This window comes from Papio anubis, chromosome 1, assembly GCF_008728515.1.
Source record: "Papio anubis isolate 15944 chromosome 1, Panubis1.0, whole genome shotgun sequence".
In the NCBI taxonomy this organism is placed as follows: domain Eukaryota; kingdom Metazoa; phylum Chordata; class Mammalia; order Primates; family Cercopithecidae; genus Papio; species Papio anubis.
In genome coordinates this window covers 180,054,810-181,073,271 of record NC_044976.1, presented here as the reverse complement: position 1 = coordinate 181,073,271, position 1,018,462 = coordinate 180,054,810, and the positions used below count along the sequence as shown (strand labels likewise).

The following is a 1,018,462-nucleotide window of genomic DNA, read 5'->3' as shown; positions in this document are numbered from 1 at the left end:
TAACAGAAGAGAACCAAGGAGAAGCATATTAATATTAATTCCCAAACCCTCTGCCCTTTTACTAACTTTCAAATTATCAGGTATTCTAAATATCACAATATTTTATGTTGTGTGGTTGAAGTAAACAAATTTGCTTATTTGTGGTTACTCAAAGCCTGTCTTCTGACTAGATGGGGCAATACAGTTTTTAAAGTTCTGTTAATCAGGGCTTTTGTATCCCTTCGGCAAGGAAATACATGAGGTAATTTAGAAATATCAGTTCTTCAAATATTCCTATCAACTGTTGGATTTAAACGTTTTTTCTACGCTTTCATAGATATTGTAGGAAATTTTAGCCCCTCTCCAGGCAGCCACGGTCAAAAGACTTGCCGGGCTGGATGTGTGCCTGCTGCTAGCTATTGACTGTCCATGAGGACGTAGCCTGGTTTCCTTCTGTGGCAATCCTCTAGTCTTAACCAGCCTGCAACCCTAATAGGAACACAGTTCAGAGGAGAGGAGACATCCTCTGTCAGCAGGAGGTGCTTCATCATTCTGTGGACTTTCTGTTTTATCCCAGGAGCAGTGTAATCACAGCTGACCCTTCCTGGCTGCTGCAGGGGAGGCACCTCTCCTATTAGTGCATGCCCGTGTGGTGCCTGTCCCGTATATAGAGGAGAAAAGTGACTGGCTCTGGACACCAACAATTACTGAACCTGGACGAGGACCCAAATCTAACTAGCTCTGTAGCCCACATACTGTCTCCCTTGAAAAAAGAAGGAAGGGGGATTTTTTTTTTTTTTCCCCTGCTTGGCAGACAAGACTAGGAAGTGCCTTGTGAATTACTGTTTCTTTCTAAAGTTATGCCTGCTCAAGTCTGAATATAACCATTTAAAAGAAAATCAAAGAACATCCCCCTTCCTCCCATAAATGCATACATAATATAGGTTTCTCTAAAAGGCTGGGTCCCGCTGACGATGGCTTTTTGGGAATTTGTCCTCTGCCCCTCCATGGAAGACAAATCTGAGCATTTAAAAAAAAAAAATTAAACAGTAAGGCCGGGCGCAGTGGCTGACACCTGTAATCCCAGCACTTTGGGAGGCTGAAGTGGGCAGATCATGAGGTCAGGAGATCGAGACCATCCTGGCTAACATGGTGAAAACCCGTCTCTATTAAAAATTCAAAAAATTAGCCGGGTGTGGTGGCAGGCACCTGTAGTCCCAGCTATTCTGGAGGCTGAGGCAGGAGAATGGCGTGAATCCAGGAGGCGGAGCTTGCAGTGAGCCGAGATTGAGCCACTGCACTCCAGTCTGGGCAACAGAGCGAGACTCCGTCTCAAAAAAAAAAGAAAAAAGAAAAAACAGTAACAACAAACAGCTCCCTACTGACTGCTTTTTCTTTTTTCTTTTCTCCTTGAAGCAGCCACCCTCTTTCCCTAAACGCTTATCTCCCCTCCCCTCCCCTTCCTTCCAGTTGTTAAAACTTTCACCAGTGAGGAGGATGGTGTGCTGTAGTAAGGGGTGTGCTGCAGCAGTGTGTCAGGCATTTGAGATACAGGGAGGAGACAGCAACTATGGGGTAATGAGGGTGGGTGGCTATTGCTAAGTGCCACTGATGCCTGAAGAAGGATAATGAACATCAGAGAGCAAGTACCAGGCAACTGGAAGCCAGATGTGGAAGCCTGAAGACCACTAGTTGCATATAGAGAATCTCTCATCTGCAGTGGAAGGGAAGAGAAAATGAGGACTAAGCCCAGGACTTCATAGAGTGGCAGAATTTCAGACAGTTAAACACCCAACCAAGGCAGGTCTGACATGTAAGGTCAAGGACCCGATTGGGAAAACCTAACACATGAGATGGCAATATCTGCTTGGATTCCCGCCAAAGATTTTTACTTCCTGAACCCCTCAACATTCTGAGCCTATACATATGCCTCCCCCATTGCTTGCTAGCACTTTCCATTCCCAATATTACACAGGTCCTTCTTGTGCAAGACAATGTGTGCACCTTTCAGAGTCCTCCATGACTCAGCTGGGGACATTCTGGGCTTGCTAAGGAAGAATAGGGACTATACTGAACTGGAAGATGTAGTCAGCATGGACTGACAGGAGCTGGAAGAGATTCCGAGAGTGCTTGAAGACCAGGACCAGAACATAAGGTAGAAGAGAGGACAATTTTTGACTTGAAAGGGTTTTCTAAGATACAGAATTTAACTCCCTAGCATAAGTATCCCAGCTGTTGGTGTAAACTTGCTGCTAGCACGGCTCCTAGAAAGCTGGAAAAAGCGATGGCCCATGTTGAGCAAAGTTAAAATTCCAGAATTTATATGGGAGACAATGGAGGAAGAGAAGGAAAGACGAGAGAAGGAGGGAGGGAGACCATATTGTGGGGAGACAGAGGAATAGAGACTGCTGCCACATCCTATGCCTCTTCTTTCCACTCTTGTTTAATTGACCACTCGGGCCCCTGAAGAAACTGGATGGGTTAGGGAGGGTCATTGTAGACCATCACAAGCTCCATCAAGTATAATCCCAATTGCATGCTGCCAGATGTGTCTTCATTAGACCAGATCTATACTGCCTGACGTACATGGGATACAGCTGTTGATTCAGTGCAGGCATTCTTTTCTCTTCCAATCAGAATCAGAAGCAGTTCACATTTTCATGGAAATGATAATACACATTAACAGTTTTGCTTCAAGGCCATGCTAAGTCCAAAGAAGTGTGGACCAGCTGGACATCCACAGAACATCACATTGATCCATTACAACAATGCCACCATGTTGACTGGGCTGGATGAGCAAGAAGTGGCTAGCACACTGCAGACCTTGGTAGGATATGTGTACCCCTGAGGGTTGGAGCTAATCCTGAGAAGATTCAGGAGCCTGCTACGTCTGTAATATTTTCAGGAGTTCAGCAATCAAGTCCAGTAACCATAGACATCTTCTCCAAAGTGAAAGACAAATTATTGCATTTTGTACCTCCTAAGGAAGAAGAAAGCATAGTGCCTGGAAGCCTCAATGTCTTGAGTCACCATATTCTGCACCTGGAGATACTACTCCAACTCATATCAGGTGACATCACAGACTGCCATCTTTGAGTGGGTCCCAGAGCAGGAAAGGGCTCTGCAACCAGCCCAGGCTATCAAGCAAGCAATCCTGTGGCTTAGGCTATATGATCTGACAGACTCTATGGAGGTATCAGTGGTGGGAAAAGATATCGTGCGAAGTTTGTGGCAAGACCCAGTGGGAATTAGAATGCAAGCTGCCGAAGCTCTAGAGTAAGACCCTGCCATCTTCAGTGAAGAATTGCATACCTTTGAAAAACAACTCCTATCCTGCTAGCGAGCCCTGGTAGAGGAGAAAGAGTGACCATGGTCACCATGGACAATGTGGCTAGAACTGTCCAAAAAGTACTGTGTCCTATCAAGCCCAACAAGTCAGATGGCCCCAGCAACAGTCCATCGTAAGATGGATGTGGTACCTCCAGAAATGAGCGCAAGCGGGGTCAGAGGACACAAGCAGGCTGCCTGAGCAGAAAACCCAGACCCCTGTCATCTGCTACCATTGTACCAGAGCTCCCCCTTCAGAGCACACTGTGGCTGTCCGGGGGATCCTATGAGACCAGCTGAAAGAGGAGGGGAAAGCCTGAGCTTGTTTCATGGATGGGTGAGCTCCACATGTGAGTGCGAGCTGCAATCAGAGGGTAGCTACACTGCAGCCTCACCTGGGTGGTGTGGAAAGACAGTAGTGAAGGAAAAGCTTCCTAATGATCAGAGCTTTGAGTAGTGCAACTGGTCACCCACTTAGTGTGGGAAAGAGAAGTGAGCTACGGTTAGTACTCTAACCTTAGAGTGTACTCTAACCTATAGTGGCAAATGACCTGGCCCAGATGGTCAGAAAAAAAACAGATCAGGGATAAGGAGGCTGGGGCAGAGGCACATGGATGGACCTCAGGAAGTGGGCAAGTCTTTGTATCACATATTAACAACTACCAAAGAGCATCCACCACTGACAACTAAACAGCCAAGTAGTCAGGTGACTCAGCCCACTGACTGCAGCTAGCCAGGCTTGCCAGTGTTGGCATGATGGCATCATGAACCAAGTGGCAGAGATGGAAACTCTTCTTGCATGGGCCAACAGCATGGAGTCTCAATCAAGATAATTTGTCTCCTGCTGCTTCAAGGCCCAAACTACCTGCAACAGAGACCAACACTGAGTCCCCAATATGGCACCCATTCCTCAAGAAAACCAACCAGCTACTTGGTGGCAAGTTGGCAAGATGGGGCCTTTCCATCCTGGAAGGTCCAGTAGTTTGTTCTCACAGGAATAGGCACATATGGAGGGTATGGGTTTCCCTTTCCTAACCATAGAGTCTCAACCAGCACCACCATCCAAAGGCTCAGAGAGTGTTTGATCCACTAGCATGAGATTCCATATATCACCTTAGACCAGAGGACCAACTTCACGGCAGAGGAGGAGTGGGAGAGAGCCCATGACCACGAGATTCATTAATGGTAGCGCATAATGCATGACCTAGAAGCTGCCAGCCTGAATGAGCATTGGAATGACATGCTGAAGACATAGCTAAAGTGCCGGATAAAAGGCAATACTCTGTGAGCATGGGTGACATCCTCCAGGATTCAGTAATGCGTTGGATCAAAGACTCATACATACTACTGTCCCCTAAGGAAGGACACATGGGAGGAAGGAAGAAAGAGAGGGAAGGAGAGAGGGAGAGACAGGGGAAGGGAAGGGAAGGGAAAGCAGGGGAGGGGAGGGGAGGGGAAGGGAAAGGAGGAGGGAGGGAGGGAGGAAGGAAGGAAGAAAGGAAGGAAGGAGGGAGGGAAAGAAATGAAAAGGAAAGAGCCTAGCTACCTTTTTGGTGGTTTGTAAGGATCTAGCAGCAATAATCGTCACCGCTGCTCTCCTAGGAGACAGAGACAAGTCTCCTGGGCCCAGCTCCCATGGCTGCTGCCACAATGGAGTGGGGTGTTGGTGGAGAGGTCTAAGGGACAGAAAGGGACTGGAGAGGTGAGTCTGTGTGAACAGCGAATTGGAGAGAAAAGTGAACACCCATGAACCTTTCAGATGCAGCTTCTGAATGAGGGTTGTGGGCCCAATGGGGCAGGGCATTACACATACAATATAAAAACAGCTCTGAAGAGCTTGAAAAACCCTCAGTGTGTGTCACTTGGGAAGGCTTCTAAACAAGTCATGAAAGACACATTGGGGGTCCCTGAGCCCACTGGCCCCCTCAGGGCTCGGCTGTGCTCGGCACAGTACAGGCGGCACCCAGCACCCTGTCTCAGCCCGCGGACACCCTTCCCTACTATGCTCTGACAAGAGCCACTATGTTGCAGCCACTTAACACATTAAACACCCACTCTGCACACAACTCCAGGCGTCCCCAGGGGCTCCTTGGGAGAGCAGACCCCAACTTCCCTCCAGCCCCTTCACCCCCACCATGCCACTTTTAAACTGGTTTTGCACCTGATTTCCTGGGTCAACAGCTCCTTACCATTTCATTACCAACTGACCCTTTTATCACTGGCCTGAACCCAACGTTTTTAAAGATTTTGTCTAATTAGCCAGCCATATTTATTGCATAATAATTCTCGTCCCCATGACAACCAATGTTATCAAACTGAGTTGATACAATGCCAGTCAGAAGCAAAGACACTTCTCATGGCAAACATATAATTTCCATTAGACTTCTTCAAATATTGGAAATCGCTTGTGCCCTTCTTCCCATTAGGCATCCAGGGACCGCAGGGTGGGAATTTCTGTCTGAGGGTTACCTTTGAGTGCCCACCGAATCTCCATGGTTCTCCCTTTTCACAGGTGGGCAAACCGGGCTGTTTTGACATGAGTTAACTTAAATTGACAAAGAATCAGAGTGGAAACAGATTTTTAAAATTTCCCCTTTTTTGGTCCCTAACTCCTCAGAGCACTATTGTTTCCAAAAAATAAAAATAAGAAAGCTGCAATCAGCTGCCACCGGCCCCTGAGGGAGCCTTCTCTGTGCGCAGCCTGGCCTTCCCCCCGGGATCTTGGGAATCGCTGGCCAGCAGCTGCCTCAGCTCCCCACAGCTAGAGTCTGGAGTAACGTGGCAGACACAGCCTGAAAGGTCATCTGGTCTAGGCTGTCCCCAAGTGTGTTTCCTGGGATGCTAATTGCTATTTTGAGGGAAAAGGCTTCTGTGGTCATTTACTTATGAGAAAGACAGAGTTAAACAAAGGTAAACTGGTTGAGTTTAGTTTTTGTTTTGTTTTTACTTCAGGCCTTCCCAGAGCCTTTAAAATGCCTTTGGTCCCAAGTCTCTGACAGGAGGGTGAGGTGGTGTCCATTATCTCCGCACTTATTGGACCCGAATGCTCTTTTTCATAGGGAAGCTATGAACAAGAGGAACGTGGTTTGGAAATGTTAGTCCCAGCCGCCATGTCCAGATGAGGCAGTGTTCAAGGGGCTGTCCACAGTAAGAGAGATGGGACTGGGCTCCATCTCCAGAGAGGCCTCCCCGAGCCAGCACAGAGGAAGGACAAAGAAAAGATTGAAAAAAGCAGAGTTGGGGCTCTCTGGTGCCATTGCACTGCCTCCATTCAGCTAAGATGCGCCGCCTCTCCCCTCGCCCAAAGCAGCTTCTGCCACTCAGAAGCCCCCTCTCCCCCAACACTGAACAGCACGGGTTGGCCAGCTTAGGAACTCCGTTGACAAAGCCAGACCTTCCTCCTTTCCGCCTGTCCCTAGAGTGTGGGAAGGCACAGCGAGCAGCTGTCCTCCCTGCTGGCGATTACCACCTCCAGCACTGGCTGTTTCCCTTTGAACATTAATTAGCAGGTGGGCTCTGATTTGAGAGGGAAGCATTCTTTGGGGGTGCCCAGCTGAGAACAATGGTCTGATGGAGCAGCGTGTGGGACTCTCTGGAAGGCTCTTGCCATTATAGTAGAGCTGGAAATGTGATTTCCAGGCCTGAGTCGGATGGTGGGGTTGGGTCGCTCTCCAGCCCAGTGACTGGAGGTGAATTCCTGGACCTCCTCGGTTCTTGGCTTCTTCCTCTGTGAACTCTGACTTGGAGGTTGTTGGGAGGTGATTTAGTGCTGTTCTTACACACATTCCGGTATCTGCCCTTCACAACTCGAGGACAGAGGCGAAAGGCAGTGTTTTCGCTGCTGTCCCTGCAGACATGGAGGGTGCTGTGTGGGGAGAAGTGCCACAACCCCAGATCCCAGCACATTAGTCCTGAGTGGAAAACCTCTTCTAAGAGTTTCTGCAGCAAGCAAAGTGCATTTCTACTGTGCTGATCACCCTCATCCCACTTGATCATGTTCATACCCAGACCTGAGCTAGACCCTCAACCAAATTAGTCCCCAGCCAATCTGGCACCTCTTGGAGACTGTAGGGTAAGGAAAAGGGGTGAGGGACATAACTTACTTGAGCTTAGGATTCCTTTGGTTCCTGAAGGTAAGGAGGGAAACACTTGGGCTGATGGAGGGCCTATTTCAGGTCTCACCAACAAAGAAGGCACAGGTGAAATAAGAATACATGGGGCTGGGCACAGTGGCTCACGCCTGTAATCCCAGCATTTTGGGAGGCCAAGGTGGGTGGATCACTTGAGGTGAGGAGTTCGAGACCAGCCTGGCCAATGTGGTGAAACCCCATCTCTACTAAAAATACAAAAATTAGCCAGGCAGTAGTAACATGCACCTGTAATCCCAGCTACTCAGGAGGCTGAGGCAGGAGAATTGCACCACTGCACTTTTGAAAAAAAGGAACCCCCCGAAAAAAAAAAAAAAAAAAAAAAAAAAAAAGAATACATGGGCCACATGAACAGACTCTCTTCAAATAGAAGCTGGTTGGTCACATCACCCCATTGACAAGATCCCTGTCTAGCTACAGATAGCCTTCCGAGACATGTCACCAGCCTTTGAATCCTGGGACCACCACTTACACCTGGGGGGCCTTGGGCAAAATAGTTGGCCTAAGCCTCAGTTTACCCATCTATATAACAGGGATGAAAAAAATCAACTCTAAGGGTTGCCTTGTGAATCAGGCTAAGTGGTGTAGGCAGTGTTGGCCCGATTCCAAAAACTCAAGGCTGTAACCAATGAAAAGAGCTTATGGTCTCATGGAAGAGACAAAGAAACCCACCGGGCAGGAGCTGCAGACAGTGAGTACTGTTGGAACACCGGAAATGGGGACTTCACTCTGGCTGGGGGTGATCCGAAGGGCCCCCCAGGTAGGGAAGGAGGGAACCATCCAGGTATGGACTGCACACGTGTTCATGGAACTGCAAGCAGGGTGGGGGATGAAAAGGAAGCGTGAGGTGTATACAGAACACCTGTACTGTGGGAGGAGGTGGATTGAGAAGGTCTCAGTGCTCTGAGCCAAAGCTGTGAACCACATTTCAGTGGCCACAAGAACTACAAGCTGGGAAGGCACGATCGCCTTTGGGTTTTAGAAAGGTTATTTGGCCAGCTGTAAGAGAAGGAGGCAGGGCACCCTGGAGGCAGGGAGGCCAGGTGGGAGGTGGTTCTGTTCTGTGGTGGAGGATCCTGGGCTCGGAACTGAGGTAGAGGCAGTGGAGAGGGAAGATGAGGTGGCTCCAAGAGCTGGGACTGTCACTGTGGAGGCTGAGGGAGAGCGAATCACTGAAGTTGCTAGGGTGGGTGGTTGATGGTACCATTTACTGGAAGAGGGTTCAGAGAAGGGAAAGGTGACCCTTTCCATTCCTAACATGTCAAAATTGAAGTGCCCAAACAAGTAGAGATATTCAGTTACACAGCATATAGTAGGAACTTTATAAATACCTGTTGAATGAATATGGTTGGGATCCAGGCTGGAGCTCAGCAGGGATGGCAGCCCAAGGTGACAGAATACGAGTCTTCACACAAGAGGATGGACAGCGTGGAGCTCTTGGGTTCAGAAGATGCTCCTTGGCCAGGCGCAGTGGCTCATACCTGTAATCCCAGCACTTTGGGAGGCCAAGGTAGGAGGATTGCTTGAGCCCAGGAGTTTCAGACCAGCCTTGGGCAACATGGAATAAACCCTATGTCTACAAAAAATACAAAAAAATTATCTGAGTGTGGTGGTATGTGTCTGTAGTCCCAGCTACTCGAGTGGCTGAGGTGGGAGGATGGATTGAGGCCACGTGGTTGAGGCTGTAGTGAGCCATGATTGTACCAGTGCACTCCAGCTTGGGTGACAAAGTGAGACCTTGTCTCAAAACAAAAGCAAAAACAAAATCTGTTGTAATTTTTTATTAGAATGCATTTAATCCTGTTATGGGTTGAATTGTGTCCCTCCAAAATTCATGTGGAAGTCCTCAGTGTCTCAAAATGACATTATTTGGAAATAGGATCATTAGAGATGCAATCAATTAAGATGAATATAGTAGGTTGGGCCCCTAGTCCAATACTACTGGTGTCCTTATAAAATGAGGGCAACTGGACACAGACACTACAGAGAGAATGCCATGTGAAGGCTGGAGTCACACTTCCACAGGCCAAACAAAGCCAGCTCTTAGCACGGAGTCCTGGAACAGACCCTTCCCTGGGGCCTTCAAAGGAAGCATGGCCCTGCCAGCATCTTGATTTGGGGCTTCTTCTTATATACTGACTTTGTATCCAGATCCCTGCTCAATTTAGTTCTTAATTTTGAGAGTGTGGAGATTCTTTTGGATTTTCCTACATCCAAAATCATGCAATCTGCAAATAATAACACTTTTATTTCTTCCATTTTTTATACTTTTCCCCCACTTTTTCTAGCTTTATTGCACTGGTTAGAACTTTTGTGACAAGCCTGAGTAGAAGTGGCACACTGAACATCGTTTCCCTGCTCCTGAACTTGGCGAAAGTGTCTGTATTAGTCAGTTTTCATGGTGCTGATAAAGACATACCCAAGACTGGGTAATTTATAAAGAGAAAGAAGTTTAATGGATTCACAGTTCCACGTGACTGGGGAGGCCTCACAATTGTGGTGGAAGGCGAAAGGTATGTCTTACATACTGGCAGACAAGAGAGAATGTGTGCAGGGGAACTCCTCTTTATAAAACCGTCAGATCTCATGAGACATTCACTATCATGAGAAAAGACCCCTCAGTGATTCAATTACCTCCCACCAGGTTCCTCCCAAGACATGTGGGAATTATGAGAGCTACAATTCAAGACGAGATTTGAGGGGGGACACAGCCAAACCATATCTGTGTCCAATATTTCACCAGTGAATATCATGTTAGCTACAGGCTTTTTAATAGCTACCCTAATCAGATGAAGAAAAGTTAGGGTCTGTTTTTATACTCTCTGTTACGTGACATTACTCTGGTTGTTTATTTTTGTATTAGTTCCTATTTTAATTACTATAACCTTATGATACAATTTTATATTTTATAGAATAAGCCCCCTTCCATATTTCTTCTTTTGCAAAACTGTTATGAAATATTTTTGCCAATTTATGGGATTTTTTTTTTTTTTTTTTTAGATGGAGTCTCACTCTGTTGCCCAGATTGGAGTGCAGTGGAGTGATCTCAGCTTGCTGCAACCTCTGCCCCGGGGTTCAAGCAATTCTCCTGCCTCAGCATCCTGAGTAGCTGGGATTACAGGTGCACACCAGCACGCCTGGCTAATTTTTGTATTTTTGATAGAGATGGGGTTTTTTCATCCTGATCTCAGGTGATCTGCCCACCTCAGCCTCCCAAAGTGCTGGGATTACAGGCATAAGCCACCACGCCTGGCCCGTTTATGGGATCTTGACTGAAATTACACTAAATTTTTAAATTAATTTGGGGAAAAATTTCACCTTCATAATATCTAATAAGTATCCAGGAGTACTGAATAAATATTTCTCCATTTACCCAGATTTTCTTTCATATACATGGTGATATGGTTTGGCTGTGTACCCCACCCAAATCTCACCTTGAATTGTAATAATCCCCACGTGTCAAGGGCAGGACCAGGTGGAGATAATTGAATAATGGGGGTGGTTTCCCCCACGCTGTTCTCATGATAGTGAGTGAGTTCTCACGAGATCTGATGGTTTTATAAGGGGCATCCACCTTTGTTCAGCTCTCATTCTCTTTCCTGCTGCCATGTGAAGAAGGATGGGTTTGCTTCCCCTTCTGCCATGATTATAAGTTTCCTGAGGCCTCCCCAGCCATGCGAAACTGTGAGTCAATTAAGCCTGTTTTCATTATAAATGACCCAGTCTCGGGTATGTCTTTATTAGCAGTGAGAGAATGGATTAATATACATGGTTAAGATTTTTCACGATTTCCACATTCTAAAAAATTATATGTTATGTATACATACAAGATATTTATCTCATACATATATTTATCAATATATATCTCTCACAATGTTAAGAAGAATAACATGAACACCCACACAGTCATCACCCAACAAAGGAAGGCATTGCGTTTGCCTTTGGACCCCTCCATGTCCTTCTCCCAATTTCTATCCCCTTTCTCTTCCCACCTTCAGTAGGGCACTACCGTAAGTCTGTGTTAATAATTCTCTTGCTTTTTATTACAGTTTCACTCCAAATGTATGTGTCCCAAAATAATGCATCTTTTAATTTTGTGTTTCTTTTTTACTTGCTTTGCTTGTTCAACATGTTAGTGATAATCAGTGATATTTTCCCTGTAGCTATATTTTCTTTTCTTTTCTTTTCTTTCTTTTTTTTTTTTTTTTTTTTTTTTTTGAGATGGAGTTTTGCTCTTTCGCCCAGGCTGGAGTGCAGTGGCATGATCTCGGCTCACTGCAACCTCTGACTTCCGGTTTCAAGCAATTCTCCTGCCTCAGCCTCCCGAGTAGCTGGGATTACAGGCACCCACCATGCCCAGCTAATTTTTGTATTATTAGTAGAGACGGGGTTTCACCATGTTGGCCAGGCTGGTCTCGAGCTCCTGACCTCGTGATCCACCCACCTTGGCCTCCCAAAGTGCTGGGATTATAGGTGTGAGCCACCGTGCCCGGCCTGTAGCTATATTTTCATTGCTATGTAATATTCCATTTCACAAATATACCACAATTATCCTTTCTACCATCAATGGCTATTTGAGTTGTTTTCAATTATTTTATATTATGAACAATGTAGCTATTAACATCCTTGTAAATGTCTTTAGTGTGAAGGTTTTTTCTAAATGGGCCATTATTTTTCTGGCTGAGTTTTTTTGTTCTTTCAGTCTGTCTTCTACTTGATTAATGTTGGTATTTAGGAAAACTAGAATCTTTTTTTTTTTTTTTGGTGGAAACAGGGTCTCACTATGTTGACCAGGCTAGTCTTAAGCTACTAGCCTCAAGTGATCCTCCCACCTTGGCCTCCCAAAATGCCAGGATTACAGGTATGAGCCACCACACCTGGCCTAGTAAACTAGATTTGAACATTTATCTTGTGTCCAATTTGAGTACAATTTACTTGGGCTTTTCATCATAAACAATAATATCATCTATAAAGCATAATTATTTTGGCTACTCCCTTTTAATAATTACACATTTCAGAATCATAGACCATTGTTAAATTACTATGGTGATATGAAGCATTCCAGTGTCGTTCCTAACTAGGGGGACTGTGCTGGAGTTTGACTATGCTGTAACTATGTTGGCTGTTAAATGTTGGCTTTGAGATATAATATTTGTGTTGTATTAAGGAAAGCTTCTACTTCTAGGTACAGTGTTGAATTTTGTGAAATACTTTTTTTAGCTTGAACTGTTGGGGTGAGAATCATGCTAATATATGTTTTCATAGTCTCTCATATTAAATAAGCCAATCATTAATACAGTATGGACACTTTCTTATTTTTCTCAAGATCAAAAACGGTCACAAATATAACTTCAGGTCTTAGTCATCCTCCAAGATCTTTCTCCCTGAGTCTCTTTTCATTTGTAGCTGAGACAATTGACTTGGCCAAGCTGACAGTGGCTGTTGACAGACAGGTTAAAGCCGGGTGACCTCCCTTATACTGATGATGGCCTCCTACAGAGCAAGCATGGTAGACTAGGAGGGAGAGTATTAAAGTATTTCCGGGCTGGGTGCAGTGGCTCACACCTGTAATTCCAGCACTTTGGGAGGACGAGGTGGGCAGATCACGAGGTCAGGAGTTCGAGACCAGCCTGGTCAATACGGTGAAACCCCGTCTCTACTAAAAATACAAACATTAGCTGGGCATGGTGGTGGGCATCTGAAATCCTAGGTACTCAGGAAGCTGAGGCAGGAGAATTGCTTGAAGCCAGGAGGCGGAGGTTGCAATGAGCCAAGATCGCACCATTGCACTCCAACTCTGGGCTACAGAGCAAGGCTCCGTCTCAGAGAAAACAAAACAAAGCAAAAACAAAAAAATCCCTAATCCCAGTCATTTCCCTGTGATTAGGATTATGAAATGAAAAGCTGCAGCTGGAGTCAGGCATGGGAACAGATGCCTGGCAGAGTCAGAGTTGATGCAGAGTGAGTGGGCAGAGATAGTGAGGTCTGCAGTTAAAATCCCTGGCCAGGGTCCTGGTCCCATCCCAGTGGGCTTCCTGCCTGCCAGCCTGGGGGAGTGGTGCAGGATGACCCCGACCAGGTAAGAGCCACACGTCTGTTTTCCTTCGGGCATCTGTAGATTCAGGGTGGTGCAGCAACCAGAGCTGATGTGTGCGAGTGTGTGTGTCCATGTGTGCTGCAGCACGCAGAGGGGCGTGACAGGAAGACCGGGGGCTGCAGTCTGGAGGTGTCCAACTGTCCTCTGACAGCATCTCTCCTAGTTTTCTCTCCCAGCCTGTTTCCACACACTTTTCTCTCATTACCTTCTCCTCTCCCCTACCCCCATCCATTTCTTCTTCTGATAGGTATTTTATTTCCAAATTTCCAGGCTCATTCAGAATTGAAGTATAAGTCCAACGCTGCTGGTGGTGATGGATGGCATTTTGGGGAAGAGAAAAGAGGGAAGGGGGCCAGGGGCCAGGAGGCCTGGGCATCAGACGTAAGCAGGGCTCAGTCAGGAAGTCTGGGCACAGCTCCCGGCCCTGCTGGTGGCTGCCTTTCTCACAGGGCCTGGGGCAGGACTGGCCATACTGAGTGGACGAACCAAATCCTTTGGAGAGGACCTTGATTCTCTTAGCAAGCCGTGGCCCCTCTCTCTCTTGGGCATTGCTATCTGATAGGGATTTTTTCTTTTCTTTAATCACCTGGCATTTGGTCCACACCTTTTGTGTGGTGGGCACCTCTTAGAGGCCAGGGACACAGGAAGGACCAGACACGGTGCTGCTCGCAAGAAGTCTCTGTGAAGTGAGAGACACACGGGCTTAGATGTGTACAACTGCGGACAGGCGCTCTGACAGGTGAGGGCTGTGGAGGGAGTGGGGGAAGGCTTCCTGAGGAGGTGACATGTGAGCTGAGTGTGGAAGGTCTAGGAGGAGACAGCCAAGTCGGGATGGGGATGTCAGTCTGCTCCGGCTGCCATAACAAAACACCATAGACTGGGTGGCTTAAAACACAGGAAATTATTTCTATGGTTCTGGAGGCCGATGTCTGAGGTCACATGCCAGCTCGGTGGAGCGCTGGTGAGGGCTCCCCTCCTGGCCGGCAGACAGCTGCCTTCTCATTATATCCTCACATGATGAGGAGAGTGCGCAGGGAGAGAGCTCTCTGGGGTCTCTTCTTGTCAGGATGCTAATCCCATCGTGGGGGCCCCACCGTCATGACCTCCTCTAACCCTAATCACCTCCCAAAGGCCCCGACTCCTAATACTATCCCACAGAGGGGTTAGGGCACCAACATATGAATTTGGAGGGGGCCCCAGTTCAGTCCACAGCAGGATGTGTGTGTGTGGAGTGAAGCAGGTATTTCAGGTTGAAGGAATGCCTGGGCCAAGGCAAGGAGACAGGACTCAGTGTCACCAGTCAGGGAACTAGAAGCAACTCAATATGGTGAGGAAGCAGGGCAGGCTCTTGGGGCTGGGATGAGAGATGAGCCCACGTGCCATGCAAAGGCTTTGGAGTTTTAACTCGAGGCCCTGCGCTTCCCCAAACTGACCGGGCCTCAACATCACCTGGGAAGCTTGGAAGGAAACAGGTTCCTGGGCCTTGCTCCAACCTAAGGAATCAAAATCTGCACAGGTGAGGCCTCAGAATCAGCCTTCCCAGCAGCGCTGTGGGGAGTACAGGGGAGCCGCGGGAGGGTTTTGGGAGAGAGGAAGCAGCTGCGTGGTAGACCCGGCACGTGCCCTCACTCCTCTGCTGGAGGAAGTGATGAGGGCAGACCTGGGGCTGGGAATGGGGTCCTCAGTAGTTGCTGCTCAGATCAGTTGCCTCCTTGGACCATGTTCCTGTGAGCAAGACAGGAGCCACTAGGAAATGCAGGTTTCCATTTGGACAAGCTCCTTTAGGCTGGACAGTCGAGGGATGCTAGAAGTGTGCCCCTACCCCATTCCTGCCCCACTCTGCTCTAATGGTGTGAGCTGGAAGAACCATCTCCCTCACTTTTCCCTTCATCCTAAGTGAAACCTAGTTTCCGCAGCCCACATGGCGCCGTATTTCCAACGTTCAGAGCAGGTTGGAAAGTTGGGGGGAAGGGTGAGGCTTGTATTTTCACTCAGAGTAAGTCAAAGGGGCTTCTTGGGATGGTCCATTTCCCTAGTTGTTCAGCAGAGGAAGGGGCTTTGTGATCACTGTTTACATTTTGTTTTCCTCTTAGACTTCCCTTCAGAAGATAATGGAAGTGTCTGATGCATAAGGAAATAAATAAGATTGTTATGTGCCAGGCTCAAGGTCTAAGGTGTTGGTCAAGACCACACCCGAGGGGCTGCCAGTCACAGGGTGGGGTCCAAGCTCCTCACCCAGACCCAACCTCCCCTGCCCTGCAACCTCATCCTTCCCCTGCCTTTCCTGGGTAAAGTTTACACTTAGTAACACTGAAACTAGGCAGTTTCACACCTCTGAGCCTGCGTTTATGCTCATCTCTTTACCTGAAATGCCTTCTCTCACCCCTCCCCCTCTGTCTGGCTAATTCCTGCTCATTCTCCAAGACCCAGTTCTCCGTGGTACCCCTTCTCACCCAACACACATTCCTCAATCTAGCCTTTTCTGTGAACACCCTACACTACCTTATGCTGACCTGGATGGGCGCACGTATACAGAAAGTGTGTGTGCCTGCCCTTCCCCAACTCCACCAGAAATTCCTCAAAAGTAGGGTCTGCGGTGCTAAATTTTGTCTCTGCAGTCTCTGACATTTCATAGGAGCTCAACAAATATCTGCTAAACCAAACAGAATCCAGATGAACAAGAATGCCCTCGACATGTAGATGTCGTAATTCAACAGCATTCTAAGGATGTGCCCATGGGTATCTTTAGGACAGGTGGCTTTTAAGGCCTTGGTATAGATGTGACGCCCCACTCCCCTGGGCGGGCGGGTAGAGGGGGGAGGCGGGTGGAAAAAAGCTTTAACCCAAATAAACTGAAAGTGATGATTTGCATCTCAAAAGATTGGGGGGAGGCAGGTTTTCTTTAAACATTAAACCTTTGCTGGAACTTTCAGAAACTTGCCTTATAGATCATTAACTTCTGTGGGCGGGTGGGAGCAGGAGTCGTGGAGTCTGAATTCAGAGGTGCCTCTATAAAGAGGAAGCAAGGCAGAAAATCTTGGAACCAGACAGAGCTGGGTTCAGATTCTAGCTATACTAGCTGTGTGGCCTTAGGCAAGCTACTTAACCTCTCTGCAGCTCGATTTCGTTAAGTGGAGATACACTATACCTATTTTGCGTGGTTGTTGTAAAGATGTAAAGGATCCTACGTGGGGTACCTTAGCTCATAGGATGCCCCCAATAATATTAACAGTGTTGCTGCTGTCAGGCTTAACACTGGGCATGCAGGAGACAAAGGAGTCTTGAGGGGCTTTTTACTTAGACGGCTGGAATAAGAAAGCCAGGAAGGGCCAAGCCACTGTGCCAGCACATTTTCAGTATCACAGCACTTCATGATTTTTTTTCACAAATCTTTTGATTTTTTTTTAAACTAAATCTTTCCATGTTGAACAGGCAGATGCTGTGCAGTGTATTGGCATGAGGGCCTGGACTCTAGGAGACTGGACTGCCACTTACCCAGCTGTGGATCCTGGGGCGTTCACTTACACTCAGTGTCTACAGAAAGGAGATAATAGCCGGTGCCCACTTCTTAAGGCTGAAATATGAGATAATGAATTTAAACTGCTTAGCCAATGTCTGGTGCCCAGTATGCCCTCTGCAAACAGTGCAGGCACCACTCTATGAAGCAATCAATACTAAGAAGCAAAAGCAGCCAATGCTTTGTTAGAGGAACTTCTTGTTCTGGGAACATGGTGAGTTTTGGGGAGGGAAGAGGTCACCCAGGACCCTGGAGACCACCTGTCACCAGAGCTGTGTAACTGCTACAGGAGAGCGGTCTCAATCCGGACCACAAGGGAGGGTTCTTGGATCTCTCACAAGAAAGAATTCAGGGCAAGGCTGGGCACAGTGGCTTATGCCTGTAATCCCAGAACTGTGGGAGGCCAAGGCAGGTGGATCACTTGAGGTCAGGAGTTCGAGATCAGCCTGGCCAACATGGTGAAACCCCATCTCTACTAAAAATACCAAAATTAGCTGGGTGTGGTGGTGCATGTCTGTAGTCCCAGCTACTCAGGAGGCTGAGGGGGGAGAATCGATCGCCCCACTGCACTCCAGCCTGGGCAACAGAGCAAGACTCTGTCTCAAAACAAAAAAAAAAAAAAAAGGCAAGGTGAGTTCACAGTGCAAAGCAAAAGCAAGTTTAGTAAGAAAGTAAAGTGGTGAAAGTACAGCTACTCCATAGACAGAGGAGGGAGTTCTGGAAAGTAAGAGGAGGAACGCGTCCACCCTAGGTACAATACTTAATACTTACATAGGATAAAAAAAGATCATGGGGAGATGTGCTCTGCTACAAAGGTTTGTGATAAAGGATTAATTTTCTAAATTACTATATTTTGCAATAATGTATATTATTAACTTTAAAGCATAATTAGGAATGAGTCTGTTCTCAAGATTATCAGGACACTCCTAAGTCTAGGTCTGTTTAGTAAACGTTAATTTGTCCTCTTAACCGTAAATATCTAGAAGCTGTGAATAGCTAACTCACTGGGAATGCGGCCCAGCAAGTCCCAGCTTCATTTCCTCACCCTCACACAAGATGGAGTCGCTCTGGTTCGAAGCCTCTGACACAACCTTGGGCCTGTACTGTGACCCAGAGGGTTTGCACTGGATAATCTCTCAAGCTCCTAAATTGCCAAGAGGCCAATCCACTCACAGTTCCCCAGGCTCCGCTCGCCTGTTGCCCTGCCAGACGCCCCTTCCCTACCTTGTGACAGTAACCCCCTCCTTACTCAAGAGGCAGCCCCTCTAGAAAACGTCCTTCCCCTCCTCGCCTGCACGGGTACATTGCGCGGCCCTTACTGTTGCTGTGTCTGTCCTGACATCTGGAGGTGCACAGCTACCCCATGCTTGACAGCGAAGCCTGTCGGCTGAAGGAAAGATGAACGGGCACTTTCTCTTTGTAGAGATTTCCGGAATCTCCTGAGGCCACTTTTATTGCTTCCCGTCTGTGAAAAACTAGGCTTGGAAATAGGTGAGGCTCGGTCACCCCCTCTGGGTGGAAGGAGAAAGTAAGCTCTGTTGGTTTGGGCCGCGGCTGCAGGGAGTGTCCCTGGCTGCGGCCCCTGGCTGCGACCCCCGCCCTGCGCTGCGGAAAGTGGTCTGCTCGGGAGTCCCCAGGACCCTGAGAACCGGTCCCCACCCAAGGCGGCGGCGGGCAATGCCGGCACCGGGGCAGATGGGATGCGCGGACCGTGTTCCCTCTGGGTTTCCCTCATGCCTCTGGAGAGCCGGAACCATCGACCTTGGTCTCGGAGGAAACGGCTCCACGGAGCGATGGACGGCCCCACAGAGAGGGCGGCCGGCTCCTCCGGAAAACTTGTCCACACAAAAGGCATTCCTCAGCTTCCACCCCAAAAGGCGAGCCCTGGGTGTAGGGTTACCAGCGGCGCGCGGAGCCCGGCGAGAACGTGGTGCGCCCCCAGCTCCTGCCCGCGCTCCCCGTGCTCCGTGCGCCCCGCGCGCCTCCGCTCTCGCGCCCGCTTTCCCGCGGGGAAGGGGCCACCGCCCTGCGAGGCTGGCGACCGCCCCGTCGTCCCCAAGGTCGGGGCCGCCCCGGACTTCCCTCCCGCGCCTCTGACGGCCGGGGGCACTCGCTCCCTGGGCCGCGGCGCGGGAGAGGCGGCCCCGCTGGGCTCCGGGCGGGGTGAGAGGCCGAGGCCCGGCTCCTCCAGCCCCTCCCGCGGCCCCTCCTCTCCGCGCTCCGCTCCCTCTGCCCGCCGCGGGCCGGGAAGGCGCGGGCTTGGCCGCTCTCCCCTCTACGGCAAAGCCGCGAACGGACAGCCGATGCCACTTCCTTCTCTGCCGGCGCCTTCCCTGCCCGACCCCGCTTCCCCTCCTCTCGCCGGGAGGGAGTGCGGCCCGCGGGGCGCTGCGCCAGCCGGACCCACCCGGGAACCAGGGGCTGCCCGCAGAGCCGGGAGCTGGCCCGGCCTCGGCGCCGTCCCGGACCCCCGGTCGGCCGCGCCCCGAGGGGCGAGGCCTGCGGGCCGCACTCTGGCCCCGGATTCGGGGCTGGAAGTCCCTCCCCGAACCCAGCAGCGGGCCTGGGAGGGAGAAGGGGCTGGAGAGGGCCTGGCCTCTCCAAGGGATGGAGGGGAGAGAGGCGGCAGCGGCCAAACCCGCGGGCAGCAGCCCCCAGTGAGTATAGAGGAAGCAACGACAGGCCGGCCGGGCGGGGGTGGCGGACCGGCGGGGCGGCGGAGTGGGGAGCCCAGGTCGCCCCAGACACTGGGAGGCAGGCCTCCTACAGGCTCAGAGCTGGAAGGGTCGTGGGGAGGCCTGCCCTTCACGTCCATCTTCGTTTGGCCCCTCTGAGTTAGAGGAAATACATCACAGTGCTTGGGCCACAGAACCAGGCGGCTCCGAGCTGACCCATCTTCCCGAAAGCCCATGCCCAGGGGACTCCAGTGGGAGGGTCTCTTTCTTTAAGGTCTCTGGCGTGCTGTTCCACAGTTCACCCATTAACAATTCTTACTTTAATTTTTTGGAGCCAGGGTCTCGCTCTGTCGCCCAGGCTGGAGTGCAGTGGTGTGATCTCGGCTCACTGCAACCTCTACCTCCCGGGCTCAAGCCCGGCCTCCTCTGGCTTCAGCCTCCCCAAAAACAAAAAGTTCTTTTAACTTTACACAAATTGCTCATATTACATTCTAATCCCCTGTTTTCTGGATTGGACTTTAGAAGAGAAGAAGGAGATGCAAAGAGAAACTTGCTGCATTCTAGATTAACTCAGAGAACAAATTATTTCTGTCCTCCTAATGATAATCCTTAAACTTTACTGGCTTAAAACTGATGTGACATTTCGCATTATACGTGTATTTTGCTTTATAAAATGTATGCATTCCTGAAAGCTTGTGTATAAATTGAATTGTAATAAACGACTACAGAGGGACTTGCCATTTAAGAGAATTTGTGGTGAATCCTTGGTCAGTGTTATGAAGTGGATAACTCCTAATTTGAAGTTTATACACATACGGATTTTTATGCACAAAGTTTACTTCAAGTAGGGCACATCTAGATGTATGATATTAAAGCTGCATTTTTCTCAGAAGGTAGAATCAACATTAAAATGCTGTGGCACGTAGATATGCATGCAACACCCTGAGTGAAACCCCTGCTCACCTTCATTCCTTGTGAAGGGGTAAACATCAGCCATGCTGCTAAGGATCTGTGCAGCGCTGGCAAGCCACCCAACCTCTGGGGATGGAACATTCTCATTTACGGAATAAGGGGAATAGGGTTAAGTGATCACTACATGTTTTGGAAAAGGCCTGGGCTTGGAATGAGAAGTTTTGAATTCCAAACTGGGCCTCCCCTTAGCACCTCTGTGTTGTAATCTGTGCCTCAATTTCTCCATCTGTAGAAGTATATAACCAAGCCTTTTTTTTTTTGTTGAGACAGAGTCTCGCTCTATCGCCCAGGCTGGAGTGCAGTGGCGGGATCTCGGCTCACTGTAACCTCCACTTCCTGGATGCAAGTGATTCTCCTGCCTCTGCCTCCCAAGTAGCTGGGACTACAGGTGCCTGCCACCACACCCAGCTAATTTTTTGTATTTTTTACTTATATTTATTTATTTATTTATTTGAGACAGAGTCTCTCTCTGTTGCCCAGGCTGGAGTGCAGTGGCACAATCTTGGCTCACTGCAACCTCTGCCTCCCGAGTTCAAGCAATTACCCTGCCTCCGCCTCCCAAGTAGCTGGGACTACAGGTGCGAAGCACTCCTGGCCTCGTGATCCACCTGCCTCGGCCTCCCAAAGTGCTGGGATTACAGGTGTGAGCCACCGTGCCTGGCACATTTTTTGTATTTTTAATGGAGGTGAGGTTTCATCATGTTGGCCAGGCTGGTTTCAAACTCCTGACCTCAAGTGATCCACCCGCCTCAGCCTCCCAAAGTGCTGGGATTACAGGTGTGAGCCACCGCGCCTGGCCAATTTTTTGTATTTTTAATGGAGATGGGGTTTCACCATGTTGGCCAGGCTGGTCTCGAATTCCTGACCTCAAATGACCCACCCACCTCAGCCTCCCAAAGTGTTGGGACTACAGGCGTGAGCCACCGCGCCTGGTCAATAACGCCATTCTGTTAGGGACAGGATTACTGGGGGGGGGTGTGCTTGAAAGCACTTGCAGTCCCGCCTGGCATAGAGCAGATGCCTGATCAGCGTTCCTGACTGGTCAAGGTCTCCCTTTGAGCTCAACCCCATACTGTGGTCCTGTGGCTTGGGCATCAAGGGTCAGGGGTGAGGTTGGATGCAGCACCTTCTACCGGAGGTCAGATCCTGCTTGGTGTCTTCCTGATGTCCATCATCCTCATTGGCTCCCCTTGGAGAGGGAAGAGCATGTTGCCTGTTAGCAGATGCGGGTATCCTCCACTGAAACTACCCTTCAGGAAAGCAAGAGGCCAAGGACTGGGAAATCACCCTGGTTTTCACTGTGGTACACATTTGGCATAGGATCAGTTGTCCTCTGAAGCTTCATTTTGCCCATCTGTAAAATGGGGATAGAAAAACTAGAACACTACTCAGACTTGGAAGAAAACATTCAACAATAACTTATTTGCACTCTTCAATGATTTGCATTTTTAAAAAAGTGCTTTCACATTATCAATAGCAGGCGTCCCCAACCCCCGGGCCACAAACCAATAGTGGTCCACAGACCATAGCAGTCCGTGGCCTATTAGGAACCAGGCCACACAGCAGGAAGTGAGTGGCAGCGAGCAAGTGAGCATTACCACCTGAGCTCTGCCTCCTGTCAGATCAGCGGCGGCATTAGATTTTCATAGGAGCACAAATGTTACTGTGAACCGCGCATGTGAGGGGGCCAGGGTGCAAGCTCCTTATGAGAATCTAATGCCTCATGATGTGAGGTGGAACAGTTTCCTTCCAAAACCATTGCACTCCACCCTGCCCCCGATACGTGGAAAAACTGTCTTCCATGAAACCAGTCCCTCTGGTGCCAAAAAGGTTGGGGACCACTGATCTAGAGGGCATGCCCTGCTCTGTCTCCAGGTTACTTTCATCTGGACAGGACTCAACACCAAGACACTTTGGGGCCCCGGGAGGTTGTGGGAGTTTGTCCTGTGCTGGGTCTCAGGAGCTCTGTCTGTTTTCTCCTCCAGAGGGCCCAAGACAGGGAGTGGAAGAGCCAGCCCCATGGAGGGGACCTCAGCTGTGGAGTGGAGTGGTCTTGAGCCACAAATGGATAATGGACACCCCCCAAGACCCTGGCCTTGCCCTCAGGAAAACAGAACATCCAGCCCGATGGCCCCCCGGCCTCCCAGAGTATCGGGGGTACAGCTCCAAGGCCCCTCTGTGCTGGAATCCAAGGTGAGGGCTTTGAAGGAGAAGATGACAGCAGCCAAACAGGGAGTGAGCCCTTGCTCTGCTTCCCATGAGCGGTCATCCCCCAAGAAACCCAAATGCAGACAAGGCAAGGCAGGGGGAGCCGGGACTTCATCGGAGGGGTCTTTCCTGCCAGGTACTGTGGTGGCTCCTCATACCCAAAACCTGCCTGATGGGCAGCTGGACGGCGGCATCAATGAGGAGGAACCCGCCAGGGATGGGGGCCCCGGGACTCCCAGGCCGCCTGCCCCTGGGCGTGAATACTGCAACAGGGGGAGCCCGTGGCCTCCAGAAGCCGAATGGACGCTGCCTGACCAAGAGAGAGGTCCGCTGCTGGGGCCCAGCTCTTTGCAAGAGAGCCCCATCCACGGAGTTACTTCCGGACGGCCTGGGGATCCTGGTCCTTGTAACAAAATCATCCACATTCCCAGCCTGAGGACAGGAAGGTCCTCCCCTTTTCCAGATGGTGTGGTCACAGATGCAGATCTGGATAGCACATCCCTGACCTCTGAGGAGGAATCTGTCCCCGGGACAGCCCTGCTGGGCGAGCGCTGGAGAGCTGGAGACCTGGAGGCTCTGGGCACTGGGAGCAGTGCCTTGTCCCTGTCTGATCGGGTGGAGAGAAACCGCCTGTTGCTGCAGGAGATGCTCAGTGTTTCTGGGCAGAGCCCCCGCAAGGCGGGAACCCCCGCCCAGACTCCGTCCTGGGACACAGCTGCACCAGGTGAAGCTCACTATGGAGGTCCAGGCGGTGGAGGGAGCAGGAGGGAATCCAGAGGGAGGAAAAGGGGAGGAGGGGGTCCCACAGAGGGAATGGGGCAGGAAAGGAGGGAGAGCCTGACAGCTGCCTGTCCGCAGAATCATCAGGATGGCCTCTTATTCTTGGCTCTGACATAGATTCTTTGCAGCCTCACAGGCAGCCTGTCTGCTGAAGCCCCCCATGACCCTGCAGACCAGTGGGAGGCCACCCTGTGTGCTTGGGGTTAGAGGCCAATGATGTCTTCCTTGCGGCTTGGATTCCTTTCCGGAGTGGCTTTTTGCCTCTCCCTCCAGTGACATGCCCTCACCCTCAGTGAGGACCCTCTGGTGGGGCAAGCAGACAGGAACCCCTTCCTAAAAGGAGGCTGGGCGTTCTAGCAGCTGGGCTGAGCTCAGACGGTAGCACCAATGGGATGTACAAGTGTCCAGACTCGAGAGGACAGCCTCTTTCCCCTCCTGCCTTCTCATTCCAAAATCTCACAAGCTCATTCATCACCGCATGCCTGAGCCCAGGCATGTGGTCCTCTCAGCATATGGCTGTGTCCACAGCAGTCATCGTGACAGGCTCGGCCTCCAATTTTCAGGCAAGATGTTGGATTTATCTGGGGAGTAAGTTGCTTCTGGAGAAGCCCTTCTCCTCAGTGTTCACTAAGTGGCAGCTGAGAGCCCTGTTTCTGGCTCTGTCCTGATCTCTGCTTCTGTTCTGGATCCTAGAGCGACCAGTCGGGGATGTGGAATGGGCCTTGGGCACCTCCTTGCAGGACTCCGGCCAGAACAGGTAAGAGCTCAGAGCCCACATTATCTCTCCCTCCCTCCTCACCATGGTCCCTCTGTTTACTCAGCATCAGGACAGTAGGAGACGTCCCAAAATGAGAGGGCAGGCAGACTCCTGCACCAGCAGACCAGTGGACACCATCATCCCTGAGACCCTGTAGAAACTGCCAGTAACCCCCACCGCCACATCCCCCAGGCTGGTGCTTCTCTGCTACTTAAGCAAAACCACCAGGGAACAAAGCGCATTGCTAACTCCCCGTTCCATGTCCATGGAGCCATTTCCCTTGCCCAGGCCTCTTTATCTGTAAAGTTGGGGAAATAGCATCTGTCTGGTTCACTTCACAGGACCATTGTGAGGCCGAAGTGAGATCATGGGTGTGAAAATCCTTGGGGAAAATGTACAAAGCCTTACCCCAATTCCGTTCCCAGTCAAGGGGTTGTGCTGGGATCATGTCAAAGATTTCACCTCCTACCTTACCATGCTATCCCGCGGCCTTCGCTCCAGCCCCTCCACCACATATTTTGGGGAAGCTGGACCCACCGAGGTATAGCAGGGAAAATGGGACTACCTGTCCTTCATGGGCAATGTCCTGAGCCAGGCAGGGTGAGAAGAGTACACTCAAGGTGGGAGTGGGGCCATCTGCAGGCCTGACTGCAGCTGGCGCCTGCACAGAGGTTGAACCCAGCCTCAGTCTTTGCCAGGGTCCTGGTCCACAAGGCTGAGAGGTTTCCCCAGCTGTCTGGTGATGTCAGCCTCTGCGAGGTCTTGTGGTTTCTGCGGAGGGCAGAGGTCGACACAGTTGCTGCACTGGTGTAAGGCAGCTCCTGCACAAATCCCACTCAGAACCGCCCTCTAGAAAGTGTGGACAGACCTCTGTCTTAGTCTATTTGGGCTGCTATAACAAAAAGCCTATACAGGCTGGGCGGCTTACTAACAACAGAAACTTACTGCTCACAGCTCTGGAGGCTATGAGGTCCAGGATCAAGGCACAAGCAGATTCAGTGTCTGGTGAGGACTGCCTGTGGTTGATTCATAGATGGTGCCTTCTTGCTGTGCCCTCGGGTGGAGGAAGGGGCAAGGCAGCCCTCTGGGGCCTCTTAGAAGGGCACTAATCCCATTCATGAGGGCCGTGCCCCATGACCTACTCACCTCCCAAAGCCCCACCTCCCAACACCCTCACACTGGGGATATGGTTTCAACATAGGAATCTTGGGGAGACACAAACATTGAGTCCATCGCAGTCCCTACCCCCGCACCTGCCTTAACCAAGTAAGGGCAGCCCAGGTTCATGTGATTGCGCTTCTGCTTGCCTAAGGGTCTGATGGAGAGGGGGATGTCTGGCTCCTTCGTCCCTTGCTATTTATGATTTGGAATCACAGCTGCCTCCCCTTCCGCCAGGTATCTCTTCCCCCACCTCCCTGGCTGCTGTTTCCAGGCCCTCCTCTGGTCCCCATTTGGCCCTGCCACAGTGTTGAGGAGCGTGACTGCAGAAAGGCCCGTGGGCCTCAGCCGGCTCTGCTCCCCTGTCTGCCCCTGTTCAAGTCGCCTTCTGTCTTTTTCCCTCTTTCTGTGCGGAGCCCTGGAGGAGAGAGCTGGGGCAGATGCCCTCTACTGCAGAGGTGGTGCTGCCTCTGCCTGCAGCTGCTCCCACCCCCTGCACACTTCCTCCCTAGATGAGGGAAGGGCCCAGTGGGAAGATACAGCCACTGGGGATTCTGCTCAGTGGTCGCTGCTGAAAGGAGAAGCCAAAGCTCCTGACAGCCTGTTGCATACTAAGGAATAAGGCCCACTCATTTTCAAGGAGGAGACCTCAACCGTGGGGTAAGGAGGGACTTTCCCTTAGTGCTGTGAGGAGATGGTATTTGTGTAGAAGCCTCAGGACTGGGGTCTCTGGGCTGTTGTTTAACCTGCCAGGCCTCTAGCAGCCACGGGCTGCATTTCAGAGTTCAGGCAGGGTGTGCGCACCTGTGTACTGTATGGTGTGTGCCTGTGTGTGTGGAGAGAGAGAAAAGGTCTCTTAGCGAGTTTTAGGACCCTGTTCAAAGAGTGTTAACAAAATGTTCCCTTAGAGTGCCCGGCAATCAGGGCACAGAGTGTTGTGGGGAAACACACCTTGTTTGGGAGTCATTCCGAGTACCCTGCTGGCCTCACTTGGCGCTCTGCAGTGAGGTCCCTGCTGAGTAGATGCCCAGGCTGAAGGGCCATGTCTTGAAGCCCCTCAGATAGGGTTCCCTGCCTGGCTCTATCCCAGCGTCTCCTGGGCAGACATTAAAGGTGGTCCCCAAGACCATGCAGCGCTCCCTCTCTCCCCGGAGCAGGATGGAGTGATTGATGTTACTTCTGCATCAACGAACTTCCCAAGAGACCTCTGGAGTAAGGCAAGCTTCCCTCAGCTCTATGCCCCGGGAGTGCCACTCGAGGCCAGGGTTCTGGGGCTTACTGTCTGTTCTAAGGGGCTTAGGACCTTGGGCAGAGAATGCTGAGGCTGTGGCAGACCATTTGATGGCCACCCCGAAGGGGGCCCCAGGATATCAGTCACGACATGCTCTGGCAGGAGGAAAGCACAGGACCTCACTCATGAGGTCATGAGCCCCTTGGATCTTCTGAGGGTTTGAGGTCCTGCTTCACATTCAGTCAAGTGTTGCAATCAGATAATCATTACAACCAAGTTAACCCGGCATGCATCTGATGGTGTCCATAATGGTTACTGCTCTGCAGGCAATGGGACAAGGAGCTCATGATGTGACAGTGACAGCAGAGCTCAACACAGCAGGCAGGCTAGGGGCAGGCTGGGGCTGGCCTGGCTTGTGAAGGGCAGTCACTAGGAGTCAGCCTGGGTGGCAAGCACTCAGGACCTTAGAGGCTAAGGGTCAGATGCGGAGGAGACCCCTGACCGCCAACCCCAAGGTTGTGCCCCCTCTAACGAGGGGCAAAAGAAGGCTCAGTTGCGGAAGACGGGAGCCTCCCAGTGGCAGGCAAAAGCCCATGCCAGTAGCTGCCATTTTTGAGCTCTTCCGTGGCAAGAGCTATGCTAAGTGCTGTTCCTTCTTTCCCATTATATCCTAATAACAAATTGTATTTTTTGTTCCTGTTTCACTGACAGAGAGACCTCTCTGGGGGGAGTTAAGTGACTTGCCCAGGATCCTCCAGCTGCCAAGTATTGGAGCTAGGATTCGCACTCAGGGCTGCTGGCCCCAAGGGCTGCACTCTCACCATCGTGCGGCACGCCACAAGCCGCCCTGTCCCTGCTCCCACAGACCACGCCTTGGGCTAGGGATCTGGGGGTCTCCTTCCCCTCCCAGCCTGCTCTGTTCTCAGTGTGGGCAAAGAAGGGCAGGTGATGGACTCCATGGGATACGCTTATTTTTCTCCTAGGTCACTACTGGATGATTCAGGAAATGGGGTTTGGATTTTGGGAGAGAGGATGAGGTGAGAGGTTGGGCCTCACAGAGGGCAAAGGGGATCTGTGCCTGGAAGGACTCATAAGAGAGAAGTGGGAGGACATTGAAATGGGGGGCGCCATGCTCTCACTGTCTCTGTACCAGCTCTGGCCCCTTCCCTTCCTTGAGCCTCTGAGAGACATACTGGGATCGCAGATTACCTTAGGATCCCAGTAACCCAGTGCAAGTGAAAGGGTGTGACAGTGAGGAGCACAGCAATCAGGGCAATGCTGGCTCCAGACCCCGCACCAAATCCACTTCGGAGGCTCAGGAGCCCACGCCAGGGCGGCCGGCCCTAGGCCCTTGGCCTCCTCGGCCAATTCCATGGAGGCAGTGCTGCTGCGTGGCCCAGGTCACGCAAATCAGAACCTTCTGTGTGTGCGTGTGATTTAGGAGGCCCCAGGTCCTAAGTGTGTCTGCAGGGCCTTTAGTTACTGGTCGCTGTGGGGAGAAGGGAGCAGAGGTCTCCGTTTTGTTTTATGTGTGCCCTAGTGATCAGGGAAGCGCAGGGAACATCCTAGGTTATTTTCCCCTCGTTCATGTGGTGGAGTCGTGCCTCTGTGGGGATCCACAAGCCCAGTCCCCGGTGTACACACCCTTCAGGGAACCCCTGTGAGTGATCGTTGGACCAAAACACTTCACACGCCACGGGGGGGGGGGGGGGGGGGGGGGGGGGGAGGGAGGGGGGGGGGGGGGTCCCGATCTTCAGGCCCCTGCTGGGATTCCTGGGGGGTCAAAACTCCCTCTCCTGAAGCAGTTTCTAGACTCTAAGTTAAAGACAGGCAGCCCTAAAGAATTTCAGGGGCTTGGCCTGTGGTTCAAGTGGTCAGGCCCACAGCTGTGAGAAAAATCTCAGGCTTTTAAAGCTTAATATGTTAATTAGCATTTTTGGAAACTGAGATGGGAAAAAACAAAATGTTTTTCCTACTTTCACACACTCGACACAGCGCAGAGCGCTTCGCCTCGAGCCGCCAGAGCGTGCGCAGGTGTTTCCCGCATGCCAAGCAACGCTCTGGCCGACCCAGCTGGCTGCCCTCTGATTCCACCCAGTTCCGACGCTGTCTGCCTGCAGATAGGATCGGGCCCCACAGGTTGAGGGCTCGGTTCCACAGGACTGCGCCCACTGCAGATGCCAATCGCAAGTCCCAGGTTGTGACCTGCATTTCGGACCAACTAGCTCTAAATCGGGGTTCCCACTGTGCCTTCCTTGGGTTTAATTTTATAGGACGGCTCACAGAATGCAGGGAAACACTTGACTTGCATTTACCTATTTCTTATGAAGAATGTTACAAAAGACACGAACAGCCACGTGAGGACAGACATGGGGCAAGGTACAGGAGATGGGACACCACCCCCTAGAAACCCTCACAAGCCCAGCTGTCCCGAAGCTCTCCTGCCAGTGCTTTCCGTGTTTGTGGAGGCCTCATTATGTAGGCATGATTGATTACATCATTGGCCACTGGGAGTCAGCTCAAACTTCAGCCCCTCTCCTCTGCCAGAGGTTAGGGGGTGGGACTGAGTGTTCCAACCCTCAAAATGATTGGTCTTTCTGGTGACCAGCCCACATCCCGAAGCTATCTAGGGACGCTCAGCCACCAGCCGTCTCATTACCATACAAAAGACACTCTGATCATTCCTGAGATTCCAAGGGTTTAGGAGCTGTGTGCCAGGCGCCAAGAGCAGGGATCAAATCCATATTTATTAGATCACAGAAGCACAGAGCTCCCCTGCGAGCCAGCCACTGGGTGTGATCCAGAACAATTTCACATGGAACTGGTCACTTTTGCTCTCACTGTGCCCTGCACCGGCTGCAGCCATGGCTGGCACTGGTGTATCTCCTCCCTGAGCTCCTGGGGCAAGAACTGTGCTGTTGTTGTCTCCGGGACCCAGTGCCTGCAAGTGTGTGCAGGGAAAAGGCTCTCAGAAATGTCTGACAGAGGCACGTAGTACAGAGTGTGAGTGAGGGCTCAGCACGGAGGCATGGGGAGTCCCGGCTGAGTGCTGGAGAAGAGACACTCTGGCACCACCCCAGCATGCCCAGGGCTATAGAGGTGCCTGAGAACACCCCAGGGCATGGGTGTAACCAAGAACGGCTGAGCCCCTGCCTGTCCTTACCACCCCCAGCTCCCATCCCACCCCACTGATACACACGCACAAAGGAAAGCCCCCTTACCACTCCCAGTCCCACCGAGACTAAAGCAAAAGAAAAAATTAAATGTAACCACTCAACAATGTTTTCGGATACTTAACACGCTCCCAGTGTCTGACCCTGGGTGGAGAAGGAAGCCCTACCACAAACCCAGTGCCACCTGGAGCCTCCAGATACCCTGTCCCATGCTGCGTCATTGCCACGCCCACACACACACCACACATGAAAAATCTCATGATGGTCCCAATCTTGACCAATCAAGGAGCTCAAGAAAGTCCATTTACCCAAGGCCATTCAACTTGTGGGAGCTCATCTGAAATTCTAGGAAAGGAAACCCTCTCCCCTGCCCACCGGAGTTAAACAGGCCACTGGTCCCCCATCTGAGGGCATCTCAGACACCTGCCTCCTCTGTGGCCACCCAGGTCCCACACCTGAGGCCAGGAGGTTCTCACCAAAGGGGCAGCCCGAAGCCTCCTTCTGGGGCTCAGCAGGGAATCTGTTCATCTTCCAGAAGGCAGGAACAGGGTGGTTCTGCTGTCCTCGGAAGTCGGCGCCTTAGGTGCACACCGCAGGCCTCCACGCGATCCTCTCGAAGGTATTGCAGGAGGTGGGTTCTCCCAGCTGCCGTTCCTAAGGACTCCCACTCCTCCTTCTCCACTGACAGGAGGGCCTATTGCCTGTCTGGGAGTCAGCTTTCCTCCACGACCAGCCGGCCACCTCCTGTTTTCTATCCTATGGAAGCCACCTTTTCTATGGAGCCCTGTCAAAGGCTTTTCACAGTCCAGAGCAAAGCCACCAGGCCCCCTCCAGCTACAAGATGGTGTTTGTCACTTCAAATATGCCTTCTCCTTGCTGATGACAAGGTGATCTCTTTGCAGGTGACTTTAGTACATGTTCGGGGATTCCATCCTTTGCTTAGTAAGGGGGTGAGAGTAATTTCACAAAACAATGGTGCTAATGATAAAATAATGATAATAAATGCTAATATTTACAGACTCTTACCAAGAGCCCAGCTCTGTGCTCATCTCTTTTAAAGGAGCCACTCTCACTTATCTTAACAACTGGGCCCTTATTTAGCAGATAGGGAAACTGAGGCTGAACTCCTAAGTAACCTGCCAGGGTGACACAGCTAGGAAGTGGCTGTCCAGGATAGAACCCCAGGCAGGCTGCCCCCAAGCCACACACTTCCCCGCCACTCTAGGCTGTGTCCTGTCCATGTCCTGCAGACCTGGGAAGAAGGGACTGGTGCAACCAAGCTGACAGTCTGAGGCTAGGTCCCTGCCCTCATGGAGCACATGACATAGGACCAGTTCCAGGTGCACCTTTTCCACTTCCCCTCATTCAGAAAATTGCACACAGAATCACAGTAGGAGAGCCCTATCCATGGTCATCAGAAAGCTTTCAAATACACAAACATGGAACAAATGCTAAGTAGAAAAGTTTCTCTATGTTCTGTACGCTCCATATTCTCCCTCTACTGGGTGCATCCTGGAACCTGGGAAGCGGCAGATCCCTGTATATTCCCAATGATTTCTCCATCCATGTACCTGAGTTGAAAGGGTTGAACACAGACTCGCTGAGCTTATTATTTTAATCCAGGATTTTGATGGCTGCAGAAGAAGGCCACTCTGTCCCCTTGACCTCTTTGGCTAGGAGAGCAATGGTGGTTCTCCTGCCCCAGCTGGCTGGAGGGAGAGCAAAGCCATAGCTAAGCCTGTCCCTCCACCAGGAAACTGGCCGAGACGGGAGTACCCAGAGCAGGAGGGGACCGCACGCCACCCTTTGTCCTTGTGAACCAGTGGAGGACACAGGTGGCTGGAGGGGTGGGGGAAGGGCCAGCATACGCTAATGGAACTCTAGTTTTCCTCAACAATGAGCTCTTTACAGGCTCTGCCACTTGGTGGGGGCCAAACATCTGTTGTGGGACCTCCCCCAAGGGGGGAACCTCGAAATCCCATACCCCACCTTATGGCATATCAGACTATGTGGCCAAAGATCTGGGCTCACAGGGTAGCAATGTGAATCCTCTCCCCTCTCCAGTCCCCACTGCTTGCAGCTGGGGAAACTGAGGCCCAGGGAGGAAAAGCACTCAGCCACTTTATTCCTATGCTCCATCCTCTGAGCTAATGAGCTCCAGAAGTGCAGGCTTTCAAGAGAGTGGCAAAAGCTGTCTATTCTTAGGTGGGAACTGCCTTTGCCTGGCCATGGCACTGACCACCCCAGCCCTTCTAGGAATTTTCCAGAGCAACTGTGGGAGCTGAAGGTGGGCAGTGAGACGGGACAGACTCAGCACCCACCCCATTTCTCCTGCTTACTCCCTGCCTCAGAGGAAGACCACCTTCTCTCCACAGGGCTGGTCAGGCCCCCGCTTCCCCAGGGTGCACAGTGACCTTGGCTGCAGGCTGTGAAGGTGACTGCCACTCCTCTGTGCTCAGTGTGGTACTGCATGGATGCCTCCAGGCGCCTAAAAAGCCCTGCTTTTCTAATCAGTGGAGAACCAGCTTGTCTGCCAGGAACTGAAGCAAGACAGCTGATGAGAGAAAAAAAAAAGTAACAGCTCCAAGAGGAGGGAGCAGAAAGGAAATAGCAAAGCTGGAAAATGGCTTAAAAACCTGGGGCAAGGCTGATCCTGGCAGCATCTGGCCAGCTGCCTGGGCGCCCTCCTGCCTGCCCACCAACTCTTGTGACAAATGCCCTCCGACAGCCGTGGAACCACAGCTGTCACCGGAAGGCTCCGAGTGTGCGGGCTGGCAGCCAGAGGCCCACGGCTGCAGGGGCGCCTCTCCGGGCTGGTAACCTCATTATCTCTGCTGTTGGAGCAAGAGCCCCAGGGAGCACAGCTGCTCTCAGCCACCTTGGAGGAGCTGTCTGCTCGGGAAGCTGTGCAGAGGGAGGCCTCTCCTGCCAAAGCAGGCTTCATGGGGCAGCGGGCCTGGAGATTCGCTTTCACATCACTCCAGTAAAGCCCTCCTTGTTCCAAAGCCATGCCTGGGCCCTGCCAGGGTTCACAGGCACAGATGGTGCCTTTCTTCTAGCAGTCTCCTCCTGCTCCCCAGCGGCCTCAAAGCAGGGTTCGATGCAAATAGTGAGAAGAAAAAGAAAAGGAAACAAGAAAAGAAATCAGAGTTTGTCCAAGGATGTCCAAGGAAGCCCTCCTTGGAGGCCTCAGAGCTGTGCCATTTCCATTCACATCTCTGTCATCCAAGAAAACTGCCTGGGCCCTTCCCCTAGTCAGGACCAGGCCCCTTTTTCATGTGGAATACAGGGGGAGGTGAGGGGCTGCAGGTCTGAGATCAGGACCTGCTGGAGCCCTGTGGACCCTCACTGTTGAGGACAGCCCAGCATATGTGACGGTGAGGACAGGGGCAGCCAGTGGGGATGATGAAGTTACCCCGAAGAGCGTGTCTGCCCCCAGCCACAAACATCCTCTGCCTGCCCTGAGACCCAAGGCGGGAGGGGACAGAGGGTGCGGAACGACGCTAGAGGCAGTGGGCTGGCTGTCGTGTGCTCTGCTCAGCTTGCAATTGAGGTTCGACCTTGAACAATGTGCCAGTGTTCCTCTCTGCTCTGGACACCCTCATCTGTCAAGTGGAGAGAACACCTGCCCTCGGCCAGCCTGGCTGCGGAGAGCAAGCTCCGTGGAGAACGACGGCTTGTCAGTGGGAGATTGTGGGTTGCTGTTATAGCTGTAACCCAGCGCAGGCTGTGTGTCAGTGGCTGAGAGACAGCTTTGAAAAAGGACTGCTGTCATTTTCTGCAACTCTGGACTGGCCAGGGAGGCAGCACATCTGGTAGGGGGTGGGGGCTAGTGGAGGACCCTTATTATTACGAAAATCAAGCCATTTGCTGACTTGGTTTGGGTCCAGCTTAATGTCTCTCAGCCCTGAGCCTGTGAGCCCTGAGCTGGTGCCTAATGGTTTTGGATTGGGACTAAGGCAAGAAAACACCAGGATTTATAAAAATGCCATTCCCCCAAAGGGCCCAATCTATGCTGGACAGAGCCCTGATTCTTTGCATCTGCAGGGGGAACTAGTGTGGTGCTGTGTGTGGGTGCAGAGAGACAGAAGGAGAGAGAGGTGATGCGTGGAGAGACCATCTGTCTGGGCACAGGCCCAGCCCAACAACCCCAAGCCCTTTCTCCCTCCTCCTCCCAGATAGCTCCTGCTGTCTGCCTGGGGAAGGAACAATAGAATAATCTGGAGACTCTCCCACCCTTTCTAGATTCTCTTGAGGTCTCTGCCTCCAGTGCCTGAGCAGATGTCCAAGGCCAGGCTGGCTCCCCAGCCCCCATCCAGAGCCACGCAGGGCCATTTTCCAGCCCCAGGCCCCAGGCCCCCAGGCTGGGTTCCCTGTGCGTGGGTGCTCGAGGAGGAAGGCTGCACATGCAGTGCTTTTTCTGGCAGAGCCAGTGCTTAACACTGCTAAAGCCCTCCTAATCCGCATTATTTTCTTCTAATCCCTCCCTTTCCACCCTGGCCTGTGTGCCACCCTGCAGGACCGTTGGTCCCAAGCCGGAGCCTGTGCTGAGCCCCAGGCATGAGGAAGCCACGCATCTGCTGCAGCGTGCCCGCATGAAGGCCAGGACCCGGCCCCTCCGTGCCAGCCATGACATCGTGCCCACCATTACCCAGGGCAGCCGGTGAGTGGGACCTGGGCCAGGCTAGCCTGGGAGGGCCATAGCAGGGAAGAGTCAGCAGTGGGAAGAAGTAGGATCTAGCCAAATGCCGCTGCTCACTCCTTGTGTGTGTGTGTGTTTTCCATATAAGGCTCTTGCTTTGATCATTTAGTCAGTCAACACATTTTCCTGAGGGCCTGCAGTCGGGCACTGAGATACAAAGATGAATGAAACATGATCTGGATCCCTAGGGGGATGGAGGTCACAGTCTCCAGGGAGAGAGGCAAAGAGATATTCAATTCTGTGGACTGTGGTGTAAGAGAGGAAAAATGTGTGTGCTGAGCTGGAAACTGTTAACTCCACCTGGAAAGGACAGGTGAGGCCCTTGAGAGAAGGTGACTTCTCAGCTGAGGCTTGACGGAGGTGTAGATATGCACTGGGTAGATGAGAGAGGCAAGGGTAAGCGTCCTGAGGATGGAAACTGAGCAGAAGTGCTGTGCTCAGGAATTCAGCCAGGCTAGAGGGTAAGGATGTGCAGGCTGTGGCGTGAAGGCTGGAGGGCTCATTTGGGCCAGTCATGGAGGCCTCCAGGCCTGCAGAACAGCTGGACAACTGGATGTCTGCTGCAATATCTGGGAGCCGCTGGAGGACTCTGGGCAGGGAGCAGCACGATCACACCTAAGTGATGCCTTTCTAGCTGCCGAGATGTGTTGAATCTGGGAGACTGGTGCGCGGAGGAGGATGCTGCCATGGCCATGCTGAGCGGTACAGAGAGGAGAGTCTGGAGACCTCACACAGACCTCAAGCACCAGAAGCAAGCAGGCTTAGTGAGGCGACAAAGGAGCGCAGCACCTAGAGCCAGACCACGCGGGCTTGACTTCTGGTTCTGGCACTTAGCTGGGTGTCTCTGCGGAAGTCTCTGTGCCTCAGTTTCCTCACCCACGAAATGGGAATTGTAATAGTGCCTGTCTTACAGGGTCTGTGGGGCGATGTGAGCTAACAAACATGAAGTTTAGAACAGCACCCGCCACTGTGAGCTCTAACCACTTCTCATTTAGTTGCAGGGGTGTGGGCGGTGTGAGAAGGGAGGAATCTGGAATGAGCCCAGGGTTCTGACTCGGTGTCTGCGTGTTTGGTGGGGGCGAGGCCTCAGTGCAGGGTCAGGCATTGGAGGGAGAGGTGCTCCCAGAACATCCACTGGAAATGAGCACCAGGCAGTTGGATACAGGATCTTTAGAGGAGGAGAGATCAGAACTGAAGATTTGGACGTCATCCCTGATTTCATAATGCTACAGCCATGGTAAGGGTGAGCTTGTCAGGAGTGAAGAGGTAGGAAAACAACAAGGTTAAGGACATTCAGACCAGCACATCACACACATGACTGCCCCCTGAGCAACACGCTGCATCCCCATCTTCCTGCCTATGGTACACCTTGAAGAATCACTTACACGTGGACTTCACCACCACACAGAGCTGTCTTCCAGTCATGCACCTGGGCCTGAGATGAGGCTGCCAGGCTATGCCAGGTCTCACCAGGCCCAAGCAGGACCACTTCTGCAGCTAGCAAAGTCTGTGGCTTCATTGGCGTGGCGGACATGCTGCATCTGCCTGTTTGAATCACCATGTGGCACTGGAGGGAGCAGGCGTTCTTAGGGAGCAGGGATCTTGGTGGAACTGGACCATCTGCTCTTTGATGGAGGGTGCCGAACTGCTCATTAAAGGCTAAGGACCTTTATGGAATCACTGAGATGACTCCTTCATGAGCAGAGGTCGTTGTGACCCTTCGAAGAGAGGCTCAGAAGACCCTAAACCCTGGCAAGGGATGCCAAACAGACTACCCTTGTATTTCCACATTTTGGGCCTTGCCTCTCTCTCTAGATGGAGGGTACTCGTTAGGAATGGGCATGGTTGGCCGGGTGCGGTGGCTCACGCCTGTAATCCCACCACTTTGGGAGGCCAAGGCGGGCAGATCACAAGGTCAGGAGATTGAGATCATCCTGGCTAATGCAGTGAAACCCTGTCTCTACTAAAAATACAAAAAATTAGCTGGGCGTGATGGTGGGCTCCTGTAGTCCCAGCTACTCGGGAGGCTGAGGCAGGAGAATCATTTGAACCTGGGAGGCGGAGGTTGCAGTGAGCCGAGATCACACCACTGCACTCTAGTGTGGGCGACAGAGTGAGACTCTGTCTCAAAAAAAAAAAAAAAAAAAAAGAACGGGCATGGCTTCTTCAGGGCATCCTAACTATTCTTCTTCTTCACATACATATGGTGAGAAACCTTAGACTTCCAAGCAACTCTCCTGTTGTGCTTTGTAGAGGCATTTAGGTTAGGTCGGATAGCCTCAAAATAGTCAAGACTATCTACAAAACAGATTGCATTGTGTAAAGGTCCTCTTGGACACTTCTTCCTCAGATCACTTTAACAGCTCAGAACAACCCCAATCACTAACTTTAAAGTAGGCTCCCTTTTGCAGGCTGTCTCCAGGCCATAGAAACGCTATAGAATTGCAAGGTGACCCACTTTAGCAGCTGCCGTGTCCAGAAAAGAATTACTACGACTTGGCAGCGCTGGCGAATCCTCAGAGGGTATAGCTGAAAAATCAACGCCAGATGGCTTGCTGCAGATGCTTCTAAAGGTTATGCTCCGTCAGATCACCCTGGAGGGCCATGCTGAGTTAACATGGCAATGGCACACAGGCCCCAGGTCTCAGTTAGATGCAGGAGGCCCCATCCCTAGCCCAGATGCATCACTTCTAAAGAGCCGCTTGGTGAAAGGTGATGGAAGAGGAGGGGCAGGCAGAGCTGTCTCAGAGGGCCTTCTTTACCCTAGGTCTGGCTAGAGGCAGCTGGGGCAAGCCTGAACAGACAGGGATTCCAGGAGGTGAAGAGGTAGCAGCAGCTGCATTTTTCTGGAAATAAATTAATACAGAAATGGAGCAGCTCCTGGAAGCACAAGATCTTGCCGTATAGGGGCTAGACATGCCTAGATTGGTGTTTCTGTTGGCAGGAGGACAGGACATGTCAGCAAGAGGCAGGGCTGGGAGGTGACACTGTAAGTGGTACTGTCCCAGGTCAGAGAGAGTGGCTGTGTTGAGACTGCAGAGCTTGCATACATCACATTGATTGTATGGTTAGGGAAGCAATGCTATGGAAAGAGGGACTCTGGAAAGGGGTCCCTGTGAAGCCATATGTCTCCAGGACTGTGGTGGGATCCTCCCCTACAGGAGTGACTGCTGGGGCCTCTGTGGAGCGTCACCTTGAGAACTTGGCAGGCATGGGATTTGCTCACCGCTTAGCTGCCTCATTCGTCCTGGACTTGTCTCCAAAATCCGCATCCTGCCTTTACACACTGTTGCTGACACTGCTGGTGGGGGCTTCTGGGTTTGAATAATTGAGTTGAAAGCACCTTATGTGATTAAGCACTCCTTAATTTCTCTTTTTAGAACAAAAATGTCTGCCTCTGCAGTGAATTCCAGGATTGCTCACCATCCTGTGTGTGAAAGTTAAGACCACTAATGTGGCTCATGAGACCTGGGCTCCTTTGTTAGATTAGGACCGCACTGCCTTTAAAGCTGGGCTCTTTTCCTCCCTAGAAATTACAGCCCACGTCCTGCCAGCAGACAGGGCACTAGCTCTTGGGACCTGTGGAGGGGTTGTTGTGTGAACCTATGTGCAGAATCTCCCCATGGGCCTTTCCCTGCATTAGGTCGGCCGGGCTGGGAAGGGATCCTTTCTGTGCAGTGGGGGTAAAGCATCTGCTCAGCAGGGAACCTCCTGTTTCTGGGGTGGGGGTGAGGGAGGCTGTTTCTCTGGATGGAGTCTTCCTTTCGGGGGCTATGGGGAGGGAAGCGTGCTTCTGAAGAGCTGACCGTGAGTGCCACATGAACAGGGACCCCACAGCTGACCTAGATACAAGTGCAGATAGGGCCCAGAATCCTCGCGTGGGCTCTCCGGGGCTCAGAGTCCCAGCGCTTTACAATCCCCAACAGAAAATCATCACCACCACAGTTATTAATCTCAGCAGGGCCTCTCCACGGCCGTATTGAGATGAGTAGTGAGATCCTGCACCGTCTTCAGCAACGGGCGTCCTGCTCACTAGCCCACATATCTTATAGCCTACATATCTACAAAGGCCCCTCTGAAAGCAGGGCTGCGATGTGACTTTTGGGGGCCCTAGGCACTTTTGCCTTCATGGGCCTCTTGCTCCATATAAAAACATTAAAAAATATATATTTCATGACCATGCTGGTTGAAAGGTAAATACGTCATTCTATATTAAAATGTTTTCTTTGACCCAAAAGTTTATTTTCTTCTGATTTTAAAAGAAATTACAACATTGTCCTGGGCCCCTGTCCATATTGTGGGTCCTCAGCATAGCGGCTGTTGTGCCTGATGAATGAGTAGCCATGGCTGAATGTGAGTTCCAGCAAACAGGCTGACCAACACCTCTTCAGTGTTCCCCAGAGCAGCCTTTTTAAGCACAGGATCTGCTGAAATCTCAAAGCAGGCAGATCTACTTGCTTAGCAGGAGTTTGTGTGTTTTTCTGTTTCGTTATGTTTTGTTTTGAGACAGGGTCTTGCTCTGTTGCCCACGATGGAGTGTAGCGGCACGATCTTGGCTCACTGCAACCTCTGCCTCCTGGGTTCAAGCAATTCTCATGCCTCAGCCTCCCAAGTAGCTGGGACTATAGGCACGCATCACCACGCCCGGCTAATTTTTTCTATTTTTAGTAGAGACAGGGTTTCATCGTGTTGCCCAGGCTGGTCTTGAACTCCTGAGCTCAAGCAATCTGCCCACCTCGGCCTTCGAAGTGCTAAGATCACAGGCGTGAGCCACTGCGCCTGCCCAGCAGGAGTTCTTCTTTAAAAAAAAATTTCGTCCTGGAGCAGTGCTTATGGGGGGAAATGACGAGTCAGGGGTAGGTGCAGGTGTGGAGCCCCAGTTGCCCATTGCCTTTTGCATTCCAGTGAGCATTCAGCATCTAATAAATAGAAGTCAAATGCTAGTAGGCTAAGAAGAAAGATCCAGGAAATGAGGCAGGAGGGTTGCATGAGGTCAGGGAAGGAGGCCTGGAGGCCCTGAAGGCCCAGGAGCGTAAGAGGAAGCAGGAAGGAATGTGGGGGGCCTGCATTTTCCCTCCAAAGTGTATGCACTTGACCCTGTGGCCTCTTCTGGGTTGGTGTGATAAAATAAAGGCTGTGCTTCAGTTGGATCTACAGACAGGAGGTAGTGGAGAGGCTGGATAAGAGGCCACTGCAGGGGTCCAGTGTGAGTGATAAAGAAGTGATAAATGAAAGAAACAAGAAATGGAATCCCAACACTTAGCAGTGGATTGGTGGGGAGGCCCCTGCCAGGAAAAGGAAGGGAGAACTATGGTTCTTACTTGGGTGCCCTTCTGATAGAAAATGGCCTATGGTCCTGGGTCCATTTTCATAGTGGCCTGAAACTCCGGTGACCTGGCTCCACGAGGCCGTGGTGTGAGATGTGTGTAGGTGCCTTCCAGAACTGACCAGGACTTGACTATTCGCCACAGTGTCTCCCAGAGCCAAAGTGGATGACAGGTGGGCAGACTCCCCAGCACAGCAGTGCCATCCCCCACAAAAGCAGGACAAGAGTATGTGTGAGGGCTGGGGAGGGGCAGTGCCTGGAGTGGGGTTGGAACAGTCAAGACTCAGGAGCCAAGGAGAAACATCACCATTGCCTTGTCTGAATTTTGCGTAAGCAAGGTGATGTGGAACCCTGCATGGAAACTTCAGGAGCAATTGCTTAGAAACCCTGACTTTAGGCCGGGCACAGTGGTGCATACCTGTAATCCCAGAACTTTGGGAGGCCGAGGTGGGAGGATCACTTGTGCCCAGGAGTTTGAGACCAGCCTGGCCAACATAGTGAGACCTCATCTGTACAAAAAATAACCAAAATAAGCCAGATATGGTGAAGCACACTTGTGGTCCCAGCTACTTGGGAAGCTGAGGTGGGAGGATCACTTGAGCCCCAGAGGTCGAGGCTATAGTGAGCCAAGATCATGTCACTGCACTCCAGCCTGGGCATCATAGAGAGATCCTGCCAAAAAAAAAAAAAAAAATTTCTGACTTCAGTTCTCACACAGCCTCTCCTCTAAGTGGAGACTTAAAATATCCTGTTCCTGTGACGGCATTATAGCAAATACGTATTTCCACAATCACTACCAAAAATACATGGTGGTCAGGCTCACTTCCTCTCCCTAACAGACACACACACACAGACGCCGCCCCCGCCCCCAACTCCCCAGCACACACGTGTAAGGACTTCAGCATATTCCCATTCAATAGTGTTTCATCTTAACTCAGGCTGAGCCATGCAAGAGAGGCAAAGCCAAAAGCAGGGAAGGTGGCCTTGGTTTTGTTTAGCGCTATGTTAGGAACAGGATGGGCTTGCAAGCTACTCTGGTTTGCGGAGACGCCCCAGAAATCCGCTCTGGAGTAACCTTGTGGGTTGCGGTTACCACAGAGCACGGTGGGAGACTGTAGCCCAGGGTGGAGGGGTAGGGCCGATGGGTGTCCATACCTCCCCATGTTTCTGCCCTTGACCTCTCTCCTCCTGTCTCTTCATCAGAGATGGCCACAGAAGCCCAGCCCGGGACCCCAGGACGACCCTTGCCTGCATAGACAACCTCCAGAACGGGCACACGAGCGATTCCTCCAGCGGAGAGTCCAGCGGCGGGCAGAGGCCGAGGCGGGGCCCCTCGCCGTCGCACGTGCGTTTTGAGGATGAGTCGGCCCGCGAAGCCGAGTTCCGCCACCTGGAGCGGCTGCAGCAGCGCCAGCGCCAAGTGCTGAGCACCGTGCTGCAGGCTGCGGACCAAGGCCCCCTGCGCTCCAAGCCCGACCTCGCCCACTACATCAGCGGGGCCCCCCGGCTCTGGGACGCGGGGCAGGGGGCATTCCACCGGCTTGTGGGCAGCCTGGACCGCGGAGGACCCCTGGCGCCGCCGGCACGGGGCAGCGAGAGGAGGTGCCAGGCCTGCGGCAGCTGCATCAACGACCCGCGCCCCGCCCAAGGGAAGGCGTCCCCCGACCCCACGACCCTCCAGGAGCTTCAGGCTGCCCGTGGGATGGAGAGGGTGCTGGGTGGCCTGAGCTCCCCACTCCGGCTCCTTCCTGCAGAGCCCGGGCTCCGCATGGGATGGATCCGGGAAACACACATCGGAGACATCGTGTGCCCTGCGGAGGTAGATTCTGCCCTGGACAGCACAGACAACTCTGACAGCTGCAGGATGGACAGTGAGGAGGCAGGGACCGCTCAGGCTGGCGGGGCATGTAGGCGGACCCGAGGCAGCAGCCCGCGACTGCGACTGCGGGGCTCCAGGCCTCGAGGCCACAGGTGGTCCAAGAAGGCTGAGGCGGAGCTGCCTTGGGGCCTTCAGGCCCAGCAACACCTGCCTAGGGCTGATGATATGGAGGTGGAAAATGAGGTGAAGGAGGGCAGAGGACACACGCCTGGGGAAACTCTATTTTTGAGAGAAGATGCTGTCCCTAAGCCTCCTGACCTGGAGCTGAAGCGGGTGCCCCTGGGACCCCAGTGGCAGCCTGGACCACGGCTGGGAAGTCACCAGGCTCACCTTTTGGATTCCCGGACTCCATGCAGGACAGCCTACGCCACCACCTCCCCCATGACGCCTGAATCACCAGGGCCAGGAGGCCAGGCCCAGGTTTTAGAAAGCCAGGAGTCCCTGGAAATTGTCTCTCCTTCCTCCCTGCAACAGAGCCATGCAGAGCCTTCCGCCCTGCACCAAGCCCGGCAGCCAACAGTTTCCTTTTGTCCTGAAGGCTGGGAGCCAACCCCTCCCCCTTCAAGGAAGGCCACCTCGCCGGTGTCTCACAGGAAGGCAGCCCTGGCTGGATTGTGCGGGCCAGGTGACCAGGGAGAACCTGTGGGTATCCCCCGGCCTCCTTCAAGAAGCACAATTCTCAGGACCTGTGAGCTGCCCCCATCACAGACCCAGCCCAGCTGCCCTCAGGTCAGGCACCCACTCCTGGCCCTGTCCACCAACAACTGCAACAACAGTGCACCTCGGGGGCTGCAGGAGCCCTACGGGGGAGCCGTCCACGAGGGTAGGGTGGAGAGGGGCCCCTGCAGCCGGGAGCCGGAGCTGCCCCTGGAGAACAGCAGAGATGGTAAGGGGCTGCCGTTCATTCCTGCCCAGCCCAGGCCTGGTGTGGTTCTACAGCAGAGGCCGAGACCCGACCTGTGACACCCAGGCCTTCAGAGTCATTCCCTTTTATCTCAATAGTCAGATGGCAGCATCACACACCACCTCGGCAGCTCCTTGGAGCCACTCTGAGGTGTCAGGGGTGCTGGCAGAGGCCAGATGCAGGATTGACCGCCAGCCTGGAGGCAGACTAAGCAACTCCCTTCTGGGGGAGGCAGAACCATGGGGAAGGTGGTGGAGACATCCTCTTCCTGTTGGGAACCCTGAGGTTCCAAGATCCAAGCTCCAAGCTGCATGGCTGCTAGAGGCCTGGGCTTTAAGGGATTTACTCCCAACAGTGCAGAAAGAGGCAGCAGTTCCAGGATTTACTATTTGTTTGGAACAATAGATGCCCACTAATCACATGGCTGAGACCCTGCCCCTTCAGCATCATCATTTCATTTCATTTCATTTCATTTCATTCCATTCACTCATTCATTCCTTCAGTATTGGCAGAGCACCTGTTACGTGCCAGGCACTGTACTAGGCACTGTGGGGAATGCACATGTGAATACTTGAGCAGGAGTCCTGCTCTTGAGGCTTTCTGTGGCCAGGCAGACATGCTGTCTGGAGGGCCCTGTGACCAAGGGAACAGGGCTCCTAGGCGGTGTGCTTTCTGGTACCAGACCCTCCCTGGCCCCTGGGTCTGTTGGTGGAGCAGTAGGTTTCAGCAGGCAAGGCTGCTGAAGGGTGTGGGTCTCACCACTTTGTCTTTGGAAGGGGTCCTCATATTGTGGGAGAATCCTGGGGGGTGGCGGGCTCAGGCCCTGATCCCTAGTGTTGTGATCCCAGATGACCAACTCTGCCATTCACTTTTAGGCAGAGATAACAGGCTCACTCCACACGTGCCCACGGCTCTGACAGTCTTGGGGCTGGGATGGCTCGAGGGACCCAGGGCTTGGCAACAGAGTGGAGGGAGAGAGGGCAGAGAGATGACAGACCTTATTGAGGATGTGGATGCAAAGTCCCCTCCACTGCATGGGGACACACAGACTTGGTCCCTCTCCCTCCCTTGCTTACACAAACCTTGAGGCAACCCCCTCCCCCTGGGGTCCCTCCCACCCTGTGCTGAGTGGCAGTTTCCTTCTCTGGTGGGCTCTAGGCAGGCTGTGGGCTTGCCCCTAACCACTTCCTGCAGGGCTTCCCTTCTGAGACCTGCTGACCTCTCTGGGCAGCCCAAGCCTCTACCTCGGAGCTTGAAGCAGAGCAAGTGAGGCCCTGGGTGACTCCCTCAATCCCTTAGCCTGCCCGCATCCTCCTTTGTAAAGTGAGGACGATGATGGCACCATCTCCTAGGGCCCCGTGAACTCATCTCTGGAGAGGATTCCACTTGTTGCCTAGCACATAATAGATCTCCAGAAATGATGGCTATTTTAAAGCTCTTAGAAATCACAACTGACAAGATTGTGGGTTTTGTCCCAGGAATACAAAATTTTCCCCTGCTCACACTATGTCCCTTGATATGGAAGGGACATGGCTTATCACAATCAACCCTTTCATTTAACAAACAGTGATCATCTACTGTGGACTAGATGCTGTGCTGGGTGATGAGCTTACAGCAGTCAACAAGACTCAGTCCGTGTCCTCAAATAGTTTCCAGCCTCGAGGACACTCACGAGGGGTCCTCAGGCCTGGTCATCTAAGAGGCCACCCCACCTTCCCTTGCTGCTTCCCAGGTCTCTCCACTGCTCTCCTTGGGCTCTGCCTCTCCAGCTTCTTCTCACCCTCCCCCTGTTGGGAATGTTCCTTTCCCCCACAGGACCTGTGGGATGAGCTGGTATGACTCAGGTGGGATGCTGTGCTTGTTTCAGGAGGACCCCAGGGCTTTCCCGGCTCAGCAGATGTTGCCACCATCAACTCCAAGGGCATCACCCTCTCCCTGTCCTCAGAGGAGCCAGAGTCCAGCCAGGAATCAGAGGGAAGCCTGCAGAGGACAGGGTCGGGATCTGGAGGACATGTGCTGTCAAGGTGAGTGACAGGAGAAAGAGCCAGACTGCAGAAGGAGGTGGAAATGGGGGCTCTGGGAGGGGAGAGACCCCCTGGAGTGGTGGCATGACCCACCTCACTGCTCCTAGTCCTCAGAGGCTCCCTAGACTGTGAACAAGCCTGGCAGCCCTCTCACTCCTTTCCCAGTGTCGTTTAGTCTGATGTACCTGATCATTCATTCATGGAGCATCCATTGAACGGCCTCTAGCTGCAGACACTGTGCTGGTTCCTGGGGCAAAGCTAGCAGAGCCCCAGCCCTGGGGAGGGGCCCAGGATGGGGTAACCTGTCTGAGAGGCTTGCTTCTGCTCTGCACTTGGATGCTTGAAAGTAACCAGATGTTGCGGAAAGGGAGCCCAGCAGTCACATTTTCCTTCTCTCCTTCAGCTTGGCGCTGGCGCGGGGTGGTGGGGTGGGGCCTGAGTCCTGGCCCTTTGGGACCTCCTTAACTTGCCTCAAAGCCTTGGTGAACCCGGAGCTCTGGCCAGGGCCTTCTCTTCCCTGTGACACACTATGCCTGGTGGCTGCAGGCAGCTCTAGGCCTGAAGAGGCACCAGAGCCGACTCTCCATCCCTAGTGCCATCTGCTCTCCAGAACTTCAGAGCTGCACGCTCAGTTTCTCCTGGACATCTCCATTAGGGGGTCTGATGGGCCCCTCAAACAGAAAGCTCAACAACTGCTTCCCCCATGTCCCCTTCCCTGCAAACACGTCACTGTCTGTCTGCACAGCGCACAAGCCCGAATCCAGGAGTCCTGGACTGCTTCCTCTTCCTTCTCTCCCACCGCAGCCCTCTGCCAGTCATTGCCAGCTCCGGAAACCCCTGCCTCCCACCACTTTTCCTGGCCTGAACTCATGGCTTCTTTGCTATACAACTCTAGTAGCCCCTACCTGCTCTCCGCCTTCACCCTTGCCCCTACATTTCCTTCTCCACACAATAGTCAAGGGTCGCTTTTTAAAACTTGGATTAAATGGTGTCCTTCTCCTACTGAAAACCCTGAATGCAATGGTTTTTCCCTGCACTTGGAGTAGACTTCACACCCCGGCTATGGCTGGTCCTGCTTTGTGGACTTCGCCTTGCCTGCCTGTCTGACCTCATCTTGTCCTGCCTCTTCCCCTTTTCTCATCACCTACACCCAAGCCTCATGGCCTGGCCCCTTTCTGTTCTTAAACACGCAGAGCTCTTCCTGCCCCAGGGCTGTGGCACCAGCTATTCCCCGCACCTGGACTACTCACCTCCAGGCGTGGCAGCCCTGGCTGCTTCTTGCCACTCAGCTCTCAGTTTAAAGCTCCTCTTCTCAGAGAGACCTTCCCCACCACTCCATTTTAAAGAAGCGCCTGGTCACCCTCTGCTTCACCCACATGGGACAGGTCTCCTGGTTTTCCTGGTCTGTTGTTCATAAGCTCCTTCGAGTAGGCACCTTGTTTGTCTTGCATACACACACCCCAGGGCCTAGAAGAGGCTAGCACATAGTAGGCCGTTAAGAAATGGTGAATGAATGGGCCATGCACAGTGGCTCATGCCTGTAATCCCAGCACATTGGGAGGATGAGGCAGGTGGATCACTTGAGGTCAGGAGTTCGAGACCAACCTGGTCAACATAGTGAAGCCCTGTCTCTACTAAAAATACAAAAAGTAGCCAGGCGTGGTGGTGTGCGCCTGCAATCCCAGCTACTCGCGAGGCTGAGGTGGGAGAATAGCTTGGACCTGGGAGGCAGAGGTTGCAGTGAGCCAAGATGGTGCCATTGTACTCCAGCCTGGGCAGCAGAGCAAGACTCCATCTCAAAAAATAAAAAATATATATACTGAATGAATGATTGGGTGGGCCCTTAGCTGAGTGTTCTGGCAGGCGGCTTGCCTGAGCTATTGTCCCCAAAAGCAACCCAAGCGGAGTATCTGGCAGTCTTTCTTTTCTTTTCCTTTCCTTTCCTTTTCTTTTTTCTTTTCTTTTCTCTTTTCCTTTTCTCTCTCTCTCTCTCTCTCTCCCCCTCCTTCCTCCCTCCCTCCCTCCCTCCCTTCCTTCCTTTCTCTTTCTTCCTTTTCTCTTTCTTTTTTTTTGGGGGAGTCTCACTGTGTCCCCCAGGTTGAGTGCAGTGGCGTGATCACAGCTCACTGCAGCCTCGACCTCCAGGCTCAAGTAATCCTCCTGCCTCCATCTTCCAAGTAGCTGGGACCACAGACAGGAGCCACCACATCCGGCTTCCACTTGACCTTTCTTTCTACGCCTGGTTGTCAGTTCCTGGCCCCAAATGTGCCAGAGGCATTGGTGCTGGCCCATCTGCGGCCCTCGAGATGGCCCCAGGGTACAGTTTGCCCTGGCCACCCTCCCGGCCCTCCCCTGCCCCCTCACCTCCACCCTTGTGTTTCAGAGCATCAGCAGGGGCTGACACAGGACCTGGCTCCCCCTTGGCTGCCCCTTTGGACCAGAACAAGAAAAGGAGCAGCAGCATCGCCTCCACCTTGGGGCTGAAAAAGCTCTTCTCAGCCCTCGGCCAGAGCTCCCGGCCCAAGCTGGGCAAGTCCCGCAGCTACAGTGTGGAGCAGCTGCAGCCCGCTGTGCCTGGCCTGGCGTCACATTCCAGGGCCCCATCGTTACAATCCCTGCACCCGGTGAGTCCAGGGGCCCCAGCCCAGGGAGTGAAGCCAGCAGTGGTGCAGCCACCATCAGAATGAAAGGTGAATGGAGGGAGGAGGTGCTGAGGATGCCTCCCAAGGAGCCCACAGTAGGGAGAGGGAGGCTGCTGGCATCCGCACAGTTGACCCATGAGACTTGGAGTCCCCTAGACAAAGGGTGGGTCGGCAGCATCTCACACTGCTGAGATGACCCTGCCAGCTGCCCAGGCCTGGGGTCACTCTAGGCTCCTCCCTCTCCCTCAACTTTGCCACCTCAGCCAAGTCCCGGAGAGTTAACAGCCTGATGGTTCTGGAACCTTCTCCATGGCCATAGTGACTCTGAGCCCAGGCACAGATCACTTCCCACGTGGATTCCCTCAGCAGCCCCTTGACTGGCCTCCCTGCCATGGTCCTGCATGTGGCTTCCAGAGTGGTCCTTCTGATATGCAAATCTGGCCATGCCACCCCCTCACCGAACAGCTATCATTGGTCCCTTATTGCCTTCAAGATAAAGTTCAGACCACTCAGCATGACCAGAGTTTCTGGGATCTGTCTGCTTTCATCCCTCGTCGTTCTTCTTTTAACACACTTGACCCCGGTTGCAGCCGATACACTTGCAGTTCTGTCGGCAGATCACACGCTGACTCTGAACCCTCAGCTGGGCTCTTTCTCCCGCCTTCCCCAATGCCACCTGCCCGCTCATCCATCCTTACTGCAGGCACGTGCCCCTCAGGGAGCCACTCCCAACCCTGCCTCAGGCCGAACTGGGCCTCCGCCCCCTGCTCCCATTGCTACTGTGCCTCCCTCCTTTGTGGCACTCCCTGCATCATGTTTAGTTGGGTTTTGTCTCTCAGCCCTCACTGGAGTGTGAGTTATTTGAAGGAACACCGCTTGATCTTCGTATTCTGGTACTTTCTAGGGAAGCTAGTGCGGTACGCACAATACACACCGAGTAGTGAGTGGGTGGGAAGCGCAGGGCAGCTCGCTCAGGCTCTCCCTCCCCAAGCACTCCACACTCTGCAACGAGGAGCAGCACCCGCTGGACACCCCTTCTGTTCCAGGGAGTTCCAGGTGGTCTGTTTCTCCTAATTCCCTCCCCGCTCTCCTAGGGAGAGTGAAGCAGGTGAGAGTGGTTTGCGTTGCTGGCGCCTTTCATTTCCCAGGCTGCAGGTGAGAAGAGGATGCAGACTGAATGAAGGTCCCATTGACTGTCTTCCACCAAAGACTGTCCTAGGCACATGGTCAGTGCTCAACAAATATTTGCCGGTTGAATGAATGGAAGGCAAAGAAACAGTGGCAGAGATTGAAGCTGGCGAAATCAGCAGCAGTGACTTGTGCTCCAGGAGCTCGCTGTTCTCATGAAGTTAGATTTATCCACAGCGTGTCTGAGCCGTGGCACCCAGATTTACTGTCATCAGGACTTCTATCTCTGTAAACCCCCCAAAGGAAACACCACCCCCGTCGGTGTCATGGAGAGGTTCATAGGCAATCTGAGCTGAACGGACAAAGATAGGAAGTCCTGATGACAGTAAATCTGGGTGCAAGAAAGGGAGGCAGAGCAGGGAGGATGAACAGCAGAAATACATTTTCAAGAACTGAAAAAAGACAGAAATTTTCAAGAACATAGAAGATAAAGGAAGAATCTGTCTCTCCGCCACAGTATTTGTGACATTCCTCAGGGTAAAATACTTGCTGTTGGTGTGTGCTGCTGCCAAGAGTGTGTTTGCTGGGAGGTTTAGTTTTTTGGGTTTTTGTTTGTTTTTTTTAAGATGGAGTCTCACTCTGTCACCCAGGCTGGAGTGCAGTGGCACGATGTCTGCTCACTGCAACTTCGACCTCCTAGGTTCAAGCAATTTTCCTGCCTTAGCCTCCTGAGTAGCTGCAAGTACAGGCATAGGTCACCACACCCAGCTAATTTTTGTATTTTTAGTAAAGATGGGGTTTTACCATGTTGGCTAAGCTAGTCTAAAACTCCTCACCTCATGTAATCCGCCTGCCTTGGTCTCCCAAAGTCCTGGGATTAAAGGCATGAGCCACTACGCCCAGCCGTATATATACCCCATTTTCTTTATCCACTTGTTGGTTGATGGGCATTCAGGTTGGTTCCATATCTTTGCGACTGCTGATTGTGCTGCTAATGTATAGCTAATGTATAGCAGCACAATCAGCAATCGCAAAGATATGGAACCAACCTTTCTCTTATAATGACTTCTTTCCTTTGGTAGACACCCAGTAGTGGAATTGTAGGATTGAATGGTAGTAGATCCTTTTTTTTTGTTTTTTGAGACAGGGTCTCATTCTGTCACTCAGGTTGGAGTGCAATGGCACGATCTTGGCTCACTGCAACCTTCACCTCCAGGTTCAAGTGATTCTCCTGCTTCAGCCTGCCGAGTAGCTGGGATTACAGGCACCTGCCACCAGGCCCGGCTAATTTTTGTAATTTTAGTAGAGACAGGGTTTCACCATGTTGGCCAGGCTGGTCTTGAACTCCTGACCTCAGGTGATCTGCCCACCTCAGCCTCCTAAAGTGCTGGGATTACTGGTGTGAGTCACCACACACGGCACACACCATCTCCTTTTAAAGTGCACTGAAACCTTTTAACTTACCTGTGCTCAGCCCTGCCCCCATCATTTTGTGAACTCCTTGAAGGATTTCTTGTCTATCTTTTTATCCGCAATGTTTGAAGGTACAGTGTTCGATTTAAATTTTTGAATGAAAGCAATCACAAAAGACATACTAAAGAATCACAAAATAATATTTTGAATTTTGTTTTTGTTTTGTTTTGTTTTTTTTGTTTTTTTTGAGATGGAGTCTCGCGCTGTCGCCCAGATTGGAGTGCAGTGGCCGGATCTCAGCTCACTGCAAGCTCCGCCCCCCGGGTTCCTGCCATTCTCCTGCCTCAGCCTCCCGAGTAGCTGGGACTACAGGCGCCCGCCACCACGCCCGGCTATTTTTTGTATTTCTTAGTAGAGACGGGGTTTCACCGTGTTAGCCAGGAAGGTCTCGATCTCCTGACCTCGTGATCCGCCCGTCTCGGCCTCCCAAAGTGCTGGGATTACAGGCTTGAGCCACCGCGCCCGGCCAATATTTTGAATTTTAAGTCTAAAGTGGTATTTATTACTCTGCAATAAACTTACTGTCATTTCTTCCTTAATGAGTAGTTAGATTTCCTTAATCAATGAGGTAATTAGTATAGCACTAAAGTTGTTATTGCAGCTAAAAAACAAAACAAAAAATCCCTTGACTCCTCAGATGGCCTATGTAGACCCATCTCCTTGAGTAAGTCATGGTGGTTCCTGTTGAATTCTTGGAAGCAATGATGAAAGCTTGTGCTGTCACTTTCTTACAGGGCCCTCACATTCATGGTGGGGGCCAAGTCCTCTGTCAGCACCTCCCAGGTGGCTTTTCTCACCTGCAGTATTGTCCCTTTCTCATCAGGTGTCACCCTCTCACCAGCATCGGAAAGCTGCCTCTTTTCAGAACCTCCATTCTCTGCTGAGCGGCAAGGGGGAGCGGTCCCGCCTCTACCTGGTAGCGGGGCCAGGGGACCACAGTGCAGCTGGCAGGTAAGAGGAGCACCCATGATTTGGAGGATAAACTCAGAGAGTGACCAGTGGAGCCAAAAGCTTGACTCCTTCCGGCCTCAGCATCATGGCTCTGAGCAGGGTCCGCTGAAGGGAAAGCAAGGCCTCTGCCCAGGACATCTGATGTGTGGAGACAAGGCTGCCACAGGAGTCTCAGCACCTCAGTGTCCTGCCCCGACCCTCGGTGCACTGGGCTCTGAGAAGGCCTGGGGTTGCTGGAGAGGGTGGAGTTGGCCGGTTTGAGTCCACTGTCCCTCTGCTGTCCAGTGACATCTGGAAATCAGAAAGTTTAGAGAGCTTTCCTAGCCCAGCTAAAGATCCAAATAAACATGTGGAGTCAGAGACCCCCAGAGAGGCCCAGGACGCATGACCTGCTTGGAAACATTCCGCCCTGTCTGACGAGGCCCTGTAGGCTGGCTGCTCTTGCCTGGGGCGTGGATGCACTTCGGGGTGTATGTTAGCTCCTGGAAATGTGACATAAACTTATACCTTTGGTCAGATTCTTACAAAGGTCTCTGTACCCCCCCAAATTTGAAACCACTGCTTTGGGAGGGTGGGGTTTCTAGTTCCACAGCAGGCTCTGGGGGGCCTTGCACAGCAGTGGAAACCCACCAGTTTTGGCCCTAGCAGGCTGTCTTTGCTGGTGGAGGTCAGCAGAACCCCAGCCTCCAATGCCAGACTCTGGCGTTGGCTGTCCATGAGGCATCAGTCATCTGTAAGCTAGGGAAGAGTTGTGCCCAGTGCCTGACGCTTTTTGCCCTCACTGTGTCTCTGGTTCCCTCGCAGGCCGGCCAAGGCTTCACCACGGCGTGCCCTCAGCGTGGAGGACGTGGGTGCTCCCAGCCTGGCTCGCACCGTGGGCCGCCTGGTGGAGGTGTTCCCGGACGGCACGAGCCAGCTGCAGCTGCAGCGCTCCCCGGGGGGCACTTTCGGCTTCTGCGTGGCCTCTGGGAATGGGCGCCCAGACTCAGGTATGCCCTCTCCCCTTCCTCAGCCCCATAGCCGGGGCAGCCTCAGCAAACCACGGCAGGGCCTTCTGGCTGTGTCAGAGGCTTTTCTGGTCCTTGGCTGAGCCGTGGAGCTCTGGGAATTCAGAAAGCCCCTGACCACAGGACGAGGCTTCTCCCCTCAGGGGCTCTTTCTGAATTGTCCAGGGCTGTCTAGGAGTCTGCACCTGCAGAGCCTTTGCCCTGGGCAGCTGCAGCTGAGAGGGCGTTGGTGGGGAGTGTACGGGAGGGGGTAGAGTTGGCAGGTTTGACTCCACCGTCCCCCTGCTGTCTGATGATATCTTGAAATTAGAATCTTAGGCAGGCACGGTGGCTCACGCCTGTAATCCCAGCACTTTGGGAGGCTGAGGCGCCTGGATCACCTGAGTTTAGGAGTTCGAGACCAGTCTGGCCCACATGGTGAAACTCCATGTCTACTAAAAATACAAAATTAGCTGGGCGTGGTGGTGCATGCCTGTAATCCCAGTTACTCAGGAGGTTGAGGCAGGAGAATTGCTCGAACCCAGGAGGTGGAGGTTGCAGTGAGCCAAGATGGCGCCATTGTACTCCAGCCTGGGCAGCAAGAGCAAAACTTCGTCTCAAAGGAAAAAAAAAAAAGAAAGAAATTAGGATTTTGAAGGCCATCTTAGCAGAGGAGAGCCAGAGGGAAACTGTCTGTGCCTGCCGGTTCTCAGCAGTCCCTTTGATGTGGCTGCGTTGAAACGGTTCCTTTCCTCCGGCTGTGGAGTGTGTCTGGGCAGGTGGAGCGTGCCTGTCTGTCTCTGCATCCCGTCCCCCCCTCAGGCCTGTGCCCGAGGATTATGTTCAGATGAATCCTGGCTGCAGGCTTCTGGCTGGGGTGTGCCCTGGGTCTCAATTCAACGCAGGCAAGGGCAGGGAGGAGTCCTGGACATCATTCTGCACTCTGGCCAGTTCTCAGTTCCACCCCATCCATGAGTCTTTCAGGGCAACGTGACTTGCCAAGGCCCACACCCAAGGTCTGTGGTCCAGAATGCATCTCAGGGCAAGGGCCCATAAAGGAAAGACATTCCCCAGAGGAGCAGGGAAGGAAGACAGGTATGCGAGGGTGGGCAAGGAGAGGAGGGGAAGGAAGAAGAGAGAAAGGGAGAGACAGATACAGAAAGACGCGCACAGAAGCCTGCTGCAGCTGGGCTCTGCCAATGGGGGATTGAGTCCTATGCTTTGATCTCCTAGGTCAATGCTGTTTAGCCTGGGAAAAAGTCTGCCTGCTGCCACATTTGCAGACCGCAGCATGAGTTCTCATGTCTGTACCATCATTAATTGTTTCAGCAAATATATACTAAGCACCTACTATGTGTTATAGATACGGGGGATACAGCAGTAAGTGGAACAGACCAAATCCCTGTCCTCATGAATATACTACCCAGTGAGCAGTTAGATTGTATCTATAAAATGTGTACTCTTGTTATGTATAATGTGCTACGTATGTCAGATGGTGAAAAGAAAGTTCTGAGAAACACACAGATAAAGCAGGTGTGGCAGATGCTGGTATAGACAGGAGTGTGGGGAGGCTTTTCTGAGAAGATGACACTTGAGCAGGGCCCTGGATGGGGCAAAGGAGGGGCCCTGCGGGTGTCTGGGGAAGAGCATTCCGGCAGATTGGACAGCAAGTGCAGAACCCTCGTGGAGGGGTGAGCCTGGCCTGTGAGAACTGTGAGGAGGTCAGGTTGGACACTCTACAGCAGGCAAGGGGTTGGGAGGAGCAGTTTGGAAAGATGGGGTTGTGCCACTGTAAGGGGCTTTGGCTTTCATGCTGAATGAGATGGGAGCCACTAGAGGGCTCGGAGCGAGCACTGAGGCTCTCTAATGTCTATGAGAATAGACCCCAGAGGGACACAGGTGGAGCCAGGGAGCCCTGTGTTGAAGCTATTTCAGCAGTCCGGGACAGAGATGGTGGTACTTGGGCTGGGAATGGCTGTGGAGATGGGGAGAGGGGAGAAGGTTGGATTCTGGTTGATTTGACTCTTTGCTGATGAGCTGGACATGTGTGTAAGAGGAAGACAGGACAGGTTTCTGCCCACTCTGGACCTCAGGAGGATAAAACGTCCTTCCTCACAGGCCTTCCCGTAGCCTCCTCTCCTGTTAGGTGAGCAGGACAGGCCCCCGGACAGGTGTGTGAAGGCGGAGGCAGACAACCCAGCATGTTTGTGCTCCGGCACCTCTGCTGGCTGTGTGACCTAGAGCGGGCGACATCCCTGCTGAGCCTCAGTTCCCTAATCTGTGAAATGAGGATGACAAAACCTACCTAGAAGAGTCATAAGGAGCATTTGATAAGGCACACAGGAAAGGGCCTAGCATTTTTCTTCCCTCCCCTTCAGAAAGAGAAGGTCTGGGGAAGAAAACCCCACACAGGGACCAGTGTGATCTGCATTCCCCTGTCGATGTGAGTGCACACACAACAGGGCATTGTACTCTGCCCCCCACCATCCCCCAGAGTCCCTTTTGGCTCCCTTGTAGACAGTGGGAGCCCCTCCCCGTCACCCGTCTGGGAGCTCTGATGGGCAGGGGTGTCTAGTGACCCAGGGTCCCCGGCACCCTTGCCTGAGTTGGTGCCAGCTCCCTGTTCTGCCCAAGCATTCCCTGGTCCTGCTGCCATCATGGGTCACTAGATGGCACACAGGGGTCCCCACGCACATGAAGCCTGGCGAGTGCTGGGGCCTCCGTTCCCCAGGCCATCCTCCAACAGCAGAGGGTCACTTCTTCCAGGCTCCGAGGGGCTGTGAAGAGGGCTGGCTTGTGCCCTGCGCTGAACCGGCAGGATGCTGGTATTAACTTGCTGGCTTTCACATCTGACTCTCTATGAGTCTGCGAGAACAGCAGGCTTTGCCTTCTGCTTCTAATTGGATACAACATAGAGATCACACATCCTCAACAAAGGCCATTTCCAGCAGACAATAAATGCCTACGACAGCAGGCTGTCATATTTGTGTCACGAATTTCAGTTGTGAAATCTACACGAGTCTCCCCAAAATGGCAGGAGTGACGTCAGTGTCTGGCCTAGCTCTGGCTGCATTCTTTCAGGGTTTATCATTAGTCCCCACCTGCAACTCCCACAGCACATCAGACACTTCTCTGGGTTTGCCACAGGGGCTCCTTCTTACCTGCCCCCTCCCCGTGCCACCAACCCGTAGACAGGGAGGGCAAGCAGTCCAGCTAGAGGAGGTAAAAGACAGGGTTGAGGGAAAACGCCTTGTACAGTCAGGATGGCAGACGTACCGTCAGGGAAGACAGCCCTGCAGAAAAGGCTCGGCTTGGCCAAGAAGCAACAAAAGGGATTCTATACCTCCGACCGGGGCGGGGGGAATGTGTGCAAAGATTGGATTTGCTAAATTCAGAGCCACAGACTTTCAGGTGCCTCGGTGAAGATCAGTGCTCTTTCAAAGCCACATTTCAGAGGCAGGCTTTAAAATGCCTGACTTCTGTCAGGGCCAGAGGCTGGGGGGACCTGAGAGAGGACTTCCCACTAGTCCAAGATGTGGTGACTAGTTTCAAGCCAGAGATTGAGGAGCAGACCTGATGCCCCTTCGGGCCCCTGCTAGGAACCCGATTGGAGGAAAAGGAAGTAGAGACAGTAACGCGTGGGCAGTGGCCTCATGTTTGAAATGCAGAGTGAGCCGAGCTGGGCTTGGAACAGTGAGGGTGCCAAAGGCTGCACTGAGCAGCCTGGTTCTGCCAGTGCTGATGCCCATGCCAGGGGTGTGCCCTGCAGTCCTCCAGCAAAGTCAGCCTGTGTCTCAGCCCCTGTGTCCATCCAACACGGAGCATGGGCATCAGGGGCTCCAGCCTGCCCTGGGAGAGCCAGCACCTCACTTACTTCCTCCCAGGTGGGAGCAGCTGGAGGGGAATTTGAAAGGTTTCCAGCCACAGCTGAGGCCGGTGGGGGGATGGGGGCCTCCTCAGCTGGACGCTTCCCAGAGATGCCAGAGGGAGCCAGCCCAGCCAGCCCAAGCCCCACAGGGCCTGCCCCACTGACAGGGGGCTCCCTGAGAGCCGGAGCTTGGGAAAGAAACAGAGAAGCTGGTTCCTCCAGGCTGACTCTTGGCACCTTCTAGACCCAGGCAGGGCCTCTTTGGGGTGGGGAGGAGGGGACATGTGCAGAAGAGGAGAGGGAGCCACCGGAGCTTTGAAATACGTGGCTAGAATTTTTATTTTTCCTGGGTTTTTTTGCTCAGATGTTTTCCCATCCCAATTGAGGAACCATATCTGAGTAAGACTGAGGCCAGGGTCACTCTTTGGCAATAGAGTGCAGCAAACCAGGCTTGGATGCGGCTCAGCCACTTTTGCTTTTCCGATGATACCTTCCCATCACCCCGGCCTTTATGCTGGGCCTGGGTGACCTGAGGCAGCAACTGGATCATAGTGCCAGGCACCGAGTAGGTATGGTTCCTAATTTTTAAAAACTATTTTCCTTCCTATTCTACAAGCAAAACTCATCTCAGAAAAAGATTAGCTCACTCACAGTCAGGTATAAATAACAACAATTTAACGCGTTATTTGCACTAGGAGCATTTCCACTTTAAAAGTAGAGACAGTGGAATGAAGTTAGACCGTGGAGGAGATGCACTGTCTAAAGCCAGTTGCGGCTGTGAGGTGGAATAGTGAGGGGTATGTGTGTGTGTGCATGCGCGCAGAGAAGTGCCCGCTATGAGCACCTCCTCCCTGTGCCACACAAACAGCACCTCACCAACATGGTCAGCGTTCCAGAGATGAACTTCTTCGATTTGGGTGTCATTGTGAAATTCTCCCGTTTTCCTTTGCAGGGATCTACGTGCAGGAGATGGCTGACGTGAGCACGGCCAAGCTGTACTCAGGGCTGCTGGGGGTGGGCGACGAGATCCTGGAGATGAATGGGGCCAAGGTGGCAGGGCTGGGCTTGGCTCACATTAAGGAGCTCCTGGCCCACTCAGAGAGCTTGTCAATCCGTGTCTTGAGGCAGAGACCTGTCCCACGGTGACCCAGAAGTGCCGCTGCCCTCACTGTCACTGCCTCGGAAGCCCTGAAGCACTTGGGGTGGTTGGCAGGAATGTGCTGCACAGAGCTGCTCTGTGGCGGAAACAGATCCTGGCAGCATCTAACCTCTTGGGCTGTGGCAGGGCTTCCGTGGTGGGCTGCCTTCGGGAGAGGCAAGGAGCCTGTTTGCATATTTTGTTTAAGGCCATTTATGCAGAACTAGAAAAAGAAAAAAATGGGTCTCCTTCCATGTCTGAGGGGGTGTCAACATCTACTTGTACCTTTGTTGGCAGGGGAAGGAGGGCGATGCAGTGGGTCCTTTGGTTGATGTCTGAGAGCTGGCCTCACCTCCGGGTCCCACTCCTGGTCAAAGGCTACCCCAGCTTCCAACACTGTGGAACCAAAGAAAGCACATGTCCATATTGGCCTTGACCCTTCCCTTTTTCAGCCACGTTCCTCCCTACTCCATTCACTGCCTTTGCCCTTTCTCCAGCAATGGGCAAAGTGTCCTGGAGTACCAGCCTTACAGCCATTGACCATATATGCCAAACCAAAATTGGAATGTGTCGTCTGACAGGAGTTTTATGCCCCTTCTGGGTTTGGGAACATCTGGGAGATGTTATCTGGTAGCCAGAATATTAAAAATTTCTAGGAAATTTTTTTTATACATAAAGTTGAAAACAACAAAACTGATTTCAGGACATGCTACTGTGGTAGCCAGGATCCAGCCAGTGGGACCAGCCAGACCAGCCCCACGCCACCCCAGCCGCTGCCTCTGCCCAGGAGGAGGCAAGAGCTGCTGCAGCCTGGCCTGTGGCAGCCTCCCTCTTAGTTCTGTCCAGCTTGGAGACAGGGCTGCAGCGGGTGCTTGGCCGTCACACAGCTGCATGCTTTCTGCCCAGACGTCCTGGCGGTGCTGTCAGTGGGCATGTGGGTGGGTGGGCAGCAGGGAGGCTGTGGAGAGTGGGGATGGGCCATCTGCCTGGGCCTCAGCGCTGCCTGGAGGGCTGGGACTCTTTGGGAGTGGATGGCCATGTGTCAGTCTTAACTTATTAAAAAGCAAAGCTGAAGCTTCTCTCACTCTGAGTTGCAAAATTCTGGGCTCAACACTCACTTTCACTAGCCACGGGCAGGACTGGAGAGTGGGGGAAGGCACGGGTGCTGGTGGTGGGCATGCCAGAGGAAAGGCTGGGGAGGCCCCGGGTTAGGGTGACAGCCACGGTAGATGCAGAAGCCTCCAGACCGTCCTTTGGCAGAAGAAAAGCCCTGGGCCAGGTTTATGATCAGGAGAGAAGAAGCCAAGGGACCCTAGCTGGGCACAACTGAGGAGTGTAATAGGAAGTTCAGGGCTGCTTTAGAACTGGCCAGGGTGCCAGCTGTGGTTAAAAAAAAAAAAAATCCTGGAAACAAGAAACCCAACCTTCAGCAGAATCGGGTTTAAATGAGTGTCAGGGCAGCTTTCATTGGACAAGGACACTGAAGCAGGCCTGTGGCCCAGGGAGAAGGTCGTGGGGGTGGGGAGGCAGTCCTGTGCAGTGTTTGGGGTATGTTCCCTGCCCAGGGCCTTTGCAGCAGGAGCCAGGTCCCTGTCTTCATGATGCCCATGCAGGGAGAGGGAGGGGCTGAGCCCCATGGGGTAGGCGGGTGAAGGAGGAATGAGGGGGCTCTGACAGGTGAGCAGAGGGGCCAAAGGAACAAGTGCTTGGGGCTTCTGGCTGTGAAGAGGGCACTGGCACACCTCAAAGTGTAGAAATGACCCCACGGCAAGAAACCTCCAGTGTGGGGAAACCCTGGCTCCTCCTATACTGCAATTCTTGGCCTATGGTCACAAAACTGGAGAAATTTCATGTTGAGAAAAGCTCCTGGGGGCCAAAGACAGCTCCATTTTTCTCTGTGTGGCAAGGACAACTCGCCTTCCTAGGTGGGAGGAGGTGGAAGCGGGTGGCTGGGGCTGGGAGGACAGGAAAAGGCTCAGGCATATCACCTCCCAGGCTGGTGACATACTTAGTCCTTAAATAGTCCTGCCAGGTGTGTCCTGCTCATTGTCTTCATCTTGCATAGACGGGGAACCAAGTTCAGCAGCACTGACAGGGCATGCAATCCTGCCCCTCTGACTCGGGGCCCACTTTTCCCACTGCAGCTGCCTCCCCATGCCAGAAAAGGATTGCTGCTAGGGGAGGGGCACGAGGTACACAGGACACTGGAGGCTCCCAGGCCTCTGGACGGTGACCTAATTCCAAGGAGGAAAGGCGCTGGCATCCCAGCTCTTCCCTGGGACAGCCTGATGTGCAGGCCCTGCCTTGTGTGGATGGGAGGGGGCTTTGGTTTCTCCAGCCTCCTGTTTGACCTTCCCCAATTGCCTGCATCTGCCTGCCTGGAGAGCTGCTGACCTTGAAGGCCTGGGGCAGCCCTGCCTCACTCACACACTGGAGCATCAGAACCTAGTGTCTCACTCTGTTGCCCAGGCTGGAGTGCAATGGCATAATCTCAGCTCACTGCAACCTCCGATTCCTGGGTTCAAATGATTCTCCTTCCCCAGCCTCCCGAGTAGCTGAGACTACAGGCACCCGCCACTATGTCTGGCTAGTTTTTGTATTTTTAGTAGAGACAGGGTTTAACTATGTTGGCCAGGCTAGTCTCGAACTCCTGACATGTGATCCGCCCGCCTCGGCCTCCCAAAGTGCTGGCCTGAGCCCTAGTGCCTGGGCCATCAGAACCTTCTTACTGAGAGCTTATTAACCAGGAGCCAGGCCTAGGCCAGGCAAGAGCCCCGGGACATGAGAGACCAGCAGCCTCAAGGGGCCCCAGCCTAGCGGGAGGCACACACATATTACAGAGCCAAGGCAGGGTGTGCTGCAAGAGGGGCTGCAGCCGGTGTAGCCTGTGGACAGCCTGAGGCCATGATTCGTGGTTGGCCAGGTGGTTGGCAAGGGCGCCAACCGGACAGGTGAGCACAAGCAGGGCTTTGTAAAAGGAGTAGGAAGCTACAGCAAGGGCCAAGTGACTCAGGCACAGAAACCAAAACAGCCACGTGCAAAGGTGTGGGTTTTCCCAGTGTCTAACTTAGGTTCCTACCGTGGTTCACAGAAGGCCCCTGACACTGGGACTACACGGAGCAGAAAGTGGCACCACCTTTGCCTCAGACACCGCAATCTCCTTGGGGCTTGGGGGCACTTTCCGAAGCCACCCGCAGAACGGGCGTCCCGGGTGGCCGCTGGTTTTCTCCTCTTTCTCGGGAGCCTCCTCTGTAGCTGCGGGGTGCAGCAGAGGCGAGAGGTCTCCGCAGCTGGCACCCGGTGTCCCGGGAGGGAGGACCGGGGTCTGTCGCGGGCCCTGACACCAGGAGGCGACTGTGCCCTCGGCAGCCGCCCCACACCCGCCCCGCCCTCAGGCCACCAGAGACCACCTCACAGCGACGCCGGTGCCGCCCCCAAGTCTCCCTGGCGGGGCGGGCGGTCCCTACGGGCCCTGGCAGGCAGCGAGCGGCCGCTTGTTCTGCACCCGCAGGCTCCCCGCCAGCCGCGCCTTCCCGGCCACGCGGCCGCCCGCGGAGTGTGTTCCCGCGGCAGACCCGAGGCGTGGGGCCAGGCAGCGCGGCCAACAGCCTTTGTCTGCGTCCTCCCGCGGGGTCTCGCGCGGGCGGGGGTGAGAGGGGCGCGGGCCCGTTGCCCTGCCTGGGGGTCGCCAGGGCCTTCATGCCAAGGCCGTTTCCGCGGGGCGGGGTGTGTCCAGCAGGGCACGGGCTGTTAAGAGCCGCGGGGGCCTGCAGCCTGAGGGTGGACGGAAGGCGGGCTCACGGGCGTTTTGCACGCCCCCGCCCCCAGCGCGCGCGCGCGCGCACACACACACACACACACACACACACAGCTGGGCTCACCCTGCACACACACACACACACACACACAGCTGGGCTCACCCTGCACACACACACACACACAAACAGCTGGGCTCACCCTGCCCCTGAGGAACGCACGACTGGGGAGGAGGACAGGAGCCGACTGGTGCATCGCAAGGTCCCGGGCCTTGCTGAAAGGTGCTGTGGAGTCTTCGCGCTGAGCCAGACTGGGAGGATGAGCTGGAGCTGGCTGGAGGGATGGGGAGGAAGTGGGGCGAACTATGGACCCTCAAGTTCGTGGGGTGGGCGCGGGGTGTGCAGGAATGACTACCTGGTGCATGCAGTGTCCCCAGCTTTCAGGTGAGCTGGAGAAACCACAGGCTGGCTCGAATTTTGGAAACCCGTGTTAACCAGGACTTCAGGGACCTGCCTTCGTTGGGCTGTCCCTCACCTTGCCCTGCCAGCTCCACAAATGTTCCAGAGCTCTGCTGGGGTCATTAAATAACCCTGAATCCACACAGCAACACTGCGAGGGAGAGACTATTATACCAGGCTTAGGCAGGAGGAGTCGGAGGCTCAAAGGTTAATTCACAGATCCAAGGTCTGGGAGCCAATAAATAGCAGAGGCAGGATTTGAACCTGGCCCTCTGCGACTTCCAGCCAGCATCCTTCCACCCTCCTGGGTCCCTCTGCAGTTCACCTCGCTTGGAGGTCCTCAAGCACCGGAGTACCCGCTCCCCGGCCTGCAGGCACAGCCTACGGGGCGGAGTGGTGCCCTCCAGCAGCTCCCGCGGCCCAGCTTGGCCTGCCCACCACTGACCTTCACCAGGACGCAGGCGCCCTCATTTCGGTGTTCCTTCCGGGAAGTGGGGCTGGAGAAGGGCAGGCAGATGCCTTTCCAGGGCAGTGTTTCCAAACTGCAGGTACAATTCACTCGTGGGTTATAAAAGCAATTTTGTGGGTTGAGACAAGCATTGAAAAAAAAAAAAAAAGGACAGGATAGAAAATAAAAATTAGAGTGCTTTATACAAGCCGAGGGTAGCTTAGGTTTTGAGAAATGCTGCTTCTGTGGGTATTCACCGAGTTGTAATTTAAGGTGGGTTATGGTTCTGTTCTGCAGGGAGACAGAAGAAACCTCAGGGCCATGGCCTGGCCCCTGGGGTAGTGGGGAAGAGGCCTCCACCCTAGATAGGTGTCCTGGGCAGCCTTTTGTTTTCACCTTTTCTGGAGGTGCCAAGAAGAGGCCTATGACCCAGGAGAGGAAGGCAGTGACACAACTGTGGACTTCTTAGTCCTCCACAGGATTCTCGTGTGGGTATTACTGGCAGGAGCTTTGTTTGTTGGCTCCTGGATCTCACCAGCCCCAACTTCACCCATCCATGCACCCACCTACTCTCTCATGCTTATGCATATGTCTTGGTTGGAATGCCCTTTCCCTGTTCACCCACAGACCCCGTGGCAGCCTTCAAAAATATTAGAGGTGTCTGTCTCTGGAAGCATTCCCAATACTGCATGCTGACTTCGGCTCCTCCCCTTAGATCCCATAGGATCTTGTACCAAGGGCTCTTTACTGTGACTCTTTAGGCAGAATTGCTTGTTTATCCTCCACCAAACTTACCTGGCAACAAGTGGACTTCCCTACTCCATCTGCCCAACCCATTTCCCACCCCAAGTCCCCAAGTCCCCAGGCTAGTTCTGGAGCGACTCAAAACGCCCTGCTGCCACCTGCATGAACAGGCCTTCCCTTTCTCCCTCCCTCCCCCACATATCCACAGAGAAGTTTCCCTCTTTCCTACAGAGCCAGAGCACCTGCTTAGAAATGGCAAGAGCCTTCCTTGGCAAGAAGCTCTGCCCAGCGCTCTCTGGCTGTGGGTTGGCCAGGTCGGAGTGCTGGACCCCAAGGAAGGGGGCCGCGGGGACTGGCGCTGATATGTGCCCATGGAGCCAGGGCTTAACAGCTGCCCTGCCAGTGCTGGAGGGTATCCGGAGCTCTCCTGTGGCTGCCAGGCTGCCTGCCGGGCCTGCCTTTGTCTTGTCCTTTTGCAGTCTGGGCTCAGGCCCCTACTCACAGCGTGGAGCTGCCCTTAGGGTTCTGGCCCAGTGCCAGGCACTGGGGAGAGGCCCGCCCTGCCCTTAGGATACCCACATCCCCAGGATGGATACAGCTTCAGTTACGAAAAAAGGCCAGCGTGCAGGGCTACAATGGAAGCCCCAAGGCAGGAGACCCCACTCTAACTGAGGAGCAGAAAGGCTCCCAGGAGAGCCCACTCTAGGACCTCATGGCCCCCCAAGACCCCAAGCTCACCAGCCTCCATCCAGCTCTGGTGTTAACTCAGGAACAAGAGGTGCTGGCATCCACGGGAGCGGCATTCAGAGGCCACAATTTGCTTTCTCATCCTGAGCCCCCCAGACTAAGTCTCCAGGATTTTCTGGGTTTATACAATAAGGGGTTTGGCTCATTTATTTTTTGCTTATTTCCAGCCAAATACACAAAAGCTCCAAAACATTTATCAGCAAGGCAGACCTGTGTGAAACCCTGAGCCAGTAGATCTCTTGAACCCTACAGCGGACTTGAAATGTGGTCAAGTCCAAGGCAACTGGTATCCGTGCTTTATCCCAGGTACTTCTGGTTCAGTGCTTTAATCCACCACGAACTGGCACAGCTGCTGTGTCCCCTCTCCCCCCTCCTCAGCCTTATGCTACCACTTCTCAGGTTAGAGGGATGGCTTAGTGAGACATCTGCTTGCCACCACTGAAGTCAGGCCAGTGTCTTTTCTCTTCATGGAGGCCTCGTATGGTCCAGGCCAACCTGGACTCCGATTCTGTCTCTACCATTTACTAGTTGTAGCCTTACACAAATTTCTTTATTGCTCCATGCCCCAGTTTTCAGGTGTAAAGTTGGTCTCAACAGTATTTCTCTTGTCGGGTTGAGAACTGAATGAAAATGTTTTGCTCCTCACCACATCCCTACAGCCTTGGTCAAAGACCTACCCCACATATCAGATTTGCATCAAATATTGGCCAGAACTATTGGTGACTGTTTAGATAAAACTTTTAGGAAGTTTAGAGTTATTGACCTCTTCGAAGGCCAGCCAATCTTACTGTGCCCGGAGAAAGCATCTGATGGTATGTGAGCAAGTGGGCTGGGAAGGGAGGTGGGGAGAAAACACCATCCAAAGAGGCTGGAATCGGAAGCACATGCCCACACTGGCTTCTGGAGCCCACTGCCCCCTCTCTGAGGTGCATCTGTGGTGATGCTTGCTCAGGCTCAGCCTGCCCCTGCACAAACAGTCACTGCTAATGCTCCATGTAGCAGCACCTGGGCAGGTGGGCATACAGCTGACACCTGGAGGCACCAAGGATCATTTACTGATTTGAAATGTGTCCTCTAGGACAGTGACCTATTACGGTGGTATGACAGGCCCTCCCTTCCTGTGAGTTTCATTTTTGCCTCAGGTCTTGCCTTTTAACATTTTGGGACCTTTGGAATGATGGCAAATCACTGTTTTGCTGCACAGCAAAGCCATGAGTAGAATCGTGTCACTGTCCACCTGTGGAACTGGACCCCTCAGGCTTGCAGATGCAAACTATCTCCCTCTGCCAAAGCGACAGTCCATGTTTCTCCCTCGGGTCGGGGAGATGATCTGCTTTTATTAGAGGATACGTATAACCTTAACTCTCTAAGCACTCGTTTCTCTGGCGAGGCTGGTCAGTATGTTTATTTGCCATCACCTTTTCTCCCTAGCTACTATGTCTGGGAGAAATCAAGCTAAGGACTTAGCAAGCTCTGATATGGCACCTTCTGTGCTAGGCACTGGGGTCACAGTAGGCAGCTCTGCCTCTCACCACCTGTGTGACCTTTGGAAAATGACTTTTCTGTGTCCCAATTTCCTTACCTGCAGATTTAACAGATGAGGAAACTTCTCATTTTTAGAATTCTGTGTGTTAGTACACAGTACTTAGAACAGTGCCTGGCACATAGAAATTAGTATCAGTGAGGATGATGATGGCAAATGGAATGATCAAGATCTCTCTGCCCTTAAGGACCTTATGTAGCCTCATCACCTCATCACCTCATCCCCACAGAATTTAGGGCAGGCTCTTTCAACTACCAATTTGCTTGGGCAATATTGTTGTTTGCCAGCACTTCAGTGAGGGGGGGAATGAAGGACTCATTCCTTTCTGTTCTGGTCTGTTCTCCCAAGTTCACTGTCTCATTGAAACTCTGTGCTGTGTAATATTTTGCATACACAGTATGGTTATGTATTAGTCCATTTTTATGCTGCTGAAAAAGATATACCTGAGACTGGGAAGAAAAGGAGCTTTAATTTGACTTACAGCTCCACATGGATGGGGAGGATCATGGCAAAGTGCGAAAGGCACTTCTTACATGGCAGCAGCAAGAGAGAAATGAGGAGGAAACAACAGTGGAAGCCCCTGATAAACCCATCAGATCTTGTGAGACTTTTTCACTATCATGAGAATAGCACTGGAAAGACTGGCCTCCATGATTCATTTACCTCCCCCTGGGTCCCTCTCAAAACACGTGGGAATTCTGGGAGATACAATTCAAGTTAAGAGTTGAATGGGGACACAGCCAAACCATATCATTCCACCCCTGTGCCTTCCAAATCTCATGTCCTCACATTTCAAAACCAATCATGCCTTCCCAACAGTCCCCCCAAAGTCTTAACTCATTTCAGCATTAATCCAAAAGTCCACAGTCCAAAGTCTCATCTGAGACAAGAAAAGTCCCTTCCATCAATGAGCCTGTAAAATCAAAAGCAAGCTAGTTACTTCCTAGATACAATGGGGGTACAGGCATTGGGTAAATTCAGCTGTTCCAAATGGCAGAAATTGGCCAAAACAAAGGGGCTACAAGGCCCCATGCAAGTCTGAAATCCAGCAGGGCAGTCACATTTTAAAGCTCTAAAATAGTCTTCTTTGACTCCGTATCTCACATCCAACTCATGCTGACAGCAAGAGGTGGGTTCCCGTAGTCTTGGGCAGCTCTGCCCCTGTGGCTTTGCAGGGTATACCCGCCCTCCTGGCTGCTTTCACGGGCTGGCATTGAGTGTCTGGCTTTTCCAGGTGCACAGTGCAAACTGTAAATGGATCTACCATTCTGGGATCTGGAGGACGGTGGCCCTCTTCTCACAACTCCACTAGGCAGTGCCCCAGTAGGGGCTCTATGTGGGGGATCCAACCCCACATTTCCCGTCTGCACTACTCTAGCAGAGGTTCTCCATGAGGGCCCCGCCCCTGCAGCAATCTTCTGCCTGGGCATCCAGGCATTTCCATACATCTTCTGAAATTTAGGTGGAGGTTCCTAAACCTCAATTCTTGACTTCTGTGCACCTGCACGCTCAACACCACATGGATGCTGCCCAGGCTTGGGGCTTCCACCCTCTGAAGCCACAGCCCAAGCTGTACATTGGTCCCTTTCAGTCATGGCTGGAGTGGCTGGGACACAGGGTACCAAGTCCCTAGGCTGGACACAGCACGGGGACCCTGGGCCTGGCCCATGAAATCACTTTTTCCTCCTGGGCCTCCAGGCCTGTGATGGGAGGGGCTGCTGTGAAGGTCTCTAACATGGCCTGGAGACACTTTCCCCATGGTCTTAGAGGTTAACATTAGGCTCTTTGCTACTTAGGCAAATTTCTGCAGCTGGCTTGAATTTCTCCCCAGAAAATGGAGTTTTCTTTTCTACTGTATTATCAAGCTGCAAATTTTCTGAACTTTTATGCTCTGTTTCCCTTTTTAAACAGAATGCTTTTAACAGCACCTAAGTCACAATGTGAATGCTTTGCTGCTTAGAAATTTCTTCTGCCAGATACCTGAAATCATCTCTCTCAAGTTCAAAGCTCCACAAATCTCTAGGGCAAGGGCAAAATGCAGCCAATCTCTTTGCTAGAACATAAAAAGAGTCACCTTTGCACCAGTTCCCAACAAGTTCTTCATCTCCATCTGAGACCACCTCAGCCTGGACCTTATTGTTCATATCGCTATCAGGCTTTTTGTCAAAGCCATTCCACAAGTCTCTAGGAAGTTCCAAACTTTCCCACATTTTCCTGTTTTCTTCTGAGCCCTCTAAACTGTTCCAACCTCTGTCTGTTACCCCGTTCCAAAGTCACTTCCACATTTTCGGGTATCTTTTCAGCAATGCCCCACTCTACTGGTACCAATTTACTGTATTAGTCCATTTTTACACTGCTGAAAAAGACATACCCGAGACTGGGAAGAAAAGGAAGTTTAATTGGACTTACAGTTCCACCTGGCTGGGGAGGATCATGGCGGAGGGTGAAAGGCACTTCTTACGTGGCAGCAGCAAGAGAGAAATGAGGAGGAAGCACAAGCAGAAATCTGATAAAACCCATCAGATCTCATGAGATTTATTCACTATCACGAGAATAGCACGGGAAAGACCAGCCCCCATGATTCAATTACCTCCCCCTGGGTCTCTCCCACAACATGTGGGAATTCTAGGAGATACAATTCAAGTTGAGATTTGAATGTGGACACAGCCAAACCATATCAGGCTACTTAGGGGTTTAAGAATTCATATAACTTGCTCAGCCAGAGAAAGCATAATTGATAATTCAGATATTCCAGCAGTCACAAACTTTTCCTACCCCAGGCAGATGCACATGTCTTTTATTAGAGGGGGTGGGAGGAGAAGAACAGAGCTGTGCTTAGGTGTGAAAAGAACTAAAAACAAAACTAAGAAACAACCTAACAAACAAAAAACACCCAGGCCAAGGCTCGTGGCATCTCCACTTCTTTAATGCTGAACAATATTCTCCATATAGTTGTAATATGATCTCAAGAGTAACTGAGACTTCATGGTGTAAAAATATTACTTTTAAGGATGGCTAGTTTTTTGTTTTACACAGTACTTTGAGGGGATTAGGGTTTTAAGTTTATAGTGTCATCCGATTTTATTTCACATTATGATGAAAATCAAAGCCATGGATAATGTTTCATTTTGCAGGGGTTATTGTTTTACTGTAACCTAAAGTCCATGTAGCAGTGGTTCTCAAACTAGAGCATGCAACAGAACCCCCAGGAGGGCATGGTGAAACACACTGCGGGCCTCGCCTTGCATTTCCAGCAAGTCCTCCATGCAGAGATGCAACTGCTGGTCCCACACCACACCTGGAGACCCGCCATACACAGGAAACAAAAATTTACCTGTGTCTCACGGTTGTAAACCATGGCACTAGGGCTCTAGCCCTCCTCTCTTTATGTCGAGGAGTCAGGCACCATCTGGAAACCACCCAGGGATTTGTAATTCTAATTCTTGATCCTACTTCTTTGGTTTGTATCTTCTAGTTATTTAACATGAAAACACCATAAGGTTATTTATCCTTGGAAAAAACATAATAGTTTATTCCTGCTGACTTTTGTCACATATTACACATTCTGTCTTTGAATTAGACTAATTTCTGATTACGAATGAGCCGGTGAAAGGATAGTTCCAGCTAGAGAAACAGAACCCATAATCGGTTTCAGCTTGCTTTCTCTGGCCCTTTCCTAGATGGCTTCTAGGTCACCCCTCACCCCCAGCATTCTCTGAAGTCTGTTTGTTGAGAGCTGGAGCCCAGCCTGTGTCAGTTACGAAGTAATCACATGGAATCTAAAAGCAATTCCAAAAACATATTGGCGGGACACCTGGCTGTCCTCTCCTTGCCCCACACAGATGACAGGGCACAGATACTCTACTTTCCTGAAGATGAAGACATCTGCTTTTCCCAGAACAGACTTTAACTGCAGGGTCACAGTTGTCCTTCAGTAGGATGATCTCAGCTAAAATCTGCTTTCTGCAGAGCAGGAAAAAACCCTGAACTTGGTCCCACCCCAGGGCTGATGGAAAGCTTGGCTGGAGCGGAGCGCTGGGCTGCCACGAACACCAGGGAACAGGGCCTTGGTCAGCAAAGAACGAAGCCGGGTGGTCTTATTCCAAACACCCCCTGAATAACCAAGTGGCCTCCAGGTTTGACAGCTCATAACCTTTTAAAAAGTGGTAAAATACAATTTTGCACAAAGGTCTGGCCGCGGTTGGCAAACCAGGTGCATTGCATGAAATGTTCATGTGAAACCCAAGCAGTAGGGCAGGCAGCTGGAACAATCGCTGTCTAAGCACAGTTAACGCCCACACAGCCCTGGGGAAGGGCAGCTCTGCACAAAGGGCATGTCTGAAGGAAAACAGCACCAACATGTTCATTTATGGCAGAGAAAAACCAAGCTGCTTCTTTCTTCCTCTTCCCCTCAATCTGTATTAATAAAGAGGCTTTAATATAATAAAGAACTCCAAAATTTATCTAGATTGCAGCAACCTGACCAAGGTGCCACTATACCTTTCAGAGCTTCGGTATTTGCAAAAGGCAAGTCACCAGCGGTGAGGAGGACATATGACAAGTTAGCATCAGTCTGCCCCCTGGTAAGTGCCTTAGGGTCGTCCCAGAGAAAATGCAGTTCCTAATGGCCAAATCCAAAATGCATTGCACCAAATGGCTACCATGTATGTTGTGGTGAGCTGTAATTGTTTTCATGGCTAATAAGGGGCTGAGCCTCTGAGTCTGTCCTTAAAGATGATAACTACAGAAGGCAGCTGTTTTGGAGTTTGACCTCCACCCTGTGTTACTGAGCATGGGCTTCCATCATGAGATTCATAGCAATGCTGCTCAGGGCTGAGGGATCATTCTACTCTACTTGACACTCTCTTGGTGTTCTGGATTCAACACCAGAGAGCACAGTTTCCCAGTGAGCATTAATTAATTGGCAAATAAACAGGTGAGAATGGCATCCTGTTTATATACAGCAGACCAATGTGAGCTTTTTTTTTTTTTTTTTTTTTTTTAAGGCTGGGAGTTGGGTGCAGGGAGCTGGACATTAAAGGAAGACCATCTCGGACAGGCACGGTGGTTCATGCCTGTAATCCCAGCACTTTGTGGGGCCAAGACGGGTGGACCACTTGAGGCCAGGAGTTCAAGACCATCCTGGCCAACATGGTGAAACCCCATCTTTACTAAAAATACAAAAATTAGCCAGGTGTTGGGGGGCACGCCTGTAATCCCAGCTACTTGGAAGGTTGAGGCATCAGAATTGCTTGAACCCAAGAGGTAGAGGTTGCAGTGAGTTGAGATCACACCACTGCACTCCAGTCTGGGTGACAGAAAGAGACTCCATCTCAAAAAAAAAAAAAAAAAAAAAATCATCTCTATGCGAACGATATGAGGTAATACAGTTGTTAGGAAGCTAGATCTAACCATTCCACAATGTACGAACAGTAGTAGCCCCTTATCCTCGCCGTCACTTTCCATGGTTTCAGCTACCAGTGGTCAACCGCATTCCAAAAATTTAAATGGAAAATTCCAGAAATACACAATTCATAAGTTTTAAATTGCACACTATTCTGGGTAGCGTGAAGAAATCTCACATGGTTCCATTCAGAACATGAATCATCCCTTTGTCCAACATCTCCACACTATAGACACGACCTGCCCGATAGTCACTTAGGCCTGAGTCCTAACAGGAATCTCGTTCTGACCGAGCTGCTGTATACGCGCACGTGTTTGTGTGTGTGCGCTCACACGGGCACACAGAAGTGGAGTAGGGATCCTCATTTATCCACCCACAGACTTCTCTGGTAAAACAAGAGGGCTGGATTATCAGGGTTTTCAAGACCTCAGAGTTTTTGAGGGCTCCCGCAGGGACAGCTCCCCCCGTGTCTTCCCCATTCTCCCTATAACCAGAGCAGCATTCTATACCAGGGGTGTCCAATCTTTTGGTTTTCCTGGGCCACATTGGAAGAATTGTCATGGGCCACACATAAAATACACTAACAATAGCTGATAAGCTAAAAAAAAAAAAAATCACAAAAAAACCTCATGTTTTAAGAACATTTACAAATTCTGTGTTGGCCACATTCGAAGCCATCCTGGGCCATGGGTTGGACAAGCTTGCTCTGTACTTTGCTTATGAGTTGAGATTACCTATAAAATTCCATCCTGCATTTGCAAACCTGAACAAGAAAGGCTCCAAGTCACTGGGCTGGAGCTCTGTTCTTGTCCAGGCCCTGGTTCCTGGGTTCTGTGGTTCTGTAAGCGGAAACGGCAGCTGGGGCCTGGAGGCCTGGATATAGCTGAGTAGGGAGCACTCGTGTGGGGCTAAATGAATGCAGTTGAAGGATCTGGATAGTCTGGGACCCTACATGTCTTCCTTCTTTGCTTCCTTCCCAGGGACGCACTCTCTGAGATATTTTCTGGGCGTTTCAGATCCTGGCCATGGGGTCCCTGAATTTATTTCAGTTGGGTATGTGGACTCACAGCCTATTACCACATATGACAGTGTCACTCGGCAGAAGGAGCCGCGGGCCCCATGGATGGCAGAGAACCTCGCGCCTGATCACTGGGAGAGGTACACTCAGCTGCTGAGGGGCTGGCAGCAGACGTTCAAGGTGGAACTGAAGCGCCTGCAGAGGCACTACAATCACTCAGGTGTGCATGCGGCAGAGATGGGCGCTTCCCCCACCCCGCAGAGGGCCCTGGGCTGACCTCCAATGACCAATGCTGACCTGCACCTGCTGTGGCTTTTGGCAAAACCTGGGAAATCCGGTTGGTGGAGTTCAGAGCTTCCCATTTGCCTGTGCATCTTCTGGACTGTTCCTCTCTCCCCCAGGAGCCCTTTATCCTCTGCCGCATCCCCCTTCCCAATATCCCCATCTCCTTTCCCATTCTAAATTTGCCCATTCTGTGTCTCACTTCCTGGTAGCCAGGCCTAGTGACTTGCTTGCTTATGCATAATGACATTAACTTTCCCAGTGATATTTCTGGCTCCTGCCTCTCTCTCCCTCCTCCACTGCACTCAAATAGCCACAGTTTATCAATCAATCATTCCTATTACAGGATAACTTCCCAAGGCAGGAATTATCACACATCACACTCCTTTGGCATGCAGTAGGTACTTCACAAATACCTGTTGTCAGAGTGGTATAATGGACACTGGCGACTCAGGAAGGGTAAGGGTGGAAGGTGGGCGAGGGGTGAAAATAATCACCTACCGAGTACAACATACATGATTCAGGCGACAGATACACTAAAAGCCCAGACTTCACCACTACACGATTCATCCATGCAACCAAAACCTACTTGTATCCCTAAAGCTATTTGAACAACAACAACAAAAAATTTAAAAAACAACCTTGCTGTCAGGTGGGCTTCCATAAGAGGGACCTCCTGGGGACTCAGCAATGCCACAGCAGGCCTGGGGGGTGAGGTAATGTAGACCAGAGGATGCTTCCAGCCATGCCCCCACTCCCAGCACTTGAGAGTCCACCTCTGTCCCTGTGTGGACCCCCCTGGGCTTGCATGTGTGTTCCAAGGTCTCACACTTACCAGAGAATGATTGGCTGTGAGCTGCTGGAGGACGGAAGCACCACAGGATTTCTGCAGTATGTATATGACGGGCAGATTTCCTGATCTTCAATAAAGACAGCCTCTCCTGGCTGGCTGTAGATAATGTGGCTCACACCGTCAAGCGGGCATGGGAGGCCAATCAGCATGAGTTGCAATATCAAAAGAATTAGCTGGAAAAAGAATGTATTGCCTGGCTAAAGAGATTCCACAGCCCCAGCCTCTCTCTCCTCCAGCTCTCTGGTCTTTTTTGAGGATGCTCATTGCAGTGGCCAAAACCAACCAGAGGCCGGGGGCTCTGGAAGTGCAGTCTGATGCGTATAGCCTCCTGGGGCATGGAAGGGCAGAGATGAGATGAGATGGGGGCTCACAGGGAGAGCCTATGGGGAAGACACCCTATAAAGAACAGGTAAAGAGAGGAGGCCTTGTTCCTGCATTGCCTGAACAACTGTTTCTGTACATAACTCCTCTGATCTAGGTTACATCCACCCTATCCTGAAGCCATCTCTTTAGTTGGCCTGTTGTGATCTCATGGCTAGAGCCCCCCACGAACTTTCTCTGGTTACTTTTGGGTAGCATCTTGACAAGATTTGACAGTTCCCCTTTTCTTGACAGAGTACCTCCAAGGGCACCTTGTTTTTGGGGATCCATTGAGGCAAATTCTTCCATCAATGATAAGCTGGGAAATTCTTTGGGAGGTGGAGCAATTCTTACAAATTGTTTAGTTAACAAAGAGCTCACACACCACCAGTAGGACTGAAAATCTGGATTTACCAGGACAAACAGAGGGTCTCTGCTTTACTAACGGCTTAATGACAAGATTCCTTCCAGCAAAGAGCTCTTCTTATACCTTAAAGATATGATTCAATTGGTCAACTTTTAGTTAATACAGAACTTTTCGTGTATGATCTTATTATTCAAAATGAATTACCCCTGCATCATGCTACAGGAAATACCTAGACACAGGTGCCTTTCCTCACAGGAGTAGGAGGGGTTTTCTCAGTTGTGGCCAATAGCAGGGGAGGTATCTGGCCACAGTTATGAATATGGAGCATCTGCTAAAAGTACAGTCTTTGGAGGCAGATGACTAGAGTCTGAGCTTTGACTCTCCCATTCCCTAGCTGAAAAACTATCTCTTAATGGTTGCAGGTAACAGAAACCTATGTAAACCGGCTCAAGCACAAAGTGGGATGCTATTTTAAAGGTGGGAATCAGGGCAGTGTGGGGACCTGAGAGATCAAAACCAAGATGTGAATGATTTTATCCATGAGGTAGGGACGTGGCTGCCAGCACAAAGCTCGTATCCTCCACACATCACCACTCTATAAGAATGGGCGTCTCTCTCCTGGCTCTGGTTACTAAAAGGAAAAGGAAGTCACAGGAGGACTCTGACGTGCGTTAGATCATGTGGCACCTCTGGGCCTAATCACCAAGACCATCAGGATAAACCTCTAAGACAAGCCATAGCTAACAGCCCTGGCAAGAACTAAATGGTACACTCAATATGGTTTAAATGAATTCAACAAAGACAGCATCTGTAGGGGGATAATCAGGACTGAGGAAACCAGTATGGGATGGTGAAGTGTCCAGAGATGTGTCACAGAGGGAAGCATTACCTCCACCAGAAGTGAAGGGTAAAAGAGAATACTGTTATCATAGTTCAGCAAGAGCTGCTCCCCAGGCAGAGGATGCTCCTTGTGAGAGCTGTGACCGTGGCCCCCGGTGGGACTGTAGTGAGGTGGGTTGGGGAATGAAGCCCCAAACTCTCTCCTCCAGCTCTCTGGTCTTTTTTGAGGATGCTCATTGCAATGGCCGAACCCAACCAGAGGCCGGGGGCTCTGGAAGTGCAGTCTGATGCATACAGCCTCCTGGGGCACGGAAGGGCAGAGATGAGATTAACTGGGGACTCACAGGGAGAGCCCAACCAGCACACACACTGTTTTAGGCTAGGGCTGGGCAGGAGGATTAAGATTGGTGCCGCTCAACACAAGCACACGTTGGAATGGGGTAGGGTCATTTTCCAAAATACGCTGTGTTTGGCAGAAGGGGTTCCTGCAGTTAGAAAAAGTGAGGCTAACAGATGGTAGGCCAAAAAAGCAATAAACTTGAGTGAAATCAACAGGTATGATAAAGCCTACCCTACAGAAATGGATAAGAAAAATGTGCATAAAAGCACTGTGTAAACTGTAGGGCTCTGTTCCCTTTTCATGAGGCCATCAGTCATACTGGATTAGGGGCCCACCCTACTACTGCAGGATGACCTCATCTTCCCAAATTACATCAACCCTATTTCCAGAGAAGGCCACATTCTGAGGTCCTGGGGGTTACAACTTCATGAATTTTTTTGCAGGGGAAACAATTGAACTCCTAATACATCTCTACCCAACCTCTGTAGGTTCCCTAATCCACCAAAACTTTCTGGCTCCACTGGATTATCTAGCAGTTAGGAAACCAAGATCATTAAACGAATTCACCGCAGCTACAGTGAGACTGACTACCTTAGCTTACCTCTGTGAGAGGAGTTAAGCCAAGGGAATCTGTGGAATTTTCGAGGGTTTGGGGGCATTTGGGGGCAGGCGGCAAACGTCCTGCCTTTAAATCCCAACACTTAGTTCTATTCCATTTATAAGACTCGCTCCTCCATCCCAACCCCTGCACCACAGGACAAGGAAGTGTTCTTGGCCTTCAACTTTCATCCCTGATGGTGAAAGCAGTTGCTCCTGATCTATTTGCCCACCAGCTTCTCCTCTGGAGCCTGAGGCATCTGATGCCTGCCCGGCTGGTTCTCAGTAAGAAGGTCAAGTTCAACCAGAGGGCAAATGCTGATACCTTTCAGTAGTTAAATATGAGTTCAGACCCCGGGGTCTGGACAGAAGATTTGGAGTCCCACCAGCTGGGTATAAGTGGCTCATACCTGTAATCCCAGCACTTGGGGAGGCTGAGGCAGGTGGATCACTTGAGGTCAGGAGTTCGAGACCAACCTGGCCAACAAGGTAAAACCTCATCTCTACTAAAAATACAAAAATTAGCCTGGCTTGGTGGCGCGGACCTGTAGTCCCAGCTACTAGGCAGGAGGCTGAAGCACGAGTATTACTTGAGCCTGGGAGTCGGAGGTTGCAGTAAGCCGAGATTACACCATTGCACTTTGGCCTGGGTGACAGAGTGAGACTCTACCTCAAAAAAAAAAAAAAAAGATTGGGGTCCCTTGGACCCAAGATTTCTGAAAAACACTCAGACTGTGAGGACCCCTGCTGAGGGAGAAGTCCCAAATTGTGGCTTCAGGGGAATGCACCAAGGCTCTCACTGAGGCCGCCTTCTCCAACAAGCTCCCCTCCTGCTTCCCCATGGTTGGCATGGCTGAGTAAAAAGGACACTGAGCACAGCCCATGCATGAACGCCTTGCCATGCAGCAGGATAAAACCCATAATGCCACTCAGCGTGCTTTGGTTGTAAATCTAGTTTGATTACAACACTAATTTCTGGCCATTTGTTCTGTTTCTGGTTTGTGAACCAACCGAAGACATGAGCAGGGCCTCAGCTAACCCACAAATAGCACATGTGTGCAAACTGGAAAAATGAACCCTTCTTCTGGGAGGACGCAGCCCAGGCCAGGTCACCTGGCTTGGCCAGCAGAACACAGAGTGGATTTTGGTCCCGTTTGTTCCCCAGTGGGGTATCTATCCTTGTGCAGGGCACAAGCTTACATGGCAGCTCTGGTCATACCAACAGAAAATAAATAGAAACGGGCTGCACACCAGAATGAATGATTTGGAAGGGAGGGGTGACGGTATAAAGAATAGGCCAATTCATTCAAAATGGTAGAAGCAGAATGCCAAATTCCACCCACTCTTACCAATGCTCTGAGCTGCGAAGCACAGGAAGCTGCTGCTTTTCCTCTTCCCCTTGCCCCCACTCCGTGTTGGCTGCACCAGCAGAGGCTTCTGCATTTGCCCCTGGGTGGGAGTTGGGAGTGAAGGTCTGGGCCAGAAGGTTCTGCTGAGCTGAGCTGCTGGGTGGCAGCTGGAAGGCCAGGCTGGCTGAAGCCCTGGCGAGGTGACACCGGGTCTGAGGCAGGTGCAGTGGCAGCAGCCAGACCTCTGAGGACACAAATGGGCCAGAGAGTAGGAAGAATGGAGCTGGGGGGAGGAGGGGTGGGACAGCCTCTGAGAGGAGGCTATGGGATGAAATGGGAAGCCACCAAAATGGAAAAGGAAGTGAAACCAAGGGAGAACTAAGACTGCCACCCAAGCCAAAGCCGTCCTGGCCTTTCTTCCTTTCTGAGGCATCAGAGCAGATTCTAAGGTTACCTGAACTGACTGAAAGCGCTGTTGTTTTCTGAGCAACACGGCAGTGGTATAGAGAATTTCCGGAACACACTGGGAAGACACACGCTCTAGAAGGTGACAATTCTGGGGAAATCTGAAGGGCTGGAATAATAAAAAGTCAAACATTTGGCATCCCATCAGCTGCTGAAACAACCCTCTCATGTACTTTAAAATACCCAAGACACGCACTGTGCATATTACTCACGAAACAGCTACGAATGCACAGTCTGTGCATTACCAGTTCATGTCACACTGTGCCTCAGGAAGCCGCTGAGTGGCCTGGTCATGCAGCTTATCAATCTTCTGGGAGAGGTTCTGCCTGACTGAATTGGCTTCCATAGTATTTGCACTTCACGGTTGAAATCCTTAAGAAAGGAGGTCAGCTTCTGGCTCTGTAACGAGTTGGTCTTGGCCACCCAACAGCCGCCCTTCCTAGCTGGAGCCATGGTGCTTGGGTGGAGACAACAGGTGTAAAATGGGTCAAGTGAAACTGCTTGCTGCTGTGGCTGAGAGGGAGCAGCTCTATGGCTACCCTAACACGCAACGGCCGCCACCAAATTCAAACTCAGCTGCCACAGGCTGCCAAATGAGAAGTCGCCATCTTAGGACAGTCCCTTAATGTCCAATACGAGGACGCTCCACAGTCAGGCAGCCAGTCCACAGGTAGGACTACAGTGCCCAGAAGTCATGGCGATTTTGTTTTCAGATTGACAGATAACACTGTATGTTTTCATCGTGTACATGTTTTGAAGTACACAGAAGTGCCCCCTGCCCCAGTGCCTTTTTGCAGGGATACATTCCAAGACCCACAGTGGATGCTTGAAACCGCAGATTGTACTGACTAGATGATAAACTGTTTCTTCCCTTATATATATAAGGACTCCCTTGCTGATGTCTTTGTATAGGCTCGTGCTTTCTGGTGCAACCCATTCTGATAACTGAAACCTCAGAAAGTGAAACCACAGATAAGGTGGGACTCCTGTGCACGTGAGCGACAGGATAGTGGAAGAAGAAAATAAACATAAAGGTCGTCCTTTACCCAAGAAGGGAACTCAGTTCAGACAAGGAAGAGGAAGAGCAAAAGGTCAAGACACACCATAACAGTTACCCCAGCTGCAGGGCAACAAGGGTTATCTATGGTGAAACCAACTGCAGGCCTGACACTCAAGTTTGACACGAGGGTCTTCAAGACCCCCTCGCCTGTGCACTCCAGCAGCCAGGGAACGGACTTACAGCATGTTAGTGAATGGCAGCCCTCTCTGACAGCAAAAAGATCTTCCTCACTGCCAGTGGGTGGTGGAGCGAGCATACTACTACTGGCCAGTGATGTGTGGAGGATTGATTTTGCACAACGGCATCTAGAGGCCTTGGGAAACCTCCAGCCCTCTAGCCATCTTGCCCAAATCTGCAGACCCAAAAACGAGAAGCAGCCAGACTTGTTCTGATGGGCCACCAATGGGCACTTCTGGGGTCCTGAAAAGACTTCTTCCCATCAGGTGCATTGTTTCTTTGATGTGAAGTTCTAGAGCAGGGAGTAGGTTCCTCTGGGGAATTTGGAAAAGGGGAGACACACTGTTCTCACATCAGTTTTAAAGCTTTGCTGTTTATGCCTCATAACTGAGCTGACCCCAGAAATCCCCTGCTGAGTCCATGCAATGGAAACTTCTCGTCATTTTCCCAGCTGTATTCTCCTCCCTGTTCTTTGACTGACTGCTCTCTGCCTCCTGTAACTCAGCATCCTCTGGCCTGCCCCACCTGCAACTGACATGGCATGGAAGGACCCCATGTTCTCAAAAACACTGCCACCTCACCCTCCTCAGAGAACCCTCAGGATCTGGCATTTCCACTCTGTGTATGCAGGAGTCCAGGAGGATCAGGCTTAGAAAGGTGAGAGCTCTGGGCCATGAGAGTGCACATCTAGGAAGTAGGGGGAACCGTACGAATCAAGGCCCGGATGGTACAGCAGGACAGGTCACAGGGGTGCCCACAGCAGCAGAACAGGATATCTCACCACTCACACCCATCCCCCTCCTTCAGTGGGGGTTACTAAATGGGGCTTTGGGATCTCTCACCTTCTTTGCCCACTAGTTCCTTTGAAGGTGGCCTGTGGAATGGTGTTTTATGTTTATCCTTATTTACTGTAGACCAAAAATTGGTTTGGAAGCAGCTTCCAAGTCTTGCTCCTCTCTCTCACTGGTTAGTGGGCAATTGGATAAGGGAACTGTAGGGCTTAGACCAGTCTACGGTCTTATGTGACCAGCTGCAGAGTAAGTACCTCTAAGCTATCCATGGTCCCCTGCCAGGTCTACAGACTCTGCAGAGAGCACCGATCTCATGGGTTCATGTGTACCCTGTCTGGTGGCCTCATTCTGTGTGTTTAGCGTCTGCCCAATGCATGGATACGTTACATGCAGTTAGTAGTGAGATCCTCATGCTGAAGCCAGCCTCTGTGCCCCAAAAAGTCATAGGCTGTGATCCAAGAATCTGGGAAGTAGAGTTCTTACCCTCAGGCTTGGGTGGCTCTTCGTTGCATTTTGTGTTATTCTGCAATATCATCATTCTAGTGATTCAATCCTTTTCAAGTCGAATTGTTTTCAGGTTGTTTCGTTTTCCTCTTCCAGAGACTTTTGTACATACTGTTGTCCTGAGTAACAGTATCTCTAAGCTGAGTTACCGGAAGTTACCTGCTTTCAATAAATTCTGGTTTGGTTTTAATTTTTTAATCAAAAAAAAAAAAAAAAAGGAGAGAAAGAAGACAGACCACCCCCTATTCAGGCCAGCCAGTAATGAAACGTCCCCTTAACCAGAAGCAAAGGCCCTGGGAGGAGCAAGGCCTGTCACTGGGGCAGGGGCACTGTCCTCAGAGGCGGACTTTGCTCAGGGATGGCGCACAGTGACTGTGGGGGCTTAAGTCCGGTAACCCTTTGGTTTTATTTCTTTTTATTCTTGATGGGCAAAAAGCCTCCTTTAAAAAACATTATTCTTAAGAAACCTGGGAGAGAAAAAAATGCCAATGAGAGGAAGACAAAGAAAAATTAGAGGCAGTACATTCCATATTTTAGAACTTTAGCTTTCCAGACAATCCAATTTTGTTTTGTTTACAAATTCATCTTGCAGTACAAGCTGAAGCCAAACGGTACAAAGCCCACAGAATTGAAAAGCCATTCATATTTATCATTCAATTTTTTGATCTTCAAATGTTATGAATTCTCCAAAAAGGTAACAGGGAACAGATATCCCTCTGGTCTCACTTTATAGACAGGGAAATTACCAAAAGAAAAATCTTGGCTCTACCATCTCTACTTACAGAAGGTAAAACACTTAACAGAGACAGATTTCTGTTGGAGTTAGACTAGATTTCTTTTCACAGCCCTTAATCTCACGAGGTGAGAAGGAGGGGAAGTTGCCAAGTTGTTGGCTACCAGACCCATCAGTCTGTTTAACTCTGGCTAAAAGCAGAGAATAATGGGCAAGTTACCAAGTTTCCCCTACAGCTCTGGCGTGCATTCTGAAATTGTGGAAGATCCTCATGTAACACACACGCTGCAACCTGCATTTGCCACACAGTCCAGGGCGCACAGAGCATTGTGATTCTTCACCGTCCACAGAGACAACACCAAAAATTAGGACTAAAAACTAAAGGTAGTTTAGTTTTTCAGATGGATTTTCACTCTGGCAAACTCAATAGTTCGTTCCCTCCCACCCCTCAAATCATTTAAGTAAAATGTTCTTCCAATAAACATAAATTGAGCTCTTTCTCTGTTATCCATCACATTCTGCCAGTTCTTTAAAACTGGAATATGGTACTAGGTACAGAAGGCGAAAGGGGAAAGAAAGCCCCAAGTGCTCTAAGGATGCGCTTATAAGTAGTGTGGGGTTATCACCGCTGTCTACTTACTCTCCCATTCTAGGACACAGGGTGAAGAGATCACCTGGGTTCCCTCTAAAGCCCTGAACATTAGCATCACTGAGGAGGAAATATTTGTCCTTAAAAATAAATGTAGGTTCCCCGGCTTGTTCTCTTTGGCTGCCACATTTGGAGCCTGAGTGGAGGCCCTTCAAATTAACACTGGTTCTGCAGGGGCTGCCCAGTCAGGGTGCAACAGGATCAGACCCAGGATCAAGTCAGCCAGGGGCAGAAGGGCATGGTGGCCCTACGGGGAGAATGCCCCGTATTTTCAGTTAACTTTCTAAATTGTTATCTATTTAGCTTCAGCCTGAGTCAGGTCTACAATGGCCACTATTTAGAAAATACTTTAAATCAGTGACGTAAGCACGTCTATCTGAAATATATCCAAACATCATTAAGCCTCTGGGTCATAAAACTTGGTGCCTGAACTAACAGGAGTATCTTACTCATTAATGACTAGGTTTGCTCCAAACGGCCCCTGCTGACACACATGATCCTTTTGTGTGGCACAATAAATCTGGTAATAGCAGAACAATAGCATGGCTTTTAAATAAGGTAATTTTATAATTCTTTAAGATGCTGGTTTACTTCTTATAATGTGTTGTGTGGATTACAGTACTTAGACAAGGTCCACATTCACTTTAAAAGATTTCTGTATTTTAATGCAAATCTAAAGATCATCCCCTTTCTTAGTTTATAGACGATTCAAACTTTGTAAAACATAAATAACCTAGTACTCTACACATCTGAAGCCCTTTGTAATACTCACTTTTTTTTTCCTAATTTGAAAATAACTTATTTATATATCAAACATTAGAGCGGAGTGTAAACATGGATGTCAATCGCCCTTTTAGTTTCACAAATTTGCTTTTAAGCTTTCATCAACAGGCATATTTTCTTAACCTACCATGATCTCAAATGAGATAAAATATCCTTCTTCAAAAATTGTTACGAATATTTATTAAAAAGTGCAATTCAAAAGTTAGCTGGGCAAGCACATCATTGCAAATCACAAAAAAAGGGTGAAAAAACCAAAACCCCCAAACAAAACCACATGAAATACAAACAAAACAAAAAGGTTAAAAAAAAAATGTGCTGAGGAATGCACCCAAAAAGGTGAGGAAATGAGAAGTCAAAGCTAGAACTCTATCCAGATGTTGCTGTTCTTTCCAAGTGCAAAAGAAGGTGGTGAGAAGAGACCAGCAGCCTCCACCACCAAGTTCTGGCTCTGGGTCCAAATACTACTTTAATATCAGATAATTCATCAGGGAAGTTATAAAAATATCCTATATACATGTGCACATTTGAGGCATTTAAAAAGTCATCAGAAGCTTAAAGTTTAGTGTCTCAGCAGTTTCAGCTACTTAAACTCAATTAAAGCATCTATCATTTAAATTTGGATTGGCTCAGTTATTTGACTGCAGATGATAAAATCAAGCTGTCATCTTAGGGGAAAAAAAAGAACCAAGTTCACCTACACATCCTTGCCATTACCCACAGGGTAAGAGAAGTCGGGCCCAGAGCTAATCTTTTATGTCATTACGTTTCTGAATAAATGTAATAACTGTACTAACCACTCCCAACCCCCACCCCCAATGTAGAGTGCCCTAGGAGTAAAAGAACTGTAATAAGGACAATCTGGTATCCAAATCTATTCAAGTGTGTTACTGAGCTATTTAGCAACAACATACGTAGGAATTACCCTCAAAACGCAAGCTGCACCTCTGGGGAGGCAGCCCTGGTACAGCAACATCAAGTCGGCAAGGATCAGGAGCTGACCTCTGGCGACATCATCAACCCTTCCCTAAGCTATGCCAATGCAGAGCCCTCTTGCTCTTTTTAATTGCTCCTGTCAGTTAAAGCCACAAGTTGTTAGCATCCCCAAGCCCCAGTGTGTTTCATTATTCTCCATTAGTTATTCTTACCACAAAAAAAAATGACCTGGAAAAGCAATTTTATCTTAGCATTTATCCCTGAAAAATGAAACACTGCATTTTCTGTCACAAACTGTTTCTGAGCCTTCTGTCCTCAATAATCATCAGCTCTCAGGGGCTAAGAAATGCTACAGCAATGGGAAACGAAACATACCCAGAAGCTTGCATTCCTGACAGGTTTCTTTTGATGGGACAGCGGCGCACTGTCTGAGCACAGGGAAGGGTCTGAGCAGAAGAAAAGAGCTGCCAAAGATGCATGGAATGAGCAACAGCAAAACACCAGTGAAGTCTGTTGAGTCCCTCCTCAGCGAACGAGGTCCCGGAAAGCAAGGCAGCAGCTAGTTCTCCTCAGAACTGGACAGGTGGCATGGGGCTTCTGTTGTCCAGCTGCAGCCAGGAGTGTAGACATCTATTTCCTCTTCCCACTGGCCCTTCCAGCGCTGGGATGGAGAAGCCGTGTCAATTGTGGGGTCACACGGAGAAAAGTCAGTGCAGCAGTATGTTTCCAGGATAGGAATGTGAGTAGACGGCAATGTCACACGTGCTTAGCTTCTCCTCCTCCCCTCGGTTCATATGCAGGAGGAACTCGCACCCAGAGGCCCCGCCGTCACAGCACTAAGAAGAGGATCAGCACAACCAACAGGACTGCAAAGAGGATGGCTATGGCACACCACTGGCGCCGATCTGGAAGGCAGGACATGGGGATTAGCTCTCACAGGGACTCCACGTTCCCCAAGAAACAGTTACGTGGAATTTATGGCACCCTTTGAAGCAGAAAAGGGGCAGAACGTGCAAATGACGGGGCCATGATCTTACACCTGCCTAGGTGCCTGATACTCTAACACTGTTCTGTTCTTGGCCTGCACTTCGCATGCAGTCACAATTTTGCCAGTCCCCTGAAAATGTCTCGTAATAATTACATGCTTTGTGTCTCAAGTCTTTAATTACAATCTGCGGATCTTAGCTTTCCTCAAAAAAGGTGTTGGCACTGGTGTTACAGATCAAAGCCTGCCTGCTTTAATATCGCATAAAAGTCAAGTCATTTAATTAAACAATAATCACATTCTTTTCTCAATGAGCACAACAGGAGGAGGGAAAGGAGATGAAAGCTACTGCTGGTCACTTCAGGAAATAAACAGCTGAAAAAGTAAGCTCCAGTGAGACAGCATGATTAATTTCACACCACACCTAGTCAAGTAAGATTACTTAACTAGTAACTGGGTTAAAATACCTTATACAGTTCCTCTGTAAATGAAAGTGGAATGTTTTTTCTGAAACTTTCTGCCCTACCAACAATTTGGAACAGCAGGCACAGGAAACAAAGTGGCCAGAGTCCATCCAAATGGCTGAGAGCAGGGAGGCCCTGTGAGACAGAAGGGCCCAGACAGGCCCTGGGGGAGCCCTGCTGTAGCTCACAATCCTGTGGTCCCAACGCTACAACAGCTGCCCCGCAGGGTTGTTGTGAGAATTAAACAATACAAACCCTGTCATACACACACTGTGCAGTGCCCAAACCTAGGGCATAGAGGATGCTGTCAACATCAGGATGCTTCCTTAATTTGGAGACATAGAAAAAATGAGCAGTCTTTCCACTGATGAGTTTTGGCATCTTCCACAAAGGGCCCGACTGATAACAGAATTCACAGAATTCATGAAAATGCAGTTCAACCACTAGGAATAAGAGTTCCATTTAAATAGAAATATAAAGACATATTGATTCACTAAAGTGTCTTTGAAAGCCCACTGATTTTAGCACACTATAGCTATTGATAATCACATTGTAAAAAGATCTCAGTCTATGAAAATAAACTGCTAAACTCTCCACAAGGCAAAACATGTACTTAAAATTATTTTAAATATTATGGATATCAAAGTCTTAGAACTGGACAAGAGAACTGCCACCAAATTATAAGTAAAGCAAGTACCTTCTAAGTGGTGATCATGTTGGTTTACCTCAGACATACTAGAAACTCATTTAGTTAACTCTGTGAGTAGGACCAAGACCCCAGGTCCATCACTCCCTGTTCTCAGGTAGGACTGTTCCAAAGGTCTAGGGGAGGCAGAGTTGGCTTACTGCAGGTCACACTTTGACCTGTTAAACTATTACTTCAATGGTCAAGAAAACTTTTATAGCTGGCATTCTCTCATCTGATAAAAAATGTTAAATTTTTAATTTCCAGCCAAGTATGTAAGAAGCTTAGAAGTCATCATTCTGTCATAACAAGTAAAAATCTGAACAAACTGAAAAAGCAACAACTCTTCTTAGATCCATCAGAGAAGTGAGGTCACATGGTAAACTGCTGCCCCTAAAACTGCAGAAACTTACAGGTGCATACAGAGAATCACAGCTTATCAGAGCAGAAACCCACGAAGCAACAAACTCCACAGGAACCAGCATCCTGGTAGGAAAAGCTTAACTTTAATTGATGAGTCACTGAAGGCTCAGTGTGGACAAGTCTGAGATGGGAAAAAAAAAAAAAAAACCAAAACACTCCAAGGGGACCCAGGCAAAGGGGATCCCCACACTTCTGTGGGTTTTACCTCCAGGAGCTTGACCAGGTTCTCAGCAAATATTGGGAAAAATCCTCTCATGCTTCCAGCAGGTGGAGGGAAAAAAGAACCATTATGAAATACTCCAGAGCACTCTGCTCTAAACAAAAGTCTGACCTCAAAAGAAACTAACCAGAATCTAACCTGGGGGAAGGAAAATACCCAACTCCAGTCTTCTCTAGCCATCCAGTTACACCTAACAGTAGAAAAACTGGGAAGCACTGGTGAGGTTCACAGGCCAGGGGCACAGGCTCACCAGAAGCTAAGACCTAATCATAGGACTAGAAATTGCCAACCCCCGACCTCACCACCCCATCTATGGTAAAAGTCTATTTACCACAGTTCCTTTTACCCAGTATATGGAGTCCACTTTTCAACAAAAAGTTATAAGGCACACTAAAAGGAAAAAGCAACAGTCCGAAGAAACTGAAAACGCATTGGAACCAGAGTCAGATACAGCAGGAATGCTGGAATTATCAGAAGAGGAATTTTTTTAAACTGTGGTTAATATGCTACAGGCTTTAATGGAAAAAGTAAACATGCAAGAACACATGGATAACGTAGGCAGAGACACGGAAATTCTACAACGAAAAAAAAATAGAGATCAAAAAGACTAACACAAATGAAGAATGCCCCTGATGAGCTCATTAGTAGGCTAAACAGAGAGAAGGAAAGGATCTCTGAGCTTCACACAATTTGTCAACAGAAACCTGAAAAAAGAAAAAAAGACTAAAAAAAAACCTGGCACAGAATATTCCCACAATGTGGAACAACTATAAGACTTACCATAACATCAATCAAGACAATGTAGTATTAGGAAAATAGACAAACAGATCAATGGAACAGACAGTCCAGAAATAGACTGACATAAATACAGCCAACTGATCTTTCACAAAGGAGCAAGTGCAATACAACAGAGCAAAGAGAGTCTTTTTAACAAATGGTGCTGAAACAACTGGACATCCATGCCAAAAAAATGAAGCTGGACGCAGACTTTACACCTTAACAAAAATTAACTCAAAATGTATCCACAGACCTAAATGTAAAATGCAAAACTATCAAACTCCTGGAAGAAAACACAGGAGAAAACCTAGATGACCTTGGATATGGCAATGACTTTTTAGCTACAACACCAAAGGCACTATATATCCATGAAATAAATAATTGAAATCGGGATGTCATTAAAACTAAAAACTTATGCTCTGTAGAAGTCACTGTCAAAGGAATGAGAAGACAAGCCACAGACTGGGGTAGAATATTTGCAAAAGATTCATCTGATAAAGGACTGTTGTCCAGAATGTATTATACAAAGAATTTTTAAAACTCACCAGTATGAAAACTAACATTGATTTTAAAAATGGACAAAAGACCTGAACAGACATCTCATCAAAAAAGAGATGGGGCTGGGCACAGTGGCTCACACCTGTAATCTCAGCACTTTGGGAAGCCAAGGCAGGCAGATCACTTGAGGCTAGGAGTTCAAGAACAGCCTGGCCAACATGGTGAAACCCTGTCTCTACTAAATATACAAAAATTAGCTCGGCGTGGTGGTGAAGGCCTGTAATCCCAGCTACTCGGGAGGCTGAGGCACGAGAATCACTTGAACCTGGAAGGCAGAAGTTGCAGTGAGCTGAGATCGCACTCTGCACTCTAGCCTAGGTGACAGAGTCAGGCTCTGTCTCAAAAAAAAAAAAAAAAAGAAAAACCATGAAAGAGATGCCAGGGAAGCATATGAAAAGATGTTCAACATTAGATGTCACTGGGGAAATACAAATTAAAACAAGAAACAATACACACCTATTGGAATGGTCAAAACCCCAAACAGTGACAACACCACATGCTAGCAAGGATGTGGAGCAATAGGAACTCCTAGTGGGAATTCAAACTGGTACCGCCACTTTGTAAGATAGGTTGGCAGTTTCTTACAAAACCTAAACATACTCTTACCATAACCATTCAGCAATCACATACCTTGTCACTTATCCAAATGAACTTAAAAACTTATGTCCATATAAAAACCTGCACTTTTCTTTCTTTTTTTTTTTTTTTTTTTTTGAGACAGAGTCTCCCTCTGTCACCCAGGCTAGAGTGCAGTGGTACGATCTTGGCTCACTGCAACCTCGGCCTCCTGGGTTCAAGTGATTCTCCTGCCTCAGCCTCCCAAGTAGCCGGGGTTATAGGCACACGCCACCACGCCTGGCTAATTTGCACATGGGGGTTTACAGCAGTTTTATTCATCATTGACAAAACTTGGAAGCAACCAAGATGTCCTTCAATAGGTAAATGGATAAATTGTGGTACATTCATACAATCGAATATTATTCAGTGTTAAAACAGAAATAAGCTATCAAGCCATGAAAAAGCACAGTGGAAACTTAGATGCACATTGCTAAGTGAGAGAAGTCAATCTGAAAAGGATCTGTGATATATGATTCCAACCATATGCATGCTGGAAAAGCAAAACTATGGAGACAGTCAAAGGATCAGTAGTTGGGGGATTAGGGGAAAGGACGGATAAACAGGTGGAACACAGGATTTTTAGGGCAGTGAAACTGCTCTGTGTGATGCTACAATGATGGATACATGTCATTTATACATTTGTTCAAACCCACAGAACGTACAATACCAAGAGTGAATCCCAATGTAAACAATGGTCTTTGCAGATGATTAATGATGTGTTAGTGTAGGCTGACTGTAACAAATGTACCACCGTGATGCTGGATATCAATAGTCATGGAGGTTATGTGTGGGGGAAGGGGGCTATATGGGAACTCTCTCTACTTCCTGCTCAATTTTGCTAGGAACGTAAAACTGTTCTAAAAATAGTTTATTAATTTTTAAAAAAGATTAAAATGCTTACAGTAATTTAAAGCCACTTTGCTAAAATGATTAGTTGTGATTCTTTCAGGATGAAAACAGAGAAAGTATTCCTTCTCCAACCCCTCCCTCAACCTCACACACTCCTATGTTTACCCCCTTCCCTCAGGCATCTCGCCATTTTCAGCACCAGATTTCCAACACTGAACCAGTTTCCACTTTTTGGCTTTCCATCAGCCTCGACTCACGCCCCCTACTACCCTCCAATCACTTCCTCTTCCACAACTGTATTAAGTAGGAATTTTCACCAAGGAGAAGCATATACCACATAAGCCAGCACAACCCGAGGATGCTCTTTTAAAGCCGTTTTCCTCTGAAGTGGCTACGCTGCCTCTATGAAGCATGAACTAGGTAACCCCAGGGAGCTGTTACCCCAGCAGACTTCTCAGCACTTCCCACAGAGGCTTCATGCATAGAAGGAACGGGTACTAACCACAGGGGCTTTTGTGACCTCAAGTGGAAAGTTTTAAGCAGCATTGCAAGCTCAGGACCTGCCTCAAAAAGTCAGAGGGGAACAAAAGAACTCCAATGGTAGTTTTTTCTCTCTCTCAAAATATTTTTCTCCCCTAAAGAGAAAAGATGAATGGAATGTCAGAAAGTGAGAGGGAAAAAAATCTCAGTATCTACTTAAAATAAAATACTTCTGTGGGTAAGAGAATACAATTAGTGTCTCTCTTGGGTCATTCAAAAAAGTAAATGTGGAGTCTTGGTTGCTTTCTCCCCATGAAGCAGACAACCATGGGGAGCGGAGATGGTCTGCCGCTGAAGAATCATGAGGCCTGTGTGTTCATAACTACGTAATCACACTTCATTGTGCCTCCGTAGGATTCCTTTATGTACAGGTTTGATCACAAAGCAGTGAACTTCTGCAAAAATTATGGAGCAGAGCAGAGACCAATACAAATTGCTTGTTTGTCAAATCGAAGCAAAAAGCACCAAGCAGGAGGAGATCCTTAGGGAGTATTTCTTTGGGTAGCAAGCAAAGATTAAAATGAAAACACAAGTAACCTGTCAAAAGTGAAGCACCATTCAGGATAAATGCTCTGTTTCCTGGCTCTTTTTCTTATACAAATATAACCAAAGTTATTACATTGCTTCCCCAATTTTTCTTTTGGGAAAAAGTAGAATAAAGCATAAGCAAACTTCAGTGCTATTTATACACACTGGGCCGCTTCTCACAATGCAAGTACTTTTCTAAATTATTCATACCCAGAATGCTGGGAAACAAAGACAGTGCATCTTTGTTCACTTGCTCTTCCCCAAACAGAACTGGTGCTGAAGTAGCTACTTGACTTTGCAACTAATACATACATGAGTGAGAGGCCTGGAGGTTAAACTGGTTATACAATTCTTCATTAAAACACTTTTTTTTTTTTTAAAGTAGAGGGGAGAAGGTAGAAGAAGAGACAACAGAGGGAATCAGAAAAGACTTTGCAAACCTTTCTCTAAATGTGTGACAGATGAACTAAGCTGGTGCCTGCTTCCCATATATGCACAGTTTCAGGCATTGAAGAGCCTGCTAGAAACAAAGATAGCTGTCCCTAGAGAGAAAGAAGAAAATGACTCTAGATAGGAGCTTCTCTTTGTTTTGGATATAATAGGTCCTTTGCCCCTTGGGGCCATTGCAATTTTTCTTGCCTTACAATTTCTTAAAAACATTTACTAAGTACCAATAAATACATGGTAAATCCAGTTAAGCACTTCTACTTTATTGGTATTTCATTTAATCCTCACAATTACCTGGAGAGGTAGGACTCAACCTATTTTTATAGAAAAGAAACTGAACCCTAGAGAACTGTTATGTAACCTGACTATGAGTTAAACTTCTAAAAAGTAAACATGCATATGTATTTAAATCTTGCCTCAAAAAGCTAACCTATTAGACCTTATAACATGTACCTGACAGTAGGAAACCAACAGAAGAATGAGGTGTCAAGAAACGGGATATTCTAACGCAAGGGAGGTGTTCTACAGTCAGGGAACATCCAGATTACCTCAAGGAGCATCTCAGTTTCTCCTTCCAGCAAGCCACCCCCACCAGATAAAGAAAAGATACCAGGCCGGGCGCGGTGGCTCAAGCCTGTAATCCCAGCACTTTGGGAGGCCGAGACGGGCGGATCACGAGGTCAGGAGATCGAGACCATCCTGGCTAACCCGGTGAAACCCCGTCTCTACTAAAAAATACAAAAAACTAGCCGGGCGACGTGGCGGGCGCCTGTAGTCCCAGCTACTCAGGAGGCTGAGGCAGGAGAATGGTGTAAACCCGGGAGGCGGAGCTTGCAGTGAGCTGAGATCCGGCCACTGCACTCCAGCCTGGCGACAGAGCGAGACTCCACCTCAAAAAAAAAAAAAAAAGAAAAGAAAAGATACTGGATTTTTTCAAATTTAAAATATATTATTTCCCATGTAAAGAGTCACTGGAACATATCTTATACAGTAACTAATCGGAAAATTGTTTCTTCATCCTCATCCTGGTGCAAATTTGCTGAAATATTTCAAATATAACAATTTAAAATAGATCCACACATGCCATCTTATTCTGAAGTAGTAGGTGTCTTTCTATCAATGAAAGAATGTCCAGGAGAAACAGTAACTGACTTAACTGTTGTTTTAAATAAGTTCCCTATTTTGGCAAGGAAATCTTAAAACAGTAAAATAAAGAAGGATTTTGTAATTGCAAACAAAGTTACTCTACTGGGCCGTGCGCGGTGGCTCACGCCTGTAATCCTAGCACTTTGGGAGGCTGAGGCGGGTGGATCACAAGGTCAGGAGATCGAGACCATCCTGGCTAACACAGTGAAACCCCATCTCTACTAAAAATACAAAAAATTAGCCAGGCGTGGTGGCAGGCACCTGTAGTCCCAGCTACTCGGGAGGCTGAGGCAGAAGAATGGTGTGAACCTGGGAGGTGGAGCTTGCAGTGAGCTAAGATTACGTCACTGCACTCCAGCCTGGGCAACAGAGTGAGACTGCATCTCAAAAAAAAAAAAAAAGAAAGAAAAAAAGAAAGTTACTCTACTGGGAAAAAACCAAACCAAACACCGTGGGGGAGCGCAAAGACCTTCTCCCGAGTTAAGGCTACAAGCAGCAGATAAAGACTGAACATACAAGTCTTCCATTCTCTGATTCTAAGGCATCACCAAAAAAAAAAAAAAAAAAAGTGCCATAAGAAAGGGATCAGCCAGGCACGGTGGCTCACGCCTGTAATCTCGGCATTTTGGGAGGCTGACGCGGGCGGATCACCTGAGGTCAAGAGTTCGAGACTAGCCTAGCCAACACGGTGAAACCCCGTCTCTACTAAAAATACAAAAATTAGCTGGGCATGGTGGCATGCAACTGTAATCCTAGCTACTCGGGAGGTCAAGGCATCAGAATTGCTTGAACCCAGGAGGCGGTGGAGGTTGCAGTGAGCTGAGATGGCACCACTGCACTCCAGCCTGGGTGAAAGAGTGAGACTCTGTCTCAAAAAAAAAAGAGAAAGGGATCTGTAAAAAAACAAGAAAGGGATCTGGATGGGCATAACTATGAGACAACGCCCCCAAGACAGAGTTCTAGAATTAAGTACAAATACTTAAGCTTTAAACACCATACATACCACTGGTCATATGAGATACTTTTGCAAGTTTCTTCATCACATTGTCCAGCCGGGACTGAGTGCTCTCCAATTCGTGAGAGAAATCTTCCAACATACTAGAGAGAAGCAGACACAGAAGGTCGCTGGTAAGCACGAAGCCTTGGCAGTGCACGTGCGCTGGGTTAACAGGACTAGGCCTCCATTTTAGCAAACAAAATAGGCAACGCTGGGTTTCAGGACCTCACTCTATTATCCAAAATCCTTGGGACAAGATAGGATTTTGATTTTGGAATTCTCGGGATTTAAAAAAAGCCTAAATTACATATGCTTTGCATTAGTCAATACCGCCAGGAGGGTCTGGGGCAGTCCCCGTAATCAGATACTTAATATTTCTGCAGAAAAAACTATGAGGAGTCAGAGTTGGAGTCAGTTCAGGTGAGGTTCTTCTGTAACATGAGCTTGCTGTAAATTTAAAGAAAAAAAAAAAAAACGAAAGGAGATTTTAGAGCTTTCTAGATTTCAGAACTGCAGACAAGGCAGTGTGGACCTGTCTATACAATAACACAAACTCAGTGGCAGTGCAATGTGGTAGAAACAATGCTATCTGAGGCAGACAGCCAGGCTTTGCCACTTGTTTACACCGCTACCTTGGACAACGTACCCTACAGCTCTTTGGGACTGTTTCCTCACCTGTAAAACAGGGCAATCCTATCAGCCCAACTTCCCTCACACGACTCTTGTGAGAAGCAGGTAATACACAAAAGCACTTTATGTCAATGAGTTAAGGAATGTACTTTGATAAAATAATCTCCTGTAAAGCACTATGTGCTTTATTATAAACCCAGAAGACCATGGCACTAACATCCCTGATGGGGTGTGTGAGTGTGTGTGTGTACACGCACATGCACATCTCCCCATCTGTCCTCACAGAGAAACCAGTATTTCCCACTAGGAAAACTGACTCCAGCAGGCTTACACTATTTGCTGTCCAATGTGCAGCTGGGAAAGAAAACCCCAAAATACGATTTCAGCAGTGCCTATTTCATAAGTCACTAAATATTCCAGACTTTTCAACTTTTGATTAGTAAATGATTATTCTGAGGCTAGAATGTAATATACCAATTAGTACTAACAGTCTTACTAAAAAGGCTATATTAACTCTGACAGCATCAATGGCAGTTAGAAACTGCTGGTCTTGATCTGTGCCCAACTAGACACCTGACAGTCTTGCAGGATTCAGGGCAACCAACTCTTTATTAAATCAACTATTACATGAACTCCATATTGACAACTAAAACAAGTCTTTGTCCCTTACCTAAATTTTCAAATTAAAACATATTTGGCTCATTTTAGATCCTGGCAGCATCTTGGTGCTGCAGTTGGCAGGCCTATCCAGACAGGGTCAAACTCTGAAAAGCAAGAACTACCTTTCTGCGCTGGGTGTGACTTTTCATACTGAAGACAAAACAGGCACATCACCCCACCTTCAGTCCATGGACACTCACCAACCAAGCTGCTGGCCCAAATCTATCTCAGTACCATCCAACAAAAATACGAATCACATATGCCATTTTACATTTTCTAGTAGCCACATTTTTAAAAATTTCAAAAGAAACAGGTGAAATTAATTCTGTTGTATTTAGCCTAATACAGTCAAAATACTATCATTTCAACATGTAATATAAAAATTATTAATAAGCTATTTTATATTTTTCCATACTAAGTCTTCAAAATCCAGTAAGCATTTTATCTCTGGAGCACATCTCAATTCAGACTGGCCACATAAAACTTACTTAACAGCTAGCCACATGTGGCTAGTAGCTATTATACTAGATAGCACAGGTCTAAGTCCAAATCCCACACTTTTTCCCAGTTATCTGTTATTTCTACCTTTTTAGAGACAGGGTCTCCTCTATCACCCAGGTTGGAGTACAACCTGGAGGTGCCATCATAGCTCACTGCAGCCTCAAACACCTGGGCTCAAGCAATTCTCCCACCTCAGCCTCCTTCCCTAGTACTTGGGACTACAGGTGTGAACCACCATGCCCTTAAAACAAACCCCTTTACTACTTTTCTAGTGAGCTGTGGATAGGGAGTGGAGGTAGGGGTGTGTCAATTCACCATCTTTAACTGGAAGTCCCTCAGACTCTATTACCCACTGCCCCGCCAGGCTGCTTCATCAACAGAGAAGCTCAGGCCATTAGTCCCTTCCCCTCCTCAAACTGAACTTTAGGGTCAGGACCCATTTTAGATAGACATGAAACAGATTCTGGCTACTCCAGCTTCCTGCCTGGTCTCCCTACCTGGCTCCACTGCAGCACATCATCTAAATCACACCTGATCACACCATCACTCCTAACCTCACCTCCACTGGTCTCTCATCATGCTCAGAATAAGTAGTCGTACCTCCTGACCATGCTGACAAGACCTTCCCTGGTTTGTTCTCTGCCTCCAGACACATGGAACCTCCCTGCTCCATGCATGTGTGCACCTCTCCATCGTCACAGGTGCACTTTCTTCCTCCTCGTCTATGCTCCCCACACCACCTGCCTCCACACCAACGCTCACCTCGCCTGGCTAACATCCACACATCCTTCAGACTTCAGTTAAACCCCTCTTCCTCAGGGACCTTGGGCTAAGTCAGGGCTCTCCAGGCAGCATGCACTGTCCCCATCACAGGGGCCCTCCCATGTCACTGCCATCATCTAATGACCCCTCACCACTCACACAATGTCTGTTCTACCCAGCAAGTGGCAAACTCTTTGGCAGAGATGGGCTGTCTTGTCTGCTCTGTTCCCTTCTACATCCCTTGGCTTCCAGAAGGCCTGGTGTAGAACAGGGGCCCATTAAGAATTTATAATGAATCAATGTGTCATGATAAACGTAATATCAAGACAGGAAAGTTTCTGAAATATCCTAGCGGACTGTTTTATTATTTTTCTCTTTAAAAAGACTTGTAAAATGATAAAGGTATCCTGTGGCAGCATTTAAGAATGCAGTTTTTGCCATCAAACTTCTGAGTGCAAAAGGGACTGTTCATAAGGAAAAACAAACTGAGGTTATGTTTTGTTTTTATTTTTTTGAGAGGAAAGAGTTTTTGTTAACTGGTGTTAAATTTGTAAGTTTTAAAAACAACAACAACAACAAAAAACACCAAAGTTACAATAATTTAAGATGCAAAGCAGAGTGTTTGCTCAATGTAGTGGGAGAGTCATAGGATGATAAAGTCAGCTCAAAAATCCCCACAGGTTACAGAGGCTTCTCTGCTTCACATTCCCATTCATAACTGTACTTCGAGTATCTGCTCAGAGAAATCTGTGTCTGTTTTTGGAGGTGTTTAAAAATAACAACAACTTTGCCTAAAGCCTGTAGTAAAATTTACAGAGCAGATTTGCTTCTTTTGGGGAGGCTAGTCTGCAAAACAGAATAAAAATGCAGCTACGAATAAAACAGCTTTTGATCTTACCAGCCACGTAGCTGCCAGGCTTTTTAGGGGTCTCGTAGGATGGCTTTGCCCCTGAATTTCACTGCAGCGAGAGGGGTGTCTCAATACTCACACTGCCTGTTCCTCCAGCTCCCCTCCGATGCGCTGGGACATGTTCTTCAGCACCCCGATGCTGCCAGAGACCAGCTCCAACTGCTCATCCTGCTGTTCCACGATCAACTGGTGCCAGAGAAATGGGAAATAAGCAATTAAAATCCATCTTACCTGGTTCCAAGCCCAGCAATCTAGCAGCTGCTAGTTTCTTTGCCAACTTGGGACAATTCACATTCAGAAGCAAAGCCCAGAAATCAAAGGACCAGACCGTTGCCTCTGAGAACACACTGCTCAAAAGGCTGGATTGTCAAGCTACTGATATCTCCTGCTGATCCAACTTGTGAACAGTCAGCGGGGCTTGAAACCACCAAGAGAGATTTACTCTGGTTGGCTGACGTCCAATAATGGAGCAGACAATGGCTGAAAGCACACGTGCAGATGACCACTGAGACGTGGGGATGTTTGGGAGGAGGAAGCCCATTGCCAAGATCAAGGTCTCAATCCACAACAGACTGCCACAGCTTAAATACAAGAGAGTCTGGCAAATCTCTGGATGTGGGGAACTATGCACACAGTCTCTCCTCCCTCTTCAAGGACAAACTAAAGGACGCCCTGTGGCAATAAGTTACCTCAAGGACAACTTCTGACTGACAAATATTTACTTTTAGTTGTGTTGCATTCTCCTCACTTTCTATAGAAAAAAATTTTCCTGGGTTTAATAGCAATTTAAGTAAACAACTGGTTAAGCAGACATACTAATGTAAAGAACAAAAGAACATATAAACTACATGTATACATAAAACACAATATTTAAGAATCAATAGTTTCAATGGGTATATGCTCATCAAATCCCCAGACACATTATCACTAACTTCCTTTTATTAATATAGCTACATATCAAAGGCAACACCAGACATAATCAACTTCATTTTCCTCCTACCCCTTAATCTACACAAAAGCAGTCAACTTTACATATAACAAAACCAACCAAGAGGCCAGGCGCAGTAGCTCACACCTGTAATCCTAGCACTTTGGGAGGCTGAGGCAGGTGAATTGCCTGAGTTCAAGAGTTCGAGACCAGCCTGGGCAACAAGGTGAAACCCCATCTCTACTAAAATAGAAAAAAAAAAAATTAGCCGGGCTTGGCGGCGTGCGCCTGTAGTCCCAGCTACTCAGGAGGCTGAGGCAGGAGAACTGTCTGAACTCGGGAGGCAGAGTTTGCAGTGAGCTAAGATGGTGCCACTGCACTCCAGCCTGGCGACAGAGCAAGACTCTGTCTCAAAAAAAAAAAGGAAACAATAATTTTCAATGAAAAAAATGAGATATCTTTCTGAAAGTATCTCTGCTGAGATGAACAAAGGTCTGTTTTTTTCTAAGAGAACTGAACTTGGTTCTTTTTTTAGAGAAAGGGTCTTGCTCTGTCACCCAGGCTAGAGTGCAATGGCATGATCGAAGCTCACTGTAGCCTTGAACTCCTGGGCTCAAGGGATCCTCTGGCCTCAGCCTCCTGAGTAGCTGGGACTAAAGGTGCGAGCCACCATGTCTGGCTGAGCTTGGTTCTCTTGAAGCAGTCATGCTGTGATTTTGAAACCCTTTACATATGCAATCATTAAACACAATCAACACAGGACAAGCTCTGGCTTACCCTGCTTGTCACTAAACCACAAGACTCCATGGCTGGCAAAGGAACTAAGGGGGTGTCTTGTTTCCCACTGCCCTGTCCTAAGCCCGGGGTCCTACCTGCTGCTGTGCCTGCTGCTCCTCAATGAAATGAGAATTGGCTCGCTGGAGCTCTCGGTCCAGGCGCCCGTATTTCTCTGCTGTTCCAGTGCTCCAGTTCTGGCTGCCACTGTCTCCCAGCAGTGCCTGTGTGAGCAGAACAACCAGAGGAGTCAGGAGAAACAAACAATTACTATCACTGAACAAGTGATGCATCAAGAGTGATATAAAGAGTTTTCACATTTCTTATCTATTTTTCCCTGAGCAAGGCTTTTATGTAGTGGTGTAGGTTGGTGCCTGGGTGGTACAATTTAAGGAATTCCAGGAAGGGCCCTCTATGTCTTTAAGTTCTCCCAATAGCCCTCACAATGGGCTTTGTCTCCTTAAAGTGCAAACAGATGCCTGCTAAATCAACAAACACCCATCTATATACTCTCTTATAATTGAAAAGCATTCAATTTCTTGTAAAAGAGCTCTTCCTCGTACCTGTGGAACTTCAACAACCCATAGGTTCCAGTCAACCTGATTCCAAATATCTAGAGTACTTTTTAAAGAAAAGTGTGACCCAGGGAAGTTTTGGGTTTTTTTGGTGGGGGGAAGGGGAGAGTTCTCTGGAATGACAAGAAGGTAAGCCATAGCTCTTCACACACAAATGCACAAGAACCATCAATGTCTGTTAAGTTTAATCCATGAATAGAATCTAGGGTCCTTCAGGCTTTCCAGATGATGACTGGGGGTTACTTTACCAGGCAGGTATGATCACAAGGAATGCCTGACCCTGGCAACCTAGGCAAGGGCTGCCCTAAAGTCAGAGTTCTCCACCAGGGCTCCCGGACACCAGGGTCGGGTTTCCCGAGTATGAATTCAAGGAAGTTTGCAGCCATAAACGGGTAAGGTTGGGTATGTCTTCCTCACATGAAGAGGACAGGCACGAATGTGAGAGCTCAGTCTCGGCAGTTGTTCTGACCAGATCCCGACAAGCCTTTCTGACTGGTCAAAATAACTGCTCACACCAGCCCCGCAGCCAGAGCCAGAAGACGCTAGCAACTAAGACTCTTTTTCCTTGTAGAGTTGCCAAATTTTCCTATCAGGTAATTTTTAAAAATCTCAGACACTATTAAAAGCCTGCCTGGTTAATTGGTTCTGTCTGAAAACCCTTCCAACAGCCCCATGATCTTCCTCCATGCTGACACTGACCTCTTCTCAGACTGCGAGGGGTGAACTCTATCAAATGGCCAGACTTCAGGGGCTAGGATGAGGGAAGCTCAGTTATTAGAAGCTTTTCTTACAAGAGCTTCCAGGGGCCCAGAGCTTCAGTCCAGTCGAGGCTGGATGGTGACTGTCTCTGGTGTAAAGCAGATCCAAGGCTTTTTGTGGGTGGCTCTGCCCTGACCTGGTCTTAGGGCTATCAAGACTGAAAAGATCCTGCTCATTCTGATCCAGATTCTAAGGACCTCTATGGAAGACATGAGGAACTAATGACAATTTTTTTTAGGGTCAGAAAAAGGCTATAATGCATCACTGGCCTAAGCACAGAGAACTGGGACACCACCAGGGCCTTGTGTGCTCCTGAGGTCACAGGGCTATTTTTCCTACGTTTTCCATGGTGTACACTTAGGCAGAGCTAAGTATAGGGCAAATAATCCACATTTTACTGTAAAATAGCTTAAAGTTCATTGGTCTAACCCCACATGTCTGTGATAATAGGATAGAGATTGAGAGAGGGCCCAAGGACTGGAAGATGCACCTGTGTGTGGGTGCCAGAGCAGGGGTGCTGGTGAGGCAGGGACCAGAACAGCGCCTGGTACCTGGCATGATGTGACAAGGCCCATGCCTGCTGGAGTGCTTAGAGAGCCCTGGCCCTGCTTTTCCTTGAAAATTTGCAACTTGACATTTCACTCATGGCCTAAAACAAAATTCCAAGCCATACTTGGACAGGCAATATATAAATAGATATATGTATATATATTTTACATAAATATATTGTGTGTATATATACACATTTATATATATAAATCTCAGGTACTATTATATATATTTATATAAGTTATATAAATATTTATAAATAAATATAAATATATATTTATATAACTTAAATATATATTTATATAAATGTATTTATAAATAATATAAATTTTATTTACATTAGCCCAACTATACTATCCAGAGAATAAAACATTCAAATTAAGAGTAACAGCATAGGCGTTACCAACCTCACTGTCACAACTACTTCAGGTACTTCCACTTCCTATAAGCTCAAGTGCAAATGAGAAGAGAACTCCAAAACTAGCCAACTTGAGGCCATTCACTAGCTTCTTTCAAGAGAGGGAGCCAGATGGAATGGACCAGCTAGTGGCTTTTCCTAGCTGTATTGCTCAAAAAGAAAGCAAATGAGGCAAATAAGATTAAAAAGCCAAAAACAAAACAATGACTTGAAAAATGGAATGCAGGAAAAGAAAACAGGAAAATTAAGTTAGGTAATATTTATAGAGCCCTCCCTCTTCTTCAAGCTTCCATAATATTTGTTTTCAAAATTAATTGGCTTGACAAATACCCACAGGTATGAAGTACTGATTGCTAGTTAGTAAAAACACTGAAATTTCTCAAGAGCCTACTCAACAGACAATTCATAACTTTCTGGAATCTTGATAAAATGAGGCTAAGACAAGTCATTTAAAGCAAATATTATCATTTTTCATGAAGTCTTTTTTACTGCTAAGGAAAATGGATATCCACAGAATTTAAAAACTACTTCTGTCAAAAAATCACCTAACAGTTTAGCAACAGGCAAAAAAATTCTATCCTATCAAAAAAGTCTAAATCAAATCTCAATCTAAATGAAAATCCAAATTCTAGATGACCATTCTACATTTTTTAAAAGGACTATATTTTAACAATTAGGAGCTTCTATTGATACGCCAAAGTATGTAATTTTTTAAAACTACTTAAAACAAAGAGAAATGTAATTTAACACACAAGTTTAAGGTTCCTCTAATGTCTTTATATCAAATGTCAATCCTTAGATGTCTAATGCATTTCATAGGTAGGCAATGTAGTAACTGCTAGAGAGCTAAAAAAAAAAAAAAAAACCAACCAAACAAAAAACAAAAAACCATGACACACATCTCTCCTCACTGTCAAGGGGCCTGGGGCCCAGCAGAAAGAAAGACAGTGAGTAATTATAGCCTTTCAAAGAACCTGGCACACAGAGTGTATTCAACAGGTACAGAATAAACACATTAAAAAAGTAAAAGTACTCTGTGATAAGTGCTAGAGTAAGGGTAGGCAAAAGGTGCTATGGAGCCCAGAGGAGAAGACCAGAGGGTGAGAGGAGGGAGGGAAACGCTGACAGTGTGCTGGGACAGGCTGCCGGGACTGTCACAAAACCTCCCATGGTCACACCAGGCCCTGCAAGCAGAAGTCTTCCTCTCGATTACACGATCCATGGATGGTCAGCATTTTTAAATTCCAAATCTCTAACTGTATGCTTTCTCTCATTGATAATTATATTCTGATGTTTTCTTACCTGTCTATTTTTCCTTTCGGCTAATGCCTGCACAGATGAAGTTGACATCTGATCTTTCATGTCCTAATGAGAAACAAGATATGAAAACAAATAAAAAAATCCTGAAACAAAATCACAGTTAACATTTCATATATTAGCAAAACACACCATTTATTATTGATTTTTTAAAAAGAAGACTGCATTTCTTGGCTTTATTTTCAGTCTCAAAAATAAAGAAAAGAAAAAGAAAGATGGTCCCTTAAAAAGAAGTAACCTGGATACTAATTTAAATAGGAGGAAAGAGAAAGGGAATTAACATTTACCAGGTACCTATCACAGGTCAGAAACAGTGCTAAACACGCACACACATTATCACTGAATTTTCACAAGGACCCTGTGAAGCTGGTACTATTTCCATTTTAAGGTTGAGGAGACCTAGGTCCAAAAACACGATGATACTTTCTCAAAGCCATATCACTAATAAAGAACATCCCTGGGGTACAAACACAAAAGCACGTGTTCAAGCGCTTGCATCTTTTTTACAATATATGTAAAAAACCATCTGCTTTTAGTATAAAGTATATTTACCATTAAACACCAAAGAATAACTTCCAAGTAGTGGTATACTAGGTCACTTATTTTATTTCTGAGTTGGATTCATGAAAGGTATAGACTACTCCTAACATCAGAGTGAATTTCCAGAGTAGTGTCAAAAATAATTTTGTATGGAATGAAAAATGAATAGATCCAGTACTTTATCTGAAGCAAAACATTTTATTAAATTTGAGTCATTTTGCTTATTTAGCTACAATCCAATGTACTATAGAATGATTTGAACTGAATACATGATAACTGCAACAAAATTTTTTAAAAGGTTGTCAAAATATAATTTATGCAAACGTCAAGGTATAAGACTTTTAGAAACTTCTTTAAAGACCCATGACAAGTAAACAGTAGATCAGACAGTGCCACCGCTTTTACAATCCCAGAACTGTGGTGAGTGAGTGAGAACCACCTGATTCAACTTTCAAACCACTCATCTAACCATTTAGCACACACTCACTGATGTCTACTATGTGGCCAGGCATACAGCAGTGAATGATACCAGCTAGGCCCCTGCCCACATGGAGTTCACATCATGATGATGTGCCTAAGTCAGTCATGTGAGTGTTGTTACAGATGCAGTTCCCCTGGATGTCACTATGCTCAGTGAAATAAGCCAGGCACAGAAAGACAAATACCGCATGTTCTCACTCATAAGTGGATGAGATTTCGCTCATGGTGGATTTCATGAAGACAAAGAATAGACAGGTGGTTACCTGAGGCCAGAAGAGTGCAGGGGGAAAGGAGGATGAAGAGAGGTTGATTAATGGGAAAAAATACAGTTAGAAGAAATAAGACCTAGTGCTCAACAGATCAGTAGGGTGACTATAGTTCAACAGTAATCTATCGTGTATTTCAAAATAGCAAGAGAATTCAAATGTTTGCGGCGTACCCTAAAAACATGCACAACCATTATATATTAAGAAATTTAAAAAAAAAAAATTTTTTTTTTTTTTTTTCTTTGAGACACAGTCTCACCACTGTCACCAGGCTGGAATGCAGTGGCGTGATCTTGGCTCACTGCAACCTCCGCCTCCTGGGTTCAAGCGATTCTCCTGCATCCGCCTCCTGAGCAGCTGGGACTACAGGCACACACCACCACACCCAGCTAATTTTTGTATTTTTAGTAGAGACATGGTTTCAGTATGTTGGCCAGGATGGTCTCGATCTCTTGATCTTGTGATCTGTCCACCTCGGCCGCCCAAAGTGCTGGGATTACAGGCGTGAGCCACCATGCCCAGCCTAAAAATATTTTTTAAATGTAGTTCCCTAGGCCCCTCTGAGACCTATGAAGTCAGACTCTTGACGGCACATTTTTAACAAGCGCCCCCCCCACCCCAACTCCTTGTCTTACGATGGAAATCTAGAAGCCTCAAAGAGAGACTGATCATTATGCTAGTATCTCCTGGACTGCAGGATTCCTTTTCTGATAATCAATCCAACAGCCTGATTTATTTAATATACATTAAAAACTACGCAGACCAACATTCACTAGGGGGATAATACATGCTTTTAAAAATATACTCAGCTGGGCACTGGGGCTTGCGCCTATAGTCCCAGCACTTTGGGAAGCCAAGGTAGTCGGATCGCATGAGGCCAGGAGTTGCAGACCTGCCTGGGCAACATAGCAAAACCCCATCTCTACAAAATAAATAAAATAAAAATATAGTCAGTGCATTTTATAATAGTCTTTTTTTAAAACAATGAACACATTACTTGCATAATAAAGATATCAACATGCACGTATGGAAAAGTGACATGTTAACCTTTGAACATTACATATACAACATACTTTTGCTGTTAGAAGTCAGTGCAGTCGGGGTAGAGACATTAGCTGAAAAGGAGCACAGGCACGCTTCTGGGGGTGCTGGTAACACTCTGCAATGCTTCTGGGTGCTGTTTAGATGGCTGTGTTCAGTTTATAAATTTATTAAGCTATATATTTAGGTTAATTACACTTTTCTACATCGTTGTATTTTAATAAATATATATTTTTTAATACTACTGGTTCCAAACAACGACTGGATGGCAAACTAGACCAGTACTTTGAAAATAAATTTGTCATTCTATACCATGAGTCTCAAAATATTCACTGCCTTGACCCAGGAATTCCACTAACAAGAATTTATTTTAAGGAAATAACATAAAAATAGATACAAAAAAAGGCATGCAGAGATGTGCACTGCAGTATTATTTATAATATGAAAAAAGCAGAAATAAGCAGCAAGTCCAAATAAGGGAACAGCAACACAAGCCACACAATGCAGTATTATATACTAGGCATTATGTACTAGGCATTGTGCTTATGAAGAGTTCAGTGAACAGACAATTCACAAAAAAACCCACAAATGATCAAACATGAATAGATACAATAACCCACTGGTAATCAAAGAAGTGTAGCTAAGAGATGTTTTCTCCAATTAGACCAAGAAAGATGAAAAAGACTGACAATACTTAGTGAAGGTATATTCTGATACTCTATTAGAAATATGACTGATAAGGTCTTTTTGTAGGATACTTTGAAAACAATTTTTTTATTTTTATTTTTTGAGACAGGATCTCACTCTGATGCCCAGGCTAGAGTACGGTGGTGCCATCACAGCTCACTGCAGCCTCAACCTCCCGGGCTCAAACGATCCTCCCACCTCAGCCTCCCAAGTAGCTGGGACTACAGGCATATGCTGCCACACCTATTTATTTTTTTAATTTTTGGTAGAGATGAGGTCTCACTATGTTGCCCAAACTGGTCTTGAATTCCTGAATTCAACTGATCTTCCTGCCTTGGCCTCCCAAAGTCCTAGGACTACAGGCATGAGCCACCGTGACTGGCTATGAATATTTAAAATGTGTATTCTCATTGAATTTTTTACGAAACAATTATGTAAGTTATGCTCACAAAGATGGTCACTGAAGTATGGTTTGCAACTGCCAATAATAAACAATAATCAAAATATCTACTGGTAGGTCAATGATTAAAGAAATCATAACAGAGCCACATTAGAGGAGAGGGAAAGATCATGATCTTTCATGTCAAAGACCTAGGTTTAAGACTTAGTTATGCTTTTTAATAGTTGCACTAAGTTTCCATTTCTTCTGTACATTTAGAGTAATATCCTTTGGGATCACTGTAGGGGTTAATAGAGGTAACACACAAAGCCTGATTAACAGTAGCCAACAATACAGCAAGCACTCAATGAACATTAACAGCAAATAAAAGTACGCAACTATTAAAAAGGATAGTCTGCTCCCGGGTAATACAGGACCCACTAGCTACTGAGCACCTCAAATGTGGTCAGTGCAACTGAGGAACTGAATTTTATTTTAATTAATTGATACTCCGTTATCAGAAAACTTTAAAGTATGTCTGGAAAAAATTGGGTTTGTGATTCTGCTTTTTCAATTGTAAGTTTTGTAAACTCTAAATACAGATCAAGTGTTTCCAATGAAAATTTCACATCTGAATTGAGATGTGCTTGAGTGTAAAATACATGCCAGATTTATTACAAAAACAGTTTTAAAAACTTAAATCTCTCATTAATATCTCTTACGTTGACTACATGTTTAAATGATCATGTTTTAGATATATCAGGTTAAATAAAATATAATAAGCTCACCTATTTTTACTCTTTTAACATGGTAACTAGAAAACAGCCCTTCTCTAGATTTACCTGCGTCATTGTAGGACTATGTCCACAATGTAATTTTTCATAAAAAAAAGTTACAGATTTTCATGCCACTGCTTTTTAAAAGTTTGCATATTTCAATGTCCATAAAATGGCTGTGAAAAATAAAATTGACACTATTACTAGGGAGTGAAATTAGAGAACAAAGAGGCATTTTCTCTTCTCTTTTACATCAAAAGTATTTGCATTTTATAAATACCAAGTACAGATCATTTTTAACCTAAGAAAATAAAATGCTATGATTGCATAATGGTATGATCACAACTGTGTAAAAACACAACTGCCCTGCATTGGGAGGAAAATTATGAAGAAAATGCAGCCTTGTGCTGTGTATTATTTTGAGTTTAGGTTCCTTTTTCTACTTTTTACTCTTGAAAATTTTCTCTAATTTTATTTGAGCTTGCATTATCATAATTAAATATATATCTTAAAGTTGCAGTTTTTAAGTTTTATGCTTAATAAAAACCATGTGGGGCTATGTGTGCCTGTATGGGTGTTGCCCTGATGAGGCAGATTCTTCCAACAGCCATGTGGGTGAGCATCCTGTATGTGACCACCACCACCTGCAGGTAAGGATCTATGGCTTTCACTTCTTTTTTTTTTTGAGAAGGAGTCTCACTGTGTCTCCCAGGCTGGAGTGCAGTGGCACAACCTCAGTTCACTGCAACCTCCGTCTCTGAGTTCAAACAATTCTCCCACTCTGCCTCCCAAGTAGCTGGGACTGCAGGAGCCTGCCACCACACCCAGCTAATTTTTGTATTTTTAGCAGAGACAGAGTTTCACCATGTTGGCCAGGGTGGTCTCAAACTCCTGACCTCAAGTGATCTGCCCGCCTCAGCCTCCCAGTGCTGGGATTACTGGTGTGAGCCACCACACCCCACTGGCTTTCACTTCTAAGATGGCACTTTATTCATGTAGGTCAAAAGTCAGCAGATACCACACAACAGAACACCTTCATATTGGAATTTGGGATCTTAAACTATGTTACTAAATAGTTTCAAACATCTTGTTACAATCTATCATGCCAAAAACATAATTACTCATCTTCTTTTTAACACATGAGGTTTAGAACCAGCAGTCAAGCAGTGAGTCCCAATAAAATATGGTTCATCTGCCAAAGGAACAACAAATGTCCTGGTTATTTATGCTTCTGTTCCCATTTCACACTGTCTTCCAAGCTGAATGAATGAGACATCATAAATCCCAGTGCTTCCCACTCATAACTCTTACATTTCAAGGTCATCTGTGCACACACTGGATACTTCATCCTTTTTGATTAACCAAAGCCATTTCCATCTTGACTTATAATTGACTGTAAACAATTCTCACATTGGAGCAGGTTCAGTTTTTTTGTGGAGAGGGTAATAGTTCTGATTCTAACTTTTAAAGTTAAAGTCAGAGAATGTCAGTGAGGATTATTTCATAGATAAAACTGAGATCCAGGGAGGTTGAATGACTTACCATAGTTAAGATTTATTAAGGTCACAGCTTAGCCTAGAACTCAGGTTCCCTTACCCCTTATATTCACTGTTGTTCCGCCATATACTGCAAAACCTCTTGATCCTAAATTAAACCAAAGTCACTTCTAGGATATATTTCTAAAACACAAATTTCACATGCAGAATCTTTGTGTATAGGTGACTCCACAAGAGTAAAAATGATTACCTCAAAAATACGAAAGCTATTTACATGAAAACTTGAATATTTTGGTTTCTTCACTAAAAACTGCCAGCAAAACTGAATTTGTACGGACTTAAAAAATGCTTGGAAAAACATACACAAGACTCTAAACAAGGAAGGCTTACTAAAGGCATAACCAATGGACATTAATCAAGAAGAAACAGGCAATTTACTTCTTCAGGTTGAAGCAAAAAGAGAAAAAAAAAAAAACAAAAAACAAAATGCGTAGGGTATCACTGACTCCCCTGCCTATGAAACAGAAAGCATAAGTAGAATACACTGTTTGAAAGACAAAGTCAATCAAAATTTTAGAGCAACATTAAATGAAAGCCCACTAGTAATAGTAACAGAAGAGCTAACATAAATTTGTACAAATTCCTAGTTTGAACTTCATTTCATCTCATTTTCCAAATCTACTAACTCTCTGCTCCCTATTGAGCTCTTCCACCCAGAACCCAGAAATCTCTACGTACAAACACTGTTTAGCTAAATGTGGTAATATGGAATTATACAAAGTGTATTTTGTTTTTATTTTTAATCGAGTTAGCACCATTGCTATTTCCTTCTCTTCTACAGGACTTTCAACTAGAATATATTAAAATCATATCAGCAAAAGCTCAGTTAGGTACTGTTAGCCTACCACTGGTAAATACTAACAGCTTCCCCCAGAGGGGTCATAAATTTAAACAAGAATGATTTAGAACCCTAAAATATTCAGGTGGATCACATAGTTAAGTATGGTTTAGATCTCAACTCTAAAAGGACAGTAAGATTTTGAAGTACTAACTTGATTTAGAATACCTCTTATTACTCTGTTCTCACACTGCTATGAAGAACTGCCCAAGACTGGGTAATTTATAAGGGAAAGAGGTTTAATTGACTCACAATTCAGCATGGCTGGGGAAGCCTCAGGAAACTTACAATCATGGCAGCAGGTGAAGCAAGGCAACCTCTTCACAAGGCAGCAGGCAAGAGTGACAGAGCAAAGTGGGAAGAGCCCCTTATGAAACCACCAGACCTCATGAGACTCACTCACTATCATGAGAACAGCATGGGAGAAACTGCCCCCTCGATTCAATTACCTCCACCTGGTCTCTCCTTTAACCCATGGGGATTACGGGGATCACAATTCAAGATGAGATTCTGGGTGAGGAAACAGCTAAATCATATCAACCTCTTTCTAAGAATGTACTTTAAAAAGCTTTTCAAATACTAGAAAATGAACTTTGGATTCTTCTTTCCATTATACCAACGAACTTAATTTTCAATATATGAACCTCTAAATTTCAATCTGAAAACTTCCTAAGTCTACCTTGCAGAAAGAATAAATATAATGATTAAGGTTAAGGACATATGCTTCACTGCAAGGCCCCACTTAAATATTAACGTCTATAGGAGTGTCCTTCAAAAAAAAACCTACTACAAAAAAAAAAAAAAAAAAAAAAAAGAAAAGAAAAACTTATACAAAATAATTGGGGATTTACTTATCTTACAAAAAATATGTCACCTAACAACAAGGCTTCCTCATCCGAACAGTATTTTGAACTGGCTAGAGATTAAGAATGTCTAATCCAAACACTCACTGTGGATGGGGTATCTGAGGTTCAGAAAGGTTTCTCCCTCATTAAAATGTGGGTTTCTTTATAAACAATTTACATCTATGTATATAGAAAGGCAACTAATGAATAAAACAAGTAACAAGAATATATAAAGTTCAGTGATAATCTACCATTTGAAATAATTTCCAAAGGAAATCACATGATATTAAAGACTTTGGCAAACACATACTAAGGTTCCTGCCTAAGATGACTCTTAAAAAGCCATATGTTAGCACTGGTATGATCCCAAGTCTTTTTATTCAAGGAAGCTGCTTTCTAGTACATATGTTAAAGACAGCTGGTTCTCTTACATCTAGTTATGCTAATCAAATGGCTTAGCCATATAGTTTCAAAATATGAAACATTTTAATGACACAAGATTGTACTTAAATAATATTTTTTCTTAGATTATTTAATAATGGGTATTATTCTAAATAACTTAGAACTAAAGATTTGTTCACTTGGATCAATTTTTTACACTCTGATAGATGCTTGCTTGCTCTGGATAACTCTGGAATGGCTGTCAAGCAGTTACATATGGAAATGTCAGTAACATAGGTTGCAAGAGTTCCAGAAGCAATTCAGATGGCGGAAGAGGCTGCTATCCAAACCCAGTAAGAGTCACTCTTCAACAATGCAAAGTGATTACCAATCAATCAAAAAACCAAATGGTTTCTACAATAGTAATTGTTTTGTTCATCAAGAAATAGAGTACACTAAGAAACAAAAAGTGAGAAAGATAACCAGCTTGAAGAAACTAGAGATATGGACAAGGGTCTAATCATTCAGGATGACACCATTTGAATGTACCCTGCCCAAAGCCAGCAGATTACTGTCTTATTTTTACTCTCGGAAATAAGCCTGACAGGCCGGGCATGGTGGCTCACGCAGGTAATCCCAGCACTTTCCGAGGCCGAGGCAGGCGAACTGCTTGAGTTCAGGAGTTCAAGACCAGCCTGAGCAACATGGTGAACCCTGTCTCTACAAAAAATTAGCCTGGTGTGGTAGTGCACGCCTGTAGTCCCAGCTACTTGGGAGGCTGAGGCAGGAGAAACACTTGAGCCGGAAGGCAGAGGCTGCAGTCAGCCAAGATCGTGCCACTGCACTTCAGCCTGGTCAACACAGTGAGACGTCGTATCAAAAAAAGAAAGGCTAAAAACAGATTTCTTTTTCTTCAATCACAGAATTTTGTTTTTTTGAGGGTGCAGTGACATGATCATAGCTTTCATGATCCTCCCACCTCGGCCTCTCATCTTGGTCCTCCATGTAGTTGAGACTACAGGTGTCTACCACCATGTCCAGCTAATTTTTCTTTTTTTTTTTTTTTGTAGAGACGGGGTTTCATCATGTTGCCTGGACTGATTTCAAATTCCTGGGCTCAAGTGATCCACCCACCTCTGCCTCCCAAAGTGCTGGGATTACAGGCATGAGCCACTATGCCCAGCCAATCAGAGAAATTATATGTGGGGAAGCTCGCATTTGATTCATATTTAAAAAGTGGTTTCAGAGGTGACCTATTAGTTTACAATTAAGGGAAAGAGCTCTAAGAAGTCTGGCTATTTCTTATACAGATAACACAATAAGATCATATTCCTTACCCTGACAACTTGCCGAGTACTTGTAATGAAGGCTTTTCTTATACTCAATTCAGTTGCATCAAGGTTAAATTTTCTAGGATTTGCTTCAACTATGCGTAGGTCAAAAAGTCAAGGTAAAACAATTTCATCATCGAAGCCTGACAACATCCTGTTAACTCACTGAATCTCTCACATGCAAACAAATAAAATCTGGCTCACACTTTCTGGAAACACAGTCAGCTGGACACCATTCATTCTCCGACTTCCTCTGCCTGCAGCCACTGGAGGGAGGATCCCTTTGCCCCAAGACAGAGATGACCTGTCGGATTAAGAAACACAGCCCCCGCTGATGAGCTTCACTATAAACACTTAGGGCTATCTGACCACAGCTGAGCTGGGTTCTTCCTGTTTGCCAACACTTGTGTCTATCCTTTTTTGACTCCTGATCATCTTTACTAAGCCAGCTTTTGCATGTCTTTTTCTCCTGCGATTCCAAACCACTTCCAATTATGCCAAGATGCTAATCCTACTTCTTAATCTAGGGAGATCAGGCCTTCTTCAGAGAAGCTGCCCTCATTCCCTTACCCTCTGGCCTGGTCCGCCGCACCATGTCAGACACTCGCATAGCTCTCTACACTTCTCTTTCATAGTCTGCAGGTATCTATTTGTGTTATTATTTGATTACCATCTGTTCCCCATCCCTATCCACTCAAAGTTCTGTGAGGGCTGGTATAGTGTTTATTAATCTAATCTCCATAACCAACAAAATGCCTGGCACATAGTATACTCAATAAACATTTGCTGAATGATGAGTATCTATTAAAACTTTTGTATTTTTAATCTCACATTTTCTCTATCTCCCCTAACTTTTTTTCCTTCCCTCCTGTCTCAACGGAAGAATTATCTCCCTGTAACTGTGCTTTTGATCCTGCCCCCTCACATATTTGCCACTAATCTTAGAGAACATACTTGCCTTTTAATAATTTAAAAGGTACCCGGGGTCATCATGAATAACAAAAATTTACTCCATGTATCAACTGCATACGAATCTGTGCTAACTATAGGGTGATCCTGACAGAAGCTGGTTTTCTTGATGCTTTATCTCACTTAGAGAAAAAACAGAACAGAACTCAAGAGCATGCAAGTGGCATATCTTCCATCTAAAGTTTTGGTTAAGTGGGATTTCCAGTTGAAAAGAAAAGGCCATATAATGAAGTTTTTACAGTTCTCCAGTGCATGAGTCAGATCAGTGGACTCACTTCACATCAACACCATGAATTAGCAGAACAGATCTGCTTTTACTAAATGCAGTTTCATGGAACAAGATGCCTCTTCAATGGATGGCGCCCATTGAACATCACTTCTTAAACATGACAGTCTACAAAAAGATTTTTTGATCTCTAATTACCAAAGTGTAACACTGGCCTATATGTACCTCTATATGATAATGACTGCTAGCACTATTACATAAGCTGTTTGCCAGGCGCCATTCTAAACTCTTTACCTGTATAATCCCAATAATCCTATGAGCTAGGTACTCTTGTTATCCTAACTTTCCACTAAAGAGGAAACTGAAGCACAGGGGGTTAAGTGATGGGCCCAAGTAACATGGTAACTGGTTGTAATACTATAACATAATAAATACAAATTTGGTCTCTGCACCTCATTCCTGGCAAACAGCTCCTAGATCCCTTAGAATCTCCAGAGTGATGAGTATCTTTTGTATGTTAATGGCATAACTGATGGCGGGGGGGTTTCTAGATAGCCTCAGGATGAGGGGCTGGTCCCCAGAGAAACCAACCATGTGATCAGACAGTTGAAGCTTTCAGCCCCCTGCTCAACCCCACCCCAGGGGAAAGGGACTGACGGCTGAGTTGATCACCAATGGCCAACTGATGCGATCAATCATGCCTATGAAATGAATCCTCCCCAAACACCCAAAAGGACAGAGTTCAGGAAGCTTCCAGATAGGTGAACATGTGGAGGTTCCTGGAGGCACCTGAAGAGGGCCTGGAAGTGCTGCACCTCTTCTCCTACACCTTGCAAGCATCTCTTCCATCTGGTTATTCATCTGTATCCTTTGTAATATCCTTTACAATAAACGGATAAACCTAAGGAAACTGTTTCCCAGAGTTCTGTGAACTGCTCTTGCAAATTAAATTAATTTGATCTATGGAGGGAGTTGTGGGAACTCCTACCTGGTCAGTCGGGAGCACTGGTCACAACCTGGGGCTTGCAACTGGCATCTGAAGTGGGAGCAGTCTTGTGGGACTGAGCTCCTAACCTGTGGACCTGATGCTATTTCCATGTAGACAGTATCAGAAATATCATACCGACTTGTGAGGGTAGAGACATTAAAAAAAAAAGAAAAACAGGGTTTTTTTTTCCCCCTTTACATTGGTGGAGCCAGGACTTGAACACCGGGAATCTGATTCCGGGGTCCAGAGTCATAATCATTACACCATGCTGCCTTTATATATATATATATTTATAGTACAGGATTTGTCACACACTGTACAAGAATGTGGCTACTCTACCTTAACTTACTGGGCAAATACTTTAAACATATCATGGTACAAGGAAGAGCAACAAACATCAATCAATTATAAAAGAAAATGTTTCATCTACATAGTGGAAACAACTGGAGAAAAACTTGTCTATTTGTCTGTTTACCCAAAATGGCACAGACAGCACAGAAAAGGATATTGATGGTTTCATCAAGGTCCTCTAGATCCCACTCTATGCTCCGGAGGTTGTTTCTCAGCTCGTTGGTGGTCCAGTCGATTTCTTCCCTTGTTGCTGTGGAGGGGTCCTGGAGGAGCTCTGTCCATCTCTGAAACAATCCCTGGGCAGTGTTGACAGCTTTCTGTACCTCTCTGTAATCAAGATGAGGCAAAGGAGAGAAATTACAGGCAACATTCCATGGACAAGTTACTGAAGGATTTAGGCTAACATTTACGATCATACACCATCCTCAGCAACCACCATTCCCACAGAAGGCTCTTCACAGACAAATATCAAAGTTCAAAACTTTGATACACAGTCTGAGTATTATGTTCTCAGCTGATGCTTGGAATACAATATCCATTATTTAAGCAGCTACAATATCAAGTTTGTTGGGGAAGGACAAATTTAATATTTTTCTCTGAACAGACTATACATAACAGTATAATGAAGCAATCCTACAAATCAACTAAAGGGCAATGGGCATTCCCACATGCTTTCACTTGGTTTGATAGTATTAATAATTTATACTCAGATGAAAAAGTCCTAATATAGCCTTTCTTTTCTTGGTATGGGAGGAATGAGAATGCTGGAGGGAAGGTTACTCTTATATAGCTCCCGTTTTATTATAGGTTAACAATTTTAATCCGAGAAATTTTTAAACCCAAAATCTCATTCAATTTCCAAACATTATTAGCTTTAAATATACCTACTTTCCTTAATTAAGCAATACCATATACCAGATTAGCGTTTGTTTTTGTTTTGTTTTTGAGATGGAGTCTTACTCTTTTGCCCAGGCTGGAGTGAAGTGGTGCGATCTCGGCTCACTGCAACCTCCATCTCCCAGGTTCAAGCGACTCTTCTGCCTTAGCCTCCCAAGTAGCTGGGATTACAGGCGCCTGCCACCACGCCTGGCTAATTTTTGTATTTTTAGTAGAGACGGGGTTTCGCCATCTTGGCCAGGCTGGTCTCGAACTCCTGACCTCGGGTGATCCACCTGCCTCGGCCTCCCAAAGTACTAGGATTACAGGCATGAACCACCGCGCCCAGCCAGATTAGTGTTTTTCTTGTTCAGAAAATGAGACGAGGCCATTAAGTGCTATGATCTAGCGTGTTTTTAGATTAGATATAGTCACAAGATTTTAAGAACTTTTACCCCCACCATTGGGCCAACATCCACCATTTAAATGTTATAATCTAATACTACCACATATAAAAGCCAAAAAGGAGTCATTTTATAACCATACGGTCTCTCATGTTTAAAGATGATAATCCCACTGCTCCCAAACTATAAGAACTGTTTTGATTCTTTTATGATTTCTTCTGGAACAAAGACCACAAAAAAGTGTTCTAGATGATTACGGTGTTTGTTGTCTATGGCTTTAAGACAGAATTCACACACATCCTATACCCTGTGACGTTTCAAGTACTGGAAAAAAGAAAGCACTAACAAAAATGAAGAAAAGCACCTTACAATATTTAGGTCTATGGCATACTGATGAGAGCTAAGAGGCTGAATGTTAAACAGAGAATACAGCTACTAGGCGCAGGCTGAGTAAATAAGCAAGCCAAATGGACAACAAATCTACCAAGGTCTATTCACATCTAGTTTACAGCTTAGGCAAGTCACCTCATTGTTCCTTTCATGTCAGCCTTTAGACTTTCAGTGCTAACGAGAAACCCTATTTAAGATAAAATGGGGAAGAATTAAGTGAGGTGCAAATCTATTTTCTTTACTCTTTATGGGATCTGGGTGATTCAGTGGAGAAAGAGCTATGTATCATTTCTTAATGCAAAGTAAGTCATCCTTTGGTATCCTGGGGGGATTGGTTCCAGGACCCCCACAGGATACCAAATCTGCAGATTCTGAAGTCCTTATATAAAGTGGCATAGTATTTGCATATAACCTACGCACATCCTCCTACATACTTTAAATCATCTCTAGATTATTTATAATACCTAATGTAATTTAAATGCTATGCAAATTGCTGTTATACTGTATTGTTTAGGGAGTAAGAAAAAAAAAGTCTGGACATCTTCAGCAAAGATGCAACCATTCTTCTTTTTACTGAATATATTCAATCCTGAGTTGGCTGAATCCACAGATTTAGAACCCACAGAGATGCAGGGCTGATTGTATTGGTTTATTTGTAAGTACTGAGTATCATCTGTGATAATGTAAGACAGAGTTAAAGAGGTATCTGTAAAGACATCTTTTAAAGAATATAAAATTTATCAATTCTGTAAAGTAAATATGAATTCCTTTTTGAGAACTAGAAGCCTCAAACCAAGAAGCCTTGGGCTAGGGCTTAGGTTTGTTCTCCACCACCAGTACACAATTATGATGCTGGAATTAAATTCTAAGTAGCAATCTACGAACTTCTTTGGTCTCAGGAGACTCCTTTGAACTCTTCAAAATTATTGAAGACCCCAAAGAGCTTAGAGTTATGTGTACTATATATCTAACGCTATTTACTATATCAGGAATTCAAACAGACATTTTAAAAATATTTGTCAACTTTAAAATGTGAGCTTACATGTTAACAATGTTTTTATTTAAAAAATTCTAAAACAAAAAAAAATGTAGTGAGAATGGCATTGTTTTACATTTGTGCAAATCTCCTTAATAAATGTGGATTCTCATATCCATTTATACCATCAGTCTGTGGACATACATTTTGGTAGAAGCATATGATGAGAATCCAGCCTCATACAGATATATACTTGGAAAAGGGAGGAGAATTTTAATAGTCTTTTCGGACAATTGTGAATGTACTTTTTTGATAGTATACCAAAACTTGACAAGTGGCTGTTAAAGGTTAGCTGCAATGTGGATCCTAAAACTGTATTAAAGAACTTTTTAGACTTTCTTATTTTACAATAATAATTTTCTTGTTTTTCTTAGTTTACCAAGTAAAATGGGAAGGAGTATCTCAATCATTAGGGAGCTTTGTTTCCCACACACTACAATCCATTGGTCAATCTTATACAGGCTGAGATTCCATTATCCAAAATGCTTGGGACCAGAAATATTTGGGATTTTTTCAGATTTAGAATATTTGCATTATACTTACCAGTTGAGCACCCCAATCTGAAAATCCAAAATCCAAAATGCTCCAATGAGCATTTCTTTTGAGCATCTTGTTGGTGCTTAAAAAGTTTTGGATTTTGGAACATTTCATATTTGAGATGCTCAACCTGTACTTTGGATCTTTTACTTTTGGATGATTTTATAATATCATGTACTGGTCATTAGGAAAGTATTAGTCTACTGAGTACTGCAGAACCTCCAAATACCAGCTCATTTCATTACACAGTATCCAAAATCATATTTGTTACTATCACCACCAATTTCATCAGAAAAACTTAAGTATTGGCAATCTGTAAGAGCACAGCAGTTGATATAGGCTCTCCAAAATTCTGGGTTTTGTTCTGTTTTTTTTTTAAACAAAAGACTTTATCACGGGTAAAAATACCGTCAGTTATTTTCCATGAAGTGACAGGTTCACCTCATTCATTTGTGAGAAAATATCTCGAGAATTTTTTAGACAATTCTGAGATTTGAGAAAGCCTGCAAGTCTGAGGAACCAGTTTATCATTCTCTCCAGTAAAAATGAGATTTTGCTAGAGGGAAAAACAGCTATTTCAACTTACAACCCAATCACATAAGTGCTTTTCTTAGAGACAACCATTTTATTTAACAATACATCACAAAAAAGCTTCATGTACATTTCCATTTTGCCAGTGGAATATTAAAATATATACTAAGGGAGAAGATATTTACAAATTACATATCTGATGAATGACATATCCAGAATATATATTTTTAAAACTCTCAAAACTTAGTAAGAAAAACCCAATTAAACAAGGCCAGGCGCAGTGGCTCATGCCTATAATCCCAGCACTTTGGGAGGCCAAGGCGGGTAGATCACTTGAGGTCAGGAGTTCAAGACCAGCCTGACCAACATGGTGAAACCTCCTCTCTACTAAAAATACCAAAAAATTAGCCAGGCATGGTGGCGGGTGCCTGTAATCCCAGCTACTCAGGAGGCTGAGGCAGGAGGATCACTTGAACCTGGGAGGCAGAGGTTGCAGTGAACCGAGATGATGTCATTGCACTCCAGTCTGGGTGACAGAGCAAAACTGTGTTTAAAAAAAAAAAAAAAAAAAAAAAAGGCAAAAGATTTGACCAGTCACCTCAGCAAAGACATACATATGACAAACAGCACAGGAAAAGATGCCCAATATCATTAATGACATGCAAATTAAATCTTCAATTAGATACTACTACATATTTAGAATGGATTACAATGAAAACAAAACTGACAATGCGAAGTGCCTGAAAGGTGGTGGTGTAACCGGAACTCTCATACCTTACTGGTGGAAAGGCACAATAGTACAGCCATTTGGAAGAGAGTTTGGTTGTTTCTTAAACATATATTTAACATATGACCCAAAAGTCCCACTCCTAAGTGAAATGAAAACTTGTGTTCACACAGCCTGCATTTTTATAGTAACTTTACTAATAACAGCCAAAAATTGTAAACAACCCACGTCCTTCAACTAGTGAGTGGATAAACTGTAGTGTGTGTATATATATATATATTAAAAAAACAGAATACTATTCAGCAATAAAAAGGAACAAACTACAGCTACATACAACAACAGACGAATCTCAAATGCATTAGGCTAAGTGAAAAAGCTAGACTCAGAAGGCCATGTACTATACAATTTCACTGACATAACATTCCGGAAAAGGCAAAATTATAGGAACAGGAAACAGTTCAGTGTTTGCCAGGTGCTGGACATGGGGGAAGGACCAGAAGGCATACAGAGAAACGTTTTGGGGTGATGGATCTGTGTTATATCCTACTTGTAGAAGTGATGATTACACAACTATGTGAATCTGTCAATTTCACAGACGTGTATACCAAAAAGGTTGCTTTTCACCGTAGGTAAATTTTAACTTTAAAAAAATGAGAAAAATTATACTTGAGGGTCAAGATTTTATAAAATTAATAAGTTTTACTGTTTCATGAAGAATATTCTTTTGTTTGTTTGTTTGAGACAGAATCTCACTCCGTCACCCAGACTGGAGTGCAGTGGTGCTATCTCAGCTCACTGCAACCTCCGCCTCCTGGGTTCGATCGCTTCTCCTGCCTCAGCCTCCCGAGTAGCTGGAATTACGGGTGCGCACCACCACACTCAGCTAATTTCTGTATTTTTAGTAGAAACGGGGTTTCACTATGTTGGCCAGGCTGGTCTCAAACTCCCAACTTCAAGTGATCCGACTGGCTCAGCCTCCCAATGTGCTAGGATTATAGGCATGAGCCACCGTGCCTGGCCTCATGAAGAATATTAAGGGAATATATGACTTTTTTTTTCCTTTTTTTACTGTTAGTACAAAGTGATGAGGAATACCACAGAAAGCATGGCACGGCACCACTGCCTTGATTTTTGGTAAGGCACCAGGAGTTTTAGCCACCACAGCTTTGGTACCATCAGTGCAAATGTCAACACAGTGAAAAAGGCAGATAATATCTGAATATTATCATGAAAAGAGTTTTGAGCTGGTAGATCCTTCTGTGATCTACAATGTCTTAAGACACCGATAGTCAGATTGGAGTCGGGGAGTGTGCATGGGTGGATTCTAGTGGCACTCAGTGTGAAGCAAGGAATCCTTAAGCATGCAAGAAGTAAAGCATGTCCTGAGTAAAAAATGAAAGAAATGGCAAGAATTAGAAAAATGCTACAAAGCAATTGCAGAATAAAGCTCAGCACCCGACAGGCCTGACCAGTGAGTTGGCTTATTCCACTCTAAAGCTCTTACTTTTAAAAACAGGATTTCTGTTTAGTTTTCGTTTAGTAACACAGACATAAGAAAGGTAAACCAGTCGTTATTTTACATTTTTAAGATGGATGTTTTAAGGGATTACAAAGGTAGAAACTGCCAACAATGGCTCAGATCTTGAAAGACAGCCAGAATCTGCAGTGTATCAAGGAATCCCATCACAATAGCAAGCAAAGAGGTCTCTCTAAGTGTAAAACCTCCCAACCATTCTTCCAATATCATTTCAGCTCAGCATTAGCCTGAAAAAGAAGGCATGAACTGGGAGCAGAAACAATGTTGGTCACAAGTCTTATTTGGAAGCCAACTATTAACGGTAACCAGCATTTTCAAAAGCACGTGGGATTTCTAAACAGCTTCAAAAGCCACAAGACACACCTAATAATGTACAAATCTAACCAGGGAGACAACCCTCTCAATTCAGAACCACTTGTTAAGTACTTGCAACTAAAAACTGAAGGTTACTTGGCATTCCAAGTAAGTCAATTCATAAAACAGTAGCATATCATCATGTCACCTATTTGAGATTTGTGAGGGTTTTTACAAGAGAAGTGCCCATCTATGTGATTTCACATTTCTTTCTCAGGAAAGGCAAGGGACTTCAGGATCAGTTGGCTAGTGATGCATGACCCACAAATGCCCACCCACCACTGCTGTCTGTTCTACACAGCTAGCCCATGTGAGCACTGCACTCTGTGCGGAGCACTTCATTTTGAGAAGCGCTTCCCGCTGAGTGAGCAGCTACAGCTACTGACTTCTTAGGCAACAGAGATCCATTTTTGTCTGTCTCCAGAAAAGTGACAATCGCAGATAGTGCTTCTTTATCCCTTATCTTTATGTCTGATTTAGCTATTTTTTTTCCCAACTATGTAATCAGAAAAATTAAAGTCTGATACCCAGAACTTTCCATGAGGGAGTATACCTTGAAGCAGGTACACCTTGAATTTTCAGAGTTCTTCAGCTTAGCAAACGCTTGGTAAATAACAATCTGCTCACCCACAGCTTGGAGAATCATGTCCGGCAGCATTTCACTGAAAACTTGCTGATGACTTTCCTAGGAATTATAGTTTTAGCTGCTGACCCAGAGAAGCCTTTTTCAAATCCTTGAAAGACAGCTATCTCCACACATCAAGCAAATCTTGCACTATTTGTCACACATGCTGCCCAAAGCAGTCTCGTCTGATACAGGTAGCATTTCGTGGATACCAAAAGCCAGTGTTGGCAATACTAGGGATGTGGCTTTTCCCCCTTGCTGTCTACAGAACAGCCCATCAAAATCATGGGATCTGTCATCTTCTCATGGACTGAATTCCCTACAGACACCAGAATGAAGGCTCTTCACGGCAATTCACCACAATGCCCACAGGACCACTCACAATGCAGAGCTTTCCCAGTAAGTAGCTGTCAAAAATGGAAACACTGCCCACATCTTTGAAGAATGTATCTTTTGGGAAAAACAAAATAAAGTCATCCAAGCATCCAGATTCTTTTTTTTTTTTTTTTTTTTTTGTATGGAGTTTCACTCTTTGCCCAGGCTGGAGTGCAATGGCACGATCTCAGCTCAGCTCACCGCAACCTCTGCCTCCCAGGTTCAAGCAATTCTCCTGCCTCAGCCTCCCGAGTAGCTGGGATTACAGGCGTGCGCCACCACGCCCAGCTAATTTTGTAATTTTAGTAGAGACAGGGTTTCTCCATGTTGGTCAGGCTGGTCTAGACCAAACTCCTGATCTCAGGTGATCCACCCACCTCGACCTCCCAAAGTATTGGGATTACAGGCGTGAGCCACCGCGCCCAGCCAATTCTTCATAAATAAAAAGTTGATGCTGGCAGAACCAACCTCATTTGTTTTTGAAGTTAGCCCAACATTGATCCCTTGTCACTGACAGTTGAGCCTCTTTCATACAACCTCCCAATCTGGTACACCACCAAACTAGCCTCTGGGGCCACAAGTAACACATCCAGATGTCCAAAAAAAAAATCACAAAGTTTTCTTACTTGTATCTAACCACATTTGCCAAGTAAAATGAGAAGAATATCTCATTTTACATGGTTAGATACAAAAAAGCCATTATGGTGCTTTTTTCCCCAGTATTTGTCATTCAGTTGTACCAACAAATTGCATAATTGTAGCCACAACCCCCATCATCCTTTTCCCTGTTGTGGTTGAGGCGGGGTCTCACTATGTCACCCAGGTTGGAGTGCAGTGGTGCAATCACAGCTCACTGTAATCTTGAATTCCTAGGCTCAAAGGATTCTCCCATCTCAGCCTCCCAAGTCGCTAGGACTACAGGTGCACACCGCCATGCCAAGTTAATTTTTTTTTATTTATTGTAGAGACAGGGTCTTGCTGTTGCCCAGGCTGACCTCAAACTCTTGGCCTCAAGTGATCCTCCTGCCTTGGCCTCCCCCTTCAGCCTTTTTATTTCTCCTTTCTTCTTTGCCCATGCTGGCAGACTCTGAATTGGCATCTGTTCAAGTTATCGTGGTTATTTAACAATGACTCCAAAATGTAGTGATGTAAAACAACCATTTATCATGTCATGTCATGGAGTCTGTAGATCAGGAATCAGACACAGCACAGCTGACCTGTCCCTGTTCCACAATGTCTGGGACCTCAGCTGAAAAGATTAAACAGGCTGGGGCTGTAAAGGCATCACATCTTTCCATCTTTCCACAGTCTGCATGCATGTTCTAACAGAGTGGCTTCAATGTAACTGGACTTGTTACATGTTAGCTCAGGGTGGCCTACGCTTGTGTCCCAAGATGAAAGATGCAGACAGAAGGTATGCTGGTTGTCTTTTATGACTTAAGCTTTAGGATTCAAGCAGAGTCACTTCTGCTTCAATCTGTTAGTCAAAGCAGTTTATAAAGGTCTGCCCAGGTTCAAAGGAAGGGAATACAAACTCCAGTTTGATAAAAGAATGCCAGCTTCACAATTTAAGAAAAGCAAACAGCGGGGCGTGGTGGCTCACGCCTGTAATCCCAGCACTTTGGGAGGCCGAGGTGGGTAGATCACCAGGTCAGGAGTTCCAGACCAGCCTGGCCAATATGGTGAAACCCTGTCTCTACTAAACATACAAAAATTAGCCGGGTATGGTGGCATGCGCCTGTAAATCCAGCTACTTGGGAGGCTGAGGCAGAAGAATCGCTTGAACCTGGGAGGAGGAGGTTGCAGTGAGCCGAGACTGCACCACTGCACTCCACTCTGGGCAACAAGAGCGAGACTCGAAAGAGGGAGGAAGGATGGAAGGATGGATGGACGGAAGGAAGGAAGGCAGGCAGGCAGAAAAGTAACACAGGACAGAACATTTATTGGTGCAGCCATCATTGGAAAAAATACAATCTGCCACAACTCCTTTATCTGGGACAGCACCTACTCTGCAAGTCTCTTTACAGAGGGATATCCATTTCATCAATACAGTAAAAGAGGCTAGTCAAGGCTGAAAGCTTCCATTCTAGTAATGAAACGTGAAAAACTCAGGTTGAGCGAGCCTCTGCAACCACATCAGACTCCCACTCCTCACTCTCCTCCAACTGGTTCCTGCCCCATACCCCACAAACCTGGTTTCACCAGCAATCTCTCTGGAAAGAGGGGAGCTCTTTTTATTGCTTGACTTCTACATTCACGTCATTTGTCCTTTGTATTTGAAAGGAAACACATGCACAGGCACACCCTTTACTTGACTTTACTGCCATTTCCAAATTCAACCACACTGTAACATATTTTGTAGTTACTCTTGTGAAAATGAAACATCATTTTTACTCAGTTACCTACAACGATATACAATTTTTGACCCTAACTTACTGCTGCTTCCACAACTCGACCAATGACACTGCAGGTCAAAGTCAGGAGTGAATTTAACTTGTCCTCATTTTTGGTGCACTTGACACCATGGCCCATTATATCTATTTTCTTGAAACTCTCACTTCCTCTGTCTCTGTGACATTGTGCTGTTGTAGTTTTCTGCCAGTTTTCTCCTTCCTCTTCCTCCACTGGATCCCAATGTTTCTCAGCACTCTTTTTGTGGCCTCTATGTGCTCATCAGCATTCACTAGTTCAAAGTACCCCTCTTAAGTTGATGACTCCCCCACTACACTTCCAACCCTAGCCACTCAGCAAGGCTTAATTCCTGTATCTTTAGATGCCTATAGGATCATTCCATTTGCCTAAAAACAAACTAATCATATCCTCCCTACAGAACATAATGTATTCAAAACAAACAAAATAGAAAAATCTGCTTTCCTTTCTAGCTTCCTCATTTCAGCCAACAGTGCCACCGTTTTCCAAGTTTCAACACTTGTCTAGACAAGAGTCATTTTTGACTCCTCCTCCTACTTCTCACCTTGCACAACCTCTACGTAAATCCAATCACTGAATTTTTAGATCTGGATGGAACTTTCAAGATAATCTAGTTTGTGCTCACTAAACAAATAAGAGACCTTGGGGCTCAGACATATTGGCTGCTTGCCTCAAGTTCTTCCAACCCTGATTATGAGACACTTTCTATTACCAAGATTTATTTAGTTGCATTTTTGCAAAGCTTCCACAGAGACGGAGTCTTGCACTGTCACTGGGGCTGGAGTGCAGTGGTACGATCTCAGCTCACTGCAAAAGAGGGTTCAAGCGATTCTCCTGCCTCAGCCTCCCAAGTAGCTGGGACTACAGGTGCCCGCCACCACACCCAGCTAATTTTTTGTATTTTTAGTAGAGATGGGGTTTCACCATTTTGGCCAGGGTGGTCTCGAACTCCTGACCTCATCATTCGCCCGCCTCAGCCTCTCAAAGTGCTGGGATTACAGGCATGAGCCATCGCACTTGGCCCACAAATCCATTTTCTTTGTGGAATCAGAACATCTGGGTTTGAACTCTTAACAGCTGACTATAAGCAAGTGAATAGTAACTGCTAGTTTAAAAACTGCCTCCTGATTTAGAATTTATGATAGAAATCACATTAAATTTAAACTCCTCAGGCAGGTATTCAAACCCCCTCCCACTCCTACTCCTAACCCAAACTGGCTGACTTTAATACTAAGCATGGTTTCTCACTAAAACAAATTCTGTTTCAGTTGGCAGGTCTTCTTCCCATCTTTATCTTTCTCATTCCTGGTTCTAGACTTCTGCTGAGTTGTTTCCCCAGCCTGGAAGAGCCTTACACCTTAGCAGACACTTCCTTCAAGGCCCAGATTGACCCGCATTCCCAGTATGGATCTTTCTTTTCTTTCAAATCTCCACAGCATCTCAACTCTACTGCAAAATCTTACACAATGTATCTTTCACATATCTGCATAGTGTTCTCCAAACTAGATGGCAATTTGAGGAGCTAAATAATATTAAGCACTCAATAAATTTATAATAAAAGCTTGCAAAGTTGTTTTTACAATGAAACACTGGATTCTGCTTTTCAGAAAGTATTAAATGAGATATGATTTACATTCAATTTTACTGGGCCAAAATTAACAAACAAGGGTTATTTTTTCACAGTGACTCTACCAATAAACAGTTTTTCGACATGAACAGAATGCATGATGCCCTCGAGGAGCTCATAATCTAGTGTTAATAAAGCTAGATATGCAGACAGAGAAGGTTAAAGAATACAACATATACCATCTTACTCATTTGCTTACATTATTTCAACATCAATCCACAGCCAAAAACCTGGAAATAAAACTATTATCATGCTGGGCACGGTGGCTCATGCCTATAATCCCAGCATTTTGGGAGGCCCAGGTGGGCAGATCACTTGAGGTCAGGAGTTTAAGACCAGCCTGGCCAACATGGCAAAACCCCACCTCTACTAAAAATACAAAAATTAGCCAGGCATGGTGGCGGGCTACTCGGGAGGCTGAGGCAGGGAGAATAGCTTGAACCCGGGAAGCAGAGGTTGCAGTGAGCCGAGACACACCACTACACTCCAGTCTGGGTGACAGAGTGAGACTGTCTCAAAAAAAAACAAAAAAAAAAACAAAAAAAACTATCCTCATCAGACACACAAAACCTCCAAAGCAATAAAACAGCAAAGAGCCATGACTTTCATGCCTTTTATCCATAGGAGTGGCTCACTTACACTCTATCTCCACATGCTCAGTTACATGGTTTTCTTCTGGGTCTGATTAGAAGCTGCAAATTCTAAAACGAGGCTAATTCTAAAAGCTTGTCAGCAAGGGAGGAAAAAAACTACAGAACTAAACGGTCAAAATGGGTTCACTCAACAAACACTGAGTACGTCCCTACTGAATACAAAGATGAAGACTACAAGATTTAAATATGATATTTTCACCCAGTAGATTAGTAAAGATTTTTTTAAATGAAAATCCCAGTACTGGGAGACAGGGAACTGGGTCCCTCAAACACTTTGTGGGGCATAGGGGAATATTCTGGAGGACAATGTGGTAGTATGCATCCAACGCTTTGCTGTGCATGCCCTCTGAATTAGCAATTATGCTCCAGGAATACAGGCTATGAAAATCAGAAGCAGCAATACAGACCTATGACAAGTAGGCTTATCACCACATTAATTGTAGTGTGATCATAAATATAATTTATCCTCCAGGATGGACATTTATATGACAAAATATAATGCAGTCATTAAAAGCTGCCACCCAGAAGTTTGAAGGATATAAAGAAATACAGATGAAAGTGTCATAAAACAGGCCAGGCGCGGTGGCTCACACCTATGATTCCAACACTTTGAGAAGCCAAGGTGTTTGGATCACCTGAGGTCAAAAGTTCAAGACCAGCCTGGCTAACAGGGTGAAACCCCATCTCTACTAAAAATACAAAATTAGCCAGGAGTAGTGGCGCACATCTGTAGTCCCAGCTACTCGGGAGGTGTGGCAGGAGAATCACTTGAACCTAGGAGGTAGAGGTTACGAGGTTACAGTGAGCTGAGATCATGCCACTTCACACGAGCCTAGGCGACAGAGTGAGACTCTGTCCCCCCCACCCAAAAAAAAGAAAAAGTCATAAAACCATATATAAAGTATAATCCCAATTTTTAAAATGACCATATTTTATATATATAATATATATTTATAATAAATATATAAATCCTGGCCTTTCCACATATAAGCTTATAAAGTTGAAGTTTTTTACTAAGTTTCATTTTCCTTATTGTGAAATGATGACAATAATAATACCTACTTCATAAGGATAAAAAAGAGCAATCCCTGTTGTGGGATTCTGTTCTGAACAGGACATTGACAATGTCAAAACCCGCCAAAAGGAGCTTCAAACATTCAAGCACTAACCACTGCATGTTTAAGTTACAACAGCTTTCTAACTGGTCTGCTTTTTCATTTTTCCTCACACTGATGCATCCAACACTACTACCAAATCAATATTCCTAAAATCCCAATTTCATGTCATTTCCTTGCTTTAAAAATCTGCAATGGCCTCAAGATGAGATTCTCCTTAGGCCAACATAACTTGACCCTTTTTGACCTGCACTGGGAAGCATTGACAGTAGCTGTGAAATCAGGTTGTTCTAATTTGAATCCTGAGTACACCACTTATTAGCTGTGTGACCCTGGGCAAGCAAGTTAACCCCTCTAATACTTCCTCAGCTTCTCATCTCTAAAATATGGCTAGTATTCATCATATGGGTGTTTTTACAGAGTGAAAAATTCATATAAAGTGCTTACTTAGCACTTCATATGAATGCCTGGCACTGGAGATGCATCCTTTAAATGTGAGCTGTTACTACTGCTTCCCTAAACTGTATACTCCACCTGGGCTGCTCTTCTAGATCATTTCTAACACACACTGCCCAACTTAGGACTTCTGCTGGTGGTGGTCTCACCCATGAGGCACCATTCCATCACAATCACCACCACCAACAAAGAGCATGTGTTCAACATTTACACTAAATATTCAAGGTGTAGCCTGGAAATACAGGAAAAAACAAAAACAAAAAAAAACCAGTCTCAACCCTCAGAGCCCCTAGTCTAATAAAGACAGAGGAAGAGGTCCAATAATTCGGGGAAGCACTTCCTGGAGGCAAGGGAGATGCTTACACTGACTCCAGAAGGCTGCGTGGGTGAAGCAGGCAGTGTGGGTGCACGTACAGTAAGAGCATCCAGTACAGCAATCATAGTCACTGTATTGAGTCTGGCACTGCTGGAGTACTAAGGCAAAGGGAGAGCAGAGGCTAGATCAGGGAGGTCAGGAAGTGTTGGCACTTTATTCTGCAGGCCAACAGCAGCCACTGAATAATATTAAGTAGGGTACACCTGCCTGGGGCTCTAGAAAAGCTTACACTGTGCTGTCCAATACAGAAGCCACATACAACTACTGACTGGAAATGTGGCTAGTGTGACAGAAATTAAATTTTAATTAATGTAAACTTGGTAACTGACATGCAATTCAGTTATCAAAAAACTTTTATGTATATTTGGAACAATTAAGAGTATGTAGACCAGGCGCGGTGGCTCACGCCTGTAATCCCAGCACTTTGGGAGGCCAAGACAGGCGGATCGAAGGTCAGGAGATTGAGACCATCCTGGCTAACATGGTGAAACCCCATCTCTACTAAAAAATACAAAAAATTAGCCAGGCATGGTGGCGGCCACCTGTAGTCCTAAAAAAAACAAAAACAAACAAAAAAAAATTACCCAGGAAATACAAAAATTAGCCAGGTGAGGTGGCACCCACCTGTAGTCCCAGCTACTCAGGAGGCTGAGGCGCAAGAATCGCTTGAACCCGGGAGGCAGAGGTTGCAGTGAGCCGAGATTGCACCACTGCACTCCAGTCTGAGCAACAGAACGAGACTCTTGTCTCAAAAAAAAAAAAAAGAAAAAAAAGAATATTTAATGAACTTTAAATACAGATAAATTATTTCTGATGAAAATTTAATGTCCAAATTTAAATGTGCAGTAAGTGTAAAATATGTATTAGATTTAGAAGACTTAGTGCAAAAGTAAAATATCTCATCAATCTTTGTATTAATCACACGTCGAATATTTTGAATGTACTAGAGATTACATTAGAATTAATTTCACCTGTTCCTTTTTATTTTACTGTGGCTACTAGAAAATGTAAAATGACGTACGTGGCTGGCATTATACTTCTATTGGACAGCACTGATCCAATAGATCCCAGGACAGCTGAAAGAGGAAATGAGACCAGAAGCAGGAAGAACAATTAAAAGACTCTTTGATAAGCATCCAGGTAAGAGAGACAGGCTTGATTATCTAAATTCTGCCCATCTTCAAAACATAATTCAAGATATACTTATTGCCTCCAAAAGCTTTCCTAATCCTAACAATTCCCAAGGAGATGCCTTTCTCTGAACTCCTGGGGCACTCATCATCTGCAGCATTCCCTTCCACACTCATTCATTTGCCACCTGTCATTTCTACTTAATTTTGGGGTAATTTGTTTCTCAGATTAGACTAGAAGCTCCTAGGCCATAATTCAGGCATCTTTAATTTTTCCATGCTGTGTAATGCATTCTTGATACTTTTAATAAACACAGGTGCATGACTCCCAAAAAATCTGGATACACCTTCATGGGTGACTTTACCTTTCCACAGTAGAAGGTACTGAGAATCTCTTTTCCTTCAAGAACCTTAAAGACAGGAGCTAAAATGATGTAAAAGTCAATCAAAACTCCGAACCAATGTTCCAATAAAGTAGTGATATTTAATCAGTGAACAAGCATTAGACGACTGTATTGGATACCGTCAAGAAAAAAAAAAAAAATGCCACGACGGCAGAAGAATTTAGGCTTTTGACAAATTCCATAAAAAGTCAAACAAAAAATTTCTGATCATCTCTGATCTCCACTGCCAGAGATAACCTTTGCCAACCTAAGCATTAAGAACTTTCAATCAAGGAAAAAACACATTTTTAAAATTAACCCCTAATCAATTCTTCTAATAAATATCACATTTTCCAGGTAGGGAGTCACATATTACCAGTAAATCTACAACTCAGCATTTTCCCATCTAAATTAGAGTAAGGTGAAGAAAAAGTCCTTTCCAGGGAAATGTTAAGAAATATTATAAGTGTATTTTACTGCATCATCGATAAAATCTTTCACCTAAAATGCCATTTAAATTTTCTACAATACTTGAGTATACAACAGCCAGCTTGTACCACTACAAAAATAGGAAGCTAGCAGCAACTCGTTAAAAGCAAGGGACATTCTGTGGTGATCAGTACTGATTTGGGAACTTTGCAGTTTTCAGATTTTTCATGTTTGACATTTAAAACAGAAAACTGACACGTTTCTAATAAGAAACTAAAAGTTACATCAGAATTAATCTTCTTGCATTTGTTTAATGGCTACAAAGTGGATATTACAAAGTGCAGTTGAAGTTTCTATCTCCAAAGAAACAATCGAGCAAGATGGAGTTAGGACAGCTTACAAGGGAACAGAAGGCAGTTCTATTCTGAAAGGCAGAAGAAATAGGAGAAACCTGTCAAACAGCCTGGATGAAATCAAGGAGTTAACAAGCAACACTCATTTCCTTTAGCACTGTGAGAAAATTCCGGTTGCTAATAGAAAGCTGAGGAAAGTTTGGTTTGGCTTGTTTCATTTTGTTTTCCTTCCAAATCATCACTGAGTATGAACGACTGCTTTCCTCTCCTCACATTACTCAGTAAAAACTCCCCCCATTGAATTGTCTTCCTGTGCCCCGCCCCCGCCTCCCTCCCAGCAAACGTGCTCAGACGCCTCTGGGCTTGTTGTGGTCTCGCCAATCCTGCGGACGAGCGCTCCAAACTCAATGGACAATGGAGTTCACCCCCGTCAACACGAACTACAAAGCTCAGGAGGGCCATTTCCCTTTTCCTGCCCAGATGCTGTTTTCGCTCCTTCGAAGCAAGGTCCCATGCTCGAATAGACGGCCAGTGTGAGCCAGGACCTGCGTGTCTCCTTCTCACCTGCAGAGCTGCTGAGCCCCTCGACCCCCAAATAAGTTGTACCGCAGCGCACAGACCAAAAAGGCCCCACCACCACCAGGGGCTTGGCTGGGGACAGTGGCTTCACCGTCCAGGTAGGGATGCAGGAGACGTCTCTGGACGCTTGGTCATGGCCCTCAAGACTAAGCCGTCTCCACTGTGACCCCTCCCCAGCTCCAACTTGCCTCCCCTCCCCCTACTGCGAGAAGACCGAGGAGGTGCGGGCAGGCAGCACCGCCACCTCTTCCTCCAGTGGAGCCCTCGGCCGACACTCACCCTTTCACCACAAAGAAGGGGTCCTCCATGGACATGGCGTCCCGCCCCGGCCGCCTCCACCTCCACCGCGCACAGAGCGCCCGTGCCTCCCGGCCTCCTTCCGCCCACCCGGCCTGTTCCCGCAGCCGCCCGCGCCTTAGACTGGGGGACGCCGAGCAGCGGGCACGCGCGCAGGCCAGGTGCACGGGACCACCGCTGGTCCAGCACTCGCTCAGCACCACTGACCGAATCCCGGACTCCAGAACCGGCCCCCTCTGCAGCCTCCAGTCCCGGCTCCTCCCGGCGTGTCGGAGAGCCTGACCCCACCCCCAGGACCCTCGGCTGCGGCCAATCACGAAAGTCGCCTGAAGCACGACTTCCGTACCCCACTCACGTGATCAGGGCCTGCCCCTCCCCAGTGGGCGGGGCCTGCGCCTGCGTCACTCCGCCCTGGAGGCGGAGCCCTCGGGGCGGAGGAGGTGGGCGGCTTTCTACCGCCCTCTCCTCAGGCTTGAAGGTGAAGAGCGGCTTGTTCCCTCAGAGGTAGGCAGTCGGCTTTTCAGGATAAGCTGTGGTTGTACCTGTTTTGCAAAATCTTCTTACCTTTCCTCTACTTTTAATACTTGATTTTGACAGTATGTAATTTATAAATCTATCTGGTCCTCGACTTAAAATGAAGCATAGTATCTGATTATGATGCTACACAGCTCCTTCAAGTAGGGTCTTACTTTGTGTTGGAGAGTGTGCTAAAAAGTTGTGTATGCATCATCTCAGTATTCTTTGGGGGAAGGTATTATTCCCCTCCTTCCCCTTTTTGGGGGGCAGGGACTCTCCCTGTCACCCAGGCTGGAGTGCAGTGGCACAATCACAGCTCACTGCACCCTCGACCTCCTGGGCTCAAGCGGTCCTCTCGCCTCAGCCTCCCGAGTAGCTGGGACTACAGGTGAGAGCCACCACGCCCGGCTGATTTTTAAATTTTTTGTAGAGATAGAGCTCTCAGTATATTGCCTAGGCTGGCCTCGAACACCTGAGCTCACAAGATCCTCCTGCCTCTGCCTCCCAAAGTGGTGGGATTACGGACGTGAGCCCCTACGCCATCCATTTCTCCCATTTTGTAGATGAGAAAATAAGTTCAGAGAGGCTTCACGACTGCCTGTAGTCACACAGCCTGGACAGAGCAGAACTGCAGATTCTGTGCACTTTCCACCAGATGGGGTGTACTTTATGTTGCTGTACATTCTGCAAATAATCATGTAAAGTAATTTTTCATACAGCATATGGTGCCTCCCAGGAGAGCGCACCTACAAGGAATAAAGAAGGGGCCAAGTATGACAACTTCCTCTCACTGTGGTTCAAAGACTATTCTAGAAAACATTTTGCCCAGAACCTTAGCCAACTCATATGCTAGATATGCTATGGAGTTTGTGGATGAGGATTGTGGACTTTGATTGCTGAAAATCATTGAGCACTTAGTGTGTGTGTGTCAGGCAGGGTGTTAAGTGTTATCTCGGTTGCTCTTACAATGCGATAATTACTGCCATCATGCCCATTTTATAAATGAGAAATCTGAGACTCTGGGAGGGTAAATGACTTGCCCAAGGTCACCAGTCTGGAGATGGCACAGTCCTTGGAGCAACACAAACCCCGTTTAAACCTTGGCTCTATCGTTCAGCTCCTCATCTATAAAACATAAATAATAATAGCTAGTTCATGGGTTGTTGTGATAGTTAAATAAAAATGCGTGTAAACCTCAAGATCCCAAAGGACTAAGTTACTGAAGTCAGGAAAACCAGTAAGGACGCTGCTAAGGTCATGTGGCGTGAAGGGATGAGGGCCAGACCAGGATGACAGCGATTGAGAACAGAGAGGAAGGAGTGAATCTGACAGATGTTTCAAAAGGAAAACAAGACTAAACACCTAGACATGATGAGGGGCTGAATGGGTTTTGAGAGGGGAGAGAAGAGAGGTGAAAGCCAAAATCCCTGGAGGAGCGAACAATGGAAGACAGATGCAGGGAAAGGAAGCAGCGTCCAGTACTAGTGATGCTAATGTTTAGTGGGAGAAAAGTGTTTACTTAGTTGGGGAGGTGAAAATGGGTCATCGTTCATTCTTTCAACAAGCACATGTAAATTGAGGGGCAGGTGAGCATGGTGTTGAAGAGCCATCCTTGGAGCCCAATTGCTTGAGTTTAAATCTCAGTTCTGCTACTTCCTGATTGTTGCATCTCAGGCAAGCTGCTTAATCTCTCACTATCCTCAAGTGTGAAATAGACACTGTAATAACAGTATCTATTTTTTCTTTTCTCTTTTCTTTTTTTTTTTTTTTTCTTTTGAGACTGAGTCTCGCTCTGTCCCCCAGGCTGGAGTGCAGTGGTGCCATCTCGGCTCACTGCAAGCTCCGCCTCCCGAGTTTACGCCATTCTCCTGCCTCAGCCTCCTGAGTAGCTGGGACTACAGGCGCCCGCCACCACGCCCGGCTAATTTTTTGTATTTTTTAGTAGAGACGGGGTTTCACCTTGTTAGCCAGGATGGTCTCGATCTCCTGACCTCATGATCCACCCGCCTGGGCCTCCCAAAGTGCTGGGATTACAGGCGTGCGCCACCGCACCCGGCCCTAATAACCACTTCCTCATACAGTGTCATGAGGTGATGTGTGAAAAGTGCTTAAAACAGTGCCTGATAATGTGCTCCTACTGTGTGCTAAGCACTGAGGACACAGGCATGAACAAGGCTTGGTTCTTGCCTTCAAGGAACTGTCAGACTGGTGGGAGAGACAGGCTGGTGGGAGAGATGCACAGTGAGAGAAGGGCACAGGTTGCCATAGAAACAGCAACAAGATACCAGTATATTTGTGTGTTTCCGGGGCTGGGGCGAGGGGTTCCTAAGCAGTGACTAGAAGCAGCCAGGAAACAGGGGCCATGTTGCTGGAGTGGAAGGAAAAGGATGGGGGCAGCAGGAGCTAAGCTTGGAGGTGGACAGGGTCAGATTATCGGGGCCCTTGTTTGTGATGTTCAGAGTAGTGGATGCTTCCTATGGACAGTTGTCCATGGGGACTGAGGGAATGACAGGGTCAGATTGGCATTTGAGACAGATGCTTCAGTGTCTAGGTGGTCATGGTCCAGAGGAGGGGTGAGAGTATCCTGAGCTGGGCTCGTGGCAACTAAGGTGGAGAAGAGTGATGCATTTGAGACATACTTTAGGGGCAAAGTTAGTGGACTTGGTGACTGATTGGTTCAGCGTATGGAGGCATTGATGAAAGAAGAGAGAGGAAGGCTTCTGGAGTTGTAAGTGGGTAGTATTGGTTGCAACCATCAAGAAAGAGAGCACAAGAGGAGGATTTGATTTAGGGTGAATGTAAATTAGCTGTTAGCATGTCAGTTGTCCCCACCAAACAGTAAACTGCTGGAGGGACAGGATACTACGTTAATGTTATTACCACCTAAGTGCCTGTTATGTCCTCTTATTATCTATTCCATGAATTTCTTAATTGGACCACATGTGACAGGTCAGAGTTTTATACGTAGTAATAGAAGATAGAGGACAGAAACTTGGGAAATTCCCATAATTAGGGGATTTAGAAAAAGCACCAACAATGGAGATAGTGGAATGTCGAGATATAAAATGTGTGTGTGTGTTTGTGTGTGTGTGTGGTGTTCCTTTCTTTAATGTGTCACCCTCCTTTACCCTCTATTGAGTTAGACCTTGGCCTCTGCTGCCCCCAACGAAAGGGAAGCTATGGCTAAAATGCAAGGAGAAACAAAGGGAGTTATTTCTCTCTTCTTCTTCTTTTTTTTTTTTTTCATTTAATAGGACCCACGTCCTAGCATAAACAATAGCTTGGGAAGAATACTCAGCAAAAAGCCATCTCTTCCCACACCCCTACCCCTACCCCATCCCCAACCCAAAAGAATAATTCAAATTTCTCAGGGAGTAAAAAATCAAAACAGTGGTTGTCTTGGGGGAGAGAGTTTGACTGGGAAGGGAAACTTTCTTGGGTACTAGAAATTGTGTGTTACATGAGACGGAGTGTGTGTTACATGAGAGTGTCATTTGTCAGAACTCCTCAAACCGAAACTCTTAATTGGACTTAACTTCTGTTCATTTTTCTGGGGGAGGTTGACATGCCAACACTGAGCTTTCTGTAGAGTTCTGAGCGGGCAGCCAGGAGAACCTCTGGTTCCTGAGTGAGTCTCCAAAGTTAGGAGAGTGAATGAGGAAGGCAGCACACTGGGTCCTGCAATGCATCTTCTGCAGAAATAAGGAGATGGCAACACAGAGAATAAGGCACAGGCAGCCAAATGAGCTGAGGATCCGAAAGGAGCAAGCCATGTCGCTGGGGATGCCAGGATAGACCTGAGAGGGATTGCAGTGGGTAGTCACCCCTGCCCCTAGAAGCTGCGGGAATGCCATGACACCCCCTATAAGGGGATCTCCCCTACTCTAAAATGAAATAATGACACTCAGCCTGTTCCCTCACTAGGTTGTTGTAAGGAACAACTGGATCATATGTTGGAATAATTTTTTATTTTTTAAATTTTAATTATGAGGCCAGACACCGTGGCTCACGCCTGTAAATCCCAGCATTTTGGGAGGCCGAGACAGGCAGATCACAAGGTCAAGAGATCAAGACTATCCTGGCCAACATGGTGAAACCCTGTCTCTACTAAAAATACAAAATTAGTTGGGCTTGGTGGTACATGCCTGTAGTCCCAGCTACTTGGGAGGCTGAGGCAGGAGAATTGCTTGAACCTGGGAGGCAGAGGTTGCAGTGAGCCGAGATCGCACCACTGCCCTCCAGCCTGGCAACAGAGTGAGACTCCATCTCAAAAAAAAAAAAAAATTTAATTGTGGTAAAATACACATAACATAAAATTTACTATCTTAACCATGTTTAAGTGTACAATTCAGTAGTGTTAAATATATTTGCCTTCTTGTGCAACCAATGTCCAGAACTCTTTTCATCTTGCAGAACTGAAACTCTATACCCATTAAACAACTCCCCATTCTCCCCCAACAATCTCTGGTAACCACCGTTCTACTGTGTGTCTGTATGAATTTGACTACTCTGGGTACCTCATATAAGTGGAATCATACAGGGTCTGACTTTTTATTATTTGCTTCTTTCAGTTAGCATGATATCTTCAGGTTCATTCATTCATTCTGCATATTGCAGAATTTCCTTCCTTTGTAAGCCTGGCTAATATTCCATTGAATATATACCACATTGTGCTTGTCCATTCATCTATCAGTGGACACTTGGCTTTCTTTTACCTTTTGGCTATAATGAATAATGCTGATATGAACACAGGTGTACAAATATCTCTTTGAGACCCTGCTTTCCATTATTTTGGATATATACACAGAAGTGGAACTGCTGGATAATATGGTAATTCTATTTTAAATTTTTTTGAAGAACAGTCATATTGTTTTCCATAGTGACTGCACCATTTTACATTCCTACTAAAAGACACAGGCATTCCAATTTCTTCACATCTTCATCAACACTTGTTATTTTCTAGGTTTTCTCTTCCCTTATCGTAGTTTTACTAATGGGTGTGAGGTGGTATCTCACTATGGTTTTGATTCACATTTCTTTAATAATTAGTGATGTTAAGCACCTATTCATGTGGTTATTGGCCATTTGTATATCTGTTTTGGGGGGTGGGGAGAAATGTCTATTCAAGTCCTTTGCCCGTTTTTGATTGGGTTGTTTTGTTTTTGTTGAGTTCACCCTAAATCCTTCTTGAAACAAGGTAAAGAAAGGGAGAAAAGTGTCAACATAGATGTAAGGTATCATACTCTTCATCATTATCCAACCTTTTAGAAACCCTGATATGCACGTACATGTTCCAGAACATTCCAGGAAATATTCACTTCTGTTAAATTCCATTGATCTGGCTATGACTGTCTATGTTTCCTACCTCCAACCACAGAAAATATCCATACACATATCGAAAACACACTGGTCATGATTTATTTCCTCTTCTTGTTTGTTACCAACACCTCCACCATTGTCACCCTCTACACACTGATTTAAAATAAACAAGGAGGAATTCCAGTCAGTTTACATATTCAGCACTAAGAAATGATGGAGAATTTATGGAACATCCATTTGGTGGTCATTAGAAATATTGTTTAAAAGTGTGTAATGACATAGGAATGGCTTGAGTAAAAATAGCAAGACACAAAATTATACATATGATACAATTTCAGCTCTGTTCTTTCTTATACATTGAAATGTTTTGGTACATAGAAAATTTTTACACGTAGAAAAAAGAAATGTATTTAAAGTTTGTCAACTACTACAATGAAATATTTACTTGGATAATCAGAAATACAAAAAGTTTTTAAAAAAGAAGAGAAAAATTAATAAAAAAGAAGTTAAAAGCCAAGTGACCACATATGAAAAAGTACATCAAAAGTTAGCAGTTTTCATCCTGAGCAACATGGCAAAACCCCATCTCTACAAAAAAATCCAAAAATTAGCTAAGTGTAGTGGCTCATGCCTATGGTCCCAGCTACCCGTGAGGGTGAGGTGAGAGGATCACTTGAGCCAGGAGGCAGAGGTTGTGTGAGCCATGTTCACACCACCGCACTCCAGCCTAGGTGACAGTGAGACCCTGTCTCAAAAAAAAAAAAAAAAATTTAAATCCTTTTTAGAATAAGGCAAGTTAGGAAGGTATGACTGAATGGAAATTGATAAGTACTAAAAAGCTGAAATACATTATTGGAATTCAGTGCATTTCTTGACAAGACAGTGGATTTGAACCACTGTAGTAAGGGGAGGTATGTTCTTTAGCATCCTTTGTGAATTTAACTATGTATAAGGAAAGAAAAAATCAACTCTGTGTTGGCAAACTGGTTCATTGCCATAATAGTACTAGTGATTGCTAATGTTTATGTACTATGTACCAGGCATTGTGCTAAGTGACTGATATGGTTGGGCTGTGTCCCCAACCAAATCTCATCTTGAATTCTCTTGTGTTGTGGTGGGAGGGACCTGGTGGGAGGTAATTGAATAGTGGAGGCAGGTCTTTCCTGTGCTGTTCTCGTGATAGTGAGTAAGTCTCATGAAATCTGACAGTATTATAAAGGGGAGTTTCCCTACACAAGCTCCTCTCTGCCTGCTGCCATCCACGTAAGATGTGACTTGCTCTTACTTGACTTCAGCCATGATTGTGAGGCCTCCCCAGCCATGTGAAACTATAAGTCCAATAAACCTCTTTCTTTTGTAAATTGCCCAGTCTTGGGTATGTCTTTGTCAGCAGTGTGAAAACAGACATATACGGTGACACACATGCACTATCTTCAGAGGCTCCAGAATCCCCATATGGGGCAGGTTTGAGAATGTAATTTGGTTGGAGAGCAGGGCTAAGGGACTTGAGGTGGCATAGGAGACCCACTGTCTTTTCTTAAACTATAGGTTTATTTGGAATTGCTTAAGAGAGCTGATGGCGATTATGCATGTGTAGTAATAGTGCTCTAAAGCCCCAAAAAGTGACAAGTCACTTCTTGGTTCCACCACTGCTGATTTCATTGAATCCTCACAATAATCCAGTAAGGCAAAATCGGTTATTACTCCCATTTTCTACATGAGAAATCCCAGACTTAGAGAAGTTAATAATTTGGTTAAAGGTCACATAGGTAGGAAATGTCAGAGCCTCATTTGAAAATAAGTCGGACTCCTGAACCCATGTTCTTTGCTACGGTATTCTACTCCCATTCGTACAAGGACTAGCCTTGGCCAAAAGTTGGCAAATGGATTTTACCTACCCACAGAAAATGGCTCAGATCAGACTCGACACACACACACACACACACACACACACGCACACTCTTCTACTGAATTAAAAAAGAAATAGCCAAGGGGAAACTACTGATTAAATATAATAAAATATATTATGTTGAAAACAACATTATTTAACAAACAAGACCTTTTCACTAACTTGATAATTCATCATTTGGTTTTCGAGGATGAATTGCACTGACTACAAATGAGTCAGATTCCTCAGAAGGGTCTTAAAATACATATAATAAATCAGGTATTAAAAAGCCAAACACATAAAGGGATTTGTGATGAACAGGATAAGCACAACCCACTCTGAAAAGTGCGGCCTGAGATTTAAGTTTAGACTATTGCTCAAAGGGGAGGCTTGTTTTTCCACAAAGAGAATGCAAGGGATTCTCCCTACCTCAGTGCCCCCCAGCTTAGTGGGGCAGTCTTACCTGTCCTTGAAGATCTTGGTCGCAATTGGATCTATTAAAAATTTTAAGGACTATTAAAGCTATGCTATTAAAAACTGCATATTAATGTTGGAAAACATCAATTTGAAAAGAATTTACAAAGCACTATTAGGATGTAAAACCCTTTTTTGGTAAAATGAACAAATAAAGATATGCTTATATGCAGAAATATGTAGTCAGCAAAACCACTGAAAAGAAATACACTAAAATATGTTAACAGCAAATTTTTTTCCTCCCTTCTCTTCCCTTCCCTTCCCATCTCTCCTTCCTTCCTTCCTTCCTTCCTTCCTTCCTTCCTCCTTCCTTCCTTCCTTCCCTCCTCCCTCCCTCTCCCTCCCCTCCCTCCTTCCTCCTTCCTTCCTCCTCCTTCACTTGTTGCCACAGGTAGTGCAGCATGATCTCAGCTGGATCAGCTCCTGACCTCCCAGGCCTGCTTCCTCCCACCTCTCAGCCTCCCCTGAGGCTGAGGATCAGCAGGCCATGGGTGCACCCCACACCTGGCTAATTTTGCATTTTAGTAGAGATGGGGGTTTCACCATGTTGCCCAGGCTGGTCTTGAACTCCTGGGCTCAAGCAATCCGCCCACCTCAGCCTCCCAAAGTGTTGGGATTACAGGTGTGAGCCACCATGCCCGGCCAACAGCAATTTTTCCGATGTTCTGATGGGTGATTTTTATCTTATTACTCTCTGGTTTTTTGTGTGTATTTGCCTGGTATTCTGGATTAAATTTACTAATTTGCAATTAGAATAAAATGACTTAAAATGAAAGACATTGGTCAGGTGTGGTGGCTCACGCCTGTAATCCCAGCACTTTGGGAGGCCGAGGTGGGTGGATCACATGAGGTCAGGAGCTTGAGACCAGCCTGGCCACACATGGCAAAACCTCATCTCTCTACTATAAAGACAGAAGTAAGCCGGTGGTGTGGCGATCTGTAACCCCAGCTACTTGGGAGGCTGAGTCAGGAGAATTGCTTGAATCCGGGAGGTGGAGGTTGCAGTGAGCCGGGATGGTACCTTCATATTAGATTTCAGCCTGGGTGACAGAGGAAGATTCCATGTTTCAAAAGACATCATAAGCATACCTACTTTTTTTTTTTTTTTTTTGAGACAGAGTTCCGCCTCTGTCACCCAGGCTGGGGTGCAGTGGCCGATTTCAGCTCACTGCTCTGCCTCCCGGGTTACGCATTCTCCTGCCTCAGCCTCCCGGTAGCTGGACTATACAGGCCGCCACCTCAGCCCGCTAAGTTTCTTTGTATTTTTAGTAGAGACGGGGTTTCACCTCACAGCCAGGATGGCCCCATCTCCTGACCTCGTGATCTGGCCTGCCTCGGCCTCCCAAAGTCTGGGATTACAGGCTTGAGCCACCGCGCCCGGCCCCCATACCTACTTTTTAACGTCAGTACAGCAGGTTATGGTATGGAATGCATTTTTGGAACAAGATATTAACAAAAATTCAAAGGAACAAATACACGGCCATGGAATTCCAGTACTAAGAGACATTTGGGAATATTGGGGGAGTTTTCCAAAAGAGGGACCCAGGTGACCATATTTGTTAATAACAAAAGGAAACAGAAAGAAAAGGAAGAGAGAAGTACAAAGATCTGAGAAGAGAAGGTGCCAGGGGCTGCTGAGATATGGCCAAATGTTAATTTCATTATTTGGCTTCTTATTTTATTCTGGGTAAAGGTAGACCTATTAGTTTCCTGTTGCCACCATAATAAATTACCACTAACTTAGTGGCCTTGAGCAACGCAAATTTATTCTTTCAAAGTTCTGGAGGACAGAAGTCCAAAAATGTGTTTTATCAGCCGAAATCAAAGTGTCGTGTTCCTTCTGGAGGCTCTAAGGAGAATCTCTTCCTTCTCTTTTCTAGTTCTAGAGGCCATCTGTGTTCCTTGGCTCATGTCCTTCTTTCAGCAATGGCATCACTCTGACCTTTGCTTCCATTGTCACATCTCCTCAACTCTGACCCTTTTGCCTCCCTCTAACAAGGCCCCTCTGATTACACTGGGCGCACCAGATTATTCAGGATAGCCTCTTTGTCTCAAGATCCTTAATTTAATCATATCTGCCAAGGGTTTGGTTTTGTTTTGTTTTTGCCATTTAAGGTAACATATCCACAGGTTCTGGGGATTAGGACGTGGACATCTTTGAGGCAGACATTTCCCAACCTACCATACAAGGAAACCAGTAGGTAAGGTTCTACTACCTACTAAATGCATCATAAACAGCACTTCTTCTAATCCTTCAACAACTCTGTGAAATATATGACAGAATTTGCTTTTAAAGTTGAAGAAATCAAGCCTTGGTGCAATTTGCGATTTTGCCCATGGTTAAATAGTGGGGAGGCAAACCCAGGTCCCTGAACCCAGCTCAAGCCTGCCTGCCTCATGGCCCTGCCTCCATTCACCTCTCCCCTTCATGTCTACTTCCTCTTTCCTGTCTGGGCCTGTTCCCCAGCTCCCTGGACAAGCTTAAGCTGCTGTTTTCTAGCTTGTCATGTGCTCCTGATGACAGTGTAGCCACAGGTTGATCTTAGCGTTGCTGATTGAGCGAGCTGAGTGGCTGTCCCTCAGAATCTTCTCTTAGGCCTTTCTCTTGCCTTCCTTTATTCAGTAAGTGTTTTGAGCTTATTGTGCTGGGTGCTAGAGTAGCAGGGAGGACAGACCTAAGCTGAAGATTACAGGACAATCTAAGTGACACCTGCTATCTCAGACATAGAGACTACAGCATCATAGGGAGCCAGAGCAGGGAGTTCCAAGCACTGGGAACTGTGTGACTCTTTCTTATTGACCCTTAAGCAAAAACCTAAGCTCCAGGGAAGCAGAGGCAGCAGCTTGAGCTCCCTGATTGACCAGATACGATTAATCTTTGTTTCTCTGTGCTTTGAACATGACTGTGCTCCATAAATATTAAAAAGTTGGGAAGAGGGGTGAAGACAGATACACCAAAAGGAGCAAACAGTGTCTGAAACCAGCAAAGGGTTAAAAGTTACCAAAGAAGGTGCTCATGCTTTCGTTTTGTCTTTTTTTTAACCTAGCAACTGATGACATTGCATATTTTCCGCTGTTCTTATTGGGAGAAGGCCCTGTGTGTCACTCAGTTGCTAAATCACCCAAGAGGTTCTCAGAAGGGACCTGTCAGTTTTAGGTTTAAAGAACCCAGAAAGAGAAGGACTATAGGGGAACTGATGGTGTTCCTGTTACCTCTCGTCGTTGTAGTAATGGTGAAGCACAGCGATTCCCGTGAGTATCCCATGTTCTTTTCTCTCCTAACTCCAAGTTGAGGCAGCCTAGAAGGAACAGCTTTTCTTCCTAAAACTTGTGGCGAAAAACATAGAAGCCGGGGGCAGAAAAGTGTATGTATTACACTCAGGACTCCAGGAGCAATGGACTACCTGAACAGTTTCCCGGTTCATATTTGTAAGATTTTGATATCACCACCTTCTGAGGGAGGGGGTTCTAGAAAGACTCTGGAACGTCCCCACTTTCCCTCTGAGCATGGCCTCCTTTCTTTTCTGCTCATATTTTTTCTTTTACTTGTTTTTCTCCTCTTTTCTAACTTCCAGAGTCTCATGAGGATGTAGTCAGAGTTTCAGGGGCGTTAACAGTGGAGCAGATCCATTGTTCAGGTTTATTTATGTTTTCCCTCCTCAACACAAGCCCTACCTGTAACAAAAGATCCAAGAAAGATAAAACCATGGCTCTGGCTTTGTTTACTGGCAGTGAGAAATATTAATCAAGTAGAAGGGAGAGTTTTTCACTGGGGAGCTCAAGTCACTGGGGAAGCAAATGCCTTCTGTTGCCTCAAATAGGCGAAAAGGCCCATGGGCTAGAACCACCAGGCTTCTCTGCCCTAGGCACCTGCTCTCTGGGCTGAGGACTGGTATTGGTGGGCAGTGTACCACCAGTAGACTTGGCCACCACCATAGGTGTGACTGATGGACATGAGAGGAAGGAGTTCTTTCAAATCACCCATGCACATAGAAAGTGGAATGATTGACAATGGAGATTTGGAAGGGCGAGGGGGGTGGATGATGAGAAATTATTTAATAGGTACAATGTGTGTTACTTGGGTGATGGATACCTTAAAGCCCCAACTTGACCACTACACAGTCTATGCTATAATAAAATTGCACGTTTACATCGTAAACTTACACAAATTAAAAAATTTAAAAATAATATGGCTGGGAGTGGTGGCTTACACCTGTAATCCTAGCACATTGGGAGGCCAAGGCAGGCGGATCACTTGAGGTCAGGAGTTTGAAACCAGCTTGGCCATCATGGTGAAACCCCATCTCTACTAAAAATACAAAAAATTAGTTGGGCATGGTGGTGCATGCCTGTGATCCCAGCTACTCGGGAGACTGAGACAGGAGAATCGCTTGAACCCAGGAGGCAGAGGTTGCAGTGAGCTGAGATCATGCCACTGCACTCCAACCTGGGTGATGGAGTGAGACTCCCTCTCAAAAAAAAAAAAAAAAAAAAAAAAATTCCATGTGTTAATTGTTCAAATATTGATTGATGGCCTACTATGTGCCAGGCACTTTGCAGGATATGGCAGCAAACAAGACAGACATAGTCTCTGCTTCCATGAAAATTTAATCCAGAAAGTCTCATCATTTATGGGAAAGATTGGGGGTGAGGGTAAGAGGCAGAAGATGAAAGAGGAAAGGAAGAGGGAGGTAAACGGTGATATTTTTGGAAGTAAAAAAGCTTATATATTACCTACATGTGATTCTCAAAGAGCTCTCCAATAATATGGAATAATATTCCTTAAACATATTGTCTCCTATGACAATCTCACTATTTGTGGTAGGTGAAGAAAATATCCCCATTTAAAGATGAGGTCTAGATTTTTCTCTAGGCCTAGAGAGTGACCACATTCAACATAAGGAGCAACCTGAAGGAGACTGCAGATCTTCCGGCCCTCGGTCCAGGGCTGTTCCACAATGTCACTGCACCTCTGGGTGTGAAGACTTGTCACTTTGGTAATTGGGGGGACAGGAAATAAAACAAGTAAGTTATAAAGGCAAGGGAAGGTGACTTGGTGCTGGCTGTTCTCTTTTGACTTCTTAGAGTGCGTCCTTCTGTGTTCTGTTCTGTGTCCTTGAGGCTGACTGCTAGACTGCATCACCTAGATTCTCTTGCAAACTGATTTGTGCTTGGGTTCACACAATGGGAGACACTGAAGGGAGAGAGGTCAGAGAGCAGGGAGGAAAGAGAGGCTGGGATACATCTTTCTTGCTCCTTCCCCACTTTCGGTAATGTCTTTGGCAGTAGCTGTGTTCTTCTGTAATGCTGTCTTTCCTAAATAACCCGTTCTTCATGGTTCTAGCTCCCATTGGGCTTCAGTAACAGTATTTGCTGTTCTTCTGTCTTAAGCCCTAGGGGTGATAATGGCTTCCCATAGTTGTAAGCCTGCGGGTGCCCATCATCCTTGCTTGTTCCTTTAACCTTGACCATATCTCTGCAAGGAGTCCCATTAAGGTCTCCTCACATGACCCATCTGGCTTGAAGGCTGTTTCCTGCTAGGACCCTAACTGAACATTCCTGGGCTTTGAGGGACACTGGCTGGGAAAGGATGAGATTATGAAAAAAGACCTGGTCTACTTGGTATTTATGCCTAGTGCTAGCCCTGAATGGGAGCTATATACCAGTAATAGATGGGGAAACACAGGAGGAGATACTGAAGTGTTGTGGGCATACTCCAGGAAATGTCAACATAACTCCAATATCACTTTCAGTGTGTTGCTTTCATCGACTCCATAGCCTGCAGTTGACTCCTCCTTCCTTTGTGCTCCCGTAGCTCCTGTTCACAGTTCTATAATTTTCCATTTACAAAAATCTTCCCTTTGAGGCTCTCCTTAAAGACAGAAAGAGATATCTTCATTTTCTTCTTATTTCTCTGGTACTACCTAGTGCCCAACAGGCACTTAGTAAATGTTTGCTGGGTGAATTTATGTTCAGAGGTAATATCCCTAAGAAATCACAGTTATTTGACTCGGAGCCGTAGAAATCTTGGGCAGTAATAATGACTGCAAATTCAAAACTGTGGCTTACTGTAGTTGCAGGATTTGTATTAAAAAGGTGTTTCGTGCTTTTACAACTCATCTTGTTCTTCATTTCAGCCTGCGTGAAACTGTGAATAGGTGATATGGGTGGGTGTAATCAGACTGGGGGCTGGCATGAGATTTCTCATTCATAGCCATATGTGGTTTGTGTGTTTCATCTTGACATAACCAAGGTCAGTCTCTTGATATTACTCATAATTTTATGGCTGTATCAATCTGCTATATCAATCTACTTCATGAATGGTGGAGTCCTTCACAGGCAAGGTCTGATGATGGATAAGCTCCCTACGCTGCCAACTGGGCTAGTGTTAAAAAACAGACTTGCATATTATCTGCTTAGAAGTGACCTTGAGTTCAAAGAGTTAACATGAGAAAATATGGGCGTTTTCTACAGACTTTATTAGATAGACTTCAGTCTGTTTCCATGGAGCTGTTGCCAAGGTACAGGCCATAGAAATTTCTCCAAGACAATGTTTCACTTCCTTAAGGCCCTCTTCTTAATTGGCATTGAATCTATCTAAATTTGAGAAATTCAACTAATTTGTAAATTTTTCTTTTCACTAGTTGAAATAGCTGCCTATCCTCACTTGACGGGAATCCTCCTACCCCACAGTATTGCTAAGAACTGGAGGGAAGGAACCTAAGTTAAAGATCGAACACATGACTCTTTGAACACTTATTTTAGGGAACTCAAATTGAAACAGATGACAAAGGATGTTTTTTCTGATGTCTGAATTTATATTTATTGGGGAAAATCTTTGAAGAGTGTACATATTAAGTCACATTTTGTTATAACTTCAAAGGATCATTTTAGAAGACTAAAATTTATAGAATTGGGATTTTCAGGGAGACATGAGACATATAGTCATCATTGTGTACAGAGAGTACTGAGGGAAAAACGACAGCAGAGCTCATTCATTCCTTTTCCAAAACTCCACATGGTCCTACAGGGCTCACTTCCTTACTCCGTTCACATCTCTGCTCAGATGCCACCTGCTGTGGTCCCTCTATCTAAAAGATCAGGCCTCCTCTCCACTCTCTCTTTTCTCTGCTTTACTTTTCTTCATAACCTTTATCTCCACCTGACCTTGTATTATATATGCATTTATTGGCGATCTCCTGTCTAGAAATTAGCTCAGAGGGCTGGGACTTTCATGTGTTCCAGCAGCTAGGACTGTGCTTCCAGCAACTAGGACTGTGCTTACTGGACATTCAGAAAAGAATAAACCTATATGAAGTGAGACACTGGCAACCTTCAAAAGGGTAGCCTTAGAAAAGTAGCTCACAAGCCAAACTTGTCACAGTCACCACTTTTATGCTTTCAGTAAATTCCTGTAGTTAGACAAGTCATTAGGAGAGGGGACTAATGGTTCTTGCTGCACATAGAACCATCCATAAACATGGTCTGAGATGTGTCCAAAGGTCCCCTTAACTAAAAACATCGCCACCTACTTCTCCCCTCATTCCCACGATGCTCGAAATTCCAAAGAGTAGTTCCCAGGAATCATCATCATTTTGACCTTATTAAGGCATTGGACTGCTTGAGAGAGCCAGCAAATAATCAGACTGTGTTGACCTGGTTATCCAATCAGGACTCACGGCCACCTGTGTGTAGGAAGGTCTGGAGCCTGTGGCCCCAGGGACTGGGCAATCAGAGGCAGTGAGTCATCCTTGACACAAGGGGGCGGGAGAGAGCAGTGATAATCCAGGGGCTGGAAGCCTGAGACAGCCTGGCCTAGGAGGCGCCCCCTACACTAGGGAGAGTTGGGTAGTCTTAAGGTAGAGGGACTTCCCATGGAGAGATCACAGTGTGATTCCTGGTTCCTTCACTTATGGATTCTAAGGATGATCTTGGGCAATTAATATCTCTGCACCTGTTTTCTTTTCTTTTCTTTTTCTTTGTTTTGAGATGGAGTTTTGCTCTTTTTGCCCAGGCTAGAGTACAACGGCACGATCTCGGCTCACTGCAACCTCCGCCTCTGGGGTTCAAGCGATTCTCCTGCCTCAGCCTCCCGAGTAGCTGGGATTACAGGCATGCGCCACCACACCCAGCTAATTTTTTGTAATTTTAGTAGAGACAGGATTTCTCCATGTTGGCCAGGCTGGTCTTGAACTCCTGACCTCAGGTGATCCACCCGCCTTGGCCTCCCAAAGTGCTGGGATTACAGGTGTGAGCCACCATACCCGGCCTCTCTGCACCTATTTTCTATCTGTGGGTTGGAATTATAAGACCTACCTCAAAGGTTTGTTAGAAGAATAAGTGAAACCCGTGTTTATTAAGGACTTAGAATGGTACCTAACACGAGGTACGTGCTCAAGAAACAAATGCAGTTGTGATGACGATGATTAAGATGCTGCTGCCCTTTATGCCTCATTGAAAGCCCATCTGATCTGCCACCTTCTCCTTGGAACATTTCCCAGTGGATCCCTTCTCATGGGACCACGGTCTCTCTTCTCCGACTGGCTGGAGCACTCCATTGGTATTCTTTTCTGGCACTTGCTGCTTGTTGCTGTGTGTGGTGGCATTGCATTTGTTATGTGCTTTAGCTCCCCAGTAATACTGTAAGTTCCTGGAGGAAAGGGCTGGTATCTGATTTGTTCTTCTCTTCTTAACATTGACTTGAATTCCTTGTACATAATAGACACTAAATAGATAAGAATTACCCACATGAGGCTGGGTGCAGTGGCTCACGCCTGTAATCCCAACACTTTGGGAGGCTGAGGCGGGTGGATCACCTGAGGTCAGGAGTTCGAGACCAGCCTAACCAACATGGTGAAACCCCGTCTCTACTAAAAATAGAAAAATTAGCTGAGTGTGGTAGTGGGCGCCTATAATCCCAACTACTCGGGAGGCTGAGGCAGGAGAATCGCTTGAACCCGGGAGGCGGAGGTTGCAGTGAGCCAAGATCATGCCATTGCACTCCAGCCTGGGTGTCACAGTGAGACTCTGTCTAAAAAAAAAAAAAAAAAAAAAGAAAAGAAAAGAAAGAAAGAAAAAAAATTGCCCTCATGGATGAATGTGTGAAAATACTTTATCAATTATTTTACAATCCAGTGATTTTCACATTCTTTTGTAAGAATGGCCCAACTGGTTAACAGACAGGTTAAAGGGAACATGATTTAGAACTATCAAGTAGCCATTGCACCTGGCCTAAGAGCTGTTTGGTTGTGTTGTTCTGGTTCTCCAGCACTATCTGTCAGAAGCTGATGAGACGGGGCAGGAGATGCCCTTTGAGAAGTAGCTTGACTGGCTTAGACAGAAGACCAAATTCTAAATTGTATATTTCAGCTTAATAAGTGAGTTGGTGCTGACGATCTGTTCATCGAAAGGGAGAGAGAGACTTAATTTCAAAATTATTAGGGCAAGAAAAGAGAAATGGAAGATTAGATCAAATGATATGAAATTACCATTTTTGTAGGTCAAATATTGGCCTTTCCAAATGATTCGAAATCTGATTGTCTCTGCCACAAATCCTGGTCGGATATAAATTATCACAAGGTTTAATGTACTATGAGAGAGAGGGTACCTGGACTTTTCCTCATCTTTTCTGTTGTGAGTTATTGACTGAACATGTGTCAATCAACTTCCCACCACAGCAGAGGTAACATTTTAAAAGCCCAGCCAGGAGCAAGCATGACTTGTTCCTGTGGAGGCACCAGATGGGTAACTGGGCCCATGGCAAATGAAGAGGAGAAGGCTGTGATGTCCTGGATCAGAGCCACGCTGGGCTGAACCAGTGGTGGATGGGTGTGACTGACGGAGCAAGTCCAGCCTTTCGGGGCCTGGACTTTGAAGTCAAGGCTGGCTGGTGGAGAACAACTGTTTCAAAACCAAGAATCAGAATTAGATTGAAGTTGAAAAAAAAAAAAAAAAAAGGAAAGACACAGCCAGGCACAGTGCCTCATACCTGTAATCCCAGCACTTTGGGAGGTCAAGGCAGGGGGAATCATGAGGCAGGAGTTCAAGACCAGCCTGGCCAACATGGTGAAACCACATATCTACTAAAAATACAAAAAAATTAGCTGGGTGTAGTAGCAGACACCTGTAATCCCAGCTACTTGGGAGGCTGAGGCAGAAGAATCGCTTGAACCTGGGAGGCAGAGGTTGCAGTGAGCAGAGATCGTGCCACTGCACTCCAGCCCGGGTGACAGAGTGAGACTATGTCTCAAAAAAAAAAAAAAAAAAAAAAAAAGACACAATACTTACTTGGACAGTATTTTCAACAGATCGTATTTCTCTCTATCTACCTCTTTTAACTTCAGATAATGTAAATTCTTATGAAAATTACATTTTTGTCAGAAGGCAAAGTTACATGAATTGTAAATATTATGTTTGGAGATGATGCTGGTGATACTTACCTGCAATAAATCCTGCTATTGGGCACTAATGCCCCAAGTTGTTAATACTGGAGGTTTTTTTGCTTGTTGGCATCTACCAGGAATGTAGACCCCAGAGATCATAAAAATAGAAAACCCAGATTCCAGGGGGTGTTCTACACCAACCCAGCTTAGCTCAGCAACACAGCATCTTTTTTTTCTTCCTGCTTTTTTCTCCTTCCACATTCTCTGCCTGGAGTCTGCTCTCTGTGGGTTTTTTTTCCCCATGAATAACTATGGAAGTGATTCCTCCCTCTTTCTTTTCCCCTCACTCCCTCAACTCCAGCCACAAGCCTTTGTGCTGCTCCTGGAATGTGCCAGGCATGTTCTTTCCTGGGGCCTTGGCATGGCCCTTCTTGCCCAGACTGCTGTCCCCAGATACCTGCCTGTCTCCCCAACTCCTTGCAGGCACTTGCTCAGAATTCAGCTTTGTGGGAGACCTTCCTTAACAGGCCTTCCTTTTTTAAATAGTGTTGCCCATTCCTCTTTGCAGTTTTATTTTTCTCCACTGTACTTTAAAAAAATTATATATTTTATTTTGTAGTCTGTCCTCTCCCCTTCCCCCCACTAAGAGGGCAGACATTTTTATCTGTTTGGTCTGGTACAAGCTTAGGGCCTAGAAGAGTGGCTGTCACAGAAAAAGCACTGGATATACAAATGAATATTAAGGAAGTGTGAGAACTAATATTCACAACTTGTTCCTCCTTTTGGGGCCTCCTCCTTTAGACAGTTGCATTCCTCCAGAGTAGCCACAAAACTTTCCAGATGTGAAAAAATAGAGCTATTTCAAAATCAATTGCAGATTTGCATATATATATATATATAGTATATATAGAGTACTTTTTGCAGATCCTAGATTGCAGTTCAACTCTCCATTCACCAGCCTTCCCTTGAATCAAAAATAATTTTTTTTTTGAAATGGAGAAAAAAAAAATTTGCTCTTGTTGCCCAGGCTGGAGTGCAGTGGCACGATCTCGGCTCACTGCAACCTCTGCTTCCTAGGTTCAAGCGATTCTCCTGCCTCACCTCCTGAGTAGCTGGGATTACAGGCATGCGCCACCACACCCGGCTAATTTTGTATTTTTAGTAGAGGCGGGGTTTCTGCATGTTGGTCAGGCTGGTCTTGAACTACTGACCTCAGGTGATCCGCCTGCTTCAGCCTCTGAAATTGCTGGGATTACAGTTTGAGCCACTGCGCCCAGCCAAATCAAAAATATTTTTTAGGGGCTGGGCACGGTGGCTCACGCCTGTAATCCCAGCACTTTGAGAGGCTGAGGCGGGTGGATCACGAGGTCAGGAGATCGAGACCATCCTGGTTAACATAGTGAAACCCCGTCTCTACCAAAAATACAAAAAAATTAGCCGGGTGTTGTGGCAGGCGCCTGTAGTCCCAGCTATTCGGGAAGCTGAGGCAGGAGAATGGCGTGAACTTGGGAGGCGGAAGTTGCAGTGAGCCGAGATCGCGCCACTGCACTCCAGCCTGCGCAACAGAGCGAGACTCCGTCTCAAAACAAAAACAAAAACAAAAAAAACCGTGTGTGTGTGTGTGTGTGTGTGTATTTTAGGCCGGGTGCAGTGGCTCATGCATGTAATCCCAGCACTTTGGGAGACCAAGGCAGGTAGATCACCTGAGGTCAGGAGTTCAAGACCAGCCTGACCAACATGGCGAAGCCCCGTCTATACTAAAAAAAATACAAAAATTAACCGGGCATGATGGTGGGTGCCTGTAATCCCAGGTACTTGGGAGGCTGGGGCAGGGAAAATTGCTTGAACCAGGGAGGCAGAGGTTGTAGTGAGCCGAGATCAGGCCACCGCACTCCAGCCTGGGCGACAGAGCGAGACTATGTCTCAAAAAAGATCCAGGTTAAATAGATTCATACTCATTTCAGCATATTTCATTATTCCAAACCACAGAAATAAAGTGTTTTACCAACAATTTAATTCACCAAATATTTACCAAGCTACTACCATGTGCCAAGCTCCCTGTGCTAAGCTTTGCAGGAAATACAAAGGAAAAAAGCTATGTCCCTGTTCTTAAGTGCTTTAAGATTGAGAAGCAGATAGAAGGTAGTAAGCAGAGGGAAACAGAAGGCAGAATCTGGTAGCTATTGGTTTTACAACAGAACTCATGCTCTGATGCAATCTCTGGTTCTTGTTTGCATAAGAACCAACACTTTTATGAAGAGGCTCTCATGACCACCCCAGAGGCTTCCACTGTCTTCCCTCCCAACCCAAGCCCCTACCCACCACAGGAAGGGAAGAGGGAAGTAAAAGGTCAAAGCAACACAGAGGGACATTGGGACCTTATGCTGCCCCAGCCTGTGGGAGGCCAGCCTCCATCCCGTTCAGTATTGTAGCTAACATGTGGGATAACACCTGCAAGGGAGGAGCCCATGGGGCGGGGATACCTACTCTGAACCCTACCAAACTGCTACACCCCAGCTCCAGCAACAGGGAGAAAGAAGTGCTAACAACGATTTTACAGAACAGGTACAATCAGTTGCTGGGCATGGTGGCTCATGTCTCTAATCCCAGCACTTTGGGAGGCCACAGTGGGAGGATCACTTAAGGCCAGGAATTTAAGACCAGCCTGGGCAACATAGACCCTATCTCTATTAAAAAGAAGTGGTGACATGTGCTTGTAGTCCCAGCTACTCAGGAGGCTGAGGTGAGAGGACCACTTCAGCCCAGGAATTCAAGGCTCCAGTGAGCTGTGATCATGCCGCTGCACTCCAGCTTGGGCAACAGAGCAAAACCCTGTCTCTCACACACACACACACACACACACACATACGCACACACATACAATAACTAGTACAATCAGTTGCTCTGGGAGACACCTCTCAGGGCCTCCTGTTTCTCCTAGTAGGCAAGGTAAGGGTACCCTGGCCTTGGGGTGGTCAATTCTAAAAGATAACCTGCACGTTATGAGTTATTTCATAAGCAGTTTTAGAGAGAAGAAAAATATAAACCAACTTGCTTGCACAGAAGCTAACCCAACTATTTAACTATTTTGTGAGCTGATTTTGTTGTTGTTGTTGTTGTCATCTGATCTTTTTTCTTTTTTTCTTTTTTTTTGAGACAGAGTCTCTCTCTGTTGCCCTGGCTGGAGTGCAGTGGCACGATCTCGGCTCACTGCAAGCTCCGTCTCCCGGGTTCACACCATTCTTCTGCCCTCAGCCTCCTGAGTAGTTGGGACTACAGGCACCCGCCACAACGCCTGGCTAATTTTTTTGTATTTTTAGTAGAGACGGGGTTTCACCGTGTTAGCCAGGATGGTCTCGATCTCCTGACCTCGTGATCCACCCGCCTCAGCCTCCCAAAATGCTGCGATTACAGGCATGAGCCACCGCGCCCAGCCTGATCTTTTTTCTTAACTATATGCTTATAAATGAAGAGGAAGGAATGAATATCATTAAGTGGTATTCACCCTTGCAAGGTTCTCTATAGTGGCAAGGGCCGTGTTAGAAGATCCGAATGTAGGGGAGGTCCTAAAGGTGATGGCAGCAGCAGGTTGAGCAATCTGGAAAGACTTTGGGGAAGTGTTGTGTAGTACAGCTGTTAGACACAGGCAAGAGAAGCCTGCGGATATGGCCCCACATTCAGAGAGCCCCACTCTGGCCCTCTACTACCCACATCCCTCCCCACAGAGCAAGGAATGTGTGAGGCTGAGGGGAGGTGGTCACCCTGTGTCTGGGCCCCTCCACTCTAGACCAGACTCCAGGCACCCAGGAACCTAGAGTTCCCCACTCAGCTAACTCAGAGCTGATGAGGTTTACACAACAAACTCTCACATGGCCCATCCTCCTAAGGGTGGACTGGCTGCCCTTGAGGGCCCTGCTAGGCCCGAGGGGTGGTCAAGAGGTGGGAGGATCACTTAAGTCCAGGACAAGTTCAGACAAGAGGCAGTTTGTGGACTGAGCCTGAATAAAAAAGTGGAGGTGTTTAATTGTGGGAGGCCCTTGGCAGTGCTGGAAGGAGCAAGAAACAGGAAAAAGAAGAGGTGAGTCACAGGCTGAGGGCTAGGGACTGGCGGGAGAAACCAGCTTTCTCTGTGCTGCCCCATTCAGGCCCAGAATTTCACACAGCGTGAGATTTTTAAATTTGAACTTGGCCTTCAAAGCCATACAAAGGGCAGTCTCTCAAGGTAGGGGGATAGAACATATTTCACAGTTTGTTAGATTGATTTATTCCTTTTAAATATCTGGATCTCTGGTATGTGAGCCTCCATCTGTCATCTCGACTCAGCCATGAAATTTTAGGGATGATCCTGGAAATGTTTTTGGAGATGGGTTTTGAGGACTGGGAAGGATTTAGATGGGTTAGAATAGCAGGAGATAACAGGACAAAAGGCTTGGACATGGGCATCTGCAGACACCAGCAGGCAGAGTAGGGGAAGAAAGCCATTGCGGCTGCATGCCTTCTATTTGCCAGCTTTCGTGCGTGGCATAGGGTGCTTAGCTTTCTCAGCCTGGGCTCCACCTCCCAGGCACTGCCTCTCCCCAAGACGCCTGACACTGTGCTCCAGCCTTCCTAGGCCATCTGGTTCCCATGCACGCCCCGCCTTCTCGCGCCTCCTGCTTGCACATGTGGTCTCTGCCCTGCTCCCCCTGCCCTCCCTCCTGTATCCCCTCCCAGCTCCTCTGCCTAGTCACCTCCTACCTGTCCCTGAGACCTCCCTAAGACGTCACCTTCTCTGGAAGTCTCTCCTGAAGGCCCACACCAGCTTGGATCCCATACCACCACCCATAATGCTATCTTGAAAGCACTTTGTCAGGCCCTAAGCTTCTTGGACAAGCTGAGAGAAGTTCGGCGTGGCAGCAGCAGAGAGGGCCAAGCAGTTTTGTTCCATTTTGGTTTACTTTTAACCCTTATTACAATCCTTGTAACTAGTAAGAAGAAAAAGTGGAAAAAGAATGAGAAAATGGTTAACAGAGGTGGTTTGACATAATAGGAAAAGCACTGTGCTTAAAAAAAAAAAAAAAATTCGGCTGGCCACAGTGGTTCACGCCTGTAATCCCAGCACTTTGGGAGGCCGAGGTGGGCAGATCATGAGGTCAGGAGTTCGAGACCAGCCTGACCAACATGGTAAACCCTGTTTTTACTAAAACTACAAAAATTAGCTGGGCATGGTGGTGCGTACCTGTAATCCCAGCTACTCAGTAGGCTGAGGCAGGAGAAACACTTGAACCCAGGAGGCAGAGGTTGCAGTAAGCCAAGTTCACACCACTGCACTCCAGCCTGGGTGACAGAGTGAGACTCTGTCTCAAATAAATAAATAGGCTGGGCGTGGTGGCTCACACGTGTAATCCCAGCACTTTGGGAGGCCAAGGCAGGCAGATCACGAGGTCAGGAGTTTGAGACCAGCCTGGTCAATATGGTGAAACCCCATCTCTACTTTAAAAATATACAAAAATTAGCTGGGCATGGTGGCACGTGCCTGTAGTCCCAGCTACTCAGGAGGCTGAGGCAGGAGAATCACTTGAACCTGGGAGGTGGAGGTTGTAGTGAGCCGAGATCACACCACTGCACTCCAGCCTGGGCGACAGAGTGAGATTCTCTCTCAAAAACATAAAAAAAAAAAAAAAAAAAAGTAAATAAAATAAATAGGCCAGGCGTGGTGGCTTACGCTTGTAATCCCAGCACTTTGGGAGGCCAAGGTGGGTGGATCACGAGGTCAGGAGTTCAAGATCAGCCTGGACAAGACGTTGAAACCCCGTCTCTACTAAAAATACAAAAAAAATTAGCCGGGCATGGTGGCGGGCGCCTGTAATCCCAGCTACTCTGGAGGCTGGGGCAGAGAATTGCTTCAACCCGGTAGGCAGAGGTTGCAGTGAGCTGAGATTGCGCTACTGCACTCCAGCCGGGGCGACAGAGCGAGACTCTGTCTCAAAAGCATAAATGAATTAAATTAGGTGAATAAGTAAATTTCGACTGGGCGCGGTGGCTCATGCCTATAATCCCAGCACTTTGGGAGGCCAAGGTTGGCAGATCATGAGGTCAGGAGTTCGAGACCAGCCTGGCCAACATGATGAAACACCGTCTCTACTAAAACTACAAAAAATTAGCCAGGCGTGGTGGTATGTGCCTGTAATCTCAGCTACGTGGGAGGCTGAAGCAGGATAATCACTTGAACCCAGGAGGCGGAGGTTGCGGTAAACAGAGATCGTGCCATTGCACTCCAGCCTGGGCGACAGAGCAAGACTCCGTCTCAAAATAAATAAATAAATAAAAATAAAACATTCTCAGGAACCCGGAGTCCATAGGAGAGTTCTTGTTCTGAATGACCTGGTGTATGCATGCATGTGTTTGTGTGCCTGTGTGTATATGCCCACATGTGCACACACACAGGTGGAGTGAGGGTCCTCATTTATTCACCAGAGGATTCTTCGGTAAAAGAAGAGGTCTGCGTTATCAGGGTTTTCAAGCCTTCAGAGTTCTCGAGGGTTCCTGCAGGGACAGCTCCCCCTGTATCCCCAGTGAGTGTTCTTCCCCCTTCCCCCTACAACCAGAGCAGCACTCTATATTTTGTCTACAAGTTGAGATTACCTATAAAATTCCATCCTGCATTTGCAAACCTGAACAAGAAAGGCTCCAAGTCACTGGGCTGGAGCTCTGTTCTTGTCCAGGCCCTGGTTCCTGGGTTCTGTGGTTCTGTAAGCGAAAATGGCAGCTGGGGCCTGGAGGCCTGGGTATAGCTGAGTAGGGAGCACTCGTGTGGGGCTAAATGAATGCAGTTGAAGAATCTGGATAGTCTGGGACCCTACATGTCTTCCTTCTTTGCTTCCTTCCCAGGGACGCACTCTCTGAGATATTTTCGCCTGGGCGTTTCGGATCCTGGCCATGGGGTCCCTGAATTTATTTCAGTTGGGTATGTGGACTCACAGCCTATCACCACATATGACAGTGTCACTCGGCAGAAGGAGCCGCGGGCCCCATGGATGGCAGAGAACCTCGCGCCTGATCACTGGGAGAGGTACACTCAGCTGCTGAGGGGCTGGCAGCAGACGTTCAAGGTGGAACTGAAGCGCCTGCAGAGGCACTACAATCACTCAGGTGTGCATGCGGCAGAGATGGACGCTTCCCCCACCCTGCAGAGGGCCCTGGGCTGACCTCCAATGAGCAATGCTGACCTGCACCTGCTGTGGCTTTAGGCAAAACCTGGGAAATCCAGTTGGTGGAGTTTAGGGATTCCCATCTGCCTGTGCATCTTCTGAACTGTCCCTCTCTCCCCCAGGATCACTCTGTCATTTGTCCTACCCACTCTTCCCCATCTCTGTATTCGTATCCACATCCCATTTCCACTCAGGCTTCTGATATGCATCTCCTTTCCCATTCTAAATTTGCCTATTCTGTATCTCACTTCCTGGTAGCCAGGCCTAGTGACTTGCTTATGCGTAATGACAGTAACTTTCCCAGGGGTATTTCTGGCTCCTCTATCTCTCTCCCTCCTCCACTGCACTCAGAATAGCCACAAAGCTTATCAGTCATTCCCATTACAGGATAATTCCCCAAGGTGGGAATTAGCACACTCCTTTGACAGGCAGTATATACTTCACAGATACCTGCTGTCAGGTGGGCTTCCATAAGAGGGACCTCCTGGGGACTCAGTGATGCCACGGCAGGCCTGGAGGGTGACATACTGTAGACCAGAGGATGCTTCCAGCCATGCCCCCACTCCCAGCACTTGAGAGTCCACCTCTGTCCCTGTGTGGACCCCTCTGGGCTTGCATGTGTGTTCCAGGGTCTCACACTTACCAGAGAATGATTGGCTGTGAGCTGCTGGAGGATGGAAGCACCACAGGATTTCTGCAGTATGCATATGACGGGCAGGATTTCCTGATCTTCAATAAAGACAGCCTCTCCTGGCTGGCTGTGGATAATGTGGCTCACACCGTCAAGCGGGCATGGGAGGCCAATCAGCATGAGTTGCGATATCAAAAGAATTGGCTGGAAAAAGAATGTATTGCCTGGCTAAAGAGATTCCTGGAGTATGGAAACGACACCCTACAAAGAACAGGTAAAGAGAAAGAGAAGGCCTCATTCCCACATTGCCTGAACAACTGTTTCCATATGTAACTCTTTTAATCTAGGTTATATCGACTGTATCCTGAAAGCCATCTCTTTAGTTGGCCTATTGTGATATTGGCTAGAGCCCCCATGAGAACTTTCCCTGGTTACTTTTGAGCAGCATCTTGACAAGATTTGACAGTTCCCCTTGTCTTGACAGAGTGGAGTACCTCCAAGGGCACCTTGTTTTGGGGGGGTCTATTGAGGCAAATTCTTCCGTCAGTGATAAGCTGGGAAATTCTTTAGGCGATAGAACAAGTCTTACAAACTGTTTAGTTAACAAAGGGCTCACACACCACCAGTAGGAGTAAAAATCTGGATTTACCAGGACAAACAGAGGGTCTCTGTTTTACTAAAGGATTAATGAGGTTGGGCATGGTGGCTCACGCCTGTAATCCTAGCACTTTGGGAGGCTGAGGCAGGAGGATTGCTTGAGGCCAGGAGTTTAAGACTGGCCTGGGTAACATTGTGAGAACCAATCTCTATTAGAAAAAAAAAAAAAAAGCTGAGCATGGGGCACATGCCTGTAGTCCCAGATACTCAGGAGGCTGAGGTGGGAGGATCTCTTGAGCCTGGAAGGTCAAGGCTGCGGTGAGCCATGATCATGATCAGCCGAGGTCACAGAGCAAGATGCTATTTAAAAAAAAAAAAAAAAAAAAGGTACTAATGATAAGATTCCTTTCAGCAAAGAATTCCTCTTACACCTTAAAGATATGATTCAGTTGGTCAACTTTTAGTTCATACAGAACTTTCCATGTATGATCTTGTTATTCAAAATTAATCATGTCTGTATGACACTCCAGGAAACTCCTAGATAAAATGTGTGTGGGAAGAGTATGGGAAGCTCCCCTCTCCAGGCCTCTATCTACATTCAGTGTCCTAATGGATTTTCAACCTTTTGGTCAAAACACACTCCTAAAAAAACAAACAAAAAAATAAAAAGCACTCCTAGAAAAGGATATTGGATTCATTTCTTACAGGCCCTGTCAAAAAGCTCAGTCCCTCCTAGTAGCATTTATTTTACTTTTAATGTTGGAAAGCCTTCTTCTGCTACCAAATATCATGCCTTGGTAAAGAGACAAGGAAAGCATTGTTGGAGTAAAGGCTCTTCTCCGTATTGGATTGGCCGATGATAAGGGAGTCAGGAGGCAAGTCAGAGATGAGCGGGAAGCAGTCCCCCCAGATAGTGTCTTTGGTCTCAGTATGGCTGCATGACCCAATTTCAGCAAGAAACATTAAGGACAGGATTGTATGGCAAATTAACAGAGTAGTCACCAGGAAGCAAGGCCACACGTGGATACTTCTTTGGTGTCACTGCTGGAGCCCTTCTATGATATCAGTTTCTTTGAAGGCACAACCATGGCACGATCTACTACCTATGTTTGTGCCTGATGGCAGTCATCAAAATGCCAGCCCAAGTACACAAGGCAATTCGGAGCCAAAACTGAGTAGGGATAGCTGTGTTATTTACGTGCACTAAACACAGAGCTGAGAAGAAGGAGTTCTAATCTCCAGTCCATTACTGACTTACTTATAGGGAACAGTCACTTACACGTTTTGTGGGTCAGTTTTCCTTGACACATAAAGGTATTTCAAAGGTTACTAGTAAACAACCCCAGCACACTTTACAAACAGTCAAAGCTGTATGACTTTCCCCCCTTAGAGGATGGAGCATGGCCCAAATCCACATTCTTCACTACCTATCACCTTGCCATTGTGGCAGGTACACATAAATAAGTTTGTTGTTGATGAACCTGAGTTCTGGGTCATTCTTAGCTTTAGAAGTTTTCTGCAATAAAGAAAAATTAGGAAAGCCAGTTGCCAAGTTCTAATATTATACGCTTAGTACATAAGGCACTTTGATTTAACTTTAGCTTCTTTTTCCTAGAGCCCCCACTGGTCAGAGTGAATCGCAAAGAAACTTTCCCAGGGGTTACAACTCTCTTCTGCAAAGCTTATGGCTTTTACCCCCCAGAAATTTACATGACATGGATGAAAAACGGGGAAGAAATTGTCCAAGAAATGGATTATGGAGACATTCTTCCCAGTGGGGATGGAACCTATCAGACGTGGGCATCAGTTGAGCTTGATCCTAAGAGCAGCAACCTTTACTCCTGCCATGTGGAGCACTGCGGTGTCCATATGGTTCTTCAGGTCCCCCAGGGTAAGGACGGGGATCGTGGCTGTCTGGGGAGAGCCTAGAGAAAGGGGAGAGCAGGAAGCCATGCTCCCTGCCAGGGAGGGGAAGGGAGGATAGATCACTGCCTCACCCAGTGTGCCTTAGAATGGGTCTTTTAAATAAGTGGTTCTCACACTTTTTAGAACCAGGACGCCTTCATACTATTAAAAAAATTATTGAGGACCCCAGAGAACTTTTGTTGATGTGGGTTTTATAGCTATTGCTATTTACCACATTACAAATTAAAGATTTAAAAATTAAACACGAACGGGAGCAGTGGCTCACACCTGTGATCCCAGCACTTTGGGAGGCTGAGGCAGGTGGATCACTTTAGGTCAGGAGTTTGAGACCAGCCTGGCCAACATGGTGAAACCCCATCTTTACTAAAAATACAAAAATTAACCAGGCGTGGTGGTGCACACCTGTAATCCCAGCTACTCCGGAGGCTGAGGCAGGAGAATTGCTTGAACCTGGGAGGTGGAGATTGCAGTGAGCCGAGATCGCACCACTGTACTCCAGCCTGTGTGAAGGGAGCGAGACTCCATCTCAAAAAAAAAAAAAAAAAAATCAAACACAATCCAGGCACAGTGGCTCACTCCTGGGCATGATGGCATGCACCTGTAGTCCCAGCTACTCAGGAGGCTAAGGTGGGAGGATCGCTTGAGCCCAGGAGGTCAAGGCTGCAGTGAGCTGTAATGGCACCACTGCACTTCCACCTGAACAACAGAGTGAGACCCTGTCTCAAAAAAAAAAAAAAAAAAAAAAAAAAATTAACACAAGAAAACACAAGCACATATTCCATTAGCAGTCAGATTGATGAGTGAGAAGCAACAGTAAGGAAAATGGTGTTGGGTTTCCTGATGATCACAGGGACAAAAGTCCCAGAAAGTTAACACAGAAGGGACTTGTGAATTTTTTCTTATTTGCTTGCTTTCAGAATCAGAAACCATCCCTCTCGTAATGAAAGCTGTCTCTGGGTCCATTATCCTTGTCATTGTGCTGGCTGGAGTTGGTGTTCTAGTCTGGAGAAGAAGGCCCCGAGGTGAGAGGCACATGAAAGGGACCCAGGGGACTGCAGACTCTCCTGCGCCTCTCCAGAGTTTTATTTTCTGCACCTGCTGCTCCATGCTCCATTCAGAAATGGCTTGGCTGTCAGGCTGGGATCACAGAAGGATCCGGGACAACCCTCCCGCCACGTAGGGGACACAAAGCATGGATAAAGCTTGCAGGGAGAGTGGTCTCTTTTCATAGGTGATGCCTGACATCAACAAAATAGTACAACATCTGTCCAGGGGAACTGCCCCCTAGAAGTTGGGTCAGAGAAGATATGGGGATCCTGATTTGTCTTTTTCCAAACCATCTTTTTATTATTAATTACTATTGACTTCTGAGGCAGTGCCCTTTGTTTCAAGACTTCAGTCAGTTTTCCCATTTTGACCACCATTCTTTCATCCCAAGCATATGAAAGTCCTTTTCCTTGTAAATTCATTTTTCAAAACATTAAATGTGTAAGAGTAGATACCTTCAGATAATGGGACTTAGAGTAAGGAAAAGAGGAGGAGAAGTAGGAGATATATAGGCTCTTGATAATGTGGAATAACATAAATTCATTCAATAAGTATACATTATTGACCTACTGTGCTCCAGGCACTGTACTGGTTGCTGGGATATAACAATGAACAAGACAGACAGGATCCATGTTGTCATAGAGCTTACAACAGAGCCTGGTAAGGTTATCTCCTGCCTCTGGCTTCACTAATTGCTCAAATTGATCACAGGATAGTACTGATGAGACCATGCTTTGAACCCAAAGTGGACCAGAAGGTTGGTTTTCCTTCATAGACATAGACCTCAACTCCAATTCAGGTGATAACTGTACAAAAGCATGTTGTTAGATCAAAGTAAAACCAACCCCTTTACTAGAAACTCAGCTCAGAGGCTGGGCATGGTGACTCACAACTTGTAATCCCAGCACTTTGGGAGGCTGAGGCAGGCAGATCACTTGAGGTCAGGAGTTTGAGATCAGCCTGGCCAATATGGAGAAACCCTGCCTCTATTGAAAATATTTTTTTAAAAAAATTAGCTGGGCGTGGTGGCACATGCCTGTAATCTCAGCTACTCAGGAGGCTGAGAGGAGAATCGCTTGAACCCAGGGGGCGGAGGTTGCAGTGAACAAAGATTGCTCCATTGCACTCCAGCCTGGGCAATAAGAGCGAGACTCCGTCTCAAAAAAAAAAAAGAAAAGAAAAGAAAAAGAAAAGAAAATCAGCTCAGAGAGTTAGTTAATGGGTCGTTAATGTTTTCTTTATAGATGAAGTACAGCACTAATCCTCATCCAATAAATGATAATGAAACAAACAAAATTTTTCTTACAATGACATCTCTCTCAATAATTGAGTTCCTGCTTTTTATCTTATAGAGTTTACAGATTTGAGCTAAAGTTTGTCAAGTACTAAGAGAATCTTGACAAAGCAGGCTAAAACTGTCAATGCCTGTTTCTCAGATTTTGCTGAACACTGCATACTTTATTTTTGAGCTGTGAGGAAACATTCTTGTAATCTGACTAAAAACCTCTTTCTTTTCAGAGCAAAATGGAGCCATGTACCTTCCGACACCAGATCGATGATTGCAGATCCCTCTTTTCCAGTTCTCCTTCCTGTAGGAGCCATGTTCTCCTCTGTCCTCCATAGACTCAAACCCAGTGCTTGAAGCTCCTGACTACACCCACAACATACACGAGGGAAATGGGATTGAGCATTTATGGCAGCAACATAGGAGCCACAAAATGTTCTTTGTTCTTTGGCTCCAGAAAGACTGTCAGAGTTCAGCCTCTTTTGATGGACCGTTTTATCACAGTTGACTTTAAATACAGCTTGTCTCATGACACAACACTTCCCTACATTCCATTTGTCAATGATGATTTGCAACTAGTTGGAGATGCTCAAAGCAGGAAGGAATCTTTTCATCCAGAGCAGGAACTGTCTTCTGCAATGCCTTGGACTTGAGCCCCCAGCCTCCACTTGAACACCATATGAAGGGAACCTCAATACCTCATAAAATGGCCTTTCTCATTCATCTCCTCCTGGGAACATTATTGTACAAGAGCTTTGAATATCATGGGCACCATGACTATGACCCTGCAGGTAGGACTGGATCACCCCATGAGAGTAGCCAGCAGGTTTCTACAATGGCCTGGGAATGGACTGATTATTATTATACATTTTCTGGCCTGAGAGAAAGCCAGAGTCCCCTGCTATTAACAGCAGCCCTGCCTGGGAGCTTGGAATCTTGGTAATCTGCCCGATTGGATCTATGGAGGTAGTCTCACCCTTTTTTTCTTTTGTGGGAAATTAAGAGAAATAATTATCAGACATATCATCACCTCCAGTGGAACTACAGAGACCTGGACCCAGCTGCACTGTTTTAGTGTAAAAATAAACATTAAAAACTAAATAAACATTAAAAACAAATAACTCTGCTATTACCACAATTTTGTTTTGGCTTTGAATTGTCTTTACTGAATATGGCCGGGTGCAGTGGCTTACGCCTGTAATCCCAACACTTTGAGAGGCCAAGGTGGGCAGATCACAAGGTCAGGAGATTGAGACCATCCTGGTCAACATGGTGAAACCCCGTCTCTACTAAAATACAGAAAATTAGCTGGGCATGGTGTTGTGTGCCTGTAGTCCCAGCTACTCAGGAGGCTGAGGCAGGGGAATTGCTTGAACCCGGGAGGGAGAGATTGCAGTGAGCCAAGATCGGGCCACTGCACTCCAGCCTGGCGACAGAGCAAGACTCTGTCTCAAAATAAATAATAATAATAATAATAACAACAACAACAACAGTATGTTTGGTGTCAGGAGAGGCTCAATTCTCATTTCTGCCTTTCCCATGCTGACTCATGGTAGCTGGGCATGACTTGCCTTCCTGCATAGGCTTAGTCTTCATACATATGCACTGGGAATCAATAGAAGCCCATGGTGAGGATGAACATCCCCTTAGTGTTTCTTACTCTGCCCAATCCCTGAGGTCTCACCTGACTCACCACCTGCCCTGCCACCTGGAGCTACTTGCTCTAGGGCTGCCAGTCACACATTCCTTGGTCTCACTTCTCTGACCCCGTTTTGACTCTGCACCTGAGCCTAAGGCTTACTTCAGTGACCCCAACTTTGACAAGTGGCTTTTCTCCTGTACCTCAGGTTTGACCTCTGCTCTCCCTTGACCTTGACTGTGACATTTGACCTTTGGCTTTAATCATTACAGCCTCAGATAAAGATACCTTCAGCCCAGGCACAGTGGCTCATGCCTATAATCCTAGCTCTTTGGGAGACCGAGACAGGCGGATTCCCTGAGCTCAGGAGTTCAAGACCAGCCTGGGCAACACGGGGAAACCCTGTCTCTACTAAAATACAAAAAATTATCCGGGCGTGGTGGCGTGTGCCTATAGTCCCAGCTACTCGAGAGGCTAAGGCAGGAGAATCACTTGAATCTAGAAGGCGGAGGTTAGAGTGAGCCAAGATCACACCACTGCACTCCAGCCTGGGCAACAGAGCAAGACTCTGTCTCCAAAAAAAAAAAAAAAGATACCCTCAGTGTGTCAGGCCTCTAAGAGCTCACCTGCCAGGTTTCTTCCTTGCTCCACTGTCCCATTTAATTCCACATATGAAGCTACCACTGTACATCTCTCTTTCCCGGTGCCTGTTGAGTTGCATAGAAGCACAGTTGTGTTTATTTTGTTTTTAGGGTTGCCATGGGCAATTTCCATGCCATCTTTTAAGCAGTGTTGTACTGTGAAGAGAATATAGGCAAGTTTATTTCTGGAATGGCTTCTTCTTACAATCAGAATAGTTAGGATGTAATATATTTTTGGATGGGCATTTAAAGTGAAAAGGTACATATTTACATAGACACAGGTTATGATGTATCTATGTAAATGCCTTTTGATTCTGCAACTGCAGGATACTGTCATCAAAGACACAGATAGTCAAAAACCTCTTTGTGTTCCCAAGGCCTTGCCCTACACCTAACACATAATATGTGCAAATGGATGAAGAAGAGGAGGCAAGGACAAGGATATGATGACCAAACATTCTGTTATGCATTTGCAGCATTTATGTTTCTTCCTGGGGGATTTTATAATATAAAAAGAATCATAATATAAAGAGATGATTTAAAAAATAAATACTGCCAGGCATGGTGGCTCATGCCTGTAATCCCAGCAATTTGGGAGGCCAAGGTGGGTGGATCACCTGAGGTGGGGAGTTCGAGAATAGCCTGACCAACATGGAGAAACCCTGTCTCTACTAAAAACACAAAATTAGCCGGGGATGGTGGCGCATGCCTGTAATCCCAGCTACTCAGGAATCTGAGGCAGAAGAATTGCTTGAACCCAGGAGGCGGAGGTTGTTGTGAGCCGAGATCGCACCATTGCACTCTAACCTGGGTAAAGAGTGAAACTCCATCTTAAAAAAATAAAAATAAAATAAATAAATAATACTTAAAATTTTGCAACCTTCATTTTACTATAGATGGTTCAAGATTATATTAGTTCTTAATTATTTTAGCCTTGTTGCTTCATTACTTCATGGTTGTTGAGTACAGCTGCTCAGTAATCATAACCTATGGAATATTTGATATCATGATCTAAATAAACATTAAAAACAAATAACTGTGCTATTACCACAATTATGTTTTGGCTTTGAATTGTCTTTACTGAATATTTTGGGTCAAGAACACTAGATGAGAAACCTGTTCAACTGTTCCTTTTTTTTTTTTTTAACTCCACTATATTTATTACCTGTTTTTGTTTTTTTGTTTGTTTTTGATGTGCATATAGACAAAGATGTGGTACATTTAAATGGCAGATGTTTTTGAAGTGCATATAGACCAAGATGTGGTACATTTAAGGGAGAGAAAGCAGTTTAAAGAGCAGGGTGAAAATCCAACAAGACTCACTCCATCGAGGGTTTCTGAGCTCTCCCATCAGGGGCCTGGCCTCCTTTCCTCTCCCTTCTTACTCCCATGATTTCCGAGTTCTGACCCTTTCCTTATTTCTGAGGAATGACTTGGTTTCTCCTCTTCTTTTTTTGACCTGAGAGAAAATGTTTTTGCACTTGTAGCTATGAGGAACAGTTGTCCACTAGGGAGGCCAGCTGATCATTTTCTGCCAGAGTTGCACAGAGCAGTCCCACCGTATTTTGATCACCACTGTCTGGGGTCTTTGTCCTCACATATACAGGTCTAGTGTCCCCACAAAGTGATCAGATGGATACATAAAGTGGAGTGCCAATGTATTAATTTACTGTGAGAAACACAATTGCTAAGTGGGTCAGATATTTGTCTCAGCTGGTCAGTACATCTTCCAGCAGGAAAATCTACATAAGAACAACTAAATCACAGTCTGTAGAGTGCTTGATGACCCCAGAATTGGTGCAAGGGGACACATTCTCGCTTGTTAGCACCTGCTTTCTGGAGTTTGCTATTTTCTCACACACAATGTATTAGTTCACAGAGTGTTCTCCAAGGAGGACAGGGGCTTTGCCCATAGCCATGTGCTGTGGGCAGCAGAGCTAGGAAGGAGCAAAGGTGTCTCCCAGCCCAGGTGTTTCCCACTTAACTGCACTGCCCTTTTCACCTTTTTTTTTTTCCCCAGTAGCTTCATGACATTCAGTGCATTGTGCTTTTTAGAGGTTGATGATTCCACTGCCCTTCCTGAGTTGCCTTCACCTCTCTTTCTTTGGAAATTGCCATCTTTGAGCCTTTTATGCCTCTGTAACATCTCTGCATCTCCTTTTCATTCTGGTCTCCCTTTCTCTAATGCCCTTCTAGCTTCTGGTTGCCCCAAACCCCACAGACTGTGTAACAAAACCCAAAACCTATTGGTTTAAAACAATACCCATTTTATTTTCTTTCATAGTTTCTATGGGTCAGGAATTTGGGTATAGCTTGGGTAGGCAGTTCTGACTTCTCATGGAGTTGGAGGCAAGTGGTGGCTGGAACAGAAATGGGGCAGCCAGGGGTGGTGGCCAGGCATCTCCTACATCTCCTCCATGTAGTCTCAGGAAGTCTCCATGTGATCTCTCTGTGTGGGTTAGTTGGGCTTCCTCACAACATGGTGGTCTCAGGGCAGTCACTGCTTACATGGCAGCTAGCTTCCCTCAGAATGAGTATCCCAAGAGATCACAGAGTGCATAGCATTTATATAATCTAATATTTGAAGTCACAAAGTGTCATTTTTGTAATAACTCTCACTGCTCAAGGAGGTCATAAAATCCTGCTCAGGTTCAAAAAGAGGGTGTATAGAACCCAACACTCAATAGGATGATTGTCAGAGTTACATTGTAAGAAGAGCATGTAGATGGGAGATATCATTGTGGCCATTTTGGGAAAGATGCAACATGTCACAATGTCATGCTCTCCATCATCTCCCCATTCCACCTTGTACTGGTTTCCAAGGGTAGTCACTTAAAAGTACCACAAAAACTGGGTGGCTTGGAACAACAGAAATGTATTGTCTCACAGTTCTGGAGGCCAGAAGTTCAAAATGAAATGTTGGCAGAACCATGCTGTCTCTAAAGGGACTGGGAAAGGATCTGTTCCAGGCTTCCCTCCTATCTTCTGGTTGTTCCTTGCCTTCTGGCTGCATAACTCTAGTTTTCATTTGGTGTTCTCCGTGCATGAATGACTTTGTGTCCAAATTTCCTTTTATCATGAGGCCATCAGTCTTACTGGATTAGGGGCCCACCCTACTACTGCAGGATGACCTCACCTTCCCAAATTACATCTGCAACAACCCTATTTCGAAAGAAGGCCACATTCTGAGGTACTGGGGGTTACAACTTCATGAATTTTTTGCAGGGGAAACAATTCAACTCCTAATACATCTCTACCCAACCTCTCTAGGTTCCCTAATCCACCAAAACTTTCTGGCTCCACTGGATTATCTAGCAGTTAGGAAACCAAGATTAGGAAATTTAGCTTACCTCTGTGAGAGGAGTTAAGCCAAGGGAATCTGTGGAATTTTGGAGGGTTTGGGGGCACTTGGGGGCAGGGGGCAAACGTCCTGCCTTTAAATCACAACACTTAGTTCTCTTCCATTTATAAGACTCGCTCCTCCATCCCAACCCCTGCACCACAGGACAAGGAAGTGTTCTTGGCCTTCAACTTTCATCCCTGATGGTGAAAGCAGTTGCTCCTGATCTATTTGCCCACCAGCTTCACCTCTGGAGCCTGAGGCATCTGATGCCTGCCCGGCTGGTTCTCAGTAAGAAGGTCAAGTTCAACCAGAGGGGAGATCCTGATGCCTTTCAGTAGTTAAATATGAGTTCAGACCCCGGGGTCTGGACATAAGATTTGGGGTCCTCTGGATATAAGATTTCCGGAAACACTCAGACTGTGGGGACCCCTGCTGAGGGAGAAGTCCCAAATTGTGGCTTCAGGGGAATGCACCAAGGCTCTCACTGAGGCCGCCTTCTCCAACAAGCTCCCCTCCTGCTTCCCCATGGTTGGCATGGCTGAGTAAAAAGGACACTGAGCACAGCCCATGCATGAACGCCTTGCCATGCAGCAGGATAAAACCCATAATGCCACTCAGCGTGCTTTGGTTGTAAATCTAGTTTGATTACAACACTAATTTCTGGCCATTTGTTCTGTTTCTGGTTTGTGAACCAACCGAAGACATGAGCAGGGCCTCAGCTAACCCACAAATAGCACATGTGTGCAAACTGGAAAAATGAACCCTTCTTCTGGGAGGACGCAGCCCAGGCCAGGTCACCTGGCTTGGCCAGCAGAACACAGAGTGGATTTTGGTCCCGTTTGTTCCCCAGTGGGGTATCTATCCTTGTGCAGGGCACAAGCTTACATGGCAGCTCTGGTCATACCAATAGAAAATAAATAGAAACGGGCTGCACACCAGAATGAATGAATTGCATTGAAAGGGAGGAGTGATGGTGGAAAGAAAAACAAGTCAATTCATTTAGACTGGTAGAACCAGAACCACTGTGTGGTATATCCAAATGGTTAAAATTCCCTGAAAGATGTTACATAATCCTATCATGGTGTTTATTTATGGAAATCTATTTTTAAAATTTTATGTAATACTGCACAATCTGTTTGCATGATGCCTTGTACGTAGTAGCAACTCAGTAAATACTTTTTGAATGAACTAGTACAGTATTTTAATTAGCTAGTCTTCATGTACTGGTACAAAAGAACAGTGTCATCTTACAGCTGAAGTCATAGAGGGGAAATATCCGACTCAGGATCCTATAACATTCCAGGTGCTCAGGATGAATGGTCCGAGGACTGGTCTGAATTCTTCAAAGGTTTCAGCTGTATTAACATTCTCTATCTAATAAACTTTATCTTGTCATTGCATTGTCTGTGAGATTAGTGATCTGAAACATTCCATTAATACCCCCACCCCATCCAACACATACATATTAAAGACAAAGATAGAATTCAGAGGTTCTTAGAGGTTCACTGTTTTTCTTGAAGGCTATGAGAAGAGGTGCTGAGAAATGAGTTCTCGGCCATCTTGGGGGCCCAAATATCTGAAACCTTCCAGAAACATAACTAGTCCGAATTTGCTTTACTGTCACCATTTGGGTATTTGGTTAATGAAAGTTCTTAACATGTAAATTCCACCCACTCTTACCAATGCCCTGAGCTGAGAAGCACCTTGAGCACTCTTACCACACCCTGAGCTGTTGCTTTTCCTCTTCCCCTTGCCCCCACTCCCATGTTGGCTGCACCAGCAGAGGCTTCTGCATTTGCCCCTGGGCGGGAGTTGGGAGTGAAGGTCTGGGACAGAAGGTTCTGAGGTGCTGAGCTGAGCTGCTGGGTGGCAGCTGGACGGCCAGGCTGGCTGAAGCCCTGGTGAGGTGACACTGGATCTGAGGCAGGTGCAGTGACAGCAGCCAGACCTCTGAGGACACAAATGGGCCAGAGAGTGGGAACAACTGGGGGAACAACCCAGGGACGGGGGTAACGGGGCAAACAGCCTCTGAGAGGAGGCTACGGGATGAAATGGGAAGCCATCAAAATGGAAAAGGAAGTGAAACCAAGGGAGAACTAAGACTGCCACCCAAGCCAAAGCCGTCCTGGCCTTTCTTCCTTTCTGAGGCATCAGCGCAGATTCTAAGGTTACCTGAACTGACTGAAAGCGCTGTTGTTTTCTGAGCAACATCGCGGCGGCATAAATAGAGAATTCCTGGAACACACTGGGAAGACACACGCTCTAGAAGGTGACAATTCTGGGGAGATCTGAAGGGCTGGAATAATAAAAAGTCAAACATTTGGCATCCCATCAGCTGCTGAAATACAACCCTCTCACGTACTTTAAAATACCCAACACAGACACTCTGCGTATTACTCATGAAACAGCTACGGATGCACAGTCCGTGTGTTACACACAACAGGAAGTTTCCAAACCAGATGTAACCCACCAAGGCTGAGCACATGGGCTACCCTTCACCTTACTGTTAAAAGACTGAATGGTCACTGGTCCCTGAGGATCCCTGAAGAAGACAGGCAAGCTGTTCTAATGCAATTTAGGTCTTTGCAACTGAAATTGAGATGAAATTTCAAAGATTTGTAAACTAGCACAGCCTCACAGACTTGAAATTAGTCTACAAGATGACATGTTTCTAGGCCTAATGATGACATTTTTAAAGACTGTCCCCAACCACAAGGAATTATTCGTTTTTTCTGTGTGACACGGTATACACCATATTTTCATTCAAGTCACAGAGTTTGTTTACCCCAGTTTCTTATTAATAATCTGCCACAAATATTGATATTTAAATCAAATTATTATGGCCTTCATTAGTTAATCAAACATTCATGAAACGTATGCACCATGAGGCCTGACACGTAAGTGCCTGGCACATAGTAGGCACTCAGTACATATGCATATTGACAAAATGAACTGCTGCTCCTACGAGCCAGACTCTGTAGGCAACAGAGCGCAGTGATGTTCTGGAAATTAGCAAGTACAAAAATGGCCCAGACATATGCTTACAGACAAATCAAGCTCACATCACAGAAAATAATTTTAGAGATTGTAATCTAGAATGTATTTCTATGAAACTGTCCCTGAGTTTTCTGCTAAGAGAAGAAATACAACTCTGGCTGGGGGCGTGGTAGCTAACACCTGTAATCCCAGCACTTTGGGAGGCCGAGGCAGGCGGATCACTTGAGGTCAGGAGTTTGAGACCAGCCTGGGCAACATGGTGAAACCCCGTCTGTACTAAAATTACAAAAAAAAATAGCTGGGTGTGGTTGCTGTTGCCTATAATCCCAGCTACTTGGGAGGGTGAGGCAGGAGAATCACTTGAACCTGGGAGGCAGAGGTTGCAGTGAGCCAAGATTGCACCATTGCACTCCAGCCTGGGCGACAAGAGCGAAACTCTGTCTCAAAAAAAAAAAAAAAAGAAAGAAAGAAAGAAAGAAAAAATACAACTCTGACAGTGAGCTTTCATAGTAATACTGAAGACACAGGTTGAATAAAACTTTCAAGTGAGATGGGAAGGCCTGAGTATAAATATGCCATGAAACAAAGGACGTGGGGAGGATGAAGGGCTCAGTACTGCCTCCTTCCCTGCAGCCACTGGGCTGGGCTAAGAGGACCCATAGGCAGTTGCGATGGTGACAGCAAGGAACTCAGATGTTCAGCGAGACAGAGGAACTTCTAATCCTCTAGTTTCCTTTTGTCTTCCTGATAGCCTATCCCCAAATAAATAATTCCCTTACTAAACTCCTAAGTGCTTTTCAGCTCTGCCACTCAACTGACACTTAGCTATTCTGTGTTGGTATTTATCTGTTTCTGCATGGCTTATCTCCCCGGCTGGACTATAAACCCCTTAAGGGCACAATGTGAATTCTACATCCTTCACTTAGTATCAGGGTGATCTTAAGTTGTTTAACTTCTCTGAGCCTCAGATTTATAAAAACTGGGGCTAGTCAATACCTGTCTTCCAGTGTCAATGTGGGGATTAAATGAGATGTGTGTGTGCAAGCATACTGCACAGGAAATGGCATCTGGGATGTGTTTTCCTCTACGTATTCTCCAGGGACTACTCCCCATGTCCCATACAATCACAGCCACCATTTATTGAGTGCTTACTATGCACTGGGTACTTCACATATATTATTTCTATTCCTCATAACAATGTCGGCAGCAGGTATTATTATTATTATTTTGTTGAAGTTCAGATAAATTGTATTTCTTGACAAGGTCACATAGTTAATAAGTGGCAGAGGCATGATTCAGACTCAAGACAGTGTGTGCTCTTCCCAGGGCACTGTCCTATCTGCACACAGTAGGCCCACTCCATCAATCCCTGACTAAAACTGTGAGGTGTCATCCACTTAAAACTATTGAGGACTAAACTCTGATTTTTTTATCTTGCCCAAATTCCTATCTAAGGGATCTGGGGAGTCATGCCCTACAAATCATAAATTATCATCAGATGGTTTTATTTAACCCTACATATCATGATTTATTTTCCAACTTGACTCTGACATAACATTACCAGACAAAGTAGAAAATCAAAATATTTTAACCTGGCCAGGCGTGGTGGCTCATGTCTGTAATCTCAGCACTTTGGGAGGCCAAGGCAGGCAGATAATGAGGTTAGGAGTTCAAGACCAGCCTGGCCAACATAGTGAAACCCCGTCTCTACTAAAAATACAAAAATTAGCTGAGCATAGTGGTGTGTGCCTGTAATCCCAGCAACTCGGGAGGCTGAGGCAGGAGAATCACTTGAACCCGGCAGGAGTAGAGGTTGCAATGAACCAAGATTGTGCCACTGCACTCTAGCCTGGGTGACAGAGTGAGATTCCATCTCAAAAAATATATATATATAAAATAGGTAATATATTTAGTATTGATAATATTCATTTAAATATATCAATTTTAATATAATTTAAATATTAATAATATTAATTTAAATATATATACATTTTAAACCTCAAAATATGTTTCTTTGCCATATTTTGAAATGGTCCTGCAAAGCTGTTCTTTATGGGGGAAATTTGCATCTGTAAAGAATCTCTATTAACATAGCTAGATCTTTTTCTTCCAGACCCTCCCAATCCTAAAGAGATAACTAAGATCTTAATAGGAAACATTTGTCCCCTATTGTCTCTAAGGGCAGCCACTGTAAGACTTCAAAAGAACTCTGGTCTCCACAATCTCTATCTTACCCTGAACATCCCCTTTCTATCTATCCCAGGTCTTTAGGCAAACTCAACCAACTGTCAACCAGAAAATGTTTAAATTTACCTATAGCCTGGAAGCCCCCACTTTGAGTTGTTCCATCTTTCTGGACCAAACCAATGTATTTTTTAAATGCATTTGATTGATGTCTCATGCCCCCCTCAAATATATAAAACCAAGCTGCTCCCTGACCACCTTGCGTACATGTTCTCAGGACCTCCCGGGCCGTGGTCACTCACATTTGGCTCAGAATAAATATCTTCAAATATTTTACAGAGTTAGATTCTTTTCGTCGACACTATGTTCTGTACTTAATCTTGGGAACAAAGGAATTCAAACATCTGTTCAGTGAATCACAAATTAATAAAGACCCTGATAAATTTATGAAAGTGTGAAACTTTTTCCTCCAACTTTGATGATGTGACTTAAAGGCTGAACAAGGCCTAAAGGGCCAAATGAAGCAAGTTACCACACATTTCATGGAAACGTCAATGAAACCCATGGATAAGATTCACTACTTGTCGATTATTGGTATATGGAGATGCTGGTGCATAAAGGAAAAAGTATAAGCTCCCTCACCTTGCAAAAACATCTTACCCAGGGTAGATCTATGGGCACACAGAACTGTAGAGCTGGAGGGCCCATTAAGTGTTACATAGTTCAGTTTTCTCATTTAACATATGAGAAAATTGAGGCTGGAGTGAGTAAAGTGATTTGCCAAAAGAAACCCTGAAACCAGTGATAAACCTCATGTCTTGACACAAATGTTCAACATCACTCATCATTAGGGAAATGCAAATTAAGATCACAATGAGCTATCACTGCATATCTCTAAGAACAACTAAAATAAAAGACGGCTGGGGCGGTGGCTCACACCTACAATCCCTGCACTTTGATAGGCTCAGGTGGGAGGATCACTTGAGTCCAGCAGTTCAGAATCAGCCTAAGGAACACAGTGAGGCTCTGACTCTATTAAAGAAAAAAAAAAAAAAATTAGCTAGGCATGGTGAAACCTGCCTGTAGTCCCAGCTGCTCAGCAGGCTGAGGCTGGAGGATCACTTGAGCCCAGGAGGTCAAGGAGGAAGTGAACTGTGTTTGTGCCACAGCACCCTAGCCTGTGCTACAGGGAGAGGCACTCTAGCCTGGGGTGTGGAGGGTAGGGGAGGGAGAGGGAGAGAGAGACCTCTTCTCTTAACAACAAAAAAAAAGTGATAATACCAAATGCTGGTGAGGATGTGGAAAAACTCAAAACTGTTTGGCCATTTCTTTTTATACTTTTTGTGTATATATTTATGGGGTAGATGAGATGTTTGGATACAGGCAGGCACTGTGAAATAAGCACATCATGGAGAATGGGGTATCCATCTCCTCAAACATTCATCCTTTAAATTATAATCTAATTACATTATTTTAAAATATACAATTACATTATTGTTGACCAAAGTCACCCTATTGTGCTATCAAGTATAGTTTCCTTATTCATTCTTTTTGTTCTTTTGTACCCATTAGTTTGGCCATTTCTTTAAAAACTTGATATACACTTACCCAGCAATTTTATGCCTGGGCATTTACCCTAGAGAAATGAAAAATTACATCCTCATAAAAATCTGTATATGAATACTCATAGCAGCTTTATTTGTAATAGGCTCAAACCAGAAACAATCAAACTGTCCCTTGATAAGTGAACTGTTAAACAACGGTACATCCATGCCATGGAATATTACTCAGCAACAGGAAGGAATGAACTACTGATGTATGCAACAATTTGGATGAATCTCAAGGGTATCATGCTGAGTAAAAAACGCCAGTCTCAAAAGGGTCACCTACCATATAATTCCATTCATATAACATTCTCAAAATGACAAAATTATAGAGATAAAAAACGGATTAGTGGTTGCCAGGGTTAGGAATGGCTAGGGGGAGGGGATGAGTAGACTGTAAAGGGGTAGCATGAGAAAGAGCTTTGTGGTGATGGGATGGTCCTGCATCCTGATTGCAGTGGTGGTCATACAGATCTACATGTGTGATAAAATGACACAGAACTATACACATGTATTGAACCATATCAATTTCTTGGTTTTGATATTGTACCATAATTATGTAAGATATAACCATAGAGGAAACTTGGTGAACGGTACATGGAACCTCTCTGTGTTATCTTTGCACTTTCCTGCAAATCTCTAATTATTTCAAAGTAAATTTATTTTATTTTATTATTTATTTATTTTTTTGAGACGGAGTTTTGCTGTTGTTGCTTAGGCTGGAGCGCAATGGCACAATCTTGGCTCACCGCAAACTCTGCCTCCTGGGTTCAAGCGATTCTCCTGCCTCAGCCTCCCGAGTAGCTGGGACTACAAGCATACACCACCACGGCCAGGTAATTTTCTATTTTTAGTAGTGACAGGGTTTCTCCATGCTGGTCAGGCGGGTCTCAAACTCCCGACCTCAGGTGATCCGTCTGCCTTGGCTTCCCAAAATGCTGGGATTACAGGCGTAAGCCACTGCACCTGGCTAGTAAATTTTTTTTAATTGAAGGACAATGCACCTACTCATTTCTGTTAGGATATTTATAATTATCTGATTTAACTAAATACATTAAACTAATTACTATAGCATGTTCTGTAGAGACTAGCCAAATAATAGAATTGACCAGTTAAAGCGATCTGTATCTGTTATTACAGCTACCTAAAACCTCTTTTTAAAAAAATCTCACTTAGTTTGCAATCAGTAAGTTGTAAATTAAAATACTTAAGTGGACCCATTAACAGTGGAATAATCTGAAAAGTTTGTCCTATTAAAATTTGGCACTCTCATAACATTAAATATCATTTGTTTGGGGATTTGGGGGGATGTTTCCACTGGTTTAAGATTCTAGTGGGGGCACAGTGGCTCATGCCTGTAATTCCAGCACTTTGAGAGGTCAAGGTGGGCAGATCACTAGAGGTCAGAAGTTTGAGACCCGACTGGCTAATATGGCAAAACCCTGTCTCTACTAAAAATACAAAAATTATCTGGGGATGGTTATGGGTTCCTGTAATCCCAGCTACTCGGGAAGCTGAGGCAGGAGAACTGCTTGAACCCAGGGGGTGGAGGTTATAGTGAGCCCAGATCGCGCCATTGCCCTCCAGCCTGGGCGACAAGAGCAAAACTCTGTCTCAAAGAAAAAGAAAAAGAAAAAAAAAAAGATTATATAGAAGAAAAAGCCCAAGGTATTCGGTTCCTGGATCTTGCTACTATCTTCCATAATTCGAAGATGTCACCACCTAAGGTGACCATCATCTACTAACGTGTCTGAAAGTTCTTATCACTTGGTGGTGAGCAGCTCAATGAGATGATTTGAACTTTAAGCTCTTTTTGCACAGGCAGGAGAGCTATCACTTAAGACTGAGTATACTTCAATTACTCTGATTGTTGGGTTCTAAGATGGTTTCTTTGCAGTAGCTCTTTTCTAGCTTTTCATGGCTGCACCTTGAATCTACAGGTAAATCTCCCATTTTCGGGGCTTAGTGTTATCTAAGATGTGTAACTAACGTTTCTTTCCCATTGTGACTGTACCAGTCAACCTAATGAACAAACTTCAGTAACTGCATATTTCCTTAGGGGAAGTTCCCCATGGAGTTTATTCACATATTGATTAGACATGATGGTCAGAATCTCAATTTTGCTTGGCATGCATTTGTATAGGTCTAACCCTGGTCAGTTTTGTCCACAACAGCTATTCCAAAGTTTCTTCACTCACTTCAAGCTCTCTGCTTACTTTACAAAGTACCCCACTTACCTCCAACTTTACAAAGACAATTGAGGCTCTCAGAAGTCCCTTAGCTCCTCCATCCACAAATGGACCTGTATCCCATTTCCCTTTATCTTCTTCCATTCAGTCATAAACTCAGTACAGGTATTCTACTTTTGTCCTGGGCTGGGGCCTTAGCCTCCACCTAAGACTCTAGGTCCCATTTTTTACTGACTCTCCCAAGATCTTTCCCAATTATTCCTCTCTGTCTGCTGTAGTTCAGCCTCATAGACTATCGTAGTTATGAACAGAAAAAAGCAAAGATCACGGCTAGTTTGAATGACCCTAGTATTAGTGTCTTAGGGCTGCCATAGCAAATTACCTTTAACAACAGATATTTCCTTTGAGTGGCAAGCCACAGAAGACGGATCATCACTGGTCAAACTCAAATGTTGGTATCTTCCCATTCCCCTTTGCCAGTGATTGGTCTAGGGATGGACATGTGACCAAGTTCTAGCCAATAAGACATAAAGGAAAATCTTCTAGGCGCTTCTGGAAAACATTTTCTTCCATAATGAGGAAGAACTGTGTGAGGAGAGAATTCCTTGTACCTCCACCTTCCCTTCCTATGTTTTCATATTTTCATGTGAAGATGTGATGTTCAGAGTTGCAATAGCCATCTTGTAACTATTAGTGAAGATACTCTGAGGATGGCAGAGTTGAAAGATTACAGGATTTTTGTCTTTGATTACATCATTGTAGTTACCTTCAGACCCATTACAGAAGATAAATAAATGTCTTTTTTTTTTTTTTTTTTTTGAGACGGAGTCTCGCTCTGTCGCCCAAGCTGGAGTGCAGTGGCGTGATCTTGGCTCACTGCAACCTCCGCCTCCCAGGTTCAAGCGATTCTTCTGCCTCAGCCTCCCCGGTAGCTGGGATTACAGGCACACAGCACCACGCCCAGCTAATTTTTGTGTTTTTAGTAGAGACAGGGTTTCACCATGTTGGCCGGACTGGTCTCAGACTCCTGACCTCAGGACCTCAGGTGATCTGCCCACTTTGGCCTCCCAAAGTGCTGGAACCACAGGCGTGAGCCACCGTGACCAGCCAAAAATCCGGGTGCGGTGGGTCACACCTGTAATCCCAGCACTTTGGGGCAGTGGTGTGGATACAAGGTCAGAAGATGAGACCCCGGTGAAACCCGTCTCTACTAAAAATACAAAAAAAATTGGCTGAAGGCGGTGGCAGAAGCCTGTAGTCCCAGCTACTCAGGGAAACTGTGAGGCAGGAGAATACTAAGTGGGAGGAACTTGCAGGCGAGATCAGCCACTGCCTTAGCCCTGGGCAATAGAGTGAACTTAGATCTCAAAATAAAAACAAAATAAAATAAATAAATGTCTTTTTTTTTTTTTTTTTGAGACAGAATGTGCTCTGTTCCCTTAAGACTGGAGTGCAGTGGTGCGATCTCGGCTCACTGCAACCTACACCTCCCGGGTTCAAGCGATTCTCCTGCCTCAGCCTCCCAACCAGCTGGAACTACAGGCATGCGCCACCATGCATGCCTGGCGCTAATTTTGTGTTTTAGTAGAGACAGGGTTTCACTATGTTGGCCAGGATGGTCACCGATCTCTTGACGAGTCCACCTGCCTTAACCTCCCAAAGTGCTGAGATGCATGTGTGCGGCCTAATAAACTCATCTTTGTTACTATTATTTATTACCTGCAGCCAGGGATATCCTTCATAATATAATTGACACACTGTATCTCTTCACATTTCCATGTATCCTTGAAATAAAATTTCATTATCTAAGGTCAAAAAAACAAAACAAAACAAAACAAAGAAAAACAATACTAAAAGAAAGAAAGGAGCAGAGATTTCACAGCCAGCCAGACAGGGATTCCCCATCCATTTACTAGCTGTGTGATTTTTTTGTTTGTTTTTCAGACGGAGTCCTTTTTTTTTTCAGACGGAGTCTTGCTCTATCACCCAGGCTGGAATGCAATGGCGCAATCTCGGCTCACTGCAATCTCCACCTCCGGGTTGGAGCAATTCTCCTGCCTCAGCCTCCCAAGTAGCTGGGACTACAGGCGTATGCAACCACTCCCGGCGAATTTTTTTTTTTTTTTGTATTTTTAGTAGAGACAGGGTTTTACCACGTTGGCCAGGCTGGTCTCGAACTCCTGACCTCACGTTACCTGCCTGCCTCGGCCTCCCAAAGTGCTAGGATTATAGGTGTGAGCCACTGCACCCAGCCTACTTAGCTGTGTGATCTTAAGCAAGTTCTTTTACATTGTGGTAAAATACATATAATATAAAACTCACTGTTAAGGTCTTAACCATTTTTAAGTGTACAGTTCAGTAAAGTACATTCACACTGCTGTGCAATCAATTTTTTTTTGAGACATAGTCTCATTTTGTCACCCAAGCTGGAGTGCAGTGGCATGATCTCGGCTCACTGCAACCTCCGCCTCAGGTTCCAGCGATTTTCCAGCCTCAGCCTCCCGAGTAGCTTGGATTAGAGACATGCACCACCACGCCTGGCTAATTTGTGTATTTTTAGTGGAGACGGGGTTTCACCATGTTGGCCAGGCTGGTCTCGAATGTCTGATCTCCAGTGATCCACTCTCCTAGCCCTCCCAAAGTGCTGGGATTACAGGTGTGAGCCACCATGCCTGGCCTTAATGTACTATTTTTATTCATACAAATATTGTTTGACCCCTGCTATGTGCCAGCTACTATAATAGGTGCCAGAGGTGCCACAGTGAGCAACATAGACAAATGTGGTGCCCTGCGCATGTTTTTGGGGCAGCTGCTACTTCATTAAGGATTGGACGGTGACTGGAGCTGTCTCTACACACTCCCATCTTTCTGTACATTACCCTCTTCTGCAACTAATAGAAGAAAAAATAGCTCAAGCTGCCTTCTTAGATACCATAAGCCTTGGCCCCCAGCTGTCCCCTTGTCCCCATGCCCTGCATCACAGAAGAGTTACCTTTGCCTTCTTTGATCCTACCCTTGTCCTTGTATATAGTCATACTGTAGGACTGATTACAATGTATTTCTATTATATTCTCACCTGTCCATTTCCCCTACAAGGAGGTGAGTTTCATGAAGGCACCAGTGGATGGGGCCTTACTTGTCTTAGTATTCCTAGGGCCTGGTATAGTGCTTGGCACATGGTAGACAATCAGTGAATCTTTATTGGGTGGCTGAAGTTGAAAATTAATATATTTTTTAAAGTTAACCATCTCGAATATTATGATGATTCTTTCTGTTCTCTTATATTGTGTTGGTTTAGAACTTGAACTGCAGGGATTTTAATAGGCAATGGAAACATACAGGAAACATCTTAATTTCTTTTTCCTTTACTTTTTATTTTAATTTTATTAGAGACAGGGTCTTATGGTGTCACCCAGGCTGGAGTGCAATGGTAAGATCATAGCTCACTGTAACCTCAAACACCGTGGCCTCCCAAAGCACTGGGATTATAAGCATGAGCCACTGTGCCTGGTCTCCATTTTCCTTTAAATATTCTTCTACTGCCAGTAATTTGGCAAATAAAGTTGGGCTACTCAGTCTTTTTCATTCCCCTTTTTCTAGCATGTTAGCAGTGGAAAGAACCTTAGATGAACCTCTTCTTTGATCAGATTAGGAAGCCAATGACTGTATAGTGCTATGGTTTGCACAGGGTCCCATGCCTAACAAGAGGTAGAATTCCACATGCCAATCTCATTGTTCATTCAATGCTCTTTCCACTATCCTTTGCCATCTGGCAAACATTCAAAGCCACAAATATTTATGGGGTGCCTATTAGATACAAGACAGTAGGCTGGATTCTACTGGAGAGATACAGGTTGAAAAAAGATTCCTGGCTGGGCGCCATGGCTCACACCTGTACTCCCAGCTCTTTGGGAGGGCAAGGCACGTGGATCACCTGAGGTCAGGAGTTTGAGACCAGCCTGAGTAACATGGTGAAACCCCATTTCTACTAAAAACACAAAAATTAGCCAGACGTAGTGGTGGGCGCCTGTAACCCCAGCTACTCGGGAGGCTGAGGCAGGAGAATCCCTTGAATTCAGGAGGCGGAAGTTGCAGTGAGCCGGAATCACGCCATTGCATTCCAGCCTGGGTGACAGAGTGAGACTCCATCTCAAAAAAAAAAAAAAAAAAAAAAAGAGAAGATTCCTACCTTGAGCCAGTTTTAATCTAATGAGCAAGAACGACATGTAGGCAGAAAATGGCAGAAAAGATTGCATATGTGAAAAACAACTGATATGGCTTGGATTTGTGTACCTGTCCAAACCTTATGTGGAATTGTGATCCCCAATGTTGGAGGAGGGGCCTGGTGGGAAGTGACTGGATCATGGCAGAGGATTTCCCCCTTACTAGTCTCATGATGATGATTTCTCACACTCACAAGATCTGGTTGTTTAGGACAAGTGCGGTGGCTAATACCTGCCATCCTAGCACTTTGGGAAGTTGAGGCAGGCGGATCGCTTGAGGTCAGGAGTTCAAGACCAGCCTGGCCAACATGGTGAAACCCCATCTCTACTGAAATATAAATATTAGCCGGCCATGGTGGCACATGCCTTTAGTCCCAGCTACTCAGGAGGCTGAGGCATGAGAATCGCTTGAACCCAGGAGGCAGAGGTTGCAGTGAGCTGAAATGGCATCACTGCACTCCAGCCTGGGTGATAGAGCCAGACTGTCTCAAAAGAAAAAAGATCTGGTTGTTTAAAAGTGTGCAGCTCCTCCCTCTGCTTTCTTTCTCCTTCTCCAGCCATGTAAGACATGCCTGCTTCCCCTTCACCTTCCACAATGATTGTAAGTTTCCTGAGGTCTCCCCAGCCACGCTTCCTGTACAGGCTGTGGAACTGAGTCAATTAAACCTCTTTTCTTTATTACCGAGTCTCAGGTAGTTCTTTATAGCAGTGTGAGAATGGACTAATACAATAAGGTACATGGAAAAATCCATTAGGTAATGAGCTCCAACTGAAGAACTGGCAGATCGCTTTGGAGTAAAGGCAGTATCTTAACAGTGAGCAGACCAGCCCAGTTGCTCACACCTGTAATTCCCGCACTTTGGGAGGCCGAAGCAGGAGGATCACTTGAGCCCAGGAGTTCAAGACCAGCATAGAGAACACAGATTCCTGCCTCCACAATTTTTTTTTTTTTTTTAATTAGCCAGGCACGGTAGCATGTGCCTGTGTCTCAGCTACCCAGAAGGCTGAGGCAGGAGGATCACTTGAACCAGGGAGATTGAGGCTGCAGTGAGCTATGATCATGCCACTGCCCTCCAACCTGGGCAACAGAGACACTGTTTCAAAAGAAAAGAAAAGAAAAGAAAAGAAAAGAGAACTGTGAGCACCCCCTTCTCCTTTGAGAGAGAGGGCATGGGTGTGTGGAAATGAGGACATGGCATCTTTCAGCATCCCTGGATGCCATTTCCGGCACAGTTGGCAGGGTTGGAATGCAGCTCACCTCTCATTATGTGCTGCCAGGAGAGATGAGGAACCATGACAATACCCAGACCAGCCACAGGTTTTCTGAACAGAAAAGAAAGAACCAAGCTCAGTATTTCAAACATATATTTACAACCTTATCTTTTCTTAATCTAAAATGCTCCTGAACAAGGGCTTTTGAACCAAGACTCTTAGTTTACAATGCAACCTGATTTTGTAAACAGGAAACAAAAACCTCCAGAAATGCTCAGGATATCAAGTGATACAGAACTGCAGAGAATAGTCTGTAGAACTAAAGGGCTAATGAGGTACTAACACAGCTTTGCTCAGGATTAACACATTCAGGAGCCAACCAATTAACTGTCCTTTCTAATACCTCCCAGGCAAATTTCTGCGTTCAGAACTTGGTACAGCTCCTGGCCTATGTAAATCTCAGCTCATACATATATATATATATATATATATATATATATTTTTTTTTTTTTTTCCTGGGCTTGACTTGTGTAGGGGGCAGGTTGGGTAAATGAATAATCTTAAAACTAGCCGAGTGACACATCCCAGATTGAGTTATTGTGTCATTATACTAAATGTTGGTTATATACCTGCACAATCATGTATTTCCTTAGCATCATCCCATTCCTTCATGGATTTGCACAGCCTTTCCCTGACCCCGGTCTGGGTTAGAGCAGAAGCCATGCTCACTGGGCTTCTATTTTGCTAACTGTTCCGGTGCTGACCTTCCTCCCCAATTAATATCCATGTATCATGCAGAGTCCTTGCCAAAGCAAAAAGAAGGTAAGCATCTCTGGATCCAAACATCTAACAGTTGAGTCAGTCACAGACAATTTTAAAGGAGGATCTTTTAGAAATATCACACCACATATATATTTCCATTTCTCTCTCCTTATTTTAAGAGCCCTTCCAAGGTCTCCAAAAATATCTCTTCTCTTCATGAGGTTTTTTTTCTTCTTTAAGATGTTTCAGAGTCAAGACTGGGAAAGACAATGTCGTAAAACGTTTTGCATTTGCATTACTATACAGAGCTCCTCCATTCCCTTTCCTGGAAATCTCCTTCTGAAGGGACAATAGCTGGTTTTCTTCTCTAAATCATTAATTCAACAAACATGAGCTGAGCGTCACCCTGTGTGTGCCACATCTATTGGGCTAGGTGCTGAAGAGGAAATATAAGGAGCAAGTCTTGTTGGAACATCAAAGTTAACAGGATTTCTCCATTTTGCCTACCTATTAGAAGAAAGCTTGCCAACTTTATACTTCCTTTTCTGGCTATTGGGTGAAAAGGAGATGATTTATGAGTATTCCAAATGTCTTCCTCCACTATCTATTCCTCCATCCATTCATCCATCCACTCACCCCAACACTTTAAAGAGCCCTTCCAACTTCAATGCTTCCTTTGGACCAAGTACTATGCTGGGCACTGAGGATACACACAGGGCAAGACCTGCCCTCTGCCCCCAGGGAAGTCCCAGTCCAGAGGGACACAGTTGTATGATCAAGACACAGTTGTATGCTTCATGTAGGAACTAGAATGTCCTTGCTAGAGTAGAAGCATGCACACAATGCTAAGGAATCAAGGTTGTAGTTTCAAGCAGCTGAGGCTGATTGTGGATTCATTCATAAAACAGGTTTCTTTTTTTTTTTTTGATGGCTATTTTAATTCCCTTTAGGTATATTGCAAGGAAATTTAGAAACAGCAAAATCCAGATTCCAATTTGATATGTATAATCTGTTGATACTTTGGGGGCACGGTTTGGTCCTTCCATTTCTCCATGGTCCTCTTTCACCTCAGGCTCTGGGCCTTCTCAAAGGCAGGCTGCGGGTCTGTTCCCCTCGTTCAGCTCATCGTGTGCTTTCCCTTCCCATCCACATCCCCAGTCATGACAGGAGACATTTCAGGACCCGCAGAGCCTGGGCTGGCAGTACCAGTTGACATGGGGGAGTGTGAGAGGGAGTCTTTCACAGACAATGAAGAGGAAGAAGTAAAAGTGGCAGCGAAGGAGAGCAGAAAAAGGAGAGAAGGAAACAGGGAGGAAGGACAAAGCAGAGAATGAAGGAGAGGTGGCCGCAGCAGCAGCCTCGGTTCTAATCAGATCTCTTCAAGACCTGGTGCTGAGCAATTTCTGTAACTGAGAATCAGGCTTACAGAAGGACTGGCTGCAACAGTCCTTCCAAATATGGGGGCAAGGTGGAGCAGAATTGCAGGAATACCCAAGACCTGACTCACTTGCCGAGCGACATCTTCAAGGACAATTTCGCTTCAAAATTATGAAGTGGGGAGAAGAAAACTCTCTCAGGATCCATCATGTGTTGCTTTTGGAAATTATTATTTTGGAGCTCAAGCTGTTTCCTGTCTTTAAAGGCTATTATCTATTTCCCTTCCAGGTGGAGGCTGGGCTGCCTGCTAATTTAATCCCCTGGGCTTCGCCCTCTGCCTTCAAGAGCTCACAGACATTCAGGCTTCATAAAGAGGGCACCTTTGTGTCTTCCTCCCCTGAAGGCCTTCATCTACCAAGGCAGCAGAAGAGCTGCTATTTTGGGAAACAGCAGCTGAGTTGGGAGGGTTGTTAATTGTTTGTCAAACCCTTCCATGGGGGGAAAAAAGAGCAGAGCAGCAGTGCCCTTGCCTTCACTCTATTTCACTCTTGCATCTGTGAGAAGGGAGAGGAAAAGAGGACTCCTTGTCCTTCTCAGGCACAGGCACCCAAACTAATTAAAAAAAAAAAAAAAAATTCATTCTTCTACCCAATGGAAAGACATAAACATAATATTAGCCCAGAAACCAATCAAAATAGTTTAAAAATCATTTATACCCTCAAAAACAAAACAAAAACAGCCAAGCAAAAGCCCTTCATAACAGAAACGAAACACAAGGGGTTTTGCCGTCCACTCTGACCAAACCACTGCAGCCAAACTGACTAAGCAGATCCCCAAGCCCCGCCAACACCCTACTGACACACGTGAAAACAATTCTAGCCAGGCACACTAATGGGAGAATTCACCGTGACACACACTCACTCTATCACAGCACAGACAAGTTCAAAATCAAACAGAAAAAGTCCCAGACTAAGAAAAAGCTACTCATGACTCTGACCTCAGAGGCCCCCATGTGATTCTGAGACTTTCCAAGAGTTAGGTCAGCCGCTGAAGGAAATGGGTGGGAAGGAGCAAAGACTAGGAACCCAAATCTTATGCTTCTTCTTTTTTTTGAGACAGGGTCTCGCTCTGTCGCCCAAGCTGGAGTGTAGTATGTGATCTGGGCCCACTGAAACCTCTGCCTCCCAGGTTCAGGCAATTCTTGTGACTCAGCCTCTAGAGTAACTGGGATTACAGGTGTGTGCCACCACACCCAGCTAAGTTTTGTATTTTTAGTAGAGACAGGGTTTCACCATGTTGGCCAGGCTGATGTCAAACTCCTGGGCTCAAATGATGTGCCTGCCTTGGCACTGCACAGGCCAAAATCTTATGCCTCTTAAAAGGGCAACACCATCAATCATTTTATAACTACTTGGTTTTCTTCCTAGACCAATGCTCATATGGAAGCATGGCTAATCCTACTTGACTTTTTTTTTTTTTTGAGACGGAGTTTCTCCCTCATTGCCCAGGCTGGAGTGCAGTGGCGTGATCTCAGCTCACTGCAACCTCTGCCTTCCCGGTTCAAGCGATTCTCCTGCCTCAGCCTCCCAAGTGGCTGGGATTACAGGCATGTGCCACCATGCCCAGCTAATTTTGTATTTTTAATAAAGACAGGGTTTCACCATGTTGATCAGGCTGGTCTCAAACTCCTGACCTCAAGTGATCCACCCGCCTTGGCCTCCCAAAGTGCTGGGATTACAGGCATGAGCCACCATGCCCAGCTACATTTTTTTTTTTTAAATACAATGCTCTTTCAGCATTTTCAGAAAACTCCAAAAGGAATGATCTCTTATTAATAGAGCAGTTGGGCTCAGAGAACTATGTAAGTGATAATGATAAAGGGAAGGATATGAGAGAATGCCTATTTTACATTTTTCCTCAAAAGAGCTCAGACTGCCTTATAAATACAAGTCTACTAATCCGCCACACACTAGCTCCTGGTTAGACAGCAGATCTGAAACTTCCTTTTGCACTGGAGGATGTGTTTGTATAAATACTTACTCAGAATTCGCTTAGTCAAAATGAGCATACGATGGGTTAGTGATTTAGGGTGTTTGAACTGAATGAACATTCATGTTAGAATTTAGATCAGCTTGGCCGGGCACGGTGGCTCACGCCTGTAATCCCAGCACTTTGGGAGGCCGAGGTGGGCGGATCCCGAAGTCAGGAGATGGAGACCATCCTGGCTAACACGGTGAAACCCCGTCTCTACTAAATATACAAAAAATTAGCCAGGCGTGGTGGCGGGCGCCTGTAGTCCCAGCTACTCGGGAAGCTGAGGCAGGAGAATGGCGTGAACCTGGGAGGCGGAGCTTGCAGTGAGCCGAGATCGCGCCACTGCACTCCAGCCTGGGCGACAGAGCGAGACTCCGCCTCAAAAAAAAAAAAAAAAAAAAGAATTTAGATCAGCTGTGTTGATCTAAAGTGAACTTGACTCATGAATTAGAATATGTTTTATTAGCTCCTACGATTAGAGGGGGAGGAGGGGCAAGACTTTCTTATTGGCTGAAAGAAATATATAGGTGGTCCCTAAACGAGCTGCTGATACCCCCCAAGGTTTTCAGTGCATCAGTAATCCACAATAAATGTTTAATCAGAACAGAGTAGGCAAGCAATTAGCTCAGTGATAAAAATCACACATTTGTAAACAGCATGGCAGGAAAAGGAAACTGTTTAAAAGCAACTTATTTTATGTGAAAAATAGCTTTTATAGGGAAATGGTATAATGTAGAGTCATGAAAAATTATGAGCTAGGGTAAGATAACATGTATTTGCGGTAATATTTGGTTAATCTAACACTAGAATAATTTATGTCAAGTACTCTTTTTTATCCTCTAGTTGGCTGTGTTTAAATATTCTGGCCTCAAATTTTAGGAACCCATTAATTAATCCATTTATTCAGTAGTCATTCATCCCCTGATACAAACATAGCAATATTCAGGGTGCTGGTTACAGGGAGGGCAGGATGCAAAAAAGTGTAAGGGAGCATCTCTCAGTACTTTGTTTGTTTATTTTTCGAGACAGAGTCTCGCTCTCTAGCCCAGGCTGGAGTGCAGTGGTGCAATCTTGACCCCACCTCTCTGGTTCAACCGATTCTTGTGCTTCAGCCTCCCGAGTAGCTGGGATTACCGGCGTGCGTCACCACACCCGGCTAATTTTTGTATTTTTAGTAGAGACGGGGTTTCACCATGTTGGCCAGGCTGGTCTTGAACTCCTGACCTCAGCTGATCTACCCGCCTTGGCCTCCCAAAGTGCTGTCTCCCAGCACTTTACAATGCTATTGGGAAATGAGAACTATAGCCACATAAAAGTTAAGTAATATGAGTAAACAAAATATAATACAAAACAGAAATATAAGGGATACCACAAGATAGTGAGTGCTACTGTGGTTTTAAGTAACAAACAACTGTTGGATTATGAGAGAAAGTGTGTGTAAGAGCAAACAATAAGCATCAGTGGGCACAGAAGACTTCCTGGAGGAAGTGATATGCAGAATTTGGGCGGGAGGGAAGATGATTTCTTGTTAAGAAACTAGATGAGATATATATATATATATGTGTGTGTGTATATATATATGTGTGTGTGTATATATATATTCTTTTTTTTTTTTTTTTTGAGACAGAGTGTCGCTCTTGTTGACCAGGCTGGAGTGCAATGGTGTGATCTCGGCTTACTGCAACCTCTGCCTCCTAGGTTCAAGCAATTTGCTTCTGGAGTAGCTGGGATTACAGGCGCACACCACCACGCCTAGCTAATTTTTGTATTTTTAGTAGAGAACGGGTTTCGCCATGTTGGTCAGGCTGGTCTTGAACTCCTGACCTCAGGTGATCCACCTGCCTTGGCCTCCCAAAGTGCTGGGATGACAGGTGTGAGCCACCGCACTCGGCTGAGATATATATTTTTGGTTAGATCTGTCTGGGTGAGAAAGAGGGCATTTATGTTGTTCAGGATAGTAGAAAGGTTAGAAAGATTTGCCTAGATTCATAGAATCATAGAATTTTGGACCTAAAATGATTCTAAAACAATTAGCTAGGACACCAGTTCTCAAATGTGGATGCACGTTATAATTACCCATGGAGCTTTTCAAAATTCCAGTGCTGGGTTTTACCCTAGAGACTGATTTAAGTGATCTGGGTGAGGCCTGGGTGTCTGGAGGTTTAAAAACTCCCCAGCTGATTCTAATGTACAGCCTTAGCTTGAGGACCACTGATTTAGTCCAACTCCCCAGTTTTATGAGAAAAAGACCACCTTCAAATTTGTTCACGCACAGCTGGTAAGAGCTGCCAGGACACCCAGTGAGCCCCAGCTCTGTTCACCACTCTCGGTTGTTTGTCTTTGACAATGTATTGTGTAGTACTCTGGAGACCACGCCAGAGAATTGGATTTTTGCCATAAAGGTCATGGGAAGCCACGGAGGGTTTTTGTGCAGGAAAATGGCACGTTAAAAACAAATGGTCCTGCAACTTCTAGAAAGACATCAGAATCGAAAGGAATAAATGCACCCTAACAACCCAGGGGACTGATGCTATCCAAGTAAATCCTCCTCTGAAATTTAAGTTTTCATGTTTACATTTTGAATTAAAAACTAATACTGTGATAATTTCTATGTCATGGCATTCAAATAAGGAGAACTGTGCTCCTCTAACTTGTGGTTGTCTAGAAAGAAGTTTCTTCTGGCCAATCCGTTCTGTTGTTTACATTTTTCTTTGATTTTATCCTTTACAACTATCTAAGTGTTCTATGTTTCATTCCTTTTTGTCTTTTCTGCCCTTTCCCTCTTCTCCAATCAAGGACATTTGTTAATTGCCCACAATATGCTCATGCATATTTATATGTCTACACCTCCCTCTCCCGTTATTGTCCCCAGGGCAGTATTGTCCAATAGAGATATAATTTGAGCCACATACGTAAAATTTTAGAAACAGATTAAATTAATATTAATAATCTATTTTATCTAACCCAATATATCCAAAATTGTATAGTTTCAACATATAGCCATTATAAAAATACAAATGAGATACTTTATATTCTCTTTTTCATCATATGTCTCTGAAACCTGCTGTGTATTTTATGGTTACAGCACATATCAATTGAGATGCTAGATTTTCTTTTCTCTTTTTTTTTTTTTTTTTTTTTTTTTGAGACGGAGTCTGGCTCTGTGGCCCGGGCTTGAGTGCAGTGGCCGGATCTCAGATCACTGCAGCTCCGGCCTCCGGGTTTACGCGCCCCATTTCTCCTGCTCCCTCAGCCTCCCGAAGGACTACAGGCCTCGCCACCTCGGGCCTCGCTAGTGTTTTGTATTTTTAGTAGAGACGGGTTTCACCCGTGTTAGCCAGATGGTCTCGACCTCCTGACCTCGCGGATCCACCCGCTCGCCTCCCCGCAAGCGCTGGGATTACAGGCTTGAGCCACCGCTACCGGGCTCTTTTTGAGAGATCGAGTCTCAGCTTCTGTCGCCCAGGCTGGAGTGCAGTGGCACTCATCTCAGCTCATTGCAAGCTCCGGCCTCTGGTTCACGCCGACTTCTCTGCCTCAGCCTCCGGAGTAGCACCACAGGCTCGGCCACCTTGCCCGGCTAGTGTTTTGTATTTTTAGTAGACGGGGTTTCACCCAGCAATAGGATGGTCTCGATCTCCTGACCTCGTGATCCGCCCGTCTCGGCCTCGCCCCAAAGTGCTAGGATTACAGGCTTGAGCCACCGCGCCCGGCCGAGATGCTAGATTTTCAAAATTCAAAAACATGACACGATAAGGTTGGGTTTCAGGAAACATGTATTCTGCTTCAATTTTTAAATTTAAATCGATTAAAATTACATAAATGTAAAATGCAGTTCCTCAGTTGTACTTAACACATTTCAAGTGCTCACTAGCCACATGTAGTGAATAGCACAGGTCTAGGGTTTTATATGGTGGTTTCTCATTCTGCAGCTTGATAGGATCCTAGGTTCATTTTAATGAGTTTGATTGCTCTACCCTTATTGAAGAATCTGTTTTCCTTAGGAGTCTTAAAGGAGACAGGATCTGAAAAAGTTGATCATAAAAACAATTTAAGGTTCTCTAGGGGCCGGTGCAATGGCTCACGCCTGTAATCCCAGCATTTTGGGAGGCTGAGGCTGGTAGATCACTTGAGGTCAGGAATTCAAGACCAGCCTGGCCAACATGGTGAAACCTCATCTCTACCAAAAATACAAAAAAATTAACCAGGTGTGGTGGCGCACGCCTGTAATCCCAGGGAGGCTAAGATACAAGAGTCTCTCGAACCCAGGATGCGGAGGTTGCAGTGAGCTGAGATCCCACCACTGTACTCCAGCCTGGGCGACAGAGCAAGACTCTGTCTAAAACAAACAAACAAACAAACAGCAAAAAAATAAAAACAAAAAACAATTTAAGATTCTCTGAACAAAGATTCAACATTTAGCACAAGAAGTGGGCAGGGTTGTAAGCAGTTTAGGAAAGAAAATGGGGAGGAGGGAAAAAGACAGGTTTTGGCGCCCATTCCTAGTCAAACACCATTGGGAAATTTAAAAATTATATAGAAAATCAAGCAGCCAGGGCCCGGCATGGTGGCTCACACCTATAATCCCAGCACTTTGGGAGGCTGAGGCTGGCGGATCATGAGGTCAAGAGATCAAGACCATCCTGGCCAACATGGCGAAATCCTGTCTCTACTGAAAATACAAAAATTAGCCAGGCATGGTGGTGCATGTCTGTAGTCCCAGCTACTTGGGAGGCTGAGGCAAGAGAACTGCTTGAACCTGGGAGGTGGAGGCTGCAGTGAGCCAAGATTGTGCCATTGCACTCCAGCCTGGGTGACAGAGTAAGGCTCCATCTCAAAAAAAGAAAAGAAAAGAAAAAAGAAAAGCAAGCAGCTGAGAGAGAGAGAGAAAAAAAAGTACAATATTCAGAATGGTGAGAGAAAAAAGGAACAAATTAAAAAGTGGATTTGGGCCAGGTGCAGTGGCTCATACCTGTCATCCCAGCACTTTGGAAGACCGAAGCAGGTGGATCAATTGAGGTCAGGAGTTTGAGACCAGCCTAGCCAATATGGTGAAACCCCATCTCTATTAAAAATACAAAAATTAGCCATTGTGGTGGCACGCGCCTGTTGTCCCAGCTACGTGGAAGACTAAGAGGCAGAAGTTGCAGTGGGCCATGATCACACCACTGCACTCCAGCCTGGGCAACAGAGTGAGATTCTGTCTCCAAAAAAAAGAAGAAAAAAAAAAAAGTGGATTTGTCTGTTCTCAGAAGAAAAAAAGGAGTATCACTTACACAAAAATCGTTTACATAAAGTGCTAATAATGTATTCTTATAGATCTTTTCCCCCTAAAAATTTAGTATGTTATACAAATGACTATTTGATTGCATAAGCAACTTTGACACTGCCGCTCACCCCCCACCAATTGAAAATGTCCTAATATTGAAAGGTAGGGATAAATAAGTGCAAATAACTTATTTTTCTTTCACCAACTCCCTTCTTACTAATTGTTACTTCTCACATCGCTACTGTGTGCATAATCTATAGTGGGTTTGCACAGACTAGACGCAATATAAGGCAGGTTAAGATCTTAAATCGTCTGATAATACTTAACCTTCAATTAGTTGTGTAAACAAGGGCGTAAATAGTGTCAACAGCAGTGGGCAGAGCAGCCCTGTGCTGACAGGAATCCACAGGCTTGAGCCCAGATAGCGCCTCAGTAGCCTCAGACAGCTGTGGGAACAGCAAAGCCCAAAGCTCCTTGTACTAATCTGCCTGTGCCCAGCAGAGGGGTGAAAAGACAGAACAGACCTGTGGGAGGTGCTCTGGCCTTTTCTTCCAGAGCAGTTGCTTCCTCTGTTCTTCTGACAACCCTACTGTTTCTGATTATGCTGCGAAGTTCTTTTTCCAACTGACAAAATCTCAAAGATGGATGATGGCAAATTCTAACTCAGTTCCTGCTTGCTAACGCTTAGAAGAATATGCTATCATCCCACTTTTTTTGGTAGGTGGAGGTGAAGTTTCCTGATCATAAGAACTCGGGCCCTCCAGACATGAGTTCTAAAGGTTCCATTTTGTTGGCTCAGGATCAAAGAAAATCCTGATAATGATAGTGATAATGTGCAACTTAAAAGTCATCAGACAATTATTAAGCACCTATTTTGTGGTACAGCAGAAAAAGCATTAAAAATTCAACAAGTACTAAGAGTGTACCTACTATGTGTTCAGAACTGTGCTAGGCACTGGTGTAATAACAATAACTATAATAACAATAATAACTAAGAATTTTAAGTGCTTATATGGTGCTAGGAACTGTACTAAGCAATTTAGTTATTTTTATTATTCCCATTTTTCACAGGAGACTGAGGCACAAGGGGTTAAATAACTTGCCTACGTAAACAAACTAGAATATGGATTTCCCATTTCACCTAAAGGTGAGATGACTTTCCAAAGGTCACACAGCAGTCAGAAGGGGAGGCAGGCAATCTAGCCCCATGACCCCACAGTGGAGCTTTAAGTAGGTTAATGTAAATGAAGATAATGATACCTACTTTCAGAACTTTACACATTTGCTAAATAATGCATATACTATGTCTAGCACAGTGCTTGGTAAACATTATCATTATTAGGAATTCATTAATCCAAGTGCATAATCACTAAGTATGCACTGGTACAGCCACCCCAGTTGTTAAAAGTATTGAAATGTTTCCATGTCAGTTGACAGAACCTCTGCCCTAGGCCCATGAGTAGCCCCCTTACTGGCCATGCAGCCCCTCTTGCAGGAGCCCTCCAAACCCCTAGCATTGTAAGGGCCTCCAGGACCCTGTTCTGATGGTTAGTGCCTGTGCTGCACCAGTTGTTATGTATTTTCACCATATCCTGGCTACAAATATGAGCTGGGTTCCTGCCTTCAATGAAGGCATAGTCTAGGAGGGGCACTGGGCATGACAGAAGAAAGTGATGAGGGCAATGATGAAGGAGTGTGCTGAGTACAGTGGTGGACGATGGAAAAGCTCAGCTCAGGTGGGTCAGAAAGGCTTCACGGAAGGCAAGAGGCTGGCGCTAGCAATAACCTGTCTGGGTGGGTGAGTGGGAGCATCCCAGATCATCACTAAAGCTCTTTTGTCTCTCAGTTTCTTCATTCTTTTTTCTCTCTTTTTTTTTTTTTTTTGAGACGGAGTCTTGCTCTGTTGCCCAGGCTGGAGTGCAATGACGTGATCTTGGCTCACTGCAACCTCTGCCTGCTGAGTTTAAGCAATTCCCCTGCCTCAGCCTCCCGAGTAGCTGGGACTACAGGCACGTACCACCATGCCTGGCTAATTTTTTTGTATTTTTAGGAGAGACGGGGTTTCACCATGCTGGCCAGGCTGGTCTTGAACTCCTAACCTCGTGATCTGCCCGCACTGGCCTCCCAAAGTGCTGGGATTACAGGTGTGAGCCACCACACCCTGCCAGTTTCTTCATTCTTGTTTCCTCTACCTAGTTCAGGTCTTCACAACCGTTTGCCTAAATTTCCACAAGAGCTTTATATGTGCTCTTCTATGCACCAACTGTTCTAGAATCTGTTCTGTGGTTCCCTTACTGAACAACCTTTAGTAAGGTCCCCATGGTCCTGTCTCCTCATCAAGGCACCCACAACCCACTAACTATCATGCAGCCTCGGCCTCTGCTTCTAGCCTTTCCCACTTGCTTTTGGGCATGCCCCCAGCGCAACTGCAAAATAAGATGTTCCCTTCACTGGACTCTGTTGCTCCTGCTGCTTGGAACTTGTGGATCCTACCTCAGGGGTTTTCAGCACCCTCTTCAGATACAACTTCTTCGGTGAAACTTTCTTCCATCTATGTTCCTTTCTTTCTCCCAGCCTCTTCTCCCACCCCAAGGTAGTATGTGGGGTAGTGTGTTCTGAGAACTAGCCTACATTGATAGCTTATTGTATGCCAGGTGCTGTTCTGTGAGCTTTGCATGTGCTACCTTGTTCTATCCTCACAAAAACGCTAAGAGGTAGGCACTATTATTATTATATTTATTTTTATGTTTTTTTATTCTACTTTTTGAGACAGAATCTCACTCTGTTGCCTAGGCTGGAGTACAACGGTGTGATCTCAGCTCACTGCATCCTCTGTCTCCTGGGTTCAAGCCATTCTCCTGCCTCAGCCTCCCGGGTAGCTGGGATTACAGGTACCTGCCACCATGCGAGGCTAATTACTGTATTTTTTTTTTTAGTAGAGACAGGGTTTCACCATATTGGCCAGGCTGGTCTTGAACTCCTGACCTCAAGTGATCCACCTGCCTTGGCCTTCCAAAGTGCTAGGATTACAGGAGTGAGTCACCACACCCAGCTGATTATTTTGTAATAAAAAAGACAGCAGCACAGAGAAGTGAAATAATTTTCCAGAGGCCATGCAGCAAGTGAACGGAGAAGCTGGGATTCCAAGCCAGGAAGCCGGCCTCCACAGCCTGTGCTCTTAGCCATTGCTTTATAGTGACTAACAACTTGCAAAGAAAAAGACAAGAGAAAAATTCTTGCATTATTACTTAATATATGCTACTTGGTTTCGTAATTTTTGTGTCATTATTTTATCTCTTTCTCTGCATGGGCTGAAAATTCCTAGAGGGGGGAGGAACTGGGTCTCAGAGCCTGCAGTCTCAGTTGCCATCAGTTGTGGGCACAGGTAATGCTACTGAGCCATCACATCCTCTGGAGATTGTCAATTGGTCATGATCAAGCCCACCCTTCACTGGTATTTTTCCTAAATAAATTCATTGCTTGGCCAATCCCTGGGGCAGGATCAGGCCCAGGGTTCCACATGGACTCCAAGAAAGCAGTGCTTAGTTTTCTCATTCAGTTTGTGGCTGAGAAGTTGTCATTTATCGTCTGTACAATAAAGCAGATGTGTATGTGACTTCCCCTTTTCAGCGGTGGAGACACTGAAGCGGCCTGAGGTTATTTACCCAGAGTCCTCAGGCAGGTCTGTGGTGGAGCTTCGGTGGAACTAACTGGAAGTGACTCCATGTTTCCAGTCCAGGACCCTGGGCAACCCTGTGGTAATTGTGCCCTGATATAAGGACCAGTAGATGGACTACATTGTTGACTGACCAGAAAATTCTGGAACTCCCTAGCGCTATATTTTTACCTTGACACAAAATGAAATTATGACATCATCATGGGAACACAAGACTTCTTTCTTTTTATTTTCAGACCTTGCTCGATTTTTCCAAGGGTTGACTGATCAGTCCTTGTAATGGAAAAATGGAAATGGGAAAAAAATCATTGTGGAGAACCTGTAACATCTTCCATTTAACCTATTTGATAACTGGCTTTGTTCCAGAATCTAGAGAACAAAGTGAAAGATGCCGGCTTTAGAGGACAACCAGTAACTTTGTATCTAGACACAATTCCTTGATAAGAAGCCAAGAACCTAGCCAAAAACTTTTAGAATCCCCTTTTTCTTTGGTGTTAGAACTGACAGCTGCTAAGAGTGTATGTGACTCTAGCGGGGAAAGCGGCTCATCCAAAAATAATGACAGCCAAATACTTTGCAGTAATACTATTTGTCATCCAGGGGTGTCCTCCGCCGCGTATAGCCACCATCTCTATTTTTGCCAGGGTTGAGGGGAATCGCTTACAGGTGTGGCGGGCCTGGAAATGGTGGCGTGGCCGGTTAGGGCGGAGTTGATCAGGAAAAGATCAGGACTTTATGGCAGAACAGAGTCCAACACCGTGCTCGGAAGAAAGTTCGAATATTTTGTTCGCTTTGGTTCCGGCAAGCCATCGCACAAGCCAGAATCTGTAACTCCAAACAGTAGCGCCCTCGAGCACGGTCCCCAGCACGGTCCCCAGCACAGTCCCCAACACGGTCCCCAACACTCACCATCGGCCTGGTCTGCGCCCGCAATCCGTCGCCCCCTTTAAGAGCTTGCTCCGCGGGACTAACGTTCGAACGGGCCTTGGCGCCCCTCCTCGGGCTCCGATTGGCCGTGCGCGGCGCACGAGGGCGCGCCGGCCAGCCCCGGAACGGTTGGCGGCCCTTCGTGATTGGCGGTCGAGGAGTCTATATAAGGCGCGGGGCGGCCGGGCTGCCCTGTTTAGCTACCGGACCCGAAACGGGGCAGTTTCCTGGTGTAGAGAGGTCTGCGGGGCAGTGAGCGCGCGTCACCGGAGTCATTTCTCTTCGGAGTCTTAGGTGATCAAGGGTGTGCCCAGGGGGCGGACTTGTTTGCGCCTCCCGTTCCCTCCCAGTTTCCGAACGTAACACCCCGGCGCCGACGGCCCTGTGCAGGGGAGGCAGGATGGAGTTCAAGCTGGAGGCTCACCGAATCGTCAGCATCTCCCTGGGCAAGATCTACAACTCGCGGGTCCAGCGCGGCGGCATCAAGCTGCATAAGAACCTCCTGGTCTCGCTGGTGCTGCGCAGCGCCCGCCAGGTCTACCTGAGCGACCCGTGCCCCGGCCTCTACCTGGCCGGTCCCGCTGGGATCCCGGCGCCGCCACCGCAGCAGCAGCCCGGGGAGCCGGCGGCCGGGCCACCCGCTGGCTGGGGAGAGCCGCCCCCGCCCGTCGCCCGTGCCTCTTGGCCGGAGACCGAGCCGCAACCGGAGCGCCCTTCCGTCTCACACGCGCCGCGGGTAGGGGACGAGGTGCCAGTGACCACGGTGACCGGAGTCGGGGACGTTCTTCAGGGCGGAGAGGCGGACGCGACGGAAGCTGCCTGGAGCCGCGTGGAGCGGCCGCGCCAGGCGGCGGCCGGAGAAGCCGAGGGTCCCGCCGGAGGCTGGGGCGTCTTCCCCGAGGGATCGCTTGCCGCGCGCCGCCCCTGCGGCTGCCCCCTAGGCGGGGAGGACCCGCCGGGTACACCGGCCGCGACCCCCCGCACTGCCTGCTGCTGCGCGCCGCGACCAGCCGAGGACGAGCCCCCCGCGCCGCCCGCGGTGTGCCCCAGGAAGCGCGGCGCGGCGGGGGTGGGCGGCGGCCCAGCGGGCTGCCCGGCGCCCGGCTCGACCCCGCTCAAGAAGCCCCGCCGGAACTTAGAGCAGCCGCCGAGTGGAGGAGAGGACGACGACGCGGAGGAGATGGAGACCGGGAACGTGGCTAACCTCATCAGCATCTTCGGTTCCAGTTTCTCGGGACTCCTACGGAAAAGCCCCGGGGGCGGCAGGGAGGAAGAGGAGGGAGAGGAGAGCGGCCCGGAAGCCGCCGAGCCCGGGCAGATCTGCTGCGATAAGCCGGTGCTGAGAGACATGAACCCCTGGAGCACAGCCATCGTGGCCTTCTGAGCCCTTGGCCCCCGTGCGGGGAGGAGGTTGAGCAGCGGGCGTCCTCGAAGTGAGGGCCGGGCCCTTGCCGGCTGCGAGGACGCCCAGAGACCGCGGCCGCTGAGCGCGTTGGGCAGACTGGTTGCCGCTGGGCATCACAAACTGCCCCCGGGCGCATCTGGCTTTTCTGGAGACCTGGGAGCTTGAGGCTCATTGGAAGAGGACGATCTTTAACTTTTTGTGTTTGTGTATGTCTGTGTATGTAAGTTTGTCTTGTGGCATTAAGACTATTTCGTTCTGGAATGCACCACTCCTTCCCCAGGGCTTAAGAGATTGGGGGCAGACAGGGACTTTCCTCTGCCGGCTGCGTGGAGAAGGAAGCGGCTAAAAGGTTTGGGCCGGGGAGTTCCCCATTCGTTCTCCGGGGAGGGAGGGACTTTACACCCACCCCTCACCGGAAAGCTAGACCCGCTTCAGTGCCAGGAGTGGCGTTTCCGCACAGGATTTCCTAAGACGAGAGGGATTTAGCCAGCAGCACAGACTTGGATTCCTTCTGTCCCTCCCCACCTTTCTCTCCCAATGAAGAAACGTTTATATCCTGTGATTACTCTAGGAAAGGGGCATATTAACCGTCCTTTGCTTCCCCGCAGGGGAGAAAAAGCTTGAACTTCACAGAAGAGTTCAAGCTTGGAAATAATGGAGTTTATAGAGAAAAGATATATTTTTAAAAGCTCTAGGTCAGAACTACTACACAGTGCTTTTAAAAAGTGTTTAATGAAAGTTTACAGACAGAAGCCCGAAGTGGAAAGACCTTATGGTTTTGTAGATATGGTGACTCCAGTCTTTGTTATATAAAGGTTGGGGGAGCTGATAAGGTTTTTGTACAGTATTTTCTCCTTCGTTGTATTGATTTTTGTATAAAAATGTAACTTCTACGTGTCTAACACGTATTAAATATTTTGAAGCAACGTAACTGCCTGCTTGTCTGCAATAACCTGCCTGGGTTGGGAGGGAAGTGGGAGGAGGGAAACCAGGGCCTGGGCTAGAAAATTGAAGGTGTGGTTCTTAATATCAGTCATTCGCAGACTGAGAACATTGTTTACTGACTCCACTAAGTATCAAGAGAGACAGGTTTAATTTTTCCTCCTAGATCAGAGGAATGCTATTAGATACTAATATCAGCGACCTGCCAGGTTCTTGAAACCTACTGCTACAACTGGCTTTTCTAAGGTCAGTTTAGACCAATTTGTCACCCAATATGTGGGTGTATATTAGTAAGTAATTTAACCATCAGCTTTTGAAGCCCTGCTTATCTGCAAAAATGTTTTTCAGCAAAACTTTGTTTCCTGTTAAGCTATTAATATGGGTCATCTTTTAGCTTTGTAATTGAAAAAAAAAATGTTTAGATAGTAGTTTACCTTAAAAACCCATTCTAACTGACATAGGAAGATGAAAGAGACTGACTTGTCCAAATTGTCAGGTCCACCTCTGCATTACAGTGGATGTCAGGATGTAAATTTTCCATTTTTCTCTTATATCTAGAAAGTAAATGTATTGGTGAGAGGAAAATTGCTTGCATCAAACCAGATAAGGAAGGAGGGCTGGGCAAATTTAATTCTCGTTTAGCAAAACTTCCTGATTTGTTTTGTTACTCAAATGGTGACATCAGTGTTTGGTCATGGTAGACACTTAGATGATGATAGCCAAAACATGCATCGATTTTACTAAAATCACTGCCATTAAGAGCTGTCTCTTCATGTTCAGTGTTTGAAAGGTATTCAATAATCTATTTCAGAAGCAAATCAATTAGGGAATAGTGTTTAAAATACGGTACAGTTGCCAGGACTTTAAAAGGTGGTGCTGGTTTCTAACAACTTAAGAGTATATAGGGTGTTTAAAAGATGGGAGAGATTGAAGAAAGAGACAAAGGTTTAAAGGTCATAGCCTTCGAGTATAAGAGGCATATGAATGGTGTCTTGGCCTTAACTCCCAATTATATGAACTTCTGTTTTAGCTGAATAGGCCTTAATATTTCAGCAAATCTATTAGTGGTTCCTTAAGCATAGGGAACTTTCTACTTTACGCTCTGTTGCCATTATAATGTATTTATAGAACTAAACATTCTCAAATTAGGGTCTTGTTAAATTGACTTTTTCTTTCAGACAGTAGCTACTTAAATTCTGTTACAGCTACAAAAGATCCATCAAGTGCTGACTGCTTAAACTGAAGAAGGTGTCCAGGGCCTTAATTCTGCAAACATTTACGGTTGCTAGAAAGTATGATGCTTGAACAGCGATCTCAGTGTATTTTATGTTTGAAAGGGGGTAACATTTGGTGTGTTTAAGAGAGCTGATGTGTTTTGGAAGAGACAAAAGTTGATCCTTGGTTTCACATTAAGATGAACCTGGGTCCATGTGTCTGCTTAAAGAATGTAAATTGGCATACTTGATAGGAGGATAAAGCTTTGTAGGAATTAGAAAAGATCATTCTCTTTTTTTGTTGCAGAAGCAGTATAGTGTAGTAGTTAGAGCATGGGCCCTGGAGCCAGGCCGCTTGGCGTCTTCCTTCCTTCATTTATTTATTTATTTATTTTACTATAAAAAGTAAATAAAAAGTGAGCTATGTTGGCTGGGTTTGTCTTGAACTCCTGCCCTCAAGCAATCCTCCTGCCTCAGCCTCCCAAAGTGCTGGGATTACAGGCATGAGCCACCACAACCTGGCCTGCTTGCGTTTTTGGCTCTGCCACTTAGCTGTGGGACCTTGGACAAGTTACTTCATCTCTCTGTGCCTCAGGTTTTTCCAATGTAAAATTGGGATAATTGGATCTATCTCATAGGGTTGTGAAAATTAATGAGTTAATGCTCTTAGAAGAGTACCTCATGTAATAAGCACTCAACTGTTAATTATTATTAATGTAGAAGTTAATTCTGTGTATAAATCAGATATACTGTGGTCAAAGATTTGTGTGTATTTGGAAGAAAGGAGGAGAATGCAGAATCAAGTGGTCCTATCTGTGAATGCTGGGTTCTTTTATTCCTCTTTTTCTCTGGGCACCTGGCAGTCAGGAAGCTTTGTTCTACCAACATAGTTTTGTTGCTGTGAATGTCTCACACCAACCGGGTGATTTTTCCAATTGTATCAAACAACTCTTTTCAGGGAGGAGTAAGCTGGAGTGAAAACAGGCAAGGAGCAAAGTTCTTGTTGACATACAGATGCTTTCTGTGGATGAGTAAAGATAAAAGTAGCCCATAAAGTTATTTTTAGCTTGAATTACTTGGGCATGGAATGTTTAAACCATACTTATTGATAGGTCCTGGACAAGAGCCTTCGCAATGCCAACCTAGGGCTACCACACAACCAAATCAGATGCAGTGTGACTAGAAACAATGCCATGGTTTTATAGTACCTAACCACTTCTTGACCACTCTGGGAGGGACCTAGTCTCTTGATCAAATTAACCTTAGCTCTGGGGTGTAAAAAAATCCTTCTGACTGCTGCGTAAAAGCCAGATGTTTAAAGTGCTTTCCAACAAGTACTCCAAGAAGATCACATTAATAGAGAATAAAGGTCGGGTGCAGTGGCTCACACCTGTAATCCCAGCACTTTGGGAGGCCGAGGCGGGTGGATCACCTGAGGTCAGGAGTTTGAGACCAGCCTGGCCAACATGGTGAAACCCCATCTCTACTAAAAATATAAAAATTAGCTGGGTGTGGTGGTGGGAAAAAAGGGCATAAAGGGATAAATGTTAGTAATGTACTTATTTTTTTTGAGACGGAGTCTCGCTGTGTCACCCAGGCTAGAGTGCAGTGGTGCGATCTCAGCTCACCGCCTCCCTGGTTCAAGCGATTCTTCTGCTTCAGCCTCCTGAATAGCTGGGATTACAGGCACCCGCCACCATACCCGGCTAACTTCTGTATTTTTAGTAGAGATGGGGTTTCACCATGTTGGCCAGGCTGGTCTCAAACTCCTGACCTCAGGTGATCCACCTGCCTTGGCCTCCCAAAGTGCTGGGATTACAGGCGTGAGCCACCACCCCCGGCCCAGTATGTACTTCTCAACCATGTCATTTTAACCCTGTCTTCCCTTTTGGAAACCAATATTTGTTCTTGGCGATGGGAACTAATGATGGAAACCCTTAATTGCTCCTCCAAAATGACTGGGTTTTCTTTATGGCACCAAATAACCTTTCCATTCCTTCTACTCATCACTGATTGGATTTGGGAGTGTGAAGTGAGAGGAAATGGGTCATTTGACAACTTTGGTGGAAAGCGTCTCAGAATAAAGATGTAGGAAATATTGGGAATGAAATTAATAATTATAAAACTGTTCCATCTTATCACTGGGTTAGTCTGAGTTTCTCTTACTGCAACTTACTAGGCATGATAACCTAGCCTCAGATCTTGTGTGATGGGGTCGACAGGCTAATCCCACTGTGATATGGCGTTTGATGGACATTTATTTCCTTGTACTTTTTTTAAAAAAAGTAGAGTTAGTTCAGTTCACTGAATAACCAAAGGATTTCTGATCTCTTGCCCTAAATATTTTATTCTTGTCCTGTTTGTGAATTTTTTATTCTTCTAGACTTCCTTTTATCCCAGCAGTCCCTGAAAAAAGACAGGAATGAAAAGAAACGCTGATCCAACCTTTCCGTGACTATGAAAGAGGCCATTACTATGAGGTGCAGTGCTCCGGTGGGGAGGGAGGCCTGCTTCCCAGGATTCCTGGCACTCTTTCCAGTAATGAGCAGTTTGTCTCTCAGCCTTTGAACCATTGTTCAAATTTAAAATTCAACCCAGTGGAAAGTCTTGGGAGGAAAAACATAGAAGGAGAGTTGATGTTAGGAGTCACTGTGATCTTAACGCATGCCCTTGGAGTTTTTCAGTAATAATTCTTAAGGGTATGATAGAGAACAAATGTGGAAGAGCAGAAAGTGTGAAAGGATACGCACATCTAGCTGAATGCCTCCTTCCTGATTCAAATACAGTTTTTCCCAATGCCTGCTACCACTGCTCCCTCCCCCAGTAGGAATGGGGGTTTTAAAATAAAATCTCTCTCTAGCAATTGCTCTCTCCCAGAGGAATACAGCCCAAAGCGTCTTTGCTGGACTACTGCCTGGGGTTTATCTCAGACCTCTGGAATCCTTCAGGCAGGGAAGGAGAAACCTCCAGGGACTGCATTCCCGAAAGGGCCTCTTCTCTCTCCTCTCCAGACCAGCAGGAGCCTCTATTACCGCATGCTGCCCACTTATGGGCAGGTGAGATAGAGTATTGGCTATCCGCTTTTGCAAGCTGCAGGAAGAAGGGCTGGTACCCAGCACTGCCACTGAGCATCTCTAGTAGATGATTCTTTTAGGGGACTGGCTTAGAGCTGACCTGGTGTATTATATTAGTTCGTTTTCACACCGCTATAAAGAAATACCCGAGACTGGGTAATTGATAAAGAAAAGAGGTTTAATTGGCTCACAGTTCTGCATGTCTGAGGAAGCCTCGGGAAACTTAACAATCATGGCGGAAGGGGAAGCAGGCACGTGTGAGCGCAGTAAAAACTACCATTTATAAAACTCATGGGAACAGCATGGGGGAACCACCCCATAATCCAATCACTTATTTGGGTGGGGACATAGAGGCAAACCATGTCATCTGGGATATTTGCGGTAAATCTACTTTTTATGTAACAAAGTTTTCTGGGACCCGGTCACAAGAAGCCTCTAGGCCTGTGCGATAAGCCATATCCCTAACTTACAGGATGGTGAGACAGCTGCCCCCTTTCCGTCCATTTAGCACCAACGCAGCCCTGGTCCCAGCCCTCTGCTTTTTCCCTATGGAATGGGGCCTCTGCAAGGTTGCCCCAGCCCAATCATTCCACCAGATGCCAAGACAAGGCTCCTTTCAGTTTTCCTAGAATTCAGGGATGTGCAGAAAGCCATGTGTTCCCACCTGCTTGTTCTAAACCCCTTCCACCTCTCAAGTCTTGGGGCAGAGCAGCTGTTGGAAACTTGCATGGTGTGAGGTAAGAGAAAAACCATTTTGTTCCTCTGTGCAAACACGGACGTTGTCTCTGAAGTGTAGGATTTCCTTTGGTACTCCCCACACTTGATCCTCTTCCAGAATCCAAGATACCATCCGTGAGTTTTTCTCTCTGTTGATCCACATCTGGTTCGTTCTTTCTAGCCAGTCACAGGATCTGCCTGTCTTCTGTGGCATAGATACTTCCTTCAGTGCTGTAGCTGTTTTGTCTTTCCATTTCTGTCTGTCTGGGTCTTTCCCTGTCTCCCCTCCCTCCACCCTCTCCTGAGGATGCTCGTGTTCATTATTTTCCTCGGAAAGAGTCTGACTGCTAAGGAGAGAACTGTGATTGGGAATGCTACAGCCTGCTAAGAAGGAGCAAAGATTTGGATTTCCTGACCACGAGACTTGCAAAGAATCTCCAGAGACTCTGGGCCCTGGAGATCAAGCCACAGCTGTGTTAGCTGGAAATCATCCTCTCACTGTGTCTCACCAGACCGCCAATTCCATCATAATAGCAGGGGGTGGGTAGGGGAGTATACATCCTAGAAACAGGAGCAGCAGCTGAAACCCAACTTGGCTTGTGGCCAGATGCAGGAAAGGAGAGGCAAAGCAAGGGGAGCTCGAACGTGGGCTACACAGCATTTCCGCTCTCCACCCCAACTTTTTTTTTTTTTTGCTGGAACTGCGTGTGCTGCTTTCTAGAACAGATAATGAATCACAGAGCTGCTCAGATGGAGAAATCCAAAAGTGCCTCTTTGCCTTATCTCCCCCTTCTAGGCTTTGATTGATTAATAGAGACTTTTTACAGAGTCACTAAAGTGGGAGTGGGGAGTCCTCATAACCCCCTGGGGTCGTGCAGCAGAGGTGGCCAGCGGGAAGTGAGTTACAGGGTTGTGACGTGATGTGGGGAGGTGGAGGAGGAACTGCCACTCAGTCAAGTTCTGCTCAAGGTCTGCTATGGGCTGAGTGAATTTAGGGCAGGAGCACCACACCCACTTTTTTCTCCTTGGCTTTTCTTAAACTGCATCACAACCTCCTGTTTTCTTCAGACAATTCCAAGTTTTATTTTTGGTTTGGAAAAGGGTGAAAGTGCCTTGGCATCTGCATTTATCAGCTAGCACTCTGTGTGACCTACTTAAGAGACTGCGTAGTGACTTTTCTTTTTAGGGCCATGGGAGAAATCCCTAAAAGCAAAGATTCAGTGTCAGAAGCTGAAGTTGAGGTATATGGGATGCTCTGCTTGGGGGATTATTGTTCCATAGTTCCTGCGGGTTTCTCCCAGCACCCCCCTCCCTCTTCAGAATGCATTTGGAAAGGCGCTCCTAGCCTGCACTGCAGAGAGCAGCTGTAAAGATGCGGTGTGGGGGCGATTCTGGTGCGTGGGCTGGCCCAGCTGTCTGCTTCCCAACCTTTCAGTCACCTCAGCATCAGGCATCTGGCTGCCTAACATGGAGCTGGCAGCTTGCTAAGGCTCCTGAATGCCCTCAGGAGATGAAGCGGGGAGTCTCTTACTTTATCAGGCAGAAAAGACTAAATGAAGTCCAGAGAGTGAGCAGCAGGTCATCATGAATGATCAAGTGAGGACCCAAGCAGAGGCACTGTTAGAATCAGCCCTGGACTGACTCCTTGAGACCTCTCTGGGCAAAGGACTGTGGTCTTTAACTCTGAACATGTGACTCACAATTTGGAAAGTCATTCATCTTTCTTGGTTTCTATTTACAGTTTTGAAATAAAGTATCCACTTGCCTCACAATTGTGATTAGAAGATAAATGAGTGTTTGTAAAGCAAAGCTAAAAGATACAAACAACTCAGTCCTGGATCCCATCAATTAAGCATTGACAGGAACACCCAGAAGAAACTCATGAATAGGGAATACAAAAATGCAGACAACAGGATCCTGGCCCTCACAGCCATTACATTCCAGTTGAGATGCAAAACATCACAGAAACCCCCCCACCCCGAAACTTGATAGTGCGTTAAGTGTGGGCTAGTCGCTTGCTTCTCAAAGTATGGTCCAAGGACCATGGGTATTGTCTGGGAGCTTACTAGAAAAGAAGAGAATCTCAGGCCCCACTTCAGACCTACTGAATCTGCAGTTCAACAAGATCCCCAGGTGATCAATATGCACATTAAAGTTTAAAGAGCAGGTATTTCCACTGATCTCAGAATCAAGCGTGAATTTCTCAGCTTTAGGTCACTCAAGGTCTAGCTGTGTCTTGTTATTTCTTCTCTCACATCCTGCCTCCAGCTATACGAACTATCTGCAGTTTAGGTAGCTTTTCTGCAGGCTTCTGGGCCTCTTCACGTGCTGCTTCCTAGAGAGGCGTGGTCAAGTTTACAGTTTAACTGTGAGAATAAAGAAACTACCGGGAAGGAAAAAGGGCAGAAAGCTAAGACCTAGTGATATGGAAGCCTAAAGGTAGGGACTGGAATAGGAAGAGGGCGCTGTTAAAAGGAACAGTTTGCAGAGAGGTAGGAGTAGAGCCTCGCTGCTGTGAAGGGAGGTGGGGCAAAGAAAATGTCCTTGAACTAAGATTGTCATTAGTGAATTATTATTATTATGTTTTGAGACAGGGTCTTGCTGTGTCTCCCAGGCTGCAGTGCAGTGTAAGGATCACAGCTCACTGCAGCCTCAGCCTCCCAAAGTAGCTGGGACTACAGGAGCGCACCACCATGCCAACTAATGTTTATATTTTTTGTAGAGATGAGGTTTCACCATGTTGCCCAGGTTGGTCTCGAACTCCTGGCCTCAAAGGATCTTCCTGCCCTCAGACTCTCAAACTACTGGGATTATAGGTGTGAGCCACTGTGCCCAGCCACATTTTTTTTTTTTTCTTTTAGAGACAGGATCTTTGTTGCCCAGGCTGGAGTGCAGTGGTGCAATCATAGCTTACTGCAGCCTTGAACTCCTTGGCCAAAGTGATCCTCCTGCCTCAGCCTCCAGAGTAGCTGGAACTACATGCACACGCCTCTAAGCTCAACTAAGTTTTCATTGGTGAATTTTGAGAGAGGTTCTGTAGAAGATGGGAGAGAAAACTAGATTATAAGTGAGTGGAAAGATGTGGGGGCCCTGGCTGTAGCTCCTTCCCCAAGAAATTTAGCATAAAGGCAGAAAAGAACCAGGTGACAGCTAGAAAGGATCTGGGGTCAATTGGAAGGGCCTGCACATGTCTTAAGGCAGAATTAGTGGGTGCAGAAACAGCTAGACTGAGGGTGAATGGGATTTGAATATATAAACTCCTAAATATGAGTCTCTTATCAGGAGGAATAAACACTTTCTTTTCCTTCTCCTGTCAAATAAAAGGAGACAAGAGACACTAATAAATCACTCCAGGGACCTTGTTAGTATCAGCAGTCTGCATTCCGCTCCTCACTCCCAGCTCACGAAGACCCTTGCAGCTGAAACTCCAGCATACCAGTTGGCAAGGTAACAAACTGCTAAGGGATCCTGGAGAATAAAAGGATCACTCCCGAAACCCTAGTGCCGCCAGCTACTAATCTAAAGATAGAGATTTCTGATGCTTCATCCCCTTTATAGATTAGGAGTTTAAAACATACTGGAATGCAAACATGTGCTATGAGGAAAGCAGGATTTGTCATTCTTGCCAGCAGAAAACACACATGCACACACGTGCACACACACACTTGTAATCTGTTCTCATTTGGAAAGCCAGTTATGAATGAGCATGGTTTCCTGGGTAAAAAATTTTCTCTTCCTTCCCTCCCCACCAAGTCTGACCTCATCTGTCATTTTCAGTGTTATGGAGGATTAGTCTGAGACTGAAAACAGGTTGAGACATGTCCAACAAAGAGGCTCCAGATACTGAGAGAGGAGGGAGGGAAGTCAAGCAGTTTGAGGTCTCTTAAGGCAACTGACAAGAGGATCAGGAGAAGAAAGTAGGAGTAAGAGAGGAGAGTGGATTGGATGGATAGGGAAGGCAAGAGGGACAGATGTCTGTGATGATTTAAAGAGAAACACGATTAAAATAAATTCAGAGTCAGAAAACAGGAACAATGTGAGAAGCAGGAAAAGGTAATGGACTGAGAACTGCAGTGTATTTGATAAAACATAGCCTCATCCAGATGGAGAAACAGCATCATCCCCCAGCAAACTCCTCTGGAACGTGGGGGTGAGGGGGAATGCAAAAGAATTAATAGCTCCACTTGGTAGCGGGATCCTTTCATGCTAAAGGCGTGAAAGTGATTTACAAACCAGCATCATTACAGGACCTTTGTCACAGTTTGCTGAAAAGATAAGGTGAGGCTCTAACTTGTTAGTCTTTGCATGCCTAGACCACCCAGAGACAAAACTCAACCCAGAGCTCAAAATTCCTCCAGTCTGTTTGCTCTCTGTCCTAATTAGATGAAGCTATTTCTAAAAACAAACATCATCTCCTCTCACAGATTCCCTCGCCCCACTGCTATCTGCATTTAGTGCCTTCTCCTGACTTGTCTGATTCTTCCACTCGCATTCCTTCTCAGGTACCAGGGTTGCAACTCTTGGCCTCACCCCCCACCTCCACTCCCCATCCCCCATCCCTCTTACCAACACATCTAAACACTCGTTAAGCTCACAGCATTATCTTCACAATGTAGTTCATTTCTATTCCTGCTTTCTAGTTCCCACTGGTACCATCTTCGTTCTTCAAACACTTCTTACTTCAGTCTGTTCTCTTCGCCTCAATAGCCCCCCTCACCCCCACCCCAGCGCTACCTTATAACTAATGGATTACTCATCTGACAGTACCGTTTTGGTGATATTATCAGTCTGACTCAAAAGCCTCTAATAACTTCCCATATTCTCTATGAACTCCTCTGCCTGCCAGTCAGCCTTTCATTCAGCCATCATTTATTGTCTACTCTGTGTCAGGCACTAGGTACAAAGATGAGTAAGGAAGTTGATATGTAGAGGGAAGAGGGATGAAAAACGCATCATTACAATCCAGAGTTAATACTACTGTGATACAGGAATATTGATGAAGAATACTTAACCCAGACAGAGTGTCAGGGAAGGGTTCCTGCGAAGAGGAGGTTATTTCTGCGCTGAGTCTCAAAAGGCAAGTTGGACTTAGCCAAGTAGGGAATAAGGGGGAAATCATTCCAGGCAGATAGAGCTGCATGTGCAAAGGCCCTGAGGCCTTGAGAGCTGGTAGGAGCTGAACATCACAAACGCTTCCTTCCTTCTGTTTGGAGCGTGGGTGTGAAGAATGGCCCTGAGGATCAAGAGGGGTCATACTGCAAAAGACTGAGCATGCCATGGTAGGGGGTTTGGTTTCACCTTAAAAGATGTGAGGGAGCCAAGGAAGGCTTTTAAGCGGGGCAGGGGAGCAGGGTCCAGTTAGAGGGCTGGTCTATAATGCAGGTGAGAAATGATTGGGGCCAATAGCAACAGTGGCACTTCTCCTGAGGCATCTATCGTACATTGCCTTACTTGTGTACATATTGTTAAATTTCCTGAAATGTCTTACCTCTCTTTTTCTCACCAAATTGTAAACTCTTTGAAGGTAAGTGCTGAACCTTAATCTTTTCTATGTCAAAACCTTTTCTGCCAGGATCTGCTCTGATATCAGCAGAAACAGAAACTGAAAAAATGGGGACTAGCCTAGAAGCAGTAGGCAAGAGGGAGCTCCCAAACCAAAAGAGAGAAAGGAATGTGAGGTTTCTTTTCACTCCGACCCCACACTTCCTGCAGCCCAGCTGGGTTCCCGCTCTAGTTTCTGAGAAGCAAGGTCTGAGTCACCTCTTTCTTCCTGAACTCCCCTCTTCCCCAAAAGGATCGGAAGACTGGAGGGGTACTGAGTCGGAAGGATAGCAGGCAGCACCATCTGATTCTTTCCGCTTCTTGCCATATAGACAAAGGGCAGCGATACTTACAACGGCCAAGCCCTGAAGACCCTAGCTAGAATGTAACATCCACTTCTCACCCCTGGGGCCCAGCTTCCACTAGGGTGGAATTTCGCTTGGAGAGTAGGCAGAGCGGGGTGAATTTAGCCTTGAGAAGCTGGATGGCAGGTGTGGAAAGGAGGGCTTGAGGGAAGGCAGGGAGTGGAATCAAATAATTTGAACCACTTCTCTGGTTACTGGGCTGTTCGCGGCCTTTCTGGTAATTGCTTGTTTACTCACTTTCTGGTTCTCAGAGGCTGTTGGACTCCTGCTGCTTCGGGAGTTGTGGGCTTACCTGACCCCCTCCTCCCCACACTTTCTCCACTGTATAGAACCTACTGGGAAGGAACAAAGACCAGAGTTCAAGTCCTAATGAGGTCTCCAGTGAGGCAGAGGTGATAGTCTTCATTCGGTACCAGGCAGAGAGATGCTGAAATCCCAGAACCAGCCCTTAAATTGGCTGTTGGCCTGGTGCTCAGAATGAGTACCCCTGGGAGGTGGGCAAGCTTCTGGAACCTGGTTTCTGGGAGAGGGGCTCTAAGTGCAAGGGCTCTACTGGGCCTATTTTGTCCCGAACCTACAGTCCCTCCCCAAGAGAGCATCTGAGTGCTGTGATTTAATAAATAATAAAAGTCAGAGTAAGGATATATGATAAACACAAATATGCATATTGTACCCATAAAGAAAACAGCAGACAAATAAATCCGCCTATCTGACTATAACTGGTAAGAGCTTGTACAAATGTTCCCAAAAGGGGACAGATATTAGCCCCTTCATTAGTTAAGGTCCTTATCTGCATTTCTATGGTGAGGGATGATCATGTATTCATTTAAGTATGACTCTGTGCCTCTGGAGACAGAGATTCTGCGAACACATTGATTAGGGTAGGACCTTGCTAGAAAAAGCCATGGGTGTGCAATTCATATCTTCTAATTAATGCACATTATCACTTACTTACAAATGGTTAGGGCTGTAAAAAACTAATCCTTAGGAGACCATAGGTCAAAAAACAAAGATAATTTTCTATAGAGGGGTCAATATAAAACTAATGGAAGAGTTTACTATTGCTTTTTCCTTAGGGACATTAGGTCCTTAAGGACTCTTAGCCTTGATCTCCAAATTCAGGTCTCCCCTTTGGCCAGGGCCCTAGGGAGGCCATGAGTCCTTGGGAAAGTGGAAGTAAAGCTGAATCTCCAATTGCATCTAGGACATCTCTGCCCCTTCCTTCTCTGTACTGTACCCTATCCTCAACAGCACTTGTGGCTCCCCCAAAGCCATGTTTTCCCAGTATTCCCCTGCCTGGGCCACCCTTCCCATCTATCTGCTGGGCCAACGAATCCTTGCAGACTTTTCTCCTTGATGTAATGATTCGTCCACGTTTCTTTGCTTGACCAGACTGTACCCTCTCCACCTCTAAATCACATTCATCTTCCTATCCCTCGAATCTAGCCCAGAACCTGGCAGGTTCTAGGGACTAGATGTTGTCTGGGGAGACTCAAGTTCTGATTCAGTCATTCACAATCTGTCTGACTTTCAGCAGGCCTTTTAATCTTTGTGTGTCTTAGCTTCTTCATTTTAAAATAAATCTTGCCAATTCCAACTTACATGGTTACAAATTAAAAATGAGACAACTGTGGAAGTGCTGAACAAAACGCCAGGTGGTGGAGGTGGTAGGAGGGGCGCTTAGCTCCAAGCGAAGACATATTTGTCTTAGTCTGCTCTGGCTGCCATAACAAAATACCATAGAGTGGTTTAAGCAACAAAAATGTATTTCTTATAGTTTCGGAGCCTGGAAATCCGAGATCAGGGTGCCAGCATGGTCAGGTTCTGCTGAGGGCTTTGTTTCTGGCTTGCAGATGGCCACCTTCTTGCTGTGCCCTCACATGGCAGAGGAGAGAGCTCCTAAAGACCCTATTTCTAGATATAGTCACATTACGGGTTAGAGCTTAAACACATATGAATTTTGGGGATATTCATTCCACAGCAATACTGAAGGAGATTCATCAGCACATAGCCCTTCAGTCCTGTCCCCAGCTCCCACAGGTTGCAGATCTGGAGCACCGCCCCCCCCCCCAACTCCGTATTGCAACTACAGTAATCATGACCTGTATACCAATTTATGGATGTTTCAGTAACTGAAGCATTTGTATGACATATCCTATGGCTTACGAAGAATATTTCATACATACTCTAACCTCATTTTCACAACTATCGTCTCACAGCCAAGGCCCCAATGGCCCAGCCCAAGTCTTTATTTATTTATTTATTTATTTATTTATTTATTTATTTGAGACAGAGTCTTGCTCTGTCGCCCAGGCTGGAGTGCGGTGGCGCGATCTCGGCTCACTGCAAGCTCTGGTTCCCGGGTTCACACCATTCTCCTGCCTCAGTCTCCCAAGTAGCTGGGACTACAGGCGCCCACCACCACGCTCGGCTAATTTTTTGTATTTTTAGTAGAGACGGGGTTTCATCATGTTAGCCAGAATGGTCTCAATCTCCTGACCTCGTGATCCGCCCGCCTTGGCCTCCCAAAGTGCTAGGATTACTGGCGTGAGCCACCGCGCCCGGCCTCAGCTCAGCCCAAGTCTTATTTCCAGGTCCTTTAACTGTATACCTCCAAACTCTTTAGGCCACACGAAAGTACTCTGCTGTAACCACTTCAAAGAAAACAGGACTCTAAAAGCTAGTGGAGTCTAAACTCTTTAGTTTCTCCACTGTGACCACAGTTGACGGTCTTTATTTTTTCTATTTGCTCCCATACTAATCCTTTCTTTGTGCTCTAGAATTTTATGGAGTGGAAAATATACATGGAAGGAGACAACATTCTTAGAGGAAAGGACTTCACAAATCTGAAGTAGGGTTAATATTTTGTTTGATTTGGGCACCATTTTCAAAGGACCCTGAATACTTTCTTAGTGTTTGGGATGCCCTGCCCACCCAGGATAACTGAGGGAGCCACTCTGGTTTTAATTGCATCAATTCACCAGACATTAGTTTAGAACTTTTTAAGTGCCAGGGCCTCTGCCCTGCAGAAGCTCACATTCCAAACAAGTCAGGTGTAGGCTCCGGTCCTAGAGAGGGACGGTGTGAATAGAGCTAACTGGGTCGGCCTCTCTCCTTCCGACCTCCTACTCCCCTCCCAACACCTCCCCGCCCAGAAAGTCTCAATTCTGACCCAGACACCCTGGGAGGCCGAGAGGCTCTTTTTGGGATCTGAAATACATTCTCCTCACCACAACCAACAGACACAACGCGCGAGTGCCGTGCAAGGTGGAAACCCTTCCCTCTCGGGGGTGATCGCCCCAGCAGGGTGAAGCAGGCCTCTTTGTTCACGGGATGCCTCGCTAGCGAACCGGCGGCGGGGACGTTCCCTGGACCGCGAGACCCCGGCTCCCGAGGGCGCCTCCCGTGCCGCTGCTTCCCTCAAGCCCAGTGCCGCCAGCGCCCAGAGCTCTGGATTCCTCCCGCCCCCAGCCCACCGGCAGGAGCTGGCTTCATTTTCCCAGTCCCCCTTTCATCTGGCCGCGCAGGCCGAGCACCGTCCGCTAAGGTCTCCTCCCATCCCAGCAGGAAGGGCGGGGGGACCCGCGGAGGATTTAAAGGGGCGCGTAGGTCAGGAGGACTGGGGGCGGCTCCGAGGAGAAACTGGGGCGCGCTCGTCCGCTCCCGCAGCCTCGGCCGCCGCGAAGCTTCCTCCTCGCTCCCGCCTTTCCGGGCCCGGCGGGCCGAGGGGGAAGGGAAGCTTCCTGCGCCGGCGCCCGCGGCGGCCCCAATGCGGTCCCGCCCGAGAGCAGACCCGGGCGGGGGCTGGGCGCGCGGCGCGGCCCTGCGGGCGGGGGCGGGGCCCGCCGCTTTCCGAGTCACCTCCCGCGCGCCGCGGCCGCCGTTGCCAGGGTGACCGGGGGAGCTCCGTTGGGGGGAGGCGGCCGCGGCGGGGACCGGCGGGCGGAGCTCAGCGGGCGGGGCGGGGCGGGGAAGGCCGGGGGCGGGAGGCGCTGCCTTGTCGTCATGGGAACGGCGCAGTTATTTCCAGCCCCCGGGCCGTGCCAGTGGCGCGGTGCCAGGGTGCGAGGGTATTGCAGGACAGCGGCAATCTGCTGCGGCCTGGGACATAACAATGCGCCCCTTCTGCAGCGCGGGGCCCGCCAGCGAGAGGTCCCGCTGGTCGGAGGGGCCGGGGCCGCCCCCGCGCGTCGTGCCTCCTCTCGGCGCTCCTCGGCTCGGAGCCTAGCGGCACAGGGCGCTCCCGGCTGCACGTGCTGCCCCCGCCGCCGCCCACGCCAGACAAAGCGGGGCCCTCCCGGGCGTGTTTCCTAGGCGCCCCCCTTCCCTCGATGAACTCTTTGATTTCTATCCTCTTCTCTATCTCTCACTTCGTTCCAGCCCCCTCAACTGCCTCCTGGAGCGCCTTTTTTGTGTGCTCGCCATCTCATGTTTGGCCCTCTCTCCAAAGCTCTGCCTTCACAAACGCCTCCATTTGACCTTCCCCCTCCCCCACTCTCTGGTCTCCTTTGGTAGCTTTATAATACGTTTGATGGAAGGACGACTCTCCACTCTCCTATTTTCAGCTCCACGTTACCTTTTGTATTGTCTTCTCTCCTTCCTGTCAGCACCTTCTTTCCGTCCTCGCCCTTTTCAAGACTCTTCCAGAAACTCTCTTGACGTCTTTCCCGCTTTCCTTTCTATTTTTTCTTTTCTCTCTGGGCTGTGGGACAGCAGAAGGGAGATTGCAAATGGCTACCTAGATTGAGTCCCCCTTGTACCTCACTGAAGCCATCCTTTTTTTGTCACCTTGAGGTCACATTATTTGGGCACCTGGATGAGGCTCTGGGGGTTCTGCTGCTGTTGCTGCCATTAGCAGTCTCTTTGCTTGGAAGCTTAAATGAAGGAAATTTCTGGCAACTGGTCAAAGACCACTGAAATGCACCTTGAGGACTAAACATCTCTCTCACTCCATCTCTGCTTGGTTACTCTTTGGTTTGTTTCAAACACCATCTGCTTCTTCCCACTTCTTAGACTCCCTTCACCCCTACCCGCCCCCCCAACAATCACATTGTTCATCCCTTTGGCATCAGCTCTAGAGAGGAAAGGGTAGGTCCTCCTCTCCAGGAAGGAAGGTGGGGCAGAGTAACTCCCGCAGGAAGGGAAGGAAAAAGGAGGGAAGGAAGGAAGTGGCCAACAGAAGGTGGAATCCGGTGGGAGGGCTTTTCATTGTTTGAACGTCTTTCCTTTTTAGCTCTGCAAAGTCAAGCCCAAGGCCATCTCACCAAGGTTCTGCTGCCATCTCCCAGAACCCCAGCTAGGACTCCCTTGCCAGAGGCTGGAGGGGGCTGAGGTTTTGGTGGACATATTTAAGGGAAGTGGGCAGAGTTTCATGTATGCTGCAAATTGTAAGCACTTACATTTTTAATGTATCCATCTTCTGTTTCTTTTCCGTCCAACAAAGTCAGCTTTTATCTTCCGTTTTCTCCAGGGGGGGAAAAAAAGCCCCAGGGTAGAATCATGCCTCAGGTAAGGAAGATTTATCTAGCATTTCCTGAGGACCTTCTACATGTGAATCTGCTCTTATATTCTGTAATACTTCACATTTATATAGGGCTTTTTTCCCTGAAATGCTGAGTTTTAAAATTAGTGAGTAAAAGGAACCAAGTAGGGTTGCGATAAGGGTTGAGATGAAGTAGTGGAAGTGGGAGCTCTTTAAAACTAAATGCTCATCAATACTGCTCTCCAATATTTCCCCTCCTTTTTTCTAGCCTAGGCTAATGGCTGAATGCAAGCCCCAGGAACACAGGCAAGGAAGTGCTTTTGTCCATTCTGGGCATGTGATCCAGTACCAAAGGTGCTTAGTTATGGACGAAAAGAAGTTTGTGGTATGACTATTCTTTTGCATAGTGTATCTTTGCATCTCCATTCACTTAATACCCGAATGCCTAGAGAACTGCCAGCCAGGCTTCGGCTTCATTGGCAGTGTCTTGTTCCTTGAAAGCCCTAGAAGGAAAAAAAAATTAGCTGTGCCTTGGAAGACTTTGCCTGAAACCTACGCTAGGTTTCAGACAAGGTCATCCAACCTTCTGGATTAGTTAACTATGTCTTGAACACTGAGCAGTGGCCAGAGGGATTGGGGTTTTGTTTTTCTTAGCCTGGGGAAGCTCATCCTTGTGCTTTGCGAGTGTGTGCTCTAGGGGGAGAGTGTTATCAACACTTCCATGGTGTGGGATGGGATGGGGGGTCAGAAAGGGGGCCCAACAACTTTAGGAGGCTTTCTTTTGTTTTCTGTTTTAAGTTGCTGTCTTGGTGGTGGAGGAAGATATGAAAGGGTGGACACCTGGCTGTTGGAGTTGGGACAAGTATGAGCAGAGCTGTGGGGCTTGACTTCCTTTCCTACTGGCTCACTTCCCCAGGGAGGGGAATATATTGCTCTAGAGGGAATTTGTTATCCCCTTCAATCAGCAAACAAACCTGCAAGCCAGTTTGCCTGGGCATTTAGGGCACTGAGTTTGGGGTACCTCAGGGAGCTTAGACTCTCCCAGAAAACGCAAGCCCTGTGAACAGTTCTCTGGTCATTGTGTGGAGCAGGTGTGGGATGCAGAGGTGGGTAGGGCACATTCCCCGTAAATCGAAGACAAGATTTTCTCATAAACGGAGGTCTCAACTATGAGGGGGAGCTGGGCTTCCTTGGGCATTCCTAGTCATGGGCATGGTCAAGGAGCCTGGGCTAGAAGTTTGCCTGTCAGAAATTCTGCAGTGTGTGTTCCTGTGCTGGGTAGGGGTGAACTGATGGCCCACACGGTCCCTTCTGACTTCAAGATTCTGCAATTTTGAAATATGCTAATGACCCTAGGCAGCATGTGATGGATAGCTTGAGCTTTACTAGGGATTCCATTCATCAAATATTTATTGAGTGTATAGTTTGTACTGCAGCTCTGCTAGACACCGTAGGAGATTCAGAGGTATGAACAGTGGGGTTTAAGATCTTTGCAGAGGCCGCTAACACTTGGAATACAATGAAGCGGGAAGGGGGTTCCAGGCCAGAATGAGTGGTCCTGCGCCACGTTACCACGCCATCAAAACCAGACAGTCAGCATTCTCTTACACCAGTGCCCTGTGATTTGTTTCTTCCTGAGATGCTGGTTTCAAAGTTTTCCAGGGACTTTGATCTATAGGACAGGGGCGGAAAAGAGAAACCGTATTAATCCAGAGAGAAAGGCAGAGCGTATGGGGTTGTGTCTGCAAGGGTGAACGCTGAGTGAGGATAGAGCCCCTCCTGTCAGGATGTGCCAGGGTGGAGCAGGCATGAGAACCGGGAGGAAAATGAGGTGGAAATGAATGGGCCCCTGTAGGAGGAGGTAATGAGGTGAATCAGAAAAATCTGTCAGTGAGATCCAGGAAGCGACTGGGAGATTTACTCTCAGTCCTTTTAAAGATGAGACATGCCAGTTTGGGAGCCTGGACTCGTGAAGACAGATCTACCAGGTGCCTAGGGATGGAGCGGGTGGGAGCTTGCCATAGCTGCTGTGCAAAATGGTAAGAATCCCATACTTAGGCAGCCTGGAATTGGCCCTGCGGCCCATCTCTCGTTTACCATCTTTGGCAAAAGGAGTCCTGCTGAACCCCAAGAACTACTTCCCTGGCCAGTGCTCAGTGCCCCCATCCTCATCAGCAGCCCCCTGGGAAGAGTCCAGGTATCTTTAGGGACTCTCAGGATTTGTAAGCCAGAGAGAACTGTGGGGAGGGGGTGGAGGTGACCACTGCAGGATGGTGAATGTCTGAGGAAATGAATGTGTCCCTTTCAAGGATTCTGATTGGCTCAGTTGTTCAGGGGAGCAACTCAGGAGTCGGTTTCATTAGACTCCTTAGCATCTTCAGGGATGGAAACCTCTGCTTTGTTGGTTTATGTCTCTGTGTGTCCTGGGATAACCTCCCTCTACCACAGCTGTGGACACTCTCAGAATCTTACGCCCAGAATGTCCTTCAGGGGATCATTTCTTATAGCTTGGGAGGGACCTGGGTGTGATTTGAAGGGTCTTAGGAGGAGGAGCAGGCATTCACATGACCCTAACCATGTCTTCTACTAGCCTGTAGCTTCTTTGAGGACATTGGTCTAGTTTTGAGGCATGATCTTGGATACCCATTGAAATGCAAATACTGCCTCTGCACCCCTGATGACTGTGTGCTGTAAGGAGCAGAGCAGCAGGCACAGAAAAGGGCCACCTAGCACAGACAGGAGCCTGAAGGAATGAGATCTGGGACCAGGGAATGATGGGGATGGGGACAGGTCCAGGAAGGAAAAAAACAAACACAGGGGTTAGGGTTAGAAGCCGCCTTTGCTGTCTGCCCTTCATCCCTGGTGAGAAGGACTCTGGAGCTGCCCCCCGGGTCCTGACTGCAGGATAGAGGTCCTCAGCCATCTCTGAACCACAGGGCCTGTCTGAACCATAGAACCTGACACTGTGGCCTGGGATATCTGGGAACCTCTGTGAGGTAGATGGGGGCTGGAGTGAGATTTTAGTTTACCTTGAATATGAGAATAGGAAGGCTGCTTCTGGGAGTTTTGCCCCTGTCTGCATTCAGATCACCTCAGGGTTCTTTGCTTTGAAGAATGAACAGAAGCCAGGGGCTTCATTTGACAAGGGCTCTGCGGGGGAATTGTGGGATGTGGTTGTGAGCTGCAGGGAGCCCTTCTCCTGCCCAGATGATGGATGCAACAACCCTCTGCAAGAGAGGCAGCCAGATGCCAGTTGCTTTTCTGGTGTTAGCTCTCACTGGTGGGATTCAGCTAGAAAACCCTGGCAGGTATCATTCGCAAGCCAAACGAGGGCCGGAGGCACCTGGCCTGAACCCAGGGTCCTCAATGCCAGACACCTGGGAGTTACCCTGCAACGGGTAGGCTGTGGAGGGGAGGGGCTGAGCTGGAAGCTGAAAGAGTTGGGGCAGAGAATGGATTCTTCAGCCCCAGAGGAATTGGTCTTAAGCCCATTGCACTAGTCAGAGTGACCAAGAGGGAGCTCCCATGCCCGTGTGCATCATCAAGTTCTGAGAGTTGAGTGATCAACGTGTAACTCCAGCAACTCAGATCTGGCCATTTGTGGATACTCCAAGGCCACTGAGCCTTCCCCATGAGGCTCCCTGCATTTCCCGTCTCCACCTGTCAACCTCTGTGTTGGACTGTTTGGTTTTATCTTCATCCTTAGCTGACACCTTCAAGAGCTAATTGAGCTTAGAGGGTGAAAAGAGGCTCACCTTCACTTTCAGGATTAAACTGAAATCCTCCCGTACTAGACATTCAAGTCTTTGTGGTCCATACCCTGCCTACTCTTCCTGCCTCATCTTTTGACACCATCCCACATGCATGGCACCTTCTAGTCCAAACACATGGAAGTGTTTGTAGTTTTCCAGACGATGGTCTACTGTCATTCTGCTGTGTCTTTGCCCATGCTGTTCACTCTCCCTGGAGCATATCCTTCCCTTCTCCCAATCCAGAGATGCCTGGCTCTTCCTGTGAGGCCTTTGAAAGAGCTTGTGGCTCGTCTTTTCCAGAGTTACTTTCCTGATGCCCCATGTCTCCCCAGTCTGGGGTGAGAGGTCCCTTCTCTGTTCTCCCAGTCAACCCAGTCACAGCAGTTATCATATTAGATTGTGATCCTTTGCTCCTTTGTTTTTTGGGGTTTTTTTAGCAGCAGCCGGGGGGCAGGGGGGATGGAGTTTCGCTCTTGTTGCCCATACTGGAGTGCAGTGGCACAATCTCAGCTCACTGCAAGCTCTTCCTCCCAGGTTCAAGCGGTTCTCCTGCCTCAGCCTCCCAAGTAGCTGGGATTACAGGCATGTGCCACCATGTCTGGCTGATTTTTGTATTTTTAGTAGAGACAGGGCTTTGCCATATTGGTCAGGCTGGTCTTGAACTCTTGACTCAGGTGATCCCCCTGCCTCGGCCTCCCAAAGTGTTGGTATTACCGGTGTGAGCCACTGTGCCTGGCCAAGCTCCTTTGTCTTCCTAAGAAACAAATAATTTCTTCTGGGATTTCCCAGTGCTTAGCACTGTGCCTGATACAGAATCCTCACTTGTTTATTTGTTTAGTTGCCAGTTGTCCGTGTCCTCCCCAACCCTACTAGCTCCATGAGAGCTCCATGAGAGCAAAGATCTTGCCTTCTTCATTCACTGCTGAACCCCAATGTCTAGCACATAGTGGGCCTGAAATAAATATTTGTTGAATGAATACATGGAAGTCATGAGCTGTGATTCACATGTGGCTTCTCCCCTGAGTGCCCCAGTGACTTTGTGTAAGTTCCTCAGTATACTTAGGATGGTGTAGAGGGGAGTTGTGGTGGGACCTGTGTCCAGTGCACAGCCCTTATGGACCACTTCAAGTCTTCTCTGTCTGAAATCTTCCAGCCTCTGCTCCTGTGGCCAGTTCTGTGCAGGATTCCCAGCTTTGTGCATGTACAACTCAGAAGTACGGAGGAGTTCATACCTTGTGGATGAATGCTTCCCCCCATTCTTCTGGTTGATCATCTTGAGTTTCAGTTTCCTCAGATGGTCTTGCAGGTTGGTTACCAGTTGACCCTTAGCCATAGACAGCTTCATAGTGAATCCCTGTATTGACTCTCTGTCCCCTGTTTCTGCCTCCTGGGATTGTATTCCCAAACACACTCTTGCACATAAGCCTTTGTCTCAGGCTCTGCTTTTTGGGGAACTCAGGTGAAGCAATCAGGTTCCACTCCTGGCTCTGCTACTAACTAGTTCTATTTTTGAGTCAAACCATTTCACCTCTCTGCTTCTGTTTCTTCAGCTGAAAAATGAATATCAATGCCTACCACACAAGATTTTTTGTAATATTTGATAATACAATATATGTGAGAGTGTCTGATTCAGTCCCTGCATATAGCAGGCACTCACTAAAGGGTTTCTTTCTTTTCTTCCCTCCCATCGCTATAAAAAGGCAGGTCTGGGAAGCCTGCTTGGCCTCTTGGCTGGTGAGGCCTTGTGAACAAATGCCGGTGAGCATGATCTCTGCTCTGGTGGGACAGCCAAGCCAGAGGAGCGAAGGGTGACTAGGCCAGATGACTCAGGGGTTTGGCAACTGGGTCATTCTCTTCGGAGCATTCTGTAAACATCGGTCAATGGAGTCTTGCAACATGCCTGACAGGTGGGAGGCGGGCAGGAGCAAGGGTGTGGAGGATGTGGAGGCAGGGAGGAGGCCAAACACGTTGCTCCCAGGGGCCGAGGGCAGCGTGTTTAAGATGCTTCTCCAGCATGCTGGTAGGAAATGTTTTCAATGTGGGAGAGGACGGGGTGGTGACTTCTGAAGTTCTCTTTCTGTCTCCTGCTGCTTTCCTATCAACCCCGTGGCCTTTCCTGGGTGGCATCTTTTTGCTGCAGAGAAATATCTTCATGTACTCCATGTCCAAAGTAGCTTACAGCCCATAGCCATGAAGAGCGAGAGTACAATTTCTGGCCTTCCTATGGGAGTTGAGAGACGGATTTGGGGGTAGGGAAGCTGCCTGGCTCCCCCTTTATTTATACATGATATGCCTCTTCAGCCTACAGGTAAGGCTGGTTCTAGGCACATTAAGCCCATTGACTCCTGGGAAGATTTTGGGAAATGACTCAGAAGGGCTGGGTCAGCTTTCATGGTGTTTTATCTTTGAGCAGTGAGACCTCTGCTTCCCACCCTCCCTGGCAGCCTCGGCAGCCAGCTGGGGACAGTCATGCTCGCTGATTTGCAGGGGGATTCTCTTTCTCTCTGCAGCCTCCACCACCCTAAGACGAGCATGGGAAGGGGAGGTTGGTGTCAGGGTGAATGTTTGGGTGCCTCCACCTCCACAGAGGTGGTCCATCTCCCAGAGCCACCCTCCTGCACCTCCCAAGGGACTAGATTCCTGCCCTCTTGGAAATCCGGCAGACATCCGGCTTTGGCTGGGCCTTCTGAAGGAGTCCAGGAGGGGAGAGAGGCAATTGTCAGCAGATGATAGCTGCGGCTGGTGCTGTGCCTTTGTGTGCACAGCCCCTCCACCTCCCGGTCCCTGCCCTGCTCCTTCCTTTTGGTGGCAGCCCAAGGCCTGCTCCCACCTGGCTAGCAAGTCCCTGAACTTACCTGCCCACCCTTAGGTCTCTGCACCTTGTGGTCAGTTGCAGTTAGAGACCCGAGGCTCCTCTCGCTACAGCTCCCCCCGCGGACCTCCCTTCCCTGCCCCCTAGGCAGCTACTGGCTGTGCAGGCACAAGCAGAGCCATCCGAAGAGCTGGGAACTTTCTCTGGAGGGAAGTGGCTGAGAGGGGTAGGGAGAGAGAGTGAAAACTGAAGGGGAGACCTGCAGTGAGAGAATTGTGGCCTAAATTACCAGGACCAATCATCTCTAGGCGCCCAGTTCCCTATTTGTTACATTCATCTAGGGATGAGCATTGAAATAGTCACACGTGTATATTGCTTGCATATGCGGACATTCAGTGTGCAGTAAGTCCTCAGCTAATGTGATCGATGGGTTCTTGGAAACTGTGACTTTAATTGAAATGACATATTGAAATCAATTTTACCACAGAATAATTGATATAAACAAGAGTTAAGTTCCTATGGAATATTTCTTGTTTTAAAGTTAGCCAGGCATATTGGCATGTGCCTGTAGTCCCAGCGACTTGGGAGGCTGAGGTGGGAGGATTGCTTGAGTCTGGGAGATCGAGTCTGCAGTGAGCTGTGGTCACGTCACTGCACTCTGGCCTGGGAAACAACAGATGGAGACCTTGTCTCAAATAAGGAAACAACAACAACAAAAACTAGTATTGTAGGGTTAGATACTAAACACTTTAAACTTTCCCAAAAGTTTTTTCAACAGGATTCTTATCCTATCCTCAAAGCATTGTTTTCGGGTAAATGGAATTACTATGACTCTAGCTGCACAGGTTGGGAAACTGGCCAGAAAGAGTCCCGTTAAGTTGAGAAAGATATGTTAAAAGTGGGTAGAAGAGTTCATGTTTCCTGACTGCTCATCCAATGCTCCTTCTAATGTACTCCTTGCCTCCACAAATTTGGCCTTGTTACTCAGAAACACCCAGCTAACCAAATAATACTGTTACAGGGGCCCCTTCCAGAGAAAAGACGAGGACACCAAGTTAGAACCAACGCTGCATTTTAATGCTGAGCTAACATGTTTCCTCTTGCAAGTCGCTGGTTCCTTGAGAAGCCATTTTTCCCATATTCTTGTTTTGTTTTGTTTTGTTTTGTGTTTTTTGAGACATAGTCTCACTCCATCACCCAGGCTGGAGTGCAGCGGCACAATCTCACTGCAACCTCTGCCTCCTGTGTTCAAGCAATTCTCATGCCTCAGCCTCCCAAGTAGCTGGGATTACAGGCAGACAGGCATGTGCCACCACGCCTGGCTAATTTTCTGTATTTTTTAGTAGAGACAGAGTTTCACCATGTTGGGCAGGCTGGTCTTGAACTCCTGACCTCAACTGATCGGCCCGCCTTGGCCTCCCAAAGTGCTGCGATTACAGGCGTGAGCCACCGCGCCCGGCTTTTCCAGTATTCTTTCCTTATTGCTCTTTCTCTTTTCACTGCCCCTCTCTCCCAGCTTCACCACACTCTTGGGGAAGAGCGTTTCTACCTCTGTTGAATCCCACTCCCAGTTAGGAGCGATGTCGGTGAGAATTGTCGGCTCAGCATTTCTGGATGCCTCTGTTGTATTGTTAGTGGGTGGGGCCCTCTAGCACCTGTTGCAAGCTGTAGGGTGTTCACCAGGAAGCCTGACTTGTTAGACCAATTACCCGCTGTTGGCCTTGGCCTCTCGGCCCTGGACAAAGTATTCTTTGCTCAGATTCTTGCAAACATCATGAGAAAGCAGTGGTTCTCATACTTTAGAGAGCATCAGAATCACTTGGAGGGCTTGATGAGCACAGATTGCTGAGCCCTATTCTGAAAGTTTCTGACTCAGCAGGTCTGGGATGGGCCAGTAATTTGCATTTCAAGTCCCCAAGAGATACTAATGCTGCTGGTCGAGGAACCACACTTTGAAAACCACTGTGATAAAGGACACAATTCATACACTCGGTGGACCGTGGACCTGGAGTATGGGAGGATCAGACAGCTGGAAAGGAGAGTTGGGGCTTAGGATGAGTGTGACCAAATTTGGTCAGCCAGCTACAGCAGCTCCTCCTGGCTTTCTCTTTGTACTGTGGTGTCCTCCCACATCCCAAAGATGCATGTGTTGGGTGAATTGGCATGTCTCCATGATCCGAGTCTGAGCGAGTGGGGATGTGAGTGTGCCCTGCAATGGAACGGCGGCCTCTCCAGGGTCAGCTCCCACTTTGTGCCCTGAGCTGCTGGGATAGGTTTCAACCCTGAAATGGAAAGTAGGTAAATATCTTATTTTGATTAATCTTTCTTAAATGTATGCATAGCTCACATTTATTTCAGTGTTTAATATTAGAAATGTTTTGAGTCTTTATTAAGAAGTTTAGTGATGGCCAGGCACAGTGGCTTATGTCTGTAATCCCAGCACTTTGGAAGGCCAAGGCAGGTGGATCCATTGAGCCCAGGAGTTCAAGACCAGCCTGGGCAAAGTGGTGAAACTCATCTTTGCAAAACATACCGAAAAATTAGCTGGTCAGGGTGGCATGCACCTGTGGTCCCAGCTACTTGGGAGGCTGAGGTGGGAGGATCACCTGAGCCCAGGAGACAGAGGCTGCAGTGAGCAGTGATCATGCCACTGCACTCCAGCCTGGAAGACAGTGAGACCCTGTCTCAAAAAAAGAAAAAACAAGTTTGGTGATATTTTTGAGACCAGTGACTTGCAAGAGGAAACATGTTAGCTCAGCATTAAAATGCAGTGTTGGTTCTGACTTGGTGTCCACGTCTTTTCTCTGGAAGGGGCCCCTGTGACAGTATTATTTGGTTAGCTGGGTGTCTCTGAGTAACAAGGCCAAATTTGTGGAGGCAAGGAGTACATTAGAAGGAGCATTGGATGAGCAGTCAGGAAACATGAACTCTTCTACCCCCTTTTTTTTGTTTTTTGTTTTTTTAGGAACTGATGTTTATTTTCCATCAACCATTTTTCCATGTTGCTTAAGAGCCCATGCAAGAACAGCTTAAGACCATTCAGTAGTTGCTCCTACCCATTCAGTGGCCTGAGCAGTGGGAGCTGCAGACCAGTCTTCCGTGGCAGGCTGAGCACTCCAGTCTTCAGTAGGGAACTGCTGAATAGGCACAGAGGGCACCTGCACACCTTCAGACCAGTCTGCAACCTCAGGCTGAGTAGTAGTGAACTCAGGAACTGGAGCAGTCCATTCACCCTGAAATTCCTCCTTGGTCACTGCCTTTTCAGCAGCAGCCTGCTCTGCTTTTTCAGTCTCTTCAGGATCTCTGTAGAAGTAGAGATCAGGCATGACCTCCCACAGGTGTTCACGGGAAATGGTGCCACGCATGTGCAGAACTTCCCAAGCCAGCATCCACCACATCAAATCCACTGAGTGAGCTCCCTTGTTGTTGCATGGGATGGCAATGTCCACATAGCGCAGAGGAGAATCTGTGTTACACAGAGCAATGGTAGGTAGGTTAACCTAAGATGCCTCCGTGAGAGGCTGGTGGTCAGCCCTGGGGTCAGTAACCACAAGAAGCCGTGGCTCCCGGAAGGCTGCCTGGATCTGGTTAGTGAAGGTTCCAGGAGTGAAGCGGCCAGCAATTGGAGTGGCTTCAGTGGCAGCAGCAAACTTCAGCACGGCCCTCTGGCCAGTATTCCTGGAGGCTATAACACTGACATCAGCAGGGTTTTCAATGGCACGAGCCGCCAGCAGAAGCTTCTCCCAGGTCCTCTTCAGATTTATGATGTAGATGCCATCACTTTTCCTTTTATAGATGTACTGTTCCATCTGGAAGTCAAGATTGGTGCCACCTAAGTGGGTTCCTGCTGCAAGGAACTTAAGGACATCCTACTCCTCCATTTGCAGGACATCAAGGGCTCTGGACATTGTGAAAGTTTCCCTTTAAGTTACGACGGGAATCCAGAACAACGCTGTATGGACCCCTCTGTAGGTAGCACGGAAAGGCCTTCTAGCCACTTTTAACATATCTTTCTCAACTTAATGGGACTCTTTCTGGCCAGTTTCCCAACCTGTGCAGCTAGAGTCATATTAACTCCATTTACCTGAAAACAATGCTTTGAGGATAGGATAAGAACACTGTTGTAAAAACTTTTGGGCAAGTTTAAAGTGTTTAGTATCTAACCCTACAATGCTAGTTTTTGTTGTTGTTGTTTCTTTTTTTGAGACAGCGTCTCCATCTGTTTCCCAGGCCAGAGTGCGGTGATGTGACCACAGCTCACTGCAGACTCGATCTCCCAGACTCAAGCAATCCTCCCACCTCAGCCTCCCAAGTAGCTGGGACTACAGGCACATGCCAATATGCCTGGGTAACTTTAAATCTTTTCATAGAGGCTGGGCGTGGTGGCTCATGCCTGTAATAGTAGCACTTGGGGAGGCTGAGATGGGTGGCTCACTTGAGGTCAGTAATTTGAGACCAGCCTGGACAACAGCAAAACCCTGTGTCTACTGAAAATACAAAAGTTAGCTGGGCATGGTGGCTGGTGCCTGTAATCCCAGCTACTCGGGAGCCTGAGGCACGAGAATCGCTTGAACCTGGGAGGTGGAAGGAGGTTGCAGTGAATTGAGTTCACACCACTGCACTCCAGTCTGGGCAAGAGAGTGAGACTTCATCCCAAAAATAAAAAAAAAACAGAATCTTTTTATAGAGACAGTGTTGCCCAGGCTGGTTTTGAACTCCTGGGCTCAGGCAATCTGCCTGTCTCAGCCTCGCAAGTGCTGGGATTACAGGCATGAGCCACTGCACCCAGGCGGTTTTTTTTGTTGTTGCTGTTTTTGTTTTTGTTTTTGTTTTTTTTAACAGGGTCTTGATCTGTCACCCAGGCTAGAATGCAGTAGTATGCTCACAGCTCACTGCACTGGGCTTGACCTTCTGGGCTCAAGTGATCCCACCTCAGCCCCCTATAGCTGGAACTACAGGTGCACACCACCATGCCCAGCTAAATTTTTGTATTTTTTGTAGACAGGGCTTCCCCATGTTGCCCAGGCTTACTGCACTCGGCTTTACTCCTGGGCTTAAGTGATCCTCCCACCTCAGCACGTGTAGCTGGGACTACAGGTCATGCCACCATGCCCAGCTAATTTTTTTGGTATTTTTGATAGAGATAGGGTTTCGACATGTTGGCTAGGCTGGTCCTGAACTCCTGGGGTCAAGGGATATGCCCACCTCAGCCTCCCAAATTGTGGAGCCACCGTGCCCCACCGATTTTTTAAAAATAATCTTCTCTGTGGTCTGAACCCAAAGGGCAAGCGGAATCAAAGGGCAGGTTCGTATGTTGGAAAGAGCAGTTGAGCAAGGACAGGATGTCTGAGCTCTGATTTCAGTTTTGCCACTAACCAGCAGTGTGATTGTACATCAACTGCCTTTCTCTCTGGGCCTTAGTTTCCCCATCTATAAAATGGGGATGTTAGATTAGATCATGTCTAATGTCACACTAAGATTTAACAGTCTGGAAGTCTATGACTTTAATTAATTAGTCGTCATGGTTTGATTTCTAGGCAGGCTATCATACTCTGGCCTTTGTGTCATGGGGGGAGATAACCAAATAAAAGAGATGGCGTGCATCAGAATATTGTTGCTAGATCCAGGGTGCAGGACATGGGGGATGGAGACTGAAGCCAGAGCTGGAAGGCTGGAAAGGGACGTGTCATTCTCAGAGAATTTGCTGCAAGTCTGGGTGCTTTTTTCACCCATGAAGCTCGTGTTGGCAGCTCATAAACCAGGGAGTTCCCAGGAGAGAGAAGCTAGTGGGCTGGCTTCATAGACTCCTATCCCACCTCTCCCCTTGGCTTCATGACATTGGATATTTGAATTCCAACTGTCCCCTTCTGGAGACTAGAAGGGGTGGAGGGTGAGGGGCTTAACCTTTCACCTCCATATCTATGCCTCATCCTTAGCCTGGCCTTGAGGTAGCCGCTCAGAAAGAAGGGCAGTGAGCAGGCCACTGGCTTCCGGAAGGAAAAGAAAAAGCCCAGCATGCTCTTAGAAGACCAGCGTTCCTGCCTCCCAAAGCACTATCTCTGGTTCTCCTGCCACAGGACGCCCCTATCCTTAGCCAGGCCAAGGGTGTGTGCCCTGAGCCTCACTCTCGTCCTTCCTCCCTAAGGCCCACTCACACCTGTGGAGAGCAGCTTAAGTGGCAGAACCGGTATCAGAGCACCCTGGGGCTCTGTGAGGCTGTAGCTTCTACTCCTGGGAAAGGCTGGAGGCTATTTCTACTCCCTTAGTCAGCACAGGGTGGGAAGGGTGAGGGCCTGGGAAAGGCCAGTGGTGTGAGCTTCTGCAGTAATTGCTCCTCTGTAAACACAGTAATAGCAGGTCTGGGATTATGGCTGTTACTCCTGATAATTATCAGCTGCAGTGCCTTCCTCCCTAGGTGGGCCACACCGAGCTCATCACAGCACAGGGGGCTGTGGAGTAAGCTCCGGATTTCCCAGATCTCTTTCTACAGTTGCTAGGCAACTGGGAGTCTGTGCTGGAAGCAGGGGATCTCATTTAGGAAAATCTCCCTAGGTCCCCCAAATCTCTGAAGTCTAAATTGATTGTTCTCCTAGTGGAGGCCTTGAATGAATGACCACTCACCTGGGAGGGTCAGAGGCCCGTCCAAATGCAGAAGCAGTCTGTCTGGTAACTGAATGAGGGGCCCAGCCAGCCCAGGGAACATGGGTAGGAGAGGCTGGTCCGGGAGAAAGCCTTTTACTGAATCCCATGACTGTTGTTTAGGGAAGGGGGCTGGTTCATATGTGCTGTGGTTTAGCTGGCTGGGATGAGAAGCAGCTTACAGGTGTCCACCTTGTACTGGCCAGAGAAGCTTAAGAGGTGACCCAGAAGAAGAGAAGACACAGAGGGCGGGAAGGTGACTTGTGTTATTTGTCTTGTTTTTTTGTTGTTGTTTTTTTTTTTGTTTTTTGTTTTTTGAGACGGAATTTCATTCTTGTTGCCCAGGCTGGAGTGCAATGGTGCGATCTTGGCTCACTGCAACCTGTGCCTCCCAGGTTCAAGCAATTCTCCTGCCTCAGCCTCCTAAGTTGCTGGCGGGGATTACAGTCATGCACCACCACACTCTGTTAATTTTTATATTTTTAGTAGAGATGGGGTTTCACCACGTTGGTCAGGCTGGTCTTGAACTCCTGACCTCAGGTGATCTGCCCACCTTGGCCTCCCAAAGTGCTGGGATTACAGGCGTGAGCCACCAAGCCCAGTCAAGCTGGCTTGTTTTTAGTGGAAAGTGCCTGTGAGGGTGTTAAGGAACAGGCCCTAGTGTCTTCTGCTCCACTCCAGAGCCCCATGGACCAGTGTGTGAGACCACAGGGGAGGAGAAAGTTCTTGGAGCTGCCTTGATTGGTTGATGAAGGGGATGTGACTTGGAGGTTATTAAACCGAATTGTATCTATTCAAGGACCTAATGCATTGTTTTAGGCATGACTTGGGAATCTGCTCCCAAGACACTCGGTCTCTATGTCAGGTTCGGGCAGGTGTGGAGTTGGGAAGGAGGAGAAGGAAGCAGCAGGGACTGTTGGTCCTGGATCCTGTTCACCATGACCCAGCATGACATTTTCCTATTGAGTTTTGAGGAGTGCGTCTACTCTGCTTACCTGGCAAGAGACTCTAGCTCAGAAGCAGAAACCAAACACGCAGGCATTAAAACTCAAGAAACCTTCCTTGACCATGTACTCAGATAGGCAGGTGCTGGGGGCCAGGAGGAAAATGAGGACCTGTGGGACCCAGTTCCTGCTCTCAGGGAGCTCACAGTCTACCAGGGATGTGTCACATGCACTACTGCAATTAGGGGTCATTTTTCTTCCTGGGAATGAGTGTCTCACAGCAGCCAGAGGTTGAGGCTTTGTCTTAAGGTGGAGGTAATAAAAACCTGTTTGTCTTCCCAGAGCAAGACTTGCCTTAGGGCCCCTGCTGGTTCGCACAGGGCATTCAGTTTGCCTGAGTCAAGCTGGGGAGGTTCTCCTAGTCTTTGGAATCCTGTTGGGCAGGGAGGCTGCAGGGGATCTGGAAGAGGTAAGGCCTGTCCCTGGGGTGGGAGCTGAGGAGGTAGACATGAAGAACTCCTTGGATTAGGACAGTGGCCCAGGAGGGGAAAAGAGATGTTTGAGTGGTAAGAAAACAGGCCTAGAGAGTAGGAGCAGCTGGCCACCCAGCAACCCTGACCACAGTCCTCTCCACCTAGCTGGAATGGCCCCAGGAGCCTGTGATGAAAAGAACCAAGCTGCCCATACACTGGTGTTGACGGCACTTTAACACAGAAATATCCATGATCACAGTCACCTTCAGATTCAACCAGTATTCATGGAGTTCCCACCATGTGCCAGCTAAAAGGCTTGGTGCTTTTCCACAGCTATCTTCTTTAGCCCACATTCTCTCAATAATTCTATGAAGTAGGTGTCTCACTCCTGTAATCTCAGCACTTTGGGAGGGCAAGGCAGGCAGATCACTTGAGGTCAGGAGTTCAAGACCAGCCTGGCCAATGTGGTGAAACCCCATCTCTACCAAAAATACAAAAATTAGTCGGGTGTGGTGGCACATGCCTGTAATTCCAGCTACTCAGGAGGCTGAGGCACAAGAATCACTCAAACCTGGGAGGCGGAGTTTGCAGTGAACCGAGATTGCGCCACTGCACTGCAGCCTGGGTGACAGAGTGAGACTGGGGCTCAAAAATAATAATTCTATGAAGTAGGTAGCAGCCTCATTTTACAGAAAAGAAAACAGAACTGTCGAGGCCTAAGAGTACACAGTGAATACTCACCAGATTTGGGTTTGAACTCATCCTGCTGGCAGGTTCTGTGGGACACCACCTAGATGTCCTTTAAGTATTTATTTATTTATATATTTTTTGAGATCGAGTCTTGCTCTGTTGCCCAGGCTGGGGTGCAGTGGCATGATCTCGGCTCACTATAATCTCTGTCTCCCGGGTTCAAGCGATTCTCCCGCCTCAGCCTCCCGAGTAGCTGGGATTACAGGCACCCGACATCATGCCTGGCTAATTTTTTTTTGTATTTTTGTAGAGTATGGGGTTTCACCTTGTTGGCCTGGCTGGTCTTGAACTCCTGGCCTCAGGTGATCCACCCACCTCGGCCTTCCAAAGTGCTGGGATTACAGGTGTGAGCCACCACACCTGGCCTCCTTTAAGTATTTCAAATTCATTTTATCTAAAACCAAGTTCACTACTCTTGACTCCTCCAGGGTTCCCTTGTCTCAGTAAATAGTCGTCAGTGCAGCTGCCTGGAATGTGGACGTTTTCCTAGATACTTCCCTTTTTCTCACTCCTACTCTCTAGGTCTGTTTCTCTTACCACCTAAACATCTCTTTTCCCCTCCTGGGCCACAGTCCTAATCCAGGCTTGAATCATGTATCAGCCTGGTCATCACAATGGCCTCTAGCCTGGGCTCCCTGCCTGGAGCCTCCCCACCCTCTGCCGTCCACATTGCTGCTGCAGGTGCCTCTCTGTCAAGATAAATGCAAACCCATCATGTTCGCTGAAAGGCCCTTCTGGACTGGACCCTGATTGTTTGCAGTGCCACATCTCCTATCCAATCTTCGCGCACATTACTGTCCCCCAGGCAGGTGACCTGTGTGTTGTTCCCTGAGTGTGCCACACCTCTTGTCTGCCACATGCTTTGCTCCAGCTGTTCTTTCTCTCTGGCCTCCCTTGTTCTCACCCATCTCTGCTCACCTCCCCAATTTCTATTTGTGTCTTCCAACCTAGCCCCAGTTTTACCCCTTTGTGTTAGCATTTCCAGATGCCCCAGGTGGTGGTATTGTCCCTTGCTTATGCTACCTGTCCCCAGAACAGACCGTGGGGCTCTGCAGACCAGAAGTGGAGTTTTGGATGCTTGGCAACTGTAGTCATTGTTTGACAAATGAACAGCCTTAGAAAATAGTGTTTTAAGTCGAGGAGACACTGCAACATAAAATAAATTTTAGAAAATTATGTATATCTTGTGTAGTTCATTATTCAAAGGAAGAGAGTTAGCATTTGTTGAAGCCTACTACAGTCTATGCCGGCCCTTTCCCTGTGTTATGTCACTTAACCCACAATGCTGGGACTGAGGCACAGAAAGCCTAGATGGCAGATGCACAGTCACTCCGTGGTTATGGGCCACACCTAGGGGTCAAGTCCAGGCGAACTGTCTGCTCCTTCCCTGCCTCCTCTGGCCTCTCCTATTTACAGACAGGCTATCCAGTGTGGGGATTCTTTTTTTTAGCCATCTGGGGGCCTATCAGGACTGCCACAAGGGAGGGAAAAAGGGATAGAGGACCAGGGACAGGAGGATCAGTGATGCCCAAGACCCCACAACTGGATGTGTTTTCTTTCTTTTTTTTTTTTTTTTTGAGACAGAATTTCGCTTTGTTTCCCAGGCTGGAGTGCAGAGGTATGATCTCGGTTCACTGTAACCTCTGCTTCCTGAGTTCAAGCGATTTTCCTGCCTCAGCCTCCTGAGTAGCTGGGACTACAGGCATGTGCTACCACACCCAGCTAATATTTGTATTTTCAGTAGAGACAGGGTTTCACCATGTTGGCCAGGCTGATCTTGAACTTCTGGCCTCAAGTGATCCTCTCACCTTGGCCTCCCAAAGTGCTGGGATTACAGATGGGAGCTACCGTGCCTGGTCTTGTGGTATGCTTTCATCACACCTTACTGTGTTTCTCCAGAAGCACAATTCCTACAGTAGGATTGTCACAAAGTGACCTGAAGGCTGACAGCATTGTGACTCCACGACCAGGCACATTGGGCCTATGCCCCCGTGGCCCATTTCAGCATGGAGAGAAGCAGAAACAGAGCTGGGCCTTGGGTTTTCCCAGGAGCCTGAAGCAGGGCCCTCCCCTCCCTGTCTCCTTGCTCAGCAGCGTGCCTGGTGCCAGCTGGTGCCGAGCACAGGACTGTTGCATGAATGAAGGAATGATTGGGTGCATTCCAGAATGCCATGCTTCTCAGGAAGGAGGAGAAGGGAGTGCTCTCCCTTGTTCTTGGGTGTCTTTCCTAAGGCCAGGGGCATTTCTACCATCAGCCAATTCCTAGTGTTCCCTCCATGCTTCCCTCCTTCTCTTCTCCCTTCCTTGGCCCCTTTTCTAGTCTCTTATGCTAGTCTCTTACCTGGGAGATGAACATGTTATTTTACTTTTGCTGGCTTTGGGATTCCCTGAAGAATGATCCATTCAACATTTATTCACCAAACACTTACTGGATGCCTTCTCTGTGCTTGGCAAGTGTGAGGCTCTATGGGTGGAAAAAGAATGAGGAAATGCGCCCGACCCCCAGGAGCTCATGCACAGGGGACAGCCAGACAAGGCGATGGGTTACAATGGCATTTGATTGGAGGTGAGTGCAGTGAGGGACACCAGGAAGACTTGGATGGATGGGATTCAGGGTAGGCATCCTGGAGAAAGTGACAACTGAGCTGAGTCCTGAGCACTTGCATGACCTGGGAGTGAGTGCCTCCTTACATTTTGTGTCCTTAGTACCAGCTCTGGTCCTGAGGATGGGTTGGGGTTGGTGGGAAAGGGGAAGACAGTGATGGTGAACGGCTGGGAAGTGCCTTCCAGGTAAGGGAAGCAGCTCGTGGCAGAGGCCTGAGGGGAGAGCCCCATGGTTCCTTCACATCCACCTCTCTGGAGGGGGTGCTGTGTGTGTGGGACAGCTGCTAGTTAGTGCCTGTACCTCATCAGTCATACCCAAGAGCCTGACCATTGTCCCCACCCCCCGTGTTACCAGTACTCTTGCTGGGGAGAGAGGGTAGCTTAAGATGGTAAGGGACGGGCTGTTGTGCACTCTGGCAGCTTCTCAGCCTGTCTACCAGAGTGATAAAATAGCTGACACTTAGTGCTCACCGTGTGCCAGGCACCCGTTCTGAGCAAGCACCTTACATGCATGAACTTACCTAGTTCTATGAGGATGGTGCTATTACTGTCACCCAACTTTACAGATGCAGACACTGAGGCACAGAATGGTGGAGTAACTTGTCCAAGGCCATACAAGCAGAGCCTGGATTCAGACTTAGGCAGTGCAGTCCCAGAGCCCATGCACCTAACCACTATACCACTTTTCCTAATACTGCTGAAAAACAGGAGAGAGTAAATGCCCCTTGGGCAATTTGTAGTAACTACTACAGGCGTAAAATTTATTTAAAAAGCTCACATCTTGTCTTAAAAATTCATGTACATTGTGACCAGGCACAGTGACTCACACCTGTAATTCCCAGCACTTTGGAAGGCTGAGGCAGGGGGATTGCTTGAGCCCAGGAATTTGAGACCAGCCTGGGCAACATGGCAAAACTCCATCGCTACAAAAAATAAAAATAAAAATTTAGCTGGATGTGGTGGTGCATGCCTGTAATACCAGCTATTCGGGAGGCTGAGGTGGGAGGATCACCTGAGCCCAGAAGTTGAGGCTGCAGTGAGCTGTGATGGTGCCACCGCACTCCAGCCTGGGCCACAGAGTGAGGCCTTGTCTCAAAAAAAAAAAAAAAAAAAAAGTCATGTACGTTTTGCATCTATGGCAAAACGAAATCCCTGTTTAATAAAAGTATCTTCCACCAAATAATCAAGTAGAATCGGTGCTCCAGAGAGATGTGGCCCATGTCTTCTGAGGCATTGAGTATCCTCAAAGACACAGTCTGCAGCAGGGAGAGCCCAGCCAAGCACAGCTTTCAGAACAGGAGGGACTCAGACCAGGCTTCAGGAGTTGGGAAGAAGGAACTTGAGTTTTCACAGGGGTGCTGGATTGCTTTCCACCCTACATCCTCTCACCCTATTTATACTAGTGTCTCTCTGAAGTCAGAGTACATGCTAGGAGCATAGACAGAGACTTCCCCATGTGACCATCAGTGAAGCACTTCCGTCAATGGGCTATTCCCATGTTATGGTCACTGGGCTGCCTTGTTGGTAGCTGTTGTTTCTCCTCCTCCCCTTCCTTGCTTCCCCTTTCCTTCCTCCCCCATCTCCTCCTCCCCTTCTCCTTCCCCCTCCTCCTCCCCTACTCCTCCCCCCTCCTCCTCCTCCTTCTTTGTCCCTCCTCCTCCCCTTCTCCTCCCCCTCCTCCTTCCTTGTCACCCTTCCTCCTCCCACTCTTCCTCCCCCTCCTCCTTTCTTGTTCCTCCTCCTCCTCTTCCTCCTCCCCTTCCTCTTCCTTCCTCCTCCTCCTCCTTCTGTTTTCTTTTCTTCTGGAGGAGGCCTCCCTAAGGGTCATGTGAGCCCATACACATTAGATCAGACTCCGGGGAACCTATTCCATTTTAGCTGCAGCATTTAGTTCTTTCTAGTTTTCTAGTTCCTCTATTTTTTTTTTTTTTTTTTTTAGTTCTAGTGTTTGCTCATGTTGAGCCACTGCAGAAAACCCCCTTGAGTGGGCTTAAAAAATAACAGCCACCACTACAAAACCCAACATTTTTATTCTTCTTTCTTTATCCTCCCAATTTCCAAATAGTTCCCTCACTTAGGGCACACATTGACCATCTTTCTTCTGTCCCAGACATGAGGTGCACTGTCGCATGGCTGACTGTGAGGCTCAGCGGGGCCATTTCTGTTGAACATATTGCAGGTGAAACTGCTCCAGCTTTCTTCTCCTCTGATGTCTTTCAGCCCCATCATCTCTGAGGTCTCCTTAGCCTTCATTCATTCAACCAGTGGGTAATTATTGAGCACTTACTATTGGCCAGGTGCTGTCCCAGGCACAAGAGTGCCATGGAGAGCATGATAAAATTGTCTTGTGAAGCTTACATTGGTCAATGGAGACAAACAAACACCCAAGATGTAAATAAATTTAAAAGTTTCAGATAGTTATAAATGCTATGAAGAAAATAAAATAGAGTACTATACGGAGTGACAAGAAGAAAGGAGAAGAAACATCGAGTATCAAGATCCTAGAGTAGGAAAAGACTTCAAGAATGGAAGGGAGGCCAGTGTGGCCAGAGCGTGGTGGCTGAGGGGAAGTGAGGTATGGGGGGCAGCAGGTAGAGGGAAGGGACAGATCACTCAGGCCTTATATGCCACGGTGAGGAGTTTGCTTTTATTTTATGTGCAGCAGGGGAGCAACATGATCACTTCATGAAAAGAACTATCCTGGCTGTTGTGGAAAATGGATGGTTGGAACCGAGAGTAAGAACAAGGAGACCAGTTAGGAGGCCATTATAGTGACCCAGGTCTCTGCTATCGTGGCTTGGAAGGCGCCCCCTTGGATGGGGGCAACAAAGAGGGTGAGAAATAGATTTGAGGTAGATGTATTTTATTTTATTTTATTTTTTTGAGACAGAGTCTCACTCTGTTGCTCAAGCTGGAGTGCAGTGGTGCGATCTCGGCTCGCTGCAAGCTCCGCCTCCCGGGTTCATGCCATTCTCCTGCCTCAGCCTCCTGAGTAGCTGGGACTACAGGCACCCGCCACCACGCCCAGCTAACTTTTTGTATTTTTTTTTTTTTTTAGTAGAGATGGAATTTCACCATGTTAGCCAGGATGGTCTCAATTTCCTGACCTCGTCATCCACCTGCCTTGGCCTCCCAAAGTGCTGGGATTACAGGCGTGAGCCACTGCGCCTGGTCTAATTTTTGTATTTTTAGTAAAGACAGGGTTTTGCCATGTTGGTCAGGCTGGTCTTGAACTCCTGATCGCTGGTAATCCACCTGCCTTGGCCTCCCAAAGTGCTGGGATTACAGGCATGAGCCACCATGCCTGGCCCGAGGTAGATTTTAGAGGCAAACACAATGGAGTAGCAAATGCTCTTGTCTGGGCCCCAGAAGTCCTGGGATTAAATCCTGAGTTCACCACTCATCAGATGTGGGAGCTTCTACAGATGGCCTAATGCTTCCGTCCCCTCATCTATAAAATAAAGATAACGGCACCTACCTCCCAGTTTCTCAAGAAGGGGAGCTGAAGAAGGCAGATGTGCCCAGCAGGGTGCCTGTGAAACAGGGCCTCCGCCAAGTTGCTTTGTGAGAATGAGTGGGGTTTGAGTGTACTCTGGAGAGGTAGCTGGGCACTCCAGGCATTTCCTGGAACTCACTTGTCCTCTGTTAAAAAGGGGGAAAGGAAAGATTCTTACCCAGGCTACTGGGAGTGCGCCCATCTTCCAGGTAACTCAAAGTCAGCTCTTGAGTAAACAGGGAAGGGTGTATTTGGAAGCCACTCATTGCCTTTTATACTGGGGACATGGGTTTTAGGTGAGGGTTGGGAAATGCCTGGGGCTGGCAGGAGAGAATAGCCTGAGGGGCTCATGGCAGCTGCCAGGCAGGAGGGCGCGAACCTGGGGGCAGGCCTGCTGCGTTCAGAGGGGCAGCTGGTAGAGGTGGCTCTGGAAATACAGGCTCTGGCAGTTGATGGAAGGAAGGCTGGGGAACAGTTTGATGGACTGATAGGTTTCCAGAGACTCTCAGCCAGCCTGGATAGTGACCTTTTGCAGGTGGAGCCGGTCAGTTTGGAGGCCTTTCCATGGAAGTTCTGAAAGCAGAGTTCCCGCCCCTGGAAATCCCCCATCCTACGCTGGCTTGTGGTCCTGCAGCCCTGCGGGAGCTGCCTGACCCTGGGGCAGGGTGCATGGACTTCGATGAAGGCCAGAACCAAAGATCAGCATAACTGGGGTAGTATTTATGGGCTATGCCCCTTTCTCTTTAGCTCTCTGAAGTGTGGCTGCTGCAGCCTCAGGTTTCTGAAGGGCGGGAAAGGGGAGCTGACGTCAGCAGAGCACCTATGGAGTGCCTGGCCCTGTGCCAAGCAGCCTACACTCCTCATGACACATGGGTAAAGCAAACATTATCATCTGCATTTTTTTTTAATAGTAGGAAACTAAGGCTCCAAGGGATGGAAGTAGCTTTTCCCATGTCATGTGACTGGTACTGGGAACTTGAGTCTGCCCTGCTTCACAGCTCCTGTTCCTGCACAAGCGTCTCCGGAGAGGCTGGGGTGCATCAGAACCTCCAGAGAAGGGGACTTGGGAGTTTGATGTTTAAAAATGCCACACAGGCATGTGAAATGGAGAACTGAATTGGAAACTTCTGCCTGTGGCTTTTTTTTTTTTTTTTTTTTGAGACGGAGTCTCGCTCTGTCACCCAGGCTGGAGTGCAGTGGCAGAATCGTGGCTCACTGCAACCTCTGCCTCCCGGGATCAAGCAATTCTCCTTCCTTAGCCTCCCGCATAGCTGGGATTACAGGCATGCACCACCACGCCCAGTTAATTTTTTTTGTATTTTTAGTAGAGACGGGATTTCACCATGTTGGCCAGGCTGGTCTCAAACACCTGACCTCAAGTGATTTGCCTGCCTTGGCTCTCAAAGTGCTCGGATTACAGGTGTGAGCCACCGCACGTGGCCTGCCTGTGGCTTTATTGAAGGCCTTAGTGGGGGCATTGTTAGGTGCCTGCCTTTGCAACACCACCTTAGCAGGACTTATAGAATCTTAATGGGAAAAGATACTTTAAACTGTGTTGACTAGGCCGGGCACAGTGACTCATATCTGTAATGCCAGCATTTTGGGAGGCCAAGGTGGTGGTTGTGGTGTGGGGATCATTTGAGCTCAGCCTGGGCAACATAGTGAGAATCCATCTCACTATGGGCAGGGTGGTGCATGTCTATAGGCCTAACTACTTGTGGGGCTAAGGTGAGGGGATCGCTTGAACCCTGGAATAAACTGTGTTAACTGATTTTCCAGCTATAATGCCTGGGGAAGTCATTTAACCTCTCTTAGCCTCAGTTTTCTTGTCTGTACAATAGGGATCAAAATGTTTACCCTGCAGAACTCTTGAAGGATTAGGGATGTTATAGGAAATGACTTAGCATAATGCCTGGCCCAGCTAACCACTGAATGAATGGTAGCTGTTAACATTAACCAATGCGTCATTAAATCTTCTTTTTTGTGAGGGGACTGGGGGATTGTTGGCTCCCCTGTGGTCTGCTCACCCATTGCTGAGGCCCCCTCCTTGGCACAGCCTGTTCCATAGAAAGAGCAGACTGCCAGCCACTCCTCTCCTTCTTCCTGGGCAAGCCCAGTGTCCCCACAGGCCATCGGACCCTTGCCCCTGGCGCTTGAGGCTTGGACACATGGTGACACCCTCTGCTTTTCAGCTGGCAAGCGTGCCCCCTCTCCAGGCTGGCCCCAGGGCAGCCCGGGTAGGGGGAGCTGGCCTCGTGCTGGGGAGGCTGGCCCTTTGCCCTGCTCCTCTGCCAGCTGGGCGGCTGGGCCCGGCAGCAGCTTGGACTAGCTCGAAGGCCCAGCAGGGGCCTCTGTGGGCGGCAGCCTCCCTGAGCCCCTCTTTTAGCACCGGGCCATCTGGTGCCTCTGTCCCCTTTTGTGTGCCTGCAGGGAGAGGAGGGGAGGTGAAGGGGGAGGAGACAGGAGATCTCTCTGGCCAGCTTTCTTCTGAATTGAGGAGAAGGAGGAGTTTGAGACAGAAGGGAGCAAGGCCTGGGAAAGAGGTGGAGGGGACTCTAGGCTCCGGACTTAGGAAGAAAGGAGGACGGAGGCATGAGAGGTGGGAGGAGAAAGAAAGCCCAGAAGGAACGGACCCTCTAGGAACCTGGGTATGAGAGCTCAAAGGGAGAAGAGAGCAGAGAGAGCAAGAAAGAACCAGAAAGCTGTGTGGCGAGGAAAGAGGGAGTGCTGCAGAAAAGGGAAGAAAAGTACTCAGGAAAGAACGATGTCCAGGAGTTGAAAGGGGTACAAGAATCTCTCCAAGTACAATGTGTTAAGTTGGTGCCTTATTTCAGTTCTTGGAAAGAGGAAGTGAGAGTGTGTGGGTCAGATGCCTTTCCCTGGCCAGGCTGTAGGTGAATGGGAGGGTGGCTGAGACCCGCAGGGTGCATTTCCGCAGAGCAGCCCGGGGCCCAGCCTGGCCCTGCCCATTGACCATGCAGGTTGGTTCCCAGTCATGGCAGCCACCAACTGCGGACTCCCTAGGGGTGGGAAGAAAACGTCTCCTATTGACAAATACCCCTTTGATGGGTTCATCTGGGGAGTAAAAGTGCGTTCCTGAGGGCATTAGAGGCATGACTTTTTTTTTTTTGAGATGGAGTCTCGGTCTGTCGCCCAGGCTGGAGTGCAGTGGCACGATCTCGGCTCACTGCAAGCTCCGCCTCCCAGGTTCAAGTCATTCTCCTGCCTCAGCCTCCCAAGTAGCTGGGACAACAGGTGCCAGCCACCACACCCGGCTAATTTTTTTATTATTATTTTTAGTAGAGACGGGGTTTCACCATGTTAGCCAGGATGGTCTTGATCTCCTGACCTCGTGATCCTCCCGCCTCGGCCTCCCAAAATGCTGGCATTACAGGCGTGAGCCACTGCGCCCGGCCAGGCATGACTTTAAAGAATGTCACGTTTGGGATTTTACAGGCTTTGAAGCACCTGTCCCCTGCCGGATGGCAGAATATCCCGTGTCCTCCATCAGTTCCCAGTGGCGTGGCATGAATGATGCAGACACAGGAATAACAATAAAAGTGTGTGGCTTTGTGCTTTTCTGGTGCCATGTTCATTTGGGCTCACGGTCTGCGTTTGGTGTAGTCACAGAGGACACAGAGAATGGGCTATTTTCTCTGCTGAGGACAATACAGACTGGCCTTGGGTTGGATGGCTGCCTTTCCCTGGCTGTGTTCCTGGAGCCCGCTCAGAATTGAGCTCCTCTCCCTGCTGAGTTCTTCCAGGCAGTGGCCCCCTCCCTCTACACTCTGGCCCTGAAGTGTGGTTAGCCCAAAATCTGCCCAGTCATCTGCATAAGGCCTTATCAGGGTCTGTCTTCCGGTCCCATCTGGAAAGTACTGTCCTTGAAGCAGGAAATCTTTGCAAATTAACGCACAACTGAGGCCCTGGGAGAGCACATTAGGCGTGAGAAAGCTGAGTGTGACTGATTTAGTGCATATAGGTCCATTTAGCATCAACCAAGTGCTGAGATTTTTTTCTTCTACCATTAAGTTCAATGGAAGATCACAGGCTGCCAGCTCTAGGAAGCACTTTGCAGCTCGAGTGCTGGTATGGGGGTGCTCCATCTTGCCTCAAAATGTCCCTGCAGTGGTTCAGCCCTGCTGGGCTCTGGAGGAGAATGTGCCTTAGACATGCTCCCTGAGGAGCCACGGGGAGCAGGGCAGGCCATGGGGGAGGCAGTCGCTGCCATCAGGGCACGCTCACTTTGAGGAAGGGCAGGCTGTAGCTCAGAAGATCCCTGAGCAAGGTCACCAGATGCAGCCAGTGGACAGCTGACAGCGAGCAGAGATCTCGGGAGATGTCTGTTTACGTGCGTCTGCAGGCAGGCTCACAGCTGAGCCACCTGAAGAAGGGCTAGAGAAGACTTGCAGCAACTGCTGTGTATCGAGCACTGACGATGTGCAGGGCGTTGCACGGCAGGTGGTCCCGATCAGTCCTCGAAGCACCCCTGGGAAGGATGAAGAAGCCATGGCCTAGAGAGGCTAAGGGACTCGCCCACCATCACACAGCCAATAAGGGGCAAAACTGCTCTCCAAACTGTGGCCAGGGGCCAAAAAAGGCTGGGCCCGAAGGAGTGCAGTGGAGGAGGGGCACAGCTGTTGGTGGGGGTGTCAGGGAGGGTTGCATGGAGGAGGCCTTGAAGAATGAGCAGGACGTTGACTCTGGGAAGGGTGACATTTCTTCCAAATGGAGAAAACACCTGGCACCAAAGCACGGGGTAGTTTGGGATCCGAGCAAAGGGCAGATTATGGAGTGCTGTTTGGAAGAGTCAGGCCCGGGAGGCATGTTGTCCATTTGTGGAGTCTTTTTTTTTTTTTTCCATTCCCCTTTATTTATTTATTTATTTATTTATTTATTTATTTATTTATTTATTTGAGATGAGGTCTCACCACGTTGTCCAGGCTGGCCTTGAACTCCTGGGAGGCGGTGATCCTCCCACCTCAGTCTCACCAGTAGCGGGGATTACAGACGTGTGCCACATCACCTGGTTCACTGTGTGGAGTCTTAATGCCACTCAGGGGAGGCTGTATTTTCTTCATAGGGGTGGGGTCCGATGAAGGTTTTGATGAGGGGAGTCCCATGGGTGGGCCTGTCCTGGCGGTGGCCTGAGGGATTGGAACACAGGGGAACAAAGGGCAGCGGGGCTAAGGCAGAAGACCACCGTGGGGGCGCAAAGATGGAGGGGTGGTGAGGAGGCCGCATCTACAGGGACACTGAGTGGGGACAGAGGATGAGTGGGTGAGAGTCGGGGCCTGACGGGATTCAAAAGTGACTGAAATGGTGATAGAGGGTTATTTATAGAAATGGGGAAGTCACAGAGAGAAGGTGCCTTTGAGTCGGGGAGGGGATGGGAAGAAGAAGGAGGGAGTAGATTTTTATTTTGAACCTGGTGGTTGTCAGTGGTTTGCTGTACATCTGGGGGGGCCGACAGTGAACAGCAGGGGCTCCCTAAAACCTTGTCTGGAACACATTCAGCTTCTTCCTTGCCCACCCTCCTCCACCCCGCCAGGTGCTGAGCTCACCATTTGTGATTCTTGGCCTTACATTCTGCAGCTCCCAGTGGCACTGGAACCTTGGATGCCCCGGGAGCTGCAGGGTCCCAGTCACCAGCTGGTGCTGAGGGTCAGAGACTGCGACTGTGCAGGCCATGTCTGCAGGTGCTCCCCTGTGCAAGGCCTCCGGGGGCGGGGGGTCCCTCAGACCTTCAGGGAAGTTGCAGATAAAGAATTTCCTTAGAGAGGGTGAGTCCTCCTCCCAGACCCAGCAAGGCCTTCTCTATGTTTCCCTGGAAAAACCTCTTCCATTCTTCCAAAGCTCCAGGCCTTGTTTGTGGGTGTGACAGCCGTGCCTGGATCCAGTGTCAGCAGGGGAAGGGAGAGACATTTTGGTTCAAGAGGCCATGGCAAAGGCACTGCCTGGCAGATGGAGGAGGGAGCTTCCTGCTGCTGGAGTGGCTGTCCTGGCTGTGAGTATCCTCTCCCCTCCACTCACCTGTTCCCCTCCTTTTTTTTTTTTTTAGGCTGAGTCTTACCCGGTGGCCCAGGCTGGAGTGCAATGGTGCGATCTCAGCTCACTGCAACCTCTGCCTCCCGCGTTCAAGTGATTCTCCTGCCTCAGCCTCCCGAGTAGCTGGGATTACAGGCGCCTGCCACTACGCCTGGTAATTTTTGTATTTTTAGTAGAGACGGGATTTCACCATGTTGACCAAGCTGGTCTCAAACTCCTGACCTCAGGTGATCCACCCAACCTTGGCCTCCCAAAGTGCTGGGATTACAGGCATGAGCCACCGTGCCCGGCCTTCCCTCCTCTTTTCAAATACTCTACTGGTACAGGGAAAAAACTTTTTGAACTCAAATTTTGGACTTGAATTAATTCCAATTCTAGGAAGAAGCAAATTAGAGTGTAAATAAGATTCATTCATTCATTTTCTCACCCAAGAAGTGTGTATATTGTGTCTACTCCATGTCAGATAAATGGTAGCTAAGCTAAAATCCCCCCCACCCCTGAAAAGCTAAAAGTTGGGAGGTACAGATATGTAAACAGGCAAGAACAGTGTAGGAGTGGCCCATGACCCAGATTTGGGGAGCTTGGGGGTGCCTCTGCAGAGGAAATGTTGCCTCAGCTGAGACCTGAGGCAGGTAGGAAACTGTCCCAGGCAGGGCGAAAGGGACAACAGTGATCTCTGCAATGAGAACAGCAGAAGCAAAGGCCTGGATGAGAGAGCATCCCCGCCTCACTAGGCACTAGAAGATCATCAGCTTAAGGTATTCTAAAGATGCCTGCCCAGTAGGTCTTAACCCTGGCTGCACATTAGAATTACCTGGAAGCTTGAAAAAAATGCAGCAGTCTGGTACCCCATCCCTAGAGGTTCTGATTCCCTGGGTCTGGGGAAGGTCATGGGCACTGGTATTTAAAAAGTTCCCAAGCTCCCCATATGAGTCTAACTTGCAGCGTGGGCTGAGGACACTTACTGCTGGTTTGTTTGCTGAGGTTTGCTAATTACAGGCTGATCTTACTCAAGGGAGTGAGAGGTTGAAGCCGCTGAGTGTAGTGGGAAGAAGGGGAACAGCAGGTCTTTAAAATGAGTCTTTTTTGCATCCCTGAACTGGCTGAGCCAGTGGCACTCTCTATGGAGAGTCAGCTTCTCCCCATTTCCCCTCCTCTCCATCTCTTTGTTCCCACTGCCACCACCTTGTGCTGGCCCCTTGCCTCTTCAGGGATCTCCCAACCAGGCCCCTGCTGCTCAGGCAGTCAGCGTGACCTTGACCCTAGGCACAGACAGCTTCCTGCGGCTCCTGGCTTGGATGGGATACCCCCACCTCCCACAGGCTCCTGAGAGAGCACATGGCCGTAATCCTTCAGCCTCACACCTGCTACCCCTCGCTTCACAACTTATTCTACCCTGAGAAACCCCACATTTGTCATTCCCTCCCCACCTTCATTTCCCTTCCTGGAATGTCCTCTCTGCCTTCTCTACCTGAATTCCCTGTGTTCCTTCAAGAGGCTCAGGCGGCAGCCCCTGGAGATGAATTCAGTGCATTCTCTGCACACCCAGCCTGCACCGCCTGCCCACATGCCTGCGTGGGAATGGTAAGACCAGATTTCTCCAGCAGCCTTCGGCCTTTGCTTGCTAGGCCTAGTGGCCCCCAGCACAGAGCAGGCGCTCAGGGAAGGCGAATTAATGAGTGCAGCTGAGGTGAGGGCAGCGGCCAGGGCCTGCCTGCAGATGTTCATGCCATTTGGGCTGCTCTCCTTGTTTTAAAATGAGGAAATTGTGGGCCAGGTGTGGTGGCTCACGCCTGTAATCCCAGCACTTTGGGAGGTCAAGGCAGGCGGATCACCTGAGGTCGGGAATTCGAGAACAGCCTGACCAACATGGAGAAACCCTGTCTCTACTAAAAATACAAAATTAGCTGGCGTGGTAACGCGTGTCTGTAATCCCAGCTACTCGGGAAGGCTGAGGCAGGAGAATTGCTTGAACCCCGGAGGCGGAGGTTGCTGTGAGCCGAGATCATGCCATTGTATTCAAGCCTGGGCAACAAGAGTGAAACTCGGTCTCAAAAAAAAAAAAAGAGGAAATTGTGGTTCCCTCAGAAGAAGAGAGACTTGTCAAAGGTCATTCTGTAAATGACAGAGTTGGCATTTATTAAGTTTCAGGTTTGAGATTGCTGCCTCCAGGGTTTTTCTGGCTTTGTGTTGACAATGCCAGATTTTCAAGGCGGGGTGGAGGAGTGTAGGAATTAGGGGAAGCTGCTATGTGACCCGCATCTTTCCTCTGTCTTCCACCCAAGTGTCCTTGTGCCCCCAGCTACTTTCTCCAATTTGCCTGATTTCATCCTGGGTGTTTTGTGTTTGGCTTTCACCACTGACTTCTCCTGCAGGCCCCCTGACAGTGACAACGACTCTTAAGCAGCCTTGTGGTTTCACAGTGCCATCCCTGCCAGCAGCTAGTTTCATCAGAGCCTTGGTCCCCCAGCTTGGGAGCCTGGGGATGGGTGTGCCCCATGGGAGGGGCAGCCAGGGACAGACAGCAGAGAGACTGTTAGTGGGATGTTTCTGCCTGTGTGTCCCTGGGTGTCTGCATCTGCGTGGTAGCAGCCCAGCATGAGGCTGAGGGTGAGGGAGGCATGCCCGGGCATGTCTGCTGGGGCAGGCTGGCCAGGCTCCTGAGAAGACCAAGGAGATCCTTGGGAGAGGTGACTGGATCTGAGGAATGGAGAGAATGCCCGCATCAGGGGAGGGGAGGGGCAGCGACGGGTATTGATGAGGAGGCTGTAATGGGGGTGGCTAATAGTAGTGGTGGGTAGCATTTATTGACTATTTACCAGATGCCCAGCACTGGCTTAGGTCTTTTACATATATTGGATCATTTAGTCCTTAGAACAACACCATGAAGTGAGATTTATCTCCGCTTTTCAGATTTTACATTTTGCAGTTTACAGGTGAGGAAACTGAGGCTCACGTCACCAGTCATCATTGGGGTCCCTGCCTGTCTGAGCCTCTGACTACTGTGGGGTCATCTGGAACAGCTGGGTGCGGTTCTAGGGGTGGGGGAGCTGGAGTGGTGTGGCTTAGAGCCAGGCAAATATGGATTTCTATTGTTTTTGTGTCTCAGACTGGCAGGGTCTAGGAAGTCTTGGGGAACTTTTATAGATCTTTAAAAAACTGAATTGTTTTCACCCTGGACTCCAACATAATGAACTTTCTTTAGCCTCTGTTCATAAGGAGGTGCGGCTTTCTCTAAAAGACTCCTTCAGAATGCTGACTGTGATGGCTCCTCCGGGCCATACTACTACGAATTGGCACAAAAACTAACAGCTCAGACCCTCCTGGGCCAAACTGCAGAGGAAAACAATTCCTGGAGTGTCATAGTTGGCCACAAGCTGAACATGAGTAAGCAGCAGAGATGCTGATTTGTAAGAAAAAGCTGATTTGTGACAGTGTGATCTGCAAAAGAGGGAACTGTCCTCCTCCCCCAATTTGTGTAAGGCCAAGTGACTTACTCTGAGTTGGTCCCAAGGCTTTATTTCTAGGCCTTGTTAGGAATGCGGAACCCCTTGCCTTGCAGAATTACTGTAGGAATGGAGGCGCAGTTCTGAAGCTAGCTTGGAAATGCCCACCTATAGCTCAGAACCTCATATTTATGAGAAAACAATAGGAGAAAGCAATTCCGCTGTGATGTGCAGCTAATTTTCACCATTCCTTTGTTATGACCAGGAAATGCCCCATTGGACACTTTGTGAAGGGAGCGATGATGTCATGGCCAGAGGCACAGCTTCTTTTAATTTTCAGGTTGTTAGTATTTGGCGAAGCCTGCCTCTTTCCACCCCCAACCCCTACTGGATTTTTCTGGAAGGCTTTTAGCTCTTCCCTCAATTGTGCACATGTGTGTGTGCACACACACACAGAGACACACACACAGACATCCCCCCCACAGACAGACACAAACATACCATTTACACAGAGACACACACACAGACACACCACACACATAGACACACCACACACACAGACACACAGACACACCACACACGCCACACACATAGACACACACCACACACAGACACAGCACACACACAGAGACACACAGCACACACACAGACATACCCCACACATACAGACACAGAGCACACACACAGACACAGCACACACACAGAGACACACAGCACACACACAGACACAGCACACACACAGCGACACACAGCACACACACAGAGACACACAGCACACACACAGACACAGCACACACACAGACAGCGGGGCCTGCCTTGAGCAGCTCCCGCCTCTGTGGATGCCTGACCCCTTCCCTCACCCCAGTGTCTCTGACTCCCAGGGTGAGATGCTCCTTCACACACTGTCCTAAAGCCTGACAACAACAATATGCCAATGGTTAGTCCTGCCTCCAAAATACACCTCCCTTCAGATTGTATCTCCATCCTTCCAGGGCCTTCCATCTTCTTCACCAACACCAAGTCATCGCTTTTCATCCACACAAGGTGATTACCTATGGGACTCTTTGTTTTTGAGACGGAGTCTTGCTCTGTCGCCCAGGCTGGAGTGCAGTGGTGCGATCTCGGCTCACTACAACCTCTGCCTCCTGGGTTCAAGCAGTCTCTGCCTCAGCCTCCTGAGTAGTTGGGATTACAGGCGCACACCACCATGCCTAATTTTTGCATTTTTCGTAGAGTCAGGGTTTTACCACGTTGGCCAGGCTGGTTGTGAACTCCTGACTGCCTTGGCCTCCCAAAGTGCTGGGATTACAGGCATGAGCCACCACGCCCCGCCCACCTATGGGACTCTTGATTCCCCACTGGCACCCCTGCCCTGACCCCGGGTTCCATTCCCCTTGCAGGAGCTGGAGTGAGCTCTGAACTGTCTGTCGGGCCATGCTGCTTCCCAGCCCTGAGAGAGAAACCCCCAGCTTTGAGCCTGTCCCTGTCCCTCTGCTCCTCCTGCTTCTCGCCTCCTTTCTCTTTTCTCTGCCACCACATTGCCCCGGGCTGCCTGAAGACACCCAGCTCCTTCCTGGCTCTGGGCTCCTGCTCTGGCTGTCCCCAGACTGTAGGATGCACCTGTCAGTTTAAATCTTGGCCCCACCTCGGAGACATCTTCCTTGATGTCCCTTCCTAAAGTGGCCTCCCTCTACTCTCTTGGCTGATCCCATTTGTTCCCTCAGAGAACAAAGTCACAATCCACAGTGCTCTGTTTTTTCATGCGTGTCCTTTTACATCGCGTGTCTCCTCCACCGGAATGTAATTTTGGAAGCCTGTTCTAGTTGCAGAGTCCGGAACAGTGCTTGACTGTGAAGCTGTTCACAAATGTTTGTTGAATGAAGCACATTAAAGAGGTCGAATGAAAAAATGCTCCCACAGTCGGGAGACGTTGTGGCGTGAAGGGATTTTGGGAGGTGGATGCTGCGGAACCTCCAAGTCCTACTGGTTGGTGACTGACTCAAAGTGGAGGACGAGCAGAGTTGTGTGAGGGCCTTAGTGGTTGGAGGGCCCTGCTGGGTTTGGTGAGGATGAGCTTTAGAAGCCCAAGCCCTGGGGTCAGTGTCCAGGATGGACATGGCATTGGGGCTGATGCTTCCAGGAGGATCACAGGGGAGGTATAGCCGTTGGTGGAGACCTTGCTGTATCTATGCTTATTTTATTTTTCATTTATTGTTATTTTTTTGGGACAGGGTCTCACTTTGTTGCCCAGGCTGGAGTACAGTGGTGTGATCATAGCTCACTGCAGCCTCGAACTCCTATGCTCAAGCGATCCTCCTTCCTCAGCCTCCTTGGTAGCTGGGACTACAGGTACATGCACCATCATGCCCAGCTAACTTTTAATTTTTTTGTATAACTGGGGTCTCACTATGTTGCCAGGGCTGCATCTATGCTTGTAATAAATTGGGCTATGTGGTTTAAACACAAACAACAAACCCCACTTTCCCACCAAGTGGATTGAGAGTAACGGGGCTGGGGTGAAAATAATCACAGTTTAATTGCTTTTAAATATGCTAATGCCTGTGTTGAAAACACAGTGATATGAGCAGATGCTGGCACAACTTCGGGAGTGTGACCTTTGTGCCACATGGTGGGATGACTAATGAGTGAAAGACAACCCCCCAAAATAAGTTAGAGGTATGTTTATTAAGAGTCAAGTAGAGTCCTGGGAGAAACAAATTCAGGACACATAAAGGACTTGGTGATAAGGGGAGAAGAACGTATGAATGTAAGAAGCAAAAGGAGCAAGTTCTTTTAGATGTTTTTCTTGGGCCGTAAGAAAGAAATCAAATAATATTTTTGAGATATTAAAACAGTGGATTTTCACTCTCAGTAATCAAGATGCTCTTATTCACTGAATCAATGGGTTTAGTGGCTTCAGGGAAGCCCCAAACGTCCTAGCACAAAGAAGTCTTCCTCAGTTTTGTGTTTCAAACTAGATTTTAAAAAGTCCGTAGCAAGCTAATAGTCAATAATTTTGAGAGCCTGGTTAATAAGAGGGATATATTTTTTCTGCTTTCCAAGAAGATCCCTTCTGTAAATCCAGAGCAGAGCTGGGGGGGTCTGAGCATGGCTTGATGTGTGAAGCCACAGTGGAGAGAACAGAGGATTCCTCACAAAGGAAGTGCCTGCCCCACAGGAAGGAAGAAAAACCCAGCTGGTGCTGGGAGAGGCTTGGAGGGAGATTGACGCAATGAAGGGGCAGGGTACCATGCTGTGTGCCCCACCCACCACCCATGAACTAAGGGTGGGGGCAAGGTGGTAGAAACAGCCTACATAGGTAGACAGGAGGTAGAAAGTAGAGGGGCCTGTCCCCTACTTCTCATTTGGATATCTGGGAAGAGAGTCTCTTGCAGGTATCTGCAGGGCAGCCCTTGCATGGTAGAAATGCTGGCAAATTGTGTCCTGTCAGAGGAAGGGCTGGGACAGTGGCCCTTGCTTCTCCACGGCCTGCATAAGGGTGTGTCCACAACTTCCCAGGTGCCCCCTGCGGGGCATACGGAGGCTGGGAATTAAGAGCCAGCGTGCTGCAGAGGTGGGCCTAGGAGGCCCCATGGCTGAGTCTCAGAGTGGACAACCAGAGCAGGGCTAGAGGGAGGATGTGGCTGGGCCCTAGAGGGTCAGCAGCGCCAGGGAGCACTGAGGAGAGGCCTGGGCAGTAGGGGGCTGGTCAGACCATCCAAGAGCATGTTCAGGCCATTGCCTAACCTGAGAGACCAGGTTATAAGCATCTCAAACCCAGCCACACAGGGGCAGGAAAGGGTGTGGCTTAGGGATAGCACATGGGAAAGGCATTTAAGGGTTTTCATTCATAATAAGGTCAAAATGAGTCCCTAGTGTATTAAGATCTGTAAATAAATGAACAAGTTACAGTCTCCTCAGTGGAACCTGGTCCCATTCTCGGGGCTGGTCGGCTCGATTCTGGAGAATTACAGTCATGCTGGGTCTCCCTTCGAGACTGAACAGACAAACCGGACCCCCATACAGAGGAGAGTGGGGAGAAACCTCCACATAAGAGCAGCTTGCAAGGACTCGAGAACACGCAGTCTGGCGAAAGAGAATTCAGGGTGACACTGCTTAGGTTCTGCATGTTCCCAAGAGCACACCCAATGCACGCATGTTATAGGGAGAGAGTTCAGCTCCAAAACCGCTAGAACTATCTAATAATTCTAAACCGGCAGGGGCTCAACCAGGACACTTCCTGGATTGGAGCATCCAAGCAGAAGCCAAAACACTGCTATGCAGGAGAGGCAGATGTCTGCCGGGTCATGGACCTGGACAACCTTCAACATTTCTTCCAATCTTAAGATTTCGTGAATCGCTGAATGAAATTCTAATTTTAAAGTTTCTGACTCAGAAGCAGAGGAGGCTCCTATTTTGAGTCAGAGTACCCGAATGCAAAGATCCCAGCTCCTTGGAGACTGACGGACCTGGCTTCTGAGACTGGCTCTGTCACTCACTAGTTGTGTGCCCTGGAGAACTTCCTTTCCCTTTCTGAAGTGCAGTGTTCTCATCTGGAAGATGGAGACATTTACCTGGCAGGGTGTTGTTGGCATTAAGTGAACCAATGTAATAAACATGGCCGATTGTGTGTGTGCACACATGTGTGTGTGTATGTGTGTGTTAGTGGGGGGAGGAGGAGTATAGGATGTTTGCCATGCTAGAAAATCGTATTATTGCCTACTGGTTAATTTTCTTCTTCCTAAGACCAGCTTACAGAGCAAGGGAACACTGAGTTTAATGAAAAGATGAAACAGATGCCGATGTGGTGTGGACAGATACTGGTTTGAATCCTCTTAGCATAGAGGGGAAAGTTCTGATGTGGGGAAGATGGGGGAGGCACCTGTGACTATGCTGGGGGAAGGGGCAGGAGGAAGTCACCCCCTGAGGGCCACAGGTGGACACCCTCTGGCCCTGTACCTGGGCTTCTGGCCATGGGATGAGTTGAGCTGTGTGGTGCTCACTGTCTTTTGGGAAGGGAATGGGCCTGGACGGATCTGCCTCCCCCCATGACTGTCTGCAGGTGACACCAGATCTGCAGTGACCTTTAGCTGTGAAGTGGGCACAGGTTTTCTTTTAGCCCTCCCCACCTTGGCTTTCTGCACTTGTTCCTGCCCGCCCCCACTCCCTCTTACTTCATTCCTAATTCCTTCCTCCATCACATTTTTTTCCCTTAGAAGCTCATGTACATAAGGGAGGTATGAAGGACTGGCAAAGCTACAAGCCCGACCTCTCCCAGGGATGCTTGCATTTCAACTCTCAGCCACTGCCAGTCTTCACTTCAGCTGGCACCACGCTGATGTCTGTGCCTTTGCAAAGCTGACCTACCCTGGGTCAGGTCCTGGCTGCCTTGAGTAGTGGGAGAGGGTGGTGAAACACAGGCCCAAAGCTCTGCGGGAGCAGCCCCCTCTCCCCCGGCCTTGGGCTAGGAGGAAGTGAGTGGGTCCTGCCTTGGGGCCTCCACTTCCGGGGCCTGGAGGTGAGGCTGACTCAATGATTCCTGGAAGGTGATGATGTCACGGTGACATAGCAGTTCCCCTCTCCAGCCAAACTCAATAGGAGAGTGGGTGATGAGTGTCTCTCATTGGCACAGAGGCTCAGGAGTGACCAAGTCCACTGGCTTGTCCAGGCCACTTAATGCCACTTTCATCAATAGTTCCCTTCCTCAAATTCCTACAGCTCTGATCATCTGTCCCTTCGGCGATCTCACATTCTGGACTTCCAGGGCAGTCTTGATTGATTTTAAACATTCTGCCCCTTTGTTTTTCCATGTCAACAAACTCACAAATCATAGAAAATCATCCCAGGTTGGCCTGTGCATCCTGGGGCTTTGGGGACATGGAGCCACCAGGCTTTCTCCGAAACAGAGCATGATCATGTGTACCCTTGTGTCCCAGCTTCACATCTGCATGTCTTTTCAACAATATTAATAGCTTCTTTAGAATCAGCATCTGTGTCTGTTTCTTTTGTCTTCTCCAGGACTCCCCGAAGGGGCTGAGTGTGTGGGAAAATCTAAAAATGCTTATGGGGAGGGGGAGGTTAAGCTCCCCTTCTTGTCCTTGTCAAGGTCTCTCTCCCACTGCTTCACTGGGGGTGAAGGGCGCATCTGCAACAAGGGTCCCGTGAGTCTGTAAGGAGATGTCTTTGCTTCTCTCACCCGTGCTTATCAAAGGGTAACCTAGTCCTGGTGTGGGTTTGGGAAAAACGCTGCTGGACTTACGCAGGTCGGGTTGTTTTTGGATAGCCACTCCCTGCACTCTTGTTTACCAAAGACCTGACTCCCTAACAGACTGCGTCAGACCCGCATGGAGTAAAATAGATCCTTTGTCAGCTGGAGTCTGAATTCAAACGCCTTCTCTGCAGCCCTTTCCAGACCGACCCCAGCGTTTTACAACGGAGCCCTGGCGTTGCCTTACGCTGCCCGATGCTGCCCCCTGCAGGCGACTCGCAGACACAGCCCGCTCTGCTGAGCGTGGAGGCTCAGCCTGTGCCGCCCAAATGGTGGCTTTTCATCACCTAGAGTTGTCAGAGCAGCTAATAGCGCATGAACAGGAAGAAAATTAGGCTTCTCTAAGTGAATTGGGTGTTGAAAGACACTGAGATAAATGGTGGAGGCAGTGAGAATGACGGAGTTTCAAGTTTGAAGTAATACGTTGGAGAGGTGAGAGTGGGAGAAGGAACCACCAGTGTTTACAGTGACCATGTGATTTAAATCTGGGCTCACAACAGCCTCAGAGGCAAATGCTCTGAACTCCTGTTTAATAGATGGTGAACTCGAGTCTTAGAGAAAAGTTAAATAACTGTCCAAGATTATACAGCAATAAATGGCAGAACCAGGACTTGAACTCAGTGACCCCAGGCCTCTGTGACATCTGCTGTCCTGCCACCCGACCATAAGAGATCATCGTCCTGCCTGGAGGAAGATCCCTTTGTCTGTGGGATGAACGGGGGTTTTTGGAATGAAAGGAGAAACTTCAACGGGGAATTCTCTGCACTAAGAGAGTTTGTAGCTGTAGCCTGTCATGTGATTTGAGGGGTGTTTGGCAGATCTCCCTGCCTGAAAGCATCTCCCCAACTTGCTCATTACATTGCCTGGAATTTTGCTATAGAGAGCCCTTCCTTTGATTAAGACTGGCTAAGTGGTACTCCCGTTAAATGAAAATGCAATTCCTGTTGGTGGGGGGAAGTCACAGGTTAAACCTTTAAATCTTAATTCAACCTCAGTGGAGATTAGCTCATCAGGTTGCTTCATCCCTGAGGTAGAGAATGAAGGGTGTGGGGAAATTGGAGGACAGGGGTGTGCCAAAACCTAATTTTGTTACTGAATGTCTCACAGACTCCGCAAACTATACCAAATGAAACTCTTTATCTTCTCTCCCACGCTCTCCCTTCTTGGACATTAAACAGGCTCAGAAATCCCTGCACCGTCCCTCTCTCCTCCATCTGATGGTCATTGGATCCTCCCCATCCTGCCTCTGAAGTGGCGCTTGAATCTCCACCGTGCGCCCTCCCTCTCTGGTGTGCTCAGGCCCTTGTCAGTGTGTTTCTGCCCCTGGGACTTCACCCTTTAATCAAACCTCAGTGCAGCAGCAAATGAGAGCTTTCGAAAACATGAATCGGAGAATGCTGCATTTCCTCCTAAAATCTTCCTCACTGCCTTAAAGAAAAGTGCCAACTCCTTTTGGCACTTTTTTTTAGGAGCGTGTTTCCATCCTCTCTTGCCTCTCCTCTGTACCTCTCATTACCACCCTCCTTCACCCCATTCCCCAGCCTGGTCATCTCATTCACAGCTCCATGCTTTTGTGCTTTGTTTTTGTCAGGAAAGCCCTTCCCCTTCAGTGGTCAGCTAACTACTCCTCCATGAAGCCTTCCCTGATTCCTACTCCAGCCCCCAAGGAAGAGGTAAGTTCTTATGTCACCCCCGACTAAGCCCAGACACATGAATGAATGGATGAGTAAACGAAGCTCAGCTGATGAGTGGACTATCCAGTTCAAAAGATGAGGTTGTTTCTGAAATGAATATAAACCAAACTATGGCTGCATTTTTGAAGGTTGCTGCTATGATGCACCGAATGTGTCTGTGTGTGCATTGGTGGGATACAAAGACTCTGTTAGGGTAAATAATTTGATGGGCCTTGAACTTATACAAGCAGACTAGTTTCAGAACATTGCCATGGAGACGAATGAGGACTCAAGCAGCAGGGTACCACTTAGGCAGTGACAGATTTTACAGAAAATGGGCTTAGATACACCTTTCTTGTCAAAAAATCTCCTAGCTAATGGGGAGAGTGCTTCAAGGCAGAATAAAAGCTTGCACCCTCAATGAACAAAAAGCTCCTGAAGTTAGAAAAGCAGGAAGTAGTAGGTCAGGAAGAAGACAAATTCTTAGTGATAGACTGAAAGACAAATGGCCAATGAGGATGTTGGGGCCATGACATTATGTTAGATAGAGTTCAGCATATTATATTAGAAAATAAACAAAGGATGAAGATGTTTCAAATGTATCTTTATATGTTCTGTTGTGTGAAGTGAGGAAACTGGTCCCTTGGTCCTTGGCAAAGGGTTAAATCATTTATTTATTTATTTATTTATTTGAGATAGAATCTCACTCTGTTGCCCATGCTGGAGTGCAGTGGTGCAATTTCAGCTCACTGCAACCTCTGCCTCCTGGGTTCAAGCGATTCTCCTCTCTCAGCTTCCTGAGTGGCTGGGATTACAGGCACCTGCCACCATGCCAGGGTCATTTTTAGTAGAGATGGGGGTTTCACCATGTTGGCCAGGCTGGTCTTGACCTCCTGACATCAAGTGATCTGCCTACCTTGGCCTCCCAAAGTGCTGGGATTACAGGCATGAGCCACCATGCCTGGCCATGTTAAATCATTTATTACAGAACTAGAACTATATAATCTCCTATGTAGCCACCATAGAATCTTCCAAGTCAGGGGTTGCACTTGGATGCATCTGCCATCCAATCCACAGACCCCATTCAACATTTTCAAGTTGTCCCAACAATGTCTGTTTTTCCTTTCTAGTCCAAGATCATATCCAGGAATACAAGTTGCATTGTTCTTGTGCCTCTTTAGTTTTCTCCAATTTGAAACAGTTTCTTAGCTGTTCCCTGTCTTTCATGTCATCTACTGTTTTAAAGAGTACAAACCTTTCATTCTGTAGGACGTCCCTGGGTCTGTCTAATGTCCTGGTGTCCAGACTTGGGTCAGGCTCCCTTGTTAAGAACACCACAGAAATGATGCTGTTCTCATCTCAGCAAATTGCATGGGGTGGAAGGAGGAGACATAGGATGTAAATCCATTCCACAACTGGTACTGTTTATTTTGATCACCAGTCACGTACCAATGTTTGTCTGCCAGGTTTCTCTCCTATAAGGACCCCATTTACCCCCTTTAAATTGATGGCATTTTGTGGGGAGATAGTCCTGTTCTTTATCAAACTCCTGTCTCCCAATCTTAGCCTCCATTGATATCTTCTGCCAGAATCAACCACCATTATGACAGTTTCCAAATTATGGTTTTTTATTTCCATCATTCCTTTTCGTTTTATTAGTTGGTGGGCTACTGTAATACAAAACTTTCCCATTTTCTGTTTGTGTTTGCATATTTATTTCAGTAGGGAATCTTGTTTTAGTCAATGGATTGTATTCCATTGCTATCCTTGTTTATTTTGATGCTCACATTGCTCCAGATATGGCTGGTGGAGTCCCTTCAGCTGGGCTCCTGCCTCCTTTTGACACATCTCCACCATTCTCAGCACTGTCTTACTTTCTGGCACTACAATATGACCAAAGCTCATCTTGGTACTTTTCATTCTCCAGCCTGGAATTAGCTCTTTTTCCAAGGAACCCTGCCTTCTTGTAGTGGAGCATGGTGTTTAGAAACCAAGATCTGAGCCCTTAGTGTGCTTCTTGTTACTGGGGTGCCATTGCTTCTAGGCCCATTGAATGGACAGATCTAGAAAATATATGTGTGCATATGTACACTCACAGGTATATACACACATCTAGAACTATTTCCATATCTACCTGTGTTTATATATTAGAAAACAGTAAGTCGATGATACTTACACCTCCAGTTCCAACCCACCTCAGTGTTCTTTATAATTTCCTTATTTTCTATATTTGTAATTCTCTTCTCCAACAGTAAGAAACCTGACTGTCATTATCCTCAAGATATGTACTTATTTGCTCAATAAGTTTACTTATTTGTGTAATTTAATCAATCTCCCAATGACAGCAGCTGTGCCTTTCACCTCTACTCCCTCTCCCCACCCCTAGTGCCCTGTATCCTTAGGTGCCAGCAGGCATATCATCAGTGAACTCCACACAGCAGCCCCTTCTCTGTCAATACCCCATAGGGGCCCTGGGTGACTCCTCCATGACAGGAAGGGAGGGGAAGGAAAAAGAGAAGAAAGGAAGATGGAGCCTGTGTGGATTGTTTGAACTGAATGCCAAAAGGAAGAAGGAGATGCCATTTTGCCTATGCCAGCAAGTTTGCTTTGTCAAGTATTGATCATTAAGAAAGTACGGATAGATGCTCACTCATGTGTGAATCAGTGATGAATATGACTTCAATACATAATCTAGTTATTGATCAGGGGTCAAAGAAATGCTCAAAGGGCAATTCAGAGTTGTAGTCAGGCTTCAAAACAGGACACTTCTCAAAATTTGGGGGACAAAGTTAAAAATAGCTTATCCTGGTGGGTATGGTGGCTCATGCCTGTAATCCCAGCACTTTGAGAGGCTGAGGTGGGCGGATCACTTAGAGCTCAGGAGTTTCAGACCAGCCTGGCCAACATGGCAAAACCCCATCTCTACAAAAATACAAAAAAATTAGCTGGGCATTGGTGGTTTATGCCTGTAGTCCCAGCTACTCAGGAGGCTAAGACTGGAGAACCTCTTGAGCTCGGGAAGCAGAGGTTGCAGTGAGCCGAGATTGCGCTACTGCACTCCAGCCTGGGCAACAAAGTGAGACCCTTTCTCAAAAACAAAAACAAACCTGTTTATCCTCTGAGGTTGAAACCAACAAAAATCAGCCCAAATAAATGAGATTAACCACCTGTGGGTGGAACTGTCTTGTAAGATGACTTATAATTGACTCCAGGCACCTTTCACATCTCCATGAAGGAGAATGAAGAGCCTTCCAAAATCTTCCTCTGCAGTAGTTCATTCATTCAACACTATTCACATTGATGTCTGCCATGTTTTCCCTTGTAGCATTGCTATTTATCTCTTTGGAATTACATGTCAGTGGGCTGAGCACTGGAGGATATAACAGGGAAGAAAACACATTCCTTATAGTCAGAAAGTTCATGATCTGGAGCAGGAGACAGTGACCAGGGCACTTCAGCACGTGAGCTACGTGCATTGAGAGGCGTGAGCATCCAGCTCTGACTGGGTGGAGGTGTGTGGAAAGGTGTGCTGGGGAGGCGACTGCAGATACCTGAAGGACTCATGAGAATCAGCCGAGAGAAGGGAGTGGAGGGAATGTTACAGAAGGAGTGGCCACATGTCCCAAGGTCTGGAAAAGTGAGAGAGCACAGAGCGCCTGGCCAGTGGCAAGTGAGAATGTCAAGTTTGAGGGGGAATGGGGTGGGGGTGAGATGGAGAGCTAAGCAGACCTGGATCATCAGAGGTCTTGGAAGCTGTATTTAGGCATTTGGATTTCGTCCTAGGGAGAGCGAGACGTCTCTCAAGCATGATCTGCAGACGTGTGATATGATCATGATCCCATTTTAGAAAAGCTCCCTGACTGTGTACAACAAGTTAGCCACACTCCTGCTTAAGGGCACAGTCTCCACAAGACTGCCCTCACTTCAGACATCAGCCCTAAGTCTGGAGGTCCCCAGGGTCACCTTCTCTTCAGACAAGTTGCCTAGAAATTCGGGGGTTCCCACACTACCCTCAGCTTTGATGATTCACTAGAACAACTCATGGAAATCTGGAAAGGGCTATACTTATGATTATAGTTTTGTTATAATAAAAAGATACAAATTGGAACCTGTCAAAGAAAGAGACATACAGCAGAATCTGAGAGGGTTTCAAACATGAAGCTTCCGTGTCCTCAGGATACAGTGCCCTGCCAGCATTGATATGTGACAACATGCTTGAAGGAAGTCCACTCAAGCTTTGGCATCCAGAGTTTTTACTGGACTCTAATGAAGTCCAGAGCCTTCATTAGCTAGGCATGATTGATTGAATTATTGCCCCTGTGGGTGGACTCGATCTCCAGGCCTCCTCCCCTTCCCAGAGGTCAGGCTGGTATCATGACGCCCAAAGGCCCAACCCCCTAACCACATGGTTGGTCCTTCTGGCGTGGTCAACCCATACACTGAGTCCTCTCATAATAAATAAGGGACCCACCACGGGTAACAAAGATACTCCTATCACTTGGGAAATTGCAAGAGTTTAGAGGTTACCTCCCAGGAGCTGGGACAAATGCCAGATCTCTCCTTAGGTGAGGCCAGATTCCTTACTATACCCTGTGGTGTGGCAATTAGGCTGGATGAAAGCAAGTTGAGAAGCAGAGAAATCAATTGCTAGTTGCTGCAGCAATCTAAGGAAGATAACATGGTGGTTTGGACCAAAGAACAGCAGAAGGAATGGAAAGAAGTGAAAGGTTTTCAAATGCTTGAATCCTAGAATGTTGGGACTTGGTGGCTGACTACTGGATAAGGGTTTTGAAGGATGGGGAGGAGTCAAGGATGATGAGTAGGTATCTGGTCTGGGCAAATGGTTGGTTTGGGGCTGCTGTTTGCCAACACCTTTGGCTTTCAGTTTCCTGAACAATCAGCCTCGCAGAGTGCTTGGCACATAGTGAGCATTCCATAAATAGCTATTGAATAAAGAATGAATGAATGGACCCATCTTTAAGCAAAAGAGACAGTGACTGGGCCTAGACTGCTACAAGAGAGGAGACCAGGTTCAGAAATGTTTATTGTCCACTTCTGAGACAGGGCCACAGAGTAGCTCACCTATCTTCAGCAACTGGACATTTTCACCTTCCATGTAGGAGGCTTCCCAGGCCTGCTTAAGTAGGTGTGTGTATGTGCATGTGCATGTGCATGTGCATGTGTGTGTGCATGTGCGTGTGTGTATGTGTATATGCGTGTGTGTGTATGTGTATGTGTGTGTTTATGTGTGTGTGTATGCGTATGTGTATGTGTATGTGTAATGAGGGGTGGCTCTATGCAAGTTGTGAATTTTATTGATCGTTTGAAAGCCAGACTCATAATACTATTTTGGGGAGGCTTGAAAAGGGGCTTATGTATGCTTAGAATAGAATTGGGTTGAGTGTTGAGGAGGAACTTACTTTCTCCTCTTTTCACGTTTCTATATGAGGGAGTTTGATTAGGGTGACATTCCTGGCTTCTCTCTGTCTCTTACTCTCTTTTCTTTAGTAGTTGAACTGCTTAGTGAGCCTGCAAAGGAAATTGAGGGTATGTGGCTCAGCCCCTTCCTGGCCTTCTCTGAGGATCTGCCTGCCTGCAGACAGTGTGATCATTGCTTTCAGCCAGGTGCTTAGTGAGGCAGGCCCACGGTGAGGGGCCTGGGGGATGCAGCTGTGCTGGTGCATGGGAGGGCGAGTCCGCCTGATCCTGGGATGCAGTGTTAGAAAGCTCACGGTTACTGTGTCCCTAAGTCACATTTCCTGAATCGGTTTTGTTATTCATATGTTCATGAAAGAGGGATGTTGTCTATTTCAATCTCTCCCCAACACTGGGCTCCCAGCTGAAGGAAAGATGTCTGCAATGGGCTTTTCATGGCCGAAATGACCCTGCCCTGTTTCCCTGGGGAGTGGTTTTATGGCTCCCTCCCAGCTTGAGTTCCCATTTGTCTTAGTCCATATTCTATTGCTATAACCGAATATCTCAGACTAGGTAATTTATAAAGAAAAGGAATTTATGGAATTATTATAGTTCTGCAGGCTAGAAAGTCCAAGGTGAAGAAACCACATTAAGCGAGGGCCTTCTTGCTGGTGGGGACTCTCCATAGAGGCTCAAGGTGTTACAGGGTGTCACATGGTAGAGGGCTCACGAGAGACCTGAGCTGGCTTGTAATAACAGACTCGTGCTTGTGATAACAAACCCACTCCCCTGATTTCCCATTAATCCATTAGCCCATCAATCCATTAATCACATTAACTATTAATTATTAATCAGAGCCCTCCTGACTCAATCACCTCTTAAAGGCCCCTCCTGTTAATACTGTTACATTGGGGGTTAAGTTTCAGCGTGAGTTTCAGAGGGACACTGTTGTTTTAGAGAGCCTCCCAGATTCCCTTCATGATTCGAATATGGTTATGCAGTCTGAGTTGGGATTGAGTTAGGGTTACTGGATTGTGATTTCCAGCTGGTTTTAAGAACCATGAATCTGGTACTCAATAAATACTAGTTGATGGCTTGGGGAATGTGAAGCTTAGGCTTGTGTGGTATTGGTGTTGGGTGGGCTTTGGGCAAGACACCAGTGGATATGGGCAATATCTTGGTGCTGATGTTGGCTGCACCCAGATGCATCTGGTGACTTTTCCAGTGCTAACCAGCAGGTGCTATTTGTTATATCACAAAAGTCTTCCAAGTCCATGTGACTGAAAATTGGGGGCAAAGGTCACCTCTGAAAGCTTATTTCTATCTTATTCCTATGTCATTGCTGAAAAGTCCATGTGCTTGTTATAGATTGTTGTGATAAAAAGAGGTGAGTTGCTGAACTGAGAAAAATACTACAAAGTAGAAGGAGGGGATTAAATATATAAAATTATAACCCGTAATCAAAATTATGACTTTGATCTAGGCTTAGAAGCTGTTACACCTTATCCTATGTTACTGGCAGGCAATGTAAGGTCAATATATTGCCAAAGAATTTGCCAGCCACACTAGGCAGCATCCTCTCTACTAAAAGACCACAGCCATGGAATGAGAGCCCTGCTCCTGGTCACAGACAGCCCAAGTCTGTTTTGGGAGCCAGATTTAAGGGAGGCCATAGCAGTGCCAGATGGTAGAAACCAGAATATGGACTGTGGAGCCAGGTAGAACCTGGTTTGAATCCTGCCTCTGCTGTGAATGACCTTGGGCCTATAACTTAACCTCTCTGAGCTTCTCTGAGCCACTGTCTTCTTACCTGTGAAATGGGAATGGTAACATCACACTAGATTCTTGTCATGATCAAAAAAGATGATGTACTTGTATGTGTACCGAGCACCATGCCTTGTTGACATTGACATGTGAGACCCTTTCTCTCAGATTCGAGCCTGATTGCATCAGAATTCTACAAGGCCTGGCATCCACTTATCAATGGTATTAATTTCCTCCACGAGGCTGCTTTGACCTCTAGAACCCAGCAGGCATGCTCTTCTGATCACCTTATTGCTTGCATGGATCATATCTTGCTTTGCTGAGTGTGCTTTCTATTCCTGTATCTGCATTTTACTTCCTCGATTAGGGTGTAATCTCTTTCTGAGCAGAAGCTTTCATCTTCTAAAAATTTTCCATTTTTGCGTCTTAGTGCCGTTCCTTTTTGCACATAGCACTTGCTCAAAAAAATAGGGATCGGTTGATAGTTTATCTACTTTTGTGTCCTAAAAATTGCCCCAGAGTCATGAGCTGAACTTAGCTTACATGAGGTCATTACTACAAAGTCACAACATGTTTATTCATTTATCTGTTTATGTGGTAGCCCTGCCATGACTCACACATCCAAACGAGGATTGCAGCCGTATAAGGGGCACTGTGAAGGCTGACTGTGATTCTGGGAGCCCGTCACCTCGCAAAACATTTTTGGAACTCCTGCCTCGAATCCGTGCCAGAGTTGCAGCGGTGAATCTTCACACCTCCTGGGAGGAGTTATTTTTGGAAACAGTGAAAATCTGTCTGGTCACATTTGGTAGATGTGGTCATTCAGGGCCTGAGTGTGAGGAGGGGTGTTCAGTGGAGTGATAATTAGTTACTATTTAATTGGCCATTTCCAATGCGTCAGCCACTTTATATCTACTGTCTTATTTTAATCTTAATGTGACCTCTATGAAGTAGGTGGTCTTATTATCACCATTTTATAGGAAAGGAACCCTAAGGCACAGAGAGTATAAAGCACACTCTGTACAAGGACTCCATGGCTTTTTACCCATTATTAAGCTAGTGCAGCAGGCATGGGGGACATACCCAAGTAACCCTTACATACCCTAGCAGAGGGACAAGGGGCCTGCACACCTTTTTTACAAACAATAAGGCCAAGGACAGCCACATCTGGATTAGTGGGAGCAAAGGTAGAGTATGGGGGATGTGGGAACCCAGGAGGGGCTGAGAAAACTGGTCAGATCCTGCATCATAGGTGAGTACGGACACCTCAGGGGGCCCTCTGGGAGAGACCAGAGAAGGGAGGAGAGCACTGGGGCTTGTTTGGGAACCTCTGAGTGGGTAAAGATGGTCACTAAAATCCCCCACTGAAGGAATTCCTTTTATGCCTCTCTTTTTTGCTTTCTTAAAATTGTATTCATACTTGCTGATTATAAAAGGAGTTCAAATGAGAACACTTGGACACAGGGTGGGGAACATCACACACTGGGGCCTGTCATCGGGTGTGGGGAAGGGGGAGGGATAGCATTAGGAGATATACCTAATGTAAATGACGAGTTAATGGGTGCAGCACACCAGCCCGGCACATGTATACATATGTAACAAACCTGCACGTTGTGCACATGTACCCTAGAACTTAAAGTACAATAAAAAATAAAAAAAAAATAAAGAAAATAAAAGGAGTTCAAGTTCATCGTAGAAAACTTGGAAAATATAGAGAAGTAATAAAGAAAATAAAAGTCATCTATAAATGTCCCTCTCCTCCCCCAGGCCTCAGGCTTTGCTAAGACAAGGCCGCTGAGCAGATCAGCACACATGGGGTTATTTATAAGTCTCCCGCCTTCCTCTCCACCCACTCCCCTCTCTCTTGGCTACCGAGAAGCCTTCGGCCAGGACATTCCCTCGCAGCCTACTCAAGCTGCTATATAAAGCCCTGCACTTCTCGGGGCTGGATCAGAACGTTCCTTATCTCTGTGCAGCAGGACGCTGATAATCTGCCCAGCTGGCAGGCGCTCTGAGGTCGGCTTGGGCTGCTGCTATCAGGGCCTGCAGCCCCTGTGTGGTCGTCTTCGCTGGTTCCCGCTGAAACCTGGCCAAGAACACTAACTGAAACCTCAAATATAGGAAGTTGTTTGCTTGTTTCATTAGAGGGCAGTTGCCAGACAGCTGAGATGAACTTAATGGGCTTGGCATGGCTGACTGGTGTGTCCAGCACATGCAGGCTCTGTGGTCAGTACTGATGGCCCATCATGACGTCCCCTTCGGAAACAGCTGTGCCAGCTTCCTCCTTCCCCAGCCCCCACCCCTGTTCCTTCCCCTTTCTCTGCATTAGTGCTTGGCTCAGAGTCTTCTGCATCCATATGGCTTCTACAGGCAAAGGCCTTCGTGGCCAGGTGGCCTGCTGCATTGCAGTTCCACAATTCCAGGCTGGACTTCTACCTAATTGAGAGTGGACCACAGCAGACTTACTTGCTCTGCCTGGAAAATAAGTTTTGTCATGGGAGGCAGAACCATCTTATTGCTGCAAGTCAGGGCAGAGGAGTGTACAAAAGAGGCAAGGTATTATCCTGAAAAAATACACAGGTTTTAAATCAGAGCTGATGTGACATCCTAGCTTCTCCACTTAGAAAGAAGTGTGATCCTAAGTCAGTTATGTAACCCCTTCAAAGTCTGGTTTTCTCATCTTTAAAACGTAGAGTGATATTTCCATCCTAGAACTGTTGTAAAATGTAAATAAGATGACATATATAAAGCACTGAAAACATACATCAGATGGCATTATGGTAGCTATTTTTTTCTTTTCTTTTGTTTTTTTGAGATGGAGTCTCACTCTGTTGCCCAGGCTGGAGTGCAGTGGCACAATCTCGGTTCACTACAACCTCCGCCTCCTGGGTACAAGCAATTCTCCTGCCTCTACCACCCAAGTAGATGGGATGACAGGCACCCACTACCACTCCTGGCTAATTTTTGTAGTTTTAGTAGAGACAGGATTTCACCATGTTGGCCAGGCTGGTCTCAAACTCCTGACTTCAAGTGATCTACTTGCCTTGGCCTCCTAAAATGCTGGGATTATAGGCGTGCTGGGATTACAGGTGTGAGCCACCGTGCCCAGACTTGTGGTAGCTATTGTAATTATTGTTAATAATATTATTATTTATGAACATTTGAATGAGAAAGAGTGGGTGGTTTCTTTTTTTCCTCTTAGATTCAAGATTCAACAGGGAAACTTTGGACTTTGGTTGTTAAGAAACCCATCTAGGCAGGTAGGTGTGTTTCCATTGATATTTAAATGAGTTTTTCAAGTTTTGAGAGAATTTTTTCAAAGGAACTTCTGGGCCCTGAGAAGGTTCTGGTTCACCTTCATATTGGCCTCATAAGAATCAGGTCAACCTCATATGAAAAGGCAAGTCATTGTACCTACTGCTTGGTCAAAATTTAGTAGCAAAATATTCCTGCTGTAAGCCACAAGACACTTTCAAGATGGAATAATTATCTATAAAACAGCAATAATGAAAACATCACTTACCAGAACTTAGGAGGTACAGTTAAAGCACTGTCCAGAGGAAAATGTGTAGTGTGATGGTTCATTTTATGTGTCAACTTGTCTAGGACACAAGGTGCCCAGATATTTGGTCAAACATTCTGGGTGTGCCTGTGAGGGTGTTTCTCTTTTTAAATTATTATTATTATTTTTTGAGACAGGGTCTTGCTCTGTCACCCAGGCTGGAGTGCAGTGTCAAGATCTTGGCTTACCGCAACCTCAACCCCTTGGGCTCAAGTGATCCTCTCACCTAAGCATCCTGAGTAGCTGAGATCACAGGCATGCCACCATACCTGGCTAATTTTTGTATTATTGTTATTTTTTGAGATGGAGTCTCGCTCTGTCAGACAGGCTGGAGTGCAATGGCATGATCTTGGCTCACTGCAACCTCTGCCTCCCAGGTTAAAGCAATTCTTATGCCTCAGCCTCCCGAGTAGCTGGGATTACAGGCGTGCACCACCACATCCAGCTAATTTTTCTATTTTTAGTACAGACGAGGTTTTTGCCACATTGGCCAGGGTGGTCTTGAACTCTTGGGCTCAAGCAGTCCACCTGTCTCAGCCTCCCAAAGTGCTGGGATGACAGGTATGAGCCCCCATGCTGGCTGAGGGTGTTTCTATGTGAGATTAGTGTTCAAATTGGTAGACTGTGTAAAGCAGACTGCCTTCCTGATGTGGGTGAGCCTCTTCCAACTCGTTGAAGGCCTGAATAGATCAAAAACGCAGACTAAGAGAGTCTTCTCTCTCTCTCTCTGCCTATCTTTGAGTTGGAACATCAATCTTCTGTCTTCAGACTCAGACTTGGACTGGAACTTATATCATAAACTCTCCTGGTTCTCAGGCCCTCAGACTTGGACTGGAATGACACCATTTGTTCTCCTGCATCTGTAGCTTGCTGACTGAAGATCTTACAGTTTCTCATCCTCCATGATTGTGTGAGCCAATTCCTCATAACAAATTAATACATATCTACATAGATATCTGATTAGTTCTGTTTCTCTGGATGACTCTGATTTATATGCATAGTCTTATAATGAATTAATAAAAAATCAAACAGGAATGAGAAAATGAAATAAGCATCCAATGGAAGTAGTTAGAAAAAAGGCAATAAATGTCAAGAAAGCAGAAAGGAATTAATAAATGTTAAAACAGAAATCAATTAATTAAAAGACAAAAATATTTTATAATTGATAAACTGATACATAATAAATAAATTCAAAATAAAATTCTTTGGAAAAACAGTAAGATTTCTAAATTGTCAGCTAACCCTCTCAAGAGAAAAGAAAGGAGGAAGCACAAATAAGAAATGCTAAGGGGTACTTGAGAGGCTGAGGTGGGAGAATCACTTGAGCTCAGGAGTTCAAGATCAGTCTGAGCAACATAGCGAGATGCTGTCTCTAAAAAAATAATAAAAAAAAAATTAGCCAGGCATGGTGGTGTGTGACTGTGGTTCCAGCTACTTGGGAGGCAGAGGAAGAAGGATCACTTGAGCCCAGGAGTTCAAGGCTGCAGCGAGTTATGATCATGCTATTGCCTGGTTGACAGAGCAAGACCCTGCTCTTAAAAAATAAAAGAAAAAAAGAAATGCCAAAGGGATAATAACGATAGATAGAGGAAATTAAAAGAATCCTTAGGGATTATTTGGCTCAACTACATGTAAGAAAATTTAAAAACTTACATAGTTAAGAATTAACCTTACCCAAAGAGGTTTGGCTTTTGTCCTGGCTCCTGGAAGGTAAGCTCTGGACCCTTGGAAGGTCCTGCCTGATAAGAGTGTCCTTGTCTACCTGGGAGCCTTAGGCCACCCTGGACAGTCAAATCCCATGTGATTTATGATGGGAGCTGGGGGCACACGGTATCTACTCTACCTCCTGTGGGTCCAGAGAGTAAAGGTCAGCCCCATGGACAGTCAATTACGTCTGTGTTCTTGAGCCCCAGTAAAAACTCTGGACACAAAGGCTCAGGTGAGCTTCTTTGTTTGGCAATACTCTGTATGTATTGTCACACATTGCTGCCGGGGAAAGTAGCATTTTTCATGGCTTCTCAGGGAGAGGGCAACTGGAAGCATTGTGCTTGGAACTTTCCTGGACTCTGCCCTATGTGCCTCTTCTCTTGCCTGATTTTAATCTGCATCCTTTCTCTATAATAAACCATTAACCATAATGTAACAGCTTTTAGTGAGTTATGAGTGTCCTGGCAAATTATTATTATTATTATTATTATTATTATTTTGAGATGGAGTCTCACTCTGTCGCCCAGGCTGGAGTGCAGTGGCACGATCTCAGCTCACTGGAAGCTTGCCTTCTGGGTTCACGCCATCCTCCTGCCTCAGCCTCCCCAGTAGCTGGGACTACAGGTGCCTGCCACCATGCCCAGCTAATTTTTTTGTATTTTTAGTAGAGACGGGGTTTCACCGTGTTAGCCAGGATGGTCTCAATCTCCTGGCCTCGTGATCTGCCCGCCTTGGCCTCCCGAAGTGCTGGGATTACAGCTGTAAGCACCGCGCCTGGTCCCTGGCAAATTATTGAAACTGAGGGTGGTCTTGGGAACTCCCCCAACTTTGTAAAGGCTGACATACTGGATACTTTTCTGGGAAAATATAATTTGCCAAAAACTGACTCAACATCATAGTCAATTGATATTTTGCCTTAGTTAACCTATAAATTAAAAGGAATCCCCAACAAAAAAAGAGAATTTTAGACCAATATCTCTGATGAACATCAATGCAAAAATCCTCAATAAAATACTGGCAAACTGAATCCAGCAGCACATCAAAAAGCTTATCCACCATGATCAACTGGGCTTCATCCCTGGGATGCAAGGTTGGTTCAACATACGCAGTTCAATAAATGTAATCCAGCATATAAACAGAAGCAAAGACAAAAACCACATTATTATCTCAATAGATGCAGAAAAGGCCTTTGACAAAATTCAACAGCCCTTCATGCTAAAAACTCTCAATAAATTCGGTATTGATGGAATGTATCTCAAAATAATAAGAGCTATTTATGTCAAACCCGTAGCCAATATCATACTGAATGGGCAAAAACTGGAAGCATTCCCCTTAAAAACTGGCACAAGACAGGGATGCCCTCTCTCACCATCCTATTCAATGTGATGTTGGAAGTTCTGATCAGGGCAATCAGGCAAGAGAAAGAAATAAAGGGTATTCAATTAGGAAAAGAAGAAGTCAAAATGTCCCTGTTTGCAGATGACATAATTGTATATTTAGAAAACCCCATCATCTCAGCCCCAAATCTCCTTAAGCTGATAAGCAACTTCAGCAAAGTCTCAGGATACAAAATCAATGTGCAAAAATCACAAGCATTCCTATACACCAATAACAGACAAACAGAGAGCCAAATCATGAATGAACTCCCATTCACAATTGCTTCAAAGAGAATAAAATACCTAGGAATCCAGCTTACAAGGGATGTGAAGGACCTCTGTAAGGAGAACTACAAATCACTGCTCAATAAAATAAAAGAGGACACAAACAAATGGAAGAACATTCCATGCTCATGGATAGGAAGAATCAATATCGTGAAAATGGCCATATTGCCCAAGGTAATTTATAGATTCAATGCCATCCCCATTAAGCTACCAACGACTTTCTTCACAGAATTGGAAAAAACTGCTTTAAAGTTCATATGGAACCAAAAAAGAGCACACATTGCCAAGACAATCCTAAGTCAAAAGAACAAAGCTGGAGGCATCACGCTACCTGACTTAAAACTATATATACTACAAGGGTACAGTAACCAAAACAGCATGGTACTGGTACCAAAACAGAGATACAGACTAATGGAACAGAACAGAGCCCTCAGAAATAATACCACACATCTACAACCATCTGATCTTTGACAAATCTGACAAAAGCAAGAGATGGGGAAAGGATTCCCTATTTAATAAATGATGCTGGGAAGACTGGCTAGCCATAAGCAGAAAGCTGAAACTGGATCCCTTCCTTACTCCTTATACAAAAATTAATTCAAGATGGATTAGAGACTTAAATGTTAGACCTAAAACCATAAAAACCCTAAAAGAAAACCTAGGTAATACCATTCAGGACATAGGCATGGGCAAGGACTTCATGACTAAAATACCAGAAGCAATGATAACAAAAGCTAAAATTGACCAATGGGATCTAATTAAACTAAAGAACTTCTGCACTGCAAAAGAAACTACCATCAGAGTGAACAGGCAACCTACAGAATGGGAGAAAATTTTTGCAATCTACTCATCTGACAAAGGGCTAATATCCAGAAACTACAAAGAACTCAAACAAATTTACAAGAAAAAAACAACCCCATCAGAAAGTGGGCAAAGGATATGAACAGACACTTCTCAAAAGAAGACATTTTACAGCCAACAGACACATGAAAAAAATGCTCATCATTACTCGCCATCAGAGAAATGCAAATCAAAACCACAATGAGATACCATCTCACACCAGTTAGAATGGCAATCATTAAAAAGTCAGGAAGCAACAAGTACTGGAGAGGATGTGGAGAAATAAGAACACTTTTACACTGTTGGTGGGATTGTAAATTAGTTCAACCATTGTGGAAGACAGTGTGGCGATTCCTCAAGGACCTAGAACTAGAAATACCATATGACCCAGCCATCCCATTACTGGGGATATACCCTAAGGATTACAGATCATGCTGTGATAAAGACACATGCACACATATGTTTATTGCAGCACTATTCACAATAGCAAAGACTTGGAACCAACCCAAATGTCCATCAATGAGAGACTGGATTAAGAAAATGTGGCACATATACACCATGGAATACTATGCAGCCATAAAAAAGGATGAGTTTGTTTCCTTTGTAGGGACATGGATGCAGCTGGAAACCATTATTCTCAGCAAACCATCGCAAGAACAGAAAACCAAACACTGCATGTTCTCACTCATATGTGGGAATTGAACAATGAGATCACTTGGACGCAGGAAGGGGAACATCACACACTGGGGTCTGTTGTGGGGTGGGAGGAGTGGGGAGGGATAGCATTAGGAGATATAGCTAATGTAAATGATGAGTTAATGGGTGCAGCACACCAACATGGCACATGTATACGTATGTAACAAACCTGCACATTGTACACATGTACCCTAGAACATAAAGTATATATATAAAAAAAAATCCCAAGGTACCTAACAGTTCATATGAAAAAAGAAGGAATAAAAATCAATGGGAAATGAGCCCTACAAGATATACTGTAATGCATATTATAAACCTACAGTAAATAAAATAGTGTAGGACATCTTGGAGTTGGAAAGAGATAAGAAGTCCAGAAATAGACCAAAACTTATTGGAAGTTTAGCTTCTGATAATGATGGCATTTCAAATTATTCAGGGAAAAGAAATGAATTATTCAATAAATGGTGTTGGGATAACTGGGTAGCCATCTGAAAAAAAATTAAGTTGGATTCAGACCTCACTTCTTATATCAGGATATATACCAGGAGAAGTCAGTGATTTAATAAAAATGATAGAAATAAGTTTGGGAGAGTAAAAAAGGATCTAATGACCATGTTGGAACAGGGAAGAACTTCCAAAGTATGACACTAAAAACAGAAGCCATAGAGAAAAAACAATAACTTCTATTACATTAAAATTATGCCTGGGAAAAAGAACAAAAGTCAATTCAGAAGAGTAATGTCAAACCAGAAAAATTATGCTGATATTCCTAATGCATAATGACCTTTTCTTCATCAACAAGAAAAATGACATACTATATAGTAAGAAAATTTGCAAAAGGTATGAACAGAGTTCACAGAAAAAGGAACACAAGTGTTTTACAAACATAAACAAAGCTGCTTCATATTTCTCATAGTAAGAGAAATAGTAAAATAAAACAACAGAGATAGCATTTATCATTTTTTGCTTGACAAATTGACAAAAGATTAAAAATTTGTTTATATACTCTGTTGGTGAAGGTATGAAGAACAGAAACTCTTACATGTTGCCGATGGGACACTAAATCTGTACAGCCTTTATAGGTGACAAAAATGACAAATGCACACACCTGTTGTTTAGCTTTCTACTCCTATCAATTTATCCTAGTCACTTTTGAACAAAATGAAGTATGTAACAAGTTATTCACTGCAACATTGTTTGAAAGAGTAAAAGACTGGATATCTTTTAAATGTCAATCAAAAAAGGAGTGACTAAATCAGTTCTTGTACATTGAGGCAATGTAATACTATGCAACTCTAAAAAAATTAAGATTAGTTCATCCGTAATGCAAGTAAAAAAGAAAAACAATGAAGGAAGTTCTTTTTTTTTTTTTTTTTTGAGATGGAGTCTCACTCTGTCCCAGGCTGGAGTGCAATGGCATGATCTTAGCTCACTGCAACCTCCGCCTACTGGATTCAAGCTATTCTCCTGCCTCAGCCTCCCAAGTAGCTGGGATTACAGGTGCCTGCCAACATGCCCGTCTAATTTTTGTATTTTTTTTTTTTTAGTAGATACGGGGTTTCACGATGTTGGCCAGGCTGGTCTTAACTCCTGACCTCATGATCCACCCACCTTGGCCTCCCAAAGCGTTGGGATTACAGGAGTGAGCCACCATGCCCGGCCCTCGAAGGAAGTTCTTTATGTACTGATATGGGAATAACCTCCCTGATACATTTCACAGTGAAAAAGTAAGCTGCAGAACAGTGTGTGCAAAAGTGTACTATCATTTCTGTAGAACGGGAAAGAACATATGTGACAGTGAGAGCAGATATATAGTGTTGAACCTCCCTTGCCAGGTAGGTACCATGATTATATCCTCTTCTGTGGATGAGGGTAACTGGAGCACAAAGAAGCTGTCCAAGGTCACATACTAACTGGTGAGGGGCAGTGCTATGTCTTGAACTCAGGCAGTCTGGCTTCAGAATTTACACTCTCTTTACTACATCATGTTCCTTTGTATGTATACATGGGCATACTTGTTTGTATTTTCATAAACTATCTCTGGGTGATTAAGAGAAAGTATGGGAAGGGGATATTTCACTGTATTTCCTTTTGTGCATTATGACTACTGGGTCACATGAAATATGATCTATATATATTTTTAAAAATTCAATAAACATATGATTAGGAGCAGGGTGCAGGGGAGGGGGATATGTTGCTTAGCACCTGGGTTCCCTAAGGCAGTTGTAACATTTCAGCCCGGGTACCAGGGGCCGAGGGTCTCTGCCTGCTGTGCTGGCTACACTGTGTGGCCTCACCATGGTTCTGATCCACTCATGGGGCTCTTGTATGAATGGTGGGTGAAGGTGAGCCAGGGGATGTTCAGGCCCTGCCTACTGGAGGGCTGTGCCAGCCCACCCTGTCTTATTCTGGCTCCGGGGCCCAGGGTCAAGGAGGTGGTCAGGCTGGACCCTCCACTTGGGCCTTTGGTGTGATCTGAGGCCATCATCCCCACACCCTGAGGCTATCAGGTTGCCTGCTGGGCTTGCTTGGGTGTCTTAGGGCAGTGGGGTGGGATGGGTCAGGGTCTATTTTTGGTGGTGCCCATAAGGGGTTCTTGCACCGGAGCATGTTCCTGGGAATGGAGGTGCTGCCAGCAGGAGCACCTTCAGGTTTTCAAGCACTTGGACTTTGCTTCAGCTCCAGATAAGAGGCCTACACAGCAGTGTGAGGGAGTCACCCATGGCCACAGAGAGGGCTGTGGGGCTTCCTTTCTGACATACACTCATCTGAAAAGAATTTCCTGGCCGGGCGCGGTGGCTCATGCCTGTAATCCCAGCACTTTGGGAGGCTGAGGCGGGTGGATCACAAGGTCAGGAGATCGAGACCATGGTGAAACCCCGTCTCTACTAAAAATAGAAAAAATTAGCTGGGCGCAGTGGCGGGCGCCTGTAGTCCCAGCTACTCGGGAGGCTGAGGCAGGAGAATGGCGTGAACCCGGGAGGCGGAGCTTGCAGTGAGCCGGGATTGCGCCACTGCACTCCAGCCTGGGCGACAGAGCAAGACTCCGTCTCAAAAAAAAAAGAAAGAAAGAAAAAAAAGAATTTCCTTTCTCTGCCCTCCCCTTTCTTTGCTTGTCTGGGCACAGCCTAGCGCTACTGTGATGAGTTGGTGCCTGGTGTTCAGAGGCCACCCCTCCCAAGTGGCTGGTCTCCTCCTCTATCTGTGATGAAGGAGCCAGAATACCTGCAACAACCATGCAATCTCACAACCACACTGCCACAAACCACACAACAACCATAGCTGCAACAACCACAGCCATTTGACCACACACCACAACTGCAGTAACTACCAGAACTGCAACAACCACATAAGCCACAACAGTAGCAAACACAACACCTGCACAACCACACATCCGCAGTGGCCATTAGCTGCTGTTTACCAAATGCGTACTGTGCTCTCACTTAAGACCCTGAGATGTGGTCCCGCAGCCTCCTGCTGTAGATCAGTGGAGGCCAAGGAGGTTGGGAGACTTCCGAAGAGCTTCAGGCAGGAATGGGTGCGGCTGGTCTTTGGCTCAGAGACCTTGCTCCTTGGAGGGAAGGTGTGGTCCCTTGAGGACTTCCATGTCAATTTGGCTGTAAGCTCTCGAGGATGGAAGCTCTTTCTAGTTTCCTTTTCCAGTGGGTGCCCTGAGATGCTCAGCTCTGACCTATGAGCATAAATGGGCCTCTGTGTGTAAAGGGGTTGGGAGCAACAGGCTTATTTTCCTATTGTCCCAGTGTCTCATTTACTGTGGCACCTCATGTGGGAGTTCAGTCAGGCTGGTGAGAAATATTTCAGATGGAGTTATGGGATATAGACACAAATCTTCTTGGAAGGTTGGGGAGTTTTGCATAGCTTCAGATAGTTTGGCTGAAGGCAGCCAGATTCTCTTTTCAGGAGCCTAAGAGCTTAGGGCACAGATACAAAGGAATATAGCGGAGTTTATCTAAATAGCTTGTTTACTCATGTTGTCCTAAGACTAACTTTTGACCATTCATGGGCAGGATGGCTGTCTTGGGAGGAGGGCGGCCAGATTAATTACCCACAGGTGTGTTGACTCAAAACCTTTGTCATTTAATGTGTACTGAATAAATGCCGGCAGGGCCAGCTAGTCGAGGCCACAGCTGCTACTCTTTACAGTACCTTCCTTGGTGTTTGTGAGGCGCCCAGACCCTTAGCCGGAAGGACAAGCAGAATATCTGTGTCACTGTATGTTATTCATCCATCGTTGGGTCAGGGTCTGTGGGACGGACCCCCACAACCTCACACCAGGGAGCAGGCCTCCGGCCTTCTGAAAGCCACTTTCCCAGAGGCCACCTTCCTCCCACCATGCAGTCACAGCTGTGTACCTGCCAGTCCACCCTGCTGCCTTGGGGGGGTCCCATGAAGTCCGGCTCTGTCTTTCTAGCTTTGCACATCTGTGCTCTGTGCAGGGCCTGGCATTTAGCAAGTGCTCTGGCAATGAAGGAAGGAACTTCCCTAGAAGGTGGGAGGGGTCCCCAGATCTTTGTGGCTCACTGTCACGAGTATTTCCAGGTGGATATTTGAGCAGCAGACTGTCATCGGGAAGCAGGCCCTGGGCTCCAAGTCCCACTGGATAGGCAGTTTCTGTTAGCCAGAATCTGCTAGCTTTCTCTCCTGGGCACCGGTGAGGTACTGGGCACAGTGGGCTGAGGCCAGTGGCAAGCTGGGCACAGTCATGGTTCTTTCAGTTTCTGTTTCCTATTAGGGACCAATAATGGAATTAAGGGGCATGGAGAAGAGTAAGGCAGATGGTCCATGCTTCTGGACAGCTCTGAGGACCTAGATGGTGGGTGCAGGGGTCACTGGAGGGGATGTCAGAGGAGCCACAAGGGAATCACAAAGGAGAAGCGGGGAGTGGGTTGGGGTCAGAGTTTGAAGCCAGCTATCAGAGGAGGGAGGGCGCTGGCAGCCTTGCATTGTGTGTGGGGTGGAGAGCACAGCCCAGGAACAACGGTGATGGGGGAGGGAAGGGGTGAGGTGAGGCTAAAAGAAGATGCAAGCTGCTGCTAAGGAGGCTGGGTTTTATGTAATAAGCGACTGGGAGTCATGAGCACCAGAAGATGATGCAGTCCACACGTGGCCACTCAGGAAGACAGCCGCATCTTCTGTGAGGACATCTGGGGAGAGCTGTCACCCGGGCAGGATGGTCTATGCAAGGTCTGCTGCAAACTCAGGTGCTAGCTTGGGTAGTGGCTGAGAAAATGAGCAGCTGGAACACTGGATGAGCTGGGCTGGGAAGGGTGAGGCTGTGTGGTGCATCACCACTCAGATGCCTGGGGTTGCAGGCTGGGAGTGGGGAAGGTGTGCCCAGGATTTAGAGTTCACTGGGCGTGGAGAAGTAGGGGTAGGGGACAGGGGGAGGAGAGGGGATAGGGAGAAGTGCATTCTAGATCCAGGAGAATAAGATTTAGCAGCAAACTTACTTTGTTCAGTTCATTTCCACATGAGGCTGTGCAAGTGAGAAATGAAGTGTCTCCTCATTACCCTTAATTCTGTCAATGTTAGGAAGCAAGAAGAATCCCTTCTTCCAGGCCTGGGGTTGTTAGTTTTGCTGAAAAGCACCCTGTGCTTCTCTTTTTTTGATTTCAGAGAAGGGGTACATTTTCCTTCAAGGAAAGGGGAGCCAGTTCTGGGACCTATCAGAACGGCACCTCTGAGGTTTGCTGAAGTACTTGCCAGGCTGTTCAGAGGCCCTATTAACACAGTCAGTTAACACATAATTTGTTTTATTTGTTTATTTAGAAATAGGGTCTTGCTCTGTTGCCCAGGCTGGAGTACAGTTGCATGATCTTAGCTCACTGAAGCCTCGACTTCCTGGGCTCAAGTGATCCTCCTGTCTCAGCCTCCTGAGTAGCTAGGATCATAGGTGTGAGCCAAAATGCCTGGCTAATTTTTTTGTGGACATGGGGTTTCACTATGTTGCTCAGGCTGGTCTCAAACTCCTGAGCTCAAGCGACCTACTTGCCTTGGTCTCCCAAAGTGCTGAGATTATGGGCATGAGCCACCACGCCTGGCCATAATTTGTATATGTATTATAACTGTATTCATACAATAAAGTAAGCTAGAGAAAGAAAAATGTTATTATGAAAGTCATAAATGAGAGAATATATTTACTATTCATTAGGTGGAAGTAGATCATCATAAAGGTCTTTACCCTCATTGCCTTTACATTGAGTAGGCTGAGGAGGCAGGAGAGGAGGGGCTAGTCTTGTCTTGGAGTGGCAGAGGCAGAAGAAAATCTGCAACTAAGTGGGCCCAAGCAGTTCAACCCCATGTTGTTTAAGGGTCAACTGTATTTCAAATGAGGAAAGCTCAGGCTAGACTTAGAGAAAGGTAAACAGGAGAAAAGTAATCATTAGCATGAAATACTTATGGATTAGAATGCTGTTCACCTCCTCCCTGTCAAACAGCTGTTTGTACCTGTCTCAGGCCCCCTATTATTGTTCCAAAGTGTCAATAAAATTCCACCTGTACCTTCATTGGCTCCTTATCTTCATATAGACCCAGATTTTTGTGCATGCATCTTAGCTCAGACTGCTGTAAGAGAATACTAAACTGGGAAGCTAAAGCAACAGACATTTACTTGTTTCTCACAATTTTGCAGGCTGGAAGTCTGAGATCAGGGTACCAGCATGGTCAGTTCTGGTAAGGGCTCTCTTTCTGGCTTGCAGACAGCCACTTTCTTGCTGTATCCTCAAATGATAGAGAGAGAGAGAAAAAACTCTATAGTCTCTTCCTCTTCTTATAAGGACACTAACACCATTATGAAAGACCCACATTCATGACCTCATTTAAGCCTAATTACCTCCCAAAGGCTTTACCTCCTAATACCATCACATTGGGAGTTAGGGTTTTAACATATGAATTTTGAGTGACACAAACATTTAGTTCATAATAGTATAGTTACCTTGTTCTCCCAAAAGCTTTTTTCATTCTTACAAAGGAGTTAACACTATCTAGTTAATAACATGACTTTGAGGGCTAAGAGATATGCTGGTTGGAAAATGTCTAATATATAATGCCTGGCTCATAGCTGGAAGCAACACATCATAGCAATAGTCATTATTGTTTAGATATTTAGTGCTTTTGTGGTTCAGTTCTAAACTTTTGTAATTTTCACTGTGATGTCATTCCACAGTAAATTTTTTACCTGGAACATGGACTATAATTTATTTTAATTATTATATGCCTAAAAAAGTAAATATATTTTCCTCTTACTCTTGAATGAGTAACAGTTTAGCTAGGTATAAAATTCTATATTGATAGTAACTTTCTCTTGGCACTTTGTGAGTTCCTCCCATGTTTTCTGGCATCTGTTTCTGATGATGTTCCTCCTATCAGTTTTCCTTTTTTTGTAGATAATCTGTTTTATTTTCTCCAATGAGATTTTTTTCTTTATCCTGAGGTGTCTCACAGTTTCACTGTAATATATAGACACAGATATATCACAGTGAAAATACAAGTTTCTATGTATCCATATCTAGTGAATTCTAACTTTATTACTGGAAAACTTCAGATATTACCTCTTTGAACATCACTTCTCTCTCATTCCTTTTATTCTTTTCTTCTAGAATTCCTATTAGCTGTATGTTGATGCCTGTCAGTGTACCTTCTATATCTCTTAGCTGCCCTTTCATATTTTAAAAAATATATTTTCCCTCTTTGTGTTGAATTATGGGTGATTTCTACTGTACTGCCTCCTAAGTAGTGGATCTCTCTTCCACCATGACATCATAGAGTTTATCCAATACTTCTGAGTTTATGTATTTTTTTTTTTTTTTTTGAGACTGGGTATCACTCTGTCACCCAGACTGGAGTGCAATGGTGTGATCATGGCTCACTGCAGCCTCGATTGCCCAGGCTCAAGCAATTATCCCACCTCAGCCTCCCAAATAGCTGGGACCACAGGTGCATGCCACTATGCCTGGCTAATTTTTAAATTATTTGTAGAGATGGAGTCTTGCTATGTTGCCCACGCTGGTCTCAAACTCCTGGGCTCAAGCTATCCTCCTGTCTCAGCTTCCCAAAATGTTGGAATTATAGGAGTGAGCCACTGTGCCTGGCCTGAGTTTATGTATTTTAATACCTATATTTTTCATTTCAATTGGTTCTCTTTTATAACTTGCTTTTGTTTTATTTTGCCTATTTATTGTTTCATAGTTTGTTTTTATAAATGGTTGTTAGTCATTCCTTTATATCTGTGAGGATCCTAAACATTTCTTCAAGCACTTGTTAATAGTTGACATATTACATAATTTAAAATTTTTTCTGTCTCTTCCCCTAGAATGTAAGTTTCAAGAAGGCAGTTGTATTAGTCTGTTTTCACAGTGGTATAAAGAACTGCCCGAGACTGGGTGATTTATAAAGAAAAGAGGTTTAATTGATTCACAGTTCTGCATGGATGGGGAGGCCTCAGGAAACTTACAATCATGGTGGAGGGGGAAGAGGCACATCTTACATGGTAGCAGGGAAGACAGAGCATGCAAGACCTGGAAAAACTGCCTTATAAAACCATCAGATCTCGTGAGAACTCACGATCACGAGAATAGCATGGGAAAATCACCCCCATGATCCAAGCATCTCTCACCTGGTCCCTCCCTTGACACGTGGGGATTATAAGGGATTACAATTCAAGATGAGATTTGGGTGGGGACACAGAACCAAACCATATCAGCAGTCTTGTTTTGTTGATTATTGTATCTTCAGCACCTAAAACACTGTCTAGGACATGGTAAGTGCTTAGAATATTTGCCAAATAAATAATCAGTTCTTTCAAAAGTCAGCATCACATTGCCCTATCATTTTCACTTCTTCTGAAGTGAATTTGATTCCTACCATTGCATTTTTAAATTACATTTTTTGATTGCCTTTTTAGTCTTTCTCTTGTGGGAGTTATTATTAGTAATTTTAGTCTCTATGCTCATTCCCTTTCAAACTAGTGGTTTTGCAGTAGCTTCTTTTTGGTCCTCGCAGCCCCCAATTCAGAACCAGATTTTCAATTGTCAGCTCAGTTATCTATACTGCCATGATTTTGGGACATTGCTGATCCCATCACTGAGCCAGGGGACCTCTTTGGCAAGGTTCCGCCTCAACGGGGATAAGAAGCTTTGTATAAGTCTCAGCCCCAGCATTTTATATTCCTGGTTCTGGGGTGTGAAAGCCCCACCCAGTTTCCGGACTGGGAACCCCTGGTCATGTATAGTTCACCTTTTATCACAAGAGAAAACTCCTGGCCATCTCTGCCTGAGTGGTGACCTGGAGAACCTACAGCACCATTTCTGCTGTAGAATTGTATTTCTCTGTTTCTCTGATCCTTGGAGATGCTGATCTTTTTTTTTTTTTTTTTTTCTGGAATGCAGTGGTGTGATCTCGGCTCACCGCAACCTCCTGGGCTCGAGCGATTCTTATGCTTCAGCCTCCCGAGCAGATGGCAGTACATGAACGTGCTACCATGCCCGGCTCATTTTTATATTTTTAGTAGAGACAGGGTTTCACCATATTGCTTAGGCTGGTCTCGAACTCCTGACCTCAGGTGATCCACTAGCGGCAGCCTCCCAAAGTGATGAGATTACAGGCATGAGCCACTGCACCCGGCCAAGATGCTGATTTTTTGGAGCAAGGCTTGGACTTTCATTTAAAAAATTTTTGTATCTTATGTATTATTGTTAGGTGTTTGGAGTGGTGGTGGGGGGGGTCTTAATGCATGGACTTACAGTACCATTGTGCCTGGAAGGCATTTGTATCCCCATGAAACCTATTGGAACAGCAGGCCTGCGGGTTTCACTCTGGAATGGCTGCAATGCTGACGTTGGAGGACATGTTAAAACTCACCCAGCTCCACCTCATCTTACAAAAGCGAGGCCCAGTGGCTTGCTTCAGGCCCCGCATTTTGTTAGCCTCAGAGCCAGGAAGGTAGACGTGACTCCGCGCCTGGGCCTTTGAACACTTGCCTTTGAACATCTGATGTTTTTCAGGCAGAATGGCCTTCCTGCTTTGCTGCTGTCTGAGCCTCACAGTTTAAGGGTCAGCTCTAGTTCTACCCAGTTTTCTGTAGTCTTTTCTTCTTCCCCAGGCGTATGGCACTTAAAAGGAAGGGAAAGAGCATAGGTTTTAATCATTACTTAGTGCTGACCCTGTAGTAGCTCTGCATGTGGGCTGGGCGGGGTGTCTTCACAGTTAATGCTGTGTGAACGCTCACATTTTGTATACGCCACTGCTCTCTAGTGGTCAACCCAGGCATCAACTGTGTGGTCTGGAACAGTGAGTAAAGCCACCCCAAGCCGTTCGTAGCAAATATTAAGGTTCTCATAGTCATAACTTTCCTACCATTCATGAGAGAAAAAGTTCAAGTCCTGTTTATTTGATCTTTCAAAGCCAAATACATGATATTTATTTATATAATCAGAAACTATATATCCACCTCTGTATGTAGAGGTACACACATTCTCCTATTGAAGTTGATCATTTAAGCAGCACTGTCCCATAGAAATATCACGTAGGGCTGAGGCCACGCATGGTGGCTTATGCCTGTAATCCCAGCACTTTGGGAGGGTAAGGAAGGAGAATTGCTTGAGCCCAGGAGTTTAAGACCAGCCTGGGCAACATAGCGAGACCCTGTCTCTACAAAAAATAAAAAAATTAGCCAGGGGTAGTGGTGCACATCTGTAGTCCCAGCTACTCAGGAGGCTGAGGCAGGAGGATCACTTGAGCCCAGGAAGTTGAAGCTGCAGTGACCCATGATTGTGCCACTGTACTCCAGTCTGGGTGACGAGACTCTGTCTCCAAAAAAAAAAAAAAAAAAAGGAATATAACATGAGCTACATACTAACTTAAAATTTTCTAGTAACCACATTAAAAAAATACAAAACATGTTAAATTCAGTTTAATGATATAATTTTTTTAGCTGAATATATCCAAAATATTATCATTGTAACGTGTAATCAATGTAAAAATTACTCATGAGATAGTGTATGTTCTTTTCTTGACAAGTTTTTGAAATTTGGTATGAATTTTACACTTACAGCACATTTTAGTTCAGACCAGTCACACTGCAAGTGCAGGTAGCCACATGGGACTAGTGGCTAATGCTTAGGACAGCAAAGGTCAAGCGCAGTGGTTTCCAAACTCTGTCCTTGCTATTGCAACCTCCAGGGAGGGGAGAGGAGCTAAAGTTTAAGTTGATCACCAATGGCCAGTGGATTTATCAGTCATGCCTCATAATGAAGCAGCTTCCATAAAAACCCAAAGAGACAATGTTCGGGGAACTTCCAGATAGCTGAGCACATGGAGGTTCTTGGAGGGTGGCGTGCTCAGGGAAGGTATGGAAGCTCCATGCCTCTTCCCCCGTACCTCACCCTATGCCTCTCTTTGTCTATCTTCTTTGTAATATCCTTCCTAATCTGGCAAACATGTTTCCCTGAGTTCTGTAAGCCACTCTGGCAAAATAATCAAACCTAAAGAAATGTTGTGGAAAGCCCAGCTTGAGGATCTGTGACTGGTGTCTGGAGGAAGAGGGAGGCAGTGGGGACTGAGCCCTCAACCTGTGGGATCTGATGCTATCTCCAGGTGGACAGAGTCAGAATTGAATTGGAGGATACCTCCGCAGCTCACATCTGCTGCTGAATGGATTGCTTGCATGTTGGTGGGGCAAAACCCCCAAGTATTTGGTCATGGAAGTCTGTTGTTTTTTTGAGACAGAGTCTTGCTCTGTCACCCAGGCTGGAATGCAGTGGTGCCATCTTGGCTCACTGCAACCTCTGCCTCCTGGATTCAAGCAATTCTCATGCCTCAGTCACCCAAGTTGCTGGGATTACAGGCGTGCGCCACCACACCTGGCTAATTTTTGTATTTTTAGTAGAGAAGGGGGTCTTACCATGTTGGCCAGGTTGGTCTCAAACTCCTGGCCTCAAGCTATCTGCTTGGTTTGGCCTCCCAAAGTGCTGGGATTATGAGCTTGAGCTACTGAGCCTGGCCAGAAGTCTTCTGTATTGACGCTGTTGGTGGTGTGAGAGCAGAAGAAACACTGTTCATGTTTGTTCCACTCACCTTGGCTGTTGCCACACACCTTGGAGGATGGCATTGCAATTTTTTGTGCCTCCTTTTAAATGCAGAGCAATGGAAGCTGATAAAATACAAGAAGAGAAAGCCATTGTTTTATGGGGAAGGTCATTAATATCCTCCCAGGCTTTTAACAGGCCTAAATCTGAGGTGATAGAGCATCAGTTTGTCCCATTTCATGGGGCTGAGGGACAGAGGAGGAAGAATCTTTTTTGGAAGCGGGAGTTTTCCCTCCTTTTGGAAGAGGAGTTTTACCTGTGCACTCTGGAAGGAGCATCTCCTTGCAGTTGCTCCAAGTTGCAGACTGGTCTCAGGGTCCTCTCATCTCCAATTGGTGTCCCCCGTGGTTCATCTGTCTGATTGCATGTCCTAGCAAGTCACAGTCCTATCCCAGGCATCAAGGCTGAATTTCAAAGTGTCCTTAAGATATGTCTTCTGGTCACCCTGTTTATAAATGCAGGCCTTAACTCTCCACTCAGCAGCCTCTAGGGCACTCATTAGTAGTTGCGTTTCTTTTTTCAAATATAACCTTTATGGTGGAGTCATAGTGTGGAAAAGATGCCAGCAGATTGAAATTTTGTAAATCAAATAATTTTGATTGCTCTGGGAGCTCACAGTTTAAGGAATCGTATGGTGAATTCTTTTGTAGACCCAGTAATCAGCACTCTCTTTGTTTTAAAAATTCAAGTTTTAATATATTATCTTGCCCGAGGGAGATGATTCCAAGCATATTAAAAATAAAAAAGATGCAAAGAAAAGATCCCATCTTCACGCTCCCCTTCTGTACTTAAATGGTGGTCTGTAATCACAATCATCCAGCTCTCAAGCAATTACACTAAATATTAATGAAAGAACCCTAGTCACACAACTGTACCCAAGGGAAGCTTCTGCCTGAAAGTCAGGGTTAATGGCCCAGCAATTGTTTTAATGGATTTTCAATGAAGTGTGAAGATGACAGGCCAACAAGGGTGAGGTTCCATGACAGAGCACAATTAGCATCTTACCGTTAGTACCTGACCTTGTTTCTATTTTTATTTCTTTACAATCCTGGTGAACCGATTCCTTGAGTATTTATTTATTAGTTTATGTTGAACACAACTCAAAAGACCTTTGTTAACTCAGAGTAAGAGCGCCCATCTTCACTGCTTCTGCAGGAGAGGTGCTGTAGCTTTGTTTAGTGGGGGGTGTTGGTAAAGCCCCTCCTGATGATGCTCAGATGGCAAGGCTGATGCCCGCGGATTCTAATGACTGACACACTGCTGCTTTCCACTGGCTCTTTCTAACTCCCTGGCCCTCTGGTTCCAACCCTGTGACTCCGACCCCTGAAGAACTGGGCCTGAGACACCCAGCTCCCAGTGACTGGTCCTCTGCTGGTTCTTTGTCCTCTGGAGTAATTGCTAGTGGTTACAAGCTCGGCCCCTGGAATCACATTGCCTGGGATAGAATCCTTCCTGTACTAGCTGTGTCTTTTGGCAAATCACTTGGTCTTTTGGTGCCTCAGTTTCCTCAGCTGTAAGATCAGCCCTTAGTGCCTGTGGGCAAGCCAAGGGCCTCGTGCAGAACTCCTCCAGGGTGCCCTGTCTTCCTCCCCCATTTTGAGTCCACCTTCTTAAACCCCAGGACTTTCCTTGACTCCCCTCTTAGCACTTCTGGGAACTCAGATTTTGCTCCCAATCTCTGGTTCCCTGACTGAGTCCCCTCTTTCAGAAAGGCTGCAGAAACTCTTTTTCCTTGTTTTAAAATTGGTGTTCTAACCTAGGGATTGGCAGACTATAGCCTGCCAACCAAATCTGGCCCACAACTTATTGTTATAAATAAAGTTTTATCAGAAAAAGTCAGGCTCATTCATTTATGTATTGTTTACAGCTGCTTTCGGGCTGCCACAGCAGAAGTGAGTAGTTGTGACAGAGACAGTGGCTCACAAGTCTAAAATATTTACTATCTGGCTTTTTCCAGAAAACATTTACCAATCCTTGCCTGTTATAGGTTGAACGGAAAGATATGTTGAAGTCCTAACCTCCAGTACCTCAGAATGTAACCTTATTTGGAAATAGGGTCTTTACAAAGATAATCAAATTAAAATAAGGTCATTGGGTGGGCCTTAGTCAATATGACTGGTGTCCTTATGAAAAGGGGAAATTTAGACACAGAGACAAACACACACACAGGGAAGATGTTGTGAAAGCAACACCCTGTGATGAGGCAATGCCCTGTGAAGAGTGAGGCGTCTATGCCTGAGGCTACCAGAAGCCTGTAGGGAGGCCTGGAACAGCTCCTTTCTGAGGGCAACTTGGTCTTAGACTTTAGGCCTCCAGAGCTGTGAGACAGTAGATTTCTGTTATTTTAAGTCATCTGGTGTGTGGCACTTTGTTATGGCAGCCCTAGGAAACGACTGCACTGCCTAACCATCTCTTTATTCCTCATTGTTCTTTTATGTAACACATTTGTATGTTGTGCCAAGTGACTTCAAGGTGGCCCTCATACACAAGGCAATGGTGTAACCACCCAGTGTGTTCATTTTGCCTGCGGCCCAGAAAGAGCTGATGATCAAGACTGGGGAATTGCAACAGAGAAAGTTTAATTCACGTAGAGATGGCTAAACAGGAGACTAGAGTTATATTATAACTCAAATCAAATTTGGAGGCTAGAGTTTTTCAAGGTTTTTTTGGGAGGCAGGGGGAATGGGTGTTGCCAATTCGTTGGGGATGCAATTCTAGGGCTGTGGAAAACAGTTCTCGTGTGTTGAGTTCACCTCTGGGTTGGGAAGCCACCGACTGGCTGAGTCTCAAGCCACTTGTCCAGGTGGGTAAGTCTGAAAAAGGTCTCAAACCAATCTTAGGTTCTATAATAGTGCTGTGATCTGCAGAAGTAATTGGGGAGGTTGCAAATTTTCTGACCTCTGGAATAATGGCTGATAATCTTTTATGTCTACACCTCAGCAGCAGCTAGGCTCCCCTCCTCCTCTTAACCTGGTGGTCTTTCATTCATAGATTTTCGTTAGTAAACCGCCTTTCATTTCAAAGGCAGTTTAGTTTTGGGGAAGGGCTATTACCGTTTAAACTACAAACTAAATGTCTCCCAAAGGTAGCTTGGCCCATGCCCAGGAATGATGGAGGGCAGTTTGGAGGTTAAAGACAAAATGGGGGTTGGTTAGATCAGATCTCTTTTGCTGTCATAATCTTCTGTTATAATTTTTGCAAAGGCAGTTTCAGCAGGGCCAGTCGTCAACTCATTTAACAGGTGACGGAGGCTCAGAGGCTTTGATGGCCTTATGCAGGGGCCCCTTGTAGGGCAGCAGTGGGGAGAGAACCAGCAATTCCTGAGGGCCCCTTCTGTGTTTTCCTCACGTCACTTCGCGGCCCCCACAGCCAGCTGAGGAATTATAGGAAGAATCAGGCAGTTAAAAGTGTGCTTTCTCTCCCGCCTCACTTCCCTGTCTCTGTGGGCTACTCAGCCACCTTAAGGAGTGTCACTGTTGGAACCAGCCTGCATGGGAGGTGGAACGTCTAGGGAAGTTGTTTCTTCCAAGGACAATGCTGGCCTCACCAGTGTGTGGCAATAAGAGACAGGATTGCTCTAGAGGTTGAAACCACCTTTGCAAAAATCATAACAGAAAATTATGACAGCAAAAGATATCAGACATAACTGACCCCATCTTGCTTCTAACCTCTAAACTGTCCTTGTTCATTCCTGGATATAGGCTGAACTAGCTTTGAGAAGGAATTTAGTGTATAGTTTATATAATAGCCTTTCCCAAAAGGCTAAACTGTTCTTGTAAAACAAATGAAAGGCCACCAGCCACCAAGTCAAGACGAGAGGGGCTAGAATTCTAAATATTACCAGCCATTATTCCGGAGGTCATAAAATTTGCAACTTCCCCAGTTACTCTTGAAGGTAACATCACTATTGTGGAGCCAAGATCTGCCTTTTGAGATGTCTTTTCAGGTTTTTACATTTCTAACAACTGGATGGCCCCACCTGGACCTGCCAGCCAGTTCTGGGGCCCCCACCCAGGAACTGACTCAGCAGAAAACAGCTTCTACGGGCCAACCAATCAGTACTCCTGAATCACTGGCCCCCTACTCACCAAATTATCCTTAAAAATTCTGATCCCTGAGTTTTCCAGAAGACTGATTTGAGTAACAATAAAACTCTAATCTCCTGCACAGCTGGTTCTGTGTGAATTACTCTTTCTCTGTTGCAATTCCCCTGTGTTGATAAATTGGCTCTGTTTAGGCAGGAGGCAAGGTGAACCCCTTGGGTGGTTACAGGACCTCTTCTTTGGCCCTGTGGGGTTTGCTGGGGTCTGAGGGGGGACAATGGGAGGGGTCCAGAGGCTGTTCCAGCGTATAAAACCACTGTGAAAGTTGGCACTTGCCCTGGTTAAGGCTTGGTCTTGGATGCTGTGGGTTCTCCTGACCTCTGGCCCCAGGTGCCCATGCAGTCTGAGGTTCTTGCAGCCATGATCTCTGTCTCTTCCTTGTTCTGCTGTTACAACGATTCTTCCACGTCATGGACATTTTGTCAGTTATGACAGGAATTTGGGGACCACAGGTAGGGACAGTCATCCTGAAAGGGATGATCTCCATTTTATAGAAGAGAAAACGGAGTCTCTCTGGGGGTGGGTCTCACAGCCATCAGGGATGATGGTGGCACTGGGAGTGACCCTCATGGCTCTGCAGCTCTTGTGGTCACCCTGGGCTGAGGTGAGGCAGTGTCCATGTGCTTGGCCTCTTTTCCCATCGAACATCATTCAGAATGTGATTCCTGTGTGTGGGGTGGGGTGAGGGGAGCGAGAGCCCCAGCATAGACTCTGTGAATGCCCTCCTCCATGCACTGACTATGGAAAGTGCTGGATGCACTGAGTGTCACTAGCTAAGGTAGGGGAAGATGGAGAACTAGAGGGAGAAAAGCCAGAGTGTTTTCTGGGGAAGAGAAGAAGCAGGAGGCAAAAGAACAGAAGAAAAAAGAGTGAAACTGACCTTGGGATATTAACCTATCCCTCTCATCCCTGCTTTGTCTCTGTACCCCTCCCCTCAAAGTTGAAGGAGGTGCCACCATCCCGGCCTCAGAGACGCCAGTTCCTGAGACTGCCCAGCCCTGGTTCGGCCTTAGCAAAAAGGTGTAACCAGGGGCTGCAGCTGTCCTGGAACTGTGGGAAAGCCTGGGGTCGGGTGTTGGGGGATCTGAAGCTGGAGTTGAGGAAGAGCTGATAGAAGGACTCTGGGAGGGAAGGTCCCACCTCAGCAGGGTGGGACAGGTGCCTGGCACGTCATTGTCAAAGGTGTTGGAACCAGAGTGACTCCATCTTGAATAGGGGCTGGGTGAAATGAGGCTGAGAACTGCTGGGCAGCATCGCCAGAAGGTTAGGCATTCTCAGCCACAGGATGAGACAGAAGGTCACAAGATGCAGGTCACAAAGACCCCACTGATAAAACAGGATGTGGTAAAGAAGCTGGCCCAAACTTGCCAGAACCAAGATGGTGACGAAAGTGACCTCTGGTTACCCTCACTGCTGATTATACGCTGATTAGAATGCGTTAGCATGCTGAAGACACTCCCATCGGTGCATGACAGTTTACAAATGCCCGGAAGTTACCATGTACGTCTAAAATGGGGAGGAGCCCTCAGTTCCTAGGGAAATCTCTGCCCCATTTCCCAGAAAACTCATGAATAATCCACCTCTTGTTTAGCATACGATCAAGACATAAAAATAGCCAGTAGCAGCCCTCGGGGCTGTTCTGCCTATGGAGTAGCCACCCTTTTATTCCTTTACTTTTTTTTTTTTTTTTTTTTGAGACAGTCTTACTCTGTTGCAGTCTTACTCTTTTTTTGCAGTCTTACTCTGTGCAGTGGTGTGATCTCAGCTCACTGCGACCTCTGCCTCCTGGGTTCAAGCGATTCTCCTGCCTCAGCCTCCTGAGTAGCTGGGACTACAGGTATGAGCCACCATGCCTGGCTAAGTTTGTATTTTTAGTAGAAACGGGGTTTCACCATGTTGGCCAGGCTGGTCTCAAACTCCTGACCTCAGGTGATCCACCCGCCTCAGCCTCCCAAAGTGCTGGGATTACAGGTGTGAGCCACCATGCCTGGCCTATTCCTTTACTTTTTAAATAAACTTGCTTTCACTTTACTCTGTGAACTTGCCCCAAATTCTTTCTTGTGTGAGCTCCAAGCGCCCTTCCTTAGGGTCTGGATCAGGACTTCTTTCCAGTAACATCCTGACAGTGGTTAGGGAGCAGGGCTGCTCCATTCCTGCCAGCCGGAGGCTGAACAACAGCTCCCGGATATGCTTATGCCCTTATCCCTGGCACTAGGAGTGTTCACATAGATCAAGAGGGACTTCGTCCATGCAGTTAAAGATCTTGAAGTGATTCGCCTGGCTTATCTAGGTGGGCCCCAGGTAATTACAAAGGTTCTCATCAGAGGGACCCAGGAGTCAGAGTCAGAGGAGAAGGCAGGAAGATCCGGGAAGCACAGACTGGAGGGATGCAGTCGCAGAGACCGGACGGCTGTGCTTTGGAGACGGAGGAGGGGCCAAGGCAGGCCATGGATTGTCTTCCCCACGCTTTGGAAGGAACCAGTCCCGCTGATACCTTGATTTTAGCCCCATTAGCCTTATTTTGGACTTCTGACCTCCAGGACTGTAAGAGAATAATACTGTGTTGTTTTAAACCTCTGAGTTTGTGGTGATTTTTTGCATCAGCTGCAGGAAACAGAAAATGCACTGCCTAGATGGACCCTCTGACTCCCCACTACCCAGGCTGGAGTGGCAGAGGCTGCCAGGAAGAGCCAGGAAACAGGTGAACCCGAGGCCACTCCCTCCCCAGCCTGAGGCAAGCAATTCTGGGAGGCGTGGGGCCCTGTGGGGCCTGCTGAGGACAGCAACCCTTCCAGGTAAGGTTGGGGTCGTCCCTGTGCCCAAGGCAGGAAGGGATCTGAAGCCCAGCCACCCCTCCCTGACCCTCAGGACACCAGCCCCAGTGCAGGGGCCCTCCAGCAGCTGCAGAGCTCCTCTAGCACCTGGTGTGGCACAGCAGCTTCCTTTATCTGATGATACTTCACTGACCACCTAATACAGGCCAGGGCTGCTGGGAGGCCAGGAATATGGCCATGAAGAGCACAGCACGATGTTCCCTCCATCATGTGTGCATGTTCTAGTGGAGGAAGACTGATGGTAAGTAGGTAAATTATGTATATCAGGTGGTGGCAAGGGCTATGGAAAAAATGAGCAAGAGAGGGTCATAGAAAGTGGTAGGATGGAGGGGAGGCAGGGAGGGCTGGATAGAATGCAGTTTGGGCCACGTAGATCTCTGAAGGAAGGAAGAACATTCCAGGGATAGGGACCAGGAGGACACAGGTGCCAGGACAGGAGCATGCTGGGCATTTTCAAGGACAGGATGGAACCCAGTGTGGCTGGCGTGGAGTGAGAGGTGGGGAAGGGATAGGAGCGGGAGTGTGGAGGGAAGATGGCCTGGGGCCCTGTGGGCATTAGCCGGGCTCACAAGGGAACTCTTGGAGGGTTCTGAGCAGAGGAGTGAGCTGCTCTGCACATTCCAAGGGTCCCTCTAGGAGACTTGAGATACCTCCTTGCCCTGTTCTGCAGCTGCGCTGGCTGCAAGGTACAGATTTGGCCCTCAGCTAAATTGCAGGGAAGACAGAGGAAGAGAGAGGAAGGCTCCATTCTCCTGTTTCTTGCCCATTTCTCCTCATCAGTGGAACCCTGCCTACGCATGGTCTTCTTCATTTGTACGCAGCTCCCTGCCCTCCTCAATACCTTACCAATCATTTACACTTTAGTAAAATCGAGGCTATACATCCCATGACCCCTTCTCCAAAGTGACGAATTACGTCTCCAGAAAAGATATGTTGAAGTCCTAACCCCCAGTTACTGCAGAATTTGACCTTGTTTGGAAATATGGTCATTGTAGATGAATTAGTTAAGATGAGATCATGCTGGAGTAGGATGGGCCCTTAATCCCATATGAATGATGTCCTTTTAAGAAGATGATGTGGGCCGGGTGTGGTGGCTCATGCCTGTAATCCCAGCACTTTGGGAGGCCGAGGTGGATGGATCACCTGAGGTCAGGAGTTCGAGACCAGCCTGGCCAACATGGTGAAACCCCATCTCTATTAAAAATACAAAAATTATCTGAGTGTGGTGATGGGCACCTATAATCCCAGCTACTCAGGAGGCTGAGGCAGAGAATCACTTGAACCCAGGAGCAGAGGTTGCGGTGAGCTGAGATGGCGCCACTCCAGTCTGGGTGACAGAGTGAGACTCTGTCTCAAAAAAAAAAAGGAAGACGATGTGAGATACAAGGGAGGAATGCCATGTGAAGATGGAGGTGGAGGTGGAGATGGGATTAGGCACCTGCATGCCAAGAACAAGGCCAAAGACTGCTGGAAACCACTGTGAGCTGGAAGAGGCAAGGAAGGACTCCTCCCCAGAGCCTCTAGAGGGAGTGGGGCCCTGCTGACTCCTGGATTTCAGGCCTCTGGCCTCCAGAATAATGAGAAAATGAATTTCTGTTGGTTTAAGCCACCTGGTTTGTGGTACTTTGTTATGGCAGCCCTGGAAACGAGTCCCAGGGATGTTTCTTAGGGCCTGATTTCTAATCGTAAAATTTGAGATTTTATCCCATTCAAAGAAATATCCAAAGTCTTATTAGCCTACTAGTCAGCCTTTACCTGAGGACAAAGAGCTTTGTTTTGGGGGAATCCTGGGGGTGTATGGAAATTCCGAAGGGCACATTTGGCTCGATGGCCTGGATGTCTTACCTTTGGGAAGTAGGGAGCTGGGAGGAGCCCAGCTGGACCCCTGCCCCTCTGTTGGATGGGTTTGGCTTAGGGTGTGGGTATTGGTTAGGTGTGGATACAAAGGTTTGGCCTTGCTGTGGCAGAGAAGGTTGATAAAGGGGCCTGGGGAAAATTAAATTAGATGCCAAACTTTGCCTTTTATTTATTTGCCTGAAGATTAAGCTGTCCACAGTTTAATCTGCAGGTCTGTTCACAGGCCAGGGACACAAAATGATGGAGACAGAGTCCCCTTCAAACAAACACCACACATGTATGTTCACTGTGGCATCATTCACAATGGCAGAAGGTGCAGACAACCCAAATGTCCATCAGTGGATGAATGGAGAAACAAACATGGCACACCCGCACAATGGAATGCTCTTCAGCCGTAGATGGAATGAAGTACTGCCCCATGCTACAGCACGGACCAACCTCGAAGACGTCATGCTGCACGAAAGAAGTCAGCCAGAAAAGGCCACATACTGTATGATTCCTTTCATGTAATATACCCAGAATAGGCAAAGCTGCAGAGACAGAAGACAGAGACAGAGACAGATTGTCAGGGCTTGGAGGAGGGAGAAATGGGGAGTGGCTGCTTAATGGGTATGGGTTTCCTTTGGGGTGGCGAAAATGTTCTGGAACTAGGTAGTGGTGATGGTTGTCTAAGACTGGGAATGTGCTAAATGTCACTGAATTGTGCAATTGAAAATGGTAAATTTTATATTATTTTACTACAATTTAAAAAAACAGAGTGAGAGAAGACAATCAACAGAGAAACAGATATTTAACATACACGCTATGAAGACTAAGAAGGTGGGCTAAGGAGGCAGAGAGTGATGAGGAGGGTGTTATTTTATGGGGTGGTCAAGGCTGGCCTTTCTGAGGAGGATGTGCGGGGAGAGCCAGGCACATGGCTGGGAGGAGACCCTTCCAGGATGTAGAGGAGAAGCAGCAAAGGCCTGGGGCAGAAGCGAGAAGGAGTGCTGGGGAACCAGCAAGAAGCTACCGGGACTGCAGCTGCAGTGGGAGGGGGCGGTGCAGGGAAGTGAAGCGGGGCGGCGGGGAGAAGAGGCCAGGCACCTGTGACCACTGTCAGGGGTGGGAGCAGAGGAGTGGCGGGAGGGGCGAGCGTGGAAGCAGGAATTCAACCAGGAGGCTGTTGTAGACAGGGATCTGTTTCTGAAGATCCATCAAGACCGGAGACTAAACGCTTGCTTCTTGCTTTGGCTGTGCTGATATTAATTACAGCTCTGCGAATGGCCTCTCTCCTGTCCTCAATTCCAGTGCTGCAGAGTTATGATTAAGCAGATCTGTCACTAAGTGAGGATTTTGTTGTGCTTTTTGAATGCAGTGCCTCGGTATGTTCATTTATTTTTCATTCAAGTTTGTATTGAACGATGTATTATATCTCACATGGTAGGTCTCCTGTGCCCCACTGCCTGGGGCTCCCTGTCCCTCTCCACCTGCTTTCTTTTCCCCCATTGTACTTACTTATCACTACCCAACACATTGGGCATGCATTTGGCATGCTTGGTTTTATGTGTCAAACTTGGCTAAGCTATAAGACCCAGTTATTGAAGCAAACGCTAACCTAGTGTTGCTGTGAATGTATTTTATAGATGTGGTAAGCACTTATGATCAGCTGTCTTTAAGTAAAGGAGATTACCCTTGATAGCTTGGTGGGCCTCATCTAATCAGTGGAGAGGTTTGAAGAGCAAAACTGAAGTTTCCCTATGAAAGAAGAAATTCTGCCCCAGGACTGCAGCATCAATTCCTACGTGAGTTTCCAGCCTGCTAGCCCGCTCCACAGATCTCAGACTTGCCAGCCTTCACAACTGTATGAGCCAATTCCTGAGATAAATTCCTTTATACAGGTATGTAATATGTACACATACACACATCTATGTCATCTAGATTTAGAGCTAATCTAACTCCTGGCTCTGTTTGTCTGGAGACCCCTGACTGATACTGATGTGTTTATTTGCTTAGCATCCTCCCTACCCCAGATACAAGCTCTCTAAGGGGAAGGTCTTCTGTCTGTTTCCTTCATGCTGTGTCTGAAGTGCCCAGGACAGCAGCCGGCCATAGGAGGTGTTCAGTCGATATTGTACAATGGATCTTCATAATTCTTAGTTATTTGTGTGGTTGTCGACTCTGTCTGAAATTCAAGAAAGACGAAAATAAGAAAAAAGGATAAAGCACACCGGTCTTATCTGAGGCTGGGGATTTCCCAGTTGGGCCCAGTGTTGTGGATTCTACAGTTGAGCATGTGTCTGTTTGCGGCTGAAAGAAAGCTGTGGCAGTGAGGAGAGGTTGCAAATTTAAACTCGAGTTCAAGTTCTCCTAGCAACATGCACACCCCCGCTGCTGGCTGGTGTAATCCAAGCACAGACACGTGCAGCTGGGGCAGTTCGGGTTGCTAGGAGAACAATGACTCTCTTGCTTCCAGAGCTCGTAGGTGACAGCGGTATTACCAGAGGCGCACGAAGTGGGTGTTGCCCTTTGTTTCCCAAGTAATTGTTTTAAAGCAAGGTGAGGAGGAGCCTGGGGAGGGGTAGAATAAGAGAGAAATCATGAATCCTGGTTTGTGTTTGTTGGTTTGTTTGTTTAGGAACTAGAAGTTAGTGAAAAGCCTCTTGTTTCAGAATGTGTCCCAAATGGGTTTACAATTAGTGACAGAGTCTGTAGGAGCTTATGAAACAACCAATTCCCCACACTGTTTGGCTCTCAGCATCCACAGACCATCTGGATCAGCTGAGCTTGAAGTGTGGGGGCGTGCATTGGGGGCGGGGTCCAGAAACAAAAAAGATCAAGCTGGCATCGGTTGGGGCGGGAGAGGGATTTGGGTTTTCAGATTTTGCTTTCGCTTAATTACATTCGCAGGCTGTCCTGATCCTTATTCCCCTTCCCCATTGTTTCTGCCCTGTCAGCGGGGTTGACTGGCTGAAAACAAACCAGACCACCCAGGCAGCCAGAAGAACTCATGCCTGTCCTGGCAGCCCTGACTCTGACTCTGGACGGGTGGTGGTAGGTGGTTGCGGGGTGGGAGAACAGGGGAGCAGGGCCAAGGACAGTAATATCCCTGGCCACTCTTCATATATGTTGTCACCAATGCTCAAAGCCCTCCATGCCACCACTTCCCTCCTGCAAAGGAGGAAACTGAGCTGCCAAGGAGCGGCGGAGCTGAGAGCAGCACCAGCTCCGTCTCTCCCGAAGACCACCTTCTTTCTCCCATGTCTGCCTGCAGGATTTCATGACGAGACATCGTCTGCTACAGGATTTGCAGGGAAACATGGAGTATCACTTTGGGCCTGTTTTCTAAGAGAATGGCCTGAAGAGAATAGATTCAAGTTTCCTCCCAGAAAAGCCTCTGCTTCAGGAGCAGGTAGCAGAAAAAATACAATATGTTCATAAAACAGGTTTGATTCTCCTCCTGGACACATGGAAAGGCTATCTTTTTTTTTTTTTTTTTTTTTATTTTTCTGAGATGGAGTCTTGCTCAGCCACTCAGGCTGGACTTGCAGTGGCGTGATCTCAGCTCACTGCAACCACTGTCTTCCGGGTTCAAGCGATTCTCCCATCTCAGCCTCCCAAGTAGCTGGGATTACAGGCACCCACCATCATGCCTGGCTAAGTTTTGTATTTTAGTAGAGACAAGGTTTCACCATGTTGGCCAGGCTCGTCTTGAACTCCTGAACTCTTCCCGCCTTGGCCTCCCAAAGTGCTAGGATTACAGGCATGAGCCACTGCACCCGGCCGGAAAGGTTATCTTTCTGAGCTTCCACTGCTGTAAGGTGGGGTCATAGTATTAGAGTAGGAAGCTAAGCAGAAATGAGCAGGGCAGGAGAGGACCCCCCACCGCCCACAGCAATGTCAGGCAACCCTCAGGTGATGGTCAGGCAGTTGTTAACTGTCAATCTAAAATAATAATTGGGCATAGCTGGCACCAAGGAAAGGAAGTCTCCCAATAGAAAACACCTGAAGCTGGTGAGCAGCCGCTTCCTGGGAAGATCTCAGGAGCCGGGCGAGTGGGCTCAAGCATGCGCATTAAGAGGCAAAATGACAGAGTTTAACCTGTATATGACCTTCCTCTAGGAACACTCGACTAGTAAGGGGAGGAATGCCTCAAATGAGCATGTGCACAACTTCAGTAAACATGCTGTGCATGTGGCCCCTCCCAAGTGCCGGCAGGCCACCACGCAAGTGGGCAGCCCTGGACAGCCCGCCCCTGGGGAAGAATCAAGGGAGGAGAAACAGAAACCCTGGAACCGTGTCAATATATAAAACCCCAAGTCAAGGGCTGAATGGCACACTCGGATCTCTTGAGTCACCCGCTTGGCCCCCTTCGAAGTGTACTTTACTTCCATTTGTTCCTGATCTAAAACTTTTTTTTTTTTGAGACGGAGTTCACGCTGTCGCTTCAGGCTGGAGTGTGTGTGGGCGCTGATTCGCTCACTGCAAGCTCCTCGGGCCCTGGGTTCAGGGCCATTCTCCTGCCTCCCCAGCCTCCTGAGTAGCTGGGACTACATACCAGCCACCGCGCCTGGCTAATTTTTTGTATTTTTAGTAGAGACGGGGTTTCACTGTGGTCTCGATCTCCTGACCTTGTGATCCGCCCGCCTCGGCCTCCCAAAGTGCTGGGATTACAGGCGTGAGCCACCGCGCCCGGCCTAAAACTTTTTAATAAACTTTCACTCCTGCTCTAAAACTTGCCTCGGTCTCTCCCTCTGCCTTAAAACTACTTCTGCCCCTCAGCCGAATTCTTTCCTCTGAGAGGACAAAAATCAAGCTGCTGCACACCTCTGCGAATTCACCGCTGCTAACAATGGGGCTGGTTTTCTGGCCCGCGGAAGGTGAGCTAAAGGGATGAGCAGCCCTGCCTGGCACGGTCCTAAAACCTGCCAGACCATCCTCCCTCTATTCTCTTCCTGTCTGCTTGTTGGATGCAGGAGACCCAGGGTGGGACTCCAAGGCCCTGAAAAACAGTGGAGCTACTTGGGAGGAGCCCGGGTCCCCGAATACCTTAGTGGAGTAGAATGTCCCCTACACTCAACTCATATTGGACTCTGAAGGCAAAACTCGCCTTTGTTGTGTTGAGCCAGTAAGCTTTGGGGGGCATCTGAAACAGGCTGTGCTGATTAATACAGAGCAGACAGGAGGGCATGGGAGATGACCAGTTTTGTGGGCTGGGAGAGAGGCAGTGGGATTTGGTGGAGGTGTTTCCGTGAGGAGGCAGAAAGGAGCCTCCTGGGGATAGAAAGGTGAAGTGGAATGTGCTGCCCTAAATTGAGAAAAGACAGCGAGTGTGTGTGCACCCTCTCATATTTGTAAATTAGAGTTAACACCTCTGGTGGGGCCCTCTGTAAACTGTAAATACAGATAATAATGAAGGTTTGTATTGCATACTCACTTTCTAAGTGCTTTAGATGGATGATCTCATTTAACCCTCATAATATCCCAATGAGGTAGGAACTATTAATATCAACCTCATTTTAGAGGTGAGAAAACTGACCCCAACAGAGATGAAGCACTTTCCCCAACACCGCTAGAAAGCAAGTGGCAGAGCCAGGATGGAGTTGAGGTGTCCAGGCTCTTGAACTTGCCTCTTAACCATGATGTCTCTCTCTATGGACTATGCACTAACAGCTTTCTAATGAGGATGAAGAATTCTGCTGTTATACCTGGTTGTGTAAAATAAAGCAGGAATTTGGTTGGCTTAAGTGTTCTAGGTTGCTAAAGAAGCCATGCCATTCAATCCTCTCTGAAACGGTGCTGTATATTCCTGGAAGCATCCTAGAGGGAACAGGGAGTGCTGGGCTGATGGGGGAAAATGAGGGTCGAGAATGGGGGAGGCCAGCCTGCATTATTTGTAGGCTCAGAGGAAGGGTCCTGAGTGGAAGGCTAAAGGAGCCACCATGGCTAGACCCATGCTCTTCTGACCCTGGTGCCACCCAGGAGTGCGTCTCACTGCTGGGAATGGCCAGCCCTGGCACATCCGGAGAAAGGACTGTTGGTGGGAAGAGACCTGGGACACCCTCTCCAGACTGTGTCCTGTGAAGGAGGATGGGTCCCAAGGTGGGAAACGTATCCTATACATCTTTTTTTTGAGACGGAGTTTCACTCTTCTTGCCCAGGCTGGAGCGTAATGGTGTGATCTCGGTTCACTGCAACCTCCACCTCCCGGGTTCAAGCGATTCTCCTGCCTCAGCCTCTCAAGTAGCTGGGATTACAGGTGCGCACAACCACACCCAGCTAGTTTCTGTATTTTTGGTAGAGACAAGATCTCACCATGTTGGCCAGGCTGGTCTCAAACTGCTGACCTCAGGTGATCCATCCACCTTGGGCTCCCAAAGTGCTGGGATTACAGGTGTAAGCCAACACACCCGGCCTCCTATACATCTTTATATCTTATACAAGAGAGGTGTTGAATCCACATAGCAAATCCTTAGCAAGGGCCTACTATGTTCCAGGAGATGTACTAGATGCTGTGATAGTGAACCATGGCATGGCTCCTTCCTCATGGACCTTTCAGTCTAGAATCTTCATTAGAGGAGGAGCTGAAGGTCATCGGCACTATAGAGGTGGGGCTAGGATGGCAAAAGGGCTCAGAAGTTCAGAAACCTCCAAAGGTAAGCCATACAGTTTGACTGGGATGGGGTTGTTTATTCGCAGGTGTTTTCAGACAACTGGAAGCTGTTCCTGATGGCAATTTGTCCACAAGAACTTATACAGTGCATTTTAGAGTTGCGGGAGAGTAAAGGAGCCTTCACCTGGCTGGCTTCCCCCAGGCAGCCAGAAGGGGAGCTCTTGAGTGGGAATTTGGATAACTCTTTTTTAGGACCAGCAGAAACGATGCCCAGAATAGGGTCTTTCCATTTGCAATGTCACTTTGCATGAACAGCTACTTGAGAGGCTGAGGCAGGAGAATTGCTTGAACCTGGGAGGTGGAGGTTGCAGTGAGCTAAGGTCATTTGGGATTAATTAAATCTACATTTAATTTTCTCAGTGCCACAGGCACTCAGATGGAGCTGAAACCTTGCGTTGAATTAGGAAGAGAAGAAAAATCACTGGTGGATCTAGAGCCTGCAGACATGGTTTGCTGCTGGGACACTGCATGGAGGCAGCTGTGCTTTTCCCCACTGTCTCTCATGCTTCCTTGGACAGCAGCTTTCGGTAGCGTAAGTGTTGGATGCTCAACTGATGTTTGGCCTTAGGGTGTGGGCAGACTTGGTGTCCTCATTCCCTCAACAGTTGTGCTCCGAGTGGGAACAGCCTCCCTGTGCCAGGGATGTGTCTGTCCCCTGCTCATGCAAGCAGTGCTGGGAGTGCACAGGCAATGTGGGTGGGAGCTTGCTCATTGTCTTCATATTTCCTTTAAGCTCTGAGACCCCCACGCACTCTCCACATCAGGTTTAATGCAACTCACACAGACTTACAGATGATCAGGGCAGAATTCCAAAAATATCCCTCTGCGGTCACCTCTCCTAAGCTCCAGCCCTCGTTCCTAGTTGCTTTCTGGATGTCCTGCAACACTTCCCAATCATTATGTCCTCCTTTCACTCCACCACCATTTATTCAGAGTCTTCTCTGTGCCAGGCCTTGCTAGTGGTGAAGAACAAAGAGTCAAAGAAGAGCTAGCCGTGCATCGGTTCAAACGGCCACCTCCTTCCTCCACTGGACTAAGCATTCCTTGCTCCACAGCGAGTTCTCAGCACCTGGGAGTTAGAACATAGTAGGTGCTCAATAAATATTGTCGCATACATGTTGGATAAACTAAACACCTGTCTTCAAAAGGCTTTGGGAAGATTGAGGAAACAGAAGTGAACCAGTAACTGCAGTTCACCCAGCACAAGTGTTAGGATGGAGGTGAGTGAGAAACTGTACTGGGGAGGAAGAAGGGCATTTGACTAAGTCTGACTGTGGGACTCGGGGGCTGCTTCTAGGAGAAGGCAATGCTGGAGCTGAGAACTGAAGAATAAGTGAGAGAGCCTGGTGAGGAAGGGGAGGGGAGCTGGGGGAAGGATATTCCAGCTCTTGACTACAGCAGCCCAGGGACACCACTGCAGGTGTATTCTGGGAGCAGTGGTAGTAGGTGAGGTGGAGAGGTCTGGGGTAGGTGGCCAGGCTCATTTTTCTGCAAACCAGCTCCACCTTCCTCATCTTCCCAGATTCTCTGGTGGGCACCCTCATTGTCCTATAGCCATTAGAGCAATCTTCCGCAGTCCAGCTTGTCTCTTCCTTGGGATGAAGCCCTCCAGGTTCCATGCTCGCTCCACCTGGGGCCTCTGGTCTAGCTCCACCACCCCGCCCTTACATTCTGCTTGCCTGGGTTGCTGTCTCTGCATTCTAACTGGTCCTCTCGCCCCTTGTTTGGCTCTAATTCATCCTACACACTTCTGCCAGAGTCATCCTTTTAACACTCAGATCCTTCTCCTGCTCATAGCTTTCAGTGGCTCCCAGGTACCTACTAAATTAGGTGAAAACTTTTTTTTTTTTTTTAAGAGACGGGGTCTCACTGTCACCCAGCCTGAAGTGCAGTGTCACAGTCACAGCTCACTGTAACCTTGAACTCCTGGGTTTGTTACATAGATATACACGTGTCATCGTGGTTTGCTGAACCCGTCAACCCATCATCTACATTACGTATTACTCCTAATGCTATCCCTCCCCTTGCCTCCCACCCCCCGACAGGCCCTGGTGTGTAACGTTCCCCTCCCTGTCCATGTGTTCTCATTGTTCAACACCCACGTGTGAGTGAGAACATGCGGTGTTTGGTTTTCTGTTCCTGTGTTAGTTTGCTAAGAATGATGGTTTCCAGCTTCATCCATGTCCCTGCAAAGGGCATGAACGCATCTTTTTTTATGGCTGCATAGTATTCCATGGTGTATGTATACCACATTTTCTTTATCCACTCTATCATTGATGGGCATTTTGGTTGGTTCCAAGTCTTTGCTATTGTGAACAGTGCTGCAATAAACATACATGTGCATGTGTCTTTATAGCAGAATGATTTATAATCCTTTGGGTATATACCCAGCAATGGGATTGCTGGTTCAAATGGTATTTCTGGTTCTAGATCCTTGAGGAATCGCCACACTGTCTTCCACAATAGTTGAACTAATTTACACACCCACCAACAGTGTAAAAGTGTTCCTATTTCTCCATATCGTCTCCAGCACCTGTTGTTTCCTGACTTTTAATGATCGCCATTCTAACTGGCGTGGGATGGTATCTCGCTGTGGTTTTGATTTGCATTTCTCTAGTGACCGGTGATGATGAGCTTTTTTTCATATGTTTGTTGGCTGCATACCTGTCTTCTTTTGAGAAGTGTCTGTTTATATCCTTTGCTCACTTTTTGATGGGGTTGTTTTTTTCTTGTAAATTTGTTTGAGTTCTTTGTAGATTCTGGATATTAGCCCTTTGTCAGATGGGTAGATTGCAAAAGTTTTCTCCCATTCTGTAGGTTGCCTGTTCACTCTGATGATAGTTTTGTTTGCTGTGCAGAAGCTCTTTAGTTTATTTAGATCCCATTTGTCAATTTTGCCTCCAAATTTCTATGGAATCCTATGTGTCTTTCTTTTCTTTTTTTTTTTGAGACAGAGTCTCGCTCTGTCGCCCAGGCTGGAGTGCAGTGGCGCAATCTGGGCTCACTGCAAGCTCTGCCTGCCGGGTTCACACCAGTCTCCTGCCTCAGCCTCCTGAGTAGTTGGGACTACAGGCACCCACCACCACGCCCGGCTAATTTTTTTTTTTTGTATTTTTAGTAGAGACAAGGTTTCACCATGTTAGCCAGGATGGTCTCGATCTCCTGACCTTGTGATCCGCCCGCTTCGGCCTCCCAAAGTGCTAGGATTACAGGCGTGAGCCACTGCGCCCAGCCTCTATGTGTCTTTCAAGGCCAGTGTTAAACTCTGCTGTCTCTGTGAAGCCTTTCCCAACTCCCTGATGAAACCATATTCTAGCTCTTCCCTCCTCCTTCAGCACTGTGCTAGCCTCCCTGCTGAGCTGGAGGGTGATGGCTCCTTATCAAAGCTATTGGCAGTACTGAGGTGCTAATCCATGTGTAAGGGCTAGGGCATCCAGGCAGACCTAGACCCTAGCAACCACTACCTGCAAAGTCCCAGAGGGAGCCCTAGAGGAAGAATAGAGGAGGAAGTTACCTTGGCTGGTAGCTGGGCTTGGACCATAAACCCCATGCAGAGAACTAGGGTCAGCTGGGCTGAGTATGGGGGCCTTGTTCTCCCCAAATCTCTGCTCTTCTTGTGCTCTAGCCAGCCACATGGAAGGACAGTGCCTCAGCCTGGGCCCATGAAGTGCATCTGCTGGGTGAACAGAGAACCTCTGCAGCCACATCCTCAGCTTATCTTTTATGCATAGTGACCACACCCACTTGCAAATATGTCCTGAAGTCTGGCCAACCAGATGAGTGCTCTTCTTCCTTGGGTCAGAATGAAAGGTGGGGTGAGGGAGTCTTGAGATCTTCTCATCTTGCCTTTGAAGTCCCCCAATACCCAGCAGAGTGCTGAAGCCAGAGTAAGAGCAACAGGGAATTGTTGAATTAATTTGAAACCAATACTGCTACCATGGGACTGGGTCTGCCCCTCACCTCAGAAACCAGGACCTGGAACTTCTAAACAGGGTGAGAATTGACATCAGAGTGTTGTCCACTTGGCTGCTAGGCGTCTCATCCCTCTGCCTGCCTCTGTGCGAGTGCACTTAGACAGTTGAGCTCAGTAAAATCCAACAACCCACGCCGCTTGGGGGACTCAGAAGAGATGTCTGTCAAAGCTCCCTCCCAGAGATTCTGGCACTCTGGAGGACCACAGAGGAAATAGATATTGCATGGTACCATGTGATGCAAGGAGGAAGAAAAGCCTGAGAAACAGAACCAACTGGGACAAAAACACTGTGCAGCAGAAATACACAGGCTGTGATGGTGTATGCGCCCCTCTCTACTTAGGAAGGAAGATAGTAAGAGAGGGAAGGAAGACAGTAAGAGGGGGAAGGAAGACAGTAAGAGAGGGGAGGGAAAAGGAGGGGGCTGCTAGGATCCGCACAGGACCCTGCATGGCAAAAAGGACTTTTAGGGCCGGGCGCAGTGCCTCACGCCTGTAATCCCAGCACTTTGGGAGGCCGAGGTGGGCGGATCATGAAGTCAAGAGTTGGAGACCATCCTGGCCAACATGGTGAAACCCCGTTTCTACTAAAAATACAAAAATTAGCTGGGCGTGGTGGTGGGCACCTGTAGTCCCAGCTACTTGGGAGGCTGAGGCAGGATAATGGCATGAACCGGGAGTCAGAGGTTGCAGTGAGCCGAGATCATGCCACTGCACTCCAGCCTGGTGACAGAGTGAGACTCCGTCTCAAAACAAACAAACAAACACAAAAAACACAAAAAACAAAAACAAAAACAAAAAACGGACTTTGAGGAGATGTGTTAATCAGAGGAGCTGAAATCCCTCATTCGGGTCTGCCCTGCCCTGCCAGGTGCTGGGCCCCTGCTCAGCTTGCCCCAATCCTCTCTCCTGAAGCAGGTGTTCTCGCTTTCCCCGCAGCTGCTACCCATGGTACACAGGCAGTGAGGGAATGCTGTTTGGCTTGCTGCTCTATTTTAGGGGTAGAGGTTGGGCCAGGGCTGCCTCTCTCCCTCACTCTGGGGTCAGTTCTTATCCTGCCTTGAGATTCCAGGTCTGAACTCTGAAGTCGGGGACAGCTTTGTTCTCATGATACTGGGCCAATAGTCAGGGGCCTGGGTTCCACCACTGTGGCTATCAGAATGGGGTCTGCAGGTGGATTTGTTCTTGTGCAAGGAATAGCCCCATACAAGTGGGCAGGCGGAGGTGTTCATGTGCACTCTGGATAGATGCTGGTGGCTGTTGGGATGTCCTAGGTCACTGTGAGGTTCTGTGATTCTGCTTTTGAAGTGGATCAAGTAGGATCGTAGTTAACTTTTGGCTTCTCCTTCGTCCTCCAAACGTCTTTGGGGATTGTAATGTCTATTCTACTGGTTTCCTGAAGAGCGAGCTGCCTTCTAAATTTTATATAGTAAAATCCTTAAGATCATTTAAATTTCCCATATGGAACTTTGTATTTTTGGATCTCAACTGCATGCTCCTTTCTTTCCCCTCCAAACAAAAGTCTCTTGTTTAAGGAGTTTTTAATGTCAGAACTTGAGGGGCTTACTCTTTAAGTAAGTGTATTTGTAATTTCTTGTATTCACCTGGTTACTAAAGCCATCACAGATCGGAAACTTTGAATACCATGGTTTTTGGTCTTCAAAATGCTTTTGTCAGCATTATTTCGTGCACGCCTCACCTCCCCCACCTCCGGAAAGGAGGTTGGGTAGATTTTTATTTTTATCATCATTTTTCCGCAGATGGGAACATCGAGGCACAGATGGGCTGGGCACACGTAGAGTCAGGGCAGAGCTGGGATTAGAACCTGGACTCTACGCCAAATGCTGTTCCCTAGAGACCCCAGCCAGGGAGCGAGGCGCTTCTCCAGCGTCAGGGTGTAGAGTCCCGTCTTTGTCTTCTCATCAGCCCAGAGCTGTGGCGCTGTGGGTGTAATGCGCTCGGTACAGGGAAGCCAGAGATTCCAGGAGCAGGAACCTCAGACTCATGCCAAAGATTGTCCTATGGGAGGGGTCTCCTGGGGCCGGGGATGTCTAACCCACAGGGAGAAAAGGGCCCCTGCAGGCTCTGTGCATCGGCGCCCTTGCAGCCCTGCCCACGGATCACTGCTTCCTGGACTGAATGAACTGCTCTATGACCTACAGGCTAGCAGTCCCTTTGGTGATACGCCCTTCCTTCCACCTTCTCTCCCTTTTGTCAGTCGGGGCACTCTCTGGGCCTCCAGGCTCTTGTAGACCGCCTCCGCCGCCGATTCCGCAGGTGGCCACTGGGTGGCACCCGCGGCATGCGGGCCGAGCCCTTGCTCTGACTGGGGTGGCGCGTCCAACCTGCAGCCTCCCGGACCCCCAGCCCGCAGCGGGGCTGCTGGGGCCCCTTCCGCGAGCTTGGGGGCCTGGCGGAGCTGGACGAGGCTCAGGGTCACTTACAGAGAGACAGAGGTGGGTGGGTGGGGACGCTGGAGGTGGGACGGGGTGGGGAGAAGGGGAGGACGCTCGGAGCTCTGACAAGGCGGTGGTTCTTTACCCCAGGGAAACCCTCTCGGGGTGGAAAAGGCCGAACAGTTACCTTGAAAGAGCAGAGGAGAAAATGGTCTCTGCCCACAGGCGGAGTGATCTGGGGAGTGGAGGGCGGGGTGGGGTGTCTTCCTTATCATTTAACACACGTAGCGCTTACTGCCTGCCAGGTACTTCACAAATGTTAACTCATTTACTTCTCAGGACAACCCCACAGACCCCGTTTTACAGCGGAGGACGCAGAGGCACAGGTTACCTCGTAAGTAGCAGAACCTGGACTCTACCCCGGGTGGCCCAGCTCTCCTGCAGCCTCCCCTCCCTCCTCATAGGGTGGGTAGAAGATGCTGGAGGGAGGCAGGTGTACACCCTCAGCGTTTATGGCCTCCTGCTTCATTCATTAGCTCATTCATTCACTCAACAAATCTTGGTGTGGGGCTTCCTGTTGCCCAGGTGTGGTGCTTGCACTTGGGCTACCATGGTTAGTGAAGCCAGCCACAGCCCTTGTCTTTGTGGTGCTGGTGAGGGAGATGGAGATTAATCAACTCATCACACCACATTCTCCAGATGAGCGTTCTAGAGAAAGGAACGTGCTCTCCCTCGCAGCCCCCTCTTCCTCCTCGTCCACTCTGTCCCTCCCATCCCAGGCCCACTGGCTTATCTGGCCCAGATGTGTCTGCTGAGATGCTAGCTCAGAGCTGAAGAGTGGACGGTGACTTGACTGCGTTGCACAGCCCTTGGGGACTCCCAAGGCAGACCACATCCATTGTCTTTTTTGGTCTTGTCCAGGGCAAGCTGCTGTGAGTCTCTTGGGGAGGCAGCCTTTTTAGAGGGAGTGGGCAGTTCAATTCAGATAATGTTCTAGGGGGGACTGGAGAGAGTCTTTAGTTTAAAGCTGGAACCTGAATCCAGGCTGTCACCTGCTTGGTAGCGTTTGCCGATTTCTGTGAGCCATCTGTTGGTAGGTTTCAAGCCACCAGTGAGATACCACAGAGCAAACAGTTGGGAAGAGAGGCCCAGAAGTGACTCTCACGAGGCTGTGTGGTGCTCCAGCACTCCTCTGGCAGTGTCTCTTCCTAGTTGTATGACCTGAGGCAGTGATTTCACCAATGTAACCTCACTTTCTTCTCCTGTAAATTGGGCCAATGCCACCTCTCCCAGGCTGTTGGTGTGAGGATTAAATGACTTAGTGTTGTCTCCCACTTACTATACCCAGCTCATTTAATCCTTAGAATGGCCTTACACATTCTAATTATTTGGTTGTATGTCAGTTTTTTCCAATGAACTGTGAACTCCTTAAAGGCAGGGACCATGTCACATTTATCTTTGTATCCTCAGTGTCTAGTACAGAGCTTGGCACATAGTAGGTACTCAATAAATGTGTCCTTTTCAAACCCAAAGCTATGGTCTTGTGCGAGTGAAACCTGTGGTCCACCCCTCAGCCCGGGCCTTCTCTGTGAGCGTGGGGAGGGTGGACCTGCGAACCCTTGGACGGATCCTTCCCGAGGAGCCCATGTGGCTGGGTGAGATTTCACCTTTCAAAGTCCTTCCTGGGAACCACGTGTCATCTGAGGGCTGGCTGTCGGAGGATCACCCTGAGCATATTCCCTGGGCACCTGGAGCCCCCCTGCCCTGGCCTGCAGTCTCTATATCTATAGAGGACAGTTTAGGGGCAGGGTCTATTTCACAGACGTGAGCAGGTTGCTGGCTCCTCCCAGCTTCTCAAAATTTCTGGAACAGGGTGTAGGGAACACCAAGGTAATGACGCCATCACCCAAACGTATGCCTATACGTGGGAAAGGAGCCACCCTGGTCCTCTCCCCATGAAGCATAGAATCCGTCCTCAGTCCTGCCAGCCCTAGCTCGGATGCGGCTTGAAAACCTCCCCGTGAGCTTCCACTGGTAAGATGGGCCCTCCTCACATCTGTGTTCCCTGACACCTCAGCTGCTGCCAGAGGCCCCAGCTTGGCACTACACCCTGCCACCATGAGTTGCACACCCTTGCACCCCTGTTTCCCTTTCTGTTATCCAGTCACTCCTCTCTCTCTAGAGCTGTGTCCCTGAGTAAGGGGCTGCATGGCCTGGTGAGCAGAGAAAAGAGCTTCAGGGAGGCTGTCGGCTCTCTGCAGGAGGCTGCAGTAATCATGCTCTTTCTTACTTTCCACGCTGTTTGCTTCTCACCACCCGTGCTAGCTCCTCCCCACAATATCTGCTCAGTGGAGGATGCAAATGCTGTTCTCCAGGGTGGGCCTGGAGCATCTCACATCTCCAAGCCCTACAGGTTTCTTCTCCCAAGCAGCCCATTCCCCTCTCCCTCCTTCATCAGGATAGTGGCCAGGTGTCTTTAACACCTCTTGCCCTGTGTACACTGTATCTCATTAGTCTATAAGTCCTGTTGAGCCCACCCTCACTGTTGATTGACTGTGTGCTCCTCTCTCAGTACCCATCACCACTGATTTCCTTGGTCAATTCTCACCCGGATGATTGCTGTGAATTCTTTTTTTTTTTTTTTTTTTTTTGAGATGGAGTCTCGCTCTGTCACGCAGGCTGGAGTGCAGTGGCGCGATCTCGTTTCACTGGAACCCCTGCCTCCTGGGTTCCATATTGCTGTGAGTTCTTAATGGGGTCCTCCTGTCTTTAGTCCTTCTCCAGCCTCTACATTTAAGTATGTTCTCCAATGTAAATCATTTGTTTATTCTTTCCTTTCATCAATAAATGTGCCAGGTACTGTTCCAGGCACGGGGGAGATGGCTGTGGGTAAGGCAGGATCTCGAGTGTCCTTGGGGCACCTCTGTCCATGGCCTTCTGGGGGTTTCCAGAACCATGGGGCTAAGGCACATATCCCACGGTTGGCATTTGGAGCATGTCAGTATCAGTCCTGGACTCTTTTTGCAGCCCCTTGTTTTCCATCGCCTGCCTGTGAACTCAGCTTTGGCCTTGCTGACCACTCTGCCTTCTCTAAACACATGATGCAATGTCTTAGGTCTGGAGTGCCCTTCTTTGCCTTTACATCTATTCCCTGGCCTCCAGCTCCAACACAGCCTGCACAGTGCCTCACACATGGCTGGTGCTCCCTAACAAGCATTGACTCAAATGGGATTGATGGACTGGCAAAAACAAAGGAGGCCCTCTGTTTGCAAAACTGAGCTGAGAGTCCCCTGATCTAACCACCTGAGGTCCTGGGGGTTGCCTCTTCATTGTCTTTGTCCAAGCTTTAATCAAAGTAGGATTCTGTTTACCTCCCTAGAAATTGTCTTGGTAAGTCCTATGTAAATGATTGCTGTTACTGTTGTTAGAAGCTGACTCTGCCATATCCTTAAAACTTCTTGAAGAACTTAACGTCCTTGTGATATGGTTAGGCTCTGTGTTCCCACCCAAATCTCATCTTGTAGCTCCCATAATTCCCACATGTTTTGGGAGGTACCAGGTGGGAGATGATTGAATCATGGGATAGGTCTTTCCTGTGCTGTTCTTGTGATAGTGAATGGGTCTCATGAGATCTGATCGTTTTAAACATGGGAGTTTCTCTGCACAAGCTCTCTTTTTGCCTGCTGCCATCCATGTAAGATGTGACTTGCTCCTCCTTGCTTTCCGCCATGATTGTGAGGCTTCCCCACTCACGTGGAACTGTGAGTTTCCTATTGAACCTCTTTCCTTTGTAAATTGCTCAGTCTTGGGTATGTCTTTATCAGCAGTGTGAAAACAGACTAATAGAGTAAGTTGGTACCAGTAGAGTGGGGTGCTTCTGAAAGGATACCTGAAAATGTGGAAATGACTTTGGAACTGGGTAACAGGCAGAGGTTGGAACAGTTTGGAGGGCTCAGTAGAAGACAGTAAAATGTGGGAAAGTTTGGAACTCCCCAGAGACTTGTTGAATGGCTTTGATAAAAATGCTGATAGTGATATGAACAATAAGGTCCAGGCTGAGGTGGTCTCACATGGAGATAAGGAACTTGTTGGGAACTGGAGCAAAGATGAGAAACTTGTTATGTTTTAACAAAAAGACTGGCGGCATTTTGCCCCTGCCCTACAGGTTTTTGGAACTTTGAACTTGAGAGAGATGATTTAGGGTATCTGGCAGAAGAAATTTCTAAGCAGCAAAGCATTCAAGAGGTGACTTGGGTGCTGTTAAAGGCATTCCATTTTATAAGGGAAGCAGAGCATAAGTTAGGAAAATTTGCAGCCTGACAATGCGATAGAAAGGAAAATCCCATTTTCTGAGGGGATATTCAAGCTGGCTGCAGAAATTTGTGTAAGTAAACAGGAGCCAAATGTTAATCCCCAAGACAATGGGGAAAATGTCTCCAGGGCATGTCAGAGGTCTTCACAGAAGCCTCTCCCATCACAGGCCTGGAGGCCTAGGAGAAAAAAGTGGTTTCGTGGGCTGGGTCCAGAGTCCCTGTGCTGTGTGCAGCGTAGGTACTTGGTGCCCTGTATCCCAGCTGCTCCAGCCATGGCTGAAAGGGGCCTACTTAGAGCTTGGGCTGTGGCTTCAGAGGCTGCAAGCCCCAAGCCTTGGTGGCTTCCATGTGGTATTGAGCCCACAAGAGCCCACAAGTCAAGAACTGGGGTTTGGGAACTTCTGCCTAGATTTCAGAGGATGTATGGAAACACCTGGATGTCCAGGCAGAAGTTTGCTGCAGGAGCAGGGCCCTCATGGAGAACTTCTGCTAGAGCAGTCCAGTAGGGAAATGTGGGTTGGGAGCCCTGACACATTCCATACTGGAGCACCGCCTAATGGAGCTGTGAGAAGAGGGCCACTGTCTTCCAGACCCCAGAATGGTAGATCCACTGACAGCTTGTACTATGTACCTGGAAAAGCCACAGACACCACCAGCCCATGAAGGCAGCCAGGAGGGAGGCTGTACCCTGCAAAGCCATAGAGGTGGAGCTGCCCAAGACCATAGGAACCCACCTCTTACACCAGCATGACATGGAGTCAAAGGAGATCATTTTGGAGCCTTAAGATTTGACTGCCCAGATGGATTTCAGACTTGCATGGGGCGTGTAGCCCCTTTGTTTTGGCCAGTTTCTCCCATTTGGAATGGCTGTACCCCCACTGTATCTGGGAAGTAACTAACTTTGCTTTTGATTGTACAGGATCATAGGTGGAAGGGACTTGCCTTGTCTCAGATGAGACTTTGGACTGTGGACTTTTGAGTTAATGCTGAACTGAGTTGAGACTTTGGGGGACTGTTGGGAAGGTATGAATGATTTTGAAATGTGAAGATATGAGATTTGGGAGGGGCCAGGGGTGGAATGATATGATTTGGCTCTGTGTCCCCACCCAAATCTTATCTTGTAGCTCCCATAATTCCCACATGTTGTGAGAGAGACCCAGTGGGAGATGATTGACTCATGGGGGCGGGTCTTTCCTGTGTTGTTCTCATAATAGTGAATGGGTCTCATGAGATCTGATGGTTTTAAAAATGGGAGTTTTTCTGCACAAGCCCTCTTTTTGCCTGCTGCTATTCACATAAGATGTGACTTGCTCCTCCTTGCCTTCCACCATGATTGTGAGGCTTCCCCAGCCATGTGGAACTGTAAGTCCAATAAACCTCTTCCTTTTGTAAATTGCCCAGCCTTGGGTATGTCTTTATCAGCAGCATGAAAATGGACTAATACACCTTGTCATGAAAATATGATTGTGGCTGGGCATGGTGGCTCATGCCTATAATCCTAGCACTTTGGGAGGCCAAGACAGGAGGATTGCTTGAGCCCAGGAGTTTGAGACCCCAGCCTGTACAACATAGTGAGACCCCATCTTTACCAAAACTTAGGTGGGAATGGTGGTGCAAGCCTGTGGTCCTAGCTACTTGGGAAGCTGAGGTGGGAGGATCACTTGAGCCCAGAAGTTCAAGGCTGCAGTGAGCTATGATCATACCACTGCACTCCAGCTGGGGTGACAAAGACTCTGTCTCTTAAAAAAAACAGAAAACAAAAAAGAGTAACCAAAAAATAAAAAGTTGAAGAAGAAGGGAAAAAAACACTGGGAATGCCCCACTGGCTGGGAAACTTTTATCAGTCAATTGCAGACACGGAAGGCTAAATTCTAGCTCCATTTTTTAGGTTACTTACTTTTCCTCTCTAGGCTTTATTTCGATCTACTTCTGAGAACTAAAGGAGACAACTCATGTAAACAAGCTTAGAACAGTGCCCATATGGTGAGTGCTCAGAAAACGTTAGTGAGACACAAATCCAAACACCTCATAGCAGCCTGGAGGAGGGGACACACCTTCATTCATCACAGGTCACAGTCCCCTATCTGCCATTATGAAGTCCAAAAGTCTCCAGATTCTCAAGTTTTCTATTTGTTTGCAAGAAACTTTTTTGGTTGCAAAACCTGACCTGAGCTGATGCTGACCTGTTTATAGTCTTTATCATACTTGGTGTGAATATTCATGCAGTTCTCTGCAGAACTATTAGGCTGTTTAATTATGAGATGCTAGCTCAGATCCCTATTGGGGATTACAGAGTATAAGTATATGCACTCCAGTTCTCTCTAAGATTGGAAAATTCTAAGTTCCGAAGTGCATGTGACTCCAGGGGTTTCTGATATGGGATTTCAGACCTGTTTTAGGAAGTTTGTCAGATGAAATAAAGTCTCTGAGTCTTTTTGTTTGTTTGTTTGTTTGTTGCGATAATCTCTAGGAACTACTTGAGTTCTAAGAGGGATTTATCATGGTCTTTGAATAAGAGTAACATAATTGGTAAGATTCGTTCATCCAACAAATATTTATGTCAGTTTAAAAATAATATGGATAGTCCAAGATGGCTGAATAGGAAAAACTCTGGTCTGCAGCTCCCAGCATGATCGACACAGAAGATGGGTGATTTCTGCATTTTCAACTGAGGTACCTGGTTCATCTCACTGGGACTGGTTGGACAGTGGGTGCCGCCCATGGAGGGAGAGCCAAAGCAGGGCAGGGCTCCCTTTCCTAGCCAAGGGAAGCTGGAACAGACTGTACCTAGAAAAACGGGACACTCCCACCCTAATACTGTACTTTTCCCAAGGTCTTAGCAACTGGCAGACAAGGAGATTCTCTCCTGTGCCTGGATCGTCAGGTCCCATGCCCATGGAGCCTTGCTCACTGCTAGTGAAGCAGTCTGGGATCAAACTGCAAGGTAGCAGCCTGGCTGGGGAGGGGTGTCTGCCATTGCTGAGGCTTGAGTAGGCAAACAAAGCAGCCGGAAAGCTCGAACTGGGTGGAGTTCACCACAGATCAGCACGGCCTACTGCCTGTATAGACCCCACCTCTGTGGGCAGGGCATAGCTGAACAGAAGGCAGCTTCTGCAGACTTAAACATCCCTGTCTGACAGCTCTGAAGGGAGCAGTGGTTCTCCCAGCATGACGGTTGAGCCCTGAGAATGGACAGACTGCCCTCTCAAGTGGGTCCCTGACCCCTGTGTAAAATGGGGAGACACCTCCCAGTAGGGGCCAACAGACACCTCATATAGGCGGGTGCCCCTCTGGGAGGAAGCTTCCAGAGGAAGGATCAGGTAGCAATATTTCCTGTTCTGCAATATTTCCTGTTCTGCAATATTTGCTGTTCTGCAGCCTCTGCTGGTGATACCCAGGCAAACAGTGTCTGGAGTGGACCTCCAGCAAACTCCAACAAACCTGCAACTGAGGGACCTGACTGTTAGAAGGAAAACTAACAAACAGAAAGGAGTAGCACCAACATCAACAAAAAGGACATCCACACCAAAACCCCATCTGTAGGTCACCAACATCAAAGACCAAAGGTAGATAAAACCACAAAGATGGGGAGAAACCAGAGCAGAAAAGCTGAAAATTCTAAAAACCAGAGTGCCTCTTCTCCTCCAAAGGATCGCAGCTCCTCACCAGCAATAGAACAAAGTTCGACAGAGAATGACTTTGATGAGCTGACAAAAGTAGGCTACAGAAGATCTGTAATAACAAACTTCTCTGAGCTAAAGGAGCATGTTCAAACCCATCACAAAGAAGCTAAAAACCCTGAAAAAAGACTAGATGAATGGCTAAATAGAATAAACAGTGTAGAGAAGATCTTAAATGACCTGATGGAGCTGAAAACCATGGCATGAGAGCTTCGTGACGCATGCACAAGCTTCAGTAGCCGATTCGATCAAGTGGAAGAAAGGGTGTCAGTGGTTGAAGATCAAATTAATGAAATGAAGCGAGAAAACAAGGTTAGAGAAACAAGAGTAAAAAGAAACGAACAAAGCCTCCAAGAAATATGGGACTATGTGAAAAGAACAAATCTACATTTGATAGGTGTACCTGAAAGTGATGGGGAGAATGGAACCAAGTTAGAAAACACTCTTCAGGATATTATCCAGGAGAACTTCCCCAACTCAGCAAAGCAGGCCAACATTCACATTCAGGAAATACAGAAAACATCACAAAGATACTCCTCAAGAAGAGCAACCCAAAGACATGTAATTGTCAGATTCACGAAGGTTGAAATGAAGGAAAAAATGTTAAGGGCAGCCAGAGAGAAAGGGTTACCCACAAAGGGAAGCCCATCAGACTAACAGCAGATCTCTCAGCAGAAACCCTACAAGCCAGAAGAGAGTGGGGGCCAATATTCCACATTCTTAAAGAAAAGAATTTTCAACCCAGAATTTCATATCCAGCCAAACTAAGCTTCATAAGTGAAGGAGAAATAAAATCCTTTACAGATAAGCAAATGCTGAGAGATTTTGTCACCACCAGGCCTGCCTTACAAGAGCTCCTGAAGGAAGCACTAAACATGGAAAGAATCAACCAGTATCAGCCACTGCAAAAACATGCCAAATTGTAAAGACCATCGATGCTAGGAAGAAACTGCATCAATTAACGAGAAAAATAACCAGCTAACATCATAATGACAGGATCAAATTTACCTTAAATGTAAATGTGCTAAATGCCCCAATTAAAAGACATAGACTGGCAAATTGGATAAAGAGTCAAGACCCATCACTGTGCTGTATTCAGGAGACTGATCTCATGTGCAGAGACACACATCGGTTTAAAATACATGGATGGAGGAAGATCTACCAAGCAAATGGAAAGAAAAAAAAAAAAGCAGGGGTTGCAATCCTAGTCTCTGATAAAATAGACTTTAAACCAACAAAGATCAAAAGAGACAAAGAAGGCCATCACATTATGGTAAAGGGATCAATTCATCAAGAAGAGCTAACTATCCTAAAGATATATGCACCCAATACAGTAGCACTCAGATTCATAAAGCAAGTCCTTAGAGACCTACAAAGAGACTTAGCCTCCCACACAATAATAATGGGAGACTTTAACACCCCACTGTCAATATTAGACAGATCAATGAGACAGAAGGTTAACAAGGATATCCAGGACTTGAACTCAGCTCTGGACCAAGCAGACCTAATAGACATCTACAGAACTCTCCACCCCAAATCAACAGAATATACATTCTCCTCAGCACCACATTGCACTTATTCTAAAATTGATCACATAATTGGAAGTAAAGCACTCCTCAGCAAATATAAAAGAACAGAAATCACAACAAACTGTCTCTCAGACCACAGTGCAATCAAATTAGAACTCAGAATTAACTCACTCAAAACCACACAACTACATGGAAACTGAACAACCTGCCCCTGAATGACTACTGGGTAAATAACGAAATGAAGGCAGAAATAAAGATGTTCTCTGAAACCAATGGGAACAAAGAAACAATGTACCAGAATCTCTGGAACACATTTAAATCAGTGTCTAGAGGGAAATTTACAGCACTAAATGCCCACAAGAGAAAGCAGGAAAGAGATAAAATCAGCACCGTAACATCACAATTAAAAGAACTAGAGAAGCAAGAGCAAACAAATTCAAAAGCTAGCAGAAGGCAAGAAATAACTAAGATCAGAGCAGAACTAAAAGAGAGAGAGACACAAAAAACCCTTCAAAATATCAATGAATCCAGGATCTGGTGCTTTGAAAACATCAACAAAATAGACCGCTAGCAAGACTAATAAAGAAGAAAAGAGAGAAGAATCAAATCGATGCAATAAAAAATGATAAAGGGGATATCACCACTGATCCCACAGAAATACAAACTACCATCAGAGAATATTACACCTCTATGCAAATAAACTAGAAAATCTAGAAGAAATGGATAAATTCCTGGACACGTACACCCTCCCAAGACTAAACCAGGAAGAAGTTGAATCCCTGAATAGACCAATAACAGGCTCTGAAATTGAGGCAAAAATTAATAGCCTACCAACCAAAAAACGTCCAGGACCTGACGGATTCACAGCCGAATTCACCAGAGGTACAAAAAGGAGCTGGTACTATTCCTTCTGAAACCAATCCAATCAATAGAGAAAGAGGGAATCCTCCCTAACTCATTTTATGAGGCCAGCATCATACTGATACCAAAAACTGGCAGAGACACAACAAAAAGAATTTTAGACCAATATCCCTGATGAACATCGATGCGAAAATCCTCAATAAAATACTGGCAAATTGAATCTAGCAGCAAATCAAAAAGCATATTCACCGCGATCAAGTTGGCTTCATCCCTGGGATGCAAGACTGGTTCAACATATGCAAATCAATAAATGTAATCCATCACATAAACAGAACCAATGACAAAAACCACATGATTATCTCAATAGATGCAGAAAAGGCCTTCGACAAAATTCAACAGCACTTCATGCTAAAAACTCTCAATAAACTAGGAATTCATGGAACCTATTTCAAAATAATAAGAGCTATTAATGACAAACACACAGCCAATATCATACTGAATGGGCAAAACCCGGAAGCATTCCCTTTGAAAACCAGCACAAGACAAGGATGCCCTCTCTCACCACTCCTATTCAACATAGTGTTGGAAGTTCTGGCCAGGGCAATCAGACAAGAGAAAGAAATAAAGGGTATTCAATTAGGAAAAGAGGAAGTCAGATTGTCCCTCTTTGCAGATGACATGATTGTATATTTAGAAAACCCCATCGTCTCAGCCCCAAATCTCCTTAAGCTGATAAGCAACTTCAGCAAAGTCTCAGGATACAAAATCAATGTGCAAGAATCACAAGAATTCCTATACACCAATGACAAACAAACAGCCAAATCATGACTGAATTCCCATTCACAGTTGCTACAAAGAAAGTAAAATACCTAGGAATCCAATTTACAAGGGATGTGAAGGACCTCTTCAAGGAGAACTACAAACCACAGCTCAGTGAAATAAAAGAGGACACAAACAAATGGAATAACATTCCATCCTCATGGATAGGAAGAATCAATATCGTGAAAATGGCCATAATGCCCAAGGTAATTTATAGATTCAATGTCATCCCCATCAAGCTACCAATGACTTTCTTCACAGAATTGGAAAAAACTAAAGTTCATTTGCAACCAAAAAAAAGCCCACATTGCCAAGACAATCTTAAGCAAAAAGAACAAATCTGGAGGCATCACGCTATCTGACTTCAAACTATACTACAAGGCTACAGTAACCAAAACAGCATGGTACTGGTACCAAAACAGAGATCTAGACCAATGGAACAGAACAGAGCCCTCAGAAATAATACCACACATCTGCAACCATCTGATCTTTGACAAACCTGACAAAAACAAGAAATGGGGAAAGGATTCCCTATTTAATAAATGATGCTGGGAAAACTGGCTAGCCATATGTAGAAAGCTGAACCTGGATCCCTTCCTTACACCTTATACAAAAATTAATTCAAGATGGATTAAAGACTTAAATGTTAGACCTAAAACCATAAAAACCCTAGAAGAAAACCTAGGCAATACCATATTCAGGACATAGGCATGGGCAAGGACTTCATGACTAAAACACCAAAAGCAATGGCAACAAAAGCCAAAATAAACAAATGGGATCTAATTAAACTAAAGAGCTTCTGCATAGCAAAAGAAACTACCATCAGAGTGAACAGACAACCTAAAGAATGGGAGAAAATTTTTGCAATCTACCCATCTGACAAAGGTCTAATATCCAGAATCTACAAAGAACTCAAACAAATTTACAAGAAAAAAAAAACCCATCAAAAAGTGGGCAAAGGATATGAACAGACACTTTTCAAAAGAAGACATCTATGCAGTCAACAGACACATGCAAAAATGCTCATCATCACTGGTCATTAGAGAAATGCAAATCAAAACCACAATGAGATACCATCTCACACCAATTAGAATGGTGAACATTAAAAAGTCAGGAAACGACAGATGCTGGAGAGGTTGTGGAGAAATAGGAATACTTTTACACTGTTGGCGGGAGTGTAAACTAGTTCAACCATTGTGGAAGACAGTGTGGTGATTCCTCAAGGATCTAGAACTAGAAATACCATTTGAACCAGCAATCCCATTACTGGGTATATACCCAAAGGATTATAAATCATTCTACCTAAAGACACATGCACCCGTATGTTTATTGTGGCGTTATTCACAATAGCAAAGACTTGGAAGTCCAAGTGTCCATCAATGATAGACTGGATTAAGAAAATGTGGCACATATACACCATGGAATAGTATGCAGCCATAAAAAAGGATGAGTTCATGTCCTTTGCAGGGACATGGATGAAGCTGGAAACCATCATTCTCAGCAAATATCACAAAGACAGAAAACCAAACACTACATGTTCTCACTCACAGGTGGGAATTGAACAATGAGAACACATGGACACAGGTTGTGGAACATCACACACTGGGGCCTGTCAGGGGGAGGGGTCCTGGGGGAGGGATAGCATTAGGAGAAATACCTAGTGTAAATGATGAGTTGATGGATACAGCAAACCAACATGGCACATGTATACCTATGTATGAAACCTGCACGTTTGACATGTACCCTAGAACTTAAAGTATAATAACGATGAAAAAAAGTTCATGAGAGAAAAAAAAAAAGAAAAAAAATCTTACTTCAAATCTAGATCTTCACTATAACTGAAAATCATTTTGCTACAGTTGGGTCAAATATTCTGGTATCACCATGGCTGAATAAAAGGGTTGCCAACTATCAGTACCAAAATGGCATTATTGAAATAGGTACAGAGGCTGGGTATGGTAGCTCATGCCTGTAATCTCAGCACTTTGGGAGGCCGAGGTGAGTGGATCACTAGAGATCAGGAGTTTGAGACCAGCCTGGCCAACATGGTGAAACCCTCTCTCTACTAAAAATACAAAAATTCGCCAGGCGTGGTGGCGCATGCCTGTAATTCCAGCTACTCAGGTGGTTGAGGCAGGAGAATCCCTTGAACCCAGGAGGCAGAGGTTGCCACTGCACTCCAGCCTGGGTGACACAATGAGACTCTGTCGAGAGAGAGAGAGAGAGAGAGAGAGAGAGAGAGAGAGAGAGAGAAAGAAAGAGAGAGAGAGAGATACAGAATAAGCAATTATCTACCTCTCTGGGCCTTGGTGTCCTCATACAAAATGGGAATAGCAATAGCAACTCTCACTGAACCCTTGCTAGGCACTAGGCAAAGTTCTAAATCCTCGACATTATTTTATGTAGCTCATTTAATTTTCACAACAACCTTACAGGTTATGATACTCTCATTTTGCAGATGAGGTAACTGTGGCACAGAGAAGTTAAATAATTAGACGAAGGTTATCCAGCTAGTCAATGTGGATCTCACCTTTGAACCTAGGCAGCTGGGCTTCAGAGCACAAGTTTCTGATAATAGTAGTTCCTTCTCTTCCTTCTTCCTTTTCCTGAACTGCTTAAAAGCAGTTACCAGGAAAAGGCAGTTACTATTCACTCTCATTTATTCTTTTAAATAGCTCTACCCCTTTCTTTAGCTAACCGAGGGACTATGAGGGTCAGCTGCCTTTTCTTCTACTCTTCATCTGTCCATCCATTTACCAGTCCCTCTATCCGTGGACAAGATCAATACAATGTAAACAGCTACAGGGATGCCACTTACCAGCTGCTAGCTACTCTCCTCTCTGAACATCAATTCACTCACCCGTACAAGATAGCATCTCTAATATTTGCCTTATAGATTGCCTGCAAGTATTAAATGAGCTGTTTTATGTACAATGTCTAGCCTTGAATTCATATTACTCTGTGCAGTTAAAAGAGACATAATTATATTTTTAAAAATTCTACAAGTGGTAGAATTAAAGATTTCGCTAGCGTTCTCACATTCACATTTATTCCAAATCAGCCATGATTTCATTTTTGAAAACTTCATCTCACTATACCCTGGGACAAGCGAATCCTCCAAGTGTTGAACTGACTAAGGAGCTGATGTCCACCTTGGCCATCACCGTCTTCCTATGATCAAGGGAGCCATCTGCATTTTGGATGGCAGGGATTCGGGCACCATGGACTGGCTTAGTGTCCTTACCTTCCTGAACTTGCGGTGGACAATGCTGGGCTGCTTCTTCCCGGAAGAAAGGGATAGGACGTAATATGTATCAACTTCTAGGGAGTGTTCCAACAACAAGGCCAAGGGCAGTATTTAGAAATTTCTAGTTCCCTGTGCTTCTGATCCTGGACATGGGGTAGTCGGGGGAGGCAGACTGCCTCTAGCCAGAGAGAGCTTGGCACTCAGGCTCCTGCCATCTGGGTTGTGAGTGCTATGTGTGTATGTGTGTGTCCCTGTGTGTGTGTCTGTTCATAGGCAGACCCTCCAGCCAGATGTCAGAAGGTCTCAAACAGGGGAGTTTTTGATCAACTGTCTCCCCAACCACACCCCCAATCATGCCTTCTTCCACCAGTTAAAATGTAGAACTAGATTACAGTTCAAAAGAAGTTGAATTTTCATACATGTATTGCCTTATATCTATGATACCAGGTAATACATTTTAAAAATACAGTCTGTATTACGTAATAATCATCAATGGCAAAAAGAAGAAATAGGCATAAGACAAATAAACAAATCAAAGGCTCAAGCTATCTGCTGCAGTCCCTTCCATAGTGCCCCGGGAAGGAGGCTGACATTTCTGGATCTCTGTCTGCAGTCTGGGAGCAGGAGGGCACATGGTGAGCTGCAGTGTTGCTCAAGAGTCCAGGCTGCCAGAAGCCCCTAGCCGAGGCTGAAAGCTGAGCTGAAAGCTTGACTAGCTTGTCCCCATGGAAGCGTTCTCCTCCCAAGAACTCAGAGGCAGGAGTGCCCCCAGATCCCATGTGGAGACCATGTTGGAGCATCTATCTGGACTATTAATGCAGCTGGGGAGGAGTGAGCCATTGCTGCTGGAGTTCAGGGAGCAGAGAGTTTTCCCCATGGGTGAAAAGTCAGGTGGCTGCTCTTGTGAACAGCAAGGCTTGTGACACTGTTTGACTTTGAAGGTGTGACTCTAGAAGGAACTTGCAATTACTGAACACGTGTTGGTTGGTTATTCTGGCACCATGCTGAGTCCTAGAGATCCCAAGGTTCACTCCCTCAACAATCATTTGGTGATTGCCTGCGACAGGCACTGCTCCTCTGGGTGCTGGAGTCACAGTAGCAGGCGGGACAGAATCAGTAACCCTATTGTCATCGAGCTTGCCTTCTAGTGGTGCTAGACAATGGACAAGTGAAATACACAGCATACTAGCTGGAGAGAAGTGTCTGGAGAAAAACAAGGGATAGAAAAGGACTTTTGGGGGAAAAGTTGTACAGCTTTAAATGGGGTGGCTAATAAAGGCGTCACTGAGAAGGTGTCATTTACATGACAACCTGAAGGAGGTGAGGGAATGAGCCTTGTGGTTATCTAGAGAAAGAGTAGAACAGGGAGAAGGAATGGCAGGTGCAAAGGCCCTGTGGTAGGGGAGGCCAGTGAGGCCAGAGCAGAGGGTACAAAACGGAGACAGGTAGGAAATGGTATAGGAAGAGGGGTGAGTCATGCAGCACTGTGTGGGCTGCCTCAAAGCCTTTGCTGGACAGTTGCTTCAGGCTTTACAGGACTGCTTTTGCAGGATGCGGAAGAAACAGGGTTTGGCTTCCCTCTAGCTCTGGGGGCATGGTGAGATGGTTCCTTGAGGGAAGGCCCAGGTGTACCAGAGGATACCTTCAACTTGGGCCTGAGCATGGAGAAACATGGATGGAATCATCGGGTACCTGGGGAGAGAGGTCAGAGGGGGAGGCTTTGAAATAGACTTGAAAGCGCTCTTGACAAAAAGAGAGAGAAAAGTGGCTATGAAAACTGCAGTGTGTACAGTACAATTCCATTTATGTAAAATTACACATGTATGTATGTAAAAAGTACTCGAGGTGTGTGAAAACTGGTCATTAAAAACAGGCAGTGGTTATTTCTGGGTGGCAGGTTTCAGGTGATCCTTTTATCCAAATATATTTCTGTATTGTTTCCTTATTTTTACATTCTTACAAGAAGCAGCTATTATTTATATAGCCAGAAAAAAAAATTCAGTAGAGCCACATTTTTTTTTTTCTTCCTGAGACGGAGTCTCACTCTGTCTCCCAGGCTGGAGTGCAATGGCATGGCTCACTGCAACCTCCGCCTCCCAGGTTCAAGCGATTCTCCTCTCTCAGCCTCCTGAGTAGCTGGGACCACAGGCGCACGCCACAGCACCCAGCTAATTTTTGTATTTTTAGTAGAGATGGGGTTTCACCATGTTGGTCAGGCTGGTATCAAACTCCTCAGGTGATCCTCCCAAAGGCCTCCCAAAGTGCTGGGATTACAGGCGTGAGCCACCATGCCCAGCCAGCAGAGCCACTTTCATGATGGAAGAATGAAAGATTCAGGGCGATTACTGGATTTGTGTTTTGTTTTGCTGATACATTTAACCTTCTCAGGCCCTGAAGTAACCAACTCAAAAACAGGATGGAACTAGTTGGATGGGGATGGGGGTGATTTCTTCTTCTCCAGTTGGTCAAAGAGCTGAATTTGATTGGAAGCTGCGGTGGTTTAGCTTCCAGGTGGTTCATTCCCGTTTGCTCCATTCAGAGCATCTCCCCTCCGTGCTGCAAGTTCACAAGCATCCTGTCTGCCTCACTCCAAGCTCATCACTGTCAAGAGGTGGACGCTGTGAGGAGGCGAACTGCAGATTTAGAGCTGAACCTTACCCTGCACCTGACGGGCATGAAGAAGTGAGAAAGAAAGGACTGGCGCCACCACCTAGAAATCCTGGGCCCCAGAGCAACCGTGGCCCCTTGCACCAACCCCTTTTGAGGAAAGAGTAGAAAGGGCTTTGCAGAGCAGAGCGTGGTGGAGGAGGAGGCTGGCGGGGCCTGTCTCCACAGTCCCACCTTGCTTTCCTGCAGAATCACATCATGTGAATCATTACCCCCCTCGCAGGCTGAAGAACTGACCTTCAGAAAGCAGATTTCATAAAAATTTAAAGACCTGAGTCTGCATGTTGTTTTCATGGTGGCTTAAATATCTTTGAAAACCCAAAGCCTCAAGGTCTCCCACAGAGGCCACTGTGACATCTGCAGGGGCTTCCTGGACTCCTGAGCCCTCGGGGCTGCATTTCCCAGGGACTCTGTCCGGAAAAGGAGGTCAGTGCCTGAGGGCGAGAACACCCATGGATGCCTCTGCCTGATACCTGTGGGTGGGTTACAGGTGTCTCCCAAAGCAGTGGATCCATGCTGCTGGGTTACCAAGGCAACCCCGCTCCTCCCAGGACACAGGAGGAAGGGCATGCTGACAGTAGGATCTCAGAGCTGTTTTTCTGTAGGGATTCAGGCTAAAAATACCCCACAATTGACACCCGCATGGTTTTGGAGGCCTCTGCCTTGCATCTCAGTGTGTCAGAAACTGTGCCCTGGCTGTGTTCTGATCTCCCTGAGCGGGGCTTGGCACTGCTTGAGGGTGAGGAGGGCAGGCACATTGGAGAACTGACAATGACCTTACTGGCAGCAGCTGCAGAGGCCCGAGTTAGGGCGGTGTGAAGAGGAGGGTAGCTGCTTCCCTGGCAGACACAGGCTTGCCTTGTTTTACCTTGCTAGAAGTCATTAGCTTGGTAACTCCTGGGCAGCCTGTTTAAACCCGTAAAACCATTGGCAGCTCCTGGGGGCACTGGAGACACAGGAGATAGAAGAGTCTCATGCCCACCCACCCGCCCTCCCTGGTGGCCACAGAGAGCTGAGGAGGCCCTCCTGGGTCATTGCAGAGCATGGGCCTGGGTCAGCCTGAACTTTGCCAGCCTGTGGCTCCTGCTCCTTTTGTTACATGCTGCAGGGATGTGCGCTGAAGCCGAGAAGGCAAGCTTCTGCTGCTCCCAGGCTTCCAGTCCACGCTTTGGAAGGCAGCCCTCATTCTGAGTTTACGTGTGGCAAGTGCTTAGGTCCACACTGTGGTGCTGACCCCATAGTGCTGCGGGTTTGAAGGTGTCCTGGGATTCTGATATCTAGGAAACTGCCACTGACAAGGACCTCTGAGGCCACTGCTACAACCTCAGAGCCCTGTAGGAGGGTAATATGGAGACTCAGACTGTGACTAAACGGCCACACACCTGGTGACAGGCCGCCTCCCTGCAGTGCTCAAGCAGGGAACTGCCTGGCTGTCAGATGACCCACCAGGCTCACACAGAGGCGACCCTAACTGCCTTTAGGTTGGTGCTCCTCGCACCTTTGAAGTCACTGCAGGCTCCTGTTACAGTGCGGTTTCTGATTCCGCAGGCCTGGTGGGACCTGAGTTCCGCATTCCTAAGGAGCTCCCAGGTGATGCTCGTGTTGCGTTTCTGTGGAGCAACACCTGTGAGAAGGAAAGCTTGCGAGCAACGGTTCTCAAACAGGGGAGCAAATACGAACCCTTGGGAAGCGCTTGAAAGTTCCAGATTGCTGGGCCCTGTCTGAAACTTCCTGAATCAGAGTCATTACATGATGTGTCCAAACAGCTAACGGGTGATTTGATGCATGACTTTGATTTGCAACCACTGTCCTCAAGCCTTTAGTGGATGGCTAGACACCAGGAGAAATATCTCCCCAAGCCAGTCCAAACACTTCCCTATTTTTAGCAAGATTTGCCCTTTGCAACCCTGGCCTACCATCATTTGTGCTTCAACAAATGTTTATTAATTCTCTTCTGTGTTTTCATAAGGGTCTATTCTTTCTCTTCTAGGTGGACAGACAGATGGCAGATGACAGTGTCTGCTTCATGCCTCCAAGGCTGTAAAACGGAATCAGAAAAATCTCCAGTGGCTTAGGGTTCACTAGGTTGGCTTCCTTACATGGTTGCAGAACCACTAATGTGTTCTTAACGAACTGCCATTTACTTATGCAAATAGCAGGGCACAGATGCCAGTGGGATGAGGGCTTAGCAGAGAGGCATGCCTCTGCATATGGCTCATGTTTTAACATGGGAGCTGCTATCCTTGGAGCCTGCCCTGTTATTCATCTTTAACAGCCACTGTGTGGGCCGTGTGTCTGTGTGTGCATGTTTGAGGGTCTTGCCAAGCTACGCTGGCATGAAGCCATCTCCACCAGCCAGAGGTCCTGGTGGGAGTCATAGGCCAGCCCCTGCTCTGCTGGTTCTGCCCACCTCTGTCTTGTGTCTGGCCTCACTGAGCTTTGAGAGGACTGGTGAAGGTGGAATCAGGAGCTGTTGAACTGCACAGTGTGATGTGCTTGCTAGATCCAAACAGTGCTGTAAGTTTCATTTCTGGTCTCCATGAAAAACTTTTAGCAGAGGTTCTGTTGTATCTTGCCAAAATATTAAAACCACTGTCTTCATTTCTCTTCAGTTTTCCCAAGAAGCTTCCCCCATCACAACAAGAAACGTTGGTGCTCAGACTTTGATGGTATAAGGTCCCTGAGCGTGTGGTTCCAGCATTGGTGTCAGCATCTTCGTTATTGAAGGAGTATCTTGCAGGGCTGTTGGCCTTTGATACCACAATAGGCACTGTTGAGACAGAACTGAACAGGCCCCTCTCCTCATGTCCAGGAACTTTTAGAACCTGCACGGGAGGCCGGGCGCAGTGGCTCACGCCTGTAATCCCAGCACTTTGGGAGGCCAAGGCGGGTGGATCACGAGGTCAGGAGATTGAGATCATCCTGGCAAACATGGTGAAACCCCGTCTCTACTAAAAATACAAAAAAATTAGCCAGGCGTGGTGGTGGGTGCCTGTAGTCCCAGCAACTCAGGAGGCTGAGGTAGGAGAATGGCATGAACCCAGGGGGCGGAGCTTGCAGTGAGCAGAGATTGCGCCACTGCACTCCATCCTGGGCGACAGAGCAAGACTCCGTCTCAAAAACAAACAGACAAACAAACAAACAAAAAACAAAAAAGAACCTGCACAGGAAAGCAAAAACCTATCTGAAAAGGTGTTCTGGGGAGAGCTAGCATCATGCTTCCAAAGGGCTTCTGGGTCTTCTTGTCCTGCCATCTCATTCATGCTGCTTTGCCTTCACTTCCTTTCTCCTGTAATAACCAGGGGAGCTGCTCAGGATGTCTCCATGGACACTGCTGAGAACAGGCTCTTCCCATCTGGCTAGGCTGCCCCGTAGCCTGCTGTGAAACACCTGCTGTGGAATCACAGATGCTGCCAGGTGAGGCCTTCTGCCACTTTCTGGAGATGCCAGACCTGTTAGTAACACGGCCTTCCCATCCCCATCCCCCACGCTTCTTTAAGTCTCAACCTATCCTTTTCTCTCTCTGTAGCCGAGGACTTCTCTGCTGTGAACCAGTGTAGGTTCTTCCTGGGAAACCAGCCTGGCAGGAAACACTGAATGGGCAGTGGATGGCAGGGGTGCAGCATGGTAGGAGGCAGTGGGGGTTTCCATCCTGGCTGTCACTTAAGAGTTGTGAGACATAAGTCACCTTGCCTCATGGGTCTCTGCTGCTTTTCCTTTCTTTTTGAGACAGGGTCTTGCTCTGTCACCTAGGCTGGAGTGCATTGGCACAATCAAGCCTTGACCTCCCAGTGTCAAGCGATCCTCCCACTTCAGCCACCTGAGTAGCTGGGACCATAGGCATGCTCCACCACACCCAGCTAATGTTTGAATGTTTTGTAGAGACAGAAGGATCTCACTGTGTTGTCCAGGCTGGTCTCCAACTCCTGGACTCAAGCAAACCTCCCACCTCAGGCTCCCAAAGTGCTGGGATTACAGGTGTGAGCCACTATGCCTGGCCTCAGTTTCTTCATCTGTAAATAAGAAGCTTGGTTTGGCTTTATCTGGCCCACACTGATTCTAAAAAACAATAAACAGCAACAAAACCAACAAAAAACCCTATTTGAACTAACATTGAAAAGTTTCATATAAAAGTATGAATTTTGACCAGGCTCATTCCTCTAATCCCATTACTTTAGGAGACTGAGGTGGAAGGATCATTTCAGGCCAGGAATTCATGATCAGCCTGGGCACTATAGCGAGGTATAGTCTCTACAAGAATAAGAATTAGAATAAGTATAGATTTCTTCCTTCTCTAGGAAGATTGGCATATCTGGCATCATCAGGGACTCTTGGAGGCCACTGGTTGGACCTGAGTAACTGCTGCCCCTGGGTGTGGGCTGTGCTTTCAGGCCCACTTCTGTGGTCATGCCAGGTCACTCAGTTGTTTTACCTATTTGGTTCTCTAGGCATGTATATTAGTTTCCCAGGGTTGCCATAACAAATTCCCACAAACTGAGTGGCTGAGAGCAACAGACGTTTATTCTCTCACAGTTCTGGAGGCCAGAAGTCTGAGATCAAGGTGTTAGCAGGGCCATACCCACTCCTGAGGGCTCAGGGGAAGACGAGCCCTTCCTTGCTTCTTTCTGGCTTTGTGTGGTCAGGGGCATCCTTGGTGCTCCTTGGCTTGTGGATATATCACTCCAACTTTACCTCCATCATCACAGGGCCATGTTCTCCCTGGGTGCCCATGTCCCTTTATAAGGGTACAAATCACTGGATTGGGGCCCACACCAATTTAGTATGACCTCATCTTAACCTGATTACATCCGCAAAGACCCCATTTGCAAATAAGGTTATATTCTGAGGTTCCTGGTGGACACAGATTTTGGAGGATCATTAGTCAACCCAGTGTAGCATGTGGGCTAAAACCTCTGGACCAGCTGATTTCTTCCATGTTTTGTTTTGTTTTGTTTTTAAAGACAGGTCTTTTTCTTGGGCTCAAGCAATCTTCCTGCCTCAGCCTCCTGAGTAGCTGGGAATAGAGGCGTGCACCACAGCGCCCAGCTCCAGCTGTGTTCTGATGTCCCTCTGACTCTTAAGTCCCCTGATTTGCTGTCCTGCTGACTTCTGCCTTTAGTTTTCTTTCTCTGAATGCCATTTTTACTTCTTCACCTCTCTGGATATGAAGAGAAGGCACTATGATCTTCTGGTCTTCTGGTCTTAGTTTGGCCACTTGAAGGGTGAAGGGCCACCTTGGTGACAGTCATTGCTCTTCTGGGTTTTTGTTTCCCTGTGTCACTGCAGGACAATGGAAGCTTTCCTAACCTTTGGTGGAAGCAAGCTGAGAACAGGACGTATTTTTTTTGCCTGGTGAGATTCAGCCTTCAGTGGCACCATCTGTGAGCAGCCCTTTCCCCATCTCCCTCTGGAGGTCAGTTGTTTTTCCTGTGGACCCCCACGGCACCTTGGATGTACCTTTATTCTAGCACTTACCTGCTAGATGGCAATGATCTATTTACAGACCTGTTTCCTCTCTAGTCTTGAGCTTCATAAGGTCAAAGACTGTGTTTTTCTACCAGCCTTTCAGGTGGGAACATAGTAGGCTCTTAATAAACATTTAATGAGTGGATGATGCTTCAGGGAGTCTACCAACTCTATAATCAGGGCGGGATCAATCCCCTACACCTCCACACCCCTTCATAACATCATAGGCTTGAAGTTATTCTTTGCTTTCTTGAATGCTCCAGCTTCTGACTCTTCCATGGGCTATCCAGCCTTAATTGGGTGGATAATGGGGAAGAGATGGAGAGCTGGAGCCTCCCTTGCCAACCCTTCTTACTGCTAGGTCTGATGTTTGTGTTTTGCAGTTTCTTTCTCCCAAATTCCAAACCTGCTGAAGAGCAGCATTTTCTAACTTAGGGAGGGCATATTCACCAGATCTCTGGATGTTGGATGATGTCCATGGTCTGCCTAATTCTGGCTGTACTTTACATCCTTCATCAAGGCCCTTCAGCCAAGTGATGACTCAGTTTCCCCATCTGGCTGTGTCCATGTTTTATTCATTCATTTTTTTCCCCCAAGAAACACGTATTGAGCTCCGATCATGTGCCAGGTGATGTTTCTGTTCTAGAAAAAAAGTAGTCAATGAGGGAACATGGGCCATTGTCAAGAAGTATTTGTTGATGTAAATGGTGATACATGCTATAGAAGTTAAGCACACAGTGGTGAAAGAGTGTCTGTCAGAAGGATCTGACCCAGTTTGGAGGGTGATCTGGTTTGGCTCTGTGTTCCCACCCAAATCTCATCTTGTAGCTCCCATAATTCCTCCACATTGTGGGAGGGACCTGGTGGGAGATGACTGAATCGTGGGGGTGCGTCTTTCCCGTGCTGTTTTTGTGACAGTGAATGGGTCTCACAAGACCTGATGATTTTAAAAATAGGGGTTTCTCTCACAAGCTCTGTCTTTGCCTGCCACCCTCTGTGTAAGGACTTGCTCCTCCTTGCCTTCCGCAATGATCGTGAGGCCTCCCCAACCACGTGGAACTTTAAGTCCATTAAACCTCTTCTCCTTCCCAGTCTCGGGTATGTCTTTATCAGCAGCATGAAAACAGACTAATACAGAAGGCTAGGGAAGGCTGGCTTCTGTGGAACATGTTGTTTGGGCCGCAGTTTAAAGATAACTAAAAATCTTGTTGGTGTAGGTGGGTGGGGACAGAAAATAGAGGGAAGAGGACACCTGGAGACCTTGAGGTGGGAGAGGGTATAGCATCAACGAGGAGCAGAGGGAAGGCCCATGTGGCTGGAGCTTGGATATCAAAGGGGTGAGGGTAGCCCTGGAGAGTTTAGAAAGACATGCCAGGACTAGACCATGCCCACCTCATTGGTTGCATTAAAAATTTGGTGCAATGGGAGCCAGGGAAGCATTTTAAGCAGGGGTGTGACATGTCCAAATTTGGATTTTCAAGTGCTCACTCTGGCTGCTATGTGGAGGATAGATTGGAGGGAGCAAGAGGGAAAATGAGGATACCAGTAGGAAGCTATTGGAATCACTCGGGCACAACTTGATGATCACTTGGATGGAGGTAGAGACAGTGAAATATGAATAGTACCTAGGAAGTAAGATGGACTTGGCAATGGATTATATTTGGGGGCTGAGAGAGAGGGAGGTGTCAAGGATGGCCCGAGGTTTCTGGTTTATGAAATTGGATGGGGCCATTCATCCTGGTGAAGAACAATAGATGGGAGGCAGGTTTTCAGGAGAGCGTCGAGAGTGTAGTTTTGGCTATGACCACAGTGTTCCTGGGACTATAGAGAAGGCTGTCATCCAGGAAAAAACCTAGGGCTGTTTAGAGAAGCATCTCTGGATTCAGAGATTAGATTCAGAGACAAGCCACTGGCAGAGATGCTTCTCTGTCTCTTTTCCCCTCACCGAGTGTGTCCATTGATACCTCCATGAGAAACGATCCCTTAAAAATACTTATTTGCGGGACTAATTTATCTATTAGTGTTATGGTACTTTGCAGTCATTAAAAAATATGATGCCCTTCTGTCCCGAAAGAGTTAAATGTCCTTCCCACAATGAGCCACTGGCTCAAGTGGGATAACTGATGTTTTCATGAGTGGGCGGGAAACAGTGGACCTCAGAGCAGGTGCTTCAGTCACCCAGGTGCCCCAGAGACTTAGGGGATCACTTTTGCATCTCTCCTTTTGATGGCAAGGATTGGCTAAGACTGTGTGGCTGAAAAGGCTTTAGAAAGTTGACTGTGATGTAAAAATATAAGGTGTTGATTGTTGTCACTGTGGCTGCAGATCCCCCAAGGAGCTGCCTGCTGCCCCTTTCAGATAAGGGGCAACTACTGTCTCTCCAGTGCCCAGCATAGTGTCTGACACATAGGAGGAACTCAACCACTGTTTCCTGAATGAATGAAAAATCCAACTGCAGAACTAGGGCTTACGTTTATTAAAGCCTGGAGCTTGTGTCTGATTTACTCATGGCTGTATCCCCAGCACCTAGAACAGATATTCGTTAAATGAATGTATGAACTTCTAAGCCAGAATGGACAACTTTTTACAACTGAGAATGCCCTCTTTTTACAACTGAGGAAACTGAGGCTCATGCCAATGATCACATCACTTTGTGGATTTGGCTGTTGGCATTGTCCGCGTCTGTAGTCCTGTAGGCAGATTTTTATTACATGTGACACTGTCCTTATACAAGAATTTTGCAGATTCAGTTCCTTGAGACATTGTGCCAAATCCTTCAGCAAAATTGAAATCTGCCACATCTGCTGTGTTCCTCTTAGTCACTAATTTTGGTAATTTGATTACAGAGAAAACCCTCTCTGTTGGAGATTTTCTGCTCTGACCAAGGAAGCTGACTCTGTTTGAGGTGCTATCAGCCCTCCTTCTGAACAGGTTTTTTTTTTTTTTTTTTAACTTTGTGTTTTGTTCTTGAGTTTGGAAAATACAGCATTGACATCAACTGCAGTGGGCAAACTGCCTCCAGTTCTTTTTAGAGCGGGACAGGGAATAAGCAAATAAATACCTTCACATATACATAAATACTTTAGGCAGATGCTTCCAGGAAGGATCAGTACCTGAGTGTGTTTTCCTCCAAATAAATCTGGTTGGTGAAGGTGGGTGGGGGCAGAGAATGGAGGGAGGAGGACAGGCGGTTACAAATGACTTCATTCATTGGCTCTGGGAGCCCAGTCCAGCTGTTTGAACTGTGAAAGCATGGGCAGGTCTTTGGTTCCTCTGGCCCTCAGTTTCCTCACATGGAAAAAGAGGGCATTAGACTAACCTCCGAGTTGCCCATCCTGGCTTAGAAGTTCATACATTCATATAACAAGTAGCTGTTCTAGGGGCTAGGATTGTAGCCCTGAATAAATCAGACACTAACTCCAGGCTTTGAGAAACATAAGCCCTCGTTCTGCAGTTGGATTGTTCATTCTTTCAGGAAACAGTGGTTGAGCCCCTCCTATGTGTCAGGCATGGTGCTGGGCACTGGAGAGACAGTCGTGGCCCATGTAGAAGTGGGCTCTGCTTCTAGGAAGCCTGTGGTCTGAGAGGGGAGAAGGACTAACAGTAAGGGATCCTTGTCCTAATGCAGTCGGAAAGGGTCAGGAAGCATCTCTCTGTGAGGAGAAGGCTGAGCTGAGAGAAGGGTGAGGAAGAGCGGGAGGGAGCATGTTCCTAGCCAGAGAAGAGTCACAAGTTCAGAGCCTCCTTCAGCCAGTTCAGTTCCACTTAGTTCTCACTCAGGCTCTCAGTGCCTTCTGGGCTGCTGGGATACCTTTTGCATTTGGCCTTCCATGCTAAACTCTTATCCCTAATTTCTATTTTTTTAAACAATTTTTTCTCATGTCAGTGGGGTTTGAGGCATCAAGGGTGTTTGACAGCATGGAGGCCTTTTGGAATTTTACAGTCTTCTTTTTCTAGTAAGCTTGTGTCTTTTTTTTTTTTTTTCTGCACGTTTTCCTTGGAAGTGTGGTTGAGGGTTTGTCTGGAGCTCTGGAGCCCTCGCTTTGGTGGGGTAAGGGCACATGGAAGCTGGGTCGGGGGCTGATCATGAGCCGTTTCTTGCCAGCAGCAGGAAGGACCCACACACATGTCCCACACTGACTAAAGAACCAGTGTCAAACTGTAACCAGTGTGCATCTCAGCAATCTTGAAAGGAGCCTCCTCTCATTTGAAAATAAAACATGGTTAGGCATGGCGGCTCACGCCTGTAATCCTAGCACTTTGGGAGGCCGAGGTGGGCGGATCACCTGAGGTCAGGAGTTTGAGACCAGCCTGACCAACATGGTGAAACCCTGTCTCTACTAAAAATACAAAAATTAGCCAGGCGTGGTGGTACACGCCTGTAATACCAGCTACCTGGGAGACTGAGGCAGGAGAATCGCTGGAACCCAGGAGGTAGAGGCTACAGTGAGCCAAGATTGCTCCACTGCACTCCAGTCTGGGTGACAGAGAGAGACTATCTCAAAAAATATATAAATAAATAAAATTAAAATACATGGTTTTCCATACGCATTGTATACCCCGAGACTGTGGCACCCAGGGGCACTCTCACCCTCTGAGCTTAGCCACATCGGCCACCTTGCAGCTCCTCAAACTCTCCACATGCTTCCCTCCTCAGGGCCTTGGCACCTGCTGGGGCTGCTCCTTGGAGCCCTCTTCCCTTCGCCTCATGCTCTGCCTGGTTTCCCCTCACTCACCCTTCCTACCGGGCTCCACCTCCCTTCTTCAGAGGAGTCTTCACTGACCCAGGCAAGGTTGGGTCCACTTTAGCATTCGGCCATCACTCCTTATAGCACTCACCTTTGCTAGTAGTTATATATTTGGGGGTGATTTGATTAGTGGCTGCCCCCCTGACTAGACTGTAAGTCCCTTGAAAGCAGAACCATGTCTGAGTCCCTGTTGTTTCTTTTTATCTTTTTCTTTCTTTTCTTTTTTTTTTTTGAGACAGAGTCTCACTCTGTTGCCCAGGCTGGAGTGCAGTGGCGCAATCTCGGCTCACTGCAACCTCTGCCTCCCAGGTTTAAGCAATTCTTGTGCCTCAGCCTCCCAAGGAGCTGGGATTATAGGCATGCACCACCATGCCCGGCTAATTTTTGTATTTTTCATAGAAATGGGGTTTCACCGTGTTGGCCACACTGGTCCCGAACTCCTGACTTCAGGTTATCCACCTACCTCGGCCTCCCAAAGTGCTGGGATTACAGGCATGAGCAAACACGCCTGGCCCCTGTTATTTCTTGAGAGCATAGTGCCTGGCACGTAGTGAGGGCTCCACAAACATGTCGGATGAGAAGCTGTCACCCATCACCACTGCCTAGCCATTTGCCACTAGGGGCCTCAAATGAGGAAAAGTCATATTTTCTTTTGGTAGCTCTCTGGGCAGTGCTTTTGTTAGACCTGGACTGAGTCGAACCCATTGGGACAATATGCTTTAGTCATGGGGTTTGACAACAGCTCTGGACAAAAGGAAAATGAAAGGACTCTTTGGAGGCCAGGAGCTCAGTGCCCCAGGAAAAAGATGAGATATTTTGGCAAACAGTTGGTTTATATCTAATGTGCCTGAGATGGTGCTCATCAAATATCCACATGCTCCTTGCATATGCTGGCTTCCCTGGGCATTACACTGGGGCCATGCCTGGCTCTCTCCAGTGGGCTGTGAACGGAAGTGATGGGGCCATTTCCATGCAGACACAGTTAAGATGGAGTATGCCTTTTTATTTTTATCTTTTATTTTTCAGACTGAGTCTTGCTTTGTCACCCAGGCTGGAGTGTAGTACACGATCACCGGTCCCTGTAACCTCTGCCTCCTTGGCTCAAGCGATCCTCCCACCTCAGCCTGCTGAGTAGCTGGGACTACAGGTACATACCACCATGCCCGGCTAATTTTTTGTAGAGACAGGATTTTACCATGTTGTCCTTGCTGGTCTCAAACTCCTGGGCTCAAATGATTCTCATGCCTCTACCTTCCAGAGTGCTGGGATTACAGACATGTGCCATTGCGCCTGGCCTCAGTGTGCTTTTAAAATCTCTTTCCTTACCTTGATGGCCATGTTTTTCCATAGGGCATAGTTGCAAGATGGAGGAGGCTCTCCTGACATGTACCAGCCTCTTTGTGAATGAGAAATAAATCTTTGTTATATTAAGCCTCAGATTTAAAATTAATATGATTAAGATTTCAAGATTTGTTACTGCAACATATCATAGATTGTCCTGACTAATACTCTTCTTTCACCATATTAGACCTTCCTCACAATTCAGTTTTCTCCAAACCAAAATATTTACTTCCTTTAAATTCATACCTGCTAGCCAGATGGCTTCAGACATTCTGGGATTTGTATTAAGCATTCCAGGCATCCCACCAGTGATTTTCAGACACCACCTCTTCTGCCAACATTTGGTTGCACTGGTCTCTTGATACCGTTTCCTTCCCCTCCTCCAGGAACGATGTTTCATATTAAGTAAATGTCTTCCAGCCCCTGGTGACATTTCTGACAGCTTCTAGAAGAGGAGTTCTGCTTGGCAGGTTCCTGGAGTGTCTCACATACCCTTCTGACTTCTCCCAGGTGATCTCAGGGCAGAGAGCACGTCCCTCTCAGGCCCTGAGCTCTTCTAATTATTCAGCAGGCTCCGAATTGAGAGGGTCAGACCTAAAGCAGACAACTCCCACCCACACAGACACATAGTCACGTATAAGTAAAGGAGGCTCCTCTCTGCCCTACTGGTAGAGGAGGAAGTCCTGCCCTTTCTTTCTGTTTGTCCTTCGAGAGCTCCTGGGGAGGTGTCAGGGTGCCTGCCAAGGACTAAGGGGCTTCTGCTCAGGTACCAGAGCTGGTGTCAAATGTCGATTCTGTTAGAGCTGAAGGGGCCTCTGGCTTGCCTCAGGGTCTGCTTGACCTTGGGCCAGCCCCTGGAATTTCCTCACCTGTAAAACAAAGTGTGTGAGGCCGGGCACAGTGGCTCATTCCTGTAATCCCAGCATTTTGGGAGGCTGAGGTGGGCGGATCACCTGGGGTCAGGAGTTCGAGACCAGCCTGACCAACATGGAGAAACCCTGCCTCTACTAAAAATACAAAAATTAGCTGGGTGTGGTGGCACATGCCTGTAATCCCAGCTACTCGGGAGGTTGAGGCAGCAGAATCACTTGAACCCAGGAGGTGGAGGTTGCGGTGAGCCGAGATCATGCCATTGCACTCCAGCCTGGGCAAGAAGAGCAAAATTCCATCTCAAAATAAAAAAAATAAAAACCAACCAACCAAACAAACAAAACAAAGTTTGTGAGTCGAGGGTCTAGGTAGAGGATGGAGCACTCAATAGTTTCCAAACCACTGGCCTTCAGGGATCATAAAGGTGAGTGATGGGGTCAGAGGGTCCTGGCCTCCTTTGACTGAAAAGCCCTGCATTCATTTATTTCATTTGCACAGTGGGATAATCCATTGAGGTTTTAGCTCATCCATTAATTCACACTGTGTTCTGACTGCCATGAGAGACTCCAAAGATCATGGTGAGCTTTTTTTCTCCCTCCATCTTAAGCAAGTAGCCAAACCTTCCCATCTGGAATTCTGGCCTTCTTGCTTTAGGGGTTTATGAACAACATTTGAGTTTTAGGATGAAAAACCGATGCACAGGGACCAAGCTAGGTTTTGTTTGGAGGTGGGGAGTTCTGGAGGAGAGGAGAAGGAGTCTGGGGCTAGGAGTATTCCTTCCTGGAAGAGAGGAGCTGGCAGGGGCCATGAGGGGTAGAGGTCTGTGCCTTACCTGCCAAGGTGATGGTGTCTGGTGGGTGGTTGGCTGCTGTGATTTTGAAGGCCAATGCTGTGGCTTTGAGAATAGTCATGGGTGGGAATGTCATCAAGTATGTGCTGGTGTAAGGAATCACCAAAAGGGGCATTTCTGTGTCTTCCTGAGTAGCAGGATCTAAGAGACGGGTGAGGGTTGAGGAGGGTCCTCCCTGTATGAGGAGTAGCAGCAGATGGCATTAAGAGCAGAGCCCCCTCCCTGGTGACTAAGGAGTGAGCTGAGAAAGAGGCAGCTTTAGAGACTGGAAATGGTTGATATTGGACCTCTTGGCTACCATGATGGGTAGAGACTGGGGCCAGATTTAAGGCATTTTAGAAGAATAAGGAATGTGAGTGCTATGGAGGAATCCTCTGTTCCACTTGTTTGGCCTTTTAGTAAGAGTTCTTTTGGAGGAAAGGTGACTACATGTTTGCAACCCACTGTACTCAGTGGCCTCTAAGGTTCTTTCTGGAACAGATACTTGATGACGTGGTAGCTTTAACGGTGGCTTGAGGGTGGTAATGTTCCAAACTAGGGGAATTCCTCTTGCATCTCCCCTCCCCAGAACTGCTATACACCAGGGGGCACACTTGTGAAACGGTATAGTTTCAGCCATGGCTGGGGAGTAAAAAAGGAGCCTCCTACCAATGTGGACGTGATTCACAGAGTACACGTGAGACTCTGGGAGGCATGGTTGGAGACCCTGGGTCCCGCCCTGCTCAAACCAGCGCTGAGCTACTGATAACTGGAAGCACTCCAGCAAATTGACGGAATTCACGTTTGACCTGTTGGGCACAAAACTCTCCAGCTTTGTCAGTATTATTCAAGGGCACAGCCTCAGCCAAAGCGGAAGAGCTACTGCCCCTACTGGGGGGCCCAGCATGGGGGTTCACCTGAGGGAAATGCCCGTGACAGCAGGAACCCAAGTGCATACATGAATCAGAGGTGGTTTTTATGTGCCAGGTCACATCGGTCACTGTCCTCTGTGTTTTCCACGTCCTCAGCAGAGTCTGAGGGTCATCCCCAGTGTCTGTCCCATAGACTGACTCACTCCTTCTGTTTTCTGGAAATGTAATCCAAATCAATTTCTCGTTTTCTTATGCTCAGGGAAAGATTTGCTTGGAATTCATGAGGCTTTGGCTCTAGGCTTTGGGAGGCACTATGGCTGGCTGGTGGGGGATGGTGGGGGTAAGATAGTGTTCTAAGTGAAAGGGGAATTTCTGTGTAAGCATTTGTGGCAAGTTGCCTGAAGAGATCTTAGTAGAAAAGGTCCTGAATTTCCAAGGCTCCAGTAATAATTTGTCATCATTTATCTTATTCTAAATAAATGTTCTTTCACACCTGATTTTATCTTAGTAATTCTGCGTTCTTCTCTTTCTTTCTTTGTGCTTAGAGAGCACAAAGACTGTAGAAGCAGGGACCAGACAGGGCTATGTCCAGCAGTCCCTCAAACACACCCTGTGCTTCACGCTGTTGGTGCTTTTGTCTGGATCATTCACCCACTGACGTGTCCTTCCCAATCCTTGTGGTGGGGCCAGAACCTGGCTCAAAGCCAGCTATGCTTGGCCTGGCATGACTTTTCCTTCCTTCCAACAGTTCTGGGCATTTTCTTTAAAATCCACTTAGCAAGTTCTCAGGTACAACTTTATGATATTTCTTCTGTTGTTTGTCTTGAACTGAGCTTCAATACCAGCTTGTGTTTAAACGTCTTATATACATATTTTGTCATCCCTCCCCAAATCAGAGTGTAAGCTCCTTGAAGATAGCGACTGGTTTTGCAAAAAGAAGTTTGTATTTTCCACAGAGTGTGTTTCACAGGAAACACCTCAACACCTATCATGTTGGCTTATTTGAACATAATTCCTGTAATGTTTTTAAAGTTTAAAAAATTTATCTATTCAATTTAAAAAGGCAGAACAGGTAGATATCTTCTCTGCTTTATAGAATAAAAAAATTTGGCTGAGACAGCTCATGTAGGAACGAGAATTAGACCATTGTTCCAAGGTGACACAATTAAAGACCATTTTACATAAATGGTTCCATCTTATTTAAGTTATTTCAAGAAAGTAGAAATTTCTAGCAAGTCCCTTTCTAGCTGGTCCTATTTATCAGGAAGACTTCTCTTCTGGCTACCCTGGCTCCTCTGTTCTGATTTAAGGATTATTTGTCTTTTCTGCACACGACTGGAGAGATCTTTTCAAAACCCTAACCATGTCGGTGCTCTGCTTAAAACCCTTCAGTGACTGCTTCCCCACTGAGTTGAAAGAAACCCAGCATCTTCTGTGACTCACCACCCTGGTGAGTGGGCCCTGCCTGCCTCCTCAGCAGTCTCTGCCCTCCTCTTCTCTCACTCTGTTCTAGACACAGGGTTCCTCTTACACTTCCTAGGACACACCAAGTGCTCTCTGCCTCAGGACCTTTGTGCGTGCAGCCAGTGCCTCTGCCTGCTATTCCTCCAGCTCCTTATCCTGTGGGTCTCTGCTTAAATATCACTAACCTCCTCTGACAGGCCTTTTGGATGCCCCATCATGAGTAGGCCCCTGCTCTGCTGGACTCTGTCACAGCACTGTATCTATTTTCTAGAGAGAATGTTTCATAGTCTGAAATAATTTTAATCATCAGTTGCTCCAGCTGTTTATGATCTCTGGGACCCCACTAGATGTAGGTTCTCTGAGGGTAGGGACCCTGTCTGTTTTATTGAGCGTGGTATTACCCCAGCCCCACCTCTACTTGTCACGTGGCAGGGTTTTAATATGTATTTGCCAACTGGAGGACAGAAATATCGAATCTGTTGATCTTGAGGTAGAGGAAAGATCAGGACCTACCCCTCAGAGTTTGGTGGTAAGAGGTTCCCCTGAGTCTGAGAGGCCTGGGTGGGAGGTGCCCTGAAGATAGGTGCCTGTCTCTGGATCAAGTCCATCAGCTGGCTTGGCTGGCAGGACAGGGCCCTCTCTCCCTCTGCTCTGGGCCCTGTGCATATACTCATGAAGTCAGGAAGCATTTCCTTTGTCCTTCCCTCTGGCCCCTGCCTACCAGCTTTGAGAAGGCCAGCAGGGAGCTGGTGAGCACTGGGTACTGCCTGAATGGCTGGGGAAATGAGGTCGCGGAGACCCCCTCCTGTCCCTCATGGCCCTGTCTTTTCCTGAGGCCTCCAACGGTGAGGATTTGCCACCGAGCAAGGCTCAAGGAATAGATTTGGTGGTTTGTGTTCTCAAGGGAGGTGGAGATCACTCAGGGAGATGAGTCCAGATGAGGTTTTAAAATAAGCCATTGTTTGAGGCAACAGGGAACAGCCCATTTTGAGACCCAGAGGCTCACCTGGGAGTTGGTGGATAAAAGAATGATCTCGTAGCTAGAAAAAGGGAAATCAGCTTCTGAGACTTTTTCCAGCTGCTCAGCTATAATACCATCTAAGAGTTGACCTTTAATGTGGGCGTGTGAGGCCAGCCTGCTGGGATAGACCAAAGGAATCAAGCCAAGAGATGCTGATGGCAAATTTAAACCAGTCAAGGGTGGAGTGGCCGGGGGCACAGCCTGTAGAAAGGGCAGTCAGAGAATGGGAAATTAAAAGAACTCCAGAAGCCAGCAATCGAACGTTAGGAAGAATCAAACGTTAGGAAGAAGCCCAGTGAGTGGAGAGGGCTTTTGTGGAGGCCTGCAAACAGTGGGTGCCACAGTGGGAAAGCCAGCCAGGCGGTGCCGAGGGAAGTGGGTGGAGGGTACCACAACCCACCCTGAGAACTGGCAGTGCTCAGAGACGGGGCAGTGTCTGGGAGGTGGAGGGAGATGGAAAATGTCACTCCCCTACCCTCCCAGAGCAGGATGGGCAAAGATGTCTGGGGCTGCAGGGTGTCACATGTCTTCAAAGGACATTTAGTGGCACTTAATAAAGTCCATTTCGTGTAAATAGCCTAATCCCAGCCTGTAAGGAGCATAGCACCATCTCCATTTCCTGGACATGGAGACAAGCCCTGAGAGGTTGAGTGAGTTATCTGAGGCCCCTGGCTAGTTAGAGCAGAACCAGGACTTGAATCAGGTTTTCTGATGCTGAGATCAAGCCCTGGTCAGGTGTTTGGTCAGCACTGCAGGTCCCTGGAGACTGTGTCTACTCTCTACCTCCCAGTTCTTCTACCCATCTCTCAGGAGCCTCCTCCTCCTCAGTTCCAGTCAGATCCAGGTACCAAGAGCCTTCGAGGCCCAAGCCTGGCAGGTTCTGCTGCTTTGCTCCATCACCCCATGAGGTGACACTTTTCACCCTGGACCCAGGATCCTAGGAGGCCCAGAGGCTGTGGCCTTTGGGGTGGAGCAAGATAGCAGTCTCTGGAGCCCACAGTTCTCTTCAGGCTGCATCATCGGGGAAGGGGAGCCTGCACGTTTGTAGGAAGGGCCTGATTCCAACGAAACCTCCGTCAGGCCCAGGAGGATGGATCATTGGCCTGACTTGGGTGGTGCTTCTCCTTGTCTCAGAGAGGCTGTGGTAGATTGCACTAAAGGCCTCTATTCTTCCCCCGCTCTGTATCCATGCCCTTTGCCATGTGACTTTGTGGATTTGATTTCCTTATTTTTTGAATCTGGGATTAGTGTGTGACCCGCTTTGGCCAACAGAATAAGGTGGAAGTGAGTCTGAGGCTTCCAGCCTGGACCTCGAGAGGCCTTGTGTGTTTCTGCTTGCCGTCTTGCTGTCTGCCTGAAGGAACGTGCCTGGGTTGGTCTGCTGGCCTCAGAGATGGGGAGGATGAGAGACATGGGACAGAGCTCCCCAGCTGAGCATCCCAGAGAGAGCCCCCACAGGTCTACAGATGCCACAGTGAGCTTAGCCCACATCAGCTGCTCCATGCAGGCATGTGAGCTGTCATTATTTAATTTTTTATGCCACTCGGGTTTTGTGGCTGTTAAGCAGCAGTCTACTGATAATAGCTAACAGATACAGAGGTATTTTAAGGGTTAGGAAAGCACTAGAAATCTGAAGAACTAACTAAATATATTATGCAGAAACAGGAAAAAAAGAGTAAGAAAGCTGACTGATCAAACCTCAGCTCAGGAAGGGATTAGCTCAGGAAGACGGGTGCACCGAGCTGATGGGGACCCTGAGCATGTGGGTGAAGGTCAAGGGCAGGTGTGCTCCATAGCCATGCTCGTAACCTCCATAGTCTGCTGCCTCTTGGCCTTTCTCCACACATCACTCCAGGGTCTGAGGCTGTGTCTGGGGCCTTAGAGCAAGAGCCGGACCTCAGAGTGACCTTTCTACCTTTCAGTATGGGTCTCCTGGCTCCAAATGGCAGCCAGTTGCTGCCAAACCCCAGAGGTGTCTTTTGAGCTCTGCAATGCCAAACTGGTCCTGCTCCCAGAAAACTGTGACATGGCCTTGAGCCTATTTAGGCAGTTAGATTATACTCCAAGCACTGGCGTTGCCCCGCCCTTGGAGCCTGAGAAACATCTTTTTGTATACCAGGCACAGGAGAGAACAACTGGCTTGTGCCTTCCTTTGCTCCAGCTTCGTTTCTTGCATATCTGTTTTCCCAGAGGTGGACTAGGGTGCCAGCTCCTGACAGGCAGCTAGAGTTTACATATGCATTTGTGTGTATGCGCATGTGTTTGACAACATAAGAGTGTGTGTGTGTGTATGTGGGGAGTGAGACTGGGACGGGACAATTCCATACACACACACACACACACACACACACACATATATGTATATGTATTCCGTATATATATATAGTGAAGCTCTCTTTATTCCTGGAAAGAACAAAACGAGTTTACTGGATTATAGTTGTGCTCTTCAATAATTCTTCTGCCCAGGGTCCCTGCTCGTCTCATTGTCTTTTCATTCCTTTCTTACCGGAAGTGCAGGAATTAGATCTGTGCTGGGAGAATCAAGATTGCATCCCAGTTAGGGGGAGGGAGCGAGTGTGGAGCCCCAGGCAGCCAGACTGGAAAAGAACAAGCTCTACCTGAGCCCTTCCACTCAGCCCCCGCCTGTCAGCCTGGACTCTTCATCTTATTTCCAGGTGTCAAAAGAAGGCCTCTGGGATTCCTGGGTTGGTTAACTAGTCAGGAAAGAAAGGCCGAGCTACAAGCAGCTGAAGGGAGCTTCGCAGCTCCTCCTGGTTCCCCAGGGCACTTTGTGCTGTGGTTCTCCAGCCCAGCTGTACATATGAGAATCACCCAGGAGGTTAAAAAATACCCATGCCTCAGACAATAGAATCAGAAGTTTTGGGGGTGAGCAAGATGTTTTTATAACTCCCCACGTGATTCTCATATGCAGCCAGCATTGGAACCACTGCTTCCAGAGGTGACTCTGTAGGCACTACCCGTGAGCACTTTGACCAGATGGTATTGGGGGCACCTGCTGGTGAGGCAGCTCTGTGAGTTAAGACACTGCCTGTAGTAGGCTGAACAATGGCACCCAAAGATATCACGTCCGAACCCACTGAACTTACTACCTTATGAAAATACCACCTTATTTGGAAAAAGGGTCTTTGAAGATGTGATTACATTAAGAATCTTAATAAGGGGACGTTATCCCGGATTATCCAGGTAGGTCTTAAATGCTGTCACATGAACCATTATAAGAGAAGGCAGAGGGTGCTTTTCACACCCATGGATGAGGCGATGTGAAAATGGAGCAGAGAGAGATGTGAAGAGGCTGACCTTGTGGATCGGAGTGCTTGTTAGGGATTCCAAGACAAGGGATGCTAGAAATCACTGGAAGTTGGAGGAGGTAAAGAACTCCTTTAGGTCTTTCCCTTAGAGCCTCCAGAGGGAGTGTGGCCGTCTTGACACCTTGCTTTTGGTCTAGTGAAACAAACTCTGGCTTCTGGTTCTGGAACTGTGAGATGAATGTGTGTTGGTTTTAAGCCATGTGGTTTATGGTAATTTGTTACAGCAGCCACAGGAGACTCATACACTTCCCTTCATGGGAGGCCGTGTGAAGTGTTAGGTCAGGGTTACCCTTTATGGGCTGTTTAGCTGCATTCCCCAGCCCAGCACATAACCTACTGAATTCAATCCATCAGCCAACTGGTCAACTACTATTAACCAGGGACCAGTCCGATGCTGGATATGATGGCAGCTACCAAGCAGAATGGGCAGTGACGTGGCACATGGTCAGGACTAGGGTAGAGTCAGCAGACTGGGGTTGGCAACTTTTTTGGTTTTCTCCTTGCTGGTCACATGATGGTCAAGAAGAACTCGAGCTGGTAGGGCTTATAGAAGCAGGGAGAAGTGGGTAGGGGAAAGGGGAGAACAGGTGAAAGTTTGGAGCTAGAAACATGTTCAAGATTTTTGGGAAACAAGAGCATGGACAAGCTTGTCTGGAGCCAAGATTTTATGAAGGGAGATTGTTCTTAAACTTCAGGGTGTTGAAAGCCAGAGAAGTGGTGCCAAGAAATCTGTATGTAATACAAGCTCCCTGGGTTCTTCTCATTTAGATGATTCACTGATCGCATTTTGAGAAACACTGAGTTTGGGGACCATTGAGATAGAAAGTTGAAAGAATGGATTGTAGTCACACTGACTTTACTTTCTCAAATTAGCAAAACGTAAAATAGTATTTGCTTTACTACTCAGCATTTCTTTCATTCTTTCTTTTTTTTTTTTTTCGAGACAGAGTCTTGCTCTGTCACCCAGGCTGGAGTACAATGGTGCAATCTCAGCTCACTGCAATCTCTGCCTCCTGGGTTCGAGCAATTCTCCTGCCTCAGCCTCCTGAATAGCTGGGGTTACAGGCATGAGCCACCATGCCTGGCTAATTTTGTATTTTTAGTAGAGATGGGGTTTTACCACATTGGTGAGGCTGGTCTCGAACTCCTGACCTTGTGATCTGCCACCTCGGCCTCCCAAAGTGCTGGGATTACAGGTGTGAGCCAGCACGCCCATCCTCAGCATTTCTTTTATACCTACACCATACCTTAAATTTTTATTTTTCTTAAAATATATATGTATATAAATTTAAAAATTCTAAAACTACTATAAAAATTATAAGAAAAATATCAGTTTCTATCTTCCTCTCTCATATTCCCAGAGGCAACCTCTTTCAACTCTTTAAACTGATACTTATTCTGGGTTTTAGCCTCCATATTTTTAAATGACATGTGTGTACTACTATTTTCTGATGTTTCAATTTTTGGTATTATCTCTTGACTTTCCCCTCAGGTTGATGATTAATTTTTCCATTCATCCCTGTCCCTCTCAACATACCCAGTTCTTTCCCTCCACCTTCCCTGCAAAGCTTTTCATAATTTTTGGTTAAATAAAAATCAATGTTTAGTTTTCTAGGTAAAATTATTCACAGCTAAGCCATTTAGTGTATTATGATTACGTATCTTTTATGATATAACTTAGGTGTGTCTTAGAATAATAATTTGCTTATTTTTCATTGGCTTTGTTTTCTATGTACCTGTGATGGAGACAGCTAGCTGCTCCCCAGCATTCTTCCTTCTCTGTAGTAAGAGATTTTTTAGCTGCATCTATTGGCGTCCAGCTGAAGCTACATTTCCTATCCTCCTTCCTGATAGCTGGCTACAGTCATTGTGATGAGGTTTGGCTAACAGGAGGTGGGCAAATGTGATGTGGCCACATCTGGATCTTGCCATGACAGGCTAGGCATGTACCATTCCATTTCTCCTTCTTCATTCTTGCCGACTGAAATGCAGATGTGGTGGCAGGAGTGTGATCAGCCAACTTAGACCATAGGGTAGAAGTTGCATGTTGAAGGAAGGACAACATAATACAAGATGCCCATGTTACCATGAGAAAGAAAGATGTCTGCTATCTTGTTTGGCCTCCTATACTGTTGGGTCTGTGTGGGGTCTAGTATTAATAGCCATGAAAGTACCTGTGGGCAGGTTTTCTATGAAGTGAATGAAGCTCAAGCTTCAGGATCTCTCACTTGCCCAGACCCCTTTCAGGGCCCTGGAAGGAGCCCTGGCAACTTTGTAGTTCTGTATTCTTTTCATTAAGGAGGCCCTCTAGTTGTATAAGCTTCAGGGCCCCAAAATTGGATCCCATCCCTCCCAATATCTAAGGTAAAGACTGCTAGTTCTCCACCAGCATCCACTCTCCTCTCCTTTGGACCTCAGATTGCGTGTCCCAGCCTATCTTCTGGTTAAGTGTGACCCTGCGAGCGGCAACCATGTATGCTGCCTCCAGGCCTGGTTCATAAAAACCTCCTCCAGACTTCTCTGTGCCTTGCCCCATTCTGTGTGCTTGGGAGGGTGACACCCAGCAGCTTGGAAGACAGGTGCTGAAGATGGGGGAGCATTTGTCAACCAGGGTCCCTGATGAATGTGTTGGGGGAGTCCCTCGCCAGTATGAATGTCTGCTGAAGGCCATTATACCAAAAAGAAATAAACGTGTTGACTGTACGCTGCTGACTTTGGAGGGGTATATTTGTCTCTACAGATCAGCTTACCCTACCTAATACAGTATCTGTCACTAATTGATCCCCACCTTGCTGAACTCTAAATCTCATTGCAGCACAGTTAAACCTGCTTGGTAATCTATCAGTTCCAGCGATTTATTTGGGAAAGCCCTCTAGGGATTGCTCAACTCCTCTAATTTGTTTTCTTGCTGGGTCTGTTATATAGCTATTAACGCTTACTGTCATCTTAGGGAATTCCTTTTGCTACTCTCCTCTGTTGCATCCTGTTTTCTGGATTCTATGTTCTAATTTTTCCTTATTTATTCCTGTGTTTTGTTGTAACAAAAAAGATCTTCTAGTAGATTTCTAAGAAAGAGTACATGAGAGGTAAAATTGAAGATATTTTGTATGTCTGATTTATATTCTTGTCCAATTTATATTCTTGTTTTCTATCTAATATATACTCTTTTTTTTTTTTTGAGGCAGAGTCTCGCTCTGTCACCTAGGCTGGAGTGCAGTGGTACAATCTTGGCTCACTGCAATCTCCACCTCCCAGGTTCAAGCAATTCTCCTACCTCAGCCTCCCGAGTAGCTGGGATTACAGGTGTGTACCACCACGCCCGGCTAACTTTTGTATTTTTAGTAAAGATGGGGTTTCACCATTTTGGTCAACCTGATCTCGAACTTCTGACGTCAAGTGATCTGCCCACCTTGGCCTCCCAAAGTGCTAAGCTTACAAGTGTGAGCCACCACACCCGGCCTAACGTATACTGTTAATTTATAGTTTGGTCAAGTGCAGCATTCTAAGTTGGAAAGTTTTTCCCTCAGAATTTTTGAGACATTGCTCCATTGTTTCCCCAAGTTGCTGCAGATACATTCAATGCGATTCTGATTTCTTAGAATGTGATCTGATTTTCTCTCTGAAAAATTTTCGGATACTTCCTTTATTCCAGTATTCTTATATTTAAGTGATATGCCTGGGGTCTTTTTAAAATACATTCAGATAAGCAGACAGTAGACTTTTTTAATTTACAAACTTAGGTCCTTCAGTTCTGGGAATTTTTTTTCTTTCTTTTATTTTTTTGGATAATTTCCTCCCCACCATTTTCTCTGTTCTCTGCATGGAAGTCCATGGTATTTGGATGCTGGACCTTCTGAAATGATCTCTAATTTTTCCTGGTAGATTTTTATCAATGTTAGTTTCTAACTCTTTATTGAAATTTATATTTCCTTGATCATATTTTAATTTCCAAAAGTTCTTTTTTCTCTTTTTGAGACAGGATCACCCAGGCTGGAGGGTAGTGGCATGATCGCGGATCATGAATCACTGCAATCTCTGCTTCCCAGGCTCAAGAGATCCTCCCAACTCAGCCTCTGGCTGTTTTTAATTTTTTTTTTTTTTTTTTTTTTTGAGAATAAGTATCACTCTTGTTCCCTAGGCTGGAGTGCCATGGCACGATCTCGGCTCACTGCAACCTCTGCCTCCTGGGTTCAAGTGATTCTCCTGCCTTAGCCTCCCAAATAGCTGGGATTACAGGCACCTGCCACCATGCCTGGCTAATTTTTGTATTTTTAGTAGAGATGGGGTTTCGCCATGTTGTCCAGTCTGGTCTTGAACTCCTGACCTCAGGAGATCCGCCTGCCTCGGCCTCCCAAAGTGCTGGGATTACAGGCGTGAGCCACTGCACCCGGCCTTAATTGTTTTTTTGTAGGGATGAGATATCACTGTATGAGATATCACTGAGACCAAGCTGGTCTCAGTCTCCTGGCTTAAGCAATCCTCCCACCTCAGCATTGCAAAGTGCTGGGAATAAAGGCATGAGCCACTGTGCCTGGCCTCAAAAGTCCCTTTTTTCTCTGAATCAATTGATCAGTCTTATCTTTTTCCCCCAGTGTTGTATCCTTGGTTCATGAATATGATATCTTCTTTTATCTCTATGAGGATAAAATGAAAGTTTAAAAAATGTTTTCTTCTGTTTATTGCATTATTTCTTTTACTTCTGAGTTTCTTTCTTTTTCTGTTTTGGCCCTTCATTGTCATGTTTGAGAATTTCTTCCAAATATTTGGCAATTCTTGACTGTTTATATTTAAGAGAGAGGTATTCAGTCTACTGGGAACTTCTGAGAGGTTTGTTGACTGGTGAGCCTCCCTAAAGCCAATACATTGCAGGCTCCCAAAGGTCAGTATTTCTATGTTTTTTTTATGGCCCAGTTCCCTACAGAGAAATCCTCCAATCTCTTGCCTTGGAGTATAGCAGTGGCTGCTCAGAAGGGGAAAGGGTCTGTAGTGGAGATGGATCTCCACCTTCAAAAAAAGACATGTTGGGCCAGCTTCTGGGATTGTTGTTAGTGAGGGGCCCTCAGGTGTCATCCTTCATGGATATCCAAGCTGCAGGAAGCCACCTTGCCCAAGATCATGTCCTTCCGGTGCTGGCCCACATCCAGTGATTGATTAAGGTGGAGATATAAATGTCTTCCATTTTTGGCCCAGTGTGAACCAGTTCTATTGGCCCAACGTGGGACAATTTCAGTTCTAGAGACCCCATAGGGTTGGCTAAAGCTGTCAGACTTGAATTGCAGCTCTATTCAAGTGCTGATTCCAAGAGTACTCCCTAATAGACTTGCTGTGTGGGAAACTCTGCCTCATAGTCCACTTTCTAGGCAACCCAGTTTGCAACAGTTTCTTAAGGAGCATTCCATAAAAGCAGAGGGTAAGATGGGGTTTTGGAGCTGGATCGTTCACCTGCCTTCCCAACAATAATGACCCCATCAATGCTGCTGGGTGGAGCACCCCGAGCATTGTATTGTGTCCCCAATACAAATCTAGTGGTTCAACCTTTCATCAGTTGTGGATTTGAATGGTGTACCAGTAGAAGAAAGCACACTAGTTGGTGCTATCCATCAGGTATTAGAAAAAATGAGAAAAATACTGCTATAGACACAATAGGATTGGGTGATGTCTGTTTTCCACTGCTGCTGTAATAAATTACCACAAATGAGTGCCTTCTACAACTCAAGTTTATTATCGTATAGATTTGTAGGTCAGAAGTCTGACACAGGTCTCAGAAGCCAAGATGTCAGCCAGACTGTGATTCTTTCTGAAGGCTACAGGGGAGGGTGTTCTTCACCTTTTCCAGCTCCTAGTGGCTGTCTGCATTCCTTGACTCATGGCCCTTTCCACGGTCTTCAAAGTCAGCAGTAATGGGTGGAGTCCTTCTCATGCTGCTGTTGCTCTAGTTCTCTGTAGTCAGGAAAAGTTATCTGCCTTTAAGGACTCATGTGATTAGATTGGGCCCACCCAGACAATCCAGGACAATCTCCCCTCCTTAAGGTCCTTAACCTTGATTGCATCTGCAAAGTCATTTTTGGCATGTAAGGTCACATATTCCACGGGCTCTGAGGATTAGAGCATGGCTATCTTTGAGGACCCTTATTTTCCATTGATAGATGGATATTGCTGAGTTTTATGAAGAGCTAGAGAAAGATAACAGGAGGCTGATAGCGGTTATCAGCCAATTTAAAGCAAGGGTTAACTCCTCCTTGGCAGCATAAAAACAGGTTTTCTTGTCTTACAAAGGGAGGACAGGAAAAGAAGGCCAGGTCCAGGCCTTAGTGGTCAGAGTGGTTGATGTCCAAAGAAGGCTCAACTCCCAAACAAGGCAGGTCTTCTGTGCCAAGGTCAGGGCCCTGGCTGGAAGAGGATACAATCCTGACACATGTATATCTGGGACAAATCTCCAAAATCTTGACTTCTCAGATTTCCCTGAACTCTTTGAACCTGCAGAAGTTGATCACCCCTCCCTATTAAAAACTAGGATTATGGCTGGGCACGGTGGCTCATGCCTCTAATTCCAGCACTTTGGGAGGCTGAGGTGGGCAGATCATGAGGTCAAGACATCGAACCCATCCTGGTTTCAATGGTGAAACTCCATCTCTACTAAAAATTAGCTGGGTGGTGTGGTGCACGCCTGTAGTCCCAGCTACTCGGGAGGCTGAGGCAGAAGAATCACTTGAACCCAGGAGGCAGAGGTTGCAGTGAGCCAAGATTGTGCCACTGTACTCCAGCCTGGTGACAGAGTGAGACTTTGTCTCAAAACAAAACAAAACAAAAACTAGGATTATCTCCACCTTCTTGCTTAAAGATAATGCAGAGGCCTCTCGCTACAGGATAAATTGTGTTTCTCCTCCCTCAGTATCTGTCCTGCCTCGTTTTGGCCACTAGATATGTAACTAGGGTTAAGTCACAGCACAGTGCAGCCAGGGATATGCTGAGCTTGATAAAGATGGAAGGGAACTATCTATCTCCCCAAATCTAGCCAGCATTTATTGGCAGGAACTGGAGGAGTTCTCTAGACTGGATTCTGAGAGTGCTTGATCATGAATGCCAGAGCTTAAGATCAAATAATGGAAAGTGTATTGATTTGGATATGTTCACAAGACACATGATTTAATCAGATGGTGTGAACCCAAAACTAGAGTGGCTCCTATAACCATACTCACCTAAGTTAGGTCAAAATGCCAGAGTGGCCAAAACAAATGGCAGAGAAAGAATTAAAAGACTCAGGGTCACAGGTATGCTGGATGTATATACCACATGAGCCCAGTAAACCTACTAGATGAGCTTACACAATTTAAGGAATGCACTGTTGAGAGAGTCACCAATATCACAAAGTTTGGTTGTGGGTCTCCTCTGTGGACCAGAGCTAATGGTAGGAGGAACCATTATAAAACTAGGCTCACTAGGCTGGGCGCAGTGGTTTATGCCTGTAATCCCAGCACTTTGGGAGGCTGAGGCATGTGGATCACCTGAGGTAAGGAGTTTGAGATAAAACTAGTCTCACTAGTAGCAGAAGGAATAGGACCCCAATACAATAGAAGCCAGGTGGCAGTACTTAGCCTTCAGAAGCCATTTATGGATGCAATAATTGTAATGCACAGCAGAATCCATTATCGTGGAGGCAATTATTGTAGTGAGCTGCAAGTTCAGAGTGATAGCCAAAGGGGGCCTGACTCACAGATAGTTGTGGAGATGATTAATGGAAGACAGTGTCCTTAGGGGCAAAATATATGGGCAGCAAACAAGGGTACTACTCAACTTGTACCAGCAGAAGAAATCAAGAACAGATTGTCAGAAACAGAATAGAGAGTCCAGAAATAAGTTCACACACCTAGAACCAACAGATTCTTGACAAAGAACCAAGAACACACATTGAGGAAAAGACAGTCTCTTCAAGAAATGGTGCTGGGAAAATTGGATATTCACATGCAGAAGAATGAGACTAAACTCCTACCTCTCACCATATACAAAAATCAAATACTTAAATGTAGAACCCCAAACCGTGACACCACTAGAAAAAAATACAGGTGAAACATTTTACAACCTGGGGCTGGGCAAGGATTTTTTAAAGAAGACCTCAAAAGCACAGTCAATGAAAACATTAACAGACAAATGGGACTACATCAGACTAAAAAGCTTCTGCACAGCAAAGGAAACAATTAACAGAGTGAAGAGACAACCTACAGAATGGGAGAAAATATTTGCTAACTTTACATCTGACAAGCAGTTAATATCAAATATATAGGGAGCTTAAACTACTCAACAGCAAAAAATCAAAGAACCCAATTGAAAAGTGAGCAGAGACCTTAATAAAGATTTCTCAGAAGAAGACATTCGAATGGCCAACAGGCACATGAAAAAATGCTCAACTTCAAAATGCAAATCAAAACAACAGTGAGATACCACCTCACTCCAGTTAGAATGGCTATTATCAAAAAGACAAAAGAAATAAGTGTTGGTGAGGATGTAGAGAAAAGGGAACACTTAGGCACTATTGGTGGGATTGTAAATTAGAATAGCCACAATGGAAAATTGTGCTGAGGTTCCTCAAAAAATAAAAAAGAAGCTACCATATGACCCAGCAATCCCACTCCTGGGTATGTATTTAAAAAAAAAAAAGGGGAATCAGTATATCAAAGATATATCTGCACTCCCATGTTTATTGGTTCACTATTCATAATAGCCAACATATGGAATCAACCCAAGTGCCCAACAGTGGATGAATGAAGAAAGAAAGAAATCATATACATACACAATGAAATACTATTCAGCCATGAAAAAGAACAAAATCCTGTCATCTGTGACAACATAGATGGCCCTGGAGGACAGTCTACAAGCCAATCACAGAAAGTGAAATACCATATGATTTCATTCATATGTGGAATCTAAAAAAATAAAAAGCCGACATCATAGAAGCAAGTAGAAAAGTGGTTACTAGAGACTGGGGAGAAGAGGAAAGAGAGGAGGATGGGGAGAGGTTGGTCAATGGATACAAAGTTACAGTTAGAGGAATAAGTTCTGGTGTTCTATTGCGTAGTAGGGTGATGATGGTTAACAGTAAGATATGGTATATTAGAAACTAGCTAGAAGAGAGGCTTTTGAACGTCCTCATCACAAAGAAATGATAAATGTGTGAGGCGACTCTCAGGCTAACTACACTGATTTGGTCATTTTACAATGTATATATGTATCAAAACATCAAATTGTACCCCATAAATATGTGCAGTTACAATGTCTCAAAGTAATCATAAAAGAATATTATTATTAGAAGGAAGGATTTCTGTAAAGGAAAAGAAATAAGAAAAGAATAGATGGTCAGGACTGTAAGTGCAGTCACCCAGTAAAAAGTCATGGTTCCTTGTCTGGTTTCTGGACCTGAGATAGTTTCCCGGACTCACTGAAGGAGAGACAAGTCCCCAGGAAGAAGGACATCTCTGCAGGTATACATGGTAATGATTCCACCATTCCTTCCTTCAAAGCCTCCTACAGCCATTTATTCTGATATATTGAAATAGTTTGTGGCAGGTGGACATAGAGTTTGAGTTGACATAGACACTCAGAGACCTGAAGCATCATCATAGCCCTAGAGTAGGGGCATGGACAGCTCAGATAATAAATGAAGTCTTGGCCAAAGTCCAGCTCTCAGAAGTTCCTCTGGGTCTTGTGGACTCACCTGTGGGTCATTTTCCCAATCCTAATATGTGTAATTTGAATGGCTATAGTTCCTTGTAAGATGGAAGTGGTATATCCAGAATTGAACATGTATAGGACCAGGGGGCACAAGTAAAGGCTTCATGAGCAGGTAGCTCAGACTTCCCGTTATTTACCAGTGTTCCTTTCTCAGCTCACACCTATGACCATATGGGGGAATCCCTTATGGCTGGCTGATGGAGGAGGAAAAGCACCATATAGGATTACAGATGAGTCAGCTTGGTACGTGGCTCAACTCAAATACATATGGCAGCTGCACTACAGCCTTACTCAGGGGTGGCTTTGAAAGACAGAGGTGAGGCTGGGTGTGGTGGCTTATGCCTGTAATCCCAACACTTTGGGAGGCTGAGGTGGGCAGATTGCCTGAGGTCAGGAGTTCGAGGCCAACATGGTGAAACACCATCTGTACTAAAAAGAAAAAAAAAAAACTACAAAATTAGATGGGTGTGGTGGTGCATGCCTGTAGTCCCCACTAATCAGGAGGCTGAGGCAGCAGAATCGCTTGAACCCAGGAGGTGGAGGTTGCAGTGAGCCAAGATCTTGCCATTTCACTCCAGTCTGGGCTACAGAGTGAGGCTCTGTCTCGAAAAAAAAAAAAGGGGGGGTGAAGGAAAATCCCTCCAATGGATGGAGCTTCATTGGTACATCTGGTCATCTACTCTGTGTGGAAAGAGCTCTAGGATATATATAGATTCACAGACAGTGGCAAATAGTCTGACCAACTTGTTGGTGACCTAGAAAGGAAAAGATTGGAATGTTGGAAACAAGGATGCCTGGTATAGAGGCATAGGCATGGACATATAAGAATGGGAAATAAGTATAAATATCTTTATATCATATGTTACTGCACACCAGAGAGCATCTACCATGAGGAGACACTAAGTAACCAAGCAGACAAAATGACTCAGCCGGTTGATGTCAGCCAGCTTCTGTCATCAGCTACCATGGTAGTGGTATGATGAAAATAAGAATGAGGTGGCCATGGTGGCAGAGAATCAGGCTATTCTGGGCTTAAAAAAAAGTCTGGACTCCTACTTGCCAAGGCTGGTCTGCTGACTACTGCTAACAAATGTGCAATGTGCCAGCAAGAGAGATCAATGCTGAGCCCCCAGTATAGCACCATTTCTTGAGGTAGCAAATTGACTACATGGGAGGGCCAGCAAATTGTTCTGACATGAAGTGATGATACTCATTGTGAGCATGGGTTTGCTTTTCTTGCCAATGCCACCATCCAAGGATGTATATGTGATCCTGTGTAGTATCATATCAGACCAGAAATCTACATTACACAAGGGAGGCACAAGATTAGGCTCATGACTGTGGAGTACATTGTTTGTGTCACATACTCTACCATCTAGAACCTGATGGACTGGTAGAGCCTGGGATCACCAGCTGAAGGAACAGCTGAAGCTTCAGCCCAGAGGTGAATCTTTTGAAGATGATGTGTCATTTTTGATGTGCAGTATATACCTGCAACTAAGCATCTTTGTATAGTATTATGTCCAAAATTAGAAGAATTTGCGGGCCCAAGGACCAAGGAGGGGATGGATGAGTGGTCCTGCTTACTGTCACTTCCAAGAACCACATAAAAGCCATGCACTTGCAGAATGTTCTTGCAACTCTGGGCTCTATAAGGTTAAAGTTCCCGCTCCCCAAAGAGGAAACATTTCTACCAGGGACTCAGCAAGAATCTCTTTGAACTAAAGCGATAGCTGCCACCTGAGCACGCCAGGCTCCTCATGTCCAGGGAACAGCAGGCAAGAAGAAGGGTGACTATCTAGGCAGGGGTGATTGGCCCTGATAATTAGAGGAGGTTGAGATGCTATTACACAATGGAGGCAGGGGGAAATATGTTTAGCGCCCAGATGATACCTTGGGCACCTCTTTGGGTCTCTCTTCCTCAACCGTGATAGTAAATAGATAAGTCTACCAATGCTGGCCTGAAGGGCAAGGTGAATGGAGCCATGCCAACAGTATGAGCCCAGGAAAGCCTAGCAAAAGTGCTAGCTGAAGATGAGGGAATCTAGACTGGATAGTGGTGGAAGGAGATGATGAGTCTAGGTTGAGGCCTCTGGAGCAGCTGCAGCACTGACAGCTGTCATTTATCCCATTAATTTTCCTTTTAAACTGTAATTTGTCTTATTAACCTTCCACTTCTAAGTTGCTCCCAGGAAGAGAGACCCATGAGTGTGGTGGATAATTAGCAGCACTTTCCAACAAGACAATCCCCTGAAGTCCTCACACCATCCTGAGAACATGAGTTGGGATCTCAAAATGAGTTAGAGAAGCTCTATCATTTTCTCATCTTGGCTATGGCCACTTCTTGGAATTTCATGTGACAGAGTTATGTGCATGTGTTCCTTCCTGTCAATGCTATTTACCCTTAATTCCAATCCCGCCCTCTTCCCCCAACCACACACAGTGACCTCAGCCAGTTTCAAACAAGCAATCAGCAAGTGTCTCATGAACAACTTTATTCAGCTCTGTACCTTGGCTTTCATGAACCCATTACAATGGTGATTTGTTCAATTTCCACCCTCCCCACTAGACTGCAAATTCCATGAGATTCCATACCATCGCGGTTGAGGAAGGGAGACCCAAAGAGGTGCCCAAGGTATCATCTGGGCGCTAAACATATTTCCCCCTGCCTCCATTGTGTAATAGCATCTCAACCTCCTCTAATTATCAGGGTCAATCACCCCTGCCTAGATTGTTACCCTTCTTGCCTGCTGTTCCCTGGACATGAGGAGCCTGACGTGCTCAGGTGGCAGCTATTGCTTTAGTTCAAAAAGATTCTTGCTGAGTCCCCTGTGTCAAGCATCTGTAGTCCCGAGATCAGGGCCTGGCTCATTCCAGGTGTCCTATAAACTAAAAAATAAGTAAAGGAATGATCTTGGCTTTTTGAAAACCCATTGTCTGGTACAAAGATAGGGCTGGCGAAAGGAAATGAGAAAGACAGGAGAAGATTTAAATTTGGGAGCAAAGATCAGGTCACATAAAAGGTCAGTGTATAGTTAACTGCTAAACAAATGTGGTGGCACTGACCTTTGTGTTTTAGGAGGGTAGAGGTGTATGAAGTCAATGGAGGAAAGGCTTCCTGGAGAAGGTCGGATTTGGTCTAAGCCTCAAGTAGTACATAATGTTTATCCAACTGAGAACATGTGGGATTGAAGGGGGCCCAAAGAGAGCTCATTCATTCAGGAAATAAGCACTTTGTGTTTCCCATGTGGCTGGCCCTGTGCTTGGCACTTGGAATGCAGCTGTGAACAGAAGAGCAATCCCTGTGTTCATGGAGTGTACATTCTGGTGGGGAAAGACAGGCAATAGCAAAGTAAATAGATGAACTTATGGCATATTAGCAGGTTTAGACTGCTTTGGAGAAGAATAAAGCAAAGTGGGGTGATAAAAAGGGTCAGCAGTATGGAGTGGGTGCAAGGATGGGCTCCCTGAGAGGTGAGGTGGGGGGCCATGCAGATCTTTGGGGGAAGAACATGTGGGCAGAGGGGACAGCAGGTACAAAGATCCTGAGGTAAGTGCACTTCTGGCCCATGCAGCTGGCTCAGAATGAATGAGGGCAGGAGCAGTGGGAGGTGATGTTTGAACTTTTTCTTTTACTCTGAGCAAGAGGGGAGCCATTGGAGGGTGTTTTGGTTTTCTATTGCCATGTAACAAATTGCAAACACAATGGATTAAAACAACACAAGCTTGTTATCCCACCGTTTCTGAGGGTCAGGAGCCTGGTGTGTTTTCACTGGGCCCTCTGCTCAGGGTCTCACCAGGCTGAAACCTAGATGTCAGTTGAGGTTGTCGGCTCACCTGGGGCTCAGGATCCTTTTCCAGGCTCACTGGTTGTTGGCAGAATTGGGTCCTTGCAGCTGTAGCACTGAGATTACTGTTTCCTTGCTGGCTATGAGCCTGGAGCCATCCTTAACTCCCAGACACCACTTGCTATTTCCTGCCATGTGGCCATCTCCACAACATGGCCGTTTTGGAGAGTATCTCTGTTGCTTAGAATCTCTCTGACTTCCTCTGTCTCTGACCTCTAGACTCTTTAAAAAACGGTCACCTGCTTAAACCAGGCCCACCCACACTGGGGCAGGAATCTTTGACCCACAGAGGGCTTTGAGCAGAGGAGGGGCATGGTCTAACTTACATGTGAGCAGGATCTCTCTGGTGCTGCATTGGGAATAGACTGTTGGGAGGATAGATGGAAACAGGGAAATTGGGAGATGAGTTAGCATGCTTGGATGAAGGAGGGCTGAGAGTGTGTGCTGAGGGCATTGAGGGATGCTGATGCATGGCCGGGGAGTCCCTGCAATGCTGGCCAGGGAGTCTGAACTTCATCTCGGTGCCACAATGAGCCAGGGTAGCATCCTGAGTTGGGGCTAAGTGTAACTTTATTTATTTATTTATTTATTTTCTTTTAAAAATTTTAATAGGTACATTGTAGGTATATATATTTATGAGGTAAATGAGATATTTGATACAGGTATACCATGTATAGTAATTGCATCAGAGTAAATGGGGCACCTATGACCTCAAAACTTTGTCATTTCTTTGTGTGTAACTTTATTTTATTTTATTCTTTTAGAGACAAGGTATTGCTCTGTTGTCCTGGATGGAATGCAATGATGTGATCACAGCTCACTGCAACCTCAGACTCCTGGGTTTAAGCGATCCTCCTGCCTCAGCCTCCCTAATAGCCGGGACTACAGGTCTGTGCCTCCATGCCTGGCTAATTAAAAACATTTTTTTTTGGTAGAGATAAGGTCTCACTATTTTGCCCAGGCTGGTCTGGAACTCCTGGGCTCAAGTGATCCTCCTGCCTCAGTCTCCCAAAGTGCTGGAATTACAAGTGTGAGCCACCACGCCCAGCCAAGAGTAACTTTAACTTCACCAAAGCTCAAGTGCTCTGGCATTCCTTTGCCTTATCCTGCCAAAGGGTCCAGCTATAGTAAAAACACAGTGGTTACCAGCCAGGAAGGGACAGAGTGGAGGTAAAAGAGGAGGGGAGTGAAAGGGGGCTGGGTTGGCTGAAAATGCTGCACCCAGGTGTGGTGGGCGACCCAGCCCCTGAGATCCTTGAGAAACCTGCCACCTGTGACTCTGGCTGGTGCCTCCATTCCGCCCTTGTCTTAGGACCCTTTCTTTCCTCCTGTCAAGGAACATGGTCCCAGGATGCCACAGAATGGAAGATGGCAGTGGCTCAGGGCCGTGGAAGGCAGGAGCAGTCTGAAAAGCTCGCGGGGGACCTGCCGGTGAATACCCATTGTCTGTTTCTGAGACTTGTCACTGTTCTGTGAGGGAAAGAGAAAGAGAGAATGAGGATGTTTGTGTGAGTCAGGGTTGGGTGAGAGCTAACGCTGAACTTAATGCGAGAATGTCTCGCCCGGTGCCAGCACAGAGCAGACTTTCAAGAAAGGTTATCAGTGGCCTTTGGTTCAGTGAAATTCACTGAGGCCTTGCTCCTGGTATCAGTGACTACAACTCCACTCTTGCCTCAAGGGGTTCACAGTTTTGTTGAACGCAGGTTTTCAAATCACTTGTGTGCAACAAACACAAGTGTGCATGTGTGCACACTCAAAAGCCAGCTGTCTGAGTTGAGATCTTGGCCCCATCACTTAACTGCTTGACTTTGAATTGTATGCAAGTCACTGAATGTTTCTGTGCCTCCATTTCCTCTTTGTAAATGGGGTGATAACCACAGTACCCCCACCCCCCCGCCAGGGAATTGGTAGAAGTGTTGCGTTAATGACATGAATTGCTATTTGTAAAGTGTTTAGAACAGTGCTGAACATGCAGGTGCACTGTATAGGTGTTTGAGACCTACAAAAACATGGAGATTGAATTCTTAAATGATGTCTCCTCATCTTGTGAAGTTCTTTCTTGATTCTTGCAGCCACCCTGGATTGGGTGAAACGGAGCTGAGCAGCTGAGGACTGAAGGTTGTGCCCTTTGTGTGAGTGAAGGAGAGAGGAAGTCCAGGCAAACCTTCTGTGGGGTTCATCAGTGGTTACCCAGGCTCATCCCTGAGCCAGGCTGCTAGGCTGGCCAGCGTGTGACCTCCAAAGTCCACCTAAGACCACAGGATCCTGGTTTCTGGGGATAGGAACAGTGAATGAGTTTTTAAAAGGTCCTCAGTGAGCCGGGGATGGTGGCACATGCCTGTGGTCCCTGCCACTCAGGAGGCTGGGGAGGGAGGATCACTTGAGCCCAGGAGGTCAAGGCTGCAGTACACTATGGTCATGTCTATGAATAGCCACTGCACGCCAACCTGGAGAACATAGTGAGACCCCATCTCAAATAATAAAAAGACGTCTTCAGGAGATTTTGATATATAACTAGCTATGGAACTCACTGGTAGTGTTGATTTGCCTTTTCTGCCTGTTTTATTTTGTTTTAGTCTGTGGAGAGTGAGTGTGTTTGTGTGTGGGATAATCCTCTGTAATCCACTTGCTCTGGCAGAGTTATTGTAACGACTGGTTTGGATGTGGTACTTTTGTATCAAAGCTCTTTCCATTGTCAGGTGGGTGAATAAAGATCATTATTTGTTCCTGTGTGTCACTGTCAAGTAAAGAGCTTTCCCGTTTTCTCCCTGCATCTCTCTGTATGCAGTAGGTATGCGGAATGTAGTTATGGCAATGACATGCCCTTTCTTACCATTTCCCACATCCCTTTCTGAGTCAGGTAGAAATATTTGAGGGCCAGTGGGACTGACAATAGCTGTTCTAGGAGGTCAGAAAGGAAGCGGAAAGGCAAGGCTGGCTTGGTTTCTGGAGGAACAGAAGCCAGTCCTCAGAACCCTCCAGCCTCCCGGCACGGCACTGCTAGGGGAACTGTCCAGTTGAGTTACTTAGAATCGCATCTCTACCGGGACCTGCTGTTAATCTCCAGCCCAGCCCCCATCAGAACCCAGACCAACAGCTGAGAATGGAGCTGTCTGTCTTTCTGAGCCCCCTGATTGTTTTGTTATTGCTAATGGGCTGATTTCCAGTTATGTAACCTCCTCTCTGTTAGATGAAATCTCATTATCTTACTGTGCTGTGCACATCAGGTCTGGTTCATGTTGAGCTACCTGAGAGGAGCTGGGAACGTGCTGTTTCTCATCATTTTCACCCAGCAAGAGAACTGGAGAGAGAGAGCTACACCCAAACTAATTATGGTCAGGCTCTCTGGGCTGTTATATGATATTCCAGGAGACAGTGGAGTGAAGCGGATCTCAGCGTCCCAGAGGTGTGCTGCCAAGACAGTGTGCTTTCCTTGCTTGGAAGTCTTGGGTAAGTAAGTTCTCTTTCCAACCCAGAAGATTTTGAGGGGCATTTGTATATGGGGTAGAGAGAGTTCCTAAATTGACTTACAATTTTCTTGCACACAAATAAACAAAGAAGCAAGCAAACAAAAGCAAATAGAGACCTTCTTTCTAGGCCTGCCGTCTACTACGTTTTAGGGCCTGAGTGAGCTCTGATCCAGGCAAATCAGGTAACCAGAGTCGTGGCCTCGAATCCACGTATGAAAACCCTGACTCCCAGGCACAGCGTCCAGTGGGAAACAGAAGGTCTGGTGAGATCCCAAGGCCTGGAGTCCTCCGAGGTGGTTAGTGTGGTATGACTGGGGGAGTGGGGGCTCTGGGGTCAGGAGAACCGGTTTGATTCTGCTCTGCCACTCACCACCCATGTGATCTTGCACAAATCACTCTGCCAGTCAGAAAAACAGAAACAGGTCTTTCCACAGAGAGTGTTTAATTACACAGGCATTGGAAGAGCTGAGGAGACAAACAGGGGCCAAATGGGGGCCTGAGAGCACAGGCTCAGAACAGAAGGATTCTGCAGGAGGTGGGAAGCCAGGGCCCTCCAGTGGGAGGGGCTGCCCATTGTGAGCTGGGACTCTGGAGCCAGGGGAGGAGCTGGAATCATGGGGAAGACAGAGCTGAGAGATGCCATTTGGGGCAGAAAGAGATGAAGAGAAATACCCTGGCATCTCCCTTACTCTCTCCTCCAATCTTATGCTGATCCCCCTTTGGCTGAACCTACACGATGGCAAAGGAACTTGGGAAACGAGTCTACCGTGGAACAGAACAGAGTGGGGAAAGGGCAGGGAATGGATGAAAGAGCAAATGGGGCATGGCCTGCGTAGAGTGAATGTCTTTGAATAAATCGTCTCCAATGTGAATTATTGCCACTGACCCTTGGGCTGAGGCATGGGTGGACCAGGAGCTGGACTGGCCAGTGGACACTCTCAGCTATTTGGGAGGGGAAGGGGATGCAGTGTTTGCCCACATTGGTACTTCCTGTGACTGGAACAGCAGCCCTTGGTGATAATCTCCACGGGGCAGATTAACATGACCCTGCCTACTTCCATTTTACTGCTTTGTTTCTTTCTTTTAGCAGCTTCCTACCTCCTCTAAGAAGATTTTCCAGGCAAAACCCAGATCTGCTTTAGTGACTTCAGAAGAAACAGATGTGAGGGAGGATGAGAAGCCAGTAGACAATGGTATGTGTGTAAAAACACGCGGCAGCCACACCTGCTCTCCAGCGTTCTATCTCAGCTGATGGTCAGTGAGCCTTGGGCCGTCTTCACCTCCTTTTCCTTCCTCTCACTGTCTTTCCACCATGCCATCTCTATCAGTTCAGTTCCCAGTGGAACACAGATGGTTTGCCCGAAGAAAATCTAATGAGGGGTCTATTTATCTGTGGTCAGGGTTTGGGATGCCCATGTGCAGTAGTGATGCCCCAGGGATGAGCAAGAGTGGAAAGCTGTGGCTCCCTTGAGGCCTCAGGGCCAACGGAATGGACTATGCTGCTGGAGCCCTGGGGAGCTGGAGCTTGGAAGAGGGGAAAAGGGGTCACCTCAGAAACTGTAGTCATAGAGATGCAACCACTGCCACACTGCCCAGACTGTGGCAAGGCATGGCGGGAGCAGAGGGAATCAACACCCAGCACCCGTCCCTTTGACCCTTTGACCTGCTGGTGCCTTGCATTGGCTAAACCAGAAACTGGAGGGCAAGAGCGCCCCAGTGTAGCAACCTATGGGGCCAAACTTCTGAGGTCAAAGCAGGACAGAAGGTGGAGAAGGGACTTGGGGGGACACATGGAGAACAATCAGCAAAGTTTACCCCCTTTGTCCCTTGGCACTGGAAAATCTGAGAAGCATCAGATGTTGTATGAGTTACCTAAGAGGGGTTTGTTGCTTGAATGTCTTTCCACTTTGGGGGATTTTTGAAGAAAGTGTTTATGAGCAGGGCAGCTTGCCCCTTTACCTAGTCTTCCAAGAATAAAAGACAAGGCCTCAGTTTTTAGTCAGTTGTAAACACTTACATTCTTTATTTTTAGGTTATGAGGATGAGGGTGGCTATCCAAAGGATTGAGAGAGTAGGCTTTTGCACTATGTAGCCATGGATTCAAATCCCAGCATTACCACTGATTAACTTGGGGCTTTGTTAAAGTTAGTGACTTCTCTCAGCCTCGATTTGCCAAAATGTAATGTGTTAGAAATATCAAAACATGGTTGAAAGGATGGAATGGGGTAAGATGTATAAATTGTTTAATAATGTTAGCTACATGGTTTTATTTTGCAAACACATGGAGTGGAGTCATTGGGCAAGAAGCAAGATGCTCTTGCAAGGGAAAGTCTTGGCCATTTAACCAGTTATGGGGTGGGGGTAGGACTTTGGTGACACGGCAGGTGCCCAAGGTCTTCAGAGTGGCAAATCAGTACATTTAAGGGCAGTTTTGACTGCCTGGCTGACCAGATGCTCTCCCAGCAGAACTATATCCGCAGGTACTATCTGGAAGTTAGAAGGTATCCTGTTGGGCTGCCTGGAGGCAGGGTTGTAGGGGGTTGGTGACCCTTTGTCTTGGGGTGTGAGGTCAGATGTGTCTGATTAGAGAGGACTAAGAAGGAGACAGGCTGCTGTCCTCTTGGATGGCTCATCTCAAATAACTGCCACCATCTAACATCTGACTAGTGCTCTGCCACCTACAAAACACTCTCATTTCCATCATCTCCTAATTTCACATGGACAGGGCTTAGCTTGCTTGTTCAAATCTCCCATGACTGACCACTTCTGCTGATTCACACAGGAAAAATCATCTAGTCGAGATGAAAAAAACAAACCTTGAATGTGTCTCTACAGACTTTGACATTTTGAGTAGGAAATAGGACTTGAGGACTCATGAATTTTCGTCTCTCCTTCCTGTTGAAGGTTGAGACTTTGCAAGAGAGAGGGGGCCGTGGGCTATGAGCGGCTGGCTCTGGGGAGGGTTTTAGAAGTGTAAGGTTGGTGGAGGTGACACACCAGGGTGACGGGTTGCTTGCAGGAATGGAGTGGCAACCCAGAAAGGGTGGGGTTTTGGCCTGAATGCTTTTGTCAAACCCATCTTCAGAATGGACTTTATTTATTTATTATTTTTTATTTAACTTTTATTAAATGAAGGTCAGGGGTACATGTGCAGGTTTGTCTTAGGGCAAACTTTTGTCATGGGGGTTTGTTGTACAGATTATTTCATCACCCAGTTATTAAACCTGGTATCCATTAGTTATTTCTCCTGGTCCTCTCCCTCTCCCTCCTCCCACCTTCCACCCTCCAATAGGCCCCAGGTGTGGTGTTCCCCTCTATGTGTCCATGTGTTCTCATCATTTAGCTCCCACTTACAAGTGAGGACGTGTGGCATTTGATTTTCTGTTTGTGCGTTAGTTTGCTAAGGATGATGGCCTCCAGCTCCATAGGATGGACTTTAAAGGGGGCATTTGAGACTCTAGAGAAAAATGCCCTGAAGAAGCATAAAGCTCAATACCATCCCTAGCAGGTGGAGCCACGTGGAGGCAGTGGTTACTTTTCAGGTGCAAATGAGAAGAAAAGGGTTGGGGACATGGCTGTAGACTTCAGACCCAACTGCACAGAGTGTGGGCCTGAAACAATTTAAACTTGAATTTTTTTTTTTTTGAGACAGTCTCACTCTTGTCACCCAGGCTGTAGTGTAATGGCACGATCTCAGCTCACTGCAACCTCTGCCTCTCAGGTTCAAGTGATTCTCCTGCTTCAGCCTCCCAAGCAGCTGGGACTACAGGTGCCCACCACCATGCCTGGCTGGTTTTTGTATTTTTAGTAGAGATGGGGTTTCACCATGTTGACCAGGCTGTGAACTGAATTTTCATGCAAGAAAGTAAATACATGTGCAGAGTCATTTCCCCACTTTGTAGGTTTATGTCAAGTTGAGGACAGACTGCTACTGTTGCTGGGAGGATAGAACCCTGTGGATGTGCCTCACACCCTCTTCCAACGAGGTAGAGTTGCATGGTGGTGAAGTCTTGGCCTCAGGCGTTCAAGTCCTGGCTCTACCACTTACTCTCTATGTGACTTTGGATAAGTCCTCTAACTTTTCTTAGCTGTAGTTTCCTTCTCTGTGAAGCAGAAGTGGTAATTGGGTCTATGTCAGGATGATTCTGAGGCTTCAGTGAAATTATGTGAGCAAAGAACACTGTTGGCACACAGCAAGTATCATAGCATCCTCATTGGAGCCTTTCCTATTCTGGTGGCCTAAGCTGGTGTCCACCTTCCAAGTGCTCTCTACAGGCCCCAACCCTGGCCTGACTTACCTGTCCAGAGGCACAAGGAAGTCCTAGACATCCCCAGATCCACACAGTACCACATGGGGAGAGGAGGAGTTGCCCAGGCAGGAGACTGGTGGGAGCTGACAAAGGAGCAGGAGGAAAACCAAGGGCGAGCGTTTCCTTGAAAGACGGAGAGGAAAGATTCTCATGAGTGAGGGGTGACTGCTAGTGTCACAGACTGGAGAGAAGGGAGATGTGCTGTGAGGCGAGAGCAGAGGGTGCCTCTCAACCTGGGAGATGCAGTGTGATGGCAGGTGGGAGACCTGAAGTCCACCCTGCCCTGCTGTGGGGTCTTGAGATGACTGCTGACATCTCTGTCTTGGCCTTCCTTAAAATTATGGGGACCAGAGGGGGTGATTCGATGATTTATTCTTTCAAATTTCTTTTAGCTTTAAAGTGGTATGATTCTATGATTAAAGGATTTACTTTTTTATTTTTATTTCATTTTATTTTATTTTTTTGAGGTGGAGTCTCATTCTGTAACCCAGGTTGGAGTGCAGTGGTGCGATCTTGGCTCACTGCAACCTCCGCCTCCTGGGTTCAAGTGATTCTCCTGCCTCAGCCTCCTGGGTAGCTAAGATTACAGGTGCCCGCCACCATGCCCGGCTAATTTTTGTATTTTTTAGTAGAGATGGGGTTTCAAATTAAAAATTAAATCTCGCCGGGCGCGGTGGCTCAAGCCTGTAATCCCAGCACTTTGGGAGGCCGAGACGGGCGGATCACGAGGTCAGGAGATCGAGACCATCCTGGCTAACACCGTGAAACCCCGTCTCTACTAAAAATACAAAAAACTAGCCGGGCGAGGTGGCGGGCGCCTGTAGTCCCAGCTACTTGGGAGGCTGAGGCAGGAGAATGGCGTAAACCCGGGAGGCGGAGCTTGCAGTGAGCTGAGATCCGGCCACTGCACTCCAGCCCGGGCTACTAAGCAAGACTCCGTCTCAAAAAAAAATAAAATAAAATAAAAAAAAATAAAAAAATAAAAATTAAATCTCAATTCAACAGGCTTTATTGAGGACCCCAAGATTTTTACTGTGTTCAAGGTGCCCTGGGGAGCCTACACCTGGTTGGGAGTCCTAGATTGGTTATCCATGATAGTTTGATCTCGAATGAATCATTCAGCTTTCTTGATCCTCAGGTTTTCCATGTCTTCTAGTAGTTATTGAGCACTCACCATCCAAGCAAGCTACCAGGCACTTTCAATTAGATTATCTCATTGAATACTGACAATCCTGCAAAGAATTTATGGATGAGGAGTAGTATTAGCGAAGCTGTGGGTTTCTTCAATGTCCCATGTCTCTGAGTGGTGCAGTTGGGAGGTAAGCAGAAGTCTGTTCCCTCCCCACCTGTTTGCCACAGTTTCCGTCAGTGGAAGAGGCACTACCAGGGTCATGAGTCTATCACAGAGCAAACCTAGTGAATTATAATGAGATACTTATTTATCTGTCTCTCCTTGCTATGTGTAAGATTCTTGAAAAACAGGGACTGAATCCAAATTACCTTTTTGTATCTCTGGAGTCCAGTAGAACATCTGGTACATAACAGGGGCTCAGGAGATATTGAACCAGGCATTAGGACAGGCACTGGGGATTCATAGATTAAAGGATTTAGATCTAGCCCTCAAGGACTCACAGTCTAAAGGGGATATGGGCATACAACTATATAATGACAATGCAATGAGACACTTACTTTAATAGAGGTATGTATAATGTGAACATTTTTCTTTTTTGGGGGGTTGAATTCATTTTAGTGAATACATTTTTTGAAATTTAAAAATTAAGGTCATTTTTATTTTTATTTTATAGCATATAGACAAATACAAAGAATTTTATATTGAATATCTATCACCAAACTTATTAGATCTTGCCAAACATTTGCCAAACTTACTTTAAATGAAAACACACACACACACACACACACACACACACACACACACACGCTGCAGATCAGCTGAAAGAACCTGGATGTTTCTTTGAATCTCATTGTCCTCCCTCTGTAGAAGTAGCCCTTAATGTAAATTAGGTTTATTATCCCCATGCGTTTTCTTAAAGAGACAGGGAGAGACAGGGTCTTGCTCTGTTGACCAGGCTGGAGGGCAGTGGTGTGATCATGGCTCACTGCAGCTCTACCTCCTGGGCTCAAGTGATCCTTCTGCCTCAGCCTCCCATGTAACTGGGGCTATAGGCTCACACTTCCACACGCAGCCCCCATGCAAATTCTTATATACTATTGTGTGTGTGTGTGTGTGTGTGTGTATAAATATATAAATATAAATATAAATAGGAGCCTATATAGATTCTTTCCTTCCTCCTTCCTTCCTTCTCTCTTCCTTCCTTCCCTCCTTCTCTCTCTTCCTTCCTTTCCCCCTTCCTCTCTTTTTCTCTTCTCTCTCTCTTCTTCTTTGTGATTCTTAACAAAGTGGAAGTCTACTAGACACATGACTCAGAGACTCGTATTTTCCCAGTTAGTCTATGCAGATTTATTGGATGAATGGCTTACTTGCCTTTCATCCTGTGTTTTGTGAAAGTGAGAGGTTAGGGTAGGGGCTATGCCTCCCACCAGAGAGATGTCTTTTTGCCCTTAAACTGGTAAGAGAAGGTCTCAAGAGAGACCACATGGGAAAGAGGCAGAAATGCTCAGTTGGGTCATGAAGGACCCCTGGGCATTGGAGCAGGAGCCCTCACAATCGTCTAGAACAGCAGTTCTCCACAGAGAGGGGGCTTTTCATGTTAGAGTTAGGCTGCAAGAAATATTTTGCTTTTAAAAAACAATAGAAGTTTGAGAATTTTTTGCTCAAAGTTATCTCTGAGGGCACCATCATTTTTCAGGAGACCCCAGCTCATCCTCGAGCTCAGTGGTCTATCACACACCCCCAAGAACGTACTCCCACGTCCTACAACACCTTTGTATTAGTAAGGATGCAAGTTCTGCTACTCTGACAAAGACCCAAAGCTGGAGCTGCCACACATTTTCAGAAGTCTTGGGACCTGATTGTTACACAGAGCTATCATTAACAATTAAATTTTATAAATTTAAAAGTGAATATATTAAAAGTCAAGCTAATCAATACTCAAAACTCCCCACTTCCTAATTCCTTAACTACATTGTACTCTTCTCGATGCTGCTGCGGTGATTCGCACATATCGTGTCTGCATGTGGCAATGCTCTGTAATGGGGTGAGGCTGCAGCTCTGTGTTCTGACCATCCAGTCTCCTTTGATCCTGCTGCTCTGGCATCTCAACACCTTATTCCATCCTGGGTCCAAGGAGGCTTGTCTAAGCTCTAACTCCTGCCTGCACCCTGGATCAAGGAAAACAGGGAAGAAGGAGAGGGAGGGTCCCTTATTTTCCTTTTAAATGCATGGTTTTGACCTTGCATACATTGCTTCTGCTCTGTTACCCTAATGGCCACATCTAGCTGCAAAGCAGCCTGGAAATGTAGTCTTCATCAGGGCTGCCATGTGCCCAGCTAAAACATTTCTAACTCTAGAAGGAAAGAATGGATATTAGGGGAGAGCTGGCCCTCCCTAACATTTTAAGGGTTCTGCTCAGCTTCTAGGCCACCAACCAGCCCTCCACTCCCTCATCCCAACTATTCTGAAGGCCTGTGGCAAGTTTCCAGGAAGGCTCTTGGAATTGTCCAAGCTGGTGTAGATGTGGCCCCTTCCAGCCAATGTGTTCAAAACACACATGGGCTTCCCACATCCCCCGCCTCCAGGCAGCAAGAAGAGACTCAGAAACACATGAACTAGGACCATCTTTGTACAGAGTGAGCACCAACAGATAAACCCTGGCAAAGGGGCCTCCACTGTATTTAGGACTGAGCTGGACTCTGGGTGAGGAGGGAATAATGGTATTAGGAAAAACTAGATAGTCCTTGCTTCAAGGAGCTCCTAATCCAGATGAAACTCTTATACCTGGAGGATCACTAATATTACAGGCAGTATCTGGTAAGGACCAGGTAATTCTTTTCTAATTTTAAATTCTGGGCAGAGAACCAGTCTCCGTGAGCAACCAGCTCAACTCATTGTTGGTCTAAGCTCTTGTTTTGAACTTGGACAGTTATAATCAAATAAAACTTACAACAGAGTTTGGTTGATATTAGTTAAAGCTCTACCTAAGTGTTATGCTGCCTAGTAATTAGGCAGCAATGATAAGCAGTCCACATAAATGACTAATTAGCGTTATTTTTACGTGATCAAAGTTTTTAATTTTCACTGTTACCCTGTACAGTTTATTGGTTGTCACTCTTGGTTCCAGCCATAACTAACACTTTGCAGTATGCAGGAGGCCCTGGCCCTCTCCAGCCTGTAGCCTGTGCCTGGAGTGGTCTCTCTTGAAGTTCTCCATCAAGCCCTGTTGATACTTGGAGGAGGCATGGCACAGTGGTCAAGTGCTTGGGCTCTGGGGTCAGAATGCCTTCACGACTTAACTCCAGTGTTTAAGCTGGGTGAGCTTAAGTGAGTTGCTTAATCTTCCACTGCTTCAGCTTGAGAATGTGCCTAAGACATAATTAATAATATAGGTTATTAGCTCCTTTATTCATTCATTTGTTCAGCAAACAATGGCATCCACTATTTTCCAGGTCCTGTTCTACATGCAGAGAATTAGTAGTGAAATAAACAAAGTTCTGCCCCCATAGTTTACATTTTAGAGGAAGGAGACAGATAATTAACAAGTCTGAAAGTTTATCAGGTGGTGTTAAGTCTGATGAAGAAAACAAGGCATGTTAAGGTGATAGAGGAAGTGCATCAATCAGGAGAATCTAGATGAAGCTGCAATAACAACCTCCAAATCTCAGGGGCTTTGCTCATGCTCCATGTTAATTGTGGGGTGGGCAGGAGGCCTCTATTCCACATCTTTCTCACTCTGTGATCCAGTCCTCATCCTCTGGACTGTCACTGGTCATTATAGCAGGCAGAAGGAGGAATATGATGACTCATGTTGGAAGAGGGGAAACCAGAGATACTGATGTGCTGAGTAATCTCTGCTTGCTCCAGATCTGTGCTTACAGTTCTGCTCTGCTCCACTCTGTGCTCTTGAGCCTGAACTCCATGGATTGCATCACCAGGGCTCCCTGCCCTCTGATTTCCAGTTGTATTTGGCCAAAAGGAGGCATCATCGTGAGACTCAAGGATGGGAAGAGAGCCAGGTGCTTGCTCTGTTGCTCTCTGCTTGGCCACAGTTCTGTAGTGGCTGTTTTCCTAAGGCCACAATGCCATCAAGCACTCTCACTTTCATGGCTCTGACTCTCAGAGGGGCTCTGGTAACACCAGTTTCTCCTCCTACAGGACTGACCATGGTATTGGCTTCCTAGTGTGGCTAGTTTTGAGGGGCCTTAAAATCTCTTCTTGGTTTCCTCCTTGAGTAGAATGTTCATGGAAAGAGCTCTCCAAAGATCGTAGCTGAATGTTCCAGTCACTTCTTGCCGGGACCCTCAAATATAATAGGTCAAAGGATTTGTACCACAGAGGACCCCTCTGAGGACATGACATTTGAAGTGGGGGAGAAACTCAAGCAGGTGCTGGGTGCGGTGGCTCATGCCTGTAATCCCAGCACTTTGGGAGGCCAAGGCAGGTGGATCACCTGAGGTCAGGAGTTCGAGACCAGCCTGGCCAACATGGTGAAACCCCATCGCTGCTTGCTACCAAAAAATACAAAAATTAGCCAGGTGTGGTGGCATGTGCCTATAGTCCCAGCTACTGGAGAGGCTGAGGTGGGAGAATTGCTTGAACCCAGGAGGTAGAGGTTTCAGTGAGCCAAGATCACACCACGGCACTCCAGCCTCGGCAACAGAGTGAGACCCTGTCAAAAACAAAACAAAACAAGTTAGGCAGGTATTGCAGTGGGGAAGGAAGATGGTCCAGACTGAAAGAAGACCTTAGTGGTGGGAGAGTGGTTCTTGGCACATTCAAGGAACAGCAACAAGGCCGCCGTGGCCAGAGCTAAGTGAGCTGGTGGAGAAATGGTAGGAATCAGGGCCAGAGAGACAGAGACCCAGATGATACCAATGTTTTCATAGGTGATGGGAGAAACTTTAGATTTTATTCTGAGTGACACAGGAAACCACTGGGAGGTTTTGAGCCATAAGGGACATGATCTGGCTTCTAATTTTAAAGGATAGTTCTGATTTTAAAGGCAAGATGGAGCAAGGACATTGATTAGGAGGCTGATGCAAGAGTCTCAGAGGGAGAAGCTGGTGGCTTAGACCAATGTGAGAGAAATAGAGGTGGTGAGAAGTGATAAATTAGGGTCTTATTTTTAAGGTGGAGATAACACAAGCTTTGCTGACTGGTTGGATGTTGGCATGAGAGGAAAAGAGAACTCAAGAAGAACTCCAGAGATTTGGCCTGAAATGGGAAGACTGAGGGAGATGCAGTTTTTCTGAGAGATGAGGGTGGATCTCAAGTGTTCAGTTATGGTCATATTTAGTTAAAGATTCCCATTAGAACTTGAAGGGGAGATGTTGAGCTTAGATTTAGTTAAAGATTCCAATTAGAACTTGAAGGGGAGATGTTGAGCTGTGGTTAGAGGAACAGGTCAGAGCTAGAAATACAAATTTGGTGGTTTCTGGTTGCAAGTGGTGTTTAAAGCCAAGACATGGGTGAGCTCCTCGAGGGAGCGAGAGCGACAGAGAAGAGGTGTGAGGAGGGAGGACTGGGGCATTCCTGCATGTGAAGGTGTGGAGGGTGAGGAACCAGCAAGGGAAGGAAGGAAGGGTGGATGAAGGAGAAGAAGTAAGTGAAGAAAGTGTTTCAAGGAGGAGGGGGTAGTCACCTGCCACGATGCTGCTGAGAGACCGAGTGGCTGCTCCTCCAAGAAGTCTGCTCTAGCACCTCAAAGTGGACCCTTGGCTTTTTCCTGTGCTCCTGCACATCCACTGCTGATTCTCTGTATTGTAGTTATCTTCTGTCACGTCCATCTCCCCCTCTGTACCCAAAGTTCCGTGAAGATGATGTCTTGTTAATGACACTGAGTTCATGCCATGCATATAGTGGTGTTAAGTTAACATAATTCACAAAACACAGGACTCAACCAAGGGGATGTGCACCTACCCCCGCAACCCCATGTACTGCCCAAGCCTCCAGATTTGGTTAAAAGAACTGAGGTTCTCTATTCTTTTCACCTTCCAGGGGCCCAAAGACTCTTTTAAGCCCTCCTTTTATAGTAGCCAATGCCCCCACCAACAATCCTCCCCCTTATCATGTTGAGCGCTCTGGGACTATTTCCCCTGGCCAGGCAACCTAGGTGCCAGGAAACAGGGCTGCAGAATTGTGGAGATACAGATTTTTACATTGTCTGTCTTGGTGGTGACCTATTGAGTTCTGAGGGGGTAGGAGAGAGGGTGGTGGGGGGAAAGAGAGAGAGAGAGAGAGAGAGAGAAAGAGATAGATAGATAGAGAGAGATAGGGAGAGAGAGAAGGGAAAGGGAGGGGAGGGCAGGGGAGGAGAGAAGAGAGAAGAGAGGAGAGGAGAGGGAGAAAGAAGAGAGAAAGGAGAGCAGATCGGGAGAGGAAGAGGGAAAGAGACCCAAGACAGGGGTAGTGGCTCAGTATAAAAGAGGTGACCTGGCGAAAATTAGCTTTTTTCCCTCTGGCACCTCAGAAACTTGGGGCAGAAAAGTGGTTTGGCTTAACACTTCCATTTTACAAAAGGAAAATTGAGACTCAGAAAAGTGAGCGACTTACGATTTCAGAGGTGGCTGTGTGGCAGGGCTGGCCTAGCATGCATCCCCTGTGTCTCCCAGTTCAGTGTCCTCTATAACCTGGTGGTTATAGAGGGTTATAGAGGTGGTTATTCCTTGGGGAAAGGAATAGTTGTGTCTCTCGCAGACGGATATCTTCTACTTATTCAGTAATACCTAGAACTGCTCTAAAAGACAGCCTTCTGGTCCACAAATGAGAAAGGCTAAAACTGCACATGATGCAGAGAGAACAAAGGTGGGCTGCTTCTCTGCTAAGGATTAATTGACAGCCATTCCTTAGGAGAGGAGTAGGGGATTGGGATTTAGGAAAGGGAAGGCTAGAGTTGTGAAATTCAAACTGAAATTGAGTGAGAGGCACAAATTTGCTATTTGTCTTCTGAGCATGAATGGACCGATTTCATGATGAATCAACCTGACTGTGCACACTTGAGAAGGCAGAAGAAAGCCACAGTGGCTTAGTTTTCATCCCACCAATGAGAGAGTGAGGCATGAATCTTGATTCTGCTCCTATGAGGGGCCAAGTGATCTGCCAAGAAAGGCTCAGGTTAGTGGAGTCCAAGTGTGACCACATAGGATCTGAGTGGGGCCATTCTCCTTCTGGGGACTGCCTGGGCAGCATCTGTCTTGTCCTGTTGGCCACTGGTGGTGGGGGTGGGAGGTGGGGCATATTCTAGGCCTTTCTGGGATCTTCGTTGCTGGGTAGTCATGAGGTTCAGCAGTGGGCTTGGTGCTCAGGTCCATGAGCTGAGCATTCCTGGGTTTGCTCAAGTCTGGGGGCTTTGCCAGGTTCTGTCTCACCTAGCTCTTTCTAACAGTGCTAATTTGCAAACCCAGTCCCTTCCACAAAGAGCCTGGCAGCCTCACCTCTTTCCTCAGTGAAGGTTTAATAGCAGAGCACTAAAACAGGTCTCATTGCTAAGCCTTCATTATTTCCACAACATATACTACAGGACTCCTACTAATACACTGTGACGCATTGTCCTCATTAAAACTAAATGACTCATGTCAAATTAAATAAGCAGAGAACACTGGGTTAGCCAAGGGTCTGGCTTGCAATTACATGTTTGTTTACTTGTTAATTGTCCAAGTTTAATAATTTTAGTAGCCCTTTCTTCTTGTCAATACAAATTACTGATGCCTCGGACTTGGTTTTCTAGGGAGCCCGGACTGGGAGGCAGGATGTGGATGATCAGTCCTACTGTGCCATATTGTACAAGACACTGAACCCTGTGCTGAGCCTCTCCTGGAGTACAGGGGCATGATCATCACCACCCACCCACTTCTCCAGCATGCTGCAGAGCTACTATAAAGTGGCAATATCCGAAGAGCCCTAAGTGTGCTCCTCTCTGGAAGAGCTTTGGTCCAAAGATAAGTGTTCAGTTCACGGGTCTAGCAGGGCTTTGAAGGTTGGCGTATCCATCAGGGTTCTGCCAGAGAAATAGAACCAGTAGGATTTATTGCAAGGGACTGACTTACACAGTTGTGGGGTTGGCTAGGCAAGTGAAAGCCACAGGGCAAGCTGTCAGGAAGGGCAGGGTGAAAACTCATGTAGGAGCTGAAGCTACCATCCACAGGCAGAATTTCTTTCTCCTCAGGGAAGCCTCAGTTCTGCTCAGTTCTTTAGCTTGCAATGGATTGGACTATGTACAGCAAGATTATTAAGTATAATATTCTTCTCTTAAAGTCAACTGACTGTAGATCTTAGCCACATCTACAAAGTACCCTCACAAGAACACATATCTTAGTGCTATTTGAATAACTGAGTACTATAGCCTGGTTAAGTTGACACACAAAACTGACCATCAGAACTCCAATCTAGAGACAGTCATCCCATTTAGCACTATTGCCTGCACTTGGTGCTAGAAAGTCCACGGGGTTCAGTTCAATTTTAAGAGGAATATTTTCTTCCAAACATTTCATTCATTTACATTTTCATCAGACATATTTGGAGCACTTGCTAGGGGCCAGGCACTGCACTAGGAACTGGAGGTACATGTATGAGTAAGCTGTAGTTAGTCTGTGCTGCAGGGGAGCTTGAAGTCTGGTGAGTGAAATGAGCACACACACAGATGACAATGTGGCGAGTGCCACAAGAGTGCTATGCACATGGCTTTCAAGGAGCCCAGCCCTGGGAAGTCAGAGGACGCTTCCCGGAGGAGGCAATGCCTGGTTGTGAATGGATAGGGAAAGTGGGGGAAGCAGGAGAAAGGAGATGTGGGGAGATTGGGCATTTCAAGCAGAGTGGACACACAATTCCACAAAGGCACAAAGGTGAGGAGTGCCACAGATTTGCAGGGGAGGTAAGCAGGTCTGTGAGCCTGGAGTGAGGACTGTGGGTGGTGGAGGCTAGTGAGTCTGGAAAGGTGGTGCTGCATCCTGAAGAGCCTCATAGAGGAGTTTGGACTCATCCGTAGATGATGGGGAGCAACATGATCACCTCTGCATTTAAAAGGGCCTCTTGACTGGGCACAGGGACTCACGCCTGTAATCCCAGCACTTTGGGAGGCTAGGGTGAGAGGATCACTGGAGCCTAGGATTTGAGACCAGCCTGAGCAACATAGGGAGACCCTGTCTTTACAAAAAATATAAAAAATAGCCGGGCATGGTGGCATGCACGTGTGGTCCCAGTTACTTGGGAGGCTGAAACAGGTGGATCAGTTGAGCCCAGGAAGTCAATACTGCAGTGAGCTATGATGGCACCACTGTACTCTAGCTGGGGCACTCAGTGAGACCCTGTCTCACAGAAGAAAAAAAGAAAGAGAGAAAAAGAAAAAAAGATCCTCTCTAGAGTGTGAGGGGAGGATGAGATTATGGGACAGGACTTGGGAGAAGAAGGCCCATTAAAGTCTAAAGACACAGAGTCAGGCCAGAGGAACTATTTAAGGATTGGAGAGAAGGCACCCAGAGCTATTTTGGAGGTGAAGTCCACAGAACTGAGTGGTTGGTTGGTCCCATGGGTGTGTAAGGAGAGGCAAGAATAAAAGATCGCACTACTTACCCAGATAGAGAACATGCAGAAGGCAGAGACTTATAGGGCACAGTGATGAGCTCAGCTGGGGATATATTGAGTTTGAAGTGTCTGAGGGACACATAGCTGCCAGCTGGCACCTTGACATATGGATGTAGGGCTCAAGGAAGAGGTGTGGGCTGGGTATTGGGATATAAGATGTTTGGGAGCCATTAGAAATAGTGATGATCTAAAGTGTGGAGTAGTTAAGATCATATAGAAACAACCCCTTGAGACAGACATTGTGTCCAATTCACAGATGTGGAAACTGAGGCTCAGAGATTGAGTACGTATATTGAGGTTTATACACCTGATATTTCCCTCTGGTTTTGTCCCTCCTCAGAGCACACCCCCAGTGGTGTCCATCACCATGTGTGTCTACAGATTCTTACCTGCCTGCCTCCCTACCAAACTCTGAGCCCATGAGCACGCAGTTGCTTCAGGGTGTTGGGGGGATGATGGCCCTGTGTGTAGATGGTCGTCACAGGAGCCCATTGTTATGAGACAATATCTTCCGCTGTTAACTGATGCCTGGGTTTCTACAATTTGGAATTTATTCTTTTCTGGAAGTAATTTTCTTTTTAAATTTTTGTTAAATTTTTAAAAAATTTTAGACTAATTGACAAAGACTATATATTCAAGGTGTACATAGTAATGATTTGATATACATATACTGTATAGTGATTATCACAACCAAATGAATGAACACACCCATCACCACCCACACTGTACATTAGAGCCTTAGGATTTACTCATCTTAGAACTTGCAGTTTTGTACCCTTTCATCAACATTGCCCTACTTTCCCCACCCCCAGCACCTGGCAAACACTGTTCTATCCTCTGCTTCTGTAAGTTCAACTTTTTTAGATTCCACATATAAGTAAGATAATATGGTATTTGTCTTTCTGTGTCTGGCTAATTTAACTTAGCATAATGTCTGGCAGGTTGAGCACCTGAAATTTGTTCTTTTGGTTTAAGGCTCCTATTTTGTGAAAAAGGCAAAATAACCATGGGAAGCGAATTTGCCACATGTGGTCATTTTCACCGACTGGTGAATGCATTGACTAGGTTAGCACTTTTTCCACTAGTGCAGCCCTGTCTCACAGGGGAAGGGACTGAGATTCTGGGAGGTCGTGCAGCTCGTAGGTGGCAGAGCTGGGGCTGGAACCACACCCTTTACATTCCAGTTATCTTTCCCGCTTCGTGTGACACCCTGAGGACTGGCTTTGGTTGGGTGAGTAAGGGAGCACATGTGAGTTCTGGGTACCTGGGACGAGGAGGAGGTGTAGGAGATCCTCGGGCAGGAACTCTCCACAAGCAGGGAAGGAGTCCTAGGGGAAGGGGCCCGGGCTGTTCCCACTACAGCACACAGGGTGCACCTCTCTCTCACCTGGTTATTGTCAGAGTGAACACCCTACCCTTGAACCTCGAGGTGGTGTTCAGAAAACAACCCAGGCTGTCCTCAACCAGTTAGCAGAATTTAGAACCAGCATGAAAAAGAGAGAAATATAAGGTGAGCAAGGGAGAATTTGACCAGGAGACAGACAACGCAGCCTCTGGCTGGTTTTCCCTGAGGCTGAGTGGTTGTGCAGGTTTACCAGGAGCCAGGAGCCGCAGTGGACACTTTAGTGGCTAAGGAGCTCCACATGTATGAGCAGACTCTGACCTGACCACAGTGGTCAGTGTGCCCTGCTCTGCACCAACCATTTGGAAATACGTTAGCTACAACTCAGTGCACTTTGCACAAAGGCAAAAAGATGTATACGAGATATTAGAATGTTAGTTGCTATAGCAACATCTGCCTTTATTATCACCTAAATCCATTCACCATGTAAATATAGTAACTATTTGACTTCCCCACCCCCAGTCCATTTGCTAGGATTAAAAAAAATTGTGACAACTGGAAAAAACCCCAACAAACAGAAGCGTGTGTATGTGTGTGTGTGTGTGTGTGTGTGTAGTGGGCTTTCAGAGGACGAAAGAGGATGAAGACATTTGTGGGGCATGTAGATGTTCATATATTCCAAGTTCTTGGATGTAAGACTTACATCTCAACCAAGGCAGGAAGATGAATTCCTAGAAGGAATGGGCCAGATTGCCACATGGAAAGTTGAGTGACGAGGAATGAAGTAGGTGAGGTGCAGAAGAGGGGAATGATATCACAATGGGAAGAATTCTAGTTTGTAATCAGACAGACCTGGGCGCAAGTCTTGGTATCATTACTTACTGCCTGAGTAACACTGGACCACCCAATCACCTGAGCCTCAATTTCCTCATCTGAAAGTGGGAAAACCATATCCCACAGCCTGTTTCAGCAACTTGGTCTTCTTTCGGGAGGCCTCAGTACCCATGAGCCTGAGCTAGAGATGTGCTCACCAGCAGGAGTTTGTTTCCTGTGCACCAGTCAGTTCCCTGGAGGGGCAGGTGAAAAGGTGCATGGCAGGGGTTGGTGAGGGTGATCATTGTGCCAGTCTGAACAAAGGGGCCAGGCTAGCTGGAGAGAGCAGGGCACGAGACAGGTCAGGGCAGGACAGTGCAGGGCAAAATAGGCAGTGGGGAGAAGGAGGCTCCTAACAGTGGACATTCCATGGGTCGTTTTTTCTTTCAAAGACCCAGTTTCCACAGATGGAGGTATTAACTAGGATTAGATGGGGTGAGGAATGAAACCATGGGCAGAAACTCAGCATCCAGTAGCCACTTATGGAGAGCCTGCTGTGAGCCAGGCACTGTGCTGGAAACTGGGATGTGAAGGTGGACAGATACAGGCCTGCTGAGGCCAGGGGAACCACTCCTGCTGAAAGGACAGAAACTTCCTTCTCATACTCATCCTGTGCTCCATTTCCTTTCTTCCTTGGAACCCATATAGCAAAAGCAAACATTTGCTTTGCACTCACTCCTTGACAGGCACTGTTCTAAGTGCTTTACACACATTAATTCACTTAATCCTTGCAATAATTTCCTAAGGAAGGAGCTAATATTATCCCATGTTACAGATGAATAAACTGAAGCACACAGAGTGACATGCACAGGAGCAGTGTGAGCCATAAGGTACTGGCTCTAAGAGTGACACTCAATCTGGTAGCTTCTTTTTCTATAATTCTCATGGGAAAATATACATAAAGCATTTAGCCTGCACCTGGCTGCACTAAGTGCTCAGTATATGTTGGCCATTAGTGCTGTGGATATTACTGTCTGATGGAACTATTGTCAGGCTCATGAAATTCAATCTTTTCTCCTCTTTTTAGAAATGGCACTCAGTGTGCTTCATTAAAATTGTGATCGAGGCTCGATATGTTTTTAAAACCTATTTTAGAGTATACTTTGGTTATCTACTGCTGCCTGGTAAACTGCCCCAAAATTTATTATGCTCCCGGACTCTGTGAATCAACAATTCAACAGCGCACAGTGGGGATGGCTTGTTTCTGTTTCAGGATGTCCGGTGCCTCAGCCGAGAAGATATAACAACTGGGAGTGACTTGAAAGGTGGGATTCTAGAAACATTTGGTGGCTATTCACATGCCTGTCTGGATAGCCGGAAGACTGAGCTCAGCTGGGATTGAAGATTGGAATGCCTCCGTACACCTACCTCTCCCTGGGCCTGGGTCCCCAGGGTAGTCAGATTTCTTATGTACATGGTAGCTCAGAGCTCCAAGTGCAAGTGTTCCAGCAACCAAGGAAAAGCTGCATGGCCTGATGATCCAGCCTTCAGAATACTCTAGTTTGGAGGAGTCACAATTCCTTTCATATCCAAAGGGAAGAGATATAGACTCTAATGGGGAGAGTATCAAAGGATATATCTGATTATCGAACATTTAGGAGGTTTGTTCACTATATAGAGAAATGAAACTCAAAGATTAAGCCAAAGACATGGTTGATATAATGTGGGTAATTTGCTTTTGTCAACATTTCCTTTAAAACTATTTTTTTTAAATTTGCTTGACAAAAATAATATCTATAAATGATATAGGTAATGTTTTTCAAGTTATATTTCTTAGCTATTCCTAGAGTCATCCTATAAAACAAAAAGAAAACAAACAAAGTTTCTGTGGTCAAATAAGTTCAGAAAATGCTGCATTCTATACATATAACCCCCTCTTGGAAAGTCATAATGCATATTGACACATCAAGGCCTCTGAGAATCCTGCAGCAAATCAATATTTATCTTCTGTCAGAGTTTAGATTTTTCTAAAGCTTATTTGAGCAAAGAAACTTAAAATTTTTCTTTGTGGGCTGTAATAACTGTTAAAAATCTTGCTGAACCAATATGCCTTGAGCTCTTTTTAAGAAAGGTTATCTAGACTTTTTCAGAACAGGTCCCAAAGTATTATTCAAGAACGTTTTCAATCTTTGTAGATAATTTTCAGAGCTTGACTTGAACATTTGCATTAGACCAATACAATCAGAATCTATGAGGTGGGGCCTGAGCATTGGAATTTTTGAAAAGCACTTCAGGTAGTTTTTTAAAAAAATTATTATACTTTAAGTTCTGGGGTACGTGTGCACAACATGCAGATTTGTTACATGGGTGTACATGTGCCATGTTGGTTTGCTGCACCCATCAACTCGTCATTTACATTAAGTATTTCTCCTAATGCTATCCCTTCCCCAGGCCCCCACACCTCAACAGGCCCTGGTGTGTGATGTTCCCTACCCTGTGTCCATATGTTCTCATTGTTCAGCTCCCACTTATGAGTGAGAACATGTGGTGTTTGGTTTTCTCTTCTTGTGTTAGTTTGCTGAGAATGATGGTTGCCAGTTTCATCCATGTCCCTGCAAAGGACATGAACTCATCCTTTTCTATGGCTACATAGTATTCCATGGTGTATATGTGCCACATTTTCTTTATCCAATCTATCATTGATGGGCATTTGGGTTGGTTCCAAGCCTTTACTATTGCGAACAGTGCTGCAATAAACATACGTGTGCATGTGTCTTTATAGTAGAATGATTTGTAATCCTTTGGGTATATACCCAGTAATGGGATTGCTGGTTCAAATGGTATTTCTAGTTCTAGATCCTTGAGGAATCGCCACACTGTCTTCCACAATGGTTGAACTAATTTACACTGTCACTAACAGTGTAAAAGTGTTCCTATTTCTCCACATCCTCTCCAGCATCTGTTGTTTCCTAACTTTTTAATGTTCACCATTCTAATTGGCATGAGATGGTGTCTCATTGTGGTTTTGATTTGCATTTCTCTGATGACCAGTGATGATGAGCATTTTTTCTTAAGTTTGTTGGCTGCGTAAATGTCTGCTTTTGAGAAGTGTCTGTTCATATCCGTTGGCCATTTTTTGATGGGGTTGTTTGTTTTTTTCTTGTAAATTTGTTTAAGTTCTTTGTAGATTCTGGATATTAGCCCTTTGTCAGATGGATAGATTGCAAAAATTTTCTCCCATTCTGTAGGTTGCCTGTTCACTTTGCTGATCGTTTCTTTTGCTGTGCAGAAGCTCTTTAGTTTAATTAGATCCCATTTGTCAATTTTGGCTTTTGTTGCCATTGCTTTTGGTGTTTCAGTCATGAAGTCTTTGCCCATGGCGGTGTCCTGAATGGTATTGCCTAGGTTTTCTTCTTGGGTTTTTATGGTCTTAGGTCTTATATTTAAGTTTTTAATTCATCTTGAGTTAATTTTTGTATGAGGTGTAAGGATGGGATCCAGTTTCAGTTTTCTGCATATGGCTAGCCAGTTTTCCCAGCACCATTTATTAAACATGGAATCCTTTCTCCATTGCTTGTTTTGGTCAGGTTTGTCAAAGATCAGGTGGTTGTAGATGTGTGGTGTTATTTCTGAGGCCTCTGTTCTGTTCCATTGGTTTATATATCTGTTTTGGTAACAGTACCATGCTGTTTTGGTTACTGTAGCCTTGCACTATAGTTTGAAGTCAGGTAGCGTGATGCCTCCAGCTTTGTTCTTTTTGCTTAGGATTGTCTTGGCTATGTGGACTATTTTTTGGTTCCGTATGAACTTTAAAGTAGTTTTTTTCCAATTCTGTGAAGAAAGTCAGTGGTATTGATGGGGATAGCATTGAATCTATAAATTACTTTGGGCAGTATGGCAATTTTCACAATATTGATTCTTCCTATCCATGAGCATAGAGTGTTCTTCCATTTGTTTGTGTCCTTTTTTATTTCCTTGAGCAGTGGTTTGTAGTTCTCCTTGAAGAGGTCTTTCACATCCTTGTAAGTTGTATTCCTAGGTATTATATTCTCTTTGTAGCAATTGTGAATGGGAGTTCACACATGATTTGGCTCTCTGTCTGTTATTGGTGTAGAAATGCCTGTGATTTTTGCACATTGATTTTGTATCCTGAGACTTTGCTGAAGTTGCTTATCACCTTAAGGAGATTTTGGGCTGAGATGATGGGGTTTTCTAAATATGCAATCATGTCATCTGCAAACAGGGACAATTTGACTTTCTCTCTTCCTATTTGAATACTCTTTATTTCTTTCTCTTGCCTAATTGCCCTGGTCAAAACTTCCAATACTATGTTGAATAGGAGTGGTGAGAGAGGGCATCCTTGTCTTGTGCTGGTTTTCAAAGGGAATGCTTCCAGTTTTTGCCCATTCAGTATGATACTGGCTGTGGGTTTGTCATAAATTGTTTGAGATACCTTCCATCTTATGGTTTTGAGATACATTCCATCAATACCTAGTTTATTGAGAGTTTTTAGCATGAAGGCTGTTGAATTTTGTCAAAAGCCTTTTCTGCATCTATTGAGATAATCATGTGGTTTTTGTCACTGGTTCTGTTTATGTGATGAATTACATTTACTGTTTTGCATATGTTGAACCAGCCTTACATCCCAGGGATGAAGCCAACTCGATCATGGTGGATAAGCTTTTTGATGTGCTGCTGGATTTGGTTTGCCAGTATTTTATTGAGGATTTTTGCATCGATGCTCATCAGGTATATTGGCCTAAAGTTTTCTTTTTTTTTGTATCTCTGCCAGGTTTTGGTATCAGGCTGATGCTGGCCTCATAAAATGAGTAAGGAGGATTCCCTCTTTTTCTGTTGATTGGAATAGTTTCAGAAAGAATGGTGCCAGCTCCTCCTTGTACCTCCGGTAGAATTTGGTTGTGAATATGTCTGGTCCTGGACTTTTTTTTTTTTTTTTTTGGTTAGTAGGGTATTAATTATTGCCTCAATTTCAGAACCTGTTATTGGTCTATTAAGAGATTCAACTTATTGCTGGTTTAGTCTTGGGAGGGTGTATGTGTCCAGGAATCTATCAATTTTTTTTCTAGATTTTCTAGTTTATTTGCATAGAGGTGTTTATAGTATTCTCTGATGGTTGTTTGTATTTCTGTGGGATTGGTGGTGATATCCCCTTTATCATTTTTTATTGTGTGTATTTGATTCTTCTCTCTTTTCTTCTTTTTTTAAAATTTTATTTATTTATTTATTTATTTTTATTATACTTTAAGTTCTAGGGTACATGTGCACAACGTGCAGGTTTGTTACATATGTATACATGTGCCATGTTGGTGTGCTGCACCCATTAACTCGTCATTTACATTAGGTATATCTCCTAATGCTATCCCTCCCCTGCCCGCTCACAATAGGGCCTGGTGTGTGATGTTCCCCTTCCTGTGTCCAAGTGATCTCAATGTTCAATTCCCACCTATGAGTGAGAACATGCGGTATTTGGTTTTCTGTTCTTGAGATAGTTTGCTGAGAATCATGGCTTCCAGCTGCATCCATGTCCCTACAAAGGAAACGAACTCATTCTTTTTTATGGCTGCGTGGTATTCCATGGTGTATATGTGCCACATTTTCTTAATCCAGTCCGTCACTGATAGACATTTGGGTTGATTCCAAGTCTTTGCTATTGTGAATAGTGCTGCAATAAACATACGTGTGCATGTGTCTTTATAGCAGCATGACTTGTAATCCTTTGGGTATATCCCCAGTAATGGGATAGCTGGGTCAAATGGTATTTCTAGTTCTAGATCCTTGAGGAATCGCCACACTGTTTTCCACAATGGTTGAACTAGTTTACAGTCCCACCAACAGTGTAAAAGTGTTCCTATTTCTCCACATCCTCTCCAGCACCTGTCGTTTCCTGACTTTTTCATGATTGCCATTCTAACTGGTGTTAGATGGTATCTCATTGTGGTTTTGATTTGCATTTCTCTGATGGCGGGTGATGATCAGCATTTTTTCATGTGTCTGTTGGCTGTGTGAATGTCTTCTTTTGAAAAGTGTCTGTTCATATCCTTTGACCACTTTTTGATGGGGTTGTTTGTATTTTTCTTGTAAATTTGTTTGAGTTCTTTATAGGTTCTGGATATTAGTCCTTTGTCAGATGAGTAGATTGCAAAAATTTTCTCCCATTCTGTAGGTTGCCTGTTCACTCTGATGGTAGTTTCTTTTGCTGTGCAGAAGCTCTTTAGTTTAATTAGATCCCATTGGTCAATTTTGGCTTTTGTTGCCGTTGCTTTTGGTGTTTTAGACATGAAGTCCTTGCCCATGCCTATGTCCTGAATGGTATTACCTAGGTTTTCTTTTAGGGTTTTTATGGTTTTAGGTCTCACATTTAAGTCTCTAATCCATCTTGAATTAATTTTCGTATAAGGAGTAAGGAAAGGATCCAGTTTCAGCTTTGTACTTATGGCTAGCCAGTTTTCCCAGAACCATTTATTAAATAGAGAATCCTTTCCCCATTTCTTGTTTTTGTCAGATTTGTCAAAGATCAGATGGCTGTAGATGTGTGGTATTATTTCTGAGGGCTCTGTTCTGTTCCATTGGTCTATATCTCTGTTTTGGTACCGGTACCATGCTGTTTTGGTTCCTGTAGCCTTGTAGTATAGTTCGAAGTCAGGTAGCGTGATGCCTCCAGCTTTATTCTTTTGGCTTAGGATTGTCTTGGCAATGTGGGGTCTTTTTTGGTTCCATATGAACTTTAAAGCAGTTTTTTCCAATTCTGTGAAGAAAGTCATTGGTAGCTTAATGGAGATGACATTGAATCTATAAATTACCTTGGGCAGTATGACCATTTTCACAATATTGATTCTTCCTATCCATGAGCATGGTATATTCTTCCATTTGTTTATGTCCTCTTTTATTTCACTGAGCAGTGGTTTGTAGTTCTCCTTGAAGAGGTCCTTTACATCCCTTGTAAGTTGTATTCCTAGGTATTTTATTCTCTTTGAAGCAATTGTGAATGGAAATTCATTCATGATTTGGCTCTCTGTTTGTCTGTTACTGGTGTATAAGAATGCTTGTGATTTTTGCACATTGATTTTGTATCCCGAGACTTTGCTGAAGTTGCTTATCAGCTTAAGGAGATTTTGGGCTGAGACAATGGGGTTTTCTAAATATACAATCATGTCATCTGCAAACAGGGACAATTTGACTTCTTCTTTTCCTAACTGAATACCCTTGATTTCTTTCTCTTGCCTGATTGCCCTAGCCAGAACTTCTAACACTATGTTGAGTAGGAGTGGTGAGAGAGGGCATCCCTGTCTTGTGCCAGTTTTCAAAGGGAATGCTTCCAGTTTTTGCCTATTCAATATGATATTGGCTATGGGTTTGTCATAAATAGCTCTTATTATTTTGAGATATGTTCCATCAATACCGAATTTATTGAGGGTTTTTAGCATGAAGGGCTGTTGAATTTTGTCAAAGGCCTTTTCTGCATCTATTGAGATAATCATGTGGTTTTTGTCTTTGGTTCTGTTTATATGCTGGATTACATTTATTGATTTGCATATGTTGAACCAGCCTTGCATCCCAGGGATGAAGCCCACTTGATCATGGTGTATAAGCTTTTTGATGTGCTGCTGGATTTGGTATGCTAGTATTTTATTGAGGATTTCCGAATCAATGTTCGTCAGGGATATTGGTCTAACATTCTCTTTTTTTGTTGTATCTCTGTCAGGCTTTGGTATCAGGATGATGTTGGCCTTATAAAATGAGTTAGGGAGGATTCCCTCTTTTTCTATTGATTAGAATAGTTTCAGAAGGAATGGTAGCAACTCCTCCTTGTACCTCTGGTAGAATTTGGCTGTGAATCCATCTGGTCCTGGACTTTTTTTGGTTGGTAGGCTATTAATTATTGCCTCAATTTCAGAGCCTGCTATTGGTCTATTCAGGATTCAGCTTCCTCCTGGTTTGGTCTTGGGAGAGTGTAAGTGTCCAGGAAAGTGTCCATTTCTTCTAGGTTTTCTAGTTTATTTGCTTAGAGGTGTTTATAGTATTCTCTAATGGTAGTTTATATTTCTGTGGGGTCAGTGGTGATATCCCCCTTATCATTTTTTATTGCATCTATTTGATTCTTTTCTCTTTTCTTCTTTATTAGTCTGGCTAGCAGTCTATCAATTTTGTTGATCTTTTCAAAAAAACAGCTCCTGGATTCATTGATTTTTTGGAGGGTTTTTTGTGTCTCTATCTCCTTCAGTTCTGCTCTGATCTTAGTTATTTCTTGCCTTCTGCTAGCTTTTGAAAGTGTTTGCTCTTACTTCTCTAGTTCTTTTAATTGTGATGTTAGGGGGTCAATTTTAGATCTTTCCAACTTTCTCTTGTGGGCATTTAGTGCTATAAATTTCCCTCTAGACACTGCTTTAAATGTGTCCCAGAGACTCTGATATGTTGTATCTTTGTTCGCATTGCTTTCAAAGAACATCTTTATTTCTGCCTTCATTTCGTTATGTACTCAGTAGTCATTCAGGAGCAGGTTGTTCAGTTTCCATGTAGTTGAGCAGTTTTGATTGAGTTTCTTAGTCCTGAGTTCTAGTTTGATTGCACTGTGGTCTGTGAGACAGTTTGTTATAATTTCTATTCTTTTACATTTGCTGAGGAGTGCTTTACTTCCAACTATGTGGTCAGTTTTGGAATAAGTGTGATGTGGTGCTGAGAAGAATGTATATTCTGTTGATTTGGGGTAGAGAGTTCTGTAGATGTCTATTAGGTCTGCTTGGTGCAGAGTTGAGTTCAATTCCTGGATATCCTTGTTAATTTTCTGTCTCGTTGATCTGTCTAATGTTGACAGTGGGGTGTTAAAGTCTCCCATTATTATTGTATGGAAGTCTGAGTCTCTTTGTAAGTCTCTAAGGACTTGCTTTATGAATCTGGGTGCTCCTGTATTGGGTGCATATATATTTAGGATAGTTAACTCTTCCTGATGAATTGATCCCTTTACCATTATGTAATGGCCTTCTTTGTCTCTTTTGATCTTTAATGGTTTAAAGTCTGTTTTATCAGAGACTAGGATTGCAACCCCTGCTTTTTTTTGTTTTCCATTTGCTTGGTAGATCTTCCTCCATCCCTTTATTTTGAGTCTATATGTGTCTCTGCATGTGAGATGGGTCTCCTGAATACAGCAAACTGATGGGTCTTGACTCGTTATCCAATTTGCCAGTCTGTGTCTTTTAATCGGACCATTTAGTCCATTTACATTTAAGGTTAATATTGTTATGTGTGAACTTGATCCTGTCATTATGATATTAGCTGGTTATTTTGCTTGCTAGTTGATGCAGTTTCTTCCTAGCATCAATGGACTTTACATTTTGACATGTTTTTGCAATGGCTGGTACCTGTTGTTCCTTTCCATGTTTAGTGCTTCCTTCAGGATCTCTTGTAGGGCAGGCCTGGTGGTGACAAAATCTCTCAGCATTTGCTTGTCTGTAAAGGATTTTATTTCTCCTTCACTTATGAAACTTAGTTTGGCTGGATATGAAATTCTGGGTTGAAAATTCTTTTCTTTAAGAATGTTGAATATTGGCCCCCACTCTCTTCTGGCTTGTAGAGTTTCTGCCAAGAGATCTGCTGTTAGTCTGATGTACTTCCCTTTGTGTATAACCTGACCTTTCTCTCTGGCTGCCCTTAACATTTTTTCCTTCATTTCAACTTTGGTGAATCTGACAGTTATGTGTCTTGGAGTTGCTGTTCTCGAGGAGTGTGTTTCTGGTGTTCTCTGTATTTCCTGAATTTGAATGTTGGTCTGCCTTACTAGGTTGGGGAAGTTCTCCTGGATAATATCCTGCAGAGTGTTTTCCAACTTGGTTCCATTTTCCCCGTCACTTTCAGGCACACCAATCAGACGTAGATTTGGTCTTTTCACATAATCCCATATTTCTTGGAGGCTTTGTTCATTTCTTTTTACTCTTTTTTCTCCACACTTCTCTTCTCACTTCATTTCATTCATTTGATCTTCAATTGCTGATACTCTTTCTTCCAGTTGATCGAGTCAGTTACTGAAGCTTGTGCATTTGTCACGTAGTCCTCATGTTATGGTTTTCATCTCTATCAGTTCTTTTATGGTCTTCTCTGCATTGATTATTCTAGTTATCCATTTATCCATTCTTTTTTCAAGGTTTTTAGTTTCTTTGTGCTGGCTACGTAGTTCCTCCTTTAGCTCTGAGAAGTTTGATCAACTGAAGCCTTCTTCTCTCAACTCATCAAAGTCCTTCTCCGTCCAGCTTTGTTCCATTGCTGGCGATGAGGTGCATTCCTTTGGAGGGGGAGATGCGCTCTGATTTTTTGAATTTCCAGTTTTTCTGCACTGCTTTTTCCCCATCTTTGTGGTTTTATCTCCCTTTGGTCTTTGATGATGGTGATGTACTGATGGGGTTTTGGTGTGGGTGTCCTTTCTGTTTGTTAGTTTTCCTTCTAACAGTTGGGACCCTCAGCTGTAGGTCTGTTGGAGTTTGCTTGAGGTCCACTCCAGACCCTGTTTGCCTGGGTATCAGCAGCGGAGGCTGCAGAAGATAGAATATTGCTGAACAGTGAGTGTTGCTGTCTGATTCTTGCTCTGGAAGCTTTGTCTCAGGGGTGTACCCCACCGTGTGAGGTGTGAGGTGTTGGTCTGCGCCTAGTGGGGGATGTCTCCCAGTTAGGCTACTCAGGGGTCAGGGACCCACTTGAGCAGGCAGTCTGTCCGTTCTCAGATCTCAACCTCTGTGCTGGGAGATCCACTGCTCTCTTCAAAGCTGTCAGACAGGGGCATTTACCTCTACCGAGGTTTCTGCTGCTTTTCTGCTGCCCTGTCCCCAGAGGAGGAGTCTACAGAGGCAGGCCAGCCTCCTTGAGCTGTGGTGGGCTCCACCCAATTCGAGCTTCCAGGCGGCTTTGTTTACCTACTTAAGCCTCAGCAATGGTGGGCGCCCCTCCCCCAGCCTCGCTGCTGCCTTGCAGTTGGATCTCAGACTGCTCTGGGCCAGGTATGGGATATAATCTCCTGCTTTGCCATTTGCTAAGACCCTTGGTAAAGCACAGTATTAGGGTGGGAGTTACCCAATTTTCCAGGTGTTGTGTGTCTCAATTTCCTTTGGCTAGGAGAAGGAATTCCCTTCCCCCTTGAGCTTCCCAGGTGAGGTGATGCCTCGCCCTGCTTCAGCTCTCGCTGGTCGGGCTGCACCCGCAGACCAGCGTCAACTGTCCGACACGCCCCAGTGAGATGAACCCGGTACCTCAGTTGAAAATGCAGAAATCCCCCGTCTTCTGTGTCACTCACGCTGGGAGCTGGAGGCTAGTGCTGTTCGTATTTGGCCATCTGGGGTGTGCCCCCCTCTTTTCTTCTTTATTAGCCTGGCTAGAGGTCTATCTATTTTGTTGAGATTTTCAAAAAACCAGATCCTGGATTCATTGATATTTTCGAGGGTTTTTAATGCCTCTATCTCCTTCAGTTCTGCTCTGCTCTTAGTTATTTGTTGTCTTCTGCTAGCTTTTGAATGTGTTTGCTCTTGCTTCTGTAATGCTTTTAATTTTGATATTAGGATATCAATTTTAGATATTTTCTGCTTTCTCTTGTAGGCCTTTAGTGCTATCAATGTCCCTCTACACACTGCTTTAAATATATCCCAGAGATTCTGGTACACTGTGTCATTGTTCTCATTGGTTTCAAAGAGCATCTTTATTTCTGTCTTTATTTCCTTATTTACCCAGTAGTCATTCAGGAGCAGCAGTTTCCATGTAGTTGTGCAGTTTTGAGTGAGTTTCTTAATTGTGAGTTCTAATTTGATTGCACTGAGGTCTGAGACACAATTTGTTGTGATTTCTGTTCTTTTACATTTGCTGAGGAGTGTTTTACTTCCAATTATGTGGTCAGTTTTAGAATAAGTGCGATGTGGTGCTGAGAAGAATGTATATTCTGTTGATTTGGGGTGGAGAGTTCTGTAGATGTCTATTAGGTCTTCTTGCTCCAGAGCTGAGATCAAGTCCTGAATATCCTTGGTAATTTTCTGTCTCATTGATCTATCTAATATTGACAGTGGGGTGTTAAAAGTCTCACACTATTATTGTGTGGGAGTCTAAGTATCTTTGTAGGTCTCTAAAAACTTGCTTTATGAATCTGGGTGCTCCTGTATTGAGTGCATATATATTTAGGATAGTTAGCTCTTCTTGTTGAATTGATCCCTTTACCATTATGTAATGGCCTTCTTTGTCCCTTTTGATCTTTGTTGGTTTAAAGTCTCTTTTATCAGAGACTAGGATTGTAATCCCTGCTTTTTTTTTTTTTTTTTTGCTTTCCATTTGCTTGGTAGATCTTCCTTCCTCCATTTATTTTGAGCCTATGTGTGTCTCTGTATGTGAGATGGGTCTCCTGAATACAGCACAACCAATGGGTCTTGACTCTTAATCCAATTTGCCAGTCTGTATCTTTTAATTGGGGCATTTAGCCCACTTACATTTAAGGTTCATATTGTTACGTGTGAATTTGATCCTGTCATTATGATGCTAGCTGGTTATTTTGCCTGTTAGTTGTTGCAGTTTCTTCATAGCGTTGATGGTCTTTACAATTTGGCGTGTTTTTGCAGTGGCTGGTACTGGTTGTTCCTTTCCATGTTTAGTGCTTCCTTCAGGAGCTCTTGTAAGGCAGGCCTGGTGGTGACAAAAATCTCTCAGCATTTGCTTGTCTGTAAAGGTTTTTATTTCTCCTTCACTTATGAAGCTTGGTTTGGCTGGGTATGAAATTCTGGGTTGAAAATTCTTTAAGAATGTTGAATATTGACCCTCACTCTCTTCTGGCTCGTAGGGTTTCTGCTGAGGGATCTGCTGTTAGTCTGATGGGCTTCCCATTGTGGGTAACCCGACCTTTCTCTCTGGCTGCCCTCAACATCTTTTCCTTCATTTCAACCTTGGTGAATCTGACAATTATGTGTCTTGGGGTTGCTCTTCTCGAGGAGTATCTTTGTGGTGTTCTCTGTATTTCCTGAATTTGAATGTTGGCCTGCCTTGCTAGGTTGGGCAAGTTCTCCTGGATAATATCCTGAAGAGTGTTTTCCAACTTGATTCCATTCTCCCCGTCACTTTCAGGTACACCAATCAGACGTAGATTTGGTCTTTTCACATAATCCCATATTTCTTGGAGGCTTTGTTCATTTCTTTTTACTCTTTTTTCTTCACACTTCTCTTCTCGCTTCATTTCATTAAGTTGTTCTTCAATCACTGATATCCTTTCTTCCACATGATACAATTTGGCTATTGAAGTTGTGTATGCTTCACGACGTTCTCATGCTGTATTTTTCAGCTCCATCAGGTCATTTATGTTCTTCTATACACTGGTTATTCTAGTTAACAATTCATGTAACATTTTTTCAAGGTTCTTAGTTTCCTTGAGTTGGGTTAGAACATGATCCTCACTTCAAGTGGTTTTAATGTGCAATCAGGTTGAGAGCCATGGAGTTAGACTATTATTTCAGAGAATGGCTGTTTGTTCTTGGGAGGCTGTGCACTTAGCTTAACAGTTTCTTGCTGGAAAGTTAGGAGAACAAAGAGGCAATTTTGTCAACTATTATGAAGTAGGAATTACAAAACAGACTTATTACTGAAGTGGGAATCACAAAAGTGCCCAGACAATCATTGTCCAGGCGTTGTGGCTCATGTGTGTAATCCCAGCACTTTGGGAGGCCAAGGAAGGAGGATTGCTTGAGCCTAGGGGTTCAAGACCAGCTTGGGCAATATAGCAAAATTTAAAATATTAGCCAAGTGTGGTGGCATGCACCTGTAGTCTCAGCTACTTGGGAGGCTGAGGCAGGAGGCAGGAGGATTGTTAAAGCCTGGGAGATAGAGGCTGCAGTGAGCCGTGATTGCACCATTGCATTTCAGCCTGGGCCACAGGAAGACCGTGTCTCAAAAAAACAAAAAACAAAAACAAAAACAGAGAGACAGACCAGATATATGATGTCCGTATTTACCCTGTTCTGCTCTGTGGGTCTTGGCTTGCCAACCGCTGACCTTTGCCCATTTCCTCCAGATTGCATTGTCAAAGCTGTTGTTGACTATTCTGCTGAAGTCTCTCCTCCTCCTTCCCCTTCTCCCCTCCCTTGAAAAACAGGACGTTATTCTAGAGTGGTTACTTCATACTGAGAGTCATGTGCTACTCAGAAAGGGAGACCCTCTGTCATAGATTGGAAGAGGGCTTTTCAAAACTAGTGTGGAAATTCAAAGGAGGTGGTTAGAAAAGAGGACAGACGTGGGGACTGGGGAGCGGAGATAGGAAATGGGATGTATCAATGAAAGAAACCTTATTCCCATCCATGGGAGTTCAATGAAGAACTTAAACCTTAGCTTCCTCATCCCATTGGCTGGAGAAACTTCATACAACATATAGCTTTAGGCTCTCTATTCCTATTTATAACTTTCTTTAATTAATCTAAGCTTTTTGAGAAAAAAAAACAAACAAACAAAACCTGCTACATTCACAGGCTATGGCTGGATGTATGAAGAATAAAGTAAAAGGTCAGTGAAAGGGAGTGTGGCTGGCCCCAAATCCAGCCTCTATGGGGTCCTTGGAGATGGCTATATCTAGGAGTTCTACATGGAGCCCACCTACGAAGTGAATGATGGTCCACAGTGGAGTTGGAAATGGCAAGATAGGCACCTTGAGTATCTTTAGGGTAAAACATTCTCATTTCTCATATAGTAGAGGAAGGGGACCTTGAAAATAAAGGGTGGGGATCGGATGGGGAAGAAGGACAACATGACACCTGAGCTGTCAGGTACATCATTATTTATTTAACAATTTCTCTGTAGTCATTTGTTTTGTTTCAGGATCTTTCTATTTTCTATAGCACTGCAATGTTATGCACATTATTGCATATAAATCCTAGCCTGCATCTTGAATTATTACCTTAGGATAAATTCCTAGGAGTGGAATCACTGGATTAAAGGATATGGGTGTTTTTAAGTCTCTTAATATATATGACTAATCTCCCTGTAGAAAACTCGTATCAATTTATACTCCCATTAGCAGTGTGCAAGCATGCTCATTTCCCCACATGTCTGCCAACACTGGGCATTATAACTTAAAATACGTCTTGGTGCTCTTATTATTTTTCCCTTGATTGCTCTTTTTCTGGCTTATTCCTAGAATTTTCTAATCGAGTGAATTAAATCCTGTGAATGTCTCTCTGTTTTCTCTTTGAGAAGTAAAATGGCAAATATCTCTTTGCTTTTCAAAACATAACCATCAATTTCTTTTTACACCCTCTGCCTAGTCAGAAGAAAGGAAATTTCAGGTTACTAATAAAGAACAAGAAACCCCTTTTCTTTAATGGACTCTGCAAATAGCAGATGGTTCTAGGTGACTTTTTCCTAGTGGTGGCCTCCCACTTGTCTGTGCAAACATCAAAAACTTACTTCAGGGGAGCTTGTCTCCCAGCCTGAACATACATTGTAAAATGAATTTTAAATAAGCATTCTTGATAGAGATTTAAGTGAAACCATGAGTTAGTTTCTTCTTTTATTTGCCTTGCAATTATGTAGAGTAATACTTATTGCATGCCTGCTAAGAGTCTTGCATTACACTAGATGCTGTCAAGTACAGATGATCTTCGTTTTTCACAGATCCTGTATTTATGAATTTGCCTACCTGCTAAAATTTATTTGCGACTCCCAGATCAATACTCATGCTGCTTTCCTGGCCATCCATGGACATGCACAGAATGGTGAAAAATGTGGGTCCCCCAATGTGACCAGCTCAGTTCCCAGCTGAGGTTGCACAAGGCAATCCTGTGCCTTTCTGTTTCATTTCTCATACCCTAAATAAGTGTCCCTTTAGTGCCTTTTCTTTTTTGCCTTTTTTTGCTTTTTGTTGGTGACTTCATTGTTTGAAATAGCTCCCAAGCATACTGCTGAAGTGTGCTCTAGTGTTCCTAAGCACATGGAGACTGTGATATGCATTGTGGAGAAAATGCGTGTGTTAGGCGAGGTTTGTTTCAGGCATGAGTTAGAGTGCTGTTGGCCATGAGTTCAATGAATCAACAATGTATATCCAGTAATAAGTCTTTAAAACAGAAACATACGTAAAACAAGGTAATGGATTGATTGATCACTGAAAATGTGACCAGAGGCTCTCAGGAATCTAACCCTATGTTTCCCTTAGGAGCAATGGTTCAGTATTCATTAATTCAGTGTTCCCAGCAACTTTATAGAACATAACTACTGGGAATAGTGGGAGTTGGCTGTATATCAAAGGGTGACAGCCTACCTTGAGAGATGAGAGGAATACACAGAAAACACATAAAGAACGACCTAAATAGTAAAAGTGGTACAAATAACAAAGACTAGAAAAATCAGGACACACTAGAGGAAGGCTTTGTGGAAGGAGTGGTCATAAACCTGGGCTCTGCAGAATGAAGAGGGTTTATGTAGGCCCAGGAAACTGAGAGTAGGAGTGAGTGAATAATCTTATTTGGGGAGGATATGTCATACTTCAATTTGTTTGAATCTGAGGGTTATTTTATCTGGGGCATATGAGAAATAAGGATGGAAAAAATATAGGGATAAGTTATGAAGAATCCTGAATGCAAGTCTGAGAGGATTTTGGTTTGTTCTTCAGACTAGTATTTTTTTTTTTTTAAAAAAACAACTTTATTGAGGTGTAATTTGCATAAAATAAAATGCATCCATTATAAGTGTACAGTTTGATATATTTTGACAAATGTATACACCTGAGTAAACACCAGCACAGTCAAGATATAAAACATTTTTATGACCCTAAAATGTCCACTTGTATTTCTTTGCACTCAGTACCCCTGCCACCCATGATCCTAGACCAAAAACTATAGCATAGAATAGCCTCTTAGAGAATTTCATACAAATGGAATCAGATAGTAAGGGTTCTTATGAGACTTCTTGTTTTTTGCTCAGCATGGTGCTTTTGAGATTGATTTATTTTTATATGTAGAATGTAGCTTTAATAAATTACTGGATAATATCCCATTGCACAGATATACCAAAATTTGCTATTGATTCATTTGTTGTTGAACATTTAAGTTGTTTCCAGTTTTGAACTACTGTAAACAAAATTGCTATAGCCATTTGAATGTAACTCTTTCCGTGGAAATATGTTTTCCTTTTTCTTGAATAAATACCTAAGAGTAGAATTGTGGGTCATATAGTAAGAGTATGTTTAACTTTTTAAGAAACTGCCAAACTATTTCCAAAGAGGTTTCAACATTTTATATAACCTAAGTCATGTATAAAAATTCCAGTTACTGAACATTCTCAACAGCCAATACAGTTTTTAAAGTTTTTTCCATTCTAGTGGGTATGAACTAGTATCTTATTGTGGTTTTAATTTACATATTCTTTATGACTAATGATAAACAGCTTTTCCTGTACTTGAAATTTGTATATCTTATTTTGTGAAGTCTCTGTTCAAATATGTTGCCATTTTTAGGGTTGGTTGTTTGTCTTATATTGGGCTGGAGACATGCTTTAAATATTCTGGATATCAGTCTTTTGTCACACATATGTACTATTAATAGTTTCTTGTACGTCTTGCCTTTTCATTTTCATAATGGTGTCTTTTTTTGAATTTTTCCTTTATTGTTTATTTTTAAAATGGTAAAATAATATACATATTGTTGTGCACCTTGATTTTTAAAAAAATCTAACCATATACTGTGCATGTTTTTCCAGGGCAGAATATGTATAATCTACTTCATTCTTTTTAATAGATCCGTATGTTCAATTTCATTTGATGGGCACCAAGGTTGTTTTTATTCTTGTTATTACAAACAATGCAGCATATAATCCTTAGGCATGTAAAGATGTAAATCTGGGGTTAGGGATAGGATCACTTCTAAACATAAGAGGTCTAGACAGAGATTCACTGGCCTGATTGTAGACTCTCTCATGCTGTTGAGTGACCTGTGCTGACATTTCTTACTATATCTATTGTTAGAATATTTTTGATGTCTGCTAAAATATGTCTTCCTCATAATACTTCCTTTTTGAACAGTTTTAAAGCTATTTTCCTGCATTTTTATTTTTATTTTATTTTTATTTTATTTTTTTGAGATGAAGTCTTGTTCTTGTCCCCCAGGCTGGAGTGCAATGGCGCGATCTCAGCTTGCTGCAACCTCAGCCTCCCAGCTTGAAGCAATTCTCCTGCCTCAGCCTCCCAAGTAGCTGGGATTACAGGCGCCTGCCTCCACACCCAGCTACTTTTTGTATTTTTAGTAGAGACGGGGTTTCACCATGTTGACCAGGCTTGTCTCAAGCTTCTGACCTCAGGTGATCTGCCCACCTTGGCCTCCCAAAGTGCTAGGATTACAGGCGTGAGTGACTGTGCCCAGCCCTTGCATTTTTATTTCTATGTAAACTTTAATAAATATAACATGTTAATAAATGCTTCATTAAGATATTGATCAGATATACCCTAAATTTATTAATTTATACCTTCACACTTTTGAGTTTTCTTTTAACCTTTTCAGAATAGTCTTATAATTTTCTTCAGAGAGATACAGTTGTCTTCTGAAGGGCAGAAGTTTTAATTTTTTATGAAGGTCATTTTACCATTTTTTCCTTTTATAGTTCATGGTTTTTGTATTCATTCTAAGAAATCTTTACTTATTCCAAGGTTACAGAGATTTTCTCCTGTATTTTCTTCTAGAAGTTTTCTAGTTTTAGCTTTTACATTTAAGTCTATTGCATGTATCAAATTAGTTTTTTTATATGATGTGAAAAAAGGGTTGAAGTTCATTCTTTTCTATATGGATAGCCAGCTGTTTCAGCAGCATTTATTGAAACAACAATCTTTTCCCTATTAGATTCCCTTGGCACTCTTGTCAAAAGTGACAATTGACCATATATACATTAATCTATTTCTGGACCCTCACTTCAATTCCATTGGTCTACATGTATATCCTCTCTTGATACTGTACTCTCTTGATTACCGTAACTTTGTAGTAAGTCTCAAAATCAAGTAGTATAAGTTTTCCAACCTTATTCTTTTTAAAAATTGTTTTGTCTAAGTTCTTTGAAATTCCATATACATTTTTAAATCAACTTGTCAAGTTCTGTAAAAACATCTGTTGATATTTCCATATGCATCCCATTGAATCTACAGATCAATTTGGGGGAGAAATAACGTTTTAACAATCCATAAACATGGTATATCCATCTAATTATTTAGGCCTACTTTAATTTACATAGTAATGTTTTGTATTTTTCAGTGTAGAGGTTTTTCACATATTTTATTTAAATTCTCCCTAAATAGTTTGTTTTATAAAATGCTACTGCAACTTTTTTCATTTACTTTCTCTACCTTTATCCATTTACATGTCATTGATTTCTGCTTTTTTATGATTTCATTTTTTTTTTTTTTGAGACGGAGTCTCGCTCTGTCGCCCAGGCTGGAGTGCAGTGGCCGGATCTCAGCTCACTGCAAGCTCCGCCTCCTGGGTTTACACCATTCTCCTGCCTCAGCCTCCCGAGTAGCTGGGACTACAGACGCCCGCCACCTCGCACAGCTAGTTTTTTTTTGTATTTTTAGTAGAGACAGGGTTTCACCATGTTAGCCAGGATGGTCTCGATCTCCTGACCTTGTGATCCGCCCGTCTCGGCCTCCCAAAGTGCTGGGATTACAGGCTTGAGCCACCGCGCCCGGCCGATTTCATTTTTCTTGTTCATTTGGTTTTAATTTGCCCTTCTAGTTTTTGTATGGTGGAAATTTAGATAATTTATTGCGGACTTTTATTCTCCTCTAATATCAGTGTTTAAAGCTATTAATTTCTCAATAAGAACTGCTTTATTTGCACACTATATATTCTGATATGTGTGTTTTCCTTGTCATTCATTTCAATATGTTTCAAAGTTTATCTTATGATTTTTATTTGGCCCCTTAGTTATTTAGAAGAATTTTATTTAATTTCAACATATTTTGAGATTCAGATAACTTTACGTTGTTGACTTCTAATTTCACTCTGTTATGGTCAGAGTACACTGTAAGTTATCTGAGTAGAAGATACTGAGTGGGGTGATACGTTCTATAAATATCAATTAGCTCAAGATGATTGGTAGTGTTGTTCAAGTCTTCTGTATTTTTGTTGAACTTTTAGTCTACTTCTATCAATTACTAAGAGAGGAGCATTGAAACCTGTAACTCTAATTATGGATTTATCTATTTCTCCTTTCATTTCTGTATGTTTTTCTTTCTGTACTTTAAAATTTTTATGTACACACACATTGAAAGCTATTATATCTTTTTGAGGAGGTGATCCTTTTATTATGAAATATGCCTCTTTATCCTGAGTTTTATTCCTTGTTCTAATATTAACATAGATACTCCAGGTTTCTTTTGATTAGTGTTTTCATCATACATACCTTTTTACATCTTTTTAGTTTTAACTTATCTTTCACTTTATATTTAGTGTTGATTTCTTATAGGCAGCACATGCTTTTGGATTCCAATTTTTTATTTGACTGACAATCTCTGCCTTTTAATGGGACTGTTTAGACCACTTGCATTTAATGTAATTATTGATATATTTGGGTCTAAATCTATTATTTTTCTGTATGTTTTCTCTTCAAATTAGTTTTTATCTGTTCTTTGTTCATATTTTCCTTTTTTTCCTGCCTTTTCTTGGTTATTTTGTAGTATTCTATTTGCTCCCCCCCATTAGCTTAATTGTGTGTGTGTGTGTATGTGTGTGATATGTGTTCTAGAATTTACAATATGTGTATTTAACTAAAGACAGTCTACCTTTGAATACTTTTATACTGCTTCATATGTAATAGCAAAACTTTAATATAATTCTATGTTTCTTTCTCCTATCCTTTGCTTTGTTTCCATTTTTGTTTATTTATTTTTAGAGACAGAGTCTTACTCTGTTGCCTAGGCTGGAGTGAGGTGGCACAATCACAGCTCACTATAATCTTGGTTCCTGGGCTCAAGCAACAAACAATCCTCCCACCTCAGCCTCTTGAGTAACTAGGACTACAGATATACACCACCATGCCCAGCTAATTTTTAGGTTTTTTTTTTTGAGATGGCATCTCAATGTGTTTTTGTTGTCATAAATTATACTTCTACATATGTTATTAACCACACAATACATTGTTGTTAGTTTTTTAAAATAGTCAGCCAGCTTTAAAAAAGTTAAAATATGAGAAAACATGACTTTTACTTATATCATCACATTTACTTTTTTCAACTTTCTTCATCCTTGGGGTAGTTTCAAGTTCCCATATGGTATTATTTTCTTTCTTCCTGAGTAAGTTTACATTTCTTGTAATGAAGGTCTTCTGGGAACAAATTTTCTCAATCTTTAAAAAAATATTTATGCTGACTTCATTTTTTATTTCATTTTGATATTTACACTGGATTTTAAATTCTAGGTTGACAAATTTATTCCCCTTTCATCACTTTAAAGCATTCATTTAATTGTTCTCTGACTTGCATTGTTTCTGATAAGCCTGTATGAATAAAAGCATATACAATTTCAGTAAGGAGGAACAAGTTCATGAGAACTATTGTACAACATGGTGATTATGGTTAGTAACAATCTATTGTATATTTGAAAGTTGCTAAGAGAGTAGATTTTAAATGTTCTTGCTACAAAAAAATGATAAATATGTGAGGTAATGGATGTGTTAATTAGCTTGATTTAGTTATTCTGCAAGGTATACATAAATAAAGATATGTTGCACACCATAAATATACATAATTTTTAATTTGTCAATTAAAAAAACAAAAAATAAAATAAAGTGTTGAGCCAAAAAAAGATGGCATTCCATTGTCATCTGGTTTGCATTGTTTGTGATAAGAAGTCTGTATAAATCTTACCTTTGTTGCCAAGAATATACACTGGAGAAAGGACAGTCTCTTCAATACATGGCACTTGGAAAACTGGATATTCATATGTAGAAGAATGAAGCTAGACTCCTGTCTCTCCACCCATATACACAAATTAAATCAAAATGGATTAAAGACTTAAATCTAAGACCTCAAAATATGAAACTACTATAAGAAAACATTGGGGAAAATCTCTAGGACATTGGACATTGGTCTGGGCAAACATTTCTTGAGCATTACCCCACAAGTACAGGAAACCAAAGCAAAAATGGAAAAATAGGATCACATTAAGTTAAAAAGCTTCTGCACAGCAAAGGATACAATTAACACAGAGAAGACACAACCCACAGAATGGGAAAAAATATTTGCAAACTATCCATCTGACAGGGGATTAGTAACAAGAATGTATAAGGAGCTCAAACAACTCTATAGAGAAAAATCTAATAATCCGATCAAAATGTTGAGCAAAAAATTTAAACATTTCTCAAAAGAAGACATACAAATGGCAAACAGGCATATGAAAAGGTGCTCAACATCATTTATTATCAGAGAAATGCAAATCAAAACTACAATGAGATATCATTGCACCCCAATTAAAATGGCTTTTATTCAAAAGTCAGGCAACAGCAAATGCTGGCGAGGATGCGGAGAAAAGGAAACCCTTGTACACTATTGGTGGGAATGTAAATTAGTACAACCATTATGGAGAACAGTTTGGGGGTTCCTAAAAACACTAAAAATTGAGCTACCATATGATCTAGCAATCCCATGGCTGGGTATATACTCCAAAGAAAGGAAATTGGTATATCAAAGAGGTATCTGCACTCCTATGTTTGTTGCAGCACTGTTTACAATAGCTAAGATTTGGAAGCAACTTAAGTGTCCATTGACATATGAATGAATGGAGAAAATGTGGTACATATGCACTATGGAGTACTATTTAGCCATAAAAAAGAATGAGATCCTGTCATTTGCAGCAACATGGATAGAACTGAAGATCATTATGTTAAGTGAAATAAGCTAGGCACAGAAAGACAAACATCACATGTTCTCACTTACTTGTGGGATCTAAAAATCAAAACAGTTGAATTCATGGACATAGAGAATAGAAGGATGGTTACCAGAGGCTGGGAAGGGTAGTGGGGGCTGTAGAGGAGAGGTGAGGATGGCTAATGGGTACAAAAAGTAGAAGAATGAATAAGACCTAGTACTTGATAGCACAACAGGGGGACTGTAGTCAGTAATAACTTAATCGTACATTTTAAAATAACTTAGAGTGTAATTGGATTGTTTGTAACTCGAAGGATAAATGCTTGAGCAGATGGGTACCCCATTCTCCATGATGTGCTTATTTCACATTGCGTGCCTGTATCAAGACATCTCATGTACCCTATAAATATATACACCTACTATGTCCCCACAGAAAGTAAAAAAAAATCTTACCTTAGTTTGTCTGTATTGTGTGTCTTTTTTCTCTCTGGTTCTTCTTAAAGATACTCTTCTTCTCACTGGTTTTCAAAAATTGATTATGAGGTATCCTGGTGAGGTTTCTGTGTGTTTAGACTTCTTAGACTCTGTGGTTAGACTATTTGTTCAGTGTCTGATCTGTGGATTTACAATTTTTATAAAATCTGGACAATTTTCATCTATTATATCTTCAAATTTGTTTTTGCCCTCCCCCAAACTTCTTGTTATGTTAGACAGCTTGATATTTTCCTACTGGTTACTAAGGTGCTGGTATTTTGTTTTTGGTCTTTTAAAACATTTCTCTTTTTGTACTTAATTAGGATCATTTCCACTCTCATGTCTTTAAGTTAATTGATCTTTTCTTCTACAATGTTTAATCTTCTCTTAATCTTATCTAATGAACTGTTCATTTCAAATAATGTGTTTGAAATCTCTGGATGATTCATGTTGTTTTTACTTATATCTCTCCTCAAATGTTCTTGTTTTCTTTTAAATGCTTATACACAGTTGCAACATTTTAATTTGTTGTTTTACGTCTTGTCTGCAAATTCCTCATTTAATCTGTCATGTTTAGTGTGTGTTCATTGACTGATTTTGCTTGAGGTTTTGGATCACGATTTTCTGTGCTTTTGCATATCTAATAACTATTTGCATTAGAAAGTGAATGTTATAAATTTAGTTTGTTGACTGCTTGATTTTGTTGTATTCCTCTAAAGAGTGATTGGCTTTTTTTTGGCAGGCAGTTAAATTACTTGAGTATTGATCTCGAGGCTTGTTTTAAAGGTTTTTTTTTTTTTTTTTTAGGTTAGGTGTGGAGTATACTTTATTCTAGGGCTTGTTTGCAACATTACCAAGCTATGACACTTCTGGTGTCTCTAAAGAATGCTTCGTAAATGCTTTGGGGTCTGTCCACTTTGGCTGATGGAAACTCAAATGATTTTCAGATCTGTTTGAGCTCTGAAATTTCTTGGCTTACAGCTGTTTGCTAATTGTTCTTTCTCAGCATTATGAGTCTTCACCCTATGCATGTACAGATTAGTGTTCAGGCAAATACTTGAAGGGATCCCTATGCAGCTATCTGGAGCCCTTTGTTCATATAGCTCATTCATTTTCAGTATTCTACCCCCAAAGTTTTGACTGCACCCTGAAAGTTTTGACTGCCTCGACCCTCTCAAACCTCAATCTCTGTCTCCTAAACTTGGCAAGACTACCAGGATTTGTTTGGATTCCTCCTTCCTGTGCTACAGTCTGGAAATTGCATCTAGGCAGATAGTCAAAGTGAATATAGAATTTATCCCATTTATTTCAGTTTTCTCAGGGTTCATACTCCTGCATTGCTTGTAGTTCAATCTCTGAAGATAGTTGTTTTGTCTGGATTTTTATGTGTATAAGTTGGCAGGGCAATTTCTATAGCAGTTATTTGTTCACAGGTAGAAGCAACAGTCTAGAGCAATATTTATCAGTGTGTGTGCTTGAGCCTATGTGATCAGGTATATGCATGTTTGTGCCTTCATATAGTTATTGAGGGCCACTTTTTCTTAGTCTGCTTGAGCTGCCATAACAAAATACCACAGACTGAGTACTTAAGGAACAGAAATTTATTTTCTAATGGTTCTAGAGACTAGAAGTTCAAGATCAGGCTATCAGGATGGTTAGGTTCTAGTGAGGGCTCCTTTTTTGGCTTGCAGATGGCTGCCCTCTCACTATGTCCTCACATGGCTGCAAAAGGGAGGGAGAGAGGGAGGTAAGGAGGTTGGGGAGAGAGAGAGAGAATGAGAAAGAGCGAGTGAGCAAGAGCTCTCTGGTGTCTTTTTTTAAAAGCACACTAATCCTGTCATGAGGACTCCACCCTCTCTTATCTGAACCTGATTATCTCCCAAGGATCACATCTTTAAAAATCATCACATTGGGCATTAGGGCTTCAATACATGAATTTTGGGGGGACACAATTCAGCCCATAGCACCAATTCATCGGAAATATCTCATTACTCACAGTGATTTTTTTCAACTGGTGTTAGCCACTCTTCTAAGATGTGCTTTCGTATCTAAATGACAAAACTCTGACTTTCTACTGTATTAGGGTTGCTCAGTTGGAATGTTACTGCAGGCAATAGGGAGCCCTGACATACAGGTTTTTGAGCAGGGAGTTGACATGATGAAATGGCGATTTAGGTGTTTGAGATAGAAAGGAGTATGTATGGGAGGGTGACAGGGACAGCAAGCTATTTCATGGTCATTATGATAACCAGTTGATGAACTCTTTCAGGGTTGAGGGTCAGCCAAATTTGTCCTAAGTCACTTGCTTAGCTGGTCGCGCCTAACCTTATCATTAATCTCTTCACCAGAACCCTGGACAGCTCCAACAGTGAGGAAGACTCACATGTTGAAATGTATTATTCATTAGTTTATTTATCAGCACTTATTTAACTGTTTTATCTTTCATTGTAAAGAAATACAAAATAAGTAAAGACTACTGCTCCAGCCCTTGGGAAGGCAAGACAAATATAAGTTGAAAAATAATCATAATAATTCACTATTTTGATAATTTTTCACTGCTGAAAAGTGACCTTCAGTAAAAAAGATAAGCAACATAGTCTCTTGAAGATTGTTTATATGTTATCTGGAAAAAAAGGATAGTCAATGTAGGATGGTATTAGGTGGAGAAGACTTTACAGAAGAGGTTTTTTGAGTGTTGTTTTGAAAGATAGGCTGAGTGGAGTCTGCTCAAGAAGAGGTGTAAGATCTTTTGGACTATAGAAACCTCTGGGGAAATATCATAGGTGTTCAGGCTAACCCAAACAGGGTGGAAGTTGGACTTTGGGAGATATTATGGGATAAAGGGAGGACCCCCAATAATAAATGTCTTTAAGCCTGGGTGGGGGCATGTGGATTTGATGTTGCAGTTGAAGAGTGTGCTGTAGGAGGTTCTTTTGCAGCAAAGTGACAGAAATTTTTGCCCTGTTTTCTATTCCTTTCCTCCACTTTCATGTGAGCTTATTTTAAAATTTATTTTTGATAGTGATACTATTTTTAAATCAGTTTTATGCTTACATTTTATTTTTCTAACAAGCTATATAGTTGATCCTCTCCACAAAAACCTGCAATAATATTTTAGGTTTTATTATTATTATAAACAATAATATTTATAACCACTGAGTTAACACGTTAAACTAGTAACCGAGCATCTTTTCTCTCCCAGACATAATCTGAGACACTGAGAGAGATACAAAGTTTTAGCATTTGTTCATTCACTCATTCAGTCAATATCTTATGATGCTTAATAGGACATGGTCCATGCCTTCAGTGTCTTAAAGTCTAGTGATCACTCAGGATTAAAATAAATGACTGATTAAATGCAGATTTCATCTCCTCTCCTTTTGTTACCAGAGAAGTTCACTCATCCTTCAGGGCTTCTCCCCAGGGCATTCTGATTGGCTTAGTGATACAAGAAGGGAGGATGAAGGATGGAAATCAGGAACAGTGTTGGGGGCCTCTGGGGCTGCTGCAGTCTTTATTCTCATCTCACAGAATTCCACGTTGACATTCTCAACATCTTTCCATGGAGATTTCGTGGTTAGAAACAGTGTTTCTTTTCTTAGATTTTTGAGACAGTCATTTGAATCTGTAATTGGGGCTCAAGTAGAAAGGATGAAAAGAGCATGAAAGATATAACTTTCTTACATAGTTTCTGAGATAATGCCCAGCTGTGTGAGGCAGGTATAATAAGTGAAAATCAATTATTTCATCAGTAGGTGGGAAGCCCTTTCAGCGAAAGGTTTTCAGTCTACAGTAAGCACATGCCATGCCATGTGGCCACACATAGAGTTGAATGCAGCCTTAGACTGTGTTAATAAAAGTATAGTAACTAAGTATCAGAAATGAAGAGTTTCTGTTTTACTTTACATTGGCCAGTTTATGTCTGGAGTCTTTTATTCATCTGTAGAGATCAGGTTTTAAGAGAGATCTAGACAGATTGATATCTTAAAGCACCAAGAGATAAAATGGCAAGCGATATCTGGAATGGCCGAAGCAAGCCTGTATGTTCCTCTTACAGAAGTGAGGACTCAAAAAGGACTGGAGAACTGTCTTTATTAGATTGGATCTGGGTGGACCCAAGAGTTATAATTAAGAGCAACTCAAGGAAGTATCAGGGAAATACAAGTGAAGGAGTACTTTTTAACAATCAGAACAGTTTCAAGATGGAATAGCTTGTCTGTTGGGGCAGTGAGTTCTCCATCACTGGATAAATTTGATGAACATTTGGGGAAAATGCTGTGGAAGGATTTCAGTATCTGAAAGACGCTTGGGTTGTTTGATTCTACAGTTCTGTACTCTATAACAAATCCCATCACACCCCAATGCCCTCTGAGTGGAGAGGCAGAGCTAATGGGAACCAGGAACCTTGGCTGAGTGGGTAAAGGGAGTGACTTCCAGAGGCCCCACTTCTGAGCCATATTTGAGCCACTCTTGGAGACAGAACAGAGGGAGGAGGAGAAATAAATTCCAAGAGGGAAAACATCTTCAGTTGCCCTTAGCAAACATTGAAACACAGCACTTAATGCAGCCCTACAAGGGGAAGGATGGTCCGTGGTGCACTGGCTTCTCTATCTGTCTGTACTTCCCAAAGCAAGTGGCTGATCATAGGCAACCTCTGAGCTACCTCTGGGAGATAATCTGGTTCTGGGGTGTGGGTGAAGTGAGGGTAGGTCTGTTGTCAGTAAAAGGAGATACAGTGTATACCAACCTCAAAGCTGTAGTTGGTCTTTCCAGACACTAAGATAAAGTCTCAGTTGCTTTTTCTCCCTTTGGCTGTGGGTGTTTTCTTGGTCTCTAGGACAGATGGGGCTCCTCACTAGCAAAGGTGAGTATTCTAGAATTTGCTGCTAATGCCCTCGCTTGACATTAACACATTCTTCATTCACTGCCTTTGGCATTTTTCTTTTCACATGTATTTGTCTTGTATCTCCAATAAATCATAAAATTCTCAAGACAAGGATTGACTCATACTTTTGTGTGTCCCCCATAGCACCTAGCCCAGTGCTCTTGTATAATGCAGGTGCTTATTGAAGTATTAATAATAAATGTCAACTTGTCAAAGTAGATCTTTTTGCTTGAAGGAGATGATGTTAGCTAGTTTTAATCTAGCAAAGTTGTACTCTCTTTGTTATGAATATTAATCACTGAACACCACATATTTCCCTTTTTAGGTATACTGGCTTATGTCATTTCAAAATTTTTGCAGGTGGGGAAGGTGTTGAACACCTTGAGGTCTCTCCTGACCCAGCATTTGAGGATCACCCTGAAGGTCTGTTTAGCTCTGTTTGTTAGAGCAAGTTTTTGGGATTCTGCTAATGATGACACGAGTCTACCCAAAGTCAACAATACACTCCCCTCACCCCATGATTTGGGTAGCTACTTCTCCTAGCAGAACAAAGAGAATATTTTTTCAGGAAGCCACACATACTATTTAATTCCTAAATGTCCAAAAGGAAGAGAAATCTATTGGAGGGCAGCTGGAGCCATGATCAAGGCTGGCTTATGTGTGCGCATGGCAGTGGGGATGGTGACCTTGCACACATCTCTTTGGCCTTTTTCTCACTCCCTCTGGAGAGGGCCTTGGGTAAAGGGCAGACAGGTTAGTATCCCGTAAAGGAGAGTCTTATCAAAAAAAAAGCAAGAAATCTCAAAGCAAGGGTGTTTTATTTTCAACTGCCTGGCTAAAAGTTCATATGTGGGGAAACCAAGGAAACCACCTTTGAAAGGCTGCGTGTGGACGAAATAATAGAATCTGAAACTGTGTTCCCGTATTTTAAAAATAACAAAACTTGGCAGGTAATGGAAGCACACCATGATTTAATTGCTTTTGGTATTAATTAAAAAGGATAGAACAGGCTTTCAGGGAGGGATTTTTATGACAGTAGGAGTGTTTGAACATTCTCTCTCTCTCTCTCTCCCCCCCTTCTCTCTCTCTCTCTCTGTGTATACATATATATATGTATATACATATATATGTATGATTATAAATAATCACAAAAGCTGGAAAAGAAAAAGAAACATTAAGGGCTCATTTTACTGCCAAAACAAAGCTTATTATTATATCTATGAAAAAGTAACTGGGGTTCCTTATGGGAGTCTGTGCTGGGTAATGTTCTCATGATAATCAACCTTAATTTTTTCTTTCTTAATTTCATGTTCATCCCTTCTGCCAATTATCTTCCTTTATGCCACTCAAGTTATTTTGCATCCCCAGCACTTAATTGTAAAACATGAAATCATTGTTTTGTTCCAGCCTTTTAAATAATTACTGATGGAACTAACCTAGCTGGCTGGGTTATTTGATCATCTTCAGTTGGTCCTTGTATTACCTAATCATTACAGTTGCTCTTCTCTGGGAAACTTGGAGAATTTTTATGGCCAAGGCTAAGATAACTGTGCAGAAATGTCCTGTTGCTTCAAGTTCTATCTCTCTCAGGAGTGCTGAACAGACTTGCATAATTTTTCTTCGGCTTTCTAGATGAGAGAGAGTAAAAAAAGTGCCTAGTGCTGTTCCTCACTAGAAAGCTGTTTCTCAGGGTCAAAGATTTCTTGTCTTTAAAATGAAGGCATGAATTGTGTTGTCTCGAAATTTTCCTTTGGCCCTACCATCTGTGATTCTGCTCCAGCTTAGCATTCTTCACTCATGCTCCATACCATAGCTCCATACCATGGTCCATGCACCACGGGTGCACAGCAGACAAGAAACGGTTGCATTGAAACAGAGAGAGACCTGAGTCAAGAGAGTGAAATGACATTTGCAAAGCCCTGAGAAGCTGAGCTCTGTATGTTAATTGATTAACATTTCCCAGTACAGTGCCCTGAGCATTTTTGAGGAAACAAACGATATAAATTGAATGCATAAATGATTCCTCTTACATTCTAATTCATATTCTTTCCCTTGGCTAAAATGAGATCTTACTGGTGTTCATGTTTGGGGGTATACATTTATTTTGTGTGTGTGCGTGCTGTTCAAGGTCCATTTTAATTGGTCTATAACAAGAAAGAGCAGGAGAGCCAGCTGGTTTAGGGGTGGGGAGTATGGAGTCAAGGGTGGGACAGTGACCTGGCATTGGGCACAGGCTGCAGCTGGAACCCACCTCCCTCACTGAGGTGTGAAGTTGTCTTAGATGGCAGCATTCTTCAGCCTCCGTCTCAGCAACCCAGAAACCTGGGGAAGCCAAAGGAGCCTTCACAGGAGCCCAGTCAGGCTACAAGACATGGCAGGTTATGACATATGGCATGTGGTTGGGAGAACAAAGAATACTAAGCACCATTAACCTGGAAAGAAGCCTTGGGAATGTCATTGGGACTATTTCCCAATACTTAAAGGACTGTCATGTGGAAGAATTAGGCTTGTGTTAGCTTTCAGAGAATGTTATTGGTGAAAGTTACAGACAGATAGATTTTAGTTCAGTTTCAATAAAATATTCCAAGACTGTGTCAGAAATTGGAATAATAATAATAATATTTTATATCTTTATAGTGTTTTACAGTTACAAAACTGCTTTCCATGGCTAATTTAATGGCAATATGATGTAGGTAGAGCTGGTATTATTGTTAATATTACCATCGTTATTACCACCAACACCATCATTTTCAATCAGATGTGAGCACAGAGGGACATATGAAATGATTTATTCAAAATCATGAAGCTGTGAAGTGGGTAAGTCTAACTCCATATTCTATGCCTTTCATTAGATATATATATACACATGCATGCACCCACGTGTGCGCGCACACACACACACACACTCCTGCCCCTCTAGTTTTCATTTTCATGTAACAGACCACTCAAAACTCACTGGCATAAAACAACTATTTTTTTATTCTGATCACATACTCTGTGGATCATGAACACACACACAGTAAGGCATGGTGGAGATGCCTTATCTCTGCTCTATGATGTGTGGGGCCTCAGCTGGGAAGATGCAAAGGTGGAGGGTGACTTGATGACTGTGAGTTGGAATCATCTAGGGGAACCTTTACCCATTTGTCTGGTGGTTGATGTTGGCCATCAACTGAGAACCCAGCTCTCCACGTAGGCTAGTTTGGGCTTTCTCACAATATGGCAGCTGGATATCAAAAGCAAATGTCCCAAGGGAGCAAAGCAGAAGCATATGACATTTTTAAAAATTTAACCTTGGCAGTCACATAGCATCGCTTCCACTCTATTCTATTGTTTGAAATAATCACAAGGCACGTCCAATTGCAAGGTGAGGGGACAAAGAGCCCACCTTTTGGTGGGAGGAGAGCCAAAGCTACATTGTAAGAAGCATGTGGAATGGAAGATATTGCTGTGGTCATCTTTGGAAAATACAAATACATTTTGTGTGTGTGTGTGTGTGTGTGTGTGTATGCGCGCACACGCACGCGCGTCCACATATGTGTGTCTATTTTTTCTGAATTATCAGACATAGTAAAAGCACACTCCTTTATGTTTTATGAATTTGTTAATGTGAATATGTGTTAAAGGCAAGTTTTATTTATTTATACTTGCAATAAATTATCTTAACTGAAAAGGCTAAAGTTACTATTTGTTTCTAGTAATATGATAGAATAAACGTCTCTTGGTAGAGAATACCTAAAAAATGCTGATGTAGTAAAAAAGATATGTCTTGTAAACACATGAATAAACTGGCACGGAAGTAGTAGAAATTCCTAGGGGCCTCAAATGACAAGAAATATGACTAGGGAAAGCTAACTTCATGCTAAATCTGGTGTGAGATTGGGGGCCGCTGCAGATCCTCGACAGTCTAGAACTTGGGTTTCACGTGAAATCTACATAAAATTGACTCAGTCAAAGCCATCTTAGATCAAAGTTGAGTGAATGAGATTGGAGGTTGGAGACCCTCACTGGGATTGGAGACCCTTACATAAAGCCACCAGAACCCTCAGAGGCTCGGTTCCTAGTGAAAAAATAGAACCCACCCTGCCAAGTGAGGTGGAGGGAAGAATAAGTTCCTTTCCCAGTCTTGGTTCTGAGTAGAAAAAAGAAAAAAAATCCCTCTGGGAATATCTACAGGCCCACCCTCCTGCAGGTTGAGGGCTGGAATTCACATCCTCTTTCTAACCTCCAAAATTATAATCCAAACGTGTAGGTTAAAATGGTCCTGGGTTGGTTGTGTCTCTAAGAGCTACTTGGAAGGAGATTCAAATCTTCTCGAAGGAAACCCAGACTTCACAGAATTTTCACAAAGTTCCAAAGATTATGCATACACACACACACACACAGACACACACACATGTACACACAGTTTCCAAACTACAACAAACAAAGCCTGCTGCCAAATCCTGCCAAATCTTTTTAAACGATTAGTCTGACCACGCCATTCTCCTCTTTAAGCCCTTCCTAGTACTCCTTGCACAGAATATTAACTTCTGGCAGTGAATTCCAGGGCCCCTCTCCTCATTCTGCATGAGCTGAGAGGGGTCTTTTTCTAGCCATGGTGAGGATTGTCTGGGACAGATCAGTGGGTGGGACTGGGAATCTGGGCTCTACGTGGCTAATTCAGGGTCTAATTTGTGGGGCCCCAGGGAGCAGCTGAATGCTTCCCCAGGTGCACAGCTGGCTTCTTGTAGTGTTGCTATTATGGGATTACTGGAAATGGCAAACTAAGCATCAAGCAGCAGGACCTCTTTCCTTGGACTCTGAGGGAAAGTTAGCAGCAACAGCTCCTGCTCGTGGCAATCTTTGGCTGGAGGAAGGGAGTGGACAGTGGAGGGGAGGATGCTCCTCTTATGAGGAGAATACACTCTCCATTACAAAGCTCTCTAAGGGATAAGTCTGTATTTTGTGGCCATTCCTAGCCAGCTTCTCAAGTTATTTTGTAAGACCCAAATATCTCTTCTAACATTTAGCAAGTAGGTTACACTGACTGAGCACTGCCTCTTTGAAGAATGTATAAGGAGATACAAAGGAACACAGGTACATGCTCCTTGAATTTAAAATGTACTTGATTTCAATTTACCCAAAGAACAAAGAATTAGAATTGTTAGAGTTAATGACAGAAGTATCAAAAATATATGAAAGAAGCTATAAAAACTGGGACACGTCAACATCGTTCTATTTGCTACGCAGCAGTGTTTGTTAAAAAATCGTATTTTTATGTCAGGATAGAAAATAAAAACAGAAAAATTATGAGCACATGAGAGGTTAGGAATAGCAGGGTCTGAGCAGCAGGCCAGGGATGGCCTTCCATGTCTTGGGTCTTTTCTACCTTTCCATCTTCACCACAGGTTAGAGTAGCCTAACTTCCTCGTTGCTTGTTTCTTAAGTCTTCTTAAAACTGCTCTGTCCCTAACTGTTCTGTCAATCCCAAAGCCTTCTTTTCTATTTTTCTCACCTGGCCTAGGAACCCTCATGCAAACAGGTCACCCTGCAGCCTGCCTACACAGTCCAGAGGCCCCAAGAGGGTTTTGCAGAGAAGCCCTGTCTAGACACCCAGTATGGATGTCAACAGCTGAGGGCAGGTTGCCTGTGGGGAGGGCTACTAACACAAAGAGGGACCCATCACCCAGGACCACAGTGTTGTCAAGGGAAGACACTGGAGGAGATGCGCTGTCAGCAATGTTCTGCCAGTGGTGAGTATCTTTGCTTGGGGGCAGAGCGTAGAGACAGACCTGGGAGAAAGCAGGATTGAGCAAGACTGGAGCATGAGAAGGAAGGGGGCAAATAGGTGTTCTGGGGATGGTGATAGATATTTAGAACTTGAACCCCTGCTCCTATCATCATGTTTCCTTTTTTCTTTACTTCTCCCTCACATTCCAAATACAACCGTAGCTTTTTATTACACAGCACTCAGGGGGCAGGTAGATGGAGCCGGAACAAACAAGCCCATTGGATTTTTGATGGAATATTCTTTCTTGCCTAGCATAAATAATAAGCTGAAGATTTTAAATATCTATTTTTTAATTCTAAAAAGCTTGGCTTTAAATATCAAAAACCAAAGTCTAGATAGCTGAGATTTTAAACAGCAGAATGATGTAATTTATTGCCCACTGAAAGGAGAGAAAAATGTGACAAACTGGGGGAAAGAGGAGAACCAAAGTGGATATTGCTAGAACTTAGTTGTTGCCTGAGTTTCCATAAAGGAGCTCAGAATCTCCATTCCCCTGGGATGAATTAGGGGAGATGGGGTGAGACTGGGTGATTGAAACAATAAGTGGATTGAAAAGAGTTCCAAGAACAGCAGACACCTGTGCCTCTCTTCCTGGTCTGTGGCCAAAGACCAACTAGTATAGTCTTTCCCCAACATGGCACTTGGGCTGCAGAGTAGCAATGACTGGGGAAAGTCTAGGTTGGCAGGTCTGAGGACAGCCTTATGGAGTCCCATAGAGTGTTCTGTACTCTCCAGGGTAGAGGCAGAGAGCATGAAAAGAATTCACACGGCACCTGCAATGGCTGCAGAAGGGGCTGGTAACAAGCTGGGAGGCCCTAAGAGCCTCAAGTTGGATTCTACAAGGAGGCTGCAGAATATGCATGCCTCCTGGTGAGAAGCTATGGCAGGATGATGAATGGTGAGGACCAGAGAAGATGAGATGTCCCTCTGTGGAGTTAGCCAGGACAGAGGAGAAGTCAACAATCAGATGTCTCTCCTGGAAGCCAGGACAACACCCACCTCTCCCTAACATAGGAATTTAGAACATCCTCAGCAGGAAAGGAAGGAAAAGAGATGAACAGTGTACATGTCACATTAACCGTTTTTATCAATAAGTTAAAAAGAGACTGAGCAACCTTGAATGGAAAGACAATGATTTCTGCTACAGAGAAGGAAACGAGGGCTCATTAGCTAAGTTCTGTTATAGGCAACAAAAATATTGTGCTTTTTGTGCAGTCTATGGTTGCACGATTTTATTTGCCATACAGATTTGCCTAGATGGGGTGAAGACACCAAAATGAAGTTGAGTAGGAGATGAGTGTAGAGACCTTGAGAGGGCAAGAAAGCTCAAGGCACATAGGAGCTAATAATGATGAGAACTTGACTAGTTTCCAAGAGGCGCCTGGGAATGGAAGAAAGCATGCTGATGTTGCATGTTGCACAGAGAAGGCTGCAATCAGACCCCAGCCAACTTTTGTTTTCCAACACATTGATCTGTTTAATTGGTGCTTAAACATGAGGTTGTCATGACCTCAAATAGCTCTTTGTAGAGAATCATGATGAACCCAAGAATGGCTTCGGCCTCTCCCAACACTCCTAGATCTGAGTATGAAAAGCCATCTATTAGCGCTGTGAGAATGACTTCCATACATAAAACATGGAGAAGCAACAGTTGTGCTTCTCCAAGTACTATGCACGACCCAATAGGGCCAGACCCAGACATCACTGAGGCTTATTCTCCGCTCCTGAAAGGTCTGCTGATGAGAACAGGGAAACAGAAGGCTGTTGTGAATCGAAGTGTCATGAAAGAGCCAAATACATATATCTCAAACAAAGCCACCAAACCCACTTCTACTTCTGATGACTGAGCAATCACCTGTGAAATTTACTAAGAAAATTATCTGTAAGCTGGTTTCCCAGATCAAGAAAGATTTTCATGAAAAGAATGGGATTTTTGGCACTATTGCATGAGCTCTGTCATGAGGAGCATCTTCCCTTTTTTTGAGATTTTCCTCCCTTTCCTTATCTGTGCTAGCTTTTAGCTTTTGCTTTTCCCTTCCCTTTTCTTTTTGTTCACTTTTCTCCCCCTAATGCTTGGCCTTCAATTGTGGTTCCCTGAGCTTCAATTTTACATTCTAGGAAAAAATGGAATTCCCCTGCATTAGGAGAAACTGGATTTCCCTTTCTAAGTTCCTGGATCTTTGTAAAATTCAAAGAACATTCTCAGATCCTAGGCTGTTTATTGAATTATGGGTTTCACCTTCCTCTGGAAATTTGACTTGTGGAGCAGGTTTGTTAGAAGGGTGTGGGCCTGGCATGGTGGCTCATGCTTGGAATCCCAGCATTTTGGGAGGCCAAGGTAGGCAGATCAACTGAGGTCAGGAGTTCGAGACCAGCCTGGCCAATATGGCGAAACCCCATCTCTACTAAAAATACAAAAATTAGCCGGGAGTGGTGGTGTGCGTCTATAATCCCAGCTGCTCGGGATGCTGAGGCAGGAGAATCGCTTGAACCCAGGAGGTGGAGGTTGCAGTGAACCGAGATTGTGCCACTGCACTCCAGCCTGGGCAACGCAGTGAGACTCTGTCTCAAAAAAGAAAAACAAACAAACAAAACAACAAAACAAAAAAAAAAGGAGGGGAGAAGGGATAGATTCAGAAAGATTCATCACATTAGCAGGGATTGATTAATCCGTGTTTCTATGACCTCGGCATCCTAAGGGAACAGTGCAGGGATGGAGTTTTGATGGGGCAGAAGAACCTTTACCGATTCTACTCTCTGGTAGATGATGATCGTATTCATGAGGCTCTCAGATAAAGAATTACAGTTATGCTGTTAATGAGTAGGTTACATATAACTCCCCAAGTTACCTTTAAGAAAAAAAAAGACATGGAGGTCTCCTTTTGTGATCAGGACTGGAGTGCAATAGCACGATTATAGCCAACTGTAACCTCCAACTCCAGAGCTCAAGGGATCCTTCTGCATTAACCTCCCAAGTATCAAATTGCTTTTTGAATGCATAGTCGTGATTTTTAATTTCAGTCATGTATTTTATTTCTTTAATTTGGGGTGGCAGGCTTTGGGTTTAGAGAGTAGCATTAATCATCCTCTTCTGCTCCTGGAGTATAATTATCATCATTCTTTGCAAAGTCATTTTCTTGTATTATTATTTTATTTTTTCTTCATTATTCAGGTCCTTATTCCTATCTCCCTAACCAGCACTGGAGTGCTCTATCTGTGACCTTGAGTATGCATATGTCTGTGAGGAATAGTGCATTTTCTACATATGGCATTTGATAAAATTATGCAGAATTTAAAACATTTACAAGAAAGGAAGGCCTGATGCATCTCTATGTATCTATCACTCAGCTGCAACAATTATCAACTCATGGCTAATTTCTTTTTCCTGAATATTGTTTTCCTACTCTTCTCCAGATTTTTAAAGCAAACCCAGATATAATATCATTTGATCTATAAATATTTCAGTATGTATTTCTAAAAGATAAAAACTCTTCCTTTTGACAACTTTGCATCAGGAACCAAAGGAGGCCCAATACATTACAATCGGTTAGTATATTTCTTAAATCTCTTTTAGCCTATAGGTTCCCATTCTATTCCTTCTTGTCTTTGACAGTTTTTTATTCTTGAAGAAACTCAGTCATTTGTCTAGTTGTTTCTAACAATTGTTTTGTTCATTGCATCATTGTGATAGTGCCTGACACGTTCCTCTGTCTCCTCTGTAAATTAGAAGTTAGATCTGGAGGTTTGACCAGATTCAGGTTCAATGTAGGGGAGGCCAGACTACGTCATAGGTGGAACCAAGTCCTTCCATCAGAGGGGATGTCACGGCTAGTTGTCTTGTGATGTGAGTAGCCCTTGATGATCATTCTTTATATTTAATTCATTAGAAAATGCAAAATGGGCATAACCTAGTTTTATCATGTCTATTTTTGTTTGTTAGCTGAAATACTACTGAAAGGAAACTTGTCTTCATCAACTTTCCCTCATCAGTTTGTGTAGGAAATAAATGCTTGACTCTGTCTTTTTATTAACAGTTTTTAAAAGAATGAGTTGATTTCCGAGGGTAATCAATGAAGTTTTAAAAAAAAGTATTATAGTGAATTCATAGATTTAAACTAATTTAATGTGTTTCAATCAACTGTAGTTACTTTCCTTCATGGTTCTCAAATTGCCCCTTCCTTGGCTAGCAGGAAACTATTCAAATTGGCTTCTGAGTTTTTTGACATGACTATAGAAGTCTTATTTTCTGAGAAGTTTGCTAGATATTGTTAAATTCTTATCCCCAGGAGGTTATATCATTTTGCCTTCCCACAAGATTTGCCAGCAGAATGTGATTTTGAAATTAGATTTTTACTAATGTAACTGGTGAGAGATGATATCTCAGTGTAGTTTTAATTTGCTTTTCTCTTATTATGATTCAGGATGAACATCTTTTCATATTGTTAGGAGCCATTTGCATTTTTTCCTATGAACTCTCAGTTCATATCTTTATTATATATTACATTTTATTATACATTATTTATTAAATGAAAATGTTCTGGCCTCTTCTCTATTTTTAGAAGGTCTTCATATATTAAGAATAGTAACCCTTTGTTTATGAATAAATTGCAAACAGTTTTTCCTATTTTGTCATTTGTCTTTTTTCTTTATGGTTTTTTTTTTGCCATGCAAAAGTTAAAAAATTTGTGTAATAAAATTTATCAATTTTTAAAATTGCTTCTGGGTTTGAGCCATAGGAAGGTTTTTCCTACTCCAAGGTTATAGAGGAATTCTCCCATGTTTTTTTCAAATACTTGTATGGTTTCATTTTTTAATATTTAAATCTCAGATGCATTTGGAATTCATTCTGGAATACAGGTTAACCCATTTATGCCTAATGTTCCATTATTGGAACACTAAGCATGGGGGAGTTATTCATATCCTACTGCTCAAGATCATCGCCAGGGTCTGCTTTTTCACTCATGCAAAAATTCAAAAAATTGCAACCTCTGGCATAGTAATGAATCCTATCTTATCTTTTTCCATGTGGTTATACAGTTATACTACTTACTAGAAAGTCTACAATTCCTCTGGTACTTTGAGATGCTGTATTTAGCATATATTAAATGTTCGTACACAGTGGGGTCATTTTCCAGATTTTATTTTCTGTTCATGTGACAATACCAATGAATTTTAATTATGGAGGCTTATGGTAGGGTTGAATTCTAACAGGACTACTCTTCCCCTCTCCCTCACCTCAAACCATTGTTCTTAATTTTTAGATTTTTCCTGGTGATTCTTGCTTGTTTGTTTTTACAAATGATTGTTTTTGTTTTGTTTTGTTTTGTTTTTGAGAGTTTTGCTCATGTCGCCCAGGCAGACGTGCAGTGGTGCAATCTCAGCTCACTGCAACCTCCGCCTCCCGGGTTCAAGTGATTCTCCTGCCTCAGCCTCCTGAGTAGCTGGGATTACAGGTGCCTGCCACCATGCCAGGCTAATTTTTTTTTTTTTTTTTGTATTTTTAGTAGAGACGGGATTTCGTCATGTTGCCCAGGCTGATCTCGAACTCTTGAGCTCAAGTGATCTGCCTGCCTCAGCCTCCCACAGTGCTGGGATTACAGGTGTGAGCCACAGCACCAGGCCACAAATGAACTTTATATGACACTTGTCTAACACAAGATAAAAAATATTTGATGATAGTTTTTATTGAGATTGCATTACACTTAGAAGATACAAAAAAATGGAATCTTCAGGATGGTAAGTCTTCCAGTTGAAAAACATGGTATCTCATTTCATTTATTCAAGTCTACTTTTGTTTCTTCCAGGTTGTTTTGTAGTTTTCCTCATATAAGGTTTGGCCTAGGTATTTTATTTTTGCTATAGTAAAATAAGGTTTTCTCTTTCATTAGACTTTGAATTGGGTTTCTCTGTGTATAATTTTAATTCTTGCTACTTTACTAAGTTTTCTTATAATTTTGGTAGTTTTTCTATTGACTCTTTGTAATTTTTAAGATTATATTATGTGTAAATAGACTTTACCTCTGTCATTTCAATTCTTATTCCTCTAGATTCTTTCTCTTGTCCAATTGCATTAGTTTAAACACAGTGTTAAATAGAGGAAGAGACAGTGTTTGTCTTGTCTTGTTCCTGAATTTTGTAGAAACACCTTTGGTTGTTTCCATTTGATAAGATGCTGGATTTGGGTTTTTGTCTGTTGGTTTCTTTTGTTTGTCTGTAATTCCTTATTTTATCTCCCTTTTCTTTCACTGAATCTATTTTGAAGTAATAGTCATTTACTCCCAATAAAGTCCCATAAGGCAATCAGTGAGCTTATTTTATTCTTCACATATTCCTTCCAACTCCTTCTGTTTTTTAATTGTATCACATGGAAATTGTCACATAGCTTCAACACACTACTTTTCATATTCTTGTGTGTTCTCCCTTGTAACTATAATTTAGTCAGGGACTTACTAATAAATCTGCATTTAATATTAAACAATTATTTTCTAATTGTTTGCTACTAAGTATAAAAGTAGAATTACTTTTGTATATCGACCTTGTATCTTACAACCTTGCTAAATTTTTTTGTAAGTTCTAACAGGTGTTTTATAGTTTCCTATAAAATTTTCTGTGTAAACAATGTCTATTTCATTGCAGATATTCCCTACCTCTTAATTCATTACAAGCATATTTTCCTTTACCTCACTGAGCATAGTTATACTGTATAAAATTGCTTTAAATTCCTTGCCTCAGAATCCTAATATCTGGGTCATCTCAGGGTTGGCATCATGTTGATTATTTTTTCCCTTGAGAATGGTTCACATCTTCCTGAGTCTTATTTGTTGAATAATTTTGGATCATAGCCCGGATACTGTGAATATTATGTTGTAAAGACTCTGCATTCTGTTATATTTCTCCAAGGAGTGTTGACAATTTTTTAGCAGACACTTTGTTTTAGCAGACAATTAACTTGATTTAGACTCAGAATGCCAACCATTGTGCCTGTGTTAGGTAGTGGTTCAGATCCCTGATCAGTTTGAAGTCATAGCAGTCAGCTGCTTTCAGTTTGTTCCATGTATGTGTGATTCAGAGGTCAGTCAGAGACTTGGGCTAGGTTATACATACGATTTGAGATTCTCTTTTTCTTCTTCTCTTCTTTCTGGGGTTTACTCTTATTTTCCAGAAGCGCTGGTTGTCCTGGTTCCTCTGGTTAGAAAGATGATGGGTTTTCTACCAGAATTTAAGCCATTCCGCACCAGTGTTGCTGCAAATGTGCTCTCCCTCAGGGTAAAGCCACAATAAACAAGGAACTTGCTCCAGCCTGGCCGCTTGCTTCAAATTTCGCTCCCCTCCAAAATATGCCTGCCTTTGTTCAGTCCTCAGAGTTCTCAGGTAACTTTTTGTTGTATTTATTTCCTAAGCGTTTATAGACGCTATTTGGCTTGACAGAATTCATTCTTTTATACCAGAAGCAGAACTCCTCTTAGTACAGGTTGAGTATCCCTTATCTGAAATGCTTGGGAGCAGAAGTGTTTCGGATTTTGGATATTTTCAGATTTTGGAATATTTGCATATATATAATGAGATGTCTTGGGGATGGGACCCAAGTCTAAATATGAAATTTATTTCTGTTTCATGTATACCTAGCCTGAAAGCAATTTTATACAATATACTTTAATAATTTCATCCATGAAACAAGGTTCCTGTACCTTGAACTGCTGGAAAGCAAAGGTGTCAGGTGTGGAATTTTCCACTTGTGGTGCCATGTCAGTGTTCAAAAAGTTTCAGATTTTGGAGTATTTTAGATTTTGTATTTTTGGATTAAGGATCCTCAACCTGTAGTTTAAAAAATGTTGAAAGTGTCAAGTTCAAGAGGCTGGAGGAAGTCCAGCCTCTGGAGCAGACCCAGCTGGGATTAGTTTTGATCCTAATAATCCTTCAACAGTGATTTCTCTACTCCCCTATAGCAAAGCCTACCTTTTCTGGGTTGAGGCTGACGGTAAGGCTCACTGTTTAATGATGAGTACTTCTCCAAAGGAGAATTTTCTGCCTCTTAGGTTCTGAGCCTCACTATGGCCACTGCTAGCCACCTGGAACTAGATGGAATCAGGACAGTGTCAGGTGTCACATCTCCCATCTATAAGCCCACAGGACTGTGCTCAGCAAGCATCCCAGTCTGCAAAGCAGGTGTAGAGTTGAGATGGCAACATCTCCTTAAATCTCCCATATATGAGATTGCCCTTCAGTCTGACAGTAAGATAACCACCTTACCTCCAGCAGGGAATATTGTGTCTACAAAAGCAAGGGAAAAGGGACTAAAAATGGAGGTCTGTTTCCTCATTCCTGGGAAATGCAATCACTGGATCCTGCCATGTTTTCTGCCTTTCGTGTAACTTTCACACTAAGTTGTAGTCTCTTTCAAATCCCATTTCTTTCATAAAGCCTTCTGTGATTGTCACTAATCTCATTTAAAAAATCTCTCCAAGAACTGAGTATTTGTGGACTATGTTATCCCCTGTTTTGTCCTCTAATAATTTCATATGTACGTGTCCTGTCTTCTCGCAGTCTGCAATAATTTTTAGGGCTGGATCCCATTTCTTGAACAATTTATCTACCTATCAGGGCCTAACATAGGACATATTATTAGAGTAGAATTGGTTTGAACTTGAAACCAGGAACACATTTTGACAGCTCAGAGCTCTGGGTTTGCAGTAGAAAAATTTCACAGCAGGTGGTCACAGAGCAATTTTATGAGTCAACGGCTCCAAGTTTGCAGTGCAGAATATTAGGAGTAAAGCTTTAAAAGAAATAAGTAAATGATGGACCTGTGTATCTGAAGATTTCAATTTAAGTAGAGGGGCTTAAAGTCAAGATGAGGATTATCAAGAAAGTAAACATGGCTATTTCAACAGCTTAGGGATTTAACCAAGTTAAATCCTGGGGCATGATCCTGGCATTTTAATTGAAATTAAAATTTAACATCAATGAAGTAAGAACACAGCACTGAATATGAGTGGCACTTTAGTCTCATCCTGTACACAAAATGTCAGCCTGACTTTTTCTCCCGGAAGTTTCTGTGAGACCAAAGAATTTTCTGAGCAGGGTGTCTCCAGATTAGCAACAAGTGTTACATTAATGTTATTCTGGTCACAAATGGTTTTTAGACATTCTGTGTCCATCAGTTTGTTTCCTGACCTAACAGGATATACTGTTTACATTGTCTTGCTGGGAGTGCTATCAGCCTTGTTATGTTCCATAGGCCTTTTCTCCTCTTGTGAATAATCCTCACTGATTTCTGCCTCCACTGAAGTCCTAGCACTTATCGTCCATGCTGCCTGCGGACTCATCAAGTCATAATATCTTGTCTTTGATGCCCACCTGGTTCAGCTCACTCACCTTATGCATGAGAAGGCCCAGAGTGCTGTAGTCAGTTTCCTAACGTCATGCAGTAATTTAATAGCAAAATTGTGATTAGAATCTGAGTCTTTACAGACTGTTCGGTATGCTTCCACCTCCATGGCACTGCTCACATTTACTATTATAAACATACAATAATAGAAATAATAATAACAAAATAATGTGTTATGTTTGTATAATGCTTTGTACCTCATTTTTTACATTATTCTTATTTTTTACTTCTATCAAGACAGTACTGATTTGGTTACAGGGCCAGTTCTTAAAATATTTGGTCCCTAGAATTGAGCTCTATTTACAAAAAAGTAGTTTTTAAAAAATGGACAAATTGTATTTGTGGTACACAACATGATGTTTTGAAACATGTCTACATTGTGGAAAGGCTAAATCATAAGCTCTGTTTTTGGGTGGGAGCACTTATTAGGATTTTCCATGGCCTGGACAGACTGTACTGACTCTGTCCTCCTTCCCTTGTTATGCCTCTGTGCTCACCAAGCAACCTTCTAAGGACTCATGTGGTCTTGCAGATACACTGATAGGAAGGAGGTAAGCTGACTGGAGAATTTCAGTGCATTACTTTGGGCCTCAGAAAGAATAACTCCCTGAGTAAATTAATAAACCAGCATTCTAGTTTCTCAGTCTCTGGAAACTTTGGCTTGTGTGAACTACCCCCTGAGATTGGTTAATTTGGAGGGGACGGACAGAACTGTGTTTTAGAAGCTGCCCAGCTGAGATCAGATCTTCACTGATGATGCCTCTGCTGGGCCATGACTGTGTTGTAGGTCCTGTCTTAGGAACTGCAAGTGGGCCAGCTAATCACAGCTTTATGATGAGCTACTTGATTTCTGGTTCTGTTTGGTACACCCCATTTTATGCAGAGCTAAGGCACTTTCACAGGCTGGGTTTGGTACTCACAAAGCTTGATTACAACATCAGCCCAAAAACAGCCCAAGAGGACCCCCGAGGCATTCCTAGACAGCTGTGAGACAAAGGGGATGCCTGACTTTTAATTCAGGTGAGGGCAGATTCCAGTTAGAAAAAAATCCTGAAGCCAATGAGACTTTGCTACCATTTATCAAAAAATCTCATTCTCCAGAAATCTCATTTTCACCTACATTTAGGAGAAACAGTAAGTGGGCCTGTTACTGTGCCATCAACTCAAACCACCCCAAAAGTCAGAGGCTTAAAACAACAATCATTTATTCTCAGGGACCAGCAGGTGAGCTGGGACAGCTTTCCTTCAGGCTACAGTGGCAGGGTAGCTCTTCTTCCTGTGTCTCTCCTGCTCCTCCTGGGACTGGTGGGCCAAGCTGGGCATGTTCTTTCCATGGTGGAGTCACAGGGGCAGGCAGGACAGCCCTAATGTGCAAGCACACTTCAAGCCCCTGCTTGCTTGTGTCTGCTGCATCCCATGGGCCAAAGCAAGTTACGTGGCTGAGCCCAGCTTCTAAGGGCAGGGATGGTTCCCTGCCTTCTTATGGGAGGAGCTGCCAGGTTACACAGCAAAGAGTGTGGACACAGGGAGGGCTGGAGGACTAAAGACATTAAGACAAGCAATCCCCAGGGCCAGCTGGCTATTTGGAATTCTTGGTGACAGATTTTTGTTATTCATAGTCCCTGGAAAAGGTTTCTCTATATGATGAGGTCCGTTTAAAAGAATGTGGTAACATTTTGGCAGTTCCTCAAAAGTTAAATGTAGAATTACCATATGATCCAGCAATTCCACTTCTGGGTATATCCCCAAAAGAATGGAAAGCGGGGACTCATATAGACACTAGGACATTAGTGTTCACCACAGCATTATTCACAATAGCCAAAAGGTGGAAACAACCCAAATGTTCATTGAAAGATGATTGGATGAGCAAAATGCGGTATATACATGCAATGGATTAGTATTCAGTCTTAAAAAGGAGGGAAATTCTGACACATGCTACAACATGAATGAACCTTGAAAACATGGTAAGTGAAATAAATCAGACACAAGAGATATGTGTGGGATGACAAATACTGCATGAATCCACTTAACATGAGGTATGTAGAGTAGTCAAATCCATAGAGACAGAAAGTGGAGTGGTGGTTACCAGGGGCTGGGGACAGGGGCAATGGAGTTATGGTTTAATAGGTACAGAGTTTCTGTTGGGGAAGATGGAAAAGTTCTATAGATGGAGGGTGGTGACGGTTGAACAATGTGAATGTACTTAATGCCACGGAATTGTGTCCTTTACAATGATTAAAAGGATGAGTTTTATGTTATGTATATTTTATGTTGGCTTGGTCAGCAGATCTTCGGAGAGACCTGGGGCATCAGATATGCAGACAGGGTGTGAAGATCCTGCCATCCACTCTGGTATGAAGGCCTCTGTGTCTCAAAGATGAGGAGAGAAGAAAGCTCAGGTCTGAAATATTTGGATTAAATATGCTTATTAAATTTTTATTTGCAGAATTAAATCCATTTGGCCGGGCTAGAAGCTTGCTCACTTTGTAGAAACTGACTCAAGCTTGTATATGAAAAGTTCTGGGAAATGGGAGGATTCAGGACCTGAGGAGGTAAAATGAGGGCAATTTGGGGGCTAATGAGACTGTGGTCTCTTTTCTCGCCTTTTGTTAAATGGGTAACATAACAGATGCATAGGGGAGGAAGGTGGACCCAGTAAAGCCAGCAAAGTAACGATGAAGCCAATATGAGTGCTTAATGATACCTGCAGAGCTTGTCTGGGAATACGCAAGGTTTTGATGACAGAGATGCCCAAACCTTCCTCTTACGATGGTTGGGCTATTAGTATATTTTCTGAGAAGAGAAAGCTAATGGGTACCTCAAAACCTACCAGCTTCTGGTGTAGAAGGAAGTAGGTTCACCTGTCTAAATATATGTGCTTTTCTTTTTTTTCCTTCCCAAATATGCTCTTCAGAAATATGTCAATGACACTAATATCTCAGTGTGGTGAAGGAGGAAGGAGGCGCTTGTCTTTAATCTTGACAACTGAAGAGGACTTCCTTTGTGCTAAGGTTCCATGCCTTTATTGTTTTCTCTTTTCTCCCTGTTTCTTCTGTCCCCTATCTCCCTGGACTTGCAAAGAGAGAGATTCTAAATGGCTACCTTTCTATGTGACAACATTTTTAGGGTATCCACCTGGGAGGACAGGGTTGGCACATGCTGAGGAAGCAGTACATGGTCTGATTAGTTGTACCTGCTTTTAGACCTGCCTTCTAGGACACAGCATGGGCTTGGGATGAGAATATCCTTTTTTTTTTAAGATGGTGTGTCACTCTGTCACCTGGGCTGGAGTGCAGTGATGCGATCTTGGCTCACTGTGATTTCTGCCTCCCAGATTCAAGTGATTTTCCTGCCTCAGCCTCCTGAGTAGCTGGGATTACAGGTGCCTACCACTACTCTCAGCTAATTTTTTGTATTTTTAGTAGAGAAGGGGTTTCACCATGTTGGCCAGGCTGGCCTTGAACTCCTGACCTTATGATTCGCCCGCCTCGGCCTCCCAAAGTGCTGGGATTACAGGTGTGAGCCACTCTCTTTCTCTGATGACTCATGTGATCTTTGCTTGAGAATTCTGGGTCTTGGCAAGTTGGGTACCACTAGGCTCTCTGAATGGACAGACCACCATTGTCTGCATTTCCTGGAGTTATGGAACTAAATGTTATTTCCTTGGCCTTGGCCTTTTCTTCAGACAAATACAGCCTCATGAAATTCTGGGTATAACTAGAGTCCCAAGAACCATAGGCCTGGGTGTCCAGCCGTGGTTCCTGAGGGCAGAGCAATAGAAATATTGCAGAACAGACCCAGCAGCAACCAAATCAGAGGCCCAAGGAGGGCAACTGACAAGGCTGCCTGTGGTCCTAGGTAATGGAAAGCGAAGGGACATTTGGTGAGTCATCACCAGAGCATCCACGGGGCTCGGGCAGAGACTGCTGGGAGCACTGCCTGCTGTTTTCCAGGACTCTGTAGTCCAGGACTATCCCTTCCTGATCAATGGCAATGCATTCCTGCTTGTTCTAGTCTGGTGCCAAAGATGAACTCTCCCACTTCCCCCTCCTCTTACTCTAAACATCCCACAGGGACAGAATAAAGAATGTTTCAGATCAGTTGTCCTCACAGTGGAGACCTGTCAGAGATCTGTCAGGAATGATGTGTAAACAGGGATGGGAAAATGAAAACTAGAAAAGCCTCAGGTGGGCTGTTAGGCAGGCATGAGGGCATCTGTGACAAAACAGTTCACAGCCTGTGATGGTTTTGGAAAACTATGGTTACTTTTTCTAAAATAATCAATATATGTGGGTTTTAAGGATTAAAATTTGCAGCCTTGCCTGAAACGTAGGGAGGTGGTACTCAGACTTCTGTGTAATTGCAGTGTTAGGAGGCTGCATAGGGAGTTATCTTCCCTATTTCCTTGTTTTCAGGCAAGACCAACCAAGGCACCTGACTCAGTTCCAGCCTATTTTAAAAAAATCTCCATTTAGAAAATTGCTTGGCTTGTTTTTGTAATAATGTTTATTGAATATTTTCTATGCACTACGTTCTTGACAGGCAGCATCTCTTTTAATCTTTGCAATCACCCTATGAGAAGGGTATTGCTATTATCCACATTATACAGACAAGAAGACTGAAGCCCAGAGAGGTTAAATCGCTTGCCCAAACCCACATGTTGTTTAGTTAGTGGCTGCTCTGGCAGTGAGCCTGGGCGTCTGATTCCAAAGCCTGAGCCTGGAGCACTGCTTGGGAGCCGTTCCTCAGGGTCTCACTTTGGTGTACCTTCTGCAGTTTTGTCTCAGGCCACCATAACAAAGTGCCACAGATTGGGTGGCTTAGACGACTGATATTTATTTTCTCACAATTCTGGAGACTAGATGTCTGAGATCAAGGTGCCGACAAGGTTGGTTGCCTGACTTTGCTGGCAAGCTGTTCTTAGACTTTCAGCCTCCACGGCTGTAAGAAATAAATTTCTGTTGTTTATAAGCCACCCAGAACATGGCACTTTGTTATAGCAGCCTGAACTGACTAAAGCAATAACCATTTATAGGTCCCCTGGAAGGGACATGGAGTGGAGAGGAGATACCAGTGTTGGAGCCCTGTCCCCATTCCTGTGGGCTTATGCTGGTCTGGGCCCTTAGATTTTATTCTCTCAGAGATTCTTATGAATTAGTAAATATGGTTTTTCTTTCCCATTATAGGGTGGTTGTCTTCCTTGCATAGAGGAGAGGGGATGGGTGTATATGATCTTGGCTGCTCCTAGACCTTAATTAGCCTGAGACTTTTCCAGGGTAACCCATCTGTTGAAGTCAGAGTATTCCATTTCAGAATTTTATCTCTTTCCAAGGTACAGCCAGAACCCTAGGAAGGGTTTGACTCTATTACAATATACTCAACTTGAAATTGTAACTAAAAATGATGGTGATGAATTGCAGACAGAGCAAGCAAGTGAGCGAGTGAGCATGCAGGAGTGAGCAAGCAGCATCTGTTGAATGGTGAACCCCAAGAGTTCAATTACCCCAGCTCTCGCTGCAGAAGGTAACCATGGAAACCTCATAATCCAAAGCATCACCAGTCTCCAAGCAAAATACACACACACACACACACACACACACACACGCATGCCTCAAGAGGGCAGTATGTATGTATGAGTATGGGCGCACGTGCCTGTGTTTCAGTTATGGTGTATGAGGGGTATGTTTGTGTGATACCTTGACAGTTTGTGTTGTGTGTATATCACATGGAATTAGTATGGGCGTTTGCTGCCATGCTTTCCAGTTCTGTTCTCAGAGGTGGTGAAAGAGTGCAGATTTGTCCCAGTGTTTGGGTGTTGCACTCAAAGATGGTTAGAACGTGGGAGAGGACGTGCAACTTCAGTTTAGTGGAGGGTAATGTGGTGGCAGGGTTTGGGCATATAAGAAGGCTTTTAACTTATTTTTTTCCCATGTCAGGTTTCTATTGCACAAAAGTGTACAGGATTGAATATTTTACCAGTTGGGAGGTATATTCCTGTGGAATAGGGCAACTCAGTATGGATCCATATCGAACTTCTCAAACAATCTAATGTGGATGTAAATCCAGGTTTGGGGGTATTATTTTTACAAAGCAGTGTCTTTTTTCAGGGTATGTGCTGGTCTTTTTGTATTTTTTTTTCTTTCTAGCTTTCTGCTTTAAACCTCATCCTTTTTTCCTTAAGCTTGGGGCTAGCTGCCTATTGCATGAGGGATATGTGAATGTTGCACTTGGGGAGGGAGTGGTAGGGACAACTCATGAACGTCTGCTAATGAAATATGTCACTCAGTATGTGCACAATATCAAGAAGACTGTGTGTCACTTGGCAGATCTTTGAGTGTAAGGCAGCTCCATCTGGATTAAGAATTATTTGTTGAAGGAGGGTAGCTGTATGAAGACTGGGGCTTCAGACAGGCATTCCTAGGTTTCTGAGTGATGAATGGGGGGCCACACACCATGCGAAACCTGGCCCTGTGTTAGAGGCTGTCTCATCTTAATGGTAGCTCTGTGCACACAAGTATAAGGGCTATGTGTATATGTGTTTACCAGCTCTGTTCCTCCCGCTTTGTGTGATGTATGAATGAAAGAGAATTCATTAGGAGGCATTGGGAAGAAACCCTGTCTTTCGAATTCTTGCCTTTCATTCACATTTATAGCTGAGGGTTTTTAAACTATAGAGGTCTTATTTGTCCATCAAAAGATAATTACCAAAAGAATATTTTCTTTTTTGTTTTTAAAGGAAGCTGCTTCCTGGATGACAGAAATCCACATTGGCATCTCCCAGCAGGGGCTTGAAACACTGCCCACATGGCCCATGTGCCTCTGGTAGCACCATCCCAGCCTCCGTCTGCTCCCAGGAAGAAAGGGCCAGGCTAAAAGGCTGGGAGACATTGGATGATAGGCAGTTGCTTGTAGCTCTGACACCATGAAAGGAACTCCTAGTACTGGATGCATAAAGTTACCTTCTGAGCTTGCCCGAAGGGCACCAGGGCAACCCCAGAGATGGGCTGAAGAGAATCACCCACTTGGCATTGATCACTTTCCCCATTCCTGCTGCTGCCCATCCTCATGTCCTTCAGGAGCTGGGTTTTCCACCCAGAATGTCTGAAAGATACCCTTGCTCTTGGCCCCCCGCCTCCTCAAAACAGTCCAGGGAGGAGGAGGTCTCCTTCCCTCCCTCCACTGTAGTACAGGGGGAGGCTCCCACCCGGGCTTCCTCCCGTGTGCTCCTTCCAGGGCATGTCTTGAGTCTTTAACAAGCAATGATTCAGAAACCTGTGGCTTTAGTTTATTTACACTTTCATTCAACTACTTTTTAAGTTCATTCCAAATGGTAGATTCTGGAGATATGGCAATGAAGAAGGTGCTCTTTTTGCCCTTAGTGAGCTCACACATTAGTCAAAGTGCCAACAAATAAAAAGGCAGTTATAGTACTATACAGTGAGATAAGATCCAATAGGGGTTAACCCAGGACGCTATGGGAGCTTCTAAGAGGGGCACTAGCCCTGTTTTGGGGAGCAGGGAGGTTTATTAGAAAAGCTGATGTCTAATCAGTAACCTAAAGGATGAAGGGGAATTATCTGGGTAAAGGGAGGTGATGGGATGCTTTCCAACAAGGGGGAATGAAGTATTTGTTAGAAACATAACTGCTTCACAGGTGAAGCCTCATGGCAAATGGTATTTATGAGAGATAAAAAACGAGGGGTTCAGGGGGAGAGAGAGAGAGAGATGGAGAAGTATAGGAAGCAAACAAACACGCAGAGAGAGGAAGAGACAGAGACAGCTGGGCAGAGAGGAAAAGCTGGATGGTCGGGAGATGGCGAGACAGAGAGAGGACCACAGAATCATGCATTGTTAGGGCCAGAGGGAACCAGAGCAGACATCCACAAGCCCCTCATTTTAAAGATAAGAAAACAGAGGCAAAGAAAGGCTAAATAATTCTCCAGAGTCCCAAAGGTGTTTAGTTGGAATGCTGAGTGAGGAAACTAGATCTCCAGCTTCCAGTGGGTTGGAGAGAAAGGAGACAGAGGGAGACACGTGGAGAGAGAGTGGAGTCAGAGATGGAGGGAAGAAAGCTAGGTAAAAGCACAGTTGGCTAAGGTTCACTGGCGTCTCACTGTCAGGATTATGGTGCGGAGTGAAAGCAAGGAAAGTTTAGATGACATCTCAGCTGGGTTTCTTTCTTTTCCTTTCCCCTCTATCTTTTCATCTTCCTCGCTTTCTCTTTCTCTTTCCAACCACATCTTGCCTACAACTAGATGTCAGGGAACTGGTTGCCATGGCTACTAAATGGCATTCATGCAAGCTGAATTATTAAACCAGGGTCTTTTCTTTGAAGCCCTGGTCCCAGTATGAAGTCCCATTAGGGGGCGTCATGTGGGGCATAGGTCGGGCCAGGGTGCTTTCTTGTGGGTCTGACTGAAAACTGAGAGGACAGGGAGTGTGTCTCGGGCACTGGGCTCTTTGCGTTGCTAGATGTATAGAGGTTTGGGGGTGGGGGGAGGTGCACCAGCGCCGTTGGAGGGATGGAGGGAGACAGGCCCTGTGTGCTGCTGAGAAGAATTCCTGTATCCCAGCCTAGTTCCCCTACCTCCTCTGACTAGAGCAGCAGCCACAACTCATTCAAATGGGACAAGAACCAAAACCAATATTTTTATTATGTCTGAAAGGACACCATATTGTTCTAAATAGTTGTTACTTGTAGCCAGGGAAGAAAGAAATAACATGGCAGTTATGTCCCAGGGGGCCATACTTAGGTGTCTGGCATTGAGCCCCGTATATGGATAGGAAAAGGGAATGGGTTGGGGGATCATCTTATTGGTGAGCAACCTATGCTCCCAATTGTATGAATGGGTTGTCAGAGACAGTCTTGTTTGTGGGTACAATTGTTGTTTGTTTTGATGGTGGAGAGGAGTGGGTATGGACGCTCTGCTCTTTAGGAGATTCCAAGCCAGGAAAACCATCAGCCGTCTGGTATCCTAGCTCTTTAAACTTTTTCATTAAAAAAAAGAAACCCACACATTGTAGAGTGAATGCTCCTGCTACGGGCTGAGGGGAGAAGGCCTGGGTGGCTGGTGACTGCACTGTGTGTGTGTGTGTGTGTGTGTGTGTGTGTGTATGTTGGGGTAGTGGTGGGGACATGAAGAGTATATTTTGGGGTTCATGGAGTCATTCTCCTTTCCCCTGAGCTCCAACAGATTCTGAGGTAATTTCTTAAAGTGGGGAAAATCTCTTCCTCTCCTTCCCCATGTTGTGCTTCTGACCTGGGGGTTCGAATCCTAGGGCCAGGCTCTTCTCAAGGGTTCAAGAGAGGCCCCCACTGCATTCTTATGCTTGAACAGAAAAACCAAACAAACAACCTTTTGATATGGGAAACCAGACCTCCAAGACTGTTCTAAAAATCTGGCAGCCTCTGAAAAACTGAGGTGTGCCCTGATTTTTTCCTAATGCCCTGCCAGAACATTGTTTTTTTCTTTTTAACATCAGGTTAAAGCCCAGGTTTTGAAAGTCTGATTCATAGACTCAATTCTTTTCAGGTTGGTGAGAATTTTCGGGACTTACCTGGCCCTGGGGCCAACATCCTGGCTCCTCACAGCATGAACCTTTCAAGCAGACCTTCTGGGGGTAAATTGGGAACTAGCCAAGGAGGATACATAGCCACTCCTTTTCCTGCCACAGCTAAGAGGAAAGGTGAGAGGAGCTGTTGGCATGGTGGCTATTTATTTCCCTTTAGTGCACGTTTTCACTGTGTGCCAGGCTCTGCCCTCAGCCATGGAAACTCACGGCCAAGTAGAAGGGCCAGCTGTCGTCATTCAGCCCTGATCATCCTCAAGTGAGGCCTTCTGAGGATTTGACCCACCTGGGTCAAGGCTAAGCCGAAGCAATAAGAGTGGAGAGAAAGAGAACTCTCCTCTTTCTCTCCCTCCTCCTTTCCTGCGGCTCCCTTCTCTTGTCCCTTCCAATCCCACTGCCTCCTCTTCTCTCTTTTTCTGGAGCCCCTCTCTTCTCTGACTCTGAGCTCCCGGAGGAGAGGAGGCAGTTGTTTATAAAGCCACCTGCCAAAACCTCCCTAGGGACCCTACTGGGAGGTGTGCAGATGGGTGGGTGGGACGGAAAGTCATCACCTGCAGGGTTGTGGGAGACATTTCTATTAATTTGAGGGAAAGGTATGCAGAGAGCCAGAGACATGGGGGAGAGAATACCCTAGAGGGATTCAGGTCTTGGAAGCCTTGGAAACACCAGTTTGACTCAGTTTTGGGGCTGTTGATTTTTTGTGCTCAACTGCCCACAGGAAACAGGGTCTCCGTTAGAGCCCTCAGCTAGCCCCCGGAGACCTTCAGAGAGCCTCTGGATCAGTCCACAGGCAGTGAACAGGCTCTGCATCAGGCTGGGGCTTCCCGTGGGAAGCGTCTCGCTCAGGGTCTGGTCCCCCACACCCCTCCTTCCCCCTTAACTTGATCCTTGAAGCCCCCAGTTCGCTTGTTTCTTTTTAGATGTAATTATGCTTTCCCTCTCCCTGCCCAGCAAGGCCAGCGGCCAGGACCCTGGTGAAGTCCAGAGTGGGAGCCCAGGAAGGGGCCATCCCACCCACAAACGAGAATCGGATACTCCAGTGGAAAGCGCCCGCGGAAGTTTCAGGTTACTGAACTTTTCCACAGAAATCCTGACCCAAATTTCTTGGCCTCAGGCGGTTTACAACACAAACCCCCGCCTAAATGAAGCCTCGCGGCGCCCCCCGCCGTCCCCAGCCCCGGGTGTACGCGCGCTCACGCCGGCGTTCCCCTCCCACCCTCGCGCCGCTCCCTCGCCGCCTCGCGCGTGCCGCCCGTGTCTGGACAGCGATTTCTTCTGCTGTTTGGATACAGCTCTCTTCTCTCCTTCTTTGTTAGTCCCTGGTCTGCCGTCTCTGGAGGGGGCATGTATGCGAGTTCTCTTTCTGATTGCCAGAAATTTCTTTTCCACTGTGTGAGGAGACAGATTTTTTTTTAATTGTCTCTCTTCTCTTTTATGAATTTTGTTCTCTGTTTCTGGCCCTCACCTCCGCCTGCCTTCCTTCCCCATTCTTTCTGTGGATTCCTCCTTCTTCCCCCTTCAATTTCACCATCTCTCCTCCCCCGTCTTCGCCCTCCCACCCCCACCCCTTTCCTCTTTTAAAATAATTCAGTGATGTCTCGGGAATACTAGCACACCCTCTTCATTCAGCTGAACGCGGGACTCTACATTAATTCAAGGTAAGCCCTGGGTTTTTACTGCCGGAGATGTGTCTGTCTTGCGCCCCGCATCCACTGCCTGCGGGTCTGCGCTGCATTCCCCGGTGGCGCCACCGGTCTGGCCCCGGCGCTGCTACCTGTTGGGGGGATGCATGGACCTTGGAGATCCGTACTTGGCCCTAACCTTCTCGGAATCTCTGCACGCGCTGTCCGTTCCTTTGCAACTTCCGTGAGAATTGTCCTGGCGTGGGAAAGCCCGCTCGCCCTTTGGCGCTTAGGGTGTGCATGTTGCGCCCCTTGCCGCGGCGCTCAGGGCAGCATCCCGCTGGAGGATGCAGGGTTCTCACCGCGTGAGGGGGGCTCACGCGGAGCCAGGCTCCGAACAGGGAGCGGGCGCCAGCCGCTGGGTTTTTGCAAGCCTTGGGGCCTCTGGCCGCCCTTCCATGCCTCCGGGCGCGGACGGCTCAGCAGGTCCTCGGCATCGGGAAGTTTGTGCGGGGATCGCTGGAGGGAAGGGCGCGCGGCCCAGGGGCTGAGCTTGCAGCGAAGTTTCTGTGAAGGAAGCTGCATGTGCCTTTGGAAGCGACTCGGGACTGCTGTAGGGTGGGCTGGGTGTCTTATGGAGTTGCAGGTCAGAGCGAGTGTTGTGGGTCCTTTCCTGGGACAGGACTGGGAATTGGGGCTCGAGGTAGGGGATGAAAGAGAACAGAGGAAGTCAGGCTGCGTAGGGTGACTTGCTTTTTGATTGGGCTTGAGTCTCCTTGTGCGAGGGTGGTTTTCCCAGGGATGGAACATCCAGTTTTCTGTGCTATTTTGCTTTGTGCCCATGTCCTGGAGAGAATGATGGGGGACACTAACCCACCGACGTCTCCCTTGAGATCGCGGCTTCCTCCTTGCGCAGGGGTCTGAGGTCACTTGCTGCAATCGTGTCTGTGAGTCTGGCTGCTCCGAGCAGGTGATTCAGGCTGTGGGTGCGTGCCGAGATCTAGGGGCTTATGCCAAGATCTGGTTCACCGTGTTGGAACATCGGTTCGTACTTACTCTTGGCTGAGAATCACACCGTGCCATAGAAACCTCATCCTCAGAGGAAAGACTGGGAGTCAGGATAGCTTAATTCACAGAGCAGACTGAACCCAGAGAAGTGTATTCATGCAAGGAAAGAGTGTTTCTGATGCTTAAATAAGAGTATTACTTTATCTCCACTGAGGTCAGAACCAGAGGAAAAGGGGCTTTCTCTCCTGGGGTTGGGAAAAAACTTCCCGTTTGCAATTCCAAGATAAATTACTAATGGGAAAATATAGAACTTCCCCTGCAAATACATGGGTCTCGTAGGATGGTGCAGCGATTTCTACCATCTAAGATAAGATGACCGTTTCTTGTTGTTTGATTCCATTCTACTGTTCTCTCACATGCTGTTTCTGACCAGCTAAGAAGCTTTTTACTGCTTTGTAGTATAGTGTAATCATATCATTTAGGATTGACTGCATAGGGTGCAGATTGTCCAAGCTGGGACATTTCTGAGAGTGGACAGAGATGTTGGTAATAATTACACATGGCCAGTGAAGACTCCCATACAGCTAGAGATAAATGATTAACCTAAGAGTGACTGTATTTATGCTAGGTTAGAGGTAGGGATAATTCAAAAGGCAACATGCGTTGGTTTCATATCATTTGGATCTTGCCTCATTCTTCCTGACTCAGATTTCTAATGGACTTTATTTCAGTTCCCTCTGAAAATCCAGCTCTCAAATACAAATCTCTTTCCTGTGATGAACGCCTTTTTCTCCAATTACATGAGTCCCTCTGAAATGCCCATTCCTGGAGTAGAGCTTCATGCTGTAACTCTGCAGGGATGACAAATTGACAGTGATTTACATGGAGTTATTTCTATTCCTCTGTCTTCTTGATTGTATTTACGAGTCTGGGGCTCCCAGGGAGCTGTCCTTCTGCCAGGAATTGTGAGTGTTGTGTTGATGGTAGCATGATATACAGTGATCCACACAGTCACATGGTTGAGCTATTGGATCATCGCTGTTCCAGCTCCTCCACTCCTTGAAGGCTAGGATGTGTGTGTTGGGTGTGAGAAGAAGGAAGAGGAAAAAAATCCTACATGTCTGGATTTCAAACTGAGAAACTCATGTTCAAGAAGCATCCTATTGTGGAGAAATGTCTGTTTTTTACTTCCTTGCTTGTGTGAGGGAGTGATGAGGATTCTTACGGATGTGTCAGTCACACCTCCATCCCCCTTGCAGCCTATAAATCTGCCAGACAGCTAAGTCCCCGCAGGGCCTCAAAAAGTGCAGTTACCATTGATTGACTGCTTATTGCTATATTTTCTAAATATTATACCAAGCAGCTTCCAGACATTTTCATAATTAATTGTTAACCAATCCTATTAAGTAGGTATCTCCATTTTATAGATGAGGATACTGATGTTCAGAAAAGTTAACTAACTTTCTGAAGTTCACCCAGCTAGTAAGAGGCAGAGCTGGGATTTGAACCCAGGCTAGCTGACTCCCGGCACACAAGGTTGACCCTTTGTGCTGTAGTTGATGGCATCTGACTCACGGAGTTAGTCCCAGCTGCTCAGCCTGGGGAGTGATGGCTGGTTCCAGAGTGGGGTAGATTGGCCAGTCTGCTTGGTCATCCTGCCTGGTCCTTAACTCGTGTTGCCTCTGTTTTTTCTGTCAGCAGTGTCCTTCCTGGTGTCCGTCTTAGTGCATTTTGCTTTGCCATAAAGGAATACCTGAGGCTGGATAATTTATATATAAAAAAGAGGTTTATTTGGGTTACGGCTCTGCAGGCTGTACAAGAAGCATGGTGCCAACATCTGCTTCTGGTGAAGGCTTCAGGAAGCTTTCACTCTTGGTGGAAAGGGAAGGGGAGCTGGTGTGTGCAGATCACATGATGAGAGAGAAGCAAGAGAGAGAGGAGGGAGGCGCCAGGCTCTTTCTAACAATCAGATCTTGTGGCAATTAATAGAAAGAGAATGGATTCATTACCTTGAGGATGGTGCCAAGCCGTTCATAAGGAATCTGCTCCCATGACCCAAACACCTCTCACTAGGTCCCCACCTCCAACACTGGGGGTCACATTTCGGCACGAAATTTGGAAGGGATGAACAACCAAACTTTGTGTGTCTTCCACTTTTTGCCTGGCAACCTAGATCTTACCAGAGGGATCCTACCTCTGGATCCCAGTCCAGTGTGCTCACCAATCCTACCTGGGGTGGTGGAATTGTCTAATGGAAAGGCAGAGCACATGTCACCATCTGATTTTCAGGGTTTGTCTGTACCTTAGTTATTGATGCCTGCTTCTCTCAGGATCATAGTTAGGTGAATCCAGTTGTCTGAGAGGCTGACCATGGCCTAGATTGGAAAGGGCCTTCCCATGCCTTGGCTTCCCCAGAAGTAGTTCTGTAGACTAATAGGGGAACCAGACCATCCCTAGTTGATAGCGTGTTGGTTGGGTCCCTCAGATCCTCTCTATCATAAAGGCAAAAATAGAGGCTTATGTGGATAATTCTAGATATTGTCATTCCCACTTACCCTGCAGCACAATAATTTACCAGACCAAGAACAGCATGGCTGGGGGGAAAGAGGCAGGATGATGATTGGGTCAGGGTGGGGAGTTAAAGAGTACTGTGTGGGAGACTTCATTTCTACCCAACTCAGCCTCTCTAAGAAACCATGTCACCTTGCGCAAGTCACTAACCTAGTTGGGCCTCATTTAACTTGTCTGAAAATGAAGGTTGGGAAGATGCCTTGCAGATATTTTCTAGCTTCAGCAGTCCCGCAGTTCAGGGTGGCTTTCTGCTCTGTGCTCTGTAAGTCTGAGGCAGAGCCACGCCTTTTCTCTTCCCCTCTATTGGCAGAGTGTAGGCGGGACAGATGGGGCTGATGGACAGGAGTTAGATGGAGGGCCATGGAAGAAACCTTCTGGGTGGAGCAGCAACTGCCCTTGGTCTCCTGTAGGCAGGCCTCAGCCCAGTTCTGGTCTGAAAAAATTGGGTAGCTCAGCTGGTCAGGGATGAGTAGTTGAGATGCTGGCATATGTTACTTTGCATCCCCAACAAGTGAGGGAGAACTGGGAAAAGCAGGAAATACAATACTATACTAACAACCATCTACAATATGCCCTGAATGATTATCTGAGCAGTGGGGGAAAGGGGTGGGAGTGAGAGGTAGGACAGTGGGAGAAGGAGAGACATGGTCTTTGTCCTCCTGGTGCTGACAGTGTGGGGAGAGCCTAGAACTAGGCCATTGGACCAAGTATACATGTTACAAACTATAAAGCCATTCAGAACCAAAAACCCCTTGCAAAACTATTTTTACAAATGGTTGTAACAAATGGTTACAGTTGTTTATATGCAAATCAAGTACCTTCTGGCAGAAGCAAAGATGTGTGGTACCTTTCTCATTGTAACCTGGAAAACTGGTGTTATGAATGTCATCCTCATCCCTGACATGAGGATTCAAGAAGGTTCTATTGTCTGCAATACATGCATGGACTTGGGGGAAGTGCACTGAATGAGGTTCTAGAATGGGGCTCCTCCAAGGACAGGCCTTCCCATTTATGTTCATGTAGTATTGCTTTGGAAGATTCAGTCTGAATCACAGGGCCTTTGTAACTATGTGGACGGCAGTTGAAAAATAAAATTTCCTCCATAAACACTAGTCTGGGATTGGGGTGAAGGGAGAATGCTCTAGATTCTCAGTATAGGATTAGTAGTGACAGCAGCAGCTGAATGGGGCTGAGGGAGGGCACAGCCCCTGGGAGCACCAGGATGAAGGTGTGATGCTGTCTTGGGTACAGCTGCCTATGGCACGGGAGTGCATCCATCCCTGTGAGTTTTCATATAATTTCTAACCTGGGTAAAAAAAATCTAGGGCTGCACTTATGGACACACCTCTTATTGATGAAAATATCACTGTAGTTGCAAAAATGCAACTTGATATCAAAGTAGTTCTCTGTGCCTTGCTGTCTTGCAGAGGGTATCTTGTATATGCTTCTCTTAAGTGTCTTTTGGGGTTTCTTCCCCTTTCTCATGAACTAAATGTGTACATGTGCTTTTCCCAGAAGGAATGAGAAAATAAAGATGAAAATGACATGCATGGTTCTTTCTCTTAAGTGATTGGTTTCTAGCTCTAAGTTCAGTACTTTAAGAAAGTATTTCTTTTATCAAATTATATATTCTCTGACTCTGGCATAGTGGATCTGGTCTTGTTCCAATCCATACTAGCTATATGACCATGAGAAAAGCACTTAAACCTGCTGGGTCTCCACTTATTAATACACAGGCACAGAACTCTGTCTTTCAGAGAAGGGGACTTGGAGCCAATGGTCACTTGAGGCCCCTTCCCATGTTAAAATCATTGACTGTCATATGATTCTGTATCCTTTCCCTTCTCTCTCTTCTTCTACTATCTGTCTCCCCCTCTTACCCTTGACTAGTCATACAATAGGATTTTTTTTTTGTTTGCTATATTTACTGAATAGGAATTTTATTCTTTGTTCTTAATTTAAATAGCTATGAGGAACATTTTACATTTCTGCTTCTGAAAAGAATGTAAATTGAGTTACTCTTGACTTACTTGGTCCTTGATTGATGTTTTCTTGAAAGTAATGATCCTAAATACAAAAAAGTTCCACCCTTTCCTTAGTGAGGGGATTCATAATAACAGGTGAACACACATCCAACTTCCACCTTCTTTTGTTGTTGGATCTCAGAATCTGGGTTAATGAGCTGTTCAGTGCTGAAGTCTAAGAGTCCTAGGTTCATCCAGGCAAGGAAAGCCAGCTTTCCAACCTCAGAACCTGAGCCCTGGTCCAGGGCGGCTCCCATGGTGACTGGAGAGGAAGGAACCTGGGCTTGGGGGGCAAAGCCGCTGGTGTGAGCTCAGTTCTGTCACTGGGTAAACAATCACTTCAGTTCTCTCTGCTTTCCCCTTCCTTTCTTCTACTCTCCTTTCCCCCTTCCCTCTTTCTGAAAATGTGTCCTGAGTGCCTGTTCGGGGCTAGGCACTGACTTGGACACTGGGAATACAGCAATGAACAGGACAGCCAAATATCCTACTGTTTTGAAATTTATATTCTATTGTAGGAAGAGAGAAACCATACATAGATAAGTAGATTGTTAAAAAAAAATCAGACCATAATAGAATAGCATTCAGATAATTAATAGAGGGTGATGTGGCAGTGACAGGGTCACACTTTAGATTGCAACATCAGGGAAGGCTTCTGAGGAGGTGATATTTAAGCTGAAGATCAGAATGGTAAAAATGAAATAGGATCTATATCACCGATTCTCTATGGCTATTTTGAGGAATAAGTTAAATTGTATGCAAAAGTGTTTGAGACTATGAAATGAATGCAGCACATTTTATATCTCACTGGGCAAAATTCTTTGAGGTGGAGCATCGTGATTAATTAATATTTGCAGTTTCAGTACCTAGCATAGTAATGAATGTAGGATGAATTAAATTATAAATGTAAATCAGGAGTTCAGAGGAAATGTTTAAGAGATAAATTAGATGATGCCTAGGACAGGCCTTTGTGGAAAGAAGATCCTGTTCCTTCTGCTCTTGCCACTACTGGGCTTTCCTGGAGATTTGCATCCATGAAGCCCTGGGAGAGCAGAGGTTCCCTGGGTTTACAGGGTACAGAGGGATGGAGAGGGACAGACAATACTGAGGGAGTAGAGTTCCTGAGTAAGTTCCAGGTTGCTCTTCTTGCTTTTTGGGGTCTTCTTAACCCAGAGCAGACAGAGATTAGATGCCCAGGCCTCCTTCCATCTCCTGCATCTGGGAGGGTGGCTGTTTTTCCCATGCTGCACAGGATGCAGACTTCGTAGCCTTTGCCTTCCTCCAGTGCTGCCACAGCTCTCTCTTCTCTCCAGCCCTGGGCAGAGCTCATCATGCTTTTCCCTGTTACCTGCCTGCCCAAAGGGTTGACTCAACACAGCCCACCTCCTGCACCCAAAGCTGTGAGTCACAGTTGTTCAAACATGGAGGTGTGAATCACTCAACTTCTAGCCTTTGAGATGTCTTGGGTGACAACTGAGGGAGAAGGCTTTGTGTGTGTCCCTGCCCTTCACTTCCCTTTGGGTTTATCATGCTTCCTCCACTTAGACCCTAGAACTCAGACCTCATGGCCCTTCCCCAGGGCGACAAGACCAGTCTGGGGGTACATGGAGTGTTTATTCACTCACACAGGAGGAGGCCTTAGAAAGAACATCCTGTCTCAATTTGTGGTTTCTGGACCAGCCACATAGCACCCTTGAGAATTTCTTAGGCATTCAAATTCTCATGCCCTGTCCCAGACATCTTGAATCAGAAAGTCTGGGGGCAGGGCCAAGCCCTCCAGGGGAGTCATGCACATTAGTTTGGGAACCCCTGTTAGAAGGATAACTGAGTGTGGAGCATCCAGCATGTGCCAGAAACTAGTTATATTGTATGTACACCTCTTTGAGTTACAGGAATTGTCAGTCTTGTTTTATAGATGAGCAGAAAGGCCTGCAGAACCCGAGATCATAGTAGGTGGTAGATCCCGAGTTTGGCTCCAGTCTTGACTTCAAAGTCAGAATTATTGTGAGGTTTGGACCCCTAATTAAAATGCAAATATTTCTGACGACATCTGTTACTAATCAGTAACATCTTAGTGCTCTTAGTGCTAATTCCTGTCCTGGCCATTCACAATAGACTGCTGAGAGGAGAGCGGAACAGCCCTGAGAAGGAGGTCTGGATACCTTGTGGTGTCTCATGGGTGCTCCCACTGCTTGGCAGTTTCTCCTCTGGTTAGCTCTGGCTGAGTTCCTTCTCCAGATGGGACTGAGTGACTGATCCTTAAACACAGGTGCTTCCCAGTCCACCCTGGCCCTTTCAGCTATTTATGGTCCACACATCCCTCAATTTGCCTTGGCCATCGCTCATATGCTGGTGACTTCCAATTTTCTGTTCCAAACTAGGATTCTCTTTTGAGTTTCAGAATTTCTCTCCAACTGAATACTAGATGTTTATACTTCAACACCTCATAGTGTCTCAAACTCACCTTGTCTAAAACCTAATGGATCTTTATTTCCCAAATCTTGTCCTCCTCTCACATAGCCTCTTTCAGCAAATGGTACCACCCTCCATCCTGTTGCCCAAGACAGAAATCTGGGAGTCATTTGTGACTCTTCTTCCTCCCTTTTGCCCTGACGTTCATCAACTGACCTGCCCTCGCCCATCCCACGGGGGCCTGGCTCACAGTTGCTTATCCTGATTCCTTGATACCTTTGGGCTGTCCTGGGTTCTTCTCCTTTGCACTCCCTTGGCATCCTGTGCTTACCTCTGGCACTGTGCTTCTTAGGTAGTGTTGTAACCGTCAGCCTCCCCTATGCTGAGATCCTTGACGGCGAGGATTGTGTCTTTTATCTATGTGTCTCCAATGCTTTGCCCTTAGTAGGTGACTGATAAGTTTACTGATTATATAAACAAGTAAAGAAGCTACCCTGGAACCTTTGGCAAATCCTGATTCTCCTTCCCTTTGTTGCAATACAGTCTCCCCTATGATGGGGTCACTGTGCTCACCAACTGTGACTTTGACAAGTTCCTTGTCAGTTGACTTTGAAGTGACAGTGAGTACCCACCAACTCCTCTCAGAGAAAGCAGGGAGTTGACTGAAGGCGGTAATACTACGGAGTGTGTATGTGGTATATATATCTGTGTAGAAAGTGTTGCCATGAAGCTGAAGTGGAAGAATCCAGGCAGATTTCATATTCCTGCCAACTTTATGTCCAACAATTTGTAATTTATAGAAAATCAAAGAAGAGTTTTCTCTGATCTCCCCAATCCCCATCTTTTCCCCCAGGGTAAAGACTGTATTTCAATTATCACTGTTTACCCGCAGCTCCTCAATATGTTGTCTAGAACACAGTTAAGTGCTAAATAAATGTTCAGAAAGAGCTTTGGCTAATGGCAAGAACTCTAGGAAAGGTTCTGGGTTGGGAGAATGAGGGCAGGACCTACAGATCCATGATCAGACCAGCTGAGTCCCATGACTTTGAATATCATCTTTATGCCCTACACTCCTGTAGCAGTTAGCTTTTGCTGCATAATAAATCACCTCTGATCTCAGAGGCCTAAAACAACAGTTAGCATTTCTCATAATTCTGTGGGTTAGCTGGTGGTTCCTTTGTCCTAGGCTAGCCTGGCTGGAGTTGGATGGTCTGGTTTGGCCTCACTGACATCTATGGGTCATCAGCTGAGGCAGGGGCAGGGGGACAGCTGGGATGCTGGAACTTCTCTCTCCACAGTTTCATGTCCTCAGAGAGGCCAGCCCAGGTGTCTTCACATAGTTGCAGAAGGTTTCAGAAGCAAGTGTCTTTGTTTGAGCTGCTGTAACACAATACCATAGGTTGGGTGGCTCATAAACAGCAGAAATTTAATGTTCACAGTTCTGGAGGCTGGGAAGTCTGATATCAAGGCGCTGGCAGATTTGGTCGTGGTGAGGGCCTGTTTCCTGGTTCATAGGTGGTGCCTTCTCGCTGTGTCCTCACATGGTGGAAAGGTAAGGAGCTCTCTGGGGCTTCTTTTGTAAGGACACTAATCCCATTCATGAGGTCTCCACTCTCATGACCTAATCATCTTCTAAAGGCCGCACCTTCTAATACCATCACAATGGTGAATAGCTTTCAACATATGAATTTGGGGAGGATACAAACATTCAGACCACAGCAAGGAGAGAGGGCAAGCCCCAGAGATCAAACCTTTTTCCATTCTCTGCTTGTGTCACATTTCTTATTGTTCCATTGCCTAAAGCAAGTCACATGGCCACGCTAGACTCAGTATAGGAAGGGACTACCCAAGGCATGGACATTGGAAAATGTGAACAAATTGGGATTTGTGTTAGCTTGGGTCCTCTGAGAAGTAGCCACCAAGATGGGATGAAATGTACATGGATTTTTATTAGGGGAAAAACTGATGAGAGTAATGGGGAAGGAGTTGGGAAAGGCTAGAAAAGCCATCAGACTACCATGCAAGTCTAACCCTGAGTGACAGATTGAGGGAAGGTAAGTTGAGTTCAAGGGTCCCTGCCTGCTGTGCAATCTGAGGATTGCAAGGCTTTTGGGAGACCCTCAAGCCAGAGTTGGCTATCAAGGGAGTCCTGTGTCTCCTAGAGGTCTGCTAGGCACATTCTCACAGCCACCAAAGTGTCATTACTCAACGAATTTATCACAACTCCCAAATTTATACTTCCAGCTCATTCTTTTCTCCTAAGCTCTAGACCTCTATAGTCAATGGCTTTCTTAATCTTTCCACTGGGTGGTCTCAGAGGCATCTCAGACTTACTATGTCGAAACTGAACTCTTGATCTCTGCCTCCAAATCTGTTTTCCTCCAGCTTTCTTTGTCTTGGTGAGTGACATCTTCATCCACTCACAAGTCCAGGAGTCATTGTTGATACTTGCATCTCTGTATTCCTGTAGGTGATCCATTATGAAAGCCTGTCCACCTTATCCCTCAATATTTCTCGACCTTGTCTTCTTCTCTCCAGCTCTGCTGCCATTACCAAGACCAAACCATCTTCATCTTTCCCTTGGACAATCACAGTAGCCTCCACTTCCTCTCTGGTCCCCTTGTGGAGCTTACAGCTCCACAAGGAAGCCTGCATGATCTTGAAGAATAAACATGATTATATCATTTTTCAGCTTAAACTCCAAGATCTTAGCCATGGTCTCTGTGCCCTGCAAACCAGTCCCTACCCCACCCCAGTGTCAATGCCTACATTGCTCTCTATCACCCACCACCTTCCAGCAAGTCTGGCCTCTTTTAAAATACGCCAAGCTCTTTCTCACTGCAGGCCTTTGCACATGCTGTTCAGTCTCCTCATAATCTCCCATCCTCTCACTCCCCATTCACCTGGTTAGTGCCTATTCATTGTTCTGTTCTTGATTTAACTGTCATTTCTTCAGTGAGTTCTTCTATCTCACAGACGAATGCCACCCCCCACCCTAGCCCATCTAATTTATGTTCCTCTATGACACTGTCTTATAGCATCTTACAGTTTTATAGCTCCCATCCCAGTTCATGTGTGTATACTTAGTTTAGTGTCTGTCTCTCCCAGGCAGACAGTTCCCTAAGGATTGGGAGTGTGTTTGCATGGTTCATGGCTGTGTCTCAGAGCCCAGCACAGTGCCTGGTATATAGCAGCATATCAGTCACTGTTGGTTGAATGGATACAGGTCCAAGGGAGTGGAGGGGAGTGGGGGAGAATGGGTCTTGTGAGGATTTGCCCCTCCCAGTCCCTGACTCAGGAGGAATTGAAGCTGCTCTGGTTCTGAGCGTGTGAGCTGAGACTTAGCATTGTTTCTCCCTGCCCATTCCTTGCTGCCTTACCTGCCTCATGCTCTCCATGCCCTCATACTGGGGATATCGTCATACTCAAGACCCAGGGTCTCAAAGGAATTGGGCTGATCAGCTGTTCCTGGATTGGACAGAGAAGCTGGGGCCCCTTCCTGAGCTCACCACGACCTGTGAAGGCATCCCGCTCCCTGATTTCATTCTGATTCCCGCTTCCTCTGGCTTTTGCCACCACCCCTCCCTGCCATGGCCACCTCCCCCCAGCCCCCCTCCCCTTCTTCTCCGCCTGCCTCCAGTTTCTTATGACTGAAACCATAGGCTGAAGCACCTCAGAAATGTCAAAACAGGGGTCTTGGTGATGCTGGCTGTGCTGGGCATGAGTGGAGGAGACTGCTAGAGGGTGAGCCTGGGGAAGGTGCCTAGGGAATGGGGCAAACACAGCCCGAGTTCCGTGTGTGGCTACCACAACTCTGACCCCAGATTCTGTCATGTTCTGTCCCCCTTGGGTGGGGCAAGGCCTGCTGGTACCCGAGAAATCATTGCTGGAATTCTGTTGCTAAAACATAAAGCTGCTGAAGTCCCTGTGACAGAATTTCCTATTGGTAGGTGAGTCCAGCGTAGTGTCAGAGGAGCAAGAGCTAAGCAGCCGGGGAGTCAGTGCTGCAAGGCAGGGCTTATGGCAGCAACTTTCAGACCGGGTCCTAGCTCTCCAAATTATTAGCTAAGTGGCTCCATACAGTGACTTATTTTCTTTGAATCTCAGTTTCCTTGATGTATGTAGGAATAGTACTTAACCTCATAGGATTTGTGTAAAGATAGAGTCAGTAGAAACAATCAGCAAATATTAGCTAGAGATGATCTGGGCTTGTGTGAGAGCAGGGGATTGTAGTGATCTCTTGTGGGAAGGGAAGAGGGCAGGGTGGCAGGCAGAGCTCTAGCTGGGGACCACCATAGTACCTATGGCTGGCCCTCTTAATCTGCTGTCTTATGGCATCTCAGAGCCTCAAGCCCAGTAAAAGTAGACTATGCAAGCATATAAAATATTTGTGGGAGGTAGATGGTACAGATTGCCTTGGATCTCATATCCTTTCAGGCATGGCTATGGTGTGGAAGTGTATTAGTTAGGGTTCCCCAGAGAGAGAATCAATGAGAGAGAGAGAGAGAGAGAGAGAGAGAGATAGATAGATAGATAGATGGACAATAGATGAAAGGGGATTTATTAGGGGAACTGGTTTATGTGATTATGGAGGCTGAGAAGTCCCATGACAGGCCATCTGTAAGCTGGGAACCGTGAGATGCCAGTCACATGGCTCAGTCCAAAGGCCTAAAAACCCAGAAGAACGGTGGCTGGTATAAGTCCTGGAATCCAAAGAGCGGAGAGCCCTGAGTTCTGATGTCCAAGGCGAGGGGAGGAAGGTGTATCCCAGCTCTAGGAGAGAGTCTTTCCTCTGTTTTGTTCTATACAAGCCTTCAGCCAATTGGATGGTGCCTGACCTCGTGAAAGGTGCACTTTCCCCACCTATTCCACTCAGACTCACACGCCAGTCTCCTTTGGAAACACCATTAAGACACCCCCCAAAATAATGCTTTACCAGTTCTCTAGGTGTTCCTAAATCCAGTCAAGTTGACACCTGATATTAACCATCACAGCATGTAAAGTTGTGAGGGCTTGGGCGATGCTAATTTGTAGAGGTCATTCAAACCATTAAGATAATGAAACAGTTTCAGTTTTCTGCATGTGGCTAGCCAGTTCTCTGAGCACCATTATTAAATAGGGAATATTTTCCCCGTTGCTTGTTTTTGTCAGGTTTGTTGAAGATCAGATGGTTGTAGGTGTGCAGTCTTATTTCTGGGTTCTCCATTCTGTTCCATTGGTCTATGTGTCTGTTCTTATATCAACACCATAAATGCCTAACAATTATAGACTGGATAAGGAAAATGTGGTACATATACACTATGGAATACTATGCAGCCATAAAAAGGACCAAGAGCATGTCCTTGGCAAGGACATGAATGGAGCTAGAAGCCATTATCCTCAGCAAACTAATGTAGGAACAGAAAACCAAATACTACATGTTCTCACTTGTGAGTGGGAGCTGAACGATGAGAATACATGGACACATTGCGGGGAGCAGCACACGCTGGGACCTGTTGAAGACTGGGGAGTGGGAGAAGGGAGAACATCAGGAAGAATAGCTAATGGATGTTGGGCTTAATACCTAGGTGATGGGACAATCTGTGCAGCAAACCACCACGGCACACATTTACCTATGTAACAAACCTGCACATCCTGCACATGTTCCCCGAGCTTAAAATAAAAGTTGGAAAAAAAAGAGATAATGAAACATAATTCAAAGATATAAATTGTACCCCATTTTTATTGTTTTTCTCTGTTTTTCTAAGTATTCATGGCTTGTAAAGTATGTATAATGTCAGCTATTACATGGGAACTAGCTCCTGATAAGTTTTTTCTTTTGTTCGGCTTATAAAGGTAGAGGATTCTTGAGATTTGCACTGTTATCAGCCTGCCATTGAATAATTTTAACTCTTATTTTCATTGATCCAGAAAAAGTCTTCTAGTTTGGTGGGTGGGAAGCACATATTTACTTTTGAAGGAGACTTGACAGATGTGATTATATCCCAGACTTGCTCCTAAATCCAGTACATCAAAAAATTATTAAACTTTGAGTGTGGTGATTTTGTAGGGCTCTGTGACTACAAAGGGCTTTGTAGTCATAGAGCCCTTTGAAAATCTGATGAAAGCTATGGACTCAAACTGATAAAATGCACACTCCAAATGCTCATATGACATCAGGGGACCCCAAAGTCTCCTAAAAGTCATTCTACTTGGAGCCTGGGTGAATCACCCTAGATCAAGGCTATCCATCGTGAGTCAACCAGAAGAGGTCCATGCAGAATGCAGAGGACAGAGACACTAGGTGGAAAGACAGGCCTAGGGCTTGCCCTTATGGAAACATCTGGTGGTGTGGGAGTCATGCAGGTAGGGGTGTTTCCATCCTCTGTGTGCAAACTGGATCTCTCTGAGGATGCCACCTACACCTTGAAGGAGAGGGGCTCCCTTCATCAGCTACGGCCTGGATGCCACTGAGAAGTCCCACAGGAAGCAATCTACAGTGAGGCAGTGGAGGGTGGACTACATCAGTCCGCAACCCCTTCCAGCATGAACACACTAGAAGTCTGTGGAAGAGGCTTCCCCTCACAAGCCTCAGCATTTACTCACTTTCTTTCCCCTCCTGACTTGCCCTGCCCTCTCCTCTGGGCCCATCTTCTGGGGTCTCACTTCCTCCAAGCCCACACCCATTACATACATCAGGGTTGGCAACATTTTCTGCAAAGGGTCAGACAGTAAATATTTTAGTCTGTGGGCCATGTGGTCTCTGTCTCAACTACTCAGTCCTGCCAATGTAGCTCAGAAGCAGCCACAGCCAATACATAACTCAATAGGCATGAATGAGTTCCAATAAAACTTTATTTATAAAAGCAAGCAGGCCAGATACAGCCCAAGGGCCATAGTTTGCTAACTCCTGCTGAGATAGTTTGTTTCATTAGGGGCTTCCAAAATGATGCTTTCTAATCCCGTAATTCCTTCTTCATTTCTTTTTCTTTTTTCTTTTTTCTTTTTTTTTTTTTTTTTGAGATGAAGTCTCACTCTGTTGCCCAGGTTGGAGTGCAAGGGCGCAATCTCAGCTCACTGCAACCTCTGGCCTCCCAGGTTCAAGAGATTCTCCTGCCTCAGTCTCCTGAGTTGCTGGGATTACAGGCATGCACCACCATGCCCAGCTAATTTTTTGTATTTAGTAGATACGGGGTTTCACCATGTTGGTCAGGCTGGTCTCGAATTCCTGACTTCAGTTGACCGACCCACCTTGGTCTCCCAAAGTGCTGGGATTTACAGGTGTGAGCCACCGCATCCAGCCTTTCCTTCTTTATTTCTTAGTTGGAATACATTTATAAAGAGAAACTTTCCTTGCACTATTTGGCTACCTCCATTCTTTTTGAACCCTCCTTAATGAGGCTCTCCTCTCCCCTCACTTCACCAAAATTCTTCTTTCCAAGATCATAAATGGCCTTCCCATTGCTAAATACAGTGGTCAACTCTTAGTTTTCATCTTGAGATACTAGACCTAATGAGTCCTTGACATGGACACACACTTCTTCACCTGGCTTTCAGGACATGCCCTCTCCTGGTGTTCATTGCTAACTCCTTCTGGGGCTTTGTTAATTTTCTGTCATCAAGCAGTTGTGAGCCTTGGATACCCCAGGGTGCAGTCCTAAGGCCTCTTCTTTATCTGTAATCACTTATCCAGGGTCCAGATTTAAAATACCACCCAATATAGATGACTTCTAAACATATAGCTGGTCGTCTTCCTGAATACTACATGTGTCCATCCAATTGTTATGAGAGGTATCCACATGGATGTCTGAGAGGCACATCAAACTTTACATATTTAAATATGAATTCTTGATCTTCTTCCCAAAACCTGCTCTTTCTTCAATCTTCCCTATGTCAGTTAATGACAACACCATCCTTCTAATAGCTCTGGCCAAAAAATCTCAGCATCATTCTTGACACCTCTCTTTCACTCCCCACATCCAATCTGTCAGCAAATCCTGTTGGCTCTGTCTTCAAAATATATCTGCTTCTCACCACCTCCACTGCTACCAGCCTGGTTCAAGCTACTGTCACCCCTCTCCTGGATCACTGTCACAGCCTACTGCTAACTGACACAGGTGGTCATGCTACCCTACCTGGAGTGTGTTCTCAACCCAGCAGCTCAAAGAACCCTTTAGAAGCTGAGTCAGGGTGTCTTACTCCTCTGCTCAAAACCCTCCAGTGTCTTCCCATCTCACTGAGAGTAGAAGTTAGAGCCTTAAAATGGCCTATGGAGTCCTGCAGGGTCTGAGAGCTGCCCCACCGCTTATCTCCCTGGACTATCCACAGCTCTCCCCATCTCTCTCTATTCCAGTTGCACAGGTTCCTTGCTGTGCCTCACATGTGCTGGGCATACTTTACCTCTGGCCCTGTAGACTTGCTTTTCCCTCTGGCATGTTCTTCTCCAGGTTTCTGTATGGCTTGCCCCTCACCACCATCAGGTCTTTGCTCAAATGTCACTGTATCAGTGAGGCCTTCCCTGATCACATTGCTATTCCCACCAACCCTGCACTCCAAGAAAGGAAGTCAGGATATCTAGCAAATAGGATCCACACTATCTTTCCTCTGAGACCCTCAGGAAAGCTGCCCGGTTGCAGACCATGTAGGGAATATCACCCTGCCCTTCCTTATCCTTAGCCCTAAGTGGATGCTGCAATTGAAGTCTTGACTGCACATAACGTTCCAAGACTGAACAGGGAGCCTTGTCTTTCCTTCTGTCTCTGTGCAGGACACTGTCAAACCTCCAAGAAAGAGACCTGTTTTTCTTTTCCTTAAACACTAGGCTTTCAGACTCCTCTGGTTGCTGGCCCAGCCGTGCTGTCTTGAATCTGGGGAGTGGGATACCTTCTTTGGATTCACAGATGGCCTTGTGTTATTTTCTTCAGGTTTTCAGCTGTGCATGCTGCTGTAGTTTTAATCCAAGGCCTGCATCCTGGAACATGCCCTGGCCCAGAAAAAGGCAGTGGTGGCTTTCTCTTTGAGTCTTTTTACCCTTCTGTCTGCCATCCAGGGACCATTGTGCCTTGGTTCATCTCCATTCATCTATGTGGAAATCATGTCTGTAATTTTGAACTTGAATCCACACCTGACATATGGACACTTTGGGTTCCTGCTGGGGGGAATTTGGATGATGTCATGAAGCAGAGATGTCTGTGAGGCTGACACCCTGGAGTCTTTCCCCAGTCAAGCTGCTGATAGTCCAGTCCTTGGCCCCCACCCTAGAGCATCACAGACTCTCTGAGCCATATGGGGCCATAGCGATCTCATAGTCCAACTTCTGAGTTTCTCTGCAGTATGCCTGGTAAGTAGTTATCCAGATAACCTCACTACTTTTCAGCATAGTCCCTTCTATTTCAGACCAGTCTAATCAATAGAACATACTTTAGACCTTCAATCTAGTTGAGTCTCCTGTTTTTCCTCCTGACAGGTACTTCTAGTGTGACTTTTCAACATTTGTTCGTACAGTGAGGACTTGAGTGAAGATAGAATCAGTTAAGGGCCCATTTAGTAAGTGGTGAGGTTCTTAAAGGCAGGAACCCATCCTGTTCATCTCTGTAGTCCTAGTACTTGGCATAATGCCCAGATGTTAGAGGTGCTCAATAACTGCTAATGATAATAATAAATAAGAAAGTCCTACTTATCAAGCTCTTATAATGTGGTGGGCACTACTCTAAGCCCTATACGTGCCTCAAAACAACTCAATGCAGTACTATTATTACTGTTTTGTGGATGACGAAACTGAAGCTTAGAAATGTTAAGTACCTTGTCTCAGGTGACATAGCTATTAAAGGAAGGAGCAAGGATTTAGGCCTAGCACAGCTGACTTTAGAATTCGTACTCTTTGTGTATTATTTATGGTTTCTTTTTTCTCTTTATTTTATTGTGGTAAAATATATATGACATAAAATTTACCATGTTAGCCATTTTTAAGTGTACAGTTTAGTGGCATTAAGTAATTCACATTATTGTGCAACTGTAACTGCCTTCCATTTCTAGAACTTTTTCATCTTCCCAAACTAGACTGTATACCTATCAAAGAGTAACTCCCCATTCCTGCCTCCCCCAGCCCCTGCAACCACCAATCTACTTTCTGTCTCTCCGAATTTGACTGCTGTGGGTATCTCATATAAGTAACATCATGTAGTATTTGTGCTTTTGTGATCAGCTTATTTCATCCAGTATAATGTCTTTTTTTTTTTCAAAGTAGGAAGTGATTTTGGAATTTAGTTTTCTTTATATTACATCTATATAATGTCTATTACATCTATTACATAGATACAATGTAATGAAAATTAAATAGATATAGATAAATATAGATATAATATACATAAATATCTATATTATATATTTTACTTTTCTTTATATTATACCTATATTTTATATATTTAAGGTGTTACAACATGATGTTTTGATATACACGTACATAGTGAAATGATTACTACAGCCAAGCAAATTAACATATTCTTCACCATACACAGTTTCTTTTTTGTGTGGTAGGAGCACTTAGAATCTACTCTTTTGTTTTTTTTTTTATTGAGACGGAGTCTCGCTCTGTCGCCCAGGCTGGAGTGCAGTGGCATGATCTCGGCTCATTGCAAGCTCCGCCTCCCGGGTTCACTCCATTCTCCTGCCTCAGCCTCCCGAGTAGCTGGGACTACAGGTGCCTGCCACCACACCTGGCTAATATTTTGTATTCTTTTTTTAGTAGAGACGGGGTTTCACTGTGTTAGCCAGGATGGTAGAATCTACTCTTTTAACAACATTTCAGTGTACTATACAATGTTGTTAACTCTAGCCCTAACCCTGTACATTTAAGATCTGTAGATGTATTCATCCTATATGCTGCAAGTTTTTACCCTTTGACCTACTTCTCCACTTTTCTTCCTCCTTCCTGCCCCTGGTAACCATCATTTTATTCTTTATTTCTACATATTTGACTTTTTAAAGATTCCACATGTAAGTGAGATCATGCAGTATTTTTCTTTCTGCATCTGGGTTCTTTGTCTACTATAATGTCCTCCAGTTTCAGTCATGTTGTCTAAAATGAGAGTATCTCCTTTTTTAAGGCTGAGTAGCATTCCATTCTGTACATATATCATAATTTCTTTATCCATTCATCCATTGGTAAACATTTAAGTTGTTTCCATTGTCTTAACTATTGTGCATAATGCTACAGTGAACATGAAAGTGCAGATATCTCTACGAGGTATTGATTTCATTTCTTTTGGCTATATAACCAGCAGAAGGGTTGCTGGATCATATGGCAGTTCTATTTTTAATTTTTTTGAGGAACATCCGTGCTGTTTTCCATAATGATTGTACCAATTTACATTCCTACCAACAATGTAGAAGACATTCCTTTTCTCTACACCCTTGCCAACACATGTCTCTTGTCTTTTTGTTAATAGCCATACTAACAGGTATAAGGTTATACCCCATCGTGGGTTTTTTTGTTTGTTTTTTTGAGATGGAGTCTCGCGCTCCCACCCAAGCTGGAGTGCAGTGGCGTGATCTTGGCTCACTACAACCTCTGCCTCCCAGGTTCTAGCGATTCTCCTGCCTCAGCCTACCAAGTAGCTGGGATTACAGGTGTGCGCCACCATACCCGGCTAATTTACATGTTTTTAGTAGAGATGGGGTTTCGCCATATTGGCCAGGCTGATCTTGAACTCCTGCCTCAAGTGATCTGCCCGTCTTGGCCTCCCAAAATGCTGGGATTATGGGTGTGAGCCACAGCACCCGGCCCCCACTGTGGTTTTGATGTGCATTTCCCTGATGATTAGTGATGTTGAGCACCTTTTTATGCACCTCTTGGCCATCTAAATGTCTTCTTTGGAAAAATGTCTATTCAGGTCATTTACCTTTTTTTTTTTTTTTTTTTTTTTTTGCTGCTAAGTTGTGTGAGTTCTTTATTTTAAATATTAACTCTTTGTCAGGTATGTAGTTTACAAATATGTTCTACCAATCAGTAGGCTGTCTTTTGATTTTGTTGGATTTTCCTTTGCTGTTCAGATGCTTTTGAGTTTGATGCAGTACCACTTGTTTATTGCTTTTGTTACCTAAGCTTTTGGCGTGATATTCAAAAAATTATTGCCAAAAGCCACTATCAAAGAGCTTTTCCTTTTTTTTTTTTCCAGCACTTTTATGATTTCAGGTCTTATGTTTTGGTCTTTAATCCATTTTGAGATGATTTTTGTGTATGGTGTAAAATAAGGGTCCAGTTTCATTTTTTTGCCTGTGGATATACAGTTTTTCTAGCACAATTAATTGAAGAGACTGTCCTCTCTCCATTGTGTATTCTTGGTGGCCTCGTAAAAAATTAGTTGACTGTATATGCTTCGAATTATTTCCAGGCTCTCTATTCTGTTCCATTGGTCTATGTGTCTGTTTTTTATGCCTATGTGTCTGTTTTGATTACTATAATTTTGTAATATAATTTGAAATCAGGAAGTATGATGCTTCCAACTTTGTTTTTCTTTTTCAGGATTGCTTTGGCTATTCAGGATCTTATATGATTCAATACAAATTTTAGAATTGTTTTTTATTTGTATGAAAAGTACCATTGGAATTTTGATAGGGGTTGTGCTGAATACATGTATCACATTGGGTAGTGTGGCCATTTTAACAATATTAATTCTTCTAACCCAGAAACATGGGATATCTTTCCATTTATTTATGTCTTTTTTTCAATTTCTTTAATCAATGTTATATAGTTTTTAGTGCACAGATCTTTCACTCCCTTGGTTAAATTTATTCCTGAGTATTTTGTTGTTTTTGATACTGTTGTTCACTTAACAGCGTCTTCAGGCTTCATTCATATTATATCATGTGTCAGAACTTCCTTTCTTTTTAAGGCTAAAGAATATTCTATTGTATGTATATACCACATTTTGTGGTATGAGTTTAAAATTTTGTAGTACAGTCCCAAATAACCTTCTGAGGAAATTGTACAGTTTATTAATCTACCAACATAGTATCTATTTCCTTGCCTCCCTGCTAACATACTGTGTTACCAAACATTTTTGGTTCTTGACTATCTGAGAGATAAAAGATGTTATCTCCTGGTTTCAATGTGCATTTCTCTTATTGTGAGATTCAACGTCTTTAAAATTATTAAAAAACATTTATATTTCCATTTCTGTGAATTGATTGTTTACATCCTTTGCACAGTTTCCTATTAATTTGTAGACTATTTTGTATATTAAGCAAATTAGACTTTTGTAGTATAAATTCAGAAAATGTTTTCCCAGTTTGTAGTTTGCCTTTTGAAGTTGTTTATGTTTTTATGACAGTTTTTACACTTTTATACAGTTGAATGTATCTGTCTTTTTATTATTGTGTCTTGGTTTTATATTATTCTTACAAAGGCCTTCACAACCACAAAAAATTATACTTTTTTTTTTTTTTTTTTTACTTCTAGCACTTTTCATGGCTTTATTTCTTACATTTAAATCTTTGATTCATTGATAATTAATTTTGGTAGAAGACTTGAGGGAAGGATCCTACATAATTTTTTTACATGTCTACTCACTTGTCCCAATACTATTTATTGAATTATTCATCTCTTCCTCACTGATCTCAAATTTAATATTTCTTATAGGTATATGGGTCTGTTCCAGCATTTTCTATTTTATTCTGTTGATTAATTTGTTTATTCATATGCCAGAATATAGGTTTTAATTAATGTGATTTTATAATATGCCTTAATATGTTGTATGGCTAGTCGTTTTTGATATACTTCTTTTTCAGATGTTTTGGGGATAATATTACTTATTTATTGTTCCACATGATTTTTAAATTAAACTTACCTAGCTCCCCCACAAAATTTATTGGTAATTTTTTTGAGAACAAATTTACATCTTTATGATATAAATTTTCTTTATTCATGAATGTGGTGTGATTTTCCACTTGTTCAAGTTCTTCTTTTGTGTCTTTAAATAGTATTTAAATTAAAAGCTTCTTCATCCATCTTGCATATTTTTTATTAAGTTCATTCCTAGGGTTTTGTTTTAATTTGTTATTATAGGGATCCACATTGTTAACTAGTAGAGATCTCATTGTGCTGGTAGAAACTTAGTTTCCACCCTTCTGGCCTAGGATGTTATGAGTGTCCCTCAAGGAAAAATCCCCCCAAATCCTGCCACTTACTCCAAACTTTGCCGATGATTTACTATCTGCTTTTACTTTCTCAGTAGTGAGTGTGTTTCAGGCCCATTAATATCATCTTACATTTGTCTACAAACTGTTTTATATATGTGATTCCATTTGATCCTTACAATTACCTTGAGATGTGGACAAAGAGGTTATCTATTTGTATCCATTTTGAAGTGGAAGTAATTGACCCTTGGCAGATTAAGAAGCCTGCCTGAGATCATACAGGTAAGGAAGGACCAGGAAGAACTCAGGCCTCTTACCTTCCAGTCCAGGTTCTTAAAGTTACTCCCATGTCCTGATGTTGGTCCTGCCCTCCTATTCCACCTCCGAGAGGAGCGCCTCCCTGCCTTGCCTTTTATGATTGCTCCTATTCCGGTCTTCCCTCCCCAAAGCCTTGGCCTTGCTGCTCTGGATTTGTGCAGGGAAGTGCCTCAAAATGCTTGGAGCACACCCCACAGCTGCAATGGAAGATATTGAGATCTGGTGCTGGCTTCTGCTGTTCTCTGGATGTTTACTGCGGCAGCAGTGAGGAGAGTTTGTCATTCCTAGAGGCTGCATTGTCAGGTTGACACCCAGATTGTCTCATGCTGCTGCCTTGACTTCTTAGAGAATAATGAAACACCCCCACCTTCCTCCTCCCTTGTCTAGACGAGGATTAAAGGCAGCCTCCCTTATTCTCCTATGTTAGCAGGGGTTGGCTGTGCTCTGAGAAGGGTTCAGTGTTTTCTGCCTCCCAGGGAACCTTCTCCTGGGCTCCAGCTCAACCAGCCTGCAAGGGGTACACAGCCCTCTAGCACACCAGACACCAGACCTGCATGGGCCCAACATGAAACCATTGGCCTAGGGCACAGAGCACAGAGTTTCAATCAGTGTTAATCTCCTGCCTCTCTTCCTTCCTTTATTTTCTGTAGTTCTCAAAAATATTCACTGCTCTCTGCTCTACTCCCTTCTCCCAACTGCCACTGGACTACGTACATGGCTATTTTTCCTGGGAATTCATTCATTCATCCATCCATTCATTCAAAACGGTTTTATTAAATGCTCACTCTGTGTCTGACAAGGTTCTGGGTGCTGAGAATAAAGCAGTGAACAAGACAAAGGCGGGAGGAGATAAACAACAAGCAAGTAACCAGACAAGTAAATAAGATGCTTCCCACAGTGACAAGTTCCTTGAAGGAAACAGGACAAGGGTGTGTGGAAGAGGGAGAGTTGGGAGTGTCTTCAAAATGAAGTGGTCAAGGGAGTTGTCTGAGGAGGTGATATTTGACTGGAGACTTGAATGGTAAGAAGGGACCAACTATGTGAAGACCTGGCAGAAGAGCATTCTAGGCAAAGGGAAGGGCAGGTACAAAGGCCCAGAGGTTGATGTAGGCGTGGCATGTTCCAGAGGCTGGTGAGGCACGAGTGCTCTGGGCAAGGGGGCAAGGGGAAGAAGAGGAGGTCAGAGGAGGAAGCATAGCCTTATAAAGCATTTGGATTTTCGGTATGATAAGAAGATTTTTGGAGAATTTTAAGCAGAGGAGTGACAGGATCTGATCTATGTTTAAGACTGTTTTGGCACCAAGAGACATATCAAACTGCTTGTAGCAACATTATTCATAATAGTAAAAATCCCTGGGAATTACTCAAATTCCCATCAACAGTAGAATGGATAAATAATAGATTTTCATATGACAATAAGAATGAACGAACTATGGCTACACACACGGATGAATTTCCTAAATATCATGCTGAGGGAAAGAAGCCCAACACAACAGAATCCTTGCCGTCTGATTCCATTTGTGGAGACTTCAAGTTCCAGCCAAAACCCAGACTAGAGCTTTTAGGGATGCATGTTTGGGTGCTTTTAGGGATGCATGTTTGGGTGATAAAATATAAGAATAGTCAAAGAAGTGCTTACCTCGAAAGCGTGGATAGTGGTTGTCTTTGTCGGAGAAAGAGGATTGCTGATAGAGAACACAAAGAGGGCTTCGGGGTAGAACTGGTAATGTTCTATTTCTTGATCTTGCGGGTGCTTCCACATGTGCTCACTTTGTATGGTTTTGTTTTGTACACTTTTCTGCTTATATATTCACAACAAAAAGGTATAGAAACCTCACTTTGGCTGCTGTGTGACAAATGGGTGGCAGGGCATCAAGAGCCGGGGGAGAGGACTATCGCTTAGTGAGCTGCCAAAATCACAGGACAGGGGGTGGTATATTGGGAGGTATTTTGGTGGTGGCAGCCACAGGATGTGGCCACAGATTGGCTGTGGTTGGTGGTGGTGATGAGGGAGGCATCAATTAGGATGCCTCCTGGAATTTGGCTTGAGCGACTGGGTAGATGGGGGTTCATTCACTGACAAAGAGAAGGCTGTGGTGGGGGAGGCTAGAGGGAGAGAGAAAGAGCGCTGCTTTCGTTCTGTCAAGTTTGAGAGGCTGGTATGGGCTGGATGGTGTCGCCTCCAAATCTCATGTTGCCATGTGACCTCCGGTGCTGGAGGTGGGCGTAGGGGTAGATGTTTGGGTCATAAGGATCGACTCCTCATGAACAGCTTAGTGCTGTCCTCATGATAATGAGTGAGTTCTTGCTCCATCAGTTCACGTGGGATCTGGTTGTCCAAATGACTGTGGCACCTCTCCCCTCCTTGCACCCTCTCTTGCCGTATGAGGCACTGGCTGCTCCTTTCCCTTCTACCATGATTGTAAGCTTCCTGAAGCCCTCACCAGAAGCAGATGCTGGCGCTATACCTCAGGTACAGACTGCAGAATCATGAGCCAAATAAACTACTTTCCTTTTTAAATTACCCTCAGCTGTTTCTTTATAGCAATGCAAAAATGGACTAACCCAGATGTGTATTACGCATTTAAGTGGAGAAATCAAGTAGACGACAGCTTTCTGACTGGCTAGTTGGCTTCTAGCCTGGCCCCTTTCATTGCATCTTTGGCCCCATGGTTCCCATGACCTGTCTAAAGAGGAAACCTGGTGATGCCGTGTCTTCTCTCAGAATCGTCCCTATTACCCAAAGGATAGGAACCAAATTCCTCACTGTGACCCCAAGCCTGTGCCTGGGTGGTCTGCCTCCCCAGCTTCACCTCTCCCCTCCCTGGCTATATAAAAGGACAACAGGCCCTTCCCTGGTCCCTATCCCCCTCACCTGGCTACTCTTGCTCACCCTTCAAATCAGCTTGCATACCTATTTCCACAGGAAGTTTTTCCTGCCAAGAAGCCTTTCTCAGCCCCATAAACGAGTCAGGTACCCTCCTGCATTCTCGCAAACTTCCTTTTAGTTAGCTTTCCTGTTAGCTAGCAGTCATCCCACTGCTCTGGAAGAATCTCCTCACTTCCGTCTTCTCTGTGCAGCTGTAAGCTACTTGAGGGCAACATTTGGGTCCTGTTCACAACTGGATTCCAAGCAGCTGCAGGTACCTGTCCAGGCAAACTCTCTTTCCACTAACACTGCTTGCTAAATTAGTACATCAAACATACCTCCGTACGCATTCCGGCACTGCTCTTTCACTCCACCCAAAACATGCTTGGTCTTGTTACTTCTACAAGAATCCTGTCTTGGGCTGAAAGGCTAAGGCAAACCCTCACAAGGAGAGGACATGGGAAGTTTGGTGCTGTCTCTAAAGTCTCCTGAGGTGGCAGATGCTTTCCTGCCTCAGGGTCTTGAAAGGTGACCAAGGAGGAGGCAAGGAAAGAGAAACAACACTCAGCCTTTGCCGGGCTCAGAGACAAAAATGACCGAATAATTGCCTCAGGGGAAAACCGGGAGTCTGAGCAGCTGCAAATGCTCTTTGCCCTAGGGACACACTTGGCAAGGACAGTGGAATGACACTGTGGCATCGTCCCTGCCTAACAGTCCACCTCCACTTGACATGAATGTTGGAGGAGTCCTTAGTGGAAAAGAAACCACCCAGAGTGCAAGACAGAGGGCCCTTTCTTGGCTGATATCAGTGAGGCCCCCGGGCTGGCCATCTGCCTGGGAACCTGAGGTCTTTCTTTTAATTACCTGCTGGCAAAGCCCCAGTTGCCTCTGGTTTACACTGGCTAGATTAGCCCAGGGAGCTAACCAGCTCTGAGGCCATTCTTGTAATTATGCTACATCCCTTCCCCTGCCCCACCATTCCTAGGTGGCCAAGGTATGATACATTGAATTTCATGCCTGTCAGAAAAAGGTGATCCAGGCCAGACCCTGGAGGCAAAGACAGTGAGCAGGGCAGGCAGGACTCCTGCAGTCTTAGCCAGCTCCCTGTTACCCACCTCAACAGAGGTGCCAGCACTAGGAGCCCCCTGCCTCAGCTGCAGCCTGGGTGCCTCCTTCAGCAAGGTCTGCACACCTAGCTGGGCTCTGCTCCTTGGAAGGCAAAGCCAAGGAGAAGCAGCTTTGCAGGGTGAGCTGTCATCAGCTATGCTGATTGATGCTGATTGCATTGGAGTGCTGCTGGCTATTTGCTTGTAAAGTCTCCTCATAAGAGTGCTGCAGACCCTGGGGTGAGAGGATCTCACAGTCAGTGTGAACTTCAGTGACAGGAAACACTGGCGGATGAAGGGCTGGCTGCACATGGAATTGTTGCATTTCTTCTTATGGTACCACGTGGCCACGTGCTGAGTTGCTGAGTTGGGGGGCCAGGGGGCTGCGCCTGGGGCATGAGTGGCTACCGAGAAGGCTCTAGGCCTAAAATAACTCCCCAGGGTCTTCTGGCTTTGGGTCTTTCTTGGGCATGTGACTGTGTGACTGCAGAGCTGCCGTTAGAATGTCAGGTCAGTCTATTGGCGGAGAAGAGACAGATGAACACGCTGGCAAGTTTGGGCTTCTCAGTGGAGAGCGGGCTCATCCAGGACTGGAAGAGGTGTTCGAGATGAGCTATCCAACCACCCTCATTTTTCAGATGCACAAACTGTGGCCCAAGAAGGGCAGATTACTTGCTCATTTCCCCGCTTCTTGAGTGGCTGAGCCAGGCTTGTGCCTAGCTCTACCTTCTGGCCAAGGACCGTCTGACAGAGGCAGGAGTCGGGGCTCCGGGATCACTGAGTACTGTGGGAAGAGGGGAGAGAGTGGTCCCAGGAAGGAGGGGCTGCAGGCACTAAAGGTGAGCTTCAGCTTCCCACAACGTGTCCAGGGTAATCTCCTCACTGCTCTGTCTCAGGCAGGACCAGGTGTTCCTGAAGGGCAGGCCATAGACGGCCAGCTGGACATGCGAGAGTGAAGGCAGGCACGCTCTGGCAGGATGTAGAATGGAGACCCCTGCACAGATGAAGGGATGCAGCAGGACAGCAGGAGTGCTGGGGGGCACCAAAGGTCAGCGAGGGCCACGGGTTCCCTCTGGAGGGCACCCACACCAGAACTTCTCTGTGTGTTTCCTTAGATGTCTCCATAGTTCTGTCCCCAACTCCTTTCAGATCTTTTCTCAAAAGTCATTTTCTCTGGAAGATTTTCCTGGGTCATTCTTTCTCCAATACATTTCTCTGCTGTAGTTTTTCTCCTTAGTCCTTATCACCGTGTAAAATGCCATTTGTTGTGCTTTAAAAACATTTCCTTTATTGTCTGTATCTCCATGAGAATGTAGGCTACAGAAGGATAGGGGTCTTGTCTGATTTGTTGCAGTACAGCAGGCAGCCCCAAGTAGAAGGGAGAGCGCCATCAGTGGTTGCAGCCTGAATTTATTTTGAGACCCTGTCACTTCCCCATCACTTGTAGGCTACAGGTATAAGTCCCTGTTCTTCCTAATCAATTCAGGTTACTTTACCTGTCCTCAGTCCCTCCTGGCAATTCTCTGGGGCAGGGCTCCATTCCCTTAGGACCCTTCCCTAAGGGGAGTCAGCCAATCTCAGGTATGTCAATGTCTACCTTTATTACCTTTTAACCGCAGCCTCTTGGGATCACATTCCCTTCATGCAAAGGACTGGATCTCTAATGATGGGAATTGGAGGCACCATGGCCAGGGACAGGGAGGCACCTGGCATCAAACCTCCCTTGGTTGCCTCTTAGACACTGGGACAAAGTGGCTGCTGACTCCTGCCTTGGGGCCACTGCTTGGACCATAAGGAAGCCTCTCTATGGAAGCAAACCCCGGGTGGTGTGTTTTGAGGAGCATGCCCTGCACCTGAGGTGCAGAGTCCTCTAAAAACTTGCTGAGAGCAGAGGGGGCAGTCACTGACTGATAGTCTCGGGCTAATCACAGAGGACCACGCCTTTTCACGAAAACATCTCATCTCAGCACTGCCTTCCTATTAGCACCAAGGAAATCTTCACTCTCCACACTTTCTGTATTCAGATCCCGTGCCATCCCCCATCACTTCGAAGAATGGCCACCACCTTGCTGTATGCGCACCAGGATCACAGAAATGCAGCCTCCCACAGGCTTGTCCCACAGATGGTTTGTTTCACTTCTAACCTGGTTTCTCTTAGGATTTGTCTAATTTTCTATAAAGCATGACTGTTCATGGAGCCAGAAAGTCCCAGGAACCTTCCCAAGCTGAAGAGATACAAAGCAGGCAATGGAAGAATCAAAATCTGTCTGCATATTCTTCCTTCCCTGTCTTTCTTTTTTCCTCCCATCCCCAGATGGCTGTTTGGTGTTTTTGTCTATGAATCAATGTGCAACTTGTTTCTGCACAGCAAGGCAGACAGAATTCCTACTCAAGAAACTCTTGTCCAAAGAGCATCAGAGCCCCTCCCTCCATCTCCACCCTGAACTCCAGACCCTGTAGGCTCTGAGATCGCCCCATTTGAAAGGTCCATGCCTGCCTCTGCACCCACTCCTCCTCCATCAGTGACTCTGGGTTTGTCGTGACTCAGGCCTTTATTTGCGTTCCCTGTTTCAGTCATTTGTGGGGCTTGTGGCGGTTTAAACTCATTGACTGTGTCAGCCATTGTGGGTGATGGAATTGGTGACAGCAAGCATGACTCAGCCTGCTGGGTGGGATGGGGGATAGCCCCTTCACCATCAAGAGTTTTTCTGAGTACTGTGCCCTATCAGGTTTCTGGTGAGAAGTGCTCTAAGACAGTAAATATTTCCCCTTTTTATCAAGAAATAACAATATCCCAGTTGAAGGTGTAAAAGGCACTTTGCATAGGCGTTAATTATTGAGGCTGCACAGCAGCTCTCCTCGAGGCACCATCCAGAGGTGGCTCACAGCCAGGAACACAAAGGATCCCCTCTGGGAGTGCAGCCAGGGCCAGGCCTTCCACCCAGGCTTGGTTCCTGAAGTGAGCAGTTGGAGCTGAGCGTCCTGACAACAGACTCAGTCCCACTCCTTGAAGCCGTGCATCTCATGGAGGGTGGTATTGATGCCAGTTGCAACTCAGCACTGAGCTATCCTGGGAGCTTCGATGGGGTCTGGGTGGACAGATGGGCTTGCAGTGGAGATGAGGGGTCATTTCATTCCAGATGTGGGCACGTTTGGTCATGGGGGTCAGCCGGGCTGGTCAGCATGCCTATTGTCAGCATGGGGGAGGGTATCAAACCAGGTCATATCTAAACTTAGAGCTTCCAAGCCTAAGGTCTCTGTGAGGCTGCACCTCACCTTTCCCTCCCCTTCCCCACATCTAGTGCATCCCCCATTTCACAGTCAAAGAAAGCGTGAGTGATCTGAGGAGCTGACTTAGAGGGTCACTATGGTTTGCTAATGGCAGTTCTGCTGTTATCATCTTGGCGATGAGCCTTGATACAAGCCACTGAGTCTGCAGATCTCATTAACCATTACCGGGCTCCTGGGAAGCTGTGTGAGGTGGTGATCAACTGTGTATGTGTTGGGTGGGCATACTGTTGCCTCAGTGGTTTTTGTGCCTTCTAGTATTTACTGCACACTCTCTTCTGGGAGATCCAAGCCAGATGTCCAGGAAAAGGGTGAATTCTCCTCTTTCTCCTCTTACATGCCCCAGACTTTAAAGCCATGTTCTGCTTTCAGCTGCTCTGCTGGGCATCTGTGCCTGGAGACATCGATGTCTCTTACAACTTAGGAGAGTGCCAGGCAGTAGAGCCTGTGGAGAGCAGTAGTGAGTTATCATATCCTCATTTCGCAGAGGAAGAGCCTTCAGTGAAGGCACAGTGGGATGTGGCCAGGTCCTACAGCCAGACAGTGCTAGGGGCAGGACTGGAACCCAGGACCAAACATGGAACTCCCTATCCAGTGCTCGTCCCACCAGCCATGCCGTTCTCCTGGGCAGAGACAGCAGAATGGTTGATTAATAGGCAGTCAGGGGGCTCCTCAGACAGCAGCATCCTTGGGGAGCTTTTGGGGACCCATGGGAAGAGCAGGGAAGGGGCAGGCTTGGGCCAGCTGCTGTTATGGGACCAAGAGGAGGTGCAGAGAAGTATCACAATGTGGAATAAAATTGGCCCTTGGTGGAGTTGATGCCCATAGTCTGTTTAGGTGGGGACAGAAACACAGTCCGCTGTGGGGCTTGTCCAAGGTCACAAAGGTCAACTAAACCTGGACTCAAATCTTGGCTTGCCAAGGAACAGGCAGCGATGGCTCTCACTGTGTGCTGGGCTGGGGAGACTTGACAGGAAGCCTCCGGGAACCCCAGTCTTGTTGGGAAGAACAGCCCTGCCCCAAGGGAGACAGGGTACAATTCAGAGCTAAATTGTGTTCTACGAAATCTCCCAAGAGCTGGAGGAGTTCAAAGAGGGGAGTGAAGTAGTGACATTGAAAGGGAAGACAATAGAGAAGGCAGGCCTTGAACTGAAGCCTGAAGGAAGGTGAAATTAGAGAGACAGTGAGGGGGTGAGGGCTGCCAGGGTGGGAGCGCCTGCAGCAAAGCAAGAGGTGGGGCTAGGCCTGATTTACTGAGACAGGCCTCTGTAGGAAGTACTCCACACTGTGTAGGGAGGACTCAGGCCTGTGTAGGGAGGACTCAGGCCTGTGTAGGGAGGACTCCACACTGCATAGGGAGGACTCAGGCCCATGTAGGGAGGACTCTGGGCTCCCTATGGAGGACTCAGGGCTGTGTAGAGAGGACTCTGGGCTGTGTAGGGAGGACTCAGGGCTGTGTGTGTGTACAGGGGTATTGTGGACGAGCCTCCGAGAAATGTGAAATGGAGCAAAATTGGGAAATTTGAATTCTGGCCTCCACTCTTACCAACAGCTGTGTGACCCCAGGCAAGTCACTGTCTTCTCTGCACTCAGTATCCTGGGGTGTAGTTGGCCTTTCAGACCTGATCCAGCCTTAACTTCCGAGACATTCTGGGTAAAGAACCTTGCCTCCTCAACTTTGCTGTCCCTGAGTGTGGAGAGGAAGGGTGTTGCACCCTGTGACCCCTGCGCCCTGGCCAGGAAGCTGCCTTGGAGCCGCTTGTGTTTACTGGGGGAAATTTAGTGGGTTCTTAGGATCCTGATGCTCTCAGCAAACCAGAGCCTGAATTAATGCTTTAATTATCCAGGCAGCCTTCCCTAAGGTCCTGTTCTTCATTTTAATTTTGGGAAACTCACGCAAGGATATTCTTCTTCTCTTGATCTGTCATCAGTCAGGCTGAAATCATTCCCCTGGAGCCCTGGTGGAGGACGTGTGTCCTGGCACTGAGAGCCCTCCGTCATCCAGAGCTGGGTGGTTCCCACAGCTGCTCCCCAAGACCAGGGCAAAGAGATCAAGCAGAGCCCTGCTCCTTTGGGGCTTTGAGCACCCCTCCTCTTTTCTCCTGCTCCTTTTCTGCTTCCTCTCCTCTCTTCTCTTCTTTTATAACCAAGGGTGGGAGACTTGGGGGTGTCAGCTGGCTCCATGTCTCCAGTGGAACCTCACAAGGACTCACAGAGCCCAGCTTGTCCAGGACTGAGACAACGTTAGACGGCTGCATCGGTCATGTGCTTGCACTAACCTTGGCCCCTGGGGGTCAAAGTAACTCTAGTCAGCATTCCTACAGGAGGCATTTCCACCCAGACTGGGGTTCTGTTTCAACAGAGTCATGGGCCCCATGACTCAAACTTGAAAATCATCAGAAATGCCCACCCAGCTTTGCCCTATATTCTCCCCATTTTTTCCCACCTACAACCTTATATAGTTAAGGGATTAATTTGTTAATTGAGCAAGTATTTATTGGGTGCCCACCATTTACTAGGCACTGTGATGGTGCTGAGGGTGCAGGGGTGAACAGGACAAATGCAGTCCCTGTGCTTTGGGTGGGAGGAGGCAACTGAAAAAAGCCAAACAAGTAAATGAGCAAATAAGTAAAACAATGATAAATGGTGGTAAGTCCTATGAAGAAAACACACAGAGGCCAAGAAAAACAGGAGGGGACTCTTTTGGAGGCTGGGTTAGGAAAAGACCCTTTTGGAGGTGACATTTAGGTTTAGACCAAAGAAGGAGCCAGCCACGTGAAGAGCTGCTGGAGCAGGACTGCAGATAAAGCCAGTGCCTGGGGCTGGGAATACCTTGAGGAGGAAGGGTAGGCCTGGGCTCCTCCCTCCTGAGCCATGGTGGAATCCAGGCAGGATAGGTGCATCACACAGGGGGAAGTGGATGTGCTGAGTCTCAGCCACCTCAGCATCTAGGGCTGTAGCCCCAAGACTCAAGAAGTGCTCAGAGTCCCCGAATGTATCACGGAATATGCTGGGGAGAAGAATGGTCCTACCCTGGACTCTCTAAGGTGGAGGAAAATGGCCACGAGTTCCCCAGAGTGGCAGAACTTTGGTTTTCCGGTATGCAGATAAAGTGATTTGGATGTGTTCATTTCCTGTGTCTGCTCTAACAAATTGCTACAAACTTAATGGCTGACAGCAACAGAAATTTGTTCTCTCACGGTTCTGATGGCCAGATGTCCGCTATCAGTATCACTGGGCTGAAGTCAAGGTGTCAGCTGGGCCGAGCTCCCTCTGGGGGCTATAGGGGAGAATGTGTTCCTTGGCTCTCCCAGGTTCTGGTGGCTGCTGGCATTCCTTGACTTGTGACCACATCACTCCCGTGTCTGCCTCCACAGTCACATTGCTGTCTCCTCCTCTGTTGTCATATCTCCCTCTGCCTCTCTTGGAAGGATATTTGTGATTGCATTTAGGCCCATCCAGATAAATCCAGGATAATCTCTCCATCTCAAGATTCTCAACTCAATGACGCCTGCAAAGTCTCTTTTGCTATATTAGGATCATTTATGGATTCTGGAGACTGGAATGTGAGCATAGTTGGGGGCCGTTATTCAGCCTGCCACAGATGAGTTGGTAAAAGGAAGAGGAGGAGGAGGTGAGTGGGGGCAGTGAGGGCAGAGTCCATGCATTTGCAGCATCTGGAGTAGATAGTGCTGGACATTCAACACGCTCTGGTAAAATGCTATCAGAGAATCCTGCCATCAGCTGGAGGTGACAGGCCTTACTTGATTATGTCACCAGCTATGATATTTTAATTTTTCATAACATCTTAATCCTGTCATTCCCAGGAGAGGATTTGATTAGCAGGAAAGAGGGATGAGAAGTTTGGGGTGGCAGAAGCCCTGGGCCTTCCCGTTGCATTGACTCTTATAAAGAGCTTTTTGACGAGGAGTAAAAGGGCAGAGAGCAGTGGGAAATGATGGCGTCCTAGTGAGTGGGGGTGAGAGTGGGTGGGGAGGGGTGAGTACTTCCATTGGCGTAGTGAGGTCCTTGGCTGGCTTTAGTTCTGAGTTACTTATTGGTAGATTTTAAGAATTGATAGAGTTAAATAATTATGAGACAAGATCAAGTAAATAAGAAAAGAATATTGTTTTTCTTAGATCTGTCAAAGAAACTATAAGGTCTCCTACCTAGACAGTCTTTCTAGAAATATTGAATTTCTCTTTATTATTTCAGAAGTTAAACAAGAATAAATTTGAATAATTAATGCATTGGTCTCTCTCTTCACCGCCTCCTCTGCCACTTATTAGTGTCTAGATCATCTTAAGGTGCTGAGAGGAAAGAAACAGATCAGAGAAATGGCAAGGCAATTTGGAGGCATCAACTAAATTGCTTGCCTGGTTTGTGGGTGGAGGTGGTGGTTGTGATTGGAGGGTGCGGGCCCTTGACTGGAAGTGCCTGGGGGACTGTGCCAGTGTCTCTTTGATCTGTCTCAATGCAGGACTCAGGTTGATGAGACCTTTCAAATAAGATCACCTCCCTGATTAGGCTGGGGAGTAGGGCTTAGTATGGGCTGCAAGAGAGGCTGTAGATGGGCTGGCTCCAGGAAGAACTAGTGAACTAGTTCTGACCTGAGGGAGGGCAGGTCAGGGATTTGGACTGACCCTCAGTGCCCACTCGGAGTGGCCTCTGGGGGCTTCAGTCATGCTGCCCTGGCTTCTGGACTGCTGCTGGTTAATGGTTGTGCTGCTATTTGCTGTATCTAACACAGATTGGTGCCCACACATATTGGGAATTAATGGTTTGCCTGGCTTCTGATGAACCGATGACCTCCTCCACTAACCCTGATGGGCCTGCAGGACATCATCTCTCTCAGATCCTTTGAGGGGCCCATTTATATATCCCACAGCATTTAATGGGGGCCTACTGTGGGTCAGGCTCTGGGGATACCACAAAGCATGGTTCAGGCTTGGCCCCCAAGTTTGTCCAGTGGAAGAAACAGACAAGTAATAGGGAATCACTACAGAGTGCTTCAGCCCTGAGTGCAGGGGGATCTGAGAACACAGAACCCAGTGTTGAGAGTCAAGGGTGGCTTTCTGGAGGAAGTCACATCTGCTCTGAAATCTGAAAGATAACTTGGGATTAACCAAATGAAAGGTGAACATTCCAGATAGTAGGAAAAAACATTGACAAGCTCTTGAGAGAGAGAGAGCATGATGTGTTTGGGGAACCATTAGTAGTCCGGCATGAATATGGTGTTGGGTGAGAGATGGGGGTGGGAAGAGATGTCAGTGAACCATGCGTGCTAGACACTTTGGATGGGGCATTAGGGAAATGGGTTCTGAGAGAGTTTAACAGTGTAAATAAACTGTTCTTTCCAATGCATCCCATTGGCCAAAGCAGTCACAGATCCACCCACCTAGATTCAAGGGATGAATGGGAGCATAGATAGATTCTACCTCCCGAAAGAGAGAGTACTAACAAATCTGTGGCTACCACACTGAGGAAGGAAGGTGATGGAAGGTTGTAAAAGGCAAGACTGTTCTTACTCACAGGCAAGGAATTTGAAGAGATTCCCTCTCTGTTAAAGTTAATAATTATTTGCTATATACCTGCATCGCCATACTGGGTTGCTAAAAATAGAAAGGTTTCCACACGTTTTAGTAAACAGCAACTTCTCTGAGCCCCTGAGTGTGGTCTAATTGCCCTGCTGCCTGACTCAGTTCCTCCCCTGGGACACACAAATTGGACTCTTACTTTATTTATATATTATTTAAATTGAATATCTATCTTTGTATCAGACTGGCAGCTGAATAAGGGCAGAGGACAATTTTTTAAAAAAACAGAGTCTATTGTAACAGTGCTTGCCACATGGTAGGCACTCAATCAGTGTTTGAATAAATGAATGAAACCAATATGTATCAGGTACCCATCATGAGCCAGGCACATTGTGGGCCTAGAGCAAGAGAGAGATCATAAGCAAAATAAATAAGTAAAATCTATAGCATGTTAGATGTGGACTCTTGCTGTGGAGAAAATCCGGGGCCGAGGACAAGGAGTGGCAGGGAGGACTTATTCTTTTAAATAGGGTGCTCAGGGATGGCCTGCTGAGAACGTGACTTGAGTGAACACCCAAAGAAATGAGGGAATGAGCTTACACAGTTGATCGGTGCGGGGGGACACTGTGGAGTCCACCTTGTTAGAATCAATACCTTCTGTGCCAGTTTCCTGTGGTTAGAAGGGTCCCAATTAGAGATTCTTCTCTATGGTTCAGGTTGTCTGCACCTTTCCATGGTGCACATGGCTCCATCCCTTCAGAGGGACACTGAGCTGCAGGTCTTGCTACAGCTCCCACCCGCAGAGCAGTTTTCCTGGAGGGAGACAGGGAAAAGGGCAGCAGGGCCTTGGTTCCAGGAAGGTTTTAGGAAGAAGAGGGTTTCGGGAGATAATGGGTGAGGGCAGGGGTGCCAAGTTCCACTGTGGAAAGAGGAAAAGAGAGGGAGGCAAAAAAGGAGGATTTTGCCTGTGAAGAAACCAAACCAGAAAATTAAAATGGCCCACGCCAAGCCTAGTGAGTAGCATGAACCAGTAAGGTTAAGGACCTTAGCAATACTTGCAGGAACTCTGGCTGTGTTCAGTTGTGCAATGAGAGCAAAGAGGGCCAGCGCACAGGCAGAGCCTGCTGGTGCCTGCTCCACAAGGAGAGCTGAGCCCTGCTGCCAGAAAACCCAGAGAAAGGGGCAAATTTCTCAACATACATAGAACAATCTCTGGGGAAAGAGCCCAGTGGCTGCCTAAGCCAGGCGGGGCCCGTCTGCTTGCCTGGGTTTGGATCCTTGGATCCTGGCCCCGCCATGAACTAACTGCGAGGCCCAGGGCAAACTCTTCATCCTTTTAAGCATCAGTTTCCTCATTGGAAAAATGTGGAAAAATAATGAGACCTCCCTCATAGGGTGGCAATGAGGGTTGCATTAGAAAATGAGTACAGGCTGGGCATGGTGGCTCATGCCTGTAATCCCAGCACTTTGGGAGGCCCAAGCAGGCAGATCACTTGAGGTCAGGAGTTTGAGACCAGCTTGGCCAACATGGTGAAACCCTGCTTCTACTGAAAATACAAAAAATAGCCAGGCATGATGGTGCGTGCCTGTAATCCCAGGTACTCGGGAGGCTAAGGCAGGAGAATCGCTTGAACCTGGGATGGGGAGGTTGCAGTGAGCCGAGATCGTGCCACTGCACCCCAGTCTGGGCGACAGAGCAAGACTCTGTCTCAAACAAAACAAAACAAACCAGACAATGAGTACAAAGTACTTAGCCCAGGGCCCATAGATTAAGTGCTCATTTTATTGATCATTTTTTAAGATTTATGCAAAGGCTGCCTTTAAAAGAGAGCTTTGCACTGCAATGCTTGTTTACAGAACAGCAGCTGCGTGACAGTCACTGGAGGACGGGGGATGTTAAAGCTGAATTTATAGAAGGCGATACTGAGAGCGGAGGCATCACACATGAAAGTGAAGCATCTCAGGGACTGTGCAGCAAACCAATGGGGAATGAAGACCCAATTTGTAAGGCAATTAATTTGCATACTACTTTGTGATCCAAAAGTTCATATAATATTAAAGTTGTTTTAAATGTTTCATTTCCTCCTTTCCTTTTTTGCTCTTTTTTTTTTTTTTTTGGCTCAAAAAATACTCATTTTTTAAAACATTTTCGTCAACACCATAAGGGCACTCCCCCCCTACTCCCCAGGGTTCACAGCCTGACTCAGGGCCGTCATAGTGCCTGGTTTTTCCTGTGGTAGCAGACATGAAAACTGCTCCGTTAGACTAGGCTCACTGGCCAACAAGTGCTCCCGCAGACAAATTTATTAGGAATATTCTAGATGACTTAGAGGTACTTGGAGCAGAGTTATTTTTCTCTGAATTTTTAGGAAGTAGAGCATGTGGACTCAGGGGAGAAGAAAAGTAGCAGGACTCTCTCCAGCCACTATATTCCCTGGCTGTTGGCTGTTGCCTTCTATTTGTGTGTGTGTGTGTGTGTGTGTGTGTGTGTGTATGTTTTCAAGTTGATTGTGAGATCCTAGAATGTAGTCCTTATATCACCTGTTTGCTCTGCATCTAACCCATACTATTTCCCCTTCCCCTCGTTTAATGTAAGATTTTATGCCTCACACTTGGGACACAAAGATGCAAGAAAGACTCTTGGTTTGACTTGGTCCCTTAGCAGCTGGACCCACTCATGGCTCTGCTGTCCCCAGAAGACACGCACACTCTTGCCTTTGCACAGCCTGCCACCAGGCCTTCAGGGAGAAGAGAGCCAGGTCTGCTCTGAAGGGCACTTAGGCTCTGCAGGCCTCAGCCTTGTTGAACTTTTCTGCCACCTTGGAGGAAGCTGCGGCTGTGGAGGCTGTTCCAGGCTCTACTGCTGTGCGTCTGTTCCTACCAGGACGGGCTCCTGTTGTATCCTGGGAGTTTCCTTGTCCTGGGATGTGAGGTGCAGGGAGGTTAGCTTCTCTACACCCTAGTCCCTTCCTCCCCCATCTCCTGAGCCCTGGTAGGAGCTTTTAGAGTATTCTTTGGCTCCAGTGGACAAAATAACCTGGTTGCTCAAATGGATTCTAAATATAACCACGGCAGCAAAGAGGCTCAGCTAGAGGGTACGGAGAAGTTGTGCTTGGGTAAACGATGGTTCGTTTCTGATTATTTTACCACTAATTGGAGCTGCCTTCTCTCGGGCTTCCTCTTCTCCTTTTTAGCAGCAAATGTGATTGCTTCCATTGAATTTGCTCCCTTCCTCCCTTCTGCCTGCTGCTTCCTCCCCCACCCACTGCTGGAAAGCAGCCGTTTCTCTTGTTCTTGTTCTTGCTGTTGGATCAGCCCCAGAGGCTCACTGGTCTGGGGCAGGTCTCTGGAAGGCTGGGGTGTCAGCTTCTTCCCCTCCAGCGGAGGTGGCTCCCACTCCTGTTCTCAGCTCAGTCCCCCCAGAATGGGTGTTACCTCACCATTGCCATGTTTAGAAGTCCTCGGGGGGGCATTTTGGGAATTTTTTAATATTCAAACTATGATTTATGAGAAAATGGAGATGGATGCATTAGTCTGACTCTTCTTAGGTCACATAGTGAACAGGGCTGGACCCTCTGTCCCCTTTTCTGGGCTACCACCCTTTGTAGTGAGCACAGACTCCTGTTCTTGTTTCCCTATTTTTATTTGTTTCTTGTTTTGAGAGAAAGGATGCTGCCAGGCAGCCTCTGTGAATTCAGGGTTAGTTGATGATGAAAAGTCATAGACAGGATTGCCTGTATGTGACCAAAAGAAAACCTCCTCCCTGCTCTGTGGGGAAATTCAGTCCTGCCTAAACCATCAGTGTTCAATTTAGACAAACTAAAGGGTATTTGGTTTTTCTCAGGTTTCAAAGCTGTATAGATTAACTCCAAACAGCTGGATGACATTAGACATCTAGATGCCACGAACACCCAGCCCCCTGGGGTACCCTTGGTGCCTACCCTGCTTGGACACCATGTCTGGAATCTTTGCCTCTTAGTATCATGAATGAGGGTGGCAAGGAGGTCACTTTTACTCTGTTGAGGGGTGTTTCCCTGCTGCTCATTCATGGTGAGTGGAATAAAGGGAGGATGGAGGCTTTCATAACGTTTGCCATGAAGAGGAGGTGAGAGATTTGCTGGTGGAGCATTCCGTCTGTCAGAAAGTGGGAGGTCTGGTCCTCTTCTAGTGTCAGGGGAGGCAGTAGGGTGGAGACTGAGGAGAGTAGAGGGTTTGACATCTCCTCAGGAGAATGGGGAGTGCTGCCTATCCAAACACACCAGCCTGTGCCCACAGCTAGCTCTCCACGTGGAAGGGGCCAGGTCTTCCTCCCTGCAATGGCCTAAGCAGTCTTCACTCCTCTAACTTCAGGGGGACCAGGCTGGCAGTAGTCTTTCTCTTGTTTGGAGCAGGTGAGTTCTACCCACTACTCCTGTTCTTTGGTCAGGAACTTTTTCTGGAGACTTAGCTGGGAACCTGGAAGTATGTGAAACCATGCTTAAGATCACACACTCAGTTTTGTTTTGCTGGAAGATGCAACAATGAGATTTGTATTGATTTCTATTCTACTGTATAAAGAGACATTTTAAGAAGTGTTTGGTGAAATCTTATTCAATGTGTAATCTTACGAGAATGTACTAGGTTGCAGGAGAGATTTTATCTTTTGGATATTATAGAGAATTTCTTTATTGTGGCTGGTGTTCTGATGAACTGAGGAACTAGGCATGGAGATTTCTTGGAAAAGCCTAGACAGCTGCTGTTTTGGAATGGGTTGAATGTGAATATTCGATTTTGCAGGAGGAGTGTTAGTGAGTGTGGAATCTGGCCGTCACAGAGCTGTGTGTTAGATCTGATTTATTCATAATGAACTATCATTCCCCATCAATGTAAAGCAGGCTTCTATAAACTGTCTTCCCTCAGAAGTACACCCAGCATGCTACATAATATCCCCGTAACATTTTCCCCCATATGTTTTTCCTCAAATACCAGTCTAATGCATATGCCAGCCATGTTCCTCACTTATGACATTTCCTTACTTTTATCATTTTATCAGCAACTCAGGGAGCAGTCGTGGGACTAACAGGAATTTTGGATGACACCAGAGTGTTTATCTGGTGCACCTTCTGGCCATTCCTTGGAAAGTGCCTTGGATGTGCTGTGTTTGATCAGTGGCTCAGCCACTTACCAAATGTTGGAGTCTTTGATAAATCACTTACCTTTCTTGGGTTTAGTGCCCTGTTTGTAAAATAGAGGCTTGGCCTGATCATTCACTGAACAGGTATTTATGGAACACTGGGTATGTGCTAAATGCATAGCATGTACAATCATATTGATATAAGACACTGTCCTTTAGCTGGGGGAGGGACATGGAGTTTGGACAGAAGAAAGAGACATATAAACAATTAAGTACAAGGCAAAGTGTACAGCATGCTAAGGGAACAGAGTGGGGAGAGAGAGTAATTATGCCTGAGAGGGTTAGGAAATGACACACTGAAGGAAGTGACGTTTGCTCTTGGTCTTGACAAATGATCTTTTTAGTGTACAAGGTGAGAAGACAGAAAAAACCAGCACGGGCAAAACCACAGAAGTTTGAATATGGCATGGCTATGGGGCTTAGCAAGCAGTCCAGTGTGGCTGAAGGGAGAGGTGATGTTGGGGAGGAAGCTGAAACCAGCTAAATGGGTTCACTAGGCCATTGCAAGCGGGTGGGCTTCTGCTCCCACTAAGAAGCTAGAAGTAGTTCCGATACTCTACGGCTCTGTGCTTACTCTGCCAGTTTGGATATCCACCCAGAAGTGTGGGTTATGGGGGGTTTTAAAATTCCTCCTGAGCTTCCCTGGTCTTTTCTCTGAGACATTTCTAAGATTAAACTGTGTAGTGGGTACTTATCTCTAGTCACAAATTTAGGTGTGCAAGAAATGTAATTTTATTTATTTTTCCATAATTCAGCTTATTTCTATAATACATTCCTATTCTGCTACAGAAGAAACTTAACCTCACTGAATTTGGGATCCCCTCCTTTCCTTAGGATTATAGCTAACTTGGGGTACTTGGGGGAGCATCTATCATGAATTCACACTGGCAGTTGCTGAAATGTCTACATTGCTGGCCAGCCTTACATTTCACTGCTGAGCAATTTTGACTCTCCCTCTCTCAATGCAAGGCTGCTTTAGGTCTGGCTCCCTCTCTTCTGGTGCATGGGAATCATAAGGGTTTTGCTGATTCCATGACACCTTGGTCCATAGGGGCAGTACCAGAGGGCTATCTAAACTCTATCTCTGGTGCAGCCTTTAGTAGAAAAGAGTTAAACATAGGGCTCACCCCAAAACATAGGGTTTACCCAAAAAGTTAAACATAGGGTTACCACATGACCCAGCACTTCCACTCCTAGGCATATACCCCAAAGAACCAGTAACATATAACCACACAAAAACTGGTACATGCCTGTTCATAGAAGCATGATTTCTAATAACCCCAAAATGAAAACAACACAATGCCCATTAGCTGATAAATAGATAAACAAAGTATGTCATATCCATACAAAGAATTTAGCCATAAAAAGGAAAGAAGTACAGATATATACTATATCATAGATATGAACCTTGAAAACAAAAGGAATCAGACATAATGGCCATATACTGCATAAACCCCTTTGTTTGGAATGTCCAGAAGAGGCAAATCTGTAGACCAGAGACTAGAGGCGGGGGAGAATTGGGAGGGACCACTCATGGGTACAACAGGTATGAGCTTTCTTTTAGAGGGTGAGGAATGGAAATGTTCTGGAATTAGATAGTGGTGATGATTGTAAAACATTGTGAATATACTAAAAACCACTGATTGTACACTTTAAGATGGTGAATTTTACGTTACGTGAATTAAATTTCAATTTTGAGGATTGAAAAAAAAAAACCCCAAGATCTTTCTGGACACCCTTTACAACTATATCTTCTCCAAGATCTTGTTGCCCCCTAGAGTTCTACCTGGGAAGGGGGCAAGGACTCACAATGCTCTCAGATCCCCTAAACCTATAGGGAGAGTGGCTCTAGTACCTTTGAGGAGTGGGAGGCAGGGCACAGGGTTCCCCTTTCTTAGGGACCTGCTACATCTTTCCACTACTTGCTTCACAGGTGGCATCTCACCACTCCCGCTCACCCTCACCACTCACCACTCTGAGCGCCTTCTTCACGCGGTCTCCTCAGTCTGCTGCCTAGAGGCTGAATCCTCTCTGCTCCTTTCCAAGGGCTGGGCTTTGAAAACCCATAAGCCAAATGTAACTCTTTCTCTTCCTTTGTAATTCCTCTGTGTCTTCCTTCCCTGAGGCAATGTACTGTCAAAGCAGACTCAGTGAGGGAAGGACAGAGGAGCATAGGAAAATATGGAGGTGGCTTGGAAGTATTTAAAATGGTTAATATTTAAAAATATTGTTCTACTACCATATGCAGCTCAGTCTTCTACTTTGGGCAGGGACCCCTTTCCTGGATGTAGGAGGGAAGGTCTCAGAGGTTTCACAAGGCAGGAGATTTGGCTGCTAGACTCCTTTTCCCATGACTCACTGGGAAAACTCCCAGATTATCATTAGAAGAAGATGGAGTGCGTTGTTAGAGGACTGGCCCTGGGCAGAGGCAACATGAAAAGGGACCTTTTCATGCCCCCAGAATCACCCCATTGAGGGAGCTGTTTATTCTCTTCCCACCTCTGCTGCAAGCCTTTCTTCCTCAACCTGTTCCCCTCCTACAGGCGTCGCCTTGGTGCCCCAAGTTCTGCCTGGGACTGTCACTGCTCTGTTTGTATCTGAGGATGTAATGGGGAAGGGCATTAGACTTGATCTTTAAGTCCCCTGGATGGTTCTGATACCTACAAACTGAGTAGCTTTGGGCAAATTACTTAACAAGACTCAGTTTTCACATCTATAAATGGTGATATGATTCCTTAGCTTATACAGCCTCTCCAGTCTAGACATTAATGATTATTAGAATTATTAAGTATACATACTACTAAGCACAGTATGTGGCACATAGCAGGAGCTCATTAAATGTCTATCACATTGATTATTATTACTAGGTTGCAGTCTTGAGCTAGTCATTTGCCTTCTCTGAGCTTGTTTCCTCATCTGTAAAACGGGGCTAATATTACCTCCCTCATAGGACTATTTGAAGCATCTGGCATCCAGTAGGTATTAAATGAACCTTAATGGAGCTTTTTCCAGCAACTTCTGATCCAGTTGTTTTCTCCAGCAACTTCTGATCCTTCCTCATCAGAGCCCAAAAGGAGAGGTGCTTTGTCCCAATTATGAGCACACAGCTCTGCATCTGTCAAACTGCTAACTCTTTCTCCCTGGAGGCCCAAAGTCTCATGTGTTTTCCTAGTAGGTGCAGAAATGGAAGAATGGACTGGTGTGTGTGAGTCCTTTCTGCTGTGGATGGCAGCAAGACCTCCTCATTACTGGAATGAGTTCTTGCCTTTGTTGCTCTTTCCCACATGGATACAGGCTTCATCTGGCCTTGGCTTTGTTGGTCCACAGGTGTGTGGTCTCCAGTGAGGAATTCAGCTTCTCCAGACCTCGGTTTCCTTGTCTGTAGAATAGAGATGATGATACTGTTTGCCTCATACATCTTACAGGCTTGTTGCTTGAAACTAATGGAATGATGGATGTGAAACTACTGTGAGCTCTGTAACATGCTGTAAGGGATTATTCTTCTGGGCTACCTGACTACCTAAAGTTTTGCCAATGCTTTGGAAACATGAATGTCTCCCAGAGGCAGCTCACTGGGGACTCATGTCAGTAGGAATTAGAGCAAAGTATGTGGGAATAAGACTTAGAAACAAACATCAAGGAAGGGAAATGGGGGAACCGGGGCAAATGTGAAAGAGGAGATGGGAAGAACCAAAAACAGATTATTTTCCTGTTTTACAGACTTGTTTGCAGTTTTGCCTTGGGCTGACCTGACCCCTAGGCTGTAACCCTCCCTCTGGGAGTCCTCCTTAGGATCTCGTTATGAGTTTACTGAAGATGAGAGGCGTGGGGAGGGTGGAGGTATCTGTGAAAGGACATAAATGTCCCATCATAGGTCTGACATCACACCCTCAAGGGCTCTGCGGGCATAGTTCCCCCTGGGGGACCATCTACAGGGGACAAATAGACCTGGATCATTTCTGATTCCATTCCCTAAGTCTTGAGAGCAGATTTTTGTGCCTAGTCTGGTGCTGAAGGTTATAAAGAAGCCTAAAATCTCATCCCAGCTCTCAAGGGTACTCACAATCTCATTAGGAAGATGGGAATATGGGAAAACTATTACACAAACCAAAAACCAGAAACAACCCGCTTGTGAATACCTGCCAAAATGTGCGTGTGGGATGTCTATTGCTATAATACCTCAGAGGAGAGAAATAGTCCTAGCCAGCACGGCTAAAGAAGGAAGTAGAGAATCCATGTTTGAAAATAGTGGAAACTAAATTTGAATGGTGTTATAGGTCATATCCCTAAATGTAGACCTCGAAATAAAGATTGATGTGCAAGTGACTTACAAAGGAAGTGCTTCAAGGAGACAGAGGTAAGGGACTAGTGGGGCAGGACAAGGTGAGAAGAACATCAAGTAGGGGTGCAATTTCAGGTGGCATCCCAGCCTCAGCCTGACCCCTCAGGCAGCTCTGGAGCATAAATTGCACAAAACAGTTTGTCAACCACTAGGCAAGGGTGGATGACATGGTCCCTGTCCATCAGTCATTGGCTATATAGGTTGCTGCAGGGTAGAAAGAGACTCCGCTGGTCTCTGGTCCTCTGCATGATGATGTGGGAAGTAGCCAAGCCCAATAAGGTTGCAGGTGCCAGCAGTCAGAAACAAGGCAGCCAGAAGCTGTGGTTTGGTGCATGAAAGTGGTGAGAGCGCTCTGGGAAGGGCAGCAACAGACTTCACTACAGATAGGAGAGGTGGGGTGAGAGTATGGGGTGTCTTCATCTCCAGAGTTAGAAGTCTGGACTTGGTCCTCTGTTCACCATAAGCCCTTATGAATTCCTTAGGAGGTGAAATGGGGGAACTGGGGCAAGGAAGGGAAATGGGGGAACTGGGGCCAATGTGAAAGAGGAGATGGGAAAAATAAAAAACAGATTATTTTCCTGTTTTACAGACTTGTTTGCAGTTTTGCCTTGGGCTGACCTGACCCCTAGGCTGTAACCCTCCCTCTGGGAGTCCTCCTTAGGATCTCGTTATGAGTTTACTGAAGATGAGAGGCGCGGGGAGGTGGGCACATGGAAAAGAGAAAGATGAAACCAACAGTGGTATTCAAGAGAAAGATGAAACCAACAGTGGTATTCAAGGGGACTGGAGGTGGTGGAGGCTGGAGGCAAGTCAGGCCAGGCATGCCCTTCCTGTTAGGGCCTTTGTGCTGGCTGTTCCAGTTGCCTGTTATTTTATTCCCTGTGACTCTGATTGGCTCCCTCCCTTACCTCCTTCAGGTTTTGGCTCAGATTTCACTTTTGCATCAAAGCCTTCCCTGACTCCTCCACTGAACTCTACATTGTGTTTTTTCTTTATTCACCATCCTAAGCTCCTTTGTCCAGCCTTTTCCTGATCAGCAGCCATTGTATTTTACACCATACTTGTTTATGATGCCCATTGTTAATTGTCTCTTGTCCTTAGAATGTGAGCTCCGTGTGGGCAGGATCTCTGTTTTCCTCACCGATTCATCCGGAGTGGGTCAGGAGTGCCTGGTCCATGGCAGGCATGCAGCAAACATTCTGTATAATGAATCACTGTGATCAGAGGTGGGATGGAGGCTGTCCCAGAAGGAACCAGATTGGAAGGCCAGATCTCAGAGACCTTATACAGAATAACAGGGATGGATGGTTCAACACAGGGGCTGAATTGCAGGAGAGCACAAGAAAGATTATGAAGATCTGGACAAAGGAAGGTAGAATGATGCTGTGTCCTTGTTGAGTAGCTGTGCCCAGGTAGTTGGTGTGGTGGCATGGAGGGGACAGAATTCCGGGTGGAGCAGCATGTTGAAGGGATATACAATACAGTGAGGTTCTAGGGAGCAAATTTTCCCTTGAGGGTGCCGTGGGGTGTGGGAGGAGAAAGTAGCTGCTTTGGATCCTTTTGGGCCCCAGTCTTCTGCCTCTGCAGGGAAAGCCAGGTGCTTTGATAGGAGCGGGCGGAAGGCTTTTCCTGCTCCCCTGCCCATGGCCCCCTTCCTGCCAGCAGGGCTGCTGGGATAATGAGTGGTTTCCTGGTCTTTCCTCTGTACAAGCCTTTGCAAGCGTTCATTAGCCAAGCCTCCCCTGTCCCATTGAGGAACCTGGGAGGTCTCATTCACCCTGGACATGGCTGGGTAGCAGCATTGAGCACACGCTTTGGAAGGTAGTGCTGGTTAACACTCTCAGTGAGTGTGCATGAGTGTGGATGCAGGTGAGGACAGCCTGCTATCACGATGGCAATCCTTGCTTTTTTTTTTTTTTTTTCAATGAATCAAGGTCTCACTCTGTCACCCAGGTGGGAGTGCAGTGACGCGATCATGACTCACTGCTGCCTCAACCTCCCAGGCTCAAGTGATCCTCCTGCCTCAGCCTCCCATGTAGGTGGGACTACAGGCATGTACAACCACACCTGGCTAATTAAAAAATTTTTATTTTGTAAAGACAGGGTCCTGCTGTGTTGCCCAGGCTGGTCTTGAACTTCAGGCCTCAAGCAGTATTCTAGCCTTGGCCTCCCAGATTGCTGGGATTACAGGCATGAGTCACTGTGCCTGGTCAATCTTAGCCTTTGAGGGCTACCTGGCATTTGGAGACAGTTGGGTAAATCTGATGACTGGGGTCAGGGCAGCTGCAGCCTATTGGCTTGATTTGTTGTTGTCCTAATGAAAAACTAGCAAGGAGAGGCCTGGGCCAGGGTGGTCAGTTCAGTGGCTGCCTTAGACACTGTTCTCCCTTTCTAACCTGAAGCCAGGGTCTGGACAGGGAGGGGCACCCCAGGAAGAAGCTCAAGGAGCTGTATTTGCTTTGTTGAACACAGGCCTTCTTCTCTGTGGCTGGGGCCACGGACCTGCTCTGGTGTCCTGACATTTAGCAGGAAATGGCACCTAGGCACAGTTGGTAGTCTTTTAAGGCAGATGATGGACGTGCTGGTAGCTACAGGCATCCTCACAGAGGAAGTGGATGAGGGGGCTAGGGTAGAGAGGAGGATTAGGGCAGATGCCCTGTGCAAATTGGCTGGTGAGCACATGTGAGATGGTTCTTGGGGACCTTCTGCTATATAAGTGGGGAGATGTTGCGGGGCACCAAAGGCCTGCCAGAGCCTATGAACTTGAGGTGTTCTGTTACTCTGACTCTACATCTGTGGGCTAGGGAGAGATGGAGAAAGGCTGATGAATGGAACCTGGGACTGGGGTCTCCAGAGAACAGGACTCCCCTTGGGGACCTGGTTCTCATTTGACTCTCCTCTCTGAATGGTTATTCATATCTGACACCTTCCATTTTAGGGTTGGAGGAGAGTACTGAAGCACCTCTCACACATGACCTCTGTGGTGTTGCATCCTTCCTTCCATCTCTCCTATTCTCACTACAGGGGTCTTTGATGGCCTTTGGTTCCTGGTATCAGACACTGGCTCAAGACAATGCACTGTGCTAGAATCTGATTGGATTTACTCGGTTTGCGGTTGCACGAGACCTGGTTATCTCAAGGTAAGAGTCAATAAGTACATCTGATTAACTGATTTGACCTGGGGCACTTTGAGGGGTCCTGTTGTAATCTTGTTGTTTTCCTCTGCTTTTCTCATTTATTCCTCTTTTTTGCAACTTGAGAAGTAAAATAGCAGCCTACCAAGGTGAGGCCACGCTTGCAGGGATAACATTTGAGCCAAGGCTTCATAAGGGCTGCTGTAGGAGGGGAGAGCATCCTGGCACTTTCGTGGGCTACGTGGCAGACTGCAGTTGCAAGGATTAGCAGTGTGAGCCCTGATCCTGCTACCTCTTTGCTGTGTGACCCCAGACAACTTGCTTCACTTCTCTAAACCTGAGACCTGCCTCACAAAAATGAAGAGGAAGCATATATGCCTTTATGTTGGGTAACTGAAGAGTAATAGACTAATACTGATAATAGTAGTGGCTATCATCCCTTGAAGACCCTTGTGGTGCTTGGCACTTAACCTGTGTGATCTATAATTCTCATAAGCAGCCATCTAGGGGTACTTTTATTTCCATTTCATAAGTAAAGGGGCAATGGCATGGAGGTTTGCATCCCTTGAAACGTGCTCTTCTTTCTGTTTTGTGATTCTGTGTCTGTGGTAAAGGAGGCCTTCCCTGCCTAACATGTCCTGTTAGCTACTTTTGGAGCTACCAACAGGGGTGGGCCTAGACCGGGCCGTGGATACCTGGCTTCCTGGGACACCTCTGTGTCTCCTACCTCTCCCATCCCTGGAGGTTGCCATTCAAAAGAGTACTGTGGTTGCACCTTCTGCATTTGGGTGCCCTGTCACTCATCAGGATCAAGGCAAGTTCTCAGCAAAATTTAGAATTTGTCAAGATCTTTGGCCTGGTGCCTCATCCAAAGTGCTGTTTAAGAAGCTCTTTTTTGAGTTGAATTGGCACTGTGTCATCTCTCCTTTCAAACTAAGTTCTTTTTTTTTCCTGTTTGGGCTCCAGGAATTTTTTTCTCAGCTTTTCCCAGGACATCCTGGATATTTATTTTTGCTGTGCACTTTAACCTTGCAAAACATTTAGGGATCTCTAGCTTGTCATCTCAAGGGGGTATAGAAATTGGAGTTGTAGAAGAAATTAATAAAAATAAAGCTTGAAACTTTCCAGATGAACCTTGATTTGAATTAATAATTATTAATAATTATTTATATTTATATAACTATAAAATATATAATAAAGTATATAATAATATATAAATATGATATAATTATATAATATATAATTAATCAAGTATTAGAATAAATTAATTATTAATAATGAATGCCTTCTAATTATAACTTTAATTAGATATTAAAATAGCAGAGAGCAACTAGTTGACTACTTAAAAATGCTTCATAAAAGATGGGTAAGATATGGTAAAGTAGCTTTTATATTTTAATCATTTTCAAATGCAATGAATATAATTCTATTCCAGAGTCATAGAAACATGCCAATTTATTTGTAATTTACTTTGCTTTCTTTGAAAACAATGCTTTATTTCTCATATAGTCTTCAGAATAACCTTAATAATGCTTTTGATAGATTGTCTTGTGAAGTAGTTGACAAAAAGAAAATTGGCCAGGCGTGGTAGCTTGCCCCTGTAATCCCAGCACTTTGGGAGGCCAAGGCAGGCAGATCGCTTGAGGCCAGGAGTTTGAGACCAGCCTAGCCAAGATGGTGAAACCCCATCTCTACTAAAAATATAAAAATGAGCTGGGTGTTGTGGTGCGCATCTGTAATCCCAGCTACTGGGGCGGCTGAGGCATGAAAATCGCTTGAACCTGGGAGGCAGAGGTTGCAGTGAGCCGAGATCACACCACTGCACTCCAGCCTGGATGACAGAGAGAGACTTTGTCTAAAAAAAAGAAAATAAAAAGAAAATGCATCATTTATATGTAGAGAGAGACTCTGTCTAAAAAAAAAAAAAAAAAAAAGAAAAGAAAAAGAAAATGCATCACAAATCTACCAGAATACCCAGAAAGAAGGTATTTATAACAAGGTGACAAACGAAAACTATTTTCATAGAGAACCTATGTACAAATCTTATTGTTGAAATTTTTTCTAAAAAGTTATTAAAGACAATTGAATTAGAAATTATCAAAGCTGAAAATCACAATTAGCTTGAAATAAGAATATCAATTTATGTGAGAGAAGGTTGCTTTGTGTAACAAACAATTCAGACATCTCTAAGGGGCTGTAGTAAGAACTGCTTTTCACAATTTGCATCTGGCATTTTCCCTCTTCTGTCTGTGAGGATGGAGAAAAGCAGATGGGGTTGGGGGTCAGGACCAGAGAGGAGGGGGCAGTGCTTTGCCCATAGTTAACCTGAGCTGCTTCAGTATGAGTGGCCATGGAACTGATTTTGAAAAAGTTGTATAAAGAAAGCCCCTCGCACTCCACAAAAAGATTTTGTTTGGTCTTTATTTATACTGAATTTGTTTCTAACTTTCCAAGAAAGGAGACAAATGAAATATCTTAGAGGCAGCAGGGTAAATGAGCATCGGTTTTGGAGTCAGATTACTCAGTTCCACATCCTTAGAATGGATCTCAGAATACTCTCCCTGTATATTCTTCAGTAAGTAAAGATGATATATGCAAAGCACTGGGCCCACTGTAGATTCTTTTAAAATTACTGCTGGGATTTGTATGAATGATGTTCTATCAGGAGGATGACTATGCTAGAAGAAGCACAGTCCAGATGGTTGAAGCGCATGCTGTGGAAGAGAGCAGACTCTTTTGTCTAAGTAACTCCACTAGTTCAGGTTAGGACATTCATCACTTCATGATGCAGGACTGCAAGTACACCAGTGAATAGTTGTGTGTCAACATTTCAAAGCTAGTTGGCTCCAACGTATTTCTAGCTTGGAAATTTCCACTAATTGAAGCCTTGCTTTGTACAAAATGCAGTGTGGAGGTTGGAAACTGAAGAAATTACCTGGCTTGATACCAGGTCTTTTTAATGGCCGCATCTTCGGGCTCTGTTTCTTGGTCTGACTTGGCCACAGGAGAAAACAAATGTCTGTGGTGTCATGAGCCTTGCTCTGGCTGTCAGAGTCCCCTAGGAGGGAAGCTAATTTTCTACACGTTAAGGAGCATGTGAAGCTCAAAAGGCCACATCACAGAGCTTTCTCTTGAATGAATTTGTGGAATGAAAGCCATCCTGTAGTTTTAATACATAGGCCTCAAATGTGGGGACCGCATACCAGGAGACATTTTTTTAGCAGCTGGTGCCAACCTGAAGCATGACACACCAAAGAACTAAGGGGCTCCAGCTGCTCAGGGCCAGGCCAGACTAACCACACTGCCCTGGAGACACAGGAAGACCAACGAGTCCCTTCTGTCTGCCGTCAAGATGCCCTATGGGCTTCCTGAAACTCAAACACCATTTGATTAGTAGGAGAAGTGGGGAGAAACACCTTTGGTAGGAAATTCGACTTTGTCTTTTTAAAAAATCTTTTAGGCTCAAGGGTACATGTTCAGGTTTGTTATATGGACAAATTGTGTGTCACGGGGGTTTGAGGCACAGATTATTTTGTCATCCAAGTAAATAAGCACAGAACCAGAGAGGTAGTTTTTCAGTCCTCACCCTCCTCCCATGCTCCACTCTCAAGTAGGCCCTGTTTTCTGTTGTTCCCTTCTTTGTGTCCATATGTACTCAACTTTATTTATTTTTGTTTCTTTTTAACAGCTGAGAATTTTAATTTTTCAAAATTATTAATTGATGTCAATTAATTTGCAATATTGAAAGACTAGGACATTCAGGGGTGTGGTTAAAAAAAACAAAATTAAAATATAATGAACCCTGAAAAGCTGAACTCCAACTTGTACATTGTGTTAGTTGCCTTCCTCTTTATTTCAGAAAATCATCTCATGTTCCAGGATACTCTAACTATTCACACTTGTTTTGTTCCATACTTTTGTTTTTTTTTTCTTTTAACTTTTATTTTAGGTTCAGAGAGTACATGTGGAGATTTGTAACATGGGCAAACTGTATGTCACTGGGGTTTGGTGTACAAATGATTTCTTCATGCCCAGGTAGTGAGCATAGTAACTGATTAGTAGTTTTTCAACCCTTACCCTCCTCCCACCCTCCTTCGTCAAGTAGGCCCTGGTGTCTATTGTTCCCCTCTTTGTGTCCATGTGTACTCAGTGTTTAGCTCCCACTTATAAGTGAGAACATGTGGTATTTGGTTTTCTATTCCTACATTAATTAGCTTAGGATAATGGACTCCAGCTGCATCTATGTTGTTGAAAAGGACATGATTTTGTGTTTTTTTATGGCTGTGTAGTATTCCATGGTGTATACATACCACATTTTCTTTATCCAGTCCGTCATTGGTGGGCATCTAGGTTGATTCCATGTCTTTGCTATTGCAAATAACACTGTGATAAACATATGAATGCATTTTTTTGGTAGAATGATTTATCTTCCTTTGGGTATATGCCCAGTAGTGGGATTGCTGGGTCAAATAATTCTGCTCTAAGTTCTTTGAGAAATTTCCAAACTGCTTTCCCCAGTGACTGAACTAATTTACATTTCTAGTGTCAGCATATAAGTATTCCCTTTTCTCCACAACCTCGCCAACATGTTATTTTTTGACTTTTTTTTTTTTTTTTTTTTTTTTTTTTTTTTGAGACGGAGTCTCGCTCTGTCGCCCAGGCTGGAGTGCAGTGGCCGGTTTTCAGCTCACTGCAAGCTCCGCCTCCCCGGTTCATGCCATTCTCCTGCCTCAGCCTCCCGAGCAGCTGGGACTACAGGTGCCCGCCACCTTGCCCGGCTAGTTTTTTTGTATTTTTCAGTAGAGATGGAGTTTCACCGGGTTAGCCAGGATGGTCTCGATCTCCTGACCTCGTGATCCGCCTGTCTCGGCCTCCCAAAGTGCTGGGATTACAGGCTTGAGCCACCGCGCCCGGCCTATTTTTTGACTTTTTAATAATAACCATTCTGACTGGTGTGAGATGGTATCTCATTGTGGTTTTGATTTGCATTTCTCTAATGACTAGTGATGTTGAGCATTTTTTAATATGCTTGTTGGCTGCATGTATGTCTTCTTTTGAGCAGTGTCTGTTCATGTCCTTTGCCCATTTTTAAATAGGGTTGTTTTTCACTTATTGATTTGTTTAAATTCCTTATAGATTCTGAATATTAGACCTTTGCTGAATGCATAGTTTATGAATATTTTCTCATTTTGTAGGTTGTCTGTTTATTGATGTTTTCTTTTGCTGTGCAGAAGCTCTTTAGTGTATTTTAAAATTTTGTTTATTTTTATTTTTTGCCATTGCCCAGGTTGGAGTGCAGTAGTGTGATCATAGGTCACTGCAGCCTCAATGTTCCAGCATCAAGAAATCCTCCCACCTCAGTCTATGGAATAGCTGGGACTATAGGCATGTGCCACTACATCCAGCTGATTATTTATTTATTTATTTATTTATTTATTTTTATTCTTAATAGAGACAAGGTCTCACTATGTTTCCTAGGCTGTTCTCAAACTCCTGAGCTTAAGCGATCCTCCTGCCTCGGCCTCCCAAAGTGCTGGGATTACAGGCATGAACCACTGCATCCAGCCAGAAGCTCTTTAGTTTAATTAGGTCCTACTTATCTATTTTTGTTTTTGTTGCAGTTGCTTTTGGAGACTTCGTTATGAAATCTTTGCCAAGGCCTATGTTCAGAATGGTATTTCCTAGGTTTTCTATTAGAGTTTTTATAGTTTTAGGTTTTACATGTAAGTCTTTAATTCATTTTGAGTTGATTTTTGTATGTGGTGAAAGGAAGGGATCTAGTTTCAATCTTCTGCTTATGGCTAGCCAGTTATCCCAGCATCATTCATTGAATAGGAGTCCTTCCCCATCGCTTGTTATTGTCAACTTTGTGGAAAATCAGATGGTTGTAGGCATGTGGCTTTATTTCTGGGTTCATTAACCTGTTCCATTAGTCTATGTATCTGTTTTTGTACCAGTACCATGCTATTTTCATTACTGTAGCCTTGTAGTGTAGTTTGAAGCTGGGTAACCTGATACCTCAGGTAATGTGATGCATTTGTTCTTTTTGCTTAGGATTACTTTGGGTATTTGGGCTCCTTTTTGTTCCATATGAATTTTAGAATAGTTTCTTATAATTCTGTGAAAAATGACATTGGTAGTTCAATAGAAATAGCATTGAATTTGTAAATTGCTTTGAGCAGTATGGCCATTATAATGATATTGATTCTTCCTGTATATGAGCATAAAATATTTTTTCCATTTGTTTGTGTTGTCTCTGATTTCTTTCAGCAGTGTTGTATAGTTCTTATTGTAGTGATCTTTCACCTCCCTGGTTAGCTGTATTACTAGATATTTTATTCTTTTTGTGGCTATTGTGAGTGGGATTACATTCTTGATTTGACTCTCAGCTTGGATGTTATTGGTGTATAGAAATAATACTGATTTTTGTACATTGATTTCTTATTCTGAAACTTTACTGAAATTGTTTATCAGTTTTAGGACCTTTTGGGCAGATACTAGGGGGTTTTCTAGGTATAGAATCGTATCGTCTGCAAAGAGAGATAGTCCGACTTCCACTCTTTCTATTTGGATGCCTTTTATTTCTTTCTCTTGCCCGATCGCTCTGGCTAGGATTTCCAGTACTAAATTGAATAGGAGTGGTAAGAGTGGGCATCCTTATCTTGTTCCAGTTCTCAAGGGGAATGCATCCAGCTTTTGCCCATTCAGTGAGATGTTGGGTTTGTTCTAGGGGGCTCTCATTATTTTGAAGTATGTTCCTTTGATACCTAGTTTGTTGAGCTACTAGCTCATGAAGAGAAGTTGAATATATATATATATTTAACATGAAGGGATATTGAATATTATCAAAAGCCTTTTCTGTGTCTATTGAGATGATCATGTGGGTTTTGTTTTTAGTTCTGTTTATGTGATGAATCACATTTATTGATTTATATATGTTGAACCAACCTTGAATCCCAGGAATAAATCCTACTTGATCATGGTGAATTATCTTTTTGTTGTGCTGCTGGATTCAGTTTGGCAGCATTTTGTTGAGATTTTTGTGCCTATGTTCATCAGGGATATTGGCCTGAAGTTTTCTTTTTTCATTGTTTCTCTGACAGATTTTGGTATCAGAATGATGCTGGCCTCATAGAATGAGTTAGGGGAGGAGTTTCTTCTCAGTTTTTGGGAATAATTTCAGTAGGATTGGTACCAGCTCCTTCATTGTATTTCTGGTAGAATTTGGCTGTGAATCTATCTGGTCCAGGGGTTTTTCTGGTTGGTAGGTTTTTATTACTGATTTAGTCTTGGAACTCATTATGGTCTGTTCACGACTTCAATTTCTTCCTGGTTCAGTCTTGGAAGGTTGTATGTTTCCAGGAATTCACCCATTTCTTTTAGGTTTTCTAGTTTGTATATATAGAATTATTCACAGTAGTCTCCGATGGTTTTTTAATATTGGTGGGGGGTTGATGGTAAGTCACCTTTGTCATTTCTGACTGTTTTTATTTGGATCTTCTCTCTTTCTTTTTCTTTTTTTCTTTTTTGAGATGGAGTCTCACTCTGTCTCCCAGGCTGGAGTGCAATGGTGCGATGTCAGCTCACTGCAACCTCTGCCTCCCAGGTTCAAGCGATTCTCCTGCCTCAGCCTCCTGAGTAGCTGGGATTACAGGCATCTGCCACCATGCCTGGCTAATTTTTTGTATTTTTAATAGAGATGTGGTTTCCCCATGTTGGCCAGGCTGGCCTTGAACTCCTAACCTCACGTGATCCACCCGCCTTGGCCTCCCAAAGTGCTGGGATTACAGATGTGGACCACCGTGCCTGGCCCGAGGTAGATTTGTATAGATTTTTGCATCTCAATTTCATTCAGTTCAGTTCTGATTTTGGTTATTTTGTTCTGCTGGCTTTGGGGTTGGTTTGGTCTTGTTTTTCTAGTTCATCTAGGTATGTTAGGTTGTTAATTTGAGATCTTCTAATTTCTTGATGTAGGCATTTAGCACTATAAACTTTCTTCTTGTCACTGCTTTAGATGTGTCCCAGAAAGTCTGGTATGTTGTATCTTTGTTTTCATTAGTTTCAAATAACTTTTTGATTTCTGCCTTAATTTATTTCTTTACCCAGTGGTCAATGATGAGCAGGTTGTTTAATTTGCATGTAATCATATGGTTTTGAGAGATGTCCTTGATACTGATTTCTATTTTTGTTGCACTGTAGTCTAAGACGGTAGTTGGCATTATTATTTTCTTTCTCTTTTTTTGGAGGAAATTCAACTTTGAATTGATTCAGTTTTTTCCCTTAAAAAGCTGAGATACTCCAAACGAAAAAAAAATTTTTTTGAGACAGGTTATTGCTCTGTCTCCCAGGCTGGAGTACAGTGATATGATCATGCCTAACTGCAGCCTTGGATTCCTGGGCTCAGCTGATCCTCCCACCTCAGCCTCCTGAGCAGCTGGGACAATAGGCATGTACCATCATGCCTGGCTAATTAATTTTTTTTTTTTTGGTAGAGATGGGGTCTTGCTATGTTGCCCAGGCCAGTCTTGAACTCCTGAGCTCAAGTGATCCTCCTACCTCAGCCTCCCAAAATGCTGGTATTACAAGTATGAGCAACTGAGCCTGGCTGAAAAACTGTTTTAAGTCAGGAGGGTCTTAAGCAACTTTAAACAGCATGTTTAAGCACCCCTCCTCCTACTGCCCAGAGGGATTTAGGGCTCAATAATAAAACTAAATTTGGCTTTAAGAAAGGTATACATAAAACCTTTTTTTACACATCTGAGCCATATGTATAATTTTTGTATTTCTACATATATCAAATAATAAATATAAAAGATACAAAAGGATGAGCAGGGTGAAAACAAAATAATCCAACATAGTTAAGATGAATCAAAAAGTGGGTACACTATATGCCATAAATGTCTTCTCAGTTATGAAGTGGGCTTCAGTTTTGGTTCTGAACTTCTTTGCAGCTAGAATAAGAAGAGAACACAATTAGTCACAGGTGTCACATTTTTATGAGGTGAAAGAAAAATAGTTGCTCTGAAGAAGGTTTCCAGACACTGAAGATGGGGAGACCATGAGGTGCTTAGTGATGCAGTAGGCAAATAACACCTGTGAGAAACAATGTGATGGGAATTTGTTAATTTTTTCAAGAAATATTTATAGAATGCGCACATTATGCTTATCATGCAGGTACTGGGAATGTGCAATGGACTGATGTTTATGCCCTCCCGACAGATTAATATGTTGAAATCTAACCCCCAACTGCAAGGTTTGAGCCGAGACCTCTGGGGATATCTGATAGGGTCTGCCAAAAGGAGAAACTTGAGCTGGTTCCTGGAGGATCAGGGACAACCATGATAACAAAAGCAAACTTTTGTTTGGTGCTTACTTCGTCTATTCTAGGAACTATTCTAAACACTTTACCATCAAATGTGTTGGTTAGCTTATTTTAATATTCACAACAGCTCTGTGAAGCAGGTAGCACTATTACAGCCCCCGTTCTACAGATGAGGAAACTGAGACACAGGTAAGTCTGGCATCGTGCTGTGGATTGCCTAGCTGGTAAGCAATGGCAAGCAATGGAGGCCCCCTTCCACTCCTCCGTGAGGGACTGACTTCTACTCATCCTTCCAGTCTTCTCTGGGAGACCTTTCCTGATTCCCTTGATGAGGCTGAGTTTTCTGGTTGCGTGTTCTAACAGCATGCTGTACTTGCCCTGCTTAGAACTTACTACATTGTATGATTACAAGTTTATCTATGTACATTATTTATTCAATTTGTCAAATTATTTATAACTTACGGTGTTATTATTCTTACATATTATGTTATTTATAACATATAAATAAAAGTTATTTAAAGTCTGTTTCTCCCTGATAGACTGTAATCTCCATTAGGGCAGAAACTATGCATACATTTTCTCACTATTTGATCTTTTGTGCAAGAGTTTGGCACACATAAGGCACTCAATAAATATTTTGTAAGTGAATGGAGCCAGGATAGGGCTTGAGCTATAGGAAGAATTCATGGTAGAAACCTAAGGTGGCTGGGAATGAGAGTGGGCATGGGGTTTGGAGATATTTTAGGACAAACCTTCCACAAATCATACCGTCTATGTGGATTCCTCCTTAGGAATCCACATTGTTGTTTGCTTTAAAATAAGCTCTGACCAGAATTACCCACCCAGGAAAGTAAACTTTTGCCTTTCTGGGGCAGAGGCAAGAAAAAGGGAAGGAGAGTTGGAAGAGCTTTTACTTCTACGATTGCATTGGCCTACTGTATGTTTCCTGAACCAGTATAGCAGTGCAGAATATGCCAGGACACATTTTTATGTCTTAATTTTCTTTTCCTCCCGAGTCTCTAAGAGATAGAGGCATAGAGGATCTCATGCTGGGAGGTAGCTTGTGTTACATTTTCCTTTGTTCCCTGTTTCCCATTTTTGGAAGGCCCCTCACAGTTTGGGGCAGGAGAGGGTGAAGGGTGGCTCCCACTGTCTGTCTTGCTGCAGGGTTGGCGGGGATGGGAACTGGTTTTAGTCTTTTGACATCATGTCACTCTTCCTCTGTATCCTAGGCTGCTGTCTCCCAGTTTTCTATTTCCAGGGGAGGATGGTGGCTGAGTCTATATTTGATGGGATTTTCTGCTTCTCTTTGTCACATTTGACTCAGTGAAGGTGAGTTAATTAGACACATTTAAGAGTCTGGCAACTGGTAACTGGAGTTTTGTGGCCTTTGCTACTTCTGTACCCCGGAGGCTGTCAGGAATAATGTGGCTGTTTTCAGCTCAACTCCTCCTACCATTTGTATGATGAGGAACTCAGCTTTTCCCAGGAAGAAGAACTGGCTAAGGAAAGAGTTTACTGTATGGTCCCTTACCTTGAATGCTCCCACTAGTTTTATGAATCAAATTCATTTATTTGTTCATTGAGTAGACGTTTAGTGAGTGCCTTCTGGGTGCCTAGGTCTATGATAACAAGCACTTATAAAGAAAGTAAAAAGGGGTTACATGAAAATCATGGACAGTCATTACCAAAGCAGTTGAGAGGACATAGAGATTAAATATTTTTAGAGTAATCAGAATAGACTTTATAAGAGAGGTGGAGTTTTAGTGGGACTTCTAAATATGGATAGGAATTTGATGAGGGGTAAAGTTGGGTGGAAGGGGACATGCTAGAATTCTAGAATTCTAAGTGGAGGTGATTGTGTGAGCAAAGACCAGAAGAAAGACCTATTTGGGGTCTGGCAAATGAATCAATATTACTGTAGCAAAGAGTTCATATAGTATTTGTGGTGGTAGGGAGATGTGTTTAGAGATGAATGCTGGAGTTAAAGAGTAGGAGCACTTTGGAGGTTATGTGGGGAGCCATCAAAGGTTTTACAGCAGGGATGAAATAGAATAAAACTTAAAATTCAGGAAGCATCTTCGAAAATAATTATCTTCTGGAAGATAAATTAAAGGGAGGAGAAATTGAAAGCAAGGAGACCAGTTCAATTCAAGCCCATAATATTAGCTAACACTTAAATAATGTTTACTGTGTAACAGGTACTGTTCTATGCACTTCACCTATGTTAAATCATTTAATCTTCACAATAACCCTCTGATATTGATACTGTAATAATTCCTGTGCTACAGTAAAAAAAATGAATGCATAATGAGGTTAAGTGACTTGTCCAAGATCATATAGCCAATGAACAAATACAATGAGCTAGTATTTGTACTCAGGCAGTCTGGCTCCAGCATTCCATACTCTTAATAATACACTATCCATTCTCTTTGTATTTATTGAAACCTAACAACGTGCAGGAGCTGCTAGCAACATATAAACAAATAAAATGCACATAATTTTGTCCTTCATCACTTAGTTAATGGGAAATTATTTTGGTAATTTAGATGACCATTAAGATTTTCACTATAGTGATGGTAATAGAAATGGATAAAAAGGGAATAATTGATAGAACTTAGTGCTAGACTTGTTGTGGGATTTGAGACCACTTACAATTTGAAATCTTGGGCTGATCCTTCCTTCAATTTACTTATTTGTGATATAGGTATAATAATAATGATAGAGATCTGGCTTCCGGCCAAGATGGATCAAAAAGGAACATATTGAATTTCCCACATGAAATAACCAAAAATCGCACACAGTATATGAGATAAGAGTTTGCAAGATCTTGAACATCAGGCAAAAAAGGACAGTAATCTTTGAGCGATGGCAAGAACATGAGGTGAACTCTATGATTCCCTTACTTTACTGTCTTGAGAGAGATTTCAGGCTGCATTGCGGGGAATAGAAACCCAGGTAGATTCCAGCAGACTCCCTGAATTGAGGAGACAAAGCTGAGAGCCCAGGGAGACCAAAGAGATTAGAGTTTACAGGACAAAGTGACAGACAGGAGAGACTTGTACACAGAGAGAACTCTAGAGATTTGGAAAGGATTCCTTTTAAGTATTCAGCTGAGTACTTATAAGTGCATGTATGTGAGGAAACTACCCAAGGCTGGGGAAATAACTGCCTGAAAGGATTAGAGGTAACAGTGCCCAGAATTCACACAGGGACAAAAACAGTGCCTATTCTCAATAGGCTGACTGGAAACCTCGAGATTCAAGGACACTTGGTAGAGTACAAAGAAAGGTCTTCAGTAGTGGGGAAAAAGTATGTCTAGAGCAAACATCACTCTGGTTCTGCAAAACAAATTTTAAAAGCAAGACACAAAAGGACTGAAGTGTTTCCAGGTAATTACGTCTCAGAACAAGGCTCACAAATATTTATGGGAAAACAATTGCCAGCATCCAATAAAGTAAAATTCACAATGTCTACCATCTAGTCAAAAATTACCAGGCATGCAAAGAAGCAGGAAAATACATCCATAATGAGGACATAAGTCAATCAGAATTGAGGTAAATGTAAGAATTAGCAGACAATGACATTAAAATCATTATTATAACTGTATTAAATATGTTCAAAAAGTTAAGTAGAGACATGAGAAATAAACAGAGGCCAAGTCCAGCTTCTAAAAATGAAAACTACAATGTGTGAGATGAAAAATACATTGGATGAGATGAATGGTAGGTTAGACTCTGCAAAAGGAAAGTTTAGTGAACTTAAAATCATAAAAATATGCAAAGTAAGACAAAGGAAAAGGAATCTGTTTAAAAAAAGAACAGAGCGTTAGTAAGCTGTGGAACAACTTCAAGCAGCCTAGTATACATGCAATTGAAATCCACAAAGGAAGAGACAGGAAAGAAAAATAATTTGAAGAAACAATGGCTGAAAATTTCCAAATGTAATGAAAACCATAAATCTACAAAATCAAGAAGCTTACAAACCACAAGCAAAATAAACCTGAAGAAAACTATACCAAGGCACATCATAATCAAATTGCATAATCAAGGCATATCAAATCAAAACCACTACGTTTTAGTCTGTTTGAGCTGCCTTAATAAGATATCACAAACTGGGTAGCTTATAAATAACGTTTATTTCTTGCAATTTGGTAGGCTGGTAAACCTGAGATCAAGGCAGATTTGGTGTCTGGTGAGGCCCCACTTTCTGGCTTATAGACAGTGCCCTTTTCATTGTGTCCTCACTTGATGGAAAGGGCTAGCTAGCTCTCTGGGATCTCTTTTATAAGAGGGCTAATCCCAATCATAAGGGCTCTACCCTTATGATATAATCACCTCCTAAAGGCCTCACCTTCTAATATCACATTCATGATTAGCTATGAATTAACATATGAATTTGCGGGGGACAGAACCGTTTAGATCATAGCACATGATAAAGAGAAAATCTTAAAAGCAGCCAGAGAAAAAGCCACATTATGGATAGAGGAACAGAGATAAGGATGACAGCAGATTTCTTTTAGAAGCAATGCAAATGAGAAGGCAGTGGCAACATCTTTAAAATACTGGGAAAGTAGACTGTTATTATATATATATATCTACATATATCATAAGGTAAATATATTTAATATATATTTAAATATAATATGTATTTGATATATATACTATAAATCCTAAATCAACCATTAAAATAGCAAAGAGTTCTAGGTAATAAGCCAATAATGGAAATAAAATAGAACAATACAAAATATCCAGTTTATCCAAAAGAAGGCAGAAAAAGAGGAAAAACCATATTAATAAAGACCACAGTTGAAAGAGACATTGTCAGATTGGATAAAACAAGACCCAACTATATCCTGCCTACAACAAACACACTGCAAATAATAAAGACACAAACTTTATAGTACTAAATGCTTATTTTGCAAAAGAAGAAACATTTCAAAGTGGTGACTTCAGCTTCCATCTTAAGAAATAAAAGAAAGAAGAGCAAAGTAAACCCAAAGTAAGTGCAAGAAAATAATAAAGATCAAAGCTAAAATCAATTACATAGAAGACAGAAAAGTCCTATAGCAAAACCAGACAAACGATATAATACGAAAAGAAAACTGCAAATCAACATCCCCCATGGACACAGTTGCAAAAATAATTTGTTTGCTGAAACAAAATTTCAGGAAACTGAATTCAAACAAATGGCAAATAAGCACATTAAAATACACTCATTATTGTTAGTTGTTAAGAAATGTAAATTAAAATCTTAACGAGGCACTACTACATGTCTATTAGGATAGCTAAAATTAAAAATACTGATAGTATGAAGTGTTAGTGAGGATGTGGAAGAAATGGAACTCTAAAACACTAGTAATAGGAATATAAAATGATAGAATTATGTTGGAAAACAGTTTAGCAGTTTTTTAAAAAATTTAAACATATACCTACAAAATGATAGAACCATTTTACCCAAAGTAATTTACCCAAGGGTAATGAAAGTATATGTCCATATAGGCCAGGTGCGGTGGCCCATGCCTATAATCCCAGCACTTTGGGAGGCCGAGGCGGGTGGATCACGAGGTCAGGAGTTCGAGACCAGCCTGGCCAAAATGGTGAAACCTCGTTTCTACTAAAAATACAAAAATTAGCCAGGCATGGTGGCGGGCATCTGTAATCCCAGCTACTCGAGAGGCTGAGGCAGGAGAATTGCTTGAACCCGGGAGGCGGAGGTTGCAGTGAGCTGAGATCGAGCCACTTGCACTCCAGCCTGGGCAACAAGAGTGAAACTCCATCTCAAAAAAAAAAAAAAAAAAATATGTCTATATAAAGACTTGTACACAAGTGTTCATAGAAGTATTTATAATAGCAAAAAATGAAACAACCCAAATATCCATTAACAGAAGCATGGATAAACAAACTCATATACCAATACAATGGAATACTATGCAGCAATAAAAAGGGATGAACTATTGATATGAGCTACAACATGGGATGGATCTCAAAATAAGTATGCTGAGTGAAAGAAGCCAGGCAAAAATGAGTATGTAATGTATGATTTCACTTATGTAAAATTCTAGGAAATTCACATTAATATATAGTGACAGAAAGCATATCAATGATTGCTTGGAGAAGATGAAGAAGTGGGGAGCGGTAAGGGAAAGATTGTCGAAGGATACATGCAAAGAAGTTTTTTTGGGAAAATGGATATGTTTGTTATCTTGATTTTGGTAATGTTTCGTATTGTACTCAATTCTACTTCAATAAAGCTGTTAACATAGTAATGAAAACTTCAGTGATTAGTGAGATGACACATGAAAACCCTTTATATGCTGTACAATACTATAGAATAGTTATTAATTCTATACAAGGAATTAATTACATATAACTGTGAGGTTGTAAGTTTATGAAACTAGAACTGTGGTGGTAGGATCAGCAGAAGTAAGAAAGGAATAGGAACTGGTTCGTAAAAGATTGTGAATTCTATTTTCCCAAATCTATGTAGGGAACATATAGGTAGAAACATATAGGTGAGAAAATCCAGGAGCTAGTTGAGAATGTGGAACTACAGCTGCAGAGAGGTGAATGCTACCATAACAGTGTGCACATGAGCATGGAGGTGAGAGCAGAAGGCAGGAGAGTAGATGAGATCTCTGGCCAGAAAGCATGGAGTAAGGGAAGAGAAGCCTGGAGACAGCCCCTGGGCTGGAACAATAACTAGGGAGGGGGCTATTTGGGATAGGGCAATTAGAGGTCATCCAAAATGGTGACCTTTGAGCTGAGCCAGCCATGTGAAGACAGGAGGAAAAGTGTTCCAGGCTGAGGAACAGCAATTGCAGAGGCCTTGAGATGAGAAAGACCTAAACTGTTCTTGGAACAGTTCAGGAGGGCAGTGTGGCTAGAGTTGGTAAGGGAGAGAAAGGTAGTGTGAGACTGGGTTTGGCTGGTAGGCTGTGGTGAGTTTAGATTTTATTTTCAGGACAATAGAAAGTTATCAATGGGTTTTTAGAAAGGTCAGTCTGGCTGCAGGCGAACAAGTGCTTGTGGAGTGGGGAGGAGTGGAAGCTGAGATCAGCTAAGAAGTTCTTTGAGTAGTTCAGGTGGGGCATCCAGTGACTTGGGCTAGGTTAATGGCAGTGGAGAGGAAGAATTTAAGGTAGAAAGAGCAGGATTTGATAAAACCCAATGTGTCTAGGAATCTTGTTGATGACCAAATCATTTGGGCCTTGAAATTTTAGAGTTGGAAGTGAGTTAGGGATGGCCTAATATTACTCCTTGACCAACCACCTTATTTTCCACTCTGCTCTGTACAAAGACCTTAGCAAATAGCAATAACGATCTTCTCTCAAACTTGTGTGGTCCTTTAAAGCTTTCCATGTGCTTCGTCATCAATGCTTCCTTTAAGGGCATGGCCTCACCCAACCTTTAGCTCAGCCCATTGCTCAGGTGCTCTGCTCCAGCCGATCTGGTCTTATCTTGCTAGTCAGGTGCAGGGAATGGTGGTTCCTGTGTTGTAAAGTGGGACTCACGTGGTAGGGGCAGAGGCGTAGGTGGTGGGATGAAGCTGGAGAAGTGACTCCACTCCAGAGACTGACTCTGAGTACACAGCCAGCCATCTTGTCTTAAGACAAGGCCAGGACAGCTGCCTCCTCTTCTGGTGACCTCCTCCCCACATTCCAGCCTGTTCAAATCAGACTGTGTTCACAGTCCATATTGTAATGTTTTCTCCTCAATGGGATCTTTCTCTGCTTTCCTCCCCTGACCTTATCTCTCATTCCTTTGAACTTCCCCACTGTTATCTCTTTTCAGGCATTTATCTCAGCCGAATTGTTATTCTTATTTCCAACTTTCCTTGAGGTATTGTGTGTTTCACTTCTTTATTCCCCACAGCCCCACTTACATGTAGCTCGTGCATATAGCACAGTCCAGTGAAGGTTGTTGAACTGAACTCATTCAAGGTCAAATACATCCTTTGGACATGGTAGGTGCACAGAAAAATTAGAAGGGAGCTAAGATTCCCTGGTGAATGCTGATTCATATGTCTCTACACAGGTGTGATGATGAGGCAAGCGGGGGCAGAAAGGAAGCAGAAGTAGTAAACGGAGCAGTTGGGAGTGCTTAGAACTAAGAAAGTCTGTGTGTGGCAAATGCCGTTAGAAAACTCTGACTGAGCAGGAGCCTGACCACCATCTTAACTCTTCCTCATTTAAAATTTAAAACTGTCTGTGGGGAGATATTCTCCTTTTAGGATCATCAATCTGATTTTGTTCCAGAACCCAGTTGGGAAATTCGGTTTTTATTTTAGGAATTTGCTAGAATATACTGTGGCAGAAACTGGCAAATGCTCACTAAACCCATTTCCTTTTCTTCCTGTGCACACAGCTCAACTACATTTCCCTGCCTCTCTTACGGGATATGAACATGTGACCAAACTCTGGCTGTGGAGTGTAGGCAAAAGGGATGTGTGGCACCTCCAGTCCTGACCCACAAAACCTCCTACATTGTCATCCAGGCTCTTTCTCTTATTTGCCTGCTGGCTGCATGCCAGAGATCCGGCGGAGGGCAGCACTGCCCAATGGAACTTTCCACGGTGATGCAACTTTCCATATCTCTGCTGTCCACTGTGATAATCATGTGCTCACTGAGTGCTGGAAATGGAGCACATGTGACTGAAAAACTGAATGTTTTACTTTATTTAATTTTAATTCATTTAAACTGCCCCAGGTGGGTACGGCTGCCACATTTGGCACCACAGCTTTTGATGCAAGGAGTCTGGTTCCTTAGTGACTGGATGGAGCAGAATTTCCTGTTTACTTGCACTGCACAGTGAAGTACATGAGAAACCAGTACGGTGTTAAGACACCAAGATGCAGTATCTATGCCATAAAGTGAGGGATACCTGCTGATTCACCTATACTAAAAATTCATATAGTATACATCTTCAGCTGGGTACCAACGTGGCTGGACAAACCCAGTATCTAATATCAAATCCAATTATCCACTGTCATTCTTAGAAGGAAAATCTAAACTTCTTTTGCCTCTCTTGAGTTCCCAATCTTTCTTCACCCTATTTTATTGGGGGAAAAAAAATGGAGGCCCCCCTCAAGCAGGCACTACTTCCTTTTTCCATGTAGGGTAGCAGAGTGAACTCAGGGTTCTGTTTTCCCCTCCATCATAACTCACTGTGTGACTCAGGCAAGTTACATCTCTTCTCTGATTGTTGGCTTTCTCATCTTTAAAGGTGCGATTTCTGGTTTTGGTTATTTTTCTAAAATGCTCTTTTCAAATATTTGCTCTCTCTCTGCACCCTTTGTGCTTCTCCTCCTATCTTGGAAGGGACGATCCTCACTCCCGGTGTTCCTGGTACAAGCCCCTTCCAGACCCTGCCGTGTTCCATTCTGCCCTCTGTCTTCAGCCTTAGAAATCTTTCCTGCTTTCCTGCCTCTTTCCTCTTTACCAATGATTAAGCCCATTCCTGCTATCACTACTGCCTCCCATTTCACTCACCTTCACCCTTTCCAGCCTAGATTTTGCACTGATGTCTCTGCAGAGATGGATTTTAGGAATATCACTGTAATTACCCTCCCTTCAGCTTACAAAGGGTGGGCTCTGGGGACAGGGTGAGTCTCTCCTGTCTGAGCAGAGAAAGACACTTAATCCTGTTGCACGGCTCTTCTCCCTTCATCTATAAATTCTAGACTCTTACCTCCTACACTGCCAGGGTGTCATGAGAATTAAAAGTTTGTAAATTGCCTTGAGTTCCTCGGAGATAACTAGTGAGTGCAAGGAATAAAAATCATTTCATATAAAGCTGTTGAAAAACAGGCAGTGAACTGGTTCACAGTCTCCCCCATTGGGTTATGATTATGAATGTCTCTGATGGAATATCACATTACGGCAGGACAAGTGATGCCTGTGTTCAGCTGCTAATTGTAATAAAGAGCTTAATTTGCACTTCTATCTATTTTTCATGTCACTGGGTTGGGGAGTGGAGGTGACAGGGATGGGGATATTCAAGGAAGCTTTATAAGCCCATCCTTGAGTTGGTGATGGGGAGATGATTGTTCTAGCATTGTAAACAGTCAAAGCTAGACAGCTTGCTACCATACTTAATTACTATTGTTTTTCCTATTTCCTAAGGCAGGGACTTTGAATCCATCATTTCTGCACCTACCCCTTCCTTCCTTTTGTTTTCCTTACTTTTATTTCCTTCCCTTCTCCACTTCCTTCCTTTCCTCCCTCTCTCCTCCTCTCCTCTCTTACCTTCCTCCCTCCGTTTCTCCTTTCTTTCCTTTGTTCCTTTCCTCCTCTCTTTACCTTCCTTTCTTTCCTCTTTCCCTCCCTCTCTTCCTCCTTTCCTTCATTTATTTTACTATTATTCCTCATAATTTTGATGATCTACCATATATATTGAAGAGAGTGGAGATAAGGTAGTGAATGAGATAAATAAGATTTTTGTTCTCATGTAATTTGAAAACTATGATGATTGACAACCAACCACACAAGGAATTCTAACAAAGTGTTATTTGTTCATTCATTGTTTCATTCATAAATCATTAAGGAGAGCTTACTATGAGCCAGGCAGTGTTCTAGGCACTCGGGATACATCAGTGAACGACTGACTGATAGTGGGGCTCTGATGGTCAAAGTACAGCCTTCTCTGAGAATGCAAAGCAAGAGACCTCTTCTTATCCAAGGGGTCAGGAGGGACCCCAGGGAAGGGATGCTTTGATGGTGAGAAGTTAGCCTGGCAACAAAAGGGGCAGGGGAAGTGTTCCAGCTAGCTGCTGAAGGGAGCAGCCTGTGGAAGGTCGGGAGGAAGCTCACTCAGTGTGGCTGGCGCACATCACGTGTAAGGTCAGAATGGCAAAAATGAGTCCTGAGAGCAAGGCAGGGGCTGATCCCCAAGGGCTGTCTGAGCCACAGTGGGCAGTTTGAGGTTTATTCTAGGTCATGGGAAGGACACTGAAGGGGGTGAGGACACTCAGGATCAGAGCCTTCCAATGAAACTTTCTGCAGTGATGGAAATTGGTCTCTGGCCAACATGGCAGCAGCTACCCATGGAAACTATTTATTGCACACTTGAATTGTGACTGGTATAACTGAGGAACTGAGGTTTAAATTGTATTTTATTGAAATGTAAATAGCTCACATGACTAGCAGCTAGCATAATGGGCAGTACAAATCAGTATAGTCTGCTCATCATATCCAGAATACAATCAAATTCCTCCTGCACTCCCATGTAGGCCCTTCTACAACTCTTAAGGCTTCCCCAAACACTGAAGCCTCTTGTACTGATTGAATCTCTCGGTTAATTGGGTAACTATATGTGTTCCCATTTCTCCTCAATGAGTGTGCACACGATCTGAGTGGGGACCGCTCTTGGGCTTTTGTTTTTGCCCCAGGGCAGGCCACATAGCCTGAGTTCATTGAATACATTTTGTTCAATCAATTGATTTCTGTTTTCCTTCTTGGGCTGATGAGTAGAAAGTGCAAGGATGCAGATACCAGTGTTGCAGATGGGCTGCCCATGAGGTCTGTGTGCCCCAGCCCTCCGAGAGTACACAGGGGACGTCTGTCCGTGAGAAGCCAAGCCGCGTGGCCTCTGGGAGCCCTTCCAGAGTCTCATTTGCCCAGCCCTTGGGTGTTTCTGTGCTGTGAGTGGGGTGAGGTGGAGGGAGTTCTCAGCTTTCCGGCAGAAAGGCAGGCACCTGTCACCACCCTGAACACTTGGCCTGCTCCTTTGAGTGCTTTACAGTGACAGGAAGCTTGCTTTCCATTCCTGTATTTTCTCTGGGCAGTCAAATCACTTCCCCACTGAGGCTTCTAGTTTTAAAACGATTAAAAAAGGGCCTATTTCCATGCTTATGTTTTAGGCTCAGCTAGAGGCATAAAGGGAAATATCCTCATAGTAATTGCTCTGAATGGATTTGGGGGTAATAGATGATCTGCCTCTTCCCCAGCTCCCCTCAGCCACAGGAGCCAAAGGTGTATGGAGCTCCTGCCCCGAGGGAGAGCTGCTGCTCAGTGCATTGTTTTGTGTGGCAGCAGAAGGCCCATGACACGGTGCCCAGGGCTCGTTCTCTCACTGGAAGCACAGATGGTGTCGCCCCGTTTTCAGAGTCCACGGAGACTGCAGACGTGGTAATTTTAGTGTTGGAACAGGGATCCTGCCCTGGCAGAGTCTTGGTTCCTACTTGGGGAACGTATTTTCGTAGAATAACAGACTTTCAAATGTAATTTAGTCAGTGCTTGCGTTTTTTGTGTCCTTTTCTGGTGGTTGTCACTTGCAGCGATGTGGACTACATTACCATATGAGGCTGCCCTCCTGACCTCAGGACCGCTAACTCTTGCAACACACTTCCCTAGGTTGAGCTAAAATCTGCCCTTTGTAGTGTTCACTCCTGGATCCCAACCTTCCCCCTGGGGACCCTATAAAGCAAGCCTGATCGTCCCTCCTTCATGTGAACACCCACTGGTATTTGATGAAAGGTAAGAGTTCCTTCAACAGTTTCTCCGAGGATAAGGTCTCAATTCCTGTGGTCACCTTGGCTGATAGGCATTCATTTCTCCCTAGAGAGTGGAGCACCCAGGAGTGGTCTCAGCAGAGCAGCCAGAGCACGGCCATCGCTGGAAGTTCCTCTCCTTTGACACAGCCTAAGAGAACCGTGGGAGACTAGAGAGCTCCAGTTAGTCAATGCTGCTTATCTGCGGTAACGTTCTAGAAGGTCACTGTGAACCCTCAGTTAGCCTATGCTGAGCCATTGCTCCTAGACAAAGAGGAAATGCAGTCATATGTCAGTTAATGACAGGGATACATTCTGAGAAAGGCATCGCTAGGTGATTTTGTCATTGTGCGTGCATCACAGATATACAAACATAAATGATATAGCCTATTACACACCCAGGCTATATGGTGTAGCCTATTGCTCCTAGGCTACAAACCTGTATGGCATGTTACTGCACTGAATACTGTAGGCCCTTGTAACACAATGGTAAGTATTTGTGTATCTAATAAACATATATAAGCATACAAAAGGTACAATAAAAATATGGTATGGGCTGGGTGCGGTGGCTCACGCTTGTCATCCCAGCACTTTGGGAGGCTGAGGTGGGTAGATCACCTGAGGTCGGGAGTTTGAGACCAGCCTGACCAACATGGAGAAACCCCATCTCTACCAAAAAAATATAAAATTAGCTGGGCATGGTGGTGCATGCCTGTAATCCTAGCTACTTGGGAGGCTGAGGCAGGAGAATCACTTGAATCTGGGACACGGAGGTTGCAATAAGCTGAGATGGCGCCATGGCACTAAAAAAAAAATGGTATTATGATCTTATGGGAGCATCGTTGTATATGCTGTCCGATATTGATGGAAATATTGTTTTGTGGTGCATGACTGTATAGGGTTAGGTTCTGTGAGCCTCTGCTTACAACATTTTCATCAAATGATCAATCCATAAGCTTGTTTCATGTATGTTTTTGTTTAAAGACATCTTCTTTAATATACATTGTTGATTCATTAGCATTGAACTCACAGCCAACAGCCCTATAGCTCATGCCTGAACCAAGCTTATGTAACACGTATATTTTCTCCGTGAGGCACATTGCAGCTTTCTTGCACTTAGGAACACTAGACAGCACTCAGTACTAGGTTTGGGGCCATTTTAACAGCATCATCACCAACAGAAAGTGCAAAAATGCAAAAATCATGGCACTAAGTAGACCACAAAAGGGAACCTTGTGTACAGCATGAGAGCTGAAACAAGAAGACATCATGTTACCTGTCTGAATTCAACTGGGAAAGAATGTGACTAATTTTTTGCCACCCTGCATAGGTCCACAGATGAGCTGTGAGTGTTGGTCTTGGGGTTACAAATCAATGTTAGTGAGTAGGTTAATTCACAAGTACAGAATCTGTACTTAATGAGGATGGACTGTACCATGACCCTAAGGAAGTGGAAAAATGGAGGTTGGCTTCATGCAGAGATGTGGAGAATAGTGCCACAGCAGCAATTTCATGCATGCATGTGTTGCAGGGAGGTCCCATGTAGTGGCCTGTGTCTGTGTGTGTTTTACTTTTGGTCCCGTGTCCTCAGATGGACTCTCAGCTCCAGCAGAACAAGCCTCTCATTTCCATCAGCCATGTCTGGCAGTGTTTCACCCAGCGTGGCACTTGCAGATCTTTGACACTGCGGCTACTGAGGAGATCAGTGCTGATTTAGAGCAGAAGGAGCTGAGGGAGAGAATGAAATGGGACAAGGGATGTGCATAGGTCCTAAGAGATACTTCAAGTGAAGACACAGAGGTTTAGGTTAATTCAGAAAATCAATGAAGAGGTAGTGGAAGGAAGTGAAGGAGGAGACTGACATGGCTGCACCCACAAGAAAGATGATTTTAGAGGAGGCTGACTGTGCATTGGCTTGGGACTGGTGAGAAGCTTGTTTTCCTTTTCCCAGGAAGGGCTTTCCTTGTTGAGAGCACGAGACCTTCACTGCCGTGTGAATGATCGCTGCTCTTTGTAACAGTGCCCCTGAGCCTAGGCAGGGCTATGTGTCCACTGTTCAGATGAACAAAGTGGGAGGGGGCTTAAGCTGCCTTCCCAAGGGAACAGAATCAGTGATGGCGCCAGGGTTCCCACTGTTGCTAACCTGACCACCTTAGGAGGGGCTTCTACTGAAGGCAGTGATCACCCAGGAGAGGAGAGGAGACACCTTTTTTTTTTTTTTTTTTTTTTTTAATATGAGGTTAGGAAAGTGAAAGAAGTTGAGAGAACCTATAAAAGGAGAGGTGTTGTTTTTGTTGCTTGGTCATGACAGCTTGATTCAGTTCAGTAGACATTTGTTGAGCTTCTGCGTGTCCTTCCTGCCCACAAAGGATAGAATCATGGGCTGGACAGAGAAGAATTCTGGGCATGGAGGTCAGTGACAGCTGCCTGTAAGTAGGAGAGTGGTTTTAATCCATGAGTCAGGGAAGCACATCAAGGACTGGTAGCAAGGGCTCAGAGTGGTTGCTGAAAGCCATATGCTTTTGTGTAGTACGAGGCTTGAGCCTGAAGTCTGTTGCCTAGAGATGATTCTGTTCCGTTAGGCTGCCAGCTCAGCTCTTTTGCCCTGTGGCTCAACATCCATAGGTGCTGCGGAGGTCAGAGAGTTGGAGATACGGTGAGCTGTAACACATGGCACTCTAGCAGGGGAAAAAGTCAAATGGACATGTAACTGCATAATTACAGTGTGTCTCCAGTGCTGTGTGATTACAAAGGAGGCAGAAATTGCTTCCTGTTGGAAGGTTGCCCAAGGCTTCATGAAGGAGATGATTGATGTGCTGATTGGCCGCCAAACTGCCCTTGCCCTTACCTTTCCATCTCTGTACTTTCCACCCAGTTACTTAAGCCAAAAATCTAGAGAAGTCATCACCAATTCTCTCCTTTTCTTAATCTTCCCCACATCCAATCTATCACCAAATTGCTTAGCTTCTGTCTTAAAAATAGAGCTCAACTCTCTCAATTTTACTCTTTATTCATTGCCACTTTTGGAGCCCTGGGCACATCACCTGTGGCTGAGACTACTGAAAGAGCCTCACCTAAGGGTGGCTTAAAATTCTACTCATTTTCTTCTTTTATCAGCAGTTTTTGCAGTGGCCAGAGTAATCTCTCAAAAAATAATCCAAGATCCTGCCACTCCCCTGCTCAAAAACCTTTGTAGATTTCTGTGTTAGTCAGGATCCAGCTGTGAAACAACTTTAGATATTTCAAGCTGGATAGGTTGCATAGGTACAAATAGAGATGGAAGGCAACCCAGGGCAGGCAGCCGTTACCACCTTTACACTGGAGGCACCCGAGCCCTGGAACCTGGAACTTACTCAACCATGGTGAGTCCTGCCTGGGGGTAGCTGGGAATTCAAAGGGAGGGGCTGTCTGGGTGGAAGCTGCAGTGGCAAAGGAGACACCGCCATGGCCAACGAATGCCAGCTAGAGCCAAGAGGGAGAGGGGAAATACTCTAGCTTATCTTTTCTTTCTTTCTTCTAGTACTCCCCTGCGGCCTCCCAGTGGTCAAACCCTGCCAGAGCCAGTTCTCTAGGGAGTCTGGGGAATGCTGAAGGGTGGAAACAGATGTGACAGGAGTGCAGTGCAGTAAATTTCAGGCACTGGCGGAACTATTTATGCAGACTGGGTTTGGCTCCTAGGTGGAGTAGAAGGCTGTTGGATTTGTCTGTCAGAAAGTACCATAGCACAGGAATCTGCTCTGCCACTCCAGATCTTCTCTCTGTCTCTGTCTCTCTGTCTCTCTGTCTCTCTGTCTCTGTCCCTCTCTCTCTCTCTCTCTCTCTCTCTCTCTCTCTCTCTCTCTCTCTCTCTCTCTCTCTGTGTGTGTGTGTGTGTGTGTGTGTGTGTGTGTGTGTGTGTAGTGGAGGGATAGACCTCTTTTGGGCCAGGGATTGGTGAATGAGGAAGAGCTTCTCTTGGCCTCCTGTTGAGCCTGGGAGGACAAGCACAGAATATTCTTACGAGCAGTCTGTGGCAGATCAGCACAGAAAGTGTAAGGAACAGGTGGTTTGGTACCTCCAGAATATAATCCCAGTGTCTTTTAATCTGGCATCAAAGCCTTTTAGGATCTCATCCAATCTTACCTTCCATGTTTCTCTAACTGGAATATGTTTCCTGATGCTCAACTCAAGACTTACTAATTTCACCCTCCATGCCTTTGTATGCCTTCATTCAATTCTTCAAGAATGGTTCAAACCTCACCTCTTCCAGGAAGCTTTCCTGGTTTCCTCCAGCACTCAGCGATCTTGCTTTCCTTCTCACAGCTCCTAAGAAGGTTAAGGTTGCTTTTACTACTTGGTAAGATCATAGTTTTGCCAAAGAAGGATAGTTTACCTCTCCAAAAATATTTCAGGCTCTTCCGTGGCCAGGGCAGGGAGTCACTAAGTCTTTGTATTCACCAGAGATGTCATCACTGTGTGCAGGAACACAGTGGATGCCTGACCAACATCTGTGGAATGGAAATGTATTCAGTCCTAAAGATCAAGTAGTCAGTGTTCAATAAAACAAAGGAGAAGCAGCTGAGCAGATAGAAATGTGTGATCAATGATCTCGCAACCCCACAAAAAGGTGCTTTAGAAATAAGACAGAGCAATACAGTCATTGGAACCAAATGTGAGACTGTGACTCATGAAGAGAAAGGAGGCTGCCCCTAATTAACAGGAAGCTGGAAAAAAAGACAGTGGCGAGAGAGAGGCTGAGATGGGGAGCAGGCTGAGGACACTTAGCATGAAGGTATTGTGTGATGTTGGCAATTTTGAAATGTTATGTTTAGCAATGAGTAATACATAACTGATCTAGTGGAAAATGTAGGGCTGGTTTTTCAGGGAGGTAAGAATGAGATCTGTGAAATGATAAGGAGTTAATTGCAGATATCTGTGTTGGAAGTTATAATGTCAGTTTGCCAAGGCAGGCATTGCCATGAGTATGAATGGATTTTCTTTGTGGAGTGCTGGAGGCATAAACAGCTGCAGGTGTTGTTTACATGTTCCACATGCTTTCATGCTGAAGTGTGCTTATCAGCTAAATGCATGCTGTGGGAGAAGACTGCCGGGGTTCAAATCCTGGCTCTACCAATTACCAGTTATGGGATTTTAGGAAAGTTGATAAACCTCTCTGTGTCTCAGTTTTCCTCATCTGTAAGATGGGGTTAATAACAGTACCTTCCTTACAGTGTTATCATAAGGATTAAATGAGATGTAAAGGATTCAAGAGTGTCTAGCTCATTGTAAAAGCTGATAGGATGTTCGTTATTATTACCATTAGTTGTCTTTTATGTTGTCTTCAAGGCTTTGAGGATGGAACTGATGGAGGGGCAGGTGATCTTTTCTTTTCTTTTTTTCTGAGACAGGGTCTCCCTCTGTCACCCAGGCTGGAGCGCAGTGGCATGATCTTGGCTCACTGCAAGCTCTGCCTTCTAGGCTCAAGCTATCCTCCCACCTCACATCCTGCATAGCGGGAACCACAGGTACGTGCCATCAGGTCCAGCTAATTTTTTGTATTTTTGGTAGAGACAGACTTTTGCAATGTTGCCTAGGCTGGTCTTGAACTCCTGAGCTCAGGTGATCTACCTGCCTCAGCCTCCCAAAATGTTGGGATTACTGGCGTGTGCCACCGTGCCTGGCCAAGAAGGACTATGATCTTTTCTGATGGGGGCAGTGAGTACTCATTTGGACTCAAGGCCTTAAAAACCATTACATTTCAAATATTTGGAAAAACGTTTGCGATTTTCAACAAGCAGTTACCAAGAACCTCTTCCTGGGTTTGTGCGTTTGAAGAGCAGCTGGGGTTATGTTGTGTGACTGTCAGCCACCGTGGGACTGAGTGGGACTGAGTGCCTGAACCTGGGGATAGCAAGAAAAGTAGGGATTGGCTGCTGGTCTCTAGACAGGGCCTGTAAGGGATCCTGCAAGAGTGTGATGTGGTGACTTCTGTTGGCCAAAGGTGGCTTCTCAGGGGACGGTTGATTGCTGACTCAGTCCAGGTGCACGGAAGGTGCTTGACACAAGAATGGGAAGAGCAGTGGGGGAGTTTACTTTATTGCCAGCCAGACCTGGGTTCAAATCAGAGTTTGCCTTCTCACCACTTATGTGACTTTTGAAAACCACTTAGCATCTCTGAGCCTTGTAAAATGGGAGGTTTAAATAAGATAGCATATTTAAAGTGACTGGCACATAGGAAGACTGAGAAATGTGAATTGCCTTTTCTCAGTTTCTTCATCTGTAAAATTTGGATAATACAGAATATTTTGTGAGGCTTTTGTAACAATTTCAGATAACTTATTCATTCACTAAAATATTTTTAGTGTTGCCTACATGCCAGAAATCCTTAAGGGCTTGGGGTATCTCATCAAATAAAATGGACACAGATACAGGCCCTTTTGTAGTTTAGATTTCAGCAGGGAAAGATAGACAATACACTAACATAAACAAATACAGCTTCTAGTGTGTTGAAAGATGATAAGTGCTATGGAGGAAAATAGGATAAGGGGACTCAGGAGTGCTGAGGGTGGGGTAGTATGAAGGATTCTACAGGATGGCTAAGACAGGCCATCATTATTAAGGTGATACTTGAGCAAATATGTGAAGATGATGATGGACTTACCCAGAATGATATTTAGGGGAAGAGCATTCCAGACAGAAGAAACAGTGAGTGCAAATGCTGTGGGAGTGAGCCTGGCATGTTCCGAGAGCAACATGGAGGCCAGTGTGGCTGGAGCAGAGGAAAGAGAGACTAGAAGGAGATGGAGTCTGGGAAGTAACAGGAAGCCAGGTGGTGCAGGGCCTTGCTGACCACTGGGAGGCCAGCTGTGGCTGTTACTCTAAGTGAAAGGAGGGTACATTGCAGGATGCTGTGCCGAGCGGAATGATGTGCTCTGCCTATTTAAGAGGCTCACACTGCACATTGGCTGCTGTGTTCAGAATAGAGTGTAGAGGGTTAAGGGTGGAAATAGGGAGACCAGTTAGAAGGTTGTTGCTGTGTCCAGATGAGAGATGATGGTGGCTTGGCCCAGAATGGTAGCAGTGGATGGTGAGAAGTGACTCGATCTTTTTATATATCTTGTAGGTAGATTCAATAGCATTCACTGATGATTGGATATGGGGAATAAGAGAAGTACAGGAGTCAAGGACAGCCTGGGCAACCAGAAGGATAGAGCTGCCATCAATTTGGAAAGAGATTGGGAAGCAGGCTTGGATGGGAAAAGTTAGGAATTCACACTTGAGCCTGTTGAATTTGAGTTGTATGTTAAATATCCAAGTAGAGAAGTCATGGAAGCACCTGGTTATATGAGTCAGAAATTTGGGAGAAAGATCTGAGCTGAGATATACATTTTGAAGTTGACAACGTATATGGTAATTAAAGTCACCCGAGTGCATGAGGTCACCAAGGGAGTGAGTGGAGACAGGAGGGAAAAGGACCAGCAGCCTGAGGGCCTCCAGCTTAAAGAATCAAGGCAGAAGAAGAAGAGCCAGCAAAGGAAGTTGAGAAGCGATCAATGTGGTAGAAGGAAAACCAGGAGACTGTGATGTCATGGAAGCCAAATGAAGAAAGTGTTTCAAGGGGGGCAAGAGTGATCAATTGTGTCAAATAATGTGATGAGTCAAGTGTATTAGCTATCTATCATTGTATAACAAATCACTCAAAAACTTAACAGCTTAAAACAACAAATATTTATTATCTCACAAAGTTTCCAAGACTCAGGAATCTAGGAGTTGATAAGGTGGCTAGTCCTGACTCAAGATCTCTTGCAGGTTGAAATTAAGTTGTTAGCTGTGGCAGCAGTCATCTCTAGGCTCAACTGGGGCTAGAGAATCCCATTCCAAACTCGCTCTTGCAGTTCTTGGCAACCCAGTTCCTGGCCATGTGGGCCATCTGAGTGGCTTCCCCCAGAGCAAGTGGCCCAAGAGGAAGACAGACTGCAGGAGAGCACCCCAGATAGAAGCCACAGTCTTTTGTACCTAACTGTGGAAATGTCATGCCATCACTTCTGAATGTTCTTGGTTACATAGACCAGCCCTGGTACAGTGTGGGAGGGGACCACACAAAGGTGAGCATCCCAGGAGGTGGGGTCATCTTGGAAGCTGGCTACCACATCAAGCATGACAAGAACTGGTCACTGGGTTTAGCAATGTGGAGGGCATTGATAATCTTAACAAAAGCAGTGGGGAGAAAATTTTGATCAAAGTTGGTGTAAGAAGGGATGAGAGAAGGAGAACTGAGACAGTGAATATAGATGACTCTTTTGAAGAGTTTGCCACAGAGGGGAACAAAGAAATCAGGTAATAGTTGGTGAAGGAAGTGGTTTTTCTAAGATGAGAGAAAGAACAGTATGTTTGCACGTTGATGGGAGTAATCCAATGCAGAAGAGAAAGGTAACTGCTGGAGCATGGTCCTGAGTAGAACACTGTGGAATAACATAGAAACAGAGCTCCACTCAGAATAAATAGTTTATGCTAAAACAGATAAAATTGCCCACTACATTCTTTTATAGACAAGAGGTATCAGATCTCAAGAGTTTAAGGAAAAGAAATTACAGGAGAGAAATCTTAAAATTGAGAAAATTCTTTCCATTAACTAATTCTTCTTCTGGGACTTGGGTAAAGACTGGAGCTACTTTATTTTAGGAGTAGAACACATCTGTCCAGCCTGCAGAAGATGCCTGGTTTGAACACCTCTGTAGCGAACCTGGCCAATGGAACAGCTGGGACTCCCTTGCAAGCTGCAGACCTGGGAGGGTCAAGAGCATCAGTCCCCACTGATGCCTCCCATGCTCCCAGCAGGCCTCACATTATAGAATCCTCTCCTATTACTATGTCTCACCACAATCAAGGTGGATGGGAATTCTGTCCTGAACCCTTAAGAAACCCAGGCCCTTGCCTGGGTGAGTTTTTTGTTTGTTTGTTTGTTTGTTTGTTTGTTTGTTTTTGAGATGGAATCTCACTCTGTCACCCAGGTTGGAGTGCAGTGGCATGATCTTGGCTTACTGCAACCTCTGCCTACCGGGTTCAAGTGATTCTCCTGCCTCAGCCTTCCAAGCAGCCGGGATTACAGGCGTGCATCAGCACACCTGGCTAATTTTTGTATTTTTAGTAGAGACGGGGTTTCACCATGTTGGCCAGGCTGGTCTTGAACTGACCTCAAGTGATCCGCCTGCCTCAGCCTCCCAAAGTGCGGGGATTACAGGCATGAGCCGCTGTGCCTGGCCAGGGTGGGGGGTTTTAGCCTCTCACTGAGGTCACTAGGAAGACTCCAGGATAAAGGAGGAAAGTGAGAAAAACTTTTGAATGGACTACATCGGTAATGCTTAGAATCCAGCTCCAGGACCTGGTGTCCCTCCCTCTCATCCCGTCTTGTCCTTCCCTCTCCCTGCTGAGCTCCCCAGCCCTGGGGCTTCCACATGCAGCCCTTATCCTTCTTGTACTCCAGTCAGTTCTCACTGGCATTCTCCTGGTTCTCAAAATGCTTTTACCCTATTGGCTAGGGCAAAAAATGACCTGAGAGATCCTGGACACTCTTCTAGCAACTGTGCCAGAGCTGGTGGCCATCACCTTTTTGCAGAGACAGATGCTCCTGTAACAGGAACAAATCAATTAGCCAGCCTGCTGCTAATGTGCAAATGTCACCTTATTAAGCTAGTGTCTGCCTGGGTAAGCCACCTCTTTCTCCTGTCCCCACTCTGGAGCTCAGCCCTCCGCTGTTGCTTCAACCTCTCTCTCTTCTGAGGTCAATTGTAAAATGAAACTGCTGTCATCTGAACATCTATGAAAGCCACATGCTCTACCCAGATGCCTTGGCTGAGGGGAGGGGCAGTTTAATTTCCCTTCCTTCTCCAAGGAGTCTTGACGTGCAAGGACCAGCTCTCCCTTTTCACCGTTTCCAGAAAAACAGAAACAAGGCAAAACAAAATAAAAACAAAACTTTGGCACCTATTTTTGGTGCCAAAACCTTACATTAGATTAAGATCACATCAATTTCTTCCATAAGCTTTGTAGCTTAGGACGTGTGTGCTCACACTTTATCTTATTTAACCCTCATAATAAATCTATTGGAGGAAAGGACAATTATCTCTATATAACAGATGAGAAAACTGAGGCCCAGAGAGGTTGGCTGACTTGCTCAAGGATAGTAAGCCAGTAAATGGCAAAGCCAGGGCTGGAAGAAGGGCAAGAAGGGCCAGAAAAGCTGATTCAAAGTGCAGGAACTCTGTAGGCACCTCCTGGCTGCTGGAGCAGGGCATGCGGAGTGCCCTCCCTCCATGAGCTAAAGGAGGACTGGGTTCCATGAAGCACCAGCATTGCTCTGTCACCCCCACCCACCCTGGTCACCTTTCACTATGACCACTTTCCATCCCATGTCACTTTCAGGAACGAGGTCTGAGCAGTGCAACTGGACCTACTATAGACATAGTTTCCACTGGCTTTGACTTCATCAAGCGAAAACCAACACCCCTTTGAAATCTGTAGCCTCATCCCTAAAAATCAGCCTTTCAACTTGAATCAAAAGGCAAAAGGCAATGGAGATCCAATTGGAAACAGAGCTCCCTTCCTCCCTTCCAGGCAATGCTGCTGTGTAGAAGGTCGCTTCAGAAATTCTGTCTACACTATGAGGACATAAATATTAGGGAGAATCTCCTCTGCCTCACATGAGCCTGGGTCCTTCGGTGAGTCCCCCCACCACATCCCCTCAAATCCTTTGGTTCTTCCCAGTATTGTGACCTTTCTGTCCTTCCTCTGAAGTTGTAGAAGTTGATTCTTCCCAAAATAACCTGAGTAATGGCTTGCAGGAAAGTTACAATTAGCTTTTCACAGGGAAGAAAGCTCAGAGAGTGTTTTTTGGTTTGTTTTTGGTTTTTGTTTTTTAAAGGAAAAGAGGTAGAAGGAAAAAAAGAAAAAAGCAAATGAAAAATCTTGTGGTCTTCTAAGCCAATTGAGAAAACACTGAGTTATTTCCGTAGAGCTATTCTGACAGGAGATACATTGATTTTTGGCCTCTCTTCATTGCTTTTATTGCTGATTACATCCTCTTTTTCTAGATTGTCCCAGGTGGCCACAGGTGAATAAATTGCGTTTCCTTACAGACCATTGATTTCTGTGCTGACACACATTGATTTCAGCTCAGAATAAGAAAGATCATCCTAATAGAGCTATCTAAAGTTGGAATAGTTGCTTGGGTGGTGGGGGAAGGAGGGTGGTAATGAAATAGTGAAATCCCTGTCAACAGAGGTGTTCAAAGACTGAATGACTGTGGAGGGAATGTGGTCAAGCTGACTCCAGCAGGACTAGGATAGCTCAGGGGATCTTTAATGTTCTCACCTCATGTTCAGCATTAACACCTCAGATGACTGTTTAATATTATGTAGATACTACATGCCAGTGAGGACAGTGTTTCCCAAAGTGTCAATTGTTAGATGTTTCCCACAGGGTGGTATGCTTGACGATTTTCTTTGGTGAGGAATTTACTATTAAAATAGTAAAAATGCAATTAGTACAACAAATCACAATTTCATGGATATGATTGCCTGGGATGAAGCTAACAAAACCCATGCCGTAGTAATAGACATTTAGACTATAAGAATTACAGGTGAGGCCTTAAGTGGTGACCTTGAACATTTAAGACCTTTATTGCTGAATTTTAGCCCTAACTGTTCTGAAGGATGAATCGTACAGATGTCCCAGATAAATAATATGGAATCTGATCTACTGTGGTTCTATGCTGTATCTCAGTGTTCCCCCCGACCCAGGGGTACATTGTGAAGCAGATTTCAATTTGCTTCACAAAACTCAGATTATAAAAATCTAGCATTCATTATTTCCAGAACCTTGCTAGATTTCTGAGTTTCCAGCCACTTTAGTGGAAAACAACCTGATCTTTTTAAATTTATGTTTTACCTTAGTTCTAGCCAGAGATTTTCTAGTTAACTGATGATTTATCATTCCTTTGATTATATATGTCATTCTTTTGATGTATATACAGTCAGTTGCCTGCTACCCCTCCTTTCCTGAAGCTTATATAGCCTGACGTTGGGGTTGAGCATCTGGGCTGCAGACCCTTTCGGGAGGCTACAGACTGTCGGTGGCTGCAGGGAAGAGGACCCTCCTTGTCTGTGGGCATTGACACCTCTCCCCCACCACATCATTTGCTGAAGCATCCGCATGCCCTACCAAGCCTCTTGTCTCCTGATACATGAACCGTGTCTCCTCCTTGCCCAAGCCTTGAGACCCCTTTAGGACCATTGGCAAGATCCCCGTGCCCCTCTTTGGCTCAAGATTGTGTGCTGAAGACAGGGAATCTTCACAGAGCCTTCTGCACCACTCAGGAGACACAGGAGCTTTAGGGATGGGAAGGGGCCATCTCAGGCCCTCTCTCTCTGCCTCTCCCCCGTCCTGATGGTCTGTGTTTTCCCTTGGGGTACATTGAGCTCCTATTGATCACTTTGCAAAGCTGTCTCTGTCCAGGGTTTGAGAGGGTCACGCTTTGCTGTATTACGGCTGCAATGGCTTCCAATTGGTCTCCCTGTCTCTTCCACTGCTCTCCCACAGTTTGTCCTCACTGGCAGCTACACAGGAGTGTCATGCCTGCTTAAAACCCTCTGAAGGCTTCCCACTTCCCTCAGAGCAAAAGGCAAAGGCCCCCTGTGATCTGCCTCCTAACATTACATCGCTGATATCATCTGCTGCTACTCCTGTTCTAGCCACACTGGCCTCCTTGTTGCTCCTAGCAAGGAACATTCTAGGCATGTTCCCTCATTAGGCCTTTGTGCAGCTTTTTCTGTCTTCCCTATATCAGAATTGCCACTTCCTCACTTACTTCGAGTATGCCAAAATGTCACCTTCTCGATGAGGCCTACTCTGACCACACTGTTTCAGTTGCAGTCCACCCTAACTCCCATCCTTCCTGCCTTGCTGACCCTGACATGATGCACAGTTCTTCACTTAAACACCCTGTCCTCCAGGCAGCCTCCCCAACTCCCCAAGACCCTCTAGGGCCTCCCAGAGAACCTTATGTGTTTTTTCCACTTGAGCACAAATCAAGGTTCATGTTAGAATCTGTTTACTTTTCTGTTTTAAGCTCCGGTGCCTGGCACAATGCTGGGCATGTAATAGGTGCTTATTGTCAATGTATTGAATAAGTAGATGGTTGGATGAATGAGTGAATGACTCAGTTCACTTTGAAAAAAAGCTTAAAGATTGTTGAGGAGATTGGCTAGTAAGGCTTGTAAAACCTCCAGTATGGTGCTTGGCTCAAAAAGAGAAAGTTTATATTTATAATTCATATGATAAAGGAGGGCTTCTTGTCACAGAGCTTCGCTATTGTCTGTGATTCAACTAGTTCCAGTGAAAATTGCACTGATTTTTATATAGGAAACATCAGGCTAAAATGCTTGAAAGATGTGTAGCAGGAGGAAGCGGCAGCCCTCCACTTTGCAGCACTGGGTCTTTCTTATACCCGCTAGCAGATGCCCCTCTTCTTGACTCCTCTTGGAATTACTGCCTGGCTGTTAAGTGGCCCAGCTCCCTAGAACACCAACACCTTAGAGGGGGCCTATTTATGTCAGCGATTTTCATCACCAATGAAGAACATGGCCCTGGGGGACTTGTGTTTGGTCTGAGAAGAAGTAGAAGAAAGGTAGGATGGGCCACTTTGGAGCTTGTGTGTGATGATTGATGACCCAGACAATCTCATACTCCCGTTTTGTATCATTATATATTTTCAAAGAAGGTGATCTGCTAACACAGCTAAATGTATACCAATTTTTGTAACCAGATGAGGTATTTCTTATATATAAATTTGCAAATCAGAAAAAATATTCTTTTCAGACCAGTTAACTTCCTTTTTGGATCAAAGAGTAGTGTTGCCATAATCATGGGGGATTTTGTAGAATATTATGGTAAAGACAGGAATTTGGCAACAGCTAGAGGGTGGTGTAAAGACCCTGGCAGCTGGGGAACAGAGGTCTAAGGTGGTGAGAGAGAGCCCAGGGGCCAGGGAAAGAGGTGGGAAGGTCCCAGGACTCATTTTTCCCGTTCCTCCTAGTTTCCTCCCAGAGCAGAGCCATCACTTGATTCCCATCAGGCAATCACAAGATCACAAAGGATGATCCACCCCTTATTTCCCTTACCTCTTGGGGCAGTCTGAGAGCTTGCTCTGTGATGATGCTGCTTGGAGAGGCCCAGGACTGTTGTGCCAAGCCAGAGTGTATTCCATTCCCACGCAGCACTGTGCTTAGTTAGAAAGTGCTGCTGACAACAGCTCTGCTTCCTCTACATGGACCTGCTTAAAGACAAGGAGCCAGGCCAGGGGCGGGGGGGGCAGGTGGAACCTGACACAAACATGCACCTGGCACAAACATGCATGAACTTATTACCCCCCTGCACATACATGTACATATGTACCTGCCATCACTGAAACATACAAACAGTCAGGACAGGACTATTTGAGGGCCCATCCAATTTCAAAGTACAGCCTATACTATCCTTACTTCAACTTCCAGAGAGACGTTGGGTAAGGAATCAGATTTTGAATTCTAGGTACAGTGTTACTAGTTATGTGACCTTAGGTAAGTTTCTGTGCTCTATTTTCTTTTTTACTTAATGGGAAAGATAAAAGTACTTACCCAACAGGTTGGTTAATAAACATGAATTTCAGGTCTTAAGTTCAAGAAATGGAACTCATACCATAATGAGAGCCAGCATGGTGCAGTAGATGAAGGCATGGCATTTGGAGTCAGTCGGATCTAGATAAGAGGCTCTTCCATTTAATGACTGTGTGACCATAACCTTGGGAAAATTATTGAATTCTTTTAAGTCTCAGTTTTTCATTTGTAAAATTGAGTTCACAGTAATAGTTATTTCATAAGAATTTTTTGAGAATTAAGTAAAAATTTAAAGGATTTGTTGTATAAAAGCCCCTTATAGTATCTAGTATAAAATTAAAAACCCAATAAATATTAACCATTATTTTTATTGATGATGGTGGTGGAGGTGGTGTCTAGTATGACCCCTCATTCTCATTCTACCCTACTTAATTGCAGAAAGGCCTTTTACATATAATCCAATGCAGTGTTTACTTCCCCACCTCAAACTTACTGCTTGCCCAATTGAACTTAACTTTATTCAGTTTAGATTGAGTCATTTTTCCATTATTCTGAAGATTGTTAGAATTAGAATACTGACCAAGAATTTTATGCAAAAGTGAAGTCCCAGTGTCCATTTATAGAACATGAACTACAACCAAAAAACATAGAGAGGGATAAGAAGACTCCCCCTTGCTGTGATCAGAACAATTAAATGGCTTTGTAGACTTGTGGAGTATTTAAAATCTTGTAATTGTGCAGGTGAATATGGGAGCTCCCTCAACTAACGTGCTTTGGGGTGTAAGTAACAGAAAACCTGACTCAAATGGGCTTTGGCCAGTAGGAGCTGTATTGGCTCATATTGCTGGTGGTCTAAGGTGGGGTGGCTTCCAGGTTGATTGAATCTGGGACTCCCTTTCCATTTCTTGTGATTTTCTTGGCCCTCCTCTCCTCCATGTGGCAGGCTTATCCTCAGTTGGCAGTGACGTGGTGGCAGCGGTTTCACAGTTTGCATCTGTGCAGAACCCTGTCCAGAGGCAGAGAGGGACCACTTCTTTTTCTAGCCTTCCCTTAAAAGCTGGGAGATTTTCCCTCCAAAATCCTAGTACATGTTACCTTATACTTCATTGGCTTTAAATGAGTCACATGCCCTTATCTCAACTAATCACTGGCAAAGGGATGTGGTTACCTTGACTGGATTAGTCTAATTAGAACCTGCCATGGAGCTGGAGCCCATCCCCCAAACTGTACGCATGGTGCATAAGGTTGGGGGATGGAGCGATCTTGAGGAGGTAAACATAGTGCTTACTAGAGTTTTCCTTTTTAGATCATTAGAGAGATGTGGGCACTTTCAATTGGATTGTAATTGTTGGTCTTATCTTATAAGTGCCTTGTGTCTTATTGCAGAACCTCAGGAAACACCAGTCTGTGTTGTGCACCTGGAATTGCCAACATCGTGCTCAGTATGCATTTATTGAGTTAAAAATCCTCTGGGCCACATTATCTCTAGAAATGTGAATTTTGTTCTCAATGAATTCTTTGGCTTAAAAAGCAGGTTAATTATAACATCATTATTGGTAATCATGTGGTAAAATATGTAATAAATGACCAGAAAGAAAAAGCACAAAACAGAATAGTCAGAGGGCACAGAGAAGAAAGTGGAATGAAGAAAAGATCCTAAAAGCTTTCAGAGATCAGATATGCTTTGGAGGCACAGGTATGCCCTTCTTCCATTTCCATCAGCTCCTGTGTATCCAGATCCTAACCCGAGATCTTCCCACTCGTTGTCAAGCTTCTTTGTAACTTCCCACGTGTTTGATCACAGCAGAGGTGTGCACAAAGGCTGGGTTCTGAGATAGGTCAGATGGAATCTGACCAGAAGGGGCCAGACTTGGCAGCCAGATGGGGAACAGTTCAGGCCACCAGCACAGGAGTTCACAACTGGCCAACATGTGAGGCACTTGAGGGCTGTGAGGTGTCCTCCATGAAGACCAGATTGTAGGCCCCATATGCCCAGCTTTGGGCTTTGTTCTTGTTTCCCTAGGTGGCAACTCAGACTGGCTCTCCCAGTCCAAATCATGTTCCCTACTTAGAGCTGCAGCATGAGGGGATGCCCCTGGGCTAGTACCTTTGAAAGCCTGTGCTGCTGTTATGACCCTGCTCAGAGAGGAGATTTAATCTGCCAGCACAAACAGTGCTGTCCATAACTTTACTGCAGTAGCAACGTACTCCCTTTAAAAGACAATTACCTCCAAGAAAATCACTTCAAGTAATCTTGGTCTGAGTGGGTGGGAGGGATATTACGAGGCTCTAACTGGAGATCCCCAGTGCTACTGGGATTGATACTTGAGAATGTTTTGATAGAAAAGAGGCTATTGGAGAAGATTTTGCAGCATTGTAGATGCCGTTGTCTGAGCCTGATGCTGCAGTGGTTTGGACAAACACCCTTCAGGGACTATATAGAGGCTTCTGGAAGTTAGCCCCTAGCCCTTCTCTATCCCAGTCTAGATAACTGTGGAACTTCAATTTGTTTCTCCAAGTTCAAGGGATTGTAGCATTTTGTTTTCTTTCCAGTTATAACTATTACTGACTCCTTGTGCCTTTTCCTTCCAGAGGCTATCCGAGGAGTAGTTTTCTGTCCTAAGTTTTCTACCTCCCTTAAGTTCCTTAGAAAAGTATGGGAAACTGCAAAATATCTTCCCTCCTCCGTACCTGTTTATCTTCCTCCCTCTCTCCACCCCTTACTCTTTCCTTTCATAAGCACTTACTGAATGCTTACAATTGCAGCTACTGGGGATACAGCAGTCAGTGAAGCAGAAGGTGTCTCTGCCTTCACGTAGCTTCAAGGCTAGCTGGGAAGGGGTAGTCATTAATCAAAGGACTGCAGAAATAAATATTGTCTGTGATGTAAACCTTCTATGTAATTAATGAAGACCCACCAACACTTAATATTTTTGAGGTCTTGTTTTCCAAATCATCAAGATCCTTTGGTATATTGATTGCCGCAACATTTAGAGTTTCTCCTTTTTCTTTTATGTAAAAAAAAAAAAAAAAAAATCTGATTACCTATCTCTCTATACATTATGATGTAGCAATTTTTTGGCAATCAACTAATTCCCTTCCACAGGTAGATTGGCCAATATTCCATGTATTTGACATATTTGTAAGTGTTTGCATTTGCATTTGCTTTTGTGATTATAACACAATACAAATAGCAATAGTGTAATAGAGATTGCCAGTGCTTATTGATATTGGTTTTCTCCTTTTCTTCCTTGGTATGCATGTGTACTACATTTCTGCTCTCCTGTGATTAAGCAAGGCCAGGTGACTGAATTCTGGCTAATGGAATGTGGAGAGTTGATACACACCACTTCTAGGCCTTGCTTGTAAGCCTCATGCAAAATCTTTCAAGTGCTTTTTTCTTTTTCTTTGTCTCCCAGCTGGAGAGAAAAAGAGCTTAGGAAGACTCTGAGGTCCGAGGCTTGGGTGTTAGCAGGACCAGTTGCCTGTTTTTGTAAATAAAATTTTTATTGAAATACAGCCGTATCCATTTGTTTATATATTGTCTATGCTGCTTTCACTGGTTGCAGCTAAGACCTCATGGCCTGCAATGCCTAAAATATTTACTATCTAACCCTTTAAGAAAAAAATTTGCTGAAGCCTTCCCCAGGGGATGGCGGAGCCACTGAATGAAAGGAGCCAGGTTCCCTGAATGACTATGTGGAGCAGTCTCTCTTTTCCATCTTCCAGGGCAACTTGCATCATTAGACAGTGATATTAGAGAGAAATAAGTTTTTATTTTATTAAGCTACAGATATTTTGAGATATTTTGAGGTTGTTTAATACAAACATAAGTTATTTTACATAATAAAAATGGTAGCGAATTTTTATGGCCAGGTGCTGTTCTATGAGCTTCTGTATTTAATTCTCACAACTTTATGATGTATCTACTTTTTTTTTTTTCTCTTTTTTTGAGATGGAGTCTCATTCTGTCTCCCAGGCTGGAGTGCAGTGGTACAATTTTGGCTCAGTATAACCTCCACCTCCTGTGTTCAAGAAATTCTCTGCCTCAGCCTTCTGAGTAGCTGGGATTATAGGCGCCTGCCAGCATGCCCGGCTAATTTTTTTGTATTTTTAGTAGAGACGGAGTTTCATATTCTTGGCCAGGCTGATCTCAAACTCCTGACCTTGTGATCCACCCACCTCAGCCTGCCAAAGTGGATGTATCTACTCTTAACGATCATTTTACAGATTAAGATAAGCAAGGCTATGTAATTTGCCCAGGGATTCAGTTGGTGAGAGTGGAGCTGGGATTCATACCTAGCTCCAGAGTTCAGGGTCCTAACTTCTATTTTTTTGCTCTATATTTACCTAACTTACAGTTCCAAGTTCCTCCCCAGACACTATCTTGATTCTTATCATAGGCTTCTGTAGGGCAGGTTATATTATTATCCTCATTGTTTATGTGAGAAAACTGACCTAGAGAAGTCAAGCTAAAGCTTGCTTGATTAGCAAGTGGCAGAACTGTAACCTGAACCCAGAGCTTCTGATACTAGACTACGGATTCTTTCCACTCCCCCGCAGAGACTCAGGCTGAATTAGTGCACACTCCATATTTGAAGCTGAGTGTTTTCTTTGAGTCCTGGTTTACATTGAGAATGCACCAGCCTGTTAAATTGCTGTTGGACATTAGCCCATCCTTGAACAGTCACCATAACAACATAGGCACGTGGAGAGGAATGTGGGGTGGGCAAAAACTGATGCCAGTCCAGGGCAGAATAGAGCTTTGCAGGGAGTCGGGGTGGGTCAGGGAACTCTTCCTGGGTGTGTTTTGCTATGTTTTTTTCATGATATAGACTGGAAATGGTTGAGAAGGACACTGTTCTAGCAGCTTTTAACAACCTGACTCATCCAGGACAATACCTCTTACCAACTTAGCACAACCTCTCAGGCTGACACACTGCTTTTAGGACAGTGTTTAAAGACATGATTCCTAGGTGGAAAGGGTGTCTATTAACAATGCAGATTCCTGAACCTACCCAAGATCTACTGCATGAGAATCTCTGGAGAGACATTCAGGAATCTGCATGTTTAACCAGCAATGTAGATGGTTCTGATGTACACTAGAGATTGAGAAGAGCAGTCTTAGGAAGTCATGGCAAATGAAAATCATGCCCAGCTTTTACTCCTCCTTTTGTGGCCAGGTAGCAGGCTGGCTCAGCTAAGAAAAATCCCTAGATGAATATTTACTTCTGCACAGGAAATATTTCCTCTCAGAGTAGGCGAGTGAATATGCTGAGTAGGTCATTCCCTGCCATTCCTATTGCTGGGCAGGAAACCCATTTAACTATATCAGTTCTCTCTCAAGAGAATCATTTTTACAATTAACTCAGCATGATATATAAGTTGTAGAGTATCATATCTAAAAATTCATTTGCATCTTATAACTTTTAATTTCTAACAGGTGGGAATTAGGGCATCTTTGCCCTCATCCAGCCCATAGCAGACAGAGGGTACAGAGCCAGGATAGCTCAGAGCCAGCCTGGGGACACTTGTGTGCCTACCACTCACCTCACAGTACTCATCAGTTCCATTTCTGTCCACTGTCTCTTAGCCCATGTGCTTGGTGGTATATGCAGTGGAGACTTCTTTGCTGAACTCAGAACTTTCAGGGAATGAAGATAGTAGACTTAGAAAAGCGTAAGTTTCATTGACTTCCTGGTGTATCCACTTCTCACAAGGTAGTTAGAGGATGCACATGTTCTGGGGGAATCAGAAAGAGAGTGGTGGAGGGGTGGGAATAGGATGGGCATGCACCCAAGAAGAAGAAGATGAATGTCCTCCATGTGGCAGACTCATCTTTAAGGGTCTGAGAGGCACAGATAAGCCAAAGGGGTGCACGGACCATTATTTCTAAAGCAGTCAAAAACAGATGAATTATAAAGTAAAACTCTTGATAGAGTATAAAGGGAAAGATGGTGCAAAAGACATAATATTTCTTCATGGACAAAGATCTTGACTTTGACTCTAGAAGGGTAACAGGGAAGACAATTTCAGAAGCAGGCAGGAGTGTAATTGTGAGCGCAAGTGTTTTTGGCAGTGCAGGGTGCTTGGGTGGAGGTGGAGGAGGAGAGCCCTTATTCTGCCATCCCACTGTGCCCTGAAAAGCAAGGGAAGGGTTTTTCTGGGGCTGCTGGATTGCACTAAACCCTCTTCCTCCTCAGGATCCCCATAATTTAAAATCACACCCTCTGCCCACTAACCAAACTTAGCAATGAAGAATAAGAAGAGAAGTAGGTAGAAAGCAAAGGTTAGAGTCAGACAGGTGCCCTCAAAGCTTTCATTAGCTCATTCTTGGGCAAGTTTCACAGAGCTGGTCTTATAACTTCTAATTTCTAAGCAGGCCCTCTTTTCCCTCCATTCAGCTGTGTTGAGTGTGAGCTACAGGACAGCAACTTTGCTCTCAGGCAGCTGCTCACCTGGGTCCACCCGTCGTTCTCTTTTGTAGATCTCCATTTCCTATTTTTGCCTAGTTCTCTGTAGAACCTGCTTCCATGGGCGTAGGCTGAATGACAATAATGGAGTCCAAGAAATGCAGTTGAAAGACCAAAGTTTACAGATAAAGTTTTATCAGAACACAGTCATGCCCACTCATTTACATATTCTCTAGCTGCTTTCATGCTACAACAGTGGAGTTTGAATAGTTGCAACAGAGATTGTATGGCACGCAAAGCTCAAAATATTTATTTTCTGGCCCTTTGCAACAGAGATTCTATGGCGTGCAAAGCTTGAAATATTTATTTTCTGGCCCTTTGCAGTGTTTACCAATCCTTGCTTTAGAGAGTTTTGTACTGGCATTTAAATGCTAGCCTTAAGTAACATATATCACTTCCACTCACAACTCACTGGCCAGAATGGTCACATGGCCCCACTCAACCATAGAGGGCCAGGAAATACATTCTACCAGGGCAATAATCAGAATATTTGGCAAACAGCACTAATGGTCACCATAAGCACCTACTCTGAGTTGAACTCAGTACTAGGTGCTGGGTATAGAAAGATGAACAAGACAAAATTGTTGATCTCAAGGAATTTAAGGAACGCCAGAATTTGGGGATTGGAGGGGGAAGGCTAAGTATAGATTCAAGTATCCTTTCCTAGAAGATATAGACTAGCTTGTCTGAATTGCTTGAGATCTCAGCTTGGTGCTAGCCAGAACTGGGGACTGGCCGGCTTGGCAAGCAGTGGGGGTGACAGATCCTCCTGATGAACATTTGTATCAATAATAGAAGGGTTGTTTAACAGAAATTCTTAAAGGAAAGATGAGATAATTTCATGTTTTGATATTCACAACATAAAGCTGGAGCTCTGCAGTGCATATTATTGCTGTTGTAATTTTGGCAAAGATGTGACTCAAATTGGCAATGTGTCTGGGAAGAGGAAATCATGTAAGGAGAGAGGGTGGGATAGGTCAGGAAACAGGTGGGGAGCCAGGTACTGGTGGCCTGGTGAGACCTGGGAGGGTGGCCCAGGAGCATTTGTCACAGAGAGACACGAGGGAAAGGAGGCTGCAGCCAGCAGAGCCTGAGAATTCTTGGAGTTGCTGGAGATGCTAAGGCCTGGGGAGGGAGTGGGAGCAGCAGGGGAGGGGTGTGTGCGTGCATGTGGCGAAGGAGAGACATTTAAACATCGTAGGAATGAAGGATAAATTTAAAATCCCTCAAGGGGAGTTGAGACAGAATGACAACGTGAGGAACATGAATCACTCTTTCTAGGGACCCACCCAGCTGTTGGCATGATTTGGAATACATTTTCTCCTCCTTACCAAGCTCATTCTGGACCCTTTATCTTCCTTCTCCCTGATCCCTTGATCTGGACTTGGTGGCCAAGTACCTAGTGCTGGCTATCATGTCCTGGGAGGTTCAAGCTCAAAAGCATTGAGGCCTTAGGGTGTGGTGCTGGTAGGGTGAGGAAGACCAGGCCAGATGCTGAAGATGGAGAAGGGGACAAATAGAGAAGGTATTTTAGGGCTCCAGGGACGTCCGAGTCTACTGAATGCTCCCATCAGGCTTTATCACGTATGTGCTAAGATCATCCTCTCATCCAGCCTTTTTGTTTCTATTTGTTATCTAAGCATAATGAGGAGGGGGGCTGGGAGAGGCATTTATGGATTCTGCTTCATGTGGTAGAGACAATGTGATCAATATAGTGGAGAAAACCATAAGCTAGGACTTGAAATCTGAGTTCTCTCCCAGCTTTGCTTTTTATTGGCAGTATGATCCTGGGTGGGGCTCTCTACTTTTTTGGACCTCAGCATCCATAAATTGATATGGTTAGATCATTAAGATTCCTAACCATTGAAATAGTCTTTGTTTTTGTGACTTGCAATTTGACTTGCAGTCCAACCGAGGGAAGGCGGAGTGGGAGATGTGTCTGGAGGGCAGTGTTCTGGGAGGATGCCACCCTGGGTGCCCAGCACAGCTCCCAACATGTAGTGGGTGCTCAACCATCCAACACTGGTTGAATGATCTGGAGGCCAGGGTTCCTCTGAGCGTGTAGAGCATGGGACACTTCTTAGATGCCACTTGTGGTCACTAAGATGTGTAGTTGGGAGGAATTCTGGTTTTGGGCTCCTGGCTAGGAGGGAGGCAATAAGCAGGTATCTTGAAAAGGTGGTAAGTTCAGGCCCTCTCAAGCCACAGGGACTGTCCCCCCAGTACTTAGACCTGCTATGGGGACTAGCAATGTGTGAGTAACTTTTACGTCTCTCATTAAGTTAAACCTTTGCTAATTAGAGCATGTCAAGATCTAGTACCAGCCACCCACCTGGACTGCTGCTTTCACTTGGGCAGGACCATGAGGCATAAAACAGGGAAAACACCTCAATGGCTTTGGACTCAACCTTTAGGGGTGTAGTAGTGGAGGAGAGGTACACAAAGGAGGAGAGAGGAGTGACCAGGGAGGCAGGAGGAATCCTTTGGTTTCCCTAAATCCTCCCTCATGCATCTGCTCTTCCTTTTGCCTGTATTCTGTTCCTAAACTGGCAAGCTCTGTTTAACCCAGCTCCAGGGTCCTTTCCTTCACAAAGCCCTCCTGACCACCCCCAGCTGGGCTAGGTGCCTCTCTTTTTTCTCTTTTTTGGGGACAGAGGCTGGGCTGGAGTATACTGGTGTGATTTCGGCTCAGTGCAACCTCTGCCCACCGGGTTCAAGTGATTCTCCTGCCTCAGCCTCCTGAGTAGCTGGGATTACAGGCATGCGCCACCACACCTGGCTAATTTTTGTATTTTTAGTAGAGACAAGGTTTCACCATGTTGGCCAGGCTGGTTTCGAACCCCTGACCTCAAGTGATCCGGTCCCTTGGTCTCCCAAAGTGCTGGGATTATAGGCGTGAGCCACTGTGCCCAGCTAGGTGCGACTCTTATGAGCTCCTCTGGCAATCAGGCCCATGCCAATCATAGCACATCCTGTCATGTGGTCATAGTCGATGTTCTTCCTGTCTCTCCCATGAGGACGATGTGGACTAAGTCCAGCTCATTTGTTGTGCCCAGTGCCTGGCACAATGCCTGGCACATGGTAAGTTCTCAGTCAACGCTGATTGAATGCGTATGTCATTCAGAGGCCAATCTGGTCCTATCCTCCTTGGCATGGAAAAGGAGATTGATGATGCCAAGGGGAGCAGTAGGGCATCTGAGTCATACATGGCCCCAGATCCTGAGGCAGACACAGGTATTAAAAAAGGAGGAAGGAATCTGCATACAGGACCCAGTTCTCAAGAAGAGTCCTTCTTAGGCTGGGCTCAGAGGCTCATGCCTGTAATCCAAGCACTTTGGGAGGCTGAGTCAGGAGGATCGCTTGAGCCCAGGAGTTCAGACCAGTCTAGGCAACATGGGGAAACGATATCTCTACAAAAAATAAAAAATTTGCTGAATGTGGTGGCATGTGCCTGTGGTCCCAGTTACTCAGGAGGCTGAGACAGGAGGATCACCTGACCCTCGGAGGTTGATGCTGCAGTGAGCCGTGATTGCGCCATTGCACTCCAGCCTGGGTGATGGATCCTATCTCAAAAAAAAAAAAAAAAAAAAAAAAAAAAAAAAGACCACCTTGTGGCTTGGTCCCCCAGGAGCTCGCTTGGGAGGCAGGGCAGCAGATGGTGGGTGGGAGTCCCCCAAGAGTGGGCCCTGGGGCTAGAGGGATTCTTTCACCAAAAATGTGAGGGAACAGCCAGCTAGCTGTCCGAGGTGGGGCTGAGATGTGCGGCCCTCAGAGTTCTCCTCTCCTTATTGCAGCACCTTGAAACCTTATCACCGGGGCATACCATTATTTCTTTAACCTCTGTCTTCTGCAGTAGACTGTAAGTTTATGAGAGCAAGAATCCAGTCCACTTTGTTAAAAATCTGGACACCTGGCGCCCAGCCTGGTCCACTGCGGATGCTCCTGATTTCAACATCATTTATTGAGCTCCACTGTGTGCCAGTTTGTGGGTCGGGCCCGGGATGTAGCACTGAGCAAGCCAGAAGCCTTGGCCTGGAGGGCAATGCCATTAACCTCTTTCTTTCTTTTCTCTATTTCCCTGTGACCTTGGCCCCATTCTCCCTCCCTCCCTCCCTTCCCCACTCCTGTCTCTGCCCTCCCTCTCCCACAGAGCAATGTTCTGTGATGGTGCCCGAGATGCGTGGACTGAGCCCAGACCGCAGGCTGCCCGAGGCCGCCCCGTGCCCGGCTGCGAGGAGCCCTGAGCCCGGGTCCGCGGGCCGCCGCCGCCGCCACGTCCTGGCCCTGCCGGAGGAAGAGGCATGGCGGCCCCAGCAGTGCGCTCTGCTCGAGGCCGACGCCTCGGACGAGGTGGGCATGCTGCCGGCCTCCCCGCGCGCCGCCTCTGGCTTCGACAACTTCTTCCCGGTGCAGGAGGGCGAGGGCTCGGGCTGGGAGGGCGCCGTGGCACTGGAGGCGGGCTCCAGCCCTTTCCTCCCGGTGAGCCCCGAGGTCATGAAGCGGCGGCGCGGGGGCCTCATCGAGCAGCGCGACATCATCAAGGCCCACGAGGCGCACAAGATGCAGAGCACCCCGCAGGCCCGGCGCAAGGAATGGGAGTGAGTATGGCGGGGATGCGGGGGGGCGGGCATGGCTGGCTGGGCCTGGGGTCGGGGTGAGGTCCTGGAGCGGATGGGCCCCCTGAGGCCGCCCTGGAGGGTCGGGAGATGCTTTCAGCTGTGCTGCGACTAATGAGGGACTGGATCCTCTGGGTGAGGTCCTTGTGGTCAGCCCCAGATCACACCACCCTGCTGTAGGCCTCGTCCAGCCTCACTGAGGCGTTGGGCTGTCAGATGCGGGTGAATCTGGCTTGCCCCCAAGGCTCACTTGTTTCACTAAGAGCCTGTGGAGAAAGAACTGGGGTCTGTTTCATTCTCTGAGCTTTCCTGAAAGCCAGGGAGAATCCTTCACAACGTGGATCAACTATTTCATCTTTCCTTCAGGAACTGCAGCTAACCCTGCCTTTTTAATATCCTCCTTGGATGAGTGATTACATTTTGGGCACATCTCCAGTGGATGGAAGAAAATGACCAAGATCTGTGTGGCCACTCCTGGCTTCATTTCTGCTCTGTTTGTGTAGGGCAAAAGGCCTACTTTAATTCACACCTGTTGAGAATTTTGGCTTTTTCTCCTCAGGAGTCCTAAATTAAAGGAAGATGGTATTTCACTTAATTCTCGGTTGCCCCGGGTTTATGCTCCATAGAAGGACTTTGCTTTGCCCTCTGGATGCAGTTTATTCTGCATGCTGTCATGCCCTGTGGTCTGTATGTCTTTATCTCTTCTTGCTTTAGATTGTTGACTTGCTAGATGTCATCAAATGCAAAGAGACTAGTCACAGGTGTATTTTGATGGTGGTGGTCGTGGTGGGATTTACCTACTTGGTTTCAGTGAATGTTCCGATGATGCAAGTAGGGGTAAATGAGCTGATCTCTGTTTCATAAGGATGTTAATGTTTGTTAGTTCATTCATTCGTTCAGTGAGTCGCAATGTATGCCGGGCTCCTGGGATTCAGAGAGGAGTTAGGCACAGGCAGTATTCAACAAATCTCTTGATTGTTCATCTCTCAGCATTATTAGTGTTTAGAGCCTTGCATACCTGTCTTTAAGTGCCAGACAACATTCCAAGCACCTTACATATATCCACTCATGTTAATCTTTACCATAACTATCAGGTAGGTACAGTTATTAGCCACATGTAACCAATGAGGCACAGAGAAGTTAAGTGACTTTCTCAAGGTCACTTGGAGAACAACCACATTGTTACTGTGATTTGATATTAATTAGTGATTTGAACCCTGGCAGACTGGTTATGGAATCCATGCCTTTAACCATGATGGCACAGTGCCTTTCATTCTAACTCTCAAAGTATTTCTCTCAACAACCTATTGAGATGCCATGGTAAGAGCACTAGTGTGGGGGTTTGGAGACTTGGGTCTAATTCCCAGGGTGACCTAATTAGTAGTGTGACCTTGAGTAAGTCACCTCATCATGACTTTGAAAAACAAGTAGAAGGGAGTAGATGGCCTTTAAATACTATGCAGCTCTGATAGCTGGTCTTTCTTCATATTTAGAAGTTTATTTTTTAATGCACCTCCATCTTATCTTTCTAAAAGGACCCTGAACAACTTGAGGGCAGAGACTGTCATACACATTGTTCATGTCACTCAATGCCTATCATCTGGCCTAACCCAAGAAATCCCACAATACTCAATGAAAAACTAGCTTTACCATGACTAGCAATGTGGAAATAACTTTTATGTCTTTCACTAAGTTAAACTTGTACTAATTGGAGGATGTCAAGATCTAGTAGCAGCCACCTACCTGGGGTGCCGGCGGGGATGATTGGGAGACTGTTTTCCCTTGGGCAGGTCCATGAAGAGGTGAACCAGGGAACACACATCAGTGGCCTTGGGGAATGTCGGCCTTTAGGGGTGTGGCAGTGGAAAGGAGCACATGAAGGAGGTGAGAAAGAGTGGAAGGAGGTGGGAGGGTAATCAGAGGGTAAAGGGACAAAGAAGTGAGGAAAATGGTGTGTTCAGAAGGAAAGTCATCATCTCCATAGAATGTTGCTGAGAGGCCAAATAAAATGTTGATAGAGAAGGAAATACTGGCTTTGGCAACACAGAGATGACCTGAATGGGAGTAGTTTCCGTAGGGCGATGGGGTCAGTAGCCCAGTTGAAGTGGGTTGAAGAGAAAATGGGAAGTGATAGAGACAGTGATGTTGCCCCATCCTTCTCTGCTCCCCAACACTCACAACCTCCTCGTGGCTTTTCCCCTCACCACCCAAACTCCTTAGCCTCATGGCTCTGTATGTGCCTTAATTTGATCTCCACACCCCTCCCCAGCTCTTCAAACCCTAATGTTACTGAGAAAAGAGGGATTGCTGCTTGAGGTACTAGAAGCCAATACTATAGCACTGGGTTTTTGAGAAGAGAAGCTTTTTATTGCATGTTGACTCACAAGGAGACAGGATGTCAAGCCCAAATCTGTCTCTCTGTCCTTGCTTCAAGGCCATATTTTCATTAGAAAATGTTCAAGGGATTAGTAGATGATCGGTGGAGGGAAAGGGGAGGTCTGGAAAGTCCTTGGACATGCTCAGTTATCTCTTCATGCTACCTCATGGGTTGCATGTGAAAATTCTTAAGGACTTAATATGAAACACATCGTGGAAGTTCAGCTGTGACGTCAGCAAGCTTGTTCTGCAGACTCCAGTAGGCCAGGCCATCTTAGTTCCAACTGATGTCAGCCAGTTTTTACTTGATCTCACATTGTGGGGAATTTCAGCACTTCTGCAAGTTGTTTCTTTTCTTATCTGCCATTCTGCAAGCTCAAGAATATCTGTTAGTCATTGTTTTCTTACTCATTGGGGCACAGTTTCAGCTTCAGCTTTTCAGCAGGTTGTTTCTTTTCTTATCTGCTATCCTGTAAGCTCAAGAATGTAGTCATTGGCCTCTTTAACTCTTTGGGGGCATGGGTTCACTAATACACTGTCTGGCACTCATGTTCCATCATCAGCAAAATCCTGTTCATCCTCCTCGCCTTCTCTGGAAGTCCCTTCTTCCACGCTGCCTTGGACTCTGGAGTCTAGAGAAGCAACTTGCTCCTCACTGTTGCTTCCAGACCATTACTCCCCTCTCCTGTCCTAAAAATGCCAGCTGTGGAGCGCATGTCATCAGATAATACCACCTACTACCCCTCGTTGCCACCATCTACAGACTACTGAGTCACTTGCTTCATTCCAGGAAGAATGGGTTAGGCCTGGGTTTACTGCCTCGCTTCCCCACGTCTTCAGCTGCCAGCAGTTCTTGGTGATTTCAGTATCCACATAGCGGACCCTTCCTGCACCCTGACCTCTTGTTTCCCTAGCCCCTTCTGTTTGGTGACTTTACCTTCTTGCTTCCTGCTGACCGCTCACCTCCATGGTCTGCCTGGACCTTGTCATAACTGCATTGCTCCATAATCTCGGTTTCAAGCATCCCATTGCGTGATCACTCCCTCTTTTCTCTCCACTTCACTCCCTCTAGTGCTCAATTCCCAAGATTCTTTAATCTTGCTACATCCACAAGACATTGATCCAATTACCTTTTCACTATTCCCTTCCCTAGTCATGTCACCATTTCCCATCTTATCACACTGAATTCCATTGTAAGCACCAAACATATTTTCCAGATAAAATAGCGACCTTTCAGTTGAGGTCTCCTCCTGCCTCTCAATCTCTTTCTTTTACCAACTTCTAAGATAGAATGAATCATCCACAAAGGGCAAGAATGCTGGAGCTCAAGTTGGCTTCTAGTGCACTTCATGCTTCGCCATCATTGTAATCTCCTTATTTTCACCCTCACCTTTGTTATCCCTCTGTTGCTTTGTTATACCTTGTCTGGCAAAACTTCAGCCCTGCTAAATCCCACTTGCCCCATTCTTCATGTACACATGGGCAGGTGACCATGGCTATAGAAAAAGTCACAACCACACCGATTGACCTCACTGTGAATTGATGACTACTACCTCCATTTGGCCCTTAGTCCTGCCCAGAAATCTTACTACTTTTCCCTTTTCTATTCACTCTCACCCTCCTCTACAGATTGTTTCACATGCTTTTCCCTTAACTCTCAAATCCCATCATTTCCTGCTAGCTCGCTCCTAGCTCATGACTACAATTGCCTTCCTACTTCACTGGGAAAATAGCAGCAATCAGGAGAGGCATGTACAGGCTGCATCCAATGCACTGACCACCTGCTGCATCTGGGCCCTGGTGCCATGCCTTTACCTTCTGTTAATGTGGACTGACCACCCCTCAAGTTCCATGTGGAGTCTGGTGCCCATGTAGAGCAAAATGAGCCCCTTTGTTTATTCTCTCTCCATTTTTTTTTTTCTAACATGTTTCTCTGGAACCCATTCCAATCAGGTCTTTGTCCCAGGCAAACAAACAGCTGTTGACATGGTGACATTGGCCTCCTCAAGGCAGAATCCAATGGGTGTTCCTTCGTGTCCATCTTCCTTGACCTAGCAGTATCATTTGATCACTTCCTCTTTCTTGAAACTCTTTGGTCCTTATTTTTAATATTTTTTTAGAGACAGGATTTTGCTATGTTGCCCAGACTTATCTCAAATTCTTGGCCGCAAGTAATCCTCCTGCCTTAGCCTCCTGAGCTAGGAGTACAGGTGAAAGTGTTTTGTCACATGACTTTTATGATACACACTCTTGGTTCTCCTGTGTTGCTGGTTGTTCCTCAATCTCTTGCTAGTTTCCATTTCCTTTTTCCAATCCTTACTAAACACTGGATGTCCCAGGGCTCAGTCCTCAGCCTGTTCTCTTCTCACCAGTGCTTACTTCCTAGTGCTCTTGTCCAGTCCCAGACCTTTGGTTAGCATCATATACAGCTGACCTCTAAATTTCTATCTATACTCAGGACCTCTTCCCTGAATTTTAGATAGCACCCACTTATTCACCATCTTTACATCCATCGACATCTCAAGCTGAACGTGTGTAACATCAAAATATTGATTTCTCTCCAAAACTGCTTTTCTTGTAGTTTTCTCTTTCATTAAACCTACATTTTTTTCTGTTGCTGGGGCCAGAAATGTTAAAGTCATTCTTATTCTCACATTGACACTCAATTCTTGCCAATCCCCAGTGTCTCTCCCTTCAAAATGTATCAGATCACTATTCACCACCTCTGCTGCTATCTCCCTGGTTCAAGCACCTTCTATTATTTTTATTCCACACACACGTATATGGTACTAGATGGCCAGTGCTATTCTAGGTACTTTACAAATATTAATTAATTTATCCATGTAATAATTGATTGAGTCTGGTACCATTATTACCATTATTTCCCCCATTTTTGCACTTGGGGATAGAGAGTTTAAGTCACTTGCCCAAGATCATAATGCCAACCACCTCTTAATGAGCCTCCCTGTCTCTGCCCCTCCCTGCTAGACTCTGTTTCCCCAGCTGCAGCTAAAGATCCTTTCTTTTTCTTTTTTGATTTACAAAGGATTTAGAAAGATAGAACAAGGAGTTTCTGTCCAAGAGTCTTAAGAAATGTTTCATGTCAGTCCTTAGCTCAGTACATGATTTCCATCTTCTCCCTCTTCCCCCTGCCCGGCCAGCCTCCTAAAGATGCATGGGTGTCTTTGGTTTGATTTCTTCATCTTTCTCATTCTGCTCTGGCTACACTGGTCCACTGTTACTCCTTGAATGTACTCAGACCTCCCACATTAGGCCTCTGCCCTTTGCTGGTCCCTTTGCCTAGAATGCTTTCCCCATTTACCAGGATGGCTCCTCTGTCGTTTCATTTAGGTTTCTGCTCAGAGAGAACTTCCTGATCACCCTATTTAAATGGCATTCCCCCATTGTCTCTCTCCCTCTTTATTTTGCTTTATTTTTCATCATAGCCCTTATTCTTTCCCCAGCGGACACACAAACACACACACATACATACAAGCACGGATATTTTGCACGGAAGTGCAAGCTTCTTGAAAGCAGGGCCTTTGTCTTACCTTCAGGGTCCAGAACAGTGCCTAGTGTGCAGTTGACTCACAATAAGTGTTTGCTGAAAGAATGATGAAATAAACATACTGAGGGGACTTGATATCCATTCTAATCAGCTAAGTCCCAGGGAAGGAGGCAGCTGAGTTCCCTGGGTCAACTGTGTGGTTGTGCAGGTTGCTGACTGCACAGAGTGCTCCAGTTCTCCAGTTGAACAGTCAGCAGTGGAAGTGGGGAGTCTGTTCTCTGCCCCACCTCAGGGCTGCTCAGGATCTGCATGCACTTTGTAGAGATGGAAATTTTACCTCCCTTCTGTCTCCTGCCTTTCAGCTTCTCCTGACTGATGCTTTTTAGACAGGATCCCCTTGGCTGTAGGACAAGGGCAGCCTGGTCCTTTCCCGCGGCTTGGATTTGTACAGTGGGAAATCAGGCAGGCTTCTCTGTGGGCAGCCTTGACAGCATTTTGCTCCTCCCAAGGCCCTGTCCACTGCTTATACAGCTGAAAGCCCGGGACATATACCACCAGCTTTACAAATCCTGTCTCCTAGACACTGAGTCAGGACCCTGCTGATGAGTGAAACAGACTAGAAACCAACCTGGGAGGTATCCTGCATTTTTTTTTTTTTAATCTTTAGCTGGGTAAGCCAAATGTTGATGGGAGAAGGAGTACTTTAGGTGATTTCAGATGAAGCAGATTTTCTTGGGCAGAATGTTGTTTTCCTAAGAACCTATGTAAAGGTTTCCTCGGGCCCACTGTTTTAGGTGACAAGGACTTCTTGGTTAACACCAAGTGTTTCTTGTGTACTAAGTTTTATAACTTTAGCAAGTGGGCATGTCACAATGTTTTACTAATACTTTAATATAGTTCTCTCCAGCTTAAAACATTTTTCATACACGTGATCTCATCTGAGCCTCACAATGACCTCATGAATTAGCGTTATTGTTTCTAATTTACAGAAGAGAAAAATGAGCTCCAAAGTTAGAGGTGGTACTAGGTCAAAAACCTATGTCTTAATAATGACTGCCACCATTTATCGAGCACTGGCTATATGGTAGGTGATTTGCATGTGTTATTTATTCTAATGGAAATAATAGGTACCATGATGAAGAACAGAAACATTTTGTATGGCACTATTATTGCATATGGGTCTGGAAGAAAGGAAATTATGTGTAACTTTAAAGTCTGCGTAGGTTGGTATGACTTACTCTATAAAGAGGGAGGGGGTATTTCCATAATCATAGTACTTAGCACACTTCATTGTAATTGCCTGTTTACGTGTCTGTGTCCCCCACTAGATTGTAAGCAGAGAAGTCTGTCTGCTCCCCATTGTGTCTCCTTTACTTAGCACTGTGTTGGGCACATAATAGGCACTCAGTAGACATTTGCAAGATGAACAATAACAACAACAACAACAACAACAATGTAATTTTTCATATCGGGAAACCGAGGCTTGAAGAGGTTAAGTTACCTGCCCAGTATCACAGAGCCAGTGAGGATTCACTCCAGGTCCTCTAATTCCAAAGCCCATGCTTGTTCTAGTGAGCCATCCTACTCACTGGTGTCCCTATAGTAACTGGCACAGCACTGGGTAAAGGACAGGAACTCAGTTCGTGCTTGAATTCTTGCAGTGCTACTTGTAAATTGTGGGATTGGGGCAGGTTGTAACCTCCGCATTTTTCTGAGTAGAGGTGAGAAATAATACCTGCCTTGCAGGCCTGTTGTAAAGTTTGGTCACATTTATTAGATCATGTAGTCTGGTGAGGGGTCCTCAAAATGTTGATGAGCACCAGGGTTATTCTGGGCCTCTTCTCTGCCTACAGTCTCCCTGGGTGACCTCACCAGGTCCAACTATCTGCAGATGAATCGCAAATGTAAATTTCCTAAGAACCCTTGACTCTTGTAGCCAAATGCTTGTTTGGCATCTCTGCACTGTTGTCTATCTAGTCAGCTTCTAAAACATAACGTGGCTAGAACAAAACTCCTGATCCTCTTCTGATCCTGTCTGGCTCCTCATTTTTCCTTATCTCAGTAAATGGCACCACTATTTCTCCAGTTGTCTGAGCCAAATATTCTCATTATCTTTTATTTCCCTCAATTTTTCATTTCTGATCAGTGGTAAGCCCTGTCAACAACATCTCTCAAACATATCCCAAGTCCAAACACTTCTCCATCCCCACTGCTACCAATCTTTTCCAAGCCGCTATCCTTTGGACCATTGCAATGGCCTCCTAACCTGTCTTTACATCTTTGTTTCCCTAGAATCTGAGAATGTGTCTATTGACACAATAGGCAGGGACAATCTGAACTCCTTTTGCTGGCTTATAAAGCCCTCCCCCACCTGAGCTTTGCTTAATTCCTGGCCTCATCTACTCTCTCCCTCGTTCCCTGTGCTCCTGCCCACTTGACTTTTATTTAGGCTATGCCTGTTTATGTCTCTACCCTGGCTCCTGCCTTTGCCTGGAATATTTCTCCAGATCTCAACAGGGTTGGTTCATTCTTGCCATTTGGACCTTATCTCAAATGATACTTCCTCAGAGAGGCTGTCCTTCATCACACAGTCTAAAATAGACACCTGGTCACTGTGCCATATCACCTATGCAGTTGACCACCTACCCCCACAAGAATGTTGGTGCTGTGAGATCAGTGATTTGACTGCCTCGTTCACTCCATATCCCCAGTGCTGAGGGCAATGCTGACACATAGGTCCTCAGGAATTATTTGTGAATGAATATTTATGAATGTTCCATAACAGTGGCTATGGTTATAGTTACGATCTATGTGTTCACCTGGCCTCTGATAGCCCTAGCCATACCGAACGGTCTAGTCCAGGAAGCTTAGGACACCAGGGGCTCTAGGTCTAGAACAGGACCAGCCCCTGGGGTGTGGAGATTCATGACCTGTAAAACACAGGTTAGTTAACTTACAGGTTGTATAAGAACTGTCCTCCTTCAAGTTATTGTTTGATCCCCACAGAGCCATGTCTTATTTGACTTTGGGCAAAATATCCAACCTTTCTGAGCCTCGTTTTGCTCTTTTGCTAGATTGTGGATGAGTACAGCAACCTTTTTGAATTGTTATGAAGGAAAAACAGCATGTAAAGTACTTAGTCCGATGCTTGGTTGTTTTTCTCCTTGATGTCTTATTCCTCACCTTCAGGAGCCTGTCACTTGCCATCGCTTATAGTTTAACCAAAACATAGATTGTGAATCTAACAATAGAAGCCTGCAACTTCTTATCTACCGAGAAAGTATACAAGAACTGCTAACTCATGCCCCCATGCTTAGCAACATGGCTTTCTCAATTTTGAAGGGATTAGAGTCATCTGTGGGTCTTAGGAACCAAAAACATTGATTCAACTCCAAATAAAAGTAGCAAACATGTATTTTTCCACTACTATAATAACCCTAATCCCCTTAATCTTACCTATCATTACTACCTTACCCAACCCCTATAAAAAAGGTTCATACCCAAATTACGTAAAAACATCTGTTGCATGTGCCTTCATCATCAGCCTCATCCCTACAACAATGTTTATATGTACAGACCAAGAAGTCATTACCTCAAACTGACAGGCATCAGAGATTTGCCGAAGCCCACGGTGCAGAGGTTGCAATTAGGCTTGGGATCAGCTGTATACATCAATGGACCACAGCAGCATGTGGGAGATTACAGGAGGGAATGCACAGTGCCTGGCACAAGGTCAACAGTCAGTGCATATGAGCCATTATTATGATCATTATTATTATTCATCTGGTCTAGCTGCCTCATTTACAGGTGAGGAGGCTGGGGTCCTGAGAGCCTGGGTGACTGCTGGTGCTTTATGTGAAGGTCAGTGGACTGTGGTGAGTGACAAGGTAGGAGGAACCAGTCCTGGAATTCCCACCCACTTCTGTCTCCTGTGCCCTGCAGCTATGCTAACTTAGTAGGGGTGATCACATCCAAACAACAGTCTTATCAGCATTCACACTGCATTCAGCATCAGCAACATATTCTGTAAGGCAACACTTGTCTCAACTGTGAAGCTTAATAGTTGAATTTAAGGGCCATTGGGCCAATTTTTTTTTGCTGGCCTTTTGAACCGCAGTCAGTCTCATGCAGATCTAGTCAGACTAAGTAGAGCCCTCAGTCCACATGCTGCCACCTGCTGCCAGCATCAGACATCACTCAGGTTGTTAGAATACAGGAATCTGTGGAACTGCTATTGCCAAAAGGGTGCATGGCAGAATTTGTTCCATTATATATGAGTGCTTTGTTGAATTATCAGATATTTTAATCTTATTTAAATGTGTATGTTTTTAGAGGGGGCAGGAAGTCTCCAGGGAATTCCCCACCATTCCCTACAGCCTTAGGGCTAATTCACTCATTTAGAGGACTGACTTGGTCCTGAAGGCACCTGAGTTTGCAGGTCTGCAAAATCCAACCTTCTCACTCAGAGATGAGGCATTTCAGGATCCTCGGCTGTAGTATAACAGGGCTGCAGAAGCCCGAACATATGCCAGTGGAACAGAAATCATGAGCCTTCAACACACCGGGTTATCACTAACCAACAGCACGTTTGAAAACCACCAGCCAAGAAGAGACCTGGAGCATATGCCGTGCTTTCTTGGAATTCTGAACAGAGCAGGAAGGCACAGAGAATCCAGAGAACTGGGCTTCCCTTGGGAACTGACCCAATTTGGGTGATTTCTAGAGATTTGCTTTAAGATGATCCTTTGGGGAACTTCAGCACACACCCTTGAATTTTCTTTACTTGTCCTCCCGGGATTAGAAAAAAGAGGCTGTTTCTAGATCTGGTCTCTGGTGACTCGCCTTTCCCCTCAAACCTTCCACAGTTCTAGAAATGCTTCCCTAGAGAACTGGGTTTGAGAATAAACAAGGTGGTGCGTGAGCAGTGCAGGTTTCTGTGCTTGCAGCGGAGACCGCCTCTGACAAGGAGGGTCCTGTACTGGGAAGAAGGGGACTGGGCCCCTGCTAAGTGCCTGGCGACTCTCATCTCTTGCAGAGAACGAATGCATAAGCTCTCTGCCACTCCCTTTCTCTTTCTGAAGCCACTGGACGCCCTGAGAGAAAGCAGAGGGTTTCCATCTTTTCCAGAGCACAGTACTGGGAGCAAGGGCTCAGGGAGATCGATTGTCCCAGTTCTTCCCTTCTAAGGCAGGCCTTGGGAGAGGAGGCCGGGGAGGGAGTTTGTGACTCTGCAGCCTGGTGCTCAAGCCGGATCGGCCCCTTCTGTGCTTCCTTTTGTGGCACCGTCAGAGTCTCCTCCCTGTTTGGAGGCTCAGGTGAATCAGTCCCCTCTCTCCCACCCTGCCCTTGCGCTGCGCTGCCTCCACTCTGCCCCCATGGCCATACCTGCAGAAGGAGGCTCTTCAGTCTTCTGAACATGTCAAGATACGGAGATTCTGCCCCCAGCCACCTTTTTGACGAAAATGAGAAAAGCGGCGCCCTCTAGCGCCAGCTGCGCAATTTGTCACGTTTTCCCTCTTCTTCAGAAGAGATATTTTTTGCTCTTTTATGGGGCCCCCAAGTGGTTGTTTCTGTGTATTGCAGCCGCAGTCTCACTGGGATGCTTTCCGCTGTGTAGCTGGAGGGGCTGGGGGCAGCTTGCTGGTCAGCACTCACATCACAAGAAAGGAAAGCGAAGCCAGGAGGAGGAAGGGCCTTGGCAGGGCATGGTGAGCGTCCTGAGACTCCCACAGCAGTCCAGGGCCTTCCCCCTCCCAGACCACTGGCAACACTTTGCTATCTTTAAGGGCTTGCCTGGTCCCATGGCTGCAAATGCGTCAAAGGCGTTTTCCTCTGGGATATGAGGGAATGGCTGAAGACACGTGCAGAAAAGGAAGTGCTCATTGTGGAGGAGGTGAACATAATTGAAGGAATTTGCTTTGGCCTTTTTGGCTGAAGAAAATATTTATGAAATTGCTGAACATCACACACACACACGCACACACACACACGCAGAGTTAGACACCTGTAGAATTCCAGGCACCGATGAAAAGATCTTTAAAATTAATCTCACAAAACTTCTCATTGAAGGTGCAGATGAGAAAGCTGAGGTGCAGAGAAGGAGGTGGGCATGGGGCACCCTTCTGAGGACCCCACCTCAGCCGCTCTTATCCCAGCCACACTGTCCTCCTCTTCTCTTCTGCTTTTAGCTCCTTTAACTGTCTTTCTCTTCCTCTTGTTCTTTCGAAGCCCATAGCAGGGAGGGAATGAAGGCATGCAGGGCTGGCCTGTGAATGAGGAAGAGGGCTCATCCTCCTTTCCCTCTCTCCCTGCCCCCGCCTCTCCTGGGGACCTCCTTGCAGACTCAGCCTCACTGTTCTAAAAAGACAGCGTCACTGCCTGCTGATCAGGTGATTAGGAACCTGCAATCCTTCCCAAATTTATAAAGAAAACACAGAGGAGTTCAGTAAATTCTGTTTCTGCTCTTGGAGTAGGACAGACCAGTGGTCAGTTCTGGGGACAGTGCTTCTGGTGTGGAGACAGTGTTGTCTGGACACACCCGCTTGTGTGTACTGGGATCACATGGTCAGGTCTAACTCCATCCCTCTCCTGTCACTCCTTCTCAACCATTCCCCAACCCAATCCTACCCCATCTCAACCCTTCCCCAACCCAACCCCTCCCCATCTCAAGTCCTCCCCATTTCAACCACTACCACCATCTCAGACCTTCCCATGTCAACCCTTAACAATTAAACTCCTCCTCATCTGAATCCTTCCCTAACTCAACCCAACTCATCTCAACCCCTTCCCATCTCAACCATTTCCCATCTCAACCATTTCCCATCTCAACCCCTTCACAACTCATCCTTCACAACTTAACCCCTTCCCATGAAGTCACTTCACAACTCAACCCCTTCACAACTCAAGCCCTTCCCATCAAAACCCCTTCACAACTCAACACCTTCACAACTCAACCCCTTCACAACTCAAGCCCTTCCCATCAAAACCCCTTCACAACTCAACGCCTTCACAAATCAATCCCTTCACAACTCAACCCCTTCTCATCAAAGCCTCTTCAAAACTCAAATCCTTCACAACTCAACCACTTCACAACTCAAATCCTTCACAACTCAACCACTTCACAACTCAGCCACTTCACAACTCAACCCCTTCCCATCTGAACTGCTGGACAACTCAACCCCTTCCCATCTCAACCCCCTTCTACAACCAACTCTTCACAACTCAACCCTTCCTATCTCAGCCCCTTCACAATTCAACCCCTTCCCATCTCAACACCTTCACAATTTAACCCCTTCACAATTCAACCCCTTCTAATCTCAACCCCTTCACAACTCACCCCTTCCCATCTGAACCCCTTCACAACTCACCCCTTTCCCATCTCAACCCTTCACAACTTAACCCCTTCACAACTCAACCCCTTCCCATTTCAACCCCTTCCCATCTTAACCCCTTTACACTTCAAACCCTTCACAACCCAACTCCTTCCCATCTCAACCCCTTCACAACTCAACGCATTCCCATTCAACCCCTTTACAATTCAACCCTTTCCCATTTCAACCCCTTCCCATCTCAAGCCCTTTAAGTTCAAGTCCTTCACAACTCCAACCTCTTTCTATTAACCTAACCCTTCATCTTAACCTCCTTTCCCATCTCTTGTGCCTATTCAGGACCCTGACCCTTCCCATCTGAACCTTCTTCTTACAACCTATACCTCTTCCCATCTCTTAACCCTTTTCACAAATATAACCCCTTTCATAACCCAATCCTTATCTCTAACCCTTCACAACTCAACGCATTCCCATCTCAACCCTGTAGCACCCTAACCCTTTCCCCATTTCTAACCTCTTCCTATCTCTTAACTCTTAGTTCAAGTCCCATAACTCAAACTCCTCTTAGAACCTTAACCCCTACATCTTTAACCTCTTCCATTCTAGCCCCTTAGACTAACCTCTTTCTCCATCCATCTCCTGAACCCCTTCACAACTCACCCCCTTCCCATCTCAACCCCTTCACAACATAACCCCTCTTCACAACCCAACTCCTTCCCATCTCAACCCCTTCACAACTCAACACATTCCCATCTCAACCCCTTTACAATTCAACCCTTTCCCATTTCAACCCCTTCCCATCTCAACCCCTTTACAGTTCAAGCCCTTCACAACTCAACCCCTTCACAACTCAACCCCTTCACATCTTAATCCCTTCCCATCTCAGCCCCAGAACTCAACCCCTTCCCATCTCAACCCCTACACAACTCAACCCCTTCCCATCTCAACCTTCACAACTTAGCCCCTTCACAACTCAGCCCCTACACAACTCAACCCGCCATAACTTTAATCCCTTTCCTCTCTAACCCTTCATCTCAATCCCCTTCTACAACTCATCCCTTTCATACAACTCAACCTTCATTCAATCCCTTGAAAAACTCAAACGCCCCCATCCTGCCCTTCACAACTCAACCCCTTCCCAACTCAACCCCTTCCCATCTCAACCCTTCACAACTCAACCCCTTCATAAATCAACCCCTTCACAACTCAACCCCTTTGCAACTCAACCCCTTCCCATCTCAACCCCTTCACAACTCAACCCCTTCACAACTCAGCCCCTTCACAAATCAACCCCTTCCCGTCTCTAACCCCTTCACAACTTAGCCCCTTCACAACTCAGGCCCTTCATAGCTCAACCCCTTCACAACTCAACTGCCATCTTTCACAGCTCAACCTTCACTTTACTAATCCTTTCATTCTAACTTTCATACCACACCTTTTCCGACTTAACCTTTAACTTTAACTTCATTAACCTAACCTTTCGTGACCCTTAATCTCTTTTCTACCTTTACCTCTCTTTCAGAATTTTAACTCCTTTTCCATTCTAACTTTCCTAATCTGATCTTATCTTCTAACTATACCTTATCTCTAACACTCTCCCTTTATTTACCCTTCTCTATCTCAACCGCACTCGACGGCACGATTCGTCAAGCATCAGCCCTAATCCTTTTAATTTATCTTGCATCCCTTTTGTCCTCGATCTTGACTTTACTAGATCTTAATCCTTCTCGATTCAGTTCGTGACGATGGATTCGACTGATTGATTTTATTTCGATTATGACGGACCTTTATCGGGACTTTACTTTATCTTTCGATGACTTTTTTCGATGACGTTTTTGAGTGATCTATGTCTGACTTTTTTCTGATGACGGACGAAATTTCGATTTTACGCTGATCGACTTTTTCGATTAATTTTTTGATCTTATTTTTTCCTTAATTTTTCGATTTTAATTTTCTTTGATTTTGACTGCTTTTTGATTTTAATCTCTTTTTTCGATCTTTGATCTTGCCTGATCTGTTCTCCCCCAGCTGCCATCTGTTGTGGTTGCTTCTTTCCCCTGTGTTTCTACTTTAGCTGGGAAAAAGTTCCTCTTCCCTTCTTCCCTCCTCCCCTTCCCTCTTTCTGTCATGAACATGAAATTATATTACACACAGGCCTCGTTTGCTCTTTATTCTTTTAGTTTAAAAAAATTAACGGTATATGGTATGCATCTTTCTTTGGCCGTTTCTGGAAAGATGTCCGTGACATCTCGTTCATGCTGCAGGGTATTCCTCAGCATGGCTGAACTGAAGTTTATTCCAGCAGCCCCTATCCATGGACATTCCCAGTTGCTTTGCAGTTACCAGCTGTGCTGTAGTAAGCCTCCCCTACCTGCCTTTAGGACATGCACTTTCATTTCGGTAGGGTCAAGTCCTAGAAGTGGAGCTGTGGACAAGTCTTTCCCATGCTGTGCCCTTGCTACCCAGAGGACTGGCACTTCTCTCAACACCCCTCTTCAGCATCTCAGCCTCAAATTGAAATGTGAACTTTCACAATCTATGTTCTCTCTCTGCCCCCACTGGAGAGGCCCGATGAATTAATAATGTGGCAGCAGGAAACAGACAGATAGAGTTATTAATTGTTAGTCCATGAGCCCCCCTCTCAAGGTCCTAATTACCATGCTGACAGCTTCGGTTTTATCCAGAGCCAGGGCAACGCTCTGGGGACACTGTGGCTCAGCTAGGGGCATCCGGCACAGAGTGGAGAGCCCTGGTGCCTTTCTGGGTGGGTGGAGGGATGCTTGCAAGAGGCTTGTGAATTCAGAAGTTCCTTCAGGGATCCCTTTGTGCCTGCTGGGGGGTGGGGGAGAGAAACAGGCTGGGAGTGGGGGCAGGAATGGGAGTTTTAGTGTACAGGTGGTGATGGTTGGTGTGTGCTGCTCTTGGGCCCAGGTGGTAGGTTTGTGATTCTGGTTCTGCTGCAGGATAGTGACTCTCGCCAAGCTGTGTTGGGTGTAGTTGTCTCAAGGAGGTGCCTGCTTTCAAACCAAGGTTCCCTTGATGGGGAGGACTGACCCCAGGAAGACCGCTTGCATATCAATATTACTCTAACCCATGGCCATCTTTCATAACATGCACACTCCTGGAAAGGGTGTCATTAAATCTGGCATTGGTGCATGGCCAGGCTTACATAGCGTTGCTCAAGAAATGTTTCTGTAAAAGAGGCCGGGCGTTGTGGCTCACTCCTGTAATACCAGCACTTTGGGAGGCTGAAGTGGGTGAATCATTTGAGGTCAGGAGTTCAAGAACAGCCTGGCCAATATGGTGAAACCCCATCTTTTCTAAAAATACACAAATTAACTGGGCATGGTGGCACGTGCCTGTAATCCCAGCTATTTGGGAGGCAGAGGCAAGAGAATCGCTTGAACCTGGGAAGTGGAGTTTACAGTGAGCTGAGATCACACCACTGTACTCCAGGCTGGGCAACAGAGTGAGACTCCATCTTTAAAAAAACAAAAAAGAAATGTTTCTGTAAAGGAAACTGCCTATAGGAAGCTGCATGACCTTGGCCAAGCCTCTTCACCTCTCTGGGCCCTTTTTAATGTGGATTAGAGGTGGCCCTTATTTTTGGTTTGCTCCATACTGGGCAGCCAGAACAATCCAGAATACTAGCCAGGACTTGCCTCCCAAGGGTGCTCCTCTGCTGTGGTGCCTGCCTCTCTGCCCAGTCTCTCTCCACACAGTAGAGGCTCTGAGTCTTTCCTACTCTGAGCCGTCATCTCCACCAGCGACTGTGCTTAGCTCTCCCGTCTCAGGTGCCTCTCAAGAAGTTTCAGGCAGCAGAGTTGGTGGAAGCTGAAGAGTCATTTGAATTAGGGTGCCTGGGTCTACTGCTCAGGAGCCTAGGCACATCTCTTAACCTTTCTTGGGCTGAGGACACCAGCACTCAGGGTTGTGTGTGGTGCTTAGTATAATTATTACTAATGTTTGTTATTAGGCTCTGTCCTGCTTCCCCCAGGCTGTGGCCGGGAAGGCAGAACAGCCATTTACACAGTAAGCTGCCCAGTGACCCTGCCTTCCCCATTCCCAGTCTGCTTTTAAAAAATATGGGTGCCTAGACCCCAACCCTCAAAGATTCAGATCAGTTCATCTTAGGTGAAGTTTTAACAGGAAGATGTATATATTTGACAAACTCTTCAGCTGATTGATTAGTTTGAGAACCATTGATTGAGACCCATGGCAGCTGGGCAGGTACCTTGTGTTCATGGGACCTGCCCAGCCAGACACAGCCTTTTTCAGGAGCAAATCCCCCTATCTGCCTTCTGGGACATAGCAGACTGTCTGAGATCATCTCCTGATGACCTCGACATACTCCTTTCTGAGGCTAAGCTGCCTTTCTGGATCAGTTAGAAGGCGACTGGAACATCTCTGAGAGGCTCTGGATCTCTGTACATGTACAGGAAGGGGACAGAGCTTGTTCTATGACAGTCTCACCAATGCACCACAGTGTAGCAACCTCTCACTGTGAGGCATCACCCCGAGTTCTCTGTTTCATGACCAAAAAGTTAAGGAGTGTGGACAAAGCGTGAGATTAGAATGAAAGTTTAATAAGCAAAAGAAGAAAGCCCTCTGCCACAGAGAGGGCACCTGAAAGAGGGTTGCCTTTTTACAGTTGAATTCAAAAGCTTTTGTAAGAAACTCCCCTCATCTCTGTAGCTGTTTGTGTAACTCCCCTTATCTGTGCAGCTGCGGGCATGTCCTTAGGCAAGCACAAAGCACAGCTTCTCTTGTTCGTGAGTTTTGGGTAAGCCCCCCACCTCCCCGTGCAAATTCCCATGGAGTCCACTGTGTACATGCCCGAAAAGGGGATGCGGAAATGTTTTTGTGGGAGCCCACTGATTACACCAAGAACAAAGGCTGCTATGTTGGGCCTTGCTTGCTTATCTGTGCAGCTGCAGCCTGAATTTTCCCCAGGCTGCTCTATTTGTTCCTATAGCTCGATTTTTTAGGCTGTCTTTCATTTTAAAATAATTTTACCAACGACAGGCTTTAGCTGTCTGCCCAACTAGATTTCCTTTTCTCCTCCCTCAACTGGATCATAACTTATGACTTTGAGGCTAAGTCCTGGGATAGTTGGATGTAGACAGGGCATCATCTGGATTTGAACCCAGCAGTTCTTAGCTGTGTGATATTATATAAGTTACTTTGCCTTCTTGAACCTCACTTTCACCATCTATAGGACAACATGTGCTTTGCAATAATAACATTAGATTTTTAGAAACACATACACATGCATACCGCCAGGGACAAATTTGCCTGTAACTTATTTTATTGATTTCTTTTACATATATGAAATAGAAAAATGATATTCCAAAGAATTATACCTTTCTATTTTTTGAGGAAAAATGTTAAAAAAAATTAAATTCCAATTGTGCAAGTAAAACAAAAGGTGAATTGGAGCTCGCTTTAAAGTAAATTTCAATAGAAGATTCTTGTTGTTTCCCTTGAGTAAGAAGCTGAAATTGCAGAGTGAGTTTTGATGTGGCAGTGTGTATGCTATCTTTGTCATCCAGCTGTTTGACTCGGTTTTGATGGTAACATATACTGACCATGAAACTCAGAGGTAAGTAATTTCACCATTTCGAAGACACCCACAGCTCTTGACGTTTTCAAAAGGTGGTTCCCAAAATAAGAGTTCTTTTGAGATGGCATTGGTATATTCTAAAGTGATGGATGCCAGAGATTGGCTGGGTGGCTTGATCTGGGTTGCAGACAGTTGAAAGTTAAAGAAAAGCAGGGTAGCTTCTACTTCCTTCGTGACCTGCTCCAGGATATGAAGAGACACGCCAGTGGCCCTGGTGCTTGATGTTACTTAACACAGGTATCATTTCCACTTTTTCCCTCTGCTCCAAGCCACAGGGAAACTCAGCCATTTTGAGGGCACTTGGCTTCAGGGAGGTCTCTGCAGTTGCATGGAGCCTGCTTTGTCTGACATTCTGCAGGATTCTTTAGTACAAGGATTTTGACTGGGGCAAATCAGAGATTTGGGCAAATTCCTGCATTTTCAAATAGTCTTCTCCTAAAACCATTTCATTCTATGTGATGGACAGATAAGAGATACACGGCTCCTGTATCAGAAATTTTATTTGACTTTTGGAATACAGTGACCTGAAGAACAAATTGCAGTTTTATTTTTCTCATTAGAGCAAGTCAGGAGGAGGCAGCCTGGGCCTGGTGGGGCATTTCTCTGATGTCATCAGGGTCTGCCCACCCTGCCATCTTTAGTGTGGCTTCCTGCCGCACCGATTGACCGAGTGGCAGATCTGAGGGCAAAAGGAAGCCTGATATTGGAGTCAGCGTCCTTTGGAAGAACTTCCCCTACAGCCCATCTAGTAACTTCTGATGATACCTCCTTGGCCTGATCTGTGTCACTTGACTTCCCCTAGCTGCAAATGGGGCTGGAAGATGTGGTTGTCCTAGTGAAGCCTTCAACTGTGCCTTATAATATCAGGGTTTTGTTCGGAAGAAAGGAGGAGAAAAGGGCTATTGAGTAGGCAACTCCCAATGTCAGCTACAAGAACCTTGTCAAAACCAAGAAACAGTACAGCACTGCTGCTTTATGTTGGGCAATGAGAGTAAAACCAAAACTCAGGTAAGCTTTGTCCTATTGTAACTGTCCAGCTTCAGCTAGAGCTTATGTAAACAAAGAATATGCCCCTGAATGAAATGATGGGATCTAGTTTAATTTTTATCAATGGGAGACTTCCAGACCTCATTCCATGGTGATGGTTACGTCGAACATCACACACCACCCTACACAGGCTTGAGTTGAAACGATACATGAATGAAAACATTAAAAAATGTTTTTACAAAGACAGTTTTCAAAGTAACAAAGGACACTGGGAAAAAAATCCTTTAGTTGTTCCAAGTGTACAGAACATCAGATAACAATAACGCCAACTTTCCACAGAGAAACCAAATATGTCATTTAAATGCTTCCAGAATTAAACATTTGATGTGTATGTTGGGTGAGGAGGCAAAGGGATTGGATAGGGTGGTGAAGTCTGAGTTTTGGTCTCCCCTCTCTCACTAACTAGCTGTGTGGCTTTCACTAAACAACTCCAGCCCCTTAATCTTGCTAGCTCAGTTTTGTAATCTGTAAAATGAAAGGATTGGTCTCGATCAGTGCTGTCCAATAGAAATATTATTTAAGCCACCTGTATAATTTTAAGATTTTTAGTAGGCCAGCGCGGTGGCTCACACCTGTAATCCCAGCACTTTGGGAGTCCGAGGCGGGCGGATCACAAGGTCAGGAGATTGAGACCATCCTGGCTAACATGGTGAAACCCCATCTCTACTGAAAAAAACAAACAAACAAACAAAAAAAGATTTTTAGTAGCCATGTTCAAAAAGCAAAAAGAAACAAGTAAAATCAATATCTTTTATTTAATCCAATGCACCACAAATATTATCATTTCAACATAAAACCAATAAAATTATTGAGAAAGTATTTCACTTTTTTTTGCACTAAGTCTTTGAATGCTATGTATAATTTACCCTTCCAGCACATCTTAGTTTGGACTGGCCCAATGTCAGGTGCTCAGCAGCTGCACACCTCTCCTGGCTCCTGTTTTGAATGGTGCTGCCATCCAGAGCTCCAAGGTTTCTTCCAGTCCTGACCCTTGAGGATTTTCAACTTTCCTTCTTGACTCAGCTTTGAGTGTCTTGGCCTCTTTTTCCATCCCCCAACCTGGGGCTTACCTCTCTTCAGGGATGGGGTGAAAGGATCAAAACCCTGAGGGACACCCCCACCCCATCATTTCTTTCTGCACTGTCTGCTCTCTGTCCTGTGCTTTCCTGATTTGGAATCACTTTCCTTGCTGCTTTTTTTCAGGCTGAGATCCCTCCCAGCTTGCCTTATCTCTGCCTGGTCCCTGAGGGAAAGCATTTGCAGCCTCCCATTCCTGCTTTGTCTAGGCTGTTTCATGTTCTCTTAGTTTTGCATTCCATTGCCTTTAAGATCTTCAACCACTTAAAAAATGTAAAATATACATTTTTTTTCTCTCATTACAAAAGACGTGCTCATTGTGAAACAATTGGGAAATATAGAAGCTTATAAAGAATAATATAAAAATCACTCATAATCCACTCACTCCAACATAACCACTGCTGATGTTTTGATGTGCTACCTCTGGTCTTTTTCTAAGCATTACATATACATGTAAATGTGTTTTAAATTTCTTTTTCTGGAGATTTTACAGAATATATAGTTTCCTATTCCATTTCTTTCACTTTTCATTATGCTGTGAGCATTATAACAATATCATTAAGTATCGTTTGAAAACACAATTTGTAATTGCTAATGGCTGAGGTTCAGGGAGAGATTTTGATGCTATTATGTTGCCGTTAAGCGAGGGACTTAGATAAACTTAGTACCTTCTTTGCTTCTCATTCCTGCTTGTTAAAGAGCTCTTGACCAATGTAAAGAGCAATAGTCAAGCAATAACTACCTTATTAACAGCTCAGCAAGCACTGGAGACCGGCACGTTTGCATTTCCATGCTCATTGGTCTAGGTGAGGCTTCCTGGTCCCATCCCTGGATTCTGAGATGAGCTGGGCTTGTGGAGCAACCTTGGGCTTGACTTTTCTACTTGGCTCGGACTGTCTTTGGCAAATAACCGCTCTGGGTATGTCCTTATCTGTGAAGTGGTGGTTATAATAGTGATCACCTCATAGGTCTGTTGTGCAAATTAAATGCTTATCATAGTTCCTGGCAGATAGTAAATGATCCATAAATGTTAGTTTTACCATTTCCCTATTTTTGGACACTTAAGTGGTTTAATTTTTTTTTTCCTGTTATAAATTAATCAATCGGTAACAAATATTTATTGAGTACTTACTACTGGCCAAATTTTTTTTTTTTAATGCTGGAAATTACAGGGGTAACCAAGACCAGACAGGTGTCTGATCTCATGGAATTTAAATTTTAGTGGGGAGACATGATCAATAAGTAGGGTAAGTTTGGATATGGAAAAGGCTATCAATCAAATATAACAAGATGATGCCCTGAGCTTCAGGTAGGGTGAGCAGCAAGGAGCTTTCTGAGTAGGTGATGTGTGAGCAGACACCTGAATGACAAGGGGGAGATCTGGGGAAGAGGAAGTTAAAGATCTTGAAGTGGAAGTGAACTTGAGTTCAATCAAAATTCAGAAGCAGGGAGTGCAGGGGAGATGGTGTGGTAGGAGGAGCTACGGGAGGTGGGCAGGAGCCACCTGGTCAGGGAGCACTTTGGAGCTCAGGGTGAGGAGTGTGGACTTCAATGCGAGGTATGATAGACATGCACTGGAGGCTTCTGTGCAGCGGAGGGATGCCAACTCAGTGGTGTGCTGGAGCGGGCTCATGGGGGCTTCTGAGAGCAAAAGATCATAAGTGGAACCATCATAAGCCCAGGACTGTCTATATTTGTAACACAGGAGTTTATAGCAGATGCTGCTCTTCCCCTAGAGAACCAGTTGTTAAATGTTTACCAGCACACCACTGGAACAAACTAATCTAGGTTTTAAAAAATTCTCTTAGCCTATGCTCTGTGAAGAATGAATTTCGGGGAGGCAATATGCAGTTTTGACTGTAGTTTTGAGAATTTCCTTAGGATAAATTACTGGAAGTGAAATTATCTCATTGCTCCCCCTACTGAAAATGTTTATCAGTTTATACCTCCACTAGCAGCAGGGTACCATTTCCTTGTACTCTTGCTCACACTTAGCTTTAGCCACCCCCGTAGAATGTTCCTTCTATCTAGAACTTTGCATTCTGTTCTCTTTGCAGCTGATTTTTTATTATTTATTTATTTATTTTTAATCCTTCCGGTCTGGTCTCACATCTTTCTTTTCAGAGGACTTTCCTGACCACTCAATTTCATTGTAATTCTTTATTTGCCAGAACCGTGGCCATTTATTTATGTCTGGAACAGGGTCTGCCACATAGGAGGCTCCCAACATATATTATTGAATGAATGAATGCATCTGGCTACCTTTCTGAATTCTCAAATTGATTCTAATACAGTCAAAGGAGTTCTTTTCCTTGGAATGTCTAGGATTGGCTTTTTTCAGGTTAATGACATTTCTGGAGTTGAGGTATATTAAGTCCAAAAAGAGTGCAGTAATTGATAACAAAATACTGTGCCATAACCTAATATTATAACAAGATATTATGCAATAAAATGCAACTTGAAAACATCTGTTATCCAAGTGAAGTGATGACTCACAGATTCAGAGAAATTATTTCCAAACCATACATCTGATAAGGAGTTAATAGTAAAAATATATATGGAACTGAAATGACTTAAGAGCAAGAAAACAAATAACCCTATTAAAAAATGAGCAGGGGACCTGAACAGACACTTCTCAAAAGAAGACATACAGATGGCCAACAGATCCACGAAAAGATGCTCAGCATCACGAATCACCAGGGAAATGCAAACTGAAACCACAGTGAGAGATCAGTTCACACCTGTTAGAATGGCTATAATAAAAGAGACAAACAATGAATGTTGGTGAGGATGTAGAGAAAAGGAAACTTTTATGTATTGTTGGTAGAATGTAAATTGATACAGCCATTATGGAAAACAGTATGGCGGTTCCTTAAAAGCTAAAAATAGAACTACCACAGGATCCAGTAATCCCACTTCTGGGTATATATCCAAAGGAGATGAATCAATATTTTGAAGAGATATCCACACTCCCATGTTCATTGTCATATTATTCACGATAGCTAAGACATGCAATCAAGCTAAGTGTCTATCAATGTGTTAATGGATTAAGAAAATGTGGTGTGTATACACAGTGGAATGCTATTCAGCCTTGAAAAGAAGAAAATTGTCGTTTGTAACAACATGGATGAACCTGGAGTATATTATGCTAAGTGAAATAAACAGGCACTGAAATACCAATATCATGTGAGTTCACTTATATGTGGAACCCAAAAAAGTTGAACTCAGACATACAGAGTACAATGGTGGTTACAGAGGCTGTGGAAGAGGGGAGTGGATGAGAAAGGGGTGAGGTTGTTCAGAGGGTACAACATTTTAGTTAGGAGGAATGTGTTTTAGAGATCTGTTGCACAGCATGGTTGCTATAGTTAATAATAGCAGATTGTGTGTTTCAAAATTACAAAAAGAGTAGATTTTAAATGTTCTCACCACAAATAAGTATATGAGGTGATGGATATGTTAATTAGCTTGATTTTATCATGTAAAATCTATAATGTAAATATATATGAAAACATCACATTATACCCCATAAATATATACAATTATTATGTCAATTACAATGAATTAAAATAATAGAAAACCAAAAAGAGCATGTTATTCATTAAAAGGTGAAAAACCAAGAGCCATCAATAATTGTGTGTTTCTAGTGAGACTGCAGTAATTTCCCTGTGCACTTGGTAGAGGCTTCTCTGACTGGTGGTCACCCTAGAGCCCATGTACCACCCTCTTATTGCCACAGGTTTCTGTGCTCACTGCATGGCCGATATGTTTAGACTAACTTCTGAGAGTTTTATATTCTCTTTTAAAATTTTCCACATTTGCTCTTGATCTCATTCTTTCTTTTTTCTGCACTATAAATTTCTCCAGCTCTACTAGATCATCCCACCGGTGTAAAAAACATGCAATAGAATCTCACATATAAGAACAAAACGCAAGAATTCTTGCTACCTCATACCCTTCTTTATCCTCGGTCCCATTTCTCTGCTCTCTTTTATAGCAAAACTTCTCAGAAGAGTGGCCAATGTTGTCCCCACTTTCTCATCTCCTGCCGCTCCTAACCACTCTAACAAGCATCTGCTCACAAAAACTGCTCTTGTTCAGGTCATTAGTGATGTCCACGTTCCTAGGTCCCATGGTTCTTTCTCTGTCTTTATTTGATTTGACTTCTCAGAGTACTTGATGCTCTCATTCTTGAAGCATTTGCTTCTCTGGCTTTTGTGGTAGCATGCTGTTCTAGTTTTCCTATTTCACTGGCTGTCCTTTTCCAGTCTCTATTGCTGGTTCTTGCTCCTCTGCTACACCTCTGATGTAGGTGTGCCCCAGGGCTGGGTTCTGGGCCCTCTTCTCTGTCTATGCTCACTCCCAGGTTCTCACCCATTTTTGTGGGTTTACATAAATCCATATGTAGATGACTCCCACATTTATAGATTCAGCCTTCATCTCTCCTCTGAGCTTCTGAGGCTGAAATCCAGCTGTTCCCATGACATCTTAACTCAGGTGTCTAATGACAGTCTTCAACCGAACAGGTCCAAGGAACTTTTGACTTATGCCATCCTCCAGTCTATTCCTCCTCATGTCTTCCTTTCCCCACAAATGACACCACCATCTATGGTGTGGCTCCAATTCCAGATTATACTAAAAAGTTAAGGGAGGTGTGTGGTGAGAATGGTGGCCATACTCCCTTAGGGCGCTGTCACCAGGACAAGTCTTGAGTCCAGTTCAACCCTCCTTGTTTAGTAGCATATGTCTCAGAACACGATATGCATGGCCAGTTCCACCCACCACTTTTACTTCTGGCCCCTTTTCTTAGGAGTTTTGGTACCATAATGGCTCTAGAAGCAGAGGAACTGAAGGCTAGAGTGGGCAAAAGTATTCTGTCTACTTCCAAAGTTATATCCATGCAAGAGAAGTTGGCTTCCTGGTTTTCTGGGTAGTACAATCCCTGGGTCCATATGATGTGGAGCTGGAATTGTGGATGGGGAATGGTGCATCTATGGAAATTATTTCAGGGCAGTAAGTTTGTTTTGTTCCAATTCCATTCTCATTTTTTAAAATGCCATTTACTTTTGCCTTTTTTTTTTTTTAAATCGTCAGGTGGGGAGTGGGAAAATGTAAATCAAAGATTGTCATTCAGATGGTATTTTAAGCTAGAAATCAAGTTCAGGTGGTATTTTAAGCTAGAAATGCAAATATAAACAATTAGGAGAAATTTATTTATACCCATGAGAATGGCAAAATTCAGAAAGGTGGATAATACCACTATTGTCACTGACGAGGGAGATGGAAATTTGCATGCATACACTGGTGGGAGCATAACTGGTATGCATATTTTGGAAGAATCTAGTGAAGTGAAACATGTGCATGACCTATAACCCAGCAATCTCACTCTTGGGTATATATGTCCTCAATAAATTCTGAAAAGATGTGTACAAAGATTTCACTGTAGTATTTTATTTGTGATAGCAGGGACTTAGAGGCAACCTAGGTGCCCATTCCAAGGGAATAGATAGTTGAAGTGTAGTGGAGCAGCTATGGGATGGATGTGCAGTGGAGAAGCAACAGCCTAAACACATACAGCAACATGGTTAGATTTTCACAACAGTGTTAGGTGAAAAACAATAGGAACTGGATGAGATTTATAACATATTATGACTTATATGTTAAGTTAAAAACATACCTACCAAACTTTTCCTATTTGATATGGATATTTGAATATTTAAGTTTGTATATTAAATATATCAGAGATGGCACCCATGCTGGGGCAGGGGTTGGAGGGAAAAAAGCCCTGTTGCCTCGAGTCATTTCAGACATAGAGAAGAATAATATGTCTAAAATTAAAGACAGAAATTTCAAATTTGAGATTTTTCCCTGTAAATTTTAGAAGGTTAGGTTTTCCCAAATTTAGTTTCCTTTTTATAAGAACTGCCTTTAAACCAAGGTTCATACCCTGCTTGAGTAGGCCATGACTTTGTCTATGGCAGTTAGAGCTGGACTCTACCTCTTTTCTGGTCCCATACTGCTCCGAGTTGCTTGTGGTGTGAAACCAGTATACACAATCAGTTGCCTTACTATCTAGAGGATGAACCCCTTAAGGGCAGGGTCGCAACTCATTCTTCCTGGTGTCCCCATCACCCAGCACACTGACCGGCAGTGATCTGTACTTATTTGTCACCTTTAATTGCATCACTGTGTTTGTAGTCTTTTTGGTGTATATGCTTGCCCTGGCAAAAGGCTTATCCAAGGCATTTCCCTGCAAAAGGGCGAGCCTCTCCCAGAGATACAGTATAATAGTAACTTCCAAGAACATAATATGTCATAGGGTCACAGGTATAAAAACATAAAATGGATTTTCCTGAGTGATGGCCAAATTTATCCCCACAGGGAGGCAGCATCTTTTCTACTTAAGAAATACCTTTCTGGAGTGCTTTTCAAGTAAATCCAATCGCAAAAACATTCAATGCCTACTAAGTGCTAGGGGACGGAAGTCTAGAGGGCATTTCCATCAAGATGGCCAGAAGGCTCTAGATAGAGTGGTAAATAGAGCATGGTATGTGGAGTACAATCCTTTCTGTAATAATAGTCATAATAGGAAATAATAAAGACTTACATTTATGGAATGCTTTAAACCTTTTAAAAGTACTTTCCTGTCAATTATCTCAGTATGGTTTGGTGACCAAATCTCAGGCAGCACCCGTGATCAGGTAGATGTTTTCTTTGGAAAATTATCTCCAGCACTGGGCTACATATTTTTCAGGTTGCATGAGTGTGCGGGGGAAAGAGGCAATTGTCATATGCTTCCATAGAAGGAGATGGGAGCCAAAACTGGAAAGTTTCCCATCCTGGGAGTAAAACCTTACATCAGTGATACCCAATCCTGCTTATTGATGCCCCAGGGGTGTCTTGAAATTCTTCAAAGGAAATTAATTGTAATTCACTTCAATTGTTAAAATCCACAGATATGCGGCATAGCACAATGCTTCTGGGCAGGGGTGGCCCAGGGGAGGTGGACTGGAAGTTGTGTGTGTCAAAGAACCTGTCAATCCACCAAAGAACAATAGAGACCTGAAACTCCTCCAGATTTGGGAGAGTGATTGGTCTGTGTTTGTACCTGCAGGGTAGGCAGAGGCAGAAAGGGTTGATGTTGATTACTGAAAAAGTTAAAATAGCTTGATGGGTGACCAAAGTGACATCACGTTCTCAACAGAGGATGCCCTGCCTGGGGCCACTGATTAAGATGCCCAGCTTGGCTGGACACCATGGCTCACTTCTGTAAACTCAGCACTTCAGGAGGCTGCAGTGGATCCAGGCTGGGGCAGGCCTTGGATTGCTTGAGCCCAGGAGTTTGACACCAGCCTGGGCAACCTTGTGAGATCCCCGTCTCCACAAAAATTTTTTAAAAATTAGCTGGGTGTGGTGGCTCATGTCTGTGATCCTACTCGGGAAGCTGAGGTGGAAGGATCGCTTGAGCCTGGGAGGTCGAGGCTTCAGTGAGCCATGGTCACGCCATTGCACTCCAGCGTGGGTGACAGAGTGAGATGACCTTGTTTCAAGAAAAAAAAAAATGTGCCTAGCTCTTCCCAGAGTCTGGAAAAGCAGGCTTCCTCGCCCCTTGGGGCTATGTCAAATCTGTGTTCCACTGTGGGTGGCAATGCATTTTATCCTTATCATTTTTAATTGGCTAAACAATTCATTGCTTTTATTTTTGAGACAAAGTCCCACTCTGTCGCCCAGGCTGGAGTGCAGTGGCACGACCTCGGCTCACTGCAACCTCCACTTCCCGGGTTCATGCCCTTCTCCTGCCTCAGCCTCCAGAGTAGCTGGGACTACAGGCACCCACCACCACACCCAGCTAATTTTTGAATTTTTAGTAGAGACGGGGTTTCCCCATGTTCGTCAGGATGGTCTTGATCTCCTGACCTCGTGATCCACCTGCCTCGGCCTCCCAAAGTGCTGTGATTACAGGCATGAACCACTGCGCCTGGCCCAATTCACTACTTTTAACATTTGTTGATACCAAGAAAGTGCTACTGGAAGGCTGCTATAGGTTTAAGAACACAGTGATTGGTCATTCTCTTTCCTTCCTACCCAGATTGGAAATTCCAAGTTTGCTCTGTCATCGCATCTGGTTAATGCACACTCGAATCACTGTGTGTTCTGGTACTCAGAACTTAAAAGCCATCATATCAGATATAGGAGACTCACTGACAACTGGGCCTCGAAGGAATTTATCAAGCGCCGCCTCTGCTTTTCTCTTCCTGCCTTGCTGGGTTTGCATGGGAGCTGGGATTTGCGGGGCAGCTGTAAGTGTGTTTGGGCTGGAGGCAAACTCTTGTGTCTTCTTAGCCTGATTCTACACAGCATAGTAGGAAAGGGGCCAGAGAAAGTGGCTGGCAGTAAGAGAGCCTCTGTTTTGAGAATGTGAAGCAGCCTGAGAGAGAGTGAGGGAAGAAAGGAGGGGAGCCGAGAGTTAGGGAAACCTTAATTCATTTCATCTGAAGGCTCAGAGCCAGAGTTGCCAGGTCTACTCATTTGCAGGTTGTGTTGTCAACACAATCACAGCATTTTAGAGCCCACATGGACCCCGGACTCTGGCATGCCATGTAATAGGCTGCAAAAAGCAGCAGCTCTGCTTCCCATCTCACTGGGGGCATGGGGAGAGGAGGGGATTAGGTTCAAGGGAGGGAAGAGGAGTACAGGTGCTTAGAGGACACAGGTATGAGGGGCATAGGTATGAGGGACACAGGTGTGAAGGGCACAGGTGTGAGGGGCATAAGTATGAGGGACACAGGTGTGAGGGCACAGGTATGAGAGACACAGCTGTGAAGGGCACAGGAGTATGGGGGACAGGTGTGGAAAGGGGCGCACAGGTATAGGGGAACACAGGTGTGGGGAACTGGGGCCTGAGGGACTGGGTGTATGAGGGGCACAGGTATGAGAGACACAGCTGTGGAGGGCACAGGTATGAGGGACAGGTGAAGCCAGGGGCACGGGTGTGGGGGAAGGGCACAGGTATGAGGGACACAGGTGTGAGGGGCACAGGTATGAGGGACACAGGCATGAAGGGCACAGGTGTGAGGGACACAGGTGTGAGGGACACAGGTATGAGAGACACAGGTGTGAAGGGCACAGGTATGAGGGGCAACACAGGTATGAGGGGCATAAGTATGAGGGGACACAGGTGTGAAGGGCACAGGTGTGAGGGACACAGGTGTGAGGGACACAGGTATTGGGGTATAGGTATGAGGGGCACAGGTATGAGGGAGACAGGTATGAGGGACACGTATGGGGGCACAGGTGTGAGGGGCACAGGTGTGAGGGGCACAGGTGTGAAGGGCACAGGTATGAGAGACACAGGTGTGAGGGAGACAGGTATGAGGGACACAGGTATGAGTGTCAAAGGTATGAGGGAGACAGGTGTGAGGGGGCACAGGTGTGAAGGGCAGAGGTATGAGGAACAGGTGTGAGGGACACAGGTGTGAAGGGCACGGGTGTAAGGGGCACAGGTGTGGGGGAACATGTGTGAAGGGTACAGGTATAAGGGGCACAGGTGTGAAGGGAATGGGTGTGGGGGACACAGGTGTGAAGGGCACAGATGTGAAGGACACAGAGCTTCATCTTTGCTCCTCATTTTGTTCTTGCACCTTCTCTTTCCAGCTGTTACAGAAGTGCCTTCCAGTGGGCCACCTCCCCACTTCCTCTGTTGGGAACAGGCCAGCACAGCCTGTCACCCAGAAGGCAGGGTCTCAAAACGGCCTCCCAGTGACCTGCTTCTATAATCTCCTAGAAGGAGTTGGAGGACAAGACCATGTCCTGGTTCTTTGTGTTCAGATAAACTCAAAGGCCCTCAATTCCAAGCCCTTCCACATCCTGTCCCTTTCTTCTTTCCATTCCCCAGAAGACAGTAATTGGTGGGTCAGTGGGCTCCATAGGTGATGTTCCATCCCATGGGAGAGAGACCATCTCAGTGCAGCTGTGCCCACTGTCCCATACGTGGGCTGCTCCCTCTGCGGGAAGTCTATCTCTGCAGACCAGCCTTGCTGTCAGGAGCGCCCTGGTCATTTTGGTCTCTGGCTCTGGTCTCTGGCTCATTGTGCAGGAGGGGCAGAATTCTAAACCAAGGAGAAGAAAAGCCCAAATGGAGATAAGCTGGCCCAGTGCAGAGGGGCAGCATAACTTAGTAGGAAACACTAGGCTAGAGTCCTGGCTCTGGCTTTGCAAACTGTGTACATTTACACACACCACTTTACTCTTTTATACTCAGTTTCTTTCTCTGCAAACTATGGGAAAACATCTCTACTTTCTCTGCTTCACCGAACTAATATAAAAATCTGTGAAAGCACTATGCGAAATATGAAATACCAGATGAAAGTAAGGTGGTGGACAGAACTGTACAGCCTCAGGTTTCTCAGCCAAAGATCCAGGTCCATTCTGCTGTCTGCCTCAAGTAGATGTTTAACACGAACTCCATTGTCTCAATTTCAACCTCATACTTCATGGTTTCTTTGTCTCTTTCTCTTCCCTGGGTTTTTCCCATGGCGATAAGAGAGATCAGAAAATGTGCTCTCTCTTTGTCTCCGAGATATTGGAGACGACTAAGAAAATATCTTAAATGTATTTTGAGGCCTGGTATTCTAAAACAAAGCCTGCTGCTGAGGAAAAGTACAAAGGGTGGTGCAGATTTCAAAGGAGGCAGATAGCCTGCTGTAGTCAGGACCACCGTCTTATCACCCCACTACACAGCTGTAAAGACACACAGGTTCTGAATGGCATGTCCTGCAGCAACTGTGTAAGGCAGGGCTTCTTATCCCTGTTTACAGATAAGGTAATACTGAGGCTTTGTGAGCAGACAGAGGTCTCTCCACTGGTGAGACCAGGATTTGATCCCAGGTCCCTCAAACTCCAGCATCCATTCTCTTCCCCCTGCAGCACAATGAATTTGATTATGCATAGAATGTACATGTGGCAGCTCTCATCCTGCATCTGCCTCACAGCAGGACTTAGTGCTTTGATGAATCCTCAAAATAATCTAGTTTCATAGTACTTTGATGAGAAATGAAGTTTTTACTGAAGATTTTCTGGGGCCAGATGAGGAAGACAGTTTGCATTAAATATCATTGAAACAAACTTCCTTTAATTCCTTCAATTCATTCTTAACATCTCTGTTCTTCTTTCTAATGCTTCTCTCTCAGCTCCATTTCCAGGGTTGGTTCATCTATTTTTTCTCACTCTTTTGCTTTGACCCCTTGGTGTCTCCTCCATTGTTCCAAGTAATTCATTTCCCTCCCTCAGCATAGGCAGGGGGGCCAAGCAAAAGCCCTGCAGTTAGTTGAGCTGCCTTTCTTTGATAGCAATTCATTGAGCATCTGGGTTATTCTGGCACGTCCCCCGGTGAGGCTGACCAAAGCATTCACTCAACAGAGCAGGTGTCCTCCAAGGCTAAGGTGGACTGTGCTATTAAAAATATATGCTTTCTTTTGCAAATCAAAACCACAATGAGATACCATCTCACACCAGTTAGAATGGCGATCATTAAAAAGTCAGGAAACAACAAGTGCTGGAGAGGATGTGGAGAAATAGGAACACTTTTACACTGTTGGTGGGATTGTAAACTAGTTCAACCATTATGGAAAACAGTATGGCGATTCCTCAAGGATCTAGAACTAGATGTACCATATGACCCAGCCATCCCATTACTGGGTATATACCCAAAGGATTATAAATTATGCTGCTATAAAGACACATGCACACGTATGTTTATTGCAGCACTATTCACAATAGCAAAGACTTGGAATCAACCCAAATGTCCATCAGTGACAGATTGGATTAAGAAAATGTGGCACATATACACCATGGAATACTATGCAGCCATAAAAAAGGATGAGTTTGTGTCCTTTGTAGGGACATGGATGCAGCTGGAATCCATCATTCTTAGCAAACTATCACAAGAACAGAAAACCAAACACCGCATGTTCTCACTCATAGGTGGGAACTGAACAATGAGATCACTTGGACTCAGGAAGGGGAACATCACACACCGGGGCCTATCATGGGGAGGGGGGAGGGGGGAGGGATTGCATTGGGAGTTATACCTGATGTAAATGACGAGTTGATGGGTGCAGCACACCAACATGGCATAAGTATACATATGTAACAAACCTGCACGTTATGCACATGTACCCTACAACTTAAAGTATAATAATAATAAATAAATTAAAAAAAAATAAAAAATAAAAAATAAAAATATATGCTTTCTTCTTATATTGTGTCATGTGGGAGAGAATGGAGAAGGAGAGTTAAAAGAGAGGGCGTAAGGTACTGGAACTGCTATGGGAGGAAAGAGAGGAGGGAATTGATAGGGAACATTAAAAGCTGAATTACAGGACTTGATGATTATCTGGAGAAGCAGAGAAAGGAGCAGAGAAAGGAAAGAGAAGGGAGGACTCCCAGACACTTGACTACAGCAGCAGGTACAGTAAGATGGAGAATTCTGGAAGAAAAATGGATTTGAGATGGGTGAGAAGAAGAACAGTTTGGGAAAGATAATTTATTTTCTGAATGTAGGACTTCTTTGCTATCTACTTGGGACCCTGCCCCTCCTGTCTGACCCCAGCAGATGCACTTTTTGCTTTAGTCTTAGGTCATCTGCCGATTCAGGCCAGCACCAGCTGGGGAGATGGGAGCAGCCAGCAAGCTCAGGAGCTCAGAATGTGATTCCCCAGCTCACCACCATGATGAGTGCTCCATAGACAACTGACTCTGCTTGGAGTCCCCTGGGGTTGCTCCCACCTCTGGAGTCTCCTCTTCCATTTTTCCCAGCCATGGTTCCTCTGTCTTCTCTTGCTGTAAATTTGTATCTATTGACTTCTGATCTTTTAGAAATTTCTCACATCTCTGGTTCACTGATGGCATTCCTGTTTTCCAGTACTAGTTTTAGATATGTTCCTAAACAAAACACAACAAAATGGAGGAAAAGAAAGAGAGCTATGTAATGATATGTCTCTTGATCAACTCTTCTATACTTATTTGTTTTCATGTCTCATTCCCCTTCATGCCTTTGAATTTCTTAAGGGCAGGAATCCCTTTGTTTCTGAACACTAACCAATTCTCCTTTTCCATGCACCGGGGAACTTAGTATTTAGGAAATTCTGTGGATACTTCTTTTGTAATTGAAAACAAAGATAAAAATACAATACGTAATCTTCCAATTCAAGATTTGTTTTTTTGTGTATTTTCAAGTCAACACTACTCCTGAGTGCCTCTTCTGTGTTTAGCATGAATTTAAGCAAATGCGTGAAAAACATGAACACACCAGATGACCCTGCTATTCCCCATGCTTCTGACCCTGGGTTTCAGGGCTGGAGAGGATGAAGGATGGGAAGGGAGGATGAAGGATGGAAGTAATTCTCTGACCTGGAGGAAGTGCCTTGTGTAGCTGGCTGATTGGTGGATGAGCTTCTGTCAGCCCTCCCCAACTCCATGTCTTTTCTGCATACTTGCCCTGTAATTGGCATTACACCAGGAATATGAGGTACAACAGGTGATGTAGCACACAAGGGCCTTGCCCTCAATGAACTGGGTGGATCAGCCTGACACAGAGGCAGCAGTTGGGGAACATTCTAAGTTAAAGAGTTAAAAATCGTAGCTCTTGACAGATCTGGTCTCAAGCTCACCTCACCTGCTAAATTAGTGATTCATGCAGTAAGATCATTCAGATTGAATGAAGATGGGGAGAGCATCTTTGCACCTTTGCACGTGGCTCCAGAATTTCCACTGGTTCAAAAAAGTCCCCAGCAACCCCAGTCTCAGGAGATAATTGCTCTTAACAGCGCACCACACTGGGCATCCCAGGACTCATGGACAGCAGAGGAATGTAAAGGTGAATGAATATTGTTTTTTCTGCAAATGACTGTCACTCATTCATCTTGGAGCCCACCTGACAACTTGCTTTCTAGGTAAAATAGCATCATTTTTCTAGGCTGACTTCTTCTATGCTCACTAGCAGGGCTGACCTCAGATGTCTGGGGCAGTCTTAGGTGCCTTACCAGACTGTGGTGTTCTTCGGGGGGACTTCCAGGACTGGGAGAGGATGTGGCAGGGGCCATTGTTCTGGAGTCTCCCAATATCTGTGAGGTCACCATAGGGGTGCCATCCTGCCCTTGCAGCACAGCTTAGATTTTGCCTTGGCCTGTAATAAAGGATGAAGTGAATCTCTGCCAAAGGTCCCAGGCTTGCTTGGTGCCAAGGGTTTCATTCTGAGCACGTCGGCATACAGTGGGCCTAACGGATAAAGCTATTATAGATCATCTAATTAATACAGCAGACTGCTGTTTCATTACAGGGGCTGTGGACTCTGTCAGTGCACAATGCTTAGAGGTACTGCCATCAGTTTCTTGTTCCTGGCGTTGGGGTGGCTAATGTACTATATGAAGATTCAGGGGCATTTAAAACGATGATCAAGTGCCATGCTGAATTCATGTTTATAGCTTCTTGGCTTGGGTCTTGAAATCTAGAAGTCATTGGGACTGAAAGCTAAGAATTTGTCTTGGTTCAAATGATGTCTGCTCAATCCCGTTATTGCCTTCTAGCACGTGCCCTTGGACATTCTCGTATCTTGTTGTCCGGTTGTAGAGCAGATTTTGACATGCTGGGAGACGTCATGAAATGTGCCATTTGTTTCACTGAGACAGCTCTTCTGGTGGCTGGTGGGGCTGTGGCACCTACTAGATCACTGTGTTATTTTCAGATCCTGTGTTTGGTGTAAATGGTACCTGGTTTGTTTCCTATCTTTAAATTACACTATTCTTAGGAGTGCTGTTCTTTTGAACTGCACCTGTTGGACTCTTTCTTAATCCCAGAAGAATCTGGGCCATTGCTTTTTAAGCTTGTAATATTATTCTTCACTGTAGGGTGATTTGGTAAGGTTGCACTTCCAGGGTTCTTACACTCTTCCCAAATGTACCTCATTGCACAAGCTGCTACCAGGAGAAAAGGGTGACTGGATTAGTCTCAGGGTTCAAATATCCAGAATATCAAGGTTTCTCTTAGGAATAGTTAACTGAGTAAAAGAAAACCTGCATGTTATTTTTTTGGGGATTTTTTTCCCCTATAAAAATAGAACTGTATTTAAAAGTTAAATTTATTATTTTACAATTCTGTAAAGCAGAAACCCGGTATGGGCCTCCCCAGACTAAAATTGAGGTGTAGGCAGACTGTGTTCCTTTCTGGAGGCTCTCAGGGAGAATGTGTTTCCTGTTCCTTCTGGCTGTTGGCAGAAGTCATCTTGTGGCTGCAGGATCACAGTCTCCTTTCCTTGCTGGCTATAACGTAAGGACTCTTTCGTGCTTCTGGAAGCTGCTGCATTCCTTGGCTTGTGGCCTCTTCTCTCCATCTTCAAAGCCAGTAATAGTGGGTAGGGTCTTTCTCATGCTCTATCTTTTAAACTCGCTTTTTTCTCTTCATCTCTGCTTTTAAGAGCTGGTGTGATTAGATAAGAGATTATGTAATTAGACCATGATAATCCATGATAAATCTCTTCATTTTAAGGTCAGCTGATTAGCAACCTCAATGCTATCTGCAATCTTAATTCCCATAATTTACAGGTTCTGGGGATTATGATGTAGACATCTTTGAGGAGGACATTATTCTGTGTACCGTATGTAATTTATTCATTACACACAATACATGTAATTTAAATTCTAGAGGTTACAATGGAGAGGAGGTAAATTAGCTTTTTTTGAGCACCTACTGTATGCCAAACCTCATGCTAGACCTGCATATGCATCCCCTCATTCTAACATCTCAACAACCGGATGAGATAAATACTATCCTTGTTTGATGATGAGTTAACTGAGGTTTGGAGAAATTAACTAACTTTCCTGAAGTCCAAAAGCTAGTAAACGTAGGAGTCAGGATTCAAGCTCAGGTGGCTAAGATTCCAAATCTGAATGTTGCTCTTTCCACCACATCATATTGTTTCTCCTGGGATCTCAACTAAAAGCCTCAGAATTAATCACTTGTTTAAATGTACGTGTTTCCTCCAGGTTCACTATAGTCTCTTTGAGGTCTGAGTTTCACGTAGATAGATTACTCATTTCCCCTAGTCCAGCCTCTGACAAGCAGCAGACCAATTGTATATTACCACAACCTGGGAAAAGAGAGACAACTGATAACGAGACTTTGTTTCAAGGCCTTTGGTGGGGCTGAGCTCTAAATCAACTAAGTGGCTTAAAGTGGAACCAGGCATCTTATCCCTGCAGGGTCTGCCCTGCATGTGACAGGTGGAGGGCATACCAGTCGGAAAGCTGGTCCAAGCCTCTTCTGTCCTGCTCATCTCAGTTGCCTGGGACTCTGCAGAGGCTGCCTTTGGTCAGTGCAAGCACCCCTGGCCAGCACGGTTGACTGACACAGAACGGCCTGGAGTGGCTGTGCCAGCTCAGTCATAACGGGAGGAGCTGTGCAGAGAAAGACCTTCCAGGAATTGAGGGTGCAAGGAGATAGGATGGGGCAGATATGAGTGGCAGGTTTGGTGGGGCCATTGGCAGGGCCACATCTGGAGGCCTCCCATTCTGTGAAACACCCCAGGACTGTTAATTGATTTCTTTTGAGTGCAGTTTGTTTGGATGCAGGTAGACTATTGATGCTGTGGCACTTTGGAAGCTCACATTTCCAAGCCAGAGATACTTAGTTTGTGTCTGAATGAGAAAAATCTCAAGATACATGCAGCTCCATCCCTGAGATGCCTGCCACGGTACCAACTCATGGAGGCTGCAGTTACTTCAGTCTCATATGCACATATATGTGTGCTCACGTACACACTTTAAAATAATGTGATCAGCTTGTGTCCTGCTTCAGTATTCTTGCTCTTTTCTTCCAATTTGGGTGCTGCTCTGACAGGCTGGCAGCACAACACTATTCTGTCTTTGCACATTGATTGACCCGACTCTGACATATCAGGGTTGCAAGTTGCTAACTTGCTTTTAGGCCCTGGCTCCTGAGGAATTTATAATGTCTATCGGGATCTCTTCTCCCCCTTAGCTTCTGCATTGAGAGTCAGAAGTGTGCATGAAGTGGTGTTGGCTTCTTTCTGTTTGTATCCAGGAGGGTGGGAGGCCCCAGGAGTGTAGACATCTGGGGCTTCTTTCTGTTGCACAGCCAATGCCTACCCACAGACCACCTTATGTGAAGGTGCTAGGCTGTGAGTTCCTTTGTTTTATTTCAGGAAACATTGATTAAACATCTATTTTGAATATTGAAAAACAAAAGATGACCAACTTATTTCTCAATTAAAATGGCAAATACAATATAGTATCATTGCTATGGGTGGTGGGTGGGAAATACAAGGTTTTATAGGGGCACAGGGGCACATAGGAGGGTGCCTGTATTAGTCTGTTTTCACACTGCTATAAAGACATACCTGAGACTGGGTAATTTATGAAGAAAATAGGTTTTAATTGACTCACAATTCTGCAGGCTGTACAGGAAGCATGACTGGGGAGGTCTCAGGAAACTTACAATCATGGCGGAAGGCGAAGGAGAAGCCAGCCTGTCTTACATGGCTGGAACAGGAGGAAGAGAGAGAGCAAAGGGGGAAGTGCTACACACTTTCGAAGAACTAGATGTCGTGAGAATTCACTACCACAAGAATAGCAAGGGGGAAATCTGCCCCCATGATCCAACTTCCTCCCACTAGGTCCCCTCCCCCAACACTGGGGATTACAATTCAATATGAGATTTGGGTGGGGACACAGAGCCAAACCATATCAGTGCCCAACCCCATCTTGGTAGTGGATGGTCAGGAAAAGCTTCCTTTAAGAACTGACATACAAGCTAAACCTAAAAACAAAGTAGAGATTTTCAGGTGAAGAGGGATTGTGTGTGTGTGTGTGTGTGTGTGTGTGTGTGTGTTGTGTGTGTATAGAGGGGGTTCAAGAAGAAGGAAAGACAAGTTCTAGGCAGAATAGATGGCATGGGAAAACACCCAGAGGCCAAAGATAATTTGGCAATTGAGAGAATTAGAAACTGAGATTATGGGTGGTTTTTAGAGTGCAGTAATATCATGGATGGAGGTATGGGGAAAGATTAGATTAGTAGGAACTGAAAAATGAGATAATGATATATAGGCCAGGTGCAGAAATTTGTGCTTTAACCTTAGGGAAATGCAGAGCTACTGAACAATTGTAGAAGAATAGTTTCATGATCAAATTTGGCTTTAAAGGAGATGATTTTAGCTGTGATACAGAGAATGGCTTAGAGGAGGCAGGACCAGCATCAGGGAGACCCACTGCAGTGGTCTTAGGTGATAAGAGCAGTAGTCTGACCTAAGGACTAGAATGGAGAAAGCAGGTGAATCTGAAAGATATTTAGGAATTGCAAAGAGTAGGACTTCGTGATTGATGAACAGGGTTGAGGGAGAGGAGGTGGCAATAAGAATACCCCTATATCTGGCTTAGGCAACTGGATAGTGACAGTGGAGCCATTGATGGCTACAGAGACAGATAAGGCAGCACAAGTGTGGAGGTATGGTATGGAAAGATGAGAGCAGTATGGGCATGTGGAGGTACAGAAATACCTTTGTGCTATTGACGAATAGTTGGCCCTGAGCAGGCACTTATATATTTTCTTCCACTGCCTCGCTCACCCTAATTAACCCAGTCCCTAGGGCATTCCCAAGATCTAGAAATGGAACAGTTACTGTGTGACATAGCAGGAGGTCTCCTATTCTGACTGGTTAGTGCCCTTGCCATACCAGATCAATATTTTTAACATCCCTCCTGTGGAGACAGTTCCTGTGGTAGGATTCCTGTGGCAGTTGGTTGTAAAAAGACAATAGCTGAGGAGAAAGAGAGGTTATAGCCAGCCAGGCATGGTGGCTCACACCTGTAATCACGGCATTTGGGAGGCCAAGGTGGGTGGATCACCTGAGGTCAGGAGTTCGAAACTAGTCTGGCCAACATGGTGAAACCCCATCTCTACTAAAAATACAAAATTAGCCAGGCATGGTGGTGCATGCCTGTAATCCCAGCTACTTGGGAGGCTGAGGCAGGAGAATTCGCTTGAATCTGGGAGGCGGAGGTTACAGTGAACTGAGATCATGCCACTGCACTCCAGTCTGGGCAACAAGAGCGAAACTCAGTCTCAAAAATAAAATAAAATAAAAAAATAAAAAAAGTCATAGCTAGCAATGTTCTGTTTGAGAGTCACCACCTAGAGGGTGAAGCCTTTGAGTGGATGAAAGTCTTCAGGAAGAATGTAGGGAGAAGGAAGAAAGGACCCAGGGCTAAGGAATTTGGACTTTACCCTATGAGAAGTGGGGAACCAATAATGTATTTGAAGCAGGGGCATGAGGGAACTGGTGAAGCCTGCAGGACTAAAGGGAGTGCCAGAGATGTCTGACAAGGTTGCTGCCCTCAAGGAACTAATTGGGGTAGGTGAGATAAATGTCTCTTGGAAAGTAATGGTCATGCCAGGTGTGATGATTAAGTAGCAGGTGTGTAGCACAGACAGTAAGGGGGCTAATTGTTTCCCACAAAGTAACTTGGAGTCCCTGTGGTTAGGGCCAGATGAGGGCTTAGTCAATCAATTTGCTTTTGTGGTAATCCTCAATAGAAGAGACTGCTCCTTGGGTGAGAAGACAAATAGACTTCTGAGTTCCCTTTAAAGGCTAGACACTTGGATAAGTAGAAAGGGTTCTTAATAAAAGTGAATGCCTTTTACGGGACTTTGCAGTTTACAAAGCCCTTTGATGTCTGCTACCTCATTTCATTCTTTTAGCAAGTAAGTTAGAGGACATTACAGAGATAAGGAACTGAGGCCCAGAGATGTTAGAAGTTAATTAACAAGTTATGGAGCCAGTCTTCATGTCTGAGTCTTTAGGTGCAAAGTTTGATTCTTTCATACTTCTCCAGTGGTTTGCAAACTGTATTTCTTGGAGCCCTTCAGGGATGCCTTGGACTTGCAGGTGACAGGGAGGGAATGGGAAACATTCAGGGAGCAGGGTTTCTGCTCCCAGAGTCCTACCTCAGCCAGGACTCTCAGGAATTTTCAGTTTTCTATGTCAGCCTTTTTTGGAAGGTTTCCCCTAAGGAAGAATTTCCCAATGTGGAAAACCTACTCTATCCTGTCTTCAAGGCTATCTCTAGGTAGGCCTGTCCCTAAACCCTCCTCCAAAGTCAGTGTGAATTCCTGTGCTTAACCACATACAAGATCTAGCAAAACACTTCCTCTTTTCTAACCCTAACTCTTCAGCTCCAGCCCCAGCCTCTTCCCTCTGGATCTTGTTCTAGGTTGTGCTGGTGGTTCTTCTCAGTACAATGTCTGTTTCATTTCTGCCCCCAAACCCTACCACCTTTTTCTGGATTCCTGGCACTCCAGACACTGGAAGAAGCAGTATAAAAATTTACCAGCTTGGATCCTTTCCCAGGAATGCATTGTTGCTGACCCTGTGACCATCAGCTGGACGGTTTTAGTGTCTTCAAATCTTGATGGACTTGTATTTGGACACTTTGTGGCAGTGTTTTTCTGAAACCAGTGCATCTCAAGCATTTGGATCTAATAATTCCTTTGTTCTCAGAAATTGTACTTTCATTAAAACACTCCTTTGTCCATTAAGTTATTTTTTTTAAAGGGTACAGTTTGCCTGGATATATCAAGTAGGCATGAGTTAGAGATTAAAGACAAAGGGCCCAGGGGCAAAGGAAATAATTTTATTTCCTAATTATACAGTGACATTAGAAGTTAATATTTCTGTAGTTTCCCTTGCTGAGAACTGCCTAGAATTTAGATAACTTCCTGACTCACAAATTGTGAAACCTTGGCCTAAGCCCTTCTCCTTTTCTTAAATATTTATTGAGCACCTACAGTACAGGTGCAAAGCTTAGCTCTAGGCTCTATAAAAGATACAAAGATTTTAAGAAACAGTTTCTGCCTTCAAGCGAGTTAATGGTCCCAGCATGTGCCTAAGTAATACAAGGAGGAGGCAAGTGCTGAGGGTGGCCTGAAAATGGAAGTAATCAGTTTATTTCAGGGTTTCAAATGAGAACATTAGTATTTTGCTAAGTAACTTCTCTTTTATATCCTGCTCCAGAAGTGTAGGGGTTGATGGCAGAATCCCATTGTGGATAGAGGGCCAGAAGCCAACTGGACAGAAGGTCTAGCAAGGAGAGCTGACCCTGGTAAATCTAGTTCCAGCTGCTGGTGTGGTTGATGATAGAGAGCTGTGGGCTCTAGAGGAATTCTGGTGCTGAGACAAACTCAGATATTTCAGTTGTGTGCTTTGCAAAATCTGTTTGATTGCCAGTAGCTCTTGAGCCCTTAGCCCCTGATAGGCTGGTCACTCACCAGATCCACAGCAGGGAGAACACAGGCTCTGCAGCCAGAGACTGGGTATAGGTTAATGCTCTCTTTCTCACTTTACTGTGTTGGTTGCTTAACTTCTCTTGCCTCAGGATTCTCACACCTTGATGGGTGGTTGAGAGGGTGGGAGAGAGTGCAAGGAAAGAGTTTGGCATACAGTAGACACTCATTAGATAGTACCTCATTACTTTTGTTATGAATCCAAGGGCTTCATGGTGGGAAGGACCACAGCTGTCACCACAGCTGTGGTGGCCTAGCACAGATGTTACATTTTACTCTTGTGAGTGGTCAGGAAAGCCATGCTGTATGGTGGAGTGAGGGTCTAGAGATCAGGCCCCTCCCCACAGCCTCCAGGGGACCTTGGACAAGACTCTTAACCTTCTCTGTACATTATTCCTATTCAAACACTGATAAAATGGGAGTAAAAAATCACAACCTTCTGAATTGAAAGGGACCTTCCCATACAATCTACAATAGGGCATATTTAGTAGGAGAGACAGCTGAGGCTTAGACAAGGTGAAATGAAGCTCCAAAGACAAATGAGGGGTGGCCCTGTCTTGACTCCCAGTGTAATGCTCCCCTTCACATAGTTGCTACCCGGTGGCTTGAGAGTTTGGGAGCATTCATGAACTATTACATCTGAGGTACTTTTGGCTGGACCACCTATATCATAGACAAATCCATTTTTATTAGCATCATTCAAGGGTTCATAGCATAAAGGCAGCAAGAAATGGTAGTGGAAATGTGCTGTCTTCCCCCTAAGCCAGTTTTAATTTCTTAACTCCCTCCTGCCCCTTGGTTCCTTTAAGTATTTTCCTGCCCTGACCTGATATTCATTCACTTTGTATTTATTCCACATGTACTAGGCTTTGTGTACTATGGGGACTTCATAGACAAGACACGCAAAGTTGAAAAGTTGGATAAACAATACAAGAAAAAACAAAAGTGAACAAAAATGCAAAGCACTGTATAACTAAATGTCAAATGAGAAATCTATACCTGTGGTTCCCAAATGCTAATTGACGGATTTGTACCTGTTGATGATAACATTTTCATCAGTTTTCTGTGAAATGAGAAAAATAGGGCAAGGTATGATTATTTCATAAGGCTAAATTTATTTAATAGGATTTTCTGAGATTATATCCTTCCAACATTTTAGTGCTAAAATGCCCTTTCTTTTATGAAATGTTGGAGCATAAATAGTGGTGGTTGAAAGCCTATACTTAAAAAAATAGAAAGTTGACCACATTATATTGGTTTCTTTTGAAATTTTGCTCATCCTTGAAATCTACAGCTAAGACAACCACTGGTGGGCACAAAAGTCCAGAGTGAAGGGGAGGAGCAATTTTTGAGGAGTGGAGTGCTCAGGGAAAGCTCCAAGAACAAGGACAAACATTGATAAGGAATTGAAGGATGAGAGGATTCAATACTGTGGAGAGGTTTGGGGAGGCTTCCTCTTGAGGGGATAATGTGAGAAAAGCCTTGGGAGCAAGCACGGAGGGTCTATTTAGGGAAGTAGTGAGAAAAGTTTGGATGCCTTGTCTTTTTACCCGCTGTGCTCATAAAAAATTCACGCAGTTGTTACCACAATAAAAGCTGACCTCTGCCTCCTTTCAATTAACCAGGTCACTGTCCTGAACTACTTGCCCCAGTCACTGAATCAATGCCCCAGTTCACCTTGTATTCCAGAACTTGTTTTCCATCTGCTCAAGGCAAGGTCAAAAATAGGCATGCAAGAGCATCCGGTGCTCAGTAACTCAGCTCCAGTTCTGACTTCTTTTTTTTCATCCTTGACCATAATTTAGACTCATTAATGGGTTAGATGGTCTTTACTCATTCAAGCCTTGTTTCTGGGCCGTATGCCCTAGACCATGCCCTTGAATGTAGCCCCAGCTCTGTGAGGAGGACCCATGAGTAGCGCTGTGACAGATGCATCACATAGGGTACTTAGGGAATGGGAAGGCTCAACAGGATGCATTTACTGGGTGGAGAGGGAGGAACTGGTGGCCTAAGCCTGTGGGACTGAGGTTCGGATGGTTACCATTGACTAAAATGGGAAGAGAGCCTGTTTGGAGGAGAAGAATTTGGTTCCAGGGATGTCGAGCCCAGGAATGGGAAGGAAGAACTGGTAAGAAATTGGAGGGAGGTGAAGGGAGGATGGAGGAGAAGGACCAGGTCCATTTGGAGTCATGGTCAAGGATTTCTGGAGAGAGACTACATCATTGCTGCAGGTACCAGTGAGTGAGGAGGAAACTGAAAAGAGTTCAGCCTCACAGGAAGGCTGGAAATTAGTGCAGGAGGGATGAGCAGGTGAGCAGGAGGCTGGGGAGGTCACAGAGGACAAGATGAGAGAATCCATTAACCTAGAGAGCATAAGTTTGTGTCTGTAGGGGGTGCTCATGCGTTCTGGACTAGGAGGAGTTGTGTTTCACTATGGGTGAAGAGCCTGAGGGTGAGGAGAGGCTGTGCCTGTTCTGCGAGCCTCCATGTGATTTGAGGTATTCCCTTGGCACATACTCAGACACCCACCTCCTTTGCTTGGTGTCTTCAGATCTTTCCATACCTCCTCCTCCTCCTCCTCCTCAGGGGGAAGAAGTCCTTGCTTCCAGTAACTGACTGGCTACAAGCATGGAGAGGGTTGGGGCCAAGGAAGCCATCTTTCTTTATGCCTCCCTCTGGGGCTGCTAAGAGCAGTAGATCTATTTGAGCTTATTTATGTGCCTGGAGTTGAGAGCTCATATTTTGCTTATTCAACCAGCTTCCCACGCTGCCAGGAAGGCACTAAGCAGCAGAAATTCATGTTCACCCTCTCTTCTGTCTCCCTCTCTCTCTCACTCTCTCTTTGGTATTCTTCAACTCCAACGGGAGCTAATATTTACCTGCAGTGTTAGCTGTGGGGCCGTGGGATGTGGCAGCTGGAGGTGGAGAAGACTTTTTTCTCCCTTCCTCCTCCACCTGTCTTTCCCTAGAGATTTGAAAAGGGAAAAATTGTAATTTTAATCTTTAAGACTGCCTGTTTGAGATTTCAGATGTTGCTGAGAAAAGTCAAGGGGTCTTGTGCTCACTTTTCTACTGAAAGATAAGTGTCTTAGTCTGTGGGCCTCTATAATAAAGTACCACAAAGCAGGTGGCTTGTAACAACAGAAATTTATTTTGTTTTTTATAGTTCTGGAGGCTGGGAAGTCCAAGATCAAGGTACTGGTAGATTCGGTGTCTGACAAGCGCCCTCTGCCTGATGGATACCTTTCTTTCCACTGTAACCTTACATGGTGTAAGGGGCAAAGGATCTCTTTGGGGCCTCTTTTAAAAGGGCACTAGTCTCATTCATGGGGGCTCCACCCTTATGACCTAATAACTTCCCAAAGGTCCCACCTCCTAATACCATCCCCATAGCGGGTTAGGATTCAACGTATGAATTTGGGGGAAAAATAAACATTCAGTCCATCAAAACAAGGAGGAAGATGAGATTGGTGGGCTTTTAGGACATGCTGTAGAGAAGGGAGAAAATGTCAGCCAAGGAATACTGTCATACTGTTCCTTACAAATGGAGTGACTCCAGCGTTGGAGACAAGAGGGCATGGATGACAGAGTCTGAGGCATTACTGTGACTGGTCTTACTTGGTGCCGGTCAGCTTGGACAACTTCTGCAGGGGGAGCCTAGCAGATTTCATGTGCTAGGCACAATAAGCAGGGCTGGCAGCCATAGCTTTTCCCTACCTGCAGGGAATGTGCATAGGGGCAAGTTCCCTCTGAGCCCACTGCCTGGTGCTGACTCAGCCCAAGTGCTTACCTGCTCACAGTCAGGAGTTGAACATATAGATGAAGTTGAACAAATGTCTGAGGCCAGGAATAGGAGAAATGTCTCAGCTCAATGTGGTTTGCACATGACAAAAAGAATAACTGGTGATTTTCTAAGACCTTGGTACGTTCCCACTATGGGACAGGATCCTTGCTCCCCAGGATGTTGGGGGAAGGGACAGGTGGGAGATGGGGCAGGGACGGAAAGGAGAACCTCGAGGCTGGGAGTGGGTGAGGATGTCGGCCTGCATGGATTCCGCACGAGGTCTAAGTCCATCTGTGTGTGAGCCAGCTCCCATAGCGGCTAGAGGCTCCTCCACTTCTCTAGTGCCTTTTCCTGCCTTTCTAGCAGTTTTCCAGAAAGTCTGTTCTTGTTCTTCAAACTGCTCTTTTACGCTGTGTGTCATGATTTCTCATGCCCCAGTTTGTCCTCTTGTTGCCATAGTAGCTGGCTAGGGGTCGTCTCCAGTTGGCTGGGGATGTCTTGCTGGCAGGCTATGGAGGCAGAAGACATGGGTGACTTCAGGCTTGTGCTTCGGAGACTCCTGGCATTACAGACCACCTCCTGGCCCCCCATTCCCACTCCTCTGCATTTCCCACAATTTCCTATGCTCACCAAAAGGCAAAAACAGAGGAGGAAACAAGTGTAACATTTGCCTTTGTTACGGCCATTTCAGAAACAACCTGGCAAGGCATAGACTGCCTCTTTCAAGATTGAGCTATGGCAGAACTAAGATGGGACCCTTGTCTGGGGAAGAACCACAAGGGAACACTTGTCCCATCAACACTTAGAAAGAGAAAAGAAGGCAGCAGACAGTGAGCCAGGATTTAGTTGTGAAAAGTCACTTTTAAGAAACACGAAGATATACTGAAGGCCCTTGACACCTATGAGCTAAGCATCTGGCAGCCTATGAATATAGAAACTTTTGTATGGGCCCTTGACTTCACTTTTGTGAAGTTTCCTGTGTTTTGGGCACACTGCATTATTGTTTCCCTTTCTAACTTTCACTTTGGTTTGTATCACATTTGATGACTACTTTTCACAAGATACATTTTAAATCATTTATTTATCCATCCATCCATCCATCCATCCATCCATCCATTTATTCAACAAATATTCAAGAAATAACCATTGATTACCTACTATATATTATGTACTGTTCCAACTATGGGGAGATAGCAGTGAACTATATTGACAGTCTCTGCTCTCAAGGAGCTTACATTCATCTGAGATAGATCAATAACAAAAAAAGAAAATACAGGATAGTGAAGAGTGGAAGATTAACCTGGGGTGATGTCACAGAGTGTGACTGGGTGGATGGTCCAGGAAGGCTCTGCAAAGGTAGCATGTGAGCTGAGATCTGAGATCCAGGAAGCAACTGCTATGGGAGGATGGGGAAGAACATTCCCAGTACAGAGAACAACTAGCTTAATGCCCTAAGGCAGAAGCAAGATTGGTGTGTTTGAGAAACCTCAAGGAGGCCAGTTGAGATAGGTGAGCAGGTGAGCACTTGGGCTGAGTCAGTACCAGGCAGCAGGCTCTGAGGGAACTTGCCCCTTACACACATTCAGGTAGGGAGAAGCTATGGCTCCCAGCCTTGCTCGTTGTTGTGTCTAGCACATGAACTCTGTGAGGCTTCCTCTGTAGAAGTTGCCCATGCTGGCCAGTACCAAATAAACCAGTCATAGTAATGCCTCAGACTCCATCATCCATGCCCTCTTGTCCCCAACACTGGAGCTACTCCACCTGTGACTGGAGTGATGGGGAAGGAGGTGGAAGATACAGTCAGGGGGTTAGTGTGCCAGACACCTCACCTGAACCATGTCACAGCCTTGTGGCCTCACCTGTTTCTGAAACTTTTGGCTGCTTGTTCAGGCTCCAGTTGTCACTGCAGTAACTGACCAACTCCATGCATGTAAAACCCAACAGCACTTCACCTCATGAAGGTGTACCTCCCACCTCTTACCCTGGAGCTTCCCTATTGACACCCACTCATGAGATGCACAGGACTCTCCTGGGCAACTGGAAGGTGGAGAGGAAGTTAACTCCCTGAGTGATGAACATTTTATCAGTGAGATTGAGCAGATGAATTCTTCTCTGTCTTCTGATGGACTGTCCTGAGGCACGGCTGTCTTTTACCAATGGCCAGCTAGATCATGCACCATCATATTAGCTCTTCCTCCTTGCCTGCCTTACTTCCCTTTCCCCTCACTCCTGCTTCCTTGCATTTGCATACCTTAATAAAGGCATCTGAACCCTTGCCTCAGGCTCTGCTTTCTGGGGGAACCCAGACTTAGACGGAGAGGCAGGCACCAGCTGATATAGGGCCTGGTAGGACATGATAAGGAATTTACATTTCATTTTGAGAATTAGGGGAGGTCATTAGAGAATACTGAACTGGGGAATGATATGGTCTGATAGACTTTTTAAAAAGCTGACTCTAGTTGCAGTTTGGAGAACAGATTGAAGGAAGGTAGGATGAGCAGTGCGCAGGCTACTATCACAGTTCAGGGGAGAGATGGATGATGGCATGAACCAGAGTGGGAGGAGTGGTGGTCATTTTGCACAGCAGCTGTTATGGTTGAAATTCAAATTCAAATATGTGGTTCAGCAAGACAACAAATTACAACCTACCAAGGACCTTCATCACCTATTGAACATAGGGAGACTTCAGTTGGGGAGAACTGAAGACCTTAACAGAGACCTCAGGACATTGTTATTCAAATCGATCCATGGAGTTCCTTCAGGAGGAAGGATATTGGGTTCAGCTCCTAGTTGAATCAGAGTAACTCTCTGCCTTCATCTGTTTAATTCATTTACCCTTAGAGTAGTATTTCTTTTGCAGAAAGGGATGCATGGCTAAAAATGTAGTACTGCTTCCATTAATGAAAATTAATTTAGCTTAATGAGTCTGAATCTTGGATTCTGCCAGCCCTGAGTTTGAATTCTAGTTTGACCCATTTCTAGGTATGTGGCCTCAGTCTAAGTCTCTCATCTGCAATATGGAAATCAATAACACTAACTTCCTGGAGTTGTGGGAGTTAAATGATTTGGGTGTATAAAATACCTGATACATGCTCTTTATACCCTCTTCACTTCACTCATAATAAATACATCCTGTAGGAAGTTGAAGTACGGTGGGGATTGAATTGAGGTGGGTTCAACCTTAGCCCTCACCTGGTAGACTTCTTTCCAGGGTTTAACCTGGAGATACTGGAGTTTGTGCCATTAAGGGAGGTAACAGATCATTACAAAACATTCCTTTGGAGTTATTCAGGAGATTACAACTGAGCCCTCTCTTTTGAGAGGGTCAAAACAGTATCCATTTATGAATGACTATGATAGTACCCCCGTGAGATGGTTTAAAAGAAGTGTTGGGCCAGGCACGGTGGCTCACGCCTGTAATCCCAGCATGTTGGGAGGCTGAGGTGGGTGGATCATGAGGTCAGGAGATCAAGACCATCCTGGCTAACACGATGAAACCCCATCTCTACTAAAAATACAAAAAATTAGCCAGGTGTGGTGGTGAGCGCCTATAGTCCCAGCTACTCAGGAGGCTGAGGCAGGAGAATGGCATGAACCTGGGAGGCGGAGCTTGCAGTGAGCCGAGACTGCGCCATTGCACTCCAGCCTGGGCAACAGAGCAAGACTCATCTCAAAAAAAAAAAAAAAAAAAAAAGTGTTGTTCAATCAATTTTATAGATGAAAGGTTCTAATACTTCAGGCAGTTGTGCCTTCCCTCTGCAATCAAATTCTGGGGCGTTTTTCCCCTTAAAGCTGTCTTCTTCACTTGCTCAACTAAAAATAATACCAGCTCTTGCAGAATAAATCATCAGTCTCTGAGGGTGGCTGATGTGAACAACTCATATGAATCTCAGGCCCATCTTAGATTTATTTTTTTTTGGGAAATTACAAAAGTATTTTACATTTGTTATAGAAAATATGGAAAAGCATAAGGAAGAAAATGAAAATTATCCATAATGCCATCACGTACAACTGATCATTAATAATGGATAAATATCCTTCTAGGCTTTTTTCCCCTATACACATACCTGTATGTACATTCACATACATACATATACCCACATACAGCTTATTATACTAATGAGGATTATAGTGTGCACATCTTGCTTTTGTAACCAGCTTTACTGATTAATAATATAATATGAACAGTGTCCTGTGACCAGTGTCATTAAATATAATTTTACCATGTGATTTTGAATAATTGCAAGAACTCTATGTGATTCTTATGATTTGCTAACAAGTTCCTTACTGTTGTTCATGTAGTACAATACAAAAAGATTGTAGTTTTTAATATTCAAATGAACAATCCAATGACCAGTTTTATAAATGCATCTTTGTGTGCAAGTCTAATGATCTCATAAGGAGAAATTTCTAGGGTTAGAATTATGGGGGCATAGGCTGTGCACATATTTATGACTCTTGAGAAGTACTGCCCTATCTCCCTGAGGAAAGGTTGTGCTAATTCCAACCTCACCCATAGTGAATGAGATTGCGCTCATCTTTGCCAACTCTGGGTATTTCAATTAGTAAGAAATGTCTTGAATTTCTCCTAAACACTTAGTTTAATTATGATATATTTCAAACACTTGTATAGAAAACAAGAGACACTCATGTACCCACTACCAAGATTAAATACATAATAATATTTGCCATATTTGCTTCATCCCTATCCCATTTTCAAATACATTACAGATGCATTTTGTATGCTCATTCTTTGTTCCTTGCTCCAGAAGTCGTCACTCCTCTGAAATTGGTATTTCATTACCATGTGCATTTTTGTAATTTTACTACATATGCATTTATGGAAAAGTATGTATATCAATTTTTTGAGTTTTAAAGTTTTATTTATGTGATACATAGAATGTGTCCTTTTGCAGCAAAATGAACATTTTTGTTTTTAAGATTTACCAGTATTGGCTGGGTGCGGTGGCTCATGCCTGTAATCCCAGCACTTTGGGAGGCCAAGGCGGGCGGATCACAAGGTCAGGAGATGGAGGCCATCCTGGCTAACATGGTGAAACCCCGTCTCTACTAAAACTACAAAAACTTAGCTGGGTGTGGTGGTGGGCACCTGTAGTCCCAGCTACTCAGGAGGCTGAGGCAGGAGAATGGCGCGAACCCAGGAGGTGGAGCTTGCAGTGAGCCGAGATCGCGCCACTGCACTCCAGCCTGGGCGACAGGGCTAGACTCCCTCTCAAAACAAACAAACAAACAAACAAACAAAAAAAAAAAAAAGATTTACCAGTATTATTACATGCATACTGAGTTCATTATTTCACTTTCGGCGTAGAATTCCATTGTATAAATAAATCACAGGTTCTTAATTCACTCCCTTTCTGAGGGGAGGCTAGGTTGCTATAATTTTTTATCATTACAGATAATATTAAAATGATCATCCTTGTCCATGTCTCTTAGGTGCATGTGTGAGATTTTCTCTGGGAAAGATACCTAAAAGTGGAATTGCTGAGTTTAGGAATGTGCATTTCCAACTTTTATTGGTACAGTAGTTCCCCCTTATCTGCAGGAGATAAGACTCCCAGTGGATGCCTCAAACTGTTGATAGTACCAAATCTTATAAATACTATATTTTTCCTATACATACATACCTATGATAAAGTTTAATTTACAAATTAAACACAGGAAGAGATGAATAACTATTAATAAAATAGAACAATTATGTGATATACTGTAATGAAAGCTATTCACGTAACTTATACAGGCTCTCTCTCCCTCTCTAAAATTATCTTAGTATTTTTGGACCCTGGTTGACCGAGGGTAACTGAAACTAAGGAAAGTGAAATTGTGGATAAGGTGGGGACTACTGTGTTAACCAACACATTGCTTTCCAGAGTGAATGTGTCATTTCCACTCTGCATATCATATGCAGAACTCCCATTTCTATGTATCTTCAACGTCATTTGAGATATTCAGAATTATTAAAGTGTGCCAATCTAATGGGTGTGAAATGGAATCCAATTATTGCATTAATTGCTCTTTCCCTGATTACTAATGAAAATGAGCACTGAACATATGTTTGTTGGCCATTTGGATTTCCTCTTATATGAACTGTAGATTCCTATCCTCTGCCCATATTTCTATCAGGTAGTATGTGATTTTCTTATGATTTCTGAAAATCCTTGTATATGTTCTAGATACAATTTGTGAGTTGTCAGTATCTTCTCCCCTACATGACTTGTCTTTTCCACTTTGTTTATGGTGCTTTTTGTCATATAGAGTTATTAATTTTAGTTTGGTAAAATGTATCTGCCTTTTTTTTGATGATTTTTGTTCATCTTGTCTCATTTAAAAATTCCTTCCACATACTGAGATAAAAAAGAAGTCATTCATATTTTTTAACTAACATTTTTTACAGTTTTGCATATCACATTTGGCTCTTTTAATCTATCTGGAATTAATTTTTGTGTATAGTGTGAGGTGGGCTCTAATTTTATCTAGTTTTTCTCTGCTATGATTAGTCCTTTGACTCAACACCATTTAGTGAGTAGGCAATTCTTATCTGCTGTTTCTGGGCACTTCATTGTATTCCACTGGTCTATTTGTATATCCTTCTCACCCATGTCTCACTAATTTAGTTTTTATTACTTTGTAGTTTTGGTATATTAATTCTCCCCATATTCTTGCCAAATTGTCTTGGCTATTGGCTCTTTATTCATCGTATGATTTTTAGGATCACCTTGTCACATTTCACTAAGAAGATAAGATGTTAATTGAAATTGAATAAATGGATAGATTAACCTAGGGGAGGCTTGCCATATTTAAGCTACTTTGATTTCTGATTTTTTTTTTTTTCAGTCCCTGGGCATGACATATTTCTTCTTATGTTTAGATCTTTCTTAAAGTCCCTCAAGAGAGTTGAAAATTTTTCTTTACATCTTTGATTGGGTTTGTTTTTAGGTACCTTATGGTTTTGTTGGTTTTACATGGTGTCTTCTTATCATTATGTTTTCTGATTCTTTGTTTTAGGTGTACCAGAACTTGTACTTTTGTACACTGATTTCATGTCCACCACCCTTGTAGAATTCTCTTACTAGTGTGAGTGGCTTTTTTTTTTTTTTTTTGTAGGCAACTCTTATATTTTGGATGCAGGCAGCATCACCTGTGAATAATGATAGCTTTGTTTTTTCCTTTATAATCCATATGCCTTTTCTTTCTTTTTCTTTACTTATTATGTTGACCAGTACTTCAAGTCCAAGACTGAATAGAAAGAGTTTTAGGGGGTGTCCTAGACTGATACCTCACTTTACAGCTGTGTCTTGACTTAGTCCATGTTCCCTGTAAACACCACCTTACCTTTGACCATCCTGCCCACTTTACATGGCATTTTTGGTTAGAAATTTAGTTCTTTTTTTGTGTATTTACTCATAAATTAGACATTATATATAAAAATATAATTGTCATTATATCCACTAATATCTTTTGCTCCTCATGCCATTTTCTTGCAGGCCATTCTTCTTTTCTATTTAAATTTCCTCCCTAAGAAATGTCTTACAGTATTTATTTCACCTGAACTTGTATAGTAAACTCTCTATTTTCCTGGAAAAGTCTTTATTTCGAGTCATAATTTAGCTATTTTCAACACTTGATGATATTATTCTATCACTTTCTGGCCTCTATTATTATAACCAATAATCTAATTGCTGCTTCTTGTGGGTAATCTGTCTTTTCTCTCAGGATGCTTTTAAAATTTTTTTTCCTTCATATTTTTGGATCTTTTGATATTTCACTAGACTGTGTATAGGTTGAATTTATTTTTATTTATCCTCCTTAGAATTCATTGAAATTCTTGACTTGGAGGATTTATATCTTTCATCAATTGAAAAATGTATCCTACAGATCTTCAAATATTGTCTTTCTGCAGTCTCTATGATCTCTTTATAGAAGTCCCATTAGATATATTTTGGGTGTCTTCATTCTGTCTTCCATGTCTGTTAACTTTAATCATATTTTCTCTATTTTTATCTCCCTGGGCTGTATACTAGGGAGTTTCCTCATATGTGTTTTCCTGTTTACTGACACTCTCCTTAGTTATATATAATTTAATAGTTAACCTATCTATTGCCTTTAATTTCAATGATTATATATTTTATTACAAGAAATTTTGTATCTGCCATTTTTTCTAATTATCTTTTTTTCATTGCATTGCATTCTATTATTTTATTTCTTTATATATCTTTTCTATTATTTCAAGTACTGGGGCTTTAATCTTCTTGTTCTTTGTATCAGCGAACTTTTCCTTATGCTGGATTATTTCCTTGTGTGCTTCAAAAATTTTGATTGCAAGTCATGTTTTAGTAGTGCTTGTTTTCCCCATGGAAATGCAGTGTATTCGGGATTGTAAGAGTAGCCTTGTAAAGTAGTTTTGTTTGGTTTTCTTACTTGACCCAGGGGTATTATGTTCTTGGCCTAAGGGTTCCCGAACCCCACTGAACATGTAGTGTAAATTCAGCCCATAAATCCATGTCACATATAATCTTGAGTTTTGATTTCTCAGGATTTTGCTTTTTCTCATTCACTCAGAGACAGAAGCTTACTTGTTATCTGTTTTTGCTGTAGAGTTGATTTTCATGCAGTTTATTTAACTGAAGGTACAGTTCTTTAAAGGGTTATAGTTAAGTGCAGAATCTTAGTTCCAACTTCTGTCCACATAAGGTCTAAAGACCTTATCACTTCTCTCGGGTGGACATTAAGCTTACCCATTAGGCTGGGCATGGTGGCTCATGCCTGTAATCCCAGCACTTTGGGAGGCCAAGGCTGGTGGATCACTTGAAGCCAGAAGTTTGAGACCAGCCTGGCCAACATGACAAAACCATATTTCTACTAAAAATACACACACACACACACAAATTAAGCCTTGTGTGGGTGGCGTGTGCCTGTAGTCTCAGCTATGCGGGAGGCTGAGACATGAGAATCGCTTGAGCTTGGGAGTTGGAGGTTGCAGTGAGCTGAGATGTGGCCACTGTACTCCAGCTTGGGTGAAAGAGCAAGACCCTGTTTTAAAATAAAACAAAACAAAACAAAGCAAAACAAAACAAAACACATGAAAAACCCCACCCATTAAATCTTCTTTGTTACCAGGACTAGTTACTGCCTATGGGACAGCTGCAGTTTCAATTCACACGCTTCCTCTTTGTATTTCAGTTCCTCCTAGGGGTTTCCTTTTATATCTTTCAAGTTCAGCAATATATCTTTTCAAATATATTTGAAAATATATTTCTGTACTTTATCAGTTTTTCTAGAAATGTGTAGCAAGAGATTTTCTTATTCTGCCATCTTTCTAGTACTGAATCCTTGAATGACTTTTACAAAGAGAATAAAATAGGAAAGCATAAAATAGTCCCTGGGAAATACACACAGTCCTCTAAGACTTATAACTAGATGTTCCTAACAGAGAGGTTAGTAAGAGTGCCGGACAGAGTGTAGGGAAAGATTTGAGGAAGGAAGTGGGTGAGAAACAGCAGTGCATTAATGGGCAATTACTTTCTGCCCCCTCAGATGGTACGTGAGTGCTTAGCTAATGGCAGTTCACTTAGAAAAGTGATCATTGGTAAGTCCTTACCAGCAGCTCCCAAAAATATCTTGCCTGAAGTGATCGAGCCTTTTTAGGAAACGAAAGATCAGATTCAGAAAGCAAGGAGATGGTTCTCAAATTCTAGTGAAGATAAATTCTAGAAGAAAAGCTTTCAAAGGGTGTTGTTGACCAGAGAAGCTGAAGGATTCAAGCTTTCCTGTAGCTTTATAAATAAGAAGGGAAAGAAAACAGAAGGAAAAGCAGGGGATGAGGGTATACAGGGTTGAGTTGAAAGCATGAGTGTAGGAGTTTTCACTGCAGACATAGCTGATTTGAGGGTGAAACACTGTTTTGCAGGGCTTGCGACCACATTTCGTAGTATCCAAAGTGTCGGAAAAAATCCTATTTATTTGAAATCTAGTTGATAAGCCTTAAGCTGATTATGTCGGGTTGAGGCCACTTTTTCTTTTCAGCTTGGGTTGTCCCTTCAGACTCTGCTGTCCCTTCAGTTTCTTTTATCTTAAGGCATGGAGCCCTGTGCAGGCCTATGAGACCATCAGAAAACCAGAGGTGCAGCTCTGAGTTCATTCCAACTCTCAAAAGCTGTGACTTACTAGATATGAGGGAGAAAACGAAAGTGTAGTGAGGCAAATGCATTCCACTGGGGTTCCTGCATTCCTGGTCATGATGTTGATGAGTCCTATAAGCTAGATCAATCCATTTAATTATTCTACACCAGGAGTCTCAACTGGGAAGTGATTTGGGCCCCAAGGGTCATTTAGCAATGTTTGGAAACATTTTTGATTGTCACAACTGAGTGGCGGACGTGTATCTGGTGTCTAGTGGTTACAGGCCAGGGATGCCGCTGAGTATCATATAATGCAAGGGCATCCCCTATGACAAAGACATATCTGACTCAGAAATGCCAATAATGCTGAGCTTAAGACATGCTTCTCTACATGTCTTTTCTTATCTGTAACATGGAAGGGTTAGAAGAAGAGGTTGATGTGTGTGGCTAGATTAGATTGTCACCCATCTGTCTAACAGAGACCACTTCAACCCACATCACATCTCTAGATACACGAAGGAAATGAAATTAGTTAAAAACATTCCCCAATTTTCTACCAAAGAACAAAATATTGTGCTCAAGTTGTTGTGAGCTTTGCAGGTTCACGGTGACCACTGTGTCTGCCTTTATGCACTGGGTCATTCGTATTGTCATGTTAGGTTTGCGAGTTGCACTTGTACCTGTGAGGGGAGGGTTGAGCATGGGCTTCCTTGAGCTGAACTGATTATCTCCAGAACAGTTTTATCACTTGCAGCTTCTCCCACAGCACCTTCCCAACATGGTACAGATCCTAAGGAGTCCATATCCTGCTAGTGTCCACTTGGCTTTGTTTATAGTTACCATTCATTTATTTATGCATTTATTCATTCATTTAATAAACATGTATTCAGAGTTCACTAGACATAAGGCATTGCATTAGTTACTATGGAGAATGCAAAGATGAATAAGCCAAGCCCCTTGCAGTATAGTGGGGAGCCAAGATGTGTACAACACAGTATCTGAGGCAGGGTGACAGAAAGTGCCAGCAGTACTCAGAGGAGAGAGAGATTACTTTTGTCATATGACCACAAATTGCTTCATAAGGGAGGTAGCATATGGGCTGGGCTTTTAAGTCTAAATAATTTTTTGGCAGGTGGTTATGGAAGAAGGGGTAAGGAAGGGAGAAAGAAAATGAGAAATGATATGGAGGAGGACAATTCCAAGGTATTCTCAGGGAAGGGTGAACAGTCCTGCTTCATTGGAGCAGTAGTAGGAGATATTGCTAGGAGCATAATAGCAGGTAACAAGGACTTGGACTGGATGACATTTAAGTTTTCTTTCAAGCCTAAGATGATAAGATCTTATGATTGGATAGTTATATTTGATAGACACTAGAAAACTCATTCATTCATTCAACAACAACAAAAAATTACTTACTTTTTTTTTTTTTTTACCAGACATCATTCTAGGCACTGAGGATACAATATTGTACAAGCTCTTCAATTTTATTGCACTGAAAGGTGAGATAGGGTCAGAGTTGAGCTGTGCAATGAATTTTTGTGGTAGAACCTGGAAGAGAAAGATGGATGAGGAGACTCTGCCCACCTCCTGAATAGAAGGTAGTACTGACTTGAGGGGTGGTGGTGCAAATGGAAAGGACAAGAAGACTGTGGCAGTGGCACAGAGAGAAAAATTACAGGGCTTGGAGAATGCTTGTTGTGGGAGTTGGAGTCAAGGATGCAGCCAAAGTTTTGTGCTTGAGTTAGGGGAAGACTACAATGCTGCAAAGAGCATTAAAGACCTAGGAGGGAGCTGGTTCATAGAAAAAGAGGATGAGTTTGCTTTTAAACCAGCAGATACATGGTGCTGTCAGGCCATCTAGGTGAGGTGCCCATTTGAGCCATGGTGAATGTAGTACCAGACAAAAACAAAAACAAACAAAAAACAAAACACAGAGCCAAAGATAAAGGTTTGGAAGTCTTCCGGATATTAGTCTTAGTTTAAGCCATCCATATGGATGAGATCACCGAGAGAGTGTGTACATAGTGAAGAGGGCAGAAACCAAGATCTGAGGAATGTTCACATTTAGGAGGCAGGAGAAGGAAAGGTGAAGAAGATGAAGGGGCAGTTAGGGAGGTAGAAGGAGAAGTTTGGAAATGCTCCTGAGGGAGGCAGGAAGAAAGAGGAAAGCCAGTTCATGCTGAGTCCCAATACATAAGAATGTGTGCATACCCTAATAGCCTCCAGGGAAACAGACTCTGGGGTGAAAAAATTCCCTGGAACATATTTAGCTGTAAAAGTGTTGAGCCACCTTATCATGTTATCACTTCTTAGTGCTTCAGCCAGAGGGTGAGGAGGGAGGGGGAGTGGAGGAGGCTTTTCAGTGAGTCATCCCTCCTGCATGTTAGGAGTTTTGGTTAAAAGATTTGCAGAGAGACAGTGAGAGAGAGAGAGAGAGAGAGCAAGAGAGAGAGCATAAGAGCGCACAAGTGAGTGTGAGCGAGCTGCTCGATTTATTTTAATTTTTTTAAGAGATAGAGTCTCTAAATATTTTTTTTAATAGATGGGATCTCTGTCACCCAGGTTGGAGTGCAGTGCTGTGATCACAGCTTACTGCAGCCTTGAACTCCTGGTTTCAAGCATTCCTCCCATCTCAGCCTCCTGAGTAGCTAGGATTATAGGCATGTGCCAAAACACTTGGCTAATTTATTTTTATTTTTATGTTTTTGTAGGGACAGATTCTCACTATGTTGCCCAGGCTGATCTCAAACTCCTGGCTTTGAGTGATCCTCCCATCCTGGCTTCCCAAAGTGCTGGGATTACAGGCGTGAGCTGCCACATCTGGCCTTGATTTATTTTCTAATAGGTTCCTAGGGCACTGTGGCAACAATGACTTTTCCCCTGAGAGGTATACAACCAAGGAGAGGACATTTGGGGACCTTCTATGATTGATTTGCATCTGTGCCATCCTGTTCCCCATAGCCTTGATGGCCAAGTGGCTATGTGGGGATCCGTAGTGCACGCAAAGCCTACAGTTCCCAGGTAAAGGGACTTTTTATCCTTTCACCTTTGGCCATGGCTTGGAGGAGGCTTTGTGCATATTGCTTGGCTCTTATCAAGTCCTGAGTGACCCCCTGCTCTTCCACGTTAGGCCCTTGAAACTCTCCTCATCTAGTCTTAAGTTCTAGGCTACAATTTCTCCTTCAGCTTGTCTCTTGCAATAAGGTTGTCTTAGTCTGTTTTTGCTCCTATAACAAAATACTCTAGACCGGGTAGTTTATAAACAGTATAAACTTATTTCTCACAGTTACGGAGGCTGGGAAGTCAAAGATCAAAGTGCTGGCAGGTTCAATGTCTGTCGAGAACATGGTCTCTGCTTCCTTGAATGCTGCTTCCTCCAGAGTAGCTGATGGCAGTATCCTCACATGGCAGAAAGCTGCCAGACAAAAGGGCCCTAGCTACTTCTCTCCAGCCCTTTTATAAAACACTTATCCCATCCATAAGATTACCCCTGATGGCTTAATCATGTCCTAAAGACCTTACCTCTTAATATGTCTGCATTGGGGATTAAGTTTTAACATGAAATTTGAAGGTGATGCAAACATTCAAACCATAGCAAAAGGCAGTAGTAAGATGTAGTCTTTGGCATTTGGCAGGCTCAGACTCCAAGTGTAGCTCTGTGTGATCTTAGTGTAGGAACTTAGTTTCTCTGATCTTTATATGCCTTATTTGAGAAATAGTTGAAGCTAACCATACCTACATTATAGGATTCTTGTACGGATCAATGAGGCAACACATATGCAGTGCTTCAGCCCTCCACAGATGTTGGTTACTGTTGCTGCTTTGAAGAGTTTCTTTGATTTTTTTAACTTAATACTCTTTTGGTTGAGTTGTTTACAGAATTTCTTTCCCTTTTCTTCCAATGTTTTTCAATTAAGAAAAAAATGTAACTAATTTGAAGAAAATAATAACCTAACACCTCTTAGCCAACTTCTGTGTGGCTCTTTGGGCAAATAAAGGGCCTTGAATGCTTTGATTATAGTGATATAATTCCCTTTTGGAAATAACAGTTTGTTTTTTTTACATCACCTGTAATGCCTGGTGTCTGTCCCTGCAAATATAATAATAATACCACCCACAGTGGTGTGACACTGTGTTTACAAAGCATTTTCATACATATCATCTCAACAGTCTCAGCATCATTCTGTAAACTGGGTCTTTCACCCTCGGTGAAAGTAATCCCTTTTCTGATATCACCACCTCATAAAGGTATCTGCACGCTCATGTTTATTGCAGCATTATTTACAATAACTAGGATGTGGAAAAAACAAAGTGTTCATCGATGGATGAATGGATAAAGAAAATGTGGTGTATGTAGACACACACACACACACATACACACACACAATGGATTGTTATTCTGCCGTAAAAAAGAAGATCCTGTCATTTGCCCCAACATGGATGGACCTGGAGGACATTATGCTAAGTGAAATAGACACAGCATGACCTCACATATGTAGAATGAAAAAGGAAATGAAACAGTGGTTAGCACCAGTGGAAAGGTCGGGGGGCGGGACTGGAGGAGGAAGTAGGGAGATGTAGATCAAAGGATACAAAGTAGGTATGTAGGATGAATGACACTAGAGATCTAATGTGGGGCATGTGGAATAAAATTAATAAAATTGTATTGTATTAGAGACTCGTGTTAAATAAGTAGATATCAGCTGCTCTTGTTACAAAAAAAGTAACTGTGAGATAATGGATGTTAATCTTCTTCACTGTAGTAACCATTTTACTATCTACATGTATCCGATAACATCCTGTTATAAATCTCAAATGTACACAATAAAATTTATTTTTTAAAAAAGGAAGTTGTCTTTTGACATCACCTATAATGCCTGGTATCTGTACCTGTAAATATAATGGTAATACCACCTACAGTGGCATGACACTGAGTTTACAAAGCATTTTAATACACATCATCTCTACAATCTCAACATCATTCTGTGAGTTGGGTCTTTCTGCTCCAGTGAGCTGTGGTGACTGTCTTCAGGTTTTAGACGCACACACACACGTGTGTGTGTGCTTGAGGTATTGCTTCTTTTCTTTTAACACAAAAAGCTGAAGTTTCAAGGCAGGTGGGGTGTGGGTTAAACACCGTTCTAAATGGCAGGCCTGCTGTTCGTGGGGAGGGAGAGTGGCCTGAAAGTTTAAAAATAACCTGAACATTATAGACTCCTGTGAATTCTACAGCCCAGAGCACTGTAAGTCTGTGGGTGTTTTACCTGCTGGAGTGCAGGCAGGAAAACAAGTTGAGATGCAGAAGGATTTAAATTTGCTGAGTTCTTTAGTGGCATGGGCTGGCAGCAGAAGTATTCGTGAAAAAAAAAGCCAGAACTAATGATCAGGATCAATGTTCCTGAATGGTAGGAACAGTGCTACCCTTTGATTTGCTGAACACAGCACTGCATATCTGTATCAACGATGTAGCGGACCCTTATTTTCTATGACTGAACAACTATCCTTTCCCTCTTGCTCCCTTCCCTCCCTTACTGACCTCTCCAGAGTTTGGTGGATACCTTTTGCAGATAGCTACCTGAGGCTGACCTACCAGGGAGCTCAGGGTTGGGACATTTTGGATAGACTTAGCCATTCATTGAAAAACAAGTAAATGGTATAAAACCGGGCTCATCACACATAAATTGTGGGCAATAGCACACCCTTTGAATTTTGAGAAGTTTTGAAGGGTTGAAATAATTTTTGAATTAGCACTCAGTTCTTGGTCTGACTCCTGTTGCTGTGGGATGTTGCAATGCAAAATGATGGCAGCAGTAGGAGCAGTGCAGCAGGTTGGGCTAAGAATGTATCATCATATTTGGTTTATTTGTAGCCCCATGTAATTCAGAGGGCAGGTACTACTTTTGCCATTTTTGCACATAGGGATATAAACCCAACCAGGACTGAGGTGCAAGCCTCCTGGTGTTTGCACCCTGATAACTCATTTATTCTGAGGCCCTTCAGCACCATCTGTAGAGTCTGGATATATTCTTGCCTCTTGGAACTGCAGAATCATCATGAAATCTCTATTCTCTAGCTCAAATCTCTATTAATGATATCAGCGACACAAATTAAAGTGGCTAAGATAATGGGTTTTGAAGTCAGGGTGACCTAGGATTGATCTTTTGCTATGTCACCCACCACCTATGTGACCATCAGGGAAGTTATTTAGTCCCTTTCAGTCTTGCTTCTCTTATTGTAAAATGGGGTTTATAATAGCACTTACTACATGGGCTTATTCTGAGAAATAAGGAAAGTGAATCTAGTTAGAAATAAGGAAAGTGAATGCACGTAGCAAGTATTCAATACCTAGGACAAATAATATTATAAACAGCATCACCTATACTTTTCTTTGTAATTATTCTTTACTTGTTTGATCCATGCCCATTTTTTTTTTTTTAGTAGCTCCAGAATTTGCAATATGAAAATAGAGATTATTTAAACAAAACGAAAGTAGCATAACTGGAAACTTTGAATTATTCTGTTAATACTTGACTACATATGGAGGAATATTATTGAAAAATGTGGTTCAGTGATGGGGTGGTTTTGTGAAAAAATACAAGTCTTTAAAGGAAAAAGCTAAATCGTGAGTGCATGTATATGTGTGTGTCCAAGGAGATGGCTTGTCAGTGGTGTTAGGAGTATTTCAGAAATTCTCTCTTGATTGAGAATTACATTTCCATCTTTCCAATTTGTAAATGGCACATTGGGAATATTCAGAAACCTGCAAAAAAGCCTGTAATTCTTCACATTTGAATGTACTCTATTAAGCCTGTCTGAAAGCTCTCTGTAGCATGGGAAGATAACCTGCATGTTTGTACACTCGGCTGACAGAACTTGAGATCACACCAGAATCTGGTGCATGTCTTTGCAAACATGTGTGTGTCATTTTCATATGTAATTCTTCATAAGGGAAATAGGCATGATGACATTTGCCTTTTTGTAAAGAGAGAGAACCAATTAATATTGTAGTTGATATGGGTTTTTTTGAAGCAGGACTTTATTATGTTTAATTTTCTGTGGAAAGGGATCTGAAAATATTCTTTAGGTGGGGAGCTGTTTCCTTTTAATAACTGATTCCCCAGATCTTATTTCAACTCCGTTTCTAAGAGCAAGAGATATTCCTCATAAGACAATGAACCCTATTGTTTAATGATTGGTAAGACAGGGCTTGGGCAGTTAGTGTGCTGGGGAAGTTACCCCTGAGTTACAGGCACTTAATTTCCTACAAGGGAATTAAGTACCCCTTTTTGATATATATTTCTTCCTGTTTATATCATCTGGATTTATGGCCACTCAACTCACAAGAAACAGCTGGGAACACCTGGCAGCAGAGAGAGAGGCTCCTAGTCAGAGCTAGAATGTGTTAGGGGAAGGGTAGCTCCTCAGACAGGGCCCAGATACCTGATTGATGCCGAAGCTCTTTTCCACCAATAACAGTTGCAGGAGATCCATGCATTCATTGACAATTTATTTTGCAAAGGCTTGCTATGAGGATAACATAATGCAGGCACTCTAGGTAATAAAACAAAGAGAAAGATATGTCCTTTACTCTTGAGAAGCTTACACCATAGTTGAGGAGACAAGGCATACATAATTGAAAAATTAATATGAATGTAATGGTGAAGTTACAGTCATGATGATATCAGTGAGAAAACACGGTACTATGAATGATACAGAAGTTCTGTGAATTTATAGGAGGTACACGTCATAGAGTTGGAGCGATTATGAAAGGCTTTGTGGGAGAGCAGATTTGAGCTGAACCATGCATAGAAGGATGCCTAGGAATGGGAGAAGCAGAAAAGAGGAAGAATGTTTTTGGGGCAGTGTGAAGCAGGTGCTGTGAGCAGGGCTTTGAGGCAGGAGTGGGCATGACATGTTTATTTATGTACCTCATACTATGATACATGAGGAGATGGTGTTGGAAAGATAGGTTGAATTCTGATTGCCTTGAATTGTCAGGCTAAGCTGTTTGGCCATTTTATAGGCAGTGGGGGAGCCACTGAAGTGATGAAAACGTAACATGCATAGCAACTAGCATTTTAGGAGGGGGAGCTTGCTTTGAAGGATTTACAGTGATGTCACTTTTACACATATTGAGTCTGGGGATGAGGGATAATCCATATACAGCTACCCCTAACTTAATTGGACACCTGGGTCTGGAAATGAGTCAAAAAGTGAGGTCTAGGAGCTAGATGTGGTGTGGAGGGGGTAGTTGAAATGGCAGGTAAGGATATAACCTTGAAGAGAGAGAAATTAGACAGAGGAGAGAAAGGGGTTTGGGACAGACCCACGGGTGCCCCACAGGTGAGAGCAGTAAGAGAAGGAGAAGGAAACGATGAGAAACTGGGAGATGTGGTAACTGGGATGCCAAGAAGGACGATCTCTGAGGAGAGGGGGAGGTCAGTGGTGTCAAATGCTGCAGAGTGGTCAAGGAAAAGGAGGGTAAAAAAAGGACCATCAGCGGTTCAGTGGGAGTCTTAGAGCAATTTCTGTGGAGTAGAAGGGGCAGAGCTAGTAAATGGCCTACCCAGGTGTACATTTCAAAACTGGCCTTAAGTCCATATCATATGGGAATGCCTTCTTCACTTTGATTATTTTATACCAGGTGGGTGTAACCAGCTGCTCAGTGTAGGAAAGAGTGGGAGAGAGAGGGTGTGGTGATGGACAGGTGGTGGCTTAATCTGCTGATGATTCCAACACAAAGGGTTCTTGGAGAGGCAAGACTGGTGGGTGCAGTGGAATCTTATTCTCTTCTCTGGGCCTTCAGGGACCCTCTAGGCTTGACTGCAGCTGTGAGCTGCATTTTCTGTTACTGTGGCATTATCTTCAAGAGTGAAATGTAGGGAGTGGATCAAGACCAGGCAAGACATGAATCCAACCTGGGTACCTTCTCCTAGGCACTGCCTCCTTTGGGTTAGCCCCTGACATGATACCTGACACGTGGAAGGTGCTCATTGCATGTCTGCTAAATGAATGAATGTGCCTGAGCCCACCCGGGCTGAATGAGCTTTGCAAGGTGTGGGCTGTGTTGTGTTTTCTGAGTCAAGAGGCCGTGGGGGTGGATGGATGGATGTGCTCCTGCTGGTTGTTCTCACCCTCTGCTCATCCCCATCAGTGGGAGCTGGAGCGCTGCTGAGTCCTCCTGCTGTACTTTGCCTTGGCTGAGCAGCAAGGTTGGGTCCTGAGGGTGGGAAGGGAAGTAGACAGTGATGGGCGTGGGATCCTTTGCTGTCTGGGGCTACACTCTGAACCTTCAAATCAACTTTCCCAATAAAGCTTAATATCTATTAGGGTAAGCATATTTTTGGCTTTTCTCTGGGCTGAAAAGTGACCTCATCTTATGGAAAAGAAAGGCTTGAAGTGGTAATGCTATAATCTTCATGATCCTAGATACACTGAAAGAAAATAAAAATGCTGATTGGCTAATCAACCCCATGTATCTTGTGTACCCCCCTCCCCCAACATCCTAAACACTCATGCTCCAGGCTGCTGCTCCATGCCTCCAATACTAGCTCTTTCAAAGAGATCTCTTTTGGATTCTTTCCCTTTCTGGCTGCCTCCAGTGGGAGGGGATGGCTCCCCGCTCTGTTCTCTCCCAGTGCTCTCCTGTGGTGCACTCCACATCCTGCCTTGTATTTGAGCCCTTCGTGGGTATGTTTTCCCTTCTCCTCTTTTGAACTGTAAGTTTTTAGAGGCTATGACTGTGTCTAATTTATCTCTGAGCTCCAGAATCCCTGAGAACAATGTGTGGCACATTGAAGGGGATTAATGAGTATTTGTTAAATGGGTTTATAAATTCATGAATAAGTAAACAAACACACAGCTCTCACAGGTATCATGGCCTTTGGGTCTCCAGACACTGGTCTCTACCATTTTTTTTTTTCCTTTTGTCCTCCATTCCTCCTTCTGACCTGATCTCAGGCACTTACATGTCTGTGCTCCTCTGTCCATCCCCCGCACAACAGAGTGTGTTCATCCGTGGCTGCACTTCTGAAGTCGGCTTTCAGAAACAGAGTCTGTAGACATGCAGTGTTTCCAGTGTGTTACCGTGGTCACAGCTACTGAAGGTGAAATATACATAACAAGTACTTATGTAGCACTTACTTATTGTGTGCCAGGTACTGATCTAAAAGCTTTATGCATATTAACTAACTTAATTTTCATAACAGCCCAGTGGAGCAGAATGGTATGTATTCTTAGCAGTTAAACCCTCTAGGAGACTCTCTGGTTCAAGGTCATGCCTTACCTCTCTAAAGCTCAAGATCCTGCTTATAACTTGACTCTCAAGCAAGGAAAATATTATTTTGACATGCAGTATGTTAATAATGGTCACATATTGCAAAGAATCCTGTCCTTATTATTAGGAGATCCAGATCTGCTATTTCCTAGCTCTGTGCACTGGGACAAGTCCCTGACCCTCTGGGTGTCAGATAACCGGATGTGCCTCACAGTCCTTCCACAAAGATGCAATAAGAAAACATTACAGTTGGCACCCAGGAAGTGATGGGTTGTCATAAATGAATGGCTTTTAAAACATTTTAAAGCCTACTTTGCTGACCTGTGGTTAGCTGATCGCATGTTGGAGTGTGGGGCTTCTCGGGCTTAGGTTTGAGAGATGCTGATTCTAGGGATGGACATTACATAAGGATGTGAAGTTATGTTTTCACCCAAGAAAGGGCTGTGAGGTATTGTGAAAGCCACCAGACTCCCAAGATGTCTGCATTGCCATAATGCTCCTCTGCTCCACTATGCATTTGCACATGGTCTCCTGCCAACTTTTTTCTTAAGAACCCACTCCCAAATCCTCTCTGCATTATGTTCCTTAGAGCACTGCTTTGCATAAGAGTCTATTTCTTGGAAAAGCTCAACGGAGGAAAAATAGAACAAAAGGGGCTCTGATAACTTAAGCATAAGCTATCTGAGTGTAACTGGCAGGGTGGGGGAAGATGAAGGAGCAGGCCTGGTAGGAGGGGCACAGGCCTTTTGGATGAAGCCCACATTCACAGACTTCTCAGTGATGGCTGAAAAATCTCTTATGAAGATGGCCTAAGGCCTGACAGATCTGGGAAGAGCTTAAGAATGAGGGTAATAGGCCAACTGCTTCTCCAACTTTGCCACTCATGTCCATCTGTCTCAGTACAAACTCCCACAGGCTGTATGGTCTGGGGCAGTGTGGACACCTTGTTTTCTGCCTTTTCCAGAAGAGGCTGGAGGGACTACCGATCAGTCCCCTGCACTCTTGATTGCAGCTCGATCACACACTGCAGTAGAGGGGCTCCAGGTTAAATGCTTTGAAATGAAAGAGTCTTCATAGGCTTTATAAACTAGGAAAGTTTTCCACTTGCTTCCTTAGCTCCTGTCGGGTTTCCACTTTGCAGGTCACTGCTTTCAGAAAAACATGGAGCATTTGGTAACCCCATCTTAACTTGGGAGGGTGTGTGTGGGACTGTACTTTCCAAGTACTGTGAGATGGGCTGGCTGCATTGTGGTGAAATTTAGGACCTCAACAAAGTCCCATAGGGGAGTAGAGGGCTGTTGACAAGAGGTCAGAGCCTAGGAATGTCTAGGCTCTGAGGCATGGTGCATGGGGTGCTGGGCTGTCAAGCACTTGTGCTCACAGTGACATCTCACAGAGACCAGTAGATGGTGCTCTGACAACAGGAAAATACAGTTACTGTCCCTCTGAGGCTGGAAAGGGATTTTCAGATGGTCTTCAAACTGGTTTCCAATCAGAGTTATGACTAATTGCTGATTTTCCACATTTCCATTTGTGGATTCTTAATAGGATAGTGGAACTGGGGGCACTGGAAGAAGAATGCCCACCACATTCCCATATGAAGAGCATGACTGCAATATTCTGGTCACGAACTTTTTCTGAGGATCCTCCTGGATCTTGAGGGCATGGTGCCAGGAAAACTTGGCCTCTGATCAAATTCAATTTGAGGATGGTAAGCATAGCATTTCCATAGGCTTAGTGTCATTGCATAGTTCCTTCTCTTGATGAACAATTTAGAATTACACTATTGCTGCCCTGAAGGACAGCACGGGTTTTAGAAAGAGCCACAGATTGGAAATCAGATGTGTTAGAAGTCCACATGCTGCCTCTTATCAGATGTGGGCAAACGGTTTAACATTGCTGAAACTCTGCTGCTTTGTCTGTCAAGGGTCGTGATACATGTGTTGCCAGGCTCACCTCAGGAGTTTGGAGTAAGGGTCAGCTGTGGGGCTTATGTAAACTGAAAACTATTAAATGCATATATTATTCAGTCATTAAAATTGTAGCCACTGGCGGGGCATGATGGCTCATGCTATCACTTTGGGAGGCTGAGGCAGGTGAACTGCTTGAGCCTAGGAGTTCCATACCAGCTGGGGCAACATAGTGAGACCATCGTCTCTATAAAAAAATAAAACCAACAACTGTAGCTGCCTTGGGGGCTGGTAGAATGGGGGATTAGAGAGTATGAAACCAGTATAGAAATTCATAGATCTCAAAGCTCTCAAAAGCTATGACAGCCAGGTGGGGGTGGAAGATGAGAGTCCGTCTTCCTGCTAGCACTGCTGCCCTTAGGCCAAGTCTCTTCCCAAAGCCATTTATGCCATTATGTTTGCCCCTTTCGTTTTGACTGCACGAATTATCCATGAATTTGACTCCAAGAATTATCCCTTTTAACTCACTTACATAGGTGCTGAAACTCCCTAAGGTATTCTACATTATTCCTACCTATGCATTTATGATTCCTGTCTCCTTGGAAGGCAGGTATCAACTCCAGTGTGTTGTCACATTTGCACATATAATATCCCATCTTGAGTATTCTAGGCCTCTAAAGAATTACAACAGCCACAGAGAACACAGGACATGGAATACTGGATCTCTGCTGACATCTGATAACATTGAAGACACAAGTCAGGGATCTCTGATGTTCCAAGAACTACGTCTGGGAAGTAAAAGGCTAGTGAGCCCTGCTTACTCTGGGCATTAACAAAAAGGTATGCCACCCGCCAGCCTGCTGAGGCACAACCACAAAGGAAAGGGGTGAGGTGACAGCATGAGAGTGAAGTTTGTGAAGCTTTCTGGCCTGCGAGGCTATACAATTTAGTATAATCTAGTGTACATGATTTATGTCATCACCCATCTTGTTCATTATTGTATCCTCAGTGCCTAAAACAGTACCTGGCACGTGGAAGGTACTCAAAAATACTTCTCTAATGATTTGAATGAATTTTGTGCTATGGATTATGGTACTGTCTGAAAGCAGCGACATGCATTTAATAATTTTTGAAAGTCGTTTTTCTAACCCTATGTAGTTTACAGGGATACCAAGATAGCCACTTGGAACTAGTTCTAAGTGACTGGCTGATGCGACTTCATGGTTCACAGCACCACCCTCCCTCCGTTTCACGTCTGACTAGGTATTCAGACAGAAGAGGACCCTCTGATTAAAGCAGGAGGAAGGACAGAGTAAGGCAGTAATGTGAAATCAAAATAACAATTAGAGCTGACTCACTTTGAATAGTAATTTCACCTGAAATGGACTCCCCTGAATCAAAAGGTCAAACGCCTTCCCCAAGGGCAGCAGGCTGGACATGTTGAGACAATTCCTTTGGATTTCCAGTACTCAGAACTTTCCTTCACACACACACACACACAGGCGCACACACTCACATACATTCTCACACAATAGACACATGTCAGTGCTCACATGGCCTTGCCCACACACACACATACTCGTAGGAACACACGTGCCATGCACTCAGACATCACCTCTCAACAGTTAATCTCACTTCATAGGCGTGAAGCCATACTCACCCATGGTTTCCAACCTCTGGGCTTTGGTTACTTTTTTTGTTTCCTTCCTCAGCCCCTCCTTTCCTTCTTTCCTTCCATTGTTCAGGTTGGGAGGATGTGGAGAGGACTATGTGTTGAGCCAAGGCAGGAAAACGCAGAGGACGGTGTGCCCCAGCTAGTGTGGACATGGGAGGGGACGGCTGGTCCCGATCCTCAGTTCAAACCGCCAGTCACCTGTGGGGAAGGGCTTGGCGGCTAAACAGGAGCTCTTTCCCTAGGGCTTGGAGTCCACCTTTCCCACCTCTGCAGCTCAGATACCAATTCTATTTTTTTTCCCTACATTAATGGGGTGGGTTTGAGAAAGGCCGTGGAGCTTATTTGGGAGTAAAGGATAGGGGGCTGGAGGATCCTTTTGATTATTCGCATTTCGAGAAGGGTAGTTTTAGCCCATAACTCACCATGGAGGGCCCTTCCAGGAGAGGTGGGGCAGGGCTCTCCTACAGCGGAACCAGGAGGCCGCCCCGTGAGGGCAGAAGCTCCCGCTAGGAGCCAGCACCAACAGCAGAGTGTGGAACCCCCAGAGGTCCTAGCCTTCCCCACGGGGCCTCCCAGATGCTAAGTGGGGAGATGGGGAGAGGGTGTTGCCCAATCCTTGGAAATCCTTGGCAGTGTTCGTGGAGCATGGGAGGTACGGAGGAGCGGCGACGCTGCCATGGCGCTAGGCGCGCAAAGGCCCCGACTCCTCACTAGGGCGGCGGCGGGCCTGTGGCAACGCGCCAGGCACCGAACAGGGCACAGCACTGGGGACACCTCTCTGCAGGGACCCAAGGCGCGCGTGCGTGTGCGCCTCACGCCAGGCCCTGGCTCTCTTGCGGAGACTCCGCCGCATCGCCTGCTGCGCCTGCCTCTCTCTTCTCGGCATTACTTGGGGGAAAGGGGACTCTTCACTGGACCTTTGCAGAGGTGGCTGCTACCTTTTGGCCACGTAAATCAAGAAGGCAAGCCAGCCTCACCTCCCAGGAACCTCCAGCCTTCCGGCTGCGTCCCCGCCCCTCCCGCCTCACCAGCTCCTCCCCCGCTTCTCCCGGCGCTCGCGCGCGCCTCGCTGCGCCTCTGCGCTCCGCTCGCTCTCCCCTGCCTCGCCTCCCCCCTCTCCTTCCGCATCTTCTCCAGTGCTCCGCCGAGGGCGCTGCCTGGGTGGAAGAGGAAGACCCAGCCGTTAGTGAGGAAGTTCGGTCTGTGGACAAGTGTGGTGCCAGGCCGCCGCGAGGCTCGGCTGCAACCTGTTCCTCGCCCGCCGGTGCTCGCCGCCCGCCCGCTCGCGCTCCCGCCCTCTCGGCGGCGCAGCCGCGGATCGCTGTTGCATGCTGATCCGGGGAGGCGGCGGTGGCGAGCGCTCCGGGCGGATGCTGGCACTCAGGCTTCGCTGCTCTCTGGATGCTGCTCAACTTCTAGCCCAAGCGCAGGAGCTTTGAAGTCATTTGTCCCTCTTCGCTTGGATCGACTTCTTATTTTGAGATTTTGGGCATTGCGGTTTACGCAGGAACCTCAGTATCGCTCTCCCCACCTCCCTCCCTCTTTCTCCAACCTTTGGATGCGTCTCTGCTGGCAGATATAAAGACCCAAGTCTTCGCGGTGGAATTTCTTAGATGGACTCGTGGGGACTGGCGTTATAAAGCATGTCACCGTAACCCCGTCCTCGTCTTTATTTTTTTCAAAAAAGTTCTTTTGTTTTCAATTTCCCCTCCTTCCCACCCCTTCCCCCAACCAATAAATCACCAAACTGTTACCTAGCGGGCCGGTGCCTGCCTCTCTCCCTGAACTAGGTGGTGCGTCTGCCAGAAGAGGAGCTATGTTTGAAGAGCAGCCTACTCCACCCCTCTCCTCTCTGGTCCCTGAACACCACCACACACTGGCATTTTGAAAAAAATATTTTCCTCCAGGAACTGAGCACCCCCAAGCCCTACCCCCCGTTTTTTTTTTTTTTTTCCTTCTTGAGGAATGGAGCTTCGCAGAGGTTGCGTTTAGATTCAACAGTTCACAGCGGCGGGCTGCTGCTGCCGCCTCTCCGAAGAGCTCGCGGAGCTCCCCAGAGGTGGTGGTCCCGGTGCCTGTCTGGATGCGGCTCTGAGTCTCCGTGTGTCTTTCTGCTTGTTGCTGTGTGCGGGTGTTCGGCCGCGATCACCTTTGTGTGTCTTCTGTCTGTTTAAACTTCAGGATGGCTCGCTTCGGGGAGGCGGTGGTCGCCAGGCCGGGGTCCGGCGATGGAGACTCGGACCAGAGCAGGAACCGGCAAGGAACCCCCGTGCCGGCCTCGGGGCAGGCGGCCGCCTACAAGCAGACGAAAGCGCAGAGGGCGCGGACTATGGCTTTGTACAACCCCATTCCCGTCCGGCAGAACTGTTTCACCGTCAACAGATCCCTGTTCATCTTCGGAGAAGAGAACATTGTCAGGAAATATGCCAAGAAGCTCATCGATTGGCCATATCCTTTCTTGCCCACCATAACTCCCTCTCTCCCTTTGCATTTCTTTGGGTGAAGGGGGGTACCTAGCATGGAATGTATCCCCCCACCCCCTTCCTGGTGCCAATTTGCCCCTTTGCTGAAGCGCACTCTTCGGTGCATCTAAGGGGCAAGCTTGGTGCTGTGGAGACTGGTTTGGGCACTAGTGTTTTTCAAGGTAAGACTTTTGGTTTTTAATTTTTCCTATGTGGAAATCTCTAGTGTCCCTGGGTGCGTCCCTTTCTGGGCTGGGCTTTGTCTGATTCCCAGCCTTCTCCCCACCCCTACTCCCTTCACATGCCGCCCTCTACATAGATTGGGTTGCCCCAATGCTTCCTTTCATAATCAATTCTCATTTTCCTTTCTTTAAGCCAGCCACTCTGCCCATATCCCCACCAGCCAGGAGACACTGCACTGTCTTCCTGTATGGAAGTCAAGGCTCCATGAGGAGATTTATCAGTTCAGAACCTCCCAGGGCCAAAACCTTGTATACAGATAGACAGATGAATAAATAAAACAGGCTTTTGGCTGGGGACTCAGCTAACTCTGGGGACTTAAGTTTAAGTTCTACTGAAAGTGGCATGAATGAGTGTCTGTCAGGGGAGGTGATCTCTGTTGCCACAGCTCAAACAGCTCAAACTTGGAGTTCTCCTCTCAGCCAAGGAGGAGCAGCTCATTAGACCCGTCCTTTCCTTGGTCCTTGGTTGGGTACTCTTGCTTCTTAGTGCTTGACCCAGCTGGTTGCTCTCCCAGTGTCCAGGATCCAGGTGGATCTCCTGGGCCTGAATTCATCCGCTGAGGCCAGAGGTGCGCATGCAGTCTCTCTCTCCGTAGCTCCAAAGGAACTGCTCTCCCCAAAGCTCTGGTGGGGGCCATCTGTGATGGTGGTGGTGTCAGAGTGAACAGACATGGAAGGAGCTTCTTTGCAGGTTTAATCAAGTGCACCAAATGCAGGCTGCTGATTAGGCAGCTGGCTGCCTTGTTCTTCACTAAGGATTGGATGCCTGGCAAGGCCATTAGGAATTGGGGGTGATGAGGTAGTAAAGGGGATTAGTGGGAGGCAAGCTAGTGGTCTGGTGTTAAATATGGGGATGGGGTTGGACACATGGGACTTTGGGAGGGAGATTTGGGAGGGCTGCACCTGCAAAGAAGGCCCCCTTTTTTCTCCCCTATTCTCCCTCTTTCCCACCCCCACCATCCAGGTGTGCAGCAGTGAGGCAGCTGGAGCTGACTTGGGTCTCTAGTATTAGCCAGACACTCGGCTCACTTCCCACAGGGCCTGGGCATCTCCCTACTCCCCCAACCCCAGCCTCTGGCCTTCCCCTCCTTCTCTAGTTCCCTGCCTCAGCAGCTCCATGATTGGCTGGCGCGTGGTGCTTCTAGGCAGCACCCCTCATTAGAAACGAAGGAGCATCTCTAAGCAGATATTCTTCCTGCTGCTGTTCGCATCCTCCCACAGCCACCCCTGGCTGGGCTTCTCCCTCTCTCCTCCTCTCTGCACCCCTCTCCCCTGTTCCACTCCCACAGAGTGATCCTGGGCCATCTATTGCCTGAGTTAAACGTATCTAGCTAGGGAGAAGGTTTCTGGCGGGGGAGGGGTCGGGTCCCTGCAGTCACGCCTGCCGGTGCGCTGCACAAAGCGGACAGATCTCATTGTGTTGTGTGCTGCGGCTGCAAATATTCCTCTAGGCAGTCTACGGATTTTCCAGCTGGGCCCTGCTTTCTCACTTGGCTTCTACAGTTCTCTAAATCTTCCTATCCACCAGGTGCTGCTTTGCTGTGCCCCTCTCTTAGGGACGTGTTTACTCAGGCGCCCTCCCGTTTCTTTGCGGTAGACAAAGCCGCCCAACCGCCTCGCGGGTGGCAAAGTGTGCCAGCAGCCATCGTTGGCACCTCGGACAGCGCCGCTGAAACTCCCGGTGGCCCGGGGCTCCCCAGTTATCCGGGTTCAGCACCTCGAGGTACTTCCGGCCGGGCCCAGGCTTGGGGCTGAGAAACCAGGCACGTTTCCTACACCACGCGGTCATCTTTTTTCGCGTTTTCTCTTCCGCTGCAAAGACACCGCCTTTCCACCAGGCGTTGCGAGCGCGCAAGGTGCGGCTGTGAGTTTTACTCCTCCCTTTCCTTGTCTTTGGCCAAAATGGACCAAAGAGAGTCAAACGGGAGACTCTCAGACTCTCGAGGGAGTTGATTTCAGCATCATGCTCAGTGCCTTGGCCCCAAGCCCTGTCCCAATGGTCTCTTCTGTCTGCATAGTTGGCAATTTCACAGTGGTTCTACAGCATGTAGGCTGTGGTAACAGTGTTCAGAGAACATCTGCTAAGGTGTTTAGTGGAGCCCTGTTGGAAAATGTAAAATATACCATGTACAATGTAGTTGACTAATATATTCCTTCTGGTGGTGACCACGTGGAAACATTGGGCTTCCGTGGGAAACGCACCTAAATTCCTAGTCTCACCTTCCTTTCCTTTCTAAACATCCAACTTCCCAAATAATCTTGCTTTGTCTTACTGGGAGTCAGTCTGGGTAGTGGTTGCCCATAAAGTTTTGGAGCTAGGCTGCCTGGGTTCAAATCGTATTTCCTTCACCAGCTCTGTGACCTTGAAAAGTTATTTCATTACTCTGTGACTCAGTCTTCTTATCTGTTAAATGAAGATAATAATAATACTGGGAGAATTAAATGAGTTAATATATATCACGTGCCTAAAGCATTATCTATTTACCCAGTAAACACTAGTTGTTGTTATTAATGCTGTCTTTCAGAAATTTCAGCATGCTTGAAGTTGGGAGGGGTCTTAGTTCAGGTGAAGTCTTCTAGATTCTTGCCTCTCAGAGCGCGGAACTGCATCCACATCACCTGGGAACTTGCTAAAAATTCAGAATCCTCCACTTCAATCCTGCTGAATCAGAATCTGCATTGTAATAAGATCCGTGTGTGATTAATATGCTCATTAAAGTTTAGGAAGTACTTCTTTGCTCTTTGTAAGTGCCAGAGTTTTTAAAAATTTTTTTAAGAAGGGAAGGTTGTTCAGTTGTTCAGAAAGCATGTCAAGACCTGCTTTCATATTGACATATACACATTTAGCATGCTTGAGGATTTTGTTTGTATTACAACACCTTTTGGGATTTACATTTTCATTGCCTGCAGAAAGTCGCTGTAGGACAAGGGGTATAATGTACACTTCTATGTGCCACATTAGTGGTCTCATCGTGCTGTGCGTTACTGGTCTTTAATCATGTTTGTCTGAAAAGATTGGTTAAATAAAAGGAGTGGTTTAATTTATGCTTCTAGGATCACCCTGACTTGGAGGGGGAGGGTAACCTTATCCAGTTATTAATAGGGGAGGTCTAGTTCTTATGGGAAGAAATGCTCAAGATAACCCAGATTTGGCATGAAAGATGGTGGCAAGTCAACAGCCTACTCTGAATGTGTTTCATTTTTCTTGGAAGCTACATCTGCATAGGGAGATAATTTTATTTTCTTATGGCACTTTCCTCTGCAGTGGATACCATACTCTTTTTAAAAATGCTAATGTGGTTTAAAATGTGATGTTACATTCTATATGATTCCTCCTTTTCTTTTTTGCTCATCTAATAGATCTTCTCTGGCAGTGGGCTGTTCTGGGTGCCCTTCCATGTTCACTGTGCTTCACGCTTACCAGCTCTCACTCTTTCATGCCCAGGGCCAGTTACCCTGTGGGCATACAGCACCTCTCATGTGGTTTGCAGGATGCCCCTCACTTGTTTGAACTTTTCCAGGTCACGGGTATGAAGGGAAGACGTAATGTGTCTGGCTTGGAGACTGTATGCCAGAGTTGGGCAATAGGATATGCCCCCCACACCTCCATCACCTTGGTTGTCTCAGCAGGGGAGCACATGTTTTGTGTGGAAATGAATATGGCTTACAGTGGGAAGGTCAAATATGTTTGCAGCCCTGAGATATTGAAGCTCATCACAATGAACCTGTGGACATTCATCCATGATTTCTTATTGTAGAGAATTTCATTGTATCCCCAAAGCACTCTGGCTATAGATCAGAGGTTGTATGCTTTATTTTTATGAGTCTCCCATTATAAAATGTCCATTTATTTTGGAGGATTTTGGTGAGGATTACCAAAAGTTTTAGTTCTTTTTTTTTTTTTTTTTTTTTTTGAGACGGAGTTTCTCACTGTTGCCCAGGCTGGAGTGCAGTGGTGCCGTCGGCTCACTGCAAGCTCCGCCTCCTGGGTTTACTTTCGACATTCTCCTGCCTCAGCCTCCTGAGTAGCTGGGACTACAGGCGCCCGCCACCACGCCCAGCTATTTTTTTTGTATTTTTAGTAGAGACGGGGTTTCACTGTGTTGACCAGGATGGTCTTGAGTTTTAGTTCTTAAATTTCCCATTTTGGTATCTTCTTTTCTTCTGCTTTTGTTGTCTATAAATATACAGCACATTGCAGGATAGTAGACTGAGGTCCTGGTAAGAATTTCAAGTTTGATGTAATTCTAGTGAATCATGAGGCAAGATGCCTTGATTAGGGAAGACGATGGCAGCTAACAAGGATGAAATCTGTAATTATATCCTATGATCAGATAATGCAGAAAGACTTCATATCTTCTGTGTACCTGTGCACAGATGCAGATGTTGAAACAGATAGTGACTGCAGCTGCTACTGGAGCTGTAGGAGAAAGGTCTTCATTTTCTGAGCATCCCAGGACAATCTCTGAATTGCCTGTTGGCTTTGCTTTTGATATGAAGTGTGGGTAATGTTTCATCTGGAAACCAGGCCATGACTTGTTGTGGGGACCATTTGTAATTGGGATGCAGCCTGGAAAATGAGTTGGAGTGAAGGAGTTTGACAGAAATGAAATGACTTAGGATAGGGACAAAAATATCCTCCATGTGATAGTTTTGTCTGTTGGTTTGCATGTCATTATTTCTCCACTTCCCTCCACTTGCTGTTTCTGCAATAGGCGCAATGCATGCTATGAATTAAAGAAGGAAGAGGACAGTAACGAGAACAGGCCTGCTTTTTCTTCTTCTGAAACATCGAGACTCTGAAATTATTAGCTCCATCCAAAATTACTTATCTCTTTATAGCATTGCTGTACAAAATGTAGGTGTTTTTCCCCCTCAAACTCTGCTGCTTTCCCCCTTCTTTACAGGAACATCTGGTTTCTTTCAATCTTCATATTCTTCGTGAAAATAAAATTGAGTGAAGCTTTGCTAAGCTCTCAGAACTCCTGCAAACCTTTGACTCCATATGTTTGATGAGCAGGTCAACCGCCTCCCTTACGTCATGCACAGGGCTGCCTGGAAAGCTACAGCTCACCAGACATCAAAGCCCAGATGTGCAATCCAGTCCATCAGTGGTGACTCTGCTGATCTTATTTTGCTTATCACTGACCACAAAGACATAAAAGAGGAAACCTGAATGCAACTCTAATTAATATCCTTTTATTCAAGGAAAGAGAGAGAGAGAGACCAGGTCTTTACTTTCTCTTTCTGCCCATCTTTTCATCTTTCTATATTTCTGCCTCTCTCATTTTTAGGTTCAGCCTTTGTGAATAATTCATTATATGTGTGGGTTTTTCCTAGGATTTTCAGAAAAGGAAGGTTATTTGTCTTCCTCTTGGATAGGATTATTAAGGTCTCTCACAGAGGGCCAACTTCAGAAATCTACTTTTTCTCTAAGACCTTTGTTTTCTGCAGTGGGACTGTCACACAACAAAAAGGAAGCTGGGGAGAGATCTTGTAACCTGCTTTTTCTTGTCATTTGTATGATGACTGCCTCCTACCCAGCCCTGTTACATTTGAGTGCCCCCAAAATATGCAACTACTAGCCTTTTCTACTCAGAGGCCATGGGTAAGTGGAAGGTACGTGTCACTCTGAATCCTCTCATCATCTTGGGTTTTCACGCTGATAAATGCTGAACGACTCAGCCAAGGAACAGTCCTCTGTAACCATTTCTTTTCAAATTCCAGTGTGAATTTTTGTAGGAATTACAGGGAGCAGGGGTAGTTATGGGGACCAGACATGGAAATTAGTGTCTAATATTCCGCCACCACTACCACCACCACGACGTGGCTTCTAAAGCAGTCCCTTCCAAAGAGGGATAGAAACATGTTAGTTTTCCCAAGCCTTCTAAACATGCACAGAGAGGACGCATGTGTGGGTTCACCCATCAGTCATGTTTCCAGCATCAATCTTAATTAAGGACAGAAGGTACAGCACAAAGTTTTTAGACTCCCCCAACCTCGTGGTTTCTTAGTGTTAAGCTTATTGCAGGGAGATGTTTATGCTGTATCTTTGCTCACTGAGTACCCCAAATATGTTTCCTTATAAACCTTGATGAGCCCCAGTGTCCTCATCTCTGGAAAGCAGGGAGCAGCCAGAAGATGTGTTTTTATAAGGTGAAGATGGGCCAGATTAAGGGGAACAGCAGTGAATGACTTTAAAATGTGTCAGTTATCCAAGACATCCTCCCTGTTGCCTCCCAGAGCAGTGGGTACTTCTTAGGAGCTTCCTTTATTGTATTTTGAGCTCCCAATTTGTAGGACTAAATAGTTCCACCCTTAATCCTCTTACTTATTAAAAAAAAAAAAAAAAAGGAGCCTCAAATAGACCCATTTGTAAAGCAGTAGTTAATCCCAGAAGCAGGTGGGTAGGGCTTGGGAATGATATGCCCAGCCAGGCTCCAGCCACGCTCCAGCCATGTGAGGCTTCAGAGAGAGGCCCTGCCTGGCACCTGTGCCAAGTGTGGTTTTTTTGCCTGTGGGTGGTTGATTCGAATCACTGTTGCAACTCTGCATAATCTTGAGGCTATATTTTTTTGTGTGTGCTGCATTAGGTCTTTTGCTGCATTTTTGCTGCATTTGGGCTGCATCGGTTCTCTTCATCTCGGGAGAATTTAGAAAGCTTCTTTCAGATATATGCCTGAGCTTTCCAAAGACTTGTGTCATTAAAGGGGGGTGTCATCTTTCTTCCCTTTGGGGGAGGGATAAAAAGGATGTAGCTGGACGGTGAGTAGCAGGCTAGAAGGGAAAGGAAGAAATGCTCTGGTGTAGATCATGGATGGAGCCTTGATGATGCTCAGTCTGTGGCATCATTGCTGAGATGCAGGACATCGTGCGTGGCCTTCTGGATCCAGAGCAGAGGCTCTGGAAACCAGCAGTAGGAGGAAAACTAATTCTCTCAAATCTTTCTCGGCCTTCAGCTTAGCTGTAGGTTGGAAGTTTTTCAAACTTTCTGTGCCTCTTTCTCAATTTCCACACCATTGTCTCATGGGACTGGTCAGAGCCAAAAAGCATGAAATGGATTTTCAACAGTCACTCACTAACGTCTTGGCAATCTCCAGCTGTGTTCTCCTGGGAACTGTTTTGCTGCTTTTCTGTCAGCGACCATTCCTTTCGGCAGGTGATTTCCATCAACATCAAGGCTAATTCCTAATTTAGTTCCTTTGTGTTGAAGTCAGACATAGGCAGTCTGCCTGTTTCATCTATACTGCTGGCTGTCAACCTGTGTCTCAGAATCACCTGAAGGACTTGTTAAAATACAGATTACTACCCCCTACTTCCAGAGTTTCTGGTTCAGTAGGTCTGAAATAGGGCTGGAGAATTTTTGTTTGTTGCAAGTTCCCAGGTGATATTGAGGCTGCTGGTCTTGGACATCATGCTTTGAGAACCATTGCTATACGTGATTTTGTTATCTGCCTGGCAATGCCTTTCTAGGAGGCCAGTATTACAAATTGCTGATGCATTTCCTCATCCCAAATTTCTCTCATTTACCAGCTAAAGCCCTGCTGCTAACAAAAGCTTATGCTTTGGGTTTGGGTAGTGAGGAGGCTTTAAGATTTCTCTAACAAAATGCTGATGACCTTGAGAACAGGGACATATTAGGCAAAATATATGCCATTATCATCTTTGAGTTAGTTTATCTTGTTCTTTCAGGACTTATCACTGAGAGCAGACTCTTCTGAGAAGGGACATGCCCCCATTTAATTCCAGCACCTAGCACATGCTGGCACATGGTGAGCATTCTGTAAACTTTTGTTGGATGATTTATACCCAGATTGGCTACTATTGAGTTAACAAGCATCAACAAAGTGCCTTGGGTTGCCCTGATCAGGACCTGTAAGACCAGGTGTGGCCCTAGCGAGGGGACAGGAGGTTACCAGAAGGTGGTGTGAGGGCAGTGGATGGCTGGGAGGGGAGTGAAGGGTCATCACATGGGAATTGGGAGGCTGTAAAATACAAGATTTAGCTACTTCATAATTTTCCTCAGGATTCTTTCAGTTTCTGTATAGCTTAATGTGGGCTTTCTCACTGTAAAAACAAACAAACAAGCAAACAAAAAACTAGGGTATTTGTTATATGGCATTTGTTACATGGAACCCTTTATTAATTGGTGTATAGTATAGTGACAATTGAGATTGTAATGGTGACCCCCTAGGTATCACAGAATGTTGGAGTGCTTTCTGAATATTGCCAATGAAGCATTCATTGCATTATATCCAACACAGTTCCAATGGTATGTGTACTTCATTGTATTTTGAGCTTTGTGTGATTTATAATTCATATTGATTATATAAGTAGCTCATTATCACTTTTTTTTTGTTAAATTAACCAAAGTGTTCTTCTCCAGCTATACCAGATGACAGAGGAATTGGTATGTTGTTCTAGAAATCAGCCCTTTTAGTTCTAGAAATATTATAGGACCTGGAGGTGAATCATGGTGCAATTGTCATGTATCAGGTGATAGTAAGAACAAAGTCATTATTTCAAAAATGGACTAATAGCTCAGCAGGCCTTAGATTTACTGGGGAAGTTCCCCAGCTGGTAAGCTGGTATTACATCTAACTGGGTTTGTTTGTTTCTGTAGGCTAACATTGAAAATAAACCACCAAGATTTCCAAGAGACCTTTCATAAGCATGTCAGCAAGAGGTTGTCAGATGATACCTTCCCCAACTTGACTCTGAGTTATCCAACTTTTGTGCCTTGGGCTTATTTTCCTGCTCTTTTTTACTCCCACTTCCCTCATCCTTGAAGGTCAGGAGATGTTGAGCTCTAAAATGATTCAGTTGTAGGGTGATGGTCTTTAGGTTCTTAAGGGTCAGTGTGAAACTCTGTGGAACTTTAGAGTATGACCTGAATAAGTATCTGAGTAGTGACCTGAGTAAGTGTCTAGATGGCATCTAGATGACTCTTTTTGGAGTGTTGGGACCATTAAGTCCCATCGTCTCTAGTATGGTGTTTATTCATTTGCTTTCTATATTGGGATCACTAATCCTACTGACATCTGGTTGATGCTATAGACCTGTCTCTCCTGAAAAATACACATACAATTTTGCATTCAATTTTAGAGGTCTATGAATCACAATTTAAAAACATCTATCCTATTAAAAAATTCCCACAATTTGGGATGTTAGGATGCTGGGCTATCAGGAGTAGTGATTCTCAACCAAATATCAAAGGTTTTATAAGCAAGTATGACAGGAACTTTATATAAAGGAGCTAGAAAGATATGGTTGCACTGGGCTGTCAGCCAGGCTACTGTGAAAGAACACAAACATTCTAACCAAAGGGCATGAATTCAATACAGAAACTCTTTCTACATCACTGTGAAAGATGACTGTCAAGCTGGAATACTTCCAGTGACAGGGTGCTCTTCTGTTATTAAAAAACTTAAGATATAGGAAGTGGAAATATTCCTCCTTATAGCTTCCATCTGTTCTTTCCCCTCCTGTTTTTTGTTTTGTAAAGGAGTATAGACTCAATCTACTTCCTTTCACTTGATGATCCTGTGACATTGAACAGCACTGTTGGTGGACTTTTGGTGATGATAGACATGGCTCTTGGCACATGTGGCCCTTAAGGACTTGATATGTGGCTAACGTGACTGAGAACTAAATTTTAAATTTTACTGACTTAATTTTAGTTAAGTTAAATTTAAATAGCCACATATGGCTAGTGGCTACTGTACAGGATGGCACAGGCAGAGGGGATGCATGATGAGTCAGAAAGCTTAAGCTTCCCTTTGGTTCTGTCATTCGTTAGCTTTGTAACTGGGCAGGGTCTCCTTGGCTTGGTGTGCAGTGCTTCTCAGGAGCCACCCTGCACATTGCCCCAGCTTTCCTTGACCACCGTAATCACTGTCTCTCCAGCTGCTTCAGTGGCTCTTCCAGGCCTCCATGCCTTTGCACTTGCTGCTCTTCCACCTGGAATGAGTCTGGCTTTAAGATTATACTCAGAGGTCACTTCCTCTGTGAAGCTTTCCTTGATTTCTCTTGGCCGAATAAGACCAGCTTCCTCCTTTGGGCTCTCATAGGGCGCCTTACTTATTACTTTGTTGTAACATATACCACATAATTTTAGTATTTGTTTAAAATCTCTGCAAGGGTGGGGGACATTAATTACCATATAATAAGGCAGTGCTTATTAACATCAGCATTTAACACATTAGTTTGAATTAAAATACTTTTTAAAGTTTTTTTTTTTTTTTTTTTTTTTTTTTTTAAAGAAGTGGCATTCTGTTTCTGACTTGAGGTAGTCAGCTAAAATCTCTGGACGTTTTAATATGAATTGATGACGGAGTTAGTTTTATCTTACTCTGTTCTCATTCAGTTTAATTTTTGAATCTAGATTCAGAACTCTGTGTTTATATCAAGTACATTTTATCTCCTTGCTTTTGCTCCAACGGTTTATCCTGTAGAGATCCTTTTCAACTGAGAACAAGGAACTAAGATTCATTGAGCATCTACCAAATTTCAGGATCTACTTCAAACAAGTGTATTATCCACATTTTAAATATGGGGAAGCTGAGGCTAAAGAAGATTAAATCGCTTGCCCAAGGTCACCACCAGTGAGCTTGAACCAAGTGGTCCGAATCCAAAGTTGAAGTGATTTCTACACCGCACTGTCTATGGACTCTGGTGTTTCATGGGTGAGCTCCCCACCCTGAGTGCTACGTCATCTGCAGATTTATAAGCAAATACTTAATGTTTTCATTCGAGTAATTGATAAAAATATATTTAGAATCAGGGACCCCCTTTCTGCTTATCATCAGTGTATCAGTCAGTGTGCGCAGACTGTTCAGCTTTTCTCAAGTATTCTGACCTGTGCTTTAGCCTACTGACATTTCTGTATTTTGTCTGTAAAAATATTGTGTGCGATATTCTTGTCACATGCTTTACTGAAATGAGTACACACTTTCATGACTGCTTCATGTCTATTTTAAACAGGATGTAGCATCTTGGTTTCTCCAAAGTCCACCTTAGGTATCATTTTCAGAGACTCAGACAATATTTTATTTCTTTCTTAGACAATAAAAGTGTTGTGTCCTAGATCTCAGGAGTTGAAAGGATATTAGATGTCATCTAGTCCAATGCCAGTTGATGAAAGCTTCCCTTTAGAGTTCAGGATTTACCAGTCTCTGCATGGAAGCATTAGGGTATTAGGGTGTCGTTATTAAAAACATGACCTCTGGATTCAAATCTCAGTATCACCTCTGCCACTTCATAGCTGTGTGCCTCAGGCAACCTGCTTACCCTTGCGGTGCCTTGGACTTTTCAAATGTAAAACAGAGATAGTAATTTGCTTCTGGGGTGTATCATAGGATTTTTGTGAAGGTCAGATGAGATAATACATGCAAAGTGCTTAGAACCATGTTTGGCAAATAGTAAGCTGTGAATAAATCTTGGTTATTAGTATATGGTTAATTTCAGATACATAAACATTAAACTTCTGCAGCTCTGTTTTCTCTTTCCAACAATGCTGTCCTACTTCCTCCTGGCTCTTACAAATTTCTAACCTGAGTGCTGCCAGATAATGTTTACGTGACCTTGCATTGGTCTCATTACCTCCCTGAGCCTCAGTGTCTTCAGATGTGAGGTGGAGGTCACTTTCCCTGCTTTGCCTACCTTATAAGACTGTTGCGAGGTTAGCATTGGCTAATGTTAACCCTTTGCAAACATATTAGGTATTAGTACTAGTGTTAATGTTGATAGAGTTTATAAATATATAACACTTATTGAACATTTACTATGTGCCAGATTACTGTGCTAAGTGCTGCCCACGAATTATTGCATTGATTCTTCACGACGATCCTACAGAGATAGGCATTATTGTTTTCTGTCTTTCATAGTTAGAAGGATTAAGATGTGGAGAGGTTAATTCATTTCCCTGGGATCGCCCAGTAAGAGCTGGAGGCCTGGATCAGAGCTGGTGCTCTTAATCACTGAAGCTAAATAGTCTTTCCACAAGCCTTTTTTTCTTCCTTATCAAAGTTATTGGGTTTACATTTTTAAAAATAAAATGTAAAATATCTACATCAAAACCTGTTTCCTTTATATGTTTCTAATGCTGATTTTATACCAATATTGTACCTAAGGACACATTTGGATTTACAACCAGAAAAAATATCTTCAGGAGCAATAGTGATGCAGAATTTTCCCAGCAAGCTTTTGATAAAAACAGATAGGATATTTAAAATGATCTATAACCTTAAACAAACTCACTTGGTTTTGTCTTTGTTTGAACAAAAATGATAGCAAAAAATTTCAGATGGCTTGATGGATAGTATGTAGAAGGATCCCCTTTAGATCCTTGGTATCTGGGCAGATTTTCCTCCTGGCAGTTGCCAGCTTCCTGGCTAAATACTTCCTGTCTGCTTAGGTTTCTTGGGTATTTAGGGCCTCTATGTTTGTTCTATCGGATAAGAGAGAAAAGATTGGAATTCGTGAACTGTGGAGGAAGCTTCTGAAAAGGTTAGGGTGCTGTGGGGGGAAGGGGAAACCTCCATTGCTTGGGACTCTTGGAAATTTGCCTAATGAGCTTGGTGAAGGTCCTCTGCTATGGTTATTAGGGGCATTTTACCTGTGGGAAATGTTTACTGGTATGGACACGAATGGAGAATTAGGATGCACCACTTGGCTTCTGGAAACCAGACAGAACACTCAAAAGAAATTAAGGAGTGGGCCTAAAAAGTTAAAGGAACTGCCTCTCCTTTCTGCTAACTTTGGATTGTTTTTGCATGGAAATTTGTATTTGTGAAATAACTGAGCCATATGGATGCACAAGGATGCATGTGTTCTTCTAGTCTGTTGATATGAGGAGCAGTTGAAGGGTGTGGGCTTGTCTGGAGGTGGGGTGAGTAGGTGGATGTGGTAACATGAGGAGGGAGCAGGTCTGGGGAATATGGGCCTATGTCAATCCGAGGATCTGGGCATTTTGGCAAGAGCACCCTCCTTTCTCATAGAGAGGTATTTATTTATTTTTGAGATCACCATCTGCCCCACCACCTCCCCCCACCTGAAGTTCTGTGGATAAGGATGTTACATCTCTGGGTAACCTCTTTCCCTGGCGATGATTAAAGAGTAACAAATGCCCACTCAGAAAGACTGTACAGGCTCAGAAAGACTGAGCTCATTTCTGTCACAAACATCAGTAGACAGGCTCAGGAGAGCAAAGCAAAGGAATAGATTCTAGGAAATTAGAACTTCTAATAGCTTTCTATACTTCCACTGTGAAAAAGGCTGGGTGCAGAACACCCTGCATAATCATATGCCTTACTATTTCTCTTTTTCTCTTACCTTCGTGTCTTTTTAATCATATAATTTTGCCACCATTCTATAGGGACCACCCCCTTCCAGGCCTGGAGAGCTTTCTGTTCCTCTATATGCATCCCTGAGAATGGATGGAGGAAACTAACCTTTAATGAATGCCTATTGTATGACAGGCACTCTACAGTGTGCTCTAGAGGAGTATATCATTTCATCCAACCCCGTGTGAAATGGATATTGTTCTCATTTTATAGATGATTAGCCTAAGGTCACACATAGATGTGGTCTGACTGGTGCCACTGGCTGCTCTCTTTCAATTGTTTCATTCTGCCTTGGGTTAGACCAGAAGACCAGCAGCTGCTCTTCCCTAACAGAGTATCTTTTTAGGATGACACTGTGAACTACTTGCATGTATCTGCAGCATCATTGGATATGAGGCTAACTCATAAAGGAGTGAAGGATCAGTAGATGGGAGAAGAGCAACGATCTCTTTCCCATCATTGTGGTCATCATGAAATGGACCTGAGACAACCTGCCCTGAGTCACTGGAATGCGAGCTTGAGTCAGAACCTGAGATCTTTGCTATTTTGTCTTTTCCCCCACAAAACTCCACTGCCACAGTTCCTTTATCACTCTGCAGAGCGCGTTTGGTTTGGAAATGCCAGTTGCCCTTTCAATATTAGCATGGTAAGTCCATTTTCTTTTTTCCAGTTCTCAAAGAAGTCTACCCTCAGTCCTTTCTGTTCTGGGGTACCCACAGCATGAGTCATAGTGTGGAGGTGGCAGCTTTCATGACCTTCTCTTGCAATTTTACATACTGAATGCAGCTTTTTAAGGAAATGAGGGTTGGGGTATAGAGAAACTGCAGAAAGACTCTTATATCCTGATACAGAATATAGAAAAGGCTCATAGTAGGTTTGTGGAAAAGCTGCCCTTTTCCACAATGGTTCACCCCCAGGCCACCATTGTGAGGATTCTAGCTTTTCATTAACTCTATTGGAGAAGCTGCTAGCCAATCCAACTGGTCATGGAGTTCCTATGCTTGACAATTTAGAAGTATTTCCATGGATTCTAGACCCTTTCAAGATGTCCCTGGCTGTGCCAGGATTTCCATTTTGAATGTTATTGTGGGATCTCCTCATTAGTAATTTCACCAAAAATGGCTTCTGTCAGTTGTAATCATGTATGCTCGCTCTTTCTCCTCCATTTCCCTTCCCATCATGTTCCTCATTAGCATCACAGAATACTAGAATATTAGATTTATAGAGAATAAAGTGAAACTTGAATCAAACTCACACTTATCTGTAAGAAAACTGAAGGCCACAGAGGTTAAATGACTTGCCACAAGTCTCTCAATAAGTGGCAGAGCAGAGACTAGAACCCAGGGCCCCTGACCAAGTGACAGCATCCTTTTGTCATATTTTCTCTTCTTTCCTCTGTACCCTTTCTGTGCTCGATAATCTTCCCTCTAGCCCCTTCTTTCTCTTCTGGGGCTTCCTCATCCTTAGCAAGTATATGTTTTTGGTGTTTGGGGCATAGGAGGCTGGATATAAGGATCATGACTAATAAGAAAGGACTTACGTAAGAAAAAATAGGAATGGACAAGAGAAAGATATTCATAGAGGTGAAGCCAACCAGCAGAGATCCAGTGAGAATCAGATACAGCGACTCAGAAAAATGGTTAATGTTCTTCTTTCCCAAATATGTTGCTGGAGAACTTTGTGAAATGATAATATAAAACTCAGTAGGCAGTGGACTTCTACCTAGTGTAAAACCAAGAGCAGACCTCAGCGGATGGGAGAATAGATGGATGCTTAGGCAAGCACTCATCTCAGAATGGTTGGTGGGCTCTTCAGTAGCCCTAAAAAAGGCAGGCTATCCAGTCTCTGCCTTAAGAGGTAGCTCTTTGAGAACAATTGAGTACTCCTGGGAAGGAGGAAGCAGCTCAAATAAAAAGATCCTTAGATCCCTTTCTTTTAGAATTCTCAGTTGGAGCTAAGAGACCAGGGAATTTTGTTTGATTATTCTGATTATTCTGTGTATAATAGTTTTCCAAGATTTTCAGGGCATAAGGCTGAGAGTCCAGAGAGGTTTCTAGCCCTGGTTCTAGAAAAATCTCACTCCTTTCCTGGTCTCAGTATCTACATCTGTAAAATGAGTGTGTTGGAATAGTTACTAAGACTCTAAGGTGCCTTTCAGTTCCCACTATAGTGCCTCTGGGATTCTAGTTTCCATCATTGTTCTCTCAGCTGATTGGAGGACACCATTAACTTTCTTGGTCTCCAGCATTCAAAGCCTGGCTGCACATTAGAATCAGCCTGGGAACTTCTAGAAATGCTGATACCTGGACTGCAACCAAGACAAATTAAATCCAAATTTCTGGAGATAGGATACCTGTATTCTTAATTTTGAAAAGCTTTCCAGGTGATTCTACTGTCCAGCCATGGCTGAGATCCACTGATCTTCTAGACTGAGAGGAACCAATTACCTGACTTCCTTCTGTTTCTTTTGAGTGTACTTTGATCATGTCTTGGCTGCTCCCTCTCAGTTTTCTTGCAGGCTATGGTGAAATAGCAGGAGCCCCCTGGGTATCTTGAAATTTAGCCTGAGAGAATGGGGTGATTAATTCTTATGTTTCACTGCATTGACAAAGCCATTCACCTGTGGCTGCTTCCTACACACCTCCAGCTGCACAGGTAACAGCCTTCTGTAATGAGGGGGATGGACCAGACATCGTGAACGCAGATCTAGTTGAGGAGGCCATTTGAGGCTGAAGGACGGAGTAAGGCTCACCAACGAGGCACTTGAGCAAGTGACTAAAAGTTGTTGACCTTGCTTCCTACCTGATTGATTCACCCTTATGCATATGAGGGTTGATCCAGCATGACTAGCATCAAATACAGGAGTCACCTCCATAACGTCCTTGACACTCCCCTGGGGATGTGGAACTCACAACAAGTGCTGTGCTGAAACTGGCTTGTCCCAGCTCTTGAGTGTCCTCTCTGCGTGTCTCTTCCAGACTCCGTGTTCAGTGATGTCAAGATGGTAGCTTGAAATTGGCCATGGAGAGAGTATTTATACTCCAGAAATTTGCAGATGTTACACATGGGGGCTTTCCCCCCAGTGTTAAACATCTATTAGCACAATACTTAGTTTTCTACTTAAGAAGTAGTCCATTCACTTGTGGAACAGTGGAAGTTCTTCTCTTCATTGCTCCAGATCTGTCTTCGGATGGGTACTCTGCATGTTGGATCTTAGTCTTTGCCTCCAGAATAACTTAAAAAACATCTGAGCCCCTTCAAGCTAGCCCTTCAGATATTTGAAAGCAGCTGTGATGTATTTCTCAAGTCTTCCCTTTCCAAGCTGAGTATCCCTAGTTCCTTCAACATTATCTCACGTGGTTTGCAGGCTCGGTAGGTGTCTTTGAATGCCAGGGCTCAGTTGCAGAGTTTTCAGAGGAAAACAAACATTCTCCTACAGGTGATCTATGGACTCTTTCACAAAAGGCTTTTCATTTTTCTTATGCTGTCTCAGTTCCATGATGCTGGTGTTGATATGAAGTGGGGTGTAGTCTTGGGTGGGGTTACTGATTGCACCTCATAGTCATCTTCCCTGAAATGCACGTTGCTGCCAGAACTCTTGATGGGCTCCAATTCATCAGAGTGTCATCAAAACACAAATTCTCGTTTCTGAAACAGGTAATTTTCCCACTGCTGTTTTGTTTTCTTCCAGAGGCTTTTAATGCTCCCCTTTTCTTTTTTCCCTTTTCTGTAGCATTCAATCATTTGTCTGCTGTTCACTAAAACTGTGTGTTGAATGACAGCATTTTGAGTCCAGGATCCAGTCACACACAAAACAAATGAATTTGTTAAGACTTATCCAGCTGTCTGTAACTGCAAGGGGCATGGCAGTGGGAGGAGGGAGGGAGCCAGTACTGTTTTATTTTCTCAGAACCAGCACTCCCCATCCTTTGGGAATCAGGGCCCAGATGAGTCTGGAACTGACCTGAATGTTGGTTCACCAAAGTAGCAATCATGTGTGCTTCCTTTCAGTCATTTTATCCAGAGGGCAGGGTCCTGGGAGTCAGATGGGAGCCATTTGGTCTAAAGTAATGAGAATTTGGACTTGGCTTCACAGCCAGCATTACATGGGTAATGCTTAGGATCTTTTGTTTTGAGTAACTGAGTCCATTGACCTCCATGAGAGAGCAGCAGGATTGTATTGGCAAACAAAAGGCCTTTTGGGGAGTTCTCTGCCTCTTTGTTATGTTCTCAATATTGCTTTATTTGTCTTTCATTCATTAGGTTTTAAGTCTTTAGGAGTAGGTGTGATGGCATTTCCATCTTCTTGACAGCAGGAAGGGGGAAGAGAGAGAGAGAGGGATTAAGAAGGAGAGAGGTGTGTGTCTGTTCAGGACTGCCTGTCAGATGGTGAATTTGAACAGAGGCAGCTGTTGTCATGGCGATGGCAGGTTGCATCCCACCACCATGGAAACCAAAGTTAAAAAACTGATGTTAAGGCTGGAAGTCACATGATGCATTTTTGTTTTGTTTTGTTTTAAAAAAAGAAAAGGGGTTTGGTTTTTTAGTCTTTTTTTTTTTTTTTTTTTTTTTTTTTTAAGATGAGGTTGGGTGGTGAGAAAAATTACACTAAGGAAAGCAATGAGATGATGACATGGGACAGTATGGAGTAGGCAGAGCCTTCTTCCATGTTTTTCTGCTTGTTGACAGTGCATGTTTCCTGCCATGGTTAGAGAGGGGAGGGGAGGGATATGCAGGGTGGACTTCCAGGTTTGCAGCCAGAGTTGTGTACTGCTAACTATCACACGGAGAAACACAGGGGTTTAGCCCTCTTGCCCTTTGGAGGTGAAGTGTGGTTCACCTTCTGTTGATCAGCCCAGAACAGACACAGGAAACTTAAAAGTATGGACTACCCAAATAGGAAGGTGGTCCATATATTGATAAATGTGGAAGGTTAACATTTATTTTCAGAGAATTGAAAAGTTCATCTATAGTTCCTCAGAATCTCCAGGAATAGTTCTGTCTGTTTATTGCCTTTTCTGGGCTGGTCTATTTTGGGCTGCCATGTCCTGCCAGGGCAGCCATAAGAGTGAGTGCAAAGAAGTCCAGAAGGAGCCCTGGGCTAAGACTCCTTGCACCATAGCTTATCTCTTAACCTGGGCCCTCTCACCTGAGCAGGGTGGGGCAGCTTGCTGAGAGGCATTAGAAAGCCCTCTTGGCTCTCCATCTTTTTTTTTTTTTAATTATACTTTAAGTTCTAGGGTACATGTGCATAACGTGCAGGTTTGTTACATATGTATACTTGTGCCATGTTGGTGTGCTGCACCCATCAACTCATCAGCACCCATCAACTCGTCATTTACATCAGGTACAACTCCCAATGCAATCCTTCCCCCCTCCCCGCTCCCCATCATAGGCCCCGGTGTGTGATGTTCCCCTTCCCGAGTCCAAGTGATCTCATTGTTCAGTTCCCACCTATGAGTGAGAACATGCGGTGTTTGGTTTTCTGTTCTTGCGATAGTTTGCTGAGAATGATGGTTTCCAGCTGCATCCATGTCCCTACAAAGGACACAAACTCATCCTTTTTTATGGCTGCATAGTATTCCATGGTGTATATGTGCCACATTTTCTTAATCGCTCTCCATCTTTTTACCTCATACTCACTTCTACTTTATGCTATTATCTGGAGAAAATGTGAAACATCCCTCCAGGAAGGGAGCTGGCCTGGCCAGGGCTGTTTTTGTTTGTTTGTTTTTGTTTGTTTTTTGAGACAGAGTCTTGCTTCGTCCCCCAGGCTGGAGTGCAGTGGTATGATGCCAGCTCACCACAACCTCCATCTCCTGGGTTCAAGCCATTATCCTGCCTCAGCTTCCCAAGTAGCCGGGATTACAGGTGCACACCATCATGCCCGGATAATTTTTGTATTAATTGTAGAGACAGGGTTTCACCATGTTGGCCAGGCTGGTCTTGAACTCTTAACCTCAAGTGATTCACTCGCCTTGGCCTCCCAAAGTGCTGGGATTGCAGACGTGAGCCACTGCACCTGGCCAGACCAGGCCTGTTTGAACAGGGCCGGTTTGACTTTTCTTTTTGTGTAGACAGGTTAGGAAGCAGAGATTTCTGTAAGAATGTCTGCTTCTAGGAAGGTGAGGAAGACCATGAGGGATGCAGACATACTGTTGAAGTGATGGTCATAACTATTGCTATGTCTGGGTTTTAGGCACAAGGTCTTGTGTCTTCGGCATTACTCGTCCCTCCAGGACAGATGTATCTTTCTCATTCGGCTCAGACGAGGGTCATATGATCTCACCAGCATGATCTCACTGCATTTCCATCAGGGTCTATGGGAACTGGAGCCAGACTTCTGTGATGGTTCAACCCCTCCTGTTCTTAGCCCTGGCCTTGGGTGTGATTAATATCCTTCTAATCACTGGGAGAGATTGCATCAGAGTCATCAGCTTCATAAATCCTCCTCTGGGGACTGGTGTTTGGATGCACTTTCCATATTCTCAGGAGGTTCTGGGCCAAGTGTCTTTGCTCTTTTCCCGGAGGCCCATTACCATAATTTTCTTTTAAATCCTTTATTGGGGTTGGTCTTCTCCGTGTTAGCCCATGGCTACAGCCAGCCAGCCCACTCCTGAGGGCTGGAGGCTGTGACCACCAACAGATGCTTTCCCCAAAGTATCGAGCTACAGTAGATGCTGAAAGATTGAGTTAGTAGGATACTGAAAGTAACTGTATTTGTGCAACACTTTACAGTTTTCAGAGGGAGTTCAGATTCCGGTATCATTTTAGGCTTCGGTCCTTTTGTATTTCTTGTTTGGTTCTGTGGGAATGGATGGTCATAACCCTCCATTGCCTCTTGAGTACTGTGTTGGGGCAGCTTTTATAGTTGGAGGCCTGGCTCTGTTTCCCATTACCAAGCTACATTTTCTCCATTGCATTCCAGGTCTTGAAGAAGATTCTGAAGTTACACAGAAGCCTTGGATAGCTGTATTTCATTCCTGTTCATATGTAAAATGTCTATTTGGTGTGATGCTTTTAGGGAATCACAGACTAGTCAAGGCTCTTTCTCAGTTACTGTCTTTGAGTCAAAGACCACTTATTAGGATGAAATTTATGTGCACATGAGGAAGAGGTGGAAAGACATACACAAAGGTGTCCATGCCATCCTCTGAGGCTGTTACATCTCTTGGATTTAGACATCCAAAAACATGAGACTGGAGGGAGAAAAGGAAACAGGTCTTCCTGTAGGGAGATTATTGTGGGCCTGGGGCGAGGGGTGGAAATGGGTAAAGGAGGCTGAGGGATGCCTCCCCTCAGACTGTGGACTCTTCTATACCCCCCAGGAGTTTCCAGGAAGTGCCTGAGTGCCCAATGACTGCTCCCCACAAAAGCATATTCCGCATTAAGCTGGAGTTGGGAGAGCACACAGCATTCTATCTGCCTGCCTGTCCCTGGTGGTCTCTTACCCCTCAGAGCATGGCCTTCTTAGTGTTCGGATGTCATAGGCTCTGGGAGGAGACAGCTGAGTACAGAGGTCTTCAGGATGAGCCCCCTGGTGGTGATAGAGATGCATGTTTGCCTGGGGACACCCAATATTTACTGCCTGAGGCCTAAGTCCTTTCAAGGCGTGTACCTGAAGATCTGTACCTGAGAGGTGGTGATGGGGAGGCTCTTCAGGGCTAGGCAGAGGAAGAGCTCAGCTCCAGGCCAGGCCCCCAGGGCTCTGGTAACAGCAGAACTGGCATCACCACCCTTGCCCCAGCTTTCTGTGCTTCAAGAAGGAAATGAACAAATGGCAGGTGTGCAGGCTGCGTTGTGCTGCTCAAATTAGCCATGTTGCTAAGGAAACAAGTCAACCGTTTGAAGGAAGGAGCATTGGGTAAAGGAGATAAATCAATAAGCGAACCTATTTTTATCATTTCCCTAATGATTGTCTTGAAACTGCTAGACTAGAAAGAGAGTTGGAGCGACACAGGTCCTCATTAATGGGCTCAGAGGGAGCGAGGAGTGAAGGGGTGTTTGAGGAGATTGCCAGTAAACTTTATGAAATGAGGCCCCTAGCAAGCAGTGAGCTGGTACAGGAGGGAATGTAGGAGAGGAGGTGTCTTTTGCAGGTTTCAAAGCGCTTTCATGGTCATTTCCTCATTTTGGCCAGGTCTCTTTATTCGCTTGCATTTAATCCTCTCCGAAGTCTTTCTCTGATTTCTCTGGCCATCGCATTCCTCCTCACTCTTGGGTTGGGATGGGTTTTTGTGTTGATTTGTTTTTTTCAGGATACATGTAGCTTTAATTGATTTTATAGTTATAAATGAACACATGCTCATTTGAACACTCAGAAAATGGTTAGAGGAGTAAAGAAGAAAGTGAAAATAACCCTACTACTGAGAGAAGACTCATCACCCTTCCAGCAAGATAGAATTTTTTTTCCTTCTCTCCCTTCTCTCTCTTTTTTTTTTCTTAGACAGAGTCTTGCTCTGTCACCCAGCCTGGAGTGCAGTGGCGCAATCTCCCCTCACTGCCAGCTCCACCTCCCGGGTTCATGCCATTGTCCTGCCTCAGCCTCCTGAGTAGCTGGGACTACAGGCGCCCACCACCATGCCTGGCTAATTTTTTGTATTTTTTTAGTAGAGATGGGGTTTCACTGTGTTAACCAGGATGGTCTCGATCTCCTGACCTCATGATCTGCCCGCCTTGGCTTCCCAAAGTGCTGGGATTACAGGCGTGAGCCACCGCACCCAGCCTTCTCTCTCTCTCTCTCTTTTTTTTTTTTGTTTAACATGAAAGGGATCTTCCATGTATGCTGGTTTATTTTCTTTTTAAAATAGATCATGTGTGTCTACAGTGGACAGTATAAAAAGTTCAAATGGGTATGCAGTGCGGAGAGTGTGGGTACCTTTCGTAAGGATACCTCTGGCTCTAGTTTCCCTATACGATTCATTTATCACTTGAGTATTAATTTATTAAAAAAATAACAGTTACCAGGGCCCCACTGTGGGCCAAGCACAGTGGTAAGTGAGACAGGCAAGGTCCTGCCCTGGGACTCCCAGTCCTCACTGCCCCATCAGCTCCATTTGTTCAAGATTTCAAAACAAAAGCAATCTGGACACCAGGGATGGATAGTCTTCCCTAAAATATCCTCGGTATCAGTCACAGACTGTAATGAGTGTCACTGAATTCCAGAACAGAAAGAGTTGGAGACCTGGACAGACTTCCATCTTTTCCCTGATTGTGGTTGCCGTGAAGGGTGTTGGTCTTTGAGGCCGTGGTGACTCGGAGCTCCCTTTGACCTTTCCAAGTCATGTCTTTGTCCAGTCTGCCAGGTTGAGGTGCACTAGCTTGACTGGTGGGTGGGTGTTACTTGCTGTTTTGGCTCTTCCCTTTGGGGATGTAGCAGAGCCATTGCTTTGGGGTGTGAAGTTTTGCTGTCGTGAAGAAATGGGAGTGGCGCCTCAGAGGCAGCCTGCAACAGTGGGAGTGAGCAGGAGCCCTGGCCTGGGCCAGAGTGGGTGAGCAAAGCCCTGTCTTTACAGTGGCTCCTCAGTGAATGCCTCTTGTTCATTCCTACCTGCATTGAACATTGACTAAGCTCCTACTGTGTACCATGGGCTCTGCTAAGCACTGCCAGTAGAGAGATGAGCAAAACTCCTGCTTTCAAGATACAGTTTCCTGATTTAAATAGGAGAAGAAATAATACAGTCACACAATTCAAAGACCTGTGGGGCAGGGGGAGAAACTTTCACTGACAAGGTGGCAGTTCAGCTTGGTCTTGATGTATGACCAGAAAGGAGAAGAAAGGCCATTGCAGGTGGTGGCAGAATCACCTAGATGTAAATGCCTCTTCTTTGTGCTTTCTTCAGAAAGGGAAGTGGAAAAGAGGTTGAAGAACAGGGCTATAAGAGAGAGTGGCTGGGGCCTAGGCAGAATTGGATGATCTCTTTTGCTCACCTCCCCTGAGATTTCCCTGCCGCCATCCATTCTTTCACCTAGCCCACAGTTACACAGAATCTCCACATTCTCACTGCAGGTTCTTCGTTACTGCAGCCATGAATTCATTCTGGGGTCTAGATGCCCTATAAGGCTGAAAGGGACATCCCTTTCAAGGGCATATATATCTGAACAGTTTTTAAAATGTAAAGCAAAAAAAAAAATTTTTTTTTAAGCCAGAAGGTTGCTGCTCTGAATGGGCCTCACATCAGTTAGTGGGCAGAGGATTTGGCTAGAGAGGAAGTGGGAATAGGGTCTTCTCAGAACCTGTGAATTACCAAACTCCCACCTTTAGATTCTAGACTTTAGGGCCTTGGGTAGCACCGGCCATCAATACCTCATGAATTCTCAGCCACCCAGATACTTGGCCAGTCACTGGGAGTTTTACTAATCAGCACCTGGGCCAAGAGCCATTCCCCTGCCTGGAGCATCTTGCAATGGTGATGGCTACACCTTCCTGAGCTAACCTGTGTCCCCACAAACCTCACATATCTGCACTTGGACATTCTGGGCTAGTTAAGCTTAAAGGTGCTTACGGGGAGCAATATACTTGGGTTAATTGGCTAGGAAAATGCAGGTATGAACGTGGAAGCAGGGAGCCAGGGGCAGTGGAGGAGCTGCCATGGTCCAAGTGGATATTGTGAGTGGGGAGTCATGGGCAGTGGAGGAGCTGCCATGGTCCAAACGGATATTGTGAGTGGGAAGGCCTTGGAGGCACATGGCTGCCAGGACCTGTCTTGCCTGCAAGTTCAGCACTGAGAACCCATCTGCTTTTAAGCCTGTGCTTATCACTTTCAGGCTTTCAGGGGAAGAAGATTCAACCCCCCCAAACAATCATAGACGCCACATAGACCCATGAGAATGCAAGAGGTCTGCAGCTTGAATGAGAAAGTACTCGTGCCCAGTCCTACCTCTCAGGGCAGGCACTGGGCTTCTTGGATCTGCTGAGCAGGTGTCTGAAATTGCTTGAGACATTTCCAGCTGTGGGGAGTGACCAGGTGAGCCCCACGCTATTGTGAACACTTCTGTTAGGAACAAGGACAGGGAATGACATGGAAGAGGCCCTGGTTTCACTCCAGTCAGAGCCATCAGCCTCCTCCCCCAGCTCTTGGGGACTGGCAGAGAAACCCCCACTTTGTGTCAGGCTGCCCAGCCATGTTCCTGGGAACACCGTTCAAGAGAGATGCTCTGAAAAAAAGATTTACAAGGTGAAGCAAGTTTGGGAAATGTTGTGTGCTGTCCCAAACCCCCTGTGTGTGTGTGTTTGTGTGTGGGATGGAGTGTGTGCCCACTGTGTGCAAAAGTATTAAAGGCCCCAAAAAGTCCTGCTGGGGAGAAACCTTAACTTTACCCAACCCAGGCTTTCTCTCATTGGTTTGATTGCAAGTTCCTATAGCACCAGTATTTCATGGCCTGCATTTTAGGAACACCACTCCCAACACTCTGAACTTCTGTTGTCTTTCATCAGTGACTTGTATGCGTGTTGTCAGTTCCCTATCTGGCCCCATCACCCAAGCATGTTTTCAGGAAAGGGTATGAATTCCTTGGCCACCATTGCTCGCGGGTTCCCATCTTTAATTTGCAGGATGAGTCTGGGATTCTGGGTGCCTGTGCCAGGCCCAGGGCAACCTAGGCTGTTCAGAAGGCTTATGGGACACTCGGTCCTGGTGTGGTCCCTGATTGCTCCATGTTTGTTTGTTCAGAGGTCTGGGTTACAGCCATGATGGGAGGGGAGGAGCACTCCCCCTTCGATCAGTGGGCATGGGTGGCCCAGGGCAGGCTGTGTGTTGGAGGGCCAGTCCTTAGAAGGTGGGCATGCTAGCTGGGTGGGCGTCTGTGGTGTGTGTCTGCTGGCATGTTTGGCTCTCAGGGGCTTGGCGCCCAGAGTGTTTGAAGGAGGAGGAATGCCCATGGGTGCTGAGGGACTTTCCATGTGGGGAGGCTCCTGTCTGAGTGGGAGGGTTTAAGCAGGCGCAGTGGGGTGTGGAGGCAGTGGACAGGCTCTGAGGTCTCCTGAGGCCGGGTCTGTTTTTAGTTCCAGTGGCTGAGCCTCAGGGCAGCAGAGGCCCGTGGAGTGGTCTCTGGTGTCTGTATGCTGTGTGAGTGTTGAAAGTGCGTGGGAAGGAAGGATGGCGGTCAGCTGCTGGCGAGTGAGTGTGACTCTCCAGTGTGACTCAGGGATGCATGGTGGTGGGGGAGGAGAAGGCACTGCCAAATGAGGATTAAGAGAAGGACTCGGGGCTCACACACAGCCAGCATCTCAGCCCTGCAGCCCTGCATGTCAGCACCCAGAGCAGAGCAACTGGTGAGCAGCTCACATCTCATTGCACACACTGCCCCAAGCCCTCTGCCCTGCCCTCCTCAGAGATGCCCTGAGTGCCAACTTAACATTGTGTTATTGCCACAGATAGCCTGGCAGGATGGGGGCCATTGCAGGGATAGCTGTGATTTGCCCTCCTGAACTCCACGAGAGGGTTCCAGGCCCTGCACCCTACACAGCCTGTCTGGGTATGTGTGGAGATAAGAACAGCCCCTTTCCTCCCGTCCACTTTGCCAGATCTATTGCTCCTCTTTTCTGCCTGGATTCCAGAATCTTCTAGAGCACAGGTTGCTCAGCAAGAGCAGTTGCAGTAGCTAACTTGTGTTTGTCCTAACAGTAATCACAGAATGAAATCCCAGCATGCAGAATGACAGTGCTGGGAGCTGGTGATTCCCTCTTTCTCTTCTGGCAGTCCTTCCCACATCCCTTGGAGCGTGTGGCAAAACCTTCTTGCAGGGGTCAGGATGCTGGCACCCGAGTCATAGTCCTGTTTTTAAAAACGCACAGGGAGCACCTCACCTGTTTTCAAAAACATCTAACAGAAAAAAGCCTGCATTCATTCATTGTAGTGTGGTTCTTACAGGACTGGACTTTGCTGTCCAGGATTCAGATTTGTGATCAGTCTTTGTTTCGTATAGATGCAGACGCTTAGGAGAAAATAAGGTGGAACAAAGCAAGCCTCTCTTTCCCCCAGAAGTACATTGCTGAGAGGAATTTTAAAATAGAAGGAAGCTCACATGGAGAGAATTGTTTCTTTTCCAGGGGCTCTTCTGTTACTCAGTGGTGCAGAGATTCTGGAAGAGGGGACTCCAGTTGTGAGCCCAGGAGAGCAACAGATTGCAGCATCTGGATCTGTGCACAAGCGTTGTTACCCAGTCCAATGGTTTGAAGACTGGGGAGAACAGGGGGTCTGCTATGGCATTAATTATGTGACTTCCTTCTTTCTTCCCCCTTCCATTTTCAGCCTTGGTTACTGGATTTGTTATTGAATTCACTCAGTAGCTGGAGTGTCTGTCATATGCCCAACTATATTATGTATTGGCTACATACATTATTTTTATGGAGAAGATGCTTTGTGTTCAGAGACCAGGCAAAAATGTTTTTGGTTTCACATGCTAAGGACCATCCTCTGTCCTGCCTGCCTGTTTACAAATAAAAATCATGCAAACTGCACAGACAAAATGCGGATTGATAGAGCTTGTGTGTTTATGGGCATGGCCATCTTGGAGGCTGTGCCCCTCTCTGGTGAATTTGTTCCTTAACTCCGCTTTCCCACGCCATTTGAGTACATGATCCTGGCCACCATCATTGCCAACTGCATCGTCCTGGCCCTGGAGCAGCATCTTCCTGAGGATGACAAGACCCCCATGTCCCGAAGACTGGTATGTGCTTCCCCTCCTTCTCACCTTTCCCCCTTTTGTCTTTCTTGGTTTCTTCTCCTCTGCTTTATCACTCTCCCATTCCCTTCCTGCCTGTGAGTTCTGAGAGGGGTTTGCTCTTTGCTGGGGGACAAGTTAATGAAAGACCCCATGGGGATTCACACAGAAAATAAGAGATTACAGACACCGTGTCTGTGCTGCGTGGCAGCCAGGGAAGAAGAAAGGGCAGGCACAGGCCCATTTTCTTCCCTCCTCTTTCCTAAGGGGCTTCTGACACGAGAGGAAGAGGTGGGGAGTAGAGGGGAGATGATGAAGGATGCTCAGTGCTTGTGTGTATTTGTGGTTATGAACTTCCCAATGCTTACGTCCTTATTCTCCTTAAAAAAATGAGTCACACATCTAACGTATTCCCCCCTGAAAAGAACAGACAAATTGCCTAAAATCCACGTGTGTACATGAGATGACGACCTTCAAGCTTCTAACTTATGTGAAGAACAGCAAACTCCTTCAGGGCAAAGCCAGGGCCATCAGGGACCTTCCTGGGAAGGAAGTCTATCCCCTAGGTGTGACCCTTACATCGTCCATTTCTACAGCTGGTTCCCCCTTGCCCCGTGCACTCCTGAGTCACAGACAGCCTGCAAGGGTCCCTTAGCACCCTTGCTTCCCACCTACACATGGGCAGACCCAGCACAGACATCCAGGAAGGGCCAGGCTGTGCCTTTACCTGTGTCTCATAAAGCACAGTCCTCTTCTCACTGGTGTTTCTGCTCCTCATCCCCACAGGAAAAGACAGAACCTTATTTCATTGGGATTTTTTGCTTTGAAGCTGGGATCAAAATTGTGGCCCTGGGGTTCATCTTCCATAAGGGTTCATATCTCCGCAATGGCTGGAATGTCATGGACTTCATCGTGGTCCTCAGTGGGTAAGTCCACTTTCTGTGTGTGTGTGTGTGTGTGTGTGTGTGTGTGTGTGTGTGAAGGGGGTTGGTGTCATGAAGTGGCTGGGGGCAGGGAACCTGGGGTGGAAAGACAGAAATCTGTAGAGTAGGGGCAGAAGAAAAAGTTCGGGGCTAAGATTCCCCAGGGTGCTGGACCATAGGTCAGCCACCTCAAGAGCAGGATGAGTACTGTACGGAGATGCTTGTGGTGTTAAGCAGAGGCCGTGGGACTCTCAGCCAGGTCTGAAAGCTGCCACTTCTGGTTTTCCATTCTGTGCTTGGCTCAGTGGCTAAACACCCACTTCTCTGGGGAGGGTGACTTTTCCCAATAAGCCTTTTCACCAAAGCAAGCAGTTTACCCTAGCCTGGGAGGCACCTCCTAGATGGGCCAAAAGATGCAGTCAAATGCAGCTTCTTTGGGGTGTTGGAGAAGACCCCAGCCATATTTTCTGAACTGATGATTGAGACTTGTGTTCTGATAACAGAATTTTTTATGATTTGCAGGTTTATTAATAGTATAAAATCGAATCATATTAAAATGTTGGATAAATCATTTGTGGAAATTAATATGGCCATAGCACATTGGGATTGACCCAGTGTCACTGCAGCATATATGATGGCAGTACATTTAGTTAAATATTTGATAAATCATTCTTTTGGAAATGAATATAGTATGAGGACGTTGGGTTGACCGAGTGCCGTTGGCAGCAAATGTGTTGGCCTTGGGAATGGTGTGATGGGCAGGCCTTCCTGGGCTTTTGTGGCTTCCTGTTGGTCTTTGTGTCAGGTGGCTCTCGGTCCTGCAGGGTTGGGCACTGGGGAGTGGTCCTGTGTAGATGAGGCTGCGAGTGATGTGGTCTGGAAATTCCCTTACCCAACTGCTTGGCAGACAGAGTTCAAACCCATGAAGAAAAGAAGAGAGTGACTTAGAATGACAGGGAAGGGGAAATATTAGCTACTACGTGATTGACCAAAAGGAGATAGGAGAAAAGAGGAATTGTTTTCCAGGGAGGAGTCAGAGGAATGGCGAAGGTAGGTAAAGTCTCTTAGAAGGAAGGGTAAGGGCTTGGGAATGATTGCATCTGTTTTTTGTCTTGTGGAATAGACAAAATATTCTTATTTTTTAACCTTTACACCATTGGGATTACATGAAAGAGAAAACACTGAAGATGTAATGGACTGGAATATGTAAATGGAAGCACGTAAGCATGTAAGCAGCCAGCCCCTCAATATGGGAAATGGATAAATAGACAGGGATGACTATTCATGTTTAAAAATATCTGTTGCCTTACAAAAGAATTTTCTGGAGGTCATTTTTTCTAAAAGAAAATTCTACTACATTTTAAATATGAGTTAGTATATGAAGATATAGTTTCTACATAGTATTACAGAAGTGTATTGGGTAATGTTTTAAATGTCCCTAAAATAAATAATATGTGCTGTGTTAGAAGAGGCCTGTATGAGAATCTGAATCATTTAGAAATGTTATGATTCTATCTAGAAGAAAAGTGTACAAGTCACTACAGAAGAATAAAAAACAAAAAGAAGAAAAGTATTGTAATGTAGATATAATAAGTTTATGTAAATTCTTGGTCCTGCTCAGCTCTATATGTGGCAGAATCCATTTGAAATTTCTTGTCTAGTCCATTTATTTTTATTTAAATGATTATATGTTCATTAAAGAAATATGGAAAATACAGAAAAATCAAAAGAAGAAAAAAACTAATTCACTGATTCAGAAAAATTCCGGATTATTTTGGGGTATTTCTTTCCAGGCCTTCAATGCCAAGCAAGCTGTCTTTTAAGGGCTTGTAATTTTGCTACTTTTTCCTAATATAGTATGAGCACATTACATGTTATTGCATATTTTGGTAAAAATCTATAATGATTGATCAGCAGTTTGTTAAGTAGATGTACACATCTTGCTTCTCATTTTTGCAATTACTTGACACTTGGATTCTTTCTGTTTTTTGCTGTGATAAATAATTATTAAAGATGCTCCAATGTATGTCTTTTGGATGTCGCATTTTACGAGGCATTTTACAAGGTTGAAGAAGTACTTCTGGAGGAGAATACAGCTGTTCTAGTGTGGGCTCTGGGAACTATGATGGCTGAGAGGAGGTGGAGAAACTGGACTGTTTGACTGCGTGAGAGAAGACTTACAGTAGATGTTAATCTCTCTGCAGATAACGGTTGCTACATGGTTGTTGAAGCAGCAGATTCATAGGGACCCGTAGGGTTCTTTTGTCAGCACAACCAGGAAGGGCCCCTGGGTCCTTGCATGCATGTCCAGAGGGTGTTCAAGAGTCGGTGCAGGTGCTGAGCTTGGCTGAGTCAGTTGTCCTCTCTGTGCTCTTTTTCCCATCCCTCACATCTTCCCTTCTTAGTGGATCTTCAGGTGTCCCTGGCTTTGTGGATTGCCTTTGCAGGCCCCTGATTTCCACCTGAACTCACAGGACTTTGCTCCTGTTCCTCCTCCAGACCCGCTGCTTAGCCCTCTTCCCAGCAGGGACCATTCCCTTGCTGTCTCCTCAATTCACGGGTGAATGTGCTCCAGGCAAAGAGCTTGGTCCTCTTGAGATACCCGCTGAGGGGCTGAGGGTTGCGGTTCTATCCCACAGGAATGGATGATCATATTTAGTCTTACAGTCACTTGGTGCTCTCATCTACCACACTGTGTGGCTCTAAGATGCACGTTTTTCATGCTGGAACACTGCTGAAATCAGCCTGTGTCTTACAATAATGGCATGATATAGTTTAATTGACAGCATGTTTTTCTTTCTTAGTGCTACATAAAATTATGGGGCATCATACAATTGTTGGGGTTGTAGATTCAATGACATATGATACCAACCAGGGAGGCAGGCAAGCGGACTTTAGAGATGAGTCATCTGGTACTCGAAGAGGGTAAGTTATTCGTCTAAGATCTCTCCTGCCTCTTAATGGCAGATGCAGGAGTCAGAATGGTGCCCTTTGATCCAGGGCTGGTGTTTTGACCCCTGCCCTGTGCAGCCTCCTTTCCAGGCCACCCGGTATCCTCCTTTGTCTTCCTGACACCTGCACCCACAGCAGTCCCTGCTGACAGCTCTTCCTTCCCACCTCATCTCCAGGTGTCACCTCCTATTTTCCCCTGTGCACAGGAGGAATGACAGGTGCTGGAGCATGACACAGTGCCTCGGGGCTGAAGCTGCACAACTTCTCAGCTCTCAGTGCTGACAGGAGGGAAGTGGGTGCTGAGGTGTCAGTCAGCTGGCTCAGTGTAAGACCTACTCTTACTGACCTTTGCTAAGAGATGACTAGTTGGGGGGCCTGGGCAACCACATTCTGCCTGTGACCTGTGACCTCCTAAACTTTCATATTCTTTGGCCTATAAGTTGAGGGTATGCATGGTTCAGAAAGTGCATTTATGTTCATTGCCTCATCTTGTCCTCATAATGCCATAGTAAAGACCTTGTTAGCCTCATTTTACAGATGAAGAAACTGAGAATCAGAGAGGGCACATGAATTGCTTGTAGGCACTAGATCCAGTACTTGAGCCCACATCTCCTGGCTTCAGGTTCCTTCTTTGACTCACTTTTCCCCATTCTGTCAGTTACTTCACAAACCCCAAGGGCCCCATGGTTCTAAGGCTCTGTGGTTGCAGGTTCCTTTAGTCCCCGTGAGACAGTGTGGGATGAGCTCAGGGAGGGGCATAATCAGGCAAATGTTCACTCTCAAAAGTGGGGCTTCACATGTGAGTTGAAGGGGACAGGGGCCCCATGTGTCCATCCTGATACTTCTCTCTGTGGTAAAGAAGGCATGCCACTTTAACTGTCAGCATAGCATGGTTTGATGTGTAGAGAGTGGATCAGAGTTCCAGCTGATTTCTTCATTAATTGGCTTGTTTGTTCACTCATTCACTCACCTATTCATTAATTCAGTGAAACTAGTAGTGGGTTGTTGAAGGCAGAAGGAAATGCTGGGACCGAGAGACATGGACATTATTGTACTTTCCCACCTGCTAAAAGACAGTGGAATTTGCCATTTTTTTTAATACATTCTTATCTTACAGAACTTGGGATCTCTCTTGCATTGCAAACAACTCAGGCAATTTCTAAACACTTGTCAGGCCACCTGGAGAATGCCAAATTAGTTGAAGTCCTACTACACATTTGTCTTAAGAGTAAGTTATAAAAATATAGTACCTGGAATAGATGGGCAGATGAGAAGGGAGGATGAGAGTCAAGGGCACTCCTAAACCATGGGTAACAACACGGAAATGAAGGCGAGGACTGTGCCTTAGATGCCCACTCATCTCCATATGCCCAGTGCCTGGCATATAGTTGGTACTCAGTAAATGCTGATGGAATTGAATTACTGGCCTGTCCCCAGATTCTCTTGTCTATAGGATACAAAAATGAGTGCTGGGGGAAGGCTGGGGCTGGGGTAGAGAGGGGTTGTCTGTTCCCAGCCTTCCCCATTGGCCTGGCTGAGCCAGGCAGTGTCTATGTCTCTCTCATCTCTATCTACCTCTTCCAGGCTGCTCATATTCTGGTCACTCTATTAGGAAAATGAAAGCTGGGAGCTCCATTTCTAGGCCATTAAGCAATATTGGGATTCCAGTCATCTGTGATTATTTACCAGGTTGTCAGTGTTACCTCCTGAGAATTGCTTCCTGGGTGATGAGGGCAGAGTCAACGCTGCATATTGAAGACGTAACCTCATTGAAGTAGCTGTGGATGGGATGGGGGTTGGAAGGGTGGATAAGGAGAAAGCAGGGGTATCACATCACCTGGCATTTACCATATAATAAAAATGGCCATTTATTGAACCATATGCCAAAGACTAGACACACACACACACACACACACACACACACACACACACACACACGATTTCTAATCCTAAAAATGGTACCAGGAGATGAGAATCATTAGGCTTGACTATTACCCAGTCCCATTTTACAGATGAAGAAGCCAAGGCACAGACAATTCAAGTAACTTGTCCAAATCCAAATGGTTGGTATAAGGTAAAGTCAGAATTTGAACCTAGACCTGTTTGCCTTTAGCACCTGGGCACCTTCCCTAGGCCAAGTGATGTCACTGTCTTAGGCTCAGCGATGGCACCAGCTGTTCTGTGCTACTGGAACAATTTAGTCTCCTTTCCCTATTTCCTTTGTTCCTCTTAGGGTTCGGGCCAAATAGAGAAAAGCGTGTTATCCCTTTCCATCTAGGAAGTCTTTATTTTCCATTGTATGTTTAAGTATTGGTGACATTACAGAGCTAGTCTTGAGTGTTGGTAATATTGTCTATTTTCGTACAACCCCCCCCAAATCAGCTCAAAATATGCTCTTTCCTGAGTTTTGCCAGCCTTGTGTGGGAGGTGACCTGCGTTGGCTCTTCCCTTTACTGTGGAGGACATGGTGTAGACTCTGGGGAGGGGCAGGTATGTCTGTGCCTGGCTCTTCCTCCTTCCTCTGCCAAGATCATCACCCCGGGGCCCAGGAGGCCCCTCAAGAGCTATTGCTGAATACTCACCGTGTGCTGGGTACTGTGTTTGGTGTGGGTGGAATGGGGCCTAGTGTCTTCCACGGTGGTGGGGGCTGGGGCCACGCAACATGAGAACCTGAAAGGGTGTCCAGCCTAGCCCTGGGGCACTGGGGAAAGTTTCTTGAAAGAAGTCACATTTAAACAAGTGTAAAGGATGGACATATGGGACTCAGCTGGGTGGGGAAGGAGAAGAGCCTTTCTGGTAGAAACAATGCTATGCACAAATGCCCTGTGCGAGTGTCGCATGGAGAGAGGCACACAGACAGACCACAGGACACTTCTGGAAGCCTGACGGGTGGCATGGGGAGAGACCTGCAGAGGTCAGCAGGGGCCAGTCTAGGCCATTCTGAGGAGTCTGTACTTTAACCAGAGGGCAGTGGGGAGCCACCGAAGGCTTTGAGCAGGGGGTGCACTGTTTTGCTCTGAGTCTGCTCTGGATGTGGCTCAACTCGTTTTTCTTTGTTGCCCTGGAATCAACTCTGAGGAAAGCCATGGAGAAGAGTCTGGAGCCATCTCTACCTCCTTTGCTGCAGTTTGGGAGGATGTGCAGAGCCAAGCAGAACGAGGGGAGGCAGAGGAAAGGGAGCAGGAGAGAGGAGAGCCAGGGAGTGCCGCAGGAAAGCTGGGAGCTGCCGTCCTCATCCAGCTTCTCACCAGTGGCACATGCAGGATGATTTAGCCTGAAGCCTGTTGGTAGGAAGACGCTATCTCGAGCTAAATATATATTGATAGGTATTTTTAGAGGGTTTTCTGTAAGGAGGCTGCCCTAATACAAGAGTTTCCTGAGCAGCTAAAGATCGAGGAAAGCAGAGTTTTCCTCTGGGAGCACTGTCTCTCTGGGGCTGAGAATGTGGGGGAAGAGTTGTGAAAGCAGTCCTCGGGCCCCCAGCCCAATTTAAATCCCTGTGGTAATAGTATGATATCACTGGGTATTTATATAGCATCGTCAGGCCAGTGAGCCTGGCGGGATCTCACAGACCTGTCTTTTACTTGTCCTTACCGTTCTGGGCAAGTGAAGGAGGCAGATGGGGAGCAAGGGCAGAATGGGTAGAGGGAGGAGACGTGAGAACTTGTTATTTAGGAGATGGGGAAACAGAGGCTGAGTGGAATGAGGCAAGGGACTCAGAGATTCTCAGCTGAGCTGGTAGATGACCAGATATTTACTTAGTGCCTTAATGCTAGGCACTAAAGCTGGCATCAGCATTATTAATGCTGATGTTGAGGAGGTCTGCAAGCCTGGAAGCCTTACCGCTTTTCAGTTCTTCCTCTCAGCATCGTTGCTGGCTGCTCCTCTGACAGACCTCCACCTCCTCCTCTGACTTTTTGTGTATTTCTCGTTCCACATTGGGGAGTACAACTGCCACTTGCAGTATCTCCTTTTATCAGAACATTATTTCTGTTCCAATTGCATTTCCCCCCAGATGGGCGAATGATGGAAAATATAAGGTTGGAGTATAGGATTTTGATTCTGGGGAGAGGTGGGCAAAAGGCAAAATGTGAAGCTTAAAGATCTCTTCTTAGCTCTGTGCTGCTGATAAACCCAGTTCCTTCAGGGAGACTCTGAATGAGAGTGCCAGTTAATAGTTGATGGGCAGCTGAGATGGGATTGTGCCTTGGGTGGGAGGGAATTTTTTCTCATGTATGCACTCCCGTCTTTTTTTCTAGATTGAGATACACCATTGGTTCACTCAACAGATACATATTGAATATCCACTGTGTTCCAGATGTAAGACACTGGTGTTGGGATGGTTTCTCTTTCCTGAAAGGCTTCTTCTTGCCACTCTCACCCATTGACAGAAGCTCCGTACGGACAGAACTGAGTGGGGCCTGAATTGGCTTTGATATCACCAAAGAGGAGGAAAAGCCAGAGGGAGTGAAGAAAGCTTCAAAATCCCTGAGTGATTTGGTTTGGGACTTTTTTTGTCTCCTGGATTTGCATTCATTCAGGGTGATACAGGGAAAGAAATGGCAAGGTGCTTTCTAAGTCAGACCACTCTCCTGGACCTGGAGCTCTTATTTGAAGGCAGTTAAACGCGTGCATTCTTGTGCTTTGCGTGAGTGTATGTGAAAGAGGGAGGTGGGGTGAAAATTCCCAGGTATGTCTTCAAAGCAGAGGTGGATATGGCATAAATGGGAATTCCATAGATTTACAAGAATTGAGAATTAAAGGAACTGTTTACATTTCTGTTCTGTGGTTGAAATATGTCTCCTCCTTTGGGTAGAAATTTGTGCACTTGTGTCTGTGTTGTAAATATAGTCCACAGTTAAGTATAACTGTGTTGGTGTGAAATGTGAAAATGCAACAGCACTATTTAATGTATGTGTCATTGAAGTCAGGAAATAGCAGATATAGTGAGTGCAGAGTGGTTACCAAAGGGAAGGGGCAAGGGGGGCAGTGCCAATGTTGAGAGGAAAATGAGGGTGCGCTGGTTTGAAAGAGAAACATATGAAGACAAGGGTAAGGCTAAGGTTACTAAAGCTCAATCACTGAATTTTAGATCTAGGAGAATAATAAATTTGCCTAACTTTCCCTTCCTTATTATTTTTTTCACAGAAGAGAAGACTGAGGTGCATGTTGCTAAGTAACTTGTCCAGGGTCTTTTAGATGGTGTGTGGTGAGCTGGGGCTTGGATCCTTTGTAATTCCAAATCTAGCACTCTGTTGCAGCTATGCCTTACTACCCCTGGCGATGAGAATCTGCTGCTTTTTGGTTGTATTTAGGACATGAACCTGGAGGTATTAAAAAATAAGAGTTTCTATTATTTGGCTGGAATATATATGTGCAACTTACATGGAAACAGAGTTTAATCTCATGGACCGAATGACTTGGGGGCTCTGGGTTCTGGTCCTGATCCTGACGTACATTCTTTCTGTCATACTGGTGATAATGTAACCCATCTCAGCTTGGCTTTCCTTTATGAAACTTCGTTTATGAAGTGAAGGTAAAACCTGCTAGGGCTACTTCCACCAGGTTTCATGACAAGCAAATAGGATAGTGATGATGTTGGTAATGACAGCTCCCATTTAACCAGGAGCTCATGTCTTATTTTAAATGCAGAAGGCTTTGTATACTATATTGGCACTTGGACATATTATTTTAAATATAGAAACATAAGGCAATACTGATATTATCTCCATTTTACAGATGAGGAAACCAAAACTCAAAGAGGTGAAGTCACTTGCCCAAGGTCAAACAGTTACTAAGGGGAGAGATTGGCACTTTAATTCTATTATCAACAATTCTAAAGCCCTTGCTATATCTAGTGTACAGCACAGCCTCCACCGCCAAAGTGTTTTGCAAAACAATAAAGCAAAATACCAAATCAGTGAACAATAATACCTTCCCTCCAGGACAGTGATATTATAAAGATAAATGTTAAAATACATATAAAGCACCCTGAATGCCTTGAACAAAACCAGCATATAAAAATTGAAAGTACTCAAAATACTGTGGTTCTGTAGACCTCATTAAGAATGGTCATTTATCTCTATAAAACTTGCAACCACAGAAACAAATTTCACTGAAACCTATTGCAAATTTTAAAACTATGGCAAATTTAAAATTTTCTATTAGTTATAATTTTGCCTCAGGAGAGAAGTTTACTACATATTGCACATAGGATATATCTTATTTCCTTTCAGCAGTATATCTAATTTTATCAAAATTAGTCAAATCCTGCTACAGTCATTACCCATAAGAACAACAAAGAAGTTCCAAGAGAAGAAGTTGAAACAAAGGCATTTATTTTAAACTTTACTAACAAGGAAAATGTTACGTTTTCTAGAATTCCATTTTTTTGGTCTTCTCTTTCTTTGTCTTCTATCCTCTCCACTTCTCACAACACATACACAGGCCAGAAGGGTCAGCCCCTGTCTGCCCACATCTGGATGTGACCCAGGAAGGCTGACAATGCCCTCTCTCCTCCAGGAGGAATGTCTAGGCAGAGCCCTTGCATAGAGGAGGGGCTGAAAAGAAGCCTGAGGTCTGACTTCTTCCCTCTTGTCTTTCATTTCCTTCCTTCTTGGCTGCCACTCTTCTGTCAGTTGCCTGGGCCTTGGTGACAGAACATTTAGGAAGAGGGCTCAGGGCCATGGTTTTTCTCCCTGGCCTCCAACACCGGGACAGTAACTAGGAGGCAGAGTGATAAGTGTGGCTGCTTCACATGTCAGATGCATCAGAACCAATTTATATCACTGTAAATCGTTTACAATGTACAATTTACAGATGGGGGTCCCTGCATCTCACCACCTCCCCACCAGCCCTCTGGGGCCCAGCTGGCCTTGGAGAGTCCTTATATAGTCCAGGTCGGCATGACTAGCCATGGAGAGTTCAATCTGAAATAGAACTGAAACTGACCTGGTTTGGGTTATCTTTGCTGTTGAATCTTAGTCAAAACTCTGGGTGAGGGAGAGACAATCAGAAAGAAGCCCACTCAGGGCTAAGCATCCCTAATACCCATATATGAAGCTCTGAACTATGGTGTGGGGGAAAATGGACAGAGTCAGGAGAAGACAGGAGGGAAGGAAGTATAGAGGCAGCCAGTATTAGTTGAGCACATCCTGTGTTCAAACATTGTGCTGACTGCTAGGGACGCTGCACTGGGTGGAGATACAGCCTTTACTCACAGCTTGCTGTCCAGCAGAGAAGACAGATATTTACTTTAATTTAATAGTGTATAATGTGCTGCATAGAACAAGAGTTAGGGTGCTAGGAGAACTTTTCACTGGGACCCTAACCTAATTTGAGACCTGAAGGCTGAGTCGCACTTAGCTAAGATGAGATGAGAAGAGGGAAGGGGACAGGAGGACGAGGGTTCCAGGCAGAGGGTAGGGCAGCTGTGCAGGGCTAGAGATGGGGGAGGCCATTGCAGGTCTGAGAAACAAAAAAGTAGGCTGGAGGGGCCCACAGTGATTGTAATCTAAGAGGGGTTGGAAAGCAGGCAGGGACCACATCTTTCAGGGCCTCATTGGCATGTCCAGGCATGTTCAGTGGGAGGCCATTGAATGGTTTGAAACAGGAAAGTGAACAGATTTGTAGGAGAGGCATGATGTTTGCAGAGAAAAAGATAGAACAAGTTGCCCAGATGACTTCATGTCTCCTCAGAATTAGGGACATAGGATTAAAGTCCTCAGAGTCCCTTTCTTCCCTCTTGCCTCCTCCTTCCAACATCAGCCCTCAACTATAATTTTGTTTAACCTATTGGAGCTGTACCAAAACCCAGTCTACAGACCTTACAATCTAGCCTAGTACATGTTAAAGATTTGTTAACCTGCCCAGAGTAGAGACATAGTCCCTGGCCTTCTGAGATTATACTCTGAGCATCTCCTACTGATTCAAATAATGGGTAAGAATTGATGAGTGTGTGGGCTTTTATTTTTTATATTCAGCAGAGAAATTATTTTAAAAATGCTTTGCTGAGAACATTGCTGTATGATTATTATGATTTTAATTTTTCTGATAGAACAATAGTCAAAAGGATCAAGCCAACCCACATGCTTGTTTATGGGATGTTTCTCTTTTCCCTGTTCCCAAAGCCCATGACACATCATGATGCTGAATCTGGATCCTAACTGAACTCTGGTTAATAACCACTGTAAATATAACATTTTGTGATTTAGAGGCCCTTACATTCTTCCAGTGGGGAGCTCAAAGTGTTCTGTGAGTTACGTTCTACCCACTCATTTGGAAAAGGGAAATAGAGAATCCCAGTTCTCTTTCCAAGTAAGTGTTGTATTCTCTGTTCTGGAGACAGGTCACCGAGATGGATTCTTCACATATGGACTCTGGTGATAGAGATGGGAAGGGAGTAAATGCTTACCCCGGTCTTTTCCCCTGCCCGCTTCCATCCCACATCCCTTCTTCAGATGAGTGCAGCCAGCTCTTTAACGTTGTAGCTTCTTCCTCCCGGCTCTTCTGTTACCCTTTTCTTAGTCTCCCTAATCCTTCCCTGTTTTCGTTTTACATTCTGTTCTGAAATACAAGACTTGGGGAGTTTGGGGTAGATGCCACAGAGGGTGGTAGGTCCGTGGTGTTGTGGTTGTGGTGTTGTGAGAGACTCATTCTGACCAAGACCTTGTTAGAACTTTGTCTATTAGACTCTGACCTCCAGTCCTTCTTCTCCAATAAACAAATTCAAGTTTAGGGTGGGATCTCCCTACTGGGAATCTGATCAGGTCAAAGTTTGCTCGTACTGCAAATAAAGGAGGAGGAACTTCCAATGATTTCCACTCCCCCCAGCTGTGACTGGTCTGAACTCTAAGCAACAAGAAATCACCTACAAGCACTGGCTGCTTCCTGAATAAAGTTTCCCACAAATATGTAATATAGTATATTTTGTAGTGTGTGATTTATAAAATACAAATACATCTAAAAGTATTGTTGAATAAATAGTATTGTTTTCTTTTTAAATTTATGAAATATAGCATAGTGGTTAACAATTTGGGCTTCATAGACAAGCAAACCTGAATTCATATCTTTGCTCTGCTGTTTACTAGTTCTGTAGTTGTGGGCAAGTGACCCAGGTTCTGTTAAGTCTCAATGTCTCCATCTACATAGAGAAAGGAATGACTCTGGGTAATAACAATTATTTAACCATGTTGTTAAGGGGCTATAGTAATTGAAATAACTCCTCCAAGGGATGGGGTTGGTCTTGAATTTTTGACATTAAAAAGAGAGTCTCACACTTGAATGAGAATTGCTAGTTCAGTGTAACTAACCCATTGATATGAAAAAAGGAGATGAGGCTCAGAACTGCAATGTATGCCCCATACTCTTGTCTCTAGTTGGAACGTGGAATCAGGGTTTTGGCTGTGGCTAACGCCTGATTTTAGTCAAGCTGGTCTTCAGTTTTGTGTAGAGGTGACGGGGAAAGGAGAAGTAGAAGTTAGATACAATGCTTCGCTTGTGAACAAAACAGTCTAATTGGAGCTCATGAGATATGTGGCCCATATTTGATTTTTGGTATTTGGTAGTGGAGGTTGGGGAGTTGGGAGCAAGCAGCTGTCATCCTTTTGGGAAGCCATGCTGTCCCCAGTAGGTGACACCCTAAGTCTCTTTGCCATTGAGGCCCCACTACCCCGCACTGGTATGAGTTAGGCTGCTCATGCAGAGCTGTTTCTCAGCCATTATTCCTAACTATTTTCCTTTTCATAAAGTGAGAGGGCTTATGCTTCTCCCTCAACCAGGCTATGAAAGAAGACACTTGCGTTCCCAAGTGGTGGTTTTATTTTTTTATATTTTATGTTTGTGTGGGAAATTGTGGATAAAGTGAAATAATTGTAAATAAATGGTATCTTTCCTTTTTTAAAAAAGAGCAATTTAATTGGAGTAGAATGTATGTGTATGTGTGGTCCTAAGGCAGCTGGGAACAATATGACCAGTATAGACCTTGTTCCGGGTTGGCTGGTCCAGGCTCTAGGAGTCTCATTTTTAAAATCTAAAATACCTCTCTTGCAAGATGTATGTATTAGATTGAGCAGGGCTGGATGCTCTAATAAATAACCCCCCAAATTTCAATGGGTTAACATAGTAGGTTTCTCTCTTGCTCCTTGAACAGGCTGTTCTGAACAGTGCTCCTGGCTTCCCTCCACTTGGTGATGTAGAGACCCAGGCTCCTTCTATCTGGTAGCTCTGCTGTCCTCTATGATCTCATGGTTTATGACCCTTCAAGAGAAGTAGAAAGAGAGAGTAAGAATAAGGCATACTCCTTAAAGGTATTGGTATAGAACTGATACACATTATGTCTAGTCACATCCCATTGACAAGGAGCTGCCATGTGGCTCAGCCTAGTTGCAGGTGAGACTGGGAGACCTAATCCCTAATTGGGCAGCTGCCTTCTAGCAACAACCTTACCCTGTGGAAAGGACAGCATCAATTTTGGAGGACAGTAATTATCTCTTAATTGTCTATGTGAATATAAATTGTCAGATGCATAGGAGATGTATAATAAATGTTTTCTTGTAATTATTATTAACATCCACTGAGTCAAGAAATATTTGCTATGTGTATACAAAACATTTTGCTAAGTATTGAGGCTATGAAGATAAATAATAAGATACCTGGCCCCAAGGAACTTTAAGTCTGATGTGTAGATAGTATATATGGGTAGATGATTTTCATTTGAGCTTGACATCATTTGATCAGAAGAAAAAACTGGAAATAAATGTGCTCTACTCTGTACAATCAGCTTTCTATCTGTCCATCTATCCTCCTTTCATTGAAGGGTTCCCATGTATAAGGCCTAGCGGTGAGCAGTAGGAGGGACAGCAGTAGAGAGTAGGGAAGAGATGGAAGATCAATGGGAATGTGGTTTCACTTTGCCCTAATGCAGCAGCTGTTGACACACTAGATGCTGGTGTAAGTAGCCATTGAACTGATTTTGCCACCTCTCTTGATCAAGCTTTGAAGATAAGAATGAGAAACAATTAGTGTATTTCATATATTTTTTTTTGTGATGCTTATTTTTGTCCTCTTCAAGATAGCAAAACCTAGAGGTAGTCAGCCAGCTGAGGCTATTTATAAAATGTCCGTGTTGACCTGGATATCACTACTGGTTAACATTTGTCAAATTCTAAACTCTGTAGTCTAGTAAAACAGAGGATCAGGAGCCAGTTTCAGAGGGAAAACCAGCCTTTCATTTACGAATTTCTTTTCTATCTTCAGCCTGCACAAAGAAGGCTGAGAAGTCAGAAGTTTAGTTATGAACTGGGTACTGCTACAACAAATAGAGTCAGTAGTAAATAAATGGTTGTCATGAGTCTTTGGAGAAGGATTTATTATTGTGGCCATAGATTGGAGTGGTCCTTGAGGATGCTAATTATGTTGCTCCTTGTTGCAGTTTATGACATGCCTTCTATGTGGCATGATTGGATCTAGGGGAGCTATCCTTTTCCATGGAAAAAGGCCAGTTTGGTCTTAGGTTCATAGCCCTAAGGAAAGGAGTTTCAGAAAGCAGTTGTCCAAATTTTTCAGCCTCCTTGATATTTCCAATGTACAATTCTGGAAAAGGGCTCCTTAATTCAGAAATTGACCTTTGTTGCAGGGATGCTAGGTCAGGAGGCAGGGAGGGTAAGAATGGAAAAAAGAGCTGAGATTACCTAGTTATTCAGGACTGTGGACCTAATTAATAGCTAGTGTTCAGTGCTAATCACTGCATTAAACATTTCAAAGCGTTTAAAAAAATTCTTGGCAACATCCGTGTGAGGTGGGCACTATTATAATCACTGCTAGATGAGGAAACCAGGGCTTCGGTGGTTCAGTAATTTCCCCATATCATGCTGCTGATAGTTGGTGGGGTCAGGATTCCAGTGAGGAAGCTGCCTCCAGAGCTTAGGTTTCTGACCATGATGCTACACTGCCTTCCTAATTTGAGTATCTAGTGGCTGCATGGTCTGAATTTTTTGTTTTTTACTCCCAATGCATCTTAATTAACAAAAGTGAAAGGATGTATCTGCTGGTCTGGATGTCAAAATCCATCCAGGGGAATATAAAATTCACTACTTGGTTTTAGTTACTGGAAAAATGGCTTCTATTGAAGGGGATTAAGAGAACAATAGATATTGGTTTTTCTATATCATTCTGATCTTGAAATCATTTTAGAAATATTGTCCATGTAGCCTATTAACAATAGGCTAGAGTTACAACACAGGACAGCCTGGCAAGATGCAAGGAACAAAGACTCTGGCATGACATAGTTCTGTATTTGAAGTCTGCTTCTGGCTTTGTGACACTGAGCAAGTTGTTTAACCTCTCAGCCTCAATTTCCTTATTGGAAAATGAAGGATTCAGGGTATTTCTGAGTATTTTATGAGGCTAAACTGGGGGGTATGATATATGTTGAGCATTTGAAACAGTGCTCTGTACATAGTAGATTTTCAACAGTGGTATCTGTTACTATTTTCTAGTTTATTGATGAGGAAGGGGAAGCATATAATGAACAAATACATTCTCTGGGTTACTCTATCTCCCACAAAAAACTTACTCTAGCTGGGATGAAGTTGTTGTCCTTGTATTTTCAATCTGTTGCTACTTGTACTGGATTGTGCTAGCTTCTAGAACATACTAAATCTTGAGTTAATTTCTCAGTCCATTTGGGCAGCTGTATCAAAAGTATCATAGACCAGGTGGCTTATAAACAACAGACATTTATTTCTCAACAGTCTGGAGACTGGGAAGTCTATGATCAAAGCAGATTCAGTGCCTGGCAAAGGCCCCTTTCCTGGCTCCTGAACAGCTGTCTGTGTTCGCACATGGTCGAAGGGGTGAGGGAGCTCTCTGGTGTCTCTTTTACAAGGACACTAATCCCATATAAGAGCAGAGTCCTCATGACCTAATACCTTCTAAAGGCGGAATCTCCAAATATCACATTGGGGATTAGGTTTCAACATATGGATTTTGGGGATATACAAACATTCAGTCTATTACAGTGAGCTGTAGAGTCCTGGAATCACTTCATCTTTGATCTGTATTTATAGCTTAATTTATCTTGATAACAGGTTTTAAAGTATAATTGAATAGCTACACTCTCTTGATAATATTAAAGTAGGGCTATATCTTTAAGGCACAGTATCAACTGGCTGTGAACAAAATGCTTGGCTGATATATATGGTCTTCTTTTTCTCTCTCTATTCTTTTTTGAATTCTCATTCCAGTTCTGGTTCTAAATGTGGCTTCAGTAAATAGATCCACTTTATTTCCTTTCTAGTTCCTTACTTCCTTCCCATGCCTTCCTACTTATATAATCAAAATCTCATGATAGTTCTATGTTGTTTGTGTTGCTTTCCAATTACTTATCTGAGTCTTCCTCTTTTGAGAAAATATAACACATTAATACTTGTTGTAATAAATGGTTTGTTTTTGTTTTTATTCCATTCTTTTATTTGCTATTTATTAGACTTTATTACTGTTTCTTCATTTTTCTTCTGTATTTCTTTCTGTATTGATCAGTATATCTTATAAATCAGTTTTTTAATAATTATCTACTGGATTATCAAACTCTTGTGGTGGAGACTATTTTTTATCTGTTTCATTTTACTCCCCATCTTTCCACTTCTGATATGGTTTGGTTGTGTTCCTACCCAAATCTCACCTTGAATTTTATCTCCCACAATTCCCACGTGTTGTGGGAGGGACCCGGGGGAGGTAATTGAATCATGGGGGCTGGTCTTTCTCATGCTGTTCTCGTGATAGTGAATAAGTCTTATGATATCTGATGGGTTTATCAGGGGCTTCCACTTTTGCTTCTTCCTCATTTTTCTCTTCCTGCTGCCATGTAAGAAGTGACTTTTGCCTCCTGCCATGATTCTGAGGCCTCCCTAGCCAAGTGGAATTGTAAGTCTAATTAAACCTCTTGTTGTTTCCAGTTTCAGGTATGTTTTTATCAGCAGCATGAAAACGAACTAATGCAGTAAATTGGTACCAGGAAAGGGGTGTTGCTGAAAAGATATCTAAAAATGTGGAAGTGACTTTGGAACTGGATAACAGGCAGAGGTTGGAACAGTTTGGAGGGCTCAGAAGAAGACAGAAAAATGTGAGAAAGTTTGGAATCTCCTAGAGACTTGTTGAATGGCTTTGACAAAAATGCTGATAGTAATATGGACAATAAGGTCCAGGATGAGGTGGTCTCAGGTGGAGATGAGGAACTTGTTGGGAACTGGAGCAAGGTGGCTCTTGTTATGTTTTGGCAAACAGACTGGTGGCATATTGCCCCTGCCCTAGAGATTTGTGGAACTTTGAACTTGAGAGAGAAGATTTAGGGTATCTGGTGGAAGAAATTTCTTAGCAGCAAAGCATTCAAAAGGTGACTTTGGTGCTGTTAAAAGCATTCTATTTTAAAAGGTAAACAGAGCATAAAAGTTCAGAAAATTTGCAGCCTGACAATGCAGTAGAGAAGAAAAACCCATTTTTTGAGGAGAAATTCATGCTGGCTGCAGAAATTTGCATAAGTAGCAAGGAGCCTAATGTTAATGCCCAAGACCATGGGGAAAATGTCTCCAGGCCATGTCAGAGACCTTCAGGGCAGCCCCTCCCATCACAGGCCCAGAGGCCCAGGAGGAAAAAGTGGTGTTGTGGGCTGGGCCTAGGGTCCCTGTGCTGTGTGCAGTCTAGGGACTTGATGCCCTGTGTCCCAGCTGCTCCAGCCATGGCTGAAAGGGGCCAATATACAGCTTAGGCTGTGTCTTCAGAGGGTGGAAGCCCCAAGCCTTGGCAGCTTCCACATGGTATTGAGTCTGAGGGTACACAGAAGTCAAGAACTGAGGTTTGGGAACCTCCACCTAGATTTCAGAAGATGTATAGAAATGCCTGGATGCCCAGGCAGAAGTTTGCTGCAGGGGCAGGGCCCTCATGGAGAACCTCTGCTAGGGCAGTGTGGAAGGGAAATGTGGGGTTGGAGTCCTCACATGGAGTTCCTACTGGGGCACTGCCTAGTGGAACTGTGAGAAGAGGGTCACCGTCCTCCAGACCCCAGAATGGTAGATCCACTGGCAGCTTGCACTGTGCACCTGGAAAAGCCACAGACACTCAATGCCAGCGTATGAAAGCAGCCAGGAGGGAGACTGTTCCTCACAAAGCCACATGGGTGGAGCTGCCCAAGACCATGGGAACCTACCTTTTGCATTGGTGTGACCTGGATGTGAGACCCGGAGTCAAAGGAGATCATTTGGAGCTTTAAAATTTGACTGCCCCACTGGATATCGAATTTGCATGGGCCCTGCAACCCTTTTGTTTTGGCCAATTTTTCCCATGTGAAATGGCTGTATTCCCCCAATACCCTGTACCTCCATTGTATCTGGGAAGTAACTAGCTTGCTTTTGATTTTACAGGCTCATAGGTGGAAGGGACTTGCCTTGCCTCAGATAAGACTTTGGACTGTGGACTTTTGGGTTAATGCTGAAATGAACTACACTTTGAGGGACTGTTGGGAAGGCATCGTTAGTTTTGAAATGTGAGGATATGAGATTTGGAGGGATCAGGGTGGAATGATATGGTTTGGCTGTGTCCCCACCCAAATCTCAGGTTGAATTGTATCTCCCACAGTTCCCACATGTTGTGGGATGGACCCAGGGGGAGGTAATTGAATCATGAGGGCTAGGCTTTGCTGTGCTATTCTCGTTATAGTGAATACATCTCACAAGATCTGATGGGTTTTTCAGGGGTTTCCACTTTTGCTTCTTCCTCATTTTTCTCTTGCTGCCGCCATGTAAGAAGTGCCTTTCACCTCCCGTCATGATTCTGAGGCCTCCCCAGCCATGTGGAACTATAAGTCTAATTAAACCTCTTTTTGTTCCCAGTTTCAGGTATGTCTTTATCAGCAGTGTGAAAATGAACTAACATAACTTTTTTGCAGGCTTGTAAACATCCATATACATACAGCACTAAATTTGATGCTGAGTATATAGTAGATTTTTAATACTTATGTGTAGCTGATAGTTTGACTGTGAAACTCAGTTGATTCCAGTGAAAAATGGTGTGTTGTGGTGGAAAGCCCACCTAGACCCAAATTGGTCGAATCCTGGTAGTGGTCCTTATTGGTGGTGTGACTGCAGCACTAGTTGTTTAATATTCTTGAGTCTTAATTTAAAATGAGATAGCAATACTAGCTTACAGAACCATTGAAGAGACTAAATGGAATGGCATATGTGAAAATGTCTGGTAACTTTATTGTAGCTGGTACCTTTACCTGTCTACCTTCCTCCCATCCCTTCTGCTGGCCAGTGGCAGGAGTCATGAGGGGCACCATATGCAGTTGTCTATATTCAGGCTGTGGGTGCTGCAGAGAAGAGAGCCCATTAAAATTTGATAGTGTTTCCAGGAGCTGCTGGGCTGGAGAGGTAAAATGGAAGAGAAGAGAAAGAATAAGAAATAAGAATAATCAGAAATTTTGCAGCTTTTGAAGAAGGAAGGCACAGGCTTATGGTTTATGATCTGTTTGTATGCGTGCCTGCGTATGGGTTGTATTTATTCCTGCCTGAGGTTACATCAAAGTACATCCGCATCTATATTTCATACTCATTCTCCATACCATATATTCTCCTAAGGAGAACTCTTGAATGTGAACTGTATGGCAATGGTGTTTCCTTTGCAGCATGCTTGCTTTATCAATGATTTTGCTGAAAGAATTTAAAAGACTTTTCCTTCCTTTGGAGAAACCATAACTTATTTGGATAAACTGCTCCAGAATGGGATTTCCCTGTCTTTTCCGTTCGTATCCTTTCTGCCTTTTACCAATCCATGCCATGATGTTCTGTTGTGTGGGAACCAGTCTAAGACTTGGCTTCCTAGGGTGCTAGCTCCCTTCATCTGTATCCACTTAGCACTTATCTGCATTTTTCCTCCATCAGCAGGCATTTGTGTCCCCTCTGTGTTATTCTTGTGGCCCTCTTGTTTCTTCACTGAGATTGAGGGCAGGGGTCGTGTTCTCCTTTCCCTGTTCTCTAGGGTGACTTGTGTATATATTCTTAGACCCATAACAGATGCCCAGCAAATGCGAGATGAGTGAGAGGTGAAAAGCAGGGTTCTATGCAAATCTGTCCATGGAGCTGGGCAGGGCGGGAGGTATGGGAACCATGAGCCCAGTTTACGCCTTATCCTGCATGTTCACTTATACTCTGCCCAGGGTGTGTTTACTGCTCCTGAGCCCAGGTGGCAGGCATAAGAATCTAGGTTATAACCAAATCTTAGGCCCAGGAGCAGTGAGAGTATGGGTTCTAAGCTCTTAGTCCAGCTGTGGGACTGAGGCTGAAGGTAGAAAAATAGCAGGGCATGGTGGCTCATGCCTGTAATCCCAGCACTTTGGGAGGCCAAGGCGGGTCCATCACCTGAGGTCAGGAGTTTGAGACCAGCCTGGCCAACACGGTGAAACCCCATCTCTACTAAAAATACAAAAAATTACCCTGGCGTGATGGCGCGTACCTGTGATCCCAGCTACTCAGGAGGCTGAGGCAGTAGAATCACTTGAACCTGTGAGGCAGAGGTTACAGTGAGCCGACATTGCTCCATTGCACTCCAGCCTGGGCAACAGAGCAGAACTTCATCTCAAAACAAAACAAAACAAAAATAAAAAAAAAAAAAAAAAGAAAAGAAAACTGGATGACATGGAGTGGGGTCCTTTGATCAGGACTCTGAGGAGGCTGGTGTGTTTTTCCCTTCCTGTTGCAGAGGTAGCCCACATCACTTAGCCAGTTAACTTGGAGGAGTCTATTTTCTGTTTGCATGTTTGTTGTTTTTTTGTTTAAAATAAATGATGTGTTAATATGGCCAATTGTTTGCATGACACAGATTTCTTTTTCTTTTCAATCAGTCTCTTTTCCCCTCTCCCCCCTCTTCCTGGACAATTAGCAAAGTGTTTGGTCTTTGGTTTGGATGAATAATTGATTCAGAAGCTTTGTGAATGATTCATGGCCCATATGCTGGGGCAGCAGGATGTGGTGTATGGGTGTGTGGCAGCAGCACCTCATTACAAAGGTCAAGCTTTTCCCTAGCTTGGAGCAGGGGCTGTGCAGGCCACCTCCAGGGGCAGAGCAGGTTGCACGTGGTCTTCCTCTCAGATTCTCTCTAAGGGAGAGTGTTGGAGCTTCTTCCAGAAAAGCAAGGTTCTCTATGAGTGTATACCTTCCAGACCAGTGATTCTGGTTTGGGTCAGATTTGTCAAACTGGAGTTTTCTCCTTTAAGCCAACACTTCACTCTCCCCAAGCTGCATAGCTGATTTGATTTTCAAAGCGTTTGAGGAAAGAAGATACCTTGCCTGCCTTCCCTGCTACTGCACTCATTTTATTTCTTTGTGTATCTCCTTCACTGGAGATAGAGAACACCTGGTTACCTTTCGCTTTATAGGTCTCCCTTGGCTTTGAAGGCTATTATTACGTACTTGCTTGGTTGAGGCCGTGGGACTGTTGCCTGGCCTGTGGAAAAGTGGCATTCCATATCCAAAAAACCTCTCAGTATTTGAGACTTCTGAATGTGTCCTGGTCTTTAGAAGCTGGCTTAGGAAAAATAAGTTAGTTACATTAAGTCCTGAACTAAGTTTTTTGTCTGTTAGGCAGTCAGATTCCACATTTTATTATAGGGAATCGAGACAGAGACAGGGTATGAATAAAATCCAAGACTCTGGTAAAGATGTGGCAGTTTGGTGATTGATCATTTGGGTTTTTTTTAAGTAAGATCATAAAAATAGTACATAAAAATGTATTTTCTAGCATAAGTTATGATTATCGTATTTAGGTCCTTAATCCATACGGCGTTTCTTTGCATGTACTATGTGAGATATGACTATACCTATATGTTTTTCCGTCACTTCCCAACTTCATTGAGTGACTACGAATAGTACAACTTTGCCCGCTGATTTATAATGTCACTTCTGTTTGTATACCAAATTCCCATATATATGTGGTCTGTTTTTAGGCTGTCTTTTCTATCCCATTGGCAATCATTAATGACTGTATTTTTATAAAGCTTTTTGATAACTGGTAGTGCCAATCTTCCCCTCCCCTATTTGTCTTTAAAACTGGCTAATCTTAGGCATTATAGTTTCATATGAATTAGAACTAACTTGTCAAAATCTTCAGGTTTTTTTTTTTTTTGGAAATGCAGTGGATTTATTGACTAATTTGGGGAAAATTAACATTTTCACAATGTTGAATCTTACCAATATTTCTCCATTTATTTGGAATATATTCTAGACCCTATTATAGTTTTGGAGATTTTTTTCCACTTATGACTTGCATATCTTTGTTATGGTTTTTCTTCTGTGTCTTGTAATTTTATTACTCTTGTGAATGATTTAATTTTTTTCATTTCTAATAGAATGTTGCTAATGTATAGGGATGTTAGTTTTTATTTGTTGATGTTATATCTAGCAATCATGTAAAAGTTTATTAGTTAAAATCATGTTCGTATATATTTTTTAGATTATATAGGTAGAAAATTATGTTAACTACAAACAAGTGTTATTGTATTTGTTTCTTTCTAATTCACCTACTGTATGCTTCTTTTTCTTATCTTATTGCCCTAAACAGAACTTCTAGGAAAATATTGTGTAATGGCAGTAATAGAAGGCTGTCTTATTTTGTTTCTTATTTAAAGTTTAGCAATGAAGACAGATGTTTCTTATAGTGTTATGGTGAATACTCTTTATAAAGGAAGTAAAGAATAATTGTTAAACTAATGTCAATAATAGCGCAATATTTTCATCTAATTCATAAACTCAAAGGTTTTGGAAGTTCATTCTGTAGAAGATTAAACATTGACATTATTGTGGGTGCTATTGAAAATTGAGCTAAAAAGTTTAGTATTAACAATAAGCTTATTTATTTTTGGAGTGATAATATACATACAATTTTGATGAGACATGATGTATTGTAAAGTTTTTACTAAATTAAGAAACCTGGCCGGGCGCGGTGGCTCAAGCCTGTAATCCCAGCACTTTGGGAGGCCGAGATGGGCGGATCACGAGGTCAGGAGATCGAGACCATCCTGGCTAACATGGTTAAACCCCGTCTCTACTAAGAAATACAAAAAATAGCCGGGCGAGGTGGCAGCGCCTGTAGTCCCAGCTACTCGGGAGGCTGAGGCCGGAGAATGGCGTGAAGCCGGGAGGCGGAGCTTGCAGTGAGCTGAGATCCGGCCACTGCACTCCAGCCTGGGCGACAGCGCGAGACTCCGTCTAAAAAAAAAAAAAAAAAAAAAAAAGAAACCTGTGGAACAGAAACATATAAGATGAATTGTATGGACAAAGAATTCATTATCATAGCCACACCAAGTATGGTATTCCGCAGGTTGAAATAAAGACTATATATCGGGTACTGTATACCCTGCTTGGGTGACAGGTGCACTAAAATCTCAAAAATCACCGCTAAAGAACTTATCCATGTAACCAAAACTACCTGTACCCCCAAAACTATTGAAATAAAAATAAAAAATAAGAAGTTGTAGGCAAATAGAACCAGTAAAAAAAAAAAAGTAACAAGAAAATTTAACAAGTGCATCAAAAAGTAAGAAAAGAGACAAAGGAAGCAGTTATAAAGTGAGGCAAGCAGAACATATGAAAGTGGAAATAAGTCCTGACTTAATAGCAATTGAAACGAATGTAACAGATTAAACTTATTTTTTAAAAGCCAGAGGCCCTGTGACTTTATTTAATTTTTTGATCTTATGTTTAAATGACTAAGCTAAATAAAATGACACTAGAAAACTGAAAATAGAGGAGGTGGCAAAAGGTATTCTAGACAAATGCCAACCAAAAGAAAGTGACTATAACATTAAAAAAATTCAAGGTGAAAATATTGAAAGAGACAATAATGACTATTTCATTGTGATAGAAAGAAAATAATTGAAGGACATTTAAAAGTTATGCACCATCAGAATAAATGTCTGTTAAAAATATAAAGGTAACTATTAGGTAAGGAGATTTCCAACTGTTTTTGAACAAAATGCAACAAAAATTTAGGGGTCTTTATGAAAAAGTTCAATATCATTTTGGGCACTTAGGTTGATTTACAAAGCAGGTCCTCAGAGGCTTAAACATTTATAAAATGTTTCCCCTCCCCCATTTGTCTTTACATGTCTTTAAAATTGGCTAATCTTAGGCATTAGAGGTCCTAAACTAAGTTTTGAACTATAACGGGCAGTAAAGAGAAAAAACGTATACTGCAATTCTAATTTTTAAAAAATTCACCACCAACATCATCACAAAACTTTTGTAGTTCACTTACTCTGTGTATTTGAAATTTTTGATAAAACTATAATGTGTGTATAAATATATTTTTATGTATATATGTAAAATACATTTCTGCCATATGTATACACACGTTTACATTCACACATACATATGTAATACACACACCTATGCCCATGCACATATAGATGATTACCTTTACATTTTTAACCGCTCTATTATTGTCTTTTATCCTTTGTGGCTGATAGTACTTCTAATATCAACATGATTATTTCTTTTTTTTTTTTTTTTTCCGAGACAGTGTCTTACTCTGTCGCCCAGGCTGGAGTGCAATGGTGCGATCTCAGCTCACTGCAACCTCTGCCTCCTGGGTTCCAGCAATTTTCCAGCCTCAGTCTCCCGAGTAGCTGGGATTACAGGCATACACCACACACCAGGCTAATTTTTGTATTTTTAGTAGAGACGGGGTTTCACCATGTTGGCCAGGCTGGTCATGAACTCCTGACCTCAGTTGGTTCACCCACCTTGGCCTCCCAAAGTGCTGGGATTACATGCATGAGCCACCATGCCTGGCTAACATGATTATTTCTTTACAGATAACTTTTGTTTCCTCTTTCATTGGAAACACTAGCATTTTTTTCCTTACTTTTGGTGCTGTAAAATTTCACTGATATATGTCTTATATGATGGTTTTTATTTTTATTTTTATGGCATTTTAAGGTTTCTATTTTTTTTTTTTTTTTACATTATGCCTTTTTTTTTTATTATTATACTTTAAGTTCTAGGGTACATGTGCACAACGTGCAGGTTTGTTACATATATATACATGTGCCATGTTGGTGTGCTGCACCCATTAACTCATCATTTATATTAGGTGTATCTCCTAATGCTATCCCTCTACACTACCCCCTTCCCACAATAGGACTCGGTGTGTGATGCTCCCCTTCCTGTGTCCAAGTGATCTCATTGTTCAATTCCCACCTATGAGTGAGAACATGTGGTATTTGGTTTTCTGTTCTTGAGATAGTTTGCTGAGAATGATGATTTCCAGCTGCATCCATGTCCCTACAAAGGACACGAACTCATCCTTTTTTATGGCTGCATAGTAGTCCATGGTGTATATGTGCCGCATTTTCTTAATCCAGTCTGTCACTGATGGACATTTGGGTTGATTCCAAGTCTTTGCTATTGTGAATAGTACCGCAATAAACATATGTGTGCATGTGTCTTTATAGCAGCATGATTTATAATCCTTTGGTTATATCCCCAGTAATGGGATGGCTAGGTTAAATGGTATTTCTAGTTCTAGATCCTTGAGGAATCGCCACACTGTTTTCCACAATGGTTGAACTAGTTTACAGTCCCACCAACAGTGTAAAAGTGTTTCTATTTCTCCACATCCTCTCCAGCACCTGTTGTTTCCTGATTTTTTAATGATTGCCATTCTAACTGGTGTGAGATGGTATCTCATTGTGGTTTTGATTTGCATTTCTCTGATGGCAAGTGATGATGAGCATTTTTTCATGTATCTGTTGGCTGTATGAATGTCTTCTTTTGAGAAGTGTCTGTTCATATCCTTTGCCCACTTTTTGGTGGGGTTGTTTTTTTTCTTGTAAATTTGATTGAGTTCTTTATAGGCTCTGGATATTAGCCCTTTGTCAGATGAGTAGATTGCAAAAATTTTCTCCCATTCTGTAGGTTGCCTGTTTACTCTGATGGTAGTTTCTTTTGCTGTGCAGAAGCTCTTTAGTTTAATTAGATCCCATTTGTCAATTTTGGCTTTTGTTGCCGTTGCTTTTGGTGTTTTAGACATGAAGTCCTTGCCCATGCCTGTGTCCTGAATGGTATTCCTTAGGTTTTCTTCTAGGGTTTTTATGGTTTTAGGTCTAACATTTAAGTCTCTAATCCATCTTGAATTAATTTTCGTATAAGGAGTAAGGAAAGGATCCAGTTTCAGCTTTCTAGTTGTGGCTAGCCAATTTTCCCAGCACCATTTATTAAATAGGGAATCCTTTCCCCATTTTTTTGTTTTTGTCAGGTTTGTCAAAGATCAGATGGCTATAGATGTATGATATTATTTCTGAGGGCTCTGTTCTGTTCCATTGGTCTATATCTCTGTTTTGGTACCAGTACCATGCTGTTTTGGTTACTGTAGCCTTGTAGTATAGTTTGAAGTCAGGTAGCGTGATGCCTCCAGCTTTGTTCTTTTGGCTTAGGATTGTCTTGGCAATGCGGGGGTTTTTTTTTGTACCATATGAACTTTAAAGCAGTTTTTTCCAATTCTGTGAAGAAAGTCTTTGGTAGCTTAATGGGGATGGCATTGAATCTATAAATTACCTTGGGCAGTATGGCCATTTTCACGATATTGATTCTTCCTATCGATGAGCATGGAATGTTCTTCCATTTGTTTGTGTCCTCTTTTATTTCACTGAGCAGTAGTTTGTAGTTCTCCTTGAAGAGGTCCTTCACATCCCTTATAAGTTGGATTGCTAGGTATTTTATTCTATTTGAAGCTATTGTGAATGGGAGTTCGTTCATGATTTGGCTCTCTGTTTGTCTGTTACTGGTGTATAAGAATGCTTGTGATTTTTGCACATAGATTTTGTATCCTGAGACTTTGCTGGAGTTGCTTATCAGCTTAAGGAGATTTTGGGCTGAGACAATGGGGTTTTCTAAATATACAATCATGTCATCTGCAAACAGGGACAATTTGACTTCTTCTTTTTCTAACTGAATACCCTTGATTTCTTTCTCTTGCCTGATTGCCTTAGCCAGAACTTCCAACACTATGTTGAATAGGAGTGGTGAGAGAGGGCATCCCTGTCTTGTGCCAGTTTTCAAAGGGAATGCTTCCAGTTTTTGCCCATTCAGTATGATATTGGCTGTGGGTTTGTCATAAATAGCTCTTATTATTTTGAGATACGTTCCATCAATACAGAGTTTATTGAGAGTTTTTTAACATGAAGGGCTGTTGAATTTTTTATTCAATGCTGGGAAGTACTTTTGAATTGCTTCTCTTCCTTTCAAATTCTCCCCTTCTCCACTTCTTAATTTTGCCTTCTCTCCATTTTATCTATTCTTTATTTCTAGCACTCATTTTTAAATGATGTTGGAACTTCTTCCCTCTATTTTTAATCTTTTCTTAATATTTTTCGTATTTTTCTTACTCTTGTGTTAATTTCTGGGAACATTGCTCAGTTTCATTTTTCACGTCTCAAATTCACCTATTTTGCCACTTTTTTAATAAAGTTTTCAGTTATCAAAATGTTCAACTGCACCATCTCTGGGGTAATTTTGTAAAATGCTTGCAATATTCTCACACTTTTCTCTAAGCTGGTAATTATATATCTTCATTCTCATTGAGTACAAGTTCTTTGATTGTTGAGTTTGTTCTCTCTCTCTCTGTGGTACTGAAATTCCCCAAGTTTTTGGTAATTCTTGATTGTAATATTATCTTCTTTCTACCATGCCTGTTTGTGCAAACTTCTTGGAAGGAGAAAGCCTATGAAGCTAATAGTCTGGCAAGGGTATGGAAGTGGTGAGACCTGCTGCTGGATGGGTCACTTTGGTGACCAGTCCCCTAGGGGTAAGCATTTCCTGTTCCTCTCAGGCATAAAAAGGCACGAGAGCACTTCCCCATCTTTCTCACCCACCTTTCCTGCCCATTGCCCCTGCTTGTTGGCAGATTTTCCTTTATTGCTGCCAGGTCTGAGAGATAAGGTGGGTTAAGGAGGAGGGTTAAAGTGAGTGCTTGATCTTTCTGTTACTGTATTCAAACTGTCACCCTGTTGGTCACCTGGATCCCATCAGATCCCAGTGTCTACCCTCTGTGGATGGGAGCACTTGTGGTGACATGCCCACATTTAGAGAGGTCATATTCTCTTCTGAGGGCTGGGAGCTGTGGTTTCTTTTTCTTTTTCTTTTTTTTCTTTTTTTTTTGAGATGGAGTTTTGCTCTTGTTGCCCAGGCTGGAGTGCAGTGGCACGATCTCGGCTCACTGCAACCTCCACCTCCCAGGTTCAAGTGATTCTCCTGCCACAGCTTCCCGAGTAGCTGGGATTACAGGCATGCGCCACCACGCCTGGCTAATTTTGTGTTTTAAATAGAGACAGTTTTTTTTTTGGAGTCCAAGACCACCATGTTGGCCAGGCTGGTCTTGGACTCCTAACCTCAGGTGATCCATCTGCCTTGGCCTCCCAAAGTGCTGGGATTACAGGTGTGAGCCACCACATCTGGCCTGTGGTTTCTGTTTAAAAATCAGATTGCATCTACTTTCTGTCCAGAGGGGATTCATCACAACATCTAGCCCAGTGAGGGTTTGTTTCTCCTTTTGCTGTCCAGTGTGGTTACTGTATGTATATAGAAAATGATTTCTAGGAATTTGGTGGAAGGAGGGAAAGGTCAGAGTGTGTGTTCAGTCTACCTGTCAGAGAAGTTGGGGCAATATTTTCTTCTAACTTCTCTGAGTCTCAGTTACTTCACATCCAAAATGAGGTGGTGATGATGATGAAGCATGAGGGTGGTGGTGGTGATCCTCAGTTAATATTTGAAATTGGAGTGTATGTCAGGCACCGTTCTAAGTACTTTACATATGCAAACAAATCTAATGCCTCAACAATCCTTTGATGTCTATTCTATTACTATTGCCATATTATAGATGAAGAAACAGAGGTACAGTGAGATTAAATAATTTAGCCAGATAAGGGGCTACCTACTGTATAGAATTAGTTTGAGAATTATTAAGCTAACACATGTAAAGCACTTAGCATAGTACCTGAAATATATTGGAACAATAAAAATGGCAGCTATTATTTTTCTCAGAGCCAACAAAAGAGCTGGCTTGTAATAGGCGCTAATAAATATATATTGAGTGAATGAAAATCCACCAAACATTTCTATTCCATGCAGTTTGCAGCAGATATTGTAGAATTTAGTTGGACAGGGTGACCTGTTCTAGTGTTTTTTGTCGTAGTGTTTTTATGTAATGTAAAAGCTGTGTGTTTCTGGCCTTTTGATTCTTACCCTACCAGCTCAATATTTTAAATGTTTACATATTGAGTTCTTGGTGCTTGAAACCATTTTAAATCTTTCTGCTTTGTCATATAATATGATTGCAAATAAATTAGGTAATGAGTTTTAAAAACTCAGTTGTGGTTAATCTTTCAGGTTCAGAGAACTGAAAAATATATTGACTTCTGCTTTAAGCAAACTTACATTCTAATTTCCATACACATATACATTACATGCATTTTTATATATGCTGCATAGGAAAGATGTCCTTCATTTGCTCGTTCTGTATTGAATACCAGCATCCAGTACATTGTCTGGCACAGAGCAGGTGTTCAATAAAGTACTGCTGATTCATTGGAATCTTTTTCATGTGTTATATGTAAATGTGCATGTATATGTAAATTGGAATGCAAATCTATGCCTTCCTGGGACCCATAGTCTAGTGGAAGAGAGTAACTGTTAAGAAGCAATTGCAATACATCACTGCAGTAATGCTCTATTGAATGTATTCTGGGAGTAAGGAAGAAGGAGAAGGTGACTGTGGTTGGGAGAAACAATCACAGAGCGGTGATATTTATTTAAGCTGAATGTTGAAGGTGGGTAGGGGATTGCCAAGGAGAACATGGGAAAGGGCTTTCAATCAGGGAAAGTGGAGGATATCACCCTATATAAAACAAACTGACTAGCAAAGTCCTGAGAATCTACAAAGTGAAAATCTGTTCAGTGATATACTGTTAATCTGAAAAGGCTTCTGTTGAATTTTGAAAAAGATCATGCAGAAGATGATAAGCATGGTTTCACAAAATGTAATATGATTCGGCAATTCTTTGCTTAAAGGCTTTCAGTGGTTTGCTGTTTTCTGCAGCAGAATACAAGATCCCTCCTGACCTGACCACATGCAGCCTGCCCTCCAGCTATACTGGACTACTTCTGGTTCCTCGAATTGTGTGCTATTTCATGCCTCCTTCCTTTTGAATGTGCTCTTTTGCATGCTGTAACACCAACCCTGCCATCCCTCTGGCTGGTATCTATTCAGCTAAGTGACTATTCCCTGACTGTGCTTCCTCCCCATTTCCCTCTACCTTCCTTTACTCATTGACCAGGCTGGCCCTGAACTTCACTCACACAGTTGACATTAGTATCTCCTCCACTACATAGCTGCTCACTGAGGGCTTGAAGGCAGGGGTTGTATCATATTCTGTTTGAACTCCTTGTGTGCCTAGCACTTAGTAGTCATTCAGCAAATATTACCAAAGGAACAGATAATGATTGGACAAGCTAATTAATGAATTAATGAATGAATGGCAGATATGAAAAGAGGAAGCATTTAGGGAGACAGGCAAAATATTTCAAGGATGCCTTTAAGGCCAAATGAAGAAATGGCAGGTTGATCCATCCAATCCTTGTCACATGATCACCTTCATGGGAGGAAGAATATATTATGCCCAGTCTGCTTCCCCCTTCTGTAATGGTCCTTTTGCTAATGCTTCCGTAATGGTCCATTTCTCATGCTCTGTATCAGCCTCTCAATCCAGGTGTCCCACAAGATCTGAGTCCCACTGAAGTTTTTCTTAAGTTGAGTAAAAGTAACCTGAAAAAACTGATGAGCATTTTTCTTGGTAGAAATCCTTCCTCTGAGTGGTAACCTCTGAATATTGTGTATAAAACCATTACATTACTTAATGGATAAGACTCACATTAAAATTCACCTTTTCTCCACAGAAGATAGACCCAGAGTTTAGTCTTTGCTTTTAGTGGCCACATGTGAAAGTGGTGTGCAGTGGAGCTGTATTACTTATTATAGGTCTTGTGTTAAAATAGGACAAAGGTAAAATTAGAACCCAGAATGCCTGATTTCAGGTCCCCAGTCTTACAACAAATAAACATGTTTCCTATTTGGTTCCTGTTTGGTCTCTATCCTCCTTATCATCACCATCAGTAGGTGCTCAATGAACACCTCCTATTTGAGTGTGACATCCTGTTGTGTGCTGGTGATGCACAGTTAGAGCCTTCAGGTTGTTTATAATAAGGGAGATGGAGAACCTTCACAAAATGCCCCTGATGTAAACACATTTCCTAGATCCCTTGTGGAGTTTATTGTAATTCTATACATGCACACAATAAACATCAGAGGACTTTGAGTAGGTGCCTCATCATCAGGAATGCCCTGTATCCTCATCTCCCAAACCGTGGCGCGGGGCTGATTCCCCTGTGCTTACTACCCTAATCTCTGTGCTGTATGGCAACATGGTGTTATATATGGCTTTTATGTGGTAGCTTGTATTCCTTGTATGCCTGACACTTAGTAGTTATTCAGCAATATTTGATGAATATTGAACAGATTAACAAATGGCACATATGAAAGGGAGAGAATTAGGAAGGCAGGTGATGGGGCTCAGAATATGCTCCCCAAAATACGTCACCCTGGCATACTCAATGTTTTAAGCTAAAGGAATTGGAAAAACAATGTGTGCAGGGAAGACTCTCTGGCCTTCCCCTGAAACAGCTCATAGAACGCTCATGTGAGAGGTGCCCTCCCATCCCTGGAGGAAAGGAGCATCCTGATCCCTGAAGACAGAGGGACACTGACAGGGATATGAACAAACAGACCTCACAAAGTCTCCCCTAGTTTACTGTACTTAGCCCACACCATTTTGTCCTATTGTATTTTTCCATAATTTTCCACTCTTCATCAAACCTGGTATTAAAACAGTCGGGTATAACCATTTCTTGGGGTCTTCATTTCCTTATGAAGGCTCCTGTGTCATATAAAAGTTATACAGGTTAAACATCCCTAATCCAAAAATCCAGAATCAGGAAATGCTCCAAAATCTGTAACTTTTTGTAACGTGAGATTCAAAGGAAATGCTCATTGGAGTATTTCAGATTTTGGAGTTTTGGATTTGAGATGCTCAAGTGGTGAGTATCACATGAATATTCCCAAATCAAAAAAAAAGACCCAAAATCCAAAACATCTCTGCTTCCAAGCATTTTGGATAAAGGATATTTAATCTGAATTAAACAAATCTACATGTTTTTCTTTTGTTAATTTGTCTTTTGTTATAGAACCCCAGCTGAGAACCTGGAAGGGTAAAAGGAAAAGGTTTTTTCCTCTACTACATGGGCAAAATATTACAAGGATGTTCTTACGGTCCTAAAAAGCCTTAAGATTTAACAGGTTTTTAGGCAGAAATGTACTTTCCATTTTGAAAGAAGTTGAAGCTTTATATCCAACATTATATATGTGTAACCTAATAACAGTTAAAGATACACTTAAAAAAAGATGGAGAGAATTTCTAAGGAATAGGGTTTTAGGAGCTAGAGGTACTAGGAGCTATGAGTCAGTTAGATAGGTAGATAATGGAGAAAAAAGGGGGGAAGGGGACGATTTGCAATTTGATGGTAACAGGATCGTTGAGAGCAGCACCAACAGAAGTAAATTGATGCTCATCTCCCAGATTAGTTGAGAACAGCCTAATTAGCTAATGAACAGTTCCAGTCCTATGTTCTGAAAGGCTCTGTTTCTGGGCAAGCCGCAGTGCTTAGCAGCAGCTGCTAAAGCATGTGGACATGCTAACACCAAGCAGAGGAGCACATGTTATGTTTTGACCTGCAAAGGCTCGTCTTTTTGAGTCACACATTCTTCAAGGAGTATTAGAAATCTTGTTTCTTCATATAACAGAGAAGTAGCAGTCACAGTGGCATGAACTCTGGAGTCAGACTGCCTGGGTTCAAATCTCAGCTTTGTCACTTACTAACACAGTGATCATTGCCTCTTGGTCTCTGCATCCTCATGTAGGCGCTTGTTCCCCACCATTCTATCAGGTTTGGTCTGGGTGACCAAGAGAACACGGCAGAAGTGAGGGTGTGGCTTCTGAGGCTAGGTCCTAGCAGACATTGCCACATCTTCCTTGCTCTCTTGGATCACTTGCTTGGTGGGGAAGCAGGTTACCATATCATGAGGAACTCAAGGAGCCCTATGGAAGGTCACATGATCAGGAACTGGAGACTCCTGCCAAAGCCATGAGTAAGCTGTCCTGGAAACCCAGAATAGTCGAGTGTTCAGATAACTGCAAACCCCAGCTGACAGCTTGACTGCAACTGTGGTTGGCTTCTTGACTGCAACCTCGAGAGATCTTGAGCAAAAGCCCCCCACAAAAACACTCTCAGGTTCCTGACATGCTAATTGTTGTTTTAAGCCACCAGTTTTGCTTTTCAGAAATGTTAATAGATAATTAAAGCAAAAGACTTTGTAAAGAACTAGTTTAAAGGATGTTGTTAACAACAGACTTGACTTGATGAAGAAATAGCAGCTGGTTTGGCTTTGTGTCTCCACCCAAATCTCATCTTGAATTGTAATCCCCACAATCCCCACGTGTTAAGGGGGAGATCAGGTGGAGGTAATTGAATCATGGGGGCGGTTTCCCCCATGCTGTTCTCATGATAGGGAGTGAGTTCTCACGAGATCTGATGGTTTTATAAGGGACTCTTCCCTATTGCCTCAGCACGTCTCCTTCCTGCTGCCTTGTGAAGAAAGTGTCTTACTTCCCGTTTGCTGTGATTCTAAGTTTCCTGAGGCCTCCACAGCCATGCTGAACTGTGAGTCCGTTAAAACTCTTTCCCTTATAAATTACCCAGCCCCAAGCAGTTCTTTATAGCAGAATGAAAACAGACTAATACAGTGGCATACCTTTTAATTTCTTGATTTATGGAATACCTTTAAAGTGATGTTCCCTAAAGTAACTTTTGTGGAACACTAGTCCTGCAAGATGCTCCATATATAAGGGGTTTGATGCGTTTATTAGTTTGGGAAATGCTGCATACTAGATCTCCTTCTTGGAAATACACATTGCTCATAAGTGTATTAAAGAATCTAAACAAGTCTTAAGTGAAGGATTTTTTGTTTGTTTGTATAGTCCATTGTTTCCTAAACTCATATTGCCAAGGAATTTTTAAAGTCAAATGTCACATAGTAAAATATTAGAGAATACTCTAAGAAATGTTGTCCTATGGCACTGATTCTCAGACTCAAACACAAGATTGCTGGGCCCCACTCCCCGTGTTTCTAATTCAGATAACCTGGGGTAGGGCTTGAAAATTTGCATTTCTAATAAGATCCCTGTGGATGCCGATGTTGCTGATGGATGTGTACGTTGGGAGGGGACCACACTTTGGGAACCATTGTTCACTAGGGTTTCAGGTTCTTTAGTAAGAGCTTAAAGAATGAGCATGCAAATGACCAATAAGCATATGAAATGATGTTCAGCATCTGCTATGGACTGAATGTTCCTGTCCACAAATTCATATGTTGAAATCCCAGTCCCCAATGTGATGATATTTGGAGGTAGGGTTTTGGGGAGCTAATTAGTTCATGAGGGTGAAGCCCTTATGATGGGAATAGTGCTCTCAGAAGAGCCATAAGAGAGCTTGCTTCATCTCTGTCATGTGAGAACACAGTAAGAAGATGGTTCTCTGAAGACTGAGAAGAGAGTCCTCGCCAGGAACCTAACTGGCTAGCACCTTGATCTTGGACATCCCAGCCTCCAAAACTTTGAGAAATAAATTTCTGTTGTTGAGGCCACCCAGCATATGGTATTTTTTAAAGCAGCCAGAACTGAGCAAGACGACATCATTAGCCATTAGGAAAATGCAAATAAAAACCACGATAAGATACCACCTCACACCCATTAGGATAGTTATAAAAAAGACAGACAGTAACAAATATTGAGCAGGAATATGGAGAAATTTGGACCCTCACACATTGCTGTTGAGAATGTGAAATGGCACAGCCTCTTTTAAGCTCCTTAAAATGTTAAACATAGACCATATGACCCAGCTATTTCACTCCTAGAAATTTTAAGAGACATAACATATACCCATACAAAAAGTTGTGTATTAATGTCCATAGCAGCATCATTCGCAACAGACAAAAAGTATCCCAAGTGTCTATCAGCTGATGAATGGGTAAACAAAATGTGGCATGTCAGACAATGGAATACTACTCGACAATGAAAAGCAATAAAGTACTGATACTTGCTATAACGTGGGTGAACCTGGAAAACATAAAGAAATTCCTCACAACAGGCTACATAGTCTATGACTCCATTTATATTAAAAAGTTCAGAATAGGCCGGGCGCGGTGGCTCAAGCCTGTAATCCCAGCACTTTGGGAGGCCGAGGCGGGCGGATCACGAGGTCAGGAGATCGAGACCATCCTGGCTAACATGGTGAAACCCCGTCTCTACTAAAAATACAAAAACTAGCCGGGCGTGGTGGCGGGCGCCTGTAGTCCCAGCTACTCGGAGGCTGAGGCAGGAGAATGGCCTGAACCTGGGAGGCGGAGCTTGCAGTGAGCCGAGGCCGCACGACACCCCACCCGGGGGGACAAGAGGGGGGACCCCTCTTAAAAAAAAAAAAAAAAAAAAAAGTTCAGAATAAGCAAATCCATAGAGAAAGGACGTACAATAGTGGTTACAAAAGGCTGGTAGAAGTGAAGTGGGGAGTTGACTGGTAATGGGTTTGGAGGTTTTTTTGGAGTGTTGAAAATGTCCTAAAATTAGATAGTGGTGATGGTTGCACAATCCCGAATATACTAAAAAAAACTCCACTGAATTATACGCTTTAGAAGGGTAAATTTTGTGGTAGTAAATTATAACTCAATAAAGCTGCTATAAAAATGCATATAGCTTCTAAATTAGCACGGCAACAAAAGTACAAATATCCAATTACAGTATACATTGTAATTTTATTGTAACCTATAAGGTGCCACAGGCATACTACCAATGGTGGCAGTGGTGGGTTGGTGCAAACTGAAAATTTAGGTGTAGCTGGCGTTTTAGCACCCTTCTCTCCCTCCTTCATTCCTGTGAAGATAATAAATGTTTATTGTTGTTTTATTGTGGCCCTGAGTGAGCTGTGGAGTGGTGCGGAAGCAGCAGGCTGACCCCGGACAGTTTGCTAATTAGAGAGAGTGCAAAACCTGCTTCAGAATCTGTCATTCACATGGGGCAGCAAATGACAGAGCAATTTAAAGGGTCACCGTTCCCAGGGTATGGCTGTTTGTTTTGGTCATTGTGGTTGGTCATTTTGCATTTTAAGAATGTTTGGAGCCTTAAGCTAGCACAGTGGCTCTCCAAGCTTTAGCGTGCATCAAAATCTTCTGAGGTTCTTGTTTAAAATGAAAAATTTGGCCCTACCCCCAGAGGGTAAGGAATCTGCCTGTTTAGCAAGCACTCAGATAATTCTGATGCAGGTGGCTCGTGGACCACGGTGAAAACATTTCAGCTCAAAAAAAACGTCTTGCTATGTTGGGGGTGTACATAAATATGCATGCGGCTGATCTAACCAACCCCAGGATAGTAGTTACTCCCAGAAGGAGGGGACGAAAACAGGTCCGGTGGAGCCTTACCTGTGTCTGAAATGTCTAGGTTTTTAAAAACGTGATTTGAAAGAAATAACAGAAAATATTAACCCCTGTTACATATAAGACCATGTTTGTTGTGTGTTTTGCCTTATTTTTCGACTATTTGAAATAGAGTATGTAAAAGTATTTTGTCATATTTGGCATTTTAGATGTTCGTCCGTTCCAGGGACTCAGTGCACTGAGGCAGGAAGGACAGCAGTCCGGTTGGTGGGCTCCCTGTGTCCTGCAGGGCCGTGGGGGGATGGCAGTGCTCCCAGCTTGGAAGCCCCCCACACTGAGGTGGGAGATTTCCTCCTCCCACGTGACAGTGTGGTGTCGACTACTCCTGGCTCCACACAAGCTGTCCTCAGGGCAGGGGTCAGGAGCTCAAGAAGCTGGAGGATAGAATTTCTCCTGAGAGAACGGGAAAGAGAGGAGGCACGAGGAAACCACAGCCTGCCCGCTTTACCCGGTCAGACTTCTGTTCAGGGAGTTTGGGTGAATTCCATATTTGGATCACAATAGTTGTCGCCTGCCTTTTCTTTTCCCTCATAGCTTTCAAGATCCCTTTCATTTCCCCCTGTCTCCGGGAGAGACAATTTTTTTTTTTCTTGGCCCAAGGCTCCCCCAGGGGCCCTCAGTCCAATTACTTTCTTTGCTGTTCCTTCAGGAATGTTCTTTGTGTGATCCCCTTACACTGAAATGCAGATGAGAGCATCACATGTGCCTCTAGGGGATTGGGGGAGGAGCCTAAGGAACCTAGAGAGCCATCCTGAGATGTGGGGAGAGGATTGGGGTGCTGCAGGAGAGCGGATGACTGGCCTGTGTTGAGAGGGACGCTGTGGGGAAGCAGCAGCTGCTCCAACAGTCTTGTAAATGGAGAGTTCACCTCTAGCAGACATTAGGCATGGTTTGGAAGGGGATGTGTGCCAGGTCGTCCAGTTTCACAGCAGTCTCAGGCCAGTTGGGAAGCCTGGCAGTATGTGCCATCCCTGAGCAAGAGGTAGGCTGGCAGAGAGGGCTGTGGCCTGAAAGTTAGGAGCCCTGGGCTCTTGCTGGCTTCTTCCTTCCTGGAACCTCTGCCCTGCTGTGTGAGAGCAGGTAGTGCCCCTCCTCTGCCTTATGGAGTGTTGAGAAGGAATTAGGGCGCTTGGAAGATGCTGATTTCTAATCCTCTAGTTGCCACCAGGCCTCAGCCCCCTCCCTCACCCTCTCAATTTTCCTGCTGCCCTTGAGCTCTTCAGATAAGTCCCTGCTGGGGCCCTGCCTTCTGTTTTCTGTCTCAAATTGTCCCCTTTCCCTTCCCAGACCTGCTGTCCTCTGTGTTGAAAGTTTCTAAAGTTATGTGAGGGACTGTTTGGGGCTAGAGTGGAAGGGGGCTCCTAGTAGACACCACCACCCACCCGTTCTGTGCCAAGCATGGGGCCAGCTGCTGCAGTGATAAACACACCCTCTTCTCTACACAAAAGAGCCACGCAGACAGTGCACATTCGTCAGCTCCTGTTCTGCCTCTTCGTGACAACTGTCCACCTCTCAGGACATGAGGTGCTCTGGATATCAGGGTCGGGCCATTTCAGACTCCGGGGATTTGGTGTCTGGTGTTAGCCTGGGATAGGAAGTAGTGACCCAGGCACTGGGCTCACCCCTTTCCTGCATTCTTTATGCCTGGCAGTTTCTCAAGTCCTGCCTGTCCTTTCAAATCAAGCAATCTCTTCTTCCCTTTGATGTCATCCTCCCAGCCATCAGCCTACATCCTCATCGCCTGGTAACTTAGATGATTTAAAGCCTCACTGGTTGGCTTCTGGGTGTCATTTTCTCCCCAGCTTCAGTCTGTTGACAGCCACGAGAATCTCGCTAAAGCCCTTCTACAGCAAGGAGCATCCCTACATGGGAACCCAAAACATCTCTTTCCTGTTGCCCCCTCTGCCCTGTTCTCTGTGGCCTTTGAAGCCTTCCTCAGCACTGATGCCACCTGAACTCCAGCGGTGCTCATGCCTGTTGCTTTGGATTTCTCACCCCTGTTCATAATCTGCCCTCCTCTGGAATCCTCTATCCTCCCCTTTTTCCCATGCTTCTTTCAGAGTCTTTCACGACGACATGGGCTGGTGCATTTGCATTCAGATCCTCCGTTCACTAGAACTGGAAGGGGCCTTGGAGGTCCTTGAGTCCAGCTTCTCTCCAGAGCCCCAGCGAGGGGCAGTCACCTGCCGCTGACTACACACCAGGTTATTCCAGGACCAGACCTCTCACTCCTAGTCCAGCGCTCCTTCCACCACACCATGCTGCCCAAAGATGTAGAGGAAGCATTCTCGCCTACAGCTGACTGGGATGTTGTCATCAACAGCCGCAGAGATGCAGGGGGAGTAAATAACAATGTTTGTGGAGGCCTTCTTATTCATTGCATTTGCGATGCAATTAGCACTTTATTATAGCTTGTTCTCATTCTTATTGTCAGTTCCACACATTGAGCCCTTTATTTTATCAGAATATAACACTGCCTTGTTTGCTAATTACCTCATGCATAGAAGTCAAAACTGTCTTAAATATCTTTTATAGCCCACAGCATCTCCTGACGTTCTAGGCATAGAGGAGAACTTACTATCTGCTTGCTTATTCACTGGGTTTCAAAGACAATTTTAGTCAAGTCTCACGTTTGAGCCATTAGTTGTGATGAAGACCTGTCCACTCACAGCATTATCGGCTTTGCCTTAATTTTCCATCTGAGGCTTCCTAGAGCCTCCTGGTTAGAGGCAGGTATACTTTCCCCTCTGTTCCCATAACCCCCCCACCTTTTTTTTTCCTAGTCAGGGTCTCACTCTGTCACCCAGGCTGGAGTGCAGGGGTGCAATCTCAGCTCACCACAGCCTCCGCCTCCTGGGCTCAAGTGATTCTCCTGCCTCAGCCTCCTGAGTAGCTGGGATTACAGGCGTGTGCCACTACCGCCCAGCTAATTTTTGTATTTTTAGTAGATATGGGGGTTTCACCATATTGACTAGGCTGGTCTTGAACTCCTGACCTCAAATGATCCACCTGCCTTGGCCTCCCAAAGTACTGGGATTACAGGTGTGAGCCACCGTGTGCAGCCTCCATAACACTTTATTAGTATCTTTATTGTTGCTCATATCCTGTGGATAATTACAAACAGACCCCTGCCTCCTCCTGTGTTTCTGGGGACATTAAGAAGTCTTTCCTTGTATGGCCCGTAGGCTGCTTTGTCCACACAATGTCTTGCACGTGGTTGTGCTCATACATGGTTGTTGAACTGAATGTTATGAATAATGACAGAGTTAACAGTAGCTTACCCTCATGTGGTTTATCTGCACAACCCAGGGCTTTCTTCCACAATGTGGCCAAACCCCAGACTGGGACTAAGGCCAGGCTAGGAGGGTTTGGGATGATTTCCAGATGGGCAAAGATAGTTTTGTGTCTCAGAATATGTCTCTAACCGCATCTCAAAACCAAATACAATAAATTACTTTCGTCTTACCCATCATGTTTAGTTGGCTAAGCCTCTTCCTCTATCAGCCCAGATAATGAAGAGATGGCATTTTTATTGTTTTCTCTGTGGCACAGAGAATGAAACAAGTTCCCAGGTAACAAGGCACAGCAGCATTTTTCAAGTCCCGAAACTGAGATGGTCTGGGAAGGACAGGCACGTCTAGGAGAAACAGAAAGGAAAAACCAGCCGGAAAGGGGAATCATTCTTCATCGATCCCAAGCCTCTGAGAGCTGGAAGGTCTTACTTCATTTTACAAATAAAAAAGTCAAAGCCCCATAAAGGAAAGTAGCCTAAAGCCACAGGGATGGTGAAGGAGTGGGGTCAGGATGAGCAGAAAGAGCTCTGGACTCTTGAACCGCTGCTGCAACCACCTGGTGTGGGTTTTCTTAACACCACAGCTCCATCAGGTTCCTAGGAAAAATGTCACACAACCGGGCTGTCAAAAGGGCTTTGAGGGCATTAAAAAAGGAACAGAAGTGGATGGATTAGAATGGGCATGTAGGGTACCAAGGGGCCAGAGTGAGAACAAAGAAGAAGGGCTGAAGAGAGAGGGATCGGTCGTATTTGCTTCTGTTTCCGAATACTTTCCCTTTCTGGAAAGAGAATCAAGTGAGAGAATAGGAGAAGGCTAAAATCATGCTACAGATTGGCAGGGGTGGTTGGGTGTAGACGCAACAGCTCACCTTCAAGCTGCTTTCACATTCATTCATCTCTTTCCCTTATAATGATGATGCTGCCTCCCGCTTTTAGAACTTTCTGGAAACTTCTGAGAAGTAACTGTCTAAAGGGGGATGATGGGAGAGGGGGAGTTGCCCATGGGTTCCCATCGTGCTTGCTGGAGCAATGGGTGTTGGCAGATTTCTTCAGAAGGAGTTTGTCAGCAGTGGAGTGGGGCTGGGAAGAAAGCCACAGTGAGGCAATAGGTGCAGGCATGGAGACCAGAGCAAGCAGTGTCCGTGGAGAATGGCATGCATGTCACGGCAACCGCTGGAGTGAGCATGGAGTGGAGCATGGGGGAGAGTGGAGGTGAACAGGCAGGCAGGAGCTCTAGGCCTGTGTACTGCAGTGACACATCTGGATTCTACTAAGGAGACAATAGAGGGCCATTAAAAGGCTTAAAGTGAGGGGGGTGGTAGAATCCTTGGCTACATAGACCTCCCAGCACTCAGAGCCTTGGAATCTTGCCATGGTGGTACGTGTGTGTGTGTGTGTCGGGGGTAATTAGGGAGGAAGGGGTGAGGCTGAGCTAGGACCACCAGTTAGGACACCATCTTTACTGTCTAGAATATACTGAGGGCTATGACCTGGGCTGTGTCAGTGGGACCAGAGGCGGGGACAGATACAAGAAATACTTAGGGTCTTTAAACTTGGGGGATTAGAGGGAAGAATCCAAGATGAATCCCAAGTGTAGGGGAGGGTGAATCCCAAGTATAGGGGAGGGTGGCGTTTTTCACCCTGGATGAGGAGCAGTCTGGTATGGAGAGGGGGTGAGGGTGGCCCTGGCTTTGGGGTTTGGGTATGTCTTTTGGACTGGATGTGGTGCCCTATAGAAAGGCTGGAGCTCGGGACAGGTCTGCGTGGACACCTCGATTCATCACTGCATGATTGGTAGTTGAAACCATAGACATGGGTCAGATTGTCCCAGTGAAATGGCAGAGAGAGAAGAGGGCAAGGACAGGCTCCAGAGGCCCTGAATCAAATGGGTATGGAAAATATGGAGGGCCTGGGATGGAGGCTGAGAGGGACCTGGCAGGAGGGGTGGTGGCAGATTGGTGGATACCATTAGCAGGAAAATGAGGGAGAAAGTTTCCAGAAGAGAATGGTTACCAGGTTCAAATGTGAGGGAGGAATTCACTACTGGCATTTGTTTGAGAAGCCCTGACTTTTTTCTATTCCCTTGTTAGAAAGAAATGCCTTTTTTTTTTTTTTTTTTTTTTTGGTAGCAGACAATAACATACTGGAATGGAATCATGATTGTTCCATGTCTCAGAATCCGTATGTTAAGTCCCTTGTCAGATAGCAGGCAAACAGTCATCTCTGGGCAGTTTGTACTGAGAGGGAGAGGAGGCCGGGTGTGAAGGATCGGCGCCTTAATTTTAGCAAGGCTCTGAGCTCCTTGGAAGGCAAGCTTTATTTCTACATAAATAGAAAGTATTATTATTATTACATCCTCACGCTGTATCAGCGCCAAACACTGGAGTCCTCAATACTGTATTTATTTCTCTGGGCTTTTGGAGGGGTGGGGAAGAAACGGGACATTTAGGTTGCTAAGTGATTGTGCTTGCTTCTAAAAATAATGAGATTCCCCAGTGGCTCCTTCTTCTGTGTTTTGCTTAGAGTTAGAGGATGCCAAGGTCAAGTTATAGATGACAGGCTGTGTCTCCAGGTGGCCTCAGGGCATCCTGTTGCGGAAGGACAGGGTAAACTCTCCCTCTCTGGTCCTCCCACCTGCATCCCCGTAGGGCCCACTACTTTGGGAAATTGCAGGAAAAACTGGGCCTCCCCCCTGTTTGGATTGAAGAGCCTCGCCTAGGCAGTCAGCCTCAGTGGTTGCCATGGTGATGGTGGGTGGTTGGTGGGGTGGTGATGCAGCGTTTGGCCTGTGCAGCTGAGGTCCCCAATGCAGGCTGCTTGGAGCCCAGGCTTCTGAAGCTTTTGACAGTTTGTTTAGGATTCCAGAGGGTCACTTGCTGCAGTGTTGAAATCTTCAGACAGACCCGCCAGCTCAGCCAGCTGAATCCTTCATTGTTGAATATGCATCTCACACGCCAAATTTTGGCAGGCGCTCATGGATTTAGGAGCTCCACAGCAACCTCGATGGGGGAAGGGGTATGCAAAAAAGTTCTGTGCCGGGGAGAGGACCTGGGATCACAGACTCTGAGGACAACAAAAGGCCAGAGGCCCTTAAGATCGTCCAGTTCATCAACACCTTCAACAACATCCCTGACAGCTGGTCACCAAGCTTCTGCTTGGACTCTCCTTGTGATGGGGAGCTCACTACTGGGCAAGGCACACAACTCCATTGTTGAATAGGTTTTATTTTTTTTCCCTTCTCTCCCTCACTTCTTTTGTTCCTCCCTAATTCTCTCCATTCTTCCTTCCCCCCTCCTTTCCTTGCATCCTTTCATTTTTTTGGCAAAATTCTGGCCCCTTCTAATTTGATTCACTGACTCAAGTTATGCCAAGAAGGAAAGCAGTGTAAGCTTTCATCCAAGTGACAACCACTTGCTACCCAACAAAACATTCATACTTTTCTCAGCTACTTCTGACATTATTTCAAGACCCCTTATTTCCCCATCCCCCAAATTTCTCCATATTGCTCTTAAAATATGACACCCAGAATGGACCACAGTATTCGACTGGTCTGACCAATGCAGAGGACTTCAGGGTGACACACATGTTTGTGAACAGTCTGAGATGATTTTGTAGCCCCCTCCTCACACCATTGGCTGATACGAAGGCTGTGATTCTCTGTCGTTCCCAGATCTTTTCCATATGAGCAGCTGATGCTGGGCTCTACATTTGTACTTTTTTGATTTTGTCATCTAAGCTGTTGATAAACATGTTGAAATGGACAGAAATGATGATGGAACACCGTGGCAAAACTCTAGAGGCCTCCTTGCAGGTGGAAATTATAGTAGTAGTCATAGCTTTTTTTTTTTTTCCTGTTTTTTATATCCAACTATCTACTTGTCTATGTAACCAATTAATCACTGGTCTTTTTTTTTTTTTCCTTAGAGTATTCCATTCCATTGTATGGATGTGCTACAGTTTGTTTATTTATTCAGCAATGGAAGGGCATTCTTTTGTTTTCCCGTTTGGGGCAATTATGAATAGAGCTGCTCTAAACATTTTTAAAAAATCTTTACATATTTATAATTTTACTTTAAGTTCTGGGATACATGTGCAGAATGTGCAGGTTTGTTACATAGGTATACATGTGCCATGGTGGTTTGCTGCACCTGTTGACCCATCCTCTAAATTCTCTCCCCTCGCCCCCACCCCCCAACAGGCCCCTGTGTGTGTTGTTCCCCTCCCTGTGTCCGTGTGTTCTCATTGTTCCACTCTCACTTATGAGTGAGAACATGCGGTATTTGGTTTTCTGTTCCTGTGTTAGTTTGCTGAGGATGATGGCTTCCAGCTTTATCCATGTCCTGCAAAGGACATGATCTCATTCCTTTTTATGACTGCATAGTATTCCATGGTATATATGTACCTCATTTTCTTTGTCTGGTCTATCATTGATGGGCATTTGGGTTGGTTCCATGACTTTGCCATTGTAAATAGTGCTGCAGTAAACGTGTATATGTGTCTTTATAGTAGAATGAGTTATATTCATTTGGGTATATAACCAGTAATGGGATGGCTGGGTCAAATGGTATTTCCAGTTCCAGATCTTTGAGGAATCACCATACTGTCTTCCATAATGGTTGAACTAATTTACATTCCCACCAACAGTGTAAAAGCATTCCTATTTCCCCACAGCCTTGCTAGCATCTATTGTTTCTTGACTTTTTAATAATCTCCACTCTGACTGGCGTGAGATGGTATCTCATTGTGGTTTTGATTTGCATTTCTCTAATGATCAGTGATGTTGAGCCTTTTTTTTTTTTTTTCCCATATGTTTGTTGGCTGCGTAAATGTCTTCTTTGGAGTTGTGTCTGTTCATATCCTTTGCCCACTTTTTGATGGGATTTTTTTTTTCTTGTAAATTTAAGTTCTTGCAAATTCTGGATATTAGACTTCGTCAGATGGTAGATTGCAAAAATTTTCTCCCATTCTGTAGGTTGCCTGTTTACTCTGATGAGAGTTTCTTTTGCTGTGCAAAGATTTTTAGTTTCACTAGATCCCATTTGTCAATTTTGGCTTTTGTTACCATTGCTTTTGGCATTTTCATCATGAAGTCTTTGCCCATGCCTATGTCCTGAATGGTATTGCCTAGATTTTCTTCTAGGGTTTTTATGGTTATAGGTTTACATTTAAGTATTTAATCCATCTTGAGTTAATTTTTGTATAGAGTGTAAAGAAGGGGTCCAGTTTCAGTTTTCTTCATACAGTTAGCTAGTTTTCCCAGCACCATTTATTGAATAGGAGATCCTTTCTCCATTGCTTGTTTTTGTCAGGTTTGTCAAAGATCAGTTGGTTGTAGAAGTGTGGTGTTATTTCTGAGGTCTCTGTTCTGTTCCATTGGCCTATATATCTGTTTTGATACCCAGTACCACGGTGTTTTGGTTACTGTAGCCTTGTAGTATAGTTTGAAGTCAGGTAGTGTGATGCCTCCAGCTTTGTTCTTTTTGCTTAGGTTTGTCTTGGCTATACAGGGTCTTCTTTAATTCCATGTGAAATTTAAAATAGTTTTTTTCTAATTCTGTGAAGAATGTCAATGGTATAGCATTGGGAATGCCATTGAATCTAGAAATTACTTTGGGCAGTATGGCCATTTTTCACAATATTGATTCTTCCTATCCATGAAGATGGAATGTTTTTCCATTTGTGTCCTTTCTTATTTCCTTGAGCAGTGGTTTGTAGTTCTCTTTGAAGAGGTCCTTCATATCCCTTATTAGCTGCGTTCCTAGGTGTTTTATTCTTTTTGTAGTGATTATGAATGGGAGTTCATTCATGATTTGGCTCTCTGCTTGTCTATTATTGGTGTATAGGAATGCTTGTGATTTTTGCACATTGATTTTGTATCCTGAGACTGCTCAAGTTGCTTATCAGTTTAAGGAGTTTTTGGGCTGCGATGATGGGGTTTTCTAAATATACAAACATGTCATCTGCAAACAGAGACAATTTGGCTTCCTCTCTTCCTATGTGAATACGCTTTATTTCTTTCTCTTGCCTGATTGCCCTGGCCAGAACTTCCAATACTATGTTGAATAGGAGTAGTGAGAGAGGGCATCCCTGTCTTGTACTGGTTTTCAAAGGGAATGCTTCCAATTTTTGCCCATTCAGTGTGATATTGGCTATAGGTTTGACATAAATAGTTCTTATTATTTTGAGATAGGTTCCATCAATACCTAGTTTATTGAGAGTTTTTAGCATGAAAGGATGTTGAATTTATCAAAGGCCTTTTCTGCATCTGTTGAGATAATCATGTGGTTTTTGTCATTGGTTCTGTTTATGTGATGGATTATGTTTATTCATTTGCGTATGTTGAACGAACCTTGCATCCCAGGGATGAAGCCGACTTGATCATGGTGGGTAAGTTTTTTGATGTAGTCACTGGTCTTTTGAGATGATTAATATCATTATCATGATCTTACTGACAAGAAAGCAGAGACACAGAGAGGTAAAATAAGTTGCTCAAGGTCACACAGGCTCTAAATAGCAAAGTCAGTATTTGAATTTAGTGCTTTTGTTGAGATAGGGTTTCACTCTGTCCTGCAGGCTGGAGTGCAGTGGCGAGATCACAGCCCACTGTAGCCTTGACCTCCTGGGCTTCAGGGATACACCCCAGCCTCCCTGGTAGCTGGGACTACAGGCACACTCCACCATGCCCAGCTAATTTTTTTGGTTTAATTTTTTTGTATAGATGAGGTTTTGCCATGTTGCCCAGGCTGGTCTTGAACTCCTGAGTTCAAGTGATCCTCTCACCTCCGCCTCCCAAAGTGCTTGGGATTAAAGATGTGAGCCACTGCACCCAGCCTGAACTTAGTTTTTATTGAGTAATCCATGTAGTTTTGGAATGATTGTTCAAATGGGACAAACTCACCCAGGGGTTTTGTCTACCATTGTGTCGGTGTAGCATATGAGATTTTTGTCAAGCAGCTTGCTGAAATCCAGGGTACCATATCTTTAGCATTTTCCTAGTCTGTTTGTCCAATAACCCGTTTAAAAAAAGAAACAAGGTTAGCTTGGATCAGTTTATTCCAATACATCTCATGCTAATTCCTAATAATAAGAAACAATGCCAATAGTGATACTAATGGTCCTCACATTTGCTGAGCCCCGGCCTGTGCCAGGCACTGAGCTAACCTTGTCCAGTGCACTGTTTGATCATCCTGCTTTCTCATTGCTCACACACTGTGTACTGATGTACTGCTGAATTCTCCTGGGATTGACAATGAGCTTACTGGTTATCATTGTAGAGTCTTCTGTTTGGATTCAAGACATTTGCTCAGGTTTCTAAGGCCTCTGTTTTTATCCCCAGTTTCTCACAAGCTGCTGGTTTGGATGTCTTATCAGTGCTGGATCTAAGTGAGCATTTAATTTGGGAGCTGCAGGCTGGGTTCAAGTCTGGCTCTATGGCAGCTTGTTATCAGTGAAACCAACAGCAAATCACTCAACCTTGAGCTTTGGTCTTCTCCTCTTCCAAATGGGGATAATAATCCCTATGCAGACTATTTCCACAGATGCTGAGATGCTCATATAGGAGAATGTTCATGTAAAAGTGCTTCTCAGTTTTCAAAGTTGCGGACATATTTGAGCCATTGTTATTTAAAATGGTTAAGTGTTCCTACTAGTAATATCTCCTATCCAAGTTTCACTTTTAAAAGAATTTGTCCTCCCCCTTTTAGATTTTTAAAAAATATTTATAAGACACTCAGAGATATGACTGAATGTTGGTCACTAGACCCAGAAAGGGGTATACCTATCAGCTCTTGCCCCCTGAGTTGTGCTTGAGGTGGAAGAAACGGAATTTCAGACTCTAGGAGGAAAAGGTATGCTTCTAGAGGTCCCTCATCCAGAGCGAATCTTTCCCACCTTCTGATCAGCAGAAATCATTACAGGAACAAGACACACCAATCCTGGTCAGAGGGCACAATATACATAGAGTTCTATTTTCTTCTTTTTCCTTCCACCCTCCCCCCCAGCCTCAGCAGGCTAATTCGGTGCCACCTGTAATTTCTTCTGATGTTACTGTGGAAGGGAGGGCTACATACAGAGAACAACCAGCTTTCCCCCTGTGGCACCTGCCGCCCCATTTTCTCATTGGGAAAACTGAGGCACGAAGGAATAGGTCAGAACTGAATGGTGCATAAACTCAGTAGAGCCAGCAGTCATTTGTCCATCCCTGGTCTTGGCATTTGGAAGATGTGATCCACTACATTGTAAACTCTAAGGGGCAGGAAATACAAGATGATGTGTTTATGTAAATACAATGTAATATGTTGTAATCATATGTGTATGCAGGAATGAATGACTGGATAAGTGAAGGGAGAATTCTTTTCCAGTTGAACTGTGGCTCCTGCCAGTCTGAGAGTCATGCAGCCTTTCTTAAGCTTTATGAAGAGGAAGGCTAGAAAGAAGTTCAGAAAAACTCTCCCATCTTTATTCTTTAAACTCTATATAAAGGCATGAAATGTTCTGAAACTGATGAAAACATGGTCTTAGACCAGCAAATGATTTTGGGATAACAAAGATGTGCCTAGTTCTCTAGCTGTTGTCACCTCCTTTGTTGTGCCAGTGATGGTTACCGTGTGTCCTCCTTCACTGGAGGATACAGCCAAAGTGAAGGATGCTGCAGTGTAAGGATGCAGGATGGGTTTTCTGGCTTCAAATTCGTTATAGACTAGAGTAGCCCAGGGCATCTTCTTACTAGATGTCTTGCAGCATGGCAGCGACACCCCGGTCCCTCTGGGGTGGATGGGGTGCAGCACACCTTGGCGAGGGGTTTACGCTAAATACTACTGACCCCGGGACAGCAATTTCTCATACATTTTTATTCCAAAGTCTTCCTGAAAGGTACTTTTGCTTCCTCAGGTTTCCACAATAACCCCCTCTAGAGCAAGGACATAAATAAGAAAGCAAAATTTCAGGCTCCCTTTACAATCACAGTAGCTGTTAACTGCTGAAAGGGACTCAGAGAGGGGCCGCTGTGGGAGGGGGAGGCAGAGGGTGGAGCAGGCCGGCCTATCTCCCTGGGTAGCACATCTCCGAAGAATCTTCTGAGCATTGATCTTTGATTGTGCTCCTTCCGTGATACCCAGCAGGACCTTCTCCCCCAAAGAAAGATCACTTTGCATTGAGGATCTCCTTCTTATATTGCATTTGCTTGGAGGGTACACGGCCTCAGACCACATTTTGGGGCTGATGGGAAGAAGCTGGGGCAGGAGGGCACGGTGGTCATATTGAGGTCATGGAATGCTGAAGCTTCCAGTTCTGAGGGGCTCAGGTTTCTCATTAACAGAGCGAAGATCAAAGTGTGTTCAGTGTGGCTGCTGCTGCTACAGGAAGTGTGAAACGTGGGTTTGGAAAGAGAACCGAGGATAATTTGCTAGTTTATAGCCTTTCCTAGAGTTCACACAGAATTTTTAGTACTTTCTTTCCCTCCCCTTTTTGTAACTGTGTCAGAAAAGGTGAGATCAGCAGGCTGTGAACATCCTGCAGTGTGGGAATGGGGAACTGAGGCGTGGGTCTCTGTCTCCTTGGCCCTGGGAGAAGGGATTTTGCTGGGAGCTGGGGGAGTGTTTGGGTGTCATCTTGGGGAGCATGTTGGGGAGTGTGTGGGATCAACATTCCCACCACCTTCCTCCCTGTCACCTGGGTGCTGGCTTCTGGAAGGCTCAGCCCTGCAGGTCCCTAGCAGGACTTTTCTGGCTGTGCTGTACAAAGTACCTGATTATGAGATTGCTTGGAAGGGCATGGGGAGGAGCCAGTGACAGATGTGGTGGGATCCATAGAAAGGGCTGCTGTGGAGCCTCTGCGTGTTACTCAGGAGCACCTACTCAGTTTTCTGTACAGCCTTTGTTTTGCCCTCTGGAAAATGCCACCAGGAGCTCTAACGTTACTGTGATCACCCTTTGCCGTTCAGTGCCTGCCTCCATTCCTTCTGACAGCTTTAGCTATTTGAACAGTCCTCTTGCTGACAGCTGTGTGGAGCAGGCGTGTCCTGTTGGCATGCCAAGTACTCAGACTCGAAGATACAGATAGTGAACTTCCTTTTCACCCCAGTGATTGCCTCTGATTTCAGCACCCTGTGCCCTTGCATCAGGCTGTGGCTGAGCCTCCAACTTGCTTTGCTCCCTTGGCCCAGCATCTCTCCGCTTCCTGTCTACTTTCCCAACCATTGCTGGGAGACCTTCCTAAAGCATAGCTTTGCTCACGTTATCCCCTGGGCAAAAACCATCCACGGGTCTCAGTGCTCATGAGAGGAGGGGACAGAGCTGGCTTAGCGGCACTCTGTGGGCAAAGGACTCTGGTTATGTTAAGAAAGTGAGATTGCTGCCAAAAGGCCTCTGGGCCTGCTGTGACCAGGGTTCCAGGCCTTGAATAAGATTCAGACCGTCCCACTTTTAAGTTCAGCTCTGGCCAGACTGCCTCTGCAGTGTTTTTGAAATGGGCACTACCTTGCAATTGTCCAGAATAACTAGGGTTTGATCTAAAGAGTGAGTTACAGGGAGATGAGAGAAGGAGTGAGGACGTAGACCTGGAGAAGAGAATAATTCCAGGAGCAAATGACATTTGTCTTGAAATACTTGAAGGACAATCTTGAAGCTACACTAAGAGAAGGTTACTCTGTGTAGCTCCAAGTTCGGGGATGGGCTGTGCTGCCCTCACTGCAAGAGTACATGTAGATACTGGGATGAGCTTCGCCCAGGAACACTGTGTTCCTGGAGTTTCGGCTTGATGTTTTCTAAGGTCATATCCAACTTGAAGTTTATCAGTTCACCCTTTCCTTCCACATACATTTATTGAGTACCTACTACATGCCAAGCACCTTAGTTTGTATTATACTGGAAAGGTAGCACAGGCTTTGTCCTGAGAGAACTCAGTCTAGTAGGGAAAAACAGATAAGAAAATTGAATTGTAAGATAGAAGATTGAGGGAAAGGGTGGTTTGGGAACCCTTCCTGAAGCAAGTGCATGCTGAACAGTGTTGAGGAGGAGCAGTTTAAACCTAGCCAAGGCGAGGTGTGCGCGAAAGCCCTGCAATGTGAAAGCTGGGCACCTGCAGGAAACCAAAATTAGTTCAGGTGACTGGGGGGTGGCATGTGGAGGCGTGGCAAGAGGCTGGAAGACAAGATGGAAGCCAGATCATGACATTATTCTAAAGTCAGCATGGAGGGATTGGAGGATTTTAAATGGGAAGCTACAAGCCAGACTTGGATTTTAGAAAGATCACTCTAGTAATGGTCTGGAGAGAAGAATGTGGGAGGAAGGGGCAGGGAGGCAGAGAGAAACCAGTAGGTATTGTGAAAAATTATGAGGACGTTGGCAGTAGGGATAGAGAAATGAAGCTATTAACAGAGAAGAAGCTATAGAGTTCATACAAGATGGTCTTTTGGGAAAGACAGAAGAGGTGACATTTAAGTTGAGACCTGGAGGATGAGAAGAAAACAGCCATGTGAAGATGTGAGACCAAGAGAGCTCCAAACAGGAGGACTAGCGAAGCCCTTGAAACAATTAAGCCTGGAACATTTAAGAAACACAGAAGGCTACTGAGCCCAGATCGCAGAGATCAGTGGAGACAGCCTGAATCTTGCAAGACTTGGGAATTCCTGGGAAAGGTTTGGGCTGTTACTGCAAGTGTAGTGAGAAGCTAGGGAGCTTTAAGCAAGTTGGTCTGACTTACACCCTAGAAATTTCACTCTACTGTGTAAAGAATGGATTGCACAGAATATGTGCAGGCTCCTTGTAGGGAGCTATTGGAGAGTGGAAATGCCCAGCAGGGTACCAGGTATGCAAGGAGAGACGTCTGTCCTGGAGATAGACTGGAAGTCATTTGCATCCACGTGATATTTGGACACTTGGTTTCAGTGAGGGCTTTTAGGGAGTGAGTGTGGATTGAAAATAAAAGTGGGGAAAGGCAAGTATGAAACGGTAGGAATTGTGGCTTTTAAAGAGAAGTGGAGGAAGAGGAGTAGCCAAAGGAGAAAAGGATAACTCAGAAGGAAAGGGAGGACTTTCAAGGAGAGGGTACTACATACTACAGAATTATGAAGTGCTGCAATACAATACCGCCAAGTACATCTTGAATTTGGAGACCTACGGGCCGCTGATGCCCTGTAATGAGTCATTTTCACATAGTGAGGGCAGCAGCCAGGTGCAGCAGGCTGGGTAGGTAAAGGGTACAAATGGGCACCAGTTTCAGAAGCTGGACAGGGAAGTGAGGAGGCTGGGGAGGGACCACAGAGATACAGGGAAGAGCTGTGTCAGCAGAGAACACACAAAAAGTTGAGAGAACAGGAGAGGGGGTCCTCATAGAGCTGCTGAAGGAATGAGATGCAGAGCATCGAGGTTCTTCTGCAATGTGAGAAAAAAGATCACCACTTCTTTTAGGAGACTTCAGTCCACATTGGTATTAGAAAGTTTTGATTGTTTAAAATAAGGATCTCTAATGATTATGGAAGAGCTATTTTTTTCCTTTATTTGTTGACCTTTAGTCATATCTGAAATTTAGCAATCAGAACATGTACTACAGCTCTTAATATGAATGTAAACTGACCATCCAGGCCCACCTAGACAGGGTCACTAAGAGTCACTTTTGTGAAGAGCTCTCAATATTTTTGCCAATTTAGAAGGTTAGGGAGATACTGCAAACAACCTTGCTTTTTTTTTTTTTTTCTGATTATAAAGAAGATATTTCCATTGGAAAAAAAAAATCAAGAAAATACAGATAAGCATAAAGAAAATACAGATAACTTGTAATGCCACTACCTAAAGACAATCCCTGTTACCATTTTGGTATATTTCCTTCTAGTCTTTTTTCATTTTGAATGTATTTTACACTGTTGAATTAATATTTTAGATAAACTATTTTTCCTTTAAAGTTATACCGCTTTTCCTCTTAAGACTATATGATGCCTTTTCCATTGTATTAAAAGTTCTGTAGAAATAACATTTAATAGCATTTGAAAGGCTGTGTAATATTCCATTGAGTGCGCCATACTTTACTCAACCATTCCCCTATTGTTAAAACGCTAAGGACTTTCTGTGGAAAACCAGTATGGCAGTTCCTCAAAAAATTAAACATAATATGATTAACCATATAAACCAAATTAAACCATAAAAATTAAACCATATGATTCAGCAGTTCCACTTCGGGGTATGTTCCCAAATGAATTGAAAGCGGGGACTTGAACAGATTTGTACACCCATGTTCATAGCAGCATTATTCACAATAACCAGAAGGTGGAAGCAATCCAAGTGTTCACTGATGGAGGAATGGATAAACAAAATGTGATCTGTACATACAATGGAACAGTATTCAGCCTTAAAGACGAAGGTAGGCCTGACACATGCTACAGCATGGATGAACCTTGGAAACATGATGCCAAGTGAAATAAGCCAGGCACAAAAGGACAAATATTGTGTGATTCCACTCATATCAGGTACTCAGAGTGGTCAGATTCATAGGCAGAAAGCAGAAGATGGTTGCCAGGGGCTGGCAGGAGGGGAGACTTATTGTTTAATGGTATAGAATTTCAGTTGGGGCAGATGAAAAAGCTCTGAAGATGGGTGGTAGTGATGGTTGTACAACAATATGAATGTTCTTAATGCCACAGAACTCTACACTAAAAATAGTTTAAAATGGCAAATTTCATGTTATGTATAGTTTACCACAATTAAAAATCTTAATACTGACTTTTTTGAAGTTGGGTTTATTGGGGTATAATTTGCATTTAGCAAAATCCATTCTTTTTAGATATACAACTCTGTGTTTTGACAAATGTATATAGTTGGCTAACTACTACCGTAGATATAGAATATTTCTATCACCCCCCAAATTCCTTCCAGCCTCTTTCTAGTTAATCTTTTCTCTTCATCCCCAGCCTCTAGTAACTGCTGATTTTTTTTTGTTCTTGTAGTTTTGCCTTTTCTAGAATGTCATAAATAGGATGAGGAGTCTACAACCTTTTTGACTTCTTGCACTTTGCATAATGCTTTTGAGATTCATCCATGTTGCTGCGTATATCCATAGTTCATTTCTCTTTATTTCTGCCTAGTATTCAGTTGTATGGATGATCACAATTTGTTTATTTAACAATCAAGGGACATTTCAATTGTTTTCAGTTTGGGACAATTATGAATGTAGCTGTGATAAATAACTATTCATTGCTGGATCAAATGGTAAGTATATGTATAACTCTATAAGGAGCTGCCAAACTGTTGTCCAAAATGGGTGTATTATTTTGCATTCCTGTCAGCGGTATATGAGAGTTACAGTTGCTCCACGTTCTAAGCAGCATTTAATATTATCAGGCTTTTTATTGTTTTGGTTTGTTTTGTTTTTAGCCTTCTAATAAGTGTGTAGTAATAACTATTGTGGTTTTAATTTGCATTTCTCTAATGATTAATAATGTCCCATCTTTTCATGTGCTTATTTACCCTCCTCATCTCTCATTGGTGAAGGGACTGTTCAGTTCTTTTGGCCATTTTTTAGTTAGGTTGTTTGTTTTATTATTTAGTTGTAGATGATTTTAAACTTTTTTACTATTATAGGTAATGCTTCAATGAACAACATTGTATGTGAAAATATTGCCCTCACTTTGGGTGTGTACTTACAATAATTTCCTAAAGCTACAAGGTCAAAGAGAGTGAACATCTTCACCGTCCTTATATGCCCGTAGTTCAACAGCTCTTCAAAACCATTGCACCAATTCACTGTCCTAGTGGTGGTAGTTTAATAGGTATGACAGGCCATTGTGTTGTCTTAATTGGAATTTGTTTGATTATAATGCAATGAAACTTTTTTTTCATACAATTGTTAAACAGTCTGTGTTTCTTCTTTTGTGAGTCATCTATCCCTTGCCTCTTTTGAAGCTGGATTGACATAGAAATTTGCCATGGCTGTATCTCTACAGGGTTAGTTCTAGAGTATGTGGTGCTCCATGCCAGGATCAGCAATTTACAGTATTTTCATAACATCTTAACTTGGTCTTAGCCTCGTTTCTTTCATTTTCAGAGGTCATGAGTTAATTTGCATAGCTGGCAAGGTAAAAATAACTTCAGAGTTGAAGAGAAAGATTTTTGCCCTCAAGTTAAACTTGGACACTGGGTGTCAGCACTTCTGTGAGAGGCAGACATCTCTCTGTTGTTCCTAATAACTAGAAAAAGGTGTTCTTTTAAATTCCTCTCTGAGAAAATGGCCATGCCACTTAGTTTCCCTGTTGTGAGAGTAACCTCTTGATTCCTCTAACAACTCAGCATTTTATGTGTTCACAATGAAAGTACAATTAAGAGCACTTACTTCGTGCTTGAATATCTCTATCAAATATATTTGGGCAACAAACAGTTCCTGTATATAGGCACAATTCTTTTTAATTATTAAAATTGCTTATATTTTATTGTACTCCAAATAGATGGTATGGGATGTGATATGACTCAGAAGTACTAGAATGAATTTTGACTTAATAACTCTAAAATAAAAAGCATTTTGTTTTCCCTGACAAATAGCTCTCATTCATTTTGAGGCTCGACAGACAGTTGATATTTTATAAAACTTTATGGTTGCCTCTTCATCAAGCACTGTAATTGTAGGTTTGTCTTCTATGCAAGTATAGGGAATTGTCTGGGCATTTTCTTTTAAATACTTGTCATCCTAGGAGGCGGGTGGCATATGCCTGTCATGCAAATCAATTTTTCAGGCATCATAGGCAGAACTAGGAAAGTAGAACAATGGAAAAATATATATTTTTGTCTAAAATTTACAGATCTGTGATTTGTCTGAAAGAGTTATTTGAGGTTTTTATAAATTCAAACAGATTCCTTAAACCAGATATTTCCCAGACTGCCCCAAAAAGGGCCTCTGTACCCCAATACCACACAACACTATGAGAAAGTAGAGTTTTATTGCCTGGGTTTCTCTTTTCCTCATACTTTGAAAGATTTCTTTGGCCAGCTTTCCACTCAGTGTTAACCCACACTTGTCGGTGTTTGATGTCATGAGAAGAGGACTCTGGCTTGCTCAAGGATCATGAATGAGTAAATTTTTCAGTCTTCCAGAAGGGGAAAAGGAAGCATCATTTCAATATCTTAGGGATTAAGACACTTGCTAAGATGACATCAAGAAAAAAGCTTACACACTCTCTAATTGGTATACTGGCTCCATGCCAGGTACATAGTTTTGGGTTTTTCCTTGTTTTTCATGTACAAGGATACCTCAGAGAATGGTTGTTTGACTCCAGACCACTGCAATGAAACAAGTATCTCTAGAAAGTCACATGAATTCTTTGGTTTTCCAGTGCATATAAGAGTTATGTTTACACTATAGTGTAACTTATACATACAGTGTAGTCTGTTAAGTGTGCAGTAGCATTATGTGAAAAACAATGTACATATCTTAAAAATACTTTATTGCTAAGAAATGCTCATGATCATCTAAGCCTTCAGCGAATTGTAATCTTTTTGTTCCTGGTAGATCTTACCTGGATGTTAATAGCTGCTGACAGATCAGGGTGCTGGTTGCTAAAGGATGGAGTGGCTGTGGAAATTTCTTAAAATAAGACAAGAACAAACTTTGCTGTATCCGTTGACTCTTCCTGTCACGAAATATTTTTCTGTTGCTTGTGATACTGGTTTATAGCATTTGTCTCACAGTAGAATTTCTTTCAAAATTGGAGTCAGTCCTCTCAAACTCTGCTGCTGCTTTATCAACTAATTTCATGTAATATTATAAATCCTTTGTTGTCATTTTAACAATGTTCACAGCATTTTCAGCAGGAGTAGATTTTGTCTCAAGAAACTACTTTCTTTGCTTATTCAATAAGAAGCAATTCCTACTGTGAAAGTTTTATGAGATTGCAGCAATTCAGTCACATCTTCAGGCTCCACTTCTGATTCTAGTTCTCTTGCTATTCCTACCACATCTTCAGTTACTTCCTCCACTGAAGTCTTCAACTCTCCAAAGTCATACGTAAGAGTTGGAATCAACTTCTTCCAAATTCTTGTTTATGTTGGTCTTTTGACCTCTTCCTATGAATCATGAATGTTCTTAATGGCGTGCAGAATGGTGAGTCCTTTCCAGAAGGTTTCCAATTGACTGTGACCAGATTCATCAGAGGAATCACGATCTATGGCAGCTGTAGTCCTCTGAGATGTTATTTCTTAAATAGTATGACTTGAAAGTCGAAATTACTTCTTGATCCATGGACTGCAGAGTGGATATTGTGTTAGCAGATATGAAAACCACATTAATCTTTGTTTCCATCAGCGCTCTTGGTACACTGTCAATGAGCTGTAATATTTTGAAAGGAATATATATATATATATTTTTTTCCCTGAGCAGGTCTCAACAGTGGGCTTAAAATATTCGGGAAACCATGCTGTAAAGAGATGTGCTGTCACCTAGGCTTTGCTGTTCCATTTATAGAGCACAGGCAGAGTAGATTTAGCATAATTTTTAAGGGCCCTAGGATTTTTGGAATGGTCAGTGAGCATTGGAATCACCTTAAGTTTCTGGGTGCATTTACCCATAAGAAGAGAGTCAGCCTGTCCTCTGAGGCTCTTATAAGTCTGGCCATGCCAGTTATACCATCTTTCACTTTGGTTTCTTATCTAGATGGTATTAGCTAAATAGAATAGGCAAGTGGGTTATTGTGAGTGACAGAAACCTAACTTGGACTAGTTTGAGCAAGGAGGGGCTTTTCAGGGAAATGACGTTTCACAGAACTGCCACACTGCAGGCAGAATTAGAAAATAGGCCTTGGGAACCGCAGGAATAGGGCTCCAGGTCCACCAGAATTCCTTCCTCTTTTCATTCCCTCTTGGCCCTGTAAGACTGGCTTTATTCTTCTGTCTCACTGTAGCCAGTTTTCTTCTGGAAGAGAAAGCATGGATAGCAACAGCTCTTGAGCCTTTTTGCTTATGGCTTCAGCTGCTTCAGAAGAGATCAACCAAACTCTGTTGGTCCTAACTTCAAACATCCAGGGAAGGAACTTCCTGCCCCTGATCCTGTTAACTGTGGCCATCAGTGTCATGTAAGAGCATTGTAATTTTTGGAAAGACCTTAGGGATGAAGTATTGTTGTCAGAGGAAGAGGAGGGACTGGTAGTAAAAACAATAGGTGTACATTCTTTGTGGGCAGTGTTGGATTACATAGCTAATCATGGAACTTGGATACTGGAGTTCATTAGTGCATCTTGTAACAAGGCCACTTTTGGGGGTGTGGCTCCCACATGGATAATTAGCTGGATCCTGGTCTTCAGCTGTGTCCTGCTCTATCCCTGACTAGCCATCTCACAACTGCTTGTTCCTGGTCCTAGGGGGTACCTGCGAAGAGAAAGTGTGTGGGTGGTAGATCAACAGAAATCCCTCACCACAACTAGAAAAACAACTCAAAGAACATGCATTTATGTAGATGATTTCTTATAATGTGGGATTTCCCTCTTCAGCAATTTTCCTTTGCCAACTCTCTGAAGCACAGTTTTGGTAACATTCATATGATGCTGCAATCATAGGACACCATAAAGCTCTGCAGAGAGGCAACTCTGGTTGTCCTAGAGAATGTATTTGTCAAATATATGTGCCTTTGGGATATATTACTAGCTGTTAGCCATTATCTTTCGTAGCTTTTGAAAGCATTCCAAATTTGGAATCTAAATTTCTGGGTTTGAGTCTCAGCTTGATTATGTATTATCTCAGTGACCTGGGGCTAGCTAGTTTCTCTCTCTGAACCTTAATTCTCAAACTTATAAAATTGGGATAGTGGTACCTGTATGGAATAGGGCTATGTAAACTGTGAAACAACAATAAGAAATTTTTCTTTTTCTTTCTGTCATCATCACCTGGGTCTGAATGACAGAATTTTTCTCCATCTCTTGGCGTTTCTCCTAGCTGTGTCTGAGTGCATAATCAGGAACTTTCTCAGAAAAGAGAAGGAAACCCAGGACCATTGGTAGGAACTTGACCTTTGTTTCTATTATACTGAGGTTAAGCAAACAAAACTCTTTATTTCTGTATTCTTCATCTGGCATCCTTTGGAGAACCTCTTCTTGAGGTTAAGGTGAGATGAAGGCTCCCTTTGGAGACATGTTGGGGCCAAGCTTCATGCTCTGAGGAGGTGTTTCAAGAAGAAAGCAGAAAAAGGAGCTATGTGTGTTTTCTCCCAGTGTGAATAGGGACTAATGTGAAACATATGCTGTTGCCTTTGATGAGGCTATTAAGCATTTATCAGTTTGAAGGAACCTCTATCTGAGAGGTTCCCCTATAGCAGTGGTTCTCAACTAGGGGTGATTTTTGCTTCCCAGAGGACTTTTGACAATATCTGGAGACATTGTTGGTTGTCATTGCTGGGTGAGGTGGGAGGGGGTTGGCAGGAGGGGTTGCCACTGGTATCTAGTGGTTAGAGGCCAGGGATGCTGCTAAATATACTACTACCGTGCATAAGGCAGCTCCTCACCACCAATTGTCTGTCCCCAAACATCAGTACAACCTCTTCTTAGTGTGGTGGTTTTGATTGTTGAGCTTTCTTTTGGTGGGGAAGGAAAGAGAGGAATTTTAGGCCATGATTTTTATTCTCATCAAAAGGCATATATTGAAACCATACCTACTAGGATTTTTCTGAAATTTAATTAGGAATGCCATTTTAAATTCCAGAAGGGGTTGCCTTACTTTTGTTAAACACAATACTCTTTATTCCCTCCTAGAAATGGCCCAGATCTCTCTTGGAAGAGGGCAAGGTGACTCTACTCCCCTTCTCATCCTCTTAAGAAATATCAGGGCTTCTTAGCTGTTATATATTGTCTGTGGTCTTAGAAGAAAGTCCGTGCTCCAGTTTGGCCATAAATTAACTCAGAGCCGTATGTACTGAGCAATATACACCACCAAGCCATAAAACAAACAAACAGATGGACAACTACAAAAAAAACTCCAAACCAACCAACCAGTCAAAAACAAATCAGAAACAGGTCACTGCCCCATGCCAGTTTTGAAGCGTGTGTGAAAGGGCCGGTGGGGGAAGGGGAGAGAGAGAGAGAAAGCTTTAAGACTGTCCAGCAACAAGATGTTGTTGCTTCAGGTAGCATAAGAAGAAACAGAATCTCTTCTAGAATGCTGTGTTTGTGGTTCTTGGAAAAGCACAGCAAAACCTTTCAAGGCAAACTGTTTCATCATTCTAGGATAACATCAAGAAGCTGCATGGTGCTGTTAAAGCAGCCATTCATATTGATCTGCCTTGTGTTCTACAGAGGTCGGTTTTTCAAACTGTGGATCAGCTCCATTGGAGGGTCATGAAATTAATTTAGTTGATTAAAACCAGCATTAACCTTAACTAAGGAAGAATTGAAGAGAAAATATGAGTACGTCACACAAATAGAGTATTGCTTTATGAAACATTATGTAATTTTATGTATGTATATATATATACATCCTGGCTTATGATGTAAAATATATTGCTTAATGTTGGCTATGATCAAAAAAGCTTGAAAATCACCACTTTATATGCTTTTACCTTTGTTCTAGAACATAGGTCAATTGAAGCCCAAAGCGTATTTTCTGTTCTAACTCAGGGGCCTGAGTTTCATTACCTGTTTACCTGCTCATTCCTAAACCAGTCACTACCCAGGACGGTGGATGATTTGCTTACACGAATCTAGATTCACCCGCAGGGGAGTCTGGAGAGCTGCCTGGCCTCCCCAGCATGCATGTTGTTGGGGAAGGCTGCTGCAGAGAAGGCAGCCAACAGCAGCCACCCCAGGAATGGCCTATGGGGCTAGAGAAAGTGGCATTAGTTCAGGTACAAAAACCAAGGGAAACACCCAGTTATAGCAACTGGGGCTGGGGCTTGGAGAGAAGGTAAAAGACCAATGGTTAATCAGGAAAATTATTTTGAGCTCAGAGTAACAGTGTGGTTAACCTGGTGTTCCATTACCAAATTTAAGCCTGGAGTTCTTTGAACACTGCCGGGCTTGGTCCAAAACCTTAACACAGCCTAAAAAGTTTTCCTTCTGTGACATTTCCCAGTCTCTCCAGACTGTTTTTCATTGATTGATTGATTGATTGATTCATTCATTCATTCATTTTTGAGACAGTCTCACTCGGCTGCCCAGGCTGGAGTGCAGTGGCATGATTGCGATTCACTGCAGCCTCTTTCTCCTGCGGTTGAGTGATTCTCCCACCTCAGCCTCCCAAGTAGCAGGGGCTACAGACACATGCCACCATGTCCAGCTTATTTTTATTTATTTTTGTATAGAGAGTTGTAGAGATAGGTTCTCGTCATGTTGTCCAGGCTGGCCTTGAACTCCTGGGCCCAAGCAATTCCTCCAACTTGGCCTCCATAAGTGCTGGATTACAGGAGTGAGCCACTGTGCCTGGCCCTCTTTGGACTCCTTACTGTCTACTCTCCCCTGATTCATTAGGTTTCAGTCACACCGACCTTGTTTCAGTTTTTCAGATATGCTCGTTTCCTTTGTGCCTCAAGACCTTCTGTGCAGGCCTTTTTCTGCATCTGGGGTGCTCTTCCCACATTGTTTCCTCCGACCTACTCCAGCTTCACCTTTGAGCTCACCTGCCACTTCCACAGTGAAGCTTCCTTCCCTGACCTTCCACTTACCATAATTGAGACCTATTTAGTGTATGTCGCTTTCATTAAGTATCGTGAGGACAGCCATGATCACCATCTTGTTCTCTACTGTAATGCCAGGGCCTGTTGGTGGCACAAGGTCAGTAAGTATCTCGATTGTAGAGTGAGTCCTGGGCTGTGGGATGGAGCTAAGCCTGATGCCATCAAGGGGTCCCAGCAGAGTAGGTGGGGCGGAAGAGGCAGCTTACAGACATCCGGGCTGGGCTTGACATCTTTTACACCTTTCCCACCCTCGTCCTCTTCCCTCAGATATATTTTGGTCAAGTTGATTTTCTTTGGCTTATCTCTATGTGAATAGTTTAATACACAGGGACTTTTTAAAAAATAAAATGAAGTCTCCAGAAATTGATTCCCAAATGAAATCACACTTTTAGTAATTTATTTAAAAGAAATGGAGAGCAAAACATCATGTGTAATTCAGTAGATTTTTGATAGATCATAATTACTTACACATGTGGCTACACCCACTTCAATTTGGATATCCAATTATTAGGTGTCATGGGCCCAGTCACAGCTCCGTGGATACATCTGTGGATGAGTCCAACTAATCTGCTGCAATTGGAAATGTATCAACACCCACTTCTCCTAGAGTGAAGGGCATTTCTAGAGCATTACTGTTGCATATTGTTCCAGAAGGAGCCATAGTGTGTGGAAATGTGAAAGATGGTTTCTGCCATCAAGGAGCAGGTTTTGAACTGAGTTGCGAGGATCTGACTCATTAACGGTCAGACCCATGTTCTAAGATATAAGAACTGTATGTAATTGGGAGTTAAACATAGAGCAGCTCTCCGGATGTTGAGAGGAAGGGAGATTGGTGTGAGCTACAGAAGCATAACACCATCGGGGTAGGTGTTGGCTCACAGAGTTAGAGCCAGGAAGGGTCTGAGAGGTCCCTTTATCTGATCATTTCATTTTATAGATAAGAAAACTGATATATTATTTCTCTTTTTCCTCTGCAACACCTGATTATTTTCTGTGGGCCAAACTGTAGTAGGCATTTTTTTTTTTTTAAGTTTTTCTTCATTCAGCTTCCTCAGTGGCCCCTGCTTTCCCTTTTGGGAGAATCTTATTTTGTGTGTTCCTGGGGGGAGTCTTGCTCACCTTGGAAGTGGTAGGGGATTTGGGTGCAGGGGGACTTAAGCTTGACCATGTGCTTCTTCTGACTTTACTTTTAAGCTGATGATGCTGCAACACCAAGACAGTTGATGTTTATATTCATACCAATAGCCACGGTGGCCTAAGAATCAGATTTCCCAGAATCTCTGACCTTTGCCAAGTGTATTAGTTTCCTATAGCTGCTGTAACAAATGACCACAAATTTGGTGGCTTAAAGCAACACGCGTGTATTTTCTTACAGTTCTGGAAGACAGAAGTCTAAAATCACTTTCGCTAGGCTAAAATCCAGGGTCATGCTTCCCATCTCTCCTCCCCAGAGGCTTTAGGAGAGAGAGTTCTTTTCTTTGCCTCTCACAGCTTCTAGAGCTTCATTCTTGGGTTCTTTGGCCCTTCCTCCATCTTCAGTGACAGATGGAGAATAACTCGCTTCTGTCCTTACATTGCCTTCTCTCTCTGTAGTCAATCTTTTGCCTTTTTCTTGTAAGGGCACCTGTGATTGTGCCTCGGGTCCACCTGGATAATCCAGGCTATTCTTTCCACCACCAGATCCTTAATCCCATCTGCAAAGTCCCTTATTCCATAACAGGTAACAATCACAGATTTCTCAGTTAGGACCTGGATATCCCTGCCCCAACAAGGTTTCTGCTTTCCTTCTTTCCCAGCCTGGTCTTCCAATATCCCCTCAATTCTGTGAATTCCTGGTATCTTCTCAGTATACATTTTTGGAGGGATGGAGCTGATGGGTCTGCAGTTTAAGACAGTTAAAATCTGTTTCTGTTGTTTATGACCAGGAAACTCCATGGTAAATCAGCGCTACGTGCAGAACTTTATAAGCATTATTTTTTTTTAATCCTTGTTTTAACTTTCTTAGGAAGGCACTATCCCTTTTTTCCAGGTAAGAAAACTGTAGCTCAGTGTGGCAATTGCAAAAGGCCTGACAGCTAGTATAGGTGATGGAACTGGTATTTGAAACCAGCCAGTGGGACTGGAGAGCGTGTGCCTTACCCCTTTCTTAGAATCCTAGTTCAACTAGCTTTTGGTTGTAGACCTTTTCCAAGGAGGAAGTAGAATGTCATCTGGGCCGTGAGGTCTGAATCAAATTGTTTAGGCAGGGGAGAGAAGGCAAAGGAGAAGCATTCCAGGTAGGAGGGAGGCTGGAGAGTGAGAAGTGAATCCAGGAGATTTAAAGGAAGGGACATGACAAGTAAAGTGGAATGACAGATAAAGGAATCAACCACTTATGGAATGTTTTTGAATAGACACAGCAACTCATTTATGTCAACTATGATATTCTGACTCAACTTTGTGTTGGGAATTCAGCTTGTATTAGGTCCGTTGCTGCCTCCTCATGGCCTCCTCATCACATGGGCTGGTTAAACACCTCACATCCTTTGCTAGTGTTAGCCTTTTCTCACAGGTGCTGATGAAGAGCCTGTCTTTCAAAAACTTAAGGTTCTCCATTGATATTGATGTGGGTAATTTCTGGAGCTTGGGAGACATCCTGGACCTAATGGTGAAAGACCTCTGGCTTGTGTCTCCTTTCAGAAGAGAACTTGGAAATTTTGTCTAGGGCTGGGGCAATGACTAAGAAGGGAGCTCTTTATCTGGTCTTTGCTGATCACTACTTAAGTGTAACTGTCAGATTTAGCAAATAAAAATATAAGACATCCAGTTAAATTTGAATTTTAGATTTCAGATAAACAATGAATATTCCATGCATTATACAAATATTGCACTAATCTGAAATTTGAACTTAACTGGGTGTCCTGCATTTTAGCTGGCAACCCTGAACCTATGACCACTGTTTCAGGGTATTTTTGGGCATGGATTTGAAAAATGGAATATGCCTGTGAAAAGAGATTATAGATCTGGATTGACAAGGAGGCTAGGAAAGAACCCCAAGGTCAAAGGGAATGCAAGGTTGGAGAATTCTTTGGGTGACTAATTTGGGGAGAGATGATTTGGTTCTTATTGCCCAGAGCATTACCTCTGTCTTCTGTTCTGCTGTGCCGCTGCAGTATGGCCACAACGGGAAAGACTTGTGCTGCGTCATCAGGATTGTATCAATCTCCATTCTCTTCCTACTTGCTGACACCTAAAAGTAAAAACATTCAAGGTAGGGCTGAGCCATGATCTCTAACAGGAAATAGTTACTGAACTTGACTGTGTGCCGAACATGATACCTGTGCTGGTGGTGGTCAGAGGGCTGAGTGCACTCTCCAACTGTCCTCTGTTGTGGGAGCAAAGTGGGCATTAAGCATCCCTCTGTGTACAAAGCTTTCCACCAGGCTGTGTGCCTATAGTGACAAAAGAAATGGAAAATACACTTCTGCCCTTGAGGAGCACAGACATATGCCTCTTGGGACAGCGGAGAGCTTAGGCTTTTATTAACTCAAAATTGGAGTTGTTCTCAGTGGCCCCACTCTGATTTTGTGGTGTGTGTGTGTGTGTGTGTCCATGTGTGTGTACAGAAATATTGCAGCAATCATCACCTGCCATTAAGCTGCTTTTGTACGTAGTAATTAGGAGAGGTGCATGGAGCCTGGTCCTGAGAGAGAGACATGGCAAGTGATCTGTGGCACTTGGTGATTTGTGGCCTTAGAATGAAGGGAAGAATGCTCACTTGCCCGTTTGGGGACCAAAACTGTGACGTTGGTATTTTTAGCAACACACTGGACTAAGGAACAGTGAACCTGCCCAGCGCCAGGCAAACATTGCACAGCGTAATGGCAGAGTGGGGAAAGGACTGGTTTTGACATCAGAAAAGAACTGACTTTAATTCCTGGTCTTGCCATTTATTAGCAATTTAATTTTTTCTAAGCTTTGGCTTGCTCTTTTATGAGATGGAGACAATAGCAATATGAGGAAAATTTTGAAGATTTAATGACATACCATTTGAAAATGCTAACAGACAGCAAGCACCCTGCATTTGTCACTGTGGTGTTTCCCATTCTCATAGCACTTTGTAAACAACTCTGTTATAATGCTTCATGGTGTGTTATAATTATTCTTTTATGTGTCTGTCTACTTCCACTAGACTGAGAGTCAAAGGCTGTTTTCTACTCTTTACTTTTCCAGTAGACTCCTGATTAAGCCCTGGTACTTACAAGGCCCATAGTTTTGCTTAGCTGTATGTACCTCAAAACTTAAGCTTTGCTGGGAGGCAAGTCTTTAACTTCTGAGTTTCCATTCTTTCCTCTGTCTCTCTAGCTCTCTTACTGAGAACTGGGAAGATCCCACAGAACAGGATCTGTCCAGTCCTCAGTAAGTCTTTCAAGAATATTGCCATCTCAACACCAGTCAGAATGGTGATTATTAAAAAGTCAAGAAACAACAGATGCAGAGAAATAGGAACACTTTTACACTGTTGGTGGGAATGTAAATTAGTTCAACCATTGTGGAAGACAATGTGGTGATTTCTCAAAGATCTAGAACCAGAAATACTATTTGACCCAGCAATCCCATTATTGGGTATATACCCAAAGGAATATATATCATTCTATTATCAAGATACATGCACACGTATGTTCATTGCAGCCCTATTCGCAAAAGCAAAGATGTGGAATCAACCCAAATGCCCATCAATGATAGACTGGATAAAGAAGATGTGGTACATATACACCATGGAATACCATGCAACCAAAGAAAGGAATGAGATCATGTCCTTTGCAGGGACATGGATGGAACTGGAAGCCATTATCCTCAGCAAACTAACACAAGAACAGAAAACCAAACACTGCACTTTCTCATTCATAAGTGGGAGCTGAATGATGAGAACACGTGGACACATGGAGGGGAAAACACACACTGGGGCCTCTCAGGGGTATGGGGTGGGGAGAGGGGGAGGGAGAACATCAGGAGAAATAACTAATGCATGCTGGGCTTAATACCTAGATCATGGGTTGATAGGTGCAGCAAACCACCATGGCACACATTTACCTATGTAACAAAACTGCACATGCTGCACATGTACCTTGGAACTTAAAATTTTAAAAAAAGAATATTAGAAGATCCTCATTTGACTCTTAAATGCTTGAGGATAGATTCCCAGTATTCTCCTATGTACTCAAACACATGTATGTTTGAATACTATCCCAGCTTGCTACCCTATTCTTCTCACAGTAAGGTCTAGGATTTCCTTGATGTTCTCTCCTTTTGACCTCTGTCTCAACAAATTTATTAAATTTATTAATTTACAAATTTATTAATTTCATCAGTGCAATTCAAATTCAATTCATCAAGCCTTTACTGAGTGCCTCTTACTTGCTAGGTTTTGGGGGTAGAGATGAGTAAAATGGTGCCTCCATTAGAGGTGTTTCAGATTTAGTGGGAGAGACAGATGAGAAAACAGAATTTCTCTAGGATGTGATTAGGGCAGTGATGGAGGTGGATGCGTTATGGGAGCACAGAATAGGGCTCTTTTCCTTAATTGTCTTTTTGCTCTGAGAATCCCATTGTTGGCCAGGCATGGTGGCTCACACCTGTAATTCCAGCACTTTGGGAGGCCGAGGCGGGCAGATCAAGAGATCAGGAGTTCGAGACCAGCCTGGACAGCATGGTGAAACTCTGTCTCTACTAAAAATACAAAAATCAGCCAGGTGTGGTGGCAGGTGCTTGTAATCCCAGCTACTTAGGAGGCTGAGGCAAGAGAATCGCTTGAACTCGGGAAACGGAGGTTGCAGTGAGCCAAGATTGCGCCATTGCACTCCAGCCTGGATGACAGAGCAAGACTCTGTCTCAAAAAAAAAAAAAAAAGAATCCCATTGTCCCTGCTTTCTAACAGGTGAACAGGGGAGCCAGCTGTCAGTTCTGCCTCAAGGAGTACTGGAACAGTGGGAGTTAGGAAGCAGCCAGTGGCCAATGTGCATCAATTAAAGACCTAGTTGGTAGCCCTCCTGCACTGGAGGAGAGAAAAGAAAATTTTGAGGGCCAAGACAGCACGAGACCACAGGCTGCATGGCCCTGGCTGCAGTATGGTTTGGACAGTTTGGGGAGCAGGTAGTTTCAGCGAGAGACCAACTTGGTGACATGTGCATACCTCATAGCTGGCTGTGTGAGACCCCTGCAACAAATGCCATCTTTTTCCTTCTCTCTTTGCTTTTGTTCTCTTTCCCATTTCTCTGACATTTGCGTCTTCCCCCGGTTCTTATTTATTTCCTTTCTTGTTTATATCCCTACATTTTCTTTTACTACTTACTCTTCTGTCATCTCATTCTTTCCCTCTACCATTTTCCCCCTCTACATTTGAGCCTTCTTTGCCTTTTAATTTTATCTTTCTGCCTCTATCACCATGTTCTGAAACATAACTGTTAAACTCAGGATTGGAGAGGAAATTTTCATTTCCAACAGGGCTGTTTATGATATGAAAAGAGTGTCTCATGTGTATCTGAGTATCCTAGGAAACAGAAGTCTAATTTCTAACTCATATTCTGCATACTGTGTTTGAAAGACATCATCGTGAAAGGAGAGTCTCCCACCTGGGCAGCACAGGAGACTGTGCTGTGCACCTTACCTTTATTACAAGAACCAGGCAAACAATGATCTCTCTCTTTTTTTTTTTTTTTTTCCTGTGGTTCTCTATCTCCCCACCTATCCTTTCTCTTTATCTCTCTCCTCTTTCTCTTTTTCTATTTCTGTCATAGTTTTCACTTCTATTTTCCATGTTTCTCCTTGTTCTTTTTTGTCTTTAGTCCTTCCCTACTTATTAGAGATTATATGACCCGCTCCTTAATGTCTTTCCTTGGCCTTGGAAGATAGAGTCAAAAGGAGTGTGGAAGACTCCACTCCCCCCAAGTACCCCCGTTTCTGATGATGGCATGGAAGTGTGACTCAGGAGAGATGGGGAAGATTCAGAAACCTTGTCTAGCTCTTGAGATTCTTTATGAGTAGGATTTCTTTCTGCTTCTTATTTTTAGGTAGTATGAACGTAGACTCAGAGAATCTTAAAGCTGACCGGAATCTCTACTGGTTGTTTAACCTTCACCCCCTGTAGGATCCCTCTTTACTTCCTAATGATGCTCTACAGGCAGCTCCCGGATACTTGGAGTCTGGGGAAGCGTGCCAGCACATGAAGCTGTCCGCTTGGCTGTTGGCAGCACTAATTGTGTTGGTTATTGCTTGCGATTCTGTTGTCCTGGTCTGTATGATTTGTACCTTATGATTGTACGTCTGCTTCCGAGGGCCATAGGGCATGCACTTTCCATACAGTTCTTTTTCTGAGATTGAAGACATGTCAAATATTGAAGGCACTTCAGGTACCTTCTTTAATACTTGAACTATTTCAGAGAAGTTCCATCAGAAATAAACAAAGCAAGCCATTCTTGCCACCCTTTGACTGTAGAGGAACCCAGTTTTCTGCATGCCTCATTTCCTGATGGTTCTGGGTAGCTGAGATTGTTCTGGAGGGATTATGAGGGAGAAGCTCCCTTTCATTCTTCACAGAAAGAAGAATAAAATGAGCAAGTTTTAAATTAAGATTTTATTAATATTAGTAAACTTTGCATTAGCCACATGTCTGTGTGTACATTACAGTTTGTAGAACACTCTTAATATTAAATACCATGTCATTTTATTTTTATAAGTAGACCACAATACACCCTCATTTTAGAGATGATAGAAGTGGGGTTCATCGAGGTTGATAGACTTGTGTTGAGTCACCCCATTCTCAACAGATTGAGTCAGACTTAAACTCAGTTCTTCTGCTCTTATTCTTCTGCTGTGTCTTTCATAAATACATATATGTCCTTGTCTCTCCAAAGTCCCTGCAATGTCATGAGATTATAGGAAATAAGTCGTCTCCTTGGTGCACACAATCTAATAGAATTATGGATTTGTGTGTGTGTGTGTTTCTGGATATGGCTGTGGAACGTGGAAAAATAGAAATGGTGAAATCCGATTAGGGTCAAAGAGTGGTTTTGTGCAATTATAAAAATACTGATACTATGTGAAGACCATTGAAATTCTTCTCCAGTGTAATGTATTTGTTTGGTAAAAATTCTAAGTGTCCCAGCTACTCGGGAGGCTGAAGCAGGAGAATGGCACGAACCTGGGAGGCGGAGCTTGCCGTGAGCCGAGATCGCGCCAGTGCGCTCCAGCCTGGGCAGCAGAGCAAGACTCCATTAAAAAAAAAAATTCTAAGTGTCAAAGTAGAGATGAGTGAGTTACTCTTTTACTGGAGTTAATCCAGAGAAATTTCCTGAAGGAGATAGGCAGGGGAACCTAAGACAATTTTGAAATAAAAAATACAAGGACCTGTTGGGTTGGAAAGAGGGGAAGAAGTTGAAACAGGGCAGAGTGGAGAAAGGGGACAAGGTTTGGGGACAGGAATGGGACAGATGTTGTGGACCTTGTGTTTTGCTTGGGATTTGGAACTAGGGTTCTGGTATGATGATAAGTTTTCCTTCTTTGCAAAGTGAAACCCAGATGGCTAAATTTAATTCCACTTGGAGCCACTGGTGATTCACCCAAGCTCAGGTGCACCCACATACAGCTGGCGTCAGCGCTGTGTGCTTTCCAGGCTGAGCTTGCCTCAGCCCCGCTTCCTGCATGGAACAAGAGGGGAAAGCCACACTGGTAACCTTGACCCTTCTGTGTCTCTGTCTGCAGCATCCTGGCCACTGCGGGAACCCACTTCAACACTCATGTGGACCTGAGGACCCTCCGGGCTGTGCGTGTCCTGCGGCCCTTGAAGCTCGTGTCAGGGATACCTAGTGAGCATCTGCCATTCTTTCTGCTCTGCTAAGAACTTTCTTGATGTGTCCTCAGCTGGATCCAGGTCTAAGGGAATTTGGGATAAACAAACAATATTCCTCCTGGGAGGAAGCCTCAGTGGCAATAAATAGTGGAGATGAAGCAATCTGGCATAACATTTTACTTTAAATTTAACTTTTCGCAAATATAAAAGATAATAGAAAATCTTTACAGAAAAATGTGGAAAGTAAAGAGAACAACAAAAGAGAAAAGTGCTCTTTATCCTGTCACTCAAAAATCACTTCTGTTAAAATTTCAATATTTTTCATTTTCCCCTGTGCATTTTAATGTAATTGAAATCATTATGTATATTGTAGTTTTATATCCTGAAATAAGTATTTTATTTTCCTAACCTTAAAAATTCTTGGCTGGGTGCAGTGGCTCACACCTGTAATCCCAGCTCTTGGGAGGCTGAGGTGGGTGGATTGCTTGAGTTCAGGAGGAGTTCGAGACTAGCCTGGGCAACATGGTGAAACCCCATCTCCACAAAAAATAAAATAAAATAAATAGATAAAAAATTAGCCGAGCATGGCGGCTCATGCCTGTATCCCCAACACTTTGGGAGGCTGAGGTGGGCGGATAGCTTGAGTTCAGGAGGAGTTCAAGACCAGCCTGGGGAACATGGTGAAACCCCATCTCCACAAAAAATACAAAAAGGTAATAAAAATTAGCTGAGCATGGCGGCTCACTCCTATAGTCCCAGCTACTCAGGAAGCTGAGGTGGTAGGATCACTTGGGCCTGGGAGGCCGAGGCTGCAGTGAGCCAAGATCATGCCACTGCGCTCCAGCCTTGGTGACAGACCAACACTCTGTCTCAAAGCAAAAAAATTCTTATATGTGTTATGATTTATTTAGCCGTTTTAATGTTTTATGTTGCTGGATGACATAAAAAATAAAAATAGGCTATTTCCAGTTTTTCTCCAACTATAAATGTGCTGCAACAAACACCTTTTTACTTAAATCTTTATTCAAATCTCTGAGTGTTTTCTTGGCTAGAATCCTAGAAGTACAATGTGTGGGTCAAAGGATATGTCATTTTCTGAATAGTACTTGTACTAATTGTGCTTCCCCAATAAGGACTGAGAGAACTGGGTCTGAGATACAGTGAATGGGAAGATTAACTTTGTCCCAGCTCTTGAAGGATTTACAGCCTAGCAGAGCTGGGTCTAATTTCCTTTAGGAAAGGTTCACATTCTAATAAATTTAATCTATCAGAGACAGAAGGCAGCATGGATGAAACCAATGAGGGAATGAAACTAACCCTGCCCTATCAGATGGTGCTGAGGGACGGCTGCATTCGTCATTCTCTGTCCTTCCTTCTAGGCCTGCAGATTGTGTTGAAGTCCATCATGAAGGCCATGGTACCTCTTCTGCAGATTGGCCTTCTGCTCTTCTTTGCCATCCTGATGTTTGCTATTATTGGCTTGGAGTTCTACAGTGGGAAGTTACATCGAGCATGCTTCATGAACAATTCAGGTAGGGTCATTCTTCTCTGTCTTCTCCTTTTCCCTTCTCCCCTCTGTTAACTGGGGTAATTTCAGGGCACTTGGAGGCTCATTGGAAAAGTGTGTCCTATTCTGACCCTGGAATTAGAATCAGAAGTTTCTAGTCAGCAGCCTTTTGAGGTAAAGCCAACTGAGACTAGAGATCCTGACTTGACATTAATATTGCAAGGCAAATACATAGTTGGAAGATTTCAAATAGATGGTCTCGGCTCCCCTATCCCATAGTCAAGGGCCATGAGAATGAACTTCAAAAGCCATCTGTCTGAGCCAGGCATAGTAGCACACACCTGTAGTTCCAGCTACTCCCTGGAGGCTTAGGCAAGAGGATTGTTGAAGCTCAGGAGTTTGAGGCCAGCCTGGAAAACTACTGTCTCTCTGTCCCCATCTCTCTGTCTCTCTACAAAAAAATAAAGTACCACCTCTCTGAATATCTGAATCAATACCCCTTGATTCTTTATACAGCAGCCTCTGACCGAATAAGTAAGTACTTTTTCTATAGTGGCCTCTCTGGCCCACAGGCTGGTGAGATCTAGGAGTCCAGAATCAGAGTTGGGTCCCTCCGGATCTGTGGAGACATTTTCCCTTCATGATCCTTCTCACCATCTTCTCGCTCTCTGTTTTGACCCACACATGATGTGGATGAACTGAGAGTGCTCTGAGCTTGGTTTGCAAGTGTGCTTGGGAGATTGTTAGGGTACACAACCCCGAATTCTCATATCTTTGTATTTCATTTGTTCTTTTCAAGTTGAGTTGAGTATCCTAGGAGGAAAGGAGATGGGAGGCAGGCTGAAGAATCTCAAATAAGTACCATGCTTTTTATGAAAAGAACCTTCAAAGAACACCTTCCACCTTGGATTTCTATTTTTTGTTTTAATCTTTTATTCAAAGCCAGGAATCCATGCTGGACAAACAAAGAGCTAAAACCCCCTAAAATGACCGTAGTTTATAACTGTCCCCAAGAAACCCGGGAAGAACTCAGGGCTCATCCTGGAGTCTGAAGCTAAAATACTTGACTTTGCCTTTTCCTCAAAGTGTGCCATGTGATTCAGTCCTTCTAATTCCTGTGGTACTGCAGGTGAGGGTAGACGATGAAGCTTGCAGAGTAGGGGACCATGCGGAGGAGAGGCTCCATTTTCAAGAGAATGGGAAACATTGGGTTGAACACATGGTATGTGAGCTGGGAGGTGCAGAGAGGCCAGGGAGGAGCGGGAGCCTAAGACAAAAAAGGGCAGACCTCTTTCCATGGGGAATGGAATTGCTTACCTGTGGCCTCCTGAGGTCATTTCCAGTTCATGTGAAACACCATGTGATTTATCCCCCACCCTCCAAACATATCTGCAGGTATTCTAGAAGGATTTGACCCCCCTCACCCGTGTGGCGTGCAGGGCTGCCCAGCTGGTTATGAATGCAAGGACTGGATCGGCCCCAATGATGGGATCACCCAGTTTGATAACATCCTTTTTGCTGTGCTGACTGTCTTCCAGTGCATCACCATGGAAGGGTGGACCACCGTGCTGTACAATGTGAGTAGAGCTGGTGGGGACCGGGAAGGAGGAGGGAAGAACCCTGGATGGAGGCTTCTGGGGTTGTTTGGCCTGGCTAGTCCAGGGACAGGGAGGGCTGTGGATATAGGTGTATTGGAGCGGGAGGTGAAGATTCAACTGGGACAAGCCTTAGCAGTTCATAATTCTCTCTTGTCTGGCCTCTTGCTAAGTACAAGTACACAGCTTCTTAATACGATTAGGAAATTACATCCTAGGTTGGATAGGTGAACAAATTAGTTAAGTCAGGTCAACTTAATAGTTATAGAATATGTTGGTTGGACATGATGGTGGGCTATAGTGAAGGGTACTAATAATGTATAATACTGGCTGCCCAGTAGAATTAGCTGGAAGCTTAAAAAATTTTATCACCCCCCTCAGGATCTGGGAGAATGTACTGGAAAAGAACAAAAAGAAAAGAAAAAAACTTATACTAACTGGGCTCCATCCCAAACCAATTAAGTGGGAGTATTTAGGGTTGAAGGTGATTTTAGAAAAGTCATTGGCTTTTCTAAAAAGCTTCCTATCTGACTCTCGTATGTAGCCACTGTCAAGAACTGCTGCATTACATGCACATAAAAAGCATGCTTAATTGTGAGATTCACCAGGGATGCTTGTTGAAAATTCAGATTCACAGGCCGCTTCCCTGGAGATTCTGATTTTGTATAACTTTGTAAGCTAGTGAGCTGTGCATTTTTCAAGTGCCCTGGGGATTCATGTGATCCGACATATTTGGAAGGTTCTGAGTTGATCTAACTGCCTGTCAGGGATGTTGGGGATTCCTGCATGGGGACAGAAGGTAGTTAGGGTGATCATGAAGTCTCTTCCATCTTCCAGAATCTAATTTTAACGACTTATCAAAGGCTTGGTGCAGACTGTATGCTCAAAAATGAGAGTGAGTTGAGGTATGTGGTTTGATGTACATGGATCCTAGGTGGGTAAAGCCATGTGGGCAGGTGCTTTTGAAGGACTGTACCCTTACCTGCATTTAACCAGCCCATTCCAAGACAGTAACTTTGGAATGATCACGCCTCTTATGTACGCTCCCACAACCTGCCTTTACCTTAAGGTGCCCTCTGTTTCCTTCAGTTCTTCTCTAGATCTTTTTAGCTTGATTCTATCTGTATAAAACTTATTAGGTGGAAAATAAGGTGGCATATACAAAGCACCCTTTAGAAAGAGCTTTGGATATAATTTACAGTGGAGGGAAAGGAAATGCTGTCTCAGAAGAAACTCGACTAGACTATAATGACCAAAGAGCAAGGATTGTGTAAGGCCTGTACAAGAAAGTACTTAGTAGAGGTCCATTGCTAACCTGGATCCATTCCCATATAGGATGAGCAAGGCAGGACTGAAACTTTGCAGAAAAGAGTCACAGGCTATTATGCTAAAGCTCTTAAGGGCGGTGAAGAAGTCCCAAGGACCAACTTACACCCAGCAAGCCCAGGGATGAAGTGTGACCCAGAAAACCCTGGAGGACACTCTGCAGTTCTCACCAGCTGTGGGAGGCAGCAGGAAGGAGCGGAGGGAGGCAAGGTTGATGAGTGCAGTCACTCCTCATTTGAGATGTAAAGGTTGTCTTGAGGCCGTGCCATTCAAATTAGCCAGGCGCCTGTAGGAATTGCAGCACTGGCCCTGTAGTGGCTGGTGTCACTTGTAGGGCTTTGAGAGTGATGCATTTCAATTATATGTGTAGACTCACCTAAGTGATGTGATAAATGCATTGAAAGCCTGAAAGGAGAAGTGTTGCATTTGAGGATACAGGCGTGATTGTTGGTCCACCTTAGCCAAGATTCAGATGGTACTGAGAGGAGCAGGATCTCAGCTGAAGAACCACTCATTATTTTTTCTTCATTAGTTTCTTTATTCATTCCTTCATTCTTTCACTGTTTATTAACTGAGCATCTATTACATGCCAAGCACTGTTCTAGGCACTAGGGAAATGGGGAGGAAAAAGTGCCATGATTCCTGCTATCATAGTGCTCTCTTCTAAATCTCTATGTCTCTCCAGTTACCTGTCAACTATAGGTTTAGAAGTTAAACACAGGCAGAGATCTTGCTCCTCTCTCTAGTTTTGCTCACTAAGGAGTGAAGGAGGGAGGAGAGGAGATCAAGTTGCAGATGCTCTGAAACCTTGTATTGCATGGGTGTCCAGGGCCCACAGACTCACATACTCTGACTTCCAGCCTGTGATTCATTGAACTTGAGTTTACTGAAGGCCTCCTGATATTCTGATGGCTGGATTTAGGGCTAGGGGTACTGTCACCCAAAGACTGTCTACCTGTTTGGACTGTCTGCTACCTGTTTGGACTGTTCCTTCACACACACACACACACACACACACACACTCTTATATACACTGGTTGCATACCATGAAGTTAACTATGAATGACTAGTCAACTTAGTATTATAAATACATGTATACATATATGTGTGTGTGTTTCTGCATATAGAAAAATGACTCACTAAGCATTACCACAACCACCACCAATAAGATGCAAATATAAATATAACTATTGATTTTCCTTTCTACCACTCCTCATTCTGGGAAGGCCCAGTTCACCCAGCTGCTGGATTTGTTCATGCAGAGCACTAAGAGAGGGGGATCCCCTGTTTCCCAGCCCGATGCACCTTCTATTTAGTGGTGCAACAAACATGTAAGATTTATTCTTGTTAGTTAACATCCAAACCAGTAGGAGAATCTTCAGGTTTACCCAGTAGGAAGAAGCTCTCAGGCATGTGGGCTCAGTTTAACCTTGTTAACCAATGTAAATGCTTCCCTCATGTTTGCATCCCTTTTCTGTACCACAGACTCTTCCTAGATGCCTCCCTATGACCTTGTGTTGCTCTGCCATTGATTACTATTAACTTCATTTGCATGTGGCTTTTCTCATTATAATGAATTGTAAGGGGGAGGGTTCCCATTGTCAGGGCAACCTGGAGTCACCTGTGCTTCATTTAATCTGTATCCAAATGTCAACTGCTTGGTCAAACTCCAACTATATTCTTGGCTTCCCTCCCTCCTCTGGCGGAAGGAATGCAAAACTGTCTACAGTTCTGGCTGTTGCTACCTGTTTGCACTGTCTCTCCCAAAGGTCTCCTCAAGACTTGCAAACTCTCTTCTTTACTTATTTCTCCTAACCTGATAAGTATGTCTTCCACAGTACAATGTGTTCCCCTTCTGATCAATGCTCTTCATTCAACAAATGTTACTGTGGCTCGCTAACCCTCTTTACCTGTGCTGGAAGTGGCTGAGAGAAGTGACTTTCTTCTGATTCTGATCTGAGTCTTATTTCTCTTTGTCATTCTAGTTTTATGGTATCTGCTGATTCCATTAGCTCTTTTATTGTATCAGGACTAATTCCCAGATTGCAGAGGTTCCCAGTCCCTGTCTGCAGTTACTCACATCTTTGCTCTTAAAGTTTAGTATGTTTCATTTGTATTTCTGTAGTTAGAGTTATTTATCTTCTTACTGTTGATAAACTCATGTAGAGGCAGAAATTTCTTGGAGGTGTACTGTTTCTGCAGCTTTGCAGGTATGCTTGCCACATCTGTTGTGACTACTTAAGATGCTCCAAGCTGCTATGATGGAAGGGGTTTTTATGGACTTCATTGGCTTTTGGCAAGAAGAGGCAACTTAAAGTCTGGGTGCTTTCTGAGAGTCTTCCCAACGCCTTAGAAATCTTTTGGTCTATCAACAATGACTGTGGCTCTCCTTTAAGTTGCCTTTTCACAGCTGCATATAGTCAGGATTTATTAAATGGTTAACGGCTATTCACTTTCTGTCTCATTGAGATTTTGCTGTATGTGTCATCTATCAGCATGGTGAGGCATAACATCCATCTCGCAGTTGATGAAAAACTACCATTCTCTTTATGGAGTTCCTCTGATTTTGTGGTATCTGCAGAGAATGCTTTGGGTTATGAGATCCATGAGACTAGGGAACGTGGCTTCCATCTTTGCTTCAGTCTTTTCCTACCACCTCCTCCACATTGTAGTAGAACTACTCAAAACTAATTTGACAATGGGTGGCAGGAGTCTATGATTATCTTATGGTGCTAGGGTGATAAGATGAACCAGCTGACCTAGGATCAGGTGTATAGTTCATAAAATTTGTAGACACTGTAATTGTGACTGGTATTGCAGACACTGTAAGTGTTATTGTAATTGTAATCGGTATCCAGGATCAGTCATGCTCTGGAATAGACTGGTTTCTTTTTTTCTTTTTTTCCCACAATCCCATCTGGACTGCCCTGTTCCTATGTCCTTACATGAGTCTGGGATCCTGTAATACAGGTGATACTTGGAATCGGATACTAGTATCTGTTCATCTGTTACTTATCCATAGAGGGATTGGTAAGTGGATCTTGGAAGTTACTGTTCTTTTTCCCATGACGGCTGGGAGGTAAGGTGTGTGTGCTTAGTGAGGAGCTATGATAACTTCCTCTTAACTGGCAGAACACTTTGCTTGTCAGGCTTTTCATGGAGAGGAGAGAGTAGAGGGAGAGGGAAACTATTTCCTGAACTCATAGTAAAGGCTTTTCCCCTCTGTTTACATTAATACATAAGTGTAGATTCATTCACTAACTCATTATTCATTCAGCAAGCATTTGTTAAGTGGCGATAACGTGCCAGATACTGTTCTGGATGCTGGTGATACAGTAGAGAGTAAAACATAGGAAAGTCCCTGCCCTCATGGAATTTATATTCTAGTGGGAAAATGCATATAGAACATAAGGAAAACATATGGTATATCAGATAGTCATAGGTGCTGTGGAGAAAAAAAATGTGGGGAAAGGGAGAAGTTGGTTGCAATTTTAAATGGAGATATCAGGAGGGCCACGTTGAGAAGGTGGCATTTGAACAAAGACTCGAAGTGGGTGAGAGAGTGGGCCATGTGGTTATCTGGGGGAAGAGTGTCCTGAGTCCCAGATAGCTGGGCCAGCAAGTACAGAGATCCTGAGATGGGGACAGACTGGGCGTATTTGAAGAACAGCAAAGAGCACAGTGGGTTGGATTGCAGTGAGTAAGGCAGAAAGTAGGAGATGGAACAGTCAGTCAGATCATGTGGAGCCCTGAAAGCCATTATACAGACTCTGGTTTTTACTCTGAGTGAGATGGGAAAGCAGTGGAGGGTTTTGAGGAAAGGAGTGGTGTGACCCGACTTGTGTTTGAAAAAGGATCACTCCACCTGCTTTGATAGAGCAAAAGTAGAAACAGGGAGTCAAATCAAGGTTATTGCAAGGATCTAAAAAAAATGATAGAGGCTTGGGCCAGGGAGGTATCAGTGGAGGATGTGAAAAATGATTGGCTTCTACATATATTTTTAAGTTGAGCTCATGGGATTCTTCGATGGATTGAATATGAGTTTGGGAGAAAGCAGCAAGAAGAGTGGAGTGGCCGTTAACTAAGCTGGGGAAGAACACAGGTAAAGTATGTTGGGAGGAAGAGGAGAATTGAGTTTGGATGTGCTAAATTTGCCATGCTCATTTGATATGGTAGTATAGGGAAGGAGGTGAATAAATGAGTTCAGGGTAGAAGGCTTGGCAGGAGATACAAATTTGGGAGTTTTCAGTGTATAGATGGTAAAGTATTGAGACTGGCCGAAACCATCAAGGAAGTGAATATAGACAGGGAAGAGAGGAGATTCCAGGACTGAGTTCTGATGTTAAGGTGAAGAGAAAAATGATTATCAGCAAAGAAGACTGAGAAGGAGCAGTAGGGAGGTGAGAGGAAAATCAGAAACTTGGTGTCCTGGGGCCAAGTGAAGAGCGCACTGCAGAGGGAGAAAGTACAGGATGATCAAGTCAGTTCTCTGAAGAAGCGTTTTTTCCTATCATATGATTGTTCAGTATCTTGCTAATAATTTCTTGGTGATTTGTATAAATCACATCCACAGATTCTCTTGAATTCACGTTCATATTTACTCTTTCAAAAACTCTTACCTATATGCTTTGCTCATTTGAATCAAATGCTTCAGATGGGTCAGGGAAGTGGAAGGCTAAGAACCACTGAATGCCAGGAGCAGTTTGAGTGGAGTGGGAAGGATTTCAGAGAGCAATGGAAACAGCATGGAAGAAATACGACTTACATGCTGATGGGAATGATCCATTTGAGATAAAAATTATTGTTGATAAAGGAGAGGGAGGATAATTGGGGGAGGGATTTCCTTGAACAGGTGTGCGTGTGGTGTGGGAAGGTCTAGACCACAGGTGTAGGGCTTGGCTTAGATAGGAGCTCTAATCATCCATTCATAGTACTAGGAGTAGAGGAAGAACAAGTGGCTGCAGAGGCTGGTACGTGGGTAGATGTGGTGTTGGAATCTTGTAGAAATTCTCTTCCTATTGCTTCTATTTTCTCAATGAAAGAGGAAGTAAGGTCATCAGCTTACTGGATGGGAGGAGGAAAATATTGAAAGTTTGAGGAGAAGGTATAACATAGTTTCCCAGAAGACTGAGGGAGTAAGTGGAATAGGTAAATGCATTGGGTTGCTGGGCAGCTTTACGGACTCACTTGGAGTTAGCTGTGATGAAGTTCAAGTGAGACCAGTGAGCCTGGTGTGTTTTCCTCTGGTCACATTCAGCCGCTGAGTCTCAGGTAGGAAGTAGGTGGAGAGCTGGCTTTTCCGAGAATAGTTTTGTCAGGTGAGCACGATAAAATGAGAGATCAAGAGAGTGACTGTAACATAGCCGTGGAATTTGAGCTGGATAAGGAGCAAAGAGGTGGGGGAGAAACCGTGAAAAGGGAGGAGAATAAGTGGATTATGGACCCTTTTTTAAATGTGACTCTTGAATCTGATGGACAAATTCAGTCTGTGGAGTAAGTTGAGAAACCTATCTTGCTGCATGGAAGTAGGGAGTGGGTTTTGAAACCAAATGTTCTGATTTCTAATTTGGTGCTCGCACTGCCCCCAGTGGAAGGAGAGAGAGTGTGTGCATGTGCCGCACATGTGCAGAGTAAGCTGTGACTCTGCGCGCCGGCACACCGCTGGGCCTTCTCTAAGGCCACTCCCAGGGTGTCTGGTCCTGTTTCAGCTCAATTCAGAATATGAACTTGGGGAACATTTGGGGATTGAAACCCACCAGGCCCGCCCACCTACCTTACTAGCATTGTACTCTGTCATCTTGTTTTCCTTCTCAGAGTGTCTGTCTCTTTTTTAAACACACTTACGTTGCAGCTTCTGATGCTGACTTTGGCAGCCTGTTCTCCTGTTAATACTTGTCCTCTCCAAACCCTACAGTGCCACCTTCTTGGCCTCTGTCTGCTGGGCTGGGAGCCTGTGGTCCACAGCCTTCTCCACACCGCTGCCTCCCTGGGAAGAAACCGGCGTTTTCTTTCTTTCTCACACTTACTATTTTCCCATCCTTAGCTGTCTCCACCCTGAAGTTATTCCTACTCATTGCATTTCTGTCTTGATTTGTCAAACCAGGATGCCATCATGTTTGGGATTTATTCCAAATGTGCTAAGTGTGCCTCCTGATCTGATGCCTGAATTTCACACCACGAACCAGGCCAGTCTCCTGGTCTTTTGTCTGTGCAGAGCCGTTAGGCTGGCTCAGGGTTCCTTTCCTTTTTGTTTCATTTACTCTAATATGCGGTTTAATTTCTAATCCGTGGCCAAAGGCCTCAGGTGCCTGATGTGTCATGCAGCTTTGGGCTATGATCTTTTTGTTCTCAGGCAACTCCAGGCCTTAGGACTCGGAGGCAGAAATTAGCTGGAGGTGGTGTGTTGGTGACTCAATGGCTGTTTCAGGTACTTTTCACTCTGGAATCCAAATGCTGACAGAATCTCAGCCAGGTGGGGATGGCACAGTGCCAGTATATGGCACACTAGGAAAGCCAAGAGGTCTCTATTCACTGTTCCTCAATTCATTATTCACTCAAAGACTCATGAGCAATTTTTTTTCATGCCCCTCAGAGTGTGGTCTGTCTTGGAATCATCCAGGGGCAATTAGTGTAATTGCAGATTCCCGGGCTCTGCCCTAAATCTGGCGGGCCAGCGTCTCTAGAGGTGGGAGGAAGGAATCTGTATTTTCAGCAAGCTCCCATGTGATTCTGAGGCTACACTGAAGTTTGAGAACCACTGTTCTGCATCAATGTAATTGCCAGGCGGTAAGAGAGTGACATGGCACATAAATGGGAGAGTACTGAAGAAAAAGGCACACTTCTGCCTTCAGCCTGCATGCCCACTATGTGGATTTCCATGAGGTCATGCTTTATTCAATGTTTGCCTAACATAAAGTGATTGACACACAGTGGGCTCTCAGGAAGTAGTTAATTTATGGACTTAGGTCTGGAAGGGGCAATAAGTCAGGCGCATGGGTACATACATATACTTGTAACAATAGGGCAAACTAAATATAGCGAATAATTGGAAGATATACAAGCAGAGATCTCTGGGAGGATTGAGGAGAGAGTGGATAATTTAAAGTGAGCTGCTGAACCTGGCTTGGTGGCTCACACCTGTAGTCCCAGCTACTGGAAGGCTGAGGCAGGAGGATCTCTTGGGTCCAGGAGTTCAAGGCTGCAATGTGCTATGATTGACCTATGAATCATAGGTCAGCCTGGGCAACATAGTGAGACCCCATCTCTAAAAAGAAAATAAAATAAAGTGAGCTTCTGGACAGCCCATGTAGAAATGTGAAAGCTGGTGAACTCAAGGGGAGCCCATGATACTGGATTGCAGCCTGTTGGACAAAGATGTCAGAGCTCTTGGCAACACATTAAAGGCATCATTTACCCACTGGGCACTTAGATGTTACTTTATATTTTACCTTCCTTTAGGGACAAGGCTTAGAAACTGACTCGAAAGTTAGTATACCCAACCCTTTTGGTGGGAGGGAAGGGTTGGATGTACTAAGTTTCCCTTAACGATCCACTACTTAGCTGGTCCTCATTCCAGGCCTGTTGAAATAATATGCATAGATTTACAGACCTTTGCCTGCCTCCAGTTCCCTGTGTTGCAGTTAGATGTCAGCTGCTTCTCCACGGCGAAGCTTCAGCTACAGCTTTCCCTGTTGATGGACACGTGTGCCCTCAATTACACCTCAGCTCCCTGCCAAAGGGAGGGAAGGATTGAACAGGATCCCTTCTCCTTTAAGGTGCCAGGTACTAGGGGCTCCATTTACACTTTTGGAGAGCTCTTTTAAAAGTGACTCCTGAGAGCCTCCACTCTCCACTGCCTTCCACCTTGAGCCCCATTGTCTGTCCACAAGAGGAAACAGGATTTTGTGCACTCATGGGGCAGCAGAGTGGTGGAGTTAATTACAAAAAAAAAGGTATTGTATTTGACTGGCGAATACATCTTTGGTTTATCATCTGCACTGGAATGTTTCTGATGTTCTGGAAAATCACAACACTCAAATCAGATAAAGAAGCCACAGTGACAGGACCTGGGATATCTTCTGACTTTTGTCCCCTCAGCTTCTCCTAGTGCCCCTTTTCTTGAGAAGCAGTGACCCAAGGCGGGGCCCTTCCTTCCAGTGTGCAGTCTTCCTCACCCCAGGAACTGGCGGGTGGGTCGCAGCACCTGTGATGGTCAGAGAGGACCACTTGAATTTCTGTCCTCCTGAGGGTGCCTTGCCAGGTGCTCCCGCCCCTCTCTCCCACTCTCCCCACTCACCATCCCCAGGCCATGGCCTTCACTCCAAACCTGGGACTTGTCAGCGGGTATCTGCGGATGGGCTTTGATGGCATCTATAAAATTTGTTGCAAGTTTTGTTTTTAAAATATGTCTTTTAACTACCACATTTTCTTGAATCCAAGATGCCATTGATTATATACTATATCAAAAATTGAATAATTCTGTTATTAAATTTAAGCATTATTCAATGTTGTCAGGGGAAAAGCCACTGCATTCTATGTATGATGTATTCATATATTCTGAGTTACAAAACCTTCCTCTGTAAAGAAAGGTATATTGTAGAATTGAGGAAATAGAAAATGAAGGAATAAAACTAATTTTAAAAAGCCACAAGTAATCCATATGTTATAGACCAAATTTTCACACTTGGAGACCTCCCACGGTCACACTGGCGTAATTCTTTTCTTTGTGGAGACCTTGGAGTCAAGCTCCCTTTGCTGTCTCTGCATTTATTTGAACTTTGTGTAAATGTGGTATGAGAAAGCTTCTAGTTCTGTGTTAGTCTTTTTAAAAGAATCAGGCCCCAGCTTGTTTGCTTTCATAAAATGATGTAAGTGATCACACTATTACCTTTCTGTATGATTCAAGATTTTCTCAATACTGTGAAACTAAAATAAAATATAAAAATAAGCTGGATGCCAAAGCTGATTCAAGACTGCGATAGTCATCTATAACCCTGGTTTCAAATTTTTATCTTCTGGAAAACAACCTCATGTTTTGAATGATATTGAATAAGTGTTCTGTATTATGAATATATTTGTATTAAATATGTAAAATAGATTTATGCCAGAAGATGCCCCATTTTTATAAGTTTTATGCATGGATGCTCTGATGTAAGTTTTATTTGAAAAAAGTGATTTCTGATGCCAAAGGTGCTATAACATAGTGGTTAGGAATCCTGGTCTTTACTATCTATGGGACTTTGGTAATTTATTTAATCTCTGTGCCTTTATTTTCCTATTAGTAATGTGAGGGTAATTGTGGTACCCACCTCTCTGAGTTGTAGTAAGAAGTAAGTTAACATGGATAAATGTCTGGCACATAGCACTCATGTGAGAAATTATTAGTTAAAAAGTTTTGAAAACCGTCTAGGATAGACAAGCAAAGAATCTTCTTCCATTGGCCCACTGTATAAACCTGTTCCTCTCAGACTGGTCCTTCCTGTCTCTCAGTCTAGCCACTTTGCACTTTCCATTTGCATCATTGCCAACCTTGAGTGCACATTCTTGGAATTGCCTCCAAAACTCTAATGTCACCTTCTCCACAGAGCCTTCTCTGACTATCCCTGAGAAATTCAAAAGAGGGGAGATGTTTCCCCTGAGCCTTCTCCCCCGGACCTAATGTTATTAGCATTCCTTCCCAGATTCTCCTGTGTCATTCATCGTCGTCTTGGTGTTTATGTCCCTTTTCCTTATTAAATGTTCTGTCTCCTGGCATCAACCACAGTCCCCTAGACATGGCTAAGAGTTCGGTAAATATCCATTGGTGGATTGATTTCACAGAGTGGCTGTCGGAACCCACCAAAGATGCCATGGCTTCCAGACTGCCAGGCTGTCGGGAGACGCAGCACAGGTTCTGCTCTCAGAGTGAGCTGCTGTCCACAGGGACTATGGCTGCTGCAGCCTCTGCTCGTTCTGCCTCACTCCAGCTCAGCTCCATCCTCCTGTGACAGGTAGAGAGGGGGGAAAAAAATAAAACTAGGGGAAAGGTTTAATTTATTTCAGTGTTTACAGAGGGTTTGCATGTAATTAACAGTTTATTTCTGTGACACAGCTGGCCTCCTCAGCTTGGAACCTGGCTTTGAAATGCTCTTAAAGAGACCCATACCTAGGCAATCTGAGGGGTGCTGGGGACTTGGGAAGAGAATGAAGAAAAATGCCATTCCCTGTCTTTGGTGACGATGCTTGACCAAGGACAGCCCCTAAAGTGAAGACTCCCTTGTTCCTTCTTTCCCCAACCCTCCCACGCGTATGTGCACGCGTGCACATACACACGCACACACTCACACACACACACTTATGTTTCTTGAGTCATATTCTGTTGGCGAATCCACCTTCGACTTAGACTTTTTACAGGGTACATTTTTTTTAACCTTTTGTTCACATCAAAGCTTGGGCTTTGATATCTTCACTGGGGATAGGGGAACAGTCACTGGATCCCCTCCTACCATGAGCCCCATGATTGCAGGCAAAACACTGTACTCCTCCTTGTAAGTATTGAATAGATGAAGAAATAAATGTGCATCAGTCTTTTCATCAGTAATATGGGGGTAATACCACCTTATTTCAACCTTAAAAGTTTTATAGCAAGTACGTGGGAAAAAGTATACAAAAGTGCTTTGAAAAAGACATTCAGCCGAGTGTGCTATTTTAATGACTTTTTGCTTCTATGAACTGTGGACTTATAAACTCAATTTTGCTAAGTGAGCAATTTTTTTGTGCTTATTCAGAGGGGGTGTCTGGTTGCTTCGGGGGCATGTAAGACAAATTCTCCTAACATATTTTCTGTCTCTTACCATCAGTTAGCTGTGTTTGTTCTGTGTTGTGAGTGTGCTCAGGTCCTGTGATCTTGGTTAGAAATACAGTGTTTATATTTTGTACATACTGAAAAACATATTTGGTGCAAAAGTGGCACTTTGAATTTAATAACAGTTCTTGCTAACTTGCATAACCTGTGAATAACTGGTGAAACCTACGTTGCAGTTGCTTCCAAATTCAAACATGTTTCAGAACTTTTTTTTTTCTTTTTGAGATGGAGTCTCACTCTGTTGCCCAGGCTGATGTGCAGTGGCATGATCTTGGCTCACTGCAACCTCCTGCTGCCGGGTTCAAGCGATTCTCCTGCCTCAGCCTTCTGAGTAGTTGGGACTACAGGCACCCACCACTACTCTCGGCTAATTTTTATATTTTCAGTAGAGATGGGGTTTTACCATATTGGCCAGGCTGGTCTCGAACTCCTGACCTTGTGATTCCCCCACCTTGGCCTCCCGAAGTGCTGGGATTACAGGCGTGAGCTACTGTGGTTGGCCAAGGATGTCTTAACCTTTGCAAGTGTTAGGGTAGACCTGACATTTATCTGCGGCAATGCTCCTGAATGAGCTGGGGCTGAGCCAATAAGAGAGTCTATACCAGAATAGCATAATGGGAAAATAATGGCAATGTAGTTTTTCATGAAACTAAATTTGCTCAACTTGAAACTGGATTTAAACATTCAAAATGTTAGTGTCCTTTCCTGGCAAAATGAAAAGTTAAGAACATCATTGCAAACACAGATATTTTTGGTTTTGTTTTGTGAAAGTTTTGTGATCTGTGAAGGCTAAAATTCTATGCTGATATATATTTTATCTATGTAATAGATATAATAGGTAAATATATTAATATAATTATATAATTTCCTTGCAAATGCATAATATTGCTATTAGCAGCTTGAGTTTTCTTTTCCATTCTAGTAATACTGAGATTTTTACATTAATTTTAAGAGAAACTGGTAGTCATTTATATAACCTGTCATTGAAGAATGAGTATTTTAGAAAACCACATAGGCTGGTATAGTGAATGCCATTTCTAAGAATAAAGTAGTGTCAGGCATTGGGTTATATTCAAAAGACCTGTGTTTGAGCCAAGTGTTTCACCTAGGCTGGAGTGCAGTGGCGTGATCTTGGCTCACTGCAACCTCCACCTCCCAGGTTCAGGTGATTCTTGTGCCTTAGCCTCCTGAGTAGCTGGGATCACAGGCGTCTGCTACCATGCCAGACTGATTTTTGTGTTTTAATAGAGACGGGGTTTCACCATGTTGGCTGAGCTGGTCTTGAACTCCTGACTGCAAGTGATCCCCCCACTGTGGCCTCCCAAAGTGCTGGGATTACAGGTGTGAGCCACCACGTCTGGCTGCAAGTTTTTATTTCTTACCCATTCTTCCTGACTCTGCCATGATATTAGGCAAGTCACATGACCTCATTTTCCTCTTCTATTAGAAACACCAATTCGGTACTTAGTTTATACAATGGTTATAAGAATTAAAGAAAAATGTATGTGTGAGAGTGCTTTGTGCATCAAGATGTGCCTTATGAATTTAAGGTATTATAAAAATCCTTTAAAGTTATGAACATTCATGTTAGGAAGATTTCTATTACTGAGATGTACAATGCAGGTTTTTCACGTATCATTTTTAAACATGTTTTGACAGATATGGTCAATGGCATCCCTTGGAAGAAAGGTAGAATGTACATTCAAAATATTGTTAGGATATTTCTCTTTCCTTTGTGCTCAAAGCATCCTAATATCATGACCTTTTCAAATGTTTTCTTGATATGAAACAAAGCCGCCACTGCCTGAGTAGTTTGTGTAAAAACATCAGATTTCTAGGTGAAGCAGAAAAGAAAGGGAGTGTGGGAGCTTTATTCCTTCCCCAGGGGTCTCTATGACGCCATCCTTGAATGAATGATCAAGGCGTGTCCCCCACTGCCTCTGAAGGTACTTCTCCTGGCTGCAGCCAGCTGCCTTAACAATTTGGAAGGAAAGGCAGGCCCAAAGGGCAGCAGGCACATGCACACCCAGGTGATCACACCTCCCTCGTCCCCTGCACACATTTAAACTCTTGGCAGCACATGTTCCCCAGGCACAGGCGGGGCTGGCGTAATCAGCAAGGCTGCCACATCTCTGTCACAAGCTTCCCTTTCTCCTAGTGTTTTCAGCAGGCCTGTATCTCTCCACCATCCTCCCCTTCCCGGGTCTCCCACTCTGCTCTCTCTGTGACAGGTTCTTTTTCCTTGGCAGATTGCACTGGAATGGTGTGACAGTCCCTCAGGGATCATGCCACCCGCCCAAACTGGGGAGGAATAGCAGAGAGGCATCCATGGCTGACCAGGTCACCAAGATAACGCTCCCCACGGACGAGGGTATCCAGGGCTCCCGGGACTGCAGATTCCATTGCCTCATTGAGCCAGGAGCCTTGGTCTACCGTGTAGGACCTCATTCCGCTCAGGAACACTAAACTTGCCTGCCTGCCACTTGGCGCTACTATAAGCAGCTGTACCTATCAGCATACCATGTCTCGGAAGGTGACCGCAGAGAGTAATTGCCAGTGTTTAGTCTGTGTGTGCATGTGGGCGACAGAGCGAGAAGGAAGGTACAGACCTCTTTTATGCCCAGGTTATTTATTGCATTTGTCTTACGACTTCCATTTAGAGCTAAATAAACTGCAAAGTAGGTTATTTAAACTGGATCTTGGGTGCCTTTAGCAAGTGGAGAGGTGGGCGGTAAGGATGGAGAAAGATGGGAGATTGGGCCGGGGAGATTGAGAGAAAGGGGCCAAAAGAAACACAACATGGCTTATTTTCCTCCCGTTGGCAGTGGAAGGCATGGTATACTGTGGCTCACAGACAGAGATCCCCTTTGCTGGGGGATCTTAAAGAGCTTTCTGTCTCAGGCTTTTGGGAGTCAGCCTCCTGTGGACATATCTTGTTTTTACAATTTATAAATAAAAAACTAAGGCATGACCTAGGAGTGCAGATTGCACAAAGCCTACAGTTACCTACCCCGCCTGAAAGGGTAGCTCCCCACTTCTTTGTCTGCTTGTCACGGTCACATGCCCCCTCCACCTGCGTTGGCCTTGTGCAGCCTAACAGAGGGCAGAGGTATAAGGAAGAATGCCATTGGGGCATTTTATCATCACCCTATCCAAATGAGGTTTCAGGGAGTCTCATCTCCAGAGAGTAGTCTTCTACCCACCATGTATTTGTGTGTGTGTGTGTGTGTGTGTATGTGTATGTACACACACACATATTTAAGCTCAGATGCCCTGCAGGCCCAGGGAGCTCTTTGTCAAGAGACTCTTGGTCCATCCAGATCACTCATGAATTCTCTTTTCTACAGACTTGATAAAGGGTGTTTCTTGAGTACCAGAAGTACTGTACATAATTCATAACATGAAGCAAGATAAAGTAGAAAGAACAAGAAAAGATAATAACTGGGGAATTAAAAGTTTCCAACTTTGTTACAAGCTGGGAGAGTGAGTCAGCAGTACATATGTCCTCAGGGAGAGCTTTGCACAGGGTTGGTTTTGGGGTAGGGGCCTAGGTATCCAAAAAAGGAGGAAGGAGATGCTCAGGAGGAGTCAGAAGTAGGGGTGTGGAGGAAAAGGGACTGAGGGCAGGGAGCATGGGTGCAGATTGCAAGTGGGGGTGAATTCTAGCTCTGCCCTGCCTCCTCCCCTCCCTTTGAAGGAAAGAGATATCCTGGGGCCTTAATCATCTCCTTATCTCTCATTCCTTTCCTGGTTTAATTAAATTTCTGTTATAATTTGGAAGAGCTTGCATGTTCTCGACTGCTGTGGCAACCAATCTCTTTTATGAGACCCACCCTGGCACTCAGAGGAGTTTATCACCTCCATGGGACTTGGACCCTCTGTAGCTTTTGCCATCATGGTCGGTTCTGTAGTGAGCAGAGGTGGATTTGAGAGGAGAAGGGGCCTCTCTTACTTTGCCTTCTTCCACCGGGAAGTGAAGCTTCTTCTCCTATCCATGTATATTTTTTGTCTTTTGCATTGTGTTACCGCTCCTCTCCCAGGACAAAACACACTTCGTTGGAATCTCTTTGAATGTTAAATAATACCGAAAAGAGAGATGAAAGACAGGAAATGTGGATAAATGTACCATCAGCATTCCTCTTACACCTACTGTGTGCTAGGCACAGTGCTGGGCACTCTACGCGTGTGACTGCCTTGAAGGTGATGGATCCTCTGGCTATTCTTCCTGAGCCTCTCCCCTCTCCCCCATCCTGCCCTCCAACAGGCCCCAGTGTGTGTTGTTCCCCCCTCCCATGTGTCCATGTGTTCTCATCATTTGGCTCCCACTTATAAGTGAGAACATGGGGTATTTGGTTTTCCGTTCTTGTGTTAGTTTGCTAAGAATAACAACCTCCAGCTCCATCCATGTTTCTGCAAAGGACATGATCTCATTCCTTTTTATGGCTGCAGAGTATTCCATGGTGTATATGTACCGTATTTGCTTTATCCCCCTTTGATAAATGAGGCACTATATTAGTTCGCTTTCAAGCTGCTGTAAAGGCATACCTGAGACTGGGCAATTTACAAACGAAAGAGGTTTAATTGAACTTACAGTTCCACGTGGCTGGGGAGGCCTTACAATCATGGCCGAAGGCATGGAGGAGCAAGTCACATTTTATGCGGATGGCAGCAGGCAACATAAGAGCTTGTACAGAAAACTCCCATTTTTTAAATTATCAGATCTTGTAAGACTCTCACTATCACCAGAACAGCCCAGGAAAGACCCGCCCCCATAATTCAATCACCTCCCACCAGCTTCCTCCCACGACACGTGGGAACTGTGTGAGTTACAATTCAAGATGAGATTTGGGTGGGGACACAGCCAAACCATATCAGGTGCTCAAGGCTCACAGAGGTTAAAGGATCCTCCCAAGGTCATGTGGCTGTTAAGATAGAAAGCCCAACTGGAACTTTGTCTTGTGAGCTAGAAAAGCCCATGCTCTCCCCAGTACTCCCTGTTAGAGCAGGATGTGAGAGGAGATGGATGAATGATTTCGGCAATTCACTTCAACTTAATGGACATACCAAATGTTGGAGTGCCGACCGATTACCAGGGCCTGTGTTAGGCATTGGATGGTGGAAGAGCTTTTGCTTCTGCCCTCAGGGAGACAAGACATACTTGTGTTCAGTGGATGCCTTGAGGAAGTGTTATGGTCCCTTTGAGCATTGTGGACCCACTGCTGTGGACCATAAAGGCAGTGGCGGTGTTCTGTCTGAGGTAGTCAAGAAAGGCTTTATAGAGAAACTTTGTAGAGACAGAATTTCACCAGGGGGAGAAGGAGGTCAGGACCTGGGCAGAAGCATGGTGGAGGTATGACATTTGTGTGCCCTGTTGAGGAAGTGGCCACAACAAAGGGGTTGGGGTGGAAAAGGCCTGGAGATGAGACTGGGGAAGAGATTGGGAGTGAGTGATAAAGGACTGAGTGTCCATTAATGACTACAGAGTGTTCCTTCTATCAGGGCAATTGTCTCATTATTGAAATTATCAATGACTTATCTGTACATCTTTTTGTCTGACACTGTCCTTGTTCAGTGCCCCCAGGGCTCAAATGTGGGAATTAGTCTGATGAACCTTAGTTCATCCATTTCGTGCCTCCTTTGGTCTTTTACCGTGTCCCACATAGCCCTGATAATCTGTCCCCGGAATGCTCTTGTGTCTTACTTCATGCCCTTGCTTCCTCCATTGACTGTGCTCCCTCTATCATGACTGCTAGCTGTCTAGGCTCTTTCCTGCTTCCTGCCTGTGGCCACGCTGTTTCCACCATTTAAAAAAAAAAATTTCTAACTTTTGTTTTAAGTTCAGGGGTATATGTGCAGGATGTGCATGCAGGTTTGTTGCATAGGTAAACATATGCCATGGTGATTTTCTACACAGATCATCCCATCATCCAGATACCAAGCTCAGCATCCACTGGCTATTCTTCCTGAGCCTCTCCCCTCTCCCCCATCCTGCCCTCCCATGCATTTAAGTGTATGTTGACCTCCATGTTATATGTTTGGTTGATTTATAAGTGAGAACATGGAATTATTTCTAGTTTCTGTTTTGGGATTAGTTTGCTAAAGGATAACAACCTCCAGCTCCATCCATGTTTCATAAAGGACATGATCTCATTCCTTTTTATGGCTGCCAGAGTGTCCATGTGGGTGTATATGTACCACATTTGCTTTATCCAGTCTATCAGTGATGGAGGCATTTAGAGTTGAGGATTCCATGTATTTTGTGATGCTTACACCTGGCTAGGGCTGCCCAGTCCTTCAAACTGTCTGCAATTTATTTACTTCCTTAGAGAGCACTGTCCTAATCCCAATCTAAATTGAGTGCTTTTGGTATAATTTTTTAAATCATAATCTTATTTCCTTCATAGCACTTATCACCTCTTGTGTGTGTATTTGTGTGACCATTTATCAAGTTTCTGCTCTGTTAACTACACTGTAAACTCTGTAGGTGCAGGGATGTCTATTATTTCATGACTATTGCCAGGCACTTGCATATTGTGTGGCATGCAGTAGATGCTTAGTAAAAATCTGGTGAATTACTGGATGGATGGAATAATAAATTAATGAATGATATAGGATCAAGCTATCAGCAGGGAATATTCTTATGCTAGGTGAAAACACAAAGCCTATGTTAAATGAGGCACATTTGCTGGTATTTCCAGTTGCATTTTTTAAATTCAACAAATATTTGTTGAGCACTGATTATAGCTAGGCGTTGTGCTAGGAGTTAGGGATACAGTGAAGAACAAGCAAAATCCGTCTTCCTGGAATTCATATTCTAGTGTGATGATGTCTATTAAACAATTTAAAAAATAAGTGTATACTGTCAGGTAGTGATAAGTCATATGAAGACAAAGCAAAGGAAGGGGCAGAGAGTGTTGGGGGGAGGCGGTATGCTTCAGATGAGGTGGTCTGGGAAGGAGGTGGTATCTGAGCAGAAATCTGCAGAAGTGGGAGGGAAGGCCCTGGGATATCTGTGGAAGAGCATTCTGGATGGAGAGCCAGCAAGTGCAGTGACCCAAAATGGTTGCTTGGCAGGTTCAGGGAGTGTTCAACAGGCCACGGAGGCTTGAGCACTCCGAGGGGCAAGAGGTCAGAGAGAGGGTCAGGGCCAAATCAGGTTGGGCCTCGTTGATCATGATTAGGAGTTTGGATTTTACTTCGAGTGTGATAGGAAGTCTTTGAGGTGCTTTGAACAAATGAGGTAGAAGATCTGATATATGCTGAAAAATCATTCTACCTACTGTGTGGAGAACTGGCCATGGCAGGGTAAGAGTGGATTCAGGCAGCTGGCAGTGGTGGTGCAGCCTGGTATGGCTGGCTGGTGGGGCTGAGCAGTGGTTAGATTGGGATATGTTTTGAAGGTGGAGCTGGCAGGACTTGCTAATGGGTTGAATGTGGGGTAGGAGAGATGGGAGAGATCAAGGCGGGCTCTTCAGCTACATTAATCTGTTAATAGTGGTGCCATCTACCGAGATAAGGGAGCTGAGAGAAGGGGCAGGATGGTTGGGCAAGGTCAAGAGTTGAGCTGGAGGCATGTTAAATTGGAGTGGCCTAATTGATGTCTATGAGATAGCCTGGCTAGAGATGTCATGAGAAGTAAGTAGCTGGACGTCTGAGTCTGGAGCTGGGTCAGGGCAAGAGATATACACTTGAGAAACATTAATTTATTAATGGTGTTTTGAGTCATGAGATTGACTGATGTCCCTTAGTCTTGAAGAAGGCATAGACAGAGAAGAGGACCAAAGACTTAACTCTGAGAAACTACAGCTTAATGTGTATTAGCACTGCAGTAGGTCTATTACTAAGGCCCTGAGAACTTGGTCATCTTCTCTTGGGGCTATTTCTTCTGGAATTGACCCAAATTTAGTGTTGTTGCTTCTTTTAGGAAGTTATTATGACAGGGGCTGCTTTGCCATAGGGGATGAAAATAGGAATTCCCACTACCACCCCATGGGCTAGCTGCAAGTGCAGGACAGGTAGAGATTCAGGTGTGGAGGGAGCTCTTCAGTCTGAGTCTGTTCTGTTTTGGTTCATTTTGCTTTTGTCTGCTGTTCTTCTCCTGTGAAAATTATATTTTCCCTCAAGCTGATGTTTTTAAAGCTTGATTTTTATTTCTGTAACTGTACTCCTTTTCATTCTACAAACCTTTATTGAGGGCCTGCCATGTGCTAGACACTGCTCAGAACTGCTAAGTGCTGGGATGCTCCCTTTCCAAACACACGGCTCCTCCCCGTGATTCTTTTCCTGCTCAAAGCCATCTGCTCTCTCCCACCTGGTCCTCATTTTATTGATGGCTATTACATCATCCACCTGTCCATCATTTTTCCTACCTCTTATATCATTATTAGATGTTCTAGCTACAAAGTCTTGGAACCACTCTTTCCATTTTGTCTTATACCCCACATTTAGCAAAGCAGCTCCTTTGGCTCTATATTCAATATTTATTCAGAATCTGCCCACCAATCCTGACCTCCAGCACTTCACCCTGGTCTAAGCCACCACCATCTCTTGCCTGAGTTAGTGCAGTCTCTCCCTGACTGCATCATTGCCCCACTTCAGACTGTCCTTATGATCCTGGCAATGTAAATCAGAGCATGTCCCCACTCTGCACAGAACCCTCAAGTAGCTCCTCCTCCCTTGCTGAGTAAAAGCCAGAGCCCTTGCAAGGGTCTACAGGAACCTCCGTGATCTGCTCTTCCACTGCCTTCTGCTTCTTCCCTTGATCTGCTCCAGCACAGTAGCCCTCTTGCTGCAGATGACATGTCAGGCATGCTTCTGCCTTGGATGGAACCTTGCTACCATGGGTCTTGGTGGAACATTCTTCCCCATTATCAGGGTGGGGTCACTCTTTCCCATCCTCTGGTCTTTACTCGTTGAGTCCTTTCCTGACCACCCTATTTAAAATTGAACTTCCTCCTTCCCAGTACTCTCTTAACTCCCTTTCAGATGTATTTCTCTCCAGAGAGCTTATCAGTAGCGACCACAGTATATACTTTGCCTGTTTATTTTGTTTGTTGGCTAAGTCAGCCCACCAGAGTATGAGCTTCACGAGGGCAGGACTTTTGTCTCACACACTGCTGCAAACAGTTGGTGCTCAGGTTAATACCTGGCAGAAGATAAGTACAGATTGAGTTACTTCTCGTCAGAAATGCTTGGGACCAGAAGCGTTTCAGATGTGGATTTTTTCAGATTTTGGAATATTTGTATTATATTGGTTGAGCATCCCAGATCCGAAAATGTGAAATCTGAAATGCTCCAATGAGCATTCCTTGGAGCATCATGTTGGTTCTCAAAAAGTTTTGGATTTTGAAACATTTCAGATTTCAGATTTTTGGATTTGGGATGCTCAACCTATATTTAACAAATATTCGCTGAATGGATAAATGATAGAACATGAGTTCATGGGATGGGAGGGTAGTCAATGCACTGTATTTGTTCTAGTTATTGTTACTCCCATAGTCTTTGCACCAGGCCCTTTGGTGATCAGTGGGCTGCGTTTCTGAGATGGTTGGCTGCCATTAGGGACCTAAGCTGTGCTCTCAGAATAGCATTGCCACACTAGAAGCCAGTTGGCCTTAGCAGGGTTGAACTATTTGCTGGGATGTCCTTAGTATTATTAGGCAAACTGAACATCCCAGGTTTAGGGTTAGATGAATCCACAAAAGAGCTCATTGAGGTTGTATTAATAAAAACAACCATTCATTGAGTCCACAAGATCCATATTTATGCACAAAAATTACTCTAGGCTCACTTGCTGGGGGATGGGAGGGGGATCGGAATTGCCAAGGGCCTCCTAATGAGGAGGCCTCCATCCAGGCTCAACAAGCCTTAAATACCTCATTCAGGTGCCATAGCAAGCCTTAAACACCTCTGGGTAGGGTTTGAATCTGTGAATGAATCAGAGGTGAATGAATCTTAAAACCTACTAGCCTTAAGAATTGGAAGGCCCCTTGCTTATATCCTTGGGGATGTTTACTGTGGTGAAAGGATGAGGGTAAGGAATGACACCAAACATTCACAGAGCATGTATTATATGCCAGGTGCTGTTCTAAGAGCACTCTGTGGATATAAACCCACTTAATTTTCCCAATAGCCCTTTGAGGTAGAAAGATTGTATTCCCATTTTACAGTTGAGAAAACCAAGGCTGCCTGTCTGCAGGGTCTGTGCTCTTGTTGATTATGCTACAACCATTTCAAAAGAAGTGCTGTTCAAGGGCCATTTAGGATGATAGACTGATGTTTAATACACTTATGTGTTACATTTTGATGTGTAATGTTGTTGTGGAGAGTAGCTATCTGTGTGTGAAAATGCACTTTTCATGAGGCATGCATGTGTGAACACTGTAAGTAGTATTTCCAAGAGAGAAAAGCAACCCCCCGCCAATGCCCCAGTACTGCACCTAGCCGGAGACTTTGCTCAGGACACTTCCCCCCCCCCCCCATAAGAGAGAATGTTAAAGTAGGGCTGTCTTCTTGATGAAAGTCCTAGAGGCTTTGGGATGTATGAAGACTGGTCAGATGCTATTGAGCATTTCTCACCTTTGATCCTCTGTTCTGAGGAATTCTTAATAGCCTAGGACTAATCTATAGCTCTCAGAGGGGCCAATGTCTTGTTGTCTCCTGTTCTTGCCTCTGCCTGCCTGTCTCCCTGGCTCTGAGTCTCTGGTGATATGTGCTGGCTGACTGTCAGGTGTTGGGGGACGGGGAGGTAGGTGTGCAGCAGCTGCCGAGCTGCTCACTTGGTAGGAGATGTGTGCCATTAAGTGAAAATGAGGCTTGGCGACTGCCCTGTGACCCACTGCCCTCTGTGCCTTGCCCTACCCTGTGGGTGGCAGAGCCAGACAGCCATTCACATCCTGGAAGCCCTGGTTTTAAGGGAGAGGCCAGGCTTCTTGTGTTTGCTGCACTCATCCTGACTTGGAAGGAAGGTCTTTGTTGACTCCATGAATGGCGCCCAGAGGTCCAGTCTTCAAGTTTCATTGCTTCTGAGGCTTGTGGCTCATGACTAATTCCATCCCAACCGTATCTCAGACTGGGGTCCCACTCACCACTAGAGTGTGAGCTTTTGGGGAACTCTCCCTGTCAGCCCTCCTTTTGGGGGAGTAACCAGGACCCCAAACCCCACTTTTAGATACCTGGGTTCAATATAACACATAGAACTTTCCCCTCTTCTTCCAGGCAAGCTTGAGATTGTGTTTTTCATGAAAAGCGGTAGCTGAGGGATCGTTTCAGAGGAGAAGCCCAGGTTGGCTACACTTTCCTTAGGATGAGACTGGGACATGGAAAGTGGGAGGAGAAGGAGCAGTTGGGTTTGGCCCCTGCAGGCAGTATTTACATCTGGACTAGGAGGTTCTCTGCACAGTGCCAGGCCTCACACTGCATGTAATTAGGCTTCTAATGCCACTTTCTATTGACAAGGGTGAGCTGCTGCCACGTCACTTGAGATGAAATTGGGTCGCCTGTCACAATTCCTGTGGGACTGAAGTGGAACTGTGCTTACTACACACCTTGCCCTATTTTAACCTCTGACTGGATCTGATCCCATATCTTAGCTGGAGGAGGAGACGAGGGAGGAGCGGGGGCCTCTCAGAGCCACTCTGATCCTCATAGGGTGGGAACTTGGCCCAGGGATGCCTTGCTTAATCTAGCAGGGAGTTTCTTAACAGAGGTCAGAGTGAATCTTTTATCCCTTTCTAAGTCCAATTTGTAGGACATGGGGAGGACAGTGACCCCAAACTCCCAGCGTCGGAGGCATGAGAGAGGCCTCATTTGTCATTCTGAGTCAGGAGGAGGAAGGGGCAGTTATTTGTCTTCTCTCGGAAAGCTATGCTGTCTAGTTGATAACTCTTCTCTGAGAATGGAAATAAGGAGAGCTGTCCAGAGATTGAGTGAAGGAGAGGGAGAGAAAAGAAAGTGCTTTTGAGTGTGTGCATGCATGCTTATACATTCATGTATTTAACTTAGGAGGCAATTTCGGAGGAAACAAAGAAATTAGAACAAGCAGGAAGAGTTCCAAGATGCGGGAGAAAGGGGACAAAAACCTGCCTAAAGAAGCGGTGAATGGACCACATGCAAGTGGGGAGACAGAAGCAGAAGAAAAAGCAGGGGAGGGCGGAGTGGGGGAGAAAACAGGTGGGGGCTGGGAAGCCCTGCCTATGTGCATCGTCTTCCAGGTGCTTCTGTAAGCCAAAGCCATGCCCAGGGCAGCACTGGCAGCTCAAGCTCAAGCCAAACACATGCAAGCAAAGAAGAGTATTGTATTGTGTTTTATTTTCTTTATGTTTTTGAAACAGGAATAAAAACTACCAAAAGAGAAACACAGGGGAAAAAAAACAAAGAGAAAAAAAATCTATTCAAGGAGGTATGAAGATTTAATCAACACCAAGTGTTCTTAGCAGGTCGGGAGCAAGCACAAATCGTATTATCTATGCAGCTATTTCTGACACCTCCCAGTGGCCCTCAGAGCAACCCCTGCCACTGTCAGAGTCTGGGAGTCCGGGAGGCCGTTCCTGGGTTGCAGTGTCCTGGGCTATCTTGGGTGGGAAGAATTGCTGAGCCAGTCAAGGGAATGGGGTACAGGGTGTGTCATCTTCTTGAGCTTCTCAGCATATTGAGATTTCAGGCTTCACATGGTAGGTATTTTCCAGATGGAGATTTTGGCATAGACATTTATCCTAATGTGCTGGATATAAACTTGGGGGTAATTTGGGAATTTGAAACTCAGCCATGTTACCTTCAGTATAGTATACAGATCAATCTTTTCTGCTTTATCTCTCAGTGGCATTCAACACAGTTGCTTTCTCTCTCTTTAAAGCTCATGACTTCAGTGCCATCGCACCGTCCTGTTTCCGTCCATCTTTCTGGTTGCTTCGTCTCCTCTGGGGCTCTCATTTATTATCACTCCCTCTCCTTCCAGGAGATCTTGTTGAAGTCTCTTGACTATACACCAATGAGTCGAATTTCTATTTCCAGCCCAAAACTCTCTTCTGAGCTCCAGACTCATATCTAATCACCTACTGTTAGCACTGTTCTAAATACCTGAGGCTACCAAGCCTTCAACTGAAGGCTTGATCCCTCTGTTGTTCTCTTTCCCACCTGCCTGTCCTAGTAAAACAGCTCTACCACCTATGGAATTGCCCAAGCCAAAAGCCTCACATTGTCCTTCTTTTTCCCCCACTCCTTCACCCTCTTGTCTGTCTCCCATCCAACAGCAGGTTGTATGGATGCTACCCCCAAAATATATCCCTGGCTGCCCCCAGTCCTCCCCATTACATCTACCCTGACATGGCCACCATCTTCTTTGCCCCGATGGCTACAGCACCCTCTTGACTGTCCTTCCAGCTTTCTTCCTTATTTCTCCTCAATCAGTTCTCTACTCTGTGGCCAGAAGGATTTTTAAACAATGCAAATGTCCTATGTCACTTCCCTTTTTATAAAACCTTTACTGGATTCATTTGAAATACAGACCCAAAGCTAACATGATCCATAAGGCGAATGGCCTCTGCCAGCCTTTCCAGCCTTGCTAGCCCTTATTTTACCCATGCTGGCTTGTCAGAATCACCTCCCAACCCTCACTCCCACCAACTCCATCAACCTCAGAACCTTTGGACATGCTGTTCTGCATGCCTGAGGGTTTCTTCCTTCAGTGGCCCCTCCCATTTGGGTTAATTCCTACTTATTGTTTCCATCTCAGTGTTTACACCTGAGGATATGTCCTAAAGGACATATCCTCCGGAAAAATCCACCCTGATCATTGACCCTAAACAAAGTCAGTCCCTCTCAGAAATCACACTCATGACCCTTTCAATTTTTCTTTGGAATACTTACCACCATTATAACATTCCAGTTGTTTTTGGAATGTTTAATGCCATTCTACCTACTAAACATAAGCTCTATGAGAGCTGGGCTATGTCTGTCCTGTTCACTGTGGTGTCTCCAGGATACGGCACCCCGGATGGTCCATTGTAGAGGCTGAATGAATCTATCTCGAACACTCTTGTGCCTAGGGCTTTGATTTAAGCACAAGGTGAGAGTGGAGCAGGGTGGGATGTTCTAAAAGACAGAATAAAGAATTCTTGTCCTTAAGGCCCCTCCTACCTAGTCCTGTTCTGTTTTGTGTTATGATTATCAGCTGTGTGTATATGCACTTTCACCAAATAAAGGTTGTTACTTTTTGAGGATTTGTTCTTAAATTTTGTTGTCACACCCGCTGTGTTTCATTTCCTTGGATGCTTTATAGACATGCACATACCTTTCAGCCCTGTCTAGGTGGACACACCTTCCTCCCCTTCCCCAGTGGTCTATATTCTTGCGATCCCAGCATGTGTGGTGGCCTGAACTGCTTGAGTTATGACAGCCTAAAAGCTGGGCGTTCCTGGCCATGGCTCTTATTCTCTAGAAGCTTCAGCTCTCTGCAAAATGCGAATGAGATTATTAATGGTAATAATACCTTGTCTATCTTTCAGGGTTGTTGTGAGGAAAAGATGAGTTCATTTATGTCAAATACTTTGAAAACTACAAAGCTCCATGAGAGTGTTGGAATTAAGTAAGGATGCTGGGGAGTGATGAGACATGAGCAATCGTTTTTAACTACAGAGGCGAAGAAAGTTTGCTGCAGGAGGTGGAGATTCGGAATGAGGCTGGAAAGATGGCGTTTCAGGCAGGATCCTGGCAGGAAACGGAAGGCAACTTCAGCTGAGTTTTGAAGAGGATTAGTGATGGCACCATTTCAGGGATGTGGACAGGAATATGGGATTGAGAAGCCGTACTTAGACCCTAGGGATTAGCTACTGTGGGATGTCATTTCTACTCCTGGGCCTGAAGGAGCAAGGTTAGGAAACGGGGTTGTTAGAGCCTGGTGAGGAAGGAAGAGGGGCTGCCTGACTGTGACCACAGAGGGACCTCAACCTGCCCGAATTGCCACACTGACGCTTCTGGTGCCACCTCTTAGAAACTAGAGGGCTAGGGAGCCGGGTGATGCGATTTGTAGGGCCTCACATCTCAGGGCACAGAGAAGGGTGGAGAGTAGGTGAGGGAGGGGCACGTAAGTGGAGAATAACCAGTGTGGATGGGTATGATGTGGGAAGACAGGGAGGAGCAAGGAACAGTGAGGATATCCAGGTGAGGATAATGGTGGGAGAAAAAGCAGAAAGACTGGAGAATACCTATGGAGCAGCTGAAGAAATTAGTGGGAAATAGGATTTAAGAAGTAGGCAGTGATGACCAAACCATGATTGTCAGGCTTGGAAGACTGGGCTCTATCCTGCAGACAAGGGGGACTACAGCAGATGTTTCCACAGAGGAGACCCATTATGAAAACTGTCTGGAGAAATAGTTTGGGCAGAGGTACGTGAGTAGAGGGAGGCAAGGAATGACCGGAACACTGTTGTGACCACCAGTGAGAATGGAGAGCGCTGGGTGAACATGAGAACCATTGGGAATGGATGAGACTGAATGCAGAGGCATGTCTACAGGAGACCCCAGGGCACAGAGAAGCCCCAAGCCTGGCATTTCTGAGCAAGATTGCTTTGCTCGATGCCACCTTCTCCCTCTCCTCTATTCTAGTCACGTGCCAGGGCTTTGTGACCAGTGCTTTTCTGTTCTTTTCCTTGGGACATCTCTGCTACTGTTACAGCTGCCTCCTTTCTTATTTCTGAAGATTTCTTACACATTTCTCATTAGTGATTGTATATTATTACTGCAACTCATGAATGATGGACGGAGGTTTCTGAGCCTCCAGGGCTGGGGCAGGGTGTCTCCTGATCATTTCAATCTTCTGCCACAGCCTGGACCACACAGACAGCTTTAGCATCAGAAGAGATGGCCACACCCAGAGCTGGGCCCTCAGTATCCACAAAGGAAAGTTCAGCTTAGGAAGAAGAAATGGGGAGAGAACATTTTTCTTCCTTATCACCTGAATGAATGCTTTGCCCAGCAGGGCTACCTCCTGCCTATCTCTACCTTTGTTGTAATGCCAATTCTTATTTAATGTCTGCCAAACACAAAAGGTTCATCAGGGTCACGTGGAAAGAAAGTGAAATGCTGGAGGTGCCCCCTGGGCATAGGCCTGAAATAAGACGAACAGGAAATAAAGCATAACCCCAGGGAGGCGGGCCCTAGACAAAGAATGGCAGTGAGCTTGCTTGCTCCTCCTCCTTGCTCCCTTCCTTTCAAGCCTCTTGCTTTGAGAGGGAGAGGCTTGTGTGTATTTTGTATGGGATGGTAGTATGAGAAGGAAGTCAAGATGTTTGGGAAGGGTGAATTTTGAGGGAGGATGTTAAACAGAAGAACAGCCAAGTATGGGGAAGGATTGGGAATAATGGCCCTAAATGTGGCAGAGTAGAAAGAGAAGGAAAAGAACAGAATGAAAAGGCACACCGGTTTCAGAGTGGCAGAAGGAGCTCAAACACAGGGTGGGGAGTTGATGAGGGCTTTGCTTGGCTATTTGTGTGCAAGTTGCGAGAAAATTGCTAATAAACCCATGCAAATCATCATTTATTCATGTCATTAAGCACTGTGTTTAGCTCCTTCGTGCATTATCTTATTCTCCCAGCAGTTGTGTGAGCTGGAACTCTATTTTCTGTGATTTGCCTAGATTTGCAGATGACTAAACTAAGGCTGAACATGAGTAACTTGCCCATACAGCTGATAAGCAGCACGCTGGATCTAAAACTCAAGTGTGCAAAGCTAGGATCGTCAAGGGAGTGTTCCTCCTTCTGGACATAGCTCCTAGGCATGAACTCCCAGCATATTGGCTAGAGTTGGAGAAGTATTGCCAGGACAGAGCACATCTCCACCTTCCTCTGTCTCCCCATCCCATGTCTTGTTATCCAGTTCTGTGGCCCCTGGACACCAAGAGAATGTTTACTGGATGGTGAAGAATGGTGGGAAAAGCCTGGTCCGTTTGGTGTTCACAAAGCATCTTCCTGACCTCTTACTGTAAAAGCCATGACAGTTTGCTCCCTATGTTGTACAAGAGAAAGGATGAAGCCTTTTGCCTCCAGTATTACAGAGAGAGTCTGTAGACTGGGCATACTTCCGGAAGGCAAGTCTTTTCACAGTCCCTGCACATAAGTACCAATTAGATAATTTTACCAGCCATTTCCTCTCATTCCCATCCCAATAATCGAATAACCTAAACATACTAAGGTTGAGAACACTCCTTCCAGATATCTTTGGGTAATTGGATGATCTACAGAATGTATACAAGGACTTGTTGGGTGATGCCCAAGTGCTATGTCTTTGTCTGCAGCACTTTCTACTTTGCATGGTCTATAAAAGACAGCTAACCACAGAGTACAATGTGGTCTGTCTTTGGCTTTGAAGTTGGACATGCTAAATATTCTTAATTATTCCTCGCAATACAGCAAAAAGTTCTGATCAAAACATTGTTTCTTATGCTTAAGTTCTTTGAAAAATTTGAAATCGGGCCTTGTGAATTTGATCATCTAAGGTCTTATTTGCAGACATATGCTTACTCAGGTAGCAATGTCAACAGTGATGTCCTGAGGCTCAAGAGATCCCTGTTTGCATTGTGATGAGCTCCTCAGCCACACTGGAGCATCTTGGCTGATTCCAATGAGGCCTTTTGAGGACCAGCTCAGCCCCATGTACAACACCATGCAGCTTTGCTCCAATATAAATAAAAACAATGGAAGTAGTTATTTTTATTGGACTTTTACTGTTCTAATGTGTGCTAGGCACTATATAGAGGGCTTAGGTTCATTATTTGTTTCCGACTTACAACTTTGCAATCTAATATTACTACAATTTTTTTCTTAAGATGGGAAACAGACTTAGAGAAGTTAATAACTCACGAAGGTCACACCTCAATCCATGATCTTATCCTCTACCAGTTCTGAAAGACGTGCCTCCTGCTTTGTAGTAGTTCCCATAGGGCATGGTTCTGATGCTAATCCATTTCCATGATTATGAGTCTCAGAGCAAGGCCTTGGAAAAATTGTGAGATAGTAAGGCGTGCCTTCTAGCCGCCAGCCCTTTTGTCCTTTCCCTTAGAACCTTTTGTAAAATTCTCCACCCCCATCACCACCATCAACACACTTCTACCTCTCACTGTCTCCGCTAGCAAATTCTTTTCCCTATCGATTCATTCATTCATTTCATCAACTGATCTTTATTGCATGCTGACTATGTGCTAGGTACCATTGTGGGCACTGCTGTAAGGAAAGATTCTAATTTCAATTACTTCCAGTTTTGCTTGATTCTTAAGTCAGTGTTTTTTTTTTCTCAGAAGCAATTCATTCTGAGTGCTTACTTCTAATCAGAGAATGGAAAACCTTGTCAATTAGCAAAAGAATGTGAGACATCAGCAGGCAGATGTTGTGTTTTTGGCAGGTGCACCTCTACTGTCAAGCAAAACGGTTGCCATTCTTCCTCAGGGATAAGATAGACCTGAGGTACACAGAGGTGAATTCATGCATGATGTGGATCTACCTCCAGAGGCCCTATCCCAATAGATGATTTGTAGATTCAATAGAGGAAGGGTGCTTCCAGACTTAGAAATCAGATCTCAGCCTGTGACCCTATCCTTGCACTGTGGCTGAGTTATGTTTACTGCCATAGTCACTATAGTGTGTTTAAAGCCACAGTATTGAAAGACCCTATAGTTGGCCGATTTCTTCTTGGGCAACTGGCTTATGTTACAGTTCTTAGATGAAGACCACTTGTGTATGGTCATTCTAGTATGCAACCAACTCTCTGTGATCATCTCTGATGAAATTCTAGTTGAGGATAAACTTTTCTCTTGATGCATACCGAAGGCAGAATCAGATATCTTCTATGAAAGCACATGAGAGAAAGAAGATTTCCATCTGAAGGCCAATGAACCTAACAGCAGAGACTGTCAAGTCACCCTACAGATCCTTCCTCTCCCAGGAGAAAGCATGACACTTGAGGAGATTACCATACCCAAACAAAGCATGACCCTCTCATGGCCTGGTCACCTATGGAAGCAAGGGAAAGAGCACTGGAGGAAAGAATAGGTAGGACCCATCCCAACATCTGTAGGGAAGAGGGAACTCTGTCCAAGGGCTGGACTTTCAGGTCTCTCTGGAGGGGAGCCGGCTGAACCATGCTACTGCAGCCTAATGCCACTAACTATCTCAGTCGTGTGATGCACTCTCCTTGCTCTGATCTATCTTGCAATCACAAATCGACTTCCCATGTGGCTTGCCTGTGAGAAGGTGATGGGTTCACCTGAGCACATGTGGGCCCTGGTCTTTGCAAGGTTTTATTTTTCATTGGAATGCTCAGGCGTGGTGAGTTTGACCTGAGAAACAAATCAACTGTAAGGGCTGATGCATCAGGTTTGTGAGTAACTGACATTGAGGGCCAGACTCTGGAGTAGATAGAGTTTACTCAGGGAAGCCTCTCACTAGAGGCTTCCTGGGAGAATGCTGTCTGGTCTGTAGGCAATAGTCCTTGACACCATTCCTTTTCCAGTTTGGTGCTACTTGACTCTGAGTTTTCTTTAAGACAGCTGGGATGGTTCCATGGAGGGTAGACTCATACACAGAGATATCACATTTATAACTGCTCTTTGCTATACAGCTACTGCAATCTACAATCCCACACAAGATACCCCCTCCTTCAATTTTTGAGTATACATATAACTGTCAGGTTGACCAAATAAGTTTGCCTGTCCTAAGGTCATAAAGACAGTCTCCTGTTTTGTTTTCTAGAACTTTTATGGGTTTATTTTTCACATTTAGTTTCCAACCCACCTGGAATTGATTTATATGTGTATTGTGAGCAGAAGTTAAGATTCCTTTTTTTTTTTATGTGGACATCCAATTGACCTAGCACTATTTATTGACAAGTCTTTCTTTTCTGTATTACCATGTGTCACCTTTATCATAACCATATTCTGACCACGTGTGTATGAGTTTGCTTCCCGACTCTATTCTGTTCCATTGTATCTCTTTGTACCAAATACCATACAGTTTCTTAATAAATGTAACTTTATAATAAAAGTCATGTGGTGATATAATTCTTCTAAATTTGTTCTCTATTTTCAGATTTGTCTTGGTTATTTTTTTTTCTCTCAGCATTTATGTGTACATTTAGCCTTTAAAAAACATGAGGGCTAGGAATGCTGACCACCTCTCGATCAAAAATCCACATATAACTTTTGAGACCCCCAAAACTTAACCAATAGTCTGCTGTGGGCTGGAAGCATTACTGATAACATAAGCAGTCCATTAATACATATTTTATATGACATATATGTTATATACTGTATTCTTAGAGAAAAAATCTTGAGAAAATCATAAGGAAGAGAACATATTTACTATGATTAAGGCTAAGTGGATCATCATAAAAGTCTTCGTTCTCTTCATTTTCATATTGAGTTGGCTGAGGAGGAAGAAGAAAAGGAAGGGTTGGTCTTACTGTCTCAGGGGTCAAAGAGGTGGAGGAGGTGGAAGGGATGGCAAGCACACGTGTTGTAACTTTATGGAAAAACATAATTTCTTTTTTTTGTTTTTTCATTTCTTCAAAAATGTTTCTGTATGGTACCAATCCTCCTTCCACCATTTGCTTTAGTTTCAGTGCCTGTATAATAGAAGGGCACATGTCATAAAAGAAGACAAAATCAGTCTTGAATAATAAGAACCCTTCTGCCAGATTGTCTAATGTCAACTTGTTTTCTGGGACTGCTGCTTCTATATCTTCTTCCTCATCATCTGGCACTGGTTCGGAAGCATTCATCTTCACCAAGTCATCTTCTGTTAGTTCCTCTGATGTGGTGTCTGTTAGCTTTTGATTTTCTCCAAGATTCATATCTCGAAACCCTTCACCCCCAATCTTTTATGGCATATCCACAATCTCTTTCATGATTTCCTTGATTTGCTCTGTCATAAATTCTATGAAGTCATGTAAAACATATGGACACAGTTTTCTCTCGTGGATATTTATTATTTGGGGCATGATGATTTTCACAGCTTTTACTGTAACAATGATGGCATCTTCAATGGTATAGCCTTTTAGACTTTTATATTTTATCTATTGGAGTTATCTTCCATAGCATTGAAAATCCTTTCTATAGGGTACTGTGTGTAATGAGCCTTAAAGGTCCTTGTGACCCCCTGATCTAGAGGCTGAATTAGAGACTGTGTTTGAAGGCAAGTAGACCACTTCAATGCCTTCAGTGCTGAATTTGAGAGTTTCTGCTCAGCCAGGGGCTTTATGTGATGTCAAAAGAACTTTAAAAGGTAGTCCTTTATTGGCAAGATACTTCCTGACTTCAATGACAAAGCATCGATGGAACCAATCCAGAAAAGTGGTTCTTGTTGTCCAGGCCTTCTTATTGTACAACCAAAAGACTGGCAGCTGGTGTTTATCTTTTCCCTTCAAGGCTTGGGGGTTAGCAACTTTATGGGTAGGGAAGGTCCTGATCATAAACCTAACTGCATTTTCACAAAGCCATACAGTTAGCCTATTCCTTCCTGTCTTAACTCCTAGTGCTCACTTCTCTCCCTTACTAATAAATGTCCTTTGTGGTATGTTTTTTCCTCAAAATAGGGCACTTTTGTCTCCATTAAAACCACTTAAGGTAGACATCTTTCCTCCTCCATGATGTTTTTCAGTGGTGCCTGGGAAATCCTCTGCTGCCTCTTGGTTGGTGGCAGCTGCTTCTCCTGTTAGCTTGACGTTTTTTAAGTCAGATCTCTTTCTAAAATTATCAAACCATCCTTTGCTGACAATTAAATTCTCCAGCTTTAGATAATTCACATTCCTTTTCCTTTGTCATACAATGACTTCAATTTTTCTCAAATCAAATTAGTCTATAGGTATGCCTCGCTTATAGCAATCCTGCACCCATGTAAAAGCTGCATTTTTAATATGAGGTAAAAAGATATTTCACAAAAAGTATAAGGTTTTTGTACCTGCTGACATAGCTGCTACAATACTTCAAAATTTTCTTTTCTTTTTTTCTTTTTTACAATGATCCGTATGATGGATTCATTTATCTTGAAATAGCAGGTAGCCACAGCTGTAGGCCTCAATTTATGGCAAATATCAAGCAATTTAACTTTTTCTTATACTGTCATGACTTTTCTCTACTTCTTGGGAACACTCCAGCATCACTAGTAGTGACACTTCTTATGGGTCCCATGATGTTATTCAAGGTTTACAGTATTGCTCTAAACACAATGAAAACTATCCAACAACCATGAGAGATCACTTTTTATTACAGCATGCAATTTACTGGAGACAATTGCTCACTCAGAGATGATTATTGTCACATGGCATTTGAAGCAGATATTTGCAACACTTGAGCTCATTGCAATAGCAACAGGCGGTGGCTACAAAAATATAGCAGTAGTACAGTTACACATGCAGTTAATTTTATGCAGTTATGATTTAATACTGCATCTTTACGTTTGTTTACATTTCTCTTAACTAAATGGTACCACGGACAGTCTGTGTGTGGATAAGTTTTGATACATTTTAACTTTTTATAATCTGTGTATATTTTATGTTAGTAAATGATATAGATTAATATCTACATATATTTTGTGCATTCATGACATACCTAACTTTTTTGATATTTCTAGGTTACACAGTTCTGTGATTTTTTTCAAATTGTTGCAAAGGTCCAAAATTTTTTTCCAATATATTTATTGAAAATAATCTGCATATAAGCGGACCCAAACAGTTCAAACATGTGTTGTTCAAGGATCAGTTGTATATACTTTAGAATTATCTTGTCAATTTTTACTAAAAATCTCTTGCTAGGGTTTTGATTGGGACTGCATTGAATCTATAGAATACTGGGGAGAATTGACATCTTTATAATAATATTGAGTTTTCTCATTCATGAAAGTAATATAATCATCCATTCATTATATACTTTTTCTCATTAATGTTTTATACTATTACGTGTAGAGATCTGATATATCTTTTATTTCATTTTATTTTTTTGAGATGGAATCTCATTCTGTCACCCAGGCTGGAATGCAGTAGCACGATCTTGGCTCACTGCAATCTCTGCCTCCTGGGTTCAAGCAATTCTGTGCCTCAGCCTCTGAAGTAGCTGGGATTACAGGCACCTGCCCACCATGCCTGGCTAATTTTTGTATTTTTAGTCAAGATGTGGTTTCACCATCTTGGCCAAGCTGGTTTTGAACTCCTGATCTTGTGATCCACCTACCTCAGCCTCCCAGAGTGCTGGGATTATAGACGTGAGCCACCATGCCCAGCTGATATATCTTTTATTAAACTCATTTTGATGCTGTTGTAATTGGCATTATTTTTAAAGTTCTGTTTTCTAGTTTTTGTTGCTAGTGTATAAATATACACATTAATTTAGCCATACTCAGCTATCTTGATAAATCCACTTATCAATTTTAGTAGTGTATCTGAAGAGTCTTTTGGATTTTCTATATATGTAATCCTGTCATCTGTGAGTAATGGTAGTTTAATTTTTCATTTCCAATTCTTATGCCCTTTTTATTTCTCTTATTATTCTGGCTAGGACCTTAAGTTATAAATTAAATAGTAGTGGCAATAATGGAATTCTTATCTCATTCACAGTCTCAATGGAAAAGTTTCTCTGTTTTCTCATTAAACATGATCTTTGCTGTAGGTTTTTTATAGACACCCTTTTTAGGACTAAGAAAGTTTCCTTCTATTCCTAATTTGTTAGGTGTTTTAAATAAAATACAAGTTGAACTTTACTAAATTTTTCTCCTGCAACTATTGCATTGATCATGATTTTCCTCCTATATTCTTTTAATATAGTGAATCACATTGATTTTTCATTGCAACCTTGGAGCGACATCACCTTTGTTGTGATATGTTTTTTCTATATCATTGGGTTTGATTTTTTAAGATTCCATTATCTGTTTTCACAATAGAAACTGGCCTATAATTTGTTTTTCTTGCAATTCTCTTGTGAAGTTTTGTTATTAAGGTTAGGTTTCTTTAATGAAACAGGTTAGATATGCTCTCTTTTTCTACTGTTTGGAAGATTTTGTAAGATTGAAGTATTTTCTTCCTTAGAATTCACCCATGGAGATATCTGGGCTTGGAGGTATTTTTTTTTAAGTTGTTTTTGTTTTTTTGTGGTTTCTACCAAGTTGTAATTTAACACAGTGAAGAATCAATCTGTTATTTACCATATTGAAAGAATAGGCCGGGTGCAGTGGCTCACTCCTGTAATCCCAGCACTTTGGGAGCCCAAGGTGGGCGGATCATGAGGTCAAGAGATGGAGACCATCCTGGCCAACATGGTGAAACACCGTCTCTACTAAAAAAAAATACAAAAATTAGGTGGGTGTGATGGTGCACCCCTGTAGTCCCAGCTACTCGGGAGGCTAAGGAAGGAGAATTGCCTGAACCGGGGAAGAAGAGGTTGCAGTGAGCTGAGATCGTGGCACTGCACTCCAGCCTGGCGACAGAGCAAGACTCCATCTCAAAAAAACAAAACAAAAACAAACAAACAGACAAAAAAGGAGGTGGAGGGAATCATGGAATCAATGCAAAAAAAAAAATAAGGTTCAAACTTCCTTTTGTTTTGTCTTTTTTATGTCTCTTATAAGTTACAGATTTAATTTCTTTGAAAGAGAACCATTAAGCTTTTCTACTTCTTGTATCAATTACTATAAGTTACTTTTTGAAGTAATTTATCCATTGCATTCTTATTTTCAAATTTAGTTGCATAAAACTCCGAATATCTCCTTATTATCATTTAAAACATTCATAGGATCTGTAGTGATGTCCTTTTTTCATTCCTGATAGTGATAATCTCTGCTTTCTCCCTCTTATTTATTTGTATCTATTAGTCTTGCTAGAAGTTTATCAAATTCATTAGTCTTCTCAAAGAACAATTTTTGGTTTTGTTGATTTTTCTGGATTGTAAATTTGTTTTTGTTTTTATTTCTGTTCTTTATTTCCTTCTAAATTCGAGGGGTTTAATATGCTATTCTGTTTCAAATTTTTCCATGCATCTTTATATTTAAGGTGTATTTCTTATGAGCAGCTTTTTTTTTTTTTTCCTACTGGGAGTTTTTAGTGTTTGTTTTGCTCATCATGGTTGTACCTGGAATAGTACCTGGAACATCCAAAGTGTTCCACCAGAAAATACTGAATGAATGAGAGAATGAGCACTGAGGTCTTTGTCAAGGGCAGAAGATGGGACAGAGATCATCAGGGATCTGAGTTTGTCCTGCAACAAGTGGATTGGTGCAACTCCCTTGGGGACTTTTGTTCTCTGTGTATTCCCTGTCTGACGATGATTTAGCCAGTCTTCATGCTTATCTGTTTCATGCCAATCCCCCTATCAAGGACGTCTGCTTTCCTTCTTCCCACCTCCATCACTCACAATTATAGCAGTGAGAGGTGCCACAAGCTTAAGTATATAGCATGTTCTTTGCCAACATTCCCGACAACCCCTCCTTTTCAATGTTCTCTCACAGAAAGATTGCCTCCCACACCTCTCTTCATTACAAAAGAGCCCAAATGACTCCGGGTATTTTAAGGGGCACAACGTTGTGACAGTGACAGAGCGATGTGGTATTAGCACAATGACTCTGTTGGATGTGCCATTAGGGCTTTGCATGTCATCTGGGTGACTGCTGCTTTGTCCACATTTAGCTGGGTGAGCCCCAGAGCTGAAGGAGTTTATTTTCAGTGTAGGAAGAAAAGCTTTTTGGATTTGCCTGTCAGTTCCTTTTTTTTTTTTTTTTTTTTTTTACCCCAAAGACTCCAAAGTTGATATGGCTTTTCCCCCCTGCCTTGCTTCAGAGGCCCAAAGATGTAGACAATGAGTCTCTGCATGACATTTAATTCGCCTACGGTGCTGTTTTGAATGTTACAGATGAACCAACTATGAATTGGCTGTATGTCTGTATTTGTATGAATATGTGAGACAAGAGAACTGGATGAACCAGAGAGAGGCATTCTTGGGAAGAATAAGAAGACACCAGAGAAGGGATGGTGGTGCACGTGGCAGATGAGAATCACAGTGGTAGAAGGGACTTCACGAGATCATCGGGGCTGGGCGTGGTGACTCACGCCTATAATCCCAGCACTTTGGGAGGCCAAGGCAGGTGGATCACTTGAGGTCAGGAGTTCGAGACCAGCCTGACCAACGTGGTGAAACCTTGTCTCTACTAAAAAATACAAAATTAGCCAGGCGTGGTGGCGGGTGCCTCTAATCCTGGTTACTCAGGAGGCTGAGGCAGGAGAATTGCTTGAACCTGGGAGGTGGAGGTTGCAGTGAGCCAAGATTGCGCCACGGCACTCCAGCCTTGGTGACAAAGTGAGACTCTGTCTCAAAAAAAAAAAAAAAGAAAAAAAAAAGACTGGTCGCGGTGGTTCACGCCTGTAATCTCAGCACTTTGGGAGGCTGAAGCAGGCAAATCACGAGGTCAGGAGACGAGACCACGGTGAAACCCTGTCTCTACTAAAAATACAAAAAATTACCCCAGCACGGTGGTGTATACCTGTAGTCCCAGCTACTCAGGAGGCTGAGGCAGGAGAATGGCATGAACCCGGGAGGCCGAGTTTGCAGTGAGCCAAGATCGTGCCACTGCACTCCAGCCTGGGCGACAGAGTGAGACTCCGTCTCTAAAAAATAAAAAAAGAAACCATCTGGTTGAGTCCTTTGTCCTTCGGTAGATGAAGTGTCCTCATCCATATTTTCCAGACAATACAATTGAAATCCAGAAGTGTTTCATTATTTGAAGAAGTTGGAATCTGATTCTGCTAGCCTGTGAATTTCAAAGGTCAAAGACTATGTTCACCTTGATCATTGTTGTATTCCCAGCACCTAATTCAGTGAGTAGTAGAGGGTAGGTGCTCAATAAATATTTGCTGAGTAAACACCAAATATGTACCTACAGCTGCTGAAAATTCCTTTACGTTACACTTTAAGGTGTTCTCCAGAGCATCTGGTTAATCTGGCCCTAATGTACTATAAAAATTATCAGTTTTTAAATTCATAGATACATGATAACAAGTAAAATAAATGGATTTCAGTTTATTAGATGAGGGTTCATTAATATAACAATTTTTTTGTTGAGTATCTGTTAATATTATATACAAAGCACTGGTCTAAATACTGGGAATACATCAGGGAACAAAACAATCCAAATCCCTGCCCTCATGGAACTTACATGTTTACAACGTAAAAAAAAAAAAAAAAAAAAAAGTCATATACATAGTGCGTTAGATGGTGATACAGTACCAGGGGATGGGGTCAGTTTTGATAGGAGGGCCTGATGGTGTACTTTTATATCGGGTAGTTAGGAAAGACTTCACAGAGAAGTTGACTTTTGAATAAAGACCTGAAGAAAGCTAGGGAGTAAGCTGTATGGACATCTGGGGAACAAGCATTTTGAGAAGGTACAGCAAGTATGAAGACCCTGAGGAAGGAGGGTGTCTAGAGAGAAGCTAGGGAGGAGCTAGGAGAACCATATGGATGGAGCTTATCAACTAGGGGAGCCGGGTCAGGTAGACTCCTGTAGGTCATGATGAGACTTTGACTTTAACTTAGGGTGAGATAGGAAGCCTTGGAGAGCTTTGAAGAGGGCAGTGACGTGATTCAGCTTACATTTGAGTCACACTGGCTGCTTTGTTGGGAATGGACTGAAAAGGAGCAAATAGGAAGCAAGGAGACCAGTTAGGAGGCAATTGCAATAATATGAGTGAGAGATGATGGTGGCTTAGACCAGGGGGTAGCTGTATGAAGGGTGAGGAGGAGTGAAATTCTGGATAGGTTTTGAAGGAAGGAAAGGCTGATGGATTTATTGATGAACCTGACGTGGGATATGAGAGACAAAGGGGGAGGGTCATGATTATTTGAAGGCTTTTGGCCTGAGCGGCTGGTAGGATGGCATTGTAATTAACTAAGCTAGGGAGAATGGTGAGAAGAGCAGGTTTGTGTTTTGCGGGGCAAGGGGTAAGGATCAGGAACTCAGATTTAAATGTGAAGTTGGAGGTGGCTACTGGACATCCACAAAGGATCTTTTGTAGGCAGGTAGAAACATGACTTGAATTCAGAGAAGTTTGTGGTGAAAAAATACACATGTTGTAGTATATAGTTTTTAAGACCATGAGAATTAGATGTGAACAAAACTGATGTCATGAGTTTTATTAGTATATGGTCCAGGTAGGGTTTTCTGTTATATTCTGGGGGCCATTGATTAGCTTCAGGGCTACTAATCCAAGCTAACCATGTAGGGCAAGTATGTGTTAACTCTACAGGTGAGCTGGTAAGGGAAGCAGGTGGATCAGCTTAAGCCAGCCTCACTGCCAGGAAAGCAGCCTCAGGTGTTGGATCAGCTCTGCTATCATCCTTTCTGTGAAGGGGAAGATATCCTGATTGCTGTTATAGATATGAAGATAAACTCACCCGGATAATGTCATTTCACCATACAGGCACCCCTCATCCACATGTTAAGACATGGACATACACGTGCAATTGAATTCATTTCTTGTTTTTCTTGTGATACATTCATCTCAGGGTGAGACTTAGATAGAGTTGACCAATGGACTGGAGATCATGTGCTTGGGAAACCCCAAGAACACAGCTGCTCTCAACTTGTCGTAAGGTGTTTCTTTCCAAGGAGCCCCAAATGGATTGTGCTACACTCATAGAATTATGGTTGGTACTGGAGTTGCAAAAAAGTAGACTTGGAGAGTTCCTTTAAGGAACTTACCTGGTAGACTTACATGAAAATTCAAATAGTAAGGCAAGATGGGAGGTGCTAGACAACAGAGGCATGAAATGGTTCATATGAGTCATGAGAAATTCTGAGCGAAATCCTAGGTGCCATAAAGTCAGGAAAGGCTCATTCACATAGGAGATGGGGCTTGAGCTGATCTTTGAGAAGTGGGAAGACTTAAATAAGTAAAGAGGAAGAGGGCTTCCTAGAGCAGGTTGTACATAAACAACTCTAAACAGCACCATAAATATCACAATCCATGTGTGTAGCCCCAAGATGGAAAGACACTCCAGGATGGAAAAAAACAAGGAGATAGAGTTACATAATACATGGAAAGTTTATTTGTCTGATGCTAGTCAAATATCCATCTACTTATTTAGCAAATATTTATTGTCTGGCATCATTGAATTCACACTGAACAGAGTGGAAGATTCATTTAGGAAAGCAGTGACAAAACTGTGTGGGCTGTTGCTACACAATGTGAGGCCTTGAATGTCAAACCAAGGACTTAGGACTTTGCCCTATGGCCAATCAGGATGTATAGAAGTTTTTGGATGAGAGGTTGATGTTTTAAAAGTAGTGTTCTAGAAGGATATCTTGGCAACAGTGCGCCGGATGGCTTGGGTTATAGGGTGACTTGTGGTGGGGAAGTGAAGGAAGACCATAAACCAGGAAAAGAGTAGAGAGTGTTAAAGGTAATTCAGTATGGGTTAACAGAAAGACATGGAGTCATTTTCAAACATACAGAGTCAACTGTACATTTACCAATTAGTTGCTTGGTAAGTGCTTACCATGTCCATGGTTCTCTAATACATGTAAAGGGGAGACAGAAAAAAATTCAACAGTAATAATCCCAGGTATATCTGTGAATATAAAACACATATCCACATTGCAAGTCAGCCTGTCAATAAGGGAGGACAGAACTTAGATAAGCAGAATGAGATATGGTGAATAAATTTAATAACTGCCAAGTCAGTTAGCATTTATGGAGCTCCTTAACGTCTTAAAGCATGACTTTATCACGCTTGAGATTTTTTTACTTCAACCCTATGAAATTAGTGTTACCATCCCATCTTTCAATTTCAGTGAGGAAACCAAGATGCCGAGAGACTGAGTGACCTAGCCTTGCACTGTGCCAAGCTCAGTATCTCTACAATGCGTAGGTAGGGGAGCCTCTAGTTACTGAGCCAGCTTTGTCAGCTGTGGTGAGGGTCACAACTGATGCAGCCATGAGTGCATCCCCTCCTCAAGGGACGTACAAGACCCTGCTGAGCTAAGACATCCAGTATGGGGTCTTGTCACTGCCAAGAATGCCCCTGGCCGTGATAACCGTCCTTGAGTAGCAAGAATAGCAGAGTCCCTACTCCCTGCTCCTGAGTGAATTAGGTCAACAGGGACTCTGCTGACTCTCCTTGGCACTGGTCCATCAGAGCTGCCTCATGCCTATTTCCATGCCTAGGTTATGCTGTAGGAAGCATTGGCATATCCAAGGCTAGATCTTCCATTTCCTTCCCCTGCGAGTCTTCTGTAATTGCTTGGAACTCTGGGAAGTCCAGCTTTTGGCTTAGTAGAGGGCTGTTCTTTCATTGAGTCAGGGCCCTTTCATGCTGGAACCTCTTTTGATTATGAAGGTAATGTTGGAGTAGTTGGTTGGGTATATTTGCTAGGGCTGCCGTAACAAAACACCACAGACTACTGTCTTAAACAGAAATTTACTTTCTCATAGTTCCGGAGGTTGGGAGTCCTAGAGCAAGGTGTTGGCAAGTTTGTTTTATCCTGAGCCTCTCTCCTTGGCTTGCAGATGGCCCCCTTCTTGTTGTGTCCTCACATGTTCTTTTTCTGTGTGCATGCATCTTTTGCGTACAAGTTTACTTATCTTGTAATAATACCAGTAAGGTTGTATTAGGACCCACCCCAGTGACCCGATTTTTAACCAGATCACCTCTTTAAAAGGCCCTGTCTCCAAATATAGTGGGGGTTACGGCCGTGGGGTGAATTTTGGTGGGAGACACAATTCTGCTCATAATCCTGGGGAAGTTCTTCCCATTCCACATTTCATTGTCCTGTTGTCCTTGCTCTCCTAATTCCACTTCCCTTCCCTCACCTTTTCTGGAAGTCTGTTTGAGCCTGGATCCAGAAGATGCAAGGGAGAGATCTGAAGTGTTGCTTAAAAAAACCGCGACAGCCCACTTATGCTTAGGAGCTTTTTCTGGACACCTTTCAGCAGCAACACACCCTCACAGTTGGACTTCCTGTGGTGAAGGAAATTTTCTAATTTCTTTTATTAAGCTAATTAGGAAAAGAAAAACAATCATTTTTTCTCAAATCAGATACTGTAACTGGGACACAATGATTATTAATCATCATCAGCCGCAATTGAAGTCCATTTGGTCATTCAACAAACATTCCCCATGGCCGGGCGCGGTGGCTCAAGCCTGTAATCCCAGCACTTTGGGAGGCCGAGGCGGGTGGATCACGAGGTCAGGAGATCGAGACCATCCTGGCTAACATGGTGAAACCCCGTCTCTACTAAAAATACAAAAAACTAGCCGGGCGTGGTGGCGGGCGCCTGTAGTCCCAGCTACTCGGAGGCTGAGGCAGGAGAAAGGCCTGAACCTGGGAGGCGGAGCTTGCAGTGAGCCGAGATCGCGCCACTGCACTCCAGCCTGGGTGACACAGCGCGAGACTCCGTCTCAAAAAAAAAAAAAAACAAAAAACAAAAAACAAACATTCCCCAACCCCATTCCCACCTTTCCAATTATGCAACCCCTCAGTTAAAATCGCCATCTCCAGGAGACTCTCCCTGACTGGCCCACAATGATAAACCCCTTTTCAAAACTTATGTAACATTTGACATCTGTATTACTTATTTGGTATGTATTATAGTGTACCTTAAAATCTTTTCTGTACACATATACCTAACAAAATAAGTTCCTTAAGGACAAAGGACCACACTTTATGTAATTTTTGTTTGCTAGAATTTAACAGAGAGTAGGCACAGAATAAGTTCTCAAATGTTTGCTGAATGATTAAATGATTAAATAATTTGAGGATGGGTATTTTTTGGGTCCATAAATTTAGAAGTTACTGTTTAATCAAATAAAATAACATTATTATAGATTTTGTGGATTACAAATTTTGAAAAAATTGAACAGCAATAAAATACATTTTAAATTCAAACAATATATAGGCATACCTTGGAGATACTGCAGGTTTGATTTCAGACCACTGCAATAAAGTGAATATAGTAAATCACAATAAAGTAAATCACACAAATTTTTGTTTCCCAGTGCATATAAAAGTTATGTTTACACTATATTGTAGTCTATTAAGTGTGCAATAACATTGTGTCGAAAAAACAAATCAACATACCTTAAATGAAAAATATATTGCTAACAATCATCTGAGCCTTCAGAAAATCTAAATCTTTTGCTAGTGGAGGGTCTTGCCTCAATGTTGGTGGCTGTTGACTGATCCAAGTAGTGGTTGCTGAAGGTTGGGATGGCTGTGGCAATGTCTTAAAATGTCTTAGTCTGTTTTCATTGCTATAAAAGAATACCTGAGCCTGGATATTTTATAAAGAAAAGCGGTTTATTTGCCTTACGGTTCTGCAATCTATACAAGAAGATGGCATTGGCATCTGCATCTGGTGAGGGCGTCAAGCTGCTCCCACTCATGGTGGAAAGCGAAGGGGAGCCTGCCACATGGTGAGAGCAGGAAGCAAGAGAGTGGGGAGGGACGTACCAGACTCTTAAGAATTCTAGAGAGAACTAATAGAGCAAGAATGGAGAACTCATCATCATGATGAGGATGGCACCAGTCGTCAAGCTGTTCATGGGAGATCCATTCCCATGACTCAGACACCTCCCATTAGGCCCCACCTTCAACACTAGAGATCCAATTTCAACATGAGATTTGGAGGGTCAAATTTCCAAACTATAGCAATAAGAGAAGAATGATGCTTGCTGCAGCCATTGACTCTTTTGTGAAAGATTTCTCTATAGCATGTAATGCTGTTTGGTAGCATTTTACCAACAGTAGAACTTTTTTTGAAACTGAAGTCAGTCCTCTCAAACTCTGCTGCTGTTCTATCAACTAAGTTTATGTAATTTTCTAAATTTTTTGTTGTCATTTCAACAATGTTCACAGCATCTTTGCAGGAGTAGATTTCATCTCAAAAAGTAAAAAGCAACTCCTCGTCGATGAAAATTTTATGAGATTGCAGCAATTCAGTCACATCTTCAGGCTCCATTTCTATTTTTAGTTCTCTTGCTGTTTTCACCCCATCTGCAGTTACTTCCTCCACTGACGTCTTGAACCCCCTCAAAGTCATTCATGAGGGTTGGAGTCAACTTTGTTCAAATGCCTGTTAATGTTGATATTTTTACCACCTCCCATGAATCATGAATGTTCTTAATGGCATCTAGACTGGTGAATCCTATTCAGAAAGTTTTCTGTTTACTTTGCCTAGATCCATTAGAGGAATCACTATGGAAGCTATACCCTTATGAAATACATTTCTTAAGTAATAAGACTTGAAAGTTGAAATTACTCCTTAATTCATGGGCTACAGAATGGATGTTGTGTTATCAGACATGAAAACAACATTGCTTTCCTTGTACATGTTCATGAGAGCTCTTGGATGACCAGGTGCAGTATCAGTATTTTTAAAGGAAACCTTTTTTTTTTTTTTTTTTTTTTTGAGAAGCAGATCTCAACAGTGGGCTTAAAATATTAAGTAAACCATGCTGTAAACAGATGTTCTGTCATCCAGGCTTTGTTATTTCATTTATAGAGCACAAGCAGAGTAGATTTAGCATAACTCCTAAGGGCCCTAGAATTTTTGGAATGGTCAACGAACATTGGCTTCAACTTAAAGTCACCAGTTGCATTAACACCCTAATAAGAGAGTTAACCTGTTCTTTGAGTCTTTGAAGCCAGATGTCGTCCTCTCTTCTTATGATTTTCTCCTCCCTAGTTATGAAAGTCCTAGATGGCAGCTTCTTATAATGTGAAACTGTTTCATCTACATTGAAAATCTGTTGTTTAGTGTAGCCATCTTTACCAATTATCTTAGTCTTCTGAAACCCTTGCTGCAGCTTCTATATGTGCACTTGCTACTTCACCTTGCATTTTCATGTATGGAGACAGCTTCTTTCCTTCAACTTCATGGATCAATCTCTGCTAGTTTCCAACTTCTGCAACTTTCTCACCTCTATTAGCCTTCACAGAATTGAAGAGACTTAGGTTCTTGCTCTGGATTAGACTTTGGCTTAAGGGGACGTTGTGACTGGTTTGATCTTCCAACCAGACCACTCATACGTTCTCTGTATCAGCAAAAGGTTACTTAGCTTTCTTATTCATGTGTTCACTGGAGTTGCACTTTTAATTTCCTTCAACAACCTTTTCTTGCACTCACAAGTTGACTATTTGGTGCAAGAGGCCTAGCTTTTAGTCTATTTCAGCCTTCACCATGCCTTCTTCACTAAGCTTAATCATTTCTAGCTTTTGATTTAAAGTTAGAGAAGTGTGACTCTTCCTTTCACTTGAACACTTAGAGGCCATTTTAGGGTTATTAACTGGCCCAATTTCAATATTGTTGTGTCTTGGGATAGGGAGGCCAAAAAAGAGGGAGAGAAATGGGGGAATGAATGGCAGGTCAATGATGCAGTCATAATACACAACAATTATCAATTAAGCACACCAACTTACATAAACATGATTTATGGCACCCCAAAACAATTACAGTAACATCAAAGATTGCTGATCACAAATCATCATGACAGATATAACAATAATGAAAAATTTTGAAATATTGCAAGAATTATCAAAATGTGACACAGAGACATGAAGCGAGCATGTGCTGTTGGAAAAATAGCATCCATAATCTTATTGGACTCAGGGTTGTGAAAAACACAACATTTGTGAAGTGCAGTAAAGTACAATAAAATGAGGTATGCCTGTAGAACTAATTTCATGTCTTAGATGTGTGACAAAAAGAAAACACTAGAGCAAGGTTAGAGAGTTCTGCTTTCTGCTCTTCCTTTCATGGACTTTTGGACCTTTGGAAGTTACTCAACCTCTCTCAGGACCTTTCACCATTTGCAACGTGAGGCCATGGACTCTCAGATGACAACTAGATTTACCTTGCATGCAGTTTTCAGTGTATGGATATGGTTTCCTGCAGAAAGATCCTGAGACCATGTCCAAACCCATCTATGAAAAGTACCTGGAATTGTTAGTCATGTCAACAAATGCAGAGGTGGAAGTATAGGTAGTGTAAGTGTAGATGTTCTCTGAGGTCACTCTGAGCAGTAAAGCTCTATGAATTTATTATTCACTTTCTCTTTCATGACGAGAAAGCACTTCAGAAACTTGTGGAGCTCTGTAGTTATCACCAAGAACATTTGCTTTCATTGTACTGTTGATAAGTAGGAGTACTCATTAGCAGAGATTCTGGTCAACCAAATGCTGGGTTAGTGTATAGTATGCTACTTGATCTAAATTCAGGAAAACATGCCTAGGGCGTAGGACTTCCATACACAAATTTTCTTAATTGCATTGATGTGAAATGTGCAATTAAAAGGGTAATGAGTGGTTTTCTCTAGGTAATGATTGCGGGTAATTTTTATTTTCCTGTTTATGCTTTTCTGTACTTCTAAATGTTCATGTGTTTTATAACTAGAAGAAACAAATCCTATAAAAAAGAATGATAGATACTCTAGCAAGATTAAAGAACAAGGAAGAATTTCAAAATTCGTTCATTTCAGCAAACATTTATCCATTTCATTCAATAAGTATTTATTTACCACTTACAATGTTACAGGTACTGCGGGGGTTACCAGTAACTGATTCAAGGAGAGCTGTTCACAGAGCAAGATGTTTCACACAAGGGAAAGCTATTGATCTAGGTCTTGTAGGAAGACTTATCAATTGACAGAATATGAAAATGGGGCATCTTGGGAAGAGGAAATGGCACCTGTATCTGGAAAATGTAATGTATTATCCAAGGACTGTGAAAGGTCAGTTAATGTTTGTGAGAGGAATCCTCCTGAGGAATGGGGGGAGATAAGGCTCAGTAAATAGATGAGGCCCAGACTGTTGTGTCATGGTGTCTAGTGGGCAAAGTGGAACCACTGCAGGGTTCTGAGCAGAGGAAGGTCACCATGAGAACAGTGTGTTGGGAATGCTGATGTTGGCTTCAGGAGGGTCAGAAGGAATTCATTGGCCAGCACAGTGGTTCAGGGTAAGGGAATGCTGTCTAAGCACCAGGCTTCTTCCCAAGTGTTCTTAATTACTACAGTTAGGAAGATTAAGGTTTAAATTGTGTCACTAACTTGCGTATTCAGTGGATGAGGCTACAGATTGCTAAACTTTTTGGAATTGTGATACAATAATCTCATTGTTTTAGTGTCATGTCTTTTCCACCCACCTCTGCTTTCTCTTTCTAACATTCTCCCACCCCATGTTATTGGCATTTAGTTCATATTCATTTTAGTATTAAAGTGAAGTAATTATTTCTGTATTGTGAAATTGGCATTTGAGATCATTGGAAATATTCCTTAATGCTGTAAGCTAGAGTTTTAAAAAATAGGGTTAGTTAAGTCATATTTTTAAAAAGAAATCACCCAGAAGCTATTGAAGATGATGAGATGTTGAGATGGACTGTGTGTCTCTCAAGTCAATGTCAATAACCTTTGGAATCTGTCCTAAGTGAGAACCTTGAATGCCCTACTGCAAATGCACGTATTGAGCTGCTGATTCAAGACTGATCACTGAGGGTGCCTCAGAACTTTCCATTTTCTTAGATTCTTCAGCAAACCCCCCACTGAGGAATGGAAAAACTCACTCTCAGGGACCTTATGAGACCGAGTCAGAGTAAATGTCCAGGGTTTACAGAGTGGATACAGTGGCTCTGTTTCTCCAGAAGGACTCTGTATAATTAGATTATCATTCTTCTATTAAAAAATTGAAATTCTTTCTCCCAGGAGCTCATTGCCAGTGCCTTCTCTGTAGTCTTATAGTCAATTCAAAAATATATCACTTCTGGAAGATGTGAGCTTGAAGTGTGAATGCTATCACATGAATCTTCTTTTTATCATAGAAAAGGCTTTTAGGTGGGGTGTTGATGTCAAGATTAACTCAGAGAAAAGTGGCTGCAGTTAGGGCTGAATGATAGTGATCACTCCAAAGCTCATTAGGAGTCTAAAAAGTTAATATTTAGACTTTGACCAAAACCCATTTGTCCTAGAGTGAAATATGGTAGCGAGAGAAAGACAGCCCTGCAATCCTGAAGTGTAGGCGGGCCTTTCTTTAGGAACCAGGCATGTTCTTGAAATCTTGTGTGTCAATCAGCTTTTTGTAAATGGAATCCTTTTTTTCCCTTCATTAACTTTCCCTGTAATTTCAGCAGTGTTTAACATTCATTACTGATTGATCTTGAGTTGGCAGTTAACTGCTAACATTCAGGTTTCGATTTTAGTGCTTCTTTCTTGATTTTCTTGCCCTTTTTTTTTTTTTTTTCTTTTTTTTTTGCTCGCTTTCTTTCAGCAACTACTTAAGGAGTAAATACTATGTCTCAGGCCCAGTGATAGGGACTGGGAATGTAGGTAAGAATGACAGGTAAACAATTACCATAGGAAATGGTAAATGCAAATCCTAGGAGTGCAAAGAAGCTTTGGTAGTGCAGAGTCCCTCTGTCTGGGGAAGGCTTCCCAGGGCAGGGGTTACTGAAGGATTTGAAGATGTGAGGAGGAGCTAGCTTGGGTGATGCTCATCCAAGGAAGACCAGGATCAGAGGCAGGTTTGGGATTGACTAACTGGAAGGACTTTGGTGTTGAGGAGTTTCAGTCTGAGGACAAGCAGTGAAGCAGCTGATGATCTCTGCTTAGCCTTCTATGTGGAGTGAGTAGTGGGGGAAAGTTGTTTGCAACATTTGTTTCCCTCATGGCCAGGGAGGGGTTATTTCACTATTATTTTTCTCTCAACTTTTCTATCAAATACACTTGTGGAGTTTCTGTAGTGTGAATTATCTTACTTCAATCTGTAAGTTCAATCTATATTCATGAAGTAGGAGGGCACCCCTAAATAACATTGAGAGGGAAAAAACATGAATATTTTCAGTTTTAGTGGGAACTCTCATATTTGACTTAGCAACATTAAAAATGATTATATAGAAATTACAAATTTTTATGGTAAAGGACACCACAAGTAATGTCAACAAATGATTAATACACTGAGAAAAATTACACGTAAAACAAAATTCTAATATAAGTGATATATAAAGAGCCTTTATAAATTTATAAGAAAAAGACAACATAGAAATATGGACAAAGAAAGTGAGTAAGCGATTCCAAGGAAAGGCAATCCATATGGCCAATCAACACCAGAAATGATGCTAAAACTCAGAAACATGCAAATTAAAACAATAAATTGGACCCATTCTTTATCCGTCAGGTTGGCTAACATTAGTAGGAAGATTAGTGGAATGTTGCCTATCTGTGGTTCTGTGTGTCTGTGTGGGTCTACTTTAATGAGTTTAGATCTAGATGCTTGTCCTGGAGGCACATTCGCAATGTGTTTTTTAAATAAGAAAAGCAAGTTACAGAGTAATGCGTATAGTATGATCTCATAAAAAAAATTAGCAAAATGCTATGTGTAAGTTTGAATGTGCAGGAAGATAGGTGGGAAGAACACACATCGAGCCATAAGCACTTATCACAGCAGGATGGGAATGGAGGGAGGGTGGGGGCAAGTAATTTTTTCTATATACATCTTTGTATTTCAGTTGTATACATATTGGCTTTGTAATTTAATGTACAAAGACAATTAAAATAAGTACCTAGAAATTACGAACAGATTAGTATACTTTTTCTGCCATAATGTTGTTCAAACCAGCTAGAAAACAGTTTTGTGATGCCAGGTGAGATGAATTCTCCACCTCTTCCTGAGGGCTTTGCCTTCATGCATGGGACAAAACAGTGTAATTAACATGCTCCCCACGCCCCCTCCCCGCCACCTTAAAACCTAATATTCATTCATCTTTTACTTTGGCTAGTATTTAAAAAGAAAACATTTGTCAATTAATTCCCACTGACATGCACCATCCCACTGAGGGGGCAGGCGGGAGGTCCATCTCACCACCCAGCCATACTGCCACAACACCCTCTCCATCTGGTAATACAGCCCAGGCACTCCCCTGGAATCCTGAACACACTCCAGGCACCTTTCTTTTTACTAGACACCACCTATACTCAGAGCCTGGAGGAGCATACTGTGAGAAGGACACCTCTGGCCGCTCAAAAGGCGGCTTAAGATGTATTCAGAGAGATTGAAAACTGCAAGGATTCAAGGCACAGCAAATGATACACAGACAAGAAAAATAGACGGTTAGAGAGGGGGATAGGGCCTGAAGGCAGATAGTCCCTGGGTACTATAAAGTGTCACCCCTGGACCTGAAACATTAGAGCTCTTTCCAAGTAGTCTGTTTGTTCTCAGAGAGCAACAGAGGCTGTCAGCCAATATTGCTGGTTTGATTCTGCTTGCCTCCCAAATTAATGGTTTTTCTGACCCTGACCTAATTCCTCCCAGGCCAGGCTGGCCAGCACCTTCTGAAATTGCTCTCAGGCAGCTGGAAGGCCTGGCTGGCAGGAGCCTTGGGTTTTTCACCCTCAGCCCCAGGGCTCTTTGAAGGCCTACTCTCCAAGAACAAACAAACCTGGCCTGACGCTGCATAGCTGCATAATAGGGGAGCTTTCTCGGCCTGGTGCCCAGGGTGGCAGAGCAGCCAGCCAGGTGCGTGATCCTCAGTTAATTAGGTGATTATAGGTAGTCCTGCAGCCCAGGCTGTGTGCTGATTAGTCTGGGCTGATGTTGGAGACCTCTGACTGAGAATAGACTTACTCTGGAAAGAGCTCTAATGTTTCAGGTCAAGGGTGATGACTTTTGAGAAAGTCTTGTGGGACCATTCAAGCCTTCAGGCCCTATCCCCCTCTCTAACCGTCTTTTTCTTGTCCGTGTATCATTTGCTGTGCCTTGAATCCTTGCAGTTTTCAGTCTCTCTGAACACATCTTAAGCTGCCTGATACCAGAGGTGTCCTCTCACAGTGGGCTCCCCTGCATCGTGCTCTGAGCATAGGTGGTGTTCAGTAAGAAGAAAGGTGCCTGGAGTGTGTTCAGGATTCCAAGGGAGTGCCTGGGCCATATTCCCAAATGGAGAGGGCATTGTTGCGGTACAGCTGGGTGGTGAGATAGGCCTCCTGCCTGCCCCCTCAGTGGGATGGTGCTTGTCAGTGTGAAGTAAACCCTGGAGCACCTGAGGGAGGAAGAGGAGAAGGCGATAGGTCTTCAGCTTCCAGGGACTAGACTAAAAGCTCACCTGGCAAAATGCCCATTTTATTCCCTCATTGCAAGCTGAAAGTAGACAGCTGAGGAACCCCCAGGCTTGACCACTTTTTTGCATTGACAGATCCTTCGTGGGAGACACCTGATCCACATGGGTGTTCCCAGATCCCTTTGAAGGCTCCACAAGCTCAGGGAGATCAGATTTACCTCAGGTAGATCTCAAGATCCCACTGGAACTCACATTTTCAGGAAATTTCAGAGGTAGGGCATGAAGTACAGGAGACAGTATCAACAGCAACAAATCTGAGATTCTAAAAGAGTTCATCCCAGTGTAGCCCCAAGGACTTCAGGCTGAACCAGATTCCCCTTGAATTGAATAAGCTGATGCAATATTGGCAACTACACATTCTTCATATGACACCTCTTTTCTCAACTTCTCTTCACCCTGTATCCTCCACAGAGATATCCCTGAGGGATAGCAAGAGTGGGGAGCTAACCTGTTTCTTTGCACTGAATGAGTAAGCTTGTGCCTTTCCTCTTTTCTTCTATCCATGTTTCCAGAGGAGCCGGTTATACAGGGTATAGAGTAACCCAAGAATACAGGTCTGGGAGTAAGGGAGCTGGCTTTTATTCCAAGTGCTGCCACTGGCTCTCCGTGTCACCCTGGTCAAGGCATGCGGTGGGAGCAGGTGTTGAAAGGAGCCTGCTGCCAGGGATTGGCTGGCCCCCAAGGAGCTTATGCCTCCCTTGCTAGGATGCTAGGGATCAGGTCAGTAACACCTGTCTTTACAGTTGTGCGCTTTGTTGCATATTTAATGTTTAATTTTAAAAGAATTAATAATAGTCATAGCCCATCTGTAACCCACTTCCTGATGTGATTTGTCTGGCCCCATTTTACACGTTATCCTGTCAGAGGGATTTCATTTATAAAGTTCCTTGTTGCTGAGCCTCTGTGTATTCCAGTTATGAGCCACATGTGTCAACACCGTGGAAATGAAATTTGTACCCCCTGGATCCGTGCAGATTTATTTGATTCTGGGCAAAATGGAAATAAAACCTGTACAAGTCCAATGTTTCTGGAGCATCTGCCATCTACAGGGCACTTGGAGGAAACATAAAGACATTCAAGACACAATCCATTTCTTCAAAGAATGCACAGTCCAGTAGACAATTTTTTTAAAGCCTCCAGAAGTTTCCTAAACAATACCACAGTCTTTTGAGTTTGGAGAATATCATTACTGTTGTCAATTACTTTTTATTAGCACCCTGTAAGATATAGGTACTATCTTAGGTTGGTTTCCCTGGGAGTCAACTGTGCAAAAAAGAATTGCATGCAGAACGTCTGTCGAAGTGTGCCTTGGGAAGATACACCTGAGGATGCAAAACAGCCAAAGTTGAACAGAGGAAAGGCTGACTCAAACCACCAGAACTGGATGTCCCTTCAGAGGTGTCTCTCATTGAGGCAAGGGACGGTTTCCAAGGAAGGGTGCAGCTGTGTGTGGCATATGTTTGCAGCAGCTGGGGAATAAGAGTGTCTGCCCTGAAAGCAGAACCTGAGTGTAATATTATGGTATCCACTCCAGGCATTCAAATTCATCTTATCACCATAGTTAATATTTATCAAATGCTTTCTGCTTTCCATAGCTTGAGCGGAGTGTTTTAGCTGCACTGTTTCTAATTCATGCAATGTAGAGATGAGGCAGTTAAGGGGCAGAGAAGTGAACTGCACAATGAATACCATGGTAGGCAGAGAGGTGGAGAGGGGAATTACTAATAACTATCAGACTATACCTTTTTTTTTTTTTGAGATGGAGTCTTGCTCTGTCACCCAGGCTGGAGTGCCATGCCACTATCTTGGCTCACTGCAACCTCTACCTCTCAGGTTCAAGTGATTCTCATGCTTTAGCCTCCTGAATAGCTGGGAATATAGGCACCTGCCACCATGCCCGGCTCATTTTTGTATTTTTGTAGAGACAGGATTTCACCAAGTTGGCCATACTGGTTTCAAAATCCTGACTCAAGTAATCTGCCTGCATTGGCCTCCCAAAGTGTTGGGATTACAGGCATGAGTCATTGTGCCTGGCCTCAAACTGTACTTCACATGTAATTTTCAAAGTGCCATCCCATGATAGGGATTATCATTCCCATTATACAAATTAAGAAACTAAAGCATGGAGAGGTTAAGGGATTTACCCAATGTCACGGAACAAAGAAGAAAGAGGTGAGGCCAGGGTTTTCCCATTAGCCTATGATGTCTCACAGAGATAACCTGTCCAGTTAGCTACCCAGTTTCGGCTGGAGAAGGCATCACAGACCTTGGGTAATTCATGGCCCACCTGTTTGCACCCCTTTCCATGAATGTGGACAGATCATGCCGTTGGTTGTGGGTCAATGAGCATGGTCTTTGAAGTCAGGCAGATGTGGCTTTGAATCCTAGCTCTCATTTTATGACTTACATGTCACTTCATACCTCTGAGCTCAGTTTGCTGTTCGGTAAAATGGGGGTGATAACGATGACTTCATTGGGTCATTATGAGGATTAGAAGAAAGCAGGTATGAGAAATCTCTCAGCACATTCTCCTCTCTTCTGCAAAAGGGTCCAAGGCTACACAAAGATTATCTAAGGGCAGATACTCTGAACATAGCCATAGTTTATTGATTCAGCATTTTCTCATTTGCTTGCTTCACTCAAGAGGCGAGAGAGAAAGCGAGACTGTCTTCCACGCAGTTTGCTCAGAATTCTAACACTAGCCTGTTAGTCTAATCATAACACATTTCTTCTTAGAAACAAACATAGCAACAGCAATTATATCTTACTTTTAATGTCTAATTGGCTGTAAACTCGCTTTTACTAAGTTATTTCCATCAAGCATATAGAGCATTGTGCAGTTGGCTTATCTCGATGTCCTCCTCTTGCAGTCCCCATCTTGGCTTTATTCGGGAGGCCAGTTACGTGTGTGCTTGCCTTGTGGGTGCCCTGGAAGCTCCAGCAAAGGCCAGTGACAATGTTGTGAGCCTCCTGCTCCTCATTATCCACAGAGGCAGGAGCCTATCAGAGCCTCCAACCTTGAATTTTTGTGTGAGTTCTGCTTCTGTTCTCCTTCTCCAGGTACGTCCCTTCACCTGGCTTCTGGAGTAACCCATCCCTGCTCTCTGAACCCCACTTCGCTGTGCCTTCCTCTGCTTCTAATCCTGCCTCTACGATGGGCTCTCTCCCTTTCCTCATAAGCCAATCATTCTTTCCTGTAAGAAGTCCCACAGGGCAGCCATGCCATCCTAGCCAGACTTGGTTACGGTATGACCTGGCATTCAGAGGACACATCCCAGCACCTCTACACTGACTTTCAGCCAGATATGTCTTCACTGCTTGTTGAGACAGAACCGCTTTCTTCTACCTTTATGCTATGAAGCCGCCTTTCCAGGAGCCCCACTGGGGCCAGAGCCCATGTGGGAAGATCCTCCCTTAAGCTTTCCCCCTGTTTTTCCAACTCCTGAAACTTACATCCTTCTGCAGGGTTCAGGACTCAGCGTAGGTGTGTCTGATGCCTGGTCATCCTAGAGAAGGGATTGTGGGAGGGGCTGTACCTGTTGCTATGGCAGCACCCAGTTGATATCATGAACCCATTTCATTCAGAGTCAATCGCAAGGTGAATCAATCTCCTCCTCACCCACTCCTCTACTCCTCCCTCTCCATCTCTCCCCACAGCCTTCTGTCATCTTTCCTCCTCCCCACTCAACCTCAAGCTTTCTCCTTCCTCATATCTCTCTCTCCCTCTTTTTTTACTCCTAGATATAATACATCAATGTAGCAGCTAAAGCTACTCATGGTAGACTTCTTATTTTTGCCTAGAACGGTAGTTCCCAAACTTTAGCAAGCATCACCTAAAGGGCTTGTTAAAACATAGATTGCTGAGCTTGCCCTAGAGTTCTGCTCTGGACTCTGCACTGGGACCCAACGTTTCTGACAAGGTCCCAAATGATGCTGACACTGCAGGTCCAGGGGCCACACTCTGAGAACCACTGCTCTAGACTATGTTTACCCAGTTTGATTTGGCTGTGGCTGGAATATTCCTCTGCATTTTGATTCTAAATTATTTGATTAGCTCATTCATCCATTCATAGAACAGATGTTTATTGAGCACCTATTCAGTGTGAAACACTGTGCTAGGTACTACTTAGAGAAATATAAAACCTTGCCCTCTAAGAGTTCACAGATCTGTACAAAAGATACAGTAAATAAGCAATTATTATATGGGGTGATAAGTATTGTAATAACCTACAAATAATAAGAGATTTCAAAGTATACAACCAACTCCTTGTTCATGGTAAGTAAAATATTTAGATGACAGGAATATAAATAATAATGACCTATGCATTTCTTTTTCTTTCTTTGCCAAGAATTGCCTAAGGGGAACTGAGCTTAACCTATTTAATGTTTGTGGAGCATTTACTAGGTTTCAGATACTGTACCACATACAGGGCATATTGGTTAAGAGTGCTGGGGTCAGACTGCTAGGGATATAGTCCTGACCTGTCATTATCTGTGCAACCTCAGGCAAGTTACTTAACCATTCTGTGCCTCAGTTTTGTCATCAAAGGAAAAGGTTATAGTACTAGTTTCTGCTTCAGCAGATTACTGAGAAGATGAAATGTGATCATGTAGTCAAAACATATATAGTAATTACTCCAAAACATGTTGACTCTTATTACCAACATATTTTGACCTGATGCTGAATATCACAGAATTGACCTAGAGAAATTGATATCTTCCAGACTAAATAAATCTCTAGGATTTTGTCAAGAGAATCGATGGGGGCTGAACCTTAATGTGGGGATCAGAGAATTCCAAAGCAGGCCTGAAAAACCCTTGGAGCACCCGTCAGAGGAAGCAGCCCTACTTGGCTGTTGGAGAATCAGTGCACCCCAGTGGAATATAAGAAAGGCCCTGATGGATGGCCAGGATTTGGACCATGAAACTTGTTTTGGAGGGGGGAGGGGGATTGTCAGGACTGAGGCTTTACAGTCTCTGGTTGACACAGCTGAAGAAGGCAGAACCCTCAGATTGGGGTGGGAGAGTTTCAAGCTTAGCCTTGCCCAGTCTTGCCATCTAGAGAACCAGGGTCAATTTCAGGTTCAAATGCCATGGGGCTGGTGCTGTCAGCATTAACGGAGCGTTCCGTAGCAATGCCCATCAGCAAAGGGCCCCTGTTTTCTGAACCTTCTCCAAGGAGGCTGCCCTCTCCCCTCTTTGATATGACCATCCCCCGCCCCATCCCTGAGAGAAGTGGTTTCCTCTTGTTATTTGGAAATCAGGGAGAGTTTCCTAATCTTTGTCTGGGGCTCCACAGGGACCACAGTCCACATTCATGATGAGTCAAGTCTCTCCTGTCTCTTAGACCCAGCTTCACAGCTGAGACTGTAACTATATGAGAAAGCAGAGGCTACCAGTTTTGTTTTAATCTTTTCTGAGCTCATCTGAGATAAGAGTGATAGAGACTTTCTTCTTCAGAGAGGATTAGAAGTTCTTTGTGGCAAGATATACCTGGGAAGGGCTTATTAAGTGATAATCCCTGATAAAGCCCCTCTAATCATCTATTAGTTTTGCCATTTTAGTGGTGGGGAAAAAAACCAAAACCCTAGGCACTTAATTAACTCTTGGGGAAATCTTTCTAATCACCTCTTTCTTTCTGTCTTTCTGTCTTTTTGTGTGTCTTTCTTTCTGTGTGTCTTTCTGTCTTTCATCCTTTCTGCTTGTCTCAGATTTAATTGGAGCCATACATTCAGCTTATTCGCTTATTTGTTTATTCATTCAGCAAACACTTGCTGAGCACCTACTGAGAGCTGAGCTGGGTTCTGGGCCAGAAACAGATAAACCAAACCTGCTTCTTGTTCTTGAGAGTGTCAAGTCTTGTAGAAGTGAACAACATACCAGCCCACAATGATTATGTTGCAGTTAAGTGGTATGGTGGAATTCAGTGCAGGACATAAGGCAGTGACTGACTCTAGGAAGGTGTTTTAGTGAAGGTAACATTCAATCAGGGTTTCAGCAGAGGCTTTTCAGCTGGAAAAGGTAGGAAAGACATTATAGGCAGTGGGGACAACATGAGCAATAGTTAGGTACTAGACATAGGAAAGAACATGGCATAGATTGCAAGAAGCTGGGTGTGACTGTGTGACTTGGTATACAGGTAGGCAGATGCTGTGAGAGACAGATGAGCTAGAGAGGCTAGGTTGGGTCAGTCATTTGTCATGGGCAAATCCCCATTGCAAGGTATTAAACAGGCGAGAGACAGGGCAAGATGTGTTGGTTAGAAATGACAACTCTGAAGAATGAAACCAGCTGTGCCTGGGAATCACTTGCCCCACTTTACAAGATCTCCCTGGCAACAAAATGGCTGTTGTACAACTAGCCAGGGAATTTGCTGTGACAGTCTTCCAACCTTATCTGACATCCAGAGCAGAGGAGGAATTGCCAAGTTAGGGTGTAGATATCAAAGGAATGGAAACAACACAACATTGGAATAGGATTACAATATGAAATTAGAAACTATTTTCTCCGCTGGTACTGTTGTAAATACCAGCATCCATAGCTCCATTCTCAAATATATTCTGAGTTAAAACATTGCTATTTTTGTCTCTAACCCCCTTGCCCTCTAACCCAGGCAATACAATATAGCTTCTTGAGGAGAGGCCTAGGCTGGGTGTGGATTCTGAATCTTCAATATGCTTACTGTGGGAGCTTGGGCACATCCCCTGTGCCTTCTGAGCCTGGGTTGTGTTGTTCTTGTTGCCTGTTGGTTTGTGATATGGTTTGACTGTGTCCCCACCCAAACTCTCATCTTGAATTGTAATCCCTATAATCCTCACAATTGCCACATGTCAAGGGAGAGACCAGGTGGAGGTGATTGAATCATGGGGGCGGTATCCCCCATGCTGTTCTCATGATAGTGAGTGAGTTCTCACAAGATCTGGTGGTTTTATAAGTGTTTGGTAGTTCCTCCTACATGCATTCTCCTTCCTGCCTCCTTGTGAAGAAGGTGCCTTACTTTCCCTTCCACCATGATTGTAAGTTTCCTGAGGCTTCCCCAGCCATGCTGAACTGTGAGTCAATTAAACCTCTTTCCTTATAAATTGCCCAGTCTTGGGCAGTTCTTTATAGCAGTATGAAAACAAACTAATAGTTTGTTACATGTTCAATTGCAATAGCGCTTCTCTTGCATGTGGTTGTGAAGATTAATGTATGCTATTCACCTGGTCCAATGTCCAGCTTAGAGTAGAGTAGGTGCTTTTTTAAATTATTATTTATTCTTTTTTTTTTGGGGGGGGACGGAGTCTCGCTCTGTTGCCCAGGCTGGAGTGCAGTGGTGTGATCTCGGCTCACTGCAAGCTCTGCCTCTCAGGTTTGCGCCATTCTCCTGCCTCAGCCTCCCGAGTAGCTGGGACTCCAGGTGCCTGCCACCACGCCTGGCTAATTTTTTCGTGTTTTTAGTAGAGACAAGGTTTCACCGTGTTAGCCAGAATGGTCTCGATCTCCTGACCTCGTGATCTGCCTGCCTTGACCTCCCAAAGTGCTGGGATTACAGGCGTGAGCCACTGCACCCAGCCGAGTAGATGCTTAACAAGTGGAAACCATTATTATTTTTCTCCCCTTTGTTACATGGAGCCTTAGGGTCTAAGTGACAGGAAAATGTTCAGATAAAGATGTTTTAATTATGTCTTTTTAGTACTTCCAGAAAGAGATCTGAATGGGTTTAGGTTGGCTCTGCCCTCTGACAGCTTATGTGCATTCTTGTGTTGCTCTCTCATCTTCACTGCTCTTCCTACATTCCACCCTAATGAAGAGCAGAGAGAGCTATGCAAAGTGGTCAAAGTAAAAAGGGATTCTTTCCGATGTTTCCCAGATTGGAGAAACAATGAACATGATTACTTTATCATCTCTATTTTGTTTTAACCTTGTTGTGCCCCAAACTAATGGGGATTCTCATTTGGAATGAGCTTTGTGTATCTTTGGGGAAAGAAGAGAGCCAAGATGAATTTCTAGGGGGGCAGCAGGAGAGTGAATAAGAGAGTACAAATCAAGAGATGAGAAAAGAGAAGGGGGTTGGGAGTGGCAGAATTGAAACCTGAGAGTTAGAGTCCATGAGAGAGAGGAGAAGCAGAATGAGAAATATGGAGTCTGAGTGGGAAGGAACCCCACATCTGTTGTCTGATACAGGCACCTACTGAAGGGAGGAATTTGGCATCAGTGTTACTCACAGATGGTCGCCTGACACAGTGATTCCTATAAATAACAATTATATGGCACTAAGGGAAGTGGATGAGGCTACTTACAAGTGGAGGTGACCAGCCTGGGGACTGACTGTCCCGAAGGTCTGTCAAAGAGATGAGGGGAGGATATTTTGTGCACATCTGTAGCTCAGTGTGCTATGAGAAACTGACCTCGTAGGGCCATCTTGGAGCGACTCACCCATGTACCCTCAGGCCTTCAGGTCATGGATAGGCATGTAGGACTGACATTTCATTATCACTCCATCAACGCTGATGTAGACTTATTGAGCATGTCTTTCATCGATGCTATCTTGGGTTCCAGAGATACAAATACTTACAAGCCATGGTTCCTTGCTTTCAACCTGTTTTTATTAAGGAATAGGAGTGTTTCCTGTGGCCACAGAATAAGTGAAACTAACTGTCCTGGGGCTTCTTCAGGAAACCAGTGGGGCTAACCAGACTTACGTAGTGTTTGATACACAATTATTAATTAAAACAGAGATGTTCAGTGATAAATTAATTCACCTTCTGCTCGGAATTCATTGAGGAGGGAAGAATGAAAGCCATGAAAAATGATTATCTGAAGCTTTTTTCTTGAGTGTCTGCTCTTATAGGCTGTGCTGAATATTTGAGTTAGCTAAGTGTACTTGCTGTATGTCAACAGAGATGACATTTTACAGGTGATATATTTATTTCCAGAGAAGGAAACTTATATAGGCTTGTGAAGCAGAAGAATGCCAGCAGGTTTCTAATCTCCTATTAGTAAACAACATTATCGAGAATCTCCTGTTTGCAGAGTAATATTCTAGGCATTGGTAGAGTGAACACAGAAATAAAGATGCAGTTCTGTCTTTAAGAAACATTCAGCCCTAATGGGAAGGGAGGACCAATATGTAAAAGAGACAGAACACATATAAAGAAGGTCTATAAATAAGTATAAATAAATGCCTGAGTGCAGCACTTAATGTTCTGTTTTCTATTATAGGTATTTGTACTCATGACTTAGCCTTCTTATGGATACTAAAGCCCTTGAGAACTGTTTTTCCTTTCTCATTCATCTTGTGCAGAGTACACACTCAAAAGTGTTGAATGAATATGTATGCTACTGTGAGGTGTGCCTGATTGCTGGGGGAATTCTGGAGTGAAGTAGAATGACATGTTTAGGGGAAACCTTACGGTGGCTTAACAGTGTTTTCAAGTATGAGAGGACTTGTAATGGTGGAGTAAGGGGACAGGAGAGAGAAGACAGAAGGAAGAGTTCACAGGGACTGAGCAAAACCAAACAATTTATGCCACCATTCAGGGTCCTCCATGATCTGATCCTTCAGGCCTTACCTTGCCTTGCTTGCTACCACCAAAGGCAGCCCTCTGTGGTCTTAGCATTCCCACCTGTTTCTCTCTCCTTGGAATATCTTCCTCTGTTGATTGGCCAAACTGAATCCACCTTCCACTTCATGTCTGGGTGAAAGTACAGTCTCAGGAAGCCTTACATGACATATCTATCCTTGCTCCTATCTTCATTAAATGCCGGTGTTTGCAGGTCTGATATCAGTGGTCCTAACCTTCAGAGGACATGAGAGACAATCGTGGTCTTCAATCTCAGGTAACTTTCAAATGAGATAATGAGGCAACACAATTTTTTTTTTTTTTTTTTTTTTTTGAGACTGAGTCTCGCTCTGTCACCCAGGCTGGAGTGTAGTGGCGCGATCTCAGCTCAGTGCAACCTCCATCTCCTGGGTTCAAGTGATTCTTCTGCCTCAGCCTCCTGAGTAGCTGGGACTGCAGGCATGCCCACCCGGCTTAATTTTCGTATTTTTAGTAGAGATGGGGTTTCACCATGTTGGCTATGCTGGTCTTGAACTCCTGACCTCGTGAACTGCCTGCTTCGGCCTCCCAAAGTGCTGAGATTACAGGTGTGAGCCACTGTGCCTGGCCTAAGGCAACACTACTTATATACAAAATAATGAGAGGGTACAGGGCTGTGTATAATTAGGTGCTACACAGAGTGGACAGAACAGAAGAGCTGTGCAGAGTGGATTGGAGGTCAGAAGTCCTGCATTCTGGTTCTACTTCCATAACCAATGAGTGGAGTATCTTTTGGCAGTCACTTGGCTTTTGAACCTTGGTTCTTCTGTAAAATGAGGGGTTTGTGCAAGATTCTGTGGTTCCTTCCAGCTCTAAAATCTGTAAGACGATGTAGGTTAGAGTACTTATATTAGACTGAGTGGAAAACAGTGATTTGTTAGTGAGAGGGAGAAGGGAACATCAGGAAAAGCAATAAATGATGGCGACCAGAAGGATTGATCCCTGACAACCATAGGACAAAGTGGAGAATCAGAGAAGGACTGGTTGAAGAGCGGTTACCTTGGTATTATCCAGCATGCTCTTTCTGGAATAGGATGGGCATTGCACAAAACATTCACAATAAAGGATATATGAAGCCTCCTATACTCTTTTGCTTTTCTGACACTCACCTCCTCTCTTGTTCTCAGAGCCCTTTCTGGTGCTTGCCCCTCTTTAAAGAATACAAATCTCTTATCAGCAAGCACTGTAGAAGGGGCAAACGGGTGATGCGCTTTAGCTCATCACCACTGGACACGTTCTCTTTAATACTGTCTCAAATTCACCTGCTTTGGCTAATCTGCATATGGTGGGGGTGGTGTCAGAGCAACACACTGGCCTTTTCCCAAAGCAAAGCAGGATCCCAGCCTGGATGGCCCAGCACAGGGTCAACTGCCTCTGTCCTGGCCCCCCCAGATCGTCTGCCTCTCCAGCACCCTGGGCTGTGGTTGCAGAGGGCCTTCTTTTTAATTTTTTCTAATAATCATTGTTTTTTCAAACCCCGAAACAACACTTTGTTATTGCATGAAAGTTGCAAAGTATAAAAATAATTTTAGGAATAACTCATTTCTACCCCCTCACTCCCCCCACAGGTTATCACTATTAACATTTTTCCCTGTTTTGACTAAAAAAGGATTTCTTTTAAAATTCACCCATGACCCAGAACTATTTAAATAAACTGATTTTATTTTGGAAAAAAACCCTAAAACGTTTATTATAGAAATTTTCAGTCATGCAGAAAAGTAGAGAGAATAGAATATTGAAACCCTGTGTAACCCAGATCAGCCCCAGCAGTTACAAGAAGACCTTCTTAAGAGGATCCAGCATCTCCCAGTTGGGCTTCTGCATCAGGGTTCAGGAAAGGAGAGGGGAGGGATGGGATAAACATCACATGACATCAATGTTGGAATTACTAGGATTTAACCAGAGGGATTTTAAGCACAATAGGACCCTGAGCCCTGCCCATATTGGAGGTGCCCACTTTTGCAAACTCTGCCACAGCAGCTTTCATAGTCCTATGTGGCACCGCTGTTTGCTCTTGAATTGCCCTCCCAGGAGCGTGGATGGGTGTTCACTGACACACGGGTACCTGCCTGCCCAGTGCCAGTGGTGAGGGCTGCCCACATCTGGGGTGGGCTGTGCCTGCCCTTGCAGCTGCCTGGCCAGAGCTCCTGACCCTGGTCTCGGTAGCATCGGGTGGCAGCTTGTAGGTTGGAAGGAGGAGTGTTTCTTTCTGTGCTACTCCTCTTTGCCAAACACTCTGCTGCATTTTCCTGCTGGCAAAAGAAGGGGAAGAATAGGTCGTGAAATGTGGTTCTGGATTACGGCACTGCTGCATCCTCAGTGACAATCACTGACACTCTGGACAGCGGGGAGATGGTGGCTGCATCAAGTCCAGAGGATTCGGAATGACCAGAATGTGTGGGAAGCCTTGCTTACTCATAACGGCCCCGGCTAAGTCAGATGCTGCCTCCAGAGATTGTTTGTGTGGGGAGACTTAGTGTGTTCATTAAATATACTCAGGGCTCCAAGTTCCAGTGAAACACCCTGCTCCTGGGCCTGGCAGGCTCAGCCTCCTGGCTGGGTGGCAGCAGGTGCTTATGTTTCACTTGGAGCTCTAGGTCCTCATTCTTTCCTCTGCTCCCCAACCTTTGCCTCTTGCCTGGGGGCTGAGAAGACAGCTTTCATTTTTCTGGCGCAAGATCCTAGTGGTGTCTGTCCTATCTGTCTTTTGTTCTTCCCTAGAAGGTGGTAATGGTATGGGTAAGATTGCTTTTAAGAGTTCTGGAACTAAAGCAGGCATGAAGAGTCAAGGGTTTGCAAGAAGTTGACCCATTTTGGTTCTAGATTGTGGCCCCAGATCTGCTGATAAGTTGCTTGGATCCTCAGGGAAGTCGCTTTGCTTCCTTGGGGCTCACTTTCTTCTATGGAATGATGAGTTGGATGACTTGTTCTCATCATCCTCTTCCAAGAGTATGACTGGATTTCCTAGTCTGCAGGAAACCCATTATAGGCATTTAATTGCCCAGTGACATGTGGGGTATGCTGTACATTGTATCCTTTTCCTAAAATGTGGTGTGGTCAGAGGACTCATACAGTGGCTTTGAGGTAGAAACACCATCCAAGTGGTGTGACTCAGGGGAGGGGTGTTGCCAGCTTTGTATGGTGGTCAAAACCCTGATAGAATGCCTTAAATCAAATTCCCTAGAAACTGATTGTGAAATTGAGCTTCTTGTGGCAGTGTTTTAATGAAGGACTGCTCTTAGGAGTTACCCGTAGATATGTGAGGGAAGCAGAATAGGTCAAGGGAAAAACTAGGCAAAGCCTCAGCCTGGTTCCATGGGCAGCCCAAAGTGTGAATTCCACCACAGCAGTTGTCTTACCCAGTGGCAAAAGGGCTGGGCCGTTGATAACTTCTACATTAGGTCGTTATCTGTTATAGCCCCCCATCATCACCAGCAGGGGCAGGAATAACATTCTAGGTGAAGCTGGTCTGTCAGGCAAGGGCAAGGCATCTGAAAAGCGTACAGGGGTGAGGCTGATGTGAGTTATTAGCAGCCAACAGTTATGTAGCAGCTGGGGGATGAGGCATGGGCGAGAGTGCCACAGAACCTGCCACGTCCTTACTGGTGAGAGCCAGACAGGGAGGAAGGCAGGAGCAGGGTGGGAGAGGGCTGTCCTGGGTGGCTGATTCCTGTGGATGGCTCAGCACATGCAGGGAAGTGTTCAGATGGGATTTCCAATTAGGCCAATCTAAGTGATTGTTCTAAAAGTTGGGGTGATGTTACATTTGGGGTGGGAGATAGAGTGCCTAGGAAGCGACATGAGGAAAGCCTTAGGGTTATCTGGAGGCTGGTTGTCCAGTGATATTTAACCTTTTCATAGTTAACCTTTTCACTGCCTTTCTGGCTTCTGCTGTCTCAGCCAAGGTAGTTTCTTAGACTCCCGTGTGATTGTTTTCCCTGAAAGCTTCAGCACATCCTTTTCTGAGCTCCTGGACCATGCAGGCCCACCTGCCCCAGTGCCCTGTGCTCCCTTCATAGCACTGACTGCACTCCAGAGTTAAAGTTACATTTGTGTGCGCACTTGCTTCATGGGTGTCTCCCCCATTAGATCACAAGTTTCAAAGGACTGGGACTGAGACTGTCTTACTCATCATCCTGAAATCATAGAAAAGTATCTGTCACATAGTAGGTGGCCTATGAATGTGTTGAATAAAAAATATGGCATTTCAACTCTAAGACATGGAATCCAAGTCCCTCGGGGTGGGATAGGAGCTGTCACACTTAGTGCTGGAGGAAATGGGAGCCTAAGGGAGGGTATGTTGGCCTGTGAGGTGCAGGAGACCGGATGTGTGGCTATGAGGGAAGGTGTGAAGCAATTGAATCAGTCCCTGACCTCTTTCCTTCCCCACTCGCTGCTCTGTGAATTTTCCTTTCCCTGGGAGTGGTCAGCAGAGGCTTTGGACAGATGCTTCTGAGGGATGAATGCCCTGGCTTTTTTGCTAGCCTATGTTGGCTGCTCCAACCATCTCCTGACCTGAGCTCGGTTAATAATTAAGGAAGCCGAAGATCTCTCCTTGAGATGGAGCCTTGAGTACAGCAGTTCTTAATCAAAAGTCATCTTGCCCCCCAGGATATTTGGCAATTTTTGATTGTTGCATCTGGAGAAGTACTAGTGGCCTCTAATGGGTAGAGGTCAGGAATGTTGCTAAGGCACACAAAGGACAGCCCCCATCACACAGAACTGTCTGTCCACAGGTGCTGGCAGTGCGCAGTGGAGGAAACCCTCCCTAGGCCAGCCCTGCTCTAACCAGCAGGTGCTGCTGCCAGCCTTTGGAGCAGGTGTCTTCCAGAGACCGTTTGCTTCTGAAAGGACCATGGAATCAGCATCTGCCTTACTCCCAGCCCCAACACACTCAGCCTTCCCACTCAATCATAGGCAATTCAGCCTCCCAGGTTAGAGCTGCTCTGTGAAGAGGGTGCACAGACAGGGAGAATGTTTTCCATGGAGCCCTGGGGAACCCCGTTAGAGACCTGTCTCTGGGGCTGGGGGCTGGGCCCTGCTCACATAGCCTCAGCTCAGGGGACCCATGGGGCCCCTTTCCTCCTGCTTGCTGTATCTCCATCCTTCTCTCCAATCCTCCTCCCACCCTACCTTGTAGCATCTCCCCCAATCCCCTGGAGATTAATGTGATAATTGCCATGTGTGCCTGTTTACACAGGGAGTGGGTGAGCTCGCCACCCCCATCAGTCAGGTTCCCAAAGGAACACATTCCCACAATGTCAGGACTGGTACCCGCTGAGCACTCCTGTGCAGGTGGGCTGCCGCCCCCGAACTGCTTTCTGTCTGTCATCACCCTCGTCATGCGCATGTGTGCACGTGTGTGTCACTCAGGGGATCGGCAGGTGAGGAAGATGGAAAGCAGCCAGCATGCCAGTCTAGGGAAGAGCTGGGTGGGGAGGGTGTTGGGAGATGGGAGGAGCATCAGTGCCCCATGTAAGAGGACACTGACCAAACAGAAGCGCTCTTCTGTGATGCCTGACTCATAGTAGGTGTTGCATGAGTGGTGTGGGATGGAGGGGCTAGCATTTTCTGGGCAGCATTCTTTGCAGGGAGGGCCCTGGTTTCCCTTAGCTGCTCCACAGTAGAGGCCTGGGTTGTGAAGGTTCTCGTGGGGCCAGGATCTTGATTGGAGTACTTAGCATGGCTGTCCCGTGTTCCTGAAGGAAGAGTTGCTGGGGAAAATAGAGTGCAAGTCTTACATGAAAGGAGCTTGTGAGAACTGCCACTCTGTCACAGAAGCTGGGGGAATGCTGTAGAGAGAGAATGAGTGATTCTACCTCTCACTCACGGCAACCTTCCTCTCTTGCACCTCCTGCTGAGACAGAAACGTGCACACCACGAGAAAGAAAACAGTCACCACGAGAAAGAAAACAGTCACAACTCCACTGTTGAACTGGCAACTTCACCCCGACTCCCACTTCACGTGCTTTCTGGGTACTTGCTGCCTCGAGTTGTCGGTTGCTGCTGCTTTTTTTAATCTCAAAGGACACTTGAGTCGTTGTTTCTCCTACACTGGACAATTTTGTTTTAATAATGATGAACCAGAAGGAGATTGAAGCCCCAACTGGCCTCAGAAAGAGCCGTGCCATTTTGAAAAAGGGAAGCACGCATTCCTTTGCTAGCCTGCGTCCTGCCGAGGTGTGTCCCTTTGTCCTACCGGGTGTGTCACTGACCCATGGACAAGCATGCAAGGGGAGTGGAAGCCACCTGGGCAGGAAGAATGAAACAGGAGGGAGAGGAGCAAGGTGTGGAGAGGGTGGGGCAAGCCTATTAAAAGGCGTGTGATAACCTACAGGAGCTGTCAAGCTACTTTCTCCAAAAGAATCTTTTAAGCTGTCAGTCATCTTCAAGAACCCCTAGGGCCTTGCTGGTGCTGGTGTCGTCCCAGCTATTCTTTTTCTCCTTCTAGTTCCCATCCTCCTCCTTTTTCATCCAGCAGGCCCCAACACTGTGGTGGATAATGTTTGCGGCAATTCAGAGAAATCTCCACAGATTGAGGGGGGCTATCAGAATGAACTGTATCAGTGTATTTTTAACAGGAGAATCTTCTTATTAGAATCGTGGACATTTTTTGATTAGTTGACCATCTATGTGTGCCAAACCCTTAGTTAGGTGCCAGATACAGAAATGAGCAGACAGTTAAGGTTTCTGCCTGAATATAGGTTGAAGCAGCACCAAAACATACTCACAAAATGCTGAATCAAAAGACACTGCTCATCAATGGTTTTTTATAGAATTGAGAAACACATTCCAGATTCTGACCCATTGTAGTTCCTACATTTCATAGACTATATTCCTTGATGTGTTACTAGATTTTCTCTGAAAATGAGGGTTCCATGATCAAAAGTGTCTATGAAATGATGGGGTAAACAAGGTAAATAATGTTCTTTTTTTGTGGATCTCGTCAGAGGCTCAGAAGAAAGTATAATCTGCTGTGTTTCCCAAATGTCTTTGGTTACAGAAGCCCTTTTTCCACAAAATACATTAACTTCTTACAGATCTCTAGCAATGAGAACAATGTAATTTTGGACATCCTCTTTACAGCATCCCTTGCAAGTAGTCACCCGTTTGAAATTGCTCTGAGCCACCCTCAAACTGTAGCTCAATTATTTAAGAACAAAAATATCTTAAAAGTCACAATTTCATCATTGCTATTGCTGATACCTGCTAATGTTTATTGGCAACAAAGTCCTATCTGGGTGCTGGATATAGACTCAGTTTTTCTTGCCAAGGAATGTTGCGGTGCTGGGGGGTTTGGCCGCTGGCCAAGCCATAGAGTGAATAAACCCTGTTAATCTGGAACTCTACTGGTGAACCATCAGAGCTAGCCAGCCTTACAGAAGGACTGATTTGTGATCATGAATAAACACAGAGCTAGCTATACAAATATCATTGCAATTCATTTTTCAGCTCATAGGGAAGGTCCATGTCTTAACAAACTCAGAGAAAATGGCTTCCTACCTCCGTTAAAACCCTCCACAACTCTTGACATCTAGTTCCTCTGCATCTTTCTGCTAATATTCAGGAACAGTTTTCTCTGAGTTCTGGCCCACATCTTCCCTGATTGTATTTAATTGACCAGACCTGATTGAACCAAAGAGCTCCATCTTACACACTGAAATTGGCAGGTGTCTGCATCTGTCCCTTCCCATTCAGAAAGTGTTTTCTTGTTTACTTTTAACTTTTATCCTGCTTCAATTGCAATTATCTCTCTCTGAATAGTGTAGGGGCAGAACAAAACACACAAGTTTGGTGAAAGGAGATTGCCTTAGAAGCTGTTTTAGTGGTGTGATTCTTCAAATACTTAAAAACAGAACTAGCATTCAACCCAGCAATCCCATTACTGGATTTGCTTATAACCCAAAGGAATATAAATCATTCTCTTATAAAAACACATGCATGCATATGCTCATTGCAGCACTATTTATGATAGCAAAGACATGGAATCAACCTAAATGCCCACCAGTGACAGAATGGTTAAAGAAAATGCAGTACATATACACCATGGAATACTATGCAGCCTTAAAAAGAATGAGAACATGTTCTTTACAGGAACATGGATGGAGCTGGTGGCCATTATCCTTAGCAAACCAACACAGGAACAGACGACCAAATACTGCATGTTCTCCCTTATAAGAGGGGGCTAAATGATGAGAACATATGGACACAGGGAGGGGATCAACACACTGGAGCCTTTTGGAGGGTGAAGGGTGGGGGAAGGAAGAGGATCAAGAAAAAGCAGCTATTGGGTACTAGGCTTAATACCTGGGTGATGAAATAATCTGTACAACAAACCGCTGTGACATGAGTCACATATAACAAACCTGCACATGTACCCCTGAACTTAAAATAAAAGTCAAACTGTTTTTAATGGATGAATCGACTATACAGTGATAGCTGCCATGATTGGTAAGAGGCTATATTCTGCAGACTGGAATATTTGAATGGGAGATAATTTGGGAGAAAACAAGAGAATGTCACAGAAGTCCACAGGAAACATGAGGACAATGAATCAAAATACGTTTTCAAAATTTAGTAGTGAGGGGGGAAAAGGTAAATTGGAGGGACAAGAAATACTTTGCCATAGAAATTCTGAGTTCTCGTCTTAATTTTACTAATTTAGCTTGTGAGTTTTAGGCATGGCATTTGACTTTGGCCTTGTTTTTCCAGTGAATTAAAGATAAAATATCTGTTGTAAGTTTCAAATGGGTCTTAGAGTTTGTGTGTGAGAGAGTGGGTGGGGGGTTGAAGGGATTTCAAAGCCCTGCATATGTGAAATGCAATTCAGGAAGACTATTTGGAAAGACTTGGAGGTGCTGTCAGGGGAGGAAGAGTCAAAGGGAAGACTGAGAACCCTTAATTCAGTGGTACAGCTTTTAGAGAGGGTCCCAAGCTCTATTTCAAGGTTCTAATAAGACATCCTGCTAAGAATTGCTTCTTTCTTTTGTTTAAGTCATAAGATATAATTCTTCCTCAATCCCTGACCATTGAAGGGTCTTGCAACTGGTTCGTGATATGAGAATCCAGAATATGGATTTGCAGGCATTTTTTAATTCACTGAGTGTTAACATTAGAGTGCAAGTGATCACTCTTCAAATCTAGATTTGTTCCTTGTTCTGGCCAGAGCCTTGCTGGGGCCAGGCCTGGGCCAGCTCTGTACTATTGTACTGTGATGGAAGAAAGCAAGCTGGGTCCGGGTCAAGGGCTGAGCAAGACACAGAGGACCCTAACATTTCTTCTAAATAATCCTGTCAAGGCCTTTGCTAGCATCCATGGAATAGATTGGGCACAACCTGCCTTTGTCTTTTTGAGAATTTGCCCAATTTTGTGTGCAGAGGCTTAGAACCTACATTACCAAATGCTGTAAAACCAGTGGTTGTTTGCATGACTTTGGAAAAGTATCTGACCTTTCTGTATTGTCTTCCCATGTGCTAAGTGAGGGTGTGAGAATATTCCAACTCAGTATATTAGGGTGAGGCTGATGCTATGTTCTTCATTATGTACATGGGATATTGTGAGCTAACTCATAGTAATGCCAAATTGGGAATGGAGTAAGGCAATATTTAACTGTATTGCATTGCGCTTGTTATATCACCCTCTGTGAAGCTGCAGGAATGTTAGCTTTACTTATGGAAGATGGCTTTAAGTATTAAGGAACCATTTTTCTTTCTTTCAGACCAATGATGCCTTAGGAGCCACCTGGAATTGGCTGTACTTCATCCCCCTCATCATCATTGGATCCTTCTTTGTTCTCAACCTAGTCCTGGGAGTGCTTTCCGGGTGAGCCAGATGTTTCTCTCTTCTTAACTCATTTGCTGACTGCTAACTGTAAACTAATACCTCCTGACTCATGGCAGATTCATTCATTTAACCTTCATTTAGAAGACACTTACCGCGCAGTTCTTCTGTGCCAAATGCTTTCTAGATGCTGGGAATACAGTAGTGAACTGTCGTTCTAATAATCTTGATTATTTTCAGGAATTAAAAAGTCTTGACCTCAGGCACAACACTGAACACAGTATCTAGTGAGAGTTCATTTATTCATCCACGCTTTCATTCAGTAACTCAGCAGTCAGAGACCTATGTCAAACATTGTGCTGGTTGTTAGGGAAATAAAGTTGAATTAGACACAGGCTTTCCCTCAAAAGTTAATTACTCTGTAGTGTATTGGGCATCAACTCTCATATTTGTGGCTTGAATTAGTTTGTACAAATCTGCAACTATTTGGTGTCCAATACCATGGTAAGCATTGCCAGGAGCACACAAAGTATAAGGTGTGGTTCCTCTCCTTAAGAAACATGTTTTGCTAAGAAGATGATGCAAACACATGAAATGGAGAATAGTTCTTTTACTGACTTATACAAGATATAATCATTTGTTTTGAGGAAAGAACAAATCTATGTAGTCTGAAGTCATCAGGGATAGTTTCATGAAGGATTGGGATTTTGCTTGGGTTATGAAATATGTAGTAGGATTACACAGACTATATGGGAGTGAACATTTCAGGAAGGGGAACATTACACCGTAAGCAAAGATGAAAAAATGGGACTTGTCATGGAGTGTGAAGAAATTATAATGTAACATCTTAGGATAGCCAAGATGGAGATATATTTTAGAGATTCTTTTATTTTTCTAAGCAAAACTGAACTTAATTTTTTGTCAGAGTGGCATACGTTCTTCAAATGAAAATTTATAAGGTGGTACTTGTGTTTAAACATGGCAGATTGAACTAAGTTAGTCATTTCTTGAAACTCCACTAATACAGAAAATAAATTTTAAGAAGGGCACTAGGACAAAGGGAACAAGAGGAATGACAAGAGATGAGAGATGTCAACAACATTTTTGAACATAGGAAAAAATTGGCAACTGACAGTGGTAGGAAAGCTGAAGTTTAGTTGTTTAGGGAATACCAGTATAAAAGCAAACTGATTGTCCTTCAGAGCCCTAGAAACACTCAGGAATTGGAGACACCAGGTAGGTCTGAGAGCTGGGGTAGGCATGGTGCTAAAAACAAGAGGATTGATGCAAAGTCCTTGTAAGGAACATTAGACTCCTTGCCCTACCCCACTATAACCTCCAGGCAATGCTGACAGATATCTGCTTCACCCAACCCCCACCCTAGCAAAAGTTAGGAGACTTAATCTCTGTAGATGTGGAATCAGAGAAGCCTGGAATTGTACCATCAGGTACACCTGAGAGTAGTGTTGATATGTTGTACTGAAAACAGGAGGGCTAAATGAAAGTCTACAAACTGAATGTGCATAGTCCAGCCCACTTCTGCTTGACTCTTAAAAACACAGCAATCTGGTAGGAGTTGAGAGGATTCCTCTCGTGGGAAACTGTCTGTCTGAAGAGAAGGGACAAATTTATACTGATATTTGGGGGAGACCAGAGAAACAGGTTCCCATCTCATCATCTTTGGTGAGACTCGTTATATTAATTACCGGTGGCTGCTTTCAACTAATTACTGTAGCTCTGCAGCTTAAAACTGTGAGAGAAACTTTATTCTCTTATAGTTCTGAAGGGTAGAGGTCCAAAATCTGGCAGGGCAGTTGATATAGTTTGGCTGTGTCCCCACCCAAATCTCACCTTGAATTGTAGCTCCCACAATTCCCAGGTGTTGTGAAGGACCCGGTGGGAGGTAATTGATTCATGGGGGTGGGTCTTTCCCGTGCTGTTCTCGTGATTAAGTGTCACAAGACCTGATGATTTTATAAAAGGGAGTTTCCCTGCACAAGCTCTCTTCTCTTGTCTGCTGCCAAGTGAGATGTGCCTTTCACCTTCTGCCATGATTGTGAGGTGTCCCCAGCCATGTGGAACTGTGAGTCCATGAAACATCTTTCTTTTGTAAATTTCTCAGGCTTGCGTATGTCTTTATTAGCAGCATGAAAATGGATGAATACAGCTGTGCTCCCTCCAAGGGCTCTAAAGGAGAATTGATTTTCTTCCTCTTCTAGCTTCTGGCAGCCCCAGACATTCCTTGGCTTATAGCCACATCACTGTAATCTCTGCCTCTGTGATATTGCCTCTTGTTCAATGTCTGTGCAGTTTCCCTCCACTTTGCTCTTCTAAGGTCACTTGTCATTGGATTTAAGGTCATTTTGATAAGCCAGGATGATCTCTTATCTGAACATCCTTAATTTAATAATCTACAAACATTATTTTTCGAAATAAAGTAACATTAACATGTTCCAAGACTTAGGATGTGAACAGATCTTTTGGGGGGCTTCCAGTCATCCCATTACACTCACCATTCCACAAGCTGCAAGCTTACATACAGAGTTGCCAATGAGCTTTTGTGCCATGCTCTTAAATATGAACACACATCTAGAGATCATCAGCATTTGAGGAAAATGCCCAACATGAAAGAATAAAAAACAAAATCATGAATAAAAAAAGGAAATTGAGGGAATATGAACAATGCAGAGAGTAGAAGACAATTTTAAAAGCTGTATTTACGATTAGAGATAGAAGAGAAACCATTTCATTTACAGAATAACAGACCAATAAATAAAAAAAAAGACATTTAGAGGTTAAGGGCTCTTGGAAATTAATGTAAAGTGTACATTCATTTTACGAAGTAAATTTACATTAAATATAAAAATGAAATAATGTAAAAATATAAGAATGTAATAAAACTATAAAGATAATAAATGTTTGGAATATAAAATTGGTGAAATTACCTAGAAAATAGAACAACAAAACAGGATTGATCCAATTTTTAACTATAATAGGAGTTCTATAACAAGAACAGAGAAATGGAAAGGAAAAAATTAACAAAAATACAAGAAATGTTCCCAGAACCAAAAGACTCACATTGCCAGTTTAAAAGATGTGTTGAGACAGATGCAAGGATGTTCTTTCCAGCATTATTTCATGGTTGTGGGGAGTTGGAGGCAACTTGAATGTCTATAACTGGGAGATTATATAGGTAAAACATTTGGTGTATACCATGGCGTAGTATGTAGCAGTGTGTACTGTGGCATCCTATGTAGCACAGAGCAACAAATACTGTATACACATGAAACATAAGATATCTTAAGAACATAGATTTTAGTGAAAACAAGAAAGAATCACTGTGATATGATACCATTTACATAAAACTACATGCACACAAAACATACAGTTTGTGAAAATACATTCAAATCAAAGGCACATTTTGAATATATTGTAATTTTTCAAATTTTTATTTTACTTTAATGATAATTTTTATAGCAGGGAGATAGAAGGTGGGTATGGAGGTAAAAGGGAACAAATGAGTTTAATTAATAATGAAGTGCACACTGAAAACTCAGCATGACTAATGGAAAGCAAGCACACCAAGGTGAATCGTCATGAAATTTCAGAACATCAGATTAAAAAATATTCTGAAAGTGCCTGGTAATTAGGAAGGAGATGGAATTTATCTACAAAGAAATAGGAATCAGGATAGCTTTGGGCTTCTCAATGGCAACACTGAAAGTTAGTAACAAATAGAGAAGTTCCTAAAACTTTCGTAAGGAAAATAATTTCCAAGATAGAATTCTATACCTAGTTCAAATAACAATTGTTTTTTAGGATGGAATCACAATATTTTTAGATATCCATTTTGAAAAAGTTACCGGTGAATGTGAGTCACTAAAAATAAGGAAATAATTGAAGAAAGAGAAGAACGTGATACTCATGGAAACAAGGGATTCAATGGAGGAGAGAAGGAGGAGATTGATTCCCAGGGTGATGAAGGGAAGTCTAGGATGACAGAAGCCTAGAGATTATCAAGCACAGATTTGGGTAGGGTGACAGAGGCCTCTAAAAATGCTATCTGTAAGAAAAAAGTAAAACTAATGTATTCCCCAATGTGTGTTATTATATTCAAAAGAGCTTATGGTTTTGCTGAAACTATATACAGTCATGTGCCACATAATGACATTTCAGTCAATGGCTGATGTATATGCAACAGTGGTCTCATAAGATTTAGTGGAGCTGAAAAATTCCTGTGGCTTAGTGACATCATAGTCATCTTAACATCATAGTGCAATGCATTATTCACATGGTTGTGGTGATGCTGGTGTAAATAAAACCTGAATTGTCAATCATATAAAAGTAGAACACATACAATTATGTACAGTATATAGTACTTGACAGTAAATGACTATGTTACTGATTTGTGTATTTACGTTTAATTGTTATTTTACAATTGATTCCTACTTACTTAAAAAAAGTTATCTGTAAAACAGTATCAGGCAGGTCCTTCAGGAGGTATTCCAGAGGAAGGCATTGTCATCATAGGAGATGACGCTCCCTGTGTGTTATTGCTCCTGAAGACCTTCCAGTGGCACAAGATATGGAGGTGGAAGACAGTGATATTGATGGTCCTGACTCTCTGCAGGCCTAGGCTAATGTGTGTGTGTGTGTGTGTCTTAGCTTTTAACAAAAGATTTTAAAAAGTAAAAAAGAAAAAATCGAAAAAAAGCTTATAGAATAAGGATGTAAGGATAGAAAATATATTTGTACAGCTGTGCAATGTGTGTTTTAAGCTAAGCATTATTGCCAAAGAGTCTAAGTTAAATTTTTTTAAGTTCATAAGGTAAAGTTAGAGTCTGTGAAGATTAATTGATTGAAAGAAAAATGTTTTTAATAAATTTAGTGTAGCTTAAGTGTCCAGTGTTGATAAAGTCTACAGTGCTGTACAGTAATGTCCTAGGCCTTCACATTCACTCACCACTCACTTTCTGACTCACCCAGAGCAACTTCCTGTAAGCTCCATTCATGGTAAGTGCCCTATATGGTGTACATTTTTTTTTTTAATCTTTTATACCATATTTTTACTATCCCTTTTCTGTGTTTAGATGTATTTAGATGTACAAATACTTCATGTTGTGTTATAATTGCCCACAGTATTTAGCGTAGTAATATGCTCTATAGGTTTACAGCCTAGGAGCAATAGGTTACAGCATATAGACTAGGTGTGCAGTAGGCTGTACCATCTAGGTCTGTGTAAGTACACATTCTGGTGTTGGCACAACAACAAAATTGCCTAGCAATGCATTTCTCAGAATGTATGCGTTTTGTTAAGTGATACATGACTGTGTGAATATGTTATGTATTTGTGTACACACACATACACAAAAAAACAGCATTTAATTCCATGAAATATGAAATTGTTACCAGTAAGAAATATAAACATAGTAGGTAGGTCCTCTATTCAGCTCAATTGTCAACCAAATTTATGTTGCTGATGCCGAATTTTGAGATAGCCCCTTATGGTGCTGTGATTGCCTTAAGTGGATGGAGGAGGCTGACTATGGGGAGGGAAAGGAGATGTCAAAGACTGAAATCTTAGGTTCCACAGTAAGGAAGTATTTAGGGAATATCTAAAACGGAAAGATAAAGACATTTCAGTGTTTAAGTATAATATTTAGAAATTTGGAAATGAATACCAGAAGAAACAGGTAAAAGAGTTGAAAGTAGTTGCCTTTGGGGAGTGAGATTCAGGGGTTAGGAGAGGTAAAGCAGAGGGCTGCCAGTTTTGCATTAGAAGTCTTTCAAAATTATTTGACTTTTTAAGTTCTACATGTGTTACTTTGAAAAAATAGAAATTAAATTTTAAAGTAAAAATATTGCACACACACAAAAGTGTAGGATGAAAGGCGTATATAAGAATATTCATCTAACATCCGTGGGGGAAGGATTGGCATGGAGAGAGACCAGATTCAGTAGGATTAAGCAGGAAACAACCATAGTAATCCAACTACGTGCTACTAAGAGCCTGTGGTGGTAATTTGTGAGATGGATATGAGGGAAAAACTGAAGACATCGTAAAGAAGTAAGAACTTTAATAATGTTTATTTTGAGTGGAGAGTCTTAAGACGTAAGAGATTTCTTCTGTATTTACTCATTCAATGAGTGTTTGTTGGCATTCTTTGTGCCTAAGCACTGCTAGAAGTTACTGTCTCCAGCCAGCTAGTACCTATGACTCCAGTGTGCACCCTCCATAACTCTGGCCCCCAGAGAAGCCTGACCACAGGACCTCCTCTTGTACTTCTACTGAGAAGATAATGTCATGTTTGTGTAATCTTATCTGATATTCTTTGTCCTAAGTGTGTATATATTTTAGTTTGGAAAACTTAAGACAGATTCTTACTATATATTTGGGGAGAAAAGTAGATGCTGTGCTAACGAAAGCCACTGGTGTTCTGGATGAGGCTCCAGTATAGGTTCAAGTTGTGTCTCAACAGAGCTGGAAATGGAACAGAACACTATCCTACTGGACAGTGCCTTGTGTCTGACCACATGGACTCTCTCTGGTTTGGAATCATATCTTTTCATTCTCTTACATCTTTCTCTGCATGGGATAGAGTTGTACATTGGAAGAGGCATGGGCTTTAGCATCTGACATTCATGGGTGAGAAGCCTAACCCTGTAAGAAACCACTTATTAGCATTGCGAATTTGGATAAGTTACTCTGAGCCTGCTTCCTCGTCTGTAAAATGGGATAGCAAAAGCTCTCTCATATACAAAACCCTAGCCCAGGGTCTGGCATGGAGTAGCCCTTAGCTCTTATTAGCTGCCTATGTCCTTCAATAATATTAACATACATTTTCTCAGCCTGTTAGGTCCAGGTGGCCATCACCTGCTTAACGGCCTGTGGATGTTTGGTTGAGCCAGCTGTGGGGCCATGGGCTCCTCTGGGAGATGGCCTGCACAGGTTCGATGTCATGGAACTGGGATGGCAGATGCCTCCTTAGTACTTCTGGAGAAGCCTAGGAAGTGACAGTGACAGCTGGGAACAGCTGGTATGAATAAATTTTGACATTTAAAGGAGTGTTCACAATAGGGGCCTTACAGGCTGGGACTGAAATCATTCTGACCTGGTTTCTTTTTCTCATTCTGAAGCTCAACACAGTTGGGGGTGGGCTTTATTGGTGTCTGCAGGGGGTTCAGCAGCAGCCAGTCCTGTGTACAGGAGGGGCCATGGGTTCTCTCTTCTGCTTGGTTGGCTCTCACATGCCTTTGGAAAGATTGTAAGCTTTCTCCTTAGAGTGGGGATTTAGTGAGGATTTAATTCAGAAGCAGCCTGGGAAATAGGTCGGAAACCTAGGGAGCAGGTTTCTTGTGACCTGCAGGCAGCTGAATGTTATGTACCAAGGCTGTTCCCAAAGCAGAGAGAGAGAAATTAAAGGGGGAACACACATGGTGCCTAGGTTGGGCAGGTGAGAGAGAGAGTCCACGTGAGAGGGGGCAGGCCGCGTCCACTGGTGCTCAGGGACCCCTGGATGCCAAGCGTGGAAATGACTGAGGCACCTGCCTCTGAGGCACAGACGTTGGTGGGAGGAAGGCTGTGAGGTATGTTTGTTGTTCGTATTTAAAGAGGAAGTATGGATGGAAACATCGTAGCATTTTTACTTGTCTCAAAGGAAATGGGATTTGATGAAAACCATTAGCTTGGGCATGAAGAGAAGCAGAGCTTCCTGTCTCCATGGAAACAAAGCAGGGCTGCATAAGCACATCCTGAAATGGCCGTCAGGGGCTACAGGGCAGAGGCTCACACAAACAGAAATGACCCTGAGCCATCCCCCTGTCACCATCCATTGTTCCCTGGGCTTCTGAACAGGGGAAGGTAAATATGGGGAAGCAGTTGAGCTGTCTCAAAACCAGAGCAGGGACAGTCAGGCCAGAGACTGCTTCCATATATGTGTGGGGAGCAGTGTGAGCTCTCTTGTGTAAAGCATGCCGTAGTTTTCAAAGTGCCTTTGCTACTGTGTTCGTATTTGTTCTTTGCAACGACTCCATGCAGTAGGTGGACAGTATCTTTATTTGGAAATGAGAAGAGGGAGGTTTAGAGATGTTAATCTCCAACTAGTTACTGGCAGAGGTGGGGCCAGAGGTTATAATTTCTCAACTTTTGGTTAGGTGCTTATTTTAGTGTGTACTACATGGCCTCCATTCAGGAATACTGACACCTAAGGTGGCACATGCAGAGAAATGCTGCCAGTGGTAAGCCTGGAATATCATCTTGACCATATAGATTTGGCGCAACTTTTAATGTGTATGTGCATGGATGTACACACTTATTCACGCACACTGATGTTCACGTATACAATGTGACCCGGTATGTGTACAGGGCAGAAGATGCCAAGACTCATTGTCAAGGTCCTGTTGCCCTAAGACTAATGGGAAGTGGTGAACTGTCCATAGTAGAAGAGGAATTCTTCTGGTTGCATCTCATGAATGCGTAGAGTGGCTCCCACGACAAGCAAAACTATAGCTGTCTGCCTTGCTAGCAACTGATGTGCAAGCTAATTCTGTGCGATTCAGCAAGTGTTTATTGAGTGTCTGCTATGCAAAAGATACCTGTTAGACATTTAGAATACAAAGATGGGTAAAATAAGGAGATTATAGATTCATTATGGAAATATTTCAAAAATACATGTAATGGGACTCTAAGTTCAAATAGTCCAGAATGCTAGTCCCTCTCTAAAGCTAATTTTTTTTTTCAGATTCATATGTGGAGGTCACTAATTTTGAGTTCCTACTATCTTGCAAGGCATTGTTGAGGATAAAAAGATGAATAAGACCTAGGTCTTGGCCACAATGGGTCTATTAACAACTATAACTTCAGTGTTAAACCTTGCATCTCCTGTTGGACGTGCCATTGCGTATTAGGAGGTGGTACCTGAGTGTTTCCCAGGCCTGACCTGAGACAGGCTTGGCTGCTGGTCTTAAGAAGGAAATTATTCATGCCCAGCTCAGTGTTCCAGATGAGATTTCTGTGGGGAGTTGGTGGGTATTAGTTTGATGTATACCTGCTCCTCCCAAGGCTGGCTGACATTGAAGGTGACTGGCTAAGATAAAGGAGAGTAATTCTGCTGGGATTCTAACACTGGAATCAACCAGTAGAAAGTCAATGACTGACTCACACAATAGTTACTAAGTACTTGTTGTATGTGACTCACTGCTAAGGGCTAGGGATACCAGGTCAAACAAGGACAGAGAGTTGCTACCCCTCAAGCAGTTTGAGTCTAGGAAGAGATAGCAACAGGGGGGCATTTAAATTAGAAGGGGCAAGGATCAGGTAAGGCCAACTGAAGCAGGTGACAGTGGTGTGTGCCTGTGAAGAGCCAGTGATAGTTTACGGGCACAAGGGAGAAGCACATTCTAGCACGGAGGCACAGGCAGAGGCTCATCGAGCAGGGCTTCTTGGGTTAAGCCGGTAAATTTAAGCTTGATCCCAGAAGCTTGGGGGAGGTTTTAGATTGTTAGATAAGAAGATGGCTAGATTTGCATTTGAAGATGATCGCCCTGGAGAAGGTACATACAGAAGCAAGACTGGAAGCAGAGAGGAGCAGTAGTTCAGGCGAGAAGCAGAGAAGCAGCGGGACTGAAGTACAGCAGTGGAGACGGAAAGGACAGGACAGCCCCAGGAGGTGTTGGGGGCCAGGTGTTGGATCTGCAGGACTCGGGACTGTGTGAGTAGGTCTGAGTGAGTTTGGTGTGGATATCACAGGGAAGTCTCCTGGACTGCTTTGAGGTTTCTGAATTGAGACTGTAGGTGGCTCGGGGAGAACACAGGCCAAAAGGTAGGTCTTAAGGGAAAGAGGTCAGGTTTTGGCCCTGTTGAGTATGGGAAAGCATAACACACTTCATGGCTTTTGGCTAGTTCACAGGAGTAGAGCAGGGTTTGTTTTAAGTTGTTTTTCTTGTAAGCTGTGATTTTTTGAGACTGTGCTACCCATCAAGCGTTGTGCCAGTCACATGACACATATTGTCTCATTTAATCCTCACAGTGACCGTATGAGGAAGTACTAACTTCCTTTTATAAATAGAGATACTTGGTCATAAATAGGGATGCTTGGTAATTTGCCAAAGCAAACAAAGCTCATGAGCAGTAGATTCAGAATTTGGACCGAGGTCTGGTAGGCACAAGCACCTATGCTTTTTTTTTTTTTTTTTTTGAGACGGAGTCTCACTCTGTCGCCCAGGCTGCAGTGCAGTGGCCGGATCTCAGCTCACTGCAAGCTCTGCCTCCCGGGTTTATGCCATTCTCCTGCCTCAGCCTCCCGAGTAGCTGGGACTACAAGCGCCCGCCACCGTGCCTGGCTAGTTTTTTGTATTTTTTAGTAGAGACGGGGTTTCACCGTGTTCGCCAGGATGGTCTCGATCTCCTGACCTCGTGATCCGCCCGTCTCAGCCTCCCAAAATGCTGGGATTACAGGCTTGAGCCACCGCGCCCGGCCGCACCTATGCTTTTAAGCAGATCCTCCAGATAGTTTAAATGTCCTTTGTGGAAGGAAATTATCTGTCATCTAGTACAGCAGAACTTGATGAAAATGAACGGGTCCTCCATGACGGCCATGGCACATGGAACTTCCCAGTCCTGTGGACAGAAATTTCCTGTGTGAGACCCCGTTTTGATGACCAGAGTGGGGTGTTGATAATTCCTACACTGACGAGAAGGACTTTTCCTGGCTGAGTTGTGTAACCATGGGGGTCACATAAAAAGCTTATGGGAGCTTGCTGAGAGAATCTGCATTTCCCCAAGACACTGCTTAGTGTATCAGTTGTGAAAATTGTATCTTAGGGTGAGATAAAAATTATTTGAGGAAGACAAAACTCTTAAGTGTCATTTGCGCCTGCCTCCTTGTTACAATGGAGGAAACTCGGCTGGAGAGTGAAATGACTTGCTCAGTTTGCAGACAGCTATTTAGTGTTAGAACTTGGGTAGAAGCTAGCTGCCCTGGCTCCCTGTCTGGGGTGCTTTTTCCTCCGTGCCCTACGTATTGCCTAGTAGTAAAATACAGACTCTCTAGATAGTCTAGCTGGGTTTGAATTCTGTTCCTGTCACTTGCCAGCTATGACAATGATGTTAGGTAAATTATTTCTCTTTTCTATACCTTCAATTACCCAAATGTGAATAAGGATGTTGGTGTTTGTCATATAAGATTACTGGGGAAATGAAATCAGATAATACATGTTAAGTGTTTAATACCTGGGAGATAGTAAATACTTAATAAACGTTAGCTGTTAGTAGCAGATTTCTTCTCTTGAGAGCCTGGCTTACACTCAGTAGGTGGGGCTGGGAAAGAGCCATTCTTACCTACCAAGTACTGCCATTGAGTCAATTAGCGTGAGCTCAGATGTTTTCAGATACCACTGGTAGAGCTGACCATCTACGGCACCCTACAGGGAACAGCAAAGACAGACTGTGCCCTTGGGCCCCACATGAGGCCGTCAAGTTGGACACTCCCCCATTTGAAGTTCCTTGGAGTACCTGGGCCTTTCTATTCTCTGCTCATGTGGTCTGGAGTAAGCCTCTAATTTTCTTTGTTAAATTCCTGCTCATCCCTCTCAGCTTGTTTTAACTTTGACTTCTTTCACGAGATCTTTCCAGGTCTATACCCCCCACTCTCATTTTACAATTAGTATTAAAATCTTTCTCCCACATGTTCCCATAGCACTATGTGCCTGTTTGTTATAGAATCTGTCACTCATAGTAACATCACGGAATTGTTATATAATTTAATACTACTAAAGATAAGATCTAATATTTATTGAAACCTTGCCATCTGCCCAATACCATGCTAAATGCTTTGTGTACATTATTTCAATTAATTTTTGTAACAGCCTCATGAGTCAGGTACTGTTGTTAACCCCATTTTATAATTGAGGAAATGGAGACTGAGAGTGGCTAAGAGTCTTGCCTAAGGGTGCACAGTCTAATGAGAGGCAGAGCTCTCCTGCCTTCTCCTGGATGCACTGTCTTCCTGTGCTTTGGAGTCACAGATGTCGCTGTCACCCATTAAGTTTTGTTTCTTCTGCTGAGGAGGTCTTTCCATGTAGTTGGATTGCTCCTGATATCTTAGTGCCTTGTTTTTGTGTTCAAGAAATAATTGATGAATTGAAGGGAAACCGAATAACATCAAGACCCTCTTAGGGCATGCCATACCCCCCATGACCTCCTGGGGGATAGTATTGCAGAGAAGAGGAAGAGGCTGGCATCTTAAAAGTCAGGAGCATAGTCACTGGTATTGGAGATCCTCAAAAAACCTCCGGAGAAGCTGTTTGCTTTCTGGAATGGTGATCCCAGCTTACAAGCATTACAGACAAGTAATTGTGACAGGTTGGACACTTTTACACTTGGCCATTGCTAATTTTTTTTCTTCGAGTTAATTCCTCATACCCTTTGCCCATTTTCCCATAAATTGGCATATTTATCTTTTTCATATGAATTTAAATTATTTGCATTGTAAGGATATTAACCTTTTATATCATATGTGGCACATGTTTTCAGAATAATCACTTCTAAAGGATTGCTAAAGCTGTTATCCTATAGGCAATTTTGGGCAAATAAGGCTATTGGAAGCCGAAAAAGACAAAACAGTTATTCTTTTTTACTTTAGCGCATTTGGTTTATAAAGCATTTCATGTGTTTGATTCTCACGGTAGTCCTAAGAAGTATAGTAGTATTTTACAAATAAGGAGATTGCAGCTTGAAGTGAGCAAAGTGACATGCCCTAAATTACAAATGTAAGTGCGATTTTATGACTCTCAGTCCAGTGCTCTTGTTACACAAAGCAGTGCTTCCCCTTATGGAGCGGGCATTTGCAATGGGATCTTTGCTGCTTGGCTTCTACTCACAACAGAGCTGTGATTTACACACATGCCCCAGCACAACAACAAAGTGCTCTTTTGAGTTGATTAATTCAACAGATATTTAGTGCCAAACACTGTTCTCCAGATGCTGGGGATTGGAAAACTCCCTGCCTCCATGGAGCTTATATTTTTCTGTTGCGCATGCAATCTATATTTTATGTAATATTACCCCCATTTTAGGACTCTAGTATTAGGGAGAAGTACAATCAGCACCAACACCCTGAAACTGCCCTGTGTTGATAATGCTATGGGCTGTGAAATGTGAATGTGAAATATAATGCAGCTGCTTTTGCGGGGGAAAAAGGCTCTGGTTTTCTTGTATTAATTAAAGTTCTGTCTCCTTTCAAAAATTAATTTCTAGTGTCTCTTGGTGTTATCTACCTTGAGAAGCAGAGGCAGTGTCAGGATAGGTGGTTCTGGGGGCTCAGCCAAGGTGAGAGCATCCTTGGCTGCAGAGGTATGGCGGGGGTGGAGAGGTGAAGTCATAGCTGGGAGACGCCAAGAATCCTATCCAGAAAGATTGCATCTGAGAGGCAGGGTGAAGGTGTTGAGGGAAAAGGAATAGAGAAATCAGTAAGTAGAACTATCAACATAAATAATCAAAACAAGATACTATTTTATAAGCATTTATCCTTTTTAAAGCAAACTGTTGACAATTAGATTGGGACTTCATTAGGTGCCTTTTCGGATATAAAGACAATAACCACATATAAAAATGCCTCCATTCTCTGTTGAATTTTTCACACGTGAAATTTCTGGTTGACCAAGTTCTTAGGTAACTGAAACATCCTTGTAGCTCCTCATCCATGCTCTAACTTAGTATAGGTAAATCTTCTAACACTCTGATACATATATACCTATATATATATACACACACACATATATACATGTACACATACATACATATCTGTGTATATATACACCCATATATGCATACATACACACATATTTTCACACGTGTGTATGATGTTTTCTATTCATGTGCAAACTCCAATGCATATACTCCAGGATTTGTCCCTTCATTTAGTACTGAAGGGACCCAGTAGATAATTGTACCATTCTCTGAATTTGCCTTGCACAGTGACTACTTTTAAACTCATTTCAAGAATGTTCCATTTTAAAATCTAGTTTTATTTGTTTTTCCGAGGAGGAGATAATTTTTACTTAGTAAAATATAACATGAAGTAACTTTTAAAAAGATGGCTTTTTAGATAGATGAAATAAGTTCTGGTGTTCTATTGCACAGTAGGTGATGACGGTTAACAGTAAGGCATTGTATATTACAAAGTAGCTTGAAGAGAGGCTTTTAAATGTCCTCACCACAAAGAAAAATGATACATACATGAAGTGATAGATATGCTAAATACTCTGTTAATCATCATACAACATATATATGTATAGAAACATCAGATTGTACCCCATAAATATGTACAATTACAATGTGCCAATTAAAAAATAAATGAAAAAAAATGAAAAAGATGGCTCTGCTAAGAGACAGACCTGGATTTAACGTTCTGATCTGCTACTAAGCTCCGAAGTGTACATATTCACTTGGATATGCCTGAGGTGTCTTAAGCTTAGGATGCCCCAAACAGAATTCACTGTTTAACTCCTTTTCCTCATCACTAAACACAGTCTCTATTCTTTCTATATTCTCTGGTTTTCTTTTACTCTTTCTGTGATTCTTTTATCACATTTGTTATCCAAGATAGAAACCTGAGTTAATCCTGGTATCTTCTCCTCACTTATTCTCTGGGCCTAATTGCTCATCAAGACCTACTGATTAAGTTTCATAAACTATGGCCTGGACTATAGCAATTGTCTCTTTAAATGTTCTGTCTGCTCTAATGCAGCCTGCTATTCATGAGAAAACAGTCTTTATAAACTAGACATTTAATTATAGAATTTGTACACCTTAGTTATTTATAATGGGATCCCATTGCCTAAATGATAGAATCACTTATGTATTCACTAAACCAGTTTTCAATAGATGTTGAGCTTCTGTGTGGCAGGCAGTATTCTAGATATTGGGAATACGGCAGGGAACAAAACAAAAATCCCTGCCCTCATAAAACTTGCTTTCCCATATGGGGAGATTCTAAGAACATATATTCCAATTTAGGTAAATGAAAAGACAAACCCTGCTCATGAAAAGGAACACTTCAAATTACAAAGATGTCTGCTTTCTCCACTTTAATGTGATATTGATAAACATAAACAGTGGTTTTAGTAAATTATATTAAAATTTATCTGGAAATATGAATGTGTAAGAGTAGCCAAGACATTTCCTTAAAGAACAATGAGGAACAGGAACTTTTTGTATAGGGAGTAACATATATTCTAAAGCTACAATAATTGAAATGATGTGATATAGGAATACAGGAACCAAATATATATATACACACACACACGACATATATTGTGTGTGTGTATATATTAATTTACAGTATATATAAGTGTAAAGTGTCATTTCAAATCATTGAAGATGAATCATTCAGTGAATTGTGTGACTGGCTAGTTACCTGGAAGGACAAAATTTGAGTTGGAACCCCATCTCATATCTTATATCAAAATAAATTGCAGGTGGAGCTAGTACATGCATTTTAAAAATTAAATCATACAAGGATTCAAAGAAGACACGGACAATTGAAAAAAATCTTCAAGGGAGAAGACGTTTCTAAGCATTATGCAAATCAATAAACCATAAAGGAAATAATTGATACATTTGAATTTGTAAAAATAAAAATACACTGACTACTATAATTTATTAATAACTTCCAAAAACAAATGACTTAGTTTTGAATTTTAGATTGATTATATAGAGGATTCAGGAAGGTGATAAAAAGATGATTGATAAGTAATAAGATTGTAATAAAGCTCTAGTTCCAGACGTAAAATGAGGATTTCAAGCACTGATGGCTGAAATGTAAAGTGAGAAACAGTTGAAGATTTTAAGTGGTAAAATAGTCAGGACATGATGAATGACTGGCTTGTAAGGAGTAGGGAAAATCACCTAGTATATGATCCCAAGATTCAGTTGCAAATGTTTTGGAGAACTTTTGTTCCATTTACTGATATGATATGAATAATAGAAGAAGAAAAAAAGCTCTTATTCTGAGAGGAAGGTTTGTTTAATTTTAGACATAGAAAGTTTGAAGTTCAAGAGGCCTGAACAAGTAGATAGGATCATCCAATATCTGCGTCTTAAGAGGGAGGAAAGATATGATGCACTATCAGAACACAATAGAGAAAATGGTACAATTACTTAAGGTTATCCATGGAGGGAAGGTAGAGAAGAAAAAACAGCCACAGGTAGAGGTTTCTAGAAACACCATTTAAGAGAATATTAAGATTTTCAAAAGGACATAACAGAAACATCACATCATAGAGGATGAAGAAGTATAGCGTTTCAAAAAGGAATGAGAAGACCCCAAGTGCTGAATGAGTCATAGAGATCCAATACACAGTTGACTAAAAAATAGCTGTTGAAGCTGGCAATGTGGAGGACGTGTCTGGCTTTTTTTTTTTTTTTTTTTTTTTTTTTACTTTTTATTTGAAATAATTATAGAATCACAGGAAGTTGTAGAAAAAATTACAGGGAGGTCTTATGTGTTCTTCTTCCAGTTTCCCCCAATGGTAACATCTTGCATAACTGTAGCATGATACCAAAACCAGAAAATTGACATTGGTGCAATCTATAGAGCTTCAGATTTCACCAGTTTTACATACACTCGCTTGTGTGTATAGTTGCATGTAATTTTATCATGTGTACATTTGTGTAACCACCACCACAATCAAGATACAGAACTGTCCTATCACCATAAGACCCTTTGTGCTACCCTTTATAGCCACAGCTACTATCCTCTACCCTCGCCAATGCATTCTTCTAATTTTGTCATTTCAAGAATGTTAAATAAGTGGAATCATGGGATACAAAACTTTTTGAAATTGACCTTTTTTCGCTTAGCATAATTGCCTGGAAGTCTATCCAGGTTGTTGCATATATCACTTGTTCATTCCTTTTTATTTCTGAATAGTATTCCATGGTATGGATATACCATGGTTTGTTTCCATGCACTCCTTGGAGGACATGTGAATTTTTTTCAGTTTGGGCTATTACAAATAAGGTTGCTATGAAGAACATTTGTGTACAGGTTTTTGTGTGAACATAGTTTCCTTTCTCTGGGAAAAAATGCTCAAGAGTGCAGTCGCTGGGCCATATGGTAAGTGCATGTTTAGTTTTATAAGAAACTGCCTACCTGTCTTCCAGAGTGGCTGTTCCATTTTACATTCTTGCTAGCAATGCATGAGACTTCTGGTTTTTTTCCATATTCTTACCTGTGGGCTTAAAAAAATTATATACGGTGAACATTAATAAGTATCTTATTAATTAACAAATTTATCTTGAAGTTATAAGACAATATTGTAGACCCAGACTGGGCATGGTGGCTCATGCCCGTAATCCCAGCACTTTGAGAGGTCGAGGCAGAAGGATTGCTTGAGCCCAGGAGTTCGACACTAGCCTGGGCAACAAGACAAAACTCAGTCTCTTAGGCAAAAAAAAGAAAGAAAGAAAATTAGCTGGGTGTGGTGGCATGTGCCTGTAGTCCCAGCTATTCAGGAGGCCGAAGCAGGAGGATCACTTGAACCCAGGAGGTCAAGGCTGCAGTAAGCTGTGTTTGTGCCACTACATTCCAGCCTGGGCAACAAAGTGAGACCCTGTCTCAAAAAAAGTTGTAGTAAGATAGACCAATGATTATTAAATCATATTTTTAAAATTATGGTCCAGTAAATTCTTAGGAAAATAATAAACAACAAAACCAACATTGGTTGGGTAGAAAAGATGAATACAGAGTTAATAACTTTTAATTTTAGCAGATAAAGACTTTAAAACAAATAGATTAATCACAGAAACTCAACTGCTAGCTTCACTCACCATCAGTTCATTAAAGAAAAGGTCCAAATTAATGTTCTTTGTTTTGCAAGACCTCTCAAAGCTTTTCTGCAACCTACTTTTCTAGCCTCAATTCAAAGATTCCTCTGCCTTAGCCTGGCCACATGGCTCACTGTTCCCGGATTTCCCAGGTAATCACTTCTTTGGCTAGAAATAACCAACCCCCACAGCCACTTCCACCCACTGCTGTATTTGACTGGGGAACTCTGACTCATCCTTCAAGGTCAAGTTTCTTCATCTGGGTTCCCATTGCACTATATATACTCCTCTATTAGAGCACTTATTATGTTATTTTATAGTTATTTGTGGAGGTCTTTGTCCCTTTCACAGGATTATGAAGGCTGGCATCATGGTGAGTTCACTTTCTTTTCCCCAGCATTTAGCAAGCATAATTAACAAGCACATGGTAAGCTCCCAGTAAATGCCCTCGAGTGAACAAATCAAAGGCCAACTTCCTGTTTGTGATGTCTGTATTCATCAGAAATTTTCCTGAGATTTTGAGCATTGTTTTCAGTGTGTATAATTCCCCTGAAACCCAAGTTTAATATCAGCTGAAGAGCAGAGCACAGGGCACTTGTAGTAGTAGGACTCCAAGAAGTGTGCTGCTCTAAGAATGTCTCCATTACATCGAGAAAGAGGGAGTATTTGTTATCAGCATGATGGACATGATCCCAGTGTAATTGTTGCTGTTGTGAAGGTCTTTTGAATGGTTTTTCCCCTCCCTATGATAATTTATCTGGTATGTTCACTTCACTGTAGCTTTGATACCAGAATCTTAGGCTTTTCCAGATTAGAAAAAAATATGTTTTTGTTTAAACTTGTCTCTTTTTCTGGTCTATAGAACCTCATAATAATTGGCTTCACTACATGGAAATTTGTAATAACATTAGAGCCCCACGTCATTCTGGGGTTATAGGCCATAGTCGAGCCCCTATAATTAGACACGTTTTCTGTGCACTTGCAGACACGTACACACTGAGGTGGCTGAAATAATACCTCCCAATTTCCCCGGCTGATAATCACAGTCTTTACAATTTGGTTATATACTGGGTGCTTGGCATTTCTAGCTGTTAAGTTGAGAAGCTGTTACAGTTGTAGTTGAATTAGAAGTTCTTTATTTTCCCCTTGGTGTCAAGTGTATCACTACATTCTCAACACTTAATTATCATTGTGTCCCAAAATATTCTTCATTTAGCAAAATATTGAAATTACTCGTTCCTGTTGAAGAAGCTAACTCTGCTATGCAAGAGAGTGCTGAGATGCCGTGTTCCACAGAGAACCCAGGAAATGAATGGCATTTGAGGGCATTTGGGGCAACTGGAGGAGCCCTAAAACCTGTTAAAGGGGCCACATATTCTTACCTGTATTAGACTCAACTTGATAGCTAATCTTTTTAGCAGCTGACAAGTCCTCAGGCTGAAGCTGACCAGACCAGAAGAGGCCTCCCCACCCTCGACAGAGTTGACTGAGATGGCATTAAAGTAGGACATGACTTTCCTTCCCCATGCCCCACCCCACTACCTTTTGTGCTGTTCACAGAGAAGTTTCTCCTCCATCCTCTTGCCACTGTGTTTTCACATTGTATGTTCTATTTAGATCAAGGTACCCAGTGACAAAATGTAATATGAGAAAGGGATGATCTAATTATGAGCAATTAATACCTTAGCAAGAGTTGAAGGAGGAAGGTACAGACTAATTTTTTAAAGTAAAAGGTGGTAAGGGAGGGAAATACTTCTTTGATCACTTACTAAAATATCTAATCACAAACATTCATTTATTATTATTATTATTATTATTATTAGTGAGACAGGGTCTTGTTCTGTCACCCATGCTGGAGTGCAGTGGTGCAGTCATAGCTCACTGTAGCCTCAATCTCCCAGGCTTAAGTGATCCTCCCACCTCAACCTCCCCAGTAGCTGGTACTACAGGTGCATATCACCACACCTGGCTAATTTTTTGTAGAAATGGGATTTCACTTTGTTGCCCAGGCTGGCCTCAGACTCCTCAGCTCAAGCAATCTTCCTGCGTTGGCCTCCCAAAGTGCTGGGATTACAGGCGTGAGCTGCTGCGTCCCTCCAGCAAACATTTGTTAAGCACAAATATGTCAGGCATTCTGAGTTTGATAGTGAACAAGAAGATGCAGTCCCTTGCTCTTATGAACTTTATTTTTCTCATGGCTGAGACAGAAAACAAGCAAGTAAATAACACAAATAATGGGAAATGTTATGAAGAAAATGAGCAGACTTTGGATAGCAACTTTGATTCCTGTCTTAGAAAGAAAAAACAATCAGTTGAGAGAACTGCTGCCAGACTTCTACAGTCTGCATTGATCTGACCCTGTGTGATTCTATGGATATACTTCCCTCATCTGACATAATGGCTTCCACACTATTTCCCTACAGGAGAAATGATGCTTGTGTTTCTCTAGTGGACAGTGTCAGTTACTCTGAAGATGTGATTTACCAACCACCAACTGGGCTAAACAAACAAACAAACAAAAAATGGAGCAATAGGACCTTGAATGCATAATTAACTTGTGTGGAAGACTTTGTTCTTCACTCAGAGGTGTTAAAAAGGATGCCCTTGTGAGCTAAAAGCAGAACTACCATTTGATCCAGCATTCTCATTACTGGGTATATACCTAGAGGAATATAAATCATTCTACCGTAAAGACACATGCATATGAATGTTCACTGCAGCACTATTTACAATAGCAAAGACATGGAATCAATTTAAATGCTTATCAGTGACAGATTGGATAAAGAAAATGTGGCATATATACATCATGGAATACTATGCAGCCATAAAAAGAACAAGATTATGTCCTTTGCAATAACATGCGTGAAGCTGAAGGTCGTTACCGTTAGCAAACTAACGCAGGAACAGAAAACCAAATACCTCATGTTCTCACTTAAAACTGGGAGCTAAATGATGAGAATTCATGAGCACAAAGAGGAGAACAACAGACACTGGGGTCTACTTGAGTGTGGAGGGTGGGAGGAGGGAGAGGAGCAGAAAAGATAACTATTGGGTACTAAGTTTAATACCTGTGTGTTGAAATAATCTGTATAACAAACCCCCATGACATGAGTTAACAAACCTGTACATGTACCCCAAACCTAAAATAAAAGTAACTTTTGAAAAAAAGGATGTCTTTGCTTTAACTAGTGGGGAACGTTGCCCTAGTGAATTAAGTAACTTAATATTTCTTCCAAAGATAATGATCTGGAAACCAAGACTGTGCTTTTATTGACATCTTCAGCTTCTAAATTCCCTCTGTAAACACCTATGAATAGGAGGGAAGAAAGGGCCTAAAATGGTCAGAGGGAACCTCAAGGCCAAGGCCAAGTTGTATCCCAGACTGTCTGGCTCCAGGGAGGAAGGTCTTCCTTCAGTCATTCATTTCTGGCCCCCTTTCCTCTGCACTACCCTCAGAAATAGTAGCAGATACCTATTGCAAGGTTGAGCTGTGCTGGTCATGTTCACAGACAAGCCAAACATTTTCGCTCCTTTCTAGGCATTTCTTATCCATATAGTCGTTCAACCCTGGTCAAGGTTTTCTCCTGGAAAAATTTGAGAAGTTGGTGGCATTTGTATTTAAGATCATGCACCTTTGCTGTCCCTTAGTTTAATGTTCCCCTTTTCTCCTCCCTGTCCTTCTGTCAAGGAGGAGTCATTTGATGAACTTAACTAGCTCGCATAAGGGGTTTTGGCCTGGGTTCCCTGAAAGACGACCCCAAGAAAAGAATTGGCCGCAAAAGGGAGCAAGTGAGAAAATTGAGGCAGAGAAGGGGAAAAAGCCAAAGAGTTATGTGTTAATCAAGAGGGCTGTCAGTATGAACTGCTGAGGCTTCATCCACTGGGAACCCTTGGAAGAACCATGTAGAATGTACCTCAGCCCTGCTCCACCAAGCAGCTGGGAAACTGGGACATAGATACATGTATCTGTATGTTTATGTGTGCATCTATATGAGTACATGTGTGTGTGTGTGTGTGTGTGTGTGTGTGTGTATATATTTTTCCCCCATCCATCAATCCCTGTCCATCCTTGAGTGATGACACTTTGGGGCTACCCTGTTTGTGGACTGAACAGTGCCTGGAGAAATTCCATAGGTGGAGAAGCAGGAAGATGTAGGCACTCAAAGTGGGCGCTGTCACACACCTGTGTGAGTGTTTAAGGCCTGTCCACTGCAGCTGCAGAACCCAGAGGTTGCCCGAGGGGATATGGGGTGGCATCCAGAGCATATGCTCTTGCTGCCCATTCAAGGAGTAGATCATTCATTCAACATTTGTGGAGCACCTACTATGTGCCAGGAGCAGTTTTTCCAAGGTTAGTGAGTTAGAAGAAGCAGAGTGACAAAAGAATTCAGGACTAGAGTGAGCCAGAGAGCGGATGGTCCGCTGCCCAGAAAGAAGACATCCCTTATAGGGCCAGGGGATGGAAGCCATGGGCTGGGCAGGACACTCCCATCCCATCCCACATGGCAGCTAGAGTCCTGGAAGTTTCAGTCGACATGACCCCACCCCTCTCCTGAGACATAGTTTCATCCTCCCAACCCCACCCAGCAGTGCACACCCCAATACCTGCTCTGCCAGCTCTCGTTCGTTGCCTGTTTCTCAATATACCCACCATTTTATTTTATCCCAGCTCCCAGTGTGCATTTGTCCTGCACAGCCTTGCTGCCCTTCACCCTGCTCCTCAGTGTAGAGTACTGTGTTCCCGTTATCATTGTTCAGTTCCCCAGCCACACAGCTAATCCTGTGAGGGCCAATTTAGGCAATATAAGAGCCTGGAGCTTTTATGACCTAAGCAGTTGGGGCTCTCCTTATGCTACCAATGATGAATGATAGAATAAGTAAGCAGAGGGCCGGGCGCTGTGACTCACGCCTGTAATCCCAACACTTTGGGAGGCCAGGGTGGGTGGATCACGAGGTCAGGAGATTGAGACCATCCTGGCTAACATGGTGAAACCCCGTCTCTACTAAAAATACAAAAAAAAAATTAGCCGGCTGTGGTGGCAGGCACCTGTAGTCCCAGCTGCTGGGGAGGCTGAAGCAGCAGAATGGCGTGAACCCGGGAAGCGGAGCTTGCAGTGAGCCAAGATTGCGCCACTGCATTCCAGCCTGGGTGACAGAACAAGACTCCGTCTCAAAAAATAAAAAAAGCAGAGTCTCAATTAAAATACTCATTGATCATGTCTGATGTCACAGAGTTTAGTCTTAAATTCAGTAGACCCATAAATTAAAAATACTGGATCTCAGTAGCCAGAGGGTCATTCTATCTTAGAGCCTCTGTACACTGTCCCCCTAATACGGACCAGGCCCCATTTGAATGTTCCATGCCCCCTCAGCTGCGAATTCCCATATTTTCTGGGCCAGTTATCTGACCTCTTCCTGTGAGGGCAGTGCAGCAGGGGCATGGGCTGCCAGGGGGAAGGATAGACTCTGCCACAGACTTGTCCTGACCATCTCTCTCAAGTCTTTCTCTGCACCCCAACACAGAGAGCCAGAGCAGAGGTCCGCAGAATGCCACCCCTCTAACAGCTGTGTGGACCAAACAAGCATTTCACCTGCAGGTGCCAGCTCAGAGTGCCAGGGCATGAGTGTCCCCCAGGTGGTGGGGTGACTGCCTTTCTTAGGTGCCTTGTGTTCAGTGTGGAAGTTCAGGCTCTCTCATTCCTGTTTCAATTCCTTTTCCCTCTCTGTCTCACCTGGTCTTCGATAGCAAAGGTTAGTGTTATAATTAAACAATCAATTTAGCAAATTTTCTTTGGGGATTTCCTTTCCTTTTGTTTTGCCAACTGTAATTCCTCTGGTCTCCAGAGAGATCCCCTGTGAAGTGCATCTGAGGTGTTTTCACTTTCCCTCATCCACAGTTGTTGTTGTTTTCAGAGACTAACAAATGACAAATAAGACACAGCATGTTCGTGGTTTATATAAGCAGGAAGAAATATATCTGCTTCTCTCTGCAGGAAGAGAGGAGGAGGAAAAGAGGAGGAGGCACAGCTGATGGCTGCTACCCAAGGCCTTGCTCCGAAACATCACGGGTGATTGGGAGTCTAAGAATATTAATTGGAGACACTGGGAACAGGAGTAATTTCACGTACCCCGTTAGGGACATGCTGTGCTAAGAGCATATGAGAAAATAGCGTGTGAGAAAAATTTACCTGATGGTGCTCTAGGTCTTATTTTCTTCCATGTTTTGTTTCTTATGCAAAACATGTATGTGGTAAGAGAAGGGGATGGGGAAGGAGAGTTCATGGAGGAGAGAAGAGGAGGAGAAATAAACTTTGAAAATTCTAGTTGCCATGACAACATAATGAGCTCCAAAAGTGGCATCTCTGAACCAGTTTTGCATGGGAAGGCAGAGAAGCTCAAAAGGGAAAGAATTAAAATAATAAAAATAATAAAACAGTGATCATGAAGCAAATGATACATCTGAAGAGGCTGTGAGCCCTTCTTGTCACCCTCTGGGTGTTGGGAGTGTCAAAGCCGCTTGCTCCTGGCTGACCTTGGCAGAGCCTGCGGGATTGCTGTCAGGGGTTGGAATGCCTTTGCAGCCTCCCGGGCTCTGGACAATGTGCAGCTAAGGGATTCTGACAAAAGAGACCTCATGCATTGTGTGTGAAGTGCATCGTGCTTGAGAACCCATTGCAAGCCAGGCTGTCTTCCGGCTCTGTTTCTCCTCCCTCCTACCCGCCCTTTCTTATAGCTCAGCTTTACTCTTTTCAGTGAATTTCACTGTAGCCCAAGTGACAGTGTGTGCTGTATCACTCTTACCACCATGGTATAGAATGTAAAATCCCCATTATTGGGCACTCATTAGAACTATAAGGCTCTTCTCCCCAGCAAAGTGTCCCAGAGCTGTACGAGGCTTATACAAAAGAAGGAAGCATTGAGAAGTGCAAAATGTGAAAACCGAGAAGGATTTGTAGGTAATGTTTTTGCCCACCATACTCAAATTGGAAATGCATCCAGAGCATCTTAGAATTATTTATTATTAAAAATGTATTTTAATGAAGATATCCCTTGGTACCCCTTGTCCTGGTTCAAGTCATGTTCGTGTTTTCCTCATTAGAATGGCTGGGACATTGCAGTACATATGTTTCCATAATATAATCAGTGTTTAACAGCATCTGAGCCAGTCCATCAGTTAAGGCGCTTTTTCTGAGAACTAGCTGAATGTGGGGATCCTACTGCCCCCTTGTGCTTGTTTGATATTGTTGCCCATGAGACTATCCAGGGTGTACGTTATGATGTCTGTACCACCAAGCTCTGTGTCTGGCTTACAGTAATTAATATATGTTGAATGAATGAGTGCTTAGTTCCAGCTGAAGCACGAAGCTCTTCTTTGTATATATGTGCTCCGGCTAGCTCCAACGAATAGCTGTTTGGCAATAATCCACGTCAAGTCGAATGGATGATGTATGAGTGAACTAATATCCCCTGTGGACTACAGCAATTCTCAGTGAAATAAGCAAATCATTGAGTGAGTTCTGTGTATCAGCAAAGATTAAATCCATTAAGTTTCTAGCTTCTTTCAGATATTAACCACTTAAGTAGTTAATATTTGCGTAATGCTTCCTATAGTTTAGAACCATTAGTGAGAGAGGGGAACCTCCTTTTCTCTGGCGTTATGTTTCCTGGTGGAAGAACTTCCTCCAGAAAACACTTTTTAGGCCTTTGTCTTCATCCTTTGCTCACTCCTCCTAAATTGTAATTGATGACTTTAGAAGAACTGGCTGTGCTCCTCTCAGCCTCTTCCTCCTCTTGAGAACTGGCCTGCCCTCCAGGAACATGTCTCCTCTACTCCCTTTTGCTTGTAGCTTCTGGGACAGTGCCCTGTAATAGGGTAGGCCTGGGCTTCTGTGGTTGTTTCTATGACTGGATGGTTCAAAATTCTGGGGTATACACTAAGGATAGATCTAGAAGGTAAATGATAGATCTAAAGTCATGTTCTCTAGCTTACTTTATCAGAAATGAAACTGATTATTTTTTGTCTTCATTTATCTAACTCCAGTATATCCTGTGTCTCAGCTGGTTCCATAATCAGGAGGGGAATAAAACGACAATTGTATACTGATGCCCACAGCACTGCTATACTTGATTAGCAAGTCTTTTCCCCCTTTAAACATGTAATTTTAAATGATGCAATACAATCTCACATGTGATTTTTGTCACCTTCAAGGCATCCAGAAATTCTAGCACCTTATTTATATCGCAGGTCAGTTGGAAAAGAGTAGTCACAAAACACAAATTGTGTTCATAGCACACTCAGCTAGTGTGCAATCTTCTGATCACCAAACACAGGAGAATTCAAAAGTAGTATGAAACCTGGTCCTTTCTCTTGGGGGCTTATTTCCTCCCACAGAAAGCTAAAACCTGCCACATCTTTTCATATGGATGATCCCTGAAATAGACATTCTGGACTGGAGATACCACTGTGACTTCCATCACGTAAGAGCAGTTTTGTAGAAGAGGTGAGATTTGAACAGGGCTTTGAAAGGTAGGTGGAACTTATATAAGCCCAGGGGTGTCATGGGAGGGGATTTTGGGGAAGAAGTTTTAGGAAGAACTTCCTAAATCCTTAGGAGGATCCCCAGCTTTGAGACAGGCCCTAATTTATTTGTGGGATAAAAAGGATATTGCATATGAGAGTGGCGAGAGCATCATTGGTTTAGTTAGGTCTGGTTAGATCATGGAGCACCTCACAGCAGAGGGAATGAAGCTTTATCCTGCAGATAGGAGAGTTACTGTGGGTGTTGGATGGAGGGGGCAGGATGACCATAGTGGGCAGGATGACCATGCGGGACATGGTATTTGGGGAAGATTAGTTTGCAGGCCTGTTCTGTGGGTGAGGATACTTGCTTGTCTGGGTTCTCTGCTGCCTCTTCAACTTGAATCTTCTAGGAACTCTGAGTGGTACCAGCATGAGGACTATAGTGGTGCCCCTCTGCCAACCACTCTGAACTGTGGCAGTCTTGCCCAGCATAGAAGTTAGGATAGGCTGTCTCTAAAAGAGGACTGAGAGAGTATTTGTTCTACCCAGACCATGGCTTTGAGATTGGATATCAGGATGCATGTTATTTTTTTAAAAGAGCTTTTTTGTTGTTATCTTCTAGACAAATGAGAAATCAGAAGCAAAGTCATCATTCACCTGAAAAGGCACCACTGTCTGGGAGCAGTAGCAATGGGCTATATATAATAACAATAATGGTAATAAAAACAGGTACTGTTTATAAAGTGTTAACTGCCTGTTAGGACTTTTCTTATTGCATCGCTGCGTATCTAACTATCTAACATGTATGTATCTAACAAGGACATACTGAACTAACAAGGACACACTGAATACTGGTATTAGGATTTTAAAAGGCTGAGGTAAATATAGACATACAAAAACAACCCTGATTTGAAGGTTTTGGAAGGACGTCTTAGGAAAAGAGGGAGGCAATTTAGCATTGTTTTGGATTACAGGGCTCAAATCCTAATTCTTCATTTAACTAGCTGTGTCACCTTGGGCACATATTCTAACCTTTCTCAGCCTTAGTTTCTCCATCTGGAAAGTGAGGATCATATTTCATGGAGTTTTTGTTGATTAAATGATGTAATGAATACAAAGAACTTAGCACAGTGCCTGGCACATAAGAGATGTCGAATAACACATAACTATTATTATTAAGAACCTCTTAAACTAGCCTCCTGTGAAACATGAATTTTCTATTACTCATTTTTATCTTTGAGTTAAGGCTTTTTAAGAGCCTCTGGATAACTGCAAATATGATATCTGGTGAAAAGTTCCACATTTTCTCCCTCGTGCTCTTTCATACCTTTGCATGACTCACTTATTGGCATCTAAGGATGACAGAGTCACAGGAGAGAGGTAATCAGTCAGGATAGAGTCATTTTAATAGATAGGGAGTAGAGTTGTAAACGATGAAGAAATCTGGAAAAGAATAGCCAGAAAGTTAACAAAATGTATTGGATAACTACAATGTGCTAGGAAAATGTTTGTGTATTATCTCTTCCTTACAACAATTCAGTAAGACAGGCTGTGTTTCTCCATATTACCCGTGGTGGATTGTGGACTGCAGGAGCCTTGCATACTTGCCCAAGGATCCCCAGTTAGTAAGTTGAGAACTAGGATTTTTCACTTGAGTCTCTCTTAATCCAAAGCTCATGTGCTTTGTCCTACACTCTGCTGCCCCTTGGAAAATGCACAGAGCAACGGTGCCTATTAGAAGAAGGCAAACTTGGGCCAGGGTTCCTGGGCAGCCAGGGGGCAGATAAGGACATAATGCCAGGGAGCTCCGTGTAAACACGTGAAAGAGGGAAATGGGTGACAAGGTACCCTTTCACAAATGATTACTTCCAGTGTCCTTAGAGCTGGCTTGGTCTCAGGAGGACAGAGAGGCCACGCTCACAAGGCACATTATCCATCAGGATGGCACTGCAGGGATGGGATTCTGAGATCTTTGTGCTCCTCCTATCAGTGGCTGGGCTAAGAGCAGGCCAGGCTGGACAGTGGCCTGGGAACATAGGGCAGGCAGATAACACTGTTACTTGCCATAGAAGTATGCAGAATTGGCAAATCCATGTTCAGAAGGGCATCAAAGTCTGGGTGAGGCTGATCTTCTAAAGTTGGGTCCACCTGTAATTCCAGTGCTTTGGGAGGCTGAGGTTGGAGAATTACTTGAGCAGCCTGGGCAACATTGTGGAACCTCGTTTTGACAAGAAACTTTAAAAATAAAAACTATTAGCAGAGCATGGTGGTGTGTACCTATAGTCCTAGCTACTCGGGAGGCTGAGACAGGCAGGTTGCTTGAGCCCAGGAGTTCAAGGCTGCAGTGGTTGCATGACTGAACTCCAGCCTGCATGACAGATTTAGACCTTGTCTCAAAAAAAAAAAAAAAAGAGTCCCCAATCTCAGCAGCTAGACAGAGAGCAGGAGTCAAGACCCAGGAGAAACCAGTGGGTGGAAGGGAAGCAGTGAATGAGGGGATTCAAAATGGGCATTTGGGAGATGTCCCTAGAGGTATTCCCTGGGCAGAGAATGGGCTGTTAGTGTGGTTCCTATGTTCTTCTTGTAACAGTGGCTAGGCACTTTCAAGGAGCCAGGTCTGACATGCTATGATGCATGAGCCTCCAACCATCAGGGTGAAGGATGTGATCTGGGATGAGAATACAAGCCAATGATGTGACAACCACATGGGCCTGAGTGAGTGAAAACTGCCACAGTGAGCAGCGTGTAGGCTGCCAACCCACAGGGCCGGGAAAGTCAAGAACTGTGTGTTCCGCCCGCACATGTTCTCTCATGCACATGCCGACCAGCCCAGCCCACCCTGCTTCTCACACGCCCTGCCTCCGGAAACAAAGAGCCAAAAAGGGAAAACTTCCCGAGAGTGCTTTTTACATCTTGCCAGACATCAGTCCACGCAGCAGCACACTTTACCACACCCCATCCCTGTCCTCAGTTATCCTCCGTGTTCCCAGCCAGTGGTCTCTCAGCCCTTGAAGCTCTTTCACCTCCTTGGGGTGCTTGAAAATGTTGGCCAGCTCCTTGAGACCTTCCTTCTCCCCTAGATTTCTCATTTCTCACTTCCTGTGTGTCTGACCACTCCCTCCCAGCACCAGTAGGAGAAATCTTTAGCTCTGTTGCCATAGGTGCTAGGTCAGAGTTGCTTCCCGAGTGTCACGTGGGGACTCAGGCTGAGGGACACTCTACCGTCTTCTGATGCCACCTTTTCAACAAGCACCGGTACAGTCGCCCTGGTAGAAGGGAAAGGCTGTAGAGGGAGCAGTGTCAGTTAAATGCTTTAGGGCGGAAGTGCCACATGACAGTTCTCACATTTTATTAGGGAATGAGTCACGTGGCCATGCCTCCCCTCAAGGGGGAAGAAGAACAGTTGAGGAGAACTGGATGTGTTCTTTTTCTCTGGGTTCTGGGTGGTTCTCCACAGGGAGCTGTTCCGAGCGTGATTGCCAACCACAGCTCTAAGCCTTCTGTGTCCTTGTGACCCTCAGATCCATGTCCCCAACTTCTGCCTCTCCTGTGCTGCAAAGCCATATTTTCAACTGTGTGGCAGATTCAAATGAAGTACTTCAAGCTTAGCATCCCGCAAACCAAATTAATTTCCCCTACCAAAAACCCACTTAGCCATGTTGGGGGGTCTTTGGAATTTCTGGAACATCCTTATCTGGTCTGCAGATTCCCTTTTATTCTGTGAAATGTCTGTTGCTCTCCCCATCCTCCTGTTTATTTCCAGTATCCTTGATCCTGTCACACCCAGGTTTCTGCCATAGCCTACCAAATGGTGTCCCTTCCTCCTCTTTAGTTTTTGGCAAAAACATAGCTATTTTTCTAAAAATAGACCTAATCATGTTACTCCCTTATGTAAAAACCTTAGACAATTTCCTACAACCCACAGAATGAAGTAAATCACATCAAGTCATTGGGGGAATGGGGTTGTATTTGAATAGAACCAGACAAGGATCTGAGTGCTGGTCTACCACCTACCAGCTGTGAGTAAGTTATTTAACTTCATTGACTCTGTTTTTCAATCTATAAAAGGAAGATAATGATACCTACCTCACAGGGTTGCTTTATTTTTTGCTGTGTTCTGTGCGTATCATCTTGTTGGCTAGGGGATTTGGGCAAGTCATTTTCTTCCTCTAGAACCAGGGATGGGGAAGCAGCTTCTCTCTGACTTCATCACTTCCTACTCTCTTGCCTACTTCTCTTCGGCCACACTTTCTATAACTGTGGAAGGGGAAAGAGAGCTCTGGAGGTCCTTACCCTGGCAATGAAATATTTGCCCTTAAACCTATTTGCCAAAACTGGTCATGTGGCCACATCCAATGTTGGAGGCCAAGAAGGCAGGGAGCCAAAAGTATTATGTGAGCAGCATTAATGACTATCCCATTAATGATGACCCCATAGTGGGTAATAGACCCTTGCCCTTTGGAGTGCCTCTTGCCTGGTCAAGGTCTGACACTGGGACCCCATGTGACCATAGTTCAGTTGACCTTGTCAGGTTTTTCTTAGCTTCCTTCCAAAGAGGATGGGATACACAATACTTTTAAGTACATCTAGGACTTGAAGACAAAAACTGACCCTCCAAGATGCTCTAACTAGAAGGAATGCTATCTTCTTGTCAGTTTTGCTTATCACAGGTGAAGAAACTAGAAGACCACGAAGGGTAATACATTCCCACCCAGCTGGTTACTGGCATCTCAGACTCAGTATGGTCACCTCTGAACTCTCATTGTCCCTCCCAGCAAATCCCACCCTCCAGCCTATATTTCCTCAATGGCTGGTTGTATTAGTCCGTTCTCACATTGCTATAAAGAATACCTGAGACTGGGTAATTTATGCAGAAAAGAGGTTTAATTCGCATATGGTTCTGCAGACTGTGCAGTAAGCATGATTCTGGTATCTGCTGAACTTCTGGGGAGGCCTCATGAAACCTACAATTATGGCAGAAGGTAAAGCAGAAACTGGCACATCTTACATGGCAGGAGCACGAGCAAGAGAGTGAGCGAGGCAGGAGGTGCTACACACTTTTAAACAACCAGATCTCATGAGAACTTACTATCACAAGAGCAGCAGCAAGGGGATGCTGCTAAATCATTCATGAGAAACACCTCCATGATCCAGTCACCTTCCACCAGGCCCCACCTCCGGTGTTGGGGATTACAACTTGACATGAGATTTGGGCAGGAACACAGATCCAAACCGTATCACTGGTGTTGCCTTTGATCTCTACTTATCCTTTAACATGCAGTGTCCTCTTCCCTGAGTACCTTCCCCAGTTCCTTATGTCATCCTTGTCCCATTTATGGCATATGCTACTCCCCTCCCTATGTCATCCATGTCCCATTTATGGCATACGCCATTTTATATTGGTTTACTTATCTGGCTCCTTGGTAGATAAGATTGACTTGAGCACAGCAAGGGCATCTTATGCATCTTTGCATTTTCCAATCTAGCAAGTGGCACTTTATGCAATAGCACTGGATAGAATTCTGTGTCTGAATTATTGGGGGAAAAAAAAAAAAAACTAGTTCCCACAGCTACACAAACAGGCAGTGAAAGAGTTGGTACCAAAACCTGGAATTTCTGATTTTTGTTCTCAGTCACTTACTACTGAATCATATTTAGCTTGCAGTTTTTCAGTCTCCTGCAGCATTGTGTTCCATGCTCTTATGCTTGGGTTTAAGAGACTTTTTTTTAAATCAGATTTTATTTCTTTCTTCCAACTTTTATTTTAGGTTCAAGGAGGTATGTGTGCAAGTTTGTTACGTAGGTAAATTGCATGTCACTGAGGTTTGGTGTACACATTATTTCATCACCCAGATAGTGAGCATAGTACCCAACAGGCAGTTTATCATTCCTCACTCTCCTCTGATCCTTCATCCTCAAATTTGCCCTGGTATCTATTGCTACCCTATTTCTGTCCATGTGTACTCAGTTGAGCTCCGGCTTAAAAGTGAGAACACACAGTATTTGGTTTTCTGTTTCTGCATGAAGTCGCTTAGGATAATGTCCCCAACTGCAACATGTTGCTGCAAAGGATGTGATTTCATTATTTTTTGTCTGCATACTATTCCATCATGTATACGCACCACAATTTCTTTATGCAGTCCACTGTTGATGGGCATCTAGGTTGATTTCATGGCTTTATTGTTGTAAATAGTGCTGCAGTGAACATATGCATGCATGTGTTTTTATCATAGAACAATTTATATTCCTTTGGGTATATACCCAGATTGCTCCTTCAGGCCAGGTTCTAGAGGAAGTATGACAATGACTTGCCCAGGTTTGCTAGGTCAAATGGTAGTTCTGTTTTAAATTCTTTGAGAAATCTCCAAACTGCTTTCCACAGTGGCTGAACTGATTTACATTCTCATCAACAGTGTATAAGCATTCCCTTTTCTCTGCAACTTTGTCAAATCTTTTATTTTTTGACTTTTAATAATGGCCGTTATGACTGGTGTGAGATGGTATCTCATTGTGGTTTTGATTTGCATTTCTCTAATGATTAGTGATGTTGAACATTTTTTCATATGCTTTGTTGGCCATGTGTGTCTTCTTTTGAGGAGTGTTTGTTCATGTCTTTTGCCCATTTTTAAAGGGGTTGTTTGGTTTTTGCTGTTGATTTAAGTTTCTTATAGATTCTGGATATTAGATCTTTGTTGGATGCATAGATTGCAAATATTTTCTCCCACTCTGTAGTTTGTCTGTTTACTCTTTTGTTAGTTTCTTTTTCTGTGCAGAATCTCTTTATTTTAATTAGGTCCTACTTGTCAATTTTTGTTTTTGTTGCAATTGCTTTTGGAGTCTTCATCATGAAATCTTTGCCAAGGCCAATGTCCAGAATGGTATTTCCTAGGTTTTCTCCTAGGGTTTTCATAGTTTTAAGTTTTTTCATTTAAGTCTTTAATCCATTTTGAGTTTTTTTTCTATGTATGGTGAAAGGAAGGCGTCCAGTTTCAATCTTTTGCATATGGCTAGCCAGCTATCCCAGCACCGTTTATTGAATAGGGAGTCTTTCCCTATTGCTTTTTATTGTCGACTTTCTCTCTTGTCTTCATTTGGTTTGCTGATTTACTTTGTTTCATGTTTGGTGATAATGCCATATTCTCATTCAAGATGGATGTTCTTCCTAAATAAAGGATTTTAAAAATCAGTTTCTTTTTTTTTTTTTTTTTTTTTTTGCCTTGTTAGTGTCATGCTACAGAAAATAAACAGGGTAATTCTGATTTGTGATTTGACAGCCTTTGAAGTAAAGGAGTACATATGGCTTTAGGAGGCTTAATGTATTATAAAGACTGAGTTACTCTTGAGATTCTCTGTAAGTTTTTCAAACTGTACAAAGTGCCAGACATTTGAAAGTATTATATGTTGTTTAACATTCAGCATCATGTCTGCTGCATAGTATATGCTAATTAGGAGAATTTGATGAATAAATGGAGAATTTTTCCTCCCAGGAGCATGCTTACAAAGGAAACATTTTTTTTTGCCTGGCCTAGGTAGCACATAGCCTACCTTTAACTTTTTAAATGATTTTTATATGTGTTATTTACGTCCTCACAACAAGCTGTTGTGCAACCATATATTATACCTCTCAAGTTAAGTATTAGGTTATGAATGCCTTGTGCAAGTGTTGAGGGAACTGAGCTGGAATGTGAATAATCCAGTGTGGTCTATCTTCTGCCAGTAACAGGTTCATTGCACCATCATCCTTACTGGAGGTCAGTCACCTTACCCCACTGACTTGGCCCCTCTTGGAGTATGATTTTTACTTTTGGAAGGGTCTCAGAACTTTCTCAATAATATTTCAGATTGCCATGGTTTGCTCAGGTGTTTTCAGTTGTGCAAATCTTAAGCAAATCCATTTCTAGAAGATGTTCTCAGTTGGTCTCACCTATTCAATAAATATAAAGTTTCTACTGTGAGTTAAATGCTCTGTTAATTTTGGTGGTGAAAACACAAACAGACCTATTGTTAAGGGACACTCTCAAACTTTGGAAGACCTTTTGGAATACTTCACCTGTATCTCATAGTTTTATTATTTCTGGTTTCTCAATACTTACTCATTTGTACCCCACTTGTTTCCTGCGTTGTATATAAAATGACCCTGCCCTTTATACTTTTTATCTCCTACATCCTAGTTCTCTAAGTTTTACTTCCTGAAAGCAATCAAATGTAACTAACATTGGGTTTCATTTGAGTTAGACTGTAGAGTGCTTAGGCTAGAAAGGCTGTCAGGGAGCACTTTGCAGTTAAAATGAAGCTATTCCCTAACCCCCAATCCCTGCCTCCCCAAGGTAATCTTGACCAAGACCTAGAAACAATGAGGGGTAAAGATTAGGGCCAGAATCCAGGTCCCTGACTCCTAGTCAGTACCCTTTGTCTACCTATCCTTGTCCAGTGAACCTTTTAATATTTGATTTCCATCCTTGTTATGCCTTTCTCTTTATTTGGTGCTAAGCTATTGTCTTCATTCCTCATTAGATCCAATTACAGAGACTTGGAGGCCAGTAAGAACCAAGTTTGTTTGTTTGTTTGTTTGTTTTTGAGATGGAGTTTCCCTCCTGTGGCCCAGACTGGAGTGCAATGGCATGATCTTGGCTCACCGCAACCTCTGCCTCCTGGTTCAAGCGATTCTCCTGCCTCAGCCTCCCAAGTAGCTGGGATTGCAGGCATGCACCACCACGCCTGGCTAATTTTGTGTTTTTAGTAGAGATGGGGTTTCTCCATGTTGGTCAGGCTGGTCTCGAACTCCCGACCTCAAGTCATCTGCCTGCTGCAGCCTCCCAAAGTGCTGGGATTACAGTCGTGAGCCACTGTGCCCAGCTGGAACTAAGTTTTCTAAGGGATAGCTTCACGTCTGTGAGTTTTGGCCTTTCAGACTGACTTGCTATGGCTGGTAGCAGATGAAGAGGCTCTTTTAATCTTCATGGATATTCAGATAATGCAGCTTGGATCACTGATAGTAGGAATTACAAGGCCCTCCTAATCCAGTGAGGACATGGTGTTCAGAGGCCAAGACAAGGTGGGGATGCTTGCAACACATTCATGTGAAGAGTTTCCCTGCGTGGAAGTGTTTGGAAAACAGACTTGTGGGTGAGGGGCAAAGAGAGTTCTAAAAAGACTACATTGACCTTTTGGATTTTTCTGTAGCTCACCTCAAAGACAGGCAGAAATCCTGGGTGACATGTGGTGCTAATTTTTATTGTATTCCTACTGGCACTGTAGATATTGTCTTTGTTATGTTCTTGGCAAGAGAAATGTGATTGATGTGATTGGGAACATGAGACTGGCATGGTGGGGGTGGTTCTCAAGCTCCCCGTAATTCACAGATTTCAAGAAAGGAGCACAGAAGGATTTCCTCTGAAGGGAGGAGTGAACCATCTAACCTCCAGTGGCAGATGGGAGCCGAGACCCTGGAGTCATTGGGGCAGCAGGTGCCTGAGCAAGGGGAATAACAGCAGTTTCCCACCAAAAGTCTTCTGTTGGGATTTTCATGTTTTCTGTCCTGCCTTTTAATGTTTTTTAATGAACAATAGGATCTATGACTCTTTATGCTTTGGGGAGTCACTCAGGACAAGATTCATACCCCCACTTGGAGTTGGGATTATTATTTACTGATTTAGGCAGCGTGGGGGGCTGTCACCACAGTTCTTCTGTCTTGTCCAGTTCACCCCTCAGCTGGCTAAGTGTGGCCGTCTGAGAAGGTGTTACACGCACAGCTCAGGAAGAAGGCATGCCTAAGTTTCTAACTAAGTGAAGGCAAGGCAGCTGCCTATATTTATGTGGATCTTTTTCTGGGATCTTTATTCTCTTCCATTGATCTGTTTGTTCCATTAGTCTATTTCATCAATACCACGTCATCTTGACTGCTGTAGATTTATAATAAGCCTTGAAGTCAGGTTGTGTCAGTTCTTCAGCTGTGTTCTTCTTTAATGTTGTGTTAACTATTCTGAGTCTTTTGTCTCTCCTTATAAACTTTAGAATCAGTTTGTCAGTATCTATAAGATTACTTGCTGGAATTTGGGTTGGAATTGCATTGAATCTATAGATCAAATTGGGAAGAACTGACATCTTGACCATATTAAGTCTTCCTATCATGAACATGAAATGTCTCACCATGTATTTAATTCTTGATTTTATTTATCAGAGTTTTATAGTTTCCTTTATGTAGATCTTCTACATATTTGGTTAGATTTTTACTTATTTAATTGTTTAGGTACAAATGAAAATGATACTGTGTTTTTAATTTCTTTTTTGCAAATAATAATTTTTTATTATACTTTAAGTTCTGGAGTACATGTGCAGAACATGCAGGTTTGTTACATAGGTATACACCTGACATGGTGGTTTATTACACCCATCATCTACATTAGGTATTTCTCCTAATGCTATCCCTCCCCTAGCCTCCCCACCCCCTGACAGGCCCCAGTGTGTGATGTTCCCCTCCCTGTGTCCATATGTTCTCATTGTTCAACTCCCACTTATGAGTGAGAACATGTGGTGTTTAGTTTTCTGTTCTTGTGTTAGCTTGCTGAGAATGATGGTTTCCAGCTTCATCCATGTCCCTGCAAAGGACATGAACTCATCCTTTTTATGGCCACATAGTATTCCATGGTGTGTATGTGCCACATTTTCTTTATTCAGTCTATTGTTGATGGGCATTTGGGTTGGTTCCAAGTCTTTGCTATTGTGAACAGTGCCGCAATAAACATATATGTGCATGTGTCTTTATAGTAGAATGATTTATAATCCTTTGGGTATATACCCAGTAATGGGATTGCTGGGTCAAATGGTATTTCTGGTTCTAAATCCTTGAGGAATTGCCACACTGTCTTCCACAAGAGTTGAACTAGTTGACAGTTCCACCAACAGTGTAAAAGTGTTCCTATTTCTCCACATCCTCTCCAGCATCTGTTGTTTCCTGACGTTTTAATGATCACCATTCTAACTGGCATGTGATGGTATCTAACTGTGGTTTTGATTTGCATCTCTCTAAAGACCAGTGATGAGCTTTTTTTCATACGTTTGTTGGCTGCATAAATGTCTTCTTTTGAGAAGTGTCTGTTTATATCCTTTTATCATTTTTTGATGGGGTTGTTTGTTTTTTTCTTGTAAATTTGTTCAAGTTCTTTGTAGATTCTGGATATTAGCCCTTTGTCAGATGGATAGATTGCCAAAGTTTCTCCCATTCTGTAAGTTGCCTGTTCACTCTTATGATAGTTTCTTTTGTTGTACAGGAGCTCTTTCGTTTAATTAGATCGCATTTGTCAATTTTGACTTTTGTTGTCATTGCTTTTGGTGTTTTAGTCATGAAGTCTTTGCTCATGCCTGTGTCCTGAATGGTATTGCCTAGGTTTTCTTATAGGGTTTTTATGGTTCAGGGTCTTAGGTTTAAGTCTTTCATTCATCTTGAATTAATTTTTGTATCAGGTGTAAGGAAGGGGTCCAGTTTCAATTTTCTGCATATGGCTAGCCAGTTTTCCCAACACCATTTATTAAATAAGGAATCCTTTCCCTATTGCTTGTTTTTGTCAGATTTGGCAAAGATCAGATAGTTGTAGATGTGTGGTATTATTTCTGAGGCCTCTGTTCTGTTTCATTGGTCTATGTATCTGTTTTGGTAACAGTACCATGCTGTTTTGGTTACTGTAGCCTTATAGTATAGTTTGAAGTCAGGTAGCGTGATGCCTCTAGCTGTGTTCTTTTTGCTTAAATTGTCTTGGCTATAAGGTCTCTTTTTAAGTTCCATATGAAACTTAAAGTAGTTTTTTCTAATTCTGTGAAGAAAGTCAAGTTAGCTTGATGGGGATAGCATTGAATCTGTAAATTACTTTGGGCAGTATGGTCATTTTCACAATATTGATTCTTCCTATCCATGAGCATGGAATGTTTTTCCATTTGTTTGTTTCATCTCTTATTTCCTAGAGCAGTGGATTGTAGTTCTCCTTGAAGAGGTCCTTCACATCCCTTGTAAGTTGTATTCCTAGGTATTTTGTTATTTTTGTAATAATTGTGAATGGGAGTTCACTCATGATTTGGCTCTCTGTCCATTATTGGTGTATAGGGATGCTTGTGATTTTTGCACATTGATTTTGTATCCTGAGACTTTGCTGAAGTTGCTTATCAGCTTAAAGAGATTTTGGGCTGAGACGATGGGGTTTTCTAAATATACAATCACGTCATCTGCAAGCAGAGATAATTTAACTTCCTCTGTTCCTATTTGAATATGGTTTATTTCTTTCTGTTGTCTAATTGCCCCGGCCAGAACTTCTAATAGTATGTTGAATAGGAGTAGTGAGAGAGGGCATCCTTGTCTTGTGCCAGTTTTGAAAGGGAATGTTGCCAGTTTTTGCCCATTCAGTATGATATTAGCTGTGTTTTTAATTTCAAATTCCGTTGTTCATTGCTGATATATAGGAAAGTGATTGACTTTTGTATACTAACCTTGTACCCTGCAACCTTTTTATAATCAGTTATTAGTTCCAGTTTTTTTTTTTTTATCAGTTATTTTGGATTTTCTACATAGGTGACTTCTTTAAATTTCTTAGGCTTCTTTAAAGACTTTATCTTGGTGTTATGGAGTTTACTCTAATGGTGCTAGTTATGGGTTTCCTTTTAGCTATCCTGCTTTTGTATGCATTGTGCTCACTGCATCTACGTATCTGAATATTTCATTCTTGAAAAATCAAGATTATCTTTTCAAATATTTCCTCTCATCATTTGTCTCTTCTTGTTTTATGAAACTCTGACTTCACTTATTTAAGATCTTCAACCTAACATTTCTATTAGCCTCACTTTCAATTTTCTCATCTCTTTATTTCTATGCACTGCATTAAAAAATATGTGTGTGTGTGTGTGTATATGTATATATGTATATATTTGATTTCATTTATCAGAGTTTTTTAGTTTTCCTTATGTAGATCTTGTACATATTTGGTCAGACTTTTACTTATTTAATTTTTTTAGGTAATACATTTTACATACATTTTCTGTTCTGCTATCTGCTCTGTCCTGTAACCTATCTTTGAAATTTAAATCTTAAAGAAAAAACTACACAAATGACCAAAATCTGGAATGAAAATGGGGGCATCATTATAGACCCTACAGAAATCAGATAATTAAGGTTATATTATGAATAATGTTGTGCCAGTAAATTCAATAACTTAGATAAAATGGCAAGTTCCTTGAAAACCAAAATACCAAAACATTGCCAAAAAACCATATGATCACCTTAATAGATACAGAAAAAGCCTTTGATAAAATCCAGCATTGCTTTATGATAAACCCCTAAACAAACTAGGCCTCAAAGGAACATACCTCAAAATAATAAGAGGCAGCTGTGACAGACTCACAGCCAACATCATACTGAATGGGCAAAAGCTAGAAGTATTCCTCTTGAGAACTGGAACAAGACAAGGATGCCCATTCTCACCACCTCTATTCAGCATACTACTGGAAGTCCTAGTTGGAGTAATCAAGTAAGAGAAATAAATGAAAGGTATTCAAATAGGAAAAGAGGTCAAACTATCTCTCTTTGCTAACAATAACAGTTCTACATCTAGAAAACCCTAAAGACTTCACGAAAACTTTCCTGGAACTGATAAACAACTTCAGTGAAGTTTCAGGATGTCAAATCAATATAAAATTCAGTAGCATTTCTATACATCGGTAGTGTTCAAACTGATAGCCAAATCAAGAACACAGTCCCATTTACAATGGCCACAAAAAAATGAATACCTAGGAATACATCTGCCAAGGAGATGAAAGATCTCTACCAACAAGAAAAACCACAAAACACTGCTGAAAGAAATCATAGATGACACAAAAAACTGGAAAAATATTTTATGCTCATGAATTGGAAGAGTCAATATTGTTAAAATGGCCATACTGCCCAAAGCAACACTATTTCAATCAAACTACAAATGTCACTTTTCACAGAATTAGATAAAACTATTCTAAAATTTATATGGAACCAAAAAAGGACCCAAATAGCCAAAGCAATCCTAAGCAACATGAACAAAGCCAGCAGCATCACACTACCTGACTTCAAATTATACTATAAGACTACAGTAACCAAAACAGCATGGTATTGGTACAGAAACAGAAACATAGACCAATGAAACAGAATAGGGAACCTAGGCATAAGGTTGCAAACCTACAGCCATCTGATCTTCAACAAAGTTGACAGAATTAAGCAATGGGGAAAGGAATCCCTGTTCAATAAATAATGCTGGGATAGCTGGTTAACTAGATGCAGAAAAATGAAACTGGACCTTTACCTCTCAATATATACAAAGATTAAGATGGATTAAAAATTTGAATATAAGACCACAAACTATGAGAATCCAAGAAGTACACCTAGGAAACACCATTTTGGACATCAGCCTCAAGAAAGATTTATGACTTAGTCCTCAAAAGCAATTGCAATGAAAAAAAAAATTGACAAATGGGACCTAATTAAACAAAAGAGCTCTGTATGGCAAAATAAGCTATCAACAGAGTAAACAGACTACCTACAGAATGAGAATGCAAAATATTTTGCAAACTATGCATCCAACAAAGGTCCAATATCCAGAATCTTTAGGAACATAAACAATTCAAGCAAAAAACAAACAACCCCATTAAAAAATGGGCAAAGGACATGAACAAGCACTTTTCAAAAGATACACAAGCAACCAACAAATGTGAAAAAAATGTTCAACATCGCTAATTATTGGAGAAATACAAATCAAAACCACAATGAGATACCATCTCACACCAGTCAGAATGGCTATTACTAAAGTAAAAAAACAAAACAAAACAAAACAAAACAAAACAAAAAAAAACAGATGCTAGCAAGCCTGCAGAGAGAAGGGAATGCTTATACTCTGTTGGTGGGAATGTAAATTAGTTTGGCCCCTGTGGAAAGTGGTTTGGAGATTTCTCAAATAATTTAAAACAAAACTAGCATTTGACCCAGCAGTCTCATTACTGGGTATATAATTCCAAAGAAAATAAATTGTTCTACCCAAAAGACACATGCACTTATATGTTCATCACAGCACTATTCACAACAGCAAAGACATGAAATCAGCCTAGATACCCATCAATGGTGGATTGGACAAAGAAAATGTGGTAGAAATACACCATGGAATACTATGTAGCCATAAAAAGGAGTGACATCATCTCCTTTGGAGCAACATGAATGCAGCTGGAGGCCATTATCTTAAGTGAATTAATGCAGGAACAGAAAACCAAATACCAAATGTTCTCACTTATAAGTGGGAGCTAAATAATTGGGCACTGATGGACATAAATATGGCAACAATAGACACTGGGTAGTATTGGAGGTGGGAGAGGGTTGAAGAACTGTTGGGTACTAAAATCACTACCTGGGCAACAGGATCGTTCATATCCACACTTCAGCATCACACAATATACTCATGTAACAAACCTGCACATGTACCCTCTGAAGGTAAAATAAAAGTTGAAATAAAAGAATACCAAAACTAACAGAAGAAATTTAAAATCTAAATTAACACAGATCTGTTAAAGAAATTTATTTATATTCCAGAAGCTTCCCACAAAGAAAACTCTAGGCCACATTGTTTTACCAGTCAATTCTACCAAAGATTAAGGAAGAAATAATACTGATCCTTCACAAACCCCTTTAGGGTATGAGGCAGGGGGAGAAACACTTCCCAACTCATTTGATGTGATCAGCATAACCCCAATACTTAAACCTGACAAATATATAATGAGAAAAGAACAATGTCCTTTATGCATGTAAATGTAAATTTCCTTGAAAATATTAAATCTGGCAAAATATAAAGGATAATATGTCATTACCATGTGATGTTTAATTCATGAATGCAAGGTTGGTTTAGCATTTGAAAACTAGTCAAGGTAATATGCTACATTAGCAGCAAAAGAGGGAGAAAGCATACAGTACCTTAACACATGTGCAAAAATAATTTAAAACTTACTAGTCCTTTATAATAAATGCTTGCAGTAAATTAATAATAGAAAAGAACTTTCTCAGTCTGATAAAATGGCATTGCTATTGTGTGAATGTGTTTTCCAAAGTTTATGTGTTATAATCCCCAGTGCAACAGAGTTGAGAGGTGGGACTCTTAAGAGGTGATTAGGTCATGACAGCTCTGCCCTCGTGAATGAATTAATGCCATTATTATGGGAGTGGGTACCTGAAAAAGGGATGAATTCATCCCACTTTCCCATGCTCTGTTGCACAGGCTTTGCCATTGCATCCTTCTGCCATGAGATGATGCAGCAAGAAGGCCCTTGCAAGGTACAACCCATTGATCTTGGACTTCTCAGCCACCAGAACCATAAGCCATGTAAATTTTGGTTTATTATAAATTACCCAGTCTCAAGTATTCTGTTATAGTGGCACAAAATGGCTTGGGACAGGTATCTATAAAAAACCTACAGCCAGCATCATACTTAATGATATATTAATCCCTCTTCCCTATCATCTGGAAATGGGCAAGGACTTTCACTTTCACTACTTGTCTTTAACGTTGTTATGTAAATCTGAGCTGTATTAATAAGGAAAGGAAAGAAAATAAAAGGTACATCAATTGGAAAGGAAAAAATAAAAACCAATTTTTTCACAGATAACATGATTATATATTTTGAAAATCTAACAGTGGACTCTGAACTACAAGAGCTAATTAAGTGAATTCAGCCAGGTCACAGGATACAAGGTCAACATACAAGAAATTAATTGGGTTATGTATGCTTGCAGTGACCAAGTTAAATTTAAATTTAAATTAACTAAAAATGGAAGTTAAAGATTTAAGGAATAACAAAAAAACACCAAATATCTAGAAATAAATCTGACAAAAGGTGTCAAGACCTTTCTACTGAAAACTACAGAACATTGCTGAAGTGAATTAGTCTTTTGAAAAATGGAGAGACATGATATCTTTATGGATTGAAAAACTTAATATTATTAAGATATCCATTATCTTTAAATCGATATGGAGATTCAGTAAAATCCCTATCAAAATTCTAGCAGATTAATTTGAAGAACTAGACAGATGATTCAAAACTCGATATGGAAAGGCAAAGGTTTTAGAGAGCCCAGAACAATTCTGAAAAAGAGAACAAAGTTGTAGGACTTACACTACTTGATTTTAAGATCCACTGTAAAGCTACTGTAATCAAGACAATATAGTATTGCTGTCAACAGAGAAATAGACCATTGGAACAGATCAGAGAGCCCCTCATGTATATTGGTGGTTGATTTGTGACAAAGAAGAAAGATCAATTCAGAGGGGGAAAGTCTTTTAATAAATTTTGCTATATCCACTGTATATTCATATTAAAAAGTGAACCTACAGCTGGGCGTGGTGGCTCACACCTATAATCCCAGCACTTTGGGAGGCTGAGGTGGAGGAATCACTTGAGGTCAGGAGTTCGAGACCAGCCAACATGGCGAAACCCCATCTCTACAAAAATTACAAAAATAATCCGGGTGTGGTGGTGTGTGCCTGTAGTCTCACCTACTTGGGAGGCTGAGACATGAGAATTGCTTGAATCCAGGCAGAGGTTGCAGTGAGTTGAGATTGCACCACTGCACTCCAGCTTGGGCATCAGAGCAAGACCCTGTCTCTAATAAATAAATTAATAAATAAATAAGAATCTAGACCTTTATCTCTCTGTGTAGATTAAAATTAATTTGAGAATATCTTTGCGAATTCAGGCTAGACAGATGTTTCTTGGACAGAATACAATATAAAAAGCACAAACAAAATCAAAACAGTTGATAAGTTGGGCTTTGTCAAAATAATTTCTCTTTATCAAAAAATCCCATTAAGAAAATGAATATAAAGAAGACACAGACTAGGAGACAATATTTACATAACATATATCTTTTTTTTTTTTTTTTTTTTTTTTACCTTGGAGATTTTCATCACTTTTTTGTAAGCTTAGGAATGTATTAATTATCATACTTGTTAATCTAGCACCTGGGTCTTTTGTGTAAAAGGTATTTCAGAGCACTGGTGTTTTATTCTGCCAGAGTAGAAGTCAGTTCTTTGACTTTTCAGATTCTCTGCAAAATATAACATTTTTTTCTGAGCAGCATTAGATGGAAATATATTATAGTATCATAGTGATTACCTTATTTCACACCAACAGAATTATATAACCAAATTCTCTATAGTTACCCCTTCAGAAGTAAAGCCTATACTTAACTAGTTTCCCAGGGAAAAGTCATTATTGCAAAGGAGTAGATAAACCTGTGGGGAAGAAATGTTGACCTGGTGTATCTTTCTAGGCATCAGCCTTCCTGTAAATGGAGCTGTGGCCAGGTATGTGTATACACATGTGTGTGCATGTGCATTTTCATGACTGCAGATGTAGACACGTGTATGCACAGATAATGTTTGCAGATAAGATCTATTTTCAGATAAGAATGGAGTAATATTTTAACTTGGGCTCATTGTAATGTTTGGATATAAGATATCTAATAAAAGATCAGTGTTTATTGGTAGAGCATGATTACTTGCAAAAGAATTTGACTGTTTTATTTATGCTAGTGACAACTAGTGTTTTTCATAGGAATCCATTTCCAGTAATTACTGTTTGATAATATAAGGGTAATTTGAATTTCCTGCTTCCTGTACATAATAAGAATGTGAATTTAATGCCTTCTTTATAGCCTCGTTTCTCAACTCCATAGAGCAGGATAAGGAAGAGGTACTCTGTAGTGGAGTTCAGGGGCTTTTCTGACCTCGGGTCCTATCCTTTCATCTGAGTATATCCTCAGAGACAAGAGGCAAAAGAGAATACAGAAGGGGAAAAATAGGATGAAAAAGAAAAAAGCAGGGGAGGAAACACACAGGAAGAAAGAAGAGGAAAATACACTGAAAAGCTGTGGTGAAATGTTGCCAATGTAATCCTAAGGGCCTCAGGTGGCACAGGTCCCCTGGCTTTTATTTGCCTCTCTAGACCTATTTGTGGTCAGAAGAACCTTGTTCTGTCAGTATTTAGATGTATGACCTTGAACAGGTTCTTAAACATCGTTTGGCTTCATTTAAAAAGTGAGCTAGCATCATGTGTTTTGTGGTTTTGTGAAAATTAAAGCAGATAGTGCTTACAAACCAGCAGAACAGCAGAGTGTCTGGTACATCATAAACACAAAATAAGTGGTCATTAGTATGATGATCTCAATACCACATCTTCCAGCTGCAAAGAAATGGTTTTACTCCAGACAGTGCTTTTCAAACTATCCGCGTTGAAGAATCGCTTCTAAAAATTACCCGTCTACTGTCTACTGTGTCTTTACACTTTTGTAAAATGCGTTTGTTTATAAAATGGATTACCAGAAAACTGAAATGAAAAATATAAACAGATATAAAATACAGCCATCAATTTTTATTCTTATATTTGGTAGACATCAAATATCTGTAAAATTATTATAGAAGTTATTAGTGCTTTTAATTTCTGAATTTATCTTATGGACTGGAAATAGTTTGCAGATAGGCATTGGTCCATGGTTCACACTTTGACCGATACTTCATATACTGCTCTGTGAGGAGCAGATACACTGTTGCCTATAAATACATATAAGGGTGGACTTTGCTAAGGCAAGGGACTTAGAAGTGTTTAGAAGTCTATGCTGGGGTGGGGGTTATGGTCCAAGCTGGAAGCTTCCACCCTCATGAATGTCTCTGATGGCTCCAAACTCTGGAGAGTCTGCTTTGAAGGAAATATTCACATAAAAGGTCCTATGTAAAAATGTCTTCTCCTGAAGGTGGTAGAGTTATTTAGAATCTATGACATGGTGAAGAGTTAGAGTTGAGAAGTTGTCTAACAGTCTACGAATGTTCAGTAACATAGACTTTATCAAAGATGCACTCTTCTCCTCTCTAAACCTCACCAGTATTCCTTCCTTTCCAGTGTTGATTTGTATTATCCTTAATGCAAATGTCTGATTTGAGTTAATATTTCAAGGTGACAAAGTAATAAGAGTTGTCAGCTGACAGTGCTTTGTACTTTAAGAGAGCAGCTCCTTGGGAACTTCACATTTCACTCTTATCTACTGAAGATCTACCATACTAGGTGCCATGACTGGTGCCTTGGTTCACATGGGCTTGCTGATACAGCAGCTCAGTGAGGTTGCAGTTTTTATCAATGCCATTTATTAGGAAATTGAACTTCAGAAAGCTTCAATAACTTGCCTGTGGTCTGATTCAAAGATAGGTGTAATAAGTCCAAATACAGTTTTTATTTTTACAATAACAGAGGTTTAATCATCTTTCATGACATTCTGTCACTGTCATTGTATATATATTGTTACGAATCCTCATAGAAAAGTGCATAGCCTACCACAGCCCTAGGCACTGGTGTTTGTGACAGGCCAGCCATCTAGTAGGAAAATGTCTTTGCTTGTATGTCACCAGCTTTTGTATCATTTCTCTCTGATAGAAAAGGGTATTTTCAATAAGGTAATAATTAATTGCCTTTTAATGAAGAACTTAGGTTAACTGTAAGACAGGCTAAATAATTGGTGATTTATTAAATATCCTCAATTTAAGAAGGACTTCTAAGTAAGGGATGACAACAGTCAACTTAAATGATACTGAGACTACAGAGAGATAAAGTCTCAATTGCAGCAGAAAATATTTAAGCTGAATATGGTGAAGAATTTCCTGCCATGATGTTGCTTTACAGCTTTGGAATGGTCTTGAAAGTTCACATAGAGTGTCAAAGAATTAGGTGTACAGCTTGTTTTCAGAAAGTCCTGGCTGAGAATTCTTGGATTGACTACATTACCAGTAGATATGATCTGCAGTGGTTGTGACCCATAGAGATAATCTCCAGAGGAAAGAATATGTACTTCTGAATGTTCTGATGCCTTTTTTCATTCATGCAACAAATATTGCTTGAGTTCCTTTTAAGCACCAGGCATTGTTCTGAGGATGTTATGGTGAACATGGCAGAAGAGATCCTTTTCTTGTATAGCTTATATTCTTGAGAAAAGACAAAAAACCAAATAGTTGAACAAGGTAGCTTTTAGGGACAGATGTTATTAATGAAATAAACAGGTTAATGTGGCAGAGTGCAGCAGGTAGTGGGGCCATTAATTTTAATTTTGTGATCAGGAAAGTTCCCCCATCCCATGCCTGTAGTCAGGAAGAGAGACAGAGCAGATCTGTGGAGGATCTCATAGGCCACAATACAGAGTTTGTATTTTAACAATGAGAAGCCAGAAGAAAGTCTTAAACAGAAGGATAGCATGATGTATTTTGAATTTGTAAGTCACCCCATTTTCCTACTATGAAGGAAATAGGGAGATTGGGACAAAGATGGAAACGTGAAGTCAGTCAGGGAGGCTACTGCACTATTGCAGCCAACTGAAGGCAGGAAGCATTCAGGCAGGAGACGGCAGTAGCCTGGACTAGGATGACAGCAGTGGGTTTGGAGAAAAGGGGTAAGACTGCCAGGAATTTCTTATGGATTGGGCTGAGGTTGGGATAGAAAGAAAGAATGGAAAATGACCCCTAACTTGGGTGATATTATTTACTGAGGTGGGAGAGACTAGAGGAGGAGCAGCTTGGGGAGAAATCACTTGGCCATGTTACATCCGAGATGCCTATTTGACATCCAAGTAGCTAATGTCAAGTTGACAGTTATATAACTGGGTTTCCAGCTCAGTAGTGAATTTGGGCTGGAGTTAAAAATTCAGTAGCTTTCAGCATAGAGATGATGTTGGAAGTCTCCCTGGGCCTGTGCAGCGTCACCTGGAGGGAGAATGTTTTAGAGGAGAGGACCTATGCCTGGGCCCTGGAGCACTCCAATGTCTAGAGGAGGAGTGAAGGAGATTGAGAAGAATCAAACCAAAGAGTAGGTGTCATGGAAGCCCAAGAGAAAAGGCCTTTTCTGGAAGGATAAGTTGAAGTCTAAAGATCCACTGTGCCCCCAACCCCTGTTGAGTCCACAGACCCTGAACCCACATAGCTTCAGAACTGACCTGGAATTGAGCTAACCTCAGTTGTTTTAGGTCAAGGCACAGGGTGTGTGCCCCCCTCCACTCCATTCTCTCCTGTTGTCCGCAAATCTGAACTGCTTCTTGTCTGGTGGCTGCCTGTAGTATGTGATGTACTTATTCACATTGTAAACAGTTGCCAGACAGCCTGTCTGTGCTGGGACTTCAGGCATAACCATGAACAAGAGCAATCTACACAGTTTCTGCCCTCGCAGAGTTTACAGCATCATAGGGTCACCAACAAGACATGAGACAATTGCAAGAAATGGAAATAGTTGAGGTACAGCTGCTTCTAGTACAGACTATGTGATTTGGGCAAGTCAAGTTGCTGTTCTAAGCCTGGATTTTCCTGCCTGAAAAATAGAACTAAGTCTGAGAGACTTTCTAAGATACCCTGAAGATGTGAATTAATGACTGTGTGAATCAAAACTCCTATACATCCCATCCCATTTTAATTACATCCCTGGAAAGGACAGTGAGTGTAAAGGCCAGGCTAGTCCTTCTGTGTATTGAGTCACATTCTGTGTGTTAGCCCACACCAAGCCTGTAAACTTCCTTCCACTCACTTCGAGTCTCTCCTCAGGAACTCCCCCCGGTCCATTTTCCCTCATATTTTGGTTCTTCTTTCCCATCTCCACCATCCCGTTTCTGTTAGCTCTGGGCCTTCTCTTTGGTTCCACTGACCATCCCAAAGCATATCAAAGGACTTGTTTTCACAAGGAGGAACCTTTTCGTGATGAACCATGACATTTTGCCTTCCTGAGGGGAATCTTTGATGTTTAAATTATCTGGAGATGTTGAACAAAGGAATGTGGGAAATTCAAAACTTTTTACAAGGGAAAAAAAAACGCCCACACAGGGCGAAGTGTACAAAGCTTCAACCTGGTAATAAACTCTCAGTTACTTCCTTGAACACAGCCACACCTCTCCTCAGACACCTCTAAAGCTTTTGGGGAGGGAGCTGGTTGCTGTGCCTTCTCAGAGGAGTGTGAAATGTGTCTCTGAAAAGAACACAGCCATTTGTGCTCTGTCAGGATGCCTCTTTCATACTGTAATTAGAGTGCTGTGGGGGGTGTAGATGAGGGAGAAAGAAGAATATGAAATGCTCTTACTTCCCTGTGTCTCATTCTTCCTGCACCACGGGGCTTTGAATCCACTGAAATATTGTGACTGAAACATACACTATTATATGCAGAGACAGAGAGAAAGCAGCACGTGCACCTCTGAGTTCATGCCTTGATAGTATCTGTGTGCCACAGTGAGGTGACGCAGGGTGGTGGAGAATTAAACAGAGTAGATCTGAATTCTGCTGTGTAACTCTTTGTCTTTCAGCACTCCTGAAAGCCTTTATTTTTCCGATCTGCAAAACAGAGATGAAAGTGTGGTCCCCTAGTCCTTTTCTTAAAAGGTTTTAGGGACCACCATGTGAGAACTCATAACTTTTCAATGTTCATAGTACATGCTATTCCGTGATCATCCACTCATGGAGGGATTTGTGAAGCAGTTAGAATGAAATAGTGTAGTATCCAAGAATATTTGTGGGTTTTTTGGTTTTGTTTTAAATTTTATTTGCAGCAAAGCAACAACAGTTTATTGATGGTGATTTACTGAATAATCAGTTAACATCTTTCTAGCATGTGCCAGCAGCAGGGAAGGAGGGTGGCAGAGAAGGAACATCTAGGATGGTTCTATTTCATTCACAGCAGATAATCCTTGAAGCAGCTGGCACATATTGTGTGGATGACAGAGAATTTGGTGCTATTGAACTTAATGATCTTTAATATAAACGTGTCAGGATATCCAGCTGACTTATATATGGAGCTGAATTCCTGATCTTCCCTCTTCCCAAACCTGCTCCATTATCTTTTCCATCCCAGTTCATTTAACTCCATTCTTCTGGTTGCTATAGCTGAAAACTTTGGGGTCATCTTGGATGCATGTCTATCTTACACTCCTCATCCAGGGGCCAGCAAGTCCTCATAGCTATGTCTTCATAGTCTATCCAGAGCCCCGCTGTTTCTCATGAGCTATACTCTACCACTCTGGCCAAGGCCACCATCATCTGGATACAACCTGGAAGATCTCCCTGCTTCCACGCTTAATCCCCTTCAGTCTCTTCTTAACAGGACAACCAGTGACATTCTTTGCAAACAAGTTGTGGGACTCCTCTGCTGCAACCCACCAGTGGTTTCCCAGTCACACCAAGTAAAACTCAAATCTTTATAGGGTCTCTATGGCCCTGCATGATGGTCCTCCACTTCTCCACTGCCTGCTGCCCACTTTGACCTTGTTTCCATGTATTCAGTCCACTCTAGTCACATTGGCCCTTTTCTGTTCTTCAAAAGTTCCTGCAAGATGCTTCTGCCACACAGCTTTGCTCGGTCATCACCTCTCCCTGGAATCCTCCTGCCCGGATGTCTGCATGGCTCACTTCCTCACATCTCTCATATCATTCCTCAAGTCTCCTCAGTGAGGCCCTCCTTGGCCACTCAACATTCCAGCTCCCTGACCCCCAATACTTACTATACTTCCCTGCTTTATTTTTCCCTGAGGAATTATCAGATTATAACATTCTATCTATTGTACTTATTTATCTTGTTTATTGTTTTTCTCCTGCAGTATAATGTAAGCTCTGTTGAGGACAGAGATTTGCTGCTTTTTTGAGAAGGGGGTCTCATTCTCTGGCCCAGGCTGGTCTTGAACTCTTGGCCTCAAGCCATCCTCCTTAAATTGGCACTCAATAAATTGTATTTTGGAGGTGGAATGAATATATAAAATAAAGGCCTTGATAATAGGTTATCTGTATTATGATACATTCTCAGAAATGTTAGTAATATAACAGCTACTTGGAGTAGCTACTATACTTTGCACTTTCTATGATTTAATCCTCACAACAACCAAATTTTGAGATAGGTATGATAATTATTCCTAATTTTATGAATGAGGAAACTGAGATTTAGTTTAAGAACTTGCCCCAGATCACATCATGATGGAGCTACGATTCAAACCCAGGTCTGTACAACTTCAGAGCTTTTAATCATTATACTTTAACATTCTGGATTCCACCAACTTCAAGGTTAAAAACCAAAACAGGAAACATATTCCAGTTCCTTCATTATCTCCCTTACATTAATTGTCATGCTTTTTTTCCCCTGCGTCTACTCAAACAAATAAATGAGATCTCAATATTGAGAAGAGAAAGAAAAAAGACCAGTCATTCCCCGAGCTCCTAAAAGAATAATCTTCTTTGAGTTCTCATAGCTGAAATGTCATGAAGCTGTGGCACAGCACTGGCTTTGGAACGTGATGCTCCAGGTCTGCCGCCACCACCCCAATCCTTGGAAGTGGCAAATCATCTGACCTCTCTCTATGCCTTAGTTTCCCTGCTTGTGGAAAGCCGGTCTTGGACAGGTGATCTGTCAGGTTCCCCTCGCCCGATATCCTGGTCTGTAAGACTCCTGGTCTGTCTTCCATTGCTGTGGACATAAGGTGGTGGGGTAGGAATGGGATATAGCACTCCATGTAATGCCATTTATTTGCCTTACCTACTTTAGGGAAGGATTTCTGCTTATAGGAGGAGCCTTCCGAAAACTTCAGATTCGAAGGAAGAATGACCCCGTATGATGTCGTTGAGCATTTGCATCACCCGTCCTGCTTATTAGAGTCAATAATGGATAGGATTTAGAGGGCTAGCTTCTGTTTTGGCCTTTATTGACAACCTAAGTCTCCTTAAATCCTTTCTAGAACAAGTCAAGGGATAAAGCCTAAATAACTTTAATACTGCTGAACTCTGTGACCTTCAGTAAGGTGTTTACCTTCTCTGGGGCTGTGTTTGCTTCTCTGAAAAATGGGAGAAACGTTTCCCCAGGCTTGTAAGAACACTGAAAATATAGGAACACTGAAAAGGCTCACCCCGACCCCAGCCCATTTTCCAATGGCACTGAAATGAAACCACTGCCAACACAGAATTGCCAATCTTGCTTCCAATTTCTCTGTTAGTTTCAGAACATTTAGGGTTGAAGAGTTTTTTCTTGATGTCTAACCCAAATTCCTCCTTCCTAAAGCAAAGACTTTACAGGAACCTTGGCAAGGTTTCCCTATGGGTAGCAAAGCTATCTGAAACACGGACTCTGAAGATGAATAGGAATATGACCATGTGGCCATTTGTGTGCTTGGCAGAGTGTGTGTACATATGCGGCTTGTGCCAGGATTAGTGTGTGTATCCATGCCAATGTGTGTGATGAAGCATGCAAGTGTGTACAGGAGTGTGGATAAACAGATCTTTGAGTCACACAGGCTGGCCCATCCTGGCACTTTGTCTTCCTTTTGGTTGTCATGACAGCAGCGAGGGGCTGTGCATCAGTAAACAAAGCTCCCTGCATGGAGGTGGGAGGAGAGGTCTGGAGCGAGAGAGGCTAAAACACGAGCCAAGCAGTCCTCCAACAGAGGCTTTCTTACCCCAGCCGACCTACCAGAACATCTTCATCACTAGACAAGCATCGAGATACTTGTCCAGGTGCCCTGTGACTGACTCTGTTATGGGTCACATAACATGGGCAGACATTTCAGGCTGGAGCTAGGCTTTCATCAACCTCACTTCTAATCCCCAAGAATTAGCAACAGCATAATCAAGTCTAGAAATGTGAACAACCGAAGACCTTCCTAGTATCAGCCTATGGGCTAAAACCAGTTACTTCATTAGGGCAGAGATTAACCACTTTGTGATTTGTCTGTAGCAATGGCTCCTTATAGGTTCAGACAGTCATAAAATATTAATTTTAATAATAACCTGAAAATGATTTCAAAGAAGTCTCTGTTTTCTCTCCCCTCATCCCTCCACACACACATGATAAATGTTTTGGGCATTCTACCTTGTCTGAGATTATGTAATTCTTCCACTTCATCTTATTGATGAATAATATAGAATTAGCTGTGTATGAATAGTTGATTTTTACAATTTATGTTTATCATGTAAACTGCTGCAGATAAAAAACAGTCATAAATACAAATGTAGTAACCAGGATAAAAGAAAACTGTGCTCAACCATGCAGTGCAAAGAGATCCACCTTGTTCTTAGTTTCCATGACTGAAATTTAGAAACCCAAACCTTGCATACATATGTAGCATCCAGAATAGAGGCTCATCCATGCTTAACTCCAATTCACCTTACTTCCCTGTATGCAACAGCCATATGTGAGGGGAGCTACAGGTTATCCTCCCTCAGAGGAGCCAGGTTTGGGGCTGGAGGAGCAACCTAAAATTAAGGATAACAGAATTGGGTAAGGAGAAGCGTCTGGAATGAAACACCACTTGGATTTGTGTCACTCTACAATCTCTTAGGGGAATCTCTTCAGGACTCTCAGAGTCAACCAAATCTATCCCTGCCTATAGTTATGAGCCTAGGGTTTATATGGGTCCTAATATCAACTCTGACTGATGAGGAAATTCAGACAGGAAGGTGACTGCCCAGTTTGTAAGCAGCAGAGGATACCTAGATCCCCGGCTCTGAAAATAGACTGGTGGTGTTTCTGCTGCATCACATGGGGATTTATTTTTGTTCCCCTTGTTTGGAATTCTGAAATCTGGACGCATCCTATCTTGAGTTCTGTTGCATCTCTGGGTGTAGAAAGCCTGGATAGAACAAATGAAAAGGAGCCAATTACCTGTCCTCTTACCTTAGGCCACAGGCTGATGCCAAGGGGCCTTAGAGAATATGAACACTCTTCTACTATAGGCCAAATTCCCCCTTTTACATTTTCTATGCCTTGCTCCAGGGGAACTGGATAAATTAAGATATTCGTAGTGCCCTGCTTTGAGCTGCCTTTCAATGGGGGAAATTCAGCAGTCATCTGGTAAACTAAATAATGGTAATATGCTTTATCTTTACAAAAGCGTCATCATCTGAATAACCCCAGGATCCTCTGTGAAGGGGACAGGGTACTTAGATTGTCAGAGGAGAGAGGGACCAGTTAAAGGAGTATGCTTTGTTTCCCAGGTCTGGTCACATATATACTCATGAGCCTGATGGGCATGTTAAATCTAAGGTTTATGAAGCTGAATCTTATTTGCTTCTGTTCTCTCCAGAATGCAATATATGTATGAATAAATGGACACAAAATCAAACAGTATATCATTAGCTTGACTAATGCTATGAATTTTATTCTAGGTCTTTAATAACCCAACACAGAGCAATGGATTTTTATGCTACTGTTTCAATGAAAAGGATAATCCCTTAAAGAAAAACAAAAGCCATCTTTTTATATGCTTATTTTCCTCAACCTTGGGCTGAAATGAAATCCGTCTTGTAGATTTTAAATGTTGACTTCTAGGTAGCAGGGTAGACAGCTAAGGCGTTGTGAAAACAGCACATAACCTGGAAGAAGACATTAGTTTGAATTTTGTCTCTGCCTCTTGCTAACTGGATTATCTTGGGCAAGTAATCTTTTTGAATCTCGCAGGGCTTTTGAAACTTTAAATGTAATAATTTACATGAAAATGATTTGTAAATTTAACAAGTTTAAGTGTGTTATATGAACATTAGCTGTTCTTGATATTTTATTTCTATAACCTATAGAATCTATCATACCAGACACTGGGTTAGGCTTCACTGACCCTTGTTGGAATGTGATATGATACAGGCTTTACTTGACCTCATGAAGCCTGCAGACTAGTCAGGGAGACAGGCCATGGGTACTAACAATTACAGCAGTGATCGTGGAGGGGCAATAAGAGTTAGGAAAGACACAGATGCTGGACTTGCTACCCAGGTTCCCAATGAAAGAACAAAACAGAAACAGAAAAGGCCAGTTGATAAAGCATCATAAAGAAGGTCCCCCACATCCTCCATGAAGGTGCTGAAGCTGCTTGGGAGTACCCCCAGTGGTGCACATTCATTGCTTTAATTCTTTTAGCCAAGAGACTTGGCCAAATTTGTCAGACTCTGGGCCTGTGAGTTCCAGCTAGGATGCCAAGTGGGAGGGTGGGAGGAAAGGGAGCCTATAATGGCAAAAAAGAGCAGGGAACCCAGCAAGTGAGACCTGGATCCAAGAAACTTCCAAACACAAGGAGGCATGTGGAAACACCACTTAACCTGGAATCAGAAGAGGTTAGACAAAGGGAGGTTAGACTGGGGTTTGTTGGCCTATCCTGCCAGAAATCAAGCTACATTGTCATTCTGGGGGCCATATAGAGATGACAAAGCCCATTCTTTATAGTCTAATTTACAGTGATTATAGCGAAGTGAAACCAAGAGAAACTGGTGGCAGTGTGCAGGAGTTGCCGCTCATTTACCTGCTCCCTTTGAGTCAGTGCAGAGTTGGAGTACACCTTCTTTGAAGCCTCTAGGAGTCAGGGAAGAGCTATGACTTCTCCTAGTAAGCCTGGATATTTTTCATAAAAAAAAGAATCTACTGAACATATACTATGTGGTAGGCCTATTCTAGTCTGGGAAGATAGAAAGTTGAGTAAGGCACAGAATGTTTTTGCAGAAAACTCACACAGAAAGAAAGACAGCTGACCATAGTAAAGGTCTGACTGCAAGATGAGCTCTAAAGAGTTGTAGAAGAGGTAGACTAGAGGCCAGAAGGTTGAGGGGCAGGGATGGTGGGACCCAAACAGAAGAGGCAACATTTCAGCCTGGCCTTGAAGAAGGATTTCGACTCAGGCAGATAAGAGGGAATTCCAGGCGGATAAGCATTGTGCGCTAGCCTTGAACGCTTACCTTGCCTTTTCAGGAAGGGTGGGAAATGTGCTATAGTTGAAGCATGGCTGTGGTGGGCGGTAGGCAGGCAGGGGGTGGATAGGGATGGCAGGGGGTGGATAGGGATGGCAGGAGGAGATGAGGCTTGAAGAGAAAGGCTTGGCTCCAACTGTGTAAGACTTTGAAAGTCATGCTTGAAGGCTTCATCCTCTTCATTCAGCAGAGGATGGTGGAAGCCGTAAAGGAGGGGCTGATAGAGTAGAAAGAGATGGAATTTAGAAGATCTGAGAGTTGTGGTTCCTCTGAGGGACTGTGTGTCCTTGGACACTTGCCCTCTCAAAGGACCACTTAAGTCCCTTCAGATTCAGTTTTCTGAGCTGGAAAATGGATCTGTTGGTCATAATGCTTACCCTAGATGCTCAAGGATGATTATGTTCCTCTGGTCATAGCCTGCTTCAATTCTCCTCTTTCAAGGTCTTGCTCAAAATATCACCTTGTTAAACTTCCCTGGATTCCCCCAGAGCTTAGTTGAAAAATCAAGACACAGACCTATGAAAAGATAAAGTAGCATATAAAAATGCCATGGGACTAGGCAAATATGTGGGGCCTGAAGGACTTGGGCTCTTACAAGAGAAAGGCCTGGGTTCTGGTCTTGGCTCTGTTTCTTACTTAAACTCCATGAAGTTGCATAACTTTTAAGTTAAGGGTGAAAATACCTATTCTACCTTCTTCTCAGAATGGTTGTAAAGATTAAATGAGCAAAATATATGAAGATGCTTGGTAAATTAAGAGATGCTCTACACATGTTACTTGCTATGGTTATTACTGGAGGTTTGGAAGTGGTAAGATCCAATGAATGGCCTTTTAAAAAGATAACATTGATAGTGTGAGATGGGTGAAAGGAGGAGAAAGAGACAGGAGGTTGAGAGACCAGCTGGGTGCTATTGCAGTGGTCCGGGCGAGGAAGGATGAGATCATGGACCAAGATAGTGAGGATGGAGAGGGAGGATGAATTCAGGTGCTTTTATGAAGGTAGAACCAACAGGACAATGGTACTAATTGGACAGGAGGGACAGAAAGAAGCAAAGATCCAAAGGTAAGAATTTTGGTGGATGGTGATTCCATGAACCAAGCCAGCCCCTTTTTACTTTCAAATTGCTGAAATTCAGAAAGCAGAAAGGAGGCATCCCAGGGCTTGAATTCAATTACCCTGGTCCTCACTGGCCCTGGTGGCTCTTCATTTTGACTCTCTCCTTTCCTTCCCCCATAGCACCTTTAGTAGAACCCAGTGAACCTGAAGCCAAGCACAGGAGAAATTCTCCTTCCAATGTGCCTTTCCCTAAACCCTCTGCCTGATTGTAAGCAGGTGGCTATACCCAAGGACACCAGCTCTATTTCAGCAGGAGGGCCAGGTAAGGCACGAGCAGGTGTCTCTTGGCATTATGGTAGACTGGCATCTCCCCTTTCCCCGCACTGTGGCTGGGGCCCAATCCCCAGCCCCTCGTTCATTTCTTCTTCCCTAGACATGAGAGAGAAACTGGTAGGACTCACAGTGGGTGCTGAACTCCCTCAGATTCAGACTGCACCTCTCTCTCTATTTTTTTTTTGGAAACAATGTCTTGCTCTGTCGCCCAGGCTGGAGTGCAGTGGCACAATCACAGCTCACTGTAACCTCAAACTCCTGGGCTCAAGCAGTCCTTCCACCTCAGCTTCCCAAAGTGCTGGGGTTACAGGCATGAGCCACTGTGCCTGGCCTGCAGTTCTTTATGGAGATCACATTTAATAAGTAGAACAGCTTCCCAGGTAGTAGGAGAACACCTGAGCCACGGCTGGGAGGCACTGCACTGGTAAGGAGCATCTTAGCCTGGAAGGGTGTTTGGTGATGAGAAAGGCATTGCTAGAGGTGGCTTCTGGAGGAACCTGTTAGGAAACTGATTTATTTATCCCCATTCTTTCACTCATTAAATTTGATCCTCCTTTTGTCTACCAGGGAACCCTTAGTCCTCTTCTCTCCTCTTTCTCCCATGGAACTGTAGCCTTCTCATTCCTGTTGTCACACCAAGTGGCATTAGTCCCCTGAGCCTGTCATGGGCTCTGTCTTCTTCCTGACCCTCACCTGGGTGTTCCCTCTGCCTCATCATCTCCCCTCCACCCCCGCCCCACCCACCTTCCCACTGGCTTTATGGGAGTCAGGTGTCCTTCCCACGTCCCTTCCTTTCTTATTTAACTGACATCAGCCACCTTTGAATAGCATTTTAGCCTTTGAAGTCATCAGCCTCATTGATCTTCAGTGGGCAGCTTTTATTAAGCACCAGAGTACAGGACAGCAGAGGCAACACGACATTGTTGTTAGAGTTCAAATCCCAGCAAGGTATTTCACCTCACTAAACCTTGGCTTCCCCATCTGTTAAATAGGAATTTTAATATTATTAATACTTCGTAGGATGGTTGTGAGGATGAAATGAGTTAACGGGTGTGAAAACCATTGCCACCATCCAGGGAGGAGATAGTGGTGAGAACAAGTGTTTTCCTAAGCCTTGGTCATATATTGATCATAATTGGTCAATATACATTAATCGCTATTGTTATCAAAAGGAGAAAGAGTAGCTGTGCCCTTCAGAGGGTTAAGGGTTTTCATTGTAGCTGAAGAGGTGGAACATGGCATTTTGAAACCTAGTTTCTCACATGGCTAAGAACATACCTTTCAAAATAGAGCAAGCAATCAGTTGGTCCTGATTGGAATACAGCTAGTCTGGGAAGGCTTCCTATGTGAGGCTGAATGAGGTGTGTTTCTGTGTAACATTGTAAGGAGGTCATATTTGCAGCCTGGATCAGAGGAAAGGGTACATGAGCTTAATAGAGGTACTTGCTCAGATGCTCTGTCTCTGTTGCTTGATTCACCCTTTCCCTTACTCATGGCCCTATCCAAACCCAGTGAATCTTATCCTTCTTTTCCACAGGGAATTTGCCAAAGAGAGAGAGAGAGTGGAGAACCGAAGGGCTTTCATGAAACTGCGGCGCCAGCAGCAGATTGAGCGTGAGCTGAATGGCTACCGTGCCTGGATAGACAAAGCAGGTAGGCCTGGGGGGCTGCAGGAGGCTGGTGAGTGGGCTGCAGAGACATCAGGGCCGGCCCCTCACTCCCAATTCTCCCATTCAAGGGGCAGCCTAGACAAGAGAAGAGAGACACTTTGGATGCCTGGTTGGCGCTTAAGGTTCCCTGCTCATCCCACTTTCTTCCTCTGGGCTCTAACTGTCCCGTCTACCAAACCGTCCCATCTACCCAACACCTTAAGGCAGGCATCTTAGCAAGGTGAACTGAGTAAAAGTAACATAACCCAATCCTGGAGCTGAGACTGGGCTGATGGTGTGTTATAATACTGTTCCTGGTGCTCACAGCCATCCATTTGTTCAGCAAATATTTATTGAGTACCTACTTTGTGCCAGACCCTGTTCTAAGCACTTGGGATACAGCAGTGAGCCAAATGGTCAAACAACTCACCAAAGCTCTCCTCTTGTAAAGCTCTCTAGTTGGGGAAGGCAACAATAAACAAAATAATAAATGAGTAACTCGTAAGACAATGATAAGGTAGTAAGTACTATGGGAAAACTGATCAAGGTAGGGTTATGGAGTATAGAATGTGCCACAGTTTTAAATAGGAGGTCAGGGTGGCCCCACTGGTGTGTAGACTTGAAGAGATGAAGGAGTGAGCCAGAGGAAGATCTGGGAGAGGAGTATTTCAGCACCAAGTACTTAACATGGGAGTGAGCCAGGGGTGCCTGAGGAGCAGAAGGGGGAAGGAGCTGGGAGAAGGAACACGAGACAGAGTGATGGCTGTCACCGGGGAAGTGGGCAGCAATTGTGTTTGACCTTATGGGGTACTGTAAGGGCTACGAGCTTCACTCTGAGTAACACAAGAACCACGGGAGGGTTTTGAGCAGAGCACTGATGTGCTCTGACTTTAGACCATAAAGGAGCATGTGCTGGCCGCATTGAGAATAGACCATAGAATGACAAGGTTGGAAGCAGAGGGACTAGTAGTGAGGCTATTGCCATCACCCAGGGAGGAGATAATGGTGAGAACGGGTGTTTTCCTAAGCCTTGAGCTGTCATCAGTTCTCACTCTGTGGCTCAGCATTAGGAATAGTTCTCAGCCGCCTGTGAGAATAGTTCCAAACCTGTCATGATTTCATTAACCCACAGAGCCACTAGATTCAAGTTTGGCTGTGGCTTAGATGCTTATGAGGGGTATCAATCACCCCCATACTTGTCAAGAAAAGGGGCGGGTTTGCTTTCTTTATTATTTTAAAGGTTGGTTTTCATTAGTATTATATATCTTCATTTTCTTCCAGAGGAACAAGTGATTTTTTTAAAAAACTACACATATGACAGTCAGTATCTTTTCTCTATTCCTAATAGAAAACATAGCACAAAAGTGAGGTCACAGAGGAAAAATTTGGAGTATGATTTAGTGCTTAGTTGCTTGAGCCTTATTCTTCTGTAGGAACTTTGGAAGGACACTATGACGCTGTGGCTGCCAACACACAAAAACCCTCTCTAAGCTCTGCAGTCAACTTTTGGTGGCCTCCAAGGGTTGAGAGAGTACATGTATGATTGCTATCTGCACTCCCTTGTAGCCTCTGGAAACATAAGCAATGTGTATTGACTATACTTGCGTTTCGCCCTTTCTCCTCCAAGGCTGTTGTGTAGGGATGAAGCAGACATGAATGTCCCCTACCGCTTCCCAGAATGGTAACTCAGGCTTGCCATGGGAGGGCAAGCAGATTTGCCTCCAGGCCAGGCAGGCAGCTCGATGGTCCCAGCTGTCCTTGGCTTTCTCGGCAGAGGAGCCATCTGACAGACCACTAAGAGAGCTGGCAGCAGACCCAGGAAGGAGCCCTCCCAGCCCAGGCCACCCCACACAGGTCAGGTGGCAGGGTATGCTGCTCGCTGGGGCTCTGCTTTTCAAATACTTGCAGAATTCCAAGGCTTCCCTTTCTTCCAGTTGGCAAAGCCAGCTCTCTCCTTCTAAGAAAAAAGACGCACTGCGACGTCAAAATGTGCTTCCTGGCCCTTCCCTTTACAAATGGAGCGCGAGTGAATCAGAGACATATGGGTTACATTTCCCTGGAAAGACACTCAAGTTCTAAAGCGAACTTGGCAAAAGGGATGAGGTGGGGAGGAAGGGGGGTGGCTTCAGCACATCCAGAGCCCTTGAGTGCTTCCCAGAGATCTCAGCAGCACTACACACCTTCCATCTATCCTGGGGGGTCCCCAGATCTGCCCACCTCAAAGCCCAGACATTGTGTATAGCAAAAGTAACTGTCTGGCTAAGGTGATTAAAGTTGCTATGAGGGATTTTAACACGTTCCTAATTTTAAAATGATGCCCTCCAAACATGTGCTATAAAATGACTTAAAACCCCTTTATGTCTACAGGCAGGACTGCCTCACCAATAGCACTTAACCTATTAACTTAGCCAGAGGCTATACTTAAAAAAGAAATCCAACATTTATGACTTGGTAATAATGGCCGTCCTATGAGTACTATCCCAGCCTTAACATGTTCGCCTCCCTAGGAAATACATTATGTACTCTCAGTTTTATCTGCAGCTGGAATTATGGTAATGACTTTAACCTCTCCTACTGTCCTTTTACTTGTTAAAAGTGTTTATGTTTAAATTAAACCATTGTTTAGTAGGGTCTGAGGCTAGCTTTCCCCCAGCAGCTGGGATCTTAGGGAATGTTTACTGAGGCCTCCAGCTCCCTGGCCTGTGGGTTGGGCTCAAAACTCATCCCATCACTCCTCATAGGGCATGCAGGATCCCACCAGACTTGGGAGAGAAAGGCTATTTTGTTGGTGCACTTGGAGGGATGCTAGTGAGGTTTGGTCCAATAAGTCTTAGTAGAAAATATTCCCCTTCAGATGATGACACCTCAGTAGAGTATGGGACTGCTCCTGGGGGCACCAAGAGGGAAGAATACAGGGGACTGTGTGGTGTTGTTTTAGAACTCCAATAAGCAAATATATTATTTCATCATCAACCAGTCCTTTGGTTCTCTAACACCAACTAGGTGTTCAACAATCAGTTAAATTCTACACTAAATACTACCTCAAATTAGCACAGACCCCACAGGTTAAAGTTCCATAGGACTGCCCACTTTAGATGGCAGCCAAAAGTGGGGTCTCCAGGCAACCAGCATATCTGCCTGGCTGACTACAAATCTGGGGTTCCCACAACCTCCCCCCGCCCCACTCCCCACTGGTTCAGTAATTTGCTAGAATGACTCACAGAACTTTGGAAAAACCATACTGTATTATAAAGGATACAACTCAGGAACAGCCCAATGGAAGAGGTGTATAGGGCAGGGAATGGGGGTGGGGGGCACAGAGTTTCGTGTCCTCTCTGGGAATGCCACCGTCCCAGCTCATTGATGTGTTTACCAACTCAGATGCCTCCTGAACCCCAACATTTAGGGGGGTTCATGGATATTTCATTACATAGTCATGCTCGATTACACCATGAGCCATTGGCAATTAAACTCATCTCTAGTGCCCCCTCCTCCCTAGAAGTGGGAGTAGGGAGAGGCTGAAAGTTCTAGCCTCCAGTCCTGTGGCTGTTTGTTCTGGCTACAAGCTACCTCCTCTAACCTATGGGGCCCCTCTCTCCTCCATGAGTCATTTCATTAGCATACGAAAGACTGCCAGGAACCAGAGACAAAAACCAAATACTTACTTTTTATTTTATCTTAGGGACAAATTCATGATTGGCCCAAGCCTCTTTGGCTCAGGCTGTGGTAAACCAAGAAAGGATGGACACAATGGGGAGAGGAGGAAGCCCACAAGCCCTCATCCTGTCTCCGAGGACCTTTGGGCATCTCTTCCTCTGACCCCTCCTCAGAGACATAGACTAAAGCCCAAAACGTGGGCTCAGCTCCTGAATGAGGGTGTAGATGTTATGACCAATGGCCACTGGCAAGAGAAGCTAAGGAAGCTCTTGCTGCTAGAAGTTCAAGGAGTTAGGAAAGACAGGAAGCTGGGTGGAATTAAAAACAGAAACAGAAATTTTTCATTCCTATCAAGGATTTTAGCCTCTTCTTCTCCTCTCACAGGTATCCTCCTGAACAGGGGTATCAGACACAGAGTGGATTGTTACCCCAAGCACCCCCTCCCCGAGGCTTCCTTTCTGTTCTCAGGAGCTCTCTGTGCACCCTCTGTGACACCTGCTTTCTTTCTGATGCTGGTGCCTGTGACAGGCTCTGAACTCTGCTCTCTCTCTCTGTTGCCCTAAGCTGGAGCTGTCCCTGAGGGATTTTCATCTTGCAGAATAATTTGGCATTTACAGATAATTTACCAAACCATTTGTTTCCATATAGAGGAAGTCATGCTCGCTGAAGAAAATAAAAATGCTGGAACATCTGCCTTAGAAGGTAAGGAAATGTTCTGACGCCTTATTCCAGTTGCATTTGCTCCCTCTTCAGCGATGGCAATCTCTCTTGATCAAAAGGGGAGAAAGAAATAAAAGATGGTGCTCTGGGATTTGAAATGAGAGTCTTTCTGTCATAAAATCCCTCATGCTTTAAAATGAAGGGAATTGAGTCACAGATTTAAATGCCTTTTAAAGTGATGAAAATGAAACCCAAGAGTTGCTTTGTTCCAGGGCATGTGATTGATACTGAGCGAGGAAAAGGCCATCCTACAACCAATGCTATCTAAAGGGACCTTCTCTTAAAATGTGTGGGGGTCACCTTGAGACCACTTTCATTACCAGGAAGTGGCATTGTAGGTGAAGAGCCAGTTCAGATGGATACGGAGTGCCTGTTTACCTTCTGCATTTAGATAGGCTCTAGCATGGCTTCCAGAGCCCTTGTGTTGCAGGAGATGCTGGTGAGCACAGCATTTGTGGTCTAGTAGACGTCCTTGATTTCTCTTACCCTGGCTCAGGTATTAAAGGTAGATAGATGCCAATGTTACAGGGACCTCAAACAAGGCCTCTTGCCTGCATTCCTCAAAGTTTTGTCCAGAATGGTCTGTGTGTACTTGTGGCCTCTCACTGGCCTTCCCTTTCCCTGGTGCAGTGCTTCGAAGGGCAACCATCAAGAGGAGCCGGACAGAGGCCATGACCCGAGACTCCAGCGATGAGCACTGTGTTGATATCTCCTCTGTGGGTGAGTGGATCCAGTTAGATCTTTTACTTCTCTGATCGCCCATGAAAAGGAAGATCCTATCTTTTGAGAAGCACCACAAGGAGGGAAAGAATCCAAACAGTCCAGAATTTATGAATGTAATTAAGGAAAAGGGTGGAAATGGAATCTAGATTACAATGATTTGTTTAAAAAAAAAAAAAAAAAAAAAAAGACCTGGGGATACTGTTCACATGAAACATGGGATTTAGGGCTAAGAATCCAACCCAAGTTTTTCAGGCGTGGCAGATGTATTCCATTTGCAGAGGTATCCTCCCTCTCCTGGGAGTGATGATGAGAATCACCACTTTGGGACATTGTTCAAAGGATCCTGAGGACCTGTTGCTTCCAGGGACATGGATGTGAGATCTTGAAGCCATTTGCTTCACTTAAAACTAATTCTGATTGGCAATTCTTTAATATTATGGGTTCCATCTCAGGTGCTCCTGGAGATTCTGGCTGATGGCAGGTTTTTCCTCCCCAGAAAAAGGGAAAAATCTTGTTCCATCCTCAAAAGCAGAAGAGACTTACAAAGCTCCTTGCTGTTTTGTGCCACCAGTAGTAGAAATACTACCAATGCAGCAAAAGGATTGTAGTGCTTGAAGCTATTTAAAAGGAAAGGGCAGAGAGAAGCCCAATCTGTTGCAAACATAAACACGATCCTATTAAGATTCAAGACGCTGGTGTCCTGCCTGGGGAATCTTTCCATTTCTTAGGACTGAGAGTGCCCAGAGAGGAAAAACAGGTTCACTGCCTGTAGAAACTACTGAGCCCATAAGATGGGGATTCCCCAGACCTGCAATGTGGCAGTCACCTTGCCCTTGGACTAGAGCAGCCCATCTTGTCCTTCGAATGCTCCCTGGCCGTGGAGGATGACCACAGGATATTTTGCAGCCTCATTCTTCTTCCTTACTTCTCCCCTTAGGCACACCTCTGGCCCGAGCCAGTATCAAAAGTGCAAAGGTAGACGGGGTCTCTTATTTCCGGCACAAGGAAAGGCTTCTGCGCATCTCCATTCGCCACATGGTTAAATCCCAGGTGTTTTACTGGATTGTGCTGAGCCTTGTAGCACTCAACACTGCCTGTGTGGCCATTGTCCATCACAACCAGCCCCAGTGGCTCACCCACCTCCTCTGTAAGTAAAGCCTCTCTCTAAAGCCTCCTCTGCTGGTCCCCATGTGGGGCAGCTTGGTGTGTGTGTGAACGCAAGAGAGCAAAGCACCCTGCTAGGAGGAGTTCTACCTCTTCACACTGTGAGGGAGGCCACATCATCCTCAAGGGGGCTGGAGTATCTCATGACTGTTTCCAGCTTTCATTCTTTAGGTGAACAGATCATTGCTGATGAATCAACAAGATAGCATAGCATTATACTTTTGGGTACCACAAAGCCTTCAGTTCCTTTCTTAAGGAGGCTCAATGATCGGGAGTTTTGATCACTGAAATCCTGGGCAGGAAGTTCTCAGGGCAGTGGAGATCTCAAATAGACCAGAAGAAGAGCTGATAGGTCAGCTCCAGATTAGACTGCCACTGGGCATAAGTGAGGGTCAGAGGCCTGTCCCTGCTGGGTGTGTGGGGAGGAATCCAGCCCTTTGATCAAAGCCATAGTAAGTCCTCTCTTTGCCCTCTGAGGGCCCTCTACCATATAAAGGCCAGTGACAGGCCTGCCTACTGAAAGAGAGCAATGCTGATCTGTTGAGTGCGCCTGGGACTCAGCCTGGGTCAGAGGGTACTCAGACATCATTAGGCTCTGCCCAGCCCTGGCCTGATATGGCCACCGAATGTCCCGACATGTGTTTTTGTGAGCTGCTCTGTAAGTGGGTGTGTTAGCTGAGAAGTGCCTGAGCCCACCCCACATGTGGAACCAATGCTCTACTTTTAATACTTCCAGACTATGCAGAATTTCTGTTTCTGGGACTCTTCCTCTTGGAGATGTCCCTGAAGATGTATGGCATGGGGCCTCGCCTTTATTTTCACTCTTCATTCAACTGCTTTGATTTTGGGGTAAGTCATCGAAGCCTGCCTGTGCTCCTGCTTTGTGTTGATAGGCCCTGGTTTTAGATAAGCAGCTTGCTCCTTACTCAGCATGAGGTACTGAAATCAGAATATATAAAACGAGAATCAATAAGATTAGCTAAAGGGAATTCAGAAGTGAATGAATCCTTCCCATGCAAGGTTTGTTTGTTTTTCTAAGCTCTTTAATTTTCAATATTTTTATTAAAATGTAACACATACATTATAAAGGGTACACTTAAGTGTATAGCTCCGTGAGAGTTTACAAAGCTACCCATAGCCAGACTTTTGAACCACTTATTATCTTGGGGGAAGCCCGAGAAGGACAGAGGACTTGATTCTAGAGGTGGTTCCATAGGAAAGAGAAGCTTATGTATTTGTTTTTCTACTTCAGTTTAAAATTGGGATAATTATCTAGATAGACCCTCACGCAAACACATACACACACACTCTTATATTAGCAAGTCCCCACAGAGAATCTCTCAGTCAGCTGTTTACTTTCTACATAGTATGGATATCTAAATGTATACATTGTGCTAACACTTCAAGGTGCTTTCACATATCTTTTATTTTTGTCCCCTGCCGCTTACAGGAGTCCTGTGAACTATATTACATTTCAGGAGTTAGCCTTCCCACTTACACAAGAATAAATAGAAGCTCCCGTGCCCAAGTTCATATACCCAGTTAGCAGCAGAATTGGGTCGCAGAACTTTGGGCTCCTGAACCACTTCTCTTTGTGCCAATCCCACTACTTTTTCTGCCAAAGCTTCAGTTAGGTGCTAAAGATTTCGAGCACTTGCTAATCTACATTTTAACTTGGAGCATATGGTTCTGAGTATGGGTAATTTTCAGGCATAGCAGCTAGTGAGAGATCACTTTAACCTTAGTTTCTTTGTGTCCGTACCTTTCGGCATTACTCTCGGGATTAATAGTTGTTGTTTCTCCTAGCACAATATCTAGAACATAGTGGACATTCAATAAATACATAATTAAAAGGAAATTGAAATGTTCATCTGCAATTGCTGCATCTTGTAGCAATCAGATCCTACATCACCATGAACTGTCACATTGCGGGATGCAAGACCTCTGTGATTGAGAGATATTTATTATATCAAGGACCGAAACGTTCTTGTTAGCACTGAATTTTAGGATGATGAGAGAATGTAGACCTTCTCTGAGATTTCTGTATTGAGATGAAACTTGTACTAATCCAAATCAGTTTCTTTGTTTTGAGTACCACTCCTTTGTCAGAGCAGCAGAAGCAGCAACTGGCTGTTGTAGTTTTCACCAAGGACAGGAGTCAGTAAGCCAATCTACAATATGAAGGATTAAAGTTAGGAAGGGGATTGAAGAGCAATGGGAGAGAGGTGGCAGCTTCCCACATAGGTAGTTTTACTGAAGGTAGGGCTGGTGGGAGAGGAGAGTTTTTATTCCCCCATCCCCCACTGAGAGCTGTTGATTGTGTGCTGGGCGTTAGAATGCCCCCTCTTCTTCTCCTCCTCCTCCTCTCACTGTGACTGGCATTGCCTCTCTAGGTCACAGTGGGCAGTATCTTTGAAGTGGTCTGGGCAATCTTCAGACCTGGTACGTCTTTTGGAATCAGTGTCTTGCGAGCCCTCCGGCTTCTAAGAATATTTAAAATAACCAAGTAAGTGAGCAGAATTTGGACTTTTCCCAATGACTTTGAGAGTAGAACCTTTTCTCTGCCTTATATTTTCTTCCATCTTCTCTTTCCCCCTTAGGGGGAAAGTATCCCTTCCCTGCCCCACCCCTTCTCTATTCTTTAGCTCTTCCTTCTTCTCCAAAGATTAAACCAAAAATATCTATGGTGCCACATTCCCAAGGGGAGCAATAGGTTGCTGCCCTCTTTACTTCCTACAAATATACAAATGCAGGTTATTTCATAGACTACCAGGGAGATGCTGAGCTGGGCTTGGGGGCTAACTTGGTATGCAGTGTTCACAGCTGTCACATTGTCTGCGTTCTGTAGGTATTGGGCTTCCCTGCGGAATTTGGTGGTCTCCTTGATGAGCTCAATGAAGTCTATCATCAGTTTACTTTTCCTCCTCTTCCTCTTCATCGTTGTCTTTGCTCTCCTAGGAATGCAGTTATTTGGTGGCAGGTAAGTGCTCAGAAGCTTTCCATCCAAAGGAGGCTCAAAACCCAGTCCTAGCCTGTGTTAGGCCAGGGTCTAATATTAACTCGATCACCATGTTACTGTCCTGTCTGCCTTTGCCCATGGCCTGAATTGACCACCGAGTGCGTGCATATGTGGAGTAAACATCTCTGCTTTTATCACTTTCAGGCTGTACAGGGTTCTCATTCCGGGGACCCATTTCTTTGGTGCTGTCCCTGAAATGTGCAGCATGGGCACATCCTTCAAAGTGCATAGTTCATCAGTAGTAGTCATTGTTACAGTCTTTATAAGTTATGTGGAATGGGGAAAAAGTAGGGAAGAAGGGGGTTGTAGAAGAAAGGGGAAAAGAAGTGATGGAAACTGTGATCTTGGGGAATGAAAAACTTGGTATGTGAGATTTTCATTCCATTCTTTTCTCTACTTTTTTTTTTCAGGTTTAACTTTAATGATGGGACTCCTTCGGCAAATTTTGACACCTTCCCTGCAGCCATCATGACCGTGTTCCAGGTATGAGGCCAGCTGACGGTTCACAAGTGCTGCGTGAGGTCCCTTGGACTGCACACTGCAAGACAAGGATGAGTTTCAGGATAATTCTGCTTTTCCTTTCCAGGCTCCTCCCAGGGGAGTGAGACACTCTTTCTAGTTGAGCAGTCATTACTACAATAATCCCTAGAACTTCTGTGGCTTTGTTCTTACCAATAATAAGAGAGCTCTGTTGGGACCATCTCACTGTCCTTCTCCCACACCTGTGAGTTTGCAGGAGACATTGAGTCTGAGGCATTCAGCCAAGAATCACATCTATGGTTTTCTGAAATCTAGGGACATCTTCTAACCCATTTAACGAGGTATCCATTAAATGGTGTTTATTTAACAAAGTCTCTTTTCCACCCCTGCTCCCCCCAAAACTCAACTGTTTAAATCATGGGGAAAATTCAAAATTGATAGTATCTTAGACCTAAAGAAAAATACTATTTGGCCAGAATCTGAGGTTGGACCAGAACCCAAGTTTCCTGAACTGCAGCTCACAAGGCTCTTTCCAATCCTGCTGCTGTTCCAGACCCTGTATCTGGGCAGCTCTGAGGACAGTTAGGTAATGACCAGACCACCTGATCTGTGTGATTTCCACAAGGACCTTGCAAAACTGAAGGTGGGAGACACTCTGTAGTTGGAGGAACAGAACCTTTCCCTTTGATGCTCTCCTTCCATTTTCTGTGTCTAAAATTCTCTTCCATATCAAAAGAAAGTTTAGGATTATTTATGGGACTTTTTTTTAACTCCCTGGCAGGATGGTCAAGCAAAGGGGTAGATGCAAAAGACCCAGGCCCAGAATTTGCCCTTGGTATTGACCCCATTTTCTCCACCAGCCCAGGTTTCTGATGTGCCTGTCATTTGCTTTGTGTAGATCCTGACGGGTGAGGACTGGAATGAGGTGATGTACAATGGGATCCGCTCCCAGGGCGGGGTCAGCTCAGGCATGTGGTCTGCCATCTACTTCATTGTGCTTACCTTGTTTGGCAACTGTATCCTTTTTAAGATGTACCTCCTCAAGCTGCCCGCCTTCCTGGACCAGCATTTGAGGAGGTATTGGTGGTGGTGGTGCTAGAGCTTGGGTTGGTGGGACAGGGGCATGGACATTGTTTGGTGTACTAAAGTAAATAAGGATCCTGATCTGAAGGACTTCATGTACTAGTTGGGTAAAGAATACAAACATAAACAAGATAGAGTATTATCCAAATCTGTCATGTATGCAAAGAATAACATAGGAGACTGTTACATTGAATGGTTGGTGGTACTATGAGCTGGACAACATTAGACAAAGCAGAGATCACTGTAGGCTGAAATAGGCACATTATACCACTAATGAATTAATTACATGCTAATGTAGAACAAAGCCTGCCACATAGTAAGATCTCAAAACATTAGCATTAGGATTAATGCCATTACTGCTAATTCTAGCAAATATGTACTGTATTTGGGCTATACGTGAGACCTTAAACTAAGTGCTTCATAGGCACTATTTAATCCTTATAGGAGAAAAAAAAATCTCAAGTAAAATAACTATTAAATTGTAAAGGGAGACTAAAGTCCAGTTCCATCTAACTCCAGTGCCCTAGCCAATCACAAGATCTAGACCAGGAGATTTAGGTTTTAATCCCAGCAACTCTGTGTATCAGCTGTGTGGCCTTGGGAAAGTTACTTAATCACTCCAAGCTTCTGTTTTTTACAACTGGAAGGAGGATAATAATATTTATCTCCTTTGTTAGTGGTGAATACTAAATGAGACAATTTATTTGCATGTGATTTATAATTACAAACTTCTATACAACTGTTAGATGCTTTTGGGGAGTGGGGTTGGCCATGAATTGGGATTAGTAGAATAAAAAGGGAGAACCATGGGATGCAGGTGTATTTTTGCATTTTCCATAGCTTCATAGACTAGACGTGCTCTTTTAAGTTTTCTGCCCTGAAAACGTCTAGAGGTTGGAGCTGACTAGAAGCTCAACGTGAGAAACTCATGAAAAGAACACCAGGTAGTGAGTCACAGTCATGGAAGCCCCATGTGTCCCAATGGCATAATAATTGTCCTGATATTCTGGGGGTAGTCAGAGCTGGACTTTGATGCAACAACAGTTCTATGTTCCGCAACACATAGGCTTTGAAGATAGTTGGAAATTGAGACTTCAGGCCCTAGAGTATGGCATAGGAATATATTTCATAGTGAATCATGTCTGCTGTGTGACATTTTGTTAAATGAAATGTGGAACCCTTCAGGACCCTCACAAGAAGAATGGGAGAAGTTAGCATCTCATTATTGGGAGATGCTCAGTAACAGGGGCTGTGGAATCTCATTCTTTTTGTCTTTAAGGACAGAATGGTGTGACGCCCATTGGCCTAGGTAGGATTCAATTTCAGCCTCCCAGAATGGGCAGATGAGCTCCCACACTGAGCTCCCTACACATCTTGTTCAGTGATTCTCTTAGTTGTTATTGCTATGGGTAGAGGCCACAGCTGTCTAAAGACCTTTTGAATGTGGCTGAACAAATTCAAAGTGCTTTTTCTGTTCCCTTACTCATCAACAATCAATGCGGAAGACTTCTGTAACCAAATGTGTGGGGTTTTTTTACTCACCAAGCAAACAATCCTGCAGCGGATACTAGTTGGTGTCCTCTAATTCAATTCTGATGCTATCTACCTGGAGATAGTATTAGATCCCACAGGTTGAGGGCTGAATCCCCAAGACTGCCACTGCCTTACAATGACAATTGCATGCCTCAGGTTACTTTACCTGTGTTTTGAAGGCTATAATTTGGGGTTCCCACAACCCCCTTCCTGGGTTCAGTTAATTTGCTAGAGTGGCTCACAGAACTCAGGAAAACACATTTACCAGTTTATTATAAAGGATATTACAGAGGATACAGTTGAAGAGAGGCAGAGGGAAAGACATTGGGGATGGGCACAGAACTTTCATGCCCTCTCAGGAAGTGCCAGTCTCCAGGAACCTCCACATGTTCAGCTATCCAGAAGCTCTCTGAACCCTGTCCTTTTGGATTTTTATGGAGTCTTCATTACATAGGCATGATTGATTAAGCCATTGGCCATTCATGATCAACTTAACCTTCAGTCCCTCCTCCCTCCCTGGAGGTTGGGGGGATAGGGCTGAAAGTTCCAACCCTCTAATCATGCCTTGGTTTGGTGACCAGCCCCCGTCCAGAAGCTACCTAGGGGCTACCAGATATCACTTTGGAGTTTCTAAGGATTTTAAGAGTTGTATGCTGGGATACATAGTTAAAGACCAAATAATAACTTTTCACAGTATCGTAATTCTCCTCACCCCATCTGGCCCCCAGATGGTTTGATTCAGGTATTTCTTTATCCTGGGTAAAGAGATGATATGTGGAAGGAAGGAAGAAATACCCTCTTTCTCCTTTCAACAGAGTTGTACAGCATCGCCCTGTCTGTTCCCACAGCCCCTGCTTAAGTGACTCTTCAGGGTAGCTTCTGTTCCTGTTAGTGTCCCAGGCAGGAAAGATCATTAGGTGGCCTCTCAGCCTTGCTGAAAACTTTTGCTTTTCTTATTTGCCCATCCTTAATTCATCACCCCAGACACGCTACTGAATGTGTTCTTGGCTATCGCTGTAGATAACCTGGCCAACGCCCAGGAGCTGACCAAGGTAAGCATTGTTCTCTGGGGATCTGATGTTTCTCTAGTGCCACTGGGTGCCCTCTGGGTTTTGGAACTCTCTCCAAAAGTCTACATTGTCTGACTCAGGCCTGCCAAGAAGGCCCTTTCTGGAAACTTCTGGACAGTTGGATAGCCACACACCGATGATGGAAGCCTGGTTCACTTTTATTGAGTTTGGTGAGCCTCAACCTCACCTAGGGGGCCTCAAGGAACACAAAAAATAACATCTTAATTTCTATGAGCCTTCAAAGGAATCCTTTCCAGGATTATCATGGAGAGTCAGGAAAATTCTAGAGCCCTGGTTTTAAGTTCCACCTCTGCTACTGTAACCTATGGCTGTGTGACCTGAATCACATGACTTAACCCTTCTGGGTTTTGGTAGGAGAGAGATCAGGGCCATCACAGTTCCTGGGCTATGGCTATTGGGATATTCCAGTGGCCAAGGTCATTTTGGGGAAATTTCAATGAAGCCAGATACTAAATTTCCCAGATACAGTTCTGGGAAATTTTCACAGAACTGTTCCCTTCTTTTCTCTGATTAATTTCCCCAGTATGGGGAGGCAATATTAACAGCAGTGGGATGGTCTACAGAGATGAGTAAATACCCTTTTCTCCACAGAGAGTGTCAATTTGGTTTTGGACAGAAGTGCATAGCATCCTGCTGACGTTTCTGAGCTTCTTCCATGCGTTCTCTGATGTTCTTTCTACATCCTTGAGGGTCTTATTATCTGCATATATGGTAGGAAAAATACCAGCTTTAAGTAGCTGAGAAACTGGGTCTGAGTCCCACACCTGCCACTGGCTATGCTGGCTTGGCTTGGACTCCTGATCTCCATTAGCATCGGTTTCTTCATGCGTGAGGCAGGAATGCCATATCTGCATTGTGTACCTCACGTGATTACTATGAGGATCAAGTAAAATAATGTCTGTGAAAACCATAGCATGCTCTGAAGATGTATGTGCTCTTATCAGCTCTAATCCTTTTACCTGAGCTGGTTTTCCTTGGGTTCATCACAGAGGGGATGCTTGCAGGAATGCTGCTTGAAGGGATGAGAGCTCTGCCTGAGCACCCACTTAGCTGTGCAGGGAAGACACTGCAATGGGGTGCTCAGCCTCGGCACTTTACTCGGCAGGGTCCTTGCCTGGAAGGCCCCTGCTCCATCACTTCTAGACACTGTAGGACATCTGAGAAGTGTCAGCTCCTGCCACTGACCTCCACAGCCATAGCCACCTCCACTGAGGACTACGGGTTGGGGTAGACTTCTCCTGGTTCTCATGAGCAGCCCGTGGATGGCTCCAGGATGGAGACAAGGATTGCTGGCCATGCCGGAGCAGTGAGGCTCCTGACTCCCAAGGGGCCTGGCCTCTGGCCATCAGAAGTCTCCGAGCCAACCTAACATCTTGCTACCTTGTTTATCCTCTTCCTGTGTCTTCCTGACTTCACTTGGTATTCAGAACTCTTCTTTAGGAGAGCCAAGGGAAGCTACTCTCCTTCCTGGGGATCCCAAGCAAAGCTATCTCTGCTTTGTGTCTAGGATGAACAGGAGGAAGAAGAGGCCTTCAACCAGAAACATGCACTGCAGAAGGCCAAGGAGGTCAGCCCGATGTCTGCACCCAACATGCCTTCGATCGAGTGAGTCAGCTGCCCCCTTCACTGATCACTGAGCTCCTGTGCTAACAGCCAATTCATCAACTCACAAAACTATTGGTTGCAGGAGTGCACCTACTCCATACTGGAACTGTTCCTGAGAATACGCAGTGAGCGAGATAGATAATAAACACGCACATCATTTCAGATAGTGACAAGTGCTATAAGTAAATGAAACAGGGTCCTATAGTGGAGAAGTACAGGAACTGGGTGGGAGCAGCTTATGTCAAGCCAGAAGGGATTCTCTGAGGGGGAGCTGTTTAAGCAGAGACCTAAATGTGTAGATGACAGTCCTGTGACATTTTGAAGGAAGAGTGTTCCCAGCAAGGTCCAGTGTGGCTGATGTGTAATTAATGAGGGGAGATAGAGACAGGGCCGGGGAGGGGACGGGGCCGACTCTGAGGTCCTTAAAGTCCAGGTGGAAGAATTTAGCTTTTATTCTGGCTGAAATCACAGGAGGACCTCAAGTGGAAGGATGAATAGGATATGATTTACACTTTTAAAAAGGTCACTCTGTTCTATGGAGCATAACGGACTGTAGGGGCCAGAGTGGAGGCAGGGAAAGAGTCAGCTCTCAGAGTAAAGTAGGGGAGAGGTGATGGGGGTTTAGACTAGGGTGGGGGAAATGGAGGACATGAGTAATCGCATTCAGTCTGTAGTTTGGAGAGAGAGCCAATAGGATGAGCTCATGGATTCAATGTGGCAGGGGTGAGGATGAATAAAAGGGAAGAAACAAAAATTGATCCCAGGTTTCAAGGTTTTGCAGACTAAGCAGTGGGTTGCGGGGTGGTGGTAGTTACTGGATCCTTGGAAACCGGTGGAAATCTAAAGTTCATTTTGAGATTCTTCTAAGGCATCCAAGTGTTGAATAGGCTATTGGTTACCTGCAGCAGGAGCTCAGAAAAGTCAGAATTAAAACAATGATTGGCAGAGGTTATTCGCGTTTAGATGGTATTTAAGTCATCGGTATGGGTCAGGTATCCCAGAGACCTAGCTGCTGAGGACAGAGGCTGACAGTGATCCTGCTACAAGGAGAAACCAGCCATGGAGACCAAGGTAGTACAGCTAGGAGGCAAGAGAAAGAACAGGAGGCATAGTATGCTGGAAACCTGTGAGGGAAGACTCTGCAGGAAGGAGGAGTGGGTGCCGGTGCTGCATACTGTAGAAAAATCACATACAATAAGGAACAGAAAAGGGACCATTGCATATGGCAAAATGAAAGCTGTTAGTGACCTTACAAGAGCCATTTCCATGGCCAGGTTGGAACAGAACCCAGTTGAAGTGGACTAGGGAGAGAACAGGAGGTGATAAAGGAGAGTGGTGAGTCTACTGCTTCAGGGGGCCAGCCTGGACCTGTGGTAGAGCTACAGGCAGTCGGCCTGGGCCCTGCGTGGCCTGGTCTCTGCATGGTGAGACGGGGAGGTGTGGGAGGAGAGGCTGGGAAGTGACTGTAGAACCACATAACTCCTGTTGTTTGCGTCCAGGCCTGCATGAGGACTGTGTGAGTGGTGAGTGGTGCTGGGGCATCTGTGGGATGGTCTGAGACCCCCAAGGGGGTGGAAGTCTATCCTGGCAATGACCCTGTCATTGTTACTTGAAGCTAGTAAGGGAGGAGCCTTTGGTTGGCTAGAGCTCCGGTAAATGGCTCCCAGAAGCCTCTTCTTGCCTTGTGGGGCGTGCCAGGGTTGTGTGCGTGTGGGGGGGACCTCCCTCCATGCACGGCCATCATCTTGCCTTTGCCTTTTAAAACTAAAGGCCTGGCCCTTGGATCCCTCTTCTGTGAGTGAGAGAAAAAAATTCCCTTCCAAATTGTTAAAAGTTGATAGGGAAATGCCAAAGATTGATAGGGAATATTCCTCTCTGGAATATTCTCTGGGCCTTGAGTAATTTCTGCTCCACCTTCCCTGAACTCATGAGTTTGGGTTAAAAACACATACACACAGGTATCCAAAAATGTGGATGGGTAGGCCTGGCTGCCACTTAGGAGTGGGTGGTTCTATTTACTGAGATGAGGAAGCCTGGGGGAGAAGTGGGTTTAGAGAGATGTGAGTTGGGACGATGCTTGGCCCAGAGTAGAAACTCACTATTTCTGGAATGAAAGAATGAATGAAATGTGGGTAGGCACCGGCAGGGCCGTGGGAATTGAGCAGAGTGTGCATCAGGGCACAGCGAGGTAGAAGGAGGTGCTGCAAACATCCAAGACCAGCAGACACCCAGGCTTTGGTGCTGTACATGTGCTGTGAGGTTGGTGTTGCTGGTGTGAGCCACCTCCAGGTGTGTGTGCCCTGCTCAGCTGTGTGCACTCTGCTCAGGTATGTGTACCCTGCACAGATGTGTGTGCCCTGCAAAGATGTGTGCACCCTGCTTGTGTGAGTATTCTGCTCAGGTGTATGTGCCCTGCACAAGTGTGTCTACATTGCTCAGGTGTGTGTGTCCTACATAGGTGTGTGTCCTCTGCCCAGGTGTGTGTGCCCTGCACAGGTGTGTGTGCCCTGCACAGATGTGTGTACAATGCTCAGGTGTGTCTGCATTTTGCTTGGGTGTGTGTGCCCTGCTCAGCTGCGTGTGCCCTGCACAGATGTGTGTACATTGCTCACATGTATGTGCCCTACTCGGGTGTGTGTGCCCTGCTCAGGTGTGTGTGCATTTTTCTCAGGTGTGTGTGCACTGCTCAGGTGTGTGTGCATTTTGCTCGGGTGTGTGTGCCCTGCACAGATGTGTGTACACTGCTCAGGTGTGTGTGCCCTGCTCAGGTGTGTGTGCATTTTGCTCGGGTGTGTGTGCCCTGCTCAGCTGTGTGTGCCCTGCACAGATGTGTGTACACTGCTCAGGTGTATGTGCCCTGCTCAGGTGTGTGTGTGCTCTGCACAGGTGTGTGTGCCCTGCACCAGTGTGCGTACACTGCTCAGGTGTGTGTGCTCTGCTCAGTTGTGTATGCCTTGCTCAGGTGTTCATGCCCTGCTTGGGTGTTAAGGCGAAACTGCTGATTTCGGACTACACTTTAAGTGCAAACATGGCTGTCCATGGGGAAACACAGAAGAAGCACTGTTAAAAACCAAAGTGCCTGAGTGCTAGTTATATTTCTCTCACTAATATACTCTGTGATCTCAGAGAGACAACCACTCTGATCTCAGAACCTCTGTTTCCTCATCTTTGAAATGAGAAGAATGCCACCTGCCCTTCCTATCCCACAAGGCTATTGTGGGGTGTACACAAGGTCTCATTCATATGAGTTGGAGACATGTGGATGCTTCTCTGTATGATTTTAGGTATGAATGTAAGTTTGAATCTGTGCATATGTGAGTAGAGAGAATGCCCATGCTTGTGTGTGTGAGAGAGAGAATCCTTCCACGTTCATACACTCTTACACACATGCTTCTGGATAGCTGGTATTTGAATATTTGAGAATTTGCAAATAGATGGTGTGATGTGCTTTTCCTAGCAGGTGTGCATGCTGCCTGTCTAGAGCGTACGCTTCTACTTTTGTATCTACCCATGCTTCTTGGCTCTCCTGCCCCCACCTGTGCCTTGTTGCATTGCAGACCACTGATGCTGAGGGATGTATTCAGTTGAGGAGCTCACAGGCTTCTCCACAACGATGTCTGCATCAGTGGGTGCTCCTGGGCAGCCACACACATGTGCACTGTGCATCTTCCATACACCCAGAGTGGGCCTCAGACCAACTGCCTCTGCTCCCTCAGAGGGTGGGGGCTCTTCTGCAGACATGTGAAAGATGGTAGTTGATGGGGATTAATTTGCCTAGCATGTTCTCTGTGGGTGGGCATCAGCTTTATCAGGAGAGGAACAGCATTTGCCAACATCCCAGGTCCAAGCAGGGCCCATCGGGCTGGACTGAGTTCATCAGGCCAGTAACTGGGGCAGGCTTACTGCAAGGATAGCCCAGATGTATCATCCTCTAGCTGAGCATTGACCCTGTGCTGACAGCTTATTTACCAGGCGTCCCGTCTGTTTTTGTGGGCACAGTTCATATGTCGCCATTCTAACCTTGTGTTTGTAAGAACACAATATGCATATGAAAGAGAGTTTTCTCTCTACAAGGCTTAGAAGGTCAATATTGTGCTCTGCCCTGCCGAACATAGAACAGGGCCTATGGCCAGGGCCTCTGCATTGCTCATAGGCAGAGGTCACTGCTCATATCCTGGAGTACGTGGATGGTGGCCTATGGAAAGATGGTGCTGCCTCTGACCATGGACCACTTTGTAGCCTTGACATCATGCATGGCAGAGCACTTGCTCCCCTGCATGTTTTGTGAAGCTGGGTCAGGGTCTGCTACAGGACTCATGAGCTGGGGAGCCACACCCAATGAATGTGCTATGCTAGCCCTAGAAATGACTCGGGGGAGGGGAAAAAAACTACTCAGCAACATCTACTGGATTTCCAAAATAGGAATCTGAAGGATGTGTAGGTGGAAGTTTGCGTGCCTGTGGGGCATGGTGTTTGAGCATCTGGAGCTGTGGATCGTGTGAAATGGCATAGCCTGTGTGGCTCTGCATGTGTGCTTAAAAAACTAGATCCATGTATTTGCACATAGCAAGGAATTGAAAGTCACTGCATTGGAGAGTCGAACATGGGGAGTCTACAGAAGGCAAGCAGGCACATGGAGACCCGATGGCCACGCAGAGGACTCTGTGTCCCCCTCCAGAAATCCGCTGGTGGCTCTGGGGCTTGAGGTTCCTAGAGGTTGGGGTGAACTGAACCTGTTCGTTTTTCTTCCCCAGAAGAGACAGAAGGAGAAGACACCACATGTCGATGTGGGAGCCACGCAGCAGCCACCTGTATGTGTGTACCAGTTTGCGTGTTTGTGAGTGGTTACGTGTGGGTGTGGGACAATGTGTCGTTGTCCTTGCCATAGACAAAGTGGCACTGGGTGTGCATGTCAGTGTGAGGCTTGGTGTGTGTGTGTGTGTTCTGTTCACATGATCTGTGGATATGCCCTCTGCACCTCTCAACATGTGCTTATATCAGTGTGTGTCTACGTATGTGACCTGTGTGTTTTTCACTCTTCAGTCTGGCCTGTGAATGGGTATATGTTGTGTTAGTGTTGGTGGGTGTACCTCTCATGTAGGCAGTTGTGTACAGCTATGTGTGGGCCTCAGTGAGGGTGCGTGTGGGTACATCTGCGTGTCCCCTTCACAGTTTGTAGGTGTGCGCCCACAGGCACAGGCGTGGGGAGGAGGTGACTCCCCGTCTGCCCAGCAAGCCCTCTCCCGTGTGCTCTCCTGCATTTGTGTTCATGTGTTTCTGCTGCCCCGTGAATGCTCCTCTAGGCCCCTGGGCTGAAATGCTCAATCGCAGTTTTGAGTATGAGCTGCTGGTGGTCTCTGCACTTAGCCTTCTGTGGCTTTTATTAGCTATTGTGAAAGAGACTCATAGCACTCTCACTTTTGAGGGTGGTATCAAGACTTTTTGTAATAAGTCTGCCTGGCACTCTTCTCACCCTTCAATGGTATCTGACCATTTCAGCCCTCATTGTCCCAGGCTGTAACCTGAGAGGGAAGGGAGATTGAGGGGAGAGGAGGAGGAAAGACCTTTGACCTTGAATCAAGGGCCATTGAGTGTGTACAAGCAGACGCCCTGAAAGCAAGGAGAGCAGGGGAGTGAAGACGTGGTGAGCCTGTGGACTGCTGCCCCAGCAGGCCCTGGGGACTTGGAACCCCTCCCAGGGCTGATGCCTACCCACCCCTCAGTTACTGCAAAGCAGGGATTGGAGTGGAAAGTGCCCAGGCTGGGAGGCACCTGCCCGATGAGCTCCTCACGTGTGGCCCGCCTGCTCCTCGCATCTTTCTGTGCTTCCTGTCTGCAGGTCCTGGGCGCTCCCATTTGCCCCCACCATGTGTCCCGCCCTCTCACATGGCCCCTGCGGCCACCCTCCCTGCCTGCAGCTTTCAGGCTCTGACCACAGCCCTGCCCTTTCCCCTTGGCAGGAGGGAGCGGAGGCGCCGGCACCACATGTCTGTGTGGGAGCAGCGCACCAGCCAGCTGCGGAAGCACATGCAGATGTCCAGCCAGGAGGCCCTCAACAGGGAGGAGGCGCCGTCCATGAACCCGCTCAACCCACTCAGCTCCCTCAACCCACTCAACACCCACTCCAGCCTTTATCGGAGACCCAGGGCCATCGAGGGCCTGGCCCTGGGCCTGGCCCTGGAGAAGTTCGAGGAGGAGCGCATCAGCCGTGGGGGGTCCCTCAAGGGGGATGGAGGTGACCGATCCAGTGCCCTGGACAACCAGAGGACCCCCTTGTCCCTGGGCCAGCGGGAGCCGCCGTGGCTGGCCAGGCCCTGTCATGGGAACTGTGACCCGACTCAGCAGGAGGCGGGGGGAGGAGAGGCTGTGGTGACCTTTGAGGACCGGGCCAGGCACAGGCAGAGCCAGCGGCGCAGCCGGCATCGCCGCGTCAGGACGGAAGGCAAGGAGTCCTCCTCAGCCTCTCGGAGCAGGTCTGCTAGCCAGGAACGCAGTCTGGATGAAGCCATGCCCACTGAAGGGGAGAAGGACCCTGAGCTCAGGGGCAACCATGGTGCCAAGGAGCCAACGATCCAAGAAGAGAGAGCCCAGGATTTAAGGAGGTGAGTGAGTCACGGGGTCCCAAATGGATGGCGCACAGGCTGCTGTTAGGCATTCCTCAATATAAGCCTTTCTGAGCTCCAGTTTCCCCTTTTATAAAATGGAAATTATGCTGACACACACTTTGTGAAGTATGAATAAATATAACAGGCAGTGGGCTCTGTCCCCCTGAAAACGAGGGCCTGTTGGAAGTGGGTCGTGGATAGAAGGACAGGAGTAAGGCAGTGACCATGGTGTGTGGGTCTTAGCACCTCTCTGCCTGGCTGGGTGGGGTGGAAGGCGGTGGTGGCTTTGTGCCTTCCAGGCTGCCTGAGCTTCCCCACCTTCCCCTCGTGCCAGGCACACCCGCCATTTGGGGACAGCATCTGAGCACCAGCTCTCTCCTCCTCTCTCCACAGGACCAACAGTCTGATGGTGTCCAGAGGCTCCGGGCTGGCAGGAGGCCTTGATGAGGCTAATGCCCCCTTAGTCCTGCCCCATCCTGAGCTGGAAGTGGGGAAGGACATGGTGCCGACGGAGCAGGAGCCGGAAGGTAGCAGTGAGCAGGCCCTGCTGGGGGATGTGCAGCTAGACATGGGCCGGGTCATCAGCCAGAGTGAGCCCGACCTCTCCTGCATCACGGCCAACACGGACAAGGCCACCACCGAGAGCACCAGCGTCACCGTCGCCATCCCCGACGTGGGCCCCTTGGTGGACTCAACTGTGGTGCACAGTGAGAGCGCAGTCCCGTTTCCCCTCCAACCCCACCTCCTATCCTGTCTGGGGCTGGGGCCCTTCCAATAAAGCCACATGGAAAGCACCACCAGGAGGAGTAAATCATCCTTCAAGAAGTAAAAATGAGTGGCAGTTTTCTCCCCGTGTGCAGAACAAAAATAAGCCAGCATTCTCTTCATCTTAAATTTTTCCCATAAAATTTCCCCAAGCTTTTGGTTCCTGTGACCACACTCAAGTCTTCAGAGTGATCACATGTGACTTTGTGCCCAGTGAGATATTCAGCTATTTGCTTTGGTGTATGAATATTTGATGGTGTTCTCTGGGGTCTCCCAGGTGCTCTGCTGCCCCAGCAAGTTAGGGAGCCTCTGATGGAGTGGACCATGGCTCTGCTCACTGAGTGACCTTCGAAAAACCTCTGTGTCTCTTGAGGCCTCAGTTTGTCGTCTGTAAAGTGAGAGCGTTGTACTAGATGATCTCTGAGGCCGTTCCCTGTACTAATATTTTATATGATTCTATTGCTCTTACCAACTCTTTTTCTCCTAGGAGCTGTTAGTCACAAGTTCTCCCTATCACAGTTCCCTTAGGCAACAAATGTTAATTGTTGATGTCCTAAAGGGAAACACAGCAAAACGAACAAACAAACCAAAAAACACTTCTCCACCCCTGCCCTGACCCTACATCCCATCCCTGTATTAATTCCACACCCTTATCCTTGCCCTGACCCCATACCCCATGGCTGCTCTGGCCTCATGCTGTCCCCGCATTAATCCCACCTGCCGTCCCAAGATCACTGAATTGTGACCACAGGGTTCCAGCTTTGATGTTTTCCTCTTTTTCTGTATTTACTCTTTACACCATGACAGTCCTGATCCCACACCTCATCCCTGCATTATTAATTCTACTCCCTATCCTTGCCCTGACCCCATTTCTGCATGTTCTCTACAGTCACATGCCACTACTGCTTCAGAAAGTGCAGTCTCCCATGTCCAGTGGCATGCTTCAGTTGACTTGGGCATGTCTTAGGATCCCAGACCCACAGCTCTTTTGGTGTTTATTTGCTTTAATATGTAAGAAGTGTTTTGGGCCTTCTTTTATGAGAAAGAACATAAAGCTTTACTCTCCCTCTGTTCTAATTCCAGAGCTACTCTTTGGTCTTGGTCATAGGTAAAAGCATGTGATAGGAAGGCTTTTGGATACTTCTTATGACTGACTCTTTAGGAGGAAGCCCTGGCGTGGGCCAGGACCACCAGGATCCACTGCTGACACAGGGTTCCAGGGTGGAGTCATTCAATGAGCAGGGAGCAGTGGGGCCCTTTCCCCGCTGTGACAGCTTCAGCCTCCTGCCAGTTTAACCTATACCATGTCTTGAGTATGGAAACAGCAGCAGCAGCTGAGAGCTCCTCTCGACCTCTGGCTCCTTCGTCCTCCCAATCCTGGGATGCAGTCATGAACCTATACTCACATGATTATTACATTCTCATTTCTACATTAATCATGGCCAAAAAAAAAGCACAGCCAGAAAGGCTGCTGCAAACAGAGTCATGATTTATTGAAATCTTCCATTGCAGGGTGATTCACTGAAAGGCGATAGGATTTTAAATCAGGAACCCATACTAGCTTTATGACCTTAGGAAAGGTACTTAAATTGCCAGAACTTTAGTTTTCCCATCTGTATCATGGGAGTAATAATACATGCCACTCGGTGTATACCATGGGAAAATTCAGTAAGTGAATATGTACAAAGAATCCAGAGTTTAGATGTAAAATCTAAACCTTGTAAATTTTATAACAGAAATACTATGTTGTTTATCAGACTCTAAAAGTTCAACCTTAAAAGAGGAAACATGATCATAGTCATTTATATGACATAAAAGGTTATTTCTCATAACATCTGGGGAGGGTGAAATAAGAAGAGAAGAGTTTAACTCAATGTCAGGTAGTAAATACCCCCAATGCCTGCAGGGCACGTTTGTTAGGGATGTCCCTGGAGCCCTTTCTCCTCCTCTCCTTTCATCCCCAACTAAACACAAATGGTGCCAGTTTCACATGCTGCATGGTTTCTGAAGATTTCAATGTGTTCCTCTTGTAGTTAGCAACAAGACGGATGGGGAAGCCAGTCCCTTGAAGGAGGCAGAGATCAGAGAGGATGATGAGGAGGTGGAGAATAAAAAGCAGAAGAAGGAGAAGCGTGAGACAGGCAAAGCCATGGTGCCCCACAGCTCAATGTTCATCTTCAGCACCACCAACCCGTAAGCCACCCTCGCGTTGCTCCCTCTTTGGTGCTAGGGTAAACGGCCAGGTGTGAGGCAGGGCAGGGTGAAGGGGAGAGGAAGGATGGGGGCCCAGCCATCTTCTTAAGCCTTCCTGGTGGGGCATGGCCAGACATTGAGCATCTGGGGTGCCCACTAAGTGAGGTGGGTTGGTAAGTTACACAGCCTCTGAACTCTGCCCGTAGCCGAAAGAGTAACGTCAGACAGGAGAGCATGAGACATGTCATCAGAAAGGAACTCTTTACCAGTCTTTGGTCAGTAGGTAGCATGGAGAAGGGAAGGAAATCTACATGAGATTGTGTCACCGAATATTCCAGAAGTGGATAGAGCCAAGAATGTGGAGCCTAGAATGACCAGATCACCTGTTTGAGTTGAGAGTTTTGGTCACACTGCTCTCCATGTGGAGTTTTGAAATGGTCTGCTCTGAGCATGCTACTCAGAGCAGAGGCAGGGATATGAAGTGGGCGTGACAGAGCGGAGTCTGGAAGGTTAGATTCAGGAAAGATGGAATTTGGGAAGAGCGTTCCAGCAGGGCTCTGGGAAGAGGGCAACCTGGGTTAAGGCATGTGAGCCATCCATGACTAGAATGCAGAATATAGAATACAGTTACTTTAACCAGAATAACCTGGGGCTCATGAAAACTCATTACTGCTTTCGTCAGGATCTTAGAATCAAGATCTATTTTTATGTTTCTTGGTTCTTTGTAATTTCCTTGGGATGTCCCAGTTTCCTTAGAGTGGGAGAGTAGACATCAAGATACAGCAGAGGGTGCTGTGCAGCCGCCCTGAGTTGGTAGGCTGATGCTGGCTGCTCCCCATGGCTCAGACGTGCCTGCAGATAATGTATCTTGGCTTGCGTGCTGCAGCCTCTAACCAATCTGATTACCTTCTTCCACTGGGGCTTTAAATCAAGGGTGGTGGCTGAGAAATTAAATTGCTCTCCCTGGCGGCTTCCTTTGGCAAGGGCCTGGCTGTCTGGAAGGGGCTGATATGTGTATGTGGGAATGAGGAGTAAGGGCATGGGTGTAGTGGGGAGTGGGCCAGCTCAGCCGTGCTCCACTGCCCGCAGGATCCGGAGGGCCTGCCACTACATCGTGAACCTGCGCTACTTTGAGATGTGCATCCTCCTGGTGATTGCAGCCAGCAGCATCGCCCTGGCGGCAGAGGACCCCGTCCTGACCAACTCAGAGCGCAACAAAGTGGGTGCACAGGGACCATGTGTCAGCCTCCGTAGTACTCTGGTGCTCACCCCATCCCAGCTCTGGAGGTGAACTGAGATGGTAGCAAGGTTTCTGGGGAATGAGCAAGGATTGGAAATTGCCCACTCCTGTTCCTCAGGGCTAAGTATGAACCATTCCCAGACAAGCCCCTTCCAAGCCCAACACACTGCAAGGCTCTGCCTCAAACCGGCCAGGGCTCTGCGAGGCTCTGCAGCCACCCATGGGCTTGGATGTGGGTCTAATGTAGGGTCATGGATGGTGTGTGTGAAGCTGGCAGCTGCAGCTCCACCACAGGGGGCCAAGGCCTCTCCTGGGGGTCCCACGGGTATATGTCAGGAGACATGAGGGACACGAGGAGGATAGGAGCTGACAAGGATTTCAGGTCCCGAGCCAGAACTGAGGGACAGGTATATGGACAATTCAGACCCAAAAAGTTAAGTTCTGGCCAACGAGAGGGAACAGCCAAGGAGTGGCCACTGGGTCACATGGCTCCAGCAGGGCCCATGCCCTTCCTTCTGGCATTTCTCTCAGTCCAGCTAGTGGCTCTAATTCCGAGCCTTTGTTCTGAGGGTGCAGTGGGTGAAGGCTGGGGTGGGCAGGCACGAGTGCATGTGTCCTGGCAGGTGGGAGTGCGTGTAGTAGCCTGTTGGCCACACATGGTCATTTCCTTCTGCCATATATGTCTTTCAGGTCCTGAGGTATTTTGACTATGTGTTCACGGGCGTGTTCACCTTTGAGATGGTTATAAAGGTAAAAACTTCTAGAGAAAACCTGGGCTCTTGGGTTTAGATAGGTCACCTGTCTGCTCCTTAGGCTAGAGCCTTTCCTCAGAGTTGCCACCTACCAGCCAATGGCAGCCCTCAGTAGAGCTTCTGTTGCCCCTTCTCTGGCCTCAGAATCCTGAAAAAATCTGTCTCAGCAAGACACGGCTGCATGGATATGTTTGTACTGGTGCAGGCCTGTGGACATGGCCCAAGTAGGAGGCAGGCAACAGGTGTGCAGGCAGGCTTGGGGCCAGCACTCTCCTCCCCAGTGCTTGTCCTGGCTGAGCCTGGGTGTATGCCAAGGCAAAGGGCTAGGTAGAGATGAGTCTTCCTGGGCTTCATCTAGTCCCAGCCATCATAACACCCCATAGTCTGTCTTGTTCCCAGCCTCATCCATCCAGGATTTTACCCATCTGTGCATATGTGGCAATGCCCAGTGCAATAAATGAAAGGAGGAATGTGGCAGGGTTCTGTGAAAACCAAGGAGTTTAGTGAACCCTGGGTGACTATGAGATGGGGGCCTCAGGACTCAGTCATGTGGAGAAAGCCTGCTGGACCTATGCTCTCATTCTCCAGGTCCTAGCGTAGGGTTGGTTGTGGAGATGGTGGCAGTGGAGGCATTGCCACGATGAACAGAGCTCAGGTCAAGTGTTGCCCACACCTTCTGGGCTCATTGTGGCTGTTCATATCCTTCTTCTGCAGATGATAGACCAAGGCTTGATCCTGCAGGACGGGTCCTACTTCCGAGACCTGTGGAACATCCTGGACTTTGTGGTGGTCGTTGGCGCATTGGTGGCCTTTGCTCTGGCGTAAGTGACTCTTTTCTTATTTGATTCCCTTCCTTCCCCTCTTCCTGGAGACTCCAGTTGATTTGAAGCCCTTTCCAGAAATGCAACATTCAGGGTGATGCCAAAGAATGCCCCTCCAGGAAATCTGCTCCCCAGTCACCCTCAGCAGAGCTCCTGAGCACCTTGCAGCTCCAGCTTATGTGACCTGACTGGCAGAATGGGGGAAGCAGGATTAGGGAGCGTCAGGAGGGAGAAGTCAGAGGCCCTGGGAATTCCTTTCCTGGAAACGAGTAAGCATGGGCAGGCACTCGTGTGGACAGTGCTTCCATGCATTTAGCAATAGACCCAGGAACAGCTTATGGGCCCTTTCTTTCTTGAGTGTGTCAATCAAGGAAGCAGCTTGAAAGAAAGATGCAGAGGGTAGTGCAAAGTTGAGGATCACGGAATCCTAGGCATGGTGAGGTTTTCTGTTCATAGCAGGTGTAAATGAGAGCTCTTCCGGGGATGCAATAACCATGCTTTCGCACACACCTAATAATATGTTTAATCTCCAAAAGGAAAGGCTTTCCAAATTTTCCTTGATAATGTACTTAGGAAAACAGCCTTAAACCATTCAGGCAACTAAATCATGTTCATTATATTTGTGGGATTTTTTTTCCCCCACACATGGATCCAACTCTAGACAGTTTTCAATCACATTCTGACATTTCCTGTGGAATCTAGCCAAGGAAAGGGCTCTTCTAGCCCTCCTGGGTGTAACTAGGAAATGGGATGCTTTCAGGGTATTTTTCCTAACCTGGTGTATAGAGTGCCCCAGAAGGATGAATGACAGCCTCGGGGTTCTGTCTGTACCTTGTTCACCCTGAGCAGCTTCAGCCTCTTCCAGGATGCACAACAGAATTCTCAGAGCCATCCCTCAAGTCTCTCTGAGTACAAGTGGAAGCTTCATCTTTAGCCTCAGCAAGGCTAGCTACACCATGTGGCGAGGCAGGAGAGCTTTCAGGAACTGCTGTCATTGAGTCATTGATGGCAGCTGCGAAAGGAACACAATGTCTTCATACATTTACCCTTCTGAGTGGTTTTCCCTCCAAGGGTTTGCCCTTCCAAGTGTTTAGAAAGAGATCACCATCGGAAGGGTTTGCCCTTCTAAATGTTTAGAAAGACAGGGAAGCTGGGCCGGGCGCGATGGCTCACGCCTGTAATCCCAGCACTTTGGGAGGCCGAGGCAGGCGGATCACAAGGTCAGGAGATCGAGACCATCCTGGCTAACACGGTGAAACCCCATCTCTACTGAAAATACAAAAAAATAGCCAGGCATGGTGGTGGGCACCTGTGGTCCAGTTACTTGGGAGGCTGAGGCAGGAGAATGGCGTGAACCAGGGAGGTGGAGCTTGCAGTGAGCTGAGATCGCGCCACTGCACTCCAGCCTGGGTGACACAGCGAGACTCTGTCTCAAAAAAAAAAAAAAAGAAAGGGAAGCTGACAGTGCTTCTCCTCAAGCTTCTCCTCAAGCACTGTCAGCTTCCGTCTCATCCTTTCCGGCAGAAAAATAGGTGGGGTGAGAATTACAAGATGTTTCTCAAGTGGCCTGGTGGGGTGGGGATAGTGGAGGGCTATGTCTTAAGGAGAGGTACAAGGTACACGCCCAGCTGTGCTAGAAGTGTAGGATCTCCCAGAACCTGCAAGTGGACTGTGCTCCCTCAGCCACGAGACTGTGACATGAGTGGACTGTGCTCCCTCAGTCATGAGAGACCGTACAAAAGAAAACCATGTTGGGCATAGTTTGTGACCCTGAAATGGGCTGGTGATCAAAGTAACTCCAGTGTCCCTTGTCCCCTTGTGCACATGTTAATTCCATTGTGCAGTCACTTTTGCTCCCCACAAAAAGAAAGCTTTCCGTCACGTGTGGCTGGACTGTTCTTGAGGAAATTTTACAGAAACATGGGGTATTTTCTCAAGCATCTGGGCCCTGTCTGGATTCTCGTGGTACAATGAAAGGAAAGGCAACTCTGGCTCCATCAGAGGGACTTCCAGCTCCTCTTCCATCTTCTTGGAAAGATGGATTAAAGTCTAAGTCTGCTTTTGCCCTAAGGAGACCCACATTTTTTGTTAGAGATAAATATTATCCTTAGGTTTTTAAAAGGTCAAGTTCCCTTTTCATTTTACTAATTCATTTGCATAGATTATCCACTGTATCGTTCTTATTTTGATCTCTAAAAATCATGTGTCTCTCTTTGAAGTATAAAGAACAAGGAGATAGAAGCATATAAGAAAGAACCCACCCCATCTTTAGGAAGAACAGAACCCACTGGCGTAACAGGACAGAGTGGCAGGAAAGGTTGGGCTGTGGAACCAGATGGGCCCTTGTTTGAATCCCAGCCCCTTTACTTTCCAGCTTTGTGTCCTTGAGCCACACAGCAAAATATTAACCCTCCTAACCTCAGTTCTCATCTCTGAAATGCAGATAAAATAATGTGTGTAAAGTGCTTAGGACAGGGCCTGATGTAGTGTGAACAATCAATACTTGTTAATTCCCCTCCTCATCCTTCCATTCTCTTATCACATCATGAAATCCAAATATAGGAGCAAATATGTATTGATGCGCAATGTATACAGATAGATGTGTGCAGGCTGGCCCAAGACCTAGTTGTTTTATACATATACACCCCCCTCGCCTATGCCTGTGTGCCTGGTAACCAGGCTGGCATTTTGGTGCCAGTGTGGGAGGAGGTGTGTTTTAGAGGAAGCTCCTGCATGCCTGCCCATTGTCCACAGTCCAGACATCTCTCCTCAGACCCAGAGCAGTGATGATGTGCAGTAGAGCTGTCATCTGTCTTGTTCTTTCTTTGTGCCCTTTGAAACGTGGCAGTGGTGGCTTTGGTGCTGGTGGCAGGGGAAGCCTTAACAGCCCCGGAGCCGAAGCCTCTCTGTTGTTCCTCAGACCAGGTACAGTGCAGGGGCCCCCAGGAACCCCCTGGTTCTGGGGTCCATACTTATGTGATGGATTGAGAGTTATGATCCATCACTTGCTTTTAGTCATGTCACTTCTTGAACTCTCCCTTCGTTTTCTCCGAAACATAGATGGTACTTGCTCACCCTTCTCCATCCATTTTCTCTTTTGCCTTCAACTTTCCAAGCTTGCCATGCCATTCCCTCTCCCCTTTCTGTGCTCATGGAGCAGGCTCCCACTCCCCCTCCTCTGGCCTTCGTCACATTTGCTGAGCAAGGTCCAGGTAATGCTTTCTTTTGCTCATGCACCCATGCTTTCAAACTCTGTCCTGTTCCTTTCCTCATTAATGGCACCAGAGAATTCAGCTCCCCCATCACTTTGGTGGAGTTAGCCAGAGTCCTGCCTGCCAGCAGAGAGAGGACCTGGCCTGGGACAGAGAGTGAAACAAGTCACTGAGCCTATGTCCCTCATGATCAGGGGCTCAGGCCAGCAGAAAGCCAAATGTGGGGTTGTCTGCAGGCTTGTCAAGTATCTCTCTCCTTGTGTTTACAACTTTCGTTATCATATCCCATATATTTGCCCCATAATCTCCACCATTCAAATAACCTTATTCCTGTCCCAGTCTCTTTCTGTCTTTCTTAAAATTGAACCATGACTTACTGAGGAGGCTTCTGTGAAGCCTATTGCTTAATCGACTTGAGCTACTGATGGTGGTTGCCATGGTAGCATCTTTCTGTGGCTCCTCAGAAACCAGGGCTGACATGGCATTCCTTCCACCACCCAGCCAGAGCCTTCTCAGACCCTGGTCCAACCCCCAGGAGCAAAGCCCCTCACCAAGTGGGGGGAATGACCTCTAGCTGAATTCTCAAAGAAAGCTGCGGTGTCCCCTGAGCCCTCCTGCCGAGGCGTGTGCCTGCCACCATGTATGTTTTCTACAAGCATATATGTTGTTTATGCAGTGGCTGAAGAGAAGACTGTTCTCCACAGCTGCATACATCAAGTTAAGGGAATGTTTATAATGTAAACCTGGAAAATTCCGTTGGGGAACTTTATTGACTTTTGAGGAGGAAGGGAAGGGGATTTTTTCATTTATTTATTTTTCTTCTTGGATTTATTTTAAGTGTGGGCAGAGCAGTGGATAAAAAATTAAATGGAAAGATACCCACATTGCAACTTTTCTGTTCTTTCCAATTCACTTTTACATTATAAGGCATTTATAAGAACACTCAGGTCTCATTCCTTAAGCTCAGCGTCCCTGCAGGGAGGTGGGCAGAGTTTTGGCAAAGGTTGGGTTCAGGGCTTCATTATTCCACTGTCCTCACAACGCCTGCTTTCTGGGCCACATGGAGACAGAGTGTTTGCTGACTATAAATGTCCGCAGCTGTGCCTTCTGTACTTTGAGGTTTCAAGAAAAGTCTGGTGAGTGGCTGGATCTATGAAACCTTCCTCTTTTATCTTTTTCTTTCCAAAGAAGAGGGATTCTTTTGTGTGATTTTATGTGAAAGGACCAGAAACCGCTTTGCCCAGTTTCCACACACCCTGTTGCCATCTCTGCTGCTTCCCGGCCTCCTGGAGGGAAGGCAAAGATGGTTACAGCCTTGGCATTTCCAGGGATCTGCACATGAGGCACATTCCCCTGCTTTGGGGGGCCCTGCTCCCCAACCAAAGTCAGCTGCCTTGTAGGGAGGTCACGCAACCACTACACAGATTACATTCCTGAACCTCACAGAACCCTCATGTTTCATGTCTTTCATGTTTAGTGAAGTGACTTGGGCAAACAGGTGGACAGGGACAGAATCTCTGGAGAAATGCAGGAGAGGACCAGAACACCTGTGTGTGTGTGTCTTTCTGTGTGTGACACCTGCACTCCAACCCAGGACCCTCACCCTCTCCATTTCTACTGCTCTACAACATGTTACTTGACTAGCTCCATTCACATGAGCAGGTGAGCTCTCCTGGATTGGATTCTAAGTAGTCAACTCATGGCTTATAATTGCTCAGCAGCAGCACAGATGGTTTAATAGAAAAATAACTAGCAATTTTGCTCCCATCTCCTCCCCCACCTCAGAATTCACGATGGCCTGTGCATCAGTCAGTTATACAGGCTCTCCGGCGGCTGACGCCAAAACTTCCTGTTGCCATTTGCCGTTGTAGCAGGGCATGGGGTGAGGTCAGGACTCCCTGGCACTCAGGAGATTTGGCTCACAGACGCACTTGGCCTTTCATTATTCAGTCCTTAGCCAGAAATGAAAAACATGAGTCAATCTGCCTTCTTGATGCCAGAAGGAACTGGAGTTCCCACATTAGCTTTTATTACATTCTTTTCATTAAAGTATGTCACTTTCCTGACACTTGACACTCTGCCCTAGTCGCTGAGATGGATAAGGTCCATTGAATGCATTCAGCACTAGCTGTGGCAGCAGAGTTATATACACAGGCATGGACAATTTTAGATTTGGAAGGACCCTAAGGAGCCAGAGAATATGTTCCGCTGGGAGTGGTGGCTCACGCCTGTAACCCCGGCAAGTCGGGAGGCTGAGATGCGAGGATTGTTTAAGGCTGGGAGTTCGATAATATGGTCCTCTGGTTCTGGATTTGCTTGTGGGATTTTGTGTGTTAGAAGGTGAGAATGTGCACATATAAGGAAGAGGTGGCTATTCAGCACCAAAATGGTCATACACACTCATGCTCAGCACCACATGGAAACAACAGACAAACATTTCACCCTAAACCTGGTTGGTTGTTTCTCCTATTCTTCACTCCCTGCCTGTGTCTGAGGCAGTCCCCTCAAACCTCCAGCGTTGCCTATGGGACTTCTTTCTTGACAGAACTTCCCTCTTTTTAAACTGAAAGGGGAGTCTGCCAAAGGGAGCAGTGACTGCACATTAATCTTGGAGGCAAAAAAAGTGGACGAAGTCCTGCTTCATGCAGAGAAGACCCATTTACCACTGAGCCAGACAGGCCATCCAGTTCCCCTGTTCTGTGGAAGAGAACGAAGGATTAAAATTAAATTTAGCCGTCAAGTAGCCCATTAACTGTGGATTTAGGAGGCCAGCTGAAAAAGAATTGGAACTTTCCAACTGTAAGCAGATGGGAGGATGTTGTTCCCTGAGACTCCAGTTTAAAAGTCACCTCAAGAATGACTACATCTGATTTTTGTGCCCAGTCAAGGACACTAAAGATGATCAATGCCCATGGACTTTTGAGGTGCCTACTGCTATATCATAGCTGCATTGAAAATGGAGTTTGGGAGGGAGGAAGGAGGGACAGAGTGGCAGCCACGTGGAGGGAGGGAGTGTCTGAAAGGAGATAAGTCCTCAGTCTACCTACTCTTGGCATTAAGTCTCAGCATGCATAGTTTTTAGTGAACGCTGGAAAATGTGTTGTCTGTTGCGTGTGACATTGGTGCTGCCGAGGAACCGCCTGTAGAATATTCACTTTGAGACCTTTATCTTATGGAGGCAACGGCTGTGAACACCACAGTATTATTATTATTTTAATCAACAGCATGAAATTGGGAGATGGTTGGTTGTAAATGGGATCTCAGCCTGTGGCCACAGACCCAAGCAAAATGAAATGATCCAATCAGGGAACACTGCCCCATCCACATGGTAACCAACAACCAACCAGACCCAGATACAAAAAGCACCCTGTCATCCTTCACAACCATGGGAAGAGCCCAGTACTGCTGGATTAGTGGAAACTCCTCATAGTGCCCTCCAGATTTAAAAGTAGATTTTAGGCTGGGCGCGGTGGCTCACGCCTGTAATCCCAGCACTTTGAAAGGCCGAGGCAGGCGGATCACGAGGTCAGGAGATCGAGACCATCCTGGCTAACATGGTGAAACCCTGTCTCTACTAAAAATACAAAAAATTAGTCGGGCGTGGTGGTGGCGGGTGCCTGTAGTCCCAGCTACTCGGGAGGCTGAGACAGGAGAATGGCGTGAACCAGGGAGGCAGAGCTTGCAGTGAGCCGAGATCGTGCCACTGCACTCCAGCCTGGGCAACAGAGCAAGACTCTGTCTCAAAAAAAAAAAAAAAAAAAAAAGGTAGATTTTAGAGTTACTTGGGTCAGAAGACTTCATAATGGACTTGGGGACCATCAACACAGATCATGCCAGCCACCTGCCTAATCCATATGCACAGGGGCACAGCCTAGCATTTCAAATTAGTCTTCAGTGGGACAAGTGTATTGGGTGGACTTCCACCAGCTCCAAGGCCTTCTTAGAAAGATCAGCAGATGAGGGGTCTTTGGGTATGTTTAGAATAAAAAGACAAAAGAGACAACTAAGTCCACTGTTCACCAGATTGAATAATAAAACTGCTAGGAGACAGTTAGATGCTCTGCTGTCTCCTGCTGCTTCTCAGTGTTTGGAGAGAAACACCACCAGTTGGAGTATGGTGCTGTGTATGGCAAAGGAGGAAGCTTACAAAAGGCTCTCAGGAGTGTGTGTGAGCTTGTTGAGGTCCGTGTGCAAGAGGTAAAGGATTATGCACCAAACACTTAGCACAGAGCTAGTGCTCTGGTCACATGACAAAGAAACATGGCAGAGTAACAATAGATTGAGGGTTCGAGGGTGACCCCAAGAGATGCTGAGGCATGGACCACGAGGAAAAATAAACCCCAAATGGCAGCCGCTAAGCAATGACAAGGTCAATGTGGTAAATTTAAAATTTTCACAGAAGCAGATGAACATATCCTTATCTGCAGGTCCTAGAGAGACAGGCACTGCCAGCGCAAAAGGGGAAACTTCCCCACAGGTCTTTAGAATTTTTAAAGTGCTTTCACACTGTTTATTTTATTTATCACCGAGCAGTCCTGTTTTACAGTTGAGAAGTGGATTGCCTGAGGTTTGACTAGTCTAACTCATTTGACTAGTAAGTAGCAAAGCCAGTTCTTGAACAACCTTGGTGTTCTGATTTGAAGTTCAGTGTTGTCTCCATTATGTTAAGCGCCCTTCTACACATCATGTTCTAGTTAGCTCCAAGCAATTAACCCCTGTAAGCTAAGAGCAGTGGCTTGATATAGATCTCTCCTCAACCTACAGATCCTTCTGTCTCTACCTGGTGACAGACAAGACCTATGGGTAGATGGAGAAGGGCATCCCTGAACTTGTCCATCTTGATGTTTCATCTGCAACTTTTTTTTTCCTACGAACCCTCATAGACCCTAAACTGATTACAGGGAGTATGATAGCTCAGTATTTGAGATCAGGAAGTACTGGTCCTTTTACTGTTTCCTTCTTTGGTTAAAACCCTCCAATGGTTCCCATTTGAAAGGCACTGTAACATCACAAATAAGAGCATAGGTTTCAGAGTCAGGTACATTTAGGTCTGAATCCCAGCACATTAACTGCCTTAACTTTGAACCTCTGCTTCTTCATCTGTAAATGGGGATTCAAAAATAATATTTTGGTCCTATGAGCATTAAACAAGGTAAAATGTATTTAATGTCTGCTATAGTGCCAAGCACTTAGTAATTGTATAATGATAGTTATTATTTCCTACCAAATAATAGTCCAGACACATTAGTGAGACACTCGAGGCTCCTCACAGCATGACCCCTCCATCTACCTTTCACTCCTGCAAGCCTGGCCATTGCCTGAGGCAAGAGATTCCTTCAGATCCCTGAGCTATTCTCTGCTGAGCTCATGGGGGTGGGCAGAAGGCCATGGCACTTAAAGGACAGAAGGGTTCTTTAGAACCTGATGTCCCTGCTCTGCCCTCATGGGAGGAGAGTCAGTTCCTGGCAGAAATCAACTTGAGAGCATGTCCTTTGAGAAGAGGGGACCTGGGAGGTGAAGAGCAAGATTACATTGAATGCTGAGTGATTACACATGAAAGATCTGGAGGGCAACTTGACAATTGAGCTGGAAAATTCTCATCTTTTACTGATGAAACAAGAAAAAAATGTGTCATTTTTTTCTCCTGGAGAGCAGCCAGGAACCTACCAAATAAATAGAAAATAAATGGTAAAATGGGTGGCCCAACTGAGTCCCAATTAAAGTGAGATCCGTGCATCCTAGTGTGTGGAATTGTCCTTAGATTTTAACATTAGAGTCAATTTTTGAACCTGATAGAAATTTAATTAGGCAGTGTAAAAACATCTGATGATAATTTAGTAGCAGAGACTAGCAAAGTATTACCGAACAATTACATTTAAATGATTTGTAAAATGCACGTGAATTATTTCCAAAACAATGTGCCTCAGTTAAGGTACTTGAAGAGCTCATCCTTTTAGTTTAGTGAAATGTCTTCCTTGCGATCTTGTTGGCTTTGATAATGGCTTAAATCACTCTTGTATGTGTGGATTTGGGAGCAGTACTTTGGCCTAGTCCCTGTGTAAATTATATTTTAACTAATGGGGACTAAATTGTTGAGGTTTTTCTTGACTCCAGGGCCTTTGTTATTCAGTACTCTTTTCATTTCAAATGGCAATTTTTAAATCAGTTAAATCTTGCCCCTGGTAACAAAACTGAGGATGAAAGCATAGTTTTCTGCAGCTATTCCAATTTATGGCTTTTCAATGGCTCCTCTGCAGTAAGAGACCTGATGAAAGATGTGTAGAGCAATGACTAATTTTTTTTTTATTTTACTTTTGGCCTGTGTGTGATTGCTGTCCCTGGCTCAGACCTGTGGGAGTTACGATGGGACAAATAGCCCCACCCAGTGGTTTGGCAGCCACACTCAGTTGTTAAGATTGGAGTGTACCATTAAGGAACCCTGTTTTCCAAAACAAGGGACAGTGGTGAGTTTGCATTATGCCATGCATTATATGATCTATGTGGTAATATAATGAATTATACCATGACGTTTTACTAGGATTCTGGGGGGAAATTAATTCAAGAGAGCAAATTATATCCTTTATCCAGGTATGTGGGAAGAGCAGAAAATATTGGGGCCTCCCGCAAAAGATGCGTGTCTATGAGCATGACCTCTGAGAACCTTTTCAGATGCTGCAGGATAGAAAGGTCTCCGAGATGAGGACTTGAGTTAAGCAGAAGGCAGAAGCTTGGGGTGTGTGATCCTAGACCACCTGCCTATATATTGATCTCCCACCCTATTCCTACATCTTAGAGATATGAAAGATTATCCCGTAGTTCTTCCTTAAGACAAATGTAGCTTGGGGAAAGGGAAACCTACGTAGTTATTTTGGTAAACTTTTTAATTGGTTTCATTTTTCCTATGGCAGCTTGCAGTTATACTTTTATTTATGTGCTTGTTTACTTGAGGTCTGTCTTCCCTACTAGACTAGGTAAGTTTCAAAAGGTTGGCAACCTCATTTGGTCACAACTGTATATGCAGTATGCAGAACAGTGCCTGATATATATTAAGGACTGCACAGATGCTTGCTATATGAATGAACAAAGGTGTGTTTGGCTGACCTACCATATGCCCTGTCTTATATGTGAGAAGATGCTGGGGGAGATATTTCTGTCCTCTGAATATTTGGAGGTTATCACATTAAGGATTTAAGGTTTATAAGGCCTTGGGTCTAATTCCCAAGTCATCATTCATTTGGCATTTATAGTGAAAATTAATTTAATTTTGAATATGGGATCATTTGTTGAGTAAAATGACCATTAGAAGTCTTTCCTTGTGACATACAGTAGTGGAACATAGGTTTGCCATACATTGGCAAAAAATAAGAAAGGAAAGAAAAAAAGTAACCTTTATCACAATCTGCAACTAAGAACCAAAACCTGAATTATGAACACTTCTTCTTAGCAGTAGGCCAGGACAGGGAATCATGAGATGCAGGTTCACCTATGGTGAACTCACTCAGTGAATGATCTTAGGCAAGGCAGTTCCTCCTGGGGCCTCAGTTTCCTTTGCAGTTGGGTGGATTTCAGGGATCTCTTCCAGTTCAGAAATTCACTGTGCTGTTTGACAGAACTTTGAACTAAAACCTGCTGGTGCAGAGCCTTAGTGGTTAAGAGCAAGAGCTTTGATCATCATACGTGCTTGGGTTCATGTCCCAGCTCTGCCAATTGATGCCGGGCACTCTACCTCTCTGAATCTCTTCTGTGAAATGGGGATAGTGATTCCTATGTGCTAAAGTTAGGAGGTTTAAATAAAGATTTGCACTAAAATTGCTTAGCACAGAGTCTGGCCCAGAATCAATAAATATTCAAAAAATTTAGAAGTTGTCATTACTTCTATCTTGAAGATATTTATGCCCTTACTTATTTTAAATGCCTCACCAATAGAACTGGGATGATTTTTCATCTTCAAACTGCACAGTATGCTCACAATGGACAGGTGGTCATTTAATTTATCAAAAGGCAAACTTTGGTGTGACATCATGATCTTGACAGACAAATGCCTCCCTCCCTTATTTCAGGTTAGTTTAACAGTGATGCTCCTCTGAGCTTCTAAGAGACATCAGTGTGTCTCTCTCTGAGTGGTTGCGTGTCCCTCTTTAGATGAAACCCTTTATAAGCATAACCATGCCAGTGTGTGAGAGAATTTCTGGCCCGGAGTGGGCATAGTTCCTCCAGCCTGGTTTCTTATAAATTCACTGGAAACAGAGTTTGTCTGAAGACTACACAAGAAATGAAAGTAAACGCCTGTACTTAGAAAACTGCAGTTAAACCAGACTCCATGAAAATAATGCACAATACCCAGAAGCCTATGTAGAATTGTCACTTGTGCTGGCAGAGGGTCTTTGCCCCTGCAGGCTGGGACAGTGGCCAGGGAGCAAATGGTGTGCTGGCCCTTCCTTTCACAAAGGTGTGGACACTCTAAGTGCCAAGGCTGTGGGTGGGGTCCCTTGGGCCTGTGCTGCTCTGATTCCCTATCATTGTAAGGCTCTCTTTTCTCCCTGAAGTGTTCTGACTGTCTTTCTTCTCTCTACCCCAACCCCACTTTTGTTTTATTTTGATTTTCTACTGCTCTCTGATTGGATCCTCCATAGGAACGCTTTGGGGTAAATATGTTCAATTATCTTTGAAGTAAAAGATACAAGGAATGAGTTGGAGGAGCAAGAAAGTATGGTTGGGAGGAGAGGGGCTCATGCATTGAGAAAAGAGTGATCAGCTTTTATTTATATCCCAGAGACCAAAATCAGGAGTCACCAAGCCTTCTTGGGAAATGATCATTCTTGTTGGTGTGGATATGTATTAGGCTCATATGTTGCCTCTTTTAGGTATGTAGACAGATGAGCCTAATGCGGTGAAATAGTTTGTAAAATATACCAAAGCCTCTGGATGTTAAAGACCATATGAATGCAATGCTTTTGGATTATTTTTATTCAGATCTAGGATTGAATAAAAGTGACTTGTAGGTCATGGCCTGTAATCATTAAGAGAGTCTTAAAATAAACATTCTGGGCAAAGTCAGCATTCCTTGAATTCAATTAAATATCTTTTGGCCTCGCTTCTGTGAAAGAAAGCCCTTGCAGTTCCCACCTGATGTTCTGCACCCCATTTCCTCAGACTGTTGGTATAAGAGTAATCTGGGTCAACATGAAGAAAGAGACAGAGCCTTACTCCACTATTTGGAGTCTTGTTTTCCACCATTTGTGTGTTTTATAAATGATAATTATTTGAATTCAATGCAGAGGTCTCAGGGGAAGAACAGGGAAGAAAGAGAAATGCAAATTTATTGTTCATTTTATTCCTAAAAATAAAAAGAGAAATATACTGTCACTATTAGGAGTAAACATTTCCAAGAGGCTGAATAGGGAGGGTCATTAGCTGTAGGGCCAGGATAAAGGTAGGCCGGGCCTGCAGTTTGGGCCTCCCCCAGCCCAGTGACTCTCTGCAGCCTGTGCTAGGTGCACACCGTCTGCAATGGAAGGTACTGCGGGAAAAGCCAGCCACACAGAGGTACTGCAGTGTGAGCCAAGGTCCTGGCTAGAAGCCTGCATGACATGCTTTCTCTGGAACACGTGGCCCAGCGAGAGTGTCATGTCTGCCACCACCCTGCCTCACCTTGCTCTCTCCTGCACTAATGAACTGTGCAGTGGTGACAAACCTAGATTAAGTCAAGTGCCCTGCTGAGGCTTGCTCTCAACTGTGGGTTCATCAATTCAGCGAATATCATTTGAGAACCTATCATTTAACAAGCACTGGATTTGGCACAGTGGGGATCTGAAGTGGGCTACTGCTCACATTCCCTAGTTGACGTGTCTTCTGTTTTCATTGTGCCAGGGTGGTAATCAGCAGCATTAGACTGGTAGTTAGGGAAGGAAGTGTTTATTAACGTATGTGCATGGATGCCTCTGTGTGCCTATGTGTTCCTCTGTGTGTGTATATATGAGTGTGTATGTGCATGTGTGGGTGTTTATGCATGTGGATGTGTGTTCATGTGTGCACACTGGGAAGTGATTTGAGAATATTCCTGAAGCGTTTTTCGTAGGATGTCCCTGGAGTCAAATCTGACTCAAGTTTCTGGCTTCTTGCCTCCATCTCTCCCATACATCTCTCCCCTTTTAGCCTGTTGTTGCTAATGCCATAGTTTGAATGTCATTTTTATTTCTCCCCCATTCCATATGATTCCCTGGGGGCCTCTCCCCTGCAGAACCAACAAAGGACGGGACATCAAGACCATCAAGTCTCTGCGGGTGCTACGAGTTCTAAGGCCACTGAAAACCATCAAGCGCTTGCCCAAGCTCAAGGTAGTGTTTACAGAGTTTGTTCCCATCAAATCCCCTTCTCCCGTCTTCTCTCTTTAGCCATGGCTGGCCTGCCTTTGGAGAATTTGTTCTGGGGATATTCCTTTTTCTCACATGGATATTGAAGTTCTTTTCATCTGTCTGAGCTAAAGGTCTTAGTTTCAAAGGAAAATAGCCAACATCCCAAGAAATCTGTAAGAAAGCTTTTCCTTTTAGTTCAGACCCAGGTGGTATCTACTCTCCAGTGTGATATGTCATCCAAGAGGGAATCCTGTGTGGCTTTGTCCTGGGGCCTCCTATGTCCCCAGTGCAGACCCAGAACACCAGAATGGACGCAACGGGACCCCTCTGTGTGTTGTGGTCTGCGTAGCTTTTAAGGCCGAGTATCCTGGGACATTTTCTTTTTCTTACAGCTCTAGAGGACAAGAGGCTCTTCTGGCCCCACCCTTTATAATTTTGAGGCACAGATAGGTCAGTAACTTGTCCAAGGACATGCAGTCCATTTTTGGCAGAGGCAGAGAAGAAATGGGGAAGTGAGCTGACATGAATTAAGTTCTTCCTATTGCCAGGACTTTTACTAGGTATCTTACCCAGATTTCTCCTTGTCTAATACTCCACCTGCTCAACTCGCCTGGGGCTCCACTTTCCATGAGCCTTCCTGCCTCTCAGGAAAGCATCATGCGCTCTATTACACAAGTCTGCTAGCCTGTTGAACCCACCTGCCCCACCCCACATACTTTGCTGTTAATAGAAGCTGAATCTCCATGGGAGGAAAGTTCTTTCTCCCTGAATTCCTATGAATGTCAGCAAGTCACTGCCAGGGAGAGGAACAGAGCTCCTGGTTTCCAGCCCCAAAGTCTTTCTGCTGCTCAGGCCACACAGCCAGCCAAGCCCCATCTTCAGGGGCTACACCAGAATACTTTCCAGCAAGCAGACTCAATTCCCTAACTTCTGCATCGCATGGAATCATGCAGTGCTTCTCAAGGTATGGGTCATAGGCCACCTGCATCAGGATCACCTGGGTACTCCTTAAAATCCAGATTGCTGGCCACAACACAACAGAGCCAGAATCCCTGTGGGAGGGGCTTGGAGTGTGCCTCTTAAACCGGCTTCCCAGGTGACTCTTAGAATATAGTGTAGTTTGAGAACCCCTGTCAACATTAAAAAGAACCCACGTGAGTGCCAGGCTCAGCTCTAGGACTTAGGAGCTATATGACCTAGGGCAAATTACTTATTCTTTGACTTTCTTTCACATGGGAAATGAGGACACCTTGTAACTCATACATCTGTGGTGTGGAGAAAATGAACTGATGTGAGTGGTCCCTGTTAGAAAACTCAACATTTCCTCTGGAATGCCTGGGCCTGCTCTCCCAAGCCTGCCACAGGGGACAGAGCTTGGGGAGGGCTCTTGTGCATTTGACTCTCCCTTGCTTCTCAATTCCCACTTCCTATTGGATTCTCATCACCTCTGATACTCTATGCCCACCCCAACCCCAAACCTCCTTCAGGCCTCATAGCACTGCTTCCCTTTCAGCCATTTGGCTCTGCAGAGAGGTGGCAAAACTAACTAGGTTCATGAAACAGAAGAAAAGTCACTTCTGAGAGGCCCTGATGTGACTGAAACCTGGCTACGTTTCAGAGCCCAGGGGCCCTGGCCCACCGCATGGGTTCCCAGAGAGAGACACCCATGCTCCCAAGGAAGTGACCTAGCCGACTGCTGTCCTCCCTGGCTACCCCACTTTGCCCCTGGAGGAGGCACTTGCACAATGTCAGCTGTTTATTACTACCTTCCTGCCCAATAATGGCCCAGTTCAGCACCTGCCCATAAATACTCATTGGGTTGTGCCTCACACCCCACAGTGTGCTGCCTGGGGCCCTGACCCTTATCAGTGTTGTCAGTGATCCTGCAGGGCAGGATTCAGTGGGCCTCAAGGAGAGTGCAGACAAGCTTGATGAGATTAGTTAATAGGCCAGAGAAAGCACCCTGCAACCTTGCTTAATTCTGTTAAATTAGAAAGGGCTAGTTCCTCGCTCTGCAGCTCCATAACCTGAGGGAGACGTAGGTGGCTCTGACGATTCCACAAGGCTGCCTGTCACTCACATTCCCCGCAGTGTTGAACTAATTAAACCAGCAGTGCTTCACCCAGTGCTGCAAAGAAGCAACTGCACAAATGCAGCACCACTGTAGGGCTAGATTATCCTGTGAGCTAAACCTAAAACCTAGAAAATAACCTAAAAATGGCCTGAAATGTGTTGAATTCCCATGTAACTCCTCACAGCTTAGGGCATAGAGTGGAGGTCACTGGAGGTCTGTCGCCTTTTAACTGAAGTGTAAGTCCCTGGTTCTATCTACCCAGTCTCGCCATCTCTAACAGAAGGTGTGTATTGGTCTTTCCCACTTTACTTCTATTGGTCTTCATCCCCAATGCAGCCACCTTCACTAGAGAACATTTACATGAAGTACTGAATATAATCACAAATGTATGAACTTGCTATGAAATATTAGTGAAATGAACAAAGATGATAGTGTATTATTACCTGATCCTTTTAGAAAGGTAAGGAGAAAATAATACATAATCAGTATATAATTTGAATCTAAGAATGTCACCAAATAAAGCACAAGCTATTTAAAGACTAAAATGGGCTAAATGATCTCAAAGATCCCTTCCAGCAATACACTTCTATGCTTCACACTAAGTGGAGTACCCGTACCAGGAACCCACAGAGGACCACATTCCTTGCTTGATATCATCGGATTTCTACTGCGTTGGGTCTACATTCATTTTCAGAACATGTGTTCCCATCTTAGGTGGTAGGTCCTTGCAGTCATAACCAGCTTAGAAGCCAGCCCTTAATCTCATGAGCGATGCCTCACCTCTTAGCAGGAAATTCTATCCTGGGACAACTTCTTAGTGGGGCTTGGTGGTGGTGGTGTGGCCCAGCTCAGCTCTAGGCAAGTGTGCAGACCATCACAGGGTTCACTCAGCAGGGCTCTTTGCTCTATCCACAGGCTGTCTTCGACTGCGTGGTGACCTCCTTGAAGAATGTCTTCAACATACTTATTGTCTACAAGCTCTTCATGTTCATCTTTGCTGTCATCGCAGTTCAGCTCTTCAAGGGAAAGTTCTTTTATTGCACGGACAGTTCCAAGGACACAGAGAAGGAGTGCATGTAAGGGCCGCCAGCACATCCCACTTGATTTTGCTGAAGCATGTCCTGATGAGCCCACTCCACCCCCACAGGTCCACCTTCCCTCCTTTCTATCTTACCCATCTCCACGCTTCTTTCAGCAAAAAGACAAAACAGGGAATCAATAAACTTTTTATTGAGTGCCTCTTTTGTGTCAGACATGAAAACTTGAGTGTAAACTGTCTTGTACCATGACATTTTACACTCGAGTTTTCATTTTAAACCCCTATAATGAGCTATTGAAGTGAGTTTTATTTGCTTATTATACAAGTGGAAGCTAAGACTCAGAAAGTTAACCTTAAGCAAGTTGCTCAAGGTTACACAGCCACTAGTGAAAGGGTTGGGATTTACTGCCATATCCATTGGGCACCAAATCCCATTTTTGCTCCATGGTAAAAATACGTTCCTTTAATAAAATTCCTTTTCCTTACACATATATGGTGATCATTATTACTCCCAAATTATTGTGGCCTGTAGAATGTGCTGACTCTTCCATGAGCTATAGTGAGGGGGCCCTCTTTCATTTCTGCTCTGGTTTTAGAGGCAACTATGTAGATCATGAGAAAAACAAGATGGAGGTGAAGGGCCGGGAATGGAAGCGCCATGAATTCCACTACGACAACATTATCTGGGCCCTGCTGACCCTCTTCACCGTCTCCACGGGGGAAGGATGGCCTCAGTGAGTGATTGAGTTGGCATGCTTGTATGTGGCTGTGATAGGCCCCCCGGTTGCCTTGAGAAGCTGACTCAAGATGAACAAGGCTCACCCTTTGTTATTGTATCAGGGAAAGTAAGGGGTTTTCAGAAGGTGACACAGGCAGAAAAGAGGAAGAATGAAAATTCTTCAGGCAAAAATGGAGAATCGGGTGAGCAAATCAGGGAAATATTTGAAACTCTTAATGTTTTAGCCAATTATTGAGGAGTTGAGTGGAACCATCTGACTTCTGTGTAACAAATGAGTTTTGAACAGCCCTGTACCCATAAGGAGAGTTCCTGAGAGCTGTTATAGACAGATTTATCCTCCAGGGGGGCCCAGTACCTGAGAGCCTGAGGATTGAGGGTTAAGAATGAGTTGGCAAAACCCAAAGGCACTTCCTGTGATCATGAAGAAGACCACAGAATACAGGTCTTATGCTGCCCATAGCTGAAAGCTAATTTTTCAGAGACTTAGCAATGACTAAGACACCACTTTCTGGTGGCAGCATGTTCTTGTTGGCAGCAAACTGTTAAATGGAAATCTGGGAGTCTCTTTGTATTGAACATGACAACCTAAACTATGAAATTATGTCCCTCTGTTGCTTAGGAGTCGAGTGCATGATGGAACGGGGGCTAGAAAGAGAAGCGGATTGTTGATAGCAGGATATGACACTTGGGTTTGGACTCAAAAAACTTAATGGAGGATCTGCAAAGTCAAAGAAGTCAGATAAAATATTATAATAGGTGGCATATCTCCTAATGAAGCCAAGACTGTCATCCACCATCTGTGCCCTCTCGTTCTGTCCCCACAGAGTTCTGCAGCACTCTGTAGATGTGACAGAGGAAGACCGAGGCCCAAGCCGCAGCAACCGCATGGAGATGTCTATCTTTTATGTGGTCTACTTTGTGGTCTTCCCTTTCTTCTTTGTCAATATCTTTGTGGCTCTCATCATCATCACCTTCCAGGAGCAAGGGGATAAGATGATGGAGGAGTGCAGCCTGGAGAAGAATGAGGTAACAATAATTGGTCTAAAGTGGGAGGCAGCAGGGGCTCCAGAAAGGATTCTTGGGCCAGCAGTGTAAGAAAGGAGGACTGCATTTTCTTAACTTGATTAAGAATTATAGAGAGAAGATGAGAAAAGTAATTATTCAGCCATTAAATAAACATTTTCCAAGCACTGTTTAAGGCCTGTGTATGAGGCACAGAGATCTGGAAGATGTGTAAGATGTTTATGATGCAGTCATTACCTTTGTGTATGCATAGTCTAGAAAACAAAGATGTGTGGCACAATGATAATATCAGATATCTGCTTATCTGGCTGCTGTGACCTTCCATGCCATGTATTTGCTGTAAGGGCAGGGAATGTGTCTTATCGCAGCTTTTCCAGCAACAAGCATAGTTCTGGCACATTGTAAGGTTTCAAAAGCTTTTTTTGAAATTTCTTTCCTTTTTTTTTTTTTTTTTTTTTTTTTTAAAACGATGGAACTGAACTAGAAATGTTAGGGACTGTAAGAAATGTGACAGAAAGTGCTGTAGAAATACATAGGTAGGTAGATCTTTACTTCTGACTAAGGGCACCAAGGAAGGCTTCCTGCCTAAATAGCTCAGCCACATGCTGTGTAAAGGACTTTTTAAATAATCATGAAGTCTCTACTCCACGTGACAACACCTCCTTCAAGGTGATGCCTTGTCTGTAGTTTTGTCTAGGTGACCCCAGTTGCCATCTTTACTTGCCCAGCCCTGCCCTTTTTCCCATTCACTGCCCTCCTCTTCTGAGCATGGAACAGAGCCTGCCATGCTAGATCTATGGGATCTGAACTTGTGCAAATAACCATGACTTTCTTGCAGAGGGCGTGCATCGACTTCGCCATCAGCGCCAAACCTCTCACCCGCTACATGCCGCAGAACAGGCACACCTTCCAGTACCGCGTGTGGCACTTTGTGGTGTCTCCGTCCTTCGAATACACCATTATGGCCATGATCGCCTTGAATACCGTCGTGCTGATGATGAAGGTGAGAGGAGAGAGGCACAAGAGCCGGCTGAGCCCCAGCGATGGTTCCCTCCCACGGCAAGTGGGAAGACACCCCAACATCCCAGCCCGTCACTGCTTTACCTACTTTTCCATCATGGAATCCTTTTGTGATCTGGATTTTGTTCAACAACCCAACCTCTGGGGCTTTGGGGGTCCACTGAGCAAAATGCAGTGCAGCCTATAGTAGCCATCCAGGGGCTCCCAAGACCTGAGATGGCAATGGGAGGCAGCTTCAGACAAGGGTGGAAAGATCAGGAGACAGAGATCCATCATCATGGGGTCTGAAGGAGCCTTGGAGTACTCAGAGAGGCTCATCCTGTTTAATACTAAATGACTAACTCCAGTAACTAACTTTAGAAAACGTTTCTTCTCTGCCCACCCTCATCTCTAGGAAGACTGGCCATTTTGCTGTTAAGTCTGGTGGGGTGTGGGTCTGTGTTTTCCTTTGTTTTGTTGGGTAGAATATGTGGTTCTCCCCTCCAGCACTCGAAGTCCATCTCTCCTCCTATACTGCGTACCAGAGTCTCCTACAGGGCAGGAATGAGAGATGGCCAACGTCGGTGACATGTATTCCCCTTCTTACCTTAAGGCTGTGATTCTTTCTCTCTTCTTTTCTCTTCCTGGCAGTATTACTCTGCTCCCTGTACCTATGAGCTGGCCCTGAAGTACCTGAATATCGCCTTCACCATGGTGTTTTCCCTGGAATGCGTCCTGAAGGTCATCGCTTTTGGCTTTTTGGTATGTCGCTGAATCCTTCCCAGCACTGGGCGTGTCTCTTTCTGTTGGGTGCTTTCCCAGCCTTTGTTGAAAGGGAGGTGGTTACTGCTATTCCAGAAATCACCCACCTAGATGTGGGCTCGTTTTGACTGCTCATTAAACTGCCATAGAGACAAGATGTGTGAGGAAGTTGGGAGAAAGGGCAAAGAAAGCCACATCCCAGGTTCATGCTTATGAGGCTATCAGCCCTGGTCCTGTGAAATTCTGTCAGCAGTCCAGAGGCGGCCATCATTGGGTTTTACTAGAACTGCAATTTATGTGTAGATGAAGGAGCAAGCCAAAGATTGGACTAATAAACTTCGAGTGCTTATTTACTGGTAAAAGGTATAAGAGCTTTATAACACAAATGGGAAAATACCTATCGCTGTTAGCCTCAAACATAGCAAATAATAGATTTTACCTATTAGTCCTTCTGCCATTAGTAACATGAAGAATAGTTTCTGCCAAAGAAAACAGGTGTTTATTACTTATGCCTATAAAGGTTAATGGCCTTTAAGAGGTGTGTGTGTGTGTGTGTGTGTGTGTGTGTGTGTGTGTGTGTGTGTAGTGCAACGGGAAGGATTCTGGAATTAAGTCTGAGGAGGTTTGGGGATGATGAATTTTTCTGCTATGAGCCCTCTTTTTTCTTTTCCTCAACTACTATTAATAATTATAATGTTTGGCAAATTCTTGCATCTGTTCTCAAGAGTGTTAAGAAAACCTAGCCCTTTGCTTCAGTGTCCTATAAACAAGATAATCCCGTTGGCCACCCTCTCCCCACCTTGCTTCATTGTGTACAGTGAGTTCAGTGGGATGCAAGCCCACGTGACAGCTGTTTCACAGTTACTTAGGGTGTGAGCTACCATTTCAAATTACATGGGTATATGGCTTTCCCTGCAAGAAGGAGAACTTTGCTCATTATCTGAATAAGTGTTTGTCTGGTAGCAGCTTTAACAGAGACTCTGGGCTGGGTTCAATAATTGTGAGTGTTGATTACGGGGGCTGCTTTTGGTCTCCCAGCGGGTTCTTTGAAAAACCATTAATTTGATCATTTTGGGTGGAGAGTTTAAGGGAACCAATTGCAGTTGGCTGCATTGTGTTTGCCTGGCTCCCTTTTGAGTGTTTTGAGACTTGGGGAAATAAAAAAGTAAAAGAAACTACTACCAACAAAGATGCCTTTATAATACAGTCTAGCCCTAAGCAGGGGGAGTTGACCGAGAGGGAGACACAAGCACCACAACAGGGAAAGTTTTTCTGTGCATGTTGATTACTTGTATGTGGTATTGACATTGTCTGTGACTTAAGACCCATTATGTGTCTAATTATGGCGAATGCTGAATATATACTCACAGCCTTAACTAGATTCGGCCCTTGAAGCCTGCATCCTTCCCACCCTACCCCCATGTTTTCGCTCAAGGTCTAGAGGGATTTTCACTAATTCTGATAAGGTACCACTAATTCTGATAAGTCCTTACATTGTTAAGGCAAAGGCACTCTAAGCCTTCAGAATATCGTAATATATACTATTTCATTAGATCTTCTCAGTGACTCTGAAATAGGCATGGCAGATGTCACTATCATAATTGCCATTATTGTTGTTATTTCAAATGAGGAAATTGAAGTTCAGAAAAATTGTATAGCTTCCTAAAGATTACATAATGACAGGCAATAGAATTGCAAGGCAAAATGGGAAAACAAAGGAAAGGAAAAAGAAAAAGAGGGTAAGATGTAACAAAAATTGGTTGGTTATCAAGTACCAAATGCTTTACATATTGTTTTTCTCTCCATAACAATATATTAGATAAGCATTCTTATTTTTGCCTTTTTATGGATCAGCTGGAGCTCAGAAAGGTTGAATACTTTGGCCAAGATTAGTAAGAGGTAGGGCTAGGATTCAGACCCTGTTCTTTCTAACTTCAAAGCTCACAATAATCTACTAGTCTACACTAACTGTACTATTCTATACCATACACCACAGTGTGCTACTCTATACCACAGCATGCTATTCTGTATTGTAAAGCATTGTTAACTGGAATCCAGAGCTTCTGGTCCTCTGAGACTTAGATCCATGTACCAATATTTAGAAAGAATTAAAACCAAGAATTAGGAAGTTCACCCCAGGTGGGACAATAGGAGAGCCCTGAGAATTGAGGAATTCAGCTACTTAATTTAGCTCCACCACTGATAGACTAAATATTCTAATGGAAAGTGAATTTATGAAACTCTGTGCTTCAGTCTCTCCACATGCCCCATAAGTACATGTGGCTTTGGAATAAGGCCTCTCTCAGCCTCATTTTCTGGTACATAAAATGAGGATAACAGTAGCTACCTTATGGCCTTAGCTACTTTGTTGTATGTATCCAATTAAGTGATATTCATAGCCTTCTGAGTGGATGTTCCTTAAATATAACTTCTCTCTCTCTCCACACTCCTTTTCTCTCTTTATTGGGTATTTTTCCCCCCTCTTGCCAACTTTTCCATTCAGGATTCTATGAACATGGGGTATTTGTCACTCCCTGCCTCTAGGATCCATGAGAGGAATAAATGAGTTGAAAGAATGCCAAAGGCCTGGCCTAGTGTCTGGCTCGTGTCGTAGGAATTCGATGATGCTAGTTGTGAGGCTGGGATGGAGTATACTTCTGCAGTGCTCTGACAGTCTCTTGTTTTTCATGCCAAGGATAGGATAAAATAATTCATTGTCCTGTGATCTTGCTGAGGATATCAATTACAGGTGTTTGAAATTTTCTTCTCCTTGTACTTTCTCTGTCTCCTCTGAATTTCTGCATTCTGTTGATTTTAATCTCTGTTTTCTGTGTTACAGACTGCCCTTATATGTCCCAGGGGCAAGCAAGTGAATTGTTTTTGAGATTCAAGTATCCTTTTTGTTGGTTTGTTTTTAAAGGAACACGGTCTAAGGTCTGTGTTCATCTGAGCCTAGGAGATGGATGCATAGTCCACCCTCTCCTGTTAAATGGAGTGTTATCTGATTGGTGGATTTTCCAGGCCTTTTATATCTCCTTCAGCTCACTCATTTTATTACTGCTTCCTTTTACTTAGTTACATCTCCTCAAAAGGTATAACAGCAGAGAAAAAGGGGAAACATGAAGTCTATTCATCCTATTACCAATCAGTAGTTGGTTTGAAAAGGCTCAATGGAGTTAGAAGGAGATTTTTGGCACATCTGTAACCTTTAATCACTTACCACTTGTGTGACTTTTGTTGATAGTTGAAAGTCAGACTGTATTTTCTAGGGCACTTGATGCAATAGAGATAATTTAAAAGCTATAGCTGTATGACCATGGCGATGGTTTCACAGGTATAGACGTTTCCCCAAACCAATCAAGATATATACCTAAATATGGATAGCTTTTTATTTGTCAATCATGCCTCCATAAAGGTTTCAAAATACATAAATATTTGTTAAAAATGAAAATTGAAAAAACCTTTTTTTTACATATGAGCTTTTGGTGACAGTTTCAAAAATAAAGTCTTCAAATAGTGATGGAACTGCTTTCCAAATGAGAAATTCCCAGATTAGTAAAGGAGAAATGGCATCTCTGGTTAGAAATGGGAAACCGAAGCCAAAGTAAGAGTGAACTTATGCATGAATTGACAAGTTTTATTTCCAAGTGACAAACAAAGTTATATAATGAAAGATGTCTTTTCTCCTCTTTTTTTCTTTCCTTTTTCTGATGTTCCTATGACTGAATTCATTTGGCAGAACTATTTCCGAGACACCTGGAATATCTTTGACTTCATCACCGTGATTGGCAGTATAACAGAAATTATCCTGACAGACAGCAAGGTGAATCGCCTATAAGATCCACGTCTGTAAGCTTGGTCCTGGAGTAGCATTTTTAAGACTCCTCTGTACATTCAGTCCATTTTTAACCCACCAGAGAAAATGTGTACCCCTCTAAGTGTTGGGAATTTACTCCCTCACTGCTCGGCATTAGCCAGGGAATGCAAACTTGGGAGTGGCACTGGATCTCCGGGAAGGCTTTGTTGATCTGCATGACTCAGGCAGCAGACCTCTAATGGGGTAGGTGGAATAGACGGTGTCAGAAGAGAGCTAGTATGCGTAGCGTTCACAGTATCTTTGCCCTCAAAGTTCATAGACCTGTATTTTTTCCATAAACTTGTTATTTCTAAAGACAACTTGGAGAGCTCATGGTAACTGTCTTTGAATATCAGAGGGCCAATGTGTGCTAGAGGGGTTCCCAGATCTGCTCTTTTTGGCATCTAAGTGCAGACTTCAGACCACTCAGTAGAAGACTAGGGAGGCTGGTTTTGTGAGCAGGGTACCCTTCTCAGGTACATCCTTTACCCTCCTACCTGGGGATAGAGAGCAGGCATGGGAAGGCTTAGGAGATGGGCCTCACTGGCCAGCCCATCAGCTGGAATTGGGGTTAACAAAGACAGAGACTGTGTCCCATTTATCGGAATGAGGGATAAATACACAAATACTAGTGCTTAGATTTTTCTAAATGACCATAATATTCCTAATTATATGTTTCCTTTTGGTCCACCAGCTGGTGAACACCAGTGGCTTCAATATGAGCTTTCTGAAGCTCTTCCGAGCTGCCCGCCTCATAAAGCTTCTGCGTCAGGGCTATACCATACGCATTTTGCTGTGGACCTTTGTGCAGTCCTTTAAGGTAAGTGGTACCAGCAAATCCTCTCTGAGGGTTGTCATATCAGACAGCACAGCCAGGCAACACTGGCGTCATTACCCGAGTCCCTTCACCTCTGGGAAGCTGAAGCTAGTAGAACGGGTGTTTGTTAGAAGCAGTCAGTAAATACTGCAATTCTTAGTTACAGCACAGCTTGGCTTGACTGGAATCAGCTTGTGTCTACTGGATAGAATCTCATTTTAGAAAAACACCTTGACTTTGTGACTCAGGCATCCTCTCTGTCTGCTGAGGCAGGAGACACGTTTTATAAGATGTGCTTTGTCCCTAGAGATTCCAGACAGTCCTGAGTAACCCCATCCATGTAAAGAGCCAGTTGTCTGTAGTCAGATGTCCTCTGCATTTTCAGGGACTTTGGGTGTTTTTATTTCACATGAAAGTTTTTCAAAGGACTCACTGAGTTGTGTTTCATAGAGAGATGATTCATATTTAGCCCCACCTTTGTCTTCATCAGCATTTATTTCCTGAGGCACTGAACACAGGGTATACTAATGGTCACCTCTGTGTCCTACAAATAAATAGGGACATCTGGGCAGGTTAATATGCTGTGTTTCCTTTGAACAGTCTAGTGGAGCTGTACAGTGGTGTATATATAATAAATAAAAGTAAAAAATTGACAGCTGAGACCCAAACTTTCAGTAAAAGTTTCCTAAACACACTTAAATATCTTTGGGCTCTAGCAAGTACTATAAATTAGTTGTTTTTAAGCTTTGGGGCGTGGGGGCCTAAATGTTGTTCAAATGCCTGTTCTTACTAAAACGAGTTTTCCAGTGAATGTGTTTAAAAATAAACTGGATGGAATCAAGTGATTCAAAGATGAGAAATCATGAATTCACCAAATTGACTTTATTTTAATTATTTATACAGTTTAATTAAAAATTAAGCTAAAGATTGGGAGGCCGAGACGGGCAGATCATGAGGTCAGGAGATCGAGACCATCCTGGCTAACATGGTGAAACCCCATCTCTACTAAAAAAAAAAAAAATACAAAAAACTAGCCAGGTGAGGTGGCAGGTGCCTGTAGTCCCAGCTACTTGGGAGGCTGAGGCAGGAGAATGGCGTAAATCCGGGAGGCGGAGCTTGCAGTGAGCTGAGATCCGGCCACTGCACTCCAGCCTGGGCGACAGAGCGAGACTCCATCTCAAAAAAAAAAAAAATTAAGCCAAAGAAGGCAAGCCAGTGAACTCGTGGTTTCTCATCACTTGGAAAAGGATTTCTCCCCACATCCATCATTACTGATTTACTTCCTCACCGAGGACCTGGGATTTTGAGATATGAGATCAATTTGAAGGATGCTCTGGCTCCTAGGAGCGACCTTGACATTTTTATCATATCCAGAACAATTGTTTGGCATAATGACCCCACGGAGGCCTCACCTCAATGAAAACTATTTTTCTAAAACTAGATATGGAGAGAAATCTAAAACCTTAGCAAGAATTTTCTGGGTCTCAGGTGATTTTGGATTTAGAATTGGAAACACAAGATGCTTTTAAAAACTTTTTTTTAGAGTATTGCCCAACAAACTTCAGTTGTTAGTCTCTTAAGAAATATGTGTCATCCTGTCATATTTTCACAATTACCAAGTCTCTGAGAAACCATATACTATTGAGAGCAAAGATAATATTGTCAAAATTTTCTTGATGGCCAAATGGTTGGCTTATTCCAGCAAATACTACAGAGAACAGAGAAGACAGGTGAATTTGCCTCCAGGTGACACCGTGTTATAGATAGATGTTTCCTTTTCAGAACAGTTCTGGGACACAGTATAGAAGTTTGATTTTTAAAACTCAGATTAGCAAAGGCTGCCTCTGCAAATAGAAAGCAGAGAGCCACACGATATAAACAGCATCGACATTGCCTATACCTCCCCCACCCTCCCCTAAACAGCATCCAGTTTTCTACATCTGACCCCTATTCTACAGTTCTTACCCCTTTTTCCTTATTTTGTGTTAGAATGTATAAACATGACAAGAAAGGAAAACGGAATTAATCTTTGCTTTACTCCCTAAGTTGGGAGTAGGGAGAGATAAACTAGGGACTAGAGTGGAGACCGTAGAATAAGGGTAGAAGGTGAAGATGAAAGGCAGCAGCACTGCAGGCACAAGAAACCCTGTCTCCTTCCTTCTGGCTTTCTGTAGAGGAGGTCCACATTGCCCGTCAAAGTGCAGCCAACCCCCATCACAGAGCCTAGGAATCAACACTTCCTCGGAGAGGGAATTCTCCCACCCGCTTTCAGTCGCATTTTAATTTTAGCCTCTATTCAAGTTGTAAATAGTCTCATAGGGCTCTTCATTTTGTTAGTGCTGTTGAAAAGCTCTGTCCTGTTCATGTAGTCTGAAAGCCTCAATTGATCTCCTGGGATTCATGGTGTGCACAATCAACACAGGGTGGAGACTCCTCATAGCACTGTCTGCCAGGGAGCTTAGTGGATGGTAAAGAAGAGGGACTTCTCTGGCAGCACTGAGATCAACACAGAATTAGAGTGTCCCACTCTGGCCCCAAATCCAAACTGTCCTATGTCTGCATCCTCCTCCAGCACCAAGGCCAGTTCCCTGCCTCACATCTCCTTGCCTTGACCCTCACCTCTAAACCTGGAATGTTATCCCAAAGTGGCAGTAAGCATGCACAGTATGGAATTTTGTGCTACATGGCTTCATGGCAGAGTTTTTTGATGGCTAACTTACCAGGCTTTTGCATGAAACATAATAAAACGTCAGGAGGCTTAAACACTGGGAAATGACATTTCATCAGAAAATGAAAGAGCCTTCTGGGAACTTAAAAACAAGTGAGTCCCCAGTCATTTCACTTTGATTCCAGAGTCTTCACTATGGGTGCCACTTTGGGTATGGGAGTGGGAGGGGGTAATACAGGGATTTGGAAGCCAAAGCTAGGTGCTTCGTATTTAATTTACATCACAATTGCTAGGTTATTAATTTTCTGCATAGCAAGTGGGATGAACCCCAAGTCCAAGAAGTTTTCCCAGCTTTCCTTCTAGATATGGGCTATACTTATGGGTAAGTAAATCTTCCTGATAGAAGTAAATTTTAAGCCTCCCTTTGGCCAACTGTTTACCTATTTGTCAGAGGACAAGGATGCCTGAGAAAATATTGCACCTCAAAACAGAACAACCTCAGGGAATAGAGAGTCCCAGTCTCTGTTTGCATTAGCCTCCAGGCAAGATCCTGTACTGCCAGTGACTGCAGGTTGTTAAGCCTGGGTGCTGCCTTTCTTTGATTAATGTCTTATCTCTGCTTTCCTTCCAGGCCCTCCCTTACGTCTGCCTTTTAATTGCCATGCTTTTCTTCATTTATGCCATCATTGGGATGCAGGTGAGCTGGTAAAACAAGGGCCTGGTGGGGGACAGCTGTTACCCAGATAATCTCTGGCTTAGCAGCCTAAGCATGCAAGACCTGAAGATGCTTTGAACCCCTTCTTGCCTAAGGGTGCTCCCGTGAGGTCTTGTCACAATATTACCTTGGGAATTTCACATGTGCAGCGGCTCCCCCATTTAGCTTGCCTAAGTATTCAGAGTAGTCTGGTACAAGGGCTTCATCTCAGGTTGTCAGATCATGGTGCTAATTCATAAGCAGCTAGGCTTCTGTGGTGACAGCAATGGAACTAAAGCAAAGATGACACTTTTGTTCTTAGCCAGAAAGATCCCCCAGGAGACTAAGAAGTCGGAGCTCATGTCAATCTATTTCTCAGGATATCTGGTATTTTGACTTGGCCTAAAAGAAGGTCAGATGTTAGTTCTTCCTGTATATGGTGACACCAAATCACCACATATAGTCATGGCTGTCTTGTAGAGTCTTATACTCACACAGTCTTGACTGGCTCCCTAAGACACATCACTGTGAACAACTCATGGAGTTCCTGGCAGCCCGCTCATTCCTAGGGAGACTCAAGGGCCACATTACAGCTAATAAGGCCATGCAACTTGCTGGACAGTTCCCTTGTTTTCCCACCCCAGGTGTTTATGCAGGTAGCCAGAGGCCTGCTAAGCAGAAGAAGCCAAAGGACCTTTCAAAGATGATGGTTGTTCATGGTGGGTGAACTCCTACTGTAAATAACCAGCAGCACATCCATGAACCTATCTGGTTGGAGACACAGGCTTTCTGCTTGTCTCCAGAAGACTAACTGGAGATATTGTGACTAGATCCCAGCAAAGAACTTCAGCTATGTGACAGCCTCCTGCAGTCAGGCAGTCTGGCTGCCTTGGGCCTGCCGGCTGCCTTCCCAACTGTGTTGCCACCTGGAGCTGCTGCTGGAGTGTCCCAGCCTTGCTGCGTCTGCAGCCTTTTCCAGAGCCTTTCTGAAATGTCTCTTCCTTTCGCTCTTCTCTCTTGCCTGTACTTCTTGGTTTCATTCTTTAACTCTATTACTGGAGAAATTTGTTCTCTAAAAATACAATAGAATGTCAAGTGTCAAAATGTGTGAGACTTGGTTGAGAAGTCGTGAGTTCTCCTTCACTGAGGATATTTCAGTAGGAATTTAATGATCATGTTGGCAGTGTTGGAAATAGAATTCCTGCTGAAGTTTCAGATTGGCTTGGTAACGCCCATGAAGTCCTGTCTAACTCCAGTATATTTCACTCTGGAATTAAAATATTCTTGAAGAGCCAAATGAAAGCTTGATTTAAATTATTTTTTCAAAATTTATTTTTTTGATATATAATTGTAGATATTTTTGGGGTACGTGTGATATTTTGATGCTTGTATATAATGTGTAATGATCAAATCAGGGTAATTGCGTTATCCATCACCTCAAACATTTATAATTCTTCTTGTCTGGTTATCATTAAGTTCTTTTTGCCTATGCTCAAAATAGTTCTTACCCCTTTTCATCTTCAAACAAAATAAACTAGAATAATACCATCTCCAGTACTGATCTGGTATGAATACTGTTGATTCTGATAATGGCGATAATGCTATTTACCATTATTTAAATTCCTTGGTGTACAAGACACTGTACTAAATGTATGCATAGAGAGAAAGAGAGTGAAGGGGGAGAAAGGGAGGGAGTGAAAGGAAGACAGAGCGAGCATCCCCAGGCAAGACATATGACTAATGTTTTTGAGTAACATGAAAACGTTTATAGGTAGGTTTCATTGTCTCCACTAATGTTTAGTGTAGTTAAGTAACTTATAACACGCTTAAGTTCTCAGACAGTAAGTGAAAGAGGTGAGTTGTAAGATCACAAGTATTTATTTTTACCCTCTAGTTGGAGGTAGAAGTTGTTCAGTTATGAAACGGTAGTCTTCACAATAACTGTGCAGTCTAACATCTTATTCCCCTCAGATTTCTTTCCAAAAGATAAGAGCACTATGTCCATTCCACAGAGACATGAATGACATTTCTGCTATGACTTGCTTTGAGCTGGCCATCCGCATCCTGGTCTGTGACAGAAATACAGCACCAAGCACAAAGCAGATACCTGAGCTTGTTGCTAGAGAGACTGTTTCTAATATAGTCACAAAAAACCTGGGGGATCTATACAAATAAACACAAGGGCAGGGACAGGCTTTTGTAAAAATATTAATAGAAACAAGGTATATCTGAGAAAAACCATTATTATTCCAAACTTTCAAAAGCACCTTGGAAAAAGGGACCTTTGCAGAAGAATCAGAAGTTAGAAAGGAGGAGTAACTGGCTGGGAATGAGAAAGAGCCCTGTGGCTACATGGTGTTAGGAAGTGGGATTGTCAGCCTTAGCTCCTTCACCGACCAACTGTGTGAACTTGTTAAAGTCATAGTATCTCTCTTCACCTTAACTCCCTCACCAGTACAGTGGAGGCGTTGGTTAAAGACCTTCACAAGTATCTTCTAGTTCTAAAGTTCTGTAATCCCAAGTGAAATTAATTTAAATCTATACTCTCGTGAGATTTTTCTATGGGGCCTCAGCATCCCTTCTTTCTTTTCCATACCCTATTGATGGAGGTTTAAGTTAGTGACAAGGACTAAGTGAAAAGTGAAAAAAAAAAAAAAGTACAAAAAAATTTAAGACCACCTTCACAATAAATACATGTTTTTGACTTAAATTTTGTTTTGTTTTGTTTGTTTTGTTTTTGTGTGTGTGTTTTTGTAAAGACGAGGTCTCACTGTGTTGCCCAGGCTTGTCTTGAACTCCTGGGCTCAAGCAGTCCTCTCACCTCAGCCCCTCAAATTGCTGGGATTACAGGTGTGAGCCACCATGCCCAGCTTGACTTAAATTATCTTAGATTCAAAATAGCTTTGGTTTACTGGACTATTACACACATACTTTGTGCAAAATCACAGTGTGCCCTCCAGTTAGTTTGTGATTGGATAGAGGTGTTTGAGAAAATAATAATGAATTCAACTCATGATACTTCCAGGAGTGTCATAGGGAAAAAAAGACACTGTAAGTTGTATGTCTGATGAATCAAGGATAAATCGTGAATTCCGAACCAAAAGGGTGAAAAGAAAGAAGAGGGCAGGAAATGTGAACAGGGCAAGGATAAATGTCAGTGCCCTCCTGGGGGTATCCAGAGTTAATTAGATTTGATTGCTTGGGTGGGATTTTTTACATGCTACTATTTGTCTCCTTGGGGCCCTCTCGCTTCTCCTCTTTCCATTCTTCTCTGCTGCTGCCTCACTTGCCACCTCCATTCTCCCTGAGAGATAAGTAGTATTTGGGTTTTGAAAAACAGCATTGAGAACAAATTCCCAGAGCAGGTGTCAGTGGGAGTTACTTGAGCAAAATAGCTGGGGGCAGAGATTGTTCCTCAATTGCACATTCTAAAAACTGTGAGGGGGAAAATGTGTTCCATTTAGTACACATTGGATAAACAGAAGCATGTTCAATGCAGGCTGAAAATTGTCTCAGATGACTGGAAAAGTAACCCAGTAAGTCCTCGATTGTCCCAACATTGACTTGTGAGAATAGATTCTGATACCCGAAATGTGATTGGGGAAGAAGAGTACATGTGTGAAAGCCTCCTTTTCATCTGAAGAGTGGAGGGGTTGACCTTGGCTCCAGGCAGCCCTGTGTCTGGGAGTTCATCACTACTCAGTCTCTGTGGATAAAGATCTCTGAGTGTTCACAGTGATCACATTCTAAGCTCAGTAGCCAGCAGCAGATCAGCAAATCTCACTCTGTCACTCAGAATCTGCCCAAAGCCATTTTTTGTTTTCATTTTCAAAGTGTCCAGGTGGCCTGACTTTCCCCATCCTATTGGCCTGGACTTCATTTTAGATCCTGCATAAATGTTTCCTTTTGGATGGAATTTGGGTCTGTTGGATGATACATATGGACATACGTAGTTATATGCACATGGATATATGTGTGTTCATTCTCATGGATTCTACATTAATGACAAACAGACCTTCTAAGATGTGACTCAATGGATAGAAACATATCTAAGGAAGATAGAGATGCCACTCTCTTATCTGATCTGCTTGTAAATTCCAGGGTAGCATCTCCCCAAGCCATAAATGATGTCTTCTTGCAAATTCAAATGCTCCCATCATGACTACCTGAGGCAGGAAGAGAGGGGTAACTCCTTCCATGCACTCCTACTGTGAGATAATGTCTTTGACAGACTGCTTGAGTACCATGGTGACAGGTACCATGGAAATAAAAGACCAGATTAAGTGTGGGAGGAACTATGTACAGGCAGAATGACTTCGAAAGAGCCTGCATTCTACGTTACGCTGGGACCTTGCTGCACGGGTCCCCTTTGCTACACTAGAGCAGTGGAGGATAATTATTCTCACTTATCAGCCCAAGAGCACAGTGTCCCGCAGCTCTCTGGGTCTGAGTTGTCTGCTTCAGGGGCAGGTCTTCAGGAAGAGCCATGTACGTGGCTTTGCCAATCCCCATGTGCTGGACACATCACACAGCTTGGTAATGCTCATTGTTTTTCTGTTGTTTCTCTCCTCAAGGTATTTGGAAACATAAAATTAGATGAGGAGAGTCACATCAACCGGCACAACAACTTCCGGAGTTTCTTTGGGTCCCTAATGCTACTCTTCAGGTACCTGGATGCATAACTGTTGTAGCTGGAGTTCTCCTGATGGGGGGAGAGAGAATCAGTCTACCTCTTCGTCCCACTTCCCATTGTATCTTTATTCTACTTCCTTTGCTCCTGTCAGTAGAAGGGGGAATGGGCAATGTCTTTGCCAAACTGCCCCATAACATTAGAAAGTTTCGTCTTGTCTACAGCCATACCACCATGAATGTGCCTGATCTTGTCTGATCTTGGAAGCTAAGCAGAGTTGGGTCTGCTAAATACTTGGGTGGGAGAAAATTTCATCAATGTCTTTGGCTCAGCAGTTAATTTGCAAATTTTAACTTCAACATGGCCTGCAAGGGTTTGGGAGGGGGGAATATCAGGACGGTGTTTGCAGACCAAATTCCACTTAAGGGCCAAAACCTTGGATAGCCAGGTGTATGTGGGGTCTTAGAGAATCCCACAACTAGTAGCAGAGACCCCACAAAAGATGGAAAGGCAGTGGATGTGGTAGCAGAACCCAAAACAGACCTCAATGGGACTCTTTATCTCTGCATGGAAACCACTAGAAGGGGAGAACTGGGTAAAAAGGGAGCCTGTTGGGCCCAGGCAAGAGCAAGGATGGGGGAATTGGGAAAGAGGAACAAGGATGTAATAGGATCTGCAGACCTGTTCCTGCTAACCAAAATGTCTCTTGGGCTCAGGAGTGCCACAGGTGAGGCCTGGCAGGAGATTATGCTGTCATGCCTCGGGGAGAAGGGCTGTGAGCCTGACACCACCGCACCCTCAGGGCAGAACGAGAACGAGCGCTGCGGCACCGATCTGGCCTACGTGTACTTTGTCTCCTTCATCTTCTTCTGCTCCTTCTTGGTGAGCAACATTGTGCTCTTGCCTTGCGATATGGCCCATCCCATCCTACCCCCAACCCTCTGATACACAGACAGGAGATGTTTACTTCAGTGTATGTTTGTACTTCCCTCCCCTCCTATCCCCCTCTCTCCACACCCCCACCATGCACACACTCACACCCAGGCCCAGGTTAAGAGCTAGATCGTCCTCTGGAGAACTCTTGGAGATTAGCGTGCCTGTCAGACTCCTGGATGGGTGATTTTCAATGATTAAGAAAAGTCTTTGTTGCTTCTAGGGAAATATTTTTGTGAAAAGGGAAGGTGAGCATATTTCAGTGCACTGAGCTTCATATCAAATCTATGAACACTCAGAGTAAATCCTTTGTCATATCTCAGGTATTTTATCTTATAAGTAGGTCTATGGATATATTCTCTTTGGGAGATGTTTGAACTGCTTGAGAAAAGGTACCTGAAAATGCAAGGCTATAGCATTGATAAGAGTAGAATGATGATAATGGAATAAATGTGGTTCTCTCTTGACTTGTAATGTTATTCCATTTGGTAGTTGACCAGCTGATAGATGATAAAGAATATGATTGCTTGATTGCTTTGGGTGTTAGTAAATATTGAGTAGTATATGTGGAGCACACCCACCTATAAAGTGGTGAGAAACCCTAGGTGCCTCTTAAGTCTCTCTTGGAGAAAGCATGACTCAGCACACCCACTTCCAGAAACTTCTACCCTGCGTATCAGACAAGCAGTGATAAATAGAATAATAAAGGGGTCAGTTTAGTGTTTCTGGTCACTCTGAAATTCCTCAGCTCAACTTCACTGCTAATGCCACTGGCTATACAAAAACCTAAAACTAAAACAGTGACACCACTGAAAAGTGGTCAATTTCACGACCATGCATCAAAAAGTGAATTAATTGTCTTATGTCCAGGGATTGCTACCTTGCAAGTGATCCCAAGGGGACTGAAACTTCCCACATGTCCAGGTCTCCAGTGAGGGGGTGGGCTACAGAAAGACCATTAAGTGTTGCCTGTAGGTCAGTGTGGCAGGGAGTGAGCTAATGGGAGATGTGGGCAGCCCACGCAGTAGTCTTGGCTTTGTTCCTCTGCTAGCCTTGGCCCTTTAATAGCCCTTTTATAGCATCTATAAAATGGGAGAAAAAAATGACTTAATAATAGCGTTTTATACACAATGAACTGATCCATGTGTTTTAATATACTTCCTTCTTATGTATGTGAAAGGTTTTTCAATAAAAAGAAAAGAATACACAACAGTATCTTATTTACAAATATAGAAGTATAATGTATAAAGAAAAAAAAACTCTGAAATTTAGAAGAATGCTATTGATGGGAGTTTTCCGTTTATTTACATCTTCAGTACATTTTTATTGAGTGGCCATTGTGAGGTTCACTCTCAGCAAGGCCCATCCCTCAGTCACCAGTAGTCAAGGGGTCAAACTGGCTCTCAGCTTCCAGGAATTGGTGCTCACTGCTAGAGTGAAATGGAGCAGATAGAAGCACATGTGGACGTCTTACTTTTATCTCACATGGTTTAAGTGTTTCATAATAAATATTTGAAAGAAACCAAAGATAAAACTGGAAATTAATTAGAGACCATAAAGGTACTTTTGGAATTTTGAGACAGAGGGTGCTGCATAATTTACATTACTGTTATTTTTAATGAGGCTATATTCGGTATGAGATGATCTGCTTTCAGATCTATATGAGACTGCCTTTGTGACCTTGGACAAGTCACACAGCTTCTCAACTCAAACCAGCCACTCTACAGAGATTTACTGATGCCCCCACGATGTGCCCCAGGCCTTATGCTGGAAGCTAAGAATACAAATGTGAATCCAAAGCAATTCTGTCCTTGAGGGGTGATGGTAATTAAACCTGCCTCTAAAAGAGTTGGAGCAAGCGTAAAAACAAGTAATAGGTGTGACTGCACACGTTACACTCTTAATGACTGTACAAATGAAAAGCAGTAACAATGCTAATAGTTTTTGTTGACATTAATACTAGGTACCCTGAAAAGGGTACAAAAGAAATGTCTGGATACATGGAAAATCCTTTATAACCCAGGCAGTGGTTGAACAAATTCACTGTGGCTCCAACCTTAGAGGCAGAAAGACAGGCCTGTGTTGGGATTAGGTTCACCTGCATGAGACAGAAATCTCCAGATAACAGCAGCTTAACCAGGAGGGATGCTGATTTCCCTTCCATATCAGTGAAGTCTGGAGGAAGGCAGGCAGTCTGGTTATGGTGCTCCACAGGGGTGTTGGGGCCCCAGACCTACTCCTGCTTTCTGCTCCATCACCTCTGTGGTGTGTCCCTCATCCTCAAGGAAGAGGAGACACCTAGACCTCCAGCCATCCATCTCTACTCTACTCTAGGCAGCAGGAGAAAGGAAGAGTCGAGTCTGGCTGTTAGGTGTGACCAGCAGTCTGTGTATTGTAGAGAGACTCTAACCATGTCCTTCCTCCACACTGTCTCCTTATCCTGTACACCCTGTGTGCATATCTGGCACCTCTGTGCACCTGGCCACCTTGACCTGGGGGTCCACAACAGAGACTCCAGTTCTCCTACCAGTTGTTATCTATCAGGCAGGACCCTTTCACTTACAAGAGACAGAAAGCCCAGCTAAATCCAGATTCAGTAAAGTGGGATTTTACAGGCTCCTGTAAATGAGGAGTCCTGGGGCAGAGCAGGCTTAATATGGGGCTCAGATGATATCACCAGGTCCAGTTTCTCTCCGTTTACAGATCTTGCCTCCACCTTGCTCCAACCTTGTGAGTACAAATATCAACATCCCAAGATGGCTGTAGTGGCAGCTCTAGACCTCACATTTTCACACATTTAAGAGCAACAGGAAGAATTATTTTGCCCTGAAGGTTCAATACCATTTTATTGGTTTTGATGGGATCACCAACCACAGTGCCCAGGGAAATGGGATTTAATGACTAGTTGAGGCCTGGGTCACCGGAGGGTATCTCATTGAATCTCACTAACTGGGAACAGCCAAGAACCTGGGCCAGAAATACAGTGAATGGGTGAGCAGGGCAGCCAGGAAACAAGGAAACTGCTGTTGACCATCAGTGGATTCCACCTTTGTTAACTCTGCTCTGGTCCTTGCTGTCGTCCTGCCCCTGGTAGATTCAGGAGTACTGCAACATCTTTCCTTGGTTTCCCACTCACCCTACATGCTGCTACCAAGAGTTCTTTCTGAATGCAAATGTCCCTTTATCTCTCTCCTCTCTAAACCCCTTTAGTAGATCCTGTTGCTTACAGAACAGTCTAGATCAGTGGTTGGCAAACTACAGCCCTTGGGACAAATCAGGTTTACCACCTGTTTTTGTGTGGCCAGTGAAATAATGGCTTCTACATTCTTAAATGGTTGAGGAAAGAAAACAAAAGATGAATGATGTTTCATGACATAGAATTACATGGAATTCAAATTTCAGTGTCCATAAACAAAGCTTTACCAGAACACAGCCATGTTCATTTGTATACAGATGATCTATCTGGTGCTACAACAGAAAAACTGAATAGCTACAGCAGAGACCGCACAGCCTGCAGAGCCTAAAATATTTGCCATCTGACCAGTTCACTGATCCTGGTCTACACTCTTTAGCTCAGTGTATGAGATGCTTCTGTGATCCGGCACTTGGATCCAGCTGCTCTGCCCTCCTTGCAGATGCCTGGCTATTCCCTGTCCCTGCACACCTCTGTGCTGGCTCCTTTGCTAAAACACCCTCCTCCATGCCCATGTCTATCTGGTGAACGGTACTCAAGCATCAACTCTTTTATACATTTTTTCTTCAGCCAGGAGAAGTTGCCTTCACACTCCTTTTTGTCCCCACCGGAACCTGCATATGCTTCTTTCATGGCTCTTAAAATTTGTCACATTTGTATGTTTTCATTACATCACAGTCTCTACTCAATACCAAATAAGTCTTGAAGAGCATTCAAGTAACCACATCTAGTGAAGCCCTGCTGTGCTGTAAGCCCTGTGCTAGGCATGGGAATATACCTCTGGACAAGAACTTTGTTATCTCATATCTCTGGCACCTGAATCTCTGTTTGGAACATAGTAGGTGCACAGTAAAGGCTGGCTAAACAAATACGTGGAAGAGTAGGGACATACAAACTGCTTAAGAGCCAAGAACAGCTTAAAGTCATCACAACAGTAGACCATGCCATCAGCTCTAAAACATCCTACTAGTTGTTCTTTGGGCTGCTTTTATGGATCAAGAATGAAGGGGGAGGCTAGGGAGGAAAGGTTGCCATCTGGCCTTGACTTCCTCTAGCCCTCAAGAATGTGATGGCTGCTGGTGTTCCCTCTCCTGCCACAGTAACAAATAAATGGAACAGATAATAAAAGTGACTGTGGGGTACTCTACAAATATGAAGTGGCATAGAAATGTAAAGTAAGAATGCTCACACAATGAAAGTGTGGTACAAATAATGAAAACATGTTACATTCAGCAAGATCAGTGGTGCTTGAGCTAGGAACTTCAGCACTACAAACTTTTGAATTCTTTTCTTTGCCCTGAAGCCTGTTTTCCTGCTTCCTGAGCTCTGCTTTAGGTTTCCCCTAACCCCTGTTCTTCCCCTTGCCCTTCAGATGCTCAACCTGTTCGTGGCCGTCATCATGGACAACTTTGAGTACCTGACTCGGGACTCCTCCATCCTGGGGCCTCACCACTTGGATGAGTTTGTCCGCGTCTGGGCAGAATATGACCGAGCAGCATGGTGCGTAGGCCCCTCAGCCATCCCAGCAGGGCCCAGAGCAAAGGTCTCTGGAGTTCCCAGGGAAGAGGTCAGAATTGGAGCCACCCAAATGCCTGCCTGTTGCAGAAGGAAAGGAGATTCCTCTTGATTGTGGCCCATGGAAGAGGCTCTGGTATCAAGCCAGTCACCAAAGACTTCTGAATCCTCCTTTCCCCTCTCTTTCCTTCTGTGACAGCGTTTTCCTTTCCTGGGCTGGTCTTACCACCCAGGCCTCACCTCAGATTATTTGGGTTCAATCCCAAGAGAAGTTTCCCATAATCTTTTTCTGCCAATGGTTTAGTGGACTCCTTTGAGTTACCAGGGGGTTTGACAAGGGTTTTTGGCCAGCTGGACATCTGGCCACCATGATCAGTGCCTATGAGCATTTTCTCTTTCTCACTCCTCTCAGCAGATACAGTTGGATATAACTCTGAAATTATTCTTTTTAAAAAAACCAAATAAGTTGTTCTTCCAACTGTTCCCTTAAACATTTGTGGATTTTTATTACATGGAACTAAATTAAATGGTAGGAATTGGTGAAGATAACCTCTTTACTGTCTCTCTTGCTGTTGAGTAGTTCTGAAGTGATAGCATGCCTTCTAGGCTCTAGAGCAGGGATTGGCAAACTACATCCCATGGGCAAAATTCAGCCCATTGTCTGTTTTTGCAAATAAAGTTTTATTGGAAGACAGCTCAACCATTCATTTATGTATTGTCTCTGGCTGCTTACATACTACAAGGAAGAGATGAGTGATTGTGACAGAGATGGTATGGTCCTCAAATTTGAAAGTATTTACTATAGAAATATTAGGTTGGAACAAAAGTAATTGCAAGCCATTTTTGCATCAACCTATAGTTTACTGTCAAAAAATTTACTGCCAAAAACGTTTGCTAATCCCTGCTTTAGAGTATAAAGGCAGAAAATACTGCCCTTTTTTTGGCCCTCATGGCTGAGGACAAGGTGAGAGTTCTGTGAATGCTCACTCCAAAGGAACTGTCCTGTTCCAGGTCATTTTAGCTTTCGGGTCTTAACTCACCAATCTTCTATCCATTCTGGTCCCCCTCTGAAAAATACTACAAGAAATGTTATCCTTCACAGGCATGGACCAAGTTGCTTCCACCTGGAACCCTCTTCATGATCAGAGACTTTTCCCAAAAATCTATCCTCTGGTGAGGCTGTTGAACTTGGGTCACTGTTTTAGCGACTGGAAGGGTGAATCAGAATTCTTTCCTTCATTAATTATTAATGACTTAGGGTACAGAGTTATCTAAATCCATTCCTATTACAATGGCTGAGCAACAGCTTTTTCTTTCTGGTCTTACTTTCTAGTAAATAGATCTTAGAAAGCGATGGGCAGTGTGTTAGAGGAGAAGGCAGCCAGGCCTGCGTGTCTTCAGCTCCATGGCCTTGGACCAGTCACATAACCACTCTGGGCTTCTTTATCTGTAAAATGGCGATCGTGATACCTACATAACTTGCAGAGTGGTTGTGAGGATGATATTAAATCATGTGTGTAACTGTTATTATAATCAACAATAACCACATGGGAATGCTACTTGGAATGTCTAGAAAATCGGCCTCTGTAACCATGGATATCTATGGGATTGGGAGCCTAAGAAGGGACCTCTTCACTCACCCGAGAGGAGAAACCAACTGTGAGAAAAAAGTCCCTTGTTCATCTGGGCTCACTCAGGTATCCTTGGCTTCCAGAAACCCCAGCTTCTTGTGGTTTCACTTATCTTGGGATCCAAATGCCATGTGTATAAAGCATGCTTCTCCCTACTCATTCTAGTTGCTGGGAAGAAATGATTCCATGAGGATGAAACATGAGACTCAGACATGTGGACTGGGAAAGAGCAGAAAGACAAAGAATTTCTTCTGTGTGCTTTGAAATTCACAGTGTAACTCATTCTAGTTAGAGTTTGGTTGGCTTTCTTTATAAGGTGGGTGAGGAAGACTAACAAAAGTAACGTGAGCCAATGTCTTCAAAAGGAGGACTGATACCAGTTGCAAAAAATGTCAGTCTATAGCCACTTCCAACTCATCTACTTCCCGATCTCACTAAGGCAAAATGAAAGGACAACTGGCTAAGTTACCTCAAGAGTTGGGAGACTTGGAGGTACTGATGAGCTGCTATCCGGAAGAGGAGGAGGAATCAACCCTCAAATTTCAAAAAGCCTAGAAAGAGTAAAGCTGGGCTGAAGCAGTAGTCTCCATATGGCTGCCAGCAAGGACTGAATGCACAGAGGTGGAGATGGCTGTGTTGATAATTTCCAGCGGAAACCCTGGTCTGTACCAGGGTGTATACAGACCTGCAAATTCCTGGGTGTTGCTTCTTTTTCTGGACCCTGACAGAGAAGATGCTGTAGCCACTGAAAATTAATCAATCGTTAATTCTATCCCTTCCATAAGAAGCTAGTACTCTCTAGTGGGCTCCTGGGGAAAAGGTTGGTAAGATAGCTAGAATTCTGGCTGACTCCAGCCAAGCTCCTGTTGGCTGAGTGGCAGGAAGAGGGCTGGGGGGGAGAGTGTTCATGGCTTCCTCCCTGGCTGCTCTCTGAACACAGACCTCAGCAGGCTCCTACCGAGTAGAGAAGACTTGCCCAAGCTGAACGCAGAAAAATCTGTCACAAAGAGAAGCAAAGCCCTTTGTGATTTCCCTCATGCCAGCTGTGCTCCTCGCTAATTAGCCTAATGGGAAATTTGTCTTTTCCAGACTGCAGAAAGCCGCTGACTTTCCACTGCCCCTGACAAGCGGGTCTGAGTAACTGACTGTAATCAGTGTCTGTGAAAAGCAAACAGTTCGCAGTCCACTTCAAGGCAGCCTGGCATCTGCTCTGGACAGCAGTCTGAGTCATTTGTGAATTGGCAGGCTTTGTTCCTAGAAGCCTAGCTAGAGCCAGGGCTGTGTCTGCATCTGGCCAGGTGTGGGCCAGATAGGTATCATGGGGTGCTCTTGATCATTAGGCAGTTCCCTTTGGCATTGAATGGGCACTGATTTCCTTAGAAAATTGCAGCAGTACAGTTTGGCAAGGTAATGGTTCTCTGGTGCTTACTATTTTCAGTCTCTCCTGGTCTGGCTTTGCCAGGCCCAAGGAAAGAAGCTGCTCTGACCTCTTTCAGCCATCCTCTTCATGGCTAAGCTGTCATTTATTTCCCACCCTTCTCTGAGTGTCCTATTAACCCACCTGTGCTTCCTTTACAGCGGCAGGATCCCGTATAAGGATATGTACAAATTAGTGCGGGTGATCTCGCCTCCTCTGGGCCTGGGAGAGAACTGCCCCTACAGGGTGGCTTGCAAGGTTTGCCTCCCAGTCCCCAGCCATGACCTGCCGTGGGATGCAACATCTAACCCCTCCTCTCTGTCCTCTGCTCCACCACCACTGTGCCACATGAGGGAACCTTCATGTTGCTTTCCTTTGAGTTTAAAGAGGTCCAAACCCTTCCAGAACCAGCAACTGTTATATAAGCAGAAGGGCATACTTTGGGGAAAAGGCAGAAGAGTTAAGAACTTCATATAAAGACCAATGTGATCACTCTCTTCTTCACATGCACACACTCATGTATGTGTGTGTATGTACATGTATACACACCACACACACACACACACAGGTCCACCTTAGTCTGTATAATCAGAGCGACCTCTCCTTTCTCCATAGAATGCAGAAATGTTTTTAACCCAGCAAAATAATTCTGGCTTATTTTCACTGGAGACAGAGAAGCCTCATTTTAGCAAAATAGCGTCATCATCCCATATGTAACGTATGGAGTATGATCCCAGTGATCCCCCCTCCCAGCTCCTGGATGGTCTGGTCAGAATGACTATGAAAGCTATAGGACAGAAGGGGTGAGAAACAAAGAATTAGGGCAAGAGGTGAGAGTAGGTAAAAGAGGCATGGATTTGGTGCTGTGTGGAAGAAGGTAGTAATAGCTCAGAGAGTCTGAGAAGATCACAGTGAATGAAGCACTCCTGAGCAGAGTCCATGCCTTAGGTTCCTGCCATGGGTTGCTGTGAGGGATCTGAAAGGGCTGTCATAATTTCCAAGTCACTTCTTTGTCAGACCAAGGATATTGTTCAGGGGTGAGTAGAACCTCCCTGCTCAACTCTGCCATACCCGGAGAACTCTCTATATCCCAATGGCTCTACTAAGCCCCTATGTAAGGCCAAGCCTGCTAGGTAAGGAACCCTCTCCTGGTGCAAGTGGAGAGAAGCATGGGCTCCCTGGGGCATAGCACTGCCCAGGCAGCTGGAAGATGACCTAGGCTCAGGAAGGATGCCAGCCTGGACAATGGGATACAGCTGGCCTGGGATGGTGACACAGTGATTCTGTACTCAGGAGGCTGGACAGCTGCCTCTGCTGAGACTCTTTAAACTCTACCCTGGTGAAACCCGCAGCCGCATGTGGGAGAGCTGGGGAGGGTAGCATGGCATGCAAGATGCTCTTCCTCCTTCTGTTTTTGTTTCTTCTGTCCCCAGCATGCCATCGACCTGGCACATGCTGGGGAATAAAGAGCAGTCTTGTCCACAGAGCCAGGTGGAAGCAACGGGGCCAACTCTTTGAGCAGCAAGCACAGCCCACCACCTTCAGTGCAAGACGCCGCCTCCTGCTGCACACACACCACAGAGGGGGGATACACGACGTTCTGCCTGTGGGTTCAGTGGAGAATAGCCTGACTTTCAGGCCAGCGCCCCAGCCGGGGTCAGAAACTCCAACCCATGGCTGGAGCACCGTCTATCCGGTTTATACCGCTCACACACAGCCCTGGGAATTGAAAATAAGCTGTGCTGTATTGAGGAGGGATGAAGTGAACAGGGAAGTCAGGGGAATGCTAATCGAGGAGAAAATGAGTCCCCGTGACTGTTCCCATGGAGAGTCATAGGGACCGAAGGTTGCCACCAGTGTTCCTGGGTCTGTGTGGGGCATGATATAAACCGCACCAGGATGGAGTCATGTCTACGATTTGCCTTGATTAACAGGTTTCCTATTCTTTTCCCGTTTGTCCATTTTGTTTTGTTTTTCTTCTCCTGTTTTCTGTATTTTGTTCGTTTTTGCTCTCTGGGAATGCCTGTTCTCCTCTCCTACCTGTCTGCATCCTTCACCCCACTTCCTTCTCCTTTCCCTGCCACCTCCCTGCCCCGCTAACCCTCCCCATCCCAACTCACCACCCTCCATGAGCAGTGGCCGCATCCATTACACTGAGATGTATGAAATGCTGACTCTCATGTCACCTCCGCTAGGCCTCGGCAAGAGATGTCCCTCCAAAGTGGCATATAAGGTAGACCACCCCTTCTTTGTTCTGGGCTAGAGACCAACAGGAAATGGGATCTAGCTGTGGGGAGGCCAGAACATGGGGAGGAAGCCAGGCTGGGGAGGCGGAGGAGGGAACTAAGAGGAAAGGCACGATGAGACTGAAGAGTCAGGAAGGTTCCCAGGACGAAGTCATGAGATAATACAAGGAATGGTTTTTAATACTGTTCAACATGTTTTTTTATGTGGTATTTTGTGTTTCTACAACTGTGTGGCTTCTTGTGAGTGAGTTACCTGACAAGCAGTGTTAAGTGATGTGTTTCCTTTTAGAGGAGGCAGAGTGGTGGCCTATGGGATGGCATATATGGGCAAGAAGGAAGCCTACAGCAAAACAGCTATCAGTGCTCATATGCAAAGAAATATCTTCAATCAGATAAATTAAGGAAATCACGCAGAAATTCCTTTATACATGGAATTGTTAGGAGAAAATTACTTTAAACAAGAAAGTTTTAGGAGAGAGGAAAACTCATAACAAATGTTTTCACCCATGACATAGGAAGAATGGCATAGGTTCCTTCTAGGTCTAAGAAGAAAAGAGGAACCTGTCTTCCATCCTGTGATAGACTGAGGAATGCAGCTCTATCCCACTAACCCAGCTACCCAATTCTCTTGGAAATACTCAAAATGAAGGGGAATCATGGGCACAAGTTGTATTCAGCATTAAATCTGACTTACTGGCATAACATAGTTATGGGGCCTGGCCCCGGAGTTGTGGGTGGATTCCCCCATGGCTTGCTGCTTAGAGATTATTGCACACTGGGAGTCATTTGCCCTTGGGGTGCTCATAGCTTTCGGACATGAGTCGTTTTGCCACCCATTAGTAATAGTTACTGTCGGTTCCCCTTTGCTATTTAGACTGACCCAGAACTCTGGAGCTCTTTCATTTACCTAGGAACACATCATAGTAATGTTTCCACTCCTCTAGATGTTTAAAGAAGTGGGAGAGAGATGGAACTCAAATCCAAACAAGAAACTGGCTTTCCACTCTAAGACACCATGTGGCATCAGCTTTAGGCAGGATGCTGCAATGGAACGTTAGAGATCCTTCTTTGGGAAGAGGTACTTCCCTCTCTGCCAGGCTGGTGGTTCTGCCAGAGGACATTCTCCTGCTGCTACCTCAAGTTGTATGGCCCCAGAGAGCATCTCACTGGAACATGGCCATTAGGGACCCTCATTCCCCCAAGTACATGGCTCCTCGTGCACAGCTTAGGGGCTGGCATCCTTTTTGCTCACGATGGCCACATCCAAAAGTACCAGGTGGTAGAATGTGGCCTTGAATTTGTACTTCTGGGATGAAGCTTGGTGGGAGAAGGGGAGCGGGGATTGGAGGAAAAGTAAAAAAACTCCAAAAGCAAGATACTCTCTGGAAAGTGGATTTGGCCATTTCAGTGTGATCCCTTTCTTTGGGTGAGGGGAACAAGGCCTGCCCACTCTGCTCCTGCCTGGGCCACCCTTCTCTCATTCTGTCTTCTCCGCTCTCCCCATCCTCCTACCCCAGAGCCTGTTTGCACTCTCCCCCTCGTTCACCCTGCTCCACCTCATCCTTTAGACAAGTTGGACTTATGCATGTTCAATCATGTGCTGGCAAATTTCATCTATTAAAGACTCAAAAAGGGGGCACCAGGATGCATCTTTCAAGTTAGATAAGCAAAGCAAAATCTCATTTCTCACTGTATTTCCATGTGAGTTTTATTCATGGGACAAGTGGAAATATGGAGCAGCCCTGAACAGGGAATGGAGCCACCTCCCTGAGCTGGCTCCTTTCCTTGAGACACTTCTTTTAGAAATCACTTCCCATCCCTATCAAAGACATTCTTAGGACTCCATCGGGGGAGCCCTACAGAATGATTAGGGAAGCTCCTTCCCTTTGGAATTTGGCATCATTCCCTCAGTGGAGAAAAAACAAACTCAAAAAAAAAAAAAAAAAAAAAAGCAGCAAATAAGCCTTCAATGAGAAGCAGGGAGAGAAGGACTGGGGCAGGGGATGGGGATCCTTGCCCTTCTTTTTTGTCTGTGCATTTGACCTCTGCCCTTTTCTTCCTTTCTCACTAAGGTGTCTTTCAATTTTTTTTTTTTTGCCTGCTGTTTCTTTTTTCTCTTTCACACAGAGGTTGGTCCTGATGAACATGCCAGTAGCTGAGGACATGACGGTCCACTTCACCTCCACACTTATGGCTTTGATCCGGACAGCTCTGGACATTAAAATTGCCAAAGGTAAGCTTAGGCAGGGGGGTGGGAAGGACGAATTCTGGAACAACTCATGCAGGTGGCACAGGATGGAGATATTTGAACTGTCATCTATCCAGCTAAGGATACAACAATGCAGTCATCTGAACATCAAGTATCTGACTCAACTAATATTTACCATTTTCTTCTGGTACAATGAATGGTTTGATCATCTCCAGTGCTTCTTTCAGCTTTAAAAGTAATGATCTTCAGTGTCTGGCTCACAATAGGTATTCTAGAAATATTTATTGACCAAAGGTTAATTTTGTCCTTTTTTTTCCATATATGGTTTATTTTTCTGAAGTCTTGAGAGGCGTCTGTGGCAGAAGGTGCTGTCATAGAGGCCACGGTAGTGTTTTATTCCTCTTGATTTCTAATCATCGGTTTAGGAGAGAACAGGTTTATTACTACCTCCAGGTGGACCTTTAGCCTTTCTGCTCTTGTGCAGTCTAAATCCTTTTTAAAATCAGATCACTCAGACTATGGAGTTAGGGTTGCTGGAAGGATTGCGGTATGGATAAGAAGGCAGAGGAACGTATTTGCGGCTATTTTTATTCTCTCCTCTGATACACTGAGCACCCGGGAGGCTTTTAGAATGAATGAGGAAGTTGCTCTTAGTCTGAGGGTCTCGGATCTCTTGGCAGGATATCCCTGAGTCACTGAAAACGGGAGCCAAAATGTGTTCTGCTTCTTCAGCAGAAAGACCTGGTATTGCAAGATCCACTGTCACTAAGTGCCAAGATTTCTTCTTAAAATATGAGGTGCCCCGCTGATTCAGCTCCTACCTCCACCTTCTCCCTCAGTCCTGGTTATTTCCGGGTCTATTCTATTTATTAGTAATTTATCTTATTCTAGGTGGTGCAGACAGGCAGCAGCTAGACTCAGAGCTACAAAAGGAGACCCTAGCCATCTGGCCTCACCTATCCCAGAAGATGCTGGATCTGCTTGTGCCCATGCCCAAAGGTTTGGGTCTTCTCCTGGGTATCCTTGTCACTGTGGGCCCAGCAAATGAAGGCTACGTCTTTTGGGGGAACCCAGAGTGATCAAAGAGATAAGGGAAGTTTGCCCTTTTATCCTTAAGTCCCTTTTGTGCTTATTAATTGAAAACATGTTCTTTAAGATAGGGCACTGTGGTTATGGATGAGACTTCCTGGGTGTATAGCTCCTTCCTTCCACATAATACTCCTCAGCAAACCCTCATGGGAGAAAGGATGTTGTCACTTAGCTATAGAGATTTAGAATGGTAGGCGTGATGCTTACTCATGTACTGCTTATCCTCAGTATCATCACCATCACTAGGTGGGCATGCAAGCCCCCTGAGGACAGATCAGGGGACCTATGCACTCTGCATCCTCAGATCCTGGGACCATGGGGACCCTCAATATATGCTGGATGAATGGGTGACTGACAGCGCAGACCTGTTCCAGAGAGTGGGTAACAAAGCTTAGAGGCTCCTCACTCTATCCCATCATCTTCTCCCTCGTCACCATCGTGCCACATTTGTGTTTTTAGCCTCTGACCTGACTGTGGGCAAAATCTATGCAGCAATGATGATCATGGACTACTATAAGCAGAGTAAGGTGAAGAAGCAGAGGCAGCAGCTGGAGGAACAGGTGAAGGTCAATGCCAGCATGCTAAGTGGGTGGGCCACGAGGAGTTGCAGGAGGGGATAGGCCTGTGCATCCCTGGGGCATAGTGCCCTGCAAGGACTTAGAAGCAGCAGTAATGGGTGCAGGGCCCAAGAACTTTGTAGTGACGTGGAATTAGAAACCCAGTGGATCAAAGGTTAAAATGGTCAAACAAGGGATAAATTATGTGCCTGTATTATCCATGTAAATTGTATTTTCCCCATAGCAAACTCCGTAGTCATTGGAATTCTTTTCTTCTCCTTCCCTCTTTTTACCCAGAAAAATGCCCCCATGTTCCAACGCATGGAGCCCTCATCTCTGCCTCAGGAGATCATCGCTAATGCCAAAGCCCTGCCTTACCTCCAGCAGGACCCCGTTTCAGGCCTGTGAGTAGCACCAAAACATCCCTGGCATGGCTGCTTGCAATCTGTCACCCATGCTGTTGTGCAGACCCCAAAACTCACTGCTCAGAAGGGCCTAAGAACGAATACTCTGAGCTTGAGTGATCGTTTTTCTGAGGTTGAATATCTTAAAATGATTTTCAGCAGGAGTAAGAGAAAAGCAGACTAAGCATACTTAGCACTGTGGTCAGCGTCAGAGACGGCGATCACTGTGAATGAACAATAGAAGAAGGGAGTTTCACTTGTCTTTTAATATACTTGGGTCTTAGTTGTAGTTCTGTTGCGAAGAAGACTGATCTCCTCTCTAATTCTTGGCTATCGCTTCCCTGTGGATCTAGTGTGCTGCTGGAAGATAGAGCCTCCCTCACGGGTGCCATGCTGGCTGAGTGTAAGAGAACCAGTAGTAACTGCTTTCCCTGAGGTTGACACTTCTAGAGACACTATTTGCAGGATCTCACTTGATTCCCACTCTAGCAGCCTACTATACCCTGGAGGTATATATTAATATCACCACTTTACACATGAAGAAACTGGAGACTAACTGAGGTTAACTACGTTGCCTAAAGTCATGGCTAGTAGAATGTGGACCTGGAATTTAAGTTCCTTATTTCTGACCCCAGAGTGTTTTCCCTACACCATGTTTTCTTTAATAAACAAAAGGGACCTTATTCAGAAAGGGACCTTACTTTTTCTATAATAGGAGTGAAAATAAAACACAAATGAAGGAATTTTCCCATCCTTCTGAGTGATAAGCCTTAGCCCCAATTAATCTACTATAGCATATGTATCTCATAACATTGTATTTCTGTCATCAGCATTTAGTGTGCACCCAAAGAACACAAGTCTTTCTACTCAATGTAAATGAGCTTTTGTGATTGGATTTAACAAAGTCCCAGTTCTTACAAAACCAGGAATCACCAAATCGCGCATATATATATACGGAGTCTTGCTCTGTTGCCCAGGCCAGAGTACAGTGGCACCATCTCGGCTCACTGCAAGCTCTGCCTCCTGGGTTCACGCCATTCTCCTGCCTCAGCCTCCCGAGTAGCTGGGACTACAGGCACCCACCACCACGCCCGGCTAATTTTTTGTATTTTTAGTAGAGACGGGGTTTCACAGTGTTCGCCAGGATGGTCTCGATCTCCTGACCTCATGATCCACCCGCCTCGGCCTCCCAGAGTGCTGGGACTACAGGCATGAGCCACCGCGCCCGGCCCAAATCGCATATCTTAATTACTAAGAGAGTGATACCCAGGACTTGGGAATGAGACCTCTGTCGGAGTCATTTGGAATTGCTCAGATCATTTCTTTCTGCCTGTGGTGCTGGAGATCTGTTTTTGAAAAGCACTGCTTTCAGATATCAAAGTCCAACACCTTTGGAAGAGAAGACAAGACGAAGAGTCATGACCAAGGCCATTGGTTTATATATATATAATTTGATATATATACTATATATGTGTGTGTGTGTGTGTATATATATATATATATATAATTTGATGTGATGAAGTGCAGGGTGTGAATTCTCCTGTCCACAGAAAACAAGTCGGTGTTTATCTTCTGCTTGTGTAGGAGGGAGGGAGGGAGGAAGGAAGTACGATCGGAACAGTGGGACCTCTCCACTGGAAGGGTTTATGCTGTTTTTTGTTTGTTTTTTGTTTTGCCAGTCCTTGGCTTAGAAATGGGGGACACACCCCCTAAATTGCAATCTCTGTTTTATCTACATTTTGCTATACAAATTAACCCCCCACCATAGGATCACTCTGGCTTTTCTCCCATATATTTATTGATCCATTTACTCATTGATTTTTACCAATATTTTTTAAGAGCCAATATGGCCCCAGAGCTGGCTTAGGCACTGGGGCTACGGCAGAGAACAGGTCCCCATGGAGACAAATCTGGAAGAAGAAATTACAAGAACAATACAGGCAAACAATGCTGAAGGGTGGGCTGTTGTGATGTCATGGAAACAGCTCACCCAGTTTGAGGGTTTAGAGAGGCCTTCCTGAGGAAGTAACATTTGAGTGAGACTTGAAGACAAGCTCTTCAAGAGTGGTAAGAAAAAGTATGGTAAGTTTAAGGAACCTAAAATCTGTCATGATGGTTGGAGCATGGAGAGCTCAGAGGATGTGTTAAGTTACGGATTTGGAGAGATACACAGGGGCTAGTATTTTGGGGGCATTATAAGCAGGACAAAGAAGTTGGATTTTGTCTTAGGATAATGGGGTTTTATGCATCACAATGATGTGATCAGATGTGTGCTTTTTAAAATTCAGTATAGACTAAAGGGATTGGAGGGAAGCAATTCTAGAGGCAGGAACACCATTTCGTAGGTTATTACAGTTGTGTAAATTATCACTGAGAGTAGCTTGGACTAGCAAGATGGAGACAGATGGTCAGATGTGAGATATTTGGTAGATAGACTGGATAGGATTTGGTGATTGATTTGCTACTTGGACTAAAGGGGAAGGAGGAAGCAGAGGATTCGGGGTGAAGCCTTTGGTAGGTGCATGTTGGTGTATTTCCTGACATGGGGACACTGGTGGACCAGCAGGCTGGTTCCTCAGAACTGTGTTTCTAGAGCAATGCATCATTGTTCAGTAGAGGTTGATCTAGGAGTACAGTGGTAGACATAACAGATAGGGTCACTCCCTCAAATATGATGGAAAACCAGACATTAAACAGAGAGACATTGGAAAGAAGAAAAGTTGCATTTTCAGTGATTTAATTACGGAAAGAGTTTACAGGGCGGTAGGGAGTTGGAGTGAAGTGTTCTGCACCCTTGGAGTTGCCTCTATTAAAATCTCGAGGCAGAAACAAGCCTAGCCTATCCAATGAACTAAAAGAGGCTGGCGTGTCTCGAATTCAGGGAGCAAAGGGGAAAGTGGTACGAGAGGAGGTTAGTGAGGTAGGGACCAGATCGCGAGGGAGGCTGTGTTCAGAATTCTGGATTCTGTGCCCCAGCTTGACAAGGTTTTCAAAGTAGGAGATCACTCTGGCTTCTGGTTATTCAACTCTGTTAAGTGATTCCAAGGGTCCTTTCCCTCTCTTGAGGATTCTATAATTATTTACTCTCTGTAGGACAAAAAGGAACCCATTTCTTTCTGAGACATGATCTCACTCTGTTGCCCAGGCTGGACTACAGTGGCACAATCGGCTCACTGCAGCCTCAACTTCCTGGGCTCAAGTGAATCTCCTGCCTTTGCCTCCTGTGCAGCTGAGACCACCCCAGGCATGTGTTATCACTGCTGGCTAATTTTTTTTATAGAGACAGGTCTCGCTTTGTTGCCCAGGTTGGTCTCGGACTCCTGAGCTGAAGCTATCGTCCTGGTTTGGCCTTCCAGAGTGCTGAGAGTACAGGTGTGAGCCACAGTGCAAAGCCGAGAACTCATTCTTTTACTGGCTGTGCTCAATCTTATTCCCAGTGGTTCTCAGGAGATGCCACCGTGAGGAAGATGACTGACATTAGGCAGGTCATTTAAATATCGTGAAAACTCAGCAAAAGCTGTCACTGGAAGCAAGCGGACAGATTAGGTGACTCTGCTCTTCACATTCTTCTACAGAGGAAGACTCTGATCTTCCTCTGTAATCTAAAATTCATACCTATGGATTGTTTTTAAGTAACTGGCAATCCTTGCTCATGCCTTGAGTTTTCCATTGGATGCAGTCATTAGCAGTAGACTTAAAAGAAATGGTATCCCATCTCTCCCTCCTAGCTCCGCCACCAAGAGAGCTGCTACCCAGCCACTTACCCCGTCCTTCCTGCCATACTCTGGAAGCTCACTCTGCGTTCTTGAGCAGGTGAGATGGTAGCTATTACCATACTGGTGGCAGTCAGCCAATAATTTGGCAACAGGCACCACATTCTCCAGAAAGCTTGGCTGCTTCTTTCTCTCCTAACCAGCCCAGTGGATCCCCCATCAGGTTAAGAGTGTCTGGAAGTACTAGACAGTGGTTTAACAACAAGCCTACTGTGCCAGTTCTCCATTCTTTTCCCTTGGAGGCCTCTAAACAACTGGGCAGACTTTGTCTCTGTCCTCTTTTCTCTCCACCATTTAAACCTCTTCCTACATTGCCATCAACCAAGAGGTTTTCATCTCATCACCACATCAGAACTCCTTCTCAGTTCACGAACCAACAGACTTAATGTATGGTACACAGTAGTCCTTCAATAAATGGCAATGGAATTGGACTGAATTGTTTTGTTCGGCCAGGGATGTTGGCAAAACAAGACCACATTCTTACTGTGAGTAGGGAAAATTTTTTAAAAGACCATGGCTGCTTAATACTGAAACAAAGTGTTCGCTGTGTAAACTAGGGTGTTTCTCCGCCAAATGGGGAAACTGAGCAGAAACAGGTTTACAATCTAGCATTGGTTTTCCATATGGCTGAGTGTGACAAATGATGTCATTTGTCATAGATATGCTAGTCCTCAGAATAATGAATGGTTCCAAAGGCAGGATGCAGGTTGAAAACACCAGTCTCTGTCTTTTCCAGTGTTCGTTTGTTTTTTTTTTTTTAATTTCAGGACTAGCCACGTGTAAGTTACTAGGTTTACAAAAGCCAGTCAAGGCTAAAGGGTGTTGCCCTACTGGAGTGGGAACTGCTAGTGGCAGCCGTGACATTACTGTCCCTCATTACTTCTGGATTTGACATTGCTTTTCAGGAGTGGCCGGAGTGGATACCCTTCGATGAGTCCACTCTCTCCCCAGGAGATATTCCAGTTGGCTTGTATGGACCCCGCCGATGATGGACAGTTCCAGGAACAGCAGTCTCTGGTGAATGCATGAGTTATATGACCTCAAAAATACTTCCGTGGTTTCCTAATCCCTCTTGCTAATTTTAATACATAGTCATGGTCCGTCAGGAATATCCATTCTGGTAGTTTAGCCAATTGCCCTGGAGGTGTCCTGCCTTAGCCCTTTTCTAGCCCAGTTTCTCATGTGCTCTGACAATGTTCCCTCTTTAGGTTTTATAGTCCCAGAGGTCCCTTCCCTGCAGCAGGAACTTAAATTGCTTTAGGCCAAGCCCTCTTTGTTTATGGCCCTGAGTATCAAGTGTAAGACCAGAAGTCACATACAAAATCTTGCCTTTGATGGGGAGCTTGAAGATGCATCACCAGAGAATGAGTGACACCAACCCTGCCTCTTAGTGTACCTAGGTACAGCTTGTGGGACACACGAATGCCCCATATCATTCCTTAGTGATGCCCACCTCCTCTAGAACCTAGCAGCAGCATGTGCCACAGTGACGAGCTCCCTGCCAGGAGGCACAGAAGACTGTCCTACCTCTGCTCTGTGTGGGTTCAGTCACATTGTCCCTTTTGGTCACAATTCAAAGACATTGTAACAGGCCACTAAAGTCACTTCCCTGACCCCAAAATGAGTTTATTAGCATAAATGGTAAAATTCCTGGCCGGGCCAATGGCTCACACCTATAATCTCAGCACTTTGGGAGGCTGAGGCTGGTGGATGACGAGGTCAGGAGATTGAGACCATCCTGGCTAACACAGTGAAACCCCATCTCTACTAAAAATACAAAAAAATTAGCCGGGCGTGGTGGCGGGCGCCTGTAGTCCCAGCTACTCGGAAGGCTGAGGCAGGAGAATGGCGTGAACCTGGGAGGTGGAGGTTGCAGGGAGCCGAGATCGTGCCATTGCACTCTAGCCTAGATGACAGAGCGAGACTCCATCTCAAAAAAAAAACCCAAAAATTCCTGAGACCTATTGAGTCAAGTGAAAGCTTGAAGAAGAGAGGAGAGATTGAAGTTTTGGCTTAGCTAATACAAAGCTAAAATATGGTTCCTAAACATTGACTTTACCATTATTCCTGGTTCAGGAGCCATAAGCTCAAGGTCCCCCACCCCAACCTCAGCTTAGAATTGAAGCCCAAGCAGTCATTGGACTGAAAAGAAAAAAAGACAAAACCCAACCATTGCAAAAGTCTGTACAGACAGCTTGTACTAAGTGAGTTCCATATCATTTAAATTCTGATTCAGCTGTGCCTCTTCTCTCCCCTTCATTTCTCTCCTGATCCCTCCCTGCTGCTACTGTGTGCCTCAGAGCCACCCTGAATGAATGACGTGTGATGGAATGAGCACCCCCTCAGAGGGCGAAAAACACGCAGTGGCTCAAACAAATGTATTATTCTATCTCCTGCGAGTGCTGAGACAGAGAATCGTGCATGGTTGTGTGGGGGAAGACAGTTTGTCCAGACACCCCCAGGGCTGAGTGAGTGACTGCCTGAGGGTGTTCTTGATGAGGCGGGTAGGAACTCGTGGAGTCATTCTCTGCCCTCCCCTCTGAGGAACTTAGCACCAAGACCTGTGGAATAATTGGTACAGATAGTTGGATTCTTAAAAAGGCCTCACAGCATTTTGCCTGCCTGGGGATGTGTCTAGTGGGAAAAAAATTGCAATAATGTGTCCTTTTTTTCACAGGGAGACTTTATGACATCATTTCTGCGGGTTCCCCAGGGCTGAGCCATAGTGCCAGGACTTTTTGGATATGTGTTCATCTCATTGTCAGTACTGGTGTCTGTAATTCAATTCAGGTGTCAGCCTGTGCTACACACTCACCACTGTGTACTTCTGCCCATCCCTCGGGGCCGCTGCTCCATGTCCCGAGGCGTGGCCGTGATTGTGTGTGTGCATATGGAGTGTGCGTCTCACACCACCTCTGATACCTGTAGACTGCAGTGTTGTTACCACGTCTGTTTGGAGTCAGAACTGTGTGCTGTATCACTGTAACTCCCTCAAGAGCACCATAGCACATATCTTGGGAAAGTACCCCTCCCATACACACCGGAAACCACTCAGCCAAATGGTCACAGACACTAAGGTGGGGGTCCCAGACATTTTCTTTTGGGCAATGCCCTACATGTTTTTAGGATGTCATTTCCTAAATATAAAATAGCTTTTTCTGGTACTATCTCCATCTGCCCAAGATGTTCTTAGATCTTTTAGTTGGGTAGCCCACGTAAACATCTCCCATACGGCTCTTTATGCAATGATACTAGCTATCTGTATAGAGCATGCACGACTGCCAAGCTAACATTCTTTAACCAGGAAACTAACAAAAATGACAGAACCTTAGAGATTTGCAGTCCAACCTAATAACATTCTAGGCTGGCACAGCTCAAAACAATAGCTCTTAGCCACGTGTGGCTAGTGCAAATAAAATATAAACTATCTGATTTTTATATTGATTACATGTTGACATGCTAATATTTGGATATATTCAATGTTATTAAATTTCTTTTCACCTTTTACAACATGGTTACTTGGACATTTAAAATTCTGCAAGTGGCTTGCATCATCCTTCCATGGGACTATGTTACTCAGGGCATCCCTGACAGCCACATCTTTGGATGGTTTCAATCAGAAGAAAACTCTTAAAGTCCTGTGTCTTAAGGCTTGAGAAGACATAGTTGACATCAGAAATTGTTGACTTCCCTTAGAATACTGGTTTCCATTTAATTGATAAAAGTCTTCTTCAGATTAAAAGAAAAATCCAATGCTACCACTTCTTGAAAGCGAACTTCACATATCTGAAAAGTATTATACCCAACAGTATTTGTTGCAGAAAACAATAAAATCTGAATCATTGCTTAGTGATGAAAAATAGGTGACCTTCAGCACTCAATCCCAGCTAGAGCTTCCTGTCTGGAACATATAGCGCATAGGTGCACACAAAAACACACATACACATACAACTGAGACCTTAAAGCTGCAAGTCTCTCTTTTGAAAGTCATTCTTGAGGAGGCTGAATTGTCCACTGGACGTGAGAAGCAATGAGATGAAACCAAGTCCCACAAGCTTGGCTGTGTGTTTATTTCCAGGAGCCAGAGGTTAGTGAATTAAAAAGCGTGCAGCCCTCTAACCATGGCATCTACCTTCCTTCGGACACCCAGGAGCATGCGGGATCTGGGAGGGCATCCTCTATGCCACGTCTGACTGTGGATCCCCAGGTAAAAAGCAACCACCTACCTTAATGCAGTGGCATCCGGGCTGTATTAGCTGGGTTATGGAATAATATCTGATATTTGCAGGTGAGCCCTTGACTTGCCCACACCCCTTCCCTATAAATAAAACCTGGCTCATGGGCCTTCTCTAATAGAGCCTGCTCCTCCAGTGTTTTCAGTGACCCCCTAACCACAACAGCCCAGCCAACAAAATTGCATACCTCACTCTGGACGGGCTATACATCCTCAAGATTCAACCAGCCATGCAAGAAATATTTTCCAGGATTTTCTCTGTGTACTTTTCCATCCTTTTTTCGTTTCCTGACTCCTCCAGCACATATGCAGTTACTTACACACACAGGTCTGTGTCAGGACTGTCTGTCCTAACCAGTGCAGGCCACGCCTCATTTCTTTGTCTGTTTTCCTGGCTGCTTTCTCCTTTCTGTCTGTCTTACATCAGGTTTTGACAGAGACAAGAAGTTTTTGTGGATTTGTTTTAATATGTGTGGCAAATCAAAATGCTGGAATTTAAAATGGGGCTAGGTGGGATTGATGGCAGCAGAGCGAGAGTGATACATGCTTAGCACTTGTTAAATTGCAAGCTCTCCTAGGCTGAAGAGCAGAAGGGCAGGTACTTCTCTGGCAAGGGCATTAGAAAAAAAGCAAAGCTATGTTTCTTTCATGGGGTAGCCTCTTAGACAATTGCCGTCACATGTTTCAAAGCAGCACGGTATTTGCTGCAGCCCGGCTGTGCCCATGGTAGAGGGCTCTGTGGGAGCTTGCACAGTGCCTGCCTGCATTCTGCTTGGCTTTGTACACTCAGCTACAGGAAGAGAAGATCCTGGACCATTTCCAGTGACTATGTTAACATAACGTAAGGATACTTTCTTGAACAGTTTCCACCAGCTAAGGTTTGAGCAAGAGAGATTCAAAAGAAGTTACCATTTGCAGGGGTTACAGTTTGCCTTCCTCAACGTCTCAGTCTTGCCGCTTCTGTCCTTTTAGATCTTTTCAATCATTAATCCATACCTTGTGTTTCTCTGGGGGCTTGTATTTCCAGGTGGTGACAGACCCTAGCTCCATGAGACGTTCATTTTCCACTATTCGGGATAAGCGTTCAAATTCCTCGTGGTTGGAGGAATTCTCCATGGAGCGAAGCAGTGAAAATACCTACAAGTCCCGTCGCCGGAGTTACCACTCCTCCTTGCGGCTGTCAGCCCACCGCCTGAACTCTGATTCAGGTGAGGTCTTCAGTGTCCAGCTCTTTCATCAGGCAGTGGGCTCCTGCCCTGATGGACTTACTCTCCAAGCACTGTAGATAACCAGAAAAGAATTGAGAGACAAGGGTTGAAGAAAGTGAAGGATGCTCCTTACCAAAGGGAATTCCTGTATGTGACTTAACATCCTGAAACAGGCCAAAGCCCTCCTCTGTGTTCACCAGAGAGGCTGTTGCAATCCCTTCCTTCTGGAGCAGGGCTATACAAATCATTAGAATTGAGGGAGCTTTTCAAATAGCCTTCTGCAAAACCACTGGGGCTTTTTAGGAATGTATTAGAGACTCACTGTGAGGACTGAACTTTAACCACCAATTCCACTTCAACACTTCAACCCAAACAGTGCTACCTGGAATTATTTCCTGTGTTTTAATTTCTTTTTCTTTCTTTCTTTCTTTGTTTTTGAGACAGAGTCTCGCTCTGTCGCTCAGGCTGGAGTGCAGTGGTACAATCTTGGCTCACTGCAAGCTCGCCTCCCAGGTTCACACCATTCTCCTGCCTCAGCCTCCCAAGTAGCTGGGACTACAGGCACCCGCCACCACACCCGGTGAATTTTTTGTATTTTGAGTAGAGACAGGGTTTCACTGTGTTAGCCAGGATGGTCTCAATCTCCTGACCTCGTGATCCACCCGCCTCGGCCTCCCAAAGTGCTGGCATTACAGGCGTGAGCCACCGCGCCCAGCCTGAATTTCTTTTGAGCTTTTCGCAAAAAAAAAAAAAAAGAAAATTTAGTCTGGCTCAACCATTTTATTTTATTGGATAAAGAAATGAAAGTTGAAAAAGCAGTGACTTGTCCCATGTCATAGGGCCATTAAGTGGCAGAACTGGGACTAGCACTGGGATCCTTTCATTTCAATCCTGGACTTCTCACCATGGCATTATGTTAGGTGTGTTATTATTTAGTTCACAGAAATTTCTTAATTCCCTTCTGCTGGTGCCACCTTTCCCTCAAAAAGTTACACAGCCATATTTATGATACAGAGAGTTCCTGAGCCATATTGTTAACCAATATCCTATATTGTGTGTAGCATAAATAGATACAGAATAGACTGCATTGTTTGACATATGTATCTCTACTGGCACCTTGCAAACTTAGCTGCTTACAAAATAGGTAATTTGTTAGCCTGCCTTTCTCCCCTGCTTCCCTTTCAGATCATCTTTTGACATACCTGGAGAAGCCAGGATTCTTTTAGGGGCCTATCTTTGTTCAGGCTGCTACAAGAAATTCCCACAGACTGGGTGGCTTAAACAACATGTGTTTGTCACGGTTCTGGAGGCTGGTAAATCCAAGACCAACGTGCCAGCAGATCTCTGTCTGCTTTCTGTTCTCACATGATGGAGAGAAGAGAGAGTGGAAGCAAGCACTCTCAGGTCTCTTCTTATCAGAGCACTAATCTCATAATGGAGGCCCCACCCTCATGCCCTGCCTCCTAACACCATACCATCAGGAATAAGTTAGGCCTCAACCTTTGAATTTGGGTGGGGACAGAAACATGTGGTCCATCTGAGGGCCCAACCCCAGGCTGTGATGGGATACTTGGAGAGAAGTCCCTTCATCATCAGTGGTCAGAGTAGGCAGAGTTATAACCAAGTGCTTTTGTCACCTCTCACAGGCCACAAGTCTGACACTCACCGCTCAGGGGGCAGGGAGCGAGGACGATCAAAAGAGCGAAAGCATCTTCTCTCTCCTGATGTCTCCCGCTGCAATTCAGAAGAGCGAGGGACCCAGGCTGACTGGGAATCCCCAGAGCGCCGTCAGTCCAGGTCACCCAGTGAGGGCAGGTCACAGACGCCCAACAGACAGGTGAGCACAGAGAGGAAGCCAATCTACAGCAGAAGGACACGGGAGGGTGGGCTGTATAATTACATGCAAGTCGTGGGCATTTAGCAAACACATTCAAGTACCCACAAAGACTGGAATTTCATAGGAAGCTTTACCTATAGTGCGTAGAGGTTAGCTGCTCAATGCTTGTGTACTCAGAGATTATCTGAATTCACAGAAAACCAGATTTCCCCCAAGGAAGATGGTGTCTAGAGGTCATTCCATTCCAGCCTTCGGAATCCAGAGATATAAATAGGTTGACAGATGTCTCAGCCAGATTTTGGAGGACAGGATGGTCCTTTAGCCAGAAAGGTTCCTTTGACCATCTTGTGATCCTCAGTATTTGTGAGAATGGTGATTCATCTCTCAGCCCAGGATTCACAAGTCAGAGCAGTTCACCCTCATTTACCTAGCTTCCAGCTGTCCCAGCAAGACCATGCCTTTTGCTGAACCACCAGCCTGGTGCATAAGGAATAACTATCAGAGCTGTATGAGAACATTCATCAACTCTGTGTTACTCCTCCTCACCGTAGCCCTATCTCTAGTCATGGCACTTTGATCCATAATAGGAGACCCCCTCAACAGAAATGATCAATGGAGAAAAGGCAGGGCTGCTAATGCAGACCTTTGGAGACACAGCAGCTGAGAGGTTTCCCTTCTAGAACAACAGTTTTCAAATTTTAGCGCAGAACAGCATTAACCCATGAAGTTTACTAGCACTGCACATTCCTGGGGCCTGAAGGATTCTAGTGAGACCCAGAAATCTGCCTTTGAAAAGACCCCTACATAGGATTCTGAGTGGGAGGTTTGTAGGTCACACATACCTTAAGAAATGCTCTCTTGGAGGTTTACTTCCCAAAACCTGGGCTCAGTTTCCCTTGGGAATAGGTGAGGGCAAGTATGGCCTGAGCCAACAACTGCATGTATCAGGTCCAGAAGTTGAGTTCAGCAAACCACTGAAGACACGGGTGGGAATAAGGGTTTCCCAGACAGAGCAACTCCAGCGTTTGTTCACTTTCCACAGAGTTGTCTTTCTCAAGTTTGAAGTCTCTCTTTTAGTGTGCCCCTTGTTACCTATGTAGAGCTTCCTTAGTAGTCCAAGTGCTTGTTCCACGGACCTGCCACCCCGGCATCACCTGGAAGCTTGTTAGAAACGCAGACTCTCAGGCCTCACCCCAGATCTTCTGAGCCTGCATCTGCAGTTTAACCAAATCCCCAGAGGTCTGTATGCTCATTAAAAGTCTGAGATGCCCTGGTCTAAATGTTCTTGACTCCTTAATCTCTTCAATCCTTGTGTCCCTGAGTGGATGTGAATACTACAGGGAGCTCCAGCGCAGGCCTCTCCCCCACAGAATTCAGACTCCAAGGACTCTCTTAAAAGAGTTGCAAGTAGGGATCATGCCAAGCCCAATCTAACACGCCATGTCTCTCCTGCTATCCAGGGCACAGGTTCCCTAAGTGAGAGCTCCATCCCCTCTGTCTCTGACACCAGCACCCCAAGAAGAAGTCGTCGGCAGCTCCCGCCCGTCCCACCAAAGCCCCGGCCCCTCCTTTCCTACAGCTCCCTGATTCGACACGTGGGCAGCATCTCTCCACCTGCTGACGGAAGCGAGGAGGGCTCCCCACTGACCTCCCAAGCGCTGGAGAACAACAACACTTGCCTGACCGAGTCTTCCAACTCCCCGCACCCCCGGCAGGGCCAACATGCCTCCCCACAGCGCTACATCTCCGAGCCCTACTTGGCCCTGCACGAAGACTCCCACGCCTCAGACTGTGGCGAGGAGGAGACGCTCACTTTTGAAGCAGCCGTGGCTACTAGCCTGGGCCGTTCCAACACCATCGGCTCAGCCCCACCCCTGCGGCACAGCTGGCAGATGCCCAATGGGCACTATCGGCGACGGAGGCGCGGGGGGCCTGGGCCAGGCATGATGTGTGGGGCTGTCAACAACCTGCTAAGTGACACGGAAGAAGACGACAAATGCTAGAGGCTGCTCCCCCCTCCGATGCATGCTCTTCTCCCACATGGAGAAAACCAAGACAGAATTGGGAAGCCAGTGCGGCCCGGGGGGGCGGAAGAGGGAAAAGGAAGATGGAAAGACACCATGCATTATCAGAGAAGAGGAAGTAAAGGACAATCGGAACACCAAACCCACCAAATTGCTTTATTCCCCTTTGCAAGATGGGCACTGCCATAGTTCTGCCTCTTTGCTGGGGAAAGAAAACAGGAACGTGGAGGGTTATTCCTGCAGGAGAAGGGACATGAGGATGGCTTTGCTTCCCCTTGCCCCTTCCCACTTTTCTAAAAGCTGTGGAGGGATCTAGCTGGCCTATGTCTACACTCAGTGCCCTGAGAAGCCTGGAAGACTTTCTGGCTCTTAACTGGGGAGTAGTGGAGACCATAGGAAAGGACTCTCCTCCCTCACCAGCTCTTACGCCTCAGCCAGCACCACTGCCACCAGGGCAACGCAGCAGCATCTCACGCATAACCCTGTGGCTTTCTTCCCCCAGGGCAGCACAGGCTAAGTCAGGAACATCGGATACCAGGGAGGGAGGAGAAAGCCGAAGCGAAAGGGGTCAGTGTGCTGAGGCAAGCAGCAAGGGCTGGTCTGGATGAGAAAAGCCATAGCCCGGCAGCCCCTACCATGAGGGAGACGGTCAGAGAAACTGGTGGTGCTGGGGGGTATAGCCCCCCATCCTTGAGGCCTGTCACTCACAGTAGGTGCTGAGAGTTAGTTAGGACAGGTCAGGAAGTTCCCCAGGGTCCACAACGGTGCCTAAGGCTCTGGTAAGGGTGAAGGTAAAAGTATTTAACAACTGCTGTGGCATCAATGTAAGTGGAGTTTGGTTGTAGTGCTGGAGCCCACGCTGTTCCAGGCATTGGCTCTTTAGATGCCAGTCATGGGGAATGTGGGTAGAGTAACAGGGGCCACCTAATGGACTCAAAACAGAGTCTGTTTTCCAACCAGTGTGGGAACAATTAAATATGCACAACAGTGCTACGGCCACACCAGCACCTCCTGGCTGAACGTCAGCCCACACTCTGGTTCGTGAGGCAGCAAGGCCAGTGCTGTGCCAAGCCCAGTAAGGCCAAGTGCCAGAGGCCCAGCCTTCCCTGCCACTCCTCTGAGAGGGCAGAACACACATATCCAAGTAGGCTACCCACCACTGGGTAGGGACTTCTGTAAAGATGAGAAAGGCGGATAGATTGAAATAAGCTTCTAGGAAAGTCTGGATTTACTGAGGACCTCCCATGAGGCAGGACCATTGGGACCGCAGCGTCTGCAGCTGGTGTGGGGTTCAGGTCAGTTTGTCAGGATGCTTTAAGGTGATTAGTAAATATACCTCAGCTTAGACCTGGGCTGCTCCTTCTAGTAAAGTGGGCTCCAGTGGGACCTCATCATACAGGATGATAAGACTGGGGCCCTGGTCACCTTGAATATTCCCCTGGGCCAAGATGGGGCTTCACCCCTCCCCAGAGTAAGAGCTGGGGCTGACAGTGCCACCCTGTCATTCCTAACTGCCCAAATGCAGAAGCACTGAGCAAGAGAGCCCTTTCTTGCCAAGCCAGTGCTCTTTTGGTACATGGCATACAGCTCCATTGGAGGGCACACATCACTGGCTTTATCTGGTGGAAATGTACCTTTCCCTTAAGTTCTTCTTTAGTGCCATCACAGCAGGGGAAAGGACGGGGCCCTCCTTCCCCCCCACCCCCACAGGAACAGATGGAGCCTGCCACCCAGGATCCTGATCTGCCCTGCACTGAGCACTCAGTGGATAAACACTCTTCTCCTCTTGGGCAGGAGAAATCCAGAGCTGTTATTTTTCTTAGAAGGAGCCTCTTTTTCCCCTATTTTTTAAATTGAAATATATAATAGCTGCATCAGCCCTGAAAAGCCAAATTCAACCACATGGCTGGAGAATCATTTGTCATGGCCCTGCCTTCTCTTCTGATACTGATGGAGCTTCATGACCCATGGTCAGCCCCCAAACCAAAGCTGTCCCAACAGAGGAGGCCAGTGAGGCAGAGACAGAGCTCTCCCACTCTCAGACCCTCTTTCGTCTTCATTTTCCTCTCCCACTTAGCACGTGTGTGCTTGAGGGTGGCTGGGAATGTGATATACAGTACCCTGATCCTAACAGGTGTGATCATTACATAAGACGCTGATGCTGGGCCTTGTTTTGTTTTTAAAGTTTCCTCTGCTCAGTGTCATTTCATGCCAAAGTGCTGCTATGGGCTGCTTTGTGTGTATGAAATTGCTTTTTCCACTTCGGAAATGCAGCTTTCCCTAGGGGAAGGCCTACAACAGGACGACTATTCTGAGCCAGCGAGTCTATTGCATGGTGTTTTGAGAAAGGGAATTGTAGTGATACCTTATGCCATTTCAACAGGAGAAATGCAGGCTGGCAGAGCAATTACCAGAAATGGAATTTGCCTGCAAGTAGTATAAACACTAAATTTACTGTGCCAGGAAACCTTCCTGAACTCCTTGAACTCATACACACAAGTATCTGAGTCCTGAATAAAGTGTTGGAAGCACTGCAGATGCAGTCACCTGACTGACCACCTGGTTTTTCTATTACCAGTGAATTTCTTTTATTCACCTTCCCTTGACCAAGAAATTGGGTTTCTTTTCCCTCAGCCTGCACTTACTCTTCTATTAAGACCAGAAAATAAAATAATTTTCTGTTGAGTCACAAACTCATCATCATGTTTGGTTTTCTGCTGCCTCTGAACAAAAGTGAATGCCAGCCTTCCCTTGCTAGGTGTCAGAGCCTGCCTCCCTTGAAAAGAGGCCCATGTAGACCCCAACACCTGTTCTTTTCTCTGGTTAATTACAGCAGCGTCTTGAGAAATTCCATGCAAAAGAAGACTACAACCAGTGTTTGAGATATACCACAAGATCAAATTTGGGCACTGGCGGTCCCCTCAGAAGACTCTTGAGTCATATGTTCAGTTTATCTTGCTAATATATGACTTGTCTTCACCATCTCCTCAAAACAGAGTGAAGCCAAGATAGAGGAAGGTAAAAGGAGGAAAGAAAACCAAGGCAGGGAGATGATGTTCTAAGTAGATTGGCGTTTAGATATCCCTCATTTCACTTAAGGCTCCAGACAGACTCCAGGTAGGGAATGCATGTCTGTCTCTTTCTCTGTATCTTTCTCTTTGTCTGTCTCCCCATCTCCTAGAGGACAAAGTGCCAGCGACCTTTGGACAGGGGCAGGGCTCCAGCCAAGGTGCCCCTGAGCCAGGGTCAGCATAGAATTTCCTGCCCCGTGAAGGGCTGGCACTGGCTAGCAGCCCCTTGGCTCCACGTGAGTCATGAACACAATTGTCAGTGGGGGTCTGTGCTGCTCTTCTAGCTGAAGAATCTGTTTGTCTTCTGGGCTTCACTTGTAGTCCCCACTCAATGTCTCCATAGGGCACTGAGATCACCAAGAACACTGCCCAGAAGCTAAACTCCAGATATTCTAGATTTTGACCTCCCTTGACTCGGGCCACAAAGAGGAGACCCCATAATCCACCTCTCAGCCAGTATCTCCCTTCCCTGCACAGATTCCCCCCCGACCCCATAGAGCCTATGTGGTGAGCATGAGGGTCGTCTTCCCTCTGTTCTCCCATCTGAGCCTCCGTTTTGCTGCATGTTAGCACTGATCCAACTCCGGAGATGGTTAATTCCACCCAATCCAAGCTTATTTGCTTGCCTGACTGACTCCACCACTCTCTCAGCTATTGGGGAATGCTGCATTCTAATGAAATAGGGTTTGGAACTCACCTGGTGCTCCTCGCAAGACGACTGACACGCGGTGTAGGGTGTGGGGGTGGACATAATGCCCACCCACTGGATAAAAGCTCATGGCAGGAAAATGAGGTCTCTCCTGGCATAATGGAACAAAAATCTCAGATAATCTTGATTTTTAAAAAGTTCTCCATTTTTCATTACATCCTACTTCTCAGCCCTCTGGATGTTTCATTTTTTTTGGACAGAGTGTTTCTTTAGTGGGTGGGGCCAGGGACAGGTTGAGGGATATTTCTCAGCTCATTTATAAGATGATAAATATTATGAGGTTGTATGTAAAGAAAAAGCAAATGTATAGCAGAAGGGGAGCAGATAGATAGCTACCTTTCAGGGATTTTGAGACTTGAAAGTTAAGGAATTTTTACTGCTATTTTTGTTCATCAGTTTCACATCTGTTATGTTTTGAGATCCTCAGAAGCCTAGGGCTAGTATATGCCAAGAATCCTGGTGAGAGGCGTTGCCATGCCTTGGGGTGAATTCTTCCCCACTAGCTCTCTCACCCAGCCTGCAAGTTCTTCCCTCATAGATCCCAGAGCAATGGGCACCATCCAGGGGGTACAGGAGAGGACGTTATGATGCAGGAAAGAAGGAAGAAGTGGGTCCCTTGCAAGTGGCCAGAGAATGATGGTTTGACTCCAGAAAGAGTCTCTATGGAATCAGGTTCGGGTTTGGATAACTTCTCTTTAAAATATCTCCACACTGAGACTCTTATTTTAACAAAATCCAAACAAAATTAACTCAGGGCTTATGACCTAACCTTTGTAAGAAGGTGATCAAAGAGATCCCACATTAATAAGCACTGCCTACAGCAGCAGCTTTGCCTTTTTGTCTTTTGCTGTTTCTTTTCTGAACCACCCTGTACATCATAGCCAGGTCTACCCCAGATAGAGCAGCAGCTGATGGCTTCTCTGCTGTCTGAGGAGGGAGGGCTTGGCTGCAGAGCTATGGTGTTTTGTCAGCTGTTAGGTGCTACAGCCCACCCAGTCAGAGTACATAGAGTACATAGCGCTTTAAGGGACAAAGGAAAAAGAACAGAACTATCTTTGCTTTCCGGAGGCCATCTTTTTCTTTCCTTGAATCCCTTGTGCTTTAACCTTCTGAGGTTTATGCATCCCAGAGAGGTCACACCAAGCCAAAGAGAACAAATTCATAGATTGTCCCAACCTACCCAAAGGGCCTGAAAATCCTCTCTGAACAAAACTCAAGACAGTTGAGAAGTATGAATCGGGCTCATAGCAAAGTCCAATTGATGGCTTTTGAGGCTGGGGCATCCCCAAACTGCCCTTCTATTTTTGTAGTTTTGCTTTCTTTTACCCACCCTCTCTCCGCATGCCATAAGTAGAGGAGTTAGAATCTTTACCTTCTAAATGCAAAAGGAGATTTTATAATAAGCCATGCTACCTATAAATACATTATTGAGGTTTGTATTTTTATTTTTGGAGGTATGAAAGAGTTGAGTAGAGCAAGTCAAAAGAGGTGTGGGGATTTATGTTTATTTTTATTTGTTTGCGGTTGTTTGGTTGGTGGCTGGGTTTCTTGTAACAGACCTATTATGGAATAGTAAAGAAGGATACCTTTGTGATCTGCAATGTTTCTGAATCTGTTTCTCTTTAGGAAGTGATTGCCATCAAATTTAGTGATATGATATTTGAGTCAAAAATCTGAGGTTATAGTACCATCTCTGTCTTTTCTCTCTGGTCTCCTTTTTGTCGTCTTTCTCCTTCTGTCTAAATTGGCCTCTGTCTTTTTCTAAGGACATAACATATAACCCAAATTAATGAAAAACTGCCCTAAAACTTCAGTGAAAGCCAAAGAGATACAGAATTTTTTCAGGACATCTTTAACCAATACAAAATTTATGTCTTAATAAGAAGGTAATTTTTACAATAGTGTAGTAATCTGATAAATGAAAACTATTGGAAGTCAATAGTTTTTTATGTTCCAGCTTTCTGTATTCAAACTTGTGCCTTCAGCAAGCATCTCTTCACTTTCTTTCCCTTGTCAACTGAAATATGAATGTTTGGCTAACTCATGATGTAAAGTGTCTGTTAAGTTAATAATACATAATTTAAAGTACTTAGTCTCCACAAAGCAATTTTAAAAAACCTTCACTTGTTAGATCCCATGAAGTACCTATGAAATTCTCAGCATTGCTATAAGCATTTGATTTTTTTTTTAAAGGAAACTTTCTGTTTAATGGAATATGAATCCAGGATTTGCTTTAATTTCACTCTGTTCTTCCTATTTTCCCTTCTTCTTCTTGTTATCTAATTTTGAAAAAAACCTAGACTTTTTTTTTCTTTTTCAATCCAGAAAGTTGGGTTTTCATGATCTGAGCTTCCTTGTGTCACCTTCTCTTTGTGCAAACTTAAGCCAGTCATAGATCGTCACCCAGACATATTCTCCAACCCAACACTGGAAATCTGAACGAATCTTTTCTCTTTTTGTCCTACGAGTTTGTCAGAGATAAGAATGGATTGCTGTCTACATTCTACAACCAGACCCTAGACTTTACACCAGGCTGTGCCACTTCCTCTTCACTTCACTCAGAGGATGGCCCCAAAACTGAAAAGGAAATGAAACCATTCAAATATACCAAGTCTGAATTTGACTTGATTTGATGACTCAGTTTTCCTTCCAGTACTCTGATTTTTTTTATGGCAATGGCCTATATGGCACAAGAACCCACCACTTAAAGCAAATCTGTTAAACGTTTTTATAAGGGATGAGCAGGAAAAACATACTCCAAAATTTTAAAGTGCCATTAATCAATTTTTAAAAATAAAGGTACTATGAAATGAGGGCTAAACAATGTAATATAACTACCAGTTAAGGTAGACAGTAGTTGTGGTCTTAGTTACATTTGATATGGAGTTGTATAATATTAGGCAGATCCCAGTGGAGTTAGTAAAAACATAGGTATTAAGTTTTAATGGCTACCAATTGGGATATATACTTAGCCTGCAGGCTGAACTTTAGTCAGTGTTTTTCTATCCTGGTGTTTTGTGAACCAGTCAAAAGTTATACAAAGCCACCCTAACTGCTGCAATTGCAGAGGAACTTGCCTCTTGGTGATATTAGAGGGCAGTCCAACTCCACTCAAACTGAGTCCAAGATTTGAATTCACCCAGAAAAACAAATGGAGGAGAAAAGCCTAATTCACTAGATGTGTTTGGCATTTCATGGCTGGGACAATGGAGTAGAGGGTAGGAAGACAAACTGTAGAACAAAAGCAAAGTGAGGTAGAAAGTAACAGATCCCAGAAGGGGACAGACTTAAGAGATGTGTAACCTTGGATCCTCTTTTTCACTTAGATTATGGGTAAACTTCTTAGCACAAGACTGGATTCAGAGAAGTTCTTTCTGTTAAACTCACCTAGGGTAGTGGATTTGAAGGCCTCAGAGGATTAATAGATTCCCGAAATTCTCTTCCAGACCTGAGAGATGGAGGGAAAGAGATTCTTGCTTTAAAGCGGCTCGAAGACCATCTTTATGACTTTAGCAACTCTTCAACATAGTAGCACCAATAATGGAGAGATTATATTAACTTCCTAGTGGTGAGAATACCATGGGATGGGAGAAGGGCCAGTGAGTGGGACGGGGATGAGCTTCATCAGGAACAGATTTCAGACTCTGCAGGGTGCACCGGTTCTAGCCTCAAATAACAACATTGCAAGGAGGTGGACTAGAGGGTCCACACCCTCTGTCCTTTGGGGCCCATGGTCAGGCCATTCCCTCTTTGTTTTGCTCCTAGAGGATGAGCATGTAATATGAGATCAGGAGGGAAATTGGGTGCTCTGCCTCAGGCTGTTAAAATGCTGCTACCTGCATTCTAAAACGTGCAAGTCGTGCCCCACAAGACACCTCCTTAGGGCAGCATCCACTGTGGTGTGCCAGCCTGACACCCCTGCAGTCACGGTGTTTGAATGGCAGCTGATGCTGGCCCACCCAGAGTATCGGTGCATCTCTCCTAAAGCCACAGTTCAGCACTGCATGTTGACCAGGTGGATATCCTGTAATATAGATGCTCGTTTGGATCCAAAAGGAAAACCATTAAAAATAAAAGAAAGATGAAAAACTTTAATGTTTTGGGGGGGATAAAAGAAAAGAATAAATAAAACCTTGTTGTAAAGAATGTATCGGCCTGATTTCCCTCACTTGATGTGTTTCTTTGCTGCTACCAAAAAGGGAGATCATGGGAGTGAAGCCTGCCAGGACCCTCAGGGTAAGCTGGCAGCAGGCTCTGCAGCTGCACTTAGTTGGGGTCTGCTCACACCACTCAGGAGGAATTCAGGAGGCTTTCAAAGTCCCAAGGACATCCTGGCCCTGAAAGGTTTTCTTTTACTAAAAATGCACTTTGTGCTGTGTGTGGTAGCTCGTACCTGTTACCCCAGCTATTCAGGAAGCTAGGGCAGAAGGATTACTTGAGGCTAGGAGTTCGAGACTGGCCTGGATGACAGAGTGAGACCCTCACCTCTTAAAAACAAAAAATAGGAAAAAAATACTCTCTGCCTTGGATAATATTTTTTTAAAAAGATTCCATACTAACTCATTCCCTGAAAGAGATAAACAGATTTTCTAATCAGGACATTGTCCTGATCTCCAAGTGAGGAATTTAACAAGGTAGGCAAAGAACTTCCTTATGGAACAACAGAGCTCTGTGACCGGAAAAACTATGACCAGTCTCCTCTCTGAAAAAAGGTGGGATTATAGGACACCAGCTCAGCCACCAAGTTCAGGAAGTAGCTGATTCCCAAGACTCTTAGGAGATACTGTCCATTCTTCCTCCTGTCTACATCCCTCCCCATTTCACTGCAATTGCTCCCTTGCCACAGGGAAAGCAGCAAGCCCCAGGCCCAGGCATCCATTTGATTTGCCACTCCGAGAACTGTCTGCTTCATTCTGCTTGGGGAAATATCATCATCTAATCCTAGTGTTAATTATTTTACTCTGAGCAACGCTTTTATCATTTAGATAGAAACCAGCATTCCAAAATAAGTCCCCTAAGTTTGAGCCAAGATATTTTCTTGAGTCCTAAGATATATGACTTTATTAGCTAGGATTTTTCTTATGATTAAAAACATCCAAAAATGTGATATGTTGTCATCTCTCAGGGAGGTCTAGGTCCTTGGAGGCTGGATTTTAGAAATTTCTAAGATTCTCTACAACTCTTAAATTTTATGTTATTTTTCAATCATAATTTGTTTCCTGTGGCTTCTATCACCATTGGAGTTAGAATTTGACAACCTTTAACTTCATACTTTTATGAGATAATAAGTTGGTTTCTTGGGCAAAAGTTGGTTTGTAAGCAATTTACATGGATTGATTATTTCTGTTCTTGTTTTCTTCTAACCTGGAACTTAGGTCCACAGTTTTCCACAGGCTAATGGCACTAGGAAACAGATATAAAGGAAAACAGACACTGTTCTGAGTTTCTCTTGAGTGTTTTTGTGCTATGATCTGATCATCTGTTGGTTACCTTTACACATTATGTTCCTAAACCTTCTATTCTGCCTCTGGGATATTAGAAACTTGTCTTTACTTTTGTATCACATAACTTTGCTAATGAGCTGGGAAAATTCCCAAACTAAAGACCCAGATTTCAGTTTTTTAAATATTTAATCACAAAATATTGGGACTAGTCACAGGCGCACATAGCCCGGGAACTCCTTAAACACCTGCAACAAAAAGAAAGAAAAGAATAGAGGCTACAAATGCAAGTGCTGGAATAGAACCAACTGAGGTCAAACCTGTGCACCACCAGTTACATGCTGTGTGGCCCTGAATTGGCCACTTAACCTAAGACTCACTTTCTTCACCTTTAAAATGGGAACAATAATAGCAACTACCCCATAGCGTGGTTGGGCAGAGTGAACACAGAGTATATGAAGAGAATAGCCCATGTCTGTCCACATCTGGCATCTGATAAATGTCAGGTCTCACCATTGTTGTCATCATTATTACCATATACAAGTGCATTCCCCAAACCCACCACATCTGAGAAACTGAACCTTTCAGGGCCACATGCTGAGAATACGCTGGTGGGTGCTCCCCTTCTGTTAATGAAACACAGAGGACAAGTTGATCCTTAGGCAAGTTTCTAAGGAAAGGGGATACATTTAAAAAGCAAATCATTACTGTGTAGCTATTTTAAAATAATGCCACCACTCTTGTCTCAGAAACAAGTCATAATTTTGTTTATTCTTCATTTCTAATTTCCATATTCATTTAATAACAAAATGGGAAAAACATTAGTGGGAGATGGTAATTGTAAAAGTAGCCAATAAAGTTAATGGCAATATTAAAAACACTGTACACCTATAAACACAGCAATATTGAAGGCAATTTGAAATATCAAGTAACTCACAAATTGACGGCACATGTAAGTGAACCATAAATTTAGGGTCAGTGGCCTAATGATTAGTCCATTAGAAAAAAGGAAAAAATAATAATTATACTTTTTGAAGACCATTCCTAAGTGGTCAATAAAGAATGATTAGTTCATAAAGCATCAACTCTGGACATAAGTAAATTGAGAAACCCTTTCCAGGAGATCGCCAGGGGAATATTCAGGATACTAGAAGGCGAAACAATGCGAGACTGAAGTCAAGAAAGAGGGCTTGCTCCCATGCCTCAGGGCACTGCTTCCAGATTCCCATTCGCTGCTTCTGCATGCAAAATCATGTGTGTGTTTAAAATCAACTATAGCCTTCATCTGCTGATCTAAATGATTCTACAACACATAGGAATCACAGAGCCCAGAATGTTGGCTTAAGGGAGAGCCTAGGTATTGATTCTGCCCTAGTCTATTTCATACGTGAGGGATTTGACATTTGGAAACACTCTAAAATGGGTTTTCCAAAGGCCAAGAAAGTCTCCTGCGAACCTGGACTGCCATATTAGACTCCCGAGGGTAGCCTCAGCAACCCTAGCACAGCTGTCCGAAAAAGAAGGAAAGAATAACTGAAACACACCCCAGGAGGCTTCTTTTGCTAATGTGTCCAGAAGACTCCTTTAGGAACCTAATGGAAGCTACGTATCCTCTCCCTTGAAAAGGGTACCAAAATATCTGAGTGTTTACATCCTCCAGTCCCACCCCGAGCCTGTTTATAACCCCTGCAACAGTAGCAGGAGGTATCATGGAAAGACCAGGCATAAATGAGCTATTTTCATCAAAGTAATTCAAAGAAAGAGCTATGACAGTTGGACCAAACTATTCAGGCCTAGAAATAGAGGACAGAATCCAGGCTGATTTCCTGGCATATTGGAAATACTGCTTGCCCCTGTGACCAGATCAGATGGCTCGACATTGATGGGAATACAATGTGGCTATCTGGGAGGTGGGGTGGAAGAGAAAAGGGCAACTTACATAAATATAGCTCAGTAAATACACTGGCATAAGGCATTAGGTAGACCTGGGTAGAAATTCTAGCTATGCATTTAACAGTGACCCCAGCCAGGTTACTTAGCTTGTAACCCCTGATTTCCTTAACTGTATAATTAGGATAACAAGACTAACCTTGCATAGTTGTTTTTAGGATTAAACACACACACACACACACACAGAGAGAGAGAGAGAGAGAGAGAGAGAGAGAGGGAATGAGAACCCAGCATGGTGTCTATCACATAGCTGGAATTCAGTGAAACATGACTGCTATTATTAGTCCACTCATTCATTGAATGTATTTATTAACCATTTACTATGGTGCCAAGCACTAGGGTGTTAATAAGCAAGCCAGATGAAGCAGTGTCCTTAAGTTGTTCACAGACTAATGGAAGCTACAGATAAGGAAACAAACCACTGCACCATGGTGTAATCTTTCTGAGGGTGAGGAATTTTCAGGGTACTATGGAAGCCCCTAAAAACAACTTGGGGAGTCAGAAATGGCTTCCAGGGAGAACTGCTATTTGAGACAAAGCCTAAAGAATAACAAGAGTTGGCTGGGCCATAAGGATGGGGGCGAAGATGTCAAGAAGAGGGGCAGGAGGAGGTATCTTGCTCTAGTTCAAGGGCAGATCTTTGAGAGAGCTTGTTAAAGGACAGGCTGGAGAGTGAAGGGAGAGCTTACAAGCCCTTTCTCAGAGTTTAGCCTTCACACCATCCCTGTATTGGCAAACAGCAATGGCAAGTATTAAAATCATGGGGAGACTAGGCACAGACATCGTACCGATAAACCAAACCAGGTTTACTTACCTGAATAAGGAAGAAACTCAAAATAGAGAAATAACTGTATTCTCCAAGACCAAGATACAAGCTTCTGGCCACTGAATTTTGCATGAGAGTGCGCACAGCTAACAGTGAAAACATGAATGAGTAAGGGTCATACCAGACCCTCTGGAGACCTGATTATCTCCCCCATTTTTAGCCTACCTCAGAGGGTCTCATTTAATTCTTTCAGCAACACAAGCTCCACATGTCTATACCCACCAGTGGAAGGCAGTGAGCTGAAGGCAGTACTAGTGAAGCCTTCAGACATTCCCTGCTGATTCTCCACTGCCCTAAGAGACCCAAGGGACCCTCTGTAGGGTACCTTTCAAGTTTCCCTTAAGGGCATATACAGCTTTGTCACGAACATGTTCAGCTTTTTCAGAACATTTCTCACAGGATGAGCCAAGGACCAAAAGAAATCAGACCACAGTCCCATTTTCTAATAAGAAAATCCTCTAATAGAATCATAGCCAGTGGTGGAGATAAATTATAGAAGCTTAATGTATCTCATCAAAGCAGTCTTTGCTTCATTAAAACACAATAATTGTCCCTTAAAAATAGGATTGTGTTAATAATAAATTGATTGGTGAACAATTTCCAGGAGCATATCTTAAAGTGAAACTCACCTCAAATATTTGTCTAAGGAGAAACAAACTAGTTGCCGTGGTACAATTGGTTAACCAATTCTACCGAAAGTCCTCTCTTGTCATATTAATTCCCTTTGCCTGGGACTCTATTTCCCTGTTATATTTCTGCCCCAGACCTATCAGATCATCTTTCTTATTTTCCAGGCATTTGGAAACTATCTTTTTCAATCACTTTTCTTTTGTTCAATGTGGGGTGTGTCATTAAAAATAAAGGAGAGGGTCTCCATAGATAGACTGCAACTGTTTTAAATAACTCCGATTCTTCGAATCAATTTAAAACAAGCCATGTTGTATGGGCGTGAGTGCTGCTTGGGGAGATTGGTGATGCCCCCTCGGCTAACAGTGGAGTAGGTGAGCTAACAAGGAGTTCCTGGTGCCAGGTGGGTCTTTGCACAATGAATTCGTGTCTGTGGGGAGAAGCAGCTGCCAGTCACATCTGAACTGGGAGGAGATGACTTTAACCTTGGGCAATAACTAGAGTTCTGAACGGCAGCTGCTCTGCAAGATTGAGGAAATAACAGAGGTTCTCAGGCAGCATAATTGTATGCCAGCATAAGTTGTTGTTTTATCTTTTTAAGAGAGGGAGAGAGAAAAAATAGGTATGGAAAAAAGCGGAAGAAGAAGGAAAAGAAAAAGAAGAAAAATGGTAACTGCAACTTTACCATTATCAAGCATCACAATCTAGTCACTAAGCATAGAAGAAAGACTATTTTTTAATTAGAGAAATAAGCAGGTTAGTCACACACTAATCAAGACCTATTTTTGCTTGAATTAGGTCAGTCTTCGTTAAATGCCTCTCTAGAAATAGGCGGAGGTCGAACTCTCCATGGGTGGCTTGCATGGATGCAGCAGAGATGACTCACATTTGCTGATCTTAAAAGCTGTACAGATGGCTGGGAGCAGCTGATTAAAACCTCCTTGACAACTCCTCGGAGACTGAAGACCACCCGCCTCCATCTTCACTGGGAGCAAATGGACTGTAGAGTGAGCAACAGGGTTTCTGACCTGATCCTCATGTCAGGGGGTGCACAAAGGCAGCCTGACCTTTTGCTAAACAGAGTGTCAGGGAAAATAATCCTCGGCTTGTTGTGAATGCACACTGCACAGAGAATTGCTGGCACTTTTGTGAACTGGTAGGTCTCTGCAATGGAATAAGAAGCCACTGTAACTGGGTCCTTGCGGTGTGACTGATTCGTTTTCAGTCTACCCAGACTGTCCTGGTTTTAAAACTGAAAATCCTGCAGCCTGGGAATCCCCTTAGTTCACTGCAAACCAACAATTGGTCATCTTCGCTCTCCTCACAAAGAGTAAGATGCAAGACCAAATTTTGGCTTGAAAGATGCTCCAGGTTCTCCACAGTTGGTGAAAAATCATTGAATGAGAAAATGTGCAGGATGTATTAGTAACTACCTGATCCAGTAGTTCTCAAACTTCAGTGTATATCAGAACTCCCTGAGCTGCTTATTGAAAATGTAAATGTCTGCGTTCTAATTCCAAAAATCTGATTCTGTATATCTTAGGTAGGGTCCCAAATTTTATAAGCACCCTGGATGACTCTGATTATACATGGTCCAAGGACCTATGTTTGAAAAGCAGAGATTTAATTACAGCTCATTTTATGGATAAGAAGTCTATGTTGCCTGAAGCCACACAATACGCAACTGCAACGTGGTCTAAAATAAAACTTCAAATCTGCACTCCACTCTTGGTCCAAATTTATTTTCATTTATAGCATTTGGGGGTTACATGGTCCCTTTTTCTTGCAACTGTCTGATCATGTTATCCTTCTCGAAAAATCATCATTTCAAAAAGTATTTGACAAACAGAAAATAGAGACTCACTAGATGTAGCCATATTTATAGGGTTTGGCATTTCTTTTCTGTGAGTAGCTGATGTCAGCTTCCAAGGAACAGAAGCTGTAATGTCTTGTTTTCCTTCTTGAGAAGTTTCTTAGAAGCATCAGCTGCTTTGAGCCAGTTTGCTTTTGTATACAAGGTTCTGAGACCTCACACTGTTTCAGCCAAGACAGGGGATGTTAATTTTAAAGGTACCTGAGGCTGGGCATGGTGACTCACGCCTGTAATCCCAGCACTTTGGGAGGCCAAGGCAGGCGGATCACAAGGTCAGAAGATCGAGACCATCCTGGCTAACATGGTGAAACCCTGTCTCTACAAAAAATACAAAAAATTGGCCGGGCGTGGTGGCGGGCACCTATAGTCCTAGCTACTCGGGAGGCTGAGGCAGGAGAATGGCGTGAAGCCAAGATCGCGCCACTGCACTCGAGCCTGGGTGACAGAGTGAGGCTCTGCCTCAAAAAAAAAAAAAAAAGGTACCTGAGATTAGACATAATAAAACAATTCAGTCTCCCAAATGGACCCAAGGCATTTCATGTCAGTATGCCTCATCTCTGGTTTTTCCATAGCATATAGAATCAGTCCTTAAATTACAGGGCAAAGGGTAAGCTTTCTAATGTAGTATTTTAAGCTGGCTTTGACTAAAAAGCTGGCAATTTGGGATGGGCCCCATTTCATGTTGTTTTATTCTGTGTCTGTCTTCTCCCATTTTATTTTTTGTTTTTATATCTGAACGCATACTGCTAGTCTTCAGAAATCTTCCTCCATGTGACTTTTGTCTAATAATGCTCATAGGCTTGTCCTCTGGAGCTACCTAAGTCTAATTCCTATTCCAGAAGACAATTCTTCAAATATTTGAAAAAAGTTATCAAGACCTACCTATGCTATATGTGCCTAATTTATTGAGGTGTCAAGTCCCCTTTCCAAACTCCTAGTTCTCCTCCAGGTGTGATTTACAACATTACTGTCTTCTTAAAGTACATCATCCAGGACTGAACCCAGATCCTCATCCCCACCGATCTCCTCACATGCAGCATCCATCATTAGAACTGGGTGAGGTGAAGGGAGGAGACCCACAGACCCACAGAAAAGCACAAATATTTCCACAACTAGCAGTCTGTGAAAAGGGCCCCATCCAGAAAACGCAGGGAGAAAGCATCCATTCCTCTCACCTTCCAGGTGTGGACTGGGAATTGCTTTAGCAATGGTGACAATAAATTGAAGCCAAGTGGAGATGTGGAGACAATCCATTCAAAGCATTGGTATGATCGATGCAATGGACTGAATGTTGTGTCTCCCCAAAATTCATATGTTAAAACTCTAACCCCAGTGTGATGCTATTTAGAGGTGAGGCCAATGGGAGCTAATTAGATCTGGAGGGTAGAGCCCTCGTAAGTGGGATGGGTATCGGTCTTAGTTAACTAGTGCTGCTATAACAACATACTGTAGACTGAGTGATTTATAAAGAACAGAGATTTATTTCTTGGAGTTATGGAGGCTGTGAAGTCCAAGATCAAGGAACCAGCACTGGTGCCTGGTAAGGGCTGCTCTCTCTTACAGGACGGCATCTAATAGCTGTGTCTTCACATAGCAGAAGACAGGAGAGCAAGAGAGTGCTCCCTTCAACCTCCAGTCCTTTTATAGGGGTGCTCCACCCTCATGACTTCACGGCAGGTGTGACCTACCAAAGGCCACACCTCCTAATACTTTTGTATTGGAGGTTAAGCTTTAACATGAATTTTGGAGTGGCACCATCATTCAAACCATTGTAACACCCCTACAAGGAGAGGCCAGAAAGGTAGCTAGTACTCTTTCCACCACAGAAGCAACACAGCAAGAAGACAGCCACCTACAAACCAGGAAGCAGGCCCTCACCATACACCTTATCTACTGCACCTTGATCTTGGACTTCCCAGCTTCCAGAACAGTGAGAAATAAATGTTGTTTAAGCCACCCAGTCTCTGGTAATGTGTTATAACAACTGGAGCTGACTACGATAACCAGCTTCTTGAGCCACAGTTCCTACAGACTGGGTTGCATATGTTTCAAAGAAAAGCATTTTTTTCAATAAAACATTCTTTATTCATGAATTGCAGAGTTTTGTCTTAACATTTTTGTCCTTTAACAACTTTAGTGAGATACAATTCACATCTCACAGTGCATCCATGTATAATTATAGTTTAATGGTTTTTATTATATAGAATTGTGAAACTATCACCACTGACAACCTTAGAATGTTTTTATCACCTCAAAAACATAATCAAATTTTAGGCATTATCCTAATCAATTTATTTACTAATTTCACCCATTTGCAGGACATTTACTTTGTGTAGTAATAACTGTCCAGCGAGTACTAAATATTATAAGAACTCAATATGAAAGAATGAGGAATAAAGGGGGAAATTTACTACTTGGAGACTAAATGACCCTGGTGTACAATATTAATATGCCATGTATTTATTTATGCCATTTATTTATTACTATGCCAATTTTGTATAGCAACTAAGAGCAAAGACTCTGGGGCCAAATTGGCTGGGTTCAAATATTGCTTTCGCTACCTCCTGACCCTGGGAAAGTCAGTTCCATGTGAAACGTGAAGACAATGATTGTTCTTACCTCATATGATTCTTACAAGGATTAAATAGATTAATATGCACAATATTTAGGACAGGCTGGTTCTCAATCAGTGTTTGCTAATCTTATTGTATATAGAGTAATCCTATACATTCTGACCTTCTGGTAGGGTAATCCTTCATGACTATGAAGGCTGTGAGATTTTGTATTTGTACATATACTCTGCCAGCAGTTCAGTATGCATCAAGAATGTGGTTAGAATGAGATACCTTTGAAATTATTCATGATTGGGTGTTTTACCTGGGAGAAAAATTAGAGATAGTCTAATCTTATTTAATGAATGAAAAGGAAACGAAAAAGAAGCCCAGAGAAGTAACTTATTCACTCAAATTCACACAGCTACAGAATGGCAGTTCTTGGCTTAAAAACAAGGTTTTCTGTCATTTAAGTTTGCCAGTGCCCAGAATGGTACTTAGTACATAATAGGTACTAAAATGTTTAATTGAAGGAAGTGGATGATTCGCTTAGAATATGCTAGAGTGATATAAGAGAGTCACTGACCTTTCAGTTTCTTTATTGCAACATGCTTTCTCTCACCTCCAGACTGAGGCATGCATTTTTATTTACCTTAAAAATCTTTCCCAACTATCTTTTGCCTAGCTTCCTACTCCACCTTCAGGAGGAGTTGAGGCAAAAAATCTTCCCCAATGGTATAACTCTGGGTGGAGCACTTCTTCTATGTACTGCCATAGTACCTTGTACTTTCCCTGTTATTGCAATATTATATAATCACACCAAGTTATAACTGGTCAATCCATTCCACTAGAATGTAAGCTACACAAAGGTAAGGACTGTGTTAATGTTTCAACAGTTTTCATTTCTGACACAACAGGGACCTAGCATACAGTAATAATATTTTCAGAGGAACATCAGAAACCATGGAAGGAACTGATGATTGTTCCCAATATTTGTTCTCCCTTCTTCTTCTAAGAACAGAATTTTCTCACTGGTATTTTAGGTCACATGACTACCAAACCAGAGACAGCATTGCCCAGCCCACCTTGGAGCTAGATGTAGACAGTGATTAAGTTGTCACCAGTGGAATCAAAGTGTGGCAGGCCTGGTTTTATGAACGCAGGCCTCCACAACAACTGTTCCGGCACTGACTGAGTGCTTAAGTTAAATGTTAAAAGCTGATAGAGCCAGTGCCCTTATACAAAGGCTGGAATGTAATAAAAGCCCACCAAGAGTCTTTCCTAGGCCTTTCCTGGGCCTTAACAAGAGAACTAAGATAACAAGATAACGAAGGAAATCTTAACAGGACCCGTTTAGAATTAAACAAGTTTTACTGGGGTTTTGAAAAAACTCCTCAGACTTCCACAAACAAGTTTACTGGGGGTCTGAAGGAACTCCTCAAACCTCCATAATTTAGCAGAAGACAAGATAAGGGTAATCACCCCACCACTTGGACACATTTAGATTAAGTAAATTTACTAAGGATCCAGAGGGAGGTCTTCAGGACTCAGATCTTAGTTATAGAGCAAAAGAAGTTAATCACTATGTCTTTAGATAAATTCATACTTGCACATAGACATATAGCTTAGAAGGTATATAAGCTATGGAAAACTTCATAATTTTTGAGTTGTTCTGGCAATGTTTTCCAGGCCTTCTCCCTGTACCCAGTTACAGAAATAAACTCTCTTCTTTCCTAGTTCATCTGCATCTCATTATTGGGTCACAAGAATAAGCAGCCCAACCCTCATTTTGGTCCAGGAACAAAAGCGCAAGTGATACGTACAACTTTCTTAAAAAGAAATGCTTACAATCGACTTTCTCGTCTTCCCTTCTGCGCAAGTGATACGTACAACTTTCTTAAAAAGAAATGCTTACAATCGACTTTCTCGTCTTCCCTTCTTTCTTTGGTCTAGAAGGCAGTTGTGGTGCTGGCAAGCCAAATGGGAGCAGGTGAGGGCAGAAAATATCCCCAAGGGATGGTGAAGCAGCCAGGTAGAAGGAAACAAAGTTCTTGGATGATCGTGTAGGGTAGGGTAGTACTGCCTGACCTACTATGACTGGCTGCCTAACTTTGGATTGTTAAATGAGAAATATATAAACCTATAACTTCTTCCAACTCCTATGCTTTGAGGTCTTCGTTACAGTCTCTTAGGCCATTCCTTAACTAAAATAAAAACAAAGCATAAGTATTCCCAACAATCACCGACCATTCAGAGCCTTTGAAATTCTAAATACTAGAATTACTTAAGCTCTATTGCTTGCAAAGAATAGCTATATCCACACAGGTTAGCACTAGTACTGGAGGAAATTTAATAAGGCTATCTCTGGACATAAGAATAGCAGTAATCTTGACCATATGACCAGATGCCACTGGGACTGGAAAAAGTTTGTAGTCTGCAGAATTCTGGTGACCCGGCAGATAGGCTAACAACTGACCCCGCAGAAGCAGGCATCCATTCAAGGCAACCCTGTATCCCCCAGCCATCAGCATGACTCAGCTACTCTCCCCATGGCTGATTCCCCCTGGTCTTTCCACTTCCTTCTCTTTTTTTATGTAATTCTGATTCTCTCATGTCTCAGAGTTCAAAATCTCAAGGGAAAAAAAAAAAACCTGATTAACCCAATTTAATCAACATCTAATAGGCTACTGGCCAAACTATAGATGGGCAGCTTTTATTTGAGATGTCTTTCATGCATAAATTAGCCGCAGCTAAATTGGGATTAGGAGTCATATGGCACAGAACATGGCCATATCTGTATTAGAATCTGCTTGATAGTTTCTCTTCAGCAGGAGTATACTATTGCTGTTATAACAAAATTGCTAAAAATTTAGTGGCTTAAAGCAACACAAATTTCGTTATCTTACACTTCTATAGAGCAGAAAGCCAACATGGATCTTACTGGGCAAAGGTCAACAAGTAAGCAGGGTGTATTCCCTTCTGGAAACTCTAGAGGAGAATGCATTTCCTTTCCTTTTTTAGCTTCTAGAGACCTCCCACATTCTTTTCTCATGGCCTGCTCTTCTGTTTTCAAAGTCTGCAACATCAGGCCATGTCCTTCTCATACTGCTATCTGTCTGGTTCTCTTTTGCCTCCCTTTTCTGCTTTTAAAGACCCTTGATTTTACATTTGGCCCACTCAAACAATCCAGGATAATCTCCCTATTTTGAGGTAAGCCAACTAGCAAACTTAATTCCACCTTCTCCCTTAATTCCTTTTTTTCCATGTAATAATGTAACATGCAGGTTGGAGGGATTAGATGTGAACATCTTCAGAGGGCCATTATTCTACCTACCACAAGGAGACTACAGATGAAAGTTTGCTAGCCTCCCGTGATAACTTTCTCCTATATTTTCTCATAGGACAAACATTTTGTATTTTTTGTTTATTGTATGAAGAATTGCAGCTCCTTTTTACTCCCATATGGATATCAAGTTGTTCTAGCACCCTTAAAACAGAAAAAAAGCAAAAGACTAAACTTATTCCATTCAATTATATTGAATTGTTAAAACAAAAATCAACTGACCATATACATGTGGGTCTATTTTTGGAATATTTATAGTGCTCTATTGTTCTATAAGTTTATATTTATACCAAGTTTATATGAATATACCAAATATATTTACATTTATACCAACCATACTATCTTGATAGTTTTATAATAAATCTTGAAGTCAAATAATGTTAGCCCAACATTTTCTTTTTCAGAATTGTTCTGACTATTCTTAGCGCTTTGTATTTTTACATAAATTGTAGAATCAACTTGTCAATTTCCTCAACAGTAGCCTGTTATGATTAAATTTGGATTGTATTAAATCCTTTCAAATATTTCTGGGTTAATTTTATAAATTGCTTAGTTCAAATCTGTTAATATTTTATCAAGGATTTTTACATTTATGTTTATGAGAAATATTGGTCTATAGTTTTTTTTCTTGTAATATTTTGGGGATAAGAATAATGATAGCCTCACGTCTTGAGAGAGGTTTTGATGTGCACCTCTAACTCCATAGATTTAGAATTAGTTTCAAGCAATAAACCCAGCCTGCTGTTCCTCAAAGTCCTTTTATCCCGGACAATGATCAGCCCGCCCTGTGAACCTGAGATTCATTGATATAGACCTGAATGTGTGCAGAGGAGTATTACAAAGATTCATTGATATAGACCTGAATGTGTGCAGAGAGGAGTATTACACAGAAAATATAGGTAGAGACCAAAAGCTGATTCCCAGCCCTGGTAAAATTTATAAAATAACTAAATGGAGAAGTCAATAGGGCCTAAATGAAGCTAAAAGTAACCTCTGCTGAAAAATTTTCTCATTTGTTATCATTTAGTCTGAGCTGAAATGTATTGGGGGAGATGGGTAATATTTGTATATGTCTGCACTCCCCTTGCTACCTTTCAGCCTAAAGCTGTAGTGCATCCATAGGAATGGCTATGTCCATCACTGTAAATGATTAGCATCATAATTTCCAAGCACAAGTATTAAATATGAATACTTGTAAAAAATTTCCTTTTTACAAGTATTCATATTTATGAGAAATAAAACCCTCTTCCTTTCAAAGTTGCCAACTAGGGCCCCTTAGGGCACTCTTGCCTTGTTTTGATCAAACTAGCAGAGCAGCAACTGTTACTGTTTGGAAGGTATGACTTAGAAATAACCATACTGTCTCCTTAAAATTGTTTCCTGTGTGAAAGCTACAAGGCTGTAAGTAGGGAATGCACATACAAGCAGGGTATACATCTACACATTAAAACCACAAATGCACATGTGTATTGAAAAGTTCATTACTACTCAGCCATAAAATGGAATGAATCAATGGCATTCACAGCAACCTGAATGGGATTAGAGACCATAATTCTAAGTGAAGTAACTCAGGAATGGAAAACCAAACATCATATGTTCTCACTCATAAGTGGGAGCTAAGCTATGAGGATGCAAAGGCATAGGAATGATAAAATGGACTTTGGGGACTCAGGGAGAAAGGGTGGGAAGCGGGTGAGGGATAAAGGACAACAAATTAGGTTCAGTGTGTACTGCTCAGGTGATGAGTGCACCAAAATCTCACAAATCACCACTGAAGACTCATGTAACCAAATACCACCTGTTCCCCAAAAACCTATGGAAATAAATTTTTTTTTAAAAGATCCTTCCAAATGGCAATAATTTATTGAGACCTTTCTAGATTCCAGGAACTGTGCTAAGTGCTATGAGGGATTCATAGATGTCAAATGAGGAAGGGACTGTGAATGAAATAAGCTTACACATCAGATGAGAACATTAACATTCATATACATAATTCTAGGACATAAGAAAGAGTAATAAGGTTTAAAATGCTAGAAAGAGGCACATATATACAACCTGAGAGGGTAAAAGTGCCAACTAGTGCCTGCCACATTGTAAGTTCTCAATAAATATTTATTTAGTGAATACATGGATGATGAATAAATATCTCTGGTCATATCCCTTAAATACAGTTACTGAATAAACTATTGTTGAGCAGAGGGAAAAGACTGGGGACTATAAGAATACTATTAGAATAATTTTGCCCTTCATCTATGCTTACAGGCCTGTGTAATCCAGATATATCAGAAAGAGATGTTTCTGAATGATTTTTCTAATATTCTTCCTGGAGGTTATTTTATAATGAAATGCTGTGTTGCTATGTCATTAGTTATCAATATTAGGCTCACTCTGGCTCTTTACCCACAATACACAACTAGGAAGCATGATTCCCAGAAAGCTGCAGCATTACACAAAAGCAGATATAGGATCAAATCTGGATACTAAAGTGTGTGCTAGTAAAAGAGAAGCCAAATGATGTCTGCTGCTGAGAAATGCTAGAGAACAGTATTTTCCTCTAGGGCAGGCCATATGACTTCTAGAATTTCATTCCTCTCCCTTACCCCTAAATGTGCTTCCATCTAAGATGGAACAATAGGGTCTATGTTTAACTTCAACCAATCAAAAAAAAAAAGACCATCTATAGGAAACTGGTTTATAAGACACTGCATATCTGGCAATGAAGAAGAGTGATCCTTGAGACACAGGAAACAAATAAAGTGAGTATTATGATTGCCCCAGAATAGTTTCTTAAGAAAGTTTGCAGGCCACGGTTTAAGGGCTGGGAGAAGGGGACCCACATGGAGCCCAGTGAACTCCTTGAGCTGAGGAGAGGAGAGGTTGTGGGAGACCATGAATGTTCACACTGGCAGAATAGAGTACCAGAAAGGAAACAGCTTCAAAGAGAACTCTGGAGATCTGTAGAGATTTCCCCTTGAGTTTTGAACTGAATACTGATCAGCCCATTCATATGAAAAAACTAACCGTAGCTGAGAAGAAACCCATTTCAAATGATTACAGGTAACAATGTCTGGTGATAAGACAATGCAAGAAACTGGAATGAAAAACCAGATAAATGGGGTATTGGGTATACTTTCCAAAAGGTATTTAACTCATAATGGGGAATAATTAGCCCTAGGAAAACATTTCTAATTCTGCCTTACAAATCTTAACAGCAAAACTTTAAAGGATTAAATTATTTCCAGGTAACATAAAAACAAACCAGAACAGAGTTCAAGAATATTAACTGAAATACAAAAATATACAGTGCCCCACAAAGTAAAATGTAAAGTGTGTTTAGTGTGTAAAGTAAAATGTAAATAAAAAATTTTCACGAGGTAAAGCACAGAAATACAATTCATGAGATAAATTAGTAAATTGAAGCTGACTTGGAACTGGCACAGATGTTAGAATTGGCAGACAAGGACACTGAAACAACTATTATGGCTGTGTTATGTATGTTCAAAACATTAAGAAGAGACACAGAAGACATTAAAATTACCCAAATTGAGCTACTGGAGATGAAAATTACAAAGTGTGAGATGAAAAATAAACTAGGTAAGGTTAATAGCAGATTAGATTTTGCAGAAGAAAAGATTCGTGATTTTTAAATATACACAGTAAATAGAAAACATGCGAAAAACAAAATTGAAAAATATGAATAGAGCATCAGTGATCTATGGGTCAACTTTATGCAGCCCAACTAAAGTGCAGCTTGAATTTTTTAAGGTTGGGGGACAGAAAAAATATTTTTAAAATAATGGTTGAAAAATTTCCAAAGTTGATAAAAACTATAAACTCATCCAGGAAGCTAAATGAACCACAAACACAAGAAAATGAACCACACAAACACAAGAAACGGAAGTAAATATACACCAAGGCATAGCATATAATTGCTCAAAGTCAGTGATATAAGAAAATCTCAAAAGCATCTAGAGAAAAAAAGACATAATACACACAGAGTGTGGTGTGCAGAACAATTTCTTCCTAAAGATATCTATGTCCTAACCCTTGAAACCTACAAATGTTAGGTTTAGGTTTCATGGCAAAAAAGAATCAAGGGAGAAGAGAGAGTTAAGTTTGCTAATCAACTAACTTGAAGATAGAGAGGTTATTTGGGTTGATTTGAGTGGGCCCAATGTAATCATAAGAGTTCTTAGAAGTGGAAGAGGGAGGCAAAAGAGAGGACCAGAGATGGCAGTGTGAGAAGGACATGGCCCAATGTTGCTGATTTTGAAAGCAGAAGAGGGAAACAGGAGCCAAAAATGTGAAAGATTTCTACAATCTGGGAAAGGCAAAATGAATGAATGAATGAATGAATGAATGAATGAATGAATGAATGAATAAATAAATAAATAAATAATATTTTCCTTTAGGGCTTCCAGAAAAGAATGTAGCTCATGAGTCCATTTCAGATTTCTGACCTCCAGAACTGAAAGGAAGTAAATTTGTACTGTTTAAGCTACTAGGTTTCTTGTAATTTGTTACTGCAGTGAATAAAAAGTCAATAGACAAAGTAAGGAATAAAAAAATGACAGATGATTTCTTATTGGAAGCACTGAAAGAGAGAAGACGGCTTAACATCTTTAAAGTACTAAATGTTTTAAAATGTGAATTTTCTTTTAAATGAAAGTTAAGTTTCTTTCAGATGTACGAAAGCTGAAAGACACAGCAGATAAATGTTTAAGGAGGTCCTTCAGGCAAAAGGAAAATGACCCCAGATAGAAACATGAATTTACACACAAAAAAAATGAAAAGCACTGGAAATAACTACATGTGTAAATATAAAGTATTTTTATTATTTAAATATTTGTTAAAGTTTTAAATCAAAGATATAATGTATTTTGTGGTTTACAACATCTGTAAAAGTAAAATTTATGACAAGAGACTTACAGTACTATACTTTTCATTTCTCCCCTCCTGAAATGAGGGGAGAAATGAAAGTGTAGTGTTATAAGTGTCTCATATCCTGTTAGAAGTGGTTTATCACTTGAAAATAGACAAATAGTAAGTTAAAGACATACATGACAAACCCTAAGGCAACCACTACAATGACAAAGCAAAGAGTTATAGTGAATAAACCAATAAAAAACTAAATGGAATTGTAAAAATACTAAATTAATCTAAAGGAAGGCAGAAAAAAGAAGAAAATGAAAAACAGAGATGGACAAACAGAAAACACTAGCAACATGATACATTAAGACTAGACATCTCAAGAATTATATTAAAGTAAATGGTCTAAATACACCAATTAAAAGGAGAGACTATCAGATTGAAATAAAATTTAAGGCTCAACTTTATGCTGCTTATAAGAAACACATTTCAAATATAAAGACAGAAGTAGATTTAAAATAAAAGGAGGAAAAATACACAATGCTGACAATAGTTTTTAAAAAGCTGAAGTGGTAATAATAATATTAAAGAATATAGATTGCAAAGTAAAGAGCACTAGGAATGAAAAAAGTTAATTTATAATGCTAAAGGGTCATTTCATTCAGTAGAAATAACCATAGAGGTTTATGCACCATGTGACAGAATTTCAAAACACATAAAACAAAAATGGATAGAACTGCAAGAATAAATAAGCACATTCACAATTACTGTTGGATATTTCTATACTCCTCTCACATTTGTTGATAAAACAGACAGGAAACCAGTAAGGATATTGCAGACTTGAATACCTCCCCCATTATTTGACCTAGTTGAAGACGATAGAAGATTAAACAATAAATAGAAGACATATTTTCAGGTGAACAAGCAATATTTATCAAAATAAACCATACTGTGGGCCATTAAAAAGCCTCAAGAAATTAAAAAGTATTCAGCTAACACAAAGTGTGTTCTTTCATTACAATGAGATGGAATTAAAAGCCAGTAACAAAACCATTTATGGAAAATCACTCAAATAATTGGAAACTAAATAATATGCTTCTAAAAAACACAAGTCAAAGAAGAAATCAAAAGGGAAATTAAAATGTATTTTGAGCTTAATGAAAATGAAAAGACTACATACAATATGTGAGATGCCATAATTTTATACCATTAATGCCAACATTAGAAGAGGGGAAAAGCTTCAAATCAATGACTTCATCTTCCATCTTAGGTCACTAGAGAAAGAAGAACAAATTAAATTTGAAGGAAGTAGAAGAAAGAAAATAAATTTCAGATAAGAAACAAATGAAATAGAAAATAGGAAAAAAATCAATAAAATGAAAAGCTGGTTCCTTGAGATCAAGTGATAAATCTCAAGCTTGATTCATTAGGAAAAGAAAGAGAAAAGATACAAACAAGTAGTATCAATAATTAGATAGAAGACATTACTACATAGTCTAGTAATATTAAAAACTTAATAATGGAATATTATGAATAAATTTATCTCAATACATTTGACAACTTAGATTAAATTTGTAGTTAAAAACTTTCCCATAAAGAAAACCCCAAGCTCACATGGCTTCACTGGTTAAGTAATACCAGTTCTATAAACACTGTTCCAGAAAATTGAAAAGGATGGACTACTTCCCAAGTCATCCTATGAGGTTATTAGGTTATTACTAAATTGATGCTAAAACCAGGTAAAAACATTACAAAAAGTGAACTACCAATTACTATCCTCATAAATATTAATGCAAAAGTTATAAATAAAATTTTAGCAAATCAAATCCATCAGTATGTAAAAATAATAATATATCATGACCAAGTGAAACTTTTTCAGGAATGTGAGATTAGTTTATCATGCAAAAATCAATTAATGTAGAATTATGGGAAGATGCAGAGTAAGAATCACCAGAAATCTGTCTCCCCACCTAGACAACAATTGCACTGGTAGAATCTGCCTAAGGTAACAATTTTGAAACTCTGAAGTCTATTGAAGGCATGTAACTTCCAAAGGAAGATTTAGACAATAAATTACAATTAATTTCAGTTAGTTTCAACTCTTAGCAAAGTAGTAGCTCCTCCTAATTCTCCACTCCTCATTCCTGTAGGAGACAGCTGTGCATATATTCCTGGAGTAGCTTGCCACAAAGTTTGTAGCAGCCAAGGTGGGCAAAAGTACCATGTCCTTCCAACAGTGAAGATCTGTGTTCTCATCTTAGAGATATAGACAAAGAGATGACTTTGTCAATGTTGTTACACCTCCCCACTACATTGTTTCAAGACCCTCCTCCTCTGGCTGAAATGACTTTCATAGTATTTAATGATCTAGTGCTTTGCATTGCCACCTCCTTTATTTGCAGTGCCCCCTTCTCTACTTTTTATTTTCCCTGATAGGGACCCAGATATTGAAAACCAGATCATTCAAAAGCAACCATACATATGAGGCATAGGTAGAAAGTCACCATGCATCCCAAAGACAGATACCTCAAAGGATTAGCAAAAAAACTTAAGTTTATTCCTGAGGCTGAACTATGGCCAGAGACTGCCTACAACAACTAAAAACAAAAACAGCAAACACTAGCAAAACATTGTTAGATTCAAATGTTCAGTGTTCAACAGCAGAAAATCACAAGACATACAAAGAAACAGGAAAGTATAGCCTTTTCAAAGGAAAAGAATATCAACAGAAACTGTCCCTGAAAAAAGACCTGATGATGGATTTTGTAGGCATAACAGCTAGCTTAAAGATGCTCAAAGAACTAAAGGAAGATGTGAGAAAGTGGAGAAAGTCAATAAAATTATTTAAGAACAAAATGGAAATATTAGAGATAGAAAACGTAATAAGAAACCAAAAGGAAATTCTGGATCTAAAAAGTACAATAACTGAAATGAAAACTTTACTAGAAGAAGTCCAGAGGCAGATTTGAACAGGCAGAGAAAAGGATAAGCAAACCTAAAGATGGAACAATAGAAATTACTTCGTCTGAGCAACAGGAAAGCAAAAAAGACCAAAGGAAAGTAAACAGAGGGTAAGGGACCTGTAGGACACCATCAAGCAGACTAATTTACTACTAATAAGTTCCAGGAAGAGGAGACAGAAAGAGCCAAAGGGGCATACAGAATAGTTGAAGTAGTAGGTGAAACTTCAAGCTTGATGAAAGATATAAACACCCAAGAAACCCAACCAACTCTAAGTACAATGAACATAAAAAGCCCTACGTTGAGACACATGATAATCAAACTGTTGAAAGACAAAGAACCATGAAAGCAGCAAGACAGAAGTGACTCATGGCATACAACAGATCTTCAATATACTATTAGACTTCTCATCAGAAATTTTGGAAGATAGAAGGCAGTGGACTGATATATTCAGAGTGCTAAAAGGAAAAAAAAAACCTGTCAACCAAGAATTCTATATCCAGCAGAACTGTACTTCAAAAGTGAAGTAGAAATTAAAACATTCCCAGATGAACAAAAGCTGAGAGTTCATTATCACAACACTTGCCTTGGGATAAATGCCTAAGGGAATCCTGCAGGCTGAAATGAAAGAACACAACACAATAACTTGAAGTGATGAAAAGAAATAACTATCACAGCAAAGGTAAATCATGGGCAATTATAAAAGCTAGCATTATTGAAGCAATGGTTGTAACTCTACTCTTTGTTTTCTACATGATTTAAAAGACTAATATATATTTTTAAATAATCTAAAAGCTAACATTATTACTTCAGTTTATAACTTTATATTTTATTATCTAACTTATGAAACTAAAGCATTTAAAATTTGACTAATTTATGTTTCTGAACACACAATGTATAAAGATATAATTGTATAACATCAACAACTGAGGGGGTGAGAACAGAGTTGTTAAAGAAGAAAAGTTTTCATATGCTATTAAAGTTAAACTGGTATAAATTAAAATTAAAGTATTACAACCTTAGGATTTTAAGTGTAATCCTCATGGCAATCACAAAGAAAATAGTTAAACAACATATAAAAAAAGAAAATAAGAAATAATTTAAATGTTTCACTATAAAAATTCAACTGAACACAAAAGAAGACAGTTATGCAGGAAACTAGGGACAAAAATGCTATAAGCCATAAAGAAAAAGTAGCAAAATGACAGAAGTTCCTCATGTCAGTAATTACTTTAAATGTAAATAAACTCTACAATCAAACAGAGAAAGTCAGAATAAAAAAAGATCCAACCATATGCTATTCACATATGAATATCCATATCGCTGAAAGTGATAACATAGAAAAGAATATTGCATGCAAATAGGAACCAAAAGAAAGCAAGGATGGCTATACTAATATCAGGCAAAATAAACTTTAAATTAAAAAAGGACACAAGGGATAAGGAAAGATATTATATATAGTACTTAATCCAGCAAGAAAATATAACATATATTTCATAATAGATGTAACATTATATCTATTATAAACATTTATGTACCTAATAACTGACCATCAAATATGTGAAGCAAAAATTGACATTATGGAGATTAAACAACACACACTTAGGAAACCAAAACCAATAAATCAAAGAAGAAATCATCAGGGGAATTAGAAAATACTTAGTGATGAATGCAAATAAGACCACAACATTCCAAAACTTATGGGAGGCAGCAAAAGCAGTGCTAAAGGAAAAATTTATAGCTATAGATGCTTACATAAAAAGCCAGGAATATCTCAAATCAATAATCTATCTTTACAATGTAAGCACCTAGGGAAAGGACAACAAACTAAACCCAAAGCTAGCAGAAGAAAGTAAATAATTAAGATTAGAGCAGAGATAGAGTGGAAAACAAAAAAGAGAGAGAGAACAGAAAAAAAGAGAAAAACTATCAACAAAACCAAAACTGAGTTCTTCAAAATGATCAGCAAAATTGACGATCCTTTAACTAGATGAACTAAGAACAAAGAGAGAGAAGATTCAAATTAGTAAAATTGGAAATGAAAGTGATGACATTATTGTTAATTCTACACAAACAAAAATAATCACAAGTAGTACTATGAGCAACTGGATGCCACAAAGTTGGAAAACTTACATAAAATAGACAAATTTGAGGAAACATAAAACCTACCAAGATGAAACTTCAAAGAAATAGAAAATCTGGATAGACCTATAACTAGTAAGGAGTTAAATAAGTAACTAAGAAATCTCCCAACAAAGATAGCACTGGTCCTGATGGCTTTACCAGTAAATTCTACCAAATATTTAAAGAGCTAATATCAATCCTTCTCAACTTTCAAAAAATTGAGGTGGAGGGAACACTTTCTAAATCATCTGATGAGGTCAGCATAACTCTGAAACAAAAGCTAGACAAAGATACTACAGGAAGATAACAGACCAACATCTTTTATGAATTTTTATTTTTAAGAGAGAGCCTTGCTCTGTTGCCCAGGCTGGAGTGCAGTGCTATGAACACGGCTCGCTGCAGCCTCAGCCTTCTGGGCTCAAGTAATCCTCTTACCTCAGCCTCACAAGTAGCTGGAACTACAGGCATACACCACCAACCATTTTTTTTTTTAATTTGGTAGAGACAGGATCTCAACATGTTGCCCAGGCTGGTCTTGAACTCCTGGGCTCAAGTGATCCTCCCTCCTTGGCTTTCCAAAGTGCTGGGATTACAGGTGTAAGCCACCATGCTTGGCCAACTATTATGAATATTGGTGCAAAAATCCCCAACAAAATACTAGTTAACCAAGTTCAACATCAAATTAAAAGACTTATACACCATGACTAAGATCGTTTTAACTGCAAAGATGGTTGAACATATAAAAATTGATCAACTTTATACCACATTAACAGAATAAAGAAAACCACATGATCATCTCAGTTGATGTAGAAAAAGTATTTCACAAAATTTAACACTTTCATGCTGAAAAACTCGTAAAAATAGGAACAGAAGGAAACGAACTCATCATTGTAAAAGTCATATATGAAAACCCACAGTGAACATCATATTCAATGGTGAAAAATTGGAATATTTGCCTCTGACATCAAGAACAATGCAAAGATGACCACTTTTACCACATCTATTCAACATAGTACTAAACATGTTAACCAAAGCATTTAGGCAAGAAAAGAAATAAAAGGCACTCAAAATCAGAAAGGAAGGAGAAAAATTATCTCTATTCAGAGATGATACAATCTTTTAGGTAAAAAACCTAAAGCTTCTACAAAAAACTATTAGAACTATGAACAAATTTAGCAAAATACCAGGAAATAAAGTCAACACACAAAAATCAGTTGTATTGTTATACATTAAAAATGGGCAATTTAAAAAGAAAGTTAAGAAAGGAGTTACATTTACAACAGCATCAAAATGAATAAAATACCTAGGAATTAACATAATCTAGGAGGCCAAAGATTTATACAATAAAAGTTACATTCTTCTCAACAGCACAAGGAAAATTTTCCAATATAAATTATATGTTAGACCACAAAACAAGTCTTAAATCTTTAAAAAATTTAAAATTATATTAAGTATCTTTTTAAACCAAAACGGAATAAAACTAGAATTCAGTAACAGGAGGAACTTTGTAAACTACAGATGCATGAAAATTAAACAGCATGTCTCTGAACAACCAATGGGTCAATTAAGGAATCAAAAAAGGAAATTTAAAATTTTCTTTAGAAAAATGAAAATGAAAACACCACATATCAAAACCCATGGAATATAGGAACAGCAATATTAATAGCACAGCAATAAACATTTTTATAGCAAAAAAAACCTAGATCAAAAAAGCACAAAGATCATAAGTAAACGTCTAATGTTGCAGGTAGAGGAACTAGAAAAGTAAAAACTAAACCGAAGATTAATGGAAAAAAAAGAAATAAAAATCAGAGCAGAAGATATTTTTTAAAATACAAAAGATTAATGAAATGATGAGTTGGCTTTTTGAAAGATAAACAAAATTGATAAACCTTTAGCTAGACTAAAAAAGGGGGGACAGGACTCAAAGAAAATCAGAGATGAAAAAGGAAACACCACAACAAATACCACATAAACAGGATCATAACAGACTATTATGAACAAATATGCCAACAAATTGGAAAACCTAGAAGAAATGAATACATTTCTTAACACATAAAACCTACCAACATTGAATCAGAAAGAAATAGAAACATAGTCAGACCAATAGTTAAAGCAGTAATGAAAACCGTTTTCTCAAAGAATAGCCCAGGACCTGATGTCTTCCCTGCTGAATTCTACCTCACATTTAAAGAAGAATTAATACCAAATTTTCCAAAACTATTACAAAAAAATTAAGAGGAGGAAATTCTTCCAATTTATTATTTGAGGCCAGCATTACCCTGATACAAAAAACAGACAAAGACACCTCAGCAACAACAAAATTATAGGACAATATGCCTGAGGAACGTAGATGCAGAAATCTTCCACAAGATACTAGCAATTCAAATTCAACAGCACATTAAAAAATTCATTCACCATAAACAAGTGGGATTCGTTCCAGGAATGCAAAGGTGGTTCAATATACACAAATAAATGTGATACATCACATTAACAGAATGAAGGATAAAATAATATAATAATCTCAATAAAGGAAGAAAAGGCTTTGGTAGAATTTAACATCCTTTTATGATTAAAAAAAAAAAAACTTTCAACAAATTAGGTATAGAAAAAATATATCTCAACATAATAAAGGCCAAATATGATATACCCGCAGTTAACATCATACTAAACTAAGAAAAGTTGAAAGCTTTTCTTCTATGATTCAGAAAAAGATAAGGATGTTCACTTTCACCAGTTTTGTTCAATATAGCATTGGAAGTCCTAGCCAGAGCAATTAGGCAACAGAAAGAAATAAAGAGATTAATAACCAGAATATATCAAGAGATCAAACAACTATGAAAAAAATTAATAATCTGATTTTAAAATGGGCACAAGATCTGAATAGACATTTATCAGAAGAAGACATACAAAAAGGCAGGGAAGAAAAATGGCAGATAGGAGGCAGGACTAAATTGCAACTCCCACTTGGATGGACAGAGCAGTGTGTGAAAACTCACATCATGAACTTTGTTCCAAGAACTACTGCAGGAACATAACAAAAAAGCTGACAGAATCCACAGACCCTTTAAAGGAAGTGGATTGCTCCTGCAGGCCATGAGAGACAGCCAAAAAACTGTGAGTGCCCACAGCATAAAAATGTGACAGGGGAATCATTCACCCCCGAACACATACCCTCACTGGGGAACCCGAAGGTCCAGGTCACTAGAGAAGGATTTGACCTTACCTGGAGCTGAGACAAATTTAGAGAGCCAAGCAAAATACAGGGGTAGAAGAAGCAACAGGAAGAGCCTTGTGGGCTCTCTTGGTCCCCAGGGAAACAATTTCTGATTTTGTCTCACAGAGGTCCTTGAGGAGGGCTGTCAAAAGATCTGTGAAAAGTGAAAAGACCACAGGAAGAAGAAAACTTCCAGCTAAACTTTGTAACAAGTTCACCCAAACACAAAGTTTCCTGAACAGAACTCGGGGGAGGGGCTGCACTGGGAATGCAGACACAGCACAGAAGCCACTGTAAGCTGGGAGGTGTGAAACCTGAAAGCCCTGCTTATTTTCTCAGCTAGGAGGCTGGTTGCCTGGGGCAAGTTCTCAGCCCTGTTCACCCACTGTCTGGAAATAAACTTAGTGCTGTTGGGGGGTGGGGGGTGGGTGGGAGTGAGACTGGCCTTTTGGGCTGTGTGGGAGCTGGATAAGGCCTGTAACTGCCGGCTTTCCCTCACTTCTCTGGTAATCTGCATGAGACAGCAGAGGCAGAACATAACTCCATTGGCCTGAGAACCATACCCCTATCCCCACTAGTAGCTGCAGCAAGCCCCACCCAAGGAGAATCTAAGCTCAGACACACCTAACCCTGCCCCAACCTGATGGTCTTTCTCTACCTGCCCTGGTAGCTGAAGACAAAGAATATAATCTCTTGAGAACTCTAGGGCCCCGCCCACTGCCTAATCTTCCCTATACTACAGCAGTGAATGCTCTCTTGAAAGCTTCACCTCCTGGCAGGAGGCCATCCAACACAAAACTAGTGCAATCAACAAAATTACAACTAAAGACTCTCACAGAATCTATTTCCCCTGCCACCTCTACCAGAGCAGGTGCTGGTATGCATAGCTAAGAGACCTGAAAATAGTTCACACCACAGGACACTGTGCAGACACCCCCCAGTACCAGCCCGAGGCCTGGTAGCTCTGCTGGGTGGCTAGATCCAAAAGAGAAATAACAATCACTGCAGTTAACTCTCAGAAAGACACATCCCTAAGGAAAGGGGAAGAGCACTACATCAATGGAGCACCCGTTGGGACAAAAGCATCTCAACAGCAGCCCCTAAGCCCCAGATCTTCCCTCTGACATAGTACAACAAATTAGAAGGAACCAGAAAAACAGTTATGGTAATATGACAAAACAAGATTTTTTAGCTCCCCCAAAAGATCACACTAGCTCATGATCAATGGATACAAACCAAGAAGAAATCCCCGAATTGCCAGAAAAAGAATTCAGAAGGTTGATTATTAAGCTGATTATGGAGGCACCAGAGAAAGATGAAGTCCAACTTACTGAAATCAAAAAATGATACAAGATATGAAGGGGAAAATCTTCCGTGAAATAGATTGTGTAAATTTAAAAAATCACAACTTCTGTGAATGAAGGACACACTTAGAGAAATGCAAAATGCATTGGTAACGCTCAACAATAGAATTGAACAACAGAAGAAAGAAGTTCAAAGCTTGAAGAAAAGATTTTTAAATTAACCCAGTCCAACAAAGACGAAGAAAAAAGAATTTTAAAAAATGAACAAAGCCTCCAAGAAGTTTGGGATTACATTGAATGATCAAACCTAAGAATAATTGGTGTTCCTGAGGAAGAAAAGAAATGTAAGAGTTTGGAAAACATATTTGATGGAATAATTGAGGAGAACTTTCCTGGCCTTGCTAGATATCTACACATTCAAATACAAGAAAATCAAAGAACACTGGGAAATTTATTGCAAAAAGATCATTGCCTAGGCACATACTCATCAGGTTATCTAAAGCAGAGATGAAGGAAAGAACCTTAAGAGCTGTGAGGCAAAAAGCACCAGGTAACCTATAAAAGAAAACCTATCAGATTAACAGCAGATTTATCAGCAGAAACCCTGCAAGTTAGAAGGGATTGAGGCCCAATCTTTAGCCTCCTTAAACAAAACAATTATCAGCCAAGAATTTTATATCCAGCAAAACTAAGCTTCATAAATGAAGGAAAAGTACAGTCTTTTCCAGACAAATGCTGAGAGAATTCACCACCACCAAGCCAGGAGGCACTACAGGAACTGCTAAAAGGAGTTCTGAATCTTGAAACAAATCTTTGAAATACACCAAAATAGAACCTCTTTGAAGTATAAATCTCATGAGACCTATAAAACAAAAACACAAGAAAAACAACAACAACAAAAAAAATAAGGTGTTCAGGAAACACCTAGCATGATGACTAGAATGACATCTCAATATTAACATTGAATGTAAATGGCCTAAATGCTCCCTTTAAAAGATACAGAATGGCAGAATGGATAAGAATTCACCAACCAGGTATCTGCTGTCCTCAAGACACAGATAAGGAGTCACATACACTTAAGGTAAAGGGGTAGAAAAAGATATTCCATGCAAATAGACACCAAAAGCAAGCAGGAGTTGTTATTCTGTTATAAGACAAAACAAACTTTAAACCAACAGCAGTTAAAAGAGACAAAGAGGGACATTATATAATGATAAATGGTCTAGTCTGACAGGAAAATATCACAATCCTAAATATATAGTGCCTAAACTGGAGATGCCAAATTTATAAAACAATATCTACGAGACCTAAGAAATGAGATAGATGGCAACACAATAATAGTGGGGACTTCAATACTCCACTGATGGCACTAGACAGTTATCAAGACAGAGAGTCAACAATGAATCAATGAATTTAAACTGTACCTAGAACAAATAGAATTAACAGATATTTACAGAACATTTTATCCAACAATTACAGAATATGCATTCTATTCATCAGCACATGGAACATTCTCCAAGATAGACCACATGATATGCCAATAAACACATCTCAATAAATTTAAGACAATTCAAATTATATTAAGTATTCTCTCAGACCACAGTGGAATAAAATTGGAAATCATCTCCAAAAGGAACCCTAAAAACCATGCAAATACATGGAAATTAAATAACCGGACCCTGAATGATGACTGGGTCAAAAATGAAATCAAGATGGAAATTTAAAAATTCTTTGAACTGAGAGATAATAGTGACACAACCTACCAAAACCTCTGGGACATGGCAAAGGTGGTGCTAAGAGAAAAGTTTACAGCCTTAAATGCCTACATCGAAAAGTCTGAAAGAGCACAAGTAAATAATCTAAGGTAACACCTCAAGGAACTGGAGAAACAAGAACAAACCAAACCAAAACCAGCAGAAGAAAAGAAATAACAAATGTCAGAGCAGAACTAAATGAATTGAAATAAAAAAAATACAAAACATAAATGAAACAAAAAGCTGGTTCTTTGAAAAGATAAATAAAATTGATAGACCATTAGTGAGATTAACCAAGAAAAGAAGAGCAAAGATCCAAATAACCTCAATTAGAAACAAAATGGGAGATATCACAACCGATACCACAGAAATACAACAGATCATTCAATGCTACTATGAATATCTTTACATGCATATACTGGAAAACCTAGAGTGATAAGTTCCTGGAAATATACAATCCTCCTAGATTAAAACAGTAAAAAATAGAAACTCTTCACAGACCAATAACAAACAATGAGATTGAAATGGTAATTTTAAAAATTGCCAACAAAAAAAAGTCCAGGACCAGTTGGATTCACAGCTGAATTCTATCAGACATTCAAAGAAAAACTGGTACCAATCCTATTGACAATATTCCACAAGATAGAGAAAGAGGGAATCCTTGTAAATCATTCCATGAAGGCAGTATCACCTCAATACCAAACAGGAAAGGACATAACAAACAAAACTACAGACCACTATCCCTGATGAATGTAAATGCAAAAATCTTTAATACTGATGAACAAAATCCAACAGCATATCAAAAAGATAATCCACCATGATCAAGTGGATTTCATACCAGGGATGCAGGGATGGTTTAACATTCACAAGTCAATAAACGTGATACACCACGATAATCTCAATAGATGCAGAAAAAGCATTTGACAAAATCCAGTATCCCTTTATGATTAAAACCTTCAGCAAAATCGGCATAGAAGGGAAAGACCTTAATGTAATTAAAGCCATCTATGACAAACCCACAGCCAACATTTTATTGAATGGGGATAAGTTGAAAGCACTCCCTCTGAGAACTGGAACAAGACAAGGATGCCCACTCTCACCACTTCTATTCAACATAGTCCTGGAAGCCCTAGCCAGAGCAATCAGACAAGAGAAATAAATAATGTAAAAATCAGTAAAGGGGAAGTCAAACTGTCACTGTTTGCCAATTATATGATCATATACTTAGGAAACCCTAAAGACTCCTCCAAAAAGTTCCTAGAACTGATAAGTGAATTCAGCAAAGTTTCAGGATACAAAATTAATGTACACAAATCAGTAGCACTGCTACACACCAACAGCGACCAAGCTGAGAATCAAATCAAGAACTCAACCCCCTTTACAATAGCTGCAAATAAAATAAAATAAAATACTTGGGTATACACCTAATAAAGGAGGTAAAAGACCTCTACAAGAAAAACTACAAAACACTGCTGAACAAAATCATAGATGACACAAACAAATGGAAATACATCCCATGCTCATGGATGGGTAGAATCAACATTGTGAAAATGACCATACTGCCAAAAGCAATCCGCAAATCCAATGCAATTCCCATGAAAATACCACCATTATTCTTCACAGAACCAGAAAAACAAAATCCCAAAACTCATATGGAACCAAAAAAAGCCCACATAGCCAAAAAGAATAAATCTGGAGGCATCACATTACCTGACTTCAAACTATACTATAAGGCCATAGTCACAAAAACAGCATGATACTGATATAAAAACGGGTGCATAGATCAATGAAAGAGAATAGAAAACCCAGAAATAAACCTAAATACTTACAGCCAACTGATCTTCGACAAAGCAAACAAAAACATAAAACGAAGAAAGGACACCCTATTCAACAGATGGTGCTGGCATAATTGTCAAGCCACATGTAGAAGAATAAAACTGGATCCTCATCTCTCACATTATACAAAAATCAACACAATATGGATCAAGGACTGAAATCTAAGACCTGAAACTATAAAAATTCTGGAAGATAACATAAAAAAATCCTTTTAGACTTTGGCTTAGGCATAGAATTCATGACCATGGACCCAAAATCAAATGCAACAAAAACAAAGATAAATAGATGGGACTTAATTAAACTAAGAGGCTTCTGCAGAGCAAAAGGAATAACCAGCTGAGTTAACAGACAACCCACAGAGTTGGAAAAAAATCTTCACAATCTATACATCCAACAAATGACTAATATCTAGAGTCTACAAGGATCTCAAATCAGCAAGGAAAATCCAGACAATCCTATCAAAAAGTGGGCTAAAAACATGAATAGACAATTCTCAAAAGAAGACATGCAAATGGCCAACAAACATATGAAAAAAATGCTCAACATCACTACTGATCAGGGAAATGCAAATTAAAAACGTAATGCAATACCACTTTACTCCTGCAAGAATGGCCATAATTTAAAAATCAGAAAATAAAAGATGTTGGCATTGATGTGGTGAAAGGGGAACACTTTTATACTGCTAGTGGGAATGTAAAGTGGGACAGCCACTGTGGAAAACAGTGTGGAGATTTCTTAAATAACTAAAAGTAGAAATATCATTTGATCCAGCAATCCCACTACTGGGCATCGACCCAGAGGGAAAGAAGTCATTACACAAAAAAGATTCTTGCGCACTCATGTTTATCCAGCATAATTTGCAATTGCAAAAATATGAAAGCAGTCCAAATCCTCATCAATCAATGAGCGGACAAAGAAACTGTGGTATACCTATGCCATGGACTACTACTCAGCCATAAAAAGGAATAAAATAATGGCATTTGCAGCAACGTGGGTGGAATTGGAGACCATTATTCTAAGTGAAGTAACTCAGAAATGGGAAACCAAATATTGTATGTTCTCACTCATAAGTGGAAGCTAAGTTATGAGGATGCAAAGGTATAAGAGTGATACAATGAACTTTGGGGACTCACGGGAAAGAGTGGTAGAGGGGTGAGGGATAAAAGACTACACATTGGGTACAGTGTACACTGCTTAGATGATGTCTGTACCAAAACTTCAGGAATCACCACTAAAGAATTTATCCATATAACAAACCCTACCTGTTCCCCCCCAAAACCTATTGAAATTTTTAAAATAAGACATACAAATGGCAAACAAGCATATGAAAAGGTGTTCAATATCACTGATCATCAGAGAAATGCAAATCAAAACTACCATGCCATATTATCTAACCCCAGTTAGAATGGATTTCATCCAAAAGACAGGCAATGACAAACGCTGGTGAGCATGTGGAGAAAAGGGAACTTGTACACTGCTGCACAAAGTGTCGAATGTAAATTAGTGCAACCACTATGGAGAACAATTCGGAGGTTCCTCAAAAAACTAAAAATAGAGCTTCCATATGATCCAGCAATCCCACTGCTAGCTATATACCCAAAAGAAAGGAAATTAGTACATCAAAGAGATATCTACACTCCCGTGTTTATTGCAATAATATTGGCAGTAGCCAAGATTTGGAAGCAAACTAAGTGTCCATCAACAGATAAATGGATAAAGAAAATGTGGAATATATATACACAATGGAGTACTACTCAGCCATAAAAAGAATAACATCCTGTCACTTGCAACAACATGGATGGAACTGGAAGGAAAATGTGGTATACATACACAATGGAGTATTACTCAGTCATAAAAAGAATAACATCCTGTCATTTGCAACATCATGGATGGAACTGGAGGTCATTATGTGAAGTGAAATAAACCAGGCACAGAAGGTCAAACTTCACATGTTCCCACTTATTCTGGTAGCTAAAAATTAAAGCAATTGAACTTATGAAGATAGAGAATAGAATGATGCTTACTAGAGGCTGGAAAGGGTAATGTGGAGGGAGGGGAACAGTGATGGTTGATGGAAACAAACAAATAGAATGAATAAGATCTAGTATTTCATAACACAATAGGGTGAATATAATCAACAATAACTTATTGTACATTTTAAAACTACTAATAGAGTATAATTGGATTGTTTGTAACAGAAAAAAAGAATAAGTGCTTGAGGTGATGGATACCCCATATACCCTGATGTGATTATTATGCATTGTATCCTGTATCAAAATATCTCTTGTACCTCATACATATATATACCTACTATGTATCCACAAAATTAAAAATTAAAATTTTATTTTAAAAAGAAATAAAGAGCAAATTAGAAAGAAGGTCGAATTATTCTGTTTGCAGATGACATGATCTTACATATAGAAAACCATAAAGACTCTACCAAAAATTAGAGATAATAAATTTAGTAAAGTTGCAGGATACAAAATCAACATGCAAAAAGCAGTGACATTTCTATACACTAAAGTGAACTATCTGAAAAAGCAATCAAGAATTTAATCCCATTCACAATAGCAACAACAAAAAATACCTGGAAATAAACTTAACAAAGAAGTGAAAAATCTCTACAATGAAAACTAGCAAACATTGGTGAAAGAAATTGAAGATGGCACAAATAAATGGAAAAATATCCTGTGTTTTTAGATTGGAAGAATAAATATTGTTAAAACATCCATACTGCTCAAAGCTCTCTATATCAAAATACTGATGAATGCAATCCCTATCAAAATATCAATGACACAGAAATAATAAAAAATTCTAAAATTTGTATAGAAACACAAAAGACTCCATATAGCCAAAGAAGAAATTCTGAGCAAAGAGAACAAAGCTGGAGGCATCAGACTTTCTGACTTCAAAATATACTACAAAGCCATAGTAACTAAAATAGCATGGTATAGGCATAAAACAGACTCATAGACCAATAAAACATAATAGAGAATGTAGAAATAAATCCATGCAATAATCAGTGAACTGATTCTTGACAATGGTACCAAAGGCACACATTGGGGAAAGAATGGTCTTTTCAAAAAATGGTGCTGGGAAAACTGGATATGCAGAAGAATAAAACTAGATTCCTATCTCTCACCATATACAAAATCAACTCCAAATTGATTAAAGATTTAAAAGTGAGACCCAAAACTATGAAACTACTGAAGAAAACCTAGGGGAAACACTTTATAACATTGGCCTAGGCAAGGATTTTTTGGATAAGACCTTTTAAAAGCACAGAAAACAGCAAAAATAAACAAATTGAATTATATCAAACTAAAGTTTCTACACAGCAAAGTAATCAACACAGTGAAGAGCCAACTTATAGAAGGGGAGAATATATTTGCAAACTATGCATCTGACAAGGGGTTAATATCTAGAATATATAAGGAACTCAAGCAACTCAGCAGCAAAAATAAATAAATTAATTTTAAAAATCTGATTTTAAAATGGGTAAAAGACCTGAACAGACATTTTTGAAAAGAAGACATGGTCAAGTATGGTGGTTCACACCTATAATCCCAGAAATATGGGAGGCCAAGGTGGTTGGATCACCTGAGGTCAGGAGTTCGAGATCAGCCCGGCCAACGTTGTAAAACCCTGTCTCTACTAAAAATACAAAAAATTAGCCAGGCGTGGTGATGTGCGCCTGTAATCCCAGCTGGTTGGGAGGTTGAGGCATGAGAACCACTTGAACCCAGGAGACAGAGGCTGCAGCAAGCTGAGACCGTGCCACTGCACTCAAGCCTGGGCAACAGAGTGATACTTTGCCTCAATAAAAAAAAAAAAAAAGATACATAAATGATATAAATGGCCAACAGGTACATGAAAAAATGCTCAACATCACTAATCATCAGAGAAACACAAATCAAAACATAGTGAGATATCATCTCACTCTGGTTAAAGAGATGAGCCATTATCAAACAGTCAAAAAATAAATGCCAGCATGGATGTGGAGAAAGGGGAACTTTTATACACTGTTGGTGGGAACATAAGTCAGTATAGCCACTATATTCAACAGTATGGAAGTTCCTCAAAAAATTAAGTATAGAACTACCACGTGATTCAGAAATCCCACTGCTAGGTATACATCTACAGGAAATAAAATCAATATGTTAAAAAGATATCTCTACTCCCATGTTTATTGCAGCAAAAATTCACAATATCTAAGATATGAAATCAAGTGTCTATCAACAGATGAATGGATTTTTAAAATGTGACATATGTAAACAACATAATACTATTCAGCCATAAAAAAAGAATGAAATCCTGTCATTTGCAAAAACATGAATAAACCTGAAAGACATTATGTTAAAGGGAATAAGCCAGGCACAAAAGACACATACCACATGATCTCATTCATACACTGAATCTAAAATATTTGACCTCTTAAGAGTAGAGATTGGAACAGTGGTTACCAGAGGATGGGAGAATATAGGGAGAAGGTGGGAATGGGGAGAGATTGGTCAATAGCTAAGTTACAGTTAGAGAAGAAGAATAAGTTCTGGTGGTCTATTGTACAGTAAGGAGTATGCAGTGAACAATAATGTATTGTGTATTTCAAAATAGCAAGAAGAGAGAATTTTAAACAAAGCTGGAGGACTCACATTTCCTGATGTCAAGTCTTACCACTAACCTACAGTAATCAAAAGTGTGGTACTAGCATACAGACATATAGACCAATGGAGTAGAATAGAGAGTCCAGAAATAAACATTGAATACTGCCAAGACCATTCAATGGGAAAAGGAAGTCTTTCCAACAAAGGTGCTGGATATCCATATGCAAAAGAGTGAAGGTAAACTCTTACCTAATACCAAACACAAAAATTAATGTGAAATGAATCGAAGACCTAAACATAAGAGCTAAACTATAAAACTCTTGGAAGAAAATGTAGGACAAAATATTAATACTACTGGATTTGGCAATTATTTCTTATATATGACATCATGAAAACCAGCAATAAAAGAAAAACAAATTGGACTTCATAAAAAAATTTTAATGTGCATCAAAAAAAACACTGTTGGAGTAAAAAGGAAACCCACAGAATGGAAGAAAATATTTGCAAATAATATATCTGATAGGGAACTGATATGCAGAATATATAGAGAATTCCTACAACTCAAAAATCAAACAACCTGAATAAAAAATGGTCAAATTCTTGAACAGACATTCCTCCAAAGAAGATATGCAAATGGCCAATAAGCACATGAGAGCTTGTTTGGAGTTTCTAGCAGGGGAGCGCAGTTACACCTACTCGTATACCCTTGACCTGTCTTTCTCTATCGGGGATGGTCATCCTCTATGATTGAGAATGCAGCTTCAGGAGGGATGTACATGGAGCAGTAAAAGAGGAAGGGCATACTTGCCTAGCCAGCGAGATCAGCCAAATCAACCCTGGCAATCAAAGGGGAGACAGATGTTGCAGCCAGATCACCCTCATATCCAAGCACATAAAAAGATGATCAAATTCACTAATAATCAGAGAAATGCAAATAAAAATTATACTTATAGCTCACCTCTTACCCATTAGGATATCTACAGTCAAAAAAAAAAAAAACAAACAAACAAAAAAAGCAAGCCAGGGAAACACAAGTGTCGATGAGGATGTGGAAGAATTAGAATCCTTGTGCACTGTTGGTGAGAATGTAGAATAGGAGAGCCTCTGTGGAAAACAAATGGCGTTCCTGAAAATATTAAAAATAGAATCACTACATGAACCATCAATTTCACTTCTGGGCATATGCCCAAAAAAATTAAAAGCAGGGTCTAGAAGAGTTATTTTTATACTCATAGCAGCATTATTCACAATAGTTAAAATGTGGAACCAACCCCAAATGTCTATCAATAGATGAATAATCAAAATGTGGTACATACATACAATGGAATATTATTCAACCTTAAAAAGGAAGAAAATCCTGACAACTACTACAACACGGATGAATCTTGGGGACATTATTCTGAGTGAAATAAGCTAGTCAAAAAATATAAATATTTCATAATTCCACTTATATGAGGTAGAGTAGTCAAACTTATAAAAGCAGATAAGAGAATGGTGGTTTCCAGGGGCTAGGGATAAGAGGGAATGAGGAGTTATTGTTTAATGGTTATAGAGTTTCCATTTTACAAGATGAGTACTGGAAATGGATGGTTGTGATGGTCACACAATAATATCAATATGGTCAATACCATTGAACTGTACACTTAAAAATGGTTAAGATGGTAAATTTATGCTACATGTATTTTACCAAAATAAAAAGTTGGAATAATGCAATGTAATTAATCATATTAATAATCTATAAAAGAGAAACCATGTGATCAGCTCAGTTGATGCAGAAAAATCACATGACAAAATCTGACACCCATTCCTGACAAAATCTGTTAGCAAGAATATACGGACACTTTCTTAATCTTATAAACGGCATGTATGAAAAACCTATAGCTAACATCTTGTAGTGGTTACCTTACAAATTTCAACGTTCATATTTTACATATTCAGCATCTATCTTAAATTAGTACTTTTGCAATCTTCCAAACAAAAGCTTAACTGTATTTAACTTCAATCTCTTGCCATTTGTACTATGGTGATATATAGTTTAGCTACATATGTAATAAAATTCATAGGACTTTATATCATCATCATTTTAAAAAGCATTATTTTAGTTACCATCTCCTGTTGCTTTCATTCTTTCAAATAATTCCATGATTCCAATAGGATTATTTTCATACGGTCTTAAGAACCTCCTCTAGTGTTTTTTTAGTGCTTATTTGCTTGCAGTGAATGCTGTTTTTAGTTGTCTAAAAATCTTTATTTACCATAATTTTCTTTTAACTGTTTATTTTGACAGAATTTCAGAGTTCAAAAAGTCAAAGCAGTAATACAAGTTGAAATAACACAAAGAATTTCTATATTCACCGAGATTCCTCAGATGATTACTTTTTTGCATTTATCATACTATTCCCTCTCTCTCTTCTCCCCCAACCCCACTTCTTGTCTTTTCTTTGGTTTTTGTTTTTTTGTCTTTTTTTTGAGACAGAGTCTCGCTCTGTCACCAGGTTGGAGTGCAGTGGTGCCATCTCAGCTCACTGCAACCTCCGACTGCCTGGTTCAAGCCATTCTCCTGCCTCAGCCTCCCGAGTAGCTGGGATTACAGGCACCTGCCGCCACACCCAGCAATTTTTTTTTTTTTTTTTAGTGGAGACGAGGTTTCACCACGTTGGCCAGGATGGTCTCAATCTCCTGATCTCATAATCTGCCCGCCTCAGCCTCCCAAAAGTGCTGGGATTACAGGTGTGAGCCACCGTGCCCGGACTCCAACCCCACTTCTATGTATTTCTTCTGAACCCTTGAGAGTCAGCTGCAGATATGATAATCCTCTAACCTTCAGTACTTCAATAATGTGTATTTCCTGAGAAACACAGTCACATTCTTACATGGCCACTGTACATAATCAAAATCGGAAAATTAACAGTGATGTAACAGTAGTATCTGATCTACATATCCAATTCACTTTTGGCAATTGTCCTAATATTACTTCTGGCAGTATTTCTTAACCTTTTTATGTCTATTGTATCTTCCCACCAAAAGCCTTTTAAGACATTTTTTCCTAACCACTCTCCATTAAATTAATTCTACAAATATACTTTGTGTATGTGGTTGGTGGTGTTTATTTACTGTGAACCTTTGAAGGGCCATTGTAATTTCTAAGACATTTTAGCTCTTCCCCTAAGAACCAATTTTTTGGCCCCTTGGCAGGGTGTGTGTGAGGGTATCTTCCACACTGAAAATGCATGTTTTGTAGCAGAGAAAAATCTTTTTAAATAATTTCAACTTTTGGCTGGGCGCGGTGGCTCACGCCTGTAATCCCAGCACTTTGGGAGGCCGAGGCGGGCAGATCATGAGGTCAGGAGATCGAGACCATCCTGGCTAACACAGTGAAACCCCGTCTCTACCCAAAATACAAAAAATTAGCCGGGCGCAGTGGTGGGTGCCTGTAGTCCCAGCTACTCAGGAGGCTGAGGCAGGAGAATGGCGTGAACCCGGGAGGTGGAGCTTGCAGTTAGCAGAGATCACGCCACTGCACTCTAGCCTGGACGACAGAGTGAAATTCCATCTCAAAAAAAAAAAAAATCAACTTTTAGTTTAGATTTATTGGATCATGCATTGCATTCAGCAGTCACATATTTTTAACTTACTTTAATATAGAATAGTTATCAGTCTTTGTGTTTCATGACATTGATGGTTTTGAAGTGTACAAACCAGCTATATTATAGAATCTCCCTCAATTTGGATTTGTGCAATGTTTTCTCATGGTTAAATTCAGATTATATATTATATAAATTTGTCACATTATTATTAGTGATGCTAACGTTGATCCCTTCGTTTAGGTAGTATCTGCCAGGTTTCTTTACTCTAACATTACTATGTTTGCCTTCATAAGTAAGAAATATCTATGGGCCAATACTTTTAAAGCGTGTGGATATCACATTACTTTTTAAACTTTCATCCACTTTTACTATCCATTGATGATTCTTGTCTAAGTGAATCATTGTGATGGTTGCCAAATGACAATTTTTCGAGATGGAGTTTCATTCTTGTTGCCAAGGCTGGAGTGCAATGGCACAATCTCAGCTTACTGCAACCTCCCAGGTTCAAGCAATTCTCCTGCCTCAGCCTCCCAAGTAGCTAGGATTACAGGCATGAGCCACCATGCCTGGCAAATTTTTTTTGTGTGTTTAATAGAGATGGGGGTTTCACCAAGTTGGTCAGGCTGGTCTTGAACTCCTAACCCCACGTGATCCACCCACCTCAGCCTCCCAAAGTGCTGGGATTACAGGCATAAACCACCATAACCAGCAATAATTTCTTAATTACGTTATTCTTTCTAAATTCATTGGCTATCTAGCATCAGAAACAGCTTTTCCTTCTTAGTCATTTATTGATTGGTATCAATATGAATTTATGGTTTTTATTTCACCCTTCTTTTTTTTTTTTTTTTGAGACGGAGTCTCGCTCTGTCGCCCGGGCTGGAGTGCAATGGCCGGATCTCAGCTCACTGCAAGCTCCGCCTCCCGGGTTTACGCCATTCTCCTGCCTCAGCCTCCGAAGTAGTTGGGACTACAGGCGCCCGCCACCTCGCCCCGCTAGCTTTTTGTATTTTTTTTTAGTAGAGACAGGGTTTCACCGTGTTAGCCAGGATGGTCTTGATCTCCTGAGCTCGTGATCCTCCCGTCTCGGCCTCCCAAAGTGCTGGGATTACAGGCTTGAGCCACCGCTCCCGGCCTATTTCACCTTTATTTTTTGAAGGATAGTCCCTCTGGATGCAGCTTTTTTAAAGATGTCATTTCATTGCCTCTGGCTGAAAGAGTTTTAGTTGAAGAGTCAGCCATTAATCTTGTTGTTACATTGGAAGTGATGTCTGCAGCTCCCACTTTGCTCTGCCCCCAGCTATGTTTAAGGTTATCTCTCTCTTTGGTTTTCAGCAGGTTGAATACATGTACTGTAGTTGGTTTTCTTTGTACTTTGCTTTTTTGGGATGTGCTAAACACTTTGATCTTAGAATTCAAGACTTTCATTCACAGATGAATGAAAAATTCTCATCCATTACCTCTTGAGTTATTACTTTAGCCCCAACCTTTCTTCTACTTCTGGGACCTATATGTAATCCTATAATTTTTCTTTTCTTTATTTATTTTTATTTATTTATTTATTTATTTTGAGACAGGGTCTCATTTTGTCACTCAGGCTGGAGTGTAGTGGTGTGATCATGGCTCACTGCAGCCTCTACTTCCCTAGGGTCAGGTGATCCTCCCACCTCAGTCTCCCAAGTAGCTGAGACTATAAGTGCATGTCACCACAGTCTATGGTATTTTTTGTAGAGGTGAAATTACACTAGGTTGCCCAGGCTGATCTTGAACTCCTGGGCTCAAGCACTCCACCTGTCTTTACCTCTCAAGGGGCCTACCACAATTTTTTTTTAAACTGAGTTCCACATATCTGTTACTCTCTAATTTAGAAAAATCTTTAATTTGTTGTGCTTCAATTTCAATTTGATATTATCTCTTGATCTTCAGTTTACTAATTCTGTATTGTGTCTAAGACTACTGTTGAAACTAATGACATTTTAACATCAATGAATTTTTAATCTGTTCTTGTTAGTTCTAGAGCATCCACCTGACACTTTCAATGGTTTTCAGTTCTCTGATGAAATGTTTCGTGTTTTATCCATTTGGTCCTCTTTATGTTGTTTAGCATAAATCATTGTTATTTTAAAGTCTTTGTCTGTTAACACCAATATCTGGATCATTTGTGGATCTTCTTTCCTTATTCTTCCTTCTCTTCCTCTTTCCCTCTTCTTGTTCTTCTTCTTTCCTTGTTTTAGGCTATTTTCTGACCTATTTGCATTTTTAGTAACTTTTAAGATACCTATTGTTTTATAAATAAACCATAAAGACAACAGATGATAAGTTCTATAGCAATTGTTCTCCCTTTTTGTCTGTTAGGTTTATCGAGTTTAGGGTTAATAATCTCAATCTGGTCAGGCTTTCTACTGAATAGTGTCTGGTTTGAAGATTTAGTGTGACTCAGTTTACCTCTGGTGTGTCCCTATGTCCCAGGATTAGCCCTCCAGGGCTTTTTGTAGTCTAGTGAGCATCTTTCTCCCACCTGAAAGATGGTATGTGTTTCTATTATTCCTTCCAGAGGTTTTAAGCTTAGCTTTTTAGTCTCCTGCCTTATCCCACTTCAAAATCTGGCACAGGAAAGGACAGTCTGTTTGTGGTAGCCCCCTTTTCTCTAGAAGGAATTTGTCTCTTAAGTCCTGCAGTGTTTGGTTTTCTGTTCCTGTATTAGTTCACTTAGAATAATGACCTCCAGCTCTGTCCATGTTGCTGCAAAGAACATGATATTGTTCCTTTTTATGGCTGTGTAGTATCCCATGATATATATATACCACATTTTATTCAATCTACCATTGGTGGGCATTTAGGTTGATTCCATGTCTTTGCTATTGTGAATAGTGTTGTAATGAATATACATATACATATGTCATTATAGTAAAACAATTTATATTTCTTTTGGTATATACCCAATAATGGGATTGCTGGGTTGAATGGTAGTTCTAAATTCTTCGAGAAATTGCCAAACTAGCTGGGCGCAAAGGCTCATGTCTGTAATCCTAGCACTTTGGGAGGCAGAGGCGGGCAGATTGCCTGATCTCACGAGTTCAAGACCAGCCTAGGCAACATGGCGAAATCCCGTCTCTACTAAAAATACAAAAAATTAGCTGGGTGTGGTGGCAAGTGCCTGTAATCCCAACTACTGGGGAGGCTGAGGTAGAATTACTTGAACCCAGGAGGCAGAGGTTGCAGGGGGTCAATATCGCATCACTTCACACCAGCCTGGGTGACACAGTGTGAGTGTGTCAAAACAAAAAACAAAAACATTCCCAAACTAATTTTTGCAACTTTTGAAAATTGTATTTTAGTTGCTGCAGATATGGTTTCCAATTTTCTAATGAAAACTGGGTGTCAGTATATTAATAACTGCTATGTACACTTATATTACTTTTTATTTAAATAAAATAGCAGCATCATTTTAGGAAATTGGGAAGCCTGAACATCCACTAATTCTAATGAAATTTTATTTGACAGTCTGTGAAAAATAAAGGAGGAGATTTATAAGCTAATAAGTTTATAAAATCTCAAACATTTTAAAAAAATATTCTTCAAAATATGTCACAGGAATATAGAGAGAAAAATGAGATATCAATGTTGTATTTATACATTGTTTATATTCACAGTATAGTTATTATACATTTATAATGCAACAAGACTTCATTAAGCAGCTTTTTTTTGGTTCCCTGTGAGATATAGGTGACTAGCTCTCTATCCTTAGTCTCTTCTGAAATCATTGAACTGAAACAGTGTCGTGACCATAACCTTGGACAATAGTGTGTTGCTAAATATCTAATAAAAGGCTCTTCAAGGAAGAAACAAACACACATGGACTTATAGCATTACCCATTACTCATGGTATAAATTCTCCCACTATGTTCAATTTCAAGCAACCAGCATGATTACTTAATGTGGGGTTTGGGAAGAGATATGAACAACTAGCTTGCATAAGCGAATGCCAACAAGCTCCAGTGTGCCACTGAGTCCTAGGAATGACTGAGTTGAGCATAGTGAGGAGTTCTTTAACAAGTCTATTCCGGCTTACTTGATGCTTTACAACTGCCTATGCTGGTGTGGTCAGAGCGCACAATAGGCTGCCTTAAGTGATTATTTCTTTATTCCATGAGCCATTATTCATTTTACACAGGCAACTCACAAACAGCATCTTCTACTGAAACGCTAAGATAATAATAACAGTAAAATGAAAAAAGGTTTCTAAAATCCAGGGGTGCTGTCCATCTGGGACATTTATTAAGATGGTGTATGCAGACTTCAAGTGAGAGTCAGCTCTCAGAGGAAATGGAATCTCAGCAGAGGGCAGGGAGCCCAGTGGAGGGAAAAATAAATCACAAACCTGGAGTTGCTGCTGGACATAGATTTACCTTCAGGAAGAGTGGCTGACAGGCCTAAGGAGAACCATAAAACTGCCAGAATCTCAGGGTTAGAAGAGCTCCTGGGATTTATCTGGACTTACCTCCCACCTAGGACCATGTTCTCCCCCAGAGAGGAATCTGAATGTCCCCTGGAGCGCAGTGATTTCTTTCTCTTCAACTCAGTTTCTCTATCCTTTAATGAACCAATGTCTTAAGAAAATTATGACTCAGATCATCCTAAAATATACTGAGAATCTATGTCTTTACCAAATATGAGCAAAACTTAAAGAGGGATGTTTTATATTGACTGCAAACTACAGATGACTTCAGCCATGATCCATCAGTGCCACCTGCCATGGACACAGGAGAAGCAAGTGACTGTGCTAACACCACAAATCCGTCATCTTTGACTTAAAAGAATCTATTCCTCTCAGGTCTCCCACATATGAAAATTGATCATCACAGCATTAGAGAAAATGAGAAGAAACCTCAAAGCAGAGGGAAGTTGTTTACTTCTTTCATGCCATGCTTTCTCTTTTATAATTCACAGGGGTCATGAAGACAAAATAAGACACCATCCAGAATTTGGAAAGGAGGTAAAGCTGCCTTGCAAAATTATTATTATTAATATTATTATTATTATTGAGATGGAGTTTCGCTCTGTTGCCCAGGCTGGAGTGCAGTAGCGCTATCTTGGCTCACCATAACCTCTGCCTCCTGGGTTCAAGCAATTCTCCTGCCTCAGCCTCCTGAGTAGCTGGGACTACAGGCAGGTGCCACCATACCCAGCTAATTTTTGTATTTTCAGTAGAGACAGGGTTTTACTATGTTGCCCACCTTAGCCTCCCAAAGTGCTTGGATCACAGGCGTGAGCCACCATGCCCAGCCTACAGGACATAATAAGTTACAGCAGACATATGTAAAGTCATCTTAAAAGACAGCAAGATTTGACTATAACCTGAACGGACGTCCATTCAGGTTATATATAGTCTTTCTTGGATGTCCAAGAAAGCATATGGCAATCAGGATAGGGATGACCAGCAAGAGAAACTTGCCAATGTTGCCAGAGTCTTTACGCAGTGTCCAGGGCAGAAGGAAGTCTGACTGCAAACTGGAAGAGTATGTTCCCACTGGTAAAGGACACTTCATAATGCACTGAAGAGTTTCAAGTCACCTTAGCTAAAGAGTGGAAACCCATCTAAAGAAATACACTGTTCTATTTGCCTAATCCTGGAACTCTTAGCTGTCCAGAAAAACATGCCTATTTATAATGAATGTGGTCAACTGGAGAACGACAAAGATAGAGAGGTTGTCTGAGAATCACCCAGGAAACGTTCCGGAAGGTGCAGGTGTGTCATGATGAAGGCAAGTGGCCACGTGTTTGCTGAAATCCTCTCCAGTGACCCTGGCATTCATGCCATCACCCATTTCTGAATATCACCAGCCTTCAGAAAAAGAGTACATCACACCTACATGAAATTAAAGCCCATGTGACAATTATATTTCTTTTCATAAGTTCATAAATAATTTAAGTAATACGTACATCAACTCCTGTGAGATTAACGTAATGCTACCCCTGAAAGACTAACTCACGCTCAGAAAAGCAAAACAGGTTTCAGGTGTTCAAAACTGATGGCTAAAACCTGGACTTAGGTGAAGTCAGCTGGTTAACTGGCAATCAGCTAACCTTCCCTGATAGCTACCTTGCCTTGTGATGGAGACTCTTAATTTTGGGCAGCAAAAGATGGCATGACTAACAGTGTTAACCCTTTCTAGTTCCTACCCGCAAAATGAGGCTAACACCTTCTGCACAGAATTGTTGTGAGAATAACAATGATAAAGTTCCTGGAACATCTTCAGTGGTCAGAGACAGGCTAGATGCTCATCTATCCAACTTCGTTTTGTGCACAAATAAATGCTACATTTCCCAGCCTCCTCTGGAATTACATTGAGGCCAACAGATTCTGGCCAATGGGATGTATCTGGAAGTGACACACATCACTTCCAGGCTTGGTCACAAAACTCCCTGTACTTTCATATGTGGTTAAGAAAAACTACATATAATAGGAGGCCTCTGAGAGAAAACAGGAGCCACTGAGAGTAATGAAAAAGAGAGTTATTTCCATAGTCAGGGCATAGCTAAGGAACCCCTATGACATCTGCCTAACAGGATTCCAGAATTGTTACAAACAAGTAACTGTACAGTGTCTCTACTTTTTCTCTTTCTGAAGGGTGCTTATTGTGGCTATCCTACCTCTGTTCCATCATTGTATACTGGGGGAAAGGGAATATAACTGTTTTATTTCATAAGTTGCCAGGCTTAAAAAAGCGACATTTAGATGTGATGGAAAGGATGGCTGTACAACTATCAGAATTCTTGAACTTTAAGCTAGATGCAGGGACTTGAGGGAGGGAGTTTGGGTGATGCCCTTGGTGAGCATGTCCTATGTATAAAAGTAAGAATGAAAGAGACTTCTCTGATCAGATGGGCAGTGCATGAAGAGGCTTACTAGCTGTCCACTACCAAACCTGTTTTTCTCGAGCACACAGAAGCCTGCATTTTCCAGTATACTTTGCAGTTATGTTGGAATAATACGAATGGGTTCTGGCAAGTGGGATGTGGATAAAAGTGATCATCCATACTCACTCTTATCAGTAAATAATAAAGTGGCCACTAGCCACAGGTAACTATTTAAAAGCAAATTAACAAAAAGCAAAAATAGACAAATGGGACTGAAACTAAAATGCTTCTTCACAGCAAAAGAAATAACCAGGGTAAACAGACAACTTAGAGAATGAGAGAAAATATTTGCAAACCATGCATCTGATCAAGGAAAAATATCTAGAATCTATGAAGAACTCAAACAACTAAATGAGAAAAAAGAAAACCATTAATAAGTGGGCAAAGGACGCCAACACTTTTTCAAAAGAAGATACACATGTGGCCAAAAAACATGAAAAAATGTTCAACATCACTAACCATCAGAAAAATACAACGTAAAACCACAATGAGATACCATATTACACCAGTCAGAATAGCTATTATTAAAAAGTCAAAAAACAACAGACGTTGGTAAGGATTCAGAGAAAAGGGAACACTTATACACTGTTGGTGGGAATGTAAATTAATGCAACCTCTATGGAAAACAGGATGGAGATTTCTCAAAGAACTAAAAATAGAACTATGATTTGATCCAGCAATCCCCCTGCTGAATATCTACCTCAAGGAAAATAAATCATTTTGTGTGTGTGTGTGCATATATATATACACACATATATATATGCATGTGTGTGTGTGCATGTCTATATATACACACATTTTATATATGTATAAAATCACTGTATATATATATACACACACACACATATATAAGACACCTGCACTTGTATGTTTATCACAACACTATTCACAACAGCAAAGTTATGAAATCAACCTAAGTGTCCATCAATAGATGATTAAAGAAAATGTGGTACATATACACCATGGAATACTACTCAGCCATAAAAAAGAATGAAATTGTGTCTTTTGCAGTAACACGGATGAAACTGGAGGCCATTACCCTAAGTGCAAGAACTCAAAAAATCAAATACCACACGTGGGAGCTAAAGAATGGGTATACATGAATATACAGAGTGGGATAACAGACATTGGAGACCCCAAAAGGTGGGAGGGTGGTGGTGGATGAAAAATTACCTACTGGTGAGCGGGGCCAAGATGGCCCACTAGAAGCAGTGGTGTTCTGAGGCTCCCATCAAAGAAAACCATAATAAGCATGTGAATCCTTCACCAGCAACCAAGGTATCCAGGTTCTGTCATCAAAATTGACTAGAGGGCTGGGATGACTCACAGAGAGAAGGAAGAGCAGTGTGGTGCAGCGGCCCATGTCAGAGCCACATGGGGAATGGGAACCCTCTCCCCCCAGCCAAGGGAGGCAGTGAGTGAGAGTGCTACTCAGCCAGGGAAACTGTGCTTTACTGTGCAACCCATGGATTGGAAGACCCCACTCATGAACCCACACCACTGGAGCCTAGCATACCAACCCCGGAATGCACAGATTCTTACAGTCTCTCAGCTGGAATCTGCTTAAGCCTACTGAACTCCCAGGCGTAGGGGCAACTAGCACTGGTTGTGGCTGCCAGCTCTGTAAGTCTTTGAGCTCCTTGAGGGAGGGGCAGCAGCCAGTACTGGGACTCACAACTGCTTAACATGCTAAGATCCCTGGGTAGGTGAAGGGTGGCACCCATTTCTATAGCTGTGTTTTTCCCCTGCTGGAACCAGGGAGGCTGGATGGCTTGGTCCCAAGACTTGTCTCCATAAACTAACACACCGGCTGTGACAGTCTGTGGCCAGAGTGCCTCTTTAGGTCTAACCCTGACCCATCCTTCCTCAGTGAGTGGGGCTTCCCTGCAGGATCTCCAGTAACGCCAGCCAGAGTCTCGGGGACAGAATTACAATCTCCCTAGGCCTGAGCCCCTAGGGGAGGGGTGGCCACAGTCTCTGTGAACCAGTAGTCTTAGCCTCTCCTCCTGGTAGTTCCGAGGAATCTGGGAAGCCCAGATGAGTGGGTTTCCCTCTAGTGAAACACACCTCCTCCACCAAGGCACAAAGTGCTTTGTTAAATGGGTTCTGCTCCCGGTGCCACCAAACTGGGTGAGACCCTCCAACAGGGTTTGTCAGACACCCTACATAGAAGCAATCCTACTGACACAGGTTGATGCTCCTTGAGGTCAGAGGTCCCAGAAGAAGGAGGAGGCACCCATCTTTGCTGCTCTCCAGCCTCCCTGAGTGACATCTCCAGGCACACGAGCGAATCAGAAGAATAGGGCTGGAAGTGAATCCCCAGCAAATTGCAGCAGCCCTACAGAAGAGGGACCTGACCATTGACAGAAAAAGACACAAAGTGACAATGACACCATCAACAAAAATAACAACAAAACAGGCCCCCATAAAATCCCCATCCAAGAGTCAGCAGCCTCAAAGGTCAAAACTAGACAAATTCATGAAGATGAGAAAGAATGAATGAAAAAATGCAGAAAACCCAAAATGCCAGAGTGCCTCTTCTCCAAATGATCACAACATCTCTATATCAAGGGTGCAGAACTGGATGGGGGATGAGATGGATGAATTGACAGAAGTAGGTTTCAGAAGATGGGTAATATAAACCTATGATGAGCTAAAGGAGCATGTTCTAACCCAACGTAAAGAAGTTAAGATCATTGATAAAAGATTAGAGAATTGCTAACTAGAATAACCAGTTTAGAGAGGAATATAAATGACCTAATGGAGCTGAAAAACACAGCATGAGAACTTCATGAAGCATACACAAGTATCAACAGCTAAATCCACCAAACAGAAGAAAGAATATCAGAGTTTGAAGACTACATTACTGAAATAAGACATGCAGACAAGAATAGGAAAAAAAAGAACGAAAATGAATGAACAAAGCCTCCAAGAAATATGGAACTTCATAAAAGACCAAACCTACAATTGATTGGAGTACCAGAAGGAGACAGGGAGGATGGAAACAAGCTGGAAAACACACTTCAGGGTATTATCCAGGGGAACTTCCCCAACCTAGCAAGACAGACCAACATGCAAATTAAGGAAATACGGAGAACACCACTAAGGTACTCCACAAGAAGATCAATCCCAAGACACATGATTATCAGATTCTGCAAGGTCTAAATGAAGGAAAAACTGTTAAGGGCAGCCAGAAAGAAAGTCCAGGTCACCTACAAAAGAAAGCCCATCAGACTAAGAGCAAACCTCACAGCAGAAACTCTACAAGCCAGAAGAGATTGGAGGCCAATATTGAACATTCTTAAAGGAAAGAGTTTTCAACCCAGAATTTCACATCAAGCCAAACTAAGCTTCATAAGTGAAGGAGAAATAAAATCCTTTCCAGACAAGCAAATGCTAAGGGATTTTGTTACCACCAGGCCAGTCCTACAAGAACTCCTGAAAGAAGCACTAACTGTGGAAAGGGAAAGCCAGTACCAGCCACTGCAGAAACACAACAAAATATAAAGACCAATGACACTATAAAGAAACTGCATCAACTATTGTGTAAAATACCCAAATAGCCTCATAATGACAGGATCCAATTCACACATAACCATACTAATTTTAAACGTAAATGGGATAAATGCCCCAATTAAAAGACTCAGACTGGCAAATTGGATAAAGAGTCAAGACCCATTGGTGTGCTGTATTCAGGAGATCCATCTTATGTGCAAAAACACACATAGGCTCAAAATAAGAGATGGAGGAAAATTTACCAAGAAGATGGAAACCAAAAAAAAAAAAAAAAAATCAAGGGTTGCAGTCCTGGTCTCTGACAAAACAGACTTTAAACCAACAAAGATAAAAAAGACAAAAAAGCACATTACAAAATGGTAAAGGAAACAATTCAACCAAAAGAGTTAATTATTTTGAATATATATACACCCAATACAGGAGCACCCAGATTCATAAAATGAGTTCTTAGAGATTGACAAAGAGACTTAGATTCTCACACAAAAATAGGGGGAGACTTTAAACCCCCCACTGTATCAACAAGATAGAAAATTAATAAGAATATTAGGACTTGAACTCAGCTCTGGATCAAGTGGTCCTAGTAGATGTCTACAGAACTCTCTACCCCAAATCAACAGAATATACATTCTTCTCAGTGCCACATGGCACTTATTCTAAAATTGACCACATAATTGGAAGTAAAACACTTCTCAGCAAATGGGAAAGAACTGAAATCATAACAAACAGTCTCTCTGACCACAGAACAATCAAATTAAAACTCAAGATTAAGAAATTCACTCAAAACCACACAATTTCATGGAAATTGAACAACCTATTCCCAAATAACTCCTGGGTAAATAATAAAATTAAGGCAGAAATGAAGAAGTTCTTTGAAACCAATGAGAACAAGGAGACAACATATCAGAATCTCTGGGACATGGCTAAAGCAGTGTTTAGAGGGAAATTTATAGCACTAAAGGCCCACATCAGAAAGCTAGAAAGATCTCAAATTCACACCCTAATATCATAATTAAAAGAGCTAGAGAGGCAAGAGAAAACTAATCCAAAAGCTAGAAGAGAAGTAATAACTAAGATCAGAGAAGAATTGAAGGAGATAAAGACATGAAAAATCCTCCAAAAAAATCAACGAATTCAGGAGGTGGTTTTTTCAAAAAATTAACAAAATAGACCACTAGCTAGACTAATAAAGAAGAGGAGAGAGAAGAATCAAATAGACACAATAAAAAATGATACAAGGGATATCACCACTGACCCCAGAGAAGTAAGAACTACCATCAGAGAATAATATAAACATCTCTATGCAAATAAACTGGAAAATCTAGAGGAAATGGATAAATTCCTGGATGCACATACCCTACTAAGACTAAACTAGGAAGAAGTTGAATCCCTGAATAGACCAATAACAAGCTCTGAAATTGAGGCAGTAATTAATAGCTTACCAATCAAAAAAAGCCCAGGACCAGAGAGATTCACAGCTGACTTCTACCAAAGAGGAGCTGGTACCATTCCTTCTGAAACTATTCCAAACAACTAAAAAGGAGAGACTCCTCCCTACCACATTTCATGAAGCCAGCATTATCCTGATACCAAAACCTGGCAGAGACACAACAGAAAAAGAAAACTTCAGGCAAATATCCTTGATGAATATTGATGCGAAAATCCTCAATAAAATACTGGCAAACCGAACCCAGCAGCTCACAAAAAAACTTATCCACCACGATCAAGTTGGCTTCATCCCTGGGATGCAAGACTGGTTCAAAATATGAAAATCAATAAATGTAATCCATCACATAAACCGAACCAATGACAAAAACCACATTATTATCTCAATAGATGCAGAAAAGGCCTTTGATAAAATTCAACACCCCTTCATGTTAAAAACTGTCAATAAACTAGGTAATGATGGAACATATCTCAAAATAATAACAGCTATTTGTAACAAACCCACAGCCAATAAAATTGAAAGGGCAAGATCTGTAGGCATTCCCTTTGAAAACCTGTGCAAGACAAGGATGCCCTCTCTCACCACCCCTATTCAACATAGTATTTGAAGTTCTGGCCAGGGCAATCAGGCAAGAGAAAGAAATAAAGTGTATTTGAATAGGAAGAGGGGAAGTCAAATTGTCTCTGTTTGCAGATCACATGATTCTTTATTTAGAAATCCCCACCATCTCAGCCCCAACACTCCTTAAGCTGATAAGCAACTTCAGCAAAGTCTCAGGATACAAAATGAATGTGCAAAAATCAAAAGCATTCCTTTACACCAACAATAGGCAAGCAGAGAGCCAAATCATGAATGAACTCCTATTCAGAATCACTACAGAAAATAAAATACCTAGAAATACAGGTAACAAGGGATGTGAAGGACCTCTTCAAGGAGAACTACAAAACACTGCTCAAGGAAATAACAGAGGACACAAATGAATGGAAAAACATTCCATCATCACAGATAAGAAGAATCAATATTGTAAAAATGGCCATACTGCTCAAAGTAATTTATAGGTTCATTGCTATTCCAATAAAACTACCATTGACATTCTTCGTGGAATTAGAAAATACTATTTTAAATTTCATATGGAATCAAAAAAAGACCCTGTATAGCCAAGAGAAGTCTAAGCAAAAAGAACAAAGCTGGAGGCATCATGCTACCTGACTTCAAACTATACTACAAGGCTACAGTAACCAAAACACCATGGTACTGGTACCAAAGCAGACACATAGACAAATGCAGCAGAACAGAGGCTTCAGAAATAACACCACACATCTACAACCATCTGATCTTTGACAAACCTGACAAAAACAAGCAATGGGGAAAGGATCTCCCATTCAATAAATAGTGCTGGGAAAACTGGCTGACTGTATGCAGACAACTGAACTGGACCCCTTCTTTACACCTTATACAAAAATTAACTGAAGATGGATTAAATACTTCAGTGAAAACACCAAAACGATAAAAACCCTAGAAGAAAACCTAGGCAATACCATTCAGGGAATAGGCATAGGCAAAGACTTCATGACTAAAACACCAAAAGCAATTGCAACAAAAGCCAAAATTAACAAATGGGATCTAATTAAACTAAAGAGCTTCTGCACAGCAAAGGAAACTATCATCAGAGTGAACAGGCAATCTAAAGAATGGGAGAAAATTTTTGCAATCTACCCATCTGACAAAGGTCTAATATCCAGAATTTACAAGGAACTTAAACATATTTACAAGAAAAAAACAACCCCATCAAAAATGGGCAAAAGATATGAACAGACAATTCTCAAAAGAAGGTATTTACATGGCCAAAAAACATGAAAAAAAAAGCTTAACATCACTGATCATTAGAGAAATGCAAATCAAAACCAAACCATCTTATGCCAGCCAGAATGATGATTATTGAAAACTCAGGAAACAATAGATGCTGGCAAGGCTGTGGAGAAATAGGAACACTTTTACACTATTGGTAGGAATGTAAATTCATTCAACCATTGTAGAAGATAGTATGGGGATTCCTCAAGGATCTGGAACTAGAAATACCATTTGACCTAGCAATCCCATTACTGGGTATATATCCAAAGGAATGTAAATCATTCTTCTATAAAGACACATGCACATGTATGTTTATTGCAGCACTATTTACAATAGCAAAGACATGGAACAAACCCAAATGCCCATCAATGATAGACTGGATAAAGAAAATGTGGTCCATATACAGCATGAAATGCTATGCAGCCATAAAAATGAATGAGATCATATCCTTTGCAGGGGCATGGATGAAGCTGGAAGCCATTATCCTCAGCAAACTAACACAGGAACAGAAAACCAAACACCGCATGTTCTCACTCATAAGTGGGATTTCAACATTGAGAACACATGGATACAGAGAGGGGAATAACACATACCAGGGCCTGTTGGGGGCTAGGGGGTGAGGGGAGGGAACTTAGAGGATGGGTCAATAGGTGAAGCAAACCACCATGGCACGCGTATATCTATGGAACAAATCTGCATGTTCTGCACATATACTACATTTTCTTAGAATAAAGAAAAAGAAGGAAAGAAAGAAAAGTCACCTCTTGGGTACAATGTGCAGCATTTCGTTGATGGCTACACTAAAAGTCCAGACTTCACCACTATGCAATATATCTATGTAACCAAATTGCACTTGTACCCCCAATTCTATAAAAAATAAAAAATGCTAAAAATTTAAAAGATACTTTTCCTAGGATAGTCATGATGATTACATCATACAAAATTGTTCTTAGTATTTGGAATGAAAGGTATGGTAATTAGTTCTGGTCAACCCAGTCAGAAAAGATTTCAGTGGAATGACATTTCCTGATATTGTCATGTGCTAGGTGCAAAAATTTGGCCAAGGACAAAGTTCTGGTAAGCAGACTGTGTGGAGATCCTGAGTATGAGGTCTTTGGTCCGGCTTTGGGTCCTCTGCTGACTCACAGATTTGTGCCCATAAGCAAATGAAACTTTGTTCTTAGTCACACTAGCTCCATTCTGAGTGTTCAGCAGCCACATATCTAGTGACTTTCATACTGGATGGTGTAGATAATAAAGCATTTCCTTCATCACAGAAGGTTCTATTCAACAGTGCTGGTCTAGCCCTGCAGGAGTGAACTTGGCATCTCCTTAAATGAGATGAAGCCTCGGAAGGCCCAAATAGTGGGGAGACTGGTGACTATTAATTAGGAAAAATTTAAGACATATTCAAGTGTCAATTAGAAATAACAAATGCCTCTAATTAAATATGTGACTGGTGGATGAAACAAGCATATTTATGCCTGTAGCAGACAGTTGGAGACAAGGGGACTAACAGTTGCTACTTTAATAACAATGTTATCTTCTTTTACAGTGAAAAAAATGTTTGTCATTTATTTAGCTCATCTAGGTACAAAGTGCTATGAAAATAAGGCAATGGGCTATCCTGACTTCTGAACTGATAATCCCCTCAAAAATCATATTAACACATTTGAGTTATGCTCTCTATGAAGGAAGAGTTTGTAAACCAAAAGTAAACCTCAGGGCCTGTTGAAACAAGTTTCTAATCAATGAAAAGTCCTGGGATGCCTGCAAAAGTGCTTTCGGAAATATTGAATATTATCTAATCATGATCAGGGCCAATGGCTGCCTGTGTGGCTAAAAGTTTCCATATAGAACTCACAAAATATTTCCACACCCCCAATCCAACAGAATTTGGTTTCTTAAACATTTCTCCAGAAGAATCCCACAGGTAACGAGCATCATTTGTGACATTAGCTTCCTCTCTGATGATTATGATGAGGTCAAATGTCCTATGTTAGTCTGGAGCCATAGGTATTGTCTATTCATTTATTTTTCATGTATTAATGTGTGCCTAAATCTAAGTGTGATATCAACTTCCTTAAGATTTTTTTGCATATCTAAATCTACACATGTTCCTATACACAAAAACATGATCATACTGTATCACATAGAGGAGAAAAACAGCATAGTTTTACTACTATTCCTGTGGACATAGGCAAGTCACTTAATTTTTCAGAACACCATTTAACTGTACTCTAAAATGCATGAGTGAACTAAACATCTACAATTCAATCTCATTAACTTACATTATTTTTAACTTCTATATAAAGAAAAAACAAATAGGAAAATATATTAATATTCTACTTAAGATTTTATTGTCCCATTTAAACATTTATTTAGTTTTAAATAAGCATATTTGACTTATTAGTGCCCATAAACATATGAAACGTTGTTCAAATTTCCCCCAAGTACTCTTGAATTGCTACAAGTATTCATGAATTCACAAGAACCCTTGGATATAAGGACAAACTATTACACCATTGAATGACAGGGCTGATTGACTGATCTTGCTAGCTAGACAATCCAGGATGACATTTGCTGTAATCCAGGATTTGACCAAACTAAATGTGTATCTTTGCACTATAAATTGGAAAATGGCTGTCTACACTGTAATCTAACTGAGGCCACATCCATCTAACTTTGAGTCATCTTAATCTTTCAAATTATCTTTCTTTAGTCAAGTAAGTACCATAAGTAACCATATGATCCTCAGAGCAAATACTTAGTCCTTGTCAATTGTCCCTTAACATATCCATAATAAAAGAATGTTCAGTTAGGAGGCAGGGCTGTAGTGGGGAAATAAAGTCATACTAGGAACAGAAAAACTAAATTTGAGCCCTGGTTTCCATGCAATCTAACAAACATTTATTGAGTCACCACTATGTGCAAAAATGTTGGGTTGGATTCTGGAGATACAATGGCAATTAAGACAAAAATAGCTTACTAATTCATTGGCGAATATAAGCACTAAACATGTCATTGCAGATATGATAAGCATTTCCAAGAGGAATATGAAAGATACTATGGGGGCACAGATGAAGGGACTTTTACTTAGTCTGAGAGTTAAGTGGAGATGAGAAAATTAAGTGACAATTATCCAGGGAAAGGTAAAGGAAAAGTAATCCAAAGAGTAGGAAACGCATGTGGCAAAGGCTTAGAGGCAAAAAAGAGCATCACATATGAGGAATTAAAGGAAGTTCAGATGAGCTAGAGCATAGAGAACAGGAGGAAAATATCCTGAGACAAAGAAGAGGAGGTACACATGAGCAGAATATGGAAGACCCTGAGATAATATCAAATAGCTATGATCTTGGGAAGACCTTCTTGGGCCACTATAGCACAGGATATCGGAGTGGATGAACTGTAAGAACCCTTCCAGCTCTGACATTGAAAGAGTGTATGACATTCAATTATTCCGTGTTCCAGAAGTCCACAATTTAAATTTGAGGGTTGAAACGTAGCTAGGGAATGTGGCACATATACACCGTGGAATACTATGCAGCCATAAAAAAGGATGAGTTCGTGTCCTTTGTAGGGACATGGATGCAGCTGGAAACCATCATTCTCAGCAAACTATTGTAAGAACAGAAAACCAAACACGGCATGTTGTCACTCATAGGTGGGAATTGAACAATGAGATCACTTGGTCACAGGAAGGGGAACATCACACACTGGGGCTTATTGTGTGGAGGGGGGAGGGTGGAGGGATAGCATTAGGAGATATACCTAATGTAAATGACGAGCTAATGGGGGCAGCACACCAACATGGCACATGTATACATATGTAACAAACCTGCACGTTGTGTGCATGTACCCTAGAACTTAAAGTATAATAAAAAGAAAAGAAAAGAAAAGAAAAGAAATGTATCTAGGGATACACTATAGGGTAGAGTTTAGGGTAAAGTATAGCGTGATGTCTCAAGCAATTTTTCCCTATTTCATGAATTTTAGGGATGTCTCTGTATTTTGTCATGGAAACAAAGCACGAGGATTCCAAATTGCCATGCTGTGTGATATGGCCATTGAGTGGAGATTCTAAGTACGAGGTCTTTGGTCCTGCTTTGGGTCCTCTGCTGGCTCACACCAAACCTGGGATGTTTATTACTGTCTAACCTATCACCTCCTTTCAAAACTCTCATGGACATATGAAAACACTTTTCCTAGGATAGTCATGATGATTACATCATACAAAATGTTCTTAGTATTTGGAATGAAAGGTATGGTAATTAGTTCCAGTCAGCCCAGCCAGGAAAGTCACCTGAATTTCAGTGGAATGACATTTCCTGATATTGTTACGTGCTAGGTGCAAAAATTTGGCCAGCGACAAAGTTCTGGTAGGCAGATTCACAGCTGGTAAGCAACTGTTGCTAAGACTGCATGCCTTGTGAAACAGAAAATGTCTTTCTTGTTCTGCTATGTTTCAAACACCCTGACAGTGTTGGGGCCATAAAGATGCTCAAGAAATATTGATAGAATATGAAAATGAATCAAAGTGTCTATTGGTATGGTTTATGTTGACTCAACCCACCTAGATAGACATGCAGCAGGAACCCATATAAATCATAAAGGATATGAACACACATTTCCAGAACTGGTCCAGACTCCTTTCTATTTATGCATTCTGACTTGTTTTGTGTAACTCTGGACTTCCTTGGTTTTTCTACCTTAGTTTGACTTTGTTATTGAATGTCACATTTCCTGTAACACCCGCTCCCAGCTTTTGATAATTTATTTTAGGCTCACTATTCCAACCAACTGGCATCTCACTTTGTACCAGTAAATGCTAATATTTAATTATTTAAATAACAGACATCATGACAGAAACCTTTAATTCTCCTAGTGATACAGAACAAGCCATTTGTGAATACAAGGGTCACATGTCACTAGAAAGCCCTTTTTTGCATAATGGCAGAAGATGTTTCCTTTAACTTCAAGTCACTTAACCTAGTGTTTTCCCTTGGAAAAACACAGAATTAGTCTGTTCCTTTAACATGACAGTCATTTAAATAGTGAAGATTAGGGATTACTTTCTACCTCAAGCTCTTTCCTAGAAATTCTTTCAACTACTATGTAGGGTACAGTTTTGAAATAATCTACCTTCCTGATAAATTTAGCATATAAACCAAAAATGGCATGACAAAAAACACCATAACTGAAGTCAAAAGAGAAGTGAAAAACCAAGAGAAAATATTCGCAATATATATCAGAGATAAAAACTAATATCCCTAGTAAGTAAATGTCTCATAAAAATTAAGAGGAGGGACTAAAATCTTGATATAAAGATAGGCAAGGCATGAATAGTCAACTCACAGAAACATACAAAATCTGACACTCAAACATATGAAAAAATGTTCACTCATTAGATTTTATGCAAATTAATTTAATACTAATTAAATTATACTGACATACCACTTCTCATTTATCAGAAAGGTAAAAACTACAACTGAAGGCATTTTGTTGGTGATGCCATGTGGAAATGACTCTCTCTTACATTGGTGGTGGGAATATAAATTAGTACAATTCTTTTGGAAGAGAATTTGGCAATACGTAATTTAAAAAATATATATGCAGTTACCCATTGGCCCAGCAAAATAGTCGAAGCAATTGCGAGTAGTTTTAAGAATTTACCCTAAAAATATAACTTCAGTGATATGAAAATACACATGTACAAGATTACTCATGGCAGCATTGTTTGTATTGCTCAGTATTTGAAATGACTTAAAGAATAAAATATAGCAAAGTGAAGAATAAACTATGGTACATCTACCCAGTGCAATACTAAACAGCTGTAAAAAGAATGAAGGAGTTATCTATGAACTGATAAAGAGTAATTGTTAGCATGGAATGTTAGGTGAATAGGAGCAACCTACACAAAAGTGCCAGTAGTAAGCTACTTCGAGTATAAGAAAGGAGGAATAAGAAAATACACATGAATTTGTTCACTGTGAAAAAATGAAACAGAAAAGGCAAACCAGAAACTAATAAGTGTGTTTACCTACAGACTGTGGGTAGAAACCAAGTGAAAAAGAAGGGGAATGGAGTATAAGGGAATGGGGGAGTGACACTTCTCTAGTTAAAAAAATTATATATATATATACACACACACACACACTTATATATATAGTTGTGACTTTTAGAACTATGGTAATTTCTCACACACTTGGAGTAAATATAATAATTAACAAGGTGGGGAAGGAGACCTCAAATAGGATATAACAGAAAAGAATGAGCCACACTCCATTACAAATACAGTCATATGTCACTTAACAATGGGGATATGTTCTGAGAAATGGTAATGTTGTCTTTGCATGAACATCATAGAGTGTACTTACACACACCCAGATGGTATAGCCTACTGCACATATATAAACACAGGAAATACACAGTAAGAATATGGTAGTATAACCTTATGGGATCAGTGATGTGTATGTGGTTTATTGTTGACTGAAACATCATATTGTGGTGTGTGACTGTAATATAACCACACTGAAGGAGTGACACCTGTAGCTAACTAACCAACTAACTTTAAAAAACATCAGTTTGGCTCGAAATTTTTAAGGTCAAAGACGAAAGAAAAACTGTGCACAAATATTGTGCTTTAATTAGGTTTGTTTTCCACAGGCTTATGTATCCTGAAACTACTTTGCATGTATTCTATGATTCAGCCTATGATATTAATAATAATAATAGGTTGGTTTTTGTTAGGGAAGGGCATTGTGAATAAGGAAAGGGGGAAGGTTAGAAAAAACCTTGTCTGGAGATATCAGTACAAGCTCAAGGTTTGAAAATGCATCTAGATAGAGAAATAGTTATAGGAATGTGTGTGTGTGTGTGTGTGTGTGTGTATTCATACATGTATTTCATAGCCCTGTCTTCTGAGGACTAGGAGCAATTATACCTACATATCAATGAATGAACCTGACACTTATTCTCTAGAAAAAAAGAATGCTTTCAATAAAATATTATTTGTCAATAAAAGAAGCCAGGACTCCTTGAAGAAAAGGCACACTCCAGGGCTAGGGCAGGGAACGTATAAGATGAGCCTCCAGCATCTTGTGGTGCCAGAGATCTAAAAGTGCTCAAAGAATGATAGGACCATATCAAAAGGACACTGGAGCTAATTGAATGAGCTCCTGGTGATCAGAAAAATTGGAGCAACAAAATGAATAATGGTGCTGAATTATCACTCACAGTATAAAAATAATTTGTGAGTCCATGCTTATATAAATAAATAATTGAATAGCTAAATGGTAAAGAAAGAAAAAAACTTGTTTTATGAGGCTCCAATTAATAAATGTAGATGGAATGCTGAAAAGAGAAGTTCACCATTCAGCAAATACTTCAGTAACAGCTATTTAGGCAAGATTTATCAATAGAAGCTATAATTACTAGACAAAATATGATGAGAAAAAAAGGTATTTACATAGTCTCAAAGTATCTTCCCATAAGACACTCATTTAAAAGTGGAAAATACAGTGGAAGAGCTTGGCAGACACTATGTTGACCAACTGTCAAGGATAATGTCACCAGCAATGAGACAAGTCAACATTATGTGCCTCCTGATATGATACAATGAGGAGGACATAATATCACTTCTGTTGAATTCTTGAAAAAAAATGCATATCCTGAATCCAATCAAGAGGAAACATATAAATTGAGGAATGTTGTATAATATTTTGAACAATATTCTTCAAAAATGTTAAAGTAAAAAGAGAAAGATCAAGGAACTGTTTCAGATTAAAGAAGACTAAAGAGACAAGACAACCACTAAATGCAATGTGTGATCTCAGATTGGATACTGGATCAGGAAAATGAGATGGGACAATTGGCAACATTTGAATAAGGTCTGGCAAATACATAATAAAATTGTATCAATGTTAATTTCCTGATGATTATAACTGTACCATATAGAATAGGCTGAATTTGCTTCTTCCTAAAATTCATATGTTAAAGTCCCCCAGTACCGCGGAATGTGACTATTTGGAGATAGAGCCTTTAAAGAGGTAATTAAGGTAAAGTGAGATTATACGGGTGGGCCCTAATGCCATATTATTGGTATGTTTATAGGAAGTGATTAGGGCACAGACAACACAGACTGAGGGGTGACCATGTGAGGACACAGTGAGAAAGTAGCCATTTTCAAGCCAAGGAAACAGGCCTCAAATGAAACCAAACCTGCCAACACTTTGATCCAGGACTTCTTCCAGCCTCCAAAACTTTAAGAAAATAAATTTCTGTTTTTTTAAGCCACCCAGTCTGCGGCATTTTGTTATGGCAGCCCTAGCAGACTAATACAACATACAGCAGAATATTGTTTAGTCTTAAAAATGAAGGAAATTCTGACAACATGCCAAAATATAAACTTTCAGGGCATTACATTAAGTAAAATAAACCACTTATGACAAGCAAATGACTCCACTTACATGAGATACTTAAAGTAGTTAAACTCATAGAGCCAGAGAGTAGAATGGTGGTTTCTAGGGGCTGAGAGGAGAGAATGAGGAGTTACCGCTTAATGGGTATAGAGTCTCGGTTTGAGAAGATGAAAAAATGTTCTGGAGATAGATGGTGGTGGTTGTACAACAGTGTAAATATACTTAATGCCACTGAACTGTGCACTAAAAAATAGTTAAAATGGTAAATTTTTTATTAAGTATTTTGTCCACAATTTAAAAATAAAATTTAAGAAAAAACAAGGAGGAAATTTGGATATAGAGATGAAAGACACAGAGAAGACACCACGTGACAACAGACGCAGAGACTGGAATGACGCAGTCCAGGAATGCCAAGCAAGGACTGTGAACAGCCACCAGCAGCTGGGGAGAGGCAAGGAGGGATTCTCCTTTACAGCCCTATGGGAACACAGCCCCGCTGACAGCTTGATTTCAGACATCTAGCCTCCAGAAGTGTGAGAATAAATCTTTGTTGTTTTAAGCCAAGAAAAGAAGAAGAAAAAAGGAACTCATGAGCCTTAGAGCCCCAACCTGAAGCTTCTGTGAAACATTATACAAAGTCATATATCTGGCCAGGTTGGAATGGATTCAGGAGGGTGAAGTATCATTATTTCATGTGGATTAAGTGCTTGAAATGTGCAGGTCTGAAGTGTCTGTAAATGCACCTGCCCAAACAACAGCCAAGTCTCATTCTTTGCCTTGGGGGAAGGTACTTGTCTTTGTAAATCACTGCCTGAGTGGGGCATCACCAGGAGGAAAGGGTGAAGCAGACAAACTTTATCTCCTGTGATCCTAAGTCCAGTTTGCCCACTCTCACTTTCCACCAGAGCAGCAATGGTGGTGGGAAAATTGTGAAGGAGTTAAGAGACTTGTTTTTACTTTTTGTGTTTATTTATTCATTTATTTGTTCATAGTTGACAGACAATTATTGAGTACTTTTTGCATGATCCAAGGAATATGTAAATGTGTTTAGTTGACAAATATTTGAGTGCTTGCCATGTGTAAGATGCTGGTATATGCACTGGAGATATGGTAGTGAACAAGACAATGTCCCTGTGGTTACCATGAAAATGCACCTTTCAGATCTCCTATTTCAGGGAATGTAAGTGACACCCCCAGCTATTGTGTTCTGAAATCTGCCACAATATTCCTGTCAAGGCCACACTTCCCATAATCTGCTTCTAGCTATTAACTGAACATGGCAGAGATACTAAGATAGGCCAGATCCTGAAAGATGTAGGCTTCCTATAATGAATGACTTTGGTTTAGGGACTCCTTGGCCTTCCAGAAACTTTCTTAAAATTAGATGGCAATTCATGGTCTGTCTTTCTTACTCTCCCTCATTCACGAGAGTCAGAACTCCATTATGGTCTAACCTGTTTTCCAGCTCTCTCTGGTTTCTTCCCCATATTCCCTTGCTAGTGTTTCCCCCAGTAAATCTCTTGTGTCCTGTATTAGACCATTTTTGTGTTGATATAAAGAAATATCTGAGGCTGGGTAATTTATAAAGAGAAGAGTTTTAATTGGCCCAAGGTTTTGTAGGCTTTATAGGCATGGCTCTAGCATTTTTTCTTCAGTGAGGGCCTCAAGAAACTTACCATCATGGGAGAAGGTAAAAAGGGAGCAGGCATCTCACATGGTGAGAGCAGGAGCAAGAGGGAGAAGTGGGGAGGTGCCACACACTTTTAAACAACCAGATCTCATGAGAACTCACTCACTATCATGAGGACAGCACCAAGACATTCATGAGAGATCCATAGCCACACCCAAACATCTCCCACAGGGCCCTACCTCCAACACTGGGGATTACATTTCAACATGAGATTTGGAGGTGACAAACATCTAAACTATATCACATCTCTAACCCCATCTTGATGTCTGCTTCTTAGAGGGCCCTGACTAGCAGTCCCCAACTCTGTGTGGGAGGTGGCATAGGGAGTGGTTAAGAGCACAGGCTCTGGAGTCAGACTGCCTGGATTTGAAACCCTGTCCTGCCATTTACTAACAAGTTCTCTAATGTCTCCCTGCCTCTACTTCATCAGCAACTTTGCCTCAGTTTCATCATCTGTAAATGAGGATAATAACAGTATATTAATCTCATAGCATTGTAGTTAGGATTAAATATGTTGTTATATTTAAATGCCATGAGATTTACAAAACACTACTGAAAGAAATCAGAGACAACACAAACAAATGGAAAAACATTCCATGCTTGTAGACAAGAAGAATCAATATTGTTAAGATGGTCATACTGCCCAAAGCAATTTACAGATTCAATGCTATTCCTATTAAACATAACAATGTCATTTTTCACAGAATTTAAAAACACTACTCTAACATTCATATGGAACCAAAAAAGAGCCCGAATAGCCAAAGCAATCCTAAGCAAAAAGAACAAAGCTGGAGGCATCACACTACCTGACTTCAAACTATACTAAAAGTCTACAGTAACCAAAACAGCATGGTTCTGGTACAAAAACAGATATGTAGAACAATGGAATAGGTCAGCAAACCCAGAAACAAAGCCACACACCTAAAACCAACCATCTGATCAACACACTCAACAATAACAAGCAATAGGGAAAAGATTCCCTATTCAATAAATGGTGCTGAGATAACTGTCTAGCAATATGCAGAAGATTGAAACTGGACTCCTTCCTTTCACCATATAAAAAATCAACCCACAATAGATTAAAGACTTAAATGTAAGACCTAAAACTATAAAATACTAGAGGAAAACTTAGGAAATACCATTCTGGACATAGGCCTTGGCAAGGATTTCATGAAGTCTCCAAAAGCAATGGCAATAACAAAAAATAGACAAGTGAGTCATAATTAAATGAAAGAGCTTCTGCATAGCAAAAGAAACTATCAACAGAATAAAGAGAAACTATAGAATGGGAGGAAATATTCACAAACTATGCATCCAACAAAGGTCTAATATCTAGAATCTATAAATAACTTAAACCAACAAGCAAAACACAACCCCATAAAAGAAAAAAGACAAGGGATATGAACAAAACCTTCTCAAAAGAAGATATACACATGGTTAATGAGCATGTGAAAAAGTGCTCAACATCACAAATCACTAGATAAATTCAAATCAAAACCACAATGGGATACCATCTCACACCAGTCAGAATGGCTATATTAAAATTTCAAAAAATAATAGATGTTGATAAGGCTTCAGAGAAAAGGGAATGTTTATATACTGCTATTGGAAATGTAAATTAGTTCAGCCACTGTGGAAAGCAGTTTGGAGATTTCTCAAAGAATTTAAAAAATAACTCTCATTTGACCCAGCAATCCCATTACTTGGTATATACCCAAAGGAATATAAACCATTCTACCAAAAAGACATATGCACATATATGTTCATCATAACACTATCCACAATAGCAAAGACGTGGAATCAACCTAGATGCCCACCAACAATGGACCAGATAAAGAGAATGTGGTATGTATATACCATGGAATACTACACAGTCACAAAAAATAAATCTTGTTATTTGCAGCAACATGTATGCAGCTGAAGGCCATTATCTTAAGCAAACTAACACAGGAACAAAAACCAAATACCACACGTTCTCACTTATAAGTGGGAGCTAAACCTTGAGTGCATATGGACACAAAAAGGGGAACAACAGACCCTGAGGCCTGCTTTGAGTGAGGGGAGGGTAAAGATTAAAAAAACCCTACCTATTGGGTACTATGCTCACTACCTGGGTGATGAAATCATTTGTACACCAAACTCCAGCAACATGCAATTTACCCATGTAACAAACCTGCACCTGTATCCCCCAAACCTAAAATAAAAGTTGAGGAAAAAATACTATGTAAAGTACTTACAATGGTGCAAGGTTACAAGGTCTATATAAACATCACTTATAGAGCTTGTGTTTTAGTAAAGGAGATAGAAAAATATATATAAAATACTAGGTGGTGAAAATACTAAGGTGAAAATCAGGAAAGTTATGTGATATGGTGACTAATGAACCATTTTAGATTGGGAAGCCAGGAAAGGTCAATAAGAAAGAATAACTAGAAGTTATTCCGTACATTGCTGAGTTCAGTATAGCTAAACCTGACTGTGTTCCAGCTGATCTGAGATCTGGGGAAGAACTGCTTAACCAAAGGTAACAGCTTGTGTAAAGAACTGAAAGCAAGAATGAGTAGGTCATGACTCAGACAAAACAAGAGTAACAGGGAATCTAAAGGATGGTGAACAGTGGAGGAGACAGGTGAGGAGTCCAGGGATTCAGGTAGAAGCCAGATAGAAGAGTCTCATTCCTTTCTTCTTTCATTAATTCATTGTATACTTGGCAGCCACCCAACTAAGTACCAAGAACTCTGCTAATTCTAGCTCTAAACTTTCTAGTCACATATTAGAGGTAACTTGAAGTAGTAAAGTCCCAGGCAAAACTCACACAGGAGGCAAAACATTCCTCTAAAGACAGCCTCCTTCTTTGTGTTTTTGCATAACTTGATTCAAGTTTTCTGCCCTTTGCAAATTTCTACTTATAGACATACTTATGATGAACATAGGCTTGTTTCTTAATTAAGCTTCACCTTATAGATACTTCATTTTTTAAAAATTATATATGGTGCTTAATAGGTATAAAATAACTAGATTCATTTTAGTTATCAAAGATCTGATAGCTTGAAAACAACAACAAACCAACCACTCTGACTAGTAGAATTAGAAATTATTCCATACATTGCTGAGTTCAGTATAGCTTAACTTGACTGTGCTCCAGTTGATCTGACCAGGCAGTTAAGGAGTTCTTTTCATAAGGGGGCGGACTTTGGTAACCCCTCTAGCATTTTTATATAATAGTGTCTGAAACACCCACTTACGGGTATTTTTTATTTTACCTTGTATTGCAGTCTAATGTGAAGCCAGAGATTAATGTTTTGCAACTTCAAGGTCTTAAGCAAGCACTTAATTCTGCATAACATAGAGCTTTCTCTGAACAGACATAGCCATAGAATTCATCAGGGTCTCAGTGTCCTCATTTATAAAAAGAGGTCTAATATACATTTAATACATATTACATAAACGTGGTATATTCATTTTAAATATTAGCCTGAATGAGTCACACCTTCTCCAGTGGAATCCCCTGAATCTGGAATGTGGACAATGAGGAGATTATGAAGCTCTTTTGGGGTACGCTTTTTGCCCACAAATTCAGTCAAGGTGAAAAAAATCTCTAACTGGAATTTCAGATGGGGAAGTGACAGCTAAAGTGGTGAACTAGACAGAAAAACCACTGGGCTTTCATCTCAAATTAGAGCCTGAACATAAGAATAGCTTTTGCAACAACACTCACCTGGGCAAAATTACAAAGGACGTTAGTTTCCAGGTCTCAAGCTGCAGTTGGCTGTAGTGAGTCCTCCCTCAAGGGCTGCATACCTTCCTCTGATAACATCTATGAACTCCCCAGGGAAGCCAGAGATTTCCTTGCTATATCTGCCTCTAACTGGGGTTCAGCCTCTGTCTGAGTCCATTTGCTGCCAAGAAGGAATACCGGAAGCTGGGTGATTTATAAAGAAGAGAGTTTTATTTGGATCATGGTTCTGCAGGCTGTACAAGGAGCATAGTGTCAGTATCTGCCTCTGGTGGGGGCCTCAGGCTGCTTCCACTCATGGTGGAAGGAAAAGGGGAGCTGGCTTGTGCAGAGAGCACATGGTGAGAGAGGAGGCAAGAGAGATGGGAGGGGGGTGTCAGGCTCTTTATAACAACTTTCTCTCATGAAAACTAATAGAGCAGTAACTCACTCATTATTGTGAGGGTGGCACCAAGACATTCATGAGGAATCTGCCCCTTTTATCCAAACACTTCCCATTAGGCTCACTTCTAATATTGAGTATTGAATTTCAACATGAGGTTTGGAGGGTCAAATATCAAAACTATTGCAGGACCTGTGCTATTTATTAATCCTGTGGCATCAGTTGTTCAGTCTGCAAAATACAGCAACATATAACTGACACCTGTCTTCCTCAAAGAGTTATGGTGAGCTTTACCTCTAACTATATGTGAGGGAGAGAAGGAGTAACTTAGAGAACAAAGTGGGCCATGACAAGAAGCACTTCCTGGGATCTTAGCATTGAAGAGAAAGAATATAAGACTGATTATCATGTAGACTAGACAAAGGGCCATAGCAGCAGAAAGGAAATAGCTTCTAATATTGGATAACTGAGGAAGGAAAATAAAACTTGCCTATATTGTGTTGCTTGTTTGATTATGGAAAGTGAAAATATCATTTTTACCTGAAGCAGTGGCTCTCAAGTTTGGTTGCTCATTTCATTGAGCTTGATCCCATACTTACTGAGAATATCTGGGACCTCTGCTTCTGGCTAAGATAGAATAACAGATCATGTTACTCTCCCATTTAAAATAGCCAAAAACGGACAAAGTATATAAAACAATGTTCTACAAAGCACTTGACATAGAAAAAAAAAGGAAGGATAATAATCTTTGAGACATGGTAAAAGCATTAGGCAAGCATTGATTATCCCAAGCTTACTACCTGAGAAACCTGAGAACGCTTCTAGGCTCTGGTGCAGAGTGGAGCCTAGCAGACTGCTTGAGCTGGAAGGAGAAAGCAGAGTCTGGTGAGACTAAGCTGGCAGAATTCTAAGGACAGAATACCAGAGAGAAAGAGTTACAAAGAGAGACAATGAAAGTGTGAGTACTTTGGATATCTGCAAATGTACCCCTTGAGTATTCAACTGAACATTGAAAATGTATACGTATAAGAAAACTACCTAAAACTGTCTAAAAGAACTAGAGGTGACAGCATCCAGCATCCACATAGGGCCAAAAATAGTGCCTATTAATAATACCCAGAATGGAAGACCTCAAGATTCAAAGGTCAATGGCTAGGTCAAACAGGTTGTTGCTCCAGTGGTATGGAATAATTAGCCCTATACTGATAACTGCTCCAATCCTGCCTAACAAACCTTAAAATCCGACAGAAAAAAAATTAAACTGTTTCCAAGTAACTTAACTATATTCCAGAACTAAGCCCAAGAATATTTATAGAAAAACAAAAATACCCAGCACTCAACAAGGTAAAATTCACAGTGTTTGCCTTTCAACAATAAAAATACATTACTGGCCATAAGAGGAAGCAAGAAAATATAACACAAAATGAGGAGATAAGTCAAATAATTGAAAAGGACTCAGAATTGACACAGATGCTAGAGTTAGCAGACAAGGACATGGAACCACCAGTTATTATGGCTGTATTCTATATAAGTCAAAAAGTAACTAGAGATATTGATATGAAAAAGGCTGAAAGAAAACTTCTAGAGAAGAAAATGACAATGATTGACATAAAAACACACTGGTTGGAAATAGCAGATTAGAGATGGCAATAGAAAAGATTAGTAAACTATAAAGACAGAGCAACAAAAACTATTCAAAATGAAACATACAGAAAAAAAAAAAGAATTAAAAATAATGCAGCAGTGTGCTATGGGATATCTTCAAGCAGTTTAATATTCTTAAAACTAGAACACCCAGAGAGAGAGACAGAGACAGAGACAGACAGAGAGAGAGACAGAGAGAGAGAGATAATGAGAATGAATGGTGAGAAAAAAAGTTATAATAAATACTTACAGAACAAAATGACTGCAATGCTCCCAAATTTGATGAATACAATAAGACACAGATCGAAGGAACTCAAAAAACCCAAGCACCAAAAAATAAAGAAAATTATACCACATTAAATAATAAACCTGCTCAAAACCAATGATACAGAGTTCTAAAGGCAACCAGAGGAATAAAAGACATTAATGGCTGAGGAACAAAGATAAAAAAGAAAACAGACATCCCATTGGAAACAATGCAAGTTGAGAAGATGGTGGTGTCATACTTCAAAATACTAAAAGAAAACAACTGTCAAACTAGAATTTTATAATCAGTGAAAATATCTTTCAAAAATTAAGGCTAAATACTTTTTCACACTAAAAGAATGTTAAGACTTTTTTTTTCACAGCAGATTTGCACTATAATAAATGTTAAAAGATGTCCTTCAGGCAGAAGGAAAGTAATACCAGATGGAAATATAGATCTGTCAAAAAGAATTAAGAACAATGGAAATTGTAACTACATGGGTAAATATATATATATTCTTATTATTTAAGTCACTTTTAACAGTAATTAACTGCTTAGACATAAATGATACATTGTGGTATTTAGTTTATTACAGTTTTAAACATCTGTAAAAGTAAAATAGATGACTAAAATAGCATAAAGTACAGGAGGGAAGTAATATACTATTGCAAATTTCTTCTATTATATATGAAGTGAAGGTAGACTCAAATAAGTTAAAGAAGTATACTATTTACCCTAAAACAAATACAAAAATAACAAAGAGGTATAGCTAATAATCCAAAAACTTAGATAAAATGAAATCATAAAATCTATTCAAATATTCCAAAAGGTGGCAAATATAGGGGGAAAAGTTGGGGGAAGGGGGATGCATAGGGAACAAATAGAAAACAAATAATATAATAGACCTAAACCTAACCATCTTAATAACCACATTAAATATAAGTAGTCAAAGTGCCCTAAATAGAAGGCAGAGATTATGACACTGGATAAAAAGTAAGACCCAACTGTATGCTGACTACAAGGAATATACTTCAAATAAGAGGACACAAATAGCTTGAGAGTAAAATGATGGAAAAAAATTTACCACACTCACACTAATCAAAAGAAGGTCAGAGGGATTTGGCCTATCATCATGGCAGACGGGAGGTAGGACGAGATTGCAGCTCTGACTCAGACAGAGCAGCATGTGGAGGTTCACACTGTGAATTTTAGCTCCTGAACAACTGCAAGAACAAACCAGGACTCCTAAGAGGACCCACAGACCCTCTGAAGGAAGTAGATTGCTCCTGAATGACCTGGGAGACACCCAATACTGTGAGTGCCCAAACTGCAAAAGTGGGCAAGGGAGATCCTCCACTCTTGAGCACACATCCCCACTAGGGAAACTGAAGATCTAGTCTGTGGGAGAAGTTTCTGATCTTACCTGGAGCACTGAGTCAACTTAGACAGCCGAGCAAAATACAGTGGCAGAGAAAGCAGTGGGAAAGGCCCTGGGAACTCTCGTAGGGTCTGCAAGCAGGCCATTCCTTCCTGGCACCACAGGAATCCTCTGGGAGGGGGCCAGAGGCATGGGGAAAATGCCACAGGGAGGAGGAAGTCTCCAGCTGAACTTTGTAACAATTTGAACCAGGCAAGAAACTTCCTGGCCAGAACTCCAGGGAGGGCATGAATCCAACATGCAGACTCCATCAGTGGGGGAAGAATCAAAGCCCTTTTCTTTTGCAGCTGAGAGGTAGGCAGCCTGGGGCAAGTTCTCAAGGCCTACTTGCCCACTGCCTAGAAACAGACTTGATGCTGTTGGGGGGCACCCAGTGGGAGTGGGACCAGACCTTTGGATTGCGTGGGAGCTAGGTGATGGCTGTGATTGCTGGCTTTCCCCCACTTCTCTGACAACCTGCATGACTCAGCAGAGGCAGTCACAGTCCTCCTAGGTACACAACTCTATTGGCCTGGGAACCTCACCCCCACCCCCCACAGCAGCCACAGCAAGCACCACCCAAGGAGAGTCTGAGCTCAGACACACCTATCCCTGCCCTCACCTGATAGTCCTTCCCTACTCACCTGGTAGCTAAAGACAAAAGGCAATACTCTTGGGAGTTCTAGGGCCCCACCCACCAACAGCTCCTCTCCATACTAGTACAGCTGATGCTCTCTGGAAAGTGTCATGTTTTGGTAGGAGGCCAACCAGCACAAAAATAGAACATTAAACCACCAAAGCTAAGAACGCTCACAAAGTCCATTTCACCTCCCTGCCACCTCCACTGGAACAGGTGCTGATATCTATGGCTGAGAGACCCATAGATGGTTCACATCACAGGATTTTGTGCAGATCACCCCCAGTACAAGCTCAGAGCCTGGTAGACTTGGTGGTTGGCTAGAGAGATAACAGAAGAGAGATAACAATCACTGCAGCTTGACTCTCAAGAAGCCACATCCATAGGAACAGGGGGAGAGTACTGCATGAAGGGAACACCCATAGGACAAAAGAATCTGAACAGACTTCAGCCATAGACTTTCCCTCGGACAGAGACTATCCAAATGAGAAGAAACTAGAAAACAAACTCCGGTAATGTGACAAAACAAGGCTTTTTAACATCCCCCCCAACCCCAATCACACTAGCTCACCAGCAATGGATCCAAATCAAAAGAAATGCCTGATTTACCTGAAAAAGAATTGAGGAGGTTATTAAGCTAATCGGGGAGATACCAGAGAAAAGCAAAACCCAATGCAAGGAAATCCAAAAAACGATACAAGAAGTGAAGGGAGAAATAGTCAAGGAAATAGACAGCATAAAGAAAAAGCAATCAAAACTTCAGGAAACATTGGACACACTTATAGAAATGCAAAAATGCACTCAAAAGTCTCAGCAATAGAATTGAACAAATAGAAGAAAGAAATTCAGAGTTCGAAGACAAGGTCTTCAAATTGACCCAATCCAATGAAGACAAAGAAAAAAGAATAAGAAAATGTGAACAAAGCCTCCAAGTCTGGGATTATGTTAAACCACCAAACCTAAGAATAATCAGTGTTCCTGAGGAAGAAGTGATATCTAAAAGCTTGGAAAATGTATTTGGGGGAATAATTGAGGAAAACTTCACCAGCCTTGCTAGAGATCTAAGACACCCAAATACAAGAAACACAAAGATCACCTGGGAAATTCATCACAAAAGATCATCACCTAAGCACATTGCCATCAGGTTATCTAAAGTTAAGAGGAAGAAAAGAATCTTAAGAGCTGTGAGACAAAAGCACCAGGTAACCCATAAAGGAAAACCCATCAGATTAACAGAAGATTTCTCAGCAGAAACCCTACAAGCTAGAAGGGATTGGGGCCCTATCTTCAGCCTACTCAAACAAAAGAATTATCAGTCAAGAATTTTGTATCCAGCAAAACTAAGCATCATACATGAAGGAAAGATACAGTCTTTTCCAGACAAACAAATGCTGAGAGAATTCTTGTAGCCACCACTACAAAAATTGCTAAAAGGAGCTCTAAATCATGAAACAAATCCTGGAAAGACATCAAAACAGAATATCTTTAAAGCATAAAGCACACAGGACCTATTAAACAAAAATACAATTTAAAAAGTAAAAACAAAAAACAAAAATATCAAGGTAGACAGGCAACAAATAGCATGATGATTGGAATGGAACCTCAGATCTCAATACTAACATTGAATGTAAATGGCCTAAATGCTCCACTTAAAAGATACAGAATGGCAGGATGGATAAGAACTCAACAACCAACTATCTGCTGTCTTCAGGAGACTTATCTGACACATAAGGACTCACATAAACTTAATGGGGTGGAAAAAGGCATTTCATGCAAATGGACACCAAAAGCAAGCAAGGGTAGCTATTCTTATATCAGACAAACAAACTTTAATGCAACAGCAATTAAAAAAGACAAAGAGGGACATTATATAATGATAAAAGGCCTGGTTCAACAGGAAAATATCACAATCTTAAACATATATACACATAACACTGGAGGTCTCAAATTTATAAAATAATTACTAACAGACCTAAGAAATGAGACAGACAGTAACACGAGTAGGGGATTTCAATACTCCACTGACAGCAGTAGATAGGTCATCAAGACAGAAAGTCAACAAAGAAACAATGGACTTAAACTACACTTGGAACAAATGAACTTAACAGATATCTACAGAACATTTCATCCAGACACCACAGAATGCACATTCTAATCAACAGCACATGGAACTTTCTCCAAGACAGACCATAGGATAGGCCACAAAACAAGTCTCAATAAATTTAAGAAAACTGAAATTATATCAAGCACGCTTAGATGACAGTGGAATAAAACTGGAAATCAACTCCAAAAGGAACCCTAAATACCATGCAAATACATGGAAATTAAATAATCTGCTCCTGAATGATCATTGGGCCAAAAAGAAAATCAAGGTGGAAATTTAAAAATTCCTCAAACTGAATGACAATAATGAGACAACGTTTCAAAACCTCTGGGATACAGCAAAGATGGTGCTAAGAGGAAAGTTCATAGCCATAAACACCTACATCAAAAAGGCTGAAAAAGCACAAACTAACGTTCTAAGGTCACAGCTCAAGGAACTAGAGAAACAAGAATAAACCAAACCAAAACCCAGCAGAAGAAAGGAAATAACAAAGATCAGAGCAGAACTAAAATTGAAAGAAAAAATACAAAATATAAATGAAACAAAAAGCTTGTTATTTGAAAAGATAAAAAAAAAAAAAAAAAAAAAGACCATTAGTGAGATTAGCCAAGAAAAGAAGAGAGAAGATCCAAATAAGCTCAATTAGAAACAAAATGGGAGATATCACAACTGATACCACAGAATTACAAAAGATCATTCAAGGCTACTATGAACACCTTTACATGCGTAAACTAGAAAACCTAGAGGAGATGAATAAACTCCTGAAAATATACAACCCTCCTGGCTTAAATCAGGAAGAAATAGATACTCTGAGCAGACCAATAACAAGCAGTGAGATTGAAATGGTCATTTCAAAATTACCAACAAAAAAAGTCCAGGTCCAGATAGATTCACAGCAGAATTCTACCAGACATTCAAAGAATAATTGGTTCCAATCTTTTGACACTATTCCACAAGGCAGAGAAAGAGGGAACTCTCCCTAATCCATTCTATGAAGCCAGCATCACCCTAATACCCAAAACAGGAAAGAACATAACCAAAGAAGAAAACTGCAGACCTATATCTCTGATGAACATAGATACTGAAATCCTTAACAAAATACTAGCTAACTGAATCCAACAGCGTATCAAAAAGATAATCCACCATGATCAAGTGGGTTTCATACCAGGGATGCAGGAAGGGTTTAACATATGCGAATCAATCAATGTGATATACCACATAAACAGAATTAAAAACAAAAAAATGCATGAGTATATCAATAGATGCAGAAAAAAGCATTCCACAAAATCCAGCATCCTTTTACGATTAAAACTCTTGGCAAAATCAGCATACAAGGGACATACCTCAGTGAAATAAAAGCCATCTATGACAAGCCAACAGCCAACATAATACTGAATGGGGAAAAGTTGAAAGCATTCCCTCTGAGAACTGGAACGAGAAAAGGATACCCACTCTCACCACTCCTCTTCAACATAGTACTAGAAGTCTTAGCCAGAGCAATCAGACAAGAGAAAGAAATAAAGGGCATCCAAGTTGGTAAAGAGGAAGTCAAACCATCCGTGTTTGCTGATGATATCATTTACCTTGAAAACCCTAAAGACTCCTCAAGAAAGCTCCTAGAACTGATACACGAATTCAGCAAAGTTTCTGGATACAAGATTAAGGTACACAAATCAGTAGCTCTTCTGTCTGCCATCAGTGGCCAAGCAGAGAATCAAATCAAGAACTCAACCCCTTTCACAATAGTTTCAAAAATAATGAATTACCTAGGAATATACCTAACCAAAGAGGTGAAAGACCTCTACAAGGAAAACTACAAAACACTGTTGAAGGAAATCATAGATGACAGAAACAAATGGAAATACATCCCATGCTCATGGATGGGTAGAATCAATATTGTGAAAATGACCATACTGCCAAAAGCAATCTACAAATTCACCCCAATCCCCATCAAAATACCACTATCATTCTTTACAGAACTGGAAAAAACAATTCTAAAATTCATATGGAACCAAAAAAGAGCCCACATTGCCAAAGCAAGACTAAGCAAAAAGAACAAATCTGAAGGCATCACACCACCTGATTTCAAACTATACTATAAGGCCATAGTCACCAAAACAGCATGGCCCTGGTATAAAAATAGGCATATAGACCAATGGAACAGAATAGAGAACCCAGAAATAAAGGCAAATACTTACAGCCAACTGATTTTCGACAAAGCAAACAAAAACATAAGGTGGGGAAAGGACACCCTTTTTAACAAATGGTGCTGGGATAATTGGCAAGCCACATGTAGAAGAATGAAACTGAATCCTCATCTCTTACCTTATACAAAAATCAACTCAAGATGGATCAAGGACTTAAATCTAAGACCTGAAACTATAAAAATTCTAGAACTTAACATTGGAAAAACGCTTCTAGGCTTTGGCTTAGGCAAGGATTTCATGACCAAGAACCCAAAAGCAAATGCAATACAAACAAAGATAAATAGCTGGGACTTAATTAAACTAAAGAGCTTTTGCATGGCAAAAGGAACAGCCAGCAGAGTAAACAGACAACCCACAGAGTGGGAGAAAATCTTCACAATCTATACATCTGACAAAGGACTAATATCCAGAATCTATAACAAACTCAAATTAGTAACAAAAAACGAACAATCCCACTAAAAAGTGGACTAAGGACATGAATAGACAAGTCTCAAAAGAAGACATACAAATGGTCAACAAACATATGAAAAAATACTCAACATCACTAATAATCAGGGAAATGCAAATCAAAACCACAATGCAATACTACCTTACTCCTGCAAGAATGGCCAAAATCAAAAAAATCAAAAAACGGTAGATGTTGGCATGAATGTGGTGATCAAGGAACACTTCTACACTGCTGGTGTGAATGTAATCTAGTACAACTGCTATGGAAAGCAGCGTGGAGATTCCTTAAAGAGTTAAAAGTAGAACTACCATTTGATCCAGGAATCCCACTACTGGGTATCTGTTCAGAGGAAAAGAAGTCATTATACAAAAAACATACTTGCACATGCATGTTTATAGCAGCACAATTCACAACTGCAAAATTGTGGAACCAACCCAAATGCCCAAGCAATCAATGAGTGGATAAAGAAACTGTAGTATATAATATTTATGATGGTATACTAAAATCTGCCATAAAAAGAAATGAATTAACAGCATTCACAGTGACTTGAATGAGATTGGAGATTATTATTCTAAGTGAAGTACCTCAGGAATGGAAAACCAAACATCGTATCTTCTCACTGATATGTGGGAGCTAAGTTATGGGCACTCAAAGGCAGAAGAATGATACAATGGACTTTGGAGACTTGGGGGAAATGGTAGGAGGGGGGTGAGGGATGAAAGACTACAAATAGTGTTCAGTGTATACTGCTTGGATGATGGATGCACCAAAATCTCACAAACCACCACTAAATAACTTATTCATGTAATCAAACACCACCTGTACCCCAGTAATCTATGGAAAAGAAACAAACGAATACAAGAAGTTTGGAGGGATTGTTTTAGTATCATAACAAGAATATTAACAGAGATAAAGATGATCACTTTTTAAATTTAAATTTTAAGTTCAGGGGTACATGTGCAAGTTTCTTATATAGGTAAACCTGTGTCATGGGGGTTTGTTGTACATATTATTTCATCACCCAGGTATTAAGCCCAACACCCATTACGTATGTTTTCTGATCCTCTCCCTCCTTCCATATTCCACCCTCAGGCCCAGTGTCTGTTGTTCCACTCTGTGCCCATGTGTTTATTGTTCCATTCTATGTGTCTATGTGTTCTCATCATTTAGCTTCCACTTAAAGTGAAAACATGTGGTATTTGGTTTTCTGTTCCTGCATTAGTATGCTTAGAATAATGGCCTTCAGCTCCATCCATGTTGCTAAAAAGGACATGATCTTTTTCTTTCTGGCAGCCTAGTATTCCATGGTGTATAGGTACCGTATTTTCTTTATCCGTCTACCATTGATGTGTATTTAGGTTGGTTCCATGTCTTTGCCATTGTCAATAGTGCTGTAATGAACATACACGTGCATGTGTCTTTACAACAGAATAATTTGTATTCCTTTGGATATATAACCAGTAATGGGATTACTGGGTAGAATGGAATTTGTTTTTAAATATTTCAGGAATCACCACACTGTCTTCAGCAATGCTTGAATGAATTTACACTCCCACCAACAGGGTACACCATTCCTTTTTCTCTGCAACCTCACTGGCATCTGTTATTTTTTGACTTTTTAGTAATAGCCATTCTTACAATCATATGAAGTTTTTCTTCATATGATTGTTAGCTATTCCTATTAAACTACCATTGACATTCTTCACAGAACTAAAAAAAAAAAAAAAAGAAAAAAAAAAACTATTTAAAAATGTATGTGGAACCACAAAAGAGCCCAAATAGCCAAGGAAATCCTAAGCAAAAATAAAAAGCTAGAGGCATCATGTTACCTAACTTCAAACTATACTAGTGCTACAGTAACCAAAACAGCATGGTACTGGTACAAAAACAGACCCATAGACCAGTGAAATAGAATAGAGAACCCAGAAATAAGGCTGCACACCTACAACTATCTGATCTTCAACAAACCTGACAAAAACAAGCAATGGGAAAAAAATTCCCTATTAAATAAATGGTGCTGGGATAACTGGCTAGCCTTATGTAGAAGACCGAAACTGAACCCCTTCCCTACACCATATACAAAAATTAATTCAAGATGCATTAAGACTTAAAAGTAAAACCCACAACTATAAATGCCCTCAAAGACAATCTAGGCAATACTTAGACATAACAATGGACAAAGATTTCATGACAAAGACACCAAAGCAATTGCAACAGAAGGAAAAATGGACATATGGGATCTAATTAAACTAAAGAGTTTCTGCACAGCATAGGAAACTAGCAACAGAGTGAACAAACAACCTACAGAAAGGGAGAAAAAATGTTGTAAACTATGCATCTGACAAAGGTCGAATACCCACCACCTATAAGGAACTTAAATTTACAAGAAAAAAAACATTCAAAAGTGGGAAAAGGGTGGGTGGGTGGGGGGGTGGGTAATGGCAGATAGGAGACAGGACTAACTTGCAGCTCCCACTCAGATGGACAGAGCAGCATGGAAAGACTCACATTGTGAATTTTTACTCCAAAAACTACCACAGGAACATACTAGGAAAACCGAGGAAATCCACAGACCCTTTGAAGGAGGTAAACTGCTGCGGCAGGCTCCATAGGATAGCCAAGAAACTGTGAGTCTGCTTGGTTTCTCAGCTGGGAGGCTTGTAGCCTGGGGCAAGTTCTCAGCCCTGCTCATTGGCTGCCTGGAAATAAACTTGATGCTGTTGCGGGTACACAGTGGGAGTGAGATGGGCCTTTCACACGGCAGGCTGCATGGGAGCTAGGTGAAGCCTGTGGCTGCTGGCTTTTCCCCACTTCCCTGGTGACCTGTGTGACACAGAAGACACAACCATAATTCCCCATAACATAACTCCACTGGTCTGGGTACCACACCCCCATTCGCCATAGCAGCTGCAGCAAGCCCTGCCCAAGGAGAGTCTGAGCTCAGTCATTATACAAAAAAGATACCTGCACATGCATGTTTATAGCAGCACAATTCAGAATTGCAAAAATATGCAACCAGTCCTAATGACCATCAAGCAATGAGTAGATAAAGTAAATGTGGTATGTGTATATATATACACATACATATCTGTGTGTATGTGTGTGTATATATATGTGTGTGTATATATACCTATACATACACACAAACATATTTACACACACACACACATATATTTACATATATACACACACATCATGGAATACTAGTCAGGCATAAAAAGAAACAAAACAATGGCATATGCAGCAACCTGGGTGGAATTGGAGACCATTATTCTAAGTGAAGTAACTCAGGAATGGAAAACCAAAGATCACATGTTTCTTGTTCGTAAGTGGGAGCTAAGCTATGAGGACGCAAAGGCATAAGAATGATACAATGGACTTTGGGGACTTGGGAAAGGGTGGGATGGGGGTGAGGGATAAAAGACTACAAATTGGGTACAGTGTACACTGCTCAGGTGATGGGTGCACCCAAATCTCAGAAATCACCACTAAAGAACTTCTTCATATAAACAAACACCTCTTCCCCAGAAACCTATTGAAATTTTTAAAACGTGAGAAAACAACATGAAGAGACACTTTTAAAAGGAAGACATACATGCAGTCAACAATAAAAAGATCATTTAAACACAACAAAAGGGTCAGTTCAACATAACAATTTTAAATGTTTATGAATCTTATAACAAATTCAAATACATAAAACAAAAATTAACCAAACTTCAAGGAGAAAGATAAGTCCATAATTGCAGCAATAGCTTCTAATACTTTCTCTCAAAAATTGATAGAATATGAATACATAGGCCAGGCGTGGTGGCTCATGCCTCTAATCCCAGCACTTTGGGAAGCCACGGCAGGTGGATCACTTGAGGTCAGGAACTCAAGAACAGCCTGGCCAACATGGTGAAATCCCGTCTCTACTAAAAATACAAACAAATTAGCCAGGCGTGGTGGTGTGGACTTGTAGTCCCAGCTACCTGGGAGGCTGAGGCAGGAGAATCACCTGAACCCAGGAGACAGAGGTTGCAGTGACCCAAGATTCCACCACTGTACTCCAGCCTGAGTGACAGAGTGAGATTCTGTCTCAAAAAAAAAAAAAAAAAAAAAACACACACACACAAAATAACAACAACAACAAAAACATAAAAATCAGTAAGAATATAGAAGACTTGACTATCAACCAACTTGAACAAATTTGTATGTATAGAATACTCCCACTGACAATATCAGAGTAAACATTCTCTTCAAGTACATGAGGAATATTTACCAAGATAGACTGCACCTTGGCTCACAGAGCAAGTCTCAGTACACTTGAAATGAAACAATTCATACAAACCATGTTCTCTGACCACATTGCAATTAAATACAAAATCAAGAACAGAAAGATACCTGGAAAATGCCCAAATATTTGGAAACAAAAATGAGTTTCTAAATAATCCATAGGACAAAGAATAAATCTAAAGGAAAATTAGAAATTATTTTGAACTGAATGAAAATAACATAACATATCAAAATATTTAAGATCCCACTAAAGAAGTAAATAGGGGAAATTAAATGCATATCTTAGAAAAGTCTCATGTCAATGACCTGATCTCACATCAATGACCTGAGATCTATCTTGCATCAATGACCTGAGATTCTATCTTAAGAAGCTAGAAAAAAAACTAAATCCTAAGTAAGCATAAGATAAAAATAAATAAATATTAGAGTGGCTATTAATAAAATAAAAAGCACGATTCCGTTCCAAGATGGCTGAATAGTAACAGCTCCAGTCTACAGCTCCCAGTGTGATTGACGCACAAGATGGGTAATTTCTGCATTTCCAACTGAGGTACCTGGTTCATCTCACTGGGACTGGTTGGACAGTGGGTACAGCCCTCAGAAGGCGAGCCAAAGCAGGGTGGGTCATCACCTCATCTGGGAAGCGTAAGGGGTCAGGGGATTTCCCTTTCCTAGCCAAGGGAAGCTGTGACAGATGGTACCTGGAAAAACAGGACACTCCCACCCAAATACCACGCTTTTGCATTTTTCCAACAGTCTTAGCAAACGGCACACCAGGAAACTATATCCCATGCCCGGCTCAGTGGGTCCCACCCCCATGAAGCCTTGTTCACTTCTAGAGCAGCAGTCTGAGATCGTGCGAGGCAGCAGCCTGGAAGGGTGAGGGGCGTCCACCATTGCTGAGGCTTGAGTAGGTAAACAAAGCAGCTGGGGAAGCTTGAACTGGGTGGAGCCCACCACAATTCAGCAAGGCCTGCTGCCTCTGCAGACTCCACCTCTGGGGGCGGGGCATAGCTGAACAAAAGGCAGCAGAAACTTCGGCAGACTTAAACATCCCTGTCTGACAGCTCTGAAGAGAGCAATGGTTTTCTCAGCATGGTGTTTGAGCTCAGAGAACAGACAGACTGCCTCCTCAAGTGGGTCCCTGATCCCCATGTAGACTAACTGGGAGATACCTCCCATTAGGGACCGGATGACACCTTATACACATGGGTGCCCCTCTGGGACGAAGCTTCCAGAGGAAGGATCAGGCAGCAATATTCGTTGTTCTGCAATATTTGCTGTTCCACAGCATATGCTGGTGATACCCAGGCAAACAGGGTCTGGAGTGGACCACCAGCAAAATCCAACAGACCTGCAGCTGAGGGTCCTGGATGTTAGAAGGAGAACTAACAAACAGAAAGGAATAGCATCAACATAAAAAAAGAGGACATCCACACCAAAACCCCATTTGTAGGTCACCAACATCACAGACCAAAGGTAGATAAAAACACAAAGATGGGGAGAAACCAGAGCAGAAAATCTCAAAATTCCAAATCCAGAGCACCTCTTCTCCTCCAAAGGATCACAGCTCCTTGCCAGCAGTGGAACAAAGCTGGATGGAGAAAGACTTTGATAAGCTGATAGAAGTAGGCTTCAGAAGGTCAGTAATAACAAACTGGAGGATGTTCAAACTCATCGCAAGGAAGCTAAAAGCCTTGAAAAAAGATTAGATGAATGGCTAACCAGAATAAACAGTGTAGAGAAGACCTTAAATGACCTGATGGAGCTGAAAACCATGGCACAAGAACTACGTGATGCATGCACAAGCTTCAATAGCCGATTCGATCAAGTGGAAGAAAGGGTATCAGTGATTGAAGATCAAATTAATGAAATAAAATGAGAAGAGAAATTTAGAGAAAAAACGAGTAAAAAGAATGAAGCCTCCAAGAAGTATGGGACTATGTGAAAACACCAAATCTATGTTTGATTGGTGTACCTGGAAGTGACAGGGAGAATGGAACGAAGTTGGAAAATACTCTTCAGGATATTATCCAGAAGAACTTCCCCAACCTAGCAAAGCAGGCCAGCATTCAAATTCAGGAAATACAGAGAACACCACAAAGATACTCCTCAAGAACAGCGACCCCAAGACACGTAATTGTCACATTCACCAAAGTTGAAATGAAGGAAAAAATGTTAAGGGCAGACAGAGAGAAAGGTCAGGTTACCCACAAAGGGAAGCCCATCAGAATAACAGCAGATCTCTCGGCAGAAACTCTCCAAGCCAGAAGAGAGTGGGGGCCAATATTCAACATTCTTAAAGAAAAGAATTTTCAACCTTGAATTTCATATCCAGCCAAAGTAAGCTTCATAAGTGAAGGAGAAATAAAATACTTTACAGACAAGCAAATGCTGAGAGATTTTGTCACCACCAGGCCTGCCTTACAAGAGCTCCTGAAGGAAGCACTAAACATGGAAAGAATCAACCAGTACCAGCCACTGCAAAAACATGCCAAATTGTAAAGACCATTGATGCTAGGAAGAAACTGCATCAACTAATGGGCAAAATAACCAGCTAACATCATAATGACAGGATCAAATTCACACGTAACAATATTAACTTTAAATGTAAATGGACTAAATGCCCCAATTAAAGGACACAGACTGGCAAATTGGATCAAGAGTCAAGACCCATCAATATGCTGTATTCAGGGGACCCATCTCACGTGCAAAGATGCACATAGGCTCAAAATAAAGGATTGAGGAAGATCTACCAAGCAAATGGAAAGCAAAAAAAAAGCAGGGGTTGCAATCCTAGTCTCTGATAAAACAGACTTTAAACCAACAAAGATCAAAAGAGACAAAGAAGGCCATCATATAATGGTACAGGGATCAATTCAACAAGAAGGGCTAACTATCCTAAATATATATGCACCCAAAACAGGAGCACCCAGATTCATAAAGCAAGTCCTTAGAGACACACAAAGAGACTTAGACTCCCACGCAGTAATAATGGGAGGTTTTAACACCCCACTGTCAACATTACACAGATCAACGAGACAGAAGGTTAACAAGGATATTCAGGACTTGAACTCAGCTCTTGCAACAAGCAGACATAATAGACATCTACAGAACTCTCCATGCCAAATCAACAGAATATACATTCTTCTCAGCACCACATTGCACTTATTCCAAAATTGACCACATAGTTGGAAGTAAAGCACTCCTCAGCAAATGTAAAAGAAAAGAAATCACAACAAACTGTCTCTCAGATCGCAGTGCAATCAAATTAGAACTCAGGATTAAGAACTTATTCAAAACCATACAACTACATGGAAACTGAACAACCTGCTCCTGAATAACTGCTGGGTAAATAACAAAATGAAGGCAGAAATAAAGATGTTCTTTGAAACCAAGGACGACAAAGATACAATGTACCAGAATCTCTGGGACACATTTAAAGCAGTGTGTAGAGGGAAATTTATAGTACTAAATGCCCACAAGAAAAGCAGGAAAGATCTAAAATCGACACTCTAACATCACAATTAAAAGAACTAGAGAAGCAAGAGCAAACACATTCAAAAGCTAGCAGAAGGCAAGAAGTAACTAAGATCAGTGCAAGACTAAAGGATACAGAGATACAAAAAAACCGCTCAAAAAAATCAATGAATCAGTAGCTGGTTTTTTGAAAAGATCAACAAAACTGATGGAGTGCTAGCAAGACTAATAAAGAAGAAAGAGAGAAGAATCAAATAGATGCAATAAAAAATGATAGAGGGGATATCACCACCGATCCCAGAGAAATACAAACTACTATCACAGAATACTATAAACAACTCTACACAAAAAAACTAGAAAATCTAGAAGAAATGGACAAATTCCTGGACACATAATGGGTGTGGCAAACCAACATGGCACACGTACACCTATGTAACAAACCTGCACATTGTGCACATGTACCCTAGAACTTAAAGTATAATAAAAATAAATAAATAAAATCAAAAACGAGAAAAGGAAAAATCAAAATCAAAAGCTGGTTCTTTGAGGATATTAATAAAATTGATAAGTTTTCAGCAAGACTGACGAGGAAAAAAGAAAGAGAAAACACTCAAATCACCAATATTAAAAATGAGAGAAAATACAGCACCACAGATCCTACAGACATTAAAAGGATAATAAAAAGATATTATGAGCAACTTTATGTCAATAAATTCCATAACTTAGATGAAATAGACAAGCTCACTCAGGAGGAGAATCGTTTGAACCCAGGAGGCTGAGTCTGCAGTGAGTCAAGATTGCACCACTACACTCCAGTCTGGGAGACAGAGTGAGGCTCTGAGGAAAGAAAAAGACTGAGGCCAAGATAGGCAAATAGAAACAGCTCCAGTCTGCAGGTCCTAGTGAGACCAACACTGAAGGCAGGAGATTTCTGCATTTCCAATGAGGGACCCAGTTCATCTCGTTGGGAATGGTTAGGCAGTTGATGTAACCCATGGAGGGCGAGGAGCAGCAGAGTGGGGCGTCACCTAACCTAAGAAGTGCAAGGAGCCAGGGGGACCTCCCTCCCCCAACCAAGAGAAGTCATGAGTGACTGTGCTACCCTGCCTGGATACTATACTTTTCCCACGGTTTTTGTAATCTGTAGATCAGGAGATTTCCTCGTGTGCATACACCATCAGGGCCCCAAGTTTCAAGCCCAAAACTGGGTGACTGTTTGGGCAGACACTGAGCTAGCTGCAGGAGGTTTGTTGTTTTTGTTTTTGGTTTTTTTTCATACCCCAGTGGTGCCTGGAACTCCAGCAACAGAAACGTTCACTCCCATGAAAAGGGGGCTGAAGTCAGGGAGCCAAGTGGTGCTCAGTGAGTCCCCCTCCCATGGAGCTCAGCAAGCTAAGAACCACTGGCTTGAAATTCTCACTGCCAGCACAGCAGTCTGAAGTTGACCTGGGACGAACCAACTTGGAGGTGGGAGGGGCATCCACCATTACTGAAACTTTAGTAGGCAGTTTTCCCCTGACAGTGCTAAGGAGGCTGGGAGGTGTGGACTGGGCAGAATTCACCATAGTGTGGCAAAGCAGTTGTGGCCAGACTGCTTCTCTAGATTCCTCCTCCCTGGGCAGGGCATCTCTGAAGGAAAGGTAACAGCCCCAGTCAAGGGCTTAACAGATAACTTCCATCTCCCTGGGATGGAGCACGTTGGGGAAGGGGTGACTGTGGGCACATCATCAGCAGAAATAATCTCTCCTGCCTGCCTGTTCTGAAGAGAACAGCTGATCCTGACAAGAGGGATTCTCCCAGCACAGCACACCAGCTCTGCTAAGGGACAGATGCTTCCTCAAGTGGGTCCCTTACCCCATGCCTCCAGACTGTGAGAGATCTCCAAATAGGGGTTGACAGACACCTCACACAGGAGGGCTCTGGCTGGAATCAGGCCAGTGCTCCAGAGGAAGGAGCAAGCAGTAATCTTTGCTGTTTTGCAGCCTCCACTGGTGATACCCAAGTGAACAGCATCTGGAGTGGACCTCCAGCAAACTGCAGCAGACCTGCAGAAGAGGGGCCTGATAGAAGAAAAACTAAAAAACAGAATGCAACAACATCAAAATAAAAAAAAAGGGACCCCAACAAAGACACCCCATCCAAAGGTCATCAGATTCAAAGACCAAAGGTAGATGAATCCACGAAGATAAAACAACAACAACAACAACAACAACAACAAACCAAAAAACAAAACAAAACAAAAAAACGCAAAAATGCTGAAAATTCCAAAAACCAGAATGCCTCTTTTCCTCCAAATGATCACAACTACTCTCCAGCAAGGGCACAAAACTGGACAGAGAGTGAGACTGATGAATTCACAGAAGTAGGCTTCAGGAGGTGGGTAATAACAAACTCCTCTGAGCTAAAGAAGCATGTTCTAACTCAATGGAAGGAAGCTAAGAACCCTGATATAAGGTTACAGGAACTGCTAACTAGAATAACCAGTTTATAGAGGAACATAAATGACCTGATGGAGCTGAAAAACAGCATGAGAACTTCATGAAGCATAAACAAATATCAATAGCTGAATCTATCAAGCAGAAGAAAGAATATCAGAGATTGAAGATCAGTTCACTGAAATAAGGCATGAAGACAAGATTAGAGAAAAAAGAATGAAAAGGAACACATAAAGCCTCCAAGAAATATGGGATTATGTGAAAAGACCAGACCTACGTTTGATTGGTGTACCTGAAAGTGATGGGGAGAATGGAACCAAGTTGGAAAACATACTTCAGCATATTATGCAGGAAAATTTCCCCAACCAAGCAAGACAGGCCAACATTCAAATTCAGAAAATACAGAGAACACCACTAAGATACTCCTCAAGAAGAACAACCCCAAGACACATACTTGTCATATTCTCCAAGGTTGAAACGAAGAAAAAAATGTTAAGAGCAGCCAGAGAGAAAGGTCAGGTTAACTACAAGGGGAAGCTCATGAGACTAACAGCAGATCTCTCTGCAGAAACCCTAGAAGTCAGAAGAGAGTGGGAGCCAATATTCAACATTCTTACAGAAAAGAATTTTCAACACAGAATTTCATATCTAGCCAAACTAAGTTTCATCAGTGAAGGAGAAATAAAATCCTTTACGGACAAGCAAATGCTGAGAGATTTTGTCACCACCAGGCCTGCCTTACAAGAGCTCCTGAAGGAAGCACTAAATATGGAAAGAGAAAACCAGTACCAGTCATGGCAAAAACACACCAAAATATAAAGACCAAAGACCTATGAAGAAACTGCATCAACTAATGTGCAAAATAATCATCTAGCATCATGATGATAGGATCAAATTTACACATAACAATATAAACCTTAAATGTAAATTGGCTAAATACCCCAATTAAAAGACACAGACTGGCAAACTGGATAAAGAGTAAAGACCCATTGGTGTGCTGTATTCAGGAGACCCATCTCACATGCAAAGACACATAACAGCACTATTTGCAAAAGCAAAAACTTGGAACCAACCCAAATGCCCATCAATGATAGACTGGATAAAGAAAATGTAATATATATACACACCATGGAATAGTATGCAGTCATAAAAAAGGATGAGTTTATGTCCTCTGCAGGGACATGGATGAAGCTATAAACCATCATTCTCAGCAAACTAACACAGGAAGAGAAAACCAAATACCACATGTTCTCATTCATAAGTGGGAGTTGAACGATGAGAACACATGGACACATGGAGGGGAACATCACACACTGGGGCCTGTCGAGGGGGTTAGGGGCTAGGCTAGGGATAGCATTAGGAGACATACCTAATGTAGATGATGGGTTGATGGGTGCAGCAAACCACCATGACACGTGTATACCTATGTAACAAACCTGCAGGTTCTGTACTTGTCTCCCAGAACTTAATATATACACATATATATATACACACACACACACACACACACTTTAAGTTCTGGGAGACAAGTACAGAACCTGCAGGTTTGTTACATAGGTGTATATATATATATGTGTATATATACATATATATGTACATGTATGTATGTACATATATATATGAATAGCTCAAATTTAAAAGACTGACCATATTAAGTACTGGGATAGATGGGGAAGGACTGTGATTCTTATACATTGCTGCTGGGAATGTAAAATGGTACAACCACTTTGGAAAACAGTTTCACAGTTTCTTAAAAAGTTAAAAAAAAAATAAAAAAATACACCTACTGTGATTTGTCTATTCCACTCCTACATATTTATCCAAGATAAATTAAAGCATATGCCCATATAACTTATACATGAATTTTCATATAAACTTAATTTGGAATAGTCTTAAACTTGGAGCAACCCAAATCTCCATCAACAGATGAGTGGTTAAAGTGATACATCCATACAATGAAATACCACTTATTTAAAGTGGGGATGGGTTAGGAGAGGAGAAAGAATGACTCCTCTAAAGAGCTTAACTGAGATCACTTTGACAACATCACATGGAGGAGGCCTTGAGGTGTCTTATCTCCAGTGCATTTCTGGTGCTTAATTGCAGTCCCTTGCCAGGAGCCACTGGCAATGCTGCTTGACCTTGTGATAATTTTTTAGCATGTTTCTGTGTTCTTTATAATCCCACTTGCAGCTCCCCAATTTAAGTCAGTCACAGAAGAGTTGCTTAGATACAAATCTGGCTATCATCTATCCTCTAAACATACCTACTGCAACAGACTAGAATACATTTAGAATTGTGAAACTGCAAAATGTTTGTTTTTTTGTGGGAAATATTTTATAAAACCATAAGACAGGCATACATACGTTATCTCCCTTTAAACTTCATTTACAATTTTCAGGGATGGAAAATGATTTATTCCTTCAGTGGAAACCAGAAAAAGACAAACTTTTCCAGCTCAAGGTAGATATTTAGTCTTTCTTTTCTCTGAAAATACTAAGACAAATATTTGCCCTCCAAAAAGTTCTCCATGAACAATATTGTAGGAGGAAATGTGCTGTCTTCCAGAAGTGTGTTTGGGTGTGATAAGGATCCTGTAGAGACCTACCAAACTCTAAAAGCCTCCTGTTCCTGTGATTCATAACTGCAGGGATGATTTCACCAGAAAAAAACCTAGGGATACATATTCAGGGTTTTTGGCGGCCTTGGGCAAAAAGCTGAAGGCTTGAGGAAACTGTGGTTAGGGCTTTGGATAAGGTAAGGTCTGAGAAGCTGCTGACTAGCTCTTGTTGTAATGATTGCAATCTGGACTTTCTGATCTGAGTCTCTAGCTGTGAGTGGACTCTCAGCACCTCCCAGTTGTTCTTCTGTAGGTTCCTTCTATACTTCCCCATCTTCACAAGGCTGTTTCAAACCTTCTCCACCTCTTTTCAATTTCTGGTCCTTCAAAATATCTGCACTTCTCTCTTCCATCAGATGGAACCTCACTCAAATTCTGGCCCCTAGATCCATAAGTGAACCTGCATCCTTAGTCATTCTTTTCTACTTTTCTCCTTCTAGAGAGGGAAAGGTCTCTGGATTCTATGCCACATGTTTCTCAGAAGTTTTCACCCATAGGTTACCCTTTTCTCCCCCTGTATCTTAAACCTCTTCCCTACTTGTTTCTTGCCATTTATTTTTAAATGATGTTAATTTTCTTCCATCATAACATAGAAACAACATATAAAGCCATAACACCTTCTCCCTTTTTTCCTTCTTCCCATCCAGATATTGCCCTCTCACCTTTCTTTTACAATTAAACTTCTTAAAACACACACATAACACAACTATCTCCAACTCACTCTTCTACTCAAATACGTCCTTCCACATCATGCCATTAAAGTTGCTATTACCAAAGTTGAAATGAACTCTCTTGCTAAATCTAATGAACGCTTCTCATGTTCTACCTTCTCAACCTCTGTGGCGTGTGACAATTACAACCTTTTCTCTTCTTACCCCTGGACCTCGTATCCTGTCCCTTTTTTTCACTTCCTGTCAATGTACTGATAATTTCCAAATCTCTAATCCTAGCTTGGGTTCATCCTTCAAATTAGCATTAACATTAGCATTTCTGATTACATATATATATATAGCATAGCATATATATTCTTTGACTTATGTGTAACATCTTACTAGTTTCCTCATTTATGATATAAATATTTAATACATGTTCACTTTACATTTTACATTTGTATGAGAATCATGATTTTACCCTTTTAAAAATGTATCTTTTAATAACCATGTAATAGATTTATTATCATTATCCCCATTTTACATTCGATGAAACTGAGCCCTAATTGATAACAGAATTGGGTCAGAGAAAGAGGAAATAATTTACTAGTAAGTGACAGAGAAGAGCTTTAAACCCAGTCCATACTCTTAAGTACTACCCTACCTTCTGTGAAAGTTGGGGTCCCTGTTGGTTTTGTCCACCACAGTATCCCAGTACCTAGAACAGTGTCTGGCACAAGGTATATATTCAGTAAATATTTAATAACTTGTGGGCTGAATTAGTTGACTACAATTCAAGTATCTGGCAAATTTCAAACTGATTTTCTGACAATTCCATCCCCCACAAAGTAAAAAAATCAACCACAGATAGTGCTACCCCAGGAGATCAGGAAAATACACAAGAGTTATTACATTTAGATTTTGTATTAGTCAGGATTCTCCGGAGGTATGAAACTAATAGAATATACATATATATGAAAGGGAGTTTATTACGGAGAATTGACTCACACAATCACAAGGTGTAGTCCTACTATAGGCCGTCTGCAAGTTGAGGAGCAAGGAAGCCAGTAGTGGCTCAGTCTGAGTCCCAAGACCTCAAAAGTAGGAAAGCCAACAGTGTAGCCTTCAGTCTGTGGCTGAAGACCCCGGAGCCCCTGGCAAACTACTGGTGTAAGTCTAAGAGTCCAAAATCTGAAGAACGTGGAGTCTGATGTTCAGGAACAGGAAGCATCCAGTAGGGGAGAAAGATGAAGGCTGGAAGACTCAGCAAGTCAGCTCATTCCACCTTCTGCTTGCTTTTTCTAGCCATCCTGGCAACCAATTGGATGGTACCACTCACACTGAGGGTGGGTCTGTCTCTCCCAGTCTATTGACTCAAATGTTAATCTCCTCTGGCAACACCCTCACAGACACACCCAGAAACAACACTTTGCATCCTTCAATCCAGTCAAGGTGACAATATTACCATCACAGATTGCAATATAGCATTTGACAAGGTCTCTCATGTTACCCTTTTGGGGAAGAAAACAAAATGCAAACTTGATATGATTTATTAAGATGGTCAAAATTAGCTGAAACAGAAGGATGCTGGATTTCCCAACTACAGGAAGACAGTACTCTGCCTTATCTCAGTCTTGTTGAAATATTTTAATCTGCCTTGCACAGAACAAGTCTGCTTTATTACTTGCTTTAGCTCCAGGACCTAGAAGAATGCCTAGCATGTGGATATAAATTTGTTTGAATGAATATTGTGACATACTAGCTAAAGTTTGCATAATAGAATTGTAAAGAAAGAAATACACTGGACCTCTAAGCAGCATTTGAAACAATTGACAATTCCATCCTTGAGGACTCCTTGCTGGTTTTCTATCTATAAGTCGGGATACTCCCTTTGCGGAATCCTCTTTCTCTTCCGAGACCTATGTGGTGGAGTTTCTTACACCCTTTTCTCTTCTTACCCCAGACCTCTCATCCTGTCCCTTTTATTCACTTCCCATCAGTCTAATGATAATTTCCAAATCTCTAATCCTAGTTTGGGTCTGCCCTTCAAATTAGCATTAACATATTCAACTCTATATTTGACATTTCCATTGTTGCCAATCCAAGCTTATCATATGCAAAATAGAACTTATAACTCACCCAAGAAACTGAGAAAACACCTGCTTTTCTTCCTATGTTTTCTCTTTCAGCAAATGTACTCATAAAAATTGTTTACCTGAATGAACAATACAGAGGCTACACCTAAGAATACCCATTTAAGTCCCAGAGTTAGCTCTTTGTTCCAAAAAAAGCATCTGTATCATCAAGGGTGGAGGAGAAGGAGCTTAGCAACAGCACATGTGACAGAGACTTTGGGAATTGTATGACAAGAGGCTGAGGATGAGTCAGTACTTTGAGCTGTGCAGCCAAAGAACTGATTCAACTTTGATAGCATTGACACGAACTATGGTACTTGAATAAAGAAAGTGGTGGCTTTTCTATACTCCATATTGGTTATAACCCACCTGGAATATTGTGGTAGAAGAAACTGACTAGAAAGATGCTACAACTTAAAACCATTAGAAGGGAATCAGAATACACTACCCCAAAATATGCCACTTTGCCATATTGATCACTTTGAGCTGAAGACAATGAGAAACAATGGACAAAGAGCTCTCAGCTCTCCCCATTTCTACCTAAAAGGTAGGGCATAAATTTCCTTTGGGAAAGGTGCACTTCATGTGCCAGGAAGAAAACATTCCTATCACTAGAAACAGGGAGTTGACACAGAGATGAGTCTGTACAAATAAACCTCACTAAAATAACACTTATCTTCCGTTAGTTTCCCTACATGTTTTCCTAGTTGCTTTCCTACAACTTACTGCCTCCAGCCCAAATCCCTTTTTCCTTTTTCTTGTCATGGCTCCAAAATCTATTACTCTTTGTTAAAATGATATATAGGCCCACAGGTCTAACTTCTTCTTTGGGTTTTAAAAAGTATTTCTATGGATCTCCAATGCCACATAAAAATATTAACATCAAATAAAATTTGTATGCTTTTTCTCCTAATGTGTCTTATGTCTGTTCAATTCAAAGGCCCAGGGACAGAAACTAATGTGAAAGGAAAATAAATCTTGGCACCCCCAAATCACTAAGCCAAGGGAAAAGTCAAGCTGGGAACTATGTCAGGCAAACCTGCCTCCCATTTTATTCCTAAATAACTACAAAGATAAGAAGCTACATACCTCCCTCACAATTTGCCCACAGAGAAATTCCTTGTGGATAAAGGACAGACAGAACTCAGTCATCCCACTGCTCATGTGAGACAAATGCATATCTGATTGTACCTTTGCTCTATTGTATCACTAAGCCAGACTAAAGCATAGGTGACTATTCCTATAAATCATGTATTCAGAAAAACGCTAATCAGAAACTAAAAAGAATGCAACTGTTTGTCTTTTATCTGCCTAAGACCTGGAACTCCCCGCTTTGAGTTGTCCTGCCTTTCTGGACCAAACCAATGTATATCTTACATATATTGATTGATGTCTCATGTCTCCCTAAAATGGATAAAACCAAGCTGTGCCCAACCACCTTGGGCACATGTTGTCAGGACCTCCCGAGGCTGTGTCATGGGTGTGTCCTTAACCTTGGCAAAATAAACTTTCTAAGTTGATTGAGACCTGTCTCATATATTCTTGGTTTACACCAAGAGGGTAGAGGAAAAGTCTTTCTTTCCCTACACATGTGAAGTGAGGAGCTATTAAAGACTCAGTATAGACATAAATGCTGTATCTCTATAGTTGTGCTACTTTTGTCTTTTAATCTAAGATACAGGGTGCCTAAGAGAGTGATGGAAAGCAACAGGTCTCAAATATATTTGCTGATTGATCCAGGACTTTAACAATTGACTTAGTCTGCTTTCTTAAAAGGCTGAATGGCTTTCTTAGTCCTATAAAGTGCATATAATTTGGATATAATATTTATTTTACAGATTTTCTCAATTCCTTGGAATCTTAGGGTGGAGCAGTCCAGATTCTCCAAGCTGAGCAATTTGGCTTCTCCACTTTTTTTGGAAAGTAGATTAGGTGCAAAGGTGTTTAATTACCTTCCAGGCTCTCTAAATAGGTATGAGATTCCAAGTTTATGACCCTTGATAGCTGTAACCGGCTTATGTAAAAATGTTCAAAGTAGCTCCTATGGCCTATTTATTTTTTCTTTTCTTCCTGGAGTTTCCCAAATACCTCTAAGATGCAACATTTGCATGCCCAATGGGTATATTCAATCCTATTATTGTGCTGAGTGTGAAACAGTCCACCCACAGAATGGTCTCTGCCCTCAGGGTAAATTAAATGAGATACGAGATGTGGTAGAATACTGCATCGAGTAGGTGCTTGATAATAGTTGGATGTGAATGCAAAAGAACTATCTTGCCTCTACACTAATTCATTACTGGGAAATGGCTCTAAATATTGGCCAGTTTTCGATAAGTATAGACATTGCTAATGAAACCAATACAGTGAAAAAAGTGTTCTTATTATTTAATCTGGCTATTTCATCTCTCACCAGATACTCTTCAGATCTTGGGTATTCTCTGGAAATAAGGAGTGGGTGTAGTGACAGTGGTAGTAAAGATCATGGATCTCATTAATGAGACATTTTGAGACAAGAAATCTGTCATGTCTAACGCAAAAGTTTTCTGTGAAAACTTAGAGATAGATGCACTGACTCAACATTATTTACAAAAAAGTGGATAATACATTTTCTCCCTGTGAAAATTTATTCATGAAATAAGAACACAGAAGCCAAATTGGAGAGTATGACTCAGTGGACCTCTGGTTGATTGACAGACCGATTAATCTGAAAAGAGCCTTTCTTATAGAGTTTAAGGTGTTCCTCTTACAATAGAATAAAATTAAGGACACTTGAATACAAAGCATTGGCATTGAAACTACTAGAATGTGGCACATTTTTTAAATGTTAATAGTGGGAAAATTTCCAAAATTTGTAATCATGTGCAAAGTTCATATCATAGTTTCCCAATACAGTTGTACTGTAGCATGATTACATGTTTCTGACATTCCAGCAACCATAACAACAGTTCACACTTATTGGGTACTTACTATATGGATGACAGGAT

General features: G+C 44.2%; 6 protein-coding genes, 3 long non-coding RNA genes and 1 pseudogene across 27 annotated transcripts; 6 read left to right on the top strand and 4 right to left on the bottom strand.

Annotated features, from left to right (window-relative positions):
* The first annotated feature begins 19,338 nt into the window (after positions 1–19,338).
* KIAA1614 (KIAA1614 ortholog) lies at positions 19,339–58,127 on the top strand. Its single transcript, XM_003893439.5, has 10 exons — positions 19,339–19,725; positions 22,701–23,647; positions 24,397–24,460; positions 34,542–34,685; positions 41,254–42,815; positions 44,701–44,857; positions 47,241–47,481; positions 50,924–51,051; positions 51,856–52,040; positions 56,858–58,127. Exons 1-10 carry the CDS (start codon positions 19,676–19,678, stop codon positions 57,049–57,051), a joined length of 3,672 nt encoding a protein of 1,223 aa, XP_003893488.3. The 5' UTR covers positions 19,339–19,675; the 3' UTR covers positions 57,052–58,127.
* STX6 (syntaxin 6) lies at positions 56,227–155,599 on the bottom strand. 3 transcript variants are annotated; one of them, XM_003893441.3, is made up of 12 exons: positions 129,121–129,488; positions 112,076–112,245; positions 109,391–109,485; positions 100,250–100,312; positions 96,745–96,870; positions 95,024–95,130; positions 91,488–91,582; positions 76,604–83,149; positions 76,150–76,393; positions 72,279–72,469; positions 61,703–61,799; positions 56,227–57,439 (listed from the first exon to the last, which is right to left on the bottom strand). In XM_003893441.3, exons 1-8 carry the CDS (start codon positions 129,153–129,155, stop codon positions 83,073–83,075), a joined length of 768 nt encoding a protein of 255 aa, XP_003893490.1. In that variant the 5' UTR covers positions 129,156–129,488; the 3' UTR covers positions 56,227–57,439; positions 61,703–61,799; positions 72,279–72,469; positions 76,150–76,393; positions 76,604–83,072. The 3 variants fall into 3 exon arrangements, with proteins under 3 accessions (XP_003893490.1, XP_021785633.1, XP_031513887.1); XM_021929941.2 differs by lacking the exon at positions 129,121–129,488 and adding an exon at positions 155,551–155,599 and having other exon boundaries at positions 76,150–83,149; XM_031658027.1 differs by lacking the exons at positions 109,391–109,485; positions 112,076–112,245; positions 129,121–129,488 and adding exons at positions 109,589–109,688; positions 111,568–112,058 and having other exon boundaries at positions 76,150–83,149.
* On the top strand, positions 129,625–161,531 carry LOC101021550 (major histocompatibility complex class I-related gene protein). Of its 4 annotated transcripts, none has more exons than XM_017951663.3 (6): positions 129,625–129,642; positions 154,588–154,848; positions 155,537–155,812; positions 157,751–158,026; positions 158,979–159,083; positions 160,627–161,531. In XM_017951663.3, exons 2-6 carry the CDS (start codon positions 154,734–154,736, stop codon positions 160,665–160,667), a joined length of 813 nt encoding a protein of 270 aa, XP_017807152.1. In that variant the 5' UTR covers positions 129,625–129,642; positions 154,588–154,733; the 3' UTR covers positions 160,668–161,531. The 4 variants fall into 4 exon arrangements, with proteins under 4 accessions (XP_017807152.1, XP_017807155.1, XP_009190473.1 ...); XM_009192192.4 differs by lacking the exon at positions 129,625–129,642 and adding an exon at positions 139,830–140,587; XM_009192209.4 differs by lacking the exons at positions 129,625–129,642; positions 157,751–158,026 and adding an exon at positions 139,813–140,587 and having other exon boundaries at positions 160,627–161,528.
* A 33,049-nt stretch (positions 161,532–194,580) lies between these two features.
* IER5 (immediate early response 5) lies at positions 194,581–196,804 on the top strand. The gene has a single exon (XM_021929927.2). It carries the CDS (start codon positions 194,871–194,873, stop codon positions 195,852–195,854), a length of 984 nt encoding a protein of 327 aa, XP_021785619.2. The 5' UTR covers positions 194,581–194,870; the 3' UTR covers positions 195,855–196,804.
* Positions 196,805–222,723: 25,919 nt separating this feature from the next.
* Positions 222,724–223,697, bottom strand: LOC101019922 (annotated as a pseudogene). The gene has a single exon (XR_640059.3). The product of XR_640059.3 is annotated as a 40S ribosomal protein SA-like (transcript).
* Positions 223,698–353,285: 129,588 nt separating this feature from the next.
* On the top strand, positions 353,286–358,817 carry LOC116271252. The gene is made up of 3 exons (XM_031657988.1): positions 353,286–353,737; positions 355,534–355,756; positions 356,864–358,817. The coding sequence occupies exons 1-3, from the start codon at positions 353,519–353,521 to the stop codon at positions 356,881–356,883; spliced, it is 462 nt and encodes a 153-aa protein (XP_031513848.1). The 5' UTR covers positions 353,286–353,518; the 3' UTR covers positions 356,884–358,817.
* An 8,111-nt stretch (positions 358,818–366,928) lies between these two features.
* On the bottom strand, positions 366,929–372,912 carry LOC108583055. 2 transcript variants are annotated; one of them, XR_004179685.1, is made up of 3 exons: positions 372,846–372,912; positions 367,774–367,850; positions 366,929–367,015 (listed from the first exon to the last, which is right to left on the bottom strand). It is a non-coding gene; the product is annotated as an uncharacterized LOC108583055 (long non-coding RNA). The 2 variants fall into 2 exon arrangements; XR_004179686.1 differs by lacking the exon at positions 372,846–372,912 and adding an exon at positions 371,190–371,254.
* A 39,566-nt stretch (positions 372,913–412,478) lies between these two features.
* LOC108583059 lies at positions 412,479–426,729 on the top strand. The gene is made up of 5 exons (XR_004179683.1): positions 412,479–412,681; positions 418,618–418,732; positions 419,248–419,344; positions 421,666–421,856; positions 423,070–426,729. It is a non-coding gene; the product is annotated as an uncharacterized LOC108583059 (long non-coding RNA).
* A 409-nt stretch (positions 426,730–427,138) lies between these two features.
* Positions 427,139–925,787, top strand: CACNA1E (calcium voltage-gated channel subunit alpha1 E). Of its 12 annotated transcripts, XM_021929865.2 has the most exons (52): positions 427,143–427,249; positions 427,495–427,561; positions 475,310–475,425; positions 522,485–522,932; positions 595,223–595,489; positions 622,654–622,759; positions 623,540–623,679; positions 693,989–694,092; positions 695,456–695,608; positions 696,979–697,160; positions 768,772–768,875; positions 827,871–827,986; positions 832,288–832,341; positions 832,990–833,079; positions 834,020–834,229; positions 834,983–835,095; positions 836,640–836,752; positions 837,095–837,226; positions 837,676–837,748; positions 838,644–838,761; positions 841,346–841,413; positions 842,960–843,057; positions 847,812–847,868; positions 849,018–849,659; positions 850,056–850,369; positions 852,461–852,620; positions 853,710–853,839; positions 854,551–854,610; positions 855,327–855,433; positions 867,279–867,290; positions 868,886–868,982; positions 871,990–872,150; positions 872,710–872,847; positions 873,677–873,878; positions 874,714–874,878; positions 875,526–875,636; positions 879,376–879,459; positions 880,187–880,312; positions 883,609–883,674; positions 888,246–888,337; positions 889,018–889,183; positions 893,800–893,927; positions 899,127–899,223; positions 901,364–901,469; positions 902,337–902,444; positions 902,994–903,094; positions 903,389–903,495; positions 908,174–908,285; positions 911,347–911,475; positions 912,530–912,710; positions 914,357–914,547; positions 916,008–925,787. In XM_021929865.2, exons 4-52 carry the CDS (start codon positions 522,499–522,501, stop codon positions 916,548–916,550), a joined length of 7,368 nt encoding a protein of 2,455 aa, XP_021785557.1. In that variant the 5' UTR covers positions 427,143–427,249; positions 427,495–427,561; positions 475,310–475,425; positions 522,485–522,498; the 3' UTR covers positions 916,551–925,787. The 12 variants fall into 12 exon arrangements, with proteins under 12 accessions (XP_031513800.1, XP_021785562.1, XP_017807129.1 ...); XM_031657940.1 differs by having other exon boundaries at positions 427,139–427,561; XM_021929870.2 differs by lacking the exon at positions 899,127–899,223 and adding an exon at positions 897,152–897,248 and having other exon boundaries at positions 427,139–427,561.
* On the bottom strand, positions 588,321–593,500 carry LOC116271246. The gene is made up of 3 exons (XR_004179682.1): positions 593,027–593,500; positions 589,149–589,277; positions 588,321–588,400 (listed from the first exon to the last, which is right to left on the bottom strand). It is a non-coding gene; the product is annotated as an uncharacterized LOC116271246 (long non-coding RNA).
* Positions 925,788–1,018,462: the final 92,675 nt, after the last annotated feature.

Coding starts and splice junctions, on each gene's coding strand:
- KIAA1614 (XM_003893439.5), top strand. CDS start 19,676: ATGGAGGGGAGAGAGGCGGCAGCGGCCAAACCCGCGGGCAGCAGCCCC. Junction 24,461..34,541: donor CAGGACTCCGGCCAGAACAG/GTAAGAGCTCAG, acceptor GCCACCCTGCAG/GACCGTTGGTCCCAAGCCGG. Junction 47,482..50,923: donor CGTTACAATCCCTGCACCCG/GTGAGTCCAGGG, acceptor CTTTCTCATCAG/GTGTCACCCTCTCACCAGCA.
- STX6 (XM_003893441.3), bottom strand. CDS start 129,155: ATGTCCATGGAGGACCCCTTCTTTGTGGTGAAAGG. Junction 96,871..100,249: donor CCGAAAGGAAAAATAGACAG/GTAAGAAAACAT, acceptor CTGCTCACACAG/GCACTGCTGGGAGACAGTGG. Junction 95,131..96,744: donor AGCAGCAGGCACAGCAGCAG/GTAGGACCCCGG, acceptor CTCTGGCACCAG/TTGATCGTGGAACAGCAGGA.
- LOC101021550 (XM_009192192.4), top strand. CDS start 140,389: ATGACATTGCATATTTTCCGCTGTTCTTATTGGGAGAAGGCCCTGTGT. Junction 155,813..157,750: donor CGACACCCTACAAAGAACAG/GTAAAGAGAAAG, acceptor TCTTTTTCCTAG/AGCCCCCACTGGTCAGAGTG. Junction 158,027..158,978: donor GGTTCTTCAGGTCCCCCAGG/GTAAGGACGGGG, acceptor GCTTGCTTTCAG/AATCAGAAACCATCCCTCTC.
- IER5 (XM_021929927.2), top strand. CDS start 194,871: ATGGAGTTCAAGCTGGAGGCTCACCGAATCGTCAGCATCTCCCTGGGC.
- LOC116271252 (XM_031657988.1), top strand. CDS start 353,519: ATGCTGCACCCAGGTGTGGTGGGCGACCCAGCCCCTGAGATCCTTGAG. Junction 353,738..355,533: donor AGCTCGCGGGGGACCTGCCG/GTGAATACCCAT, acceptor TGTGCACATCAG/GTCTGGTTCATGTTGAGCTA. Junction 355,757..356,863: donor TCCTTGCTTGGAAGTCTTGG/GTAAGTAAGTTC, acceptor TCTTTCTTTTAG/CAGCTTCCTACCTCCTCTAA.
- CACNA1E (XM_017951640.3), top strand. CDS start 522,499: ATGGTGCCCGAGATGCGTGGACTGAGCCCAGACCGCAGGCTGCCCGAG. Junction 694,093..695,455: donor GCTCGTGTCAGGGATACCTA/GTGAGCATCTGC, acceptor CCTTCCTTCTAG/GCCTGCAGATTGTGTTGAAG. Junction 880,313..883,608: donor CCTTTGTGCAGTCCTTTAAG/GTAAGTGGTACC, acceptor CTTTCCTTCCAG/GCCCTCCCTTACGTCTGCCT.